This window comes from Lissotriton vulgaris, chromosome 2_2 (genome assembly GCF_964263255.1).
Source record: "Lissotriton vulgaris chromosome 2_2, aLisVul1.2, whole genome shotgun sequence".
In the NCBI taxonomy this organism is placed as follows: Eukaryota; Metazoa; Chordata; class Amphibia; order Caudata; family Salamandridae; genus Lissotriton; species Lissotriton vulgaris.
The window spans coordinates 16,114,309-17,267,741 of NC_141688.1; the positions used below are offsets into that span (position 1 = coordinate 16,114,309).

The window sequence follows — 1,153,433 nt, forward strand, 5'->3', positions numbered from 1 at the left end:
TCTCCGGCAGGGATCTATTCCGGCCTCACGGAAAGCTGGCCAAGTCCTCCACATTCTGAAAAAAACATCATTGGACCCAGCCTCCCCAGACAACTTTAGACCAATTTCCAACATTCCTCTCTTGGCCAAAGTGTTGGAAAAGTGTGTACATTTACAGCTAACTCACCACATCAACAATTTCCATCTACTTAACGACTGCCAATCCGGCTTCCGACCAGGACACAGCACTGAAACCACCATGCTCCACATTGTCGATGACACTCTTCAAGCCCTCGACCAAGACAAAACCTATCTCCTAATCCTCCTCGATCTATCCTCGGCCTTCGACACGGTCAACCATGAGATGCTACTCGAACGCCTGAAACAGAGGATGGGATAAGATGGCACAGTCCTCGACTGGTTCAGTTCCTACCTTCAAAACCGTTCTCTGAGATTCCTTATCAATGGCGATTTGTCCGCTCCCTCCGTGGTCACGGTGGGAGTCCCTCAAGGATCAACGTTGTTCCCCACCCTCTTCAATCTCTACTTAGAACCCCTTACCGAAGTCCTTCGCTCTGCAAACATCTCCTTCCACATGTACGCTGATGACACCCAGATCTATATAAAAATCTCCTCTCTGGAGGAGATCCTTACCTTGAATGAAGCCCTGAAAGTGACCGTTAGATGGCTCTCCTCCACCCAACTCAAACTCAATGCAAAGAAAACCGAGTTCCTTCTAATATCCCCACCCAAGAGCAACCCTGAAATCCAGTCTTGGAATAAAGCCATCACAGCCTTAAACTGTACCCCAACCATTGTAGACTCGGCCAAATCTCTGGGAATTACCCTGAATTACAACCGGAACATGCGACACCACATCAACGCAATGGCCAAATCTGCCAGATTCCACCTGAGCTATCTATGGAAACTGAAACCCTTCCTTGACGCTCCTGACCTAAAGCTAGCAGTCCAATCACTAGTTATCTCTAGACTAGAATATGGCTGCGCAACCCTCTCCGGCTTACCCAAGACCTCGCTAGCTCCCTTAAAAGCATGCCTAAACGCAGCCGCTAGACTACTTACAGGCTCCAGGAAATTTGATCATATCACTCCTCACATGAAAGCTTTGAAATGGCTTCCCTTCGAGGCTAGGATCCACCTCAAGCTGGCATGCATCACGCACAAGGCCCTTCACACTAACTCCCCTGCGTACCTTGCACAGAAGCTTGTAAAATCCGGAGGAAGCAGAACCCTACGGTCGACCAAGGCCCTCCTCCTCCGGCCGGCACACTTCAGGAGAATAAAAACCCACAAACGAGCCTTCACTGGGACTGCACCAAGAATATGGAACTCCCTCCCTCTTGATATCAGAAGAATCCCTTCCCTGGCACGCTTCAAAAAAGAGGCGAAATCCTTTCTCATGGGTAAATTTCTGGGATAATCTCGCTCCACAGCAACCGGAGAGACTATTTCTGCGACCCTGTACAGGACTCATGTTGATATCCTGCCTATTTGTATGACTCTGTCTCATAATATTGCCCTGATGTACATCTTTCCCCTACCACTAATGTACTATACTTGTGTGATATCCTGCCTTCCTTATGACCCCGCGACCCTCCCTGATATTATTCTTCTTCTCCTATGATGACCCGCCTCTGTATTACCCCATGAATATGTAAAGCGCTCTGATACCTTCACAGGTCAAGTTTGCGCTCTATAAAACCTTAAAATAAAAATAAATAAATAAAGATCCTCAACATGTCTGATTTTTAGACCTGCTACATTCTTTTTGGTAAATTGAGGTTTCTTGCTTTTCTGAATGTGTTGATCGTCTTTCGACTTCACGTGTTCTTCCTTGTTTTCTGACCGTCCTCTTCTTTCGGATTTCTGTGACGAAGTCTGGAAGGTACGAGAAGAACGTGTATCAGTATCTTGATATCTATAAGGTTTTCTCAATTTATCCCAATTCCTGAAGTTATACCTCCTTTAAGAGGGCTCCTTTTGAGGAGACCTACCTCTGGAATGACAACGCTTCTCTTTAGAAGTTTATTTAGTGTTTTCCCACTTCTTTTAAGAAGGAGTAGTAGTGTTTTTAGTAAAGACCTTTTCAGGACTTTCAGACAGTTGTGGTTTCATTGGTTTCCCACCCAGACTGTCTCTGCCTAATTCTTCATAGGATTTTTTGATTATTCAGGCTAATTCCTGTGGTTGCTCAGTTACATCAAATTCCCTTAATTTTTGGCGGATCACCACTGATGCTGTTTCACCTTTAATAATAGCTTATATTATTCTGTGACCTGTTTGAAATCTTTCAGTAGTTTCATACACAAATTTAAAGCTGTGCCCCGTATTCGTTTTGAATCTGTTTCAGGATGTCTGATATTACCGCCATGGATGGAACACCATGTGTTTTAGTGTAGATTGCAGCGCAGACTGAACCCCAAGTGGTGCAGTCCTCCAGATGTGGTGTGATCCCCATTGTTAAACATATTGTTAAAATTCATTCTGTGTTTCTCATGAGGGCTAGTATTAGGAAATACTGCTCTGATTTGAGTAATTTTTTGAGCTATACAGATTGGAATTTGTTCCCGTTTTGCAGGTAACTTACCAATGACTGAGTGTTAAGTCTGTGGTGTCATTTTTTGTGTATTCCCCTGGTTCCTATGTTGTGGAATCACTATTGCAGGTTGGACTGTGAGAGTCTGCATGACATATTGAATCAATTGTCTATAGATTTTGATTAACTCTTTGAGTTGAGCTAGTAAGTTTACATCTGATATTTCATTAATGCAAGGTTGTGGTGTATAGCTGGCTAAAACCGGCCATGTTGCTCCTGGCCTACCTAGTGGACCGAGCCTGGTAATGAGATTTACATGTTTTTAGGGCACCTTTAAACCAGAGCTCATGCTCCTGGTATGTGAGTGCAATTTCTATATCCTCGAAAGGAATGTATTCCTCCGGTGGCTCATCTTCTTTGTAGAAGTGAAACACATGTGTTACTGGATTTGTTTCAGGGAAGATTATCCAAGAAAGAATACCACTGTCTGGTGATATTTATGTGACTCTATCACAAAAACTGCCCTACCACCTCCAGATATTAGGTCATGTTTTATAAGTTTTATAGTGATGGCTTTCCTTAAATTTAGAGGAATGCATATAGCATCCTCGTCGGTTTCTTGGAAACATGTTAAGTTAAAATCTGCATCGGCTGGATCAGCTGCAGCTCCACCGGTTTCGGTGATGTTGCCGTTATTCGACATTAAGAAAAATTGCAGAGCAAGTTTCAAGGAAACAAAGATAAGGTGCCCAATATTTGGAACACTGTATCCTTCAACGTTGAACAAACTAAAAACGAATACATAGGATTTTCGTCCAACTCAGCTATGACGGATATTATCCTTTTACCCACTCCAGATGTCTATTGGAGTATTTACGGGAAAAGGGGTCTCTGAGAAAAGCACAACTGAGTTACTTTAGTATCTAGCTTTAAATTAGTGCCTTACCAAACCGTTAGGCGCCATGTAGTGTAGTTCCTCTATTCCCAATGGGCTCTGCGCATTGGAATAATATACCCTACAGATTTGACATAGAACTGAGGTCAGTATATCTCTATCCAGTATACTAAACTTAATTGTGTGTGCCAGCTAGCTCAGAGGTCACTAGAAACTTTCTCGAATACACAAGAAGGGATTAGTTCCCGACAACTGCATAAACATGACAACTTTGTTTCCCCAAGAATCTAAACATATCTTCAGAGTCGTGGAAACAATAGATAACTATTTTACTCAGTCAATCGTGCATTCTTTATTTCTACAGAGTTGCACAGAAATAGAGAGACGGACATTTCAATAAAAGGGGTTTATTGAACAGTCTTCTTTCTCATGCAAGAGAGGTGAACTGCTACAATCGTTAGACAGAATGCAAAGTATAATGCGTACAGCAAGAACAGTAATATAAAATAATACTGTAATAGCATTGTCTGTTGCTATGACATGTAAAAATACATAAATAAATAAGATAGGCTAAAATACTCAACTGGTGCTTCCCAAATACGCCTACCCCAGTGTACCTAACCTAGGTCTAGTACCAGGGAAGAAGTAGGTGCTCTCTTTTAGCATGAGTTTAGTTCTGCCAAGAATTGCCAAAGATTTCTCTAGGTTCTAATCAGCTCCATATCTTAGAATGAGAGAGGTTGGTATCTCTTTCACTGACTCGATTTCCCAACACCCTGCAAGGGGAGTCAGAAACACTAGAGCTGGATTTCTCGGCAGAAGATGACAGCTTCTGGTCAGTGCATCAGCTGGAAAATTGGCTTCCTTCGGCACTTGCTGTAGCGAGCTGCGTCGTGCAAGTAGGTAGTCGAGCTGCACCGAACTACACCGTGCTTTGTTATGTTATGTTATGTTATGCTTTGCTATAGAAAGTGAAGGCATATTTATACCTTGAAGGTGTTTAGGAATGCCGGCTTTGACGTAAAGTCAGACATATGAACGTCATGAATGAACCCCTAAGGAATAGTTGTTCATGCATAATAATACGTTTCTTGGAGAAATCAATATCCAGGCTCAGGAAAGTCCCTTCTGCGTAAGAGTCTGTTTATCCAAGAAATCATTGTGACGTAGATAAACGGATGGAAGTAGCCACACCTGTATTTGGGTAGCATGGTCTATGCCTATATAAGGGCAATGTGAATTATACCTATATAAGGGCATGAATCAGGAAAAATGCATACGGAATCTAAATCTATACACAACACTGGCAACAGTAGCCCACCATTGTGACTTCCTTCTGTGTACGCAGTGGACTCCTTTGCATAATCGCTGATATTCTCTCCTGTGACACTTTTCTGACACCTTTTGCAATTCAATGTCTTAAATATAGGACTTTGGTCAGACAATACTGCAGCTTACACCTTATGTTCATTCAAAGCCCTGTTGTTTGACAAAGCAATGGTATCAATTCTCTAAGGGTCCCGAGTATTTGAGGCAACCAAAAGTCCGTTGATATGCTGCAACAGGACCGAATTACAGGGCATGACCAGCGACTCGCGGTTTTTGTTCAAAAGTCCGGTTAAAGATGGAACGACTTTCTGTATACCCTTGTGGTGCAATACACCACGTTAAAACACGATGCTCCAGCTAAACGCACATTACAATTGTCTGTCGTCATGCAAGGGGACCAAAAAGAAGGCCTGGCTAAGATGAATAACAGCAAACCACTCTACCTCACATGTAATCGGACACAGTATCACTGATGTATTTGGTACCACAGGACAACAAGGAACAACCACATTATTTATTTTGCAGAAAACCTGCTCTACGTGGTACTTACCACTTGGCTTCAGTAAGCCCAGAATAAGAGAGTTGCATGGATTCCCCAAGATCTCCCCGAAAATACCTTGCTCATAGACTCTATCACAGGCGGGATCTCAGAAATCGTCTCAGGTGTCGAAATATATTGTGGTGTTATCAGATATTCTGCATTGGGCCTAATTTGTATATGGACGGGTTCAACTCCTTTGATGAGTCCAATGTCCTTTCCTGTAAAATCGCAAACTGCACTTGCCACTGTCTCCCTAAGATCTAGCGGCAGGTCCTCTATCGTCAGTAAGGGAAACAATGAAACACCCAGATCTTGATTTGTCAATTTGAACGCAACCTCCTCATCCTTGGTGTGAATTTCGATGCCCCTTGGGAGAGCAATATATGTTGCAGTTTAACATGCATAACAAATCTCTTCTCAACAGACTCACAGGGCTCGGGTCACACACCACAAACTGATGGTGGTCCTCTAAGGTCTCTATCTTAAAAAGGTACTTCTTCCAGCCAGTGGTTTTGTAACTTTCTAATTGCAACACCAACAACTTGGATTGGTGTCCTGAGAGTGGCAGGTTACGAGTTTCTGCTTTTCTCACAATAGAGGGGTAGCATCAGTGTCAACCAAACGGGTGACATTGTGGCCATCGACATAAGGTCCACTCTGGTCTACCTCTTAGACTGTGCTAAGCGTATAGTCTTCCTCCCTCTCAAGCACTGTCTTATGAACTGAGCGGTGCCAGGGTCATTGAAAGCCTCAAACATGGGATACTGTTAAGATGGAACATTACTATAAGAGACATTCTACGAAGCTTATGGTGGCATCGGAGGCTGCGGCCACGGCATCACAGGACTTTGGTGTCCTCCCCTATTTTGCGATCCCGCCTGGACACACTCTGAGAGTGTGCAAAATTGCCCCTTGGCTGATTGGACCCCCCATTCAGATCTTGATTTGCAGCATTTAGACAACATTCATGCTTAAAATGTCCAACCCTATTAAAATAGTGACAAGGGCTGGTTTTCTTTTAAGGTACCCACATCCACTTCAGTTTTTGGATCTATTTCCTCTTCCTTGCTCCTGCATTCCACCACCCTGCTCCATCTGGACTCCTTGTTGGCACGGTCAGATTGTAGAGGCAATGTTTCTGTTATAGGGTTGAACCTGACCCCGTCTCTGAACAGCCTTCATGTGCATTCACATCAGTTTCTCCTTCATCCTTTTATGTATCATGTCAATTTCATTGCTGCAATATTAGGCATAACGCAGAATTTTGTCAATAGACTTGTTCTGCCAACAAATTAAATGCTCTTGGATAATTAAGCTAATTTCAGATCGCAACCCTGTCACAAATTTAGAAACAAACTGTCCCATATCCTACAACTCAAACTGTACTGCTGAAAAGCCCGAAACAGCCTCTCATAGTAAGTATGAATTGTCTCCTTAAGTTCCTGTGTGGTTCTGCTAATCTTAACTCAGTCAACATCCTGTGAAGTCACCTTAGCCTTCAACCATATAAACACCTGATCAAATGTTTTCATCTCCATCTGCGACAGATTATGCGTTACTGGATCCCTATCAGGCTCACTGTCTGGTCATTCTATAGCTATCTTACATGCCAACCACAAATCGCTTGGAACCCCAATTTCAAACAGCGTTGAAGGTAAATCCAGAATACCTTCAAGATTTTCACAAAACGATCGACCTGTTTTACCCACTCTATATTTTTCACAGGAAGACATTGGTAAATGTGGCTAGGTCACCCTTACTCCAAAGCATAGTGGCACCTCTAGTCCTTAATTTTCACCCATCTCTCTTACCACTTATCCAAAGCACCCCAAATTTGAATACATAATATCAGTTCTGTGTTTTGAGTACTGACACTCTAGTCCTTTTTTTCTTGATCACTATAGGCAAGCCGTTGAATCTTCTGCAATGTCTTAGTCCATTCCATTTCAACTTCAAACTAACTGACCAATTCCAATAACTTTGTGTGTGCCTCTCTCATCCTTCTAATAACATTCTTACTCATGAACAAAAATTAATTCTGTTGATAAGAGTCTATTTGATAAAGCTCAAATGTTCCACCTACCAATGCATCCAACTCAGACTTCAACACATCCACCTACCAAGGCATCCAACTCAGACTTAAACACATCCACCAAATTCACCTTTATGGTCGACTTGGTTCTGTACTCTGGCTCTCGTCAGGGTTGCTATGTTCTTTCAACCACTTCTCTAAGTCCAAGACATCAAATAGGTCCTGGCTCTCAGGTGATTTCTGAGTGTTCCTAGTTCTCTGGACATGCTATTATGTACTCTGGGAAGTGTCTCCCACGCAGGTAAGTACAATCCAATTAACTCAGAAAGGGCATAACAGTTGCAGGCCCAATTTGAACTGCTGGGAATCTGCAATTGCTGCACAAGGGGTACTTGCATTTATTGGTGTTAATGGAATGAACATCGTGTGAGGACCTTCTACTCTTTCCTATAATATTCTCCCCTGTTACTATGAACATCACCTGGTCCCCGTTCCCACTTGGGTATGAATCGTATATGAGAATATGGCTCATAGTAACCAGTACTGTAAGAGCATCCAGAATCCTTGAAACAGGATTGGAATCACGTTCTGAAACTTCCGGGTCATCTGTTTGCATCTCTTCCCTCCTCCCAGCTTGGGACATTCCTATTGAAAAGATCCCTATGACATAGGGGGGGAGCCACCAGAGCTGAAGCACTTACAGTATTATTAATGGCATCAGGACTTTCCCCGTTCCCAGGCTATAACGGGCTATACAGGGGTGGACATTGTGCCAAAAACCCAATCAACAGACTATCACCAACATCATTGTCCTCTGATCCCTCTCCTCCTTTACCCTTTCGTCCTTGCTTTCCTTCTCTCCCCTATGGTCTCCATCAGTCACTAATGCAGGGTACAATCTCGCTCCCTCAATCATGTCTACTCTCTACCTCTTTAGTTGATTGTCCCACCTCGCACCTGCATATGATCGCATCGCTTTTGTCATTCTCGCTGCTGTGGTGGTCTCTCATTTTGACATGTGCTGCTCGCTCCCATGCATTGAGCGCTTCAGACTATGTAGGTCTAAATAATGGTTTCATTGCAAACAACATTCCCTTCAAATGATTGATTATTCTCAAATTGAATGTACCTTGGTGTGGAAATGTCAATTTCTCTGTGATCTTATGCCAATTCTTAAGTCAAATGCCTAATAATAGTGTGAAGCCCTATGTTTGCCGCCATATAGTGGTCTGCCATATACTCCAGGGTTGCCTCTATAACCATTCTAACCTGCAAATAAATCAAAGTCAAACAATGCTGGATCATTAAATCTCCATCAATAAAACTGGACCAATAGTAGACCATCAAAAGACTTTTTGCAGGGCTCTGGGTGTATGCTTACAAGTACTGAATGTGCTAAGAACGCAACATCCCAAACGACAAGTGGTCTGAGACAAGAGTTTGAATGTACGCAAACAATGATTAATGAAAAGCAGAATTGTGTTATTGATGAACAACATGATTGTGTTGACGATGTAAGGGAATTTACACAAGAGGATGCAATTGTTTTATCTCAAAAAAAGATTGGTGAACATAACAATGATGTTTCTGTTAATGTACATGATCCTATTGTTGAAGAACAGGAACTAATGGAAGAAGACAGGCGTTGATTAGAGCCTGCAGAAACCTTTATTGATTGTGCATCATTGATATGTGAAACAAAAAGAGAGAAAAAAATCCAAAGAATCTGGAAGATTGTGTTTTATGTTTATTGTTTTGTATTTCATAGATATTTACTGTAGACATTTATTTGAATACTTCATAGTAGTTAAAACAAAAGGGGAAACATGTTGTATGGTGATGTTATCCTATGGTAGGAACGTTCTATATGGATTGTTGAGGGTAGAATATAATGATGCGGACGGCAGTATGACGATGGCTGTGGTAGTCATTTTCTGCACTCTTCACTAGTGGGTTTTACTATTGTAGTATTACAATACATCTTATTGTAAGCAACTGTTCTCTATACAGAGCCTTCATTTAACAGGTAGCATATTGTTTTTGGGAACAATAACAAGTATAGCCTTTTCAGCGATGGGAAATTCAGTTTCTGGTGTCAGCAAAAGATGATTTTTTTTCAAACTATGAATTTCTACACAACATACTCAATGGCTATACAAACAGTTGTTTCATCTGCTGAACGAGTGAGAAAACACTGGGATTTTAGCGCCAGCAGAAAGAGTCTAGGTGCAACCTGCAGATGCAATTACAGTACAACTTCACAGTGATTTAATTTATGCTGTAGAAATCTAGCTGCTGTTGGATGAGCGAGCTTACATGGTACAGTTAATATACCTACTGCAGTGAAAATCTGTGTCAACTGCAGGGCACATGTTCTGCTTCCACAAAGATAGCTCGTTGGTTTAGTGCACCTTCTGCAGAGATCTTTGCTTAATTTTCAGGGTGCAGATACAAGTTTCAGAAAGAGAGTTTAGCGAGTTCATGTATTTCACGCAGTGATCACTTCATATGTATAACCCAAAAGTATTAAGATCAAGCGGAAGCCGGGTGAAATCTACTTTTCCTTCTTTGAGTCCGATGAAATTAGTAGACTGAGTATAGTAGAAGTAACACTTCAATATGCAGCACTCCAAAACCATCACTATTTGACTTCAAGCATGGAATGTGGCTGGATTAAGAAGTAAGGTAACACCACATGACTGGCTGTCTTTTTCAGATAGTAAGGATTTAGTATTGCTCCAGGAAACCTGGCTGGTTGCATCAGAGTATAGACCAGGTTATCTTAACTTTTTTAAACAAGCGATTCCTAGTCTGCGGGGGAGACCTAAGGGAGGCCTGATAACTTGGGTAAGACAGGATAGTAAAATATACAGTTAAATAATTGGATACCAATAGTAATGATATTCTACTAATGCAAATTCAGTGCCCCGAGTCTAAGGTTCTTTTTATTTTTAATATTTATTCAAGGGGCATGCCGGGGGGTAAACTGTCGAATATTATTGAACAGTTAGATGCACTCCTTGCATTTTATAATGAGAAAGGTAACATCTTAGTTGCAGGAGATTTCAATTGTTGTTTTGAACCCCTCTAGATTAATGACATAGATCTTACCTTGGAAGAAGACTGTCCATGGAATATTCCACAGCTGTCGCTATCGCCTATTAAAAAGTGGACAGAGGCTGCGCTCCAGCTTAAAGTTTTATGAGATGGACAAGGGCTACGGGCAATAATCGGCAGAACAGCTTCTGATAAATTAGGGGCTTTTACTTTTAACAATGGTATACGTAAGAGCCGTATTGATTATATCGTCACTAACAAAGAGAATTGGCCCAACATTATGGATATAATGGTAGTTGAAAGAGTGGAAAGTGACCACGACCCACTACTCCTATTCTTTCAGCTATTCACATCTAATTACCAAGCGGCATCCCCAGATGGTGTCGATATTGTCCTTTCAAACTACACAAGGAGAATTGAATGGGCAAATTGTTTAGTGAAGGAGGATAACATAGCGGCAATGAGGAAACTGACAATACAGGCAACAATTGCTCTCCAAAAATGCACTACACAGGAGGATGTTGTATCAAATGTCATTCCGATCCATACTACATTTTTTAATCAATTAAGGGATTTTTTTATAAAAAAGGTTTCTATTAGACAGAAGTGGCCTGTAAAAAAGAAAGAACAATGGTATTGAAAGTCATGCAGGGCTGCTTATAAAGCCTTGGCAGAGGCAGTAAAAGCAAAAGATAGGGACAGAATTAGGAATGCCCATGCCCTGTACAAAAAAGCCCAATACAATGCTAAACGAGCTTGGGATGAGGAGTACTGAAGGAGTTGTATTGTGCCAGTAAAGAACGATGCATGGGCACTTTTTGGGATATGGTCAAATGGGGTCGGGGGATCCAAAGGGGAGAACCAACTAACCATGTCCCGCCCAACCTCTGGGTCTCTCACTATGCGACACAGTTTGGCCCTTTGGAAACCGTTAGCGAGATGGATGAAGATCTTGTCCTCGCCAATAAGGACATTATTCCATTATGTTTTGAAAGAACCAAGGTGGCAAAAATATTGAAAGTTATCCTGAAGGGAAGAGCCACAGGTCTGGATCAAGTACCAGCTGATCTTTTTATGCACGATAAGGAGGTTTGGGCACCATATATTCAATCCCTAGCAAACGGTATTGCAAAAGGCTCACCCATACCTGATACCTGGAAGGGTGCCAAGATCATTCCGATCTTTAAAAAGGGGGAGCGCTCGGATCCAGGAAATTATAGGCCGATAAGCTTAATAGATTGTATACAGAAGGTGATAGCAAGACTTGTTCTGCAGAGAATCCAAGGGTGGATTGAGGAGGAAGAAATATTGTCACCTCTCCAAGCAGGGTTCCACAATCATACAAGCACAATAGACCAACTTTTTAGATTTGTTTTAATTTACTGGCGTGTGGTATTGCTGGGGAGGGGGGTGGGGGGGTATGCTCTTTGCGGCATTTGTTGACCTCAAGTCAGCTTTTGACAACATGTGGAATGTCTTTGCAGATCAGGGCATGCCACTAGATATTTTGTCCTTTCTAATGAAATTACATGAGGACAATTTTGCCCAAGTTCGCTGGAATCAGCAAGGGAGTGTTACAGACAAGTTTCCGATCGCTAGGGGAGTACGCCAAGGGTGCGTACTGGCCCGACCCTCTTTTCACTTTACATCAACAGGGTGATCAAGTATTATGAGCACCACCCCACTGATGCCCCCAAGTTGGATGGTAAATTGATTCCCCTGCTGATGTTTGCAGATGACACCTTATTAACTTCTAAAACACAGCAAGGTCTGCAAAAGGCTATAGATCTATTTGAGGTATTGTGCAAGGACCATGGACTTTCCATTAACTTGAGTAAGAACAAGTTTATGGTTCTCCACAAGTCTAAGTACGTGAGAGGGAGAATGGTCATGAATGGGGTTCAGTTGGAACAGACCCGGGTTTTTCGTATCTGGGTATAACCCTTGCCTCGAAACTAGACTGGAAACATCACACTACCCAGTTGGTCACGAAGCATGCCCAGTTAGCAGGTGCCCTAACAAAAGAGTTATTTCTCTCCCACACGCGTCCAATTGCCCCAACACTTAAGATCTAAGATGCAAAGGTTGGTGCTGCGGTCCTTTACGGGGTTTAACTGTGGGGGTACAGTAACCTTGCCCTATTGACTAGTGCACAAAATAAATTCTTAAGAGGCTTCCAGCATCCACCCCCTTGATTCCCCTCTTTTACGATTTGGGATGCCAACGCTTGGAGGATTTGGCTCGGTACAGACCAGTGGCATACTGGAGGAGACTGTGGGTTACTCCGGATCTCTCCCAGCATGCACGGGCATTCCTCGAAGTTAGAGATGCTGACAGGGCACACAAAATCCCATGGATGAGGGAGGCAAGGGCAACATATATTGCCATGGGTCTGGGCTGTCTGTGGGAAGATCCAACAGCTAATTCATTTCCGCCTCGGAAAGTTTTCAGAGAACTGTACTGGAGCATGGTTTCATTGAGAAGGTTTAGTAATTGTACTAGCCCATCACTCACAGCGGATTTCTGGGAACTAAAACACTTAACTGCTCTAGAGGGTTATTGGGATTACATTACCGTTCCTGGGGATAGGAAGAGGTACCATCAATTTAGAGTCAGGACCCTTCCTATAAATTCCTTCACTACCAAATGGAACAGTGGTTATCAACCCAGCTGTCCCTTTTGTCTTACACAACGGAAAAGTATCGCCCACATTTTATTCATCTGCCCAGAATATAAAGCCCCAAGGCAGACGTGGTTGAAGCCTATCTGCTTGCAGATGGGTCTCACCACAGGCTGGGAGTCTTTAAGAGTTCTCAAAACAAATAGCTCTCAGCCTGTGGTCATAGCTGTTGCAAAGTTTCTACACTGGATGTGGATAATTCGAGCATGCAAATTAAGTTTACAATGATTTTTTATGGTTTTAAAAATACCCTATGATCTTGCTGCTAAAAACATTAATTGCGACACTAATTGCACATGGACCTTCTCTTTTCCTTTTTCTTTTAATCTTTTTAATGTAATTAAATGTGTACATAAATGATGTTAAAATTAATGTTATCCACAATTCAATGCACTTAAATTTTTTTTTTTATAGATGGACGGACTGACTTAATTACCATATCCCCCTGATGGTTTCTGGTGTAATGTAATTGGGTAAATGAAATGTTATGTTATCGGTTTTAACTTGTTATTTTAAGATATATCAAGTTTGTCTTTTATGATACAAAAATCGAAATAAAGACTTTATGAAGACTTTATGAATGACTTCAAGCTCTATAGAAAAAAGAAAGTTATCGCTATAATTGGACTAATGCCAATACAATGTTAACTAACATATCTTCCATGAACACATCGCATTTCAAAGCTTATACAGGATGAGATTTTCTGTTAACATCCGTTTTTTGATTCTTTCATACGGTTCACAAACTTTGTCAATAGTTGAACATGCTTGTGCACCGCCAGAAAGACATGTGTAATCTGAAAGTCAAAAGCTTCAATATTGGGCAGTTGCATCTGCTTGATATCCTTGTGTGGGTGACAAAATGAGTACCATTGAGTTTGGGACGTAACAACAAGCTGTCGTGTTACCAGAAATCCAATTGGTTAAAGCCATACATGAAAACGAGTAATGAGAATTATGCTTATATGATCAATGACAACAAGGTTCACTCCAAGAGGGTCATGCTAAAGTTAGGAGGATGTTATGTTATGTTATGTTATTTATATTTTTATAGCGCGCAGCTGCCCCAGCAAAGGGGCGTCCTGGTGGTTGTGCGGTGGCCTCTGCAGTTGGCCAGCTAAGCCTCTCAGAGCCACGTAATAACTGGAGCCGACACACTACTGGATACTTCTCGGCTAAGGTTACGAGAGACCTTACGCCCTTATATTTATACTCTTGGGCCATGCCGGGCTGAGGGTTGTAGAGGATACATTTTGACATAGAGGCCGGGTGGCTCTCTACATTCCTCCCATCTTTTAATCAAGAAATATAACGAAATACACAAACAGAATATCAGCACAAAGAGTCTCTCAATCTCTGACTAGGAGCCGGGTTCGGGCACAGGCTCCTGCCCACCGCGCTGCTCTCTTTCTGGAACATCAGTGGGCGGCGCTGACGGGGACCCCAAAGACCTGTCAAACTCCATCCATGCAGTGGTCGCATCCTTCTCTTCAGCTGAGGGGACAAGGGAACACCTCAACTCTTTTATGCATATTACGTGCCTTCTCCATCTTCCAGGTTGCTATTGTCGCCTCTTCTTGGACTGGTGGGCTAGGTGTCTCTCGGTATCTCCTTGAAACAGGATATGTTCTCACGACTGTCTGCTGTTACCATGGTCTCATTGATTTGGACGACAGTCCACACTTTGGGCTCATAGCGCATCCTGAACTTCCACCCTAAGCAGCGATCCTTGAGAACCTGCACAGTTGGTATCTTCGCAGGCCGATCACAGCTGACCTTTCTGTTTGTCGCCTGTCGCTTCCATTGAGCCTCTTCACATCCATGCTTGGGGGCACACAATGAGGATCTTCAGGGATGATGTCTCAAGGTGTTCGCTTTAACAATAGCGTTGTAAGGGTACACCCTGTAATCTAATGTGGGGTCTGTTGATATGCGTGGAGGCACACTTTTGCGTCTTAGTGTTGGTCTACCCTGATAAGGAGGTCTCGGTTTAGTGTCCTGATGAACCTGTCTACCTCCCGATTAGCTTGCGGCCATTGGTGTAATTTTCCAGTGATAGATTGCTCGCCGTGCCAAGAAGACCTCGAATTTTTGCTGCTGGAAGGAAGAGGGGGGGGGGGGGCATTATCAATCTTCACCTCCTCGGGCAGACCTTGCAACGCAAAAGTCTTTTCCAGTGTGGGTTGGACGTAGGCAAACACTATGGAGGGAACGAGTTCCACCAGAGGGAATTTGGAGTGCGAGTCCATGACCACCAGAGTGTTTCGCCCATTGGGAAAACTCCCGAAGTGGATGCTGACTTTTGACCATGGTGTGAGACTGGGCTCTTCCATCAGCAAAGGTGCAGGGATTGGGTCTTTGCCGGTTATGGCACTGGGGTGACCAGTGGCGTCACTAGGGGGGTGCGGGGGGTGCGGACCGCACCGGGTGACACCGTCACATGGGGTGACACCGTGAGCCTCTGCTTTAAATAATCGTCTTGCTTTGCTACGTATCAGGAGGCGAAGAACAATGGGTTCTTCGCCTCCTGATATGTAGCAAATCAATACGATTATTTAAAGCAGAGGCTCACGGTGTCACCCAACCCATTGCCCAGACGCAGGCCAAGATTATTATTAGGCTGCTGTACGACGTCAGCATTCGGACGTCAATGACGTTCAACTTCCAAACGTCACTCACGCAAGCAGCGGCGGAATGCTTTCCACTGAACCCAGAAGTACCGTGCGGCCGATCCCCACCTGGCCCCCCCAGAGGGTTTAGCTCCCGGTTTTCTTTTACCCAATAGTTTCCTATTGTGCCCCCACACCATGGCTCACAGGCGGGGGCCTCCGATACCGGCCGGGGCTCGCGGGACCTCGTGTGCAGGCAGCAGACTGAGGTAAGGAACGCGCCTGTGCTCACAGCCCCCTCAGGCTGGTTTCCCCCTTTCCTCTCCGGCTGCCTGTTGCGCTATGGCGGAGTCTGCTGGTGAGCGCGCTCTCCTTATATAAAGCTGTGGCGGTCGATGGCAGGTGTAGAAGGACCCGCCGGAGAGCAGGCTCTTTCGTAATCCCACTCTCCAGCCCCAGGCAGTCGGACCCGAGTTGTGCAGCATCACATTGGGGTGGGAGGGGGTCGGTTGTGACGGAAAGCCCGCCTGAACTGCGCCCCTCTGCTTTGCGTGCGGTGCTATCACTCCTGCAATTATACATTTTGGAAACTCACTTGTAAACCCTCGCTGTCTGACAGGTGACGAGCGTCGCTTTCTCTTCCTCCCATTCAAGGTGTTTGAAATTATCGTTCCTCCTCCCTCATTGACTTCGTTGTCGTTGGCATGTGTATATTAAACAAGTGCTCGGGGTTTTCCTTTTTTGCATTTTTACGTCACACGTCTAAATTCCTTTTATCATTTCTCTTATTGTGCTATTTCATATAGTATATGTCCTGCCTGGATGCCGGCTTACTTTCTCAATATTAAGCAAGATCAGTGCGACTTTCCAGTGTGTTCCACATCTTCTAAATACAAACGCTTCCCGTGAGTTCCACACCCTCCAAATGCAAACATTCTGAAATGGATTTAGCATAAGAACCTTTATAGTAATCTGTGCAACTGTATTCTTTAACTTTCAAACTCACTATCTAAATAAGAGCTGTTGCATCTGGAACCCATTTCTTGGTTGGTAATAAGGCCGTCTGGTAGCTACTACCTATATAGGAATTAGGAACCCGTCAGCACCCATGGATAGTGGCCAAAATGTTGGGGCTTGTAGAGGTAAATTGTGTTCTCAAGAATAAGCCAAATGCTGGAAAAGTAAATCCATAAAATAAATGCTTATGGTACAGTTACAAGTTAGTTAAGTAACGGCTGTTTTAAGGTGCGTGTTTCAATGCCAAGATAATGATGCAAAGTGTTTTGAGGCCACTTTCTCATTTAAATTGGGAGAAAATAGTCCTAACATGCAGTTATTTCAGCCGTGTTTGTGTGTACTGGCGTGGTGGCTCCTTAAATAATGGCTTAGTGGCAGTATCCTAACATTGGAGCTGGAGGTATCCCGCCCCCCCCATTAATAATGTGTGCTGTTCTCTGTCTTTTGAGTCTGACATGCCGCTATGTCGCTCTGGGAAGTATCCGACATCAGACGTTTTTTTTTTAACCCAGACATGTGTGTACAGTAGGGAGAGTCAGAGTGTATTCAGCAGAGAGTGGGGGAGGAGCAGGGCATGGTGACTTCGTGGGCTCGTTTTCTGCTCTGAAAGAGTCCTTGGTGTGCTGAGGATTGTGTCAGTGAGCACTTGGACCCACTGACATAAATCAGTATGACAGGGCACACTTAAGTTCCAGTGCTCGCCAGGTATCCTCAGCAGAACCAAGGCCAACATGTTTGAGAGACAAAATTAAACGTTCTGTTTAACCCTATGATTTTTGGCCCTGGCAAGCTATAGCATTTTGCTCATCTTGCACAAACATAAAAAGAAAATGGATGCTGTCAGGACCATGGATCAGGGCAACAGTGCAGAGATAAAAGCAACAAAAACCGTCATTGTTTTGGTCTCATTCTACGTTAGTCTTTATGGCATTGATAACACGATATGGCTGTACCAGACTTTAGTTAATGAGATCAATGCTGTTGTGTCGGATATTCGTGTCTTCTTTACCACGTGTTATGGTGCTTTATTTCCTTTCATTCTCAGTACAGCAAACTAGAAGGTGGGGATGTCAAAACATCACAGATTGACGAACATACTATTGCTTTTGGTGTGTTGTCAGAGAAAGCCAAACCTTTTTCAGCAGGACTCTACACATTAGTGTTGTTCTTAAGAAATACCATGACAGCCTCGGGCTGTACTTCTTATGCTTTTATGTCATGTAGACATCTGGGCCCATACTCAATCAGGTGCACTGGCTCAGCGCGCAGCCGAGTAGCTGCATTTTTGCGACTAAGGCATCTAAAGTTCATACATGCAACTCAGAAACATTCCAGATTGTATATATGGGTTAGGGAGGGAAAGGAGAACACATAATGGCAAAGGAAGGTGAAAGGAAGGAGTGGACATGGAAGGATATGCTACAGTGAGAATTGAGAGGTCGATGGGCAGGCAAGAGAGCAAAAAGTAAAGCAAGAAATATGTATAATAAAGAGAGAACGTATACTGTAAGGACAACTAAACACATGGCCCCGTGGCCGCTTCAAACCTGTAAGAATGATTCCAGTCCTTACTTGGGCGCTGTGATATTCATTTCACTATCAATGTATGTCAGATGGCACACATTAACTATGCAGGCCTCTTGGCGCTACTGAGTAAATGGAACCATTTACAATAAGGCGATCATTTTAGTTTGCTTAGTGGGCAGTGGGTTGAGACACAGAAAACTGCCTGACAATGGTTGTATCAACACAGAGTTAGTGTTTATTAAAAGTGGCTTCAGGAAAGGCCTGAACCAGAGAATAATTCAATACGGTGGAAACCAGTGAACTAAGTATAACGACCAGACGCAGAGTGAACAAAACTGCAGTCGAGTGAGTTTATATTGAGCAAATACAGGCACAAACGCTCGCAAAATACAGGGGACAATGCTGGGCACGCAGATGAGCATCCTGAAACTTGCGCCGGGTTACCCCTAGGGAAACAGTGGAAAGGGTGCAGACTGGAAGGCAAACCCGCTGATGGCACATGAGGTCCATGCGGTAAGTGGTGAGGGGGTGACACCATTTGTTACCCGCACCGGGTGACACCAACCCTAGTGATGGGTGACATTGCCCGAGTTCCTCACTGACTAGATCATCCATGCCCGGGAACCAGATCTTAGCTCTCAACCTCGCTTTGGTCTTTGTGGCACCTTGGTGTCATTTGTGTGTGCGGGTTACCATCCGACTCTGGACGGCTTTAGAGATGACAATTCTCTGTCCCTCAGTGCCAGGCTAGTGCCACTCACACTGTGCTCGTGTTGTACCCTAGAGCGGACGACAAATGTTATGCTCCTCCATCATCGACTTGGATCGGTTGAGGAATCGGTGCCATTGTCCCCGGGCCAGAACCTCTCACTTTCATGAGGTTGTCATCCATATCTGTGGCATCCTGTGCAGGGATGCAACTAGCGCTCTATCTCTTGGCCTTTGTTTAAGTGCAGATAGTAGTGCTGAGCAATTATTATCGAACCATTTGTGTGCTTTCCTGGGTTTGGCCCTGTTATCTGCCTCTAAATTTTGGACAATCTGATCGCATATGGCCGCGTAGGCACCCAGAATCTCAACGCCCGAGGCCACACGATTAAGGCAGGTTGCAAAATGTGCCTCAGCTTTGACTGTGAGATCTTCAAAGAACACTTCCGGGACCACCCTGTCCCATTTGATTCCTCTCCCTTGATCTTTTGTGGATAAACTTTGCCCATTCTATCTCTTTATCGGGTGCCAGGTGCTCCTACATGGAGTGACTCTGGACGGTATTGCAGATTTACATCTGAGTGGATGTCTTCCCTCTCTAATTTGTAACATATCAAGTTTAATAGTTCATTACTTTGTCTGTTGTTTGTTCTCACTTAGCCAAAAAAAAAACAGTAAATAAATACTGTCTTATAAGAATTTTGTCTCGGGTTAGTTTTTCTGTGCCTCGGTCTCTTTCGTGGGGCCTGCATGGTGCTCCCAGGTCCACTCGTTTGCTCACATAAGAATCAGAGGAGTGGGTTAGTCCAGATAGGTTAGTGTATTAATGCAACAGTTGCAGAGTGTTGTGTAGCATGTGAAACACAGGTTTGAATACGGGAAGGTGACCTCAGCATATTACTCTTCCATGAATTGTAAAATGAGTACCATACAATGAGCTCCATTGATATGGATAATTGTAGCACCTGAAAGAAGTACAGCACTAGTCAGAGGACTGCGATTCTGCATTTCCCGCCTTTTGATAACCTTTATTCCCTTGCCCTCCAACCCATCATCTTCATCCAACCACAAAACACTTTAAACACTTACTCCTGGATCAAGAGCCAACGTTGCATGCCCTTCTTGATCACAAGAGGTGGCACTCACATTGAGATGATTTGTTCCACTGAGAAAACTGTACCCTCTGTGTGTAACATCCTGTTGCACACTGTGACCTCTTTGACCTGTAAACTCCTAAATGTACTACGCCCAATGCGAGCACACCCTAAACAAACTGTGGACTGTGACAGGCTTGAAGTGCACGCCGAACGTACCGGATCACTTGTGACATCCTCCATGATGTGCACTTCCTTTACCTGCACCATGAATGTTTTATGTCTTCTCAGAGCACAATCTGAGTGACGTTTGATCGCTGTGACTACAATCCATAACAATCTATACCTAGCGTGATCTGATGCTCTGAGTAAATTGGGCATATTGCCAACTCTATGTTGAGTGACCAACACCCATTCAACCCATGCACCCTGTGCCCTTGACAACCATCACTAGGCTGTGACCTAAATCATAATATCCAAGTTGATCCATGCCATATCACCAGCAAGCACCTCTATCACTGTTGTCCTCTCCATTCCACTACACATAATCACATGGCTACAAGTTTGTTCGAGAGATCCTACTTATACATCTTGGTAATACATATAACTATCCCAAAGCACTCTTCAACTGTGACGACCCAAAACCAATTCGGGTAACCCCAAATGATTAACACGTACCAGACACTACACTTCTAAAATGGATAAAAAATGAACTTCCTCATTGATCATTTTGATTCCCGTGCCCCACCACCCTATTGAGTGCTTAATTTGTAAAAAAAAAATACAAAAACAGAAATACAAAAGTGGCCAGTTGTTTTTAGAAGCCCTCCAGCGTCACCGCTGATTATCAGGGTTCTGTAATACCAAAGATACCTAGTCTTGACTCTACGTCATTTCTATGTCTTCCACCACTCAATATTTCTGTGTCTTCTTCGTCTTCTTGCCAGTTCTTTTCATTCCTTTTTAGGTCTTGCCTAGCGTTGCAGCGCGCATGCGCTGCTCGCTCTGCGAGGCACATTGTAGTAGAGGAGATTTTAGAAGTGGAGTTGAAGCCTTGCCCATCTTTTTTATTGATTGGAGTCATAGTATATGGTAAACACTGGCTTGTGATTGTAAATGAGGCTTCTTTGTTACCGCCTTGTCTCCTTTTGGGATGGCCCATCTGGACTGGATCGTTTACTTGCGGCGTTAAACTGTCTCCTTTATTAGCCTGCAAGTGCTCTTTGTTTTACATTCAGCTTTTGTAATGGCGGCTGCGTGTTTTATTTTTGCAGCGCGCTTTCACTTCAACAATAGCTGCCGCCCCACCCCGCGAGTGCTGTGCGGGGCAACAGTTATTGTAAAGTGTATGCGTTTGTGAAGTGTAATGAAAAGTAAACGATAATCAGTTTGTCGGTAGACTCCAAGAACATGATGTTTTATACCCAGGCAGGGAGGAAAAATAAGAATAAATGACATTAAGTGCAATTTCACTAATTTGAACCTCTGACAGCTAGTTAGTGATATTACGCAGACCTTTTGCTGATCGACGACGTAGAGAGAACATTGTGCACTATCGCCGCACACCTGCGAGTGGCCGAAAACATGAACGTTAAGCCGATTTGGAAGGTGGCTTGTGGAACATGAGTACTACAGAAAGGAACAGAGTTTTACCCCATGCCCCCGCACACACATTTATAAATGTATCAGCTGACCCCATAATTCTAAAGCAGGGTCAACTTGTTAAAGCGCAAATTCATAAGTGATCGTAATGCAAAGACCCCTAATCACTGCCCCCAAATCCGTATTTAAAATATCTGCGATGGGAGTGAAAAATTGTGCTGATGTCATCGGCAAAACGGTGTGCGTGCTGAGTTTGATTTTGTAGGTAGATTTACTCTCAGATCAGGCTTCATGACACCCCTGCCGGCGTTCTGGGGTGCGACAAATACATTCCCTACGTCACCTCCCTAGCGCAACATCCTAAATAAGTATTTAAAAGCACTGCTGGTGGTATACCTCAAGGAGGGAAACCCAGTAATACAGACCTCACCCCCTTTCAATGTAACCCTCGCTGCTGTTTGGAAATGGCCAGCCCCGCCCCCCGAAATCAAGCTGTGCTCATACGGAAATTTCAGCAGTGTTCACTCTAAAATGTGTGTTCTTCGTTGGAAACATAATCGACTAGAAAATAATCCCTCCGTTGGAGCGAGGAGTGCCTGCAGCGTGTTATTTCTTCTTCAAATACATTTGAAAGGAGACTGAGTTTCAAAGTCTCACAACACTTGAGATTACACCCACACTTTCAAAATGCTCTCCAGTGAGTGTGGCCACTTTCAAGGGGAGGGCAGAGAGAGAGGCTGCCGAATCGCTTCCGGGGTTGGAACTAGCGAAGTATACACAAGACTGCAGCAGGCACCGGAGCCGCGGAGCTATCCAGCAGCCATTATAATCCGGAAGTGTCTCCACTAAGGGTCGGTGGAATTTGCGTAGTCGCGCTACACAAAGCTCTGCGAAACGGTAAAAAATCTCCATGAGCATGCAAAAGTTCTGCGAACACGCAGAATTGCTTGTTCCACCCATTTGCAATGCTTTTTTTCTGTTGTAAACACGGTTTGCGTGCTCGGGGAGAAATATCTCCCGAACACGCATTTTGAGAGCGTGAACAAGCAAAAATTCCACAAAGCCGCGGATCGCAGAATTTTCGGCAATTCCGCGTTCTCCACAGAACGCAAAAATACCCAATTTCTGCAAATTCCGCGAGCAGAACGGAATTTACCGCCCAGGCCTAGTCTTCGCGTGGGAAGGGGGTGCAGAAGACCGAACGGAGCTGTGAGGGGTAGTGTCTGGTGTGGTAGATTCTATGTCAGGACCGGAGGCTTCAGATTATGCTATATCTTCCTTCGCTTTATTAACATAAAGACTCCACAGCAGCTTAGGAAAAGATATAATAAGAACAAAAAATGCTTTAAACATAAAGCATTGACGTAATGTTCAACAAATCAAACAACAACTCCCAAGAGTCTCTTTGTATAACAATATTCCATAGTCCTTCCACTCTGTCCATCATCACTATATAACCGGACTTCTCATCTTCTTCCTCCTCTTTCTTCGCTGCTCCCGCAGCCAGATAAGTGCTTTTCCTATTTTTTCCCCTTTCAATGTTACTGATTGTATTGTGTACGATCGTTGGGGGACTCATTGCATGGTTTATTCCCTTACAGAGTCCCCGGTTGCGGGAACGTTCTTCGTTCCTACGCGACTTTATTTCCCACTTGTGTGCGGTGTGTACATAGACCGCCAGGGGGCGGCCTGTCGTCTCGCCGACCCTTCGGCGCGCCTCCGCAGTGCCAGGAGCCGCGCCGTGGAGTCTGCTTGCGCAGGAGCCAGCCCTCGCGTACCCCTCTGACACCTGGTGCCCCGGGTCTGTATTTTCCTACTCTTGACGCCCCGTTGGGGTCTGTATAGCGGCTCTGACCGCGTGAATCACCTTCGGGTGTCCTTTATGCACCTCTTTATCCAAAGTGTGGCCTAGCGCGCTTGAGGGGTGCGAAGACCCGGTCCCGGCGAGGAGGGTCTGCGCGCTTGGGGGTTGGTACAGCCCACCTGCCACGTCAGTTGGCCAAAAACGTGATCGCAGCCGCTCGGCCTGCCCACATTCGAGATCTTTCTCGGTTGCCGCCCTCTTGGGTGCCCCGCATTTGCCCTTGGTTCCGAGATGGAAGGGGAATACGAGGAGGAACCCTGCCCCTATCTGCAGGACGACGAGTTCTACCAGGCGGTGGACAATTCCATCTACCGCTGCGTGACGGAGGTGGTAGGCCCCATGGAAGACCGCCTTTCCGCCCGCATCTTGGAAGAGTGCGCGAAGCTGGCAGCGGCGCATGTGCCTCCGTCCCCCGAGCTCCCGGGGACGTCCGGCGGGTTGCCACCCGCCCCGAAGAGGCCTTGTAAGGAGGGGCCGTCATCGGAGGCCCAAGGTGTAGACAGGGGCGCTTTTGAGCGTCTTCGAGACGCCTTCCTGGCTAAGGCGACGGCGGTGCCCCCTGCGCCCTTGGTGGACCCTAGTGCTTCGGGGGACGTGTCTACGGCCCCCGCCTCCCCAGTCTACGACTCTCCGGACACGGATGACGACGGGGAGTCGACCCGATCTTGGCTTCCGGCGCCCTCTGCCAAGGAGATGCCCCGAGATGAGTCGGGCATGCTGGACCCGGACGAGATAGTCCACCCCCGCTCCGCGGCCTGGACACCGGGGGAGACGGTGGCGAAATTTGTCGCGGGCAGGCTGCGCAAGCCCCTGGAGAAGGAAGCAAGGGGTTGCCTACGTGGGGAGTGCCCTCGGCCAACTTTGGAAGGGAAAGTGGCCATGACCCCAGAATTGGATCCCAAGATGGCCACCTTCCTGGCGAAGTTTATGAAGGACCCCAGGAAAGGGATTGACCGGTCCTGGCGGGCCTGCCAGGACAAATTGTTAGATGCGGTCGGGCCCGCCACGAAGATCCTCGACATGGCGGAGGAGGCTAGAGCAAATGGCACCGCCATTTCCCCGGAGGTGCTCTCGAATTGGGCCCAGAGGGTGATTGTGTTCTTGGGCAACGCCAACTGTGCCCTGTCTACGGAGAGGCGGCGTTCGCTCCTAATCAAGCTGGACCCAAAGTTGGGGGACCTGGCCTCGTCGGAGGCGGGTGCTGTGGCCCAGGGAGGCCTCTTCGGCGAACCCTTCATCAGGGAGCTGGGCAAGTTCGTGAATACGTTCACGTCGCTGGATAAGGCCCAGTCCAGCATCAAGAGGGTGTTCCACCAGCGTTTCTCCGGAGGGGCCGGTCGCGGTAGGGGCCGCGCGATCGGCCGTGGTCAGCAGACCAACAACAAAGGACAAGGCTCCGGAAGAGGTCAATACCAGACCTCTGCCAACTATACCAACTTCTACCCCACCAGGGGACAGCGCTTCGGTGGCAGAGGGTTCAAGAAGAACTCCGGACAGGGAAATGCCCCCGGTAAGTGTACTTTGTTTGGATCAAGTTCCTATTGGGGGGCGGCTGGCAAGCTTTTACGGGGAGTGGGAATTGCTCACTGCCGACGCTTGGGTTTTGCAAACTGTACGAGGTTTCCATATAGAATTTTACGACCAGCCCACTCAAGCGAGGCCCCCGCGCCCGATGGTTTTTTCAGAGTCCGACGCGCGATTGATAGACGGGGAGATCTCGGACTTGCTGCGCAAGGGAGCCATCCGTCTATCAACGCGCCACCCACATGGGTGCCTCAGCAACGTCTTTTTAGTGGACAAGACGGATGGGGGCAAAAGACCTGTGATCAATCTCAAGGAGTTCAATGGGTGGTTGGTCTACCGTCACTTCAAGATGGAGGGTATCCACCTCCTTCGAGACGTGCTCCTCCCTCGGGATTGGATGGTGAGACTGGATCTCAAGGACGCCTACTTAGTCGTCCCCATCCACCACCCTCATCGTCGTTTCCTACAATTCCTATGGGACGACAGGGTGTTCGAATTCACCGCTCTGCCGTTCGGTCTTTCTTCGGCCCCGTGGTGCTTCACGAAGGTCCTCCACCCGGTAGTGGAGTTTCTCAGAAGTCAAGGGGTCCGTATGCTAGTATACTTGGACGACATCCTCCTCATGGGGCAGTGCCCAGAGGTGCTGGCGGGCCAGCTGCGTCAAGCTGTCGGCCTGCTCCAGAGACTGGGGTTTGTGATCAACGGCTCCAAGTCGGTTTTGGTTCCCACTCAGCAGATCACCTTTTTAGGTTTCGTGGTGGACTCGGTACAGGCGGTCTTGAGCCTGCCGGGTCGGAAGGTCGCAAAGATACGACACCTGCTTCGGCAGACGATCGCGAGAGATCGTACGTCCCTGCAACATATCGCCAAGGTGGTGGGTCTTCTCTCGTCCTCCATCCAGGCGATTTTCCCAGGTCCGCTGCACTACAGGGCTCTCCAACGCCTGAAGGCGCAACATCTGCGCCGTGGGATGAGTTACGATCAGTGGGTTCCCCTCACGGACGAAGTGAAGGAGGAGATGTCATGGTGGCTGTCTCACATGGAGGCATGGAATGGTCAGGCGATCTTCGGTTCGGCTCCGGACCTGATCATAGAGTCCGACGCCAGCAGGTCGGGCTGGGGCGCCCGGTGCGGGGATTTTTCCACCGGCGGCGCCTGGTCTTCAGAAGAACAACAATTGCATATCAATTGTTTGGAGCTCCTGGCGGGCTCCTTCGCAGTTCGTTGTTGGACCAAAGATTCGGTCAAGGCTTGTGTCCTGTTACGGATGGACAATATTTCGGCGGTTCGTTATGTGAACCATCTAGGAGGTCCTCGTTCCCGCGCCTTGGCGGACTTGGCGAAGGACTTCTGGGATTATTGCCTGTCTCGTCACATTGCGGTGACGGCGGAGTATCTGCCAGGCCAGTGCAATCAAGTAGCGGATTGGCACTCCCGACATCTCAGGGATGCCAGCCAGTGGAAACTGGATCCGGAGGTCTTCCGGTGGCTAAACTCCCTCTGGGGTCCCTTCTCGGTGGACCTCTTTGCGTCCCGTCTCGACCACCAGCTGCCGCGGTTCTTCAGCTGGAGGCCGGACCCTCTAGCGGAGGCCACGGACGCGTTCTTACAGGATTGGAGTCGGGAACAACCGTTTGCGTTTCCCCCATTCTCCATGATAATGCGAACGGCGGCTCAAATACGCCGCCAGGGTGCGGAGCTGGTGTTGGTTACACCACTCTGGAGGTCTCAAGTGTGGTTTCCGGTTCTTCTGGAACTTTCTTGGGATTTTCCAATCCTACTCCCCCTGTTTCCTCTGCTCCTGACAAATCCGGATCAGGAACCTCATCCCCTCGTCATGCAGAACTCTCTCCGCCTCGTGGCGTGGAGGCTCTCAGGAGACGCTGGTCGCTCCCGGGCCTTTCGGGGTCGGCTGAGCACTTGCTCTCCAAAGCATGGGCCGATAGTACGACAAAGCGTTACAGATCCGCTTGGCTTAAGTGGATGCGTTGGTGTTTACGAAGGGATTTGGATCCCTTGGTCGCAGGCATCGTTCCCGTGCTGAATTTCCTGGCGCATTTGGCCGACAAGGGCCTGGCATATAGGACGATCAATGCTATTCGATCGGCGATTTCAGCTGGCCACGACAACAACGATGGCCACCCAGTAGGGGAACATCCTTTTGTGTGCCGGCTTCTGCGAGCTATCTGCCTCGCGCTGCCTCCGGAACCCAGGTACTCCGTCCTTTGGGACGTCAATTTGGTTCTGAATTTGTTCCTGTCGTGGCCGGCCAATTCCTATCTGTCTCTTAAAGAGCTGTCGGCGAAGTTAGCCATGTTGTTATGTTTGGTTTCTTGTAGACGCGTCTCTGACGTGCGCGCGCTGGATGTTTCTGCACGCATTTTTTCCCCGGATGGGGTTACTTTTACAGTGGGCCGACGCACTAAAACGTCGTCGCGTTCCATTTCATATCCAGCTTTTCTTGACACTCCTAAGTTGTGTGTCGTGCAATGCCTCAAAGCATATGAGGACCTGACCTTGGATTTGCGCCCTCCGGGCGAGCGTCAGTTGTTGATTGCCCTGCGGAAGCCACACAAAGCTGTCTCCTCTCCCACTATTGCTCGGTGGGTGTGGTGGGTCATGCAAGAAGCGGGCATCAATACTTCTCTCTTTGGAGCACACTCCGCCAGGGGGGCCATGGCCTCTAAGGCATTCTCGGTGGGTGCTCGTCTGGAGGACCTAATGCGAGCGGCGGATTGGTCCTCGGATTCCACCTTCAAGAGGTTTTATTTTAAGCCGGTGGTGGATTTGGCCCAGTTGGTGGTAAGTAAGCTTTGAACTAGCATAATCTGAAGCCTCCGGTCCTGACATAGAATCGAAATTTGCCTAGCTTACGTAACGGTAAGTTTCAATTCTATTAAGGACACGGAGGCGAGGATTATCCCACCCAGGCTACAGTGGTGTCTCTACCCACCCGTATGGCAGTAAGTAAAGCGTTTTCCTTTACATGGTCAGTACTGTGTTGATCACTGAATGCTCCTCGCCTTGTTGTCGCATTCCTGAACCACCTCGCTGATGCTGTTCCTTTTTCGACAGGCAACGACGGTGCTAAACAGGACCAATGAGGCTCAAGCGTGATCTGCGAGAAGAAAGAGGAGGAAGAAGATGAGAAGTCCGGTTATATAGTGATGATGGACAGAGTGGAAGAACTATGGACTATTGTTATACAAAGAGACTCTTGGGAGTTGTTTGATTTGTTGAACATTACGTCAATGCTTTATGTTTAAAGCATTTTTTGTTCTTATTATATCTTTTCCTAAGCTGCTGTGGAGTCTTTATGTTAATAAAGCGAAGGAAGATATAGCATAATCCTCGCCTCCGTGTCCTTAATAGAATTGAAACTTACCGTTACGTAAGCTAGGCAAATTTCGATTATGCACTTCTACATTTCATTCTGGTATTTGCTTTCCACGTTATAAATTGTAGCCTACAAGTTCTCCAATACAAGTAAAAATAAACATTGTCAAAGCCAATAGGTCTTGCCTATGCCAGAGCAATTTGGCTTTGTGCCTTAATCGACTAGTCCTGTTGTACAGTGCCGCTGTGCAGTATGGCTAAAAGTAAAGTTAGAATAACAAGCATTTGCAATACAATAGGTCTCGTATTTATGCGAGTTTAAGCTATTGGCATTGTAATTAACAATGCCTTTTATTTACATTTTAAAAACCAAAACATAAATAAAAGTAATTGTCATTTACAATAGCAATAGCTAAAACTCACGTAAATGCGAGACCTATTGCATTGCAAATGCTTGTTCTAACTTTGTTGCTCTTTTCCTATCTTTCTCTCTCCCTTTTCTGCCTTTCTCTTTTTTGCTCTGGTTCAGATCCACGATGAAAAATAAGTCCTCAACTCAAAAAATAATTGCTGATGTCCACCATCTGAAAATGCTTTCACACATGAAGAACCAACTCTAGTATCGGTCTGTAACTTAGATGTGGATCATTGTTAATGACAGTAACAAACCCACAGATCTGAGCACAGAAGATGCCACTGCTGTACACATACCCAACCTCAAGAGTTGTAGTCAAAGTAGAACCTTCATAATGATGTCAACTCCATCCCATGAACCTACCGCAGCCTCGGTCAAACATGGCTCCATTATGGCTTGTGTCAGTTAAATAGGGTCTTCCTAGAGATATCAGTTCTCTCTTTGAGCATCTAAAAAGCATCTCTGACACTGCCTCGTTCTATTCTCATAATAAAAACTTGATCCTCCCTAATAGTCTGATAACAAATCTTCCGCATTCCTCTGCCTTATTCCACGTCCTCATCCTACTAACAAAAGCCAATCACCTATTTTACTGTATATTTACAATTTACTAGGGTAAGCAGTTCCAGCACTTTTCTTTTTGTCATTTAATGCACTTTTCTTGTTATTTTACTCCGCCTGTGCCTATGGAAGAAAGACGATTTCTCTCAAAAAATGGCATGCGATGTAGCTGATTCTAAAGCCTCCGTGTATATGCCTTAATAATGTTTAGACTGCTAAAGTAATAAGTGTTCAGGTCCGAGGGGCCCTTGTTTTAGGTCCTTTCGGCCAAACCTGTTGTATTACGAATGGGACCAGCATATTAAAAACACATGAAAACGATAAGTGAAGAGGAGATGCAGACAATATTTCTGTAGCTAAACCAGTGCAAGGATCCGAGGAGGAACTTGAGCCTTCCTTTAGCCTTTCTGGTCATATATTTAAGTAATGCACATGTTGAAACTATGTGGCGTGTTCTAAAGCAACTCTATCTACCTACCTGCCTGTCCGTCCGTCCGCATTCATGCCTCCCTCACCCATATCCATCTATCTATCCATTAATCCAGCCACTCACCCACCGCTCCATCCATCCCCAAAATCTTCCCTTAACAGAGGCAGTGTAAGATTTATTTTTTTCTGAACAAAGAGCCAGGATACGGAAAGTCCATTATTAATTGCACATTAATTCTGCACAATATGCAGGGATGGCATTCTGGACAAAGTTAATTAGCGATGGCAAGTTTTGAACATCTAGTACTTTTCAAGAACAATTTTTCTTGCGAAAACATGAGATTGTGCTGAGCATATTTTTTAAAAATAGTTTCGACGCAACATATAGTTGCATTTTGGTATACCAAACAAAGACTTCTTTACAAATGAAACCCCCCAAATCTTTCTGTTCAGAATGAGCCTTAAGAGACACCTCATTATGACTGGTTGAATCTTCACATTTCTAGTACACTGATATATAAAACAAGCATTTACAATGCAATGGTCTCGGCATTATTAAAGGTAGAGCTATTGGTATTGCTCCTGACTTTTTTTTTTAGATCATAAATAAATGGCATTGTCATTTACATTGCCAATAGCTTAATCGTTTGCATATGCGAGACCTATTGAATTAGCACCCACACACAGAGTAAGTAGAGTGAGTAGTTGATAGTGAGTAGGAGAGAGTTATTAGTAAAGAGAGTATTAGAGAGCGAGTAGTAAAAAGTGAAAGAGTGAGTATTATACAGTGAGAGAGTGAGGCAAGATATACGTCCCTTTGAGGTTTATATTAAACACAATCGTTTTCTCAAGCACAGTGCAAGTGCTATACAGGTGAAACCTAAAATGAGTACCAGGCATTAGCAAACGATCACCTGAATGGAAATGTACAGATTTGTTTAATCCTGCACTTTGGCCCTGATAAATTTGGTGGAAACTGGACACTGTAAAATATTCAAAATATATATGTTCAGAAAGAAGTATGATGGGCACTGTAGGGTAATTCCATGTATGACAGCAGCTATGCTCGTATGAATTCGACTCCACAGTGGTCATTGATGCAATGAATGAATAAAGAACAACACGTGGGGTGCTGAGCCCGGTGCTGACTGCACGGCTTCTAGTATTACTGTACCTGTAGCTGTGACTGCATCGTCACAGACTTGACCACCACTCCCTTAGCATAATTGCTGATCCCTGGGCGCGGTTACAGCGTCAAAGGTGTGAATGCAGCCCCTCATGTTCGGCTCAATCTTCCTGGAGACGTGACTGCAGGTCCCCAAGTATGACTGCAGCTCTAGCTGTCATCCCAAACCCCTGAGGGCAAAATGCAGCTCCCCGAGGCTGGCTTTATTGTCACGTGTGTCTGCAGTTCCATATGCTCCCTATGTGTAATTGTAGCTTCTCCAGTGTGTTTTGCAGTGTAGTGTAACACGGGCCACTGCAGCACCACTGGAGTAGCTACATCCCCGCAAGTACAACTGCAACTCCTCGCAACTGTTTCCAGCAACTTAGATGTGACTTCAGAAACTCAAATGTAACTGCAGCTCACTGAGAGGGAGAGTGCAGCTCTCAAGCATCACTGCATCTCCACTCAAGGGCATAGGGAAGCCCTGCTATGCCAGCTTAAGGGGGCAGTTTAGATTGATTTACGGCCGTTCTTAACTGTAGCACTGGCTGGCTGGTCATTGCAAGGCAAAAGGAAAGATCTATACATTCTGGAAGAATAAATAAGCACAACTGTGGAATGGAGAAGTGGTAGAGGAGTTACTTAAAATGATACAGAATAGTAGGGAAATCTTTTGAATATAAAAGAAAAAATAAGTTAGAGGCAAATACAATGAAAACTTGAAGGACGGAAAGTAGAATGCAAATAGGAAAAGAAAGAAGGAAAGTGAAAAGGAAGTAGGATGGAATATAGGCACAATAGTAGAATACAAAGAAGGAGAAAAGGATGGAAAGGGGAAAGGCACTCCTCCCTACAGCACATGCACTCCAATTACATCTGGGTTTCCCCGCTCCCGCTATCCTCAGTTCTCCTCGGTTGAAGGGGCGGGGTGGGCTTCCGAGTAATGTGGAGGAGGCTGGATGGTTGCAGTGCCAGGCACTGGTGAGCGCTACACCCACGGCTGGGCTCCGGGTGACTCGGGGTGTAGGGCTGTAGGGGGGGGGGAGGTGGTTTAGGCGCTAAACAGAGAGCAAAGACTGCAGGTTAGGCAGGGGGGGGGCGGTGATATGAAGGACACTCTGGGAGGCGGGTAAGGGACGTTTATGCGTTTGGATACAGCGCAGACTTTACCCGAAGGTGTCAAAGGCTGGCGGAGAACACGGAGCAGTGCTCTGATTCTGGTGCGGAAAAAAGTTCGGGAAATGGCTGGACTGTGAGGCCTGACCCAGAGGGACTTCTCTGGCTATGGAGCTTCCTGGGGGCATTGGGGCTCTTCAGAGTGGTGCTCTGTTTGTCGCTCTGACAGGATGGCGCACGTAATTGGTCGCACACACGCCCAGCAAATGCTGTTTACAAGTCCACCCTAAGTCTGTTTCACCCCTTTTAGCAAAGAATCTATGGGACAGAGGAGAGCTGCGGGCGGAGGGAGGGGGGGGGGGAGCGGTGGACTCCAATTACATCTGGGTTCCCCCCTCCCCCCCGCTATCCTCAGTTCTCCTCGGTTGAAGGGGCGGGATGGGCTTCCGAGGATTGTGGAGGAGGCTGGAGGGTTGCAGTGCCAGGCACTGGTGAGCGCTACACCCACGGCTGGGCTCCGGGTGACTCGAGGTGTAGGGCTGTAGGGGGGGAGGGGGTTTAGGCGCTATACAGGGAGCAAAGACTGCGCGTTAGGCAGGGGGGGGGGCGGTGATATGAAGGACACACTGGGAGGCGGGTAGGGGACATTTATCCGTTTGGATACAGCGCAGACTTTACCCGAAGGTGTCAAAGGCTAGCGGAGAACACGGAGCAGTGCTCTGAATCTGGTGCGGAAAAAAGTTCGGGAAACGGCTGGACTGTGAGGCCTGACCCAGAAGGACTTCTCTGGCTATGGAGCTTCCTGGGGGCATTGGGGCTCTTCAGAGTGGTGCTCTGTTTGTCGTTTTGACAGGATGGCGCACGTAATTGGTCGCACACACGCCCAGCAAATGCTGTTTACAAGTCCTCCCTGAGTCTGTTTCACCCCTTTTAGCAAAGAATCTACGGGACGGAGGAGAGCTGCGGGCGGAGGAAGGGGGGGGGGAGCGGGACGGAGGAGAGCTGCGGGCGGAGGGAGCGGGACGAAGGGGGGGAGCGGGTCGGAGGAGAGCTGCGGGCGGAGGGAGGGGGGGAGTGGGACAGAGGGGAGCTGCGGGCGGAGGGAGGGAGGACGAGCAAAGCAGCTCTGGAAACCACCACCGTCTTTCTCCGAGGCAAGGCAGAAATGCCTCGGAGAAACCAATGACATTTTTCGGATTTGGGGGCGTGTTCGGTGTTCTCAGAATGGGCGTGGCCCAAAAGTGGAAAGAAGAACACCGAACACACCTCCAAATCCGAAAAGGACGGAGCCTATTCGGAGGGACAGCTCTCTCTTCCAATGGCTGGCCTCCGTTTAGGAAGCCAGCCAATGGGAGAGGGGCAAAAACAGAGGCGGGACAAATCGTACTACTAAGAGCCATTAAATCTCGGTACTTCCGGTTCTGCCTTCGGCAGACCGGATATTACCTCGACCTAAAAAGGATTGAGGCATAGTCCAATAAAAGACAATCTCTAGTGACATTTATTGCGGGCAATAATAATGTGGCGCTCAAAGAAGTCTGGGCTGGTTTTGGTCCTATTAATGTATGAGAAGAGAGTAGTCTCTGCTACTTAGGGCACCTTACTCTAAATGCTGTGTGTGTGTGTGTGTGTGTGTGTGTGTGTGTTGGAGAAATTCTGTCTCTGCCAATGGATAGCCTAGACAGAGCATTCACTGTGTCTGCGAGACATACAGTTGGCTCACAGCCCACCTATACCTTACCAATTGTTAGCGTCAGCATCACTCATTTCCTTTGTCCCTGGTTGTCCCAGCATACGGATATCATGTCCTCTTTTTGTGTTTGTCCCTGCCCTGGAGCCTGGATCAAGTACTTCTGTCTATCCACTTCTCCTATTTTTGGAGCTACTTTTTATCTTTGTATTCAAGCACTTCATAGGAGTGCTTGTGTTTGTCCGTCTCCCATATCCCTGTGATTGCAACTTCTACTCCCTCCCACCCGTCCCCCTTACATGAGGCTTCTTTTACCTTTCACCCCTAACCTGTACTCCACACCACTGTTCTCTATGCCGCTGTACTATGCACCACCCTACTCTACTCCACTGCACTGTACTCTTCACCACTCAATGCTACTGCACTCTGCGCCACTCTACACTACTGCACTCTATGTCCCACTCTATGCCACAGTACTCCAGGCCACTGCACTCTATGACACTCTACTCTGCACCACTCTACTTTATGTGACTGCATCCTATACCACTGCACTCTGTGCCAGTGCACTCTGCTCTGCACCACTGCACTCTATGCCACTGCACTCTACCCTACTCTGAATCACTGCACTCCATGCCACTCTACACCACTCTAGTCTATGCCACTGCAATCTACGTCATTCTACGCCACTCTGCACAACACCACACCACTGCCCTTTATGCCATCACACTAGCACCACCGCTCTCTACTCAACACCACTGCACTCTACGTCACTCTACTCTACTTTGCACCTCTCTTCTTTATGCCACTGAACTGTGCACTACTCTAAGCCACTGCACTCTATGCCACTCTGCTCTACACCACTCTACCCCAATACATTACATGCCAGTCTACTCTACGCTGTAACACTCTACGCCACTCTACTCTAAGCTACTGCACTCTGCCATTCAACTCTACGCTACTCCACACCATTACATGCCACTCTACTCTATGCCACGCCACTCCACAAAGTAATACTCTACGCTGCTGTACCACACCCCAATCAACAAAATAGCACTTTACCCCCACTCTTCTCTACTACACTTCACTCAATCCCACTCTACAAAACTCTACTTACACAACTCTACTTTACGGCACTCCAAGCCACTCTTCACCACTCCACTCTACGCCACTCAACTCTACGCAACTCCAATCTAGCAAACCAATCTAGCTACTCCACTCAATGCCACTTCACTTCACTCTACTTAACACCACTCCAAGCTCACTGCAAGCCGTTCTACTCCACTCCATTCAATGCTTCTGCACTCAACGCCACTCTACTCTTTGCCATGCCACTCCACCGTACTCTACACAGTTGTACAACATGGCTAAACGACATTGGCAAAGCCAAAAGCTCATGTGTAGGTGAAATTTATTGGCTTTGCCAGTGCTTGTTTTCTTTGCAGTCATGCAGTGCTGCCCCGTTTCAGTACTGTGCACTTAAAAGAATGGCAATGCTAGTACTGTCTCCTTCACGATATTTAATTACGGCATGAACTCACAATGATGTCTAGTCGAAAGCAGTGAAGTTCTGTTTATAAGTGCCAGTGCTCTCCCTTCAATTGTAAAACGTTGCAACAATGACCTGCTGTTGCACTTTCTCTGACACATGTTGGCACTGTCTCATCAAAGTTACTCAGTCTTTATTAAAGGTACTCCAATCCTATATGGGCCAATGTTGCCCCATTAGAATGCGCTAATTCTATACCTTGCTTTCCCTCCAGAGTTGTATAGCTGTTATGTGTTATCTTCCTATTAATGCGGAATGGTAGTACACAAAGCAGTTTTGCTCACTAATAGGTTAAAGTTGTGTTGGTATACTGGCAGATGCATCAAGCAAAATACCTCCCGTTAAAATACCGAATCGGTAAAACAGGCCGATACCGAATGCAAAACCAGAAAATGCAATGCATCAACCCCAAATCGGAAAAAAATAAAGAATCGCTAAAATATCCCCTCTGTAAATTACCGAATCGCAAATCAGACAATCGGAAATAACGAACACCAAAGCTGACCTCGGAAATACCGAATCACTAATAAAGAATCGCAATGAAATGCATGAAAAATCGCTAATACCGAAAAATGCCAAAATCGCTATTTAGCATGAGCAAAATAAGGGGAACCTCAAACTGGAGGTAAATTTATTTGAAGGATAGGAAAAAAATTTTTTTTCAATCACTGCAGGTGCTGACAATCAGTGACCCTTCACAAATGCCCTGGGAAACCCCACAAGTCTTCCAAAATGGCTGCCCTCTGCGTGCTTGCTAGGAGGAGGAGGATCAACGCCCAGGCTCAGCACAGGAGGATGATCCAGGAAAGGGTCTTCAGGGTGCGCATCACTTTGCTGGGGCAGACCGAGGAACAGGTGTACGATAAGTACAGACTCAACCGTGCCATGATCATGCGCCTAATAGCAGATTTGGAACCATTACTGCAGCACGAGACCCGTAGGACCAACGCCATACCAGCCCATGTCCAGGTCCTATGCTGCCTGCACCTGCTGGCGTCTGGAAGCTTCTAGGGGGTAATAGCTGAGACTGGAGGCATGTCGCAAAGCGCATTATCACTCTTCTTCCACCGGTTCCTAGAGGCCATGCTGACATTCATAAATCGCCACATCACCTTCCCCACAACCCCCAGCAGCTGACCCGCACCAAACGGGAGTTCTACCAGGTGGCACAATTCCCCCATGTGATAGGGTGTGTTGACTGCACACATGTCCCCATCTGTCCTCCATCAGCCACCGAATACATATTCCGCAACCGGAAGTCATATCATTCTATTAATGTGCAGGTCGTGTGCAATGCTAAGTACATTATTACGGACCTTGTAGCCCAATTCAGCGGGAGCACACACGACGCTTACATATTCCGTCGCTGTGGCCTCCGCAGGCGCCTGATCAACGGTGAATTTGGAGAGGGACACCTACTAGGTACGTATTGATGCATCATCATTCACTCCAACCCCACATGTATCATTGCATTCATGCTGATGACCAGTCTCTCCCCATCCTGCAGGTGACAGCGCTTACGCATTGCGTGAGTATCTACTCACTCCCTACCTCAACCCAGCAACCCCGCAAGAGCAGCGCTACAACAGAGCACACATCAGCACAAGGAATGTGGTGGAGCGTACATTCGGCATCCTCAAGAGTCGCTTCCGAATACTGCACAAGACTGGAGGTGCCTTGCAGTACGACCCAGTGACCTGCTGCCAGATCATAGCTGTCTGTGCCATCCTGCACAACATCGCCACCCGCAGGGGGATACCCATAGAGGTGGACGGAGAGGATGAACTACGTGCACAGCAACCCCTCCCCCCCCCAACACCAACAGGCGCATGTGCCCAACACAGCAAAAGGGCAACGGAGGCGGACATACATCACATGGCATCATTTCTGAGACAGGTAAGAGAGTGCCTTGACAACATGATCTGGTTTGGAAGGGTTTAATGGTCATGAACAACTGACTGGTGCAGAAAAATGTAAATCAAACATGATGCAGCTGCAGTAGTTAAACAAAAAATGTCCCTTGTCAACACGGGTGATGCTTGTGGCACTACAGTTGGCCCATGGTTACGTCACCATGGATAGTGAGACTTTGCCACATGTCTACTTGCGTTTGCCACGTACCCCCAGTCTCCTGTCCCTTGACTCCTCCGCATCTCCACGATGGGCGTCAGTGGCTGCTGCGCTGCGCACACTGCCCCTCCTCCCGCTGGTATCTGGCAGGGCGACGCTGCTCACACTGGAGGCTGCCTCACTCCCCTCATCCACTCCCACACTGCCTTTTCCAGACTGCAGATGCTCCACTGCAGTGGTCACTCTCTCAAGGGCCCTTGCCACATCCCCACAATAATGCCCTAGGTCCACTTGCAGGGACACGGACTGCGGGACAGCAGAGCTGTGCTGTTGCACAGCTTAGTGATGGACCTATTGGTGGAATTTACAGAGAGCATGATCTGCCTCACTTTGTTGGCCTGTGACTACAGCACGTGTCAGTTCCTGCAGGCAAAGCTTGATCTCATTGTTGCCCGCAGCTACGGCTGTGGTGTGCTCACGCACAGCGTCAGTCATGTTTCCTAATTTGTTACACAGTTTTGTCATGGTGAGTTTCATTGCACCCATGTGTTTCCCCTGCAGGCGCTGGATACGCAGCATCCGGGTCTCGACTACTCCGTACCATTCGGACGGATCCACTGGTCTTGCTGCTGCCCTACCCAGGGGCACAGCCCTCTGTCTGACACGCTGACGTGCTGCTGTTTGGGTGGTTGGAGTGACGACAGCCTAGCGTGGGATATTTTGGGCTGCTGTACTCTGCTCCGACTCCATCTCGTGCAGGGAGGAAACATCTGCCCTGCGGCTCTGCGGAGTTGTCCGCACTGGTGGTGGTGGTGTCTTTGCCCGCATGGATGGCGGTGGTGGTGTCTTTGCCCGCATGGATGGCGGTGGTGGTGTCTTTGTCCGCATGGATGGCGGTGGTGTCTTTGTCCGCATGGATGGCGGTGGTGGAAGTGGTGGTGTCCGCGGTGGTGGTGAAGAGGAGGACATGGCTTCATGTCCCTGTGGGCACTCCGTATCGGTCACCACTGGTGTCTCAGAGATGACGAAGCGGCCACTGTCGTCTGATTCCATGGGGGATGCATCTGTGTGTGAAACAGTGCATAGTTAATGTTTAGTTGTTGTATGTGGATATTGCATTATTGTCTCTATATAAAGTACAGTTTTGGACAGACATTTGGCCCTTTGCTGCTGTTTTCATCTCATTCACCTCTGGGGTCAGACATGCACTCACTCATGTATTGACTACAACTCCCATGGTGCAACACTGTGGTGAGGGTATGTATTTTAGGCACGGCTACATGTGCACTGGGTCTGGCATGGGGGACTGGGAAGGGATTGACTACACCCTGCATTGCTACGATGCCATGCATCTTACCTTATTCTCCTTCCGCAGCACCAGAGGTGTCAAGTTGTGTGACCCCCACAACAGCTTACGGTTCTATAGTAGACTCCACTAGGTCCTCCAGGGCTGTGCTCGGTGTCACATTGGATGTGCCCCCACCTGTGCCTGCAGCATCCTTGACCCTCTGAGCGATCCTCTCCTTGGCCCTTTTACGCAGGTCATACCAGTGTTTTTTTAAATCATCAATGCTGCGGTGGGTGACTCCGCAAGCATTGACCTTGTCCTTGATGCGCAGCCACATCTTTCTGTTTTCCGCCTCTGGCACCTTCAGCGACAGCTTCCCAAAAAGTTTGTCATTATTGCTGGTTACACACTCAATCAGGATTTCGAGTTCCTTATCTGAGAACTTGCGCTTTCTCTTTCTGTGTGTGTCCTTTCCCTGCTGGGGGGCCTCCTTCTCCATCTTGACCTGCTTGTCTCGTCCTGGTTGCTGCTGGTTCATTCTGGCTCCTCAGCTCCTGTGCTCTGCCTCCTCCTCTGAGCTCCTCGGGCACTGAATGGAGCATGGGCTGTCCTACTTCCTGGTTGTGATGTCATCAGCCTGCTTCCGATGCGTCGCGTATTTTTACCGATTTCGCTATTACCGAATTCGCAATTACCGGATTCACTGATACCGAATCGGTATTTGCTAATTCGGTATTTGCTGATCTCGCTAACGTACTTTCGCTATATGATACCGAATTTTACCGATTCGGTAATTAATACCCATTTCATTGATGCATCGCGGTTTGCATGTCCTTAATAGCGATTCCTTGTTTTTCGCTATTAAGGACATGGAATACCGAATTTTGATGCATATGCCCCATAGTAAGCTAGCTATAAGAAGAATAGGAGAATGTCTACGAAACACTGATAAATTATACAGAGGTTGACAAGCGTTATTCATTTAACAAAAGCAGAACAGTCACCACTGTTCCAAAGGCCTGAAGGCTGATCATTGTTGCAGCATCGACCCCTGCAGGCAGTGGGTGGAACCGCAGACTCTTACAAGCGATGCTTTGAGAAGCCTTTGGTTGGGGAATAGCTAGAGGTTTTTGGTAAAACAATCACGAGGAAGTAGCGAGCACTTATTGTGAGACTCCGAATGGCCACTGCCGATGTTTATTACCAATACACTGCACACAGTCTGAATATCAATATTATTACATGCTTGCTAATAAGATCTGTAGCACACATGGAGTGCCCATGTTATTAAAATGTTTCTTTTGCATATGTATATGTGTGTGTGTATATATATATCAGGGGCGGTGGGTGACATTTGAAAGTGGTGAGGCGCAAAGTGATTTGCATCCAGCACCGCAGCCAGCGAGCCCGAACCCCAAAAGAGGAGTATCTCCCCCCCCCAAGAAAAGTTTGAAAAAAAAGAAGAACAATCGTGCCTTTTCAAGCAAATTTGAGAAAGCAGGAAGGTTAATAAAGCAATTGTGAAAGTGCAGTTATTACATTAATAGATGGCATAACATAGGTAGCTGCTTATTCAGTATAACCACAGAGCTTCATACATTCCGTCCTGTTACGCTCAAGTGCTGAATTCAGACTATAAGACTTTCATGAAAATCCCAGCTCTAAGAGTAGAAGTTTTTGCACAGCAGTTGGGAAACAGCCTTCACATAGGGGAAATAAGGAGAGACCAGCCATGGGAGAGAAATAGAGAGTTTGTCAGAGCTACACAAACACATGCCCACACACAGAGACACGCACACACATACATACTCACACACACACTCACACATCAATCCACACACACTCTCACACACACACACACACCCACACATCAATCCACACACCCACACATCAATCCACACACACACACACTCACACAGACACCTCCCCCACACACACACACGTTCACACACACATGCTCACACAAACACACATCCCTGGGACATAAAGCGCACAGTGTTGCATAGGAAGGCCTGTGTTTTAGTTTGAGTGAGTATTTTAAATCCAAGGTGAAATCTGAGAGATAACTAACCATACCCAACTGAAAGCTCCTGTACCTAACTATTTATTACAAAATACATTTATTAAGGGGGTGTAACACCCCAAACCACCCCTGACGCTTCGCCACGCACTAATAGATAAAGCTGCGGTGATATAATAGAGTGTGTCTTCTTGCCCATTGCTTGGAAATGTTCTGCTAGGGATGCGGCATGGGTAGGACTGCAAGCATCTTACATTGTGCAGCATACAGGAGACACTTTTTGGGTAGGGATTTTCATTGGCCACCAGAAGACCCAGGCAAGGGTTTCCCTCTGTCTTTTATGAACTGGTCCACTGATGAAATGAACCAAAATCCTTCAAAGCTGTAGGGGTCAACATGTTAATAATAATGTGTCAGCACAAAATCCGACACTGCATGCCTGGAATTTAGCAAAGAAGTACTAATAATGAAACTCAGCCTTGTAAGCTTTGCAGTTTTAATTCTACCATAACTTGGAAACAGATTTGTAATTAACTCTTGTGACACAGAGGCCCCCAAAAGTTTTCCTAGGTGCCCTGTGCCCAACACCAACTCTGCAAAACACGAGGCAGTATAGTTCTTCTGATTCCACGTCATGCCTTTTTCTTCACCACCCTTTAGTTCCCTCTCTTGATATACTTTTCATACCTATTTTTATCTCCATTATTCACCGTTTCCAATATTTCTCATCCTCCCTTTCTAAACGTTTCCTCGTGCGGCCAAAGCCTAATGATAAACATGTCCCGTCACCCACTAACTAACTACAACCGCCCGCACATGAACACCGACTACACCCAAATCAGCTGCAGCCAATGATTTCTCCAGGACCATAATCCCTCTCAGCCTCCCCGTGTGTTCACACAATCTCCCGCACACCTTCATGCAGATAACTTATTTGTTTGGTTTAGTTATAAGCGGTCCCCATCTTATCCAAGGGGGCGGTGGGGGCAGAGTACACCGCCGGACTCATTAAAATCATCTTCGGTGGTACGGGGGAGAGCCTAGAGCGAGCACATACACATTGCAGGCTAACAAACACCATATACATCAAAGCTTCCACCTGCTCCAATCCGGCCACACCTAACATGCTTTTATTCCCCAACCGGCAAATATCACACTCACTCACGGGTATCTCGCTCCTGGGGGTGGCGCGTGACGGCCAGCCTCCATCACACCCAATCGGACACCGTGGACCCAACTACATTTTGTTCGGCTTTATCGGCTGCGCCTGTCCCTTGGGGGTGCTGTGACTAGAGTCTGAATCCGGGTGTTTCGGGGGGAGGGTGTCATGCCAATGTTGCACCATAGACAAGAAGTGTGCTGTTTAAGGATGTGGCACATTTGCAGGAGGGGCTACGACTATGATCCTGACTTACCGACTGACAACTTTTCGTACTACACACGACAACGAAGAACAGCACACCTACTGTATATTCAATCAGTTGACTGCGACGTGTCTCTCTATCGAAGTGTGGACGTCTGCTCAGCCCTGCCTGCTCGCACGTGGACGACTCGAGCCCTACACTAGAGGTCAAGGAGTAACTAACTAAAACCTCACGGCGCGCACGGCGCGTCCCGACTCCCGAATGGCCAATTACTGCATGGCTTCACATGCAGAAGTCACGCAGTGATTGGCCATTATATTCAGTGCTGAGCAGTGTGCCAACCCCCACGTGCGGCATCCAATAATGGATTTTGCGCAGTGGGCCAGCCAATCCTGGCGCTGCATGCAGCGCCAGGATTGGCTAAGGGGGCACACTGACCACTCGCCCTGGCGCCTTTCAAAGCCCGGGCCCCAGCTAAGGCAGCACCCTTTGGTCCATCTAAGTGGGAACTGACTGTAACGCGCATGCTCTGGCTAGTCTGAGCCCAGAAATCCTCATGCGCACTACTGCTGGCCTGCTGCAGACAGACTGTCACTCAAGCTGCAGCAGGCCAGCCCCACCCCCTGCGCACTCCTCCGCATCCATCAGAGGTGTGTCCTGACTCCCGAATTGAAGCGCTGCGCTGCAGCACTTTATTATTATTTGTCATAAAACTCATAAAGTTACAATATTTTTATTTTAGTGCTGCTGTATGCTCACGGTGCGTCCAGGCTTAGTGGGGCTACGCCCCTACGCCCCGCGGCTGGTATATATGCATATGTATAGGGCTGCACTGGGAAACCAAAGCAGCCCTGCCAATTTTCTCCGACCAGTCTGTGGGAAGCACTGCCTGGACCCGGGAGTTTGCAAACGCTTGTTTGCTGCTTTTTTACTGGGGGCCGATATTGTAGCACCACTGCAAAACCGGCCCCTACCACAGCAAAACCAGCCCCCACCCTTCCAGCCTCCGGGAAAACACCAGATGCCCAGTACTGCCAGTCCAGCCTTCTACATGTATGTATATATTTCCTACTGGCGGTCGCCAGTAGAACGTTTTAGTAAGGACCCCGTTTCCACTGGACTTGCTATATCTTTGGCGCCGGTTGACGAATCTTCACAACATTTTCCATAAAAAGTGACAGTGATTTTTGTTGTGGATGGAAATTATCGGGTGATTTGTCAAGCACAGAACGTGAAAAAAAGGGTGAGGGTGTCAAAAAAAGTCCGGAGGCTCCAGCGCCAACTTGGGTGTGGAGGTGTCACTCGAGAGAGCCATTTTGGAGAGCGTACTAGTGGCTGGGCTAGACACGCGAGCTGCCTATTTAATCTGGGCAATGCAAGCAGCCAGCTGATAGATACACTAGCGCTTTTTGGGCTGCTGTTTGGAGAAACAAGAGCTTTTTAGGTAAGTCAAATCGCCATTTGACCTGCAATTTGCTTTTTAAAAAGGAAATCTTTTTCTTGCATTTAATTCATTACTGCTTTTAAAACTGCTGCATACCCGCATTTAAAAGTGATTACACACACCGCTGATTAGAGCGGGATCCACGGTCTGTCCGGGGGCTCCGGCGCCATCTTGGGTGTGGAGGTGCCACTCGAGGGCACCATTTTGGGGAGCGCACTAGTGGCTGGACTAGACACGCGTGCTAACTATTTAATCCGGGTAATGCAAGCGTGCAGCGGGCGCGCCGTTGGCGCACCAGGGGCAAGCCCGTCTGCGCCCGTCCGTGCCTAGTGCCAGCCAATCTGCCCGTTTGGGAGCCAAGAACATCGCATCACGTATACAAGGACTCAACTATTGGAAATAGGTGGGAGAGTAGAGCTTGGTAACACTATCCAGAGCCTTGCTAAGATAGAGACAAGTAAGGATAAGAATATTAGACTCAGTTGGGGGCTGATCAACTGTAGGTCATTGGTCAAGCACCACACAGAAATCTCTATATTGATGGAAAATCTGAATCTGGATGTTTTATTTCTAACTGCAACCTGGATTCGAGCAGAGTCCGCGCTTGAAATAGGACTTGCCTGCCCAAAGGGTTTTAATATCCTACACAATACAAGGCTTAAGGGCAGAGGAGGAGGGGTTGGAGTGATCTATAGAGAACAACTGAGCTTAGCCCCAATAAAAGTGGAAGTGGTTAGTGGGTTAGAGCTCATGGGATTCTCGTTGCAGGAACCCAAAGGTAGCCAACTCACGGGACTGGTATATTATAGACCACCAGGGAGCGTCACACACTATCAAGACGCCCTGGATATCATTACCAATCTCTCCCTCGCACACTCCAGAATGATTATCCTTGGTGATTTCAACTTGTGGGAGAATGCCTCCTTGGGTACCCATCTGAGAGAACTGACGCACACCTATGCTAATCTGAGTCTACAACAGTTAGTTAAACTCCCGACCCACCAAAGCGGTCATATACTTGACCTGCTCTTTGCCAATGCCTTGGAGACTGAGGTACTGAGTGTTACACCTCAAAACTGGAAAGACCACAATCTAGTCGCATTTCAGATCCTGCTCTTAGGAAACACAGGACAAGCTAAGGTACCGGTGGCGTTTAGGGTAGGAAGAGAATGGGCGAAGCTGAGTAGGTCAGGGGCCACATTAACTCCTCCACCAGATAGCCTCTTTTGTGCCTCTGCCTCAGTTGAGACTAACTATAATACCTATCAGAATTATATTGTGTGTGCGCTGGATCAAATAATCCCGATAAAGAAAATTAAAATAAGAAATAAGATCTCAGCACCATGGTATAATGACAAACTTAGACACATACGCCTGCTGTGTAAAAAGGCGGAAAGGAAATGGAGGAAGGGATCATTGGAGTGGGATAGGCTTGAGCTGAGAGCAGCACAGACCGCGTATAAACAACGGATCCAAGACTGCAAGGCCCTCTTTTATGCTAACTCCATTTCGCACGCCTCTAATGGGACTAGAGAACTCTGCAGGATAGTCAGAGACCTATCAGCTCCAGCATGTCTGAGCAATAAAGTGGTGGCCTCCCAGGAACTATGTAATAATATTGCTTTGCACTTCCTGGATAAAGTGGGAAAGATTGTTAATTCACTTGAGGTGTTTAATAACGACACCCAGCCCCATAGTCCACTGGAGACTGAGGGGGCCCTCAGCCAGGTATACACTCTTGATGGCTTTCAGGCGCTATCTGACCCCGCCTTTGGCAAGGTAGTGCAAAGTATTTCCTCAGGATCTCCCTCTGACACTCTGCCATAGAAAGTATGGAAAACCTACGGCCATGAAACTCTCCCTTGGCTTAGACAGATATGCACTCAGTCATTGGAAACAGGCACGGTCCCGGGGGAATGGAAACAGGCGGTGGTGACACCTCTGATTAAAAAACCTTCCTTAGACCCCACAAACCCAGTCAATTTTTGCCCAATCTCGCTGCTCCCTTTTCCTATTAAAATCCTGGAGAGGGTGGTAAGCAGGTCCTTGTCAGACGGGAAGGAGACTGCGCTCTTGACTATGCTGGACAACCTACGAACGGCGGCCGACAACTGGAATGGTGCAGTACTGGTACTTCTCGATATGTCGGCCGCGTTCAACACAGTAAGCCACCCAATCCTCTTAGAGAGACTTGAAAGGATGGGGGTCAGGGGTAAAGCCTTGCAATGGCTTGGTTCCTATCTGTCAGAAAGAGAACAGACAGTTTCTATGGCACCTTTCACTCCTGCAAGACGTCGGTCACCCACGGGGTGCCTCAGGGCTCTGCCATTAGACCTGTTCTCTTTAATGCCTATCTGCAGCCACTATTTTCTATCATTAAATTGTTCGGGGTTGACCTGGTCAACTATGCGGACGATATGCAGTTGGCATTCTCCCTGGAAGGAGACCGGGCAGTCTCTTTGGAGCACTTCCAAGAATGTATGCGATGCGACACACTGCGGTTTGGCTGCGGAGGAACTCTTTACAGTTCAATGGCAGAAAAACTGAGGTGCTCTACTGCTCCCCTGCAAGGCCAACCTTTAGTAAGTTTAGACTTACTCCAGAGGAAGATCCATTGACCCCGGCCAATACGGTGCAAAACTTGGGGGTACTAATAGATAAAAATCTCCAGATGGAGTCGCAGGCAACCAAGATAGCTAATGTCTGCTTTGGGCTGTTGCGCCTGCTTCGTATTATACTCCCCTTGTTACCAAGAGAACTGTGTGCCTTGGTAGCAAGCATCACAGTGCTGAGCAGACTGGACTACTGTAATTCTCTATATCTAGGAGCCCCCCAGTACATCTTTCAGGGGCTGCAAAGAGTCCAGTCTGCAGCTGCAAAACTTGTACTGGGGCTGCGACACGACTCATCCTCCACCTCCGCACTGAGGCAGCTCCATTGGCTACCAGTCAGAGAAAGGGTTCTTTTTAAGTCACTCTGCCAGGTGTTTAGGGCCTCACATGGGATGGGCCCAGTCCCACTACAGGAAAGATTTTCCTGGTACCTCCCTCAGAGACAACTCCAGTCTTCGGGTACAGGCTTGCTCGCAGTCAGGAAATTTAATGGGGGGCAGAGGGCTGTCAGTGTGGTAGGGGCACAGTTGTGGAACAAGTTACCACAAATGATCAGACAGAGTGTCTCACTAATCGAATTCAGGAAAAGCCTGAAAACCTGGCTGTTCCCAAAGTTACTTTCCTTTCTCACTCTTCACCAGTCAGTTGACCAAGTGTTGGGATATCTAAAGCTCCAGGATACCCGTAGGGTGGCAGTAGCGCTATATATAAGCATAGATACAATACAATACAATACTTACTCACACACGTACTTAGTCATGCAAAGAATCAATCACACCCATTTACTCAACTATAATTATACAGAGACCACCTCACTTATTTATAAAAATACTAACGCATACTTACTCTCCTAAACAATCACTGATACAAGCACACACTCATCCATACAGCCACTCTCACAATCACTCACTCTCACATAGTCATTTATATACTACAACAGTCACATATACTGCCTTTCACATATGTAGTTACTCACACATATACCACTGAGACATCCATTCACTCACCAACACACCCATACACACACTCACCCACACAGCCCTTCACAGATGCACTGTTGAACCCATACACCCAGTGAATCACCCACTCACACATCTATGCAGTCACCCAACCCCCACCCATATATATAAAAATTATATTTAAACTTTACAGAAACATACATTCACTGGATGATGTCATCAGTGATGTTTTTTGAGTTATCATCAGTGATGTCACTGACCATGTCATGAGTCATGTAAAATGTGACATCATCAGCAGTGCATTGCGGGGGCGCGAGTTATAGTTAGCTCTACTAACTATAACAGCCATATTTCTCTGGTTTTGTGCGAGTGAAATGTCCAACTAACTATAACGTCCCAGAAACCTATGGTTTTTTCAGTGAATTTCTAAGGGTTTTAAAATGCTAATTTCTAACTATAAAGTCCCTGAAACCGATGTTTTTTTCAGTGAATTTCAAAGGTTTTTTAAATGCTAATATCTAACTATAACGCCCTATTTTTTTGTGTGAATTTTAAAGGTTTTTTAAATGCTCCATTCTAACTATAACATAGCAGTCGCGTTTGCAGAGTGGTGGAGAAAGGTGAGCGTGGCCTTCAAACACCTTTTAGCAATCCCACTGTCTGGGATTTAGCGGAGGTAACAGGAGGGATAGTTAGCCCCCAACATCAACCTTGGGGACCAACTACCCCTTTTATTACCTCCAGTAAGTCCCACACAGCAGGATTGCTAACTTGGTATATCAGACCCGCCCCATCCATGCACCACTGTTGAAACTCGCCCCTGGAGCGTTGTAAATTGGGAGATTAAGTCCCCTTGAATCCTGAGGGTCCCTGGGGGGCAACAAGCCCACCAGGTACCTCCAGTTAGCGCCGCAGAGCTGTGTTGCAAAGAGGTGTAAAAGGGGCGTGGCCTCGAACCACCTCTCCGCATCACAGCTCTGTGGCGCTTACTGGAGGTACCTGGTGGGCTAGTTTGCCCCCAGTTACCCTCAGGATTGAAGGGGACTTAATCTCCCAATTTACAACACGCCAGGAGTGGACATTTGCACACTTGTTATGTCAGGTCCCGTCCCCTCCCTACACCACTGTGCAAACGCGCCCCCTGGTGCATTGTCAGTTGGGGTTTAAGTCCTCTTGAATCCTGAGGGTCCCTGGGGGCCATCTAGCCCACCAAGTACCTCCAGTAAGCTCCAAAGCCCTGCGTTGCAGAGAGGTGTAAAAAGGGGCGTGGCCACAGACCACCTCTCTGCAACGCAGCTCTGTGGTGCTTTCTGAAGGTACCTGGTGAGCTAGTTAGCCCGCAGGGAGCCTCAGTATCAACGAAGCAAAGCAGAGTTTGCAAAGACAGGAACTACCACCCTGTCATTGCAAACAGCAATGTCCCGGGTGTGGGCACCTCGGGACATTGCAGGAGCTGTGGAAGGTGGCGGTCTCCAGGGTCATCAAGGTCTCCAGGAGAGGGGTCGCTTGGCCCCCCTTCCACTGTTTACAAAGCCCCAGGAAAGTGGTGGTCCCCAGGGCCAGGGGTCCGTAACAGACCCTCGAATTTGCATATTTTGTCCCCCGGGGAGGTGGTGGTCCCCTGGGCGTATGGCGGGGCTCTTGCCCCTCACACTTCTTTTTTTTTTTAATGAGCGCCCGGGAGGTGGCAGTCCCCGGGCATGCGGGAGGGCCGCGTACCCCCGCATACAATTAAAAAAGCCCCAGGGAGGTGGCGGGCCCCGTAGCAGCGGGGGGCCGCATGCACCCCGCACATAATTTGCATCTTACCGGGGAGGTGGCGGTCCCCGGGGCTGGGGGGTCCCCCGCTCTTTGATTTGGGCATTTCCTCAGGGACATTGCCCACACAGGGGCCTAATTAAAATGAAGCGTAGGAGTCCGTGCTTCATTTTCTTAAACTTTTTTTGCCCTGGAGGTCCATCAGCAGACCTTTTTTTACTGTTTTCTTGTGACTCGGTTCTACCGAGTCACAAGATGGCTGCCAACACTTTCTGGTTTGGAGCCTTTGCAGAGTGAAGCTCATGCCCGGGAGGGTTCGTGAACCCTCCTCGGTGCTCAAATATCGATATATACATATTTTTTTATTTCTCAGGAACTACTGAACGGATTTACACCATTAAAACAATAGGTATCTTTCTGAAGCAAGGGCTACCTTTTTGACAAATTGGGTGTAATGCCGTTCAGCAGTTCGGGCTGTAGCCTGTTCTAATTTTTCCTATGGAAATTAACATGGGAAAAACACGTTTTAGGACCTGCCTTTTTCCTCGGCCCCCCCATAACGAATCACCCCGAAACTTTCAAGACAGGAGCTGTCTGTAGCGGGCAATTAGTTTTGACAATTTCGCAAAGATTCATAAAACGGCGCCAAAGATATTGGCAAAAGAAAAAACGTTATTTGAATAGAAAGGAGGTCTTAACTATAACTACCTACTGGTGACTGAGTAACATAATTAATACAAATTTACATTCTATTTTTGTCATACGGGCAAGAACAGCATAATATTAAACAAGCCACCATACCCCTAACTAAAGGGGGTATAGGAAGCGACCAAGACACAGAACATAATCTTAGGATGGGCACAGTTTTATACAGTTCTGTTATTTCCTTTGTTTTCTTTTGTACACCTTGCAATTATTGAAGGGAAAAATGGGATCACAGTAACTTCCTACATTTGAAATGTATGTCTCACTCTGTCCATATCCTCCTGGTCTGCAATATCCATTAGGTCCATCACAACCTTGTTTCAATTTAGGAATAAGCTAAGGAGAGACAGAACAATGCAACACAATGCAGAAACAGTCTACTTCCTTTCTCAGAACCCTTCTTGTTAATTGAGTCAATGCTATAAAGCTTGTACGGAACTCAACTGTCTTTCGGCTAGATTTACATTAAACAAATGCTATACATACATACATACATACAGTCAAGTCCATCCAGGCTGAATGACTTCAGGAATTCAGCCCATATTCTTAACTTATGCTTTTTTCAATCAGACTCTTATATTTCCATTAATCTAACTTTGAATAAAACACAGATGACCGCTCTTTACTGGCTCATTTCAACTGTATGATAACATTTGTCATTTCCTTGTTTGCTCCAGGCTTCATTCTCATATAGAACTATGCCCATTATTAATATCTTCCCAACCTTGTCAGATTACTATGTTAGTTTCACTTGTTAAGAACATGATGAATGATTCATTCCTTGAACTGCTTTGCATGGACCAGTGAGCAATATAAGATATTAACATTACCGGTATCTGCATCTGGTGAGCATTTTGCTTTGGGCTTAATGAACTCCTTTCAAACTGAAAATAAAGAGTGATCAAGAGCCTACAATATCGACTGAGCAGGAGGAATTAGACAGCTTAAAGCATGTCGCGCTTTAATATTATTCCAAATCCGAGGGCATATGAGTAGCAGATCCACATGACTTAGAGAACCTATCCGGTAAGGCAGGCTTAGGTGGGCATAGTCTGCTATAAGATATCTGGGTATCAACCTCCTAGCACACAAGTCGGAACTATACAATAGCAATATCCCCCCACTGATTACAGCCTTATTTAAGGCTCTATATCATGTGGGCAAACTCAACATTTCTTGGCTTGTGTGGCTCAATTGCCTCAAAATGGACTTTATGCCCCATCTCCCCTTGCATATTACAAGTGTCCCACTAACAATTCCAAAAACAATACATACACTAATCGGAAAGAGAATGCTCAAAGTGTATGGAAAGATAATTCACCGTGAGTGACCCAGAGAACATTATTACAGGAAGAAACGCAGATCAAATCATTGTATACCATCAGACACAAAGGCATGTATTGCTTTACCTCTATATCTTATACCCCCTCCCCCGGAAAATAAGCATATGTGACACAGTGTGAAATAGAACTAGGCGTAGAAAGACATGGAAGACCATTGGTCAGAGGGCTTCAAAGTCCTCACTCTGAATACACTACAAAGAAAATGCCTAGAAAATACTGACAAGATGGTACCTCATCCCTCTTCTTCTACGTAGGATGTTCAGCAGGCTGGAACTCTGCTGGAAAGGCTGTGAGATAGTGGCACCTCTAGCATAAATAGTGGTGGTGCCTGCAGGTCCAGACATTTTAGGATGAGGTCTTCACAACAATACAGACAATAATAAACATCAATTTGCCTCATGACCCACTCCGCATTCTTCTGGGGGACCCTGGGAAACAATGATTCTACCCTATGATAACCGCATTTGGGAAACTGCTCTCCTACCTTCACTCTGCCGCACGCCTGAGTATATATCCCAGATGTGAAAACAACAGATGCCTACACTCAACATGTGGTGGGGAAAGGTGTGGTCTATATATGCCATGGAGACACTAACTGCACAACTCCACAATACGGTATATACATTCGACAAAACATGGAGGCCACTTGTCACCTATATGAAAAGGGAACAAAGAGCCAGTGGAATCCACTTGACGAAGTGTCAGTTTCAACGTGTTTCAAGCATTTGTGAGATGTCCCCCTCGGTAGCTGAAAGCCAATCATCTCAAATACCATAGGCTGACTAAGCGCTAGACAAGAGGACAGACACTCACAACATGATCAGGTTAAGACAGTCCCAAACGGTCCAAGCTTACACAGAACAATATTCTGTGTGTGTTTGTAGGATACGCCGATGCTCTGTACACTAACAATTTTACATTGAGCATGTAAAGAAATGTGTGAGCCCCTTTCCCTTATTAAAACCTAAAATTAAATGTTTTAATATATATAGATAGAGATATACATATATTACCCAGCAGTGGTCGCTACTGGGAAATAATAGGTAGGATTGAGTTTCCATAGGAAATGCCTTTTCTGTGTTCCTAATAACTTTGGTGCCGTTTGAGGAACCTTCAGAAAACTTTCCGAAACAGTGATACTTTTCTACCAGTTAGTGCAGGAAACGTTTCAGAATGATCCGTCAAGCAGAGGCCGGAAAAGGGGGCTAATTTTTCTATAGGAGTGAAAGACAGTTGCAATTTAAGACATCTAAAACCCAAACCGCTGAACAGAGCTGCACCAAATTTGGCTGAAAACTAGGTCTTGATCAAGAAAGAGTGCTTTTTGTGTTTTGGAAAAATCAATGTTAAAAAAATTGTATATATCACCCTGCTGAGGATCCGCTGACAGATCTCATCTTGAGATATGGTAGGCAGCCACCACCTCAGCTAGGAAGTGTTGGCAGCCATCTTAGGACTCGGGGCTCAGTCCTACGATTCGGGGCAAACAATTTATACCAAAGTGAGAGCTACCACGCAATTCATGATATTAAAAATACTACCCTCCACGGGTGGACCAGCACAGGGGAAGAAGGTGCAGCATTTATTTAAATCCCCAGAGGCGATAATTTCATAAAGGGGAGGAGGGGCTCCGTGGCCCCTCTCCCTGAGCCTTCAGTAGGCCTAAGGACCCCATACACCGTGGCTGTCTTTCTAATAAAGGACAGGCGGGCCACGCGGCTCCACTCCCTGAGCCATACAATGGCCCTGGCGAACCCATCCCCGAAGCCGGCATAGTGACGGTATTCCAGGGTTCCCAACCCCCATGACGCAAAGCTGATCCGCCGGTGGGAGAACTAAGCATTTCCCTGCTTGCGCTATAGAGCAGGGAAATGTTTAGATTGCTCCCACCACCCTGGAGCAAACCACTGGGTTGAATCAATGCCAGCTCCCAGGCGTCCGGGGCTCCCTCCTCCGGCCCGCAGCGTGGCAAAGTACCCGGGACGGGCTCCATGGGTCCCGGGCCCTGCAACTCCGGAGCCCCGGGGCCCTGCAGCCCCAGAGCACCCGAGCCCTGCAGCCTCGGAGCCCTGCAGTCCCCGGACGCCGGAGCCCTGTAGCCCTGCAGCCCCGGAGCCCTGCAAACCTGCAGCCCCGGAGCCCTGCAGCCCCGGAGCGTGGGCAGGCAGGAGCCCTACCACGAAGGCCTCGGGATGGGCAGATGGGGAGTCCTTTCGGTCCCGGCCATCTGTTCGCCCCTCTCCCCTCGGCCATCTGGTTGCCCGCAATGCTTTCTTATAGGGCGACCAGATGGACGGGCTTCCCTGGAAGTCCCGATGAGGTGCCATTCGCCTCCCGGATCCCAGCCAGGGCTCCAGGAGGTCGGGCACGTTCGGGCCTAGGGTCCTCTAAGCCTCGTGGTGCACACGTGTTTCCAGAAAGAGGGGTAGCCTTCCTCCGGATTACTAGGGACAAGGTACTCTGGGACACCTCTCGAACTAGCGGTTCTCAGCTGGCAGCTAGACAGGCCAGGATGCCGCCCCAGCCCCGGTCCGTCCCTGGGTCTGCCGCGTGTCAGGATGCCCTGGATAGGGTGCGGGAGGGCCCGGGCCTGGGGTCCCCGTCCCCCCGGCTTGCCTGGGACGGCGGGGATTCAGTTGTGCGTTGTGCCCGGGGAGCCTGGCTGGGTTCAGGAGCTCCGGCCGAGGCTCTATCCTGGGTCCTGCCGCGTGGCAGGGTGCCCGTGACGTGGTCCGGAGGGCCCTCCCGCGCCTCGGGCCTGGGAACCCCGGCGGGGTCCAGGGGCCCGCTGTCCCTGTGTGGGGTGCTCTGGCCCAGGGCCCTGTCCCCCGGCCTGGGGCCCTGTCTACCAGCCAGCAACACTGCCAAAGGCCCGGGACGGGGTTACGTGGTGCCCGGGGATCCTCCCTGCGCTTGGCTGGGTTCAGGAGTTCCGTCCGGGGCCCCTGAGGGCACCTGGGAAGGTGGCCTCCCCACCCCGGAGCTCCGTCCTGGGTCATGCCGCGGAAGCAGGGTGCCTGGGACGGGGTCCGGAGGGCCCGGGGTAGGCTTCCCCTGCGCCTACGGGCCTGGGAGCACTGGCTGGGTCCAAGGGCCCTGCCGGGCCCCGGGTCGGGTGCTCGGGCGCTGGGCCCTGTCCCCCAGGCCCGCTGCACTGCCAAGGGCCCAGGACGGGGTTCCGTTGTGCCCGGGCAGGCGGCCTCCCCTGCTCATCAAGGTGTCCGGGGGCCACGGGTCGGAGGGCCTGTCGGCCCCCTGGTACCCTCCATGGCCGGGGCCCAGCTGGGGCCTTGGGCCTCCGGTCCGCCATGCCCCGGCGCCTGCTCACTCCTTGGTTGGGGCACAGGGTGTCCAGACGATTTCCCTTTCGTGCCCGGCCATCTGGTCGCCCAGATCCCCTCGGCCATCTGGTCGCCCGGATCCCCTCAGCCATCTGGTCGCCCGCAATGCTTTCCTATGGGGCGACCAGATGACCGGTCTTCCCTGGAAGTCCCGATGAGGTGCCATTTGCCTCCGGGATCCCAGCGAGGACTCCAGGAGGTCGGGTACTTGCGCGCCTTAGATCCCCTGTCACCTCGTGTGCACGGATTACAAGAAAGGGGGGTAATTTTCCTCCGGATCACTACGGAGAGGGTCAGTCAGACCTCCGTGAGGTCTGGCGATTCTGAATCAGGGGAAGGCAGGACCCGGGCCCGCCCGCTGGGGCCCCCAGGGGCTCAGGAACGCTCCTGCCTCTCAGCCCCTTGCCGATGGTCCTTTTTCTCTGAGTTTTCTCAGGCAGTTCTCCGTGAGGTCGGCCATGCTGAGAGGGGGAAGGCAGTCCCGGGGCCCGCCCACTGTGGCCCCCAGAGGCCTGGGGACCCTCCTGCCTCTCAGCCCCTTGCCGATGGTCCTTTTACTCCGAGTTTTCTCAGGCAGTTCTCCGTGAGGTGGGCGGGCCCCGGGACTGCCTTCCCCCTCAGCATGGCCAGACCTCACGGAGGTCATGCTGAGAGGGAGAAGGCAGTCCCGGGGCCCTCCCGCTGGGGCCCCCAGGGGCCCGAAGACGCTCCTGCCTCTCAGCCCCTTTCCGATGGTCCTTTTTCTCCGAGTGTGCTCAGGCTGACCTCCGTGAGGTCCGCCATGCTGAGAGGGGGAAGGCAGTCCCGGGGCCCGCCCGCCGGGGCCCAGGGACGCTCCTGCCTCTCAGCCCCTTGCCGATGGTCCTTTTTCTCTGAGTTTACTCAGGCACACCTCCGTGAGGTCCGGCTATGCGGAGATGGGGAAGGCAGTCCCGGGGCCCGCCTGCCGTGGCCCCCAGGGGCCTGGGGACGCTCCTGTCTCTCAGCCCCTTGCCGATGTCCTTTTTCTCCGAGTTTTCTCAGGCAGTTCTCCGTGAGGTCCGTCCATGCTGAGAGGGGGAAGGCAGTCCCGGGGCCCTCCCGCTGGGGCCCATAGGGGCCCCAGGGGCCCGGGGACGCTCCTGACTCTCAGCCCCTTCCCGATGGTCCTTTTTCTCCGAGTTTGCTCAGGCAGACCTCCGTGAGGTCCGGCCATGCTGAGAGGGGGAAGGCAGTCCTGGGGCCCACCCACCGGGCCGCTCCTGCCTCTCAGCCCCTTGCCAATGGTCCTTTTTCTCTGAGTTTGCTCAGGCACACCTCCGTGAGGTCTGGCCAAGCTGAGAGGGGGAAGGCAGCCCCGGGGCCCGCCCACCGGGGACCCCAGGGGCCTGGGGATGCTCCTGCCTCTCAGCCCCATGCCGATGGTCCTTTTTCTCCGAGTTTGCTCAGGCAGACCTCCGTGAGGTCCGGCCAAGCTGAGAGGGGGAAGGCAGTCCCAGGGCCCGCCCGCTAGGGCCCCCGGGGATGCTCCTGCCTCTCAGTCCTTTGCCGATGGTCCTTTTTCTCTGAGTTTGCTCAGGCAGAACTCCGTGAGGTCCGGCCATGCTGAGAGGGGGAAGGCAGTCCCGGAGCCCCCCCGCTGGGGCCCCCAGGGGCCCGGAATGCTCCTGCCTCTCTGCCCCTTGCAGATGGTCGTTTTCTCAGAGTTTTCTCAGGCAGTCCTCCTTGAGGTCTGGCCATGCTGAGAGGGGGAAGGCAGCCCCGGGGTCCGCCCGCCGGGCACCCCAGGGGCCCGGGAACACTCCTGCCTCTCAGCCCCTTGCCGATTGTCCTTTTTCTCCGAGTTTACTCAGGCAGACCTCCGTGAGGTCCGGCCATGCTGAGAGGGGGAAGGCAGTCCTGGGGCCAGGGACACACCTCGGTCTTTTTTCTCGGAGTCTGCGTGCCCCGGCAGCAGGCACGCAGGGGATGCTAAGCCAGTGTACCCCCCTGTGCAGGGTGGCCTGCCAGTGGATGCCCCAGCTGTACTCTGATCGATTGGGCACTCTCGGTCCGTTTAGGAATGGACTGCTTGGCCAGCCTCGGCTGTTGTTTCAAGCAAAGAGCTTCCACCCTGCATGGACTGTCCGACTCTAGGGAGGGCCTGCCGCATGGCGGTTAGGTCGTTCACCCTACTCAGCAGAGCAAAGGCAGAGCGGCCCTGGCAGCACGTGGCCCACAGTGGTCTAACCAGAGCGGAAGGGGCCAGGTGGTGCCAGGCCCTTGGATGCTGCCTGGCCGGCAGGCCTGTGGGCCCTGTGTGCCACGCTGTCGCCCCTGTCTGCCCAGCACGTTTCCACAGCAGCTCGGAGCGACCATTCTGAGGGGTGCCGTGGCCGCCAGGCTCCAGCACCCCTGCGTCTCGCTCAGGCTGCGCCTCGGCCCGCCTCTCCCTCCCGGGGGAGACGGCTGGGTCTGCCGGTGCCCATGTGACCGGCGCACCTATCCACACCCCTCCAGTGAGCCCTTTCGCCCAGGTGGGTGGGCTTCTTCCCCTGACAGGCTTCTGAGAGACTGAGGGTTGCACGAAGGTTGCCAGTCGGGGAGATGGGCACACAGCTCCCACCCCGTCGTCTCATGCGGCTACCTGGTTGATCCTGCCAGTAGCATATGCTTGTCTCAAAGATTAAGCGATGCACGTGTAAGTACACACGGCCGGTACAGTGAAACTGCGAATGGCTCATTAAATCAGTTATGGTTACCTTGATCGCTCCATCTGTTACTTGGATAACTGTGGTAATTCTAGTTTAACACCAAATACCAAATTGGGCTCTTTCTGGACGACAAGCTACTTTTCTGCCAAACTTGGTATAATTACTGCCAGTGTTCGGGCTGTAGTCGAGTTCAAAATCCCTACGGGAAATGCACATTTTTTGACCCCCCCCCATGCCCCTTTTCTTGGCCCCGGCTTGACGGATCACCCTGAAACTTTCCATGCACAACTAGATGCAGGAGGGCACGTTTTTGGGAGTATTTTGTGAAGATTTGACAAACAGTGCCACCATTATAAGCAAACCAAAAAAATCGCTTTGCAATGGAAACAACATTTTAACTATAATTACCTACTGGCAACTGCCAGCAGATAATATATATATATGTATATATACATATATATATATATAACAAAAACGCTCTCTCCAGCTGGTACATACATTGGGGATTGACCAATCTCTGAGATATCGGACACCCAACAAATAATAACGTCACACTCCAAGGATCTGTACTTTCTCCAGCAACTTAGTTACACAAACATTTGGTTTGACAACACGTCTTGCTATATATATATATATATATATATATATATATATATATATATATATTTTCACAACACGATCCTTTCAAGCATGAGAGCGCTCGACAGTGAGTGCTCGGCCCAAGGGCTGGATCAAAGCCCGAATTTCAATTTCGAACACAAGGAGGGCGGCACAACCGGATACTTTTTAAGAAGCCTTTATTAGCACTTCACAACACTCCACCGACGCGTTTCAGCCTCACGGCTTTTATCACGGTCAGCAAGTCCTTTTTTGCTTTTCATTTATATACTGCCCCATTTTTGCCTCAATGTGGCATTATGGGATACGTAGTTTACGAAACAAACATTAAAAAGACAAAGGACTGGTGTGTTCAACTTGCTCAAGTATAGTACTGTGCGTCCAAAGGTAGTTTTACTTAGGGCGTATATATCAAAGTCTATTCTATAGGTAAATCCTTAATACCAAGTGTTGGGTGTAGTACCCTATTGTATGAGTTGGTCTTAAGCTGAGTTCATATTTACTCCAGGTGTATGTGGAGATCTTCTCCAAAATTCATGCCTCTGGGATGTTTTGTTCGGAATCGAACAATGAAACGTGATTCCATTTGTCAAAGAAGACGGACAGTGTCCCCTCCTCTTTCTAGTTTGGTCAGCATTTTCAATCCATAAAAGTTCATAGCTCGCCAATCCCCATTTTGACAGGTACTTAGGTGTTTTGCTGTGGCGTACAACATATTTGCATTCTTTACAGCCCGGATGTGTTCCAGTATTCTCTTCTTTAGCATGCACGTAGTGCATCCTATGTACTTCATTCCACATTTACATTCGATAACATACACTACGTTTTTAGATGTGCATGTGATGTATTGCTTTATTGGCATGCGTTTTCCATCAGGTTCTGTTACACTTTTCATTCTTCTACCTATTTTGCATGCTTTGCATGAGGTGCATGGTTTGAAGCCTACATTTTGTTCTGTCCACCTTTTAGGTTGTTGTTTGATCTGAAAGTGGCTTTTGACTAGTAGGTCTTGAAGAGAGGTGTTTTTTCTATACGTGATGGAAGGATGTTTGCCAGCCAATTACCCTATGTCTGGATCACTGGTTATTAGATACCAATACTTTTTCATTTTTTTTTAGCAATTATGCCGCTTTCCTTGTTGTATGTGGTTACGAAGCTTGGTGGATCTTTGTCTTGTGGGGTTTTTGGCTTTTCAATCAAAGTTTCTGCTCTGCTGATCTTGTCCACTTTATTTTTACAGTCTCTTAACAAGTAGTCTTTATATCCTCTTGATTGGAATCTTGTTTTACTTTCGAGTATTTTGTTTTCGGCATCCTCTGGTTTCGAACAGTTTCTTTTTAATCGTACAAATTCTCCATATGGGATGCTTTTTAGTAGAGCTTTCGGGTGGAAACTGGTGCCATGGAGCACACTGTTGGTAGCAGTTTTTTTGCGGAACAGTGTGGTTTCTAATTTTCCCTCGGAGAGGTAGACCTTAGTATCTAAAAAGTCTATTTCTCTCTTGTTTGTTGAGCACGTGAATTGTAGTCCTACCTCATTTTGATTCAGTGTTGCAAAATTTCTGGAATTGATCATTCGTGCCATTCCATATCAAAAAGAGGTTGTCAATATATCTGACCCAAAGAATTATTCGATCTAATTCTTCCTGGTTGATATTGTTCCATGCTATTCTTTTTTCCCACCATCCCATGGTGATATTAGCATAATTTGGAGAAAAAGATATCCCCATGGCAGTGCCACATTCCTGTTTGTACAGGTCATTATTGAAGAGAAACACATTGTTCGTTAAACACAGTTCTATCATTTTTAGAAGCATTGATGTGTGATCCATTTCCTTGATGCTACGTTGTTGCAGAAAATGTTTGCACGCTTTCAAGCCTACTTCGTGTCTTATTGATGTGTAGAGTGACACAACATCGATTGTCACCAGAAGATAGCCTGGATTCCATGACATGTCCATTAGGATCCTCAGAAAGTCTCCTGTGTCCTTCAGGTAAGATGGCATGCTCTGAGCAATTGGAGCGAGGAAGGTATCAACATACCTAGAGACATTTTCATATAGTGAGCTGCATGACGATACGATGGGTCTCCACTAATCAATCCGCCAGGGAGACCCATCGTATCGTCATGCAGCTCACTATACAGCCCGGGTTCGGGTGTCTGACCTCTCCACGGTTCTGTGTTAAGAGATGTGGAGACAGGTGCCATTTTTGGTGCGGTACTACAGACAGTTGTAGCAGTGTGGTGTACGTTGGAGCAACTATGATGAAGGTGAGAGAATGCTGCAGTAGTTTGCGTACTACTAGTGGCATAAGTGGTAGAGGTGGAAAAGCGTACGCAAATCGTTTGACCAGTTCATCCATATCGCATTGCCTTTGGACAGTGGGTGTGGATATCTGGCGGCTAAGCTTGGGCATTTGGCGTTTTTGTGGGTGGCAAATAGGTCTATGTGAGTTTGTCCCCACATCTGAAAGAATGGCAGAAGAACTTGTATATGAAGTTCCCACTCGTGGGTCTGTTGTGTTTGAAGACTTAACATATCCGCTATGGTATTTTGCACTCCTGGAACATGCTGGGCTAGAAGGAATATGTTTTGAGGTATAGCCCACCGCCATATGTCCTGTGCTGGTAGAGAGAGCTGCAGGGAGTGTGTGCCTACCTGCATCTGTATGTAATACATGGCTGTCATGTTGTCTGTTGCGACTAACACAGATTTGTTTGATACTTGCTTTTGGAAAGCTTTTAGTGCTAGGAATATTGCTAGTAACTCCAGATGATTGATGTGGAGTAACTTTTGTTGCGGTGTCCACCTGCCTTGCATGGTGTGTTGCAGTAGGTGGGCTCCCCAGCCGGAGAGCGAAGCGTCAGCAGTCAAGATTAACTGAGGAACTGGATCTAGGAACGGTCGTCCCTTGAAAAGATTTTTGGTGTTCCACCACTGCAGAGAGCGAGGAGTCCGACTGTCTACCAACACTGGGTCTGTTAATTGACCTTGAGCCTGGTTCCATTGACGTGATAAGCATTCTTGTAGCGGACGCATTTGAAGTCTTGCATGGGGCACTATGAAAATGCAAGAGGTCATCATCCTGATGAGTTGCCTGAACACTCGTGCTGGAAGGGAGTGTTGTAGCTGAAACTTTGTTAGAAGAGTTTGCATGCTGGCTATCCTTGCTGGAGTGGGATAAGCTAGCGCTGTTGAGGTGTTTATTGTGGCACCGAGGTACTGTTGTACTTTGGATGGTTGTAGATGGGACTTGGCGTGGTTTATTGTGAACCCCAAGTTGTGGAGCAGCTGTATTGTGGCATGAGTGTGTTCCACGTATTGGTTGTATGAGCTGGCTTTTATGAGCCAGGCGTCGAGGTACGGGAAGACATGGATGTGCTGTTGTCGTAAATGCGCTGCCACTACTGCTAAGCACTGTAACGACCGGATTCTCGGACCAGATAGAATCAGCTCACCAGAGCACCACCAACCCAGCCGGAACGTAATCACCTCCCTCCTTAGGACCTATTTACAACAGGTATCTATGTCTCCTACCCAAGGATGGGGAATTAGCAATATACATGCCTAAGTTTTCTACAATACCACACTCTTACCATATAGTCTCACGGCAACTCAGGCCCAGATTATTCTACCCTAAGGCAGTTCTGATTATGTACCATTACACACTGGCCGCAACCAGTGCTCGCTCAAGCCACAATCTTGTGGGTATAAATACCAGTATCCCCCCTGGTACTCTCTTTTATCTGCGTACAAGCCACAATCTTGTGGGTATACACATCAGTGTCCCCCCTGATGCTCTCATTAACGCCGCCTCACAACGACGATCACTTTCCTATGAATACCGTTAGCTCCTCATGTCGGGGAATCTCTCACTATTTACTAGAGGTACAATGCTACAATATTATAGATCGCACAATGATGGCCAAATTATATGATGTACGACTTATTCTCCATTTCAAGGGCTCCTCTCTCCCTCATTATTCAGTTACCGTTTACCCGATCGGGGGTTGCGTCCGTTCAGGAGACAGCACCTGACTAGAAGAACAGGTTACCTTTATTATACAAGAACAAGAGGCACATGTTGGTTCACTAAGAACTGGGGTACTTTATTTATCACAATAACAATATAACACTATACTATAACATATAGCCTGCAAAGGAAAAGTCTGGACTCAGCAGTCATCTGGGCTCCCTTCTCGTTTGTGCCTTGGCTCGTCTTAGGGTCACACCTCTGCAGTCACGGATACACGTCTGCACCGCTATGCTCTGTCTCCTCAGCTTCCCTCCAAGTCACTGGAACCTTTCTCTCATCAGCTGCTTTCTCTCTGGTTGTTCTGCACTACTCCTCTCTCCTCTCAATCACAGACAATTCACTTCTAGGCTTCGATCTTATAACTCAGTTTCTGCCACTCTGGTATTCGTTCCCTCAACTAACTGCTTCACTTTGTATGCTCTGATCTTAATGTCAAAGCTCGCCAGCTGCTCCAACTAAAATAACTTCAATCTTTCTAAGAGAGTATCAGCTTCTCTGTCTTTCTCGGACTTCAAAATGGCGACTGCCTGCCCTGGAATATTTAATGGCATTGATGCTAACGACTAGCTGCCGCCTACAGACTGACTCACTCACTACTTCATGCCCTCGCTAATATGGAAGCTTGTCCCTTCATGGAAAGTTACGGCCAGTAACCTGCCACCCACCAAATTCTTGTACCTCCCCGTACCAAGGACACGTTCTCAGCCGGCCGGCCTGCTGTTATGTCTTCGGAATGGAGGAAAATACAGTCTTTCGATAAGGGCCAGCCTGAGCCGGTTCTCTCCAAGCGAACAACACTTCGTAACTAAAACATTACACTTGACCTAGAAGCATCTCAAGCTGCCGGGGCAGAAAGAAAGATGGAGTCTCTCCCGTTTGAGGCCTACAAGGCCCGAAATAAGCATAACTCCATGGAAAGTATACTAACACTCTTACAAAAGGACGGATTATCACTAATACTAATGAATCTATCCCCTAACATAAGTTTATAAGCCCTGATCTAAGGAAAAGGGTACGGAATTATATCAACACGCCTTGTGAATAGGCTCTATTTACGGTTCTACTCCCTCCATTAGAATTATAGTAGACTGAAGTCACCTCCAATCACCTTCCTTCAAGGAAGGGCCGAAAAAGTTGGTCAGAACACTTCACCCTTGACTTTAGGCTACTAATTATTCGCTAAATGCAACTAACATCTGTAGAAGAATAATATGAAACAAAACTAACTGATCTATTTCTCGTACCAAATCTACAGTACTGGAGTAAGGAAGGAATGCACTGAATAAAGCAGCAAATAGCTACTAAAATGCTAATAGTAATCATAATACCCCCTAATATTTGTCGTAGAGAATGTAAGTCAGGTAACCAATTGAAGAGCCAGTCAAACCAGTCCTGGTCAATGTGTTTTCTAACCTTTTCAGTCAAGTCGTGAAGTTTGTCAATATGAGCCTGAATGGATCTAGTATGATCTGACAGATTAAAACAGCAAAGGCCCTCAAAGTCAGAACAGTCATGTCCATGTTTGAGCAAAAGATAGTCAATGGCAGCCCGGTTCTGCAAGATAGCTCTGCGTTCACCCTGGGCGTCTAATAACATGTCAGATAGGATTGTAGAAGTATGATTAATGGACTTGACCATCCAACAGGCCATTTTCCCAATGGACTTGGCGTTGTAAACCGCTAAAGCTGGAACACCAATAATTGAGAAAGCTAAACTAAGGTATTCAGATTTGGAATATAAATGTAGTGAAGAATCACAATCTTCATGTAACGTCATGGCATCACGAACAACACGGGAATATGTATTAGGATGTGAGGAAAACATCAATAAGCTTAGTCTAGTGATGGCACACAGTCCTCCAGAAATGTTTGCGGGAATGTAGGGCCAGGAAGTATTACCACAAGAGAAAAGCCATCCAGAAGGTAACAGCATTGTACGATAATGACTAGGGGTAACTACTAAACTTTTACAGGTCATATTATTTCTAACAGAAGTACATGATTTCGGGGGTCTTCGGGAACACAAAGTTCGTTCATGAGCTGAAAAGGAAGTTGCTGCTTTCAACTTTAAACACACACATTCAGTAATTGCATTGGGATCACAAGTAAAGAAAAAACACAAGTCTCCCTGGGTGATATTATAGGTAGAGATTTGGGAATGAATTGGTGGTATTGGATCGAAAAGTACCGTACATGTCATGGGTGGCGAAATCACCAAGGATTACATTGGGTCGTGCACTTGATATATTAAAAATATGAGCTAGAGTCTCCAACGAAGCAGGGACAGCAACCAAACAGGTCGCTAGAATGTCAGTCACCGAACACATCGGTGTCAAGCAAAAATGTGGAGAGTTGGTAACTCGTTTAGCTAAAGTAGTCCAAAAATTAGATGATGAATCCCACGCAGCAAAGGAACGCGGAACTCGGGTTATCGAATCAACCAAAGTCTGTGGGTTCCCTCCTTTCCCGGCGTAGCAGACCAAAAGGAGTCCAACGCCGACACATCCTGCAGCAACAGTCCAGAGAATGATCTGAAAGAAAATCAAATACAGGCATTATTCATTCTTGTAAGTAACATTTGTCAGCCGGGACAGCTTCCCAGCTATCTTTCCCTGGTCTCATGACAAGAATCGTGTTATCATGACCGGTTGCAATAATTTCAGCTTGTTCAGGGGGATTTTTAGGCGATTGCACCCACACTCTCGCTCCGGGATTATCCGTGGAGCCAAAACCGTTTTGTCCTCATACAGTTAGCAAAGTTGGGGCAGTGCCTTTTTGAATCTCACCACTGAAAACAGGCATTATTAGCAACTAAGCAATTCGGTCAGTTTTGTGAATTGGTAAATCAACCTCACTGCTATTCAGCAGGAGCACCTTAATCTCTCCCTGATAATCGCTGTCAATGACTCCTCCGAGTACTTGAATGCCTTTTAAGGCCAGACCCGATCTAGGGGCAATCAGTCCAAAATTTCCAGTTGGTATACAGACACCAACACCAGTTTCAATGATAACTCGATCTCTGCTTTTAATGGTAGTGTCATTCATGGCATGCAGGTCCAAGCCTGCGGAACCTGGGGTTGCTCTGCATGGAGCTAGTGCTCCGGGGGAAATTTTTCAATACATTACAGTATTGCCAATGGTGTTGGGCTTTGCATCAATAGCTGGAGGAAATAAACGCATTAGTGGAGATTCAGCATTCAAAAAGGGACGATTATTTAAAATTAACAGTGCCTGAAACAAATAATCTCTCCAATTCTTATATTTGTTTTCAGTTAATTTTTGCAATTGATCTTTTAGCAAACCATTCATTCTCTCAATAAGGCCTGATGCCTGTGGATAATATGGTATATGAAACACCCATTCGATGTTATTTTCCACACAAAATTCCTGCACCAATCTTCCTCGAAAATGGGATGCATTATCAGATTAAATTTGAAATGGAACACCATAACAGAGCATAATCAATTCCAATGTTTTAATGGTATTCACTTGGGTAGCTCGTTTACAGGGAAAGGCCACTAAAAGGCCACTGTATGTGTCAACAATGGTGCAAACATATTGGCAGTTTTTACTCATAGGAAGTGGACCAATATAATCAATCTGCCAAATTTGAGCGGGCAATTTTCCTCGATGTAAATGATTTAACAATTTGAGGTACTTTTCGTTGTCTAGAATGTTGACAGATAGGACAATGCAATATTGTGTCTTTAATCAAATTTAAAGGAATATAAATTCCTCGATCGGCGGCCCACCTGCTAGTGGCTCTCTCTCCAAAATGTCCTGCTTTCTGATGGGCCCATTTCGCCAATCCCGCCAAATCAGAATCTTGCATGTCCACCACTGCCTCAGCAATTTTAGATTTCTCATCTGCATTGTTATGAAAGAATTTGTCAAGGGAGTCTATCGGGGTATGAGCATCCACATGAAAGATTGTAACAGTACTTTGTGGGAGCATTTCCCAAATTTCTTGCCATAACTCTTTTCCCCACAGTTCTTTAGAGTGCAATTCTTAATCATGAGAATGCCAAGTTGGTAACCAAACCGCCAGTCCATTAGCATTGGACCAGGAATCAGTGTAAATATGACATGTACCGGGTAACTCTTGTTTCAAAACTTGATAAACAGCATATAATTCTGCAAATTGACTGCTCTTTCCTTCACCAGTCGTACTCAGCAATTTGTGTGTGATGGGATTATAGGACACTGCTTTCCAATGCTGTTTCTCTCCTATGTACCTCGCTGAACCATCCGTAAACCATACATGGTTTCTGTCCTCCGCGGACAAATCATCAAATGGCTTACCCCACTTAACAGGGATTCCTGTACTACCGGTACGGAGCAATCACTCCCAGTCTCAGTCGATGACGCCTGCGCCACTTGCTCATGTAAAGATGCTACAACTTTCGGTCTTGTATGTACCATTTCCACTTAATCACACTCGCCACTAGAGCATGTCCAATTCGATGAGTTTTCGGCAAACTCAAAACCCACTTCATAATAGGAATTGCAGGTCTCAAAATCACATCATGTCCCAAAGTCAATTGCTCGGTATCCACCAGAGCCCAATAACATGCAAGCAACTGTTTCTCAAAAGGTGTATAATGCTCACCAGCATCGGGTAACTTTTTAGTCCAGAAACCTAATGGTACTTTATTTTTGCCTTGCTTTTGCCACAAACTCCAATTTGCATAAAGACCTTGCACGGACACATTCAAATCCATGTCACCATCACACACAGGCCACAAATCCAAAGTATACTGAATCGCTTCTTTCGCCAAATTAAACGCATCTTGCTGTAGTTTACTCCATTCAAACACATTCTTTTTGCGAGTGACTCAGTATAAAGGGGCCAATATTTGACTCAAATGTGGAATATGCTGGCGCCAAAAGCCAAATAAGCCAATGAAGCTTTGGGCTTCTCTCCTATTTCTTGGGACTGCAAAATCAAGAATTTTCTGTTTCACTTGTGGAATCACCTCTCTGTGACCTTCATGCCAATTAATACCTAAAAAATTTACATTTTGAGATGGACCTTGCAGCTTGTCGGGATTGATTTCCCAACCTTTTTCGCGTAAGCAATCAATGATTTGATCTAACTGGGTCTGGACTTGGTCTTGGGTCTTACCTTGAATTAAAATGTCATCAATATAGTGACATCTGAATTTGCGGGTGTACAGGTACTTCGGACAAATGTTCCGCCACCAGCCGGTGACAGATCGTAGGACTATGTACAGAGCCTTGAGGAAGACTTCTAAACGTCATTTGACGTCCATTCCATGTAAAACTGAATTGTTCCTGACAATCGGGGGCAATCGGAATTGAAAAGAAAGCATTGGCAATATCAATGGACGCATACCATGTACCTGAATGTTTTTGACTTCTCTCAATTAAAGTAATGATATCTGGTACTGCAACAGTCAAAGGGGGAGTATGTTTATTCAATTCGCTGTAATCAACAGTCATGCGCCAAGAATTATCACTCTTACGCACGGGCCAAACGGGATTATTCCAAGCAAAAGAAACCGGAGTTATGACTTCTGCATCCATCAAATCCTGAATCGTAGCACTAATTTCTTCATGGCCACCTGGGATACGATACTGCTTTTGACAGACAACCTGTGTAGCCTGAGGAATTTTTATGGGGGGCATTCTTAAACGACCAACGTACAGGTCTGGATGACTTCCAAATTGATAACAGCCGTCATCTAAATGCAATGTCTTTCCTTTCAAAATATCAATTCCAATTATGTATTCCAAAAGTGGCACAACTAAAACAGAATGTTCTTTTCGGGGAATTCTACCTATTTTCATTTCAAGTGTAGTTTGCACTGCAGGGGTTTCCTTTCCACCTAAACCAGTAATTGTGAAAAATTGACCTTTAAATTTCTTTGATTTTCCATGAATAAGAGTGGCCTCCGCTCCCGTATCTACCAATGCTGGGCCCTTTGGATATTACGATATTTCCAAAAAATTTCAATATCTACATAGGGTCTATTATCTTTGTGAGCCCACCTGCGTACTGGAGCTTGACCTATTTCCTAGTAATTTTTACTGCGCTCTGCCAACCAGGACAACTCAGGGTAAATACTCTCATACTTCTTGGGTGTTAAAATATCATGTTCATATCCATCTCCATGACGAAATGGATTTTTATCATCTTCCTGGTACTGCGAGTTTCGATCGGAAAGTCTGTGTCGATCCTCCCTTCTTCTCAACTCAGGGGACTGATCTCTTTCCTCTCTATATCTGCTGTTAACACGGTCATCTCTCCCCCTTTCTCTTTCCCCCTCTCGCCCCCTCTCCTTTGCACGGCGAGGAGACACATCACGCTCATGCCGTCGTTCACCATGACGATCAGAATCATCACGACGTCTTTCATCACCACTGTCATCAGAATATCCACGATCACAATCATTCTTCCGCACACGTCGGGCACCCTCCTTTCGATCCAAACCACGCTTGCGAAACATGTCCCACAAGCGATTATTAGGCTCACCATCAATGCCTTCCTGTTTCACACCATCAGCCAACAGCGCAGAAACAGATCACGTCTAGAGAATTTATGAACTCCAGCAGTACGACCCTCAGGTCTGGACTGCTCCTCAGGTTTAAACCAGTCACCCAACTCACCAAGCTGAAGGACAGATTCAAGCACTATATGACAAAGGATTGCCAGTTTGATTAATTAACAAGGTCATCATAACCTGCTTATAAGCAACAGGCGAAGAACGGATAATGCGATTACGCACGGAAGATGTTAACAAACCATCCAACAATCTGTCAGCCGTACTTAGAAAAATCGTAGTTTTCATTACCTCCTCTTTCAGCCGTTGCGCTGCATCGCGCAAGGTGTACCACGGCTTGTCGTTCACAGGCCAATCCGATTCAGTAGGGTATTTGTGATTACAGCCGTCAGTCGCTAACTGGAGTAGACTAGTCTGACCGGCACCAATAAAATTCCGAAAATGATCTTGCACAGTTGAATCGGAACTCAAAGAACAAAATTTCAAGGCATCTCCTGCATCTAACATGATACCTGCAGCGCCCAATTCATAAAGGCGCACCATCCACATAAGCAAGGCCTCACCAGGCCGTTGTCGAAATCGTTGCAAAATGTCACTAACTTCCTGTTGTGTAAAATCTTCTAAACTATCCAAAGGAATACCATTTGGATTACCAGGAGCTTGTTGTAATTTTCGTCAAAAAACCGGATGCGCAGAAACCTCCGGACGAGCATCCGAAGAGGCCCGATCCATAGATTTAGAGGAACAATCAGAATGAGAGACGTCATTAGAACGAGAAGAGCGACCATGGTCGCAGGAATCATCACGTTTGTCACAAGAAGTGGATTTACAGTCACGTCCGGGGCGAGAAGACTCGTGCCTGTCAGACTCCTCAGCCGAGGAGCCAGAATCATTCGAGTCCCAGATGTTGCCATCCCATTCATCAGGATTCCAGTCCAGTCCGGCTTTCGCCACCACCAGACGCACCTTACGTTTAGAAACACGACCACGACGATTCTTATATTTGTATTTTGCAATGCAAACAGCAGCCCTTTCGGCTATTGTCTGATAAGTTTCAAGTTTGTCGGCAAGCAACTTATTTTGACACCGCAAAAGAGTATGAGCATTTTGCACTTCAACAAACTTTTCTTCCATATCCACATATTGCTTCTGCAATTTCAAAAGTTTCACTATTTAAATAATTAATTGATAGCGCGACCTTGCTGAGGCTGGCTGAATTGATTGATTGTGCTACCTTGAGGCTTGTGTATTCACTCGCAATTGTCCTGCACACTCGGCGCTGTAGTGTATTTGCTGCCCCTGGCTCCATTAGCCTTTGACCCTCCATTTTGTTGCTTGTTTTCCCCTGGTCCGCCCCTCCTCCCGCCACCGCCTCCCAGCTGCTGCCCCTCCCACGCTCCGCCCCCTCCAACATCCATTTATGGCCAATGTCCCCACGCGCAGCGTCCACGCGCTACGGACACGCCGAAGGTGCGCCAAAGGTAAGCCCGTCTACGCCCGTCCGCGCCTGGACCGCGCCAGGCGCCATACCCCCTGCCCCTCGCGCTGCCCAACCCTCCCGCATTACCTACGATGCCGCCACCCTCCTAGCCCTTAACCCCGGTCGCGCCCCCAACTGCGTCCAAGCCGCCCCTGGACACACCCATGGACCTTTCTCCTGCTACTCCTGCAAATTCATCGGCACCGACAACATCTCCGCTACGACCACAACACAGATTCCCGACCCCAACCACCTACAGTGCATCCTTCTCAACACTCGATCGGTCCACAGACACGCCATTGACCTATGGAATCTACTAGACACCATCTCTCCAGACGTCGCCTTCCTAACAGAAACTTGGATGAACGCTTCCTCCGCCCCAGACATCACCATTGCCATCCCTGAAGAATAAAAGATCACTCGCAAGGACCGTACCAGCCACACAGTAGGAGGGATCGCTATCGTCCATAAGAAATCAATCCGCATCTCAACCAGCTCTGACGCCAACCTCGCTAACTCTGAACACCTTCACTTCCAGATCCACATCGACCCCAAGACCACACTCAGAGGCACCCTCCTCTACAGACCACCAGGACCCCGCGCAAAATTCAGTGAAGACATCACAGACTTCATCACCCCACACGCGCTCCCCTCCAAAGACTACATCCTTCTGGGAGACCTCAACTTTCACCTTGAAAAGAACAACGACCGCAACACCACCACCCTCTTGGACAACCTCGCCAACCTCGGACTTAAACAACTGGTCACTTCCCCCACCCACATCGCAGGTCACACACTCGACCCCATCTTCACCTCCAGCAATCATGTCTCCTTCAGCCACACTACGGATCTCCTCTGGACTGACCACAGCTGCGTTCACTTCACCTACAACAAGCCGAAACCCACCAACCACCTCCAACCAACTCTACAAAGAAACTGGAACAAAATCACCACGGACCAGATCTCCGCATCGCTCCTTCTAAACACCCCAGCCCACTCTTCTAACGCAAACGAAGCCGCCGCCAACCTCACCCTATGGTTATCCAACACCGCCGACACCTTAGCACCACTGAAAAAACGTCAAAGCAAACCTTGCAGCAAAAAGGCCTCATGGTTCAACGATGATCTTAAGAAGTCCAAGAAACTCTGCCGCTCCCTTGAAAAGGCCTGGAAAAAAGACCCAACCACTAGCACCAAGGACGCCTTCAAAAACGCCACCCGCACTCACCACCAACTAATCCGTAAGGCGAAGAAAACAGCATTCAAGGATCGACTTGACAACAACGCCCACAACAGCAAGGAACTTTTCAACATCGTCAAGGAATTTTCCAATCCCTCGGCCAACTCCAACGACATCACCCCCTCTCAAGCCCTCTGCGACTCCCTAGCCTCATTCTTCCACAACAAGATTGCAGACATCCACAACAGCTTCGACAACCAACCCGGAAACCAACCCACCCTACCATTTGCTGAACATTCTCCCCCCGTGAACACCCTTAACGACTGGAACCCAATCTCCACTGAGGACACAATCCGCCTGATGAATTCCATCCACTCAGGATCCCCCACTGACCCATGTCCTCACCACATCTTCAACAAAGCAGACTCCGTCATAGCACCGCACCTCCGAGACGTCATCAACTGCTCCTTCAACTCCGCCACCTTCCCGGAAGACTGGAAACACGCTGAACTCACCGCCCTTCTGAAAAAACCCACAGCGGACCCCACCGAACTCAAAAATTACCGCCCCATCTCGCTCCTTCCATTCCCGGCCAAAGTCATCGAGAAAGCTGTCAACAACCAGCTCGCCGCCTTCCTCGAAGCCAACAAATCCCTCGACTCCTCACAATCTGGCTTCCGAGCAAAACACAGCACTGAGACCGCCCTCATCGCAGCAACAGACGACATTCGAACTCTACTGGACAATGGAGACACAGTCGCCCTCATCCTCCTCGACCTCTCTGCAGCATTCGACAAAGTCTGCCACAGCACCCTTTTACAACGCCTCAATAACATCGGAATCCAAGGAAAAGCACTTGAATGGATCACCTCGTTCCTCACCGGAAGAACCCAGAGAGTCCGCCTCCCACCATTCAAGTCCGAGGCCACTGAAGTCATCTGTGGCGTACCACAAGGATCCTCACTCAGCCCCACCCTCTTCAACGTATACATGAGCCCCCTCGCGGCCATCGCCCGCCAACACAACCTCAACATCATCTCTTACGCGGATGACACTCAACTAATCCTTTCTCTCACCAATGACCCCAGCACCGCCAAGACTAACCTACACGAAGGAATGAAAGAAGTTGCCGAATGGATGAAACAAAGCCGTCTGAAACTGAACTCAGAGAAAACAGAAGTCCTCATCTTAGGTACCTCCCCCTCTGCATGGGACGACTCCTGGTGGCCGGAAGCCCTCGGAAAAGCACCCATCCCGACAGACCACGCACGGAACCTAGGCATCATCCTGGATTCTTCACTCTCAATGAACAGACAAGTCAGCGCCGTATCCTCTTCCTGCTTCAACATTCTTCGCATGCTCAGAAAAACATTTTGCTGGATCCCCACCGAAACAAGGAAAACAGTCACCCATGCTCTGGTCACGAGCCGACTGGACTACGGAAACACCCTCTACGCAGGCACTACCGCCAAACTCCAGAAGAAACTCCAACGAATCCAAAACGCCTCAGCCAGGATCATATTAGACATCCCACGCAACGAACACATCTCTGGTCACCTTAAAGACCTCCACTGCCTACCCGTCAATAAGAGAATCACTTTCCGACTGCTAACCCACGCACACAAATCACTCTACGACATCGGACCAGAATGCCTCAACTCACGACTGTCCTTCTACACCCCCTCCCGCCAACTACGCTCTTCCAGCCAAGCCCTCGCCACTGTACCTCGCATCAACAAGACCACCATGGGAGGCAGATCCTTCTCATACCTGGCTGCTAAAACATGGAACTCACTCCCCGCTTACCTTCGCCTTACCCAGAACCACCTAGCATTCAGAAAGCAACTTAAAACGTGGATATTTGACAAGTAATCCTCCTCCCCTTTCTAAGCGCCTTGAGACCCTCTGGGTATGTAGTGCGCTATATAAATTCCCTGACTTGACTTGACTTGACTTGACTCATGTACAATCCTGTACGCAGTTAAAACAATCCAACCTCTACGTCCTAAAATAGGAAGTTCATCACCCTTCACTACTGGCGCTTTCTGCAAACAAGAAATCACATTAGCCGGCTCCGCCAGCTCCAAACAGGAACTCCAATTTTCACTCAAACCAGTAGAATCGTCCCACTCACAGGCCAAGGCCTCGTAAGGCGTTAATTCCCAGCCGGGAATTTCAACAGGCAATTTGAAAGTAGATTTCGACCTATGCAAAAAATTTCGACAAATCAAAAAGATATATACAACTATTAACAAATAATATACAAAATAAACCAAGTACGAGCCGAGTGCAAACCAACAAGATAAAAACAATACAGTGCACACAGGCTTCGTAAACAGTTCGTGACGCCAGATGTAACGACTGGATTCTCGGACCAGATAGAATCAGCTCACCAGAGCACCACCAACCCAGCCGGAACGTAATCACCTCCCTCCTAGGACCTATTTACAACAGGTATCTATGTCTCCTACCCAAGGATGGGGAATTAGCAATATACATGCATAAGTTTTCTACAATACCACACTCTTACCATATAGTCTCACGGCAACTCAGGCCCAGACTATTCTACCCTAAAGCAGTTCTGATTATGTACCATTACACACTCGCCGCAACCAGTGCTCGCTCAAGCCACAATCTTGTGGGTATAAATACCAGTATCCCCCCTGGTACTCTCTTTTATCTCCGTACAAGCCACAATCTTGTGAGTATACACATCAGTGTCCCCCCTGATGCTCTCATTAACGCCGCCTCACAACGACGATCACTTTCCTATGAATACCGTTAGCTCCTCATGTCGGGGAATCTCTCACTATTTACTAGAGGTACAATGCTACAGTATTATAGATCACACAATGATGGCCAAATTATATGATGTACGACTTATTCTTCATTTCAAGGGCTCCTCTCTCCCTCATTATTCAGTTACCGTTTACCCGATCGGGGGTTGCGTCCGTTCGGGAGACAGCACCTGACTAGAAGAACAGGTTACCTTTATTATACAAGAACAAGAGGCACATGCTGGTTCACTAAGAACTGGGGTACTTTATTTATCACAATAACAATATAACAATATAACACTATACTATAACATATAGCCTGCAAAGGAAAATGAAAGGTTAGAATGTGTGCACGCTAATAAGAAAGGGTCGACGTCAACTTATTAATATGAAGTCTGGACTCAGCAGTCATCTGGGTTCCCTTCTCGTTTGTGCCTTGGCTCGTCTTAGGGTCAAACCTCTGCAGTCACGGATACACGTCTGCACCGCTATGCTCTGTCTCCTCCGCTTCCCTCCAAGTCACTGGAACCTTTCTCTCATCAGCTGCTTTCTCTCTGGCTGTTCTGCACTACTCCTCTCTCCTCTCAATCACAGACCATCTTCACTTCTCGGCTTCGATCTTATAACTCAGTTTCTGCCACTCTGGTATTCGTTCCCTCAACTAACTGCTTCACTGTGTATGCTCTGATCTTAATGTCAAAGCTCGCCAGCTGCTCCAACTAAAATAACTTCAATCTTTTTAAGAGAGTATCAGCTTCTCTGTCTTTCTCGGACTTCAAAATGGCGACTGCCTGCCCTGGAATAATTAATGGCATTGATGCTAACGACTAGCTGCCGCCTACAGACTGACTCACTCACTACTTCATGCCCTCGCTAATATGGAAGCTTGTCCCTTCATGGAAAGTTACGGCCAGTAACCTGCCGCCCACCAAATTCTTGTACCTCCCCGTACCAAGGACACGTTCTCAGCCGGCCGGCCTGATGTTATGTCTTCGGAATGGAGGAAAATACAGTCTTTCGATAAGGGCCAGCCTGAGCCGGTTCTCTCCAAGCGAACAACACTTCGTAACTAAAACATTACACTTGACCTAGAAGCATCTCAAGCTGCCGGGGCAGAAAGAAAGATGGAGTCTCTCCCGTTTGAGGCCTACAAGGCCCGAAATAAGCATAACTCCATGGAAAGTATACTAACACTCTTACAAAAGGACGGATTATCACTAATACTAATGAATCTATCCCCTAACATAAGTTTATAAGCCCTGATCTAAGGAAAAGGGTACGGAATTATATCAACACGCCTTGTGAATAGGCTCTATTTACGGTTCTACTCCCTCCATTAGAATGATGGTAGACTGAAGTCACCTCCAATCACCTTCCTTCAAGGAAGGGCCGAAAAAGTCGGTCAGAACAGCACTTGGTGAATACTCTTGGTGCTGTTGTGACTCCGAATGGGAGTACTTTAAATTGATAGTGTTGCCCGTCTATTACAAATTTGAGATACTTCCTGTGAGCCTTGTGAATGGGAATGTGAAAGTATGCGTCCTTGAGATCTAAAGTAGCAAGGAAGGCGTTTTGTGACAGGAGCTGAAGGACTTGTTGGAGTGTGACCATGTGAAAATGGTCTGACTGTATGTATGTTTAGCGGTCTGAGGTCTAGAATAGGTCTTAGAGAGCCGTCCTTTTTTGGAATTAGAAAATATAGAGTAAACCCCCTTGTTTTGTTGGTGCAGAAGAACTGGTTCTATTACACTTTTTTGTACCAGAGATACTACTACTTGCTTTAACAGTGATAGATGTTCTTGTGACATTGGACGCTGTTTGGGTGGTATGTTTGGGGGGGGTAGATGTTAGTTCTAGACAGTAACCTGACTGAATAATTTGTCACACTCTCCTGTCTGATGTGATGTTGGTCCAGGAAGGAATTGTTGTTGTCTTCTCCTTCACAGGGGTGGAATGTTGGGGGGGATGGGGAGGAAAGTCATTGGGTAGGGGTAGAGGCAGAGCGGGAGTTGTTGGTTTTGACTCTGCCTTTGTTGTTGTTACCCCTGTAACCCCCTCTCCGGTAGCCCTTAGTGAATGTGGATTGGCTAGGGGTTTTGTAAGAAGTGGAGTGTCCTCTGGTGGGGAAGGTCTAGGAGGGTATATATCGTTTTGTGGGACATAAGGTACATCAGGGGTGTTGTAATCATCCCATGGATTAGGTGACTGAGGGGGACTATTGGTCCCTGTTGGGTCATGTGCACCCCCACCTGTGTCATCAGAGTCTATGTCTGCATCATCATCTGGATTAGAGGATGGTGTAGGTGAATGGTGAGGTGGAGGAAGTGTAGGAGGAGGAACAGTATGGGGAGGTGGTGGAGAAGGGACCCTTAATGGAGAGGTTGCAACATCTCTCTTCTTTGTAGGAGGAGGAGGTGCTGGCTCTTTCGGTTTACAAGTATGCCCTTTTGAAATGTCCTTTACTGGAACCTGTTTCTTCGGTTCCGGGTGTGTTCTTGAGCGTTAGGCGTTTTTTTAGACGGCTCAGAGTGCGGTTTCGGCATTGATGAGCCGCTGCCAGTCTTCTGCGCTGTGTGCTTAGGTGTCGGAGCAATGGTCGGCGTGGTTGAGGAAGATGGCTTTTTCTTCAGTGTCAGTATAGGATCGGCACCGGGTATAGGCTGGCTCGAGCCTGAGCCGCCTGAAGGCTTAGTGGGCTTCTTTGCCGGCCCCGAAGGCGGGGTGTGGAAACAGTCTCTCGGTGTGCACTCGTAGCGAGCCATAGTTCTTGGATCGTCTTCTTGAGCGGAATGAGGCACAAGCGGAACAGTCTTTTGGGCTTGTGCTCCGGTAAGAGGCAAAGGTTGCACACTTCATGTAGGTCGGAGTGGGGAAACTTCGACCCACATCAAGGACACTTTTTGAATGGCGTCCTTTCCATGAGCCAGGAAGTAAGGCCTAGGAAGGCCTTTCCTCGACGACCGGAATCGAAGACTTCGAAGTGGTGAAGAATCGTGTTGATGGAGAGAGATCGAAACAATACCATCGAACTGGGTGAGGATTGCGTGCCAAAGGAAATTCGGTTCCACACCGGAGCGCAGGAAACACATCCGAGCCCGATGACGGAAAAAAACAATCTGGGGATGGAGCCGATGCCCATGCGCAATGTGGTCCATAAGAGGAGTCACCTATCTTGTGACTTCCAAAGAACTTTTCAGGACAACAACAAACTGCAAACATCCGGGCCCAACACTAGGTGGCGATCTATGCACAGTGTGCAATATGCAGCTCATATGCCTCGAACATTAATGTCTTTGTCTGTAATGCAACTGGTGCTCACATAAAGCACAGTGATACCTTCAAGTCTAGTTTGCACTACATAAACACCCAAAAAATATACTGCTGATGCTAGGATGGTTATCACAAGGCAATGGAAAAACATTCATGCTGCACAAGTAGTATCACAATGTCTAAGAGATAATGGTCATGAATAAGAACACAATAGAGACGATTTCTTGGCGATCTGTGATCCTGTTTTGCTGTAGATGGAAGGTTGTTGTAAAGAACTGACATGCCCTCCCAGATTGAGGACCTTGCATTTCTTTGACTAGAAAAAGGAGTCTACCAGTTTTAGGATTTAATTTGGTATTCTGAAGATGCCAAGCCCAACAAGTGACAGTTTGTTTCACTAGATTTATAAACAGAAGCTTATTATAGTGTGCTTTTGAGTGGTGACTGGGAAGGCTGGGAATTGAGTGTTGATTTTCTTCTTAATCACAGCCTTATGATATACAAATGTATCTGTCATCAGGACTTCTCGCTATTCTGAAAAGTTTAATTATTGACTGTGTTTTTAAACAATTTGACAATCCGGCTTTTACATCCAAGTAAATTGTGGTTTATCTGCTGAGACAATAATGTCTTAAATACACTTTCAATATTCATCGACATGTCCCATACATTCTGTTCCTTCACAATCAGTTAAGAAAAATGTGTTTAGAAATGTGTATGAATGTAAAGCCCGAAGAAGAATATCAATTTAAGAACTTTCTAAAAAGTTATATTGATGGGACAAAGGGTTCACAAATTATTTTAATTGAAAAAACAACAGACATCATTTACGTTTAAGTATATCTTTTATGCCAGAGAAAGCATGGATTTCATCTTGAATACGATATGCTACATATCCTGCTGTTCCTGGAGTGAAATCATGGAGCTCTCCAGAATATCTGCTCAGTGAATCAACTCTGATGTATCCTAAGGAGGAAAAACACATTTAAAGAAGTGTGTTCACTTTCAACTAAATAAAAGAAAGTTATTTTCCTATGCAAATGAATATTTACATATTATTCTCTGACATTACTGTGGGAAATGGATTAATAATTGGGGTGGTTGTAAGACATCACCAACTAATAATGTCACTATGGTGTATCAGGTTCAGTTAGGCTATTGTAATTTAATCTCAGCTTAGTCATGGGTAACTGTGGGACAAAGCAGTCAGGCTTAACTTAACAGAAAGAAGTGTAAAGCATTTATCAGTATCATAACAGTTATTAAGGCAAAAAACACCACACAATAAAAATCCCTCTCCAATGTATAGAGATAGTATAGATTTTACTGAGCAAACCAACAAAACTCCAATCAGGGAAAACTGAGATATGATTTTTAGGAGATTTACAGTTTTCCAACGGCAAAAAGTGCACAGCGCCAAATGTGGGTATCTGGCTGTGCTTGACAGGCTTAAAGGCAAAAGTTAAGGCCAAACGTAAGTCTTTCAGCACGGCAACCCAACAAGTTGAATTCGACTAGCAAATTCGGGGATGAGCTATAAACAGCCAATTAAGGATAGGTCAGATTAACTCTGAGGTGTATTTGGCGGCATGACTCCCAGGCTTAGCCCAGTCAAGGAGTCCAACAGGGTTGGAGGGGGTTGTGTGCTAAAGCCCTCTTAACCTGATGGGTGTGGTGCGCCTGATCATAGATTTACAAAGGTCTGTAAATTGAGATTGTGCGAAAATGGTGCTCCTCCTTGATTTAGGGGTAACACAGTCAAAATATCTTTATTGTTTCCTCGTTACTTGCTTCCTTGTAGGTGTGCTGCATTATGCAGCACACATGCAAATAGGAAAATGCCTTTAAGTATTGTTTTTGTGCAGGAAGGTATCTCTTTCCGTACAGAAACAATCCTGCCCATAATGAAGGCACCCTTGCACCATGGTGCGAAAATGGCTGCGTGGGCGCTAAGCAGCCAAAGGTGCTCCAGCGCTAGGAGACAGCAGAAATACATCTTATTATATCATTGTCACTTTTCTGCTCTCCCATTTACCAGCAACGCAGCAAGTTATGCAGCTGTGTTGCACTGCATGAAAGAATATTAAACATGCTGCTTAGCTTTTAGCCAGTATTGGAATTTTTAGAAGCAAAACCACCCCAGACTTCCTGATGGACACTGAATCACCGTAACACCATTTCCATTTCAAAAAGAAAGAAAAATGTCTTCTTTTTTTGCATTTATATAGCACTTGCTTACCCTTTTTACGCAAAACATACAATATAATTTGTGCTTTGTGCCTTTTTTGCTTGTATAGACTCAGCCTAACAGTCTAGTTGGAAATAGGGCAGAGATTGAATTTCAATTGCAGATGCTGTCTCAGTCTTGCAGTGTTAATGGGCAATCATTGTCTTGCCTTTAAAACAATGAGGAATGCTAAAGCGTACGGCCTAACATAGCTAGAGCCCCCATACGGGGTCTGTGAATTAGTATATTTAGAATCACAAGTCACCTTCACCCCTTTTTTAAGACACCTTCTAGCAGCATTAGATTCAGAATGTGTCTCTCTAAAGAAAAGATTATGTTTTCTCCGACACCGTCTTTCCAAACAGTGCTCTCTGCCCAGGGATTCCCTGAGACAAGCACCCATGGACAGTTACAGCTTCTCCGCTAAGGTGGAGGAGCGTTACCCCACTGAGCAGGTCGGCAAAAAAAAAAAAAAACAACAACATAATAGCTCATTGTTATTATCATTTTATTTTTTCGATTGCTAAGCTGGGTAGGGGTACGGCTGCTCTGTTCATATCAGCCAAACCGTCATGCGCACTTTACATATTCTCCATGCAATCTGCGCTACAGCCTGCATGGAGAACATGCCCATCATCGAGTTCTCTGGCTGAGTGCCGATCCATGGAGCTCCGATCAATCACAACGCTGCATTGCAGTGTTGTGATTGGCTATGGGGAAGCTGGGAGCAGGGTGCTCTTCCTGCTGCCCTGGAAGCAGGTAGAAGAGGACCCAGAGGTGGCAGGCGGCGGTGGGCGGCAGACAGCTAAGTGAGTATTTAAATTATTAATTCATTCACTGCGCGACCCGTATTTTAATTTTTTTTATTCATCCCCCGTAACCTGATCCCCACCGCCTTCAAATACAAGCTGCCACTACCCATGAAGCTGAGCCCAGGCTACAACACACGATGGGGAGGGGGTAGGAGTGGGGTGGGGTGAGGTGGCGGTTCTGAAGCCCTTTTGTCCCAATGTACTGTGCGAGCCTGCCTACCACATATTCCAGTGCGGTAACATCGTGGCTTCCGGAAACAGTCACCCGTACATCGCCTCATTCGGGGGGACTGTTTTCAGCTCTCGAAGAGATTGGAGCCCAGATGGTAGAAGTGAGAGTGGCACTACAGACACTTTGCAAGATAGATCTCACGATTCCTGAGTCACCAGTCACCTGAGTGGAATATAGTTCTCATCAACCAATGTTAGGCAGAAGGAAGAGTTAGGTGCATGGCCATATTTTGATATTTATGTCCTTCCCGTCTTATATTAACAAATAATGGAAAAGGGGTAAAGAGAGCAAACACATGAAGAATAAAGTGCCATAGTATTTCCAGTATCCTAGCAAAAAAAAACCTACACTTAGTTCATGCTGAACAAGGATCCTTGCTAAAATCCTTTTTAATAACATAAACCTTCAAAGAAAGATAGCCGTCATGAAATCTGCCACCCAGAGCGGGATTAGCTCAATGTAATAGAGAATCAAAAAGTTATAAAACAAAATTTAAAAGCTAAAATAAAGATCCACAGCACAAAAATACTAAACTACTCCCTAAAGCAATGTTATACTATGGAATCTAATCATTTCAAATTCAAATTCAAGCCCAAATCCTGTTCAACTAATAGAAATACAGCAAAATAAATTTACTTTGACAACAGTTGAAGAGGGAAAAAAAGCACATAGAAACTATGTCCCGTAAATAAATCCATTATTTAAAAAAATCCCTCAACGTGCGGAAACCTATTCAGTGAATTTCAAATTAATAGCATTTATAAAGAGCCTAGCTGGAAGTCAAGTAAACAAGCATTGGCATAGCTAATATGGCTCGCCTTTTGATCATATATGTGGTTAGCCGTGTTAATTATGGGCTATGTAGCTTAACAGACTATTTTTTATTTTATTTAAATAAACTTGTTATTGTAAACTGTAGTTTTTTTTGCAACAGGGTTTTTTTGCAGTTTGTGAAAATGTCAGAGGTTGAAGATATGACTGGGTTGTGTGTTGTTATGGTCATGAGGTGTTATCAGACAATCATACATTAAGAAAACTTCTTATGTACAAGCATCTGATAGCACTTTGGGTATCGTACTATGGTGTTGTACACTTTTGTCCTAAAATGTTTTGACCTTGCCCTTCTGTAAAGTATTAGTTTTTATGTAGTGCAAAACTAGCCAGGTAGCAACAGAGTGTGGTTCCTCAATTGAGGATTTACATGCGCTTAAATTTTACAATGCAAATATGCTATTACGAACAAAATGCTGGCGTAGCTCTCCCCTAGTTTCAATCTCATCCTTAATTTTTAGGTTGAGCCTGGGCAGCGCATGCGCTTTTCTGAGAGTTATTATGTATTCAGGTATGGACTTGAAGCTCTGCCCATCTTTTCAATTGGCTCCTGTTACTGTCCTTTCTAAATGGTGACTTATGACTTATGGATTGGTTTAGTAGTCCCTCCTTGGTACTGCCTAGACTACATCTGTAACTTCCCATGAGGACTGGCCTTTTTACTTGTGCTGTTACTGAATATGTTTTCTTTAGTCTACGAGCACTATTTTCTTGAACGATTTCTCCTATTCCACACATGACATGCGCTCCTGTAACGCAGCACCGCGCCTACTTTTATACTTTTCTAGTAATGGTGCCTGCATCCTATTTACAAAACCAGCTTGCACCTTTTAATCAATATTAAAGAATTTTGGCAGCGATGTCCGCTTTAACTATAGCGGCCGAAATCTATTTTTTTGTCAAAGTACTAGCCAATAGCAGCTGCACGCTTGGAGTGGGGAGGCGCACATTTTGCACATAAAGTTGTGCGGCCGCCATTGGCTAGTACTTCGTACTCCTGATCCCCCGTGCCCTGCCCAACACCATCTCATTAGTCACACTTGCCCGTCTCCCCTACCCCTCCGAGGTTGAAAGTTGAAGCTATTGGTATTAGAAATGACAATGTCTTTTATTTATGTGTTAATTTTCTAAACAGATTAATAAAAAGCATTGTCATTTACAATGCCAATAGCATAAACTTATGCAAATGGGAGACCTGTTGAGATGCAAATGCTTGTTTTTCAAGGTGAAAGAGATCAAGAACAGCTTACAGTTGTCCTGGCTCCTGTTTATTCTCAGGCTACATTGACCTCAAAATGGTGTGGGCTTTTAAAGAAATAAAGCAGTTGATAGTAGTGTAGACACCAAACAAGTCAATGAGACTGTTGCATATTGTCAAACGTTTTTTCGATAATTGTATTACAATCCACACATGCTCACAATTATCTATGCACACTATAGATGCAATTCCTAATAATGTAGATTGTAGCATTTTTTTAAGTGGGAAAGAGCCTGGCATTGATTACTTGATTGACTTGATTGTTGCCCCTAAGGCAGATATGGCCATGCCATTACTGAAAAGTAGGCAAGCGGCAGAAAATGACTTCTGCAACACCAAATTCGAAATCATACAGTTTAATTTCTTCTACAGCACATAATTGACTTCGGTGAAACCAAGGAGAATTCACCTAGGTAGGTCTATATATTCCCCACAGAACAGTGGAGGCTTTGTTTATGCACCTCACATGGCATGGGGTAAGGTCATACGTTTCTGGGAGTCGGTGATCAAAAGGCTAAAGATGGAAACTGGAATGTGGCTGACAGCCTCTGCCAAACAATGTTTGCTGAGTGTAAGAAAATTGTGGTTATTGGGTCCCACCCAGGCAACTACCACAATCTTGGTCAGGATGAACCACAAAAGTCACTAATCTGTGCTTTACCCTCTGTAGCTTGGCACAAAAGCAGTAAGGCTTAACTTAGAGGCCGTGTGTAAGGTTTATACAGCATAGAAACAGTAATAAAGTGAAAACACAAGAAAAATCCCAAACCAATTTAGAAAAAAATATAAAATGCTAATGAATAAAATGGCACCAAAACACATGAAACTCATCAGTAGAAACACAGGAATTACATTTAAAACTTTTTATTGCAAATAGCGCCTAAAAGATCAAAGCGTCAACCACGGGTATCTGGTCGTGGGAGTCTAGGGCAAAGTAAAAAGTTACGGAAGACAACAAAGGAGTGCGGCTCAGATGAACGAGGTGAAGTGGGCCCGATCTTGGTTTTCCATAGAACTTAGAAGAAACTTTGAAGAAAGGTTTGTGAGAAGGTAAGGTTTAGCGGGGCAAGGCAGCTAGAGGTGTCCGAGGAGTAACAGTCATCATTAGGGAGCTGCCACTGGACACTTTTTGGAAGTAAAAAATCTCCAGTGGGACAAAGCTGCAGGAAGCCGACAAGGACTCCACAAAGCCAGATACCTTTGCTGAGAGGTCCTACTGAACAGAATTTTCTGCTGCGTAGCAGGTTGTAGTGTAACCTACTGCAGGTTCAGGCTGACCGGCATAACACCTTAGAGTGAAAGTTTTTTTAACACCTTGGGTGCAAAGGGGTTCCCCCTGCCACGCTGGATTTCAGGATCCCCATTGTTCATGACAAGGTCAACTCGTCATAAGCACAGGGCAGGTAAAACCCATGACGAGTTGACCTTGTCATTTGCACTGAAGAGGTTAAGTCCCAACTCTTAGGGTTAGGCAGGAACAGCACATTTAACACAACAGCCAAGGGTCCAGGACTTGCGGGGGGCACCCTCTGGAATTAGGACTCACTCCATTAACACCATGCGCAGGGATCATTGTCTCTGAAGCTTGTTATGCCCATGTAGTCAACACAGGAGGTCAGCTCTAGGAGTCACTCAGGTAGTCCTGGGCTCAAGCAGCAAGACTGGCCTCAAGCAGCAGGACAATCCTCATTTTGTAGCAGGGCAGTCCTCTGAGGTACAAGGCAAGCTTCAGGCAGCATGGCTGTCCTCTTGGGTTCCAAGGCAGTATTCTGAAATCTTCTAGAGGCCCAGGAGTGTACTGTAACAGTGTTCTGGGGTCTGATATTCATGATACTATAGGAGCGTGAAGCATACCTCATGCACTATTCTGAACCCACCTATACACAAGTTTTTGCTACGGGCAGCTGGTATTCACATAGTATTTACACTTTCACTGTGTTTTTCTATGACACTTTCAACCAAAATGATCTCAACTCAAAAATACACATGTAATGTAACAATGTTCCTTCATTACATTGTAAGTTTTAATCTATTATTTATATAGAACATATAATACAAATCAGTTATACAATCATCTTAATGATAGAGTTTGCAGTTTTCATTCTTTGTAGCACAATGCATTTCGGACCCCTTGGCCCTTCTTCAGGGGATAGAATCTAAAACAAACAGAATCATAACATTTGGTAAGCGGATACTGGTGTGCAGGGAATTGTCAAAAATTATCAGTTAGTACAAAATCTGATTTTGTACATATGCCCTAATAGGTACTGGTGAAAAAACTCTGAACAGAAACGATAAGAGCAAAGAGAAGTAGAAAGAAAGAGAGAAAGAAATAATATTTTAAGAAGAAGGTAATTTAGTTACTCGTGTCAAAATGTATATCTTATTGTTTCTTATTAATTCTTATTGATTATTTAATGGGTTAGAAAAAGTTCTTAGGTTTTCTTAGGGTTTCTCTCTCGTGAGTTTCTCCAAGTGCTTAATCGCCTCCTCCAGATCAGAAAAAAATGATGATTGGCCATTCCTAATAACTTTGAGGCGAGCGGGTTCCTGTAAGTACACTGTGCAACCGATTGCTTTTCTTTTTCTCTTTAATTGGTTTGGCTCTCCAATTAGTGTCTACTGATTATTGACATATAGGCTGATTTGCACTAACTGTATCTTTCCAGCGATAGCTATATGGAGCAGACTCCCGGCTTGCGACTACACTGTGCTACCCTTCCAGCGGTAGCAAAGATAAAGGGGTGCTCCCCCTCGGGGGTCTTCAAGATGTGGGGGTGGTTGGGTGGGACTGAACTTTTTGGGTGGACAGGGGGAAAAAAGGGGGGAAAAATATATTGCAAGAGAGAAAAATGTATAAAAAACTATAACAAGATTATCGAGTTTATTTTATGGAGAAGATTGAGTGAGACCATTATAATCTATGTCTTCTCTTAGAAGTTTGGTTTGGAATGTTGCCGGTCTTAATAATAAATGTAAAAGAAAACTGGTACAAGAAGAAATCAATATGTACAAACCACACATGGTATTAGATACAGCGACCGTAATCTATTATCACAAATGGGCTATGATCTCGTTGTCTGTTCAATTATAGAGACAACCAACCGAGGAGTTGCTATTTTGAAACAGAAATGATTAAAATTAAATGTTATCAAAACTACTAGTGATGCTAAAGGCAGGTGGGCAATAGCTCAATTACAATTTAATCAAAAATGCTATGTATTTTGTATTATCTATGGCCCAAATGTTGATATACCCAAACTGTATGAACACTTGACTATTGAACTACTTGATTGGGATGGGGAATTGTTGTTAATGGGGGATTTTAATTGCTATAGAGGAGCTAGCTAGGATACATAATCTGAAAGATGTTTGGCGTACTAAACATCCTACCATTCCTGGCTTTAAATATTTTTCTGCCCCACATCAAACTCTCTCTAGGATTGATCTGGTATGGGCAACAGACAATATTTTAACAAACTGCGAAATAGAAATTTGTCCTAAATTTACCTCAGACCAGAATACAATATTGTTTGAATTCCTAACTTTGGATACTAATCAAACTAAAAGCCAATTCACATTCCCTAGATACTTACTTACGGACTCTAAATTCATCTTGGGTTTGAAGAATCACATACTAGAATATATATCATTAAACATTAATTCCACTGCTGTTAATTATGTATGGGACTCATGTAAATGTAGTATTAGAGGTTACGCACAACAATATATATTTCGGGATAACGCAGAAAAGAGAAGTGTTGAAAAACTAGCCACTTCTAATATCTTGGCAGCCGAACAACAACTCGCAGATGCTATTACACAAGGTAACACTAACATTGAAGAGCTAAAACTAATATTAATCTCATTAAGAGCAATCCTAAAGAAAACTCTTAGAGAAAAATATAGCTCCAAAATTCACAAATATAAGCTGACACAATATGAAGGGGGAGACAGGATTGGGAACATTTTGGCCTATAAAGGTGCCGATAAAAAGGCTAAAACCACCATAAAAATAATAAAAGGGTTAGATTCTAAAATCTATAAAAAACCAGAACAGATCTTAGAACAGTTCGCCAAATACTACTGTCACCTATATACTCCAGAGAATGTACCCACATTAGAAACAATAGAATCCTATCTAGAAAAAACACAGACCTGAAAGAATGGACTCGGAAAAAAATAGAATACTCGACACTAAAATCACAATGGAAGAAATAAAAAAGGCTATACATTCACTCCCCTTAGGTAAGGCCGCAGGTGAAGACAATCTACCTATGGAGATTTACAAGATCTGTGAACAAGAACTACTCCCTTTGTTCCATCAGGTGATAGACTCTATAGGTGAAACAGGCAGCGCCGCCGTTTCATGGCGTATAGCAAAAATAATTTTTTTCTTGAAAAAGAACAAACCACCGGAAGAACAGGGATCATATCGACCAATCTCACTAATTAATACTGACGCAAACATTTTTGCCAAAATACTTTCTAACCGTCTGGCCCCTATAATGCCCGATTTGGTTAATTGTCAACAACACGGAGAGACACTACTGCTCATATCAATACCGCAATAACTGCTTTCGACGTTGCGGCGGTTACTCTCACCCCACTCGGAATGGTTATGCTAGATGCGGAGAAAGCATTTGACCGAGTGGGGTGGGAGTACCTCTGAGCAACATTCAGATCATTCGGTATACAGGGACAATAATTGAGATGCACTCAATCCCTATACGAAAAACCAACAGCTATAGCAAGCTATTTGGGAAACAACTCAGATAGTTTCTTAATAAAAAGGGGTACTAGACAGGGGTGTCCTCTGTCACCCCTGCTATTTGCCTTAGCCTTAGAACCATTCTTAAATGCTCTTACAATCCAAGACCGCATTATCACAATAGAACACGAAGAAAAGATCTTAAAAATCACCGCTTTCGCTGATGACATTGCCATTTTTACCACCGATCTGGTACAAGCTATACCTAACATAATTAAGGAAGCTAGGGACTTCGGCGATATATCGGGCTATCGTTTAAATGTTAATAAAACTCAAGTGATAGCGAATTATCAACCACTACAACCGATAATAGGCTTATGCCCTGACGCTACATATCTAGGGGTGAAACTTACCTCCAACATTGATAAAATCATTTCATTAAACTATGAGCCCCTACTAAAAGATATTACATCCACCCTCAAAAATTGGCATAAAATACCACTCAGCTTGATCGGACGCATCAATACAATTAAAATGAAAATAGTACCAAAAATACTCTACTTGTTTAGATCTATCCCGTTACAACTGAATAAATCTTACATCAAGAGGATAGAAAGCATCTGTAGCAACTATATATGGGGATATAAAAAAGCCCGCAGGTCAATGATGGCACTAAAATTATCCATTGAAAAAGGAGGATTAAACTTCCCAGAGCTAAAAATTTACTTTTCTGCTACTTTTATTTCACGTATACGTAGCCTCTTGTCTAAAGAAATCCCCCTGTTTTATCATCAATTCATGCTAGGGCCACAAAGTAGCCAGTTTTTATTTCGGGTACATGACCCAAATTACTACAAGAAAGTCAAATTTAAGACTGCCAGAGCCATCAAAAGAATCTGGGATCAAATTATAGAGACCGATAAAATACCCCTTTTCAACGCTGAACTACCAATATGGGGGAACTCGGTGTTGCCAAACATTTTCTCAGATGGCGCTTGTGCTCAATGGCCAGATCATGGTATTAACTCCTTAGAAGATCTCTATGACCTGGATGGTCTACTAAGCTTCAATACATTAAAAATACTATATAAGATTAAAGATTCTTGGTATTTTAAATATATGCAGATACAGGATTTTTTGATTAATAAAAACAAAATTGTGAGTGTTGAGCAATCAGACATTTTTCAATGTATTTACTCGAATCTTACTAAATCTCTTATTAGTAAAAGCTACACTCTTTTGAATAAAGGCCATGTTGGTGATTGCGGGAAAATAGCAGACAAATGGACTAACAGGCTGGGAATTAATATCAACTCCAACCAGATTACGAGCTCACTTAAGCAAATAAACCGAGTGGTTGACTCCTCAAATTTAAGGCTACAATTCTATAGGACAATCACCCAACTATACTATGCACCACAGAGAATTTCTGGCTGGACATCTGGCAATATTTCTAGTGAACGTACCAAATGTTTAAAATGTAATAAAGAAGCCGCTGCCATTGAACATATGCTTTACCAATGCCCGAAACTTTCAAGCTTTTGGGCAGGAATAACTGACGTTCTTAATAAAAAACAAATAACTTTCCCGGCCATATCCGCCCATTTAGTTCTGCTTGATATACAAGATACTAATAGTAACTCTAAAGATTTAATAACAATCATTTTTGCCTGTGCGAGACTGGCCATTGCGCGAACTTGGATATCAAAAGAACCCCCAACTGTTATGGATTGGTGGTATTTAATTCATGAAATCTATACCATGGAGCTCTCATTGGCTAAACTAAGAGGCCCAAAAGCACTAGAACGAAGGGGAAAAATATGGGGATCATTTATTACCTAAATGTATGATCTTATTGCGTCATCGGCACGCTTGTTTTTTCTTTTCTGTACTTTTTGTAATCTACTATTTCCTTTTACTCTTCTCCTTTTCTTTTTTTTCCTTCTATTTACATAATGACTATTATATGTACAGCTTTTCATATATGTATGTATAATTAATGCGCTTTTAGTATTGTAAATATTCTCTCTTGCAATAAATAAAAATGGTTATACAAAAAAAAAGAAAAAACTCTGAACAAAATGAAAGTACAACCCCACAGTGAATAAAAAGTAATGATCGTAGTATAGCATGCAAACCGTGATTTGAAAAAGTGCCCTTGTCATTGTGTATGTCATCTGTGAAAAACACCTCTAAAGAACCATAAACCACCACATATTTTGTGTAATTACTTAGTTACTCACAATATGCTTGAACACCTTAACGCAAACTGCAGCTTCTATCTTCAACCTGTTTTCCCGGAAAACTTCGACAAAGCAGCTCTGTGAATGGATAATAAGAAAAAGAAATGCTTCTAATTTCAACCTATAGACGCATTTGAACCTCCTAGGTGGTAGCTCCTGCTCACAGATACAATAATGCTCACCTTATTGTTTCCTCCAAATGACCATATCATGCAACCCGTCATTCAACGAAACTCCACTCCAACTGTAATGACAGATACCACAATACATCGAGCTTTACCCAGCCGGTAACCAACTGCCCTTCCAAAGGTAGCCCTCCTATTTAAACAGCCACGAGAAAGCCTACTTTCTGTTTGTCCTCTAGCTTCTACCAAACGGCTTTCACACTGGCGTTTCACACTGCTGCCTGACTCAATGCTACACTGGATGATGCTGATCCCTTTTCACTTCCTCGTAATCGCCTACATCGAAACAAACGATGGACTTCCTTATACAATGTCTCTCGCTCTGCCTCTGAATCAGCTGCCATCTTTCAACAGTGAAAAATACTTTGGTTCGAATATTGATCTAAACCAACACGTAAGTCTCCAATAACTTGCAAATGTGCTTACTTTGCCATGCATCCACTTATCCTTCTCATTTGTGTTCAGAACGTAAAGAAACACATCAGTGCAAAATTAAATTGAAAAATAAATGTAAAAAGTGCAATAATTTTTTCATTCTAGGACATAAAACCATTTCTTGCTGTAATGTACAAGATTATTATTCATCACCATGAATAGTACAACGAAACTTAAATTTTCCATGACATACAAAACCGGTGCAGTACAGACTGAGCAATCAATGCTACCCTTATTCATGGATTATAGAAAACACCCCATTTCTATCTTGTCGTTTAATCCATTAGGATCCTGAGTATTTAACTTCCTTATCCAAAAAATCTCTCTCTGTAATAATGTCCTGGTGAGATCTTGCCCTGCTACTGGAGTTACTACTTCAATCACTTGAAACCTTATTTGAGCTATCGAATAAAGTGCTTCAACCCAATGCATTGCCAAGCTACTGCCTACTTTTTGGTTGCGAATGGTGCTTTTATGTTCCGAAACGCGTATTTTAATTTTCCTCTCTGTCTTTCCTACATAAAGTTATTATTATTATTATTATATTTCTTATATAGCGCAGAATCGACCCCCGAAGGGGTATCTCTGCGCTTGCCTTGGGAACCCGTCCTGGCTTTTCCCTGTGAGATAGCCCCTACAGGGCATCCCCAAGGTGAAAGCCAGGCATCCCGCCGCGGGGGGGCCGTTGTGGAGATTAAGCAAGCTTAATGCCCAGAGTTGCAGAGTGTGGATCCATGATTAGGTCAGGCACCGAAGCGAGAATTATTGAGTCCATGGATATTTGAGCTCAAGAGACCATGCCGCGTCGGTAATTGAACCCTGGTCCCAGGTCTGACCTCTGCTTCAGGGTCTGCCTGCTCTAACCAGTGAGCCACACTGGTTAGTAGTCCACAAGCAATCTTTATGCCGTAAATTACATTTTAAGTATTGCAGTCTGCATTGTGATGTAATTTACAAGTTTCTCCAGTTGTGGGATGTTGCATCTTGTTGCCCAAAATGACGTTGTTACAATCAACACATTTGTAACATTTCCTCGTGCCATTGTATTCAGATGTGGTACCTTGTGGAGTCCTTTGCAGTATTTCTTTCACATTTTTCGATCTGGTATAAGTGTGTAAAGGTTTTTCTTTAAACAAATTCTTAAAGTCAATCTCATTCTGCAAAATCTCACATCTCTTATTGAGGATTTTTTTAAACTTATGGGAGCTTGTGGAAACTTCCGACAAAAACACCTGTTGATTCTGGGATGTTTAAGGCTGGTTTTCAAAAAGTGTACGTCTGTCCTTCTGATTGGTACGTTCAATAGCTTCATCCAGTATTTCTTCAGGATAACCCCTGTCCATATATTTTTGTTTCTGTTTCCTAATGTGTTTGCTCTAAGCGGTCTTATCCGAAAAAATTATTTTGGCTCTTAAGAACTGAAAATACGGAAGGTTTTGAATCTGATTATTGGGATGAAAACTCGAACTGTAATGCGTTGTTTTATCCGTTTCTTTACAATAAACTTCTGTGAGTATTCCTGTGTCGTCTACATGAATCACTTACGCTATTGGTAAATTGTATGTGATCATCGTAGGTGTTAAGTTGGTTTATCTCGCGATCCAAATTTTCACGCGTATGTGTCCACATCACAAAGATGTCGTCTATATACCTACAATACAGTAGGAGACTTTCCATCCATTTTACATCTTTGTAAACGTGTTCATCCTCACAATGTGCCATAAACGTATTAGCATAAGCTGGGGCCCCATAAAAACCCATGGACGTTCCCGTTAGCTGTAAATAAAATCGGTTGCTCCATTTTTTTTTTTTAAATATATTTTTATTGGAGGAATTAGTAAAAAATTACACATTGGACCAGCATTATAAGTTCAATCGGAAATAGTGAAACACATCCCATCCCCCCATAGCAAGATATACGTTTACACAGCCATTCAGCCCACAACCCGAGGGTCGGGCGGCGATTACCAGTGGGGACCCAATAGGAGGTCGAAGCCGGTCCGGATGATCCATAGTCCGTTGTTGGACTTGGCCCTTATGGCAGGTTCACCCCTAGACTTTTTGCTTGTAACGGTGACCTGGTGATGGTGATTTTTGGGTTCTGCGCACTTTCACTGTGTCCCAGTGGAAAGTGCGTGCGCACTCTGAGTGCATGTGATGAGATAGGCCTGCCCTCCCATAGGAATGCATGGGGAATGTATGTGTCCCTGGTAGTTCCTGATGCGTGGGGTGTACAGGTTCGAATCGGATATGTGCGAACTCGTGAGAGTGAATGCTTCGCAATGGTGTGTGTTGCATGAGTGTGTCATATGTAGAAGTGCCACTTCTAGGAGTTGGCATATTAATATAAAATGTGTCTGGCGTGTGATTGGCTGGAGCAGGCTGGTGAGCCTGGCTCCAGGAAGGCTGGATGGGTCTGCCCGGTGGTGAGTGGGAGATTAGCATGCTGATGGCTGGGGAGGAGTGTACCTGTGGCCTGAATGAGGCTGGGTTTTCCCCAGACAATGCTGGCTCCGCCCCCCTGTGGTGTGACTGATGTCCCTAGCCCTGCCAGTGAAAGAAAGGGGTGGTTGGGCCATCCAGGGTACTCAAGAACCAGCTGCAACTGGTTTCTCCCCCACCCTGCACCTTAGACAAAGGAATGAGGTGTATAAAAATGGGGCTGTGTCCCCACAGATGTTGTTCTCTGCCAGGATCCTGCCTGAGGGGGCTGCTGCGGTTGCTGGGCCAGAGGACCGCCACTTGGACTGTCTCCCTGCCTGGAGACCCAGTGAGCTGGCTCTGGGCCCAGCCTTGCCCCCCTACCTGCCTAGAAGGACTTTTGCTGGGCTTGTTGGCCCCTAGCGCCTGGGAGCGCTTTGGATTGCCTTTTGGCGCTTGAGAGTGCTTCGTTTTCCTTCTAGCGCCTAACAGCGCTTTATTCGGGCTGTAGCGCTTGAGAGCGCTTTGCCTGCTACAGCCGGTGCCCACCCGGCGTGTGCCCGCCTAATTTGCTGATTTTGAAGCCCCTGGCGAGTGCCCACCTCGCCAGGGACCGTGCCGCTATTTTCGTGGCCATAGCGAGAGCCCACCTCGCCTTATTTAAATTATCGGGAGCTCACCCCGTGTGGAAATCACCGACGCAGCCCAGGAACACGGCCGGGCCGCCGCGCTGCCTACGGCGACCCGGAAGTCCCGCCTCCACACCCTCAGGGCCGCGCTGCCATTGGCGGCCCCGAACCGGAAGTCAGGCGGAACAGGTGGGACAACCGGAAGTCGACAGGAGCCCACCCTGCGCTCCGGTACCAGGACCTGCAGCAAGAAGAGTGAGGCTGGGCGCGAGGTTCCCCAGGGCAGGAGAGCCCAGGAGAGTGAGAGGAGCCCCGCCCGCGGCCCCAGAGCGACCGCCGGAGAAGTGCTGCAGGGAGCGAGGCTCCCGTGTGAGGAGGAGCGCCCCGCCCGCCCGCCAGGAGGGAGCCGGTGAGTGGGGCCCCGGGAGCATTTCTTCTTTAGAGCCTGAGAGGCTCCATCCGGGGGCAGTGTTCAGAGCCCAGCGAGGCTCCAACGACGGGGCATTTCTTTAATTAGAGCCCAGTGGGGCTCAGGTGGCAAAGTGGTGACGAGCCCTGGGAGGGCCGCGAGGGCATTTTGTTTCCTGCCCACAAGAGGCTCAAGGCGCCCGATCTGTTGGCAGAACCACGGAGGCTCGAAGGGGCACCTTTATTTACAAGCCCTGAGAGGTTCCTGAGTGCCCCCATTGCTAATTCAGAGCCCAGAGAGGCTCCTGGCCCCCATTGCTGTGTTAGAACCCCTGAGAGGCTCAGGGGGCAATTTGTGTGCTTGAGCCTAGAGAGGCTCCCACGTTGGCCACAGTATTGTCTGCACAGTTGCCCAGCACTTTGTGGGCAACTGCTACGTTTAGGACCCTGGACACTGGACACCGGGCGTCCTAGCCCCAGAGAGGCCAGTTGGCCTAGGGACAGTCACAGGTGGTGACCTACGTGAGTTTGGCGCAATTGTTCATTTTCTGCACCTCTGAATGTATTGTTGATGCATCATGTGTTTTCCTCCTTACACCGCTGAATGAATGTTATGCATTGCCTCATGTGTTATGTTCTTACACCCCTACAGGTAGTGTAATATGTAGGTGGTTGTTTCCTTCTTGCTAGTACAGGTGGTGCTAGCAGAGCCCAGGTTCCCTAGTGTAATCTCCTAAGATAGTGAGGGTTGCATAGGGGGTGCTCACCTGGTACCAGTAGTGACTGGTTGTATGTTATTTTTGCGCTACAGTAATAATTCTATGATCTAAAAAGTGCTATTTCTGAAAGGGTTACTTCTGATTCCTGACAGCGGTCCAGGTGGCCCTGTCTTGTAAATATCCCCTGTAAATTCTGCCCGTGCCTCTGGCACATTGTAAAGTGTGTGTTTTATCTAATGTGTTTTGGTGTAATACAAAGGCTATTTTTATATAACCTTGTGTGGAGTTTCCTTTGTGGTGGGCCTTGGGTGTTGTTGCTGGGGTGCGTGCGCAAATACTTAACTTACATCGCCTCCAAGTTTAGCCGTGACTGCTCGCGCCACGTTACCTAGAGGGCGAGTGGGGGTTGCCTTGGTGTGTAACTCCCTTGCCCTGACACTTAGAACTGGCGATCCCTGACTGACCTCGACGCGAGTCTTGGCCGGCCAGGGTCCCGGTTCTAACATTGGACGCAGCGGTGAGGATTTGCGAATTTGCATTTGTGATTAACATACAGTGAATTGCTGATCACCACATAGTGAGAGCAGACCTATAACGCAGCCACAGATTTCCATTTTTATAATTTTGCTGGGAGATCTCCATGTGCTGGTGAAACGTCATGCCTGGTTCAGTGAGGATGGAAAAGGCAGCAACCAGATGCCTGTCGCCAGAGGAGTTGGCAGACAGGGCAGCAACCCGGGCACATGAAATGGAGATGGCAAGATTAAAAGGACAATTGGAAATGGAGAAGCAGAAATTGGCAATGGAAGCGCAAGAACGCCAAAGAGCTCACTACTTGAGGATGAGAGAACTTGATTTGGAGCTTGAAGCCAGGAGGGCGTCAGCCCAACATCCAGAGATTTGTGTAGCTCACAGATGGAGCTTTGCTGAGTTGGAGGTGGAGTCCAGCTCAGCTGGTGGCAGCAACATTCAGGTATCTAGTGCTGACAGCATAGTGCGCGCACCTAGAGATATGGCACCTGACTTGGAGGGGGTTAACTTACACCAGGAGGTTCAAGGGCATGAGGTAGCTCCAGTAGTGCGCAGCGTCCCTGAAGGGAATAGGGTGGCTGGCGTAGGAGTTCATGGTCCTAGTGGTGGGAGGGATTCCCCCATGGTTGAGGTCCTGTTGGGTGAGTGTAAGGACCGCCCAGAAGAGTGTGGGTTGTGTGACAGAGACAGTCCGCTACTGTCTGGCCAGTCTCAGAAGAAGGGTGTGGAGTATGTGTGTGAGGCGCTGGATGGTGAGGTGGAGGATAGTTTGGTTAACCCTGCTAGGGGGCTGTGTGATCCAATTCTGGGAGAGCATACTTTAAGTCCCAGTTTTCCAGAGCTATGCCAACACCTGTTTGAGAGTGAGTTCTCTGACCCCAGGGAGCTCACATTGGAGGCAGACCTTGTGGTGGATTCCAGAGGGTCTGGAGAGGCATTGGGGTGTGATCCTGTGGGGAGTGGCTCAGGTATCTTCCAGCCCAGAGTGGTGGAAGTGGCGCAGAGTAGCCCAGCTAGGTCCTGTAGTAGTGAGAGGGGTGTAGGGCCTCACGTCCTGTCCTTGAGGGGAAGGAGTGAGAATGGGTTTTGTCCCGGTAGTGCCCAACCTCAATCTCAGAGCCTGGATGGTTCTTTAAGGGAACACCAGGTGGGGAGCCTAGGCTGTCCGGATGAGTCCCCCTCTGAGGGAGATCCTCCATTAGCTAGAGAACGTGGAGGCTCTGTAGACAGGGCTCCAATAGTTCTGGTGTCTGGCAGTACCGCTCCAGTTGGGAGGGTGCAGAAGTCCAGAAAGAGGGGCGAGAGGGGGAAAGAGTCCCCAGTGGAAGAACCAGTGGGTCAGGGACTAGCCAGTTGGGCTAGATCTCCTTGGGGGGACCCGGGTGGCGCCACTTCTGGTCTGGGGGATCGTCACGCACTGTCAGGTGGACAGAGGGCGGGAGATCTGCGCCAGACAGACAGTCACACAACATATGTCTCATTTGTTAGCCTCAGGGGGATGGAGTGTAAGTCCCCAGAAGTCCTGGAGTGCCAGGCAATTGTTCCACCGAAGGTTTTAGACCAGAGGTTGGAAGGCCAGGTTCAGGATCAGCCTGACCTGAAGGGTAGGATGACTGTAACTAGTGTCCTGACCGGTTCTTCTTCCAGAGGAACTTCTCCAGGTGGGAGAGGGCAGACCTCTGGAAGGGGGTGCAGAGGGTGGGAGAGCCCCCCTCTGACCCCGGTGCAACCTGAGGGGTTAAACCCTGGGTTGGAGTGGCGTTGTAAGGGTACCCCTCGCAGAGGGAGGAGGAACCCTAGAAGAAGAGGTAGGGGGAGGAGAGCCTTCCCTGAGACTCCTGGTCCGCCTGAGGTTGTAGACCCTAGGCTGGAGAACCAGTGGCAGTCTAGTCCTGTCTTGCAGACAGGAAGAGTGAAAAATGGCCGCTATGTGCCGGGGGTTACTACCCCCCGCTCTGCGAATTGGCAAGGACCAGTGGCACCTGGGTGGCCCAGGGCCTGGTCCTGGCCGCGGACAACTTGGGAGTACCAGTGGGGTAGCCCAGTTGGTCCAGACAGTGTGTTGAGAAGGAATCCCATGGGTTCACCGTGGCGTAGAACAGGAGGGTGTCCCTGCAGTTGCGGGCCCGCGTCCGTGTTCTATCGCCCCAAGCAGGGAAGTCCATCACGGTGGTGATTGGTCTCCCCAGCGTTTTGGCTGGAAGGGGGTTGTGTTGGACTTGGCCCTTATGGCAGGTTCACCCCTAGACTTTTTGCTTGTAACGGTGACCTGGTGATGGTGATTTTTGGGTTCTGCGCACTTTCACTGTGTCCCAGTGGAAAGTGCGTGCGCACTCTGAGTGCATGTGATGAGATAGGCCTGCCCTCCCATAGGAATGCATGGGGAATGTATGTGTCCCTGGTAGTTCCTGATGCGTGGGGTGTACAGGTTCGAATCGGATATGTGCGAACTCGTGAGAGTGAATGCTTCGCAATGGTGTGTGTTGCATGAGTGTGTCATATGTAGAAGTGCCACTTCTAGGAGTTGGCATATTAATATAAAATGTGTCTGGCGTGTGATTGGCTGGAGCAGGCTGGTGAGCCTGGCTCCAGGAAGGCTGGATGGGTCTGCCCGGTGGTGAGTGGGAGATTAGCATGCTGATGGCTGGGGAGGAGTGTACCTGTGGCCTGAATGAGGCTGGGTTTTCCCCAGACAATGCTGGCTCCGCCCCCCTGTGGTGTGACTGATGTCCCTAGCCCTGCCAGTGAAAGAAAGGGGTGGTTGGGCCATCCAGGGTACTCAAGAACCAGCTGCAACTGGTTTCTCCCCCACCCTGCACCTTAGACAAAGGAATGAGGTGTATAAAAATGGGGCTGTGTCCCCACAGATGTTGTTCTCTGCCAGGATCCTGCCTGAGGGGGCTGCTGCGGTTGCTGGGCCAGAGGACCGCCACTTGGACTGTCTCCCTGCCTGGAGACCCAGTGAGCTGGCTCTGGGCCCAGCCTTGCCCCCCTACCTGCCTAGAAGGACTTTTGCTGGGCTTGTTGGCCCCTAGCGCCTGGGAGCGCTTTGGATTGCCTTTTGGCGCTTGAGAGTGCTTCGTTTTCCTTCTAGCGCCTAACAGCGCTTTATTCGGGCTGTAGCGCTTGAGAGCGCTTTGCCTGCTACAGCCGGTGCCCACCCGGCGTGTGCCCGCCTAATTTGCTGATTTTGAAGCCCCTGGCGAGTGCCCACCTCGCCAGGGACCGTGCCGCTATTTTCGTGGCCATAGCGAGAGCCCACCTCGCCTTATTTAAATTATCGGGAGCTCACCCCGTGTGGAAATCACCGACGCAGCCCAGGAACACGGCCGGGCCGCCGCGCTGCCTACGGCGACCCGGAAGTCCCGCCTCCACACCCTCAGGGCCGCGCTGCCATTGGCGGCCCCGAACCGGAAGTCAGGCGGAACAGGTGGGACAACCGGAAGTCGACAGGAGCCCACCCTGCGCTCCGGTACCAGGACCTGCAGCAAGAAGAGTGAGGCTGGGCGCGAGGTTCCCCAGGGCAGGAGAGCCCAGGAGAGTGAGAGGAGCCCCGCCCGCGGCCCCAGAGCGACCGCCGGAGAAGTGCTGCAGGGAGCGAGGCTCCCGTGTGAGGAGGAGCGCCCCGCCCGCCCGCCAGGAGGGAGCCGGTGAGTGGGGCCCCGGGAGCATTTCTTCTTTAGAGCCTGAGAGGCTCCATCCGGGGGCAGTGTTCAGAGCCCAGCGAGGCTCCAACGACGGGGCATTTCTTTAATTAGAGCCCAGTGGGGCTCAGGTGGCAAAGTGGTGACGAGCCCTGGGAGGGCCGCGAGGGCATTTTGTTTCCTGCCCACAAGAGGCTCAAGGCGCCCGATCTGTTGGCAGAACCACGGAGGCTCGAAGGGGCACCTTTATTTACAAGCCCTGAGAGGTTCCTGAGTGCCCCCATTGCTAATTCAGAGCCCAGAGAGGCTCCTGGCCCCCATTGCTGTGTTAGAACCCCTGAGAGGCTCAGGGGGCAATTTGTGTGCTTGAGCCTAGAGAGGCTCCCACGTTGGCCACAGTATTGTCTGCACAGTTGCCCAGCACTTTGTGGGCAACTGCTACGTTTAGGACCCTGGACACTGGACACCGGGCGTCCTAGCCCCAGAGAGGCCAGTTGGCCTAGGGACAGTCACAGGTGGTGACCTACGTGAGTTTGGCGCAATTGTTCATTTTCTGCACCTCTGAATGTATTGTTGATGCATCATGTGTTTTCCTCCTTACACCGCTGAATGAATGTTATGCATTGCCTCATGTGTTATGTTCTTACACCCCTACAGGTAGTGTAATATGTAGGTGGTTGTTTCCTTCTTGCTAGTACAGGTGGTGCTAGCAGAGCCCAGGTTCCCTAGTGTAATCTCCTAAGATAGTGAGGGTTGCATAGGGGGTGCTCACCTGGTACCAGTAGTGACTGGTTGTATGTTATTTTTGCGCTACAGTAATAATTCTATGATCTAAAAAGTGCTATTTCTGAAAGGGTTACTTCTGATTCCTGACAGCGGTCCAGGTGGCCCTGTCTTGTAAATATCCCCTGTAAATTCTGCCCGTGCCTCTGGCACATTGTAAAGTGTGTGTTTTATCTAATGTGTTTTGGTGTAATACAAAGGCTATTTTTATATAACCTTGTGTGGAGTTTCCTTTGTGGTGGGCCTTGGGTGTTGTTGCTGGGGTGCGTGCGCAAATACTTAACTTACATCGCCTCCAAGTTTAGCCTTGACTGCTCGCGCCACGTTACCTAGAGGGCGAGTGGGGGTTGCCTTGGTGTGTAACTCCCTTGCCCTGACACTTAGAACTGGCGATCCCTGACTGACCTCGACGCGAGTCTTGGCCGGCCAGGGTCCCGGTTCTAACATCCGTCATCTGCTTTTCTAAATCATCCTACAAAAAGAAGCAAAAGAAAACCCCCCTAAGAACCCTATGAACTAGGTAGAACCCCCCCCAACCCCGCCATCAGTGTATGGTGATGCACGTAGGAGGATCCATGGGAGATTCCCCCGGGAATGCTACAGACATGTAAAGTACAGTTGTCTATCGGGACTCGGGACGGGCTGCATCTTCGCTTTCGGAATCGCTGGAAGCGCAATAATCTCTGAGGGCCTGCACTAACGTCTCCCATTCTAGCGCTGCCTCCTGCGCCTTCTCGTTGTGTTGCCTCCTAGCTAATTGGTATCGCAGCGTGCTTTCCCCCGCCGCCCATTTCAAAAGTTCGCTGTGCCACCTAACCTCTGTTGGACCAACCCTTGCCTTCCAATTCCTGGTCACCTCCCGTTTAGCAAGGAGAAGCCCTAGATCGATAAATTTACTAGAGATTTTATTTTTGGGGGTATGCGGAAACCAGTGTAGGAGCCCTATCGCCGCATCAACCGATAAGGACCTCCCCGTCACCCTATTCAGGGTGTCTCCCACTCCGAGCCAATAGGAGGACAACCTCGGACAAGACCACAGCATGTGGAGGAGGTCTGCCCCAGGCGCTCGGCACCTGGGGCAGTCCGCAGAGTCCGTGGCAAAGTATTGTTGGATCTTCGCCGGGGTCAAATATGCCCTGTGGAGTACATAGAAGTGGACCAATTGAAAGCGGGCGTGGCGCGTGCCCTTCCAGGCCCACCTCATGAGTTGTGACCAGGTTGTCTCCGGAATCTCCTTCCCTATGTCCGCCTCCCAGCGGGTTCTTAAGGTGGTGAGGGGGGTCAACCCCTCGTTGATCAGTCTGCTATACAGGCATGTGACCGTCTTGACCGTTCCCGCGGACATCATAACATACTGGCACACCGGGGATGTAGGGGGTTCCTCCAGTCCGTTTTTCCAGTGCGCCTGAATCGCTCGGACCAGGGCCGTGTGCAAAAGAAAGTCGCCACGAGGAACATCAAAGCGGTCAATGAGTTCCTGAAAGGGCAGTAGCGCCCCGTCTTCGTAAAGGTCACCCACCAGCTGCAGACCCGCGTCTTCCCAGTCCGCTAGGCGTGATCAATCACCGCCGTGAGGCAGGGCCGTCAGCATACCCAGTGGCACCTCGGGCACATATGGCAGCCGCAACTGTCCCCGGGCGTGGGCACGGTTCCAGCATAATCGAATGGTCCTTTCTTCGAGCGTCAGGTCCTGCAAGGCCAGACGTTGTCGCAGCGCGATGAAGGAGATAACATGCCTAGCCATCCCCGTGCCCCTCCCGGACTCCGGGCCTCGGAACTCTCTGGCGACCTCCTGGGTGAAAGTCTGTAGCTGCGGTGCCAAGTAATACTTCTCGAAGTCCGGCACCGCAAGACCACCCTCAGCTTTCGGCCTTATCAGGGTCTTGAGGGCCACTCTCCGGCGGCCCGAACCCCAGAGGAATCCCACCACCATTGATCGTAACAGACGAAAGGTGGCCGGCGGGATCCAAATCGGCAGCGCACGGAAATAGTACAGCAGCCGGGGGAGCGCCACCATTTTTAGCAGGGCGATTCGCCCCGCCACTGAGAGCGGCAGGGTAGCCCAGAAGTCCATGCTACCACGCAGCACGCGAGTGCTGCGAGCTATGTTCCCATCCAGGAGGTCAGTCGGGTCGTGGTAGATGTACACCCCCAGGTACTTAAAGCAGTCAGGTTCCCACCTAATCTCCCTACTGATGTCGGGGCTGGGCGTTCCCCTGCGAACCGGGAACAGACAGGTCTTGGCCCAATTCACCCGAAGGCCCGAGACCTCCCCAAATGCCGTGAGCGCCGATGCAGCCCCATTCAAGGCAGCAATCGGGTCCTCAAGGAAGAGCAACAGGTCATCAGCGTACAGCGAGACATAATGTGGGCCCGATGGTGTCCACAAACCGTTAAAGTGGACCCCCGACCGGAGCAGCAGCGCCAGTGGTTCCACCGCTAGCGCGAAGAGAAGCGGGGACAGTGAACAACCCTGCCTCGTGCCTCTCTCCACCGGGTATTGCGAGGAGATCAGCGGGCCTGCCCGTACCCTGGCCGACGCCGAGGCATACAGTACCGTAGTCCACCTGACAAAGCCCTCTCCTAGGCCGAACCGCAGTAGTACACTGCGCAGGTAGTCCCATTCCAGGCTGTCAAAGGCCTTTTCCAAATCCACTGAGAGGACTACCGGGCACGGGGCGTCCACGAGCGGGTCTCCCAGCAAACGGAACAGCCTGCGGATGTTCATGGTCGTGTTTCGCTTGGGAATGAATCCAGTCTGGTCCTCATGTATCAGGGAGCGCATGTGACCAAGCAGCCTCGATGCCAATATGCTGCTCAGTATCTTATAATCGACCGTCAACATTGATAAAGGACGGTAGGACGCCGGGTCGGTCGAATCTCTTCTCGGTTTGAGGAGGGGAACCACTAAGGCCTCACACATCGAGCCGGGGAGTCGACCCAGCCGCTTCGCCTCTCTGTAAACTATCAGCAGCCTCGGTGCCAGGAGGTCAGCGTAGGCGGAATAAAATTCAATCGGAAGGCCGTCTAGGCCCGGGGTCTTATTCCTCGCCATCCCTTTAATGGCGCTGCGAATTTCACCCAGTTCGATGTCGGAGCCCAGAGCTTTCGCTACGTCCGGCTCCACCGTTGGTAGCTCCAGGGGTCGCAAGTAGTCCTCAATCAGGTTGGGGTCCCTGGCAGAGCAACTGCGGTACAAGTGTTCATAGTAGCGCAGGTAACAGCTCAAGATCTCAGGCTGAGTGTGCACTACGGCCCCCTCCGCCGTGCGCATGGGCGTCGTCAGAGAGGTCTGGCGTGTGGGATTAGCTAACCACGCCAGCAGTGCACCCGATCTGTCCCCCTCCGCGAGCGACCTAGTAGTATAGGCCTTGTAGTCGAAGCAGCGCAACCGCTCGACCTCCGCTGCCACCGCCTCCTTCGCCGCCGCCGTGCGCTCCTGGAGTTCAGGACGCCCGGGGCGGCGGAGTTCCAACTCACGGAGCTTCCGATCAGCCGCAGCCAAGTCATCAAGGATGACTCGCCGCATGCCCACCTTTTTAGAAATGCAGTAGCCCCTGACCACCACCTTAAAGGCGTCCCATTCCAACGCCCTCGATCCCGCAGTACCCCCATTGGACGCGAAATACTCCAAGATTTTATCCTCCAGGTCCGCCTTAAAGACTATGTCCTCCAAGATCTCCGGGCACATTTTCCAGGTGGGCACAGCGGGAACCCCGGGAAACCAGCGAAGGTCCAGCAGGAGAGGGTTATGGTCTGAGATAGTCCTGGTCAGATATTCAGACCGGACCGCTGCGGAAGCCAACTCCGCCGAGCCCAGAAACCCGTCCAGTCGGACGTGCAACTCGTGCAGGCCCGAGAAGTAGGAGTAGTCCCTAGTGTCGGGGTGCTGTGCCCTCCAGATGTCCGTGAGCCCCCAGTGCGTCTGCCATTCCCTCCTACCTTTTGCCACACGGCCAACTGGAGAGTCAGGGAGGGGGGGGGGTGCGAGCGGTCGGCCTCCACGTCCACTATTGAATTAAAATAGCCTCCGAGCAAAAGGGGCCCAGAGAAGAAGTGGGCCAACGAGCCCGATAACCCGGAGAGGAAGGCAAGCTGGTCCACATTAGGCGCATAAACACAGCAAACGTTCAGGTCCCTCCCCCCCAGTGTGCCTGAGATGGCCACGTAGCGACCCTCCGGATCCACCACTGATTTCGTAACCTAAAATGGAACCCCAGCTCTAATCCAAATTAGCGCCCCCCTGGCATACGCTGAGTACGAAGTATAGAAGACCTGCCCTCTCCACCTACGCTGTAGCGCCTCCCCTTCCGCCTTGTTGAGATGGGTCTCCTGCAGCAGCGCCATGTGCACCCCTCTACGCACTAAATAAGCGTGAACTTTGTGGCGCCTAGACATGGTGTGAAGCCCCCGTACATTCCAAGTGATGCATTTCACATTAGCAACATCAGCCATTGTCCCATATCGTTCGTTCCGGGTCTCTCCACCTCGGTCCCAACAAAGAAAGAGCAACAATCAACCCAACACTGATGGCGGCCATTTTCCCCAACCAAAAAACAACAACTCCCGTTCGAAACAAACCCCTGCCCACCCTCCCCAGAACAGGACCCAAATAGTACCATCTAGTTCCCATCCAAACCATACCCCCAACAATCCCACAATCCCCGACTAATCCTGCGGTCGCCACCGCAGGAAGGCCTTAAGGGCTAGGTGCGGGCTGGGTGCCGGTAATGGGCCCTCGACTCTCGGGCTACCGAGACTAGAGTGAGCCCAAGACAAAAAGCTATGCCACGAGCAGGGCACCCTCCCCCCATTTTCACCGGAGTTCATGACCAATCGCCTACCCCTGCCACCCCCGCTGCAGACCCCCACCCAAATGGAAGTAGCTCACCCCGTCATCCCTGTCCATCCAAAATGTCCTCAACCAAGTTTGGAGTAATCACCGGCATGTGGACACTGTCGGTCACCGATTCCTCCGAGTCCGTTGGTGCCCCCTCGCCCCCAGGGTCCGTTTCCTCGATAATGGGGCCATCTCGTGAACCAGACAGCGTAGACAACATCTCCAACACTCCCTTCCGTTCCGCCGATGTCTCCACAGTCGAAGGTCTGCCTGTCTGGCCACGGCGACTCCGAAGTCTTTTGGACCGCCGTCGCTGCCCAGGTTCTACTGCCAGCTGAGATGACGAGCTGAAACCATCTTTACCAGCCCTATAGAGTTCGAGCCAGTTACAGACCTCCTCCGGGGAATCAAAGAACTGAGTCTTGTCATCAACGATTATGCGGAGCCTTGCAGGAAAAAGGAGCGAGTATTGGATGCCCTCGCTCCGGAGTTCGCGCTTGATCGCCAGGAAAGAGGACCGTCTGCGCTGGGTCTCATACGTGTAGTCCGGGAAAATGTTCACCTGACTATTCTCCACCTTATAAGGGCCATTATGTCTGGCGGCATTAAGGATGAGGTCCCTGTCCCGAAAATGCAGCAAACGTGCCACCACCGGTCGCGGGGCGCGGCCCTGTTGCGGCGGCCTCGCTGGCACTCTGTGTGCTCGCTCCAGGGTGTAGAAGGAGGACAGGCCTTCCGGGGCCACTGTGTCCCGGAGCCAGGCTTCCAAGTAGGCCACCATATCGCCATCTTCAATCTTTTCTGGCAGACCCACCACTCGAATGTTGTTTCGCCTATTACGTCCCTCCGCATCCTCCGCTCGTCGCTCCAGGGCCTCAATCCGGGATAGGGCATCCTTCATCGTCGCGGCCAGGGTCTTCTGTGCTGGCTCTAAGGTCTGCACTCAGCCCTCCACTTCCTTGACTCTATCCGAGAGCTTGCCATGGTCCGCTCTAAGGAGGCCCAGGCTCGTCGCAACCTGGGCAATGTCCTGCTGAAGGGCCGAGCGCGTGGTCGCGATCACCTCCAGGACCCGGTCAAATTGTTGTTGCAAGTGAGGGCCACCAGAGCTCTTCGGGTCCCCACGATCATCTTTGTCCGGCGCCTCCGAATCCGAGGGGGCTGGGGTGGTCCCCTTGGGTCCTCTCGGCTTTCCCATGGCGATTGAGTCCCACGGTGGAAAGTCAGTCAGAGGCACCACCGAGTGCGGGCGTCGGCTATGTCCCTCCCGGCACGCTGTCGTTGAGCCAAGGGTCGTCGATCGCCGTCTCCAGGGCCCGTTGTTCTTCCGCAACCTCGGGCCGCGCCACCACCGTGTCGTCGGAGGGCACTGAGGAGGAGGCGGGGACAATCGGCGCCAGGTCGGGTAGGCCCGCTTGGCCGATGAGGATCTGGAACGAGAGTCACCAACGCCGCCGGAGACTTTGTGGCGCCAAGGCGCCGTGCTGCCCATGGAGTTCAGTCACTCGGCGGGGTGCAGACGGGTGCGGCTCAAGGGGTCGGCTCCACACACAGGGCCGCCAGACGTCCGTGTTCCGAGGTCAACGATAGTCCGGTCCTCAGACCGTCCGGGATCGGTCACCGTGCTCAAACTCTGACCAAAGCGACACCCAGACCATCATGTCATAGGGAGATAGGATGTGGAGGGTGCGCTGTGCCCGACTAAGCTCCTCCGGATTGAGGGTCCCGGCCAAGGAGTCGAGAAGGTCCGGGCGCCATCTTGGGTCCCACTCCGCGGGTCCCCAAACTTCGGTTTTCCGTCGGATCAACCGGTTTCCGAGTTTCACCGGGTGTCTCAGCAGGTCCTAAGAGGTCCGATCATCGGTTTGCGGGGGCTAGGGTGCCCCGCGGACTCCGATCTGCAGGATCAACGCGGGCTCAGTCCCGGAGCCGAGCTCTCAGGCGACCATCGCCATCGGCGTCCAAGCCACGCCCCCATAAAATCGGTTGCTCCATTGGAAATAACTGTGGTTTAGACAGAAATGTAAAAGTTCCATTAAAAATCCTTTGTCTGCCCTAATATCTGGTTGCTTGAAAAGAGCCCATTTGACCGCTTCTATCCCGCTGACATGTGGGATTGACATGTATAAAGATTTTACATCAATTGTACCAAATAGGATTTTTCTATTCAGAGAAATAGTTTGTAGTTTTTCCAGGAAATCTGTGGTATCTGACATACGAAGCCCAGTTCTATACAAATGGTTGTAAAAAGTAATCCAAATACTGTCCTAATGGGTCAAATATTGTGCCACACCCAGTACCAATGGGTCTTAAGGGAGCATATTTCAGATTGTTGTGTATTTTTGGGAACATATACAACCTCAGTCTCCGTCGATTCTGTATGGTGAGATACTCTTTAGTTGACTTTGTTATCCATCCCATATCTGTGGCTTTGCTGAGAATCATACCTATGGCATCCATCAACTTTAATGTGGGATCATGATCAAGGTGAAGGTAGGTTGATGTGTCAGCAACATGTTCAACCACCTTCTGGTTATAGAATGTCCTGTCCATAACTATAATAGCTCCTCCTTTGTCAGCCTTCTGAATGTAGATCTCAGAATTCTGGGATAAGGATGTCAAAACATTCATCTCTTGTTTGGAAAAATTACCCTTACTTCGGTCGTTCGTTTTCTATTTCTGTAAGTCTTTTTTGACCAAATTTTCAAAAGAATCAACAACTTTATGTTATACCATGGCTTGAAAAGTGGACTTTTGTTTAAATTCCACAAATTATTCTTCTGAGCTAGCTACTTTAGGTGGAAGGATGTTAGTAAAGAAATGCCTGAGTCGCAATACCCTCATAAATTTAAAAAAGTAACTTCGCATTCCAAGCTATTTGTTCTATATGCGGGAACAAATCCTAGCCCCTTCTTAAGTACTTTCTGTTGTTGTGGTGTCAGTTCAGTGGAGGATATGTTTACGGTTTGTTTTCTGACTGCTCAAATTTGTACGCCCTTTTTCTTTTGCGTCTCTTTGTTTTCCTTCAGTTTTTCCACTGATTGTCCCTGGTTGTTGACTGGAGTATCCGGCTCGGCCTAAAAAAGACTTTGATGTAGTAGCTTGTGGTAGTGATTCTGACACTGTCACTGATGAAGTTTCTTCACTTCTATTATCAACCTGCACCGGTGCTCGGTTGGCATCTGCATCTCCTTCTGTAGCCACACTTTCCTCAGATGAAGTAACATTCTTTTTTAAATACACGTGTCTCTGTGCGTAAACCTCCGCCCACGTATAAACTTCTTTGAGTTTATAATCCAACATGTCCTGTTTAAACTATAGTAATGTCCCTTCTTGTAGCTCTTTGGAATAAGCTTCCAATTTGGTATTCGTTTCTTCTAATATTTTGTTCCATGTATTTAACTCCATCCGTGTTTCCAAATCTGATTTGATGACAGAGATCTCTTCTGCAATGTCACGTATGATTTTTAATAGTTCTTCTATATGTAATAAAATCAGGTACAAAGAACACTTATTAAGGATTGCGTACCACCTCTTCATTAGGTCTTTGTTTAGGTGAAACCTAAATAACATTGGTTTAATTGTAAGACGCAATCCCCTTGGGATCCTTTTTGCTCTATGGTACTGGACCAGTGTAGATACATGGAGGCGTTATTTTAACTCTCGTCTTATCAGATATTCAAGTTGTTTTAATTGCTGTGATATGGTAGTCCCCTGCAAATTTGCTGATTTGACTTCTGTTACTAGAGCTTATATTTCCGTCGCTTGTACTGCTATGTAGGCTAACGTATTAGCCCTGTTTCCTGTCAGACTGGAAATGGTGTAGTAAGACATAATGGGTGCTTCCACTAGATTGGGCAGTTTAGACAACGATACTGTAGGAGCGTGGAGCACACCTCACTCTAAATTGTTGGGAATTCTATCTAATGTTTTCTTACCTAATTTGCGTGCAGCAGTGGTGGAAACGCAGGCTCAACATGCTCTATTCTGAACCCACCTATACACAAGTTTTTGAAACTTGGCCACTGTGCACAATTGCTATGGGCAGCTGCTACTGCGATTCACATAGTATTTACACTTTCACTGTGTTTTCTATGACACTTTCAACGCAAATTATCTCAACTCAAAAATAAACATGTAATTTAAAAATGTTCCTTCATTACATTGTAAGTTTTAATCTAATATTTACACAGAACATATAATACGAATCAGTTATACAATCATCTTAGTGATAGAGTTTGCAGTTATCATTCTTTGTAGCCTAATGCATTTCGGGTCCCTTAGCCCTTCTTCAGGGGACAGAATCTAAAACAAACAGAATCATAACATTCGTTAAGCTGATACTGGTGTGCAGGGAATTGTTAAAAAACATCAGTTAGTACAAAATGTGATTTAGAACATATGTCCTAATAGGTAATGGTGAAAAAACTCAGAACAAAATGAAAGAAGAACCCCACAGTGAATAAAAAGTTATGAACGTAGTATTGCATGCAAACCATGATTTGAAAAAGTGCCTTTGTCATCATGTATGCCATCTGTGAAAAACACCTCTAAAGAACCATAAACCACCACACATATTGTGTAATCGCATAGTTACCCACAATATGCTTGAACACCTTCACAAACTGCTACTTCTCTCAGCCTGTTTTCCCTGAAAACTTCGACAAAGCAGCTCTGTGAATGGATATTAAGAAAAACAAAATGCTGCTAATTTCAACCTATCAATGGCTTTTAACCTCCTAGGTAGTAGCTCCTGCTCATAGATACGATAATGCTCACCTTATCGTCTCCTCCAAACGACCATATCATGTAACCTGTCATTCAACGAAACTCCGCTCCAAATGTAATGAAAGAGACCACAATGCATTTAGCTACTTAAACAGCCACAACAACACCTACCTTCTGTTGTCATTACAGTTGGAGCGGAGTTTCGTTGAATGACGGGTTGAATGATATGGTCGTTTGGAGGAGGCGATAAGGTGAGCATTATCGCATCTATGTAAATACCTATGGGTCGTGTTTGCACCATAAATCATTGCCAAAAAATACAACTTAACACCTGTATCAAGGGTGGGGGAGCTTGTGAGGTCTTTGTTAATTTTCTTTTCCTTTTGACATATTAAAACTTGAATAAACGTGGGAGATGAAATGTTAATGGTGCAATTCATGGGATTTTTAAACACATTCAACCAAAAAAAATGCAGGAGGCTAAGAGGCCAAGAAGCCTCAAAGCTGCTCCTACCGAGAGTCAGGTCAAAGCCTGAAACATCTGGATCATAGCCCAAATGTCCTGTCCTGCCTGCGGCGGAGGGATGTCCCTGAATTGCACTGTGTCCAGGACAGCCCCAATGAATAGCAACCTATTCGTAGCAGTCAGGAATGACTTTGGCTCATTAACTGTCCAACGAAGTCAAGAGGCTCGCTGTCGTCTGGAGGTGGTCTATTAACCCGCCTTTAACAGCCAGTCATTGAGGTAGGGACAGGCTGGCATCTCCAAACTTAAAACCTATGCCAAAACCACTGCAATCACTTTCATGAACACTTGAGTGGCACTGTAGGGGCCAAAGTGAAGCAATGTGAACTCATAACTGACCTGAAAGACAGGTAATGTGTTGTGAAGTGTATTACTTTGAAAGTTACTCACCTTATTCTCTCTTACCCGAGTTGGAGCTCCCATGCTCATTACGTTTTTTTTTCATTCCTAGAATGCGAGGCTGTCAGCACTCCACGATCGACAGTTGCAGCTGGGTCGTTGAGGTGGTCGGATGACAGGTTGTGTTTACAGTAAAGATCTTCTTTTTACAAGCTGTCTGCTGGTCTTACTTTAAAGCCTCCATCTCAACAATTTTGGCGACAATCTTCGGCTCTTCTAAGCACAACCTGGCATTATTTTGACAGAATTCCTCTTTACTTGTGAAGACTTTCAAGGTTCCTGTTGTCGGCAGATGATGTTCATGGTAGTTTCTGGCTCCGACGCGGTCTTGCCCTTTTTGTTTGATGCATTTTAAGGTATTTCACCTCTTTGTCGGCGATTCAGTTGTTTGCGCAGTGGACAGCGTGCGCTGCTGTTTCGAGCTTTTGACTGCATCACGTCATCCTCACCATTTCGCATCACTGAAATGCACAATACAAGCTGAGAATCCATAGCGTGTTGTGCGCAACGTACGTGATGTGGAGTAACATGCCGCCATCTTTAATTTTGCTGGATTTTCCTACCTTTTCGTTTGCCTTCACATTTGTCATTCTTCAAGTTTTCTACGTTTCTTGGCTGCCTTCAAAATTGCCATTCTTCAAGTTTTCTACCAATAAGTATGGTACTATTTATGGTTTTGCCGCTTTCAACGTACTGCACTTTTCAACTTTTAACAAGTTCCAGCGTTAACTCCTTTTTTTGACATTTTGCGGTCTATTCCGATATTTTACATTTTCTTCAACTCCCATTTACTGCGTATTGCTACGGGGATCTGCACACCTGCTGCTCATTACTCTGTTACATTAGTTAATACTTTAATCAACGTCTTTTAAACAGGTTGTTTTGCTCACTTGTTTTACCTTTCTATTTTAAACATGTCTGCCAATTCTTCAAATGTAATTATGCCGCCAATGTTCTTTTCTCAACCAGCATATTGGGTACTGAAGGTCAACGTATTTTCAAATACTTACTTGTGACCATGGGACCTAATGGAAATGAAAAAAGGTCCCTATCCTGCCTAGGCTTGGAAAAAGTATACACAGTATGAATTCATAAACCCATTAAAATCATAACCACATATCTAATAAATCACAGCAATAAGCAAAAACACAAAAACAATTTAAAATGGCATTTGGACAATTGTACAATTTATTTAATATAAAATAATACATTCATAGTGCCAATAGAAACAGTTAAAAATTGTGTCAATTCACATAAAAATTATTTAAAAATACAAAGTTGTCGACGCAGTGTTTCAGTTTTGTGATAGCACCTTCATCAGGACAAAGTTTTAGTTGAAAAGAAACATACAATTAGATATATTCACGGTTTTCTTTTTTTATACAAAATGCTTATTAACATTGCTGGAATAGTCTCTTCAACTGAAACAATAGCTAAACATTTAGGGCACCGTTATTATTAAATTTATTAAACATGTGGTATGTTGGGTTTAAGTATGGGAAACAAGAGGGGAATTTACTCTAACTACGGATTCTCTGTTTCGATTATTTCTACACACTCCACTTGAGAAAAAAAAGTAATTTCGCATACCTTTCAATGGAAAGGTATAGAAGCCTCAGTGTTCAATTTGAGGTATCTTTCCGAATCTTTAAGGTCACCTTCTTATCAATGGGTGTAGGTCCACTGGATAGTTGGGCACGTATAAATACTACACCGCCCTATATTGGGGGATGTATAATATTAGCAATTAATATATTGGCTAGTTTTGTGGAAGCTTGAACAGCAGGGTCTTACAGTTTACAAAAATAAATATCAGTTTCTCACAGATCAAGTTAACTATTTGGAGTACTCGATCTCCAGTGGTGGCATTTCTCCCAAAAAGAATCTTTTGAAGACTATAAAAAATGCTCCTACTCGAAGGGACAAGGACCAGCTCAGGTCTTTTCTGGGCCTTGTTGAATATTATGCTAAATTTGTTCGTGGATTTGCTGATATATCTGAACTTTTAAGAAAATTTCTTCAGAAAGGCTGCAAATTTGAGTGGGGTAGAGTTCAGTTTGATACTTCCTCCAAAATAAAGGGGGAGATTTGTAATGCTGGTATTCTTGCTGCTTTCAGTGCTACCTGCAAGTCGTTCCTCACTGTTGAGGCTAGTCTTACTGGCATTGGTGTGGTACTATCTCAACTTCAGGGAGGCACTGAGAGAACGATCGCTTCAAGAAGCCTTACTCAAGCCGAAAGAAACTACTCAGTAATTGAGCGCGAGGCTCTTGCTGCAGCCTAGGGAGTGGAGTATTTCCGAGTATATTTGTGGGGATCCAGATCTGTGTTGAGGACTGATCACAAGCATCTAACGAAAATCTTATCGACGGAAGTTGCGAGAAAGGGGTCAGCACGTCTTGCCAGGTTTGCTGCAAGGTTACAAGAGTATCTCTATGATGTTGAATTTATTCATGGTTGGAGAAATTTACAAGCTGATTTGTCACGTACATCACTTGATTGAGAAATGTTTGACAAAGAGGTGGTCAACAAGCTAGAAAGTGAGAAGCTGTTGCTTTTGTATTTGATGTTTGTGAATGCAGTTTGGGGTCATTTTCAAAAATACAGTGGTCTGAGGCCATGGTCAGTAATTCTATTTTACAAGATGTCATTGTTCTTATTAAGAAAGGTTCAGCTCGTTAGAGTATGGTGTCTGCATCGGTTAGGCCTTAGTAGAAACTTTTGGATGAGTTGTCTTTAAGTGGTCAAGATGTTGTTATGAGAGGTGAGAGATTTGTGTCCCCGGCTGCTCTCAGGTTGCACATTTTTAAACTTGCGCATGAAGGTCATTTAGGCCAAGGTAAGACTATCAGGAGAATGAAGCAAGAATTCTGGTGGCCTGCCATGGATGATCGAATCAGGGACTGGGTGGTTGATTGTACTCTCTCTAATGAGAGCGAAAAGAGACTGAAAGTTGGTTCTCAAAGCTCTATGGGTCACACGGAGGATCCTGGCGAGCCGTGGCACACTATTTGTCTTGATTTAATTGGTCCTCTATCTGAGCTTTCCCTTAACATGTGGTTTGCTGCTGTGATTGTGGATGTACACTAGAGATGGTTGTATGCTGAATTTTTGAAAGATGTTACCACAAATTTGGCGGTTGGTGTGTTTAGAGACTTGGTACTCAACTCACTTATGGGGAGATGCGTTGCTTTGTTGAGAAGTGTGAAGCAATACCAAAGGGGATGATGGACAGAGCGTTTGAGCAAATCAAACACTCACCCCCAGTCAACTGATCTGGGTTTAATCCATCACCATTCTTTAGCTCATTCCACCACCCCAGTTCAGACATGGCCATATGTTAATCAGTCTGAACAATCATAGGAACAGTCCAGCCCATCTGCCAAGCCATGTCTTCCCAGGACCGAAAACAAGTATCCTGGGACCGGTTTCGGATTCATAATCCTCATCAGCCAGGGTATCATAAATCCAGTGGTAGAGTGAGCAAGGGACCCAAGTCTGGGCATACCCTGCCAACTTAGGGCGAACAAAGCGATACCAAAGGGATGATGGACGGAGCGTTTGAGCAAATCAAACACTCACCCCCAGTCAACTGATCTGGGTTTATTCCATCACCATTCTTTAGCTCATTCCACCACTCCAGTTCAGACATGGCCATATGCAAATCAGTCTGACCCTGTGCCTCATGGGAACAGCCTAGCCCGAACTGCCAAGCCATGTCTTCCCTGGACCGGAAACAAGTATCCTGGGACCGGTTTCGGATTCATAATCCTCATCAGCCAGGCTATCTTGAATCCAGTGGTAGAGTGAGCAAGGGACCCACGTCTGGGCATGCCCTGCCATCTTAGGGCGAACAAAGCGATACCAAAGGGGATGATGGACGGAGCGTTTAAGCAAATCAAACACTCAGCCCCAGTCAACTGATCTGGGTTTAATCCATCACCATTCTTTAGCTCATTTCACCATTCCAGTTCAGACATGGCCATATGCAAATCAGTCAGACCCTGTGCCTCATAGGAACAGCCTAGCCCGAACTGCCAAGCCATGTCTTCCCTGGACCGGAAACAAGTATCCTGGGACCAGTTTCGGATTCATAATCCTCATCAGCCAGGCTATTTTGAATCCAGTGGTAGAGTGAGCAAGGAACCCACGTCTGGGCAAGCCCTGCCATCTTTGGGCGAGCAAAGCGATACCAAAGAGGATGATGGACGGAGCGTTTCAGCAAATCAAACTCTCACCCCCAGTCAACTGATCTGGGTTTAATCCATCACCATTCTTTAGCTCACTCCACCACCCCAGTTCAGACATGGCCATATTTAAATCAGTCTGACCCTGTGCCTCATAGGAACAGTCCAGCCCATCTGCCAAGCCATGTCTTCCCTGGACCGAAAACAAGTATCCTGGGACCGGTTTCGGATTCATAATCCTCATCAGCCAGGCTATCTTGAATCCAGTGGTAGAGTGAACAAGGGACCCACGTCTGGGCATACCCTGCCAACTTAGGGCGGACAAAGCGGTACCAAAGGGGATGATGTAAGGAGCGTTTGAGCAAATCAAACACTCATCCCCAGTCAACTGATCTGGGTATAATCCATCACCATTCTTTAGCTCACTCCACCATCCCAGTTCAGACATGGCTATATGCAAATCAGTCTGACCCTGTGCCTCATGGGAACAGTCCAGCCCAAACTGCCAAGCTATGTCTTCCCTGGACCGGAAACAAGTATCCTGGGACCGGTTTTGGATTCATAATCCTCATCAGCCAGGCTATCTTAAATCCAGTGGTAGAGTGAGCAAGGGACCAACATCTGGGCATACCCTGACATCTTAGGGCGAACAAAGCGATACCATAGGGGATGATGGACGGAGCGTTAGAGCAATTCAAACACTTACCCCCAGTCAACTGATCTGGGTTTAATCCATCACCATTCTTTAGCTCATTCCACCACTCCAGTTCAGACATGGCCATATGCAAATCAGTCTGACCCTGTGCCTCATGGGAACAGCCTAGCCCGAACTGCCAAGCCATGTCTTCCCTGGACCGGAAACAAGTATCCTGGGACCGGTTTCGGATTCATAATCCTCATCAGCCAGGCTATCTTGAATCCAGTGGTAGAGTGAGCAAGGGACCCACGTCTGGGCATGCCCTGCCATCTTAGGGCGAACAAAGCGATACCAAAGGGGATGATGGACGGAGCGTTTAAGCAAATCAAACACTCACCCCCAGTCAACTGATCTGGGTTTAATCCATCACCATTCTTTAGCTCATTTCACCATTCCAGTTCAGACATGGCCATATGCAAATCAGTCTGACCCTGTGCCTCATAGGAACAGCCTAGCCCGAACTGCCAAGCCATGTCTTCCCTGGACCGGAAACAAGTATCCTGGGACCAGTTTCGGATTCATAATCCTCATCAGCCAGGCTATCTTGAATCCAGTAGTAGAGTGAGAAAGGGACCCACGTCTGGGCAAGCCCTGCCATCTTTGGGCGAGCAAAGCGATACCAAAGAGGATGATGGACGGAGCGTTTCAGCAAATCAAACACTCACCCCCAGTCAACTGATCTGGGTTTAATCCATCACCATTCTTTAGCTCACTCCACCACCCCAGTTCAGACATGGCCATATTTAAATCAGTCTGACCCTGTGCCTCATAGGAACAGTCCAGCCCATCTGCCAAGCCATGTCTTCCCTGGACCGAAAACAAGTATCCTGGGACCGGTTTCGGATTCATAATCCTCATCAGCCAGGCTATCTTGAATCCAGTGGTAGATTGAACAAGGGACCCACGTCTGGGCATACCCTGCCAACTTAGGGCGGACAAAGCGGTACCAAAGGGGATGATGGAAGGAGCGTTTGAGAAAATCAAACACTCATCCCCAGTCAACTGATCTGGGTATAATCCATCACCATTCTTTAGCTCACTCCACCATCCCAGTTCAGACATGGCTATATGCAAATCAGTCTGACCCTGTGCCTCATGGGAACAGTCCAGCCCAAACTGCCAAGCTATGTCTTCCCTGGACCGGAAACAAGTATCCTGGGACCGGTTTCGGATTCATAATCCTCATCAGCCAGGCTATCTTAAATCCAGTGGTAGAGTGAGCAAGGGACCAACATCTGGGCATACCCTGACATCTTAGGGTGAACAAAGCGATACCATAGGGGATGATGGACGGAGCGTTGGAGCAATTCAAACACTTACCCCCAGTCAACTGATCTGGGTGTAATCCATCACCATTCTTTAGCTCACTCCACCACCCCAGTTCAGACATGGCCATATGCAAATCAGTCTGACCCTGTGCCTCATGGGAACAGCCTAGCCCGAACTGCCAAGCCATGTCTTCCCTGGACCGGAAACAAGTATCCTGGGACCGGTTTCGGATTCATAATCCTCATCAGCCAGGTTATCTTGAATCCAGTGGTAGAGTGAGCAAGGGACCCACGTCTGGGCATGCCCTGCCATCTTAGGGCGAACAAAGCAATACCAAAGGGGATGATGGACGGAGCGTTTCAGCAAATCAAACACTCAACTCCAGTCAACTGATCTGGGTTTAATCCATCACCACTATTTAGCTCACTCCACCACCCCAGTTCATACATGGCCATATGCAAATCAGTCTGACCCTGTGCCTCATAGGAACAGTCCAGCCCGAACTGCCAAGCCATGTCTTCCCTGGACCGAAAACAAGTATCCTGGGACCGGTTTCGGATTCATAATCCTCATCAGCCAGGCTATCTTGAATCGAGTGGTAGAGTGAACAAGGGAGCCACGTCTGGGCATACCCTGCCAACTTAGGGCGGACAAAGCAGTACCAAAGAGGATGATGGACGGAGCGTTTGAGCAAATCAAACACTCATCCCCAGTCAACTGATCTGGGTTTAATCCATCACCATTCTTTAGCTCACTCCACCATCCCAGTTCAGACATGGCTATATGCAAATCAGTCTGACCCTGTGCCTCATGGGAACTGTCCAGCCCAAACTGCCAAGCTATGTCTTCCCTGGACCGGAAAAAGTATCCTGGGACCAGTTTCGGATTCATAATCCCCATCAGCCAGGCTATCTTAAATCCAGTAGTAGAGTGAGCAAGGGACCAACATCTGGGCATACCCTGACATCTTAGGGCGAACAAAGCGATACCATAGGGGATGATGGACGTTGCATTTGAGCAATTCAAACATTTACCCCCAGTCAACTGATCTGGGTTTAATCCATCACCATTCTTTAGCTCACTCCACCACCCCAGTTCAGACATGGCCATATGCAAATCAGTCTGACCCTGTGCCTCATGGGAACAGCCTAGCCCGAACTGCCAAGCCATGTCTTCCCTGGACCGGAAACAAGTATCCTGGGACCGGTTTCGGATTCATAATCCTCATCAGCCAGGTTATCTTGAATCCAGTGGTAGAGTGAGCAAGGGACCCACGTCTGGGCATGCCCTGCCATCTTAGGGCGAACAAAGCAATACCAAAGGGGATGATGGACGGAGCGTTTCAGCAAATCAAACACTCAACTCCAGTCAACTGATCTGGGTTTAATCCATCACCACTATTTAGCTCACTCCACCACCCCAGTTCATACATGGCCATATGCAAATCAGTCTGACCCTGTGCCTCATAGGAACAGTCCAGCCCGAACTGCCAAGCCATGTCTTCCCTGGACCGAAAACAAGTATCCTGGGACCGGTTTCGGATTCATAATCCTCATCAGCCAGGCTATCTTGAATCGAGTGGTAGAGTGAACAAGGGAGCCACGTCTGGGCATACCCTGCCAACTTAGGGCGGACAAAGCAGTACCAAAGAGGATGATGGACGGAGCGTTTGAGCAAATCAAACACTCATCCCCAGTCAACTGATCTGGGTTTAATCCATCACCATTCTTTAGCTCACTCCACCATCCCAGTTCAGACATGGCTATATGCAAATCAGTCTGACCCTGTGCCTCATGGGAACTGTCCAGCCCAAACTGCCAAGCTATGTCTTCCCTGGACCGGAAAAAGTATCCTGGGACCAGTTTCGGATTCATAATCCCCATCAGCCAGGCTATCTTAAATCCAGTAGTAGAGTGAGCAAGGGACCAACATCTGGGCATACCCTGACATCTTAGGGCGAACAAAGCGATACCATAGGGGATGATGGACGTTGCATTTGAGCAATTCAAACATTTACCCCCAGTCAACTGATCTGGGTTTAATCCATCACCATTCTTTAGCTCACTCCACCACCCCAGTTCAGACATGGCCATATGCAAATCAGTCTTACCCTGTGCCTCATGGGAACAGTCCAGACCGAACTGCCAAGCCATGTCTTCCCTGGACCGTAAACAAGTATCCTGGGACCGGTTTAAGATTCATAATCCTCATCAGCCAGGCTATCTTTAATCTAGTGGTAGAGTGAGCAAGGGACCCAAGTCTGGGCATACCCTGCCAACTTAGGGCGAACAAAGCGATACCAAAGGGGATGATGGACGGAGCGTTTGAGCAAATCAAACACTCACCCCAGTCAACTGATCTGGGTTTAATCCATCACCATTCTTTAGCTCATTCCACCACCCCAGTTCAGACATGGCCATATGCAAATCAGTCTGACCCTGTGTCTCATGGGAACAGCCTAGCCCGAACTGCCAAGCCATGTCTTCCCTGGACCGGAAACAAGTATCCTGGGACCGGTTTCGGATTCATATTCCTCATCAGCCAAGCTATCTTGAATCCAGTGGTAGAGTGAGCAAGGGACCGACGTCTGGGCATGCCCTGCCATCTTAGGGCGAACAAAGCGATACCAAAGGGGATGATGGACGGAGCGTTTCAGCAAATCAAACACTCACCCCCAGCCAAATGATCTGGGTTTACTCCATTACCATTCTTTAGCTCACTCCACCATCTCAGTTCAGGCATGGCCCTATGCAAATCAGTCTGACCCTGTGCATCATGGGAACAGTCCAGCCCGAACTGCCAAGCCTTGTCTTCTCTAGACCGGAAAAAAGTATCCTGGGACCGGTTTCAGATTCATAATCCTCATCAGCCAGGCTATCTTGAATCCAGTGGTAGAGTGAGCAAGGGACCCACGTCTGGGCATACCCTGCCAACTTAGGGCGATAAAGCGATACCAAAGGGGATGATGGACGGAGCGTTTCAGCAATTCAAACACTCACCCCCAGTCAACTGATCTGGGTTTAATCCATCACCATTCTTTAGCTCACTCCACCACCCCAGTTCAGACATGGCCATATGCAAATCAGTCTGACCCTGTGCCTCATGGGAACAGTCCAGCCCAGATTAAAACCCAGATCAGTTGACTCGGGGTGAGTGCTAGATTTGGGCTTGTGGCGAACATATGGGCCTGGTCTGCTGAAAATTCACGGCATCTGGGGCAAAGGGTTCCCCACTTCCGGTTCCGCACTTCGCAATTTTGTCCGGAGTGATATAGAGAAAAAACCCTGTTTTGTTGAATTAGGCCTGTAACTTAGTGGACAGTAGGTATTTGTGGGCAATTTTTAGAGCACTACTAAAGAGATTCTGGCTGATATTTAACTTTGCTTGCCATTTTGTGTCAATTTTCCCCAGGTCGTCCTGCATCTTATCATTCAGGATGGTATAGATCGCCCCGATCCGTAACGGTCTATTCCCCTGAATTCTATCTATCATTTCTATTTTATCAAATCCCGCGAGGCCACGGGTCTTATGAACCAAGAAGTTTTTAACTGCCATATAATGAAAGACCTGATTTTCCTCAAACAAAAACTGGGTTCTGAGATCCGAAAAAGACCAGATCCCATTCAGAGTAATCAGGTCCCCCAATTTAGTCACACCTGCATTGTACCATTTCTGAAAGTAAGAATTGTCAAATAATGAAGGGAGCATTGGTTCATTCTGAGTGGCAGTGTAGCAATTCAATCTACCAATGCCAAAAAATTTCGAAAAGTTTCAAAATACCCGGTATGCGTTCATTAGGGACTTAAACCGCACGCGCTTGTAGTATCCAAATTCAAGTTGCCTCCAGAGGCATCCCTTGCTGACTTGCCCCAGTAAAACTTTATAGGGGGAGGGTAAGCCTGCATATTCCTGGTCTATGTCATCATGAAGTAAAAACAAGCTATACTGTAACGTAGTAGCCCAGCAATATAACTTAAGGTTTGGCAGCGCCCATCCTGCTCTCTCCTTGGGTAACGAGAACAATTTGTATGATCTTCTCGTGTTTGAATAGGCCCATATAAATTGGCAGAAAATTTGTTCAAATAAATGGAGGATTTTATTATTGAATTCCAGGGGGATCGTTCTATAAAAGTATAGAAGCTTCGAGAAATAGGTCATCTTTACTACATTACACCGTCCGATAATGGTTAGATGCAGATTATCGATTTTCTTAAGTGCTTTCTTGGTGTCTAATGATAGTGGGATCAGATTTTCTTCCAGTATGGAGTCAATGTTGGCCCAGATGGTCACACCCAAGTATTTGGCTTTAGGAACAACTCGTTCATCGTCCCAGGCTATTTTATCATTCAGTATAATCTGGGTCTTAGTTTTATTTAGAGCGTACCCTGAAAGTTTCCCAAATTCCTGAGCTTCCCACTCCAAAGCTTTGATGGCATTTTTAGGATCAGTAATGATAGCCAAATCGTCAGCGTATGCCATGATTTTTTTACTTGTGCCATGCCCGACGTCGGCTGGTATCTCAAGATTTGTTTCTATTCTAGTGATGAGTGGGTTTATAAAGAGAGCGAACAACAGTGGGGAGCAGGGGCAGCTCTGCCTCGTCCCACGTGAGATTTCTATTGGCCCGGTTAGGTTCCCATTAACCATTATTCTGGCACTTGGTGTTTTATATAAAGCCTGGATGGCCTGCAGCATACTGGGGCCGAAACCTGCCCGACTTAGCACCTGCCATAGAAAATACCAGGAGACCCAATCAAAAGCCTTTTCGGCATCCAGCAATATTAAGGCGATCGGATCTCCAGCTACATTTGCTGCATCAAGCAGCATAATAGTTCTTCGTACATGCTCTGTTGTTCCTTTTTTGGGATAAACCCATGCTGCCACACTGAGACTAAGCTCTGTATATTTTGGGAAATTCTACAGGCCAATATTTTGGAAAATATTTTGGAGTCCATATTTATTAGAGTAATTGGCCTGTAGGATGACATTCAAGTGGGGATTTATCTTTTTTTGCAAAAATTACAATCTTTGCCAGGGATCATGACGGAGGAGGGGGAGTGCCGCCAAAAATCGAGATAATCACTAATGTAAAAACTTCTCTAATCTGTGATTCAAAAACCTTATAAAATCTTGCCGGTATGCCATCTAAAGCTGTTGCCTTACCATCCGGAAGGGTCTTAATTGCGCTCAATATTTCTTCCCACCTAGAAGGCTGCTCCATCTGTTCTTGTTCTTGTGGAGAAAGTTTGGTCATGGATATAGGATCTAGATATTCCGCAATGTCTACCTTCTTTTCTTCTGCAGGTCTAACATCCTCCTCTGTGTATAGATCTCTGTGAAATCCTTCAAAAGCTTTATGTATCTCCCCAGGGTCTTTTGCGGGCGATTAGTATTAATTGCAGTTATTGTGTTCATTGTGGACTGTTGCCTAATTACTAGTGTCAGTTTGTGCCCTATCTATACCCCACATTCATAAATCCTTCCTCGCGTTGCAGCTCATTTATTTAGAGGCTATCTTCTCTGAAAAGATTGAACCTATTTCTGCCTTAACTGCCGCTGGTGTATGTTGGATTGCCTCTATCTCTCCCCTTGTTTTGATTGCCTGAGCTAGCCTTGTTTCTTCTACTGTCAGTTTGTCTTGTAATTTATGTGCCTGATCCCTTTCCTTTTTACTTCTGCTGATGGAAAAGCTAAGAGTCTCGCCCCTGATACCAGCCTTGAACGTGTCCCATACTTTCATAAGTGGGGCGGAGTCTAGGTTCATTTTAAATAATTCTTCAATCCACTTCTGCATATAGTTAATATATTTAGCATAGTATAACAGCGCTTTTTCAAAAGTCCAGTTTGTATTTATACTTTTGTTTTTTAGTCCTTGGAGGGTTAGTGATAATGGGTTATGATCTGACATAAGCGGGGGTGAAATTTCAATGTGAGAGAGATTGATCAGTGAGAAGAGATAAAAAAATAATCAATTCTTGTTAGTGATACATGTGGTGCTGAAAGAAACATAAAGCCCTCTTGCTTAGGCCTCAATTCGGCCCAAACGTCGGCCAACCTGTGCGTCTCAATCAGGTTTAACATGGCACGGAACACCTGTGGTTTCCTCCCTGTGTATCTCCAGCTCCTGTCTGCTTGCCAATCACTAGGTAGGTTCAGATCTCCACATAATATGATGGGAGTATGCCAATGCGCTAGCTCCCCATTAACCCAGTCTATTACTCCTGGGTCATCCTGATTGCTCCCATATATAGAGCATAGTGTAAAAGAGCTGTTTGCTGACACTAAGCACCCCACTATCACCCATCTCCCCAGGTTGTCAGATTTAACCCTGTCTATTAGTAAGGCCAGCCTGTGGTTAGCTAACACCCCTGCCCCTTTCACTCTCGCACCCTGTGTTGTAGCTCCTATTACCTTGTACCCTAGTGAGTTCAGAATTTGCTTCTGGGACCCTTCGACATGCGTCTCTTGCAGATGGATTAAACCCGGGCCCAGTGACCGCAACCCTTGTGTTACCTTCTGCCTTTTTGCCACATCCTTGAGCCCACAGATATTAACAGATACTATTTTGATTTTGGTTGTATCAGTCATCCCTTACTAGTAATTCTCCAACAGCCTGCCAGCTTCTCCCCTTTTTTCTCCTCCCCCCTGCCTTTGTGCTTTCTTTATTGAAAAAGAAAAGATATTTTGTGACCTGTGCCTATTTTCAAACAGCCTATTTGTGCCTGTTCCACTACATCCTTTTGGTGCCCCACCCCTCCCCTCCTCCACCCTTATTGAGCAGTCAAGATGACCTTGCATGATGGCAGTCAAGTGTGAGTTCCAGCCACCGAGCCACCCTTACAAAAACAGCGAAGGAACACTAGAGTCCCGGGAAGCTCTATGCTTAACATTTAGTCCAAAAGTTAATCAGAATCACCGTCTTTGTTCCGAGATCTCCTTTAGATATTCTCCAGCCTTTACTTCCGATAAGAAAACTCGCATTTTCCCTTCATGCAGCACCTTTAGTCTAGCCGGGTTCATCAGGTAGACCTGCGCACCTTTCTGCTGGAATGGCGAGATTAGTTGACGCAGCCGCCAACTGCGCTTCACCGTTGCGTGGCAGAAGTCAGGTTTTGCAAAGAATTTGACTCCATTCGCCTCCCTCTGTGCATTAGGCCTTGCTTTGTCACAAACCAACTGCCTCAGTAGGATATCACCAAAGAAGACTAGGAAGAGCCTGGGGGTTATCACTAGTGTGGTTTTCGCCCCGTCTAGCCTTGATGTTAAAAGGAAACTGATGGGCCCTTTGATTTTTCAAGTCCCAGTTCAAGTTTGTTTCAGTGGGGAAGGCCGCTCGCAAAAGTTTGATTATAAACCCTCTGGGATCCTCCCCTTCAATCCCCTCTGGAATCCCCACTAATCGGAGGTTGTTACGGCGTTGCCTGTTCTCCTGATCCTCCAGTTTGGTCATCAGATCCACTAGGCAGGTCTCATGTGAGCTCACTTGTTCTTTCGCTTTTGCTGCTTCTACTTCTAGTGTTTCAGTCCTAGCTTCGACCATGGCCACCCGCTCACCAATGTCTGAAAACTTTATTGAGCTTCCTCATACCGTTTTGGAGTTTTTTGGCCGCAGTTTTTGCGGAGAGACTGTCTGAGCGCACCTCCTCCTGAAATTGTTTAATAGAGTTTAGAATTGAGGCTAGAGAGGGTATTTCTGGTGCAGCCTTGCTCCTTTCCGTGACTAAAGATGCAGTTTCATGTTGGGATGCACTGGTTATATTCCCAAGTGAGAGTAAGCCAGGAGAGTCGGAATAATCCCATTTCAGTTGGTCCCTTTTCCACCTGGGCTGTCTCTGCCTCATGTCTGTGTCGGCAGTTTTCTTTTGTGCTAGCTCGTCCTCACTGTAATTCTCTTCTGAGAATGAGCCGTCCGAAGTGGAGGTGTCTTCTTTCCCCGTATCTGTCAGAGAACCGTCCGAAACTGAGTAGAACTTCTTGGCATTGGGGTTAGGGGTCTGAGGTTGTGGGGGCCTAGAGTCGTTAACCTCCTGCAGAGTTGTATCTTGCTCTTCTGTTCCCACCATCGTCGTGGTTGCATAGGTTAACTGAGGGTAGGGCTGAGGCTCCTTGTTGCCTTCAATTGTGTGCTCAGCTAAGCTTAGCCCACCCTGTCCACTCTGTCCAACCTGCCCATTCAGCCCGGTCTCTGGACTTGCCTCTCGCGGAGTCTGGTCCCCCGTCTCCGCCGCCTCTGCCACTATGTTTGTTGGGGTCACTTGGGGGCTAGAGTTGGGTTGGAGTCTAGGACTTCAGTTACCTCCAATGGCGGTTGTTAAGCCCTTTTTTATCACTGTTTTTAACACCGGAAAGTGCTTGCTGATAGAGGGGGAGCCACCAGAATTAATTAAACCTGCCTCCAGAGTAATGTTAGGTTTGCCATTGTTCTTTTTTATAGCTCCCAAGTCCCTTTTAACTTTAGCAGGCAGCTCCGGCTTCTCTCCTCCATTCTCCCCGTCTGTCTGTGCTGGGGGCGATTTTGCCTTGATCTTTTGGCCCCTCGTCGTCATCCTCCTGTTGTATTGCCAGCTCCCAGCTGTCTGTACTGCTTGCCGGTTTTGGTATCCTGGATGCGTGTCACAGGTGATTGACACCGCAGCCGTCCATAGGACTCGCTCGTGAAGCCCCGAGTGAAAAACAAAGCGGAATTTAGCCCAGACCTTCAATCGATTCTGCGGCGCCTTCTTCCACATATATTTGGGCAGGCAGGCCCCTCTATCCCCCGCTCCCGAGGTCAAGGACACGGTCAAGAACACTGCACTGCTCACGGCTCCAACACCAACTCATGCCACCACAGCCGTCTCTCCCGCTGTCAGGCTGTCTGTGCGATGGTCGCCGATCATCAAGAGTTTCCCAGCATGCAACAGCAACGCGGTGGCTGGATCGCGGCTCTCCTCACACAAGCCCCATCACTGCTCAATGCCGTGTACAGAATATCTTAGGCGACTTTCAGTCGTAAGAGGATGTGTCCCCCGATTCACGTTCTTGTGATGTGTTTTCTTCTTCCCATGGAGTTAGGGAAGAGATTCCGATTGGTTTGTCTCATTCTCCTGATGTTGAGGCGCCTGTTAGAAATCGCAGACCACCAGTGTATCTTCAGGATTATTTATTGAGGATAAGGGGTAAAAGGTTCCCTTACTGGCTGTATATTGAGCAAAAGTTCCCTTCTTTGATGCTTGCCTTTGACAGGGGGAAAACCCTAACCCCCTAATGTAAATAAGGTTCAAACAGGACTGTCAGGGCAAGATTAGTTTCCTACATTTTTTATGGAAAAATTCCAATCCCACATTTGTTCATTTTGGAGCTTTTTTATAGATCACTGAAATAATATCGAGCTCATTAATATCGAGCTCATTAATATCGACGAGAAAATATCGAGGGACAAAATATCGAGTTTCTATCTTTATACAGGTAAGTACAAAAATATCGACTCTAAAATATCGACTGTAAATAATATAGACTGTCAAAATATCGTTTTTTTAATGTCTTTAAATTATGTTAAAAGTAATATAAAAATAAATCTATTTAATATAAACTTAGTTAAATTGATTAAATAAATGTAATATTAATAAATAATTAATGTAAAAAAAAAAAAAAATTTATATATATATATATAAAAATACATATTATTAACAACTAAACATATATAATATTTTTACCGTAGCATTGCAATTTGGTTAAAAATTTTTTATAACAACTATAGTGAATTAAACAGTAGAAAAACGCTGGATAGCGTAGGTGTAAAAATTACTATTCCCACTCCAGTGGGTGCAACAGTAGGGAAAGCGTTGGATAGCGTAGGGGTAAAAATTACTATTCCCACTCCAGTGGGTGCAACAGTAGGGAAAGCGTTGGATAGCGTAGGGGTTAAAATTACTATTCCCACTCCAGTGGGTGCAACAGTAGAGAAAACATTGGATAGCGTAAGGGTAAAAATTACTATTCCCACTCCAGTGGGTACAACAGTAGGGAAAGCGTTGGATAGCGTAGGGGTAAAAATTACTATTCCCACTCCAGTGGGTGCAACAGTAGGGAAAGCGTTGGATAGCGTAGCGGTTAAAATTACTATTCCCACTCCAGTGAGTGCAGCAGTAGGGAAAGCGCTGGATAGCGTAGGGGTTAAAATGACTATTAATTAATTAACTATTAACAATTTTAATTAATTTACATAATTAATTATTTATTATTAAATAGCTTCCCACCCTATCCCCCTATAAACTCACAACCCACTACAGAAAATAATTTACTAAATATCAATTATTTATCTATTAAATATTTATCAATTATATTTTAATTATTTACCAATTAATATTTAATTAACAATTTTTATTAATTAACATAATTAATTAATTATTATTAAATTACTTCCCACCCTATCCCCCTATAAACCCACAACCCGCTACAGAAAATAATTCACTAAATAATAATTATTTATCAATTGAATATTTATAATTAATTACCAATTATATTTTAATTAATTACCTATTAATAATGAATTAATTATTATTAATTTACATAATTAATTAATTATAATAAAATTACTTCCCACCCTATTCCCCTATAAACCCACAACCCGCTACAGAGAATAATTTACAAAAAATTATTAAGATTTTTTTTTAATAATTATATTTTAATTATTTACCAATTAATAATTAATTAACAATTATTATTAATTTACATAATTAATTAATTATAGTTAAATTACTTCCCACCCTATTCCCCTATAAACCCACAACCCGCTACAGATTTATATTACACAATTATTAAAAATTATTAATAACTACCTTATTTTCATTTTTTTTGGTATATATTCTATCTAGTCGATATTATGTCTAGTCTATATTTTTGATTCGATATTTTGGCTATTAATATCGATATTACTCGATATTTTTGTAGTCTATATTATGTCTGGTCGATATTTTTGCTAGTCTATATTTTTTACACGATATTTTGTCCAAACGATATTTTGGACTCGATATTATGTCTGTTTACCCTTTTTTATATTGGTGTTGTCACTCTATCCGTGATAGTGAGTGAAGGAACAGCCACATCGACTGACTGCAACAACCTGGAGTGGCATTACACCCGAAATTTAGAGAATCCAAAAGAAATACATTGACCAAGACAACCTGATCTACAAATATAATCTTATAACCGCCCTGAGGAAGCCCCAGGCCAGATGGCCATGTAAAGGGGTGAAACACGTGTTGGCTGTTTTTCACTCACTATCACGGATAGAGTGACAACATCAATATAAAAAAGCTACAAAATGAACAAATGTGAGACTGGCATTTTTCCATAAAAAATATAGGAAACGAATCTTGCCCTGACAATCCTGTTTGTATCTTCAGGATTATGTTAGATCTTGAATTTCTTACCAATTTCTTTTTCTCTGTTCTTCTCTTTTGTTTTCTTTGCTTCCTTTCTCAATTTTGTTGTTGTTTTCTTTCTTTTATTCTAAGGGAGAGGATGTGTTGTGAAGTTTATTACTTTGAAAGTTACTCGCCTTATTTTCTCCTACATGAGTTGGAGCTTCCATGCTCTTTACGTTCTTCCTCCATGTTCTTTGTTTCGTTCCTAGAATGTGAGGCTGACGGCACTTCACGATCGACAGTTGAAGCTGGGTCATTTAGGTGGTCGGATGCCAGGTTGTATTTTCAGTAAAGATCTTCTTTGTACAAGCTGTCTGCTGGTCTTACTTTGAAGCCTCCATCTCCACAAAATGCCTGTGGGAGCACAGGACGGGTATGCATAAATACCCGTCCTGCAGGTCGAAAGACACCATCGAGTCTCCTAGGTGTAGTCTGGCCAAGATCTGGACCAATGTGACCAGTTCAAATTTGTCATTGCAGACAAAGGCACTCAGTGGTCAAAGGTCCAATATAGGCTGGAGGTCTCCTTCAGCACAAGGACTTAATGAGAGTAATAACCCTCTCCTCTTTCCCAGTCTAGGACCCTCTCATTGGCACCCTTGGAAAGCAATGCTTGCACCTCCTGCAACAGAATATAGAAGGGCTCCTCTCAAGGCTGATCAAATGTCTGGGGAAGATGTGCTATGGTAGAAAGAAAGGGCAAGGAGCAAGCAAGCTGAACAGTCTGATTGACCCATCTGCTGGATGTAATGGATCACCATCCTAAGAAGAAAAATGTTAGCAAACCCCTCTACCCCTACAAAATGAGTGTGTGCCACTAAGGTCAAACTAGAGTGGTTTAGAAGTAGCTGTAGCAGGTGGGGGAGGGGGCTTGGGGGGGAATGGTGAACCTGCTGGCATGTGCGATGTCTGCCAGACTCCGGTCCGTGAAAGGACATAGGTTATTACTGCTGTGGCTGAAAAGACTTCTGCTGTCTACATGTCAACTCCGTGGAGTTACCTGTACATTTTCAAAACTATTGAGGATACCGTGGCAGGGCTCACCAAGCCCAGAGAGAATGCCAGAGCTCTGCTGTCCTTAAAATGCTAAGACCAAAATTAGCTTTTTCACTAAAAAGGTGTGAGCCAATAAAGGGAACAACAATAAGACAAACCGAAACATTTCCTGAAAATCCCATAGAACGCATCCACAAGTGGCAGAATAGCACAATGCATACCACCCGCCCGTCCTAAACAGTTGGTAGTGTCTAGGCCATAACAAATCACATACTTGACCGTGTCTTGTCCATCGTGTATTGTTTGGGCCAGAGAGGTCTTAATGCACTCTAGCTTTGTTCCAAAAGGCATGTGTATAGAGAGAGTAAACAACTTCTTTGACCAAACTCATTGTCAGGGTGGAGGTAGAGAAGTCTCAATTCGCTTATATTCCCTATCCAGAAAAGTCATGGGGAAAGAATTGGGGTTAACTTTACTGGTAGATGCCTACACCACTAAACTCTCCTGAGTAGGGTGTTAAGTGAGAAATGTAGCCTTTAGGTGCCAGCCTGTGACCCCTAGCCCCTGGTCTACTCACTGGCAGGAACATGGTTTATATCAAGTGCCCATCAACTTATCTGTGAGGGTCATGTTGAAGGTAAGCCAGAGCTCAGGCTTGGTTCAGAATTTCTGCAAAAACATTAGTATTGGTTTTGACAAAGGACACCAGTAAATCCAGGACCTCAGCAGCCTTTTAAGCCACAAACACAAATGATGTGGTTTATTTAATTAGTGCCCTAAGTAGTGAGTCCAAGACTGTATAATGGGAGGTGTCAGACCAACTTGCATCTTTAAAGTCTGTATAAAAAAATGATCACTAAGATCAGCGTCCTCAACTCCACTACCATCATCTCCTTCTGGTGGCACCCTGCTCAGAATCAGAACCAAAAAGATAATGTAGCCTCTGTTGGCTAGCATGCATTGACAGAGGCATTGGTGCAATATCAGGCTGTATGGCAATCGATTTTGTAATGCAACACCGGTTGAGATTGAACAGAAGTTGCTTTGCCTTTGGGTATGGGGAACAGTTTTGGGTCTTCTGGTGCTAGCAACGTTGGCACTGGCCCCAAGGAGTGGCACTGTGGTTCAGGTGTACTGGAATAGGTGTTTGTATCAGAATTGGGACTGGGCCCCCAACGGGGACAAAGGGATCAGTCGGCGCCAGTGAAAGACCCGCTAGCAGTTGCCCGAATAGAGGCTCTTGTGGATCATGGGTGTTTGAAGGAGAGCTATATGGAGCCGGAAGAGTACTGCTAATCAGAACTATTGCATCTTTGAAGATCTTGATTTGCTTCAGCACTGGCAATGGCCCAGGAATCTCAGGGCACATCGCGATCAACAAGAAAACCAGCTTCGTACTCAGACTCTGGAGGAGACTGGCTAGCATCGTGACACCCTCATGCCTTCTCATTAGACATAGTGGAGCGATATGGACCTCATTGCTTTCTTGTTCTCTCTTTTACTTAGACTTATCGGGGGACCTCAAGCACAATGCAGACCTCTTGCGACATCTGCTCCTAAAGTGAGACTATCCTTATGACCTAGAGCAGGGAATCCATGTGAAGTTTTCGACTTCTTCTGTTGGTTACCAACGTACTGCTTCACCTCCAGGTCCTGCATCACTGTAGGATATATGAGGGCACACTTGTTGCCTGACTGAGTCGTATCCCTAGCCTAGACATCTGAGACAAACCTTGCTTAGGTCTGTGTTCGACATCTGTTTCTTGCAATCACAGTATGGCTTAAAGGCCATTGTTTTTGAAGGGACACAGTTTCCTAGAACACTGGTTTCTCATTTTTAGAAATCAGCAATGTGTTGACAAATGTGGGAGCCAAGCTCCTGATCTGCATCAGAAGAAGCGTAAAGAAAGGAGCTATAATCAGTGTGTAAAAGTGAAGCTCATAATCAGTCCCGTACGGGCATTTCTGGGGTGGTACAGGTCAAGCACGGAGCTGCACACAGACCGTCAGCAGTGCGAAAGAGCATTGCTGAAACATTTCTGGATACAGTCTGATGCCTTGGGAATATTAAAAAGGTGAGATATCTGCTGCAACTGTCAAAAATAATGGACTTTGAGATCTATTACTGTCATACAGCTTCTGATTGACTAGGTCAATCAGAGAATAACACAACAAACAGGAGTAGCCCATAGACCAGGTTGAGATCTGGGTAAGGACGTATAGAAAAACAACAATGTCTTAACCAGTATTATTGAGAGAACTAATTAGCAAGTATGTACACCACATTACAACAAAAAAGAAATAGGAAGACTCGTGGTTTGTCCAAAAGTACTTGAGGCTTCATATAGTTTGAAGAATAAAAGACAAGTGCTCGTGACACATCAAAGGTGAACAGCGCAGGTGACTGATAGGTACAACGATTTATGGTTCAGGAAAAAGATTACTTACATAGATTAATCATATTTTTTCGACATTTTAGAAAGAACTACAGTAGAAGAGGCACCGCAAATCGCACTGGTATGTCGATGGCGTTTCAATCCTACTCAGTTGGGATCATCATCAGGACCAGGTTGCCATTTGAAGGCGCTATACAAGGGAGAAAAGGAGAAAATGAGAAAAGGAAAGGGGGGGCCACGAGAAAACACCAGGAACGTGGGGACACGGGCTAGTGAAGCTTACCTGAGGAAGGTGCTGCGATGTGGATGCAGGTAGGTCTGCCAGGCTAGCCCTATCCCAGAGGCATGGGTCCAGGGGAAGGGGCCCTGTGGAGCATGAGGAGCGACCTAATTATCAGGAAAAGGCCAGGGTAGGAGTGCTGCAGCCAAAGGATGTGGCTTAGGATGGCCTTACCAAAGGGGGCGGGGGGGGTCGCAGAATCACTAGGGCACAGGGTTCCTGTCGAAGGAATTGGTTGGATCCAGTACCAACGGAATCCGGAGTTCCAATGGCCTGGAAGAGAAGGGTGTGTGAGTCCGAGTGCGGCAAGGACTGTGAGCATGGGCTGAACAGCGTGTGGAAACGATGCTCCAAACTTACCGGGAAAATAATGCTTGAGCCAGAAGGTCAGCAAGAGCTGATGTCAGGGTCGGAGTCCCGATGCACTGACCACCGGCTGAAGAGGGTGGTGGAGGAGCCGTCTAGTGGGTCCGCCCTGAACAAGTGAGAACAAGGTGGGGGTCAGAGACTGGCGTCCCATGGTCAGGCCGGGTGCAGGAGGCTTGGTAAAGTCATCCTCAGAGCAATAGGGTTTACTGTAGAGAATGAGAGTCAGTCCGGACGTGAAATCAATCAGAGTCGATTTAGTTCCTGGGTCGGAGTACGCGATCTCTGGGAGGCCGCCACATTTGTGATCGGCTGGAAAGGAATCCGAAATCGCAGTATGCGTCGGGCGTATATAAGGAATTGATAGGAATCACAATTATGAACATCATTACGCAAGTGGACGTGACTGCCTGATGACACCACGGTTACCAGGGGGAGAAGGCAAATGCTTCAGATCCGGCTGAAATAGATTGCAGAAGGCGTGGAGTGTGCCGTGCCAACAGGAGTTTTCGACGTCATCGCACATAGGGGGCATGTCAGAATGAACAATCAGTTGGTAGACATAGTACATTTATGCACAAGTTCAATCCAAGATTTTAATGGTTTCATATAATGGAAAAATGTAGGGACGTAATACATGTGTTGGCACATAATACATATATACAGGTTCAACTTAAGATTTTGCCTTTCCACGTGATGGAAAAATGTGGGCACACATAGATGCATGTAATTCAACCCAGATGAGCCCACAAATAGTTCGAGGGCTCAATCTATAGAGCATGGTGTAGCGAGATGCAGCCGAAAGGGCAGATTACTTGGTTAGTGCAAGTGGCCCAGCTAGTTAAGTGCTAAGTGGCTGGGGGTAACACTGGATGAAGCCGAGGAACAGATAGTCTATAGGTACAAGAGATCTAGGAGTTAGAGTTGGACAGTACTGTTCCATTCATCAATGTTGTTTAATGAAAGGTTTACTGAATTGCATCTAGTGATCCATTTGCATGTGCTGTTCAGTAGTAGTTGAAGATTACCACCCCTGGTTGGAAGTGAAGATTGGTCAATGACCTGCCACATCATTTCCAATTCGCGGTGTTGTTTCTCGATGTAGAGGGACACCAAAGGGGCGGTCATAACTTTGCAATGAATGCGGCTCTTGTGTTGGATTATCCTCTGTTTGACCATTTGGGTTGTTTGGGCAATGTAGATCAGGTCAAAGGGACATCGGATGGCATAGATTACATTTCTGGACCGGCAATTGGTGAAGGTTTTCAGTTTGTAGGTCATATTATTAGTGGTAAATTCCTTAGTGTTCAGTGTAAGGCAACAGACCACACAGTAGTGTCCGGTGATGGGTGGGAGGCCCCACGTGGCAGTAATAGATTCCTGTAGGCTGGCTTTCATGGGCCTTGTGATAGCATGAACAAGATGGCTGGAGAGGTTGTCCCCTCTTTTATAGGAAAAGAGCAGAGGTTGTTGAAATGGTTCATGTGTTCTCAGCATAGACCAGTTTTTCTTGATGAACTTGCTGACCTGATTACTGCATGGACTGAACGTGGTGACAAAAGGAATCAGAGTGTTTGCTTGTATGTGCACGGTAAGGATCTGTTTTCGGTGACAGTACCAAGCTCTTTTGCGAGCTTGGGAGACCAAATGTGGTGGATAACCTCTTTGGAGGAGTTTGTTCGAGAGGAAAGAAGCTTCCCGGAAGTAATCTTTCCCCCACTTATAATTTCTTCAGATGCAAAGAAATTGCCCGCAAGGGAGGCCATTACGGAGACTGCGAGGATGGTAACTGGAGTAGTGTAATAAAGCGTTGCGTTCGGTGGGCTTCCTATATAGGGTGGTCCCGATTTTTCCACCCTCAGCGTGCTGGGTGATGTCCAGGAAGGGAAGATCATTGGATCTGCATTCAGAGATAAATTAAGATGCGGTTGCGACTGATTTAGCCAAATAATGAAGCCATCTAAGGTATTGGTTGGACCCTTCCACAGTAGGAGAATGTCATCTATGTAGAGTCGCCAAAGCAAAATCTGGTTTTGGATGGGATTGCGAGGCGTAAGGATGTGAGTCTTTGAGGTTGTAGACAAATAAGATTGCAAAGTTAGGGGCCAAGCATGACCCCATAGATACACCCTTGATTTGAAGGTAGAAGGGATCACGGTACAGAAAATAGTTATTATCCAAGGCAATTCTCATTAGGTCCATGATAAAGTCCTTAGGGATCAAGGTCGGTCCGGGACTTCTTTCAAGAAGGTCCTGGATGACACGTAGGCCTTACTCATTGAATGTTGGTGTAAAGAGACTCAATATCGAGTCCCGCCATGAGTTTGATGTTGGTGTTAAACTGTCTATCCTCAATGGTGTTTATGAGGTTTATGCTATCCCGTATGAATGTTTCTGTCATGGTACAAGGCCTCTAATGACTGCTTCCATGTATTTGCTCAGGGGTTCGATGATGGAACCACATCCAGAAACAATGGGGCGGCCGGGTGGGTTGGTACTATCTTTATGTATCTTGGGAAATACATAGATGACCGGCGTGCAAGGGCGTTGGTTGTTCAGGAATGCAAACTCTTTGGGTGAAATGATGTCATGGGATCTGGCCTGGCTGGTTACTCTTTGGATTTTGGTTTTGAGATCTGGTAAGGGGTCTTTGGCTAATGGACGGTAGTGGCAGCAATTGGCTAGTTGCCTCTTTATTTCCTGATCATTTTTGTCGGTGTCCATAACCACAATGCCTCCGCCCTTATCGGCTGGTTTTATGATTTTTTTTTTATTAAGTAACGCTTGTTTTTCAGGCCAGGGGATGTTATAGGAGATGTACTCAAATTGACTCTTGAGGGCGGCAACTTCTTAGAGGACAAGACGTTTAAATGAGAGTTTTTCCGGGGCATAGAGGAGGATGGAGGGTTGAAGGTGGAGGGTGGGTGGAAGGGGCTTTTGGTGGTTAGTTGAGATAATGGTCTGTCAAAAAAGAACTGCCGTAATCTGATGTGTCTGAAGAACTGAAGTACATTTTCTTTGAGGTCAAATACATTACTTCGTCCAGTGGCCTCTGAACGGAGGTAAGGCCTCTGTTCAAGAGCGTAGTTTCCTCAGAGGATAGGGTGTGGCTGGATAAGTTGAATATTGGTATCAACTGCAATTCAAGGTTCTTAGTGGGTAGAGTGCTGGTAATAGATGGGTCCCCGGTGTCAAGGGGATTGTCTATTGTGGTGGACCCCAGTAGTAGAACTTTCTTCGGGTTTGTCGTTCTCCGGAGTATTGATACTGGTAGTTCTTCCATGTTTGTCCGCATCCGCTGCTCTCTTCTATAAAACAGGGAGGTAGGAGTGCAGGTGGTCTGTTGGGATTCCTTGAGGTGCTAGGACCTTCTACTGAGTAGGAGTCTTTTACTCTCAGCCGTTTAGCACTTATCCAGCTGGGCCCCCTGCACTAACTGTACATTGGAAGCCTTCAATTCTTAGCATTCAAGGGCTTCCATGTATCTATACCCTTTCCTGGATGTTTTCAATTAAGTAAACACACCCAAGTGTTTTTTCATGATTCTTCTGGGGTTTCATTATTGTTTGGTATGAAGGACCTTGCAGAGGCTCTTTTCCCACATGCATGATGGTGTAGCTATGACGTGTGATACAGTATTGAACCAATTAGCCATTAAAATGCATCGGTTTTGGCTCTCAATTTATACACTACATGACGCGTCATAAACATTTATACATTTCTTTGTAAATAGACATCCGGGCCTAATCACAGGGCCATAAATCTAGTCTTTTGAAGACAAAAAGCACCAGACACAATGCCTATCCAGTGGGTACGTTTCCCGATGTCCAGTATGGGGAGCCCATGATCACGGCGTGTAATGTGCATGCTGTATTCTGATTGGCTGTAGGTTTCCTAACTTAGTGTGGCGTCTGATTTTATGGTGTGTTTCTAACGTGCGCCCCTCTGGCTAAACATACTTTATTGGGGCCAATCTCCTACACCATTGTGGTGTTGCAGCCCATCTGTGAGATAGATCCAGGCTTTCCTGTTCACGCATTTGTCCAGGGAAAACGCGTCACCCCACCTGTGATCTGTCAATCAGTTGCTTCAGGCCTAGGCCTTAATGCCTGACCACGTATTTCTGAGTCTGGCTTGAGGGGGAGATCATATTGGGTGAATTCAACAACGGAGATGCAAGTTCATTATTACACACACACACACACACACACACACATATATATATATATTCACTGAAAAAAACATAGGTTATAGACCATATACAGTTAGGAATTAGCAGTTACAAAACCCTATTTTACTCACACAAAACCATTGAAATTCGCATATATAGTTAGTCGCACTAATTATATATCGCGCACCCGCAATCCACTGCTGATGATGTCACATATTACATCATTCATGACATGGTCAGTGACATCACTGATGACATCACTGATGACAACTCAAATGTCATTACTGGTAACATCACAGATGACATCATTCATGTGATAATACGATGAACATGTTCAGACTCTAATATAACCTTATATACACTCAGTGTACACAGACACTCACAGACTGTCACTCATCCATGGAGTTACCCATACACCTAGTCAGTCATGCAAAGAATCAATCACACCTCCATTTCCTCAACTATACAGTTATACACACCTTACTTATTCAAACATATTCTAACACATATTTACTCTCTTATACAATCACTGATACAAGTTTACAATGATCCATGAAGCCACTCACACATTCACTGGCTCTTATACACAGTTATTTATATATGTCAACTCTCACATGTACTGTGTTTTACATGTATACTTACTTTGACATGTAGCACTGAGATATCCATTCACTCACCAATACACACATGCACACAGTCAACCACCCATACAGCTGTTTCCACATGCAGTTTTGAACCCATACATCTAGTGAATCAACTGCTCACACATCAATGCACATAGTCACACACCTCCCAGCCACCCACACACACACTCACTCTCCCATACAAATACTTGAGCAACCAATCAATAACCCATATAGTTAATCATATAGCTACTGATCAACACATGCAGCAGTTTACAGAACAACAGATATAATGATGCACAAATTAAGACAGTTTAGTCACTAACCCATGCACTCAGTGAGACACATTTAATCACTCTCTCATACAGTCAGTCATGCACCTACTAAATCCTTCATCCAGACACTTATACATCCACTCATTCTTCAATATGTAAAACATATTTTAACTTTACAGAAACATACAGATACTGGATGTTGTCATCAGTGATGCCATTTGAGTTGTCATCAGGGATGTCATCAGTGATGTCACTGACCATGTCATGAATGATGTAATATGTGACATCATTAGCAGTGGATTGCGGGTGCGCAATATATAGTTAGTGCAACTAACTATATATGCGAATTTCAATGGTTTTGTGTGAGTAAAATAAGGTTTTGTAAATGCTAATTCCTAACTATATATGGTCTATAACCTATGGTTTTTTCAGTGAATTTTCAAGGTTTTGTAAATGCTAATTCCTAACTATATATGGTCTATAACCTATGGTTTTTTCAGTGAATTTTCAAGGTATTGTAAATGCTAATTCCTAACTATATATGGTATATAACCTATGGTTTTTTCAGTGAATTTCAATGTTTTTTTAATAGCAAATATCAAAAGCTGTAATATGTATTCTTCTTTTAAAGGAAAAATATATTTTATATGTATTTAATATAATTTTTTTATGTATACAGGTTTTTATAGTTACATCCACTGGGCTCACAGGTATGCTGATAACAGAAATTTACACAACCTCAATTTACAAAATGTGGAAATCAACTGGATTGGCCAGAGAGGATTGAGATGTCACCAATTGATTCCAACATGCGTTACAACATGCAAGACATCTACAGAGGAGATGGTGTGCACTTCTCAGATGAGGGGAATAGAATATTCCTCCTGAATTTAAGACTGTGCATTGGAACCTACTTGTAGGTACCTAAATCAGCCACAGAACCCAAAAGCTCTTTTCAGAGCTACCCTACCTCTGATCATTCAAAACGTTTAACTTTTTCTAACTTTTTTCACTATTTTTCACCAAAGTACGCTCCCCGGTACGCTTACCGGTGCGCGTACTGGGCGCCCCCCGCGATTTTTTTTTCATTTTAATTTTAATTTTTTGCCTATATGAGCGTCCCAAGCCCCCCTCAGAAAACCTAGAGGGTCAGGAAGTGTCTACCGTGCCCCCTTCTACCCATTCCCATCATTGTTTGCCCTCCATCTTGTGTCTCAATTCTACCGAAACACAAAATGGAGGACTCCCGTAATGCTGCTGGTACGCGTACCGGGGCGCGCACCGGTAAGCGCTCGCTAAAAAAAGGTGGGAAAGTAATTTACAGAAAAACCACTGGAGACACTTTCATCAAATATAGAATAGGCCCTACTACATAGGAGTCCCTACCATTTACCCAAATTTGGTGGTATTCCATTGAGCCATTTGGGATGTAGCCCTGTCTAAATATCCTGAGGAAAATTACATGACAAAAACACATATGAAACTGTTTGAATTTTCAACCAATTAAAATGTTACTTACATTTTGTACTTTTATGTGCTGACATTTGATTGGTTAAGTACATGAATATATATAAAAAATGAGAGAGAAACACAGCCATTTTGACTAACACTACCTAAGGTACATTTGGAAAAGAATTTGACAGAAAACTTCAACTACTTTGAAGAAGGTAAGTTGTTAATTTGAAAGGAGAACTATGTTATGCACTTTAAGTTAATTTGGGAAAACGTTTTCAGATAGTTATATACTGTCCCTCAATAAGAGTTAGACATTGAGAAAGGCTTATTTATTTAAATTATTGATTGAGTTAGGCTTCTGTGGTATAATTATGAATTTACTTAGGCTTCATCACAGGCACTTTTTAATAGTTCTACTTCCTGCCTGAAACCATACACTGCCCAAAGATAACTTCACTGTTAAAAACTCACAAGTACCTGTCTGAACTTGACTGACTGACTGACTGAAATATTTGTAGAGCGCACGAATGCCGCGGCGTCTTGGCGATAACAGATACAGAGGAGAGTGGAGGCAGAGGGGCAGATAGGTTTAGACAAAGAGCCAGGTCTTTAGGTATTTTCTGAAGCTCGTTTTTGATTTTTGGGCACGAAGTGCTGGGGGAAGCGAGTTCCAGATTTTTGCCGCCTGGTAGGAGAAGGCGTTACCCCCCCATCGGGCTCAGATTATTCTGGGTTGGCAGACGAGGTCGAGGGTGGCTGACCTCAGTGCGCGCGGGGGAATGTATCGGAGTATTAGGTTATTGAAGTCGTCGGGTCCCTTGCCGTGAAGAGATCTATGGACCAGGCAGAGAGCTTTGAATTGAATGCGACGTCTAACCGGGAGCCAGTGTAGCTGCCGAATAGCTTTAGATGTGGGGTGGCGTCTGGGGATGTTCAGTAAGGCTCTGGCCGCCGCATTTTGGATAGCCTGGAGTTTAGACAGCTGTTTTTCTCCTGCTCCTAGATAGAGGGAGTTGCAGTAGTCAATGCAGGATAATACTAGGGCTCCCATCACCGTTTTCCTTAGCGTGTCTGGGATGTAGGGAAGGATTTTCCTGATCAGTTTGTTGTTGTGAAAACAGGCGGAGGTTACCTGGTTCACCTGAGCTTTACAGGAGAGTTCTTTGTCTAATAAGAAACCAAGGCTTCTAACCTTGTCTGCGGGAAGAGGACAGGTTCCTGCTTCGGGGGCCACCATAGGTCGCTCCAGATGGAAGTTTTATGGCCGAACTCGATGACTTCAGTTTTATCTGTGTTCAGTTTCAGGAAGTTGCTGCTCATCCAGTTCTTAACCTGTGAGAGGCAGTTCCTGAAACGTTCTGCTGTGGCGTCAATGGATTGGGAGATGGACACAATGATTTGTGTGTCGTCGGCGTAAGATACCAGTTGTAGGCCATAGGATCTGATCAGGGATGCTAGGGGGGTGACGTAAAGATCAAAAAGAGTTGGAGACAGTGCCGATCCTTGTGGAACTCCACCCGGAAGAGAGAATTCAGCGGATTGTAGTCCATTCCATATCACTTGGTTGGTGCGAGTGGTTAGGAAGGAGGCAATGAGGGCCAGGGCAGAACCGGTGAAGCCTAGGGACGAAAGTCTTTTTAGTAGGACAGCGTGATTTACAGTGTTGAAGGCCGCTGTGAGGTCTAAAAGTATCAGGGCAGACCGTCCACCTTCATCCATGGTTTTACAAATCTTTTCAGTAGCCAGGATGAGGGCTGATTCCGTGGAGTGTAGGGGTCTGAAGCCATGTTGTGACGGATCAAGTAGCTTATTTTCCTCCACATGGCGCATTATTTCCTGGTTCATAGTTTTTTCTAAGATCTTTGAGGGTAAGGGCAGACAGGAGATAGGCCGATAGTGTTTGGGTTCGGAGGGATCAAGGGATTCTTTTTTGAGGATGGGTCTAATACAGGCCATTTTCCAGTTTTTTGGAAATTCTCCTTGAGAGATGATTTTATTGAGCAGAGGAGTCAAGGTATTTGCGGTGATCTCAGGGATTTGATGTAGCACATAGGGGGGGCATGGGTCCAAAGGAGAGCCGGATTTCATCTGGATAAGTAGGTCATGCACTTGCTGTTTTTCTAGTGCGGAGAAGCTGGAGAAGCAGGGGGGGGGTTATGTTGGTATGTCCATCTTTATTAGAGGGTATGATGGATACCATGGTGCTAAGGTCATCATAAACCGATTGTACCTTCTTTTGAAAAAAGGTGGCCATTCCGTCTACGAAACTCTGATCAGGGTTAAATACTGTGTCTAGTGGAGTTTTTGTTAGCTGGGCAACTGTTTTGAAAAGTTCCCTGGAGGAATTAGCCGATTTTTGGACTTTTTCTGTGAAGTAGGCGGCCTTTTCCTGGACTATGTTGGATTTATACTCCTGTAAGGTTTTTAAATATTCAAGTTTTTTCTTGCGGCTGTAGTCAGAGCGCCAGCTCCGTTCTGCGCATCGGCACTTGATCTTGACTATTTTTACTTCGGTCCTGTACCATTGAGCGGTGACAAGCCGTTTTCTGGGTTTCTTTGATTCAGGTGGGGCCAGCTCATTCATTGCATCGGTAATCCATTTGTTAAAGTTAGAACCCCAGTCTTCACTGCTGCCGTGGTCAAAGTCGGGAAGGGTGTTTCCCAGTGTCTCAGTAAGTTGGTTGGAATCAAGATTTTTCCAGGGACGGGAAGTTTCAGGGGGCGAATAGCTTCTACGCTGAGTTGCAGGGTTTTTTATTTGTAGATTAAAATAGATGGCATTATGATCCGACCAAGGTATAGGAGTGATGGATGAGACTTAAACCCAACAGTGCCCTATCTCTACTGATATATTTATTTTTTATGCAATTTACAGCAAGAAAATGGAAGCACGACAAAATGAAAATAATATTTCATTTCAAATAAATATGGAAAACAAACCTAAAGAAGACAAAGAAGAAATAGACTGTTTGGATGACACTGTAGTCCAAGACTTAATTAAATGTGTTGAAGAAATTGAATCATGGAATGAAAAGGAGGACATACCAGATGAATTAATGTTGCAAATTCTTTTAGATTTTGATAAATCGCAACAATAAATTTAAAAAGTTAAAATTGTTTGAGACATTATTCTTTTTTAAATGAAAATTATGAACTAGTACCCAGAAAGATATAATATAAAGTGAGACTTAAAATATACTGTGCAACTCTTTTGTGTTACATAGTAAGTTTGCTCATAGTTACTTCCTTTCTCCAACTACATTATCTCCAATGTGTATTTAACATCTCTTTATCATCTCCTGCCTCCATATTGTTTCTGCTTTCCTGACAGACTATGGTATGAATTCCATATACCACAATAACTTCTGAAACAACATGCAAGATATCTACAAAGGAGACGGTGTATATTACATTTTAGACTCTGCATTGGTACCTACATGTTGCTACTTAAATAAAATTTTTTTTAAAAAAACAACAAAAAGAACAATCAATAAACATACAATATTTGAAAAGTCTATCATTCTTTTTTTCCCATAGTACGCTCCCCGGTCCGCTTCCCGGTTCGCGTACCGGGCGCTCCCCCCGCAAAAAAACGGAAAAAAAAATATTTTTTTTTGCCCCGTGGGGCCCTTTTAAAGCCCCCACATCAAACCTAGGGGGTCAGGGAGGATCTACTTTCCCCCCTTATAGTCATTTCCCCCTTCGTTTTGGCCACCTCTTGTGTCTCGATCCTACCGAGACACAAGATGGCGGCCGCACCGGACTGTTTAGAATGTTTACAGACACCCGAGAGCCAATCAGCTTTCTGCGCGCAAGTCGCGTAGCGCGCCCGGAGCGCTCCCCGGTGCACGTACCGGGGCTCGCTTACAGATATATATATATTTTTTAACCTAAATTACTCAAAATGCACTAGAGCACATATCTTGAGACCTAGCAAAGGCACATCGGACTACCAGTCCCTACAATTTTGCCAAGTTTCATAGAAATCCATTCAGCCGTTCGAGCTAAAAGTGAGTCCAACCGCACTATGAAAAACTCAATGTTAAAAACACGTTTTGGGACCCCCCTTTTTTCTCAGCCCCCACTTCACGAAACCCCCCCAAACTTTCAGGGGACGCTCAGAAACAAAATGTGCCATTTTCCTGAAAATTTCAGCCAATTCCGTCCATCAACGCCAGTAGGTAATATATATATATATATATTTATATATATATATATATATATATATATATATATATATGCAACGAACCCTCCTTTGGAAGAAGAAAGCGGCCACACGGGGAAATTCCTTCAGGAAACACTTTATTGAACATTCAGCTGGGCATGATGCATTTCGGCTACATTGAGCCTTCCTCAGATGCCGTTAATGTCCGGTTGCTGCCACACCTGCGTTTTAAATAGTCCCGCTGCGCTCCCATTGGAGCCAGCACTCTCAGCCCTTGGTCATGTGATCGCCCATCTGCCGCAGCCCTGCAATGACTACAGCTCCCAAAGTTCACCTTGATTGGGCGATGTTGCGTGGGGAGTCCTCGTTGAAAATATGTCTGCATAGACGTGTGCTGTGCGGGACTGAACGCGATGTGTCCTGGTGTTAGGTGACCGGTCAGGTAAGTGTCCGTAGTGTTCCCTCTGGTCCCCGTATACGTTCCATCCCCTTTGAGCAGGTTTCCGTAGGGCTGTGAGCTGGAAATCAGTAAATCCAACTCCACGTACAGTTACGAACTGCACAAGGCAGCAGTCCTTACTTCAATTGCTCGCTGAGGCGGACTGGAGCAGTGCCATTAACATGGCAGGAGAAACAGATGCAGAAGCAAATGTGAACACCAGGAACGCTCCAGCCCTCTAGTAGAACGGGACCACTTGGCACACCTCTGGCTGGTGTGGAAATATGCAACGAACCCTCCTTTGGAAGAAGAAAGCGGCCACACGGGGAAATTCCTTCAGGAAACACTTTATTGAACATTCAGCTGGGCATGATGCATTTCGGCTACATTGAGCCTTCCTCAGATGCCGTTAATGTCCGGTTGCTGCCACACCTGCGTTTTAAATAGTCCCGCTGCGCTCCCATTGGAGCCAGCACTCTCAGCCCTTGGTCATGTGATCGCCCATCTGCCGCAGCCCTGCAATGACTACAGCTCCCAAAGTTCACCTTGATTGGGCGATGTTGCGTGGGGAGTCCTCGTTGAAAATATGTCTGCATAGACGTGTGCTGTGCGGGACTGAACGCGATGTGTCCTGGTGTTAGGTGACCGGTCAGGTAAGTGTCCGTAGTGTTCCCTCTGGTCCCCGTATACGTTCCATCCCCTTTGAGCAGGTTTCCGTAGGGCTGTGAGCTGGAAATCAGTAAATCCAACTCCACGTACAGTTACGAACTGCACAAGGCAGCAGTCCTTACTTCAATTGCTCGCTGAGGCGGACTGGAGCAGTGCCATTAACATGGCAGGAGAAACAGATGCAGAAGCAAACGTGAACACCAGGAACGCTCCAGCCCTCTAGTAGAACGGGACCACTTGGCACACCTCTGGCTGGTGTGGAAATATGCAACGAACCCTCCTTTGGAAGAAGAAAGCGGCCACACGGGGAAATTCCTTCAGGAAACACTTTATTGAACATTCAGCTGGGCATGATGCATTTCGGCTACATTGAGCCTTCCTCAGATGCCGTTAATGTCCGGTTGCTGCCACACCTGCGTTTTAAATAGTCCCGCTGCGCTCCCATTGGAGCCAGCACTCTCAGCCCTTGGTCATGTGATCGCCCATCTGCCGCAGCCCTGCAATGACTACAGCTCCCAAAGTTCACCTTGATTGGGCGATGTTGCATGGGGAGTCCTCGTTGAAAATATGTCTGCATAGACGTGTGCTGTGCGGGACTGAACGCGATGTGTCCTGGTGTTAGGTGACCGGTCAGGTAAGTGTCCGTAGTGTTCCCTCTGGTCCCCGTATACGTTCCATCCCCTTTGAGCAGGTTTCCGTAGGGCTGTGAGCTGGAAATCAGTAAATCCAACTCCACGTACAGTTACGAACTGCACAAGGCAGCAGTCCTTACTTCAATTGCTCGCTGAGGCGGACTGGAGCAGTGCCATTAACATGGCAGGAGAAACAGATGCAGAAGCAAACGTGAACACCAGGAACGCTCCAGCCCTCTAGTAGAACGGGACCACTTGGCACACCTCTGGCTGGTGTGGAAATATGCAACGAACCCTCCTTTGGAAGAAGAAAGCGGCCACACGGGGAAATTCCTTCAGGAAACACTTTATTGAACATTCAGCTGGGCATGATGCATTTCGGCTACATTGAGCCTTCCTCAGATGCCGTTAATGTCCGGTTGCTGCCACACCTGCGTTTTAAATAGTCCCGCTGCGCTCCCATTGGAGCCAGCACTCTCAGCCCTTGGTCATGTGATCGCCCATCTGCCGCAGCCCTGCAATGACTACAGCTCCCAAAGTTCACCTTGATTGGGCGATGTTGCGTGGGGAGTCCTCGTTGAAAATATGTCTGCATAGACGTGTGCTGTGCGGGACTGAACGCGATGTGTCCTGGTGTTAGGTGACCGGTCAGGTAAGTGTCCGTAGTGTTCCCTCTGGTCCCCGTATACGTTCCATCCCCTTTGAGCAGGTTTCCGTAGGGCTGTGAGCTGGAAATCAGTAAATCCAACTCCACGTACAGTTACGAACTGCACAAGGCAGCAGTCCTTACTTCAATTGCTCGCTGAGGCGGACTGGAGCAGTGCCATTAACATGGCAGGAGAAACAGATGCAGAAGCAAACGTGAACACCAGGAACGCTCCAGCCCTCTAGTAGAACGGGACCACTTGGCACACCTCTGGCTGGTGTGGAAATATGCAACGAACCCTCCTTTGGAAGAAGAAAGCGGCCACACGGGGAAATTCCTTCAGGAAACACTTTATTGAACATTCAGCTGGGCATGATGCATTTCGGCTACATTGAGCCTTCCTCAGATGCCGTTAATGTCCGGTTGCTGCCACACCTGCGTTTTAAATAGTCCCGCTGCGCTCCCATTGGAGCCAGCACTCTCAGCCCTTGGTCATGTGATCGCCCATCTGCCGCAGCCCTGCAATGACTACAGCTCCCAAAGTTCACCTTGATTGGGCGATGTTGCGTGGGGAGTCCTCGTTGAAAATATGTCTGCATAGACGTGTGCTGTGCGGGACTGAATGCGATGTGTCCTGGTGTTAGGTGACCGGTCAGGTAAGTGTCCGTAGTGTTCCCTCTGGTCCCCGTATACGTTCCATCCCCTTTGAGCAGGTTTCCGTAGGGCTGTGAGCTGGAAATCAGTAAATCCAACTCCACGTACAGTTACGAACTGCACAAGGCAGCAGTCCTTACTTCAATTGCTCGCTGAGGCGGACTGGAGCAGTGCCATTAACATGGCAGGAGAAACAGATGCAGAAGCAAACGTGAACACCAGGAACGCTCCAGCCCTCTAGTAGAACGGGACCACTTGGCACACCTCTGGCTGGTGTGGAAATATGCAACGAACCCTCCTTTGGAAGAAGAAAGCGGCCACACGGGGAAATTCCTTCAGGAAACACTTTATTGAACATTCAGCTGGGCATGATGCATTTCGGCTACATTGAGCCTTCCTCAGATGCCGTTAATGTCCGGTTGCTGCCACACCTGCGTTTTAAATAGTCCCGCTGCGCTCCCATTGGAGCCAGCACTCTCAGCCCTTGGTCATGTGATCGCCCATCTGCCGCAGCCCTGCAATGACTACAGCTCCCAAAGTTCACCTTGATTGGGCGATGTTGCGTGGGGAGTCCTCGTTGAAAATATGTCTGCATAGACGTGTGCTGTGCGGGACTGAACGCGATGTGTCCTGGTGTTAGGTGACCGGTCAGGTAAGTGTCCGTAGTGTTCCCTCTGGTCCCCGTATACGTTCCATCCCCTTTGAGCAGGTTTCCGTAGGGCTGTGAGCTGGAAATCAGTAAATCCAACTCCACGTACAGTTACGAACTGCACAAGGCAGCAGTCCTTACTTCAATTGCTCGCTGAGGCGGACTGGAGCAGTGCCATTAACATGGCAGGAGAAACAGATGCAGAAGCAAACGTGAACACCAGGAACGCTCCAGCCCTCTAGTAGAACGGGACCACTTGGCACACCTCTGGCTGGTGTGGAAATATGCAACGAACCCTCCTTTGGAAGAAGAAAGCGGCCACACGGGGAAATTCCTTCAGGAAACACTTTATTGAACATTCAGCTGGGCATGATGCATTTCGGCTACATTGAGCCTTCCTCAGATGCCGTTAATGTCCGGTTGCTGCCACACCTGCGTTTTAAATAGTCCCGCTGCGCTCCCATTGGAGCCAGCACTCTCAGCCCTTGGTCATGTGATCGCCCATCTGCCGCAGCCCTGCAATGACTACAGCTCCCAAAGTTCACCTTGATTGGGCGATGTTGCGTGGGGAGTCCTCGTTGAAAATATGTCTGCATAGACGTGTGCTGTGCGGGACTGAACGCGATGTGTCCTGGTGTTAGGTGACCGGTCAGGTAAGTGTCCGTAGTGTTCCCTCTGGTCCCCGTATACGTTCCATCCCCTTTGAGCAGGTTTCCGTAGGGCTGTGAGCTGGAAATCAGTAAATCCAACTCCACGTACAGTTACGAACTGCACAAGGCAGCAGTCCTTACTTCAATTGCTCGCTGAGGCGGACTGGAGCAGTGCCATTAACATGGCAGGAGAAACAGATGCAGAAGCAAACGTGAACACCAGGAACGCTCCAGCCCTCTAGTAGAACGGGACCACTTGGCACACCTCTGGCTGGTGTGGAAATATGCAACGAACCCTCCTTTGGAAGAAGAAAGCGGCCACACGGGGAAATTCCTTCAGGAAACACTTTATTGAACATTCAGCTGGGCATGATGCATTTTGGCTACATTGAGCCTTCCTCAGATGCCGTTAATGTCCGGTTGCTGCCACACCTGCGTTTTAAATAGTCCCGCTGCGCTCCCATTGGAGCCAGCACTCTCAGCCCTTGGTCATGTGATCGCCCATCTGCCGCAGCCCTGCAATGACTACAGCTCCCAAAGTTCACCTTGATTGGGCGATGTTGCGTGGGGAGTCCTCGTTGAAAATATGTCTGCATAGACGTGTGCTGTGCGGGACTGAACGCGATGTGTCCTGGTGTTAGGTGACCGGTCAGGTAAGTGTCCGTAGTGTTCCCTCTGGTCCCCGTATACGTTCCATCCCCTTTGAGCAGGTTTCCGTAGGGCTGTGAGCTGGAAATCAGTAAATCCAACTCCACGTACAGTTACGAACTGCACAAGGCAGCAGTCCTTACTTCAATTGCTCGCTGAGGCGGACTGGAGCAGTGCCATTAACATGGCAGGAGAAACAGATGCAGAAGCAAACGTGAACACCAGGAACGCTCCAGCCCTCTAGTAGAACGGGACCACTTGGCACACCTCTGGCTGGTGTGGAAATATGCAACGAACCCTCCTTTGGAAGAAGAAAGCGGCCACACGGGGAAATTCCTTCAGGAAACACTTTATTGAACATTCAGCTGGGCATGATGCATTTCGGCTACATTGAGCCTTCCTCAGATGCCGTTAATGTCCGGTTGCTGCCACACCTGCGTTTTAAATAGTCCCGCTGCGCTCCCATTGGAGCCAGCACTCTCAGCCCTTGGTCATGTGATCGCCCATCTGCCGCAGCCCTGCAATGACTACAGCTATATATATATATATATATATATATCATGGTGTACATCAACATCATATTTATCAATATTAACATTCCCCCATCTAGCTGAAATTTCAACAACATAATTTACTTCATACTTCATGACAGTCATATTATTTGATGTGTACTATGTCTCTGTTGTGTCTATTACTAATTCCCTTGTTAGTTGCATACTGAACTTTTGGACTGCGGTTTCAGAGCAGGAAACCCCCACTTGTAGAAATACCACACAAAAACAGTGCTAAAAGAGAACTGGGAAGCAATGGCAGGCACAGTTTGGCCACCCATTGGGGCAACCAGAAAACAAGTTTATAAACTAATTCTGCTCAGGGACACATCCCTCTAGTTTCTTTGGGTCAGCTTGTAGATGATACAATGCTTGGATGGCAAGAGTCAATGTCCCGCTGTCCGCATTGTTTTCAGGAATAAAAGTACAGCAGTACGCACCTCAACTTCCCATCGCAGTCGTCAAAGTCCAACACATACCAATTTCGCATCACCATAAGGCAGATGGCTGCCAAAAGGAAGTTTAGCACAAAGCTGGCCAGTGTTTCATTGTGGGGAGGACACCTCAGATCAGGAGGTCCTCATAGCTGTTAACTGGGAGAAGGGGCCAGATGGAATGCTGGTGATAACAATGATGGAAGTAAGCACTTCCACTCTATTCAGTGAATGGCAACCTCACCACTGCCCTGAGACACAGGTGTCTGTCATACTATAGTGGTTGACAGGCTAGAGTCCCCAGAATAGTATGTGCCAGGAGAAGCAAGGAGAGTAAGAGGTCACAACCAGACCAGCAGCCTTAATGCCACTAAAAAGAGGGGATACCATTATCTGGCTTTGGGTGGTAATCAGTCCTGACCTCTCACTAGAATGTATCCTAGGCAATGACCACCCAGAAGTAGGTCTGATTCCAGAAGGGACATTCCCCAAGGCGCCGCTCGAAACAAGGAACCTGGGGTCTTGTCCCTAAGGTTAGGAGACTTCGGTTCCAGCAGAAACGGAAAAGAGTAAAGGGCAGAAAGGGAGGCCACTCTTAACTAGAGACCTGGTAAGTGAACGGCATACTACCTCAGTAGGGGAGTACATCAAAGCTTTCACTGTTGAGGCCTCTCCTGAACCCCAAGAAGTCCTGAAGAGTCAGGCAGCTGCTCAGAACCAGGCTGTCACCTATGAACTGTTAGAAAGAGGAGTGAAAGAAGAGTTGGTAGTCCCCCACTCTGAACAGCTACAGAGGCTCACAGAACCCACAGTTCCCCCCAAGGTAGTCCACCCACTTGTCAATGGAGAGCTCAGGATGTGGTTCTGGACATTGACAGCAGTCAGTAGCCTCTGTTGAGTGCTAGCATTCATGGTAGCACTGTACTTGGCATGGTCTGCAAACCCCATGGCCAGAAGTAAATTAGGCCCCCTGACTCTGATGGTCATGGTGGAGTTAGTCAAGTGTTGTTTGACCTCTGTGGGCAAGCGAGGTGTTGCCCTCACCAAGGTGGGGTAAGAAGAGGTTGGCACCTCACTACTGAAAGCAAGACAGGAGGAAGGTAAAAACATAGATGTAGTTAAGGTCCAGTTTAAATTGGGTCCTGTTACTGTTGAGGTGAGCCAACTGCCAAAAGGGCGTGACCCTGACAAAAGGATGTGAGCCAGAGTAGGCCTTGCAATAGTTCAGCCAGTTTGCCCTAAATCCTTCCTCACTGACGAGTAAGGAAAACTCAGCCAGGACTGGGTTGAGTCCCCTCAATGTGTTGGCTTGCGTGTGGTGTGGGTAGACGAATGTGGGAGAGGGTGTTGGGTAGAAAACAGGCCTTTTTGTAGGTGTCCCCCCTATGGTTTGCCTTAATTTGGACAAATAGATGTTGTTTTTCAACTGTGACAGTGCACTGAGGCCTGCAAACTAGGCCTCAGTGCTAGAGCTCCCTCCCTCAATCTGATACATGTGAATTGGTAATCCCAAATGGCAAGGACTTAGACCCCCTTATAAGTCCCTAGTATATAGTACCAGGGGGTACCCAGGGCTTGAAGCCCTGTTTTGCCATCATGAGTTATCCAAGGAAACAGATGACAGCAGCACTGCCATTGTACACTGCAGGACTAGTGCAAAATGCTTAAACTCGACTTTGCCCTCACCATTATCAGAAAAGTCAACGCATTATTTTTAATAAATGGCAGTCACCCCTAAGGAAGGCTTCCTGAGCCCAGGAGGCAGGGTGCATTATATTAATGGTGAAAACATATAAGTATATTCATACATATTCCATAGTAGCCTTTTCCACTAAGGGCTCCTATAAGTGATCAGCGGCCCATGGGATAACATGGGCTGGCAACTGGGCAACCTCAAGATTGGCAGTTCCATTATGGTACCATCAAAAAATGTCATGTTTTGTATCAAACAGTTTGCCTCTTCACCCCTGACACGATTTACATGCCAAGGTTGATGTGGCATACACCTAGGCAGCACCTTAGAGATTTCCTATGTGGTTGCCCCAGCTTTTCCTGTGCTCTGGCTGTCAGCCCACAGCTGCTTCTGTCAAGACAGGGATATGACCCACCGCCAGGAGGTGTGAACTCTGCCAGGAGTTAGAAACAATGGTTTGGACGGGAAGGAGGTTATACCTCTCGCCTTAACAGGATGGCTAGTGAAGTGGCATTTCAAGGCGGCGAACTTCAAAGCCTTCACCGCCTGTAATACGCAACCAGGCTGCCTCCAAAAGGAGGAAACAGCCCTGCCTCTGCCCTATTTGCACCTGGGCAGGCTGTAGAATTAGATATTCTGGGGGTGAACACCCCCAGAAGGTGAGCCACACATCTAGGGTGGGCTAATTAGTCTATATAGCTACGAAACAGTTTTGCCATTTTCAAAAGTGGCAAAATGGAGGGTTCCGGGTAGAACGGGTCAAAAACAAACACAGACTTACCTTAAGGGCAAATTAACCGCTGAGGCTTATGGCCCACTGGCCAATTGCACCCACACCCCTAATGCCCGAACTCTAGGAATTAAAGGGCACCTCTATCACCAGAACCTCAGATCTGATCTGATTTGCAACAAAGAACACAGAAGAGACCCGACCTGCGACAGAGGCTGCACAAACAAAAGGCGTGATACTCTGCACCTGTGGAATCTTTGTGGAACTGCACAACTGTAATGTGTCCCGGTTCAAAGACCGGTTCCCCTCAAACATAGAGACCCCTTTGAGAGCCAAAGTTAACTCCAGACTCACTTGGACTAGTGGCACTATTCCCCTGCACACCATAGATAAAGACAAAATACCAGATCCAAAGAATCGCTGCCCATCGGGCTCTCCGAAGGACCACCCAAAAGTAGATGGACCAGTGCATTGTGGGAAACATAGTTCTGACCGCCAGGTAGTTTCAGGAAGCTACCGTTTCCTCCCGGACTTCTGGATGTCGAAATAACTTTCTGCTGACCTTCATGTAGCTAAGGCTTGTTGTTCGTGGCCAGTCGGCAACCACCACCTTTACTGGAAGCTGCAACTCATGGGAACACCACAACACCGGCATCCAAAGCTAGCAGTGTCCTCTTTGTCAACTTTTTGCACCTGTTTCCTCACCTGCACCATGTAAGCGGTAAAACCAACTCCCCCGCGGCTCCAGCTTCAGCACCAAGGAGAGGCTGAACAGCTCTGCAGCCGGGATTCCGGAGCAAGGTAAAATCAAACTAACTGTTGTGGTTTGGTCCTGGGACCCGCATCACCTTAACCCTCTATGGGTTCTCCGTAACTCGACCTGCAAGTGGCCGATTGTCAGAAGTGCTTTTTCCTATTGACCACAATGACAAAGTTTTGCAATATAGCACTGATTTACTTTTGCTTCTAGAATCCATAACTCTTGTCCATTACTTATCATCTATGTTTGTACTCTGAAATGCTCAACACATGTTCCTCAAGTAAAGCCTGTCTGCTCTTTGCCACTCTATCAGGAATGAGATAAGGATTTATTATTGTGAATCCAGAGACCATCTTTGGTACATTGTGCACATCTGTGCAGATCTGCTAGCAAACATGCTCCCGACATTTACGATCTCATCATCTCGAATGATCTAGACATTATCATCTTTACCGAAACATAGCTATATAGTTCCTTCTCTCCCATCCTAGACCTTCTGGTCCCTCCTAGTCACGATATAATGCGCCTAGACAGAATGGTGTTAGCCTGCATGTATCGTAACACCATCTCAGTCACTCAAGCAGACTCCATCTCGTTATCCGCCTGTGAATATCTCTGTATCAACATCTCCGATGACAAGTGCCTCGCCAGCAAACTTCACTATATATGCACCCCCCCGACTCCCCGGGTGATAATCTGACGTTCATCGATGAGTTAAAGGAAGTAATTACATCCAACAACTCACAAGTGCCTCAGATTTTCCTGGGAGACTTTAATCTCCATTGGAACAACATAAGCAATCTAGATGTAAGCTGTCTTAAATCATTTCTGTCAGATCAGGATCTGTCTCAATTCTAGGACAGTCCAACCGACAACAAGGGAGAGACACTCAACCTCTTCATAGCGAAAACGAACATTGTATCATTAGAATCCATAACCCCATGTGACTGGACTGACCATTAAAGCATTTTCTTCTCCATCAATATTGAGGTAATTCCAAAAAGATGCCAACTTACAAAAACAACAAGCATTTGCAATGCAATAAGTCTCGCATTAACGCAAGTTTGAGCTATTGGCACTGTAAATTACAATGCCTTTATTTATGTTTTGGTTTTTAAAACTTAAAAAGTGCATTGTCATTTACAATGCCAATAGCTTAAACTGGTGTAAATGCAAGACCTATTGCATTGCACAAGCTTGTTTCTTTTCTGGCTGATTACTGTGACAGGCATTAAAGTGGCCAACATTAAAGTGAAGTCACACATTTATAGCACCTCCATAACTGTCCAGTGTGCTCCTAGCACTGTGTGCCTGAGCAAACTGATGGCAACACGTGGTTTGAACTGCCTGCAGCAAGTTTAGGGGCGGGCTCAGCTGAGCTTGCAGCACCACATTGTAGCCAATTTACCAGACACACCAGTGGCACCAATACTGACGTTAAGCGGGTCAGTCTGATTTTGCCAAATCACACACGCACAGACTAGTAGTGCAAAGGTTTTCAAACAGCAAGCAGCTGTCGCCGCAGCTCGCACCATGCCTCCCATTGCACCCACGAGTAGTGTGCCTCAACTGATACTGAGGCTGCACTGCAGTCAGGCAGCCAGTGCAGTGCCATTATGCCACAGCGAGTCAATAGTTCTGAACTGCGTACAGGCTGGCCGGCCCGTTCATTGAGCTCCACAGACCAGTAAGTGTTGTTGTGAAGTGTGTGTGCTTTGCTCTAGCCTCATAGTAGTTGCATCGGTACACCTCGCCCCACAACCCTCGCCACCCAAATGAAACACAGACAAGTGAGTTTGGGAATAAGAAGTTGCAGGTTTATTTGAGATACAAATAACAGAGCGGGTTAACTGACAGGCGACCCCCCTGTTGCAGGGCGCCTGAAGATGAGCCAATTACACGGACACCCTGGCCCTGGCCAGGTGTCGATTCTGGGAGGCACCGCCTCCCACCGGTGGACCTATCGTCCACCTGCCCCACCCTCCAGACAAGGGAGAGTCAACTCACACCTTGCCCATCCAGGCGGGGCGTTTATTAGCAAACCCCCGGTTGTTCAGGCTTACAACCGCCCTAAGGACTAACGGGGTGCCGTTGAACCAAGTCCCCGAGAAGGGCCCCTTGGCTTAATATGACTCAGCTGTGCCTTTGCACTGGGGCTTCAGGTCCTGTTCCTGCGCCTGTTCTGCATGTGGGGGGGGGGTCGCCTTGCACTTTATCCACAGCCTTGGGCGTGGCACCCGCTGCGCCCAGGGCCCCCACTACCTAGCCTTAGTCCTCCTTTATCTACACCCGGCTGATTCTAGCACCTCACCCAAGTCTAATAGGAAGATCGCCATACCCACTTTGGACAGATGCACTCCATCAGATTCCCAGCACCCAATGGACTTGGCGTGCAGCAAGCCATGCCTAATGAAACCTACCCCTCTTTGTTCGCTGAATTTCCGCATTGCTGCGTTGACTCGCCTACGGGTGACTTCTAAAGCCCCTTGAGATACTGCCCCATGCCAGATAGGCCTGGGCGATATTTCTGACCAGTATATGCTGCACTGTCCTAATTCGCCGCTCAAGGTGCTCAGGTCCTTCCTCATTGTGTCCAACAAACGCCTCTTGCCTAAGGCCACCAGATCGTTCCCCCCCAGGTGCACCACCAAGATGTTTGGCTTCTGCCTGTGTTCCCTCAGGATTTTTCGCAGGGTCCCTACCAGTGCTGCCCAGCGCATCCCGGGGAAACCGAACCATGATATGTTTGTGTTGTTAAAACCATGCTTCCAGGTGTTGGCCCTCACCCATCTCGCCAGTCTGGTGACATAAGAGTGCCCCATCACCCACACCTCTGCCCCTGTAATAAAACACAGTGTGTTGAAAATTGTTGTTTATTACAGATTTAAAGCACAGCAATCAAAAACACACCACTTAACAGCTAAATATGAACCATAATAACCATTCTGGTTTGCGAGTTACATACAATATTTACAAGTCATTGACCAAACGTCTGCTCACAGGGCGTATCACGCTCAATGGTCTGACATACCTCCTGTAACAGTTGGAATCCCAACGTCCTACTTTTTTGATTGCCTCGGCCGGGAGGCCTACCCTAAAGGCCGTGGTGGCCGCTCCTATCCTAAAGGAATGTGAGCTAAACTTGGCCCCATTTGTGGTGTACCCAGCCCTGAACAAGCACCCTTGCATCACATGGTCCACCTGGTACTTTGCTAGTGGTGAACAGTCAGCGTGTATGAGCAGTAGCCCGTCTGCATACGGGCGGCTGGACAGGAAAGTGGCCAGCAGGGCCACCGGGCAGTAATTGTCGTTACCCAGGCGCTGTAATGTAATTGTCCTACCCTTGCCTGACTGATCTGTTTTGGAGGTTTGTAAAAAGATCTCGGCAGACTCAGCTGTTGATCGTACGTCCCTTATCGAGATGGCCCTGGAGCATGACTCTTTTTTGGACCGGGCCACTAGCTCGCCGATCCTGAATGCTCCAAAGAAGGCAAGGCTAAATGTAACTGCAAAGAGGGCTGTTTCATACGCGGAATGGGTGACTGTAGGCAAGGCGTCTACCATGTTTTTCAAAGTGTCATAATCTATGGGAGTCCTCTGATCTACCAGTTTCGGCATCACTCTAGCCCACCCTTTGAGTGCCGCCCTGGTTGGAAAAGAAGTGGTCGGGTCCCTCTGACCTAACAGGTGGGCATGGTGCCCTATGGCCGACAGGTGCCCCGCCATCCAAGAATGACTCTTACCCTCATCCTTTGCCCAACCCATGAATGCCTGCACTTGGTCCCCTAGTCTTGAAACGTCCTGCTCCCACGGGCCCATAATTCCACAGAATGTTTTAACACAGGTCTGGTATCTTTTCATCGTTGCAGGTGCCAATGACAACTCTCCTAATTCTCTGATGCGCTGCGCCACCGCAGCAGGTGCCAAAGTCGAGCCGGGAAAGGCGTCATCTCCTCCCTCGCTCGCGGCCACGCCTCTCGGAACCGCTGCCAATGGAAACGTGAGAGAGCGTCAGCAGCCGTGTTTTGAGCCCCCGGGATGTGTTTAGCTTTGCATTCCACGTTATTATAAAGACAGACCCTGACCAGATCCCTGAGTAGGCATAACACAAGTGCGCAGGAGGCTGACTGGGTGTTGATGGCTTGGACCACAGCCATAATGTCTGACCATAGCACCACTCTCTTCGCAGACAGTAAGGCAGGCCAGAGGTGAAAAGCAACAACTGCTGGGAATAGTTCCAACACGGTTATGTTGGAGGTGATCTTTTTCTTCCTCCAAGTATTGGGCCACCCCGCCGCGCACCACTCTTTGTCAAGAATTGCCCTGAACCCATCCCTGCCTGACGCGTCAGTAAACAACGTCAGCTCTTGGCTGCTGGTCCATGGTTCCCTCCATATCACTGACCCGTTAAAGTGCTGAAGGAAGTCCCCCCACACTTTAAGGTCCTCCTTGACCCCAAAACTCAACCTCACCTGGTGATGCTTGCGCTTAATCTTTGCCGCTGTCCTGGCCAACCTGCGCGCAAATGCCCTACCTGCAGGAATAACTTTCGTGGCGAAACTTAATCTCCCATGTAGGCTTTGAATGTCCTCTAATGTCACCTTGTCCTGCCCTAGCACCTGTTTTATCTGCTCTGCTAGCTCAAGGACCTTGTCTGCCGGGAGCCTGGCCTCACCTGCTGATGTGTCAATTTCGATGCCCAAGAAAACTAACGCCTGCGCAGGTCCGGACGTCTTCCCCGGGGCCAGTGGCACTCCCAGATGCTTAGTCATTCTTTGAAATTTCGCCAGTGCCTCCGCACATTCAGCTGTCTCTGCTCTGCCCACAAACAGGAAGTCATCCAGGTAATGTGTAACGCCCTGTACCCCTTCAATGTCCTTAAGAACCCATTGCAAGAAGGTGCTGAATGCTTCGAAAAATGCGCAGGAGATGGAGCAGCCCATGGGCATGCATCTATCGTAGTAGTATTCATTGCCCAGCCTGAAGCCCAATAAGTTCTGGCAGAGCGGATGAACCGGCAGAAGACGGAAGGCAGACTCGATGTCCGCTTTTGCCAGCCATGCCCCTTTCCCAGCTCTTCGCACGAGGTCCATGGCCACGTCAAATGAACAATACGAGACAGAGCAAACCCCTTTCTCAAGATTGTCGTTTACTGATTCTCCCTCGGGATAGGACAGGTGATGAATCAGCCTAAAGGCCCCTGGCTCCTTCTTTGGCACTATCCCCAGTGGTGATACCACAAAGTTGTCTAGTGGTGGATGCGGGAAAGGACCAGCCACCCTCCCCAGCTCGAGTTCCTTGCCTACCTTGGCTCTCACTACCTCTGGATTCTCCCTTGCGGATTTCAAATTATCAGCATCCCTGGCGACCGGCACACCTACGTACGGTATGACAAACCCTTCAGCAAAACCCCCCAGGAGCAATGTCCCGTCAATTCTGTTTGGGTATTTGTTCAGTAGTGGCAACATTCGCTCCAGGACTATAGGCGAGGGGCCTTTCATTGCGCCTCGCTCCAGGGGATCTGCAAGCAACTCAAGTGTATTACCGGGTGGGCAAGGCATGTTCAGGCTCAGGGTGCTGGATGGAGAGGGGCGGAGGCGGTCATTGTGTGGGGTGGTGGTGGGTTACTTGTTCTGCCAGGACCCACCTCTCCCTCCCTGGTAGCTACCTGGCTTTTGACCTTTGTTTGTTCTACAAGACCCCGCTTGGTGTTGCCCTCCACAATTGCTACATGTGTGAGCGAATTTGCAGGAACTCCCCCAAGGGCAATGCCCCCCGTTGAATAACCTGCACGACCCTGGCGAAGACTTCCCGCCTCCCTTCTTCTGACCTCTCCCTCTCTGGCCCCCTCGAAAGGGCGGCGTCCTCTGTTCAGACATGGCCCCTGGGGCGTATTTGTCCGAGGACCCTGTCTGTTGTTCATGAGCCTTGCTGTTTGTCGCAACCCCTTGAAGTGCCCTGGACCCCATATGATCCATCCACAGCTGCACCTCCTTCTGATCCCACCGCATACTGGGACATCTGGACCTTTTTTTTCTGAATTCCCTGTCGTATTCCAACCAACCTACGCCTCCCCACTTCTTTGCTTCCTTGTGGATGAGCCTCCCATACTGCACTAACCCTGGACCCTGATCACTAAACTTTTCCATGATCACGGAGGACAAGATAGAAAAGGCTTCTAACCAGTTATCAATGCTTTTCTCCGGCCAGGCCTGAAATCTTACTTTCTTTTCCTCCTCCTTGAGCCCTGCCTTGCGCACGTCCGCCCCTTGTTGACCCAGCATGAGTAGCGAGAAAATGTCAATAAATTCTCTCTTCCAAATTAATTCCTTCGCTGCTTGTGGGACCTCCCAGGATAGGCAGGAGCGACCTGATAGTAAAGGGGCGTCAAAGTGTACCTCTTCCTCGCCTGGCAGCACTGGGGAAGGGGCTGGCAACGTAGGAGCAGGCGCTGCTGAGTTGGGGGGGGGGGGGGTCGGGACTGCCGGGTACGGGGACACCGGGCTCATGGGCAGCGGTGCCAGGAGGGTGGGCACTATCGGCGAGGCAAACGGTACTGAGTGCGATCCCGGGGGCTGCCGGTGGTGTTGGTCCAGGCGCCGGAAGCGTATTCGCAATACTGGATAGGTCAGTCCCCTCCTGCCTCCCCCCAGCCGCTCCCGATGTGCCAGGAGCCGCAGCTCCGTTTCCCCAAACATTGGACGGTCGAACCCCGGTATTGGGTCCAGGCATCACACTTTCCCTCATCTCCTTCATGAATATTTCTAATGTGGACATCATCTTACCCAGATCGCTTCTGGTAGCGTACTCCATTGATGGCTGCCCGGTGGCAGGCCGGTTTGATTGGCCAGGCAATTCCTGGACCCTTGGCGGCAAGCTCGAAGTGCTCGGCACCTCCTGAACCACCAATACTGTGGGGGTAGCACTCCCTTTCCTCTTAGCGGGCGGCGGAAAGTCTTTGTTCGTGGGTACCTTGACCCTTTTGGACGCTCTCACGTGACCCACACTAGTTGTGTCATCTTCATCGACTGTCATAATGTCATTATTCACACAAGGGTTCGCCGTGTTGCCCTTAAGCAGATTAGTAGCCCACGCTACTCCGTTCGTCTCTACTAGCTGTAGGAAGAGCGCTGCATGTGCTGCTTGAGCTTCCGTGACCACGAACCCTGTTCCTGCACCACCTTGTCCCATTCCTGACATCTTATTCTGTTCGGTCTCACCTCCTGCAAGGAAAAAACGTCGTGACTACTGATCTGATACCCTCATGCATCCTTCTCTATAATCCATCATTGCATCCCTTTAACCTATCTTTACTTACTTTTCACTGGACTGGTAGATGCGGGGGGGGGGGGAGGTCGCTTAGTACGCAGAGACCACCCTTTCCCGCGAGTGTGTCGCGGCGACGCCTGTCGAGTTTGCGCTCCTGTATGGATTGATATAAAAGTTCTGGGTTAGTCCCAGCCCCTTCTTAGCCAAACCAGGGACCTGAGAGGGCCCTGCCCCGTCTTGGGTCCCCGGCCCCACTCACTGTCTCTGACCTCCCCCTAGGGGGACCAGACCATGAACACTGGCCCCCCCAGGCTGCGTTGCCCATGCCCCTAGAATGGCCAACCCCCCCTTTTGAGTTCTTACCTTCCTCTTGCAGGGGTGGTGCTGTGCAATCGTCACGCTATGAAGCAATCCTTAAATGCCTAGAATTAGGGAACACGTAATTATGATAGCAGCGGGGGAAGCACCTTAAACATACACATGCCCCCCTGTTGTAGAACCAAGAAATTTGCCTTGTACTGCCGCATAAATAACAGTTAAAACCTTGTAAATTGCTATCTAAACCTCCCTTGCGTGCTCTCTATGGCTGTTCGTAAACCTTGATCGCAGGGCAACTGTTCTGGCTGTTCACATATTCGTCTCATTAACTGCGCGCGTACCCCATCTGTCCTCTCGTTACCGACCCTCCTTACCGAGCCTATGATGAAAGCCCGCGCATTGACCGGGTGCATCTCCGCTAATGGCGGTGCGTGTCTGGGGGTTGTTGGCGGGGGGAGGGGCAGTAAAGCGGCGCGGCGGGGGGGGAATGGGCGATATATCCCAACGTCCACCGCATTGCTCGTGATGGTGGGTTGCCTCGTGGTCCGACAGGGTGTGTTTTAGCCCGTCTTGTTCACTGCCTTGCAGCAACGTATAATAGCCCAAATAACCTGAATTGGCACTGCCATGGTCTCGAGTCCTGAAGGCTGCATCCACACTTCCCACTCCACGTTTCCCGCTAATACGCCTCCGCACTGCTTGAAACCCGCATTGTTGGGCCCCGCCAATTGCCACGCATTAGGCGTCACCCTCCCCTTCTGGGTCGTTGCGGTACCCCGAGTCCCGCGCGGTCGGGTCTAGTCCCTGCGCCGGCGGTTGAACCAGTAAGCGGGGGGGGGGGGGGGGGGGGTAAATGGTCACCCCGCTGCTAGGGAGGAGCGCCGCGAGCGATGCCACCCGTCCCCGCAGCTTGAGGAAAGGGCATGCAAAACACCGCATTCCCTCTACCCCGCAATGCGCTGGGCCAGTTTCCTGTTCCCTCGATCCTTGCCCTTCGGCAGCAGCAAACGGCGCCATTCAAAACGTCCCACGCCCGCTACAGTGCGCTAGGCCAGGCCTACCCCTTCACCGCTCCCCGACCGTCGCATACCTCCTGGAAGCTGCGCTCCCCGGCGCCATATAACAGGCTGCCGACCTTGCCCCCCTCGAAGGGGGGGTCTGATCCCACCACTGCCCCGCCTTTCTCACCCTCTACACTTTCCGCGCCTACCCCACTCGCTCCACGAAAACCCCGCGCACCACAAGACAGGACGACTAGGCCCCCCCCGTGGTAGAACCACGGAGCCCTGTCGACTCGGTATTCCCGAGGACGGGGCCCGGGGGGGGAGGCCTGTCGATCCCTTACCTCAAGCGGAGCTGGAAATTGCGGGCCTCGCATCCGGAGTCGTGGGGGTGAGGGAGAGGGCCTAGAGGCGGGCTAACGGGCCTAAGGCTGGCGAGGGGCAGCCTAGCGACCGCAGTGGTAGGGGGGCAGCAGCAAAGAGGACGCCGGGAGGGAGGAGCTCCCATATAACCCCCCAAGAAAAGGGGGGTGGCCTGACCTAACGTGACCCGCCTCCCCCGCCCCCTCCCTCCCACGGGCTGGCCTCGGTTCCCTGCGCCCTACTACGGGGTTTGCCCTCCCATGGGGGTCCCTTGCAGGGACCTCGGGCATCCTTCAGAGTCTCTCAAATGAAGCGTGGCTTGCTCTGTGCTCCAGTCAGTCCTAATTTAATTTACTTTTGTTGTGTGTGCACTGGAGCCAGCAGCCCTGCTCCTTTGACTCTGAAATACAAGGTGAGCAGGCGCCCATTGTGGTGTAGAATGTGAAAGGAAAGACTGTTAATGGGACCTCCAAGGGCGTGCTGATGATAGTGCCTTGCTGTGTTGAATTGGGTTTGAATTGCCGTGGGGTAATCAGGAAGGGCAAATGACCACAGGATGACTATCACCGATTTTTATTTAAAGCCCCTCCCAGCCAGGCACACTGCTGTAAAAAACAATCTAGAAGTGAACCTCACTTTATTGCAGCTGTAGGCCCCCCAAAAAAGCACTTGCCCACTTGTTCACTGTAATTACACATACACCACGCCCCAAATTGGAAACAGCCTGTCCCCAAGTGAAATTAAACCTGAGAGGCCCCACACTTAACAGCCGAGGATTTCAACTGTTGTTAAAACTAAGGCCTTAGACACTTGCAAAAGGCTAGACGGTCCTTCTCACTATACTGAGTGTTGCAGCCAATAAATCAAATGAAGTTAAAGATGAATTTATTAGTTCATAGTGTTTAAAGACACGAGATTTGCCATTGTAGCTGTTATATGTACCGCCACTATTACTCAGTATGATGTTACTCAGTGTATTTAACTCAGAAGGATACAAGCTTTGGCAAAGACTTGTCAAACTATTAGCTTTGCCAATACTGTAGAGCAACAGCAAAAAAAAATGCGAAAACAGCGTGATGACGTGTAACCGTCAAGGTTGCTGTGGAGGCCCTGTGTGATGACGTATGCACATGTATGCCTTGCCTTTTTTTTTTATTTACGATTTCAAGGTGTCGAATTTCACCTGAAGTGGTCAATTTATTTTTGAAAAATACATGTAATTAGTGATGTTTATGTTTCCCTCGTCTTCATGTTGCTTGTGACTAAGTGTCACCCGTAATCGATGAATGCAACTCAGAATTAAAGTGAAGTTATGAAAATGTCACACACAAGCATTATGAAACTTTGGCATCTATGCCTCTCTGCTGATGCTGTGTGCAGGTGGCGTGGGGGTTGCAGGAGAGGGTTGGGCAGGCGCGCACCACCCATTGGGCTTACCGGGCTTCAGGTGTCAGGGGGCAATTTTAGGGTTCAGGGTGGGTATGGGTTATGGGGTGCCAGGGGAGAATTTATAGTTCAGGGTGGGTATGGGTTATGGGGTGCCGGGGGAATTTATGGTTCAGCATGGGTATGGGTTTTGGGGTGCCAGTGGTAATTTTAGGGTTTAGGGCAGGTGTGGGTTTTCAGATGTAAGGGGGCTATTTTAGGGTTCAGGGTGGGTATGGGGTGCCAGGGGACATTTTAGGGATCAGCATGGGTATGTGCTTTGGTGTGCCAGGGGTAATTTTAGGTTTCAGGGCAGGTGTGGGTTTTGGGGTGTCAGGGGGCAATTTTAGGGTTCAGGGTGGGTATGGGTTATGGGGTGCCAGCGGGAAATTTATGGTTCAGGGTGGGTATGGGTTATGGAGTGCCGGGGGGGAATTTATGGTTCGGTATGGGGTTTGGGGTGCCAGGGGTAATTTTAAGGTATAGGGTAGGTGTGGGTTTTGGGGTGCCATGGGACTAATTTTAGGGTTCAGCGTGGGTATTTGTTTTATAGTGCCAGGGGTAATTTTAGGGTTTAGGGCAGGTGTGGGTTTGGGATGTCAAGGGGCTATTTTAGGGTTCATGGTGGGTATGGGTTATGGGGTGCCAGATGGGAATTTATGGTTCAGCATGGGTATGGGTTTTGGGGTGCCTGGGTTAATTTTAAGGTTCAGGGTGGGTTTGGGTTTTGGGGGGCAAGGGGGAATTTATGGTTCAGCATGGGTATGGTTTCTGTGGTGCCAGGGGTAATTTAAGGTTCAGTGCGGGTATGGGTTTTGGGGCTCCAGGGGGGTGATTTTAGGGTTCAGGGTGGTATTGGGTTTTGGGGTGCCAGGGGGTAATTTTAGGGTGTGGGGTTGGTATGGGTTTTGGGGTGCCGGGGAGGGATAATTTTAGGGATAGGATGGGTATGGGTTATGGGGAGCCAGGGGTAATTATAGATTTCAGGGCGGGTATGGGTTTAGGGTGTGAGGGGGTTAATTTTAGGGTTCAGCGTGGGTATGTGTTTTGGTGTGCCAGGGGTAATTTAAAGATTCAGGGTGAGTATGGGTTTTGGGGGGCAATGCATCAAGCTAACAAAAATGTGTGCTTTAATAGTTGTCCAGTTTCAAATGCAGAATTCACCGCATTTTTTTCTCAGCTTGACCTGAGCATTAACCGATCCTGATTATCTGCCATTTTAGCTCCGCCCCATTGATTTACATTAGCCACGCCCCTTCATCTGCCATGTTAGCCCCCCCCGAAATTAAGACCTAGTTGCGCCCCTGGGGTTGGGCTGTTGCGGCTTCTCTGCTGATGCTGCCCAAAGGCGGGGTGGGGCGCAAAAGAGATCTGAGCTGCGAGGCCTCTCTGCTGATGCTGTCCGAAGGCGGTGGTTGGGGGGGGCAAAAGAGGGCTGGGCTGCATGGCCTCTCTGCTGATACTGTCCAAAGGCAGCATCGCAGAAGGCTGAGCTACCGAGGCCTCTCTGCTGATGCTCTATGAAGAGGAATGATGGGCCGGGCTACCAACCCCTCTCTCAGCCGATGCCATTTGGGAGGGAGATGCTAACTCGGGACTTTTGTTGCCTCTCTGTTCACGCTGTCCGAGGGGAGGTTGGAAACAACAGCGTGCAACGAGTTATCATTTCTCGGCTGCTTTCCATGTTAGATGTGTGTATTATCGCCTCGCACGTCATGGAGTGTCAGAAACAGAACACTGTGTATCTTGACTCTGTCTTTACCGAATATATGATTTTTCCACGATTACAAGTTCCACGCATGGCATTACCACGCGAATTTTAGTTCGCATGTGTCTTTTCCACGCAGCATTTTACTACTCATGTTTTTACACCGCAATAATAACGTTACGAAACATCTCACGTCCCACTGAAATTTACATAATGATATTGATAGGCTACATGCAGTAGGAAGGAAAAAGATCGATGTTTTAAACAATAAAAAAACAACAGATTCCCTTACATTTTATTTTCCTTTTTTTCATAATGCGCTTAAATAATACCTTTTTTATCAAAGTTTAGATTCTTATCTTTCCCCTGTACGTCTTTCACTATCAGCCCTTTCATCACCGACCACGGAAACAAGCGTCAAAACACGTCTATCAAAACTGATAAAGGACTTCTATTATGACGTACACGTCTCCTTGTTGGCGAGTCTCTTTCCTTGTTCGTTTTTGAGGCATTGTAGAGCGTTTTGAGTTTCCTTCTTATTTATTTATTTATATCCGCTTGTTCCCCCCCCCCCCAGCCCACGCAGATCGTACAGGCAGAACGACAGGAAGGAATACCACTCGCGTGGTAAAGACGGTCGTTGAAGGCACCCGCGTTCAAAAGACGTTTGCGTGGTAAGTGACCCGTGGTAAACGTTATGCGTGGTAATTCCTTCGTGGTAAATGATGTTTCCCGTCTTTACCTTTCCTCACAACAGTGCCTCGTTGGAACTAGAGCTTCTCAGTGGCAATAAACTTAAATGAAAGAGGGCGCTGTGCTCGGGCTATACACATTAAAGCACTTTACCTTTTGACGCAACAGCGCCTCATTGGAACAAGCGCTTCTCGGTGCGATTATACTTAAATGAAAGCGGGCGCCATGCTCACGCTATACACACCATGCATGCTGGGTTGCAAAAATCCTTAAAAAAGTTCCCCTCGGACACAATTAAAACACGAAAGCAGACAAAAACTGTGGTTAGGTGGTGCTGCTTCCATAAAAATCGGAAGTGACTTATCGCATCCACAACCAACCATAAGCCTGCTAAGAAGAGCAATGCCACAGTTAACAAATGGTAAGCAGCAGAAGAAATTACCCGGGAGTTTCACCCCTGATATAGATTACTTGAAGTCTCAGAGAGACCGCGCATGCGCGATTCCTGGGGAACAGCGTTTACAACGCAACTTTTACCACGCACTACATTTACCACCCAACTTTTACAATACAAGTCGTTACAACGACTTGCGCTGGGGGGGGCTGTAGGATAGGCAATGGTTTAATTTACTATCCAAAACCTTCCCTACTATCCACGGGGACTGGAGTTGGAATAGTTAAATTAAACTATTCACTATCCAGCGCCCCTCAGCGCAAGTCCTTGTAACGACTTGCATTGTAAAAGTTGCATGGTAAAGGCATGCGTTGTAAAAGCATGCGTAGTAACGAGATACATCCGTGATTCCTAGACGAGACCTTAAATTATGGAAAAGGAATATCCAAAATATTAACCCCATTGCCCTGGTAAACCGCTGTAACTCCGCCTTGATTCCCATGACAGGCATGGTTGACGTCCATGACCTCACAGTCTTTTACAATTCCACTATGCTTGAAATTCTTGACTCTCCAGTGCCCCTCCAAGAAAAAAAAAGTTTCCTCCAAAATCTTCAAACCATGGTTCAATGAGAACCTAAACTCTGATCGGCGCAAGCTAAGATCAGCTGAACGACCATGGAAATCAGCACCACCCCATCCATTGAGCACTTATGTCACCTTAGAGTGCAGAGGAATACATACAACAGGAAAATCCTAAGAAAGACTTCTTCAAAGCCCAGGAGAACCAGCTCATTAACCATCCCCAAAAACTATTCAAAATCGGCAAACAACAATCGCGCAACACTGCTAACGCGTTGGAACTAAGCGATTCAGCGACTCCTAATTGCAATGAGCTTGCCAAGTTCTCAATCCAAGAATGCCCTTCCACAAACTATTGCTCATGAGTCAACATTTTACTCACAGATCAAGGAACAAGGAGCATTTTAAAATTCCGATTGAAAAACAAAAAAACAATGCATCTTGGCACACCTTCTCCTCTATCCCGGAATATGAAATCTATAACACTCTTCTAGCAATTAACCCCTCCAATCAATTCTCTGATCCCTTACCCCCTTCTCTATTCATAATGACAAAGACTTCTATTCTGCCCTTATGGTCAAAGATTATAAACGCCTCTCTGAGACAAGGTTCTTTACCTGAATGTCTTAAAGTAGGGAAGGTCACACCTATAGTAAAGAAAGCCAACTCCCTCTGCTCAGATCTCAAAACTACCGCCCTATATCCAACAAATTCAATTATGCAACCACATTGAGAATTACTACCTCCTAGACAAACACCAATCCGGCTTCCGTCAAGGTCACTGCACTGAATCTGCACTTACCCACATAATGGATGGCATACTAAAAATGTTAGACCATAACGAGTCATATCTATTGAAACTTCTCGATATATCCTCCGATTTCGACATGGGTTATGCACAACAATCTATTGACTCCACTGGAACGAATGATGGGCCTAATTGGCCCAGTGCTTCAATGGTTCACCTCCTTCCTAAATAACAGAACCCAAAGAATGAAGATGAAGCAATCACTTTCTCAACCTTCCATGGTCACCAAAGGGGTTCCACAGGGCTCGGCACTTTTACCCATCCTTTTTAATCTACTCATGGAACCCCTGGCAAGCGCACTAAACTCTGCAAACATTCTATATCACCTGTTTGCGGACGACACACAACTGTATGTGAAAATCTCGTCTCCAGATGAATTCATCTCTCTCAACGCTATTCTACATAATACTCAAAGTTGGCTCATTGCCAAAAACCTCATGCTTAACACTAAAAAACTGAATTCCTTCTCATCTCCCCCCAATCACACAGCCAAGACAGACTTATGGCTGAAGCATCTAACTTCCTTTGACTGAGCTCCCCACATCATTAACTCAGCAAGATCCTTGGGACTGACCCTAGACAAACACTTGAATATGCAAGCGCAAATCAATAATGCAACCAAGGGAGCTAATGATCGGATGCGTATCCTAAGGAAACTTAAACCCTTCCTCCCACAGACCGACTTAAAAATGGCGGTACAAGCCCTAGTGTTACCAAGATTGGACTATGGAAGCTAACCCTATGCGGTATTCACAAATACAAGCTGGCCCACTGAGGGCATCTCCTAACACTGCGGCCAGACTGGTCTCAGGAACTAAAAAGAATAACCACATTTCTCCAACCTTTACATTCCTGAACTGGCTACTCCACGAAGCAAGAATACAACTAAAGATCACCTGCATGACCCATAAAGCCCTGCATAGCAATACCCCCAGTTACTTAGCACAAAAGCTTGAGCAGGTGGGAGGATGCAGACAATCGCGAAGTGCGAGTTCACTACTACTGAAACCACAATCTTTCCACAAAAAGAGAACTGGTTGCAGAGCATTCTCAGGGACTGCACTGATGATTTGGGACTCTCTAGCTCCAGATGTACAGAGAATCTCCTCCTTTACCTCATTCAAAAAAGAAGTAAAATGCTTCTAATGAACAAATTCACATCCTAAGACTTTAACCTCTTTAATGATTACTAGCCAGCTTTCTATCCATATACCACTGTCTACCTCTTCTGTATTGAATGGCGAATTTAGAATGTATGTATATTACCCCAATCATCTAATGTTTAATAATTGTGTATTGTAAAGCGCTCTGATACCCTTGTGGGTAATGTTCGCGCTATATAAAACTTTATAAAAAAAGAAATAAGTGAAGCCTAACCAGTATCACTACATAATACTCAACTGTCACATGGCCGATAGGCACATTATCGACATCGCTAAGTTAGCATGAGCCCAGCAACCATGATTCTGCTTTTGCGCACATTACTACATGGCTTTATTTTTACATGACTGTTTATGCCTCTCACATGAGAACCATCTGTTTTGTTCGTTCTCTGTCTGTTCTTTGAGTTTAGTCTGAACACTGTGAGCAAGGTCGACAAACAATGCCCCTTGTTATTCTATTCTGGTCAGTCCCTAGCACCTAGACAAAACATGCTAATGCAGCTGCTTCTGGAAACTCGTACTTTGATATTATGGGAAGTCATGTTTAGGTAACACACACTTGGAGAGGGATCTTTCCAGGGAGTAGAGCAAAGCAGTTCCTATGATGTAGGCATACCATCTAGCCACTAAGGTATGAGGGCTGCTAACAAAACCCAAAGATCTTCTATTATATAATAATACTTCTTCTTACCAAGGGGAGGGTTGTTAGGCCTTATGGTCCTTTATCCACTGTATGTATATGATGACATCTCCCTTTATGATATATGGCCTTGCTGCAATGCTAACTGTATTAGTTTAAAGCATTTTTCTGCTGATTGTATCTCGTATAGTGTGTTTTAGAGCACAATCGTTAAAATAAACATTTTAAACCATATTCGTGTTTCAGTCAGTTCTAATTGTGGACATGTATGAGAGAGTGTGCGAACAGGTGTCTTATTACCGCGATTCCTGAGAGATCCATGAGTGTTATGTTCTGGGGTTCTAATCATTTGCTTCTTCATAAGTGTATAGGAGAGTGAGTGAGACACTATAGCTAGTCGGTCCTGGGTTCGTGGGTTCTAAGGTGGTGGGAAGGCTTAGTCCCAATACACTGATGTCCCATATTCCTGCGCATAGTTCTGTGTATGTGCAGAATTCCTGCAACACCACCTTCCTACACAGGTTCTAAATGAATACAATTAGCATAATTGATTATATCAAAAGCTAATAAAAGAAAGCATACATTCCTTTCATGGTGAATACAACTATTGTATTTCAACTAAATATATGAGTGGCTGTCATTAAAATGATTATTTTGCCACCTACCACAAATGACTAATTAAATGTGTACATATTAATAAAAATAAAGACGATTCTGAGTATATACGTTGTATGTGGAAGGGGTGAGCACTAAATTATGCCGCTCCAATCCCCCTGCGATGGCTGAACAGCCATCACACAACAATCAAATGAGCCTTCTGTTGTCACCTAAATTCTTGCTGCCTTCAACACTACAGCTCCTTCTGTTCATCATAGGACTTACACTGTTTCTCTTCTACAGCCACTTCATCCCTTTTCCTTTTATCTACCTTTTCATCAACCACCAGTTTCTTTTATCTCATGTATTTAAATCCCTTAAACATGGTGAATACACTAATCAAACAAATGCTAATAATCAAAATAGGTGTCAATATAGCGCCTAAAAGCAACTTATGAAGATCACTAAACCAACTACCTACAGCAGCAAATCCCTTTCCAACTGCTACACAGGCACTACTTGCTTCTAATTCTTTTAAATCAGTTTTCAATCCTTAGATGTTATCTTCTTTGTGTTACTGGGGAATATAGGTTTACCATTGATAGACCTTCAGCATCTTACAGACTCAGCCCTCTTTTGCTAGCAAAATGTCTAACACAAATCTGTTTTCTAAAACCATGAACCAAACAGTACTAACTCTATATCTAGAGCCAACAAGGTATAGATTTGACGCTTCTGCCTCCCAGAGTCCCTCCCTCCTCCCAGACCTACTTAATAGAGGCCGAAGCCCGACCCCATTGAGCAGGTTCCTGAGCTAGCTACCCCCTCGCTATCCACTCATTCAGCAGATTTCCAGACTCTGCCTCTCATGTCCCTCTGCTGCCATGCCTATCAGCCTTGTGTTGTATTGTCATTCTCAATCACTGTGTAATTGTATTCATTTTGACATGTATTGTATCATTTTAGTTAATCTCCTGTTAATTAATTTTCCGTTTTATCTTCGTATTGTATAGGTTTTAGCTCGTAGTTGTTATTGTCAATTACTTATCTGCTGTTTCAGCTGCTCTGCATTGTTTGTTTTTTTGACCTCCCTCTTTTCCCGCCCATTTCACTGCTCCCATTTCCTAGCACCCCTCCCTCCTCCGAGAACCAACTTAAGGGAGGACGCATAGCAGTAGATGACCTGCTGGCACGTCAAACACAAAACCGTCTGCGCCCTTCCGTGCCCAGTGCCAGGAACCCAGATCCTCCCTCCACCCAAAGATACATTGAGCTTCGAACCCTGTACCCCTGTCTCCGTGGCAATAACTGCTGCGGTACTTCTCCGCGCTCAACTGTTGGAAATTTTACCTGCTTGCACTGTCTCTTCTCCTGCAGAATCAGAGCACCCACACGCACCACCACCACCACATCAGCCATGCTGACCACAAATACCCTGGACCTACTTACTGCCTTCTGCTGAACCTATGGGAACTCTGAAAGCATTTCTAAGACATCTGGGACACCATCACCTACCTTACCCCGAAGTCATCTTCCCCACTGACACCTGGCTCAACCCTGCTTCTGCTCCGGACATTGCCGCAGCTACCCCTGACTACTACAAGAAAGTACGCAGAGACCAAACTAGCAAACACGGTGGCAGAATTGCCATCATCCACAAAAAAATCAATCCACTGCACCACCACAGCAGACGACACTACATCAATCATGGAGCACCTGAACTTCAAACTTCAAACCGAAGGCAGAACCACCATGAGAGGCACCTTTGCCTACAGACTTTCAAGACCACACCCAAATTTCTGCCTACGGCATCCCTGACTTCATCGCTGTGCTCGCCATTAACTGCAAACACTACATCTATCCCGGATACCTCCATTTCCACACGACTTCCTCAACGACACTAGCACTGCCAGCCTCCTTGAAAGCATGAACAACATCGGCCTCACCCAACTTGCCACCCCATTTTCACGGCCAGGGATAGTCATATCACTGAGCTCACATGGACATGGACAGACCACGCCACCATCACAGGAAACCCCAGCACTGCCACATAGCCACCCAGCACCTAGCACCGCAGCTGGATCAAAGTGTCAGAAAGGCAGGGGGCCACGCCCTCAACACCAGCCACACTGACACCACAACAAACCTAGAACCGGCTGTGAAGAACTTCTCTGCCTGGATCAACAAACTGTGCGGGCAGAGTCACACCTGTCAAGGCCTCAAATCAGAGCAGATCCACTGAACAAGACAGTTGGTATACCACAGAACTGAGAACTTCAAACCGCAACACCAAGCGAGTAGAGCGTAAATCGCATACCAGCAAGCATCCGACAGACCAAGCTACCGTTAAAACAACCCCAACCAATTGCATCAATTCCTGAAAGCCATGAAAAAGCGTGCCTTAGCTTACTGCATCGAAGCCAGTTCCAACCACAGCAAAGAGATCTTCAACATTGTCAGAAAGTTCTCCAATCCCTCAGCCACCAGAAACACCACTACCCCTTCGAAGGAACCATGCAACACCCTGGCTGGCTTCTTCCACAACAATATCTCCACCATCTACAAAACCTTGAAAAACCCAACCATCCGACCTTAACACCATCTTGGCTCCCACAGATATGAACCCTGACAACCTACTCACCAAAGAGAACTCCACAGGCATAAAGAACTCCACTCAGGAGCATGCACGGACCCCAGTCCCCACCACATTTTCAACCCTGGGAGCAAGAAGATTAGCAAAAAGTTCACCTCCATCCTCAACTCATCCATCATCATGGCTAGCATCCCTGAAAAATTTAAGCAAGCGTAGGTCAAACCCCTTCTCAAGGAAACCGTCTGCTGATCCCAGCGAACTCCGAACTACTGCTTCATCTCTCAGCTCCCTTTTACTGCAAAAGTAATCGAAAAAGCCATCAACCGCCAACTCATTAAACACCTGGAGAACAACAACCCGCTGGACTCCTCCCAATCCGGATTCCGCAGCAACCACAGTACTGAAACCAATGGGGGTGGGGTCGCACACTAACTCACACACCGGCGGTGTCGCCCCTAAGGACTCTGGTCAATGTAGGAAAGTGTTCGTGATGCATCATCTTTCGATCTTCTGCTATCTTCGCTGTCTTCGCCATCCCTGGACACGTGTTTCGGGGTATTACCCCTCATCAGCAGGGATAGGCCGTGTTCTGGGGTTGCCGATGGCTGCCAATATCTGCCAGGTATAGTACCACTCCGGCCCGTAGGTGCGGGATCCCAGGCTCGTCAGCCCGCTGCTCAAGGGAGCTTTAAAGTTACAAATGGGGGTGGGGTCGCACACTACTCACACACCGGCGGTGTCGCCCCTAAGGACTCTGGTCAATGTAGGAAAGTGTTCGCGATGCATCATCTTTCGATCTTCTGCTATCTTCGCTGTCTTCGCCATCCCTGGACACGTGTTTCAGGGTATTACAATGACCAGAGTCCTTAGGGGCAACTTCCGCCGGTGTGTGAGTAGTGTGCGACCCCACCCCCTTTTTGTAACTTAAAGCTCCTTTGAGCAGCGGGCTGACGAGCCTGGGATCCCGCACCTACGCGCCGGAGTGGTACTATATCTGGCAGATATTGGCAGCCATCGGCGACCCCAGAACACTGCCTATCCCTGCTGACGAGGGTTGAAAACCCGAAACACGTGTCCAGGGATGGCGAAGACAGCGAAGATAGCAAGATCGAAAGATGATGCATCGCGAACACTCTACTACAATGACCAGAGTCCTTAGGGGCAACTTCCGCCGGTGTGTGAGTAGTGTGCGACCCCACCCCCTTTTTGTAACTTAAAGCTCCCTTGAGCAGCGGGCTGACGAGCCTGGGATCCCGCACCTACGCGCCGGAGTGGTACTATACCTGGCAGATATTGGCAGCCATCGGCGACCCCAGAACACTGCCTATCCCTGCTGACGAGGGTTGAAAACCCGAAACACGTGTCCAGGGATGGCGAAGACAGCGAAGATAGCAAGATCGAAAGATGATGCATCGCGAACACTCTACTACAATGACCAGAGTCCTTAGGGGCAACTTCCGCCGGTGTGTGAGTAGTGTGCGACCCCACCCCCTTTTTGTAACTTAAAGCTGCCTTGAGCAGCGGGCTGACGAGCCTGGGATCCCGCACCTACGCACCGGAGTGGTACTATACCTGGCAGATATTGGCAGCCATCGGCGACCCCAGAACACTGCCTATCCCTGCTGACGAGGGTTGAAAACCCGAAACACGTGTCCAGGGATGGCAAAGACAGCGAAGATAGCAAGATCGAATGATGATGCATCGCGAACACTCTACTACAATGACCAGAGTCCTTAGGGGCAACTTCCGCCGGTGTGTGAGTAGTGTGCGACCCCACCCCCTTTTTGTAACTTAAAGCTCCCTTGAGCAGCGGGTTGACGAGCCTGGGATCCCGCACCTACGCGACGGAGTGGTACTATACCTGGCAGATATTGGCAGCCATCGGCGACCCCAGAACACTGCCTATCCCTGCTGACGAGGGTTGAAAACCCGAAACACGTGTCAAGGGATGGCGAAGACAGCGAAGATAGCAAGATCGAAAGATGATGCATCGTGAACACTCTACTACAATGACCAGAGTCCTTAGGGGCAACTTCCGCCGGTGTGTGAGTAGTGTGCGACCCCACCCCCTTTTTGTAACTTAAAGCTCCCTTGAGCAGCGGGCTGACGAGCCTGGGATCCCGCACCTACGCGCCGGAGTGGTACTATACCTGGCAGATATTGGCAGCCATCGGCGACCCCAGAACACTGCCTATCCCTGCTGACGAGGGTTGAAAACCCGAAACGCGTGTCCAGGGATGGCGAAGACAGCGAAGATAGCAAGATCGAAAGATGATGCATCGCGAACACTCTACTACAATGACCAGAGTCCTTAGGGGCAACTTCCGCCGGTGTGTGAGTAGTGTGCGACCCCACCCCCTTTTTGTAACTTAAAGCTCCCTTGAGCAGCGGGCTGACGAGCCTGGGATCCCGCACCTACGCGCCGGAGTGGTACTATACCTGGCAGATATTGGTAGCAATCGGCGACCCCAGAACACTGCCTATCCCTGCTGACGAGGGTTGAAAACCCGAAACACGTGTCCAGGGATGGCGAAGACAGCGAAGATAGCAAGATCGAAAGATGATGCATCGCGAACACTCTACTACAATGACCAGAGTCCTTAGGGGCAACTTCCGCCGGGGTGTGAGTAGTGTGCGACCCACCCCCTTTTTGTAACTTAAAGCTCCCTTGAGCAGCGGGCTGACGAGCCTGGGATCCCGCACCTACGCGCCGGAGTGGTACTATACCTGGCAGATATTGGCAGCCATCGGCGACCCCAGAACACTGCCTATCCCTGCTGACGAGGGTTGAAAACCCGAAACACGTGTCCACAGATGGCGAAGACAGCGAAGATAGCAAGATCGAAAGATGATGCATCGCGAACACTCTACTACAATGACCAGAGTCCTTAGGGGCAACTTCCGCCGGTGTGTGAGTAGTGTTCGACCCCACCCCCTTTTTGTAACTTAAAGCTCCCTTGAGCAGCGGGCTGACGAGCCTGGGATCCCGCACCTACACGCCGGAGTGGTACTATACCTGGCAGATATTGGCAGCCATCGGCGACCCCAGAACACTGCCTATCCCTGCTGACGAGGGTTGAAAACCCGAAACACGTGTCCAGGGTTGGCGAAGACAGCGAAGATAGCAAGATCGAAAGATGATGCATCGCGAACACTCTACTACAATGACCAGAGTCCTTAGGGGCAACTTCTGCCGGTGTGTGAGTAGTGTGCGACCCCACCCCCTTTTTGTAACAGTACTGAAACCGCCTTGATCGCTGCCACAGACATCATAACCCTCCTTCACTGGGAAGAAATGGCGGCTCTGATCCTCCTTCCCTCAGCAGTGTTTGACACTGTATCCAACCACACCCTTATCAAGAGGATTCATTCATCACATCAGAATCCAAGAAGACGCCCTCCAATGGATCGCCCTCTTCCTCACTGGAAGAACCCAGAGCATCTGCTTTCCATTGTTCACCTCGGAAGCCGAGAGCATCATCTGCGGCGTCCTTCAAGGCTCATCCTTCAGTCCCACACTGCTCATCACCTAGATGACCCCATGGTCACTGGCCAGAACTCATAGACTGATCATCATATCCTATACAGACAACACCCAGCTAATGGTCTCAGTATCAGAACACCCTTCCACCACAAGGGCCAATTCCACAGGTGTATGACGAGCTTCGCTAACTGGATAAAAATCAACTGCCTGAAACTCAACACTGACAAAGCGGAGGTGCTGATCTTCGGGAACCACACCTCCCCATGGAACAACTCCTATTGGCCCTCTGATTAGGGACTTTCACCCACAATGACAGACGATGCCCGCAACTTTGGCATCCTCCTGGGCAGCAAACTCACCAGTAAAAGCCAAATCAATGCAGTCTTGTCCACCTGCTTCCTCACTCTTTGCATGCGCTGGAAAATCTTCAAATGGATCCCAGTCAGCACCAGATGTTATGCTATGTTAGCAAAGCTTATAAAGCGCAAAACAGCTGCCCCAGTGAAGGGGCGTCCCGGCGCTCAAGATCTCTACATAGGAATCCCCATTCACCTCCAGAAGAGACTGCATGCCTAACCTTACTCTTTCATGCCACACAATATGGTATGTTAGACTGATTGGTATAGGTCATTATCACCACAGTGGGTATCCGGGCGCTCAGCAGGTTGGAGTATGGCCAAACCTAGGGCCTCGGGAACTACTAAAAAAGCCAGGTTGCAGCTACTTGTGAAATTCAAGCAGTGAGGTGGAGGCTCTTATCTGTAGCGACATATTCAACTCTACATATCACACTACCTTGTAACTTACATGCCATGCAAAATATAAATTAGCTAAACATACACACTATAACTAAATTTACACATCATACCTAGCCTTATCAACCATACCATACTGAGTCTTACACAGTGACCATAACTAATTTTACATGACAGAAGATGCCTACCCTTTTCATACCATACCTAGATTTTCTAGTTTCCAGTTAAAACCAATACCCAATAATACCCCATTGCTTTTCAGTGGAAACAAGAAAACACTAAATTGTGCTTCATGTATACTGCTTGGTCAATCTGCATAGTAAAACTTGTGTTGTAAAAGCAGTATAAATGACAGCCAGTCTTCAGGTGGTGAAAATACATTGCCTGAAGCCAACACTTTGTTTGAGATGCCGGCGGTCTGCCTGAATAGCCTAGAAGCCTCCTTGCTTGCAGAGAGAATGTAGAAATCTACTTGGTCCTGCAAGAGGAGAAACTCTACAGTAGGAGGGGCCAAGCATGCTCCTGGTGTGAGGAGCCCAGAGAAGCTGTAAATGCAAGCAAGCCATCTGCAACTATGCCTGATTTTGCCTAAGCCTCCAGAAGGCTGGGGATGGTAATAGCGTGATATCAACTGAAACAGGAGGGAGCACGGGCAAGGAGGGAGGGTGTAGCACCTCACTATTAGAAAGCGACATAGTATAACTCTGTAAGTTATAACCCTTGGATTGTGTAGTATTAAGTACTGCTGTGTTATGAAAGTGTTTTCTTTTTCCATTAAAAATAGGTACTGGGCTGGACACTAAGGACATGATTTACAGTTTGATGGACAGTACTACTTTCTGATGGAGTAACATGTCTTCTAAACTGTATATCAAGCCATAAGTTATTGTGTCTGTTGCTTGACTGTTGGGTTCTGAGCTCTTGCCCCCTACATTGCCTTCATAGGGAACCTGCGACTGCTCACACTTACTACCCTAAGAGTAAAGTGTGGAAAGGGTTGTACTTTGCCTAGTTTCCACAACCTTAGCAGAAAAAAACCCAGGATACCTGTGGCAATCACTCAGTTGGTGCCAAGTCACCCCTGTCTGCACTGTGGCTTCCTGAATGGGCCTGACACCTACCATACCATACCTAACCTTATATTCCATACCTAACTTTACATATCATACCTGCAATACATACCAAACCTAATGTTACATAACATACGCAACCTTTCCTGACTTATACTATCTTACCAAAACTACTGTGTCCCATCTACCCTACCATACCCACCAGAACTAATCTGTCATACTTAGCCTCCCACACAAACCTACCTTTTACAATTGTAGTAGACTACTTCAGCTATCTTGGAATATCATTCCCTACAGTATATCATGGTTGCACTTCTCAAAGTTGACTGCCACATTGTTTCTATAATTTGAGGTGCCACCTTGGAATGGTATAGTAATGAACTCAATTGCTTCCTTGTCCTATTGCCGTCATCTGCGCCTAGCACCCGCCATCTCATCATCCTAATGCTTGAAGAAAATGGGAATGATTGGCTCTCCCAATGCTTGTTTTAAAAATGGGGTAGCGCAATATATCTTGTTGCAACATGTGCTGGCTAAACAGCCATAAATTGTGTAAGCAATTCTGAAGAGAAGCTTGTAAATTTATCCCAATATTTCAGTGTTGATCTTCAGCCATTAGAAAATTATGTGTTGCTCCATCAGACTTGAAATGATGGCTATGGATCCTGCACACCCATTATTCATTAAAAGCATCTCCAAAAACCCTGCCTATCAACATTTATCTGTAAGATATCAGCATCCATTACTACATGGGCACACTTTTTGTCTACCAATTTCAGAACATAGGTTAAATCATTATCTATTTCAATATTATCTAGGTGCCATACTTAACCTTACATACCCATTCTTAAAAACGCTAACATACCAACCTATACCTAAACTTACATATAAACACCATACCTACCCGTATCTACCATTTCAAACCTCACATACCATACCACACTATACCTAACCACATCATACCTTACCCAGCATACCTAACCTTACCTGCTTTGAAAGTTACACTAAGCCGGCAATCCGTGTATAATGAACCCACTGATTACAATATAACAGAGTTGAATGCTGGCCAGCAGTAGATCAGGGAAAGATGAATGGGAAAGAGAGAAAACAGCAGAGACACTGTGTGGTAATATTTAAAATTGTATGATGCAATTCCACTGCATTTGATAGTAGGAAAAGTGCTAAGGATTTGGTCTTTGTGGGATGTGATTGGGTTGTTGTAAGAAAATTTGGTTTTGTGAAAAAGGGAGAGAGTAAGTTTTCTCAGCCGCATAAAGTAGTTTCTGTTAAGGGTTCGGTGGCTGAACTAGATGATGGCAAGAAGTGGAGTTTTGGTAGTTTGTGCAAAGTATCTCATTTGTAATGTTATGTTTTTATATGCAATTTGTATTTTGTGATTATTCTTAAAAAAAATGTTTTCTTGCAATATGTGTATTCCATAGATTGGACATTTTCTCTAATGTTTTCTTATTTTTTCTTTTATATTCCATAGGGGGGAAGATATGTGGTAATATTTAGAATTGTATGATGCAGTCATGATGCAGTGGAATTGCATCACAGTGAATGTTCTAATGTGAACCAGTATTTGGTGGGATTGCTGATGGTTGCTGCAGATAACTTGTACTCAATTAAAGATACTTCAGAAATGTATTTAAAGTATTTGCGTGGATTACTACATAAATGTCTAAACCTGTGCTGTAGAAGCGTGGATATTTACAATAAGAGAAATGGCTGGTTCTACTATATCGTATGATATACATTAAAATAATGGCTGCACACTCCACTCTATTAAGTTGCTGATACGTCTATGGGTTCCTAGAGCTAAAACAAATCAATCAATCAATCAGAGTACTTGTAGAGCACACTACTTACCAGTGAGGGTCTAAAGGCGCAAAGGCGAGGGGGGGAGGGTTGCTGCTACTGTTCGAAGAGCCAGGTCTTGAGGAGTCTTCTGAAGGTGATCTGCCATATGTGGGTAGGGAGGGTGTTCCAGGTCTTGGCGGCAAGGTAGGAGAAGGGTCTGCCGCTGGAGGTCATATGCTGGATGCGGGGGACAGCGGCGAGGGCGAGGCTGGCGGAGCGGACCTGGCGGGTGGGGGTGTGGAAGTTGAGTCTGCTGTTCAGGTAGGCTGGTCCGGCGTTATGGAGTGCTTTGTGTGCGTGGGTGAGGAGCTTGAAGGTGATCCTCTTGTCGACGGGGAGCCAGTGTAGGTTTCTCAGGTGGGGGGTGATGTGGCTGCGGTGGAGGATGTTGATGATCAGTCTGGCGGAGGCGTTTTGGATGCGTTGTAGTCATTGTAGGTGTTTGGCTGGGATTCCTGCATAGAGTGCATTGCCGAAGTCCAGTCTGCTGCTGACGAGGGCATGTGTCACCGTTCTTCTTGTTTCGGTCGGGATCCACTTGTAGATTCTGCAGAGCATGCAGAGGGTGTTGTAGCAGGAGGAGGAGACAGCGTTGACCTGTTTAGACATGGAGAGGGAGGAGTCGAGGATGAATCCTAGGTTGCATCCATGGTCGGTGGGTGTTGGTGCTGTTCCCATTGTGGTCGGCCACCAGGAGTCGTCCCAGGCTGAGGGGGTGGGTCCGAGGATGAGGACCTCTGTTTTGTCCCAGTTCAGCTTCAGACGGCTGCCCCTCATCCAGTCGGCGACGGCCTTTATTCCCTTGTGGAGGTTGGTTTTGGCGGTGTGTGGGTCCTTGGTGAAGGAGAGGATGAGCTGGGTGTCGTCGGCCCAGGAGATGCTGTTGAGGTCGTGGTGGCGGGCCACTTGTGCGAGGGTGGCCATGTAGACTTTGAACAGCGTCGGGTTGAGGGATGAACCCTGGGGGACGCCGCAGATGATGTCGGTGGATTCGGATCAGAAGGGTGGGAGGCGGACTCTCTGGGTTCTGCCTGAGAGGAAGGACGTGGTCCAGTCAAGGGCCTTCTTTTGGATTCCGGCTTCAAGGAGGCGTGTCTTTAGAGTGCTATGGCATACCGTGTCGAAGGTGGCTGACAGGTCCAGGAGGATGAGGGTTGATGTTACGCCGTTGTCTAGTTGGCGCCTGATGTCGTCTGTGGCTTCAATGAGGGCTGTCTCGGTGCTGTGATTGCATCTAAATACGGACTGGGACGGGTCTAGGATGTTGTTGTCTTCCAGGTGGCGGGCCATTTGCATGTTGACGATTTTCTCGATGACCTTTGCCGGGAACAGGAGCAGGGAGATGGGCCGGAAGTTCTTGAGGTCCTTGGGGTCGGGCTTGGGCTTCTTGAGGAGGGCGTTGATTTCGGCGTGCTTCTAGCTTTCCAGGAATGTCGCTGTTTCGAAGGAGATGTTGATGACCTTCCGTAGTTGGGGTGCGATGGCTGCGTCTGCTTTGTTGAATACGTGGTGTGGGTACAGGTCTGACGGAGATCCTAAGTGGATGGAGTTCATGACCTTGCGTGTGTCGTCGCCGTTGGACCAGGAGGTCTGGCGGTTGGTGCTGGTGGTTTTCACAGGGGAGGTGGTGTCTGGAGTAGTCAGGGCGGTCGTGGTGTTGAAGCTGTCGTGGAGGTCAGTGATATTGCAGTGAAAGAAGATGGCTAGTGAGTCGCAAAGTTCTTGTGAGAGCGGGATGTCATTGGCGCTGGGGTTGGAGAGTTCCTTTACGATGTAGAAGAGCTCTTTGCTATTGTGTGCGTTGTTGTCCAGGCGGTTTTTGAAGGAGGATCTCTTTGCTAGTCTGATGAGGTGGTGATGTCTGCGTCCTTGTGGGCAGTGTGGTTGTACGGTGTGCGTTCGTGGAGCCATGTTTTCTCCAGTTTCCGGCATGCGCATTTGGAGGTCTGGAGCTCGTCAGTGAACCAGGTGGCTCTCTTGCTGGCGTGGTTGTTGGAGAGTTTCTTGAGCGGGACGAGGGTTTTGGCACAGTCGTCGATCCACTATCTGAGGTTGCGGGCTGCGGCGTCTGGGTCGGTGGGAGGGTTCTGGGCAAGGGTGGTGATCAGCTGGTCGTCAGTGACTTTGCTCCAGCAGAGGTGAGGCAGCTGTTGGGTGTGGTGGTGTGTGGTTGGTTTCTTGAAGGTGAAATGGATGCAGCGGTGGTCGGTCCAGTGGAGTTCAGTGGTGTGATCGAAGGTGACGTGGGAGCCTGTGGAGAAGACGGAGTCCAGCGTGTGGCAGGCGGCTTGGTGACGAGTTGTCTGAGGCCGAGGTTGGCGAGGTTGTCAATCAGAGTAGTGGAGTTGGCGCCGTTGATGTTCTCGATGTGGAAGTTCAGGTCCCCGAGGAGGATGTAGTCCGTGGAGGCCAGTGCATGGGTGCTGGCGAGGTCGGTGATGGAGTCGCTGAACTGAGCCCGGAGACCGGGGGGGCCTGTAGATGAGTGTTCCTCTGAGGATGGTGTTGGGGTCGGTGTGGATCCGGAAGTGCAGATGTTCGGCAGTGTTGATGGTGTCGTCTGCGTGAGTGGCAACCTTGAGGGTGGACTTGTGGACGATGGCTATTCCTCCTCCGACTCCATTGGTGCGATCCCTGCGGGTGATCTTGTAGCCATCCGGGATGGCTATGGCGATGTCGGGCGCCGAGGAGTCGTTCCACCAGGTCTCGGTCAGGAGTCCATGTCTGGGGCGGAGGTGTCGAGCAGATCCCAAAGCTTGACGGCGTGTTTGCGTGCAGAGCGGGTGTTGAGGAGTATGCAGCGGAGGCGGTTGGGTCCAGTTCTTGGGGGATTGGTGGTTCTGTCGCAGGTGAAGTAGCAGGTGCGGCAGGAGAACGGTCCGTGGGTCCGTTTCAGGGCTGCCTGGAAGCAGGTGTGGTTTTGGCCGGTGTTGAGTGCGTGGAGGGTGCTGGTGTCGTAGTGGAGTCTGGTGGTGTGGAAGTTGCCGGGTCCAGGGGTTCTGCCGCTGGGCGCGGTCCAGGCGCAGACGGGCTTACCTTTGGCACGCCTTCGGCGCGCCCGCTGTGCAAGACGGGGAGGGAGGGAGGAGCAGCTGGGAGGTGGGAGCGGGGCGGCGAGGGGGCGGGGCCGCAGGGGGTAGCGGCAGGAAACAGGTGCTGGAACAAGAAGAGGGGTGAGGGGGTGCAAGATGGGCTGGAATTCAACAATATGGTACAAAAGGCAACAAACAGGCAGCAAATACAGGGAGGAAAAAGACACACACAAAAATACAATACTGTCCCAAATGGCACAGCGGCGATCAGGGCAATCAGGGCACAGAAGGATCAAGTTCATTTAGAAATGCTATATAGAATAACTGTTTTAATGTTTAATAGTACCTTCAGCAGGTTAGAAGTTAAATATGTGACTAGAATAATCTTTAACACAAATAGTTCTTCATGCACATCATATTACTTTTCACTTCAAGAAAACAACATTCAATTCTCCACTACCTGAACACAATATCTAAATATAGTCAAGTAAACAAAATGCCCTCCAGTATTAAGTTCATAATTCTAAACAAGATGACTCCAGTCTATGGTTTGTGTGCTCAACAGGAGATAATTCTAAACAAACTAACTCTAGTGTAGTGTTTGTAATCACAAACAAGAGTTCATGAAAATAAGATCACTGTGGTATAGAGTTCATAAGCGCACACAATGACTCCAGCATAGGCTTCTATCATGTATCCAGTATACTTCTCTGTAAAAAATGTGCTTAATTATTCTGGAATGAAAGAGTCATTATTGCAAACAAAGGTTTAGGCAATAGAAGCTACTGAATGGATTGCCTAGCAAGGAACACACACACACACCATGGTATAACTCAAATACCATTGCAAACCATATCTAATCTGACAAATCGCACTCTGTCCTTCCTAATTTACACTACCTTATGTGCCCTACCTTGTGTTAAATAACCTAACCTCCCATACCCACCGCACTGTCCCACCTTCTACAATGTGGTACACAGCTAAGGCCACTTTTGGAGTTGTGTCCTTTATAGCCTAATATCATTTTACAATTCCATGATTGCTGCATTGCTACTTCTCTGAATGGTAGCCATCTTGGAATAGTACAACGTCTCATCATGTACGCTCGTCCTCCTCACTTCGTCATCCTAATGCAAAAAAAAAGCTTTGTTTATCCTTGTGGATAGATTATGGCTAAAAAACTATGAACTATTTAGTTTAGCTAGTGCTTTTTAACACAGTATCTGCCAGGTGTGCTAATTATCCCCTAGCAGCTATAGAAATCTACCAAATCAATGTTGAGGGTTTATGGTTTTTAGGTGTGGAAGCATTGTGTTGAGTGCATTTTAGGAAGCAATCATCCAGTCAACGCATGCAACAAGGTTCGCATTGGAAGCTCTATAATAGGCAATTTGATCCTTTGCAAGGTGTATTCTGTGCCACAAATTGACACCAACACTTGCATGATATTAGTTTTATGATTTAGCTTTCCGCAGGGCAGCAGTCCCCATGATTATATTGAAATAATAAATAACAATGATGCAGTTCTGTTTTACAATATTTGAAGAATTTTGCTCAAATGTTACATAAAAATAATCTACGCTATTTTGATAGAGATGTACTTTAATCAAATATTATATCACGAGAGTTATTGCAGTAATAATTTAGCTGTCATGACATATGGCACACGCTCACCAGTATATGCTAGGAGGGCATGGACATGTGCTCCCCTGAACTTCTTAGGTGCTTGAGTCTTCCATTAAAGAGGAGGTCAGTGGAGTGTGCAGAGTGTCTCAGAACGTCACCAGGCTCTCACAAGACTTAAAATGGTGGTGGTCATTTTGAAATAACACAGTATAAGTTCCCCGAGGTTTAGAACGTTCCTTGCTAATGCAACTGAAGTACTTAGATACTTCATCTGGACACTGGTTGACAAGAGTTTGGAACTCATACATTTTGTTACATCTGTAGTGGCTACAGTCTACTGGATTGGGATAAGAATCAAGATTAAGAATTTAACCTGTAATTTGCATGCTGGTACTGGGGTAATCCTTTCCAACTATTACAAACTCTATTGCACTTATTTCAAAAGGAATTTTCATTGTATAATTATTTTGTTTATATTGCTTTTGAGGCATGTACGGTATTAGACTGATAAGCTTGTCACATTGAGAATCATTCAGATCACAGCCTGGATTTACCAATCACTAAAGTTAGTTATTAGTATATACACATACTTTAAAACAGCTTAAAAAGGTTTTCCTTATATTTCAGTTTCAGGATCTCAAAGAGTTTCAAGCAACCATCAAAAGTCGGCTATACAGACAAATGCCATATTAGAAATAGTCAATTGAAAAACAAATGATAAAATACTAAAAACTATTTCTAGAAGATATCGACATTCCTTCATCACAGGGTGAGCCCAGCAGTGAAGAACCGAAAAACAGACACTGGATATCTTTACTCTCTCTCTGTCTCTTTTGTCCCATGCTGCAATTTGGAATGTCCTTGGTCTACTGCTGATCTGCATAACTGGCCTGTGCATGGTTATTTAATTATTTATTTTTATTTCAATTTGAATAGCGCGCTATCACCCGGGGGTCTGTAAGCGCTTGTACCAGACAAAACAGACAACTCCATAGAACCGGCAACTCCGCTACAACTCTCCCCAAGCCTCTCGGAACAGTATTGTTTTTAGCATCCGTCGAAATGGTAGCAACTTTGATTCCTTCTGTAGATCTGATGGAAGTTTATTCCATGCTGCCGGAAGCAGAGTGGAGAATGCTCGACCGCCCTGGGTCGATAAGCGATACCGATACCGAGGGGTTGTCAGGAGCGTGGCCTCAGACGACCTCAATGCCCTACCTGGGATGTAACTCGATAGTCTACTTTTAATGTAGTTCGGTGCATTGCCGTAAATGGCCTTATGGGAAATACAAAGGCCTTTGAACAATGCCCTCTGCCTAACAGGAAGCCAATGCAGCTGGCGCAGAAGAGGAGATGCATGCGCCCTCCTAGGTTTCCTATAGATCAGTCTTGCTGCATCGTTCATCACTGTATAAAGCCGTGAAAGTTGTTGCTGGGGTAAGCCCAGATACAACGCGTTGCCATAATCCAGTCGCCCCAGAATCATGGCTGTTACTGCGCTCCTTAGAGTAGAAAAGGACAGTAGATTGGAGATTTTACGCAGTTGCCTGAGTAAGCCTATGCATGTACCCACCACAGTAGACACCTGCTTTCTCATGGACAAATTTCCATCAATGAGGATGCCCAGGCTTTTTACCACGGTTGCTGGAACTGGCGTCCTGCCCAACTCCCCGGGCCAAAATCCATCGTGCCAGGGGCTGCCAGCGGTGATAATTGGCAGCACCTCTGTTTTATCAGGATTGATCTTCAGGGAGTTGGCAGTCATCCAGTTTACCGTGTATCTCAGGATGTTATGCAGGCGTGCTTGAGCTCCAGGAGTATCCTCTATTTGAATAATGATCTGTGTGTCGTCAGCATAGTTATATATCTGACACTCCATCTTGTTAAGTGCTGAAATCAGAGGCTGGGGGTAGATATTAAAAAGGAGCGGAGAGAGCGCCGACCCTTTGCGGCACTCCACAGGTGATGGCCGCTGATGCTGATACTAGGTCTGAAAGCTGTACTTTCTGCGATCTATCCTGCAGAAAAGAGGTAAGTGTCAAATGCCGCGGAGAGATCTAGCAGCACCAGGGCACCGAGGATCATTTTGTCAGCTCTACATCTCAGTTCATCCAAGATGGAAACCATCACCAGCTCCGTCCTGTGGTGTACCCTAAAACCAGCTTGATTTCGTTCCAACAGATCATTAGTCTCCAGGTGCCTAGAGAGGTTATCAATGAGTTTAGGAAGGGGGGCGGGGGGTTATGGGGAGTAGCCGCCTAAGATGGCAGTCATGTTTTGGTAGAGCATAAGCGTGCCGCTCGGCGGTGCCCGTGAGGTGCCTACAGGCGGTCGCGTGGCGGTGGACTTGCGCCGCCCCTTGGATTCACGGCGGTGGCAGGTGCTGCTTGGATGCACCAGAATAATCCTGCTGGGGAAAGACGAGCAACACACTGCAGCCGTGCAGTGAGTTGGTCCTAACAAAGACCTGTTTGCCAACCGATAAGCTATGACAATACAAGACACAATCCATCTAGATATGGACCTCTTGGAAGCTGCAGAGCTCGTATTAATAGGACCATAGTTAATGAACAAACGGTCTGACTGTCTCAAAGTCTTTGTTCTGTCCAGTAAAACTTAAGAACTCTCATAAGATCTAAAGAGTGAAGAGCTCTTTCAGGAGGATTGTTAGGATTTGGGGGAAAAGTTGGCAAGGTTTTAGTCTGATTAATGTGAACATCTGACACTACCTTGGTCAGAAAAGCAGGATGCGTCCTGAGTACCACTCTATTAGCATGGAACACCGTGAACGGTTCTTTGCAACCCAGAGCCTGGATCTAGCTCACTCTACGAGCAGAAGTAATGGCTACAAGGAACGCTACCTTCCAAGTTAAGTGTTGCAAGGAAGCTCTATGTATAGGTTCAAAAAGGGGCACTCATTAACTTAGTTAACACCGCATTAAGCTCCCAAGGTAGGGAAGGTGACCTGACTGGCGGATACACCTTTCTTAAACCCTCCAGAAAATCCTTCACTACAGGCATCCTAAAAAAGGAGGTCTGAGTAGGCGATTTCCTGTAGGCCGTGGACTTTAATAGAGCTAAATTGAAGACCAGACCTCACCAAATGTAAGAGATAAGGCAAAATCACCTGTTCCTGACCATGGATAGGTTCAAAACCATTGTTCTCACACCACAGAAAAAAATCGCTTCCATTTAAATCCATAAGATTTCCTCTTGGAAGGACACTTTGCCTCCTTAAGGATATGCATACAGTCTGGATTCAGCTGCAAGTGTACATATTGGATAACTTCAGGAGCCATGCCGCCAGGCATAGGGAGGACAGGTTGGGGTGGAACACTCTCCCTTATGTTTGGACAGAAGATCCGGGTGACATGGCAACCTCCTGTGTGGCACTTCCGACAATTGAAGGAGATCTGGAAACCACCATTGGCGTGGCCACTCAGGGACAATCAGAATCATCCTGGAATTGGTTTTGTACATCCTGTTGATTACTGTTGGTATCAACGGAGTCGGTGGAAAAGCGTACAGTAAGTTCTGACTCCAGTCTATCAAAAGGGCATTCCCTTGAGACCCGACCTGGGTCTCAAGGGGCATTTTGCGTTTCCCGCGTCTGCGAACAGATCGATATCTGGTGTTCCCCATGCTTGGAAAATACTGTTTGCGACTTCCTCGTTGAGGACCCAATCGTGTGCCTGCTGAGGAAATCCGCCTGCAAGTTGAGGGACCGGGGCAGATGCACCGCTGTTATCGACAAGTCTCTCGCCAGTAGCCAATTCCAGATGGTCTGGGCTTCCATGGACAGATTCCTGGACCTGGTACCCCCTGCTTGATTAAATAATACATTGTAGTTGTATTGTCTGTTTGCACCAGGAAGGACCGAGACTGGATTGATGGAAACAGGGTCTTGAGAGCCAGATGAACCGCTCTTAGCTCCAGCAGGTTGATGTGATAGCCTTTCTCGGATTCTGACCATAGCCCTTGTACTTGCAGAGGGCCCATATGAGCACCCCAACCCTGGAGAGAGGCGTCCGTGATCAGAGTTTGAGGCGGAGGATCTTGATGAAATGGCACTCCTTTGCATTAAGTGTGATCTCTTCATCCACCACCAGATGGAATCTTTGGCGGACTGATGAAAGAGAATTCGATCTTCCCAGCACCCCGTCCTCTGTCTCCACTGATCCTCTAAACACTGTTGCAGAGGACGCATGTCCAATCTTTAGTTTGTAACTATGAGGAGGCACGATGCCATCGATCCCAGGAGAAAGGATACTTGACGAACTGTCGGGCAAGTGGATTGACGAAGAAGCTGACATTTTGACCTGATTGATAACCACCTCTCCTCCGAAGTCCGTGTCCAGGAGAGCTCCCAGGAAGTGGATTTGCTGGGTTGGGTTCATTAACGATTTCTTGAAATTGACCTGAAAACCCAACTTGTGCATGAGATGAAGGCATATTGAAAGATGATCTTCCAGAAGAGATGGGGACGAACCTTTCAGGAGCCAGTCATCCAAGTAAGGGTATATGAAAATCCTCTGTTTCCAAAGGAAGGCAGCAACCACCGCCATACACTTTGAGAACGTTCAGGGAGCTGACTTTAGCCCGAATGGAAGAACTGCATACTGGTAGTGATGAACAGACACTTGAAACCTGAGAAATTTGTGATGTCTTTTTGAGATTGGAACATGAAAATATGCGTCCTTCAGGTCGATGGAACACATCCAGTCCCCCTGATGTAACTGGGAGAATATATGATGGAGCGCTAACATCCGAAACTTCTCCTTTCGAATGAATCTATTCAACAATCTTAAATCCAGAAAAGGCCTGAATTCTGCATTGGGACCTTTCTTTCTCACCAAGAAGAAGCAGGAGTACAGACCTTGGTTTCTCTGTGAAAGAGTAACTGTATCTATGGCTTTCTTGCACAGAAGGATGTATGATTCCTTTTGCAAAAGCTTTAGATTTTGATGAAATACTGTCTTTGGACTTATGACAGGAGGAGGTCTTTTGAATTTGAGGAGATAGCCATTTTGTATTATGCCGATGACCCACCTGTCCTTTGTCAATCTTCTCCACTCGTCCAAGTATAACGCAATGCTTCCTCCTTCCGGAGTGGACCACAGCTGCTAAAGAAAATCTTTCTCATTGCTTTTGAGGCTGTTTTGCAGCAGAGGACTGTTGTCTCTTTCCTCCTCTGCCTCGCCCAGGTCTGTGCTGTTGAAACTGCGACCACTGTTGAGACTGGCCCTGGTACTGCGAAGACCAGTATGATGTTTGCCCACGATGTTGAAACAACGTCTTATCGTAGGGGCAAAAACGAGGGCAGAACTCCTTCTTTTTCTCTAGGCCCACCACCTTCAGAGTGTCCAGTTCCGCCTTCATCTTGGCCATCTCATTATCTGCATGAGATCCAAATAATGTTGTCCCGTTGAATGGTAGGTTGACTATTTTCCTTTGGGCATCTGGATTAAGGCCCTTGAGGCGCAGCCATGCCAACCTTCTGGAACATATGCCGTGGGCATAACCGTGCGCTGCAAGATCCGCGGAATCCGCCGCCGCATTTATACTTTGATTTGCCACCAATCCACCTTCTCCAACAATCTCCAGGAAATCCTTCTGATCTGCCTTAGGGAGCTTTTCCGCAAACCTAGCCATAGAGTCCCATAGAAGACGATCATAGCGACCCAGTAAGGCCACAGCACTGGCCACTCTCATGACAGATCCAGCTGTGTTAAACATCCTCCGGTCCAAGGAGTCCATGTTTTACCGTCTTTCTCCGGAGGAGCAGATGAGACCGATGTAGCCGAATGGGTCGTCCTGGCTGCCGCCACTATAAGAGAATCTGGTGGTGGATCTGTGCGCAGGAAAAGAGGATCTTGATCAGGTGCTTTATACTTTTTTGCAACTCTTGAAGGGCCTGAACGTCTTCATTGCGGGCTCCAACAAACCAGGCACCAATGGAATGTCTAGCAGACGACTTATGATGCAAAGTTTCAAATATGACAGAAGACTTCACAGGAGGCACTGCCATCGTGATGTTGAATTTGCTATCCCCACGGCACAATACCTCATTGAAGGTTCCTAAATCCTCCATCGGAGATACCCTGGAGGGTGGCGTTGATGAAATCGTGGGTGAATAGTCTCTGTAAGACGACCTCGTTGGAGAGGAAGATGCAGGAGACTTATGCCTTCTCTCAGGAGTGGGGGACGGATGAGACCTACTGCGCTTCCTAGAACGCAAACGCCTCCTCACTGGTGACCTAGAGACCGGAGACCTAGATATTCTGGGAGAACCACTAGCCGGTGGTCCTGGAGCTTTCAAAGCAAGCGGTCTTTCATTAGGCCTTGCTGCATCTTTCAATGGCGGATGCTTCCTAGCCAAAATACAGTTGATGGACCGGAATCAAGCATCCTAGGACCGGTTTCTGGCCATCAGCCGTCTACAGCCAGGATAGCTTGACTCCAGTGGTGTGGAGAGCATAGGATTCACGTCTGAGCATACCCATCCCACTCGGGGTGACAAATGCAAAAATAACAGTTGATGGACAGAATGCAGAACAATGTCATACAATCACCCCAGTACAGAGATCATGGCCTAAATCCATTGTTTTTCTGCACTCCAAACCACCCCAGTTCAGACATGGCCATATGCAAATCAGCCTTGACCCTGTGCCTCATGGGAACAGTCCAGCCCGAACTGCCAATCCATGTCTTTCCTGGACTGGAATCAAGCATCCTAGGACCGGTTTCTGGCCATCAGCCGTCTACAGCCAGGATAGCTTGACTCCAGTGGTGTGGAGAGCATAGGACTCACGTCTGAGCATACCCATCCCACTCGGGGTGACAAATGCAAAAATAACAGTTGATGGACAGAATGCAGAACAATGTCATACAATCACCCCAGTACAGAGATCATGGCCTAAATCCATTGTTTTTTTGCACTCCAAACCACCCCAGTTCAGACATGGCCATATGCAAATCAGCCTGGACCCTGTGCCTCATGGGAACAGTCCAGTCCGAACTGCCAAGCCAAGTCTTTCCTGGACCGGAATCAAGCATCTTAGGCCGGTTTCTGGCTATCAGCCGTCTTCAGCCAGGATAGCTTGACTCCAGTGGTGTGGAGAGGATGGGACTCATGTCTGAGCATACCCATCCCACTCGGGGTGACAAATGCAAAAATAACAGTTGATGGACAGAATGCAGAACAATGTCATACATTCACCCCAGTACAGAGATCTGGGCCTAAATCCATCGTTTTTTGGCACTCCACACCACCCCAGTTATGACATGGCCATATGCAAATCAGCCTGGAGCCTGTGCCTCATGGGAACAGTCCAGCCCGAACTGCAAAGCCGTGTCTTTCCTGGAACAGAATCAAGCATCCTAGGACCGGTTTCTGGCTATCAGCCGTCTTCAGCCAGGATAGCTTGACTCCAGTAGTGTGGAGAACATGGGACTCACGTCAGAGCATACCCATCCCACTCGGGGTGACAAATGCAAAAACAACAGTTGATGGACAGAATGCAGAACAATGTTGTACATTCACCCCAGTACAGAGATTTGGGCCTAAATCCATCGTTTTTTTGCACTCCACACCACCCCAGTTCAGACATGGCCATATGCAAATCAGCTTTCACCCTGTGCCTCATGGGAACAGTCCAGCCAGAACTGCCAAGCCATGTCCTTCCTGGACCGGATTCAAACATCCTAGGACCGGTTTCTGGCTATCAGCCATCTTCAGCCAGGATAGCTTGACTCCAGTGGTGTGGAGAGCATGGGACTCACGTCTGAGCATACCCATCCCACTCTGGGTGACAAATGCAAAAATACCACTTGATGGACAGAATGCATCAACTGGAATGCCAAGCCATGTCTTTCCTGGACCGGAATCAAGCATCCTAGGACCGGTTTCTGGCTATCGGCCGTCTTCAGCCAGGATAGCTTGGCTCCAGTGGTGTGGAGAGCATAGGACTCACGTCTGAGCATACCCATCCCACTCGGGGTGACAAATGCAGAAATAACAGTTGATGGACAGAATGCAGAACAATGTCATACATTCACCCCAGTACAGAGATCTGGGCCTAAATCCATCGTTTTTTTGCACTCCAAACCACCCCAGTTCAGACATGGCCATATGCAAATCAGCCTTGACCCTGTGCCTCATGGGAACAGTCCAGCCCGAACTGCCAAGCCATGTCCTTCCTGGACCGGAATCAAGCATCCTAGGACCGGTTTCTGGCTATCAGCCATCTTCAGCCAGGATAGCTTGACTCCAGTGGTGTGGAGAGCATGGGACTCACGTCTGAGCATACCCATCCCACTCGGGGTGACAAATGCAAAAATACCAGTTGATGGATAGAATGCAGAACAATGTCATACACTCACCCCAGTACAGAGATCTGGGACTAAATTGCTTTTATCTACAGGAGAAGCAGACCTTCGATGTTTTGTCCGAGAAGAGGGCCTTCCAGATGACAACACACTTCTTGCCCCCTTTTCATGATGTATTTCTCTCTACAGAAGTCCCAAAAGCTGAATCTTCTCTCTTTCCTTCAAAGCTCTTCTGAAAAGCTTGACGCAATGATAACATTTTTCCACATCATGTGTGGAAGGAAGACAAACCACACAAACAGAATTAGGATCTGTTTTAGACATCTTCTTCCCACAGGAAGGACATTTTTAGAATAAAGGTGGCATAACTGACTAAAAAAAGGTTTTCTCTGATCTGCGCAGCCTTGCCGCGCCCCGCTGAAGCCGTGCCCCGCCAGACCTAGCACGGCGATTGCCGAATTGCCGATTGTCGAATCTTAGTGCGTGGAGAGACGGAGTGGAGCACGGAGCACGGAGCTCGGAGCGGGACCTTGTCTGCCGTTTACAGCGGCAGGCGGACAACGGGACAAACGGGCAAAAACGCAAAACACCTCCTCCCCTGCCTCGGAGAACAGCGGAGCCCTCGGGCAGAGGCAGGGAGATTCGAGGGGAGGGGATGCGGGCGCTGGAGCGGGAGCAGCACAGTAGGAGGGCGTGACAAATCCAACGAGCCCTGCACACGCAGCGGAGGCAGAGTGTGCCTCTGACCGCCAGCCCCAATTCAGCCCCCTCTCAGCCCTCATTCCTGCAGTCGCGGACCATTAGCTGGTTTTAGTGAATCCAGCAGAGTCTGCAAGGAAATATTCTGAGAAACTTTGATATTATAAGCAGGAAAAAAGGGCGTGTAGCTGAAGCACCAGCCCTCAGAAGATAAGAATACCAACAGAGAAGTTGCAGACCGTAAACTCGACAGGAAGCTTCAGTAGGGCAAGGCAGCAGGCGGAAGGCAACAAAGGCAGAACAGAGGTAAGTGAACAATTCCCAATATAAGTATTTTTAATAATTAAGAATTACAACCCTTAGTATAACATCAGCCCCCTGACTAGAAATGGCTCCCAAAAGAGGGCAAAAATTAATGGATGAACTAGGAAGGAGCAAATCTTTGGAGGGCTCAAAATCACTGGATGAAAGCCAGGAAAGTCACGCATCATCTATGGAAAACAGTAAGGGGAGACGAAAGAAAAGAAAAGTAAAAAGAGCAACGAAGAATGCCCAAAAGGCAAAAAGAGGGGGCAATCAAACAACCATTGAACAGAAAGAGAACACGGCAGCGTCGAAGTCCATAAAGGAGTTTGTAGGCAAACATTATAAATCATTAAACCCCGCAATAACATCGGATATAGATGGTGAAATAGTGGTAATTGGCGAGGAAATTGGTGAAATCACAGGCCTGCTAGATGAAAATCAAAGACGGTTAAATAAGGGAGAACTCCAGGAAGAAACTAATTTTGATAATGAAGATGATGGGGTGAACCGCAAATCGTTAAACCAGACGCTGCAGAGCCAAAATCGCCAAATTTCGGGGCCTCGTCTATCATCATCGCCAAAGATGTTTTCACTGTCGCCACCAGAGTTAGAAGATCACAGGGGAAATGAAGGCCAGATCCAGAGCATAATCTGGGGAGGTGCACCAGATCAATTCCAGCAGCTCCATTCATTGCAAAAATCTCCTATACACCAAGAGAGCCTAAGGATTAATTACCCAGCAAACCCAGTCAGAAATACCACACAGGACTCGGTGCTTTCCGAAAATCCAACATCCTCGCTGATGGATCTAATCCTGTTAATGCAGAAGGCACTTCAAGGAATCCTGGAAGTAACCCTCTCAAACAACGGAGTGATGAAAGCTCAGAAACAACATCTAAAGAAAATAGAAGAAGAACTCGGAGAAATAAAGAGCCAACTGCCAAGCAGGGAAAAGCCAACTGATACTTCGCTACCAATTGAGGAAAGCGACAGGATAATACCAGAAGAAGAAAGCATGGTAATACTTGAAAGATCGCCTAAACCCGCAGAACATACAGCAAAGGATGCTGCAGAAACTATGGACAATGTGTACATATCAAAAAGGCCTATGCTAATAAAAAGGCGCGGGGATATGCCACAATCGGGACCAGGAACAGGATAGGAATGCCTAGGAAAACGAAGCATGTAGAAACAAGAAAAGGGAAGAAAGTAACGAAGGGGGGGTGCAGTCAGGATTAAATGCCTCAGCCCCAACATTTATAACTCAGAGACACATACAGGTAAAGGCAAAAAATCCAATGACCCCAAAGACCCAGAGAGCTCCAGGAAAAAGCATACCCATATGGTGGAAATCGAGAACCCGCCCTCCACCCATACGATGAGACAAAAATCAAGACTAATGGATGAACGGGTTACTGAACAAAGGCCCGGAAGACTACAGATGCATGAAGAACCCAACATGAAAAATAAAGGTCGGAAAAGAGGGAGAACATTCTCCAGCCAACAAACATACGAAATAAACACAAACTTATATGAGAGAGCTGGTAACAACTGGTTATTTTTGGACCTGATACCAGCAGGAAGGAAAGAGAAGCTGACAAGAAAAATTAATCCCCTAAACAGAGCCCGGATTTTGGCCGCATTTGCCAAATGCGGCAGTCTGAGGGGGATCGGCTCAAGGGACCTCCAGCATGTTGGCTTTGTCGAAAACAGGCATGGAAAGGAAATAACAAAAATCACCCTCCACTCAGACCTGGTAAAAAGAGCAATCCTGAAAGCCTCAAACGAGATAACGCAACAGGGTATAAGGATTATCCCAGAGAGTGATACAAAAACCTCTAAAGATAACAACTTTTTAAAACAGCATGCTGGGCTACAAAAGAGACAAGTGATCCTCTATAAAGAAACAAAAGGAGATCGAAGTGCTCTGAACATTGTAATAGACAACTCAGGGAATGATCCCCCATGGGGCAACTGGTTGTTACTTAGTAATCGCTTGGGAGAATGCAATGAAAATAATTCGGTGGATTTAGACGAAGAAGGTGCTCTGAGTGACATTGAATAGGATGGAGGGGGTTCGCAAGATCTAGGTCTCTTAACCTGGAATGTAATTGGGCTAGGCAATGAGCAAAAATGGGAATATGTAAAGGAATCCATAAACAAAGTGGACATTGCCTGCCTGCAAGAGACCTGGTTATGCGACGATACCCCAACCCTTGACGGTTATGCCCAGATACATAAACCCGCCATAAAGAAAAATCGTGGGAGGCCCTCGGGGGGGGCTGATGACATTGATATCAACAAAAATATTGAGGGAAATAAAACAGTTGAATACAAAATGCAAATGGGTACAATCAAGCAGAATTGAACTCATGACGTTGGATCCAAATTTTAAAATGTTGATTTTAATGAATGTTTACATGCAGTGGGACAGCAGGGAGGAGTATGAAAGGGAAATGAGATGTTATAAAGAGGACGTAGACAATACTCTAGAAAACTATCCAACAGACATAATAATGACGATGAGGGACTTCAACCATAAACTAAACCCAAAAAAAGGCTGACCTTTGGAATAGGGAACAGTTAGAGGTATACGGAATAAACCCGGCAAGGTTCCCAGTTGGGGAAATTTCGAAACAAGACCTAGAACTAATACATACCCTAGGAGGCAGAGGTTTCCATTGCGTAAATGGGAGAATAGAGTCAGACTCACCGGCTGGAAAAACGTTTATTCAAGGGCAACAGAATTGCCCAATTGACTATATATTCCTGCAGGCCTGGAACTTTCATTTAATTAGACACTTTAAGTTAGACCAAAAAGAGGTGAGCGATCACAAACTCCTACACATAGTAATATCAGGGGGTAGGAAATTACAGAGAGAAACAGTGATCACCCAGGAGGTTGAGTACCCCAAACGCGTGACGACACGTCTAACTGAGGAATATATGGAAAAATTGAAGGCTATGCAAACAAAAATGGCACCTGAAAACTGTGAGAATAAAAATCTGGAATGGTTTGTTAGAAAATTAGAAGAAGTTGTGCAATGCCTAAAGATAAAATCAAAAGGGGATAACCCCTTAAGGGTTAAACAAACAAACCGTGGTAAAGGCTTCTCAGTGGTGTGCCAAAAAAAGAAAAGGGAGATAAGAGCAGCACAAAGGAAACAAAAAAAAGAACTTTACTCAAGAGAGACAGGAACAGTTAATCAAGCAGAAAAAAGAACTCAAGCAAATGGTACTCTCCGCAAAAAGGTTACACAAAGAAAAATGCTGGTTAGAATTATTAGAAGCCATAGAGAAGAAAAACTTAAGGCAATTTTGGCAACTAGTAAAGGCAACAGCTGGAACAACAGATGGGGAACTAAATTGTGTGGTGAGTGAGGCAACTTGGGAAGAGTACATAAGGGAACTTTACGGGGCAAGGACTCCCAGAGAGGAGATAGGGATCGAAACATGGCAAGAAATCTCAGAAGATCTTTTACTCAAATTTAATAAAGATCAAGTGGAGCTCACAATAAAAGAACTTAAGTTAACCCGGGCAGCAGGCCCAGATAATCTTCCTGCAATAATTTTGAAGACCGAGGTTAAATGGTGGGCAAGATTTCTTGCCAAATTGTACCAGGTAATACTAAAAGAAGGGGTGATGCCTCCAACCTGGAAGGGGGCCGTAATTAGGCCGATCCATAAAAAGGGAGCAAAGAGGAGCCAAAAAATTACCGGCTGATCAATCTCCTAGATATAGGTGAGAAAGTGTTTTCTAAAATGGTACTGAAACAACTGAATGCATGGGTAGACGAGTACCAAATAATTCCCATAGAACAGGGTGGTTTTAGAACGGGCCACTCCACAATAGACCACGGATTCGCTCTATGGGCGATGGCGAGGAAGTCGACGGAACAAAATGGCAAGTTATGCTGTTGCTTCGTCGACTTCAAGGCAGCCTTTGATTCTGTGGATCGGGCATGCCTATGGGAGACTTTAAAGAAGTTAAATATCCCAAAAGACTTACTTACTATATTAAAAGAATTACACAGGGAAAACTGGGGCCAAGTAATTAAAGATACGGTGGGCTCCCTGACACCAAAAATACCAATTGCAAATGGACTCATACAGGGCTGTGTGCTGGCCCCCCAGCTCTTCTCTATCTTTTTGTCAGATCTCCCGGCTTATCTAGAGGTGGAGGGGAGTGCCAGCCCAAAAATGGATGGAAACAAGATACCCTGCTTATTGTACGCGGATGATCTGGTAATAGTAGATCAGACCGAGAGGGGCCTCCAAAGGAAGCTTAATGCCTTCAAGACATATTGTGCCAGCAAATTTTTAACTATCAATCTGGATAAAACTAAAACCCTATGCTTCGGGAGAAAGTTAAGCAGATTCAGTTGGTACATAGGTGATCTCAAACTGGAAACAGTTAATGAGTACCGATATTTGGGTATATGGTTTGATAGGTCCCTAAACTGGAATACCCATTTGGAAACTCAAAAGGCAAAGGCACTTGCTTCCATATGTGGCCTAAAAAGGTTTAATGGGGACTATGGTGAGATGTCTCACCGACCACTGCTAAGAGCTTTTGATGCAATGATCCCCCCCCAAGTTCTATATGGCGCTGAGGTCCTTTATTTGAGCGGTAAGGGATCTTGGGACGTGATAGAGGGGAATTGCATAAAAAGGCTACTATCACTTCCTCAATCTGCCATGATACAAGCCATCAGATCCGAAATAGGTACAAAGTCATGGGTGATACTAACCCAGATGGCTGTGATCAGATTCTGGAAGAGACTAGAAGACCCTAAAAGTAAAAAAGTAGCAGACTGGTGTCGCAACGAAATTCAAAAAAGTGAGCTAAAATGGGCGAAGGCCTGTAGGGAAAAACTGACTGGAATCTGCAACTCACTAGAGATCGACTTGGACCTGGGAACATACCAAATCCCTAGTACCAAAGGTAATCTGAAACAAAGGGGTAAAGAAGTCTCCAAATCGCTGGACATAGGCTATTTAACAAAGAAAAAATCAGTGGCGCATATGCTAAAGGCTTGGTCCCAAGAAAACTGGTTCCCCTACCTCAGAGGTCTTCAAACTTTTGGTTGCCGAGACCCCCCCGTCAAAATTTTCAGGCATAAGGACCCCCTCCTGACAAACAATTCTAAACCTATAGGCAGAGCTACTGGAATTATGAGGCAGGTGAGGACCAAATTATGCAGCAGGCTCGACTTAATTGTATGGTAAGTAAAAATAAATAATACTATGTGATGCTGCATATTTTGGGATCGTATTGCTTCATTATTTTGACATTTTTACACACAGTAACACTGAGGAAAAAATATTTAATCTCATCAGTTCCAGTTTCTAATGAAAATACAGCAATAAACAACAGAAAGATTTCTAGTTAACCTTTGTGAAGGGCCTTTCACTCCGCATGAATAAGTGCTGCCACATTAGAAGCTCACCTGGCACTGGCTGGGAGCAGCAAGAGTCCCTTAAAACCCTGGCAGCCTTATGCAGAGTTAAGCAGTTTACCCATGCCACTTTCCTCTCACCCCCTCCCTTCCATCCCTCTCTCCTCTTCCAACCATGGACCCCTCTCTTACTTTGCAAGCCATTTTCTTTCACCCCTTTTTACAACTTCTGAACTCTCCGCATTCAACCTCTCACTTCATGTTTAATCACCTCTTGCCATTCTGTCTTTTCACTGCCCTATTCTCTAATTTATCTAATGGCCTCTCTGGACACATCACCTCTCTCTCCCCTCAGCACCTCTCATTCACCTAAAGTCTCTTCCTTCAAATTTCTGTCTATTTTACACCTCTCCAGTCCACCATTCATCTTTCACATCTCCCCTTTGCTCTTCCACACCTTCTTGAACCAACGCCCCTCTCCCCTATTACCTCAGCACCCACCTCAGTACTCCCTGTCTTCCCTCATCGTTGTTGTCCCTCACCCACATCGTACCAAATTCTCTATGTCACAGATCATCACTCAGCTATCTTCTCTCACCGTTTAATAGTATCCGTTTAATAGTATCCCTCCTTTGTGCCCTCACCTTTCGCTCACACTCACTTCACCTCTTGTGTTTCTGCACTTCTTCAGCACTTCACATTTCTCCTCATCCCTGACCTCTTCAATCTAATTCTCTCACTCCCATGCTGTCCTCTCTCATCCCATCTACTCTCACTCTTTCATTTCTCCTCATTGGGCATACCTGTATGCTCCTCTCGGCCTGTGCCAATCTTCTTATTGTTCCCTACTGCAAAAAAACATGAATAGTCGGCCTCTCTGTTTTGGTGCGGGCCGCACAGTTGTGGAACTTTCACCCAACTTTGCTTCACTCCACCATTGATCTATTATCCTTTAGGAAGCTATAAAAACCTGGCCCTATACCGTCTGGGTTACCCCCTTTGGCTGGTTCTCCTTCCCCCTCTGTGTTTTTCTTATTTGCCATTTCAGCCAGCAGATGGTTATTAGCCCCAGGACCCCTTTTTGGAAATAATAATAATAGACAGAAGTGTGACTTGGAAGGTGGGACCCACTTTCTATCACTCCACGACCCCCCTGGGGGTCGGGCCCCACAGTTTGAAGACCCCTGCCCTACCTTGATAGACTACCCAATCGTGGACTCAGGCAAGAGATCCTGAGACTTCAAATTGGGATTAACCCATGGATTATAAACAGAGACCTTAAAATAAAAATGCTAGATCAAGAAGGTCGCTGTAGGTGTAATCTGGGAACTAAGGGTGACCTGCAGCACATCATGTTAGATTGTTTGACACTCATAGATCAAAGAAAACTTTGGCTGCGCCCAGTTTTTATAAAATATGATGTAAAAACAAGGTCGCAGGCGGCCAGCCTCTTAACAGAAATCCCCTACATTGATATTGTAATTGCCCTTGGGAAATTTATGAAGGCGGCCCTGAGTGCATTGAGAGCCAAAGAATAAAATGTCGTACTGTAGAGTTTTAGCGGAATAAATTCGCTTGGAGTAGTAAGATTGTGAATAGGTTTTATATACAAAAATAAGTTTTAAGATAATTGTAATTTTTACTGAATTTCGTACTTTTGATAATAGTGTATATGATCTTTTTAATGGACATGTTTTAAAAAAAATAAGTGTATGAATTTTTGGCGCATGCTCCATCCAGCGTTTTGCCACTGCATTGTTTAAAGACCACGGTCATAATAAACATATATTTTGACTTGACTTGACTTGACTAAAAAATTTCTGAAGAATTAGTCAGAAAGGGTAGAAAAACACCACCAACAGCAAATACTGTCAAATAAGACAGGATAGAATCAAATTCTGACTGAAAACAGTCAAATTCAGCAGAGCTCAAGTTCCAGGTTCCTCACAGAACTAGCCGGAAAAAAGAACGGACCTAATGTAGTGACCGGGTTTTTGGTTCTATTTCTGAGTGATGGTGACTTTAGCTTGCTACCATCCTAGATCCCTATTCTTAGCTTGTTTTGGTCCTTTTCAGGCCTCTTTTCAGACCTAGAAGCATAAATTAGAGGATAGCCGCTTTATATGATGATAGATCCCTTATTTCTGACTCTAATCCATTTATTGCCTATTGGCTTTGACATAATTATGTGTCCTTTCATTATTCTCAGGCCTGAAGACCTATAGTAGAGGGTGGATCCTGTAGTTCTGACTTTATATTACCTATTGTTAGGGTTTGTGTATAGAGCTAAGTGTCTATTTCATCCTTTTCGGGCCTACAAGGCCCAGAACCAGAGAGACTCCTTTTTGCTTTCTGCCTCTGCTGGCTGAGGAGCTTGCAGGGTAAAGGTAATGTTTATAGTTAAGCCTGTTGTGTGCTAGGGGAAAACCAGCGGAGACTGGTTCTTATCGAAAGAATGTGTTTGTCTCTTGGGTCCAGATGTAACATGCAGATGGTCACTGCAGTTGCGCGGAGAGCCTCGGAGCTGGCACAGGAATTCGGTGGGAGGCAGCTTTCTGCTGGAACTTTCCACTAGGGGAGAGCATTCCATATTAGCGAAGTGCAGAGAGGCAGAGTGGTCAGATGGTGTTTGGAGCTGAAGAGAGCGGTCAGATGGTGTTTGGAGCTGAAGAGAGAAGGCAGATGGTTTTTGGAGCTGAAGAAAGCAGTCAGAAGCAGTTACTTGTCAGAAGGAGTTGTGATCAGTTGGAGCAGGCAGTTAACAGCTGGAGTTTGGAGTGATACCTTTTGGAAGAGACTGAAGTTATATCATGGATTAGTCTGTGGGAGCAGCTGGAGTGAGTTGGACATTGGAGCTGGAACAATCAGACAGAGTGAAGAAGCTAGTGGAGCGAACAGTTATCAGAGCGGCAGAAACTATGTCATTAGACTGAAGTTGGAAGGTGAAGACAGTTCGTGGGAGAGAGGAATCCAGTGCAGAGTGATCGGCGCAGATGTATGTCCAAGAGTGCGGGGGAGAATCTGAGATGAGCCAAGGCACAGACGAGAGAGGGACCCAGATGACAGCTAGAACAAGACTTCATAATAATGAGGTGATATCTGTCCTGTTATATTAGTGCCTATATATATATATATATATATATATATATATATATATATATATATATATGAACCAAGTAATCTTCAAATAACCACACTCCTGCCGTGGAAAAACGAAGACACGGACCCAAAGGCTGCAGTCAAGGAGATCTTTAATAAAAACCTCGCTGGTTACGCGTTTCGAGCACCAAGTGCCCTTGGTCCTTTCATTATCCTTTCATTATTCTCAGGCCTGAAGACCTATAGTAGAGGGTGGATCCTGTAGTTCTGACTTTATATTACCTATTGTTAGGGTTTGTGTATAGAGCTAAGTGTCTATTTCATCCTTTTCGGGCCTACAAGGCCCAGAACCAGAGAGACTCCTTTTTGCTTTCTGCCTCTGCTGGCTGAGGAGCTTGCAGGGTAAAGGTAATGTTTATAGTTAAGCCTGTTGTGTGCTAGGGGAAAACCAGCGGAGACTGGTTCTTATCGAAAGAATGTGTTTGTCTCTTGGGTCCAGATGTAACATGCAGATGGTCACTGCAGTTGCGCGGAGAGCCTCGGAGCTGGCACAGGAATTCGGTGGGAGGCAGCTTTCTGCTGGAACTTTCCACTAGGGGAGAGCATTCCATATTAGCGAAGTGCAGAGAGGCAGAGTGGTCAGATGGTGTTTGGAGCTGAAGAGAGCGGTCAGATGGTGTTTGGAGCTGAAGAGAGAAGGCAGATGGTTTTTGGAGCTGAAGAAAGCAGTCAGAAGCAGTTACTTGTCAGAAGGAGTTGTGATCAGTTGGAGCAGGCAGTTAACAGCTGGAGTTTGGAGTGATACCTTTTGGAAGAGACTGAAGTTATATCATGGATTAGTCTGTGGGAGCAGCTGGAGTGAGTTGGACATTGGAGCTGGAACAATCAGACAGAGTGAAGAAGCTAGTGGAGCGAACAGTTATCAGAGCGGCAGAAACTATGTCATTAGACTGAAGTTGGAAGGTGAAGACAGTTCGTGGGAGAGAGGAATCCAGTGCAGAGTGATCGGCGCAGATGTATGTCCAAGAGTGCGGGGGAGAATCTGAGATGAGCCAAGGCACAGACGAGAGAGGGACCCAGATGACAGCTAGAACAAGACTTCATAATAATGAGGTGATATCTGTCCTGTTATATTAGTGCCTATATATATATATATATATATATATATATATATATATATATATATATATATATATATATCTTTTCCTTTATTTCCTAAGCTATATTCCCTACTGTATTGTTACACTGATTAATCCCTTTTCTTTCAGCATGTGCAGTCCTGTTATAATTCTGCTATTTGCAGTTCCTGTTAGCTATATGTGGATGTGTTAGTAATAAATCTTTATTCTCTTCACCATTGGCCTCTCTGGAAGAGTATCATTCAAAGGTATGTTAATCTACCGCCCCCCCGGGTCTAGATCGAAATTCCTTACGAATGTGGGTAACCTAATTGAGGCCTCAGTGGGATCCCCACACTTAACCTTACTGGGAGATTTTAATTTTCATCTCGAAGCTACTGATGACCCTGATACATCGCTGCTAATCAACGATTTAGCTGCAGCCGGTTTCCTGCAAATTGTCAAAGAACCCACTCATCAAGCGGGACACACCTTAGATGGACTATTTACCAGCAATCCAAATATATCTGTCGCCAAGGTAATCCCCCTTGTTTGGACGGATCATGCAGCCGTATACTTCTCCATTAAAATTAATCCCATCACATCCCCTTCTGCATCTTCTTCCCCTATCACCTTCAGATACTGGAAAAATATTAATCTTGACCATCTTGCGGAGATGATGCGTGACAGTACTATCCCAAATGAGCAGGATCCTGCATTAGCATCCACCAACTATCTGAGCAATCTAAACACAGCTTGTAATAAGCTAGCTCCCATCAAAACATCCTACCGCAGTAGAAAACTCCCCTCGGCCCCTTAGTTTACAGAACCACTACGATTGCAGAGACAATACTGTAGGAACCTGGAAAGGCAGTGGCACAGTCATTTCAGTCCTACCGATAAAACTGCCTACAAAAACGCTCTCTCCAACTATAAAAAACTCATTGCATCGGAAAAAACTCTTTATTACACCTCCCAAATTAACCAGGCCAAAAACTCTGTAGGAAAATTATTTCAGGTGGTCACTCATTTGTCCAACCCCCCTGCTCCGCGTTTAGAAGGATCACAGTCCCTATCGGACTCTTTAGCCAAATTCTTCGAAGATAAAAGTGCCATCTTCTCGACCTTTTCCCATTCTCCCTCTTCCCCTACCCATATGGCATCCCCTATCAATAACGCACCAAACTTTTTGGCCTTCGAAGAGACTACGCAGGAACTTATCCAACAGCTTGTTGTTTGTACTAAATCGGGGTCACCCCTTGACCCTTGTCCACCCGCCATCCTTAAATTCATCCCTGAATCTATTTCCCCTGCTCTTACCACCATCTGCAATGCATTGTTCTCAACTGGCATTTATCCATCTGTTTGGAAGGAGGCTATTATTAAGCCACTTTTAAAAAAGCCCACTCTGGACCCTCTTCTTCCCGCCAGTTACAGACCTATTGCCTGTCTCCCTTTCCCTGCAAAATTTTTTGAAAAAATCATGAACACACAACTTTCGAACTATATAAATGACAACAATCTACTTGACGACACCCAATTTGGGTTCAGACAAGGTCACGGAACGGAGACAGCGCTACTAAAAGCAGCAGACGAGATAAGGACCACAATGGATGTTATGTTATGTTATGTTACAGTGTTCTTTTATAGCGCACGGCTACTCGAAAAGAGTGTCCCGGCGCTTTCCACCTGCATCTCAGAATAAAAATAACACAACACAGCGAAAGAATGAGAAAAAGAACTGAAACTGAAGCAATAAGAGCAGCCTAAAGATTAAAAAGCCAGGTCTTCAGGCTCTTCCTGAACTGGAACAAATTGACAGTGCTGCGCAGCGAAAGAGGAAGCGAGTTCCACAACTGTGGAGCTTTGCAGCTGAAAGAGCGCCCTCCCATACGGGCCTTCCTCACCCGAGGGACCACCGCTTTGTAAAGGGATTCCGAGCGCAAGGAGCGGACTGGTCAATAGAAGGCTAGTCTCCGCCGCAGGTATCCAGCCCCTGATCCAAACAGGGCTTTGTGCATCAGAGTCAGGGATTTAAACTGGATCCGCTTCCGGACAGGCAGCCAATGTAGCGCCTGAAGCAGGCCTGAAGCTCGGGCTCATCTACGCAGGCCAAAGATAGCCCGGGCGGCAGAGTTCTGTACCACCTGTAGGCGCTGAACTAGGTAATCAGGGAGGCCAAGGAAGAGGGCATTGGCATAATCAAGCCTCGAACCGACGAGAGCCTGCACAGTAATACGCCTGTGCTCCTCAGACAGCAGGGGCAGGAATTTACGGAGCATTTTCAAAATTCCATAACAGGTGCCAGCCAGACCCAGGATGTGTGTTCGCAGCGATAGCTGGTTGTCCAGCTTGACACCCCGGTTTTTAGCCACCAAGGAAGACTGTGCAGGAGGGCTCATGTCGGACGGCCACCAATGCTGCCACTCCGGATCGACACCGCAACCAAAAAAAGAACCTCGGACTTGCTCGAGTTGGCCCTAAGACTGTTCCGTTGGAACCAGTCAAAGACCAATGTAAGACAGTCCCGAATTCTCCCTCCATCCAACTCCTGGTCTTTCCCGCATGTGAAGAGGAGTTGCGTGTCGTCGGCGTAAGAGATGATCTGGGCCCCATATGCTTCCACCAAGGCCGCCAAAGGGGACATAAAGATGTTAAACAACGTGGGGCTCAACACAGATCCCTGTGGAACCCCAAATCCCAATGGCGGCATCTCGGCAGAGCTCTGGGAAACCCAGACCGTCTGGCGGCGGCCTTCAAGGAAGGATGTAAACCACCTGAGCGCCGTCCCCCTAAGGCCGATGTCATAAAGCCTCGCTAAGAGCGCCCTGTGGGGGACGGTGTCGAAGGCCGCCGATAGATCTAACATGACCAGCATAGCCCTCCCGCCGACATCAAGAGTCTCCCTGATGATCTCAGTGACCTCTAGCAATGCCGTTTCCGTACTAAAATTAGGACGGAAACCGGATTGAGATGGATGGAGCAGATTGTTAGCTTCCAGAAAGCGCGACAGGACACCGTGGACGTGTTTTTCCGTGATCTTCGTGAGGGCCGGAAGAAGTGAAATTGGCCTATAATTGGCCAGAACCTCGACGTCGAGACCCGGTTTCTTTAGGAGGGGGATCACCATCGCTCTCTTCCAAGAGCTGGGGACCCTCCCCTCCCTCAGCGAGGCGTTGAGGATGGGATTAACCAGCGGATTCACCACCTCCGCCATCCCAGCCAAACATTTGGCGGGGCAGGGGTCAAGTGGCGAGCCATATTTCAAATTGGCCAACAGCTGCCTGGACACATCGCTGGAAACAGGGAGGATCTGCGGTATTAATACTTTTAGATCTCTCCGCAGCTTTTGACACGGTCGATCATGTCACCTTGATCGACCGTGTCTCGGCCTTAGGAATAAAAAACAAAGCCAAAGAGCTTCTTGCCTCATTTTTGGCCAACCGTCCTCAGACAGTGAAGATGGGCAATTACATCTCCCAGACCTTTTCTCTGCCTTGCGGAGTACCACAGGGCTCCTCGCTAAGTCCGACACTTTTCAACATTTATGTCTCGGACTTAGCGAGGGTTATAAAATCTTATGGAATCGCCCTAACAACCTATGCGGACGACACCCAATTGGTGTTATCTGTATACAATGATGGTATATTGGTTGCGGCTAACTTCCAAGAGGGAATGATGACAATAAGCTCCTGGATGTCATCCAACTGTCTTAAACTAAATTCTGACAAGACAGAGGTGATGACATTCGGGAGATTGCAACCTATCTGGTCCCCCCAATGGTGGCCACCTCAGATGGGAACCTACCCCCCAACCAGTTACCAAGGTACGCAACCTAGGAGTCATATTTGACAACAAAATGACTTTCCAACAACACGCCAACTCTGTGGTTTCCTCATCCTTTTACATTTTAAAAAGGATCAAAAAATTAATTCCATACCTACCTCCGTCTGCGGGCAAAACTCTAATCAGTACCTTGGTTTTCTCAAAAACAGACTATTGTAATGCCCTTTTATTAAACGCCCAAGAAAAGGTCCTCAACAGACTTCAGACGGTGCAAAATGCGTCGGCCAGGACTCTACTAACTATCCCCAAATTCACATCCATCTCTCCCTACATCCGACAGCTACATTGGCTTCCTGTGAGGAGTCGAATTAAATTCAAGGCTTTATGCATAGCCTACAAAGCCATCCACAACCAAGGCCCACTATTTCTAAAAAAAGCCTTCTGCCCGCTTGAGCATTCAAGAACTTTACGCTCATCATTAGCCCATCTGCTGAGGGTTCCACGTACAAGAAGGGCCAATTGGGGAGACAGATGTTTCTCCACTTCGACAGCCAAACTCTGGAATACGTTACCCCTCCACATTAAAACTGCTCCCACACTCATCAATTTCAGAAAAAAACTCAAGACCTGGTTGTTCTCAGCATAATTAATTGTTTTCCTTCCTCAGTGAGAGTTCTGTTACGATAGCGCCGAGACACCCATCTGGGTATTTGCACGCTCTAAAAATCGCATAAAAATAAATAAACAAATAAAATTCCTTAGATGTGTCTATTTCCCTTTACTTTTCAGGCTATGTCCAGATTGCTAGTTATTGTGATGTTATAATTTGATATTGTGTAATAAAGGGACCCCAGTTCTTAGTGAACCATTGTGAAACTGTTGCTTTTTATAATAAAGTTAACCTTTCTTCTAGTCAGATGCTGTTATGTGGACGGATGCGTTTACCGTCCGGGTAAGTGGTAACTGAGCAAGGGAGCAGGGAGCACTTATATCAGAGAATAACCTTTGCATATTGTAATTTGGCCATTCTTGTGTGAGAGGATTGAACTGTCTATCTACCACATAAAATATAACAATTGTGTATGAGACATCCCCAGTAGATAATAGATACATATAGAGAAACTTCCCAGCAGAGAGAGAGAGAGAGCTGAAGGTATTCATAGGACAGAGATTGCCGCTAGAGAGAGTGGCATTAGTGAGAGCATTGATTGTGATCAATGTGTATACCCGCTGGATTGCGGCTTGTGAGACGGAAGTGAGAGCACCGGGAGGATACGGTGCGTAGTGAGATTGCTGCTACAGAGAGTGGCATTAATGAGAGCATTGATTGTGGTCAATGTATATACCCACAGGATTGTGGCTTGTGTGAGCACTGATTGTGGTCAGTGTGTAATGGTAAGTAATCAGAACTGCCCCCCTTCACTGCGAGTAGGAGGGTAGCATAATCTGGGCCTGAGTTGCCGCGAGACTATAAGGTATGAGTGTGGTGTGGAATATGGAATTCCTTAGTAAATAGTGAGTATTCCTAGTAATCCTATAGATTTAGTAGTGTTTTTGATGATATGAGCTTGTATATTGCTAATTCCCCATCCCCAGGAAGGTACCTAGGTACTGTGGTAAGTAGGCTCTGGGGAGGGAGATGGTTACGTTTCGGCTGGATTGGTGGTGTCTTGGTGAGCTGGTGATGTCTGGTCTGAAAATCCGGTCGTTACATCTGGCTTCAACGAACAGTTCGAATAAGTTGCGGGGGTGCCCTAATCGCCAGTTACATCTGGCGTCAACGAACCATTTCGAATAAAGTGCATGGGGAGTGGTCCCTGACATGTATATGGACTTTAAAACCCTTTAAAATTTGACATCTGGGAACAGTCTGTGAATTGCATGGTGAGGTGTGGTCCCTGACCTATGGGCTTGAACAGTTGGAGTGTAAGGAGATTGCAGTACATCATGGCATCTGACTTATGCAGTGTAGAAGAAATGTTTTTCATCTTGGTGTTTGAACTGATAGGCTTGAAGGGTAACAGTACGTGATGGAGCCAATTACATCTTGGTGATGAGGCAGTTGTAAATATGTGTATGAAAAAGGCTTGTAAATTGCCTATTAAATGGCTTGCTGCATTTGCTTGTGCTGTGAAATGTATTCAGTGTAATATGACTTGTTGAGTTCCTTGTGAATAGCGCCTTGTAAATATGGCTTGTAAATAGCATGTTATCATTACGTTAGGCAAGAGAGAGCTGGATCTCTTTCAAATGATTAGAGAAAATGTTTAGAAAATGTGTACAAGTGTTATGTGAAAACGTGGAGAGATACGTTCTTGAATTCCCCATGTGTCTGCAGCCATCGGGGAACAATTGTGTTTGAGCTGCTTAAGGGTTAATATCTTGAATTGGGATGGCAGTGTTTGTTTCAATATGCTGTTTATTATGCATGGTTATAGGAGCTGACACTAAAAGTCAGTGAATGTTTGGATTAAGGGTGATTTATTTGGCTTTTTAATTAGTTGCCAGATTTCTATTTCTTATCTTAAGTGTTAGGTGGAGTTTTTTCTAGCCCTTAGTACGTCTTGTTTAAGCTCTTTCCTTTTGATGTTAGTGTTCATAGTCTAGGGTGGACATTGGTGACAGGATAAATTGTTCTATTTTGATTAGTGGTGACTATGACACACTACCATCTTAGCGTAGTGCTATGTGTTTCCGTATATTAGTTTACTTTGCAATTAGTTGCAGGGTTCACCTATGTACTTTGACAGGTAGCTGGTGGAAAGGTAACATCTTGCGCGGGAAAATAGCAGTGTTCATTAAAAATACTGTTTGATATGCGTCCACGAGTGTGTGTGGATTTGCCTTTGAATACATGATTAAATGTGTCTGATTCAGAGGTCAGAGTGTTATAAATCAACCAGTCAGACTGCGAGGCATACACGTTTTTTTTAAACGAGCATTAGGAGAGGGTTTTCAGCTGAGAATAGACGATGCAGAGAGATAAGCAAACAGTGTTTTAGATTAGTGATCACCGGTTGTGGAAATAAAACAGACCCAACGTAGAATGTGCTTGAAAAAGTGAAATGCAACCGTGTGCTTTTAAAAAAATTCTCTGTAGTGTATTTTGCAAATGTAGAAAATATAACTGATTATTCCCCTAAAGCAAGCTGCCCCTTTTGTTTAAAGTTCAAATGTAAATGATTTTGTATTTTTGCGCTGATATGAAGCAGAACAGCGTGAGAGAGAGAAATGTGATAAAATGTTCCCAAAAATAAATCTGACTCTTTTAATCATTAGAACAGAAAAGCTTGCGCACATTTATGAATTCCTGGTTATGCTGTGCAAATTTACATGTATAACTCTTTTTCCCTTGTTTGAATTGATGGTGTCCCAAATGTTATTATGAAAAGTGTCATATGATTTTTCAATGTTGCTAAACGTTTTGCCTTTCAGCTGCTAACAATGATTAGAGTATTTAGTTTGTTACTAAATGTTTTGCCCTTTAGCTGTTAATAATGTTAGAGTGCTTAGCCTGTTAAGTTCGTTTTTCATAAAGCTGTAGACGACAGTATGAGGTTTTATTTAAGAATTAGAAGCTTCACAGGCTGTGAACAGCTAGGTTTTGACCTTGAGGAGATAAGACTGCATTCCACAAAGCTTTTTCTCTTCTCCGTGGCTTTTTGTGCGGGAGGGGTGACTTATGAGAGCAGAGACACCCAGTTTGTTATTCTTGGCTATGATTCAGTTCTTTCCGCAGAAGACATGTTGATATAAGGGGGGGGGGGTCAAGTCGCTCTTCCTCATGGTTAGCCCAGACAGCTTCCCCGGTTAGAGATATGGGATGCTTGCAGACGAATAGTCTTCCCCTCAGTAATGTAAACAGAATAATTGGCAGGAGCTTCGCTCCTGCAATGAGATCAGCATTGGCAGCGACTAAATTTTACATCGCAGTGCAGCAGCCCGTCTCCTCCTTGTTATGGTTGAAACTGAGCCAGCCCTGGGTCGCGGACATCTCTGAAGGGAGGGGTATGCAAGCAAGAAGTGAGAAAGTAGTGAAGTTAGCTGCCCAGCCCTTCTGGCTGTGTAAAGAAAAATTAGATTTTGCCCAAACAAATTTAGAGAATATGGTGTAGGTAGAATGTTTACATCATTCCTTAAATTTAGAAGAGTGTTTTTATGAATTATAAAGTTTCTTACAGTGATGAAAAGCAAATGGGGTGCTTTTGAATGGAAAATTTGTTTTTCCAAGATTGATGATGCTTGTTTTTCGTTTCAGATGACTGATATGTGGGGGCCCTGTATGAGTTATGTATTTTCTTATTTTTGAGTGATGTATTTTTCTCATTTTTGGAGTGAGTGCCCCTTCCCAAAAAAAAAACAAGCCTGGACCCAGACCGGACAGCTGGCGGTGGCTGGAGCTGATGATTGACGACCAGACTGGAGGGCGTGCTTTCTGGCTGAAGGAATACAGATGAAGATGGAGTTTCGTGGCCTACACGAATGAACTGTTTTTCTAAGAAGAAACCAACGATGGATTCCTATAGAAGAGAACTTTTCACTTAAATATATTGACTGAACTTTTAAAATTAGTATTAGAATCTACAGTTGGCTGCCTCAGCAGTCAGGTTAAAACTCTATAACATATCTGGATTTCCTAAAAAAATAATTTTTTTGACAAAGCCAATAGTTCTATTTTTTAAAAAAAATTATTGTTAATTGAATTTTTGCAAGTGATGATCTAAGAGAACAAATTTTTTGTTCGGTTATGATAATGTTTCCCACGAAAGGAGTCTGCAATGTAATTCCTTGGCCTGCATTCTTGAGACTTTCATTTTTTCCATGTTTCTATTTCAGATGGACATTATGCCACTTTTGCAGTTACCGCATACAGGCCCCAATGCTAATTTTATTTTCCAGTCCTGTTCATGGTTTTGATTTTCCAGTTTAAAAGATGCCGTGCCATATTAATGATTAGGCCTTTGGTTCCATGATTACTTTTGATATATGCAAATGATATTGTTTGAAAGTCATAGGGTGCAGTGTATAACTAGTGAGCTGCTTTAGTAATCTGATGCCCTGCGATACATGATGTTTTGATTTTAGTATGCTATGCTATTCTATCATTGATACAGATTGACTTTGCACTTGTCTATCCCTTATCTACTTTATAGTTTTACTGTTTTCTGTAAAACAGCTTTGCCAATGAAGGGAAAGCAGTGTTCTGAATGATGGTGCACACATGTGTTCCACAGATTGATACAGAGGGATTAGGTGCAAACCGTTTCCTAAGATAGATGACTTATGACCTTTGACTATTGCCTTTGGCATGGTCTCCTATCACTCAGTTTTCCAAGTTTAAGTCTATGATTTAGCTACTTTGGTTGTAGGGATTTCTGGACAGACGATTTATGTCTGGCTTATCTTGTAGAAGAGTATATGCACCACATTTAGATAACTTTCTCTGATTTCTTGCTTAATATGCATAATGCTACACCAGCTATTTTGTAGAAATGGGGTTGTTTTTGTTTCCCTATTATTACACTTCCACTTTGATCCATGAACTCTTAATTAGAACAGTGGGATTAGTTCCAAGGGTGGTCACCTTAGACTTTAAGCTATCCTGGGAGGTGTGTCTTTTAGTCAGGTTTTGTTCTAGATCTTGTGGAGAAGCGTGGCTCAGTGGTTAGAGGCGGCAGACCCGGAAGCTGAGATCGGCCGTGGACCAGGGTTCGATTCCCTGCCTCGGCGGGTCTCGGGCTCAAAATTCCACGGAGTCGACAATTCTCGCTCCGGTGCCTACTCGACTCACGGGGTCACACTCTGCGACTCTGGGCAATAGCTTGCTTAATCTCCACTACAGCCCCTCGCGGCGGGATGCCTGGCTTTCACCTTGTGGATACCCGGCCGGGGTATCTCACAGGGGAATACCAGGACGGGTTCCCTAAGCAAGCGCCTTGAGACCCCTGGGTTAAAGTGTTGCGCTATATAAATCGAAACACATTTACATTTACATTTACATAATGGTTGCCCAGACTTTGAGGACCCTTTGTTATGTTTATTTGTCAGATTTTACCAAATCCTTTCTTAAGTTGACCGAAGTAGTTAGGCCTCATTTAGGCCCTTTGTAGTTTTTATTTCACAGACATTTTCCCACATCAATAGATTTCATGAGTTATCACTAGAAGTTGAGGCACATTTAGTTCAAGGGTGCTTTGGTTAGTTTCTGTTGTTATCAGATCAATCTTAGTTATATTTCAACATTTAGATCAAGGGTGCTTTGATTTGTTTTCAATTGGTTGTCAGATGTACATTCCCTACATCAAGTGTTAGGTGGTATTTTCTTAGTTGTCATTCATTTTAGGGATTCTTTTTTTTGTTTTTTTGGGGAACCTTTATTATTACTTCAAGCAAATACAAGCATGGGCCTACAACCACCCCGGCCCGCCGCTTATTCTTTTTGTTTTTGATTTTGTTGATAGATTATGTTGATGTTTCTTTATTTGTTTGTTGTTGTTTACGGATGTTAGCAATTTACAGTCAAGGGTGCAATGTAGTGACCGAGTTTTTGGTTCTATTTCTGAGTGATGGAGACTTTAGCTTGCTACCATCCTAGATCCCTATTCTTAGCTTGTTTTGGTCCTTTTCAGGCCTCTTTTCAGACCTAGAAGCATAAACTAGAGGATAGCCGCTTTATATGATGATAGATCCCTTATTTCTGACTCTAATCCATCTATTGCCCATTGGCTTTGACATAATTATGTGTCCTTTCATTATTCTCAGGCCTGAGGACCTATAGTAGAGGGTGGATCCTGTAGTTCTGACTTTATATTACCTATTGGTAGGGTTTGTGTATAGAGCTAAGTGTCTGTTTCATCCTTTTCGGGCCTACAAGGCCCAGAACCAGAGAGACTCCATTTTGCTTTCTGCCTCTGCTGGCTGAGGAGCTTGCAGGGTAAAGGTAATGTTTATAGTTAAGCCTGTTGTATGCTAGGGGAAAACCAGCGGAGACTGGTTCTTATCGAAAGAATTTGTTTGTCTCTTAGGTCCAGACGTAACATGCAGATGGTCACTGCAGTTGCGCGGAGAGCCTCGGAGCTGGCACAGGAATTCGGTGGGAGGCAGCTTTCTGCTGGAACTTTCCACTAGGGGAGAGCATTCCATATTAGCGAAGTGCAGAGAGACAGAGTGGTCAGATGGTGTTTGGAGCTGAAGAAAGCGGTCAGATGGTGTTTGGAGCTGAAGAGAGAAGGCAGATGGTTTTTGGAGCTGAAGAAAGCAGTCAGAAGCAGTTACTTGTCAGAAGGAGTTGTGATCAGTTGGAGCAGGAAATTAACAGCTGGAGTTTGGTGTGATACCTTTTGGAAGAGACTGTAGTTATATCGTGGATTAGTCTCTGGGAGCAGCTGGAGTGAGTTGGACATTGGAGCTGGAACAATCTGACAGAGTGAAGAAGCTAGTGGAGCGAACGGTTATCAGAGCGGCAGAAACTATATCATTAGACTGAAGTTGGAAGGTGAAGACAGTTCGTGGGAGAGAGGAATCCAGTGCAGAGTGATCGGCGCAGATGTGTGTCCAAGAGTGCAGGGGAGAATCTGATATGAGCCAAGGCACAGACGAGAGAGGGACCCAGATGACAGCTATAACAAGACTGCATAATAATCAGGTGATATCTGTCCTGTTATATTAGTGCCCATATATATATATATATATATATATATATATATATATATATATATATATATATATATATATATATATATAATCTTTTCCTTTATTTCCTAAGCTATATTCCCTACTGTATTGTTACCCTGATTAATCCCTTTTCTTTCAGCGGTTCCTGTTAGCTATATGTGGTTGTGTTAGTAATAAAGCCTTATTCCTTAGATGTGTCTATTTCTCTTTACTTTTCAGGCTATGTCCAGATTGCTAGTTATTGTGATGTTATAATTTGCTATTGTGTAATAAAGGGACCCCAGTTCTTAGTGAACCATTGTGTAACGGTTGTTTTTTTATAATAAAGTTAACCTTTCTTCTAGTCAGATGCTGTTATGTGGACGGATGTGTTTCCCGTCCGGGTAAGTGGTAACTGAGCAAGGGAGCAGGGAGCACTTATATCAGAGAATAACCTTTGCATATTGTAATTTGGCCATTCTTGTGTGAGAGGATTGAACTGTCTATCTACCACATAAAATATAACAATTGTGTATGAGACATCCCCAGTAGATATTAGATAAATATAGAGAAACTTCCCAACAGAGAGAGAGAGAGAGCTGAAGGTATTCATAGGACAGAGATTGCCGCTAGAGAGAGTGGCATTAGTGAGAGCATTGATTGTGATCAATGTGTATACCCGCTGGATTGCGGCTTGTGAGACGGAAGTGAGAGCACCGGGAGGATACGGTGCGTAGTGAGATTGCTGCTAGAGAGAGTGGCATTAATGAGAGCATTGATTGTGGTCAATGTATATACCCACAGGATTGTGCCTTGTGAGAGCACTGATTGTGGTCAGTGTGTAATGGTAAGTAATCAGAACTGCCCCCCTTCACTGTGAGTAGGAGGGTAGCATAGTCTGGGCCTGAGTTGCCGCGAGACTATAAGGTATGAGTGTGGTGTGGAATATGGAATTACTGAGTAAATAGTGAGTATTCCAAGTAATCCTATAGATTTAGCGGTGTTTTTGATGATATGAGCTTGTATATTGCTAATTCCCCATCCCCAGGAAGGTACCTAGGTTCTGTGGTAAGTAGGCTCTGGGGAGGGAGATGGTTACGTTTCGGCTTGATTGGTGGTGTCTTGGTGAGCTGGTGATATCTGGTCTGAAAATCCGGTCGTTACCCCTAACTGTCACTTATGGGGCATGATGGGAGCAGAGTTCCCCCTGGAGGCCTTAAAGGCAAAGTGTTCAGATTCTCTGAGGCCTTAAAGGCGAGGTGCCAGTCGGATTTTCTGTACAGGGATGTTATTTCTGTATGCAGCCTACATAGGCTAATTGCCTTTTATTACAGTTTCCTTGATGAAAATAAAAGTTTTTTTCTTTCTGTGGAATTCATTTTAGGCATTTTTCTTGCATTGTTTCTATGGTTTATTTTCATTCTGCAGAAAATATGTAATTATGGCTTTATTAGCCTATAGATTATGGTAGGGCTGCATATTATTAGTGTATACATGTATATGTGTATAATTTCTTTAGTACTATGTACTCTTATTATATATTTACACATATATATGTATTTAGTTATGTGTTCCGTGCTCCCGCTCATGGACGGAGATTATTCAGTGCTTATGACTATTAATGAGTTTCCCCTGGAAGAGAATAGGCTCTTTCTACCCCCCCCATCCTTCTGTTCACCTGCCCCGGGCGATTGGAGAATACTACACTCCACCACTGTCGGCACGCAGCATGGACAGAGTCAGAGACAAAACATTGGATGGCCACCAAGGGGCAGGTGCCCCCTCCACTACACCAGAACCTTCCAGTCGAGCTCCTTCGCCAGGGGCTGCGTCTTCTGAGCCTCCAGAGGGTGCGCCAGACAAGCTGGATCTAATACTCAAAGAAATCTGTGATTCCAGGGTGGCCCTTGAACAGCAGATCAGCACTCTCACCACGGGCCTTACATTGCTCAGGGCAGACCATGGGAAACTAGCAGATTCCGTTAAAGAACACGGACAAGCCCTCAAAGACATGGATCCCCAAATTACAGCGAACACCACAACCCTACAATAGCTGCAGCAGCAGGTGACGGGCCAACTAGATCGGGTGGAAGATACAGAGGGCAGGAATAGACGCAACAATATCTGTGTCATTGGCCTGCCGGAACGCAGCGAGGGAGCTAAGGCAGCAGAATTTATGGAAGCCTGGGTTAGGTACCATATAGCGCAGTAGCGTCTCTCTCCTACCGGGGCACCTACACCGGGTGCACCACCTCGCCCCCTGAATATGATTAATTCCAGTTCATCCTGTTTTTTTCCATTTCCTCTCTTATTGTTTTTTTGCAATTCTCCTCCATTCAGGCCTTTTTTCCACCCCACTTATCACATTTTATCTTAAGGACACGGAACAGTTTGTGCCTCCTTTCTATTAGTTTAGTCTGCTCGCATAATCCTGGCCAGCAGAGTGCGCAAACCAATTCCTTTCGTTCTGTCTTGTCATTGTACCAGGAGAGACAGACAGGTACAGTTCTCTCCTCGAGGCAAGCATGAGTCTTCTCTGCAGCTGAACCTGGAGGCCCAGCATATTCAATGATCATTTCCATACCAGGTAATAGTATTTTTGTGCCCGAGTATGCTGTAGTAAGCTAGAAATTGGGTGAATGCTTATTCATTCATTTCTCGTTCTTTTGGGCTTATTAGAGCTTTCTATCTTAGACCATCCTGACTGCCAGTACCCTCCTGACTATAGGGTAAGTTCTAATGTTAACAGAGCTGGTGACATGGAGTATGAACCACGCATGCCCATATTTATTTTAAATATTTCTTATTTCTCATCCCCACAGTGCCAGGCTGGTCTCTATGCAAGTAACCTCCTTCCTTTTTCACCTCCACATGGTGCACCCCACATCAACTGACTGGTATCCCCAGGTATGATTACTGAATGCCAATCTACCTTTTTAAAGCAATTCTCTAGTTTTCTCCACCATACCCCGTTACTGAAACCTTGGTTAATATTTTTTTAGGTACCCCTTAATCGCAAGGTCTTGATGAGACCCCACATTGTCACGTGGGTCGAAACGTCGTTGACTAAGTGAAGCGAATCATTTGTCAGCTACTACTATTGTATTAGTAGGCTGCAAGTACTCATCATGTATTGATTTAATGGTTGCTTTTGTACATTTTTGATGAAACCTTGTTTTTATGTAACAATGAGTGACAACCATGAAATATAGAATTCACAATCACTTGGGACACCAGGCACTGGATTTAAAATAATACATTATATAAAGCAACATATTTTCATACCAAATTTGTGCTATATGCCTTTTGTCTTTCCGACATCTCCTTGCCTTCAATTATTCTGATTGTGCTAATATGTATTATGTATCATTGACTGATTGTCCGAAGGAACCGTTGTTCTTCTGTTAAACTGTAAAGTACCCTGGTTCCGTGTGAGTATTGTGTCCCTTGTTTTTTCACACACGGGATACAGTCCTGAAGTCCTCCTTGGCTAAACAGTGCTGAGCGCAGCTCAAGGAGCTTAAAACCAAAGTCTCCCATACCTCAGACAGAGCAGAGAGATCCTGGTAAGTGACAGGAGGTAGCAGTGGCAGTACTAGAGCCGTCAATAGAATGACAACAGATAGTAGCAGCATTAGGTAAGAAAGGTCTCAAATTGATGATCAGGCCACATAACCCCCACACTATGCCCTATCCGGTACACAATGCATTCTTCTATCACCTGTATTTCTCATAATAAACAGCCAAATGCGTTGTAGTTCTAGTGGTCATTGTTGGTTGCTGTTTTATTACAAATACATGCATATACTTTGGTCATAATTTTATGCCCCCTGGCCATAACTCCTCATTTGCGAACTGTCATAATTTGGTTATCATAAGTCATATACTTTGCTTGTCATAACACATTGCTTGTCATAAATCATAAATTCGTAAATCGCACTGACAGTTCATTGGTCAGATCTTTAGCAGGCTTCTTTCCTTTCTTGTCACTTCTGGGTCATAACATTGTTCTGTTGGTTTCCACACTCTTTTCATGTGAGGGGTAGCTTCTCACCGGAGTTAGGGCCCAACTCGCAACCTTGTGAGTCTCATTTGTGCCCTGCCGCCCGGCAGGGTCTGGGCTGCGAGTGCCGTCTCTGCTTGCTACCCCCTTTTTGTCAGGCCTACTCACCCTGCCGTGAGGCATCCCAAAGGGAGTAGCCCTAGTCCTACACACCGCCCTGTGGTTGTTTCTCCATAACCAACGATTGTACCCTTACTTATCCGCCATGCTGTCAGGGAGGCTGACGTCATCCTGCGGCTCCCCCTTTGCGCCTACCTCTCTTTTGTTGTTGTTTTTATTTTATTTTTTTACTTGCAGCCTGCCAGAGCCATTGCGCCCCATAGGTTATCCCAGAACACATGCATCCCATCTTCTGATAGGTGAACCCCATCCAGGCCATAGAGCTCTGGGCGGCCTGGGTATATGAGGCCGTGCCTGATGCTTTCCAAGCCGTTGGTTTTGCAGAACTTGCATACTGGTATGTTCAGCTTTCTCCTCAAGTTTTCAACTGCCGTGTGAGATTCGGCCCCCGACAAACCATTCTACTGATCAGCTCTGACCAAATGATGGACGAATTACCAAAGCACCTTGCTGCCTCTGTTAAGTCTGTCTGGATGGCCTGGAGGAGTGGCCTCCTCCCCAGTTGGGCTAGGTCGTTACCCCCGAGGTGGATTATCAAGATGTCTGGGTGCCACTCTGTGTCCGCCTGCAGGTCACTGAGGGCCACTGGCAGCTGGTTACAGCTCATCCCGGGGCGCCCCAGCCATCGGACGCAAGTGTTGATTGGTTTTCCCGTCTGCATGTGCCCCCACCTGTTGCCACCAAGACTGCTTCCTGGATACGAACAGTGGATACGAACGACCCACCACCCAGACCAGGACAGGTCGCCCTCCTGCTGAAGCAATAATCACAAATGTCAGCTGGCCTCTCGTACCGGAGGCTGCACCCTACCCATGTTCAGAAAGCCCCAGGTCTTTTGCCAAGTGTTTCTACAGTAGTTGGGGTCTCACATAGGTCCTGTATGCCCAGGACCGCCATCTGCCGACTGCTGGTATCCCTGCCTCGGTCATCCCTTGTAAAGCTGCTGATGTTGCTGCCCCAATCCTAAATGAGTGGGAGCCAAATGCAGCTGAGAGGAGCACTGCTGTGGCGTGGGCCTGGCACATCAGAGCTGTGAACTGAAATTTACTTAGGAGGCTCCCATCTCCATGCTTAAAATGTGGACCCTTCCCCGCTGGTCACACCGCCATGTAAGTTAGGAGGCAGAAGACTGCGTAGTATTCGTGGCCCTTGATCCACTTCAAAGGCACTACAACCCCTTTGCCGGCCTGAACTGTTTTTGACTGCCTGAGGAGTAGCTCCACCTCCTCTAATCCGGGTTAGACGCCTGTAATCACTGTCCCGATGGCCAAGCCTGCCTGTGGGCCACTAGCTCACTGAGGCAGAATGCCCCAAAGAACGCTGTTGCGAAGGCCATCTTGAAAAAGCTTAGCTCAAAGGTGTCCCTTGCTATTGACCCCAGTGTGTCCATGAGCCGGCCCAATCTCTTGAAGTCTAATGGACGCCTTTTCTCCCTCTGACCGTTTCCAACCTCTCATTGCTTCCTTGATGTGCTTAGAGGCCGGTGGGTCCTGGCTAGTGCCATTTTTTGTGAAGTGAGCAGTGGCAGACAGATGGGCCTGCGCCCATGAACTCGACCTTTTGGTGGTGAACGTCCACTGGATGAACTGCCCTTCTTGTCTTGACCTTATCTCCCAGTGTCTGGATTCCTACTACTTGCATCACTGTCCCTATGTATTTTCTGTAGTGCTTGGCCGTGTCCGGTGCGAGGGCTCGGTGTACTAACACCAACAAGCCTATCCCGCCAGGCCCCAAAACTGTTCTGGAAAGGGTGTCATGAACTGCTCAGCTCCTGGAGCCAATTCCCTGAATCTGTTCATCTGTGCTCGTGAAAGGGTATCCGTCACCGCATTCTCCACCCCTGATGTGCCCTTAGATCTATGTTTCCTTCCAACTGCAATTTAACCAACTGACGCATTAGTCTCAGCGTATCGAGGCACCTGGCTGAGCCTATGTTGATTGCCTTGACTACCCCGTAGTTGTGTGACCAAAACGTCAGCTTCATGTTCATCAATGCCCGCTTCCAGACTGTTAGGGCCACTACAATGGGGAAGAGCTTCCAAAATGTAATGTTGTTGGTGATGCCCTATCTGTGCCAAATGTTTGCCCATTGGCCCGCACACCACTTGTCCCCCAGGATTACCCCGAAACCTGTGCTACCTGCTGCATCTGTGAATAGGGCTATCTGCTTGGCAGTCACCCAACCTTCTCTCCAGACCAGGAATGTGTCCCACTTGATTAGCCTGACGTGGTGATGTTTAGGAGTGAGCCCCGCTGTTATCTGTGTGAGGCGCCTGGCAAAAACCCTGCCCGCTGGGATGACCCTGGCAACGAAAATGAGTTTGCCAATCAACTGCTGGAGCCCGCGGAGGGTTGCCTTTTCATGGCCACAGAGGCCCCTTATCTCCTCCCTGAACTCCCTCACTTTCTCTTCGGGCAGTTTGGATGTTCCAGCAACTGAGTCCAGCTCTATCACCCAGGAATGTGATTTTTGTTGAGGGGCCTACCATTTTCTTCCCTGCCAGTGGAATCCCTAATTTGTCGGCCAACTCTTGGAATGTCACCACACTCTGTTGACCCTGTGTGGCCTGTGAACAGAAAATCATCAAGGTAATGTAGTTTACCCCCGTGTGATGACTGTCGTGCAGGGCTCATTCCAGAAAGGTGCTGAAATGTTCGAAGTGTGCACAGGGTACTGTACACACCATCGGTATCGCTTTGTCAATATACAGCGCACCTTCCCACTGGAAACCCAAAAGGTGAAAACTTGTGCGGTGAACCAGAAGCAGACGAAAGGCCGACTCAATGTCCTCTTTTGCCATGAGGTCTCCTTGGCCTGAAGCCCTGACAAGGTCGATGGCGTCATCTACTGTAGCGTAATAGACTGAGCATGCTTCAGCGCTGATACTGTTGTTCACTGATGTTCACTCGGGGAAGGAGAGTTAGTGAATAAGTCTGAACTGACCTGGTTCTTTCTTGGGAACCACACCCAGGAGAGAGATTACCACACCTTTTGTTATCTGCATGGGCAGGTGGCCCTCTATCCTACCCAGAGATTTCGCCTTTTCTAGTATTTTGCTAACCACAACTGGGTGTTGAAGTGCTGACTAAGTTCTTTGTACCGCCCAGCGGTAGGGAACCCTCAAATGTGCTAACAAAACCTTCCTCAAAACCTTGCACGAGCTTGGCGGCATCCATCCTGTTGTGATATTTGTTGGCTAGCCGTCGGAGTTTCTGTGTGTTGATGGGGGACTTGGCTAACCGATAGTTGTGCACCACCCCCCCCCTCGCTTGAATGCTCTGGTGTCTCTTTTTCTCCCCTCATTGCACTTTCTTGCATCTACACCCTGCTGCTGGATCTCCTCCGCCACATGCGGAGCATATGAGCTGGAATTCGCACAAGGTCCCCCATGTGCATTCGCTGGAATCATATTTCCAGCAGAGGGTTGCTGGCCCATTGGAGGGTGGGGGTTTACATATATTAAATGTTTTGGACGCAATGAAATTACTTGGCCTTCCCTTTGTAAAAGAAACCCGAAAGGGCTGTTCGATCTTGCCTGCGCATGTTTTAACCTATATTGCCACCATCATTTTATGTATGAACCCGGACACATCCTCCTCATTCCATTCCATTTCTGGATGCGTCTGTATTTTTAATCCAAAACCCTTGTTGTATTCTAACCTGGCATACCCTGGGAATTGCCTCTGTGCCCTGTGGATGTTGACCTATTACAGCCATAGGTCGACCACGCAGGAACATCTCAACAATAATGCAGGCCATTATTCTAAATGCGTCTAGCCAGTTATCAAAATTCCTTTCCTTCTGCTCCCTTCTACTTTCTATTCTGTCCTCATCTTTTTTTTCGCACACCGTGAGGTCCAGCCCATCTAACTGAATCTCTAACAGTGACAAAATGTCAGTAAAATTCTTTCTCCATATCCTCTCCTTTACTGCTGAGGGATTAAGGCTCGCTAGCCCTGTGGCCCTTGTGGTCATTGATGCTGGACCTGGCAAAGGCCTAGTGTATGCGTCCGGGGTGAGGCAGTTGTAACTGGGTCGCTCGCTATTATTGTGCCACCCCATGCTGCCTCAGCGGACCCTAAACCCCCTCGTGTCTCCTTCATGACTTGCCTATGCAAGCGCTCCTGGTACGCGCAGCACGGGTCTATCAAGTGTCATGGTAGCCCGGATTACTCCCCTTGAGGTTGGGAGCCTGCTGTCCCTAACTCATGTGCTCCCAACCCCTTAAGCAATAACGGTGCCATTGACTTTAAACATTCTTGCATTACTGTATCAATATGCTCACCCCTTGATGCTGGTGTCACTGCTAGCTCCTTCTGTCGACAGGATGGCTACAGTCAGCAGGTCCGTCCTCTGGCATCTTTTTTTGGCCTCTGTCACCCGCAGTGTTTTTGATGCTGCCCTCCGTCTCTTCCAGGGTGCTGGCATGCCGACGTCCTCAGGCGGCTGATTGCTTGTCACTTCTCCTGCGTCTTGGGCCATGTGTGACTGCGGCCAGCTGGTCCCGTGGACCTCATATGTTGCCTGAATTTTCCATAGCAACTCCCCCAGCTCTCCTGGCTGCTCATTACCGCCCAGGCTCTCCATCCTGTGTGCCTTTGGTGGTCTGCTGGTCTTCTTCCTCGGCGGGGTACTACCTCCCTTCTTATGCACCAAAACTTCGAAAAGTTCAACTGGGTGTTGTCACCACCATGTAACAACCCTCCACCACACCTTTTACAAGCCCCTTGTTCTTCTTTCTTGGCGGGAGCTGCCGCCTTTCCTCATGTACAAAAGTCCTTGTCACAATTATTGTTTCCTTAATTAACTTCAAGCCCCCAGGACAAGGAAGGGACCCGTGCACACAGCCCTTACTTGGCTGCCTCATCATTTGCATCAATTTAAGCTTCCGAAACGCGTGGACGCAATTTGCCAAGTCATATTCGGCGTTGCCAACAATCAATTTGGTCTAAAGGAATATTATTCCCCCATTGTTGACAAACGAGGGCCCGAAATGATATAACGAAGACAGATACTAGTGTCTTTTTTGATAATTTTCTCCACATCCACATTAGGTGGTTTTCTTTGTGTATTTTGTCTGTGTATTTCATGTTTTTAATTGATAATTCATTGATATCTATGTATTTTTATTTACAATAAATTGTATACTTTTTTATTAGATTGGTTGTGTTCCTTTCTGGTAAGTGTTCTCCCATTCAACAAGATGCAAGATAAAATAAATGTTGTGGATTGTGTTTGTTAGTTTGAGTCCTGATTTAGGAGCAGGAAATAATATCTCCCATAGGGAAAAACTTCTTGTTTTACTTTTCAGTATATTGGTGCTCCATTTCCCTACGGGTTATTACGAGCCCCTCTCTTCCATTTATACCTACCTGGTACAGCCTGGTGCTGGAGAGAAATCTCTGATCACTTTTTAGTGACCAGTATAAAATTTATATTCCTGAGATTGACTATGGACCCCTTTAAAACTTTTGCGTTTACAGAAGACCAATTTACTAAAATAGTTGGCTCCTCAACCAACAATACTAATAAGATTGTGGTTGTTACTGGTAATAACAATAAATGGGGTAACATACTGAACCTTAAGAAAAAGGCAGTGAGCACCGAACTCCACGCCGAGTTCCTAATACAATACGCAAGAACAGGTGTTATACCTATGGGACTACAGGTCCGCAATGAACCAGGTCTCTTTACGGATAACATAAAGTTCTTAGAAACCTGGACACACATTGCAAACAGGTGTAGCCGGGATTGGATCCTCTTAATTATTGAAACCGCACAAGATAGGGTAATATTAGAACGGAAAGAATTAGAGAAATTAGAACAGGCACTTCAGGAAATGTCAGCGGTAGATGATGCAAAAAAGAGGTTAGACGAAATAAATGCAGAAATGGACGGATATAAAGATTATCTGTTAAATAAAAAAACATAAAACTTAAAAAAGATGTGAACAAATACAGCATAGAGTTAGTTTACCCATACATAAATAAGGACTATTTCCAACAACCAAGAGAGGAAAGGAATGTTGAGAACCGACCAATATGCAATAGGGGAGCCAAGAAAAGTGTCACATTTTCTGAAACCTCTGGCTCAAGCAGCGAAGATGAGGGTTCCACTACAGGGAATGGTGGTTATAACAGTGAACAAAATGGAGGTAACCATTTTTTAGAGAACCGCCAAAGGAGAGGCGGGAAACCATACCCATACAGGGGACAGTATCAGAGGAAACAATATCAGGCCCCGAGGGGTGGTTACAGGACGAATTACCAACACAACCAGGCCCCTCAGGAATATCCCAACACAAGGAGTCAACGGTATCGTCAATAGTTCCAAATGACTCTACTAAATTTCCAATTATCAACCTCTCTCACTACCCCCTAAACAAAGTTGAATTAGAAGTCCTGGAAAAAGGGTTCACATTTGCCCCCACAGCCAATGTCAATAAATTTAACTTGGAGAAGGACCTTAAAGCATTCTTCCGCAAAATTAGATTAAAGGAATTCTTTGAAGGGAGAGACTATAGCCCCCCCAATAATATTTCTGGACTCAAACAAAAATCAACTTTCACCCCAGCCATTTCTCAGGTGGGTAAAAATGTGGAAGTGTTCGAAAAAGTTGTAGAATCAAAGATAAAAAAGATCTTAGAACATACATACCCTGATAAGAACAACATGTCTAAAGAACACAGAATAGCTATGACAGACTTAAAGAACAACCTGCAATTAACCATCAAACCCGCCGATAAGGGTGGAGGGGTAGTTGTTTTTGATACTGAAGATTACAACAGGAAAATGTTGGATCTGCTAGAGGTCAAAGAACACTATCAAAGAGTTCCTTTTACCACATTGGAGACCCTGAATAAAAAGGTTTGGGAAATAGTGAAAAATGCCTTTGATAAAGATCTGATTTGCAAAGCAGAATTTGAATTTCTATACAGTAAAGACGCTAGGACACCAGCGATATATGGTCTCCCCAAAATTCATAAGAGTGTGGAAACCCCCCCATGAGACCCATTGTGAGTTGTATTGGCTCACGCCTTGAACCACTGAGCCAATACGCTGATACCTTCCTAAAACCCCTTGTACTAAAACAAGATTCTTACGTGCGAGACTCGGCACATATGATCTCCATTGTGGAAGGCTTGGTGTACAACCCCAAAAATCTGATTATGGTGACCCTCGATATAGAGGCGTTGTACACCAACATAAAACAAAATGACACTATCAATGTGGTGGAAGAGACACTAAGCAATGCAGACCTTAGAGGTGCTAACCTGGAGTTTATAATGCAATGCATAACTCTAGTTCTGAAAAACAATATGTTCTTATTCAGAGATGAGCTATTTCTCCAACGTAAGGGCACCAGCATGGGGGCCACCTGTGCGCCGAGCCTGGCATGTTTATATGTTGCCAGGTTCGAGGAGAAACATGTGTTCAATGAGGCGTCGCCATTTTTTGAGAATATCTCATTATGGCGGCGCTTCATTGACGACATCTTCTTCATTTGAGAAGGAGAAATGGAGACCCTGGAGGAATTCTTGGAGTGGTTAAATTTGGGAGATGAGAACCTCCGATTCTCAGCAGTATTTGACAGAGAAGCAGTAAACTTTCTAGATATCACCATAAAAAATATCGAGGGCAAGTTGGAGGTGGAATTATATTCCAAACCTACAGATAAAAACACCTTACTGCATTATAGCAGTTACCACCCCCGTTCCCAAAGGGACAATGTCCCATTTGGACAATTCCTTCGACTTCGAAGGAATTGTTCTTTGGAAGACTATTCAAAACATGCAAACAAACTGAGTGAGAAATTACAAGATAGGGGATACCCCAAAAAACTCATTAAGAATTCATGCAAAAGGGCACGATTCTATAACCGAGACAGCATGATATACCCAGACTCTGTCTCAAAGCAGCAACCTGTAACTGATTCAAAACTAGTCTTTGTAAGCCAATTTTCAAATATTAGCAATAAGCTGAAAAATGCAATTCACTCAAGCTGGCATATCCTAAACGACGGCAAAGAGGTTAAACTTTCAAAACCTATTTTTGCGTTTAGACGCAATGAAAACATCCGTCAGAATTTGGTCCATACATACAGAGAGCAGAACCAAAATAATCAGCTCACAATGAATGGCAGCAAAGCAGTAGGAAACCACAAGTGCAGTAATTGCTCAATATGCGATAACTGCATTGTTGGTAAATCCTTGACTTATAACAACTATACCATAACTTCTAAAACTTTGAACAACTGCAGGAGCAGCAATCTATATCTTGTGCCCCTGCAAACTAGCCTATGTAGGAGAGACGGGCAGAGAAATAAGATTGCATCTTCTGGAACACAGATCCGCACTTAAAACTAACAAAGAGAACGCTCCTATGGTTGAACATTTTAACAAACTACAACACAAACATACAGAGTTCTCATGGTTTGTGATAGAGAACATTACGTCCTCAAGAAGAGGAGGTAATCTCGATACCAAACGCAAAAACAGGGAACAGTGGTATATCTCTGTGCTGGATACTGTTAATCGAGGCCTAAACACGAAAGAGGACTGGATGAGAATAGTGTCATAGAACTGTCCACTGGATTAAATAGACATACTACTTGAACATACCATTTGTATATAATTGGTATGCAGCATATGTGATATGTGATATGGACTCATAAGTACTGTAAAGCGTAGACATTAGGCTTCCAGACCTCCCTGATACTTTAGATAGAAATGCCAAGATATTAGAAATGAATAGGCGATCCCCTGGGACCATATCTTTTGATTTGACTCTTCAAAAACTTTTTTTTAATTCGAGGCTGTTGTTATCAACTAAATTCTTGCTTAGGGCACGAATGTTTAGTATAGTCCCATCTAAATAATGTACACCCAAAAAAAAACCTTCCCGCCACCATCCTAGGTTTAATTAGGGAATAACTTTCAGAAAGTGAGCAATAAAGTTTTTGTTCGCTTTTCTGAACTTAAAATAAATGAAATAAGAAATATAGTAAACAGAGCATACGCGATATAGGGAACGCCTTTCAGAAAGTGAGCAATAAAGTTTTTGTTTGCCTCTTTTTAACTTAAAATAAACAAAACAGGAAACAGAATAAACAGAACATACGCGATATAGGGAATGCCCTTTCTTTAAAAGTGAGCAATAAAGTTTTTGTTTGCCTCTTCGACTATTGAAACTCGGTGAGCCGACAAAACATTACGCGAAGCGGTGATCGCACAGACGCCACGTTGAGCAGCTCCGGGAAAGACAGCCGTGTGCACACAATAGGTAAGAAGAATCCCCGATTAACAATATTTAACCATGCGTGGGGAGCAGTGAAATTAGCAATGGGAAACGCGCCGTTATGGAGAGAGGGTTTGGGTCAGCATTTAACTAAGCAAAAACCTCGTAGCTAGTTAGTAATTGTTAGTTACATTCTGTAATTTAAATCATAGATAGAGTTACACTGTATCTATATATTTTTTATCCAGCCACGTGCACGATACTACCCGGCTGCGCAAAAGAACCCGTTTCTGAAATTTGACCCGTAACCATCGGTAAGGAACAAACTTTAACAACAAATGTAGTTTGGGAACAGTGATAGTCTATGTCTCCCTCCAATTAAGTGAAATGCTCCTTTTTTAATATCATTGCAGTATTATACAGCACTAAGATTGGCTTGGAGGCATCAAATTGAGTACGCCCCTTTGTGAAGCACGCAAGGCAATCCCTTTGTGATAAAAACCTGATAATAGGTCTATGGGTTTTGTGTCAATAATGACTAAAACGTAGTATGGAAATAACTAACCGTCAGTCTGTAATTTATGCAGGAACGTGACGACAAGTTCACAACTGAATAAGCTTTTATATTGATTTCACTTGAGATAAAAGCGCTTTCTTATATATTGAGGTAAATAAACAAAATGCCCTTTAAATAATTATGTCAGGGTATGCCATATCCCAACACTTAACGTTATATCTCTCTTAATTGCATATAGGATTGTGGAAGCCTGAGACCATTAGAGGCGATCACCACAGGAATACTACACATTTTGTAGATTTCTACTGGAAATATAATTACTATGGTTAGTAACAATAATAATATAGTGCATGATGGGTGTATGAGTGCCTTGTATGTTTGTCGAGAGAATGTGGACAACACTAACCAGAAGGTTCAAAATCTATGAATAATGCTTTTAGAGTAATTGGAAACATATGTCTTTTTAGTACGTTTTGAGATTTAGGTTGAATATCTTTTGAGAAATAGGTGTTTTCGTGAAATACAATGCATTAAATAAGTGCACATTTAAAAACATGTGAAATATTCACGCATAACTGCTCCATGTGTAAAAAAAAATTTCTATAACTCTTTATGACTAAATCATGGACAATGAAATGTACAATAACACAAAGGATTGTCCATTACCCATAGACTCTTTGTGATTACAAATAGGCTCTTTATTTGTTCTTATAATCATGTTTGATATTTGGGCATAAATCTAGAGACAGTAGTGAATTCAGTCCTCTTTAGGATAAGAAAAAATGTGTAATTAGTCATCAATAAGTCAGGATCTAATAGTTGTATTGTATTTTATTTGTGCATTAGGTATGATACTAAACTGTGGAGAATACATATAGAGACTGTCCTGAGGAAGGAAGCCCTTATCAATTTAAGCTTCCGAAACGCGTTGACGCAATTTGCCAAGTCATATTCGGCGTTGCCAACAATCAATTTGGTCTAAAGGAATATTATTCCCCCATTTTTTAAAAACGAGGGCCCGAAATGATATAACGAAGACAGATACTAGTGTCTTTTTTGATAATTTTCCCCACATCCACATTAGGTGGTTTTATTTGTGTATTTTATCTGTGTATTTCATGTTTTTAATTGATTATTCATTGATATCTATGTATTTTTATTTACAATAAATTGTATACTTTTTTAATAGATTGGTTGTGTTCCTTTCTGGTAAGTGTTCTCCCATTCAACAAGATGCAAGATAAAATGAATGTTGTGGATTGTGTTTGTTAGTTTGAGTCCTGATTTAGGAGCAGGAAATAATATCTCCCATAGGGAAAAACTTCTTGTTTTACTTTTCAGTATATTGGTGCTCCATTTCCCTACGGGTTATTACGAGCCCCTCTCTTCCATTTATACCAGTTTATATTATTTTACACGCATGGTTTTAAATTTTCATCTTTAAAATCATGTTTCATTTAAACAGGCATGAATCTGAACATTGTGACCTCGGAGTTCAATGGAGTAGCAGTGTTCGCAAGCGCTTGCATCTCAGAATAATCAACATTTTTCAGCTGTCCGCTGACATTTTTAAATGCCTGTCTTAGTGAGCTGGAATAAAAAAAGCAGTACCCACAATCCAATGCACTGAAATAAAATGTATACATTGGAGATTTGTCAAAATGAATCTTAAAAAGACCTTTGTAAATAAAGGTTAAGACGAACTTATTAGGGAGCACTTAAGATAATGAAACAGACAAGTACTGAGCAAAAAACTTACAGAAATGCTGAGAAAGCATATTTGAGCTGAGACTGCGGCAGGTATGAAATGCTAGTGCACAACCACAACGCCTGCAACACACAACCCATTATATAGATGGCAGGGGAAATGTAGCAGAGCAGTAAAATGTGTATTACTCAGGCTACGCCATCATGAAGCAATAACACCCTGAAAAGAAATATGCTACAAGAGGTAAATGGAGGCATTAAATGGATGATGAGGGAACCTGTTACTTAGAGAGGCACGGCACTGCAGAACTACAAACTCCTGTAGCTAACATAAAATAACGAATCATCATCACTAAAAAGTAAGTATGCTTTTTGAACTCGTGTATTAGTAATCAATTTTATGTCTAGCCCATAGATAGCTTTTTCGGAAATATTTATGTGGTTAAAATAGGTCTTGAGGTAACGGTAATTCAGTTAGCCAACAGTGTCTTTTTGGGCCAAAAGGACTCATATTTTTCTGTCATGCGTATTAAAATGAAAAAGACTGTCGATGCTTTTTCTAAGTACACTTATCAACACACCTATCTACTGTTTTAGTAAAATTACGTGGTTCGTTTGAAAAAATGTAAATGTTTATCGCAAGCATAAGGCCACCATGTTTGGGCTGCGACATATTTTCTTCATTAATTATATTTATTTTTGTGCGATATGCTTGCTATAAAGAATAACAAATAATCATCTCACCAACTTATCCGACCAGACTAATTATTTCTGCTAATGCATAATACTTCTTTTTGAGTTTATTTAATGTCCAGAATGAATTAGCAATTTCCTTTCTTACCTGTAACCATATTGTTCACTGGATAGCTCTGAAGAGGGCAATGTGCTAATCTGCCTAAAATTGGTATTCTTGAAACTGAAGTTTGTTCTTTGCTGCAAAAGTAAACACAACGTAAAATGAATGAGTCCAAATTCAACAGTTTTTTTGAATAAGAAAAAAAAGTAACGTGCTAAAATTGCATGTATAAAGTTCTTCTTTGACGTCAAAAAGATATAGTGATCTTTTTTGTCACGGCTATTATTAGTCCCTAGATTCTTTCTCCTCATCAACACTAGACTGCGGTTATTACAAAATCAGTGACATCGGAGTTTTGCACGTAGGCAATGTGTGTGTGCGTACATAAGTCATAAGCAGAAGTTATACCCCTTTATAGGTGTGCTTATTTTCCTTCTTTAAAAGTCTGTTGCTGTGCGTTTTTGAGAAAGCCTGAGGGTCTGTTGAAGGGTGTATATACGAGGAAACCCTATTAAAACTCTTTGTTTTATGTGAGCAGATTCCACAGCAATTCAAAATGTAAAAGGGCTGAGAATCAGGGGGCAGCATGCAGCAACGTAGGCCCGAGCAAATGTTTGACAAAATTCCTGCCTAAATTTATCACGGCTAGGTGAAAGAATCAAAAGCATATTGACAGAATGCGTATTTGGGGTAGCCCACACAGATAATATTTCTCATGTCAGGGTCAATGCTAAATATTACCCACTTACTGTTGTCCTGAGCTATAGGGGAGAGTTCCCTGGCAGCCCTCAATGTTTCATTTTTTCTAGCGGTCCTCAGAAGATTTGGGTCTGAATGAAGAGGCCAATTTAGGAAATACTAGCACCTCAAGAACCAAGTGCTCACACTGAGTGATGGTAGGACAGGGTGCTGCACTCTCTCTCCTCCACGAGCAGGTTTATTGTATCTGGGAGAGTGGATGTGGACCTTCCTAAGTAAATGGACCATGTCTAAGAACCAAACTTGGTGACACCAAGATAGCATCATTTCCATGACCAAATATCCTGGTCTATCCCAGATCGTTTGCAGGAGTTAAAGTGGAGACATAGAAGAGTGTGCTTACCCATCCCAATATCAGGACATCCGACAGGAACGTGGGACTACCATCTATACAGGAGGTAAACTGGATGCACATGAAATGTAGGAGGGTGGGAAGGGTATCTACAGCTAGGCAATCTTGTGCCTACAGATGGAACTATGTACTTCTTGATAGATCTCCCTCTGATGTCAATAGTAGAGACACTTGATGTACTTGCTCTTGTGAAGGTTATCCCTGATATGGGGGGAGGACCAACAGAAATGTGTGCTTCATTGGCAATTCTAACATTTCTACAGCCAGCCGACACAGATGTTTCAGTAGATGTCCCTTTTCCCATCTAGAACAGTGCTCTGGTGTTGTAGATGTAGATCACCACCACACTAGAAATCACGCCTGGAAGGAAAGCTTCTGGTGGTACGTAGATTAACATCAGCTATGATGAACAAGTTGCTTTTCTTCCATAAAACTATTTTGATGGATACTCTAACTGCAGATTACTCAACTTTTGAATCTCCACAGGCAATAGGCTAGATCTGGAAATTTGTGTGCAATAGCTCATATGAGCCGGCAGGTGGAGTCATTAGTCTCCATCTACTTTGCCCTGATGCCAGTTTATTCAATTATATATATTTTCAACCCCTCAGAATACCCAATCCAACAGCTCTCCTGCTAGCCGAGAGAGATGCAGGGAGAAGTTGTCCCTGTTACAGTTTGGAAGAGTCCTCTGGTGTTGTCCATGTATATCATCACCACACTAGAAACCAGTTCTGGAAAGAAGGCTTTCGGTAGTACGTAAATTAACTTTAGCTGTAATGAACAAGTTACTTACTTCATACAACACTCTTTTTGATGGATATTCAAACTGCAGGGCAAGAATACAAAAAAACATTGCTTCTATTGTGTCTAGTTAGTACACTGTTCTGATCTGATAAACACAAAACAATGAACATACTTTATAAAAAGTTTGTATTTAGTATTTTTTAGACATTTTTTAGTTCAACTCGATATCATCAATAAATGAATTGATTACATATGTTCATTGATTCTGCATTATTTATTATATTATATCAATTCATCAACATATGACATTTATTTAACATGAATTATAAAAAACAAAGAAAATATTTACAAAGAAAAATGTTCTACCCCATCTTGAACGCATTCATACCGACAAACATACATATCATACACTCCTTACATACCACATATGTACTTAAAATAAATAACAAAATAATTCTTTTTTACAGCATTAGTGAATTCATTGTGAATTAAAACTTTAATTAATGAAAATATATTGAATTTAATAACAAATATATTTCTGAAGTTTAAATTAAATATATCAATTTACAACTAAACAAAGAATGTTTTTAATGTGCATTATTTATTAAAGGTGATTAATGTAATTCTTTTTAATAAAATGTATTGGTAGATTATTTTTATAACTGAATAATAAATATGTACTGTTTTATATATTTTGTAGCATTAATTTATATTTCTTTATATTTTTAAATAATATTGAATTTAATTCAACATTATTTCTTATGGATTTTATTTTAAGCCCCTACCTCCAAATAAATTTTTAATGAGAGTGTTGCAGTACCGGTGGTAGGCCTTTACTTCTGCCTTTTTTTTTTCCTTAGTAGTACCGTACACTTGGTGTTTGTGAATTCCGAAAAGTAGTAAACTTTTTCAAACATGTAAACTAAATCAAAAGTGTAAATTACCGTTTTGAATTAGGCCCATAGTTTCCACCTAAAAAATGTGGGCCCAGCCTTACCCCATCCACGTATTAAGTTGCAGTTATTCCCGACGAAATTGGCCAGAATGGTGGGCCAGGCACTCTACTGGTCAGACAGCCTACTCGGGTGAAGTCCAGGTCGGTGTCATTAAGCTATGGAATGCCTAAGCTCCACCTCACCCAGACTAGAAAGGGCATCACTAAAATGAAGTTGGGGATACACATGGATAAACAGGCGCAATCATCCCAAGGCCCGTAAGCCACACTGGCTGCCATCCTCTTTCGGGCTGGCAGAGAGAGCAGCGACCTGCCCCGCCGATTAAGCGGTGAACACAAACCCACTCGGTTGCTTGTAATGCGCCCACCAAGATAGCTACCAACCAAACTGTGATCCTAGGGGTAGATGCAGACAAAACGGCACCACACCACACTCAAGGTGGCCTACAGAGAAGAACAAGTGCAGCCAGCTGCTTTCGTAGCACACGGATGTAGGACAAGAGATAAAAGATGCAGCTCGAACAATCAAGTTACCGCTGTATGTGTCACGTCAAGCCACGAGAGCCCAAGCCGTTTTATTATGCTACTGTTATCGTTACTATTAAATAATTAGCAAAAATAAAAAGGTCCCAGAAAACCTACCAGGTTTCCTCCTTAGGTTACAGCTCTTTAAGAAGCCCCTCCGAAGTACAGCATGCTTATTCTGTCACTGTTGGTCTTCAGCGTCCGTGGAAACATTCAAAACAGAAAATTACAGCTTTAAAACTGTTGACTATGTAATGTAAATATATATATATATATATATATATATATATGTATATATATATATATATCAGTGATGTCATCAGTGATGTCACTGACCAGTTCATGAATGCTGTAATATGTGACGTCATCAGCAGTGGATTGCGGGTGCACGAAATATAGTTAGTACAACTAACTATATAGGAGCAATTTCAATGGTTTTTTAAATGCTAATTCCTAACTATATAAGGCTCGAAACCTATGTTTTTTTTAAGTGAATGATATATATATATATATATATATATATATATATATATATTCCCATCAATTCGATCCGTTCATGCACGAGAGCGCTCCGCAGTGTGTGCTCGACCCGAGGGCAGGATCAGAGCCCCAATTGCAATTTTGGAGTACAAGAAGGGCAGCACAACCGGGTACTTTTTAGAAGTTATTTATTTCACCAACACTCCACCGACGCATTTTAGCCTCACGGCTTTTCTCACGGTTGTGAGAAAAGCCGTGAGGCTGAAACGCGTCGGTGGAGTGTTGGTGAAATAAATAACTTCTAAAAAGTACCCGGTTGTGCTGCCCTTCTTGTACTCCAAAAAAAAATAAATATAAATATAAATATAAATATATATATATATATATATATATATATATATATATATATATATATATATATATATATATATATATATATATATATATATATATATATATATATATATATATATATATATATATATATATATATATATATATATATGTCTGAGGAAAGTCCTGGAGCTTCAGAGGAGCACTCTAGGGAGTTAACAGTTTGCATACCTGAACAATCCCGCCTACTCAAGGTACAAACGAATGCCAATGTGCATTCCACGCTTCCAGAATGTGCCACGCCCACTGAGGGAGGAAACATTCGACTTAATAAAAGGTTAAATACAGCGCTGCAGTCTGACTATTCTGTGACACACTCCAAGATTACGGGGCGTTCCAGCCTCGAAACGCGTCGGAAAGGGTTTTAAACTAATGAGGGAAGATGCGCAGGAAGCAAACAACAGCGAGGCAAACACAGGCTGTTTCAAGCCAGGGACAGCATCAAGTGCTCCTCTGAAGCTCCAGGGCTTTGCTCAGATATATATATATATATATATATATATATATATATATATATATATATATATATATATATATATATATATATATATGTGTTTAGTGTCAGTTTATTATTTATTTATTGATTTCCACAATTTCCACAATCAAGCATGAATTAAATAAAAACACTTGAATAACTGAAAACAAAAAACCATGACCTCTGGTGTAGAATGGAAGAGAAAATGATGCATCTCTACAGTCTAAACTGCACCATATGAAGTATTGGACTCAAATCTCGGCTTTCCCACTTGACCAAATCATTTCATAATATGGCTCATCAATATACGTCACTAGGTATCATTTTCCTTAACCATCCAGGTACAGAGCACGTTGAAATGCTTCAGTGTAGGATCTGCGCTCTGCAAAAACCTGTCTTAAACACAGTAAATATAAAATAATCTTTTACATTTTGTACTAGCATATTTATATAAATAAATAAAGAACACTACAAACTGAATTTTTGGGATACTCGTAGGCACAGGGGTGTTTTTTGTCATATTTTTAAAATATTACTCCCAATGTATGTCACTCAATTCAGTTATATAAATGCGTGCACCTGACACTTCGAAATGTTGAACTACATTGGGCCAGATTCACAAGAGTAATCTGAGACAAAATCCTAACTCTACGACTTTCGGTATTCACAAAGGCAATTTAGGAGTAGTAAGGTTAGGAATCCTAACATTTTAGGAGTAATAAAGTTAGGATTCCTAACTTTACTACTCCTAAATGCCCTTTGTGAATACCGAAAGTCGTAAAGTTATGATTTTGTCTCAGATTACTTTTGTGAATTGGGCCCATTGTTTTTATTTTAGAGTCTTTAAATTGTATGAAGTAATTTGTTGCCAAATTTGCAGCTTCTGATGCCTCTGTTTGAGCTTTGGCTCTTCGAAGCAAGCCGACTCCTGCATCAGACTCCCAAAGTCTGTCTATGTCCCCTGCAGAAAACGCCCTGGATTAGCATGCCATGCAGGTTGTTGCTGATACTCTGTAGCAAGAGTCTTACAGCCCAGGGTTAAGAAAAACCAGGGGTGTGGAATTTAATAAAGAATCTACATGTTGCTTCATAAATCTACTTGTCCTGTAACAAAATCCACTTGTCCCTTTGGTGCGGCAACAAATTATGGCAGCAATCTCATTAGATAAGAGCTCTGATATACCCTCTATTATTAGGCCAGGGCTCATACCATAGTAGTGTATGAACACTTGCAATCCCCTATATTGCCACGTTTCCGCAGATCTTCATACTGGGGCTGAAAGTAGTGATAAGCAATAGTTCCAGGGTTAGAATGCCCTTTTAAGTCTGTGCTAACTTGAATGTTTTAAGGGTTTTCAACAACACTTCTCTAATTTTTTCCCATACTGACAAATGTTGGAAATTTACGCCTGACAATAGCAGATGTTGAGAAAAAAGTGGTTGGAGGGAAAGTGAACTTGCAAACACTCAGATTTTAGCATGAGAAAATCTACACATACATATTTGCTCATACTAAAACGTTTTGTAGGAATACTTTTTCTTATCCTACTTCTGTAAATTCTTGGGAATTCACGAAAGCCTTATAGATGCACTTAATGCAATGGCATATACCCTGGCACGGCCCGTGCCGGGCGTTACACCGGGCGGTGACGTCAGGCGGGGGAGGGGCAGAGTGGGGGGTTTGTAAAACGCGGGATATGGACCATTTCAGGTAAGTACCTAAAAAAATTAATAAAACGAATTTCGTTGTCCGCGCTGCTTCGCCAAATGTGATGCAGCGCGGGCAACGAAATTAGTTTTTTAGGTCGAGCCTATTCCATTCAGCAGAATGGATAGGGGAGAATGTTAGTGTTGTATCAGGAAAGCTAAACCAGCCAGCGGATTTCCACAAGTGCATGTGATCGTGAACGCGCATCCGCCTGCTGGTTTAGCTTTCCTGATGCAACTCTAGGGATCCGCTCCGCCCCCTGCTGCACGCGCTTTCCATCCGCCTGCCTCGAGCGCGTCCACTTCAAAGCCATCTGTTGCTCGGCTCCAATTCTCCTCCCCCTCCTCCCCCCTAATTACATCCCTGTTCACGGCCGTTAGGCCGTGCTTCAAAGGGATCCGCAGTCCCGCCCCTAAAAGCTTCTTTCCTGACTCCACTCTTCCCCTCCTCTTTACTTTCCTGGTTTTCTTTCCGTTATCTCTTCGTATCCCCCTTCAACCCTCCTCTCTCTTTCTCTCTCTCTCACTCTTTCTCCCTCATTTCTCTCCAACTCTAGCCCTTCGTATCCCTTTCTCCCTCTATTTCTCTCCCCGACTCTATGGTCTCTGCCCTTTTCTACCACTCTCTTTTCCGTTTGGGTAGATCTCCGTGTGCCTGTGATGTCTCCTGCTCAGAGTATTTACAAACGATTATCAGTTTTTTTAACTGTACAGACACACACATGGAGCTTGCTAGCCCCGTCTGGGCATGTCTTTAAATACTAATACCGGCACTATTTCACTTGACCGCATCATTGTAACATCAGGCACTCTGCACTTTTAAAGATCCTGGCACACAAGGCGCATATGCTGTCAATGCATTTTCTCCCCGTTTTTAACTCATTCACGAGCCTTCACTGCACATCAGGCTCAGCGCGCCTCCCAGCCATGCATTTATTGAACCATCTTGCATACGGGTTCATTGTGCCAGCCCCATCCGGGCATGTATTTACAAACGGATGCCGGCCTAATTCTCTGCCCGCACCAGGCACCCTGTAATTTGCTCATGAACAAATGCTGGCATAAAATACCAGCCCGCATTTTGGAAACATCAGGCACGCTGCATTTTAAGATCTTGGACGCAACGTTTGTCTCCTGGCAACAAAACACTGCCTATTCTTATCTTTTTCCATATGAAGTAGAGAATCTTTTCCATCACTTTGTACTTTGTTACTTACGTGACACACGATTTGTCTCATTGATTACCTTTACTCGCCACCATGTTTCTCTAACATGCCGCATTTGTTATACAGCGCTACTTTAGCCCCATCCGGGCATGTATTTACAAACGGATGCCGGCCTAATTCTCTGCCCGCACCAGGCACCCTGTAATTTGTTCACGAACAAATGCCGGCATAAAATACCAGCCCACATTTTTGAAACATCAGGCACGCTGCATTTTAAAATCTTGGACGCAACGTTTGTCTCCTGGCAACAAACCACTGCCTATTCTTATCTTTTTCCATATGAAGTAGAGAGTCTTTTCCATCACTTTGAACTTTGTTACTTACGTGACACACAATATGTTTCATTGATTACCTTTACTCGCCACCAAGTTTCTCTAACATGACGCATTTGTTATACAGCGCTACTTTTTTCACCTGACTTAGTTGATATCCCTTCTTCCCGCAGACACTTATTTGTTTTTCTAACTCATGTTCTTCTTTTCCCTCTCTCTATTTCACTCTTCCAGTATCTCACTTTTTTCAAATCCATTCCATCGCTACGTGTCCCTTGCCCTCGGTTATTCATTTCCACCTCTTTCCTCCAGCCCATTCTCTTCTCCACTTCCCTCTCTCCGTTTCCATCTTCTCTAAGCCCTTATCTCTGGCATCAACCTAATTTCCCCCCGACTTCTTTTTCACTCCTCACTCCTTCCACCCCTTTGAAGTGAAGCTTAGCTTCACTTCAAAGGGATCCGCTCCCCGCCCCCTGCTTCACACTTTTCGCGGCCGCCAGGCTGTGTCTCGTATTTCTCCTCCCTCCCTCCCCACAGCAATGCCAAGAGCTTGTTGAGCTTGTAAATGCGCTGTACAAGTGTTTTATACAACATTTGGAAAAATGCATGGGTTTGAACTTTTTTTGTAGTTTTGTAGTTTTATATAGCGCGAACTCGAACAAAAGTTGTTATAGCGCTTTACACGGGGCCCAGCTACATTACACATGGACACATTCAATATTTTCTTTCGTGATTTCGTTGCAAAATGCCCGCAGATAACTTTCTCTCGTGCTCTTGTTAATAGTTCAGGCACTTTTGCCAGCTTTTCGAACTAACCCCGAAGGTAAAAGTTGTTAGTTTCCACCTAATTGTATTGGACGCATTACATGAGATTTTAATATTTTTTGCATCGTCAGTTTTTAGAGTTCAGCCAATACTCCTTGGGCTCATTGTGCCAGCCCCATCCGGGCATGTATTTACAAACGATAAAGACTCGTGGCGGCGGGGGCGACATAAAGAGCCTTCATTAAAGGCTTATTTATTCGCACAGCTGTTCCCGCTGTACATAGGGGAGGGGAGGGAGCAGGGAGAGCCGGGGCGGGTGAGCCACGCAGATAGCATAATATCAGAACCCAGATCCTGCATAATCGTAGATGTGGGTGATGCTTGCATAGATGCAGGCACTGATTGCGTACTTTGTGCTCTGAGTTGTCTCGGTGACTACCATTCATCTATACATCCATCCGTGTATCCACTCATTCATCCATGCATCCATTCTTCCTACCACCCATCCATTCAGAGCCTTCCATCCATTCCGCTACCCACCGTCCATGCATCCATCCACTCACTGATCCATCCATTCATCATCCATCCACTCACTGATAGATCCATTCAACCTTCCATCCCCTCACTGATCCAGCCATCCATTCATCCATCCACTCACGGATCCCTCCACTGAATGCCACAGCATCACTAAACGCCACAGCATCACTAAAGGCCACAGCATCACTAAGCATCACTCAACGCCACAGCATCACTCAGCTTCACTCAACACCACTCAACGCCACAGCATCACTAAACGCCACAGCATCACTCAGCTTCACTCAATACCACTCAACGCCACAGCATCACTACATGCAAAGCATCACTCAGCTTCACTCAACACCACTCAACGCCACAGCATCACTAAACGCCACAGCATCACTCAACGCCACAGCATCACTCAGCTTCACTCAACGCCAAAGCATCACTACACGCCACAGCATCACTCAGCTTCACTCCACAGCACCACTCCACGCCACAGCACCACTCCACGCCACAGCATCACTCCACGCCACAGCATCACTCCACGCCACAGCATCACTAGGCACCACTCAATGCCCCAGCACCACTCAACGCCCCAGCATCACTCGGCACCACAGCATCACTCGGCGCAACAGCATCACTCAGCACCACAGCATCACTCAGCACCACAGCATCACTCAATGCTACAGCATCACTCAATGCTACAGTATCACTCAGAACCACTGAACGCCACAGCATCACTCAGCACCACTGAACGCCACAGCATCAACATAATCTTCCCAAAAGTTATTTATAAAAGTTTAAGCTATTGCCATTATAAATTACTATAACTTTTATTTAAGTACTAATTATTTAAAAAAAATAAAAGCCATTGTTATTTGTAATATCAATACATCTAAGGCACGTAAATATAACACATATTGCATTACAAATGCTATAGGTGTCACATTTCTAATGTTACCATAGAGCCCACCTAGATACTGTCAAACGGTGACTACAGAAGGCACCCAAATTATCGAGTTATCTTACTGGAATTCTAGTTCTCTTTCATCACAAGCCACTGTGCACAACCCACTGAGTTACCTTAACAATGTTTAAACTTGTGACCTGCAGGATAGCCCAACGGCCAGAGCTGCCGACTTTGGAACTGGGAACCTGGTTCAAGTGTCGGCGTCGGCTCAACATCTTATGGTTCTGGGCAATTCATTTAATCTCCTTGTACCAAAAAATGAATGTGTCTTTGTGTAATGTAAATGGTGCTCATGTAAAGCGCTCCAATACCTTCAGGTCGAGTGCACGCTATATAAGACTACAAAAAGAAAAGCATTTGTAATGCAATCGGTCTCGCATTTATGCGAGATTGAGGCATTCACATTGTAAATGACAATGCCTTTTATTTATGTTTTAAAAACAAAAATAAATAGAAAAGGCATTGTCATTTACAATGTCAATAGCTCAAACTTGTGTAAATGCGAGACCTATTGCATTGCAAATGCTTTTTTTTTTTAGGTACTTACCTGAAATGGTCCATATCCCGCATTTTACAACCCCCCACCCTGCCCCTCTCCCGCCTGACATCACCGCCCGGTGTAACGCCCGGCACCATGGGTTACTTTTGAGACTTTCTTTAATAATTGGCCCCTAATTTTTTTTTTTTTTATTGATATATTGATTTTCATATAGTATCATACACTTCACAGATGAGGCATTGAAAAAAAGGACAATGTAAGAAGAAAAAGAAAAACAAACATTACTATCAGATAACTCATCGCCATAATTTACACACACAGATGGTAGACTCCAGTTCTGGCAGTACAATGGAAAGTTTTGTATAACGGATGCTTTGATACAGAACATTATTTACTCAGCCACAGGTTCAGGGGTATCAGGCTGTACCATAGTGCAAAAGTAGACCAATAGGGGCTCCCATATATCATTCGGGCGGGAGGTCACCAGTAGTTCCTCTGCGTATAGTTCAAATTTTCCCTGCAGTACATCAAATCACCTAGCCATAGTTCAACTGTAGGATTTCGCTTGCTATTCCACACCATCGCTACTCGCCGTTAGGCAATAAGCAGTGCCCCTCTTGCCAGCTTACCCCCAGGACCTTTCAGAAAAGGAAGTAGCCCCAATAGACACACTTGCGGTGAGCAAACCAATGCCACCCCAATGATTTTGGACAGTTTAGCAATCACCTTAATCCAATATTCCGTCACCAGCTTACAGGCCCAGGTCAGGTGCCAAAAGTCCGCACCCGAGGCTCCACACCGTGTACAAGCGTCTGTTGCAATGAGACCATACTTAAAAAGCCTGTGGGGTATATGGTAGACCTGATGAAGGTATTTGAAATGTATAATACGCAAATTCCCATTAGAGGTGAAGGCGCTAGTCAGATTACAACAGTACTTCCATTCCTTCCGGGACAGCTGCGGGTCTCAATACACATAGTGACTATGAGTAGATTGACTAAGGTTTATTGTACACATGTCTGTCTTTCTTCCTTTCATATTACAGAAGTTACAGATTTGAAGCATTTAGGTATATTTTTGGGATTTATGGTTATTAGGCACTATATCTAACTGTGTACTCGCACTTTTTTACCGTGAAGTGACATTGGGATTGTTTTATTGATCACAAGTTGTAGTCTCCACTGTGCACTATTTAATGTAGAGCACAAACACCCGACCTATTCAAATAACGACTTTTCACAATTGAGTGCACCTATGGCAATAAGGTTGTACTTGCAATATATTAAGGCGTTTGGAACCTTTTATTAATTAATCTCTCTATCATATTCGGGTTATAGTCATCCTCGTTTCTAGAGGCATAAACTTGTATGGAAATTGGGATCTATCCACTTTGTGATGAGCATGTGCGTTTCATGACATTGAACATGTTATTTTCATTGTCTTTGAGAGATCATGTCACATTAAATACATAGGCACTTTGTATGTTTACATTTATACAGCCTTGAGGGATACACCCCCCAAAAAGCAACGCAACACGTGTTGGCTTTGGCTGTGGCTGTTGACAACTAAATGACAAGAACTCTGAACTAAAACGAAGAAGAAAAAAGAACCGGATGGAATTGTTCATAATTTATTTTGCATGACGATGAATTCTTCTCAATCATAATAGGGAAACATGTTTGAAAATTTGACGTGTGCTGGGGAGCGAAGTATAGGGTCTAAATATTTGTTCCATTTTGACAGGCTTTTATCCTGGGGAGGGCACTATCCTCCTTAGCAGCTCGGTACAATTTGGTGACAAGCTTGTGACGGGTGGGGCTGGTAAGGAGAGTGTACAATGCCAGGGACGCCGGGGGTTCCGCAGGGAACACTGGCAAGTGGGCCTGTGATGATTTTTTTAGTCTGTGAAGTGAGAATGTAAACAGAAGGGTTTTATGCTGGATATAGTCAACGTCCGCGTGGGTCAAAAAAGTGCTGTTAGGGTATGGAACCTGCATTTTATCAATGCCCGCATGGCTCCCACCTCATGAGTCACTGAGATGTCCGCATGGTAAGCAATAGGAAGCAGTGGAGAGTACAACTGCAGTTTCCCAGCCTGGCATACTGCGATCGTGGAGTTGAGGGTGTTAATTTCATCCCGAGGTGTGTGGCGACGTCTATGCGTTAACACAGAGCTCACGGGATAGGATGTGTGTCCCAAAGTTCTACTGCCACATGCGGAATAAAACCGTGAGATGCGAAACAAACAATTGCATATTGAGCATGTGCACACAGGTATTACGGACAGATGTCAGGCACACTGAATCCCCCATGTTTATAGTCAAGGGTGAGAATCCACCATCCCATCCGAGCCTGCCTACCACCCCAGAACAGGCAAAGAAGCAGCGAACGCACAGTTTTATAAAAATGTAGGTAACACCACCATCTTAATAAGAGCAATACGATCTGCAAGAGAGAGTGGAAGACAAACCCACCTGTCTATTTGCTGCTCCAACAATGTGGCAGCGGTGCCATAATTCTCCCGGATAACTCTGTCGGGATCCCGGTGGACCAAATATTTAACCGACTCCGTCGCCCACACAAGGGGGAATTCAGGCTCATCTGGGTGTGTGCATGCAGTCAGTGGCATCACTACCGACTTGGATCAGTCAATATGTAACCCAAAGAACCGAGCAAAACGAATATACTCCCGCAGAACAGGCGCTAGATGAGAGTGGGGTTCCCGAATAAAAAGAAACATATCAACCGCATATAACGAGATGATGAGTGGACGGTGATGTAAGTTGAGAACCACATATTTGTGACATTGCCGGATAAAACAGGCCAGCGGTTCTAGAGTTAGGGCACATAACAGCGGTGAGAGGGGGCACCTCTGCCTGGTGCCTCTAGTGATGGAGAACAGTTCCGAAGTATGACCACCCACTCTGACCCATGCCTTGGGGCGTGCATACAGTAGTTTTACAAAGTTAATAAAGAAGGGGGAGAAGCCCATCGGCTGGAGTACAATGAATAGTAGCCCCATTTGATTGAATTGAACGCCTTGGCGGCGTGAAGCATTACAGCTGCCGCCGGGAGAACAGGAGAGAGTGTGTGGAACAGAGCAAACAGTGTACGAAGATTATGGGATGTGGACCGTTTAGGTATGAAGCCAGACTGGTCCGGTAGCACCAGATTCTGCATAAGTGGCTGGAGGCGGGTGGCTAATATCTTCACTAGAATTTTCACATCTGTGTTAATGAGCAATAGTGGTCTATATGAGTCACAATAATCAGAAGGTTTATCCTTTTTCAATAAGGTGATGATCAGCGCCTCACGGAGAGTTGGGGGTAGTATGCCCGAGTCATAGGCCTCCGCGTATATTTCTAACAAAAAGGGGGTGAGCTCCTCCGCATAGGCATTATAGACCTCAGAGGGAAATCCCTCCGGGCCAGAGGCTCTTTTGTTAGGGAGGGAGGCTCTGGCCATCCGAATATCCTCCACTGTGATATGCTGCCCCATAGACGTCCCTCTGGCTCTCCGACAGCCATGCGATTGGCCACCTGTGATAAGTAGGCATCCAATTCAGCAGTGTCTGTCCCGTCTTGTGAGGTGTAAAGTGTTGCGTATGTCCACCGAAACTGCTCTGTTATGTCTGTGACACTATAGTGATCGTGACCTGCACCATCGTCCGTGATCTTAGTGATTATAGCCTGGCTCATGCAATGTTTAATCTTTGTGGCTAACTGCTGTCCCGATCACCCACCCTCCCCATAGTAGCAAGCTACATGACGTTTAGATATATGGTGTAGCTCTTCTTCCGCTAGTTTTGTATGTTCGAGTATGGCTTCTTTGATGGACGCTAGGGTCGACTCACTGGGTGCACGCTCGTAGTTGGTCAGCGTAGTCTCCACCCTAGTTATCTGGCCCTGTAAGTCCTTCAAAATGCCAGCTGATGTACCTATGCTGGTGCCCCGAATGGTAGACTTGAATCCCTCCCAAAGGACTCCTCCGCTATCTACAGATCCCCTATTGAGTTCAAAATATTGGATACTGGCCTCGTGAATAGTCTCCAAGTAGAGGGGATCCAGCAGTGCCTCGGATTGGAAGCGCCAAGTGAAGGATCAAGGGATCATCTGGGGAATACAAAGAGTGAGTCGAACGGGACAATGATCAGCGAGAGTGCGTGGCAGGCTCTCTACCTCAATCACCCAGCCCGCCGCCCCCTCACTCACCAACCAATAATCGAGGCGAGACCAGCTGCCATGCACTGTGGAAATATATGTATCCTCAAGTGTCTCTACATGTCTGTGTCACCATATATCCAGTAAGCCAAGTTCCACCATCCCCGCATTTTTCACATGAGCCGCCCCTGGTGAATGCCCTACTCTACCACTGGAATTATCTTTGGCAGGGTCCAGGTGCGTATTAAGATCTCCCCCCTCCCAGAGGATGACTGCATCTGGCCAATCTCGCAGCACCGCAAGAAGACTCTTGTATAGACCGGGGTCATCTATATTGGGTCCATAACAGTTTGCATGGTGATCAATTTGCCTGCCAGCGTCCCGACCCGCAGAGTCAGTATGAGTTTGGTGGACTGTAAACGGAACTCCCTTCTTTACCAGTGGGAGTACTATCCAGCTAAAGGAGGAATAGGAGGAGGCCAGGCGGTAACCGGCCCAGAGAATCCAAACCAGTTGATCAGTATGTTGTGTAAGGTGCGTTTCTTTCAGGAGGGAGATGCCTATTCTATGGCGTTCCACATGAGCTATCACCTGTCGAATTTGTTTGTGGGAGTTGAGCCCCCCCACATTCCATGTGACGCAAGAAATTGTTATGCCATTACTGTGCATGCCAGAAACAAAGTATACTGAAGGCAGAGTCTACCCTACCCTTATCCTGTGAACAAACTTTGTGAGCAGAATTCAGCATAATAGTAAATTGTACAGCTACATAAACATCTCCAACCCCCCTCCCCCTCTCACTCCCCACCAACTTCAGCAACCCCAACATGCTAAAGCCATCCCTAACTCCCAGCAACAAATCTCAAGTACAGCACCAAGGGAGTATCTGAGTAAGGGGAACACCGATAGAGGGGTGCGCTGGAGCACAAACTCCCTCCTGTTGATAATAGGAGGTGGCCGAGCTAACATGTTATTCCTTCCCCAGCCTCAATATCCATACCCATATATTTTATACTAACCTAGGGGGCGATGCCACCAACATTTTGATAAAGATGGTGCACTGAGTGAGAAACAAAACGGGCTATTGTAATCAAACAAACATTAAGTACTCCCTATACACATGCCATATCTTAGAACACCCCCCGGCCGTCCCAACTCCACATTAGGTAGTACACAGCAAAATCAAAAGAACCAGACGCATTATCCCGCTCAAACATTTATGAAACTAAGTCTGCCCTGTCCATCTGCCATGTCACCAGATCCAGCAGCTTCGTCTCCCTCTGTGTGCCTGGGGGACCAGTTGCGACGGGATACAGATTTAGCAAAATCCAAAGCCAATTTTGGGCATGTGAACATTTTTAATTTTCCATTGTACTCATCACGCAATCTCGCCGGGTAGAGCATGGCGTATGGTATGTGCACCGCAGGAAGCAGTTTCTCGGCAGGCTGGTACTCCCTGCGGGCCTCCTGCACTGCCAGAGTGAAATCCGGGTAAAAGGCAAGAGTGTTTCCTTCATGGATAATGGTACCCTTCTCCCTAGCCAAGCAGAGCACCACATCCCGTTCTCTATAGTTTAAAAGGTGAGCAATTATGGGGCGAGGTGGGGCACCTGGAGGGGGCCATGCAGGATGGGAACGATGAGCTCGCTCCACAATTAGAACTTGAGACAACTGCTCTGCTCCAAAGATGTCCCGCAATAACTTTGCCACAAAGGTCTCAAGGCGGCCTGTGTTCTTAGATTCTGGCAGGCCTGTAATGCGCACATTGTTGCGCCGCGATCTAGCTTCCAAGTCTTCATTACGAGCCTGTATAACAGCAAGGACTTTCTCCATAGATGCTGCCATGTTTGTGACCTGTTGTAAGCCATCCTCAGCATCCGAAATGCGTGTCTCGGCTTCCCCCAGCAGTAGCGCATGTTTGTCTAACTTGGCCAACATGTGATCCATAGGAAGACTGAGATGGTCGATCTTACCATCAATGGACTGCAGGCTGGCCTGCACAGCCAGAAGAGTTTTATCAATGTTGGTAAGGTGGTCATTGGGAGGGTCCGTCTCAGAGTCCGAGGTCGCGTGTTGAGTGGTTCTGGCGGTTTTACGGGGTTCGAATGTGAGGTGTGGTTGGGTACACTTGCTCTTCCCCATTTTGTGAGCGTAGACCAGAATGACTCAGTACACAGGTGTAGTAGAGCAGCAAAGGCCCCCTCAGTGTCACAATGGACAAGCAGCCTCCCTCTAAACCAGAGGTCTTTAAACTTTTGGATGCCGAGACCCCCCTGTCAACATTTTGAGAAGTAAAGACCACCTCCTGACAAAAAATTCTAAACCTGTAGGCAGGGCTACTGGAATTATGAGGCAGGTGAGGACCATTTTACGCGACAGGCTTGACTAAATAGTGTGGGAAGAAAATGTAAAAAATGTTATGTGATGCCGCGTATTTTAGGATAGCATTGTTTAATTATTTTGACATTTTTTACACACAGTAACACTGAGGAAAGTTTTCACCCAATCAGTACCAGTTAATTACCAAAATACAGCCATTAACATCAGAAAGATTTCTAGTCATCCTTTGTGATGGGTTTTCCACTCCGCATGAATTTGTACTGCTACATTAGAAGCTCACCTGGCTCTGGCCAGGAGAAGAAGGGGTCTCTTAAAACCCTGGCAGTTTTGTGCAGAGTTAAACCGTTTACCCATGCAGCTTTCCTCTCACCACCTCCTTTCCATCCCTCTCTCCTCTCCTAACCCCAATCTCTCTCTCACTTTGCAGGTCATTTTCTTTCACCCCTTTTTTTACAACCTCTGAACTCTCCCCATTCAACCTCTCACTTCACCTTTAACCACCTCTTGTCATTCTGTCTTTTCACTGCCCTCATCTCTAACAGTCTCTTGCATTTATCTCACGACCTCCCGAGCCCGTCACCTCCCGTGCCTTCAGCACTTCTCATTCACCTCATCTCTCCATTAAAATTTTTGTCTATTTGTATCTTACACATCTCCAGTTCCCCCATTCATCTTTCACATCTCCCCTTTGTTCTAACAGAAGCTCTCACCTTTGGCTCACACTCACTTCTTGCGTGTCCACACTTCTCTTCAGCAATTCACATTTCTCCTCATCCCTGACCTCTTCAATCGAATTCTCTCACTCCCTTGCTGTCCTCTCTCATCTCTCTTCACCAAGCATACGGGTCGGACCCGTAGGCTCCTCTCGGCCTGTGCCACTCTGCTTATTGTTACCTAATTCAAGAAGGCATGACTTGTCTGTCTCGCTGTTTTGGTGCAGGCCGCGTAGTTACGGAACTTGCACACTCCTTTGCTTCGCTCCACCAAGGATATATTATCCTTTTGGAAGATATAAAAACCTTTCTCAATGCTCTGTAGGTTACCCCACTTGGCTGGTTCTCCTTCTCCTTCTGTGTGTTTCTCATTTGCCTTCAGGCAGCAGATGGTTATTGGCCCCAGGACATCTTTTGCTAACAGTAGCACACTACAAATGTAAATAATAATAATAATGATAGGCAGAAGCAGGGGAGTCACTAGACCAGAACTTCGAATAAGGGGTTAACACTTCCAGCCAGCGCTGGTGCTAACACTGGTCGCACACGGTGCAGCAGTCTTTTTTGGTGCCCCACCCCCGTTTCCTCCTTCTCCATGAATTCCTTCACTGCCACTCACCAACAATGCACCTCATCTCTGTATAGCACCTTTCTTTTTATAGCGCTACTCATAGTTTACTCACACTCATTTCTGTGATCTGTATGGAATATATTCTTTGTAGCAGGCACATTAAACCTCTGCATTGTGTGGGTGACAAGAGTGCCCATGTGAGTGTACGGTGAGTGATGCAACAGTGTGAGAGTAGGGTACGAGCAGTGACTGCCGGGTGAGTCAGGTGGCGTATGAATTTGGGTGCAGTTGCAATTTCAGAATGGGACGAATGAATGTATGATTACTGATGGGCTTGTTTGAGTGAGTTGCATATTGAGCAGTGAGGGGGACAGCTGAGTGACGTTTCATATGAGTGCAGGATGAGTAGTGTGCTTGTGTGTCTGCAGGGTGAGGTAGCACACATTCATTGTGAGTGCATTGTGATCGCTGTCAGTGCAGGGTGAGCGTGAAAGTGAAGGGCGAGAATGAGTTGTCTGATGCAGAGTGAATTCCCAGACAATTGAAGTAACTCAGCATGTTATGGACAACGACGTAGGGTTTAAGATCTAAGTTAAACTATTGCTATTATGGCATTAATTGGGGATCGAGGATGGAGGAAATAAATAATGTGCTGATCCTGCAACAAAATTCTAGTCCTATGTTTAGGGTTGCCAGCTTATTATTTTGATGGCCCAGATGGTACAAAAATAAGCAGTCACCTAAAGCCATGTATTTGGCACCTATCTGTGCGTACTACGAACAGACAATATAAATTGAAAGCACTTTTAATTGTGTTCTAGGGCTGCCTCAATGATCCATAAGTGATAATTAAAGAGAACAAAGACAGAACAGTCACATAACGAATGCATACATACTTTTTTATTTATAAGTCTATTTAGTGTCAAGAGAAGGTCTTCTCAGGCTCTTTAAACAAACGCAGCAGGCATTTTTCTTTTGGCAACCCTACTTTATATTCCTTTTCATGAAATGCATTCTCACACTACAGCAGTAAATGTAAAATACAAATGTAAGGAATAGGCAGAGTGGGGACCCAGAAGGGTACTGAAACCAGGAAAATAACGTAGCCTCTGTAACCAGTTTACAAAGGCATGTAAATATGCAAATGGTCTTTAAAGACCTGAGAAAAAAATTGGATCTGCTGGAGATAAGACTCCAGATACTGCCCAGCTGAGCCCAGTGGCGCAACAATATTTGAGGGGGCCCCCCTGTAAGGTGCATGGAGGGGCTCCCGCTCCCGATTCTACCAGGAGCTCTCGAACAAAAGTACACCCCCCTGCAACTCAGCCCCTCGCACCTCCGGGGGCTGCGGGGCCTGTGTTACGCCACTGCACCACCATCCTGCAGGCCTGTGCCTCCAGTTGGGTGAGACATCCAGTGCATCTCTGCCTCCCTCTTACAGATCTCTACCTCCAGTGGGACTTCAGGTGGGTGGGACCTCCAGGGTATCTGGGCCTCCTTCCAGCCAGCATTTGTTTCCATTGAGACTGTTCCTAGCTGACTCCAGGCAGTGCTGCTGTGTCACACAGATGACCTCAGAAGATGCACTCACCCCCAGGGAGTCTCACTGAGGTCAAAAGAACCTGTGCCAGTCGGCGCCAATGTCCCTCTCTCAATCACCGTCTCTGGTTCTTTCCAGATGGACTCAGTTTTAACCCCTGGTAGTACGACACGCTTGTTGTGCTAGAGCACAGCTTGGGCTGCCATTGCTGCGAAGGAGAGTGCCCGAAGCCTGTGCCAGCACACTGGCAATAGAGGCTTGTGCATACACTGGCAATAGAGGCTTTTGCATACACTGGCAATAGAGGCTTGTTCATACACTGGCAATAGAGGCTTGTGCATGCCACCATCTCTTCAAGAGTGGGCAAAGGGCTACATTATGACACACTGAATTGCCAATTAAGTTTTGTTAAAGAGGGTGAAGCAAGTTCAACTCCTCCAATGACTGGGTGCATGACCCTAGCACGCGTAGTGAGTCCTCTGCACTGGTGTATCACTACAGGTTCGGATTATCAGTCAAGGCTGGTCTGTGCCCTCCCTGGGCTGTTGTTTTATTTCCAGCGCTAACACTCTTCGCTCAATTCCCTGGCCTTGGCTGACCTGCTCCGTCGTATGTGTAAAAAACTCTTCTACACTTTATTTAGAGACGTAGTTTCCTGCATTCCCTCAACTAATTCGGAGTGTAGGTTAATAAGGCTTACCTGCACTTCTAAGTATTCTCCGGTGCAGGCCCTTCATCTCACAGGGGCGTTTCTGCAACATTATATTTATAGTTATTTTACCAACCTGATCTCCAACCGAACATGATGCAATACCACAAGTCAAGTGAGACGGAAGCTATCCTTATTTCTGTCAATTGGGCCACTATGTAAAAACCTAAGGTTTCTTAACCCCCCCTCCCACCTCCCCGTCCCCAAACTTTTTTGCACTGTTAAAATGGATACGAATATAATTTTTAATATGCCTAATCTTGGTCGGAATCTCTTAAACATTGTTAGATATTTACAACGGCTTTAGGGGCGGTAGGGTGTCCAGTTCAGCCTGAGGAGGTCGGGGGTCAAGTGTCACCATTATTTGTCAGGATGGAGAAGCAGCACCTCGCCCGGTACTCAGCCATTAGCCTCCACCCGAGGCGCCTGGCAATAGCATGAGAATGCAGCTGTTTTGGGTTTCTAGTGGCCGGGCATTCACTGGACTGTGCTGAGGGGACCCCCTGGAACTTGTCCACACCCTGCAACTCGGGGGCTGCAGGGGCCTGTGTTACGCCACTGACTGAGCCCCAAGCAGCTCGAGTTGCACTGCAGCAGCCAAGGCTGAGACACAGGATGGGGAAAGAGACAGGACTGAAACCATTGGGCCTGGGCAGAAGTGTGAGTGGGAAGGTGCGACCCCCTTTGCATCGCTCCACGGCCCCCCTGTGGGTCGCGCCCCACAGTTTGAAGACCCTGCTCTAAACGAACGGGGATATAGTGCCTTCAATGTTAAGCTACACGTGGAAGGCGGCCAGGACACCCCAGCCGCAATACATTCAAGGCCCAGACTTCAAGGGCCCCAGCACAGCCCAGCAGCAAGGATCGGTAGTCTAGTAGGCCCAGGAGGGGATAGTCTGGTGCTGTATGTCTGCAAAGTTGTGGTTTCGCCGCGCCCGGGGAGGGAAGATTCACTACAAGGCAGAGGAAAAAGCCAGTTCGTACCCCAATGAGGCGCAACACCAAGAAGCTAGGGTGAAGGAGGATAGCAGGCCCATCCGTATTCAGGAAGCACACAACAAGAGAAAGCACCACCAGGACACCTCAGAGGGTAAGAATAGTGCGATCAGGCAGATAACACCGCGCCCCCTGGAATGGGAGCTACAAGAGCAGATCTACGCCACAGCTGCACACTTCATCTCGGCGCAGACAGTAGGAAAGATGGCGGCTGAGCGCTGTTGTAAGGGGTGTCACGCTGGCAACGAAGGTCTCTGGAGGGGCCTGCTTAAACACCAGGTCAGCCACGGACCGTTCCGGCAGAGAAGCAAGGGCCCCAGCCCCTCCGGTGCACTGTACGGACTTCAACTTCGAGGCCCCCTTTGGTAAAACAGAGGTCCACCGCCACAGCAGAGATCAGGTAGGTCGGCCTAGAGGGTGAGCGCTTAGCGCACAGACACCCCGAAACACAGCCCAGCACACAGCGATTGTCTAAAGCAGGCCAGCGCTAGCTCACCAGCCGGCCACAAGGCCGGGGGTACACCGCAGATCCAACACAGGCTTGGCGCAGACAGGCCGAGCAGACAGAGACCCGGAGGCAGTGAAGCCCTCTAACCACCGCATCGACTACAAGCAGGGCACCCACCGAACCTCCAGGTCACACCACCAAACGCCAGGCCCTGGTAGCCGAGCACACCCCCAGCACACCCAGCCTGCCACCAATGCCAGCCACGGCCTACCTCAGTCGCACGATCTCAGCTCGTCCTGAGCCGCCATGCTATAGGCGCCGGCCCAGAGCCTTCCAGTCGGCGTTCTCAGCAACGGCAGTCTTACTACCCACAGCGCTCAGCCAGATCAGTCAGCAGCTCTCACAGGCACCGTAGGTGTCGGTTTTAGCCGGATGCAGGGCAGGATGGCAAGGATAATTGACGGATTTTGAGCTCGCCCGGCGGAGCAGCTCTACAGAGCGACCATCTTGCCTTGAGCCCCCTAGCGGCCCCCATAATTGGCCCCTAATTTGGTCTGGTGTGGACCATGACCTTTTGCGTTTATTAAAATTGTGTCTGTCTATATATATTGGCTGGCTTCATTGTGAGTGACAGTATTCTGCTCTTTCACAAGGAGCATATCGGCACACAAAGTAGTTTTGTTCAGTGCCAGTAACTACTGTGGCAGTGTGCGCTTTTTGAGACCAAAAACTATCTTTGCTTTTGCTAATATTTTTTATAATGGTGAGAGGACGGCAGCTCCTACACCAATAAGGTTTTACAAAAACCATGCCAAACAATTCACATATTGACAAAACTAAAAACTGACCACCAATTTCAGACCGACTGGCTTTGCCAATGCTTGTTTATTTTTGTTTCCCAAAGTCTTATTGAAACTGGTTACACTGATTTTCCATTAGGAATATTTTTGGGAAATACTAGCATGCATCAACACATTACTAAATGATGCTCAAAAGAAATGGTACCTGAAATAGTACAGTAGTTTAGCTAAATGTTTTTTTTTCTGCTTCCATTTTTTTATGACTATTTTCTTTTGAAAGCAAAGAATCATCAATCTAGCTTTCAAGCTTCTACAAATACTTTCATCAAATTAGAGCATTCTGGGAGCACTATACATAGCCTTATATTGCTAAATGTTCAAAATGTGTGTACACATGTTTATACTGGAAGCATTTTCAGTAGTGCACTCAGAGCTTACAGCATTTACTTAGACCACTCACCCTAATAATACAATCTTTCAATTAAGGTACCATAAATACAAGTTTGAGCCGCATTAACATATGCACAAAAATATTACCTTAACTGCAGACAGTGCCCTTCCCTGATCCATAATGTGGTACTGCAAACTGGCAGCCAAAAGACTTCTGATGCAGGGGGTTGGGCATACTTGCCCTAAAGACAAAATATACATGAAAAACTGTTGCCCTTGACCCCAAACAGTATGTCCTGGACGTCGGGCTATAGAAATTCCACATCCCTGCAAAACAGATCAGTTTTACCCTGCCCAGAACAACCCTATCCAATGTAAAGCTGCCCACGGGTGACATGCTGATCTAACCTAACAGTTAAGAGAGGGGATGCATATGCAGAGAGAGGAATCAGGGTTTCAAGGAAGTGGAAATAAGGAGTGGCATTAATCGTGTTTAATGAAGCTTTCTAGATGTGGTGTTATCGCACAAGCTACTTACCCACGGTAACAAAATATCTGTAAGAAACAATAGTTAGTTATAGATTCCTTACATTAGATGTACCCAAGGCATCAGACAGGATCCGGAAAGTTTTTTCGTCAGCAGTACCTCTGCGCCTCCGAAGGTGACGTCAGTCGGCTCCGCGTCCGCCGTCGTGGTCGCCGGGATGACGTTGTGGCTGCTACTTAGACACCGCCCTCGCGCGCTGACGTCTGTTCTGTACACGACTTTCCGTGCCAGAAAGGCAGAGCCATGCAAGACACTGACCATTGGTGCACAAAACTAAAGATAGAAGATAAGTAACTTGTGCATCTGAAAAAAACACGTTTGTTATAGTTTCCTTACCTTAGAATAGACAATACCAACCCTGGTGGTTGGTCTGCGAACCAAGATCACACAAGAAAATCCTGGAGAAGAAAACGGCGAAAGAAGCCGTCTCTCCGGACTTGGCTGCCCGGGAAGTAATGTTTGATGAACGTGTGCAGCGATGCCCACATGGCTGCCTGACAGATGTCCTTCAGAGGCACTCCCCTTCTCAAGGCAGTAGTGGCTGCCGTCCCCTTGGTGGAGTGAGAGCGTAGCAAGCCTTAATACACAACACGACCCATTGAGAAATGGTGTGTTTGTGTATGGCCCAACCCTTCTTTGAGCCCACGTAACCAACGAAAAGTTGATCATCCACCCGGAAATTTATTGTGCAATCCAGATAGAAGGAGAGCGCACGTTTTGGGTCTAGACGGTGGAGCCTCTGTTCCTCCTTTGAAGGATGCGGAGGTGGAAAGAAGGTGGGCAAAGTAATGGTCTGCCCGATATGGAAGGCAGTGATCACCTTAGGAAGGAAGAATAGATGGGTCCAGAGAACCACCTTGTCCGGATGAACAGACAGGAAAGGTGGCTTCGAAGAAAGAGCCTGGGGTACACAGTCAAAATATCGAGTTTCTTATGTCGACTTGCACTAATATCGAGTTCCAAAAATCGAAGTTAAGAAATGTCGATGTTGTAAATATCGTGGGGAAAAACATTGATTTTTAACTATTGTACATAATATCGAGTTAAGTAATATCGAGATAAGAAATATCGATGTATAAAATATCGAAATGCCAAAATATCGACATGTTAGAATATGTTAGTTAAATTTTTGTTAAATTATAAATGTTTAATATTTTAGTCATAATAGTTTATAGTAATATTTAAGAGTTTTATAATGCAATATATATTTTTAGGCGCGGGATGTTGGGTTTATAGGGGTAAGGGTGGGGAGTGTTTTAAAAATATATATTCAGAATATAATATTTTGTAAAAAAAATTAAATAGAAATAGGAAATTTAAAATAGAAATTTGAAAATAATTTGAAATTAGAAATTTGTAATTAATTTGAAATTTAAAATTTGTTATTATTTTGAAATTTAAAAATAATGTTATTTTTAGGAGCAGGAGGTAGGGTTTATAGGGGATAAGGGTGGGGAGTGTTTTAAAAATATATATTGAGAATATAATATTTAGTAAAAAAAAAAAATAGAAATAGGAAATTTAAAATAGAAATTTGAAAATAATTCGAAATTAGAAATTTGAAATTTAAAATTTGTAATTATTTAGAAATTTAAAAAATAATGTTAATATTTAGGAGCGGGATGTAGGGTTTATAGGGGATAAGGGTGGGGAGTGTTTTAAAAATATATATTGAAAATTTTATGTTTTGTAAAAAAATTAAACAGAAATAGGAATTTTAAATTAGAAAAATTCTTAAAAATCGAAATTTGAGATTTGAAAATATTAGGAAATGTAAAATTAATTTTTATTTTTTAGGAGCAGGATGTAGGGTTTATAGGGGATAAGGGTGGGGGGTGTTTTCAAAATATATATTTAGAATTTAATTTTTAGAAAAATAGTTACACAGAAATAGGAATTTTAAATTAGAAATTTGAAACTAATTAGAATTTTGAAATAAGAAAATATTTAGAAATTTTAATGTCCAGCACCTACCCTAATTAAATGTAGATTGGAGTTGGAATAGTACATTTAATAGGTTCAGTGTCCAGCACCTACCCTAATTAAATGTTGATTTGAGTTGGAATAGTAAATTGAATAGGTTCAGTGTCCAGCACCTACCCTAAATAAATGTAAATTGGAGTTGGAATAGTAAATTAAATAGGTTCAATGTCAAGCACCTACCCTAATTAAATGTAAAATGGAGTTGGAATAGTAAATTAAATAGGTTCAGTGTCCAACACCTACCCTAATTAAATGTAAATTGGAGTTGGAATACTAAATTAAATAGGTTCAGTGTCCAGCACCTACCCTAATTAAATGTAAATTGGAGTTGGAATAGTAAATGAAATAGGTTCAGTGTCCAGCACCTACCCGAATGAAATGTAAATTGGAGTTAGAATAGTAAATTAAATAGGTTCAGTGTCCAGCACCTACCCTAATTAAATGTAGATTGGAGTTGGAAAAGTACATTTAATAGGTTCAGTATCCAGCACCTACCCTAATTAAATGTAGATTGGAGTTGGAATAGTAAATTAAATAGGTTAAGTGTCCAGCACCTACTCTAATTAAATGTAAATTGGAGTTGCAATTGTAAATTAAATAGGTTCAGTGTGCAGCACCTACCCTAATTAAATGTAGATTAGAGTTCGAATAGTAAATTAAATAGGTTCAGTGTCCAGCACCTACCCTAATTAAATGTAAATTGGAGTTGGAATAGTAATTTAAATAGGTTCACTGTCCAGCATCTACCCTAATTAAATGTAAATTGGAGTTGGAATAGTAAATTAAATAGGTTCAGTGTCCAGCACCTACCCTAATTAAATGTAGATTGGAGTTGGAATAGTAAATTAAATAGGTTCAGTGTCCAGCACCTACCCTAATTAAATGTAGATTGGAGTTGGAATAGTGAATTAAATAGGTTCAGTGTCCAGCACCTACCCTAAATAAATGTAGATTGGAGTTGGAATAGTAAATTAAATAGGTTCAGTGTTCAGCATCTATCCTAATTAAATGTAAATTGGAGTTTTAATAGTTAATTAAATAGGTTCAGTGTCCAGCACCTACCCTAATTAAATGTATATTGGAGTTGGAAAAGTAAATTAAATAGGTTCAGTGTCCACCACCTACCCTAATTAAATGTAAATTGGAGTTTGAATAGTAAATTAAATAGGTTCAGTGTCCAGCACCTACCCTAATTAAATGTAAATTGGAGTTGGAATAGTAAATTAAATAGGTTCAGTGTCCAGCACCTACCCTTATTAAATGTAAATTGGAGTTGGAATAGTAAATTAAATAGGTTAAGTGTCCAGCACCTACCCTAATTAAATGTAAATTGGAGTTGGAATAGTAAATTGAATAGGTTCAGTGTCGAGCACCTACCCTAATTAAATGTAAATTGGAGTTGGAATAGTAAATTAAATAGGTTCAGTGTCCAGCACCTACCCTAATTAAATTTAGATTGGAGTTGGAATAGTAAATTAAATAGGTTCAGTGTCCAGCACCTACCCTAATTAAATGTAAATTGGAGTTGGAATGGTAAATTAAATAGGTTCAGTGTCCAGCACCTAACCTAATTAAATGAAAATAGGAGTTGGAATAGTAAATTAAATAGGTTCAGTGTCCAGCTCCTACCCTAATTAAATGAAGAGTGGAGTTGGAATAGTAAATTAAATAGGTTCAGTGTCCAGCACCTACCCTAATTAAAAGTAGATTGGAGTTGGAATAGTAAATTAAATAGGTTCAGTGTCCAGCACCTACCCTATTTAAATGAAGATTCGAGTTGCAATGGTAAATTAAATAGGTTCAGTGTCCAGCACCTACCCTAATTAAATGTAGATTGGAGTTGGAATAGTAAATTAAATAGGTTCAGTGTCCAGCACCTACTCTAATTAAATGCAAATTGGAGTTGGAATAGTAAATTAAATAGGTTCAGTGTCCAGCACCTACCCTAATTAAATGAAAATTGGAGTTGCAATAGTAAATTCAATAGGTTCAGTGTCCAGCACCTACCCTAATTAAATGTAAATTGGAGTTGGAATAATAAATTAAATAGGTTCAGTGTCCAGCACCTACCCTGATTAAATGTAGATTGGAGTTGGAATAGTAAATTAAATAGGTTCAGTGTCCAGCACCTACCCTAATTAAATGTAGATTGGAGTTGGAATAGTAAATTAAATAGGTTCAGTGTCCAGCATCTACCCTAATTAATTGTAAATTGGAGTTGGAATAGTAAATTAAATAGGTTCAGTGTCCAGCACCTACTCTAATTAAATGTAGATTGGAGTTGGAATAGTAAATTAAATAGGTTTAGTGTCCAGCACCTACTCTAATTATGTAAATGTAAATGTAAATGTACAGGAATTTATATAGCACAAATCACCAACCGGTTTCTAAGCGCTTGCTTAGGGAACCCGTCCTGGTATTCCCCTGTGAGATAACCCCGGCAGGGTATCCGCGAGGTGAAAGCCAGGCATTCCGCCGCGACGGGCCGTTGTGGAGATTAAGTAAGCTATTGCCCAGAGTCGCAGAGTGTGAACCCGTGAATCGAGTAGGCACCGGAGCGAGAATTGTCGAGTCCATGGACATTTTAGAACTCAAGACCCCGCCGAGCCGGGAACTGAACCCTGGTACCGGGCTGACCTCTGCTTCCAGGTCTGCCTCCTCTAACCAGTGAGGCACACTTCTCCACAATTAAATGTAGATTGGAGTTGGAATAGTAAATGAAATAGGTTCAGTGTCCAGCACCTATACTAATTAAATGCAAAATTGAGTTTTAATAGGTTCAGCGTCCAGCATCTACCCTAATTAAATGTAGATTGGAGTTTTAACAGTTAATTAAATAGGTTACGTGTTTAGTATTAACCCAAATTTAAATTATATTGGAGTTGGATAAGTAAATGTATTATGTTCAGTGTCTAGCACCTACCTAAATTAAATGTAGATTTATGTGTGAATAGTAAAATGATCAACATATTTTAGTATATATTTTTAAATGTTTAATATATATATATATATATATATATATATTTCAATAATTAATTTTTTATATATTGGTAGTCATGAATTTATAATAGGTAGTAGACAAAAATTAGACAGTTAAAAAAAATTCTTTATTTGTTCATATAGTACATAAATCAAATAATAAATGTTTTACAAATTAATGTATAATATTTCAACAAAAAAAATATAAGTACATTGTAAAATAAATTATTACTTTTTGGATAGTTGTTCAGTAAAGTACATTTTAGGTATTAAATATAGTAAATGAAAATACATTGAAGATTACAATATATAGAGTACATACATTTTGAGATAAACAAAAATATTTCTAAAGTTTTATAAAATGAACTTTTAATAAATTATTAACATATAAATGTGCTGTTCAAATTATGTTATACATGTTGATATATTTTTAAATGGCAACATTGATATTATATATTGTTAATATCATACAATATACATATTTTAATTATATTTTTTAATTATAATATCAGTTAAAACATTTTTAATTTATTATTAATTGTATATTATTAATAATAATACATGAAAAATATTTGTAAAAAAGGTTAAATAAATTCAGAAAAATTATACATTTAGTTTCACAATTTTTAACACAACATGTTTTCATAATTATAACATTAAATATTAAACACTAATAATATTTAATGTTATATATTTTAAAAATATGAATATAATAATATAGTTATACAACAAACAAATAAATTACATAAATGTTGCAAAATAATTTTTTTAAGTTTTAGTAATTTTTTACTAGGAAAATACATTTATTTGACATTTATTTCACTATTTCCTTGGTTATACTATTATTTGGGTCTTTTATTTTTTTGTAACCGCTCATAGTCTTTTCGGGTCATTTTTGAAGATTGAAGCTCACGGTTGAAAGCTACTTCGCGTCAGAGCAGGTAAGAGTGCTTTTCGTTACATTTTAACTATTTTAAGTAAGTTTGGAAGGTAGTACTTTGTTATTTAGGGTTTGTGGACTACTATGTTATGTTATGTTATGTTATGTTAATTTCGATTTATATAGCGCCAAATCACCGACAGGTCTCTTGGCGCTTGCTTTGGGAACCCATCCTGGCTTTCTCTGCAAGATAACCCCTACTGGGCATCCCCAAGGTGAAGACCAGGCATCCCATCGCGGTGGGCCGTAGTGGAGATTAAGCAAGCTATTGCCCAGAGTTGCAGAGTGTGAACCCAAGATTCGAGTAGGCACCGAGGAGAGAATTATCGAGTCCGTGGACATTTTTGAGCTCAAAACCCTGCCGCGTCGGGATTTGAACCCTGGTCCCAGGTCTGACCTCTGCATCAGGGTCTGCCTCCTCTAACCAGTGAGCCACACTTCTCCATATTAGGATTTATTTAGTATGTAGTTGCTTATGTACATTTTTCAGTTGTCTTAGCGTTTTCTCGATTTACGGCCTTGGAGTTATTGTGTTTGTGGCTGTTTATTTAGTTTTGGTTTAAAATATGTATGTTATGTTCATTATTAATGTATCGTTCTAAGTTTTTTGTGGGTGGGAATGTTTATTTTTTTATTCTAGGATTTTGGATACAGCCTTTTCCGTTTCCGAGCTGTTACGTTTTTTTTTTATTAAAGAAGTGTGCTTCAGTTGTTTAAACTGAGATGTATTTTACACTTCCTTTATTTTTCGGGTTTCCTGGAGCGTTTATTAAATTTTTAAACCATTTTTGGGTTTTTGATGGATTCTGAATTATTGATTTATTTGGATGTTGGATGGATTTTGCACAGTTGTATTTTTACATTTTATTGGGCAATTTTTTTTAATGCTGTGGATTTATTACTACATGGATTGTTATGGATATTTGGATTTGGTCATTACGTTGCTGTGATAGGTAAGTGATTTTATATTAATATTTTTGTGGGTTGGGAAATGTTCTATTTGTAAACATTTTTTGTTTAGTTAGATATTTATTTTGACTACATATTTTAATTTATTTAAAATTATTAGACAAAATAAATATGTTATTATTTGTTAAGGAGACGTGTTTGGTTATATTTCAGGCATTGTAAGGATTTTGATCATTTTATATGGTTAGTGTTTTCAGTTTAGTGTTTTGGCTATCATTTTTAAGTATTCTAGTCCTCTTGTTGTAGGGTAATGTTGTACTTGTTGTTGTAAATATTGGTACATTTGGGCAGTTTGTCTTGATAGTTTGGGTTTTAATTGTAAGACAGATTGCTCCATTCTTAATTCTTGAAAACTTTGTTCTTTTTGGATTGCTGCGTTTTTTGTCTTGGCTTCTTGGTTTAGGGTTGGTAAATATACATTCCACCAAGGTATTAGGAATTTAGGTTGGCGTCTGTGACCTGACCTGTGAAGTCTCCCTACCCAGGTGTCCTCAAAATAATCCAAAAGTGGAGCTAGTTTTTGTTCATTTTGTGTATAGAAAGGACTTTCTATTAAAAGGTTATAGTGTTCAGCCACATCGGTGATTGGCACGTATGCTAGGGCTAGTAGGTGTTTTATTTGGTATGCAAATGTAATATTGGTTGCATATTCAACACTAAGTGTTGATTTTTGCAAATGTCTCCCTAGACATTGGTTAAAATGGAAGTAACATCCTTGTATTGATGTGTGCGGACATGTTTTAAGAATGGAATTTATCATTGCTTGTTCAAAGTCTATTATAATTCTTCTTTTATTTTGTTTAATATTTCTGTGTATGTAGAAGTTTGTTTGTTTGGTAACAAACAATAGATGAATGGAATGCAAGTATTATGGTATTGCCCATGTATGCTATATAATTGATAGAATGGTTTAGGGCATATGGTAAAAGTCCCATCCATCATCCATGTTTGACTTTCCTTTAATTTTTTAGGTTGTTGTTTGTAGCAAACATTATTATCCTTTTATCTTTGTTGTTGTTATCGTAGAAGATAAAAGGTTCATCATTATGAGTTATGGTAAGCTCAGGTGGAATTATGACCTCTTCAAAAGTTTTAGGTGTTGGTATTGTTGTTGTTATGGATTTATTGGTCCTAGCTATGGTTCTTTTTATAGCAGCTATTGATGGTAACTGACCTCTTCCCTCTCTAGGTACTTTAGGTAGTAATTCCTTAAGTATTACACTTGTTGGTAGGTAAGAGGTGCTGCTTAATTCTTTAATATTTTCTAGAGTAGATCTAACCTGTATTTCTGAGATATTAGGTGGATGGCTATGTTCAGTTGTATTAATTATACTTGTTTCTCTGGTTGTTGCACGCCCATAGCATTTGTTAGAGTAATACTTAGTACAAAGTACAAAGTATTTTATTGTGATGATTATTTAAAATCTTACAACATAGCACATCTAAAAGAATCTTTTAAAATATATGTTACAGCATAAAATCACATAAAATTATCATTGCCGGACCTTCACAGACAATTACGTTTTGCAGTAGTTACGTCTCCGAGTTTCCTTTTAACCAGCAGTAGGAACTTTACGAAGGATGAGTTTAGAGCAATATCGTTTGAGTCCATAGACTTAATCACTGCCTGCCTGCATGTCCGTATGCCGCGTGATTTTAGAGGAAACTTGAGCATTGATTTTCTCTCTTGCAGGAGTACAGGGCAGATACACAGAAGATGTTGAATGTCTTCTTCGCCCCTGTTACATAGTCTACATTTCGTTTGGGTTTCTTGAAATTCCCATGGCGGAAGATGACATAGGCCTGGCAAGGTTCCAAATCTCGCTTTAATGATCACCTGCTTATTTTTTTCCATCCAAGGGGTTTTCAGATATTGTTGTATCTCCTTCTTTTTATAGCCATTTAGCACCGTCCAGGCATGTTTTCTGTTGATAAGGATAGCCTTGTCCTTTAGAATGGATAGGTGGTCTGCAGCTTTATTAATGATTTTCTTAAATGAAGACTTGGTTATGTTCATTTCCCATATCGACATAACCCCAAATTCATTAATCGCATCTCTTAGGTAAAGAGCTGCACTAGAGTTAGTGACCTTCTTTATTTCTCTCCATAGGAGCAATGATATCTCATTTGGATGGTCACTTTTTATTTGGTTCCAAACTTTAATAAAGTGGCCTTGCCTTGCAACGTGTTGATTTGTTAGGCCAAACTCCATCCTTACTTGCGCTGGGGAAGCGTTCACTGGGAGATGGAAAAGCGCTCTGTATACTCTGGTTATAATTTTATTCAAAGTATCACTATCTTTACCCATTAGTGCTTCACTCCCATATGTAATAGTGGGTAACAGTTTTGCACCAACAATGCTCAGAAGAGGACCATAGGTCAGGCTAGGGAGCGACTTCTACACACAGTTCTAAATGCAGCAATCAATGTGTTTTCTTTCCTTTTAGCGTCAGCTTTTTGAAGATGGCAATTGCCCTTTGCATCGAAAAATACCCCTAGGTATTTGTAGACCTCAACTTGTTCGAGCTCGATTTTATCCATGAACCATTTACTTTTTTGTTTTATCTTTGCGTTTTTAGCAACTACCATAATCTTAGTTTTGGTCTCGTTTATAACCTTTCCATTCTCTTTTGAGTAGATATAGGTCCTTTTCATTAAACACTGAAGGCCCACTTTTGTGTGGCTCTTAAGTATGACATCGTCCGCATACATCAAACTTGTGAGCCATCTATCCGCTATTTTCGGCGGATGTGCGTTTTCTTTGCCCAATAATCCTGGTAGGTCAGCAAGAAACAAATTAAAAAGAAGGGGGGCTAAAACACAACCCTGTTTCAATCCTTCATTTGCTGGGATCTCAGCAGATAGTGTGTGCCTGTCACCCATCCTCACCCTCACCCATGTCTCTGAGTATAGGAGGCAAATTAGCTTGAGCAGTGGAACCGGAATTTTCATTTTTTCTAGTTTTTCCCAGAGTAATTTTCGGTTTACCAAGTCAAATGCCGATTTAAAATCTATAAAGCAAAGATATAAAGGTTGTTTTAATCTAAGCGATTTGTTTATAAGTAAGGCGAGAATCAATATGTTAGTAGTAGTTCCTAGTCCTTGAATAAAGCCTGTTTGGTTTAAAGGCATTCTTTTTTTCCGTCACCCAGTCAGTTAGTTTAGTTAGTATTAATCTGGCAAATAGCTTGGCATCAGAGTCTGGCAATGTTATCAACCTGTAATTTTCCGGCAGTGCCCAATTTCCTTTTTTAAAGATTGGGGTTATTAGGGATCCACGCCATTACTTAGGTACCCTTCCAGTCAACACTACTTCTAAGTACAACTTCTGTATGATTGTTGCCCATAGATCTGGATTTTCTTTCAAGAGCGCAAATGGAATTTCATTTGGTCCTGGAGCGCCATTCGTCTGTCGTTTTATAAGTTTAATTAGCTCTTCTTTTTCTATGGGGAATTGCATATCTGTATCACTATCTCGGTAGGTAAAGTCATTCTCATTGTCAGTTTTACGCCCCTGTTGCATTTCCATTGAGGAAGTGTGTATAAGTTCTTAATTCAAATGTCTCCTCAGGAACTTAACCCATTCCTGCTCAGTTAAGGGTGATGAGACTACTTGCTTGTTGGGTCTAGCAAGGCCATTGATAATGTACCAAAAGTCTCTTGAGATCTTCTGTTTACTGGCGTGGAATATTTTTGCCCAAATAGCTTGTTTCGCTTTGTTTTTTCCCGCCCCATATTAATTTCTTCAAATTCTGGTTTAATAACTTTAGATTTCCAAGATTTTCCGTTTTTTCGTTTTTAGATCCGTTTTTTTGCTTAGTCTGATAATCCTATTTCGTTCTTTCTTCAGTTATCTTATTGTTTGTGGAAGGTTTAAATTTGCTTTGTTTTCCTTCTTCTGGTCATTCCCATATTTAGACCTTTTTTCCTGTTTGCCCTTGTGTTGTAGTCAACATCCCAGTCAGATTTTCCCATTGTTCAATTGCTGTTTTTGTTGCAGTATTTTTCAAGCATTTTTCCACGATCTTTTCCACTTGCTCATTCATTACATCTTTATTACCTAAATTCCAGATCAGTTTTTTATAGTTATTAGTACCACAATGCCCTTGGACCGTCTGATAGGTCTTTTTCATAGTTATTCCAATATCCATTAGTATTGACTGCTGGGCATGATCACTCTCGTTTACTTTCGTTAGTTGGTATGAGGTGATGTTTTGGAACATATATAGGGTTGTCATGGTGTAGTCAATCCTGGATTTTGTCTTGTGCCCAAAATAACTGTATCTTGGTGGGACATCTGTTTTTACATCTGTTTTCACTCTGCCGTTAAGTGTTCGAAGACCCATAGCTTCCATATTCTTTACAAATTTCTGACCCATTTTATTTTTATTGGAGTTATTATCAATCCCTAGATCCTGCTCAGGTATTAGCCATTGATGGTTTTGCAGTTGCGTGGCTTTATCTCTTAAGTGTGGTGACATTAAATTGAGGTTAAAGTCCCCGGTAATCAGAAAATCTGCTATCGGGTCCTCGAGCATTCTATTAATTAGTACATTATTCAGCGTTCCACATGTTTTCTCCCTACTCTTGTTAGTGGGCAATATATAAACAGTAATCAAATATATTGTTCTAGGTTTTTGATTGTTTATTTTGTAGGTAAGTTTGACCATCAGAATGTTCGAATCATCTATTCCACTTGCTCATGGTCAATGTGCAACGCATTAGAAATGAATATTGCCTGCCCCCACTGGCTCGCCCTAACCTTTGCTCTTTTTTTGCGTTTTCATAGTAACCTGCATAACCATGTAGCATAAATAGGTTAGATTCCCATGTTTCCTGCAGCACTACGATATCTGGGTTTCCCACTATAGAGTCTATATATGCGTTGTGAATTTTCCCCCTCAAACCATTAATGTTCCATGAACATAGACTTATTACTTCTTTGTTTATGCTATTAGCTCCTATTTGTAATGGACTACTGTACCATTGTGTCTGATTACTATAGAGTGCCAAGTTGATCCATTTTTCATTTATTTCTGTGTTTCTTTCCACCTCTTTTTGCAAGGTGGGACATTCATTCTTTTCTGGTAATACTTAGTACATTTCCAGTTTACTTTAAGGTCTTTTTGTTTTTCCTGAGTATAAGTATACCCCATATAGCACAACTAAATTTTCCTTTCTGAGATGTTACAACTCTTGCTTCATCTGCCATTGTTGTTTTCTTAAATCTAGAAAGGGTGTATTAAATATTATTAGCAAAAGTAAATAATTATGTATGTACAATATTTAGGTACTTACCAATTGTAAAATTGGAGATTTTCAAAGTAGATAGCTTTTTTGCTTGATGCTTTTATTGATGTTAGTGGTCTGTGGAAAGAAAGTTAGGTATATTTTAGGGAATGTTTACATGTGTATTTTGGTTACACATTTGGTAGGGTGCTCTATTTTATTATGAAAAAGTTCAGTTTATTTTATTTAAAAATGTAAACCGGTTTAAAAAAACATTTATAAATTTTAATTAAGTCTAGTACTAACATTGTGGCTTTTTAAAAGATAAATAATAGTACAAGTGCATGTTTTCTATACTTACCAAGTGTTAATTCTTAGTTGTTGAATGTAGATCCTTTGTTGATATATTGCAGCTTTTCTATTTTCAGTTATCTGTTGAAATAAATAAATGTATGATTAAAAATTTGTTTAGTATTTATAATTGAAGTTGCATTTTTAAAAACAAGCATTTCACTTTTTGTGTCTTTTAAACATGTGTTTACTAATTAGAAAAAATTATAAAGTTAAGTAGGAGTTTCTTAGATGCTTATAACATTTTAGGTATTTATTTAGCTTTTCTGTAGTGTTTAAAAAGGATATTTAATATACTTACGTTTTAAGTTGGTTGTTGTAGTTTTATAGAAAATGTTCATCTGTTTCTTTATGTTGAATCTGTTGTGGAAAATTGTAGAGATAGAAAGAAAAATCAGTTTTAAAGTTTTGCCTATGAATAGTAGGTTACATTTGATGTAACATTTTATTCTAAAACATAAGATTACTTACTTTTTGTAGTTTGTAGTATTTTCGTTAACAGAAGAATCTTTAAGGTAGTCGAAAAATTTGTAGTGTTTCTGGAAGCTGAATATTTTCTGCTGAGTATTATTTTCAATTCTTTATATAGGGTATGTTTAATTAGAGTTCGTTTGTGATTGGTTAGATACCTTGAAATGTGTTTCTATTGGTTAGTTTGAATTTTTTTAAGTTAATTTATCAAGTTAGTTGTATGTTAAATGGTTATCCAGAGAATTAGTGTATTTGTCAGTATTTTATGAATACTTTATTAAATTTGTATAGCTTGTAAAAAAGTGTAATATTGATTTAAAAATGTGTATATATATAAAATGTGTGTGTATAAATTGTATTAATTGATGTAGTTATTTTTAATAATTTGTTTTTGAGAGATATATTTATATAATTGTGTTTTGTATGTCAAAACATAGTTATATGGGTTTATTTTTAATAGTTTTAATGTGTAGTGTGTTTAAAATAAATTTTTGAATCATTTAGAGCTGTCGATATTTAGATCATGTCGATATATTTGCAGTCTATATTTTAGTAATCCATATTTTTGTAATGTGCTATATGTAATTATAACTGTCGATATTTTATATTTCGATAGATGTGTTTTCGATATTTGTGCAGTCAATGTTTTTGTATATCGATATTGTTTGATCGATGTTTTAGTACTTTTTAAAATAAATATAGGGTGTCAATGTATTTGTAATCGATATTTGAGACACGATATTTGTGTAGGTCGATTTTTGTGAAATCGATAATTTGTCAATGATTCAGAGCCTGGAGCTCACTCACCCTTCTAGTAGAATAGCCATCAGGAAAGGAGTTTTAAGAGTCAAAAGACGTAAAGGACAGTTATACAGTGGCTCAAAGGGAGCACACATCAGGTAGGTTAGCACAAGATTCAAGGCCCACTTAGGCTTAACAGAGGGGATTGGAGGAAAAAGATGTGTTAAGCCTTTTAGGAACCGGTAAACAACCGGGAACTTGAAAAGAGAAGGCTGATCTGGCAACCGAACGAAGGCAGAGATGGCTGAAAGATAGCCCTTGATAGTGCCCAAAGCAGAGCCCTGCTGGGCTAAAGAGAGAAGAAACACGAGTACTTCAGAACGAGGGGCAGAAAGAGGATCCACAGCCTTTGCTGTGCACTGCGCCACAAATGTGTTCCACCTACAGGCGTATACCGTCTTTGTGGAGGGACGCCTGGCTGCTAAGATTATGTCACAGACTTCGGGAGGCAAGTCGAAAGACGTCCACTGCCGCCACTCAATCTCCATGCAAGAAGGTTGTCACTGGACAGGTGTGGGTGGAGGTCCGTCCCCTGCTGCTGCAACAGTCAAACCTCCCGAACAGGCTGTCTGATCGGAGGATCCATGGCCATGTTGAACAGCTCGGGATACCAGACTTTCCTTGCAAAATCCGGAGCCACAAGAATGACTTGGGCCTGGTCGCGCCTGATCTTCTTCAGCACTCTGGGTAGAAGAGGTATTGGCAGAAAGGCGTACAACAGACCGCAACTCCACTCGCGACGAAAATCTTCGCCGAACGAGTGCCGCCTTGGAAATCCCAACGTGCAGAATTGCTGACATTGCGCATTCTTTTCGGTGGTGAACAGATCTAACCAAGGCTCTCCCCACTGTTGAAAGAGACTTTGCATCACCGCCATTCATGATCCATCATGCACCTGCGGCTGAGTTTGTCCGCCCTGGTGTTCAGTGAACCTGCCAGGTGTTGAAAAACCAAGGAAATGCCCTGATGTTCCAACCATGTTTTAGAGGCGGAGGACCTCCTGACATAGGGTCTACAACCCCACCCTACCCCATTTGTTGCAGTACCACATGGCGGTGGTGTTGTCTGTGAACACCTGCATTACTCTTTCCAGGACAGAGGGAAGTAATGCCTTCAGTGCAAGACGAATCTCCTGGAGCTCCAGGAGGTTAATGTGAAGCCCAGACTGCGCCAGAGAACAGAGGCCTCTGATCTCCGCCTCTCCCATGTGGCCGCCACATCCCAGAAGGGATGCATCTATTACCATAGTGTGGTCTGGCTGGGGAAGGGAGAGGGATCTGCCATTGACCCAATCCTGGTTTGTGAGCCACCACTGCAGTTGTTGAGCAGTGCCCTCCGAGATCTGGACGCAGTCGGACAGATTCCCCTGATGCTGCGCCCACTGGAAATTCAGGTCCCACTTTAGAGCCCGCATATGCCACCTGGCTGATCAACCAGCAGGATGCAGGAGGCCATGAGGCCCAGCAGCCTCAAGGTCATTGTGACCGAAACCCGGATAGAGGCTAAAGATTGGAATCATAGTCCCAATATCTCGGACTCTCTGTTCGGAGGATAGACCGAAACCGATCGTGTCCAAAACCGCTCCGGCCGTAGTCTGGAGGTGCCCGCCATCAACAGCCAGTCGTCGAGATAGGGGAAGACTGAAACGCCTGATCTGAACAGATGAGCTGCGGACACCGCCATCACTTTCGTGAACATCCGAGAGGCGCTGGTAAGGCCAAAGGGGAGCAGGGTAAACAGAGTGCTCGTGGTCTACCGTAAACCTTAGGTAACGCAGGTTGGCCAGCAGGATGGGGATGTGAAAATAGGCGTCCTGCATGTCCAACGCTACTATCCAGTCTTGCGGGTCGAGGGCAGACAAGACCTGAGCAAGCATCAACATCTTGAACTTCTCCTTCCAGAGTAAGTGATTGACGTCCCTGAGGTCCAAGATATGACGCAGGCCCTTGTCCTTCCTGAGAATCAGAAAGTAGTGGGAGTAACAACCACGACCTGCTTCCGGGACATGAACGCACTTGATGGCTCCCTTGACCAAGAGAGCCGTAACTTTCCTGCCGGAGAAGGGCCAGATGATCCTCCGACATGCGGTGGTATGGCTGGAGGAGAAGTCTCGAAGAAGGAGGGAGTAGCCCCTTCAGACCATTTGCAAAACCCACTTGTCCGGCGTGATGGTGCACCAGTGGGGGAGTTGATGGCAAACCCTGCCGATTTGTAGGCGTGGTTTAGCAGTTTTGAAGGTCACTCTCTTCTCGACGGGAACCAGTGGAGGTTACGTAGGTGTTGGGTCATGTGTTCGTGCCGTGGGGTTCCGAGGACGAGTCTGGATACTGCGTTCTGGATGGTCTGTAGCTTGTGTAGTAAATTTCTATTGATTCTGGCATAGAAGGCGTTGCCGTAGTCCAATCTGCTGGTTCTGAGTGCATGGGAGACGTTTTTTCTGCATTCTGGGGGTATACATTTGAAGCTCTTGCGGAGAATCCAAAGGCAATTGAAGCTGGTGGAGGCGATGGAGTTGATCTGGCAGGTCATAGTGAGGGAGTCGTCGAGGATGATGCTGAGGTTCCGTGTGTGGTATTTCGGGGTGGGCAGACTTCCGAGGAAGGAAGCCACCAGGTGTTGTCCCAGGCGGAGGTGGAGGGTCTGAGGATGAAGACCTCAGTCTTCTTCGAGTTGAGCTTCAGGCAGACTGCTACATCTCTCATTCCTTCCTGAAAACAGATTCTGGTGTCTTTGTGAGGGAGAGAATGAGCTGGGTGTCGTTGGCATAAGATACTATGCTGAGCCCGTGTTGTCTGACGATGGCGGTGAAGGGGGCCATGTAGATGTTGAAGAGCGTGGGGCTGAGCGATGATCCTTGGGGAACTCCGCAGTTGATCTGTGTGGGTTTCGAGAGGAAAGGAGGGAGTCTGATCCTCTGGGTTCTGCCGGAGAGAAAGGATCAGATCCAGAAGAGGGCGGTTCCTCGCATCCCTGCGTTGTAGAGTCTGGCTGCGAGGGTGCGATGTGAGATGGTATTGAAGGCTGCGGAGAGGTCAAGTAGGAAGAGGGTTGCGGTGTGTCCCTGGTCTAGTAGGATGTGGATATCGTCGGTGGCAGCGAAGAGCGCCGTCTCAGTGCTGTGGTTGCTGCGAAATCCGGACTGGGAGGCTCCTAGGATGGAATTTCCTTCGACGAAGGCGGTCAGCTGGGTGTTTGCAAATTTCTCGGTGACTTTGGCAGTGAAGGGGAGGAGAGAGATGGGCCAGTAGTTTTTCAGGTCTGTCGGGTCGGCAGTGGGCTTCTTGAGGAGAGTTTTGACCTCCACCCGCTTCCAATTGTTGGGGAAGATGCTCATTCGAAAGAGGCGTTGATGGTGCGTCCTAGTTTGGGTGCGATGGCGGTGGCGGCCCTGTGGTAGATGTGCGGTGGGAAGGGGTCTGTGGGGGCTCCTGAGTGGGTGTTCTTCATGGTTACGAAGGTGGTAGGATCCCAGGTGGTGATTACTTCCTGCCTGTGCTCCCTGCTCTTGTTTACCGCCCTCACTGTCTTGTGGGTGCTTATTTGTATTTGATGTGAAGCGCTCTGATACCCTCGGGTCTAGCTAGCTCTATACAAAACTTCAATAAATAAAAAATAAATAAATGGATGGCTCATTATCAGTGGTGTTGGAGAGTGGGGTGGCGTCCGGCGTCTGTTCACTGAAGTTGTCGTAGAGGGCCTCGATTTTCAGATGGAAGAAGGAGCTGAGCTTGTTGCAGAGTTCCTGAGATGGTGATATGTCTGTGGTTTCGCTAGGGGGTTTGGTGAATTGCTGTATGACGTTGATGAGTTCTTTAGAGTTGGTTGCATTGGTGCATTGGTGCGACTTTTGTTCCTGATGAAAGTCCGCTTGGTTTCTCTTAAACGCTGGTGGTATTCCTTCAGGGCGTTTGGGTAGCTGTTCAGGTCTTTCTTAGTTTTCTGGTTTCGCCAGGTTTTCTCGAGGCGTCTTCAGGAGCGCCTGGCTGCTTGGAGATCTGTGGTGAACCAAGCTGTTTCAGGGGGTGTTGTTCGCCGGGGTGGTGGAGAGGTGCGAGCTTGTCGGCACACCTGGAGATCCAGCGGTGAAGTTCTTGGGCTGCGGTGTCGGCATCGGTCGTGGCGCAGGGTGGTTCCAGGAGGAGGGTAGCGTTGAGGTGCTCCTCTGTGATCTTGCTCCAGTTCCATCACGGAGGGCATGGGGGGGGAGGGGGTTTGAGTCTGGTGGATGTGGTGAAGGTAAAGTGTACGCAGGGGGTCTGTGTGGTATGTCTGAAATGGGTGTTTGTCCCTCCTGCAAAGATGGGGTCGAGGGTGTGTCCAGCTCGTGTGTGGGGGTGGTTACGAGCTGCTTCAGACCGAGGTTGATGAGGTTGTCTAGGAGGGTGATAGAGTCGGGGTCGCTGCGGTTGTCAAGGTGGAAATTGAGGTCTCCAAGCAGAATGTAATCCGTGGTAGCGATGGCATGGGGTGCAACGAGGTAGGCGATGGGGGTTGCGGACTGGGTGGATGGTCCGGGGGGTCTGTAGGCGAGGGTGCCCGTTAGTGTGGTCCTCGGGTTGGTCTGGATCTGGAAGCGGAGGTGTTCGGTGTTGGAAAGGGGGTCGCTCGTGTTGGAGGTGGAGAGTCAAAGGGAGGTCTTGTGGGCGATGGCGAGTCCTCCTCCTGGGTGGTGGGGGAGGTCCCTTTTCTGGATCTTGTATCCGTCTGATATGGCGGTGGGGATGTCTAGGCCAGAGGTGGCGTTGGTCCAGGTTTCGGTGAGGAAGGCGACGTCGGGCGAGAGGGTGTCAAGCAGGTCCCAGATCTCTATAGCGTGCCTGTGCAGGGAGCGTACGTAGAGGTGGGTGCAAGTCAGGGCTCCGGTGGTGCAGGCGTCCAGCGCGTTTTTGGCGACCTTGGGGGCGCAGTCGATGGTGAATGATCATCGGCAGTGTCTGCAGGAGAACTGTCCTAGGGTGGTGTAAGGTGTGGCACTTTGGCAAGCGTTGAGTCTTCTGGGGTTGAGTGCTTGGTGGGCGGCGGAGATGTATCGCCCGGGTTCCAGTGATACAGCGTTCCTGAAGCTGGCTGTGGTTGGGTCGCGGACGGGCGCAGGCAGGCTTGCCTTAGGTGCGATCGCAAAGCGGCCACCATTAAGTAGGGGAAGGGGCGGCACTCGAGATGGGGAGGTGGGAGCAGAGGCTGTGTAGGGGGGAGGGGCCGCGGGGGCAGCAGCGGGGCGATGACTAAAGATTAAGCGGGTAGGAATTAAAATGAAATAAATTAGAAATACCCAAAAATATGAAATCCCCAAATCAGGACTTAGGCTGTCAAACTGGGAACCGGTGAGCAGGAAGCGAGGGGGACAACAGGCGGAGCTGGAACCTGAGTCGCCAGGGCATCTGTGGAGGTCTGCCAGCGCGAACCCTGGTGAAGGGAGAGCTCTGTTGATGAGGCAGAGAATGGAGCTGCTGGGGAGAGTGCTCAACCTGGTCCTGTTGTCGTACGTTTGGGTTTGTACAAAGAACTACTCTATCTTTACACAGTTGAAAGAAGGGTTCGTCTAAGGTAAATGCCTGTAGTTCACCAACACGGTCACCAACACGTATTAATGAAGTAACAGCAATTAGAAATGCAACCTTACATGAATTAAATTGTAGTGCACAATTGTGTAATGGCTCAAAAGGTTTGCCCATAAGCTTTGTGAGAACAATGTTCAGTTTACAGACAGGTGCAGGTGGTACCCTGGATGGTATTATTCTTTTACGGCTTTCCATAAAATTCTTAATTACTGGGACTTTAAATAAGGATAAATGTAGTCTGTTTTGTAGATATGCAGCTACTGCCGCAAGGTGTAATCAAATAGATGTGCAGGCTAATCCAACTCGCTGTAGATGCAAAAAGTAACAAATAATATTTTGTACGGATGTATCTAGTGGATCAATGTTATTAGAACACATAAGAAATATTTTCCACTTTGCTGCATTGCATGCTCTAGTGGTAGGTTTTCTTGATTCCTTAATAATTGTCATACAATCTGGTGGTAAATTTAAGTATGCAAACTCTTTGACTTCAGGAGCCAGATCTCTAGGCTGAGCTCCTTGGGGTTTGGATGTCTGATTTCTCAATAGTTCTGGGTGAGAAGGTTGGAAGTAAGGTGCAATGTTTGGTATGGAACTCCAAAAGTTATAATAGTGTTGTGAACCATGGCTGTTGAGCCCATGTGGGAGCCACTAGAATTAGTGTGAGTGATGTCTTTCTAAGTTTCCGAATTAGAAATGGAAGGCGAGGGAGAGGCGAAAAAGCGTAAGCAAATATCCCTGACCAGTTTATCTATAGGGCGTTGCCTTTGGATAGATGGTTTGGGAATCTGGAAGCGAAGTTTGGGCATTTTGAGTTCTCTGCTGTGGCAAGGAAGTCTATTTGTGGAAATCCCCATTTCTGGAAATATGGAAGGAGAACCTGGGGATAAAGCTCCAATTCGTGTACTTGTTGCCGCATTCTGCTGAGGAGGTGAGCAAACTGGTTGTGCATGCCTGGAAGGTGTTCTGCTAGAAGATGAATTTTGTGATATATTGCCCAAAGCTAAATGTTCTGAGAGAGGCGTTACAACTGTAGAGAGTTTGTACCCCCCTGTTTTTGTACATAGTACATGGCTGTCATATTGTCCGCCCAGACTAGGACAACTTTCCCTACTAGGTCAGGCTGAAAAGCTTTTTGGCGCTAGTTGAACTGCTAGAAGCTCCAATTGGATACTTCTCTGTTTGGTGTCCCATAAAGCTTGGATTTTTAGTTGACGGAGATGAGCACCCCACCCTCTGAGATGGGCACCCCATCTGCTTTTAGTACAACTTGTGGAATGGGGCCGTGGGAAGGACGCGCTCTGACAGATTTTGTGTGTCCAACCACTGCAGAGAGAGATGAGTGCAGCTGTTTACCAACACTACTTCTGCTAATTGATCCCGAGATTGATTCAACTGACAAGCTCAACATTATTGTGAAGGATGCATGTGTAATCTTACGTGACGTACTATTGCAATGCATGATGCCATCATTCCTAACAGTTGCATGAAAGTCCTAACTGTTGGGTATTGGTTGTTTTGAAACTGTAGTAATAAAGTTTGAAAGTTGTGAATTCTGGCTGGATTGGGCGAGGCTTGAGCTATGAATGTTTAGCGTTGCTCCCAAATATATTTGCTGTTGTGAGCGTTGAAGATGGTATTTTTGTGCATTGACTGTAAATCCCAATTGATGGAGAAGATGGATTAGTTACTTACCTGTAATCCTAGTTCTCTTCCAGGGGTATCCTCATCAAAGTCATAAGCATTAGAATATTCCCGCCCATGCGCGGGACCCCGGAAACACTATATTATATGTGCCCCACATATATATATATACATATATATATATATATAAGTAATATATATATATAAAAACAAGCAATAGCAGCCAAATTACATTAGAGCTGAAATATGCTGTGAAGAATTTCCACCATACATATATAATAAGCATTAGAAACATGAGAAACAACACCAAAGATTGTTTAGAAATTGTTTTAATGCTCAGAAAGCAGTAGAAATTCTCATAACTCACTGGAAGCATAGGAAGCTCCCAGGCTGCATTGCAAACACACAGTCTAAAAAGACTGAAAAGCTAACCTGTAGCTGAATAGCAATAAACTGACACCGTGCCTTTAAGGTACTCATGACCCCCTGTATCCCATCATGCCCCAGGGGTGACAGTTAGGTCAGTTGTTCTTTTCGGAGACTGAAAACAAACCCAATAACAAATAGGTTAACAATTTCTCCTTATTAAAAAGTATCCTTTGCCCGGGGAGGCGGGAGGGTTGCTTATGACTTTGATGAGGATACCCCTGGAAGAGAACTAGGATTACAGGTAAGTAACTAATCCTTCTCTTCCAGGGGATCCTCATCAATAGTCATAAGCATTAGAATAGAGTAGCGAGCCTCTCCTCATCCCTGCGGGCAAAGGAATGATAAGACAGTAATCTCATCAATAAGTCTGAGTAGACTATAGACTACCCAAACAGATTCCTCAAGGAGGCTTGCCCTACTTGAGTATCGGCCCGGGAATCAGATTCGAGGCAGTAATGCCTCGTAAAGGTATGCACTGATTTCCAGGTTGCAGCCTTGCATATTTCCGACATTGGAATGTCATGCAAGAAAGCCACTGTAGCGGCCTTCCCTCTAGTGGAATGCGCTTTTGGAGACATCAACAAAGGTTTGCCTGCTAGTTGATAGGCCAACTTAATGCAAGAGACAATCCATCTGGAAATGGACCTCTTGGCTGCTGGAAAACCTGTTCTCATTGAGCCATAGTTCACAAACAGTTGGTCCGTTTTCCTAATCCCTTTAGTCTTTTCCAAATAAAACATAAGCACTCTTTTAAGATCTAAGGAGTGAAGTGACCGCCCGGCTGGGGTCGTAGGATTTGGAAAAAAGGAAGGGAGGGAAATAGACTGATTTATATGAAAATCAGAGATGACCTTAGGCAAGAAAGATGGGTGAGCCCTTAGGACTACTCTGTTGTGGTGGAATATAGTATATGGTTCCTTCGCACAGAGCGCTTGTATCTCACTTACTCTGCGCGCAGAGGTAATCACCACCAAAAAAGCTGCCTTCCAAGAGAGATGTTGTAAGGAAGCCTTGTGGATGGGCTCGAAAGGTGGAGACATTAACCTTGATAGAACTAGGTTCAATTCCCACGGAGGAGAAGGATTTCGCACAGGGGGATACACTTTCTTCAATCCCTGGAGGAAATCCTTGACCACTGGAACCTGAAAGAAAGACACCTGATCAGGTGATTTTCTGTATGCTACAATAGCTGACAAATGCACTCTAATTGAAGTGTACTTTAAACCAGCAGTTGCGAGGGAAAGGAGGTATGGTAAGATGACGTCCTCCTGCCCCTTAGTCGGATCCAAATGATGATCTCTACACCACAAGTAAAACCTTTTCCACTTGAATGCATAGGATGCTCTCGTGGACGGTCTCTTAGCCTCCTTCAAAATGTTCATGCATTCGGGAGGCAAGTTCAAATGTCCATATTGCAGGACCTCAGGAGCCATGCTGTTAGGTTCAATGATGGGAGGTTGGGATGCATTATCCTCCCGCTCATTTTGCTCAACAGGTCCGGCCTGCAAGGGAGCCGTTTGTGTGGACACACAGACAGATGTAGAAGGTCCGGATACCACCACTGCCGAGGCCAATCCGGAGCAATCAGGATCATTTCCATGTTCGTCCTGAGGAGCTTGGAAACTACTCTTCCGAAACAGCGCTAGGGGAGGAAACGCGTATGCGAACATCCCTGCCAAATCCAACAGTAGAACGTTCCCCTGCGTCCCTGGCCTGTGGAACCTGGACGCGAAGGCGTGGCATTTGGTGTTTTCGTCGTCTGCAAACAAGTCTATGGATGGACGCCCCCAGCAACGAAAAAGCTCTTCTACTACTTCGTCGCTTAGCACCCAGTCTGGCTGATCTTCGAAGTGCCTGCTGAGTGCATCTGCCTTGACGTTCAACTCGCCTGGAAGGTGCACCGCCACTACTGTGAGACCTCGAGCGAGAAGCCAATGCCATATTGCCTGAGCCTCTCGAGATAGTGGGCGAGATCTTGTGCCTCCTTGTTTGTTCAGATAGAACATGGTTGTTGTATTGTCCGTCTGAACCAGGACTGAGTTGGATTTGTTCGCTGGTAGGAAAGCTTTGAGAGCCAGGAATACCGCTCTGAGTTCCAGCATGTTGATGTGGTATGTCTGATCCTGCGCAGACCACTGGCCTTGAATCTGAAGCGGACCCATGTGTGCTCCCCAGCCTTGCAGGGAGGCATCTGTTACTATAGGCTGGGAAGGAATGGGTTGGTGAAACGGCACCCCCACCATCACATTTCTTCTCTGAGTCCACCATCTGATGGTCTCTTTTGTCGCCTGGGAAAGATTGATTCGATCCTCCCAGCGTCCTGTCGCTTGGTCCCACTGATCCTCCAGAGCCTGTTGTAGAGGACGCATTCTCAGCCTGGCGTTTGGGATGAGAAAAATGCAGGACGCCATGGAACCCAGTAGAGATGCTACTTGTCGGGCTGTTGGAAGCCGAGACTCTAGTAGAATCCCACATTTCTGTTTCATGGAAAAAAGTCTCTCCTCCGAAGGAAACGGTTTTCCCAAGCTTGTGTCCAGAACGGAGCCTAGGTAGTGGATGGACTGTGTAGGCCGCTGGACTGACTTCTCCAGGTTCACATGGAGGCCGAGTCTGTGTAGCTGGTGCAGGCACAGTTACAGATCGTGCGTTACTTGTACCGGAGATGGACCTTTTAGGAGCCAGTCGTCCAGGTATGGGTAAATGAAGAGACCCTTCTTGTGAAGAAAAGCCGCCACCACTGCCATGCATTTGGTGAAGACTCGTGGTGCGGACTTGAGACCGAAGGGTAACACCTTGTACTGGTAGTGTTTGTTCCCTACAACAAACCTTAGGTACTTGCGATGTTGTTGCGCAATCGGGATGTGAAAGAACGCATCTTGCAGATCCACCGAACACATCCAATCTCCGGCTTGAAGATGTGGACATATCTGGTAAAGCGCTAACATGCGGAACTTTTCCTTGACGATGACCTTGTTTAGGAGTCGTAGGTCGAGTATTGGTCTGAACTTGTCCTCCTGATCTTTTTTGGGGACAAGGAAATATCTGGAGTAAACTCCTTTTCCTCTTAGAGCGAGAGGAACCTCTTCTATCGCTCTTTTTTGCAGCAGGATTTTCACCTCTCGTCGGAGCAAGCTTAGCTGGTGAGGGCAAGAGCTCTTTGGAGGGATGCTCTTTGGAAGAGCACGGAAACGTATCCTGTATCCATTGCGCAGTATATTCAGCACCCACTGATCTTTTGTGATGCTGACCCACTCTGCCAGGTGTTGTGAAGCACTTCCTCCCACTGGAGTGGGCAACGGCGTCAGAGGAAGCCTCTGTTCAGGCCTTTCCTCCTCTTGTGGTGTTGGAGGACTGTTGTTGACCTCCTCTACCTCTGCTGGGCTTGCCACGAAACTGGGGTTTCCCCTGGAGTTTTGTTTTGGGACCACTGAGGGGTTTGAACCCTCTGTTGAGCCCCTCTCCCCCTGTTGGTCTTGAAGCGGCGCTTGAATTCCTTTTTCTTCTCCAAGCCCACCGCCTTCACCGTATCCAGCTCAGTCTTCATTCGGGTCATCTCTTCGTCCGCATGTTCGCCAAAGAGAGCGGAACCCGAAAAGGGAAGATTCAGAATCCGATGCTGAGCATCCGGTTTCAGACCTGTAAGGCGCAACCAGGCCGATCTTCTGGCACAAACTCCATGGGAATAGGAATGAGCCGAAAGCACCGCCCCATCCGCGGCTGTGCTTATCATCTGATTCGCCACCAGACACCCCTCTGTAACAGTTTCTTCAAAGTCCTGATGGTCCTCTTTTGGCAGCTTGGCTTTGAATCTTTCCATCGAGTCCCATAAGGCTCTGTCATATCGACCCAGAAGCGCAGCTGCACTAGCGACCTTAAGAGTGGAAGCAGCAGAGTTGCAAACCTTTCGACCCCAGGAGTCTTGAGTTTTGCTGTCCTTATCTGGCGGGACTGAAGAGGATAAGTATACAGAGGATCCCTGGAAGGCACAATTCATTCACTCCTTCATACTAGAAATAATCATTGGTCATAAACTATTTTATACCGTTCACAGACTTTTTTTTATTAAAACAAAAAGAAACATACATAAATAGATAAAACACAATGCATTACATAATTAATGTTGTCATTAAAAAACACAGAGAAAAAACAGTCCATACAGTAGATAAAGATCACAATTGCAAATTAATTCACCAATGTATATGCGTAAATCAATATAAGGCCTAACATATGAAAAGGTGTCAACAGATCCTAACCTCACACATAGCAGTTAAATGTAAAGAAACAATACCAATCATGTGAATTCAAGATTAAACCCCCAAGAGTCAAAAACAACTGTTTCTATTATTAATTATAAGATTCATAGAGCCCTACTGATGATTTTGGAACAAATCTTTTGTTTTCTTTTTTTTGATCTTATACCAGAGATTTACTGGGCTTGAATTCTATGAGCCAAGAAAAAAGCGTTGACGCGTTTCGGTGTCACTGCCATTGGATATCGGCACACCTTCCTCAGGACAATAATTGAAGTCCCTTGGGGTAAAACTCACGTATCCTCCTTAACCCTTTCGATGCTGATGACGAGCTGAGCTCGTCATGGTGCCACTAAAATGGCATTTTCCAGCACAGGGGGGGAAAACGCCCAGCAGCCATGTGGTTAAAGAAGATGTATTTCTTTAAAGAAGGTCTCTATCTTCGTGGATTATGAAGACATCAGATCCACATAGAACTCCGTGTCTTTAGAATATGTGGTTGTTAGAAGGAGGATATTCTCTTCTATTCTCTTTTCTCCGACTTCTGTTTAAGGTTTCGAATCTCATTATGTTTCCGCTGGATACGGGAATATACCTTGTTCAGTGTAAGGCCCTGTATTTTTATGGATAGCCGATTCCCCGTGGCGGACGTCTCCCTTTTGAAGATTATCCCCACACCTTTGAATGGCGGTGAGTGGCCCGTCAAGAGTGATGCCTGACCTTGATATTCAGCTGCATCCAGAATCGCCACGGGTACGTCTGCTCCTACGCGTTGCTCGTTGCTGAAGAGGAACCAGAAACCGCATGTGTCTTCCTCGCCGCTGCCACAATCACAGAGTCTGCTGGAGGGTCAGATTTTACAAACACCGGGTCAGAAGCCGCCGGTTTGTACTTCTTCTGAATGCGTGCCGGTACTGCTCTGATTGCTGCTGGGGTTAGGAAAACCTCCTTGACAGGGTCCATAATCCCCGGAACTAAAGGCAGCAGAGGTCTGGAGATGGCCTTCTTGTGTAAAGTTTCAAAAATGACTGTCGTTGTTACTTGAGGGACAGACATCTCGATGTTCAGTTTAAGCGCTCCTCTTTGCAGCACATCCAGATACGTGCCAATATCATCCACTGGGGAGGACCTGGACGTTGGACTGTCCGTCAAAGTCGGGGAGTAGTCCCTCTTGGACGATCTGGTAGAAGAGGTTGAAGAAGTAGACGGAGTACGTCTACGTCTACGGTGAGCACTGAGTCTCCGCTCCCGTGACCTCCTTGAACGCTCCTCCCGTCTAGGGGAGCGAGATCTGATCCGATCTTCTGTCCGAGGTTCCTTACTAGGAGATCGGGATGTTCTGGGAGATCTGGCTGGTGATCTCACGGGCGATTTGCCCCTAGGAGAGCGAGACCTTATCCGACCTTCCATTCGAGGTTCCCCTCTAGGAGATCGGGATCTTCTTGGCGCTTTGGTGGGTAGTCTCACAGGGCATGTGCGCCTGGGAGGGCTACGTTTGTCCATCTCCTCCACCAGATCTTGAAGAGGACACCTGTGGTCTGGGCTGGCATATTCCTGCATACGCTTGGTAGCCCCAGCATCTCGCCAATGGTCCAAAGATCTGTACCATCTAGGTGACAGCCTGATTCGCCCTGTCGATGGATCTGGTCGACGCTCAGGAGTTCTGTGTATAGGGCTTCTGGACCTTGAATGTTCAGTTGAGGAGCCAGAGGACCGATAAGATGAATGGTGAGAAGCAGATTCCGTCACCATGATTGCATCTGAATGTCTCGACGTCGAGCGTTCTTTTCTCGCTGTCGAACGCCTTCGGGGAGTCGGAGGATCAAAAAATCTCAACCCGAATGTCGTTGAGAGGATCTGTAGTCTCTCGACGTCGATCGGCGATGAGTAGCCGTCGACGGAGCCCTCTGCTTCGAAGTCAAACGGTGATGACCGGCCGTCGACGGAGTTCTCTGCCTCGACGTCGAACGACGATGTCCTGTCGTCGACGGAAGCTTCTCTCTCGATGTCGAACGACGCTGTCCTGTCGTCGACGGAGCTTTCTGCCTCGACGTCGAACGGCGATGGTCGGCCGTCGATGGAGATCTCTGCCTCGACGTCGAATGCCTGTGCTACGACGGCGGAGGGGTGTTGGGCACCCTCGACGCCGAGCGCTGATGCTGCACTGACGGAGACTGCGTCCTCGACGCCGATCGACGAGCTACTGTCGACGGCGGAGGGGTCTTGGTCCTCGATGCCGATCGCCGCTTCTTGGACGACGGCGGAGGGGTCACACTTCTCGACGCCGGTCGTCGCCTGGTTGACGACGGCGAAGTGACCTCCCTCGACGCCGGTCGTCGCCTGGTTGACGACGGCGGAGGGGTAATGGATCTCGACGCCGACCGTCGCCCGGTTGACGGCGGCGGAGGAGCCTTCCTCGACGCCGATCGACGCCCGGTTGACGACGGCGGAGGGGATTTTGACGACGGAGCTGGATCTTTCGACATCGTCGACGTACCTGGTCTTCTCCTCGACGGCGAGCCCGCCGTCGACGGTAGTTTTGAAGAGGAAAACTCCACCTGTGGTTCTTTTCTCAGCGCCGAGCCCGACGCTGAAGTTGAAGGGTATGAAGACTTCTTTCTTGAAGATGTATGAGTCTTCTTGGAGCCCTTCTTCACTGGAGATCTTCCTCTTGAAGCCCTGTGAGCCAGGCCATAAATTCGAATCCTTTCCCTGTCTTTGAGAGTTCTTCCTGACAGGTTCTCACAATGTGGACAGGTGCCTGGATCATGATCTTCAGGCAGACAAAGGATACAGACGTCGTGGTTGTCTGATTTTGCCTTCTAGTTGCCACAAGAAGGACATTTATCAAAGAGTGAAGGCATTCTCAGAGGAAAATGTTCACTAAACTGCTGAAAACAAGCAGTATCTTACTTGACTAGATGTTAAACGTCGAAGTAAGAGTAAAAGTTGTCAAAAAAGAAGTATTTTTCTGTCAAAAACCAGAAAAATAGTGGAGCTGTGTAACCAGGGTCCTTCACTGAAGGAGCCGGAAAGAACAACTGACCTAACTGTCACCCCTGGGGCATGATGGGATACATGGGGTCATGAGTGCCTTAAAGGCACGGTGTCAGTTTATTGCTATTCAGCTACAGGTTAGCTTTTCAGTCTTTTTAGACTGTGTGTTTGCAATGCAGCCTGGGAGCTTCCTATGCTTCCAGTGAGTTATGAGAATTTCTACTGCTTTCTGAGCATTAAAACAATTTCTAAGCAATCTTTGGTGTTGTTTCTCATGTTTCTAATGCTTATTATATATGTATGGTGGAAATTCTTCACAGCATATTTCAGCTCTAATGTAATTTGGCTGCTATTGCTTGTTTTTATATATATATTATTTATATATATATATGTATATATATATATGTGGGGCACATATAATATAGTGTTTCCGGGGTCCCGCGCATGGGCGGGAATATTCTAATGCTTATGACTATTGATGAGGATCCCCTGGAAAAGAATGATGGAATCTTGAGTGTGTTGTAGACACTTTTTCTATGTGTAGGCTTTGATGAGCCAATCGTCCAAATATGGGAAGACATGAATTTGTTGTCTTCTGAGACTGCTAGACATTTTGTGAAAGGGTGCAGTAGTTACCCTAAATGGAAGTTTTTTGAATTGATAGTGCTTTCACTCGATCACGAATATGAGATATTTGCGATGTGCTGGGTGGATAGGAAGGATTAGTTACTTAACTGTAATCCTAGTTCTCTTCCAGGGGTATCCTCATCAAAGTTATAAGCATTAGAATATTCCCGCCCATGCGCGGAACCCCGGAAACATTATATTATATGTGCCCCACACATATATATATATATCCATATATATATACACATATATATATATATATATAAATAATAAGCAATTGCAGCCTAATAAACACCAGAGCTGAATTATGCTGTAAAGAATTTCCATAAACCATGAGCAAACATGCATTATAAACATGAGAGACAACAACAGTATTGTTTCAGAACTGTTTTAATGCTCAGAAAGCAGTGGAAATTCTCGAAAAACACTGAAAGCATAGGAAGCTCCCAGGCTGCATTGCAAAACTACAGTCTAAAAAGACTAAAAAGCTAACCTGCATCAACATGCAGCAAACTGACACCGTGCCCCCAAGGCACCCATGAACCCCAGCTTCCCATCATGCCCCAGGGGTGACAGCCAGGTCAGCTGTTCTTTGCGGAGACTGAAAAAACCATGAAACAATTAGGTTAACCATATCTCCAACTTAAAATAATCCTTTGCCCGGGGAGGCGAGAGGGTTGCTTATGACTTTGATGAGGATACCAAATTCCACCCTGTCTCCTGCAATAATTAAGGATCTTGCTACTTTCCCACTACAGAGAGCAAATATATGTGGAAGAGATTTGAGACACTAGTTACCGAACTGTTGAACCCATTGCAAGTCCAACTAGTGAGAATTGAGAAGCAACTGTCATATATTGAGGGTCTGGTAACAATTCTTCCATCAACCCACTGGGCCTCCCCACCAACCCACTGGGCCTCCGCTGTGTTTACACAATTGACTGTCCAGGGAAAATAATATATCGAGGGGGAAGGGAAGGACCTGAGATTCCTAACACAAAGGAGAGGAATATGAATAGGCCTATCAACTTGAGAAGTATGCCTAAGAAAGGATCAGACAGAAAATACCATTCTATTGCTCGACAAAGCTTTGCACTGGTTGTCTTGTCAGGTTCCGAGTGGGGGAAATGGGTTGGTTCCACTTGCTAAACAAATTATTATGGCGAGAAGGGTGGAGTGGCTAGGCCCGACAAATAAAACAATGGACGGGGATTGTGTTACTGTGAACTTTAACAACAAACGCTCCCGTAAAGCTCTTCTGGACCATCTGGGTAGGGACCCCCCCCAAGGGGTACACAGATAAAAGTATTACCCTATGGGTTCTTTTTCTCTAGACACCCTTTGACATTGGTATGATTGTAGACCATGTGGGAGTGGGGGACAAATGAGAAATGTTGCTCCTACCGAGGAGGGCAATAGGGGGATAACGCTCTATAATAGATGTTTACCCCTCAGTGATCTGAAACAATGTGATTGACTGAAATTACAGTCAAATCAAGATCAGAAAGGGACAGTAGATAGTGAAGTAAAGCAGGGCTCAGGGATGGCCAATATATAATAGAGGTCTTACCTATGGGTGGGTGGGTTGAGACCATGGCGTCCGAGGCAGGGGACACATATGAGGCACCCGAAAAAGAACCTCTTAGAGCCAGTACAATAGATACTGGACCAGTAGGACCACCCCGTAGGAAAGAGTTTGATTTCGTAACCTGGAATATGAATAAGTTGATAAATAAGGTTCAGAATATTGACTGGATTAATTTGCCTACAGGAAACCTTGTGCATAAATTCTGTCCATATTGATGGATATTCCTCCTACTTCCTCGCAGCTGTTGGTTCATAAGCAGGTAGAGCAAAAGGGGGTTTACAGACACTTATTTCTAATAAATGGTAATGGTTATACAAGTTACTCTAGTGGAACCTCAAGCACAGATCTTATGGGTAAGTAAAAAGAGAGGGAAAGATCCTATTTTAGTAAATTTTTACAATAACATTTTTGATTCTACACGTATTAACTTGGAATAGTGCTGGAGGCACTCTTGTGGTTTGAAACCCTGTAATGACCTTTGACTACCATTATTTTACCTGACTTTAGTGTGTTATTTCTTCCTAGCCTGGATGTACGACAGTCCTGCATATGCTTGCTTCTCTTCTTTCTTGTAATCCTGCTGTCTTTCAGTGGGAGCTGGCTTTCAGTGGGAGCTAGCACGGAGTAGAATAGCCTTGCCAAAAGCCGAGCGCGTGGATTGTGTATTTGAAAGCATGAAAGGGAGAGAGAGGTGTGGAATGTACTCTTTGGTTTCAAAGTGCAGTGTTGTGGGCAGTGATGCACACGTGCTCTGTGTTGAACATTGAGAGATGAATGAGAATTATTAAGTGCCTACAATTGGCTTTGACATGGCCTTGTGTCATCCTTTTTCCCTGGGTTTGCCTTGGTTCAGCTTTTCTGCATGCGCAGCAACGCTTGCAAGTTGCTAGGGTTATTCACTTTCAAGGTTTTCTGTTTTGGTGAGGGATTGTTTATGTATTCTGAAAGGCTTTGTGAGCTGTGAGCTTTGTCAAGATAAAGGCTGGAACTTGTGAGATTTGGAGTAGGGAACGTGAGAGCTCCTTCCTGCCGTGGGAATGCTTGCTTGGAACCTGGCCAGTTCTGGTAAGATTCCTCTGGCCCAGGGGGAGGTCTTTCTCGAACCTTAGTGTGTTTAAAGCTGAGGGTTGTGGACTTGGAAACTGGGAGTTTGGAATCCGAGGGAGGACGGACGCGTCTATCTAGGAGAGTGGGCCCTGGTTGCTGAGGCTCTCAATCACGGCTGTTTACTTCCACAGTCTGAGATTTGGTGTTTTTGCACCAGGTGATGTACTGAGTTTTGGTTGTTGCCATTGTGATGTGAGGCAGTGGCTGTGATCATTTGATGTGTGAGTGAGTGTGTTTTCTTGGTGATTCGTGAGTGAGCAAAGTGCACCTCCTGAGTACTCATTTGATGTATATATATCTTTCTGATTTCTTGCAGGACGGTAAGTATATTTACTTGAGTCTTAGCTCATATTATTTGCTGCTTGTTTATTAATCAGTATTATTCATGCATTTAGATTATTGCTAGCATATAAACACTTGTATATTTGAACCTTCTGCATTTGACATCTGGGTCAGCTTTTTCCGTAGGAGAGCATTGTGTGAAATAATAAAACCCCAGGCATTATTCTAAAAGAGAGAGTCCTTGTATTTTGTAAAATAAAAACCTTTTCTAAAGGTGCTGTGTTCAAGTGTTTTGACTGTTCCGGATGTTGAGCTACCATGTAGAAGATTCTGTGTTATATGATAGGCGCAATCAAAACATATTGGCGTCACTTTCACAGGATTCGAGATGAAAATTAAAAGGGGAAAATGCTCTCTAAAATGCCTATGTTTTCAGAGTGCCAGATGCCAACTGAGTTATTTGAAGAGGGAAAACAACTTGGTATTTCAGACAGAAACAGTGGTGTCATTTTGAATGCATTGTTTAGCATGGATCAAAAATTTGAACATTTATAAAAATAATGTAGTGAGCTGAGACGAGAGTTGGCTGATGTTAAGTTTGAAAACAAGACTTTGAAAAAAGAGTTAAACATGTACCAAGATCCGATTTCGTTTGTTTTGACCAGCTATTCCGATAGTGAGGATGATTCATATGTGCAAAATGTGAAGCGAGTTAATCTGATGGCCTCACAGAGGGTCTTAATTCTTTTGAGGACGTTCCTCAGCCAGAAATGAATTTGAACTGAGAAAATGTGGATGTGCAGGAAAATAAAAAGACCAGTTTTTAGAATTAGCGATCGCTGGTTGCAGGTATAGATCAAACATGTCAGTGAATGATGAAGCTTACTCTACAAGGAAAAACTTTATTTTGAAAAAAGAAATGCAGCAATGTGCTTTTGAATCTGCACAACAGACTGTGCTGAATGTTTAAAAAATATGGTCAATTCAGAAAGGAGACAGTGTATCTTGTGTTCCAGTCAAAGAGCAGTGTGCTATTTATATTTACTGTGAAGAACAGGGAAATAAATTATGCTTGTGGACTGTAACATTATTAAACACTGGACAAATACAGATGCTTTTGTACTTTTGCGCATTGAAAGACACTGGGCAGAAGACAATAAGACAAAATGTGATTTGACAGTGGGAGGAAGCAACTATAATAAAATGGCATATACAGACAGACCACAGTTTTGCATCAACAGTTTGTGCAGGTCCCAATATAAAGTCCAGGTGTGGAGTTTGAGACATATGATTCCCCAGTAAAGTGGCAGATTATACTGCAAAGCACAGTTACTGTGCATGACACAACCTTTAATTCCCTTACAGATGAAAAGGCTAAAATCTTGGAGACAGAGGTGGTGACAAACAATTCAGATGTGGTGTGCATGCCTAAATACGAGCACCTAGGCGATAAAGACCCTACAAACAGGTGGGCAGAGAATTAATGGATTAATGTCCCCCTAGATTTACCTAGAAGGATTAGTTACTTACCTGTAATCCTAGTTCTCTTCCACGGGTATCCTCATCAAAGTCATTTGCATTAGAATATTCCCGCCCATGCGTGGGACCCCGGAAACACTATATTATATGTGCCCCACATATATATATATATAAAAATAATATATATATAAAAACATGCAATAGCAGCCAAATAACATCAGAGCTGAAATATACTGTGAAGAATCTCCACCATACATGAATAATAAGCATTAGAAACATGAAAAACAACACCAAAGATTGTTTAGAAACTGTTTTAATGCTCAGAAAGCAGTAGAAATTCTCATAAGACACTGGAAGCATAGGAAGCTCCCAGGCTGCATTGCAAAAACACAGTCTAAAAAGACTGAAAAGCTAACCTGTAGCTGAATAGCAATAAACTGACACCGTGCCTTTAAGGCACTCAAGACCCCCTGTATCCCATCATGCCCCAGGGGTGACAGTTAGGTCAGTTGTTCTTTTCGGAGACTGAAAAACAAACCCAATAACAAATAGGTTAACAATATCTCCTTATTAAAGAGTATCCTTTGCCCGGGGAGGCGGGAGGGTTGCTTATGACTTTGATGAGGATACCCCTGGAAGAGAACTATGATTACAGGTAAGTAACTAATCCTTCTCTTCCAGGGGATCCTCATCAATAGCCATAAGCATAAGAATAGAATAGCGAGCCTCACCTCATCTCCCTGCGGGCAAAGGAGTAATGATAAACAGTAATATCAATACTAAGCCTAGAAAAATTAAGCTTGTACAGGCCGCAGGCTACCCAAATAGATTCCTCGAAGAGGCTTGTCCTACTTGAGTATCAGTCCTGGAATCAGATTAAAGACAGTAATGCCTTGTAAAGGTATGAACTGATCTCCAGGTTGCAGCCTTGCAAATCTCAGAAATAGGGACATCGTGTTAGAAAGCTACTGTGGCCGCTTTCCCCCTAGTAGAGTGTGCTTTAGGTGACAACAGTAATGGCTTGCCCGCCAGCTGATAAGCCAATTTAATACAGGAAACAATCCATCTGGAGATGGATCTCTTGGCAGCTAGAAAGCCTGTTCTCATTGAACCATAGTTGACAAAGAGCTGATCCGTCTTCCTAATACTTTTGGTGTTTTCCAAATAAAACTTTAGATCTAAAGAGTGCAGAGACCGCTCAGCCGGGGTCGTAGGGTTTGGAAAAAAAGATGGAAGAGAAATGGACTGATTAATATGAAAATCAGAGACTACTTTAGGTAAAAAGGATGGATGTGCTCTTAAGACTACACTGTTATGGTGGAAAACAGTGTAGGGTTCTTTTGTACACAGCGCTTGTATCTCAATTACTCTTCGCGCTGATGTAATTGCCACCAAGAACGCAACCTTCCAAGAGAGGTGTTGCAACGAGGCCTTGTGGATGGGCTCAAAAGGAGGCCCCATCAACTTGGATAGAACTAGGTTCAACTCCCAAAGAGGAGAAGGATTTCGCACAGGGGTATAGACTTTCTTCAACCCCTGAAGAAAATCCTTGAAGTTGGCTTGGTGATTTCCTATACGCTACAATGGCTGACAGATGTACTCTACTGGAAGCATACTTCAACCCAGATGTTGCTAAGGAAAGGAGGTATGGTAGAACAACCTCCTCCTGCCCCGTAGTAGGGTCAAGATGATGCTCCCTGCACCACATATAAAACATTTTCCACTTGAACGCATAATACGCTCTTGTGGAAGGCCTCTTTGCTTCTTTTAAAATGTGCATACATTCAGGAGGCAGGACTTCAGGAGCCATGCTGTCAGGTTAATGACGGAAGGTTGGGATGCAGAATCCTCCCGTTCATCTTGCTCAACAAGTCTGGCCTGCAAGGTAGCCGTTTATGTGGACACGCAGACAGATGAAGAAGGTCCGGGTACCACCACTGCCGTGGCCAGTCCGGAGCTATGAGAATCATCTCCATGTTCGACCTGAGGAGCTTGGAAACCACCTTTGGGATCAGCGATAGGGGAGGAAATGCGTAAGCAAATGTCTCTGACCAATCCATCAAGAGAGCATTCTCCTGCGTCCCTGGCCGGTGGAATCTGGACGCGAAGCGTGGCATTTTTTGTTTTCGTCGTCTGCAAACAAGTCTATAGTTGGACGACCCCAACAACGAAAAAGCTCGTCTACCACCTCGCCGTTTAGCACCCAGTCTGGCTGATCTTCGAAGTGCCTGCTGAGTGTGTCTGCCTTGACGTTTAACTCACCTAGAAGGTGCACTGCTACCGCTGTGAGATTTCGAGCGAGAAGCCAGTGCCAGATCACCTGTGAATCCAGGGAGAGAGGGCGTGACCTAGCGCCTCCTTGTTTGTTCAGATAGAACATGGTGGTTGTATTGTCTGTCTGAACCCAGACTGAGTTGGTCTTGATCGCTGGAAGAAAAGCTATGAGCGCAAGATGCACCGCTCGGAGCTCCAGCATATTGATATGATAGGTCTGCTCCTGCGCCGACCACCAACCTTAAATCTGAAGGCACCCCATGTGTGCCCCCCAGCCTTGTAGAGAAGCGTCTGTCACTATTGACTGCGTTGGGAGAGGTTGGTGAAAAAACACTCCCACCAGAACATTCTGTGGTCGAGTCCACAATTTGATGGAAGTCTTCGCTGCTTGGGGCAGACTGATTCGGTCCTCCCAGTGCCCTGTCGCTTGGTCCCATTGGTCCTCCGGAGGATGCATTCTCATCCTGGCGTTCGGTAGGAGAAAGATGCAGGACGGGGGGCGTGGCTTAGCACGCAATGGAGACGGACGTGCCGGGGTAGAGCTCCTGCCTGAGCTCCCCTACCCCGGGTCATTTCTCAGACAAAACTTGTCCTTTTCGGCCGGAAACTGCTGGCGGACCAGCCCGTAACCCCTCACTGTGTGCTGGCTGCTCCCGGAGAAGATTGGCTGCGGGGCCACGCTCCGGCACGTAGCGCAGCACTGAGGCCTGTCTGCCTGCAACACTGCCGGGGTGCCCAGCTACGTGAGGCCGGGGATTCTGGCGGGCTGCTGGGCCCCGAGTTGCGGCCTACAGGACACATTGCCAGAGCTGGCAAGGACCCACGGCGATAGCAGGGTGCCCCCTGGCGAAGCCGGATCCGGCCCTACGATTCGCTCAAACTGAAGCGGCAGTGCCTGTGACCTCTGAAGGTGCCGATGGGAGGACGGCTATGACCCTGCTCTGACAGAAGCCGATGACAGCGAGCATGGAGGGACTCAAGGGCAAGGAGGTGAGCGCCTAATCTACAGAAACGTTCCCGAGCTGGGGCTCAAGAGCGACGAAGCAGCGCCTGGGAGAGGACAGTACCTTCCCCCTCCCCAACAGCACGTTGTCCCCTCCGGACACTGCCGGGCAGGGACCAGAGCTGGGTGGGGCGGCCCGCTCTTGGAGACGGTGGGGCCAGGAGACACCTGGAGACGGCCGTGTGCCCCCCCCCCGAGGTAACCTGACGCGGTGGACTGCTGCACCCGGCAACAGGGACACTGGCGGGGCGCGACAGCCTACAATGGACACTCACACCACCCCACGCCAGTGAAGGCGACGCAAACCCTGAGTAGCTGCCAGAGACGAATTGACAGCCCACCCGTCCCCCGGAGCGGACCAGCGCCACTGCCAGTCAAATCCTGTGCGCCACCACCACGCCGGGTCTGCGCGCCTGGGCGCCGCGGTCACTGCGAGGCTGTCTTGTGCGGACCGGGGACACCAGCGAAGCTGCGAGAGCCCACAGGGGACGCTCACCTCCCGCCTAAACAATGCTAACCTCCCACGACGTGGCACTACTAGCGCTACGACGGACGGCGCTAATCGCATACCGCGCAGAGGTCCACCACCGCGACATCCGGACACTTGGATAGCGAGCGCCCCTCTCCCCAGAGGATACCTGAGACTTGCAGAGACAATCCCACCCCTGCGTCTGCATTTTGCATGTTGAGACATTTCCCCCTCTTGATAGCAGGAGCTACTTGCACGCACTGCCTGGCCCATGTCTGGAGGGCTGATGACACGTACTGGATCAGGAAACGCGTTGACGAAAGGGAAGAAAACGAAACCGACGCCCAAGATGGACGCAGAGCAGGTGGCGTCAAAATTGGACAACGTACTGGCGGCCATGGAGAGGATGGAAGAATCCCTTCAACAGACGCGCACCCCCCTAGATACCAGGATAGATGGCGTGGCAATAGACCTGACCCACCTCAGAGCCGACCACAAGAAACTACAAGATCGCACCGCGACACTGGAGGGCGCAGTGGCTGCCGTGGAACCGAAGGTGACCCAAGCTGACAAGCACATACAAGATCTGCTGAACAGGGTGGAGTTTCTAGAAGACCGCGCTGAAGATGCGGAAGGACGGGCGCGAAGGAATAACATCCGCTTAGTGGGCATTCCGGAGAAATGGGAGGGGATGGACCCTGCTCGCCGGGTGGAAGACTGGCTACGTGACCTGCTGCCAGAAGACACGCTCTCACCCCACTTCGTGGTGGAACGGGCCCACCGAGAACCCACGAGGCCCCTTCCCCCTGGCTCTAACCCCAGGCCATTTATCCTCCGCGTCCTAAACTACAGAGACCGCGACGCAATACTGCGTCAGTCTAGGAAACTGGGGGAAGTCAACATAGACAATGCCACAGTGATGTTCTTCCCTGACTACACCGTGCAAGTACAGAGACAGAGACACTCCTTTCTGGCAGTGAAGAGACGACTACGCAAAGCGGATCTCAAATACTCACTCCTCTTCTCTGCCAAACTAAGAGTCGTGGCGTCCTTGCACACACTGAGGCTTGGCTGTATATGCGGGCTGAAAAATCGGCAAGAAGCTACCTGATCTCACAAGTAGGAGCCCAAATTAAATCAAGGCTTGTTTATCTATATGCCTCGGAATCTCTTTAAGAAGGTATTATTTCACCATGATGCATACATGAAGTATTGTGCCCTCCCAACATAAGTGAGGAGAGAATCTTATATTAAGGAGACTTGATGGGTAGTTGTAACTATGGACCACCTCCTATTGCTCTCTCATTTTTGAAGGGGTTATTATTATCCCTTGGTTGCCCCCGTCTGTTTTTCCAGTCCTGATGAAGACTCGCAATCCCCAGGTTCAAATCACCGTTTGGGCATAAGACGAGTCGAAACGTCGACGCTACCTTCATATAACCTTGGACCACCTATTTAAAACTTTTTATATACTGCAAAAACCTTAGGACATATATGTCTGGATGTAATAATGTTTTGATTGCAAAAAGTTAAAAAGGTTTGGCCAGGTACTCAATACGGCAAATCATATGTCCGATATTGCTTGTCAAATAATGTGAATAATTTCTGTCCACTATTGTGAATTTTCCTTTCTGTTCACCTGTTTCACACTCCTGATCACGCTTTTCTTTGCACGCTCCTTTTGGGCAACCATTCTGTTTTTATCTATTCTGAAATGATATATTGTGTATAAAATGAACTGCCAAAAAATGAAAAACAAGCTAAAATAATTAAAAGTACTTTCTTTAACCGTGGTGTAGGTTTATCTCGTGGTACTAAGCAACTTGAGTACAATAGAGCAGACTGGTTGTGGTTGCTCTTCACAAAAAACTGTGGGTATTATAATTGATTAAGTCAATCATCATAATTAATAGGTTCAGGACCATTGTTTTTCTATAAAACTAAGAGTGGTAGCGCGGGACAAGACGCATTTCTTTACAAGCCCTGAGGAAGCAGAGGCCTGGCTAGATGGAGGAATGCCGGAAGTGCCCAGGAAGGCACAGGGAACCACCACCACGGAGCGAACTCGCGGGCCGAGACGACGGCGCTGCCGCAAAACACCCACGTCCCCACAGACTCGAGACACGACAGCGCACTCTCCATCAATGGACCAGATCCTGCAGGAGCAGCGGAATGCCCTGCGCAGAGTAGCGGAAATCAGCAGCTCCCCGGCCCAATCGCCACACCGAACGCCAACCCGACCACATCCCTAACAGACGATGAAGCGGTCTACGGCATACCGGATACCCAGCGCTCTGAGGAGCTCCCGGACGTCACACCGCAGACAGTGGAACTTTTTGGCTGAACGGGATCAAGACGCACCTTGCCTCCGGAATACAGCGCAGACTCAACCAGACAGTTGCCTGGCTGACTCGCCTCCCAATGGGTAAACTGTGTAACTACCTGCAGCTGAAGCCGCCCCAACTCGGGGGATTAAGAGTGGACCTGACACTGTGAGTAGATTTTTGATTAATACACACGGCTCAGCCAACTACTGACACGAAATTAACTTTTAGAAAATAGCAGTATACATGCTAGCCGACACTACTTTGGCCACTCGAGGAGGAGGATCTCCCCCGAGAGCCTCTGCCCCCACCCCTCGATGCTTGGGAGCGCCCCTGAAATCGCACTGAGCGGCAAGGACTGGGCGTCCGCCAGACAGCAACGGCCTCTCTGCCCACCCGGGAGGGATGCCGCACTCCCCATGGACTACACCGTAATTCCTATTGTTACAACATAAGTCACACGATACCCCCTAGAACTGTATAGTTTACGAGCTCACTCGAGTATTTGGATGGCGACATGTTGTGCAGCCGACCTTTTGGCATTTTTGATTATGTTGCCATGTTGAAGCTATATGTTCTCCCTCTCTTCCCTACCCTTCCACACCGCTGGAGATCACTGCATTTTGTGCTGAGAAATAGAAGCAATTTCACGACGAGGTTGAGACACTGGGCTTGGTGGGGAGACTTGCTTGGGGATTTGACATGTGGGGGAACTGGAGGAAATTGCAAATGCGAAATCTATGGCTGACATACGAATCTGCACCTGGAACGTCAGGGGAATGCACACACCAGCTAGGCGCTACCAAATTTACTCATACCTAAAGCGACACAAGATAAACATCGCACTGCTCCAGGAATCACACCTGAATAAGGCAGAGGTACAAGCACTACACCGCAGATGGCGCGGACAGCTCTATGCCACAGACTACTCCTCATATGCTCATGGTGCGCTAATATGGGTCCGTCCTGGGACCCCCTGGACAGTCACGGACACTACCATAGACCAGGAGGGCAGGTTTGTTGCCGCACAAGGTAGGCTAGATGGGCAACAGGTAGTATTAGTGTATTTATATTCCCCAAACACTGATCAGGGAGGCTTCCTGACTCGCCTCTCCAATGGCGACCTGGCGTGCGGCCCCATGGACACTTGGCGGGGACTACAACTGCGCACTAGGTACGATACTAGATCGCTCCACCCTACCCCCAATTGGTGCACCTACGCGAGGTGCCACGAAGGCATTGCTTGAGTGGGCCGCGCAGTGGGACCTCCATGATGTTTGGAGGTCACACAACCCTGGAACACGGGTTTATTCCTATTACTCAGGCGCTCACGACTTGCATGTCCGTCTAGACAGATTCATGGCATCTACTGAACTCCTACCCCTAGTAACAGATACACGCTACATGGGCCGCACACATTCAGACCATAACCCACACTTTTTGTACAGAGCTTGGGAACGCCCACGCAACCCCGGTACCCACCTGGCGACTGCAGCCTGCACTGCTACTTGAAGCGGCTTTCCGCGATTCCCTACTCACACGCACTGCTCAGTACTTTGAGGACAACGCAGGCACAGCGTCCTCCCCCAGGTAGAATGGGACGCCTTCAAGGTAATGATCCGAGGCCTCTGTTTGAGGGCACAGGGCCACATGAGGCACCTACTGGAAGGCGACTTGACCAGGCTGGAATCTGACTTGCTAGACAGGGAGGAGGAGGCAATTGAAGGCAATGCTGACTCGCTACAGGGGGCACACGCAGAGCATGCGCGCCTACTGGAGCGACTCCGCAACATTAACTATGTGCACATTCGGCAAGGACGCACCACCTGAGTGACAGACCTGGCAAGCTACTGGCCTGGCTGATTTCGCAGGAGACTCGCTCGACCCCAGTGACGGCCATACACGTGGAAGGGAGGGGCTTATTGTATTCACAGCGCCATATACATGACGCATTCACCCCCCACTATAATGCACTATATCGCTCCCGATTACCAAACCCCCACCCGGACATTACTGACTACCTCTCCCCTCTGCAGCTGCCACAGCTGACTACTGCGCAACAGGACGAACTGGGAGCCTCGCTCGAGCCTGATGAGGTCCGCGAAGCAATATTTAATTTGTCTAACGGCAAATCCCCGGGCCCAGATGGACTCCCAGCCGAATTTTACAAGGCTGGCTCAGATATCCTCGTCCCAGAACTTCTGAAAATGTACGCTGCAGCGGCGGAGGACGCAGCCTTACCCCCCACGTTAAATGAGGCCAATCTAATCTCTATCCTCAAACCTGACAAAGACAGCACACGGATGGGCTCTTATCGCCCCCTGGCACTGCTAAACACGGACTACAAAATACTGGCCTCCACGCTAGCCCGGAGACTCGCCCCCTATGTGCCCCGCCTGGTACACCAGGACCAGAACGGCTTTGTCCTGACGCGTCACACCTCCCACAACATCCGCCGCCTCTTCCGGATACAAGAGTATGCTACCCAGCAGTGGCCCAGAGCAGTATGCCTGATACTAGATCTAGAGAAGGCCTTTGACTCGGCTAGTGGCCGTACTTGAGAGCAGTTACGGAGAAGTAACAACTAGGAGGAGACTATGAAGCCATGGTGGGTCTACTGTATGACAAACCGACAGTACGAGTCCGCACAGGCTCACTACTCACAGACACCATCCGGGTGCGAAGGGGCACTAGGCAAGGCTGCCCCTTGTCACCTTTACTGTTTTCTCTAGCCATGGAGCCCCTGGCCACAATCCTCAGGACCCAGGGACTTGAATGGGGGATCCCACTGGCGGATGGCCTACACGCAGTGTCGCTATATGCAGACGACTTATTGCTGTACATTAGAGACATAACCGACATCCCTGCCTCCCTAACTGACGTCTTCCGAACATTTGAGGAGATGTCAGGACTACGGGTTAATTGGTCCAAATCGGGGGCTTATCCCTTAAGCCCGGATACGCCCGAATGCGACATCCGACTGGACGGAGGAAGACTGCAATGGTACCCCACCACGTTCCGATACCAAGGGATACGAATATACCGGGATCCAATAGACGCCCTGGAGGTGAATCTCCTGCGGACAATCGCCTCGGGCACATATCGGCTTCTGGAACACCCTACCCCTCAACGTACCTAGCCGTATAGCACTGACCAAAATGATTGTGCTGCCTAGGCTGCTGTACTATTTCGCCAACATTCCCACGTATGTGTCCAATAAAATATTTCGCAATCTGGAGATTCTGCTGCGTAGCCTCATCTGAAATGCGGGCCGGCTCCGAGTGGCGCTGACCAAGCTGTACATGCCCACTGAATCGGGAGGCCTGGCGGTCCCCAACATGGAGCTGTACTACCTCTCGGCACAGATGCAATGGGTGTCGGTGTGGCTCAGCGGCAACCATCTAGAGGATACTGCCTCGAACACTGCTGCCTGGACACAAGCACAAATTTGCACACTGTTCCATCCGATAACTCGAACTCCCTGCCCCTCCTAGTTGCACCCAGCGGTGGCGCGCAAGTGCTTCCTGCTATGTTTACGACTCACCCGGGCAACGAAACCATATGCTCCGATACTACCCCTTCTGGGCACTCCCGGACCGACGGGCGCACTGACTGAGACTCGCTTGACCAGCTGGACACAGGCAGGGGTGGACACACTGAGTGACCTGTATGCAGATGGGGCACTGCTCACTTTCGCGGACCTAGCGGCTGGCACGGAACTCCCAGCTGGTCAGTTCCTACTGCATGCGTCTCTCTTGCGCACGCTTACTGCCTCCTGGGGCGACATGACAGAGGAACTACCGATGCACAACTTCATGCAGTATCTGCTCGTTATGGGTAACGGCTCGCACATCATACACTGGCTGGCGCAGGCCCTGCAGACGCACTCGCAACCGTCCACGCTGCCGCTACGGGAAAAGTGGGCTACAGACAGGGAAAGGGACTGGACTGATAAGGAATGGGCGATGATCTTAGCCGGCCCAACGAATATCCCACGCAACCCCCGCTTTAAAATTATTGAATTCTACATATTGCCCCGTGCTTATCTCACGCCTGATAAAATAAAGATACAACCACTGATGCCGCCTGTCCACGCTGCTCTCTGACAGGAGCAGATCTCTTACACATGCTGTGGCACTGTCCTGACATAAGAACATACTGGGACGAAGTCATAACGCTACTTACAAGTAACACTGACGAGCAGTTACCACACACATGGGACGCATGCATCCTGGGGCTATACAAGCGCACAAAACGTAACAAAGTGCAGACGTGCTTCTGGGACATGGGACTCATAACGGCCAAGCGCCTGCTCACTAAACACTAGAAGGCCGCGCCCCCCCCCCACACACCCGACACTGGCACGCCTCCTTCACCAACTGGGCACGGGCGGAAAGCACGGTGCTCCTCCGGGAGGAAACGGCGGGACTCCGAAAATTCCCCATTGCTCAGCTCTGGGACGACCTCTTTAAAACATTCCAGCGCACCTGCCAGGAGAGGGGATAACCTGAAATAACGGGACTCGCCGTCGCTACGTCAGCCAACATTAAAAAACGATCACTGCACTGTACCCAACCGCCCCCCTCCTTACCTCTTCCGGCTTTCAGCCCTACCCTAACAGGCACTGACACTTATGCTTCTCCGCCATGCAACTGACACTCACACCGCGCTGCGTGCATCACACTGCCCTGGCCTCAGCCCGCCTGCACCCATGCTGACCGCCCCCCCCCCACCCATTTCTCCCTTCAAACTGCGGGACGCCTCACAGCAGCTGACCCCCATGCTGATCTCCCCCCACCCCCCCACCCCCGCTTGCCTTCCCAACCCCAGGTTTTTCCCGCCATTGCAAAGGCATAGGGAACAGTTAGTTTACTGGTCATGTTCCCCGACTAGGCCCCTTTCTTATCTCAGACGAAGACAACGGATGCATTATATCGCTAACACGAAGCGATGCCTTATTGATCACATGCTACCCACCGCCTGCTGAGACCTGGCAGCGCTTACAAGACTCCAACAGGTGCGGACTCGCACTACACCTTAACACACACTAGCCGAGGATATGTTACGCCGTACACTAACCACCGCCTCAGTTTTGCGACCTCCCAATAACAGCACTGGGGAGAGGCACATGCGCCACACTGCCGGATATCCAAGCCTTAACTAAAACGGCTGTAGACTAGGTCCGCCGAAAACAAACGCTTGCTTCTACGCCTCAGTGAGCTATACTACTACACATTTTACCGCACCCACGTAAGCATTACGAACACGAATCTGGTGATCTGTCTATCGACGGTTCCCCCGCTATTGACTAACCTTAGCGGATTCCTAGGCTCTCTGTGGGGACTTGAGCGATGATCACAATGGCACTAATGCTGGATTGAACCTGCACTGTTCTTATTGATAATAAAATACAAAATCATAGACCTAACATTTATTGAGCTGAATACCCGAAGATTGTAAATGCATATTCATAAGGTTCGCCGCCGGACCCCCAGGTTACCGGCTAAATGGCTGTGTCATCCAGGTAAGGATTTACCCGATTATTCCCTGACCGACTGGCCACTGTGCGCCGCAAAATGTAAACTGTATGATGACAAACTTGTGCAAAATAAAGGTGGATGGACTGTGTTGGCTGCTGTACTGACTTCACCAAGTTGACGTGGAGCCCGAGTTTGTGCAACTGGCGCAGGCAAAGCTGGAAATCATTCGCTACCTGTACAGGAGATGGACCTTTTATGAGCCAGTCGTCCATGTACGGATAGATGAAAAGTCCCTTTTTGTGAAGGAAAGCCGCCACCACTGCCATGCATTTGTTGTAGACTCATGGTGCGGACTTGAGCCCGAAGGGCAGCACTTTGTACTGGTAATGCTTGTTGCCGATCACAAACCTCAAGTATTTTCGGTGACGCAGTGCAATCGGAATGTGAAAGTATGCATCTTGCAGATCCACCGAACACATCCAATCCCCGACTTGCAGAAGTGGACATATTTGGTGAAGAGCTAGCATGTGGAACTTTTCTTTGACTATGACCTTGTTTTGTTTAGAAGACAAAGGTCTAGGATGGGTCTGAACTTGTCCTCCTGATCTCTTTTGGGAACAAGAAAATATCTGGAGTAGACTCCTTTTCTCCTTTGAGAGGGAGGTACTTCTTCTATGGCTCTTTTTTGCAGAAGAATTTTCACCTCTCTCCGGAGCAGTTCCAACTGGTAGAGGAGAGATTTCTTCGGAGGAATGATCTTTGGGAGCGCACGGAAACGCAGGGTGTATCCATTGCGCAGTATATTCAGCACCCAACGATCTTTTGTGATGCTGACCCACTCTGCCAGAGTTGTGAAGCACTTCCTCCCACTGGAGTGGGCAACGGCGCCAGAGGAAGCCACTGCTCAGGCTTCTCCTCCCCTCGCCGTGTTAGAGGACTGCTAGTGACCTCCTCTACTTCTGCCCAATTTGCCGCCTCGAAATTGGGACTTGCCTTGACTCTTGTTTTGGGACCACTGAGGGGTTTGAACCCTCTGTTGAGCCCCTTTGCCCTTGTTGGTTTTAAAGCGGCGCTTGAACTCCTTTTTCTTCTCTAGACCGACCGCTTTCACAGTGTACAGCTCGGTCTTTATTCGGCGCATCTCCTCATCCGCGTGTTCCCCGACGAGAGAAGAACCAGAAAAAGGAAGGTTTAAGATGCGTTGTCTAGGCCTGTGAGGCGCAGCCAAGAAGACCTCCTGGCACAAACTCCATGAGAATAAGAATGAGCCTCCAGCATTGCGCCGTCCGCCGCTGTGCTAATTATTTGATTAGACACTAGGCAGCCTTCTATCAGCGTTTCCTCAAAGTCCTTCTGGACCTCTTTTGGTAGTTTGAACTTGAAACGATCCATGGAATCCCATAGGGCTCTATCATATCTACCTAATAGAGCAGCCGTACTGGAGATCTTTAGAGAAGAAGAGGCAGAATTGCATACTTTTTGACCCCACGAGTCCTGTGATTTGCTGTCTTTGTATGGCGGCACTGAGGAAGAGGCAGACACTGCATGAGTCTTCCGAGCCGCCGCTACAATCACAGAGTCTGCTGGAGGGTCGGCCTTCACAAAGACTGGGTCGGAGTCAGCTGGCTTGTATTTTTTCTGTATGCGAGCTGGCACCGCCTTAATAGTCGCAGGGAGTTAGAAAAACGCCATTAACAGGATCCAAAATACCCGGAACCAAGGTTAGTAATGGACGTGAGACAGATTTTTGATGCACCGTTTCAAAAATCACTGTCATTGGGGGCGTGGCTTCGAGGGCGACAATGGCGGACGTGGCTCCTTAGAGCTCCCGCCGGCCCGCAATTTATCCTGCCGAATTATCCTTCCCCAAACCCACAATCACCTTCATAACTACGTCGGCGGCTGCTGGTGACCGAAGACACCCTCCCGTGGTACTTTTGAGACCCCCGGTCGCCGGCTGCAGATAATACCCGCAGCGATACCCGCCGGGCCTACTTGCCTCGTGGGACGCCGGGGCCTCGATTTCGGCTGCACCCCGACTGCTGGCGCTGGTCTCTGGGCGGCTGGATTGCTGGCGGGCTCCTGGGCCTCAGGGAGGCAGGGGTCTAGCGGCCGGAGCACAGGTGGCGGAATCTCCTGCTGCGGACAGGCTTGTGGACATTACTGGAGGCGGTGAGGAGGGGGCGCTGAAGGAGGGCTCCGTGGACCCCGGGACTGGTCGGGTCCCCCTGGGCTGCCGAAGACGGAGCGGCAGCCGGACGGGTGCCACTGTGCCGGCAGGGAGGGGGCACGTCCTGATGCTGTGGACCCCATGCTGTGACCCGTTGGGGTAGTCGGCCCGGAGATTTGCCCGCGCCATTGTTGGGGGCTCCTCGTCTTCCCGCCGTGCTGGCGGAACGGCCTGTGGAGCTTCGGCATCTGCTCTTCCCTCCCCCCCCCGACGCTGTGCCTAGCTTGGGTGGCCGGGAAGGCCCAGAGAGACAGCATCCCCTGGCCGCCCCGGTCCCGGCGTTTGGTTGTGCCCACCACCCACGGCGGCGGAGTGCTCATTGGACACGGGACACCGGTGGAGCCCGCGAAGGTGAGGAGCCGGGTCTACCGCCTCACTTGCTGTTGGGGCCCTGGTTGTTGCTCGAGGCCATTGACTGTCTGAAACGGGCACAGTGACTGTGCTCGGTGGTGGCAGGCGGGTGTGGCGAAGCGCCTTGCGGGATTCCGGGTCCCGGGCCTCACCCCGGGTGGCGGCTGATCTTGGGTGACGGTGTGAAGGGAGACTACCAAAGACACCGGGCGACCCATTACCATTATCCGGACCATGACCAGAGGCGGGGGTGGCACGAACTCCGCCAAGCAGGGGCCAATCGACAAATTCACCAGTCCCAGCGGGGGATCGGGGGCTGCCGGGGGTGGCCAGAACACCGGGCCAGACAACACGGCTCTGATGGCGGCCATTACGCAGTCCAGAGACATGTTAGATGCCAAAATTGGTGCGGTGGGTGCCGGTGTCATGCTATTGCGCCAAGACCTCCGCAATGCTGTCGCCCGCATCACGGAGACCGAGACCAGGATCACAGGAGTGGAGGGAGACGTTGGCGATCTGAAACGGAAAGTGGTGGAGATGGAGAAGATCCAGAAGGGACTGGCTCTTCGTGTGGAGGACGCGGAGGGGCGAGCGCGAAGGAATAACCTGCGCTTCGTAGGCTTTCCGGAAGATTGCGAGAAAGGGCCCATGGACACCTTCCTGACAAGGTGGCTGGAAAGTTGGCTTCCCCCGGACGCTTTGTCACGCTGCTTTGTGGTGGAGCGCGCACATAGAACATTGACACAGAAACCGCCGGTGGGGGAACGGCCTCGGCCAGTCATAGCAAAAATCCTAAACTTCCACGACAGGGACACCATACTCCGGGAAGCGAGGGCCAAAGAAACTTTGCTGTTCGACAACCACAGGACCATGATCTTCCCGGACTACACCAGGCAGGTGCAGCAGCAGCAACATTCTTTTCTGGCTGCGAAGGCCAAACTGCGCGGCCTAAAGATCCAATACTCATTGCTGTATCCAGCCCGCCTTCGAGTGGTCTTCAATTCCAAGACTCACTTCTTCGACTCCACGGAGGACGTCTTCAAGTGTACGGATGAGACAGTCAGGATCAGACCGAACGCCCAGCCGGGACTGGGCTTTGGGCCATCGCGTGGATCATCGCAGGAGAGGAGTGACTCCGTCGGCAAGGGTAAACGACATCGGAAGTCCCGCTCACGACGGCGTTCCCTGTCCAGAGAGGGACTGCTGAACGGGACGCAACCTGACACTGACCAATCGGGAAAAGAAAACTGAGCATGGGGTGAATCCATGTTTTATTGCTTCGCCTGGCTCCATTGGTGGAACCCGCGGAGGGCCTTGATCGGAGGCCTGGGTAGCGGAGCAGACGACGACTGGTGCAGTATAACCCGGGTCATGGTGGGACATGGGGCCTTCAGCTGGGTGGCACTTGACTGCTACGTTCTCCATGAGATCTGGGTGCTTGGTACAATGGGGGTTTGGGGTACTTTCTGTTTGGGCCGCCTGACCCTCCCCTGGTTGGGGGGTGGCCCTGAGGGAACGGCTCTGTTATTTGGGGGGAATAGTTGGGATCCATTGGTATGGTGGGTTTTAGGCGCTTTGTTTGGGCATGAAGCTCCCCATGCCGCGACAGGTACTTCAATGTTTTCTGAGGTATAGGAGTGGGGGGTGGGGGGTTGGGTTGTTGGGGGCATGGGGTTGGTGGCCAGGGACTGGGGGGGGGGGTGGATGTTCTGAAGGGGGTGCACGTGATTTTCGCTGTTTTGGCTTGTATGGTGTGGGAGGCCTGGGTCGGGCCCTGGAGGCCTCAGAGACTTGTTCCTTGTGACTATGGTTGACACCTCAGGGCAGGACCTTACTAATGACTCTATGCGAATATTGAGCTGGAATGTCCGGGGGATGTTGGACAAAATCAAGTGCGGGGCGGTACTGCGGTGGGGTAAAAGGAACGCGGCTGATGTGATGCTCCTCCAAGAAACACACATGTTAGGCACAAAGGCACTGAGTTTGCAGAGATTTGGTTTCCACCAGGTGTTCCATGCCGGGTTTTCCAGGGGTTCGAGGGGGGTAGCTATTCTTATCCACAGGCGGCTGTCATATACTCACGAGCGTCACTGGCTTGATCCTCAGGGTCTTATGTGTTTGTGAAAGGGACGATTGGCTCGGAACCAGTGGTGTTTGGCTGTGTCTATGCCCCCCCCGCTGCAGTGGTCCTTGGCTGAGAAGCTGTTTGACATCTGGGCCGAGATCCCAGACTCCTTGGCTGTGATCGGTGGTGACTGGAACGATGTGGTGGATGTGAGCCTGGACAGGCAGAGTTCGCGGGGGGTCGCGGCGGCGGCCTCCTCTACGAAGGCAATGATTGATGAACTGGGCTGGGCGGATGCCTGGAGACACTTGCATGCCAGGGTGCGCGAGTACACGACTGGACTGTGTGTTTGTGCCGGGGGCCTTCATTGACAGGGTGAAATGGGCTGTGATTCGGCCTAGGGGGCTGTCTGATCACTCCCCTGTTACGGTACAGATCGACTTGCGCAAGCCACGACGGCCCTTTAGGTGGAGGATGTCCTCGTGGCACCTACAGCGAGCAGACTACACACAACATATGCGCAGCGCGATAGCCCACTATTGGCAGGAGAATCTGGCGGAAGGGATGGATGCGGTGACTGTGTGGGAAGCCATGAAACCTACTATAAGAAGCATTGACATTGCTTGGTGTGCGGCTGCCCGTCGCACTCGGCAGGAGACCATTGTTGCTGCTGCTGAGCGGGTGGAGGTGCTGGAGGGACGATGTCGGGGAGAGAGGGATGATCTGGCGCTAATATTACTTCTGCAGACGCAGCACTCCTACGCCTCGGTGTTACTAGATGAAGCTCGTCAAGCGTGGCTGGCCACGCGGAGAAGGGTCTACCAATGGGGAGATAAATCCTGCACCATGCTCCATAGGCTCTGCCAACATACACTACAACCAATCACCTTGCCAGGCCTCACAGACGGGGAGGGAATCGCGATAACTGACCCTGCGACCTTGGCGGCGAGCTTTGCGCGATATTATGCTGAGCAGTATGCTCCTCGGGAGTGCCTCCAGCCGGAAGCGATTGCTGGGTTTCTCGAGGAGGTTCCCCCTCGGGCAGTCTCGGATGAGGTGAGGGCAGCCCTGGACCTCCCTTTGACAGCGGAGGAACTGGGGGATGCGCTAGGCCAGCTCAATGTGGGCAAAGCACCGGGACCGAGTGGGTTCCCCAGTGAATTTTATAGAAAGTTCCACCTGCAGCTTGGGCCACACTATAGGCGGGTGTTGGAATTAGCGCGGGAGCGGGGTAGCCTGCCGTCGGACTGGCGTCAGGCCGAAACTGTGGTATTCCAGAAACCGGGTAGGCCCCCCGATAGCCACGAGTCCTATCGTCCCATATCCCTGATCAATTTCGAGGCTAAATTACTGGCCAAGGCTTTGGCAAACCGTCTGCTCCCATATATTGCAGATCTGGTTCACCCGGATCAGGCAGGCTTTATGCCGCACCGGGCGACGCGACACAACATTAGGCGCGCACAGGCGGCGGAAGATGCTGTGGGGGCGACCGGGGATCGGGCGGCGTTGTTGCTAGCAGACATTGACAGGGCATTTGACTCGGTCAGTTGGACCTACCTCTTTGCCCTTCTGCCGCTCCTCAACCTGGGACCGGTGTTCATCTCTTACGTGAGGCTGCTGTACACAGAGATCACCGCCTCGGTGCGTATCTCTGGAGCGATCTCGGAGAGGTTCTCGATTGCCAGGGGAACCAGACAGGGATGCCCCCTCTCCCCTTACCTCTTCGCTATGGCCATGGAGCCATTGGCCACACGGGTACGTCTTGATGAACAGTATCGTGGCTTTGTGTGGGGAGCGGACCTCACAGATAGAATCGCATTGTATGCGGATGATGTCCTTTTCTTTATGACTGACCTTCACCGCTCTGGCCCTCGCATACTGAACATGATGCAAGTGTTTGGCGAGGTCGCGGGACTCTTTCTTAACCCCGCAAATCGACCATCTGGGTGCTAGGCGACGAGCCGGAGACATGCCCCTGGGCTTCGGCTTTACAGGTAGCGGTCGGTGGTCTAAAATACCTGGGTGTCTTCCTGTCGGTGTCTGCCGCGGTGGCATGGGAGCGTAACGTACAGCCGGTGTGGGATAAAGTCCAATCAGACGTCAAAACCTGGTCTCGCATGCCCCTTAATATGTATGGCAGATCTGCCATCTTCAAGATGGTCGCTCTGCCACGGCTCCTCTACCAATTACAGAACCACCCGTATACGATTGTCCCGCAGTGGTTCCGTCGCGTGAACTCGACGCTTGGCCGGTTTCTGTGGGCCGGGGGTGCCTCTAGAGTGGCACTACGGACCTGCTTTCTATCCACATACTGTGGAGGTCTGGCTTCCCCTGACCTCCTGTCCTACTACCAGGCCTCACACCTGCTGGTTCTGAATGAGTGGTGGTATGGCGACCACAGCGACCCGGCTTATGCGCTGGAGCACTTTTTGATGAGCGGTGCCACGCTACACACGTTATTGTACTCCACCGGGCGGCGGAGGATGATGCCGCGGGTCACCCAGGTGGTCTTTGTGATCTGGAGGCAGGCGCTGCGCCGTATGGGTTGGTGGGGCAGGCTGACAGCCGAAACTCCGCTGTGGAATAACGGTCAGCTTCCGGCACTGGCCTTCCTGTCGGGGTTTGGTGGCTGGGACGCCATAGGGATTTCCTCCCTTGGCCATGTCCTCACAGGGACCACCCTCAAATCCTTTCAGGATCTCAGCTCCGAATTCGATATGCCCAAGACCCAATTTTTCAAATACCTACAATTCCGCCATGCACTCGCGCCGAGTCTGGTGGGGCTGGACCAGCTTCCCGACTTCAGCCCAGTGGAGGCCAAGCTCTTCATGGGGGACCTGGGAGATAAAAAAGTTTCCAAAATTTACCAGACGCTGGTTATTCACTGCTCTTCTTCTCTCCTGTCACTGAAGGCCTCCTGGGAGACAGATGTTGGCCCGTTAGATGAGGATGACTGGAGGGAGGCCCTTGAATCCCCCCGCGGGGCTGCCATTGCTGTGCGACTCAGGTTCATATAGTTTAAATACCTGCATAGGGCATACTATACCAGGGAGAGACTGTGGAGGGCAGGCCTCATTGCCGCTCCGGGAATGCTTGCGCTGTGGTACTGAACGGGGAACGCTGCCGCATACGGTGTGGTCTTGTGTGGGTCTGACTCGATTTAGAATGGGGTGTGGAATTGTCTGTCGGAAGTGTTGGGGTGGGATCTCCCCCGTACACCCAGGCTGGCCCTCCTCCATGTCCTGGAGAATGTTGGAGGCAGCGTCTATAAGCGCCACCTACTGTTACTGGGTTTGGTTGTAGCAAAGCGTGATCTGGCGAGAGCCTGGAAGAGTGACCGTGCCCCCCCACTTACCGCCTGGAAGGCGGGCTTAGACTTTCTTATGTGATTGGTATTGCCGGTGTTTGAGGCCAGGGAGTGCCCCCGGAAACATTATAAGATCTGGAAGCGGTGGGCGGACTACAGGGGACTGACTTTGGAACCCCCAGCTGATATGGAGGATGTGCCGCCTCTGGAAGGGGACCTTGGGCCCTAGGTCGATACCCGATACCTACTTTGCCTTACCTGTATATTTGATGAAATGTGAACACGTGCATGGGGTTAGGGCGGGATAAGGGGTGGGTAGTTGGGGACGGGAGTTGGGGTATGTTCTTGGGGGTGGATGGGACGAGGGACGGGGAGGGGGTAATTTTAATTTTAGGCTCTCTGTTCATCCTGATATATGTTTATTGTGGACGGTATCCTCCTGATTGTGGAGAACTGTACCTATGCTCTGCCTAACATTTAAATAAAGACGGTTGTGGAAAAAAAAATCACTGTCGTTGCCACTTGGGGGACAGATATTTCAATGTTCAGTTTCTTAGCCCCTCTCTGCAAGACATCTAGATACGTGTTGATGTCGTCCACTGGAGAAACTCTAGAGATAGGACTATCTGTCAGTGTGGGAGAATAATTTCTCTTGGAAGATGGGGTTGAGAAAGAAGAAGAAGAAGACGACGATGGAGTTCTTCGACTCCTGTGATGAGAGCCATGCCTCCTTTCACGCGATCTTCTTGGACGCTCTTCTCTTCTTGGAGAGCGAGATCTGGCTGGATCTTCCCTTCTGGGAGAACGAGATCTGGCCGGATCTTCCCTTCTGGGAGAACGAGACCTGGATGGCCCCCTCACAGGCGATCTTTCAACTTGGTGCCTGGGAGGGTTGCGTCTGTCCACTTCTGCCACCAGTCTTTGAAGTGGAGACCTGTGTTCGGGACTAGCGTACTCTTGCATCCGCTTGGCAGCCCCTGAGTCTCGCCAACGATCCAAAGGTTGGTCCCATCTTGGGAACAACCTCACCCACTCCGAAGAAGGATCTGTCCGTCGTAAAGGTGTTTTACTGACCGGACTTCTGGACCTTGAGGGTGATTTCGAGGAGCCAGAAGATGGAGTGGCGCGAAGCTGGTTCAGCCACCATAATCACTGAGTCCCTTGCCGTCGAATTAGCCCTTTCATGTGGCCTTGCGTCGAGTGTTCGACGTCGGATGCCTCGACGTCGACGAACGCTGGTCTCTCGGCGTCGAACAGCGTTGCACTGCCGACGATGGAACCTCTTCTCTTGACATCAAAAACCTCTGGGGCGTCGTCGGAGCAAGTAATCTCGGCGTCGAATGTCTCATTGGCGAGTGATGCGAGGAATGATGGTCCCTCGACGTCGAGCGGCGATGACTAGCCGACGACAGAGCTTCCTCTCTCACATCAAATGTCTATGCAACGACAGCGGAGGGGTATTGGCCACCCTCGACGCCGAGCGCCGATGAGACGCCAACGAAGATATTCTCCTCAACGCCGATCGACGCCTGGTTGTCGACGGTGGAGTGATCTTGGGCCTCGACGCCGATCGTCGCCTTGTTGACAACGGCGGAGGGGTCACACTTCTCGACGCCGATCGTCGTCTGGATGACGACGGCAAAGGTGTAACGCCCCTCGACACCGTTCGTCGCCGGGTTGACGACGGCGGAGGGGACTTTGTCCTCGACGCCGATTGTCGCCGAGTTGACGATGGCGGAGGGGTGATGGTCCTCGACGCCGATCGTCGCCTGGCTGACGACGGCGGAGGAGTCACTTTTCTCAACGCCGATCGTCGCTCTGTTGACGATGGCGGAGGAGTGACCTCCCTCGACACCCATTGTCGCCTGGTTCACGACGGCGGAGAGGATTTCGACGACGGAGCTGGCTTCCTCGACGTCGATGACGAACCTGATCTTCTTTTCAACGGCGAGCCCGCCGTCGACGGTCGTTTTTTCGATAAATGACCCACAGGTAGTTGTTTCTTCAGCGCCGAGCCCAACGCTGAAGCTGAAGGACGTGAAGACTTGTCCCTTGAGGGTGTTCTAGCCCTCTTAGAGCCCTTCTTCACCGGAGATCTTCCTCTGGATGACCTTTGGGCCAGGCCATAAATGTGATTCCTCTCCCTGTCCTTAAGAGTTCTTTCTGACATACGCTCGCAGTGAGGACAGGTCTTTGGGTCATGATGCTCAGGCAAACAAAGTATACAGACATCATGACTGTCTGTTTTGGCCTTCTTGTTGCCACAAGAACGGCAGTTATCAAAGAGTGAGGGCATTTTGAGAGAAAATGCCTCAAAAAAACTGCCAATAAACACAGATACTTACTTGACTTGATGTAAAATGTCAAAGTAAGTAAAAAAAATCAGTATAATGAACGAATTTTCTGACAAAAAAGCCAGAAAAGAGTGGAGCTGAGTTACCAGGTTCCTTCCTGAAGGAGCCGGAAAGAACAACTGACCTGGCTGTCACCCCTGGGGCATGATGGGAAGCTGGGGGTCATGGGTGCCTTGGGGGCACGGTGTCAGTTTGCTGCATGTTGATGCAGGTTAGCTTTTCAGTCTTTTTAGACTGTAGTTTTGCAATGCAGCCTGGGAGCTTCCTATGCTTTCAGTGTTTCATAAGAATTTCCACTGCTTTCTGAGCATTAAAACAGTTCTGAAACAATACTGTTGTTGTCTCTCATGTTTATAATGCATGTTTGTTCATGGTTTATGGAAATTCTTTACAGCATAATTCAGCTCTGGTGTTTATTAGTCTGCAATTGCTTATTTTTATATATATATATATATGTTTATATATATATGTTTATATATATGTGGGGCACATATAATGTTTCCGGGGTCCCGCGCATGGGCGGGAATATTCTAATGCTTATGACTATTGATGAGGATCCCCTGGAAGAGAATATGGAAGTATTCGTCTTTTAAGTCTAGTGTGGCCACAAAGTTGCCTTGTGGAAGGAGTTGTTGAAGGATGACCATATGGAAGTGCTCTGACAGTATGTATAGGTTTAATGGTCTAAGATCTAAGATTGGTCATAGAGACCCATTCTTTTTGGGGCTTAAGAAGTAAAGTGAGTAAACTCCTGACCCTTGATGTTTTAATGGAACTGGTTTTATAGCCCCTTTTGTTAGAAGAGCTTGTTCTTCTTGTTCGAGAAGCTGTTGGAGTTGTAGTGGGAGTTTGTGAATGTGAGGTGGAAAAATGGGAGGATTGCTGGTAAGCTCCAGGCAATAACCATGTTGGATAATATCCACAACCCATCTGTCTGTTGTTTTAGATTGCCAAATGGGAAGAAACTGTTGTAATTTTGCCCCAACAAGCGATAAATGGTCTAGGGAAGTGGTATCAAGTCACTGTTTGTTAAAGGACTGGGAGGTACGTGTTGGTGTACCTCTGCCTTTAAAATTGTTTCCCTATATCCACTCTTGTAGAACCCTCTAGAGGGAGATGATAGTGTTTGTGCTTTGTATGAAGATGCGGCTGCATCTGGGGTGTTAGTGTTAGTTTTGGAGCCTCCTTTATAAAAGGAGCGAGAAAAGTAACATCTCTTAGAAGGAGATTGAAGTACTTCAAGGGCTTTGCTACTTCTGAATCCTTTTTTCATTTTATTCTAGGGATTGATCTATTTGCGGCCCAAAGAGGTGTTCCTTATCATAGGGTGCATTAAGAATGGTTTGTTGCACCTCAGGCTTCAAACCAGAAATTCTGATCCATGCATGTCTCATAAGCATAATGCTAGTGTTTATTCCTCTGGCGTCAGTCTCTGCTGCATGTAATGCACACCTGACTGAGGAATTAGAAATATGTTTCCATTCTTGTACTATTTCCTGCCCCCTCTTTTGTATTCTTCTGAAAAATATTTAAATAATTCTTCCATTTCATCCCAGTGAGCTCTATCATATCTGTACAAGAGACCTTGTGTATTAGCTATACGCCAATGGTTGGCTGATTGAGCAGCTACTCCTTTACCTGATGCATCGACGAGTTTGAATTATTTTTCTGGAGGTGGAGCCTCCCTTGATGTGAATTAACCTTTTTACAGGCAATAAACACCACCAAGAAATCCAAAGGCAACTGACCCCTAATAAAAGCTGGTTCAGAGGGAGGGGGCTTGTATTTCTTGTCCACTCTAGGTGTTAGTATACATGCTCTAACTAGGTCTTTAAAAATATTATTAGTGTGCCTTAACATACCTTTAAGCATAGGCAACATTTGTGTAGTTCTTTGTAGGCTGCCTAAAGTTTCGTATAGGAAATCTTCTTCCAGTTACTTATATAAAGTTACTCCATGGTAATAAGCTGCCCTAGCAATTAATTCCTGAAATGCAGTATAATCATCAGGAGGGGAAGGTTTTGCTGGATATAGATCAGGGTCTGTATTTTACAGTGGGTCTGTGTTATAGATCTGCTGGTGGTTGTTTATAATTGTCATCATCCTCCTCGATATCAGGAGTTTTGTTAGGACAACCTGATGGTGTAATGTGTAAAGGATCTTGGTGAAGAAAGTGGTCGGATCTGGGGGAATATGAATAGGGCTTGTAGCTGTGTCCTTTTTAGGTCTCACCTGCGTTGCAGCGCATGCGCTGTTTCGCCTTCGGCGAGATGTATAGTTGTTAGTTATCTATCCAGCTTCTTTGGTAGAGGGGTTGGTGTCCGTTCTGTCTCCCTTAGGACCGACCCGCCCACCCGTCATCTGTTGCTCGCGAGTCAAGCTGCGCTGCTGTAGAGCCAAAACGAGGTCAGCAAAGCTGTTGTAGAGCTAGAGAACTAGGTCAGCAGAGCTGATCTAAAGCCAGAGAACCAGGTCAGCAGATCCGTTGTAGAGCCAGAGAACCAGGTCAGCAGAGCTGCTGTAGAGCCAGAGAACCAGGGCAGCAGAGCTTCTCTAGAGCCAGAGAACCAGGTCAGCAGAGCCGCTCTAGAGCCAGAGAACAAGGTCAGCAGAGCCGTTGTAGAGCCTGAGACCCAGGTCAGAACAGGTGCTGCAGGGACTAGAGAAGTACAAACGTAATCAGACACAGAAGAGGTGCAATGATGCCTTGTAATATGGCACATTCTGGCGCAATATTTTGCTATTTTGTCATATTACATAACAGTAGTACTGTCTGGGCAAACATTTCTCCTCATTAGCAGCACTCTAACACCCGAATACAGCCGTCCACAACGAAATAAAGACAGAATCTTTGCAAAGCATCTGCTCCCGCCGGGGGACCACGGCTGATGCTTTTTAAAGCCTCTTTTGATCCATCTGAGCTAGAATCAATGTTTGCAACTGATACAGAAGATCTGAATCATGTGGCAAGTGTGGAAAATATGTAAATACTCCGAGAACACTGCGGACACAATATTGCGTTATTCCAGTGGTCCTGCCTATGAGCAAAGACTTGTAGTGTAATGGCCTTGATTTACTGACTGTGTTGTAAATCCATGAAACTGTCCCCCAGAAGAATATTTGGGCAAAAAATAACCTTGAAGTACTGATTCTGTGGTACTGATAAAGTAAGGGTAAAAGTGGTCACGCAAGGTCACTGAAGTCAGGAAGGAATGGGAAGTTCTGGACAGCATTGTCCTTCTCCAGGTAGGAATTCACATGCGGGGCAGCGCCAAGTAGCTGGGATGAAACAAGCATTTGCGATGCAATAGGTCTCTCATTTACGCGAGTTGAAGCTATTGGCATTGTAAATGACAATGTCTTTTTTTATGTTTTAAAAACCAAAACATAAATAAAAGGCATCATCATATACAATGCCAATAGCTCAAACTTGCGTTAATTCGAGACCTATTGCATTGCAAATGCTTGTTCTTTTTTAGCAGGATTCTGTATTCAGTGTCTGCCTTTCTTTGTAAAGGTATTAAACTATGTGTATTTAAGGATTTATGTGAATCTTCTGTTGTTTAGGATCCAGCTTTTCCTAAATTTTCTCCAAAATCGGCTTTGATGACTGAAAAAGTGACTTAAATCTGAGCCCTACAGAGTGAAACTTTCTTCAGAAAAAACTTAAAGACTTGGGGCCAGATGTAGGTAAATCACATTTACCGATTTTGAAATACCGAATATTACCGAATTTTACCGATTCGGTATTTCAAAATCGGTAAATGGGATGTAGGTACCAACATCTGGATTTTTTACCGATTCCTTAAAATTCGGTATTTACCGATTCGGTAAATACCGAATCGGTATTTGCTATTGAATCCTATGGGCCTTGTAGCCCATAGGATTCAATTCAAATACCGATTCGGTATTTACCGAATCGGTAAATACCGAATTTGTCAAGGGTGCAGGGGGTGTCACTTTGACACCCTCTAGCACCCCTAAAACGGGCGTGTGTGCAATGTGGCACACAGACATGCCCTAAGGGCACGTCTGTCTGTCACATGGCACATGTGTACATGCACAGATGTGTATGTACACAGGAATCGGTATTTTACCATGGATTTGTATTCCATGGTAAAATACCGATTCTGAAAGCCATGTGCCAATGGAAAATTGGCTACCCACATTTCAATCTTGCATTTTCGGTAATTTTACCGAACCGGTAAAATTACCGAATCGGTAAAATTGCCGAAAATGCCAGATTTAAGGGCCCCTACATGTCAATGGCCATTTACCGGCCGTTGCCGGTCGGTAAATGGCTATTTTCGGCCACCTACATCTGGCCTTTGGCTCTTTCCCCGTTAAGTACATTCAGGAACATAGCTGTACAAACAGCTCTCACCAGCGCTGGGAAGCCTTTGGGCAGCCATAGGCTCTACAAATTCTAAGCTAAACATAAGGGAGCGTCTTTTTGTTTCGATGACAAATTTTTGGTGCTGAGCTGGATTTTTGCTTTTTCTCTTTCGATCCAAGCTGTTTCGGAACCGGAGGGATGGCTTAACTTGCTATTTTGGTGCAGAGCTGTAATGCGGTGCTTTGGATTCAGAGTCTCTGCTGCCCACCATGCCCTGATGGCAGTGGTGACTTAATAGCCTTTTGTTTTGTTGGAGTGGCTTTGGTGGGCAAAGGGGCTTTGGTACTCATGGCACCTTGTCCAGCCGGAACATCCTGGGACTGGAGTTCGATCTGCAATTCAGAATCCTGGAGGGAGAAGGCATCTTCTTCCTCTGCTGCCATGTCTTCCTGCTCGATGTCCTCACCGAAGATGTCAGGGGTGTCCTGGATACTTTGTTGCTGCATGTCTGTCCGTCGAGCCAGACGGTCCCACAGAGTCTTTTTGGAATGGAATGACCTACACGCGTCGCAGTCTTCCTCTTAACGTTCAGGGGAGAGACACCTTATGCTATTCGGTATGTGGATATTTTGGAGGGGCATTGAGGACAGAATTGAAAAGGCGTCCGTTCCATCGGCAGAAGACTGAACGCTGTTTCTTGAAGTAGAAGCTGAGGAAAGAGGTAGGCTGGAAGGCCGTGGTTAGATTTTTTCTAACAATACAGAAACAGTTTTCTTAGATTTGACACAAAAAGGTAGAGACGTGATAAAAAACAATACAGATGAGGGTAGGGTGAATTGCACATCGAAGGAGGGATTTCAGATTAACGGTTTCGAATCGAAGCGCCGCAATATACACCCAAACCCGATGGCAGAAAGAAAACAATCTAACCGAAAGCAGGAGTCACCTTACAACGTGACTGGAAAAGAATTCTTTGACGAACAACAACTTGCAAACATCCACATCCAACAGTAGATGGCAGCAGTATGCAAGGCATGTTGATTTATAGCACCCATGCCTCGAACATAGGTATTACCACATGAAATGCATAAACTTACTAACATTTAACATGAAATGCAATTTTCAAAAATTTCATCACCACAAATCAATAATGTATAATGTATTCAGCACCAAGACTCCTCAGGGTAGATGTGCACTAAATTGTTGTAACAACATAAAATGTGAAAAACAAGAATAGAAAAGATTTGACAGAATAAATGATTACTTTGTCCAAAAAACCTTGGTCCCCTCCTAGTGCCTCCAGCCAGAGGAGAGGGATGCTTAGAGTTACAGACGGAGCTAAGGGAGCTCGAGAGTCTGTCAATATCGGCTCGGTGGACAAAAATAGAACCGATTTGTGAGGACAAAAAAGGACATCTGACAAATATCAGTCCTCTGTGGCCAGACACAGGCTATTCCTGCTTCACCAACGTGCGAATGACACCTTATGTCCCATCTGAGGTAGTGTGTACTGTCTGCTTAACACCCAGCGGTCCAAGCGTGTAACACCTCTCACTTTTTGGATACTATCAGTGTATCCCCCCCAGAGCCTATGTGTACCATTCTGTATCACGCCCAGTGTTCCAGGTGGACCTTATCTGACACACAGAGACAACCATACCCTGTATACCACACAGTGGTCGAAGCAAAACTGTTACCATACTCGCCTTCTCTAGGGTGCGGACTAGGGGAAAAGCAAAAGTGATCTACTCAGTTGTTCTTGTTTGTCACACGCCACCTACTGGAACTAAGGATCAGATATAGTCTCTTACACTGTGACGGTTATCTCTGGAGGGACCTCCGCCCGTGGATTTTGTTGCGCAGATGTGAACCCATTCGGGGAGGGATCCTTCCTTCGACAACAGTCAGGCTCGATGAACCAATCTCTCCTGTATGGTCTGCCAAAATGTTGCTCAAATATGATCTTACCTTAGTTAAATAAAAGTCAAGAGGCATTTGGCAAAACAGGAACAAGTTAATTTAATTAAACGCAGAAGCCAGGACAGTATAGACAGAGGCGTATCTGGAGACAGTCCCATAGTGCAGAAGTTCTGGCTGCACATATATACAATTTGTGGGTACAATAAAACACTGACATTCTTTGAAAAGCATCACAGTCATAAATAACAAAAACAACCATCAGATAAGGGGACACAGGAGGCTCACGAGGAGAGCAAGTGTGTGCTTGTACAGACGTACGGTATGGTGAGTGCGTGATCACCTCTTGCGGTGTGCACAACATGTCCTGATTGGCTGAGTGTTGCTAACTTCACATGGCATCTACCTTGTGGTGTTTTGGAAAAAGCGCTCCTTTGGCCGCACGTGTCTTATTGGGGCCACTCTCCTAGGGCCTGGTTGTGGTGTATCTACCTATCTGTGGGATCGATCTGGGTTTTCCTTGGGTGCACATTTGTCTTTGAGCTAAGTGTGATCCCCTATGTGACCTGTCAATCATTAAGCCTAGGTTTGGGTTGCAGGGCCTTTCTGACCACGTAACTCTGACTTGAGGTTGATGTAGAGGTCATCTCTGATAAATCCAACAGCAATGATACACGTTCATGAGTGTCAGCATGTGTAACATGCTGGTCACTGATATCATATTTAGCGATATTCTCATTATTACATGTACAGTTGTTACACTGTACATCACATTGCATTCACCGGGATCAACGTCATTATGCTGGCATAAGTTACGGTGTACATTGTCATTGCATTTCCTGGTATTGACATCATTGGGCATGCATAGATTACAGCGTCCATCGATATTGCATTTATTGGTACTGCCTCTGGTATACGCACATACATCAGGGTGTACATTGGTATATTTATCAATCGCAACATGTGAGCTAGGGTGTGAGTGCTTGTGTGTGTGTTTCTGTGAATGGGTGTGTGAGTGGTTTTATGGGTCTGTTAGTGGGTATGTAAGTGCCTGTGTGGGTCTGTGGCTGGGTTTGTGAGTGGCTGTGTGTGTCTATGAGTGGGTGTGGGTGTGTGAGTGGCGCTTTCAAATACTTAGAGTATGATGGACTCTGCTCTCAGCAGGAGACAACAAGAAAGATACCACCAGTCACAGTCACTACAGATCAGATTGTGCTCCAACAGATCAGCAATACAGTCATCTCCATTAAGGATTTCACTGTTTTTCAAAGTGGAATACAAGGGGAAACACTTCTGATTTGCATTCGCCAAGGCCAAGAAGTTATGAAAGTTTGTGCTTTACTGAAGGGGAGATTTAACTGCGGCACCTGCTGTGTTTATATTTGTAATTGCATTCGATTGAGGTTTAACTTCTGTAAAATGCGCACCAGGGCCAAACTGGAAACTCATTTTTTCCCAATAGAGTCCCCAGTATTGCCAAAAACGTCTACTCAACTGGTGTACTTTTGTCTGGGGAATTAATAAGTGCTCTCACGTTGGGTAAACGTCTTGTGCATATTCTGTACTCCAGCTATATAAAAGACCGAAAGTGTTTCCAATGACTGTAGTGTAGTTCCTATATTCCCAATAGGCTCTGCGCATTGGAATAATATATACTGTACTTTAGACGTAGGACTGAGGTCTACTAGGTCTCTACCGAATATAATAAACTTAATAGTGAGTGCCAGTTAGCTCAGAGGTCACTAGAAACTTTCTCGAATTCACAAGAAAGGGATTAGTTTCTGACAACTGCATAAACATGACAACTTTGTTTCCCAAGAATAAGAAATCAAATCTCTAGAGTCGCAGAAACAATAGATAGCTATTTTACTCAGTCAATCGTGCATGCTTCGTTTCACCAGAAATGCAGAGAAATAGAGAGGCTGGCGATTTCAATAAAAGTATTTATTGAACAGTCTTCTTTCTCAAACATTTGAAATGAACTGCTACAATCGTAATACTGGTTATAAAGTACAAGGCATATAATACACACAGTATTATAAAGTAGTACTGTAAAAGCATGATATGGTTTCTAAGCCATAAAAGTGCATAAAACGTATAAAATACATACAGTAATAAATAATGACTAAAAGTACTCAACTGGTGCTTCTAAAATAAGCCTACCCCGGTGTACCTAACCTGAGTCCAGTACTAGGGAGGAAGTAAGTGAGGAGTAGTCTAAGTTTAGTAGTTCTCTGCCAGGAATCTATTCCAAGAATTCTCTAAGAGGTCTAATCAGCTCCGTACCTTGGTTCAAGAATGAAGGAGGTCTTGTATCTCTCTCTCTCAGGACTCGATTTCCTTGATACCCGCAAGGGTAAGCCGGAAACACTGGAGCTGGATTTCTCGGCAAGAGAAAAGACAGCGTCTCTCTCAGTGCGTCAGCTGGAGGGTCGGCTTCCTTCGGCACTTGCTGTTGCAGGGTGTCGGGCAAGTAGATAGTCGATCTGCTCCAAACCACAGTGTGTTTGGCTGGGCAAACCTGGGCATATTTATACTTTGAAGGTGCCGAGTTTGACGCATGTTTAGACTTAATATCGTCACTCAAAGGCTAAATTCTTGGAAAACACCAGGAGTTCTTGGAGAAATTAATATTCAAGCAGGGGGAAGTTCCTAGCTGCTGAAGGCGGGTTTTTCCAAGAAATTGTTGTTAATTCTCGGATCCTAATGGAAGTAGCCATGCCGTATTTGGGCTGTATGGTTTAGACCAACTAGGGTAGTGATTTCTATGCCTATATAAGGATATGATAAAGTATACCTATATAACGGCATGAATCGGGAAAATTACACTCGGGCCTAGATTCGATTACAACACCCACTCCACGATCTTAAGTTCAATTAAGCTAACCTAATAAGCGCTGAACATATCTAAAGCTAGTGTTCACAATCCCACCACAAAATACATAAAAATGCACTTGAAATGGTTTGTACATGATAAAAATATTGAGCATTTCTACAGTACGCATTTTAAGGAAGTGATACATTCTAAGCATATAGTATTGTATATAAATATGCAAACGGAATGTATTATGAATAAACATTTATGAAATGGCTCTTTAAATACAGAAAGAAAGGTCGAGACCAATTCATAACATAACATATCATGTCAATAGTTATATGAGGACCAAGCCAAATATATTTTCTAGGCAGTGTTTCAGAAAGGAAAATAATTTCTTGTTCTCTATGAATAGTTCTACCTTATGCAGATTAGTCTGTGCCAAAAAAAGTTCAATAATTTTGGAGAGAGAAAAAAAATTCAAATGGTTGTCCCAAAGTTAAATTTCTTTGTTTTGAAAAGTTGAAGGCCGAATTTCAGAGTTCAGGGAACGCTGTGTGCATGAATCAAAAGTTATTCTCGGTGTCAGGAGAAAACATTAGATCATCAAGTCTGGCAAAAAAATCGACTACCTCATTAGGTGAAAGTGGAACCACTTGATCAAGCAGATCAAATGTGCACAGATGAGAAGCATTGCCGTCAGCGCCAGGTGCCGCATTAGCAGTGTTCAAATCAGATAGTACCTGTGTGCCTGTTGATCCTCGTGTCTCACCCTCAGTTAGACTTACTGGTGAGACCTCAATGAATGCCGTCATCAGGATTGGTAGCCGGTGGGGACAACAAGATGCATGAGCCGTTACAGTACCTAGCAAGGCGTCGACATCCGATGGCAGGACTGATGGGAGTGTAAGACAGATGTCCAACACCCATTCCTCTCCGCAAAGCTGGCATCATAGAACAGGTAAGATGCAATCTTACCAGATTGGTCTGAACGATAGAAACCAGGTAGTTTTCTGATCTCTTAAACGAGCCAAGCCAAGAATCTGTGAAATCCTTTCACAATACCTCATGGCAAGGAGGGTCCCTTCCATGTTGGTCTGGATATCGTTGGTTGCTGGACTTGCCATATCAGAGCAGAAGGAATAAAAATATAATTCCTTCTACGAGTCCCAAGATGAGAGGCAGGCCGCCGAACACAGAGTGCACGAAATATGGAAAAATGCCGAGGACTGCTTCAAATGGTGTTAACAGTCCAGAAAAAATCGTCTTAAATACATGTGCGATGCCACTGGTATCAGACATGTTTAAGATTTGACTTAACATTTCTGCGAAATGTACTGGGCAGTTTGCTGATAATAATGCATGTATCTCTGCAGATGTCCTCGCAACTTGCAGATCATACATTTCTTTAGACGAGGTCAGTGGCTCAGACTTTTGCAAAAGAATGGCTTTTATTCTGCTTAAAGTATCAATTTGTATAGAAGAGATATTCAGTGAAAGCCATAATGTAGTCCCACTGTCTGTCTTTTGAGTTGGATACAATACTTGCATACAACAAGTGACCATGGACGACACACTAACGAGAAAAAGCAGCTGTGATCATTCAACATAAAGTAACTGCCATTGGATAGTTGCCTGAAAATGGGTTCTATCACAGTCAAGGGAGTACCGTGCAGGTGGCAAGAGAGGTTATTTGCAGAACCGTCGCAGGTTCCGTGTAAATTAATACCTTTGCACAAAAGTGTACCACTTAGTGAGTTTTTACAATTTTTTCCACTAAGGAATACCTCTTTTCCCTTGTTCCAACATTTGTGTGTGTAAGGTAAAGTCCATGTCGACTTAATGTATTCTTTACCCAACCTTTCATAAAGGCCTGCTGGCATATGCTGTAGACAATACTGAAACTGAAAAATCATCACTGGTATCATGATGGTTCCATGAATTATCTATTCAATGACAGGATTATCAGAAACTGTCAATGGTAATCTTTCCAGTTTTTCAATGCTCAGCACCGTATAGTCTGCTCCTCTTTGTGCCAAAGAGATTTGTTTATCTGTAAGGTTAAATACAGCAAACAATGACGTTGTGTTGATTAGACGCCATGGCACGTAGCCTGAACGAAGGTTTTGCAACATCCAGCCTAACTGCATTATAGAAAGTAATTGAGACTGGCCATGTTGTAACATTAGCATGTCCTGTTCCATTATGTCAATTGCAGAGGATACTATGCTGTCCAAAGAATATATTCTGGAGGACAGAGTAGTTAACCCATTGTCCACTACAGAGAGAGCTTTCTCTAAATTAATACGATCAATTTCTCGTATTCTTTCTTCAGTTACTATTTGCGTGACTTTCCAAGCTTCATTGTACGCAGCATATATACCGGCGTATATAAAATGTTTTTTGCCGTGGTTTGCGAGGCCCCATTAAGAAATCTCACAAATCATTGCTTTCTTTAAGTAAAGGTAAGTGTTGTTTGATTTCCAGAAGTATGGATGTCTTTAGCCACTCAAGAAGGAAAAGGTTTGACAAAGTGCACACCAGGTTTTTCTTTTCATGAACTCTTATTCCTCCTTTAAATCTGATTGCGTGCAGGCCCGATATCGTGGTCTGCCCTAAACCACGTGGATAATCAAATCTGTTGAAATGGGGCGACACATCACCCCAATATCGGACACACAGCCTGGCCTGTTCAGTTTTAACCCCTGTGTTTTGTTCAGGAATCTATCATGACAGTTATTGGTGTCTGTGGGCCAGATTAACAATTTTTTCCAAACAGGATTAGTTCTGTTTTGTGTTAAAATAAATGGTACGTCTACCTCCTTTTCTGTTGTCTCATTACTTTCAGAAGTGGGTTTAGGTAAACACGGTTTATTCAAATCTTTTATCTTAGCCAGGCCAAGACAAGAAGTTTGTTGAACAGTATCGTTTAAAAACATTATTTGTTCTGGTATAATGCAGGCTCTGAACAAGGCCTCTAAACCTTGTACCTGCCATTCTTTCGTGCCCCAGACAGTTTTTGTCTCAATGTTGTCTTTCCAAAAGTCAAAACCTAATGTAGACAGCTCAGCATAAACGTTTGCAGAATAAATGTATTTAATGTTGGTCAACTTTGTTTTCATTCTTGTCTTATTTACATTTTTTTTAAATAAAACGTTTCTGGATTTGTAACATTAAACCCTGAGAAGTATGAAAACTTTTCTTAGAATGTTTTTGAGCTGCTCTTTGGTTGCGTGGGACAATGTTCCCATTGATTATATGTGAAGACATTCCTAGGAATTGCAGATTTGGGCAAATAGTGGTGACCATAGTGATTGAAACAATACATTTGTTCATAGTCTGATGACCATTCTAAATAGTCATGTTCAGTAAATTTTGCAGACATTTTTAAATCTGACATCATGTTATTAATAGTCTCAACGTCCCAATCATCAGAAAATGTGCAGGGTGATACAAAGTCACTTAAAGAAACCTTGAACTGGTGTAGAATCTTCAGCAACTTCACCGGGCGACAGATGTCATAGTCAGTTCTGTCCCATGCTATACCACCAGGTATAGGAACGGCTGTGATGTTCACTGACGATAGGTCTCTTTTTTCACAATGGAATGATTTGTGAGGTTTTAGGAACAAGTTGATTTTCTGACTTGCTGTGTCCATTGTGCTGTATTTTCCGTCCATCATTTGTCCCAAGCTTAAAACTAAAATCAGCCAGAGTAGGAGAAAAAATTGTACCCAAACCAATCCAAAATTCAATCCATGGTGAAACCAGATATATTTTCTCAAGTTGATGAAAGATTTCTGTTGTTTTTTCTTTGAGACTTTTCTTTGCTGGCCCTTCTTCGGGTTCACTGGGATCCTCAGAGAATGTATCAAAGTTGATAAAATAGCCAGAGGCAGTTCTGTCAATTGTTGGAATTGCATCAGGATTATTATTAATCTTTGGAGTTGCTTCTTCCTTTGTCATATTGGTATAGTCAGATGCTACATCATTGTAGACAGGTGTTTCTTGACAAACTGTTATTTGGGTCTCAAGAGGTATGAGTTCCATGGCTTTGTTGCATAGTTCTTCTTTTCTTACTGCAGGTTTATCAAACGTGATAAGTCTTTCAGTCTGAACCTCTTGGATAGTAGCAAGATTTGGTATTCTGCTACATCTTGGGAGTCCACTGGGCCTACTACTTATTATTGGCCACATGTTGTGGTTTGACCAGGTCGATGGACATGACTCGGTTCTCCTTTTTACCTGCAAGGGGCGGTAGGACTACTGATCTTGTTCCTTGGATTGATAAGACAGGTACTGCTTTTCTGTAAGAAGGCCCAAATTTCTTCTTCACCGCTATCTTTTCCCTGACTAGATCCCCAATCTTTGGAATCCAGACAGGTCTTGCTGGGACAGGTGGTTTTTCTTCAGTGGCTGTTGGCTTTTGTGTTGTGTTACTCAGACTTCTTCTTGTTTCATTTAAGTCCTGTAAAAACAGCCAAACGATCTTTGACATGAAAGGGTTTTTGTTCCACCACTGAAGTTTGACAATTGAGGTCTTCGATTATCATTCTAGTACAAAAAAGTAATTCATAAGGAGTGATTCCCCCCAGAGAATTTCTTGGCAGATTGTTAAGACTACGTTGGACACTTATTAAGTGTTTTACCCACCCATCACCCAAACCTAATACCTTAGCTGTTATGGATTGCTTTATGTCATGGTTTTTTATTTTATTTATATTTATATTTTATTTGTTAAGCTTATAAGGCGCACAGCTACCCACAAAGGGTTTCCCGGCGCCATGACGGAGCATACAAAAGGCAGACACCTTGCAGAGTTGTTACTGATCAAACAGCCAGGTTTTGAAATTTTTACGAAAGCGCGAATAGTTATCTTCTTTGCGGATGTGGGAGGGTAGTGTGTACCAGATGGGTGGACCAAGATAGGAGAATGATCTTCCACATTCTCTGGAAAGTTTAAACCTAGGCACACAGAAGTTAGCTGCGGATTGAGATCGTAGATGACGAGCAGGTGTATACGGATGTACTAGAGCTTGCAGATATTTGGGGGCAGTACCAACTTTAATCTTAAACATATAGCTCAGGGCTTTGAACTAAATACGGTTCTCCACCCTGAGCCAATGTAGATACGTAGAAGACCAAAGATACTATAAGTTTTTGGAACCCTACAAAGCAACCTGGCAGCCGAGTTCTGAATCAGCTGCAATCTACGCACCACAGCCTTATTTGACCAAAGGTAGAGAATGTTCCTGAAGTCAAGTGGAGATGTGATAAGAGCATTGACTACGGTCTTTTGGGTAGTAGTGGGCAGCATCCAAAGGATTTTTCTAAGCCATTTCAAAATGGTAAAACATAGAGCCGCTACTTTGCCAGTTTGTTGGTTCATGGACAAAGTACTGTCCACAATGACCCCAAGGTTGCGGACATGGCTGGTCGGAACAGGAAGCTTGCCCATTTGAGTGGGCCAGTGGGAGGAATTCCAGAGGTCTTTGTGTTTTCCTTGAATGAGGACCTCCGTTTTGTCTCCATTCTATTTTAACTGGTTGATGGTCATCCAGTTGCAGATATCACTAAGGCCTTGTTTCAGATGGGAGGGAGCAGATGGACTGGATTCAGAAAGAGAGAAGATGATTTGCAAATCATCAGCGTAGGTCGTAAGATCCACTATGTCTGCTAGGGGCTTAACATATAAATTAAAAAAACAAAGGGCTAACAATTGAGCCCTGGGGTACACCGTGGGATGAAATAAAAAAAATTGAGCACGCTGAGGCTGACATAATTTGGAAAGTGCGATTTTCCAGAAATGAACAATTCCACTTTAGTGCTTCACCACATATACCAGCATTTTCCAGTGTATTTACCAGCCTTTTGTGGGAGATGGTATCAAAGGCCGCAATAAGGACTAGTAAAATGAGGGCCACTGTTTGGCCGTCATCAAGATGTTTACGGATCTTTTCCGTGACTCCCAAAAGAGCGGTTTCTGTGGAGTAGCCGGCACGGAAGCCAGACTGTGAAGGATGAAGGGAATTATTAGTTTCTGTAAAGTGTATTAAAACAGAGTGGGCATGTCTTTCAAGAATTTTCAAAAATAATGGTAGGAGTGAAATAGGTCTATAGTTGGCCAGTACTTCTGGATCAGCTATCGGTTTCTTCAATAGGGGATTCACCATTGCATGTTTCCACAAAGCAGGTACAGTGGATTGTAGAAAAGAGGTATTCAAGGTGTCCAGGATTACCTCCAAATGCGGAGAATCCATTTGTTTTAGAATAAAACTTAGATTTTTTCTTTCCACTACCGCATTACTCTAAGGATGGAAGGGACTAGAATACCGCAATGCAACGCCCAAGCTAACCCTAGCCTCCTCGTAAGCTCGAGAGCTAAACACAGGACCCTGTTCAGAATGTTGCATGCCGATTGCGTATGTGCCGATAAAGACTCACAAATCCTTAATAACAGTTCTGGCGTGAGCCGAGCGCTGGGGCCATAACCAAATAAATCTTGTCCTAGTAGTTGTGGGACCGCATCTGTCTGTAGGGACGTCTGCGTGTAGATAGCCGAATGCTGTCTAACAGTGGTATCTGAACTGAGCTGGCTACACTGTAGTGAGGTATCTGGTGGTTGTGCAGACCCTCTCCCATATGTGCTTCTTGAACCAAGTAAGCTCTCCGCTTCCTGTTTGGAATTACTCTGTTCCCCACTCCAGGAATTCGAGCAAAAGGAACGGAGTTTGCATCAATTATGTATGTATACGTGAGTGGATAGTTTAGAGGTAACGCTGCATGATTGCCTTCCATTGAGGCTTTTACTGTTAGTAACGTTTCACCATCTATAACTTTTTTGCGCGAGTGATTGTAGCTATGGTAGCCGTTTGCACAGCTGCCTTCGCGGCTTCGTCAGCCAATGAATTCCCTGCAACGTGAACGCCATCACGCTGATGACTCAGTGTGTGAATCACGTGAGTCTTTTGTAGTTCTTTCTGTAAAAGAACTACTTGTTCCCAAAGCATTTTATGCTTGATTGTGCCACCCTATGAATTTTTGAACCCGTATTTAACCCAGTTCTGCAAATTTTCGTTGTAAGATTCAACGCAGAAATACGAATCGCACACTATGAGTGTGGGCAATTCGCGATCGGTATTTTCAAGCGCCTTCTTGAAAGCCTGTAATTAAGCTCGCTGAGCTGTACAGTCTCCGAGTGATTGAGTTTTAGTGACCATAGGTCTGAATTCGCCTTCGCGCCTGCGATCTTTAACGATCGCGCACGCAGCACTATAGGCTTGTTTACCCCCAATTGCGGGTTGTGCTGATCCGTCTGTATATATTATACATCCGTAATGTTCCAGAGGCAGAATTTCGGTCGGCAGAGGACATTCGTGTTCGTATTGGAGAAATTCTTGTGTTATCAAGCTGGGGTCAAAAATGTATTCAACGTCTTCAGAGGCGAACCCAAGTATTATGGTGTTCACTCTTTCCAAGTGTCTGTCCAAGTCGTCATCTGTAAGATAGATGTGATCGACATATGATAAGGCCTCATCATCGTACGTATGTAGTAACTCTGTTACCCTGGCTGAAAATAACCCTGGACTATTCTTGAATCCTTGGGGGAGACTGCAAAATTGTCGCTGCGTCCCCATTATTGAGAAAGCAGTCAGATGCCTGCTTTCGGGTGCAATGTTTTGACAGAAAAACCCATTTGAAATATCTAATGTGGTTTTATATTTTTTGCGCACAATGTTATTCATACGGGCTGCACTATGTGCATTTTGTACTGCAAAAGTATTGCAACAAGAGTTTAAGTGTCTGTAATCCAATACCAGACGATATGAATTGTCTGGTTTGGAGACAGGAAACAAAGGATTGTTCATTGCTGAGGTGCATGTTTCAATCACCCCTTGGTATTCAAGTTAATTTAAAATCTCCCTGACTTGTTTTTTAGCTTCTTGCTTTACTAGGTACTGCCTTTGTGCAGCAGGTTGATTTTGTAACTGGATTTTGTGGTGAGGAGAATCCCCATCCCATCCCACATGATTTTTATGTAATGCTGGAGCTTGAGCTACTGCCCATTTTCTGGCATTAATGTATTTTTATGAATTGGAATATGATTTGAGAAGGCCAGCATAATTATCTCTGCGCAATGTGGGCACTCCCTGACAAATTCAGGTGGCCAGTCTTGTTCAGCTAGAAGTATGTTATAGCCCTTAGAGAGCTTTTCCCAAAAGAGTGATCTTATTTTTCTAGTTATGTCCCCCTCCATCCGGAGTGTTACTTCATATAACTTGTGGGGTACACTAACCCTGGTGTCGGCAGTACAACCTGAATGCATTCATTCAAGTCCACTGTCTCCAGATGATCCTTCAGCATCCTGCGAACTATGGTGACTTCTGCTGCGCTGTCTAGCATTGTTTGAGCCCACTCCCCGTTCTTGAGTTGTGTTCTCAAGATCCTCGTCATGTCTGATCTTTATGCTTGCTACCTTCTTTTTAGGAAATTTAGCTTTTTTACTTTGGTGAACGGGTTCTTTGTCTTTGGACTTGACGCGTTCTTCCTTGTGTTCTGACCGTCCTCTTCTTTCTGATTTCTGAGAGGAAGTCTGAAAAGATCGAGAGGGACGTGTATCATTATCTTGATATCTGTCAGGTTTTTTCAAATTATCCCCATTCCTAAGGTTATACCTTTTTTCAGAGGGCTCCCATTGGGGAGACCTACCTCCCCTTTGGTGAGATCTTCCTCTGGACTGAGAATGTTTCTCTCTAGAAAAAGTCTGTCTAATGTTTTCCCACTTTTTTTAGGAGTAGTGAAATTATTTTTAATAAACTCCTTTTCAGGATTTTCTGTTAATTCAGGTTTTACTGGTTTCCCACCCAAACTATCTCTTCCTAATTCTTCATAAGATTTTTCAATAATTCTAGCAAGCTCATATGGTTGATCTGTTATATCCGTTTCTTTGAACTTTTGGCGGATTGCCACGGATGCTGCTTCACCTTTAATGTTAGCTAATAATATAGCTGAGACCTGTTTGAAATCTTTCATTAATTTCATACCTAGATTTAAGGACAGTTCTGGACCGTATTTATTTTGAATCTGCCTCAGAAAGTCTGGTATCACCGCCATGGACGGTACACCATGTGTTTTTGTTTAGACTGAAGCAAAGACTGTATCCCAAGTGTCACAGTCCTCCACATGTGGTGCTATCCCCATTGGTAAACAGATTGTCAGAATTCTGTGTTTCTCTTGAGGTGTACTATCAGGGAATACTGCCTCTATCTGAGTAATTTTTTGAGCTAACCAGAACGGAATTTGTTCCCTCTTCGCGGGTAATTTACCAATGACTGATTGTATAGTCTGTGATGTTATTTTATTTGTGTTCCCCTGGTGAGGGGTGTGCTGTGGAATCCTTATAGCAGGTTGGACTGTTAAAGTCCTCATGACATTTTGAACCAATTGTCTGTGTATTTAACTGTTTCATCTGAGCTAACAGTTCTGGACCTGTCATTCAGTTCATGTCATGATGTGGTGTGTAGCTGGGTAGCCCCATCCATGTTGCTCCTGGTCTACAGAGTGGACCGAGCCTGGTAATGTGATTTTGATGTTGTAGGGCGCCATTAAACCAGAGTTGATGCTTCTGGTAAGTTAGTGGAATTTCAACGTCCTCGAAAGGAACGTATTCCGCTGGAGGTTCCTCTGCTTTGTAGTAGTCGAACTCCTGTGTTACTGGATTTGCTTGTGGAAAAGTAATCCATGAATAGAATACCTCTGTCTGCCGATATTCATGTGCCTCTATTACAAACATAACTTTACCACCTCTCGATGATACCCCATTTTCTATAAGTTTTATAGTTATGGTTTTCCTTATATTTGCCGGGATGATTACTGCATCATCGTCGTTTTCATTATACCCTGTAACGTCTAAACCTGGTTGGTTCGCATTTACTGCAGCTCCACCGGTTGCGTTGTTGTCGCCGTTAACCGACATTGTTTAATGAAAGTTTGCAGAACAAGTTTCAAGGAAACAAAGATTAGGTGCACAATATTTTAGAACACTGTATCCTTCAACGCTGAATAAACCGAAAACTAATACATGAAATTTTCGTCCTACTCAGTTCTGGCGGATATTACCCACTCCAGACGTCTATTGGAGTATTTTACGGGAAAAAGGGGTCTGTATTAAAAGCACGACTGAGTTAATCTAGTCTCTAGCGTTAAATTATCGCCTTACCAAACGTTGCGCGCCATGTAGTGTAGTTCCTATATTCCCAATAGGCTCTGCGCATTGGAAAAATATATACTGCAGTTTAGACGTAGGACTGAGGTCTACTATGTTTCTACCAAATATATTAAACTTAATAGTGAGTGCCAGCTAGCTCAGAGGTCACTAGAAACTTTCTTGAATTCACAAGAAGGGATTAGTTTCTGACAACTGCATAAACATGACAACTTTGTTTCCAAAGAATAAGAAATTAAATCTCTAGAGTCGCGGAAACAATAGATAGCTATTTTACTCAATCAATCGTGCATGCTTCGTTTCACCAGAAATGCAGAGAAATAGAGAGACAGGCGTTTTCAATAAAAGTATTTATTGAACAGTCTTCTTTCTCAAACATTGGAAATGAACTGCTACAATCGTAATACTGGTTATAAAGTACAAGGCATATAATACACACAGTATTATAAAGTAGTACTGTAAAAGCATGATATGGTTTCTAAGCCATAAAAGTGCATACAAAGTATAAAATAAATACAGTAATAAATAATGACTAAAAGTACTCAACTCGTGCTTCTAAAATACGCCTCCCCCGGTGTACCTAACCTGAGTCTAGTACTACGGAGGAAGTAAGTGAGGAGTAGTCTAAGTTTAGTAGTTCTCTGCCAGGAACCAATTCCAAGAATTCTCTAAGAGGTCTAATCAGCTCCGTACCTTGGTTCTAGAATGAAGGTGGTCTTGTATCTCTCTCTCAGGACTCGATTTCCCAGATACTCACAAGGGTAAGCCGGAAACACTGGAGCTGGATTTCTCGGCAAGAGAAAAGACAGAGTCTCTCTCAGTGCGTCAGCTGGAGGGTCGGCTTCCTTCAGCACTTGCTGTTGCAGGGCGTTGGGCAAGTAGATAGTCGATCTGCTCCAAACCACCGTGTGTTTGACTGGGCAAACCTGGGCATATTTATACTTTGAAGGTGCCGAGTTTGACGCATGTTTGGACTTAATATCGTCACTCAAAGGCTAAATTCTTGGAAAACACCAGGAGCTCTGTTAGAACTTAATATTCAAGCAGGGGGAAGTTCCTAGCTGCTGAAGGCGTGTTTTTCCAAGAAATCGTTGTTAATTCTCGGAACCTAGTGGAAGTAGCCATGCCGTATTTGGGCTGTATGGTTTAGACCAAATAGGGTAGTGATTTCTATGCCTATATAAGGATATGATAAAGTATACCTATATAAGGGCATGAATCGGGAAAATTACACTCAGGGCCTAGATTCGATTACAACATGACCTTGTGTGCATGTAATTTTGATAATGTGATTGTTTCACAAGCGTCTTTATCTATAAATCTGTGATAACATGAATCCTTGTCAAGAGAAGATGATGAGACTACAAAGAGGTGAACCTTCACCAAGCATGGCGTACTTCCTCTTGACTAAATGAAGTCAATGCTTCTTTATTCAGTGGAGATGTCCTCATATTCCTCAACATCAATAACACGTTGTCAAAATCGAATGTATGATTAAACAAATACCACTTTAATAACGAGTGCCTAAACCACAAAGGCTTAACAACCAAAAAAGCCTAACCACCACGTTTTCAACCACGACTTACTGAACCACGAAAACGTATCTATTGCCATATATACGGATTCTACCACTACGTTCAAAACTGTGAACGATTTAAACACAAACAAAAAAATGCAATTATTTTAAACAACACTTATAATGAAAAGTATTTTTAGTAAATAATCTTGAAATTATCAATTAAATAATCGTTTATTTAAAATACATATGAACTTACAAAGAGACAGTAATGGACAGTAGAAAACTGAAATATAAGTCCATCTTCTTTTTTACAGTATTGACACACTAGAATGCTTACTAAAATGGCTGTATGACAAACGTAAAAATTATACAAAATGCACTATTTAAAGCGAATATAAAAAAACAAGTTTTCGCATAGAAATAAAAAAAAGAAATCGGATTCCAGAACACATTTTAATTTTCAATAAGAATTGACTTGACTAAAACATATTAAAAAAAACGGCCAACCTTCCACATAGAACATTCACATCGAGCACAGGTCAGCATGGCATCAGTGAAAAACAAACCTACAGTGCCATCTACTGGCCTCTTAAGGTAAATTAAAACAAAGCCTATTATAACGAAAACATAAAACATAATAAAGAAATGTACAAATCAATTTATTAAAATTAATATCTAACTTTTTAACAAAATTGAAAACAGTAAGCGAAAACATAAAAACATATATACAATTATAATTATTGGTTAAGAGGTCGTGGTTCAAGCACAGGTAGTTGTTTAGGATTCGTTGTCAAGCTCGCTCATTGTTACAATTTAGCTATTAAGGCCATTTCACTTCAAAATAGGCTGAAAATGCACTTGAGGACCCTTTTTGTTTAGCTGTCTATCAACATGGGAAAAAAAGAGAAGACCTTTACATACTACAAATAAAACCCTCCACCGGGCCCTGTCACAATTCAATGAGGATGAGGGTTGGCGGGGCCAAAGGAAGGGTTCGGCATCAGGGACCCCATTACCCGGGGCCTGGCATGTCTGCCTGGGTGCCCTGGTCAAACCTAGGGCATCCAGGGTGCATGTTGGGAACTGTGGGGAGCCTCAAGGCCCCCGCTGTCCCAGACAGCTCCACATCTCTTGCAGGAGCCGGCATTGCTCTTGCACAAAGGTAGCAGCTGGAAATGCAGCTCCCTTCGTGCAAGAGCACTAATTTCATCTCCTCCCCTGCCCTCATTTCTATGGGGAGGGAAATAAATGAAAACAGCTTCCAGAAAGCAGGAGCAGTTTCACAGCTATCTCCCGAGGTGGGCACCTTGGGAATTAGCAGGAGACGGCGCTGGGGCAGTGACGCTCCACAGGGCCATGTCTGGCTCTAGGAGGGGGTCACACAGCCCCACCCCCTATCTATGGCGCGGGCCGGCCCCGGGAGGTGGTGGTCACCTGGGCCGTATATATTGCCCAGGGGGGGGTTGTGCCTCCCCCACCCCCATATTGACATTTTGGATTTGGCCCCGGGAGGTGGTGGTCCTAGAAGCCGGGAGTCTGAGCGGATCCCGTAAATATTGTTTGTTTTTCTTTCGCCCTGGGGAGATGGTGATTCCGGGGCTTCAAAAAGCCCTAGGAAGGAAGTCCGTAAAAGCCCCAGAGAATTGGTAGTCTCCTGGGGCCGGGCGGGGGTTCAAGCAGCATCCCCAATTGTCTATGTAGCCCTGGGGAGTTGGTGATTCTCCAGGCATAAAATTGCCCTTGGAGGGGGGCTGCATGCGCACTCCTCCATTAATTTTAGAAACTAGCCTGCTCAGGGGCTTCATTAAATAAAAGTATTGGCGACAACGCCGTTTCCTGGGTTTTTTTTGCCATGGAATCAGAGTGATTTTTTGCCGCGGTGATGTTCCAGAGGTACCCCAGAACCAAGGCTAGGGGGTCAGGGTATTTCTACCCTGCTGACTTTTCTTTCTTTATGGTGGTTTTTTCTGAGACTCGGCTCCAGCCGAGTCTCAAGATGGATTCCAACACTTCCTGGATCAAGGTACGGGGACTGTCAAATCTGCGTCCCTATATATACAAATTTGGATTTCTCCCAATATCTCTAAAACTACTGAATGGATTTCAACCAATTCACAAAAAAGTTGCTTTCTTGATCAAGAGCTACCTTTCTGCCAAATGCGGTGTTATTCCGTTTAGCAGTTTGGGCTGTATTTGTGTCAAAAAACCCTATGGGAATTTGCATGGGGAAAACACGTTTTGGGACACCCCACCCTTTTTCGGCCCCTTTTTGACCAATCACCCTGAAACTTTCAACACAGCAGCTGAACTGACAGTAGTACTAATTTAAAAATGTTGTGAACATTCATCAAATGGCCCTAAAGTTCTTAGCAAAACATAAAACAATCAATCAGGTTCAGCCTGGCCACCAGTTTTAGCTTCAGACTTTTTCTGGAAGTCAAAATCCTTCAGTGGGCGTGAAAGCAGGCTGTATCCAAGGTAGTCCTCACAAAGTCGGAAAGGCATCGGGAGAGGTAAAGCTGTAGCTGTTGGTTTTAACTAAAAAATCCCAGAGAGGGAGAAATTTAAACTTAGCGCCCGGGGAAATCCTCCCGACGGTCGGCTACCTTTGGTGTCTTCCATCCACTAGGTAATAGGGGAACCCCTGGAGAGATGAAGGTAGAGCAATAGGGGAAAATCAAAATATCAGAAAGTCTAACAAGCTGCTCTACCTATCTATTTATATGAACGCTATTCAGTCGTTGAATTAATATATCACTCAGGCTAGACAATGTATTTACACAAAGGAATAAATTAATCAATTATTGCGACAACATTCTGTTCTTGTCTCGCTGATATTCAAAGACAACAAATCAATACCAAGATCAATAATTGTTACATAATAAAATATATACAACACCAACACTGTTGGGCCAGATTTAAATCTTGGCAGATCGATCTTGGCAGATGGGCTACTCCGTCACAAACGTCCGCCAAAATTTAAACCAGGCCCTAAGTTTTTTACCTTATTGAAACAGCTAAGTGCAATGCCCCATAACTTGACTAAAATAAAAGTAGCGCCCACAACTGTAAGCAGAAGAGTAAGAGAAACACATATCATGCATTGCTATCCCAAAGTAAATTGCAGTTCTACAACCTTGCCTGGTCTCAAATGCAAGAATGTATTATGCAACTAAACTCAAAAAAGGTATTACTCATAACAAATGATGTGATGAAGGTATCCGTGGACAGTTTGGAGTCCTCAGTGCCAATTAATATATAGGTCTGGTATATCTCCTCAGGGCATGTAATATTGTCCAGACCTGGCCATATTTCAGCTTTAGGAAGTGTGCTTTATTTAAGAGATTGTTAAACGTATGAAACCCTTACGAGCAGGCGGTCAAGACGGTCTTCATGATACAATCTACTGTGGGTCTGTGCTGACCGTTATGGTACACCTCCATGTTAAACTCCTTTTTTCAATGGATTATAGCTAAAAGAGAGATCCCTGACTCATGGTGAGGTGCCACTATTAAACCAATGTATAAAAAAGAAAATTTTAACAATCTAGCTAGTTACAGACCGATCTCATTGCTTGATAGTCTCGCGTATATTTTTGCTAGAACCCTTCTCAAATATTTAGAAAATTAGGCTACAAGCATTGGTATAATAAGCGGCAAAAAGGTGGGTTCAGTACAGATTAATTCACAATAGACCACTGTATCATCCTTTTTTTGCTGCCCAAGAGATCCTTTTACTACTGCCAAGATACACCGATGCTTTGTGGGTTTGTGGGCCGCTTTCGTTCTGGTGGGGCGGAACCTGCTATGAAACAAACTATTGTCTTCTAAAATTTCTTACGGTCTACTATTGATTATCCAACAGCTGCACTCAAGTAACTGGGAGGTCGGTAAAGACAGTGGCACCAGCACTTTACTTGTACGGGGCAGCCGGGGACCACATCCACCATCACCCTTAGCGCCAGAGCCAGAGCCAACCCCTACGTGCCAGAGGTAGAGTAAGGCATTCCAGGGCTCCCGCGGTGCGGGAGCTCAATAAGGACAGCGGCACCACTACTTTACTTGTACGGGGCAGCCGGGGACTACATCCCCCATCACTCTTTGAGCCAGGAAGCGCCAGCGCCTTCCCCTATGCGTGGATGCGCACAAAGGCATTCCCGGGACTTCTCCGGCACGGGATCTTGGTAAGGCCAGTAGGCACCAGAGCCATCCCCTATGCACCGGAGGCATTTAAGGCATTCCTGGGCTCCAGCGGTGCGGGAGCTTGGTAAGGACAGCAGCACCAGCACTTTACTTGTACAGGTCAGCCGGGGACTACATCCCCATCACCCTTAGCGCCAGGAGGCGCCAGCGCCATACCCTACGCGCTGGAGGCGCATAAAGGCATGTCCACGCCCGTCGGAGACCAGAAGAGACTAGACTGGGCCCACCCTTTGACATCTGCGATCTGGGATCCCACAAACCCACTCAATAAGGTAGTCTGGTAGGATTGTGCGTGCTTTTCTCTATTTCACTCATACATGCTCTTAAATCTATAAATCATGGCTAAAAGGAAGACCCATGCTGATCAGACAGGGGGGGGCATGGCAGGAACATTAGATGCATTTCTAACAAGGGCAGAGACAGTATTGACCCAGGAGATCACAATAACCGAGAGATGCCTCTCCTTGGCCTCTTTGATTGCCCTGAAGCGCTCTTCACTTGGTGCTAGTGCTCCGACAACCCCCCATTTAGCTTCACCACCTCCTTTATCAGTACTATCGGCATTGCTTACACCCACGGCTGCATTGGCGGGCTCCCATCCTCTGGATAAGCCTTTAATTAGATCTAAGTCATCAATATTGGGCCGGGTTCCAACAGCTGCGCCTGATACGAACCGTTATCCCCCAGAGAAACGCAGAAGGAGTGGTGGACTGGAAAAACAGCCAGTGAAGCAGAAATCACAACCTAAAAGATATAGAGTAAATGTAGTAAATGAAGGAACTGAGAAATCTGACCTTGGTCCAAATTCCACCCTGTCTCCTGCAATAATTAAGGATCTTGCTACTTTCCCACTACAGAGAGCAAATATATGTGGAAGAGATTTGAGACACTAGTTACCGAACTGTTGAACCCATTGCAAGTCCAACTAGTGAGAATTGAGAAGCAACTGTCATATATTGAGGGTCTGGTAACAATTCTTCCATTAACCCGCTGGGCCTCCCCACCAACCCACTGGGCCTCCGCTGTGTTTACACAATTGACTGTCCAGGGAAAATAATATATCGAGGGGGAAGGGAAGGACCTGAGATTCCTAACACAAAGGAGAGGAATATGAATAGGCCTATCAACTTGAGAAGTATGCCTAAGAAAGGATCAGACAGAAAATACCATTCTATTGCTCGACAAAGCTTTGCACTGGTTGTCTCGTCAGGTTCCGAGTGGGGGAAATGGGTTGGTTCCACTTGCTAAACAAATTATTATGGCGAGAAGGGTGGAGTGGCTAGGCCCGACAAATAAAACAATGGACGGGGATTGTGTTACTGTGAACTTTAACAACAAACGCTCCCGTAAAGCTCTTCTGGACCATCTGGGTAGGGACCCCCCCCCAAGGGGTACACAGATAAAAGTATTACCCTATGGGTTCTTTTTCTCTAGACACCCTTTGACATTGGTATGATTGTAGACCATGTGGTAGTGGGGGACAAATGAGAAATGTTGCTCCTACCGAGGAGGGCAATAGGGGGATAACGCTCTATAATAGATGTTTACCCCTCAGTGATCTGAAACAATGTGATTGACTGAAATTACAGTCAAATCAAGATCAGAAAGGGACAGTAGATAGTGAAGTAAAGCAGGGCTCAGGGATGGCCAATATATAATAGAGGTCTTACCTATGGGTGGGTGGGTTGAGACCATGGCGTCCGAGGCAGGGGACACATATGAGGCACCCGAAAAAGAACCTCTTAGAGCCAGTACAATAGATACTGGACCAGTAGGACCACCCCGTAGGAAAGAGTTTGATTTCGTAACCTGGAATATGAATAAGTTGATAAATAAGGTTCAGAATATTGACTGGATTAATTTGCCTACAGGAAACCTTGTGCATAAATTCTGTCCATATTGATGGATATTCCTCCTACTTCCTCGCAGCTGTTGGTTCATAAGCAGGTAGAGCTAAAGGGGGTTTACAGACACTTATTTCTAATAAATGGTAATGGTTATACAAGTTACTCTAGTGGAACCTCAAGCACAGATCTTATGGGTAAGTAAAAATAGAGGGAAAGATCCTATTTTAGTAAATTTTTATAATAACATTTTTGATTCTACACGTATTAACTTGGAATAGTGCTGGAGGCACTCTTGTGGTTTGAAACCCTGTAATGACCTTTGACTACCATTATTTTAACTGACTTTAGTGTGTTATTTCTTCCTAGCCTGGATGTACGACAGTCCTGCATATGCCTGCTTCTCTTCTTTCTTGTAATCCTGCTGTCTTTCAGTGGGAGCTGGCACGGAGTAGAATAGCCTTGCCAAAAGCCGAGCGCGTGGATTGTGTATTTGAAAGCATGAAAGGGAGAGAGAGGTGTGGAATGTACTCTTTGGTTTCAAAGTGCAGTGTTGTGGGCAGTGATGCACACGTGCTCTGTGTTGAACATTGAGAGATGAATGAGAATTATTAAGTGCCTACAATTGGCTTTGACATGGCCTTGTGTCATCCTTTTTCCCTGGGTTTGCCTTGGTTCAGCTTTTCTGCATGCGCAGCAACGCTTGCAAGTTGCTAGGGTTATTCACGTTCAAGGTTTTCTGTTTTGGTGAGGGATTGTTTATGTATTCTGAAAGGCTTTGTGAGCTGTGAGCTTTGTCAAGATAAAGGCTGGAACTTGTGAGATTTGGAGTAGGGAACGTGAGAGCTCCTTCCTGCCGTGGGAATGCTTGCTTGGAACCTGGCCAGTTCTGGTAAGATTGCTCTGGCCCAGGGGGAGGTCTTTCTCGAACCTTAGTGTGTTTAAAGCTGAGGGTTGTGGACTTGGAAACTGGGAGTTTGGAATCCGAGGGAGGACGGGGAGGAGGAGGCGCTTAGCTTAGCAGCATCTCCTGAGGCACAGCCGGGAGTAGGCCCCTCTGTTACATTTTAAAATTGCACGTTTATTTTGTCTCTGAATACTTTTAACTTTACGAGCATTGCCTTTGCTCGGCGCTCAGCGCTCTGACAGCTGATGCGGGCGGGTGACTGGAGCACTAACGCGAACGCCATTGGCCGATTGAAGGCCACGCCCCCTGCCGAGAGACACGCCCCTCTGCATTACTAAAGCGCGCGCTGTTCACGAGCGTGGCGCTTAGAATAGCAGCATCTCCTGAGGCACAGCCGGGAGTAGGCCCCTCTGTTACATTTTAAAATTGCACGTTTATTCTGTCTCTGAATACTTTTAACTATACGAGCATTGCCTTTGCTCGGCGCTCAGCGCTCTGACAGCTGACGCGGGCGGGTGACTGGAGCACTAACGCGAACGCCATTGGCTGATTGAAGGCCATGCCCCCTGCCGAGAGACACGCCCCTACATCTATTCCTCATATAAAAGATGTGTCCTTATAGGAAGCGCAGCGGACGTGCGCAGCGGGCGCGACGAATGCGCGCCGAAGGCTCGCCAAAGGCGAGCCCGTCTGCGCCCGTCCGCGGCCGGCCGGGACCAGGGGCCACAACCCCTGTCTCCCAAATTATAGATAGATCAGGCAAACCTCTGCTGGTATACTCGCGTGGTGAGCTGCTTATGCTAAATACTCCTCTAACAACTTCCCTTTGTGCCAAAGTTGGACCCTCCTACACCATGGGCCCCTTTAGCTGCCGTCATTGTCGATGGAAGTGTAACCACTTGGAGCCACCCTTATCGGAAGCCACACCTACACAGGACTACACATGTGTTTATGTCAATGCTAGGTCCCTCCCCAAACACTCCACTGAAATATGGGACATGTTACAGGATAGCAGACCCGATTTTGCCTTCATTTCGGAGACTTGGCTCGGCGAGCACAATACCCCGGATATTACCGCAGCCCTACCTATTGGGTATAAAATCATTAATCTAAATCGACAAATTAAGAGAGGAGGCGGAGTAGCTATGATATTTAAAGACAGTTTCTCATGTTGCCAAGACAGAGTCACTCAACTTGGCAAACACGACGTGTTAACCATCTCCATCTCCATCAACACTCAGGTTATCCTCGGATGTGCAATCATCTACAATCCCCCAAACTGTACAGCTGACTTTAGCACTCAACTCCTCGAACAAATCCTTCCATTCTGCCTTAATCATAAAAATATTATAGTCATTGGAGACTTCAATGTTCATTTTGATTTAGCTGATAATTTCCTAACTAAACAACTTGCCACAGATATGGAAATCCTACAACTATCTCAGGTAATAGCTTGCCCCACACACAGAGCGGGGCACATGCTAGATCTCATATTTACAAATATATTGAAGACCAACATCACGAATATAACTCCTTTGACATGGACGGACCACCATAGGATAGATTTTACTTTAAACCTACCTGTAAAAACTAACAGATCGCTAGCCCAGTCGGCTAACTCCACTAAATGTTGGAGCAAATTCTCCTTGGAAAAGTTCAAGGAAGATTATTCCTTTTTTCCTAGTCCTGAAATGACATGCGAAGAAGAAATTCGCCTCCTACAAGAAAACATAGAGATAGCACTTGACCACTGTTCACGGACTCGTGTAACCAATCGATTAAAATCAAAAACCTCTGAGAAATGGTATGGCCCAGACCTAAAAATTGAAAAAAGAAAATGCACCTCTCTGAAGGACAAATGGAGAACTAGTAGAAACATCGAAGATAGAACATCTTACAAACATCAGTTGAAAATATACCATACTGCCATACGCAAAGCAAAGAAAGACTACCTTTCTCAAAAAATTCTAGAGAATAAAAATTCGTCCAAGGAGCTTTTTAAAATTGTAAAAGATCTTTGTAATCCTCCTAGCCTTACATCCAATTTGACACCATCACAAGAGAACTGCACAAAAATCAGTGACTTTTTTTGTAATAAAATTGACAAAATATATGCCTCTTTCACAAACAACGCCCTGGCCTCTGTGGAGTATCGGACCAGCTGCTCTACCTTTGGCCCATTTTCTGAAGACGAGGTCACTAAAGCCATGTCAGAAATTAAATCTGGCTCACCATGGGATGTGTGCCCACACTTTATTTTTTCTCAACTGACTCCCATAATTGGCCCCGCAGTTACAAAAGTTCTTAACAAGTCTCTGGAGCAAGCTGTTTTTCCCGAAGTTTGGAAAAAATCAGCAGTAATTCCATTACTAAAAAAGGCGGGTGCGGATATAAATGACCCAACCAACTACCGCCCCAACTCACAGCTCCCCTTTCTATCGAAGGTTTTAGAAAGACTGGTAACAAAACAACTGTCAAGTTATTTAGAAACCAACAAACTCCTCGACGCCTCCCAAACAGGTTTCAGATCTAATAACAGCACAGAAACAACGCTACTGGCCGTAATGGACGACATTCGTATGCAGGTCGATAAAGGCAAAACGGTTGCCCTGATACTTCTCGATTTATCAGCGGCATTCGATACCGTGTCCCATAAACTGTTAATCCACATACTTGCCGCAAAAGGAATTCAAGGTAAAGCCCTAAACTGGCTGGAGTCCTTTCTATCAAACAGATCCCAGTCTATTTGTTTAGGCAACTTTACCTCCACCCCCCGTAAGATTAAATATGGAGTCCCCTAAGGAGCCACATTGAGCCCAACATTGTTCAATGTATATGTCTCCTCTTTGGCGTCGATTGGCAAGAAATGGGGCATTAATATCTGCTCCTACGCTGACGATACTCAGCTGATGGTTACCCTAAATGGAGATAACGATGCCAAAAGCAGACTACACAACTGCCTGTCAGAGCTATCCAACTGGATGCAGGGCCATTATTTAAAACTGAACGCTGACAAATCTGAAATTCTACTCTTTGGTGGGGCCAAACAGCTCTGGGATAACACCTGGTGGCCAACTACTTTAGGTTCTCCACCAATCCCTACATCATCTGCTAGAAATCTAGGAATTCAGATGGACACCACCCTATCAATGAAAAGCCATGTCTCCCTAATATGTGGCAAAGGATTTGCCATACTAAAAAGGTTGAAAAGGGTCTTCCCCTGGATCCCACTTGAATGTAGACAGATCCTAGTCCAGTCGTTACTGGTGAGCAGGCTGGATTATGGCAACTCACTATTTGTAGGTATGTCGGACTACTTATTTAGAAGACTACAGCTGGTCCAGAATGCCGCAGCAAAAGCTGTCTGCAATAAGAAAAAGTACGATTCAGCCACAAGTTGTCTGAGAGCCTTACATTGGCTGCCCATGAGACAAAGAGCCACGTTCAAAATGCTATGTATTGCCTATAAATCAATTCACAATACTGGCCCCTACATTTTACGAAATAGAATTAAGTTCTATGCCCCAGCGCGGAACTTACGTTCACAAGCCTCAGCCAAAGCAGCCACCACTCGGATTAAGCTATCCAGAATGGGCGGAAGTGCTTTCTCTCACATTGCTGCGAAATGTTGGAATGAATTACCCATCAACCTCAGACTCACGGATTCCTACCCCACCTTCAAGAAAAAACTAAAAACCGCACTATTCCCCACATCAGACTAAACAATAGGCTTCCTGTCTACTGCCTGGGTTTTACTGTTATTCTTTCCAGCGCCGTGATATCCTTGCAGGATGAGTGTTGCGCTCTACAAATACACCTAACAATAACAATAACAATAACGGACGCGTCTATCTAGGAGAGTGGGCCCTGGTTGCTGAGGCTCTCAATCACGGCTGTTTACTTCCACAGTCTGAGATTTGGTGTTTTTGCACCAGGTGATGTACTGAGTTTTGGTTGTTGCCATTGTGATGTGAGGCAGTGGCTGTGATCATTTGATGTGTGAGTGAGTGTGTTTTCTTGGTGATTCGTGAGTGAGCAAAGTGCACCTCCTGAGTACTCATTTGATGTATATATATCTTTCTGATTTCTTGCAGGACGGTAAGTATATTTACTTGAGTCTTAGCTCATATTATTTGCTGCTTGTTTATTAATCAGTATTATTCATGCATTTAGATTATTGCTAGCATATAAACACTTGTATATTTGAACCTTCTGCATTTGACATCTGGGTCAGCTTTTTCCGTAGGAGAGCATTGTGTGAAATAATAAAACCCCAGGCATTATTCTAAAAGAGAGAGTCCTTGTATTTTGTAAAATAAAAACCTTTTCTAAAGGTGCTGTGTTCAAGTGTTTTGACTGTTCCGGATGTTGAGCTACCATGTAGAAGATTCTGTGTTATATGATAGGCGCAATCAAAACATATTGGCGTCACTTTCACAGGATTGGAGATGAAAATTAAAAGGGGAAAATGCTCTCTAAAATGCCTATGTTTTCAGAGTCCCAGATGCCAACTGAGTTATTTGAAGAGGGAAAACAACTTGGTATTTCAGACAGAAACAGTGGTGTCATTTTGAATGCATTGTTTAGCATGGATCAAAAATTTGAACATTTAGAAAAATAATGTAGTGAGCTGAGACGAGAGTTGGCTGATGTTAAGTTTGAAAACAAGACTTTGAAAAAAGAGTTAAACATGTACCAAGATCCGATTTCGTTTGTTTTGACCAGCTATTCCGATAGTGAGGATGATTCATATGTGCAAAATGTGAAGCGAGTTAATCTGATGGCCTCACAGAGGGTCTTCATTCTTTTGAGGACGTTCCTCAGCCAGAAATGAATTTGAACTGAGAAAATGTGGATGTGCAGGAAAATAAAAAGACCAGTTTTTAGAATTAGCGATCGCTGGTTGCAGGTATAGATCAAACATGTCAGTGAATGATGAAGCTTACTCTACAAGGAAAAACTTTATTTTGAAAAAAGAAATGCAGCAATGTGCTTTTGAATCTGCACAACAGACTGTGCTGAATGTTTAAAAAATATGGTAAATTCAGAAAGGAGACAGTGTATCTTGTGTTCCAGTCAAAGAGCAGTGTGCTATTTATATTTACTGTGAAGAACAGGGAAATAAATTATGCTTGTAGACTGTAACATTATTAAACACTGGACAAATACAGATGCTTTTGTACTTTTGCACATTGAAATACACTGGGCAGAAGACAATAAGACAAAATGTGATTTGACAGTGGGAGGAAGCAACTATAATAAAATGGCATATACAGACAGACCACAGTTTTGCATCAACAGTTTGTGCAGGTCCCAATATAAAGTCCAGGTGTGGAGTTTGAGACATATGATTCCCCAGTAAAGTGGCAGATTATACTGCAAAGCACAGTTACTGTGCATGACACAACCTTTAATTCCCTTACAGATGAAAAGGCTAAAATCTTGGAGACAGAGGTGGTGACAAACAATTCAGATGTGGTGTGCATGCCTAAATACGAGCACCTAGGCGATAAAGACCCTACAAACAGGTGGGCAGAGAATTAATGGATTAATGTCCCCCTAGATTTACCTAGAAGGATTAGTTACTTACCTGTAATCCTAGTTCTCTTCCACGGGTATCCTCATCAAAGTCATTTGCATTAGAATATTCCCGCCCATGCGCGGGACCCCGGAAACACTATATTATATGTGCCCCACATATATATATACATATATATATAAAAATAATATATATATAAAAACATGCAATAGCAGCCAAATAACATCAGAGCTGAAATATACTGTGAAGAATCTCCACCATACATGAATAATAAGCATTAGAAACATGAAAAACAACACCAAAGATTGTTTAGAAACTGTTTTAATGCTCAGAAAGCAGTAGAAATTCTCATAAGACACTGGAAGCATAGGAAGCTCCCAGGCTGCATTGCAAAAACACAGTCTAAAAAGACTGAAAAGCTAACCTGTAGCTGAATAGCAATAAACTGACACCGTGCCTTTAAGGCACTCAAGACCCCCTGTATCCCATCATGCCCCAGGGGTGACAGTTAGGTCAGTTGTTCTTTTCGGAGACTGAAAAACAAACCCAATAACAAATAGGTTAACAATATCTCCTTATTAAAGAGTATCCTTTGCCCGGGGAGGCGGGAGGGTTGCTTATGACTTTGATGAGGATACCCCTGGAAGAGAACTATGATTACAGGTAAGTAACTAATCCTTCTCTTCCAGGGGATCCTCATCAATAGTCATAAGCATAAGAATAGAATAGCGAGCCTCTCCTCTTCCCTGCGGGCAAAGGAATGATAAGACAGTAATCTCATCAACAAGTCTGAGTAGACTATAGACTACCCAAACAGATTCCTCAAGGAGGCTTGCCCTACTTGAGTATCGGCCCTGGAATCAGATTCGAGGCAGTAATGCCTCGTAAAGGTATGAACCGATTTCCAGGTTGCAGCCTTGCATATTTCTGACATTGGAATGTCATGCAAGAAAGCTACTGTAGCGGCTTTCCCTCTAGTAGAATGCGCTTTTGGTGACATCAACAAAGGCTTGCCTGCAAGCTGATAGGCCAATTTAATGCAAGAGACAATCCATCTGAAGATGGACCTCTTGGCCGCTGGAAAACGTGTTCTCATTGAGCCATAGTTCACAAACAGTTGGTCCTGTTTCCTAATTCCTTTAGTCTTTTCCAAATAAAACTTTAGCACTCTCTTAAGATCTAAGGAGTGAAGTGACCGCTTGGCTGGGGTCGTAGAATTTGGAAAAAAAGAAGGGAGGGAAATAGACTGATTTATATGAAAATCAGAGATGACCTTAGGCAAGAAAGATGGATGAGCCCTTAGGACTACTCTGTTGTGGTGGAAAACAGTATATGGTTCTGATGGAGCAAGGATTCGCACGTAAAGCAACTTGCTCACATTCATGAACCTCGTTAACTTGTAACAGTACTAAACAATCCTGTTTGTCATTAATATTACACTTTTATAGTGCACGAGGGTTTCCTACAGATGCTTGCATATGTGTTTATTAATCCTAACTCCGCTTGCATACTACAGAATGGCCGCTTCGCAGAAATTTAGTCTGCGCATGCGTCGGTCATACCCATGTGATGTGACGCACTCGCAGATTTGGAGGGAGAGTTCGCTCATGCGCATTGTAGCTAACATGGCCGCTTATCTGTGACCACGCGTCCTGCTTGCTCATGCTGCTTTGCATTTCTATCCATTTCTGCTTAACCTTTAATCGCTATAGTTATTATGAAGTAAGGGGTGCAGTGTAGATTATCATGGTGTACCGTGTATTCTATTTTTCTGTGTTATTAATTTGTTTTCGCTTACTTTTCATGTACCGCGTATCTGGGGGCCTGGGAGTTGGGGAGCTTCTCCATCTTGGAAGCCTATGTGGACCCGATCACGTGATATGAGGACCGGGCTTGGCATCAGTGGAACTCAGCCAGCTGGCTACAGAAGCTGAGACGCTCCTGGGAAGATCACCTTTACCCCGGGAGAAGCTGCTGAATGTCACCTAAAATTGTTACAATTGTTTCTTTCCTCTGTGTACTCCATTGTCCTCTTTTACACGTATGCCTGGGAACAGGAATGTAAGGGGTGGGTACCGTCATTTGAATATTAACTATGGGAACGCAGAATTTTAGGTGGTGGCTATGACCTAACCACCTCTCCTGACCAATCGTAAGTTGGGACCCTGTCACTTGCAACATTTGTGGGTGGTCTGGGGACCCAAAAAGGGTATATCTAGTCTAGTTAGTTAGGAAAAAAATTGTCAGAATAGCTGACCTGTCACCGACCCCACGACTCTATAGGTGATAGATACAGAGAGCTGCGGAGCGCTCTGTCCGAATGTCCACAAACTCCAAGGGGTGGAATTAGTCTTAAGTGCTGGCGGAGCACTTTGCTGGGAGATTCGAGAACCCAATCGTGGTTACTGGCGGATTCCGTGCAGTGAGGGGGTAGCGCAGGCGTTGCATCCAAAACTGCAGGTGTTGGTCGTGCCCTTTTGATGAGCCCAGTCCTGACCCAAAATCCTGAGGGATATCCTGTCCTGATTTCCGTGAGCTGTACCTGCTCACCTACTGGCATCCTAAATACTTGAGGGTCCTTGTCCTCGTCTTTTCCTGAAGCTGACCCGTGGCCAGGGTTAGTCCTCATTCCTGTCCTAGGTAAATATACCTGTGGGTGTCCGTCACTATCCTTTTCTTCCTGCTCTTTAATAAAGCCTCTATGCCCATGATATTTCTCTCTGTTCACTCTACTGAAGTATTTGCAAATTGTTTGTTAGCATGTTCCATTTTTCCCCTTCCTGTAGGGCATATTTGAAAACTGTTTTTGGCTTAATTAAAGTGTGATGAACATTATAAATGCGTAGGACCCAAGCTAGATAGACTAAGATTAGGGATTGAATCACTTATAGGCTTTAGACATTCACTGACTAATGTGTTAAAATTACCGTCCCGAGGTTAAGCCTGAAACTGAATAGCATGTTCCCTGTTACCCTTACCCAATAGAATCCCAGTTGCCCTAAATGGTGTTTTCCCTTTTTCATAGTTACATAATTTTTGTGATTCTGCTTATTGATGTTTTTATCAACATTTGCCTTATACTTTTGTCACTTTAAATTTTACATTCTTACATAAAGACTTTAAAACGCCTCAGTTGTCTGTGGTCATTCAGAAAATTACAAAAGTGTTGTTAAATGAATAGACTAAATGTTTAGAATTATCTTGTCACCTGTCCTCAAACAGCTCCTGATCCATCAGGAAGAGCAAGTGCCTGTGGTAAGTCAGGTGCTATGGTAATAGTGTTACAGGAAACACATATAGAATACTGATAGTGGCGTGTAAACTCACTCGACTAGCAAAATTGTATTTCGCAAATCACGTCATGGGCCCGAGTGCGTGAAATCTGGTAAACTCTGAGCCGGGTGACCTGCGCACTCTATCAGTATTTTCTGGTAGCAGAGCTATGGTTAGGACTAGTTAGGATAGGTAGATAAGATAGTTACTGTTGAACCGTGAAAAATAGAATGTGCTGCTGATTTTTTATAAATATATATATGCTGCTATGATAAGGATTGTTGTTTCATTTAAATGTCATAGAATAAGTTTATTATATTTTATGAAATATTGAGTATATTACTAACCAATTGTGAGTAATTGTTTTGTGTTGTGGGGATCCCCGGGGAAAAGAAATAGCAAGTGGTGAGTAGAATCCACTTGGCTGTGAGGTCACTGGCTAAGAGGGAGATTAGTGCATGGTTAGGCAGAACTGGAAGTGCTAATCAGGACTTTTCCCAAAATTCATTAATGTGTAAATGTTAGCTATCAAAACCGTGGTGAAACTCCCGTTGTGATATCACCTAGTAAGGGTCACAGACGGCAGGAGTAATAGGTTCTTTGGAGCTTGAATGACAGCAAGGGAGGACATTGGTGAAAATTGACTTAGTATATATCCCGGAAAGAAGTGGATTAGTCAAAAGAGTAGAAGGATCTCTATTGCTTGTGTGAAAAGGATAGGCGGAAGGGATCTATCCGTAGTGAATGAAAAGTAGACAAAAGTGGTTTACTTGCAGTAAAAGAAAAATTCTCTTTCTTTTTAAAACCCTCAAGCACAGTGGTGTAATGGCTGACTTTTTCTGGCTCCTTTAAGAGGGAGAATGATGGAGAGTGACTCCAGTCTATCACCCTTATAGCATAGGGATTAGGACTATAGATAGGACCTCTGTCTTTTATATAGTAGAGTATTTTCGTGCCCCTTTCTTTAGAGTAGGGCTTATGAATTCAAGCTAGGGGATAGATATATAAGTATTAATCATGATCTGCCCTTTTGCTAGGGTGTTAGGATATTTTCCATGGAGTTATGCGTATTGTGGGCCCTGTAGGCCTTAAACGAGACAGACTCCATCCTGCCCTCTGCCTGGTAGCTCGAGAGGCCTTCTAGGTCAAGTGTAATGTTTTAGTTTCAAGCTGTTGTTCGCTTGGAGAGAACCGGCTCAGGCTGGCCCTTATCGAAGGAATGTATTTTTCTCCACTCCGAAGACACAACTTCAGGCCGGCCGGCTGGGAACGTGTCCTTGGTACGGGGAGGTACAAGAATTTGGTGGGCGGCAGGTTACTGGCCGTAGCTTTCCATGAAGGAACATGCTTTGATATTAGTGAAGGTGTTAGACAGTCGAGAGTTAGTTCGTAGGCGGCAGCTAGCCGTTAGCATCTCTGCCATTAATTATTCCATGGCGGACAGTCGCCATCTTTGAAGTCCGAGAAAGATTTAAGACCGAGACTCTCTGAGAAAGACTGAAGGAGAATTAGCGCAGAGCGCACTGAAACAGAGAGAGAGAGAGATACGGTAGCTAATAACCAGCAAGGTTCCAGTGGCTTGGAGGGAAGCAGACGAGATTGAGCCTAGCGGTGCAGACGTGTACTTGTGACGGCTGGGGTGTGACTGCGAGACGAGCCAAGACACAGAGACGAGAAGGGAACCTAGATGACTGCCGAGTCCCGACTTCACATTAATAAGGTGACCTCCGTCCTTTCCGTAATGAGAGCGCATTCTAATCTTTACCTTTTCTTTGCATGATCTGTGTTGCATAGTACTGTGTTATATGTTTATTGACAATAAATACCCTAGTTCTTAGTGAACTGATATGTGCCGTGTATTCTTGTTCAATCTTGGTAAACGGGGCTTCTAGTTGGTTGTTGTTTATATGAACGGATGTGTAATCCCGATCAGGTAAGTGGTGATCAAACAAATAGGGAGCGAGTGGACCTTTGATGCCAAGAATAAGAGGTACATTATACTATTCGGAAACCGTACTAAATTTTAGTATTATAGTTTTATCCCAAGTAGACAAATGAGAAATTGTTCCAATAGGTGCTCATAGGAATGTGGTCGTCGTTGATATACGGCGTTAGGGAGAGCGTTGGGGTGGATTACCAACGTGTAGGTTCGCCGGATTGCGACCGTGTGTAAGTGAGAGCGTTGGGGAGGATTACCAACGTGTAGGTTTGCCGGATTGTAAACCGTTTGGAAAAGAGAGCATTGGGTTCTGCAGGCCCATGTGTAGACAAGCCGGATTGTGTGTCATTTCTGCCCTGGGGTAGATCAGTCTGGGTCTGAGTGGCCGCGAGACTAACTGATGTGAATAAGATATGGTAGAAAACCTATGCATGTTTATTGCTATTTCCCCATCCTTAGGTACGACTTGTACATATATATATCTATATCCATTGTGAATACGTTCTAAGGAGGGAGGTGAGTACGTTCTGGCTGGGTTAGAGGGGCCCCTAGGGGCTGATCCCATCTAAGTGGAAAATCCGGCCATTACAAGAGGCAAACGTTTTACGTTGTTAACTAAAATCTGCACTTGCACTTTAAGAAAAATTCAAAGTTTCCGTTACCTTGTAAAGGAGGGAGTTGGTCGCAAGGCTGCGCTGACGTCACTCCGTGCCGCGCTGGTATTGGTTGAGCCAGTGGGTGTGTAGCGAAGCTAGAGTTGTAAGGGAGGGGTGAGTGCCGCAGAGTGAGACCGCATCTCACGAAGGGGCCGCGCACCCATTGGTTGACAGATTTTGCAACCTCAGTGCTGATTGGTTGCTGAAAGTTGAAAGACGCACTGGCATTGGAAGCACAAAAGTAGACAAAATTAATCAATCCGAGCTTGAAGATAGTTTGGAGAGGTGTATGTGGTATCCCGAATTCTTACCTAATCCGCAAAACCTAGGTTTTTATAAGGAGCAGATGCTAAGAGGTAGACCTTACAATATGTACGGGGGAAAGACAAAATTGACTTTTGCCGAAAAGATTAAGAATTATTTCAAGAAAGATAAACCCATTAGAACTAGGGAGGGTGTGATCATTCCACCGCCTAATACTCCCGCATCCTTCATGATGTTTGACAAAGGGTACCATACTTGTGTGTGGTTGGAAAATTGAGAATGACGGTGTCCTAGCATTTCCCCTCGATGGTACTTTTAATGGTAGAATCCTGTTTAACTTGAGAACTCGAATGAATGAATTACACCCCCGACCCAGACTAACGCAGTACGAAGCTTTAGAGGAATGGGAAATTGAGGCTCTAGAGCGAGACAGACCCAGAATAGATTAGGGAGTGAGCAAATGGTATCCAAAATTACAGCGAGAAACAAAAGAGCAGAAGATGAAGCAGTGGAGACAGAATATGATGGTTGAGGGACTGTTTCCGATGTTTGGGGTAACCGAACAAGCAGGTGGGAAAAAGACAGAGAAAAGTCGACATTTAATGGCCATGGGGGATTCGGAGGATGAATATCAGGAGGATTTGTTGATGAAAAATCCACCTCCTTATGCTGAAGCTTCAGGAACTCTAAGTTCAAAAAATCCTTTTCTTCCCCGTTCCAGAAGTAGAAGGGCAATTGAGACAGATGTAGCTGGCGTTGGTAGCCGACCCAGTAATAGTGATGACTTTTGCAGACCTAGTACAGCAGTCCCAAATTACCGACCTTTTGGTGAGGATAGACCAGGGTCAGCCATCCCCACTGCCCTGAATATATACCCTCCTTTAGTGCCTCAAATAATGCATGATAACTCGTCAGAAAGAGTGTTACAAGAACGAGAAAGAGATGCTCTGATTAAGCAACGAAATGATCTAATTCAGACTATAGCTCAGATACATCCCAGCCCTGACGCCCTGACAATCCCTGTAACTATCGGTCCTGCTATACCCCTTTATGGGGATAGGCAGGCTAGTCCTAAAACTCCAGTCATTACTCCCATCCCAGCACCCCCCAGAAAAGAACCACTCGTCGTTGATGACCAGGCAAGCGAAAGTGAGTCTGTAATCTCTTTGATGGATCTGCCCATAAAAGAGCCTGGTACCAGTGAATCTCGGTCAGGGAGTCAGGCTAAGGCCAGGGAAGTCCTAATCGAAACAACATCAGGGATCCGGAGTGCCACAGTGGTGACTCCAGAAGAACTAGATAGATGGACTAAAGAAATGGATCGAGAAACTTCCCCGCCCAAACCTTTGGATATTTACAGGCTAAGGATAGAAATGGAGGAGTTAATGGCCGGAAATGTGGGATTAGACAGATTAAATACTCTTAACAAAGAAGAGTTGCTGTTTATCAGCAAAAGCCTTACCCGGAATACTAGAGTGCTCCATGAAAAACTAATGGACGCTGCTGCGGACATGGGAATTGATGTAAGTCGATCCAAAGTCTTGCAGAAACCTTATAGGGCAGAATTCTCAGATAAGGATTTAGAAAATATGAATGTGTCAGGAAAGAAAACTCAGATAAAGGAATTGCTGAACATACTGCAGAAATGGGGAGATCTGGATAAATGGAAAGCCAGGTGGGCAAAGAAAAAAGAAGACAGTAGGGTAAAACCAACAGCTTCTGAATTCGTGTTAAAAGAAGTGGGCCAAGCAGAAAAATTGCGTCCCATGGGGGAAGTGCCAGGTGGGAAATATGTACATGTCCCGTGGTCCCGGCAAGACATTGTGTCATTTACCAACGACTTCCCAAGATTGAGGGAGAAGCCAGTGGAGTGGTATAGGCAGGTGGAGCGGTTTGTGAAAGTCCAAAAATGTCTCCTGAAGGACCTGGATGGGTTCTTTGACATTGTAGTTCCTGTAGATTTATGGACTGATTGCAAGATAGCCATTAATTGGCCCAGTGACGAATTACCAAGAGACTCCCGAACTGGAGCCCCTTCCCCAGATGTAATGAGAAAATATGACCAAGTCATCCAATATCTAAAAGACAAGGTACCAGCAAAGGAGACAGATTGGACCCGAATAGATAGAACTACCCAGGACCATAATGAAACGGTGCATTCTTATTATGAAAGGCTGTTGCAGGTATTCAAGACCTACAGTGGAATCGATAATATTGAAATGAAGGATATGACTCATTTCATTTATCGATTTGTGTTGTGGTTGAGACCGGAAATATCCCAGTGGATTAGAGATAATAAAATCTGTTGGCAGGGAAAGCCCATATATGATGTCCTCAAGTACGCTAAGTACTGCGAGGATGAAATGGAGAACAAAAAGAAGGCCCTTAAGGAGAAAGTGATGTGGGCACAGGTGAAATTGGCTGAGCAACAAGAGAAACAGTTAAATAAAATTAATAGCAATGCTCCAAACACTAACACTAGGGGGGAGGGAAACCTCGAGTAAAAATGAGTAAAGAAGAGGCTAAGAAGAAATTCCCCTGTCACGGGTGCGGGCAGATAGGGCACTGGAGAGACGAGTGTCCACATTTGCAGGCTGGTAATGCCCCCATAAACGGTTTAAATCCACAAGTGCAGAAAGAGGGGCCACGAAAGAATCAGCAACAGGTAAATCCACCTCCATTGCCTAGAGCTCCTAGACCTAATTATAAGAATCAGGCTCAACAGAATGAGAGGGTTGAAGTATGGGAAGGACAGAATGAGAGAAATTCGGCAACCTCACAATTCCTGTTAAATGATACATTCCTCTGTGATGAACAATACTGACGGGGCCTGAGGGGGGAGGAAGGGGAGTGCGTGCTTGGCGCCTCCCTACCGGTAGACCAGACAGGGCCATACATTGAAGGAAAGGTTGAAGGAAATTATGTCACCTTTCTGTTGGACACTGGTGCTACCCGTTCGACTGTGAGAACAGCGGACGTTCCTAACCTACCCCTCTCGGGAGAAGCAATCCAAGTACTGGGCGTATCAAACCAGATAATTAGCACTCCTGTAACTGAACCCATGGAGATTTCTATAGGAAATTTCAAAGAAATGCACAGATTTGTGGTCTGCGATTCCAGTCCAGTAAATCTACTGGGACGTGATTTGTTGTGCAAAATGAACTGTACCATCTTTTGCACACCAAAGGGTGTTGAAATTCAGACCCCAGATAAGATGGCCTGTACAAACTAATGTTGCTAAGGCCTGATACAGCAGTTAAAACTCTGACCATTCATGACTTACCCGAAGAACTCCAACAAAAGGTGATACCAGAGGTGTTTGATTTCACCGGGAGAGATGTAGGATTAATGGCAAATGTGGACCCAGTTAAAATAGCCATTAAACCCAATGCTACCTACCCGAAAACTAGACAGTATAAAATGAGTGCAGAGGTGAAAGCTGGAGTCGCACTAGAGATAAACAGATTATTGGAGGCAAACATAATACAGGAAGTAATGAGCAGTCCTTGTAATTCACCCATAATTGGAATTAAAAAGCCTAGCGGAAAGTACAGGGTAGTGCAGGATCTGCGAAAGGTGAACCAGATTGTTGTACCCTGCTGTCCCATTGTGCCAAACCCTGCAGTGATCCTGTATCAGATTCCTTGGAATGCAGAATGGTTCACTGTTATAGATCTATGCCATGCATTCTTTTCCATCCCATTGCATCCAGGCAGCAAGTTTCTTTTTTCATTTGAGTTTGACAGTCATGTCTATGTCTGGAATCGTGTCCCTCAGGGGTACACAGAAAGCCCCTCAATCTTTAATCAGATTCTAAAAAGATGCCTTGAATCCTTAGTTCTACCGAAGGAGTCTGCCCTGGTTCAGTACATAGACGACCTTCTAGTGGCGTCTAAAAGTCAGAGCGACTGTGTTACTGATACCGTTGCCCTGCTGAATCATTTGGGCAGAGGTGGACATAAAGTATCCCCTGACAAATTGCAGTTTTGTAAGAATTCAGTAAAGTATCTGGGACACCAAATAGAGAAAGGAATCAGAAGAGTTACTTCAGAGAGAATTAGAATAATTCGAGATACGGAATTGCCCAGAACCCAGAAGGAAGCCAGGATGTTCCTGGGAGTTGTGGGATACTGCAGACAGTGGATTGTGGGATTTGCTGTTCTAGCCAAACCTCTGATAAAAATGACCAGGAAAGGGGCAGATGATCCAGTTAGTTGGGATGATGAAAGCATGACAGCCTGGATAAAATTGCGAAACTGTCTGTGCTCTGCTCCTGCACTAGGCATGCCTGATTACTCCAAGAACTTTGAGTTATTCTGTGATACCCGAGACAATTGTGCACTCTCAGTCCTAACGCAAGAACACGGCCTGACTAGACGTCCTGTGGCCTACTTTTCAGCCACTCTGGACCCAGTGGCTGCTGGGCTTCCCGGGTGTCTGAAGGCACTAGCTGCCACCTGTACGAGTCTGGAACAGAGTGAAAACATTGTCATGGGACATCCTGTAACGGTTTATGTTCCACATTCAGTTGTGATTCTGTTAACCCGAACCAAGACCCAGTATCTCACTCCTAGTCGACTGACTAAGTATGAGAGAATTCTTATTGGTGCAGAGAATGTAATAATTTCCCGATGCAATATTTTAAACCCTGCAACTCTGTTGCCCCTCACCCAAAATGCAGAAATGGAGGGTGAGATTGAGCATAATTGCATTGACCTAACTGAGTTTAGTACAAAACCTCGTCCTGATATAAAAGAAACGGCCCTTCCCATTGAGGACCTAGTGATGTTTGTGGATGGCTCCTGCTTGAGACATGAGGATGGTGGGTTGAGTGCTGCCTATGCTGTAGTCACACTGGAAACGACCCTAGAGGCATCCTATCTAAGTGAAATAAAGTCTGCCCAAGTGGCCGAGCTAATCGCATTGGCCAGAGCTTGCAAACAAGGGAAAAATAAACGAGTAACCGTATACACTGACAGTCAATACGGTTATGGGGTTGTTCATGACTTCGGCCAGCTGTGGTTGCAAAGAGAATTCATAACTTCCTCAGGTACCCCTATCAGAAATGGAAAAGTGGTGCAAACCCTACTGGAAGCAATCCAGTTGCCCAAAGAATTGGCAGTAGTCAAATGTGCTGCTCACAAATCTGGTAATGACGATGTGACAGCTGGAAACAGATACGCTGACCAAATTGCCCAGTATTGCGCCCGATACAAAATGTCCCTGAAAATCAAATTATGGGGGGGCGGAAACAGCTGCCAACTTATGGTGTTTGAGAATGTATCTACCTGGAGGGAACTGAGAGAGTTGCAGCAAGCAGCGGAGGAGGATGAAAAACACAGATGGGAGACTGAGGAATGTCAGCACAGGAAAAAGGGATGGTGTTGTGGTTGACAAAACGGGTGTGCCTGTGTTACCAGATAGTATGGCTGCCCCAATGGCCCGGATGATTCATGGAGATACCCATATTGGAAGGGACACAATGTGCCGTGTGTTTGACAAAGTGTTCTACAATTCAAAATTCAGGAATATCGCGGAGATGCTTTGCCAGAGGTGCCTGGTGTGTCAGCAGTTCAACGCAGGAAAGAGGACTGTGGTAGAGCAAAGTACAATTGGAAAGGCAGAAGGTCCCTTTGTCAGACTACAGGCAGATTTTATACAGTTGCCTATGTGTAAAGGATACAGATATGTCGTGGTAATAGTCTGCCTATTCTCAAGGTGGGTGGAAGCATACCCAGCAAATTATGCCATTACTGTGGCCAAGTTGTTACTCAGGGAACTAATACCTAGGTACGGTTTTCCAGAGACAATTGAAACAGACAGGGGTGGGCACTTTGCCAACAAAATCTTAAAAGAGCTCTATACAGCATTCAAGATTGAGCCTAAGCTACACTGTGCATATCGTCCAGAGGCTTCTGGAATAGTTGAACAAGTGAATGGCACTATAAAGTCAAGATTGGCCAAAATGTGTAACTCCACAAAATTGAACTGGATAGAAGCTTTGCTCCTTGTCTTGATGGGATTGAGGAGCATCCCAAACCGAAAAACTGGCCTAAGCCCCCATGAAGTACTAATGGGAAGAGTGATGCGATGATTTGGTGCTAGAATACTGCAGGCAGCTGGGTGACCAAGTGCGTTCTATCTCTCACCAGATTGGGGAGACTGCTGTCGAATGGCCAACCACTCCAGCCCATAAACTGAGACCTGGAGATTGGGTGGTGTTGAAGAAACACACCCGGAAGAGTTGCCTTGGACCAAAGTGGGGAAAACCGAGGCAAGTGATCCTTGTAACTACCACTGCTGTAAAGTGAGCTGGCGTGCTGAAGTGGATCAATGCCAGCCATACCAAGAAGGTGACCGAAGGAGAGGCGGCTGAAGCTGAAGGTGGTACAGCTGAGGAGACTCCAGACGAGGGTCCGGTTCTAGCTGACGTAATACTACCGAGCACCAGTCAAGACGAATGGTTTCCAGCCGACGACCTGATTCTTGATCCAATAAGAACCAGAAAGTATTCCTACCTAGATAGAGAGTGGGATAGTGAGGGCGAGACAGGATTAGAAGGAGAAGGTCAGGTTATCGAGAATCACGTCATACCTGATCAGGAAATAGGCCAAGTAGGGACAGACCAAGTCATCGACACTCCTCCAGAGACTCCAGAAACTGAAAAGGGACAGATAGTGATTAAAGCTGAAGTTCATGCGGAAGAAAATCAAGGGGGCGAAGTGCATGAACAGGAACAGATAGAAATAGACGAACGTGTTCAGGAAGCAGAGTCAAAACCAGTTGAAACCCAAGATCAAATACAAAATATACCTGAACAAGGCCAGCTTAGAAACCAGGCAGAAGAAACTGATGAAAGACCTGGAACTAGTCAGACAGAGAGGGAAAAGGACGCTGCCAAAACAATAGTGCCACAACGGAGTGAAAACAAAAGAGTTCACGAAGAGGGTCAAGTTTCTTCGACCACTAAAAGGCTCAAGAAGAAAAGTGAACCAAGATACATAAAGAGGCTGAAACTAAGATTAAAAATAGTAGAAGAGAAAATAGAAGACCGAAAAAGAGCTGCTAGTGAAAGACAGAAAGCAGGAGCTCAGCAAAACAGACGCAGTACCAGAGTAAAGAGACTGAATAAAAGCTATCGGAGTCCTGAATGGACCTATTTGGTGTTGGAGGAGATTGACGACCCTGAAGAGAGTGACAGAAGCGATCAAGATTCGATTGAGGATCAGAGCTCTGAGGTAGAGGACCCACCTTGAAAAGTGAAACTGCGAGAGCCTCTTTTATTAAGAAACAAAGAGGGGTTGGAAAGCCACCTGTAAGCAAAAATGTCTGATTCAAGTGTAAATGGAAGACCTAGAGGGAATTGTTGTAAAACTTGCTGTAAAATATGCTTATGCAGCGTAGCAATAGTCATAGTAGTATGGATAGGACTAACAGTCTTTATACCTTTTATGATAAGTAAATATACTAACCTGTACCCTACTAAACCGATGACTCCAGACTCAGAAGTTGTACATACTGAAGAAACACCACGAAGCGTAGAAAGACGTGACAATTCAGTCAGCCTGAGACAAACACGACCTGACTTAGAAGCACCAGATGAGGAAGGACTACATTTTCACAAAATGAGAAACAGATCACATTTAAATGTCTTTGCAAATCTTTTAGTGCATTACGTAGAAGCTATGGAAATAGAAGATTGTTACGTGTGTATGAAGCTACCCACTTCTGTAGCTGAAGGCGTGACCTATCATCATTTACCCGTGACCTATGGAATTTCCTATAGTATATTAGCAAGCTTATTTTATAGAAGCACTTTACAGTACTATTATTCAAACACTGACGTGATTTTTTCTGAACTGCCTATTCGGAGGCACCTGAATATTGTGCATGTCAGAAGCGAAGTGACTCGTTATATGGGAGAATACTTTCTGACTATAGGTAACATAGATTTAAATGAAGCTTGAAGAGATAATTTGACTTGTTCATTACGTGAGCAAGAAAAAATGTTTTTGAAAATGGCAAAAAAGAGAAGGGAAAGTTTCCAAAGAAAGGCTAATGATGAGAAACAGAAAACTCCTAAATGGGCTGAAAACATGGAGGGCTCCTCAAATGGCGAAGCAAATCCTGCGCTGTTGCTGGATTTTGAACGGAAAGGGAAACTCTGTCTTCATAGAGAAAAGACTAGTTATTATAACAATGTATTCATCGGTTCCAGTGAATGCGAACATAATTACAAGGTAATTGGAGGTTGGGGTTTCAAAAATGGGTCAGAACCTGTGTTTCCCGGAATTTATTATATATGTGGAAACAAGGCTTATTTCAAATTGCCAGATCACTGGTATGGAAGCTGCTATTTTGGCATTGTCTTCCCGAAAATATACCATGTGAACAACGCCGCTGGAAGCAATGAAAATACTAATGGTTTAGTATGTAGTAGACGTGAGAGTGTAGGAGAAATTATAGGTGATATATTTAGTGCACTGATACCTGGAGTGGGAGTGGTTCTGAATACTCACCGTATCTGCAAATTGTCTACAGTAGTGGATCGGTTGTCAACTGACACTGCTGCTGGATTCCTGCTGGTCAATACTGAAATGGTTGCGATCAGATCAATGGTTTTACAGAATCACCTTGCTCTTGATACCTTATTGGCAAAAGAGGGCGGAGTCTGCAGAATGCTGAAGGTGCAACATTGTTGCACTTACATTCCCGATAAGAGTGTAGAAATTAAGAAATATGTGCAAAACATTACTAATTTGGAAAAAGAACTCAAACCACTGGAGGTTGATAGTGCCTGGAAGACACTGACTGATGGTCTCTCCTCTGTAGGTAGTTGGTTTACTAACATAGGCCGCAGTCTCGTGGGAAAAATACTGATGCCAATAGCTGGAATAAGTCTGATTGTGTTCATTATAATAATTTGCTGCAAATGTCAAAAGTGTAGGAAGAAGAATACAGTGAATAAAAGAGGAGTCAAGAGAAATATTGACGAACTTGAATTAGAGGAGTTAAGAAACCAGATTTATAAGAAGGCCAAAGGTTTCCATCCTAATAAGGATGCTGGAAAAAGGCTGAACAAACACATTTGTTGAGATAGAAATGAGTGAGATGTGAGAAAATTGAAGTTGGCATCTGTTTCCATTAATAGTGATGATAGTAAATATCATCAAAGAGGGGATTGATGGAGCAAGGATTCGCACGTAAAGCAACTTGCTCACATTCATGAACCTCGTTAACTTGTAACAGTACTAAACAATCCTGTTTGTAATTAATATTACACTTTTACAGTACACACGGGTGTCCTAGAGATGCTTGCATATGTGTTTATTAATCCTAACTCCGCTTGCATACTACAGAATGGCCGCGTCGCAGAAATTTAGTCTGCGCATGCGTCGGTCATACCCATGTGATGTGACGCACTCGCAGATTTTGAGGGAGAGTTCGCTCATGCGCATTGTAGCTAACATGGCCACTTATCTGTGACCACGTGTCCTGCTTGCTCATGCTGCTTTGCATTTCTATCCATTTCTGCTTAACCTTTAATCGCTATAGTTATTATGAAGTAAGGGGTGCAGTGTAGATTATCATGGTGTACCGTGTATTCTATTTTTCTGTGTTATTAATTTGTTTTCGCTTACTTTTCATGTACCGCGTATCTGGGGGCCTGGGAGTTGGGGAGCTTCTCCATCTTGGAAGCCTATGTGGACCCGATCACGTGATATGAGGTTCGGGCTTGGCATCAGTGGAACTCAGCCAGCTGGCTACAGAAGCTGAGACGCTCCTGGGAAGATCACCTTTACCCCGAGAGAAGCTGCTGAATTTCACCTAAAATTGTTACAATTGTTTCTTTCCTCTGTGTACTCCATTGTCCTCTTTTACACGTATGCCTGGGAACAGGAATGTAAGGGGTGGGTACCGTCATTTGAATATTAAATATGGGAACGCAGAATTTTAGGTGGTGGCTATGACCTAACCACCTCTCCTGACCAATCGTAAGTTGGGACCCTGTCACTTGCAACATTTGTGGGTGGTCTGGGGACCCAAAAAGGGTATATCTAGCCTAGTTAGTTAGGAAAAAAATTGTCCGACTTGTCCGAATAGCTGACCTGTCACCGACCCCACGACTCTATAGGTGATTGATACAGAGAGCTGCGGAGCGCTCTGTCCGAATGTCCACAAACTCCAAGGGGTGGAATTAGTCTTAAGTGCTGGCGGAGCACTTTGCTGGGAGATTCGAGAACCCAATCGTGGTTACTGGTGGATTCCGTGCAGTGAGGGGGTAGCGCAGGCGTTGCATCCGAAACTGCAGGTGTTGGTCGTGCCCTTTTGATGAGCCCAGTCCTGACCCAAAATCCTGAGGGGTATCCTGTCCTGATTTCCGTGAGCTGTACCTGCTCACCTACTGGCATCCTAAATCCTTGAGGATCCTTGTCCTAGCCTTTTCCCGAAGCTGACCCGTGGCCAGGGTTAGTCCTCATTCCTGTCCTAGGTAAATATACCTGTGGGTGTCCGTCACTATCCTTTTCTTCCTGCTCTTTAATAAAGCCTCTATGCCCATGATATTTCTCTCTGTTCACTCTACTGAAGTATTTGCAAATTGTTTGTTAGCATGTTCCATTTTTCCCCTTCCTGTAGGGCATATTTGAAAACTGTTTTTGGCTTAATTAAAGTGTGATGAACATTATAAATGCGTAGGACCCAAGCTAGATAGACTAAGATTAGGGATTGAATCACTTATAGGCTTTAGACATTCACTGACTAATGTGTTAAAATTACCGTCCCTAGTTTAAGCCTGAAACTGAATAGCATGTTCCCTGTTACCCTTACCCAATAGAATCCTAGTTGCCCTAAATGGTGTTTTCCCTTATTCATAGTTACATAATTTTTGTGATTCTGCAGCACGGCTCCTTTCAGGAACACCTAAATTTTCCTCAGTATCTGACACCCTCAAAAACTATCACTGGCTAACGATCCGCAACCGCATAAAATTTAAATCTTTATGCATAGTGTATAAAGCATTACATGACCAAGCTCCCCAATTCTTTAAGGCAAATCTGACACCCTATAAACCAACCAGAATGCTTCGATCCACCACTCTGAATCATCTAGTGGTTCCTCGATCCAAGACAGTATCTTGGGGAGACCGTCGCTTCCTAGTTGCGGCTTCAAAGCTTTGGAATTCCTTGCGTCTCTGCATCAAGTCCTCTCCTTCACTTATGCAATTTCGAAAGTTATTGAAAACCTGGCTATTCGATCAGTAGTCCAACACAGCCTGACATGAGGGAAAGGCTTAATTGGAAGGAAAAAATATCGACATTATTAGAAGGAAAAATTAGGGAAAGATGGGAATGTAGTAAACTTGCCCATTATGAGTATGGAGAAGGCTGTGGAAAGATGCTTGCGTGGAAGCTTAAAACAGACCAAGTTAGAAATAAAATAAATTATATACATCCGACAGACAGCTCACAAAATGGGTTTGAAGAGAAAGTTATAAAGGAAGAATTCTCTGCTTTTTTTACCAAACTCTACTCTGAGGATTGCAACCCAAAAATAGAAGAAATAACTAACTTCCTACTAACACAAAATACTCCAGTTTTAACCCCAGAGGAAAAAATAACTTTAAATAGTGAAATAAAACCAGAAGAAGTTGCCCAAGCTATTAAAGAGTTAAAAAGAGGAAAAGCTGCAGGGCCTGATGCCCTCCCAAACGAACTCTATCTCAAGTTAAAAGATACGCTGGTTCCCCATTTAACACTACTAGTTAACAAGATTTTTATAAACAACGCTAAAATTCCGGAGTCATGGAATGACGCCACCATCGCCATCATACTGAAACCAGGTAAAAATCCAAAGCAATGCGAATCCTACCGCCCAATATCCATCCTAAATTGCGATTACAAGATTTTTACTCAAATCCTAGCAAAGAGACTAGGGAAAATAGCGGGAACACTAATAAACTTTAATCAAAAAGGCTTCATGGCAGGAAGGCATCTACAGGACCTAACGCATGAGTTGATTGCAGCCATTGATATCGCTACCGTAGAAAAGATCCCACTATCAATAATCACGATTGACGCTGCTAAAGCATTTGATAGAGTAAACTGGTCTTATCTAAGCGAAGTATTAAAGAAATTTAATCTGGGGGAAAACATCGTAAAAGCTGTAGAAAATATTTACAACTCGCCCAGAGCTAAGATATTAATTAACGGCCACCTAACAAATAATATTCTGATAGGTAGAGGTACACGCCAGGGCTGCCCCCTCTCCCCCCTACTTTTTAATTTCTATATTGAGCCGATCGCAGAACATCTTAGGAATCTCCCTTCAATCTCCCCATTTTCCTTCCAAGGGTGGCACAAGAAAGTCGCGTTATATGTGGACGATCTCATGATCTTTACCTCAGACCTAGAAGAGGCTCTTAAAACAACAGAAGAGACTTTGATAAGCTTTGGGAGGATATCTGGTTATCAGATAAATCAAACAAAAACTGAAACCGTAAGTTGGAATGAAAACTTCGTATCCCCCTTTACTAAAGATAAAATAAGATATCTGGGTATTGATCTGGTAAAGGAGATTGATAAAATTACCCAAATAAATTTACATAGGGTAGAGTTTGAAGTAAAAAAGTTACTGAAAGTCTGGAAAGCCCTACCATTAACATTCCTGGGGAAATCAAACATTATAAAAATGGCAATTCTACCAAAATTCACCTTCATCTTCAACGCTATCCCTCTCGAGTTCAATAGAGATAAGATCAAAAAAATCCAGGGAGACTTATCCAGTTTCATATGGTCATCTAAAAAACCAAGAATTGCATGGCGTAAACTAAGAAGATCTAAAGAGCAGGGAGGAATAGCAAGCCCAGATTTATTAGAATACTGCAGGGCCTTCCAATTCAAAAGTAGTAGGGTGCTGTTGGGTCCATATGTAAACTACCCACTATTCTTACGTGTTTTAACAAGCAATACCAGCCATTTTCTATACAAATTTGGGCATCCAAAGTTCTTTAAAAAAATTAAACTAAAGGTCCTGAAATCTGCCGCTAGAGTATGGTATTGTATCAGATCTACATTGGATATCCCCTTCTACAGTGATAAGGCCCCGATCTGGGATTCTCAGACCACACCAGACTGCCTTAAGGATAGCTTAGCAACATCGCTAAGATCAGCAGGAATAACGGACTGGGGTCAACTCCTGTTTCAAAACAAACTGCTTGATTGGGATATTTTGTCTTGTTGCACAAACTATACTCTTTCGAAATTTAAATGCTACCAATTATTGAGTTGGAGTAAGTCTCTTAAAGAAATTAGAAAAGGGAATACCACCCTGGAGATAAAGATGCAGACGGATAAACCATTTCGGAAAGAAACTTCTTTCTGGTACTGGGCCTTAATTTCGGCTGGAGAGGAAGAGTTTCGAATTCCAGAAGGTATCTGGGGAAAAGATCTGCCGACGCTGGATATAAGTAACATATGGCAAGTATCTATGAGCATTTGCTGGTCAATTGTAACTTCTGCTGCTCTTAAAAGAAACCATTTGCTCACTGTACACAGAGCCTACTGGACACCGAAAAGGTTATCCAAATTTAACGGTGCCACAGTGAAGAACTGCCCAAAGTGCAATTTACAGCTGGCTGATGATTTACACATGTTTTGGCGCTGTCCTAGCCTGGATGCCTTTTGGAAGGAAGTGGGTACTACCTTAGAGGGGGTATTTGGAAGACAACTCTCTGTAAGTATGGACCTAGTTATTTTTGGGATATCAAGAACAAATGTAGAAAGACCACTTACTAAAAATCAAGAAAATTTACTTTTTATCTTGATTCTTTTGGCAAGGAGGGAGATTTGTGGGCGTGGCTTGGGCGCCGATGGCGATGGTCGCCTGAGAGCTCGGGTCCGGGACTGAGCCCGGGATTATCCTGTAAATCGGAGGCTGCGGGGCACCCCAGACCCCGCATTCTGCTGAGCGGACCGACGAAGACCTGCCGGGGCCCCTGGTGGGGCTCGGACGAGTGTTGATCCGGAGTAAAACCGAAGTTTGCGGAGTTGCGGAGTGCGACCCAACATGGCGCCCGGACTTCTTTGTCCCCCTGGTCGGACCCACTGACTTGGAGGAGCGTCGCGAGCGGCGACTTGCTCCCGGCTTTGCCATCCCCTGCTGCTCTGTGCACTAGATATCAGTTGGATCGGACTTTCTACAACAAGACTGCACTCGGTTGGGTGACTGGGCGGATGCCCACGTTATAGGGGACCCCGGGAGCGGACGCCCTGTGAACCAGGCGGTGGCCCAACTCACGACACCGCACCTAGCTACGTTTTCCTGGCCAGTCCACTTCCATGGGAGGCGCGACACTTTGGCGCCACAAATCGTCCGGTGGAGTTGGTGACCCTCACCCCGGGTCTCTAGCGGCTGTGCGGGCCTGCCCGACTTGGCGGCGGTTGTCTCCGCCCCCTCATCGGTGCCCTCGGACGCCGTGGCGGTGGCGCGAGCCGAAGCGGAGAAGTTTCCACAGGCCCTGGAGAAGGAGGTCTCCGATACTCGATTTGAGGACCAGTAACCGGGAGGGTCGTGATCGGCATCTGCACCCGGAGACGCCTACTCCGGGACCTTCACGGAGGGCCCCCGGTGACATGGGGAAACCTAGAGGAGCCAAGGGGACTACCCCGACCGCCTCGGACTCGGAGGCCCAGGACAAAGAGGAACATGGGGACCCAAAGAGTTCTGGTGGCGCATCGATGCAACAGCAGTTCGACCGCGTCCTGGAGGCGATAGCGACCACGAGATCGGCCCTCCAACAGGACATTGCCCAGGTGGCGACCAGCCTAGGTCTCCTCAGAGCGGACCACGGCAAACTTTCGGACCGGGTCAAGGAAGTGGAGAGCTCGGTGAAGACCTTGGAGCCGGCGCAGCGAACCTTGGCTGCAACTATGAAGGATGCCTTATCCCGAATTGCGACCCTGGAGCAGAGGGCGGAGGATGCGGAAGGCCGCAACAGGAGGAACAACATCCGTGTAGTGGGCCTCCCGGAAAAGATCGAGGATGGCGACATGGTGGCATACTTGGAGGCCTGGCTCCGTGACACGGTGGCCCCGGAGGGGCTATCCTCCTTCTACACTTTGGAGCGTGCCCACAGAGTCCCGGCGCGGCCACCGCAACAAGGACGCACCCCGAGACCGGTGGTGGCGCGGTTATTGCACTTTCGGGACAGAGACTTAATCCTCAATGCCGCCAGACATAATGGTCCATTCAAAGTGGCGAACAGTCAGGTGAACATCTTCCCGGATTACACCTACGAGACTCAACGCAGGCGGTTCTCCTTCCTGGCGGTCAAGCGCGAGCTCAGGAGCGAGGGCATCCAGTACTCGCTCCTCTATCCTGCAAGGCTCCGCATCATTGTCGATGACAAAACTCAGTTCTTCGACACCCCGGAGGATGTCTGTGCCTGGCTCGAGCTTTACAGGACAGGGAAAGATGGCTTCGGCTCCTCGTCCCAACAGGCGGATGAGCCGGAACAGAGACGGCGATCCAGGAGGATCAGGAATCGCCGCGGCCGCACGGCAGGGCCCTCAACTGCAGAGACGTCGTCGGAGCGGAGGGGAGTGTTGGAGGTATTGTCTGAGTTGTCTGGCGCACGGGACGAAGCCGTTGAGGAGGAAGAAAACCCGGGTGACGAGGAGGCACCATCGGAATCGGAGGATTCAATGACTGATAGCGCCCATACACCGGTGATCACACCGAAATCGGTGGAAGACCTTTTGGATGGACAAGGGTAACGGGGTGTGCTGCCTTATTTTGGGAGGGGGCCCGGCAGGGGGGAGGCGGTTGCCGTCAATTGCTGCTGACAACGAGGGAGGGAGGGGTGGGGTGCCCCTGTTTCTGCCCCGAGGGTTTTTGGCACTATTTTGGGCTTGTTTTGGTCCTGGTAGCCTGAGCGTCGAGGGCCCACTGCCTCCGCCCGGCCCGCACCTGGCCCTTAAGGCCTTCCTACGGTGGCGACCGTAGGATTAGTAGGGGTTATTGGGTTGCTGGAGGGCGAGGTTTGGATGGGATCTGGATGGTGCAGTTTGGGTCCTGTTCTGGGGAGGGTGGGGGGGGGGTTTGGTTCGTTCTTGGGTTGTTTGGTTTTGGTTGGGGAAAATGGCCGCCATGAGTGCTGGGATGAATGATGTCCTTTTTTTGTGGGAACCCGGATGGGGAGACTGTGCGAGAACAATATGGGACAATGGCTGATGTTGCTAACTTAAAATGTGTTACTTGGAACGTAAGGGGGCTTCATACTATGTCCAGGCGCCACAAAGTCCACGCTTATTTAGTGCGTAGGGGAGTGCAAATGGCGCTGCTGCAGGAAACTCATCTGAACAAGGCGGAAGGGGCGGCGCTACAGCGTAGATGGCGGGGGCAGGTCTTTTCCACGTCGTACTCCGCGTATGCCAGAGGGGCGCTAATATGGATCAGAGCAGGGGTCCCCTTCCAAGTCACGAAAACAGTGGTAGATCCAGAGGGGCGTTACGTAGCCATTTCGGGCACTTTAGGAGGGAGGGACTTGAACGTTTGCTGTGTGTACGCTCCTAATATAGACCAGACTGCCTTCCTTTCCAGGTTATCGGGCTCGTTGGCCCACTTCTTCTCCGGGCCCCTTCTGCTTGGGGGAGACTTCAACTCCGTAGTGGACGTAGACATTGACCGCTCGCATCCACCACTTCCCGATTCTCCGGTTCGTCGCACGGCTAAGGGTCGTCAGGATTGGCAGACCCGCTGGGGTCTGACGGACATCTGGAGGGCGCACCACCCCGCATCTAGGGATTATTCATACTTCTCGAGCCTTCATGAGTTGCATGTCAGACTGGATGGCTTTCTTGGGTCACCCGAACTGGTTTCGGCAGCGGTCCGATCTGAGTACTTGTCCAGAACCATTTCAGACCATAACCCCCTCCTGCTGGACCTTCGCTGGTTCCCCGGGACGCCGGTGGTGCCCACCTGGAAGTTGCGACCCGAGATTCTTGAGGATAGTGTTTTCAGGGCGGACCTGGGGGATAAGGTATCGGAATATTTTGCGTCCAACGGCGGCACCGCGAGTACACGAGCGTTAGAGTGGGACGCTTTTAAGGTAGTGGTGAGGGGTTACTGTATTTCTAAGAAGGTGGGCATGAGGCGCGTTATCCTAGCTGACTTAGATGCAGCGGACCGGAAACTCAGAGAGCTGGAAATTCGCCGCCCCGGACACCCGGAATTGCAGATACAAACGGCGGAGGCGAGGGAAAAGGTAGCGGCAGAGGTCGAACGGCTTCGCTGTTTTGACTATAAGGCCTATACGGTCCGATCCATCGCAGAGGGGGACAGATCGAGCGCGTTGCTGGCATGGTTGGCCAACCCTACGCGCCAGTCCCAATTGACGACAAGTATGCGTAAGGCAGACGGAACCGAGGTACACACTCAACCGGAGATTCTCGGCTGCTTCCGGCATTATTATGAACGTTTGTACCGCAGTCGCTCCGCACGAGACCCTGACCGGCTCGATAATTATCTACGTCCACTGGAGCTCCGCACAGTGGAGCAAGAAGTGGCGAAAGCCCTGGGGTCCGACATTGAATTGGGGGAGATCCGCGGGGCCATTAAACGGATGGCGAGAAATAAGACCCCGGGCCTGGATGGCCTACCCGTGGAGTTTTATGCAGCTTACGCTGACGTCCTAGCCCCTCGATTATTGGTGGTCTACAGGGAGGCGAAGAGGCTGGGGCGACTCCCGAGCTCGATGTGTGAGGCGTTGGTGGTTCCTCTCCTCAAACCGGGTCGAGACTCGTCCGACCCGGGGTCTTACCGTCCCCTATCGATGCTGACGGTGGACTATAAAATACTGAGCAGCATCTTGGCCTCGAGGCTGCTGGGACACATGAGTTCCCTGGTGCATGAAGGCCAAGCTGGTTTCATCCCACGGCGAAACACGACTATGAACATTCGCAGGTTGTTCCGTTTGCTAGGGGAACCATTTGTGGATGCCCCGTCCCCGGTTGTCTTGTCGGTGGACCTAGAGAAGGCTTTTGATAGCCTGGAGTGGGACTACCTCTGCACGGTGCTGCGGAGATTCGGCCTCGGTGAGGGCTTTGTCAGGTGGACCGCGGTTCTCTATGCCTCTGCATCGGCCAGGGTCCGGGCGGGACCACTGATTTCCTCACAATATCCGGTAGAACGAGGCACGAGGCAAGGGTGTTCATTGTCCCCACTTCTCTTTGCGCTGGCGGTGGAACCACTCGCGCTGCACCTTCGATCGGGAGCCCACTATACGGGCCTGTGGACGCCTGCGGGCCCGCATTATGTTTCGCTGTATGCGGACGACCTGTTGCTCTTCCTAGAGGACCCGCTCGACGCTTTACGTGGAGCGGCGGTGGCGCTCACAGAGTTCGGGGAGGTTTCGGGCCTCCGGGTGAATTGGTCCAAGACCTGTCTTTTTCCGGTACGCAAGGGTGCTCCCGCCCCTACCTTAAGTAGGGAGATTAGATGGGAACCCGACTGCTTTAAGTACCTTGGGGTATTCGTCTATCACGACCCATCCGACCTCCTGGATGGGAACATTGCCCGCAGCATTCGAGCACTTCGAGGCTGCATGGACTTTTGGGCCACGCTGCCGCTCTCGGTGGCGGGACGGATCGCCCTGCTTAAAATGGTGGCGCTTCCCCGACTATTATATTACTTCCGGACTCTACCGATCTGGGTCCCACCGGCCACGTTTCGACTGTTACGCTCTATGGTGGTCGGATTCCTCTGGGGGTCGGGCCGCCGGCGGGTGGCCCTCAAAACCCTGATGAGGCCGAAAGACGAGGGGGGGCTCGCGGTGCCGGACTTTGAAAAGTATTATCTGGCGGCGCAGCTCCAGACCTTCACCCAGGAGATCGCCAGGGAATTCCGGGGCCCGGAAGACAGAAGGGGGACGGGCATGGCCAGGCATGTTCTCTCCTTTATAGCGCTGCGACAACGTTTGGCCCTGCGGGATTTGTCGCTGGAGGAGCGGACTGTCCGCCTGTGTTGGAATCGGGCCCACGCCCGAGGCCATCTGAGAACACCGTATGCGCCCGAAATACCATTGGGGATGCTGACGGCCCTCCCCCATGGAGGTGATTGGTCACGTTTGGCGGCCTGGGAGGATGCCGGCTTACAGCTGGTTGGGGATCTGTACGAGGACGGAGCGCTCTTGTCCTTCCAGGATCTTATTGACCGCTTCGAGATCCCCCGTGGTGACTTTCTGTTGCACTCGGCCATTGTCCGAGCAATCCAGGCACACTGGAAGAGCGGGCAGGAGGAACCCGCCTTATCTCAAGTGTGCCAATACGTGATGATGTCTGCGGGCACGGTGAAGGCGGTCACTTGCCTTTACGGCAGGTTGATTAACGAAGGGTTGGCTCCTCTCACCACTCTGAGAAACTGCTGGGAGGAGGACATTGGCAGGGAGATCCCGGAGACGACCTGGTCCCAGTTGGTGCGACGAGCCTGGAAGGGCACACGCAACGCCCGTTTTCAGCTGGTCCACTATTACGTTCTCCATAGAGCATATCTGACCCCAGTGAAAATTAGGCGATATTTTGCCACGAATTCGGCGGAATGCCCTAGGTGCCCAGCTCAGGAAGCGGACCTCCTACACATGTTATGGGCCTGTCCAGGACTGTCATCTTACTGGAAGGAAGTAGAGAAGACCCTGGAGGAGGTGACGGGGAGATCCTTATCATTTGATGCGGCGGTGGGGCTCCTACACTGGTTCCCCCATACCCCCAGGAATAAAATTTCTAGTAAATTTATCGACCTAGGGCTCCTCCTTGCTAAACGAGAGGTGACCAGGAACTGGAAGGCACGAGTTGGTCCGACAGGCAGCAGATGGCACAGTGAGCTTTTGAAGTGGGCGGCGGGGGAGAGCGTGCTGAGATATCAACTAGCTTGGAGGCAGCGTAATGAGAAGGCGCAGGAGGCCGCGTTGGAGTGGGAAATGTTGGTGCAGGCCCTCAGGGATTATTGCGCCCCCAGCGACTCTGAAGGTGAAGAAGCGACTCGCCCCGAGTCCCGGTAAACATTTGCACTGTTAGTCCTATTGCTTTCCCCGTGGGTCCCATGGCAGATCCTGTGGCGGTTGCTCCCAGGCGCTGGTGGCGGGGTTGGGTGGGGTTTTCTTTGGTTAGTAGTATTTTGAGGGTGGGGGTTTTCTTTTGGGTTTATAGGCTTGGTTGGAAAAGCAGATGACGGACAGTGGATCATCCGGACCAGCTCAAGCATCCTGCTGAGCCCCCATTGCATTTCGCCGCCCGACCCCAGGGTTGTGGGCCGGATGGCTGTGTACGGAACTTACGGTGGGGGGACAGAGGGTTGTATTCCGTTGATATTGCTTGTGATATAATGCTGGTCGATATTGTAACGATTTACTAATTCCTGCAATAAAAATATATTTAAAAAAAAAAAAAGGAGGGAGATTTGTGTAAAATGGATAACTCCGGTTCCCCCTACTCATAATGAATGGTTGGCTTCAATCCTGAAAGTGTTTAATTTAGATAAAAATAAGAAGCATGCCTCTAAAAAATATAGATTCTGGGATTTGTGGGAAGAATACCATAAGAGGTGAATTAATGCGTGTGGTTTATATAATATGTGTATGTAATTGGAAACTAACATTCCTGGGTTCCCTAACATCTCCTCCGTCCACTGTCCACTGTCCAATGATTACGCTATCGCAACAATGATGAGAATGGCATGTAAGAGTAGCAATAATGGCTAGCTCAACCTACTACGTATAACCAGCCTTCTCACTATAAGTATGTGGACGTAAGGGGTTTCCTTCTCTTTTTCTAAGGGCGCCAAGAAGCTGAGAAAGGTCCCTGAAAACTCCTGACTTTTAACTGTTGCGTAATGAGGACAAAAAAAAAAAAAAAACACAGCCTGACATGAGCGATGAGGGAATTTAATGGAATCAATTAGCGCCGAGACGCCCACGGGTATTCGCCGCGCTCAACAAATTACAAAAATAAATAAATAAATAAATAAATATTGATGTTTTTATCAACATTTGCCTTATACTTTTATCACTTTAAATTTTACATTCTTACATAAAGACTTTAAAACGCCTCAGGTGTCTGTGGTCATTCAGAAAATTACAAAAGTGATGTTAAATGAATAGACTAAATGTTTAGAATTATCTTGTCACCTGTCCTCAAACAGCTCCTGATCCATCAGGAAGAGCAAGTGCCTGTGGTAAGTCAGGTGCTATGGTAATAGTGTTACAGGAAACACATATAGAATACTGATAGTGGCGTGTAAACTCACTCGACTAGCAAAATTGTATTTCGCAAATCACGTCATGGGCCCGAGTGCGTGAAATCTGGTGAACTCTGAGCCGGGTGACCTGCGCGCTCTATCAGTATTTTCTGGTAGCAGAGCTATGGTTAGGACTAGTTAGGATAGGTAGATAAGATAGTTACTGTTGAACCGTGAAAAATAGAATGTGCTGCTGATTTTTTATATATATATATATATATATGCTGCTATGATAAGGATTGTTGTTTCATTTAAATGTCATAGAATAAGTTTATTATATTTTATGAAATATTGAGCATATTACTAACCAATTGTGAGTAATTGTTTTGTGTTGTGGGGATCCCAGGGGAAAAGAAATAGCAAGTGGTGAGTAGAATCCACTTGGCTGTGAGGTCACTGGCTAAGAGGGAGATTAGTGCATGGTTAGGCAGAACTGCAAGCGCTAATCAGGACTTTTTCCAAAATTCATTAATGTGTAAATGTTAGCTACCAAAACCATGGTGAAACTCCCGTTGTGATATCACCTAGTAAGGGTCACAGATGGCAGGAGTAATAGGTTCTTTGGAGCTTGAATGACAGCAAGGGAGGACATTGGTGAAAATTGACTTAGTATATATCCCAGAAAGAAGTGGATTAGTCAAAAGAGTAGCAGGTTCTCTATTGCTTGTGTGAAAAGGATAGGCGGAAGGGATCTATCCGTAGTGAATGAAAAGTAGACAAAAGTGGTTTACTTGCAATAAAAGAAAAACTCTCTTTCTTTTTAAAACCCTCAAGCACAGTGGCAAACGTTTTACGTTGTTAACTAAAATCTGCACTTGCACTTTAAGAAATATTCAAAGTTTCCGTTACCTTGTAAAGGAGGGAGTCGGTCGTAAGGCTGCGCTGACGTCACTCCGTGCCGCGCTGGTATTGGTTGAGCCAGCGGGTGTGTAGCGAAGCTAGAGTTGTAAGGGAGGGGTGAGTGCCGCAGAGTGAGACCGCGTCTCACGAAGGGGCCGCGCACCCATTGGTTGACAGATTTTGCAACCTCAGTGCTGATTGGTTGCTGAAATTTGAAAGACACACTGGCATTGGAAGCACAAAAGTAAACAAAATTAATCAATCCGAGCTTGAAGATAGTTTGGAGAGGTGTATGTGGTATCCCGAATTCTTACCTAATCCGCAAAACCTAGGTTTTTATAAGGAGCAGATGCTAAGAGGTAGACCTTACAATATGTACGGGGGAAAGACAAAATTGACTTTTGCCGAAAAGATTAAGAATTATTTCAAGAAAGATAAACCCATTAGAACTAGGGAGGGTGTGATCATGCCACCGCCTAATACTCCCGCATCCTTCATGATGTTTGACAAAGGGTACCATACTTGTGTGTGGTTGGAAAATTGGGTAAAGTACACTGAGAATGACGGAGTCCTAGCATTTCCCCTCGATGGTACTTTTAATGGTAGAATCCTGTTTAACTTGAGAACTCGAATGAATGAATTACACCCCCGACCCAGAATAACGCAGAACGAAGCTTTAGAGGAATGGGAAATTGAGGCTCTAGAGCGAGACAGACCCAGAATGGATAAGGGAGTGAGCAAATGGTATCCAAAATTACAGCGAGAAACAAAAGAGCAGAAGATGAAGCAGTGGAGACAGAATATGATGGTTGAGGGACTGTTTCCGATGTTTGGGGTAACCGAACAAGAAGGTGGGAAAAAGACAGAGAAAAGTTGACATTTAATGGCCATGGGGGATTCGGAGGATGAATATCAGGAGGATTTGTTGATGAAAAATCCACCTCCTTATGCTGAAGCTTCAGGAACTCTAAGTTCAAAAAATCCTTTTCTTCCCCATTCCAGAAGTAGAAAGGCAAGCGAGACAGATGTAGCTGGCGTTGGTAGCCGACCCAGTAATAGTGATGACTTTTGCAGACTTAGTACAGCAGTCCCAAATTACCGACCTTTTGGTGAGGATAGACCAGGGTCAGCCATCCCCACTGCCCCGAATATATACCCTCCTTTAGTGCCTCAAATAATGCATGATAACTCGTCAGAAAGAGTGTTACAAGAACGAGAAAGAGATGCTCTGATTAAGCAACAAAATGATCTAATTCAGACTATAGCTCAGATACATCCCAGCCCTGACGCCCTGACAATCTCTGTAACTATCGGTCCTGCTATACCCCTTTATGGGGATAGGCAGACTAGTCCTAAAACTCCAGTCATTACTCCCATCCCAGCACCCCCCAGAAAAGAACCACTCGTCGTTGATGACCAGGCAAGCGAATGTGAGTCTGTAATCTCTCTGATGGATCTGCCCATAAGAGAGCCTGGTACCAGTGAATCTCGGTCAGGGAGTCAGGCTAAGGCCAGGGAAGTCCTAATCGAAACAACATCAGGGATCCGGAGTGCGACAGTTGTGCCTCCAGAAGAACTAGATAGATGGACTAAAGAAATGGATCGAGAAACTTCCCCGCCCAAACCTTTGGATATTTACAGGCTAAGGATAGAAATGGAGGAGTTAATGGCCGGAAATGTGGGATTAGACAGATTAAATACTCTTAACAAAGAAGAGTTGCTGTTTATCAGCAAAAGCCTTACCCGGAGTACTAGAGTGCTCCATGAAAAACTAATGGACGCTGCTGCGGACATGGGAATTGATGTAAGTCGATCCAAAGTCTTGCAGAAACCTTATAGGGCAGAATTCTCAGATAAGGATTTAGAAAATATGAATGTGTCAGGAAAGAAAACTCAGATAAAGGTATTGCTGAACATACTGCAGAAATGGAGAGATCTGGATAAATGGAAAGCCAGGTGGGCAAAGAAAAAAGAAGACAGTAGGGTAAAACCAAAAGCTTCTGAATTCGTGTTAAAAGAAGTAGGCCAAGCAGAAAAATTGTGTCCCATGAGGGAAGTGCCAGGTGGGAAATATGTACATGTCCCGTGGTCCCGGCAAGACATTGTGTCATTTACCAACGACTTCCCAAGATTGAGGGAGAAGCCAGTGGAGTGGTATAGGCAGGTGGAGCGGTTTGTGAAAGTCCAAAAATGTCTCCTGAAGGACCTGGATGGGTTCTTTGACATTGTAGTTCCTGTAGATTTATGGACTGATTGCAAGATAGCCATTAATTGGCCCAGTGACGAATTACCAAGAGACTCCCGAACTGGAGCCCCTTCCCCAGATGTAATGAGAAAATATGACCAAGTCATCCAATATCTAAAAGACAAGGTACCAGCAAAGGAGACAGATTGGACCCGAATAGATAGAACTACCCAGGACCATAATGAAACGGTGCATTCTTATTATGAAAGGCTGTTGCAGGTATTCAAGACCTACAGTGGAATCGATAATATTGAAATGAAGGATATGACTCATTTCATTTATCGATTTGTGTTGGGTTTGAGACCGGAAATATCCCAGTGGATTAGAGATAATAAAATCTGTTGGCAGGGAAAGCCCATATATGATGTCCTCAAGTACGCTAAGTACTGCGAGGATAAAATGGAGAACAAAAAGAAGGCCCTTAAGGAGAAAGTGGTGTGGGCACAGGTGAAATTGGCAGAGCAACAAGAGAAACAGTTAAATAAAATGAATAGCAATGCTCCAAACACTAACACTGGGGGGGGAGGGAAACCTCGAGTAAAAATGAGTAAAGAAGAGGCTAAGAAGAAATTCCCCTGTCACGGGTGCGGGCAGATAGGGCACTGGAGAGACGAGTGTCCACATTTGCAGGCTGGTAATGCCCCCATAAATGGTTTAAATCCACAGGTGCAGAGAGAGGGGCCACGAAAGAATCAGCAACAGGTAAATCCACCTCCATTGCCTAGAGCTCCTAGACCTAATTATAAGAATCAGGCTCAACAGAATGAGAGGGTTGAAGTATGGGAAGGACAGAATGAGAGAAATTCGGCAACCTCACAATTCCTGTTAAATGATACATTCCTCTGTGATGAACAATACTGACGGGGCCTGAGGGGGGAGGAAGGGGAGTGCGTGCTTGGCGCCTCCCTACCGGTAGACCAGACAGGGCCATACATTGAAGGAAAGATTGAAGGAAATGATGTCACCTTTCTATTGGACACTGGTGCTACCCGTTCGACTGTGAGAACAGCGGACGTTCCTAACCTACCCCTCTCGGGAGAAGTAATCCAAGTAGTGGGCGTATCAAACCAGATAATTAGCACTCCTGTAGCTGAACCCATGGAGATTTCTATAGGAAATTTCAAAGAAATGCACAGATTTGTGGTCTGCGATTCCAGTTCAGTAAATCTACTGGGACGTGATTTGTTGTGCAAAATGAACTGTACCATCTTTTGCACACCAAAGGGTGTTGAAATTCAGACCCCAGATGAAGATGGCCTGTACAAACTAATGTTGCTAAGACCTGATACAGCAGTTAAAACTCTGACCATTCATGACTTACCTGCAGAACTCCAACAAAAGGTGATACCAGAGGTGTGGGATTTCACCGGGAGAGATGTAGGATTAATGGCAAATGTGGACCCAGTTAAAATAGCCATTAAACCCAAATGCTACCTACCCGAAAACTAGACAGTATAAAATGAGTGCAGAGGTGAAAGCTGGAGTTGCACTAGAGATAAACAGATTATTGGAGGCAAACATAATACAGGAAGTAATGAGCAGTCCTTGTAATTCACCCATAATTGGAATTAAAAAGCCTAGCGGAAAGTACAGGGTAGTGCAGGATCTGCGAAAGGTGAACCAGATTGTTGTACCCTGCTGTCCCATTGTGCCAAACCCTGCAGTGATCCTGTATCAGATTCCTTGGAATGCAGAATGGTTCACTGTTATAGATCTATGCCATGCATTCTTTTCCATCCCATTGCATCCAGACAGCAAGTTTCTTTTCTCGTTTGAGTTTGACAGTCATGTCTATGTCTGGAATCGTGTCCCTCAGGGGTACACAGAAAGCCCCTCAATCTTTAATCAGATTCTAAAAAGATGCCTTGAATCCTTAGTTCTACCGAAGGAGTCTCTCCTGGTTCAGTACATAGACGACCTTCTAGTGGCGTCTAAAAGTCAGAGCGACTGTGTTACTGATACCGTTGCCCTGCTGAATCATTTGGGCAGAGGTGGACATAAAGTATCCCCTGACAAATTGCAGTTTTGGAAGAATTCAGTAAAGTATCTGGGACACCAAATAGAGAAAGGAATCAGAAGAGTTACTTCAGAGAGAATTAGAATAATTCGAGATATGGAATTGCCCAGAACCCAGAAGGAAGTCAGGATGTTCCTGGGAGTTGTGGGATACTGCAGACAGTGGATTGACCTAACTGACTTTAGTACAAAACCTCGTCCTGATATAAAAGAAACGGCCCTTCCCATTGAGGACCTAGTGATGTTTGTGGATGGCTCCTGCTTGAGACATGAGGATGTCCAAGTGGCCGAGCTAATCGCATTGGCCAGAGCTTGCAAACAAGGGAAAAATAAACGAGTAACCGTATTCACTGACAGTCAATACGGTTATGGAGTTGTTCATGACTTCGGCCAGCTGTGGTTGCAAAGAGAATTCATGACTTCCGTAGGTACCCCTATCAGAAATGGAAAAGTGGTGCAAACCCTACTGGAAGCAATCCAGTTGCTCAAAGAATTGGCAGTAGTCAAATGTGCTGCTCACAAATCTGGTAATGACGATGTGACAGCCGGAAACAGATACGCTGACCAAATTGCCCAGTATTGCGCCCGATACAAAATGTCCCTGAAAACCAAATTATGGGGGGGCGGAAACAGCTGCCAACTTATGGTGTTTGAGAATGTATCTACCTGGAGGGAACTGAGAGAGTTGCAGCAAGCAGCGGAGGAGGATGAAAAACACAGATGGGAGACTGAGGAATGTCAGCACAGGGAAAGGGATGGTGTTGTGGTTGACAAAACGGGTGTGCCTGTGTTACCAGATAGTATGGCTACCCCAATGGCCCGGATGATTCATGGAGATACCCATATTGGAAGGGACGCAATGTGCCGTGTGTTTGACAAAGTGTTCTACAATTCAAAATTCAGGAATATCGCGGAGATGCTTTGCCAGAGGTGCCTGGTGTGTCAGCAGTTCAACACGGGAAAGAGGACTGTGGTAGAGCAAAGTACAATTGGAAAGGCAGATGGTCCCTTTGTCAGACTACAGGCAGATTGTATACAGTTGCCTATGTGTAAAGGATACAGATATGTCTTGGTATAGTCTTCCTATTCTCAAGGTGGGTGGAAGCATACCCAGCAAAGAAAAATGATGCCATTACTGTGGCCAAGTTGTTACTCAGGGAACTAATACCTAGGTACGGTTTTCCAGAGACAATTGAAACAGACAGGGGTGGGCACTTTGCCAACGAAATCTTAAAAGAGCTCTATACAGCATTCAAGATTGAGCCTAAGCTACACTGTGCATATCGTCCAGAGGCTTCTGGAATAGTTGAACAAGTGAATGGCACTATAAAGTCAAGATTGGCCAAAATGTGTAACTCCACAAAATTGAACTGGATAGAAGCTTTGCCCCTTGTCTTGATGGGATTGAGGAGCATCCCAAACCGAAAAACTGGCCTAAGCCCCCATGAAGTACTAAAGGGAAGAGTGATGCGACAGGCATGGGTACCTGGACACAAACTGCTGAGAATTTCTGATGATTTGGTGCTAGAATACTGCAGGCAGCTGGGTGACCAAGTGTGTTCTATCTCTCACCAGATTGGGGAGACTGCTGTCGAATAGATTGGGTGGTGTTGAAGAAACTCACCCGGAAGAGTTGCCTTGGACCAAAGTGGGGAAAACCGAGGCAAGTGATCCTTGTAACTACCACTGCTGTAAAGTGTGCTGGCGTGTCGAAGTGGATCCATGCCAGCCATACCAAGAAGGTGACCGAAGAAGAGGCGGCTGAAGCTGAAGGTGGTACAGCTGAGGAGACTCCAGACGAGGGTCCGGTTCTAGCTGACGTAATACTACCGAGCACCAGTCAAGACGAATGATTTCCAGCCGACGACCTGATTCTTGATCCAATAAGAACCAGAAAATATTCCTACCTAGATAGAGTGGGATAGTGAGGGCGAGACAGGATTAGAAGGAGAAGGTCAGGTTATCGAGAATCACGTCAGACCTGATCAGGAAATAGGCCAAGTAGGGACAGACCAAGTCATCGACACTCCTCCAGAGACTCCAGAAACTGAAAAGGGACAGATAGTGATTAAAGCTGAAGTTCATGCGGAAGAAAATCAAGGGGTCGAAGTGCATGAACAGGAACAGATAGAAATAGACGAACGTGTTCAGGAAGCAGAGTCAAAACCAGTTGAAACCCAAGATCAAATACAAAATATACCTGAACAAGGCCAGCTTAGAAACCAGGCAGAAGAAACTGATGAAAGACCTGGAACTAGTCAGACAGAGAGGGAAAAGGACGCTGCCAAAACAATAGTGCCACAACGGAGCGAAAACAAAAGAGTTCACGAAGAGGGTCAAGTTTCTTCGACCACTAAAAGGCTCAAGAAGAAAAGTGAACCAAGATACATAAAGAGGCTGAAACTAAGATTAAAAACAGTAGAAGAGAAAATAGAAGACCAAAAAAGAGCTGCTAGTGAAAGACAGAAAGCAGGAGCTCAGCAAAACAGACGCAGTACCAGAGTAAAGAGACTGAATAAAAGCTATCGGAGTCCTGAATGGACCTATTTGGTGTTGGAGGAGATTGACGACCCTGAAGAGAGTGACAAAAGCGATCAAGATTCGATTGAGGATCAGAGCTCTGAGGTAGAGGACCCACCTTGAAAAGTGAAACTGCGAGAGCCTCTTGTATTAAGAAACAAAGTGGGGTTGGAAAGCCACCTGTAAGCAAAAATGTCTGATTCAAGTGTACATGGAAGACCTAGAGGGAATTGTTGTAAAACTTGCTGTAAAATATGCTTATGCAGCGTAGCAATAGTCATAGTAGTATGGATAGGACTAACAGTCTTTATACCTTTTATGATAAGTAAAGATACTAACCTGTACCCTACTAAACCGATGACTCCAGACTCAGAAGTTGTACATACTGAAGAAACACCACGAAGCGTAGAAAGACGTGACAATTCAGTCAGCCTGAGACAAACACGACCTGACTTAGAAGCACCAGATGAGGAAGGACTACATTTTCACAAAATGAGAAACAGATCACATTTAAATGTCTTTGCAAATCTTTTAGTGCATTACGTAGAAGCTATGGAAATAGAAGATTGTTACCTGTGTATGAAGCTACCCACTTCTGTAGCTGAAGGCGTGACCTATCATCATTTACCCCTGACCTATGGAATTTCCTGTAGTATATTAGCAAGCTTATTTTATAGAAGCACTTTACAGTACTATTATTCAAACACTGACGTGATTTTTTCTGAACTGCCTATTCGGGGGCACCTGAATATTGTGCATGTCAGAAGCGAAGTGACTCGTTATATGGGAGAATACTTTCTGACTATAGGTGACATAGATTTAAATGAAGCTCGAAGAGATAATTTGACTTGTTCATCACATGAGCAAGAAAAAATGTTTTTGAAAATGGCAGAAAAGAGAAGGGAAAGTTTCCAAAGAAAGGCTAATGATAAGAAACAGAAAACTCCTAAATGGGCTGAAAACATGGAGGGCTCCTCAAATGGCGAAGCAAATCCTGCGCTGTTGCTGGATTTTGAACGGAAAGGGAAACTCTGTCTTCATAGAGAAAAGACTAGTTATTATAACAATGTATTCATCGGTTCCAGTGAATGCGAACATAATTACAAGGTAATTGGAGGTTGGGGTTTCAAAAATGGGTCAGAACCTGTGTTTCCCAGAATTTATTATATATGTGGAAACAAGGCTTATTTCAAATTGCCGGATCACTGGTATGAAAGCTGCTATTTTGGCATTGTCTTCCAGAAAATATACCATGTGAACAACGCCGCTGGAAGCAATGAAAATACTAATGGTTTAGTACGTAGTAGACGTGAGAGTGTAGGAGAAATTATAGGTGATATATTTAGTGCACTGATACCTGGAGTGGGAGTGGTTCTGAATACTCACCGTATCTGCAAATTGTCTACAGTAGTGGATCGGTTGTCAACTGACACTGCTGCTCAATACTGAAATGGTTGCGATCAGATCAATGGTTTTACAGAATCGCCTTGCTCTTGATACCTTATTGGCAAAAGAGGGCGGAGTCTGCAGAATGCTGAAGGCGCAACATTGTTGCACTTACATTTCTGATAAGAGTGTAGAAATTAAGAAATATGTGCAAAACATTACTAATTTGGAAAAAGAACTCAAACCACTGGAGGTTGATAGTGCCTGGAAGAGACTGACTGATGGTCTCTCCTCTGTAGGTAGTTGGTTTACTAACATAGGCCGCAGTCTCGTGGGAAAAATACTGATGCCAATAGCTGGAATAAGTCTGATTGTGTTCATTATAATAATTTGCTGCAAATGTCAAAAGTGTAGGAAGAAGTATACAGTGAATAAAAGAGGAGTCAAGAGAAATATTGACGAACTTGAATTAGAGGAGTTAAGAAACCAGATTTATAAGAAGGCCAAAGGTTTCCATCCTAATAAGGATGCTGGAAAAAGGCTGAACAAACAAATTTGTTGAGATAGAAATGAGTGAGATGTGAGAAAATTGAAGTTGGCATCTGTTTCCATTAATAGTGATGATAGTAAATATCATCAAAGAGGGGATTGATGGAGCAAGGATTCGCACGTAAAGCAACTTGCTCACATTCATGAACCTCGTTAACTTGTAACAGTACTAAACAATCCTGTTTGTCATTAATATTTTATTTTTATTTATTTATTTGATTTGTAAAGCGCTACAGCTACCCAAAAAGGGTTTCCCGGCGCTGGTAGAGGGATTGAGTGCGGAAAAAGGAGGGGACGGATATAATAGCCAGGACAGGATTACTGGTTGAACAGCCAGGTTTTCAGAGATCTACGGAAAGTACCAAGATTAGTTTCAGTGCGCATTTTTAAGGGGAGGGAATTCCATAACTTAGGACCTAGGTAGGAAAAGGACCTGCCTCCCATTCTGGAAAGCCGGACCTTAGGCACATTAAAAAGGCCCTGAGAAAAAGATCTCAGATGCCGAGTGGGAAGATAGACATGAACTAGGGATTTTAAGTATCTAGGGGCAGAACAAAATGTTATCTTATGCATGAAGCAGTACACGCGGGTGTCCTAGAGATGCTTGCATATGTGTTTATTAATCCTAACTCCGCTTGCATACTACAGAATGGCCGTGTCGCAGAAATTTAGTCTGCGCATGCGTCGGTCATACCCATGTGATGTGACGCACTCGCAGATTTGGAGGGAGAGTTCGCTCATGCGCATTGTAGCTAACATGGCCGCTTATCTGTGACCACGCGTCCTGCTTGCTCATGCTGCTTTGCATTTCTATCCATTTCTGCTTAACCTTTAATCGCTATAGTTATTATGAAGTAAGGGGTGCAGTGTAGATTATCGTGGTGTACCGTGTATTCTATTTTTCTGTGTTATTAATTTGTTTTCGCTTACTTTTCATGTACCGCGTATCTGGGGGCCTGGGAGTTGGGGAGCTTCTCCATCTTGGAAGCCTATGTGGACCCGATCACGTGATATGAGGACCGGGCTTGGCATCAGTGGAACCCAGCCAGCTGGCTACAGAAGCTGAGACGCTCCTAGGAAGATCACCTTTACCCCGGGAGAAGCTGCTGAATTTCACCTAAAATTGTTACAATTGTTTCTTTCCTCTGTGTACTCCATTGTCCTCTTTTACACGTATGCCTGGGAACAGGAATGTAAGGGGTTGGTACCGTCATTTGAATATTAAATATGGGAACGCAGAATTTTAGGTGGTGGCTATGACCTAACCACCTCTCCTGACCAATCGTAAGTTGGGACCCTGTCACTTGCAACATTTGTGGGTGGTCTGGGGACCCAAAAAGGGTATATCTAGCCTAGTTAGTTAGGAAAAAAATTGTCCGACTTGTCTGAATAGCTGACCTGTCACCGACCCCACGACTCTATAGGTGATTGATACAGAGAGCTGCGGAGCGCTCTGTCCGAATGTCCACAAACTCCAAGGGGTGGAATTAGTCTTAAGTGCTGGCGGAGCACTTTGCTGGGAGATTCGAGAACCCAATCGGGGTTACTAGTGGATTCCGTGCAGTGAGGGGGTAGCGCAGGCGTTGCATCCGAAACTGCAGGTGTTGGTCGTGCCCTTTTGATGAGCCCAGTCCTGACCCAAAATCCTGAGGGGTATCCTGTCCTGATTTCCGTGAGCTGTACATGCTCACCTACTGGCATCCTAAATCCTTGAGGGTCCTTGTCCTCGTCTTTTCCCGAAGCTGACCCATGGCCAGGGTTAGTCCTCATTCCTGTCCTAGGTAAATATACCCGTGGGTGTCACTATCCTTTTCTTCCTGCTCTTTAATAAAGCCTCTATGCCCATGATATTTCTCTCTGTTCACTCTACTGAAGTATTTGCAAATTGTTTGTTAGCATGTTCCATTTTTCCCCTTCCTGTAGGGCATATTTGAAAACTGTTTTTGGCTTAATTAAAGTGTGATGAACATTATAAATGCGTAGGACCCAAGCTAGATAGACTAAGATTAGGGATTGAATCACTTATAGGCTTTAGACATTCACTGACTAATGTGTTAAAATTACCGTCCCTAGTTTAAGCCTGAAACTGAATAGCATGTTCCCTGTTACCCTTACCCAATAGAATCCCAGTTGCCCTAAATGATGTTTTCCCTTATTCATAGTTACATAATTTTTGTGATTCTGCTTATTGATGTTTTTATCAACATTTGCCTTATACTTTTGTCACTTTAAATTTTACATTCTTACATAAAGACTTTAAAACGCCTCAGGTGTCTGTGGTCATTCAGAAAATTACCAAAGTGATGTTAAATGAATAGACTAAGGGCCCGATGTAGGTAGGGCGTTACCGATCGATAACGGCCGAAAATACCGATTTTTGGCCCTTACCGATCGGTAAACAGCCATCGAGATGTAGGGAACCAAAAACAGAAAGAATCGGATAGAAAACCGAATCGGAATGAGTACCGAATGGGAAAGAATCCGATACGTACATACCGAAAATCGGATATGTAACGAATCGGAAAAACACCGAATCGGATGCAAAGACCGAATCGGTCCATGTACCGAATCGTTAGTAACACCGAATCGGAAAATCACCGATTCGGTCCAATTACCGATTCGTTAGTGACACCGATTCGGAAAATCACCGATTCGGTCCAATTACCGATTCGTTAGTGACACCGAATCGGAAAATCACCGATTCGGTCCAATTACCGATTCGTTAGTGACACCGAATCGGAAATTCACCGATTCGGTCCAATTACCGATTCGTTACAAATACCGAATCGGACATGAGCCGAATCGGAAAACATGCCGATTCGTATGAATCTCCGATCGGGAAATTCCCCGATTCCGACAGTTGGGGAGATGTAGGGAGGCACAGAAACACCGAAATCGGCTCAAAATCGGTAGAATTCACTCGGTATTTACCATGGATTGCAATCAGGTGGTAACCAACTCCAACCCATATAAACAGTCCCAAAATGCATTGCAACTTGCAGGATGGCAGCTTTCTATGTCATTGCGAGGCGGCTACGGCTACAGCAGGAAGGACAGAGGGAATGGCTAAGAAATGAACAGGTCTACAGACAGAGGATAACCCTGTTCATGCTCACTGAGGCTGAGATCCTACAGAGATACAGGCTGGACTCTGACACCATACTTGAGCTCATCAGGGACCTTAAGCCATTCTTGGACCACCACACCCCAAGGGCACACGCCATCCCTGCGCACGTCCAGGTGCTATGCAGCCTACACCTGCTTGCGTCTGGCAGCTATCAAAGTGGAGTAGCAGCAGCAGGAGGGGTGAGCCAGAGCAGCCTGTCAAGGTTCTTCCACATATTCCTTGACGCCATGATAGACAGGATGGACCAATACATCTCTTTCCCTGCAACCCACGCAGAACTGCTACAAACTAAAGCTGACTTCTACCAGATGGCACAATTTCCCCAAATCATCGGTTGCATAGATGGCACGCACATTCCGATTTGCCCACCAGCGGACACCGAATACATATACCGCAATCGGAAATCTACACACACCATCAACGTGCAGGTGATCTGCAATGCCAAGTGCACCATCACAGACCTGGTAGCAAAATTTCCAGGGAGTACCCATGACTCCTATATATTCCAACAGAGCGGCATATATGCACGGCTGATGGCTGGCGAATTTGGAGAAGGATACCTCCTAGGTGAGACACATCATCAGACCCCCATAACACATAGTAGGTAGGTGTAATACATGTATGCATGTGTCTAATGTGACCCCTTTCTCTTCCAGGCGACAGTGCATATGCCCTCCGCTCATTCATACTCACCCCCTACCTCAACCCCTCCACACCCAGCCAAAGGAGGTATAACCGGGCCCACATACGCACAAGGAATGTTGTTGAACGGACCTTTGGCATCTGGAAAAGTAGATTCAGATGCCTGCACAAGAGTGGAGGTGCAAGGCAGTATACCCCCATCACCTGCTGCAAGATCATAGCTGTATGTGCAATGTTACACAACCTTGCGGTCAAGAAGGGCACTGAGGTGGAGTTGTCTGACTGATGGCAGATACAGACGTGAGGAGATCACTGAGAACTATTTCTGACTGAGTACAGATGCAAAGACAGCTAAATGTTGCTTGCAAAAAAACAAATTTTAATAGTGTTGCACCACACTTACAGCACTGATGTGCATCAAAAAATGGAGTATGTAAAATCAAATAAAGTCCAGGGTTCTGGTTGCCTCATCCCCCCTTGCCAGGCTATTTTTTTGCCCGCTTGCCAGACCCACTGGGGTGTCCCTCAGCCCCCTCCGAATGCCCAGCAGCATCAGCGGATCGCCTGGTGCTCCTCCGGGGCTCAGATGCAGCGCTGGCCGGGCTGCTGCTGTCTCCAGCATCACCCAGGTCCAGGGCAGGATTGGAGGCGGTGTTTGATATTATCATGGCCTCCATAGCCGTGGTGATCCTGGCCATCCCCCTAGTGAGCTCAGCCGTATGCTGACTAAGCACAGATTCTTGGTTGGAGCTGCGATGGCACAGTTGTGCCGTCGCCGCTGCAAGGCGGGCCATGGCCCGGTTCAGCACCCGGGCATCCCGCCTGCGCGCCACCTCATGCTCCTCCTGTCTGGCAGATGAGTGGGTGATGGCAGTGGTCAGCCTGCCTAACCCTGCTGCCACCTCCTTGTTGGTTTCCACAACAGCCTGGAATCCCTTCACCAACTCCCCCATCTGCATGTTGTGCTGCAGGAGCTGGCGTTGGCAGGCCATGGTGGATCTTGCCTGTTGCCTCTGGATTTTAACCATTTGTCCCTCCAGGCCCAGGAACACACTGCCCTCCCGTGCTGGTGCAGCAGTGGTGGTGATGGCACGGCGTCGGGCACTGCTGCTTCCGGCCTGCTGAGTGGGCTGGGGTGCCACTGGTGGGGGTGTGAAGCTGGCCGGTCCCTGAGCCCCTGCTCCCAGGACAGGTTGGACAGGTGGCAAGGCCACGGTTGTGGCAGGAGCTGGTGTAGGCGGAATGGTGTGCCTTGTAGGGGAGTTTTCTGGTGAGAATTGCAAGGGGGGTGTGCTGGGCAGTACTGGGGAGTGCACTGCTTGGAAGTCAATGACCAGGACTCCCTCCATTCCTAGCCCTGGGGTGTCTCCTTCCTCATCCTCCTCCTGGCCAGCCTGGCTGGTGCTCGGCCCTGCGACTGCAGTGTTGGACGTTGCTGCTCCCTCTGCTGTCACAGTTGTTCCGCCTGATGGGGCCCCTAGGTACAAAGAAGCATTTGTAAACTGAGTGCCGATGTATTACAGTCAGTACAATTATGGCATTCCACATGTCCTTGCATCTCCTTACACCGTGTCACACTGTTTCCTGTCTTGTGATTCTGCACTGACATATTTGGCTAACTTCTGCTGACTACATGTACCATGATGCTTGTCTCTTGTATGTTGGTGACAGTACAGTGCTGGTGTTTGCCTCTGCATTGTGTCTAATGGGGAGGTGTCTGGTAGGGTGTGTCATGATGCGCATGCTTCTTACCTGTAGCTGTGGCTCTCGCAGAGCTGTCCAGGGTCCCGATTCCAACGACACTCTCCCTCTCAATGGTGCTGGAGACAATTTCCTCCAGCTCGGTGAGGGGTGGCGCCGGGTTGTTGCCTCCTCCAGTGAGTCCAGCCTGCCTTTGTATGTCAGCCAGCTTCCTCTTCGTGAGGCTGCGGATGTCATAAAACCTTTTTTTCAGTTCCTCTATGGACCTGGGGGTGACACCCGCAGCATTCACCTTCTGGGCGATGTCGGCCCAGATTCTCCTCTTGGTGCTGTCTGGCACGTTGAGGGACAGCTTGCCAAACAGCTGGCGGTGCACCCTCACCACCTCCTCAACCAGCACCTGAAGTTCGGTGGTGGTGAACTTGGGCTTCCTCTTCTGGGAGGACTTCTGGCTTCCTGACTGCTCTGCCATGTTCTCCAGTTCAGTTGGCAACCTCCTTCTCCCACTGCTGCTAACTGTGAGTGTTGGGCTCAGGCAGGCTTTCCAGAAACTTCTTAATTAGCTGCACCTGCCAGGGTTGCCACTCCCTGTTTGGGTGGGGGAGGGGGAGCCACCTCATTAGCTGAATCGCCTATTGCCGAATCGGCTTTTACCGATTCGGTAATATCCGAATCGGTAAAAGCCGAATCGGTATTATCCGAATCGGTAAAAGCCGATTCGGTTCATTCAATGCATTCCTATGGGCTTTTTCGCCATGGGTCTGTTTTCATGGCTACGAATCTATGATTGCCGAATCGGATTTTACTGAATCGGCTTTTACCGAATCGGTATTCGCCGATTCGGGAATATCCGATTCGGTGGTAGCCGATTCGGTGATTTCCGATTCGTTGTTGGCCGATTCGGTACTTTCCGATTCGGACCGAGCAGAATCGGAACGTACCGAATCTCATTACCGATGCCGACCGAATCGGTATTCATTCGTTTTTTTTTCCCTACATCTCGTTTTCCGATTTCAGAATACCGATTCGGCCCGCCTCGGTATTTTGAAATCGGAAAATCGCGTTTACCTACATCTGGCCCTAAATGTTTAGAATTATCTTGTCACCTGTGCTCAAACAGCTCCTGATCCATCAGGAAGAGCAAGTGCCTGTGGTAAGTCAGGTGCTATGGTAATAGTGTTACAGGAAACACATATAGAATACTGATAGTGGCGTGTAAACTCACTCGACAAGCAAAATTGTATTTCGCAAATCACGTCATGGGCCCGAGTGCGTGAAATCTGGTAAACTCTGAACCGGGTGACCTGCGCGCTCTATCAGTTCCTTCACACAGAGCGCTTGTATCTCACTTACTCTGCGCAGAGGTAATTGCCACCAAAAAGGCTGCCTTCCAAGAGAGATGTTGCAAGAAGGCCTTGTGGATGGGCTCGAAAGGAGGTGACATTAACCTGGATAGCACTAGGTTTAATTCCCAAGGAGGAGAAGGATTTCGCACAGGGGTATACACTTTCTTCAACCCCTGGAGGAAGTCCTTAACCACTGGAACCTGAAAGAAAGACATCTGATCAGGTGATTTTCTGTATGCTACAATAGCTGACAAATGCACTCTAATAGAAGTGTACTTTAAACCAGCAGTTGCCAGGGAAAGGAGGTATGGTAAGATGACGTCCTCCTGCCCCTTAGTCAGATCTAAGTGATGATCCCTACACCACAAGTAAAACCTTTTCCACTTGAACGCATAGGACGCTCTCGTGGAAGGTCTCTTAGCCTCCTTTAAAATGTTCATGCATTCGGGAGGCAAGTTCAAATGTCCATATTGCAGGACCTCAGGAGCCATGCTGTTAGGTTCAATGATGGGAGGTTGGAATGCATTATCCTCCCGTTCATTTTGCTTAACAGGTCCGGCCTGCAAGGGAGCCGTTTGTGTGGACACACAGACAGATGTAGAAGGTCTGGGTACCACCACTGCCGAGGCCAATCCGGAGCAATCAGGATCATTTCCATGTTCGACCTGAGGAGCTTGGAAACTACTCTCGGAATCAGCGCTAGGGGAGGAAATGCGTATGCGAACATCCCTGACCAATTCATCAGTAGAGCATTCCCCTGCGTTCCTGGCCGGTGGAACCTGGACACGAAGGCGTGGCATTTGGTGTTTTCGTCGTCTGCAAACAAGTCTATGGATGGATGACCCCAGCAACGAAAAAGCTCTTCTACTACTTTGTCATGTAGCACCCAGTCTGGCTGATCTTCAAAGTGCCTGCTGAGTGCGTCTGCTTTTACGTTCAACTCACCCGGAAGGTGCACTGCCACTACTGAGAGCCCTCGAGAGAGAAGCCAATGCCAGATTGTCTGAGCCTCTCGAGAGGGTACGCGAGATCTTGTGCCTCCTTGTTTGTTCAGATAGAAGATGGTGGTCGTATTGTCCGTCTGAACTAGGACTGAGTTGGATTCGATCGCCGGTAAGAAAGCTTTGAGAGCCAGGAATACCGCTCTGAGCTCCAGCATGTTGATGTGGTATGTCTGCTCCTGCGCAGACCACTGGCCTTGAATTTGAAGCAGACCCATGTGTGCTCCCCAGCCTTGCAGGGAGGCATCCGTCACTATAGACTGGGAAGGAACGGGTTGGTGAAACGGTACCCCCACCAGCACATTCTTTCTCCGAGTCCACCATTTGATGGCATCTTTCATTGCCTGGGAAAGAGTGATATGGTCTTCCCAGCCTCCTGTCGCTTGGTCCCACTGATCCTCCAGGGCCTGTTGTAGAGGACGCATTCTCAGCCTGGCGTTTGGGATGAGAAAAATGCAGGACGCCATGGAACCCAGCAGGGATGCTACTTGTCGGGCTGTTGGAAGCCGAGACTCCAGCAGAACCCCACATTTCTGACTCATGGAAAAAAGTCTCTCCTCCGAAGGAAACGCTTTTCCCAAGCTTGTGTCCAGAACGGAGCCTAGGTAGTGGATGGACTGTGTAGGCCGCTGGACTGACTTCTCCAGGTTCACATGGAGGCCGAGCCTGTGTAGCTGGTGTAGGCACAGTTGTAGATCGTGTGTTACCTGTACCAGAGATGGGCCTTTTAGGAGCCAGTCGTCCAGGTACGGGTAGATGAAGAGTCCCTTTTTGTGAAGAAAAGCCGCCACCACTGCCCTGCATTTGGTGAAGACTCGTGGTGCGGACTTGAGACTGAAGGGTAACACCTTCTACTGGTAGTGTTTGTTCCCTACGACAAACCTCAAGTACTTGCGATGTTGTTGAGCAATTGGGATGTGAAAGTACGCATCTTGCAGATCCACCGAACACATCCAATCTCCGGCTTGAAGATGTGGACATATTTGGTGAAGCGCTAACATGCGGAACTTTTCTTTGACGATGACTTTGTTTAATACTCGTAGATCGAGTATTGGTCTGAACTTGTCCTCCTGATCTTTTTTGGGGACAAGGAAGTATCTGGAGTAAACTCCCTTTCCTCTGAGAGCGGGAGGAACCTCCTCTATCGCTCTTTTTTGCAGTAGGACTTTCACCTCTCTTCGGAGCAAGCTTAGCTGGTGAGGGCAAGAGCTCTTTGGAGGTATGCTCTTCGGAGGAGCACGGAAACGTTACTTGTATCCATTGTGCAGTATATTCAGGAATGGGTACTATATACAACAATTCCTTGCGTTACAACATGCAAGACATCTACAGAGGAGATGGTGTGAACTTCTCAGATGAGGGGAATAGAATATTCCTCCTTTATTTAAAACTGTGCATTGGAACCTACTTGTAGGTAACTAAATCAGCCACAGAACCCAATAGCTCTTTTCAGAGCTACCCTACCTCTGATCATTCTAAACGTTAATCTTTTTCTAACTTTTTTCACTATTTTTCATCGAAGTACGCTCCCCGGTTCGCTTACCGGTGCGCATACCGGGCGCTCCCCAGCGAAATTTTTCAAATTTTTTTTTTGTTGTTGTTGCCTATATGAGCGTCCTAAGCCCCCCTCAGAAAACCTAGAGGGTCACAAAGTGTCTACCGTGCCCCCTGCTACCCATTCCGAACATTGTTTCCCCTCCATCTTGTGTCTCAATTCTACCGATACACAAAATGGTGGACTCCCGTAACGCTGCCGGTTCGCGTACCGGTGCGCGCACCGGTGAGCGCTCGCTAAAAAGAGGTGGGAAAGTAATTTACAGAACAACCACTGGAGACACTTTCATCAAATATAGAATAGGCCCTACTACATAGCAGTCCCTACCATTTACCCACATTTGATGGAATTCCATTGAGAAAATTATGCTGTAGGACTGACTAAATATCCTGAGGTAAATTACATGACAGAAACACATATGAAGTGTTAGAATTGACAACCAATTAAAATGTTACTTTCATTTTCTACTATTATTTCATGACATTTGATTGGTTATGTACCTGAATATATATAAAGAAAGAGAGAGAAACACAGCCATTTTGACTACTACTTCCTGAAGTACATTTCAAGAGCATTTTGACTGTGAACTTTAACTTCTTTTTCAAAGGTAAGATATAATTTTAAAAATTTGAAAGGAGAACTATGTTATGCACTTTAAATTAAATAAGGAAAACGTTTTCAGATAGTTACATACTGTCCCCCTATAAGAGAAAGACTTAATTATTTAAATTATTGATTGAGTTAGGCTTCTGTGGTATAATTATGAATTTACTTAGCCTTCATCACATGCACTTTTTAATAGTTTTACTTCCTGCCTGAAACCATGCACTGCCCAAATATTACTTCACTGTTAAAAACTCACAAGCACCTGTGTGAACTTAAACCCAACAGTGCCTTATCTCCACTGATATATTTTTTTTATGCAATTTACAGCAAGAAAATGGAAGCACAACAGAAAGAAAATAATATTTCCTTTCAAATCAAGATTGAAAACAATCCAAAGGAAGAAAATGAAGAAATTGACTTTTTGGATGACACATTAGACGAAGAATTAATTAAATGTGCTGAAGAATGTGAATGTGATTCTTGGAATGAAAAGGAGGACATTCCTGATGATTTAATGCTACAAATTCTCTTAGATTATGAAACATCAGAACAATAAATTTAAATTTTAAAAGTTAAAATTGTTTGAGACATTATTCTTTTTAATATGAAAATTATGAAATAGTACCCAAAAAGATAAAATATAAACTGAGACTTAAAATATACTGTGCAACTTTTTTTGTGTTACATAGTAAGTTTGCTCATAGTTACTTCCTTTCTCCCACTATATTATCTCCAATGTGTATTTAACATCTCTTTATCATCTCCTGCCTCCATGTTCTTTCTGCTTTCCTCACAGACTATGCTATGAATTCCATATACCACAATAACTTCTGAAACAACATGCAAGATATCTCCAAAGAAAACGGTGTATATTTATTTTTAGACTCTGCATTGGTACCTACATGTTGGTACTTAAATAAAAAAAATAAAAAAATACAACAAAAAGAACAATCAATAAACATACAATATTTGAACATTCTTTCATTCTTTTTTCCGTATATTACGCTCCCCGGACCGCTTCCCGGTGCGCGTACCGGGCTCTCCCCCCGCAAAAAAAACGATAATAATTTTTTTTTTTGGACCCGCGGGGCCCTTTTAAAGCCCCCTCATCAAAACTAGGGGGTCAGGGAGGATGTACTCTGCCCCCTTATGCTCATTTCCCACTTTGTTTTTTCCACCTCTTGTGTCTCGATCCTACCGAGACACAAGATGGCGGCCGCTCCGGACTGTTTAGAATGTTGACAGTCACCGGGGAGCCAATCCGCTTCTCCTCGCGAAGGTCCGTTACGTGTCAGGTACGCGAACCGGGGCGCTAACCGGGACGCTGTCACAGATATATCTGTTTTTTCAAATGTTAATTTCTCAAAATCCGCTGGAGCACATATATTGAGACATAGCAAAGGCACGTCGGGCAAACCAAATCTACAATTTTGCCAAGTTTCGTGTAAATCCATTCAGCCGTTCGAGCTAAAAGTGATTCCAACCGCCCTATGGAAAAATGAATGGGAAAAACGCGTTTTGGGACCCCCCTTTTTTCTCGGCCCCCCTTGACAAAACCCCCCCAAATTTTCAGGGGCTGCTCAGAAACAAAATGTGCCATTTTCCTGAAAATTACAGTCAATTCCGTCCACAAACGCCAAAGATATTCAACATAGAATTTTCAGAAATCCCATAGGAAAAAAATCCTAACTATATATACCTACTGGCGACCGCCAGTAGGTAATATATATATATATGTGGGGCACATATAATATAGTGTTTCCGGGGTCCCGCGCATGGGAGGAATATTCTAATGCTTATGACTATTGATGAGGATCCCCTGGAAGAGAACTGTGATTCTTATGTGTCAATATGCACAAGCCAGACCAGTCTCACAGAAGTTGAGGGACGAGTTGAAGAAAGGAAAATTATCAGAGCATACAGAGCAGATGTGTTGCCGTGTGCTTCTGCCAATTGATAAAGGGAGAACGTATTCAGCAGTGAGTGGAAAAATAGGCAGGAAGGAGACTGCCCCAGCCCTTCTTACTGTTCAGGGAAAAAGAGAGTTGTATCCCAATACCAAGAATTTAGAGGCTATAGCGTGGGTAGAATTCTCAGATAATTCCCCAGAGCCAGCAGAGAACCATGCAGACAGGAATGATAATATTGTGCCTTCAGACTCCAAACAAGGACAGGAAAACATGCGCTTTTTGAAAAATGTTTTTTGCAAGAGGAGTGATGCTTGTGTCTTTTCCAGGTCATCATACTGTGACGTGTTGGTGTGCCTGATGTCCATGTTTGTGTGTCGGGTACTCCTCCCCGCAACCCTTGCGTGACCACCAGACGGTGCAAGCTGACATCTTATGGCTGAACAAATCAGACAGATCGCCAAAACCGATGACCTGATTTCATAGACATGAAGTACAATGTACACAGTTATTGCTTTGGATGCGAGAAGGCTGTGTGTCTTTCACATATGAGGACTGTTTGTTTAAAAAGAACGACAAAGATGTTGTGAAATTTAGTTAAAGATAAAAATGATAGGATTATGTTGCATTTATTTCTTAGCACAAAATATATAAGTTTGAATGCTTCAGCAGTAGTAGTTCCAGTATTAGCCATTTGAGACATTAGGGGCCAGATGTGGTAATTCCTATTTACCGACTCTTAAATACTGAATTTTACCAATTCGTTATTTAAGAGTCGGTAAATAGGAAGGGGGGAGATGTAGGTAATTCCAAATTTAGAATTACCGAATCGGTAGGATTCGGTATTTACCGATTCGTAAATACCGAATCGGTATTGCCCATTGATTCCTATGGGCCATGAAGCAAGTGTGCAGGGGGTGTCACTTTGACAACCTCTGGCACCCCAGTTCCGGGCATGTGTGCCATGTGACACACAGACATGCCCTTAGGGCATGTCTGTGTGCCACATGGCACAGATGTACATGCACAGATGTGCATGTACACCTGAATTCGGTATTTTACCACCCAATTGGATTGGGTGGTAAAATACCGAATCCTGAAGGCCTATAACACTGTGTACAGTGTTACCTACATCTGGGTATTACCGAATCGGTAAAATTACCGATTCGGTATTTTACAGAATCGGTAAATTTACCGATTCGGTAAATTTACTGATTCTGTAAAATTAAGCCCCTACATCTCAATCACCAAATACCGACCGGTATTTGGGCTCCTACATCTGGCCCTAGAAGCATTACTGAGTTCATATGCTTGATTCTATTTGCATCATTTATTTTGTGCAATCAACAAACATTTGTTCTTGCTGAGTATCCAGATATGCATGAGCTATTTTCACATGCTTTGAAATGATTATTACATGCTTTTATGATTTCACAGTTTTATACTTGTGCTTTCAGTTCAGCACACAAGCTAATAATGTTACCGTTTCAACATGAGCTTCAATCATAGTTGTGCTTTCAGTTAAGACATGTTTTGAAATTATTATTACATGCTTTTATTATTTCACTGTTTTAATGTGTTTTTCAATCATAGTTGTGCTTTCAGTTGTGAAAAACAAGTGCCTTCAGTTAAGAGGTTCAGTTTTTGATATATGTAGGTGATGATAGTCAAACATCAGTGTGGAATGTAGTGCTAGAGGCACTCTTGTGGTTTGAGACCATGTGATGACCTTTGACTACCATTATTTTCTCTGACTTTAGTGTCTTATTTGATCCTAGCCTGGATGTACGACGGTCCGGCATTTGCCTGCTTCTCTTCCGTCTTGTAATCTTGCTATCTTTCAGTGCGAGCTGTCACAGAGTCCAATAGCCTTACCAAGAGCACAGCGTGTGGGATGTGCATTTGAAAGCATGACAGGGAGAGAGAGGTGTGGAATGTACTCTTTGTTTTCGAAGTGCAGTGTTGTGGGAAGTGATGCACACATGTGCTCGGTGTTGTACATTGAGAGATAAATGAGAATGAAAAAGTGCTTACTATTGGCTTTTACATGGCCTCATGTCATCCTTTTGCCTTGCCTTGCTTCAGCTTTTTTGCGGGCACAGCAGCACTTACAAGTTGCTTGGGCTATTCACGTTCAAGGTCTTTCCGTTTTGTAGAGGGTTTGTTTATGAATTCTGAAAGGCTTTGTGAGCTTCGTCAAGATAAAGGCCGGAACATGTGAGATTTGGAGAAGGGAACGTGAGAGCTCCTTCCTGCCGTTGGAATGCTTGTTTGGAACCTGGCCAGTTCTGGTAAGATTCCTCTGGCCTAGGGGGAGGTCTTTCTCGAACCTTCTAGTATGTTTAAAGCTGAGGGTTGTGGACTTGGAAACCAGGAGTTTGGAATCTGAACGAGGACGGACGCGTCGATCTCGGAGAGTGGACCCTGGTTGCTGAGGCTCTCAATCACGGCTGTTTACTTCCCCAGTCTGCGATGCAGTGTTTTTGCCCTAGGTGATGTACTGAGTTTTGGTTATTGCCATTTTGATGTGAGCCAGTGGCTGTGATCATTTGATGTGTGAGTGAGTGTGTTTTGTTTGTGATGTGTGAGTGAGTCAGAGTGCACCTCCAAAGTACTCATTTGATGTATATATAGCTTTCTGATTTCTTGCAGGACGTCCAGTATATTTGCTTGAGTCTTATCTCATATTATTTGCTGCTTGTTTATTAATCAGTATTATTCATGCATTTAGATTATTGCTTGCATATGAACATATATATCTCTTTGTATATTTGAACCTTCTGCATTTGACATATGTGAAAGCTTTTTCTGTTAGAAAGCATTGTGTGAAATAATATCTCAAGCCTTGACCTAAAAGAGAGAGTCCTTGCATTTTGTAAAATAAAACCTTTTTCTAAAGGTGCTGTGTTCTAGTGTTTTGACTGTGCCGGGTGTTGGGCTACCGTGTGGAAGATTCTGTGTTATATGATAGGCGCAATCAAAACACTTGGTAACAGCCCTTGACCAGGCATAGGAAATATTTTTTGCTCTAATTAGCACTGATTTCGTGCTAATGCCGCCGGGAGATTTTAATATACAGACATGCAATATGCCCAGTACTCAGGTATGCAGCCCCACCCATAGTGACGGGGAGGGAACTGATCACTTTTGCCATAATGGGTACGGAGAGGCCCTAAACTGATTGTTAGACCTGGCACCCTTGGCGTGGGTCTCCCTTCCATTTTTATTTTGCTGTTGCCTCATGTGTTTTTGCTGGTGTTAGCTGCTCAGAGCAATGTGCCACTGTCAATCAGTGCCACAGTGCAAGTGCTCCCTGTATAAAAAAATGTATGTATTGATTGGATTCCATGATTGGCTTATTTGGTTTACTGTCAGACCCCAGTACAGTGCACCAGGAGTGCCCAGGGCTTGTAAATCCAAATGCTGCTAGTGGGCTTGCAGCACTGGTTGTGCCACCCACAGAGGCGGCCCGGTAAAATGTGTCTAAGGTCTGCCATTGCAGAACCTGCGTGCAGTCTGGTACTGTCATACTGGCTGGCCAAGTGCACCCACTTGCCAGTCCCTAAACCTTCCCTTTACTTCATACCAGTCACCCCTATAGTAGGCCACGGGCAGGGTGCATTGTAAGTGTAAGGTAGGACAAGCCCTGATGTGTGTGGCATGTCCTAATAGTGAATTACACCCATTTTCGTTTTTCACTATTGCAAGGCTACCTGTTCTCATAGGCCAACATGGGCTGTCAGAATTGTTACATTCTATAATCCTAACACACCCAGGGAACATGGTAGAAATTCAAGTTTAGTATGCCTGAACTCAAAATAATAAAATACATATTTTAGTAAAGTTTATTTTAATATTCTGTGTTTGCAGATACCACTTTTAGAAAGTAGGTATTTGCTTGCCTAACCATTTCAGACCGCCTCTGCTAGGATGTGTATCTCCTGTCTGGTTTCAGTGAGTGACAGGGCTGTGGAATTCCAGGAGACAGGCTGGGACAGCCCGGTGGTGAATAGAGAGATTTACATCGAGATGGGTGGGAGGAGTACACCTGGGCTCTGAATAGGGCTGTGCCTCTCCACCACAATGCTGGCTCCACCTCCTGTGAAGTGTCTGATGGCCATAAAAGACAACATACCCTATGCACACACTTGACAAGTAGAAAACGGATACAATGTCCAGATGTAAGAGTTCAATAATGCAGAGAAACAACAGTAATGTGCAACTAAATATGAATAAATTAATAAGTGTCAATAAAGAAGTCTTGGTCTCCTTGCTTTATTCCAACACAGCATGTGAACAACCAGCCGACACGTGTTTCATCGCATCTTGCGAATCTTCAGGGCTGGAAACAATACAGAAAACAAGGAGCTATACTTGGGGATATGTACATTTGTATGTGTGACCTTGAATAACACTTCAGGTCAGCCGTTGAGACAAGCATCACATTGGATTATCTCATGCGTAAGTCTATGCCCTTGAGATGGTTTTGGGAAAACATCCTTTGGTGTGCTAAGGTGCTTAGAATACGCTCGTATATACCATGCAATTGAGGTGAGCCGTCGTGCACTTAGGCACCCTAATCGATAATGTGAATTCACATGTATGTCCTTTACTGTAGTCTCCAAATTGTGCATGGTGAGGTGCTATGCTAAAATCTATGCCGATGTGAGGTATCATGCGTGCAATATGTGCTCGGTGACATAATATTTAAACATTCCGACACATACCTCCATTGGTTGTGTTTGGACTATATGGTCTGTCGTGATTGATAGATGAGGGTAGATTTTGATAAACAAGAGAAGGAAGACAATGGGAGAGAAGGGGGGGATAGAAAAGAAGAAAGGTCGAAAAGTTAGATCAATAAAGATATAATTTATTGTAGACTAATCACGTGACTAGGCACAGATTAAGGTTAGCTCTAGTAGATCGCAAAAAAGTATTTACTTTCTTTTCGTCAGTAAATTCAGGATATGCATTAAGTAGCGACAAGGAATAAAAGACGGAAAGCTCACCGCTCTTCCGGTGATACTTCCGACCCGGAAGGGCCCAAGACCATCCAATCTCTATTGAGAAGTAAGGTACAATAGCTGCAATAGAGTTGAAAGATATAGAGTTATATATTTCCTGGTATTTAAGAAGGGGAGTTAGTAGTGCTAAACATGATTATCGTTAGGGTTGATGAATTTTAAAAGGTGCCTTCTTAAGTTAGCGGTCCTCTAGTGAGAGGACTCAACCTGCACCGAGTGAGTACATGTTAGACAACATTGCAACATCTCCTGATGTGCTAACATATTAGTTTCTCAAAACACAATAAGTTGGGAATGCTAGCAACCCTGAAAACTTTTTTGTTGCTTCATATAGTAAGTTGACGCCACATTCTATTTGGAACGGTCAAAGTGTTGTACATAAGGGCCACTATTACTGTGAGATAGTTGATCGAAAATTTCTTGTTCTCATAAAGCGTATCACGTTACCTTGCAAGCGTAATGCGCTTGTTGTGGGTCACCCGGGGGAAGGTGTGGTTCTCAGTCACTTTGTATCTGAAATGCGATACACGTGCAAGGTGTTAGACTAACATATAAACCTGCTGGCACCAAGCATGTGTCTCTACGTTGTGTTTAGGATTTGGATTCAGGCAGCCTACCTGAAATTTCGATGTGTCTCGATTATTGGGGAATATTCCGTAGCCTGTTCCGGACTTGGTGTCTGTAAGACAAACAATCCGGACAGGCGGGTTAAAAAACCTCCAAGCTGTTGTATTTGGCCAGAAACATCATGCCCCATGAAAAAAACCCCGCGGTTGCGTTACCTCAAATGTCTGATGGCCATAGCCTGCTCCCTGAATGAAAAGTCAGTGACATGTCAAGAAAGTGCTCAAGAACCGGTTTTGGCTGGGCACAGGTCCCTCTACCCCAGGGGAACAAAGGATTTAGGGGTATAAGAATTGGGACCCTGCTCCCAAGAAATTAGATCCTGCTTGACAAGAAGAAACCTCTGCCTGAGGAGAAGGAACTGGGAAAGCTGTAAGGAGGAGTACTGTCCCTGACCTGGGGGATTGGCCTGCAGTGGTTGCCTTGCTGCTGAAGGAGAGGAGGAAAAGACTACAAAGACTTTGCTTCAACTTGTGCATAAAGATCTCTAAGGGCTTGTGAGTGAGTGAGCTTGCCCCCTGAACAAAGTCTTAGGACCAGTGGACTTCATCCGGCTCGCAATCCGCCACTAGAAACACTGTTTTTAGCATTTACCGAGGCCGGGAGCTGTGGACGCCTCGTACCACCAAATTTGTGTCCAGCATCCGCCTCAATCAACGCGTCCTATGATCCGTAGATCGCACCGTGGCTGGCCGACCCCGCCGCGTACAAACGCTTTGCCGCATCGAGTCATCCTGGTTAGTACGACTCGCACACTGCTGCCGAAGTTCAAAGCTGCCGATCGCATCTGAAGGGGGAGTACGCTCCGTGCGTCCGCCTTACACCGCAGCCAAGCCTGAAACCGCGGCTCCCACAGTACGGCTCGTACGCCGCATCGTTAAGTGAAAGTTTTGCATCCAGGACCGTCCGCCTCACTCCACGCGGCCCCCCGCTCTACTCCTCGCACCGACGACTGCACGAGCCAGGGCTTGCACCGTAAAAGGGCCGACAACGCTTCTGGATCACCTTCTGTTTACAGCGCATCGTCCGTGCCGGACACAACAACTAAGGTACTGTGAACGACTCGCACCACAGTGGTGTACGCTATGAACCGGAGCATCCGCTGCGACGTTTGACTCGATTAGACACTGTTTCCATCTCTGTGAGAGTCGGACAGAGGGTGCGAAACGCACAGAACTAGAAATTACACATTTTTAGGAGAACTCTTGATTGCTAAACTTTATTGTGGACATTTTTGTCGTTATTTGGTCTTGTGCTAAGCCTCTATATAAAGATGAACAATTTTTGATAAACCTAGTGTGGTGTCCATTTGTGGTGTGTCATTTGATTACAGTTCACAAATGCTTAACCCCCTACGCCTCTGAGATAAGCCTTGTCTGCTCGCGCCACACTACCTAGAGGGTGAGCAGGGGTTGTTTTGGAGGGTAATCCTCTTATCCTGACTAGAGGAGAGGGTCCCTGCTTGTCACAAGTATTTACCTGTGCCAACCAGAGACCCCCAATTCTAACATTGGTGGTTAGCAGTGAGGATTCTGAATTTGCATTTGTGATTCATGTACAGTGATTGGTGAACACTACTTAGTGATTTCAGACCATAACGCAGCCAGGTACTTTTTGAGTTTTGTTTGCCAAGAGATCTCCATTTTTTAAAGTCATACCTGGTTCAGCCATTGTAGAGAAACCAGCCTCTCTAGTCTCTGACATTGAAGACGTAGATTGGGATGAAGAGAGGCTAGAGAACTACACAGTACACCAGCTGAAGGGCTTCTGCAAAAGGTTCGGAGTTTCCCAGTCTGGATGTAGAAACAAACCACACTACCAAAAGGCGCTCAGGGCCTGGATTGAGTCAAGGTCACCTGAGGATGTGGTGGAAATTGAACAGGCAGAAAGCATCACTGGTTTCAGCAGAGTCCTGTCGCCAGAGGAGTTGACAGACAGGAAGGAAACCCGAGCACATGAAATGGAGATGGCAAAACTTAAATTGAATGGGCAACTGGAACTGGAAAGCAAAAAGCTGGCTCTGGAAGAGAGAAGAATCCAAATGGAGCATGAAATGAAATTGAGGGAGATGGAGCTAAAGGCTAAACGTTTTGAGCGTACTCCCTCTGGTGGCAGCACACCGCCAGTGCAGGTAGAATCAAGGGTGTACATACCAAAGGAGGTGGTTAAAGAATTTTTAAAAAACGATGACATAGGGCAGTGATTCAAGACCTATGAGGTAGCCATGTCTTCCCATTGGGTCCCTGAGAGAGATTGGGGAGCGGGGTTGTGGGGGCGGTTCTTGAGTGAGGGGTGGGACACACTGCTATATTTGCCCTCAGAGGTTCATAATTCTTACCCTGACATGAAGGATGCTTTGATGACCAGGTATGGGTTAACTCCTGAGTTGTATAGGCAAAGGTTCAGAGGTTGTGCAAAGATTCCTAACAGTACGAATGTTGAGTATGTAACTTGTTTCTGCAGAGTACTGGATGGTTGGGTGAAGGGTAGCAAAGTTAATGCTTTTCAATGTCTCTTTGATTTGATTGCATGGGAGCACTTGTCTAGTAACTATTTTTCTGAGCTACGCCAGCACCTGATTGATAGCAAGCTGACTAACCCTAGGAAGCTTGATGAGGAGGCGGACCGCTGGGTCAGTACCAGGGTCCACAAGGGTCAAGTGGGAGACTCTGCCAAGGGTGGGCAGGGTCCCCAGCAGAAGAGTGGGGGGGGACAAGGGCAAACAGAGGGAGTTTCAAAGAAGGCCCCAAAGTAATCCCCAAGGGAAAGGTTCTCAGCCTCCCCCAACCCCGAAACCGACCGGGGCCCCGACAGGTCCCCCTGTTCAAAGAGGGCCCCCTAGGTGTTACAGGTGTGATGAACTGGGTCATTTTGCAAATGATCCATAGTGTTGCCAGTTTGGTAAACCTGCACCCCCGAGTGCAGCCCCCCGGCATATGGCTAGCTTAGCCCTGGGTGAGGAATGGGTTGTCCAAGGAGGGGGAGGTCCTGCAGAGATGTCCATTGTCTCATTAGGAGACTGTGATATGGTCCAAGAAAACCAACTGCCCTCAAACGCTAAGAAATATGGGCAGTGGGTGACCATCAATGGCAAAAAGGTGGGGGCTCTTAGAGACACAGGAGCCAGTGGGACAGCTGTCAAGTGTCACCTGGTGTCTCAAGAGCAGGTTGTCTCACATGCATTCTGCCGAGTCGTGAACGCCGACAACACTGAGAGTCAGTGTCCAATGGCCAGGTTCCCTTTGAGTGGTGGTGGGAGGGGGGGGGTCTCTGGTACTCTTCAAGTAGCTGTGAGAACTGCCATGCCTGTAGACTGTTCGTTGGGGAACGATTTGGAGAGCACACCTAGGGAGAAGGTGGAGAAGAGTACTCACCTGACGACGTTGGGTCTGCCTGACTGGGCGTGCGTGACCACACGGTCAATGGCAGCCAGTAGGGGTTCTCAAGAGTTCCTGGAGCCTGAGGGAGAGGCCCAGGGACCGGCCTTAAAGAGAAGACGCAGGAGACGCGGGAAACCGGCCCCTGTAGTTCCCACAATCCAGGAGGAAGCAGACCTTGAGGGGGATGCCCTGGAACCTATAGGGTAACAGATAGCTGAACTGGGGGACCTGCCTGAGCTGACCCATTGGCAGCAGGATGGAGGCCCCTCCAGGAAGAATTCTGCAGAGGGCAGAAAGAATGTCTTTCTCTCGTGGGTCTGCGGCAGCAGGATGCAGACCAGGCCAACGGTGATCAGTCTGGAACACATTTAATTTACTGGGAGAATGACCTCCTGTATTCAGAGCCTAAGGTTGCTGAGCCTGGATCAGACGTGTGCTGGTGGTACCCCAGAGCTTCAGAGTCTTCCTAATGGGGCCGGCTCATGATGTGCCATTAGCAGGGCATTTAGGGGCAGGACAAGACCTTTGAAAGGCTGTCACTTTTATTGGCCTCAAATGCACAGGAGCTCAGATTTTCACTGCAGGACCTGTCAAACTTGCCAGGCAAGTGGAAAGAGTAAGACGAAGCAGAAGGCTCCTCTCCAGCCATTCCCTGTGGTCAGCACCCCATTGCAGCGAGTGGGGATTGACATCGTGGGGCCACTGGACATCGTGGGGCCACTGGACCCCAGGACAGCCATGGGCAACAGGTTTATCCTGGTCCTGGTGGACCATGCCACCCGGTAATCGGAAGCCATCCCTCTGAGGACAGTGACGGCCCCCGTGGTGAGACGTGCGCTGATGGGAATTTTCTCCAGAGTGGGATTCCCTCTAGAGGTTGTGTCTGACCGGGGTACCAATTTTATATCCAAGTATATGAAATCCCTTTGGCAAGAGTGTGGGGTAACCTAAAAGTTTACCACATCTTACCACCCCCAAGGAAAGGGATTGGTTGAGAGATTCAACCGTACCCTCAAAGGCATGATAATGTGTCTGGAAGAACTCATGAGGCGTAAGTGGTACGTCCTCTTACCGTGCCTTCTCTTTGCTTACTGTGAGGTGCCGCAGAAGTCTCTAGGGTTCAGCCCCTTTGACCTCCTGTATGGCCACCCATTGAGAGGACCTCTAAGTCTGGTCAAAGAAGGCTGGGAGCAGTCTCCCAGGAAAACTCCCCAGAGTGTATATAGCTACATGATGGCCTTCAGGAATCAAAATAGGCTTTTCAGAGCACTTGCTGAGGCAAATCTGGAAGCCAGCCAGGAGGAGATGAAGCAGTGGTACGGTCAGAATGCCACTCTGGAAGAATTTCAGCCTGGTCAGAAGGTGTGGGTCTTGGCCCCAGTGGAGCCTTGTGCGCTCCAGGACAAGTGAACTGGCCCCTTTGAGGTGGTGGAGCGCAAGAGTCCTCTTACCTATTTGGTGGACTTGAGGTCTCCCAGGAACCCCTTGCGGGTCCTGCATGTCAACCGCTTTAAGCCCCACTTGGAGAGGTCCGAAGTGGGCATGCTCTTGGCAACAGATGCTGGAATGGAGGAGGAGACTGAGCCTCTTCCTGACCTCCTGGCCGCCAGAGAGCAAGATGGGTCAGTGGATGGAGTTAACCTCTCTCCCACCCTGACCCCTGAGCAACAGAATGACTGCCGCCAGCTGCTGGGACAGTTTTCTGATCTGTTCTCCCTGGTTCCTAGTATCACAGATTGGTGCGTCCATGATGTGGATACAGGAGAAAGCTTACCTATGAAGCACAAGGCTTACAGGGTAACTGACAGGGTCAGGGCTTACATTAAAGAGAAGGTCTCAAAGATGCTTGCACTTGGGGTGATTGAGTCTTCCAGCAGTCCTTTGGCCAGCCCAGGGGTCTTGGTCCCGAAGGCTGCAGCGCCGGGCGCCACACCCGAACTTTGGTTCTGTGTGGACTACCGAGGGCTCAATTCGGTCACAAAGACTGACGCGCACCCCATCCCCAGAGCTGATGAGCTCATTGATCGGTTAGGGGCTGCACGGTACCTCAGCACGTTTGACTTGACGTCTGAGTACTGGCAGATCGCCTTGACTGATGGGGCAAAAGAGAGGTCAGCATTCTCCACACCAGATGGGCATTTCCCGTTCCGGGTTATGCCCTTTGGGATGAAGAATGCCCCTGCCACCTTTCAGAGGCTGGTCAACCAGGTGTTGGTTGGGCTGGATGAGTTCACTGCTGCCTACCTGGATGACATCGGAGCGTTCAGTGTCACATGGGAAGAACATCTGCGCCACCTCTGGGAAGTGTTGTTGGCACTGCGGAAGGCAGGCCTCACGATCAAGGCGAGTAAGTGCCAGATCGGGCAGGGTTCCGTGGTGTACTTGGGACACCAAGTTGGGAGCGGCCAGGTGGCGCCCCTTCAGCCCAAGATTGAAACCATCCTGGCTTGGGAACCCCCTAAAACCCAAACGGAGGTGAGGGCCTTCTTAGGACTCACCAGGTACTACAGGAGGTTTGTCAAAGGGTATGGCAACATTGTTGCACCCTTGACAGAGCTGACATCCAAGAAGCAGCCCAGGAAAGTGATTTGGACTGACACCTGTCAGAAAGCTTTTGAGACCCTGAAAACTGCCATGTGCACGGCGCCCGTGTCCTGGCCCCCAACTTCTCCAAAGAGTTCCTTGTGCAGACAAACGCTTCAGAGCATGGTGTAGGGGCTGTTCTCTCACAGATGACTGAGGAGGGATTTGACCAACATGTAGCCTTCATCAGTAGGAGGTTACTACCACAGGAACAGAGGTGGAGTGCAATTGAGTGTGAGGCATTTGCTGTGGTCTGGGCACTGAAGAAGCTAAGACCCTACCTGTTTGGGACTCACTTCCGGGTTCAGACAAACCACAGGTCCCTCAGATGGTTGATGCAGATGAGGGGTGAGAATAAAAAACTGTTGAGGTGGTCCATTTCCCTACAGGGTATGGCTTTCACATTGGAACATCGCCCTGGTTCAGACCACGCCAATGATGATGGTCTGTCCAGATTTTTCCGCCTTAGTGATGTCAACTCCCTGGGGTAGGGTAGTTCTCCCCACATTTCAGCTGGAGGCGACACGTGTTAGACCTGGCACCCTTGGCGTGGGTCTCCCTTCCATTTTGTTTTTGCTGTTGCCTCATGTGTTTTTGCTGGTGTTAGCTGCTCAGAGCAATGAGCCACTGCCAATCAATGCCACAGTGCAAGTGCTCCCTGTAATTAATGTATGTATTGATTGGATTCCATGTTTGTCTTATTTGATTTACTGTCAGACCCCAGTACAGTGCACCAGGAGTGCCCAGGGTTTGTAAATCCAAATGCTGCTAGTGGGCTAGCAGCACTGGTTGTGTCACCCACAGAAGGTCTTAGGTCTGCCATTGCAGAACCTGCGTGCAGTCTGGTACTGTCATACTGACTGGGAGAGTGCACCCACTTGCCAGTCCCTAAACCTTCCATTTACTTCATATCAGTCACCCCTATGGTAGGCCCACGGGCAGGGTGCATTGTAAGTGTAAGGTAGGACAAGCCCTGATGTGTGTGGCATGTCCTAATAGTGAATTACAGCCATTTTCGTTTTTCACTATTGCAAGGCTACCTGTTCTCATAGGCCAACATGGGCTGTCAGAATTGTTACATTCTATAATCCTAACACACCCAGGGAACATGGTAGAAATTCAAGTTTAGTATGCCTGAACTCAGAATAATAAAATACATATTTTAGTAAAGTTTATTTTAATAATCTGTGTTTACAAATACCACTTTTAGAAAGTAGGTATTTGCTTGCCTAACCATTTCAGCCCGCCTGTACTAGGATGTGTATCTGCTGGGACAGCCCGGTGGTGAATAGAGAGATTTACATCCAGATGTGTGGGATGAGTACACCTGGGTTCTGAATAGGGCTGTGCCTCTCCACCACAATGCTGGCTCCACCTCCTGTGGAGTGTATGATGGCCCTAGCCTGCTCTCTGAATGAAAAGTCAGAGACTTGTCAACAAAGTGTTTAAGAACTGGTTAGGATTCAGAAAAGGGGGTGGTGATGGACAGAGTATCTGAATTAAGCAGAACACTCGTACCCAGTCAACATATCAGGGCTTGATCCATCACTGTTTTTTAGCTCACTGCACCATCCCAGCTTAGAACCTGGCTACATGCAAATTAGTCTGTCCCTGGCCCAGTGCCTCATGGGAACAGGGCAGACCAAACTACCAAGCCAATTCTTTTACTGGAAAGGAAACAAGCTTCCGGGGACCGGTTTCTGGCATTACAGCCGTCTTCGGCCCGGCTTGCTTGAATCCTGATGGTGCAGTGAGCAAGAGACTCACATCTGAGCATACCCTTTCACGCTTGTGGTGGACAAAACGATTCAGAAAAGGGGGTGGTGATGGACAGAGTATCTGAATTAAGCAAAACACTCGTACCCAGTCAACAGATCAAGGCTTGATCCATCACCGTTTTTTAGCTCACTGCACCATCCCAGCTCAGAACCTGGCTACATGCAAATTAGTCTGTCCCTGGCCTAGTGCATCATGGGAACAGGGCACACCAACTACCAAGCCAATTCTTTTACTGGAAAGGAAACAAGCTTCCGGGGACCGGTTTCTGGCATTACAGCCGTCTTCGGCCCGGCTTGCTTGAATCCTGATGGGGCAGTGAGCAAGGGACTCACATCTAAGCATACCCTTCCAAGCTTGTGTTGGACAAAACGATTCAGAAAAGGGAGTGGTGATGGACAGAGTATCTGAATTAAGCAGAACACTCGTACCCAGTCAACAGATCAGGGCTTGATCCATCACCGTTTTTTAGCTCACTGCACCATCCCAGCTCAGAACCTGGCTACATGCAAATTAGTCTGTCCCTGGCCCAGTGCATCATGGGAACAGGGCAGACCAAACTACCAAGCCAATTCTTTTACTGGAAAGGAAACAAGCTTCCGGGGATCGGTTTCTGGCATTACAGCCGTCTTCGGCCCGGCTTGCTTGAATCCTGATGGTGCAGTGAGCAAGGGACTCACATCTGAGCATACCCTTCCACGCTTGTGGTGGACAAAACGATTCAGAAAAGGGGGTGGTGATGGACAGAGTATCTGAATTAAGCAGAACACTCCTACCCAGTCAACAGATCAGGGCTTGATCCATCACCGTTTTTTAGCTCACTGCACCATCCCAGCTCAGAACCTGGCTACATGCAAATTAGTCTGTCCCTGGCCCAGTGCATCATGGGAACAGGGCAGACCAAACTACCAAGCCAATTCTTTTACTGGAAAGGAAACAAGCTTCCGGGGACCGGTTTCTGGCATTACAGCCGTCTTCGGCCCGGCTGGTTAGGGGCTGCTGTAACGAGGAGTACTGTCCCTGACCTGGGGAATTGGCCTGCAGTGGTTGCCTTGCTGCTGAAGGAGAGGAGGAAAAGACTACAAAGACTTTGCTTCAACTTGTGCATAAAGATCTCCAAGGGCTTGTGAGTGACCTTGCCCACTGAACAAAGTCTTAGGACCAGTGGACTTCATCCGGCTCGCAATCCGCCACTAGAAACACTGTTTTTAGCATTTTCCGAGGCCGGGAGCTGTGGACGCCTCGTACCAACAAATTTGTGTTCGGCAACGCATCGTACCCCGCCTGTCCACCTCAATCAACGCGTCCTACGATCCGTAGATCGCACAGTGACTGTCCGACCCCGCAGCGTACAAACGCTTTGCCGCATCGAGTCAACCTGGTTGATACGACTCGCACACTGCCGCCGAAGTTCAAAGCTGCCAATCGCATCTGAAAGGGGAGTACACTCCGTACGTCCGCCTCGCACCACAGCCAAGACTTAAACCGCGGCTCCAGCAGTACGGCTCGTACGCCGCATCGTAAAGTGAACTTCTCGCATCCAGGACCGCCTCGCTCCACGCGGCCCCGCTCTACGCCTCGCACCGACGACTGCACGAGCCAGGGCTCGCACCGTAAAAGGGCCGACAACACTTCTGGATCACCCTCTGTTTACAGCGCATCGTCCGTGCCAGACACAACAACTAAGGTACTGTGAACGACTCGCATCACAGTGGTGTACGCATCGGACCGGAGCATCCGCTGCGCCCGTTTGACTATTTTTGATTAACCTAGTGTGGTGTCCATTTGTGGTGTGTCATTTGATTACTGTAGGAGTTCCCAATGCTTAACTTCTAACGCCTCTGAGATAAGCCTTGTCTGCGCGCCCCACACTACCTAGAGGGTGAGCAGGGGTTGTTTAAGGGTAATCCCCTTGTCCTGACTAGAGGAGAGCGTCTCTGCTTGTCACAAGTATTTACCTGTGCCAACCAGAGACCCCCAATTCTAACTCTGATGATATTAAAATATGATCTCCACTTACTTAATGAGGCTGTGGACCCAATAGGGTCATATTACCAACCTTTCTAGAGAGAAATATGTACTCCTCATTAATCATATGTCAGTGTCTAACTCGGAAATATTAAGGTGTGGCAACTATCTTTGTTCCCTCTATCCTGAGTGACTACAATCTGCTTACCTCATCTTTGTTTTTTTGGGGGCTTAAGGAGTGAAGTATTTGATTTAGCCAACCATATCACTCCTTTTAGGATAAATGGAGTCAAAATAAAGTGGACGGGTGTTGATCCAAGTAGGATACTAAAGCAAATAATAATAATCTGTGAGAAATGGCTTACTGCGTCCAGGATGAGATCTCCCCAAATATAGTAATCAGAATTTTTAATTGTGTTACCAAGTTTATTAAATCACTTTTAACGAGGCAGATTGGTAAAATATCCCAAAATAAAAAGGGGTGGTTCGACAGCACTTGCACCAAAGCACTTCAGGTGCTAAAGTATGCATTGTCCAAAACACAGCGAGACACACTGGCAAATAAATCCCTACGACAATAATATAAAAGAGCTTTAGCAGCCCGCAAAAAGGAAATACAGGAAGAAGCATGGGAAAATCTGAATATTTCCTCAGACACCAGGAATAATAATGTTTTCTGGGATACAGTAGGAGCCCCATTTCTGAGGAATGATGACATGCCAGAGTTTTGGTCCTTTATTATGGCAGACAAATGGGTGACACATTTTACTGGAATTTTTAGTAATGAGGAGATTGTGGGGGGACCAGATCAAGAGCCCCATTACCTGTGAAGAAGTTCTCCAGGCATTCCAGGAGAGTGCTGGGGGACGGCACCAGGCCCCGATGGAGTCCCAGTTGATGTTGTTAAATCTGAACCAGAATTATGGAACCTATTTTAACAAGAGTGTTAAACTCTTCTGTGTATATATATATATATATATATATATATATATATATATATATATATATATATATATATATATATATATATATATATATATATGATTGTGTCCCTATTTCACATCAGACAAAATGGTTTATATATAGTGTTTCCAGCTAGGCCAGCAGTCTGTCTAAGGACACACGTGCCGATATGTTGTCATTGTTTTTGTCCAGTGTCCCTACTGTTCCAGTCGACAGATTAGATTACATCATATTTTCTAATATGATAATGTTTATAATCCGATTTAATCTGTCTGCACATAGTTTTTAAATCACAATTATCTTCACTTGCACTTTTTTCCAACCAGTATGACCTTTCAGTTTGTCGATGATTCAAGCTGATTCAAGTGTATTTTATGAATAAGTTGTCTGTTTTGACGGTGTACGCACTTCAACGATGGCGTAAACAAACATGTGCACTTATTTTAATCAATATAGCGGATTTATCCAGGTATTGACATAGGCATAGAACTGTTATAGCCTTTATTTCTAATATTGTTGCACACATATGCTGAGCATCCATCTGTTCATGTGTTTATTATATCGTGTTTGATTTCATTACGGATTGATCCGGATATTTTTAAAAATCACCCTGTGCATGTATACACATGCAAGATATATAAACTAACATTTATATAATGTTCCGTGCGGAGGGATTTATCCCAACACTGTTAAAGACTACCTATTAATTGTGTACATTGTCGAAATTGTTTTGTACGCGATGGTTTTGCAATATTGAGATTTCATAGTATTTTAACTATGTCTATTGCACTATGCACTTTATTTCTTTCTGGTTGGTTACCGTTATCAACACTAGCACTTTAAATTCTGCCTTTCGACTGCATAACACCATGTGATCAAGGCCTGTGAGAGGCCGAAACGTTATGCTGCCGTTTGTTGCTTAATAAAATACCAACTCACGGAATACTTGGTCCTGCTGTTTTTCTTCGAGGTAGCGCGGCTAAATGAAGCTTTGAGTGCCTTGGCGAGGACCCGTTTTGGATATATATATATATGTATATATATATATATATATATATATATATATATATATATTCACATGTACCACGACATGGGCGAGGCTATTATTGTCCCGATTTATAAAAAAAGGGGGCAGAACTGACCCTAAAAACTACCGCCCGATTTGCCTCCCAGATAACTCTCTAAAAGTTATGAGTAGGGTCTTACTTGAAAGGCTGGAGGAATGGGCTGAAGAGTACCTTATTTTAACACCTGTGCAGTATGGGTTCAGCTAATGCCTGGGGACAATCGAACAATGCCTTAACTTGGAGCTACTGATCGGTAAATACACCAGGGCAAAGAAAGGAACCTTATATTTATGTTCCGCCGATTTAAGTAGAGCTGTGATTTAGTTGAACACAATTTACTTTGGCAAACTCGGACTTCACTCAGCTACTGATTCATACCGTAAATCAAACTAGGCAGGTCGAAGAATTTCAATGATGTGAACATTTATGAAGTGCTACATATCTAGGGAGGTAAAAGGCACTATACTATTTGATAATAAATAACATTGGAAGGGTGCTACTCAATTAGATTTGGCAGTAAAATCACACAGAGAACAGCAAAGTCTGTATGGAGTATGGCTTAGTTAGATGTTTATAAATGTCCCACTGATAGCGATAGAGTGGGTTAATGCACACTACTGTTTAATTTCTGTGAAATAATCTATAATATAATATCAGTTGTAATACTATAGGGATACTGATTAAATATAATATCCGTGTAGTACCATATAATTTAATATTATATAACAGCTTATGTAGTAGATAAAGAAAGGTCTGAAATTGTTACATTGTGGAGGGGACTGGTGGAAGTAAAAAGACTAAACAATCAACTAAAACTGAGTTCTGTGTCACTTACAAAGAATATTATGGGTTACCCAAAAAGTACTGAAATTCATCGTCAATGTACAGACCTTCGCGACAGCCCTTAATATAGGTAACTGGACATAATATCGACTACATAATATCGAATGGACAAAATATCGACGGAAAAATATCGACAATACCAAAATATCGACTATAGGAATATCGTAGAAAAAAATATCGACTGCAAAAATGACCCAAAAATATCGAATACAAAAATATCGACTCAAAAATATCGACTAGACAAAATATCGAAATATAGTGAAAGTAAAAAATATCGAGAAAATTATAGAAAATATTGATTTTATAAAATAATATATATATAATATATAAATAAATAGTACCTAATGTTTAGGAGCGGGTTGTGGGTTTATAGGGGAATAGGGTGGGAAGTAATTTAATAATAATTAATTAGTTAATATATGTTTGGTAATTGTTTTAATTAGATTTTAATTGGTAATTAATTAATATTAATTAGTTAATTGTTTAATTGATTAATTAGCATATAATTTAATTGATTAATTGATTAATTGATTATTAATAATTAATATTTTTAAAAAGTAATTTGTATATGATTTTAATTGATACATTGTTTATTAATTAATAATAATTAGTGATTTATTGTATTAAGAATTAGTATATTATTTACATTTATTAATTGCTAACACATTATTTATAATTAGTTAATGATGTAATTAATATATTGCATATCATTTAAATAAATTAATTGGTAATTAATTTATAATAATGACTTAATTACATTAATTGTATACATTTAAATGTAATGTGTTAATTTATGTTGATGTTAATTAATTAATTGGAATTAAACAATATTAATTAATCTAAATTATTATTATAGCTAATGTGATAATATATTTTATAATAGTTTTTTTAAAAAAATGTGTTTTTTTTATATATTTATGTTTAATGTAGTGTTCATTAGTATTTATAGTGTTCTGGCTCACTTTCATAGTTTTTGTTATAGCTTAATTTTTTAGGGATATGGGTCATTTTTCTAGTCGTGAGTAAAGGTGTATTTAGTGGGATTTGGGAAGTTTTTACGTTTGTGGGTAAATGGGTATTTTTGAGGTTGAGGGTCAGTTTTCAGTTCTTGTGTAAAGGGCTATTTGTAGAGTTCAGGGTCAGTTTTCAGTTTGTGGGTAAAGGGGTATTTGTAGGGGTCAGGGTCAGTTTTCAGTTTGTGGGTAAAGGAGTTTTTTTAAGGTTCAGGGTCAGTTTTCAGGTTGTGGGTGTAGGGGTATTTGTAGGGTTCAGGGTCAGTTTTCAGTTTGTGGGTAAAGGGGTATTTGTAGGGGTCAGGGTCAGTTTTCAGTTTGTGGGTAAAGGAGTTTTTTTGAGGTTCAGGGTCAGTTTTCAGGTTGTGGGTGTAGGGGTATTTGTAGGGTTCAGGGTCAGTTTTCAGTTTGTGGGTAAAGGGGTATTTGTAGAGTTCAGGGTCAGTTTTCAGTTTGTTGGGAAAGGAGTAGTTGTAGGGTTCAGGGTCAGTTTTCAGTTTGTGGGTGTAGGGGTATTTGTAGGGTTCAGGGTCAGTTTTCAGTTTGTGGGTAAAGGGGTATTTGTAGGGTTCAGGGTCAGTTTTCAGTTTGTGGCTGAAGGGGTATTTGTAGAGTTCAGGGTCAGTTTTCAATTTGTGGGTAAAGGGATATTTGTAGGGTTCAGGGTCAGTTTTCAGTTTGTGGGTAAAGGGGTATTTGTAGGGTTCAGGGTCAGGTTTCAGTTTGTGGGTAAAGGGGTATTTGTAGGGTTCAGGGTCAGTTTTCAGTTTGTGGGTAAAGGAGTATTTGTAAGGTTCTGGGTCAGTTTTTAGTTTGTGGGTGAAGGGGTATTTGTAGGGTTCAGGGTCAGTTTTCAGTTTGTGGGTAAAGGGGTATTTGTAGGGTTCAGGGTCAGTTTTCAGTTTGTGGGTAAAGGGGTATTTGTAGGGTTCAGGGTCAGTTTGCAGTTTGTGGGTAAGGGGTATTTGTAGGGTTCAGGGTCAGTTTTCAGTTTGTTGATAAAGGGGTATTTGTAGGGTTCTGGGTCAGTTTTGGCCTTTAGGGTGAAGGGGTCTTTTTAGTGTTTTGGGTATTTTAGAGTGCAGATGTATAGTTTAACTTAACAGTGATACATTAAATTTATTACACACAAATAGCTATTATTATAACTTTACATTAGTACCCTTTATTTAGATCAAAACAATTTATGTATTAGCATGTTTCCAGACAGTAGCTAGAGTGGAGTTGGAATTCTAATTATTAATTGGTTGGTGTCCTGCACCATCAGTAATATTACCAACACTGGAGTTGGATTAATAAAAATACATTGGTTAGTCTCCACCACATTTTATGGTATTACCTTGAGTGTAGTAGGAATAGTACAATAATTTTTGCTAGTGTCCTGCAGCTTCTATGATTTTAGATTGACTGGAGTAGTAACAATACATATAAAATTGGTCAGTGTGCAGCACATTTGTATACATTTGTTCATTACTGTTTTAAAAAAAAAAAAATTAATGCAACATACATGTTTTCAAATAAGTTTATTAAATAATTTTTAAATTTTTTATTGTGTACTACAATAAAATCACAAACAAATATAACATCACATTGTTTTTGACTTTTATTATTCACACAATAACAACTTTACATTTATATACATGTGGTCAATGTAAAAAATAATTTGGATTACTAGATTCTTTCAGTAAATTTAACATATTCCCATCAGTCACTTACAATTTAAAGTATTTATATAGAAATACATTAAACAATTATTTGTTATATATTTCTTACATTAATATGTAATAATGTTAATATTAAATATTAATATAATAAAATATATAATACATATTTCTTTTTAACAAGTAACATGACTATTATTACATTTGTTAGGATAAATTGAAATACAAAGAAAAATTCTCGGTGTATATTTCACACAATGTTGTTTTTACATAAAACATATCAATCGATTTGGTTGTAAAGTTTATAATTGTATAGGGAAACAATATGTTTCATTATAATATCTGGTATTTATCAAATATTAGTAAAGCAATTATATAATTTTGTTATACTTAGAAATAATTATATAATTTTTTTACTAATTAATTATTATTATTATTATTAATTAATAAACATAAACATTCATTTATTATTAACAAAAATATATACATTCACAGATAAAATAGAGACTTTTTTCAGGCCATTCTTTATATACTAAATGGTTCTACTTGTTATATTAACAATAAATAAGTTATATTATTTATCATTATTAATCATTCCCATAAACATTTATAATGTTTTATAAAAATTATACACAAAATTATTCATATAAATATACAGAATAACTAAATATTTACATCTTTTATTCAAAGTTTTACATAATTATTTAATATTATTAATATATAATACATATTATATATTAATTTATATTAAATATATTATTTTTTGTTAATAAAGGAAAATTGTCATGAGTATAGTGTATTAATTTGTTACATTATACATGTGTATGTATTATATATTTTACATTTGACATTGTTTATTCTATTATCCTTTTACACAAATGGGTTAAGGGGACTACTTTTTTACCGCGTAAGGTTATTGCGCTCCATTCAGGACTGGAGAAGCTCGCGGTTGGGAGTTGTTTCGCGTGGAGAGAGGTAAGGTTATTTTTAACTACAAATTATAAGTAAGTGGTCATGTTTGAGGGTATAATCAAACTCTGTAGTGTTTTTTGGTGTATGTATTAATAGTTTAAGTAGCGTTTGGGTGAAAAGTCTCTGTTATAGATGTGTCGTGCTTTTTTTACTTCAAGTTTAATTTTAAGTGTTCGGAAATGTCTTCTTACATGGTTAATGTTAATTGTTAGTATATTTACAAATGTGAAGGGGGTATTTGTGGGTGGCTTTCGTTATGTATGTTATTTTACAGGTTTCGGTTCCTCGCATGAAAACTACATGGAAGGAAGCGTGTTTTTTAACGGAGAAACAAATGTTTAAGTTATTATGCTTATATTTTGACTTTTTCTCCTATTTTTCGTGTTTGCCAGGAGCGGTTTTTTAACTTTTTAAACCTTTTTCGGGTTTTTTGGAGGGTTTCGATTCGGATTGATACATTGATATGCGTGACCGTTTTTTTAAAATAGTGTGTATATAACTTTAAATCCTAACGTATACACACTACTGTTTTCGGGATTTCCTGGAGCGTTTTTTTACGTTTTACTATTTATTTTCGGGTTTTTGAGGGTTTCCCATATTGGAATAGTAAGATATTGGATTGGATTGTATGGATTGATTTTTCCTTGATTGCGTCTCTCAAGTCCAAAAATTGTAAGTATTTATTTTACAATTTTGATTGGGTGGGAAATGTCGAATTCTAATGTTATGTGTATGTTATAAAAAATTATAAACATTGCATATTTGTTACGAATTTTTTTACATAAATTTTTAAAGTTTGTGAAACAAATATGTTTTATTTATAATTCATTATATATGTTTATGACATGTGAATTTTATTAGGATTGTAAGAAGACATTCGTATATTTACTTGACATTTTTATAGTAGACTTTTTGCTATTATTGCCAGGTATTCTAAACCTCTAGTTGTAGGGTATAATGTGACTTGACTTTTGATATTTGATATTTGATATTTATGGGTATTTGTATAGCGCGAGCGTTCGCCCCCAGGGGAGCATCATGGCGCTGGGCGAGTTACAGAGGAATAACTGAAAAAGTGTGGTGAATGGAAGATGAGGCTAGATGGCAGCCAGGACAGAGGAGTCTGGTAGTTTGTAGACCCATGTCTTGAGAAGTTTCCTGAAATTATTCTCATTGTTAATGGCTCTAAGGTCAGTGGGTAATGTGTTCCATGCTTTAGCTGCCAGAACATTAAAGGATTTTCCTCCTCTGGTCTTATATTTAAATCTGGGAATTTGAACAAGGTTAGTCCCAGAAGATCTCAAGCAGCGCGAAGGATTATATCGCTTGAAGCGGTTTGCAAAGTAACGGGGTCCTGTGTTTTGCATGGTTTTGTGGACTGTAAGAAGCAGTTTGAAAAAGATTCTTTTGTGCAGTGGCATCCAGTGAAGTGAGTTCAGGGCTGCAGATGCAGATGACCTTCTGGGGAGTTGTAGTACTAGTCGGGCTGCAGCATGTTGTAGGCTCTGCAACTTCCTGAGGGTAGATTTTTTCACCCCGGCCATAAGGCCGTTGCAGTAGTCAAGTCGGGAAAGTAAAAGGGCTACCGCGACTGACTTTCTGGCTGCAATTGGGAGGAAATCAAAAAATTTCCTCAAGGATTTTATTAGTCCAAAGCAGCGACCGGCAGTGATCTTAACGTGGTCGTCAAAGGTGAGGGAAGAGTCAAATTGTACGCCCAGATTTCTAGCTGATGTAACTGCACTAGGAGGGGCCTCGGATCCTGTGGGCCACCAATCTTTAGGGGAAAAAGAAGGATTCTTGCCTATTGGGATGATCTCTGTCTTTGCACTATCACATCTAAGATGATTAGTGTTTAGCCATCCAAAGACATCAGAGAGGCAGTTTTTAAAGCGTTTTTTGAAGTAGTCGGAACATTTGTTGGGTTTGTTTAGTGAGTTTGGGCCCTATTTGTGACACTGATTGTTCCATTCTTAGTTCCTGATAGCTTTGTTCTTTTTTCAAAGCTTCAAGAAGGTTGTGGAATGTGGGTTTGCCTCTGTTTGTAGTTGCTTGGAAAGCATTATGCCACCCTTCAACACTGTTGTTGGTTTTAGCCTCTTGGTTTAAAGTACTGAGATAGACATTCCACCAAGGGATTTGGAATTTGGGCTGGCGTCGATGTCCTGATCTGTGCAACCTTCCCACCCAAGTGTCTTCAAAATAGTCTAGCAATGGTGTTAGCTTATCCTCATTCCTCTTATAATATGCGCTGTCAATTAATAAATTGTAATGTTCAGCAACATCTGTAACAGGGACGTAGGCCAGGGCTATTAACTTTTTAACTTGATAGGCAAAGGTGCTATCTGTAGAGTATAGTACACTTAAAGTAGATTTTTGGAGATGCCTCCATATACTCTGATTAAAATGATAATAGCAACCCTGGATGGCTGTGTGGGGAAATGTTCTCAAAATGCTATTTATCATAGCTAATTCGAAATCAATAATTATTTTTTCGGGAAAATAATTATTGATTTCCGTTTTGAGAACATTTAAAATTTCGGTGTAGGTTGTTTGCTGTTTGTTGGGTAGCAAACAGTAAATGAAAGGTATGTTAGAATGATGGTATAAACCGTGGATGGAATAGAGTTGGTAAAAAGTGTTTTGGGCAGGGTTTAAATGTTCCATCCATCATCCATTGGGGACACTGTTGGATTTTTCGTAAATTACTTGCAGTTGCAAACATAATTATTCGGTTTGTACTGCTTTCATTATCAAAAAGAATAAATTTATCTTTATTGTGTGTGATGGCCATTTCGGGTGAAATAATAATTTCTTCAAAACAAGTTGGGTTGGGTTGGGTTGTGCTAGTGAGTCGTTTGGTGCGTGCAATTGTGCGTTTCAGGGAGTCAATAGAGGGTAGTTGCCCTGAAGCATGGGCAGGGATTTTTACCAGTTCTTCTTTAAGTATTTGTGTGGTGGGTTTGTCACTTTGTGTGCTAGCACTTTTAATACTTTCTAAGGCATCTCTAATTTCAATTTCTGTGACATTTGGGGGATGATTATGTTCTCTAGTAAATAGCACATTAGTTTCCTCGGTAGTGGCCCTCCCATAACATTTGTTGGAGTAATATTTTGTACACTTCCAAAAAACCTTTCTACCACTTTGTCTCTCCTGATTATACACATAACCCATGTAGCATAATAGCAATTTATTTTTCTGAGACATGACAAATTCTGCACCTTCAGTCATTTTGATTTACTTGTTCTAGGAAAGAGTAGAAAGAAACAAAATCAGTACACAGTTTTTTAATTATGTGGTGCTAACATCATTAGTGATGAATTTATACTTGCAGTTAATCAAAGTAGTAGTCACAGAAGCAGAAATGTCTTTTGAATGATGTTCTTGTATGTATGTCTTTATTTGCTGTTGGTATGAAAATATAGAAAAACAACGTTAATGTTTATATATAACAAACGTATTTCCTACTCAAAAGCAGTTGTCATTTTTGTCTACTAGTGCATTTGATGTAAACATTACATATACGTACTTGTTTAAACAGTAGAATAGTAGTAATTGCTGGAGTTCATCAATTTAGTACAGGTATGATCTGTAGAGTAGATAGAAGAAATAAAAGCAAAATATTATAATTTTAATACTGAACCGTTTGGAAATGTAACAGATTTAAACGTATACTAACTTCTAAATATGTCGTTTTCTTTGTTGTAGGTAGAATAGCTGTATGATGTATTCAGAATATCTGTAGAGGAAATATAAAATAGATAAGATGTTGTTAAGAACATAGTCTGTGTTATTTTCGGCAGTTTTAGAGAAATGATAAATATACTTACATTTTTTACAAGGCTATTCTTCTATATTGGTATATTTTGTGTAGGATGTTTTCATATGATATGTAGAATAGATGTATGATGTTTTCTGAATATCTGTAGAGGCAATTCAAAATAAATAACATGGTTTTAAGAATATAGTTAGCGTTTTTTGTGCCCACATTTTAGCAAATAACAATTATACTTACATTTTTCTGAAGGGTATTCTTGTGTTTTGCTATAGTTGATCTTGGAACTTTCAAATGATCTATAGGGAAGATGTAAAAAGCAAGATATGTTGTTTAAAAATGTGCATTAATGAAATTGGCCGTTTTATAACAAACACATCTATACTTACATGTGTAATTAGGGTAGTTCTATCGTTTTTGCTGTAGAAATAGCACAATTTCAGTATATCTGTAAATATAATGTTAATGAAAAATAAATACTCTTGTAAATTAGTGTTTTAAAAAAGCTGTTGGTGTGTAACAGAGAATTATTATATACTTATATATCTGATTATATACTTTAATATCTGATTTTGCACATGAAGAAATATGACCATGTAATAGGAATTGTGTTGGAGTAGTTTCTATCAGAAAAGTAGGAAGACATGAAAATAAAATAAGTGTAAGACTTAGGAGATGTAAGGAAAATAGTGCACTTCTAATTTAGTTTTCTACAAAAATGCTGTGTTACTTACTTGATTAATTAGCTAGTAAGCTGGATCTTTAAAGATGTTTATTCTGCAACAAAATCTTCAAAGTGTTGGCATCTACTTTCCAGAGAGGTAGCAGCAACAAATGGTAGAATGCATGTAGGCCTTTTATAGTATATGTGTTATGTGTGCTTTGATTTGATTGGTTGTAGGATGTAAGGAAGCATAGTATAGGCTAGTTTGAATTTTTTAAAGTTAATTGGAGTGTTTGTTGATGTGAGAATGGTGGTATGTGGTTATTCCCGCATTAAAGCAGGTTCGTGTTTAAATGAAATATATTTATATGTGAAAATAAGTAATGAAAATGTTAGTTAAATGCAAAGAATAATAGAAAATGATAAAATGCATGTAATAGAATGTATAGCAAATGTGGATTAATAGTAATTTTATGTAAGAAACAGGTATTATATGTGAAAAGTTTTTTTAAGTGAGAAATGACTTTTATTGATGATAAAGATGGTATTTTTGAAAGAAAATTGTGCAAACATGAACTCGATATTTTTTTTTTTACGATATTGTGGTAGTCTATATTTTTGTAGTCGATATTTTTGTAGTGTTAGGGCTAATTTCATGTCCAACGATATAATTGTAGTCGATATTTTTTTAAGCGATATTTATGTATTCGATATAGTTAGTACTCGATATTTTTTACTCGATATTTTTGTAGTTTGTGTAATAAGTATAGTAAGTCGATATTTTTGTCGTCGATAATTTGTCAACGATATTTTGGTAAGTCGATAATGTGCCCGTCGATAATATTTCAGTGATCCCTTAATATAGTCATCCACCATGCTCCATTTGTCATAATTTCAGTTCCCAATATCTACTCCTTTGACCAAAATCAATTACTTCATACCATCAAATTGGAAATCAGCCTGTGATTCTACTGCTTCACAGGTCATAAAATGCGGAGTAATCAGAGATCTAATGTCCCCATTACATGACTCTAAAATATTTTAATCGTGTTGCCCACATAAATCTTATCAAGGGCACAAATCAAAATACAAATTGCATATTTTGAATGAGGGTTGATGTTCGTTCCAATATTATATACAGGACTCCCAGTGTAGCCAAAGGTCTCCTTTCGGTCTATGATCAATCTGCACATGCTACACCATCAAGATACAGCATAAACACTCAAAGAATCGTCCAGTAAATATTTTCCAGCATTCTAATATGTGGATTTCACACTGGGTTACTAGAGTTACAAATATTTTTAATTGGTCTGCCCCTACAGTATGTGATACTTGCATGTCAACTCATCATTTGCTAGGATATAACAATGTCTATTCAGAATAAAATCACATTCCTGCCATAAGTATTGATAAGTCTGATTACATCCTTTTTATGACTATCTGTTTTCTTATTTTCTTTCAATTTTACGCTGATCTTAGACTCTTACATGTATTCTGTGTTTCGTATCCAAAAGGGTGTCATAAAACTTATTATCATTACTACCATACCTTCTTGCTCTAACCATTTCCTCATGGGGAATGGACTTAATTTAAGTTTGTGGATGATACTGTGATGTAAAATGGAATTACATTATGTTTTTTTATGTGACATTGAGCCCTGTATCGTCTATCCCTTAGTTAACAATTCAATAATAAGAAACAATATCTTCTGTTTACCGTTGGTCAGAATAAAGCTCATTGTTAGTTTCTATATTAGTCAAATATGTGTAATCTCATTTCATTACCAGTCCTAATCATTAATACATCATCTATAAACTAATAATGTATCTTGATTTTCCATCTTGAACCACTCCGACCCCAGAAAGCATATAATCGGCGGTCACAGGGAATATTATTGTACAGCGATACTAAAAACAATGTCACCTGTGTTATGTCATATTTCTATGTTACATTATTCATTAGATTCAAAATATGTTTAGTATCGCAAACGTGTGAGGGAAGATTCATTACATATGGCCTTAGAAACACATCTAAGAATTCAGAGAGTTTCTCTGTTGGTGAAAAATAGCCTGATATAATGGGCCTGCCTGGTGAAAAATGAATATTTGTGTACTTTCCTATATAGTCAGGGATATCAAGGTTTGTCCACTTTTAAGTACATATATTCTTCACCATTTAAAAAACCACTGTCTAACCACTTTAAGTTTATTTTCCAATTTAGGATAGCATGTTGTATCAGTAAGTTATGACACAGCTATACTAACATAATCTGATTTATTTCATGACCATGATGCTTCCTTCATCAGCATCTTTAATAATTAGATCTTTGTCCAATTCAAGCTGTCTGAATGTTAGTCATTAATACTTGGTAAGGTTATCAGCTTTGTAGAATATGTGATTACTCCCATATTGTTCATTCCATTCGCCAAACTTACAGCTTTAACCCCTTCGCCGTGGCACGAATTTCGCCGTGGCATGGGGAGTGAGCGTGGCGCTGCTGTGCTCATGACGGAACCACACCGTCATGAGTCACGGGCGGCGTGTGCTCATGACAGCGTGGTTCCGTCACGGCCCGCCCGCTCAATAATTCGCTCGCACATGCAGGGAATTAATGCCGCGTGGGCGGAGCGCCAGCCACATGACGGAACCACGCAATCATGAGCACATGCCGCCTATGGCTAATGACGGTGTGGTTCCGTCATGCGCACGCACGGGTTAATGAATCAGTCATGTTAATACTTTCTTGCTAGTTGTGGTGTAAATTTTAATTTCAGTCTCAATCTACTGTACATAATGAGACTGGTATTGAGTTATAAATCTGGTGGTAATGTGCTTAACTAAAGTATTAATCTCAGCCACAGGTAATCATTCAGGGCTGCATCTTAGTTCATCGTTATTTTGCACACTTTGCCACCTCAGTTTGGATCCAGACATAAATGTAAATTTGATACTTGTATAGCGCACTACTCACCCGCAAGGGTCTCAAGGCGTTTGTACGAATACCGCTGTGGAACCCATCCTGGCTTTCCCTGTGAGGCGTCCACTCCTGGGGACCCCCAAGGTGGAGGACAGGCATCCTTAGCGTTGTGGGGGCCGTTGTGGAGATTAAGCAAGCTATTGCCCATAGTTGCAGAGTGGGACTCCATGATTGGAATAGGCACCGAGGAGAGCATTATCAGGTCCGTGGAATTTTGAGCCCAAGACCCACCGAGGCGGGGAATTGAACCCTGGTCCCGGGCTAGACCTCTGCATCAGGGTCTACCGCTTTAACCATTGAGCCACACTTCTCCATATGCAAATTCTGATTCTACATATGCAAATCAGTCCTGACCCTGTTCCAATAGTAACAGCCCAGGTCAAACTGCCAGGCAAGGTCCTCTCTGAACTAGTACACAATAACTCTATCCCAGTTTTACCCTGATTGAGTCAAGTTTAGCTTGGTTCTAATGGCATAGTGAGAATGGTACCCATGTTGCACTTAGGTTGCAACACTGAAAAATACAAAAAAGTGATGGGTAGAATGTATTTATTTATTTTTGAGTCTTGTAAAGCGCAACAAATGCCCTTGGGCATCTCGGCGCTGTGGACTAAGCAGAATCAGAGGCCAGCTTATGGGATAAACAACCATGTTTTTATCATTTTGCGAAAGTTTAACAGTGACTGGCAGGAACGGATCTGCAACGGAAGGGCATTCCACAATCTTGCAGCTGTCACAACGAAACGCCTGTCTCCCTAAGACACTGTCTTTGTACATGTAGCTGGTATGCAGTGGAAGAACGAAATTGTCTATTGGGACAGTATGTGGATTACTGATTTATCAGGAACTGGGGGCCTAATTTACGTAAGGCTTTGAAGGCAATACATAACGCCTTAAATTTTATGCGATTCCTTACTGCCAACCAATGGTAGTTTTTGATCACATGAGTTACCAATTTAAATTTAGGGGCCCCTGACAACATTCTGGCGGCTGCATTTTGAACCGTTTGCAGTTTGTTGATTACCCTGCTTTGTGCGTTAGCAAACAACCCATTGCAATAATCCAAAGATGACATCACCAGCGTTCTGACCAAAGTTTTTCCTGCCGTTTTGGGGAGATATGGAAGAATTTTCTTAATCAATCTAAGTTTGTGAAACGCTGTCGAGACCACTTGATTGGCATGGGAAACAAAATTCAGACCACCATCAAAAATAATTCCTAATTTCCTAACCTTGGTGACCGGGTTGGGCAGAGAACCCAATAACGGTGGCCATCAAGAGCTGGACCATGAAGGAGACAGCTTTCCGAAAATATTGACCTCTCTTTTTTCGGAGTTCAATTTGAGGCAGTTGCTGCCCATCCAATTACTGATGGCCAGCATGCCTTCTTAGAAGCTTGCAGCAATCTTCTCCCCGTCATTGTTTACTGCAAGCACCAATTGGGTATCATCCGCGTAGGACGTAAGGCCCATCCCATGAGCTTTTATGACTCTAGCTAAGTCCGACACATAGATATTAAAAAGTGTCGGACTTAGGGATGAGCCTTGGGGAACTCCACAAGGTAGAGTCAGTTGGGCAGATGAAAGGAACTGGGTCCTGTTGGAGAGAAAGGAGGTGAGCAGTTCTTTTGCCTTGTCTTGGATGCCCATAGCCGAGACACAGTCGGTCAGGATGTAAAGATCGACGTTGTCAAATGAAGCTGACAAATCTAGCAATATGAGCACCGCTGTGCCTTCCCGGACCCTGATAGTTCTTATATCTTCAGAGGCTTTAATTAAAGCCGTCTCAGTACTGTGTAATTTACGAAACCGAAATTGTGTATCGTCCAACAGTTGGTGGTCCTCAATATATTCGGAAAGTTGTGAATTCATTGCCTTTTCTACCACCTTGACCAGAAAAAGTAGGCTAGCTATAGGCCTATAGTTCAATGTGTCCTCTGGATTCTTAAATTAATCTCAGCAACTGGTAATCACTTAGCCACATGCCAGTACATCATTATTTTGCACACCTTGCCACCTCAGTTTGGACCCAGCCATTTGCAAATTAGTCTTGATCCTGGTCCAAGACCTTTAAAGATAGCAGTCAAAATATCGCCAGCCATGTCTCGTAAAACATGGGTATACCACCACAGAAGACACCTTGTTCAAGTATCTTAAGTTTAAACTAGCAGAAGAGACCAATCTCTTACCGAAGGCTTTATTATGCATTCGACTCTATCGAAGGATTGGCCAGAAATATATTAGGAGCGACTTTATTTGCCAACGCCTGTACCACCAGGCTTTCAAATATAGGATGCTTTTTCCGAGAGTGGGGACTGCAGGGCACACACTGACTGAAAGAGGGTTGAAGCAGGTGTTGGACAAGGTGATAAGTGTGTCTGTGAGGGCCTTATTGAAAGGAAATAGTGGCTCAGAAAAGGTAAGATGTGGTTGAAGGATCTCAGTGAACAATGCAACTTTAGTTTCAACATTAGACAACTGCAATTCTAGCACTTCTGCTGCCCTTTGCACATCTCTTGAGAAAGAGGCACATTCGTCTGTTGTTGGTCCAGGTGATGAGTCCAGGTCAGTTTGAAGAGACAGATATAGCCCACTGGCCTTTTTGTAAGTCTGGTTATAGCCTCATCATAATCAGTGTTCTGAGAAACATTTTTCATATTCTGAAATGTATGAGTGGTGGATCCTGTAGGCTCTGATAGTACTGGAGTCAAGGCAGAAGCCGATAATTAGAGTCTGGAAGCAAACTGACTGGCTGCACTCTTGTTATTTTGTACAGCAATATAAGCTTAAAGCAGCCGGATGGTGGTTTGGGGTTGGACACTTGCTTCGGAGTCGGGCATGGCGCTGGTGAAGTAAGCATCAGCACAGCACAAAATAGACTGGCCTGGACCCAGGGGCAGCAGTTGGAGCAGTCACACATGGTCATTAGCATCAAGTAAGGAACAGACAATAGAAGTCTGAGGCCCCTTATGACTACATGGGGCCTGAAGGCCATCTAGAGTGAGCCAGAAACATCTGAAAGAGGTTCAGCACAGCCACCTTGAAAGGAAGCTAATTGCAGCATGGTCAACAATGGCCCGAGGAATTTTGGGCATCTTGGGGCCAGTTTCAGAACCAGAACAGAGTGAGACGATGTTTGCGGTGTATGAACTTTTGATAGACGCCTCACACATTCTCGCCTGATGTTGAGCAGAAAAATGGGGTTGAGCCCCGCTTAGATTTCTTTTGCTCAAAGGAAGACGTAAAGCAGAAATAGCACTTCACACAAGACCGTCTCCTTGAACTGTATCACAAGCAACCTTGTTACTTGGAGCAGAAGTGGGACTTATATTGTGATCTCTTTTTATGTTTGGTGACAATGAGCTTTGCCTCCTGCTCCTGGATCACCTTTGGGTTCACAAGGGCACCTTTATCGCATGACTTCAGTGATAACAGGAGTTCAAGCACCAAAGACACACATCAAGAGTGTCCACGACTGACATCTGCTTCTTGCAGTCTTGGCTTGAATCCTGTCATTTTTCCAGGGGAGACACTTGTCCCTTGAAGTTAAAATCTGAAGTTATTGGAAGACTGAGAAAGTTGAGAGTTGAGTTCTGGGTCTGGGTCTTGGGGCATGGAAAGAAAGATATTGACAACAGCGAGCAGAGATGGTGCTTATAGACCGCTCCGATCTGTCACCTACAGGTAGGTTCTGAGTCACCTGGAACCACATAGTGGCATTTATGGGTGTGTGTGAGCATTGCTGTCAATTTCTTCTTATCCAATCTGAAACCTAGGGATATTTTAAAGGTGAGGACTCTTCAGTCAGAAATATCTATCAGAAATTTTAATACAAGTGTTGAGTTTATTGGCGTCCAATTAAAACATATGCATCGGAACTGTTGAAATTGTAAGATGTAACACAAGGTGACCACTATGCTTTATCCTAATGGAAACAAGTACTGCAAAACATATATCTCTGCCTTAAGAATAATACAATTACCATTTAAGAAATACCTTTCATTCTCTGTTTTCTTACACACTGGAAGGTGAGCTTTCTCAATTTTCCTGGAATCCTGTCTCACATTTGTAATTTTACTTTCCTAAAGTTAAGAAAGAGGAAATATAATTTTCTGAAATAAGCGTACTGTTGTTTGATAATACTCTTCTTCAGCTGATCAACATTTCTTAAAAATGGATGTGAAACTTTGAATTGAAGCTTTAAAGATGCAATCACACGCACACCGCTAGGCTCTTCCCCTTCCTATGTATATCACTATTAATTTCTGAAATCTTCAGGTAAGTATATTTATTTTTCTTAATTTATGAAGTTTTATAAAGCACACTAAACCTGACGATGTTACTGTGGTGTACACAGAACAAGGTGAAGATATCCTTGAACATTTTATAGAACAAAAGTATTTTCTAACACTACAATAACAAATATTAAACATGAACGTTCAAAAGATGGGGAATTACATGGTATGCAATAGCAAAGAAAGTGATGGAAGGGTGGACTAATAGTGTGAGAAAGTGCCTCTTTTTTGCAAGGTAAACCTCTACATTTTGTGGACTGATGCTCATGTTTTTTTGACTCTGCGCACTGGGACACTGCTAACTCGGCTCTAGTGCATGTGCCTGACCCCTAAAACACGTTGAAATTGGCCAACTCCTAATTGGCACATTTGAGTTTCCTATGAAGCCTTAGTATATAGTGCCCAAAAATACACCCAACTCACTACTGTACTGTGATTGGTGTGACTAGGCAAACATCACTCCAGGCCTGCCAACACATCAAACATTCAGGCCTGTCATCACATCAAACATCACTCCAGGACTGCCACTGCAGCTTGGCAGCCGCAGTTTAAACCTCCAGGCTGATCTGTCAAAATAAATCCTTTTTCACAGGAGAAAACCTTCATTTTAAATATTAATATCACCCAAATTTAGGCCTTGAAGTCAACAGAGCAGGCATCATGGAATTTAAAAGCAGAACATGTAGAAATGTAAAGTTAACATGTCTTTACCGTGACTAGAACCTAAAAGATACTTTTACTGTAGCAAGTCTAGATGGCAAATGGAGAAACACTGGAAAGCAATATTAATTTTGCTATCTCTGGGGCGTGGCTACGGAGGCGATGGCCGCATCCGACTAGAGCTCCGCCAGTCGGGCGATGTCACCAGCCTCGATCCTGCGTTGAGCGAGCCTCTTCACACGCCAATACCTCCCCCCTGTGAGAGCGGGGCTCGGCTGTGTTTGATGCCGCCGTAGCAGCTGAGGCGCTCATTGGGACGTCGCTGGAGCCTGATGCCGCCTGACTTCATCTCGGTGCCGCCGGAGACAGGGTGAATCCTCGCCCTTTTCCTCCCCCTGCCCGTTCGCTTTTCCCTGCTCCCGCCTGCCAACGGGCCTGCTCCCGCAGCCCGTTACCCAGTTGCCTCTCCCCTGCCTGCCCCCGCAGCTAGTGCGCTTCCTTTGGCCTTCGGGCCTACCGTGCTGCAGAAGCCAGGGCCTAGAGTAGGTGAGCAGGCCGGAGCTGGGGGCGGGCGGCGGGGAGGTGATCTGGGGTTGGGGTGGGGTTCTGGGTTTAGTGGTGAGCCTGTGGGGGTGGGCGTTTGTTCTTCCTCCCCCCCCTCGGCGCCTGGAGGGCGCTCTGTGGCCGGTTGGGCTGGGGACCTTCCTAGTCCCTCTTTCCTTCCGGTTTAGGGCCACTATAGGTCGCACCTGAGGGCCCGATCGCCCGGTTGGGCTGATGGCTGCCGGGATTCCCAGATTGGCAGCCGTCCCTGCCGAATGGCCCTACCTTCGCTCCTGATCCTGCCTGAGGGGTTGCTGTGCCCGAGCCCATCCTGCACATGGGTGAATATTGATCGTTTCCAGCCATTGCGGACCGCCACATGACTTTCCCCTGGCCGTTCACACTGCCACGACGGTCCCGCCTGGCGCTGTGCTGGTCCTTCCTGCTGCTCCATTCTAGTGGCTCCTCTGCTGCTACTGGCACGCTGTTCGTTTGGGAGCCTGGATTTTGCCGTTAATTCCACAGGGCCTGCATTCCGGACCACGTGGGCGGTTCTGCTCCTGCCCTAAGATCAGTGGTTCGCCACCGCTCCTGCCCTCTAGTCTGGTTGAGCCTTCCACACGTGCCCTATTAGTGGAACTTGATATTGGTTATCTTCATCGCAATTTGGCTGCAACTTGAACAATATGACAAGCCACCGGCTGCCACGTCGGACCCCACGGCGGACTCGGCCGCGGAAGCCGCACCCCACAAGAAAGAAACCGACTTGGCCCCTGGCTGCTGCTATTATAGCCGAAATGAGAGCTGGCTTCAAGGCCCTTGATGCCCGTTTCGATGACCTGGATAAGAATCTGGCTGACATGAACGCGAAGGTCCAGGGTCATGATCGCAGGCTAGATGTGGAGGAATCCAGAGTTTCGGATCTTGAAGACGGGTCCTCCTCTTCTCTGAAGCGGCTGCAGAGGGTCCTTAAGGAAGTGGCTATAAAGAACGAAGATTTGGAGGCCCGGGGGCGCCGCAAAAACATACGAAATCTCGGTGTTCCGGAGACGACAGCCACTGGTCGATTAGACACATTCGTGGAGCAGCTTCTTTCTGACTTGTTTGGAAGAGAATCCTACACCCAAGGCTTTGTTGTTGAGCGAGCTCATCGATCCTTAGGCCCTCGCCCCAAACCAGGCTTACCTCCCAGACCAATTGTCGCAAGACTTATGAACTTCCGTGTTCGGGACACTGCCCTCTGAGAGGCCCGCGAGAAGGGCGAGATCCAGTGGCAGGGTTGCAGTCTATCTTTCTTTCCGGATTTCACATTCATGGTGCAGGAGGCCAGGCGAAAGTATCAGAGTATAAAAGCCATGATTGGAAATTTGGGGCTCCAATATGGCATGCTTTATCTAGCTCATCTCAAGGTTGACATTGATGGCAGGCCAAGGATCTTCGACACCCCGCATGCTGCACAGGAATTCTTTCGAGACTTCAAGAATAACAAATGTGGGGCGTCAGGCAGCTCACGGCCCCATTCCCCTTTACTGCAGACCTCACAAGTCAGCGTGGACCTCTTTTCCTAGACGGGGAATGGCGTATTGTTCATTGGCCCTGAAAGTGTTTTATTGTCTTTGGCTCGTTCGCATACTTATCTGCTATTCGATTGCTCTGTTGTTTGATTGCTGGGTTGCCTGACTGGCGTGGCGTCGACATGCCCCATGGTGAATACCTCCATGGTTTGTTTTTTGGGATGTGTTGTTAGGGTGTTCCTCTTTCTGGGTAGTGAGAGGGTGGGCGGGGGGAGGTGGGGGGGGTTTTGTTTTGTTTTTTGATGGCTCATTTAGTTTACAGACGATGAGGATTGCTTTATATGATGTGATGCATTTTTACACTGACTTCCCTTTTTTTGTACTGTATATATGATGCAGTTGGGAAATGTGCCCGGTCCTTCCAGACTTTTGTTATTAACGTGGAATGTGTGTGGCTTGAATAATAATAGGAAACGTCGACAGGTTTTGAACTATGTAGCACGGCATAAGACTGATATCCTCTTTATGCAAGAGACCCACTTGGCAGACACAGTCGCCAGCTCTATGGCTTCCGGTTGGGGTCCACACAGGTACTTCTCTGCTTACAGTTCATATTCAAGAGGAGTCGCTATTTTTGTACATAAAAGGATCCAGTTTGCACACTATGACACATAATGTGACCCTGAAGGTCGGTTCTTGATTGTCAATGGTCAGTTGATGGGTCATAGGGTTTCACTTGTATGCATGTACAGTCCGAACACTGACTCTCCCTCATTCTATCACTCCCTGTTGACTCGCCTCCTTGCCGTAGACGCAGGGCTCTTGATCATGGGTGGGGACTTTAACCTTCTCCTGGACCATTCTAGAGACAGCACTGCCTCCACTCCTGACTCCAATCCCCATGCCCGACTAGCCCTTCGTGAGATTTGCACACAGTATTCCTTAGTAGACATAGTCCCACCTGCACGCACACCATCCTGCCTTCACTCATTACTCTGGGTTTCACAACACCAGGACCAGAATCGATTATTGGCTGGTCTCCCCTGGAGTGGCTGGCTGGTTAGGATCGGTCCAGATTCTCCCTCACACTCTTTCCGACCACTGCCCGGTTCTCCTTCAGCTATTTATTCCTCGTGAGGGGGGTTATGAGAGGCAATGGCGTTTTCCCGGCCGGGCCTTGATGGACCCCGCTTTCAGTAAGGAGGTAAGACAGGCTATAGAAGATTATTTTGATTTGAACACGGGCACTGTCGACACGTGGGCGGTCTTATGGGAGGGCTTTAAAGCTTACATAAGGGGTGTCTGCATTTTTAAACATGCCGGAGTCCTTCGCGATCTGTGTTCTACTTTAGATCAGATCGAAAAGAAAATCGCTGCGGCGGACCACAAACTACTCGCTTCTCCCTCGGATTCTCTTTCTGCCCACCGTTTGGAATTGTGTGTCGAATTTCGGGACGTGGCTGATAGGGAATTGTCGTTTCTTAATAAACATTGCATGGCGCGCGATATGGGGAAGGCGAACGTCCGGGTCGCCTATTGGCCAACACGCTGCTCCCCCCCTAGGGGCCCCACATGCTCCCCCATTCATTCTACCCTAGCGGTCTATGAGTTGTTTCTCACATATTATAAGACCCTTTATGCCTCGCGCCTGTCCGGGGATCTCAGCGGTCAGGTAGATTATCTATCTGAGGTGGCTCTGGTGTATCTGGAACGCTACATGCAGGAGTTCCTTCTGACCCCCATTACCTCTGACAGCATCGTGGAAGCGATCGATGCTCAACGCACGTCATCTGCCCCCGGGCTGGACGGTTTTTTGGCTGACTTTTATAAAGCTTACAAGGACCTTCTGGTCCCGCGCTTGGTCGAGGTCTATGCGAAGGCCTTGGAGGTGGGTATCCTCCCCCCGACGTTTTGGGAAGCTGTGATCATTTTACTGCCTAAACCCGGGAAAGACCCCATGCAATGCGGCTCATACAGACCACTGTCATTGCTAAATTTGGACGACAAGATCTTAGACAAAGTCATTGCCATTAGACTATCGCTCTTGATGGAACTTTTCATCTCCCCTGTGCAGTCGGGTTTCGTTCCACACAGGTCCACCTCTCTCAATCTTCGTACATTGTTCACTGTACTGCACCGTATTGATCCTTCCACGCCGGCCGCCGTAATTCTTTTGGACGCGGAGAAGGCCTTCGACTCCCTTGAACGGCCCTTTTTTCTTTCAGTCATGCATCGAATGGGAATGCCGGAATGTTTTGTGGCCACTGTTACTCTTCTATACACTAAACCCACTGCCCGGTTGCGTGTTAACGGAACTTTGTCTGATCCTTTCCCTCTGTCACAAGGCACTAGGCAGGGCTGCCCCCTTTCCCCTCTCCTATTTATTTTAGCCATGGACCCCTTGGCTCGGCAGTTTCAGGAGAACCACCTCCAGCGTAGGTTGCAATTTCGCACTGGCCCTTTGTTGATGTCCATGTACGCGGGCGACATAGTATTATACGTTCAACAGCCTCATGATAATTTGTCATCATTGATTCGGGAAATCATACGATTCGGCAATTTTCCGGGCTCCATATCAATTGGCACAGATCAGTTATTTTTCCGCTCACAGCCTGCACTACGCCTTGGTCATTTGAGTTTCCGCTAGGATGGTGCGATGATTCCATTAAATATCTGGGTATTCACATTCATTTAGACACTGCATCGGTAATCCGTCTCAACTATGGCTCCGCTATCGACACATTGGAATCACAGATCACCCGATGGATCCGCTTACCCCTATCCATGGCGGGTAGAATCGCAATTATTAAAATGATGATATTATGATATTAAAATGAATGCCCCGCTTTTTGTATTATTTCAATAATATTCCCGTTCCCTTAACCAAGGTATTTTTCACGCAACTCCGCTCTCTTCTGCTTCGCTTGATCTGGGGAGATAAGACACCCCAGTCAGTTGGAAAGTATTGACCTTCCCACCGGACAGAGGAGGGTTGGGTGTACCAGACTTTTATTTGTATTATTTAGTTGTGCAGTGCGCCTACGCATATGCTTGGTTCCATCTGGACGCACGCATACTATATTTACGGCCAGAGGCAGATCTGGTTCTCCCGAGACAGATCCTTACAATTCTCCCCACTGGCTTCCCTCGTGACCCCCGAGACATCCAGACTGTCTCCACCACATGCTGGGCCTGGATTAGATTACGTAGATTTTTGGGAATAGATCTCTTATATTCCCCGGCCTTACCCCTTGCCAATGCCTCCCTTTTCCCCATTACAGGGGAGGCTTTGGTAGAGCGCACCCTGGCGAAATTCAACATATGCACCCTCGGGGACTTATTCCCAGATGGGCATGTATTCTCCTTGTCGGAGAAGGCCCGGTTTAGCGATCGCTCTTTTATGGACACATTCATTCTCACCCGGATTCGCTCAGCTTTGAGGGCGGGTTTCCCTCCTTTCCTTTGGCCCCGGATGAGACGCCTCCCCTCACTTTGGTGATTCAGAACCCAAATAATGCGCACCTGATTTCCAAATTGTGTAAACAGTGTGGGGCACTCAAACCAATTGAAGACTCCAGGCTCAGGGCCGCTTGGGAGGAGGACCTGGGTGGGTCTACCTATGATGATCAATGGGCATATTGCTGTAGGACCACAACAGACGTCACTTCGAACAGTGGTCATAAGTTGCTTCAGTTTAAATTTCTTCGTCCTATTAGCCAAAAGGGAGATAGCATTGCTGTGGGGCAGTAGGTGTGCCCCTACTCTTCGCTCCTGGTTAAACAGCTTAGCGTTCTGCAATGTGAATTGCGAAGAATTCAGTACCTTACTCCCCACTTCTTCCAGGCCAACCGACATCTGGGGCCCGTATAGAGACTATATCTCCCGGCACCAACTAGCCCATGATTCTCAGTTACAGTCCGGCATCACCCCTACCGGAGTGGGATAGTTCCACACAGACTCTGGAATGGAACAACAGGGAAATGATGACGTTACATCTGTTTGGCTTTTGGTCTCTGCTCTCGACAGTATCTATTGTTTGCAGTTTTGTCACGAGATTGATTTTTCGTTAAGTATAGTATAATTGTTGTTGTCAGTACTTATGTATCGCATTGTCCTTATTTGTCCTCATGATTTGTGTTCATATTTTATTGATATGTTTTTCAGATTCTTCGCAAATGTCATTTGATGTTCCCATATTGCAATTTCATTGTTTGTTTTCTTTTTCTTTTTCTTCATGCAAAATGGAAAATAAAGTTAAAAATAAAATAAAAAATTGCTATCTCTGGATTGGGACCAGATAGAAATATGATTAAACCACTATTTGTATTGTTTATGAATAGCCCAACTCAAAGGTGGAGTCAGATTATTAATAAAGATTATTAAAAGGTAATGTTTAGAACGTTACATTTTCTTTGCTAAACGTTCTTGCAGGCTCATTTTTATTAGTCCTCCAGCTGTCACCTAGCTAATAAAAAGACCTGATGAGGTGTGAAAACTGCTACCAATGCAGAGACAATGGCCTGAGTGTGGGAGTGGTTCTGTTCTCCTGGCAACTTCAAAGGGGCCTCCTTGTCACAAACAGATGTCATAAAACACCTCAACAGGCCCCTTCCTTTGTCCTCCCCGTCAGGCAGGCACCAAACACAGTGGGACGGAAAGCTGTCCCCCAAACTTGTTTGGAATGACAACAAGGAAGGGCTGCTTCAATACCCTAACCACATCTCTGTGTGGGCATAGAGGGTCAGCCCAAGGGAAGAAGTGTTTCTCCATCTGGGATTTCGTTAGTGAGTGGCACTATGGGGCTGTTAGTAATAGGACGCATAAGAACTTTAGCAAAAGTCGGCGGGGTTACCTTTACCCATATTGTTAAGGAAGGGGACACGAATCACCACCTTCCACAAGCTAGTGCCAGACAATAATATGGCACCCAAAGATGACTTCTTCAAAACACTACAGGACCAGAGGAAGAACTGAAGCAGACTGGCTCTACTGCCTGTGACCTGCTCCCTCATATATACATGGAAAAGAACTGGACTCCAAGAGTCAGATGGGTGGTCTGTTTGGCTGCAGGGACGTATAACTGTCTTTGTCCTAGAACTTCCAGCAGACCAGTTCCAATTGGACATACTGACACCAACCTGGGCGTCACGGAGGGAGCCGAGGAACACCGCAGCCTTTCTGCGCTTCTCCCGCTGTTTCGGCTAGCCTTCCTGCCGACTGCCACCTCACCCACTGGACATCGCAGCGGATCGGGACCACATCCCCCAGCGGCCCTCACAACAGGAAGTTGCGCACGCCCTGTCCCACCCCCGGAGGTGCTCTTAAGACCAGCGAGAGCCCCCGCGTCGCGGGACACGCCGGGCTAAGCCCGGGCAAAGGGCTGTGGCTGTCCGGGGCAGGACGAGGCAGGGCAAGGCCAGCTTTCTAACATCTACATCTACACATGGGTAAGCGCAAGAAGGCTGTGAATGCAGAGGAGGGTGGGAAGAAGGCTAAAGTGCCAAGACACTCCGAATCCATAATTTCTTACCTCTCATCAGCTATGGGGGCACTGACAAAGGAGGTTGCGAACGCCGAACATCAGCTGGGATTGGTTCTCTCCCTACCAGCCAACCCTACACAGCCCCATGACCCCGCTCACGTGCCCCACATCCCCCTAGAGCCAGAGGTGGTTGTGGTAAACCAGAACCGGAATGTGGCATTAACTGTGTGTCCCCCTAATGACATCATTGAAGCTCCGCCTTTGTCACAGGGCCCACAGGTTACTGCCCATAATCAAAAACGGTCCCTCGAAAAACCAGAAAAATACGGAGGGTACTTTGATTACTGCCAACGGGTCTGCCCTGAATATTGGCGACCAGCTAAAGTCCTTGTTTGTTGCTCGCATTGAGCCCTTGTTGGTGGACATAGCCAAAGACATTGTGGAAACTTTGAACACCTGCCTTGCTGGCTTACTAAAGAAATGTACCCTAATTGATAAAATTGTCAATGATCTGACCCTAGTTCCCGCTTTACATAGAGGGGATGTGGTTTCACATTGTATAAGATCTGATGTTTTGGCAAGCTTATCGGGCACTTCACCACTCAAGAATGGGCGGGTTATAAATATTGCTAGGCCCAGGGCTACCCACACAGTTTCCCACAGAGCCTGTGCTACCTCGGAGGCAGCTCACCCGATTTCAGGTAATACAGGCAGTACTGCCCATCCCCCAAAAACACCCCCAAAGTGGCGGGTAAGGGATCGCCACACAAGAGTTGATTTGCCCCCGGAGGCTGCCCCTTTAGCTGCAATATTTATTGGGTACCCCCTTTGGAAGAGGGCGCACCTGAACCTGCACGAGATCTGATTAATAAAGCCAAATTGTGGTGTACTGAAGCTAGTAGTGGTGGGGTCAAAATTTCAAAAAGGATCATCTTTGCTAGAAGGGTGGGTTGGATAGGGAGACGGCCTAAGATAGTCCAGGGGGACTGTGTGATAATACATTTTGACACCCCAGACCTGGCAGATAGACTGTTCTGGGATGGCTCAGAGATATCAGAGGCAAGCCATATGAGACTGGTTCCCTTGGGCTTATTTTACCCATTCCCTGGCACACATATGGCCCATCCCCTAATTCCCATAAGGAGGAGAACGACCCCACTAGTGAGGTTGGATAGAGTAGATGGGCACACACAGACCCAGCATCAAAGAAGGGGGCGAGGAATCGAGCCAGTTTCTCATCCACAGCCAGCTGACCCACCCTTGCTGGGTGGCGGGCCAGCCCTGAGCAATTGCTTTGCGCCCCTTTCAGCAATTGAGGAAAACGATTGACAGCCAGCCCTAACGCAGCCTGCCATGCCTGGGGCATCTGTCCCGGAGGAGTTAGCAGCCTGCAAAATCCTTAGTTGGAATATAGCGAAAAGGACAGACGCAGCTTGGCTTGACTTTATTACCAGCCACGACATTATAGCTTTCTAGGAAACATAGGACATAACTTCCAACTTTTGGTTACACGGCTTTACTAGTTTTTCAGTCCCGGCCGCCCCCAGTATCACTGGTAGAGCGAAGGGTGGCCTTATTTCCCTTTTCTCATTGACTCTTAGGGGGACCCTAAATATGATCCAAACTAGTTCACCAAATTTATTAATTGTGGAATGGGTAGTCTCCCCATCTAACAAAATAATTCTCATCAATTTTTATAATTCCTGGGACAGAGATAATGGGACTGAACATATTGATGCCCTGGGTAATTTTTTTTTTACATACAGTCAAAATAATCACACTAACTTTTAATTGATTTTATTGGGTGATTTGAACATACACCTCTGTATGGACCTGTGTACCACAGGAGAACATGAGGGTCCACCAGGTTCGGTGTTACCCCAAGCTAGGGGGGGCTCTCGAAGAGTTGGCGGCCAATTTCAATCTCTTTCAATTTCAAAATCTTTTTGAACCCTGCAACACTGAGGAGGGGACAAGAACAATCACCTATAAGGGCTCTGACCCTGGCTCTGTGATTGATTACATCTTTTTGACCCCGAGCATCCTAAATAGGTTAGCATCCTACAAAGCCATAGTATCAATATATAGTGACCATAATCCAGTGTTGTTGGAGGTGCTTTGGGGGGGACTCTATGGGCAAAAAGAACCGCCCTGTTCCACCAGGGCCCACACTGCGCACGGTGGACCAAGGGCGTAGGTTAAAATGGGCCAAGGTAGTCCCTGATAATTTCATTGATGATTTACTCCCTAAAATTGAGGGTTACATGGCGAAATGCCAGGATCAATACGCCTCAATTACCGACATTATGGGGGCGTTTCAGGCCATCTGTGTACAAATATCTAAAGCTCTGACAGTCAAATCAAGGCAGGGAGATAATCTCCACAGATGGTTTAATTCCAAGTGCTCTAGAGCGCATCGGGCCTTATTGCTAGCTCTGAAAACCACCCGAGAGATAAGGCAGTTGTCGCCCGGTTAAGGAAGGAGTATAAGCATACAATCAATGAGAGGAAGACTGAGATAAAAAATGCCGCTTGGGAGAAATAACTCTCTATTGACGTCTTGCGTGATAGTTCCCAGTTCTGGGCCACAATAAATCAGCCCTTTTTTTCATAACAAGATAACGCCACTATGGACTGTGTCATCCCAGACGATAAATGGCTTACCCACTTCAGGGAGGTGTATGGCGATACAAACTCTGGAGCCCAAGGCAGTCCTTGGTTGGCACCGGAGTGTGCTCCCCTACTTTTTAATAAGGCAGAGGTGGAGAGAGCCTTTTTAGAGACATCTAAAAAGAAGGCCCCGGGGCCGGACGGCATCCCTGCGGACCTTTAGAGAGATTCCCCAAAACTTTGGGCTAGGGTCTTAACACATGTGTTGTCAGCCGCAAATGGTAAAGTATTTCCCTCCACATGGGTCACCTCAATTATCGTGCCAATTTTTAAGAAGGGGAGGCGCGATGATCCGGGGTGTTATAGACCCATCTCCCTCCTAGACTCTGCCATTAAGATCTTAGGCAGAGTCCTATTGTCCAAACTAAGGGCTAACATTGAGAACAGTGGAGGCCTATCTAACATGCAGTATGGTTTTAGAGAGAAGAGAGGCACCTTGGACCAGTGCTCCAACCTGCACCTGTTAATCTCAAAATACACGATAGCCAAGGAGGGGTCTGTGTAGTTGGCATTTATGGACCTCTCCTTCGCCTTCGATTTAGTAAACAGGGCAAAACTCTGGAATATAATACTGGAGATAGGGATTGATACATCGTTGGTGAATTTCATGGGGTCCCTCCATCAGGAGCTGTTTGCAACTGTAAGGGTCACCAAGGAGAGACGGTGCACGAGCCGCTTCAGTTCAGTACGAGGAGTACGCCGGAGCTGCATCCTGGCCCCCCTCCTCTTTGCAATTTATATAAATTGCCTGGGCAAACACCTAGAGGCTGAGGAGGTGGACGTTCCGCGTGTAGGGGAGGTACGATTACCGGCTCTCCTATACGCGGACGATGCAGTCCTGCTAGCCCGTACTGGGGTGGGTCTCCAATGTTTGTTGGATCTTTTCGGCGCCTTTATGGACCATTTAGATCTAAAAATTAACTCTAAAAAATCACACATGATGGTGGTCGGTCCCCGTAGAATTAAGAGTAAATCTAAATCTTTTATGTGCAAGGGTGAGGTGGTTTCTAGGGTTACAGTCTTCCCCTAGTTTTCAGTCTTCCCCTACCTAGGGGTGATTTTTGACGAGAAGGGATCGTGGGGCCCCCAAATTAAGGCCAAGAGTACATCCAAGGCCAGAGCAACATCTGCCTTTATAGGGTTTTCCAAAAGACTGGGGGTCAGGCCTATGGAGGCGCTCTTTAAAGTTTACAACACTAAATGTATCCCGATTGCCATGTATGGCTCACCCCTTTGGGGGTACGTGTCTCAGGAACTAATCCAAAAGGTGGAAAATAGGTTCCTGCAATTTCTCTTGTCCGTTCCTCAGTCCACTCCCACCTTCTCGATTCATTGTGAGGTGGGTCTGGACTATGTAACCGACAAGCTTACATTGGCCCCACTAATATTCTGGGTAAAGACATGGTTGAACCAAGAATTAACCCCCAACCACGCAATCCTGACTGATGTCATGTCCTTGGACCATGCTAAGTACATTCCCTGGTTGGAATACGTGAGACACACTTTCGGGCAGTTGAGACGCCCGGAACTCTTCTTATTACCATCTATGATCAGGAGTGAGGACGTCAATTGGACCAAAAAGCATTTTATGGACAGAGCCAGACTAGCTGGGGAGGAGCAAGAACTGTTAAAATCTACTGTGAGATCGCTATATACATTAGTAATTTCTTCCTCACTCGAGCCATACCTCAGGATTGTAACCAAGCCTTTTCATAGATTCTTATTAACTAAATTCAGATTTAACTTGATTCATTTCTATTTAGGTAGTTACCAATCCTGGTGTAAACCTGAAGGGGGTCCATGTTGTAAATGTGACAATTTTTCCATACAGGATACCATGCATTTTATTATGTTTGTGGGCTATACACGGAAATAAGACAAAGACACTTGTTACCAATACTGAGAGAGGCCGGCTTTGCCCAAGTCAAGCCTGCCCTAGTGTACTTACAGTCTTTGAGTAGCACCCGCATCATATTTGGAATGGCAAGTTTTCTGGTGGCAGCATGTAGAACTAAAACCAAAAATAGCGTTCTCTAGAGTATTTATACCTTCTAAAGCAATTGTTCCATCCACTCTGTCTATGGTCCAGGTTTTGTATTGTACCTTTTTAAATATCCCTGCATGGTGTTTGTAAATTTAAAGTTATGAATTATGTGCTTTTAACTTATGTATATACATGTTTTATGCCTTTTATGATTTTTAAAAAAAATCGAATAAAGTGAATTTGACTGACTGAACTGGACTCCAAGAGTCAGATGGGTGGTCTGTTTGGCTACAGGGACATATAACTGTCTTTGTCCTAGAACTTCCAGCAGACCAGTTCCAATTGGACTTGACCTGGACCTTGCTGGTGCCCTCTGCTAAAGTGAGTCTTGACCCCCAAGTGTTGTTCCTGAGAATGTGGAACGGTTAGCTGCATCTAACTGTTTGGGCTCCAAGACAAACCAGGACAGCCCTCAAAGCCAATCAGCCCAATGAGCAACCTCGCTGGGTTGAAAAAACAGGTTCCCCCCACTTGGAGCTCCTCCGCAGCAGTAAATCGGTTTAAGCAGGACCTCGATGAAAAGCTACTTCGCCTCATGGAACCCACATCGGACACAACTCGAAGTCTTGTCCTGCTGGAGGGTTACGAGCTCCGAAAAAGAGACCGAGGGCTTGGTTTCGATCTCAGCAGACGGGTTACTCTGTCACAACGGTGACAGATATCCTGTCTGCCGAAATATAAATATCATTATATCCTATTAGATTTATATTTCGGCGGACAGAATATCCGTCACTGCTGTGACTGAATAATCCATCCGCACGGATCTAAAATCATGCTCCAAGTACGAAAATAGAAATCTTGACCGGGTGAAGGTGCCAAAGGTATCCGACCGGTGGGAGCACTTCCCCAGGCGCGACGTTTGAATTTCTCCAACTCTGAGTTTTTATCATTAAAACCAATGGTTTCGGCTGCATCTCCCCCAATGCCTTCCCAACTTCATGCCAACATTCTTGGATACAGCCCTTGCCCCACTGAAGGAATTTGACTTCCAGAAAAAGACTTCCACTAAAAAGATTAAGTCCCAAACTAAATCAATGACTGGGCCAAACCTCATTGATGTATCTGACCCGCACGCCAAGAAAAATTGTGGCAATATTGATGAGCATATCATTAACGTGCTTGAATATTTCATGGTTACCCTTTCTGGATCTAATGGTTTTTAAGAAAATCAACAAAATTGTGCTTTAAAATGAACTATTTGACCTAATTTTTTTAAAAAAGGGGGCAGATAGACATGGAGTGGAGGACTTTCTAGTGAAGGTGAGCAGCTGTTTGGCTGCTAGTATCACATGTCCTGTTGTTCACCTACCTGGAGTTTTGAGAAATGCCATTAATGTATGATATTTTGTTTTGCTGCAGACTTAATACAGTAAAGTAAGAATTGTAACTTCACATTAGGTAGCATATTTTAATGTTGTCATTTTATTTTAGGATCATTCATGTAATAATTTCCTAGCAATATTCTTCTCCTTTGAGTTACAACCTGCAGGCTCGCAGCATTTTAAATGAGCTCTAAAGACAGTCCTGAAGAAGGTGCCTGCAAAGACGCAGGAAGTTTCAATTAATCGTCAGTAACAAGAAAAATAAGCCTGTTATGATCGAAGCAGTAACATGCTTTTTATGACTATAAGTGTAAAAACCTAATCTATGTGCATCTAGTGCCAATCCGTCAATAACTAGGGTCTTTATGGTCCTTTACAAAATGTTAATTTGTTTTTGATTATTCAGTTAAATGCATGTCTTCGTTCTCCTGAAAAGGTCAGTTTTACTATCTTCAAGCAGAGAGTAGGTACCTATGAATTTGTCTGTATATGTACTTTACTGTACTTATGTGGATGGCAGTCTTTTCATTAGAGAAATGTGAGATGGTTAGTATGGCCAGAAACTCATAATCCAGTAAAGGCTCTTCCTTACTTTTGGCAGAGAATTCTAAATGCCCCGAAGAAAATACGACATGAGAATGAAGCTTTACATGGCTACTTTATTACATCTCCTGAAGCTTTAGACAGGCAGGTCTGCCCAGTGTATTCTAATTTAAGCACTTCCTTAGGAGGAAAATGTGCTACTGGTTATTGAGTTTATTTTTTAGCATTAACTTTTATAGCGCACCTTGGCACTGAAGAATAGTGCTAAGTAGTTCAGCCAGAAACTTAATATAACAAATCATTTTTTTAAAGTTTTGTAATTAGAAAGAGCTATTCGGACAAGCCATTCCACATTTTGGGCCCTACGAATCGAAGCAATGTTCTGAAATGCACATGTCACAGGCTTCTGGCTGGAACTTAGAGTACCAATATATAGGGCACAAAGGAATGAATACCAGATCAATATAATCTTTACTAAATAAGAAAAAGCCTCTCTAAATCGATATGCTGTTTCGAAAGTGGAAATAGACACTCAGTGGTTAATACTTAAACTTCTTGGACTACATACTAGGTCCTCCTCTATGTTTAAGCCTTTGCAGCTTCCGGATTAAGATGTCGGCGATGCGGACGCTAAAAGCATTTCCACATTCAAGATGCGACAAGCTCACGGCTCGCACCAAGGTTGCATGTAATGACATCACCATGAAACAATGGTCTAAACATTTTATACGGATTTACTCTTGTCCAGAGACAAACCAGCTACCAGTAAAAGAATAAAAACTACAAATGTTATTTTTGATGATAAAAATTAACTATGCTTAAAGTACCAACCTACCTGTTTGCATTTCTCAGGAAGAGGCCATACCCACAGTTGAAAATATGTAACTCTGTGGGTCCATTTACTAGAGTATTGATAAATGGACTGGTATTCTCCAGAGCTGTGGATTCTGAGGTTCCCGGTAAATCCATGGGTGGTGAAAGTCTAGAAATAAGTCATTTCTCAATTCATCGACTTACATCTAAAGATTTCAACTACTTTTAGCAGCTGGGCTGGTTAGGTGAAAATAAACAGATATGCATTGATGCTAAGAATCTCATAATTTCAAAGGCGATGTTAACTGCTGTACCAGCCGAACTGAAAAGAAGTTGTCACTCAATTCAATTCAAAGAATCTTTATTCGGTGATTAAAAAACACCATAAAAGCACAAATATGTATACATATTAAAAAGTCATTAAACATTTTTAAGATCCTTTGTACAGAGAGTTGACAAAACATAAAATACAAACAGTGAGACCGTATATGACATTAAAAGAGATAAAATTAGAAACATTTCAGTCTTCTCCCCTAATAAGCCTTAAACGGAGCGCTATCTTAATAAAGTTCATGATACTACACAATATTAAGGGTTCCGAAGCTTTCTGTAAGAATACTAGTGCTTCCCTAGCGTGAGCCAATTTGGCTTTTTTAAGAGGTTTACAAGGAATCTGCGCCTGGGCATTGAGTAAAAGGGGCAGAGTAAGACAAAGTGAAGGGAGTCCTGCGGAGACCTGTTGTCGCAGCCGCAGGGCCCCTTCTGTTCGATTGGTGTAGCAAATCCTGCTGGTACTGCCAACATAAATGGGAGTAGGTTCAGTCTGAAACGGCACATCAAGAACCTATCCTGTGCGTTATGCATGAGGTACAAGTATGGCTCCATACCCTCCACACTCTTCACTAGGTGATGGGCCCTCACTGTCTTTTTACACCCTTCAGCCTCAGCTCTGCATAGGTTTTTCCGCTCTAGAAAAATTTTCCCTACTTGCAGCTTATTCTGGGCTACAATGGTTGCAGGGTAAGTAAAGAGGTTCCCAAAGCCTAGCTCCTCTAGGGTGTTCTTTACATAATGGAGCCAGGGGATGCGCATACACTTGTCCCTCGCTAATCAGTCCGATAAGATTTCTCTACTAAGTGTCGCATCAGGATTGACCCAAATTTTTAGCTAAGCTACAATGGGCCTCAGTTTTACCAGGTCTTCTATGTATGGCCTTCCTAACTCCCTGTGTACAATCAGTCCAGCAGTACTTTGGGGTGCCCTCAGGATTGATTTCAAGTATTTGTTTTCTTCCCGTTGGATTCTAGTGGTGTTGACAAAGCCCCATACTTCTGCCCCATAAATTACCTTGGAGCATGATACAGAGCTGTACAAGTTCATCACCTGTTCCGGGGACCATCTTCCTAGCCTCCTGCCATAGCTAGCTATTGCCCCGTTAGATGCAATCATTTTACCACAACGCTCCTCCACCAGGGAATCAAACTGTAAGTTGTCACTCATAAGGAGGGCCTACTTGGTTGCAATAAAGTATATTACTACAATTTATCACTTTAAAATACCAAAATGAATATGTCATTGTTCTCTCTCAGGGCATCCAAATTGATAATGATAAGCACAGAGTAATCCTGAGAATGTGTGGGGACACCAGATGACTTCTTTTAAAATCACAGTGTCTTTGTCTTACTTTAGAAGGGGCAAGAGTTATATGTGACAAAAAAAATAAAGTTTGATACAACCTTACGACAGACCATGTTAATAGAGACGGATAGGGCGATATACCAGCATAGGCTACAACATGGAAAACAATGAAAATAGAACACTGAACCTTTAAGGCCAACATGGCCTCCACTGTCCCATCTTGCCCTGCAGGTGGCAGTTTAACCAGCTTTTTTTCCGGGTCCTGGTGACAGAATCCTGGAGCAGAGTTCTGCCCTTTTTAAGGCTTTTTCACTTACAATTGTTCATCAAAACTATTTCAAAGGTGGTTCACTCAACATCTGGGTCAAGAGTATTTCTCGAAATTTTCCTGCCAGGGAAATATATCAATGTTTTTTGCAAAATGCCATCCCTGTTTGCCAGATATACATGTTGTAGTGGTCTGGTGTCTTTAGGAATGTTGAACATGTCTTCTCTTTTGGAATACTTTGTGAAGAATGCTATGATGTTCTTGGAGCGTGTGTTCCCGTGGATTCGATCAGCTGTTGGTGGTCGTGATCCGAGGAAACACACTGCTACGCACCGTGGCTTAAGAAACCTGTATTTTTTAATAAAGAAGAATTCTCTCAATCTACCTGCAACTTCGTGGAGTCTCTTCTAACAATATTTGGCGACGCTGGGAGTTTCTTCTGCCACCTGAAAGTTTCTTGCTGGAACCCGCTGAAGGTCACTCGTCATCCTCTTAGCGGAAACCTTTGGTGCTACCTTTTTGCTGGAATCGGACTTTGTTCGTCCTTTAATAAGACCGATAGGAGCAAGTATTGCATGTTTATTAAAGTCTTTGTCTTCGGGGTCGTTGGCGGCTCGAGCGGCGGCTTGCGCTGAGGCTAACGGCCGGGAGCAGTGTTCCCTTGATGTCACAGTATCGCGTGTGCGCAAAGGATCTTGGTAAGGGTCCAGGAAAGCGTCCTCACACTGTTTACGTGACGGAGCGGCCATTTTGAATTGGGAAAGTGACTGCAGTTTCCTTGTCTACGCGCTGCGTAGCAAACACCGATTTCTTCATGATGGAATGTCCGATGGCTTCACAGCTCGTTTTCTGTGTTTCACGGCGATACACACACCTGTTTTGGGCAAATTGGAGGTACAGCTCGGAGTTTTTACCTCTATTTATTTTCTTTGAGTTAATTTTTAATTTTTTTTTTTTTACTCTTCGTGGAACTATTATAAGCCTTGTTTTGCATGAATCTATAACAAGATACTTGGAATCCCAAAGTTTGAATTTGCCTGCAAGACGGCAATAAAGTCCAGTTTATATCATCTTTCATTTTGTTTGCAGTTTTTGAGCAGTTTGAATATGGCTTCAAACCAACAGCAAATTATTCAACTTACTCAACCTCCTCCATTTTTGGCTAAGTCGGGTAAGCCAAATCTTATTTGGTCTGAGTAGTTTGGGCTTTTCGAAAACCATTTGTAGCCATAGATGCAACAGAATATTCTCCTGAAAGGAAATATGCTCTTCTTTTTGGCAGTTTATGTTTAGCTTCCCAGCGTATTTTTCAGAGTTTACCTCCTATTCCACTTCCACCTGGTCAGTCTGGGTCTGGGGATAGACGTTGGAATGTCTATTTGGAGGCTACAGAGAGGCTTAAAAAACAGTTTTCAGAATCACCTAACATTATGTTGGAGCGACATAAGTTTTATAAACGTAAACAAAAAGAAGAGGAGAAACTGGAGGAATATATTTCTGCATTGAGAGTACTAGCTATAACTTGTGAATTTGGTCCAACAGTTGATGATATGATTAGGGACCAATTTGTTTTTAATTGTTCTTCACATAAAATACAAGAAAGGATTTTAAGTTTCGGAAGTAGTTGATTTGGCTCTGGGCATCGAAAGGTCCACTATTTCTACTAAAGCTTTGCAAGCTTGTGCTGCTAAAGTTAATATAGTTTATCAGCAAGAAGATTCCGCTGATGAGGGGGTTCTGGCTATAGGTGGAAAGGTCAGCGAAAAGAAACAATCTACACCATCAATGTCAGTTCAAAGAAAGCCTCAAATTTTTTGCTTCAGATGTGGATCAAAATTTCACATTGGTAACTTTCCTAACTGTCCCGCTTTGAACAAGCGTTGTTCAAATTGCAAAAGGTTTGGCCATTTTCAAAAGTTCTGTAAGGTGCAAAAAAAGAGAGTAGTTCAAATTAGCAATGTGAACAGCAATGTTGAGTCCTGTTCAGAAAATGTTGATACTTTGCTACTCACTCTGGATCATAAGGAGGATTTTTTGGAGATAAAGGGTCCTTTTTGCGAAGCATTGAATGATGGAATTCAGACTACTGTGATGGGAGATTCAGGTTCTCCGATAACAATTTTACGTGACTCTTATTTTTATGACAATTGGGGAAAGGATGTTCACTTAGCTCCCCCTGATGTTAATCCAAAGGCGTTTTGGAGAAAAGGATATTGACATGTTGGGGTTCTTTTTTTCAAAGGTTGAAATTCTTGAACGGTGTATTATGACAAAAGTGTATGTTGCAATTAAGGGGAAAAATATTGTGGGGTGGAAGGACCTCGCAAAAATGGGCTTGTATTTGGTACCAGGGGATGAGAATCCCATTAAGGTGAGGAGTTTGGAGGTCATGAGTGTGGGAAGTTCTGAAATTGACTGTAAGCACTTGCTTCAAGATTTTAAGGAAGTTTTTTTTAAAGATCAAGTAGGGTGCATAAAGAATTGTAGTCATAGAATCAGACTGGTTCCTGACGCTCAGCCGGTCATGCATAAAGTACGTCCTGTTCCATTGAGTGCTAGGGAGGAGTTGAAGAAAATGTTATATGACCTTTATGATCAAAAAATTATTCAACCTACAGAGCCTTCCCAATTGGTCGCCCCGATTGTCGTGGCGAGGAAGAAAACTGGGGAGATTAGGCTCTGTGCAGATTTGAGGGGGTTGAATAAAAATATTCTGGTGAATTGCCATCCCCTTCTTAAGATCCACGAACTCTTGGCCAATTTGGGGGGGGCTAGGTGGTTCTCCCTTATTGGTTTAAAGCCCGCCTACCACCAGATTCCTTTGAGTGAGGAGTCTCAGGAACTTACTACGTTTGTTACACCTTTTGGTGCGTTTAAGTTCCTGAGACTCCCTTTTGGGCTGGCCTCGGCAGCAAGTATTTTTCAGAGGTTGATGGACTCTATGTTCAAGGGAATGGTGGGGGTCCAAGCTTACTTGGACGATATTCAGATTTTTACAAAGAACCGTGATGAGCATTTAACTCTCTTAAAAAGAGTTCTGGGCACTTTGGAAGGCAATGGAATGACGATCAGGGCTGACAAATGTAAGTTCGGTGTGAATGAACTTGATTACATGGGGCATGCGATTTCTGATAAGGGCATTAGTCCAAAGTTTTTCAGTCATGCTAGTTTAAATGGGCTAGGTGCAGTTCTTAGTCAAAATGTAAAAGGTCATGAGCAAATTGTGGCTTTCGCATCAAGAGCACTGAAGCCTTTTGAAAGAAATTACAGCACGATAGAACGGGAGTCGCTAGCCTGTGTGTGGGCGGTGCAGAAATTTAAAATGTATATCTAGGGAAGGAAATTTCAGATTTTGACTGACCATTAGCCTCTGTCTTTCATTTTTAACAAAGTTTCAAATACCAATTCTATGTCTGCTAGGTTGACAAGATTGGTTTCAAAGCTGCAGGAGTATAATTTTGACATAAAGCATATTCAGGGTAGTAAGAATTTTCGTGCAAATTGTCTGTCCAGAATGCTGATGGATAGGAAAGATGAGGAGAATTTTGAGGAGGATGATGTTGAATGCGTGGCGATGTTGGACGCAGTGGAAGGTTGTGGTGCCCTTATTTCTGAAGAGGAATGGAGTAAAGCTTCTCTGGATGATTTAGTTCTAACTAAAGTTTTGAGCTGCTGTAAAGATGGTTGGCCTGATGTGAGAAATCTTTCTGGGGACTTAAAGAATTTTGCTTTGGTCGCGGATGAACTTTCTGTAAAGGATAATGTTGTTCTCAGAGGCGATACATTTGTGCCCCCGACTAAATTGAGGGAAGTAGTTATTATGATGGGTCATGAAGGCCATCTTGGTGTTACCAAAACTTGTATGAAAATTAGACAGCATTATTGGTGGCCGGGGTTGGAAGCTCAAGTTAGAGGACTTATTGATGGTTGTGAAGAATGCTTGCTTTCTGATAAGCACTGGAAGATTCCGAAGTTGTCACTTCATCCTACTGAATTTCCTGAGCAAGCTCGGATTTTTCCGGTCCATATTTAATTCTTCCGGAGGTGTGTAGGTATTTGATTCTGGCTGTTGACTATCATTCCAAATGGATGTATTATAAGTTTATGGACGCGCCTAATACTGAGAATACAATCTTGTTTTAAAAAAAATTGGTTTTGGTTGAAGGGGCTCCTAGGTGTTTAGTCACCGATAACGGGACTCATTTTGTGTTGGAACGGATGTGTTCGTTTTTGGGGTTTCTGGATATTAAAGATCTGAAAGTTGCTAAGTACTCCCCCGCATCTAATGGTTTGGTGGAGCGTGGTAATAAGATTTTTAAAGAAGGGATTTAAACTGTTGTGGCGTCTGGTTTGGAGGTCAGTTCATTTTTGGAAGAGAAAGTTTGGAGTTACAATGTGTCTCCGCATTACACCATTGGGGTAACTCCCTTTGAGTTACTTAGGGGAAGAAAAGTTAATTCCTTACTTCTTCCTTCTTGGTTGGTCGGTAAGAATGTGGTGAAAGTGCAGGCTTCTGGTGTGTTGGAGAAGGTGATGCGTAGTCAGGCTCTCATGAAAAAACGTTTTGACGGTAAAGGGTCGGTGGATGATGTTGATATTTCTGTTGGTGATTGGGTGTTATGCAAAAAACCCTTTAACGTTAAGAAAGGTGAGTCTCATTTTTATGACCCGATTCAGGTTTGTAAGGTTAGTAAAGGGGCTGTTTTCCTCAACGGTAGAGGTTGGCGGAATAAGAGACAGTTAGTAAAGTTGCGAAAAGATCAGGCTGAGTTAATTTAAAAAAAAAGAAGAGTAGTTGTTCTAATGAATTGGAATGAACTTTTTGATTGCAGGATCAAGGTGGAAGTAATGTTGTTGCTGCTCCTGCTTCCAGTGTTAATGGCAGTGCATTTGTTGTTCGTACTTCTAATGCCGCTGTTCCGGTGGAAAGGAATGTTGTGGGGGACAGGTCTGCTAGAAGTGGGCGCACTATTAGATTACCTGCTAGGTTTGGAGATTTTGTGACTTATTGAACTTTATTTGTTGCTTTCAGCTCATGTATTGCTTTTTTTTTTTAAAGGGGGAGGTGTTATAGTGGTCTGGTGTCTTTAGGAATGTTGAACATGTCTTCTCTTTTGGAATACTTTGTGAAGAATGCTATGATGTTCTTGGAGCGTGTGTTCCCGTGGATTCCATCAGCTGTTGGTGGTCGTGATCCGAGGGAACACACTGTGCCGCACCGTGGCTTAAGAAACCTGTGTTTTTTTAATAACGAAGAATTGTCTCAATCTACCTGCATCTTCGTGGAGTCTCTTCTTACAATAATGATCCAAAGACATGTAGTCATAGCGGTGGGTGGAGGGGTGGGTAAGAGAAGAGAGAGATTGCGCGAGAGAGAGAGAAAGAAAGAAAGAATTTGCCAGCATGGTCAAGTAGAGCGCCGAAGAATGCAAGATTCCTTGGCTTTAGAGACATCTGAGAGGCGAGGAGAGACATTTCCCTCTACCAGTGCCCCTATCTCACCCTCTGAGGAGTCTTGTATGGGAAAATCCAAAAAGAGAAAATCTGGGGAGACATGACGTCACCATTTGATGTTGAGGACATAGACGTTAAGAAGAGGTACAGTACCTACTTGTTCTTCAACAAGGGCTGGTTTAACGTGGAGGGCACACATGACATCAAGGAGGAGGAGACTGCAGAGCGGTACTTCTACATCAAGACATCAGTTGTTACCACAAACTTCGACATTAAGACATTATTCCACTACATAGGAGAAGAAAGCAGAATGGCTTTGGGCATGAAATCTCGCAGGCTCCAATCAGAATTGGATTCTGAGTGCTCCAGAGCCTATACTCCATCCAGAACAGCTTCTCCAGTCATCATAATGGATTCTCCATGTACCATGCCTTCCCCACTCCCCCAAATTCTGTCTGAGTCTTCTCCTCCTCCGCAACTGGTTATTTTACTGGTAAACCCCCTACCAAGTCTGCCAGCCAGTCCTTTTCAGTTACCACAGTCACCTGTACTAGTTGTACCTCCCCCAAGGTACTCTAGATCTTTTTACGTCATACTAGACCTTGAAACAGGTCTAGGTTGTGAACAATGTCAAGATTCCATAGTCATCATTACCGTTCTAGATCTCCTCGATGATCACACTAAATATGAAGATGGGATGATCCATCCCGATCGAGGTCTTGAAGATCAAATTAGTACTTCTTCTAGTGTATATTTTCCTAGCCTGACAGTCACCTAAAGCGATGATCTCTCCTATTGATGATATTAACACCTTTCTAAAGGTTCTGATCAAGGTTGTTAAAAATTTTTAAAATTGACATGTCAACTACCACAGTCTCCACATTGGAAGTCTGTTAGACACTGCACCAAAGGCCCGTCTCCAGAACATAGCTATTGTTCCAGGTCTCATAGAACCAGCAATGGATGTATTCCTGACTTCAACGTCTACTAATGTTGCTCAATGCAGCCTACGAAAAAGTACAGATCATAGGATAAAGATCTATTAATTTTTTTGCATTGGATCCCACACTGGACTCTCATCCTTTCTGCAGCCCGCAAACTTCATGCTATGGCCCCTTCTTCGAGTGTTCCTCCTCATAAGGAAAGTACGAAGTTAGATTTGGTGGGCAGAAAAGAGCATGGCAATTGAACTGTTACTATGAAGATATAACAGGTCACATTAGGACTCTATTCAGGAATTCATAGGTGTCTTTCCAGAGACAAACATCAAGATTTCAGAGAAATTGGTAAGAACGGCATAATGGTATCCAACCAGATCATCTTTGCTGCAGCGGATACATCCATCCCTGCAGCACATGAATACTGTCATGATTTAGCTCTACGCTACTGGCTCAGACTCACAGTGCTGAAGCCTGAAGGTCAATACTAGATCCTGACTTTTTCAGGGAACACTTTATTTGATCCCAATGCTAACGATCACGTCTCGCATGAATACTTAATTCAACACTCTTCAGGTCGTAGGTCTGGAGGGGAAAAAAAAAAAAGAATACAGGAGACATTTCTATAGGCCCTACGACTGCCAAAGTTTCCACGGAAGGGGTCGAACTCCTCTTTGGCTCCAAGGTCGGCAACAACAGCCACAACAAAGATATCAGTAAAGAGGCACAGGAGGTCAAAAGCAACCTGCCCAAGCCACTAACCAAACACCGGTGGAAAGCAATGGGTGTCTTCTTTATTCTCCTCAGTTACACACTCTGGTAGGGGGTAGCATAGCATCTTACCTGGAAGAGTTGACAAATATAACAAATGGGTTTTGAATACTGCAAGAAATGGATACTATCTCAGAGTCAATTATCCTCTCTACCAGCAACAACACTAAAGAAATCACCCCAGTTCTATCTGGAAGTACTACGGCAAAAAATCTCCAATAGGCCTGGGCGCAAATTCCATTCCGCTTGCAGAAATTGCGATAATTTGACATTTTCGTGTTTCGCGGAGAGGGCGTGAATGTTAAAAATTTCCGCAATCCGCATCTTACCGGAAATATTTGTCTTGCTCGCACTGTAAAAACATACATTCTCACACGCGCGATCGCCTTACCTGAATCCCCGCGTTCCTCGACAAGTTTTCCCAATTCGGTCGCGTCCTCCACGAGATGTTGGATTGTGGTAGCCATTAGGCGCTATCTCTCGAGAGTTCTCGCCCACAATCACGTCATTCATCGCGCGATCATGCACCGCAAGAGTATGAGATAATTGAGTTCTCGAACACGTCATTCTCAACCGCTAGCGAGAGCGTGAGGATGCGGAAATGTCATATCGAACGCGACAAGGAGCGAGAGAACCCAAACACGTCATATCCAACGCGACAGGGTGCGAGAGAACGCAATCATGTAATTTTGGATGCGCCGGCGGAAGTAATGTGAAGCTCGAGAACTCGAACATGTGAAATTTTCAATTTGGAGAAGAATATCAGCTCTAGCAGCATGAAGCCTTCTCTTCTGGAAATAATGATTTGGATGAAAAAACTCCTCAGATTGACATTTGGCTGTTCTAAGGTGGGGAGAGGGAGGAAGAGCCACAGAATCTCCAACTTCCTGTTCTTGTATAGCAGGCTCCTCCCAACGCTTTGTCCATATGCTGGACATTCTGCCTTTGGATTTTGAGCTGGAAAGATCACTCTTTTTGTCTGCTGCATCATTGCAATTGGATTTGAGGATTTTTGAATGGACATTTTACAAGTAAGTGATTGTTGTGTCTGTTTGATTGGGGGCATTGCAGTTGTTGCAACAACAATTTAATTTAGGTAACGATCATTCCTTTTTTAGGTCGAAGCCTGCTTTGCAGCGCATGGCTGTTGCAGGCGAGAGTTCTTGTAAGCAAGAAGGGGCATGAAACCACACCCCTTCTGCCATTGGCCGGCCTCGCGAAATGGAGGCCTGACATTGGACAATGCCCCTGTTTGGATGATTTGTCCGCTATACTCCCTCCTTTTGAGGACTCCGTGACCTGACTTCTGGTGTCGCAAGCCGATTTTCTGAAACATTGCTATGGCAACCACGAGGCCGGACACGGAGTCCTGGAGGGGAGGGATTCAGTAGCTGTTTCCGCCCCCTTTTTTTTTTTTGTGCGTGCAGTTTTCTGTCATTGTTACCTTGTTCTCCTTGCTGGAAGGAGGCATTGCAGTGGTTGTATATGCATATTATTGCCTTTAGGAGTTAGAGGATGGACCCTCCTTGTTAAACCTGCACTGCGAGGCGCGAGCTCTTGTTAAGACTATTTCCATGTCTAATTTCAACATGGCCATTGCTTGGCTGACTGTACCGGATTACCACAGTATAATATACTCTTTCAACGATTCATCGGCATGACCTTCAGTTTTGTTTAAGACTTAAGCGGAGCCCACTCAGTGCTCCGAAAGGAAGGACTTTATTTGGCCATAATCCCTTTCCCCTCAACAACACCCTTCCCTTCTCACCTTCAACATTGTTATCTCGAGCATTCGTTGCAAACGCCAAGAGTACGGGAACTAGCCAAGGGCAAACTTCCCACACAAGAAACCTAAGATGGTTAAGACGTTGACAGACAGAGGAGCGACAAAACGTGTTTTAAGAGCTCTTCTAATTTCTACCTCTTAATAAAAACACATTCTAGTTGTGGGAACAATAATCAAAAAAAAATACAACACACTAAAGGTTACTGAACATTTAAGTCTCTGTTAGCAAACAGATGTTCCGACCAAACTACCCAAAATAAATTGCACTACTGCGTGGGTGAAAGGGGGTGGAGCGTGGAACTTTTGCAGGTACGGAATTGCAATCAACGTGCATGCATTATAAAATAAATACTGGTTTTCGTTTGCGACGCGGCCCAATCTTTTTTCGACTGCAAGGAAATGATGCATTTATAACCCCGCCCCCCCGGCTGCGAGGCAACAACAGACGTGCAGAACTTCATACATAATGCAGCATCTATTCTATGGTGAGTACTTCTAACTGGATAGATAGAGTCGCGCTCTCTATGCGTTTGCACTGCTCGGTTTATGGCTATCAACTTTTTTAGCCGTTGGATTATATGATGAGAAATTCAACATTTAATCGCTAATGGCAGCAACGGAAGTTACATTTTTTTCCCTCGGAGGTTTTTATAGCGCGATCTTTGAGAGCGCTTTACATGAGCACCTGTTGATTTAAGGCAAAACCACGGATGTCTGGGTGGTGGGCTGAATGGTCTAGGATCTGTTGTATTACAGTTTTTATATTATGTTTACCAGTGGTGACTGATGACCTTAAAAGTGTAGGGCGTAAACCTTGGATCGAATTCAAGAGAGTAAGTATGACTTCTCAGATTATTTGCCTACTCTCATGCGCACTTGCACTCACTTTTTACTTACTCTGACTCACTCATTCTCACCGTCCTAAGCAGTGTCACTCATTCCCACTTATTCTGCTACACTCACCCATTCTAACTTAGTCTCACTCATTCTCATTTCAGAGGTTACAATTTTTAAGAGATTTGAATTCTGTGGTCTCTTTGCCGTAAAACCCGGAGCATGCCATAAATATGTGCTTCTACACTGCTGAGCATGTGCTCAAGAATTTGCAATTTTCCAGCATTTATCATTGATGGGTGCTCTCTCTTTTGGAGTACTGATTGTTAATCTGTTTATTGCACCCCAGTCTGAAGGGAAGCCGATGGTGACGCGTACTGTTATTTCCTTCTACTTATACCCTACCGCCAGTGGCCACAAGGACACATCTCTTTTTATTTCATCGTCGCACGTGTAAGGCCTGGACTGAGAGGCAAAGACCCTTTTACCTCCTTTAGACAGAGGGTAACGTGGAGGCCGGTCTCTTTTGATTCCTATTCGTGTTCAAATTGCTCTATGCAGAGTTTCTCTTGGCAGCTTTTAGAGAAAAGAGAAAATAATAGGGCTATGTTACTGACTGCCAATTGTTTAAGGTAGCATGTCTAGTCCATTCTCTCCACATCTCCTGTATGTTTACTGTGCTCTTGGAAGCTCTAGGCTAGCAGTTGGCCAAGGAAAAGGTATTCCAAGGTGTGAAGAGTCCTTTCACCAAATGAATTACTCACTGGTTCTCTGTTTCTTGTGTAATGTGATACGCCCAGAAAAGTGGAAGCAGCAGAGCAATTAGTGGTCAGGGAGAGGAAAGACGCATGTGATAAGTAACGAGGGATAGCTAACAAAACAAGCATTGGCATAGCCAATAGGTCTCGCCTTTGGGACATTATAGGTGTTTAGCCATGCAACAGTTGATGTTGCACCAAGGGTATTGTGCTGCATAATTAAATACTTATAAGGTCCCAAAGGCGAGACCTATTGGCTATGCCAATGCTTGTTAAAAAATGTTGTGGGTAGTAGTTGTCAGTAGTAGGCCAGGGCTAGTCATGGCCTCGTGGGTGTCGGCATGATGAAGCAACTGTTCCTTTGTTGTTTTTTAATGTACTTCATTTTCAAGCATGATTTAGGGCCTGGATGGCATTGGATTGAGTTGGGGAATGTGTTTTTTTGGGGTGGACTTTCTGTTGTTGGGCCTGGCCTTGTGGCTGGTGGCCATCTAGAAGCCTAGGCTTGCAAGCTTGTCTGCCTACAGGCCTGCTTTCATCCAGTAGGCTCAGAGCAGGTAGCCACAGCTTTATTAATCAAGTGTTTCTGTGTGTGGTCTGTTGAATTTGGACATCATTTAGGGCATGGATGGCACTGGATTGAATTGGGAAGTGTGCCTTTTTGGGGTGGGCTTTCTGATGTTGTTGGGCCTGGCCATGTGGCTGGTGGCCATTTTGAAGCCTAGGCCTGCAAGCTTGTCTGGCCTTGTCTGCCAACAAGCCTACTTTCATCCAGTAGGCTCAGAGCAGATAGCCACAGCATTATCAATCAAGTGTTTTTGTGTGTGGTCTGTTGAATTTAGACATCATTTAGGGCATGGATGGCCCTGGATTGAGTTGGGAAGTGTGTTTTTTTGGGGTCGGCTTTCTGATGTTGTTGGGCCTGGTGTGGTAAATAAAATTTACCCGGACATAGTTTCTATACATTAATACAGAATAAGGATAGCTCATAAAATGAGAGGCAGAGTCCGTGGTGTCCAAGTCAAAAGGCCTTTATTTCAATGGCTCGAGCCAGGGGAGAATCGGGTTCCATCACCACTAAGGTTCAGGAAGGGATATCTAACGTTTTATTAACATCACACATTATATATAGAAAAACCATACAATTGCAATGAATACAGTAGGCGGAACACTCCAGGCGGAGCAGGTGAAAAGAGAGAGATAAGAACACATGGGCGTGAAAAAAGGCGTGTAAGGAGGCGTACACGTGGGTGTCCACTTGATGAGTCATAGGTGTGTCATAGGTGGGTGGATGCATAGAGGAGGTCTGCAGGGTCAGCAGAAACCTTTACCCTACATGTGTGTGCAACTGGTCATGACGTGAAATTGACGTGTAACTGGGGAGAGCTGGGGGCTGACTTTGGCACTAGTAGAGGAGTCTGGAGTCTGGGATGTCAGAACAACCTGCACCTTTGGCACATCTGATATCTTGTGTTTGGAGGATGTATTGTCTGAAGTAAAGGTCTCTCGAGTAAAGGCTGTTCATCACTAAATGCTAGTGTGCACATATATTTCTACGTGCATTACGTGGGAGCCATGGGCCTACTATGGCAACGGGTTCAGTAAATCACTTACATGGAGACAGGAAGGCTAGGCCCTATGCTCTACAGGCGGAAAACGTTTACCTCTTTCACTAGACTGGAATGTGTTTTTGCGGAGGCTGAGCAGATAACTGTAGGCAAAATACCATCTTGGCAGGCAGGCCAGGCCGGGCACCTCTCGGCTGAGCAGGGAGTAAGGGAGAGGTCAGGGATGCATACCTAAACTGCAGCTTTCAGAGACAGAAGAGGCTCGGAGCCTGAATTCAGGGCCTGGCTCGGCTGGGCCACAAAAACGTATGCTTCTTGACTTTTAAACGTGTGCCATGTAAATGCATTGGCAACGTAGGCCACAATGCAGAATTAACGTTTCATTCATGGAAGGCCTAATATCTGACATGCCAACATTAGACGGAAATGCAGGGACATTATTATGACAGGCACGGGAAGGGAATTACATGATAACATGGACATGCATGGGGCATAGGTACATGGATAGGGTGCGAGTGGGGGACACACTGACCACATAAAATTTCTGTTTCCTCACTGGCCATGTGGCTGGTGGCCATTTTGAAGCCTAGGCCTGCAAGCTTGTCTGGCCTTGTCTGCCAACAAGCCTACTTTCATCCAGTAGGCTCAGAGCAGATAGCCACAGCATTATCAATCAAGTGTTTCTGTGTGTGGTCTGTTGAATTTAGACATCATTTAGGGCATGGATTACACTGGATTGAGTTGGGAAGTGCGTTTTTTTGGGGTGGGCTTTCTGATGTTGTTGGGCCTGGCCATGTGGCAGGTGGTCATTTTGAAGCCTAGGCCTGCAAGCTTGTCTGCCAACAGGCTAGCTTTCATCCAGTAGGCTCAGAGGATGTAGCCACAGCTTTATTAATCAAGGGATTCTGTGTGGTCTGTTGTATTTGGACATTATGTAGGGCATGGATGGCACTGGATTGAGTTGGGAAGTTATTTTTTTTTGGGGTGGGCTTTCTGATGTTGTTGGGGCTGGCCATGTGGCTGGTGGCCATTTTGAAGCCTAGTCCTGCAAGCTTGTCTGGCCTTGTCTGTCAACAGGCCTACTTTCATCCAGTAGGCTCAGAGCAGGTAGCCACATCTTTATTATTCAAGTGTTTCTGTGTGTGGTTTGTTAAATTAAGACAATATTTGGGGCATGGATGGCACTGGATTGAGTTGGGAAGTGTGTTTTTTTTGGGGTGGGCTTGTGTTACGTTGACAGTTTCCTTGTCGCGCTTTGTCCCTCGCATGCCCCCGTCCCTGCCGCGCGACCTTCCCCATTTGCATAGTGTTACGTCAGTGGCTCTGCCGGTGACAGTTCAGAGAGTTGACAGTTGACGGGAGAAGTGTGATCCATGTGGTGAGCCCTTGACCGGAGCGCTGCTGTTCCTACTGGTGTGTCGCTTCGCTACGAATAAAGCTTGGTTTAAATCTACTTGCTTGCTTCATCTTTACAGCTTTCTGATGTTGTTGGGCCTGGCCGTGTGGCTGCTGGCCATTTTGAAGCCTAGGCGGCCTTGTCTGCCAACAGGCCTGCTTTCATCCAGTAGGCTCAGAGCAGGTAGCTACAGCTTTATTAATCAAGTGTTTATGTGTGTGGTCAGTTGAATTTAGACATCATTTAGGGCATGGATGGCACTGGATTGAGGTGGGAAGTGTGTTTTTTAGGGTGGGCTTTCTGATGTTGTTGGGCCTGGCCATGTGGCTGGTGGCCATTCTGAAGCCTAGGCCTACAAGCTTGTCTGGCCTTGTCTGCCAACAGGCCTGCTTTCATCCACTAGGCTCAGAGCAGGTAGCCACAGCTTTATTAATCAAGTGTTTCTGTGTGTGATCTGTTGAATTTAGACATAATTTAGGGCATGGGTGGCACTGGATTGAGATGGGAAGTGTGTTTTTTTGGGGTGGGCTTTCTGATGTTGTTGGGCCTGGCCATGTGGCTGGTGGCCTTCCTTTGTGCTGAGAGTTAGTAGTGTTCTGCTTTTGGCATATAGGCCTGCATGGTTTTCCTATTGGCTTACTGCTTCCACCCATCCACCCCCTTTGCCAGCAGCAGCTCCATGAATGATGTGATGCTCTAATAATTTAATGTCAAATAGGGTCCACCCCACTTCCATTACATTTTTTATTTGGTGGTTCCTATTCTCTTTCCTATCCTTCCTGAAAGTGTAGTGTGTATACACAGTAGTATAACATAGCCCTTGTTGACAAAGTCTCAGAAATGGGTAGACTATATCTTTTGTACAGTAGTAACTTAACCACACAACAAGAAATGCAACATTTCACTGATGTTCTTCTCCTGGCTAATTTGCTTTTAGGTGCACAAAAAGCCAGAGGAGGAGGTGTCATCATCATCACCCGTTGTACTGCCAGCCAGACAGAAGTCCTGCTGCCCATCACGTCCACGTGTGAACACTACTTGTTGTGCATCTGTGTCGTGTCTGACATCTGAAGAAGATGGCCCCAAAGAAAGGTACCAAGTCCAGTACCAGGAAAGTTGCTGGTGAGAAGAAGGAACAGAAAAAGGAAGTGCCATTAACCACGACTGGTGTGCCGGCCAATGTTTTTTTGGGAGCAAAAACGTTACGCCTGCAGCAGCGTTATCCGGGAACCAAGCTGGGAGCAGCACCTCCGCACCAGCGGTCCAACCCCACCAACCTAGGCCCAAGCCCTTGAGTGTCGCCAAGGAAGCCAGTCTACTAACGAGCAGCGATGTTGAAATATCATCATCGCAAAGTAGTACACAATCAATGCAGGCAATTCAGCAGATAAGTGTGCAGCAGCAACAACAACAGCAGCAGCAACAACAGCCGCAGCAGCCGCAACAACAGCAGCAGCCGCAGCAAGAACAGCAGCCGCAAAAACAGCAGCCGCAAGAACAGCAGCAGCAGCTGCAAGAACAACAACAGCAGCAGTTGCAAGAACAACAACAGCAGCAACCGCAAGAACAACAACAACAGCTACCACAAGAACAACAACAGCAGCAGCCGCAAGAACAGCCCACAATAGTAGTTGTTGCTCCTGACATAGGGGTATTTCAGGAAATCGTGCTTACTGCAGACAAAGTGGAGCAAACCATTGTTTCGGAAGATCTATTGTCTTCCAGACCATCAGCAAGGAAAAGGAGGCTTAGTACATCATCTTCTTCTTCATGCCCCGCTTCTGATGACCATGCTGCCACTTGGCAGCCACCAGCTCAGTCTGAGAGTGATGCACGCCACAAGACAATGCTTCTACAAAGGAAGGTTCCAGAAAAACTTACAGTTATAGAGGTAGGTGTAGAAGAGGGGGGGTGATGTTGATGAAGAGGACGAGCCAGTCATCACGCACATCACTCCCGCCCTAAAGGGGATGGAGACCAACATTCTCACCCTATTCAGAAAGGCTGCTACTGAGCGGGATGTAGCACGGATACCACCAACGCAGGTTACACCACCACAACCTCCAGCTGCCATATTTTCCAAGGCCCGGCAGCTCAACCATCTCAGAAGGTAGTAGTAGTAAAAGTCCCAGTGTAGCTGTACAAAGCCACATTCCAAGCACACCCTCCAGTTCATCTGGTATTGAAAGTGGCGCATCCAGCAGTGCCAGAAAGTTCTCCTCCCCAGTTTGGGACTTCTTATCTGTTAGCACCAAGGAGGAGAACATTGCAATATGCTCAATTTGTCGCTCAGGTGTTCGGCGCGGTAAGCTTGGTACAAACTATGGTACCGGAGGCCAAGCAAGTCATCTCAGAATACACCACACTATTGTGTGGGAGAATCACCTACTTAAGTTAAAAGAAAGTAGAAAAACTCAAACCATTGAAGTTGGTCCGGAAGAATCAGGGGATGATATTATTGCGGTGAAAGGTGGAGCGGGAGGCATTTCTAGCCCTGTCCCCAGTAGTGTAGTGGTACCGCCCACATCCTCCTCAGTAACATCTGAGTTGCACCGCAGTAAGAGCCATACTCGGAGTCAGGCTGAGATACCAAGGAGTCCGAGTACAGCAATGAGACAAACTGCGTCGTCGAGCCTAAGTGGGTTAATGAAAACAACAGCACCACAATGGAAAGTAATCCAGCCTACCATAGAGAGCATGCTTAGGTTGGAGAGGCAGTTCCAACTCAACCACCCAACGGCACTGTTGTACAATGCAAAGCTCACTAAAATGTTAGCACTGGATCTTCTCCCTTTTTCATTTGTGGAAGGGGTGGGTTTCCTTGAATTTGTGTCAGTCATCTGCCCTAAATGGAAGGTTCCCAGCCGTTCCTATTTCGCAAGCATTGCTGTTCCGGCACTACATCATGATGTGCTTTGCAGCAGAGTGCTGTTCACAATATCCACCTGACTACAGACATGTGGACCAGTTGCCAAGCCACAGATTACATGTGCATCACTGCATACTGGGTCTCTTTTGTGGGGGTTAGAGATAAGCTATCTGAACGAGATGCTGTTGACACAGCTGAGATTTTTAAAGCTACTCAAAAACATGCAATTGTAGCCATGTTCGCCATGGAGAAATCTCATGCTGCTGTACACATTTTCCCCAAGAGGGCTTATTATTGGTTTTGTTGCCACAGATAATGGCAGTAATGTACTTAAGGCCATCGATCTTGGTTCCTATTTCAGGGTTACGAGTTTGGCGCACTGCATAAACATTATAGTTCAAGACTTTCTGAAAAAAAGAACCCATAGTCAGCAACGTCCTGAGTATCTACCGAAGAATATGCACTCAATTCAGCCATCCTTTTAAAGCTCTGAAGCAGCTGAGGATCATTCAACATGAATATAGGATGCCAGTCAAAGCACTCATCCAGGAGGTGGCAACACGTTGTAACTCAACGTATTACATGCTTGATTGTCTGTTTGAGCAGTACAGGCCACTCAATGAATATGTCATGCAAAGAGGGGATGCTACTGTGAAACGCATGACCCTTCAGATGGAGCAATGGGACCTAGTTAAATGCCTGATTGAGATGCTTCGTCCTTTTGAGGTCTTCACACTGGTAGTCAGCAAGGACGACTGTACAATGGGCCAAGCTATCCCATTATTGCAAATGCTAGAGCATCAGCTGAAGAAGTTGTCTGAATCATACAAAGGTGTAGAGGACAAAAAGGAAGCCTTTGACTTGGTGGAGAGGTTAGCCTGTCACTTAGCTGAAAAAACAATGATAGAAAATAAAATGTTGTCACAAGAACATAACATTTCTGCCACAATTCTGGATCCACGGACAAAATTGGGACTGAAGACATTCTTTCCTTTTTCAGAGATTCATGTTGCCCGCTACAAAACTTGGATAGCTGAGGCAGCGAGTAAGTTGGAAAATGAATGGCTGTTAATTAAAAGCACGCAAGAGCAACCCACAAGAAGTACTGCAGAAGAGCATGCAGCATCTAGTGCAACTTTGGAGGCTGAGGGCAGTGCATTTGGATCACAACACTCACCATCACTATCGACAGCAGCAACAATAACTGGATCATCATTAGGCCCAGTAGTGTCGTTAGATGATTGGTATTTACAGTTAGGCATTAATAAGCACAGTGCTGATGCACAGAGAAAAGATCCCGAAAGGTTAGCAGTAGCACCCCTGAACATTGAGCGGATGGTCCAGGCCAATCTGGACGACCCAACAGAGGTGTACATTGATCAAAACCCATTGCAGTATTGGTATAGGAAAAGGTCTGAATGGCCACTGCTCAGAAGGCTGGCGATAAGCTATCTGGCTTGCCCAGTCCCAAGTGTCTCTCCCGAACGGGTTTTCAGTGCTGCTGGTTCCATTGTAACAGTGAGAAGGACCAGTCTCTCGCCAAAAAGCGTGGAGAGGTTTATTTATTTATTTATTTATTTATTATAACATTTGTAGAGCGCGAACGAAGGCCCTAGGGCATCTCGGCGCTGATAACTGAAATGTTAAACCCACAAGGGGTGCCTAGGTGATAGTCAGGATCATTGGTTAAAAAGCCAGGTCTTCAGATTCTTTCGAAAAGACCAGAGGGAAGTACTGGCCTTGATAGAAAGAGGAAGAGTGTTCCACAGCTTCGGTGCCGCTACGAGAAATCGTCTGTCACCCCAGTGGACCGTTTTAGTTCGGGGGACCACCAGGTCAAAAGAGCCGGAGGAACGCAGTGTTCTGGAAGGACAGTAGGGGGTCAAATTCTGAGTGAAGAACACTGGTCCCGCGTTATGTAAGGCCTTGTAGATCAAACACAATGACTTGAACTTGATCCTTTTCTTCACTGGGAGCCAATGGAGTTGCCGTATGATGGGGGACCCTGATTGGTATTTTGTGGTTCGCCCTAGCAGCCTGGCTGCCGCGTTCTGGATGGCCTGCATTTTCATTAACACTCTCTACTGGGCACCTAGGAACAGAGCATTGCAATAATCTAGGGTGGAGAGAACCAGGGCACTAACCAATGTTTTGGCAGCATTTTCAGGCAGGAAGGGCAGAATTTTCTTAATAAGCCGTAGCTTGTAAAAGGCTGAGGAGGAGATCTGGTTTGCGTGGGGGAGAAAGTTCAGCCGGTCGTCGAACAGAACGCCCAGGTTCCTCACCTTGTTGACCGGTTCTGGGGGCTGACCCATGGATGAGGGCCACCACAAGGGGGACCACTCCGGGGAGAGGTTGCCAAAAATGACAACCTCTGATTTATCAGAGTTTAATTTCAGGCAATTATGGGCCATCCAGCTCCCAATTGCCTGCATACCCTGATTGAATGTATCAGCTTTTTGAGGCCCGTCATTCTTGACGGAGAGGACCAATTGGGTGTCATCTGTGTAGGATGTTAGGCTCATCCCGTGTGCTCTGATGACATTGGCAAGGTCCGACACATAAATGTTAAACAGTGTCGGACTAAGGGATGAGCCTTGAGGAACACCACATGGCAGTGACAAGGGAGGTGATTCAAATGGTCCTACAGTGACAACCTGGGTCCTGTTAGCCAGGAAGGAGGCAAGGAGATTTTTAGCGTTGCCTTGGATACCTATACTCTCGACACGGTCGACCAAGGTAGTGTGGTCGACCGTGTCGAAGGCCGCCGATAGATCCAGTAGGATCAAGACAGCAGTGCCTCCCGCATCTCGAATGGATCTAATGTCATCCGCCGCCTTGACCAAGGCGGTTTCGGTTCCGTGAAATCGACGGAAACCGAACTGAGATTCGTCCAGACATTTGTTTTCTTCTATAAAGAGGGAGAGTTGTGCGTTCATGATTTTCTCGACTATTTTGGCTAGCAGTGGCAGACTCGCAATGGGTCGGTAACTTTTTGGTTCTTCTTTATCCAGGGTGGGCTTTTTGAGGAGCGGTTTTATGAGAGTTTTCTTGAGGGTGTCCGGATAGGTGCCTGTCAAAAACATGGAATTGCAAATTTCGGTAATAGCAGGAAGAACTTTGATGGTAGAGGTGATGTTTAATACCTGAGAGCAAGACACTTCTCTGAACTGATGAAGCGTGGTCCGGCACAGTGAGTGGAGGGCCTGTGGGAGCGCGTTGAGGAGTTGGCAAAGATCCGATAAATATCGTCAACTTTGCTGAAAAAGAACTTGGACAGAGCATCACAGAGAGCTTGGGACGGGGGAGGTGTAAGATCCATAGAAGAGCCAGCTAGTTGTTTAGTAGTCTCATAAAGACATTTATGTGAATTTTGAGCGGCTTCAATTTTGCTACTGTAATACTTTTTCTTAGCGTCAAAGATAAGATTTTTGTATGTAGCTACCGACTCTTTATACAGGGATTTAGCTTCCTGATTGTAGTCTTTTCGCCAGTGTCTCTCTCTGTGTCGGCATAGTTGCTTTTGTGTGCGTATTTCATCTGTGTACCACGGGGCCGAAGGGGTCGATCTGTTGCGTGACCGTTGTTTAACTTGAACCAGGTCTTTGGCTGCGGAGCTGATCCAGTTATGATATTGGGTGGTGGCAGTGTTTGGGTTAGGAGAAAAGGTGGGGAAAGTATCGTTGAGCGTGGTTTTTAGCTTGCTTTCATCTATATCATCCCATGCCAAATAAGGCTGGCGAGGGTTGGGGTTTGATTTGTTGATCAGGGAATCGCGTATTAGTAAAGTTCTCAAAATGAGGTGGTGGTCAGACCAAGTTAGGGGAAGTATTTGTTTGACTTGAAAGTCTGTGGCATTGGAGAAAATGCCATCTAGGGTGTGACCTCCTTCATGCGTGGGAGAGTGGACCAAGGGAGTGAGGCCGAAAGTAGCCAAGTCAGCTGATAGCGTAGCTGTATCAGGGTTGTCAGGGGCATCAAAGTGGAAGTTAAAATCTCCCAAAATGGTGAAAGAATTGTTAAGTGCAGACGTTTCCAGCAAGGACCTAAAGGAACTAATAAAGTCGTGTCTAGGCCCTGGGGGGCGATAAAGAAGGATCCCTTTAAAGGTATATGAAGGGGACAATTTAATAGCAAATTCTATGGCTTCGCAAGAAGTCTGTGGGATAATGGTGAACCTTACAGTGTAGGTGTCGCGGGCGATGATAGCAATCCCACCTCCCTTTTTCTTAATTTGCCTATCTAATCTATGGGTGGTAAACCCAGGCGGGACAGCTAGGACTAGGTCCGGGTCGGAGGTTTGGCCCATCCATGTTTCTGTCATGAACAGAAGATCTATTTTGTGGTCAAGGATCAAATCATGAATGTCTTGGCTATGTTTGCCAAGCGAACGGACGTTAGTAAGAGCTATGGTATGGGATTTCATGGGGTTATTCTTGTGACTCTGGGGTTTGCTGGTGGGAAGTATACTAGTGTGACAACCCGAGCAGAAGGTGACAGAGTTAGAAATCAGAGAGTTGGGGTGGGAAATAGTGCAGTTTTGGCAGATCTTGGGACGGAGATGCTGGAGCTGGGCGGCCGAGTAATATATACGAGGGGACTGGGGGGATGAACCAGGGGGGGTGGCCCTAGGCCCGGCGCGGGCCTAGGGCCTGATGATCAAAATGAATCAGCACTTCATACCACCGAATTACACAATACATGAAGCAAGGGAGGAAGATGAGGAGGACAGCGGAAGTAGTGTGTCACATGATGATTACCTACTACTGGCTGAACCCCCAGAGTTTGAGGACGAGCTATACTTTCCTGACAATTAGGCTTGCACTTTCTCCCTTTTTTTCCTTTGTTTTGTCTTTTGGCTAGTCCCGCCAAAAGAAGTGGAACATGATGACTACTATAGATATCCTCCTTTCAGAGCCGAGAGAGACTGCCCATGAAAATGAGATGGAACAGGTAATGATGATTGATGCCATGCATTGGACGCAGAGTCGCAGACTGAGTGATTTTGTTGTTGTTTGTTGTGCATGAAGTTATGTCATTGTGCACTAATCATCTTTCTAGAGTACACACTAAACGTAACTCAAGGTGAATTTCCGTCTTCTTGCAAATAGGAAATTTGGACTTCTACTGCAGCTTGATACTTTGCTTTTGATTGAATACACGAAGGGGACTCAATACGCGCACTGAGTATGACAACAGCACCGCCCATGATGATGATGGCGAAAAAGACGGCCTGTTAACTAGATGAGAAGGAACAGGTAATGAAAATGAATGGCATGAATTGGACACCTGACTGAGCGATTGGTGTTTTTGTTGTTTGTTTGTTGTGCACGAAGTGAAGTCAAAGTGTACTAGTAGTCGTACTGTACACACTAAAGAGTGACTCAAGTCAATAATAGTTCTACTCTTGTTGTGTAAACATTTTACTTCTACTGCAGGCTGACCTTCACAGTTAGTCAGTACAAGTATCAGAGATGATTGATGGAATAATAACATGCCAGGAGGACGTTTCATGCGTGGAATAAAAACCTAAAGGTAAACACGTCAACAACAACCACAGCAGACCCAAATGTCTGTGTAGAAGTGGAGTTGAGTGTAGCGGTGGGATGACTGGGGTGCTTTTAATTTACTAACTTAAATTGTAAAATGCTATGTTTGGAATGGATATGTGCTTTGCCTTTATCCAACTCTTTTAAAAAAAATACTCTAAACGGAGGATCTGCTTATTAAGCAAGGTGCCGGCCCGTCAGGCCTGTCACTGTGGGACTGCTCTGTCCTGTTGTTGTTGAAGGTCAATGCTGGAAACAGACTAGAGTAGAAATTATGCATACATGCCGCCTCAAAAAGTGTTCTTGTGTTGCACTATGACTACACCATAACTTGTGCATTTGTTTCAACTTTGTTTCTCAATATCCCCTTTGTGTTTCCATCTACAATTACAGGCCGGGCTAGCCCTATATACTTGGGAAAACATAACAATGCACACTTACCTTACCAATAAATCTACATTTTTTTTCAGGCGGGCAGTGGCGACTGGCAACACCCAAGATTGATGGACGAGAGGACCAAGAGGAATGCCGAGATGCAAATCCAGTCCACATTTTTGACCAGAATAACACCGTTACAGTATCAACTTTCACCTTCTTTTAAATAATTTGATTCATTTTGTTTGTCTACAATCTTTATAATAGTGTGTTCTTATTGTTGTTGTAATTATCATTAGGTTTGCTCTCTGTTTATGATTCATTCCTACCAATATTTAAAAATTCTATTTGCTATCTGTAAAAGTATTCAGCCCGGAACAACTGAACAAGAAGTGTATGAAATCCGGGTCTCTTTATCAATCATCATCATGCATGCATTTCCTTTTTCTCCCTTACCATATTGATATGGATATGGTACTCTTCAAAGTTTGTTGTTTGTTTGTCCTTTTGTACTGTTTTTCTCTATCAGACCTTCCCCCAAAACCCCTTCCCATCCATTCAACAAACCCTAACCCTCTTCCCCCGGGCTGTGTGACTTATTGAGGTGTGACTAAATTAAATGGACACCAATAATTAATCACACGCTTGCTGGGGCGGATGTGGCGAAAGCAATAGTACTTCAATTTCAAGGCAGAGCGATGATCTTCATCTGCTTGCCCACATATGAGCAATATATTTTAGAGGTGATTTTTATTTAACAAAGGAACATATACCTCCGCATTGATTGGATTGGTTGGCATTCATCATACAGAGCACTAACTGTTATGCTGTAGGCCTAGTCAAGTGACTCGACACAACTATAGTTTTTGTAACTCTGTCTAGTAGGCTATCCCCACCACCATTAGGTTTTATTGTAAAATATTTAGCATATTATTGTTGCTCGGTAAGTTCTGTTCTGTACTTCATTCTACTACTCCTCGAACAGTCTCTCATAGGCGACTGACTGTCTCATTTTCTTTTTTTGCAAATGCTGCTGCCCTGCCAGTGTCTACTACTACTACTACCACCACCACCCCAATCATGGCATGTTAGAATAGAAAAAGGAAACCATCTTCACCATGCAGCCATCATCAAGCAAAGGTAAGAGAAGTTTGGGGGGGGCAAAATTAATGTTGGACATGTTTTCTATGAATTAACACACCCCTTTGAGTCCAGATAAAGAATGCATAGACTAGAAGAGAGAGACAATGTACTGGTAGGACAACTCAATCAGTGAGGGGTGTCACATCTATCCGTTTGTGTCTTACATAGTCAGCCAATTATTGAAATCAAACACTGGCTATGGGCGGACCTGCACCAACAAGGAAACAGTGTGTGGTAAAACAGTAACTCCACCTACAAAACATTAACAACATTGCATGTATAGTATAAATATATATTTAATTTACTTTAACAAAAATAAACTATGTAAAACGGAAGCCCACAAAAGCTGACCCACCCCCCTCCCCAACCCCAACCAATGTCCGTAAGAAAGAAATTGAAGTCCAAATGTCCAAAAATCCCCAACGCCCAATTCCCACCCACCCAAACAAGAATTAAAAAAGGGGCAGAACTAAGACAGGGACTTTCTTGGGATTGAAGGACGACACTCATTTGCTCCTCTAAACGGCGGACACGGCGCTTGAGAGTGCGGCAACAGGAGCAACAGTGGTGGGGGGCACCGGAGATGGTGTTGCGGCTAGGGCGGCGGGCGACAGCCAGATGGAGGGCGGTGGCTGGGGCCCGGGGCACTGGAGGAGGCTTCAAGTGTTGCAGCAGTCTCCTCCTCCTCCGCCAAGACAACCAGCCGCCGTTATTCCCATTGTATTTCCTCCGGTTTCCGGCGACGTGCCTTGTCGGCCAACTCCTTCATATCAACCTTAGAAGGAGTAGCTGTATATCAAAAAGAAACAAGACAATTGTAAAATATACTCTTAGAAAAACAGTAAGACAAGTTATAGTTATACACATAGGGGGCATATGTAGGTAATTTCCATTTTGCAATTCTCAAATAGCGGTTTTTAAGGAATCGCTATTTGAGAATAGGAAAATGGAATGTAGGTAATAATTCGCAATTTTTTTGCGAATCTCTAACATTCCTTATTTGCGATTAGCAAATTGCGAATCACAATTAAGGAATGAGTGTCCCATTCATTCCTATGGGCCAAAAGGCCCATAGGAATGAATGGGGATACATTCTCAAATTGCGATTTTCTGTGAGAAAATCACAATTTGAGAATCGCAACTCCAAGGGTGCCAGGGTGTCCAAAGGACACCTGTTGCACCCCTGGAATGTGCCTGTAAGTAAATGTGGCCACATGGCACTTTGATTTTTTTTTTTTTATGCATTTTTAAAGGAAATCACAAAATACCATCTACTTGAAGTAGGTGGTATTTTGCCATTGCTTATGCCAAAAGCAAGTTTTAAGTCACCCCTACATAGCATTTAAGGAATCGCAAAATTGCGATTCCTTAAATGCTATAAGCAAAAATAAGGTATCGCAATTTTTGCAATTCCTTATTTTGCTAAGTGCCACCTACATACCAAAGGGCTGTTTGCGATTCGCAAACACCGAAATTCTGCGAATTTCGGCGTTTGCGAATCGCAAACGCCTACCAACATATACCCCATGGTGGCATGGTAGCACTATAAAGCACAGTAAGTTCATAACATTTATTAAATCTCGCCCTTTCTTCCTTCCACCTGTCTTTCACTTTTTAGTTGAACACCAGGTGATCTGATCTGACCATCAGGCGGCGGGCGGACAAAGTCAGCCCGCCATCTTCACGCTAAAATGGGACCACCCGCCATAAGGGTGGGGGTCCCGTGGGGACAATTAGGATGCGCCCGCGACAGTGGCGGGCGCATCCCGTATTTTTAACATTGTGGTGGGCGGTGCCGAAAGCACCGCCTGCTGCAATGCTAAAAATACATGTCGTGCTTTTCCAAGCACAACATAACAGGCCCCGTACGGAGCCTGCCACGTTGTGCTTTGAAAGGCAGGGGGTACCATAGCATAGGCAATGCCGCCACGGAAAGGCATTCCAAAATGCAGATTATATGGCTGGCGGTGTGTTCAGACACCACCACCATATTGAAACCTTTTCCGCCCGGTCGACATGTCAACTGTGGGGAAAATCGGCGGATGGTTTCTATCCGCCGTGGACCCCCCACCTCTTGTAATATGGCGGGGGTCTTTTCTACAGGGATGGTGGGAGGTTTGCCCCTGCGGGTTGGGGGTGACTACCGCCGGCCTGGGGGACAACCCTTGCAATGAGTGTAATGTCAACAATAGTTAAGGATTATGAATCTAACTTACCACCGCCCGCCACTGGTGCTGGCACTCCCCCTACAGCTAGATCGGTATCCTCTGCAACTGCTGCATCCTCTCCTTCGTGGCGCCTTGGCTGGCCCCGGCAATGCGCCTAGAAAACATTACACTTTTTTAGGCGTCATATACACCTCCCCCTATTGGTCAGTAGCAAGATTGAAAAATAAGTTAATGGTATATAACATACATCACTAGTACAAATCAGGTAGTAGTCAAGTAGACACTAGTAGTTATGTATGGTCCCCAGGGTCATTCTAGCCTTTGCTTAGTTAGCTCGAGCCATGCAACCATTTTACCTTTGTGTCTTATTTTTGCACATGTGACGTTACCTTGCAGCTTGTTATATAAGACACCTTTGAGCCCACATGACCTCACACTGCTATCTAAGCGATGCGTACGAGCGGTCAACCAAAAATTAACAAGCCTCTTTTTTATGAAGTTCTGGTGTACTGTTAGTCCATATTGCTGATCCATAAATGCTACACTTTTTGGCACGGCTAAGAAATGCTTGCAATATACTAACGTGCACCATTTCATTTTTCGCATTACAGACGTAAGATTACCTTCTACGAATCAGAGCTTTGCAGAGGTTATGATGCAACAACTACCAGTACTAGGTTCTTCTAAGGTGAGGGGTCCCTTCACTCAGAGATCTTCAGTTATAAATTTATACCTAGAGGATGGAGGTGCTTCCACCACTGTTCAGTTATCATGATTTAATTAACAACTGTAAGTAAGTGTAACAATGTTTATGTTAATGTACAGAGCTTGTCAATAAACATTTTGAACTTACATAGACTTGTTGGTATTTGGTGTGGACTTACACGAGTGAGCAAATTAAAGGAAGCATGCGCATTGCTTCAACTACTGAGAGGTTGGGTGTGTTGGGTGTTTTTTGTTCTGGGGTGTCTACTTGTTGGGTATCTTGGGGAGAGGGTTCAGAGAGCTAATAGTTATGACAAGACACTATTTTTACTAGTCGGGCAGGGGATTGTGGTGGGTTATAAACTTCTGGTTGAGGAGTGTAAGGAAGGTCCAACCTACCATCACCAACATCCTATTTTCTTGTGTAAAGGTCTGTATGTGCAAAATCCCTACAACATTAGTAGTATGTCCTATCATATCAAAATAGTAATACCTGTGCTTGGGCATTTGTTGGTGTGAATTGTCAAGGCCTCAAGATTAACAAAGACTCAAAATCAATAGGACTAGAAGTAGTACAAGAGGACGACCCAAAGAAAGGACTGGACTCAATGGCTAGAGCTACTGATGAGTTTTATTTACAACCTTTTAAATAAAGAGTGGCCAACGGGGCACGCTTAGCTACTACAGTACAGACAGACTAATAGTAGCAGTAGTACAGAGAGTCATCATAGCAAAGGCAGGGATAACAAGATTTTCGAAACAGTACAGATCGAATGATAATTGTTGGTGAAAAATAGCATTAGGAAACTGGAACAATAGTTCGGGAAAAATATGGTGCGGTACAAGTTATGGAATAAGAATTATTATTAAAAACAAGAAGACTTACTAGGGCCAGCAGAGGTGCCCTCGTTGGTGTTGTCCTGGTGTTGTGGTTCTCCTGCCGACTGAGTCCCATTCCCTGTCTGTGTCTGCCTGCCTCTGGGTGCTGAACAGGAAAGATATAAGAAAGAGACAAACATTGATGGATGGTGTCAAACAAATGAAATATTTTGAAAGAACGGTCAAAAAACACTTATGTAAACAACAATTGCAATAACTAAATTGACCGATCTCATCTGGTCAACAAATAGTATCGGGGGATTCGTCGATCGACTACTTCCTATTTATCAACACTAATCCAGTCTTCCATTCTGATTCCAGAATACTAACTAAGCATAAGTACGTTGTACCACCTGACCTAGCCCACCTATTCCAGGCATGCCAATTGTACATTAAGTATGCATTTCCCCTTCTTTTAATCCTCAACAATGCATATGGTCAATTGGAAGACACATGACTACATTTTTTGTATACACCAAATTTTGGGTTGATTATAGATTGATGCTGATGTTCTGCTAGTGCCAAGCGTATTACCACCACTCATTGAACAAACTAGAAAAGGTTCTAATAAAGACTGGGGTACCAGCAGCACGTGACATAACTCAGGGGGCATCACGCATACCACAAAAAAAATTACAAACTCATACAAAGTAACTAAACCTAAGTATCAATCCGCCTCTATCTCTTAGTGATAGGACAAAGTAAGGACTAGAGTCACTATAGCATTACGTAACTTAATTTCTCTAAAATAAACTCTTACATAATCACGCTACGCGAACGCAAATGCAAAGTTGCACACAAGTAAGATTAGTAGTAGCGCAGAGTAGCACCTGTGTCATAACAATGACAGAAGACTTGTAAACCTAATTAACCTGGAACGTAAGCAGCAACATTCTAGCTGGTTAGAAGAAAAATAGATAAACGCAATATATAACACATAGCAGAAGAACAGACACAAAGTAGTAATAATTAAATAGTTACTCACCAAGACCCGGGACCACCACTCCTAGCAGGTCCAGCAGGGCCTGCTCACGGTCCAGTATGTCGGACAACCAGTGCGTCAACTGCACTTGGGGGCGCCGGACCCCAGAGCAGCGGAATACTGCCCGGCGCACCTTCCCCCAGCCCTGTTGACACTCCCAGGCCTGCCACCTGCTGCGAGGGTAGAGGGGAGGTGGCGCTGCACAAAAAAGATAAGTGCAGCCAACTCCACCTCCCCAAATAAGGCCCGTGCCGGCACCCCTTGTGGGCGCCGCCTTCAGCAAGGAAGGCGGTCGCGGCTTTGGCTGCGGCGAGCCCTACCCTTTGGCATGGTTCTGGGGGGAGCAAGACGGGGCGGGAAAGAAAAGGTAATAACATTTAAAAAGTAAGTAAAGGAAATAGCAAGGAATAGAAAAAGAGTGAAAAAGTAGCTAAAAACTCAAAATAAGTAGACAAAAAACAAAAATATCGGAAGCAGGAAAATAGTTAGAGAGATAATAAATAAAAAAAGATTTTAAAAAAGTGACTGGAAACAAAGGATTGCAAAGATACAGGGAGGATTCAAAATCAGGCCCAAGAACCATGCAATAGAGTGAAAAACAAGATGGCTGCGCCCATTGCGACCACATGCGCAATTTCGCACAATATTTTCTCCCCGAGCACGCAAAAAGCGGCGTGAATAAGTAAAAGCTTTCCCGAACGAAATACTACCGCGAACGAGCGCGAGCATGCATTGCGTGACCCGGAACAGGAAAAAAGCATCGCGGGCGGGCGGGACAAGTGAGCAACCGCATGGGTAGGTTGGAGAGCCGCGACCACGCAGAAAATATTGCGAACGGGCGGGGAAAAAACCTCTGCGTCTTTGCGAAATTTTCCGCGTGATCGCAGAGATTTTTGACATTTTTGCGATAGTTAGCAAAAGCGAATTTCGCAAATTCCGCCCACCCCTAGTCTCCATCCTCTTGCAAATACATGCTGTGGAAAGGGTTCAACTCTTCTTTAAGGATGGGGAATTTATTCCTGTTATTTTCTTATAAAGAAATCAAGAAAAAAACAAGTTCAGCTCCATTTTAGATCTGAAAAAAGTAAACAAGGGGGTTTGCAAAGAGAAGTCCAGGATATTGGCCTATATCAAATCTATTGTCAACTTCATCAAGGAGACTGGCTATGTACAAAAGATCTGCAAGATGCCTATTTTCACATCCCAAAAGCAAAGAAACATCGGAAATTCCTGCAGTTCACGTTAGGAAGAGATCACTAACAATACAAAGTTCTCCATTTCGGTCTCAAATCTTGACCCCGGACCTTTTCAAGTGCATGGCGGTCATAGCAGCTCACCTCGTGAAAGTAAGGAGATTCTTCTACTCATGCATAAATTACAGTCCCATCAAATAGTAGTCTTACGGACATTTGTGCCAATATTATTAGATGACTGTTGAAATTCTTAATCAACTAGGAATACATATAGATCATAATAAATACATCTCCATGCCAGTTCAATACCCACACTATCAGGGAGCAGCCTTAGACACTGTGCAAACAAAAGGGTCCCCTTTGGAAGAGAGACAATTATATATCCTTTGGCAGTATCACAAACTGAAGACAACTACCCATCCAATGGTGAGGCAAATACCCTCTCTTCTAGGAGTAATGGCATCATGTATCTTTCTGGTCCTGAATGCACGTCTGAACACAAGTCTACTGCAACAGGGTCTGGAGCATTAATGGTATCAATTCTCAGGAAAACCGAAGTATAGAGATCCTAACAACCCATGCAAAGTGGTCAATCAACTGGTGGTGTTGGTCAAAAAACCTTCTGAAAGGTATGCTTTCACATTGCTCCAGAGTGGTTTCAATAACTGAGGTTTGTGAACCTTCACCTCTCATAGTGTTCACACAGGATGCTCCTGTGAAGGCAGGACCTTCCTCAAAAGGACTAATCAGATGCCAGCCATTATTCCTCTATCAATATGTTGGCTTGAATCACCTCAAGTGATCTGGGGTTTGTCAAGTGTAAAGGGTGGCAGGAAAATAGTGGTACTCACTACCAGCCATAATTTCCAATGGGGTGAGATGCTGCAAACATTTAACTGTGGTAAGTTATGAACTGGATAACTGTGCAAATATTTATATAGAATGAATCTTTCTTTATGAAATAAGAACTTCTTGGTGTCTAGGAAGGAGTGTGGGGCATATAAAAGGATTTTCTAGAGATCATTCTGCAAAGTGTGTATCAGTGTACGAGTAGGTCAAAGAATAGATGAGTTCAAGAATGTTACTGTAGAGGTGCTAAGATGGCAAATACCACACACGTATAAAGCTTATTTGGGATGATAGACACAGGTCATAAAAAAGGGTAGAGTGACTTTAGAGAATGAGGTCCATATTCTGTATTTGACTACTAACTTTATTAAGCTATTGAAATATGTATGATACCTGAAATAAAAAGTCCTGTAAGAGTGCTGCTATTTCAATCATAAAGTAGGATCCTTAACCCCTTCGACGCTGATGACGAGCTGGGCTCGTCATGGCGTAGCCTCCTCGCACGCTGATGACGAGCCCAGCTCGTCACGTAAAGTGCGTTTCCGCAAAACCCAGCGTGCGAGCGGAATTCCGCTAGCGCGCATGGTGTTAAGAAGGCATTTTGAGGAACCTTTTGACAAAAAAGAAAAAAGCCCTCTTAGGAATGATTTCCATGGCTGGAACGAGTTTATAAAGAATAATCTTCATGACTGGGATACATTTCACAACTGGAACTAAACTTGACTATTAACCTTGTTACGTTTTTGTAATAAGTACAATATTTCTTTGGGACTGCGGTCATCTTTACCATAAAAATGTTTTTTTTTAATGGTGGCTTGGCGACAGTGTTGCCGTCCACTTGCGGGGTGAGTCTAGTGCCCCGCTCCCTTGCCACCACCTTGTTGACATGATTGCCCTGTGCCTGAACTGCAACCCGACGGCGGTTCCAGACAGCACTCCTAGAGGGTGGTGCTGACCTCCTATGACCCGCCTCCACTTCTATTCCTTGGAGAGTGACATCTCTGTGATGGCCTGTGTCTTCGTGCCTGGCTTATCCCCGAACTAAAATAGACTCTGTTGGTCACGATGGCCGTTGTTATTTTTTGAATGCTATATCTCTTCTTTCTCACTTTTCTCTTTTCCCTCTTCCTATCTCTATCCCTGGCGGTGGGTCAGTCCTGATCGTGGTGAGAGTTCTCTTTGTATAGAGGACCTTCTCTCTCCAATCACTGCGCTAGTCCTTACAGCGAACACCACGGTCTTTGTCTTCTATATTTTTATTCAGAGATGCATGGGTGGGAGGGAGGAGTACTCTGAGTCCTACCCCTACTCTTCTGCGTGAAAGGCTGCTCGCACATGGTATACTGATATGAAGACTTCTGCACCCTGTCTGAAACTCCTCTCCCTTAACGTGAAGGAACTTAACTCCCACAACAAGTGCCGCCTGATATGGCATTACCTCGTACTCCAAAACCCGGATATCATATTTTTGCAAGAAACTCATCTTCTGAGAGAGGACGTCTCCGCATGCCTCATCGTCGATAACCTCTTCAACTCTGGGCATCGCACCCACTAAATCAGCTAGGGTGGCTATCCTCTGCATTCACCAGGGGAACTCTAGGGTAGTCCGTAGTAAGGATGGCAGATTCCTTTAAGTGACCGTCAACATTGGGCAACGAACCCTCACCTTATGCAACACTTACACACCGAATCAAGCTCAGGACTCCTTTCTGCGGGGTTTGTCGCGGGAACACATAACACACGATGATCCTGGTCTCATCTTGGGGGGAGTCTTCAATCTGGTTTGGGAGGCGGGACTTGACCGTAGAGAAGCCTGATTCCATGGCATGGCGGCTATGTCCTCTGCCTTAAAGAAGCAACTAACTAAACTGGGCCTCATAGATATTTGGCTGTACAACTCCCCAGACGCCCGTGACTACTCCTATTACTCACATGTTCACCGCTCCTACTTGCACATAGACTACCTCTTCGTATCACACTCCCTTGTCACAGACACCCTCTCAGCATTCATGTCAGACATCTCTGTTTCTGACCATGCTCATGTGGAACTTCTCATTCAGGACCACTCTTTTTCGTCCCAAACGTCCCTCTTGTGCCGTTTCCCCCCTCATATCCACAAGGATCCTGTAGAGATGGTACCTGGGCCACCACCGAAGCCGCCAAATGCAGGCATTCTAGAGTTACTACTCGTCCCTCTATGCCAGGGAGTCGCCCGATACGGATTGGGTGCTCGCTGCCTTGGAGGCTTGCGAGTGGCCACCGATTAGCAGATACCACTCTCAACTACTGGAGGAACCTATCATTCCGGAGGAGCTTGCCGGCGCTCTAAAAGACCTTCCTCTCAGCAAAACCCCAGGGCGGCCTGCCGGTCTTTGTCTATCGTGCATTCATCCCGCAACTTAAATCCCATATGCTCCGCCTCTTCAATTCTTTCTCCAACACTGTAGGACCCTCCACGGATATGGCCATGGCTGAAACTGCTTTGATCCCCAAACTGGGGAAAGATTTTACACTCTGCTCCTCCTTCCGTCCCATCGAGCTCCTAAACACGGATCTCAAACTCTATACTAAAATACTAGCTAAACGTCTCGCCTTGCACCTCACGGGACTCAGAGCCGGATAAGGTGGGCTTTATTCACCAACGGCAAGGGGCAGATAATGTACGGCGTGTTGCCCATTTAATCGGGAAGGCACACCATTGGAAGATACCCTCCTGCTTGCTATTGTTCGATGCTGAGAAAGCATTCGATCGAGTAGATTGGGGGTTCCCTCGAGCTGTCCTAGAGAAAATAGGATTGGGCCCGCAAATGATCACTAAAAATATGGCTCCCTATCTCTCCTCTCTGGCTCGGGTGCGGGTAAATGACCAGCTCACGCAACCCATCTCAATGCACAGGGGCATCCGACAGGGCTCTCCCCCGTCACCCCTCTTATTTGCTCTTGTGGTGGAGCAGCTAGCCATCACGATCCGCCAGTCCCTCGATATGGCATCACACTTAGGGGATTAGATCACAAAATAGCCTTGTTTGCCAATGCCCCTCTTCTCACTTTATCACGCCCACAAACTTCTCTATCTGCCCTGCATAAGTTGCTTCAATCGTTTGCATAGGTCTCGAGGCTTAAAATCAACCATGAGACATCATGGGCTCTCAATATCACGATCCCTGCGGAGGAGATCTCCACTTTCCAATTTCTTGTCCCTTATCAATGGGCGTCACACTCTATTCGGTATCTGGGGCTCAATTTGACCCCTAACCTTGCCACATAGACTCAAACAAACTGGCAGTAGTGTAAAGGCACCGTCGTAGCTGAACTGAGAACGTGGAGATCCCTTCCACTATCCTGGTTGGGACGCTTGAATTCGGTCAAAATGTCAATCCCCCCAAAGATACTTTACCTCTTCCAGACCCTACCCACACCCATCCCGAAGCACCAGATTCAGGGCCTTGAGCGCAAGCTCATCACGTTTATATGGTGAGGCAGTAGGCCGCGTTTCGTTTCTCTAATAAAATACTCATGCTTCTGCGCGATAGGGGAGGGTTGGCCTGCCCCAACTTGTTGGAATATTATTGGGCATCACTTCTCCGCTTCATCTCGGAGTGGATGGCATGGGAGAGTGAAAAAGTCTGGTTTCATATGGACAGGGCAGTGACTTGTCGCCCCATCTGGGACCTTGCATGGCTTTTACAGGAAGCCCGCTCGCGCAGCGCCTATATCGCGGTTCCCATGAAGACGGTACTCGAGATTCGGAACAAATTAGCAATATGTAGAGGCTTCACATCCTTCCCGTACCTCGCAACTCCCACTTCCCGCCCGCTCTTCACCTGCCCTATTTCGCAGACTGGACGGGGAAGTGGGGGTGGGGGATTTGCAGGACAATTCTGGACCTCTTCATGTGGGACACCTTCAAAACTTTTGAACAATGTAAACGGGATTTCCAGCTACCAGAGGGGGCTAGATTTCAATACATTTAACTCAGACATTGGGTTCAGGCGTCTTCTGTGACACGGGCCGCCACTCGACCCTTCACTTCATTCGAGCGACTGGTGCGCTCCTTCGATAACTCCAGGGGACAAATTTCTCGCACTTACCAAGTCCTCCAACATTCACCGCGAGCCACTTCACATGCCTACCAGCTGTGGTGGCTGTCAATCTCAGACACTGATATGACACCCACCCAATGGGAACTCCTGTGGCAAGATATCCCGTCGGTCTACCATAGCATACCCCAGCGGGAATCCGCATGTAAGGTTATGACACATTGGTACTATACCCCTCACAGGCTCCATAAAATGTTTCCCACTTCTTCACCTCTATGCTGGTGTTGCACTAATGAACCAGTGGATTTTCTGCATATTTGGCGGATATGCCCACTCTTGACCATCTATTGGAAGGAGGTTCTCAGTCATATCAGACTGGTAATAGGCTACTGGTTGCCTGAAAACCAGCTTGTGATTGTCCTGGGCCACCAGCCGATCAACGTGCGCGCCATCACCCGCCGTGATGGGCATCTCAGCCTCCACATGCTCAGGGCTGCTAAGCAAATCTTTGCTCTTTACTGGGAAAAAGCTGAAACACCCCTTATCAATGTCTGGTTCAGCCGCTTGTGATACACGATAGCGCTTGCAACTACAGGACACTAAATTCGCCAAACTGTGGCAACCACTGGTGGACGATCTTTGCAGACTGGAACACGCTCGACTTCAACCCACGAGGTTGCGGGCTCTGTGCCTCTTCGTAAACGCTGTATACCCACCGGACGCAGATAGCATCTGGAAATCCCCGATGGACTCACTCGAACCCCTCCCCGGGCGGCACTTGTTTGACAGACTCTAGACACCCCCACACCTCCTCTGAATTAGGTGAACCAGGCATTTACCTGCATGACGCCAATGACCACCAATGATTTGTGCAACCACAGTGCCTACAACGCCTCCGGCATCAGGCAGCGATAGAACCCAGCCCCTCCGCCACACCTCTCCCACACATCTCGCCCCCTTCCCCTTCCTATCTGCTCTCTATCTGCTGTCTCTTTCTTTATCTCTTTGCTCTCTATGATGAATGTATTGTTCTTGGTAGAAATTGTGATTCCTACGAGCAGCCTTAAAAGTTATGTCCCTTAAGACAAAGTTTGCTGGCTTTGAGTTTCCTTTCGAGCTATGGTATTTAGGCAGAAGCCCCATGATTGTTAAAACACTGAGAGTGCACCTACGGGAGACCCGGCCTTGCCATTGTGTCCCCTTTTTGTAATCACCATCCTGCACTCCATGTACTGTCTCTGAAATCAACCCAGTTGCGTTAGATAGCTGACACTAATGGACACTATGCAATGGCATCTGCCTTCTGGCTGAAAAGATCTGGTGTAATACTGTGGGGAAACAGCTGATAACACTATTGAGATCTGCTCCTGTGTGATTTCTATAAATGTCATTAAAAACAAGTTTTAAAAAAACAACAACAATGCACTCAAGAGAGGATGAGTTTTGGACGAAACAGAATATTGGAATATTATAAGCATTTAGGAAGCACAGAGTGATCCAATTAATGTTAGTCTCAAAAGGTTACATGCAACTATATGTAAATCGTAACAGCGAAAAATTGGACATAAATTGACACCGAGATGCACTAAAAATATGAAAGAATGTGTATGAGTTATTATTGAAATAAATGATAAGTAATTGTGTTCAATAATTTACATTTAGAGAAAGGTAGCTATGCAATTTGTGATTTTATCATATATGGACTACACATAAAGATTATGGAAATTTGGACGTGATTACAAAGGTGTCCCACATTTGGTTTGGTTTTTATATACGAAATCTAAAGTATTAATTACAAGTGAGTTGTGATCAATATGATCTAAATATAGAATGTTTATCAATACATTACGAGACCGGTTTATAGGGATGCATTTCTCATATTAATGAATTCAAGAGATTATGGCGATATTAAATGAAAGAATGAATTGACTTTTTGAACATTGTAATGCAGCTGCTTTATACAGTTGCACATAGGACACTAGTGAAATTAAGTGGTATTATAATTCAAAATAATAGCAAGACAAAAGTACAAAGTTCCTCTGATTGAGTGAGATCAAGGGGGGTACTGAAAACGGTCTGATAGTGAAATCCAGAAAGATTAACCAATGTGTGTGTGAAGGAGAAGGAGTGCTCCTTGTTGGAACTAGGGCTCTCACACACCTAGCAAGCTAGGTGTCATGCTTCATCATTTGAGCCTGCCCCTCGTCAGGTCGGCGCTGCAATATCTGACGGGCACCCGAAACCAGGGCTCTTTGTCGGGGATTTTTGTTCCTGCCGGTGGGTGCAGTGGAGGTGAGAGGCCAAGGGAGTGTAGTCGAGGTAATGGAATTAAATTAGGTCAGTTAGTCCTAAACAAACCTTATTATGGAGGTAAACTGCCTAGTTAAAATAGTGATGAGAGGACCCAAACCTAGTCATTAGGTGTCTAGTGGTAGGGTTCCACTCTCTTGTGATCGACATGTTTTGTGTCTCAGAAGTCAGAAACGATCAGGACACTTCTTGAGGATCGAATTGTATGCTATCTACACTTAAAATTAGAAGTAGGTGTGTGACTACCTACCCTGTCTTGTCGTAGTAGATCTGTGAATGAGAATAAAAACAAGAGGCATAAAGGACTAATAAAGTAACACATTGGTAATAACCATCTCTCTGTGTGATGGACAATGGATCCCTAATTTGTGATCAACATGAGTGTTACATATAAATGATAGATAAAGTTATCTATCATGGCAATAAGATATAACACCAATCTTAGTGAAGTATCCTTATGCACAGTTATCACTCATTTAACCATAGTTTGTGAAATCCCTATGTATTAGAGGTGATTCACTAGAAAATGCATTAATTTTGTGCCAAACCAAATGATAGAAACAATAGGGAGTTTATAAAAACAAGGTACCCAGTGTAATGGGTATGGAGGGACTCACCTAAACTATCCGCACAAGACGTGGGCTACAGCGGTCAGAGGTCAGAAGGACACCGATTGGGTCCTATTTAAAGTGAGATGGGAAATTTTGGAAAACAACTAAGTCAATCCATGAGTATTGTTAAGGTGGGCAAAAGAGGCTCCAATTATCTGCAATAGCAGCGTATAGCCTTCCAGTTAGTCATGAGGCAAAGTGTAGGCGGAGCAGTGCCGTGGCTGTGAACACGATGAAGAACAACACCCCAGCGTGCAATCCCAGGACACCTCTAGGGGGTCAGATGGTCCACTGGGTGAAGAGCACTGGGGCTGCGCGTTCAGCATGCGCACAAACCAACAAACCCGGGCCATGCCAGGTAGCGAAGCCACAGAAACGGAGGCATAACAATTTGCGCTTACCTGGAAACAGGAGGAATAGCGGTGGGGGTACTAATTGGAAGTTATTCGCAGGATTGGAATCACGTGTGTGGGTCCGTCAAAGAAATCTGTGACGGTCCAACCGAGGCGTTTTACTTAGTGATGTGGCGGCCATATTTAAATGTGCAAGTTAGTTGTAAGATGTTGAGGAGCACTTTGCCTCATGACTAACTGGATGGCTACACGCTGCTATTGACGATAACTGAAGCCTCTTTTGCCCACCTTAACAACACTCATGGATTGTCTAAGTTGTTTTCCAAAATTTGCCATCTCACTTTAAATAGGACCCAATCGGTGTCCTTCTAACCGCTGACAGCTGTAGCACACGTCTCATGCGAATATTTTAGGTGAGTCCCTCCATACCCATTACACCGGGTACCTTGTTTTTATAAACTTCCTATTGTTTTTATCATTTGGTTTGGCACAATGAATGCATTTTCTAGTGAATCACCTCTAATACATAGGGATTTCACAAACTATGGTTAAATGAATGATAACTGTGCATAAGGATACTTCACTAAGATTGGTCTTATATCTTATTGCCATAATAGATATGTTCATAGATAGATAGATCATGTTGATCACAAATTAGAGATCCATTATCCATCACACAGAGAGATGATTATTACCAATGTGTTACTTTATACCTCTTGTTTTTATTCTAATTCACAGATCTACTACGACAAGACAGGGTAGGTAGTCACACACCTACCTCTAACTTTAAGTGTAGATAGCATACAATTCGATCCTGAAGAAGTGTCCTGATCATTACTGAATTCTGAGACACGAAACATGTCGATCACAAGAGAGTAGAACCCCTACCACTACACGCCTAATGACTAGGTTTGGGTCCTCTCATCACTATTCTAACTAGGCAGTTTAACTCCATAATAAATGTTGTTTAGGACTAACTGACCTACTTTAATTCCTTTACCCCTACTACACTCTCTTGGCCTCTCACCCCCACAGCACCCACCGGCAGGCAACAAAAGATCTCAGACAAAGAGCTCCGGTTTCGGGTGCCCGTCAGGTATTGCAGCGCCGACCTGACGAGGGGCAGGCTCAAATGATAAAGCATGACACCTAGCTTGCTAGGTGTGTGAGAGCCCTAGTTCCAACAAGGAGAACTCCTTCTCCTTCACACACACATTGGTGAATCTTTCTGGATTTCACTACCAGACCATGTTCAGTACCCCTCGATCTCACTCAATCAGAGGAACTTTGTACTTTTGTCTTGCTATTATAGTCTTCCGGGCCTGTGCACTGGACCTCTTTAAACTAGCCCTCAGTCCCCCTCTTTGGTCTTACATTATAATTCAAAACCCTTGATTTATGAAGATTGTGTATTAACTTTAGTTTAAAAGAGATTTTTAGAAGAGGTGGTTCAAAATATTTGATATTATATTTATATGTATATACTGGTCATTTACATCCTTGAAAAAGTCCCAATGAAGACAAAATACGCGGCAGCCAATGAATAAGATTGTGAATTTTTAATGAAGTTTGGGGAAATGAAGAATAAAGGATATATGCATATTTAGAAGACATTCCGACTGGAAGAACATTTTTTTGAATAAATGGGATATTGTGCAACAAATGAACTTGAGGCACAATAACATTACGATTACTGGGTGCAAAGCAATATTGAAATAATTTAAAAACCTGTTATTTTGGGACAGTATGGGGATTCAAAGCAGCTGATATTCCAGTAATTGCAACAGTTGGGTAAATGGTTTGAAAGAAGGGTTGATGGGCACAAACTGCTATTTGTAAATCATATGGTTTTTGGGATTAAGTAAATGCATCCTCTTATCAGGATACCTTTTTATTTTTCAATGGGGGCGGAAACTGCCCTTGCTCGCCTTATGGGTCCTACTTTTGAGGCTCTACATAAAGCCTCCCTATAGCACATTTCCTGGAAGACTTTCTTCTTGGTCGCTATAACCTCGGCACATCTAGGTAGCTAAATACACTCTCCATGTTCCCAGAAATCTTACACAGTATTTCAAAGTGATGGGGTAGTAATGAGGACCCATACTAAACTACCATGGTACTTTATGACCAGGGTTTGCCACTTTTTTTTTTGTCCTCATACATGCCACCAGAATATGTTTGCTCTAGATGGGATCTCTCTGCGCCTTTCACACACGCAAACTTAGTTTCCGCCCTGGAAAATATGTGCGGCAAACAGGATTCACCCAGAGGTAGGTTGTCTCCTTGTCCAACTCCCATTTAACTTGATGAACTATAATTACCAGGGAGGACCGGACCACAAACCTCTGGCATAATCATTGGACCCAAGTTATTCTCTTGACCAGACCTCTAGTGCAGACCAAATTTTATTAGCACTCTCTCCGCCACAAGCCATATCTGACTGGCTGATCATCATGATATTGTTTAGACAATCAGCGAATCTGGGTCGGGCCTCCGACTTCCATTCTCTACATATTTCTCTCCTAGCGATGACAATCACATAGAACAGAAACTGTGAAACCATATCATTCATCAGGTACCCCAGCGGCGGGCCAAAAAAGATCAATCTAGGACAACATATAATTGGCGTTAATAAAACCTCCTCAAGGAAACCACATACTGCCTCCCAGCATCTAGTGATCTCTGGGCAATCTATAAACTTGTGTTGATCGTCCGCTGCCGATAGTTTATATCTAGGACAGTAGTAGTTCTCCGCTGTTATCCTGAACAATTTGGCCGGTGTCCAATATACCCTATAAGCTGTAAATAGGTGATTTCTTCTGAGATTTGCTGGTTTGATTAGCCTCTGAGACATAGTGAATGCATCAGTCCAAATTCTCTGTACCTCCTCTGCACTCTCAGTTAAAACATTGCCCCAAAAGATTCGCCAGTTCGGAGTCCAGACTGTCATTTACTCCCCCGAGTGTTCTGTACCAGAAGGAGACCTCCCTTTTCCAGACCCTCCCTCTACCAATAGAATCTAGAATTAGAGTATCCTCTCCAGCCCCTCATACTTGTCTTCCCCACCATGCAGACAACTGATAGTTCTTAAATCTGGTGAGGGACCCATTGGTTAGATTCACAAAGGACTCCCAGTCCATAAGCCGAGTATTAACACAGAGATCGCCCCACTTTTTAAAACATGCTACTTTAAGTGGCTGTGACAATCGATCTAAAAGACATTCTGGAGTGCCAGGGGAATCCCATATTGGGGCCTGTAAGTTATAATACGTAATCTCCAGAACTCTCAGGATATATGTCCAGTTTTTAAGTGCCGCCTGTAAGATCTTAAGGCGGACTTTTTCATAAAATTTTTGGTCCCCAAATTTAAAAAGAAAATAATTCCAGATCCTGTGGCTGGTCAAATAACATTGCCTGGAAGAGACGGCCCTGTGAAGAGGAGTCTAACTTATTGGCCAATATTCTAAAATTCTTAAAATGGAAGGATTGGCAGTATAAAAGTAAATCGGGTGGGGCCAAACCTCCCATCTTCAGCCCTCTCTTCAATTTCTTCCAGGCTTTCCTGGGTGATTTTGTGGCCCATATGAATGATCCGATCTTCCCTTGAAGGCTAGCAATGTCCTTAGGATTAAATGAGAGGGGGATAGTATTAAACAGGAAAGTTATTTTAGGGAGGATAGTCATTTTGACCAGTTTAACTCTCCCATATATGTTCAGAGGCAAACTTCCCCATCTTGACAGTAACTTGCTCACTTCCTTCACTACTAACTGCCAGCTGGTTTTAGGAGTATCCACCAATTTTTGAGTAAGATATATTCCCAGGTACCTGATTTTTTGTTTAGCCCCCTGTACAGGGATTACGTTGTTCCAACCCATTATGCCTGTTTTCTCTTTATTGATTTTATAACCAGATACCCTTCCAAATTCCTCGGCGAGTTTAAATAGATGGGGTATTGCGTCAACATAGTTTGATGTATACAGGAGGAGGTCGTCCACATATAGTGCAGTTTTAAGTTCCAACTACCCCTTTTTAAGGGGTGAAAAAAATCAAGAGATTTAAGAGAACAGACAAACGGCTCAATATAAACATCAAACAATAAGGGTGACAGGGGACAACCCTGCCTAGTACTTCTGGAGATGTTAAACCATTCTTTTAAACCGCCATTACCTAGAACTTTAGCTCGGGGGCTCCTATATAGGGATTTAACTCCTTGAATAAAGGTGGAAGGAAACCCAAACCTGGAAATGGTGTCCCAGAGGTACGCCCATTTGACCTGGTCGAACGCTTTAGCTGCGTCGATAGCTATGATGGCAAGTGGCAGCCCTCTCTCCACCGCAAAATCTATTGCCCCCAATACCTGAAAGGTAAGCTCATTAAGCTGCCGCCCAGGTATAAACCCTCTTTGGTCCGGGCTTAATAATTTTGGCTGATCTAGTAGCCAGTATCCCGGAAAAGATCTTTAAGTCGGAGTTTAGAAATGAAATTGGTCTATAAGACTAATTTTTTTGTGAGTCTTTATTTTGCTTTGCTATCAATGTAATAGTGGCTTCCAACCAAGAATGGGGAATGCTGTCCCCTTGTAAAAAGATTCTATTGAAAAGTGTCCTAAGCACCGGCACAACTACCTCCAAATTATCCGAGTATACATCAACTGGCAGGCCATCAGGGCCATCAGCTTTGCCTCGGCTCATTTTCATTAACTTGCAATCTTATTTCCCCTTCCGTGATTTTGCTGGCTAGATGTAACTTGTCTGATTCTGACAATTGGGGCAGGTCTCTCAAGTTTAACCAGGCATTAACCTTCTCTACTCCAAGGCTATTATCCTCTTGGTATAAACCATGCATAAACCCCCTGGCCTCCTCCCTAATCAATTCATCCTCAGAAATCAGCATACCAGATTCCCTCTGGATTAATGACTTAATATTATTTCTACTCCTCTCAGTCCTCGATTTCCAGGCCAGGAGAGCACCACATTGCTCACCGTACTCAAAATTCTTCAACCTGCTGACCTCCCACCTTTCCTTGATGATCTTATCACTTCTGGCTTTAAATACTGCTTGTAATTCCAGCAGTTCTTTTTCCAACTTCGGGATACTATCCCTAGGTGTCAGGGCCGCCAACTGTAGTTCCAGTTATTTCTTCTTTATGGCCTCAAGATCGTCAGTTTCTTTTTTCTTCATGGTTTTCCTCCTAAAACTCATCAGTGAACTCAATACACCCCGTAAATATGCCTTAAAAGATGCCCAAACTAATTGCTTGGTGCATGAGCCTATGTTAAAATTGAAGAAATCAGTAATTCTTTGTTTAACCTCAACCTTTACCCTATCATCCAAAAAAAGTGTTCTATCCAGAGTCCATCTGTACTCTATAGGCCTAGACTTAAGATTGATTAGCAGTTCAACCACTGAATGATCTGAGATACCAACTGGAGTATGAGATACCGATACAATATCCGCAAGCAATACCTGATCAGCTAAAAAATAGTCTATTCTTAAGTATTGCTTGTATTTTTTGCTATAGAACGAATACTCTCTTACAGCACCATATTTAGCTCTCCACACTTCCAGCAAGTTGAAATCTTTCATGATATTCCTGAGAGCTGATAGTGTACTGGATGTGACACAGTATTTGGCCCTAGACAATCGGTCCAGCTGCTTATCGAGGACCCGATTAAAATCTCCGCCTAATATAGTCGGTGTTGCGTACCGTAGTAAGCTTGCCCCCAGTTTCAAAAGAGAACTAGAATTGTCCTCATTCGGGCCATAATACACTGCGCACGTAAGGGGTAGGCTACCTATGGAGAGGGCTGCCACTAGCCATCTACCAGACTGATCTGTGTCCCAATTCTGGACCTTAATCCCCTTGTTTACCCTAATGATAATTGCTACGCCCCTTGAACATCCCTTCTGCCTTGAGCATAGTACATCCTATACCCAACCCAATTTACCAAAGACTTGTTCGCATGTTTTGGCCTCTAGATGGGTTTCCTGCAGAAGGTATACATGGGCTTCTGAATTTTTTAGATATTCGCGGACCCTAGATTGTTTCCTTCCTCCTCCCAAGCCATTAACATTCCAGGAGAGGAATTTATTACCGATTACCCTGCTATTGGCCTATCCAAGACTGCCCTATATCTAGAGCTTTTACAAAAAAAACCATTTTGCAACGTATGAGGACAATATTTTCATTTCACCCGTCCCCCCTCTTCCCCCCCACTGTGACCCCTCCCTAACCCTCCCCTGGGGAACCCCCCTTCATACTAGGCGCTGGTATCGCCTTTAAGGAACCCACACAACGGCTAATTCATTATTACCGGGTGACATGTTTCTATAACCCTATTACTACTACTGCGCCTGCTGTAGGGACTTCTTTATTGTTTATACATAATTCTCTCCTTCCCTCTTTTCTTCCCTTTGTTTTTTTTTTAAAAGAGTGTTTTATGTATTTGTTTTCCTCCTATCTTTAAATCTTTAAGTCATATATTAGTCATATATAAGTGATTATTTTTTCCATTTTTTTTTCAATAAATGTTTTCCCTCTTAAAACCTTCCACATCAATAAGTTCCCTATAGATTATATATATTCTCCACAACCAATTTTCTCGATTGCTGTTTTAGGAGGTCATCCACATCTTCTAGTTGACTACAATTATACATTTTATTCTTCCACATCACTTTCAGAAGGGCTGGAAACTTCATTTGAACCTGAGCACCGAGTGACCTTAACTCCCGCATTCTAGAACCGAGCTCCCACTGTCTCTGCGCAGTTCAGCCACCAATATCTGATTGAATTTGATAAGGATTAGCCCGGTAATGGAGGGTGGATCGAAATAAGCACCTGCTTAAGATTAATTCCTTGACACTATATGTCTGGAAATTAACAAGGATCTTTCTGGGTGCTTTCCTGTCTGGATGTAACCTAAAGGGGTCCCTATGCACCCTCTGTATTTCTGCCTCCAAATCAATATCGGGCCGATCTTTCAAAACCCCGTCTCTTAGCAGTTTGCACACAAACCCCTCAATCTCAATTTCAATCTCAGGCTCCAGCTCAGCTTCAAGCTCAAACCCCAGTTAAGGTCCAGCTGTAGACTCAGGTCCATAGTGTCCCGCAGTGGTCAGAGTGCTCAGACGATGACGGGGATAGGTTAGGTTTTCTATTTCAGTCATTGAGGGGGGACCTGCTAAGTAAGTTTGAAATTTCGGAGAACAACCAAACAAGTATTCATGATAGGTTTGATCTGTTGGAGTCAAGGCTGGATGACATCTGTACCCGGACGGGGTCACTTGAGCTCAAAGTTACCACACTGTTGGAGTCCGTGTTGGGAAACTCTAAGGATATTGATGCTCTAAAAACGCAAAACCGGTCCCTTAGGATGGACTTGGAAAGATTAGAGACGCAAGCCCGTAGGAATAACCTCAGAATCTTGAAGATTCCGGAAGGAGAGGAGGTGGAGGATATCAAGGGGATTGTGTGTAAAGGATTTGCCACTTCTAAACAATCCTATTCTAGATTTTCTCCTGGATAATCCTGTATTACCAGAAAGGCAACAAAGCCTTACTTGAAAAACTTAAAAGCTCATTCCACCATCGGTTAGGTGGCTACTACTGCGTTCATCATAAATATTCCAATTTGAGATCAGCAAAGCTGCAACTTGGAGTATATTCACCCCTTTCTAAGGCATGATTGTCTTGATTCAGATGGACAGCAGATGCCCAAGTGGGGCAAGCCACTGTAAGAAATCTATTTTCCTAAATATATAATACCTTATTTATCTATTCCCTCGCTGGGTTTTAGGGGATGAGCTAGCTATTTTTTTCAATGCTTATGATTATCAAAGGAGATCCACTAAGACAGAAGGAATGGTTTCTTACCTGTAATCCTTTTCCTCTGTCAGGGGGCTCTCCACTGAAATTATAAGCAATCCTCCTTCTTTCCCAATGGAAGTGACAGAGGGGCCGATTTAATTCTTGGCAGTAAGGATATTACTTCGCAACGACGATGGAGTATCCTTACCGCCAAGAATACAGTACACACGCCAAATGTAAAAGCAGATGGACCTAATGGTTAATTACAGCGGAGAATACGTTGTCTCTGATTAAACAAAGAGGACTAGCTTAAGTTGACCAAAGTGTTACAGTACTCAAATTAGTTCTGTCACGGGCACCTTGTTGGTGTATTCATGAAGCCCTCACCCACCAACCTAGTTGGTGGCATGCTTCCTGTAGCCTTACTTTTAACCGCTGGTGACGGCCCATTAATTAAAATTTAATTTACCCTCGGGTACTGGGACCACCACCAAGCCGTTTTAAATCACAATTCACCCAACCTCACTGCACTCTCAGCAATATACCAGCTCCGCTGTAATCAGGCGTCGTAGCACACCCGGGACATACTAGGTGTCACTGGGTGGGTCCGATGATGAAGCATGCCACCAACTAGGTTGGTGGGTGAGGGCTTCATGAATACACCAACAAGGTGCCCTTGGCAGAACTAATTTGAGTACTGTAACACTTTGGTCAACTTAAGCTAGTCCTCTTTGTTTAATCACATATAAACTCTCGGGGGCTCGGACTAGCTAACTAGTCCTCTCTCTCCCTCTTGTTACACGCAAATACGTTGTCTCTGCCATGATAGTGACCTGGTGAAGTAAGGGTCTTCGGAGGCTGACATTTCATTCTGCCCACCTAAATTAGATGGATGGAATGACCAGTCAGATTACCCTGCCCATTGAAGCCGGGAAAACCCAGTAGGTAAGGGGCAGTGAAAACTGCTAAATGGTCCTATCGCCATAGAAGAGGCTCTCAAGGGCAAGGGGAACATTGCGTTTTTTATTTTCAAAAAGAAAATCAGTTTCAAGAACCCTGTATTAAACAGAAAAATGCATTGGCAAGAACCACTGTGTTGGTGGTTCCTGGCAATGCTTTATAAATGACTACCTGCTTGGCAGTTATTTATAAATCTGGAGGACGATCCCTCCACCAGGGCAAAAGAGTAATTTACTTCTTCCACCATAACATAAATGAAAGCCATTGTGCGGTTAACTCTATCCTGTTATAGAGTAAAAATGAAATGGCTAAACATCACCTGTAGGGCATGATGGGACACCGGAGGTCAGGGTGCCCTTAAAAGTGTAGTTTTCTATTCTCATTGTTTTCAATGCTTCAGCCTATGCAGTTACGTTGCCCTACCCTTCCCTATCATTCACTTTAAAAGAAAGTAAAAAGAGTTTGTGAAGAAAGTTCTTTAAAGTCACTTTTTCTGATTTCAGCAACTATTAAAGGCTGTAGGTTTTTTCTTCCCTCTTTTAAACTACATTAACAGAATTGGCAATATAGCCTGTCTTAACGCTACATACAACATTGTTTTGTTACCTATGACTTCTGGTATTTCCGAAACAAATATGAATTTAAAAGAGGTGAATAAGCACATTCAGTGCTTATGATATCAAAGGAGATTTCCCTGAGAGGGAAATAGGATTGCAGGTAATAAACTTCCTTACCTCCACCAACTGAAGTTCATATCGATCAGTAGACATTATGTTACAAATTAAATCATAGTTCAAATTGTAAAAATACCTTAGTACCCTAAGAATGTTTACTCCATTACATTAAATATCTGCAGTTGTTTTATGACATAGCATAACTACTAAATAAAATAAACAAACCTGAATCACACAAGTCAGATGCAATGTCGGAGATAGCACCTTGCAACATGTATGCTCACAGAGCCTGACAAAACCCAGAAAGATTTGTCTCTTCATACAAAGAGGATTCACAATCCAGAAGTACAAAGTCAAAAATGAATATCTTCTTTAAGAAGCTTAGCCTTACCGGTTTGATCAATGACTCGCTGTCCTGCTCCCATATGAAACTGCCAATTTGTCTTCTAATTTCTACAATTATCAATATACTTAGTTAGAAACGTCAAGAAAATATATTCAGGAATATATACTAATGGCAATTAGTGAATGTAATTGTGCGTAAGATTAATTGCTAAAACTTACTGGGAGTGGGTTGTCTCATTACGAAGGATAAACTCAATTCTACAGTGAGAAAGTCATTGTTAGATTTTAAATATATTAACCTTTGTAATCTGGTTAATAATTGCAAAATACATAGTGCCTCTCCTTTCCAAAGTTTATAACTTAAAAAAAGAACATCTGGGTGGTGGGAGAGTTGCGGGAAGGTTTATTTTAGTTGTTTTTTTTATTTAAAAAGTTTTTTATTGTTTGTTTCCAAATGAAGCAGTACATACAATACATTAAATGAGGGACATACGGAATAGACATACGAAATTAATCATAGAAGAAAACAATAATTAAAATGGCAAAGCAGATGACATCAGTGGGTAAGGTGGTATGGCAATAAATCACAATTTAACACATTTTAAACGAATGTAATTTCAAGTGAAGTTGCATGAAGGCGACTGAGCAGATTAATGGTGACAAGAGGTGTGACCAAATGAGCAGCAGGAAGAGTTCTAGCACAGGGATCGTGTGACTGAGGTAACTGTCTTAACTAATGGACCCTGATGTAATAGACCGGTCATGTGGGGTGATTGGTTTAACATGTTTGGTGTGATTCATGGCGGTTTGTGTGAGCTAAGGTATAGATCAAGAGTGTCCCACATATGCCTGGAAGAAGATTTCCACGGCGAGTTCTGGAGAGTTACGTTATCAGCCCCTCTTAGGTTGGTGAGCCAGTTTAACCAGCATTAAAGGAAGCTTTGAGTGTGCCTTTCCAATTGTTGAGTATAATCTTAACCGCTGCTATTAGGAGTACGTCTAGGAGCGTCCTATCTTTTTCAATCAGCGACTCTGCTCTAAGGAAACTAAAAGCTAGTGATGTTAGATCTCTACTAGGGGAGTATGAGTAGAGATTAGATATGAATTCGAAGACCTTATCCCAAAAGGGTACCACACAATCGCACTGGAGCAATAAGTGTTCTAGGTCACCTGTTTTATCATTGCAATTGCAACAGATGGGATCCTCCCTGATTTTGTGCGAGTGGAGACGGGCTGGTGTCCAGTAGGCCTTATGCAATAGCCAAAACTTTGTCTGGGACAGTACCGCTCTGATTTTGTTTCTCATGGTTGAGACCCAAGTTTTTGTCCAATCCAGCTCTGAGATCGGGGAGGAGGAGTGAGACTCCCAGAAGGCTATCAGATTCTTATTGAGGGTAGATTGTTGAGGGCGTATTGGCTTGTAAATCCAGGAGACCTGGTGATCTGACTTATGTAGTTTTGATAAATAACTCGGGAGGGAAGGGGAGAGGAGAGAGAGTTTCGCTTTAGTTAAAGCTAATTTTATTTTTAAGAAGTTATAGAATTCAATTGAGTCCAGATTGTATTTAGATTGTATTTCTTTGAAAGAAAGAGGATAGGCACCGTTGAAGAGTTGCTGAGGGAAATAGATACAATTGTTAACCCAGGCGTCATTGGGTAGAGGGTTTCCTTTATAAAGTATTTTATGATTGTTCCAGAGTGATTCAAGATTAGAGCCTTTAATGCTAGTGTCTAGTAGTTTATCAATCTTCAACAGGGCAGATGTTGTGTTCTTGAATAAGGACTTTGAGCAGGTGACCTCAGTAAGGTTTGCGCTCAGAAGGGCCACTGGGGTAAGATTCACTAGAATTGGTTTCTCAATGTCTAGCCACACAGGGGTGTAATATTCTGATGGCACGAGCCAGTATGAGCCTTGTTTTGCTAAGAAAGCCAAGCCGTCTGGTAAAGTTTAAAGTCGGCTAGCTTGACCCCACCTAGTGATTTATCTAGTCTGAGTTTTTTCATGCTGCTTTTCGCTTTCTTCCCTTTCCATAAAAATTTGGAGAGTAAGATGTCAAGCTTATGGTGAAAGTCCTCAGTTAGAATGAGGGTGAGCATTGTAATTAGATAGTTTACTAGGGGAGAGATCATCATTTTGATGGCCTCAATCCTACCCCACCATGTTATAAATCTTGGGGACCATGCTTCAAAAAGATTTTTAATTTTCTCTAGGAGGGTAGATTCGTTACGCTGGAGCGTCTCTAGTATTGTGCTGCCGAATTCCATCCCTAAATACTTAATGTATCCAGGCTGCCATACGAGGCCAGAGTCACCTAACATATCTCTGGTACCAAGGATGTTCAGTGGTTTGACTTCGGACTTGTCACAGTTTAATTTGTATCCGGAATGACTACAGTATCTTTCTATGGTGGACATGAGTGCCTTAATGGAGTCACTCGGGTTTTCTGTAACCCCCCAGGATATCATTGGCGTAAGCGGCCAGCTTCACTTTGGTTTCTCCCAATTTTACTCCCCTTATATCGTCGCACAAGTTACTTACCTTCGGTAACGATATATCTGTAAGAAACAGTAGTTAGTATTAGATTCCTTACCTTAGAATATCCCCAGGCGTCAGACTGGATCCGGAAACTTTTGCGTGGCAGTACCCTTGCGCGCCGGTAAGCGTAGTCTGCGGCTCCGCGTCCGTCGCCGGCGCCGTGATGACGTTGGAGTACTTAGACGACGCCCTCGCGAGCTGACGTCAGTTCTTATACACAGCTCTTCCTCGCCAGAAACGCAGAGCCATGATAAAAACCAACACTGGTGCCATGAAACTAGGGCCCTGGGGGCGTGGCCAAGATGGCGGGCTAGAAGGACGCACTCTCCGTCAGCTCCCGTGTCCCCGTAGCCCTGTACTGCTTCTAAGCCGCTGATCTCCCCCAGATCGAGCGGAAAAGACGCCTACTGGAGACGAGGACCCAGCGGTGCATTCCGGACCCGTCATCGGTCCTGTAACCCCTGCTGTGCGGTGATCGGGCCCATAGAGTGAAGAACAGCCGGGAGGCAGACTGAGGCCCGAGGGTCCTGCGACTGGAGCCTGCCAGAGGGGTCCGTGCCTGGCGCTGGTGGAGCAGCGGGAGACCTGGAAAGGGAGTCGCGCCGGAATAGGAGACGCTGCCGGGCGCTGAAGGTACCGGCGTGAGCTGAGACGACCGGCGACCCGGCCGGAGTGACGCAGAGAGGAACGGGAGGAGACAGACTACGGCAGCCCGGGGGTCCGGAGGCCCAACTAGGCCGGAGCGCTGCGCAGACCCCCGGGTCCGCCCTTCTCGGGCCCCACGGGAGGAGCGGGAGCGGAGGCGAGTTGGGTGGTGCATCAGGGGTCCCCACAACGTAAACTCAAGTATTGGGCCCCGCCCTGGTCCGGCGTCTGGCGGCCCCATCGTGGGAGACAACTGCATGGACTCGAGGCCCGGACTGGGCTTGGGCCTCTGCTACACCCCATAACGGAACGGGGCCGGCGATTGAGGCAAGAGTGTCCCGGCAGACCAGGGGCGAGCGCTGGAGACTTTCTGCTCTTAACACACAGGGGCAGTGGCTGCGCTGCGGACGAGGGCGGATAGGGGTGCGACCTGGGGCACCTCTCGCTGCCCCACTGTATAGCGCGGCCCGTAGGCCAAAGGCGGTGGCAACGGGAGTGGAACGGTGGTCTACACCCCGAGGACACGGTGAAACGCTAGTGGAGAGAAGGAAGACATATCGGCAGCCATCACCACAGGGCCTATCCTCTTGTTCGGCTGGGCTACGAAAGAGACCTTCCGTGACCTACAACACCCTTCCCTGCACAGATCTTTTGACTCCCCCGGGGCCCTGTTGACGGAAACAGTAAGGAGAACCGACGCCTGAGAGGGGGTCTTGGCGCTAAGAACAACTGGGGCATCAAAACTTTTGCATTGCCCTGTCGTTCGGACTCCGAGGGTGCACGTCCACTCACTCAAGATGTCGGGCTCCAGGGGAGGAAAGAAAGGCGACCGCACCTTGCCCGAGAAGCTGAGCAGAGGGGCCCCACGCCAAGACAGAGGTCAGACGGCCCGAGTCCCCCAACTGGCTCCCGGGGAGCGGAGGGGGGGGGGGAGCCCCCGGTGACAAGATCCTTTCTGGAGTCGCTATTCGGCACCCTCAGGGAGGACTTCCCAGCGCCAGCGCTAAAGCAGGAGGTGGCAGGGAAAGTCCGCGAGGTAAGAAGAGAAGTCGACTCGCTTGGAGAAAGAGTGTCCTCTGTGGAGGAAGCGGGCCACTCCTCGTTATCTCCCGTCACGAGAACCGACCTACAGAGGCTCTTCCCCATGAACTGGTCGAGGGATCTAGTGCCTTATCTGGGCATCCTCCTGGCGCCCTCTATTCCGGCTATGGTGACGGCCAATTACACGGCCTTAGGCAAAAAAATCAAGGAAGAACTAGCCCGCTGGGACAAAGGAACGCTGTCACTGCTGGGCAGAATAGCTGCGGTGAAAATGACCCTCCTACCGCAAGTCCTGTATCTCTTTCGGGCCCTACCGCTTCAGCCCCCTAAGGGGTGGATTAGACAAACCCAGGCGGATATCGCACGCTTTGTATGGCAAGGTCGCAAGCCCAGACTTAAAAGAACCTTGTCCACGCTGTCCCCTGAATCCGGCGGTCTTGGCATACCGGACCTGACCAAATATTTTCAGGCGACGCAACTAAGATACTTAGTGGAGTGGAGCAGATGGGAATCTGACAAACATTGGTTGTTTCAGGACCAGGCGGTGGCGGGCCGGACGTTACAAGAAGTGCCCTTCTTGCGTAGACCCCACCGCCCACCCAACCTTTATGCGTCATTTGTCATGCGGGTACCACTACAGTTGTGGGACGCTGTGAACACCAAACACGAACTCACCACCTTCCAGTCTCCGTTCACACCGATAATAGAGAACCCAGATTTCGGCCCCGGCATGGAACCTGGAGCCTTCGCGCGCTGGCGTATGGCTCGATGCTCTGCATTGTTCCACGTATATGGCCCGGAGGGCGCCGTGCCCTTCCAGGACCTCCGACGAGATTTCGACCTGCCTGAAACAGAACGCATGAGATATATGCAGGTGCGTCACTGGGCACTCCAGCCACAGGTGCGAGACCTGGCGGATCGGAAACTCACGCCTTATGAACGAAGTCTGGTGACGCGTTCCTCAGACGCCAAGCTCATCTCAGATCTATATAGGCTCCTGCAGCCCCCGTCGTCCCACATCTACAACCCCGGACGGGAGCGCTGGGAACGGGAACTAGGAAGGCCGTTGAGTCACACTGACTGGGATCACATCTCCTACCGGGCACGACACTCCGCTTATCACACTGGACTCACTGAAACATTCACAAAACTCTCCACCTACTGGTACTACACTCCCGCACGTCTGCACGAAATGAATCGTAGCATTCCACAGACTTGTTGGCGAGACTGTGGACAGATTGGAACACTTACTCATGTCTTATGGGAATGCCCTTTACTAGGTCCCTATTGGGAGGAGGTGTTGGAGGAGATAGACCGCTGATTTGAAATTGAACTACCACGCTTCCCTGCCTATGTTCTGCTGGGTCTGCCCAATGGCCTGATGTAACCCCTGAAATCTAAGAAAGGCAGACAAATAGCGATCGCACTGGGCTCGGCAATCCAGAACATACTCATTTATTGGCGTACTACCACGCTTCCCACGGTTGTTGGTTGGTTGCACAGGTTGTGGCATGTCTTAGGAATGGAGAAGGAGTCCCTTATGGCAGCAGGAGAGGTGGATACATTTAAGGAGTTGTGGTTGCCCTTCCATACCTTATTACAGTCAGAATTCAGGGAGATTACCTGTCCCAGGTATTTTAGGCTGCTTCGACTGACATCCCCGGTAGCCCCATCCACATGAAATACTCCTATGAACGGTAGAGACGGAGGAAATGACCATACTGCAAAGTTGAAGTGGTACGGCGCCCTTAGCACAGTACGGAGGGTGGGGGCGGGGTTTAGTACTGGGAAGGGAGGGGGGGAGTTGGGTAAGGGGGAGTTGGTTGTTTTTGGAATTATCTCTCACGCATGTGTGCCTGGCATACAGACTTGAGAACTGCTGGTCCTATATCACTGTGGTTGCAGGCCGCACCCCTATAACGAACTATTTGCACTACTCCAATTGAGACAATTGTAGTTGTTGATCTGTATTGTTTCTCCTTTTTGTTCAATAATGCAATAAAATACTTTAAACCTGAAACTAGGGCCCTGAAAGGGGATGACCTTAACCCTAGATATCGGTATGCAGAACGGGGAGGATGGGTGGGGCGGTAAGGAATCTAATACTAACTACTGTTTCCTACAGAAATATCGTTACCGAAGGTAAGTAACTTGTGCATCTGAAAGAGACAGGTTAGTATTAGATTCCTTACCTTAGAATAGATAGCCCAGCAACACCAACCCCGGTGGTGGGTCAACCAATAATCACACCAGAAAGTCCTGGAGGACGGAACGGCCAAAGAAGCCATCCCTCCGGACTTGACTGTCCAGACAGTAGTGTCTTGCCAACGTGTGCAGCGAGGCCCACGTCGCTGCCTGACAGATGTCCTGCAAGGGGACTCCCTGGCCCTGGGCAGTAGTTGCCGCCATGGCCCGAGTGGATTGGGCCCTCAACCCAACAGGAGGCTCCTTCTTAGCCAAGGAGTAGCATGCCTTGATGCACAACACGACCCACCGAGGGATGGTCCGTTTGTGCACCGCCCGTCACTTCTTAGCGCCCACGTAACCAACAAATCAATCAATCAATCATTGCATTTATATAGCGCACTACTTACCCAGAGGGTCTCAATGCGCGGGGGGGGATCTGCTACTGCTCGAACAACCAGGTCTTGAGTTGCTTCCTGAAGGCGAGGTGGTCCTGGGTCAGGCGGAGGTGGGTGGGGAGGGAGTTCCATGTCTTGGCGGCGAGGTAGGAGAAGGACCGTCCCCCTGTGGTGGCTCTACGGATGCGGGGGACGGCGGCGAGGGCGTGGCTGGTCGATCGAAGCTGGCGTTTGGGAGCCTAGAAGTTGAGGCGGCTGTTGAGGTATCCTGGGCCTTGGCTGTGTAGGGCTTTGTGTGCGTGGGTGAGGAGACGGAAGGTGATTCTCTTGTTGACCGGGAGCCAATGCAGATCCCTCAGGTGTCCGGAGATGTGGCTGCGACGGGGGATGTCCAGGATGAGTCGTGCTGAGGCGTTCTGGATCCGCTGGAGTCTCTTCTGGAGTTTGGCGGTGGTTCCGGCGTAGAGGGTGTTGCCGTAGTCCAGACGGCTGGTGACGAGGGCCTGGGTGACCGTCTTCCTGGTCTCGGTGGGGATCCACCGGAAGATCTTACGTAGCATGCGCAGGATGTTGAAGCACGACGAGGAGACGGCGTTGACTTGTCTGGTCATGGAGAGGGAGGAGTCCAGGATGAAGCCCAGGTTGCGTGCGTGGTCTGTTGGTTTGGGTGCGCTGCCTAGGGCGGGGGGCCACCAGGAGTCATCCCAAGCGGCGGGTGAGGATCCCAGGAGGAGGACTTCCGTCTTATCTGAGTTCAGTTTCAGGCGGCTGTTCTTCATCCATTCGGCTACCTCTTTCATCCCTTCGTGAAGGTTGGCTCTGGCGGTGGCGGGGTCGTTGGTAAGGGAGAGGATCAGCTGGGTGTCGTCAGCGTAGGAGATGATGTTGAGGTTGTGCTGGCGTGCGATGTCTGCGAGGGGGCTCATGTAGATGTTGAAGAGGGTTGGACTGAGCGAGGAGCCTTGAGGGACGCCGCAGATGACTTCGGTGGCTTCAGATCTGAACAAAGAGTTAGTCATCCACCGAGAACTGTCGTGTGCGATCCAGATAGAATGAGAGCGCACGTTTTGGGTCCAGACGGTGGAGCCGCTCTTCCTCTTTAGAGGGATGCGGAGGCGGAAAGAAGGAGGGCAAGGTGATGGACTGCCCGATGTAGACAGCTGTGACTACCTTGGGCTGGAAAGAGGGTCTTGTCCGCAACACAACCTTGTACGGATGGACAGAAAGGAAAGGAGGTTTGGAGGAAAGAGCCTGGAGCTCACTCACTCTCCTGGCAGAGGTGATGGCAACCAGGAAAGCAGTCTTAAGCGTAAGAAGACGGAGAGGACAGTTATGAAGTGGCTCGAAGGGAGCGCACATCAGAAAAGTAAGTACAAGGTTCAAGTCCCACTGAGGCATCACGAAAGGAACAGGGGGGGTACATATGAGTGATGCCCTTTAAGAACCTATTAACAACCGGGGACTTGAACAAAGAAGGCTGATCAGGTAGCCTTAAGAAGGCGGAAAGGGCAGAAAGGTAGCCCTTGATAGTGCCTAGAGCAGAGCCCTGCTGGGCAAGAGAAAGAAGGAAGAGGAGAACATCAGAAAGAGGGGCAGAAAGGGGAACCACAGCCTTTGCTGTGCACCATGCCACAAATTTGTTCCACCTGCAGGCATATACCGACTTTGTGGAGGGACGCCTGGCTGCCAGAATCACATTACAAACTTCAGGAGGCAAGTCAAATGGCCTCAACTGTCCCTGCTCAATCTCCAAGCATGGAGGTGGAGACTGGACAGGTTCGGGAGGAGGACAGTCCCCTGCTGCTGCGACAGAAGGTCCTCCCGAAGAGGCAGACGAATTGGGGGATCGACAGACATGTTGACTTGCTCGGGATACCAGTATCTTCGTGCCTAGTCCGGAGCCACAAGGATAACTTGGCCCGGTCGCGTCTGATCTTCTTCAGCACTCTGGGCAGAAGTGGTATAGGCGTACAACAGACCGCAGCTCCACTTGCGATGAAAAGCGTCGCCGAACGAGTGCCGCCTTGGAAATTCCAACGTGCAGAACTGATGACATTGCGCGTTCTCTTCTGTGGTGAATAGATCTAACCAAGGCTCTCCCCACTGCTGAAAGAGACCTTGTGCCACGTCCGAGTTCAGACGCCATTCGTGATCCATCATGCACCAACGGGTGAGTTCCTCCGCCCTGGCGTTCAGGGAACCTACCAGGTGTTGAACCACCAGGGTCACGCCCTGATGTTCCAGCCACTGCCAGAGGCGTGGAGCATCCTGGCATAGGGTCCACGACTCCACCCCGCCCTGTTTGTTGCTGTACCACATGGCAGTGGTGCTGTCCGTGAACACCTGCACTACACTCCCCCGGACAGAGGGGAGGAATGCTTTCAGTGCAAGTGGGATCGCCCGCAGCTCCAGAAGTTTGATGTGAAGCCGGGACTCCGCCGGAGACCAGAGGCCTCTGATCTCCTCCTCTCCCATGTGGCCCCACCAGCCCTGGAGGGACGCGTCCGTCACAACTACGTGCTCCGGTTGGGGTAGGGAGAGGGATCTGCCGCTGACTTAATCGCGGTCCGTGAGCCACCACTGCAACTGTCTTGCAGTGGCCTCCGAGATCAAGACATGGTCGGACATTTTGCCCTGATGCTGGGCCCACAGAAACTTCAGGTCCCACTACAGAGCCCACATCCGCCGCCTGGCGTGATGCACCAGAAGGATGAAGGAGGCCATCAGCCCTAGAAGCCGCAGCGTCAACCTGACCGAGACTCAGGATAACGGCTGAAAGATCGGAATCAGAGCCTGAATATCCCGAACCCGCTGCTCAGGAGGATTAACCCGAAACTGCGTCGAGTCTAGGACCGCTCCGATGAAGAGGAGCTTCTGAGAGGGGCACAGGTGTGACTTCGGCACATTGATGGAGAACCCCAGCAGGTGCAGGAGGTCGGCCGTAGTCTGAAGATGGCTGACGACTCTCTGGGGCGAGCCCGCCTTCAACAACCAGTCGTCGAGGTAGGGGAAGACTGAAACCCCTAACCTGCGCAGATGAGCTGCGACCAACGCCATCCCTTTCGTGAATACCAGTGGGGCACTGGTAAGGCCGAAGGGGAGCACAGTAAACTGAGAGTGCTCGTGGCCTACCGTGAACCGCAGGTAACGCCGGTGGGCCGGCAGGACGGGGATATGGAAATAAGCGTCCTGCAAGTCCAACGCTACCATCCAGTCTCCTGGGTCCAGGGCAGCTAAGACCTGAGCTAGATTCAGCATCTTGAACTCCTGCCAGAGGAAGCCGTTGACGTTCCGCAGGTCCAAGATAGGGCGTAGGCCCCCTTTGCCCTTCTTGGGTTCCAGAAAGTAGTGGGAGTAACAACCACACCCTACTTCTGGCCCAGGAACGTGCTCGATGGCCCCCTTGGCCAAGAGGGCCATAACTTCCTCTTGTAGAAGTATCAAGTGATCCCCGACACCACGCAGTGGTACTGTGGTGGCATGGCTGGAGGGGTCGCCTCTAAGGGGAGGGAGTAGCCCCTTCGGTCGATTTGCAGCACCCACTTGTCCAATGTGACAGTGCGCCAGTGGAGGTGGTGATGGCGAACCCTGCCCCCCACTGGCGTCACATGGGCCTGGAAGCTCGGACTAGGAGGGTTTTGAAGCGGATGCTGTAGGGGCGGGTGTGGACTGGCCTCGCCGTTGTCCCTGACCTGCGCCACCATGGTTTCCACGTCCGCCACCGCGCTGGACGGTATTCTGCGGCCCATGGCTGGAAGGACGTGTGGGGGCGCCCCTTCCTGGCCACGAAAGGAGCGAAAGGCAGCCGTTTGCTGGCGCGGGGCCAAGAGGCTTAAGTATTTGGCCGTAGCCCTGGAATACTGAAAGCGCTCAAGCGCATGGTCTGCCTTGTCGCCAAAGAGGCGACGGCCATCAAACGGCATGTCCATAAGGGTGTTTTGGACATCAGCCGAGAAGTTGGCGGACCTCAACCAGGCGTGGCGACAAATCGCCACCGCTCTGCCCAGTGAGTCTGTGGTATCCAGCCCACACCGGATGGAGTATCGTGCCGCATCTCGACCCTCCGCAAGGGCTTGGGCGAGTTTAGTCCGGACCCCCTCCGGACATTGTTGCAGCACATCCGTGGCCATGTCCCACAGAGAGTGGGTATATCGGCCCAAGAGGCACGCGATGTTGACTGACCGCAGCCCTAATCTCAGGGAGGAGAATACCTTTTTCCCGTATTGCTCATACCTCTTGGATTCCTGATCGGGGGGAGCCGTCGGGAATGTGGTCTGGGAGTTAGAGGCCTGGATGACGAGGCTCTCGGGGGTGGGGTGGGTGGACAGAAAGAAAGGGTCGACCGGAGCCGGGCGGTGGCATCTGGTCACGTTCCTATCTACAGGCTGACCTGTAGCGGGCTTGGAACAAGTGCCCAGAAGAAAGTCAGACACGGCCTCATTAAACGGCAGCAGAGGCTTGGCCGAGCCTGCCTGTGGCTTAAGGACCTCAGTGAGGAGGTTAGTCCTCACGGCCAAACGGGAAGCTCTAGGCCCAAGGCCTTGGCCGACCTCGTCAGCACCACACTATAGGCAGCCCCCACCTCCGAAGCCACGGTAGGAGGGGAGACAAAACCAGTGTCTGGAGAGGTGTCCAGACCACTGGCCTCCCCAAGCTCACCAGTCCAGTCCTGATAAGACTGGGACTCCTGTGCCAGAGGGTCCTCAGACCCCTCCCAATCCCCCTCGCCACCCATCTCCTGAAACTCAGGGTCAAAGGATGGGGCCGGGTCATAGAAGTTGAAATCTCCCATCGGCGTCAAGAGCGGCGTCGGTCTGGCGCCAGACCCGAATCAAGGCAGGGATCGGGGATGGCGCCGCCCGAAGGCGACACCTTGGGGGCCGGCGCCGGCGAGGTCGTTAGATCGACCGACAACTACCCGGATCCGGATCCCGCGGGGGCCTGCGGCGCCGGGACCGAAGTCACCGGCGGCGTCGGGACCGAAGCACGTGACGCCGTCGAGGCCAAAGCACCCGACCCGCTGGTGCCCCCAGTCAGGACTGCTGGGCCCGAAGGCACCGCGGAGCCCGACGGAGGAGTGAGCGACCTCATGGCCGTTAGGAAGGCCTCGATCTCCTCCGGCATCACGTTCTGCCCAGGAACCGACGAGTATGAAGCAGGCCGCGACGCCTGCGGCTCCGGCGGAGCCGCGAGGGCGGTGTCGCCAGAAACCCCGGCCGCGTCACGCGCGTGTCGGGGGTAGTCGGAGGAGCAAAGACGTCTCTTCGACTTCTTGTGCTTACCTGAGGACTTCGAGCCCGAAGACCGAGGACGACTCCCGGAGCTATGGTGGCTCCGACCCCGCGACCGGTCCCTAGACCTCCTTATGGACCGGAACCTCGGGCGACGCGGGCCGACTGCCAGAGCTCGAGCCCCTTGCTAGACCGCTCCCGTCTAGCTTTGGACGTCAGGGCCCGGCAGTCGGGGCAGGCCTTGTTGTCGTGGTCGAGGCCCAGGCAGTGAAGACACCGGCGAACGGGGTCGGTAACCAGTCGGTCGCAGTGGGCGCAGGGTTTGAACCCGGGCATCTCTACTGGCACCGTCGGAGCGTTAGATTTCGAAAAAGGATCAAAAATGATCGAAAAAGTTTAGTCAAAAATTGACTAAGGGTACCACTTTTTCCGGATCGGCACTTGCTGACGCGGAAAAAAGAAGAACTGACGTCAGCGCGCGAGGGCGGTGTCTAAGTACTCCAACGTCATCACGGCGCCAACGACGGATGCAGAGCCACAGACGACGCCTACCGACGCGCAAGGGTACTGCTACGCAAAAGTTTCCGGATCCAGTCTGACGCCTGGGGATATTCTAAGGTAAGGAATCTAATACTAACCTGTTTCTTTCAGATATTGCGTTTGATATCCATGATTAGTGCTTCTAAGGCCAAAAGAAACAGTGCAGGAGAGAGAGGGCAGCCCTGCCTGGTGCCCTGTTCTAAATGGAATGACTCCGACAAGGTTCCATTAATAGCAATTCTGGCAGTAGGGTCTGAGTATAGTGTGAGCACCATAAGAAATATAGGCATCACCAAGATTAAAAGATGACAAGCATTGTTTTAACCCCTTCGATGCTGATGACGAGCTCAGCTCGTCATCAGCCACGGTGGTCGTGTGCGGATGACGAGCTGAGCTCGTCATCTAACGCGGCTTTTAGAAAAAAGCCGCACAGCGGAAAAATAACCGCTGCAGCGATGCGGTTAAGAATGACCATGCATGATACCCTGTTTAACGCTTTTTCTGCGTCCAGGGTAATGGCAATAGAGGGGACGGCCGTTATTTTAGCTTTCTCTAGGATATGACACCGTAATCTTGTGTTGTCATTAGACATGCGATACTTAAGAAACTCCACCTGCGAGTTACTCATCAATTTTGGAAAGATCGCATTTAGTCTATTGGCTAGAATTTTTGCAATCCAGGTTTAAGCGAGATTGGTCTATAATTTTTTTATAAAAGGGGGTATTTTCCTTCTTTGGGAATGACAATGATATTGGCTTCACCCATTGATTTGAAGACCCAGCCCTCTTTATCTATAGAGTTGAATAATTTTCATTAGGTATGTTTTAGCGACTTATCAAACTCCTTGTAAAAGGAGGTCGAAAAAGCCATCTGGGCCTGGGGCTTTATTGTTTTTGAGGGATTTGATGGAGATCAAGAGTTCTTTTTCAGAAATGGGGATCCCTAGCGCTGAGCTATCTGTTTGTTGTTGTAGGTTCAGTGACTCTAGGTATTTAGTGCAGCCCTCAGGATCTAGTGTTTGTTTATTTTTATGTAGATCCTCGTAGACGGCTTGGAAAGCATTTAGTATCTCGATTTGTTTGGTTTGGACGATGTTCTTGGAGTCCTCAATCGAGGATAAGGTCAATTGTTTCTGTTTGAGGTATGATGCCAGCAATTTGCCTGCAAATTCCCTTCACATAGCTTGAGTGCCTTCAATTTATTAATCCACACACCAGCTCATTTACTCACTATTTTATTGCATTCGTATTTCTTCTCAATCAAAAGAGAGGCGGTGTCTTTATTATCTATATTCTCAGACTGAGTTATTTCGAGTGACTTGATTTCTTTCTCCAGCGATTCAAGTTCTTGGTTTAGTTTTTTATTAAACTGCGCTAAACTGCGCTTAATACCAATTATGACACCTCTAATGGTCGCTTTAAGTGCATCCCATAAAGTGGATGTGCTTGTTTCAGGGAGGTCATTTAGTGCAATGTATTCCTTAATTGCAGATTCAATCTTTATTTTGTTTTCTGGGTCAGAGAGTATGTCATTGTTGAACCACCATCTTTTTGGCGGTAAAATGGTACCTGGGGGTTTGGCGCTGATGCAGGAGTGATCGGAGACTAGTTTTGGAGCTATGTCTGTTTCGTCTACGAGGTGTGTGAACGAACCTGAGAGTAGGATGTAGTAAATCCTAGAGTAGGAGTTATGTGGGGTCGAGTAAAATGTGTAGTCTCTTGCGTCTGGATGTTGGAGACGCCATGAGTCCCTTAGGTTAAACTCGGAGCATATTTTTTTGAGGATCTCGTGTGAGCGGGAGGGTTGATATTTGCATTTAGATTGGCGGTCTATGTGGGGGTCTAGCGGCAAGTTGAAGTCTCCTCCAACTATAATGAGATCTTCATGAGGAAGGCTCTCAGGAGTATTGGAGATTTTCTCCCAGAACTCGTGTACATCAGTGTTAGGGCCATATATGTTGACAACATGAATGGGGTCATCTCCTCTGTGCAGGTTCATGACTTAGAGTTTTCCATCATCTGGGGAGCTTGAGATAGTAGTAATGTTGGATTATTTGGCATTGAGGGTAATCACACCTTTTCACTTATGGACTGCGGGGGAGCATAAAGTATGAGAGATCCAGTTGAGTTTTATGAACCCTACATCCTCTTCTGAAAGTTTTGTTTCTTGTAGGAGAATGATATCCCCTTTAGTTTTCAATAAATATTCGAAGATTTTACTACGCTTCACCGGGTGATTAAGGCCTTTAACATTCAGAGATACAATATTAAGGTTCTCTGCTAAGGCTTTATTCTGTGTCATCTAAGTGTCTGCTGTTGCCATAGGTGCGATACGCCCAACGGAATATGCAAGCGTGGAAGGGTTGTCTCTGGTTAGTTTGTGGTGGTTGGATCATATATATCGGATCATGGGATGCCGCGTTTGGGAGATACTTCTCTTGGTGGTAACCAAGTGGGTGTTGTCATTGAGCAAATACATTATGCAGGGGTATCTGACACTACAACAGAATTTGAGTAGTCAATACGACAAAAAATAGAATAAAAACATAGAGGAAACAGCCAAAGTTACACGACCCCCGCCCCAGTCCCCCTCCCGCTGCCCCCCCCCCCCCCTTCCCTGGTAAACTCGAACGCTGGAGCTGCGACGGCAGATCCGTCTGAAGGCAACACAGAGGGTTTTAATTGAACATTGTTACATCAGGAGAAACATTTGTCAGAAAACTATGAGAGAGTTGCGGTTACGACTATTGGCTGTTCGGCTATTCTGACCTATGTAGGATTATCGTAGAACATATATGAGCATATATAAATTGTGTAATTGGAGAGCCACAACACCTCTTACGAACATTGAGCCGAATTGTGTAGGTGAGTATCAGTGTTTTTTAGGGGTAAACAGCATTATCTTAAAATGTGTTGGCACCGCTACAACAATCTCAAGAGGTAAAAATCATTATCTAACGTGATTTAACAGTTAACATGTAATTATCCTTAATTATGCTTAATTGTGAGGATGCACCTTGTGCGAAACTTCTCTGTGTGACCAATTATGTAAGATCGAATGTAATGGTGCAAGAATTGTACGGCAGAGAATACTGTTCAAGGGCTATAAAGTTTTCCGTTAGTTGGAGGATCCTCCAGAAAGGTCCATCTCCTGGGCAGAACTTTCTTCCAAGTGTTGTGCGAGGTCTTGGGGGTTTGTAAAGATGAGTGATCTGCCATTCTCCACTATTCTGAATTTCGAAGGACCTGAAAATGAAAATTGAATGTTCTTCCCCCTCAGCCTTTCACGTAGTTGTAGGAATCCTTTCCTTGTGTCAACTGTTTCCATAGAATAGTCCTGTGTAAAGGTTATCAGTTGGCCTTCCCAGGTGACGTGATGATTTTTCCTGGTGAAGTTTAAGATGGCCTCCGTGTGCTGGTAGCGGAGTGGTTTACTAATCATGGGGTGAGATCCTTTTCTATTTGAAGGGTTAAACAACGGAATTCTGTGGGCTCTGTCTAATTCTAGGCCATGATGGAATTTTATCCCGGTTATCATTGGTATCCAGGACTCAAGGAAGTCCACGCATGATCCTGCATCAGACTCTGATCCTTCCAGAATACCAAAAATATGTTCCCTCTTCTATTTCGGTCTTCCAATTAAGCGTTCTGTTTCTTGAGTTCACTGGTGATATTGTGGAGATGTTTGATTTCTTTGGTAGCCTGGGAGGTCGTATCCTCATCATCGCTAATTCTTTGTTCTGCTTCACGGATTTTCGTATTAATAATGTTCATATCAGCGCAAATTGCTGTCAGTTCTAGTTGCATTGAGTCTGTGTTTTGTTTAGAAGAGTTTGCTAGGTAATGAACCTCTGCTAGCTTTTTTAGTATCATGTCCATCGTGCTGTTTAGGTCTGGTTTGGCCTTAATTGGTGAGTCCGAGGTGGTAGGTTCTGGTTTCACTTTCTTGTAGGAAGATCTGCTCTCTTTGTCCGCCATTTCAAGCAGAGTTGAGGTGGTTAAAGTAGTTGAAATGATTAGGCCCAGACCTTCTTTTGATGATCTATAGATCTATAGATCTCAGGCTTACTTTGTCAAGGTTTAGTTCTCAGTCTCAGTCTCAGTCTCAGTTAGAAAGATGAATGCAGGATCGTGCTATAGTGCCACAGCTGGGTAGACGTTGTTAGGGATTTCTTGAAGGACACTTTTAGGTGTATTAAGTATTATTTAGTGAAGCGCTGATGACTTGAGTAATAGTCTTTTTCCTATGGCACTGCTAGCTCTTTCGGCGAGACTTATGAGCTCTCTATGTGTGTGAGGGTCACGTGTGGTTGGAATCGTAGAGGCGCAATTGCACGGTGTAGTTTGGTTATGGAAAGGTGCAGGAACACTGGTAAAGAGCACCACTGTTCCGCCAATTATCAACAGAGGACTCAGGGCTCTCCAGGAGAGGAGGTCACTTGAGTGGTGTATGGGCCTGGTATAGTGACAGTGTTGTCTATGCCTAGTGCCGGGTATCTGTGGTTCCATCAATTACAGCAGTACCAGCAGTGCCAGTGCCAATGGTTTCCGGGAGCGTCTGGCTTAACGACAGTAGCGTCTTCTGCTTTTAATCCGCTTTATTCCTCTTTACATGAGGCTCCGGCGACAATGTCAGCTAGTATGATGCCGTAAGTGGATAAGTGTGGCTCAATGGTTAGAGCGGCAGACACTGATGCAGAGGTCTGGACCGGGACCACGTTTCAATTCCTGCCTCGGCGGCTCTTGGGCTCAATTTCCCCGGACCTGATAATTCTCGCCTCGGTGCCTATTCTAATCATGGGTCCCACTCTGAAACTCTGGGCAATAGCTTGCTTAATCTCCACAACGGCCCCAACAACGCTAGGATGCCTGGCTTCACCTTGGGGGTGCCCAGGAGTGGGCACTTCACATGGAAAGGCCAGAAAGGGTTCCTCAGTGGTATTCGTACAAGCGCCGAGATGCCTCATGGTGATTCGTGCGCTATACAAGTACCATTACATTACATTACATTACATATAAGTGTTGACTGGAGATGGAGGGAATGATTCCATGGAAAATAGTGTGAGATTGTTAGAAATGGGATCTCTGGCTGGCCAAGGCTTGCGCCAAAGTCAGTCAGAGACCACCACTCTAACTCAGGGCAAGGGAGTTACACGCCAAGAAAACGCCTGCTCATCCCCTTGGTAACGTGACATGAGCAGTAAGGCTAAACTCGGAGGCGATGTAAGTTAAGTATTTGCGCACGCAATCAGCAACAACACCCAAGGCCCACCACAAAGGAAACTCCACACAAGGTTATATATAAAAATAGCCTTTGTATTATACCAAACACATTAGATAATAAACACACAATTTACACTGTGCCAACAGGCACGGGCAGAATTTACAGGGGATTATATGTACAGGACAGGGCCACATGGACCACTGTCAGGAATATGCACTTTTAGATTTAGAATACTTGTTAGACCATAGAATGATAATCACTTTAGCACAAAATAGAAAATAGAGCACACAACCAGTAACTACTGGTAACAGGTAAGTACCACCTACGCAACCCTAACCACCTTAGGAGAATATTACGCAGGGAACCAGGACCTCACTAGCAACAACTGTACTAGGAAGAACAACCACCTAAGTATCACTATACATTTAGGGGTATAAGCATGAGAACATTACACATGATGCATCACAACATTCAGAGGTGTGGGGGAAGAAAACACATGATGCATAAAAATACATTCAGTGGTGTAAGGAAAGCAACTTTGTACATGATGCATAAAAACACATTCAGAGGTACCAGAACACAGGGTGCGCAAAACATACAACACACAGTACATTTCCTAGCACCCTAAGAAGCACATAACTCACAACAAAGTCCAGGTTGCGCCACTGCGCCAAAAACCTAAACGTAGCAGCTGCCCACTACTTGCTGGGCAGCTGGGGGACAGAACAGGGCCTAAAAGCTGCAGCTGGCACTAAGTGCTGCCCAGCTGGGTAAGGCCAGGGTAGGGATGAAGGAGTGCGACTCACTCCTAAATCCAGAACATGTCCCTAGAAAGCAAAACCTAAACGGTGCAGCTGCCCACTACTTGCTGGGCAGCTGTAGGATAAAACCAGTGACAGGGGCTCTCGCTAGCTCTCCATAACAGAACTGCGCCAAACACGGGAGCCTTCTAAGCCCTAGGAATGCATGTTGCGCAAAAACGTTGGAGCCCTCTGGCTCTGAAAGAACTGATTTGCCCCAGAGAGCCATCTGGCTTTCCAAACATGAAAAGGTAGGAGCCACGGGGCTCAGCACAGGCCCCTCTGGGGGCCTTTCCAACAAACATAGCCCCCCAAGCTCCTCACAGGGAGTTTCAAAACGAATATGGGCCATTGTTGGAGCCTTCGTGGCTCTAGGCTAAACAATAAGCAAAAGGGAGGAGCGGCCCGCTGCCAAACAGGGCCGTTCGAATACTGCCTCCCATGGTGCTGTGCCTGGATCTGGCAAAAAACCGATAGACCCCACGGAGCCCCCAGCCCTTCTGTACTCACCGGGCTGCTCGCGGGGGACTCCTATCTCCGGTGCAGCGGTAGCGCTCGGCGGGGCTCTCTCTCCTCATGGGAGACCCGCCTACAAAGTGCGCCTGCTTCGCCCCGCTCTAGTCTTCAACCGGTCCCCCATCTCGGGACCGGGACTTCATGTTGAGCCTTTGTTGCTCCTCAGGCAGCATGTCTCTTCTCCCAGCCAGGCAGCCAATCGCAGCACGGAAGAGGTCGGGACTTCCTGGAAGCAAGCGGAAGTCCCGCCCTGCTCCAGGCGCCCGGCCGCCTGACTTCCGGTTCCGCGGCCATTTCTTTAACGCGGCTCGGGCTGCGGCGGGGATTCTCGGGCAGAGAGGAGGCACCCTCTGTACCAAAATAAAACATAGAAGCGGGGTGGGCACCCGCTAAATCTTCTAAAAATGGGGTAATACCCAAAAATTAAATAAGATAATGTGGGCACCCGCAGTGGAGCGATTTTGGGGGAAACCCTCACCAGAGGATTCCCTCTTAAAGGGGCCAAAAAGCAGGATGAGCACAGCGCTCTCAGGGCACCAAAAGAGGCAGCAAAGTCCTGGGTTACAGAAATGGAGCAACCAGCTCCACAGTAAAGGAAAGTCCTCCAGTCCCCCCAGGCCGGGCAGAGGGGTCCCAGAGCAGGAAATGACCACTACAGCAAGAAGGGTCCAACGAAGTCCTGGAGCATCAAGATGGAGCACAGCAGCTCCCATCAAGGCAATTCCTCCAGCATCCAGGGATCCAGGGGCTGGGCAGGGCCCAGGGAGACAAGCCTTCCCCTGGGCCCCAAACAGCAGCACACCCCTGGCAGATTCCAGTCAGAAACAAGAACATTTTATAAAAGGTCACAGCCTCTTTTTATACACACAATTCCTTTGTCTAAAGGTGCAGGCAAGGGGCGAACCAGATACAACTGGTTCCTGAGCACTTTGTTTTTGCTCAACCCCTCTCTCTATTCACAGGATGGGTCAGGGACATCAGACACACCACAGGGGGTGGAGCCAGCATTGTGAGGGGAAAGCCCAGCCCTATTCAGGTCCCAGGTGCACTCCTCCCTCACATCACTCATGCTAATCTCAATACTCACCACCGGGGCAGACCCATCATGACTCATTGAGCCAGGCTCCCCAGCCAGCTCCAGCCAATCACAAGTCAGACACAAATTACACAAACATTCCAACTTCTAGAAGTGGCACTTCCACACTAGACATAATCACGCCGCATTGATCATTGCGCAGCATTTAATCACACGTGTCCGCACATACCAAACTCGAGCCTGCACACCTCACGCATCAGGAACTACCAGAGGCCCAGACATTCCCAATGCATTCCTATGGGAGGCCAGGCCAATCTCACCACACGCACTCAGAGTGCGCACGCACTTTAAACTGCGCCACAGTGTCAAAGTGCGCAAAGACCAGAAATCACTATAATTATTTGATAATACCAGGCAAAAAGTTCCGGGGTGAACCTGCCATAAGGGCCAAGTCCAACAGAGACTTTGTTCTTTGTGCTTACTTTTGCACTCCTCCGTGTGCCAGCGCGAAGTTTTGGTGACCGATGTGCTGCTAGATGTGCACGGCGGGGGGAGAGCAGAGCAGCAGACCACAGAAGTCAGGCGCAGTGAGACAGTGATCCCGCTAAGGTTGGAAGGCAGTCGCAGCGTGAGTGGACTGAAGGGTATCCCAGAGCACCCACCTTGTTAAGATATTCAGCGCTAGCAGGCGTTGTGGCGGAAGAGTGTCTCGGAGCCGCCGACTTGTCAGAGCCAGCGCGATTCGGATGCCGCCACCATTTTGAGGATGTCCGGTGGGCACCGCACAGCGTAGGTTCCACACTCCTTAAGGGCTTGGACACCGAGCATTCTTCATGGCATGGAGAATCTTCTTTAGTGCAGGTGCACTGTTATTTATGGCACTGGTGTCTATGTACTAGTAACTACTCGCTGGGAGGCCATTACAGGGTTAACTTGCAAGAGAATGGGCGAGTTAAGGCAGATATTAGTTATGGCACCTGCGTGTTCAGAGTTGTGCTGAGGTGTTAGCGCTGTGAGCAATAGCGTAAGCAGAGGTGCTAGGCTGAGGTTGTAATTTGCGATTGATCACTAGGGAGCCATTACAGGGTCAGGCAGAGCGAGTAATTGACTTACGGTGCTGAGGAATCTGGTTTAGTCAATCTGGTTTAGTCGCAAGCAGTTGGAATATCAGCATGAACCACCCACTTCTCAAGGCTAGCTGGCTGCTGCCCACTCACGATTTGTGGTAAATCTGCATTTTTAGGTCGCTCCGGACCCCACCACCAATTTGTAGTTTTGAGGCAAGCTCCGTTCACCGCTCTCCACGTTTTCTGATATAGCGAACTTCCGAACGTGCAATCCTTAACTGCTTGGTCACAAAATGATCTTCATGGCATTACTATATGGAGACTGGCTTACGTTTTGTTAATCTCTTAATTTATCACCTGATTACAGCTTGAATCTCTCCTCCGTGTGCCGAGCGACGGGATTAGGCAGCCATTACCACTGCTGTCCAAGCCATGCTCCCCGTTTATTTCAGTTTTAATTTGGTGCTCTGCGAAGCACTCAGATGGTTGCCAGTCCACGATCTGGGTTTCATTTCTCACTGCATCTTTGTTGCTAAATCAGTAAACAGACTTCAACCTAAAAAAGAACAACCCCAAAAACATGTTTTCAGACAATTTATATTTCAAATACATTGCTAGTGACCATCATCTTAGTTTCCTTTTCCCCATCAACAAAAGAACTACCCAAATATTGTCCATATTTGGAGTCTACCTAACTGTCAATAATCATGCTGTCTTTCCCACATATTTTGTGAGGGTTCATTAAACTGTTAAAGGTATATTGGTAAAAAAAATGGTTTATTTTTTCCATCTCTGAGGTTTAAATTCGCTATCATGTTCACCCCTGAACATTATGCTTCAACTCATTAATTACAATTGAGACCGGGCAATAACATTAAACATTCTCTAGGAAGCTGGAAAAGAATCAGAAGCTAAAAAAATAATTAGCTAAAAACGCCTCTCATCCTCAATTATGGCGCCTTCATCCTCCTCAGAGACCTGAAGTTTCACCCGGAAGACACACTGACTCAAACACAATGGCACTACTTGGAGACATAGAGAACCTCAGCCTCACCCAACACACGAAAAGGCCTGCACACTCTGCCAGACACCTACTGAACCCCATCTTCCCCACCATCAACATCTGTCAACACGCCCACATCAGTCACCTTCACAGTTTTCCCATCCCACACTAATACAGATTTACCAACAATAGAATTTCCACTTGTGCAGAAACCCTTCCCCCACCCCCCTTAAGGACAGCAACACTGCAACATCCAGACCTCAAGCCATTTAGTTAATGGAGTAACACAGGATGACAAAATGCCACTGCAAACAACTACACGACAGATGAAGAAGGATCCATGACAACGTGGATAAGGACACCTTCAAATCTGACCTGGGACACTACCACTAATCGATTAGGACCACCAAAAGCACCCCGCAACCATACCATATCAGCGCCAGTACCAAAAGCAGCAAAGAGATGTTCGCCATTGTGAAAGATTTCACCTCCATAGCGTTCACCTCCAACAGCATCACCACCTTCACAAGACTTCTGCAACACGATCAAACAATTCTTCTGCAACAAGATAACATCCATATAGAGTAACATCTACTCCCAACCAGACCAGACCTTGCTACATGCCTTCCTATCTCAGCCAAAGAAACAACCAGGACCATTTGGACCACCATCACCATAGATGAAACTGCTGCCACCATGCAGTCCATACAATCCACGCCTCCACAAACGAATTTCAACCCATCAGAGCTGCTCTAGGCAATTGAGTTTGTGACTGAGGAGGAGGGAGGGGAAGACCCTTGTCAAGCAACAACCACAATTTTGTATGGGTGTACCACTAAGGCCACTAAATTAATCTGTTTTTAACCCTCTGGTAGCTTAGCACAAAAGCAGTCAAAGTGAAAACACAACACAAGAAAAATCCCACACCAGTTTAAAACAATCTAGTAAATGTTAATATGTAAAATGACACCAAAAGCAATTAGATCCAATTAGCATCTAAAGGATCAAAGGGCCAATTGCAGATATCTGCTCGCGAGAGACACAAGAAAAGTCAAAGGTTTAAGAGTTATTGCGATGAAGTGCGGTTCGGCTACATGGGAAGGATTGGGTCCGGTCTCAGTTTACTATCAGACTTAGAAGAAATTTTGAGGAACGGTGGCTAAAAGGGTAAAGTTCAGAGCTGCAAGTCTGCTGACTGTGTCTGAGGAAGAGGCGTCATAATCAGGGAGTCACTAGACAGGGAGGGAAAAGGTCTACCTTCGCACAATTTTTAGAAACCGAGAATCTCCAGCGGGCTGAAGCTGAAGGTTGTAGTCAGCGAGGCGGGGTATCATTACTTGAAGGTCTGGCTGAACAGGATATGTTGCAGCGGAGAAGGAGGTAGTAGGAGCCACCATGAAGTCAGGCAACCAGCAATGCACCTCAGGCGGATCGGCTAGCAAGAAGGTCCCACTCTTCTGCCAGTTCTCTAGCCACTTTTTGGTGAAAGTTTTTCTAAGTAACAAGTTCTGTCTGGATGAGCACCTTTAGCACCACTTCCAAGGGTCCAGGACTGGTTGGCCACCACTGAGGGTCAGGACACCCTTCAGAAAGTCCAGGGTTCAAGAACTCTGGAGTTCCTTATGTCCTTATAGCTGACGAAGGAGGCTAGAAAACTAGCCTTTGGAGTCACTCTGGTATTCCTGTAATCAAGCAGCAATGTACACCTCAACAGGAAAGTCCTCTGTGGGTACAAGGCAAGCTTCAAGCAGAAGAACTATCCTCTGGTGTACAAAGCAGGCCTCAAGCAGCAGAGCAGTCCTCTGGTAGCAGCTACCTGTTCCCAATCAAATGTTAGCAGTTATTAAATGTAATACGTTAACCCAATGTTTTCCTGTGGAAGAGGTAGGCCTAACAGTTGTGAAAAATGAATCTGGGTGTTTTCACTACCAGGACAAGTAAATTGTCCTACCTTTTACATTCAATGCACCCTGCCTCCTGGGCAGTTAAGGGCCTATCTTAGGGGTGACATTTGTATTAAAAACAGAGGTTTAGGCCTGGCCACATGTTTATTTTGCAAGTTGGAACTGGCAGTTTAAAATGCACACTCGCTACAAAGGCATACCTGACATATGTTTTAACGGGCTGCTTAAGTGGGTGGCACAACAAGTACTGAAAGCCTGCTAGTACAATTTAATTTAAGGCCCTGGGTAAGTAAATTAAATGAGACAATTAGGTGTAGGCAAACTCTACCATGTTTAAAGAGTAAGCACAAGCACTGGTTTGCAGTGCTAAAGTGCTGAGTCCTAATGCCAACAAATATGAAATTCGAAACAGGAGCGAGGAGGGCAAAAAGTTTAGGGAAAGACTCCACCAAGGCTGTCAGGTCTAACAGCCACCTCCATATCATTAGCCACCCTCCTGAATACATGTGCTTCCCCATCCGATGAAGCCTTTCGTGGACCCATTAATGCTCCCCTATCAGAAGGGGCGTGGCTCAGTGCACAGCAAGATGGCCACCCTGTAGTGTTGCTCTGCCAGCCGCCTTCATAATCCATCATCCTGCTCCTTAAATGCCCATCGCTGTTAACTGCTGGGCTTACCAGATTGCCGCAGCATCGAGCTATCGGAGGCTGTCTTTGGCAAGATAGGAAGAGGCTGTGGGGCTCGGCAGTAAGTGCTGAAAGTTGCGCCCATCACACTGCTGGAGACCAACGTTACTTCCGCGGACGACTGCTGGCGCTCTAACCTGCCCAAAAACCGAAACTGAAGACGCTGCTGGAAAGGTAGCGAGCGTCTTGCTGCACCGACGCTCCCGGGTCTGTCACCACGGGAGCTGAAGATTCTCGGAGGTGGGTGCCTGCGGAGGGCGCGGGACGCTGGAACTACGCGAGCCGATGGCCTTGGAGAGGAGAGTAGGCCCCTGGGAACCGCTACGCGGCTCTCCCTGCATGGACAGGACATGGCGCCCGGCCGAGCGTTGGAAATTGATCGCGGCTGGGGCCTGCGCGACTCAACATAACTGCTTGTTTTTCCCTTGTTTTTGTGCCCCATTTGCCCTCTGTTCCACTCGTTTTTTGTGCCCATCTGCCTTCTGTGCCACTCGTTTTTCCCTCGTTTTGGGGCCCCTTTTGCCCTCTGTTTCACTCGTTTTTTGTGCCCATCGGCCTTCTGTGCCACTCGTTTGTCCCTTGTTTTTGGGCCTCTTTTGCCTTCTGTTCCACTCGTTTTTTGTGCCCTTCTGCCCTCTGTGCCACTCGTTTCTCACTCGTTTTTTGTGCCCTTCTGCCCTCTGTGCCACTCGTTTTTCCCTCGTTTTTGTGCCCTTTTTCCTTCTGTTCCACCTGTTTTTTGTGCCCTTCTGCCCTCTGTGCCACTCGTTTTCCCCTCGTTTTTGTGCCCCTTTTGCCTTCTGTTCCACTCGTTTTTTGTGCCCTTCTGCCCTCTGTTCCACTCGATTTTTTGTGCTCCTCTGCGCCACTTGCTTTTTCGTTTTTTGTGCCCTTCTGTCCACTTGTTTTTTGTGCCCTTCTGCCCTCTGTGCCACTCGTTTTTGTGTCCCTTTTGCCTTCTGTTCCACTCGTTTGTTTTTGCCCTTCTGCCCTCTGTGCCACTCGTTTTTCCCTTGTTTCTGTGCCCCCTGTTTCCTTCTGTTACCTTCGTTGTCCCTCACCGCCCTCGCCGCTGCGTCCCCGCCCCCTGACTGCCCACTGCCCATTCGCTGCGCCCGCATCTCGCCTCCCAGCTGCTCCTCTCTCCCACTTCCCTATATATGCTGGCTGCTGGCGGTGAGGAGAGCGACCCTTGACCCTACCAGGTAGGTCGCTCCCCCTTCGCACAGCACCGCCTGTGTCTCCCTGCCCCAGCTGCCTCTGCTGCTGCTCAGGAAGTTTGAGGCCCTCCACCACCCGCAGGCTACCACCTGCGCCTTATCCCTGGTGGCCAGTGGTTGGCCGTAGGTAGGTTTGTTCATCCTCCGCTTTATTGCTTTTATTGTATTGCCTGTATTTTCATTGTTGTGTCTGTGACTGCTGTTGTCTGTCTTCCCCCGCTGCCTGTACGTGGTCCGTGCCCCTTTTTCTTCCCTCGGTTCCCATCGCTGTCCCCGTACTCTCTCTGCCTAATCTTTCCTTCTGTACCCCTCACTGCTGCCGTGTCCCTTCCCGGGTTCCCCTTCTGTTCCCCCTCGCTGCCACCGTGCCTCTCTGCCCGTTCTGCCTTCTGTTCTTAGCTGCCCCTGTATTTCTGTATTTTGCCTTCTTTGCCACTAATTTTTCCCTTGTTTTTGTGCCCCTTTTGCCTTCTGTTCCACTCGTTTGTTGTGCCCGTCTGCCTTCTGTGCCTCTCGTTTTCCCCTCGTTTTGTGTCCCTTCTGCCTTCTGTTCCACTCGTTTTTGTGCCCTTCTGTCCCTGTTCCACTCTTTTTGTTGCCATTGTGCCCACTGTGCCACTTGTTTTTCTCTCGCTTCAGTGCCCCTTTAGCCTTCTGTTCCACTTGTTGTTTTGTGCCCTATGTGCCACTCGTTTTTCCCTCGTTTTTGTGCCCTTCTGCCTTCTGTTCCAATCTTTTTTGTGCCCCTCTGCCCTCTGTTCCACTCGTTTTTTGTGCTTGTCTGCCCTCTGTGCCACTCATTTTTCGCTCGTTTCTGTGCCCCTTTTGCCTTCTGTTCCACTCGTTTTTGTGCCCTTCTGTCCTCTGTTCCACTTGCTTTTTGTGCCCCTCAGACCTCTGTGCCACTCGTTTTTCCATCGTTTCGGTGCCCCTTTTTCCTTCTGTTACCTTCGTTGTCCATCACCGCCCTCGCCGCTGTGTCCCCTCCGGCCCGCCCCTCTTACTGCCCATTCGCTGCTCTGCCTCCCGCCACCCAGCTGCTCCTCCCTCCCACCTCCCCATATATGCCGGGCGTGCGCAGTGTGCGCGCCGCTTGGGGTGCCTAAGGAAAGCCCTTCTGCACCCGTCCGCGCCCAGCCCCAGAACCCCTGGCCCTTACACCCACCACGACGACCTCCGCCACTATGGCGCCAGCACTCTGCACGCTCCCAACTCCGGACGGAGCCACACCTGCGTCAAGGCCGCCCCGAAACGCACACACAGCCCCTTCACTTGCTGGAACTGCAGCTACACCAGCCTCAGAGCTGACGAACCACCCGCCAAGAAAGACCCCAACCACCTCCGATGCATACTACTGAACACCCGCTCCGCACGCAAGCAGGCCATCGCGCTCTGGGACCTGTTCGACACAACATTCCTGGACGTCGCCTTCCTGACAGAGACCTTGTTTAACGACTCCTCCGCACCCAAAATTGCCATAGCCATCCCAGACGGCTACAAGATCCCCCGCAAATACCGCACCAACCGAGTCAGAGGAGGAATCGCCATCATCCACAAGAACAGCATCAGGGTCTCGACTAGCACCGACGACGCGCTCAGCACTGCCAAACGGGGAACAGAGTTTACAACGCAACTTTTACCACGCAGTACCTTTACCACTCAACTTTGACAACGCAGGTCGTTACAACAACTTGCGCTGGGGGGCGCTGTAGGATAGTGAATAGTTTAATTTACTATGCAAAACCTTCCCTACTATCCACAGGGACTGGAGTTGGAATAGTAAATTAAACTATTCACTATCCAGCGCCCCCAACGCAAGTCGTTGTAACAACTTGCGTTGTAAAACCTGCGTGGTAAAGGCATGCGTTGTAAAAGCATGCGTAGTAACGACATACATCCCTGCCAAACACATGCATTTCCAGATCCACACAGACCCTAACTCCACTCTCAGAGGCACCATCGTCTACCGACCCCCCGGACCCAGCACCCAGTTCAGCTTCTCTATCGCAGACTTGATCAGCACGCACACCCTGACCTACACCGACTACATCCTCCTTGGAGACCTGAACCTTCACCTTGAGAACAACAACGACAACAACTCCACAACCCTGATTGACAACCTCGCCAACCTCGGACTGAAGCAACACGTCACAACGCCCACCCACTCTGCAGGCCACACGCTCAACCCTGTTTTCTCCTCAAGACTGCACGTCTCCGTCAGCCCCACCACCGAACTCCTATGAACCGACCACCGCTGCATCCACTTCGCCTTCCAGAAACCCACCACACACCACCGCACCCAACAGATTCCTCGCCGCTGCTAGAGCAAAATCACCGAAGACAAACTACATGCAAACCTCGCTCTCAGCCCACCCACCAAACCCTCCAACACCGACGACGCTGCCCACAGCCTCGGACGCTGGATCGATGACTGCGCCAACACCCTCGCCCCGCTGAAGAAACCCCCCAACAGAGACACCAGCAAGAGGGCCAGCTGGCCAACCCCAGACCTCCTAGCCTCCAAGCAAGCCTGCCGGAAACTAGAGAAGAAACGGCACAGTGAACAAACTCCGGACAGCCACGCAGCACACAAGGACGCCATCCGCAGCCACCACCACCTCATCAGGGCGGCCAAGAGGACCTCCTTCAAAGACCGCCTCGACAACAACCCACACAATAGCAAGGAGCTCTTCAACATCGAGAAGGAACTCTCCAACCCGAGCTCCAACACCAACGACATCCCGCCGTTGCAAGCCCTGTGCGACTCCCTCGCCACCTTCTCCCACCGCAAGATAGCAGACATCCACGACAGCTTCAACACCCAGACACACCACAACAGACCCTCAGCACACCATCGACCATGACCCCCTGCTAGCCTGGGTCAGCACGAGCATCGATGACACCATCAAGACCATGCGCACAATCCACTCCGGCTCTCCGTCAGACCCATTCCCGCAACATGTCTTCAACAGAGCAAGCAGCTCCATCTCATCCCATCTGCGCAAAGTCATCAATCTCTCCCTCAAGACCGCGGCCTTCCCAGAGATCTGGAAACATGCCGAGATCAACGCCCTACTCAAAAAACCTAAGGCAGACCCAAGAGACCTCAAGAACTTCCGGCCCATCTCTCTGCTCCCCTTCCCAGCCAAGGTCATCGAGAAAACCGCCAACAGACAGCTAACCTGATACCTCGAAGAGAACAAAATCCAGGACCCTTCCCAGTCAGGGTTCCACAGCAACCACAGCACTGAGACTGCCCTCATCGCCGCCACCCACAACATCAGGACCCTGCTGGACAACTGCGAGCCCGCAGCACTCACCCTCCTAGACCTTTCTGCCACCTTCAACACTGTCTGCCACCGCACACTACGTGCACGCCTCCACGCCGCAGGGATTCGAGATAAGGCTCTGGATTGGACCATCTCCTTCCTCTCTGACAGAACCCAGAGCGTACGCCTCACCCCATTCCGTTCCAAAGCCTCCGAGATCATCTGCGGCGTACACCAGGAATTCTCCCTCAGGCCAACGCTGTTCAACATTTACATGGCCCGGCCCGCACACATAGCCCGACAGCACGACCTCGACATAATCTCCTACACCGACGACCCTCAAAGCCAACCTCCACAAAGGAATTAAGGCTGTCGCCGACTGGATGAAGACCAGCCGTCTGAAGCTGAACTCGGACAAGACGAAGGTCCTCATCCTCGGATCCAACTCTTCAGCCTGGGACGACTCCTGGTGGCCAACGGCACTGGGGGCAGCTCCGACACCCAACGACCATGCACGCAACCTGCGAATCATTCTCGACTCAACGCTCTCAATGACCAAGTAAGTCAAGGTTGTCTCCTCCTCCTGCTTCAACACCCTCTGCATGCTCCCTCTAAGCGGGAGCCCCGTCCAAGCTCATCAAACGACTACAGCACATCCAAAATGCCTCGGCACGACTGATACTCGACGTACAACAACACGGCCACATCACCCCCCACCTGAGAAACCTGTATTGGCTCCCAGTCAACAAGAGAATATCCTTCAAGTTCCTCACCCACGCACACAAGACACTCCACAAGACCGGCCCAGCCTACCTCAACAGACGGCTCTCCTTTTACATCCCCAACTGTCAGCTACGCTCCGCCGACCTCTCACTCGCCACCGTCCCACGCATCCGAAGAACAACCACTGGTAGGAGATCCTTCTCCCACCTCGCCGACCTGCTGACCTTCAGGAGGATACTCAAGACCTGGCTGTTCGATCAGTTGCGCCCCCCCTCCCCTCAGCGCCTTGAGACCCTTGTGGGTATGTAGTGCACTTTTAAAATTATTGATTGATTAAACTGCCACTAATTCAAGACAAAGATGCTGCTGTATAATGTGGAGGGCGCTTCATGTGATGTATTTTATCACTCTACCCCGCTGGCTCTTTAATTAGCTTGTATCGGCCAGATCACTACTGGCTTACTGACCCTGAGCCTGTGTGAGGGTCCCGAGCTGACTGGTGGCGACTGGGCCTTTCCGGCCTACCACTCCTACTATGCGGTGGAAGTTGATCGCGGCTGAGGCCAGAGCGATTTGAACCGGCTGCCACTGGTTAAAGACAAGGAAGCTACTGTGCACCGAGGAGGGTATTGCGCTGGATTTATTTCGCCAAGGTAACCGACTGGCTCTTCACTGTGCTTGATTTTGCCTGTTCACAGTTCACCTGCGAACTTTGGGCCTAGGTGAGGGCATTGTGCTGGATATCGGCGTAGTAGTTTTCTTGGCCTACCGCACCCGCAGACTGCGCCTTGTCCAAGTACACATACACTGCAGCCACAAGCCAACATTGGGGCCATATAGGGACGGATCGCTGGTGAGCAGTGTGTCACACACAACGCGGCCTAACGCGCACACTAGAGAGGGCTGCCATTATTTGTGTGTGCGGGAGCGGTTCTGAGTGCGCCGTCTGTGAACTGGGAAACACTGGGAGGGCGCTGAGAATCCCCCATCCAACTGATCCTACATAACTGGGTGGAGACCGCTGGCCGGTTTTCAGGGACGGATTCCTTACAGACCGAACAGATCACGTCACAAGAGTTTTTGGTATTATGCGTCACAGGGTCCGCCGCCACGCGTCTACCCAACAATTAACTCCGGTAAGAGAACTACGAAGAAACCATCATCACCATGGGCAAAGCGGAGAAGAATCAGCCAAGACTCACATTTGAATTGTGGGGGCAACATCTCGCAAAATGCGGCATCCGACTCAGAGCTGGATTCTGACGCACAGGCTCCGACCGCCTTAGAGAAAACGCTATCCGCCATCCAAGCCAGCCTGCAATCTATTGATGGTAAGATAGAGGCTCTTAATGGCCGAATGGACCAGATGTCATCGAAATTGGATAAGCAGCAGGCGGTGTGAATCGGCGAAGCGGAACAATGCATATGGGAAGCCGAAGACAGTCTACAGCAAGTTGCCGCCAAAACCACAGATATCACACAACTTCTAGCAGTGTTACAAGCGAAAAATTACGACATTGAAGCGTGCTCTAGGCGCAATAAGGTGCGTATTTTAGGCTTACCGGAGTCCACAAATGTGGGACGGCTGGAAGACTACGTCGAAGTTATGCTCCTAGACATCTGCAAAGCCGAGAATCTGTCAACCATGTTTGCCGTTGAACGTGCCCACAGATCTCTGGCGGCACGTCCTCCACCTGGTGCCCCTCCTCGCCCCATTATCGCAAGACTTCTGCACTTTAGAGATCGGGAAATAATACTACGTAACACATGACAGAAGGGCACCGTCAATTATCTGGGCAACGTCCTTTCCTTCTTCCCGGATTTCACAGCCACGGTCCAGGAGGCACGCGAGGAGTTCCAGGGAGTCAAAAAACTCCTTATGAAAGAACAGATCCCACAGGCTATGTTATATCCTGCCCGTCTCCCCTTAGGTACTGACAGTGGCACAAACATATTCGTGAACCCGAAGCTGGCCATGCACCACGCCAAATCACTGCGTCGGAAGCAACGGTCCTCCGCTCAAACTTCCGCTGTTGATGACTGACTGTAGCTAATCCTCCATCAGCTTGTATTCTTTATTATGCTTAATGGCCTACTGCTAAAGATTACTCTAAGACAATGTTGTTTGCTTATTTGATGCATAGACTAGGCCTACCACTGAGTTGTGGACGTGTATTCGCAATGCCTCCTATATACATGTTTTATGCACTCCTGCACAGTATTTTCATGTTGTCTGGGTGGGATTGTGTCTAGTGACTACTTACAAGATGAGGTTACTCTTTGGTTTCTAGGTATGGATGCAATAGTACACAGATGTGTGAAATTGTATACCTTACATGTATATTCACATTTATCTACATGCTGTGGTTGTCATGCCGCTCGTAATTTCCATGCTGTTCTTTTAGTACAATGGGCTCAAAATTAGGAGCGCAAGAACTTAAAAGGCGACCCCTTGCCGTTCTTTCGGGAAGTAGTTGAAGCCGCTGCGTCCCCTGTTGGGTGTATCCTGTCACTATTTTTGTTACTGTTCTGTCTTGTTCTAAGTTTTTGGTTATGACAGTGGGATCTGTCTTTGCCAAGATTGGGTTGCTAAAGTGGGTGCGGGGAGGGAGTTTGATACAGTTTCGGATAGTTGCAGGCAACAAGATCAGTGTTAAATATGGTTACGACCCTGGACATGACACATAGAGAGTGCCAGTCAACGTGCACAAAATATACACCAGAAACTAAAATTGCTAGTAAATGGGCAGGGTTCCGGCTCGCATCCTCATAGTCCACTTACGCACGGTGGGTACTTGTTCTGATCAAGAGGGGCAATCCATTCCGGCCCACGCATACCCATACAGATTTGGAAGGCCGCTGGGCTATGGTACAGGGCAGATTGGGCATGACCAATCTCACAATTATCAATATGTATGGACCTGTGGTAGATGACCCCACACCTTTTAAACACATGCTTGCCATTTTACGCTCATGACCAGAAACAGCTATACTATGGGGAGGCGATCTTTACACGCATCTCAATCCACAGGTTGACAAATCTAACCCTACAGGTGCCCGTACAATCAAAGTGGCTCAATGTGTCCCCGAGGCTATGGCAGAAATGGGATTGGCTGACGTCTGGCGGTTACGTAATGGGCAGACTCAGGAAGGGACACATATCACACCCACCTACAACAGCTGGTCCCGTCTAGACAACTGGCTACTGAACGAAGAAGCAAACAACTGGGTACTCAAATCTACAACTTACCCCGCACTTTATCGTATCATGACCCCATCTACCTACACTTGAGAATCCTGGCTAACCCACATCTTCCGTTCACATGGCGATTCCGAACTGAAGCGCTACTTGACCCCACTTATAATGAAGCCATTAAAACCTCCATAATTTATTATTATTATTATTAGGGAGTTTTGTAAAGCGCCTGGTTTACGCCCAAGGCGTGTCCCCGCGCTGTGGTAGGTAGGGTGTCCGTGAGCAGTCAACAGTAATTAGCGTCTGAAGAGATAGGTCTTAAGTTTACGCCTAAACAGGGTTTCCGAAAACTCCATGCGTAGTTCCATCGGCAGATCATTCCACCGCTTAGCGGCAATTCACTATTTCGCCAAAAAACACGTGTTCAGTGGACAGTCAGGCATCCCTTTGGGAGGCATTCAAGTTGACAATAAGAGTGGTCCGTATTAGTACCACATCAGGTATTTTGAAAAACATCAGAGGTCAAATTTCTAAAACTGAGGCTGCCCTTGTCAGGGATGCTCGGTGCTCTTCGGGATCCGGGTGATGCTCTAGAGGTTCCACCTCCAGATCTCCCCAAGCTCGGGAAAACGTACGCACCCAGAGCTTAGAGGTGATCAGGCAAGGGAAAAATGTGAAGCGGCCGGGGGTAGGTGCTGCACAGGCTGAGGCAAATCTGAAACGACAAATGACAACCCTTTATGAAGGCCTATGACCCTATCCGCCCTCCATAACCTCTCTATGATGCTTCACATACCCTGGTACAATAAACGCCGTGTGACAAATCGCGGAACAGACTCTGTACCCCCTCTCCTATCATGGAACGCCTGGGGAATGCCTACAAAACACAAGCACAGGTTATCCCACCTATTCCACACATATTCCTGATTTGTCCCCTAAGGTATCCTGACTTAGTACGCACCTGGTTCTTATGCCTAGTTGACTCATGAAACCAGGTTAGTGTTCCCAGACCTCAGCCTATGAAAAATGGTTCACAAACGTTCTCCTTCTGTTCCTTCACAGAAGTATGTTTCAGTATTCTCCGTGTAACAGCACAAAAGCACCACCCCGACAGAAAGTAATAAGCAAAAAACAAAATGTAGCAATCCCAAGAGGAGAATGCTCTCCCGTCGCCTTACCACCAACACCAATGGAGTCTACAGGATTCTGGGCTCCTTTGTTGTGGTATCGTCCGATTCCGTGAGTAGCGTCCGCACCTCCTCCAGAGAAAGCAGAATACCGCTCCTCACCCGTAGACAATCCAGGGAATCAGCTCCGGTGTCCATGTCTTCGCGTTTCAGACGGCGAAGCACCACAGCACCGACAGACACGTATCCGCCGCCACACTCGTCCAGGAATCGAAAGTTCCTCCAAAGCAGGGTCTGTGTCGTCGCGCAAAGGACCAACAGCGAAGCACCACAGTACCCACACAGTGAGTCAGCCGACAACACTGTATCCGCCTAGAAGCGGAGTCACCAACAGCCGTGAGACCAAACAAGGGGGTATCCGTGTCTTCGCGAAGGCTCAGCGAAGCACCACTACACCCACAAGGTAACGGGCAGCCGCTCCGTTACAGTATCGGCAAGCAACAAAATCCAATACAACCCGACTTCCGGGTTCAGATCGTATTAATAGCTTCCGCCCACAAGCAGCAGAGACTTCTGGGAAATGTAGTCCTCCATAGTCAGGCAGGCGCGGTTAACAGGGGATTCAGATCCTGACAGCCCTAGACGAGTTGGAGAAGGAATATTGGACGGCACCATCTAACGCCACGCTTGCCCGCATACACGAACACCTAGCGGAATATGACAAATTAGCCGAGACGGAGGCGAAATATAAGGGGAGAAGACATGTAGCCAGAGCATATGGCGAGGGTGGTCGGCCAGGTAGGAACTTAGCCACTAAATTAAAATCCCGTGCAAATCATCATCAGGTTGACAAGATCGTTGATGGTGACGGGACAGAACATTTCACCCCACATGCCATAGTGGACCAATTCAGGCACTGGTATAAGACACTATATACCACACGGAGACGTGGATGAAACCACAATGGCGGACTATTTGTCAGACATAGCTTGCGCACAGCTATCAGATTCACACAGGGAATAATTATCCGTGCCCATAGCTGAAACTGATGACAAAGATGCTATTCTCTCCCTTCCCAATAGTAAGACACCAGGGCCGGACGGCGGAATTTTACAAAGCATATGCAGACCTTATTGTTCCCCATATACTAGAAATGTATGCTGAGGCACGCAATACCTGCACCCTACCCCCTTCTTTAAGGCAAGCTATGATCATCTTTCTCCTCAAGAAAGAAAAGCCACCTATATCTTGCGAGTCCTACCACCCCCTATCATTGATTAATATAGATGCGATCCAACAGTGTCACAGAGCATCTGTGCTCAATTTTACCCACCGGCCGGTCAAAATATCGATGTATGCAGATGACATGGTCCTCTTTGTTAGAGATCCCCAACAATATTTATCTACTGTTCTCCGAGAATACATCAGATTTGGTCTGTTCTCTGGACTCACATATCAATTGGGAGAAATCTGTCATCATACCACTAACGACGATCACATCCCAGCCTCCTCTAGAATACCCTTTATTATGGACGACAGACCCAGTTAAATACCTTGGCGTCTGGGTACATCGAGACCCTGAAGTGGTAATCAGAGAAAACTATGGTTGAGCCTATGACACATTAGCACAACAAGGGGACAGATGGTCGCATCTCCCGCTGTCTCTGGCAGACCGTATTGCAGTAATTAAAATGGTCATCCTCCCACGCTTCCTATACCTCTATTACAAAATACCGATTATATTGACTCAACACTTCTTTAAAACAGTGAGAACCCAACTTTTACGCTTAATATGGGGCACCGGACAGCCCAGAATTAGCTGGCGAACGCTAATACTATCCTATGACAAAGTGGGATTTCCCGAAGCAGATTTTTACGTATACTACCTTAGCGCCCAAGCCCAGTACGCATACTTTTGGCTCAGAACACACAACTTTCTACCACACGTAGCGGTAGAGGGCGGAGATGCTCATCTCACCCCACTTGGAGGCATACTGACGCATGTGAACAGAAACACGCCAAAGACAGAAATTAACACACTCGACATGACTACTGCGGCGTGGCAAGCGATTGGCAATCGAGCACACAAACTACCACTGTATGCACCTGCACTGCCAATAACCCATCTGCCGCCTTATCCGTCACTCAGGATATGGGACCTCTAAAATCGTTAAAGGAAGCTGACATTACACACATGCGTGACATATACCCTGAAGGGCGCGATCTTGAACAGAGTGATTTGGAATACATACAGAACCCCACGTCCCTATTTCAATACACTTCAAACATGCCATGCACGACCATTATCCTGATTTTCCTACATAGCCTCCGACACTACTGTCCTTACAACTACTGATAGTGGCACGCACCAAGAAAAAATTAATTACTAAATTATTCAGGGCTGTGCAGGAGGAAACGATCAGAGGACCCGATTAAAGCCTCACCTAATGGAACGATATATTAGACCCCCAGATTACTGAGGAGGAATGGGAGCGAATATGCCAGTTGACAGGCCGTCTCACACCCAATGGGAATTTACGCATTATTCATTTTAAGTTTCTGCACCAGATATACTATACTCCCTCTAAATTACACCGAATGGGTTTAAGAGAATCAGATCAGTGCAAACAGTGCAGACAATTACACGCCAACTTTTTACATCTTGCCTGGTGCTGAGGTCCAGTGCTCACATACTGGGAAGGGGAGCTTGACCGTATCCATACTATGACGGGCACTAGGCTCCTCCGTACACCTCTTGTGTGTTTGCTAAACTATGTCACCCAACTGATAGGCACTATGGGCAGGTTTGTGAGAGTTGCCCGATTGCTCGCAAAATGTCATACTTTGTTTACATGGGACAGTACCCTGGCACCAAAGTTGGAGGGGTGGATGAAGAATATGGTATATTGTAAAGAAAATATGGAACTGTACGCACAGGATTCGCCGGTTTCCTCCAGACGAAATGATATTTGGAGTCCACTCAAACAATTCCTTGCTATTCCAACACCTGCAGATGACAATTGACATTCTCAACCAAACATGTTGTTTTGTGCCAGTATTATGTAATTGCACTTGTTGTGTCATGACTGCACCACCTATGCACTGTTTATATTGTACAGTCTGATCGCTGAGGACTTAGTTTGATACTGTATTGTTGTAATCTCTTGTTCACTAAGCTATGCTGCTGTTGATGGCAGTGGTTGTATGTTGCACCATAACTCAATAAAAAGAATTGAAAAAAAAACTACAGACCTATCACCCATCTACCATTCCTATCCGAAGTCCTAGAGAAGCTCATCAACAAATGCCTCCCTGCCCATTTCAGCAACTGTCAAGTCCTCAACGTCTCCCAGTCTGGCTTTAGACCCAATCAAAGAACAGTAACAGCCCTCATCACCTCCACAGACAAAATCTGCTTGATCCTGGACAAGAAACATGGCAGGCCTTTCCTCTTGGACCTTTCTGCAACATTTGACACAGTATCTGTATCCCACCCTATCCTCATGCAACGCCTTCATGAGAGTGGAATCCAAGGACCCACCCTTCATTGGATCTGCTCCTCTCTAACTGGTAGGAATCAGTCAGCCAGCCTTGTCGTCTTCTCTTCAGACGCATGCAACCAAATGAGTGGAGTCTGACGAGGTTCCTCTTTTAGCCTGACCCTCTTCAAAGTGTACATGATCACACTTGCAAGCACCATTCGCCCCCACGGCATCGACGTCCTCTCCTACGCTGATGACACCCATCTCATATTTTCCCTCTCAGGCAAGATCCCGCACATTTAGAGCAAAGTCTACAAAATGTGCTCATGCAGCAAAGGCTGCATGAGCAAATTGGCCTACTAGATGAAGGTCAACTGCCTTGAACTAAACATCAATAAAACAAGTTGTGTTCTTCGGCAAAAACACCTCAGCATGGGACTCCAACTGGTGGCTGGCCTGGTGACCCACAACAACCCCCACAACCCACGCCAAGTACCTCCAGATCTACATCGACAGCAAACTGGATAGGATTACCCAAGTCCACGTTGTGACAGCTTCTTGTTGATGCAGTGAAAAATCTACTAATTACCCCCGGCCAAAGCCTGCAAAATCATCACACATGCCCTTGTCATAAGCAATGACAGTTTCAGAAAACAACTAATCAGACAACTGAAAACCATTCAGCACTCAGCAGCCAGAACCACTCTCAACCACCCACGCTGCACACATATCCCACCTCACCTAAAGGAACTCAAGTGGCTCCCTATACAAACAAGCATATTTCAAATTCCTCACTCACACAAACAAAGCACTACACAACACTGGTCCTGCTAACCGCAATAGCTAGATCTCATTTCACTAATCCACGAGATACCTCTGCTTGGCTAGACTCATACTTGTACACAAGGACTCCTACTAGCACACAGTCCAAGCATATGCAGAACCAGATACGCCAGTCTGGCCGGCTCCTTCATCACCACTCCTATAGTGTGAAATGATCGGGCATTACACATCAGAGCCTCCTCCTCAATTCTTGAATTCCGCAGGATGCAGAAGGTCTGACTTATTGAACAGCCCCACCCAGCTGCTCTAGGCAAGTCTAGCCCAAGCCTGCCAAGCACCAAGAAATCCTCCCGGGTGACTGCACGTCTTAAAAAATCTGCATACCACAACAATTCTGGTACTCCTTCAAAAAAGTGGCTAACGTCATATCAGCCAAATTAGAGGCTGCCCTGCTCTACTTAGAGTCAGGGGAAGCACCACACTTCTAATAGTGAAGCCTACACTGGCTCCACAGTGGAAATGTCTTTGTATTTTTTCACTGTTTGGGACCCCTAGGGAAAACCTGGCAGTACCAATCAAGAAACCAAAGAAATGATCCCCAAATACTGGGAGATAAATCTGAGCATGGAAAGGACATTAAGGGCCCGATGTAGGCAATTCCGATTTACCTACTCTTAAATACCAAATCATACCGATTCGGTATTTAAGAGTAGGTAAATTGGAAGTAGGCAGATGTAGGTAACTTTTATTTTCCAATTACCGATTCTGTAAGATTCGGTATTTAACGAATCCATAAATACCGAATCGGTATTTCCCATTGACTCCTATGGGCCTTGAAGGCCATAGGAATCAATGAGAAATACCGAATCGGTATTTACCGATTCGGTAAATACCGAATCCTGGCAGGGGGAACAGGGTGTCACTTTGACACCCTGCAGCACCCCAATTGCAGGCTTGTGTGCCATGTGGCACACATACATGCCCTAAGGGCATGTCTGTGTGTCACATTGCATAGGTGTACATGCACAGATGTGCATGCACACTGGAATTCGGTATTTTACCACCCAATAGGATTGGGTGGTAAATTAAGAATTCCTAAGGGCCTGTGGCACTGCAAACTGTGCCACCTACATCTGGAATTACCGATTCGGTAAATATACCGAGTCGGTATTTTACCGAATCTGTAAATGTACCAAATAGGTAAATTTACAGATTCGGTAAAATTCAGGACCCCTACATCTCAAAAACCAATTACCGGTCTGTAACGCCGAAATCGGCCGCTACCGACCGGTAATTGGCGACCTACATCTGGCCCTTATTGTTTACAAAAACAAATACTGTTTTCATTGCTTGTTTTTGAAAAACAAAAAACTTTGCTGAGTTGGCTAAGTAAACATGCCACCTACTCAACAACGTCTTTGTGCTGATGGCTTGTTGGGAAAACCATGCTGCCTGCATCGTGTATAGCGGTGTTCCCCTGTAGTGAGTGCCCAAATGAGTATTTGATATAATGTTTTTTGATTTTGGAGCCAGGTTGATCTAGCATATTTGTGTGTGCGATGGACTAGGCCCGTTCCTTGACATGAGTGAGGCCTAGGACCTGTCCTGAACTTGGAGGAGAACACCAAGCATGGCACAGAAAACTCACACCTTTTTTTGCCTCTGTTGTGGATGCTTCAAACTGGAGATGACCCTACTGTGTGAAGCACCACTCTACAAAAAGGCTGGGTCCGGCAGGTAGCCTAGAAAGGAAAGATGACAGTAGAACCAACATAAAGCGATTCTGTGAGTGAACTCTACACAAAGGCTGGGAACATGAAGAATAAGTTACTTACCTTTGGTAAGACCTTATCTGGCTGAGACTCTAGCCACATATTCCTTACCTTAAAATGATCCCTAGGCATCAGAGTGGATCTGGAACTTTTTACGTAAACAGTACCCCTGGGGTAGTATGGCTCCGTGCATCGTCATCCAAACCGGAAGTGACATGCGCAGTGCCTATATAGGTGCCACCCAAGTGCGCTGACATCCGTGTCTTTTTGCGACTTTCGACGCCAGGAGCATGGAGCCACAAAGAACACTGACCACTAGTGTATGAAACTAGTGCCCTAAAAAGAGAACAACCCTTTACCTAAAATCTGTTCGCATAGCGGGGATGATGGGATGGTCGGTAATGCACTGCAGCTAGACAGTGTCCACCAGATAAGGCTTTACCAGAGGTAACTTATTATTCTGACTTCTAGCCAAAGATTCCTTACCTTAGAATGCATACCCAAGCAATACCTCTTCAGAGGACGGTCTCCGAACCTGATTTAGCTAAAAAGATCTGCAGGATCGAAAAGGCAAACATCTCATCCCGACAGCCCTGACTGTCCAGGCAGTGAACGTGTGTAGCAAAGCCCACGTTGCAGTCTGACAGATGTCCACAACCAGAACTCTGCCTGCTAAAGCAGTGGTTGCAGCCTTTGCTCTGGTGAAATGAGCATGCAAACCCTCTGAGGTTTGCCAATGCGTAGCAGAGCATAATGCAGAGTACAATACATCGTGAGATGGTTCCTTTCTGCACAACCTTCCTTTTCTTAGCAGCAACATACCTCACAAAGAGTTGATGGTCCACACGGAATGGTTTTGTGTGGTCAAGGTAGAACAAAAATGCTCTTTTAAGGTCCAGCCAGTGGAGTTTCTCCTCTTCCTCAGAGGGATGAGGACGAGTGCAAAAAGTAGGTACAGTGATGGACGGGCATATGTGGAGCAGGGTGATTACCAAGAAGCAAGAAGGATACTCAAGTTCAAAGGACTAGTTTGCCTGGGGAAAAAGAGATCTATGGAGACTGAGATGACAGAGCCTGCAGTTCAATGACCCTCCAGGTAGATGATATTGCCACCAAAAAGGCAGTCTTGAAGGTGAGGAGCCTAAGAGCGCAGAAATGAAGCATTTCAAAGGAAGCACACAATTGAAAAACCAAGTTAAGGTCCCCTTTGGGATATATTGAAGGAAGATTGAGGAAACGTGTTGTAGACCTTAAAGGAATCTATTTACAACAGGAGACTTGAAAAGGGAGGACTGATATGGTAGTCGCAGAAAGGTGGAGGTAGCAGATAAATAACCCTTCAAGGTGCTAGGGTAAGGATACACAAAAGAACCTGGAAAAACTTGGCCAGCGTATGCCATCTTTCTGGAGGGACACAAATTGCCAAAATACCATTACAGACTTCAGACGGAAGGTTAAATGCTGTCAACTGTCTCTGCTCAACCGCCATGCGTGAAAGCAGAGAGTTGACAAGTTGGTTGGAGAATCCTCCCCTGCTGCAACAGTACGTCCTCCCGAAGTGGCACCTGATCGGAGGACCAATGGACATGCTTAACAGATCATCAGCTTATTAGACTCTCTGAGTCCAGTTCAGGGCCACAAGGATGATTGGGCCCAGTCATCTCTGATCTTCTTGAGAACTCTGGGCAGGAGTGGTATTGGCAGAAAGGCATATAGGAGGCCGGAACTCCACTAGAGAGATCCGAAAAAGTGCCTCTGAGCAAGAGCCGCTGTTGAAACTCCAATCCATAGAATTGCTGACATTGTGTGTGCTCGGCAGCGGCAAATAGAACTAATCAGTGCTCTCCCTACAGCTAAAACAGACTTTGCACCACCTCCGGTTGGAGACGCCATTCGTTATCCGCTAGGCATCTTTCTCTGAATTAGTCCACTCTAAGGATCGGAGAGCCCGCCAGATGTTGAACCACCAGGGAAATGCTCTAATTTTCCAGCCATGTCCAGAGGTGCAGGGTCTCTTGACAGAGGGTCCACGATTGCACCCCGCCCAGTTAGTTGCAGTACCACATGGCAGTGGTGTTGTACATGAACACCTGCACTCGCCTTCCCAAGGGTAAAAAGGCTTACAATGCCAATTGTATTGCACTGAGCTCAAATAGGTTGATTTTGAGTCTGGATTCCACCAGAGACCAGAGTCCTTGGATCTCTATCTCTCCCAGATGGCCCGACTAGTCCAGGAGCGATGAATCTGTCAATACCATCAGATCTGGTTGGGGAAGAGAGTAGTCTGCCGCTGACCCAATCTCAGTCCGTCGTCACCACTGCAGATCTTTTGCAGTGCACTACGATGCTAAGGCCACTGGAACTTCAGGTCCCACTGCAGAGCCTGCATATGCCAACAGGCATGCATCACTAGCAGGAAGCAGGAGGCCATGAGGCCACAGCAGCCTCACAGTCAATCTCACCGAAACCCAGTGTAGAGGCTGAAATATCGGAATAATAGCCTGAATACCCTGGACTCGCTGTTCAGTAGTATAAGCCTAAAACTGCACTGTTTCTTGATCAGCTTGGATGAAAGAGAGCATCTGACAAGGGACGAGATGTGACTTTGGCATGTGTATAGTGAAACACAAGGAGTGCCGGAGGTCTGCCGTAGTCTGGAAGTGGTAGAAGACCGCCTGGGGCAAGCTAACATTGCACCAAAACTTAAGAAGGAGTAAGAAGTCTTTACAGAAGATATATCCTCATCTTCCCAAATAAAATGCTTCAACAAATTGAAGAGGCAATATCTCGAATATCATAAAGTGCATGTATATGGTCTATTCCAGACCGGTAAGTAACGGCACCCACGTAAATCGATGCTCACCTTACATTTGTCTCGGACTAGTGCGAGATTAAAGAAGAGTTTGAATGGATATATACCTGGGTTTATTTATATTTATTAGGATCCTCACCCACAGGTCCCACCTGTGGCTTGCTTCATCATTGGACCCTCATTCACACACATATGGTGTGTGAGTGGACGTGACACGTTTGTAAGCGGAGCTCTGTGATAACTGAGTGAAGGCTTGAAACCAGCCTTTCTCGTGGACATCACTGCCACACCAGGAGACAATGTCGCAAAAATCTTTTACAAAAGGGTTGAAACAAGATCAGTCAAAAAGTGACTGGGGATAATTCTTCTACGGATCTGCACTGACTGGTGCAGAAAGAAAAGAACTGACATCAACCCATTGAGGAGGAGCCTATATAGGCACCATGCACGCCATGCAGAACCAGACGACTACCTACTGGCGAGCAGGGGTACTGGTTGCAAAAACATTTCTGAATCCAGTCTGATATCTGGGGATAATTCTAAGGTAAGAAAACTGCCGTCCAGAAGTCTCTATCACATAGGAGATTCTGAGAGTGCAGACAGAATATACATTCCCACTATGCTTTCACTAAATAAAAGTGGGGACTCCTGCCCTACTTCCTGTTCCAGTTTCTAGTTCTCTTTGACCTAGGAAGAGAGTGCTCCGCAGAGTACTCAAGGGGGGCCTCGAGTGTCACACCTAGAGTAGCCTGCTCCATTGTGATCCTAAAGCAACTTGCACGTGAGCATATCTCTGAAGATTGTCCAAGCAGACTGTGTTTCTATCAACTTGAACACAGTGCCTAGGCAAACCTGGACACTACAAGTCTTGAAGTTGTGGCCAAAGCGGATTCCACAGTGGTGAAGACTGCCTGGAACTGTGAGTACTAAGCAACTCACCCATCGCTGTTAGCTGAACTGCCATAAAATGTTGTGCCCGTAGAGGACCTGTGAATATGTCCCTGCACAAAATCAATGAGGGAGAATGAACCACTTCTGTGTTTCCAGGTTTTATGATCACGTGGGACGGGCCATCGTTGTAAAAAACCCCTGAAACTCATCCTACACTCTGCTGATGAAGGACAATAATCCAGAAACACCGGTGTCCAGAGTTGGCCTGCAACTGTGCATCACACTTCGGAACCTTTGATAAGCGCACCCGCTTTGAAAAAAACTACATCTACCGTGATGCTCCTGGGGTACACAAGCTGGAATGGTGGATTAGGGTGCGACCTATGAACTTTGTACGTAAATACGGCTCCCTTGAGCCTTCGAGCTGACGAGCTCAGATAACGTCCTACGCGCCCGGAGAGGTACCATACCTGATAACACTTTGGCAGCCTGCACAGCAACCCCTGAAACTCATCCTACACTCTGCTGATGAAGGACAATAATCCAGAAACACCGGTGTCCAGAGTTGGCCTGCAACTGTGCATCACACTTCGGAACCTTTGATAAGCGCACCCGCTTTGAAAAAAACTACATCTACTGTGATGCTCCTGGGGTACACACGCTGGAATGGTGGAGTAGCGTGCGACCTATGAACTTTGTACGTAAATACGGCTCCCTTGAGCCTTCGAGCTGACGAGCTCAGGTAACGCCCTACGCGCCCGGAGAGGTACCATACCTGATAACACTTTGGCAGCCTGCACAGCAACCCCTGAAACTCATCCTACACTCTGCTGATGAAGGACAATAATCCAGAAACACCGGTGTCCAGAGTTGGCCTGCAACTGTGCATCACACTTCGGAACCTTTGATAAGCGCACCCGCTTTGAAAAAAACGACATCTACCGTGATGCTCCTGGGGTACACACGCTGGAATGGTGGAGTAGCGTGCGACCTATGAACTTTGTACGTAAATACGGCTCCCTTGAGCCTTCGAGCTGACGAGTTCAGGTAACGCCCTACGCGCCCGGAGAGGTACCATACCTGATAACACTTTGGCAGCCTGCACAGCAACCCCTCAAACTCATCCTACACTCTGCTGATGAAGGACAATAATCCAGAAACACCGGTGTCCAGAGTTGGCCTGCAACTGTGCATCACACTTCGGAACCTTTGATAAGCGCACTCGCTTTGAAAAAAACTACATCTACCGTGATGCTCCTGGGGTACACACGCTGGAATGGTGGAGTAGCGTGCGACCTATGAACTTTGTACGTAAATACGGCTCCCTTGAGCCTTCGAGCTGACGAGCTCAGGTAACGCCCTACGCGCGCGGAGAGGTACCATACCTGATAACACTTTGGCAGCCTGCACAGCAACCCCTGAAACTCATCCTACACTCTGCTGATGAAGGACAATAATCCAGAAACACCGGTGTCCAGAGTTGGCCTGCAACTGTACATCACACTTCGGAACCTTTGATAAGCGCACCCGCTTTGAAAAAAACAACATCTACCGTGATGCTCCTGGGGTACACACGCTGGAATGGTGGAGTAGCGTGCGACCTATGAACTTTGTACGTAAATACGGCTCCCTTGAGCCTTCGAGCTGGCGAGCTCAGGTAACGCCCTACGCGCGCGGAGAGGTACCATACCTGATAACACTTTGGCAGCCTGCACAGCAACCCCTGAAACTCATCCTACACTCTGCTGATGAAGGACAATAATCCAGAAACACCGGTGTCCAGAGTTGGCCTGCAACTGTGCATCACACTTCGGAACCTTTGATAAGCGCACCCGCTTTGAAAAAAACTACATCTACCGTGATGCTCCTGGGGTACACACGCTGGAATGGTGGAGTAGCGTGCGACCTATGAACTTTGTACGTAAATACGGCTCCCTTGAGCCTTCGAGCTGGCAAGCTCAGGTAACGCCCTACGCGCCCAGAGAGGTACCATACCTGATAACACTTTGGCAGCCTGCACAGCAACCCCTGAAACTCATCCTACACTCTGCTGATGAAGGACAATAATCCAGAAACACCGGTGTCCAGAGTTGGCCTGCAACTGTGCATCACACTTCGGAACCTTTGATAAGCGCACCCGCTTTGAAAAAAACTACATCTACCGTGATGCTCCTGGGGTACACACGCTGGAATGGTGGAGTAGCGTGCGACCTATGAACTTTGGCATTTTATTGTTCGTGTTTCGTTCATGCATTGTAAAGTGGAGGCTTCCATATTCCTTCACTGTGTTCTTAGCTACGTGCCCGAGGTGCAAGATGGTAGTAATATTTATGCTTCTCTTGCCGCGTACGCCCCCCCACCACCGCCCCCTCGTGTTCTGCTTTCCTTCTGTGCCTTCCATTCTTCCCGCCTCCTCTCTCTCCACCCCAGGGCACTTCCGCAAATGGAAATGGCATTGTTTGCAATGCTGTCAGCTGGGAGGAGCAGGAAACACGGGTTGCTCTTAAACTGGACGATTGTGTTATTAGCCACTGCATTGCCAGAAGGCTGGGGGTGACGATTAAGGAGAGGAACCCCAGTCACATACTAATCCTGCCGCCATCGTCGACAACGCATTGCCCGCTAGCTTTTGTCGTGTGCTTTGGCACAGAACGAGAGATGTCTGACAGACTAAGCATTTAATGAGGATCTGCACTGGCAAAGGTATTTGGAGACTGCATGTGCTCTGTGACCATGCCTTCAATTTCCAGCTGACATTATCTTCAGCAATATTTTTAGCATTCTAACTTAGAATTTTCTACGGGAAATGTAACTTTTGGTGCTTAATAACACTTCCACCACTGTGTCCACAATTTTCCAAGAACAAACTTAGGTGTACATGTTAGATTGTTGAGAAGTTTCAGGTAGATTTGTTATATTGAGCCAACGTCACACGCTGTTCAATAACGTTTTTTCTAACCACTTGTGGAGCCTCTAACTGTTTCTGATATCATTGTGTTGGTTCTTTTCTCCTTTTGTGTTACATTTGTGTAACGTCCTGGAGGTCTCAGGATCTTTAACAGACACTCACAATGAGGACACAACCACTTTAGTACGTATTGGTACTTTAATAACGGTAAAAGAAATACAAAAAGTCAACGAAAAAGAGGCGCTGGAATCCTCCAGTCTTGATACGTTACCAACCCACAGCACGGATGGTCCTGACCGTCCTCTGCAATTACGCCGGTCCCGGCGTACGCCAACAGAGGGCAGATAACACAATGGCCGAAAATACCACTCGATATGCTGTGAGGGGCACGAGGAGTATGTGGTAGAACAGAGGAGTAAGGGAGACACCCAGCCGGGGTCTCTACCTGAAGGGAGCAGCCGCTCTACCTCTTCCTCTGACTGCACCGGGACGCTGAGTCACCTCCTGGTGCTGCGTCACCGATGCCCAAATCAAATGCAGCGATGGGATCGAGAGCAGCCACTCGATCGACCCTGGGGACCCCTCGGCTGTGACGCTGCAAACACCTCCAGGTGTGTGTCACAGCTGGTATTCCCTGAAACACAGGCCGGGCTGGGAGGTTCGGCTCACACCAACCGTTACCCGTGGGGATAGTCTTAACACCGCAATCACCTCCTGGTGTGCGTGTTAGCGTGCAATGCGGCAAGGTACCTCTAGGATCCACTGCGGCTGGGAGCCACGGCTCCAACCAGCGTAAGTGCTACAGCGCTCTGACTCAGCCGAGTCAATGCGGTGGTCAACGAATGCCCGGTAGAGCTTCTGGGACTGAAACAGGGTGAGCTAGGCAAGACACGGCCCAGGGAGTAACGACTCAACCTACCTCCGTTCTTGCTGGACGCTTCCACTGTTTCCCTTCTCTCCGGGACGCTGCTAACCACGATGCGGGAATGTCGGAGGAAAACTCAATATCCAACAGCGTTCCTTCCCCAGGTTCCTCCTTTACGGGCGTGTTTCCTTGAGTTATGCAACGGCTCTCCCGTTTGCATAACATCTCTCACGCTAAGCATCCTGGGAGTCGTAGTCCGTCTTCGTCGGTCACGGCGTTTCCCCCGCACGACGGGAATTCTTGACAGTACATCTTCCCTCCCTCAGCGTCTCCCCACGGGGCTAGCGCTGGAAGGAAAACGGCGATGAAACAACGAGACCAAGCTTGGAGCGTGTACCCCCTCAGCAGGTTCCCATGATTGCTCCTCAAGGCCATAGCCTTTCCACGCCACCAGGTACCACAGCTTGCCCCTACGCCATTTGGAAGCCAGTATGCCCGATACCTTGTACTCCACCACCGACTCCACGCATACCGGCCTAGGTGTCACAGTCTTCTTGGAGGTCGCTGGTTTGAGCAGTGAAACGTGAAAAACTGGGTGAATACGCAACAACTGGGGTAAGCACACCTTCACGTACACTGGACCCATACACTTGGTAATTCGATAGGCGCCCATGAACTTGGGATGGAATACACTGTTCTTTCGAAATCTCATGTTCCTCGTGGATATCCACACGTAGTCTCCAGTTCGGTACAGTGCCCCCGGTCTCCTCTTCCTGTCAGCCGTTGCCTTGTACTTCTTCTTGGCCTCTATCAGGACAGCCCTCGAACGCAGCAATGTGTCCTTAATGTGTGTCACCCTGTCCGCTGTGGCGGGAATCTTGTACTCTTTGAGAGGATGGAGAAATGGCAAGAACCTAGGATGATGGCCATAGTTGCTGTAGAACGGAGATGACTGGGTGGAGCTGTGTGTGGCGTTGTTGTATGCTATCTCCGCAACCCATAGCAAGTTGACCCATTCTTCCCTAGCCTGGTCCACAAAACATCGCAGATACTGCTTGAGCGTTTGGTTCAGGCGCTCCGTCTGGCCGTCCGTTTGAGGGTGGTAGCTGGTGGACAGGGCAGTCTTGACGTGCAGTGCCGTGCACCAGGTTTTCCAAAACTGAGCAGTAAACTGCGACCCCCGGTCTGACACAATTACCCCTGGCAAACCATGCAATCGTACCACATTCTTCAGCAGTAACGACGCTAATTCTCCAGCTGAAGGAACTCTTTTGCAAGGGATAAAGTGCCCCATCTTCGTCAAATAGTCCACAACCACCAGGATCGCCGTCATCCCTTAGTCTACCGGCAGACCCACCACGAAGTCTAGCGATATATTATCCCATGGTCTATCTGGGGTAGGAAGTGGATGGAGGAGCCCTTGGGTTCGGCTGTGGTCGGCCTTCATGGTAGCACACGTAGGACATGCCTGTCCCCACCTCCGGACATCAGCCCTCATGGCTGGCCATCAGAAATGCCGTCCCACGCTAGCCACCGCTTTTTCGAAGCCCAAATGACCTGCACATGGAGAGTCATGGCACCAGACAAACGCTTGTTTCCTCAGTCTAGGCGTAGGTATCAGCAGGCACCTGCCTTTCAGGGGTATACCATCCCTCACCTGCCATTCTTTGTGGCTGAGGAGCCACCTCCTCCATGCGAACGAACGGATCCCTCTCTGGATTCCCCTAAGGAAGGTATCCGGCTGGATAACCCCCAACACCATCTGAGGGGGAATGATGGAATGCTCGGCAACAGGCATCGGTTCCTTAACTGCAGACTAACACGACAGGGCGTCCGCCTTCCGGTTTTCCGACCCAGGCCGATAAGTGATGTGGAAGTTGAACCCCGCGAAGAATATCATCCACCGCAACTGCCGGGGAGAAAGATATTGTGCTGCCGTCATGAACTGCAGGTTCCGATGGTCCGTATACACAGAAACCACATGCCTGGCCCCCATTAGCCAATGCCTCCACTCAGCGAAGGCGTCTTTGATCGCGAGAAGCTCCTTCTCCGCGATGTGATAGTTGCGTTCAGCGTCGTTAAGTTTGCGGGACATGTACGCTACAGGATGAAGCACCCCCGTGTCTTGATCACGTTGGGACAGGATTGCCCCCAGAGCCACATCCGACGCGTCCGCTTCTACCACGTAGGGGAGATCCGGATCAGGGTGAGCCAACACCGGTGCTTTACTAAAGGCGCTTTTCAGGGCTTCAAAGGCTTCCTGCGCTTCCGGGGACCAGACGAACTCCTTGGACTTCCTCAGTAGTAGTGTGATTGGGGCCACCAACCCCGAAAGTCCATCTATAAACCGCCTGTAAAAATTGGCGAAGCCTATGAAGCTTTGGACGTCTTTAACTCCTTGAGGCACCAGCCACTCATTCACCGCCTTGATCTCGCGTTCCGCCATCTCTTGTCCGTCCGGACTCAGCATCACTCCGAGGAATTCCACAGATGTGACGTGGAAATCACACTTGCTGAGTTTGCAAAACAGCATATTCTCCCTTAGCTTCTGGAGTACTGTCTTGACGTGGCTTACGTGCTCCTCCTCATTGGCCGAATATATGAGAATGTCGTCGATATATACGACTACGTATATATCCATCACATCTCTAAATACCTCATTCAGAAAGTACTGAAAGGCCGCTGGGGCGTTGCACAGGCCGAACGGCATGACAAGGTACTCAAAAAGGCCGAACCTGGTCTTAAAGGCGGTTTTCCACTCGTCTCCGTCCCTCATGCACACAAGATGGTATGCCCCCTTCAGATCCAACTTTGTGTATATACGAGCCTTCTTTACCTGTTCCAGGAGAACACTGATGAGAGGCAAAGGGTAGCGATTCTTTATGGTTATCGCATTCAACGCCCTGAAGTCCACACAGGCTCTCAGCTCCCCGTTAGCCTTTGGGATGAAGAAGAGTGGCGAGGCGGCCGGGGATTTGGACGGACGGATGAAGCCCAGCTTTAGGAGCTTATCCAGGTATGTGTATGTGTATTGTGTGTATTGGCATTTATATAGCGCACTACTTACCCGTAGGGTCCCAAGGCGCTTCGACCGCTGCGAAACCCTTCCTGGCTTCCCTGAGAGATGGTCCCTTAATGGGTATCTCCAGGGTGAGACCAGGCATCCCCGGCGGTCTGGTGGGGCCGTTAGTGAAGATGAGGCAAGCTAATGCCCAGAGTTGCCGAGTGTGATCGCTGATCAGAGTGGGCACCGAGGCGAGAGAATTATCGAGTCCGCTGACCCTGGTCCAGAAACCTGCCGCGCCGGGAATCGAACCCTGGTCCCGGGCCGTCCTCTGCTCTCGGGTCTGCCGCCTCTAACCAGTGAGCCACACTACTTCCGAGGTACCCCCGGAGATGCACATTTTCAGGTTCCGTCAGGACATACAGCCGGCCACTGGGAACGCTTGCCCCTGGCACCAGGTCGATCTGGCAGTCAAACAGTCTATGTGGAGGGAGCACCTCGGCCTTCACTTCATCAAACACGTCCTTAAAACGGTGATACGCTCGAGGGAGTGCCACATCCTTTTCTGCCGCTGTAGCCACCGTTTGCCTCCCGCTCTCTTCTGCGTCAGGGGGGTCCGGACGCATTCCACAGTGCTGCTTGCAATACGGTGACGTCATCTCAATGCTATGCGTTGGCCAGTCCACAGATGGGTTATGCTTCTGTAGCCAAGGCAGTCCCAATATGACACCGTATTGGGGTGCTCTGATGATGTTGAAATCAATCCGTTCCATATGGCTCCTTCCGTACTTCACCGGAAGGACCCCCGTGTGCTGCCCAATGGGCCCCGTCACCAGTTGCCTCCCGTCTACTGCGTAGACATCTTCGGGTATGGCCTTGGGAAGAAGCCCTAGCCCCAACCTACACGCCTCGTTGTAATCCATGAACTTGCCTGTAGCCCCCGAATCCACCATGGCTACAACGGGTATCCACTGGTCGTGCACACCCACATGCACAGTGAGGAATAGGTGTCTTTGTCCTTTGGTGACTGAGTTAGATAGTAAAGGGATGTATGCGTGACTCTGAGATGCCCCTTCATTGGTCTGGGAGTCCTCTAGTTTTCCGCCGGGACATCCACCACGGCTGGTACCGACCGGTTGGCCCGATAACGTGAGGTTTTCGGTTTGGCAGGACACTCATCTATGTAGTGACCTTTCTTGCCACAGTACAGGCACAATCCCTGTTTACGGCGGGATTCTTTCTCCGTGGCAGTGAGACTCGCTCTTATCGCGCTGATGTCCATGGGTTCTCCCTTGGCTGCGGTTGAGGTTTCAGGGCTTCCCACCGTCACGTAGGATGGAAGGGCTTTTCCTTTTCTCCGATGATCACCTTTTCGTTCGCTTAGCCGATGTTCCAACCGCAACACCAGGTTGATAAGGCCTTCACATGTCTTGGGTTGAGGATCGATCTGAGCCACGACATCCTTGAGCTCATCGCACAGCCCCTGGTGAAAGAGCGCCGTTTGTTTCGCGACAGGCCACTTGGTTTCCGCAACCAACCTACGGAACGCGTTGAGGTACTGCACCAGATCGTTGGATCCCTGTCCCAACTCTAACATTTCACGGTCCGCAGTGTACGAATCTGCCCTTCGGTCGAACACCTTCAGGAATTCTTCGCGAAACGCCCCCCAGTCGCATAGGATGGGGTCGTCCCTGCTCACCAGAGGTACGGCCCATTGCGCCGCGTTTCCAGGTAAAAATAGGAAATAAGGAATGCCACACTGGCTTGGCTTGTAGGGAACGCCTTAGGTTTGCACGATAGATGCAGCGCCACCTGCGTGAGGAACACCTGCACTGTGTTGGGATCCCCACTGTATCTCTCCGGTGTCGCCAAGGGTATGGAAACCGGCATTTCCACCACTACAGCTGGGTTTTGGTTTGTGTGGGAGGTGCTGGGCGTGAGCGGGTCGCTCTGTATGGCATTGAGCCTGGCCCGTACATCGGCAGTTTCTTGCCTTGAGGCCGTCAACTCTATTCGCATGGTGGCTAAAGCGGCCAGTACGTCATCCAGTGCTGCCATGTCTGTTATCGACCAGGAGACAGTCTATGTTATAAGGTCAGATATTTTGTAACGTCCTGGAGGTCACAGGATCTTTAACAGACACTCAAAATGAGGACACAACCACTTTAGTACGTATTGGTACTTTAATAACGGTAAAAGAAATACAATAAGTCAACGAAAAAGAGTCGCTGGAATCCTCCAGTCTTGATACGTTACCAACCCACAGCACGGATGATCCTGACCGTCCTCTGCAATTACGCCGGTCCCGGCGTACGCCAACAGAGGGCAGATAACACAATGGCCGAAAATGCCACTCGATATGCTGTGAGGGGCACGAGGAGTATGTGGTAGAACAGAGGAGGAAGGGAGACACCCAGCCGGGGTATCTACCTGAAGGGAGCAGCCGCTCTACCTCTTCCTCTGACTGCACCGGGACGCTGAGTCACCTCCTGGTGCTGCATCACCGATGCCCAAATCAAATGCAGCGATGGCATCGAGAGCAGCCGCTCGATCGACCCTGGGGACCCCTCGGCTGTGACGCGGCAAACACCTCCAGGTGTGCGTCACAGCTGGTATTCCCTGAAACACAGGCCGGGCTGGGAGCTTCGGCTCACACTAACTGTTACCCGTGGGGATAGTCTTAACACCGCAATCACCTCCTGGTGTGGTTGTTAGCGTGCAATGCGGCAAGGTACCTCTAGGATCCACTGCGGCTGGGAGCCACGGCTCCAACCAGCGTAAGTGCTACAGCGCTCTGACTCAGCCGAGTCAATGCAGTGGTCAACGAATGCCCGGTAGAGCTTCTGGGACTGAAACAGGGTGAGCTAGGCAAGACACGGCCCAGGGAGTAACGACTCGACCTACCTCCGTTCTTGCTGGACGCTTCCGCTGTTTGCCTTCTCTCCGGGACGCTGCTAACCACGATGCGGGGATGTCGGAGGAAAACTCAATATCCGACAGCGTTCCTTCCCCAGGTTCCTCCTTTATGGGCGTGTTTCCTTGAGTTATGCAACGGCTCTCCCGTTTGCATAACATCTCTCACGCTAAGCATCCTGGGAGTCGTAGTCCGTCTTTGTCGGTCACGGCGTTTCCCCCGCACGACGGGAATTCTTGACAATTTGTCCCTGCTCTCACTTACAGATTATTCTGTTTGGAATGTATTCTTGTCTTTGTGTATGTGGAACTGGCAGAAACACTAGTTAGACCAGAATCCCGAGCAGCATAGTCCTTGCTCCTGGTTGGAGTCTGCAGTTTAAATAGGCATGCGCATGATCCTACAGAAGAACCATCATTCTGGGTGCAGTAAAAAACAAGGGGAGGTGTGATGAATGCTAAGAGTATTGTGAAGGTTTACTAGGTTCTCTAGGGTGGTTAGAAATTTGTATTTAGGCTTGCTGCTAGTACTGTTGTAATCACCCTTAAAAATGCTATTTTTGCTCTCCATGCAATATACACTCCAAATACCACTCAGTGCCACATAATTACACGCCACATAATTACACTGCACTCCATGCAACATACACTCCAAATACCACTCAGTACCACATAGTTACACGCCACATAATTACACTGCACTCAATGTAACATACACTCCAAATACCACTCAGTGCCACATAGTTACACGCCACATAATTACACTGCCCTCAATGCAACATACAGTCCAAATACCATTCAGTGCCACATAATTACACGCCACTTAATTACACACTACTGAATGCAACACACACTCCATACAATACCACTCAGTGCCACATAATTATATGCTACATAATTACACTGCACTCAATGCAACATACACTCCAAATACAACTCAGTGCCACATAAGTATATGCTACATATTTACACTGCGCTCAACGCAACATACACTCCAAATACCACTCAGTGCCACATAATTACACGCCAAATAATTACACTGCACTCAATGCAACATACCCTCCAAATACCACTCAGTGCCACATAGTTACACGCTACATAATTACACTCTATCGCACCACCACAGCATCACTCATGGGCACCACAACATCACTATGCGCTACCACAGCATCACTTAACGCCACACCATCATTCGTCGCCACCACAACATCACTCCGCGCCAACACAGCATCAATCTGTGCAACCATTCAACAACAACTGCTTCAAATATGTTCTCTCAATGTTTCAAGCTTTATTACAAATGTCACAAAAAAGATGTATTTCACGTCTGTTCTTGGATTTTCATCACAATAAAATACACTCAACATAATCTTCACAAAAGTTATTTACAAAAGTTTAAGCTATTGCCAATATAAATTACAATAACTTTTATTTAAGTATTAATTATAAAAAAAAGCAATTGTTATTTGTAATATCAATACATCCAAGTCACGTAAATACAACACATATTGCATTACAAATGCTATAGGTGTCACATTTGCGAAAGGTATAAGTATTGGCATGGTAAATGACAAAGCTATTAATTTTGCTTTTTTCAAAACCAACACATAAATAAAACATGTGTCATTTACTGCTATTTCCAAAACCAACACATAAATAACAAATGTGTCATTTACAATACCAATAGCTCAAACTTTCCTAATGCGAGACCTATTGCATTGCCAATGCTTGTTTATTTCTGGCTTCTACTGTCACACCAGTTGGTCATCCTCCTTGTGGAGGTTAGCATAACATACTAAGGAAAAGACCCAATGGTAATGCTGTTGCGACACTGAATGGCGGAGAACCGAGATATACCGCCTTACGCCTGTGTTCACATATGAGGGTTTTTTACAACGATCACCCGTCCCACGTGATCATAGACCCTGGAAACACAGGACAAGTGGTTCATTCTCCCTCATAGATTTTTTTGCTCTAGCCTAAGGAAGCAGAATGGACTTTAATTTATTTTCCCTCTTCATTGATTTTTTTAGTCTATGTCCCTGCACCTCACTGCCCACCACTCATGGCCTCCATGACATCTGACCCTTGCAACTTATTGCCCAACCACACAGATGGGCCTCCAACCAGCCAGAGACTATCAACAACACGGGAGCCTGCCCACCAGAACAGGCTCCATGTGGCAGGCTCGCCCTTGCAGCCAGTGTGTTTCCGTCCAGAGAAGAGAGCATGTAACAAATGTGAGCTGCAGGTCCCCTCTGTGACAAGTCACTTCTGAAGACCATGCATCAGTGAGATATGAACATTTGGACTGAGACTGTTAACTGAGTACACAAACTATTAAAGCGGGAGTTACTGGAGAGTGAATTTGTTTCACATAATGCACTTGTCCAAGGGACAAAATAGTACAAGCATCTATGGCCCAGATGTAGGTAATAGCAAATTACAGAATGGTAAATACCGAATATTACCGATTCGGTATTTACTATTCGGTAATTGCTATGTAGGTAAAATATTCGGTAAAAATACCGAATCGGTATTTGCTATTGAATCGTATGGACCTTGAAGCCCATAGGATTCAATAGCAAATGCCGATAGGGTGTCACTTTGACATCCTGTTGCACCCCTGTAACTGGTTTGTGCGCCATGTGGCACAGGTGCATGTACACAAGAATTCGTTATTTACCATGCAATTGTATTACATGGTAAATAACGAATTCTAAAGGCCCTGTAGCACTGTTAGAAGTGCTACCTACATAGGAAAATACAGATTCGGTAATTTTACCGATCGGTAAATTTACCGAATCGGTATAATTTACTGATTCTGTAATTTTACCGATTTGGTAAAATTAACGATTTGGTAAAATTACCGAATCTAACAGCCCGATTCATCATCGGCATGTTTTGCGAGTCTGTAATAGCGAATAATAAGGAATCGCTATTACAGACTCGCAAAACGGGATTCATGTAGGAATCGCAAAATAAATTGCGATTCCTACACATTCCTTATTTGCGGCCCATAGGAATGAATGGGGAGTTATTCCTTATTTGCGATTAGCAATTTGCTAATCGCAAATAAGGATGCGATTTCAAGGGTGCTAGGGGTGTGTACAGGACACACTGTAGTACCCTTGAAATGTAAATTACATTCATGTTGCGCACACACATGTCTAAAGGACATGTGTGTGTGTAACATACAACTGAGAAAAATGCACAAAAGTGCATTTTCTCAGTTTTCGCTATTTACCACGAAGTCTGACTTCGCTGTAAATAGCGGGAAAAAATAGCGAATTCACAATTTTTTATCGGGTCATGAATAGCATTTAAGGAATCTCAAATTGAGATTCCTTAAATGTGATCGCAATTTGAGAAATCGCAATTTTTTGTGATTTCTCAAATTGCGAGTACATGACCCAATGATGAATTTCAAATGCCATTTTTGCGGGTGCAAACGGCCGAATTCTGCGATTCGCACTGTTTGCTTCATGAATCTAGCTGTTAATGTTTTCAGTGCCCCTACATACCAATGTCAAAATACCGGTCGGAAACGGCCGAAAATCGGTATTTTTGGCCGATTCCGACCGGTATTTTGACACCTACATCTGGCCCCAAATGTCTTGTCAAGAAATCCACTAGTACACCTGCTCTGTATATCAATAATTTGTGTCAGAACACACGTTAAAAGATTTTTTATTTCCTTATTATCAAACTGACCAAAATGATCTGCAACAATTAAAAAGTAAAACGTTATTTTATACCGGAAAAAGTGTTGTTATTGTTATTCACCCAATAAGTAGTGAAACACAAGAAGCAGGAGATTAAAATCCCTTGAATAATTAATTTCAGGTGCTATACTTTGTGACCCCATAAAACAAGATGCAACTCATTGCAAGGAAAGGATCTACAATAATCAATATACGGAGTATGACTGTGTCAATCAGCTATGACACATGTAGCCTCATAAGGGTATTCACATGCTGTTGTAGTATAATATTGAAAAAAACAGAAAAGTGAAGTGAAGTGAAGAAATCCTATTCTGGGAATTAACTATCTGCCCCTTTCTCTAAATACTACTTCGCCAGAATCAACATTCTCAAATATTACCACACTGGACGTTGTTAGTCTCAGATCACGTTCACTTCTTATTCTATGCTTGGTATGATTTTTCTCTGATTAGATTTGTAATTTCCATAGTGATTTAGTTCTACATTACATTAACATGCCCAACAAACAGGGCTGATTAATAAATGTTATTTGTGCGAGTAAAGTTCATTCTTATTTATCAGAATGGTGAAAATGTTAGTTTTGAGACTTATGTGTGGGTTTGGTGTGTTGTATTCGTTTTGCTGGAAATATTTGCCAAAAATAGGGCAAGATAAAAATAATTGTAGGCTACATAAGCAAGAACGGCTAAAGATTTGCGCCTGTGAGTATCAGTAGTGGAGTCACTTTCAACACCAACATACTGTTGGTCCCTCTTGAACTGACTGTAAACCAAATGAATTGCATTTTACATTTATTCTGTTGTGAAAGCTATTTTTATTTTTTAGATTTTTTTTGTAACCCCTTGCGCGCTGGCCAAATTTTCGCGCTGTGCGGGCGAAATTAAAAGTTGGCAGGGTTCAGACGGCCCCCGGCCATCTACCGCACACGCACCACCATGATGTTTGACAATCGAGGGCCGTCCGCAGCACGCAAGGAGTTAAATGACAACGACACAGTCTGAAACTTGTAGAAGAGGCTCCCTGATGTTCCAGGGCTCAGCCTACTATAGAACATGGGCAACTGGGTCAAGGACTCCTTTAGCTCTTGACACTCAGGAAGACTATGCTCCGAGCAGTCCAAGGGGGGGGACTTATAGAACCTGAGCAACTGGGTCAAGGACTCCTTTAGCTCTTGACACTCAGGAAGACTATGCTCCGAGCAGTCCAAGGGGGGGGGGGGGGGGGGGGGGGGGGGGGGGGGGGGGGGGGGAACAGGCTCACAACTCAAAACACACGCAGCAGCAGCAATATATTATTGTCCAGGCTAATACGACATTCACACAGAACTACACAGTCTCTCTGAGGTCGGACCTCTAGTATTTTGTAGGCACGTCCACTCCTACCTCGGTCTAGCAATAATGATTATTTCCCATTCACAGCAGGCAACATCTAGGATAAGTCCCACTAGCAGTCTGAGTCTCAAGAATCCACTTTGAATCTGTATTAAAATCAAAAGTGTTCCAGCACTGTATCGCTATTTAGCAAACAAGGTCCCCAGGGCTGACTGTCCTGATATCAGTCTTACCCACGCCTGCAGGGTTGGTGCAACCAACTGGAGTTCCTGATGTGCCCCCTCAGTTGCTGGTTCAGGTGAATTTCACTGCACACGCTCGGCTGGCTGTGCTCTGCACTCCTCAAGTTCCTGGCTCAGGGTCCTGCAACCACAGGACCAGGAAGTTCTTCGTTGCTCCTCTTGGCAGGGTAATACTTTGATCCGTCTCACAGTCCAGGGGAAGTAGTGCAAAGGTCCTAATTATGATCTTGTGTCCTGGTGTATCTGTCTCCACGGTGGCCTTACTCCTTCAACGATGAACCAGATCAGGTCACACTTCTTTTTGTAACAACCCCCTCTCGCCTAGTGGGTCGCTATATCTCTACTGCACACGAGCTTCAACCTGATCAGCATAGCAGTTTCTTTCATTGTGGCCCCTTCTGACATACAAGGTTGGCGTCTCTCCATCGAGCAAGGGCTATGGTTAACTCTGCACTGCAAGCTGCCCACTGTAACCACTCCTGGCATACAGGCTCGCCAGCTCTACACCACGCAAGGGCTACGGCCCACTACGCACAGCAATCTGTTCACGGCAGCCCCTCTTGGCATATGATATCGCCGATCCTTCACTGCACACAGGCAATGAGCTGATCGGCAAAGCAAGGATCACAGTTCACATTGCGGAGGCCCCTCCACATGTTCGAGGTCACTAACTCCACACTGTACATGGGTGATGACTTGTTCGGCACAGAGATGGCCATGGCTCACTTCACAGCAGCCCCCCTCTGGCATACGAGGGATGCAGACTTTCTTATATCCAGGCAGCAACCAGATCAGTGCAGCAGCCGTCTCCTCACACCTCACGAAGGGAATATACTTAACATGGTTCCCCACTTGCAGACTTCTTGCAGAGCTTCTCCTACTTAGGCAGTCCGACTGGCTGCTTGACAGTTGACAATTTCTGGGGTCTTTAACTCCCGTTCTGTAGTCCATTTCTAGGCACCAAATGTGATTTAGAGTCTGAGGCTTTGAAGTGTATGCTGATGGGGGGGATCTGCTTCCTTTTGAATTGCCCACACCACTGCCCTCTCTTCCAGATAGCAGTCTTTCACAGCAGGAGTGTCTCCAAGGCTTAGAGCCTCACAACACACGCTATGAGAGTGACTACAGTTCATACCAGGATGTCAGCCTCAGTGATGTGTGTATTGAAAAGTTAGCCCAGAGCCTCAGTGCTTCTCTTTAAGATTCTCGTATCAGACCTAACTCCTTACTTAGATATGCCCAGGGTCCTTCATTGTGACCTCTCTCAGAATCAAAGAGCACCTTTAGAAGTGTACTGGGGAAACTGACTCCTCCTTTTCCAGTGTGTCCCACTCAGCTTAAAGGAATGCAGCAATACTCAAATCCGTCTGATTGCAGCAATATACAACTCTATCTGGGGGATTCCTCTATCTCCTGTCCTCATGTTTCACCATGCAGCCCTAGGTCTCCCACAATGGAACCCAGATCCTCCAGGTATTGTATCCTTTAGAGACACACATATTGCCTGCTAATTGAATGAACATACGTACACGGCACAGCACTGTATCCTTCACGTACTGCACCATTTACAGGCACACATACATCCATCACATGTATTCAACAAACACATACTGCACAGCACTACACCCTTCATGTAGTGTACAACTCACAGGCGCTTATACATCCAGCACATGCATTTAACACTCACACACTGCACAGTACTGCATTACCGCTGTATTGTACCATTCACAAGCACATATATAGCCAGGTCATGTACACTACACATGCACTATGCAGCACTACACACCAAACCGATGCATGTTCAAGGGTGAGTTAAGCTCACAGTTGCGGAACCTTGAATGAGTAAGCCCATAGGCCTCACTACAGTGATACAGGTAAAAAGGGCATGTTCACCCCTACTGATCGCTACAAAGTATACTGCCACCATTGCACTCGTGCTGTTTAACTTCTGGTAAAGTCAGCAATATTTCACCACTGTGAGAGTTCTGCTTTGGACTCCCCTGCTGGTCTAACAAGCGCACAACCCATGATACAGGCCTATGTAATGGCCCAAACGCATGATCCATGATTGCCTAAGACAACAAAATCAGAATTAGGGAGCCAGACATCAGTAAAATTGGGGCACTCAGGGAAAGAGTGCACATCCCTTATCATGCAGAGGACTTCTCTGTTACAATGGGTGCCCCTCTCCTATCAGAACATCAACTATTTTGCAGAGGGTAGGTGCTCAGGTTGGGAAAACTGGTGGGAAAATCCATCAGCATTCCTGTGGCTTAATTCAGCTCTCTGCTCCACCAGAAAGACTAACTCTTGCAAAGAAATAGACCATCTGAGCAACCTGGGAATCTCCCCCTAAATAGCCACCAACCATTTCAGTGGTTAAAGATCCATTCGCACCACAAATGTGGTGCCAAACAGATAAGGGCAGAACTTATGAAAGGCTCACACTAAGGCAAAACACCCTTTCTGTGGGTCGTAACCACGTACCAATAAAGACGGTCAGTTTTGTCTCCTGTGTCCTAGCCAACACCGGTCCTGGGTGCAGCAGGTGGTCTTGCCATTAATTGCTTTTTAACCAATATTTTCACATCTAGGAGTTCATCTGTTTATCTGCAACCTCCTTTTGTTGTTTTTGAATCAGATGTCTAATGGGCACAGCTGGCAGCAGAAGAAACATGCACTATCCACAATCAGGTTTGTCATCTATTAAAAATAGTTCACTATGTGAGAAGGTTTGAGCCCTAGAATGGGAGTAAGGCTCTTAGGTCATGGCAGTCTGAGCATCAAAAATGAACGTTAGGGGGAGGGGCTTGCATGGGCAAACTCTTCTACCCTGCCCAAACCGCAAAAATAAGGCTTCTAAAAACGTGCCCTATGGAGGCAGCAAAATTCATAATGAATTTTCCCCTGCTCAGTGCCTCCACACACAAGTTGGGAATACAAATCTGTGCTAAGGCTTCCAGCTCACCATGTGATATCAGCTTTCATCAGACGACTGTGTGAAGAGAGCCTATAATTTGACACACAATAGCACTGTGTGTGCTGGCATGACGCCTTGGTTTTTAGCAATTACCGATATTGGTTGTAGTACAAGCCCCAGAACTGACAGAGCCATAACAGAAACCTGATCTAAAGAAGCCTTAACTGCGGCAACTGCAAAATAAGAACTGGTAGGTTTAGGCATTAGTGGAAACAAATATATTCATCACTGGTTTTTTAAAAACTGTATTTTGAGAAGGGTCAACAGAGAAGGGAGGAAATGTTGCTATGCTAATTTTTCGGGAATTGAAATGGACTTTGATGATGGACCCGAATCCCCCAGAGAAAGACTCTGTGCTCTGCATCAAAAACTGGCATCTTAGTGGATAAATTGGATGATCTTACTTTTCTGTATTTTTGGTGCTCTCTTTTTCAGTGAACCTAGTTTTCCCTTCAAGGGAGAGCTCGATTCAACTCCTTCTCCCTAAGGTCCTAACTAAAACAAACATATCCTCACTTTTGTGGATGGTTTTGATAGTATGAGCTAACATATATCATAAGAGAAAAATGTTCAACCCCTACGCGGCATATACAGGCTTAATGTGTATTGTATAAGTATGTATAAGTCACCAACATTGGCCTCGTGCAGTTTGGACAAGGCATAAAGTCCAGACCGCTTTGTAAGAGAGGGGCTCTGATGTAGAGAGCAACTTTTAATTACTTTAATTAAAGAAAATAAACTGGAAAATCATGTTAAAGAACAGTTATAAACCAGTAGCGTTTTGAGCTTACCATCTGTGGTACACACAAAAACACAACACATTAATTGCCAATAGTGGAACATTCACGGACCCAGGGGTTGTTTTTTCCTTGGTGACAAAGGCATGGCTGGAACTGCCATGGCGTCACTGAGATTATAAACAACACATTTGCTTTTTTTTTGTTTTATAAATAAAATTCACAACCGTCATTGCCGAATAAGAAACATGTGAGAAGAAGATGTTGTAGTTTCATCCATACACAGAGGCCTTGTGCTTGTAACAAGTATTTAATAACAATTGAGGTAAAAGCCCACAGCCACCTTGACAGGAACAACTGGACTGTTAACTGCCGGCTCTCCATGGAACTCCACTACCATGATGGACCTAGGTTTCACATATACCGAAACTTGCTTGAATTCAACCCTCTCGAAATACCTATAACTAGTTAATCAACATGTTTTGTTTACTAATAGTTGCATTTACATGACATTCCAGTAACCTGGGGAAGCTTGCATATGTGCTTTTACTAACATTAACCAGAGTGTCTTAAAATGGGCGCCGAAAACGCAGGATCTTCAATGAGCATGCGTCAGCCACATCTACGTGATGTGACGTACTGCTGCTTTTGGTGGGAATTTCTTGTTTCTGTGCACTAGTGCCAGAAATGGCCGCTTCAAACAAGACTGCACTGAGCTCTTGAGGCGGAAGCCGAGAGCGTTTTTACCTGCTTTTAAAAAATAACTATAGAAATGTGATTGTCACTTTAACTTGTTGCACTAGTCACTTACTGAGCTCCGGTTGTGTTCGTGCAGTGGATTTAGCGCTGCCGCGGCCCCCAGAGCAAACAATCTCTTCCTGCCGCCATCTCGACAAGGCCGCAGGCCACGCCCCCTCCAGAGGCCACGCCGCCCTACAAATAGTCGCTGAAAACAAGCGCCGCTCATTAAGACCGCACTGATCTCTTGAGGCGGAAGCCGAGAGCGTTTTTACCTGCTTTTAAAAAATAACTAAAGAAATTTAATTGTCACTTTAACTTGTTGCACTAGTCACTTACTGAGCTCCGGTTGTGCTCGTGCAGTGGATCTAGCGCTGCCGCGGCCCCCAGAGCAAACAATCTCTTCCTGCCGCCATCTCAGTGAAGCCGTAGGCCACACCCCCTCCAGAGGCCACGCCCCCCGCCACCCTACAAATAGTCGCTGAAAACAAGCGCCACTCATTAAGACTGCACTGAGCTCTTGAGGCGGAAGCCGAGAGCGTTTTTACCTGCTTTTAAAAAATAACTATAGAAATTTGATTGTCACTTTAACTTGTTGCACTAGTCACTAACTGAGCTCCGGTTGTGCTCGCGCAGTGGATCTAGCGCTGCCGCGGCCCCCAGAGCAAACTATCTCTTCCTGCCGCCATCTCGGCGAGGCCGCAGGCCACGCCCCCTCCAGAGGCCACGCCCCCCCACTTTAACTTGTTGCACTAGTCACTTACTGAGCTCCGGTTGTGTTCGTGCAGTGGATTTAGCGCTGCCGCGGCCCCCAGAGCAAACAATATCTTCCTGCCGCCATCTCGTCAAGGCCGCAGGCCACGCCCCCCCAGAGGCCACGCCGCCCTACAAATAGTCGCTGAAAACAAGCACCGCTCATTAAGACTGCACTGAGCTATTGAGGCGGAAGCCGAGAGCGTTTTTACCTGCTTTTAAAAAATAACTATAGAAATTTGATTGTCACTTTAACTTGTTGCACTAGTCACTTACTGAGCTCCGGTTGTGCTCGCGCAGTGGATCTAGCGCTGCCGCGGCCCCCAGAGCAAACAATCTCTTCCTGCCGCCATCTCAGTGAAGCCGTAGGCCACACCCCCTCCAGAGGCCACGCCCCCACCACCCTACAAATAGTCGCTGAAAACAAGCGCCGTTCATTAAGACTGCACTGAGCTCTTGAGGCGGAAGCCGAGAGCGTTTTTACCTGCTTTTAAAAAATAACTATAGAAATTTGATTGTCACTTTAACTTGTTGCACTAGTCACTTACTGAGCTCCGGTTGTGCTCGCGCAGTGGATCTAGCGCTGCCGCGGCCCCCAGAGCAAACTATCTCTTCCTGCCGCCATCTCGGCGAGGCCGCAGGCCACGCCCCCTCCAGAGGCCACGTCCCCCACCGCCCTAGAAATAGTCGCTGAAAACAAGCGCCGCTCATTAAAACTGCACTGAGCTCTTGAGGCGGAAGCCGAGAGCGTTTTTACCTGCTTTTAAAAAATAACTATAGAAATTCGATTGTCACTTTAACTTGTTGCACTAGTCACTTACTGAGCTCCGGTTGTGCTCGCGCAGTGGATCTAGCGCTGCCGCGGCCCCCAGAGCAAACAATCACTTCATGCCGCCATCTCGGCGAGGCCGCAGGCCACGCCCACTCCAGAGGCCACGCCCCCGCCGCCCTACAAATAGTCGCTGAAAACAAGCAGCGCTCATTAAGACTGCACTGAGCTCTTGAGGCGGAAGCCGAGAGCGTTTTTACCTGCTTTTAAAAAATAACTATAGAAATTTGATTGTCACTTTAACTTGTTGCACTAGTCACTTACTGAGCTCCGGTTGTGCTCGTGCCGCGGCCCCCAGAGCAAACAATCTCTTCCTGCCGCCATCTCGGTGAGGCCACAGGCCACGCCCCCTCCAGAGGCCACGCCCCCCGCCGCCCTACAAATAGTCGCTGAAAACAAGCGCCGCTCATTAAGACTGCACTGAGCTCTTGAGGCGGAAGCCAAGAGCGTTTTCACCTGCTTTTAAAAAATAACTATAGAAATTTGATTGTCACTTTAACTTGTTGCACTAGTAACTTACTGAGCTCCGGTTGTGCTCGCGCAGTGGATATAGTACTGCCGCGGCCCCCAGAGCAAACAATCTCTTCCTGCCGCCATTTTGGCGAGGCTGCAGGCCACGCCCCCCGCCGCCCTACAAATAGTCGCTGAAAACAAGCGCCGCTCATTAAGACTGCACTGAGCTACTGAGGCGGAAGCCGGAAGTTATTTAAAAAATAACTATAGAAATTTGATTGTCACTTTAACTTGTTGCACTTGTCACTTACTGAGCTCCGGTTGTGCTTGCGCAGTGGATCTAGCGCTGCTGCGGCCCCCCAGAGCAAACAATCTCTTCCTGCCCCCATCTCGGGGAGGCCGCAGGCCACGCCCCCTTCAGAGGCCACGCCCCCGCCGCCGCCCCTCCAGACCCATAAATCATGTGCATCTTTCGGACGCGCAGCGGGCGCGCCGTCAGCGCGCCAAAGGTAAGCCCGTCCGCGCCAGGCCAGGCCCTAGGGCAAGCCATGCTGGCCAACCCATCTCATACTCTTCACAATCTCTCAGAGAGCTACAGCATCTTGCCCCCCGCTGTCTCCCAATTCCTACAGCCGTGTACACACAGCCGGCCTTATGCGCCCTCCTCTACCTCTCCATGTGGCCGCACACCTTCAGTTAAACCGACCAGGAACGCCACTTCCATCATGGTGTCATATTTGAACACCCGCTCTCTAGTAAAACACTGCGAGGACATTTTCATCCTGTTGTCTAATAACAACCCTGACATACTCCTGCTAACGGAAACATGGTTAACGTCAGAGTCCCTCCCAGATATTTTGGCGGCCCTCCCCCCTGACTACTACATTCTCCATGCCGATCGCCCCGGTGACCGGCCCGGGGGTGGGGTGGCAGCCATCATGTCTAAGGGCCTGAACTCGACTTCTTCTTATTCCCTCCCCCTTCCTGAGGTGGATAACTTGCTTGTTAGCTTGGAAACTGACGCCGGTGCCCTCACGTTCCTCCTCTTATACCGGCCTCCACATCCTATGCCATCCTTCTCTACCATCATGAGCGAACAGCTGTCCAATCTATTAACGCAGCACTCTAGTTTCGCCCTTTTTGGTGACCTGAACTATTGGTTCAATGATACCAACGCTGGTCACCATGCTATTGAGCTCTTTGAGACTCTCAACAGCCTGAACCTTACCCAACAGGTCACCCGACCCACTCATTTCAAGGGCCATATCCTGGACCAGATCTGGACCTGTAATCTGGCTTTGTCCCAGCCAGCTATATCCCCTTGCGTCTGGTCAGACCATCATTTAGTTGACACTTCCATCACTGTCGTCGGCTGGATCCTTGCTCCTCTGATAGCTGGTGGCTCCTCACGAATATGGAGCACATATGACTCCCAGGGCTTTCTCACAACCCTGGCCGACACCCGCCCAGTCTTTAATCCCACTGATAACATCGACGTCATAGAAATTGACATTGGTTCCTGGCTGAGGTCGGCCAGCAACCAGTTCGCCCCCCATACCAAATTTCCCCGCACTAGGCATCACAACTCCCACAGGTGGTTCTCTGATGACCTCAAGCAACACAAATTAAAAACGCGCCAGTTGGAACGAATCTGGAGACGCGATTATTCTAACTCAGCCAGGCTGTCTTACACGGCTGCACGCAGAGAATACAAAACTGCCATTACCCTTTCAAAATCGGAACATTTTTCCAATAGGATCTCGTCTGCGGTCAATAAATCTAAGGAGGTGTTCAAAGTCATGAATGAACTTACCACAGATGACAGAACCCTACCAGCCCAGACCCCCACTCAAGAGACATGCGACACTCTCAACCTCTTCTTTGTGGAAAAGATCATAAAAATCAAAAACTCTATCCCTCCCCCACCCCAGCCACACCTATCAAACACCTCCTCTAATAACCCCCTGACTCTTACTACCTTTCCTGCTCTGAACCCCATCTCATTAGCGGAACTCGCTACTCGTGTCAAATCTGGCTCCCCTAATGACTGCTGTCCGCCATCTGTCTTACGGAATATCTGTCTCAATCTACCTGATTTTATTCTACCCCTACTGAATGGTTCACTCAACAGCGGCATTGTTCCTAGTTCTCTCAAGGAGGCCATCCTAGTGCCCCTCCTCAAAAAACCTGGCGCCGACCCCGTGGAACCATCCAATTACCGTCCCATCTCCCTCCTTTCCTACTTTTCCAAGTTAATGGAGGCCCACGTCACCCGATGCCTGTCAAATTTTATTGAATCCTCTTGCCACCTTGAGCCCAAACAAGCTGGCTTCAGACCTGCCCACTCTACTGAGGCCGTCATTTTGGCAGTCCTGGACACGCTTAGGAGTAACGCGGATGCGGGGAACCCCCAAGCCCTTGTACTCCTGGACCTGTCGGCCGCGTTCGACACGGTGGACCATAACATCCTTCTCCACCGTGTCGGACAGGCAGGCATCCAGGGTACCGCTCTTAAGTGGGTCGAGTCCTTCCTGACCGGAAGAACACAGGCCGTCCGCTTGGGCCCCTATACCGCAACAAAAACCCCCACGATCTGTGGAGTGCCTCAGGGCTCCTCCCTCTCACCGCTTCTGTTCAACCTATACCTTCGGCCCTTGATCCACTCACTTCAGAAATGGGACATTATTGTCTACAACTACGCCGACGATTTGCAGATTGTCCTCCCTCTCAATTCACCTCATGCCATCAATACGTTTCACACTGTCATGATCCACATCCAACATTGGATGAACCTGAATCAACTGAAGCTAAACCCCGGGAAAACCGAGCTCCTCCTCCCTGGACTCAGCCATGCTCACTGGGGTCCACAGTTCTGGCCCTCTGAGCTAGGTCCCCCCCAGTCCCGATCAAATCAGTAAGAGCCTGGGTGTGATTATCGACACCGAACTGTCCCTCAAAGCTCAAGTGGGTGCGGTCATCTCATCTTGTATGCACCAGCTCCGGAAGATAAGCAAAGTTTGCCACTTACTTCCACCCGCCGCGCTTACCCAAGTTGTCATCTCGCTGGTACTCTCCCGTCTGGACTTCTCCAACTCCCTCTACTACGGTCTCCCACAATCTCTGCTGCACCGCCTTCAGGTTGTCCAGAACCAAGTGGCCCGCCTCATTCATAAAACCCCCAGATGGCAATCGGCAAAACCTCTACTTCACAGACTGCACTGGCTACCAATAGGCCAAAGGGCAGCTTTCAAGGTGGCCTGCCTCACATTCAAAGCCCTCCACTGCACCGGTCCCGCGTTTCTCAAATCCCTAATCATTCCTCATCGACCTACGCACAACCTCCGTTCAGCCCACCTCCATCTGCTAGTCACCCCCAAAGCTAAAACCAAGAAATTTGGTGGTCGTCGCTTCTCCCACCTAGTCCCCGGATTTTGGAATCACCTCCCTCTTTCCATCAAATCCAGCCCTTCCCTCTTGAACTTCAGAAAATCGCTTAAAACTCACCTCTTCCCACCCCTTGGTTAAAACCCCGTCACTCACGCTTCACCCTCACTCACTCGGTCTTAAAGCGCCAGGAAGCCTTTGGTGTTAGCGCGCTATACAAATTGCACTTACACATAATATAACAAATCTCACATGCTAAAGCTTATGCTGCTGCTTGTACTAAGCTTGTTGGTTCTGCATAACTATTAATGCAAAAGTTAAAATAAAGTAATGGGGTTAGAGTAGAGATAAGTGGTATACAGTGCATTAATTAATTGTTGTATCCTAATGTGTTTCTCTTTTACTTTGCTACTAGCTCGTACTTGGGCATGAATACTGATACAAACTCAATCTTGGAAAAGCTGCGCGTGCGCACTCTAGCTCCGAAGTTGCTGAAGCATTGGCATTGAACCCCAGCCCAGAATCATCTTACCCACAATGTCTTTGAGAAAATGCCCTGCTGACCTCAGGAGGAACTAAGGCTATATAAATTATATCAAATTTGTTGAACAGTATGGGTGGAATAAAAAGTGCATGGGAAAATAAATTATGGGCGGTAACCGGAATCAATTGAAACCAATAATGAAATTACCTAATCTTAGTATGGTGTGATGACCTCTCCTCCTCTTTCTGACCAATCACTGAAGGGGGACACATTAGATTAGCAACACTTAGGGCTGGTACATTGCCCTCGAAATAGTATAACTAAGGTAGGTTTAGATAGAGAAATTGTCCGACTTGTCAGAGTAGCTGACCTGTCACTGTCCCAACGCATGCTATAGGAGATTGAGAACAGAGCTGCTGGCGGAGAACTCTGTCAGAAGAATCGAGGTATTGTGTTAAAAATAAGGTAGTTAGTTGTGTATCGAATATCGATTATTTATTACTGATTTTATAAACTAACCAAAATCCGCTTAGGTTGTTATTTGTTGTCTGGAATATCCCGGGATAAGGAAAGCGGGTGGTAAATAATAGCCACACTGCTGTGAGGTTACTTGCCTTGATGAATAGGTGCGTAAAGTTAGGTAAAACTTGAAGCACTAATTAGGGTTTATTGTTCTAGTATAAAAGTGAGAGCGATTGGTAGCAAAGGAGTTCGCTGGTGAAACTTTGGTCTTATATAAAAGATAATTCTGAAGGAGTAGCTGGTTCTTTTTGCTTAAATGGAGAATAAACGGTAGGTTGTTTTACTCGCAGTGCATGGAGAGCAGGCGGAATTTGGTTTACTCGTTTTGAAATCATTTACTAATGATTTTCCAAAACTTAAAGAAAGAAATTATCTTTCCTTTTGAATTTAGTCTATCAGGCACAGTAGCGAATGCTTTTATGTTGTCAATTAATGAAATGTATAATTTAATTTTGAAAGAAATTGAATTGTCGTATTACCTTGCAAAGGAGGGAGTCAGTCGTGGGTTTTGCACAGACGTCATAGAGAGCCGCAATGGGATTGGTAGAAACAGCATGTGTGTAACCATGAGAAAATTGTAAAGGAGGGGTGAGTGCATAGAGCGAGATTCACGTCACAGAAAAGCCGTACAATTATTGGTTATCGATTGCTTGTAAGTTTAAACCTCATTTGTCATTAAAATAAAAGACTTGCTGGTATTGGAGGAATATTTCTGCAAAGTAAACAAACTAAATTAATTGAATCTACTACCATTTTTAAGAAAATAAAATAGCGGTGTATGTGGCATTTAGATCCAGCATTTATAGGAAATTATCCTGATAGAAAATATTTAGGATTTGCTAAAGAACAGATTTGAGGAAGACCCTATACCATGTATGGAGGAAAGAGAAAAATGACGCTTTTCACGAAAATAAAGAATTATTTCAAAAGGGACAAAGTTATTAAAACAAGAGAAGGGATTATTATTCCACCATCCAATACGCCAGCATCATACATGATGGTAGAAAGGGGCTACCACACGTGTGTGGTTAGAAAATTGGACAGAATACACAAAAAATTATGGCATACTAGCTTTTCCAGAGCATGGTACATTTAATGGTAGAACTTTGCATAATTTTCCAACTCGCATGAATGAATTAGACCCAAGACCAAGATTAACGCAATATGAAGCTCTAGAAGAATGGGAGACAGAGGCATTTGAGCGAGATAGATCTCGAGGTGACAGAAGTTTTAGCAGATTTTATCCCAGATTCCCAAAGGATACTCGAGATACTCAAATGAAAAGATGGAGACAGTCCATGTTAGTGGAAGGATTATATCCTATTTTTACCACAGAAGAACCGTCAGGAAGTAAAAGTACAGAGCAAACAAGAAATTTAATGACTAGTGGTGATTCGGATGATGATTATTTTGATGATTTGTTAATGAAAAATCCGCCACTTTACCAAGAAGAAACTCATAGAGTTACTCCTAGTGCTCCGTTTTTACAACCACCTCTGGTTCCGCAGGTTATACATGAAACCTCATTGGAAAAAGTACTCCAGGAATGGGAGTAAGAAGCTTTAGACAAACAGCGTAGTAAATTAATTCAGAACATTTCTCAAATAAACACAAGTCCTGAAGCCCTGACAATACCCGTAGCCATAGGCCTGCTAGTCCCTTTATATGGAGATAAACAGACAAGTCATAAAGCTCCAGTTCTGACTACACCCATAGTGCAGCCTAGAAAAGAAACCCTAATAGTTGATGATCAAGCAAGTGACTGTGAGTCAGTAATTTCCCTAATGGATTTACCTATTTGAGAACCAGTAAGTGATTCGATCAGGAAAGTTACTCCCAGATATTAAAAAGAAGTACAAATTGAGACATCCTCAGGAACAAGAAATGCAACTGTAGTAAGCCCAGAAGAATTAGATGGATGGACCCGAAACATAGAGAACCCAAAATTACAGTCAAAGGTATTGGACATATTCAAATTGAGGGTAGAATTAGAAGAAATGGTAGCAGGAAATGTGGGATTGGACAGACCAAAATCATTTGATGAAGATGAATTATTGTTTATATGCAGAAGTATTACTCAAAATACAAAAATATACCATGAAAAGTTAATGAATTTGGCTTTGGAAATGGGAATTGACATTGGTAGATCAAAAGCACTGCAGAAACCGTATAGAGCTGAATTTTCTGACAAAGATTTGGAAAACATGAATGTGTTGGGACAAAAATTGCAGATAAAAGAATTGTTGTTGTTGTTGCAAAAATGGGGAGATTTAGACAAATGGAAAGCTAGATGGACAAAGAAAAAGGAAGAGGCACAGGCAAATAAGACTACATCTGAGTATTTATTAAAAGAAGCAGAGAAAGTTTAAAGGTTGTGTCTAATGACAGAAGTACCCGGAGGAGGTTATGTACATGTCCCATGATCCCGACACGATATTTTATCATTTACTAATGATTTTCCAAAACCTAGAGAAAACCCTGTAGAATGGTACCGACAAGTTGAAAGGTTTGTGAAAGTGTCGAAAGTGCTGTTAAAAGATTTAGATGGTTTATTTGACATTGTTGTTCCAGCTGATTTGTGGACTGAGTGTAAAATTACAGTAGATTGGCCAAATGATGAATACCCTAGAGATCCTAAAACACGAGCCCCATCAGAAGATGTAATGAAGAAGTACAATCAGGTGATAAATTACTTAAAGGGAAAGATTCCTCCACAAGAAACTGATTGGACTTAAATAGACAGAACCACCCAAAATAAAGATGAATCTGTACATGCATATTATAAACGCTTCTTGCAGATATTTAAACAGTATATACAACAAAAGTAGGGACAATGTGGGGACGATATTTAAAGGGGTCCAATGTACCTGTCCTAACAACGTGAAACAAAAGAGTTGTACAAAGTTCCCCTGGGAAAAACCTTTCCAAGGGGGGGTTTTGGGTTGGTCTCCCTCTCTAAGTTGGATAATGCAATGTAATCAGTGTTCAGGGAACTAGTCAGGTCCCTTGTCGAAACCTACCCCTCTCGGGAGAAGCGATCCAAGTAGTGGGTGTTTCTAATAAACAAATTAGGACCCCTGTCACAGAACCTATGGAAGTCTGTATCGGTAACTTCCGAGAAATGCACAATTATGTAGTGTACGGTTCTAGCCCTGTTAACTTGATAGGAAGGGATCTATTGTGAAAATGAACTGCACAATCTTTTAGTAGTATAGACTCATAATTCATGGGTGAATATTTTCTAACAATGGAAACAATAGATATAGCTGATGCACAAAAAGACAAATTAACATGTAAACTACACGAAGAGAAGATATTTTTTAATTTAGTAGAGAAGAGAAGACAGGTTTTCCATAGAAAGGCCACTGAAACAAAACCCCAGATTACCAAATGGGCTGAAAGGGAGGGAATTTATGGCAACTGGCAAACCTCATGCTGCTATGTCTCGGGATTCTGGAAAGAAGGAGAAAATCTGTCTTCATAGAAAGAAAACTGAGTATAACAATCTATTTATCGGTTCCAGTGAATGTGAACAAAATGTCCTCATAATTGGGGGTTGGGGGCTAAAAGGGGGAACTGATAAAGTATTTCATGGAGTCTATTATATTTGTTAGTACAAAGCTTACTTTAAGCTGCCTGATCATTGGTATGGGAGTTGCTATTTTGGAATAGTATTCCCGAAAGTATACCATGTAAAAAAATCACTGGAAGCAATGAACACGAAAATGAACTAAAACAATATAAAAGATATAGTATTGCAGAAATTGTAGGTGGGAGTAGTTCTGAATACACAAAGAATCTGTAAATCGTCTACAGTGGTGGATCGCTTATCGACTGACACTGCTGGAGGATTCTTATTGATCAATACCGAATTGGTTGCAATCAGATCAATGGTTTTACAAAACCGACTAGCTCTTCTAGTAAGCTGGGAAGCTTGCATATGTGCTTTTACTAACATTAAAATGGCAGCCGAAAACGTGGGAACTTAAATGCGCATGCGTCCGCCACATCTACGTGATGTACATACTTCTGCTTTGGTGGGAATTTTTTGCTTCTGCACACTAGTGCCAGAAATAGCCGCTTCAAATCTCACATGCTAAAGCTTATGCTGCTGCTTGTACTAAGCTTGTACGTTCTGTTTAACTATTAATGCAAAAGTTAAAATAAAATAATGGGGTTAGAGTAGAGATAAGTGGTATACAGTTCATTAATTTATTTTTGTATTCTAATGTGTTTCTCTTTGACCTTGCTAACTGGCTCGTCCTTGGGCCTGAATACTGATATAAACTCCATCTTGGAAAAGCTGTGCATGCGCACTCTAGCTCCGAAGTTGCTGAAGCATTAGCATGGAACCCCAACCAAGAATCATCTTACGCACGATGTCTATGAGAAAATGCCCTTCTGACCTCAGGAGGAACTGAAGCTATATAACTTGTATCAAATTTGTTGAACAGTATTGATGGGTGGAATAAAAGTGCATGGGAACATAAATTATGGGCGGTAACCGAAATCAATTGAAACCAATAATGAAATTACCTCATCTTAGTATGGTGTGATGACCTCTCCTCGTCTTTCTGACCAATCTGACCAATCACTGAAGGGGACCAATTGGAAGAATGCACTCCGCACTCGAATTTCTTGGTTGTTGTAATTTGTTGAAATGGGGTTTAGGGATGTGGTTAGTGCTGAATGTGAATTCCCTTTCTGAGCCACAGGGTTAAATATAGATACCGACACGTGTTTCTTGAACCTCAAGATTCACATTCACATCAGCACTCGTGTGTCTTTCATACAAATGGTGGAAAAAATGTTTTCTCAATTATGATTGTCGAATAAACCTTGATTTGTTAATTTCATTTTAATTCTCATGAAATTATTGTGTCTCATAATATTTCCATTATTCCAGATTATCACGATAATATATCAATTTTTCATGCTGACCGATGCATTTAGAGCTACACAGCTCTTATTCAGGCGACTTTTTGTCTGAAAAAAATATACGTCTTTTCACTTATGGTGTACCAAATATAATCAAAGCAAATTTCATTGTAATGGCATAATCTCATTAATCACGTTCCCTGAACACACAGTGCATGCAATATCTGGTGTAACAATATATCACCTTATAGCCCTTCGTTTTCGTGATTCTGCGCATGATTTGTGACTTCGTATGTAAGAATGCGCGTGTGTCTGATTGTCTGTGACACTAACCTGAACCTTTTTCACTCAGCAATGGTCGTGGAGCTGTAACTATAAACGGGGGCTGTTTGCAACAAATTACCTATGAAATTGCTAGCGAAATCTCTTCTCACTTAAGATATTCTGTCTGTCTCTTACCGTGTGTAATTCTTCGTTCGATTTTGCTTATCTCGCTGTTGGCGTGCGACGCTCTATCTGTGACTGCGAGTCGCTGGTTATAGGTACCAGTCACGAGGTGTATAGAATCCAGTCGTCACCATTTGGCCGGCGTACTCGGTCGGCGGAACCCCTGCTCCACAGAGACAGCTTTTCGGGACTAAGATCAGCCAGTCCCTTTATGGGTCACATACCATCCAGAGAAGACGGCGCTTAGACCCGTGTCCCACGAAGAAAATCAATTAAACACCAAAAGAATTGTTTATCTGAACCCCCGTCTAGGAACAGCACCTATCATATGGAAGGCTTGCCATACATCTAACCAAATCTGTATACCCTTGTGGACCCCCGGACATTTAAAAAGAAAATCTAGCATGTACGATCCGGCGGCGCTGGCTGGACGGATGCACATCATTGTTTAAAGCGTGCATGATATCTGTGACACTTGAAAGAAAAAATACTACGCTGAGGTGCTGGTGATAACAGACCCGAACCGACCGGAAGTTTTGCCTACAAAAAACTAGCCCCAGCTGTGCTCCGACATCTCTTGAATAACTGAATAAAATACACCTACAGATTTTTTTCACCTGTGCCCCCTCCCAGCATACTGCCCTTTGCCCTGACGAAGGTGCGGCCTCATTGGCCTGTCACCGAAACGCGCGTCGGCTTGTGTCTCCAGGAAAATGGCTATTGTCCTTTTTACATCAGGACCCGTAGTCAAAACCATCTCCCTGGATTAAACACCCCGATTTATACAACACGTTAAACCATCCTAGTGTTGTACTCGCCAGGACTAGATGAATGAATGTAGTATGAATGGTGAATGATACTAAATATGAAAGAGTGGGTAGAGATTGAAGTAAGAGAGTTAGAGTGTGTGAAGTGTGGCCGTTACTGGGTAGGATAGAATTCCCCTAATTATGTTGTTTGTTTATCTATGTTTGTCTTATTTATGACTTATATATACATGTGATACCTAAAAACTCTATATTTATATCGTTGTTATCCTTAAAAATAAAAAAATATATATATTTATAAATATGAACTGTATTGTCCATTCTTGATTTGACCATGTGATTAATATGTGTTGTGTCAACCCCTAGGCTAATCACCCTTTCATATATATTTGTTGGACCCTTTGGTTAGGGCCTTTATATCCTAAGGCAGGGTGTTCTCCTTTTCTATTTACATTGGTTTTTTCCCCCCTACTACCTGCCTACATCCTAAAGCTACCCTCGGGGAACCCCCTTCTTTGTCTACTAGTTCGTGCTATATAAAACAAAACAAAAAATAATTAAAAACACAGTGCCAGCAGAACATAATCCGAAAGGAAGTCTGCAGATTTGGAAAGAGCCCTCATTTGTTATAAATGCTGTGAGATGTTTGGATTGTTCATAGAGTCTCACCTGATAGTATGCACTTCTTAAGTAAAATTTCAAAAAATATTTACCCCAGACAGCATGTGGATCAACTCATTGATGCTTGGTAAGGGGAAACTGTCCATTATGACATTTTCATTGACGCTGCGCAAATCAATACAGAACCTATATGTAAATGTAAATCCGTATTTGTAAAGCGCAAACTACTCACCCTTAGGTATCTCAAGGCGCTGGGGGCCGTTGTGGAAATAAAGTGAGCTATTGCCCAGAGTCACATGGTGCTGATCTGAGCTGCCTCCGGAGCCGGGGATCAAACCCTGTGCTCCAAAGTCAGCTGCCCTGGCCGCTGCATCACACCTCTCCAAGACTGAGTGACCCATCATCCTTCTTCGTAATGACAACTGGAGACAACCATTCCATTGCCTCCACAGGTTCTATCACTTCCGCATCCAGGAGTGGTTGCAGTATTTTTTTCATCTTTGATCATGCTGCCATTGGTACCCTCCTGGCAACGTGCTTTACAGGAACCAAATGCTTCCTAAGTTTGATGAAATTCTCATAGTTGGCAGCCTCACCCAAGCCGTTTTCATTTTTCTTTTGATGAAGATCCAAAAGCTCTTTCAGGCCAAGTTCACTGATCACCATCACTTGTTCCTCAGACCGCAGATTCACTAATTATATTCAGGTCATATTGATGAGTCCACCTCAATATGGGTGGTCCTTCTCTGGCGACATACATTTTCCCCGTTGATATTCTCTTCCCGCAAATGAACAATATGTACTTACCTGTAATCTGTGGTTCTCCAGTATTAGTGTCTTTCATAGATTCACATGCCTGAATCATTCCCTGTCGTCAGAGTGGGAGCCCCACGGTACATAAAAAAGCAATAATATGCCATAATAACATAGGGAAAAAAACAGTAATTCCCAACCAGGAAGTAAAGTAGCCCAAGCTACAGGAGAAAAAACTTCCACACCCATGACTATCTTAGTCATTTTGAATAGCCCAAACTGCAGCCAATCAGGCGAAAGCACCCACCAGAAGCTTCTCCCCAGAGGCTCAGGCTCTCAGATTTTCTCGCAAAGAGTGATGGTAACCAATGTAGCCTAAGAGCCTCTGAGGGGAGGTGGGCGGGTTTCATGTGAATCTATGAAAGACACCAATACTGGAGAACCACAGATTACAGGTAAGTAACTATTGTTCTTCTCCAGTATTAGGGGTGTCTTTCATAAATTCACATGCCTGAATCAGAGTAGATAGCAGTACATATTCGTGCTCGGAAGACGATATTTGTTGCATAAGCTTGTAAAATGAGATGCACAGAACCATGAAATATATCTATCTATCTATATATATATATATATATATATATATATATATATATATATATATATATCTATCTATCTATCTATCTATCTATCTATATATATATATATATATATATATATATATATATATATATATATATAAAAAGAAATTCCTCCTCAGCTTGCTCTGCGCTCGCAGACACCGCCTCCACGCCAGCAAAGAATGAGGACCGGACCAACGTAGTCAGCAAGATGGAATTTTATTTAAACAAGAACAGAACCAGCGACGCGTTTCGGGCGGAGAGCCCTTGGTCACGCTGCAACATGTTTTAAATCATTATGCTATTTTTATAAGTGTATGCAGTGATGTTGACGCCGCCCCCTGGTGGCGTCCACCATAATCACGTGACAACTAATAAACAGTGAAGAAACACTAACGCTGATACAATGTTGCTTTAGGTTGCTAGTATACAAGAAATTATGACTGGTTAAATCCAGGAAGTAGTTCATTTCTTTAAAAGAATTTTTCAGTTGTAAATGCATCGAAACACATTTCTCCATTGTCAAATACAAATGACATGTATACCAATTCTGTGCAAATATGCAAATTGTTATATATAGCAGCGAACATATTAAAGTGCATAGATAAAAAAGTGCATAAGTGATAAAGATGTAATAAAGTGCAAAAGTTGCAGGAACATGCTAAACTACCATTAGAACAGTAATATATAATTATATACACAGCATAAAAGTTAGTATGATTAAATTCATAGAAATAATCCTATTCAACTGCGAGTTCTTTCAAAGAGTTCCAGGTAGGAAGAAGAAATTATTATTCAAGAAGCTAAAAAATGACAATATGTATAAATAAGACCATATTTCATGTATATACACTCTTTTACACCACCCTACACATCTAACCAAATGTAACTGTAAATTAACCTGATTTAAATGAAAAGTGCATGCTGACAACAAGACAAAAGGTGAGAGACCAAAATGATCCCCTAAATTATATATCACCCTACTAGTCACTATATACACACCCACACCACAACCCCATATTTTTATATACAAATTAAACCACCTGTGCATCTCCATATATACACGCACCTTACATATAAAACCTCAATTCAATATATTTACAAATCTACAAAATATTCCTTTATATTGAGAAACCTGTACACTATAAAATATACCTTTGAAGTAATTATCATAGAACTCTTTCAATTTGATCAAGGAATAGGATTGTATAAATATATTAAAATTGCTCGATTATCATATTAACAGAATAAAGTGCATGAGGTATGTCACCATGAGTGAGTATCGATCTAAACTTCACCAGTTGTAAAAGCAGATCATGGGACAGGAGATATAAAAACCACAGGGTACTTCTAATAGGGAACCTAACTAGAAGTATGTGTATAATATGAAAAAAGCAAAACAGAATGGAATCAGAGTATATGTGGTAATTTACAAAAAGTGAAGCATTTTCTCAATATTGTTGAGCCCGTTGGGCCAACGGCTATCGAGTTCCAATATGAACCTAGACTCCAATTTTCTTAACTCTGCCTCACGGTCACCACCTCTTCTCAAGCTGGGTACTGCCCCAATCACAAAATAGCTAAGGCAGTTTAGATCTTTGTTGTGTACCCGCTTGAAATGCCGGGCGACCGGGTAAGTAGGGTCACTGTGGAGAATAGCCCGTAAAAGCTGTAGTATTCGGGCGTGCACCTGGAGCTTAGTGCTGCCAACATATCTAAGCCCACAGGTGCACGCCAGAACATACACAGCATGGTCTGTTTTGCAATTATAGTTGCCATTGATGGTCTTGGCAACTGTACTAAACGGGGTATGGTAGTGTGTGGTAGTGACTCCAAACTTACAGGCCCTACAGCTGGAGCATTTAAAGAATCCTCTGGAAGGGCGTAACCATGGGACTTTAGTTTTTAGTTCAGGGGCTGCTTTGTCCAAATAGTTGCCCGTTGTTTTGGCCCGTCTAAAAGTAATGGTAGGGGAAGAGGGTAACCTGGTATTTAAGATATGGTCACTCATTATAATCGGCCAGTGTTTATTGAGAATTGACCTGATTTTTCTCTCTTCCCTACAGAAAGTTGTAATTAGACGTGGGCACTCAGGTTGGGGTTCCACATCCAAAGAAGGTTCAATTGGAGGAGTGGAAACAGAAAAGAGGCTCTCCCTAGATCTAGAAAGGGACTTTGTTAATGCTGCGTTCAATATTCGCTCGGAATATCCTCTAGCTCTTAATCTGCTTAAAAGTTCTTCCAAGCAGATATTGAAATCAGAGGGGGAACTGCAGATCCTCTTTAACCTGAGAATTTCCCCATAGGGGATTCCAGAAATTGTGTGCCTGGGATGCATACTGGTTGCATGCAGTGTAGCATTACCTGCAGTCTGTTTCCTATGAAGGGTGGTGTTTAGGGTTCCATCGGAGACATATACCTCAACATCCAAAAATTGGATGCGATTTTTGTTTATGTGAGCAGTGAAGTTGAGGTTTAGCGAATTGTCATTAATATCATCAATAAACGACAATGCTTCCTCCTTACTACCCTTCCAGATGATGAAGACATCATCGATGTACCTCAAGTAGCATTTGACGTGGCCCTCCATCCATGCTTTATGGCGAACTTTGAGGACCTGCTCCTCCCACCAGCCAACGTGCAAGCACGCATAGCTGGGAGAGAAGCAGGCCCCCATCGCCACGCCGCTCAGCTGCTTATAAATTTCCTTGCCAAAGGAAAAGAAGTTATTATAAAGGCACCATTCTATAAGGCCTACAATTACCTTATTGTGCTCATAATATTGGATGGGTCTACTTGAAAGGTAGTACTGTACAGCAAATAAGCCTTTTACATGATCTATGCTGGTATACAGCGATTCGACGTCAAGCGAAATGAGCCACATGTCATTCTCCCATACAATTGTAGCTATTTTAGTTAAAAAATCACTGGTGTCACGAGTGAAACTGGGGAGTTGTTTGACAAAGTCCTGGAGGAAAAAGTCTACATATTCCCCAACTTTTTCCCCTGCACTGCCAATAGCGGATACAATCGGCCTGCCCGGTATTGGTTGCACGGCCTTGTGTACCTTCGGAATGAGGTAGAGAGAAGGCAAGATGGGAAAATTAACATACATGTATTTAAATTCTTCAGGTGATATTAAGCCTTCCCTCTTCCATTGGTTGAGAGATTTATGTAGCTGAGATGTTGCTTTTTCATATTCTTTATGTGTACTCTTAGCATAGCAGATAGGGTCTTCAAGTTGGCGCTTGGCTTCCACGATATAATCTTTTTTAGGCCAGCTCACCAGATTGCCCCCCTTATCTGATTTCTTGATCACTATATCAGGATTATTATCGAGTTTCTTCATCAGTTTATCATAGGCAAATTTAGTATATGTCTCCTTTTTGCGACGTTTGTTGTTGGTATGGGTATACAATTTCTTGATGTCATCTGTGACACAATCGTGAAAAATGTCAATCGCATCTTTGGGCATTAAAGGTACGAATTTCGATTTGCTGTGAAAAAGACTCAAACCTGCTCCTTTAGGAGGAATGGGAACTTGTCTTAGACGATTTTGAGTAGAATCTATGGGATTTGGTTCTACATTGTTGTTTGAATTGAGTAGATCATTGGCATCAAGGAAAACATGTGTATCAGAAGCCAATAAGGACAATGGTTCATCAGATTCATTTACTCTCATATCGCATTCTGAGCCTCAAGGTCTTTGGCTGTTTGCAAGGCAAAATGTTTTTTTAATTTCAGTTTCCTTATAAAGCAAAAGAGGTCAACCCTGGTCATGGTGTAGTTAAAATGTTGTATAGGTGAATAGTTCAATCCCAATGCAAGCAATTGTTCCTCAGCTTTATTCAGAACAACATCGGAGAGATTGATGATTGTATTATCACTTATCGTCGTTTCCCCCATGTTTTTTTCTTTTTCTTTTGCTGTTGTTGTTCCCCGGCGTTGCTTCCTTCTGCGCCGTCGCTCCTTCCTACGTTTGTTCCTCCTTTGTTTGTTTGTGGATTGTGTTGCCACGATCTCAAGGTTTGGAGCCTCTCCTCCACTACAAAGTCCATTTCCTGCTGGAGATTTAGTGTTTCCAGTCCAATTGAGTTTAAATCATTGCTAGTGGAGCCAGATGATAAAGATTCCATACTCGAAGCGCTTGTGACCGATGAATCAGATTGTTGTGCCATTCCATTTGCATCTGTGGTGCCAAATGCTGTCAAGCCAGAGCTAGTAGTTGCCATGTCATTGTTGGATTTGGATGCAGAGGCATTTTTCTTTTTCGTGTATGCCTGTCTTTTAGCTGTAATATATTTTCTAGAAAATGTGAAAATCCTGCCGAGACGATAGTCGTCTGCATCACGGGTAAACTTTGTTGCTTTACGAGCTTTAATTTTTTCTTCGTGCTTGTGCAGTTGCTCGTTCATGTTATCCGTGAGTTTTTTAGTTTCCGTGGCGTTCTGGCAAGCCTCAATTTCCAATTCTAGTGCTTTAATCCGTTCCAACAATTTTGCCCGGTCACTGGTAGCATATTTTATTAAGATACAAACTAAATTCATGGATGCAGCCAAGTTACTTTCCCCCCATTCCTGTAACATGGCTGGGTCCGGGTTGTCAAAACTGGGGGCCAGTAAAATCCTCAATCCTCGTGGTACCCGACCCACTTCTTCGTATTTGCTGAGGGATTTGTGCTCCCACCATTTTGTGCACTCAGCTTTGCGCAATTTCACTAGCTCTTTAAACAATTGTTTGAGATCTTTCACTTGCGAATTGCCATGTTCACTTTGCGTCTGTTCTGCGTTACGATTGGAAGATGTGTCTGTGGCATCGAAAAGTGACAAAGCAGCTTCTTCCCGCTGTTTGTCAATCTCATCTTTGTCCATGTTGGTAAAGGTTCTGTTTAATGAATAGTCAATAATAACGAGCGCACATACGACTCGTCTCTCTACGGCTGCTCAATTACCTCGTCACCGGACGGCATTGCATTTGAAACGCACTCACCGTTGGTAAATGGCAGGAACTGCTCCGCGTCTCACGTCCTCCGACGCGAATCCTCGGGGCTGCTCAAAACCGCCAAATCCAGAGTGGCCGGGTTTCAGTGCATCCGGGGACAGCGCTTGTGATTCCCATGCGAGAGCCAAAAGAAGTGATTTGAAGCAGCTGTCGACTGTCGACGAAGGGGTCTGTTACGGAAGCAAATCGACTTCCGTCAACATATGAAAAAAGAAATTCCTCCTCAGCTTGCTCTGCGCTCGCAGACACCGCCTCCACGCCAGCAAAGAATGAGGACCGGACCAACGTAGTCAGCAAGATGGAATTTTATTTAAACAAGAACAGAACCAGCGACGCGTTTCGGGCGGAGAGCCCTTGGTCACGCTGCAACATGTTTTAAATCATTATGCTATTTTTATAAGTGTATGCAGTGATGTTGACGCCGCCCCCTGGTGGCGTCCACCATAATCACGTGACAACTAATAAACAGTGAAGAAACACTACCGCTGATACAATGTTGCTTTAGGTTGCTAGTATACAAGAAATTATGACTGGTTAAATCCAGGAAGTAGTTCATTTCTTTAAAAGAATTTTTCAGTTGTAAATGCATCGAAACACCTTTCTCCATTGTCAAATACAAATGACATGTATACCAATTCTGTGCAAATATGCAAATTGTTATATATAGCAGCGAACATATTAAAGTGCATAGATAAAAAAGTGCATAAGTGATAAAGATGTAATAAAGTGCAAAAGTTGCGGGAACATGCTAAACTACCATTAGAACAGTAATATATAATTATATACACAGCATATATAATCACATCACTAAAAGCATGATAAAATGCAGTTACTTGAGCATGTGCATAATAATAATGAGCATAACAAGCGTCTGACAGCAGTAAGAGGAGGAGGGAAACAGAGGCTCACCTTATTTGAAAAGATTACGCAAAACTGCTTGACCCACTGAAGCATCGGTCTCGCTGGCTGCATCCAAACAGAAATGTTTGGTGAAAGTATGCCGACTGGCCCAGGTTGCCGCTCTGCAGATGTGCTGGAGAGGGACTCCAGCGAAAAGAGCCGTTGAGGAAGACACTGCCCTCGTAGAGTGTGCTTTTGGAGCTGCTTGCAAAGGTCGTCCTGCTTGCGTATGGCAAAAGTCGATAGCTGCAGAGATCCATCTTGCAATTGTTTGCTTAGATAATGCTTGGCCTGTATGAATCCTACCATAGGTGATAAACAGTTGATCAGATTTGCGTAGCGTAGTTGTTCTTTGTAAATAGAATTTTAAACATCTCTTAATGTCCAGTGTATACAATGCCCTTTCCGCAGGGGATTGTGGGTTAGGAAAAAATGTCTTTAAGCCGACAGGCTCGTTCAGGTGGAAGCCTGAAGGCACCTTAGGTATGAATTTCGGATTTGTGCAAAGCACTACTGAGTCATTTGCAAACTGTAAGAAAGGAGGATGGACTGTGAAAGCCTGAATATCACTGACTCTTCTAGAAGAAGTCAAAGCCAATAAAAGTGACACCTTCCACGTAAGGAACTTCAAATTGGCTCTGTGGATAGGTTCAAAAGGATGGCGCAAGAGTTGCGCTAACACTACATTGAGATGCCACGATGGTGGTGGACAACGTACCGGAGGAAACATTCTGAAAAGCCCTTTGAAGAATTGTTATATAATTCTTGAAGAGTAAAGAGAAGTGGACCCATCTTGTCGGTATCTTGAAATCCCTGCCAGGAAAACCTTTAGGGTTGCATGAGATAATCGTGTTCTCGCCAGATGCAAGAAAAAAGGTAAGATTTGCTCTGGCTTAGCCAAAAAAGGATGAATTCCAGCCGAACGACACCAGATACAGAAGCGTTTCCATTTGAGTCTGTATGTCTTTATTGTAGCAGGTGCGCTTGCTTTAGCTAGTACCTCTTTGCAATCTGCAGGGATGCTTAGATGGGCAAATTCAAGGTACTCAGGTGCCAGGCCGCTAACCTCAGAGATGTCGGGTCCGGATGCTAAATCTGACCGTCCTGGATGGAGAGTAGGTCTGGAGTTGGACGCAACTGAATTGGTTCGCATTCCGATAGGAGAAGGAGCTCGGTGAACCAGTATTGGCGAGGCCATCTGGGGGTAATAAGAATCAGCCGACACGGTTATATCTTTATCTCCTGCAGAACTCTGGGAATCAACGGTATCGGAGGAAAAGCGTAAGCATATATTTGAGACCAGTTGATCAAAAAAGCATTCCCCTGAGAGTCTTCGTGGGGATGTCAATTTGCAAAGAACCGGCATTTGCTGTTCTTCCTGGTCGCAAAGAGGTCTAGATCTGGATGACCCCACTGCCGAAAGATCTGATCCACTGTTTGTTGATGAAGCTCCCACTCGTGAGTGGACACTGTCGTCCTGCTGAGAGTGTCCACAAGAACGTTCTCCGTTCCCAGTACATGAACCGCCAGAAGATTGATTCTGTGACGTTTTGCCCATGCCTATAGCTCCTGGGCTTCCTGAGACAAAAGAGACGATCTTGTCCCTCCAAGTTTGTTGACATTGTGCATACTTGTTTTATTGTCTGTGCGAATCGATACAGTGGCTCCTTGAATGAGTGCTCGAAATGATTTGAGGGCAAGGAAGATGCTCTCAGCTCCAACAGATTGATGTGCCAAGGTTTCTGCTGAGGGCTCCATTTGCCGCTGATTGTCAGTCACTGAAGAGGAGCTCCCCAACCTTCGAGGGATGCGTCTGTGGTGGTTGTAAAGTTTTGTGCATCCTGAAGGAACGCGCAACCCTGTTGCAGATTCCTTTTTTGTATCCACCAAAGAAGGGAACCTCGAATGCGAGGGGTGATCTGGATGAGGTCCTCGAATGAACCGGAGACCTGCAGCCATTAAAGACTGAGCTCTTCTTGAAGAGGCCTCATTCTGAGTCAGCAATTCGGTATCAAAGGAATGCAAGACGATATCATCCCCAGAAAGGATTTGAACCGTCGGACTGAAACTATTTTGAAAGTAGATTCCGAGCCATGTCCTGGATTCTGTTTTGTCTCTCGTCCGACACGAAGGCTTGGAGCAGCTGGGTGTCTAAGGTTGCTCCCAAGAAAGCTTGTCTTTGGGATGGTACCAACTGGGACTTGCTGACGTTGATGGAGAGACCCAGAGATTGAAAGAGAGCTAGACACTGCTTAAATGGTTATCTGTGTCTGCGTAAGAACTAGCCTGGATAAGGCAGTCATCCAAATAAGGAAATATTTGTATTCCCTCCAGCTGGAGGTGTGCTGCTACCGGAGCCAGGACCTTTGTAAATACCCTGGGTGCCGAGCACAGCCCAAAGCGAAGGACCTTGAACTGATAATCCCTGCCAGCCACTCTGAATCGCAGGAACTTTCTGTGACGAGGTAAGATGGGGATGTGGAAATACGCATCTTGGAGATCCAAGGTGGCCATGTAGACTCCAGCCGATAGGAGATGCAATATTTCTTGTAGCGACAACATTCTGAACGTTAGCTTCTACAAATATTTGTTTAGGGCACGGAGATCCAGAATTGGACGCCACTCTCCGGATTTCTTCTTTACCAGAAAGAATCTGGAGTAGAATCCTGTTCCTCTCAGAGTCTGAGGCCCCTTCTCGATTGCTCTTTTCTTCAACATCAAATTGATTTGGGCAACAGTTCTTTTAGATGAGCTGCAGGTGGGCCCTTTGGGGGAACATTTGGAGGAAACTGTTAGAATTCGAGGGCATGGCCCTTGGCCACGATGTCCAGGACCCACCTGTCCAATGTTATCGATGACCATTTTGAGTAGAATTTTGATATTTGTCCTCCAATTTTTATGTGAGATTGGGGCAGAAGCATTGACAGGTGATAAAGCTCATTGCCGTTTATCCTTCCAGCGGTAGGCCGGTTTCTTTTTGTTCTGTGAATAATCAGTGTTGCGTTGGCCTTAGGACTGATAACGCTGGTTTTGGTAGCTTTGATTCCCCTGCCTGTAGGAGAACTGTTGAGTATATCTGCCTCTGTTAGAGGACGATCCACGTCCTCTAGCTCCTCGAAAGGGCGGCTTACGAAATTGGAGGGTGCCCAAGGATTTAGCAGTCTCTATGTCCTTATTGATTGTCTGCAGGGCTTCTTCCACTTGCGGACCAAACAAAAACTCTCCGTCATAAGGCACATCCAATACCTTTGTTTGCACTTCCTGACGGAACGAAGTAGAACGCAGCCAACCTTGTCTGCGTAAGACAGCAGCACCAGCCAATTGCCTGAAACCAATTGAGGCCACATCAACAGCCGAGTCAATGATCTCAGCTGAGATCCTTTCACCTTCCTGCAGGATTTTCTGAGCTTCAGACTTAGAGGGTTCTGGAAGTAAGTTGACATATGGTGAGATATCCGACCACATTTGCCGTTCATATCTGCCCAGGATGGCCAATGAATTGGCAGCTCGGACTGTGGTAGCCGCCATTGTTGACACGCATCCAAGTGTCTGCCGTCTCTATCCGGTGGGGCTGCAATTGGAGATGAAGGGTTTCTATATCTCTTTTGTGCAGCTTGAACGATGACCGAATCCAGTTTCGGTTGTCCTATAAGGCAAGCAGGGGACTTTTCAGGAGCCTTATATTTTGTATCAATCCTTGGCAGAACCGGAGGTATGGAAGCCGGAGTAGACTTAACTTTACTTCCCTCCTTCCAGATGATATCTATGATAGGTATAGACTTGGCTTGCTTCCTTGGCTGGTCCTTAAAATCATATAGAAAGCATTCCTGCTCTGTATGCTCCATGTCAATGTGGAAGTGCTTCGTAGCCCACTCCATTAAAAGGTGGAATCCACCCACTGGAGGTGAATTAGAGGTAGCCGGTGGTGAAGGAGAAGGAGTTTGCACTTGGTAATCATCCCACTCCGACATCAATGATCTGTCATCGAGTTCTCCTTCTTCTCTTTCTTCCCCGTCAGAAGAATGTTGTTTGTCAGGCTGATTGGACGGTGCAGGTGGGGGAGACCTTGGGGGTCTGAAATCAGGTCTAGGCGTTTGCACCACAGGTGTAGGAGGTACAGAGCCACTTGACTCCGATGGCTGAAAACGCTTGTAATAGTCATCCAGCATGCATTGAAGGTTGGTAAGCAATGCTATTGGTACCTGAGCTGAGGGGACATTGGTCACAGGCGAATACACTTGCTCAGGTGAATGCTGATCTTCTTGGTTGTCCTCTTGATATTTAATGTTTAATTCGGAAGGATTTGTCGCCGTTCCAAATGTTTCCTCAATAACAGAATCCTCCTCACTGTCCTCAGAATCCAGTAACTTGTCTGGAACCTGTAGGGGTACCCTTTGTGGTGAGATGTGTAGAGGAGATAAAGGTTCTAAACCAGAATCATGCCTTTGAAGTAAAGACGGCTTTGGTGTCGACAAAACAGACATATTCGGCGACCAAACTTGCAGAGTGGTACAAGAAGATAGTTGTGGCGTCGACGGGGGCCCCACCAAAGGGCTCGTCGACCTGGGTTTGGTGGCAGACGTCGACGAGGTCTTCGTCGACGGTAGAGTTATCATCGTCGATGACTGTGTCTTCGTCGACGAACGTGCCTTCATCAACGTTGTTCTCTTCGTCGACGATGGTGTCTTCGTCGACGATGGTGTCTTCGTCGACCGTGTGGTAGCTGTCGATGAGCTCGTCGACGATGGTTTCTTCCTCGACGGAATAGCAAGCGTCGACGATGACGTTGACGAAGGTATTGTCGACGGAATCCTCTTTAGCTTGGCCGTCGACAAGGCGCAGACGACGGCAGAAGTTAAAGACTCTGCTGTTGACAAGATAGGTCTAACAGTAACATAGACCATCGTCGGCGATGAAGACGCTGTTCACATAATCATCTCAGGTTTAGGAGAAGAAAAGGTTACCGTAGACGTGGACGTAGCGTCGACGACAGGGTCTGCCTCTGAGGTAAAGACTTTTCAGAAGATGTTTGAGGCAATTTCTTGGTAGATCTTCTTGGGGGCATAGAAGAACCACTATTCTCCTTAACAGGGGGAGTAGCCTTAGATGTGGAAGGCCTCTCAGACCCCTTAGTAGGTTGTTCCCTCCTTACAACCTTTGCCCCAGAAGAAGATAATACCTCCTCAGCAGCTCTCTTCCTAGAGGCTAAAGTAGACCCAGAGGCAATTCTGCCTACCTCAGAAGCAGGATAATCAGTATCCTTGAGATTTTGTAGCCACAAAAGCAGGCGGCCCTCTCTGTCCCTGAGGGTCTTCTGAGGGAAGGTCCTACAGATCTTGCAGTCCTTCACTTGATGTTCAGGATACAGGCAATAGATGCACTTCTTGTGAAAATCTTCTTTAACCCCTTGCGTGCGGGGCGTATTCCCCGCCTGTTCTGACTCCGCTTTGCGCGGGCGGAGTCATGACGGAACGGTTCCGTCATCAGCACAGCTCAACCGACGCTGATGACGGAACCGTTCTGTCATCAGCACGCAAGGGGTTAAACAGCCGGAGCTTACCACAAGAGTCACAAAGCCTGAATAAAGATTTCTTGGAAGAAGACATATTCAAAACTAGATTCCAGAAGGAAATTAGAGAAGTACTGAGCAGAGCTCAGGGAGACTCCCTTCACACGACGTGTGATAGAAACTCTGAGAGCCTGAACCTCTGGGGAGAACCTTCTGGTGGGTGCTGTCGCCTGATTGGCTTCAGTTTGGGCTATAAAAAATGACTAAGATAGTCATGAGTGTGGAAGATTTTTCTCCTGTAGCTTGGGCTACTTTACTTCCTGGTTGTGAATTACTTTTTTTTCCCTATGTTATTATGGCATATTATTGCTTTTTTATGTACCGTGGGACTCCCACTCCAACGACGGGGAATGATTCACGCAAATAAATCTATGAAAGACACCCCTAATACTGGAGAATTGATGGTCACTGTCATGAAACCAATAACACCAATATCAGCTCTTTGATACCCTCTCAGAATGACATCTGATGCAACCAACTCTTCACTGGTCCACGAGGCATCAAACACTGCTTGGTGTATAGCAAGCCAGTGTCCACCATCAAGGATCTCATCTTCCCACTGATGTCAGAAACAGCCTTTGTAGAGATCTGGAAAACCTAGTGCACAGCTCAACTCACTCCTGAGAGTGTAAAGTCTAGTATACAGTGTTCAACTTAAATACAAAACATTTCATACATATTTACAAGGTAATCATCATTTGTTTGACAACTAGTAATGAAAGAGTCTTCAAACGAAATGCAGTCAATTGATGTTTTCAAAACCAAATGCAAACAGAGAGGGTATCCCCCCAAAGTGATTGATGAGGCAGCCAGACGAGCTGCAACCCTTGACCGTGAACAATTGCTGACTAAGAGCAGCAAGCAGACCACATCCACAAGACAAGCATGTTAGTATAAAAGGTCTAGCAGGGACTTTTTACCTAGCGCACGCACCTTGTTGATAATTGTTTAACGTTATTGTTGAATAATATACTTGATAAAACCAGTTCATTGAGTGCATACCAGCTGCTTTTTTTGTATAGAGAAACAACCTTTGGACATCTTATCCTCCTCTCATCTTCCACTAAGCCTACGGTATTCTCTCCATCTACCAATAGGTCTCTGTACCCTACCCGTTCTTCTTCCACTGTAGCAACATTCTTCTCATTTGTTTTCCACATGCGTGCTAGATGTCCTTTCTTACCGCATTTACGAAAATCTTTGCCAATGGTAAAACACTGCTTAGAATCAGCCATGTGGTAGCCACTTCCGCACCTGTGGCATGCTCTTGAACCGAATCTTCCTTGAGGGAATCCATATCCTTTAGGATTTCCATTTTTGTTACTGGGTCTTCCAGCCATTTGACCTTTTCCTTAAACCACATTTACGTTACCCATCTCGTCTCCTAAAACAGCAACATCACTCTCCAGCTTTTCGCAGGTTGTGATTTTCATTTCACGCATGCATTTTTCTGATTCCTCTACAACTTTTGCAATGGCTATTGCATCTTTGAGTGTGGGATTGTGTTGTATTCTACATATTATTTTAATATGTACTCTAGCCCTGCTGCCTCAATCTGCTCAGCCAGAGTGTGTCTTGGTATTAGAATGTTGGTGTGCCTGTGATACGTGGAATGCCTAGGTGACTGAGTGGGGTGAATGTGGCAGTTGGAGATGGGCTGAGCAGCTAGGGAGGCTGCTCCTGGTGGGGCTGGTACCACACTAGGCTGGCTAGAGTCATCACTGATGTAACTTGATCTGAAGACTGAATAAACAAGTCTTGAATATACATCCTGGCTCCTGGTGTCTTTCCACTAAGGATACAACATTATTTTGGCGACGAGGACAGTCTTGAACCCCAGTGACTCTTGGTACAGCAAAGCAACTAAGTAACTAAGAAACTAAGGAACTAAGAGAGTAACAAAGAGATCCTACAAGTAACTACTAGAAAAAAAAGTACCTATTTCCAGGCAAGCCAGCGCAAGCCCCACCAGTGTCCTTCTAATGGACAGCCCCAACGAGCAGTGTCACCACCAACTGACACGTCAGCCTGGGAATACATCTGCAACTGTGAGCTGGTGGAGTAGTGCAACTACAACCGATTTTTGGGGGTCCAGCCACAGCGGTGAACAGTGAGTTGGTTGAGTAGTTCAACTACAACCTCATCTGGAGTTCCAGCCACTTGGTAATGCACAAGAATGACTGTGAGTTGGATGGGTAGCGTCTCTACAACCAGGTGTAGGTGTACCAGCCACATTACACTAAAGTGTGAAGAGTTCCTTTTAATTAAAGTGACTTAAAAGAGTTCATGGCACCATTTTTGGGATGTGCAGTCAAAAAGGACCAGTTGTTGGTGTTACAGTCAGAGCGCTCTACAGAGCTTATAGCTTCTTTATAGTCAAGGAACAATTCTGGATGTGTAGTCATAAAGGAGTTACTACTCAACAGCGTGCAGGGACTAAACAAAGTATACTGACTTTTGAGCGCAGCAAGTTATGATGCTCCCAGTCCCACTGTCACAGTGCCTCCAAGACCCCCAGTAACTTTTAAGTTATGACATGTGTTTGCTTTCTTGCTACTTTAACCAACATGATCATCAAGGTATGAATTATGCGTGCAGTTCTTGCACAGAAGATGATTGTTTGGTGTTCATCTTCTGGATATGGGTCCTGCAGGAGAAGTGCAAGTTTGGTTTCTATGTGTGATACTAGTCTGGGGCAGATATTCACACACTGGCTCTTGAATGAGAATTGATTAGCCCTAAGGTAGCAGTGTTCAACTTTGAGTTTTCAACTGCAGCTACAGCAACTATGAAGTTTGTTCAAGGTAAATTGTGTATTGCTGCCTTATTGACTGCACCTGCGTGATGTTCTTGGACAAAGTGACATTTCCTGATATTTTGCCACACTCCTGCCAGAACCAAGGTGTGTGCATCTGTGTCAAAACACTGCATGTTTATTCTTAACGTATGCAAGCTTATGTGGAAGCCATTTTGTGAAGATTCCCCGACCATCGTAATTATTTATTTTAGCATTGTGGATAAGCTACAGCTAATTCTCAATTTTTGCCAGTTCAACCGTTCTCTTCACATTCAAAGTTGTCGAAGTCCTGCTCGTGCCACTCACCTTTGTTCCGCGGTGCGCAAGCCTCTTGTGAATCTTTGTTGACGCTTCATCCACTTTGTTGTTCGCATTGCTTCTATGGATGCTTCTCAACCTTGACGTGCCGGACGCCACCCGGTCCTACGTGACTTGCGTGCCTCCATCTTAGGGTTGGTGTAAGTACATATGGAGGAATTGAAGTGACGTAAACAACATCTTGTGAAGCAACATCTTGTGAAGCTCCGGTGACATGGAGTCTGCCGCAACCTGCCTGTTGACTTTTGAAGGTCAAGTATCACGAACTTCTGCTGCTCAAGTTTATAAATTCAAGAATGGTGAGGGGGTTAACAAATGTGGAAACAAAGTCTGGGTGCTTGATGAGGAAATGTTAATTCATTCGTAGTCAGTGTCCTTAGCATGTCGAATGTTGTTTTGATCATGCATGCTGCACTTCTCAAACCACGTCCTGTAATATTGTTTTCACGCAGCTATAGTTTTCCTGAATTCTCTGCACAGTCTTACGCTGCCATCTAGTGGCCAATTCGTTTTTCACTGAAATGTTCTTATGTGTTCAGTCCGAGTGAAGTCTTTCATCACCATCATCACCATCTACCTTCCTGTTTCTGTACTTGGAGTAAGCAAGTCTGATGCTGGAAGTTTCGTTATTAGGTCTCGGCTAAGCGCGCGGAAGCGCGTTTTCGCCAGAGACCTTTTGTAGGCGTGTCTGCTTTCCAAGAGACAATCCTGGCCGCGCGCATCTCCTTGGAGGCAATTTGAAACTGGCACGCGCACAAGTACGAGCGCTCCATTGACTTTGTTGCAAGTTTCTTGCAATGCGCGTTTAGAGTGCGGCAATGCGCGTTTAGAGTGCGGTTAAACGTGTAACTTTCAGTTTCTTTTAAGCAGCGTGTTTCATGGCATGATCGAAAATGCTCCATATCGTAAGGTGTTCACACACATGCGCATACACAGAGACACACACACACACGAGCCCATGCACGCACGCACCCACACATACAGAGAACCCACCCCGCCGTCGCATACACACACCACTCGCACACACACACACACACACTCACACACACACAAGTGCACCGAGCGCCCACCCCCCCGGCCCACTTACCGCCACTCCGGACTTCAGCCGCCACCGCGGCTCTCCCTCGGGCATGGGAGCCCCGCGTCGCCAGCAATGCTTCTCTCCGTGGGCGCGTGCACGGGCTTCCAAAGCCGGAAGTCCCGCCACACGGAAGGTTTCGGTTTCGCTCACGTCTGAATCGCTGGGGGCGTGTGGTGAGTACCCTTCATTTAGAGCCTGCCCTTCGCCAAGGATATCGTTGCTCTTATCAAAGCTTGTTTTTATTCTAGTTCTAGCACCGCCAGGCCCATGTAGACTGCCTCGACAGGTCGCACACAAAAGCCTTCCTCATTCACACACTCATCAGCCAGGCTCCAGTGCAGACAGGGCTCTGTGAGCGTCTCGAAAGCAACGCGCGTTTAGGAGTTGGAGATTCCTGTATAATTAAAGGCCTCCTCTCAGTGTCCCCAGGGGGCCCATATCTGTGCATATTTTAATAGAAAGCCTGGGCTGGAGCGGCGTGGGCTCCATTTGCAACGAGCTCGGAAAGTTCTTGACTGTGCTAATTAATACTCTGGGGCACACTGCCTGGCATCTTCAAAGCTCTCGTAGAGCAGCCGTTTCCTAACACGAACATCCAGACTCCTGGGGCTCATATCGGTGACTGACAACCCCAGGCCACGCAGCCAGCTCCCACTGGCAGAAAGGAACTCATGCTCTCCTACAAAGTGGTAGTTTTCCAAAGAACACAAATCGTAGATGTGCTCCCGGGCGCTGGTTACCACACGCTCGGAGCGTTCCTGATGAGGTAAGCTAGAAGCAGCAGAGAGTGGAAGGGAAGAGTGGGGAGAGAGCATGAGAAGCAGTACACACCAGCAGGAGGTCTGTACAAACTGCATTAACAGCAGCGCAGAGAGGCGCTCTTTGGCACATACCACCCCCACATAAAGCTGTTCCGTCCGGAACTCATTCTTTCAGGCTACGCTTTAAGGGAGATTGGCTACAGCCATAGGGGCCACTGGTCGCACTACGGCTCGGTTCAGGTGCAGGAAAGCACAACCGAATGACAAACTATTCCCCCGCCACCCCGTCAATATGAGATTTTAATTTAAAAAAAACAAAAGAATAGACCACCACTGCAATATTTCATTCTTCCTTAGAAATTTCGCCTTGCGGATCCTTTTGTGGAAAACCTTTTTTCCCCCTACGCTTCCTTATTTTCTGCCAGCATGCTGCCTCTCATGAGAAATAATCCTAAAACACAGTGGGCAGCTCTGCTCATAACACATTGCTCAATCGCACCGAGGGCAAGGCAGCTTGTTTTACAAGCATTTATTCAGACGGGAGTTTCCGTGTACATTGTGAGACATTATTGTTGCTGACATGTCAGCCGCTTTTATAGCGTTTGTTAGTTTTACGGTCCCAATGCTTAATTTGAGATAAAACAAGTGCTGGGACGGTCTCTTTCTCTGTATCCTTCTGGGTCCTATTTCTTCTTCCTTGTTTTTAGTTTCATATAGCGCGTACATGAGCAGCAGTTCCGTTGCATTTTGTAAGGCACGGGAGGGGGCGGGGGTATTAAGTGACTTGCCCAGAATCACAAGAGACTCGAGACCCAGTTCCCAAGCTCCGAGGTCAACCACTCTATCCGTTAGGCCACATAAAAGAGCTATGCATTATAAAACGTAAAATATGGAGAAATACCATAAACAATTAATGTTGGTCAGAGTAGAGATCAGGCGGCGGCAAGATATGAAGAGGCGGCTTTGGAATGCATTTTTCGCGCGAACTCTATGAGTCGGTTCCTTCCCCCACGGCTGCCTTCCCCCGGGATTGGCGTGAGATTGCGGCATCATCCGGCTGTCTCGAGCTGTTAGTGGGGGCGCCGTGGCATGACCAGCCCTTGAACAGTACGGCCTGCTCTGCAGCGCTCGGCACAACATGCGGGACTGGGACGTCTTCCTTCAACCAGGGCAACTTAGTTTAAAAAACAAAAACTCAGCCCCAGACTGCACTACGCCGCTGCTCTGCATGAGGATCTTTTCTGAATGCCGCCCTCCCTTCACCACCAAGACGAACCTACAAGGAGACCAGTGACAGAGACATAGCCCCCACCCCTCCAGAATAGCTTTTTTTTCTTGCCTCTGCCCCCCTGATTGTGCTCGTTTCCTTGCCTTCTGCCCCCTGATTGCGCTCGTTTTTCTTGCCTTCTGCCCCCTGATTGCACGCATTTTTCTTGCCTCTGCTACCCTGATTGTGCCATTTTTCTTGCCTCTGCCCCCTTATTGTGCTATTGGCAATGTAAATGGCAATGCCATTTATTTTTTTTGTAGGTGGCTCTATGTGTGGGTGGCTCTGTGTAGGGTGTAGCTATTGGGATTGTAAATGACAATGCCGTTTATTTAACGATTAAGCTATTGGCAATGTAAATGACAATGCCATTTATTGATGATTTAAGAAAAGAAAAAAAAGGAATGTCATGAGCAATACCAATAGCTCTACCTTTAATGATGCAGAGACCATTGCATTGTAAATGCTTGTTATAGGATTGTTAAGCAGTGTGATAATTTGTTTCCTTGCATTATTTCTCACTTTCTCTTGACAGTTTATTCTTCTTTCAAAGTGCTCTTGAGGTTGTGATGCCACAGGTAACAGTAAATCTAAGGTTGAGTTTTCTTGTTTTCTATGGGTGGTTTTCACTGTTCCTTTACATGTGAGATGGTTGCAGGATTATTCACCTCTCCAATTGATACAGTCAGTTACTCCTACTTATGAGTGTGTAACCTCTTCAAGGGGTTTGGTATATGGGGTGGTTCTCATATTGGTTCTTGAGTCAATTCCCATTTTTGGATCCAGGTTTATTAGTTCTATGGGACTGTGTGTTACTCCTACACTGGGGTAAGTAACTTCCACGAGGGGGTTGGGACATGAGTTAGTTCCCGTTGGTATGTACCTAGGATAACTCCTACGCGGGCTTGGATGTGGGATTTATTCCCTGTTTCAGTTATGCACAGTACTTTTGTACGTACCTCTATGGTTGGTAATATGGGTGACGACCCATTGGTTTTGTTTTCCCTACTCTTGGGATTTAGTGGTAGGTTACTTTATATTCAGCACTATTCTTAGTTATGCTTTTGCGCATTGGGGTTGTGGGTTCTTTCAACCTTTTGGGTCATAGTGCTTTATGTTACAGAGTATAAGAAACATAATGTAATGTTCTGATATATGTCTAAATTTCTCTTTTTAAGGGGGATGGGGGATTTTGCTTTTATTGTATTTATCTTAACCATTCTTCCTTTACAGAATGTATTTCTCTTGAGATGTTTTGTTTTCATTGCTGCATCCTAGAGATTTGAGATTTGTATTATTATTGATTTTCTTCTGCTTTATTGATGCCATCTTCTTTGATGCTTTGTCCATTTGCTGCACCATTGTGATTTGTTGTGTTAATCGAATTGGACATTGTCCTTTTGTTTTTGTTTAAGGAAAAATGGATAATGTTGTATTCTACATATTAGTTTAATATGTATTCTAGCCCTGCTGCCTCTAGCTGCTCAGCCAGTGTGTGTCTTGGTATTAGAATGTTGGTGTGCCTGTGATGCGTGGAATGCCTGGGTGACTGAGTGGGGTGAATGTGGCAGTTGGAGATGGACTGAGCAGCTAGGGAGGCTGCTCCTGGTGGGGCTGGTACCACACTAGGCTGGCTGGAGTCATCACTGATGTAACTTGATCTTGAGACTGAATAAACAAGTCTTGAATATACATCCTGGCTCCTGGTGTCTTTCCACTAAGGATACAACATTATTTCTTGCAGCCCATAGTCTCTCCTGTATCTTTTTGCTGTTACATTGTACAATTTACTGATCCCTGATCATCTCATCAGTCACTGGACCAAACTGGCATTTTGCAGAAAGTACTCTCAAACGTGCCACAAATTCATTGATGCTTTCATTGCAGCGCTGTAGTCCTATGTGGAACTTGTCACAGCGCATCACCACATTTACTTGTTTTACCAGTACGGTTTGCAAACGTAGTTCTTCCTCCTTGTAAACATCCTCCATAGTTCCCCCTTGTGCATTACCAATGGCTGGTAAGTATTTAAACACATGCTGTCCCTTTTTACCAAGAGACCCCAAAAACAAAGCTTTCTTTCTGATTGGAGGGTCCCCAAGAACCATGCGAAAGGGAGGTGGAGTAACAATAGCAGTTCTCAAATCCATATTTGTGTTACCTCCAGTGAACACAAGGTGGCAGGATTGTCAAACAACAAGCTGCGCAGGGATGAATTTTTTTTTCAACTTCAACTACAGCCCATCACAAATTCACACACAACCTCCAATGAGATGCAGGGATTGTTCACCGATAATTCCCACTGCAAGGAATGTCTCACACAGCCTGAAACTTCCATCTGCAAGTAAGTCCTCTTTCCTTGTACACTGTGTTGACCGTGCAACTACTTTATGAGTTGTTTTTGGTATCCTACAACATCATTTCTGCTTCTTGTGTTCCTCACTGTGACCTAAAATGCTGTCAGAAATGGTGGGAAACTGAATTTCTTTTAATGTTATTCTTCTTTCCGATATGGCATCACATTACTCTCAAAACTACTAGAAACCAAAAGAGAGTATGGCACCAGTTTGCAGGAGAAAGACAAAGCGTCGCTAATAGTACACATGGGGACCTGAAGGCTAACTACAATGATGAAAGAAGATAGATCATCAAAGAACACGGATCCTGATGAGATGGGGACACAGAGATGGAGGTACCAAGAGCCCAAGGGAGAAGTTTGGAAACAGCACTATGGATTCCTCAAGAAACATCAATAATACTGTGGAACCATTCAGAAACATCAACAACTTGGACACAGATGGTATTATTCCGGTTTTTAACTTGTCCACACATATAAAGAACAGTGATGAATTGTTTCTTTTAAGTAAAGGCTTATCATATGTCCTGACGGAAACCACAGACTTCTTCAAACTGAAAATCGAACTACACAAATTCTTTAGGACTTTGAGATTGAGAATAATCTTTAGCAATCATGAAGAAATCCTGTCTAGTTCCAGATGATTTATGCAACCAAAATCCACCTTTATACCAACCAACAGCATGATGCCGCCTGAAATTGTGGCCTTTGAAAAAGGCGTACTGGAGGACGTTATGAAACTTAAAGAACAAAAAACATTCACCCCATACAACATCTCAAAACTTGAATGTGAAGCCCTAATCTCCATGAAAAACAATGAAAACATTATCCTAAAACTGGCAGATAAAGGGGGCGGGATCGTGATACAAGAAAGAATTAAATATGAAGCCGAGATAATGAGGCAAGTAAATAACATTGAACACTACAAAAAGCTGCCTCGAGATCCCCTCACAGATGTTAAAAAATTGATTATATCAGTCACAAAGAGTGGCCTAGATGAAGGATTCCTGACCAGACAAGAATTGGACTATTTGAACAAAGGATGTCCGAGGACTCCAGTCCTGAATAGCTTACCCAAGGTACATAAAGATACCAATAATCCGCCTTGAAGACTTATCTTGTCCGATGTGGATCAGTCATGGTACCCCTGGGACACTACATCAATAGTTTCATTAAAACATATGTCCCTGTTCTACCCACATACGTCAAAGATAGCACGTATATGATAAATCTGGAAGAGGATATGGAATATAATCCTGTGGAGGAGATCTTGGTCACTATGGACATTGATTCGTTATATACGAATATCCCACAAATGGACAGCATTAATGTCATCAAAACTAGTTCGAACAGCAGGCCTGCACCAGTCGAGGTTCCCACCAAGTTCATTACTGATCTGCTGGAAATAGAGCTCACAAAGAACTATTTTAGATTCAAATGTACTTACTACCAACAGTATTCAGGAACTACAATGGGAGCTATTTTTGCACCTATGACAGCTTATCTCTATGTAGGTGACCTTGAAGAGAAATAAATTAACATGAACAACTCTTTCTTGACAAATATAAGGTGTTGGAAACGTTATATTGACGACATTTTCTTCAATTGGGCTGGCACTGAAGAAAATGTACATTCTTTTGTCACATACCTACATACATGCCAATCAGCATTGACGTTTACATACCATAAAAACAAAGAAATGGTCCCATTCTTGGACCTGAAAATAAGATGCTGCGATAACCATTTGAATGTGACACTGTATCGGAAGCAGACTGATAGAAATACGCTGTTACGAAACAACAGCTTCCATCCCACGGATCTGAAGGATGGCTTACCTTATGGCCAATTTTTAAGAACTTATACAGACAAGCATTTGCAATGCAATAGGTCTCGCATTTGCAATAGTAGGAGCTATTGGCATTGTCAATGACAATGCCTTTTATTCTTTTGTTTTGAACACCTACAAGCCATGCATAAACATGCACTTGGTACGTATAGTCCTTGCTTACGAGAAGCAAGGCTGTCAGTAAAAGAGACTTCCAGCTTTGCTTCTCATAAGCAAGGACTACAATTACAAAGTGCTTGTTTACGCACAGCTTGCAGGTTTTCAAACGCTTTTAATAAAAGGCATTGCCATTTACAATGCCAATAGCTCAAACTCTCGCAAATGCAAGACCTATTGCATTGCAAATGCTTGTTTTAATGAACTGTGCAACTACAGATTTGACTCTAGTGAGTCCCCGCCTGTGGCGGCGCAGAGTACTGTGAGCCACAGCATCTCAATGATAGACGTGCCAGGGGAAGGCCCGATTCCGACAGAGACCGATATCCCTGAGACAACATAGAAGGAACAGTCCCACAGTGTCAGGAAGCCACCCGAGCCCTGTGAGCCACGGATTTCTCAAGTCACCAGAGCCTGTGGCCGGGCAGAGAAAAGCAGTGAGCAATGGTGGCACAGAGCTACCTTAGACCGTGGCAGGGCATCCTTTTAAGATGAAGTTTCGTGCAGCTCTGTCTTAAATGCACCAAAATGATTACAAACACAATTTGTTTTTTCCTCCAAGGACTTGAGGCACCAGTGCCACCGCATTCACACTTATAAACATTTGCATAGCTCCCATACGGTTGTCTCTTGAGAGGCGCTGTATCAGCTGTGTGTTTTCCTGCAGACCCCGGCCAGTATGCACTAGCTGTAGTGCAGTGTGAGGGCAGCAGCAGCCCAGACCCCTCTGCAGAGGACGCCCCCTGACCAGCTGTGCGGGGCTAACAGAATGAGGGTGGGATATTAAGCCGGCCTTTGATTAGTAACGAATATGCTACTTACCAGTATGCATCTGTTCTTGGCATGTAGGGATGCTGATATTCATATCTGTGCATAGATCGCCGCCTAGTGTTGGGTCCGGATGATTGCACACTATTGTCCTGGAAGAGTCTTCGAAGTATCACGAGATAGGTGGCTCCTCCCCTGGACTACAGTGCGCATGGGCATCCTCTCCATCCTCAGATTGTTTTTCGCCATTGTGGCAGAGATGGAGTGTAATACAGTGAGTGATGTCCATGCTACATAGTAATTCTGAATGCTACAGCTGCTACAGGCGCCGGGGAGGAGGGTGGGCGATATGAATGTCAGCAGTCCTACATGCCAAGAACAGATGCATACTGGTAAGTAGCATATTCGGTTCGAGGCATGTGGGCTGCTGAATTCATATCTGTGCATAGATTACATAGCAGTCCCTCTTGTTAGCAGCAACTGCCCGTGCCAGCTGCAGCAGTCTGAAAAAGAGTTTCCAGAACAGCCTGTCCTACAGCTGGCTCCTCCCCTGGACTACAGTGCGCATGGGCATCCTCTCCATCCTCAGATTGTTTTTTGCCATTGTGGCAGAGATGGAGTGTAATACAGTGAGTGATGTCCATGCTACATAGTAATTCTGAATGCTACAGCTGCTACAGGCGCCGGGGAGGAGGGTGGGCGATATGAATGTCAGCAGTCCTACATGCCAAGAACAGATGCATACTGGTAAGTAGCATATTCGGTTCGAGGCATGTGGGCTGCTGAATTCATATCTGTGCATAGATTACATAGCAGTCCCTCTTGTTAGCAGCAACTGCCCGTGCCAGCTGCAGCAGTCTGAAAAAGAGTTTCCAGAACAGCCTGTCCTACAGCTGCCTGCTGTCTTTAATGTACATCTACGCAGTAGTGTTTCGTAAATGTATGTGTAGTGGACCATGTGGCTGCTTTACATATCTCTTCTAAAGGAATATTCCCCAGGAAAGCCATGGATGCTCCTAACTTACGTGTGGAGTGTGCTCTTGGAGGAATGGTTATTGTGCGTTTAGCCTTTGCATAGCAAATCTGTATACACTTAAGGATCCATCTGGCTATTCCATGCTTTGGAAATGGGGTGCCTTTGTGCTGTGGAGAAGAGGCAACAAACAGTTGTTTTGTCTTCCTGAAATCCTTTGTTCTGTCTATATAGTACATAAGAGCTCTCTTGACACCTAATGTGTGTAGAGATCTCTCTGCGACATTTTCCGGATTAGGATAGAAAACTGGCAGTTCTGTGGTTTGGTTCATGTGGAACTGCGAAATCACCTTAGGCATGAATGTAGGGTTGGTGCGTAGTACAACTCTATTTGCGTGGACCTGTATGAATGGCTCTTGAATGGTTAGTGTCTGGAGTTCACTAACTCTTCTTAGTGAGGTAATGAATACTAGGAAGGCAACTTTCCAGGTCAGAAATTGAATCTCACAAGAGTGTAGAGGTTCAAAAGGTGGTCCCATCTGTCTGTGAGGACCACATTCAGGTTCCAGACTGGTGAAGGTGGGTGTCTGGGAGGGATCACTCTTTTGAGTCCCTCCAGAAAAGCTTTAATGGCAGGCACTCTGAATAGTGAGAGGTGCTGCCTGCTCTGAAGATAAGCTGCTATTGCGGATAAATGTATACGAATGGAACTGTATAGGTGCAACAAATAAAAGATAATGTTTTGAATAGATGCATCCAGTCGGTTAATGTCATTATTGTTACAATATATGACAAACCTTTTCCATTTAGCCGCATAACATGGTCTGGTTGTGGTTCTTCTTTCCTCCTTGATGATGTTCATACATTCTGGTGGCAAGTTGAGGTAGCCAAATTCTAAGACTTCAGGAGCCAGATCGCCAGGTTGAGTTGTTGCGGATCTAGGTGCTGAATTTCGCCATGGCTCTGCGTTAAACGTCTGGGTGTTAGCCACAGTCTTTGATGCGGTACCACGGAAAGGTCTACTAGCGTGGTGTACCATGGCTGGCGTGCCCACGTTGGAGCAACCAAGATGAGTGTCATCGAGTGTTGCTTCAGCTTGTGTGCCACCAGCGGTATTAGAGGCGCTGGGGGAAAAGCGTATGCAGACCTGCCTGACCAGTTCATCCATATCACATTGCCCTGTGACTGCGGATGTGGGAAACTGGCGGTGAAGCTTTGGCATTTTGCGTTTTCACTTGTGGCGAATAGGTCTGTCTCTGGATGACCCCACTGCTGGAAGTACGGTTGGAGTACTGATGGATGTATCTCCCACTCGTGCATCTGGTGGCTGTGTCTGTTGGGCAGATCCGCCATCTGGTTGTCCTTGCCCGGGAGGTGTTCCGCCATGAGGAAGATGTTCCTCTGAATGGCCCACTTCCACATGCTTTGAGCCAGATGAGACAACTGTGGAGAGTGTGTTCCTCCCTGCTTCTGTATGTAGTACATGGCAGTCATGTTGTCCGTCCGGATCAACATGACCTTGTTGCACAGGTGTACTTTGAAAGCTTTTATTGCCATGAAGATTGCCAACAATTCCAGAAGGTTGATGTGCATCTTCTTCTGCTGTGTCGTCCATAGTTCCTGCACTGTGTAATGGAGTACATGAGCTCCCCATCCTTGGAGAGATGCGTCCGTCGTCAGTATTATTTGTGGTACAGGCTCTTGGAACGGTCGACCCTTGCAAAGGTTTTGTGGGTTCCACCAATGCAGAGAGTTGTATGCCCGACCGCTCACCAACACTAGGTCTTTCCATTGTCCTTGAGCCTGATTCCACTGACGTGCCAAGCACTCCTGAAGCGGGAGCATATGTAGTCTCGCGTGCGGGACTATGAAGATGCAGGAGGCCATCATGCCTATCAACTGCATGAACACTCTAGCTGGAAGCGAGTGTTGGGGTCTGAATTTTTGTATCAGCAATCGCATGCTGTTTATCCTCACTGAATTGGGCTGAGCTTTGGCTGCCAGAGTGTCTATTGTCGCGTCCAGGCACTGTCGCACGTGGGCGGGCTGGAGATGTGACTTTGGATAATTCAGCGAGAATCCCAAACTGTGAAGAAGATGAATGGTGTGGGACATGTGGCTGGCACACTGCAGGTCCGTCTTTGCTTGAATAAGCCAGTCGTCCAGATAAGGGTAGACATGTATGTGCTGTCTCCTTAGGTGTGCTGCTACTGTCGCCAGTCACTTTGTGAACACCCTGGGTGCCGTCGTTACTCCGAAAGGGAGGACTTTGAACTGATAATGTTGGTCTTGAATAGTGAACCTGCGATACTTTCTGTGTGATGGGTGTATGTGTATATGGAAATACGCATCTTTTAAATCTAGTGTTGCGAGGAAGTCTCCCTGACTGAGTAACGGTAGAACCTGCTGTAAGGTGAGCATATGAAAATGCTCTGACAGAATGTATCCGTTTAGAGGCCTTAGGTCCAGTATGGGTCTGAGAGACCCGTCCTTTTAGGGTATTAAGAAATACAGAGAGTACACCCCTGAGCCTTGGTCTTCTACAGGCACGAGCACTATGGCTCCTTTTTGCAGCATGCTGACGACCTCCTGCTGCAATAAGTGTAAGTGCTCTGCGGACATAGGACGGTGTCTTGGTGGTATGTTGGGTGGAGTGGATGTCAGCTCTAGACAGTACCCATACTGGATAATGTGTCTCACCCACCTGTCTGTGGTGATGGATTTCCAGACCGGCAGGAACTGTTGCAGTCGCCCCCCGACAGGTATTATATAGTGGGGGGCAGTGACAGGGCGTCACTGTTTGTTATTGGCAGAGGATCTGGAATTGTTGTTTCCTCTTCCTCTGCCCTGTTGTGTTTATTGTAGGTGGTTTGTGTACCTCCTTTATTATACTGTGTCTGCTGTGTGTTTTGGCCTCTTGAAGGTCCCCTATTATTGGAGCGACGAAAGGAGCCATTCGGAAACTGCTGTGACTGGAGAGCCCCCATAGACTTTGTAGTCTCTGTGTCTTTTTCAATCTTTTCAAGGGTGGTGTCAACCTCAGGTCCAAATAAGTAGTCCGGGTTAACTGGCTGATTGAGGATAGTAGTTTGTATCTCTGGTTTGAATCCCGAGATTCTTAACCAGGCATGTCTCCTTAACATGACGCTAGTGTTAATGGCTCTGGCTGCAGTGTCAGCTGCGTCTAGCACACACTTGATTGTGGTTGTGGAGAAGTGTGGCTCACTGGTTAGAGGAGGCAGACCTGGAAGCAGAGGTCAGCCCGGGACCAGGGTTCAATTCCTGGCTCGGCGGGGTCTTCAGTCCTAAAATGTCCACGGACTCGACAATTCTCGCTCCTGTGCCTACTCGATTCACGGGTTCACACTCTGCGACTCTGGGCAATAGCTTGCTTAATCTCCACAACGGCCCCTCGCGGCGGGATGCCTGGCTTTCACCTTGCGCATACCCTGTCGGGGTATCTCACAGGGGAATACCAGGACGGGTTCCCTAAGCAAGCGCCTTGATGCCTTCGGGTGACATGTGCGCTTTATAAATCGCAATACATTTACATTTGATGGAAGCATTGGTTATAAGCTTCCCTTCTTGGATTAGTAGCTCCGCTCCCTCCTTGTTCTGATCTGGTAGGTGTTGCAACAGTGTCTCAAGGGTATCATAATGGGCCCTGTCATATCTGGCTAAGAGTGCCTGAGTGTTGGCAATGCGCCAGATGTTAGCTGCCTGCGCTGCCACCCTTTTTCCCAAAGTTTCCAGTACTTTCGACTCCTTGTCAGGAGGATGAGCATCACCTGTAGTCTGGGAGTTTGCTCTCTTACGTGCATTAGAAACAACTAATTAGTCCAATGGCAACTGTCCTCTTATATAAGTAGGGTCCACAGGTGCCGGCCTATATTTTTTTTCAATTCTAGGGTTTAACACCCTTGCTCTGGTGGTATCCTTAAAAATGTCATCAGCATGCTTAAGGACCCCTTTCAGCATGGGCAGAGTCTTGACGGTTCTTTCCGAAGTGGAAAAGGTGTCGACCAGAAAATCTTCCTCAATAGGGTCAGCATGTAGTTGCACATCATGGTTACCTGCCGCTCTTTCAATAAGGGCGTTAAAGGCAGTAGTGTCCTCAGTAGGAGAAGTTTTTACATTGTATGTATGTGTGTCAGGGGCATTCTGTGGATCCCTTGGCTCAGCTGGGTCTGCCCATGGTTGGTTCTGATCGCGGGATCAGTGTCCACATGATAGGTGTCATCCTCATTATCATCATCCCCTGCATCCACATCTGAGTATGTGGGTGAAAAAGACTGAGGTTCTTGTCCATAGGACTGCAGAGGTTCCACAAGAACTGGTAATGTGGTTGAATCTCTCTTCTTCTTTAATGGAATCTTATATGACTCCATGGGTGTTTCTGGTATTATTTTCCTCTTATACATGGATAGTCTACCAGTCTCCGAGTCAATGAACTGCCTCGACTCCTGTTCTTCAGGCTCCTCTGTAGCCCCTAGTCCCATCGACACTCCTTTAATAGCTCCGATACCTTTTTTCGGTTCGAACATTTTCGGTCGCACCATCGGTGGCAACCCGAATTTGATTGGTGTCGATGCGGTCTGAATTTTCCGACCAACTTCGGGGTTGGGGCCTTCTTTGGTCCGACCGCTGCAGCCTTTTCTTTGATGCGTTGGAGGGACTCCGACACCTGTTTGGATACGAATGGGGTCGGCTGCGTCGACTCGACAGGGTCCTTGGGGCAAGTCTTTGTCTTGGTTTCGGGCCTTGTCCGAGGATCGACCCCCTCTGTCGGTTCGAACCTTTTGTCTGCGTCGACTCTTTTTGGCGCCGACTACTTTGGTTCGACAGCCTTGACCTTGGTCTTCGGTGCCCCAACCTTTGGCTCGATGACCTTTTTGAACTTCTCGGTATCGATGGCCTTCTTCTGTTTCTTCGGTCCTGAGGGGTTTGAGGCCTTGGAACCGACCGGAGTTAGCTGCACTTTTGGTTTCGTTTTTGGTAGTGATGCTTCGGTTTCAATTTCTTTGGATAGACCAATGGCATTTTCGATACCGATGGCTCTTTATATATGTCCGTAGCCGGGCCTTTATGCGGGTCTGTAGAACGATTCGATAGATCTTGGGTAAGGTGTCGTGGCGATCCCTCGACCTGAGCCTCATTGAGTACTTCATCGTCAGCCCCCGTATCAACGGTTGGGCCTAGCTCCTCGCCTGAGCTATCTTCTACGGCCCCAAGGGCCTCTGCGTCGTCTCCTACCTTATCGACAACATTTTCTTCTTCATCCAATATCCCTTTATCTTCGGCGTCATACTCGGAGTCATGCTCCGAATTAGGATCCGAGTGTTCTTCCCGATCCTCCAGATCAATGACCTCTTCGTCCTCGGTTCCAAAGATGTTTTCTGGATGAGGCGCTGATCTCTGCGACTCTAATCGAGCCGCGCGTCGAATCCGAAGAGTTTTCTTTGACCTGAACCGGGCACAGGCCATACAGTTGGCTTCGTTGTGATCCGTGGACAGGCACTTGTTGCACACCGGGTGGACATCGATGTGCGGGTATTTTGCATTGCAAAGTGGACACCTCTTGAATGGGCTTCTTTCCATCGAAGATCGGGTCGAGTGTGGAAAGAAAACCGTCTGATTCCTCGATGTCCTTTCGAAGCAAAGTTACCGGTACCGAACGAAACGATCCTGACGCTGTCAAAAGCCTTTTGGCTTTGTAGAAAGTTTTCCTAACTTGAGCTAAGATAGTAACATCCGAACCCAATGGCGGAAAAAAACAATTTGAGGATGGAGAGGATGCCCATGCACACTGTAGTCCAGGGGAGGAGCCACCTATCTCGTGATACCTCGAAGACTCTTCCAGGACAACAGTGTGCAATCATCCGGACCCAACACTAGGCGGCGATCTATGCACAGATATGAATTCAGCAGCCCACATGCCTCAAACGTACAGTTATATGGGAATCCCAGCATATGACATGATAATCCACATTTGTAAAGCCGCACAATCACCGGTAAGGGTCTCTAGGCGCTACGGGCCGTCGGGAAGATTAAGCAAGCTATTGCCCATGATGCCCATGAGTCATGATGGTAATTTGGAAACGTTACTATTGATGCCAAGCCCCTCCAGAGATCAGCCCCAGCCCGCTTTGAGAAGGTTGCAAAAGTCCCTCTGAAGCCCCCTTGAAGGGATTCCTCAGATCTTGCAGTTGTCGAAGTGCACATAAATCTGAAAGGCGCTGCTTCTGAGCGCTCCATAAAATCATAGCTCCCCGCCCCTTCATCTGGGAGAGCCCCCTCTCCTGACCATTCACCCACTCCACACCTCGTGTTCATTTCTAGGCAGATGCATTCAGGGGCCGGCGGCGCTCAAGGGGTCTGTGTGGCAGCTGCCCTTAATTGGCGTTAAAGCACTCAGTACTTGGGAGCATATGCGGGGAGGGGGCTCCCAAGTCCCATCGAGCAGCGCACCCACCCACAGGACCCTCAACCCGGAGGGGAAAGGCAGAGCAGAAGCTGAAAGTGTCTGGGTGTGAGGGAGCAGGAACTGGTACGGACCGAGGGACATTACCCCTTGCATTCCGCAGGTGTGGGAGCAGGAATGGGGTTAATGGAGACCTGCCTTCTACAGGCAGAGAATTCTCGCTATAAGCCCCACAGGCCAGGCCACGAGGAAGGGCCAGTTGTTCTGCACTCTGGCTCTGCAGTACAAATGGGAAAGGGTTGGGGGGATGCGCACCCCATGGGGGGCATCAATGGAAGGACATTACCCCTGCATTCCACAGACTGGGCCCAGTGAGGGGGGTTCATGCACAGGTGCCCTCTACAGGCAGAGACATTGCGCTATAAGCCCCACAGGCCAGGCCAAGAGAAAGGGGCAGTGGCTCTGCACTCTGCAGTACAAATAAGAATGGGTGGATGTGCACCCCATGGGGGTCCTCAATGGAGGGACAGTGGTTTGGCTCCCCTCAGGCAAAGAGCCCGGAGGGGATCTTGGCGAGCTGCACTGTACAGGCAGGGCCTAGAATGAGGGCTGCGGGCATCGGACTGAGCGCCACACAGGCAAAGCCCCAGAGAGGGTGCTTCAAGGCTTTGCGCCCGCATGCAGGGGCCCATAGGGTTGTGAGGGGGCTCAATACCTCAGAGAAGAGGTCTGCTTGAATCTCACAGGAAGGGCCATGAGAGGCTGGGAGAGAGTCCCAGAGGATAAAGGCGGTGGTCTTCTCCAGCATAAAGAGGCCACTAAACAGGGTGCATCCTGCTCAGAGAGCCTGCAGTGAAGTCTGCCCAACAGGTGGATCCAAGGAAGACAGGATCTCGCACAGCTGTGGCAATCTTTTTTCTTCCTAAAACAGTCTATAAATGGTAACGTTTGTCTAAGGCTATAAGAGTAAATAAATTTGCCATTCAGGTCAGAGTGAGCGTTGGAACTTCAGACTGAGGTGAGCTGGGGCAGAGCTGAAAGTGTGTCTCTCTTGAAGAAGAAACCTAGGTTGGGATCCCGGCTCCCCACTTCATCAGCTTGTGTGATTCTTGGCCTAGCGTGCCTCCTTGTATACAGCAACATTCGCAGCTCTTTAAAATGTAAATATTCTTATCTAGCTAATTGAAAGCTTAGAGCGCATCAAACAAAGTTGGTAGACACTACTGAGAAACGCTGCAAGCAAATGCCAACCACAACAAGCAACGTACCTTTCTTGGATTGACTGTTTCCGGTCCTTCTGCACGGCCGAGACACAGGAAGCCAGCCTGGACTGCCCGGGACTGCCTGCTTGAGGGCGGAGCCACCAGCACAGACAGGAAGCGGACGGGAGCCTACCCCGTGCTCCTGTGAAGGGAAGGGAGCTAGCAGCCTACGAATCCCGTGCAGCGTCACTACCACGGGACAGGACGAGAGGAGTATGAGAGACCCGGTGAGTGGGGACGTCGGGGCACATTGACGGCTAGACTGATAGACGGAAATCATTAGGCGCGGTCATTAGGCATGTTCGGCATGTTCACAACACCAGAGCTGCAGCGCCCAGGAGAGTCTGAACACGTGATGCGAGCCCGCCAGCTGAAGCGCGTCCTCGAGGTGAAATCGCTGAGGTTATGCACGTAACCACCCCCTCTCAGCCATTCCTAGGAAACCCACAACAATAGGTCTTTCGCTGGAGCAGCGCTATGCGCTGCTAACACCAGCGAGACCTAAAAAGCACCAATCACATTAGTTCACAACAGCTGAACGGAAGCGCACAGGAGAGTGTGCACAGGGCCAGCAGAAGCGGCAGTGAGGCAGCTTTTTACATAACTTGTTGATTTTAATTAATTCCATAACATGAGAGCTATCGTAGAAATGATATATTGTAAGCCGTTCCTTTAACCGTAATGGTATCAGCGACAAGAAGGGTTACGAAGTTTGAGACGTGGTAATGCTTTGGAATTTAAAAGCCACCATAGTCCCAGTGAGGCGGCTTTTAACGTACCTTTGCGACTTTTAACACCGTGGTTAAATAGAAATCACCAAGCACATTAGTTAACAACATCTGAACTGAAGTGCACAGGAGAGTCTGCACACGGCCAGCAGAAGCGCGTGCCACTTGTCTAAAATAATTAGAGACGCGGAAGTCATTAGGCGCGATCACAACAACAGATCTGCAGCGCCCTGGAGAGTCAAGCGCGTGCAACTCGCCTAAATAAAATGCGAGGCACGGAAGTCATTAGGTGCGATCACAACAACAGATCTGCAGCGCCCTAGAGAGTCAAGCGCGTGCAACTCGCCTAAATAAAATGCGAGGCACGGAAGTCATTAGGTGCGATCACAACAACAGATCTGCAGCGCAGATCTGCAGCGCCCTGCAGAGTCAAGCGCGTGCCTCTTGCCTGCAAAAAAAAACGCGTGCAACTTGCCTAAAAAAAAAACCGAGACACGGAAGTCATTAGGCACGATCGCAAAAACAGATCTGCAGCGCCCTGGAGAGTCTGCACACGTGATGCAAGCCCGACTGCAGAAGCACGTCCTCGAGATGAAATCGCCGAGGGGAAGCGCGTAACCACCCCCTGTGCCCCATTCCCGGCCAACCCACAACAATATGTCTGTCGCTGGAGCAGCGCTTCGCGCTGCTAACACCAGCGAGACCTAAAAAGGAGAAAAGGAGTACTTCTTCAGAGAAGCGAATATATTAAATAACAGACTACGCGAGAGAGGATATCCAAAGAGATTGGTAAAAACCTCAATGAAGAGGACGTGGTTTAGTCCTCAGGAGGTATTACTCACCAAGACGATAAAAGAAAGTACAAAACGAGTGTGTGCGTTACCACCTTTTGCCCACTTAGTACTCAGGTACAGAAAACCATTCAGAGACATTGGCCTACAATGAATACCCTGAACTCTTGTCGTGAATTATCGATGTTCTCCTTCAAAAAAGGCAAAAATATCAGAGACCATCTAGTCCATTCGGATACCAGTATGATTCAAGACAAAAGTAACATACATGATCTATGATCACTTCCCCCACTTACAGGACACTACAAATGTGGGAACTGTGTCGCTTGTGGCCTCACCGTTGAGACTAAACATTTCACACATGGCAACACAATAGTCAAACTCCGTGACCTGACCAACTGTTCTATGCCAAATGTTATCTATTGCATTTGGTGTCCCTTTGAATTGATATACATAGGCCAGATGTCCCGTGACAGCACGCATCGGCCAACACCCGAATCGTATCCGTTGCCAAGTAGAGAATGCTCCGCTAGTTGATCACAACTAAGAAAAAGGGCATTCTGCCAATGATTTAAAATGGCAAGTGATAGGGAAAGTAAAAATACTACCTAGAGGTGGAGACATCTCACTTATCCTACAATCATTGGAATGCAAGTGGATAAATGTGGGTCCATCCATAACGGATAGCTTACACTAAGACCTATCAGATAGACTAGAGAACTAATTCTTGAGCTAGACAGGACCCTGTCTACCCAATATGAATTAGCTACTCACTGTAATACATTCACACTGGTTATCCTCATTATGCTACTTCACTATATAGACCGGGTACCCAGTTATTGTACAGATTGGATACCCTTGACGTACACTGAGACAGGCAAAGCCACAATAGATTACTAATTCCTTGGCTACACTATCTATGTGTGTTTGTACTATCTGCAGAGGAACACTGTAAATGTATGATATTGGAAGCAATGTAATACACACTGTATATAGACTGCACTGTTTTATATTATCTATAATTTGTTCCACTGCATATAACTTGCCACTCAGTTAATTTATATTACTGATATTTTAATTTATGATTAGTAATAAGCCAATTAATATGAAGCATTAATTCTTGGAAGTGAAACCACGTAATATATTGGTAGTTTCAAGACACTTTGAGACCACTACAAAATGGCCACCATTGCCAGGTCTAAATCAGTAAACACCTACATCAAGGGTTGTTGATCGATCATAGCTCGATCAGAGCCACTAGCTCTGTTGTATCGTCCACTTCCAAGTACCACCCTATCATTGACATATATGTGTATACATGGGCCCATTGCTGATAAGGTTGATTATTCAGCCTATCATCCCGTAAAACAAGAGCACTACAAGATGGCCACAGCAGCAAGGAGAAGAGTGGTTTTCTAGCAATGCACGACTGGCAGGTCCTGTTTCCAGCCGATTTGACTTTATACTATTGCATAACTCAGGTGGCTGAGGTACAGGAGTTATTCTCGATCGAGAGCAGTAAAGGTGACACAGAAGTAAGTAAGGAGCCTTGAGACTACCGGCACTGCTTAAAATAATTCACTCGTAATTGAGTACCAAATGCCCACGATCTATTTATTTTGTTTACAGCGTGAGTCATCGAACGTGTGTGAATAGAGACACATGGAGTGAACACTGGGGGTTCATCCATACCCGAGGCTTCCCAATTATCAATTGGTGAATCAGAACATTAGTAAGTCTGCCTCCCGTATTTCACATTGGTGTGCACCGATTTTATAAACTAAAATACCATTATAATAAGGCATTCCCAGATTACAGGTCTGGCTATCTATCGTTCCTGTGCTTCATCTAAACAGACATCCCACATCCAGGACATTATAAGAACAATTGTCAGTGCTGTACTGGTAAGTCATAGTACAGATCTATAATTAGCCCAATTCCTTGTATCATGTATTTCCTAGAACCAATAATTATATGATTTCCCCTCTTAGTGCCCAGAAACACAGTCCTGAAGAGACCCCGTATCTAGAGAGGGTCGAAACGCTATCGACTCAATACAAAAGAGAGAGCCTGAACTAACCTATTTATTTTATTGAGCTTGTCCTTTTGAAATTCACCAATAACCTGTTTCCTTTTTTTTACTATGTCATACAGTACTCACTAAAATAGGTTATGGTCACTTCACTGTGGTTCACAACACCACTTCGAATGTGCAACTAAAATGCAAATATTTTAATGACGTATGTCTAAGGAAATACGTCTGTGGTACAGATTATAACTGAAGAAAAAAATTACCTTCTTCCGGTGAAGTAAGGTATATCTGTAATTAAAAGGTTTGTTGGGGGTTTTTAAGTAATGGGAATATGCAAGGTTGAAAAAAAACTGTGATACTAAACTACACTGTGACTCAATGGTGGGTCATAAATGAACAAAGAGAAATTTGACCGAATAAGAGCAACTATTCTAGTTTCAGATTGTGTACGGTTGAGATAAATGAGTTCCTTGTGAACATTGTTTTGTACTTCTGTAATAGAAAAATGAGGCGCAGTGCTGAGAGCATCTCTCTTTCTCCTTACTCTGCTTCCACTAGTGCTTGTTCACGACTCGCACTAAATGTGTATCTGACAAGCCTTTGATCGCGCGCAAATGAAAAGGGGGGCTCTTGGCCCCCCCGCCCGCATGGCGGCGCGGCGACCGCCTCCCCCTTCGTGCCTCTCGGTGGTGGGGCGGGCCCTCATGGGCGCGCCCCGCCGATTGGTCGGCGCCCTCCCTGACCCGGATACCATGGTAGGATGTCCGGGTCGGGGGGGGGCATGCCGCAGGAGGGGCTGGGTGGGGGGGCATAGCCTCCCCCACCCGGTCCCTTGTGAATAAAGAGGCGGGGAGCGCCCGGGAGACCCTCTTGTTCCCTGGACGCCCCCCCACAGCGTGTTGTGCCCCGCGCTCGGGGCTTCTTTGTTTTGGTGATCTTGTATGTTTTGTTTTTCAGGTCGTTGGATCCGTGAGGAAGCTGGGGAACCGGAGTGAGCAGACGTCGTCCTGCATCTAGAAACGAGTCGGCGTTGACCAGGGTTCAAGTTTTTTAGGATCGGAAGGGTGCGGAGCTCGGGGGAAGGCTGCGCATCGGAGGAGCCACGTGGAGCGCCACGTAGTTCGCTTCCTAGCTGTGGGGGCACATAACGAGGTATTTCTTGGCGGGTGCGAGAGCGGGTTGGCGGGACATGCGCAGCCGGTGTAAACGCTGCATTTTGTGCCCGATTAGCTGCAGAGCTCAGCGTGCGTGTGCCACATGTCTCTGGGGGTTGGTGTGGTCAGATGGGGGGGGGCGGCAGCCAGTCGCTGACCATGTTGAATGGGAGAGCGTCCTTCATTTCGCTGATGTAACTGATTCTACCGCAGACAGGCCTTTAAACGTGCGTGTTGTCAACGCGTGCTCCAACTTCGGCCCACTGGTGCAACTAACAGCGTTCACTCCACTCCTCTTCAGCTACACGCCGAGCGAGCACACAATCCTCACTTTGCCGCTCTTCTGCGATGCTTTCTTTCACTCCTGTTTCCGCTCACACTGCTAGCGTGCAAATAAACAGCTTGTTTTAAGTACGCGTTCACACTTCTAGTTTTCCCACTGAGAACGGCTCTCCTCTCTGAACACTGCTGTTTAAACCAGTTTGCTCTTCTGCCTCTCTACACGCAAACTCTAGGACACATTACCATTGCTGTTAATTCAGACACCGTTTTTTCACGCTTAAACAGCTTTCCTGACCTCTATTATCCTGCCGGTACTTCTGTCAGCTCCTCAATACGATGTGGGTTTGTGGCTGAGCTTTTTACCTCTGACGTTCTTCGTTCCTGGCAAATCGTTGCCAAAAATGCCGTAGTTTAATCCATACACAGAGGCCTTGAGTTTGTAACAAGTATTTAATAACAGTTGAGGTAAAATCAGTCTTGCCAGGCACAGCTGGACAGTTAAATATCGGATCTCAATGGAACTCCACTAACTCATCATAGAAAACAGGTACATCATAATGGATTGCAGTATCAGCCTACCTGAGACTGCCTAAGTACATTACAACAGAAGTATTCAATAGGATTTAAAAAATGTATAAAAATGTGTACATGAATCGTTATTGGGAATCAATCTTGCAGGGGCGTAGCTTCAGGAGGCGTTATACCCTGTAGTGAATTCCACGCAGGTTTGGATGAATTAAAAGGCTTTATTTGAGTAAGTACAGCAGTAGTAAAAAGGTGCTGCCAGCTCTGAAGAGAACCATGAACTAACCAGCACTCTAAGCATATTACAGACATACATTCTAAATGACATGTGACAATTCCAATAACAATTCCCTGGCACATGCAACCCTAGTTACAATACACATCACTACACATCCACCTCCCTAAATATACAGATTGATCAACAACAAAAGAAGTACCTAGCATAACAAAATAAATAAAAAATAAAAAAAAGAAATTAACAGAGAGAACTAATTATTTACAAACAAAATCCTCCAAGAATTTTGGAGCAACAATTTTTCTTCCACATCTGGTGGAAATTTGGGAACGTAACACTTTATCAGTTGATGAATCCACAATGTTTGGAATTTGTGAAGAATCAGTACTGTGGTTTGAACATGTGTTGGAAGAAGAAGATTGGGAATGTTGGAGCAAAGACTCCGAAGAATCTGCAAAGACCTCAGATTCACTCAGAGGAACCAAAGGCTGACAAACCCTTCCATTAGAAGGAACTTCATCACAGTTGGAAGAAGCAGAACCTGAATCAGACAACCCCACTGGAGATAACCACCAAACTTCACCAACATCAACCACCTCCTCCTTCTTTGTTTTACTAATATTAGACATTCTGGCCAAAGCAATTTTACTTAAATGATGAATGGATCCATCATCCAACATAACAGTGTTACGCATAACTTTAGTTACAGTTCTAGGATCCGAAAAACGAGGTTGCAACTTACCAACCTTCCTAGTCAACTTGACCCTAACTAATTGACCAACGCTAACGTGAGTGTCTTTGGGCCCATGTTTCTTATCATAGTAAAATGTGTTCTTACTCTGAGCACATGTTGTTAATGACCTTATCAGCATTCCAAATGTATTCTCTGCTTCTGCCCATCCATACAGGATTTAACTTGGAATAGGGAAATCTGCCTCTCATTAGACCAAAATGGCTTTCACCACAAGTTTCATGAATAGTGATTCTATATGACCACAACATTTTATCCAATGCATTGTACATATCTTTCCTATTCTTACTGGCAAGTTCCCTTAATAACTCTGTTAACCCTCTCAACAACTGAGTTACCCTGAGGATGATAAAGTGCTGAAAACCTTTGTTTAATACCTGTAGAATCCATAAAGGTTTTCATAGCATCAGATTTGAATTGAACACCGTTATCAGTCAATATTGATGCAGGAAGACCTTCTCTAATGAAACACTCATCCAGAAAAGTTATGACAGCATCAGTATTGATCCTATCAACAACCTTCAGTTCGATCCACCTTGAAAATAAATCAACTAAAACTAGAATATGCTTAATAGAATCATCTTGCCACATGATTGGCCCCATAATGTCTAAAGCTAAACCCTCCCAAGGCAATCTAGGACAACAAAGAGATGACATCGGGGGATTGAGTGTCTCTTGACTTTTGTCAGAACATTCACACTGAACACAATCACGTACCGACCTTTCAATCTCCATATCAATACCAGGCCACCAATACAAGGCCTTTACATTCTTCTTGGTCCTGGCAATACCTGGGTGTCCCTCATGCCCTAAAGATACAATTTTCTGACGCACACTAAAAGGGGGCACAAGTTTACCATCACGACACAAGAAATTTTCCTCAACACTGAGTTCGTCTTTGACCTCCCAGAATGGCTTAAACTGGACTTCAGTTTTAGGTTGAATAAACCACCCTTGGTTGATTCCTTAACAGCTTCTAATGTAACATCCTTGATAGATTCAGATTCCCATTCATCCTTTGGCAAACCTTGTGTACTAGAAGAAATTCCAGCAACACAATAATCATTCCACGAGTTAAGGTCAATTTCCTTCATAGGCAAAGGTAACCTACTTAAAAAATCAGCCACCACCTTTTCCGCTCCAGGCACATATTGTATGGTATACATATAATCCTGAAGTCTCATCGACAGTCTAGCAATCCTAGCCGATGCCCTGCTCAATCCTTCTGTAGTAAGAAGTTTAGTTAAGGGCTTATGGTCGGAACGTAAGGTGAATTGTTTACCCCAAATAAATTTGCGAAAATGTTCCATTGACCATACCACAGCCAAGGTTTCACGCTCAATCACAGAGTACTTTTCTTCACAAGGCGATAAAGAACGAGAAGCGAAAGCTATGACCACTTCACCGCCTTGCTCAGAAACCTGTGACAAGACACTTCCCAAACCAACCCCACTAGCATCAGTTGTTAAAAATGTTTTTGCACAGGGGTCAAAACCTTGCAGCATAGGTGCATTAACAATGGCTGTTTTAATTTCTTTAAATGCACATTTACATTTTTCATCCCACAAGAAAGGTGACTTATTCTTCATCAAAACACGCATGTGAAAAGTTTTTTGTGAGAATTGGTTAACAAATTTCGAGTAGAACTCAGCTAAACCCAAAAATGATCTGAGCTCCTCCTTGGATTTGGGATCAGGTGAGTTTACAATGGCTTCTACTAATTTTGCTTTGGGCTTAATACCTCCATCACAAATCTCATGTCCGAGGTACGTAACCGACCTCTCAGAGAATTTACATTTGCTAAGTTCCCCCACTAACCCATTGTCATCTAAAATTTTCAACACTTTCCTCAGAAGATTGTCATGGTGAGTCTTATCCTTTCCCATGATCAAAATATCATCCTGGAAGAATATTACGCCTTTGATGTGTCCGAAAAGGTTAGTCATTAATCTTTGAAATACAGCCGCAGCAGAGGCTAAACCAAAAGGCATTCTCTTAAACCTAAAGCAGCCAAAAGGAGTGGCAAATGATGTTAAATGTCTACTCTCAGGGTCAAGTACTACTTGATGATAAGCTGCCGATAGGTCTAAGGTGGAAAATACCTTGGCATCTTTAGTAAGGGACAACATCTCATCTATACGTGGGAGTGGATATTGATCAACCAAAATCTGGCTGTTCAAATATCTCAAATCCACACATAAACGGGCCTTTCCGTTGGCCTTGCGTGCGACGACCAACGGAGAAACCCATTCAGCAGCCTCTACAGTTTCAATGATGTTAGCATTAAGTAATTTGTCCAATTCAGACTTGACTTCATCCTTGATAATGACAGGAATATTCCTAGCCTTATGGATTTTAGGAACAGCATTATCTTTCAATCTAATTTGGTGTGTAAAACCTTTGAGTTTACCCATGTTCCCAGTGAACACCGATGGAAATTCATTCATTGCCCATTTTTTTGTGTCTTCACTCGTGCAAGAAACCAAAACCTGTTCTTTGCTGTTTGGATCCAAAATTATATGTAAACTTCTTTGATCCCTCCATCAAAGAACAGAATGTCTATCTTTGGAAACATATAATTTACATGTAGCGTGTCTTCCTTTTAATCTAAACATTAGAACTCTGAAACCTAATATCTCAATAGTGTTATCAGTGTAGCTAACTGGTGAAATATCAGAAGGTTCCAACCAGTTTCCAATTTGATTAATAAACTTCTCTTTCCATACATGCTTATTGACAATAGTATAAGGTGACCCTGAATCAGCAGCCAGTTGAGTTAAAATTCCTCCTAAAGACACTTGACAAAAAGGTTTGCTAGAATCAACATCAGAAATATTCAAAACTACCTTCTTTTTAACTATATTCTGTACCATTAGTACTTCATCATCTGAAGATGAGCTAACATTTTGTTCATTTTCTTGAATGCATGCAATTTTGCTTTTGAAATTCTTGTAGGTTTTCTTTTTACAAACCTTTGCAAAATGGCCTAAAACACCACAATTCAAACACTTAGTATTTTTCGCTGGACATTTAGGATAATGAGCAAGATGAGAATGACTTCCACATCTATAACAAACAGGGTCAGGACTTTTTTTAGAATCATACGTATCCCTTCTCATACTCCCTGCTTTGAAATCTTTGTTATATTTGGTAAAAGTTTTACCCTCCGAAATTTTGTTAATAATCTCAGATTCCTTTTTGTCATTGGACAGAGAAGCTTTAGCACAGCGTTCAGAAAGTTCTGCCTTTTTAACCATGGCAATAATTTCCTTTAAAGATGAGTCACCTTCCACCCACAACTTGTTCTGTATAGTTTTAGTTTTAGTGTACATGACAATCTGATCACGAATAAGATCATCATGAAGCTGGGCAAATTTGCATTTAATAGCTAACTTTCTTAAAGCAGAGACGTAATCCTCAACTGATTCATTTTTTTCTTGCTTGCGTTGGAAAAATGAATGTCTGGTGACAGCAATGCATACACAAGGAGAAAACTAGTCATCCATATCCAATAACGCTGCATTGAACACATCAATATCTCCTGACGATCTGTCAGTCTTATCAAGTTGATTGTAAATTCTTAATCCTTCTGGACCAAGACCCAAAAATAAAATTCTTTTCTTCCTTTCCTGTGTAAAAGTACCACTGACATCTTCAAGATTGGCTATGTAATTAAGAGAGTACTCCTTCCAATCTAGCCAAGCAACTGGAGGATCACCAGGAATAACTAAAAATTCTCTTGGTGGATTTAAGTTTAATCCATGAATAGATCTATCTCCACTAGCAGTAGCTTCACTAGTGTCAGGCATATTGAAGCAGAATATGCAATCAAGTAAAATATAGATCCTTGAAAACGTAACAATAGCAGGCAGCACCTTAGTAATAAACGAAAATTAAGTAAGAATTAAAACGATGAAATTGTGAAAATACCGTGAGAATTGGATTGATAACTCCTCCGATTATTATTATTATTTTTTTATAATAGGTAAAATCGCGATGAAATTTGACTTCGAAGTTCCGATTTGCTTCTAGAAATGATTGCGATGAAATTACTTTGAAAATGTAAACAAAGATGGCCGCCGACGTGACCTTACGTGAGGTCGTACCCAGAGTGCATCAGAATATGAAGGACGTACTTGCAGTGACGCACAATAATCGGTGACGGAGCAAGAGAAGTTCTGACAAGAAGCCACGTCTTTTAAAAGTGCACAGAAGGCGGCTGGTGCAGCAGCGGTTGACAACGGAAGCCAGTTCAAACAATGCGGAGGTAGCACTGAGGAATAAAAATAAAATCAATAACGAAGATCTCACCACAATAGGTTCGTAAGGTTTCTTTCACAAAATTGTAGTCTCTGATGTACGCAGGAAGCCTCTTGATAATCAGGTAAAAACGAAGAAATCCAAAAAAAAAAAATATTACGATATGTTGCTTAATGAAATCCAATTGATAGTTGAAAGGTTTCCCTCGTCGCCAAATCTGTAGTGAATTCCACGCAGGTTTGGATGAATTAAAAGGCTTTATTTGAGTAAGTACAGCAGTAGTAAAAAGGTGCTGCCAGCTCTGAAGAGAACCATGAACTAACCAGCACTCTAAGCATATTACAGACATACATTCTAAATGACATGTGACAATTCTAATAACAATTCCCTGGCACATGCAACCCTAGTTACAATACACATCACTACATACCCCCTCTAAAAATGTATTTTGTAGTAAATCATTGGGTACAGGTGCTTTCAAGTCTCGTATCATTTCACCCGTGGGCTTTTACATGCCCATATTGACAAAAAACACGCACACACACTTTTCCTCTCGTCTCAGTTTTGAAGGCCTAAAAATGTTGGTTTGTTTGAAAAATATTGTGTTTTAAGTTCCCCTATTAATCCGCACTTCTCTCTCTTTTCACGGCCCTCAACGCCCCCTCATGTTCTGCTTCTCATACAACATAAGTAAAGAAGATATACCAGTGTGAGTGTTGGGGGATCTGAATTTCACACCCTCCTCCCAGTCTTCTTGACCAAGCTCACCCCAGCATTCTTCTACCATTTAGAACCCTTACAAAAATCTGTAATTGTTTCTTTGCCTTCTTAATTTTTCTATCTAAATGGCATCACAGGGGCGCTAGAGGGCGCACGAGCTGAATGGCCGCACACCTGTGAGGCTCCAGCCGCCTGGTTATAAAAATCCTGCATTTATCCTTTTAACCTGCAGCTACCCGTCTAAAACTTGGCACAAGTGTGTATCGAGGTGTGAAGCGCCCTCGGTGTGAATTTTGAGCCTCTGCGCTGCTGTATGCCGGAATTAGCGCTGCTCGAAGGTTGACCGCACCTTGCCTCTGGAGCCTGCTGCAGCACCTGGCCGTGCGAAAATCTACGCAAGACCGGGGCGGGCCACGAGGGGGAAAGGCCGTGAAGGCGCCGCAGAGAACCTGCACGGCGGCGGCCACCTGAGAGACTGAGGATCGCCGAGAGGTACCCCCCCCCGCTGCTAGCTCACCCGGCACCCCCTCATCTCGTGGGGGGAGGACACCTCCTGGCCTGAGCCCCCCAGGGTGAGAGAGAGGCTTGCAGGCCTGCGCTGCGAGCCTGGTGGTGCAGCGCTGCGGATCGGGACCCTCCGACCTTCTCTCCACCGGAGACGGGGGCGGGGGACAGACATGGGGAGTGAGGCCCGCACATCTCTGCACCGACAATGAGCACGGGGGGCCCGCGTTGGCGGTCCCCTGCTGTATGGATGAGGCCCTGGGAGGGCATGGCGCTGGGGTACCTCCGTGGTCGGATCTGCACTCCACTTCCCGATTGAGCCGCCGAAGTGAGGAGGACACACACTGCTGCGCTGGGGAGGCAGGCCCTTGCTGATTATACAGGCGGTGGTATTGCTCTCTGGAGGGCTGCTTTCACGAGTGGAGCTGGCTGCTGTGCCCTGCCATTACCTGTGTGTACACTAGAAGGGGCTGGCCACTTGCACAGTGAGGCGAGGAATGCTACATTGAGGCCAGAGAGATATCGATGGGGATGTGGCTCATTGGAGTGACTGGTGCAGCAGGGCGATCGTGACTGCTGCGGCGTGATACGCTGGGGCTGCTGGCGAGAGTGACCTGCGGACCACCACGAATTACCGGCATCTTGCGCGGTGAGTGCTCTACGCATGCTGCACGGACATTGGTGACAGGGTGGGGCTGGGGAGGGTGTTACCGTCTCTCGGCACCCCTCCTGGCCGCGTGCAGTGGCTCCACGCTGAAGGTCTGGCCGACAGTGAGTGTTTGCATCGGGGGCCTGACTCTGATTCCTGCCTGACCTTGGAGGCGCTATACACGCTGGGCTTCCGCAGTCATTCTGCGATACAACTTAGGGTCACTGCAGACACTACTCGTAGTGCCGTCGAGCTGGCTGCTGTTGGTGCAACTTGAAAACACCGCGTGCACACCAGCCCTGTACACTGGAACTTTTGGCTCGCTGCTTAACTCGAGACTGCGCTTGGACCTGAGACCGCGCAGGGTGTCAATGCACAAGGGGCCTTCACCTAGTAGAGAGGATCGCACCAGTCGTGTCTCCCCGGCGGCCTCTAGTCCCTATAAAAGGGGCGCCATTGGGAAACAAGATAACAAGCAGCCGAAACTGTCCTTTGAATCTGCCGCTGTAAAGAAAGTCACACGCAACACAGCTGAGAGCGGAGGAGCGCATGGTCCCGCTACTCCGGCCAGCTCTACCACGTCGTCATCCCCGGAGATGCGGTAAATGATGGAGGAGATGAGACAAGGCTTCGCCACCATAGTCGATAAGGTAGGCCGCCTCTCTTCTAGGATGGATGCTGTCGCTCAAAAGATAGAAGTGCATGAGGAACGCCTGGTCGAGGCGGAAAGGCGCATATCGGGGACTGAAGATACAGCGGCGTCCCACGAAACTCGGCTGTCGCGGATGGACAACATACTGAGGGTAATCGCTGCAAAAAATGAGGAGTTGGAGGCGCGCAGTCGGCGCAATAACATACGAGTCCTTGGTGTGCCGGAATCGACCAATACCGGTCGCATGGAGGACTACGTTGAGAAAATCCTTCTGGCGGCGGTGGGAAAGGACGCCTTCTCCAGCCAATTCATTGTTGAGAGAGCACATCGATCCTTGGTCCGCACCCCAAGCCAGGAGCCACGCCGCGGCCTATAATTGCCGGCCTTCTCAACTACCGAGATCGCGACGCTGCACTTTGAGCGGCGCGGGCGACTAGACACTTGTCATGCGATGGAGTGAATTTCTCAATATACCCGGATTTCACCCCCGTTGTGCAGGAGCAACGTAGGAAGTTCCTCAACGCCAAGAAAAAGTTTAGGGATATGCAGATAGACTATGCCCTCCTCTATCCGTCCAAACTCAGGGTCACTCATCAGGGCACGCAACACTTTTTCACGACTCCGCAACAAGTGGAGGACTACATAAAGAAACTGAGGCGAGCTGGAGGGGGGCGGCGCAATGCTGACGAGGATGAAGCTGAGAGTCATCCGGCGGAAAATGAAGATAGCGGATTTATAATAACAGACTGTACTAGAGTGGTGATGCGCCAGTACACTTAGTTTGACCATATTGAGGCTCTGCTACGTCAGGGGGAGCCATAAGAGACTGGAATGCCATGGACGGGTATGGCACTGCAGGTGGTGATACCTGCCAGGCACCGCCCCCTCCTCTCTAACTGTTCCCTTATGAGTCCTGGGGGGCAGGATGGAGTTGTGGGGGTAAGTAGGTGCGCACCTTGGATGTTCCCCGAAGGGAGTTCCCTCACTGTTTGTTGTTATTTCCGAGAGTGGGATCTGAGGGCGGGGGGTGGGGTTGGAGTGCTGGCAAGTTGGGGTTGCTTCAGTGGGAGGTGGGAGGCCTGGGTATGTGGATGTTGAGCTGTTGTTGGTGGGGGGGGGCATGGTAACTGTCTCTTTATGAGGATCTTTTGCTCCGGTTCTGTTTGCTTGTGAGAGTTACAAATGGAAAGGCTCGGAGTGACGTTATTCAGGGATCATGCTTGGGTACAGACAGGAACTTGCGAGAGCTAGATGTTACATGGAGGCTGGTGTATGCTGTGGACGACTGGTGGGCTGGGTGCCTACAAGGGCTGGCTAATTTGATTCTCATCATGTGTTATGGGTGATGGTGCATTGGGTAAAATATCAGTGATATCTTGGAACGTGCGGGCCTCAATGACGCAAGGAAGTGTAGGAATGTGCTTGCATATCTGGATCGACATCATGTGCAAATAGCCTTATTGCAAGAAACCCATCTCCGTCCGCGGAGTGATCCCCGTTTTCCCAGTAGGTGGGCCCTCATTAGGAAATTCTCATCGTACTCTACATATGCTAGAGGGACTGCAGTATTGATTAAGAAATCGCTTGCATTTCAGAAACTAGGGGTGAAGTTGGATGTCGAGGGGAGATACGTGGTTTTGTGGGGGAGGCTGGGTAAGGATGTTGTGACAACTGTGAACTGTTATGCACCCAACGTTGATACACCAGGGTTTTTCACGACACTTTGGGGACACATACTCGAAATTGATGCCACACATATCATCTGGGGTGGAGATTTCAACCTTGCACTTAGGCCGGGCGCAGACAGATCAGACGGGAGCGGTCAGTATAATGTCCAAGCGCGAGATACGCTACAGGGTATACTCCTTGAAGCAGGCCTGCTAGACAGCTGGAGATTTACACATCCTGAGAGCAGAGAGGGCACACACTTCACAGCGCATGCCCAAACTTGGGCGCGTCTTGATTACTGCTTTGTATCGCGGGGGCTTGGGAGTGGAATACACAAGGTGGAACATTTGCCCAGGACCTACTCGGATCACTGCCTGGTTCTGACTACACTAGTTATGCCAGGGTTGAACAGGGTTCGTCCACCTTGGCGTCTGTTCCCATCGGCTCTACTAGATCCTGTCTTTAAATCGGAGCTTGGCGAAGAAATAGAGGCCTTTTTTCCCAGAAACAAGGGATCGGTGGATAGCGTGGAGGTGATCTGGGAGGCATTTAATGTCACTATAAGAGGGGTCACAATTGCTAAAAGCTGTGGGGTACTGAGGGACATAGTACGCACACTGACCAGATTGGAGTCGGAACTTAAGGCACTCGAAGATGGCATGGTTGGGGGTGATGACCCGGCACTGAAGCAGGCGTTCAGGGAGAAGCTGTCTGAGTTTGAGGAGGAGGCAGCCAGGGAAGTGAAATTCAGGGGTAAATACTGGACAGCCAGGAGGTATTGTGAAGGTGAGGGTCTGGGTAAAGTTCTAGCTGCCATCACGAGACACCAGCGATTTAGCACTCATATCCTAGAAATCACCACTAAGGAGGGTAAGAGATGTCAGGACACTGGGGGGATACAGGAGGCTTTCCTACAGCACTACCCGCAACTGTATTCCACACAGCAAGAGGGCGAAGTGGAATTTGGGGACTTTCTGAATGACATTGCACTCTGTTGGCTCACAGACGGCCATCGAGCCTTTCTTGGGGGTCCTCTAGAGGTGGAGGAAATACGGGATGCCATCCTGTCCTTGAGTAATGGCAAAGCGGCAGAGCTAGACGGCTTCCCGGCTGAATTTTATAAGTGCTACGTGGACACGATGGCACCAGTACTCAAGGAAGTTTTTGAGGAATCGTTGGAGGTGGGGAGACTGCCAGGGTCGATGAGAGAGGTGGCGAGGAGAGGTGGCGATTACTTCTCTTTTGAAACCAGGCAAGGACCCTTTAGACACTGATTCTTACAGACCCCTAACTCTCCTTAACTGTGACGCGAAGATACTGGCGAAAGTGTTGGCGGCTAGGTTGTCGCTACTTATGACCACGTTAGTGCTCCCGGACCAGGCTGGCTTTGTGCTGGGACGGGCCACGTCGCACAATCTTCGCACACTGTTTTCACTCATCCCCACCATAGCCCCAGAGATACCGGTTGCTGCGATATTTCTTGATGCCACCAAGGCGTTTGATTCGGTGGAATGGAAGTACCTCATGGCCATACTATGCAGGATGGGGTTTCCCAAGATATTCATCAAATGGGTTGAGCTGTTGTACACCGCACCGGTGGCTAGAGTTGTCATTAATGGGGTGCTATCCTCCCAAATGCCGATCACGAGGGGGACCAGGCAGGGATGCCCTCTGTCCCCCCTCCTGTTTGCCATATCAATTGAGCCGTTGGCTTGTCGGATTCGGCAGCTGCATAAACTTAGCGCGTTTAACTGCTTCCAAAGGCAGATAGGTATATCGCTTTATGCTGATGATGTAACGCTTTATGTGAAAGACCCACAACAGAATCTCAACCCGTTGCTGAGGAAATTCCTTGTCTTTGGTAGGCTGTCCGGAATACACATTAATTGGAAAAAAATCACAATTTTTCCCCCTCACGGCGGCGGTACAACGCTTCCAATTAGACTTCCCCCTAGAGTGGTGCAGCACAGACCTACGCTATTTGGGCATTACGATCTCGCTCAATAGAGAGGAAACGATTAGACTTAACTATGGAGTGGCTATCTCTCAACTGGCCGATAATGTAACACGATGGATGTCCTTGCCACTCTCAATGTCGGGCAGGGCCTCGTTGATAAAGATGGTGGTGCTCCCCCGTTTCTTATATATCTTTCAAAATGTCCCCTACTACCCGGGCTCATATTTCTTTAAGAGATTACGGTCAGAACTACTGCGACTGTTCTGGGGGGGTAAACAGCCATGGCTTACTTGGCCCACCCTGACGCAGCCTTATGACAGGGGTTGGGTTTGCCGTGCCGGATTTTGAGACTTATTACTTGAGCGCGCAGGCGCAACATGCATACCACTGGATTCATCCTGAGCCCTTCATGCCACAGGTTGCGGCTGAGGAGTGGATTGTGCACCCCCTCCCGCTCAATGGTATGCTACAGGGCAGAGCAGGAGACATTGAAACACCAGACACCACAGTTATGTGTACTGTAGACGCCTGGCGGAGAGTGGCAAGGGCACTTGACGCTCCTTTGCTGTACTCACCGGCCATGCCACTCACGTACCACCCACGACTGTCCCTGTTACAGGAACCTGGCTTCCGTTCAATGTGTAAACGCAACAAATTGAACACGTGGGGTGATATGTTCATCAATGGGAAGTTCCGCACTAAAGACCAGATATTTCAGAGTGGATCCCAGACGCCGCTGGAGATTTTCTATTTCATTAGACTTAGACTCACCTAAGGATGAGATCAAGAGCCTGGGCATCTGGATGGAACGAGATCTCTCCCTCAGAACCCAGGCATCCAAACTGGCGGGTGTCTGCTTTGGACTCCTCAGATCAGTACGCAAGATACTGCCCCTCATCCCTTTCACATCGAGAAAGCTCCTGATCCAGGGTCTGATTATGTCCAGGCTGGATTTTAATAATGCGATTTACCTTGGGGCCCCTGAAAGCACTTTGAACAGACTCCAACAAGTTCAAAACGCGGCAGCACAAACACTCTATAACATCCCTATGTCCTGCTCCGCTAAACCAGCACTGAGGGCACTACACTGGCTGCCAATACGGGAAAGAGTGAAATTTAAATCCCTATGCCTTGCACACAAAATCTTGCAAGGCAAAGGCCCTCCCATCCTTCAGAAGATGGTGACCCCGTACAAAGCGAACAGAACTTTACGCTCAGACTGTCAACACCTGTCTGTCATCCCCAGGGTAAAAAAGGCCCGCTCAGGAGGAAGGAGATTTTCAGTCAATGTTTCCACCCTCTGGAACGCTCTCCCCATAGGTTTGCGCGCGGAACCGTGTCTCTTGCGCTTCCGAAAACAACTTAAGACCCTCCTCTTCTGTTAATTCTTCTTCGTTTCTGCTATTTCTGATGCTGGTTGGTGGCAAAAGCGCAGGGATGCTCCAGGGTAACCGGGCGCTATATAAAACCGATCTAATAATAATAATAACAGGGGATGCGGGAGATCCTCCCACACTTTCCGGATGAGCCAGGTGTGGTCTTGCCCCTGCATGTGCTACTGATATCGGATGGCCGACACTTGGTGTCGAAGCTGTACAATAACATCAGATTGCAAAGAGTGTCTGCCACACCCCGAGCGCGCACCAGTTGGAGTTCGGAACTGGGTACCGACATAACTGACGAACAGTGGCAATATTGCTGCTCCGTCACGGCGAACATCTCGTCTAGCTGCAGACTCAAAATTATCCATTACAAATTTGTGCAGAGTTTTTATTTTACACCGGTTAGGAAACTAAAGCTACGCTTAACGGATAACGACAGGTGTGCTCGTTGCCGTGCAGAAGGAGCGGGATTTCTCCACCTTGCTTGGGAATGTAGAGCGGTTCAGGAGTACTGGACTCAGGTGCACGAGGCGCTTCAGGTCATGACTGACGGGGTGCTTCCACAGGACCCCATCACGATGATACTGGGGTATACTAAAGATATTCCTAAAGCATCTCGTAGATTTGTGGATGTTGCGCTCTTATTGGCAAAAAGGAGAGTGGCTTGCAGATGGGGGAGGGGCAGGGCTCCGAAGTTTAAGGAGTGGATTGATGATATGACGTACTGTCAGGAACAACACAATATCTATGCTGAGCTTATGCCTCTGCGCTGTCGGCCTAAGGATATCTGGGGTCCGCTACAGCTCTATTGGCTGTCTCAAGCGAACCAGATTGGAAGCTCTGATGATGATAGTCTGAGAGGAGGGTCCTGATCAGGGAGCTGTCTAAGAATTGGGTTGCAGACCACTGGCGATGTGGGCGGGGCTCCGCCCGTAATGCTGACGGGCCTCGGGAGTAGTCCTATTACTGTTATACGGCTGTACTGAGATCGCTAGGGGTGATACTGGCACTGCGCAGCCGCGAGATGAAGGTTCCTGAGACGTTGTAGTTCAGGGCGCAAATGGGCTACCCCTTGCCGGCGCTTTAAGAGGGTAAAATGGTTCATACTCAAGCACATTGACTGATCCACATACCAAACATAGCTGGGTGTACTACACTGCGATCTATACACACCATTGGGATATGCGACTGGGCCCTTCATATAATGGAGATTAGGGGGCTTTGCCTGCCCTGCTGCGACATGGGTTGCTTCCGATCTGAATGTGCAGGAGGGCCCGCTGAGGACTGTTTTGTGTTCCCTAATGACCTGATGATATCACGTGGACTAAGTGATCTGCTATGACACCTGTTGCACCAAGTATGACATCATTGTTATAATTGCTGGCCCCTACTTGTTTCTCAGGATGGATGTATTACTGCACTTTGCGCATTGGGAATATTGAGGTGCTAATGAGAATTGACAGTCATGCCTAGCCCGCTAGAAAAGTCACCCAGTATTGTCCAGCCATTGTAGATCTGTACCATGTATGTCTGTGTTTCAAATGTAAGTGATGTACTGTGCCTAATTGCTACATAAATAAAGGTAAAAAAAAAAAATGGCATCACAATATATATCTGTGGATTCGTTATGGGCTGCTATCTGCTGAAGTCGAACTTTGTGCCCACAGTCAGAATACACTATTGCCTGATGTGTTTTACATGGCAAAACTATACATTTGATTTGCATCCTATTAATTGTGAATTTATTGTGAATCCATATACGATTTCAGTACATTTGGAACCATACAAGTTCAATTATTCTACATTGCGCACTAAATGGGATAACGTATTATTTAAGAGATTCCATTTATTTAAATACATAAGTGCCTTACAACTCATACCTTTTTGTAAACATGCAGGTGGAAGAATAAAGTGCCCTAAAGCCACCATATCTCGGATCTCAGACCTGGCAACTGCAGAAAGGTAGTTGGAATGAAAAACAGTTGCCCTGTCTTCAGCATATTCAATGCTTCCATATATGCTAAAAAAGAAATTGAATTATGTATTTAAAAGTAAATACAATCACACTATTTCATAAGAATCTTATGTTGTAATAAGTTCAAGAAATGTCCAAAGCACTTCAAACAGAAGAGGATCAGTTAATTTGGTATGTAACAGCAATAACTGCTTATTCCACAACTCGCAACTCAAGTTAAAGGTCATATATAGTACGCCAGACATGAGAAAATAATTTGATGACACAATGACTTGTCCACATTCATGCCCTTTGCCTCATGATGTTAATGATGTATACATGCCAAGCGTTTCCCCACATGCGCATGCATTAGGCATAGCACGGCATATCTCTTGTTTTTTAAATTTACCATTCCAAGATGGTAAGTGCAAGTCTTAGAGCCACAAATAACAAATGATTTCACTGTGCCAAAAAGCATTTTTTAGAAAAACACAGCCTCCTGGCAGCAAATGCCAGCTGCTTGTCAAATGTGTTCTGTTTTTTTAAAGACTGCAACGTTCATTACCTCCAAAGCCCTCTCCCTTATCTCCATTACGCAATGAGGCCCCTGTGCCTCGTAGACACCGCCCCCACCAATATAAAAGGGTGCCGCCCGTCCACAATTCCTTCCTTTAGGTCTCGCCTGCCGTTAGCAGCCGCAAGCGCTGCCCTTGCCATGCGAGGGCTTCTTGGAATCAATACGGTTACAGAAGTTCGCTTTCTCCTTCGCCTGTGTTTCTTATTGGTGCGCCTCATTTTGGGTCCCCTATTATGCTAAACGTCGTGTTACGATTGCTCAGGAGGCTTTTTAATCCCTCCTGGTTACCATTCTGTCCACTTTTTTCCATGTCCACGTGGACTGGATCTTCCACTGGTGGCGTGACACGGAGGTTTCATAATAAGTGTCCACACTTTTTTCTTAGCATTCTTTTCGTATAGGCTGTGCGTTTGGCTAAAGTGTGATGTTTATGTAATGAAATTTTAGATTTGTTTGTGCTACCTGACGGCGCTCTGGAGATAATTTTCTGTTTCTGGTGCGCTTTCAGTGTGCTCTGCAAATGATTTGCTCATGGACTTCAAAGTGCTGCCTGCCTTGCTAACAAGGGGAAATTTGCATAAAGCCCTAATCAGCCGCATACTGATTAAGCTTCATTATGGAAAGTGCCAGCTGCAATCTTTGTTTCTATTTTATTACAAAAAGGGGGACTTTTCACACTTCAGTTGCCTTGACAATGTCGGCCTGAACCTGCCAAGGGAGGCGAGAACTCTGCTCGGTAACTGAAGTTTCCTCCTTTAGTTGGAGATTGCTATGATGTAGTTGGAGGGTCTGTTTCACCCGCTCCCTTGGTTTCTCAACACTCGTGGACCCTAAAGCCGCGGAGCGTTTTACACCATGTGGAATTGCCGCGACTACCTTCGAGGTGCGTAGCTCATGCGGGGCTTCCATCTGTTGAATATGGAAATGGGGGATGCGAGGGCCGGCCGTGGGAGAGGAGGGCGCCACCATATGCAGAGCAGAAGAGGGGGCTTTGAAGGCAAAGGATCCCTCCGAGGACTCTGCATGCCTGCTCCGTCACAGACGCTAGAGTGCACCTTGTTAATCCGCACCAAGGGCAGGAAAATGCATCGGTGCCACTTGGCAGGAAATGCAGACTTCTAGAATCTGCCTCAGGAAGTGCTTTAGGGATTGGCTATAGTATTTGTGTTGTGGGCATTGCACGGAGAATCACTTACCTAGTGATGTTAATGACCAATGCAATAGTCGCCTACCGTCATGCCTAATGAGTCCAGTGTTCAGGAGTTAGGAATTCAGGTCCCTTTGACAGTATACAACCCCTTCCAACCAATTTGAGTTCTCCAGTGCATGTACATTTAAAAGAATGTCACTAGTTCCTATACAGCGCCGTGAAGTGGCGCACAGTTTAAGTTGCTACTATATGTTTTGAACTCAGAGGAGGCAGAACACTAAAGCGTCATTTCGATACAATACACCTTTAATGCATGGTTAGGAAGAATTGGCTGGCGGCTCTCTTCTGATCCATAATTTGTATATATTTGTATCAAACTGAAACTCTATTTTAGCAGAACTTAAAGTTTTTTTTGTTTTTGTTTTTCGTGCAAGTGAAAATTTTGCTGTTTGGCCAATCTATCTACAAACTGCTTTATGCTCATATACTTTATGTGCTCAAATCGCCAGAAAATTGTTAGGCTGCGAGATGCCTAAACTTCTCATGCCATATCACTAAAATGAGTATTTTATAGTTTATCGAAGCTGGGAGTTGTATGCCTGTAACTGGCTTTTTGATGCTCTGTCAGGACAACTGGGAGTTCTTAACCTGATTTTGTAAATGGGCTTTTGGACAGCCCATGCAACAAAAGTAAAAGGAGGAGAAGACCTGCAACAGGGTTAACCCTTCAGTGCCCGCATTTCAAGTGCAATAGGTCTCGCATTTACGCAAATTTGAGCTACTGGCATTATAAATAACAATGCCTTTTATTTATGTTTTATTTTTAAAAACATTGATAAAAGGCATTACCATTTACAATGCTCATAGCTCCAACTTGCGTAAATGCGACACTTATTACATTGCACATGCTTGTTTTATGTCTGTATACATGGCAGGGTGGGTGCAGCGTGAGTTTATTAGGTTGGCAGAGACAGTTGCTGCCTCTTCACTGCGCAGGGTGGCGTGTGGCTTACTGCTGCTATGTTGCAGTGATTGTTCTGGGTTAGGTTGGGCACGTGCTTTCTGTGTGCTCCAACATTCATGGCAGCTTGGTTTCCTGCAGCGCGGTGCCGGCGGTTGTGGGGACTGGCTTACGCGTTCTTCTCTGGCGTACTGAGGGGGAAGATGTTGTTCAGGTAGAGGGGGAGCATGCCTGACTGTAGGTGTTGGGTTGGGGCTCCTCCCTCGTTCCCTTTTCTTGCCGGGACGGAAGTCTGCAATTATTACCTCCGGCCGGCTTGTGGGTGTGTGCAGGGACTGTGTTGTTCCTGCTGTGTCGCCCACTCTTCCCTGTTTTTCTTCCTTGCCGGAGGACGGCGGTGCCTTCCTCCGGTCGAGGTGGGTGTGGCCTGTTGCCGGGTCTAGTTTCTGCTGGCCAGAGGTTTACTGTGCATTTCTCCGGCCGGTGAGTGTGTATGTCTGTGTGGCAGCAGCTCTCTATTGGTTGTCTGTGTTAATGTTAATGTTATTTGTATTTATAGAGTGCAGGCTGATACCCCAAGGTGTCCTGGCGCTGTGAGAAGACCTACAATAAGCTGGGCGTAGAGACATCCAGTTAACTAGAGAAAAGCCAAATTTTTAATGCCTCTCCGAAAGGCAGGAGGTTAGGAATATTTCTGATGTTCATCGGTAGAGAGTTCCACGACTTTGCCGCATTGATCGTGAAACTCCTTCCGCCCCAATTAGCTTTTTTTACTCGAGAGGTGCTAATAAATTTTTGTCCAGCTGACCGTAGTGCTCTCTTAGGCATTATACCAGGTAAGGCGTTGTAAAAATTCTGGTCCAATGCCATAAAGAGCTTTAAATACCAGGCACAGGGACTTAAATTGGGTGCGTTTACTGACAGTTAGCCAGTGAAGTTGTATTTAGGTGTAGCTGTTAAAAGTCTGGCTGCCACATTTTGCAGCATCTGTAGCTTGTTCATCGACCCCTTATGGACTGTAAGATATCGACTATTACAATAGTCTAGTCTAGACATTATGAGGGCAGAGACTACAGTTTGTTGTGCTTCCTTCCGCAGCAGGGGCATGATTTATTCTCAGGATTTAAGAATGTACGAGGTAGTGGAGGCAACATGGTTGATGTGGGTGTTTGATGGCCCTGATGCAACCCATAGCTTGGAGTCCGCATTGCAGTGCATGAGGTCCAGGTGCAAGCATGTCATGCGCAGGGTGTGCCTTGTTGCCATAAAGCGCCCCTTTGTTCCTGTTGGTGGTGCGGCGGTAGACGGATGCTAGGTTTTGGAGATTTCCCGAGCTGCTGGGTCCTTGTCGGGCGCATGGGGTGGTTGCCCCTCTCCTTTTGATGTGTGGCCAGGAGTGGGGTCGTGTTTCTCCTGTGGCCCACGTGGGGGACAGTGCCTAATCGCGGTACGGGGTGTTTTTCCCTCCTTTGTGATGGTTTGTTTCTCCTGGCGGAGGTCAGCGGTGCCTTTCTCCTGTGGGGCGCTGGGGTCGACTTCTCTCTCTGCGCTGTTTCGGGAAGTGTTTGTGGCTGGCGCCAGCTTGTTTCCCTTTGGGGCGCCGGTGAGGGGTGCATTTGTTGGGCGCTAGCGGTGCAACAGCATCTTGAGTTCTTCTTTGCCCTGGTCTCATACGGCCGGTTGGCTGCAGTGCCTTCTCCAACCTGGGTGTTCTTCTAGGATTCTTGGCCCTCTGGATGTCAGTGTAATTTTCTTAATGTGCTGTTATGTCTGTCATTTGTGGACCCTCAAGCAAACCTCTCCTGTGGCTCCATGGGTCTGGCACCTGTCTCTTGCTTGGGCATGGCATTCGTGCCGGGAGTCCTGGTCCTTCCACAAGATTTGTTCAGGCTTGCTCCTACGGGAGTTTGTCGGCCTCTGGTCTTGGTGTCTGTAGCCTATTTGGGTGGGTGCCTAGCGCTCGCTCCGACACGTGCTGCATTTAGCCTCGGGTCTTGACGGATCTCCTTTGTCTGTGGCAATTTCCTGGGCAGCATGGCACATTCTTCTGGGTTTCGGCCTATTCTTTCCTTGTGGGTGCTGGTCTCCTGGCCTAGTCTGCAGCGGCTTCCGTGCATCCTCGTGGTTCTCTCTGCCCGTGACGGGCGGTGCTCTGTATGAGGTGCAGGTTCGGCTGTGCAAGGGTTCCTGGATTTTGAGGTCTTCCTATCCTACGGCTGTCCCTGGGCTTGCCGCAGCACTTCAGAGCAGTGCTCTGGTAGTTGCTGTGCCAGGATGGACACCTCAGTGCTTGTGCTGCTGGCTTTTTGGCACTTCATTTTTCCATTGTTGTGGGAGTGCTGGGCCTATAGGCATCTGAGGTGGGGGTCTGCCGGAAGGGGGGCGATGTTTCTTGCCGTTGGTAACTGTCCCTCTGGTTTGGACGTCCTTTTTTGTTCTGTGTATAGCTGTGCTATATGTTTGTATTGTTGTTGGGTTGTTTGCTGACTTGTGGCCTATCCTGTTCCCAATGACTGTCAGTTTTCCTCTGTGTCCTGCCTCAGCTCCTGCGGTGCCATGCTTGCAGGCCTGGCTCTCCTTTTTCTGGGGGCGCCCCCCTGGCTGCTGGTGGCATGTGATGGATGCAGGGCAGTGTCTCGTGCCGGCCCTTCGCCTGCGTTTCTGAGCTTCTGCTGTTTTTGGCTTCCCATGGGTTGTGGTTATGGTTGCCTTTGAGGAGGGGTGCGCACCTGCTGGGGTCCCCGTTTGATGCATCAGTGTCTGTTTGGGCTGTTGCACGCTGCTCTGGGGGCTACTCTGTTGTCAGGTTTTCCCCTTGGGTACGGCGGTGATCTTCGGCTTCTCAAGCGCGCTGTTTGGTGGGTGCCGTTGTTACTTCTTCCTGCCTGGTTGTTCTGTCTTGATTCCACCTGTTGGCAGGTTCTTGTCCTGGAGCTCTTTGCCTGCTTTTCTGGTGGTTTGCCAGAGAGTGGTGGCTTGTCTGCCATTTGCTGTCCTCCGGTTATGGCTTGATCTGCCTTGCTGTGCCAGTGGGGTGTGTGTGCCAGTTTCCCATCTGCAGTTGTCTTGTCCTGTGGTCTTCCTGGGTGTTGCATCTGCAGTTCTTGTTGGGGGGTATCTGTGTCTTATGGCCATATGACCCCGAAAGCACCTGCTCTTGTCTGTTCTCAGAAGTTAAGCAGCATCGGGCCTGGTTCATTCTTAGATGGGAGTTTGCCTGTGATTGCCAGGTGCTGTAGGCTTGGCTGCCTCCTGCTCTCCTGGCCTGTCGCTTCCACGGATCACTGTCTGTTTTGTCTGTGGGAGGGGCTTCCTTGCTCTTGGTTGGTCTACGGTGGTTTGAGTGCTCTCCCTTTTGTTCTGTCTGCTTCTGTACCAGGTGGGCTATGGTTTGTGGCTTTCTGTGGTCCGGTTTGGGCTTTGCCCTCTTCGGTAACATGGTGGGGTAAGCTCCTGCTTCTTCAGTTTCTGGATGGTAGGGGGTGGCTCTGTGGCCCTGTTAGTTCTGCTTGTTTCCTTCTTGTCCCCTCTTGTTCCAGCAGCTTCTTTCGGTCCATGGGGAACCTGTGATGGCCTCCGCTGCTGTCCTGGCATGCTGGTTCCTTTTGTTGCTCGTGGGCAGTTGTGGCTGTCCCATGTTCAATCAATCAATCAATCAAGGCATTTGTATAGCGCTACTCACCCGGATGGTATCAAGGCGCTTGGGGAGGGGGGGTGCCTTTCTTTCCTTGTCCTTAGGGGTGCCTGGATGTTTGGTTTCCTAGGTTGTCTGGCTTGGTTGCCCGCCTGGTCCGGTTTGTCTTCTCTGAGCACATTTTCTCACTTGCCTGCCTGGGCCCCCTGGGTTTTTCCAGCGTGCAGTTCCTGATTCCTCTTCCTTATGTGGAGCGGTTTTTGCCCGGATGGGGTTGGCGTCGGTTTTTCTGCCGTGCTGCCGGTCCCTTTGGCTCTGCGCCTTGTTTAGGTTGTCCAGTGAGCGCCTGTCCTGTAGCTAGTTGGTTGCGGTGGGTTGTACTACTGGGGGCTTGCCTTTCCCTCTAGTGGATGTGATTGTTCTTTCTCCCTCCTGTTTTGAGTGCCTCCCTGGTCCTGTGCCTTGATGGGTTTGGATCGAGGGAGGGGTGATTGCCGTATGCTCTGGGGTCTTTGAGGCTGCCTCCTTTTTGCATGCGTGCATTCATGTGCGTCCCCTTTTATCTGTGTCTTCAGCGGTTTTTTGGGGGTTCGCTGTGCTGTCTGGGCCTTTCTGGTTCATGCCATGTAGGCGGTTTACTGTGGTCGCCTGGGTATGGGTTGCCCAGGGGGCTGTTCAGGTGACTCGTTTACACTGTCCCCGATTTTGTTTGTGGATTTTGAGGAAGGTGGTGTTGACTTGGGAGTTGTTGCCCTGCAGTTTCCTTGGCCTGTGGACCTCTTTGTGGCTTCCCTCTGTTGGCCATTTTCCAGGTTTCTGGTTTAGTGGGATGGGTGTCCGGTTTTATGGTGCCTCTGGCCTGCCCTGTTTCTTTGGTCCCTCTGTTGTTGGAAATGATGGTGGGTCTGGAGTTTCTGGTTCTGTTGGAGACTGTGGCCCTGTGGTTTCGTTTTCCTGGTCCCCTCTCGGGCATTTCCGTAGTTGGCATCTTGCGGTAGGGTCATGGTGGCTGCTGATACCTTGGTCTCTCATCTTTGGTCGCCTCTCTTGTGCGAGCACCCTTTGGGGGTCTGTCTGGTCTTCTTGTGCTCTACAATGGCTGTTGGTTAGGGCTTGGGGTGCTCATGTGAACGTGGTTCCTGTTCTGTTGCTCTGCCTTTGGCACTCCAGCTGGCCTTTAGATGCTTTGCGGTACCCGTGCTGGGGTCAGCTTGTTGGTCTGGGTCTGGGGTCCTGGTTCTTTGTGGGGTGATCCTTCCCTCTGTGGATATGTCCCTCTTGGAAATTTCCCTCTGGTTTTGCAGGCTCTCCTGTGTTCCCCATTGCTTCTTTCATCTGTTTGGGTTGCGCCTTCTGACTCTGCTGGTTTTCTTCTTTTTGTTTTTGGGTTGCTATGTGTGTGTTGGCTTGCAGGCTCAGGAGTTCTCAGCTCCTTGTCCTGTGGGTCTTCTACTTTCCTGTGTTTGTGGCCAGGGTGCCTCCAGGATTCGGTCCACTGTGTTAAAACTGGCCTGTCTTTCCTGTTTGTTTGCCCTTCATTTGTGCATGTTGTTGTGATGCTTGGACAGTTGCCTGGTTTTTCTTTGGATTGGTATGTCTGATTGCATAATGGAGATAAGCGAGAGAGATGCAGAGGTAATGTTTATATTACTTACTGATTGTCACACTACTCATTGTCCAACTCTCGTGTATCTCCATTACGGCCTGCTCTCCCTCCCGGTGGCCCGGCCAACTGTGTCTACGGTGGCTTGGTACGTACAGGTATTTTAGAGTAGGTGGTGCCTTTTTATATTGGTAAGGGGTGTGTCTACAAGGCACAAGGCATCATTGCATAATGGAGATAAGCAACAGTAGGACTAGGAGTAATGTGATTACCGATAAGTAACAGAAACATGACTGGAAGGGCCTGGAGCAACAGGAAGTCGATAGGGGAAGTTAGCAACAGAGAGTAGGGGAGGTGGGGGAGGCCAGATAGGAAGGACACAATTAAAATAGAAAAAGGAAAAAAAAACATAAGACAGGAAGGGGTTGAGGAAAACAGCCAATGAGCTGGGGGGTGAAGGGAGCAACATGCAGTATGCAGGGGAGTGGCTGGTATTTAAATGGGAAAGCAGAAGACAAGGGAGAAAGAAAACATACTTACAAGCTAATAGGGCTATTGGTGGATGTCACCCTTTTGCCCTTTTGGCATTAATGCTTTCATGGCATTAGCTCTAACTTTCATTTTGGGGCAGATGCCAGACCCTAGCCAATGTGTAAATAAAAAATAAAATAATAATTTCAAGCCAAAAAAAATTCTGGTCTCCAAATGTGTACATTGCCTTAGTAGCTCCCTGGCACTGAATGGAAATACTTTCACAAGGATTACATCTGCATGCAAAGAGAAGAATACACACTCACTTTTAAGTAAGCTGGGTTGAGGTGGGCTGGCATAGTTGGGTACTATATTAAATCTTACTTTACATTAAAATAACCCTGAAACTTCCCTGAACATTTTTTTTAGAATAATGTTATAGTTTGGTATGGTAACAATATCTTCCTTTATGTGAAAAGAAACCTAGAAAGTCACTGAAAACATCGAAGGGTAAAGTGATGATATAGTTAGGTGAAAATGTCAGTCAATACGTGACATGTTAAATTCAAAACAACACTAAAAATCAACATTTATTTATGCCCTCGCCATGCACTGCTTATGTGACCTCACATATTACAACACTCATGACATGTTCAATTACATCATTAATGACAAATGAAATGACATCAATGTGCATCTTCCTTCGCCTTCTTTCGTAACCAATGAGGCTCCATTGCCTCCAAGAGGCTCTTCACTTCCTAAAAAAATAAAACCCTAACCCATCCTTGTCTTGTTCTTTTGTGTCTCCCAGGAGACTTACCTCTATATCCTTCTTCACAGTAACGCCTGGGGGACTTCCTGGTTGAATCCCCACTGGGAGCCGAGCGGCAGTCTCCCGGCTTGGCGGTGTTCTAAATTTGACAGTGTGGCTGGTGAAGGAGCACAGCCAGCGGATGCCGGTCCTGCTGCGGCTAGGGCTGAGCTTCTAGGTCGGCACCGCTGCAGGGCAGGACGCGTTATCGGAGGCATTTTTTCAAGGAGAAAATTGGAAGGAACAGATCTGAGCCCAGTTTTCTTAACAATATTTGAGAGAAAGTGTTGATTGTGATTGGCTCATGGATTGACTGTTGGCAATTCCCCATTGGTCTAGGAGTGGGTTTTGTTACCCTTGTGTAAGACGCCCTGCTCTTTAGGGTATTTATGTTTGATCATGGAAGAGAAGAGAGTTAAGAAGCGTAAGCACGTTCTATCAATGACTCCCTCAGAGGAGGATGTTCCTCTCCCTCCCAAGCGGACTCAGGACACTCGGAGTCCAGGAGGGGGGGAGTGCGCTACTGAGATTTTTGGGTGGCAATGGACCTTCAAGATGCCTACCTGCACGTGGCTCTCATAATACCCACGCAGCAGTTTTCAAGGTTTGCGATAGGGGAGGAGCATTTCCAGTTTTGTGTTCTTCCTTTTGGGCTCAAGTCATCGCCCCAGACGTTTATAAAGGTTCTCGTCCTTCTAATGGCTATTTTGCATGCATAGAGAGTGTTCATAGACCCTATTTGGATGATTTCTTGGTGCAGTCTCAAAGAGCGTGACAGTTGGAGGTTCATGTGAAAAGAGTGTTGTAGGTCCTACTGGGGCACTTTTTTGATAAATTGGGAGAACTCTTCTTTGGATCATTCAGGACATGGTGTTCGCCGGGCCCGTATTCTGACCCTGAGTGGGCAAGTGACTATCAGAAAGGAGGTTGGTAAGAGGTTCGGTCTTTGGTGTCTCAGGAAGCACCTCAGGCTGTGGATTGGTTATGGGTGCAGGGTAACTTGGCATCAACTTCGTTTCAGGTCACTTGGACAAGGGCTCACCTGCACATGCTGGTCAACTGGATTCTCTCCCTTTGCTCACCAGGGCACACATTCTTCAGGTTCATATCCAGATGGCGTATCCAAGGATATGTTATGGTGGATGGTGCAGGATCATCTGGTAAAGGGGATCTCCCGGTCTTTTCCAGCTCTGGTGGTCATTAACAGGTATGGGGGTACCAGGTCTAAGGCCCCGAACTGGATTGCTCAGTACATTTTTCTGTGGGCAGAGGATTATGTTCTGTCCCGGAGTGCTCTGTACATTCGGGGGAAGGAGAACATCCAGATAGATCTTTTAAACAGAGAAATTCCATCCTTCAAGGATTTCTCCTTGCACCCGTGTCTGTTCGATCTTCTGGGGCTGAGATGGGTCTTCCATAATTAGACTTAGTTGCTTCTACACAGAATGCTAAAGCGCAGAGATTTTGTTTGAGGGAAGATGTCCTCTGGCTTGGGCAGGGGACCGGTTGACTTGCCGTTGGCCTCTGGTTCTGATATATGCCTTCCACCCTTTCAGTTGGTCAGGGCATTTCTGGTGAGGGTGAAGGAGAGGGTGCAGGTAATTTTGGTTGTGCCACGGTGGCCTCAAGGCAATTGGTTCCCTCATGTGGAGTTGTTGAGCAGTCTTCAGGAGTGGGACCTCCCTGTGGTCCTGTCTCCAATATTCTTTCCGGCTCTCTCGCCTAGGATCATTGAGGAAATTGCATTTGACGGCATGGAGGTTGAAAAGAGAAGCCTGGCTGGGCTAGGTGTTTCTGAGGAGCTGGCAGTGAAATTACAGACATCATGGAGGTCTACTCTGTATTCTTATGCCAGGCATTGGAAGGCCTTTTGAAATAGATGTTTGAAGAAACAAGTACATCCTACTGTTGCCAGTCTGTTTCTGGTGTTGCAGTTTTTGCAGGATGGTGCTAACATAGGTCTGTCAGTCACCACTTTTGACGGTTCAGTGGCTGGTGATTCAGGCCTTTCGTGGATCTTGGACTAATCTAAAGGATGATGGTGGACTGATGTCTAGGATTTTCCAGGGGCTGTTGCAATTGTTTCCCAGAGCAGTACGTTCTTTCCCTCGGTTGTATATACAGTTGTTGGGAGGCTTTGACTGGTCCTCAATTTGACCCCATTGAGAGTGTTGATTAGAAAATCGTATGGTTAAAACTTGTTTTCTGGTGGCCATTACTTCTGCTAGGCACCTGGGTGAGGCAGGGCCTTTCTCTAAGGTGTGACAGGACAGGTTTGTTTTGGTTCCGGTCCCCTCATTCATGCATAAAGTCAATTCTGCTTTTCAAGTCAGTCAAGGTCAAAAGATTATCCTGCCAGCTTTTTGTCAAGAGAGGTCCTCAAATAAGGAGTGCGAAATGCACTGTTTAGATGTGAAGCCCTATTTCCTGTGGTAATTGGATGTAATGAAGTCATTTCATAAATAGGATTAATTATTTGTGAATTTTGGTCCCGCAAAGAAAGGGGAAATGCCATCTACTACTACTTTAAGTAGATGGATATGTTCCTTGGTCTTGTTGGAATATGAGGTGAAGTGTGTGGTGCCTCTCCTGGGTGTTGAGGGGTGCTCTACACGCAGTATGGCGGTAACAATGGCTGAATTGCAGGGGACTTTGGTGGTGGAGATTTGTAGGGTGGCAACTTGGTCCATTCCTTCCACTTTTGTTTGTCACTTGGATTGTTGAGTTGGAACATTTGGATAATGTGTTGGGTCACAGAGTTTTGCCCTCTATGAGGGAATAGAAATATTTCTGTATATGTTCTGGGCACTCTGTTAAACTTGGGTGTTCATGACTCAGGAGTCTGTTTCTAGGAAATGCCTCTGTTACTTACCGATAATGGCATTACTCCTAGTCCCACTCCCTCACCTTCCTTAAGGACCCTCCAAGTATGGAACAACTAGGCGTCTGGTCTAGCTTGTGTACATACAGGACTACAAGGGGGCCGGGGTCCTTTTTATTTAGGAAAGGGAGGAGTCTATTGGAGGCAAGGGAGCCTCACTGGTTAAGAAAGAAGACGAGGGAGTAGGACAGGAGTAAAGCCATTATCTGTAAGAATCGAATCGAATCGAAATTTGCCTAGCTAGTGTAACGGTAAGTTTCAATTCTATTAAGGACACGGAGGCGAGGATTATGCTTTTCTTTCTCCGCCATTTATTAACAATACAAAATCACAGCAGCCCAAGAAAAGCTCTTATCGGAACAAAATTATCTTTTTTCAAGAAAACTTGAGAAAAAACACCAAGTATTATAAATTTAGATCAAATGTCTCTGAAACAAACTACAAGTCCCAGTAATCCAACTTGCAAGGACCCGAGGATAGTCCCTTCACAGTGTCCATTATCCCTAGATAGGAAGTCCCCTCTCTCTGTCCTTCCTCTTTCTTTGCGAATTACGCTTCATCTTCACTGGTCCTGCTTGGCACCGTCATTTCCTAGTGGAAAAACACAACCGCGTCAGCGTTGTACAACAAGAAGCATGTCAGCAAACAGAAGCAGAGGCAACCTCAGGCATGAATCCAACAGTACAGAAAACTGGAAAACCTACGTACTTACTGAAATACGGGTGGGACGTCACGTGTGGACGATCTGGGTGGGATAATCCTCGCCTCCGTCTCCTTAATAGAATTGAAACTTGCCGTTACACTAGCTAGGCAAATTTCGATTCTATGGCAGGACCGGAGGCTCGTATTATGCTAGTTTAAAGCTTACTCACCACCAAACGGGCAACATCCACCACTGGTTTGAAGTAAAACTTCTTGAAAGTGGACTCTGAAGACCAATCCGCCGCCGGCATCAAGTCTTCCAACCGTGCACCTACTGCAAAAGCCTTAGAGGCCATGGCCCCTCTGGCAGAATGAGCTCCGAAACGTTTAGTATCTATGCCTGCTTCCTGCATGACCCAGCGCACCCACCTGGCTATGGTGGGGGAAGAGACTGCATGGTGTGGTTTTCACAAGGCAATCAACAACTGACGCTCGCCCGGAGGGCGGAGATCCCAAGTGATGTCCTCATACGCTTTCAAGCAGTGCACTACACACAATTTCAGAACATCCACAAAAGCAGGGTACGTAATCGTTCTGGAGCCAGATTTCGTGCGGCTGCCAATCGTAAGGCGAAAACACCCGTGCGGACACATCCAGTGCCCGAACATCTGACACTCTGCGGCAGGATACCAAATATAAAAGCATGGCCAATGTGGCCGACAGTTCCTTTAAAGACAAGTATCTATTAGCCTGCCAGGACAGAAACAGGTTCAACACTACATTCACGTCCCAGAGGACGGAGTAACGAGGCTCCGGTGGTAAGGAGAACCGGATTCCCCGTAAAAGTCTGCATACAAAAGGATGTTCACCCACAGGGGAACCGTCCACCGGCAAATGCGCAGCGGAAATCGCTGAACGCATGGCATTAATCGTGCGATATACCAAACCCGCCATAGCTAATTCAGCTAGGAAATTTAGGATGGGAACCACTCCTGCGACCAAGGGATCCAGGTCTCGTCGAAGACACCAACGTACCCACTTAGTCCAAGCGGATTTGTAGCGCTTCGACCTACTGGGAGCCCAGGCTTTTGACAAAAGTCCTTCAGCCGGTCGCGAAAGCCCTGGGAGCGACCAGCGTCCCCTGAAAGACTCCATACCATGAGGTGGAGAGAACCCTGCACGAGGAGGTAATGAGGTTCCTGATCCGGGCTGAGAAGCAGGTGAGGAAACTGGGGGAGTAGGATTGGAGAATCCCAAGAAAGTTCCAGAAGAACTGGAAACCACACTTGAGACCTCCACAGCGGTGTCACTAGGACCGGTGTCACTGCCGCCGCCCGTATCACCATGGAGAAGGGAGGAAACGCATAAGGAGACTCCCGGCTCCAGTCCTGAAGAAACGCGTCCGTGGCTTCCGCCGCCGGATCCGGTCTCCAACTGAAGAATCTCGGAAGTTGATGGTCCAATCGAGACGCAAAAAGGTCTATCGAAAAAGGACCCCAAAGGCCGTTCAGCCATTGAAAAACTTGAATATCCAGCTTCCACTGACTGAAATCCCGAAGATATCTGGAGTGCCAGTCCACCACCTGGTTGGACTGGCCCGGTAAGTACTCTGCTTGCACTGACACATGATTGTCCAGGCAATAGGTCCAAAACTCCTTCGCTAGGTTTGCTAGCCCACGAGATCGCGGACCTCCCAGATGATTGACATAACGCACGGCTGAGACATTGTCCATCTTCAGCAGGACCCACGATTGCACTGAATCTTTGGTCCAGCAGCGTACGGCAAAGGACCCCGCCAAAAGTTCCAGACAGTTGATGTGCAACTTCTGCTCCTCCGGTGACCAGGCGCCGCCTGTGGAAAAATCTCCGCAGCGTGCGCCCCAACCGGCTCGGCTGGCATCGGATTCGATAACCATATCTGGGACTGAACCAGAAATCGCCCGACCATTCCAGGCCTCCATGTGTGAAAGCCACCACGTCATCTTGAGGAAATATAAATTTTTGGTCAAGTTATGTTCCCTATCGTGTACCCCACCGTCTCCATGTACCAGTTTAAAGTGCATGTAACTTCCCTCCTGTACCAGCTATGCAGACGCAAATACATTTGCGTCCAACGTTAACATGTCCTCTTTCAGACCCACCCTGAATGGGTTGAATAGTCCGTTTCTAAGTATGCCATGCCAACGTCTTTTTGTGGTGTACTTTACACGTTTTTCAGCTCTGGCGAAGTAGGCCCTGAATTCTGCCATCGAGCCTTTTTTCCTGCCTTCTGACTCTGAAAGCCTCAGCCCAGGCTGCCTCTGAACCTGTGAACTCTGCCTTACTTCCAGCGCGGCTCACCGCGCTTAGTTCAGCCTGCTGCCTGCCAAGACTGTCTTCAACCTTCGAATTATCTGGTCCGCTCCTCGAAAATGCATTCCTGCCTACTAGTTTAAGTAAACATTCCCCAGCTGCAGAGCAAAAGGGCCAGGCCACACTGTCTTCTTGCAAGTAATTCATAGCCTCTGTTACCATGCTCCCATGGAAGGCCCATGCCCCCACGCTTCTCATGCAGACACTTAGGCGCTTATACACGCACTCACAGTCAGTATAGAATAGCTTCTGCCCCAGAGACCTTTCCGCCCAGATAGCTCAGTTCCTAAACATCAGATATCAGATATGATAGAAGCACAAGTTGATCTGACATGCCAGACTTCTGTCTCTTTCCGTTAGTTTAAATGTCAAGTCCCCAGCACCCTCCAGCTTCACGTCAATCACACGTCATGCAGCTGCGCGCGCATTCAGGCCTCAGATTTCTGCTGACATTGCAAGATTCTGCTTATTGTTGCCACCCACTTATGACACCTACCTGTGACGTTTCTCGCACACACCTCTAGTTCACGTCTAGTTCACGCCTTCTAATTACGTATCAGTATCACGTGTGTGTTTTATCTTGTTTCTCTCAGCTGTTACGCCTACTGTATTGGTTTCTATAATGTAACTTAAGTATATAAGCTATGTATTGTCAATAAAATATGGCTCTATCCCTTCTTACACCCCTGTGGTGGTAAGAACCAGATATCCAGTCATGACCATTCCTTTTTAAGGAATAAAACCCCTAAGAACTCTAACACCACGGACTCTGCCTTTTTCTTTCCGATTGAGTTATTATTGATTAAGTACTTACCTGCATAGAAATTAAGACGGTAAATCAAATATTTACCACATTATTCTGGCGCCCGAATAGGGACCCCTCCCCCACCCCACGCGCCGTTGGTGCGTTGCAAACTCTGTCCCCTGCCATCAGTTAGACGGAACCTACGCGTACCGGCAGGATTTCCTGTATCTCCCTCTGGCCCACGGAGGTGACGAAGACTGCAATCAGCACCCAGACGAGGCGGTGAGGAGTGCGGAGGATCCCGACCAGAGCCTAGCCGAAAGAAGCAAAGTCCGAGGTGTCAAGAGGCCCACCAGTTTTCCGAAGTATCCACGTGTCGAGTCGAGTCGAGTCCGGTCCAGTCCAGTCGAGTTTTCCGAGGCCTTCTGTTTTCCGTGCTTCCCGGTGAGTACCATTGCTGGGACGTATCTAGACGGGTTTGGGTACACAAGTCCGGTCTGCACTGTTTTAGACAGTGTATCTGTACTGTTTAGCAGTATATCCGATGATTTCAGTTCCTGCACTGTTTTAGACAGTGTATCTGTACTGTTTAGCAGTATATCCGATGATTCCAGTTCTTGCACTGTTCTCAGCAGTGTATCTGTGCTGTTTAGCAGGACATCCAGTATAGGGGGTAGTCATATGTGTTTTTAAATGTTTTTCATGTGGTTAATGTCGTGGTATGAGTGACTGTTTTTAATGTGCATTATTGTGTTCTTGTGTAACTAGCTGTATTCAGAATTAAGTAGCAAGGATCGAGCATTCAGTACTAAGTAAGCAAAATGCCGTTTTTTAACAAGTTAAAGCAGATAGGAACTAGGAAAGGGATACTAGAGGAAGAAATTCCTATCCCCCCTAGGGACACTCCTGGAAATTTCATGTACCACAAACATGGCATAGATGCCATATTGTATCTAGATTTATGGGCCGATTATACTAAGCATCTAGACGAAAGACACAGATGGCCCGTTACCGGAACATGGGATGCCGAGTGCATCCTGAAAGTAGAAGAAGCATTATGGAAAAAGAAAGCCAGGCAATCTCAGAAAGACGCCATAGAATTTTGGCGTAAGGAATCACATAAGCGTACTGAAAAAGCACTCCGTAGAGAAGACAGACTTAAAGAATCAGATAAAGCTCAAGAAAACGAATTAGTTACTGAAGGGATTCGAGTAAAATCAGAACAAATAGACCGTGCACGAAACATTCTCGTAAATGGCATGTATCTTGTGGCCGAAGGTTCGCCTGAAGCCACTTCAGAAATACCGAAAAATGTGCCGTCACCATTGGTTCCAACTAAAGTAACTCACAGGACCACTAAAGACATATTTCTGAATTCCTACCAAGAGGATGTAGCTCCCGCTTACACCAATCTACCTGTCCGCGCCCCGCCTACCGACAGGGACGGAGGTGGTAATCCGCCCCAAGATCGTACTCCGCCAGTACCACAACAAGGTTCCCCCGCCCGACAGGTTCCCCCTGTTCCACCACCTCCACCACTTCCCGCACCTAAAATTAATCTACCGAAACCGCTTCCACCTGATCCTACTAAAAGACAAGTTCAAGTACAGGTACAGACTCCACAGAGAAATAATGTCCATGCTTCCGTCTCAGGAGGTGCGACCGGGGGTCACCAGACCCCGCCCCCAACACACAGATTACACCTTAGGGATATGCAGAATCCTTTTATACTCCAATCACCCCGTCTCGACATACTCAAAGAACCGCTCCAAGTTTGCAGATACGATCCAGTACCCGGTAAAGACGATAGGATGTTTTTAGCATCACTACGCTTACGACATGCTGCAGATTACCTACTGTTATTATCAGGAATGAAAGAGCACCTAGATAGAATATATCACTTTGTCCAGACTGGGCAAGACCCTGAAAGTATTAAGGATGCCATGGCGCATCAGAAAGTTGACATTCAAGCATATATACTACGTTTTTTATAAATTGCCTAATCAGAGAACGAGACAGGCCTGGGACAGAACAGGATGAATTAGATGCACTCAACAAGTGGGGCCAAAATATATCTGAAGGAAAGCATGATAAAGGGGGTTGCATAGCCAGTATGTACAAGAGAATAAGAAAAACAGTGATAGAATTACATGAAAAAGAGAAAGAAAAAGCCTCCTCCGAGGAGGAGGAAGAACCCGAAGAACCAGAAAAAACTACAGACACAATAGCGTATGTAGGTAAGGGAGCTTACCTTAGGAAAGGCATTCGTCCGGAAAGCAAGAGAGTTTTTCTCTCTGGCATAACGAAACCGAATTCTCCTGAACATCAGTTCCAAGAAACTGATAAAAGGCTTCGAGACCGAATAGGGTACCATGTACTCAATTCTATGGATGAACAAGAACTAGCCCGGTCAGCAGTATTATGGGCTGACAACCCGAACATATACACTGATTCCCGTTATGCGTTCGGAGTCGTACACGACTTCGGCATGCTATGGCAGGAAAGAGGTTTCTTGACCTCTCACGGGGCCAAGATCCAACACGGTCCCCTCATTCAAGCACTGTTAGAAGCAATACATCTGCCTTCAGGCATATCAGTCATGAAGTGTAAAGCACATACTAAAGTTACAGATTCTGTTTCCCAGGGTAATGACCTGGCAGACCAGACAGCCAAACATACAGCATTGACTCACACCCAGACTACTGATGTGACAAAGACAATAGTACCGACACAGTGTATGACAGTCAGGGATCCCACCCTAGATGTAATCGATATCCTGACGCATGCCACTTCAGATGAAATCAAGAAATGGACTGAACTAGGAGGGATTCAGACAGATCAAGGATGGGTCACGAAGGAAAAATCTATATGGTTTCTCCCTGACTCAATGGTTCAAATCATGATAAATACAGCACATAGTCCTGCACATCTGGGAGAAAAAGCTATGTTAGACAGTTTACAGAATCTCTGGTACAACAAACACTTACGAGCAGCAGCAAAACAGAAAGTGCGTACTTGCATGATCTGTTGTCAGTTCAATCCAGGTAAAAGCGTTCCTGTAGAGCAAGGTGGATTTCATCCTCCCGATCACCCTTTTGAAGTCCTCCAGATGGATTATATCCAGATGGACCGTTGTCGAGGATTCAAATACGTCCTCGTAGTTGTTTGTGCACTCTCCCGTTGGACCGAAGCATACCCAGTCTCAGATTACACTGCCCCGACCACTGCTAGGCAGCTGGTTCGAGAATTCTTCCCACGATACGGCTTGCCTCGTGTCGTGTACTCAGATAACGGACAGCCGTTCTCATCCGAACTCATGAAGCATGTCTCCCTTCTACTAGGATACCAGTGGAGATTCCATTGTGTCCGACATCCCGAAGCCGCAGGCCTTGTAGAAAGGCATAATCAGACATTAAAGACCCGTCTTGCAAAAGTTTGTAAAGAGAAAGGGGTCGACTGGATAGTCGCCCTTCCAGTTGCATTATTCTATATGAGAATGGTTGCCCATTCGAGATCAGGACTATCCCCGTACGAAGTGGTTTTTGGCAGACCACCGAATATGTGGGGGACGCCCATGCCTAAGAAAATTACTGATGTCGATTGTAATATGCTGACAGATTACCTTGCCTCCTTGATGTCTGCACTCCAATCATGTCGTTCACAGGTTGCCGCAGCCTTCCCTGACAACACTGATGTAAAGCCGCATGATGTCCGTCCTGGCGACACCGTCTTAATAAGGAACTTTGACAGGAGAAGTCCGCTGGAGCCCCGCTGGAAGGAGCCGAAGACCGTCCTTCTTACTACGAGGACAGCAATAAAAGTGGAAGGCAGAAAGGAGTGGATACATACGAGTCATGTTAAAAAGTGCAATGAACTGAAACCAGACCCAGACTCGTCCACCCCCACCAAAGACTGTATTGAACCTAGTGACTTTAAAGTTCCTGAACGAGAAAAAACTCCCCAAGAGGAGTACCGCCTGAAACTCTGATCTAGCAAGTCAGACAGTTTAATTGTTTAAGTCCTCCCCTAGGTGAATCGGTTAAATAGTTTCTGACATGTATCCCCTAGATCGAGATAGAGAGAGAGAGAGACAATTCAAGAAACGTGCATATTGCAAATCCCTCCGCAGCCACTGTATAATGACATTATTGGTTATGTTTTTTCTAAGTCTTTTGATTATTGTGGCGAGTATACTGCTCCCCATATACTACCCTCTCTTCAAGCGTGAACAATCTGCTTACAATGTTTCTGCTGAACATTCTTTTAGTACATTACCGCCTCATGAATTGTCTTACAGACTTGCGCTGCGCAACAACACATTCATTAGCATGTTACATCACTCCCATCAGATCAGCAACGCTACAAACTGTTGGATATGTGGCCGACTCCCTCCCCATCAGAAATACAAGGGAGTTCTGCCCCTCTTTCCGTATCCGTTCACTCACAATGGCTCCTGTGGTGCATGGAGTAGATTGATCAATTCTTTAGATTCTGATATTGCTGTTACCAGCGAGGGGGGCTGGATTTGGGGAAACCTGAATTCAGTTCTGTTCGACGTCTGTTACCCTGATGGAAGTGGACTATCCGTTAGAATAGGAACTGATCTAGAAAACAAAGTATATGGATTAGGTAATTACACAGTTAACCTTATGATTCTTACTATTGAGTCCGAAGCTGCACCCGTTCTCCCCGCTATGTCAGTATTACCAGTCACTGGTCATCTTTGTGTTAGAAAGAAGGGTTCAGTACACTTAGGTCATAGTAAATGTACTACTGTGGTCGAATTCACTGATGAGGGTAGGTCCTCATTTCGAGCTACACGTCATTCCTACTTTGTTTGTGGCCATACCGCATACATACGTTTACCTCCAGATTGGGATGGTACCTGTTACATTGCCTTCCTTCTGCCCCCTGTTTTCCTGGCTCCTCCTGATTATCACAGAAATACAAATCTAGTAAACAGTAGATTCCGAAGAGACCTCCCAATTGTCGACTATACTGAAATGGCATGGGAGCAATACACAGATTTCAATAAAGGATTCTTTTTCTTCGTAGGCCCCGTCCAAAACAGTAAAGCAATACGTAGATTAACTAGAACACTTGAAGCAGTAGTACATGAAACTGCCTCCGCCCTAGGTAACCTAACCGAGGAACAGTCTGCTATGCGGATTGTTGTCCTTCAAAATCGTCTTGTTATTGACGTCATCTTGGCAGATCGAGGTGGAGCTTGTAAGGTCATCGGGTCAAGTTGCTATGTTTTCATTCCAGAAAACGCGCCATCTGTATACAAAGCTATTACACGTCTTCATAAGATTGCAAGTTTGATACATCAGAATCCAGGCACCTGGACTTGGTCCGGTTGGTTCTGGACAACGTTGACAGCTTGGGGATGGAAGATCCTATCCTTCCTAGGCATTGCCCTTATCATAGTATTCAGTTGCTGCCTGTGCCTACAGTGTGGGCCGGCGATTTGTGGACTGTGTGCCACATCATGTATTGGACATTCCAGTTTCCTCTCAAACCGTCAAAGAAAGAAAGATGAGCAAATGATGTTACAAGAACAGACTGATCTATTCATGAGGATCGATATATCATGAAGGGTCCGTAGGGAACAAGGAGGGAATGAGGAAATATAAATTTTTGGTCAAGTTATGTTCCCTATCGTGTACCCCACCGTCTCCATGTACCAGTTTAAAGTGCATGTAACTTCCCTCCTGTACCAGCTATGAAGACGCAAATACATTTGCGTCCAACGTTAACATGTCCTCTTTCAGACCCACCCTGAATGGGTTGAATAGTCCGTTTCTAAGTATGCCATGCCAACTTCTTTTTGTGGTGTACTTTACACGTTTTTCAGCTCTGGCGAAGTAGGCCCTGAATTCTGCCATCGAGCCTTTTTTCCTGCCTTCTGACTCTGAAAGCCTCAGCCCAGGCTGCCTCTGAACCTGTGAACTCTGCCTTACTTCCAGCGCGGCTCACCGCGCTTAGTTCAGCCTGCTGCCTGCCAAGACTGTCTTCAACCTTCGAATTATCTGGTCCGCTCATCGAAAATGCATTCCTGCCTACTAGTTTAAGTAAACATTCCCCAGCTGCAGAGCAAAAGGGCCAGGCCACACTGTCTTCTTGCAAGTAATTCATAGCCTCTGTTACCATGCTCCCATGGAAGGCCCATGCCCCCACGCTTCTCATGCAGACACTTAGGCGCTTATACACGCACTCACAGTCAGTATAGAATAGCTTCTGCCCCAGAGACCTTTCCGCCCAGATAGCTCAGTTCCTAAACATCAGATATCAGATATGATAGAAGCACAAGTTGATCTGACATGCCAGACTTCTGTCTCTTTCCGTTAGTTTAAATGTCAAGTCCCCAGCACCCTCCAGCTTCACGTCAATCACACGTCATGCAGCTGCGCGCGCATTCAGGCCTCAGATTTCTGCTGACATTGCAAGATTCTGCTTATTGTTGCCACCCACTTATGACACCTACCTGTGACGTTTCTCGCACACACCTCTAGTTCACGTCTAGTTCACGCCTTCTAATTACGTATCAGTATCACATGTGTGTTTTATCTTGTTTCTCTCAGCTGTTACGCCTACTGTATTGGTTTCTATAATGTAACTTAAGTATATAAGCTATGTATTGTCAATAAAATATGGCTCTATCCCTTCTTACACCCCTGTGGTGGTAAGAACCAGATATCCAGTCATGACCATTCCTTTTTAAGGAATAAAACCCCTAAGAACTCTAACACCTCGGACTCTGCCTTTTTCTTTCCGATTGAGTTATTATTGATTAAGTACTTACCTGCATAGAAATTAAGACGGTAAATCAAATATTTACCACAATCTCCTCCTTCACCTCTTCCGAGAGAGGAACCACCTGATCGTAAGACAAACCTCTGCGCAAGTGAAAGGCTTTGAGGCGCTGGAGGGCCCTGTAATGAAGTGGCCCTGGGTAAATAGCCTGGATGGACGACGACAGAAGGCCAACCACTCTGGCGATCTGCCTCAAGGACTTGTGGGACCTCCCCACCGTCTGTCGCAACACATGCCGGATCTTGGACAATTTGCGAGCCGGTAGACTGAGGTTGGCCTCGACAGAATCAATAATGAAGCCTAAGAACTCTATCCGCTGAGAGGGAACGAGAACCGACTTGGCCTCGTTGATAATGAATCCCAGCCTCTGCAGAAGGGACACTGCCAGTTGCAACTGTACCCGCAACCTCTGAGGGCATTGGTCCAAAAGCAAAATGTCGTCCAAGTAGACGATGAGTCGAATGCCTTGGCCGCGCAAAAACTCCACCACCGGATGCAACACTTTCGTGAAGCACCAGGGAGCGGAAGACAGTCCGAAAGGAAGGGCCACGAACTCGAACACCTGTCCTTTCCAGACAAACTGCAGGAGACAGCAGTGCGGGGGATGAATGGGAACTACCAGATAAGCGTCTTTTAAATCCAACCGCACCAACCAATCCAGTGAAAGAAGGATATCGCGCAAAAGATGGATCCCTTCCATCTTGAAGTGGCGATACACCAGCCACCCGTTGAACTCTTAGAGATTGATAACTGGACGCCGGCCTCCGCCGGGCTTGTCCACAAGAAATAGGTTGCTGATGAACCCCGAGGGATGACGTGTTGAACGACGAATGGCCCCTTTGCGAAGCAGTTCCGCGACCTCTTCGTCTATCAACAACGCATCAGACTCTGAGAACACCATCGGAGGTGGGGCACTCACCTGAAAAGGCTGATCGTAGAATTCGATATGGAATCCGCGGATGGTTTGTAACACCCACGCGTCCGCAGTAAGATGTGCTCACTCCCTTCAGAAGGCCGCTAAACGGCCGCCAATGCGAACCTGTTCCGCAGGAAGCACACTCACCGGTAGCAGGGTTGTTTCCGGCATTTTTCCTGTAGCCTCGACCTCCAAAGTGCTGTCCTCTGGTGGGATAGAAGGTTGTATAGTTGGCAGATGTATTATACTGCCATCGTCCGGAGCCTTGCCCTCTGTTGCCGGCATTCTGCCTGCCACGGCCGGTCGCACGGCCCCATGCTGCGACCAGCCCCGGAGGAAAAACGCTGCTGGAAAACGTGCTTACCCAACTCCTTAATAAAGGGCTCCCCAAAGAGACCTCCTTGGGCAACAGCACCTGCCTCCAAAGAGGCTAAATCCCCCAGCTTCGGGTCAAGCTTAATTAAAAAGGACCTTCGGCGTTCCGTCGATAGGGCGCAGTTGGCGTTACCCAAGAAAATAATCACCCTCTGCGCCCAATTTGACAGCACCTCCGGGGAAATAGTTTCACCCGTGACCTTTGCCTCCTCCGCCATATCCAGGATTTTGGTGATCGGACCCACCGCGCCCAGCAACTTATCTTGACAGGACCGCCAAGAACGGTCAATGCCCTTGCGCGGGTCCTTCATGAACTTTGCCAAAAAGGTCGCCATCTTGGCATCAAGGTCTGGTGTCATGGCCACTTTGCCTTCTAAAGACGGCTCCTTTTCTAGTGGCTTGCGCAGCCGGCTCGCAACGAACTTGGCCACCTTGTCGCCCGGGGCCCATGCAGCTGACCGCGGATGAATTATCTCATCCGGGTCCAGCATGCCTGAGCTATCCCGAGGCAACTCAGCAACCGAGCCCGAAGGTCGCCAGGAACGCTCAGACTCACCATCCTCATCCGAATCCGGGGAATCCCTGTCAGGAGAGGAAGGGGCAACTCAGAAGGTGCCACCGGGTCAGGGGCAGAGGGCTGCTCCACGGCGGGCGCGGTCGCCTTCGCTAAGAAAGCGTCACGAAGACGCTCGAAGGCGCCCTTATCCACCCCTTGGGCACCCTCCGAAGACCCTTCCCTGCAAGGTTTCTTCAGGGCTGGGGGACCCTCCCCTGAAGGGCCTGGGAGGTCAGCGCGAGCTAACTTGGCGCACTCCTCCACAATGCGCGCCATAGGGCCAACCACCTCAGTCACACACCGGTAGATGGAACTATCAACCGCTTGATAGAACTCATCATCATTAAGGTATGAATGAGACTCCTCATAATATTCATCCTCCATGACTAAAGCCACCCTGGGAGTCAACCCCACAGTTATCGTGAACTAGAGACACCCAATGGGCTCACAAGCACTGCCCCAACGGAGTGGAGGTCAACAGGTATTGAGACAGACCAAAGGACTGCACAGATTTTGGGCGTCAGGGACTGACAGCAATTAGGGCGTACCCAGACCCCACACAGCGCGCTGACCCACCACAAGGGACCAGGTCTGCCCCCCCCCCCCCCCCCCCCCACAGCGCGCTACCACACCAAGAGCTATGGAGTGCTGAAAACCGGCAAAACCAGAATAAACAAGGTAGAACCGCAATACAGACCCATAGAAGGGCGTTCAATTGTGACACAAGATCACTAAAGCAAGGGCTACAGACCCAGACAGAACCGGGCGTATGTGAGGGGACACGAGGGCAAACCTCCGCGTTCGTTGGTCTCCTCAGCGCGGCTCCTCTGAGGAGAAATCGCGCTGAAGACCAACAATACACGCCGCGCAACGAAATGGAAATAATGGTCGCGAAAGGAGCGGAAAACCCGCTCCTGCGACGTACTCGGGGCTCTGAAAGGCAAAAGCTGTCACAGCGCACCAACAGACCCCAAAATATACACAATAAACCCCAAACCTGAGGCAAAACACTACATCACCCCAGGAGAAAACGATAAACACTTAACTGGCTGCGTGAGCAGCGAAGAAAGAGGATGGACAGAGAGAGGGGTCTTCCTATCTAGGGATAATGGACACTGTGAAGGGACTATCCTCGGGTCCTTGCAAGTTGGATTACTGGGACTTGTAGTTTGTTTCAGAGACATTTGATCTAAATTTATAATACTTGGTTTTTTTTCTCAAGTTTTCTTGAAAAATGATAATTTTGTTCCGATAAGAGCTTTTCTTGGGCTGCTGTGATTTTGTATTGTTAATAAATGGCGGAGAAAGAAAAGCATAATCCAAGCCTCCGGTCCTGCCATAGAATTAGGCAAATTTTCTTATCAAAATCATACACACACACACACACATATATATATTATTTTCAATGAAAAAAGTAAAGGTTAAACTAACGGTATAGAAAGGTTAAAGTAACATTATAGCTAGGTAAGTTTGTCATTGACAACATTATTGTTTTGAACGAATAAAACACAGACATTTACCAGTTACAGTTAGCAGAGCAAACTATAACTTGTGTCCCAGCCATGCAATGCGTATGACCTCACATATTACATCACTCATGGCATGTTCTATGACATCATTTATGAAATTTCAAATGACATTCCAGATGACATCATCCAATCAGTGTAAGTTTGGCTTGCAGTTTACATAGTGACGGGTAGCTACCATATTACTTTTCTACTTAATTTTGTACAGCCTATATCCAGCTGATGGGTGTAAGTATTTTCATAATGCATGTGCTCCTAATACATCATAGGTGTGTAGAGGTATTGAACACGTTATAAATATTAGCGTTGAAGAGTAATACTGTGTGTAGATTACAGTTGACAACTTGTATCCAGCATTTATTTTCCACACCAGTTTTTTGGCTCTGCAGTAAAAGTTTGCAACAGGGCAAATATTTTACATACAACATAGCAAGTATTGTAAGCAGCCGTGAGTTATTATAGATGCATAAAATCTCAGTGTGACAGTTTCTACATAACATAGAAGACTATGTGCACAATATATTAAGGTGGGCAGGTCAATAGGGTGGATTAAGGTATATATTTGGGGGATGCCATTGCCCAGGGCCCAGCTGATTATAAGGTGGGGGAGGGGGGCCATGCAGCTCCTCTCACCAGGCCGATTTCAGCCCCAGGGACCCTATCCCCAGGGTGACTATAGGTAACTAACTTGCACCCTCGCCATACACTGCTAATTAACCCACATATTACATCGTGCATGACATCTTCTATGACATAATTGATAATGTCACTGTAACATTTGCTGTAAAAAGATTGATGAGAAAACTGTGAATGAAGGCGGTGCAAGTTATAGTTACCTTATGGGACAAGTTAGAGGTACTTGAGATAACTATAACTGCTGAATTTCGATGGTATTGTGTGTAAAATCCGAATTTCTAGGGGTTTTAAAATTTGATTTTCTAACTATAACGTCCCTGTAACTTTTGTGTGTGTGTGTATATATATATTATATGTATATAAATATATATATACACACACAAACACAGACACGCACCCAACATTATGCGCAGCATTCCGCCACAGCAATAATACGCCTGCACCAATACAGGAATTAGAAGTTCACTCATGGCAATCCAATAATTTTTCAATTTATTTATTTGTCAGAAAAAAAAACAAAGTCAAAATTGCAAACACATTTTCGCCATGATTCCTTCTACTGGGTCCGTCCAAAATGTGTTCTTTTTTTAAAGAAACTATATACACATATATAAACACACACACCAACACACACACACACACACACACACGCACACACACACACATATACATACACAATTTTAATAAATTCAAAAGGTATTGGCTAATGCCATACCTTAACAATCATTTGCAATGCATTATTTCTCGCATTCACACGAGTTTGAGCTATTGGCATTGTAAATGACAATGCCTTTTATTTATGTTTTGGTTTTTAAAACATAAATAAAAGGCATTGTCATAAACAAAATAATAAAAAAAGGCATTGTCATTCAAAATACGAATAGCCTAAACATTTGCAAATGCGAGACCTATTGCATTGCAATAAAGGGCCTTCTCGACCGCTTGTTAGATTGTTAATATCAGAGGAAGAGACCAGCCAGTGACGTCTTCAAAGTAGTGATAAATAGTGCAGTGAAGAAGATGTGTAAGTGTTGTAAGTTACACAGACACAAAGTGTGAAGTGAGAGTTACATATGATCCAAGCTAAAAACACTAACAAAGCGCTCCAACACCTTTCGCTCTGTGATTACACTGTTGCAGCTCATGAGGAAGAGTAGGGAGGGAGCTATTTCCTGCCCTCTCCGTGACTTGAGTATGCAGTGTGGCATTACATATTGTTATTGCTATCTTTGGCCTAATAAAAAACACTCCAGCTGGAGTAAGGCCCTATCTTCACCTCCTAGTGCAGAACGGACTGTGCTTTATGGCAGGCATGGAGGGAGGGTTGGTCTCGGCTACAGCTTCGGCATCGTACAGTGCCCCAGCTATTACTAGTGAGCAAAAGGCGCGGTGGTATTGGTGGTGGTTTTGGTGGTGGTGGTATTGAAGGTGGCGGTATTGGTAGTGGTTGTACTGATGGTGGTGGTCGTGAAAAAGGTGGTGGTAGAGGTAGTGGTAGTGGTATTGGTGGTAGTGGTATTGGTGGTGGTGGTATTGGTATTGGTGGTGGTATTGGGGTTGGTGGTACTGGTGGTATTGGAGGTGGTGGTATTGGAGGTGGTGGTATTGAAGCAGGTGGTGGTATTGGAGCAGGTGGTGGTATTGGTGATGGTGCTATTGGTGGCATTCGTGATGGTACTATTGGTGATGGTGCTATTGGTGATGGTAGTATTGGTGGAGGTGGTGATATTGGGAAGTGGTGGTAATGGTGGAGGTGGTGGTATTGGTGATGGTGGTATTGTGGTGGGGGTATTGGTGGTGGTACTGATATTGGTGGTGGAGGTGTACTGGTATTGGTGGTGGTGGTGGTATTGGTAGTAATGATGGTCTTGGTGATAATATTGGTATTGGTGGTGGTATTGGTGAGAGGATGTAGCCTTGCGGCTAGAGCGGTCGACGTCGAAGCTGGGGAACCGGGTTCGAGTCTCAGCAACAACGCTCATCATCCTGCGATTCTCCATGTGCCTAACAAAAATGAATGTGTCCTTGTGTAACAAAACTGGTGCTATGTAAAGCGCTCTTATAATCCATTATCTTCGGGTCTAGTTGATGCTATATAAAACTCAAAAAAAAAAATTGGTGGTGGTGGTATTGTTGGTGGTGGAGGTATTGTGGTGGTGGTGTTGGTGGTATTGACCTGGTGGTGGGATTGGTGGTGATATTTGCAGTGGTGGTATTGGTGGTGGTGGTATTGGTGGAAGAAGTATTGGTGGTTGTGGTAGTGGTATAGGCGGTGGTGAGGGTATTGGTGGTGTTATTGGTGGAGGTGGTATTGGTGGTGGTGCTGGTGGCATTGTTAATAAAAGAGGCTTTTGAAAACAACCTGTCAGGTGGCTTTAGTACAGATGACATGTAGCACAGATGTGCGGTTGTCAGCTTCTGCCCATTAGCACATGATTATGTGCTATCTGAAATTCACATGACTTAATTCGCTAATCCATTCTCAATCCATTCTACTTGGGGGTGGAGGTAGGGGTAGGTTTGAAACAGACACAAGATAATGCAGGATTAAAGTGATTAAAAGCAGGCTCCCGTGGTTTGGGGCTGGCCGTGCTGCTTAATAAACACAAGTGGTTTCAGCTGAAGCAGCGCATGTCCGGCCTGCAGTAAGAGAAATTCAACAAAGTAAATAGTGCTTACAGACTAAATAACAGGTCCCATGAAACAGCCGAAGTAAAAGGGCCAGTCAGCATGGGAGGGTACAATTGAAGACAAGGCCATACTTAGGAGGGACTAACAAGCTTATTACCGAATCTGAAGGCAGCATTTAAGAAAGCCAAAGACACAAGTCAATGAAAAATATGGGAGGAGAGTGGGGGCAGCTTCTCTACCATCCTCTACTACAGCAGTCTTGCAGAGCAAGCAGCGCATGCGCTCTGCCGATAGGTTTGACCTAGGGTAACTTTCATCCAATTAAAAGGATGATAAAGAAGCAACACTTCAGTGGAGAGACAAACACAAGAAAAAGAGGAAATAAGGATTGGCAAACCCAATAGGTCTAGACTCTGAGAGCTACTGGGTTTGGGTCTGTTTTGTAGCCATGCTGTACAGCAGGCCGGATGCTCAACAGTGTGGCCGAAAACGAATTTGAAAATGCATTATGAAGCAGCCAGGGCTAAGGCAGTGTTATTTTATTTTAACATTAGCACCGGATGCATCACAGTCTTTTTTATTAGGATTTTTTGCCACGTTGCACAGCAATCATGGTTGTATACAGTATGGCTACAAATCATTGCCAAAGTTGACAATGCCCATGCTGTAGAGCATGAACCAAAGGCAATGACAAGCCATGACCGTCTCAAAGGCAAGACCTATAGGCTTTGCCAATGCTTGTTAGGTCTTGGCACAACAATCCAGTGATTCTGAGCAAATCAGTTAATCTCCCTTTGCATGAAAAAGAAGAAAATGGCATTTTGCAAAAAATCCTATGACATAAAGCAATTGTGCCCGTGTCTTAGTAAAATACATGTGAGAACAGATAACATCTTTTGTCAATATAAATGCAGATAGCATCCGTTGTCACAATAAACATGCATTTCAAAGGAGAAAAGGGCTTCTGTGAAGTGTATTGCACAGTAAAACATAGCTAAAAATGGCAAGAGGTTAAACAAGGATGACAGGTAAAAATTAAAATAGTACCTCAATCAAAGTGCTATCAGGGGAAGGACAGCAATCAAGCTGAGGCAATCATTACTGAAGCCAGCATGCAATAGTCAATTAGAAGACAGCAAATAAGAGTGGTAATGAAGCCTACAAATATTAAGCAATGGGCATGCTGCAAGCCCCTTGTCGTATACAATGTCTCTCACAAGCGAGAGTGAATACCGCGCCTGTGTGGTCGCCGGAAAGACTTATAAACGTAGAATAAGAAGCATTCAGATGAGATTGACAAAAAAGCCAACCAATGGTAAGTAATGGTTTAACCCCTTCCACACTCATGACGAGCTGGGCTCGTCATGGTGTAGCCTCCTCAAACACTGATGACGAGCCCAGCTCGTCATGAACAATGGACTTTTGAAAAATCCAGCGGAGCAGCGAAATATCGCTAGCAGCGATGGTGATAAGACAGTGGTTGCAAGAAAGCAATATGTCAAAGTTTGAGGTAAAAAAACAGGAACAGGATGCAAATACGAAAGGATGAGAAGGGAAGGGGAAAAAAGGATAGAATAATGTATTATGAAACAGGGGTTGGAAACAAGAAGTGGGAGGAAAAATGAAATGCATCCAGGAGATGTGGTTCGAAAAGGTACAGCGAATGAAGGAAGGTTAAAGACATTGCTATGAAATATTATTAGAGAGGAACGTGAGAACAGGTAGTGGTGTAAAAGAAAGGGAGCACGAAAGGATAGGAAGCAACAGACAAGGGCAACAAGAGGGGCTTTAAAGAAACAGAAGTGGGGAGCAGTGAAGCAAGATGAAAGATTGTGAGAAGAGAGGGCGAAAGTTGAATGAGCGTGGTACAAACAGATGCAGGGAAGAAAAGGTACACGAGAGCAGGTAGGAGAGATAATAAATGTAGTAAGGAACAATTAGTGCAGAAAAGCAACATAAGATAGGGAAGGAAACAGGAATTAAATTGTCATAGAACAGTACTGAAAATTAATAGAAGAGCTAGGAGGAATCTGACAACATAAGACAAACTGTGGTTGGGAGTAAATAGAACAGACAAGGCCAACTAAAGGGAGCACAGAAGCTGGGAGGGGAAGGAAAGGAAAGCAAAGACAAAGTAAATCGATATGTGGAGTTGTCAGAATGTAACAAAAGTAACAGAGGAGCAGAGATGGGGTTGGTGAAGTAGGGCCAAGCTTTGGAAGGTTGGATGATCAACAGACATGTTAAAGGGCGAGAATAACTGTAACTCACTAACCCAAAGAGGCATGAAGCGAAGAGTGCAGGGAATTGAGGAGGAAAGATGAACAAGCATTGAAAAAGCCATCTATTTATGAATTAATGATAGGAGAACAAAGTACAGTGTATCTCTAGCGCCAGCTGTATGATAGTTATCATAAACAAATAAAATTTAAGACCTTACTAAATGAATAGAAGATCTTAAAAATAATTAGGAAAATGATGGGCATTGGGCGCATTTCTTATTATGCACTGTTTAAAGATAATCTTGATCTGCCGGAAATATTTTGAGACACTTGCATGAAGAAATGGGAAGCAGCTGGAATAACACACTTTGGCAGCCTGGGATCCTCCACGGGGCTGCTTTCATTTGAAGAACTCCGAGGGAAATTCCTAACTGACAGGCGGGACTTTTTGAAGTACCTGCAAATTCGAGACTACATCAAAAGAAGAAATATGGGAGGGATTATTGCCCAAAAATTCGAACTGTTTGAAAAACTGTCCTCCGCTAAGATTGTAGTGTAGTTCCTATTTTCCTAATAGGCCCTGCGCATTGGAATAACATAAACAGTAGTATCGACGTAAAAGTGCGGATCTTCCAGGCCTCCACTGATTATGCTAAACTTAATTGGGTTTGTTACCAACTAGCTCAGAGGTCACTGGAAACTTTCTTGACTGAATAGGAAGTGATCAGCTTCCCTGGTACAGACAAGAAGGGATTCAGTTTTCCAACAACCGTGCAACATGACAACTTTGCTCCTCAGATCAAGAGTCAATCTCTAGGGTTGTGTGAAACAATAGACAGTTATTTTACTCAGTCATTGGTTGTGCAGTTTACTTTCACAATATGTAGAGAATCGAGAGACGGGCGTTTTCAATAAAGGGTAACATTTATTGAACAGTCTTTCTTCTCGTACAAGAGAAATGAATTGCCACAATTGCAAGACTTGTTATTATAAAAAGTACGTACAGTAAGATGAGTATTGGGAAATAATACTGTAAAAGCATTAATATGGTTTCTTAGCCATACAGCTCCTTGGTTCTCTGAACAACTCAGACTCCTTAGGCAGGAAGTAAGGAAACAGGAGCGTCGATGGCATGCCAGTTGGGATCTCAAAGACAGGGAAGCTCACAAAACCCTGCTCAAAAGATATAAATCGGAAGTTATCAGGACCAAGCAAGATTATTTTGTGGCCCTGACTTCCTCCCTTTCATCTCCCAAAGAACTCTTCAGGATCGTGGACTCTATCACATCTCTTCAGGTCCCCGATCCTGTTGTTCCATCTCAGGAGCTCTGTAATGACATCGCTCGCTTCTTCCAGTCCAAAATAGCGGACATTTACACTGCCCTGGAGTCTCAGAGGCTTTCTACGGCAGAGCCATCAGCTACCGTAGTCCCTGATGTCCCATCGGCAGAGTCTCCCGTGGCCGGTCATCTGGAATCCTTCCCCCCGCTCTCCCTACAAGATCTCGACAAGCGGCTTGATAAAACCAAGTCAGGGTCTCCACTAGATGCTTGCCCTCTTAAGATCTTGAAGCAGTGTAGGGGATCTCTTCTACCCCCTCTACTTGAGATCATGAATGGGGCCATGAGGGAGGGTGTCTTTCCGCAGCAGTGGAAAAATGCTGTGGTTAAACCCCTTCTTAAGAAACCCTCCCTCGATCCTGGGGTCTTAAAAAACTTCCGCCCCATCTCACTGCTTCCGGCCCCTGCAAAGATGCTCGAGTCCCATCTTAACGAGCATCTAGCGGCCTTTGTGGAGAACTCAGGCTGCCTTGACCCTTCCCAGCATGGCTTCAGGAGGGAACATAGCACCGAGTCCGCCCTCACCCTGGTTCTCGATTCCATCCGCATGAGTGTGGATGAGGGTCGGACATCCCTCCTGATCCTTCTGGACCTCACAGCTGCCTTCGATACCCTATCTCCCCAGGTCTTAACATCTCGACTGGGCGAGATTGGGGTTCGGGGGGCAGCCCTGAGTCTGCTCTCTTCCTTTCTCGATCATAGGGAGCAGAGGGTAATGTTGGGAACATTCCTATCTCCATCCCTGTCTGTGCAATGCGGGGTCCCTCAAGGGTCGGCGCTTAGTCCCACCCTTTTTAACATCTATGTGACCCCCCTTGCCAGACTCATTAGATCTTTTGGGATGGAGGTAGTCTCCTACGCGGACGACACACAGATCCTCGTGTCTCTCTCCCAGTCAATTGAGCTGACCGCCTCCAGATTTAGATCCTGTATGGAGGCCGTCGGCCAGTGGATGATATACAATTCACTCAAATTGAATGGGGAGAAGACCGAGGTGATGGTGTTCGGTGGAAGGGAAGATATCTGGTCCATGGAGTGGTGGCCCGACTCGCTTGGTCTGTGCCCCAAACCTACTTCTTCAGCCAAAAACCTTGGGGTGATGATTGACCCTACCCTGGACATGCGCCAGCAAGTCAACAGGACGGTATCGACCTGTTGGGGCATAATTCATGTTCTCAGGAAAATAAGGAACTATCTTTCCCAGCCGGCAAGAAGACAACTCGCTGTCGCCCTTTTGGGATCGCACCTGGACTACTGCAATGCGCTGTATGCTGGACTGAATAAGAGTCAGATGCAGCGCTTGCAGGTAGTACAGAATGCGGCAGCTAGATTTGTCCTTGATCTTCCCCGTTGCTCTTCGGCTACGCTGGCCAGGAAGCAGTTGCATTGGCTTCCGATCAAGGAGCGGATTGTCTTCAAGTCCATGTGTATGGTCTATAAAGCCTTGGCCAAAAGCAGCCCCACAGGGATCAGAGCCATCCTGACATACTACAACCCTGGCAGGAGCCTTCGCTCCTCCAATCACTCTTTCCTCCACATCCCCGTACTCGGAAAGCCAGATGGGGTGGTAAGGCTTTCTCCCTCCTGGCCCCTAAATGGTGGAACGATCTTCCATTAGAACTTAGGTCCCTCCCCTCCCTTCAAACTTTCAGAGCAGCCCTTAAAACTCGCCTCTTTGTTCAAGCGTACATGTAAGTGCATTACTGCCCGCTTTTTGATCTTTTTTTTTGCTAGGCGCCTTGACACCTTCGGGTTTTAGTTTGCGCGGTATAAGTTGCAAAATAAATACAATGGTTTAAAATGAATAAAACATATATACATTCATATATACATTAGGCTAAAATACTCAACTGGTGCTTCTAACTACGCCTACCCCAGTGTACTTGACCTAAGCCTAATACTTGGGAGGGGAGTAAGTAAGTAGCTTTAAGTTAAGTTGGTTTTGCCAAGGTTTGCTTCAAGAATTCTCTCTAAGGGTTTAATCAACACCATACCTCTGGAATAGAATGATGGAGGTCTGGTATCTCCTTCAGGGGGTCGATATCCCAGTCACCCGCAAGGGTAGACTAGAAACGCCGGAGCTGGATTTCTCTGCAGGAGAAAAGACAGCGTCTCTCTCAGCGCGTCGAGGAGGAGGAGGAGGGGCAGCGTCCGCGGGCAGCTTGCATCTTCTAGGCTCTTGCAGGGGGACGGCTGTTCAGCTCCCAAGTTCCCCACACCATCGTTCGCTAGTTAGCAGCGATAGCAGTAGCGATAGCAGCTATGGTATCATCAGCATAACAACTACTTCAGCAGCAGCGAGACAGCAGCAACATCAGTGTTTGCTTAAGGTAACGTTGGTAATATTTATACCGGAAAGGTGCCTTGTTTGACATAAGTTTTTGGACATAAGACGTCAATAAAGATGTCACTAGGAAGTGATTGTCTATCAGTGCTCATTAGAGTTCTATTACTAATCAAAACATAGCAAGTGGGGATTTCCAGGTTGCTGAGTTTTTATCTTGTTGAAGAACTCGGAGTGTTAATCTAGGAATCTTAGATAGTAACTTCTGCTATGTCATTGCACTAATTGGTTGCAAAGGAAGTGGCAGAGAAAGCGATTCTGAAATGTGGCTCTGTTCGTGTGAGGCCAGAAACGAGTTTCTGAATATTGCACTTGAACGGTTATGCCAATATAGGGAATAAATGGATTTATAGCCGAATAGGGGCATAAGGTCACAGTATCGATCAGGGTCCTAGATTAGAACGCTACACCCACTCCACAAATTCATGTCCATCAAATTACTAAAACTAAAGCAATAAGATGCATGTATAACATTGCCCACCCCAAAATACATATATGCATTTGAAATAGGCGTATTTGTAATACGTGAACATTTAGGTACTGTACGTTTTTGAAGCATAGATATCATTCAAAAAAATTATAGTATATGAAATCAATGAACGATTATGCAAAAAGAATTACACATGAAATATCTCTGAATACAGAAGAAGGGCGAGATAATTTCATCACATATAAATGCATTGCAGTAAAATGTGCTAGAGGCTGGTGTAAAGTTATTATGTCTCTAGATGTATTTAGAAATAGAAGTAGAAGCTTCTGTTCTCTATGAATAGTTTTACTTTAAGCAAAGAATTTCTCGTGCCAAAAAAAGGGTTAATATTAAAAAGTGTTCAATTCAAAAGAATCATTGCTTGAACGGGGAAAATAGAGTTCCAACGCTTTTAGCAGTTTTTGTTGTTCAAAACTGAAGGCCGAATTCAGAGTTCATGGGAACGCTGTGTGTCGGAATGCTTCTCTAAAGTTATTGTTTCTGTTCGGGTGAGAACATCATATCAGACAGGCTCTCAAAGAATTGGTCTACAAAATCAGGTGACAGTTCGACCAAATTCGATAGTGCTGTAACTTGGCAGGTGTGAGAATGATTGCTGTCATCAAAGGCTGGATCAGCACTGCTCACAGAAGGTCGTACCTGGGTGATGTTGCTTTTGTCACTCGCTCCACTGTTACCACCTAGTCGTAGCACAGGAGTCTCAACGAATGCCGTCATAAGGATTGGTAGCCGCTGGGGACAACACAATGCGTGAGCCGTTATCGGACTTAGGAAAGTATCGATATCCATTGGTACTGCTGATGGAAGTGCAAAACAGGTGTCCAACACGCACTCATTTCCGCATAGCATACATCGAAGTACAGGTAAGATGCAATTTGCCATATCGGTCTGAATGAAAGGAACCAGGTCATATTTAGATCTCTCAGCCTAGCCAATCCAAGGACTCTAGTTATTCTGTCCCGGTAGCGGATTGCTAGGATTGTCTCTTCCATTCTCATAGGAGTCATGTCTGAGCTGTGGCTTGCCATAACGAAGCAGGAGGGTCAAAAATAAAATCCCAGCTACAAGTCCCAAAAATAGGGGTATGCCGCCAAAAACAGAGTGGACAAAATTTGGAACGATTCCCAGAATTGCTTGAAATGGTGTAAGCAGTCCCGTAAAAATCGTCTTAAATATGCCTGGGATGCCTGTGGCACTAGACATGTTAAGGAGTTGGCTCAACATTTCTACGAAATGCACGGGGTAATTTGTTGATAAAAGGTCATGAACCTCCGTAGCTGTCCTTGCAACTAGGAGATCATACGTCTCTTTTGATGACGTGATGGGCACTGTTGTCTGCAAAAGCACAGACTTCATTTTGCTTAAAGTATCAATTCGTATAGAATAGAGATTCAGACGAGGCCAGATGGGAGTCTCTATGTCTCCAGGCCCGCTCGGGAACAATGCTTGCATACAGCATTTGACCATGGAAGTTACGCTTATGAGATAACTTTTCCCTGGAACAAGGCCACAACATCTGTGATCCGTTCTTAGAATGTAACTCCCATTCGCGAGTTGCATAAAGAAGGGCTCTATCTGCGTTGCAGGTGTGACAAGCTGGTGGCATGAAAGGTTGTTAGAATTACCTTCACAGGCTCTGTGTAAATTAATACCCTGGCACAAAAGTATACCGCTTAGTGATCGTTTACAGTTTTCACCACTAAGAAATACATTTTTGTCGCTGTCACTATAGCATGAATGTGTGTATGGTAATTTCCATGCTGATTTCACATATCCTTTACCTAATCGTTCATACTGGCCAGTAGGTATGTATTCAAGGCACTTTTTAAATTGGAAAGTTGTTATCGGAATAGTGATAATTCTGTGTATTATCCATTCAATGACAGGACTTTCTGACATTGTCAATGGTAATCTCTCAAGTTTTTTGATGCTCAGGATTGTATAGTCTGCTCATTTCTGTGCCAAGCTGATTTGTTTATCAGTACGGTTAAAAATGGAAAACAATAACGTTGTGTTGATTAAACGCCAAGGCACATAGCCTGAATGAAGATTTTGCAGCGTCCAGCCTAATTGTACAATAGAACGTAATTGTGACTGGCCATGCTGTAACATTAGCAAGTCTCTGTCTATTATATCAAAGGCAGAGGATACAATATTGTCCAACGAATATATTGTGGAGGACAGAGTCATTAACCCATTGTCCACTACAGAAAGTGATTTTTCCAAATTAATACGATCAATTTCTCGTATTTTTTCTGCTGTTTCAATTTGTGTGACTTTCCAAGCCTCGTTGTACGCAGCATAGATGCTGGCCGCTATGAAACGCTTTTGACGCTGTTTGCGTAGTCCCATAATAAAATCGCGCAAATCAGCACCATCTTTAAGTAAAGATAAGTGTTGCTTAATTTCAGCCAGTGTGGATGATCCTAGCCATTCTAGGCAGAGTTTCCCTACACTGTATGTTGTTACTATCCCTGGATGTTGTCTCTGGGAGTATCTAGGGTCTTGTCTGGTCATTTTTAACCCCTGTGTTTTATTCAGGAATCTATCTTGACAGTTGTTTGTGTCAGTAGGCCAGATTAACCACTTTTTCCAATCAGGATGTGTTCTGTTAAAATGTAAAATTTTAGTTACGTCTATCTCAATATCTGTCGTTGTATTTTCAGGTATTGGCTTCGGAATAGACGGTTTGTTTAGGTCTTTGATCTTAGCTAGGCCAAGACAGCATGTTTGGTGAATTGTGTCATTTAAAAACATCATTTGTTCTGGTATCATGCAGGTTCTGAATAGCGCTTCTAGGCCTTGTACCTGCCAATCTTTCGTACCCCAAATGGTTTTTGTTTCAATGTTATTTTTCCAATAATCAAAACCAAATGTCATCATTTTTTCATAAAATGCTTCTGAATATATTAATTTAGTATTTGTCAGCATTGTTTTCATTCCTGTTTTATCTAACAGTTTGTAATAAAACGTTTCTGCATCACTGGTGTTAAACCCTGAGAAGTACTTGAATTTCTCAAACAATGTTTTAGAACTGCTTTTAGGTGGTGTAGCACAATGTTCCCATTGATTATACCTAAAAACATTTCTAGGCTGTGCAGATTTATGCAAATAATGATCGCCATAATGTGTATAACAGAAAAACTGTTCATAACTAGACGAACCTTGTAAATAATCATGTTCTGTGAATCTAGCTGACATTACTAAATCAGACATCATTAATACTGTTAAAGTCCCAATCATCAGAGAATGTACTAGGTTTTACAAAGTCACTCAAGGAAACCTTCAGTTGATGAGGATACTTCAGGATCTCGACCGGGCTATAGATCTCATAGTCAGTTTTCTCCCATACTACCCCACCGGGTATTGGAATGGCTGTGACATTTACTGTTGACAGTTCTCTTTTCTTCACGTGGGATGATCTGTGTGGTTTGAGGACTAGGTTGATGTTCTGACTTGCTGTGTCCATTGTACTATATTTTCCCTCAATTAATTTTCCCAAACAAAGTACCATGATGAGCCAAAGCAGGAGGAAAAATACACCTAGACCGAACCAGAACTCTATCCAAGGGGAAATAAGGTAGATTTCCTTCAGTTGATGAAAGAGTTCCGTTGCTTTTTCTTTAAAAGTCTTTTTTGTTTCTGGCATCACTTCGGGGTTACTTTGATCCTCGGAAAAGTTGTCGAAGTCGATGAAATAACCAGAGGCAGTTCTGTCAATTGTTGGGATTGTTCTTTCAATCTGTCTTTCGGTAGCCCTTTCTGATGCCACATTATTGTAGACTGGTGTTTCTTGATGAACTGTTTCAATCTGTGTCTCAAGAGGCAAAAGTTCCATGGCATTATTGCATAGTCCTTCTCTGTGCACTGCAGGCTGATCGAATGTGATTAGTCTTTCAGTTTGAACCTCTTGGATTGTTGCAAGTTTGGGTATTCTGTTGTTTCTTGGGAGTCCACTGGGCCTACTGTTGATTATAGGCCACATGCTTGTGGTTTTACCAGGTCGATAGATACAACTCTGTTCTCCTTTTTACCAGCAAGGGGCGGTAGTACTACTGATCTTGTTCCGGTGACTGCCAAGACAGGTACTGCTTTTCTGTAAGAAGGCCCAAATTCCTTCTACACCGCTATTTTTTCTCTGACTAGATCCCCCATCTTTGGAATCCAGACAGGCCTTTCTGGGGCTGTTGCTTGTGGTGCCTCGTCAGTGGTATCTGGCTGTTGCTTTAACTTTATGTTGCTTAAGGATTTTCTTGTTTCATTCAGGTCCTGTAAAACAGCCAAACGATCTTTGATGTCAAAGTCTGTTTTCTTATCTTGTACCACTGATAATTGACTATCTAAGTCCTGAATTCTCATCCTAATTCCGAACAATAGTTCATATGGGCTGAAACCTTTTAGAGAATTTCTTGGCAAATTGTTAAGACTGGTCTGGACACTTATTAGATGTTTGACCCACCCAGCGCCTGAACCTAATACCTTCGCTGTTATAGATCGCTTTATGTCCCGTTTTTTTCTTTCTACCACACTATTCCCTTCGGGGTGTGACGGACAAGAATACCGCAACCCAATTCCCATGCTGGCCATGGCCTCCTTATAAGCTCGAGAGCTGAAAGCAGGACCCTGGTCAGAATGGAACGTGGCAATTGCGTATGTGCCGATAAAGACTCGCAGATCTTTCTTATAACCGTTCTGGCGTCATTGCCTGATGCTTTCTATTAGGGCTTCTGACACTACACTGGCCGGTTCTCCACTGCGATCTCTGTTGCAGTCTTCACAGTTTTTTGCAAACTCAAGAATGCCTTCACTCATTCCCGGCCACCAGTACTCTGATTCTAATTCTCTCAGAGAGTCCCTGATTGTTTGGTGTCTCAAACCCAACCCCATGTGTGCTTCCTGTAATAGGAAGCCCCTCCGGTCCCTGTTTGGAATTACCCTATCCCCCACTCCAGGGATTCGAGCAAAAGGAACGGAGTTTGCATCGATTACGTATGCATAATTGAGTGGATAGTTCACGGGTAGTGCTGCACAGTCGCCTTTTACGGTCGTTTTTACAGCCAGCATGGTTTCCCCGTCTATGTATTTTTCTGCACACTTTTTTGTGGCTACGGAAGCCGGTTTAATTGCTTCCGCTGTGGCTGTGTCAGCCAATGAATTCCCTGCAACGTGAACGCCATCACGTTCATGACTCTGTGCGTGTATCACGTGAGTGTTTTGTAGTTCTTTCTGTAAAAGAGCTACCTGGTTCCAGAGCAATTTATGCTTTATTGTGGCACCTGTGTCATCTTTGTAATCGTTTTCAATCCACCTCTGCAGTTTATTATTGTAAGAGTTGACGCAAAAATGAGAATCGCACACGATTAGTGTCGGGAATTCACGTTCTGCATTTTCAAGCGCCATCTTTAAACATCTGATTTCAGCTCTCTGAGCCGAACAGTACTTTACTGATTCAGTTTTTGTTACTTTCGGTCTAAATTTACCGCACAGCCAACGACCTTTAATAATCGCACAGGCTGCATCGTAGGATTTGCTCTCTACGTTGAAATGCTGTACAAATCTATCTGTATAGATTATACAGGCGTACTGTGGGAGAGGCAGAAGTTCGATTGGCAGAGGATATTCTTCTTCATATTCTAAATCATTCAGTTCTTCGAATTGCGGGGCGAAATAGTATTTCACATCTTCCGCTCCTAGAGAATCTACACATTGTTTCCATTTCGGATCCAGTGACACTGTAGGCAGGTTTACTGGGCTGAATAGCGCCTCGTAGGCGGATTCCGCTGTGAGGATGTTAATCCTTTTGCCGTGTGCTAGTTCTTGTTCATTTGCTAATGCAATTTGCACTGCTTTCACAGTTCTTTCTGTGTGACTGAATGTTTTTTCTGCTTGTGTGTATAAGTGAGATTTAATTGAAATTGGTACATTTTCTCCCTCATTAGAGGTTAGGTACGTGAATCCGCATCTTCCTGGGATGACTCGGATTACAAGATCGCGTGTGTTGTCACGTGTATCTAATTTTGTTTTTGCTAACATGTCTGTTTGCAGTGATCTCAAAATTTCTGTGTGTTTTTGAGTCCAATTGATTTGTTTAAAATCAAATTTAATTAGTTCGTAGAGAGGTTTAACCCTCTCTGCATAATTTAGAATGTAAGTTCTTCCGAAATTCAGAAAACCTAGTATGGATTGTAAATTCTTCAGCGTTTTTGGAGCTTGGAGTACAGCGCACTTCTCTAAAAAGTTGTCCGCTAGGCTTTTCCCTTCACTTGATAGTTCGTATCCTAAGAATAATACTGTCAGATGGGCAATTCGAGACTTTTTAAAGTTGAATTTGTAACCCTCTGCTGCGAACCCAAGTATAATGGTGTTCACTCTTTTCAAGTGAGTATCCAAGTCGTCATCTGTGAGATAGATATCATCTACGTAAGATAATGCCTCATCATCATATATTTGTAGTAACTCTGTTACCCTAGCTGAGAATAGTCCTGGGCTGTTCTTGAACCCCTGTGGGAGTCGACAGAAATTTCCTGAGACCCCATTACGGAGAAAGCGGTCAAATACCTGCTTTCTGGTGCAATGTTTTGACAAAAGAAACCATTAGATATGTCTAATGTCGTTTTATATTTTTTCCTAACTATGTTGTTCATTAGTGCAGCACTATGCGAGTTTTGTACTGCAAATGTTTTGCAACATGCATTAAGGTGTCTGTAGTCCAAAACTAGATGATATGAATTGTCTGGCTTGGAGACAGGAAACAAAGGATTGTTCATTTGAGAGGTGCATGTTTCAATCACCCCCTGGTATTCAAGTTGATCTAAGATCTCCCTGACTTGTTTTTTAGCTTCTTGCTTAATGGGATACTGCCTTTGGGCAGTTGGTTCACTTTTTAATTGGATTTTGTGAGGAGGTGAGTCCTCATTCCATCCTACATGATTTTTATATAATGCCGGTGCCTGGGCTACTGCCCATTTCCTTGCATAAGTATATTTTTTGTGAATCGGAATGTGATTCGAGAAGGCAGGCATAATCATTTCTTCGCCACGAGGGCACTCCCTGACAAACTCTGGGGGCCAATCTTTTTCAGCTAACAGAATATCATAGCCTTTTGAGAGTTTATCCCAAAATAGACCCTTTATTTTCCTAGTCTTATCACCCTCTATACGCAATGTTATTTCATATATTTTATGGGGCTCGCTAAGTCTGGTGTCGGCAGTTTCAACCTGAATGTATTCATTCGTGTCCACTGTCTCCAGATGACTCATCAAGATCTTGCGGGCTATTGTGATTTCTGCTGCACTGTCTAACATTGTCTGTGCCCACTCCCCGTTTTTCAACTGTGTCCTCAGTATTCTCGGCATGGTTGATTACTCTAATACTGGCTACCTTCTTTTTCGGAAATTGAGATTTTTTACTCTGAGCAGGTTCCTTGTCTTTGGACTTGGTGTGCTCTCCTGGGTCTGACCGTCCTCTTCTTTCCGATTTCTGCGAAAAAGATTGAGAGGGACGTGTATCAATACTTTGATATCTATCAGGTTTTTTCAAATTATCCCTATTTCTAAGGTTGTATCTTTTCTCAGAGGGCTCCCTCAGGGGAGACTGGTGTTCTCGAGTCGGAGTTCTTTCCCTCCATCGAGGAGACCTTCCTCTGGGCTGGAAAACTTTTTCCTTGGGAGTGGATTGTTTATTTCCATCCCAGCTCTTTTTAGGAGTGTTTAAATTATTTTTAATAAATAATTTTTCAGGATTTTCGAGCAGTTGGGGTTTTACTGGTTTCCCACCCAAGCTGTCTCTACCTAATTCTTCATAGCATTTCTCTATGATTCTGGCAAGCTCAACTGGATGATCTGTTATATCTGTTTCCTTCAACTTCTGGCGGATCGCCACAGATGCTGCTTCTCCTTTTATGTTGGCTAATAATATAGCCGAGACCTGCTTGAAGTCTTTCAGTAATTTCATACCAAGAGTTAAAGCAGGTTCAGGACCGTATTCATTTTGAATCTGTCGTAGTACATCTGGTATTACCGCCATAGAAGGAACACCATGTGTTTTTGTGTAAATGGAAGCAAAGACTGTACCCCAAGTGTCACAGTCCTCTATGTGTGGTGCGATTCCCATAGGAAGGCAGATGGTCAAGATTCTGTGTTTCTCGATAGGGGTAGTATCCGGAAATACTGCCTCTATTTGAGTGATTTTTTGTGCTAACCAGAAAGGAATTTGTTCCCGTTTTACGGGTGTTTTACCAAGACATGATTGTATGTTCTGTGGTGTAATTTTATTAGTGTTCCCCTGATGAGGGGTCAGCTGTGGTACATTAACAGCTAGTTGGACTGTTGCAGTTCGCATTACATATTGGACTAATTGCCTATGTATTTTAATAAGTGTTTTTAGCTGTACTAACAGCTCTTCTTTAGAAATTTTTGCAATGTCCGGATGTGGTGTGTAGCTGGCTAGAACCGGCCACGTTGCTCCTGGTCTACCTAGTGGACAGAGCCTGGAAATATGATCATTATGTTTTAGGGCGCCATTAAACCAGAGCAGGTGCTCTTGGAATTTTAGTGGGATTTCAGTCTCCTCGAAAGGAGCGTACTCATCCGGAGGTTTCTCTATTTTGTAATAGTGAAACTCTTTTGTTCTAGCGTTTGCTGCTGGAAAGTTTATCCATGAATAGAATACCTCTGTCTGCCGATATTCGTGTGCCTCTATCACGAAAATTACTGTACCACCTTGTGGTGTCAGTCCGTTTTCTATAAGTTTTAAAGTTATAGACTTTCTTAAATGTACCGGGATGATAATTGCATCCGGGTCTGTAGTAGTGTCGGGACCCTGCTGAGTCGCATCTGCTGCGGCCCCAGTGGTTCAGTTTTCTCCTGGCATTGTATAAATGCAAGCTTTTGCAGAGTAGGTCTCCAAGGAGACAAAGATTAGGTGCACAATATTATGGAACACTGTATCCTTTAACGTTGAATAAACCAGAGCTTTACATAGGAATCTCTTCCTACTGAGTTCGGGCGGATTTTAACCTTTCACCCACTCCAGACGTCTATTGGAGTATTTACGGGAGAAAGGGGTCTGTGTGAAAAATGCACGACTGAGTTACTCTAACGTCTTGCGTTAGTTTATCGCCTTACCAAACGTTTGGGCGCCATGTAGTGTAGTTCCTATTTTACCAATAGGCCCTGCGCATTGGAATAACATAAACAGTAGTATCGACGTAGAAGTGCGGATCTTCCAGGCCTCCACTGACTATGCTAAACTTAATTGGCTTTGTTACCAACTAGCTCAGAGGTCATTGGAAACTTTCTTGACTGAATAGGAAGTGATCAGCTTCCCTGGTACAGACAAGAAGGGATTCAGTTTTCCAACAACCGTGCAACATGACAACTTTGCTCCTCAGATCAAGAGTCAATCTCTAGGGTCGTGTGAAACAATAGACAGTTATTTTACTCAGTCAGTGGTTGTGCAGTTTACTTTCACAATATGTAGAGAATCGAGAGACGGGCGTTTTCAATAAAGGGTAACATTTATTGAACAGTCTTTCTTCTCGTACAAGAGAAATGAATTGCCACAATTGCAAGACTTGTTATTATAAAAAGTATGTACAGTAAGATGAGTATTGCGAAATAATACTGTAAAAGCATTGATATGGTTTCTTAGCCATACAATGGTTTAAAATGAATAAAACATATATACATTCATATATACATTAAGCTAAAATACTCAACTAGTGCTTCTAACTACGCCTACCCCAGTGTACCTGACCTAAGCCTAATACTTGGGAGGGGAGTAAGTAAGTAGCTTTAAGTTAAGTTGGTTTTTCCAAGGTTTGCTTCAAGAATTCTCTCTAAGGGTTTAGTCAACACCATACCTCTGGAATAGAATGATGGAGGTCTGGTATCTCCTTCAGGGGGTCGATATCCCAGTCACCCGCAAGGGTAGACTAGAAACGCCGGAGCTGGATTTCTCTGCAGGAGAAAAGACAGCGTCTCTCTCAGCGCGTCGAGGAGGAGGAGGGGCAGCGTCCGCGGGCAGCTTGCATCTGCTGGGCTCTTGCAGGGGGACGGCTGTTCAGCTCCCAAGTTCACCACACCATCGTTCGCTAGTTAGCAGCGATAGCAGTAGCGATAGCAGCTATGGTATCATCAGCATAACAGCTACTTCAGCAGCAGAGAGACAGCAGCAACATCAGCGTTTGCTTAAGGCAACGTTGGTAATATTTATACCTGAAAGGTGCCTTGTTTGGCGTAAGTTTTTGGACATAAGACGTCAATAAAGATGTCACTAGGAAGTGATCGTCTATCAGTGCTCTTTAGAGTTCTATTACTAATCAAAACATAGCAAGCGGGGATTTCCAGGTTGCTGAGTTTTTATCTTGTTGAAGAACTCGGAGTGTTAATCTAGGAATCTTAGATAGTAACTTCTGCTATGTCATTGTACTAAAGGGTTGCAAAGGAAGTGGCAGAGAAAGCGATTCTGAAATGTGGCTCTGTTCGTGTGAGGCCAGAGACGAGTTTCTGAATATTGCACTTGAACGGTTATGCCAATATAGGGAATAAATGGATTTATAGCCGAATAGGGGCATAAGGTCACAGTATCGATCAGGGTCCTAGATTAGAACGCTACAAGATAAACTCTATTAGTGGCATATATACCCTCTTAAGCACGATTTTCCCTGATTATTTAGGAAAAACTGCCCAAAAGTGGCATGGTAAAATCAGTATATCCCCTGAAGAAATTACTAGAACCTATGAAATGTCACAATCATGCCTTATGTCCACCAAATTGCAGGCGCAATTCTACAAAACATGTTTTATGCTATATTACACTCCTGATAAAATTGCTAAGTGGGGCTCGGGTAAAGGAACCTGCTGCCCTAGATGTCAAATTTTCAATGCAGACTGTGTACAAATATTTGACACCTGAAATGGGCTAATGCATTTGAAACACGAGATTGAGAGATTTGTTCCTATGGTGCTGAAAAAAACGATCAAGCTAACAGAAGAAATGATCCTTTTAGGGGCCACAGATCCTAATTTGTGTGGGCTAGGAGCTGAATTTTTGTTTATTACCATGGCCGTCTTAAGGATCTGTATTGCATCATTGTGGCTAGATGAGCTGGCGCCATCATTTCAACAATGGCTTCCAAGGTATTGGCCACCTATAGACTTGAAATTGCTATTTATAAGGGGAAGGGCAGAAGAAAAGGTAAACAAGGGTGGAAAATATGGGCCCGCTGCTTGAATGGTGCCAAGCCCAAAGTAACAATGTATGAAATATAAGAATTAACTCTATGTGACACTTGCCGTTTTGTAAATGTAGAAACTGCTGAAATATTGACTTAATGGATGAATTAGGTCATTGTACTATCTGATTCTGTATGACATTTCTTTTATCTTATATCTGCCTGACCAAGGGACGGGAGGGGGGGGGGGGGAAGGTGAGTTTGTTTTAAATTTTATTTATTTTTATTTTTTTATTTATGTATTATGACAAAATCAAATAAATATTTTGGAAAAAAAGAAAAAGCCAACAGGCCTCACCTATGCGAGATGTGTTGACGTTGACAATGTTTTTTAGCTACGTAGTACAGCACTGCTGCAGTGCAGCATGGTTGAACAGGGCGCTATGGGACGCCTAGCATTGACCATGTCATAGTACTTTTTTTCTTATTTGTTTTTCAACAATACTGCACAGCAGTGGCGCTGATGCAGAACATGGCTACAAAAACTTGACAAAGACAATAGATCTCACATATGTGAGACCTATTGGCTTTGCTAAAGCCAATGGAATCTTTGCTATTCACATGCCATTCAGGCAGCACAACAGAGGCCCAGAAAGTAGTGCCAATAACCTGTGCCTAGCAAAGACTGGGCAAACATTATGTATCTCTAAACACACGTTTCAGGATAGTTGTCCCTCAGTAGAAAGCAACACTATTCTGAAACACATGTCTAGAGATACACAGCACTGGTTGCGCCAACAAGGGTGAAAAACAAAGACTGTTACTGAAATGTTATCAAGCACTGCATTTACCATGATGCACTGGGGCAAATTGAGTGCTGAGATGTGAGGCAGAGTGCTCCCACCTTTCTTCTGTTTGAAAAGGCTCCTTGAGCTACTAAGCTGACGAAATTGTGTTGAAGCACCTGCGCCCAGTCAGTGGTACAGAGACCTAAGAAGAATTTGGACAGCTCTTCCAGCACCCCCAAAATGACTGGTTGCTCTCTACCTTTGAAGGAATGAATCCAGAAACACACGTCTAGAGTTACACAGTACAGGTTGCACCAACAAGGGTGAAAAATTAAAGACTTCTATTTAAATTTGTGTTATCATGCACTGCATTTACAAAAATGCATTGGGGCTAATTGAGTGCTGGGATGTGAGGCAGTGTTCTCCCACCCTCCTTCTATAAGGAAAAGGTCTGTTTGAGAGCTGTGCCTTCAACGTAGACTTAAAACATGGTAGCTTCTATAGAAAGTGAAAATGTATCAAATATCATCTGGCATGGTGTATTAAACATCAAGATTAACTTAAATGCAGTAGTAGTATGCACCCATGAATAAGCATGAGGCCTGGGGAATAACGCCTTCACAACCTTCCCCTAATGATGGCTCAAGTTCCCTAGCCCAAAGTGGCACAATGCTATATTGTACCCCTCGCTCATATTGGTGAGGTGCTCCTTAAATGTCACTGGGGTAGGCTGCCTCACAGATGTACAAAGGAATAAGGTTAGGTGACATGTACTACAAATCTGTGAGACGCTGAGTTCTACCTATCTAATCTGCCTCTATTTTTGTTGTTTTTTAATCACCTGGTTTTTTAGTTTTTCTGTGGGTGAGCTTCCTAACTTGCAGTTCACCCATGGACTGCATTTGTTTACCGCCAGTGTCAGTCTTTTAAAATAAGGATGCTGCGAGGCAGCAACGGTAAGGACCCCTTGACTGTTTACACGTTAACATATGCACAGGTGTGGGGAATAGCACTCGTTACTTAGCATGCGTTTAGTACGCATGCCATTACAACGCAGTCGTTAGTATGACCGCGTTGTTAGTTCGTCTAACTTTACTATGCAAATCGGAACAACAAATTGCATTAGGGGATCTGGATGTTGGAATAGTATAATTTACTATTCCAACACCAGTGTGTGCGGACACTAGGGAAGGTGTTGGATTTTAAATCCAACACCTTCTCCCCCCTAACGCAAGTCGTTGCATAGTAAAGGTATGCGAACTAACAACGCGGTCGTTATAACAACTGCGTTGTAATGGCATGCGAAGTATCACATGCGTAGTAAACGCTGTTCACCGTGTGGGAGACTCCCGTCATGTGCAGCCCGGTACCTTCGCACGGGTAGCCTGACGCAGAGGGGACTCTGCAGGATTGGGTATAGGGAAAGTCAGTGTGGTTTACTGTCGTGTCTGCAGTACCACTCCAGTATACTCCTTTGGGGAAGAGTGCCTTAGAGTGCAGCTTTGCTTACCGTTGGCCTACAGAGACCAGTCCTGTGTCGAACTGGGGTGGACTCTGTATGCCAAACCCATATATGAGACCCGAACAGATGTTTGTACAGCTCATGGGCCATCCAGGATTGTCATATTTCTCTGGCTCAGCTCTGGATCAGAGCCCAGGACTTTTGTCGCACTGCTGTGCCAATTTAATTAAATTTCTCTCCAGCAGGAAGGAAAAAAGGACTCCCTCTACAAAGGGAGCAAATAACAGTGCTTTCCTCTGCTCCTGAGGAGGAGAGAGGTGGGGATGAAGAATCTGCAATCAGTCACTCAGCTGTTTCTTGGTACCAGGGATGGACCAGCCCAAGCCCACTGAACAAAGTAGGGAGCTCAGACCTCTGGTGCTAAAACAGGAGGGTCTCCCTCTAAAGATTTGACAGTAAAGACCCGGACCGTGATGTCAGCGAGGGGCAGAGCTGAAGCTCCGAGGGTAGATATGACTAGTGACTCCTGTATGATGCCATTTTGTAATATCCCAGCAGGCTGTGCAGGAGGGTTGGGACAGGGATGGAAAGGTGATGTGTGACCCCAGGATAGGCCAGAGGGATCCCACTTCTGCATCCTTCCGCCTCCACTTAACAGATCTTGCGCAGGGAGGAGTGGGAGTGGATGCGAGAGCTCTCTCTTCAGGGGTGTGCAATTTAATAAAATATTTACTAGTCCATGAGCAAGGTAGCTACATATATCTACTTGTCCTGTAACAATATCCACTTTTCCATTTTGTGCCAAGTCATCCGGCAACAAATTAAGGAATCTCATGATATAAGAGCTCTGCTATATCCTCTCTGATTATGCCAAGGCGCATACCATAGTAGGGTTTGAATACTAGCAATTCCCTAATGTTATCTCATTTCTGCAGATCTACATACTGGGACTGAAGGTAGTGATAAGCAACAGTTCCAGTGTTGGAATGCCCTTTTGAATCTGTGCAAACCTACTAATTTGCATATTTCCAGAGATTTAACCAACTCTTCTCTTATCTTTTCCCATACTGAGAAAGGTTGGTAATTTACTCCTCAGAATGGCAGATGTAAAACTTCTTCCAAAGTTGGGAAAAAAGTGGTTGGAGGGAAAGCGAACCTGCAAACACTCAGATTTTTGCATGAGAAAATCTACACATGCATATGTGCTCATGCTAAAAAGCAAATCAAAAATATTTTCTAGCAGTACTACTTCTTGCCCTACTTCTGTAAATTCTTGTGCATTCACAAAAGCAGTATATATCTGCACTTAATGAAAAGACATATACCATGGGTGCACTTTTGAGACTTTCTTTAATAATTGGGCCCCTAATTAGGTCTGGCGTTAAACATGACCTTTTGTGTTTTATTAAAATTCCCTCTCCCCCTCCTGGCTTCACTGCGAGTGACAGCATTCTGAACTTTCACAAGGAGTGTATCGGCACATAAAGTAGATTTGTTCAGTGCCAGGAACTACTGTGGCAATGAGTGCTTTTTGAGACGAAATAATAATTTTTGCTTTTGCCATAGTTTGTCATATGGCGAGGGCCTGGCAGCTCCCACCCCACTGAGGTTTTACAAAAACCATGCCAACACAAGTCACGCATTTACAAAACTAAAAGGCTGACCACCAATTTCAGACCTACTGGCATTACCAATACTTGTTTCTTTTTGTTTCCCATAATCTTATTGAAACTGGTTACACTGATTTTTCAATTATGAATATTTTTGGGAAATACTAGCATACATCAACACATTTTATTATATGGTACCTAAACGTTCACAGTAGTATAGTGAAATGTTTTTCCCTACTTTAATTTATTTTAATCATTTTAATTTGAAAGCAATGAATCGTCAATTTGCTTTCAAGCTTCTGCAAATATTTGCATCTAATCAGAGAGCATTCTGGGAGCATTGTACATAGCCTCGGATTGCTAAGCTTTGAAAACGGGTGTACACATTATTATACTGGAACCACGGTCAGTAGTGCATTCCAAGCTTTCAACATTTACTTAGTTCTTGGCCTAATAATAAAGGCTTTCAATTAACGAACCATAAATTCAAGTTTGAACAGCATTAAAACATAGACATAAATATTACCTTAACTGCAGACAATGCTCTTCCCTGATCCAGAATGTGGGATTGTAAACTGGCTGCCAAAGGGTGTGTGCTGTAGGGGGTTGGGCCTACTTGTCCGAAGAACAAAATAGGTATGAAAACGTGTTGCCTTTGACTTAAAACAATATGTCCTGGTCGTTGGTCTATAGGAATTCCACATCCCTGCTCTTGTTTTTGATTTTCTGCTGACACTGAGACAGGAGGAAGCAGCCTTGGAAAACTGGAATGAGGAACCCCTGATTAACTTCTGGACTAAGGACTCAAACTACAGTGAGGCTCTCCCCAAGACGAGGGAAGCTGGTCCCCTTACACTCATTAAGGACTATTTGGGGGGGCGGAGCTGGCCGGCGACAGTGATGGCCGCCTGAGCCTTGGGCTCCACCCCATAGTGCTAAATATCCTTCATTATCCTGCCACAATCGAGACTGCAGAGATGAAAAACACGTCCCTTGACGAAGCGGAGCAGCGCTGCAGCCTAAAGAAGTTACGCAGGCTCGCCTCGGCGACTGGAGTCAGCTGAAGCCGCCGGAGGGGAGCGGTGAGGCGGAAGGCCACGAGGCGGCGGACTGTGGTGCGAGGCTGGGAGGAGCTGCATTGCTCTGTGTGCGGCGCTGGCTCTGGACCCGACACAGTGACTGTCTGGCTGCGGTAGGAGGTGGGGAAGCCCGAGAATTGAAGAGTGCCTCCTGCCCGGCCGGAAATGGAGGGATCAGGCTGAGCTGGCCCCCCACCATCCCCCTGTACACGGCGAGTAGCTCTATGTGAGCCGCGCTCCGTCCAAGTGAGGATGAGGGTGAGGAAGCCCGGCATAGCGGAGTAGTGCTTGGTGAGGCCCGAAAAAAAAACAACTGGAGAGCTGGTCTGGACGAGTAGCTGGCGGTGGCTCAGACATCGGTGGATCTGCGCGGGCTGAACCTGTGGCCCTGGGACGACGCTGCAGGTCTTCAGAGGCCCACAGAGTGCAGGGCGAGTTGGGAGGCGCTTCTCCTTAGGGCCTGAGTGTGCGGCCAGCAGACTGCAACAGCGCAAGGACAGAGGAGGGAGTGCATAAGACCGGTTTCCCCAGAACTAAAGGGCAAAAGAGACAAGTCGATCGTGTACAGGGTAAGGGCCATCTACCCTGGGGGCCCTAGCTGACCAGGTCGCATTGCGGTCTGAGAGACGCCCAGCCCCCTCCCCCCCGCATTAATTTGGTACCCCGAGCCTGGCGCCAAGAGGTAGCGGGGCTCCAGGCTTGGCCAACGTAGACACTTTGAGGCTGGCATTGCAACGGGCCTGTGCTGGGAACTGCAGGGAGAAAGGCGGGACCCTGACCCTGAGGAGCTTGAGCCGGTACCAAGGCCGGGCAGACGCAACTGGAGTGAGGGACGGGCTGGCAGGGCTGACCCGTGGCCAGAGTCGATCTATGAACTGTGTTGCAGGACATTGAAACTGTAGAGTGCCTAGGGTTGTAGGGGGAGCCTGTCAGCTGCCCTGCACATTGGAACTACACAGTAATTGGACACACGTCACGGGGTCCACTGTGCATGATGGGCAGAAAGGACAAGTCGCAGACTAAACTGTCCGTTAAGCAAAGGCGCTCGAAATCCCAAGATGCTGGTGAAGCAGCTAAGGAACGCTTGCAAACAGCAGACACTGAGGAACCAGGTACGGACATAAAAGGCTTGCTTATTGCCATGGAGAAGGGTTTGCAGACCAGCATGGCGTCACTGGGCACGAAAATCGACGCTCTAACATACAGGATGGACAGAATAGCGGAGAGACTTGACAAACACGCCGAAAGACTGGACATGTCGGAAAGGAGGATTACTGAAGTGGAAGAGGCTCACACTGAGCTGGACTCGGAACATAAACAACTTGGCAAGCTGATGCAATCCCTGCAAGATAAGACAGAGGATCTCGAAGCCCGCTCGCGGCGGTGCAACCTGTGCATTACGGGGCTGCCGGAAACGACTGCCACAGGGAACAGGGAGTTGTTGGTGGAGAAGCTTTTGGTCACTGTGAGCTTGTGGGTATAGAGGGCCGGAATAACAGGTTTGGAGGCCTGATGTAGTGTGCAATCTCCGTATATTTTTATTTCAGTCAGTACAGACGTTATATCAGGATAGGCTGATGAAACAATATTTTAGGCTCCAATGGATCGGGTCTCTGGTCTTCTTCCTGTGAAGGTTCCGGGACGCCGTATCTCCGTGGGGTTATCCTGGCGGTTGTCCTCGGGGGTCGTAGGGTTAAAAGGAAACAACAAAGGACCCCTTAGTCCGACCGGACTCTGTGGGTGAATTTAGCGTCACCGCAACCCTGGAGGTGAGGGACTGAAAAGCGAGCGTGGGGAGGGTAGGGTATGGGAAGTCAGTCTGGGAGGATAAGAGTATAGAGTTCGGTAGGGTGTTTTGTGAGGGATAGGGGGTAGGATATATATATATCCACACACTTCCAAAATGCCCGGATGTGAAAAATAGACGGCACTCCAAGTCAGCGTTTTTACGAGAGATGGTTTATTTGGCAGACCCCCCTGCCCCTTTGACAAACGCGTTTCACCCTTTAGGCTTCGTCAGTGTCAGCCATTACTATGTGCAATACACCATTTTATTCCCTCCACTCCTTAATCATCAAGAGTGGACTAAAGCTCGCCTCGGTCTTGTCGGCGGCCATCTTAAGATGTGCAATTTCACATTTCATTTATACACATTAAAACATTATATACATGGGAAAAATGGTGATAGGAAAAGTGCTCGTGCAGTATTAAAAACAGACAACAGGGTTTGTATATAGCAATGTCGGTTATTCATACACATACTTTTACATAAAGTGCTGTAGTGCTGGAAACCATAGTGCTGGTATGTCCTTTTCTCTATACAGATGCTCTGTGTATCAGAGTATTTCCTTGCTGTACAGTATCACGCCCTGTATGGGCTTAGCCGACTAATGTTATAACCCCTGTTTGTTATGTACATACAGCCCTGTATAGGCCTATTCCATTGAATAATCAATCATTCATCCCAGATAAGTTTCTTGAAACTGGAAAGAGTAGTGGGTATAATGTTAGTGTACAGTCCATAGGACTCACATTCGGTTACCCTATCATGAGACACCCCAATCTGGATAGTTTAGAATGGAGTAGTCTAATTGCAGGATTCCTATATTATTCGGCCGTAACAGCTTAGGGGGTAGATTTCTTTGTTCCAAGTGAACCCAGAGTTCCTCATCGTTATTCAGCCCTTTCGGCTGCATACTTTGGAGATCAATTATGTACCTGGATTCCATCGCTCTTAGTGATCTAACTCTGTCCCCACCTCGTTCTTTTTTGTCTAGTTGGTCTATCAGATAGAAAGACAATAGGTCCCTATTGCTTTTGTGGTGGGTCTCAAAGTGGCGTGCCACGGGATAGTTTTTGTCTTTATTTGTGATGGCACGAATGTGCTCTATGATGCGTTTTTTAGCTCAGTTAATTGTGCTCCCAATGTATCTTTTTGAACACGGGCATACCAGGCAGTAGATTACAAACTCCGAGTTGCAATTCAGAAATTTTGTGATCTCTCTTGTGGGTCGTGGGTCATTGGTTCTCCCCTCGAAGTGGCTGCTGGTTAGATGGTCACTGAGAGACTGGCAACGTCTGTAGGTTATAGACGGTTTGGATGGTAATACCTTTTTCATAGTAGGGTCAGTGCCCAGGATGTGCCAGTTTCGATTAAATATCTGTACCAGTTCCCTAGATCTCATGCTAAAACTGGTAATCATCCTCACTGTACTGTCCTCCTCAGTCTCCCTTGTTTTAGTCTTAATGAGGTCTTTTCTGTCGATTAGATCCACTCTGTTTGTTGCTTCTGTGAGGAGTGATCTAGAGTACCCTCTATTCTTGAACCTAGATATCGCTTCATCACGTGCCTGTGAGAAATCCCTAGGATCTGAGCAGTTTTTCTTCAGGCATAGTAGCTCCCCAAATGGGATGTTTTAATTCATACTTTTGGGATGGTGGCTCGCCGCATGCAAAACGGTGTTGCCAGCCGTAGGTTTGCGGTAAAGTCTGGTTTGTAGGGAGTTCTCTGTGACAAAGACCTCTAGGTCGAGATAATGGACCGATGTCCTACTCATGGTACTTGTGAATCTCAAATTGAGATCATTATCATTTAGCGTTGCCACATACTCCTCAGCCGAGGATATGTCGCCCCGCCAGATGACAAACAAGTCATCGATATATCTCGACCAGATCATAATATGATCCAGCCACTTCTCGTTGGACCCCCCCAGGCCACGTGCTTCTCCCACCAGCTCACGAACAAGTTCGCGTAGCTGGGGGCGAAGCACGTGCCCATAGCGGTCCCTCTCAACTGCCGATACATGTTGCCTGCAAAAAGAAAAATTTTGTTATAGAGGCAAAATTCTATCATCCTTAATAGCATTTTGTTATGCTGATGGTATTGCAAGTTTTTATTTCCCAAAAACCACTTAATTGCAGAGATCCCATTTTGGTGTTCTATACATGTATACAGACTGGTTGCATCGAGGGTGATGAGAAGCATGTCCTCCTAGCATCTAATGCCATCAATCTGTCGTATAAAGTCCTGGGTATCCCTGATATAGGAAGGTAAGTCTCTGACAAAGTGGGCCAGATAGTTGTCAATAAATCTCGATGTATTCTCCAGTAGGCTTCCTATAGAGGAAACGATAGGCCTTCCCGGGGTTTCTAATGTCCTTATGCACCTTCGGGAGGTGGTAAAATGTAGGAATGATTGGATGCTCACAGAACAAATGATCATATTCATTTTTATTCAGCATGCCCTCCTCCTTCCAACCAGTCAGTAGTGCATGATATTCTATTAGACAATTTGAAAAAACCCTTTTGTCTATGATTGCATAGCAATTTTTGTCCTGTAATTGCCTCAAGGCCTCCTTTTTGTATTGTGTTTTACTGAAGATAACAATGTTCCCCCCTTGTCCGAGGGTTTGATCTCGATAGTATAGTCATCCTTGAGAGACTTAACCGCTTCCCACTCCAATCTTGATATGTTGGAGTTCTTTTTGGTTAGTTCCATATTTTTAGCTGTCATTTTTTCCAGGTCTTGGAGGATGGCGTCATTAAAGACGTCTATCGCATCATGTGTCACATGAGGTAAAAATCTCGATTTACGTTTTAGGTTGCTCGGGTCTCTTATTTCAGCAATCTCTTCCCTCCTTAGTAACTCCATGGATCCAGGTATTTCCTCAGGGTCCGCGAGTTCATGTGCTGTCGTTAGGAGTGTTAGGTCATTGTCTATGAGAGCAGATCCGGGCGTTGTTGTTGCCCCCGGAGTCGTTTGGGTTTCAGAGTGATTTTTCAGGGTAAATATTTTTTGCAGTTTGAGCTTGCGGACAAACTTGAAAAGATCTATTCTGGTCTGTAGCGGGTCAAACTTGGCTGTGGGGCAGAACGTCATTCCTTTCTTTAGAACTCTTTCCTCATGTATTGTGGTTGTCTATTAGAAAAGTTGACAATCTACCATCTCTCCCTCCTTCCTCTGCTGCGAGTCACCATTGGTGGCGCCGCCTGTGCGCCCTCTCCTGCCCCGCCTTGTTTTCCTCCTCTTTTTTTGGGGGGGAGGTTTTTGTGGCATCTGTGGTTGGGCTTGATGTCTTGTCTCTTTCATGACTTGGTACTCGTCTAAAAAAGGGGGAGGGACTGTGGTCCCACTGTCACTCGTCTTCTTCCTACTTTTGCTGTTTCTGGCGGATTCATCCTCTGATTGTGATGCATCCGATTCCGATGTAATCGCCCCTGTTCGGATTTGTACTCCCTGGGCCAATCTTTTTCTTGTTGCATCAAACTTTTTTGCAAAAGTCAGTATCCTGCCTGTTAAGTAATCCTGTTCATCTCTCTGAAACTTGGTCTGTTTCCTCTTTTTAATTCCATTCTCATAGTCCTTTAGTCTTTTTTGCATTTCATTCCGTAAATCTTCAGCGAACTTGGTGTATTTGTCCTTGCTGATTAAATCCCCCAGTCTCTGGATTTCGGCGAGGGCTTTATCCCTGTCGCTCCAAGCGTATTTAATTAACATCAGTAGCATTCCTTTGCTTGAGTTGGCTGTATATATTGCCCAGTCTTTAAGTAATTGGGGGTCTGGATTTTCATAAGAGGGTATGGTAAAAATCCTTAGTCCTCTTGGGACTCGATTACAGTCGACATAGCGTTGAGCGAGGTAGCCTCCCACCACTTGCGAGCTTCCTGTTCTAATGTTCTCTCTAGTTGTTGGAAAAGGGTTTGTAAATTGCTTGCCGGTGTTGTAGAGGTTGAGGCACCCTCTGTTGTATTTGTGATGGCATTTATGCTTTTAAAGATATCCTCCGCCTCTCGTTCTCTTTCCGCTGTAACAGACATATTAAACAAGAATCTGGGAGAGCACTCACTCTTGCGTTTAATGTTAACAGTCTTAATGGGGCACAGCTGCGGTTTGCGGGGGGTCCGCCACTAGTGACTTGCAGATACGGGACAGAAGTACGGAATTTCAAAAGTGCAAAACGCTTGGGGTACTCGTGCACCGCTTACCCTCCGGCGAAGGGAGCACCGGAGTTTCACAGCCGCCGCTCGACTCCCGCTCGGCTACCGCGTCCTCCCAGTTCTGGTGCAGCGCGTGCAGGTTTTCTCCATTTCTTTTCGGATCGGCAATTCCACAGTCCGGGCTGCCTTGAATGATCCCCCGTACCTCGGGTCGACGGGCAAATTAACTTATCGAACCGCTCCTTTCACCACCGTCGCTCCTCCTCTTCCCGGGTGCTCTCCCTCGCGGTGGTGAGCTGCGTTTCAATGTCACAACACACTTCCAAAATGCTCGGATGTGAAAAATAGACGGCAAAAAAAATATATATATATATATTCCTTTCCGTTTGGTCCACAGGGCGGGCTACTGGGCGCTCTATGTCGGTGCACACGAAGCGCGGCAGAACCAAGCCACGATTAAATCAAGGTTTGCCCACTAGAGGGCTAGATCTTAATGAACTACGGGTTAAAAGTTTGAATTACGGCGATAACTCATTATCCCACTGGAGGGTATGAATTTACTTTGTGATTCCCATGTACTAATTAATTGTGTAATGTTTAAATCAGAAAATAACAACATGGTTTAAAAGATTGGTTAAAAACTACATGTCCCATAATTCCTGTGAAACTAACAGGAAGTGAAGTGTCGACATGGAGGATGTTTCTTTATTTAAATCTTGTAAAAAAATGTAGTGATGGTTTCCTGTGAGCAAGGTCTCCGTAGAGACCGAAACGCGTTAGGTGTTGCTGGCTTGCTGACAAATGAAATAAACCTAAACCGATCTATCAACTTTGGTGTATGGCTGTAATTGGAGAAAATATCCGGGAGTGCATGAAGACTTAACTCCCCTTACGGGGAAACTGATATATGTATATGTATGTGTATATATCTATATATCTATATATCTATATCTATATCTATATATCTATATCTATATCTATATCTATATCTATATCTATATCTATATCTATATCTATATCTATATCTATATATATATATATATATATATATATATATATATATATATATATATATATATATATATATATATATATATATATATATATATATATATATATATATATATATATATTCCTCCAGTCCCGCTTCCGTTCAAAACGGGCTGACACATGCTCGACGGTACACCAGTGTAAGCTTTATTTTCACCTTCAGGGCATTTTACTGATAATGGCGAGTCGCCATCGCTGTCCCTCTGGCAGACGCGTTTCGGCGTGGATTGCCTCTTCAGTGCCAGTTAAGTGTGACAGGGTACACTGGTGAGGGTCTTTTGAAAGTCCAGTGTATTTATCCTATTGGATGGTTTTGTGCGGCCACAAAGAACGGATTGCAGGATCCGGTCCGTGCCTCTCACTGCATGCTGGTAGTTTGAGTCCATTTCCGCTCACACACTTCCAAGCCCCAACTCAGTCAGTAGGATGCGTTCTTTCTCATGCAGCACAACAATAGAAGAACACTCGTCCAGGCAGTGAACATAGTCCAATGTCTATGTACCAAGCAAACTAATAGTGCCCTGACGTTGTCAGCAAGCCGGTCGTGTTTTTCCTGTCGCTGCACTTTGAAGGTGATTCCGCTCACCAGGAGACACGTCATACGGCGGACGATCCGCCGCTCTCTCCCCTGCCGGGTCTCATGAAAGCCCCTTGCTGGGGGGGGCGCTGCGATGCGTATTTGGTACGCTCTCTCCACAGGTTTGTTGGCTTTGCGCACAGCACCAGAACGAGAGGCGTGCCAGTCGTCAAGCACCAACCGCCTGACTACATACTCCTCCAGTCCCGCTTCCGTTCAAAACGGGCTGACACATGCTCGACGGTACACCAGGTGAGCTTTATTTTCACCTTCAGGGCATTTTACTGATAATGGCGAGTCGCCATCGCTGTCCCTCTGGCAGACGCGTTTCGGCGTGGATTGCCTCTTCAGTGCCATTAGTACGGAATACGGGGAGTGGAAACAAAAAGAGTGCTATACAGTATTTTATAGTGCTTAAATAGAAGCCCAGGTGACACTAAGTTATGTACAATGCACCTAATGTGCTTTGAATGGCTGTTCTCGCGAGTAGCAATACTCACAGGCTCCGCCGCAACTCTCCAGTGAGTTACGGCCGCTCCCCAACCACCTCCTGCGGACTCCACCAATCCTCACTCCACACGTCCTCCTCTTCTCTGGTCACCGTCTCTGGTTCCACTTCAGTCTGAGCCTCCTGCCATGAGTCCGCTGCTCCAACGACGTTCCTCTCTCCGTGTTCGTCTTTTCCGGTTCCGGGATTAGGGAGGTACTTCCGGGGTCAACCGGATGTTCTTCCGGTGGGTCTTTGTTCGGGATTGGTTCCTGGAAGAAAGGACAGAAGGGTGGAGTTCTGGGTGTTAGGGACGCTTCCTGATCCTTGTTCGAGGAAGGGCGCAGCTCGTCGGATTGCCGACTCGACAGGTAGGTGAGGTCGCCGGATCACAGTCACCTTGCTTGGGTAAGGAGTATTTTCACCGATGTTTGTCGTGGTGCATGCACATCGCTCGCTGGAATCCCGACCTCGACCGGGAGCCCCGCCGCGCCCAATAATTGCAAAACTGCTAAACTACAGAGACAGAGATGCAGCTCTGCGCCTGGCACGGGAAAAGAAGTCGCTGCGATTCGAGGGCTCGGAGATCCCACTTACCCGGACTTCACAGCTTGGGTACAAGAAGCTCGGAAGCACTTTGTCCCGTTTAAGAGACAGCTGCGGGTAATGGGCCTCGACTACGCTGTGTTGTACCCTGCTAGACTGCGAGTTAACCGGCGGGGGAAATATAATTTGTTCACGGACCCGAAAGCCCTGCAGCAAGCACTTAAGGGATGGTCGAGAGAACAACGTTAAGAGACGGCTACAGAACCGGCAGAAGTAGAGACGGACGGACGGCTGGATGAGCAGGATTGAAACTGCGACTCGTCCCGCAGGTGGGAGTGAGGGGTGCGGAGTGGGGCATATTTGGGAGCTGCTGGACATAGAAATTCGGATTGCGTTCTCACTCTCCCCTCGTAGGGTGTCTGGTAAGATAGGTTGTATATAGCACCTGCGGGAATGCGAAGTGGGGGTGTGGGGTGGATGTCCCGCCCCCTTTAGTATGGATAAGAAGAGACACAATAGTTCCGGGGCAGCACGAACTGTCCGCTGCAGAGGGCCCCGGAATCCTGTTGCCAGGTGCTCTGGTAAAACAAGCAACGTGATTCATTAAAAAGATAGACTGAAAGAAGGGGGGGATTTGGTTGCATTTCTTTTTCTTGAACTGTTGACCGCATTGCTTTAATGAGATTGCTATTATGATGCTCACAGCTCCTCCGATTCCCGGGGTGCTGTGCTTATTGTGCAATTTGTCAACACCAAAATAAAAATCTGTTCTGAAAAAAAAAAAGATAGACTGAAAGTGTAGTGGAGGGGCCACAGACTCTGAATGAGACACAAATTCAGCACTGCGGCGGTAGGGTAGGGGGGTAATTGGTTGTCCAGGATGGTACCGCACCAATTTGTCGCGATGCAACCTCTGCCTGCGAGTGCTGTGCACCTAAACTGTCCCCTCAGGGATGGTCTGTTCAGGGAGTTGGAAAGGTCAGGAAGGGGGATCTAGGGTTCTGTTTGACCAGGTTGGAGGTGGTCAGCTGTGGGCGGGGGAAGGGGAAAGTTAAGAGACAAGGGATTTTGTTTGGATGTTGGATGGGAATGTTTGAAGTCATGTATACAATGCTCATAACACACACACAGAGAGCGAGCACCCAAGTTACCTAGGGATACAGAGAAGGCAGACACGACTAAGGCGGACAACCCCGGCAGGTAGAATGTAACAAATCAGGCACGGATGAAGCAGGAGCCCCCAGGCTGATAGACAGGTTCAGGGCATTCACATGGAATGTCAGGGGCCTCAAGGATCACCGGAAGCTCCGGAAAGTCCTAAGCTACTTACAAAGGCAGCAGATTGATGTCGCACTATTGCAGGAGACTCACCTCCCACAGACTAGGAAATGTTAGGTAGCAGGGGGCTAACAGGGAACGCCACATCGGCGGGCTTCACGACTCATCTGCGGGCTTCACGACTCACGCCAGGGGGGTACTCACGTGGGTGAACCCTAAATCGCAATACACATTAGAACTGCTGAAGGCTGACCCGGCGGGTCGTTTTGTCATATCTAGATGCAAGGGGCATGGGATGGATTTAGTGTTGATTAATGTGTATGGGCCAAACTTTGATTGTCTAGAATTCTATGAATCACTGGAGGTTGAAGCCTGCGCTTACCGCCAAGCACAGCTCATATTGTTGTGAATGTATCTAGGACCCTAATTAGATATTCCCGATTTATGCCCTTGTGTGGTTATAATAAATCATATCCTTATTAAGTCAAAGCCAATGCAGTCCAATACAGGCAAGGCTACTCCCATAGACTCCTAAAAAAGTACAACGCGTTCTTAAACAAACCAAGCCTCCAGCATCCCAAGAATTTCCCCTGCTTCTGTTTTGATTTGTCCTAGAACTCCTGAGAGTCCTGAAAGAACTGCCAGTTCTTAGTGACGTCTTATGTCCAACCTTCCGTCAAACTCTGCACCTTCCAGGTATAAATATACCAGCAAATGCCTTAAGCAAGACACAGTGGTTTGGAGCAGAATCTGCTATCTACTTGCCCGACGCCCTGCTGATCCGAGTGCCGAAGGAAGCCGACCCTCCCTGCTGACGCACTGAGAAAGACGCTGTCTTTTCTCCTGACGAGAAATCCAGCTCCAGTGTTTTCCGTCACCCTCGCTGGTTTCTGGGAGATCGAGTCCTGAGAGAGAGAGATACAAGACCTCCTTCATTCTATACCTAAGGTACGGAGCTGATTAGAACCATAGAGAATTCTTGATTCAGATTCTTGGCAAAAAACAGTAACTCATCTACTCCGTCCCACGTACTAGGTTTAGGTTAGGTACACTGGGGTAGGCGTATCTTAGAAACACCAGTTGAGTAAGTTTAGTCATTCTTTTATCATTGTATGTATTTTATCCATTTCAAGTATCATGTGGCTTAGAAACCATATAAATGCTTTTACAGTATTATTTCATAAAACTCCTTTTACTGTACGCACTTTACTTTATGACAAGTATTGCAATTGTGGCAATTCATTTCTCTTGCATGAGAAAGAAGACTGCTCAATAAATAACCCTTTTATTGAAAACGCCCGTCTCTCTATTTCTCTGCATTTCTGGTGAAACAAAGCATGCACGATTGACTGAGTAAAATAGCTATCTAATGTTTCCGCGACTCTAGACCTATGGTGAGGGTGATAGACCAAGCTCGGTTCTGGCAAGAATATTGAAGGAAAGGAGGGGCAGGTCACAGGTATCAGCAGTTAAGTCGGCTGACGGAGAAGCCCTCACAGAGGAGGCGGATATTGTACAAATATTCAGACAATACTATAAAGATGTGTACTCATCCAAGGCTGGAGATTTAGGAAATGAGATATTGGACTACCTTAAACACATTGAACTCCCCACTCTCACGAACACACACAGAGAATTCTTAATGTGTCCCATAGAGAAAGACGAAATTGTGGAGGCACTAACGAGCATGAAGGCTAGTAGCGCTCCGGGAGCAGATAGGCTCACGTGGGATTACATAAAGCATTTCAGGACGTATTACTCCCACACTTGTTGACGTTGTTTGAAGATCTATGCGAGTCAGGCTGTATGCCGCAGTCGATGAGGGAGGCGATTCTGGTGGCGATCCCCAAACCTGGGAAAGCACCGGACGAGTGCAGCTTGTACCGACCCCTCTCCCTACTGAATGTAGACACGGAGATATTCGCCAAGGTGCTGGCAAATCGTCTAGCGCTCCTAGCTCCGACGCTGGTAGCACCGGAGCAGGCGGGCTTCATCCCGGACAGGAACCTCATATACAACATACGCACAATATTTGGCGCAACACAACATGTAAAGCAAGATGTTAGAGCTGTGGCGGTGTTCCTAGACATGGAGAAGGCCTTCGACTCGGTGGAATGGCCCTTCATGAAGCTAGTGTTAACTAGAATGGGGCTGGGAGCACCGTTTCTGCAAATAATAGGAACCCTGTACAACAGACCCACGGCAAGGATTCGCCTAGGTAACCTGGTTACAGACCCCTTTCCTATAGGCAGTGGGACCCGCCAGGGGTGTCTGCTGTCTCCTCTATTGTACGCCCTAGTTGTGGAGCCATTGGCCTGCGCCCTGCGAGAATACCATGGGCTGGAAGTAATTGGCTTCCCTACCTACAAGATCGCAGTCTGCATGTACGTGAACGATACTTTACTATATGTCCGCGAGCCGGAAAAGAATTTAGTGGCGGTGCTGCGAGAAGTAGTGCACTTCGGAGCGCTTTCTGGCCTTAGAGTAAACTGGACGAAGTCCCTTGCCTTCCCATTACCCCGGTTACGCAGGAGTTCGAAATGGAATACCCCCTACAGTGGACGGCCGAATCGGTTAGGTACTTGGGTATACGACTGCACACAGACTCCGACAGAGTGTTTAGAGAGAATTATGGCGTAGCCATTAGCAAATTTGAGGATGATGTGGACATTTGGTGTAAACTGCCTCTTTCTCTGCTAGGTCGTATATCGGTCATGAAGATGGTGGTGCTCCCGAGAATGTTGTTCCTATTTACTAATCTCCCAATAGTTTTGCCCCGGGCATTCTTTCACAGACTGACTCAAATTATGGTAAAGCTTGCATGGGCGGGCAAACACCCACGGGTGAAGTGGAAGACACTCACTCTGCCATACAGCATGGGAGGCCTGGGAGCCCAAGATTTAGAACTTTACTACAGGGTGGCACAGGGGGCGCATATGCACACTTAGGTACATGGTGACCCACATATCCCACATGTGCGCATGGAGAAACTGTTTGCAGACCCGCTCCCCTTACCTGCAATGATATGTACCGCTGTAGACCGCAGAACAGGAATAATTGACTCAATTGCATCCACCAACCACGCTTGGCATAGCCTCTTGCAACACCAGGGTGGGGCATTGTTGTACTCGACGAGCATGCCAGTGGAATGGGCACGCTGGCTGACCCCCTGCAGAGATAAGGTAGTGATTGAAGCTCTTCATAGGCTTAATATTCTTAAGGCAGGAGATCCTATGATATTAAATCCGAAAATCCTCGTAAGCTGGTAACTAAACTATACAAAATAGCTATATCTCACAGGGAGAATCAATACACAGCTGCGAGACTGGCTTGGCAGAGAGATTTGCAGATAGCAATAGATAATGATATGTGGCTTTATTACTGCGACAATACCAGGCGTATATCCCTTAATGGCAAGCATAGGCTGATACACTTTAAATTTCTTAATAGGGTATATTACACCCCTGAACGCCTACACAGATATGGCCTCCGTGAGGAGGCAGAGTGCGAGCGGTGCCATACGCCGGTGGCGGATTTTCTGCACCTGGCTTGGTCTTGCCCGAGAGTACAGACATTCTGAAAGGAAGTTTTCACGGAGCTAAGTAGAATTGCAGAGGTTGAGTTGGACCCGGACCCAGCGCTTGCGCTTTTAGGTTACACCAGAAAGTTGCACAGGGCTTCGCGCAGATTGGTTGGCATGGATATGCTAATGGCGAAACAAGAGGTTGCCTTGTGCTGGCTGAGCGGGCCGACGCCCACGGTTCAACGTTGGATGCGGGATATGTTGAACTGCTGTACACAGTCTGAAAATTATAACGAGCTGCTACCACCTAGGAGCCGCCTCAAAAATGTTTGGGGGCTGTTTTAGACACATATGAATAGAAGGGGTTGAGAGGAGGAAGATGAGTCCTGTGTGGCGGGGGAGGAAGTACCAAACGAGGATACAGTTGGATAAAGGGTGACCATCTGAGAATCTGTATACTGATTGCCTTGGAGGGAGGTTTAATTAATCAGTATTGGTAGTGAAGATTGTTCAACTCGCCGCCTGCCCATTTGTCGGGTTGTTGGCTAAACGGCTGTGTAATTACAGAAAGGGGTGCAAGAGACATGTAGCTATGACGTTCTGCTCTGTGTGTGAGGGTATGGGGGGGAGTTCACAGATTGTAGAGTATTTTTGATTTGTAAACTCAATAAATACAATTAATTAAAAAAATACTTATTTTTTAAAAGCCTATTTGGGTGAAAGACTGGACTACTGTGCAAAGGATGAGAGATGTTCCAGAGGAGAACAAGCATTTGTAATGCAATCAGTCGCCTTTGGGATCATATATGTATTTAGCTATGCAGCACATTAGCCTGGGTGCTGAAACATCTACTGTTCTATAACATGGAGGGAAAGTAAGCACCAAACTGAGTGACACGCCAGGTATGGGAACACATGGCGAGAAATATTGCCTCTCAGCGGGAAATGGTATAGTCCAAAGCTCTGTTTTTAATATGAAATCATGGCCTTCAGTGGTCATATCACTGAAAATACAAGATTTGGAAAAAATATTATTGTTTACGGGTGCTCATGGAAGACAATTTCTATGGACTGGAATCTAGAGAATGCTAAAGTGATTCTGGTATTTTATTGACCTCTGTTGCTCGTTTTCTATCAAGAAAGTTAAATGGAGTCAGTTGCCAGAAAAATTAAAAAAAGAAAGTCGCTCAGCAGAAAACAATTCTGGTATTGTACTGACCTCTACTGGTCTTTTTCTATCAAGACAGTTAAATAGAGACAGTTGATGAACCAGGAAGCAATTATGGTATTTTACTGACCTCTACTGGTCGATTCCTATCAAGACAGTTAATAGAGGAAGTTGAACAGAAAAAAAGTCCCTAAGAGGAAGCAGACAAGTCTTAGGGCTGATCTCCAGAGCCCACAAAGTACATACACATATAAGTATATACTAAAGTCTATACAAGAGGTCTTGAATGCTAGACCTATAAAGGAGAGAGATTGGTGCAGGGAGCCAGCTCCCTGCAAAGTTCGCCCCTTTAGAGGCCAGGAGACCAGAGGATAGTGCTCCAGATGGCCAGGGCTCGCCACCATGAGCGAAATTAGCCCAAGATGGAGCAAGACAGCCCTCCGGGGTCTGAGAAATCCAGAGAAGGATTTGAACTTTGACTCCGGTTCTTTCCAAGGAACAACAACTCCATGTTTTCACTATTCAGTTTCAGCAAGTTATTATTCATCCATAAGGTTACTTGCGCAAGGCAGGAGTTCAAAGACACAGCTGTGGTCCTGACCGGATGATAATTGAAAGATTATTTGGGTATCATCAGCACAGGAAAAACAGGTGCAGCGCTCTAACAGCTTGTACCAAGGACGCGGATACATATTAAAAAAGTGCTGGGCTTAGAGCTAATCCATGAGGGACCCCAGACGTCAAAGCCCGATACATGGATGAAGCACTGCCTGAGAATACCTAGAAGGTTTGACCCTTCAGGAAGGAGTATTGCCAAGTTAGAGCCTTTCCATGAATCCCCAATTGTGCCAGTCTCCCTATGAGCATGTCATGGACACAGTATCAAGGGCAGCGCCTCGGAGGGGGCATGCATAGGGGTACCTCCCCAGAGCCAAGAGGGCCCCAGGATCTCACCCCACGGGCCAGATTTTTATAATTAGGGTCTGAGACACTCAATTTCAGGGCCCCAGCACCACAGGAAGGCGGGAGAGCACTGTTACACCCCCGCAAGGGAAGCCAGGGGCCTGGGACCCTCAACCCTGGGCCCCATAGTAGAGCAGTGTCATAAGGAATGCTGATGCGCGTCGCCCAGAGTAGTGGAGGGCCATCCACCGCTCTCCATGTCTGGAGGGGGAGGTGGCGAACTCTACGGCATGCAAGCCTGCTGGCAGGGAAGGAGAGACTGCCGGCCACCACTGCAGCACGAGAAGGTGCCGGAAGCTTCTCGGGCAGCCAGGGGTGTGCTTCCTGAGCTGCACTCATCCTTGAAAGCACAGAGGGGTGTCCAAGTATGGTAGGCACCTCCCAAGGAAAAAAAAACACAAAAAGGAACACTGATGCCCAGTGAGCAAAGGTGATTGACCTAGGAGAAAATCGTGGGTAGGCCTGCAAATTAATTGGACACACAGCCAGAGTATTCTACACACACACCAAATGAGGTGCCAGTCTAAAATGGGGCTGGAAACCTGGTTCCGTAATGTGGTCCTTCATGTGTCCATGTAAATGCTGCTATCTATCTATGTATGTAGGTACTACTCTGTGATCATGTGACTACTCAACACTGTGTATGTCAGTGGCGGCTGGCAATTTTATCACAAGCGCACACACACACCCTCCCCATTTAGAAATACACACACACACCCATATAGAAATACACACACACACCCATTTAGAAATAAACACACACCCCCATTTAGAAATACGCACACACCCCCATTTAGAAATATGCACAACTCCATTTAGAAACACGCAAACACACCCATTTATAAATACGCACCTGTTGCGTTACATGAGTACACATTCATTTTTGTTAGGTACAGAGAGATTAAGTGATTTGCCCGTTACCACAGGATGTTGGGCGTCTTTTCAGAGACTCGATCACTGTTCCCCAGATTTGAGGTCGACGCCCTAGCCGTTAGGCTAACTCGTCTTCCCTAATGTTGAAAATGTTGGGTATTGTGCACTACTGACAGTAAATTGGGCAAGGTTTTTTTTGTCTCCAGCAGTATGCAGTTACAAACAAGTTAATTTTTTGCTAATCTCCATCTGCAGTTCACAGTTCATGAAAGAAATCCACACATTTTTCTAATTTATATGTGAAGAGGATTTTAGTAGATTTTAAGCATCATTTTTTTTACACACAATGACTAAAGATAATGTTAAGGTTTGCCCACTTGACTTCTCGATTATGTTTAGGATAATGTGCTGCAGTCTCAATATTCAAAAGTAGAATACAAGCACGAATATTCGTTATTCTGAATGGACTCGGATTATACCAAGAGCTAGTACGGAAGTGAGTGTCTTATCATACTCAGCCCTGCTTCATCAAACCATGGGTATAGAGTTTAGAAGAATTACAGCAAGAGGAGGAGAATGTAGGACCATAGAAAATCCACAAGTGCCAGAACTTGTTTCATGCTAAAGGTATTTGGAACGCCATATGATTTATGTTAGGACATGAAAGAATGTGGAACTGTAGATAAAACATTTTGAACGGAATGGTGTAATCAAGCCTAACCAATACTGTTGCCAGCAGGGCTCAACGAGAAACTAGTATCATACCTAGTAAAAATGTTCAATCCGTTCCACGCTGCAGGAGCCGTTGACTGGAATTTTTATGTATTTATTTATTTTATGCGGGGGTGGGGGGGGGGGGGGTGGCACTGTCATGGTTGGGTTGTGGCAGCCCATCCTACACTGAAGCAGCCTCTCAGTCTGTAGACTAACTGATCTCCTCTGATTCAACAGTACAACTGACCATTCGGTACTGAATTTCGAGTCTTTGTGCTGAACATTTACAATCAGTACCTAAAATTTGCCTCCATGTTTGGTGGGGACCCTAGAACCAAAGAAGGTGTGAGACACGGTCCTTAGACGATCGTGCACATCGAAAGTCAGTAATACACCCATCCAGACTTTCGAATGTAATAACCAGTTTTAGGTCCCCAGGTCGGATGAGCATCCTGTGATCCTGGGAACATCAGTTAACCGCCCCTGTGCCTAATAAATGAATGAACCGTGTGTAATCTAACCCCTGATCGTGTAAAGGACTCCAGTGAACTTGAGCCGAGTTCGCGGTAAAACCATGTCGGGGAAGGCTTACATAGCAAGGCACAGAAGAAGCACATGGAAGAAGAGAGGAATGAGGGGTTGTGGTGGAGCAAATTGCTTTGGGTTACGGCCATTAGTGCAACTAACATTGAGTGAGCAAGGTCCAGACACGAGAGAAAACATACACTCACCTGTTTACCAGTCTGTGAACAAAGGTACCTTAGTTCCTTTTATTAATGCAAATGGTGCTGCCAAAGGAATAGGAAATTTAGAAATCAGAATTAAGGGTCATATGTACAAAATAATTTTTGCTGTCGAAAACGGCCCGATTCGCAGAATGGCTTACGATCACAAAAATAATTTTTTCAATGTACAAAACACGAATTATGATTCGGTAACATGGTATTGAATTGCAATTTGTGTTTAGCAATTCGAGATTTGGAACGGGCAGGTTTAGGGCATCCCTTCTAAATACCAAATTTCAGTGCCATGTATGAATGAATGTGGACCGAATTACCCGGTCATCAGAGTGGAGCTTTTATTTCTCACTCAGTCTTCCAAAATACGAACACAATTTTTTTAATTGGAGAAAATATATAAAGCAAATTACTAACCCAGAGTCTATTGCGCTTTGTATAAGGCACGAGGAGTATTGGAACATTTATTTATGGGGGAAACAGCGCTGAAAATGATGTATATACACACACTAACAAATTAAGAATAATCCCGACGCCTAAGTATATACATCAATCAATCAGGATTTATAAAGCGAAGCTAATCACCCGCAACGGTATCCAGGTACATAAGATACAAGGAAACATGGGTAACGGGCATACCAGGCCCTAGAAAATTCTCCAACATTCTTTTGACTAATAATCCACCATATATCAGAGGCAAGCACTGAATGAAGTAGCACAAGATGTTTACTTAGCACAATACACCCCCCCTTCAGCACCACCATCAGATATTCAAACGTTTTTGTCTCCCATTTCCTCCATTGAGGTCAGGCTCACAATTCAAAGGATACTATGTAATAAGGCACCTGGCCCCAATGGATCGTCAATATTCTTTGAAGCTTCCTCCTTCTTTGAAGCTTCATCCTGACTGAAGTGTTCTGGCGTGCTCCAGTCCGTGTTTTGCGAGTGGCCGTGGCACGAGAGAGGAGCGAAGAGCGAGGAGCAAGGAGCCAGCAGTGGCGTTCTTCTTGCTGTTTGCCGTTAGCCATTTCTGTCAATTACCAAGACTAAACCACCGTGGCGGGGCGGCCCCGAGCACACCAAGCTTATCAAGCCCGCAGCCCGCTGCCCGCGATATCATTACCCCGCTGCTACTCCGCTGTGGTTGTAGGAGGTGAGGTGCCGTGGAGCCGAGGCCTGAGGCACGAGGAGCCCCTTAAGCCGCCGTCCATTGCCTTCGCTGTCCCGCAGTCAGGTGAGATTGCCAGCGAAGCAAAAAAAAAAAAAATAAGAAAAGAGAGCGGTGAACGGGGAGCGGGACGAGTGGGGACAAGGCCCGGGATTGTTTCTAGCATCGTCCCTTAGTTGCCTCAAAAAGGAAACGTTCAGAGAAGGAGGCAGGGGCCTGAGACAAGCGGCCAGAGAGAGCAGAAGAGATAGTGGCAGAAAGCGGCACATAGCGGCACACAGCGGTGAGTGACTGTGAGCCCCCGGGACAGCTACATGACAGCTCATCTTCACGGCCTACCTCTGCTGCCTACCCCACCCTGTCCTTCAACTGCAGGAGCGGTGCAAGGTAAAAGGTACGGGAGAGGTGGGGGTTGAGTGGCGTGAGGGGGGAAACCTGCCCACTACGACAGCAAATTGAGACACAAACACTAATAATTCAGCTGAGGGGTTAGCTAAACCCTTAACGCCATGCCCTACTCCCAAAAGTGGCCATAGGGGGACACGAAGGCAAAAGGAAGAGCAAAGGAGGCAACAGCAACAGCATAGCACCTAGAAAACTCAGTTCTCTTCTTTTTCTTTAAATCCACCTTGCCACGCAGTCACTTGACCATTTTTTCCATCCTCTTTTTCTATTCTGTTCACTTGAGATGAGATCTGGCAGGTTGAGGACAACAGGACCAAAAAAGAAAAAGAAATGTAGAGGGAAAATTGTGATGACAACTACAGACTCTGACCAGATTTTAAATCTGTCGCTGAGCGACCCTGAAAATATCACAGACAGTATGTCTCAATTTCCTCTGAAGGGATCTGATGGGATGGCCCGAAAACCTTCTAGTAACCAACCAAAAAAACCATCAAAATTTGCTTTTCTGAAAGACGCCAGGTCAGCTGTTTTTTCAAGTAATATGAAAATTGTGGGCCTACCAATCCCTCTGAGCCCCATAGTGAACATCAATAAGGGCAGTTCTGGTGGAAACGAGGTTATTGTCATTTCCCAAAGCAGTCATATGTCAGCCTCTAGTAAGCCTGAAGTGGCAGCTCCAACAGAAGTCACGGCTTTGGGGAGTCCATCAATTAAGTCCACCTCAATCCACCTAGAGCACAGACGTAACTTGACACCTACTTCTGTCGCCCGACCCAACGTTATCCATAACAAAACGGATCTCCTAATTGAACCAAACGGAGGGAAAACAAGTAATTTAGTAGTAACCAACCCTGTGCCCTACGATGCCAGCTTCAGCATTTTGAGTAGTCAAAATGTCGAATCTGCAACCCATCTTAAAAAGGTTAGTGTAAAGGAAACGAAGGAGGAAGAAGTTGACATCTCTCCTCTTTTGGGGACGGCGCAACAGATCCTGCCCAACGGGAACAACACACAGCCAGAGTATCTGCGCCTACAACAATCACAGAGGAAGCCGACCTAGTTGAGAAAGATCTTTCCTATTTTGAGTCAAAGGAATGGGAAAAAATGCTGTTCTCATACGGAAATGCCACCCCTGGCCACCCTCGGCCATCGTCCTCACCAATGGAGGAGAAAAACGAGGTCTTCACACAAGAGAAGGCATGGGCCACCGCCCAAGACATTCTTCAAAGGTCAGCCGATGCAATGACCTATCAAGCCAATAAAATGGACATTCAAATCAGCCTCCTGAATACACTGGCTGTGTATGTAGTCAAAATTGAAAATAAGATCTCAAATTTAAACAGCTTGATCAGACGAGCCCAAGCAGCTGTAGACCGCCCGCAACAAGGATGTGATTGTACACCAATAGTCGAGAAACTCAGCACACTCCCAGGGATAATGGAAAAACTTTTGGTAGATCTAAAAGAAATTACAAATTTAAAGCCCTTGCCTGGAAATGGCAGTGACAGCGACTTAGGTGAGGACAACAAAGCAAAAATGGCAACAAACTCGGGGCTACGAGGGGCCCTAGAAATTGACTTCTCTAAATCCAATGATACATCGGGGACTGCTTGCCAAACGAGCGAACAACAAAAATCTCCAACTGTCGGCAGAGTAAATTCTACTCGTCCATCTTCAACTGAACAAGATCTGGGAGATCCTGTAGGAAAGGGGAAAAGACAAAGGAAGCGATAAGGCCGTAATAAAATGGGAAGGCTGAAACAAGATCTGACCCTTTACCCGATGTTTAAAACTCTTAGACGTCCAGCAGTCACAGGGTGTGACGACCCAAAAAGTACTGATGAGCCAAGAACCAAATCAGAAGAACAACCAACCTTGCTGGAAAGAAAAAAGGAAGAGTGGCATTTCCCCTTTGCCAACAGAAAAGGAATCAGCATGGGCACTTTCTGGAAAAAAGGCGCACAGTGGGACAATTGAGCAAACCACAATCACTCACATGGCTCCTTTAAATACACCTCTCTCGCAGAATGTAAAGGTGCAGGGCCAAAATACCAGCCACTTCGTAAACCAGCTCGGCAGCACCATGACTTCAAATCAGGCGCATACCAACAGCTCTGTTAAATATCATTAGGGCGCAAGCCCGGCGACAGATAAAGGAGCCGCGGCACGAAAAAAAAACAAAAGTGCCTTAGTGATCAGACTGAGGTACATTCCCTGGGTCCTTTGACAAAATCAGATCAAACGCCTTGTGTCCAAACATCAGAGGCAAATCCAAGGCCGTTTAGGGCCCCTCTGAGTGGTGAACCCATCTTCACACTCTTTTACCCAGAGTATAAGTCTAAAGGCAGCCATGATATTCTCAATCGTGGGAACATCATAAAGCTGATACAAGCAACAGGTCTGTCAAATGTTATAACCTCACAAGATATTACATCAATAGAATTCATTGCACCATGCCATGGCCAAATAAATGAAACTACAAAGGTCACTTGGAGATCGGCAGAGGCAATAAATAACATCTTAGGGCACACAGACACTTTCAAGCAGTGGGGTATACTTATACAACCCGGAAGGGAAGCAGGCTACCCACATGTCCTGCAGGCAAGTCAAGGCACTGAGTACACAGGAGTGGAAAGGGTGCAGTGTATTCAGTCCTCAGGGGTGCATGCAACAAAACTCCCACCCTCGACCACAAACTAAGAAAATCGAGAGATGACGGGTTCACATCAAATAGGGATCAGGAAGAGGTCGGCACAGGGTCATGGTTGGCAGGCACCCTCAACACAACTCGACTTCTACGCAGACAGTACAACAGTGAAAAGGGCCTTAGCACACGTCCTCTAAAGATTTGCTCGTGGAACATCAACGGCCTAACCAACAAACTGGAGGATAAAGCCATAATCTCCTACTTTCGGAAATTCAAGATATTATTACTACAAGAGACATGGCTTTTTAAACTGCAGCAAATAGAAGGTTTCAAAACTCATCATATTCCAGCTAAAAAACTGAAATCTTCGGGAAGAGGCAGTTGCGGTCTCGCAATCTGCATATCAATAAATAACGCAATCGCCTCATGGGACTGAGCAGGTTCATCACATTTCCTCCAGTGTGTGGGAATATCCTTCACTACCAACAAAGGACAGCGCAGGACTCTGATTTTAATGAACGCCTATGTCCGTCCAAACTCAGCATCAAGGCAATCCTTCGCAGAAGAAGCAATAGAGACAGTATTAAGAGTGAAAACTGGATCCCTTAATCCAGAAATAATTCTATCTGGTGACTTCAACATGTGGCTAATGTCTGACCTACAAACAAACGAGGTAACCAAATCACACGAAAGCATCTGGGTCATACCACAGCAGGACCCCCCAGGATGGCACAAGGACGACTCGAAGGGACGTTCTTTACAAGGCAACCTTGAAAATCTGGGCCTTAAAGCCTTAAATGGGTGCTTTCCTCCAGACAAGCCACCTTGCTTCTCTTATCTGTCGAAAAATGGTGCTTTGTTAATCTGTAGTGTAGTTCCTATTTTCCCAATAGGCCCTGCGCATTGGAATAACATTAACAGTAGTATGGACGTAGAAGTGCGGATCTTCCAGGTCTCCACTGACTATGCTAAACTTAATTGGGTTTGTTACCAACTAGCTCAGAGGTCACTGGAAACTTTCTTGACTGAATAGGAAGTGATCAGCTTCCCTGGTACAGACAAGAAGGGATTCAGTTTTCCAACAACCGCATAAACATGACAACTTTGCTCCTTAGAATAAGAGTCAATCTCTAGAGTCGTGTGAAACAATAGACAGTTATTTTACTCAGTCAGTTTTGTGCAGATTACTTTCACCAATATGCAGAGAATAGAGGGACGGGCGTTTTCAATAAAAAAGGTATTATTTATTGAACAGTCTTTCTTCTCATACAAGAGAAATGAATTGCCACAATTGCAAGACTAGTTATTATAAAAAGTGCGTACAGTAAAATGAGTATTGCGAAATAATACTGTAAAAGCATTGATATGGTTTCTTAGCCATAAAATGGTTTAAAATGAATAAAACGTATATACATTCATATATACATTAGGCTAACGTACTCAACTGGTGCTTCTAACTACGCCTACCCCAGTGTACCTGACCTAAGCCTAATACTTGGGAAGGAGTAAGTAAGTAGCAGTTTTAGTTAAGTTGGTTTTGCCAAGGTTTGCTTCAAGAATTCTCTCTAAGGGTTTAGTCAACACCATACCTCTGGAATAGAATGTTGGAGGTCTTGTATCTCCTTCCAGGACTCGATATCCCAGTCACTCGCAAGAGTAGGCTGGAAACGCCGGAGCTGGATTTCTCGGCAGGAGAAAAGACAGCGTCTCTCTCAGCGAGTCGAGGAAGAGGAGGAGGGGCAGCGTCCGTGGGCAGTTTGTATCTGCTGGGCTCTGCAGGGGGACAGCTGTTCTGCTCCTATGTTCACCACACCATCGCTATCACCGATGTCGTTGAGGCAGCGATAGCATCAGCATCAGCGTTTGCTTAAGGCAACGTTGGTAATATTTATACCTGAAAGGTGCCTGGTTTGACGTAAGTTTTTGGACATAAGACGTCAATAAAGATGTCACTAGGAAGTGATCGTCTCTCAGTGCTCATTAGAGTTCTATTACTAATCAAAACATAGCAAGAGGGGCTTTCCCAGGTTGCTGAGTTTTTATCTTGTTGAAGAACTCGGAGTGTAATCTAGGAATCTTAGATAGTGGCTTCTGCTGTGTCATTTGCTCTAATGAGCTGCAGAGGAAGCTGCAGAGGAAGAGATTCTGAAATGTGGCTCTGATCGTGTGAGGCCAGAGACGAGTTTCTGAATATTGCTCTTGATCGTTTATGCCATTATAGGGGAATAAATGAATTATAGCCGTATAGGGGCATAAGGTCACAGTATTGATCGGGGTCCTAGATTAGAACGCGACAAATCGATTACACCTTTGTCAGCCTCTCACTCCTTCATCAAATAACAGGTTTTAGTCTTGGAAGCAGAACAGAAAGAGATCACTGCCCCAATGAAATATCGCTCAGGACCAGTCTAACTCAACACGAAGAAGAAAGGGCACTGCCATCTGATAGCTACACTATCAACTTAAAACAAATCAAGTGCTCCTTCAGTAACTTTCAACAAGTAGCAATAGAGGCCAAACAAATCATTGAGAGCACCAGCAGGTCCACTAATGACAAAATTGCCAACTGGTCAACATTTGCAATTGAACGGATTGATAAACACGCAAAACCGATAAGGCATGCTAACCTGAACGGGCAAAAGCAGACGCCCTGTTGGAATCCCGTGGTACAATCTGCAACAAGAACTATGAATCGGACATGGCGGGCCTTAAAAACAAATCCAACAAAATTGAGAGAGGCCCGCAGCTATCTTAAGAAGGCTAAAAGAGAACAACGCAGAACTGACTGGAACTCCTTCTGGGCCAGATTACAACAAGACATTAAAACAAATAATTCAGCAAGGTTCTGGCGAACCATTAACAGCATAGCTGGGCGCGCCCCGAAAGTTGCGTCTTCATGCATACTGGAGTCTGAGGGGGTCGATTTCTTGTATTTTCATTTTAACGACCTTAAAGAAAAAACCTTTCATCAGAATTCCACTGTTGAAGACAATACTGCTCAAAAAGTGGCAGTTTGGCCATCTGATTGTAACATCAAAGCCGCTTCAACGAAGGAATCTTTCAACGTTGGTCAAAAAATTGTATCACTAACAGAGTGCCCTACGATTCAACGATTCAAAGCAGCAAAGAACTCATAATAATCAAGAAGGCCCAAATCGAAAAACTGATTAAAAAGGGTCGGAAGGATGGGGCTCCAGGTCCAGGTGGAATCCCTCAGGCTTTGTTTAAGGAGGACACAACTTTCTGAGCCTCGAAGTTAACCACCCTCTTTAACTTTATCCTGCAAAATAACATCATTCCGCCCTCTTGGCAGGGATCAATTCTCACACCAATTTTCAAAGGCGGGGACACAAAATCCCCCGAGAATTACCGCCTTATAGCCCTTATTGACATCGAAGCAAAGTATTTTGCAGGGTTGCTTCTTAACTCACTTAGGGCATGGGCTGATGACCATTTCGTAATTCCTCCGAATCAAACCGGCTTTACAAGCAACACTGGCACCTCGGTAAATCTTATGACCCTCTCCTGCTTGATTGATCAGGCGGAGTTTAGTTCTTGCCCACTCTATATGGGATTCATTGGTTACAAAGCCGCCTTTGACAATGTGAACAGAGCCAAGCTCTGGCAGAAGCTGTATAGACTAAACATCCCAAATGATCTTTTAAGAGCCATACAGCTTCTACATCTGGACACATGGGTCAGGATCGAGATTGGGGATGGCTCTAGACTATCACGCCCAATTCCGACGACAAAAGGTCTAAAACAAGGATGTGTCCTGGCCCCCATACTTTTCAATTTGTTCCTATCCGACCTTTCAGAAGCCTTAAACAAGGTAAATTCCCATGCTCCCAAAGTAGCTGGTTTATTGTTGTCAAACCTCCTATACGCCGATGATGTGGTCCTTTTTAGTAAAACAAAGATCGGCCTGCAAAGACTCATGGACGCTACCTCTGAATATTCAAACAAGAATGAGCTCAAGATTAACAGCAAGAAGACAAAAATTTTGGCGGTACGTCCAGGAAAGGCTAAGAAGCTGGTTTGGGTCCTGAACCGGGAAAGCATTGCTGAATCCAACTGCCATAAGTTCCTTGGTGTCCTTTTTAATAACAACGGCAGATACAAAACTCATCTAGAAGAACAAAAAAAGAAGGGTGCTGCACTTGCTTTTGTAATTAGTTCCATACACAAGAAACTACTTGGCCCAACATTCGCTCCAACAATGCAGGTCACGCAGGCAAAAATTATTCCTACATTAACCTACGGAAGCGAGGTCCTAAAAGGATCGGACAGCGGCCAATTGGGTAAAATTATCACAAAAATTTACAGAACAGTGTTTAAGCTACCAACTCAAACATCACCCGCCCAAATCAGGCTGGAACTGGGTATCTGCAACCAATCACTTGCCAGAGCCATGAGTTTTCTAATGTGCTGTCACAAATTGAGGTCATCGAAGGAAGGCAGCCTAGCTCAACATCTATGGGCCTGTCTTCACACGAACCTATGGCCAGCAGGGCATGAATATTGGGAAAGAGGTTTAAGAACGTTATGCCTGAAAGATCTTTGGAGCAGGCAAGTAAGCCAAAATGAATTCAAACGGCTAGCGAAAATAAGTACAAAAAAGCTCTCTTCAGTGGAAGACAAGGCTCGTCTAGCAAAAAGAAGTCACGGATGGATGACCTTGCAATCTTATGTCCAGCTGATCCCTCAGCAGTACCTAACCCTACCATTCACTGCACAAACAAAACTAAGTTTTTTAAAATTGAGAATGGGAGTCATTAACTTGTTGGTCCACTCGCCAAAATGGAAAAGAGATCACGGTCAGGAACACTGTCGACTTTGTGGGAACCACAGAGAAGACATAATACACATCCTACGCCTCTGTCCAAACGTGCTGAATGAAAGACTGTCCCTTTTAAGGAAACTCTGGAATATAAACATGATTAGATCGTGCAGAGCAGCAGTTTTGGCCTGCTTTGATCCTGGGAACACCAAATTAAACTGTGCCCTAGTAAGGTTTTTGGATCAAGCAGCAAAAAAACTTTGTGAGGGGACCTAAGTCTGTGAACCTCCATCAGCATAACAACTTGGCAAGTTCCATCTGCCACCTTTCTCTATAATGGACTCGAATTTACATTCTCTTTTACATGTATATTTTTTATATATATTTTTTATCCTTTATCTTGCAAAGGTTTTTTAATCACGCAATAAAGTTTTTATGACTCCTAGTATTCTTTTACAAGGTATTCAAAGATTTACTGATTGAACCATTGGCCAAGTTATTCAATTATATGGGTGAAGCAGGAAGGTTACACATTCAATGATGGAATAATTACAGGTAAGCTGAAACTGGATAAGGACCCCGATCGTAGTTCCTACCACCCCATTACGCTACTTAACAACACAGACATGTTTCACTTGGGTTCTGGTTTCCAGATTACACACATTCTGGTCAACAATAATTTCTCCACTACAGGCAGGATTCATATAGGAAAACTGTGACAATATTAGACTAGTAATAAATCTGATTAATATAGCAACTAAATGAGGAACTCCAAAGATCCTTCACTCACTTGATAGTGAAAAGTCCTTCAACAGGTATTGGCCATTCCATAAAGCCAGTAATGTCCTCATTTATCAACGCAAATGTTACACAATTGACAGCCTGAATCAAATTACACAGCGAATAAATGAGAAACTATTACAAAGCATCCACCTTACGAGAGTTACGAGGCAGATTTGCCCTGATTTTTGCCCCCACATTGGAGCCCCTGATAAAGAAAATCAATGAAAATCATGAAATGAAGGGACTAATGACAAGGGCAGGCACATATAAAATCTGCTTTTTAGCTGAAGATATGATAAGCTTCCTAACAGATCCAACCACCTTTATCCCGGACCTATTAACAGAGCAAGAAAAAATCTCGAGGGGTTCAGGGTCCACAAAAAACTACACTAAAATATTTGGAATGGGGTAGCAGACTCAAATGCCAACTTCAGACCTGATGCCGGGGTGGTGGACTTAGGGAAACAACAGGCCCAATACTTTACTTCGTAATCCAAATCCCGCATGACTGTAATGTTGTATATGGCCACAAAGTTTTGACACTGTTAGATGTATTATAAAAGGATTTTTACTTATGGGGGAATTGGAACTGTCAAGGACCAGTAAAATAAACAAACTTCCTGTCACAATTACTCTATGTTGAACAAACTCTTTAGGCTTTCGAATACAAACACTAAAGCATATCCAGTTCCATCTGTTGAACTTTATCTAGGAGGGGAAATCTCACAGGATAACAAATGACTATCTTTGAAAAAACTTCTGAGGGGGCAGATGTATCCCAATACATTGTAGCAGGAGAGCCCTAACTTTCACTAAAACTAAGCCATGGGGCAATAGAGGAAGACAAAGCTCAATAATCATTAAAATACCTGCTGTGGCTTCTGTCAGATCACAGAATTCAGGGTGATAGACTCATATACACTACAAAGGCCTTGCTTCCACATTTATCTGATCTAATTACCGTTGGTTTATAGTCTAGCTTTTTGGCCAAGGCGAAATAATCTGAAATGTTTAAACAGAGGGGAACTTGGTCTGGATAGGCTGTGAGATTTATTTGATGGAAGATACTTAGAGCCAGATAGAACTGGAAAGTGCACTATCACCTACTATAAGAGGATGATTTAATGCTTCTATAAAACATTACACAGAGCAGGGATGGGGGATAGAATAATTCAGGGAGGCGAATATTTTACCCCACTAGAAACAATATTCTTACAGGCATCATGCCGTTGAGGTATACCACCCCTCTATACAACACTAAGAACGTGTTGAAATTATTCCAAAACAAGCGTAGATTTTCATAGATTATTTTCTGCAGCACAGAAGTGCATCCTGCCATTAACAGGTCCAGATGCAATTGCCCCTTAAAAAGAACTTATAACATACTCTAAACGGAATCTAGGACACATCTGAAAGTAAGCATAACACATGCAAACAAAGAGTAAGAAGCGCATGCAAGAAATGCAAAAGAGAATGTAACACATCCCCCTTATTTAACAAAAAGAAGGGAAAATGAGAAAAAGAATAACAAAAATTACAATGAAGATAAAACTTAACTGTACAATGCATAAGTAAGTCATCTGACAAATTCCTGAAACCTCACGGGATACTGTCGGAACAGACTCAAACCTTTTATTCTTGAAGCCACAGTACCGTCATCATTAACCGGTACTTCGGATCTATTGACACCTGCACCATTCACTTCAAATCTTTGAACATGACCTTACATTCTCACTTATACTACTTCTTCCCTGTCATCCTCATCGTCTCTGGTAACATACCTATCTGGGCACTTGGCTACTCTTAACACTCCAAACCTTACCATCCTGAGTAATCACACTATTCGTGAAAATCTTCAGAATGTTCATGTCTCTGACAAATGTGTTAGACCCCTTACAAATGAGAACTAGCCTCAGAATTCTGACCCAATATCCTACTCTGAATTTATGTATTTTAGTCTTCCACTTGTTACCATATCAAAGTTTTTTTTTCTTGCTTCCTTTTCATTCGCATGGCAGTTTCTTCAACACACTCTCCATCTTCTCCCTCTTTCCTGCACTTTTCCTTGAACTGCCAGGGACATACACTAGAAGCAGGGTCTCTCCCTTTTAATAACTTGAAAGGGCTGACTTCAGTAACAGTATGTGTGTGATGTGAAATATCCACAATCTTTCTTTAAGTGCACTCAACCATCCACTGTCATGCTTAACAGCCTCGACTATATACCCGTTCAACAGACGATTGAATCTCTGAACTTGACCATTATCAAATGGGTTGTACAAAGACGTCGTTACATGTTTTATATCACAATGATTAAGGAAGACTTACATCTCAGATGACGTGAGCTGCAGCTCATTGTTCGTGACAAGCGTACAGGGACATTATTCGTGTGCAAAGCACAATAAAAATGCTTACAAGCTCCTGACCCCTTGCACCCCATTGTCCGTGACAAGCGTACAGGGACATCATTCGTGTGCAAAGCACAATGAAAATGCTTATAAGCTCCTGACCCCTGTTAGGCTCAACAGTATTTATGGAGGAGGGTTCGATTCATTTTGGGGGAGACGTCAGTCGGTAGAGACACTGATATATATATGGTCGATCGGTCTATGAGTCCACTCTTACTGGGTGCTGCTATTGATACACCTAAAAGATATATTCAAAGTAGCACTGCCATTAGACTCAATAGTTATATTACAACCATGGGAATACAAAATATATCCTTTACATAACCCAAAGCCAGATTTATAGCTTACTTCTTCCTAGCAGGGGGAACAACTTTAGCTCAATTTTGGAAACCGGAAGATCCGAACCGGCTGGATTTGTGGTGGGCAAAGAAGTGGCACATGTGCGCCACGGAGAAGCTATTAGCTTTTTTGGCCGAAAAAAGAAGACCTATGTCAGGGGTCAGTTGGAGAGTGGCGCAACATGTTCCAGAATTATGATGTCTAGCTTTAAGTGCAGATCTTAAATTAATATTGATTCACCAAGTTGATTTTACACAGGTCATTTGACAAGAGACTAAACTGTGTCATAGCTCATACAGGATGCCACCAGGGAAACACAGGGAATGGGAAGATACCTGTAGCCCTAATTAACTTGCTGGTTTATATCCATGTTGGAATGTCACCATTGATAACGGGGGAAACACAGGCCCCTACCCACTCTTCATTACCGCCGTCCAGCCCAAGACCTGCGACTATCTGTGAGATATGTTAGTGCTAGGGTTCCCTCACCACATTCCTCAAGCGGCCCCCATTATTTTGTACTACAGCAACGACCACAAGTCTTATCCCATTGGAAAAAGCGATTTTGAATGTTTGTTTGTTATAACTGTCCACTGCTGTCTGCACATTGATTTTTCTTTTTCGTTACATAATTTTTTGTGCGCTGAGTGATATTTTGAGCTGTATAATTGCTCGTATATCCAAATGGGGAAAAAAAACCTATATATATTGTTTACAAACGGAGTGTATTGCTAGTGCATACACGTTAACATTACAACGCTTAAATGTCAATGTTCATACATGTATATGAAAAAAAGTAAGTGAAATAAAAAGATGTACGTCCAATGTGTAGCCAGTAGATGGCAATATGTTTTCAAAAATAAAAGGAAGGCAACACAGACTTATGAAATTCACTTGAAAAGAAGAACCGATGTTTTCTTTTTTGCACAGCTTTTACAAAGAAACGGTAGATTCAACTGAATCAAAACAATGGCTTGTAAATATCTGAAGGTTGCAGTGCAGCTTGAAGCCACTTAGACCACTTTATGGTACAAAACAAATTTGGATTGTAAAGAGCAGTAGAATGAACATTCAGACAGTGCTGCACAAAACATCTGAAACATATCTGCAAGACTCTACTACTTAACACCTTGAAAGCTATACCCTGTATTGTAAAATGTATTATAATAAAAAAAAGTCAGGATGCCTGTTTGGATGTGGTATAGAGTTGTGTTTCTCTGCTCTGAGTGCGCAAAATACAAGTGTTAATCTAGTATCCTCATTTGAATTTTTCTCCTTATGTAACACTAATCTAGAACGCGGACAGAGGGACAGGCTTGTGCTACAAATGTGTAAGGCCCTGAAATAGTCCTGTGACCTCTGACAGAGAATGGTTTTTACTGTAGATTTAGTACAAAAGCGGTGGTGGCACCATCTCATGTTTTTCATCTGTCATTGGAGTGAAGGCCTACTATTGACTCACTCATGTAAATGTTCTCTTCTATATGCCTTTTCTACTCCTAGCTCTAGCATCCCAAGTTTATACTCGAAATATTTGTCTGTACTCTGCGTGGTATACGAGTGGTGTGCATAAGTGAGTCAGTTTAAGACAGGCCTGTGGGATCCAGTTTGGACACACTAAGCCTGGCCTTTGTACATGATGGTAAGATTGTTTATGTCCTAGACAGTGGAAGTGTATTATCGACATTTTCGAAGCTGAATGGAGGAGACCAAGAGATTGATGGGACAAGAGTGGAGCCAGGGCTCCTTTAGAAATTCGATTAGGCATTTTGCTTAGCATGGAGCTACTGATTAGTCTTCCTGAAGCCTGCCATTTGGTAGACCGCAGGGATGAAAGAGGATACTAGAAACAATGTTGTGCAAGGTAAGGAAAGCCTTTAGGCGAGATCCAGTTTTTACCCCAAAACTGTTCTGACAAAGCAGACTGTGGATACAAATCTCCTTTCTGATTTTGCAGCATTAAAGTGAGATCACACTACCCCATTGTTATTTCAGTTCCATGTTTCAATGAACAAAGAAAGGAGTGCTCCACAGAGTACTCAGACGGCTACTGTGCAACTAGAACTGAGCTGAGTGGGCATCACATGTGTATGACCTCCGTTTCGGAAAAGCTGTATACCTATCCTGAAGTGCCTACAAGCCTTTCTGTCTGCTGAGAGAGGGAATGAATCTGTCAACCCTGCGGACAGCGTGGCTTTCGGTGCAACGTGCCCCAGTGTCTGTGAGGCGCCCAGAAAAAGAAGCCTGAGGACAGAAATCTGTGGACCCCTATGTTGGTAGGTCTGCAGTCTCTCCATGGCAGTTCTGCACGGAAACCAGAAAGACTAACATATAGATTCATTAATGCAACATTCTGCGAATTTCAAATTGCGATAATTACCGAATCGCAATTTAGAATTCGCAGAATGGCATTCATGAAGAAATGCGGAAAAAAAAGCGAATCGCAATCGTCCGCAATTGCCAATTGTGATTTTGCCCCAATTGCATAATAATCGCAGAATTGCCCGATTTCCCTGTTGAAATTGCGATCTCGCAATTACCAAAATCACAATTTGCGATCTCGCTAACTGTGATATCGCAAAAACGGGAAGTCGCATTTCGAGCCCATTGATGACATCACAACCAGGAAGTAGGCTGTTCCCTCCCTCATTCAGATCACTGAGCTGGAAAGTGGAAGCAGTACTGGGAAGAGCTCCACTACAGTCAACTTGCAGCACCACAGCAGGACATTAACCACCATCAAAATGTCCCAGGAAGCAGCAGGGAGCAGTGCCCCAGGGAGGAAGAGGAAGATAAAGTTTTCAGAGCAAGAACTTGAGTTCCTCATTGAGGGGGTCTGTAAGGACCATGCACACCTGTTTGGCAAGGACTCCCGGAGGGTGCAAGAGGCTGACAAGCGCTGCATCTGGCTGCGCATCCGCGCAAAAGTCAATTCTGTCGGGGTGACCCAGCGGTCAATAGACGATTTAAAAAAGAGGTGGTACGACCTCACAGGGTGTGCCAAAGAGCGAATTGCGGAGCGGCTTGGGCAGCGACTTGCCACCGGTGGAGGGGAGCCCACTGCCACACCCAACACTCCATTGGAGGACCTTGTGGAGGACACTCTGACTCATGAAGCCTGCTTGGGGGTAACCCAGCTTGACTCGTCCCAACCCACCCAACAATCCCAAGGTAAGTGCCATGCAACTGCGTCCCCGTCTCCTAACAATGCCCATGACTCCTGAGCTAGCAATATCACAACACCAGTAATGCAGGCCATGCACACCTGAAATGCCCTAATGCATTGTGGTAGTTGTAGTGTAATCAAAATTCCCAGATAGCCCAACACAGCCAGACCTGTCAATTCAAAGTAATTCCGGAAGCCACTTAGGGAAAGCAAGCCTACATGCATGTAGCAACATCTCATGTGCAAGATACATATCATTAATTATGCACCCATTTACATCACAGGTGCTGCAGAACAACCCAGCACTGACAGCGAGGCCCTACATATTGATGAGTACCCGGAGGACACCGAGGGTGAAGGCCAACCTGAAACACAACCAGGACCATCACAGCCACCTGCAGCAGTACCACCCTCCCCCCTCCATGTGGACAGTGCCATCACTGCAGCCACAGGTGCCCAGCAACCACCCCAACTGATACCCACGGCAGTGGTACAGGCCACACCACCAGCAGCCAGGAGGCAGACGAGGCGCACTGCCGCAGTAAGATCGCAGTCTAGCGGACTGAGTCACCAGCAGCGTGACGCCTCAACACGCGGGGGCAGGGCTGACCATGTAAGTGATCCTGGCCATTAAACGCCGCATGCTGGCGGTACATCAGACGCAGGCGCGTCACCTGGCAGCCATACATCTTCAGCTGCAGAATACCGCTTAAAATGTTAGACAGATGACCGCAGCTGTTCGAGAGAATAGCCAGATCCTGGTATCCCAGCAGGATATCACCTGCCGCCGCCACCGTCAGCTGCTGACCCGCCTGTCAGCCTACACCAGGTCAAATTACATAATTGGCAATGCTACATCACAACTTTCCCGCCGGTCCCTTGCAATGCAGGTCCAAATGGTCCAGTGTTGCCAGGACGTTGCCAGAGCACTGGAACAGGTGACAACAGCAGTGCATAGTCTGCAGCCGACTGCCCATGGTGAACCAGGGGGGGAGATGATGCCAGCGAGGGCACGTCAAGCCACAGCAGCATGTCCTTGCCTCCGGTGACTGTACGCCGCCGCAGCAGCAGGCCCACTGCAGCATCACGGGCCAACACTGTCATTGAGGACTCTGAGAGGCGACTCGGTGCGTCTGGTCGGAGGCACCAGTGACATCTTGCACTCTGTCTGCAGGGCCATGCTGGATCTATAAGAAAGCCCTCTACCCCTGCATGTAGACGTATGACGCAATACTGTCCTCATGTGAAATCGTGGACAACAAAGGCCACATTATTGTGATTTAACAATAAAAATTTATTGTGTCACGAAAATCCAACTCATGTCATTATTACATTTGTCATGCATGAGTGAAGTGTTGGGTGTGGGGAGTGGGTGCACTAGAAACAGTTAATGGTGATTTGGTTGTGGCGCCTGTGTCCTTCTGCAGGATTCTCCTCACGTGCATGACGCACATGTGCAGGTGGTTGGTTGTCCCCTTCCGACTCACTGCCAGAGATTTATACAGGTATCCTGCGCTTGGTAGCAATGTTGTGGAGGATTGCACACACGGTCACGATGCGGCAGCAGGCCTCAGGTTCGTATTTGATGGCCTCACCAGTCTTGTGAAGTATGCGGAATCTGCTCTTCAAAAGGCCAAATGTCATCTCAATGCAATTTCTTGTGCGCATGTGTGCAGCATTGTAACGCCGTTGCTGTGGTGTTGCAGGGTTGAGGTATGAGGTGAGGAGGTACTCACGGAGACCGTAGGCGCTGTCGCCTAAATGATAGGAGCAGAGGGTGAGTGCCTTTTCTGCACAGCAACATGATCACAGTGTACTATTTGGGGGCATGTGTACTTACCTAGTAGGTGTCCTTCGCCAAAGTCTCCCCTGGCCAGTCGTGTGTGAATGCCGCTGTGCCGGAATATGTTTATGTTAATGTTACCGGATTTCTAAAGCGCATAGCTGCCCGTGAGGGTCCTAGCGCTGAACCATTACAGATGGAATGAAGAGGGGGGAAGCTCACGGGAACAGCCATGTCTTCAGAGATTTTCGAAATGCCAGCAGGTTGGGTTGTGCACGAAGGTCAGAGGGAAGGAAATTCCACAATTTGGACGCGTTGTACGAAAAACAACGACCTTCTGATCGTGCTCTATTGATCTTGGGTACTCGAGTGAGGTGGGCATTAGAAGATCGGAGAGGTCTGGAGGTGGTATAAGGAGTGACCAGATCTTTAAGTATAGGGGGGGCTTTTCCGTTAAGAATTTTGTGCGTAAGGCAGAGCGCCTTGAACTGCACTCTTTCTATGACGGGTAGCCAGTGCAGCTCTCGGATAGCTGGTTTGGCCGAGCAGCGGGTCTTAGTATTCGTCAAGATCCTGGCGGCGGAGTTTTGTACTACCTGTAATTTAGTTGTAACTTTCTGTGGTACGCCCAGGTACAGTGCGTTGCCGTAATCCAACCTTGACAAAATAAGGCCTTGGATCAGAAGTTTCCTTGATTGGAGAGGGAGCAGTGGTAGGATTTTTCGGATAGAGCGCAAGAGACCGAAACAAACTTCAGCCGTTTTCCTTGCTTGGGTTTGCATGGTGAGGTTTTTATCTAGCCATAGACCGAGGCTTTTAATCTCAGGCTTGGGAGTTGGAGGTTTACCCATGCAGGGGGGCCAAAGAGAGTCTGGGTGGAAATGGGCCTGATTCCCCATCACCAAGATCTCCGTCTTGTCGCTGTTAAGCTTCAAGTGAGATCTGTCCATCCAGCTGACTATGTCTCTCAGGCAGGAGTAGAGGTCTATGGTGGGATTTTCCTGCTGGGTGAGAGAGACCACCAGCTGCGTGTCATCTGCGTACGTCAGGAGTTTTATCCCATGTGGGGTGACTATCTTTTCCAGGGGGGACATATATACGTTGAAGAGCGTGGGGCTCAAAGAAGAGCCCTGAGGCACTCCACAACGTATAGGGGTCTCTTTAGATGTATAATTGCCCTCTACAACCTGGAATGAGCGGTCCTGAAGAAACGATTTCAGCCAAGACAGGGCAGTGCCTGTGATCCCAAGATCGCTAAGTCACTGGACTAGGATCTGGTGGTTGACCGTGTCGAAGGCCGCGCTCAGGTCCAGGAGGATCACTGCCACTGATCCTCCTGTGTCCATGATCTTCCTGGCTTCCTCGACCACCGTCACCATCGCGGTTTCAGTGCCCTGGCCCGGGCGAAAACCTGTCTGTGAGGATTTAAGTAATTAATTTGTTTCGAGATAATTAGACAGCTAGGGGGAACCAGTCCGTTGGTCAGCGAGGCATTGATCACATTTACCAATGGTTCGAGAATGGTAGGTGCAACCAGCTTTAAGATTTTAACTGGAGCGGGGTCAGATGGTGAGCCACTTTTGAGTGAGTGGAAAATGGGAGACAGGGTGTCAGGACTTATAGGGGTGAATGAGTCAAGTCCCGTGTAAAGGTAGTTGCCCTGCAGTACAGGTAGCGATGAGTGGTCTATCGGGGAAAGGGGTGGGAGTAGCTCTAAAATGTTTTGGATCTTTTGATCAAAAAACGTAGCCAGTTCGTCACAGTGGTTGTTTGAGGGGTCAATCGAGCCTGTGGATTCTGGTGTTTTGAGAAGTTTTTTGGCGATTAAGAAAGTCTCCCTCGATGAACATGATGCCGAGCTGATTTTCTCTTGAAAAAAAGCGGTCTGGGCATTTTTCAGGGCTTTTTTATACGTAAGAATAGACAATCTGTAGTCCTTCTTGCGGTTAGGGTCGAAGTCTTTCTGCCACTCTCTTTCGGCTTTCTTGCAAAGTTTCTTTAGCTGGCGAGTCTCCTGGGTGAACCATGGGGCAGACATTTTTTTGCGGGAGGTAAGGTGCGTTTTTTTGGGGAGAATCGTGTTAAGGGAGTTTTCAATCCAAGAGGAGAACTCCATATCTGCTGTGATAGGGTCTGTTTCCTGGGTTGGTTTGCAGAGTTCCAGGGCCTGCTTCCACTTATCAGTGTCTAGTTTGGCCCAGGGATGCTTAGGTTTGTCAGGGGGTTTATTGGGAAGAGAGATGTTAGGTACTTCCCACCTGAAAGGGATGAGTAAATGATCCGACCATGGCAGAGGGATCGGGACATTAGTTTTAAAGTCATCAATGTTGCTTATGATGGTGTCGAGTAAATGTCCGAGCATATGCGTGGGTTGATCGCTCTGAAGGTGGAGCTGAAGAGTCGCTAGGTCTGCAAGTAATTCTAATGCAGTATTGTCATCGCTGTTGTCGAAATGTATATTAAGGTCCCCTAGGACTATCATGTTAGACGAGGTGCTAGACAATATAGTTGAAAATTCCAACAGGGAACTACAGAATTGGCCCAGAGGCCCTGGTGGGCGGTAAATGAGGACTCCAGAGAGGGAGTTGCATGGAGATAGTTGGATGTTAAAATGTACATTTTCACAATTCGATAGGGGACTGTCGTGAAATCGACATGTAAATTGGTCCTTATAGATAATAGCAATCCCTCCTCCCTTTCCCTTCGCTCGATCTAGATGTTGCAGGAGATAGCCCTGAGGTAGCGCCTGAACGATGTCATAGTCCGAGTCTGGGCAGAGCCACGTTTCTGTGAGAAACAGGATTTCAAGTTTTAATAGCATATGTATTTCCTGGGAATGTTTGGGTAAAGATCTACAATTTAATAGAGACATATTAATGATTGTCGGAGGTAGTTGGTTCTTCAATGTTGGGGAAAGTTTGAATGGGCAATGTAGACATTGGGAACATCGGCTCTCACCTTTAAGGGAATTGGTGCAGGAGGCCTGTAGGGGCTGGTTCAGTTATAACAGAGAGTCCCTGGAGTAGGACAGCCTTGCTTGAGTGGAAAGGTCCAGGAATACGAAGGAGTCATGTGTGCTCCTGGGTACTGTGCCACTATGTCCGTGATGAAAGTCTTAGCGTTGCACACCATCTGGATATTGAGGGAGTGGTAGGACTTGCGGTTGCGGTACATGTATTCCGTTTGTGCTGGTGGGCAGATGTGGATGTGGGTACAGTCAATGCATCCTATTACATGTGGGAAGTGCGCAACGTTGTAGAATTGAAGCTTGGTCTCATTCAAGTCCTGTTGGCTGGTCAGGAATGAGATGTAGTGGTGTAGCCGGGTCAGCATAGCCTCCAGGAAACTCCTTAGGTAGCGGCACAGGGTGCTCTGGGATATCCCCCCTGCAACAGCGTCTATCCCCTGGAAGCTTCCGGAGGCCAGTAGGTGCAGGCTGCACAAGACCTGGACATGTGTGGGTACGGCATTGGTCCTCCTTGTTGGGTGCTGCATCAGGGGGTCTAGGTCCCGGATCAGCTTGATGATCATTGCCCCATTCAGGCGGTACTTAGAGTAAATTTGCTCCGCTGTTTGGCCCAGAAGGGTGAACCGCTGCCGGAATATTCGCTCCTGGATCCTGCGTCTGTTCCGAGCTGCAGCCTGGAGCCTTCGCCGCCTGACCACCATGTAGAGTCCTGGCATTGTGAGAGTCCTCATGCTCCTACTGTGATTCCTAAAGTGTGTTTGTTCAGGACTGCACCAGTGGCTCGTTCGAATATTTTTTTTAAATTATTTTCCTTCATGGTTACCACCTGCTTTTGCTTCTCCTTAAATTGCGCCTCGCAAATAGCGATTTTCCAATTTTTCGGTAATTGCGAGTTTTCATGAATTGCGTTTGCAATTATTTAGCTAATTCGCACAATACATCGCAGAATCCATGGTTTCTCGCTATTTCTGATTGGATATAGGTGTTCCTCCTAGATACTGCAATTTATTTTGCAATGTTGCTATTTTAATTTTGCGAATTCGCAATTTCTGTGTTTTTCATATCATGAATTGCTTTTCTGTTAATTGCGATCGCAATAGCTAATTCGCAGCTATTGCGATTGCAATTTTGCTTGATGAATCTATCTGTAAGAACATGATTGCCAAGGCCTGACATTGGACATGATGACAAACTAAGGACAGCCTGTGCACGGCCACATCGCGACCAGAGTATCAGCCTGTGTATTGTCACATCAGCACCAAAGACTTGGATACTTGGCCTGGCCCAGTGCCTTCAGACATGGACAAAGTCTAAGCACCGCTTAGGTTACACCCCAGCGAGCCATGCAAGTGGCCAGCGCCCAACAAGTAGCGCAAATGACATCACTGTGCGCGTGACAGCCGCAAGTATGCTTTTTAAACAGCAGAATATCTTGGTTTCACCAGCGCTATCCCCCGCCTAAAACCGCAACAGCGTCATTTTCCATTTGCCGCTTTCAGCAGCTAATTCATTGGCATCTTGAAAATGTAAATAAAGCTACTGTTTAGGCCAAATAAAAAAGCAAATGATTTTCAGTCAAAAGGGAAGCATATTCACCACCGGCCTTTTACCATGTTATTTTGGTCGTCTGAGGTGAGGAGTAGAGGGGGGAAGCTTGTCCGCACTCTTTGGACAGCTGTTTATTCCCGTCGAGGGGAGTTGACAGCCATTCTTTACTCTTTCCCTGTTCTTGTCGGAGAAGGCGCTGGCGAGGACCTCACTTGGAACCTTTCAAAGAGCTAACAGGAGGAAGGTTATGCCTGCAGACTTTCTTATCTTTGTGGGGGGGCATCTGTTTCTAATTAGCTAAGGCGAATATGCTACTTACCAGTATGCATCTGTTCTTGGCATGTAGGGCTGCTGACATTCATATCTGTGCATAGATCGCCGCCTAGTGTTGGGTCCGGATGATTGCCCATTGTTGTCCTGGAAGAGTCTTCGAAGTATCACGAGATAGGTGGCTCCTCCCCTGGACTACAGTGCGCATGGGCATCCTCAGATTGTTTTCCGCCATTGTGGCAGAGATGGAGTGTAATACAGTGAGTGATGTCCATGCTAGATAGCAATTCTGAATGCTACAGCTGCTACAGGCACCGGGGAGGAGGGTGGGCGAGATGAATGTCAGCAGCCCTACATGCCAAGAACAGATGCATACTGGTAAGTAGCATATTCGGTTCGAGGCATGTGGGCTGCTGAATTCATATCTGTGCATAGATTACATAGCAGTCCCCCCGTTAGCGGCGGCTGCCCGTGCCAGCTGCAGCAGTCTGAAAAAGTTTTGAGAACAGCCTGTCCTACAGCTGCCTGCTGTTTAGAATGCACATCTACGCAGTAGTGTTTCGTAAATGTATGTGCGGTGGACCAAGTGGCTGCCTTACATATCTCTTCTAAAGGAATATTCCCCAGGAAAGCCATAGACGCTCCTAACTTACGTGTGGAGTGTGCTCGTGGTGGAATGGTTAGTGTGCGTTTAGCCTTAGCACAGCAAATCTGTATACATTTAAGAATCCACCGGGCTATCCCTGCTTTGGAAATGGGGTTGCCTTTGTGTTGTGGAGAAAAGGCAACGAAAAGCTGTTTTGTCTTTCTGAAATCCTTCGTTCTGTCTATATAGTACATTAGAGCCCTTTTGACATCTAACGTGTGAAAGTGATCTCTCTGCGAAATTTTCCGGATTGGGAAAGAAAACTGGCAGTTCTATGGTCTGGTTCATGTGGAACTGCGAAATCACTTTAGGCATAAATGTAGGGTTGGTGCGTAATACCACCCTATTTGCGTGGACCTGGATGAATGGCTCTTGGATGGTTAGTGCCTGGAGTTCACTAACTCTCCTCAGTGAGGTAATGGCCACTAGGAAAGCAACTTTCCAAGTCAGAAATTAAATCTCACAAGAGTGTAGAGGTTTAAAGGGTGGTCCCATTAATCTGGTGAGGACCACATTCAGGTTCCAGACTGGTGACGGTGGGTGTCTGGGAGGGATCACTCTTTTAAGTCCCTCCAGAAAAGCTTTAATGGCAGGCACTCTGAATAAGGAGAGGTGCTGCCTGTTCTGAAGATAGGCTGCTATGGCGGATAAATGTATGCAAATTGAACTGTACGCTAGATGACATCTGTATAAATGCAACAAATAACAGATGATGTTTTGAATAGATGCATCCAGTGGGTTAATGTCATTGTTGGTACAATATATGACAAACCTTTTCCATTTAGCCGCATAGCATGCTCTGGTTGTGGGCCGTCTTGCCTCCTTGATGATATTCATACATTCCGGCGGCAAGTTGAGGTAGCCAAATTCTAGGACTTCAGGAGCCAGATCGCCAGGTTGAGCTGTTGCGGATCTGGATGCTGAATGTCTCCATGGCTCTGCGTCAAAAGCCTGGGTGTGAGGCATAGCCGTTGATGCGGTACTGCGGAAAGTTCCAGAAACGTGGTGTACCATGGTTGGCGTGCCCACATTGGAGCAACCAGGATGAGGGTCATCGAGTATTGCCGTAGTTTGCGTGCCACCAGCGGTATCAAAGGTGCTGGGGGAAAAGCGTACGCAAATTTGCCTGACCAGTTCATCCATATCGCATTGCCCTGCGACTGTGGGAACCTGCTTGCGAAGCTTAGGCATTTTGCGTTTTCCCTTGTGGCGAACAGGTCTATCTGTGGATGACCCCATTGCTGGAAGTACGGTTGGAGTACTGATGGATGTATCTCCCACTCGTGCATCTGGTGGCTGTGTCTGCTGAGTAGATCCGCCATCTGGTTGTCTTTGCCCGGGAGGTGTTCCGCCATGAGGAAGATGTTCCTCTGAATGGCCCACTTTCCACATGCTCTGAGCCAGATGAGACAACTGTGGAGAGTGCGTTCCTCCCTGCTTCTGTATGTAGTACATGGCAGTCATGTTGTCCGTCCGGATCAACACGACCTTGTTGCACAAGTGTACCTTGAAAGCTTTCATCGCCAGGAAGATTGCCATCAGTTCCAGAAGGTTGATGTGCATCTTCTTTTGCTGCGCTGTCCATAGTCCCTGCACTGTGTAGTGGAGTACATGAGCTCCCCATCCCTGGAGAGACGCGTCCGCCGTCAGTACAATTTGTGGAACAGGCTCTTGGAACGGTCGGCCCTTGCAAAGGTTTCGTGGGTTCCACCAATGCAGAGAGTTGAAAGCCCGACTGCTTACCAACACTAGGTCCTTTAACTGTCCTTGAGCCTGATTCCATTGACGTGCTAAGCACTCCTGAAGCGGACGCATATGTAGCCTCGCATGCGTGACTATGAAAATGCAGGAGACCATCATGCCTATCAACTGCATGAACATTTTCGCTGGAAGCGAGCATTGAGGTCTGAATTTTTGTATCAGCAATTGCATGCTGTTTATTCTCACTGAATTTGGCTGTGCTTTGGCTGCCAGAGTGTCTATCGTCGCACCCAGGTACTGTCGCACGTGGGCGGGCTGAAGGTGTGACTTCGGGTAATTCAGTGAGAATCCCAGACTGTGAAGAAGATGAATGGTGTGGGACATGATGTGGCTGGCACACTGCTGGGCCGACTTTGCTTGAATAAGCCAGTCGTCCAGATAAGGGTAGACATGTATGTGCTGTCTCCTGAGGTGTGCTGCTACTGTTGCAAGGCACTTTGTGAACACCCTGGGTGCCGTCGTTACTCCGAAAGGGAGGACTTTGAACTGATAATGTTGATGTTGAATAGTGAACCTGAGATACTGTCTGTGTGACGGGTGTATGGGTATATGGAAATACGCATCTTTTAGATCCAGCGTTGCGAGGAAGTCTCCCTGACTGAGTAACAGCAGAACCTGTTGCAAGGTGAGCATATGAAAATGCTCTGACAGAATGTAACTGTTTAGAGGCCTGAGGTCTTGTATAGGTCAGAGCGACCCGTCCTTTTTGGGTATTAGAAAGTAGAGAGAGTACACCCCTGACCCTTGTTCTTCTACAGGCACGAGCTCTATGGCCCCTTTTTGCAGCATGCTGACGACCTCCTGCTGCAATAAGTGTAAGTGCTCTGTGGACATAGGACGGTGTCTTGGTGGGATGTTGGGTGGAGTGGACATTATTTCCAGACAATACCCGTACTGTACAATGTCTCTCACCCACCTGTCTGTGGTGATGGATTTCCAGACCGGCAGGAACTGTTGTAGTCTCCCCCCGACAGTTGTTACGTGGTCTGGGGGCAGTGACAGGGCGTCACTGTTTGTTATTGGCAGAGGATCTGGAACAGTTATTTCCTCTGCCTCTGCCCTTGATGTTGTTTCCCGGATATGCACCACGGTTGTTCTTATTGTAGGTGGATTGTGTACCTCCCTTATTGTATTGTGTTTGTTGCGTTGACTGGCCTCTTGAGGGGCCTCTAGTACTGGAGCGACGAAAGGAGCCACTCCGAAACGGTTGTGACTGTAGAGCCCCCATAGACTTTGCAGTCTTGTGTCCTTTTTAAGTTTTTCAAGGGTGGTGTCAACTTCAGGTCCGAATAAGAAGTCTGGGTTAACTGGCTGATTGAGGATAGAAGCTTGAATTTCAGGTTTGAATCCTGAAATCCTCAACCAGGCGTGTCGTCTTAGCATAACACTACTGTTGATGGCTCTGGCTGCAGTGTCAGCCGCGTCCAGAGCACACTTGATGGAAGCATTTGTTATGAGTTTCCCCTCCTGTATGAGTAGCTCTGCCCCCTCCTTGTACTGATCAGGTAGGTGTTGTAATAGTGTCTCAAGGGTATCATAATGTGCCCTGTCATATCTGGCCAAGAGAGCCTGAGTGTTAGCAATGCGCCAGATATTAGCCGCCTGCGCAGCTACACTTTTCCCTGAGGTTTCCATAACCTTCAACTCTTTGTCCGGAGGAGGAGCATCACCTGTAGTCTGGGAGTTCGCTCTCTTACGTGCATTAGAAACAACCAATGAATCCAATGGCAACTGTTCCTTTATATAAGGAGGGTCCACAGGGGCCGGCCGATATTTCTTCTCAATCCTTGGGTTTAACACCCTGGCCCTAGTGGTATCTTTAAAAATGTCAGCAGCATACTTGAGTACCCCTTTGAGCATGGGTAGGGTTTTGACTGCACTTTCTGAAGTTGAAAAAGTGTCGACCAGAAAGTCCTCGTCCACAGGGTCAGCATGGAGCTCGACGTCATGATTACTGGCTGCACTCTCAATAAGGGCGTTAAAAGCAGTTGTGTCCTCAGTAGGAGACGTATTCACACTGTACACATGAGTGTCCGGGCTAGTCTGCGGATCCCTTGAGTCAGCAGGGTCCGTCCATTGTTGGTCTTGATCATCAGGATCAGTGTCCACATGATAGAGGTCGTCCTCATTGTAATTATCCCCTGTCTCAACATTTGAGTATGTTGGGGAAAATTTTTGAGGTTCCTGTTCATAGTGATGGAGGGGTTCCACAAGAGCTGGAGAAGTTGTGGAAAGTCTCTTTTTCTTCAAGGGAATCTTATAGGATTCCATGGGAGTCTCTGGGATCAACTTTCGTTTGTATATGGACAGTCTCCCAGTGTCCGAGTCGATGAATTGTCTCGGCTCTTGGTCTTCAGGCTCTTCCGTAGCCTCCATTTCAGTCGACACATGTGTAGCGGCGCCGATGGATGTTTTTGGCTCGAACATCTTCGGGCGCACCCAGGGTGGTAATCCAAACTTGATAGGTGTCAACGCAGTCTGAACTTGTCCAGCAAGCTTTGGTGTCGGGCCCTCTTCGGTCCGACCGATGTGCCCTTCTCCTTGATGCGTTGGAGCGACTCCAACACTTTTTTGGCTATGTCGACTCGACAGGGTCCTTGGAGCCAGGCTTCGAATTGTCCGTAGGCCTCGACCTAGGATCGATCCCGACTTCAGGCGCAAGTCTTTTGTGCGAATCAACACCCATCGGCGTCGGCTTCGATAGCTCGACGGCCTTGACCTTAGTCTTCGGCGCCCGAAACAGTGGCTCGACGACCTTCTTGAGTTTTCCGGCATCGACGGCCATTTTAGTTTTCTTCGGCTCCGAGGGGTTTGAGGCCTTGGAGCCGATGAGAGGCACAAGCACTTTCGGTTTCGGTTTCTGCAAAGACACTGTCGATTTCGATTTCTTTGTATCGACCTGAGCCTTACTGAGTGCGTCATCTTCGGCCTCTGTGCGGCCGGGTTGGCCTAGCTCTTCGCCTGAGCTATCTTCTACGGCCCCAAGGGCCTCCACGTCGTCTCCTACCTTCTCGACGATGTCCTCATCGTCGTCTTGTACCTCCTCGTCTTCGGCGTCATACTCTGAGTCATGGCCCGAAGCCGGATCGGAGCAGTGTTCCTGATCCTCCAGATCAACGACCTCCTCGTCTTCGGTCCCGAAGATGTTCACGGGAACAGGCGCTGACTTCTTCGACTCCAGTCGAGTCGCGCGTCGAATCTTGAGGGTTTTCTTCAACCTGAACAGGGCACAGGCCATACAGTTGTCTTCGTCATGGTCTGGGGACAGGCACTTGTTGCACACCGGGTGGACATCGATGTGCGGGTATTTTGCATTGCAAAGGGGGCACCGCTTGAACGGACTTCTTTCCATTTCAGATCTAAGATCGGGTAGAGTGTGGAAAGAAAACCTGTTGAGTCCTCGTTGTCCTCTAAGCAAGGGCACTGATACCGAACGAAACGATACCGACGCTATCGAAAGCCTTTTGGCTTTACAGAAAGTTTTCCTAACTTGAGCTAAGATAGTAACATCCGAACCCAATGGCGGAAAAAACAATCTGAGGATGGAGAGGATGCCCATGCGCACTGTAGTCCAGGGGAGGAGCCACCTATCTCGTGATACTTTGAAGACTCTTCCAGGACAACAATGTGCAATCATCTGGACCCAACACTAGGCGGCGATCTATGCACAGATATGAATTCAGCAGCCCACATGCCTCGAACCCATGCTAATTAGAAACAGATGCCCCCCCTAATGATAAGAAAGTGCTTCACGACAGCCATGAAGCAGACGACGCAGTCCGGATGGGCCGTCCAAAAGGGAGAAAGGGCAGTGACCAAAAACCATCCTTTTCAATGGAAAGCCAGCATTTAGCATAAACGCTGATGCATGAAAATGATGGGCGGGCTTCAGGTCCTCTTCTGAAATCTCCTCTCTCACTATATGTCTCGCTGAGCGAGCAGCGCACGCGCTGCAATGCTAGGTGAGACCTAAAAACAGAGACAAGTTGGTATGAGTAAGACAAGATGGACAGAGTGTTCAAACATTGTAGGGGCTTGAGAAAACCTAACAACAATGGAATCTGAAGGAACATAACAGACAAAACGGGGCAGAGGAAAGAAACATAGAATGTTTTCATAATGATATGCAGCACACAGGATGAGAGCAAGAAAACACATTTACTCCATGTGTTGAAAGCAAAATAAAATAAAACAGTTTCCAGAATGTAAGAAGTGAAAGTACACAAGTCATCAAATCAAAAGGACGGTAAAGAAGCTATGCTCCTGGGGTACGACAAACACAGAAATTGGAAGGCAAGACATCCAATTAAAAGTAAGCAACCGAGATTTGCAAGAAAGCCAACCAATCATAAGCAATGGGCTGGCCCAAATTCATTGTAAGTTTTGGAATGGTACACAACTGGTCTTTTGACAACTAAAACCTGGCTGCGTACAAAACCTAAATTGAACCATTTTGGTCAAATAAAGAGCAATGCTTTGCATTAAAGTAAGATTTAAAACAGCAATATCGAGGTTTGCAAAGGAATTTGATAACCCCTGCTTTCTGGTGATGTCACTGCATGTTAGGACTGTTGTGGCGATAGCCTGAGGAGCTCTTGCAGTGTATAGGCAACTGACTGCACAACGCATCAAAAAGTAATGAGAAGCAATCACATTTGCAGAGGTTGAGAAAGGTACTGCGTATCGCAAACTGGCAGTTAAGACTGCTATTTTCCAAAATGGAGGTAGATAAAACAGTGTGTGTGTAACTGTAAAGGGGGCCTTACCAGCAAATGTAGTTGATCACGTTTCTTTAAGAGATGGCCAATATAAACAAAGATAGCACCAAGCGAAAGACTGTGTGCAATGCATTATAGTGGGAGATTAAATAGTAAATCTTAGTAGATGGACATACTAAAAATGGAGTGTGCATTCCTGTGGATGGACCATTGGAAGCTTATGCAAACAAAGAATACAGACGAATGTTTGAAGTGATTCCAGTATGTATGTTGTTAAATTATATATGGCTATATTTTTCAGGTTTGTTTGGAATTATTATTTGTGATTATTTACAGGGGGTTAATAGTTATTTAGCATACATTGTGCTACTGCAATAGTCTCAGTTATTCAAGTAGTCCTGAATTTGGTGCTAGCACCACCCTAACTGATGTTTTAAAAATTACATTGTACAAAGAGTTAATTCAGAACAGCTGTAGTGCATCCAATCAGCTCTTCACACTGCAACGTCTCACTTTAACCTCAAATCCATCATGATTCCTGCTGCTTAAAACAAAAAACTTTTACTGTTCAGCACAGAAAATGGATATGCACATTACATTTATTACCTAATATCCATGATTTCCAGTTATGCCCTCTATCAGCTTGAGCATACCTCCTCCCAGATCATAAAAATAAGGAAAGCATACCTCAATGTATCTGGATGTGAAGCATCACTACTAAACAGGTAATCAGCATTAAGATGATTTGTAATTACTCCTCCCTCGTTCACTGTAAAACATGTGACAAATGACAGGTGTTTATATGTTTACCATGCTTAAGATTTAAAATGTGCTTGTGTATCCAAGCAAAGCCCCACCCAATTAAGTCACTGCCATTAAAAAACAACGTGCACCAATTTTAGGAAGCAGCAAGAGTTGTATTTCTTTCTGAAACCCCAAATAAATTCTGCAAGTAATTTGTTTTGCACTTATATTTCAAACACCAAGATGGGTCTCTCTCTTCGTTTACCTTTATGCTATTCACAACTACTAATAAACCATCATGAGCTGACCTCACATTCCTGCTAAGCACAATAATGGATAGTTTTATTAAACCAGATACGTTTCTAAATGTACCCTGTGAGTCCTGGCAACACGTGCAGGCAGTAAAAGGTTGTAGAGATATGAATAATATATTTTTTTAATTTGAATATTTAAATTACAATATTAGATAATAGCATGGATCTCCAATTGAGAAACCATTTCCGAAAATAATATAAATACCCAACTCCAAATGTTGCGACCCATGGCATATTTGGTATCACAGTTTGGACTCTTTTCCCCACTCATCAGCAAGGTTTTTTTTTTAAAGTAATATGCCTGATGTTCTCCAAAGTGAAACTGTTCTTCAAAGTGAAACTGTTTTGAATAAAAAGGACGAGGCAGTCCATGCAGCAAGCCAGGACTATTTTAAAAACTACTGTTTTGCCAAGTCGAAGCCATATCAACACAAAAAGAAAGCTCAGCATGCACCCCTTTTTTACATACTTAGAATAACTGGATTTTTCTAATTCCAATTTAAAATTAGTTTTGGAAATATACAACTAGGTAGATAATAGGATTTCCAGAAACACATTATCGCTAATCATTTTTTAAGTATCCATGAGATTAAAATCCATGCCTATTAAAGTTAATATTTTTTACACTTTTTTTGGGGTAAGTTTGCAAACACAATGTACAAATGCAAGAGATCAACTGTGCCGTTACTCATTGTATCACAAAAGGTGCAAACTATTTTCTATGTGTCCTGAACAACCCCTGCCCCGCCCAGCTCCCACAATCAACATGTACAGTATATCATATTTTTACACATCTACTTGGTACCTTGCAGCTGTCAGGGTGTATAGGGCCACCCCATGTTTGCATTGCATTCTATGTATGTGTCCTTTGTGTCTATTGCAGATCCGGGTTTTGAATCCGAACCATAGACAGCGGTGCACAAAAGTATTTTGGTCGTGAGGCCATGGGTAGCTCTTCCGTAGAGATGTTCATTTGCTCAAAACACAAGCACAGGTGCATCACACATCAAAGTTGTCAACAAGATGAACACATCATAAAAAGTCCATATTCAGTCAAGATGTTCCTCAGTTTTTTTTCTCCTTTTATTCCAATTGCAGTAGGTAAAAATTGGAGTCAAACGTATATGACTCCTCACACAGTACAGCCCAAACAAATAGATATACATCTAAAATTACATATATTAAAAACACTCAAACTTACAACACATGTAAAACATACTATATATAAGTAACAATGGGCTATCTTATCCAAACCATAGCTGCATCAAGCTATATTTACAAATATACACATTGTGAACAGCAAGACAGACCGACATTCTCGTCAACATTTGTGAATTATCTTGTGAATTATCGTAATCCAAATTAATAAGCAAAACATGAAAATTCGATATTGGCTATAACATTATTAATGTCAAAGCTCCCTAACGGGACAAAGTCTTTCAAAAGTAACCACGTTTTTGCTTTTTCTACATCTTCCTCATATTATTTACATTTATCTATGTTACACAAAAAGAGCAGTAGTGTGGTCCATAGTGAAAACACCACTACAGGAAGAAAAAATATATAAAAATATATTTTTTCTTTAGGGGCTATACGAGCTATATATAGCTTGTATAGCCCCTAAAGAAAAAATAGGGGCTATATAGAGCTTTATATAGCTCGTATAGCCTCTAAAGAAAAAAATATTTTTTAATATATTTTTTCCTCCTGTAGTGGTGTTTTCACTATGTTATGTTATGTTATTTATTTGTTAAGCGCAAACAGCTGCCCCAGCAACGGAGCGTCCCGGCGCTGAACCTAACCAGTACCTGAGGGGGGGGGGGGGGGGGGGGGGGGGGAACCAGCAGAGGGATTAGATGACAGTGAAAAGATGGGTTTTGAGTGCTTTTCGGAAAGCAATCAGATTGGAAAGGGCGCGGATGTGCGGAGGTAGGGAGTTCCAAAGCTTAGCTCCTAGGACCTTAAAGGAGCGTCCACCCTGTCTGCAGAGCTTAGTGCGGGGGACCATCACGAGGTGTTGTCCCAGAGAGCGCAGGTTGCGCTGGGGCGTGTATGGTACCAGGAGTGGGCGCAGGAGTTCAGGGCAGTCCGACTTGAGGATTTTAAATGCCATAGTCAGTGTTTTGAATTGGATCCGTGATTCGATTGGCAGCCAGTGCAAATTTCGAATGGTGACTCTGGCAGAGCACCTGCGTGGGAGCCCTACCACTGCTCTGGCGGCCGAGTTCTGGATTCGCTGCAGTCTTGCTAGTTCAGCTTTGTTTGCCCCCAAGAGCAGGACATTAGCGTAGTCCAGCCGGGCAAGAATCATGGCTTGCATAATGAGTTGGCGGGTCTTCGCGTCAAAAAATCCGAGTATGGGGTAAAGGCTCCTCATGAGACCCACACACGTGGATGCCACTTTCTTGGTGTGGGACTGAAAGCTAAGTGAGGGGTCGAGCCAGACACCAAGGTTTTTGAAGACTTCTTTTGGCACGGGGGTGGGGCCAAGCACAGAGGGCCATCAGTGATGGTTCCAGAGGGAGGGGTTTTTTCCCAGGAGGAGGACCTCCGTTTTTCCGGCGTTAAGCTGAAGGCAGTTGAGTGTCATCCACTGTGCGACTGCCGCGAGGCCCTCTCTGAATTTGGTTGCTGAAGGTGAGGGACCTTCTGAGAGTGTGATGACCAGCTGAGTGTCATCAGCGTAGGATACCAGCGTGAGATCCCATTCTTTTGCTACCAATGCGAGAGGCTGAACGTATAAGTTGAAAAGGGATGGGCTGAGCGCCGATCCTTGGGGGACCCCTTGCCGGATGGATTGGGGTTGAGAGATGTAGGGGGGGGCTGAAACTTGAAAGGACCTGTCTTCTAAGAAGGACTGGAACCATTCAAGGGCTGATTCGCCAATCCCAACGGCTTCGAGTCGTTTCAGCAGGATGTTGTGTGAGACCGTGTCAAAGGCCGCGCTGAGATCCAGCAGGATCAGCGCGGCGCTTTGACCGGCGTCTAGGATGCCTCGAAGGTGCTCCGTAGTGGTCAGCAGAGCCGACTCAGTGCTGTGACCTGGCCTGAAGCCGTTTTGGGAAGGGTCCAGGACATGGTTTTGCTGCATGTGGTAGGATAGTATTTTGTTGACATGAGCTTCAGCCAGTTTTGACGTCCAGGGGAGCAGGGAAATGGGCCGGAAGTTTTCTGGTTTAGTGGGGTCCAGTGTGGGTTTTTTGATGATGGGCGAGACCCATGCAGATTTCCAGCAGGAGGGGACCACCGCTGAGGAAAAGGAGAGATTGAGTAGTTTGGCAAGCGAGGGGAGAAAGAAGTCAAGAGATTCCAAGAATTTGGACGGACGCATGGGGTCTGCAGGGGAGCCAGACTTGACCTGTCTGCATAGTTTGGAGAGGTCGTCGATGGATACGTCGGGTATTCTTAGCAGTTTAGAAGTCTCCGCCATCGATTGGGGGGTGTAAATGGGCGTAGCATCGTCTTGTGGAAAGGACGCGTAGATCTTCCTGACCTTTTCAGTAAAAAAGGTGGCTAGGTCCTCGCATTGTTTCAGGGAGGTGATGCAGGTGCCTGGATTGGGAGTTTTTTGGAGATTTTGGACTAAGCTGAAGATGGTTTTGGTGGGGTTGGAGCTGCGTTCGATTTCCTTAGCGTAGAAGGAGGCTCGGGTAGTGCGAATCGCCTTGTGGTAGGTGCGGAGTTTAGATAGATAGAGGGTTTTGTTAGCGTCTAAGTATTCTTTCCTCCACAAGCGTTCGGCTTTTTTGCACTCTTTCCGTAACTTTTTAAGTGAGTCATTGTACCATGGGTTAGATGGGGTACTGCGGGTTTTTGTCCATTTATGTGGAATTAAGGCATCAAGCCCTGTGACAATCCATTCGTGGAAGGCGGCATAGACTGTATTAATGTCCCTATTGTCATCGGGGGGGTGGAATTCTCCTAGGTGGTTGATGAGGTCACTGGAGATGAGTTTGTGCCATGGTCGTTTGTGACTGGAGTTAGTCTTGGCTTTTGGGGGCAGTTTTTTTGTCAGAACACTTATTTTAACAAGAAAGTGATCAGTCCAGCCCATGGGTTTAGGGGGGGTCAACCGTGATGTCTGATAAATTAGAGAACACGGGATCCAGTATGTGCCCCGCAGTGTGAGTGGGGGAGTGAACCAAAGGGGTTAGCTGCAAGGCCGTGATGTCGGCTAGCAGGTTTTTGATTGTGGGGTCGGTGGTGGAGTCAAAGTGAAGATTGAGATCACCCAAGATGGTGAAGTTGGGGGAGGAGACTGCCAATGTATGCGCGAGTTCCAAGAGTTCCTCAATAAATCTGGCGGAGGGACCAGGAGGCCGGTAGATGTAGAGGCCAGAGAGAGTGAATTGCGGGCAAGTGGCAATCTTGAAGCGTGCGCATTCGCAGCCCCAGATTTCCTCCTTGGTGAAGGAACAGTTGTATTCGGTTCGGTATATAGCGGCTATTCCGCCGCCTCTAGAGTCTCTATTGACCAGTTTCATAGAGAAGCCGTTGGGCAGCGTGAGATTTAAAATGCTGGTTTGGTCGTTATGGAGCCAGGTTTCACATATAAATAGAATGTCTGGATTTTCTTCCATAATGAGAGTGTTGACTTCTGCATGGTGCTTTGCAAGGGATCTCACATTCAGTTGTAGAACCCGGAGGGAGGGCAGCTTAGGTATCGCTGCTGTAGCACTTACCAGGCTGGGTAGGGGCGTAACAAAATTACAGGCTTCACACTGAAGCGTAGTTCGTCCGAGTAAGCCGTCGAGCTTGTTGCATCTCGTTTTGGCGTTTAGAGCAAGGAGCCGGTCTCTATCATAGCTGATTCGAGGTGTGGGATTTTGTGCAGGGGGACTGGCGAGAGGCGATGTCTTGGCGATGACGGGCGCAGACGGGCTTGCCTTAGGCGCTCCCGCTGCGCTCGTCCGCTGCGCTTCCTCCAGATGCACATTTATCCCGGGGGTAAGGGGGCGTGGCCAGGCCTCTAGGGGGCGTGGTAAGGGGGCGTGGCCTCTAGGGGGCGTGGTCAGCGCGCACGCCGGCTCTGATGGCGGCCGCTTTTGAGACGAGGAGAGAGCGCGCCAGCTAGTGATCAGCTGAGCGCCGTGAGCAGAGTAGCAGGCGAGGTGCCCTCTGCGTTTAAAAACACAGTAAGTGACACCACGCAGTGCAGAAGGTTTAAAAATAGCTTTTGCTAATGTGCAACAAGTACCGCCAGCCCCGGCTTCCGCCTCAGGACTGGGAAAGGATGTAACTGACAGCTGTAGGCAGCGAGGGTTAAGTAGACAGAGGAGGGGGCGTGGCCTCTAGGGGGCGTGGTCAGCGCGCCCCCTAGGTGCCACACTACAGCTCTTTTTTTTAGAAAAAGCAAAAACGTTACATTTGAAAGACGTTGTCCTGTTAGGGAGCTTTGACATTAATAATCGTATTGCTAATATCGAATTTTCATATTTTGCTTATTAATTTGGAATAAGATAATTCACAAATGTTGACGAGAATGTCGGTCTGTCTTGCTGTTGACAATTTGTATATTTGTAAATTTAGCTTGACGCAGTTATGGGTTGGATAAGCTAGCCCATTGTTACTTATATGTAGTATGTTTTACATGTGTTGTAAGTATGTGTATTTTTTTATATATGTAATTTTACAAGTATATCTAATTGTTTGTTTGGGCTGTACTGTGTGTAGAGTCATATAAGTTTGACTCCACTTTTTACCTACTGGAAATGAAATAAAAAGAGAAAAAAACTGAAGAACATCTTGACTGAACATGGACTTTATAATTTGTTCATCTTGTTGACAACATTGATGTGTGGTGCACCTGTGCTTGTGTTTTGAACTGTTAGGTTCCTGAGGGAACAAGCATTGTCGCGGTGGGTGCAATTCAGTGTGCACACAGACCCCGGCTAGTATAGAGGGGATCAGATTGATGGAGGCATAACTGGTTAGGTGCTGGCAATTAACACCTTAGCTGCTTTGCAAATATCCCTCCCCAGTGCTGCCCTGTCCATTGGAACTAGTGCTGAATGGACGTCCAATGGTCGTGCGCAGCACTGGGTAGGTAGCGCTCGTTACGACCGTTGGCCGTCAGCAGCGCTTAAGAGGTTAGGAGGCTCCACAGTCAAGTTCATTTGTTTATAGATGTTCATTTGCTATTTGCAATACACCAAGTCCCAAATCCATTTCCGAACAGTTGGAGATGACTTTGCCCCTCCCCCCAGTGCATTGCTACTGCATGCTTTGCAGACAGAGTGGCGATTGCCACTATTCACCTATTGCAGGGTTTAAGCTGTATCAGCGAGCCAAGCAGGCACAGTTCTGGTGTACATGCAATAGGTTTCTATAAGCATTTCTGAGAGCACCTTTACAACCTTATGCCAAAAAACATTTATGGTAGGACAAGCCCACGCCAGATGTAGGAAGTCCGCATCCTCTTGCCCACATCGTACGCAGCTTGCCTCTTCTCCTAATGCAAATTTCTTTAATTGGCTGGGGGTATAGTACATCTGGTGCAGTGAAATGTATAATACGAAGATTACAATTTACCCTTAGTCGGCCAGCCAGTACGCAACAAAACTCCCAGTTTCCCAGCGTCAACGGAGACGTCAGCACAGCATTCAATTTCACTAGCGAGGGGGGTCTACCAGCTCATTCTCTTTCTGGGAAGCATTATATAGTCTAGTGATCAATACTCTGCACTCTGCCCCAGCCTGCATAAATTACAATGCTTTTAGAGCTTTTTGTTCAGGGGGAAACCCAAGGTAAATGGATCCAATCACCTGTTGCACCCTTACAAAGGTGAACCCTAGCATAAAGTTATATGCTTTCCCAGCCTGAATATCTGCTAAGGACTCAAACGTCCCATTGTGCTACATATCTCCTATCCATGTAACCCTAGCCTTCTGTAGTGCTTTCAATGCTCCCTTCTCCTGCGCCGCATAGATGCCTGCGTGCATTGCAATCGGCAAGTCCGGAGTATATATATGCTCCCACCGGGCTCGCTTGGCAAGGGTTTTCCAAGCCCACGCAGTGCATTTCACAGTATTTATTTCTTTACTGGCAACCCTGTCTCCTCATTGGAGGGTCATTGCAATCAGCGGCTTTAACTGCAGTGTGTGGGAGATACCTTTGCGGGAAAAAACAGTAATGTGCATATTCCGCTTGTGCGCATACGTAATATAGGTGTAGGCCAGGCGCCTCAAATCCACCCCTTTCAAATGGTTGTGCTAGTGTATTCCAACATCTTGGGTTTTTACCCGCCCACACAAGCGACAACTGACAGGATTGAAGTGATTTGAAGAATGATATATTGAGTTGGATTGGCATATTGACAAAAAGATATAACAACTTCGGTAATACGATCATTTTTAGGTCTCGCCTGAGTAAGCGCATGCGCTGTCTGGCGAGACTTTTAGTTAGCGGGCTTCAAAAAGCCGACCACAGCTTTTTGTGAGGCATAGAGCGTGCGGTTATGCGCACAATCGGACGCACCTCGCCCCAACTCTTCGTCTTGCTTGCTCGTGCTTCAACGTTCCTCCCCCTCCCCCACCACAGAGCGCGTCTTGCGACCGCGCATCTTTGGTGGCATCACTTTCTACAGCCTTCCCTCTCTGCAGCAATCTCTCGCTCTCTCTGCAGCAATCTCTTTCTCTGACCCACTTTTATGGCAGTATCTCCCTGTAGCCGCATGTGTTTCTCCCAGCGGTCTCTCTTTCGCGGTCTCTATCCCTCTCTTTCAGTCTCTCTCTCACGGTCTCTCGCTCTCTGCCTGTCTCTCTCTCACTCTGTCGCTTTCTCTCTTGGCATGTCTCTCTCTCTCTCTCACGCGGACTCTATCTCGCAGTCTCTCTCTCTTTCTCACGGCCGGTCTCTTTCTCTCTCTCTGGCGGTCTCCCTCTCTGCAGCGGGCTCTCTTTCTCGACCCTCTGGTTATTGTCTAGCACTTAATATAAATAATTATCTTGAATACTATATAATGACCAGGGCAAATATTTGAAAAGACCTCACAAAACCCTAAAAAGCTGAAGTTACTTTTTCTATTTTGGAGGAAAGGTGGTATTACTTTGCAATAGCTCAGTGAGTTTATCGCTTGCTGCAGAGGGCCACTTGCAGCCTGCAGGTCCCAGGTTTGTACCCGCAAGGCCGACGGATGCTTCACTCCTCCTGTAGTCGATGAAAAGAGTACTGCTCCGATGGGCGATTACATGTCTTACAGCGCCATGAAGCTGCGACGTTAGCAGAAAGCACGGTGTACAAACAACGTTTTGGCATCCTATATGGTAATTATTATATTGAAAGGCAGACAGACAGCATCCACGCCTTACTCCCCACTGAGGGAGTTCCATCTGTGGGCATTGTGGGCCGTCATTCCCCGGGTGAGGCTGGTGCACCAGAAGGCCACAGACTAACACAACTCCTCTAGGAGAGGATGGCGCATGTGTGACTTGGCAGGGCTCTGTAGTTGTCTGCCCTCCGTGCCTTTGTACTTTCAGTGGGTGTGTGCATCCTGTTGATTTCTACCTCCTGTATCCTCTGTGAGTGTTTGCCCTCTGTATTCTGTGGGTGTGCACTTTCCGTATCCTTTGTGGGTGGGACCACTTTGCAGGCTGTTATCCTCTGTGGTTGTATATATTCTGTATCCCATGGGTGTACACCCTCTGTGGGCGGACACCCTCTGTATTCTCTGTGGTTGTGAACATCCTGTATCCTTTATGTGTACACCCTCTGTGAGCGGACACCCTCTGTATCATCTGTGGCGGTGTACCCTTTGTACCCGCTGTGGGTGGACACCCTCTGTATCCTCTGTGGTTGTTTACCCTCTGTATCCTCTGTGGTTTTTTAACCTTTGTACCCTCTGTGGGAGGGCACCCTTTGTATCCTCTGTGGTTCTGTACCCTTTGTATCCTCTGTGGGTGAGCACCCTCTTGTGGTTGTGTACCCTTTGTACCCTCTGTGGGTGGGCACCCGCTGTATCCTTTGTAGTTGTGTACCCTTTATGGGTGGGCGCCCTCTGTATCCTCTGTGGTTATGTACCATCTTTGGGTGGGCACCCGCTGTATCCTCTGTGGTTGTGTACCCTTTATGGGTGGGCGCCCTCTGTATCCAGTCTGTGATTGTGTACCCTTTTCATCCACGCCTTGTATCCTTTGGGTTGTGTACCTTCTGTATCATATATGGGTGACCTATCTGCTTCCTCTGTGTGTATTCCCTCTCCATTCCATGTGAGAGTATACCCTATGCATCTCTTGTGGGTGTGTACATCTGTTTCTTGTGTGTGCCTATACTCTGGTTGTGTATGCTCAGTGTCCTGTATGAGTGCATGTGTTATGTATTCTGTGTGTATACCCTCCGTGCCATCTGTGAGTGAATAGCCTCTCCATCCTAAATCAGCGTATACCCTCTGCATCCCCTGTGCGTGTGCCTTCTTATCTTCTATGATCCTCCACATCAAAAGGTTGTGTGAGATATTCCCTCTGGCCCGCTGACAGCTACCCAAGCACAATATCGTCCAGATAATTGGCAATCTCTTCTTCCCTAACAGGTGGCCTATCCCTATAAAGATCAGAGTAAAAGTCTAGAAAAACCTTCCCAATATCAGTTATGGAGTGTTGCACAGCCCCTTCGCCATCATGCATCTCTATGACGTTTGCTTGACCCCTTGGCATTGCAATTTTATTAGCCAGCCAACGACTTGGTCTACCGCCCTCCCTATAATATCTTGCCTTGCAGCGTCTGTATAGATGCAAGAGTTCTGGGATACTTTACGTGTTCTCATGACCTGGGAATAATACAAATAATTATTGTTGCGGTGTTTCTCCTCACATTAATCTGGAGTTGGACGAGATACGGTGCTCGGAGTTGTGAGAGCAGTGGGTTGCTGATACTAGGCGTGATTAATCTTGCCTTTACTGTGGACTTAGTCCCGGGGCGTGAAGGTACATTAGCATATTTTATTTTTTAAGGACTATAGGGTAGCTTTGCATGCCACTTTTCATGTTGCTACAAGTCATGCACCTTGTTTTTGGATTGTAGCGTATCACCAGGGTCTCGTTTCCGCATGAGCACAGGTGTCTTTAGAGTTTTTTTTTTTCTTGTTGTTTTTTTTTACTTACAGACTCACGACTTTTTCTCTTCTGTCTAGCCATTCTTTTTTCCCCTCTCATATTTTCGCAGTGTAAACCAGATGTTCTGACAAACTATGTATCACAGAGAGAGTTGCACATACTTTTTTTCGTAGTAGCCACAAAGACCTCACTGGATTTTTAGAGACCACATGCTTTTAGCATGAATTTATGTCGTTTTTTTGTAAGAAGCATTTACTGTTTACATGATTTGTTTGTAGATTTGCCCCGAGGAATGGTGATGTTTTACACCATCGCGCCAGGATACTCCTGAGTAATAGAGCGCGCAATAAAAGGATTTATAACATAACATAACACCTGAAATGAATTGGGAGTGATGTGATCCACGCCTGAAAGGTTTATTTGAGTTCTGGAAATTCAAGAACGTCTTCTGATACTGCTTCTTTGAATAAACAAGGTTTACGAAGCAATTACATGAAGTCTTAATGGACATTCTATTGGAAGATTTGAAAAGATAGAGTGTTTTCATCGTGGATAAATGTGTATATTATTTTTGAACTCGTGTATATTGTGTTGAAAATTTGTTAGACACTCAGATGAGTACGAAAGGTAGTGCACGTTCGGTCTAAGACTGTTTTTCCTAGTTCCTTTCTTTGCATCCATGTCTGTGGCATTTATCATGGCCAGGCCTGATCATGGCATTGATTTATGGCAGTTGTGCCATTGGGTGCAGGCAGGTGATATTAATAAGGTGCACTGCCCACTGCCGGTGCGCCGAGGGTTACCGCTATTGCTACAGAGATGTTTTTGTAACCAGCTGTTTCTAAATTACAATCCTAATACAGCGCAATGACCAATAAACTGTCATCAAAGAGCTGCAGGCAAACTGCATGCAATAGGTTAGAACATTATTTTTTCCCCAGTTTTTCATTATCCAAATGCTGCTACAAAAGGTTTGCTTGGGTAGAAATATATTCTTAATAGTAAAGCCAACCCCAACCACTGAGGTACATTTTAAATCATGAGTTTGTTCTTCCCCAGAACACACATTCTTAAAATGTAATGCCTACCAGTATGGATGATATGTGATTCCTTGTTCAAGATAAAGAGAGGTACCCCTTTAAGCTATCAAGGGAAATAAGGTACACTACCAAGGATAAAAGAGTTCTCCCCAGACCCACAATTCACAACTACTAAGCACAAATTACGATTTAAATATATCAAAGGCAAATTATTTATTAATTAAAATGTCATCATTTGATAAATTCTTTGAGGACAAGACTTACACAGCACAACCCAGTATAACAGGTTTAAAACTTAAATCTACTTTCACACCCCATTTGAACCAAGTAGATAAAAACGTAGAGATCTTTGAAAGAGTAGTTTAATTAGAAATTAAAACACTCAATAAAAATAATTCGAATAAAAAATTCAATATTAATTTTAATAACACCTACGCTGCTTGAGATAATCCTCTCCTGTGCTGGGCCCTAATAAAAATGGGTGTGGTCATGACGAGCTCAGCTCGTCATGAGCACACGAGCACTGTGCCTCATGACGAGCTGTGCTCGTCATGAGCACCGAAGGAGTTAAAGAACAAAAATTAGCCCTTATAACATTACAAAACTGTGAAGACTTAACCATAAAACCCACGGACAAGGGCTTCGGAGTGGTGGTGTTCGACACTCCAAAATATGACGATAAGTTGAGAGATCTCTTAAATGTGAAGGAACACTACCAACGTAGTAAATTCACAGAACTAAGCAAACTGAAAAGTGAAGTTGACACACTTCTTAAAAAAGGCAGAGAGGATGGGTGGCTATGTGAGAACAAATATAAATATATGATTAAGTCCCACCCTTTGATTCCAGCAATCTACGGGTTGCCGAAAATACATAATAATTTGGTAGATCCCCGATGAGGCCGATAATCTGTGGTATAGGTTCACTGTTAGAACCTCTGAGTAGATATGTAGATTTTTTTCTAAAGCCACTGGTAAAAAAACAAAGATCATATCTTAAAGATACGGCCCACGCCAAATCCCTATTTGAAGGGCAGGGCTTCAACAGGGTGACCCAGATTCTGGTCACCCTGAATATTGAGGCCCTCTATACTAATATCCCTCAGGACAGTACCATCGATGTGATTACAGGGGTATTGGCAGATGGTGATCTTGAAGAGGGACACAGGAACTTTATAGTATCCTGTATTCAATTGATCCGAAAGAGAAACTTATTTTATTTAAAGAGGAACTGTATCTGCAGACCAAGGGGACCAGTATGGGGGCCACTTGTGCCCCCAGCCTGGTCTGCCTTTATGTAGGCGAGTTTGAACAACATCACATATTCAATGAGCTGGCACCCTATTTCGAAAACGTCACATGCTGGCACCGTTCCATTCAACAATATCATCTTTATATGAAACGGTGCCATTAGTGTTTTAGATGCTTTCCTGGAGTGGATAAATTGGGGCGACACAAACCTTACATTCACAGCACACTATAGTAAAGAAAAGGTAGAATTTTTAGATAATTTAATTAAAAGTAAGGAAGATATCCTGAAAGTTGAACTTTACACAAAACCGACTGATAAGAACTCACTCTCGTTATATTCAAGCAATCATCCTCAGGCACAAAAGGACAACATACCCTTCGGGGAATTTTTAGGGCTGCGCAGAAATTGTACATCCCTAAAAGATTTCTATTACCATGCAGAGAACACTAAGAAGAAGCTTAAAGCTAGAGGATATCCGAATAAGTTAATACAACATTCTTCAAAAAGATGGAGATTTTATGACAGGGACAGCCTCTTAGAACAAAATAGAGAGAAAAAGGTAGGGACCATGGATAGAGTAGTCTTTGTCACACCGTATTCACACATAAGCAACCAAATGAAGAATATTGTGAATAGAAATTGGAAAATTTTGAATTATAACACTGAGAATCCATTGCAAAAACCCTTATTTTCCTTTAGAAGGAATAAAACTATCAGAAATTCCCTGGTCACAACCTATAAAACCCCTAAGGAAAATCAAACAACTATAGCTGGAGGGCAGGCTTTGGGAAATTACAAATGTGGGAAGTGCTCTATATGCCCGCATTGCGTAGAAGGGAAGGACCTGAAATTTGCAGGCAAGAATATCAAGCCGAAAACCCTTAATAACTGTCGCAGTAAAAACATAGTCTACCTTCTCATAAGCCCATGTGGGCTAGGTTATGTTGGAGAGACCGGAAGGGAACTCTGTACCAGGGTAGTAAAACATAAGTCGGCAATAAGAAATAAAAAATTAAATGCCCCACTGGTTGAGCACTACGGAGAAAACTGTGAAGATCTAAAATGGTTTGTGCTACAAAAAATAAGGATTAATAGACGAGGTGGCGACACAGAAGTCAAACGGAAAATCAGGGAACAGTGGTACATGTGTTATTTAAACACAGTAGAGACAGGACTAAATACAAGAGAAGATTGGGTTAAAATTATACAAAGTTAGAAGCCCTCATAAGACTAGGTACTAATTTCTCTTATGCAATAATAGAAGGGTTTATCAAGGATTAGAGATATCTGGATGAGAGTAAATATTATGAAAGCAACCGATTTTAAAAAGAATAGGGAAAAAATGGGGGTTATCTGCATAGCGCGAGAAACCTATGCCGTAAATAGAGACATTGGGCGATTCTTTTCCGCCTACAAACAATAGAACCCTCAAATAACGGTGGGATACCATAAACTTCCTGAGGTGATGACCCGTAACAATAAAGTAATACGAATAGGGGAAATTAGGAGTGAAAGGATATAACAATTATATATGTTTACCCATTATTTAGATTTATCCAGATACCTGCAGAATTTTATGGATACAAATGAGAAAGGCTCCAAATAATACAGGTACATATACCTGTATCCAAAAAAGGCCATGACTGTATCCTGGGGCAATGGGAGGGAGAGACTGGGAGCCCCCTAAAATTAACATCAAGATGGGGGTAGTATACTCTCTTTTAAAGCCTTTGTTGATACCCTTCATGGGTCAGAAAATAGATGAATCAAGCCATATATAATGTTTATAATGTATGTAAGGAACAACATTGGGTTATATTGTACCTTACTGTACCTTTGTGTGCTTGAAATGTTTGGAAAATGAGATGCATTCCATAATGTGAAGTTATAGGATAATTGGGATTGTGTTCTAATATTGTATATCTTTGTAGAGAATGACAGTACTATTTCCCCTAGAGACAGAATAAACTGATTGCCTTGAGAAAGATGGTGTAACCAGAAACAAACCATCGAAACGCGTCGACGCATTATACAGAACAATCCTACAAACGACATTTATTTCCTGAATACAAATTGTTTGAATGTATCAGAAATAGTGTACCATATAGAATTCTGGATGTACAAACAGTAATTGATAAATCCAATATCATACAGCTTGTTTTTCTGTCTGTCCCAATTATGCTGCTCTTAATGATGTTTCATGAATTAGTGTGATTTCTTTAGATAAGTGGCATGATTTGTAATGTTTAATTGTATAATTTTATAAGCAAGTATTGTGTTTTTTACTATGTTTTTTATCAAATGATGAAATTTTAATTAATGAATAATTTGCCTTTGATATGTTTAAATCGTAATTTGTGCTTAGTAGTTGTGAATTGTGGGTCTGGGGAAAACAACTCTTTTATCCTTGATATGTGATTCCTACACCCTGCAAGTCACATTGTCTTGTGTATTATTTCCTATAGACTGATTTACACATGTACAATTCATTGTCTCCATATATAATGGAAAGGGGCGACCACTCGGTCCCCCCGAACGTATGGCAGAGTACCTCGATCCCCCCGGGAAGCCATTTTTGGGCGGGAGGCGCGTCTCGGCTGGTATGCCCGAAGCGGCGTAGCCGGGGCGCGCTCTTTCCCGCCCTAGAGTAGGCTGGCCTAGACACTGACGCGGCTGGCCACGCCCTCGGGGCAGGCAGGGGCGGGTTTACGCCCGCCCTGAAGACGGATAAAAAGGGACGCAAGACCGGAAGACATCCTCTTGTTCCTGTGCTCTGAAGCTGCACCTCCTCGCTGCACGTGAGCTCGAGACGGAACGAAGAGCCAATTTTGAGCGTTGTAATCGTTCTTTTTGTCTTACAGTTACTCTGTCGGGGAAATGCCCAAGAAAGGCGGGAAGAGAATGACGACCGAACAGATGGTTCGGGTCCTCATGAAGGAGATGACTGAGCTGAAGAAGCGGGTAGCGGAGAGAGACGGGGAAGGGGGGCCGGAGCGTCCGTCGGCTGGAGCAGCTCCGGGAGGAAGAGCCAAGAGGCCAAAGAGGGGACCAGCTGGGGGAGACGCCCCGGTTCCCTGTATCCCGCTCGAAGCGCCAACCCCAGTACCAGTTGAGGGGGATCCGATTCCTGTGGTGGTCACCCCGGTGTCCAACGAGGATATGCCGCCCGAGCTGGCAGCACAACTTGCAGCGTGGTTGGGCGACAGTAGTGAGGGCGCCACGGCTGCCGAGGCCAAGGCGCTGATGAAGCAATTACGCGAGAAACGGGATGCAGCCAAGGCATCCGCGCCGGTTGCAGTTGTTGACAAGCCGCAAGGGACGATTGCGACCGCAGATGCAGCGTCCGGTGCAGGTAAGCGGCCATTGCCGATTGCGAGGGATGAGTCTGCACCCTCTCGTAGAGAAAGGTTGGGTCAGCATGTGCCTTTGGCAATTAAGGAGAAGATTTGGGCGGGGGAGTACGTAAACATCTTCTCGTTGCTTGTTGATCATTATGAGGTGGAGCATGTTAAGGGTCAGAAAGATCTTATGCATCCGAGTGTTTGGCGCGCAAAAATGGCCGCCTTTAAAGTGAATGAGACTATCGGCAATTGGGGCAATGCATGGGGAATTTTTACCTCAATCTTGGGGGAACGTAGGCCCGAGTTGCTTTCCGAGTTGCCGACCTATCAGTCAAGAATCATGGGGTACTCGACATCGCACCAGGGTAACCATTGGTTCTGTTACGATAATCTTTTTAGAAAGGCAAAAGAGCATAATAAAAGCTTAACCTGGGATTGTTATGATCTTTACAGACAGGAGGCGGAGCTTCTTTTATGGCATCTACCAATTTTGGTTTGGTAGAAACACCGTCACTACATAAAATATGGCCAGGGTAAGTCACAGATTTAACTGCGAAATTGCATTTCGAGAATTCAATGGTTAAACCCTTTTCCTCAAGAATACTTAAAACCTCTTCCAGAATAGCATTATGTTCATCTTTGTCTTTACCATAAACCAGAATATCGTCCTGAAAGAATTTAACTTTAGGATGTTTTCCAAATAATTGATGCATGATGCGCTGGAAGATGGCAGCAGCAGATGCTAAACCAAATGGCATGCGTTTAAATTGGAAACACCCCATGGGAGTAATAAACGCAGTAAGTTGTGGGTCTGGGGAAAACAACTCTTTTATCCTTGATATGTGATTCCTACACCCTGCAAGTCACATTGTCTTGTGTATTATTTCCTATAGACTGATTTACACATGTACAATTCATTGTCTCCATATATAATGTGTGTGTTGTAAAGTGTTCACACAACCTACACTGGTATGAGTAGCGCTAGTGTTCACTGTAGGAATGTCTATGATTTATGACTGGTATCCTGGTGCTCCATTAGGTAATCATTTACTATGATTTAAAAGTTAATACAATCTTATATGTAATTAAAAATGTGTTGAAAAATGCATTGTTTTGGCATTTCTGTCTCCAAAGTTTTCTTGGGGGAAGACCCCCAAACTCCCCCTAGTAGTGGTTGCTCACTGAGCTTGCTCACTAAACACCATATGGGGGCTGGTCTCACTTTTACCTTGTTCTCTCTGATTCACTACTCGTGTCTATTTTTGGTGCTCTCTGTAAGAATGTCTATGGGTACACATATGACTGGGTGGGTAACCTGGTGCTCTTTAAGGTCATCTTCTACTATTTACTGTGCTTTGAAAGTTGACATAATTAAATACGTAATGAAAACTACTTTGATGACCATCCTTTGACCCTGAAGGGAAGATGGAGTGATGGGCTATATTCTGACTTGCTAGGTGGACTGGTCTGAGTGCTGGAGTGAGGTTCATTTAGGCTTCTGCATGCCCCAAAGAAGACCACCTCTTGAAGCAGCCTCTTGGCCTATTGGATAAATTACTTTTGAGACAAGAACTGGTGGAATCACGTGACAAGAATTAGCTACCCGTTGTGGCCTGATGCCGACTGTGATGGTCGCACAAAGTAGAGGTGACCCACAGCATTCCATCCGTCTTTCCATCCAGCCTAATAAGATCCTGGAGGCGACCCCATGTATGGTGGACTCGCCACGGTCAGACCTGGTCCGGTTTCCGGATCCATTGGTCACCATACGGATGCCTGAGCGGACCCGGCATGTTATGTTATGTTATTTTCATTTCTATAGCGCTCGACACACCGTGTGGCATCTCAGCGCTTTCCTAGCGAAATGAGGGGGATGTCCGGTCATGTTAAACATCTGTGACAAGAGGAAAGTTTTTAATAGTTTTCTGAAGACAATATAGGAGGTACATTTTCGCAGGGGAACGGGGAGCTGGTTCCAGTATCGCAGAAACGAGATATTAAAAAGATCTCCCCCCGTGCAGGTTAAACGGATACGGGGAACCTTTAGCAGAGCCAAAGAGTTAGATCTTAAATTCCAACTCAAAGCCTGCTTTATACATTTCTTCTGTAAGTAAAGAGGGCCTTTACCATTCACGGCCCTATAAGTGAGACGGCAGATCTTAAAGAAAGAGCACTTCTTTCCAGGCAATAGGAATAGTACCGTATTGGATAGAGCTATTAAAAATGTTAGGAATTTCGGGGGCACAGGTAGGAAACAAGAGCGCCATGGTTTTTGGGGGACATAGGTCACCTGGCGAGCCCGATTTTATTGCAAATAACAGTTTAGACACTTTATCTAGTGTGGTTATTTCAAAATTATCCAACGTGTTCACTAGCAAAGTATCAGGTTCATTTTCTCTGGTGACGATAGCCAATTCTTGAGGTGCACTCGTAGGAAAGTTCATGTGGATAGACATATTTTTTTCTTGAAAGTAACTGGCCCTACACATCACAAAGTTCTTGTGATTTTTCTGGAATTTGTCTGCAAGCTTCAGGTGAAACAAACTCTGATAAAAGTCCTGTTGGAGATGAAGAGTGGCTCCCCGAGTGACCCAGTTCCCATAAAACATCTTAAGCTCGTGGCTAACACCTTGTCAACTCCTCTGACTGATCTCTTGAACCTTTCACTCGCTCAGGGCACAGTGGCCCAGAGATGGAAAAAGGCTGTGGTGAAAGCCCTATTGAAAAAAACAGGACTGGATTCATCCAATTTGACCAACTTCAGGCCAATTTCACTTCTGCCTGGATTTTCTAAAATTGCAGAGAAGTTGGTCAACCGTCAGCTCTCTCACCATCTTGAGTCTAACCACCTGCTAGGAGATTCCCAGACTGGTTTCCGCCCCGGCCATGGAACAGACACTGCCTTGCTGGCAGTAGTGGAGGAGGCAAGGAGCACTCTAGATACAGGAGGGTCAGTGGCAGTGATCCTCCTGGACTTGAGTGCTGCCTTTGACACCGTGAGTCATCAGGTGCTCCTCCAACGTCTGTCAGAGGTAGGTGTCTCAGGGACGGCCCTGAAATGGTTGGGATCTTTTCTTTCTGACCGTTTCTACCAAGTCTGGGAAGGGTCAGAGCAATCTGCCCTAATCCCTCTTCAATGTGGAGTCCCGCAGGGCTCATCGCTGAGCCCTACCCTATTTAATATATATATGACTCCACTTGAAAGAGTGGTCGCTCCTTCAGGGGTGAAGATCATCAGTTACGCTGATGATACTCAGCTGGTGGTGGGCCTCACTCAGCTGGCGGAACAACCTGAGGTGTTACACGACTGCCTTGCCAATGTTTATCGTTGGATGTCTATCACCGCCCTAAAGCTTAATGGAGGTAAAACCGAGCTGATGCTCCTGGGCAATTCCAGCCCCTCCATTATTGCGAGCTGCTGGCCCCGGTCTCTTGGTGACCCACCATCCCCCAAGAAGGAGATCAAGTCCTTAGGAGTATGGTTGGAAGAAGACCTGTCCTTCAGGACTCATGCCAGGAAGACCGCAGGGGTTTGCTTTGGTTTACTGAGATCAGCCCGAAAGGTGCTACCTCTGCTTCCTGATCCAGCAAGGAAGCTGTTGATACGTGGCCTGATTCTATCGAGGCTCGATTATGGGAATGCGCTGTTTCTCGGTGCTCCTGAAGCGACCTTCAAAACCCTCCAACAGGTGCAAAACGCAGATGCGAGAGTCCTTATGGATGTTCCCAGAAGGCAGTCTGCTGCTCCGGCCCTCAAAGCGCTTCACTGGCTCCCCGTGAAGGAGCGGGTGAAATTTAAAGCGCTATGTACAGCCCACAAAATTTTACATGGCAAAGGCCCCCCCATCCTTGCTAACATGGCCCGTCCTTACAAACCCCCACGTCTGCTGCGCTCGGACCAAAAACACCTTTTGCAGTTAGCGAGAGTAAGAAGAGCTCGTTCTGGGGGCAGGCATTTCTCTGTGCAAGTGGCCTCTCTTTGGAACTCTCTGCCCCTCAAGATTCGCTCAGAGCCCAAGATCCTACCATTCAGGAAACTTCTTAAGACCCACTTGTTTCCATAGTAGTGTTTAGCTGAGTCTCTCCTTCTGGTCTGTTGCGCCGGGATGCCCCCGGGTAAGCTGAGCGCATTATGAATTTCATATTATTATTATTATTTAACTATATTGAAGAGGGCTTTAGCAGAATTGTTAGCCTGATCGATTTGATCTGTGATATAGGTGGGCCTAGCAGCTTTTATTTTATGATGGCAGCCGGCCAGAGCTATTTCATAAGCTTGTCTATCCTGTAGGTCTTTACTGCCTCTCCAGGGTCTCTCTAGAGTTTTACTATTTGACTTCTCGGTTTTTAACTCAGGTGTGAACCACAGCGCAGAGTGTTGTCACTGCGCAGCGTTATATTGGCATACAGGGATTAACCGATCAAAGGCAGTTTCTAAATGTGAGTTGGGACGTTCCAAAGTTTTGGGTGCATCCAGGTCGTCGTACCCAAACTCTTGTGAACAAGAATGGAAGGCTTCACTAAATGATTCCAGAGAAAGATTATTCCAAGGTCTTCGTAGTTCAAGTTCAGGAATTTGTATAGCGCACTACTCACCCAGAGGGTCTCAATGCGCTTGAGGGAGGGAGTGTGCATTATTTATCGAATAGCCAGGTTTTTAGCTGTTTTCTGAAGGAGAGGTGGTTATGTGTAAAGCGGAGGTGAGAGGGGAGAGAATTCCAGGTTTTGGCCGCTAAGTAGGAGAAGGATCTTCCTCCCATGGTGGATCTATGGATGCGCGGAATTGCGGAAAGGGCTTGATTGGATGATCGTAGTTGGCGGGTGGGTGTGTAGAAGGACAGTCGTGTGTTGAGGCATTCGGGTCCTAGGTCCTAGAGGGCCTTGTGTGCGTGGGTGAGGAGACGGAACGTTATTCTCTTATTGACTGGGAGCCAGTGGAGGTCTTTCAGGTGACCGGAAATGTGAGCTTGATGGGGGATGTCCAATATGAGTCTGGCTGAGGCGTTTTGGATGCGTTGGAGTTTTTTCTGTAGTTTGGTTGTGGTTCCGGCGTAGAGGGTGTTTCCATAGTCCAGTCGGCTAGTGACCAGTGCGTGGGTGACTGTCTTTATTGTTTCGGTGGGGATCAAACTGAAGATTTTTTGAGCATGCGAAGGACGTTGAAGCATGAAGATGAGAGGGCGTTGACTTGTCTCGTCATCGAGAGGGAGGAGTCTAGGATGAAGCCCAGGTTACGTGCGTGATCTGTGGGCATGGGTGCTGTACCCAGGGCCGGTGGCCACCATGAGTCGTCCCAGGCAGAGGGGGATGATCCTAAGATGAGGACTTCCGTTTTGTCCGAGTTTAGTTTTAAACGGCTGTTCTTCATCCATTCAGCTACTTCTTTCATTCCTTCGTGTAGATTGGTTTTGGCTGTGTTTGGGTCTTTGGTGAGGGAGAGGATCAGCTGGGTGTCTTCTGCGTAGGAGATGATGTTGAGGTTGTGTTGTCGCGCGATGGATGCAAGGGGACTCATGTAAACGTTGAAGAGGGTGGGACTGAGTGATGATCCTTGTGGTACACCGCAGATGACTTCGGTGGCCTCTGATTTTAATGGGGGGAGGCGGACTCTTTGGGTTCTCCCGGCGAGGAATGAGATGACGATGTTCAATAGTTCCTTGCTCTTGTGGGCGTTGTTGTCGAGTCTATCCTTGAATGCTGATTTCTTGGTGGATCGGATCAATTGGTGGTGTTTGCGGGTGACGTCCTTGAAGGTGGTCAGGTTGTCAGTGGTTGGGTTTTTTCTCCAGGTTTTCTCGAGAGTACGACATAACTTCTTGGATTTCTTAAGGTCATCGTTGAACCACGGGGTCTTTTTGCTCCCTTGTTTGATCTGTTGGTTTTTCAAGGGTGCTAATTCGTTCGCGCTGTGGGTGATCCATTGTGTGAGATTGGTGGCAGCTTGGTTTGGGTCCAATGATATGGCAGGAGGGCTTTGGATAAGCGATGTGAAGAGTTGGTCAGTGGTGATTTTGTTCCAGTTTCTTCGGGGAATAGGTTGTGGGGGGTTGTGGGTCGAGGTCTTTTTGTAGCTGAAGTGAACGCAGCTGTGGTCCGTCCAATGGAGAGCTGTGGTGTGATCGAAGGAGATGTGTTTGCTGGAGGTGAAGATAGGGTCGAGCGTGTGTCCGACAAGGTGGGTGGGGGTGTCAACAATTTGTTTGAGTTCGAGATTGGCTAGGTTGTCCAGAAGGGTGGTGGTGTTGCTGTCGTTTTTATTTTCCAGGTGGAAGTTGAGGTCTCCCAGTAGAATGTAGTTCTCGGAGGTGAGGGCATGTGGGCTGATGAAGTCAGTGATGTCTTCGTTGAATTGTGTGCGGGTTCCTGGTGGTCTGTAGATGAGGGTGCCTCTAAGTGTGGTCCTGGGGTCGGTGTGGATCTGGAAGTGAAGGTGTTCGGCGGTAGCGAGGTTATCGTCAGAGATGGTCGTGATTCGGATGGTGTTCTTATGGACGATGGCGATGCCTCCTCCTGTTTGGTTGGTGCGGTCTTTTCGGATGATCTTGTAAGCGTCCGGGATGGCTATGGCGATGTCGGGCGCTGATGAGGCGTTCATCCATGTTTCTGTAAGGAAGGCAACGTCCGGCGATGCAGTGTCGAGTAGGTCCCAGAGTTCAGTGGCGTGTCTGTGGATCGAGCGGGTGTTCAGCAGGATGCACTTCAGGTGGTTAGAGTCGGAGCTGTGTTTGGAGTTAGTGGAAGTGCTGTGTGTCCTAATGCAGGCAAATTTGCAGGAGTGGCAGGTGAAGGGTCCATGGGTGTGTCCTGGGGCAGCTTCGCAGCATTGTGGTGTGCGTCCGGGGTTAAGGGCAAAGAGGATAGCGGCGTCATACGTTATGCGGGAGGACTGGGTTTTGCGAGAACCAGGGGGTATGGCGCTGGGCGCGGTCCAGGCACGGACGGGCGTAGACAGGCTTACCTTTGGCGCACCTTCGGCGCGCATGGGGCACGACCGCTGCGCGTAAACGCTGAGCGCAAATGCATCTGTCATATGTGGGTAGTGGAGGGGGGAGGGGCGAGGGAGGATCAGCTGGGAGGCGGGAGCGGGGTGGAGATCCGGGCACGGGAGGCACCAGAACAACAACAAAATGGCCGCAAGCCGAAATCGGAATGGGGTACAGACAACGCGATGCCAATGGCAGTGGCACCGATACAATCAAGCACAAATGGATTCTACAGCCAGCTCAGCAAACTTGGGGGTAGATGAGTGCACCATTCCAGCTATCAGTAGGTGATATGGTGATTTTAAAAATACCCAGTTCCAGTCTATCGTTGCCCAATGTAGAAATCCATTGCACCTTCAGATGGTGCTTAAAAGCAATTGCAATGCCACCTCCGGTCTTTCCTACTCTGTCTAAATGTGTGAATTTATATCCCTCCTCAATAGCCAAATTAATGGAAGGGTTGTTTGTAGGAGTGAGCCATGTTTCTGTAATAAAACAGATTTCTTGCGAGTGGGAGGAGATCAAATCCCAAATTTCAATGGGATGTTTGGCTAAGATATACGTAGGACTCATGGGATCCTCATTTAACACAGTTTGAAATTCAGAGAATGAGGGTGTGTTCAGAATGCTCTGAAAGAAGCAGGCTCTGCAGGCAACCGGATCTTCCAGGGCTGAAGGAAATTTGATTGAGCAGTGTATATTAGGTGCATAATTTATTAAACCTGTCATTTTGATGTCACGCAAGGCTTCGCTAGTGTACCTTATAGGGTCCGTCGTCTGGATAGTGATCCCATTTTTGGCAGCATTTCCTGCCTCTGGGCTCGTTCGGGCGCGGACGGGCTTCCCTTTGTAGCGCCCCCTGTGCATGTCCGCTGCCCGTACGTGTTGAGATGGTCATTTATACTATGAGGCAAAAAACAACTTGCCCGCACCCTCAGTTCTCCCCCAAGATGGTGGCCTTGTGAATGACCGAGTCCCTCCACGGATCAGCACCTAATCGGCTGAGACGGTGAGGGTGATGCGTAGAGATGTGAGGAAAAGCACCAAGATCGTGGGGCAGGTACCTGTTGGCAACAGGTAAATAGCGCAAGACAGCAATAAAAACAGTTTAAAATATTCCCGGCTTTCAGGAATCGCTAGGGTAGGCGTGTGCACGCTGGGGAGCCCCTTTTATGCTGGAAGCAAAAAACAACTAGCCCCAATGCTGGCTCTCACACATAGGTACTCTTTGTGGCCAGGAAGGAATTTTCCCTGGGCCCCATGGAACGCCCAATGAGCGCTGGGTTTACTGCGAAGAGGAGGAGGAGGTGGGACTATGGCTGGCGCACCCTCTGGCTTTGTACAGGGCCAAATCCTTAACAGCCCGGCCCGCAGCAGCAAAGAGTGGGGTTGAGTCTCTACACTGCGCAGCCGAGGCACCCCGGAGCCAGAGGCCAGGGGGTGGATTCTGAACCAACACACTTGATCCAAGGGACCTTGCAACATTTGCCCCCTGGGATGCAGCAGGGTAAGCAGCCTCAGTACAGTAGGGCAACTGAGGACTGAAAGGGCGAAACCTACTCAGCAGGACCCAGGGCGGAAGCCTGCACTGGACAGCCTGCAGCTGAGGAGTTATAACCTTTTGGGAGCTGGGGTACCCACCCAAAGCATTGGCCCTACATAGGGGGCCATATTGGACCGCATGTTGGCTGTCTGGTGCAATGCCTGGCCGACCTACCTCGGGATCCTCAATTACCCGTGGGCACGTTCACAGACCAAGAACTCACTATGGAACCAAACTGCCAATCAGAGAGGTTGATGCCTGGTGAAGGTGGTTCCTGACCACAATCCAGACAGCAGTAGAAGACTGAATTAAATGGTGAAACCCAAGGGTAACTTACTGCCGCAAACTAGATGGATAAGTACATGGCCCCTATACTTCACCAAGAGGAGGCAACCCTGCCCACAGGTCCAGTAGCCTAGGTAGAATCTTCCCTGGTGGCGATTATGATGGTGATACAAATCCTTCAATCCTCCCTGGAACCCAAAATAGACTTGGTCAGTACTTCCAGAAGGGTACAGAGCAGGAATATCGTTGTAAAAATATCGACTAACCTAAATATCGCTGCAAAAATATCTACAGGAAGAAATATCGATGACAAAAATATCGTCCGACCAGAATATCGACAGACAGGTAAGTAATATCGTTAACATTAATATAGTTGTAATAAATATCGTTTAGAAAAACATAGTTTACAATAATATCGTTTTTTAAATAATTATAAGTAATGTAGTGTTTTTAATGAATATTTGTAGTCAAAGTAGTATTTTTAGTAGTATATTATTATTTAATAATGTATTTTAAGTTGAATTTAGTATTAATAGTTCCGTAGCGGGTTGTGGATTTATAGGCGAGTAGGGTGGGAAGTAATTTAAATATAATGAAATAATAGATTAATTAATGTTTTAAATGAATATAAATAGTGTAATAAATAGTAGTTAATTAATTTCAATTAGTTAATTGAATAATAATTATGTAATTAATTATGTAAATTTTTTAATTAATTTTAGGTGTGTGTACAGGATTTTTTTAGTGAAAATGTTTTTGGGTAAAGGGGTATTTTTAGGGTTCAGGGTCAGTTTTCAGTTTTTGGGTAAAGGGGTATTTTTAGGGTTCAGGGTCAGTTTTCAGTTTTTGGGTAAAGGGGTATTTTTAGGGTTCAGGGTCAGTTTTCTGTTTTTGGGTAAAGGGGTATTTTTAGGGTTCAGGGTCAGTTTTCAGTTTTTGGGTAAAGGGGTATTTTTAGGGTTCAGGGTCAGTTTTCAGTTTTTGGGTAAAGGGGTATTTTTAGGGTTCAGGGTCAGTTTTCAGTTTTTGGGTAAAGGTATTTTTAGGGTTCAGGGTCAGTTTTGGGTTTTTGGATAAAGGGGTATTTTTAGGGTTCAGGGTCAGTTTTCAGTTCTTGGCTAAAGGGATATTTTTTGGGTTCAGGGTCAGTTTTCCCTACTGTTGCACCCTCTGGAGTGGGAATAGTAATTTTTACTCCTACGCTATCAAATGTTTTAATTAGTAATATATTGTATATTTTAATTATATGTATGTATTATTGTTGTTATATAAAGTAATGTGTAAAATCAATTTATATGTCCACATTTATTAAGTTTATAATTAAAAAGTGTAGTAAATTTTTTTGAAATAGTTAAAAAATAAAAGTAATGTCATGTATTTTGTTAATAGTACTTATATTTATTTATTATTTAATGTAATTTTAATTATTTTAAAAAGTCGATATTTTTTACATCTATATTAATTACAACGATATTTTGGAGTCGATATTTATGTACTTACCTGTTTAAGTATAGGGTGTCGATATTTTTGTAAACAATATTTTTACAACGATATTTATGTCAGCTATATTTTTGTAATCGATATTTTAACACCCTACCTTCCAGAAGATGTCAGATGCCAGGAGATGTCAGACAAGGTACAAACGGTACAGACCAACATCCAAGACCTCCAAACCTCCTCAAGGGCCCTAGAGGAGCAAGTGCACAAACTAACTAAGCATCAAGAGGCTCTGGAGGCAAGAGCCGAGGACCAGGAAGGGAGGTCCAGACACTATAATATACGCATAGTAGGTGTCACGTTTTAGGTGTATTAGACTATAGACTACATCTCCCAGAATGCCTGTTATGTAGTCTGTCCTCTCTTTCTCGTCTCCGCTCTACTTCTGCTTCCTTATGTGCCCCTCCCAGGAAGCGCTCTGTGCTGGTCACCTGTGGTGTTTGCCCCTGTCATCGTGTTTATCTGGCCTGGATTTCCCGTAGTGATGAACTCGTATTTGGAGGACTGTAATACTCCGCCTTGGATTTAGCAGACATTAATTTTGGATACTCGCTGTGTGTGCCGCGTTTGAGAGTCGAGCTAGACGCTCCCTGTTTCCGCAGTGTTATTTGAACTTTGACCCTCAACTCAGAGCCGCGCTGGATGAACTGTGTCTTACACTGCGAGAGCCGAGATAGAGACACTCTCTGCTACCGCGGTGTCTCAAGAACAATGAACTTGGATATTATGGGCCCGATGTAGGTACCAAATACCGGTCGGAAACAGCCGATTTCGGCCGTTTCCGACCGGTATTTGGCCTACTGAGATGTAGGGGACCTTTTTTTGTCCGATTCGGTATTTTACCGATTCGGTAAAATTACCGAATCGCAAAAATATCGAATCGGTCATTTTACCGATTTTTTTAATTTGGGATGTAGGTGGGACTACTTTCAGTCCCACAGGCCCTTCAGATTCGGTATTTTAACACCCAATCCTATTGGGTGTTAAAATACCGAATCCAGGTGTGCATGCACATGTGTGCATGCACACCTATGCCATGTGACCGACAGACATGCCCTTAGGGCATGTGTGTGTGCCACATGGCTCACATGCCTTTTTTTGGGGTGCTGGAGGGTGTCAAAGTGACACCCCCTGCACCCTTGCACAAATCGGTAATTACCGAATCGGTAATTACCGATTCGGTAATGCCCATTGATTCCTATGGGCTTCAAGGCCCATAGGAAGCAATGGGGGATAACGAATCGGTATTTACAGAATCGGTAAATACCGAATCTTACAGATTCGGTATTTACCGAATCTGACATACCTACATCTCCCCCCCTCTAATTTACCACTTCATAAATACTGATTCGGTATGATTCGGTATTTATGAAGTGGTAAATGTAGATTTACCTACATCGGGCCCTTAGTACCTCGATTCTTTACGGATGTACATGACATTTGTTAGTGGAGCACTAACATTTAGAGCGATTGTATGGCTCTTCTCTTTTTGTTTATTTTTTGCTTATTTTTGGGGCTCTGCATTTTGCTGGTTAACCTTAGAGCTGTTGAGAGGCTCGGATTGTTCTTTGGAGATCGTGAAGGAGACAAGCGGCATTGTTTCCAGACTTTACTCCGGGATTATTTTAGAACTACGCAGCTGAGAAAGAAGAGACTTCAGTTGTGAGCTAAGTAGCTTTCTACTTGTATGAATCTTTACCAGTGAAGACTATAACCTTTAGCTCTCCAGAACCGTAGTTCATGGGTAGCTCTTATTTCTTTTACATTTACTTTATTTTTTCCTTTTTGCGACCTTTTCAACCTGGATGCTTGTGGCAGCTTCCTTAAGTGAGTGAGTTCAGACAAACACACACATATATATGTAGCAAATACATGTAGGCAGAGGGGGGTGTATTTATGTATGTCCCTTGTGTCTTTCTGCAGGAACTAGAACACAGACCTAACGTATGGTACCTATCCTGTCGTCACGCGCTGTAGATGGTTTCTGGCTGCCAGCCCTTTGTTTTATTTCTCCACTTTTCCCCTTCCCTGGGTGATGTCCTCATAGGAAAGTGTTCGTGTATAAGACTCGTTGAGCTGCCGCTCCTAGGGAGGAGAGAAACTAGCAACGACATCGTTCCTGCTGTACCTGATTCATTAGGTTAGTCAATCTGCCTTGTTTTGTGACAGTAGGGGTGCCTGAAGGAGCAGAAGCCCAAAGCGTTTACCTATGTGTGGAAGACCTGATCACAAATCATCTGAAACCGAAACGTCTATCGAAGTTCTTCTGTGTCAAAAGGGATCACAGGGCTCAGATCCTGCCGCAGAGACCAGGGGCCCCACCCCATACCATCATAGCCTGCATGTTCAACTTCGGCAAGCGTGATGTCATCCTGCAAGCAGCCTAGGGGCAAGGAGACCTCAGATATGAAAATTCCACAATTTGCTTTTTTCCTGACTTTACCTACCAGGTTCAGAAACAGAGGAGGAGCTTTGAGGAAGTAAAGATAGAGCCCTTAGGGAAAAGGTCTTAAATTACATGATGCTATTCCCTGCCAAGCTAAAAGTTATTGCGGTAGGAAATCTTCGTTCTACCACTCCCCAGCGGAGGCCTGGGACTGGTTGGATGTGTGGATCATGCAGGAGTTTCGACACCCCAAAGGCCCAAAGAGGTCTCATCCTTGTAGAGTGGGAATCGGCGATGGCAACCACCAGCAGAACTTGGAACAGTCCCTGTCCGCCTCATAGCTCCAGGACGGGCAACAGACGTCACCAGAGACCTTGGGACTCGCTAGCACAACAACCTGCAGGGGAGATTGACAGAACATAGAGGGACAAGTTGCGAGGTGCACATGGGGATGTTAGGAGCTGCACAAGGGACTGAAGGGTGCTGCATGACGATCATGATCATTCCTCAAACCGTTAACCACTAGTCCCTAGGCAAGGGAAAGAGAACGTAATGATCTGGGTGGGACAGGGTCCTTCAGGTACAGTGGCGTGTTTGCGGATCAAGCGGACACAGAGAAGAAATTCCAGGGCAGCCATCCATCTGGCATGGTTTCTTTGCAGTTAAGGGTGACAGGCGCTCTTCAAATTGTGTTTCTGGGATGTTTTAGTCCCACAGTGCAGGGTGGGGAGAGTTAAGGGATAAGTTAATTTTTTAGGATTTATCACAGCAGTTGAACGAGACACAATGCTTCAGGGTGGGGTAAATGTGTAAGGGCGGGGGGACATTTCTCGTCCAGTAACCAGAATATCCGAGCTGAACCAGACACACCACACGCCACATTAGATGTAGGAAACACAAACATGCACCTAAAATCATATCCTAGAATGTAAATGGATTGGGGTCCAAGATAAAGCGCACATTGTACTTCAATTTATTAAACGACGCAAGCCTGCCAATTATGCATTGCACAGCAGGAACTGAGAGATATTGCAGAAAAAGCAGCAAGGGCTCACGCCTTAGCAGTCTAGAGGAGGCTCTAAGACATAGGGACAAGGCCACAAACGTATTGCCTGGCTCGACAAGAGGGAAAAGGAAAGAAGGTGGGTAATGGAAATTCTTGACCTAAGAGTGGAGGTGCACACAAGTGGCTGCGTAATTGCTGAGACATTTGTAGCCTTCTACTAAAACATGTATGCCTCCAAATCCGACAGATCCAGTTCAGTTAGCAAAGAACTCCTAGAAACTATGACCCTGACCACCCTGACAAACGACGACAGAGGGGCTCTTCAGGGACTGCAATCAGTAAAGGACCTTGACCAAATAGTTTGTCCCTTGACTTGTTGAAGAATACAGCTCAGAAAATAGCACCCCACCTCCTGAACATGTTTTTAGAGGCCAGAGAAGCTGGAACCCTCCCAGACGACCAAAGAACTGCTACCATCGTGGTAATCCCAATAAAAGGCAAACCACTAACAGACTGCGCCTCATACTGTCCCATATCCCTAATCAACGTACAGCCCATAGTTCTAGCCCACAGTCCTTGCATACAGGCTAACAGGGGTAATAACGTCTGTGATACACCAGACCAATCTGGCTTCATGCCAAAGCAGGTACTCCATCTGACAGAGATGCATCGTGAATGATGCAGCAGTCCTCTCCCTTGATGCCCGAATGGCTTTCAACAGTGTGGAGTGAACTACATTTTTGCAGTGGTGCCTCGGCTGGGCTTCAGCCCCAAATTCTGCGCCTGGGTTTGTCTACTCCATGTAGCGTCGCAAGCAAGAAAACGGGTAAATGGTTACACCTCCCATGTTTTCCAACCTGGAACGGGGCACACAACAAGGATGTCCTCTGTCTCCCATGATATTCACCCTAGTCCTAGAGCCCTTGGCAGCTTAGGTCCATGGAGACACGTTAATCCAGGGCATCACAGTGAAGGACAATTGGGAGAAGATCAAAACACGGCTTCTCGATAACGAAAATTCTGCATATCTTTGACCTTTTCGGGACCTATGCCGGTGTCCAGCCCCAATGGCAAAGGACGGGTTTACATACGTAGGGATCCATATAACCAGAGACGAGAAAGTATTCCTGGTTCATAACATACTTCCCCAGATTAACAGCTTCCAGGTTGATATGCACCACTGGCGCACACTACCCCTTTTACTAATGGGACAGGCAGTTTTTAAAAAAAATGATGACCCTCCCACGCATGCTCTACATTCTTCCGAAACACAAGATTCAGGATACCTGACTACTACTTCCGTAAATCAATGGCATTCTGGGATCCTTTAACCCGTTAAGCGCGCCGCAAATTCCGCCCCAGTGCGGATGTTCCATTGCGCGGGCGGAATCGGAACGTTCAGCGGATGTGCGCAGCACTAGCGAGGTAGTGCACGCGACGTCCGCCGAACGTTCGCAGCACTTAACGGGTTAATATGGGACGGGGCAGCCCAAATCTCATTGGTGAAACTGCAGCGTGGCATCTATGACGGCGGCCTGGCTCAGCTGGTGGCGGTGAACGACTGGGTATTTGGGGAACGGCTGAAACAGCATTTAGGGTGGATCACCTGGCCATTAGAAGCAGGGGTTACCAGGCGCTCCTATACAGTAAAGTCAGGGGGACCTCTGACCACGGTCCGAGGCCCGCATTCTCCCCTGCAGCTCCTGAGTGCCCTACGCCGACATAAGTAGCCCACCTGTCCAGGGATCCAGACTGCTCTGAGCCTCAGGGCCTCCCGGCTGGTATTATATTTGCGCTGCACCTTTGTGTGACCTCTTATTGTGACTCGGCTGTTGTGTGATTACCTTATTATATACTCCTGTGTCATTGCCTTTATCACTCGTTGTGTGACTGCCTTATTTGCCTCATTGTATTTTGTTGTACTGTTTGTCCCTGCGTTTGTCCCTGCGTTGGCCCTTCCCGCCACCGCCTCCCCTTGACTGCCCCGCTCTCGCCTCCCAGCTGCACGTCCCGCCCCCTCCCCTACATAATGGCAGCCACTGCACCCGCCGCTGACGTGCTAAAAGGCGCTTCTAAAGCAAGCCCTTATGCGCCCGTCCGTGACCCGACCGCTGCCAGCGCCAGGATCCCTGGATCTCCGAGACCTCACCGGTATAACTCCACCACCCTCTGCGCACTCAACCCCGGAAGACACGCCGATTGCCAAAGAGCCTCACCTAACACTACCCAAGGACAGTACTCCTGCAGACACTGCAGTCGGTCCTTCACCATTGACCACGCCCCCTCGATAGCCGAAGACCCACCGAACGCCCGCACTACCAAAGCCCTGACATGCGTCCACCTCATCATGCGCTCCATGCGCAGACATGCCATAGAGATCTGGAACCTGCTCGACACCCTCTCGCCCGACATCGCCTTCTTCACGGAAACCTGGACCAACGCCACCTCCGGCCCCAACATCGCCACCGCCATCCCCGATGGATATAAGATCCAGAGAAAGGACTTCCTCTACCGCCCAGGAGTAGGACTCGCCATTGCACAGAAGACCTCCCTCTGACTGTTCACCTCCAGCACGAGCGCAACCCACTCCGACACAGAACACCTCCATTTCCAGATCCAGACCAACGCCTGGTTAACCACCAAACTCCAAGAAGCCAAGCACTCCTGCAGACGCCCCGAGAAAATCTAGTGAAACCGGAAAACCACGGAAGACCTGACCAGCTACAGGAACGCCCTGAAGGATTACCACCAGCTCATAAGAGACACCAAGCGGACTTTCATCAAGAACAAAATCCACACCAACGCAGCCAACGCCAAAGAACTCTTCAACATCATACAGCAATTCACCAAACACCCCAGCAAAGCCACGGACGTCACACCATCCCGAAAACTCTGCAACAAGCTCAGCTCCTACTTTCATCTGAAAATCAAGGCCCTCTACGATAACTTAAGCAAACAAATGCCAGACACAACCACACCCCCCACCAGCGACATATAGCTGACCATCACAACCTGGAACCCTGCCACTGTTGTAAACACCACCGCGACCATGATGAACACCCACTCAGGAGCCCCCACAGACCCCTGCCTGCCACACATCTACCACAGGGCTGCCGCCATCGCACCCCAACTTGGACAGACCATCAACACCTCCTTTGAATCCAGCATCTTCCCAGACGACTGGAAGCAGGCTGAGGTCATGCCTCTCCTCAAGAAGCCCACAGCCGACCCGACGGACCTGAAAAACTACTGACCCATCTCTCTCCTCCCCTTCGCTACCAAAGTCACCGAAAGACTCAACTGACCGCCTTCATTGAAGAGAACTCCATCCTAGACTCCTCCCAGTCCAGATTACGCAGCAACCACAGCACTGAGACCGCACTCCTTGCCGCGACCGATGACATCCACATGCTACTCGACCAGGGCCACATTGCAGCCCTCATCCTACTGGACCTCCCTGCAGCCTTCGACACGTCTCACATCACACTCTCGCAGCCACACTCCATGACGTTAGGATACGAAGAACCACCCTCAACTGGATCCAAGCCTTTCTCTCCTGAAGGACCCAGAGGATCAGGCTCCCTCCCTTCCTCTCCTCCGAACCCACGAAAACCAATTGAAGAGTACTGCAAGGATCTTCCCTCAGCCCCACACTCTTCAACATCTACATGGCCCCACTCGCCGCCATCTTCAGACAGCAAGGGCTAAATACTCTCCCTCACAAAAAACTCTGAAGACACCAGACTCTTGTTTCTAGGAAGGAATGAAGGACGTCGCAACCTGGATGAAAAACAGCTGCCTGAAACTCATCTTGGAGAAGACTGAGGTCCTCATCCTCGGACCAGCCACCTCCACTTGGGACAACACCTGGTGGCCCTCGGGAGTTCTCCCACCCCTACAGACCACGCACAGAACCTCAGCATCATCCTTGACTCCGTCCACAGCATGACCCGCCAGATCAACTCAATCGCCTCCACCAGTTTCAACTGCCTTTGCATCCTCCGCAAGACCTACAAATGGATACCCCCGGAATTCAGAAAAACCTTCACCCACGCACTCATAACCAGCAGACTGGACTACAGCAATGCCCTCTACGTCGGAATCAACAGAACTCTCCTACACAAGCTCCAAACCATCCAGAACACCGCTACCAGACTCGTCCTCGGTATCCCACGGCACGAACACTTGACCCAAAACCTACTAGACCTCCACAGGCTCCCCATCGAGAAGAGAGTAACCTTCAACCTGCTCACCTACGCCTACAAATCCCTCTACAACATCGGACCCAAATACCTCAATGAGAGAGTCTCCTTCCACTTACCCAAAAGGAACCTCTGCTTCGCTGACTTCGACCTGGCCTGCCAAAGCCTGGAACGAGCTCTCAATCAACATCAGACACGCCCCCACCCTGCACACCTTCAGGAAGAATCTCAAGACCTGGATCTTTGACTGAACCGGAGGTGCACCCCCCCATCAGCGCCTTGAGACACAGGTGAGGAGCGTGCTTTATAAATACCTGATTGAATGATTGATTGATTGATTGGTTGGTTGGTTTGCTCCCACCCCACCCGACACCAAGGCGGTACTGCGGGTGTTGAAACCATCCGATTAATTTCTAGGATGGGGCAATAAACTGCCAGTAGAGACCTCACTCTGCAAAAGTGACAGGCTGGGAGAGGTTAAAATAGTGCACACCCACACAAGATGGCACACAATAGAGATAGACAGACTGGGAGATGTCTGGAGAACGGGTACACTAGTGCTGTTTGATGTGCTGCAGGCAGAGTACGTGCTGGCGCAGGGCGAGATTTTCCGGTACCGACAGCTACAGCACGCCCTGAAATAACATCTACCAGAGGGGGAGCTCATCTCAGACTACTCCCTCATGGAAGAACGATTGATACTAGACCCTATGCCCACAAAGCAGTTTTCCTAACATACAGGAAGATAATAAACATGCTGGACTGTCTTGCCTCGCGCAGAAAGGCCTGGATGGTCGTTGTGGGGCCACTAGATAATGAGGAGTGGTACTAGGCATTGCAGAGTCCTCGCAAGATTGCTTAATGAGCACGGCTTCGCCTGTTGCAGCTTCTGATACTGCATAGGTCCTACCTCTCTAGGTCAAGGGTGTTCAAGATGGGTCACAGTGATTCAGCTGAATGCCCAAGGAGTTGTGTCAATGTGGGCACGTTCTCCCACACACTTTGGACCTGTCCACTGATCCAAATTTTTGGGATAGAAACAATAGAGATAATGAGGGAAGTGACAAGCCTACCTGTCCCGCTCGAGGCCAGATGGCTGCTATTGGGCGTGTCAGGGGAAGAGAAGTAGCCCAGTCACATGCATACTTGGCTTAACATGGCTGCAGGGGTGGCAAAGCACAATTTAACCAGGCTGTGGGGTGCAGACAGGCCCCCAACGACCAGAGACTGGAAGAAAGACCTGGATTGGTGATAATTAGCGGAACAAGCAGCATACAGCTCCCGAGGGTGCCGACGTAAATTCAAAAGGATACGAAGTCCATGGAAACAACACGGGGGCACCAACGGCTAAGTAGGGGAGAGGGGGTGGTCAATACCACATAACAGGCTGGGCGGAGGATTTGTTAACTGCCTTCGTTTGTCAGGGATCACTCCAAGGGTCTAGGGCTGGGTCAAGTATTGTATTCTGTTGTGGACAGAGCGGCCCTCATAAGTACATTGCATTGAGTTTGATGATTTGCGTTCTTAACCAACTGCTTAATAAAAAGAGTTTAAAAAAAAAAAAAAAGAATTTGCCACCCACGCTGTGGACATGCAACCTCCCACCAAGTCCTTGACAAAGTCCAATCATCTGGACAGCTTTCAAACTTCTAAAATGGAACTTAGAGATTAATTTGTCAAATGGGCATACAAAAGAGCCTGGCAGAATGGAGGGCCAACCTTGGAACTACGATCCAGGAGCTTAGATCGGATGTTAACTCAAAGAGTCAGATTGCTGGATATGGAAACCAAAATGGATACGCTAAAAACCTCGCAGGCAAACAACTCCCTTAGTAGAGGGGATATAAACCTGCAATTGCACAGGCCAAACTTGAAGATCTCGAGAACTGCTCTCCCTTGAAGAATTTGAGAATATGAATACTGGGAGATGACATTGAGGATTCGAATTTGGAAGCATTAATAGTGGGAATGTTACCCTTCATGTTGACAGATAGACATCAGGAAGTGCGTCTGGTAGAGTCACCACCACAGAAACTAATACACATTTTAGCAGAGTTTTAATACTACAGAAAGAAGGAAGCAGTGCTAAAAATGGTAAGTAACAAAGGTGGCATCTCTTTTTAGGACCAGACCTCTCTGATGAAAGGTCTGGAACGGAGATGAATGATGAATAGTACAAGTATATAAAAATATATCAGGAATTACGGCAGAATTGTATTTTGTAATTCAGAAATTTGATGCAGACAAAGATTTAAATAGGAGCAAAACAAATCAGAACAATTTACTTGTGCAAATGACAAATATTTGCAAAAACCTGATTTCCAAACATTGCACACTATATAGTTTTATCAGTGAACCACATGTCAGTGGGAAATGTTGAAGCTATTTCAATGGAAAATCTGCTGATTGCAAATAAGTGTGCCACCGTTTCCTGTTTCAGATATGTATTTATTAAAAGTCTTAGTTTATAAACATGATTTGAGAAACATTCTTGCCCCTACCCTGATGAGAAAGCAGTTAATATACTAGGAGACATGTCAGCAGTCATGTGTATCCTATATGTGGCTAGATTTGTATTAGCTATAGAGCAGATGTTTAGTCTATTAAATTAACCAAAAGGATTTTTGTACAGCAGACATGCTGAACTTGAGTAGTTGAAGGTGCTCTCATATGTAATAAGAAAATAGCAGCTCAGTGAATTAAAAAATTTGCCGAGGATCACAAACATTTTATGCTACTTTTTGGTACGCGTATATACATGTATACATTCCCTACTTTGCTGTCAGATGACTACTATGCTTACTTTGAATGGTAAAGGCCAGAACTGCCCAATCAAGAGATTGATTAATATGGAAGTACATGCAGGAGAATCCTCTAATGAAAAAAGATCGGGGTAAATTGAGGAACAGAGCCTATCCACATATGTTCCATTCCTCAGCTACTACTAAGTAGTGGGAAGTGGCCACTTTCCTTGAAAGTAACTTTAATTTCAGAATTGGGTTGTTTTTGATTTAGATAGGCTCCTTCTACAGCCACCAAATTGCCTCAGCTACAGTATATATCCACAAAACAGAGCAGAAGACACATTATTATTACACTTTTTGGAGGTTCTGGTGGGGGTGTCATAGGGAAGGATTGTTCTCACTGGAGACTTTAACAAAGTTTGGGACTCTGATAGGGACAGTGAGGCAGCACGCACAAGAGTTTTTTCAAGAAATTGAAAAAAGCAAGTAGTGACCTCGGCCTGAGGAATGTGTGGCAAGAATTACATACTACGGATATAGAATACATGTACTACTCAACCCCACTCACCAGATGCCCCAGTGACTGCAGAATTGGCACTGTCTACTAGGAAGCAGGGGACGGTACTGCGGCTTCATCTCACTGTTGAAAGATCCTACTGTCCGGGATAAACATAGCCAAAAGATAGAGGTCTACTTTAGAGTGAAAGGATGTGGGGAGGTCCTGCTGTGTGGAGTCTAGGATGCCCTTAAATTAGTGTTCCAAGGCTGGTGAATAGCCAAAACTGCCATCACGTCTGAAATTTGGACATATAACAATTGAAGGAGGAAGTACGTGATCTAGAGAGGTACAGTCATGCAGCCCCTCCATAAAGTCTACATGTTAGCTTATTGCGGCTAAGAGTCTGCTCCGCATCGACTATACCAATAAAGCAAAGGAGCTCAGCCTCACTTAAAGAGATCCTTTGCTACAGGAGAAAAGGTGGAATTAGCTAGTTTTTCTTGCACCCCACATCGAAGACACCACAGCCAGGGATAAGAAATTAACTTGCTTATTGGTTCATTTTCCCTGAAACTTAAGTGTAGTTATCCATCAGCGAGTTAGACTCCAACTGACATCCTTGGAGAGTTAGCTCAATAACTAGAACCTGGAGCACGACTGACTTCCTAGTTCTATATGACATAGTCATAAAATTGCATGCAGGCATATAACATATAAATGTAATTACATTAACTACACAAGTAAACAAAAATAAAATTGGGATGAAAATTCATATGTGAAATGGAAACAAAAATACTGTAATTTTTATTGAACATAGTCTTTCAAGTAAACAGGTTGGTCAGTGACTCCTAATGTCTTTGTTATATATGCAGGCCGGTTTCACCCTTCAAAAATTTCCACACTTGCATTTCCTCTATCCCATCCTCGTCACCAATTCTTTCACCCCACATCGAAGACACCAAAGCCAGGGGTGAGTAAAGAACTTGTTTATTGATTTAGTTATCCTACAACTTAAGTGTAGCTATCACTCGGCCTGACCCCAACTGACATTCTTTGAACGCTAGCTCAATAACTAGAACCTACAAATCAAAAGCATTCCTCGTTCTATATAGCATAGCCATAGCATTCTTATGGAGTAAGCAGAAGAAACATATAAAAGAAACTCAAACTGCAATAGAAGACATAGTAATGATGCAAAGAAACTTGGAAAAAAATTCAAGCAGTTCTAGTCTACATTGTATGCAAAAGTAACCTGTCATCAGTCAGAAAGGCAAGGTTATTTAACAAGTGTTTGACTCCTTCATGTGACTTACACCTAGTGAGAGAGAAATGATCAACTTATACCGTTTAAGGAAATTAAGGCTGCGATAAACACTCTGGAGATTAACAAGGCCCCAGGTTCTGATAGGTTCACAGCCCTGTTTTATATAACGTTTGCCAAGAAATTACCACCCAAATTGGTGGAGCTTTTTATTTGCTACATGAGCAAAGAGCCCACAATGCCCATGAGGAGTAAAGCCATTACTACAGTCATTCCTAAACTGGGCAAAGATATTAGACAGTACACCTACTATCACCCTATTGCTCTCCCTAATATAGATTCTAAACTGTACTTTAAGATCTTGGCCTCCTACCTCAAGGCGACATTGCCTTCCCTAATTCCTCAATACCACAGACGGTTTTCACGTGGATGACAAGCACATAACATTAGAATACCTAGAATACCCAACTCTCTTGGTTGAAAATAACTCCCTTTAGAAGATAACTGTGATCCCTCCCATTGATGGACACAGAGAAAGCTTTTGACTAAGTAGATTTGTCAAGTCTACGCCTGGCCCTCCAGTGAATGGGTTATGGACTGCACTTCTTAAACATGTGTTTTTCCAACTATTCTAGTGCTCTGACGAAAGTCACACTTAATGGCCTCAAGTTGAATTATTTGGACTTCAGAGGGGCACCAAGCTGGGCTATGACCCCTCACCACTTTTGTTCACCCTATTCATAGAATGGCTTTGTTTGCCAAATTCGACAATTATAAGGGATCACAGGTATTAAAATCAGCTCTCAGGAACACAAAATCACTTTATTGTGGATGACGTACTTCTTTGGGGGTCTCAAAATTCCACTGTCCCGGGAGTAATAGATCTCCTTAATGCCTCTGAATTAGTCTAGAACTATTAATTTAATTTTGAGAAATCAAAAGTTCTGGAATTTAGTCTTTTGGAAGACCAAGCTAAAGAGTCATAACAATAACTTCTGCTTCGATTGGTCAAGAAATATATTAAACACCTAGGGGTAAAGATTACCAGATGTCCTGAAGAACTCTCCTATACTAATTATCCCTCCTTACTAGCGGCCATCACACAGGAAACTGAGTCCTGAGAGAAACAATGAATTCCTGAATAGGAAGAATCAATGTTATTAAAATAAACTTTCTCCTGAGGCTTTGACCCTCACTGTTTGCATAGATAGATCTTATTTATATTACACTCAACAACTTCAGACCCAGTTTGTGTGGCGGGATTACAGCCAGAGACTTCTTTAAGTGTGATGCAGCAGGTGTACCAGCTTGGGTTACTTACAAACTATCACACTCACCTGGGCCCATAAACATTCAAACATAAGCCGGTAATTTACTGCTGTGATCAATTTTGATATTCCTGCGTGATGAATTTACCTTTACCAATTCTTACCAACCCTATCACCTTCAGTCTTAATTTCCTCTGGTCAATAGATCTGGTTGTTAGTATAATAGGTAGAAATGTCATTAAACCTTTTCTTCAAATGACCACAGACTCGAGAGAAATCTAAGTTTTATCTAATCAATAATTTTGTGAATAAAATACCAATACATGTCATTCACTGATTTCTTGAGGAAAGAATCAAGAATAGGACTAAATAAGTCTTGGTTACAATCTCATGATGACAGTACCTGGAAAGGGTGGAAACAGAGAGCAGTACAAGGACATACTACACAGAATTAGATTTACCTAGAATGGTGTGAAGACCAACCCCTGGCCATGGAGCTAGATAAGGACCCCTGGATAGTCAGGAGCCAAAGGATCAGGACAGGATAGGTAACATCTTCTAGATGCAACACCAGCGTTGCACCCCTCTCTGGCACTACTCTCTTCGAATCTTCCCCTTCCGCGGATGTGCCTCCTCGTTTTTCTTCCGCGTTCCCCTTCTAAATGATCGGATTCTTCTTTGGCATTATCTCAGTCTCTTTTCTCTCTCTCGTGTCTCCTATCAGAGTGCTCGGACAGCTTCTCTGACCTCTTTGGTATCCGCCGTCATCTGCGTTGGTGATGGGTCTGTGACATCTAACTGACTAAGCCTACCTTAGTTATACTATTCTGTGCATGTACCACCCCCAATGTTTCCATATCGTGAAAACCCCTACTTCTGATTGGGCAAGGAGATGGGGAGAGGTCATCACACCATACTAATATAATGCTTTTTCTTTAGATCATTGTTCAATATTCCTGCCACTTAATTTACTTTTCCAAGCTTTATTCCCACCTGCATTTCACATTAGGATCAGTACATTGTATTCAAATTTTGACTTATTTCCTTCTCTTTTGGGGTCGGGAGGTGAGGTTCCCAAGCGCTTCTTGCTAGAGCGACCTTGGCTGAGTTTCAATTGACTTATTAGGGTTCTGGACGAGTGTAGGTGCGCTTGCGCACAAATGTAAATTGATACTTGTATAGCGCACTACCTACCCCACCTCACGCACAAGTGAGGTGGGGTAGGGATTTCAGACTCCCTCCAGGCCCAAATACGAACTATTAACAAAGTCAGAGAAAGACATGTTAGAATACGAAAATAAATGAATCCACTTATTTCCTCTCTAATCCCATTAGTTTATTTAATCTTTTGCATTAGCAATTTAATAAAAGGTGCAAGGTTTAGTTTAAGCATAGCATGTGCATTAACATGCGAGTTTCAAGCGGCCATGTTAATAGCTATTGCACAGCTGCAAAGATTTTCCAACAAAGCACGTCATACTACGTAGCTGCAGTAGAAGCATGAACAGAAAATTCCTGCGTTTTCGGCAGCCATTTTAAGTCACTCAGGTTACTTGGTAATAATACACATAGGCAAGCTTCCCATAGATGCTGTATAAAGAATGTAATACAATATTAGTATTTAGGAACATGTCAGTTACAGTATTACACGTTATTTGAGAGGATTGCATCCGAGCAAGTTTCTACCATACGAAACCTTGCTCCATCAATCCCCTCTCTGATGGCATTTTTTTCCATCACTATTTTCAATTAGTAAATCAGATGCCAACTTTAGCAATTTTCTAATTCAATTTCTGCAACTCTCTCAATTTTTCCCTACTCTTTCTTGTATTGTAAACCTTTCATTCTTTTGTAAAGGTCTCCTCTTATCTCTTCAAGCTGGATTTCATATTTTATCTTCTTTCCCTTCTCATTCACTTCATACCATTTTCTTTTCCTACAACATTTGCACCAAAACATTATTGCTAAAACTAATAAGGTTATTCCCATTATTGGCAGTATTATTTTACCTATAATACGTCTACCTATGTTAGAAAACCAACTGCCTATGGTGGAAATACTATTTGTTAGTTTCTTCGATACACTGTCAACTTCCAGTGGTTTTAAATCCTCTTCCAAGTTTGTGATATTTTTGATATAGCCTCCAATTTAAACACTTCTGTCTGGAACATAAGTGCAACAATGTTGTGCGTTCAACATTGTACAGACTACGCCCTCTTCAGCCAATAATATATCAAGAGCAAGTTGATTTTGCAAAACCATAGATCTGACCGCAACCAATTCGGTATTGATCAATAAAAATCCTCCAGCAGTGTCAGTTGATAACCGATCAACTCCTATAGACAACTGACAGATTTTTTGTGAGTTTAAAAGAACTCCCATTGAAGGTATCAATGCACCAAATACATCACCTACTATTTCTGAAAAACTAGCCCTTTTTTGCGTGTTAGTCCGTTATTATCTTCATTGCTTCCAGTGATTCTTTTACCAGGATATACTTTAGGGAATACTATTCCGAAATAGCAACTCCCGTACCAATGATCAGGCAGCTTAAAATAAGCTTTGTTTCCACAAACATAATAGATTCCAGGAAATACTGGATCTGTTCCTCCTTTTAGTCCCCATCCCCCAATTACTAAGAAATTGTGTTCACATTCACTGGAACCAATAAATATGTGGTTATACTCTGTTTTTAAACTATGGATACAGATTTTCCCTTTTTTTTCCCCAAGGTCCAGGGACATAGCAGCATGAGTCTTGCCAGTTGGAATTGGGTCTTCTTTCTCAGCCCATTTAGGTATCTGAGATTTCAGTTCAGAGGCCTTCTTTGGGAATCCCATCTCTTTTGCTCAACTAAATTCAAAAATATATTTTCTTCTTCATGTAAATTTACATGCTAAATTGTCTTGTGTGCTTCAGCTATCTCTATTGTTTTCATTGTTAGAAAAATTTCACCCATGAATTGAGAGTCTCTAGTACTAAGAACTGGGTTCATGCTTTTTCGAGAGGGACTTCAGAAAAAAAATCCCATCTATTTTAGAATAACAATATTGTAATTTTCCAGTTCGATAAAATAAAGTAGCTAAAACACTACATGAAATACTATATGTCAACGGTAAATGATGATATGTTACACCTTCTGCTACCGATGTTGGCAGTTTCATACACATATAACAATCGCTAACTTTCATGGTTTCTACATAATGTACTAATAGGTTTGCAAAAACATTTAAATCATTTTTTTCACAGAGTGATGTAAATCTAACTCATCTGGTGCTTCTAAATCTACTCTGCCCTGTTTAAGGTTAGCCACTCTTTCGCGTACATTAGTGCGGTTCTGTTTGTTCATAACCATTAAATAGGGGATGGCTATTGTTAGTACTAACTATGTTGTAAGTACTAAAAATGTGCTACATATACATATTCTACAACATTTCTTTACACAGTTTCGTTTCCGTTTTCCAGCAGCTCTATTGTAAGCCATTTTGGGTTAGGAAGATTTCTCCACTCTTTAGAAATTTTGTACTAGATATAACCCGGTGAGTTGTCTTTTCTACAAGTTGGTCTCACTTCTTCGTCAATTCGTTCAGCATTTAATTCTTCATCACTTTCTCCACTTCTTTCAAGATTCTCAAACTTTTCTAGAATTACATATGTCCATTCAGGACCCTTGAATTTATTATTCAGTCTTTTCAATCTTGGACTTCTTCTTCTTGGCTTTTCAGTGGACGGACCAGATTGGCTGGATACCACATTTACTTGGTCAGGTTCTTCATTTATAGTTTAACGGCCGTATTTCAGTCTCTTAATAATACTAGGCCAATTATCACCTTTCATGACCCTGTTAGCTTGCACTGTGCTTTCAGCTTCTTCAGGAGTTCTTTTATTACTGTTGTGGCACAACTTGATTATTTCTGTCTTCAGAATTCCTCTCTATATGACCTTGTCCATGGCTTATCATCTCGGCCGTTTCTGCCTGGATGCTTTCTTCTTCCCTAATCTGACCCTTTCAGGATTTATTTTGATTTGTTTTTCTTCTTCTTCATGAATTGGTTTTTCTTTTCCTAACTGATCCTGCTCAGGTCTTTCAGTTTCTTGATTTTCTTCTGCTTGGGCATGTTCTCTAAGACCTATCTGTCCCTCCTCATACTTGTGATTGTGGTTTTTATTTTCTTCCATCTAAGTAGATATTTCTTTCCTTATCTGGTCCTGCTCAAGTTCTTTTACAACTGTATTTTCACTTATCTGAGCATGTTCTTCTATTCCTAACTCTTCCTCACTCTCGTCCTGTCTTTCTAATCGGGTTTGACTTTTTGTTTTCACAATCACTTCAGGCATGTCCACTACTGGGATCCAGTCATCCTGACTAGTGCTAGGTTTTTCTTGATCAGCTACTTTGGGATCTGTTATTCGTGATCCTTCAGCTGCACAACCGTCATGATTGAGTTAGAGTTAGTTGGGGAACTACTTCGTTAGGTACTGGTACTCTTTTTGTATGGCTTGCATGAATCCAATTAGGCAAGCCTGCAAATTTTACAGCTGTTGTTGTAACCAATATAACCTTATGTGTTTTTTTCCACCTTGGTGCTAGGAACGATTCTCGAGTGCGTTTCTTCACAACTACCCAGTCACCATGATTCAGATGATGCGCTTCGTTCTGCTGCCTGGCAACTGTGTCTTCCCCAACCTGGTGAGAGATAGAACGCACTTGGTCAGCCAACTCTCTGCAATACTGCAGTACTAAATCATCAGATATATTCAACAGCTTGTGTCCTGGTATGTATGCTTGCCTCATTGCCCCTCCCATGGGTATTTCATGGGGACTGAAACTAGTATTATAATCTGGGATACTTCTGAGTCCCATCAGGACAAAAGGTAAAGCATCAGGCCACTCCAGTGGGGTGGGGTGGATGCACACACCTTTCCCAGTCTTGACTTGATGGTGCCATTCAATTGTCTTATCATTCCAAAAGCCTCTGGGCGGTATGCACAGTGCAGTTTTTGTTCAATTTGAAATGCTTCACAAATTAATCGAATTATTTCAGTATTAAAATGAGACCCTCTATCTAATTCAATAGCTACTGGAAACCCAAATCGGGAAATGAGTTCCCTCAATAGGAGTTTGGCCACTGTTAAGCTGTCATTCCGCCATTCCCACTTCGAAAATAAACAAACTATGACAAGTACATGTTTCAGTCCTCAACAAACAGGTAACTGAATGAAATCAATTGGAAGTCTTACAAATGGAACTTCAGCCTTTCTAATTCTTCCCGTGCTGAATACTGTTTTCCTGCCTGGATTCATTTGTTGACATGTTAAGCATCTCTGGCAAAGATTCTCTGTGACATTCCTGAACCTTGTATTGAACCCATCTTGTCTGAAAAGTCTGTTCATAGCATTTCTGCCTATGTGGGTGTCTCCATGATACATTCTAGCCATGGATGCAATCTAAATAGACCCACACACCATCTTCAGCTCTTCTCTGACAACCTAGTTTCTCTATTTTCTCCCACTTCTCTTTTTCTCTTATGTCTACTTCATCTTGTAGGTGTTTTAGTTCTTCCTATGCTCCTATACCCCCAAGTAGCATAAGTTGGCAGCTGATTCCACGTTTCAATTTGTTTGTTTAATGCTATTTTGTATTTAGCACAGTGTTGGGCAACCTGGTCAGCATATCCATTACCGGCTGTCACATGATCATCTCCTGACTGGTGAGCAGCACACTTGACCACTGCCCCTTCTTTTGGCAATTGGATTGCTTCAATCCATTCTTTCACAACTTTTTAATTTTTAATGGGGATCCAGAAGTCTTAAAATCCCGCTGCATCCAGAGCTAGCCAAAGTCATGCACAACCCCGTAACCATACTGACTATCGGTGTAAATGGTTACTTTCCAATTTTTCCCAATTTTACAAGCTTTAATTAAAGCTATCAATTCAGCTACTTGTGCAGACTTGACTCCTGGTAAATAGGATGCTTCGACTATTCCAGCCAATGTACACACAGCCTAAGCAGCACTCAGACCTCCTTCTTCATTACGCATACACAAGCCATCTAGAAAGAGCTCATGTTCTGCATCCTGCAAGGGTTCTTCCTGTATGTCTGGACGGTGTTTGATACAGAGTTCAGTAACGTAGAGACATTCATGTTTAACTTCATCTTTCACCACTTCCTTGTAAGGATCTGGCAACAAGGTAGCTGGGTTCAGAACAGTACACCTGGCTATGGTCACGTTCTCATCCACTAGTATAACTTGATCATAATTTGTCAATCGACTAGAAGTAAGATACTGAGTTTGTGTTCTTGTCAAAAGAAATTCAACTGAGTGTGGAACGTACACTTTTACAGGGTGTCCCATCACAATTGATTCGCATTGTTCCACTCATGCACGTTGCAGCTACAGCTTTTAGGCAACCTGGCAGTGCAAATGCCACAGGGTCCAAAGTAGCGGAAAAATATGCCACAGGATATCGCATTAGACCATGTCTCTGGGTTAGGACTGAGAGTGCATAATTATCTCTCTTATAGCAGAATAATGCAAAGTCTTTCGAATAGTCTGGCATACCAACAGCAGGTGCTTCACACAAACAGTTTCGTAACTTTAATAAAGTCGTCATACTTTCGTCAGCTAACTCTACTGGATCTTTTGCTCGTTTCTTGGTCATTTGTATCAAGGGTTTGGCCAGTATTGAAAATCCCACAATCCACTGCCTGCAATAACCTACGACTCCAAGAAACATCCTCATTTCTGTTTGGGTTTGTGGTAATCGCATTTGTCTTATTATTTTTATTCTTTCTGTGGTCACTTTCCCAACTCCTCTTACTATTTGGTGTTCCAAATATTTGACTGAATGTTTGCAAAACTGTAATTTTCTGGAGACACTATATCCGAAACACAAAATGAGTGAGGAGAGGGTCCAAGGGAAAGAAATTTAAAGACCTGCAAGAAGAGATTCCCCAAATACAATAATCATTACACAGTACTCCTCTGGTGTACTGTGAGGTGCAAATGGGTCTCTCAATAATGCCCCTACCGGGGAGTAATCCCTTTTAGGAAGAATGCCCTTACCCATCATAGGTGGCATGCTTCATCATATGGGCTTCTCCTCCCAGTGGGAACACCTAGTCCCACTGAGGGCTACAATTCCATCACTGTGAGGTAGGAGCTCTGGGATGTTTTCCTGGATGTCCTAAGATGTTAGGGATGCTAAGAACTCATATGTAAATGCTAGGCTTTGTGAGGGTGCAGTGCTGAATGAAATTGTAAAAATGTACGTGATTCTAAAACTACCTAGTTGGAACAAAAAAATGTTTATTCGCTCGTCTGAACTGGCAGGATTAAAAAGCAGTGCAAAGCAGTGTGAATTTATACTGCTAAATTGGTAAGATCGGAGATATGTTTCAGCATATATGGTCTTTAAAAGTGTTATGGCTTTCATCAGGACATTGAAGAAAAACAATGCTGCCCCATGTGTGAGGAAAGTAATGAAAGCTATAAAATACAGTGATATCAAACCAGTAGTACAAGTACATAGCAATACGTTTCTCTTATTGTCAACGTTTGTGGGACTAGTATTGAGAAAACATATCCATGGGGTATTCGCAAAGTACCCATTTAGATTCTCTCCCCCAAATCGGTGGATAAGTAGACCTACCTTTACCTGGTAACAACTCAGGGAGGGGGCTCGCTCTGCAATCAATCAACCAATCATAGCATTTGTAAAGCGCACTATATACCCTTGAGGGTCTCAAGGCGCTAGGTGGGGAACGCTGCTACTGTTTGAAGAGCCAGGTCTTGAGGAGTCTTCTGAAGGTTAGAAGGTGACCGGTCTGCAGTAGGCTAATGTGTAGGGTGTTCCACGTCTCAGCGGCGAGGTGGGAGAATGATCTGCCGCCAGTGGTAACTCTTCGGATGCAGGGGACAGTGGTGAGGGTGCGGTCTGCGGAGCGGAGCTAGCGGGGGTGTTGAGGCTGAGTCGGCTGTTGTGGTACACAGGTCCGGTGTCATGGAGTGCCTTGTGTGCATGGGTGAGGAGCTTGAAGGTTATCCTCTTGTTGATGGGGAGCTTGTGCGGGTCTCTCAGGTGGGGTGTGATGTGGCTGCAGCGGGGCATGTCCAGGATCAGGCGTGCGGAGGCGTTCTGGATGCGTTGGAGCCGTTTCAGGAGTTTGGCCGGGGCTCTTGTATAGAGTGTGTTTCCGTAGTCCAGTCTACTGCTGATGAGGGTCTGGGTGACCGTCCTTCTCGTTTCGGTGGGGATCCACTTGAAGATCCTACAAATCATGCGGAGGGTGTTAAAGCAGGAGGAGGAGACGGCGTTGACCTGCTTCGTTGTGTGGAGTGGAGGATGACCCCTAGGTTTCGTGCATGGTTGGTGGGTGTAGGGGGTGTTCCTAGTGCCGTCGGCCACCAGGAGTCGTCCTAGGCCGAGGGGGTGGAACTGAGGACGAGGACCTCTGTCTTGTCCGAGTTCAGCTTCATCGTGCATGGTTGGTGGGTGTAGGGGGTGTTCCTAGTGCCGTCGGCCACCAGGAGTCGTCCTAGGCCGAGGGGGTGGAACTGAGGACGAGGACCTCTGTCTTGTCCGAGTTCAGCTTCAGTCGGCTGTTCCTCATCCAGTCGGCGACGGCCTTTATTCCTTCGTAGAGGTTGGTTTTGGCGGTGTGGGGGTGAACGGGAGGATGAGCTGGGTGTCGTCTGCTTAGGAGATGATGTTTAGGTCGTGCCGTCAGGCGATGTGGGCGAGTGGTGCCATGTAGCCGTTAAACAGCGTTGGGCTGAGGGATGAGCTTTGGGGTACGCTACGGATCTCGGTGGCTTCGGAGCGGAAGGGGGGAGGCGGACGCTCTGGGTTCTCCCGGAGAGGAAGGAGGTGGTCCAGTCCAGGGCCTTCTCCTGGATTCCGGCGTCATGGAGGAGTGCACTTAGTGTGCAGTGGCACACTGTCGAAAGTGGCTGACAGGTCCAAGAGATGAGGGTCGGGGTCTCAACGTTGTCAAGCTGGAACTTTAAGTCGTCGGTGGCGGCGATGAGGGCAGTTTCCATGCTGTGGTTGCTGTGGAACCGAGACTGGGATGGGTCCAGGGTGTTGTTCTCTTCAAGAAAGCTGGTCAGTTGTTTGTTGGCTGCCTTTTTAATGACCTTTGCCAGGAACGGGAGCAGGGAGATGGGTCAGAAGTTCTTGTGGTCCTTAGGGTCCGCCTTGGGTTTCTTTAGTAAGGCGTTGATCTCAGAGTGCTTCCAGCTCTCTGGGAAGGTTGCTGTCTCGAAGGAGATGTTGATGGTTTTCCGGAGGTGGGGTGCGATGGGGTGCGATGGTGGTGCTGGTTTTGTTGAAGATGTGGTGTGGGTAGGGGTCTTCCGGGGATCCAGAGTGGACGGTGTTCATGATCTTGATGGTGTTGTCGTCGTTGATGTTGGTCCAGGCGCGCAGGCGGTTGGTGCGCATGGTGGTCGTGGGAGCGGGGGTATCGGCGGTGGCTGGGGTGGTGACAGCGTCGAAGCTGTTGTGGATGTGTGTGATCTTGTGATGAAAGAAGGTGTCCAGCGAGTCGCACAGGTCTTGTGACGGTGGGATCTCGTTGGTATTGGAGGTGGGGTTAGAGAGTTCCTTCACGATGCTGAAGAGTTCTTTGCTGTTGTGGGCGTTGTGGTCTATTAGGTCTGTTGCTTAAAATTGACTGTGTATGGAATGATGTGGGCATAAGCTCTGGCTATTTGTTAGTTCACCCAAAGGGGAAACTTTTTTGACAATTTGTCGCCAAGAAGGGGGTCAGCCAGGTCTCCATCAGGAAGGCGACGTCTGGGGCTTTAGTGCTGAGTAGGTCCTAGAGTTCGACGGCGTGTTTGCGGGCGGAGTGGGTGTTGAGCAGGACGCATCGGAGGAAGTTAGGTTTCTTGTTAGGCTGGTTGGCGGGCCGGATGCTGGTGAAGCTGCAGTTCCAGCAGGCAAAGAGCCCTTGTGGGCACTTCGGGGCGGCCAGGCAGCAGAAGCGTGATCACCCGGCGTTGGGTGCGTGGAGGGTGCTGGAGTCGTAGCGGAGGCGGGCATCGTGATGTATGCAGGGCCAGGGGTCCAGGCGTTGGGCGCGGTACAGGCGCAGACGGGCTTGCCTTAGGCGCGTCTTTATCACGCCAGCAGCGCGGCCTCCATGAGGGGATGTGGGAGGGAGGAGCAGCTGGGAGGCAAATGGGAATACAGGGGGCGGGGCCGCAGGGGACTCATTCCTCATATGTGATGTGAACACTTGTTTAATACCAAGAGTATGGTGGGTGAGGTCATTCGTCCTAAAAGGGATTGCTCCCCGTAGGGGCATTATTGAGAGACACATTTTCACCTCACGGAAGACCTAAGGAGTACAGTGTAATGACACTATGTCCACCTTTAGCCATATGATTTAGCAAAACAATTGAATCATTAACACAGTTACTTCAGGTTTTCGACGCAACCAATAAGTCGTCAATATATTGCACCAAGACTGATTGTCTGGGGAAAACCAGAGATTCAAGACATCTTTTCAAAATTTGGTTAAAAATTGAAGGACTTTCAGTGTAAAAAAGAACAAGAAGAGTTGGAGGGTCTGTAAGACAAAAAGCCGAGCCTATAAGGTCTTCATTAAGAAACCACACTGTTAGACGTCCTACATGACGAGGCTCCGCCAAGTGGGTGGGCTGATAGGATATCTATCATACATCTAGTGTCGTGTGACCACTTGGTCTGGTTCAGTGCAATCCAACAGTGTGGTTTCTTAATGAAGACCTTATAGGCTCGGCTTTTTGTCTTACAGACCCTCCAACTATTCTTGTTCTTTTGTAGTTTCAGTAGGGGTATTTGAGTTTGGATGGTCTATAAATATAATCCCCTTGACCCTCCCTAATTTGTTGTTTTTCGGACTTTCAGTGTACCCTTGAGGAACACGAGTCCAAACATAAACAAGCTCCTCAAATTTAAAATAAAATTAAAATTGACTATCCGGCTGCAATGGAATGGAGAAAAAGGCATGGCATAGATCTATTACGGTAAACTCTCCTGCTGTCCATGTTATCTGTTATAAAATGACTCTTGGATTTGGAACCACAGGGCAACATGGTATGACAATCTTATTAATCTTTCTCAGTTCTTGAACCACCCTGTATTTCCTGTTAGGTTTCTTTATTCCAATTATGGGTGAGTTACAAGAACTACTCATTATTTCTTTCAGAATGACTTGCTCAACCAATCGATCAATTTCTGCTGAGACACCAGCTTTAATTTCCGGACTCATTTCGTATTGTCCAGGGATATAGAATTCCTATAGCCCGTTGCCCGAGACATGTTTGGTGTCAAGGGCAACAAGTTTTTATGTTTATTTTGTCCTTGAGACAAGTAGGCCCAATCCCCTGCGGCACAAACCCTTTGGCTGCCAGTTTGCAGTACCACATTATGGATCAGGGAAGGAGACTAACTGCAGTTAAGGTAATAATTTTGCCCATATGTTACTGCTGTTCAAACTTGTATTTATGGTTCATTAATTGAAAGCCTTTATTATTAGGGTGAGTGCGCTAATTAAATGTTGTAAGCGCCGACTACACTGCGGACATTGATTCCAGTACAAAAATGTTTGCACAGGTTTTCAAAGTTTAGCTAAATGAAGCTATGTATAATGCTCCCGGTATGCTCTCTGATTTGATGCAAATATTTGCAAAAGCCTGAAATCAAGATTGATAATTCTTTGCTTTCAAAATAAAATGTTCATTAAAAAAAATGAAGAAAAGGGGGTGGTGATGGACGGAGCATCTGAACCAATCAAACAATCACACCCAGTCAAGAGATCTGGGTTTAATCCATCACCGTTCTTTAGCCCACTCTGCCACCCCAGCTCAGACATGGCCATATGCAAATCAGTCTGACCCTGTGCCTCATGGGAACAGTCCAGCCCGAACTGCCAAGCAATGCTGTTGACTGGGTGCGAGTGTTTGATTGGTTCAGATGCTCCGTCCATCACCACCCCCTTTTGTCCCGCTTTGTTCACCATAAGTTGGCAGGGTATGCTCAGACGTGAGTCCCTTGCTTACTTTGCCACTGGATTCAAGCAAGCCTGGCTGAAGACGGCTGTAATGCCAGAAACCGGTCCTAGGAAGCTTGTTTCCGGTCCAGGGAAGGCATTGCATGGCAGTTCAGGCTGGACTGTTCCCATGAGGCACAGGGTCAGACTGATTTGCATATGGCCATGTCTGAACTGGGGTGGCAGAGTGGGCTAAAGAACGGTGATGGATTAAACCCAGATCGATTGACTGGGTGCGAGTGTTTGATTGGTTCAGATGCTCCGCCCATCACCACCCCCTTTTGTACCGCATAAAAAAAATGAAAGCAGGAAAAAAATCATTTAGCTAAAGTACTGTAAAGTTTCAGGTACCCTTTCTTTGAATTATCATTTAGTCACGTGTTGATGCATGCTAGTGTTTCCCAAAAATATTCATAATGGAAAATCAGTGTAACCAGTTTCAATATGATTATGGGAAACAAAAACAAACAAGCATTGGCAAAGCCAGTGGGTCTGAAATTAGTGGTCAGCTTTTTAGTTATGTCTACGTGTGACTTATTTATGCATGGTTTTTGTAAAACCTTATTGGGGTGCGAGCTGCTAGGCCCTCACCATTATAACAAACATTGGCAAAAGCAAAAATAGTTTTTTGTCATCAAAACGCACACACTGCCACAGTAGTTACTGGCAATGAACAAAAATACTTTGTGTGCCGATATGCTCCTTGTGAAAGAACAAAATGCTGTCAACTCACAGTGAAGCCAGTCGATACAGAACTTTAATTACCATAAACGGTCAACGCCAGACCATATTAGGGGCCCAATTATTAAATAAAGTCTCAAATCTGCACCTGAGGTACATGTCCTTGCATTAAGGGTAGTTATGCGGCTTTCGTGAATTCCCAAGAATTTACAGAAGTAGGACAATAAATAGTACTCCTAGAAAATATTTGTGAACTGCATTTTTGTATGGGCAAATATGCATGTGTAGATTTGCTAATGTGAAAATGTGAGTGTTTGCAAGTTTACTATCCCTCCAACCACTTTTTTTTCTTAACCCTGGAAGAAAGTTTACGTCTACCATTGTCAGAAGTAAATTTCCAACATTTCTCTGTATAGGAATATATTAGAAAAGTGTTTTTGATACCCTTAAAACATGTAAGTTAGTAGGTTTGCACCGACTACTTTTGAAACATTCACAAACCTTTCAACTTGCCTGTACCATTCTACTGTTTTTTCTCTCAACTTTGGGTAATCATTAGTAAAAGATAAAATATCCTGTAGGGTCCACGGGACATGTACATAACCTCCTCCTGGAACTTCTCTCATTGGGCACAGTCTTTCAACCTTTTCTATTTCTTTCATTAAATACTCAGATATTGTTCGATTCGCCTGTGCTTCTTCCTTTTTCTTTGTTCACCTAGTTTTCCATCTATCTAAATCTCCCCATTTAGGTAACAGTGTCAACAACTCTTTTATCTGTAATTTCCTTCCTGATACATTCATGTTTTCTAAATCCTTATCAGAAAATTCTGTTCTATAGAGTATCTGCAATTCTTTGGATTTCCTTATGTCAATTCCCATTTCTGAGGCCAAATTAATCAATTTTTCATGAAATATTTTCGCATTTCGGGTGATGCTTCTGTATATGAATAGAAATTCTTCCTCACTAAAGGTTTTAATCTATCCAATCCTACATTCCCAGCTATCATCTCTTCCACTTCAACTCTTCATTTAAATATATCTAATATTTTTGGTTGGGGTTTTGATCTAGCTATTTCTAGTGTCCACATTTCTATTTCTTCTGGGGTTACCATTGTGGCACTTTTCGTTCCTGAAGTGTCCCAATTCTCACTTCTTTCGAACAACCTGGTGTAACTTTTCTGGGTGAATCATTTATTTGCCCTCTTACTGGCAAATCCATTAATGAAATTACTGATTCACTGGCTTGATCATCAATTATTATATTTTCTTTACTGGGTTGCATGAACAGTGTAGATATGACAGGTGTTTAGGACAATTTTGCTTATCCCCATATAAGGGAATAACAGGACCTATAGTTACGGGTATCGTTAGTGCTTCAAGATTTGTGTTCAGCTGAGTTATTTTCTGAATTAATTCACTTCTATTTTTATTCATTGCTTCCTTTTCTTTTTCTTGAAGTACCCTTTCCATTGCAGTCCCGTGTACAACCTGTGGAACTAAAGGTGTTTTCAGAATCGGGGCACCAGGGGTAGTTCTTTTTGACTCTTCTTGGTAAGGTGGAGGATTTTTTATTAAAATATCTTCAAAATAATTATCTTCTGAATCTCCACTATCTGTCATTAAATGTTTTGTTTTCTCTGTACATTTACTTCCTGTCTGTTCTTTTGCCGTTCTTACAGGATATAATCCTTCCACCACCATGGCTTGTCTACATTTCTTCATCTATTTCGAGTTTCACAAGGAAATTTGGGATAAAATGTACTCCGGTTTCTGTTATTTCGAGATCTATCACGCTCAAATGCTTCCGTTTCCCATTCTTCTAAAGCTTCGTACTGGGTCAATCTAGATCTTGGGTCTAACTCATTCATGCGAGTTCGTAAATTATGTAATATTCCCCCATTAAATGTCCCAAACTCAGGAAATGCTAATATTTTATCATCTTTTGTATATTCTATCCCATTTTCTAGCCATACACTGGTATGATAGCCTCTCTCCATCTTCGCGACATGAGACGAAATAAAACGCTTACAGATACACACACTGGTATGGGGGGTGGAGGAATTATTGAGGGTTGGGGCATTCTACTTGGCAATTAGGATTAGCAGTTCAAGGTTTATAGCATGACCATGTATAAATTGTCACTATAATAGGATATGGCATTAAAATTAGATGGCTCATGTGATGTACGGAGGGGAAAGACTACTGAGGTGTTTGATTCATGTTGATGGCCTATAATTATGCATAGTGTATGATGAACATATGAAACCAATAAAATATGTGTAAAAAAATGATAGACTCTCTCCATCATCATGTATGATGCAGGCGTTTTCGGGGGAGGGATAAGAATTCCTTCTCTAGGTTTATTGAGTTCATCCTTTTTAAAATAATTTTAAATTTTCTGCATAAATGAAATTTTTCTCTTTTCTCCGTACATTTGATGTGTATTTCCATTAATATACTGTTTGTGGGCAAACCATATAAATCTTCTATCTAGACGAGTCCCTTATAATAATTTTAAATTTTCTGCATAAATGAAATTTTTCTCTTTTCTCCGTACATTTTATGTGTATTTCCTTTATTATACTGTTTGTGGGCAAACCATATAAATCTTCTATCTAGACGAGTCCCTATTATGGTCGGCTCATGTCTCCACATACAAATCCCACTCTATTAATATTGGTGCTTCTATTTTGATGACTAATTAGATGTTCGCTTTTACTCTAATGCTTCTCCAATACCAGAGTCTTCTATTCTGGTGACCAATCAACTTCTCTTTTGCTTATTCGCTTAACAAATGCTTCTGCTGCTTTTTAGTGACGTCAGTAACGCTCCTCTCTACTGACCCCTCCTTTACAATTTCACATCAGCTACTCGCCTGCTGTCTCAACCAATCCCAGTGCAGCACCCGCAACTGACCACTCTTTTTACAAGGTAATAAGAAACTTAATTTCTTATAATTTTACATACACATTTCTGAATTACCAGCATAGAAACATTCGCTTCTGTGCCTGATTTACTAAATTCTAAGAAAAGTAAATTTCTTCTGCTGCGAGTAAAACTTTCAGCTTACCATTCACACACGACAAGTAAAACCTCTTCTGTTTACTCTTCATTTACGCATGAAAGAACCTGCTACTCCTTCAGTATTACCCTTTCTGGGTGATATAAGACCAATGTTTCACCAGCTAACTCCTTTTCTACTAATCACTCTCACTTTTATACAAAGAAAATAACCCCTAAATCAGTGTTTCAAGTTCCGCATAACTTTTCACACTTTCTTCATCATGGCAAGTTACCTCACTGCAGTATGGCTTCCATATACGACCCGCTATTCAATATTCCCGGGAATTTCCAGACAATATAAAACAAAACATACGGGTTTGGTTAATACAGAAATCAATAATTCAATACACAATTTTCTACCTAACTAACTAAAACCTAACCATAACTCTGCTACCAAAAGAAAATGGATGCAGCGGGTTTACCAGCTTGGCTAACTTACAACCTTCAGTCTTAATTTCCTCTGGTCAATAGATCTGGTTGTTAGTATAATAGGTAGAAATGTCATTAAACCTTTTCTTCAAATGACCACAGACTCGAGAGAAATCTAAGTTTTATCTAATTAATAATTTGGTGAGTCAAATACCAATACATGTCATTCACCGATTTCTTGAGGAAAGAAATCAAGAATAGGACGAAATACGTCTTGGTTAAAATCTCATGATGACAGTACCTGGAAAGGGTGGAAACAGAGAGCATTACAAGGACATACTAAACAGAATTATATTTACCTAGAATGGTGTGAGGACCTTCCCCTGCCCACGGAGCTAGATAAGGACCCCTGAATAGCCAGGAGCCAAAGGATCAGGACAGGATAGGAGGCCTCTTCTAGATGCACCTCCAGCGTCGCACCCTCTCTGGCACTACTCTCTTCGGTCCTTCCCCTTGTTCGGATGTGCCTCCTCGATTTTCTTCTGCGTTCCCCTTCTAGATGATCGGAATCTTCTCCAGCAGTATCTCCGTCTCTTTTCTCCCTCTCGTGTCTTCTATCCGAGTGCTCGGACAGAGTCTCTGACCTCTGTGGCATCCGCCGTCATCTGCGCCAGGGATGGGTCTGTGACATCTGACTAAGCCTACCTTAGTTATACTGTTCTATATGTATGTACCACCCCCAAATTCCGATTGGGCAAGGAGATGGGGAGAGGTCATCACACCATACTAATGTAATGCTTTTTCTTTAGTTCATTGTTTAATATTCCTGCCCTTAATTTACTTTCCAAGCTTTATTCCCACCCGCATTTCACATTAGGATCAACACATTGTGTACGAATTTTGACTTCTTTCTTTCCCCTCTTTGGGTCGAGAGTTGAGGTTCCCAAGCGCTTCTTACTAGAGCGACCTTGGCTGAGTTTCAATTGACTCATAATGGTTCCGGACGGGTTTGGGTGCGCTTGCTCACCAGTCAGGTGGGGTAGGGATTTCAGTCACCCAACAGGCCCAATTACGAACTAATAACAAAGTCAGAGAAAGACATGTTAGAATACAAAAATATATGAATGCACAGTATACCACTTCTACTCCAATCCCAGTAACTTATTTAATCTTTCACATTAGCAATTAAATAAAACGTGCGAGGATTAGTTTAGGCATACCATGTGCATTCGTCTCTCAAAAAAAGGTGGGACGAGTGGGCTGTTTAAAGAGGTCCAGCAACCAAGCCCTGTCGGGACAAATATGTCAAAAAGCAGGAGCTGTTCCTTTATTGTTGGGGCCTGAGCAGTAGACGTTCACCATCCATCAAAGACTGATGGTGGTGACGGAGGGACACTAGGGGTGTTCTGGAAACACAGGAGATCCCGATATTGCAGAACTAGAGTCCTCACACACCCAGCAAGCTAGGTGTCATGCTTCATCATCTGGACCTGCTCCTCGTTGGGCTGGAGCTCCCCTGACGTGAGGATTTAGTTGAAGCTATGCGCATCTCTCTGTGGTCGACATGTTTCTTGCCTAGCGGTTGTAAATACCGTAGCAATTAATCAGGACCTATAGAAGTGAAAAAACTATCTACACTACGTGGTGCTGCTATTTGCTAACTACCACTATTGACGTACGCTACCTGGAGGCTTTCCAGTAGTGTTGTTAGAGTACCTAGGGAAAATAAAATAAATAAAAAGCGCATGAGTTAAACAGTATGTGACTGATCCTATAATGGTCGCTCTGAATGTTCATCCGGTCCACTAGTGTAAGCTTTTGAACAAATACAAAGCTAAGAACAAGGTGGACACACACTGCATGTAGGTGCCCTGCAAGTAACAATAGAAGGAGGTGGTTATTACCCCAAGTGTAAGATAAAAACATACTGCTGGTAACCACCATACCACAGAAGACTCATCTTTCAAATCAAGAACTTGTTACCAATGCGCGAGGGTCATTAGTGCCAACCATCTTTCAATCATGAAATTGTTACCATGGACGCAAGCGTCATTACTGCCAATAATCAGTAAAACAAACAGGCAAGCAAGGTGTCATATTCAGGGGAATCTAAGCGAAACCAGAGGGTCAATGGCCTGCAAGGTGGCGTGAGGAGTCACGGGGTGTCATAGTTGAACTCACCTCCCAGCAGCTGGAGTGTCTCCTCAGCCGGTGCAGCGAGTCAAGAAGACACCTCGTGGGATGGTGTCCTGGGAGTTGAAATAACATAAAATGAAATGAAAGGGTGCAAACTAAATAAACCGTACAATGGTATAGGTAGCAGGTTGAGCGTGAAACCTCTGTGTTTTAGAGGAAGACAACTTCACCATTTGTACGGACAGCAATCACCTGAAATTGCTACTTTCCTGCAACTACCGCCACCCGTAAATGCCGGCGGGAACCACACCCCATGTGCGCAGGAGCCAATAATGGGAGTGAACACTGGCCCATATACTCACAGTACACCGTGTCGGGGGCCAATCGAGCGCGAGGGGCCGGTAAAGGCAATGGAGTGCGCGGTCCCGGTGGCAGCCGGCACGGCGCACAAGAAGTGGTACGTGGTGCCAAAAATACGGGCGGTTCTGCGGCCAACGCACACAGTCTACATCACGTACTTACATGTCCGTCGTGGGATCTCAGCATATCACTTACCCTCTGCGTCTGCACCGAGATACTGGTGGGTGACTCCCGGGCAGCGTTAAAGTCTGATTTCCGGGTCACGTCCAGGCTTGGGAGGGTGGTTGGAGTCCAGACCACGAGATCTGCCCGTCCTGCAGGGTAGACTAGAGCACTCTCACGGCACTCTGGGGCGGCCATGTTGGAATAGGCCGGAGGATCTATTGCCTGGACTGTGCTGGTGTGACGAGGCTTGTTCCAGACGTATCGGTACGGGCAACAGTGGAGTGCAGAGGGTGGGTGTGTTTTATCATTGCACTGCACGGATGGTAACCCGCTGTGTTGGCGAGTTACACCAGTGGATTGGTATGGTAGGTGTTAGGTGCCTAATCCCGGGGGCGGTTGGCAAGGGCAATGGCCAAAAGTGGAGAAGGGGTGCTATCACACACCCTAGTGAGCGGTAGTCATTATTGTGGTCTAGGCTGGGCGGGGACAGTTGGGTGGTTCAGTGGTACTCGTAAGCTGGGACAATGAGGTCAAGCAAGTGTCTGGTGGGCCCCACGAATGCGTCAACAGTGTGACTGAGTTCAGAGGCACCCCATAGGCTGTTGGTTAAATGGAATTTGCCAAAGAGATGTGAACAAGCCACAATATACATACATGGAGTTTCATCTGTTGTTCAATGTTGTACACGGGATGTCATTGTTAAGGCCAAGAGTGGAATTAGACAACCGATGTATCCACCTCTGTTCAATCCTGAATGGTGCTTGTTGAGTGATTCTAGGGTGGCTCTCTAATACCAGCCATTGCAGCGAGTCTGGGTGATGTCCCTGTTCTCTGTAGTGTGTGTACATCTTTGTAGTGACCTTTGGCATCTGATGTTGCTTTTGTGTTCTGATATGCGTAACTTAACGGCTCTCATGGTCATACCCAAATACATTAGGCCACAAGGGCAGGTGATCAAGTAAATGCATCTCGGTGTGTTGCAGTTGGTATGTTTCCTCATAGTCCATGAGAAGGTGTCAGTCAAGACGATCGACTTCACCACCCTCGTTTGATCATAGGTTACACAATTGCCACAGGGATAATGCCTCGTGGCGGCGGGATGTCCCAGAGAGTTCTTTGGGTGTCAATCTGTTTGGTTTGTGGTCTAGTGTGCACGATTATGTCTTTTAGGTTATTTGTTTTCTTGAATGCAAATCTAGGAGGGGTGAACTCTATTTTGCCTGTATTCAGGATGGCCCAGTGTTTTTTATGATACCCTTTATGTGTGTTGACTGGGGTGTGTATGATGTGACACATGTTATTAACTCTGTGGGTTCCTTGTGAATGTTCGGCAGGAGTGTTTCTCTGGGGTTGTTCAGTGTCCTCTTAGCGGCATCCTTGACCAATGTGGCAGGGTAACCTCTCTGTTTAAGGTTATATTCAAGTGCCTTTGACTCCATCTTATAATCACTGGTTGTGCTGCAGTTGCGTCTAAGGCGCAGAAACTGACCAAAGGGGAGATTATCCCTAAGGGCCCTTGGGTGGTGGCTTTGGTACAGCAGTAAACTGTTCCTGTCAGTGAGTTTCTTGTACATGTTGGTGTTCAGTCCAGTTGGTGTCAGCTGTATATTGAGGTCTAGGAAGGAGATATTGATTTCAGAAATGCTGTGTGTGAACCGGAGATATGGATTTTGTGTGTTGATCCATTCGCAGAAATCCTCACAGGTGGTGCGGTCGCCTCTCCAGAACACCAGGATATCATCAATAAACCTCTTCCATAAGTTGAGGTTACCGATGTACGGGTTATTGGCATTTCTGATGGTATCCTCTTCAAATGTGGCCATATAGAGGCAGTGTGAACAATAAAGAATTTGCTGACCCCCACCTAAATTTTTTTGTCTCAAATTTATAGAATAGAACACACTAACAAAGAAATTATCTTCTGCTTGTGGGGGTATTTTATTTAAACCCTTTAGAATTTTATCAAGTTTTTTTATATATTTTCATGAGTGAGAAAGATACTTATATACAACATTTATACATATATACAACTATTATACAACAAGTTACTTTAAGAAAGGTCAATACCAACTTTGGAGATAAAGTCAAAGTGATAAATTAATTCTTGTTCGCTTTCTTTTAGTTTCTTTTAGGCAGGCACTAAAAGAAAGCGAACAAGAATTTATTGTTTATCACTTTGACTTTATCTCCAAAGTTGGTATTGACCCTTCTTAAAGTAACTTGGTTGCCTTTTTTGTTACTATTTCATTTTGTGGTAAATATAGTTGAGAAATATTTCGCAAAGAGTTATTATTTGTGAAAAAAATTGTTGCTTTTGAAAAAGAAGATTGTACATAAACTGTCTATATTTGTATATATGTTTGTTGTATAATAGTTGTATATATGTATAAATGTTGTATACAAGTATCTTTCTCACTCATGAAAATATATAAAAAAAACTTGATAAAATTCTAAAGGGTTTAAATAAAATACCCCCACAAGCAGAAGATAATTTCTTTGTTTGTGTGTTCTTAAAACTTGAGACAAAAAATTTAAGTGGGCGTCAGCAAATTATTTATTGTTCACATATCAATTGGTCCAGCTACCCCTTCACCCCAGGACCAAACTCCTTTTCTTTACAAACATATAGAGGCAGGCCACACTTGAAGTACCCTGTGACTAGTGGTACAACTGTTTCTGGTACTCAAAATAGTGCTCTGTCAAGGCCATTGTGGCACAGCTCATGATGAAGGAGATGGGTGTAGGGGAGCTCCAGTCTTCCTTCCTAAGCCACATCTCTACTGCACTGAGTTTCTCTAGTTGGGGGATACTTGTGTATAGTGCTTCTACGTCAAGGGTGAGAAGGAGGTTGATTTCAGTGGTGTCTTGTACCGCCTTTATGATGCTTAGTATATTGGTGGTGTTCCGTACATAGGAGGGTCTTTTTTTTTTAACGATAGGCTGTAAAAAGTGGTCACAGAACCTGGACAGGGGCTCCAAGAGTAACCCTATCCCTGATACTATCTGTCTCCCAGGGCCTGGATTAGTGCCTTTGTGAATCTTAGGGTGTGTGTAGAAGTAGGGCACTCTTGGGTCCCTGGAAACAAGAAAGTCTGCCTCTTTCTTAGATATCCACCCATTCGCTTCTGCCTCCACCACCATGCTGCTAATCTCAGCGCTGAGTCTAGTGGTGGGATCTGCCGAGATAGGTGTATAATATCTTGTGTAACTAAGTTGGCATGTACACGCACAATCATAGTCGTCACTAGATTGTATCACTGTGGTAGCCCCTTTGTCCGCTTGTTTGATGGTTATGCTGGTATCTTCTGCTAGAGATTTAGCTGCTGCTTGTTCAGCCTTGGACAAGTTTTGGTCAATGGAAAGTCGAGGGATTCCTTAGACCCAAGTCATCATTCTCAATTTGTGGTGTGTCATGGAACAATGCCTTTAAACGTATTTTCCTGAAGAACTCCTGGATTTCGCAGGTGTCGCGAAACTGGTCTGCTTTAGGAGTGGGTACATTGCCCAGACCTTTCTCTAGAACCCGGAGTTCAGTTTCCGTCAAAGTCCTGTGTGATAGGTTGACAACCAATTCTTTTAGTTCCTTTTCCCCCTGGAGTGACTCCTGGTCTCCATTGGTTGTGCCGCCTGGTTCTGCCATTGTACCCCTTTTGGTGGCCCTCTGCTGCGCCCTCCTCCTCTGCCCGAACATCTGCCTAAAAAAGTGGTGTTTTCGAAGGGGTAGTATTATGGTTTGCCTTGTGGGTACATGGGAAACTGCCAAAACGGGATAAGTGGGGGTGGTGGTGGCGGCCATTGGTAGCTGGGTGCACTGTTATAGTTAGGGCGTCTGTAATTCCTTCTCTGGGTGTTTCCTCTTCCTTCAGAGCTGGAGTCACTATTGGAGGAACCCCTTCTGCTACTGTCAGTCCCCTTATCAGAAAAATATCCATTCTTAGTGGCGGTGTAGTCTTCTTTGAGGTAGGGATAGATCGTCTCTTTGTTGAATGTCTGTATATCCTTTTGGAGCTTTGCGATCTTGCGCTTTAACAGATATTCTTTATTCTGTGCAATTTCGCTGTTGATTTCGGCCAACTTTGACCTGTACGGTGTAGACTGTACTGCCGATTTAAGGGCAGCCTCAGCATCCTGGATCCTAGCTAGTAAGGCATCCACCAGCCTTTGGGCAGTGTTGATAATCAAGTCTAGGAGGTCTCTGGTACACTTCCAGGACACCATACACCAGTCCTTCTTGAACACAGGATCTTCCAAAAAGATCCTCGGAATGATGTGGACAATCAACCCAAATTTGTGCTATGTTTGCCCATAGGTAATCTGTCATCATAGCCCCATGGAGAGAGATCTTAAGCCACTCCATCTTAAGGGCGGATAGTGCAGACCAGTCATCGCTTTGTGACCCTGAGGCCACATTGGTGGTGGTTCCTAACAAGGAAGGTGTCCTATGTAGAATATCCGCCACAGCTTCTTCATTAAAGCTGAGGCCCTGGTTGTCTTCCATTCTGGACAGGTCGGATTTATGCCCACCGTCTGGAGGCGGAAGAAAAAGTGAAAGAAAAAGAAAGAGGAGGAGGGTGGGCCAATAGTGCAATTTGCACTATTATGGTATCCTGGTGTCACACAGGTAGCACCTGTGCTGTCTGTCTCTCAAAAAAAGGGGGGAACGAGTGGGCTGTTTAAAGAGGTCCATTAACCAAGCCCTGACGGTAGAAGCGGGAGCTGTTCCTCTATTTGTGGGGCCTGAGCAGTAGACGTTCACCATCAATCAAAGAGCAAGGGTGGTGACGGAGTGAGACTAGGAGTGTTCGGGACACACAGGGGATCCCGCTATTGCGGATCTAGGGTCCTCACACACCCAGCAAGCTAGGTGTCATGCTTCATCATCTGGACCTGCTCCTCGTTGGTTCTGCGCTGCAATACCCAACGGGCACCCACGAAGGGGCTCTTTGTCGAAGATCTTTTGTTCCTTTGTCGTTTGATGAAGGGGGGGGGTGTGGCCCGTGAAAGTGTAGATACAACGATTTGTAGTGAGTGAGTTAAAAAAGGTTGGATATTCCAAAGGATAATTTTATTCAGGTTGGTTATCCGCCTTATTAAAAATGTGTGTAGAGTGGCAGCTCCCCTGACGTGGGGGTTCAGTTGAAGCTATGCTCATCTCTGTGGTCGACATGTTTCTTGCCTAGTGGTTGTAAATACCGTGCAAAGTTTTCCCACCAAAGCAAAGGACGTCATACTACGTAGATGAAGTCGACGCATGCGCAGAAAATTCCAGCGTTTTCAGCAGCCATTTTAAGTTACTCAGGTTAGTTATTAATAATACACGTAGGCATGCTTCCCAAAGATGCTGTATAAAAAATGTAATGCAATATTAGTATTAACAAACATGTCGGTCACAGTATTACACGTTATTTGAGAGGATTGCATCCAAGCAAGTTTCTTCCATATGAAACCTTGCTCCATCAAGTGCAAACTACATCTAAAGTCTCTTGATGGTTTTCTCTTTGGGAACAAAATTAAATTCATTCCCTAACATTTTTCTCCCCATTGTTGGGATTGCCTTTTTTCCTACAAAAGTCTTGGAGCTTTTGATATTTATTGTTGTCCGCAAGGAAAGTGTTGCAATAACTTATTTCCCTTTGCAGACTTATCACCTCCTCTAACATTGGAGAGTAATGTACTGTAAAGCTGCCATTGCATGATATATAATGCAAAAGAAAACAACAAATTATCTGATGAATGAATAGCAAAGCGGGCTTATTGTAGAGTATGCCTGCCTGGAGGTTGATTAGGGTTATTCAGGTGAGGTAAGCGTGAGAGAAACAGGACTGAAACCCCACTGTGTTGCATGTAAAACATCTACAACGTTGCGTTCAGCAAACAAACTTCTGTGTACATATACACCAGACTTTGAAAGCTCTATAGGACCAAACAAATGGAGGAACTATACTACACAAAGGTTGGTACCATGCAGAACATCCAACAATAAAAGGTGACCCTCTTTTATTCCACTAACTCCGGATATGTTTTCAAACTTGCTCCACGATGCCGGTGGTGGATGTACTCTGCTTACAAACTGTGGGCCTAATTTTAGTTCAGTTCAGTTCAGTTCTTTATTTATTTCGATGGTTAAAAACCATCATAAAAATACATATTATTACATACAACATAAAAACATACTGAACATCAGAATTAAAATCATGTTTAAAAAAGGTTTTGTTAATACTATATACATACTTTAGGCATAAAAAAAAAGAGTGCAGCACATTTCATTTCATCCCAATTCGTCCACCATCATCCCCTTGTATTTCCTAATTTGAACACAATTTTTAGAAAACTCATAATGCCACTCAAGGTACGTATCTCAGTTGCTCTTTGCAGAAATAGTAGAGCAGATTTGGCATGGTTAATTTTTGATTCCTTTAAAATGTCCACCAAAAACCTCCGCCTCGGGATTTTATAAAAGGAACAAAGTAATACAAAATTAAGGGTGTCCTGCGGAGACCTATTGTCGCAGCCGCAGGCACCCTTCTGCTGAATTGTTAGCGTAAAACCAGACGGGTAAGCTAAAATATTGTGCAACAAATTGAGCCTAAAACGAGTCATTAAAAATCTCTCATGTTGACTGTACATTAAAAAGAGATACGGTTCCATGCCAATTTCATTGCATACAAGCGAGTGGGCTAGTACCGTGGATTTGGTAGAGTCAAGTTCCATCCTCCTGCAGTCATATTTTTCCATTAGTTGCTTGTGTACATAGTGTCTGCAGGAGGGGTCCACATTTGAGGGGTCAGAGATTAACATTTCTTGGTTGATGGACCCTAGTGATTCTTTGATGTATTTCAACCAGGGGATTTGGAGCCATCTCTCTCTCTGTAAACTGTCCTTGATGATCTGTCTGGTTAATTCGGCATTAAGGTTTTGCCAGATTTTACACCAGGTCAAGATTGGTCTCATTCTGATCAGGTCAGATATATATGGGGTACCTAGCTCTTTGTGTGTGATTGCTGCTGAGATGCTCTGGGGAAGCTGTAACAGTTTTTTTTTAAATGTTTCTTCCTCTCCTTGTATCTGTTGTGCATCCCTAAAACCCCAGACTTCTGCTCCGTAGATAGCCTTCGAAGTACTAACCGCACTATACAGTGTCATCACCTGCTCAGGAGACCAACGACCCATTCTTCGAGCAAAATTTAATATAGCCCCATTTGCCGACACAAGTTTCCTCGATCTTTCCTCAATCAGTGGGGCAAACTTGATCTTTTCATCGAATAGGAGACCCAGGTACGGGAAAGTGGTCACAGTGTCCAGGACGTGATCCCCTATTTTGAACACAAATCTCTTGTGTGGTTTCTTCCCTACTACCATAATAAAAGACTTTGTCAGATTGACGGAGAGGTCCAGGTTCTGCATGAATTCAGCAAAACCTCTAATAAGTAGCTGGAGACTGACTGCAGTTCGAGCGAGGAGGACCGCGTCGTCTGCATACAAAAGTACCGGTATGTGGCGCGGTCCAACCCTTGGGCAGTCAGTCCCCAGAGATAGCAGGGCACTCTCCAGATCATTTATGTAGAGGGAAAACAAAAACGGTGCAAGGATACACCCCTGCCTCACCCCGCCAGAGCACGGGAAGGGATCAGTGCTCACCCACCCCCGCGCTATAGCGGACCTTGGCAGTTGTATTCCAATGCAACTCCTTGAGTACATTGATCAAATCCGGGTAAATTCCCAATCTATACATCAGTGTCCAGAGTTTATCTCTATTAACATTATCAAAGGTCCATGAATCCCAGGTCCATGAATCCCATATACATGGTCCCTTCCTCTGTCTTAGTGTATTTGGCGGCGAGAAAGTATAGGTTGAGACATTGGTCACTAGTTGACCTGCCTGTTCGGAACCCGTACTGGGTGTCCACCAAGATGTTATGGGTGCCCGTCCACTCTATTAAGCGGTTTAAAAGGGCCCTCCCAAGTACTTTAGCAGAGACATCAATCAGCGAGATTGATCTGTAGCACTGTGGGTTATCCCTACAACCTTTCTTGTATATAGGGACAATCACTGCAGTTGACCAAGAACGCGGGAGGCCAGATTTAATTGCTGCGTTCAGTACTCTAGTCACAATTGGTGCCCATAGATCGGTATTACTAAGAAATAGGTCTGGGGGGGTGCCATCCGGGCCTGGAGCTTTGTTGCGCGTCAACCCTATAATTGCTTTTAAAACTTCCTCCAGGGAAAATTCTAATGCTTCTGGTCTGGGTCCCTCCCAGGTCCCATCCCCGATATCTACCTCCTGCTGGTTATACAGAGATTTAAAATGGTTAATCCATTGATCAGGTAATATGTTGGGGCTGATAACTGGGGCGCTTGAGTCTTGGTAACAGGGTCCATTTATAATTCTCCAAAACTGGGCATAGTCCCTATTTTCTCCTGCCTCTCTAAGGTCTGCCCAAACTTCCTTTTGGAGGGCGCTCTTTCTTCTCTTTACCTGTGTTTTATAGTTCTGTCTGCATCGGGCAATTTCAATCTTATTTCTCTGGACCTTTTTTAAACTCTGCTTTAGTTCTCTTAGAGCCCTTGAGCAGTCAGTGTCAAACCATCTTGGAGAAGATGATTGCTTGGCAGGCCTCTTAGTTGTCAATAACCTTTCTATTATTTTAGTTAGGGATTCAAAAGCCACGACCACTCCTCTACCCTCTATTGTGGGATCTAAACAGGTCTCTATATGCCCTTTCCCTTCATCCACTAACTTGGTATAAAACTCTTGCGGGTTGATCAATGTCCACCTTATACGTCTCCCTTGATCCGTTGGTTGAATTTGGGAGACACCCCCTAGGTTTTCCCCCGGTAGGTCTTTGTAATTAATTTCCAGGGAAAGGGGATTGTGGTCGCTGAAGGGACTCCACTCTGTTCTTATAATCTGGTCTTTGGAGTGAGCAGAGATCATTATAAAGTCTATTATAGACCCACAGCCTCTCCCTTTAAATGTGGGTATGGGTGTCTCCCCTGTTTTCAGTTCAACTAAGTCCATAATATGGGTAAGCGCAAAATTGTCTAGGAGCTTCATCAACATTGTGCCCTCTTTATTATGTACGAAGTGGGGACCCTTTTCTAAACGGCAGGTGGCCCAATCAGAAGAAATGGGAAACAACCAAGGGCAAAGGTGACAATTTAAATCCCCCATCAGCAGGACAGTTGGCTCAGGGCCCTTCGTCCTTAGATCTATTTCCTCATTTATCCTGCTCTCAAGCTCAAGTAGTACAGGAAAGTTCCCATCAACTTGGCCCGAGTTATAAAAATTTAGGAAAAGTAGTCTCTGCCCCTGTCCCTGGAGTGATACTGCTTGTAATGTGTCTGAAGCCCAGTCTGCCTGTGACCAAGTGCCCTTTAGGTCTAAATCTACATATATCGCTAGGCCTCCTTTTGCTCTCCCAGATTTCGTCTCTTGGGCAGGTGTAAAAAAACATTTATAACCCTCCAATAGACAGAGGTCAGGGTCTCGCGCCCATGTTTCTTGGAGAGCTATAACATGAAAGCCCCTTATGTATTCTTTCCACTCCTTGTTGTTGAGTTTAGCTTCCAGGCCTGCTATGTTCCAGGATAACACAGTCAGTCCAGCCCTATTCTCTTTCCTACTCACTGCGCTAAATTCATTTATTTTATCCTCCCCCACTACTGTTAGCTCTATGGTATTTTCGGTCTCCTCCCCATGTGACGTTGGTTCTTCTAACCTCAAAACTTGTTCGTTCCCGTCTCTCAGGCAACTACCCTCTCTTTCCAGACATGGGCATTCACTGGTAGCTAAGAGTGTTACTGGATTGTTTTCTGTTGGAATGAGTCAATCATTATCTTCAAGCGACTGCAGGGGGGCAAATCTATTTCTCCACTGAGAATAATCTTGTGGAGGTAAGAACTGGTCATGGAAGCCTGCGGGTCTAGGTCTTTGTATGCGTTGAGGTCTTCCCGGGTTCCACCCTCCATCCTGAGCACCATTAGTGTCCCAACTCCTTGGGTAAAAATACCCGAGTGGGAGTGCACAAAATGTGCTAGTTTGATTCCTGTTGGGGTTCTTCAGGATGTACTCAACCAGCTCAGTGTCTCTGAAATTTGCCACTATGCAGTCCCCTCTTATATCTTTTTTCCTCCCGCCAAGCCAATTCACTCTTCTTACATGCACTCTCTCTCTTCTGTCCCCCTTATTTAAGGGTCTATGTATATTCAACCACTTGGAGATTTTTGCATGTAATTGGGAGTGTGATTCTCTCTCAGTAGCCCTAATTTCTGGTACCCCTGCGAAGACTATTACAAAAGAGCTGGCTTCTGGGGGGGAGTTCTATATGTGGGGCGGCGCTGTATGTGGAGAGGAAAGGGTCAGAGTCCCTGTGGAATGGACCATAATGCCCATTACTCTGGTAAGAATCTTCCTGTCTCCATTGCATTAATGGTTGTAAAGGGGCTTTGTCCGTGTTTTTAAAACCCGTCTTTTGAGTGTGTCCCCCTCTGTTCGTTATTGGGTCCCCCTCTTGAATCTTGGGAAATTTTTGGTGCCTCTTTAGAGTAAGACTGTCAAATATTATGCAAGTATTTAGCAAGGAGACGCTTTAACGTTAATCAGATATAAGTATACATCAGAGCAAAACGCGACGGATTGGATCTAGATCACAAACGCAATTACTAGGCACTCACATCATAATTCTTCAGTCTCACTAGTCCAAACGGCTTAGGTTTTCATTGGGCTTGTGATCTGTGTGGTCTTATTTTAATATTGTACCCCCGCCTACTCTGTTCCCACTGTATTTCGAGTGTTTTGGTTATTTGACTGGGCCCTCTTAATTCTGTGTTTTTTTGTTTGTGCTGCCCCTGATTTCCACCCCTTTGTGCTATCAACCCCTGCACCCGCTCCCCGCTGCCGACTCCCGCCGCCGGAGAGTGCAGCCACGCCCCCTTCCTCCCCGCTCCCGCCTCCCAGCTGCCCCTCCCTCCACTTCGCCATAAATGGCGACCGTGCGCACGCGCAGCGGTAACGCGCAGCGGGAGCGCCGTTTGTGCGCCAAAGGCGCGCCAAAGGTAAGCCCGTCTGCGCCCGTCCGCGCCTGGACCGCGCCCAGTGCCAGGACTCCTGGCCCCCGCAGACCCCAGCCCGCCCGCCGGACGTACGACGCCGCCACCCTCAACGCACTCAACACCGACCGAATCCCGGGATGCTACCGAGCCACCCCGAGACGAACCCACGGACCCTTCAGCTGTCACGCCTGCAAGTTCTCCTGCAACCGGACCTGCCCCGCACCAGCACCCGCCAAGCCGAACCCCAGCAGCAACCCCCTCAAGTGCATCCTACTCAACACCCGCTCTGTCCACAGACACAACATCAGACTCTGGAACCTCCTCGACACCAAGGCTCCAGACGTCGCCTTCCTCACGGAAACCTGGATGAACGACTCCTCAGCGCCCGACATCGCCATCGCCATCCCAGAGGGCTACAAGATCACACGAAGAGACCGCGGCAACCAGACTGGAGGAGGCATCGCCATCATCTACAGGGACACCATCCGCATCACGACCAACACCGACGACACCCTGAAAACCGCCGAACACCTGCACTTCCAGATCCACACGGACCCCAAAACCACCCTCAGAGGCACCCTCATCTACCGACCCCCGGGACCACGCACACAATTCAGCAAAGACATCGCCGACTTCATCTGCCCGCACGCCTTCCCCTCCGCTGACTACATCCTCTTGGGGGACATCAACTTCCACCTGGAGAACAACAACGACTGCAACACCACCACCCTGCTTGACAACCTCGCCAATCTCGGACTCAAGCAGCTAGTGACCACCCCCACCCACCTCGCCGGACACACACTCGACGCTGTCTTCTCATGCAGCAAGGACATCATCTTCAGCCACGTCACCGGACTCCACTGGACGGACCACAGCTGCGTCCACTTCACCTTCAGAAGATCCACGATCCACCACCACCAGCAACAGGTTGCTCGAAGAAACTGGAACAAGATCACAGCAGACCAGCTTGCCGATTCCCTGAGCCAGCACCCCCCCGCCAGCTCAGAGAACCCCAGCCAGGCCGCCACCTCACGAAGTGGATCAGCAACTGCGCAGACGACCTCGCCCCACTGAGGACCCCGCCTAGCAAACCCGGCAGCAAGAAGGCCCCATGGTTCACCGAAGAACTCAAGAGCTCCAAGAAGAACTGCCGAGCCCTCGAGAAAGCCTGGAGAAGGGAGCCAACACCGGACAACATGACCACCCTCAAGCTCGCCACCCGGAAGCACCATCAACTGATCCGCGCCACCAAGAAAACAGCATTCAAGGACCGGCTGGACAACAACGCACACAACTGCAAGGAACTCTTCAACATCGTGAAAGAGCTCTCCAACCCCAACGCCGGAAACAACGATATCACCCCGTCGCAAGACCTCTGCAACTCCCTCGCCTCCTACTTCCACAACAAGATCGCGGACATACACACAGCTTCAGCCCACAAAAAACGCTCCCTACGACTGCACCAACGCTCCCCACCACCACCCTCTGTGCCTGGACCCAGATCAATTCAGGAGACACCATCTGCACAATGAACTCTATCCACTCCGGATCTCTGACGACCCCTGCCCCCACCACGTCTTCAACAAGGCCGACGCTATCATCGCACCCCACCTGCGGGACATCATCAACGCCTCCTTCGACACCGCCACCTTCCCTGAGAGCTGGAAGCACGCCGAACTCAGCGCTCTACTAAAGAAACCAACAGCGGACCCCACCGAACTCAAGAATTACCGCCCCATCTCGCTCCTCCCGTTCCAAGCCAAAGTCATCGACAAGACCGTCAACAAGCAACTGGCCGCCTTCCTCGAGACGAATGGATCCCTCGACCCCTCACAGTCTGGCTTCCGAGCCAACCACAGCACCAAGACCGCCCACATCGCTGCCACCGATGACATCCGAGCCCTGCTGGACAACGGTGAAACAGCGGCCCTAATCCTCCTAGACCTCTCCACGGCGTTCGACACTGTCTGCCACCGCACCCTAGTGCAGCGCCTCAGCAACATCGGAATCCAGGAGAAGGCACTGGAGTGGATTATCTCCTTCCTCGCTGGAAGGACACAGAGAGTCCGCCTACCACCGTTCAGATCTGCAGCCACGGAAGTCATCTGCGGCGTTCCTCAGGGCTCCTCGCTCAGCCCCACCCTCTTCAACATCTACATGAGCCCCCTTGCGGCCATCGCACGCCAGCACAACCTCAACATCATCTCCTACGTCGACGACACCCAGCTGATCCTCTCCCTGACCAACGACCCCGCCGCCGCCAGAACCAACCTCCACGAAGGGATGAAAGACATAGCCGAGTGGATGACGACCAGCCGCCTGAAACTGAACTCAAACAAGACGGAAGTCCTCATCCTTGGCTCCTCGCCCTCCGCCTGGGACGACTCATGGTGGCCCCCGCCCTGGGCACCGCACCCAAACCGACAGACCACGCACGCAACCTGGGCTTCATCCTGGACTCCTCCCTCTCCATGACCAGACAAGTCAACGCCATCTCCGCGTCCTGCTTCAACATCCTACGCATGCTACGGAAGATCTTCCGATGGATCCCCATCGAGACCAGGAAGACGGTCACCCAGGCCCTCGTCACCAGCCGACTAGACTACGGCAACGCCCTCTACGCCGGAACCACCGCCAAACTCCAGAAGAGACTCCAGCGGATCCAGAACGCCCCAGCCAGACTCATCCTCGACATCCCCCGACGCAGCCACATCTCCGGACACCTGAGAGACCTGCACTGGCTCCCCGTCAACAAGAGAATCACCTTCCGTATCCTCACCCACGCACACAAAGCCCTACACGACCAAGGCCCGAGCTACCGCAACAACCACCTCAACTTCTACGCTCCCAAACGCCACCTTCGATCGACCATCCACGCCCTCGCCGCCGTCCCCCGCATCCGAAGAGCAACAACAGGAGGAAGGTCCTTCTCCTACCTGGCCGCCAAGACCTGGAACACCCTCCCTACCGACCTCCGCCTGACCCAAGACCACCTCTCCTTCAGGAAGAAGCTCAAGACCTGGCTGTTCGAGCAGTAGCGGCACCCCACCCCCTCCCCCAAGCGCCATGAGACCCTCTGGGTAAGTAGCACGCTCTATAAATGCCTTGATTGATTGATTGAATATTTGCCCATGTTAGTATATTATAGTAGAATTATTAATTGTAGTTCCCTGATCTTTTGATGGCTTACAGCAGCTCCAAAACATTTGTGCCGCGTATGCCAACATATTGGACAGAAAACTTTCCTTTTACACTGGGTGGCAGATAGCTGAATATTGTCTTGTTCATGATGCTGTAAAAGGTGGTATTGCTTTAGGTCCCTCGCATAAAAACATATCAGTGGAGGTTTACATCCCATATGTTGATTTCTTTAGACAACTTCAATAGGTGCATAGACTCTGTAAGCCTCAAACACAAATAGGTTTCAACGTTCAGAAATGCAGAATGGAAAAATACATTAAATCAATCCTTTTAAGACTTATTGGGATAAATATTTCATAAGCAAACTGTCCCGTCACAGATTGAATTGTAGACGAAATTTCAATGAAAACTGGTTCTAATTTGCTTTGTATCCTAAAACATGTTGTCGCTGCATTGTAATTTACATACTCAATTCTCTTTTCAAAAATCATCGTCTGTAATCTATAAAAGTATCAAACGCAAAACATGCTTAGTCGAATTCGATTCGATTCGTCCAATACGTTTAACACACACGATTTTACGCCCATTTCTCTAACTGGCTGAGGATTGCATCACGCTACTCCAAATTGCTTGAAGTGTTAGCCCCAGCTCAATTTTGTGGGTGTTAACACCTCGCCCAAAAGTTCTGATCTAGCAACGCCCCTATCTATCATATGACCACAATAAAATAGTAAAGCAAGGCTCACAATGTATTATGGTTATAAACTATTAAACGATAGAGCTGATCTAACAGCAACAATATGACTAGGGGGTTCATTTGCAATTTGACACTTTTATATTTAAACAAGATGCACGTATGTTGTCGAAAGTAGTAGGTTACACCGCACTCACCCCAAAACTCGCAAAGCTCCCGGTCCACACTTTGGGAAAACCATGCCTTGCCGCCACTGAACATGAGCTCAACTGAGACTGCGGTGACTACAAACGCCAGGAACGGACCGCAGGTGTTAATACAGAACCGGAAGGAACATGTTACGATTTTGCTGAGCGAATCTTGCCCCGGAAAGAGTACTCCCGCTGCAAAGGTTTAATTGAAGTGGTGACGTGTGAAGAATAAACCACTAGTCTGACTATTTATACAAAATTACTTTCGCCTACGCACTCCTCCCAATGTTCTCTAGTTTTTGCATTAATCCCGCCTTTTGAAATCACTTGACAGACGTATGCACGCGCACTTGCCGTTTATTATTTTTTTGCCTCTGGTTGGCGCAGGCGGAAGAAGTCGACCCCGGTGCGTCCTTGCCCGTTGGCTCATGTTGTGACGTAATGCATGCAGTTGGCCGAGATAACTAGTAAGTTAGAGGCACCACTTAATAACTCCTAGATTTTCCTGCTTGTCCACGGATATTTAATTTCTCCATGTTTGGTACAAGCACAAAAATAGAGAAATATTCTTGGTGACGAACGTACTTGGACACAACATTCCTTTCAAAACACAAGAGGCCAACAATATTGATTACCGGGAAAACGGCAGTTAACTTTATGTTATGGGGTCGCGATAAAATCAGACAATGTCTCATCTGTGGAAGGGGCTTGGATTAGTCTAGGGGCATATATTTAGCGACCCCTGATCTCCGAGACACGCGTGACTGTCTGGGACAGCCATGGGTATAAATTCAGCTCTCTGAGATGACATTGACAAGCAAGGTAGCAAGGGGAAAGAAAGTGACCCATGCTTATAAATTGGGTCAGTTTTCAACTTGTATAGACATGCTGTAAAATGTTTAGCAAGGAATGGAAGACTAAATGGATCTGAGCTTGCAGCAGACAATGTTTGTTATAATATCAGGGAAATCAACAGTAAAAAACAGTCTTGGCAGATCATACAGCAGACCAATAAAACAGCAAAAAAAACGAACCTACACACTGATCTGTCAGACCAGCCCGTCGCGGATAGCTTGATTGTGCTACAGGCCATTAAAACAAGTAGCTCCGGTCTTATAATGGCTGGTATAAGGGCAGACCTTGATCATTGCAATGTTTGCCTTCATGTTTCTCTCTTTCTAAATGTAGATCATTATACTCTTAGCGGGTGGAATATATTAACAACCTTATAGTCCTACTCCCTTGGTCTATACCTCATGTAAAAGATCCTCTTTTTTTTTTTTTAAACTCCGGTACAGAGACTTTAACAACCAGTATAGCACAAGGCTGCAGGATATAGTCCACCCCTCTGACGGCTCAATGACTGGTGCTGTACCCTGATCACTCCAGTGTCAGAACATTTCAACCTGATGTGGGGCACTGGGCAAGTCTTCCCTTCATAGAGTCAGGCCCATTACTAGAGATGCACCCTTATGTAACATGCTCATGTAAAGCACTCAAATATCTGCAGGTCGAGTTTGCGCTATATAAAAACTGCAACAACTTAAAAATGCAGAGCCAAATTAAGGGTCTGGGTGAGTTCTAAGAGCCCAAGTAGGACCAAGCCTTGAAAATGTTTGGCACGTAAACTTCAACAAACACAATTTAAAATTATGATAAAGGGGGGCGTGGCCAAGATGGCGACGGAGTAAGACGTGCCTGCGAGCTCCTCCGGCACCCCGAGCCTTTCATAGCTTTGTTTAGCCGCACTGGGGCGATTTCAACCCCAGCTTTGACTCTCCTGGGGCCGCTAAGGTGTCCTGAATTAGTTTGATCCTTCTCCTGTCGAGCTACGACCTAGGACGGCGGACTTAGCCGAGGTGTTGGAGTGGTGACGCACGAATACCGGAGCGGCCTACGGAGCTTCGCCTGGGTTACATCGGCTCTTAGCACGAGGGGACCCTGAACTCTAGCAAGTTGACTAGTGAAGCGCTTGCTCTGCGGGTCCCCCCCCACTGGGATTGTAGCGAGCCTGCCTGAGATCCCGGCGATCCATCTGGTTGTTGACGCCGGAGCGGAGGTGACGAAGAGGCGCCAACTTGTCTGGCGGCTCCTGGACAGCGCAGATAGCTGAAGGAAGGAGAGGTGGTGCCATCTTGCCTCTAACCCTCTATGCCCTGGGGGCGACCCAACGGACGTTGAGCGACACGGCGAGTGCTGCCTTTTGATCGCATCGGTCCCCCGCGTCTACGGAGAGGAGATAGCTGAAGGGTGGAGGAGCGTGGCTTGCTACCCGAGACGCTCTGAGAGGTCGCAAGGAGCCTGGACCGAAGCTGTGGCGTCACACCATGTCGACTAGGAATCGCTTGAATAAGCCAGGGAAGGATGGTCCTGGTAAAGGATCGTCCGGATCGCCCCCCGGCCCTAGCAAGTCACCGGCCAAGGACGATACTGAGGGCCCGGTCACGAAGGCCTTCCTGATTGAGCTTTTTTCATCTATCAAAGACGATATCACGGAACTGAAATCGCAATTGGCTTCCGATCTCCGTGAGGTCCGCCGAGACGTGGACGGCATCGACGAACGGGTGGCGACCCTGGAGGACCACGATTTGGGCCTCAGTGGTGATGTCCATCAACTACAGCAGGAATTGCTCCAGCTACGCGAGCAAAATTTGGATCTTCAGGCCCATTGCGAGGATTTGGAAGACCGGTCCCGCCGTAATAACATTCGGATCCGAGCGGTGCCCTGGGACGGAGAAGGTGGGAACCTGCGGGAGTACGTGGAGGCTCTGTTTCTGCAAATTCTGGCAGAGGACGATCGCACGGAGGTCCGTATGGACAGAGTACATCGGGTGGGCCTGCCACGTGGCGCGCACTTGCCGCCTCCCGACATTCTGGTTTGTGTTCACGATTTTCAACTGAAGGAGACAATCCTGCGGAAGGCGAGGGACACCAACAACTTGCTTTTTCGTGGGCACAACCCTCAGCTTTTTCAAGACCTGGCGGCTTCCACCCTGCAAAAACGACGGGACTTCTGCCCGATCACGGCCTTTCTGAGGGAGCAGGGGGTGTCCTACTCCTGGGGTCACCCCTTTCGGCTCATTTTCAGGTGGCAAAACAGACTGGTGCAAGTGAGATCCCTAGCAGCCGCCAGGGAACTGCTGGGCATGGAGGAAGCAGCCGCGTCGGCAGGCGCCAGCGCCTCCCCAGGAAGACGTCGCCGTTCCCGCTCCCCAGCGTGGCAGAGAGTGGGTCGACACGGTGTAGCAGAGGGTCCGACTCCATCGGCGAGCCAGAGTGAAAGAGGAGAAGTTTTGGCCTCACTAGCCCTGGTGACTGAGTCGAGCCGAGTGGACAGCTCCTCAGCGGCCTAGGCTCCCTCGACGGCGGCCCGTGGGGGCCGAGGGGGCTCTTCCATCTCAGGTACTCTGTGGGACAGTACTCCACTGGAGGGTTACCCCGACCCTGAACTCGAGGGGGGCATTACTAGGGTCTTCTACCCCCGACCCTTAAGGTCATGTCCGACTTTCATTGTTCTCTTTCTGGTTCTGACTCTTTCTCTTTTGTATTTTGTTTTTGAGGCTCCTTTTGATTGTGGGAGGATTGTTTGGGAAGGGATCCAGTGGTGGTGGCTGGGGATTTGGTATGACTGTAGTATGTTTGGTTTGGTTCTGGCGCTATGGGGAGCACTGATTGGAGCAGTGGGGAGAGGTGATTGTCTCAAATGTCACCTGTTACGATAGGCTCCTGGAATGTTAAAGGCCTTAATTCTCCTAAGAAGCGTCAGAAAGTGTGGAACTATATTCTTGATCATCAGCTAGATGTGGTGGGCCTGCAGGAGACTCATTTGGCCCGTAAAGATGAATCTAGACTTAAGCACAGGCAATATCCCCTGATTTACAAATCCTCTGCCGCGACTAAGCACCGGGGAGTGGCGCTCTTGTTCCGCTCTACACTTCAATTTCAGCCTGTGGGGGTGCGGGGAGACAAGGAGGGGCGGTGGCTGATGGTGAAGGGGATGCTCATGGGTAAGCTTTGCACGTGGGTGGTTGTCTATGCGCCGAATGCGGGCCAAAATGGGTTCCTTGAGGCCTTTCTGAGGGTGGTGGGGGACTTTGGGGAGGGAGCGTTGATAGTGATGGGGGATTTTAATTTAGTTTGGGACAAATGTCTTGATTGTTCACATCAGCAGAGGACGGAGGCGGGTCTCTTCTCCCCTGACCTGCGTGACACTTTGCTCAGTCTGGGCCTTATTGATAGCTGGCGTTCCCTCCACCCCCGCACTAGGGATTATACGTTCTACTCCCATGTCCACCACACTTATTCACGCCTTGATCACATTTTTCTGCATCAATCTTTGCAGGGCGACTTGCGGGACAGCAAAATATTTCCACTCTCGGTGTCCGATCATAGCCTTTTGGCGACATGCTTGATCTGGGCCCCGGAGACGTCCCCTCACCGCAAATGGTACTTCCCTGCCTCCCTTACGCGGGATGACGAATCCTGCAAAAAGCTTAGGGTACCCATTGGTGAGTTTTTTGAGCTTAACAAGGCTGGAGACACCTCGGTCTTCACCCAATGGGACGCCTTCAAGGCGACGACACTGCATTGCGCTGAACTCCGCCCTGAACAAGCTTAGGCGCCAGGAAAGGGAGGCGCTGGAGGCGGAATTGGTGACACTGGAAACTACGCATAAGCAGAATCCTTCTCGAAAGACCCTTCGCCCTCTTGCTGCGGTGCGGGGGAAGCTCAGGGCGCACTATAATAATCGGGCTGAATATACCCTCTTGCGCTTACGGCGCCTCTCTTATGCTCAAGGCAACAAAGTGGGGAAACATCTGGCACGGCAGCTCCGTGATAAACGTGAGAGGGAATATGTGGGTGGCATTCGGACGCCTTCCGGCGCCGTTGCACATAGGTATGCGATTAAAGCCAAGCTTTTCGGCGACTTTTATGCCGCCCTTTACTCTGCAGACTCCCTGGCGCCGGCCGCTCAGCAGGAATACTTAGAAGCTTTGTCGCTTCCACAGGTCTCCAAGGAATGGAACGAACTTTTGGAGGCCCCCTTCACTAGGGAGGAGGTGATGTCCGCCATTCGGTCCCTCAAGCCGCAGAAAGCACCGGGCCCGGACGGCTTCACCGCTTCCTTCTATCAGACGTTTGCTTCTGAGTTGGGGGACTATTTGGTGACTCTTTTCAACAGCATGAGGGAGGCGGGCCAAACTACGGGCACTATGGCTGAAGCAATGATCTCGATCATTCCCAAAGCGGGGAAGGACCTCTCTAAATGCGAATCGTACCGACCCATAGCCCTGTTAAACGTAGATGCTAAACTGTACTCCTCCATCTTAGCTGCCCGGCTCCAGGACCTCATGCCGGCCCTCATCCACCCCGACCAATCGGGCTTCATAAAGGGTCGACAGACCCATGACAGCACCAGACGGCTGATCCATCTGATCGAGAAAGCTAATCGCTTTAAAATCCCAGCGGTTCTGGTAGGCCTCGACGCTGAAAATGCGTTCGATCGGGTGGATTGGGACTTCCTCTTCAGTACCTTGCAGGCCTTCGGTTTTTACCCCAAGTTTATAGACATGCTTCGGGCCAATTACCATGGTCCGCGTTCAAGAGTTATGGTGAATGGTCATGTCTCACCCTTTTTTGCACATTCCCGGGGTACGAGGCAGGGCTGCCCCCTATCTCCTCTACTTTTTGCGCTCAGCATCGAGCCTCTTGCCCTTCGGGTGCGGGAGGACCCGTATATTGTTGGTCTCCCCTTTTCGGGGGAACAGCACAAAATATCTCTTTTTGCTGACGACGTCCTATTGTCACTAGCTGACCCGGGGACTTCCCTCCCGCGTGTGCAGGATGTGCTTTCCCAGTTCGAAACGGTGGCGGGTTTCCGGGTCAATCCTGGCAAATCCTACATTCTTAATCTCACGCTGCCACCTGCTGAGGTAGCTCGCATCCGACCGCTCACGCCCCTGTCATGGTCTAGCTCCTCCATACAATATCTTGGGGTCCGGCTGACCTCGTCCGTCGCTACCCTATATGCGGCCAACTTCCCTCCTCTGCTGACCCAGATACAGACCGAGCTTAATCGCTGGACGCCCATGTTTATCTCCTGGTTGGGACGCGTGCATGCTATTAAGATGACGATGCTCCCCAAGCTCCTTTACCTGTTCCAAGCTCTCCCTATTGCCTTAGAGGGGTTTTTTTTTCGGCGTCTTAAATCTATGATTCTGCGCTACATCTGGCAGGGAGGCCGTGCTAGACTCTCCTTTCTTACGCTACGCCGGCCGTTGAGGAAGGGCGGGGCTGGCCTTCCAGACATGCTTCTTTACTATAAAGCGGCGCAACTCCGGGTGCTGGCCGAATGGACCCAAATGGAGTCGGAGAAGCACTGGTTGCATATGGACAGGAGTGTGGCGGGACGTTCCATATCGGACCTGTTTTGGAAGGCGAAGGGGGATCGGCCGCGCAACGCCTACATTAGCACCCCTACGAGTACTACTCTGAAGGTCTGGGATTCGGTCTCTGGTGATGAAAGGTGGACCTCCTTTCCCTCCCCCTTCACACCTATTCACTTTAACCCAGCTTTTCCGCCGGCTCTTGTTGAGGGGCCCTTTGTTGGGTGGAGGGCAGGGGGTTGCCACGCACTCACACATTTGTTCCATGGATATGAGCCGCTCACCTTCCATAATTGCATGCGCGACTATGGGGTGCCACCTACTGAGCGCTACCGTCACGCCCAACTGCTTCACTGGGCAATGTCACCTGAGGTACGGGATGCTGCGACGAGGCCTCCCACGGATTTCGAATCTTATATCACTCGCACATCGTCTATGAAGGGGGTGATTTCATTCCTCTATGATTTGCTATTGACCACTGCTATCTCGCCTCGCCCTCGATACATGGGTTTATGGGAGGAACATCTGGGGCGGGATATCTCCGATGAGGAGTGGTCTCACCTCTGGCGTGATCTACACAGATTTAACCATTCTATTGACCTTCGGGAGGCCCATATGAAGTCTATGCTAGATTGGTATCTGTACCCGACCCGGTTGAAAAAAAAATTTCCTTCTGCATCAGACAGGTGTTGGCGGGGCTGTGGTTCCCATGGGGACTTTCGCCATATCTGGTGGGACTGCCCCACCATACGCCCCTATTGGGAGGAGATATTGTCTCATATCAGGGAGATCCTGGGCTACCCGATTCCAGATTCCATAGGCTTCGTGCTCTGGGCCTTCGGGACCCGCTTTTGGAGCACCAGACCAGGGCAGACAAACACATCCTTTGGCTCTGCGTAGGTGCGGCCAAGTTGACCTTGGCTGCAGCATGGAAGAAGGAGGCCCCTGCTCTTTCCCTTTGGTTCGCTCGGTTGTGGAAGTTGCTGAGTGTGGAGCGTATGGCGGACATTTTCAGGAATGACTTTAAGAACTTTATTTTCAGGTGGGGCCCGTTGGTCCGCTTCCTCTCTCGAGGGTTGCCGTTGGCGGTCTGCCCACCCACCATACGCGCCTTACATCTGTTTCAGGTGTGAAGTCTGCTTGAGCGACCGCCTGCTGTTAGGCTGCCACCACTGGGGGGAGGGAGGTAGCTGGAAGGTTGGAGCCTCTGGGGGGTGGGGGGGTTTGGTTAGTTTTTCTTTTCTGGAGGGGGATGGGGTTTTTTTTTTTTTTCATGTTCGGCCTCGCCGCAATGTCTTCCTCATGGCCAAGACGCTAGGAGGCGCAAATGGACTTGGTTGGATAAGCCTCTGACTTGGACAGCCTTGCCCGGTGCCAGTGAGGGCTGTTGCCCCTCCGGGACTTCTCGGGGGGTTCGATGCTGTTCCGGGCGAACTTTTGAGCCTTATCTTGCCTTGAGCGATCACGCTGTATGACCCTTCATCACTATTACTGCTGCTTGGCCATATTGAATTGGCCCCTGCGAGGGCACTTGTTTGCATTTCATGTGATTCCATCCCTTCTCTCTTCTGTTATTTCTGTCTTCCTGTCTTCTCAATAAAAATATCTTTAACAAAAATTATGATAAAGAAGACTTCCAAATCCGAAAAAGTGTATTTTGAAACGGATAAGTATTTAAATTTACTACATCAGATTATATCACTGCATTGAGGGACGTTTATTAAAAGGGACCGTTTTTAAACATTGACACCCCACAATGACAACAATGCCATCAGTGAATAAAGAGAAAAGTCTGTTGGTGTGCACAGTATATGTGATCTAGACTCTTACATGGAGCAAAATTATATTCTATTTAAATTACGCGCAAGAGAGGTGCCTATAGCATGCACGCACCCCGAACTCCTGTATTTCAAAGTGCTGTCAAAAGTAATATGGGAAAAGAAAGCACAGTGAAATAAAATATTTGCCTTGCATTACAGTTGGGTCAAGCAGGCAAGCTGGGGAAAAAGCTCAGGGTTTCCCAATGTGCCGTTCAGCAACTAGATATATATCTCTTTCCAGCTTCTGTTTTACATCAAAGGTTATTGTGTTTTCCTTCATTCTTGGCCTGTGCGGCAGGTAGAAGCCACATGAAGCTTGGCTCGGTTTGCGATCGACGTCCGAAGAGGACCTCAAGCTGAGCCAAATCCAGGCACCTATCTCGAGCTTTCAGTGGTTTGCCCAACTCTACCCCTTACTGCATACCTTTCAACTTTTCTAAATAAAAATGAAGATGATACAGTCACTGTATTGCAAATACCCCTAGTGGTTTACCGAAGTACTGAGGTTTGTTATCAAGGTGTCGATTTTTGAACATTGTAGCATTGTAAAAACTACTTTATAATGTAGCTTTTAGAAGCCTTAACCACATCGCTGCTTGAGAGATTCCTCTGCTGTGCTGGACAGCAATAAAAACGGGTGTGGTCATGACAAGTTCAGCTTGTCATGAGCACAGGAGCACTGTACTGCATGACGAGCTGAGCTCGTCATGAGCATGGAAGGGGTTAAACGACACTTTACATTTGGATTTGGCGATCACTCCTCAATGAGCTTTTGGAAGTTTTGTGTTAACTGGACCATTTGAAAGTATATTAGGCCTGTAAAATTGGTCAGGACTGTTGTAAAATAATTTATATTACCTTATAGGGGGAAGTGATGGAGGTGATCTTCAATGATTTTTCACAATCAGAGAAATTGTACATTTTTAATGCACGCTAGACATGTAACATTGGCTAGAACTAAAAAGACAAAGATCATTTTAAGGGAGATGGGGGTTGCAATGTCTCCAGAAAAATATTCTAAGACATTTTATGAGAAATTGAGTATTTTAAGTATATTAAAACAGTAACATTGGTCGTGACTGATATGGCTTAGCTATTTCTTTAAGGGAGTTAGGGATGTAAGCAAGGTCTTGCAAATGTTATGGGAGAGGACACATGTTAAAACACATTGGGCCAGTCGCATTGATCACAACATTATGACAGCTCACTTTAAGAGGTGATTGTGGGCTCACCCATCACAATAAATGTAATTTCAACACACAGCATTGCTAAAGTGGGTGAAATAACTATTTTCAAAACAGAGTTGCTGACGATCTTACTGATTAAAATGATAGGCGTATCCTTATTTATGAGCACCAGCAGCATTTTACCTTTATTGTTATATAGTGCATTATGCCACACTTCTGGGTGCTTTAAGTAGCTGGTGTTATTACACAAGTTAATGCTACTTTATTGGACGCAGAGTCTGTATTGCAGGATTCAAATTCACGACCTGCAGATCTCCACAAGTTTTTGGGAAGAACTGTCAACTACCTGAACAATAATGTTACATTATAAATAACATGAATTATTTTTTAATAATGCCAGAGAGTTAATTATGTGACCAAATTAGAAATAAACAACATATATGTATATTACCTACTGGCAGTCGCGAGTAGGTAGTTTCAGTTAGGACCAAAGTTTTCACAGGAAAAGCGTTGTTTGTTTTGCCAATAACTTTAGCGCCGCTCAGGAGGGTTGAATTTAATAAAATATCTTCTTGTCCATAGGGCAGGTTGCTTCATAAATCTACTTGTCCTGTAACAAAATTAACTTGTCCCTTTTGTGTAATGTAATGCGAGGACAAATTATGGCAGTAATCTCATTATATAGGATCTCTAAAACAGCCTCTCTGATTATGTCAGGGCTCCTTCCGTAGTATGGTTTGAGTACTAGCAATTCCCTTATGTTGCCACGTTTCCGCAGATCTACACACTGGGGCTGAAGGTAATGGTAAGCAAAAGTTCCGGGGTTGGAATGATATTTTGAGTCTATGCAAACCTACTAACTTGTATGTTTTAAGTGTTTTCTCCAATCTTTCTCTGTTCTTTTTCCCTACTGAGAAAGGTTGGAAATGTACTGCTGACAATGGCAGACAAAAAACTTCTTCCATAGCTGGGAAAAAGTGGTTGGAGGGAAAGTGAACTTGCAAACACTCATATTTAGGCATGTGTAAATCTACACCTGCACATTTGCCCATGCTAAAATGCAGTTCATAAATATTTTCTAGGAGTTCTATTTCTTGGGATACTTCTGTAAAGGCTTGTGAATTCATGAAAGCTGTAAATCTGCACTTAATGCAAGGACATGGGTGCACTTTTGAGATTTTATTTAATAATTGGGCCCCTAATTAGGTCTGGTGTTAACCACTACCTTTTGTGTTTATTAAAATTCTGTCTCTCTCTGTCTATCAGCTAGGTTCACTGCGAGTGCAACTTACTGACAGAGTCATTTTGTTCAGTGCCAGGATGTACTGTTGCAATGTTTTCATTTTAAGACCAAAACAATTTCTGCTTTTTCTAATGTTTGTTATAATAGTTAGGGCTCAGCAGCTCCCAAACCAATAAGGTTTTACAAAAACCATGCCAGAACAAGTCACGCATTGACAAAACCAAGAGGCTGCCCTATAATTTGAGACCTGTTTGGCTTTATCATTCCTTGTTTATTTTTATGTTTTCCTTTACCTTATTCAAACAGGTTACACTGATTGTCCATTATGAATATTTCTGGGAAATACTAGCATACATCAACACATGTTACTAAATGATGCTGCAAAGAAATTATACCTGGCATTTTACAGTAGTTTAGCTAAATGTGTTTGCATTTTTTTTGTGAACATTTTATTTTGAAAGCAAAGAATCATCAATCTTGGTTTCAAGCTTTTGCATATATTTGCATCTAATCAGAAAGTATTCTGGGAGCATGATACATAGCCTCAGATTGTTAAACATTGAAAAAGTGTGTACACATTTTTATACTGCAACCACTGTCAGTAGTGGTGCAGACTGAGCTTACAACGTTTACTTGGAGCGCTCACCCTAATAATAAAAGCTTTGCTTTATTGAACCAAAAGTACAAAATTTTAACAGCATTAAGACATAGACACAAATATTGCCTTAACTGCAGGCAATGCCTTTACCTGATCCATATTGTGGTACTGTAAACTGACAGCCAAATGGTTTGATCTGTAGTGGGTTGGGTCTACTTGTCCAAAGGATAAAATACACATAATAACTTGTTGCCTTTGACCCCAGACAATATGTCCCAGGTGTGGGGCTATAGGAATTCCACATCCCTGCGCAGCTTGACGAATATTTACAAAAGTTTAAAAAAAGCCCCTTTTTTGGTTCAGCTTCTATATTGAAAGTTTCAGGGTGGTCCGTCAAGTGGGGGCTGAGAAAAAAGCGGTCCCAAACACGTTTTCCCCATTATCATCTATGGGGATTTCTGGAAATTGTGCTTTTTGTAATTTGGTTTAAATCCGTTCAGTAGTTTCAAAGACATTTAGGTTTAAAAAATATAGATATCTGGTAGTCCAAAATCCTACTGAAACCCTACTAAAATTGAATTGGCTGGCAACACTTCAACCAGGAAGTGTTGGCAGCCATCTTGAGACTCGGTTTAACCGAGTCTCAAAAAAAATGTAAAAGAAAAGGGGCAGGGTAGAACCCCCTAGACCTCTTGGGAGGGGGGGGGGGTCCCACTGGTACTCTGCATAGCCCAAAAAAAAGTCCCTGGACCACCACCTCCCTGGGGCTTTATTGTAAAATATGCCAGGGAACCGCATGGACCCCCTTCTGCCCTGGGGGCCGCCTCCTCCCCGGGGCTTTAATTGGAAAAAATGTGGTTGGCGCAAACTCCCCTGCAGCCGCGGGGGCCTTCACCCCCCGGGTACTTTTATTTTTACATTTAGTGGAGGGGGAGTGCGCGGCCAACCCCCAGCCCTGGGGATCACCACCGCCTTGGGGCCAATAGAAACAAAGGAGCCCTAGATGACCCTGGGGACCACCACTCCTCAGGGCCGGCTGCAGCAATGTCCCAGGATCCCCACCAGGAGACATTGCAGTGTGCTATGGCTTGGCAGGAGAACCGCTCCCGCCAAGCGTAGCAAACACTTCTCTGATTCGTAGAAGTAAGAGCATGGAAAACGCTCTCGCTTGCATGAAGCAGAGCAGAATTGCTTTTGGACAGAGGGAGCTGCATGTTCAGTAGCACCCTCTGTCCAAAAGTAATGCCAGCTCTGCAGGACGTGGGGAGCCGGCAGGGACTGCAGGCGCCTTGAGGCTCCCCCCGCAGTCCTTAACCGACGAGAGCGGGGCCCTGGGTGGGACCAAAGTACCCACAGTAGAGACCTGGCCCCGGGGGATGGGGCTTAAATTAGCCAGGCCCCCTTTTTAAAAAATAAATAAGTAAAAAGGGGCAGGCCCTGGAGGATGGGGTCCACAGGCCTGAGGAGGGCTGTTGGTCTCTTCAAGGGCCGTAATTGGCAAGGGAAGTGGGGCTACGCAGCACCCTTCCCTAAAAAAATAAAATAAAAAGCCCGGCAACTCACCGTAGGCCCTGCCCCCTTTCTCCAACACTCTACTAACATGCATAGTGGGATGCTGCTGGTTGGGGGATGCTGGTATATTTCTGAGGGTCTCTGGACTAAAGTGGACTTCTTCCCCCAACTAGTAGTGTGCCAGGAAGTTTGTTTGCACAGTGGCGGAGTAAGTGGACGTGGCCTCTGATGACCTCTCAGCAATCCAGCTGTGTGGGTCTTACTGGAGGTAACAGGAGGAGTAGTTGGCCCCCAGGACCCTCAAGAGCCAAGGGGACTTCATCCCCCAACTAGTAATGCTCCAGGAGGTGGGTTTGCAGAGTGGTGGAAAAAGAGGGCGTGGCCACCTAAAACCACTTAGCAATCAGCTGTGAGGGTCTTCCTGGAGGTAACAGGCGGGGTAGGTGGCTCCCAAGGACCATCAAGAGCCAAGAGGACTTCATCCCCCTACTAGTAGTGCGCCAGGAGGCTCGCTGGTAGAGTGTTGGAGAAAGAGGGCGAGGGTGAGGCCTCCGACAACCTCTCAGCAATCCTGTTGTGTGGGACTTACTGGCGATAACAGGAGGGGTAGTTAGCCCCCAAGGATGTTTTTTTGAAAGAATGAATGAATGATGATAATTAAAGAGCTCAACGGTCTCTCCGGGGAGCATCTTGGCACTGTGGGAAAGACTGGGCAGGGGCTTTGGTGAGGAATTAGCCAGGACGCCGGCCTTGGAGTACCGACGCCAGGTGGGGTGAGGCTATTCTACCTAACAGATCAAGTGATCGACACTGACTGTAATGGCATTTGTACTATTCAGGTGACCGTGTGCACTTGTCTTACTTTTCCTTTTGTCACTTTTTTCACTTTATCATTTATTCACGTTGTGCAGTAGCCTTAGCATTGTAGCCCTGGTCCTGATGAAAGCAAGGACGCAATAGTCCATGTTTGCTGAAACATGTCGACCTACCCTACCTCAGGCAGTCTACATAACCAGACTGCTTAAGGTCACATATATTTTTAATCTTGGTATTGAGAGCATACATAGAATAAATATCGTTCTGTGCTCTTCTTAACCAATTTTAACACACTCTTTTGTCTTGGTTTCTTCTTTTTTCACTCACATTTATTTGCACTGTACACCCCAGTCCCATGTTTTTTCCCACTCATTAATATCGAGTGGTAGACCACACTGTAGTCATACACCACCAAAGGGACCTCCTTACCACCGGGTCATCCTTTGATCGTGGCACTGATTTTCTCAGACGGGTGGTCCGGATAAAATCCCAAATGATGAAGGGCGGATTCGTATGGTGACTGATGGGTATTTTCCTCATCCCTTGAGAGCCTTTTGTGCCGAATCAATTTTGATCTATGGGTGATTAGGATATTGTGGTGGATTGGGCAACTAGCGTACACCTCTGGGTGGTGTTTGGTTTGAGACCCTCTGGCACCTTTTGTTGTGTTTAGGTTCTTTGGGGACTGTATCCAGAGCCAGGTCTATAAATTTCCCCGAAGTCCTCCCCCACCGTAGTGTTTTCTGTTGAGGAATTAGAAGGACCAACTGGTGGAAGGATCAGATAAGTGATAGCACTAACTGGTCTGGGGCCGCAAAGATCCAGGTTTTTAGGAGTTTCTTGAACAGAGGTTCAGACTGAGCCAGTCTCAGCTGGATGGGAAACGCATTCCATGCTTTTGTTCCAAGAACTGCTATTGACGTTCCTCCTCCAGATGAGAGGTGGAAGGCAGGAGGTGCCAGGAGATTTTCAGAGGATGATCGCAGAAGCCTATGGGTAATATATGGTTTGATTCTGGTTTTTAGGTACTTGGGTCCTGAGTCATTGAGGGTCCTAAAAATGATTACTAGGATTTTGAAGAGAATCCTTTTATGTATGGGCATGTTTTGAGTGCTGTGGCGGCCGAGTACCTCCTAAGTAGTCTTAACACCAGCCGGCCTGCCGCGTTCTGGACTGTTTGTAATCTTTTCAGTACCACCTTAGTTGCTCCTGCATACAGGCTGCTGCAGTAATCCAGGCGAGACAGAATTAGGGCTACTTCCACTGATTTTCTGTCTGTCAGAGGAAGCAAGTCAAAAAACTTTTTCAGTGTTTATATCATGTGGAAGCAAATACCCGCTACTAAGTGTGCTTGCTGGTGGAAGGAAAATGTATGATCGAATCGGATCCCTAGGTTTCTCACAGAGTCTATTGTGTCAGGGGGTGGTGCTGTATCGGTCGGCCACCATTGTTTGGGCATGAAGATGTTGATTTACCAAGCAGCATAATCTCTGTTTTTTGGCTGTTGCATTTGAGGTGGTTTGCTTTCATCCAGTCCATGACTGCTGAAATGCAGTTCTGGAATTTTTCTTCAGCTGTTGTGGAATTTTTGTCAAGAATGAGAATTAGTTGAGTGCCATCTGCATATGAGATGGACTCTACGTCAAAGGATGCAATCAGATTGAGTAATTGTCTCATATAAAGATTAAAAAGTGTTGGGTTCAGGGCAGAGATCTGGGGGACTCCAGAGAGCAGTTGTTTTTCAGTTGATTTAAAGTTGCCTAAGGTAACTATTTGTCTTCTGTTGTCCACATTTCCCGAGTCTGTCTGCCAGGATGTCATGAGAGACCGTGTCGAACGTAGTCAATAGGTCCAACGGAATCAGTACTGCATATTTACCTTGGTCTGACGCAAATTTTAAGGTTTCTGGTGTATGGAGCAGCACTGATTCTGTTGAGTGTCCAGGCCTGAAAACCTATTGCTCGGGTTTGAGAATGTTAGCTTCTTGTAGATAGGTGTTCAGTTGCGTATTGAGTAGCTTCTCAGTAATTTTACTCAGACTTGGTAGCAGCGAAATAGGTCTGATATTCGAGAGAGTCGTCGGGTCTGGCAATTTTTTTTTGGGCAGGGGTTTGACCGTAGCTATTTTTCCAGTTGTCCGGTACTTTTGCTTGTTTAAGAGAGGAGTTAATTATACTATTGATTATGGGGTTTATGATGTCAACGAGAGCATGTAGAATTTTTTAGAGGGCAAGGATTGAGGGAGACCCTGATTTACATGCTAGAAGGGCTTGTCAAGACTGTTCCAAGCTAATCTCCTAGAAACAGTTAAGTCCATTTCCATTTTCTAGGGCCCTTGTTTCTGTGGGTGGGGCATTGGTGTTCTTAAATAATTTTTTAGATCTTTTATTTTGTTGGCAAAATTTTCCGCTATCTGGTCACATAGGAATTGGTACAGCGAGATTTCACGTTCTAATACTTTAGGGTCTATAAAGGATTTTACGATGTTAAATATCATTTTCTGGTTGGACTCTGCTTGGTTGATAAGGTTGGAGTAGTATTCTCTCTTTCCTATTCTAATTTGTTGGTGATATTTTTTAAGGGCTGCTTTGAAGGTGGTGAGCTCTTCTTGTTTATAGTTTTTTCTCCATGTGCTTTCGTTTTTTTTTTTGCACTGGTCTTGTAGCTTTTTAAGCATAGGAGTGAACCATGGGCCAGAGTTTTTGTTAGACAGTCTTTTATTGTGTGGGGTGAGAGGATCTACGGTATTGGCTCCTGAGGTCATCCAGTCATTAAACATGTTTGAGTCTGTTGATGGGTCCCCTGTTAGGATAGGTTTATCCGATTCTGCTGTTACATACAGGTTAGGGTTAGTTAGCATTTTTCTCCACTTTCGTCCTGTTTTAGGATCAGGTTGACTGGAGTTTTTCCTGGGATGTTTAAAAATGGGGCAGTCAATCCTGAACAGAATAAGCATGTGAGGGGGCCACCTTCCCCTCTTGTTACCTGCAGTAAGTCCCACAGAGCGGGATAGCTAAGTGGTCTTCGGAGGCCATGCCCCCTTTCTCCACCACACCGCAGACCAAGTAGCCCTCCTGGTACCTCCTGTAATTCCTACATCGGGATTTCTGATAGCCGGTCGTAGCCCCATCACCCTTTCTCCACCACTCTGCAAACGCGACTACTACTTAAAAAACAAAAAATACAACAGTGGTTACAGGGACGTTATAGATAGGAATTAGCATTTAACCCCTTGGCTGCGGGGTTCCACGGTGCTGTGGGGGGGGGAGGGGGGTGGATGGACGCAGTGCTGCGGTGCTCAGGACGGCTCCCGGTCGTTATGAGTCACTGTAGTCATGTGCTCATGACGGCCGGGAGTCGTCCGAACTCCGCCCACTGATTAATTTGCCCGCACAGGCGGGGAATTAATCGCGTGAGGGTGGAGCGGCAATGTTTGGACGAATCCCGGCGGTCATGAGCACATGACTACCGTGACTCATGATGGCTAGGAGCTGTCCTGAGCACGGAACCAGTTAAAACTGAAAAAACTAAAGGTTCTAGGAACGATATAGTCCAGAAATGCAATACAAAAACCATAGAAATTAATTGAAAAAAACAAATGTTACAAGGACGTTCTAGTTGGGCTCAGGTTTCACTCTAACAAAACCAATGAAATTCAGCAGTTATAGTTAGTTGGGCTAACTATAACTCAGGCTCCCTGCAATGCACTGTTTATGACCTCACATGTTACATCACTCATGACATGGTCAGTGAGTGACATCACTCATGACATCTCAAATGACATCACTGATGACCTAATTCACAGGATCACTGACACACCCACTCACACCCCCATAGCACATTAAATACACCCACTCCCACACAACCATTCACAAACCCATTCACTTACCCATACCAGTACTTACACACACACACACACACCCACACACACACACACCCACACACACACACACACACAGTGATTCATAGATCCACACACACATCCACTCACTCACCCATACAGCAATTCATACATCCACTTAGTCACTAATACAGCCACCGACATAGCCACGTATACATCTATGCAGCCACTCACACACTGAGTCAGCGGCCCAGAGAGCTACTCACACACCTAGTCACTCACCCATATAGTCAATCACACAGCCATCTACTCAGCCATACAGATACGCACACCCCCTCACTCATACAGATACAAACACACTCTCACCTATACAGTCACTGACAAAAGCACACACTCACCCATACAATCACTCATATACCCCATCACTCACCTATACTGCCTTTCACCTACCCAGTTCAACACTCATATACCACTGGCACATCCACTTACTCACTGACACAGCCATGCACACACTCACTCACCCATACACTCCCTTACACACGCACTCACTAATCAATACAGCCACTAACTCACCCACACACTCATCCATACAGGCAGTCACACACACACTCACTCACCCACACAGACACTCAGACAACCATACAGGTACACAGACAACCAATCACTCACCAATACAGACACTCACGTAGCCACTCACACACCCATAGATATTTAACAATCATATACTTTTTGTAAACAGTCACTGGATGATGTCATCAGTGATGTCATTTGAGATGTCATCAGTGATGTCACTGACCTTGCCATGAGTGATGTAATATGTGAGGTCATAAGCTGCGCATTGCGAGGGGTGCGAGTTATAGTTCGCTCATCTAACTATAACTGCTTAATTTTATTGGTTTTGTACGAGTGAAACCTGAACCTAACTATAACGTCCCTATAACCCTTTGTTTTTGCAATGAAAAAAATTTATATATGTATATTTATATATATATATATATTCTCTCAGGGGTTGAGGGTGGACCTGAGAAATAAATATTTGCCACATCTTGATTACCTCGTGTCCGTGCCTTCGTCCATGGAGTTTTCTGTGGAAGCTGGAATGTTTGTTCATATATATATATATATATATATATATATATATATATATATATATATATATATATATATATATATATATATATATATATATATTCATCCAAAGTTTGTCCTGCAAATGAGCCCGCACTCCATTCAGGCAAGTTGGAACTCCGACATTTATTCAGAGTAAAGCAAGCATTTTAGTCTGAGGCTTTCTTCCAGTTCACTGCTTTTCTCTTGCCTGACGCGTTTCAGAGAACACTTCTCCCTTTTAAAAGGTATGTGAGATTTCAATATTAAGCGCACCACAGTCACCGCTTCCTGCTCTGTTCACTTAATGAGCCTTTGGTATGCTCCAGCCTCCGGTGTGCTATTTCCCCAAAACATTGCGGTATTTGTAGTATTTTTATAGTCATTACCCACCAATTGGTTTCTATATTAAGCATGAGTTTTAAACAGGGAAACTCAGACTGAAAGTCCTGCTTTCACTTTGCTTTTTAATACCTGCTTGTCGTTTATTTCCTGGCATAATTCCAAGACACGATCCCTTTCTTTTTTAGGGTGGTGCGTCGACTCCACGGCTGGACCTGCCGTGCATAAAGCATCCAAAGTTTGTCCTGCAAATGAACCCGCACTCCATACAGGTAATTTGGAACTACAACATTTATTCAGAGTAAAGCAAGCGTTTTAGTCCGAGGCTGAACTTGGCCTGGCAGTTCGGGCTGGACTGTTCCCATGGGGCACAGGGTCAAGACTGATTTGCATATGGCTGGGTCCAAACTGGAATGGCATGGTGAGCAACAAAACAATGGATTTAGGCCCAGCTCTCTGAACTGGGGTGAATGTATGACATTGTTCTGCATCTGTCTATCAATTGTTCTTTTTGCATTTGTCACCCCGATTGGGACTGGTATGCTCAGACATGGGACCGTGCTCTCCAAGCCACAGGAATCAAGCTATCCTGGTCGATAAGGGCTGAAAGCCCAAAACCGGTCCCAGGATGCTTGTTTCCAGTCCAGGGAGGACCTGGTCTGCAGTTCGGGCTGGACTGTTCCCATGGGGCACAGGGTCAAGACTGATTTGCATATGGCTGGATCCAAACTGGAATGGCATGGTGAGCAAAAAGACGATGGATTTAGGCCCATAGCTCTGTACTGTGGTGAATGTATGACATTGTTCTGCTTTCTGTCAATCCATTGTTCTTTTTGAAAGAAGACAACCCTTCATTTGAGGATGTAAATGAATCCGATTTGTTGGGTACAAAAAAGACACTTTTTGACCTCTCATGGGGTCTGAGTCACATGACCATACATAGAGTTTCCGACCATTAAGTAGTCATAGCGTCCTACGTAAGATAGGCAAAACATAGAGAAAATACTTTTTTTTGGCGTGGTTACAAGGTCACCAATTCTCCTAGCATCAGTGTATATTAAACATAATTTAACAGTGCAAATAAATAATAAACAAAACATAATTTTCTTTTTTGTTTATACTGCGGTGCTAGAGATGTATTGAGCGTTTTCCAATCATAATCTTGACTGGGGTTACACCACCGTTAGTGCCAGTAATGATCATTTCAAATGCCCCTGCTCTAAAAAACATAAATCTTTTGAATAATTTAGTGATGGGTCAAGTACCCATGACTAATATTATTCTCTCTGATTGGTGGGACTCCTTTTTCAAAATCATTTATTTCTATTACGACTCTTTGTGTCATTATCAGGTATAGTACCCGTATTGATATTTGTAAAGCAAAACACATGACTGAATACATTTTATCTGGTAATACATGCTGTATATGGTTTTAGAAACACAATTTTCACTGGGTATTGTTAAATTCATGCAGAATATTTAGCAGGCTTAGTACCCATAAATATATTTCTGGCTCAAATAGATAAAATACATTCACAACGAATTGCATTTTATTCTCATAATCAAATCTTAGCATGATTATATATCAATACTTTACAATACATGCAAAATGCTATAAGCGTGACCTTCAAAGTCATATCTTGTATATATAGGCACCTAGCATTGTCTTAGTGTGAAAACAATAATCCGATCAACAGCAATCTTCAGTACTGAACAAAGGTGTACATTCACTTTTAGTAATAATACCTAACTTATCATCCAAAAGGTCCCTGACTCTTGTGGTTTCCTCTGTTAGGGAGAGGCTGCTGTTTCACAGAACAAAACCAGATCTCCGTGCTTTTAACTTCCTAAAAGTGTCTACTCTTTATTCGCTTCTGCTTCCTTAGAGCTGTTCTTTCACAAAATAAAAAGACTGTATTAGCCATGAGTAACATACGAAAAGGCTTTCCATCAATTTTATCACAATGGCACAAACCCCAGTTCTGATATCCAAAAGAGTACGTATGGTTCAAATTACCCTCAATTCTCAACTTTGTTTAAAAAAATCATAAATCGTAACTTTGCTCTAATAGTCATGGGGAAAAAAGTGCAAGGGAAGATTAAAACTGTTCAAAATGGAACAAAACTCCTGAAACTCCATTTCAGGAAAAGGGTTCTGGGAGGTTGTCAGCAAGTCATAAGTACGCATGCAGTTCTTCATCATTCTTCAGCCCTGAAGGAAAGATACTGCCAGCTTGCAATATTGCTCTGGATTCTAGTCTGCGTAGTGCTTGGGTGTGATTCCCACCCCTCGGATTCCTGGGAATTGTGTCTAAACCAAAGAGTATATATGTTTGTAACGAACATTGTACTTTGTGGCATTACTTTCCACAAATCAGACAATTTCTTAATCTGATGGCCTCTCAAGTTGCGGCTTAAGTCAGAGCTGGGGAGTTTGCTGTCCTGGCTGACCTCTATTTAGTTTATTCCGATGCCTGCAGATTACGCTTTATGCCACGTCACCGGATGTTGCTTTTCCTGACAAAAGACCTCTGTTAATTGGAATTCCCCCCCTCTTTACGCCAGATTCTCTGCTGTCTACTCCAAGCCTCTTACCGTAGATTCGTCTAGGAACTCAACCATTTGGACCACCTCAGTCCTCCCCTGGACAACCTCGCAGGTGTCCCGCATCCCTCGCACACCATTTCTGGGTGCTATCCTTGCTTGCTCCTCAGGAATTACCCTCCTACCGTCAAGCAGCATTTACAATTCTGTAACCTGGTCCTGAAGATTACCTGAACTTCCAACAGTTCAAAAAATCGTCGACCCCCCAGCGTAACTCCTTTGCGCATGCTCTGCAATTCATCAAATAATTTACCTTCTGCAAATCTTTGTCAAAGAATCTGAACCACAACAACCTTTCCTGTATATATTGACACTATATTGATATTATTGTTTCTTTTTGCGATTTTTTTTCGCTGTTTCACTTGTCACGAGCACACATGTGCACAAGTTTCTATAGTTTACACATCTAAACTCCAATTTGAGCCGCGTAAGACACCCAAGCACAAAGAGGCTAATGTCGACGCAGCAGATTTCGGCTCGGAGTCAACGGATACCAATCTGGATTCAGACTTAAAACAGATCCTGGTGGCGATGCAGCACATCCTGTCAGAGATTGATGTGAAAATTGATGCCCTCTCTTTTAGGATGGACAGAATGTCAGAAAGATTAGGTAAACATGCGGAGCGACTGGATACTGTGGAAAGTAGAGACTCTTATTCCGAGGACATAATAACTGCGGAAGCAACTGCGCATACCAGAATGAATAACCTGCTTCATACATTCCAAGACAAAGCCGAGTATTTGGAATCTCACTCTAGGTGTAGCAACATTAGGATTGTCGGCATGGTGGAATCAATGAACATCAATAATATGGAACAGAATATGGAGCACCTCCTTATAATGTTGCTAGGCAAAGACGCTTTTTCAGATATCTTTTTTGTGGAGTGTTTTCATTGCTCACTGGCCCCTATGCCGGTTCCGGATGCCAACACTGCCCAATAATTGAGTGGCTCCTTAATTACAGGGACTGTGAATATGCCCACAGAAAGGAAAGGGAGATAAAGGTTCTGCAATACAAGGGCATGAAGTTGTCCATATTTCCAGACTTTGCACAGGAAGTGCGTTGCAAGTATATTCCAGTTAAGAGGAAGCTACTTGAATTGCTGCTGGAATACAGCATGCTGTACCCTGCCAAGTTACCGATTCTATCTGAAGGAAAATTAAATGTTTTCCCAGACCCTTTACACATTTTCCAGTTCCTTGAGCACAGGGAGGGCGCCGTCTCTCATAGTAGCTCCCCAGGGCCTCGCCTGGCTTAGATGCTGATTCTCTAGACAAGGAGCAACAATGAACTTGTCAGTGCTAAGCTTGTTAGATTGTAAACCTGCAGTGTTGGATATCCTGGTGTGCTCCGGTGGGGGCACTGCAAGTCTTTACCTGAGGACTAGAGAATTTGGTGAGACTGTTCCTATACTTTACATGGATAAACATCTAGGGTAGTGGGGAATTTGAAAGTGGTGAGGCGTAAGCATAATAAATGAATTCTTGGGAGCGAGCATAGTGAGCGAGGCTGATAGTAATGCAGGTGTTATCCCCCCAAATTTTCTTTTTTAAAGTGGTGTATTTTGGTGCTATTTTCAGTGCTATTTTTGTCATTAATCTAGTGTGCTGTTTACCCCTGAGGCGGAAAGCCGGGGGCTGCTAGGCTAGTGGGAAATCTTCCTTCTGAAAATCGCGCTTCTTTTAAAAATTGTGCTGCTACACGACTGAATTATTTTTTAAAACATTGTGTGTACTATTGTTGGTTTACTTTTTAAAATACTGAAAATTGAACCCTACTCTCCGCACAGCCGATCAGGTGCTGGTGCGAGAAAGGGCTGGACGCCATCTTGGGGGGACGGCAGGGGTAGCGCTTTAGTTGCTGGCTGCCTCCCACCCTCCTCCTCTCCTATAAATGATTATCATTCCCCGACGGCGCAGCGGGCGGGCACAGCGGGCGCGCCAAAGGCAAGCCCGTCTGCGCCAAGTCCGCGCCAGGCGCAGGACATGCTGGACGAATTCGGCCCATTCGCATTTATAGTAGAAATGACCTGCTTGCGTTTAATGCTACCAGTAGGCACTCTTGTTCTTCCCTGGATCAGATATGGGGTCCTTTCTCGTGCAGAACCTGTAAATGGACGACACCATGGTTTCCACTTGAGCCTTTACCAGGTGTAAATACCGCGAGGACAGGTTCCCCCAAGTTTAAGGGCGGGCTGATTAATGCGAGTTCTATGTGTTGCCACAGTCAGGACATCAGGGATTTAATCCTTGATCTGGATCTTGATTTTCTTTTTGTGACGGAGACCTGGCTAAACGACACTAGTAATCCTGACCTGGTGACCGCCCTCCCATCGGGCTTTACTATTTTCAGGCAGGATAGACCGAGAGGAAGAGGCGGAGGTGTTGCCCTAATCCTCAGAAGCTCTCTCAAGTGCCACACTTTCAGCTTAGGCTCTCTTAAGGAGCGGAAGGAATCGGTTTTTCGATCACGCTTAATGCATCTGCTTCTTTTTCGGGAGGTTTGGTCTACCGCCCCCCAGGCAACGCTACTACATTTTTAGACTCACTTGGTGATAGTTTAGGTCAGCTTCTACTCCGCTACCCTCATTTTACACTTTTGAGTGATTTCAACCTCCAATTAGATTCTAAAATTGACGCACAAGCGATTAATTTTTATCAGACCCTGGATATCTTTGGTCTTCATCAATCTGTGACGCAACCCATCCATTCTGCCGGTCACACCCTGGATGGGGTTTGCTCTAATTTTTCTTCATTGCAAATACATACCCCTATCCCGCAAATTTGGACAGACCATTGTTTGATTCCTTTTAATGTTTGCGTCTCTTGCCCGGTGAAAATCCCTAGGGCTAGCCAGCAGCCCGTTATTGATTGTAATTGGAAGAAGGTGGCTGAAAGTATCAAGTCTAGTCCACCCCAACAGTCTCATGTACCTATTCTATCTGGGGACGTGACCCAGGATACTAGAGACTTTCATTCCTGGATGCACCAAGTCATTGCAGAACGCGTCCCGCTCAAAGGATGCCCTACAAAGGGTATAAGGGGAAAACCGAATGCCCCCTGGTACTCACAGGAGCTGGCAGAAAATCATCTATTATGTAGAAAGAGTGAACGGAAATGGAGAAAAACATATGACCAATCAGCCAAAACTCTTTATGTACAGGAAAGGAAATCCTATCTGGCTAGTATCAAATTGGCCAAAAAGGAATATTACATCAATGCCATTAAAGAGGCACAGCAAAAGCAAAAAACGGTCTTCTCCATCGTGAAGTCCTTCACTCATCCTAAAGCTCTCCAGACGAAAATTCCACCATCTGCATCTTTTTGCAATCAAATTGCTGACTATTTCGAAGAGAAAATTGAGCTTTTACTGAGGGATTTTCCAGCCCCTTTCCCCCCTTCCTCTTCAAGCCATCTGGGGTCGCTGGAGAACAGGGTTCATACCCTAAGTGCCTTCCAACCGGCCTCTCTCCTTCAAACTTGCGAAATCATTCTGGCCTGCAAATCAGGAGCACCCTCTGACTCGTGCCCCCACCAAATACTTCATCAGATAATTGATGTAGTTAACCTCACCATCAATGCGATAGTTAATGCTTCACTCAGCTCAGGAGTGGTACCTCTTGAGTGGAAAAAAGCAACTGTCAAGCCTTTAATGAAAAAACCTAACAAATCTACCACTGACCTGACCAATCTCCAACCAATATCTCTCCTCCCTGTCCTGGGCAAAATAACCAAACAGATGGTATACCAAGAATTAAAAAACTTTGTCGATACTCGTAATATTTTACACTCTCAGCAGTCAGGTTTTCGATCCAGACATTCGACCGAAACTGCCCTCATCGAACTCACTGACTCCATTAAATTTTTGCAAGATGAGGGTAGAAACGCTATCTTGATTTTGTTGGATCTCACGGCAGTGTTCGACACTATCTCTCATGAAATCCTGATTGAAAGGTTGAGATGTATAGGCATAACAGATGTTGCCTTTGCCTGGACAGTGTCTTTTCTGTCTGACAGATCCCAAACCGTCTCTTTGGGCCCTTTTTTATCCAACGAAAAAAAGGTTTCATCTGGGGTCCCGCAGGGCTCTATTTTGAGCCCTTTATTGTTCAACATTTATATGATCCCCCTCATTGCATTGATAGAGTCATATGGGATACTTGTTACATCGTATGCCGATGATAGGCAGTTAGTGGATTCTATGGACAAAAACTCCACTAACGCGGAGCAAAACTTTAACAGCTGTTTGACTGAGGTTTTCCGATGGATGGACAACAACCACCTAAAATGCAATGCTAACAAGACAGAAATCTTACCTCTGGGTAAAGAGGTCCTTTTTGGCCCGTAGGATTGGTGGCCGGAGGATTTGCCTGCACCTCCCCACTCAGTGGAAACTGCGAGAAATTTAGGGGTTTTATTTGACTCTGCCCTCTCCTTTGATCAGCACGTAAGGAATATGGCAGGAAGCTGCTTTAGCATTATTAAATCTCTTAAGAAATTCTTTGATTTCCTGCCTACTGATTCCAGAAAGACGGTGGCAGTAGCCCTGATACTTTCGCGTTTAGATTATTGTAACGGCTTGATGGCCGGGGTGAAAAAAGCCACGCTAAAAATACTTTAGAGTGTGCAACGCGCAGCAGCGAGATTGGTACTTAAATTACCAAGAAGATCCTCTGCATCTGCTGCGCTTCAGACCCTACATTGGCTACCTCTACACACGAGGATACTGTTTAAGATCTTGCTGACCTCTTTTAGAGTCCTTAATAAGACAGGTCCGAAGTATCTTGCGAGACGCTTCACTCGCTATGACCCTTCAAGATGCCTGAGGTCGTCAGGCGGTTACTTGATTAATATCCCTAGATTCCACTATAAAACTAAGGGGGGTAAGACCCTCACCGTACTGGCTTCCAAGGCATGGACTGCCATGCCCAAAGACCTCAGACTCTTGGCACAGGAGAACGTCTTCAGGAAGCAATTAAAAACATGGATCTACAATTTGTCTGACGGTTTTGTAATGGCTGCCATCTAGATTTTACCACTGTATTGTACACTATTTCAGCGCCAGGATGCTCCTTCTTGCGCTTTATAAATACCCCATACAAATACAAATAAATGGTGCAAACTACTCCTGGAGAATTTCCTTAGCACCTCTTCGATCAATCAGTCTTTTCATGCAAGCAGGGGGCTTAATTGCCTAATTTGTGAAGCCTAAGCGTGGTCATCACAATCGAGCCTGTTGGTTATTAACACAATGAATCTTTGAAGCCACAAAAATACCGGGCAATGTATTGCCGGTATGCAAGCATTACCTGCACCTGCTTCAGATATGATTTCCCTGCATTGCTCCTGCAGTGAACTGAACTTAATGAAATAAAATTGTTTATAAGGCTGTGTCTGTGTTTTGAACCTCATCCTACACTGAGAGATTCAAGTAATTACGGATTTTTTAAAAAATGGGGGGAGATGGAAATGTCACTGTATTTTTTCTACAATTCTGCTGCAGTTGGGATATTTGGAGGCAGCAACTGCAGGACGTGAGTGGAGTGCAGGCTGCTGCTTTAAGTTCATTCTATTACTTCTGTCTCCCCACAGATTCAGCTTCAGGTTTGTCATTGAGGGCAAAGGGTTGGATAAATGCTTCAAAGCAGTATTAAAAAAAAGAAACAAGAGAACCCTTACAGTCAGAAGGGACCAAGGGTAGTAATGATTATTAAGAGACAGCGGTCCCTTACAAGGTGAATTAATATAAATAGCCACAATATTACAATCAAGATTGAGTCTATTCGTGTCCGAATGTACAGCCTTAAAAGTTTAATTAAACACAATTAGATCACGATAATACATAAACAAATAGTGAGCAGGACGTGGCAGGGTATTGGGAAATCAGCCGATTTCCTTACCGCAGGCGGGTGACTTAAAAGTGATTCTTTAAGTAAGAATACAAATTAACAGTAGTCACAATCAAAAGAACATCTTATACTCCACATAATTCTTGATTTGTCGTCGACACGTAGGTGTTGACGACGTTTTGATCCCCAAAAAGGTTATGGGATCATCATCAGGACTGAGCCATAAAGCAAATCCCTGGGAAGCTGCTCTGAGGCAACATGGGACAGTCAGTCCTAAGTACCAGCACAAATGCGTTGGGCCATGGGGTGGCAGTGGTATGGTAGCGGAGAATGACCGGGCAAATGGAAGGCGTGGCGGTCCGGGGCTAATGATTGCCAAACTGCAGTTTCCTAGTACAGGGGGACCACGTGGGTCCAAGGGGGCCGCACCAGGGATGTCCGGACTCGGTGTGATAAGGTATATCCTTGGAATCGGGGGTAGCAGTCAGAGATGGGCAGGGGCCGGTTAGCGAGCCGCTAGATACCGTGCTCGTTGGCAAGTTCCAGTGGAGTCCGGACTCAGAGCAACTTCCCAGGCATTTGCTTTATTGCTCAGTCCTGATGATGATCCCATAACCTTGTTGGGGATCGAAACGTCGTTGACACCTACATTTTAACTATAAACTACAAATCAGGAATTATGTGGAGTATGAGATGTTTTTGTGATTGTGACTACTGTTTATTTGTATTCTTACTTAAAGAGTCACTTTTAAGTCACCTGCCTGCAGTAAGGAAATCGGCTGATTTCCCAATACCCTACCACATCCTGCTCACTATTTGTGTATGTATTGTTGTGATCTAATTGTGTTTAATTAAACTTCCAAGGCCATCCATATGGACACTAATAGACCCAATCTTGATTGTAATATAGTGGCTATTTATATTGATTCACCTTGTAAGGGACCACTGTCTCCTAATAATCATAGCAGTATTGTTCAAACAATGGAAGATGAGTGTTTGACAGGATTGTGCCTAACTAGTTACATTGCACAAATCAGTTTTTTAGGTACAGCGAGATTAATTGATTTCCCCAGAATCACAGGATATTGAGCCGATGCAAAGACTCGAATCAGGTTCCCCAGTTCAAAAATCTGCAGCTCTGGCCTAACACATCCTCTCCTAGTGTTTCTGAACGCCAGGTCAGTCATTCCTCTGACATTAAGGTGTAGGGGTACTTGCACTTCCCTGCTGATTTAGGGGCCCCTTAACTGCACTTGTTCCCATTCATTTTAATGGTCTCTCAAAATAAAAGAAAAATCCAAAAGCTGTGTTTAACAGCACATTATTTGCAGTATTTGTACTGCAGCTTGTCATCATTGAAATCCCTTTACAAACAGAGGCTACTTTCGGACACTTCTTTTGTACGCAGTCACTGGGCTGCAGACACCTCCTGGCCCAATTTACACACCACACATACATTGCTGACTGGTGAGTGTTACAAAGATCTGCTCAATCCCCCAGCAGGAGAAAGGATGTGGTGTTATGAGCTGAATGAGGTTCCAGTCCCTGAATAGGCTCAACATCCTGAGATTCTGAGCAAAATCACCTATTCAGCCCGTACCTGAATTGAATGTAAAATGGATCCAATACCTTTGGATCGAGTTCGCATTGTATAAATCAGCAAACTAACTTACACTTACCCTATCAGTAAAAACATTACCTCAAGTTAACTATGCTTGCTTTCCTCCAACTCCTAAGTGACAGAGGGGGAGTCATTTAAAAGCCTTTATAGAGTATTTTATGACAGCCAGAGAATAAGACGAAGTGCGAGCTGCTTCAGCCACAGTGCACGGAGGGAAAATACATGCCATCAGCTCAAGAGCAGCTTAGGGGAAAGTATGGCTGTAGTGAACCCCTTCCCTTTCCCAACTCGTCATATTGTGACGACTTGGGAAAGGGATGGGTTGGTGAGAGGAATTGGGCCGTCCCTAGGGACCCCAAGTTTTTTAGACCCGGGCTGCCAGCATGTCAGCCTGTGCGCTGCTTGAAATAAACCACCTGCCCAGCCACAATATAAACTGGCACAAAAGTGCATGTGCCTGATTAAATCTGCTTTGCTGCCTGACGTCCATTTAAACAAACGGACGAGGCAAGCCAAGTCAAGCTATGCCTATATTATAATGGAAGATGTATGGTGATTGCTTTTTGCAATTACCATCCATAATGCTAGTAACTAGAAGGGCGGAGCCCCTCCTCCCAGCACCAGAAACTGTTGCTAATCTAGGGGGAAGCATATTAAGCAATATCTGGGGCTTTAAGTTGCTTCTCCTCGGTTCACGTACTTCTCTTGTATGAAAGACATAGCACACTCTGAGATGGATGGGCACTCCTGCCCACGAGACAAGTTCCTTACATGGAACTTGAGGGGTCTAAACGAATCTGCTCTATGTGTGAATGCCACCAGATTGAAAATCTGTCTCATATTTTCTTCTTTTGTCCTGCTTATGTATTGGCCAGGAAAAGATGGTTAAAACCACTATGTCTATTGTTGGGTGTGAGATCATGTACACAGGCTTTGAGAATTCTTACAACCAACACAAGCCAAACAATAATATTCAGTGTCAGTAGATTCTTACATTCAATCTTTTTCCTTAGGAAAAAAAAGGGACAACAGTTGTAAACAAAGTTCATCCATGAAAACTTTAATAATCTAGTAATTAGTGGGGGTTTCTTTTTCCTTTCTTAGTACCACATTGACGTTTGTGCCTCGATTTAATCTTATTATGAAATGTATTTTAAGCCGATGGTTTTTATGTAATAATGTTCTTAATGTAATGAATGTGTTGTGACTCTTTTATGGCAACTATGCCGAAATAAAGAACTTTGAAAGTGAACATAGAACGATTTGGAAGGTAATGGCATATCTTAAGAAACAAAATGTAGATGTTGCCATACAGCAGCAGACACATTTGACTCCAGATAGCAGTATTGTGACGAGACGCAGGTTGCAAAGGCACTATTTCCTGGCAGGTTTCACTTCCCGCACTCACATGCTCCTTATTTGGACTAGCGGCAGAACAGGTATAACTTTACTAGAAATTCATGCAGATCCGATGGCAGTTTCATTATTGTCCGCTGTCTCAGGGATGGGTTGGCGTTTTACTTGTTGGGATTTATGGTCCCAACCATGACGACCCCCACTTTTACCATGAATTTAGGGCACACATACTCCAATGCCGCTACTTACCACAGATCTGGGTGGGAGATTTTAATTGTGTCTTAGATCCCGTCCGCGATAGCTGAAGGGGCCTACCTCGCCACCCCTCGGCTGTTGCTAGGGCTATCATTGATATAGCTAACCAATCGGGTTAACTTGATACATGGAGACACCGCTTCCCAGAGGCTGCGTAATTTACACATTACTCTACAGTATACAATATCCATACTTAAATTTACTTCTGGCTGGTAGGAAAAGGCTCGACCTCTCGCGTTACTAATTGTGCATCTCTCCCGAGAACTTATTCAGATCATGCCCCTGTTGTATTAGACTTGGTTCTCCAACTCTGGAAGTTTGAGTCTTTCTTCTGGAGGTTCCCACCATATTCTTTACTTGATTCACTCTTTAAGTCTGAAATAGCGCAAATGATTGAGAAGTTATTCCATAATAATATTGGTATAGTTGCTCTCTTTGCTATGGTTTGGGAAACCATTAAAGTATATATCAGATGGGTGACCATTCCAAAGCATGCAGGGATACTTAAGTCCTTAAGAAATAAAGTGTCATATTTGGAAAAAAAATAGCTCAACTTGAACAGGATTATTTGCACTCTGATGACACACAGATACGGAAAGACATTAAAGAGAAGTTGGCTGAGTATCACAATACTGCAGACAGTGAAGTCAAACACCTCAGCAAATATGCTACTACAAGGGTGTATGGGGAGAGAGAATGTCCAAGTGCCATGTTAGCGGCCCTAATGTGCCCCAGAAGGGAGGTTGGAATCAATATGGAAGTTTTAGATGAAGATGACCAACCACTATATGACATTAAATGTATTGCCGACAGGTTCCGTAGATACTATTTGGAGTTAGTTACCTCCCGAATCCCACCAGATAGAGAGGCTAGTGCCGATTATCTGGACCATATACGCATGACGTGGCTTACTGTGGAGCACAGAGAGCATCTTAAAGATATGTGAGTCGCTGGAGCACCCCACATTGACGGCCTTACTGTGGCCTTTTATAAGGCCTTCTAAGAATTGCTCATTCTGCACTTGGTCATGTTATATAAAGAAATAGTGGAGACTGAAGAGATGCCACCCTCAATGCAGGAAGCATTGCTCGTAACTCTCTGAAAGCCAGGAAAACCTCCAAATGTTTGCTCCTCATACAGGCCCTTGGCATTCCTAAATGTTGACACCAACATTTTCACCAAAGTCCTTGCGAATAGGCTGGCTCCAGTTGTCCAGGTAGTGATCCGTCCAGAGCAGGTGGGATTCGTATTAAGTTGTAGCCTATCATATAACATAGGTATGCCGTTTGGTGTCATTCAACAAGTTGATCCAGTAGTGAAGGCTACACTGTTTTTTTAGGATAGCGAAAAGGCATTTGACTCTGTAGAGTGGACCTTTATGAGGGCTGTTTTGGGGCAGATAGGAGTGGGCAATGTGTTTCTTCGCCTGATTGCAGTCCTCAATGCCTCTCCTGTAGCTAGGGTTTGCGTGGGTACTTTAGTAACTGCCCCCTCCTCGATCACAAGGCTGTCCCTGTTATATGTCCTGATTGCTGAACCTCTGGAGTACCATAATCACAAGGGATTGTTTTTCCCAGCTATCGCCTCATAATTTTGACCTACACTAATAATACTTTGCTGTAAGTACGCAATACTGAGAGAAATCTCTCCCACACTTAGGGAAGTGGTTCGTTTGAAGGTCTGCAAGCCCTCTGTATGAACTGTGGCAAAGCCATTATTTTTCCATTGACTCCTGCCATGACCCTTTCAGCTCTGGAGTTCCCTATGCAATGGAAAACTGACTCTGTACGCAACCTCGGCATACAAATTCATACTGATCCAGCGATTGTCGTGTTGAACAACTGTGGGAGAGCAGTACAGCTCCTTGAAGAAGTAGTGGCCTGTTGGATAAAATTGACCCTTTCTTTAATGGGTCGAGTGGCTTTGACGAAGATGGTGGTCCTCTCCAGATTTCTGTTCTTATTCCAGCACTATCCAATACTTCTGCCTTGATCTTTATTTGTTACACTGTGCTCTTTAATGCTTAAGTTAGTCTGGCCCGGCAAGCAGCCTACGGTTAGATGGGAGGTTCTTACCCTTCCTGGCGACACAGGTGGATTGAACGCACCAGAGCTTGAATATTATTACATAGCGGCGCAGTGCTCTGGTTCACATTATTGGCTACATAGCTCCAATGACCTTCCACACCAATACATAGAAAGGGATTCTGCTGACCCACACACCCTACCTCAGACTCTATTTCTTGACCCGGTGAGAGGCCACAGTTCATTTGACTCCTTAAACTCTACAGTGAATGCTTGGCGGAGTCTGCTGATGCAATAATCTGGTTCCTTCCTGTACTCCCCACATATGTTATTAGAGTGGTGTTTATAGCACCTCATGGCAAGGGAGAGAAGTGTATTACCGGTCCTAGGCATATTAGGTATAACCAAGATGGGGCTTTCTTCCATGATGGTGCTGTGGCTCGTTGGGAGTCAATACTCAACACGGGACAACCGTTGTGTGCTCTTACCTATTTTCAATATTTTATAGTCCGACATGCGCTATGAGATCCATTGGGGGACGACATGCAGGAGTTTCCGGACTTGCAGGCACTCTCCTCTCTTATTCAAACGTAAGTCCCTACAAAGTTGGTGTCCAGATTATATGCACACTCGCTAGACTCTAGGAGACCAGCCATGCTGAAGGCATGCTTAGACTGGCAGAGAGATCTTGATAGGGTCATCAATGACAAATGTTGGAAATATTGCTGTGCCCTGACTAACGGAATATCCCTCAATGGCAGGTATCGACTGATTTCCTTTAAATGTATTAACCGTGGGTACTATACACCAGACAGCCTGCATCTATGGGCTACGCGTCTCTGCTGACTGCCAACGTTGCCATGCCGGAAGCTGGTTTTCTGCATGTGGCTTGGCTCTGCCCACCTGTATTAAAATTTTGAGGTAAGATTTTCCAGGAGCCGTGTGCTATAACTGGCTCTACCCCGGAGCTTGACCTGATGCTGGCCCTATTGTGTTTTCACAAACAGGTAGAGTGTCAGGAGACTGTTTGCGATGGGGCTGCTTCTGGCCAAGCACCAGGTAGCGATGCAATGGGCCATGGGTCCAGCCCCCACCTTGGAAGATTGGCATAAAGATATGGTACGTAGTAATACTCAGAACAATACCTATAGTGAACTACTGCCCTCTCAATGCCGCCCCAGTGGGTTTTGGGGCCCGTACCAGATTTACTTAGTGGGCAAGGAGACCGAAGAACCGGAGGGAGAGAGAAATTTTGCCTCACAGAATGTATGATGACTCCTACCCTTTTTTGTTGATGTTGGAAAAGGGATGTGTATGCCTTGATTGTACATTGGTAGCTCATGCAAAACTATGGCCCGGTTCAAATTGTGAAGGCGGGCAGTTGGGCATTGGCTGATGGGCCAGTGTCACCCTTGGGCCGTTTTTTTAAGAACCTTGCTATCTTCGCCAGCCCCCGAGCCAGGCTGCTGTATTGCAAGGCACACTGTTGCCCTGAGGGGGCTGCACAGACAAAGCAGTATTCCTTCTCCCCTGCCGGGCTGTCAAGCAGAGACGGCACAGGAAGTGTAAAGCAGCCGCACTAGGGGTTCAGCGTCAGGTGATGACAGCCGATGGCCCATCTTCCGTTTAGCCCCTACTGCCCCCCACCCCCGAGGCCGGTGTAGAAGCTTTGTTCTTCGCTTCCCCCTCTCTTAGGCCATAGCCCTGAGGATATAGTGGGCTGAGGAGGGGGTGAGTGGGAAGCGACCTGCCTAGGGCCCAGTTGTTGCTCTGGTTATAGGGAGCCAGTGTAGCTCGGCTAGGCACATCGAGGCAGAAGAACCTCTTGGTCTGGACAGGGCTAGTTTTGCTGCTGTGTTTAGAACACATTGCAGTCTCTGGATTAAATATTTGGGGGACTCCAACAGTAAGGCGTTGCTGTAGTCAAGTCTACTTAAGATAACGCATTGAACAATCAAGGTTCTGGCCGAGACTGGAAGCAATGGAAGGATCTTTCTTAAAGCTCTCATAAGGCCGAAACTGCACCCCACCGTCTTATTCACGTGCGTCTCCAATGACAAGTTGGCATTGAACATGACTCCCAAGTATCACACCGTTGTGGACGGTGGCAACGGAGTAGTAGTGGCAAGATGCCAGAAGTTGCAAGAAAGAGGCAGAGGAACCTTCCCAATACATAGTGATCAGGGGAAAAAATACAAGATACAGGTTATTATCATTTTTGTACAGGCCAGGATATTCAAATACCCTTCCGATCAGGTGTTGTCGAACTTGGATTATTATATTACACCTTGCCCGCCAGGCATAAACTCAGTGCTCTTAGTTTTTACCCACGCTACTGGCTCTATAAGATATACAATGTTAAAATGACCAATCATGTTTATAAACATGTGCCCTATGAGACCAATCAATTAGTGTTTAACGAAAGGGCATCATCTGGGAATGTGGGCCACTTTTTTTAAAGAGTGCCTGGGCCTAATTGTGATCCCAACCCGACCCTGACTATAGCGTCATATTTTATTTGTTTGACAAGGTCGTCACCTCTTAACCCTTTGGGTGCTCATGACGGAATGGTTCCGTCATGAGCACCAGTGCTCCTGTGCTCATATGAGCACATGCTCAGAAAATCCCTCTGCTGCAGACAGCAGAGGGATTTCCATATTTTCTTTTCCTGGGGAGGTGGCTTCCCCAACCTCGCTAGGCCTATTTTTGGATTTTCTTGCTATGACAATCGCACGTATGGTGCGCTGTCTTAGCTTCAGTTTCAGTGTCGGTAATTGTGGGGCTATCTCAGCCCCCCGAGCACCGAAACAGATGGGAGAGGTATCGTTGGCAAGGGGAGAATCTCCCCTTTCCAATGGTACCCTTCCCTAGTGGTTCCCAGCTTGGGAATCACCCCAGGAGGACGATCCCCAAGCAGGGATCCACCTACTACAGAGTTCTTCAATCTGTGGGGCGCGCCCCCCTAGGGGGGCGCGACACCGTCTCAGGGGGGGGCGCGAATTCATCCCTGAAATCTCACCTTTGTCCTCTACTGTCACACATCGGCGCAATTCTACTTTACCAGCAGGCAGAGTCGCACCTAGAGTCAAATTTCGGGAGGAGGGGCTGATTCTTGAAGCAAACAGAAGAGGCGAGCTGCAGGGGCCCTAAAAAGGGGTGAAAACACCAAAGCCTCAATAACATGAAAAAAGGTCTTAAAGACCTGTGAAGTGCTCGGCGGCTGTGTGCGCCTGGGAGCTGTGTCTCCAGGGCTGACACACACTGGGTGGGGTGGGGGGGGGGGGGGTTTGAGGGGCTGAAGCCCTTGGAGTACAATGGGCGTTAGGCGCCTCAATATATATATATATATATAGCGCTCCTGTTACCTCGCACACAAGCATAACCAAAGAGTTACTCAATATTTACTTTTTAATTCACCCCGACAATCGGTACTCCAAGATGTGTCTTGTACAGTTTCATATTTAACGCTTCAAAAATCAGTGGAATGTCCGACTGTTTCCTTATATATTCAGGATATGCCGGGATGCACCCGTCAAGCCCCAAGATGCATTGCCGCTGATCAGAGAACGTCACTGCAGAAATGACTTTACTAAAACAATTTAGATGTGGCATTCAGACAATGAGGCTTTTGTGCGGCTGCAATTAAACATAAAGAAATTACATGTAATAGATACTGCGTCACGCTGGTGAGTATTCAGCTTAACTCTTCTAGGAGATGGTTCTTGCTGGCGAAATAACCACCAAGCAGGTGACTTACACAAGATGTTAAAGAAAATTTAACGTTGAGGCTGGAGAGTCCACTGGGTCGTGATGGAAGAGCATTTACAAATGAATGTCTTAATAACATTGCTTTTCTACTGAAATCCTGAATCTGTGATGCACGGTTAGAAATTTACTAAATACATACATTTTTTCGTGAACCTAAATTCAACTTAGGCAAACAAAAAAAGATAGTGAATCGGTCATCAGAGCTCATATCACCAGGGAGGGGGCCTGTGGCAGTCACAGGTAAAACACCAGCGTGAAGCCTGAGCACCTGCAACCCCTGCGCCGGCCCTGTAGGTTACATGCGTCATTCGTCCCGTCTAGCCCTAGGTAAGAGAGCTTTTCTAACATTGCTGGGCATTTGGTGCTGCGCAGTTTCCGGGGCGGGTGGAGGCTTGTTCGGTGGTAAAGACGAAAGGTTGGAGGGGGAGGGAGGGAAATGCACCCTGCATTCAGACAACTTGCTCCTTATTCTCACCCTTCACTTTCATGCTCAACCTGCACTCACAGCGATCACAATGCCCTCACACTGACCCCCATGCACTCACCCATTCACCCTGCACTCAGTGATCACTGCTCTCACAATGCACTTGCGCGGTTTTCCCTGTACCTCAACCTGCAGCCACACAAGCACACTACCCACCCTGCATTCATGTGACACTTCACTCACCTGGCCCCCTCACTGCTCAATCTGCAATCTCACAAGCTCATCACGAACCATGCATTCATTACTCCCACTCTGCACTAACATGCACACCCAAATTCATATGGTCACCTCACTCACCATGCAGTCACTCCATTTACCCTACTCTCACACTGTCGCATATATCACTGTGCACTCATACGAGCACTCCTGCCACCCTCACAGCACAGAGGATTAATGTGCCTGCTACAAAGAAGGTGCACTATGCAGATCAAAGAACTGAGGGACATATGTTCAAGGAAGTTTTGGAGTGAGGCGTTAGCAGTCATGGGTTAAGGCCTCTCTCTGCCACTTCAGAAACGGAAAGCTGCACCATATTTACAACAATATGGTGCAGCCTTGCGTTTCCCCTGCGCTGGTGCTACACTTAGTAGTGTAACGCCAGCGCAGACACCATTGCACCATAGTGCAAGGGTGTCTGCATGCAGGGGAAGATTGTTTGTGTACAGGAGGGGGACCTTCCTGTACATAAACAATCTGTAAATGCCATTTGTCGCAATTCCATGTGTGCTGCTTAATGCAGCACACACGGAAAACATAAAATGGATAATTTTTTTAAAGATTACAAATACAAGGCATTTTGCTTTTTCCTTGTGTGCTGCACAAGGCAGCACACATGGATGAAGCAAAAATGAGGAGAAATAATGCATTTCTCCTAGTTTCGCCAGCTTAAGACCAGGTTGTCCCAGTTCTTAATTTTAACACTGCCCCCCTTTTACTCTGCCCTTGTAAATAGCGCGCAGCATCAAAATCAATGCCTGTTGCAGTGCAACGCCCACCGCAACACCCACTGCCCACCCTTTCACGCTAAGCATAGCATGAAAGGGGGCCTTATTTACAAGGCAGGGTTAAGCCAAGTTAAGTGGCTTAACTCTGCCTTGTAAATGCGGCAATGCCCCTATCGCCACCACAACATTGTAAAAAGTGACAGTGTGGTTTCTATAGGGGCTTGTACATATGCCCCTGAGTATGATGAAACTATGAGTAGCGCTATAAAAAATTATATGCTTGCCAGAAAAGTGCTATAGATAGGTGAGGTGCATTGTTGGTGAGTGGTAGTGAGGGAATTCATGGAGAAGGAGGAACACTCATTGTTTTGAACATTATTTGCTGGATATGGCCCGGGATATGCGGGTGGCGATCGATTATGTAGTGTACCAGATTCCAGAAATTTCTGTCAGGAGGTGGGGGGGGGGGGGGGGGCCCGACATCTAAAAAAATTCAGCTGGGGGGGCTCAACCATCAAAAGTTTGAAGACCTCTGACCTACTAGGACCAGGGAGGGGGAGCAGCCCCTTGGGCAAGGGCCTTTGCTCCCCCGTACATTATGGGCACAAACAGTCTTTCTGCCTCCCCCTGGGGAGCAGATGGGGGAAGTAGCCCCCAATATGCCCCCTGTGGGTAGGGGGCAGAAAGCACCCTAGACCAAGGATTATTTTTCTATAGGCCAGGGGTGGGGCTGCCCAGAATGGGCATCCCAATGCACCTGCCCTACTCCCCCCCGCCGCCCCCCCCCATCCCCAAAAAGAAGGCAAAATACTTACTACAGAAAGCCCACTAGGCACCAGGGTTTTTTGTACATAGGGGTGGGGGCTGCCCAAATTTAACTAAATACAGAGGAACCACATTCTGGGAACCCTTCCGACTGCATAACCAGATCCTGGACTGTTATGAGTCCAATAAATCAAGTATTCAATTCTTCTTCATTGTACTCTTATTTATTTCATATGCTTTAACCGCTTCTTCCATTTTCTAATCAATTTATTTTACTCATTCGTCTGTTGTATTCCAAAATATAATAAAAAATAAAGGAAGAGTGTTGTAACCTGTAGAACAAGGAGGTATTCGAGCACAAGTAGTGAGTACTAAGTCATCGTCGAGACCCGGTTCAGAGGGAGCATGCAGGTCTACTAGGGGGTGCCTAGCGTCGTGGGCGGTGTGCCAAATATGCTACCACCCCCCTCCCGAGGTCTATGAGGTGACAGTGCCTCACCTTACAAGTCCATATTAATTTTTTCGGTCTCCGGAATTGAGAGACCCTGAAGGGAATTTTCTTTTGTATTTACTTTCACGTCCCTTGGTAGGGTGGACCTTAGCGTGTCCATACCGCCGGGGTATAGCCCACTCTAGGTCCTGACGAATGCCAGGTAAATAAAACCGACATTGGCAGAAACCTGTTGACCATCACCTAATATTACTGGAAACAGACCAATCAACTTAGTTGGTCTAGGTCTCCAACACATTTTTAATATGCCCTATTGATCAGCGAATAAAACATTTTTTGATACAACTAAGGCATTTTTAAACTCACTATCCACATATTCACTGAACACTGACACTATCACTTAGCTCCCACATCTTCACATTACCCGCTCCGCAGTAAATCTGGCGTTGAAGCACACTGGGGAGGCATTCGGTCACTCCCAGTGGGGCCCAATGATGAAGCATGTCACCGACCAGGTCGGTGAGTGAGGGCTTTCTAGACACACCAAATAGGTGATGTCTTTCTTTGTGCTTGAATACCTCCTTGTTCTACAGGTTGCAACACTCTTCCTTTGTTTTTTATGATGCTAAGTGGGGAATAAGAGTGTTACTTGCTCCCTACCGCTCTTTGTGTTGAAACGTATTCCAAAAGATAACACAAACAAGAAAGGAGTGTATGTTTCCACATGTCGCGATTTTATTGGCAACACCCAATGCATTTCGGGAATATCTATTCCCTTGTCAGGGGTATATACAAAGCAAGAAATCAAACGCCACCATCAGTATACCTAATAGTACTGCTTACTTCTATAAAAAGCTGCATTAACGAATTTTAACTGGAAATGGTTAACTGATTTAAATTAACATGCACATTGACATGAATTTAAACATTGCCCATTTCTTCATGTTACTCATAAATGGGCATGCCAATGCCCCCACCCCAAAAAAATGGTTGTCTTTCTGCCCCCCAGGGAGGCAGATGGCACAGTAGCCCCTTATCTGCCCCGCCGGTATGGGAATGCCAATGCCCCCACCATGGCCTAAAAAATGCCACAGTCTTTCTTCCCCCCCAGGAGACAGATTGGGGCAGTAGCCCCTGATCTGTCCCGCAGGGGGCGTCAGAGAGCACACTAGGCACCAGCGATTATGCTGGCTTTTTTATGCGTTGGGGTAGGGGCTGCCATGAATGTGCATATCAATGCCCCCACCCCCCAAACTATTAGCCACAGTCTTTCTGCCCCCCTTGGGAGCATATCGGGGCAAACCCCCTCCTCCCAGATTTCCTCCCAGCCTTGTTTTTAGCAATGTGCCTACCTGTGGATTTTGGGCCCTAGTGCAGCGGCACATTGGGAAACCTAGCAAACCTGTAAATTTTTTCTAAATTAGACACCAAGGGGCATCCAGTATGGGGTGACTTTTGTGCCTCTAACCAGGTTCCGTTACTCAGAATCCCTTGCAAACCACAAACTTAGTTTAAAAAAAAACCACGTTTTCATCACATTTCTGTGATGGAACGTTCTGGGATCTGCGTGGATCCACAAAATTCTACCCACCCGTTACCACTGGGTAACTGAACATTATGAGAGCCGGACAAGTCACCCGATCCTGGATTCCCCCGAGTGTCTAGTTTTCAAAAATGTATAGGTTTGCTATGTTTCCCTAAGTGTTGGCAGAGCTAGAGTTCAAAATCAACAGATAGGCATTTTGCAAAAAGAAGGGTCCATCTTCACTGTGAAAATATGGCGTGTCCACGTAGCGTTTTGGGCCGTTTCCTGTCGTGGCCACTACACCTACCCCCACAAGTGAGGTATCACTTTTATCAGGAGACTTAGGGGGAACACAAAAGTGTGGAGCAACTGTTATTACCTATTGACTTTCAATGCATTTCTGCTTTCCAAATGTAAGACAATGTGTAAAAAAGAAGTCACTTTGAAAAATGACCTGTAATTCACTTGCTGATATGGGTACCCACAGAAAGGAGATGTGCAAATAGCTACTTTTTCTGATCTTTATATTTTGTTCCCATTTCAGAAATACATAGGTGACTTTCATACCGATTTTTTTCTGTTTATATTTTTCCTAATGAATTGGTATATACCCGGTACACAATAAAAAACCAGTGCAAGACGCTGCTCACTTATTGGCTCTGGGTTCCTCGGGTTCTTGGTGAACCTACAAGTCCTATATATCCCCACAACCAGAATGGTCCATCAGATGTATCAGTATATTGCTTTCAAACATCTGTCATACTTAGTAGAACTTATAGGTGAAAACGTTAGCACAAATGACAGTTTTTTCTTTATTCACTTTAAATGTTTTCTATTTTCAACTGTTAGTTTCTATACAAAACCCCTTGAAGGATCTACACAAATGACCCCTTTCTGAATTCAAAATTTTGTCTACTTTTCAGAAATGTATAGCTTTCCAGGATCCATCATTGCTTTCATTCCCATTTTTAATAATGAACTGGAAGGAGGTTGGAAGCACAAAAAATAGCAAAAATAAGGTATGTCCCAGGAAAATGCAAAAACTATGTAAAAAAATTTGGTTTTCTGACAAAAGTCTGCTTGTGCCTGAAAGCTGGGAAGATGGTGATTTCAGCGCCACAACCCCTTTGATGATACTATTTGCAGGGAAAAACGCTTTCATCTGTAGCCCTTTTTCCCATTTTTCCCCCCAAAAAACAAATGTAGCTATATTTTGGCTAATTTCTGGATTCCCTCCAGGAGAACCCTGGGTACCTTGTAAATGTAAATGTAAATGTAAATGTGTGTGTCTTGTAAAGCGCACTGCTACCCGGAGGCGTCGTGGCGCTATAGACCGCTGGGGAACCCGTCCTGGCTTTCCCTGTGCGATGTTCCCTCCTGGGTATCTCCAAGGTGAAACCAGGCATCCCCGGCGTTTGTGGGGGGCCGTTGTGGAGATGAGGCAAGCTAATGCCCAGAGTTGCCGAGTTTGATCCCTGGTTAGAGTAGGCACCGAGGCGAGAATTATCGAGTCCGCTGACCCTGGTTCACGAGCCTGCCGCGTCGGGAATTGAACCCTGGTCCTGGGCCGTCCTCTGCTTCCGGGTCTGCCGCCTCTTAACCAGTGAGCCACACCACTCCACAAATCTCCTTTAAAATCCCTGTGATGTTTGAAGAAAAGGATGCAAGTTTGGCGTGGCTACCTTATGTGGTCAAAAGGTTACTGGGGCCTAAGCACAAACTACCCCAAATAGCCAAAAAAGGCTAAGCACGTGTCGGGGGGAGGGGCGGGGAGAGGCCAAGCTGCTAAGGGGTTTAAACATATTGCATGTTATGTTATGTTCACTGTGTCGCTTTCTGTTACCCAAACAAACAGCTTTGTTTACAGAACTGTACTCAGCCAGATTGTTTATATTTTGTCAATAAATAAAGTGAAAAGAAAAGAAAATATGTATTTAGTCTTTTGGTTTTTCTACAATTGCATCTGCTGACGAAACTCAAATTATCTTACCCAGTTCAAACAATGTTGGACAGGTTTCTCAAAGCTTCAACAATTGCATGTGCATGGTCGCCAATTTGAATGAGATACAGTAGCCTTAAGTTTAATTCGTACAAAACTGAGGTTATCCTCTTTGGAAAGGATACCTCATTTTGGAACTCTTTTTTGTGGCCTATGTCCCGTGGCTCTCTCCATAGCCTGGTTCTGAAAGTCAAAAACCTAGGGGTGATGTTCAATTTTAATCTGACTTTTAGAGATCAGAGTGGTAAACTTACTTCGGCCTGCTGTTTTTGTTTACAAATGGTGAGAAAAGTTCTCTCTTGTATTCCTTTGAGTTGCAAAAATCGACCTGTCTAGGTTGGACTGTTGTAATACCCTTTCTCAGACTGCTCATCTAGTTTCTCTTAACCAACTCCAATTGTCACTTAATGCTGCAGGTGGCCTCCTAAAGAAGACAACCAAATTCCATTCAGTGTCTCAAGCGTTAGAGGAGCTTCACTGGCTTCTGGTCAAGTAATGTGTGGCCTTCAAGGCTCTCTGACCCGTCCACTAATCTCTCCATGAGATCGGGCCAGAGCTTTTGGGAAAGAGATGTATGTGGTGTGGATCAAGGAGATCCCTGCGCTCTGCTACATCCAGAATATTGGCTTTTCAAATTTGCATCAGAGTTATTTGGGGCAGCAGGAGCTTTGTTCATTCCACTTGTAAATTGTGGAATAAACTTCCTCCGGAACGTAAACTTAAGCAAACAAATTTTCGTTTTAGAAAATAGCTTAATACTTGGCTTTTTTTGGCCTCCCTTTAGGATTTTTCTTTTTTTTTGTTGCTATCTGTTCAGATGTTGGCGCCAAGAGGCCTTCCAGTATTTCTCTCGCTCAATGAAACGTATCAAATCCATATTGAAAGGCACCGATGGAACCAGCATCTTACTTTACCAGCACTATATTGAGAGCAGTACCCTTACCAGCTCTCACCCTTTCGGTGAGGCAGCGGTGGGTACGGTAAATCAACCAGATGCTGGCATGAGTCATTTGGTTTTGAAAAACAAATTTTGTATGCAGGTGAGTATACAACCAAGAATGCTGGTAACATCTCCACATTTCGGGTAACTGACAGGTATGTTACTGTATCTCCCATGGGCCCTCTCCATTTCTTTGACAATGAGATTTTGTAGGTCATTACTTCGGCACCTCACTGCACAGAGACTTCGTTATCCTTTACTGCAGTAACCACAGAGCTTTTCTGGTCAAACGTTAGTCTGAACTTACTGCCAGTAGTGCAGTCTTACATTAGTAAAGTCTCCTTCCTACAAGTGTTTATTCCTGGCTCACCTCCATCAGATCACTCTGTCATTAATGTTTCCTCCTTTCAGAGACCGCAGCAGCATTGCATGGCTTGGCTTCTGCTAGGAGCAGCCGGATTTCGTAACTAAAATAGAAACTAGTTGCTGGTCCACTCTTAGTTGTTGTTTTCACTTTAAGAATGAAACAACAGCTTCGACAACCAACCCGGAGACCAACCCACCCAACCATTTGCTGAACATTCTCCCCCCGTGAACACCCTCAACGACTGGAACCCAATCTCCACTGAGGACACAATCCGCCTGATGAATTCCATCCACTCAGGATCCCCCACAGACCCATGTCCTCACCACATCTTCAACAAAGCAGACTCCGTCATAGCACCGCACCTCCGAGACGTCATCAACTGCTCCTTCAACTCCGCCACCTTCCCGGAAGACTGGAAACACGCCGAACTCACCGCCCTTCTGAAAAAACCCACAGCGGACCCCACCGAACTCAAAAATTACCGCCCCATTTCGCTCCTTCCATTCCCGGCCAAAGTCATCGAGAAAGCTGTCAACAACCAACTCGCCGCTTTCCTCGAAGCCAACAAATCACTCGACTCCTCACAATCTGGCTTCCGAGCAAAACACAGCACTGAGACCGCCCTCATCGCAGCAACAGACGACATTCGAACTCTACTGGACAATGGAGACACAGTCGCCCTCATCCTCCTCGACCTCTCTGCAGCATTTGACACAGTCTGCCACAGCACCCTTTTACAACGCCTCAATAACATCGGAATACAAGGAAAAGCACTTGAATGGATCACCTCGTTCCTCACCGGAAGAACCCAGAGAGTCCGCCTTCCACCATTCAAGTCCGAGGCCACTGAAGTCATCTGTGGAGTACCACAAGGATCCTCACTCAGCCCCACCCTCTTCAACGTATACATGAGCCCCCTCGCGGCCATCGCCCGCCAACACAACCTCAACATCATCTCTTACGCGGATGACACTCAACTAATCCTCTCTCTCACCAATGACCCCAGCACCGCCAAAACTAACCTACACGAAGGAATGAAAGAAGTTGCCGAATGGATGAAACAAAGCCGTCTGAAACTGAACTCAGACAAAACAGAAGTCCTCATCTTAGGTACATCCCCCTCTGCATGGGACGACTCTTGGTGGCCGGAAGCCCTTGGAAAAGCACCCATCCCGACAGACCACGCACGGAACCTAGGCGTCATCCTGGATTCTTCACTCTCAATGAACAGACAAGTCAACGCCGTCTCCTCATCCTGCTTCAACGTTCTTCGCATGCTCAAAAAAACATTTCGCTGGATCCCCACCGAAACCAGAAAAACAGTCACCCACGCTCTGGTCACGAGCCGACTGGACTACGGAAACACCCTCTACGCAGGTACTACCGCTAAACTCCAGAAGAAACTCCAACGAATCCAAAACGCCTCAGCCAGGATCATATTAGACATCCCGCGCAACGAACATATCTCTGGTCACCTGAAAGACCTCCACTGGCTACCCGTCAATAAGAGAATCACTTTCCGACTGCTAACCCACGCACACAAATCACTCTACGACATCGGACCAGAATGCCTCAACTCACGACTGTCCTTCTACACCCCGCCCCGCCAACTACGTTCTTCCAGCCAAGCCCTCGCCACTGTACCTCGCATCAATAAGACCACCATGGGAGGCAGATCCTTCTCATACCTGGCTGCCAAAACATGGAACTCACTCCCCGCTGACCTTCGCCTTACCCAGAACCACCTAGCATTCAGAAAGCAACTTAAAACGTGGATATTTGACAAGTAATCCTCCTCCCCTTCCTAAGCGCCTTGAAACCCTCTGGGTATGTAGTGCGCTATATAAATTTTCTGACTTGACTTGACTTGACTTGATCACTGTGGTCAGGTTGTGCATGAAGCACTCATCAAGAGACTGCACCACCTCGGGATCCAGGGAGAAGCCCTCGGATGGGTAGCATTGTTCCTCATGGGATGAACTCCAAGAATCTGCCTACCTTTCTTTGCCTAGGAACCCAAGTACACCATCTGCAGCCTCCATCAAGGTTCATCATCATCCCCACCCTCTTCAGCACCTACGTGAGTTGACCTAGTCAGAACCCACAATCTCAACATCATATCCTATGGTATGGACAGCTAACTCACCAATAAATGACAGATCAACTCAGTTGCCTCGGCCTACTTCCACTTTCTCTATATGCTCTGAAGAATCTTCAAATCACTCCCCATCAGCACAAGGAAAACCATCACACAAGCCCTAGTCAAAATACGGCTGAACTACAGCAACGCACTGTACGAAGAATCACACGAACTCATGGTGAGACTTCAGACAATACAAAACTCAGCAGCCTGACTCCTCTTTAACCTGCTGATGCAGACCCACATCACCCCACGCCTTAGGAACCCCCACTGGCTCTACATCCAGAAAATATGCCAATTCAAGATATTAACAAACACCTACAAGGGCCTCCACAACCTAGGACCAGAATACATCAATCGCCGCCTGAACTTCCACCAACCATCCTGAGACCTTCACTCAACCTTCCTTGCCCTCGTACAGACACCGCACATCTGCCAAAGCCACAGCAGAGGCTGTTCCTTCTCCCGCCTCCCCGCCAAGTCCTTCCCCTCCACCACCGTACATCATCCCCACTGGCGGAATTTCGGAAGAAAATCAAGACCTGCCTTTTTGACTGTGCCCAACAACCTAGCACCTGGATACCCCCACAGGTGATTAGCAGCGCTTTACAATTACTGATTGATTGACTGAATCTCCATGTTCACCTGCATCTACCAATACCTTGTCTTTAGCACCCTTAGGTTATTGGGTGAACTCTTGGTCTTGGAAATGTGGTCCACTATTCATCCAAATCTCTTGTAGCAGCAACAATCGTTTGGGTGCAGGGTTAGTGTTTTGATTGCATAGAGGTAGGTCTCAAACTTTGCACAGCATGTCAAACAGTTGGATGGTATTGGCGGGGTTTGCTGCACTGTAGTGCATATCATTTTCAGTGGACAAGGGAACCCAAGGAAGCAATAAACTAGGGACCTTAGGGTAATTATATCTATAAACAGGACAGTGGTCCCTAGACAAAGCAATTATATCAAGTAAATATAGGCTAAATAGACACTATATTCTTAGTCCAGCCGGACAGATTTATTTTGTAGTAAACAATTTTTAGAAAAGATTTTTTAAAAAGTGTTACAGCAGGACATCAGCCGATGTCAACTGACACACTAAAGAAAAACAAACAAGGCAACAAAGACAGTCTGTGTAGTCAATTCACAATCAGACAATGATACAAACACACTATTGCCGATATACATTAGTACATTTCAACTGCATATAGTGTGGTACAGTCGACGACGTTTCGAACCAATTGTAAATACAGGTCATCCTCAGGACATTACATATATGCCTTTTTCTTTGTCAGAGAATATAAAAAAATCTGAATCGATTTGCTCAGCCTTCAACTGGTGCAGCAATGTAGCCCTCGTAATAAGAGAGAGAGATGGCGGAATAAAGTAAGGACGAGCCGACAATGCGGTCAGCTTCTATGGAACAAGTCAAAGGGTTGTTCCATACGCGTTTCAGTCGTAACCTTTCTCTATGTTTAGAGAAAGGTTACGACCGAAACGCGTCTGTTTGCTGTTTGCTGCGTTTGATTCAAAATAAATTGTTTCAAACGGCCCCCACGAGTGCTTTATTCCTGTGGATTAAATTCTACTTTGGAGTTTGGGAGCGTTAATATATATATATATATATATGTATATATATATATATATATATATATATATATATATACATATATATATATATATAAACACACAATGCAGCCTCCCATAGACATGCTGAGCAATGTTGCAAGGAATTCTCATGTACATAAACACATTCCAATAAAGCAGGGAGAAAGAAAGTCTTTGAAAACTGCTTTAATATACAGCAGAAAACACAATCCTGCAAGGTATAATGAAAAAACATTGCCAGCACATAGGCTGCATTATAGAAACATTGTAGAAAGCTGAAAAGCTAACCCACATAAATACTCAGATAAACTGGCACCGTGCCTTTAAGGCAGCCATGACTCCTAGCTTCCCATCATGCCTCAGGGGTGATAGTTAGGTCAGTTGCAGTTAGGTCAGTTGTTCTTTCTGGCTCCTTCTGTCAGGACCCTGGTTACTTCAGCTCTACCTTTTTTTCTGATTCCTGTCAGAAAATACTTACAGTTTTTAGTCAAAAACCTTTTACTACGACGTCTTTCTGGTGTTGGAGTATTTCTCTACTGTTTTTTAGAGAGTTGCACATTGTTTTTTAATCAGAAATGACCCCTCTTATTGACCCTTGCCCTTCCTGTGGCAAGAGGAAGGCTAAATCAGACTCCCATCCTGTCTGTATTCTATGCCTTCCTTCTGAACATAATTCTAAACCCTGCCAGCATTGCCAGCTGCTGTCCAAGAGAACTCTGAAGGACAGGGAAAGGATTCGCCTCTATGGCTGGCTGAGAAGAGAAAATAACCTTCTAGAGGCAGGTCTCGGATGAAGAAAGAGCCTCCACTCCATTTAGAAGTAAGATTCCAGTATGCTCTCCATCGATGTCGGGCTTGGCACCTCAAATCCCATCATCGGCAACGAAAACGTCGACAAGAATACCATCGACAGCAGGCTCGCCGTCGAGAGAACACCGGTCGTCGTCGAACGCAGGTACGTCTAATCCTCCGCCGTCGTCAACCCGGTGATGATCGGCATTGAGGAGTCCCTCTCCGTTGGTGCGGGCTCACCCAGCATCGAGAGGCAGATCTCCGTCGATTCAGCGTTCGACGTCGAGGCAGGCTCCGCCATCATGATTGGTATCGAAGCAAACACCTCAGTCGATGTCAACCTGACAAAGGTTGATGATGAGACAGGCTCCGCCGTCGCAGGGTCAATGGCGATTGGCGTCGAAGCAAACATCCCCATCGAGGTCAACCAGGCGACGGTCGACGTTGAGGCACGCCTCGTCACCTAAGGCTAGACACTCATCACCTCCGTCGTCGTCCAGGCGATGTTCGATGTCGAAGGCACGATCCTCTCCGACAGCGAGATATTCAACGTTGCGACCAAAAGTGAAATATACCAAATGTCGTTCGACGTCGAGACGGCGTTCTCCGTCGACGATGAGAAGTGTCCCGCTCTCTACTCCACTGACTTCTAGAAGACGGTCAGCGTCGAGGGACAGATCGACGTCAAGAAGGATTTCTCAGTCTACCCGTTCATCGTTGAGGTCTCCTGCACGCTCAATGTCGAAGGCGAGGTCTATGGGCTCCAGACATTCGAAGCACACTGAGAGATCGACGTCGAGGAGACGATCAGGCTCTGGGAACTCACCAGTGATGGTGACACAGAGCAGGTCGACGTCGAGACACTCCCCATCGTCACATCGCTCATCAAGACCCTAATCACGCCCTAGAAATCGCAGAGAGTTCTCTCACTCCATTCGGAGCTCACCGCAGACGGTTGCATCATCACGCAGTGCTTCTGTTCACTCTCAGGAGCCTACAAAATCATGCCAAGAGGCTCTCCAAAGAGACAGCTATCTTCTTCCATCCATCTCTCTCCCAGATGGCTACAACCTCTCCATCATTGGCAGACAGGGCTTGCAGATCATGCTCAACAGTCTACGGACTACTCCAGTCCGCTGCACAGATCACCATTGCCACGTCTTGTGCAGAAAGTGGACAGATCACCGACCACTCAGCCACTCAGTCCAGAGAACAACGAGGCAGATCCCCTGAACGCAGGTCGTCTCAGTGACATCGCTAGAGGTGGCGTACACCGTCTTGGTCTTCCTCTTCGACACATTCATCCAAAAGGGATTACTCACCTACCCTGAAGGATAGTCCTCCCTCTAGAGTGTTGCCTATTGATGATGTGAACACTTTTCATGATGTTCTCACCAGAGGAGCTCAGAAGCTGGACATCACCATGTCAGCTCCTCAGACAACCACGTCTATCATTTTTGAGACTCTCCTTCAAAGGTCTGCGGCTAGCCCATTGCTCCCTTTGGTCCCTGGTATCATTGAGCCGGTAATGGATCTCTTCCTCGCTCCAGCATCGGCTAAAGCAGCTCCAGCTCGGATCCTTCAAAAATATAAGCCAGTTGCTTTGGATCCTCTTTTCCTTAGATCGGATCCACCTCCGGACTTTTGAATGTTCTCCTCAGAGGCTCAGGCTCTCAGATTTTCTACCGCACGTTGTTTGTTGTTTCTACATTCTGCAAATATTTTTACATTTCTTCAAAGAAGTCTTTATTTTTAACCCTGCTTCATCTGTTGAAAGCTTCACTTTTTTTCTAAGGACCCTCACAATAGTGCTGTCTTTTTTCCAGAACTTGAGGTGAGAAGTCACAGGTTCTGTGGAACCTTTTTCTCAAAGGACCTTTGAGAATGGAGAGGCCTGTCTCCTTCTGTGACTACAGAGGTTGTAGACTTCAGACAACCCTGTCTCTGGCATGGAGAGTGTTTGTTCTGGACAGGCTATGTCCTCCCTAAGCTTGGGTGTGGGACTGGGATTCCTTCTCCTTGGCCTCAAAGGATGAAGTAGGATCCTCTGGATATTGTTCCCCCAAGGAGTCTGCGGGCCTCCACGCCTACGGGACCCTCTTCCTTGGTGTTTCAGACTCTTACTGCCGCCTTTACACTTAAAGGTGCCAGTCCGTTGACGGGCTCGTTGACACGCCCATCGACGATGAAAGACTCAGTCGACGACGACATTGAGTGTGTGAACGAAGTTGAAGACTAAGGGCCTTCTTCAACTTTTAAGTTGCCGTCGTCGATGGCCTCGTCATCGACGGTGTCTCCGTCGACGACAGTGAGGAGAGTGCCCTTTCGTCGACTGCTGGCTCGTCGAAGGTAAGCCTCGTCGACGGTAAGCCTCTTCGACGGTAAGCCTCGTCGACAGATGTCCTCGTCGACGGTTGGCCCATGGACGGTTGTCCTCGTCGACAGTTGGCCTCGTAGACGGTTGTCCTCGTCGACGGTTGTCCTCGTCGACTGTTGTCCTCGTCGACGAGGCCTCAGCATGGGCAGAGGAAGCAGATCCAGCATGCCCAGACCCACCTTGACTCTGCAGCCTTCTTTCTTCCAGTCCTTGGAGCCTGATCTTCTTTCTGTCTCTTGGGTCCTGGAGGAAAAAGGTCTGGCAATTCTCACACTTCTCAGGCAGATGAGTAGAAGGGAGGCACAGGATACATACAGGGTGTGGGTCCGACTTGGCCTTCCTCCTCGAGCACTCCGGGCATTTATCAAACAATGCTGGCATTTTCACAAAAAAAGTAGTGCTCAGAATACTAGAGAAAGAAGAGGGCACCAATAACACTCACACACTTTAAAAGTGCACAATTCTTACAATAAACCCAAAAAAGGGAGAGCTCAATGCTCCAGGGTCCTGCTAGCAGGAGCCGGAAAAAAAAGAACTGAAAGTTAATGGGACCTGCTGGGCATTCTGGGATACTGAGAAAGTTCTTGAAAGTTTTCTTAAAGGCACGGTATCCCTTTTTGAGCCACATAATGGCAGCCAATGAGGCTTGTCTGTCCTCCCCTTCCTCTCTATCATTCCAGAGGCTTTGCTGGTAAAAGGGGAAGTTTTTCTCTATGAAGAAAACTTGGCAGGCTGTGCTGTTTGTGGTTTTGGTGGAATGTCTAGTTGAAATACTGGACAGTGTAGCCTGTGCATATAGGCTGCATTATTGGTCTTTAAATTCTCTCTTAAGTGTCTGTGCAGGACTGCATTTTTAGACACCTTAAGAGATTATTTTTGATTGCTCCTGGGTCCACGCTCATGAGCGGGACTATTCTCTAGGTTATGACTATAACAGAGATACCCCTACTACAGAACTGGAGTTACAGGACAGAAACTACTCCATCTCGTAATGGAAAGAGCAACAAAGAGGTTCCTAATTTCTATGGAAACTACACAGGATGACTGTTTCTTATATAACTGTAAGGATCAGCCTCAAAGACAATTCCGATAATAGACTTCATCTGGAAGGAGGGACTTAAAATCATGTCAACTCCAAATTCGTTACCACCAGTCTTGCCTCGTGTGGACAAAAAGTATAAGGCGCTCCTCACATCGCCTGCATGCCTTATAGGAGGTCAGTTGTCACCCAAGCGGCTGAGAGACGGGCCAGAAACCCATCTTCACAAGTACCGCTCCACCTGACAGGGATGGCAGACGCCTGGACTCCATTGGCAAGAAAGTGTCAATGATAACTGCAACTACTGTCCGTGCCGCAAACTCCCTAGCAATATTGGGGAGATATAACAGACAAAGGTGGTCGGATATATCACCATATATTGAAAAGCTTCCAGAGCCAGAAAGATCAGAAGCTAGAAAAATATTGCTTGAAGGAGAGTGTACTTCTGCAGAGATCATTGATGCAGCAGTGGATGTGGCATCTACAGGCTTCCGGCAGTTGGCAGGTGCAGCAGTTCTGAGAAGGCAAGGTTGGTTAAAGTCAGCATCATTCCGCCAGGAGGTCCAGGCTAAGATCATCAATATGCCTTATGATGGGGTGTTTCTCTTTGGCCAGCATATTGTTGCGGCCTGCAGGCCATAAAGAAGGATACAGAAACTGCGAGGTCGCTGGGGAACCTACAGTTTCGTAAATCGTCCTTTCGTGCTGCCAAATGTCGTGGGTCCTATTCCAATAGAGGGGGATACTCTCAACAGCGCTCGTATCAGTCTTCACAAGATAACCAGCGATACCAACCATATAAACAACAAACATACGGGCAGCAAGGTAACAACTACTTGCAGGGAAAAAAGAAGCCTTCTTACCGAGGATGAGATACCTCTAGAAAGCAATGAGACGTACCACCTGCCACCACCTCTGCCCACCCCAAGGTCAAAAGTTGGAGGAAGAATATTTCACTTCTTCTTGAATTGGTCCAAAATTATTATGGACAGGTGGGCCCTGGATGTAGTGGCCAGGTACCACGCTTTAGAATTCGTCAAACCCCTCCAAATTCTCCTCCAAAAGCTCCACCACCAGCCCACCTCAAAGAGCTGTTCTCCCAGATCAATGTAATGATTCGGAAAGGAGCAATCGAGAAAGTTCCTCAATTGCAAAGTGAAAAAAGTTTCTATTCGAGGTTCTTCCTCATACGCAAGAAGTCAGGAGAATGACGCCCTATACTCGACCTGCGTGCCCTCAACAAATACCTCAAGAAATTATCCTTCCGGATCTTAACACTTCCAGAAATCCTCCAGCTTCTTACCAAAGGTGGATCACATGGCCACCCTCGACCTTCTGGATGCTTATTTTCATGTACCAATCCTTCCCAGGCACAGGAAGTTCTTAAGATTCAGAGTGGCTGGCAGGGATTTTCAATTCAAGGTTCTCCCATTTGGACTTCGTTCAGCGCCCCATGTATTCACAAAATGTTAGCTCCAGTAGCAGCGCATCTTCGCTTAAGGCATTCAAGTTTTTCCATATTTGGACGATTGCCTTATCAAGGCCAATTCTTTAGAAGCATCAAGCGCGAAGATGACTGATGCTATTCCAATCTCTGGGTTTCTCAATCAGTGTCAAAAAATCTCATCAAACAGTCACAAAGAAAGTAGTTTCTGGGAGCCACACTAGATACTCAGCTCACTCAGGCGTTCGTTTCAAAAGAAATATAAGAAAAATAGTCCTTGACACAAATTTATGAAAAACAGTTAATGTAAATATTAGTTAATCACAACAAACAGATGCAATCTGAGAAACAGACGGAGATATATTAGCTTGTTATGCTATAAATGCAATGTACCCAACACAACAGTATCATAAGATTTTATACTGCAGTTTATTTATATATTCATAAAATGAACATTTAGGGAAAATAGAAGAAAGGGGTGCTCAAGTGATAAGAGAAGGAAGGTAAAGACATAGAATATTTTACAATGCACTCAAAAGCCTACCCATACACTTTTATATACACTATTATACAAGGGGACAGGGAAAATGGTATAGGCTTTACAGAAAAATTTAAAAAGGGGGGGTAATTGTCGACGTTTCGACCCTGGCGCAATACGGGGAAGTCACGACCTCTGCTGCGGGTCTTCTTCCGGACAGAAGTGGGGGGGGGGGAGGAGAGGGAGCACCACGATATCAATGTGGAGGTGTATCAGGCCAGATCAGTTGGACGGGTCACCTATAACTGGTGTATCCGTTGAAAATCAATTGGTAAAGTAGTTATTAAAACAAGGGAACGATATAATTCGTGCCTGGTTTGGTGACACAATAGACGTGTAACCAGTTGCTCAACGAGCGTGTAACCCAATCGCTCGAGGAAAAGAGAGATGGTCTATTTGAGTTGACCTTAATTTGATTCGTAAATCCCTGAATATAGGACCACGGTATTTCAAACAAGTTGCTCGTTATCGCAACTTAGGATCGGCACATCCCGTCTGACTTGTGAGACGGGATGTGCCGATCCTAAGTTGCGATAACGAGCAACTTGTTTGAAATACCGTGGTCCTATATTCAGGGATTTACGAATCAAATTAAGGTCAACTCAAATAGACCATCCCTCTTTGCCTCGAGCGATTGGGTTACACGCTCATTGAGCAACCGGTTACACGTCTATTGTGTCACCAAACCAGGCACAAATTATATCGTTCCCTTGTTTAAATAACTACTTTACCAATTGATTTTCAACGGATACACCAGTTATAGGTGACCGGTCCAACTGATCTGGCCTGATACACCTCCACATTGATATCGTGGTGCTCCCTCTCCTCCCCCCCCCCCCCCCCCACTTCTGTCCAGTAGAAGACCCGCAGCAGAGGTCGTGACTTCCCCGTATTGCGCCAGGGTCGAAACGTCGACAATTACCCCCCCCCCCTTTTTAAATTTTTCTGTAAAGCCTATACCGTTTTCCCTGTCCGCTTGTATAATAGTGTATATGAAAGTGTATGGGTAGGCTTTTGAGTGCATTGTAAAATATTCTATGTCTTTACCTTCCTTCCCTTATCACTTGAGCACCCCTTTCTTCTATTTTCCCTAAATGTTCATTTTATGAATATATAAATAAACTGCAGTATAAAATCTTATGATACTGTTGTGTTGGGTACATTGCATTTATAGCATAACAAGCTAATATATCTCCGTCTGTTTCTCAGATTGCATCTGTTTGTTGTGATTAACTAATATTTACATTAACTGTTTTTCATAAATTTGTGTCAAGAACTATTTTTCTTATATATACAATTACCCAGGTCCTGTTGACTTATTGGGTCTACCCCATTGTTTTCGATGATCGTTTCAAAAGAAAGGCAGCTCAATATTTGCAAGATGGCTCTCCTTTTACAACAAAGAGAGTGCGTTTCAATTCGGACATTCAAGTCTTTTCTAGGGATGATTTCATCCTGCATCTCTCTGGTACGCAACTGTCGTCTCCGAATGAAACCTTTGCAAGAGGAACTCATCCTCCGATGGGTGAAGGTTTCGGGATCGTTCGACGACAGGATCAGCATAACTTACCGTATGAGAGAAGCCATTCTCTGGTGGACTAAAAAGAAAAATGTACAACAAGGATGTACATTCCTGACGGAAGTGCCAAGGTATACCATCGCCATGGATGCTTCCCTCGAAGGATAGGGGGCACACCTTCAGGGAATGACCGTCAATGGAAAGTGAAATACACAGCAAAAGAAATGGCACATAAATCTGCTAGAGCTGAGAGCTACTTTTCTGGCCTTGAAGTCCTTTCGAACAGTATTACAGGGGACCAGAGTTCTAATCAGGACAGACAAAACAACAAGTATGCATTACTTAAACAAGCAAGGGGGTACAAGATCGGCCCTTCTGTCTCAGCAAGCCCAGGAGATTTGGGATTAGGCTCTGGATCTCAAGATAGATTTTTCAGCAGTCCACGTTCCAGGGATGTCCAATGTGCTAGCGAATTCTCTCAGCAGATCTGCAATATCAAATCAAAAACGGAATATCCATAAACCGACTCAGGACAGAGTCTTTCGAGAGTGGGGTCACCCCAACCTGGACTGGTTTGCAACAATTCAGAACTGAAAATGCCCACACTTTGCAAGCTGGATTCCTCACAGGGACTCATGCGGGGCTGCGCTTCCGATGAACTGGTCTCAGATATATGCATACGCCTTTCCTACGTTTCCTTTGGTTCCCAGAGTCATCTGGAAAATGAAGAGGCAGCCGTGTCGCCTCATTTTCATTGCGCCCAGGTGGCCTCGCCAATATTTGTTCACAGAGCTTCTGCTCCTCTCGGAAAGCGATCCCATTCAGCTTCCATCAATACCAAATCTTATGACAATGCAAGGGGGGTCAAATCTGTCACCCGGACCCAGCTTCCTTGACATTAACAGCTTGGCTCCTCAACACGTTGAATTCGCCCATCTAGATATCCCTGAGGTTTGTTAAGAGGTTTTGGCTAATGCTAGAGCACCTGCCCCTATTAAGACATACAAACTTAAATGGAAAAGGTACTGTACCTGGTGTCACCAATTTACACCCAATTCATGCTAAACCGGAACAGATCTTGCCATTCTTTCTTCATTTGGCCAGATCAGGCTGATCTCATTCCACACGGAAGGTGTTTTTTGCAACCACTTCCAGATTCTGTCAAGATGGCTCTAACTCTTTTTATTCTGCTGGAATAATCCAACTATTCTTTAAAGGTTTAGTCTGGATGTCTCCTCCTACTCGACGTCCACCTCCATACTGGTACTTAAATGTGGTGCTCTTCCAGCTCATGCGTCACCCCTTTGAACCTATTCATAAAGTGGATCTCAAATTTCTTTCATGGAAGGTTTCTCTACTTCTAGCACTGACATCGGCACGTAGGGTCAGTGACATCCAGGCATTCACCACCAAGTCTCCGTTTTTACAATTCACTTCAAATTCAGTGGTGCTTCGTACCAATCCAAGCTACATGCCTAAAGTTCCATCCTACTTTCATCTTAATGAGCCTGTGATTCTAAGGACATTCTTTCCTGATCCTCAAACACAACATTGCATAAGACAGATTCGTTATTCGTAGCATTCGGAAGGCTACGTCAAGGATACGCTGTATCTAAACAGACCATAGCCCGCTGGGTGTCCTCAGCAATCAGTCTCTCTCATCAGCAAGCAGAAAGACCTCTGGAATCATTGCAGAGGGCACATTCTACGAGAGCGGTCTCCTCTTCAACAGCCCTTTTCACTGGTGTGCCTCTCCATCACATCTGCAGAGACCTGCAACTTGGTCCAGCAGGCATACGTTTACCAAGTATTACTGCTTGGATGCTGCAAGCGACGCAGATATTTCAGTGGGACGGAAAGTGCTTCGCAACCTTTTTAAATAAGGTGAGCCTCTGTTCTCCCTCCTCCTCTATGCTCTTTTAGACGCGTATTTTACATGTTATTCTCTGTTGCAAAGCATATGTAAGTACTATGATACAAGGAGCGTCTATGAGCATTATGATGTGTACTGCTATCTACTCTGATTCAGGCATGTGAATATATGAAAGACACCCCAATACTGAAGAAGAACAATAGTTACTTACCTGTAATCTGTGGTTCTCCAGTATTGGTGTCTTTCATATATTCACATGAACCCGACCACCTCCCCTCAGAGGCTCCTTAGGCAATTGTTTTGGTTTCACTCCTGTGTGAGAAAATCTGAGAACCTGAGCCTCTGGGGAGAACATTCTGGTGGGTGCTGTCACCTGATTGGCTGCAGTTTGGTCTATATAAAATGACAAGGATAGTCATGAGTGGAAGTTTTTTGCACTGTAGCTTAGGGCTACTTTACTTCCTGGTTGGTTATTACTAAGGATTTTGGTTTCTTATATGCAAATTATTGCTTTTTTATGTACCGTGGGACTCCCACTCCAACGACGGGGAATGATTCAGGCATGTGAATCTATGAAAGACACCAATAATGGAGAACCACAGATTACCGGTAAGTAACTATTTTTCTTCCCCTTCTGCTCCTCCGGATAAAGAGTAGAGCTCAAGATTCTTGGGGACGGAAGGCTTGTGGCTCTGCAGCATCTTCTCTACAAGTGTCCAATGCTGCGGCTCTGCTGGGTCGTTATGACAGGTCACTATGGGACTCACTGCAGCGCTTTAAGGACAAGCTCCCAAACGAGGTTCTACAGGACTTCTCTGAAATCCTTCAGGAAGGTGCACTGGTGGCAAACCAGGTAATCAGCACTGCAGCAGATGGTGCGTCCCTTGCACCTCACTCTTATTGACATGGCATATGGGCACGACGATCTTCCTGGCTGCGCCTCACAGCGTTAAAACCGGAGGCGCAGCAGTGCATCCTGAATCTCCCTTTTTCTGGCACTTCACTGTTTGGTGCACACACAGACGAAGAGATTGCGAGGATGAAGGCCGAGTTGGACACCTTAAAGGGTGTGGGCCTAGAGAAGAAAAAGGAATTTATGAAGAGTTAGAGGACCTACAATTGGAAAATCTACCAACAGAGGGTTCAAACCCCTCAATGGTCGCAAAACAAACATGGCAAATCCCAGTACCAAGGCTGCCGTTCCTCAAGAGGAAGAGGAGGACATCAACAGCAGTCCTCTGCAACAAAAACTCCAGGGAAGCAACGAGTTTCTGCTTCCTCTAGCACCGTTGCACACTCCAGTAGGAGGAAGTATCTCAGGTTACATTGAAGAGTGGCGCAACAAAACCAAAGATCAGTGGGTGCTAAATACACTAAAAAATGGGTACACACTACGTTTTTGTGCATCCCCAAGAGACATTCCTCCGGTGAAATCTCGTCATCTACATCTAGACCTCCTGCCTCAGGAAGTGTCGACCCTTCTCGAAAAGCTAGCAATAGAAGAGGTCTCTCCTGCACAGAGAGGAAAGGGATTGTACTCACGACACTTCCTTGTTCAGAAAAAAGATCAACCAAACAAGTTCAGCCCATCAAAAAAGAAACGTTTTTAATATTGGCGCTCCATCAAATATTCCCACATCTAAAGAAAGGCGATTGGATGTGTTTGGTGGACCTCCAAGATGCATACTTTCACATCCTAATCACAACACAACATCGCAATTCCTTGCGATTCATGGTGGGAACAAAACATTACCAGTTCAAAGTCTTACCCTTCGGCCTAAAATCAGCTCCGGGGGTATTCACCAAATGCATGGCAGTAGCAGCGGCAGCATTGCATCACCAAGGCCTGTTCGTATATCCATACCTGGACGACTTGCTGTTGTAGGGATAATCTCCTCAAATGGTGCAGGAACACCTTCACATCTGCCTAGATCTCCTTCAGCGCTTAGGCCTGCATGTCAACCTGGACAAGTCGATCCTTTAACCGACTCAATCACTCCACTATCTGGGTGCCAACCTCAACTTTGACCTTGGAAAAGTGTTTCCTTCGGAGGAGAGGTTGTCATCAATGAAAGACAAAGGCAACATCATCCTTCAGGTTTATCAGCCATCAGTAAGACAGGTGGCTTCGCTGCTGAGGTCGATGGCCTCATGCATTTTTCTCATACCCAACACCAGATTGAGGATTAGACTATTATAGCAAGGTCTCAGGGACAAATGGGATCAATCCTTGGGTCAGTGGAACAACCGGATTATCCTCTGTCCTGCAGAAATCAAGTCCATTCTCTGGTGGCTGCAACCACAGAACCTTCTAGTGGGAGTCCCTTTTCACCAACCTTTGCCAGAACACTCCCTGATCCCGAGTGTGTCACTTCAGGGCTGGGTAGCTCATATGGGTCATCTACAAACTCAGGGCTGATGGACCAACAGAGAACAGACGTATCACATCAATATGCTGGAGCTGCAGGAGGTTTATTTAGCTTTCAAGGCTTTTCAGCCGTCAATTCAGTCCAAATTGATCCTAGTACAAACGGAAAATACTACCACCATGTATTACTTGAACAAACAAGGCCGAACACGCTTTCGCCCTCGGTCTCTTGAATTCCAGGCGATCTGGCACTGGCTGCTAGCAGGAACCGATCGATCACTGCAGTCCATCTGCCGGGAGAGCAGAACTTGCGAGCAGACGCCCTCAGTCGTCACTTCCAAGAGCAAGAAGACTGGGTGCTCAACGACGAAGTGGTGGCAGACATCTTTCATCAATGGGGTCATCCGTTCATCAACCTCTTTGCAGACTATCAAAACAGAAAATGCCACGCCTTTGCATCCTGGTTTTACCGACCAGGAATGAGGGGCAATGCTCTTTTGATAAATTGGTCAGGGACGTTTGCATATGCCTTTCCACCCCTCCCTCTCATTCTGAAGGTGGTGGCCAAACTTCTGCAATCGAGAATGAAGATGATACTCATAGCACTTGACTGGCCTCGCCAATGGTGGTATCCGTACCTGTTGTAACTCTTGATTCGCCCGCATTGGAGACTTCCGTGCAGGCCGGACCTTCTCACCAAAATGGGAGGGAAGATTCTACACCCCAGTCTTCCCTCGCTCAGCTTGACAGCCTGGCTCCTGAAGTCCAGCAGTACAAGCATTTGAACCTCTCACAGGACTGCATGGACATTTTAAGGGCGTCATAGAGACCTACCACAAGAACCTCATACTCTCTTAAGTGGAAAAGGTCATGTCTAAATTGATGGGACCTCCAGTTGAACCCATTCAGAAGACTACATTACAAAATCTTTCTTGGAAAGTAGCCTTACTAGTAGCAATTACATCAGCAAGCAGAGTGAGTGAAATACAAGCACTCTGTTCTAAAGAACCCTATACGGTTTTCCACCATAATAGGGTGGTTATGCAAACTCACCCTTCTTTAATACCCAAGGTTGTGTCGGAGTTCCATGTTAATCAGACGATTTCTCTACCCTCTTTCTTTCCCAATCCTACTATACCAGCGGAAAGGTCTCTTCATTCTCTAGACATCAAGAGGGTTCTCAAATTATATTTGGATGCAACAAAATCCATTAGAAAAGCTGATCAATTGTTTGTAAACTGTGGCTCTGTTAGAACAGGCTTCCCAGCTTCTAAAAGATCCATTTCAAGATGGATAGTATTTTGTTAAATTTGGCCTACCAAATAGCAAATAAGCCTCTGTTTGCCTCCCCTAAAGCTGACGCTACTAGGAGCAAGGCTGCTATGGTTGCATTTCTGCACAATGTACCGATGGCCGAGATTTGCAAGGCTGCAACTTGGAAGTAGGTACATACGTTTACCGGACATTACTGTCTGGATTCGAACTCCAGAGCAGGTACCCAAGTGGCCAGGCCTTCTTGAGGAATCTGTTTCAATGCTAACCTATTGGAGTCTGTGTAGGCCTTATGGCTGTTATGTATCTTGATGGTACTCTGTTTACTTGCCCGCAGGAGGAGGGGATGGGCTTGCTATTCTATTCATGTGCTAAGGACTATTGATGAGGATCCCCTTGAAGAGAAGAACAGAAGTTACTTACCTGTAAACTGTGGTTCTCCAGTATTGGTGTCTTTCATAGATTCACATGCTTGAATAATTCCCTGTTGTCGAACTGGGAGTCCCACGATACATAAAATAGTAGTAAGAAGCATATATACATAAATATATACATAATATATACACATAAAATATTATTCCATAATACGTATATTCTTTTCAAAAAATTAAAGTCTTGAAGTACCATAGAACAAAATAGGCCCATAGAAAGCATTGAGGGAGATCTCACTTTAGTAACATATCAATGTCATTATAATAGTCTACTTTTCAACCAATCAGGCTGTAGCACCCTCTAGAACCTTCTCCTCAGAAGCTCAAGCCCTCAGATTTTCGTAGCACAGGAGTGACCAAGAGTGCATGAGGAGAAAAGTGCCTCTGAGAAGAAGGAAGGGTGGGTCGCATGTGAATCTATGAAAGACACCAATACTGGAGTACCACAGTTTACAGGTAAGTAACGTCTGTTCTTCCCCAGTATTAGGGGTGTCTCTCATAGATTCACATGCTTGAATAAGAGTAGAAAGCAGTACGCCACAATAAGAATCATAAAAGGCAATAAAAAAAGTTGCATCGCATAGACATATACAGGCAACATTGCATATCCATAAGAAAAACCTTTTATGATAGGAGGCGGGAAGCAACAGAGGCTCACCTTATTTGAAGAGTTTTCGAAGCACCGTTTGATCCACAACACTGTCCTCAGCGTTGACTGTCTCCAGACAGTAGCTCCTCGTAAACGTGTGCCTACTGGACCACGTTGCCGCCCTGCAGATCTGATGCAGAGGCACTCCAGCAAACAGGGCAGTAGAGGAAGCAACTGCTCTCGTCGAGTGTGCTCGCACAGGAGCTGAAAGAGGCTTGCCAGCTCGTTGATGGCAGAAGGAGATGGCAGAATAAATCCAACTAGTGATGGTTTGCTTAGTGACTGGATGACCCTTACGCATCCTTCCATAGGCTGCGAAGAGTTGGTCAAACTTTCGAAATGCAGCAGGGCGTTGGATGTAGAATTTGAGGCACCGGTTCAGGTCAAGGGAATGAAGAGTGCGCTCAGCTGGGGAGTGAGGATTAGGGAAAAAAGTCTTGAGAATGAGCTGTTCATTAAGGTGAAAGTCAGATGGAACCTTCAGAATAAACTTAGGGTTTGTACGAAGAGTAACAGCGTCCTTAGAGAATTGGAGACAGGGCGGCTGTATGGTAAAAGCGTGGATGTCACTCACTCTCCTAGATGACGTAGGTGCGAGGAGGAGGGAAACCTTCCAAGTAAGGAATTCCAATTACGCTGAGTGAATAGGTTCAAAAGGAGGTTTGAGAAGTTGGGCTAGGACCAGATTCAGACGCCAAGCCGTTGGAGGACGTCAGATAGGTGAAAACATCCAGAACAGACCTTTAGAGAACTGGTCAATGATCCGAGAGGAGTGCAGAGACATAGATCCATCATGTCAAAAACAGGAAAGTGCCGCCAGGAAAACCTTGAGGGAGGAATGTGATGGTCCAGATTTTGCCAAATGGAGGAAGAAAGGCAAGATCTGCTCAGGAGTAGCGAGCATAGGATCAATTTTTTCCGAATGGCACCAGACACAAAACCGTTTCCACTTTAATTTATAGGTCTTAATGGTTGAAGATGCACGTGCTTGAGCAAGGAACTTTCTACAGTCCGGATCAAGATTCAGATGGGCGAACTCATGGTGTTCAGGTTTCAAGCGTGAAGCTGGAGAGATGCCGGGTCTGGATGGCAAATCTGAACCCGAGTCATGGTGAAAAGGTGAAACAGCGGATGAAGAGATATTGGATCACACTGAGAAAGAAGAAGTATATCCGTGAACCACGGTCGACGTGGCCACCTGGGTGCAATCAGCAGGATGTGACACAGTTGAAACCTCATTCTGCGCAGAAGGCGAGGTACAAGAGGGATCTGCAGAAAAGTGTACATGAATTCATTCGACCAGTTGATCGAAAATGCATTCCCGCTCGATCCTTTGTGGGGATGCCAACTTGCATAGCGTGGGCATTTGCGGTTGACTGGAGTCGCAAACCGACCCATATCCTGGCGGCCCCACCTGCGAAATACGGACTCCAGAGTTGACTGATGAAGTTCCCACTCGTGGTTGTCTGTGGTCGTTCTGCTGAGAGAGTCTGCAAGGGCGTTGGAAAAGCCCGGGACTTGAACAGCGGTCAAGTGAACACGATGTTGTATTGCCCACTTCCAGATCTGTTGTGCCTGTTTGAAGAGCGGGAGAGATCTTGTACCCCCTTGCTTGTTGAGGCAGTGCATACTGGTGGTGTTGTCTGTACGCACCAACAGAGACTCCCCTTCCACCAGAAGACTAAACGAAATTCAGGGCGAGGAAGATTGCCGGAAGATCCAACCGACTGATATGCCACTTGCGCTGACTGTCCACTTGCCCTTTATTGACATCTCCCGAGGTGTGCACCCCAACCCTATAAGGAAGCGTCAGTCGTAAGGGTAAGCGTGGTGGCCGGGTCTTGAAACAGACACCCTGTTGTGATGTTTGGAAGGTTAGCCCACCATTCCAATGCGCCCTGGATGTGGGGGGTCATGAAGACCTTGTAGTTGAGCGACCCCGAGACTTGCCGCCATTGTTTGTCCAATTCTTCTCGAAGGACTCGCATATGCAGCCTGCAGTTGGGAATCACTGGTATGCAGGACAAGGTCATGCCCAGAAAGGACTTGAACATCCAGACAGAAACTGACCTTTTGGAGCGCAGAAAAGTCACTAGTTTGATGATACGATCTAGACGTTCCTGCGAAACAAACACTTTCGCGAGACGCGTATCTATCAACGCTCCCAGAAAGACTCTCTGTTGTGATGGACGGACATGTGACTTTTCTTGGTTGATAGAGAGACCCAGTTTGTGGAAGAGGGAAAGGCAAGTCTGAGTGTGGTGAGTTGCTGTTAGAAAGGTTGGTGCCTTTATTAAGCAGTCGTCCAAATAAGGGTCAATTTGTATGCCTTGAAGGCACAGTTAAGCCGCCACCGGAGCCATGATTTTTGTCAAGACCCTTAGTGAGGAACGAAGGCCAAAAGGTAGAACCTTGAATTGGTAGTGCTTTGATCCCACTTTGAAACGGAGATACCTTCTGTGTCTTTGATGGATTGGCACATGAAAGTATGCATCTTGGAGGTCGACAGTGGAGAGGAACTGTTCCGGATTCAGGAACTGCAAAATCTCCAGCAAGGTCAGCATTCGAAATGTCTTGGACTTGACAAATTTGTTGAGGGCTCGGAGATCTAAAATCGGGCGCCACTGTCCCGACTTTTTCCTGATAAGAAAAAAGCGGGAATAGAAGCCCTTCCCTTGTTGTTTGAGGAACCACTTCGACTGCACCCTTTTGGATCATTACTGCAACTTGGGCAAACAGTTCCTTTAGATGTTTTGGAGGAGGACCAGATGGTGGGCGTTGGGTGGGAATTTTATGAACTCCAGAGCATGGCCTTTTTGTATAACCTCCAAAACCCAACAGTCCGAAGTTATTTGTGACCAATTGAAAAATCTTTGGGAGATTCGACCTCCAATCTGTAGAGTGGGAAAATACTTGAAATTGTGAAAGTCATTTTCTATTGGTGGAGTTACCACCTCTGTAAGTGGTTTTACGCCTGTATGGCCTGTAGTCGTTCTGTCGAGACTGCGATTGGTTGGAGTAACGGTGTCTGTTGTCATTGTAAGAGCGGTATTGGGAGGAGCCACGAAAATTGGAGTTTGTGCCCCGACCTTGTGCTCCACGAAAAGGCCTCTTTCGGTATTGCAGAGAACCTAGGGCGCGAGCAGTATCAGTGTCCTTTTTAATACACTCCAGGACGTCGTTCACATGTTTTCCGAAGAGGAACTCGCCATCGAAAGGCAAATCAAGTATTTTAGCCTGCACCTCCGGCCGAAAGGACGTAGACTTGAGCCGGCCTTGTCTCCGTAAAACTGCAGCACCAGCTAGCTGTCGGAAACCAGTCGAGGAAATGTCAATGGAACAGTCAATGATTTCAGAGGAAATCTGCTCACCTGCCTGCACGATATTTTGTGCTTCAGCTCTAGACGTTTCAGGTATGAGGTCTACTTAGGCAGCAATTTCGGACCACATCTGTCAGTCGTAACGGCAGAGGATGGCTAAAGAATTTACCGCCCGAACAGTGGTTGCAGGCATCGTGGAAAACTTTTTGCCGATTGTGTCCAGTCGGCGGCCATCCTGATCCGGAGGCGATGTCAAAGCAGAAGATGGATTACGGGACCTCTTTTGTGCAGCCTGTGTAATGACAGAGTCTGGTTTCGGCTGAAAGACTAAACAAGCAGGCGAATCCTCCGGTGCCCTGTACTTTTTGTCAATACGCGGAAGCACGGCAGGGACAGAATTAGGCCGTTACATAAGTTTGAGGCCTTCTTTCCATATGAAGTCTATGATCGGATTAGAATGCACCTGCCTCAAAGGCTGATCTTTGAAATCATATAGAAAGCAGTCTTCTTGCCTGACAACCATAGGCAAGTGAAATCTTTTGGTAGCTCTTGACATCAACAGATGGAAACCCCCAATGTCAACTGGAGGCGACGCCAAAGGGGAAGTCGGAGGAGGAGACTGAGTTTATGCCTGATAAGCATCCCAATCTGCCATTGCAGCGTCATCATCCTGGTCAGTATCCGCATTATTATCGGTATCCACATGAACAGGAAGTTGTGGAGTAGGAGAGGTGGTTCTTGGAGCAGGCACAGGAGGCTGTGTAGTTAGTGGCAATGGAGATGCCGGCGTGGATGGTGAAAATCGACGGTTGTAGTCATCGAGCATGTACTGCAGGTTGGAGATCAAGGACATAGGCAACTGTGCCATAGGAACCTCATGGTCACCAGCATGTAAGGGTTCTGGAGCAGAGACATGCAACTCCTGGTTGCCAGCATCATCATCATCATAGTCCTGATATTTAATGTGCAACTCCGTAGTGCAACTGGCAGTCCGAAAGTTATTGTCCACATAGGAGCCCTCTGACTCACTCTCTTCTCCAGAAGCAAACAATTGAGGTGGAGGACTGGATCGATGATGCAAAGGGCTCAAATACAGATGAGCTGGGCGTTTGACAGTAGTAGCCATAACCACTGTAAAGCTGGTAGCAGTGGCAAATAAAAAAGGAGCCGTCGACTATGTCGGCATCGAGATTTTAGCTGAAGACTTTCCTGACGTCGACGAGGATTGGAGGGCTTCCGACGACGAAGGAACTGTAGCCGTCGACGAGGTCTTTTTCGTCGACGTTGGCTTTGTTGTCATCGACGAGGCTTGTAACGTCGAAGATGTCGTCGACGAAGTAGCCGTCGACGAGGAGCTGATCGTCGACTGGGCAGTGACCGTAAACTAGGCTGCCGTTGACGAAGAGGCAGGCGTCGACGAAGCTTTCGTCGGCGAATAGCGTTTGGACTGGGTCGTCAACGAGATTAGCTTCTTCGTCATCGACATCTTGATAATAGAAGAAATAGGCCTGACCTCATGAATCAGCGTCGACGAAGTGTTAGTCATCGACGTCATCGTCGTCGACAGGGAAGTAGTCGTCGTCATAAAGTCGACGGATTTCGTCATTGTCGACGAGCCGGCTCTCGTTTTAGAGGACGAGGGCACAGGGGGAACCTGCAACGCCAGGGAACTAGGTCCCGCAGGCGTAGAGGCCGGCAGATCCCATGTGGAGACTGACTTAGAGGCGTCCACGACCTTCTTTTTCTTCAAAAAGGGCGAAGGAATGTCATATTCAGACCCACCCTTCAGAGAGATTGCAGTTTGACAAGAAGAAACACTCTCCAAATCAGACACAGTGTTGTCTGAAGTCTTCAACTTCTGTAGCCACAGAAGGAGACGGGCCTCTCTATCTTTCAAAGTCTTATTTGAAAAGGTCCTGCAAATTTTGCAACTCCTCACCTCATGATCTAGGTATAAGCAATAAATGCATTTTTTATGAGGGTCCTCCTTGAAAAGACGCAGTTTTCAACATGAGTAACAGGGTCTGAATAAAGACTTCTTTGGTGTAGACATAGCTGAAAGTTTGAAGAAAACTGAGCAGAGCTCAAGGAGACTCCCTTCACATGATATGCGGTAAAAAATCTGAGGGCTTGAACTTCTGAGGAGAAGGTTCTAGAGGGTGCTACAGCCTGATTGGCTGGAAAGTGGACTATTATGACATTGATATGTTACTAAAGTGAGCTCTCCCTCAATGCTTTCTATGGGCCTATTTTGTTCTATGGTACTTCAAGACTTTATTTTTTTGAAAAGAATATACATATTATGCAATGTTATTTTATGTGTATATATGTATATATTATGTATACATTTATGTATACATGCTTCTTACTACTATGTTCTGTACCGTGGGACTCCCACTTCGACGACGGGGAATTATTCAAGCATGTGAATCAATGAGAGACACCCCTAATACTGGAGAAGGATAAGTTACTTACCTGTAATCTTAGTTCTCCTCCAGGGGTATCCTCATCTAATTCATAAGCAACCCACCCACCTCCCCGGGCAAGTGAACATGATACAGTCATCTCTTTGTAAAATGGTCTGCAGATATTCACAAAGAACAATTGACCTGTCACCCCTGAGGCATGATGGAAAGCTAGGGGTCATGGCTGCCTTAAAGGCACGGTGCTTGTTTATCTGAGTTTTCAGCTTTCTACACTAATGTTTCTACAATGCAGACTATGTGCTGGTAATTTTTTTTCATTATTCCTTGCTGGATTGTGTTTTCTGCTGTATATGAAAGCAGTTTTCAAAGACGTTCTTTCTCCCTGCTTTATTGAAATATGTTTATGTACATGAGAATTCCTTACAACATTGCTCAGCATGTCTATGGGAGATTGCATTGTGTGTGTATAATATATATATATATATATATATATATATATATATATATATATATATATATATATAGAGAGAGAGAGAGAGAGAGAGAGAGAGAGCTACATATATGGTTTTCACATATATGTTATGTGTTTCCGGGGTCCCGCACATAGGCGGGAATATTCATGTGCTAATGACTTTGATGAGGATACCCCTGGAAGAGAACTAGGATTACAGGTAAGTAACTTATCGTTAACGGACTCAGGGACACAGTCCCATGTCCTGCAAAAAGGTAAGGAGTCTAAGTAGGGATATTCTGATCCCCATAGGCCTGGTAGACCTCCTCAGCGGCTAAAAACTCTTTAACAACAAATTTGCAGAGGGTCCGTAGTAAAATTAAACTTTGCAAAAATGAATGCAGACCCCAAAGTATTTACAGATGAGGGTGGCTGGGGTGGGCACCGGGTCACTCACAAAAACAAATCGAGTCTGTCTTACGGCAGGGGCCACAGGAGCCCTAGGGCTTCCGTCCGATGGGCTTAATGTGTTGAAAATATATGGGTGTCCTGGTGGGTACCGGGGCACTCGCAAAAATAAACAGAAGCCTGCTCCTGCTGCATTTAAAATGGGTGCTGGCAGAGGAGCTGGGGGCCTTTGGGCCCCCTCACAGCCTTCAATAGGATAAAAAGCTGTTGATGCCCCAGGTGGGACTAAGTTACCTATACAACTAATAACAGCCCTCTCTCAAAAAAAGAAAGGGAGAATAATAAATGAGCGTCCAAAGCAACTCATTTATTATTTACTGCTCCAATAAAGAAGCATCCCATCTTGTCCTTTGTGGGCTAATTTCAATATGTTTGGATGCATGAAAGTGGCCCAGTCTGATCCCTCAGACTGATGTGTGTTACCCAGCGATACTGCAATGTTCTAATCAGTTTACCCGCTTGCATTGTCATTCTCGGAGATTGATTCAGATGCAGATTTTCTTTGCCCCATTGGCAAGTATCTTTAAGCTATGTCACGTATTGCGCTTTCACAACACCGAGTACAGATGATGGTCTTGCGTACCGTTTTGGCCATAAGAGACCGAAATGTTGATGGTTCTTCCTCTTTAACTTCATTTGGCCCCCTTCATGGTGCATCAGTCCAGTTCATTGTTGAAATGAAAGAAAATAACCTGAGTGGACTGTGGAATTAAAGAAACGTACATGGTTAAGAGGATATTGTAGTTCCTTAAGATCCTTCGACTGGATGTATTCAACTAATTTTGCTGTGATTTTTTTGGGGGGCATCAGTGTTGCCTTTTTGATTTGTGTATTTGTTTACAATATGCAAGTCTTTCAATCTGATGTACTTCACACTGAATATGTCAGTATAAAAAGTAAGTACGCCTTTGGTTTAATATGTGTTATTTACAGCTGGATCATTTTGTGACCAATTTACTGTTCAGTATAAATAATTCCTCCAAGAACATTTTCTTCTTACCAATCTGGGCAGGGGCACAACCAGCATGTTTTAAGTGTTGTGGGGAGCTATAGGGAGTACCCCAGAAATATTTTTTTGAACTGTAACCCCATGCTTCCTATGGTCTATAGAGCATGGTTCCAGGAAAATTGTTGATTTGTTATTTTAAACTCTTCATTGGTACGTGTATAATAGTTTGTACATACAGAGATTAAGTATATTGTGGTAACCTCACATTTTTCCATTTTTGTATACTATCATAGTTACAACTTCCATCCCTAGCAACTAGCAAGAAACCTCTTACATCACAGTGCTGGTCTTATAAATCTCAGTATTACGCCCCTTTTTGGGGCACCCTCTGATCTTATAGATCCTAAGCTCTGCTTGCCAACACCAGTCCAAGTCATTTTCCCATTCTTCTAGTGTCGGAATTGCGGCCAACCCCAACTCTTTGCCACAGTCTGTTTTGCCATTACTGCCGCCAACGCTAGCCAGTGTTGCACATGCCTCAGACAATCTTTATTTCCTGCGGTTATGAGGCGGAAACCATTTAGGTGCAAACGGGACCTCCATTCTCACAACAGCAGCCATTGCCGCGGCAATTTCCTGCCAATACGCCTGCAGGATCGAGCTTTCCGATATCAGGTGGTAGAAGGTCCCTTCCAGCCCATAACCCCTGTGACACTGTATTTTCACACCTCCCCATCCACTGTGACAATGACCTGGGATAGTATACCCTATGTAGCACCTTCAACTGTATCAATCAGATTCTTGCCTTCATTGCTACTTCTCTCAGGTTTTGGAGCGCCTCCACCCACACCTCTTCCTCCATGGGGCCTATGTCCTGTTCTCATGTTGTTCTCAATTTGCCCATTGGGTCTGGGGCATTATTTATTTTTTTGTATAGTAGATAAATGGCTTTCTCCTGCAAGTGGTCTGTCAAGATCCTATCTTCTAGTGGTGTGGCAGCTTCCAGTCTCCTTCCTTCTCTCAGGTATTGCCTCAGAGCATGTCCCAACTGGGTGAATCTTAACCACTCCCCCATCTTATTCTTTTTTTTTTTTTTTAAATTTTTGAAAACCTTTATTGCGCATGATGCAGAAAGACAAATACGGGCCTACAACCATCCGGCCGGCCACAAAACGTTTGAGCGCAGGTGCCAACAATACAGTCCCCCCTTGGTGTCAGGCGATATAGCAACAATTACTAACGTTCATAACGAGGAATCACATCGCCGGGAGGAAGGAGAAGTACAGGTTAATTTTCCAATTTTTACGAAAGAACAGAAAGCAATGAAGGATAGGTGCAAAGGAGATCCGAGTCCGTACATTAACCTCCACATGAGTAGGCAGCAATAATAATGTCAACAATTGCGCGAAGCACCCCTTCAGAGTAGCAATATAATATAACAACAACGCAAACGACAGGAATCAAGCACAAGCCACTCCCAGCGCCACCCACTCCCAACCATCCTCCACCACAGACCCAGAAAGGAAAACAGTTTAAGAAAGCGCAGAAAAGTGAGAAAAAGGCCCATAGAAACTAAATAAGAGAAATAAAATCTACCCCCCCACCCTACACCAATGCGGAGGCTACGGCCTACCCCCCCCGACAATGTGCCTGTCGCCCCATAAAGAACCCGAAATGTAGTAAAAGTAAAGCAAGAGAAGAAGAGAAGAAGAAAGGAAAATAATAAAAATATTACTCTGAGATATAGAGAGTGAGACTAGACCTTTCCAATCTACGACTCCCAAAAACTATCAGGGAAGCGGGAGGAGGAGCCCATCCAAACAGTCCCAGCCCCTCGGTCAAGAACACTATCCCCACTCAATTCGCGACATTAAGAATCAAACATTAATACAAAAGCAGTCAGGGGAAAGTCAGTATAGCGTGTGCGACTTAAACAGACATGTACCAGTCCCAATCCCGGTCCAACCAGCCCAGCAACCGACCGTATATACAGAATCTAGCCCTGACCCGATCTAATGCAGATCCCAGATCGAAGCACACAAAGAAGGCCCGCCCCCACCCAGACAAAGGACCAACATGGCCGCATACTGAAGGAGAATAAAGCAATCCCACAAAATGGCCATCGAGCGTCACCAGTACTTCCTTCGTCCTGAGCCATCAAGTTCCATAGTCCATCAGGAGAATATGGGGTCTTCGAAGCGCAGGCTGTAGGCAACAGAAGAGAAACCACCGAAGGGGCCAGCTGGTGTGAGTCCCGGGCATGAGGCAGCAACATTGTTTCAGCCGGCTGAGTGTCGAGCCCCGGAGACAAAGGAAACAAAGTATCACAGTCACACACTCTGGTCGGCCGGTGGCAGACATCCACAATGACAGGGAAAGTCACAGCTTCTCCGTCTGTAGAAAGCGACACTGTACCCCTCATAGGTTCAAGTGGAGGCAGCCCCAGGGTCGATCGGTCCACCGCAATATGTTCTCCCCGTAGATCAGCCGCCATGATGTCCAGGCAGTCACCCAATGCTCTAAAACTCGCCCTCATTTCCAGCCTAAAGTCGGTCAGGGCGGTCAGGATAGATTTGTATGAGAGCGGTGGTTGGGGCTTCCCGCCGTCACGTTCCGGGAGAGGAACAAGCAAACCGGCCCCCAGGCTTCTGCGAGCAGCATCACCAGCATACAGGGACGGGCGTCCACCCCCATTCTCCGGGGCGGCGGACCCCATCCGGGTGGTCGAGGAACAGCGCCAATTGCGGCGTGGGTGTAGCGCGGTCCAGCAGTACCGCAGGGCTCCAAACACGGAAGATCAGGGGAAATCGAGCCGGCAGCGAGGGGGAATGCGGAGTTACCGGCCGCTCTCCAGATCGAGGGGGCAGGCAGCAAGCAGCATCCCAAAATGGCCGTGTGCTCCTTCTCTCTCCACACCAGCCTCAGGAAAAGACGCCCCGTTCAGGTTGCATCCTGAGGGGTAACAGAGCGCCGAGCACAGCGTTCCGCAGTAGGCTGCACAGCAAGGGGTCCGAGCCGAGAGGAAAGTGTCGCCCTCCCAGCAGCAGCGGATCCCAGGCAGATCGACCGCCGCGCAGCCTCTCAGACTCGGGGACGTGCGGCGGCGTAGTCCCGGGGCCAGGGCTCAGTATCGTCACTCAGATTTCTCCGGTTGCCGGGCGAGCTGGGAAGCCCGGAAAAGTCGAAACAAGTCGGCACAACGTGGTGCACAGTCCGCCACCAAAAGTGAAGGATAAGATGCAGGATAATCAGCGCGGAAGAAAGGTGATCGCCGGAGCCGGGAGCCTACACGTCTTCACTAGTCGCCATCTTGGCTCCTCCCCTCCCCCATCTTATTCTTGTTGTAGGTCAGTAAACGTGATTTATGCTCGCCCTCTCCATAGGTCTCCTAGCGTCTCTAGTCCCAATAGTTTCCATTTGGCGAAGCCCCCAAGTTTGTTTATTCCTTTCAGACAGCCACACGCCCAGAGGGGTGTCATCTCTGTGAGCTTGTCCTCCCAAATATTTTGTTGCTGCTGTCCATGCTTAGACCACTGTTTTCATATGGCTTGGGAGAGCCCTGCTTGCTTGTTTAGTGTATACAATTGCCCTTGGACATTTCGCCCCCATGGCCAGTCTATCCACCCTATATGCTGGGTCCCATCGGTCACAAACATCCATCCGTTTACTGTTACGAGCTGGGATGCCCAATAGTAATTTTGGATGTCGGGTACTGCTAGGCCACCATATTATATCCCCCTTTGAAGCAGTTCTCACGTTGGAAAAATGATGGGGGGGCGGGATCTCAAAGGGCGTGTTTTGTAGAGCATAGAATAGTAGGGGAGAGCCATAATTTTAAACATAGCTGCCTAATCATAGTTGGGGACACCCACCAGTGTTTGTCATCCACAATGAACCGGTCTAGCTGTTGGCCCACATTCTTTCGATAAAACGATTTAGCGTCCCTTGTTATATGGATCCCTAGATATTTAAATCGGTTTGTTTCGATGTGTACATCACATCGGGATGTAAGGGCGGGTGTTTCTCCTGACAGGGGTTATAGCAGCAACTTATCCCAGTTGATTTGGTATCCCGAATACTCTACACAAATACAGAAAATCTGCAATATTCGATCTATCGAATGTCTCGGCTTCCTCACATACAGGAGGACATGGTCTGCTTGTAGTGAGATTCAGTCCTCCCATGACGGTATCCCCCATATCAAGGGATCCTGCCAAATCCATGCCGGGAGTGACTCGAGGGCAAGCGCAAACAGGATAGGGGATAGCGGGCATCCCAGTCTAGTCCCCTTTTGGAGGACAAATACCCTGGACACTGTGGCATTGACCCACACTCTGGCCAGTGGCTATTCGCATAGGAGTCTGATTGATTTTAGAAATTTGGGACCCATGCCTAACCAGTCAAGGAAGTTCCACTCTACGCTGTCGACTGCCATTCTGGCATCTAGGGACAGGAGAGCCGATTGCTGTGCTGAGCCTTTTTCCGTCAAGTTGAGTATCCCAAACAGCCTGCGGAGAGTTAATCTAGTGCCCTTGTGGGACATAAACCCCAATTGGTCCGGGTGGTGATCACACTGGCCAGGCGCGACAACACTGTCAGGATCCAGGCCACTGCTGCGCCTACCTAGAACTACAAGTCCCATGAATTACGGGCCAAGAACTACTGGTCCCATACTCCTTTGCTGCGCCGGGATATAGCGGGGCAGGGCCAGCAAACAGTGCTCGTGATTTTGTGAGTTCCGGGGGAGTGGTCCCGTTTCCTGTTCACTCCAGACTGTCTTTTGCGTGAAGCTTCCGAACAAGGCGGTTCATGTAGCCCGAGGAAAGGTGTCCTGCCGGGTAATGTGTTCGTGCTAATGCGCTATTGTTTGTGTTCACTATTTTCGTTTCAATTTGCATTTAGCTACAGACACTGAAACCCTCGCGGCTGCGAGGGGTTTCCAACATTTGTATACAGACATACTGTACATTAATCTTTCCGGTTGTCAGTTACCTCCGGATGGGGGTTGCAGCAGTCTCGTCCAGTGACGGATTGTAGGGGGAGAGTCCTCCGCAATGCCGGCACGAAGGAAAGTGTTCTTGGCTTATATTACCATGGATTACAAATACCTGAGGGGATGTTGGTAGTGCTGTCAACTACTGTAGGAGAGTAGGGTCTGCAATCCTATGATCACCCAGATTTTTTGCTTTTGTTTCACTGGTTTACGACTTTCTCTGGCTGTGGGCCTGCCAATCAGACCCACAGCATGGCTGTTCTCTGTCTAAATTACGATATGTACCCTAGGTACATTTACCAATTGGTGCTGGGCCACCTTATCAGACCCTGTAACTCAGGGCATAGGTGTACCCAGGGCCGCCAGGGGCTGCAGCATGTATTATGCCACCCCTGGCTGGCCTCCTAAATTTGACACAACTGGCTGCAGGACAGCTGGGGCAAAGTCGTGTACTCACCCTTTGCTTTAGGTATAGTAGCTCTATATCTAACCATACAATGGGCACCCGAGCTCCTATCAGTCACTCCTATGGCAGGCCTTGACAATCCTGAAGGCAGAGTGCGTGGGCTCGTGTGAACTGTGTTCTGGCCCGAGCCGAGCCCGGTTGCAGCTTGCGGAATCAAGACCCAATGGCTGTTCCATGATAACGCGTACCATATCGGTAACGTCGGTATCGCGTTATCAAGACATGTCGAGTAAGGTGTCATACGAATCGGGATGCGGCCCTCTCACCAATTCTGGCGACGGGGTTAGCATTCCGCCCTTCTAGAGGGACACGACATGTACGTAACTGTGAACCCCGGTTAAAGCTAACTGAAGCCTCAGCTCCACAAAATGGATGCTGCCACCACAGACACGAGTCTGACCTCCTGCTGCTGGGAGTCCTTCCAGCGAGGAGCGCTTGGACAAAGGGTTTCCTGTCGAGGGCGGTGTTCGCACCGTCCCAGACAGGGTTTGTGTATTCTGGGTAGGTAGGGCTTTTGCGAGAAGGTGACTGCGGAGTGGCACCCCGGTGCTCACTACGCATCCGCCGGTCAGAACCTGTTCCAGGGGCGCCAGCCCTGGCCTGGGGAAAGTCCGGCAGGGGAGAGGGGTGTAACTACCCCCCTTCCTGGTCCCACCCTTAGGGCAGGACCTAGTCATGTACCCACCCCTTTCTTTAGGATAAAGGCCGGAGCGGGGACCCTTCCAAATTAGATCATCTTTGAATCAAGAACTACTTTCCACGAAAGGACATTCAAGACTCTTCTCAAGATTTCTCCCTTGTGACTAAGGAGTAGACACCCTGCATCAGCGGGCACCATCTAAGAACTCTGCGGTTTGCTGCAAGTCCTTCCTCAAGGATCCGACGGCCCAGCTCGACGAGAACCGGCTTCCCTGGCACCTCTGACCTCTACCCACGTCATCAGCTCAGCTGTGATCTGTGGGTGCGACGAGACCTCGAGGGACCAGCCATCATCAAAACCTGCACGCTTTCTTAAACCAGCACGACCATCGAAGTAATTCTCTGGTGAGTGCTCTGGGGTCCGAGAAGCCCCGACCCTGAGCCGCTCCAGCACCGAAGTGCAGTCTCCCAGCATCTCCACGATCTGCGTGGGGCCCTTCTGCTCGCTGCTCAGCACGTTGTCTGGTCACTAGCCGCGGGCTTGTGCCCTCCTGTGACGACATCCGACAATCAACGCCGCTGGTCTGGTTGCTCCAGACCGGCCCTTGCTCCCCTTTGTTGAAAGGAGCACCCCGGACCCTCTTGGTCCATTCAAGACGCCATCTTAGGCCTACCACGTGGCCCTGAGATCTGCCAAGGCTTGTTGCCCCAATCCTGGGCCCAGCGACGCCGACAGCATCATCCTTCGTGGGACAGCTCGCACCTCCATCCTGGTCGCCGACAACGCCTCCTGGTCCGTGAGACTGCAGAGCCTAGCGTCGCCCACTCACCTGGTCGAGGTGACGGCCAACCGGTGCCTTCCTGGTACCCTCTGACTACTGGCTAGTAGTACAAACTTGGTCCCCTCTGCTTTCAGGTATCATCGATCTCTGATCCAGGCTTGGATCTCTACGAACTAATCATCACTGGTCGCCGGCCAGCAACTCCTTTTCTTCCGGCTCCTGGCTCGTCAGCGAAGACCCCGACGCCTGTAAGACTTGTGCAGCCGCAGCCCTCGTGGCTAGGTAACTCGGCATTTCGGTGCCTGCATAGCCTCTTTACTCTAGGGTCCCGAGCCCTTCGCTTCCGACTTGCCTTATCGGGTCCGCCCGAGACCACTAAACTTTCCGTGTCCTCGGACACTTGTTTAATTGTGCACTTGAAGTATTTTCCTAAGAGATTTGGTTTGTGCTTAGTACCCTGTCCTCATAAAGAGTACAGGGCTGTTGTGAATCTTAATAAATATCCTGTTTATTTTCATAACACTTGTGTGGTGTCCATTCACTTGGTGTTCAAGGGGTGCATGTGTGGTAAACAGCTGGCTTAACACGCCCTCTCGAGTCTTTAGCCTTAGACTGCTCGTATACACGCTACTAGGATAGCTGGTCTATAGGTTGACTTACAACCAATCACCATAAGGGTCGTTTGGAACGATACATAGCGGTCGCTAGAATAGCGAACGCTGCATATCGGGCCAACTTCTCACAACTACAACATACCGTACTCCGCAGTATAACCCTTCCACGAGACCAGATACCAGAGGACCCCTCTACGGAGTTCGGAGTCACGAATAGACTGCACCTCGTACTCCAGACCGCCGTTGCAATGTACAGGAGGCGGCGCCTTCCTGCGCAAGGAAAGGGCTTTTTTCAACAAATGCACATGGAACACTGGATGGATTCTCAATGAAGCAGGCAACTTTAACTTATACGCCACAGGATTCACTTGCCTCACTATGGTATAAGGGCCGATGAACCGTGGATGAAAGACACTCCTCATCTTGAACCGGATGTATCGTGTGGACAGCCATACCCTGTCTCCCACCTGAAACAGAGGACCCTGAGCACGGTGTTTGTCCTCCCATTTTTTATACGCTTCCTTGGCTTTCAGTAGATGTTTTTGAACCCACCTATGTACCTTCCATAAGGCCACAACCCGTTCTCTCACGGTGGGTTGGTTGGCCAATTCTGCGGGGATGTCTATTGGCAATGTGTTTGCATCATATCCAAAGTTAGCCTTAAAGGGTGACATGCCCGTTGAGCTGTGCCAGGTGTTATTGTAAGACAACTCAGCCATCCATAGTAAGTCCACCCAGGATTCATGGGCCGCCTCAGAGTAACAGCGCAAGTATTTCTTCAACGTCTGATTTAGACGTTCCGTTTGTCCATCTGTTTGAGGATGGAAGCTTGTAGATAGCGCTGCCTCTATGCTCAAGGCCTTGCACCACATTTGCCAAAAGCGAGCTATGAACTGTGGTCCTCTGTCTGATACGATAACCCGCGGAATGCCATGCAATCTTATGACCTGTGAAGACAGCAATTGAGCTGTCTGACCTGCCGTAGGCAGGTTTACACAAGGGATAAAATGTCCCATTTTTGTCAGATTGTCCACAACCACCAAAACTGCTGAATTGCCCTGGTCCAAAGGTAAGCCTGTTATGAAGTCTAGACTTATGTTCTGCCAAGGGCGAGCGGGGGTCGGCATAGGCATTAATAGTCCTTTCCTTTTGGTGTTCTCTCCTTTTGCTCTAGTGCAGGTGTCACACTTCCCTACCCATCTGGAAACATCCAAGGCTAAAGACTCCCACCAGAAATGTCTTCTAAGCAGTCTCTCAGTTTTGGTAACCCCTGGATGTCCAGCTGATGGTACTTCATGACACCAGCTAAATGCTTTCATCCGCAGTTCCTCCTTTGGCAGAAACAAGCTCTCTCCCTGAAAAGGCAGCCCCTGTCTCACCTTCCTGCTTGGTTTCTTAGCTGCCCAACGTTCCCAAGATCCCAAAGACCTGGCGCTCTTAATATCTCCCAAAAATTTCTCAGCGCGAACCACACACACTACCTTGTTAGGAGGGAGGATGGAGTGCTGTACTTCCTCAGGAGACTCCGTACATGTTTCCTGCCTGGACAGTGCGTCTGCCTTCCTGTTCTCTACACCAGGACGGAAAGTCACCACAAAATTATATTCAGAAAAGAACAGCATCTACCGCATTTGTCTTTGCGTTAAATGTCTGGCAGAGGTCATATATTGAAGATTCCGATGATCGATATATACGGTCACCGCTTGACTAGACCCCCAGAGATATGGTCTCCATTCTTGGAATGCTCTTTTAATTGCCAACAGTTCTTTCTCAGCAATTGTATAATTGACCTCCGCAGGGCTCAATTTCTTTGACAAATATGCGACAGGATGGAGCTGGCCATTGTCTGAATCTCTCTGGGATAGTATTGCCCCTATGGCTTCATCAGAAGCATCAGCTTCAACTATGAAGGGTACTTCCAGTACAGGATGTGCCAACACGGGTGCAGTGATAAAGGCTCTTTTCAAGGCAAGGAAAGCTTTGTTAGCCTCAGAAGTCCATACAAAAGGTGCTCCCTTTCTTAACAGTCTTGTGATGGGAACCGCTGTCTGAGAGAAGTGCAGAATGAATCTGCGATAATAATTCGCAAACCCTAGGAAACTCTGTACCTCTCTTACGTTTCTCGGGGCTGGCCAATCCTGGACTGCCCTTACTTTTTCTTTCAGACATCTGTAGGCCATGAGGACTAAGATTGACTCCTAGGAATTCCACTTCCTGTACCCCAAACTCGCATTTGCTCAACTTCACATATAAACTATGCTCTCTCAGTTTGTCCAGAACCTTACACACCTGGGCTGTGTGACACGAGACATCTTGAGAGTATATCAAAATATCGTCAATGTACATGACCACGAACCGATCCACATACTCCTTCAACACATCGTTTATGAAAAATTGGAATGCCGCCGGAGCATTACAAAGCCCGAAGGGCATCACCAAATATTCATAAAGACCGAATCTCGTCTTGAACGCCGTTTTCCACTCGTCCCCCTCTCTTACTCAAACCAGGTGATAAGCTCCACGCAAATCCAAACAGGTGTAAATATTGGCCTCTCTCACCTGGTCGAGTAAGACTGAAATGAGGGGAAGAGGGTAACGATTGCGTATGGTGTTTTTATTCAATACGCGGTAATCTACACACGCTCTCAAATCCCCATTGGCTTTTGCTATAAAAAACAGAGGAGAGGCCGCAGGAGAACGAGAAGGCCTGATGAACCCCAAACGCTCGTAGTGGTCAATGTATTCCCTTAAATGGGTGGTTTCAGGTACAGACAAAGCATAAACCCTGCAGTTGGTATTGTAGCTCCCTCTACCAGGTCTATGCGGCAGTCATACTCCCTGTGTGGGGGTAAGGTCTCAGCTTTCTTCTCACTAAAGACATCGCTATACGCCCTGTATTCTTTGGGTAGTTGGACATCCTTTTCTGCCGCCGTGGCGGCCAAAAACGGGGTTGTTAACACTGCAACATGAGCAGGAACACACGGCACCAAATGATCCTGACAAAAATCGGGTACAAAACGGAAGGTTTTTGTCTTCCAATCCACCACAGGATTTTGTCTGTGCAACCAAGGCATACCTAGGATACCCTCATATTGAGGAGCAGCGATGATGTTTAAAGTTAGCAACTCGGAATGCACAAATCCCTGCGACACCAATGACAAACCTACTTCGCTGGTTCTTTCAGTAATTTGACCTGATGTTAACGGTTTACCATCAACGGCCAAAATATCTTCAGGGCTTACCTGGTTTTGGCACTCCCACAATTACCGCCAGCCTTTGGTCCGCTGGAAGTATTCCCTCTTGTTGTGCCTGTTCAGACATGTTCACTAGGTGTTCTGCAGTTACATATAACATAGTTTTATACATTTCAACAGGGAGGTCGTTCAGCCCCATTGCTTTCCCAGATTGCAGGGCTCGGGAGACTGCTTTTATTTTAACTGTTAGGTCGCCCTCTAGCATCTCTCTATTTTCCTCTGAGTCTTGGCAGGGAGATGTCGTGAAAAATGCCGCACAGTCCTCTTCCGTATGTGGAGATCAGGATGTATAGATCGCCTCATAGTATCTGGCAAACTCTTCCGCTATTTCCGCCCCAGTTTCATATCTACATCCCTCTTCACCTACCAGACCAGGCACCCTGCTGTCTCTCCACCATTGAGGATAAATCTGATGTCAGTTGCAGTGTTGTGATTGGAGCAGAAGCCAGACTTGTAGGCATTGAATAGGTTGTTTCCTTCCAGGTAAACACTGAACTGGCAGTTAATGGCTTTCCCCAGGCCTGGAAGGGGAGCAGCAAAATGGGGCAGCAATTCTTGCATTCGCTGGGGAGGTCAGCAAAGGGTTTCTTCAGGAGGGGTTTCATCTCTGTGTGTTTCCAAGCGGTGGAGATGGAGGAGTTGAGGATAATGGTGAGTGCGCTGCCAATTTCCTACTGTCCTAGGTGTAAGGCTAGGGGGCAGGGGTCTATTGGTGCTCCGGAGTGAATGGGGGTCATGATTGCCGTGGTGATTGGAGGTCAGTCAGTGAAGTGAGAGTTGTTCGGGGAGGAGTGTCAGGAGGTGGTTGAGGCAGGTTGAAGTTGCTGTCAGTGTCAGCTATCTTGTCAGGTCTACCGGGCAGTCAACGAGGTCTTGGGCCAGAAAGGAGAATTCTTTACTCTGGTGTGAAAGCACACCGTATTTCATAATGACCAAAGGAATTTATCTAATATGAATTTTTTCAGTGCACAAACATAAATCTACTTTAGTCAGTTTGGTACTTACAAATGGCAGGCATCAAAGTATGAAGAATCCATGTGCTAGAGTATTATCCCTATATTGGGGCTTGCGTAACACTTACTGATCACTGTAGTTTGCTTGGAGGGGTCTGTGGCCCTTATTGCGGGCTTCTGCTCCAAATCTTGGCTTTCTGCTTGTGTTATCGGTGTTGACTAGCAGACGAAACAGTTTTTACATTTTTTTCACATTTGTTGTTTGCCATCTATTGTGTCAATGATTGTAATAATTATTACCCTTAAAATTTCTGAAAACTAGGGAGCTATGGCTAAAGAGGCCACTTCACTCCATCTTTTCAGACACTTTTTAATCATGGGCTTTTCACACGAAGACAATGGCCACTGGATAGATGCATTACTGGAATCCTGGGACTGGTTTCTGAGCAACATCCCTCATCAGCCAGGCTAGCTTCAATCTGGTGGCAAAGTGTGCAAGAGACCCACGTCTGGGCATACCCTGTCAATTTGGAGCAAACACAAGGAGACTATGGACAGTGCGCTGAAACTTTTCAGACACTCACCCCAAGTCGCAGATCTGGGTTGAATCCATCATCCTTCTTTAGCTCACTTCGCCAGCTCAGACCCAGCTATATATGCAAATCAGTCTTGACACTCTGCCTCATGGGAACAGTCCAGCCCGAACTGCCAAGCCAGACTATCCTGACTGATGAGGGATGAAAGCCCAAAACCAGTTCTAGGATGCTGGTTTCCAGTCAAGGGAGGGGCTGGGCTGGATTGTTCCTATTAAGCACAGGGTCAAGATGGATTTGCATATGACTGGGTCCAAACTGGAATGGCATGGGGAGCCAAAAAAACAGATGTATTTAGGCCCAGATCTCTGAGGTGAATGTATGACATTTTTCTGCATTCTGTCCATCAATTGTAGTTTTTGCATTTGTCACCCCCAGTGGGACAGGTATGCCACACGTGGTTCCCATGCTCTCCATGCCACTGGAGTCAACCTATCTTGGTTGATGAGGGGGTGAAACCCCGAAACCGGTCCTAGGATGCTTGTTTCCAGTCTAGGTAGGACCTGGCCTGGCAGTTCATGCTGGACTGTTCTCATTGGGCTCAGGGTCAAGACTGATTTACATATGCCTTTGTCCAAACTGGAATGGCATGGTGAGCAAACAAACCTATGGCTTTAGGCCTAGAGCTCTGTACTGGGGTGAATGAAAGACATTGTTCTGCATTCTGTCCATCAGTTCTTTTTACATGGGAGTACCTGGGGCCTACTGAGGGGTGCCGTACATATACAATGTTATGTTAATAGCTACTTATAAAGCGCACGGTCACCCATAGGTTTCATGGGGAGACCTATTGGCTATGCCAATGCTTCTTTTTAGAGGCTTGGCATGCAGTTTTAAATGTAGGCTGGTAAGAAAGGTGCCAACCCAAGGGGCAAGGCCTAGAGAGAAATAAGATAGGAGGAGAGTTATGATGGCACAGAATGACAGGTCAGGTAAACAAAGCAGAAAGGCAGGTAGAGCCGGTGGGATGAAAAATAGAAATATATGAGAAGTAGAGAGAAACGAGGTGCGGTAGAGGGATGAGGCTAATACAGAGGGAGGAGAAGTATAGAATGGTAAAATAGGGTGAGAGACAGAGGTAAGACCGATGTATTAAACGAGCGAGATATTGGCAGCAGAGAGTGAACGGAAACAGTGAAGGCGATCGAACAAGAGAAGAAAGCAAAGGGAATGATAGATTGAGTGGAAGAGGTAGAGCATTGTAGAGAGAAAATAAAATAATGGGAAAGGTGAGGAAAAGGCCATCAATAAAGAGACATAGAAGGCCAATAGGTGAGGTAAATTGAGAGGCTAGATAGTGTAGGTGGGGAAGACATTAGGCAGGGAGTTGTGAGGCAGAGAGAAATTAAAGATAGTGGTGAGGTAGAAACAGACATGCATGGGGTAAGGTATAGATGGCAAAAATGATAGAAATGGTAAGAGATGAAATCAAGAGGGAGGTGAAGTAAATGGAAGAGAAATGAAGGGAGATGAGATGCAAAAAGAGCAGCAAGCTGGGGAGAGATGCACACACCATGGATAGCCCCCTTTGCATACATTTCATCGCACTTTTCTCGAGGTTGTCACAATTTTCAGACAGTTTGACCTTCCATCTCATTTCGTATGCACACCACATCCCAGTTTTCCTTTGGCAGTCCCCATCGTGCAGTTACTAAACATTTGAGAGTTTTCTCAAATTTGTATTCTAAGTTTTAAAGTTTTTAAGACCTGGGTGAGGGAAAATTGTATTTGCTCTAATGAAAAAGGAATAAAATGAGGAGATAGGAAAACCAATATCAAGTGCGTGGAGGGAGAATGCATCAACGGTACATAGAGTATGGGAGACTAAAGGGGAAGTGTATGAGACTGCAGAACAGCTTCGAAAATTAAGGGAAAGCTCATGTTTAGGCTTTCCTGTTTTCAGTTTCCATTTTTGGTAAATTCTGTTTTTTTTGTTTCAGTGTTTTCAATACCTTAATAAAACAGTGTTTATCAGTGGTTACAAATTCTCACAATTAACAGAAAGTGATTTTCCGGTGTTTATGGACCTTTTTGCTTTTAATGTTGCTTGCTTTCTGCACTGATAGTGCGTTGGTATAGAGAGTGTGCATACAGGGTGTATGAGGTTCAAATACATTTAAAAAAAAATAACTTAGTGTAGTGCACCATAAAATACTTCTTTAGTGTGTCTTTGGTCATGCACTCGCTCTTTACTTCCCAAGTAAACATTTATCTGTGTAAAGGCCCTCTCAACATTAGCACGAGACAGGCAACGCCAAAACAGCCAGTACACAATGTGCTAACTGGCAACTGAAATAGCTTTCCATGCCAATACTGGTCCACCTGAAGATTGCGATTCTCTGGGACAGGTTCTTCAAATGTGTTTAACTGGTGCATATGCCCTCAGTTATTAAAGCGGTCAAAAAAATAAGCTGTTCTATACAAAGTCCAGAGAAAATTCCCATTTACAGAACAGATCTAGAACTTGTACAGAGTACCTCAGTGAGGCTTCATTGAATTCAAATGTCATAGTTGGTGAAGGGACAGGTCTATTCATCAATGCCAGCCATTTCTCACGCATTGTAAAATGAAGTTTCATGAATTTCTCCTCAGCATTACTTTGCTTACCAAGTGGCAAGAATTCTAACATGGAACATGTTGCAGTGCCAACGTCACTAAAAGTGTCACTTAGCCAACTCACAAGAAGGTGTTTCACATCTACACTAATTACGCTTAACACTTGGTAGACCAGTGTGTTTTCAGACTCTAGTTTTTTATTATGTGCACTACAGCAATCATGTTTTCCAGTAAAAATCTAAGAATGCATTATAGTGTACCTCTTTTCACATCAGTATAAATATGCGAACAAAGATCCTCACATTTCTTGACTTTTGGCATCATCACCAAGCACAAATTCTGCAAACGGTCACCACATGGATAATATAGCATTCACAGCCTCTAGGACTGAGACTCACCGGCTAAATGACACAGTTGGAATTACTCTATCATTGATGCCACACAAAGCACAAAATGAGAAATATATACGTTTTACTTCCCACGCATAATGAAACAGTGCACCAGAATGGACTACAAAGTCAATTGTATTTTTCAATAACAGAATATTAGAAAGATGCTTTCAGCACACTTTCTTTCAAATGGCAAGGATCTCTTACAGGGAAGCTCTTCGGCTCCGTTATTGATTTCTACAGGTCATCACACAACTTTTTCATATACATAGCTGTATTACTGCAAATACAAACAATATCCTCAAATCATTGTTGAACTTGGTAAGAAGTTTTAGCAGCAGCATTTCAAGTGACACTGTATTCCATGTTTTCCCAACTATCCCAGTTGCTTGGTGAGAGAACTCTTTTCACATATACCTCTCACTACACCTTGCATTGAATGTTTAAAGCCTAGGGTGTTTGGCATTTCACCTACTATCAATAATGACTCGCTAGAAAAGGGACTGGTGTATCAAAGGGTTTCACCCATTCTTTGTCTGTGGGTAAATGTGATTATATATATTGGGAAATATTCGCTTGAAACCAGCCTATCAGTGAAAGAATCAAATGTAATTCCTGATTCTCTACAGTTTATAAAATAATTAAAAAATGCCTAAAACATGCTTCTAAACCCTGCATCATTAGACCAAAGACCACAAAATGGAAAAAAGGAATAAGAAACATTTTAGTGACATCCCTAATCAACAAAACTCAAGCAGAATTGTTAGCCCAGTCTTTCTTGCTGCTACCTTATGTAACAAAGTTACACTGTATTGACCCTTTCAGGAAGTAACAGAAATGACTTTCACTCACCTTTTCCTTTCTTTAAATGGCATATGATTGTGGTGGCAAAGGTGTTTTTTCAGTGTTTCTATGTTTACACTGGTGAGGGCTATTTTCCTTTTGGTGGGGTTTTATCAGTTATTATAGGTTTAAACCTAAAACCGGACATTTATACTCATGTTTTAAAGAACAGGGGATTAATTTGGGAAAGTGCAGGAGGATCCCATTCCTTGCTGAGCAGTATTGCCATCATAGTCCACATCACAAAGCTGTACTACTTTAAGTTAACATGCAGATAAGCAAAACAACTCTGCTTTTACTAATTTGTGTTTCCTTTACAGCCCTGTCAAGATGAGAGCGGAAATAATGGAGTTAGGGGATTGGTGCAATTAGTGTGCGAGATTTTGAGCTCAAACTATTCCAGGACTTCCAGATTCACAGAAACTAGTAAGTTAATTTGCAAACATCAGTTTTAAGCTTACACTTTTGAAAACGCGCTGTATAAATGAACTCTCAGCAGGTTCCACTAGCAATGATTAGTTTCACCTTGCAAGTAAATAAAAAGCTGCACACAACACTCGCAGTTATACACGTAGTTGCCATTCGTGTCTATGTACCATCCATGTGAATCACTACAATTAAATGACCACTGCACAATGTAGCGTTTAATCTGTTGCTATTTTTTTATACTTTAATTCACGCTGGCTGCCCAGGTGTAAATGCTGCTTCTCACTTATATTACGCTAAGGAGTCGCAACAACTTAAAATGGCTGAAAATATTTGCAGTTGAAGTGCTCCACATAACTTTATAAATTAAGTGTACAATACACTGTGTTTGCTGCTAATAGATTATATGGCTGCAAGAGAGTTATTCACAAGCATGGAGAACTCCTTTCTAGATAAACCTCTCGCTCCATCTTTCGTTTACCAGCTTATTAAATGAAACACAAATTTAACCGGAATACAAATATGCTCTATGTCGGCATACTTTCTGGGCCCAAAGTTAATTTCCCTGGGAAAGCTGCTCTGCTGACGTTCATTTATGATTCTGACTGGCATTTAAAGATCCGGAAACTGAAATTCCAGCACAAGCACATGGCAGGAGGGGGGCTGCGAGATTCCCTTACAGGAGCATGCAGCAAGGCACGATGATTGCCACCATATGGTGCCACGCGCTACTGCAAGGGAATCGCCAGACGAGCACACGTTGCCATTGCAAACAGAATGTAGCTCAATATATTCCGGGGGCTGGGGGGATGGAAATAGAAACTTTCTCCCAGCCTGTTCACCAGACAGAGCGCTCCCCTTACAGGATGCCCACCCAGAAGCTCAAAGGGGCTGAACCCTACTGACTTCTTCAGTACCGCTCTGTAAGTAAAGAGAAGGCATGGCAAGAGGATTTCTTACCTATGCCCTTCAGTGTTCGGTTGAACCTATCAACATCACTTTGGGGTGGTAAAGAGTGGCAAACTTGTAGGTTACATCACCCTCCTCCCACAGAGACGTCATACTCTGATATGAAGCTGGTACACTGGTCAAATAACACCTCCATGGGGAAACCCACGCAGGAAAAAGATCTCCATCCATGCCCGCCCTACCACATGCACTGTCACAGTTATCAGTATAGACTCAGGGTACCAGGAGGAATGGTCCGCCAAGACCAGGATGAACATGTTGTCCATGGCTGTTTTGGGGTCCAGAGGCTCCCACAATGTAAATTCGCACCCACTCAAAAGGGATGCTGACAACAGGAAAAGCCTTGCAACTCCCACCTGCCTTGCAAGTTTGTCAAGATTAACAATGGTTATCAGAGCTTGTTTGAAAGGCTTCACATCCACTTCTGGTGGCCCCAGATTCAAAGGTCTTTTCCTGCCCCAAATGTCCTACTTCCCCTTGCAGAATTCCTCCCCAGTGGAGACCCCCCCTTCCCTCACCCCACCTCTTGCTGCCAGTAGGTCTGCTCAGGAAGTCCCCCAATACAGCTACTTGCTCCCCTGTAGGTTCCAATGAGCCCCCCCCCCCCAGGGGCAGGCTCTTCCCAGACCCTGGGAACATCTGGAGCTGCTTTTCCATGCCTCCTCTTTCTGGTAGGCACCTGGCCACTCTTTCAGGCTCTTAGTCCTCTTTATCACCCTTACTGGCTGCCATTGACAGAGTGGTCACATGCCCCTTCATGCAGACATACCATCTCCAAGTGCACCTGGTGTTGTACCCCAAGCCAGGGGGGATCCTGGTGACCTAACACCCCCCTACCTCCCCAGCAACCCTGCACCACCTTGTACTGGCACTGACAGTTGTCCACAGCAACCACCTGGTGAAACATGTTGTAGACCACCTGCTCTTTAAACATCAGGTGACACCTTACTGTGGTCACACGCTCCTGTCTCAGAACTTCTACCCTCAGTCCATTGATGATCATCCACTGCCTGTACTTCTTGGTATTCTCTGGCAGTAGGGTTCTCTGGACCATCTCACTGCCCCCTAGTGAGACATGGGTCATCTCAGATGAACGAACACCTCCCCAAGAGCTGCACTGGTCACCCCTGTGACTGCGCACCAGTGGGTGCTGGTATCAACTTCCGATTCCCCATTATGTGACCACATGCATAACACTTGTGGGGACCCTTCTCTGCAGCCTTCCCTGTAGAGTTCAATGGCGGTCACCTGGGGGCTGGGAATCCTTACCCAGATAACTGGATTGGATACCTTTAGAGAGCTCCATCTGTTTACCCTTGTCCCCCATCCTCTTCTGCGGGGACTCTGCCGGCCCTGGTAGTTTGCCACATACCCTTTGTGGACCTTGGTACCCATCCAGTTGTCCGCCTCCTAAGCAAACTTCCAGGGGTTAGTCAAATGCTGGCACAACTCTGGCAAACAAAGACTATACACGTCCTCCCATGCAATCAAATCATACAGCCCCTGATAAACTGTTAACTGGCTACCCTTTATCCGACCATAAAGTGCTTTGAAAAAAGACTAAACATTCCAACCAAGCATGAGAATCATTTCTCTTAAAAGACCTAATCTTTTCCTTATACTGCTCTGGGGTTAGACCATACCGGGTGATCAAGGCCTCTTTCGTGTTAGGGTAGGTAAGATGCTCTGTTGCCCCTAGGGCTCTGTGTCCCTCTCTTTCTCAAAGTTCTTCCACAGACCCTAACCCCATTGGGCATTCGGGACCTCATTCATATGGAGTGCCACAAACCAAGCACTGTTTTAAATCTCACATGTTGCTCCCTACCTACATCACGGTCATTTTGCCCTGCCTCGCCCCTAGCCCCGGTCCGACAAGGCTGTGTGCCGCTTGATCGGAGGGCTCTCGGGGTTGCTTCTCCTACTTCCGGGCAGTGGCAGGTCAGCGCTCCAGCCTTTTCGCGCTTGGCCTACTTAATCCAGGGCTCATGCGCACGCACAGCGGACGCACACCAGTGGCGCATCAAAGGCAAGCCAGTCTGCACCCGTCCGCGGCCAGGAGCCTGTCACCATGCCCAATTCCTCAACTATTCATTTACACAACTTCTAGCACTCCAGGGTAATTGGCCGCTTAGCGCCCCCACCCTCACATGTGTAAGAACCATTGGCATTGCACAATCTAACCCCTCCATATCTCTCCCTCAGAAATCCAGATCACCGGACCCCCCCCATCACTACTTGTCACCCCGAGACCCACTCCCTGCCCCTCTCTCCCCCCCCCCCCCCCCCCTGTAGTATCAGCCTTCCTTCTGAACACCCGCTCAGCTGCCAAACACCAACTGGAGCTTTTCAATCTCCTAGACACGGTCAAACCAGATATCCTACTCCTTACTGAAAACTGGTTCTCATCTGACTCCCTGCCTGACGTCCTAGCGGCCCTCCCTGACTCATTCTATATTCTGCGTGCGGACCGTCCCGCAGGGAAGGTTGGAGGTGGAGTGACTTTAATTGCCCGCTCCTACCTCCAGTTCCAGCTTTTATCATTCCCTCCATCACCGCTGTTGACTTTTTAGTCGCCCGATCCACTTCCTTTGTAGTCCCACTCACATGTGCACTTTACCGCCCTCCCCAACCTATGCCCCACTTCATTCCCGCAATACAGGAACTGCTGGCCACCCTGGTGGTCAACAATTCTGCCGTTCTGGCATTAGGCGATTAAAATTTTTGGCCCACCGACCCCCATGAAGACCACATGTCTAAAGACTTTACAAAATCTCTGTAACCTAAACTTCACCTCACATACACCTCCCAACCCACATCTGGATCAGGTATGGTCAAGTAATTTATCCATTTCCTCCTCTAGTTACCCCTTGCCCATGGTCCGACCACTCTACCATCTTTTTCCTTGATATAAGAACAGCCACTAAGCTTCCTCCCCCAAGTAACACCTGGGCACGCAATTAGAACCACGTAGACCTTGCTACACTCTGTTCCTCCCTTTATGCTTCACCCCCCAACTTAGCTGACACCTCTCCCAACTCCCAGGTTGCTGCTATGAATAGTTGGCTCTCCGCAACCTGTGATCAAGTGGCGCCCCCTAAAACGGGTTAGAACTCGCCACCCCCACGAGGCCAACAGATGGTTTAACACCGAGCTCAAAGACAAAAAACTCACACTTAGACAGGCGGAGCGCCATTGGAGGCGAGGCTACAGCCCTGCATCAACATTAAAATACATTACCCTACTTCAGGACTATAAGAAAGCCATCCTTCTTGCAAAAACAGAACATTTCTCCTCCAAGATTCTTCTTGCAGCAAACAAATCTGAAGAAATTTTTACCATTGTTCACGACTTAGCCACTTCCGATTGAGCTACCCCCAAGTCAGTCCCCGCAACTCCCTTAATGAATTTTATCGAGAAAATTGCAACCATTAAAAAACATATTACCCCAACCGCCGCTGAATCCCTCTTACTTCGATCAATTTATCCCAATCTCTAAGGAAGTCTTCTCCACTTTGCTCAAGAAAGTTAAATCGGGGTCTCCTTCTGACAGCTGCCCGGCCTACATCCTGAGAGATCTTTTCCACTTGTCCTGAGCCCCCATTAATTCTCCTAATTAACTCTTATCCAGGGAATTGTCCCTGACCAGTTTAAATCAGCCAAAGTTATCCCTATACTAAAAAAGCCTGGCACAGATCACCTCTTTCCAACTTCCGCCCCATCTCCTTGCTCCAGTTTCTGGGAAAGATTTTGGAGAGCCACGTCACCACCTGCCTCAGTGCCTTCATGGAGTAGTCATTTCCTAGCCCCTCACCAGGCAGGCTTCCGGCCCTCACATTCCACTGAATCTGTTGTCCTTGCTGTCTTGGATGAGCTCAGAGGAGATGCTCACACCAACTCTCCTCAGGCGCTCATCCTCCTTGTTCTATCCGCCGCCTTTGACCCAGTCAACCACTCCAACCTTCGACCGTGTCAAGAGCGCCGGCATCCGGGGACCCGCTTTGGCCTGGCTCACCTCCTTCCTTGGGAACCGCACACAGGCTCTCCAACTGGCGGGCTTTTCCGCCCCCTCTTGCCCCGTCCTCTGCGGGGTCCCCCAGGGCTCCTCTCTCTCTCCTCTTTAACCTCTATATTCTTCCTCTTATATCTGCTCTACAAAAAATGGAAGTCACGGTATTCAATTATGCCGATGACCTCCAGCTCATCTTTAATCTTCCTTCACTCCCAGCCTCAATTTCCAAACTATCATAATTTATCAGTGACTAGATGAATGGTAACCATCTAAAATTAAACCCCGACAAGAACGAGCCGGTACTTGCCGGTGGTTCCCCCAGTCCCTGGAACTCTACTTTCTGGCCTCTCTCCCTTGGCCCTTACCCTCTACCCTCTGGTTCCATAAAACCCTGGGAATAAAAGTCAGCAAGGACCTCACCATGCGCTCTCAGATCAGCACTGTGGTCTCATGCTTCCTGACCTTACGAACCATACGAAAAATCTTATTTTTTCACCTTTCCTGCTCTCAAGCTCATTCTTTGCCATGATCATCTCACGCCTAGACTATGGCAACAGCTTGTACGTAGGTGTCCCAGCATACAAACTCAGACGCCTACAACTCCCCAAATCCCACCATGTCACTTCTCTGCTAAGAACTCTGCACTGGCTGCCCATTCTTGAGCGATCCCTATTCAAGATGGGCTGCACGATTTTTCTGGCTCTGGCCCGCACTGCTCCCATCTTTGACCGCTCCAAAATGAAAGACTACGTTCCTACCAGAGACCTGTGTTCCTCCACCCAGTCCCTCCTATGTGTTAATTGCTTTAGGAGGAAAAAATTTGGAGGCATGAGGTTCTCTGTTTTAGCCCCCCCTTTCTGGAACGCCCTTCCCTTTTCTATCAGGTCTACTCCCACATAGGTAGACTTTCGAAAAGCCCTCAAGACTTTCTCCCACGCCTTCCCACTCAGCTATCTCCCCCTCTCCCCCCCAGCCTTTCCATTCTCAGGGCCAAGAAACCGCACAGTGAAAGAGCGCTATACAAAACCCTTAACTTCCACTTCAAGCATGTATGTCACCCCCCTTCCTGTAATCTTTTGCCAGATCCCTTGGAAAGTTCACCTTCCACCTAGACTGCTCTGGCTGTACGTTGCCATCATTTGAAGTGGACTCTGCCTGCTTGTCCCTGATGTCAAGCTCCCTCATACTCAATTGCTTTAGGCCCATGAATTCTTATCCTTAAGGGCGAGACCTCTCCCTATAAAACTTTTGACTCTCCAGCCTAAGCTTCTCAAGCTCTAACTCCCTTGTCTACATTCAGTCCTCTAGGTCCTCTGGGTACAAACCCCTGGATGGCACTGCTGCCACCCCTGGAAGATGTGCCAACAGGCATATCCTCAGCTTTAAACTCCACTTGCTGGCCCTGTACCCCCAGAGCCACATTCTCAGTCTCCCCATCTTTTCTGGCTGCCCTTGAGGCCTTGAGCGCCTTTTGCAGCTAGTCATTCCTAGCGGAACTTCACATTGGGAATCCAGCATCTTTTCAAAATGGTTTGAGAAGTTGCAGTCTTACAAAGTGGAGCAACTCCATCTCAAACATGTCTCATTTGCAATCTCACTTGCTGAGACATGGTTTGTAGATACTTCAAAGGTTACCACAAATCAAGAATACAGTACGTGGTTGCACTCAGTACTAGTGTACACTAATTATGTTAAGTATAAATACAAGTCCAGTACTTGCCGCTGACCACCAGTGCTACAAATGTGGGTCTCTAGTTGGCATTTGTAGGTACCCTGTCCAAGTGGGGACACTTTCTTCTAGTCAGAGTAAGGGGATTACAAACCCAAGATAACCCATGCTCATAATAAGAAAGCTGATAAAGCGCCTGGTTACGCACACCGGCGTGTCCCTGCGCTGTAGTGAGTGAGAATCCCATAGCCCCCTACTGCGCTTCAGGCGCCCAGGAATTTTATTGAAGGAACAAATGTGTTTCAAGCTTTCTTCTGAACCTGATCTCCGAGGGTTCCAAACGAAGCGCAAGCGGGAGTTTGTTCCAGCTCCTAGCTGCAAGGAGCCGGAAGGATCTGCCACCCATTCAGGCCTTTTTGACTTTAGGGATCACCAACAGGCCAGTTCCTGTGGATCTAAGAGACCAGACGGGCCTGTAGGCAGTGATAAAGTTCTGCGGGGGCCTAGGCCCAATGCCTTGAATAATCCAGTGGCACGTACATGGGGCCTTAAACACAATTCTTTTTCTGACAGGGAGCCAATAAAGAGCCTCCAGGGCCCTTTTAGAGGCAGCCCTTCTAGGGAGCCTAAGGACCAGCCGAGCCACTGCATTTTGCAGCACCTGCACCAGCATCCAGGCTGAATAAAGGCTGATAGCCAGAAACCGGTCCTTGGATGCTTGATTCCGGTCTGGGAAAGACATGGCTTGGTAGTTCGGACTGGACTGTTCCCATGGGGCACAGGGTCAGAGCTGATTTGCATATAGCCAGTGTCTAACCCAGGGTGGTGTGGAGTGCAGAAAACGATGGATTTAGGCCCAGATCCTTGTACTGGGGTGAATGTATGACATTGTTCTACATTCTGTCCATCAACTGTGTTTTTTGCAATTTTCACCCCGAGTGTGCTGGGTATACTCAGACGTGAGTCCCAGGCTCTCCACACCACTGGAGTCAAGCTATCCAGGCTGAATGAAGGCTGATAGCCAGAAACCGGTCCTTGGATGCTTGATTCCGGTCTGGGAAAGACATGGCTTGGTAGTTCGGACTGGACTGTTCCCATGGGGCACAGGGTCAGAGCTGATTTGCATATAGCCAGTGTCTAACCTAGGGTGGTGTGGAGTGCAAAAAACGATGGATTTATGCCCAGATCCTTGTACTGGGGTTAATGTATGACATTGTTCTACATTCTGTCCATCAACTGTGTTTTTTGAATAATCCAGTAGCACATACATAGGGCCTTAAACACAATTCTTTTTCTGACAGGGAGCCAATAAAGAGGCTCCAGGGCCCTTTTAGAGGCAGCCCTTCTAGGGAGCCTAAGGACCAGCCGAGCCACTGCATTTTGCAGCACCTGCAATCGGTCTAGACTCCTAACCGTGGCACCTAAATACAATAAGTTACCAAAATCTATTTGCGAGGTGACCAGGGTGTGCACCAGCGTCCTAACTTCTGTAGGGAGAAGGTCCATAATTTTACGTAGACCTTACGGACACCCCACCACATCTGCGGTTCAAATGTAAGGTCCGAATCTACCCATGAACCCAGGTTCTTAGCCTGGTGGCATGGCATGGGGACTGGGCCTAAGCACGATGGCCACCATGCTGATGACCACACAGATGGGCGCCCCCCCCCACGACCACAAGCACCTCTGTCTTGCTATCATTCAGCCTCATGCAGTTGTTGGCCATCCAGGAGGCAAGCTCCTGCACACAAGCTCTGAAGTTGGGTGCCACCAGATCAGGTGCCCGCAATAGTGAGATGACCAGCTGTGTGTCATCGGCATATGACAATCCGCATTCCATAACTCAACTATACTTGCCACTGGGTATACGTATAGATTAAATAAGGTGGGACTCAGGGCCCAGAACTGAGGCACACACTGATCCAATTTCACCGCTCTAGAATAATGGGCGCCCTGTCTGACCTGGAACCTACGTTCCGTCAGGAAAGATGGAATCCATTTTAGCACCGCACCAGAGACACCGCCCTTATTCAGACACTGCTGCAAGGTGTAGGCGGTGCTCAGGTCCAGAAGGATGAGAGCCATTGTCTTTCCTCATCCACTTCCTGTCTAATGGTCTCAATGGCCATAAGTAGAGCAGACTCCGTGGAGTGGAGCGATCTAAACCCAAACTGCGTAGGGTGGAACTTCTTCCACATAGGCCATGAGTTGTAGATTTACAGCCTTCTCAGCCACTTTAGCCAAGTAAGGTAGAAGCGAGATGGGGTGAAGGTTATCCAATTTCTCCTTAGGGATGTTGGGCTTCTTCTGAAGTGGGAGTACCACCGCCTGCTTCCAGCCATCAGGCACTGTGTGCGTCCTAAATGACACTTCTAAAAGATGCCTGATATAGGGCTCAAGAATGTCAAGGCTTTCCCCAAGCAATTTAGGTGAGGCGGGATCCCTGGGTGAGCCTGACTTTATAGAATTGCGGATCCTACGGAGCATCTCGGGGGGAGGGGTGGTAAAGCTATCCAGCCTATGATCTCCCCAGTCCTCTTAGGCTCAACAAACGACACCCTTTTTTTTGCTCCCGGAAAGGAGGAATCTATTGGTCACTTTCTCTGAGAAGAAGCCCGCGATACAATCGCAGGATTCCTCCGAACTTTCCGTGGGCATAGTAGACAATTTGAGTGAGGAGATTTCCCTACAGATCTTGAATAATTCCTTAGTGGAATTTTATGCTTCCCCATTTCTCTCTGCATAGTAAGTGGCCTTGGCCCGTCTGATTAACCCATGATAGGTTCTCCGTTTTTCCTGATATTCCAACTTGGCCTGATTGAGAAAGGCTATCCTCCGCTGCATCTCAAGGCTTTGACTCGGTCTTTGCTAGGCGCAAGTCGTCGTCGTACCATGGTGCCGATTTTTGAGACCTAGTCATTGTTTTATTCAGACCTAGTGGGGCAGTGCTGTCAAGAGCATCTCTTATGAGTCTTTCAAGATTATAGCAGGCAGTTTCGGCATCGATACCCCCCAGCTGCCCTCCTTTGGTCAGAGCTTAGTTAAACTTCAACTGGGAGAAGCCAGCCCATTTGCGACACGGGTAGTTTAACATAGGTTGCTCAGGGGCTCTAGGTTCTGGAATTTTTACCACAAAGGGAACAAAGAAAGGATCAGAACAGGGGATGGAATGGGCGTGTTCGCTTCAACTTCCCCCCCCCCCCCAATTAGCAAATACTGGATTCAATAAATGGCCATGCTGATGGGTAGGGGTCTTAGAGTTCAGGTTTAATTGTAATTACTGTAGTTCCTGGCATAAATCTACAGCCCCCTATCAAGGTAATTCTCCAAATGCATATTAAGGTCCCCTAGCAGAAGGCATTTATCCCTCCGTATGGCAGATTCCGTAATACCTTCCAACAGGCTTGCAACAATGCGTGCATAGGGGCCCGGAGGTCTATAGACCAAGAGTCCCTTTACAGTGATGCGCGGATTAACCCCAATTGTAAATGCACCTCCTTGCTATCCGCTATGGTTAAAGGTTCCATTTGGCAGCTTAGCCGCTGTTTAAAGGCAATTGCTATCCCACCGCCTCTACCGGACGGTGGGATAGCAATTGCATTTAAACAGCCGCTAAGCTACCAAATGGAACCTTTAACCATAGCGGATAGCGAGGCGGGACAGTGAGTCCCGAACTGTATGGGGCATCCATCATTCTTATTGGATTGATCTCCGCTTCATCTAAATGTGTCCCTTGGTCAGGGGCCTCTGGAAAAGACATAAAACACTCCAATGTACATACTTGAATTACAGATTTTCAAACGATCAACAGATTCTACATATGATGGGTTACGAAAAAGGAGTAACTCCTGAGCGGAATGCATTCCCAGTGAAGAACAGAGTGAGATCCAAGTTTCATGGAGTTGTTGCATGCAGAAGTGTTATGATCCCGGTACACTTGTGTCCATGATTACAGCAACGATTATAACGTGTCTCTAATGCTCACAAAACATGCAACAATCTTGTGATCTTCAATTAAACCAATACATGATACTTCAACTGTTTGAGACACGTAAAACTTTAGTCTCCAGGTGCTCTACCAGGTAATGTATAATATCATGAATAATATGAAAGTATTGTACTGTGAACTTTCGGAATATACCAATTCGAAATTGTGCTGCTGCAGCACTTGATAGAATTCGGTCCGCTGTAGTGAGTACAGGAAGAAACCACACTAAGTTCACTAGAATACCCAAGGTCATAATTCACTACATGAACAATCTTTAGAACTTTGCAAGCCCTACCTCCAAGCACGTATGGTGTTCACTGAGAGACTATTCCAAAAGAGACGCTGGACGAGTTAGAAGAAGAAACAAGCATTTACAATGCAATAGGTCTCGCAATGACATTATTTTGAGGTATTGACATTGTAAATTACTTTTTTTCTGTAAAATATAAAAGGCATTTGTTATTGACAATTAACATTGCAAATGACAATGCCTTTTATTTTTGTTTTTAAAACATAAGTAAAAGGCATTGGTATTTAATGCCAATAGCTTAAACTCGCATAACTCCGAGACCTATTGCATTACAAATGCTATTTTGTTGAGCTGTTGGGGTCTGGCGCAGTCTTACCGTAGCCGAATCTTCACTTTGCATATTGCTGGAAGAATTAGCCCCCCCTGAAATTTATATTAGACCCCCCACCCCCCTGAAATTGGACTCTAGTTGCACCTCTGCCCTTAGCCAGTATTTTGAGTATCTGCCATTTAGTGCAGTATTATACCTCTATTTGTACTTTGTACTCTTTTATAACATACACACGTCATTTTTTTCCTCTTTTAACGTTTTGTTTGCCACCTCTTGTATTCTGTTTGCTCTTGATACATGCACAATTGTCACCATTGCCTTATGGAACGTAACGTTTGCTCTTGTAACATGCGGACTTGTGATTTTTCCTCATGTTTCACTACTGTTCCTATCGTGAAGCGCTCGGACACCTTCAGATGAAGTCTGCACTATATAAAAACGCATAAAATAAATAAATATACCCTCTCTGCCACCTCTCTCCAGAAACCTTCCCTTTTAACCCCAGGCTACGGTTCATATCCCAGGACGTCCCAGGGATACAATAGGATACTCCCTGACCCCAGTGTTTTAGGCCGATTAGTGTAGTTCCAAATACCTTCACATGTCCACCATTGCTCGCAGTACCCACTCTCCTACCAATAGTTTGAGTACCAGTTCCCCGTCCGTCTACAGCCGAAAATACCTTTAGTGGAGCTTGTAGAAGCCGGTGCAGTCCTGGGATTTGCTCACTCAGGGCGGCGCTCCGCAACAGGTTGTGCACCAGCGGCCGCCGCGGCTCCGGGAAATTGGTGCAGACAAATGGGTCTAGGTCATCTAGGTACTGAAGCCGGCAGGGGGCTGTCATGGCGGCTAGAGGCTACCAGGGTTGTGACTCAGGAGCGTGGTACGCGCAGGGCGAACTAGTTTTTCAGTTACTACTACTGCGGTGTGCAGCTCTATAAGGGATTACATTTACTGCCCCGGGTGTACAAGGGGAAAGAAATCTGCCACCCTTATAGCATGTGAATCGGACGAGCACGAGTCCCTGCCAAACTCTGGAGATTCAACTAGAGTTGTAGCCTGAACATTGAGATCTTTGTATTGTCTTCAGCCTCTGTTGCCGTGACCAGACGGCTCTCCCGGAAGTAAGGAAGGAGGGCGGAGGGGTTCTGAAGAGGAAGAAAGCCCAACTATAGGAGGGGAGAGTGTTGAAGGAGGGGCGTATAGTTTTGAGGAGAATGTAGTTAGCAACTGGGTAAATAGGGGAAGGTGCTGTGTAGCCATATTGGGATTATTGTCACTTGTTTGTGCGAGAGTAAGAGTTGTTGAAATTTGGGTGAAGACTTGCTGTGTCCTGTGCCTGCTATTTTGAACATAACGATGGCCACTCTACACCCCTCTTACTGAGTTGAAGGCGGTGATCACACAGTTCTGCTGACACTTCAATCGTGCGTGGCGCGAAAGAAATACATATGACGATCCTGTTTTTACCTCTCGACCCACTCCCGGAGCGCGATGACCCCTGGTCTACAAAAGTACGAGGACGTTGGCATTGCTTACCCCCCCCCCCCCCCCCCCCCCGAGTCCCTTGCCAGGAGGCACTTGGCTGTCAATCACAACACACGCATAAAAAATAAAGATGCAAGTTTGTAACTGGAATCTACACGTTATACAAGCTCAAACTAAACCAGCCTGACCCTCGAGTTTCTTCAAGTTCCCGCCGGGCCAACCGGAAGTCCCGCCCCCATCGCGGCGCAAGAGAAAAGCCACTGTCCGAGGAGCCCCGAGGGCTCCTGATCGAGTCCTGGTCCAGAGATGGGGGACCGGGTGAAGAGCGGCCGGGCGCATGGGGAAGGCGGGGCTTTCATGTGGTGAGAGCCCCGCAAAGCGCTACCGCCGCCCGAGAGCCAGAACCGCCGCCGAGCACCGCCAGAACAGGTGAGTGTGTTGAGGGAGAGGAGGGGTGAGTGGGGGTGGGGTGTGCGCGTGTGTCTGTTGTAGTGTGTCTGTGCGTGCCAGTGCGTGCGTGTGTCTGTCTGCGCATGTGTCTGTTTAAGGGGGGGTGCGTGTGTGTGTATGCAGTGTGTGTATGTGCGCATGAGTGCGGGAGCCTTTCTGTGCATGGGAATATCAGGCACGGCGACGCGCGCTCACGAGCTACAATTTCCAGGAGGACAAGCTCGTCACAGTCTGCAGTCCACATTCCCCGGAAAGTGACAACATTAGTTGTCTCCCTAGACAGCAAAGCTTAGCTTTGCTTTCGTCTAGGCGAGACCTAAAAACTTTGAACCAATGGTTAAGACTAAGGGCACCAAAAAATAAACTGAAATTACCAGTCTGCACAAAAGTCGCCATAATGAAGTGAAGACCCTGAAATACATCAGTGCCACTTACTTGGAGTAATGAATTCTATGCTTTTGTGGATCGGCATGCACCAGCTAATGCTATGGTTGCGTGTAAAATAAATGCTGAAACTTACCACGTTTATGTTCATTGAAGCAGTGTTAAATCTGACTTGCGTAGCCCGCGTACGCAAGTCCATCAAGGAAATAGGGCGCCATATTGGAAAAGAGGGTTAGTCTGAGAAACAGCTAACTAAGCCATGTAGGTGCCACAGTGCAGAGGTTATACCCTTGAGGTTTAGTCAATAACTGCTACATATAATAACATCCACTACCCCTAAAGACAATATCGAATAGAATCCTTAAATTAAGTGAGACTAAATTTAGTTGTGCAAAGTAAACCTGGTGGCTCATGACTTCGCATACTATAATCAGGGTGTGTGGTCAAATTGACCCTCCGAGACAAAATAGTCTGTAGTAAGAAGTGTGCAGCGCTTGTGCTTGGTCATTAGAAGCAGACCACAAAAAATTAATCCATCACAGATAGATGGTTGTGCGTGTGATTGTGTGTGGTGGTGTACAGTCGTGTTGCTATATGATCCTAAATGGAAGTGCAACAACTGTCAAACTGTCAGTGTAATTTAACAAAGGATTGTTATCACAAGTGAATATGCACTTTATAATATTTGGCAAGTAAACAGTCGCAAGCCAAATTTGCAGTATACAATAGAATAGGCTATCACTGACCAACACGCATATTCAATTAAAATCAATTAGAATACAATGATTCAATCGCAACAGTCAAAATATTGCACTGAGTAGTGTTAAAGGAAGCACCCCATGTCTAAATGATCATTCAGGCCCTGGTGATTCACTGTTTAGTCTGCTGATTCAATAGATCTCCATTTGGGATAAGATTGAGTTATCCCTGCCTGGGTGATCAATGAGAACTTGCTTCTGGAGAAGGACTGGAATGTTCTTTACCTTGGATTTTACTTTAAGTGCCTATGAAGTGCTTTCATTTTGTTTTCACTCCAAGCAGATGAGTACTGATTTCTACCAGAAAAGAACTCCCCTTCATCCACCCCATACAAAGTGTATAGTGAGCACTTTGATTTCTGGGACCAGAGAGAGTCCTTCCGCGTTAAGAGCGCTGGGTCCTCCTTGCAAGATGAGCACAGGCCGCCCTGTGAAAACCTCAGGGGGCCTCATGATCAGCCAGCCTGGAGGACTGTTACCCAGTTGCACCACAAGTCAAGAACTTGTTTGAGTGGCCCAGTCTGTTCCTCTGGCCAGGCAGGACCGTGTTTTGGAAGGAGAGCGGAGGAGCTTTGCGGTTATCCTGCTGCAGGCCGGGCCAGCGAGGACGGCTGTGTGCTCTGAACGCCGGCAGCCTGGGGGCACTGAGATTTAGTTGTAAGGATGGGCGGAACCTTGAATGAGGCCCCGGTGGCAGCTAAAACCAAAGGAAGGATACCAAATAAGAGTTTAAGACCGCTGCACCCTATGCTCCTCATGAGAAATGCAGTAATCAAGGGCTTCTTTATAAATGCTGGCATTTCGTTTCCTACCATTATGAAGTGCCATGTTTGGCCCATATCATGAAACCAAAAGGGCAAAACTATGTACAGTTTCAACAAATAACTAAAAAGTCCACAAGGATGACAGGTCTACATGTTACAGCCTATGGATCCTCTGATCCGGGCTTTCATCAGGACCTAAAAGATGGAATCGCTACTGCAAATAATGTGCTCAATGTGCAAAAATAGGTAGAGTCAATCGAAAGTAGTTAGTTCAATACAACCTACGATCACCTGGGAATCCTGAATATGGTTGATTTTCACAGGAGTATTACACACATTCCAGTCTTTGAGAGCGTGCTCCTCACCTCACCTGGCATCCGCTCAGGGAATGAGGCACCGCTCTGTCAGTCGGTACCCCAGACTAGACTGAGGGGGGAGTTTTTTGTGATTCCTAGTGTCTCACTGGTGTGGGTGTGTTGTGCAAACACTTTACTCCTTGCCTATGGGATAAACCGGACTGCTCTGCCAACCTACTAAAGGGGTGAGCAGAGGTTATCTTGGGTGTCACTACCTTACCCAGATTAGAGTGGTGAGTTATGCCTGGCTTAGATGCATACCCGAGCCAACCAGAAATCCACTTTAACACCTGGGCTCAAATAAAGCGGCCGTTTGTCAGGATTATCGCTGGAGAAAGACATTAGTGAAAAGATAATGTTTTGGTAAAGTGGGTGTTTATAGTGGCTTTAGAACTCAAAATGAGAAGATACTGGGCAATGATGCTGTTCAAGAGAAGATTAAGAGTTTAATTGTTGAAGGATGGTGTGAGATTTGCAAAGGGAATAAAGGAATTTTTACAGGTTCCCAGTTAACTTTATAATATTAAGGGTTGACTGCATATTTCTTCCACTGTTATTGTAGAAAGTTTACGACTATAGTATTAGACAGCCGCAGTATACACCACCCCAGAGTCTAAGTGCAAACATTAGGCAAAATCTTTTGTCCAAATGAATCTGCAAGCAACATGATCGTTTTTGGGTAGTGGAAGATTGAGCCCGGGTAAGACCAGAACTGAAAGTCCAATGACCATAGCAAAAGACAATGAACGTATGGCCTGTGTGGCACGAAACAATGTTTGGACCTCAACCACAATATGTAAATTAGGAAGGGATACTGGGCCACACTGATATGAGCAATTAGGGTGGGAACCATTATCATTGTTGGATAACCAAACATTGCAGTAGTGTGTTCTCTGCAAAACTGTCCTGCCTTATTCAGACCATCAACAATGGACTGAAGTGCTAGTACCACAACTTTTACCTTCATAATGGAGTTTTTTTTCCAGAAATTGAATAGTGGAGTACAGATGAAAGCCTTCAAGTGAGGAGCCGAGGTTATATGAGATTGAGGGATTTTAGAAGACCTTTTAGGAGCGATATTGGCTTACCAGTAAGTTACACAAGCACCGAGCAATACTTAATGTTTTGAGAATGTACTTGTACAAGGTACATTAGGTATAGTCTACTTTTCTCCCTGCTGATCGCACCAGGCAATATTAAACCACAAGACTGGCTAGCCCCAGGGTACTAGATCTCATGTATGGGCTTAAGACCAAGTTCCGGTCCTCAAAACAGGCATTTATTGATATGGCATACAATCCGTTTCTGAAAGATTAGTCTTGCATAAAGTGTTCCCTCTTTATGGAATATCAGATCCTGGTCAAAGGATCGATTAAGGAACTTTAGAATTATGCACTAGCCGGAGGATAGTGAAGTGTGGCTCAATGCTTAGAGCGGCAGACCTTGATGCAGAACGCTGGCCAGGGACCAGGGTTCGATTCCCGCCTCGGCGGGTTTCGGGCTTAAATTCCTCTGACCGGATATTCTCGCCTCAGTGCCGATTCTAAGCATGGGTCCCACGCTGCAACTCTGGGCAATAGCTTGCTTAGTCTCCACAAAGGCCCCCTGATACACAAGGGATGCCTGGTTTCACCATGGGATGCCCAGGAGTGGACACCCCACAAGGAAAAGCCAGGAGGGGTTCCCTTGTGGTAGGAGTACAAGCGCCGGGATGCCTCCGGGTCACTGTTCGCGCTATACAAATACGCCACATTTACATAGATATTGAATTCAGATTAATTCAGCCAAAGCACCATAAGGGCATTTGGTTATACTGTGGAGTGTTCCATGAACAATAAAAACAATGTTTCAATCAGCTCAAGTTCCAAGTCAACTGATCTTGGAGTTCAGAAAGAAAAAAAAAACGACAAGTCAGTAATAGCTTTCTTTTTTGCATTATATATTAGTCTAGTTTCACATTCTCATAGGATCAAAATTTATAACCTCATTCTCAAGTACAAGAGACAGTTTTAGATTATACTGAAGCGACTTCCCATACCTTTGAATGTGAACACAAAAATACAACAAAAATTGCACAGTATTTATATTTATCACACTTATCAAAACCATTTAACTTCGTCAAGTTCCGTCAACTAAACTTTTTTTGTCTTTACAGATTACATTATCTTAAATTGCACAAAACAAAATCTTAGAATGCATAAATATTTCCTTATTACACATGGTACAAAAATACTTCTATTTTTGCTCTGTATTCCCATAAGGATGGCATGAAATTTGGCAAGATTGGAATTCCTCCAATCAAAAGGAATTAAAGAGTCTGGTGCAAGAATACTAAGCCAGACAAATAAGTAAAGAACCAGTGAATGATCCTGAAAACGATTTTGGATTTCTGTTATGGCTGCAAATCCAATAACTGTAGAGCATGATAGTATAGAAAGGGAACCGTTGAACATTTAAGCTACGTCTTCACAGAAGCAAGTAAAACAAACTTGGAAGGATCAATGACTAGACCGAGGCCTGCAGCTATGATTACACATTGCACTAGAAAAACACACACGTTAAGTTCTCTTAATTCATGCCAGAAAAATTAACATGCAAAACAGATTGTCTTTTACTTCCTTTGAGCAGATTTGCTTTTACGTTTCTCAGGATAATGTTCTGGAACCAGTGCCTTAGTAGAATAACGCCATCTAGGACAGTCTCTGAAGCTACATTGAAGGTTCAGTCAATGTTGATAAACCGGAAAAAAAATTGTCCATGAGGAATAACTGAAAGTTCACCATGGTTTCAATCCAGTGCCTGGGAGGATCGACATGTGGCACAATTATCTGTTCTTGGAGGAAATTAATGTTTTGAAATCCAGCATATGTCGACAAAGATGGATAGTTTGTTCTGTCCTGGCACGTAGCTCCTCCGAGACAAAATGAATAAAGGAACTCAAGGCAAGAAGAGAATCTAAAATGAAATGACAAGAGAAACATCACTTGCATGCAGCCAATTAAAGCACATTTAACCACAGGCTGCAAAATACAGGGTTGTCAGCCTCTAGAATGCTTCATATTTTCCCCCAAGGACTAGTTCAGGAGTATGTAGTAAAGATTAATGTTTGCTTTTCTAACATTAGCAACCACCAAATTGCCGCACAAGCCACCATTACTAAACAACGATTTCGCCAAATTCTGCTTTCAGTTCATCCATTATGGCCTGACTCCTATAACATTTTGCTGCACAAACATGCTCTACAATCCACATAAGTAGTCAGGGTGGGGTTGCAGTGTAGTCTACGTCAATCAACCGTAGTGGTCATACGCACTGGTGCTCAATGTTCCGAGACAAGCCCTTTAAAATATGTTGGCCCATACGCTGTGTAGGGGTGGTAGCAGTCATTTGACACTGTCAGTTGTTTTTGTATACCACCTGCAACTATCATAGGACGCATTCATTTACCATGGATTAATGGTCATTTCCCACGAGGAACAGAATTTGAATACATTGACAATACGAGGACCCTTGTACAGTTTCATTGCATGATTTGTTAACTCTTGCAAACACTGCAGATAAAAATGTTACAATGTTCAAATTCTGATTTAAAAAACCCGATTCCAGTAGGTAAAAGCGTCCAACACAATTTATAAAACGTATGGGTGCACTGTCCATGGTTCCTATAATGCTGTTCACTTAAAGAAGAAAAAAAGAAATACTCAAGTCCTGGTTTAAAATAGCGTATGAAAACAGCTATTACAGTAAGCACCGGGTCCGATTCACAGGTTGGGGTAGCATTGAACAGTTCCTCTCTCCGACGATCCATGAACCTAACCAGTGCACAATTTAGGATCAAAACAGGCCAACACTGCGCCTCTACACGATCTGAACTTGTTTATCCAACCCCTTCTTTCCTTCATGAGGTTAGGACAGACAGTACATGCAGTAGATCTTCCCCATGTTGGCCGCAAAGTCGGCATGATTCCCTGGTACAGTCTCTTTCCCCTTTGGGCAGATCAATCAATCAATCAAATACACTTATAAAGCGCGCTACATACCCGTAGGGTCTCAAGGCGCTGGGGGGGGGGGGGTGCCGCTACTGCTCGAACAGCCAGGTCTTCAGCTTCTTCCTGAAGGAGAGGTGGTCTTGGGTCAGGCGCAGGTCGGACGGGAGGGAGTTCCAGGTCTTGGCGGCCAGGTAGGAGAAGGACCTTCCTCCTGTAGTCGCTCTTCGGATGCGGGGGACGGCGGCGAGGGCGTGGTTGGCTGATCGGAGGTGGCGTTTGGGAGCGTAGAAGTTGACTCGGCTGTTGAGGTAGCTCGGGCCTTGGTCGTGTAGGGCTTTGTGTGCGTGGGTGAGGAGGCGGAAGGTGATTCTTTTGTTGACGGGGAGCCAGTGAAGGTCTCTCAGATGTCCGGAGATGTGGCTGGAACGTGGGATGTCGAGGATGAGTCTGGCTGAGGCGTTTTGGATCCGCTGGAGTCTCTTCTGGAGCTTGACGGTGGTCCCGGCGTAGAGGGCGTTGCCGTAGTCCAGTCGGCTGGTGACGAGGGCCTGGGTGACGGTCTTCCTGGTCTCTGTGGGGATCCACCAGAAGATCTTCCGTAGCATGCGTAGGATGTTGAAGCACGCCGAGGAGACGCTGTTGACTTGCCTGGTCATGGAGAGGGAGGAGTCCAGGGTGAAGCCCAGGTTTCGTGCATGGTCTGTCGGTTTGGGTGCGGTGCCCAGGGCGGGAGGCCACCAGGAGTCGTCCCAGGCGGAGGGTGAGGAGCCCAGGATGAGGACCTCCGTCTTGTCCGAGTTCAGTTTCAGGCGGCTGGTCGTCATCCACTCGGCTACCTCTTTCATCCCTTCGTGCAGGTTGGCTCTGGCGGCGGCGGGGTCGTTGGTCAGGGAGAGGATCAGCTGGGTGTCGTCGGCGTAGGAGATTATGCTGATGTGGTGTTTGCGTACGATGGCCGCGAGGGGGCTCATGTAGACGTTGAAGAGGGTGGGGCTCAGGGATGATCCTTGGGGGACGCCGCAGATGACTTTGGAGGCTTCTGACTTGTACGGTGGTAGGCGGACTCTCTGTGTTCTTCTGTCCAGGAAGGAGATGATCCATTCCAGCGCCTTGTCCTGGATTCCGATGTTGCTGAGGCGCCGTACTAGGGTGCGGTGGCAGACCGTGTCGAATGCCGCGGAGAGGTCTAGGAGGATGAGGGCCGCTGTTTCTCCATTGTCCATCAGGGCTCGGATGTCATCGGTGGCGGCGATGAGGGCGGTCTCGGTGCTGTGTTTGGCTCGGAAGCCGGACTGTGAGGGGTCGAGGGATCCGTTCGTCTCGAGGAAGGCGGCCATCTGCTTGTTGACGGTCTTCTCGATGACTTTGGCTGGAAACGGGAGAAGCGAGATGGGGCGGTAATTCTTGAGGTCGGTGGGGTCCGCTGTTGGTTTCTTGAGTAGAGCGCTGAGTTCGGCGTGTTTCCAGCTTTCAGGGAAGATGGCGGTGTCGAAGGAGGTGTTGATGGTGTCTCGCAGGTGGGGTGCGATGACAGCGTCGGCCTTGTTGAAGACGTGGTGAGGGCAGGGGTCGGTCGGTGATCCGGAGTGGATGGAGTTCATCGTGCGGATGGTGTCTTCGGTGCTGATCGGGGTCCAGGCGTGGAGGGTGGTGGTGGGGGGGGGTGGCTGGTCGGTCGTGGTGTGCGTTGGTTGGTTGTTGAAACTGCTGTGTATGTCCGTGATCTTGTTGTGGAAGTATGAGGCGAGGGAGTTGCAGAGGTCTTGCGATGGGGTGATGTCGTTGTTTCCTGCGCTGGGGTTGGAAAGCTCTTTCACGATGTTGAAGAGTTCCTTGCAGTTGTGTGCGTTGTTGTCCAACCGGTCCTTGAATGCAGTTTTCTTGGCGGCGCGGATCAGCTGGTGGTGTTTCCGGGTGGCAAGTTTGTAGGAGGTTCTGTTGTCCGGTGTCGGTTCCCTTTTCCAGACTTTCGAGGGCTCGGCAGTTCTTCTTGGAGCTTTTGAGTTCGTCGGTGAACCATGGGGCCTTCTTGCTGCCGGGTCTGCTGGGCGGGGTCCTCAGCGGGGCGAGTTCGTCCGCGCAGTTGCTGATCCACTTCGTGAGGTTGTCGGCGGCCTGGCTGGGGTTCGCTGAGCTGGCAGGAGGGTGTTGGCTCAGGGAGGTGGCGAGCTGGTCTGCTGTGATCTTGTTCCAGCTTCTGCGGGCGGTCTGTTGCTGGTGTTGGTGGGTCGTCGTTCTCTTGAAGGAGAAGTGGACGCAGCTGTGGTCCGTCCATTGAAGCTCTGTGGCGTGGCTGAAGTCGATGTCTGTGCTGGATGAGAAGACGGCGTCGAGTGTGTGTCCGGCGAGGTGGGTGGGGGTGGACACCAGTTGCTTGGGTCCCAGGTTGGCGAGGTTGTCGAGCAGGGTGCTGGTGTTGCGGTCGTTGTTGTTCTCCAGATGGAAGTTGAGGTCCCCCAGGAGGATGTAGTCAGCGGAGGGGAGGGCGTGCGGGCTGACGAAGTCGGCGATGTCCTCGCTGAATTGCGTGCGTGGTCCCGGGGGTCGGTAGATCAGGGTGCCTCTGAGGGTGGTGTTCGGGTTGGTGTGGATCTGGAAATGCAGGTGTTCGGCGCTGGTCAGGGTGTTGTCGGTGCTGGTCGTGAGACGGATGGTGTTCCTGTGGATGATGGCGATGCCTCCTCCCATCTGGTTGGCGTTTCGGTCCCTCCGGACGATCTTGTAGCCCTCTGGGATAGCGATGGCGATGTCGGGAGCTGAAGAGGCGTTCATCCAGGTCTCCGTGAGGAAGGCAACGTCAGGGGCTGTGGCGTCTAGAAGGTTCCAGAGTTCGATGGCGTGTCTGTGGACGGAGCGGGTGTTGAGCAGGATGCACTTGAGGTGGGAGCTGTTGGTGTTCGACTTGGCGGGTGCTGGTGCGGGGCTGGTCCGGATGCAGGAGAATTTGCAGGCGTGGCAGCTGAAAGGTCCGTGGGTGCGTCTTGGAGTAGCTTGGTGGCATTCTGGGGGTCGGCCGGTGTTGAGAGCGATGAGGGTGGCGGCTGAGTACGTCAGACGGGTGTGTCGAGGTGCTCGAGGACCAGGGGTCCTGGCGCTGGTCGCGATCCGGTCGCGGACGGGCGCAGACGGGCTTACCTTTGGCGCGACTTCGGCGCACAATCGGCGCGCCCGCTGCGCGTAACCGCTGCGCGTTCGCACGGTCGCCATTTAAGGCGAAGTGCGCGGGTGGGCGGAGCAGCTGGGAGGCGGGAGCGGGGAGGGTTACAGAAGGCAAAAAAGGGGCGGGGACAAGCGGCGGTGGCGGGAAGGGAGGGCGGGGGGCGGCGAGGTAGGCGGACAACAAGGAAGGAGAGCCAAACACGGGAAAAATGCAAAACAGTGGAACAGGCACAAAAAAACGACAAAACAGGGGAAAAAAGACAGTAAAACCTTAACAAGCACAAAAAACCGTCAAAACAAATGGCAAAAACACTCGCAGCGGCGGCGGCCGGCAAACGAGGCAGCAGCGAGGCAGGGGCAGGCAAGGGGCACACGCAGCAGCTGGTGGCCGTGCGGCGCGGGGGTGTCCCACAAGTGGGTCACACTCACCTGCGTCGCACGGTCGCCATTTAAGGCGAAGTGCGCGGGTGGGCGGAGCAGCTGGGAGGCGGGAGCGGGGAGGGTTACAGAAGGCAAAAAAGGGGCGGGGACAAGCGGCGGTGGCGGGAAGGGAGGGCGGGGGGCGGCGAGGTAGGCGGACAACAAGGAAGGAGAGCCAAACACGGGAAAAATGCAAAACAGTGGAACAGGCACAAAAAAACGACAAAACAGGGGAAAAAAGACAGTAAAACCTTAACAAGCACAAAAAACCGTCAAAACAAATGGCAAAAACACTCGCAGCGGCGGCGGCCGGCAAACGAGGCAGCAGCGAGGCAGGGGCAGGCAAGGGGCACACGCAGCAGCTGGTGGCCGTGCGGCGCGGGGGTGTCCCACAAGTGGGCAGATGGGAAATCAATGGAATCGCCCTCATTCTCAATTTTAAAAAGCAGAGCTTGGTGCGTGCACTGAAAGTGAGGGTTAAATAACTGAGGTTTAAGCTGGCATACGTGCAGAGAGCCATCCAATCATGACTTCTAGCGGAGAGGCTAGCCCAGTCTTCAACTGAGGAAAGCCTTTGCGTGCAGAGTTTTGCTAGCCTCTTGAATTCATTTGGTCTTATGTACAAGTACCATAGCTCACTCAGCCCGAGGATGCTGAGCCCTCTGGACAAATTGGGCACAGCTGAACACAACTATGGCCAGCGGCATACCCTCAGGTGCAGATGACGAATTCCAGCCTGATTTGTGCCTGTCAGGTGAGGGACGGTAGCTGGAAAGTCGTTCTGAAAATGTGTGACTTTTCTAGTTGGCCACAGTGTAGACCTTTAAGCACCTCACTTCCATACGTTAGAGTTGGAATGACTTTTGCCTGGGCCGCCTGAAGAGTTGGAGCAAAGGTCGGGCAAAATAATTTGTGTATGGAACTGAGTGCAAATGCTAATGCAGTTACGTCCTTTTTTTGTTCATCCCATTGGCTGTTTTATCTGCCATTGTTTAAGAAGACTCCCAAGTACTTGTGACCGTAGGTTTCTTCAATTCTTTCAGAGTTTAAGACCCATGCCAGCTTCTTGGGCCTTCCTGTTGGAGTATGCAGAAGTTGCATCAAAAAGCTGTTGTAGGTCTATCTTTGTGTGGCCTAAAAAACACATCGGCATACAATACATTTGACAGGTGGAGACTAAGTTTATCCAGTTTGGTGGTAAACCATCACCCCATGGCAAAAACCTTACAAATTGTTATAACCATTGAGGCTGGGTTCTAAATTACTGTAATTTATGAAGAACCACCATCGTAACTAAATTTTTATAGCCAGTAGACGACAAAGTTGTTGCTTTTCTTTGTGATCCAGGTGCATTCACGTAGGGTTGAGTCAAAGTTGCTTAAAAAATGGATCATAATTCAGTAGGATTTGAAAAATTCCACATACTTGTAGCCTTAATGACTGCTAAAATTAGGCGAAATTGTATTGCATGAAACGTGCCAGAAGCTTGTTCAGACTACCATGCTACAAGCAAGGGTAACTAGGCCCAGCCGTGGGGTCGGAGGTCTTTTACTACTGATGTCCCAGGGCCCAGCTTACTAAGGGTCCTCAGCAGCTAGGTTAAGTGCCCCTTCAGCACTTAACTCTTACTAATAGTGTGGTATGAGTAGGTCAAGTCTCCCTCGAGGATTAGTGATATGGATATCGGGGGGGGGGGGGGGGGGGGGAGGGAGGCAGCAAAGGGGGTTAATGGACAACTCAAAATTAGCTAAATACAAATTGAGTTCCCTGCGTTCCACTCTCTCCAGCTATAGTGGTTATTCCCTATTCACTATAGGCAACATCCAGGGTAGTTGTCTCGACTCGTTCTTGAAGTCAAGTGTTTTGGAGCGCTAACTAGCAAGGATTTCCCCCAGGGCTGGCTGGTCTGAAAACAGTCTTACCAACACATTCAGAATCTGTGCGACCGGTCTCTGAGCACACCCTCCTTGCAGGTGCTTGAGCAGCAGCTGATTGAGGAGAGTTCACAGCACACAGCCTATGCTTTGTGATCCTAGAATTCCCCACACAGTTGTGCAACTATAGCAACTGGAGGTTAGTCAGGGCTCCTCCATGATGGGAAAGTGGATTGGTCTGTGCCTCAGAACGTAGTGAGATTCAGGAAGGGTGGTGAAGGCAGTAGTCCAGACATGAATCCTCATGAAAGCCTATGTCCTCTTGGGACGATCCCAAACAAGTTACAAGTCTTGCTTGGCCACAGTGACCGCCCTCTGCCAGAAGGGTTGCCGTCTCCACTGTACACAGGCTGTGACCCAATCAGCACAGCAAATGCCTTCACAGCAGCCCATTCGGTCTATGGGGTCGCCAGCTCACCACCACAGGCTGGCTATGACCCACTCAGCAATTTGTATAGTGGTCCGTTCTGGCACCTCCCTCACTGCACGTGGATGGTGGCCTGTTCGTAACAGCTATGATCACAGCTCACTTCAAGGCTGCCTTTTCTAGTATATGGGTGTTGCAGATTCTTCACCACAGACAAATCGGCTTGGAACAGCATCCATCACAGCTTACTTCACGACAACCCTCCTCTGGCATACAAGGGTTGCCAAATCTTTCTTGCACCATGGCCAACGGCATGATGGAGCAGCAGCTGTCTCCTCACACCTCGCTAAGGGAATCCACTTGACGGGATTCCCCACAGACCTCCCTCCAACTCAGAGGGCAGTGGTTTTGTAAAGCAGACACTGGTGCTCCAGCGCAGATGGTCTTGGATTCCATGTTCCATGTTTCATGTCCCCTCACTCAGCTGGGAGACTAACATACCTTGAATGAACAATTTATTTAATAAGAATGAACATGAACCACCACAACTGGGGTACTGTCTGTATAATAGGTAGGAAGAAACCAAATCAACACAATGGCCGGATTAGTGCTTTCATAAATATGTGATAGTCTGGACAAGTTGGCAAAATGGCACTTTGTTGCAGAGGGTGGGGTCCAAATGAGACCTGCTGCATCTATATGGAAGAATATACAGGGCTGACAGCAGCTCCTATGCACTGGCATGCAAATTTCTAGCAGCGTTATAACGTTTGAGCCTCCGACAGATACCCAGTACCTTTGCCCAACCAGGCTTTGTAGGTTAAGCCGCACAATTTGAAAGTTATCCTTTTCTTTACTGCCAACCAGTGCAGAGATTCTAAAAGGAGAGCAGAGGCAGTTCTGGATGGCTGTTTGCAGGTCTATTTTGCACGCATTGCAATTTCGACAATAGTGACTCATTGGCTGAAGTCAGTAGTGCATTTCCATAGTCCAGCTGGCCTCGGCCAAGAGCTTGCACTAAGGTCTTCATGGCAGATAATGGAAGAAACTAATGCCTTTGAGTAAGCATAGTAGTGGGAAACAAGTACCCGTATGAGATAGGACTTACTCTTTCATTCCTGATCTAAATTGGCCAAGGTTTTTAACTACCTTGCTAAGGATAGGGGCCATGCACAATTCATGCCGCCACCAATCTTGGGGACCACAGGGTTTGGGTTTTTCCCGAACAGAACAATGTTTCCCCTGGACTTAACTGCAGCACGTTATCTGCCATCCATTTGACAATTTCCTTCATACCAGAAATAAAAGATACTTTGCTTTGTCCAGATCTTTTGCAAACGACAGGACCAGCTGAATATCATCTGCATATGATATCAAATTCATATTCTGATGACTTTCGCCAGGGGTGTCACAAAAAGGCTAAGTATGGCTAAAACAGGACCCTTGCGGTACTCTTGTCGACCTACTTGGGCTGGGCTTTTGTACACTCCCAAACAGACACCCTGCATTCTATTCTTCCAAAAATCCAGGAGCCATGCATGGGCAGGCCCATGAATCCAGACCTCAGTCTTTGTAATACCTTAGTGTGGGACACAGTATCAAATGCTGCAGATAGAACTCTAAGAGCTCGAATATGTCAGGTGTGTCAACATCAAGCGAGCAACTAATTGTATTGTTCATAGCCAAAGATGCTTCAGTGCCATGCTCTAAAACATTGAGAAGGATCTAAGATTATATTTACTTCAAAATAAGACAGTTTGTTATTTTGACCTTCAAGCAGCTTGTCCAAACACATAATTAATTATACGAGTGTCTATAGTTTGGAATAGAAGGGTATATATCATTCTTCTTTTGAAGGATTATAATTTTCCAGGCTGAAGAGTTTTTCCTGATGCAATGGGAAGGTTGAATAACGTGCTTACTGTGGGGCAGTTTGTCTGGCCACAAGAGCAACAATCATCGATGGACAGGAGTCCATAGCGAAGCCAGATTTCACCCTTTTTACGCCCATGTTAAACTTGCTACAAAGTAAGGGTTTTGAAATTTAGCCCGCAACCTCTATCACATCTACTAATCACTACACTATGCTGCACCACTGCGCTTGTACTGCTCAACTCCTGGTGAAGGCAGTAGCTTTTCAGCACAATGAGGGGAGTGCACTTTCAGTGCCAATCCTGGTCCAGCAAGACCGCAAGCCAAGAGAAAGGCCTATGTCATGGCGCACACGTTATCTGTGTTTACCTACAACAAACAAAATTAGGGATCCAGGTATCAGTGCTGGTGTAGCACTAGGCAGGGATGCACATCCATTACCTTGCTGAGTGCTTTTCCATCCCAACAGAGCATTGGAGTTTATTCAGTGGAATGAAGTACATCATTGGCAAAAAGATAAAACCATTTGGACTAATTTGTGTTAAAGCAACTGACAAGTGGAATGTTTAGAACTTTAGTAGCAAAGCCAGGGCTACAGTGAAGATACAAGTTAGGGACCAAAAAAAAAACAGACCAGTCTACCCCCTTTCAGAATGTGGAAAGATTTTGATGTACAATCAGTGGAAGAGATAATTTGCAATGATTAAAGCGTTCCTACCCAACTGATAAAGCTGGAGTGTATGATCCGGTTTGATGGCAACTGGTAGTTGTTTCTTCTCTTCCAGGGGATCCTCATCAATAGTCATAAGCACTCAATATTCCCACCCACATGCGGCGACCCCGGAAATATAAAATTATACATGCAAATCGCATATAAATAGCTCCACATATGTAAGCACATTTTTTTCACACCAATGCAGCCCCAAAACAGAGGCTAAACAATGTAAATACTCACATACACTAATTAGCAAGGGAACATAACACATTAGGTCAAATAGCCCTTGAACTTTGTGTTTTAATGAGCAAAACTCATAAATCCTTAAAAATTGCTAATATACATTGTTAGCCACAGGCTGCATTGAACAGCCATAGCATAGAAAATGAAACCATTTTAAACAAAAACTGGCACCGTGCCTTTAAGGAAGCCATGACCCCTGGCTTCCCATCATGCCTCAGGGGTGACAGTTAGGTCAGTTCTTTCCGGCTCCTTCAGTCAGGACCCTGGTTCAACAGCTTTCTTTGACTGTCAAAAAATACTTGAGATTTTCTACAATTTTTACTTTCACTCGACATCTTTTGGACCTAGAATGTTAGTGCTGCCTTCGAGTCTTAAAAAAGGAATTCGTCAAAAATGGCTTGACAACGGTTCTTGCTGTGGGAAGAAGGCCAAGACTGACACATCCTGTGTGTATCCTCTGCCTCTCTGACTCATTCTGCAAGTTCTTGTGAACACTGCAAGACTTGATCTAGGAGAACTCTCAAAGATAGGGAGAGAATTCGAATTTATGGTCTGAGAGAGGTAGGTCTCCTAAGAGGCAGAAGAGTCACAGGACGCGATCGACGTCGAGAGTCCCGACTTGCTCTCCTTCGGCGTCAGGATCGGCATCGAAGAGGCTGTCGACGGCGAAGATGAGGATACTTCCTTCAACAACAAAGACGTCAGCATCGAGAGGCAAGGTACCTCCGCTGCAGTCTACGAGGTGTGCAGTGTCGAGAGAAAAGTCTGTTGGAGCACAGGAGCTTGATGTTGACAGCCGGCGTCGAAGCATCATCAACCATCTTCGACGTCGCAGCTTCCTCAGTAGACGCCCAGTCATCGGCAATCGATGTCAAGAAGGTCTGTCTCTGTCACACCATCAACGGTCGACGTCGAGAAGATCCCAGTTGACGTCACAGCATAGACGTTCGACGTCAAAGCAGTCTCCATCGTCGCCTGGTCAACAGTGCTAGACGTCGAGAGGGTCCCAGTCATTGTCACAGCAGCGTGGGTCGACGCCAAAACATCTAGCTTAGAGTCAAGTCTCTCCTTCAAGATCCCAGGAGAGGTCACCTTCGGGGCAGACTGCTCAGGAGACAGTCAACCCTCGGATCAGTCTCATGCCTTAGCACCACAGCAGAGGTCTCCCAAGATCGGCTTCAGCTGCGGAGGTGGAACGTTCCCCAGTTCATAGGAGTCCTCCGGCCAAGAGGAAAAGAGTATCAGACGAGCGTGCTTCAAGGAGTCGCTCAAGGTCTACTACCAGACATCTCAGAGGTGAGTATCCGGTGAGCCTGTCCTCATTCTCTTTGGGCTCCCGGTCTTCTCACCGTGGAAGATCTTCCGAGGTGGTCATCTACTCCTCGGAGAGAGAGGTCCAGGTATTCTCCTGCACGTTTGCAGCATGGGCAAACTGATCTGCCTCCTCCAGCACGTTCGCCAGTGAGAGCGCACCCAGAAGTCTCCTTCCATCAGGCTATCTCCGAGATGGTGTAGGCCTCTGCATCACTGGGCTCTAGACAAGGAGACATCGGCCAGGTTGCAGGCTCATTGGGACAAGCAAGTCTCCCGACCCAGAGAGCGATCGCGCTCCAGCAGGTGAAGATCTAGGTCTAGGATCAGGAGACTGGCTCGCATATCTCCAACTACCAACTTCATCTCCGACCCTTTCTCATAGAGATTATTCTCAGACTGACGAACAGTACTCTATCGAGTATATCCCCTATAGGTGACATTTGACTCTTTAAGACATTTTGGGCAGGGGTGCTTTGAAACTGGGAGTGCCCATGACTACGCCACAGGTCAAGACTTGTGATCTTTGAAATCTTGCATCACAGATCGTCACCCAAGCCTCTGCTGCCTTTGGTACCTGGAATTATAGTTTCCGTGAATGAGGTCTTCCTTACACCAGAAAGTCCCCCCCAGCAAGGATTCTTAAAAAGTATTGCTCGCCAGAAGATCCACTTTTCCTCAGGTCTGACCCACCACCAGACTGATCATTGCGGCAGCGAAGAAATCCAGTGCTGTAGCTTCCTCATCCACAGTACCTCCGGATAAGGAAAGCAAATTGCAATATTCGTGAGGAAAGAAGAGTCTGCAATACCTCAGACTCTTTTCTCGAAGTCTCTACTGTGGAAGCCCTTCTGGGGAGGTACGACAGATCCCTGTGGGATTCTCTCCAAAGGTTTGAGAAACTCCCTCAAGATGACTGCAAAGATATTGAGGAGATTCTTTTGGAGGGCAGCCAGGTCTCCAATCAGATTACAGGCACCGCGGCAGATGGGGCTACCCTTGCATCGCATGGATTAACGGCAAGAAGGTCTTAATGGTTGCGCCTGACCACCTTAAAACCGGAGGCTAAGGCTAGAATCTTGAACCTGCCCTTTTCGGGAACATCACTGTTTGGGGCAAGTGCTGATGTCAGAATTGCAACGCATGAAGTCGGAGTTAGACACTCTTAAGTCCGTAGGGCTAGAAAAGAAGACAGACTTTCGGAGGAAGTACCACTCCTACAACAAGGGCTCTTCTGCACAGAGGGTTCAAACCCCTCACTGGCAGAAGGGTCAGGACCAACAAGGGCAACAGAAGTCCCAATTCAGAGGAAAGGTAATTCCAGAGGAGGTGGAAATAAATGCCAGGGAAACAATTCTAATAAGTCCCAGCCAAAGCAAGGACTCCTTCCTTCCACCAGCGCCGTTGACCACTCCAGTGGGGGGAAGCATTGCACATCATATGTCAGAGTGGGAAAACATTACTCAAGACCGATGGGTGTTGACTACACTTCAGCATGGGTACTGTCTTAGTTTCAAACACCTGCCACCACCCGTTCCTCCAAGGCCAACCGTAAATCATCAACTCGTCCTTTTGAAAAAGGAAGTGGCGATACTTCGAGAAATCAGCCATAGAGAGGGTTCCACTCGCTCAAATGGGGAAAGGAGTGTACTCCCGATATTTCTTGGTCAGAAAAAAAGGGACAAAAGGCAGAATTCAGGCCCATTCTGGACTGAACACTCAACCTGCATATCAGAAAAGAAAAGTTTCGCATGTTGGCACTTCACCAAATACATCCGTATCTCAGGAAGGGAGATTGTATGTGTTCGATGGACCTCCAGGATGCCTACTTCCATGTCCCAGTGCACCACAAACACAGAAGGTTCCTGCGGTTCCAGGTGGGGACCTCACTACCAATTCAAGCTCCTGCCCTTCAGGTTGAAGTCATCTCACCGGGTATTCATGAAGTGTGTTGCAGTAGTAGCGGCTGCTTTACGACGCAGGAGAGTCTTCGTGTACCCGTATCTGGACGATTGGCTACTGAAAGGTCCTTCCCCAGATGCTGTAAGGAATCAATTCCAAACCTGCATCCAGCTGTCACCGGTTGGGGTTGCATGTCAACTTCAGCAAATCAGTCATGCAGCCCACCCAGAAGAGTAACTTCCTAGGAGCTCTTCTAGACTTAGAGGTAGGAAAAGTGTTTCCGTCGGTGGAGAGACAGTGTTCTATAACACAAAAGTGTCTGCTGGTACTCCACCACAAGGTTCAGAAAGTGCAAAAGATTGCTCCCTGCTAGGTTCGATGACTTCATGCATCTTTCTAGTCCTGAATGCCAGGCTTCGGATGAGTCTTCTTCAGCAGGATCTGGAGGAAAAGTGGGACCAACAGTCAGCTCGCTGGGACGATCAGATTTCTCTTTCAGAAACAGTTCGAGCTTCCATTCCATGGTGGACAAAAGCTGAATATGTAGGTGGGAATTATGTTCCATCAACCTTCTTCTGCACAGACCTTCATTGATTCTTCTCTACAAGGCTGGGGGGCACACATGGGTCACCTCCAAGTGCAAGGCTTGTGGTCCCCCACGGAATGTACATATCACATCAACATGCTGGAGTTGAGAGCAGTCCACCTGGCTCTCAAAGCGTTCCTTCCCTCGATTCGGGAAACATCAATATTAGTACAAACGGACAAACCTACCAGAATGTATTACTTAAACAAGCAGGGAGGAACGCGCTCACGGACTGTCACTGGAAACCCAGCGCATCAGGCATTGGCTTCTGGCTCGCAAATGGTCAGTCATGGCGGTCCACCTCTCAGGAGACCAGAATGTGAGGGCTGACGCACTGAGTCGGCATTTCGAGAACAGAGAAAACTGGGTTCTAAACGACAAGGTGCTCGAAAGGCATCTTTCAGTCTTGTGGTTGACCTACCTTAGGTCTGTTCGAGGACGACGAAAACACCAAATGCCGAGACTTCGCCTCGCGGTTTTACCGACCAGGAACAAGAGAGAATGCACTTTTGATCGACTGGTCAGGGGAATTTGTGTGCACCTTTCCACCCCTTCCACTGATCCCGAAGGTGGTGAGCAAGCGGACACTCGTGCACAACAATGATTCTCATTGCCCCCGACTGGCCGAGACAATAGTGGTACACGGACCTGCTTCCTCTTTCAGTGGCTCCTCACAAGACTGCCATGCAGGCCAGACCTCTTATCTAAGATGAACGTGAGGATTCATCATCCCAACCTTCAGTCACTGAGCTTGACAGCATGGCTCCTGAGGTCATACAATATGGCCAACTAGGATTGCCACAGGACTGCATGTCCATCTTGAAGGAAGCAAGACGACCTTTCACAAGACATTCTTATGCCTGTAAATGGAAGTGCTTCTATCTGTGGGGCATGCAAAATGGTCATCCTATGAAGGGTCAGGAAGAAGTCGTTCTTCCCTATTTGTTATTTCTGGCGAATGCAGGTTTAAAGTTTAATTCTATCAAGGTGCATTTAGCGGCTATAACAGTATAGGCGATCACCTTCACAACCTTTTTTCCCAACTGCCAGCTGTAAAAGACTTCCTGCAAGGGTTGAAAAAAGTGTACCCTCCAGTGCGTCCTCCTTCCCCGCCCTGGGAGCTGAACCTGGTTCTGTCAAAATTAAAGGGTCCTCCTTTTGAGCCCATTCATAAAGCTACTTTGCAGCATATTTCCTGGAAAGCTGCTTTTTTGGTAGCAATCACGTCAGCTCGTAAAGCGAGTGAAATTCAGGCCCTCTGCTCCAAGGAACCTTATACGGTGTTCCATTTGAATAGAGTAGTACTGAGGACACATCCGTCTTTTCTACCCAAGGTGGTGTCAGATTTTCATGTAAATCAGACCATCTCTGCCCACCTTTTTCCCTAATCAAGATGGATAGTTGTGTATTAAGTTTCCTATCAATTGGCTCAGAAAACTCTGGGGTTTTCTCCCAAGGCACATTCCACCAGGGGTAGAGCGGTGACTGCAGCTTTCCTCCAAAATGTGCCCATGTCCGAGATCTGCAAGGCGGCGACCTGGAGGTCCGTCCATACATTTACCAGACATTACTGTCTTGATTCTGACACTGAAGCAGATACCAAGGTAGGCCAGGCCTCCCTGCGGAATCTGTTTAGCAGCGGAGTACTCGGCTGCTACAAATGTTTCGGTTGGGTCATGTATGTCTCATTTACCTGCAGGTGGTGTTTGGGCTTGCTATTCTATTCAATGCTTATTTATTTATTTACGAATTTTGTAAAGCGTGCGGCTACCCCCAACGGGGGTGTCCCGGCGCTAAGGCTGTCAGCAGAAGAAGGAGCAATCTAAATAGATGAAAATAGCCACGTTTTCAGGCGTCTGCGGAACAGAGCTTCGGATGGGGCAAATCTGAGGTCGATCGGTAAGCTGTTCCAATGTTTGGCAGCAAGAACGGCAAAGGCTCTGCCACCCATTCTTGTGCGACGTAATCTTGGCACAAGCATGAGACGCAGGTTGTTAGAGCGTAGGTCTGACTGAGTGGGATAGTCTCAATCTCTTTCTTAAATAATCTGGGCCGGTTCCGTTCAGAGCTCGAAAAGCAAGGATGAGCGTTTTAAACTTAATACGGTTGGCTATAGGGAGCCAATGGAGCTCTTTGCGAAACGCTGAGATAGGGTGTCTGTACGGGATATTGCCAATCAGTCTTGCTGCAGCATTTTTAACTACTTGCAGGCGTTCAATTTGATATAGAGGGGCCCCAGCGTATAGACTGTTGGCATAATCCAGATGGGAGGTAATTAAGGCCTGGGTGACTGTTCTGCGTGCCTCCATTGGCAAGAATGGAAAGATCTTTCTCATCATTTTTAATTTACCAAAGCAGGCAGCAGTAACCTTGTTGATTTGAGGGCTGCAGGAGAGCGTATCATCGAATATGAACCCCAAATTTCAGGCAGAATGCACCGGGATTGGGGGGGGGGTTGAGTACCGTTGGCCACCATAATGAGGGTGGAATGGTCATTTTTTGATTGAAAAACAAAACCTCCGTCTTGTCAGTGTTAAGCCGCAGGTGGTTCGAGGACATCCAAGAACAGATTTCGCCAAGACAATGGCGGAAACTAGAGAGGCTGGAGTCAGAGTGATCTCTAAAGGAGAATATCAGCTGTGTATCATCAGCATAAGAGATCACTCTGACTCGGCATGCCTCCACTACTTTGGCCAGCAGGGCCAGGTAGACATTGAAGAACAAAGGACTCAACGCTGAGCCTTGTGGGACTCCACAAACAAGAGGTTTGCATCCTGATTTAAACGGTCTGAGAAGAACCCTCTGATCGTCCTTGAAGAAAGGAACTGATCCACGCCAGGGCAGTGACTATTGATGAGGATCCCCTGGAAGAGAAGGATAAGTTACTTACCTGTAATCCTAGTTCTCTTCCAGGGGTATCCTAATCAAAGTCATAAGCAACCCACCTGCCTCCCCAGTTTGTCTGTTCTATGACTTGTGGTTGAGGCCTGACTTCAGGGTTATGCAAAGAACTGACCTGTCACCCCTGAGGCATGATGGGAAGCCAGGGGTCATGGCTGCCTTAAAGGCACGGTGCCAGTTTGTTAAAAATGTTTTCACTTTCTATGCTATTGCTGTTCAATGCAGCCTGTGGCTAACAATGTATATTTATTAGCAATTTTTAGGATTTATGAGTGTTTTGCTCATTGAAACACAAAGTTCAAGGGCTATTTGACCTAATGTGTTTGTTTCCTTGCTAATTACAGTGTATGTATGAGTATTTACATTGTTTAGCCTCTGTTTTGGGGCTGCATTGTGAGAAAAAAAAAAGTATGTGCATACATGTATGTGGAGCTATTTATATGTGATTTACATATAAAAATGTATATTATTTCCGGGGTCCCCGCATGTGGGCGGAAATAGTCAGTGCTTATGACTTTAAGATACCCCTGGAAGAGAACTAGGATTACAGGTAAGTAACTTATCCTTTCATTTCTTTTTCTAGTTCTTGCAATATTGCTGACTGGGGATACAGCAGAGCTCCTCCGCTAAATCGATCCAGATGTCTGAATTGGTTCTGTACCCAAGCAGGATATGTTGCACTACAGTGTTGCCAAGGAGAGACTGACCCCCAGTAAGCCTAGCTGTTAGCAGGAGAACTTGTATCTCTAGACGAGTTGGATGGAAGTATGCCATGAACAGTGAGTTTTTATAATGTTCAAAAATCTTTATCTGAGCAGGACATAATGATGCAAATACAGTGCTTCTAAAACAGTCTATATTGTGCTAAACTTTATGGAAGAAATGCTGGTCATGCATCAGGAATTTTATTTGACTACTACGTTTTGGAACTGCAAACAACTATCCCAGAGCAGCGGTCAAGGCATGAGTATGATATGAAAATCCACACACAGCATAACTATTGTCTTTGTCATACAATATGAGTAAAGAGATTTGTATGGCATTATTGAAGCCCATATCTTTTGGGTTTGTGGAGCTACCATTATGCATGGCTGACAAACATGCAACAAGTCTGCAAGTAGTCCTTTTTATCATCTGTTGGACATCATAGCTGGGCTCTGATATCGAGGGGGCAGCCAAAGATCACCCCTGATGGACTGTCACCTTTACTCTGGTATGAGACCGACTGCTGTGTAGCATACTCAGTTGGGATTTTTACCTGTACCAGGACACTGGCTCCATCCATGTAAAGCCTGAAGTCCACCCCCTAACTCAGGTAATTTGTCTTCATGTCTGGGATAAGGTTACCTGCATGTGTGCACACATGGGTGTTTGTGGCATATGTGCTCATTCATGCACACATGAATAGGTATATGTATACATGTATGTATCAAGATATGTAAATTGGGCTGTTGGACTGAAACACATGCAGAAGACGGTAGAAATTTGCAGGCATGCACATATCCGTGAAAATATGGTTATCAAGTTTCACAAAATTTATACCAAAACTGTCACCTGTGGCCAGGTGCTGAAGCTATGCCGATTCAGATTAGCCAGTTAAATTAACAGGCCCACCAGCTCTTCAGCAGTGAGGTTCCCCAACCCTCCCACCACCGTCCATCTTATAAGAGCTACATGACACCTAGGGAGATCCCCACAGCCACCCGCTATAACCAACTGCATCACGACATGGCATCATGACATGGCATCAAGGCTACATTACAAATGTAGACTTCATAGTAGTCCACAGTTTGTACCCCCCTAATGCCCAACGTGACTAGTTGAAGTAAGAGTTAAGAAATCCATGACCACTGACAGCCTGCATTCAATTTCCCTCCAAAAAATATGGATCTTAGGGAGCCCCATAGCATGTGTAATATAGTTACTCATTGGCAACCCCACTGGCAAAGGCTATTATCTATCCAACCTATCAGGTAGAGCCAGTTCCTGGTGATGTAGGAGAATATTCAGCTGGTTTAGCTTGAACGCCTAAAATACAGAAGCGTGCAGTTCCTTAGAAAAGAATAAAGTATTAGTAGAAAGTCAGGTCAGTGGAATATGCCCCAATAGGAGCAAGTGACCTCATAACCCAAAAAGTATCATGCTTCATCTGGGCATGCTCCTAGTCGGGCCAGCCCTGCAATGCCCAACTGGCACCTGCGAAGAGGCTCTTCTGGAGTGGATATATTTTGCCATTGCATGAAGTGTGGGTATGTGGGGTCTGAGGTCTGTAGTGTGGTGAAGCAGACTCAAAATAGGTGTCGTGATGCCAAGTTTGAATACATTTATTGGAACCCACTACCCTGATTAAAACAGTAATGCTCGTCTGGGATGCAATTGGTCCCAAGGAGCAGGCGTGACCCGTTTATAAAATGTTAGGTCAACATATTTCTTGCCTTTTGTGTGCTGGACCTTTCCAAATGCTCCTGGTTACTCTTATTCAAACCATTAGTTGGAACCCCACCTGTACGGCCACTTCCCATGGGTAGCAGCAAGCCACACCCCCATCATGGTCTTCCAGCTTGGCAGCATCTCAGGCAGTTCAATGGTGAGGGTATTATGTAAAACTGAAGAGTATATTCAGGATACAGCAGGCTTAGAGTGGATCCCAGTACTTCAGGGGTGTCTCAATAGGCACCTCCAGCAACTCTGCATGTTTTAGTAGTAAACGTAGTTGCTGGTATCAAAAATTGGGTCCCAGTCAGTTAATCTTGCTCTTAAAGCTCAGTGAAAGGTATCTCTCCATTCCCCACACGTCCCCACCCTCTTAGATGCCCAGCAGGTCCCATTTTATAAGCCCTTCCATCTCCCTGTGCCCATTTAACTGCCCCATCAGCTTCTCTCCCAACCTATAGCTCATGTTGCCTGCCATGGGGGTGGGCAGGTGGGTCATCCCCCTGTTCCCGTAGTCGCCCAATGTAGCTCCCTGGGTCCATAGTCTGTTGCCAATCCGGGATAGTTCTTGCTTTGTAGAGAAGGCAAAGTAGTTTACTACTAGGAATCACAATTGTAAGTGGTAGAGGCATAAATCAGGGAGGGCAATTCCATCCTCCAAGGGCTTTCTAGTCTGGGTACTCTTCGCTAACCTAGGTGTCTCCATGCCAACACCCTCGTGACATTTACTCAGTCCCATAAAACCCAACAGGGACCTGAAATGGAGTTTTTTGCAACACAGACATTTCGGTCAATAAATCATTTTGCAGAGGCTACCCTGAACATTAGGGAGAGTGGGAGTCCCCTTCAGTGCCCTGCGTCCACTATGAAGGGTTCCAGGATTCTGGTCAGGTTGTCCCTCATGAATATATCATGGTCTGTAGTCACGAAGATCACCAGATACCCAAGGGTTACAGATCATTTTAATTGGTAATGCCCTCTGACCCACACCACTGCAAATAAATTATAGCAGGCAGCGCTGCCTAGTACCCCTACCCAGCCTGAATTAGCCCAAGAAATTCCTGTTAGCCTTGACCTTGGCAACTGGGTCCGTGTACAATAGTGCCAGTATCCATCTTGGACATACTCCCATTCTGCAAAACCAGTTACTCAAATGAAAGTGCAGATTGTGAATGTAGCCACAGTTCTCTCACCAAAGGAGAACATACCCATGATTGTAGGGGCCCCTTGAAATCTAAAGGTGCTGACCACCTGTTTTTCCAGGCCTAGCAATTGGAATAAAAATTCTTGACCCTTTTGACCAGTAACTCATTCAGCCTAATAAACACTTTAAGCAAGTGCATCAATCCAAGAGACAGACTAGAATCATGCAAAAGAAACAATTGGACGGAATGTTGGACAATGCAAGCATTTCACCCCAGTCACAAGGATCTGGGTTAAATCCATCATTCATTTCCTCACCACACCAGTTTAGACCAAGCCATATGCAAATCAGTCTTGACCCTGTTCCTTGTGGGAACAATCCATGCCAGGTCCCCCCTGGACTGGAAAAGAATATTCTGGGACCGGTTTCAAGGCATCACCCTTCATCAGCCAGGCTAGCTTGAATCCAGTGGTGTAGTGTGCGCAGGGCCCCACATCCGAGAGTGATGGATTCAACCCAGATCTGCGACAGGGGGGCGAGTGTCTGAAAAGTTTCAGCGCTCTGTCCATAATCTTTGTGTTTGCACTGACAGACTAGAATCAAGCATGGAACTGGTGGGGCAGGGGAAGCACTGCCACCCTTCTGGACAGGAACCAATCCATGAAGACTGGGGTAGACACCTAGCTGGAAGCTGTGAAGGAAGAAGTCCCCGCTTATAAAAAGGTGAATGCCCTAAGGAGGTGCTCTGCTTCACATACAATTACCATTACCCATCTGTCTAGGACCTATGCGAGACATGTCAGACAGGTTCCATTGCGGAGAAGTCATCCAACTGCCAGAGTAGCTAAATGTCTTCAGATTCCACAGGGTATTCCATTGCCTTTATCCCTCCAGAAGGGTGAGCATTATCCATCCTAGACACAGGATATGTAGTGCGCCTGCACTGTCCTCCTCAGCCACCCATGGTGGGCATGTGAAATGGCTAGACCTTGGTTTTTACTGAAGGATGTTAGCACAGTTTCCGATCCATTAAAATTGGTTTAACTGATACAAACCTGGAGGTCGCGATTTGAAGGCCCACTCAAGAACCCAATTTCAGGAACGTTTGCCAAGTGATCATAAACTATGCACTGTCCAGCCTAATGCCTCAGATCTGTGGGTTGCACCACCAGAAAAATCACATACAGTGGATTTGAAAAATCAGTGCATTATTGATAAAATGTTAGATATCGGAATGACATCTAGCCGCATAATCCTTACCTTTGAGTTTCCCAGGTGTCAGTGCTGGCTTCCATGAAAAGGACAGACATCAGCGCACCTAGGAGTCATAGGTGTTGTGGACGTCACTTCTAGTGCAGACAGAACTGATAGACTCCACCTACTGGCATGCAGAGGTACTGTTCACGGAAAATCTTCCAAATCCAGTCCGACGCATGGGAAATTCAGAGTTAAGAAATCTGCGGCTACATATAGTGTCTACTAGATAATACATTACCAAAGGTAATTTACTAGCTCATTAGACTAACTCCCTCAAAAGCGGCTGCAGGTGTAATCAAAGGATCTGTCATGGGCATCTTGTAGATACCGAGACAATGAGAAACACCACACATAGGATTCCCAGATCATTTAAAGAGAATAGCCATGAGGCATTTTCTAATACATTTTTCAATTAGCCAAATTAAAAAGCCATCTGTGTTGCGACTACAGTTCTACCTCTTTCTATAACCCCAAATCTAGGGAATCTTCCCCTTAGAACATAACATTTGATGGGTCCCCATATTAAGGCAATGCGCTGATCAGCATATGTATTTCATTTTTTGTTAGTTTCCTTTCTTGTAGCCATCAAGTCCTGACAAATTGCTTAGGTGTTCTTATCCATAGGATAGTGGCCCCTGACCAGTCTGGGTTTATGCTATAGAGCGCTACGTTTCATAATATAGGTCAAGTAGATGCCACATAGTAAAAGACGGTCATCATACTTGTGTGAAATGCGGAAAAGGTATTTGATTCTGGCCCTACCATCTTACATAAGGTCAGATTTGGACTGGAGCTTATGGCCAGGGTGCAGCTGCTGTTTACTAACCCCATCGCCAGAATTAAAGTAAACAGAATATTTTCTGTTCAGTTGGGACTGGGATGGGAGACCAGGTGGTGTATCCGCTCACCCTTCTTTGTAGCAGCCCCCGTGCTAATAGCGGAGTCTAGAGGAATCCCTGGTATAGGGAATCTGATTGACTCATGACTGGATTGATAGAATAACCCCTCTGTGCAGATCACCGATTCTTTATTTGACAGATCCAGATACTCCCTGACTAGAGTCCTGAAGCGACTCATCTTTGGGAGTTCAGGCATCTGAATAAACTGGCACAAATGAATACTGTTCCTAATTACCTTGTGGAGAGGGTTGGAGGAGCAGGACGTTTCCCTGGAAAAGTCACAAGGGCTCTACATTTCTAGGAATTGCCACACAATTGACCCACAGGAATTTCAGATGTAACCTAGGCAGAATACTGAAGTAATGCATTGGGGAAAGCTGCCACTATCATGGATGGGCAGAGCAACAAAACTTCTACACTCCCAACATTCTTACACATGCTACAGAACACCCCATATGAAGTATTCAATGCATTAAAAAAAGTGGAAATCAGAGATTGCTTCTGTTGGACCAGCATGCCTAGGATAGTCGTATAAACATTGACAAGAGGACCCCGATCGAGGAATAGCTATCCCCAAAAGCTATCCCAATCTAAATTACTATTACTGGACAGCCCAGCTGCTGATGGCAAATGTTACACCTCCCAAACCTAGCTTGTCCTGATGGCAAAATGACAGACAATGTGTAAGAGGAGTTTTACAAACATATAGGATCTACCGTCTCAGACAACGTCTCTTACACATGTTCCCGAATATAAGGCATAAAGGCAATAGGTTGGGAGGATAGATTAACACTGGAAACACCACTGTGGGAAATTGACACCCTGGCAAAGATGAATGGCTTCGATGCTCTCAGACTGGGACTTGGACTTATCTAAGGTGGAAGATGTGTGGCAAGAGGGAAAGATGCACTTAGTTGAAATCCAGAAGTTACGAGCTGACTGATGGTCAATTTGAGGTATTTGAAAGTGAGACAGATGTTAGTGGGTACACAGAGTTATAGAAGAGACATTTGGAATACAGGATACTGGCACCACCACTACACAAACTTGTAATCCACAAATCTATAAAACACTTGTAACAAACTATCAATACCTGTGAAACACTGAAGGCCAGATGGGAACAAGACTAGAGAATTGATAACTCAGATTGGGTTGAGACATGCGGATATTCCAGAGCAGTAGCCAGATAAGTATCAACTAAAAGCCTTTTCCTGGTCTACTGTACAAAAACCAGATTATATAATTACGGACAACATGTGACAGCTGTCCAAGGGGATCTGGAGGAAGGAAAAAGGATATTTGTATATACTTCATGCATTTCTCCATGCATACAGACATTCTGGTCACAGGTTGACCACATTTACGGTCATGGTGGAACAGATAACCCTCAATCCATCCATGGTACTGCTGGAGATTGGGGGCATGAAAAACAAATATGATTAGTTCCTTAGCAACAAAGGCCGGGTGGTGGCTCAGCAGGCTAAGGTTTAGGGTGAAACCAGTGCCAAGCCTGGACAGTGATTAAAAACAGACTAGTGCATGCAGGTCGAAGCCACATAGCCAAGCAAGAGCCTGCCCCTGAAAGTTAAACAGACAAGGTATGGGACAAGTGGCTGGATTTGTGGTTTGAGGACTAAAGAGGATACAGGGAATAGATAAATGTGGGCTATGTAGGGGAATATGCAATATCTGACCCCTTAGAACTAGACTGGGAATGAAATAGGATTAAAAATCACATCTTGAAGGGGGTGCACATTTAACTTTGATGAGAATTCTCCTAAATGCATTGTACCAGGAAAGGTCTGACAGAATATTGCTGGATAATGGTCATACACAAGTTGGTTGAAACTGTTGGAAAATTAAGTTAAAAAATGTAATTAGCTCTTCATAAACTGAGGTGCAGTCTGCACAGGTTTGGCTTCGTCAACGCAAACTCGTTAGCCGTCTCTTGCATTTTTGCTTGCTTTCAAATGGTGAATAATCCCCATCTTGGCAAGTCAAGGGCTCATTCTACTCCTAGGATAGCAGCCACCAATGCTATTATGCCAAATGCACCTACTCAAGATATTTGCCAAATACTGTACAACAACCCTTGGGTCACTGCCTTACAAAGGTGTGAACTGACTCCAGAACTGATGCTCAGATTGACCAAGCCTCTCTTGGAGGCATTTGCTGAATGATGGTTCATCTTTTCACTGCTGTTCTTCAAATCTGCCTCCAGGATGAGGAGTCCTTCCATTCTATGTGAGAAATCGTGTTTGTTGCTTAAGAGGGGTTTCCACCAACACCCACCTTCCCAATCAATCACAAACCTTGCCAAAACACAAAAGTCACTAAATTGACCTGTGCTAAATGCTCTGGTAGCTTGGAACTTAAGCAGTCACGTCTAACTAAAGGCAATATGTAAAGTATTTATGCAGCACACAACGTAATAAAGTGAAAAGGACAATTTCAAACCAGTTTAGATTTGTTCTTTTGATCATAACTTTATTAAACAATTTTTCTATGCAGTAGAACTGGAGATATTGTATTGTAAAGGTTTAGATCAAAGTAGTGCTAAAAAAAGGTGCTAATTGCCACCTGAGGGTATCTTGCTGTGCTGGACAGGGACAAAGTTACAAGTTCAGGCTGACCTATGGAGCACAGGACCAAGTTTGGCCACTCAGAGGTGTACCTTATGTACGAGGTCTGTGTGGTGTTGTGAGATTTGAGTCAGCTGGAGTCTCTTCAATTAAGCTGTGCGTCGAAGCTTTGCGTTTCTTCGCATACTTTCAGATGAGGCTTGCAACTGTGCGGAAAGGATCTTCGAGGCTCTGCATCGGAGTTGATGAAGCCTTCAGTTAGACCAGGAGTTCTGATGCCAGTCAAGGTTCCAGGACCTGGAAAGGTGCAGTGGGGGGGGGGGGGGGGGGGGGGGGGAATTGAGCTATGCAGGGGTATGGGTGGAAACCAAGGACCAGGAACTCACTCCAGCAGAGCTCAGGAGTGTACCGATAGTTGGTCAAAGATGTTGATGTTGACGAGACTCTTTAGACGTCGACAAGGAGATTGGAATCGTCGTCTAGACCGATTTGAAGCTCACACACACCATCGTCGACACCGACTGTCGACGACCCGCTGGCACAGGTAGTAATCACTGTTGTCGTCAGAGCTGGAGACGGCAGATTGTCGGACGGACCGTCGACTCTCCAGTCGATGATTTAGCATGTTTTTAGTGGAAACATGCATAGGAGCTGTGGATGCCTGAGAGTTAGATCTCGGGGGCGTATTTGTAGCAGGAGGAGGTGGATACACAGCAGGAGCCTGCTGGAGTTGAAGTTTCCTCTTCTTTAGGGAAGGAGATGGCAAATCCTGCACACTGCTACGTATACAAGTCGCTCTAGACCAGGGTTCTTCAATCTGTGGGGCACCATCCCAGGGGGGGGGGAGAGCGCTCCACTCCGATCTTCCCTTTGTGCCAGTTCCTTTGTCTGGGTGATTCTCCCAGGAGGGGTCCAATTCCCGGAGTCGACAGCTTCGGCTGCAGTGCAGGCAAGTAGTCTCCTCTACTAAAAATGAAAGCAAACAAACAGACATGCTTTCAGATTTAGCAGAGGAGACCCCTTGCCTCCCACTGCAGCTGAAGCTGTCGACTCTGTGAATTGGCCGTGCAGGATAGAAGGCCACAGCGTGCTTGCAGCAGGAGTTGTGACCACAAGGGGGCCCTTTACCGAATTGCTGCAATGATCCTTGCAAAGTAAGTGTGTGCCCCAGTGCCCCCTAAAGTGTGTATAGTCTCTCTGCTATTTGGTTGGCAATGGTATTGGTTTTAAATTAGCAGTTGTAGTGCGCTCATGATCGCCTGCCAGGGCCCTCTAGCAGAAGTTCACACAGTACGTGACAGGAGCCTGCCAGCGGCGTCTCGCAGAGCAGCCCTGGATAACTCTGAGACAGCCCTGCTGTGGTGTGATGCGTGTGTCCGAGGTAAGGGGGAGGCGGCGGACCAGTGTTTGATTATTTTTGGGTGTCTGAGTCGAGGATTAATGTTAAATTAACACTGCTTTCTATGAGTGACCTATGTGCCTCAGCTGCCTAGTGCTCAGCTACTTTTCCACGAGTCCGCTGTGTTGACTCTTAATTTTAAATGTAGGCACCTTATCTGTGCTGCTGTTTGCAGGGCTGGGCAGGTAGCGCAAACTGCTTTTGGGATAATCATAATTTATTAGGGTTGAAGAGACTCGTTTTAATTGACTACAGTGCCATGGCTGCCAGCTCACATTGACTGCTGACCTTGTTCAGTGTCCGTCTGTGGCGGTGTCCACGAGTCAGCTGACTGTCACTTCATTTTTGGGGCAGCTGACAGGTGTGTTGTTGAGGAGCATCAGCTATAGCTACAGCCGAAGGTAGTAGGGACAGGTGAACATAGGACTGTGCCTATTACAGATTTAAAACTGGAGTTAATTGCCATGTTTTATGTTGCTTATGTGCTATAGTCCTTGTGTGCTGTGTTTATGTGTGACCTTTCAATTCTTGAGTTATGGCACTTTCACAGTTAATCGAATAAAGCAGTTATGTACATGCAACATAGTTTAAGTAATGCTTCGCCTAAATGCAATGTGATGCTCTAGAGTGGATGTTGAAACACCAGTGTTGTTTATGCAACATTTACAATGAATAATGCATATAAGCAGTGTCATGCCATCCTCACAATCACTCTGTAAAGATATGTCTGCCGTTTTAATCTTTTACCTGCTTGATACATACATGAGCATGTTGAGATTTAAAAGTTTTGGCGATCTAACACTGCAGGACCAGAGACCAGGAAAGCTTGCTTTGGGGTGGTATACGCTGCCTATAATCAGTTCTGTGCGTGCCCCTGTTCTCATCTCTGCTACCTCTGACTGGCTGGGAGGGAAAGAGAACAATTGGAGTACAGGGTCATAGGGCTTGACAGGCTGACTTCTGGTACCATGGTCAAACAAAACATAACCTGATGCTTAAAGCTGGTCATGTGAAATTTTGCTCGCGAGAAAGTGTCACTCACTGTTGTTGAATGTCACTCATAATTACACTGAAATTATGAAAATGTCACTCATAAGCAATCTGAAACCTTGGCAGCTATGAGGGGGGTGGGAGTGAGGGGGGAGGGGCGGGAGTCCTTCAGTTATTTTGGGAAGGGAGGGAAAGGTTGCCATCCGGGTTTGGGCCATGAATCAGGACGGTGGGCTCTGGTCTGCGGTTCTAAACTCATGAGGATCTTTGTGTGGGGCACCGAAGTGTCTGTGTTCAGGGATGTTGGTTTGCAGATTCGAATTTGAATCATCAAATGTGTGAGGGATGTCGGGTGGAGCCGGCCACCAGACGTCCGTTATGTTGCCATGTGGGTGAATAGATGTATGGGTGGAGTGGTGGATGTATGGGTGGAGTGATGGGTGGAATGGTGGATGTGTGGGTGATGGGGTGGATGGATGAGTGCGGGGATGGATGAGTGAGGGGATGGATGAGTGAGGGGATGGATGAGTGAGGGGATGGATGAGTGAGGGGGTGGATGAGTGAGGGGGTGGATGAGTGAGGGGGTGGATGGATGGTGGGAGAGGATGGATGCATGAGTGGAGGGATGGATGGGAGTCGATGGATGTGTGTATGGTTGAAGGGTAGATGGATGGGTGGAGGGATGGATCAGTGAAATGGTGGATGGATCGATGGGGTGGATGGTGGACGAGTCGGTGGATGGATGAGAGGTGATGGATGGATTGATGTATTGATGGGTGAAGGGGTGAACGAATGGATGGATGAGTGAAGGGGTGGCTGTGGGGATGGGTGGGTGATTGAGGAGGATGGATGGGGATGTATGGAGGAGTGAAGGGGTGGGTGAGAGGTCAATGGATGGATTCATGAGTGGATGAGTGGATGGATGAGTGGGTGGATGGGTGAAGGGTGGATGCAGGGATGGGTGGGTGGCTGGGTGAGGGGGGAATGGAGAGAGGGAGAGGGTGGATGGATGAGTGAGAACATGGATGAATGATTGGCAGAGTGGATGGGCAGGTGTGTGCATGGATGGGAGAGGAGCATGGAGATGGATGGGTCAGAGTGCATGCATGAGTGGGGGAGGGTGGAGAGCGGGATGGATGGGTGGATGGATGGATGAGTGGGGGGGATGGATGGATGAGTGGGGATGAGTGGGGGTTGAGTGGGTGGACGGATGAGTGACTGGGTGGATGGATGAGTGGGTGGGGGATGGGTGAGAGGGTGGTTGGATGGATGAGTGAGTGGTTGGATGGATGAGTGAGTGGATGGGTGGAGGAGTGGATGGATGGGTGGAGGAGTGGATGTATGGGTGGAAGAGTGGATGAATGGAGGAGTGGGTGGATGAATGGAGGAGTGGATGGATGAATGGGAAGATAGCTTGGGTGAAGGGGTGAATGGTTGGATGGATGAGTGGGTGGATGGATGGGTGGAAGAGTGGATGGATTGGTGAGGGGATGGATTGGGTGAAGGGATGGATGATGGATGGGTGAGGGGATGTATGGAGGGATGGATGGTGGATGGGTTTGCAAGTGGTTGAAGGGGTTTGGATGTGGATGGGGCACAGATGGAGGGACATCATGAATGGTGGGGGAGTTGGTGGATAACAAGGTGTACATGATGGATGGAGAGGATTGTGATGACTTCCTTTGCCTTGGAGGATTGTGTTTTGAGCTGTGTGGTACGCCTCTGTCGTTTCGCCACACCCACTCACAGGCCTGCAGTTTGCTAGGCACTCTTGTTGTGTTGAGCATTGTTTGCCGGATATGGCCTGTGGTGTGCGCGTTGCAGTCGATCATGTGGTGTGCCAGATTCCCGAGGTTTCTGTCGGGTGGTGGGGGGCCCCCAACATCTGGGGGAATTCAGCTGGGGGGCTCAACCTGGAAAAGTTTGAATACCTCTGCTCTAGACACACCTGACGCAAGGCTTTCTGCTTCAAAAAGGAGGTGAATCCTTATCCTTCAACCTCTGCAACCACAGGAGGCGACGCCCTTCCCTGTCCTTAAGGGTCTTAGTTGAGAAAGTCCTGCTAATTTTACATTTTCCTACCTCATGCTCTGGATAGAGGCAGTAAATACACTTCTTGTGAGGGTCCTCTGAGAAGAGCCGCAATTTCCCACAAAAATCACATGGTCGAAACAAAAACTTCTTACTTGAAGACATCCCAGAAAACTGTAGAAATCCAGAAAGAAGTTGAACTGAGCAGAGCTCAGGGAGACTTCCCTTCACACGACGTGCAGTAGAAAATCTGAGGGCCTGTGCCTCTGAGGAGAAGGTTCTAGAGGGATTCTTGCGCCTGATTGGCTGTAGTTTGGACTAGCATAAGGACCTGGATAGGCTATAAAAGTGTTTTTCTTTTAATGTATTCCTATGTGTGAATGCTAACCTTGGTACTTATGAGTATTTATGGTTTTAGAATGTATATAATTAGGTTTGTATATACATTAAGGATTGGTTTTATTGCCGTTTTATTTACCGTGGGGCTCCCACTTCGACGATGGGGAATATTCAAACATGAGAATCTATGAAAGACACCCCAATACTGGAGAATGATCATTTACAAATTTTACTCATAATCCTTTCTAATTGCGATGGAGCCCCTTAGTTCGCTACCGCAATATAAAAGTCAAAGGAAGCCAATGTATTAAAAATTAAAATCAATACATGAAGGACCAATATTCCTTAATAGTGGAAGCAAAAATCTAGTGCTCACCTTATTATGTGCAAAATAAAGTGCATCGTGCTTTGGATGAAAAATTCTCACAGGGCAGGAGCTTGACAGTCCACCCTCCTTGGTGTGGAAACGCTAACAGAAAGTGCATAGTTCGTAAAATGAACCGTGTGAAGATAAAATCTAAACTGAGAATTGGTAGAAAAACTTAGATAAAATTGTAACGGGGCAGCAAACAAGCGGGGCACTCCCATATCACCTAGTTGCTGATAATTATGCATATTGGCCCCAACTGGAAACTCTTCTTTGATAATGGCCTTGGCGTTTTGAGGGATTTTTCAGGATTTTCAAAACAAGTATCCCAGGCCTATCATGAGATTTATCCCTCAGATAATGAAGCAAAGTTATCTTTAGGGAATTATCAGATTTTAACACCTTGGCTGTGACGTGAATTCCGCCGCTGTGCTGGACATTCAATTCTTGGGAGTGGTTCCGACTGCCTCCAGTCGTCGTGCGCACATGCCCACAGTGACTGACGGCCAGGGGCCGTCAGGAGCACAGAAGGGGATAAGCAATCCTTGACATCTCTTGAAAACATTAAGTCCTCTGAAAGCCAAATCGTGGCCCATAAATAGAGGAGCACTGCCAAAAAGTCTTCTATAAACTCTAGGCCCAGTTCCGTAGGACAGAAGGTGAGGGCACTTTTGAGTGTCCTCAGTAGTCTTTTGATAAATGTATTTTCTATTACTTGGACCTGTTGGCTTTTATTATATCCCCAAAACACGGTTCCATATGTGGCAATAGAGACATTTAGTACTGTAAAGTCCATTCATTCACCAGTTTGTGCACCAATTCACAAGCAAACCAGAATAACGCATCCACAGCACTACTGAGCTACTGTGCTCTGGTGGTTAAAAGTGATGACTATTTCATCTGGTTATTGAATAAATTGCCAGAGTATGAGAAGGGATTCACTTTTTAAATCTTTCCCTGAACAATAAAAGCTTTAGTTTGTGGTTTTAAGGCCACACACAACATTATGTAGGATTTAATAAAATTAACTTAGATCAAGGGAAAACAAATACACTTAAAGCATCAAGAGATTTCTGCAAACTCATAGCTGTCCTTGCCATTAAAACTAACGTCTATAGACGTTGAGTCAATTTGGCCACAATTTCAGTTCATTTATGAATTGCAGTCATTTGGCATGATGATGGGACGATTTAAAAAAACGAATTAGCAAGACGTAAAAAGGTAACCCATGCTTGGTAAGAACCTCCACCAAGTTCAATTTGTACTAGAGCAGTTTAAGTCAATTTAACCAACTTGATTAAGAAGCCCATGTAAGCAACACTACCCTATGAGAGAAAGTTCTTTACAAATCTAATGTTATGATAAGTTTAATGGCTTCACTTTGTAAAATTCCACAAGAAAGTTTGTAATAAATTAAAATATATATATATTAGTGCATTTTCATAATCCACTGCTACAGACTTTTGCACAAATCTGATAGCATGCAGTACTGAATGACATTGCCTGAGGAGTTTAATCAAGTGGAACATTTCAGCAAGTATCAAGCATAAATAATTCCCTCTCAAACCCACCACATGTTCCACTCAGCTTAACCCCAATTGAAGTGGTATAAATACGGAAAGGATAAAACCTTAACAAAAACATTAGTAACAAAGTAGTTGCACTTCTGCTCAATCACATCAATGTCAAGCACAAGTAATACCCAATTTGTGAGGTTTAAATCTATAGTTCTAAAAACAATTCTGCCCTCACGGCTGATGCTGGAATGTTGTATTTTTTAGAAAATGCTAATACAAATATTTAAACTTAAACCATTCTGCAATGCAACCAACACATTCCAAATACCTCAAAATACTTACTAAAGAGCTTTAACAAAACTGACGAGACTTCCATCCTTGCTGTGAAGCTTCGGATGGAGAAGGATACCAGCGCATCTGTAAGAGACGCAAACAACGGGTTAGCAACAGACCAAGATTTGAGATTACATAGAATAGGATTTACTGTTAAACTGCATTATAAATTAAGTGGTGTAAGATATTGGCACACTCATTTGTTCAGCAACTTCCAGCCATTTGGATCTTCTCCTGAATACCTCTCAACATTACCTTACTAAGCGAGACCTGTACATTATTGGTCATCAAAAAGCAATTAAGTAGAGTCAGATTTTTTTTTCTCCATTGCATTATACTACTATGTATCGAATGACATTCCCAGTAGAGACGTCCTAGCACCTATTGGTTGGATTGCAAACCGTTCAGTTTTGCATACCTATAATTTGCAAGCATGTGATAGAAACGTGTAACGCCCTCTGCCCGTGGGAATATGCACAAGTACCACTTTATGCAGAGCAGTGTAACTGAACCATTCTTGTAATTAGTTTGTAACAGTTTACTTGCTAAAGTAAAACCGTTAGCTGTTTTTTTGCTGTGAATTCATCTTCGTCCAGCAGTTTATGCTGCAATGCTCCGGAATAAACCACGCTTCACATTTGCAGCTGCTAACCTACATACACATTCTCTAGTTTGAGGTACAGTCACCTATTGCATGCATTTTGCTTGCCCTCCAAGAGGTAGGTGCAGAGTTAAATGTGAACGAACTAAGATTACTATGTGAAAAATCATGGGGAATCATGGTGTACAGAATTTCTGCTACCAAATTAGGTAGGAGCACCCGTTTAAGCAGCATGGTGTTGGTTGGTCTCCCTACCCAAAAAAACAATAAAACTCCCTGTATAGATACCATAAGCAAATTGTTCCATTAACAATGGCAAAGGTGAAAGTAACTACTTGCAAGAATGCAGTGCCACTGGTAAGCGACCGCTTGGTTCAAGCCAATCCACGTGTTTCATGGAAAGAGTCAAGCCCAGAAGCAGAAGACCATATTAGGCTACACCCACTCAATCTTGAGACTCCTTTGCACAGCCCAGGAGCTGGGCTTGACTCATTGCAATGAACTACAGAGGAGGAGTTAGTTTTCTACTCTACCACTGGCCTAGAGTTTCAAGCCCTTTGCAGAGGCCTAAAGATTATCCATACCTGGATAAGGGTCTAAGAAACAAGTCCCAATTCTCATTGGAGAGACAAAGCTGAATAAGGCAATAAAACCATCTCCCAATTTCTCATCTGTTACAATATAGTGATCACATTGTGCTTTTAAAAAGGTGAGTTGTGAGTCTCACTGGAAGAAAGCACAAGAGAACTTCCATTGTGTTGAAGCACCACATCAGGACCTCCCCTCCAAACGAAAACAATGTATTAAAAAAAAAAAAAAAAAAAAAAAAAAAAGGAGGTACCAGCCTCCACCAAACTGGCCTCTAGTTTGAAGCAAACTTCTTAGGAAGTCACCACAATACTTAATGCACTTTAAGTTTATGACCCGGGCGTCCTCACTGTCAGTTCAGATATCAGAACAGCAGAAGCACCACCTCCTCTATGATCTGGCTGATCGCCAAGGCCCTTCTGTCCAATCTAGAAGTTCTCCAATTCACAATGAAGAGCTCCGAATCTACACATGTGAGGGACCATCTGCTAGATGCTGTACTTAGCAACATTCACAAGCTCCATGTGGGTCCTCCAACGCCCCTCCCTTGGACCGATCTGCTTGTGACACTAATCTGGGAAACTGACTTCTCTCCCTGTTCCTACTCTAGCTCCGCTGATGGGGAGGAACTGGTCGAATCTCCCCACCAACCAATGGTTTGTTCCTTGACTGCCGCGCCTCTGGTGCTAGGCAAAGTGCCAGAGATATCTAACAGGAACTTTAACATTTGGATCCAGACCTCGCTAGATTCGTTAGCCCCACTAAAAATTCTACACAAAAAAAACTAAGGCTAAAGAAGCGCCATGGTTCACCCTTAAACTACGAGAGCTGAAACAAAAGTGCAGGAAACTAGAGAGGGAATGGAGACAGGCTTCAGAAGTAGAAAGTCGAACCAACTATAGAGAAGCGATCAGGAAGTATAAGGTGGTAATAAAATGGCGCAATCCTCCTTTTGTGAGCAGAAGATAAGGACTGCAGCCAATTCCCCAAGGGAAATCTTCCAGATCAAGAAAACTCTCGTTAAGATCCCTCAAAATCTCCCTGACCCCAAAGAGGCCCAAAACCGCTGCGATAAACAGGCGGAGTATTTCCATCAAAAAATTGAGCTTATCTCCCTCTCCTTAGCCCCCTCTAAGAATGAATCTAATCCTCCGCAAGCCGAGAACATCACTGCAACTTTCATTGCCCTCTTACGGAATTCCCTTTGCTTGACGAGGAGTCATTGCATACCTTAATGCTAAAAGTGTTATCTGGCTCTCCCACTGACCCAGCCCCTCCCCGTCATCTGCTACCAGTTGCAGATAATTAGACCAGCGATTCTGAGTACACTAAACACCTCCATTGCCACAGGAACATTGGCATGGAAACGCGCACAAGTTAGAGCCCTATTGAAAAAACCCAATCTTGATCCTGCAATTATGGCTAACTACCGCCCGATATCCCTCCTGCCTTGGCTGGGCAAACTGTTAGAGAAGCACATCAATCTATCTCTGGTCAACCATCTGGAGTATCACAACCTACTCCATGATTCCCAAGCAGGCTTTCGTCCGAAGCTCGGAACGGAAGTTGCCCTTCTGGCAGTGACAGTCAACCCAGAGAGACCTGGATCAAGGTAGCACCACAGCAATTATCTTGCTAGACCCGAGTGCCGCCTTTGACACAGTGGATCATAACATCCTGCTAGCTCGTATTAGGCGCCTCGGAGTAACGGGGCTAGCTCTCTCCTGGCTGGAATCCTTCCTGGAAGACTGGGTGTTTCAGGTCTCAGAGGGTGCCACTCATGCCATGGCCCCTCAACTGGGGGTCCCGCAGGGTTCCTCTTTAAGTCCAACCCTATTTAATGTCTATATGGAACCCCTAGCAGAGATTGTGTGCCCGTTCGGCATTGAAATGGTCACCTATGCAGACGACACCCAACTGGTGGTTGGCTTAAACCATCCCAAGGGCTCGTCGAGCACTCTGGGCAGCTGCTTAGAAGCTGACTGTTGCTTTCACCCACCCGTCCTAAGTGCTACGAGGCCTCAGGGTAGAAGTGCACTCTATAAAACCCCACTACATTACATTCTGGCAGTCCGCCTCTGGTTGCTTCAAGATTCTTAATGTAATTGGGATGGTATTTTATATATTAATTTACTTCTCTATTGCTATTGAGGCTTTGGTACTTTTGTATTCTTTTCTGTTTATCTGAAGTTTTTCCCTCATTCTCTTTACACTAGGCACCCAGGAATCATTTCTCCTGGCTACCCTCTGTTTTTCCATTTAGAGACCCAGGCGTAGAAGCCAAATTATTCTCTATGTAGCAAGTAACCTTGGGACCTTGTGGGCATAATTGTCTGTCCTATGTAAATGTGTATTGTTTTTATTATGATTTTAGTCTGTCTTGGCTGTGGCATGTAGGCAGGAAATTGAGGCTGTCTTTTATGTATGATGTACCATATATTTGTTGTAAGTCTGTTCTTATATGTGTACTTTAATCTGTTTGTACTTAACAGCCCTGAAGAAGTCCTGTGTATGAACAAAATGCGCCGGCTGTTCGCTGGGCTCGGTTTCTCAGAATAAAAAATAAAGAAGAAACACTGAAGAGGTTTTGTGTTCTGCGGATATGGACAATTGACTTACCTGTGTTGATTGAAAGATTATGGGTGGTGCACCTTTGCTGCACTTTGAGAAGTTGCCAAAGTCCTCAAGAACAGAATGCAAAATTGGTCTCAATTCTCTGCTCAAACTCCTCCGATGTGCTATAGCGTGTAAATCTCTATGCTAAAGAGTACACATGATAACTTTGCTGCTGATGGAGCTCCTACCTTCCCCAGAGGAACTCAAAAGGACCAGCCCTAGTCTTAAACACTTGTGTGCCTCATTCAGTTCCCCAAGGGGAATCAAGTCTGTTTCTGCTGGGCCATCACAGAAGGAGAATGGCCAAATCCTCATAATAAGTCCAGTGTCTTGACATACTTAAGTACCAACATGCAGTGTCTCAGACAGGATAATGCAGTCATTGTGCCTCTGTGGCAACCACGTTCATAGAGTCTGCTCTGGAGTGCCTTGCACCCCCTCAAGTCCTACAGTGTTTGGGGAGGTTGTCAGCTGCTAACTCTGAATTAGGTCAGGTCCCTACTCTAGCAGAGGATTGCTTGGGAAGCTTTACCCCAACACCACTAGATTCAGTCACCATTCAATTGTTTAGTCCATTAGCAACTGACTATCCTCCCAACAAAGATAAGTAAAGCTACTCCACCATAGAGACCACAGTAAAATATGAGGACAACCTGAGGCGGACTGCCACATTTTAAACCTCTAGAAACTTAACTAGTTCCCATCGCTCCCAACCACTATGGAAGTTAAAGATACTGGCTTAGGACAAGTAAGATGGACAAACTGGTTCCATTAAGTGGGTCGGCAAGGCCCTTCATGCGTTTGTGCAGAACTTGTATATAGACATACTAAAAATACTATCCATACAGGGCACTGCCTTTCAGTTCCATCCCAATGGCAATGCCAATCTCAAGCAACATGACAGCAGCTCCAGAAGCCCCAATCAAAAGCCTTTCTATGTTGTGTAAGGTTTATTTCCAAAGCCAATCTTAAAATTTTCCAATTAAGAGTTGGCAGACCATCCTGTGGAATTAAGGGACTTCTAAGTCATACCTATCCTACTGCAGACTTCCCTCGTTCAGACTGACTGGTCTGGACACACTGCATCTTTGAGCATTTGCCTTGCAGCAGGCTCCACTCAATAGACTATTCCATAGTGTTGAAGTACCTTCGGGGAAAAAAATCAAATTAATCACGTAAAAAATGTGTTTGAGCCGCGTGCAATCTTATCTTCGGCTGAAATCGCTAAGCCATAGGATAGCAGTAAAATAAATAAGCCCTGTCCCCTCGTCTGATATTACTAAGGCAAAGGCGGACCCATCTTCCAGAACTTGGTCATTAAACTATGGAAGCTTCCCATTCTAGAGACAAGCTGCAGCCCACTCGCCTCCTAGATGGAGTGGGGGTCTACCTTCTACCCAGTGTTTTATTAAACAGGGGGTTGGGTAAGCATTTTCTTCAACTCTGTGCCAAAAGGTCAAGAAGCATGTAACACGGATTATGGTCCAAGTCAGGGTCACTAGGATGAACGTTTCAGATCAAGCAAATTTGATTCAGAAGATTTTTTACTAGGAGCAAAGGGGAAAAAAAAGCACTGTAATTACCATTGTCGCTTAGCTTGAGTGCATGGTTCTTAAAATAACTGATATTTCCACACCTCTTTATTCCAAGGCCGACAGCTCCCAGGAAATCCACCAACAGGACTCTACACATGACCAAATAGCAGAGATCCCCCACCTCAATATTACGCATTAACCATCCACACTTTCACCTCCTTAGCTGTGTGCATTTCTTTTTTCACCTTGCTGCGATGAGAACATCCGGCTTTGCAGCCATTGAGCGAGACTGGAGAATTCCCCTCGTAGGCGATTGAGGCCATCAATGCAATCTGTCAATTGCTTTAGTTTAGGCAGGGTGACAATAGCATTCTGAGAACTGGAGCAGGCCTTGGCCAAGTGATAAGCTGTTGACCTTGTGACTTAAAACGAATGTGGAAGCCTTTCCATTTTGGCAATAACACCTGTGCATAAGTGAGCAGCTAGCTTTTTAAGATTAAACGGTTTTCCAGAAAGAATATGGTTCTGCATTGTAGTCATATCTTTCTCAGGATCACCCTTAGACTATTTTTCACCAGATGCATAAACAGACGATTTTTATATTTTTTTTTAACTCTATTAAACATTGCTCATCATACATTGCATAAGGATATTAAGACCACTTTCAACAGAATGAAGGTTCAATTGAAAGACTTTACAGTTCTGAACTTGGCGACCAAATTTCGAACTCAAAGGACACTTTTACGGCCTAGTGTTTTACATAGACTAGTCCGTACTCTTGACAGCAAGATTCCAGCTTTCTGTCAATTTCCCCCTTCCGTAGCCCCACATCTGTGCCCCTGTGGATCGCCAGGCACCCCACATTTTTTTGGGGCAGCCATGGCTTCTGTAGGTCACCTCTTCCACCCACTGGCACCTGAAAAGGTCAGACTCATTCTGTAAAGCTTAGGGAGTACCTTTGCAAAATTTCCTTGCAATGTTGCGCTTGGCCACTCTGCTAGTAATTAAACAAATTGTGATATCATTGCCAGTTTTCCTCCTCTTGCACCATCAGTATAAGCCATTTTGCATCAAGGGGCACCTTTAAGGAAATAAAAAAGGGACATTACCTCCATTAGCTTGCGCCAAAACTCTTGAATCACTGGACAAGCACAGAGTATGTGGAAGAATATACCCTCCTGGTGATAGTCGCGGAGGTACAATGCTGTATCGACTGTTTACTCACTTCATGTAGGAGTGTCCTTGGGTAATATGTTCTGTTTAAGAGCTTAAGTTGGACTCATTTGAACCTGGCTCAAATGGCCATTCACCATGGGCTCTGGAGTGCCTCTGAACCATCAACATCTGTCCATAAAGTCCTCAGTCCAAGCGCTTCTCAGGGCTCCCAGCAGGTCAGGGGAATTTATTGGTTTCCTATAGATTGTAGAGATCCTTTTGTCAGGTATTGGCTCTGAGCAAACGATCTTCCAGAGGGGATGCTTCAGTGAATTTCTCTTTGTCAGTACGCCAACTTCACTGAGCAAGTCACTGTGCCACAAAGGAGTGAGATGAGAGTACGCATTCCAACCAAATTATCCTCTAGCTTAACTCCATATCAGGGCAACCAGCCCAGTGTGCTGTGGCTTTCCTTTTTCAGTTCTCTTACAGTAGAGTATTGCCTTGTGGCACCATGACTCATTAATTATATTCAGAAAAGGGGGTGGTGATTAACAGAGTGTCTGAATTAAGCAGACCACTCTCACCCAGTCCAAAGATCAGGGCTTGATCCATCACCGTTATTTAGCTCACTGCACCATCCCAGCCAGAACCTGGCTATATGCAAATCAGTCTGTCCCTGGCCCAGTGCATCATGGGAACAGGGCAGACTAAACTACCAAGCCTATTCTTCACCAGAAAGGAGACAAGCTTCCGGGGACCGGTTTCTGGCTTTTCAGCCGTCGGCCCGGCTTGCTTGAATCCTGATGGTGCAGTGAGAAAGGGACTCATGTCTGAGTATACCCTGCCACACCTATAGTGGCCAAAAACGATTCAGAAAAGGGGGTGGTTCCCATGATTCACAGGGACAGACTAATTTGCATGTAGCCAGGTTCTGAGCTGGGATGGTGCAGTGAGCCAAAAAACGGTGATGGATCAAGCCCTGATCTGTTGACTGGGTAGGAGTATTCTGCTTAATTCAGAAACTCTGTCCATCACCACCCCCTTTTTTGAATCATTAATTATATTGACACAATAGTCCAGTGTAGGAGAGTAGGGTCTGCAATCCTATGGTCACCCCAGATTTTTGCTTCACTGGTTTACGACTTTCCGTGGCTGTGGGCCTGCTAATCAGACCAACAGCCTAGCTGTTCTCTCTCTAAATTGACATCCATGTACTTTAGGTGCCTTTACCAATTGGTATTGGGACACTCTTGTAAGTCCTTGTACAGTGTACCATAGGTACCCAGGGCATGAGTGAACCCAAGGCCTACCAGGGGCTGCGGCATGTATTATGCCACCCCTGGCTGGCTATCCAAATCTGACACAGCTGGCTGATCAATCAGCTGGGGCAAGGTGGTGTAATCACCCTTTGCTTTAGATATAGTATACCTATATCTAAACCTAAAATGGACACATACTCCTATAAGTCACTTCTATGGCAGGCCTTAACAATCCTGAAGGCAGAGTGCTTGGAATTATGTGAGATGGTGCTCTAGCATGAGCTGAGCCTGTCTGCAGCTTTCGGAACCAAGTCCTTTAGCCGTTTCCATGAGAACGCTATCCCATATACTCTTAAGTGCATTATAATCCTCGCGGTTATTGCTAACTTTGGCATAGCATTATCAAAACCTGTCGAGTAAGGTGTCATACGAATTGGAAGACTACCCCCCTCGTCAGTTCTGGCGACGGGGGTAGCAATCCACCCTTTGAGAGGGACACGACATGTATGTAACTGTGAACCCCGATTAAAGTTAACTCCAGCCTCAGCATCACAAAATGGATGCTGCCACCACAGACACTAGTTGGACCTCCTGCTGCTGGGAGTCCTTCCAGCGAGGGAGGCCTGGACAAAGGGTTTCCTGCCTTGGGAGGTGCTAGCACCACCCCAGACATGTTTGTGTATTGGGTAGGACAGGCCTGAAAGGAATGAGACATGCCTGGGGCACACAAGGTGTCCCTGTGCATACACCGGTTCAACCAGTTGCTGGGGCACTCCAGCCCCAGCTCTGGCATGAAACTGGACAAAGGATAGGGGGTGTAACCACCCCCCTTCCTGGTCCCACCCATAGGAGGGACCTAGTCATAGTACAGCCCCCTTTAGGAGAATAAAGGTAGGAGCTGGTCCCATTCCAAATTAGATTAATCCCGATTTGAAACTCTACAAGAAGAAACTCTGAACTTCGACATTCTGCTCCACAGAAGACTGAAGAAATTTCCCTTGTGGCCAAGGAGTGACCACCCTGCACAAGCAGGCACCATCAAGCGTTCCAGCGGTTCACTTTGTCGTCTTCCCTGGTGGATCCAGACTTCAGAGCCCGACTAGACCCGGACTTCCAGACCTCTCCGACCTCAGCTCACATCTGCAGCACAGCTGAGATCCGTGGGTGCAACGAGACATGTGGGACCTGCCATCTTGAAGAAACTGCACTTCGCTTCCATCACGACTTCAGAGGCATCCTCGACAAAGTGCTTTGGGGATTGAGAAGCCCAGCCCCGAGCAGCTCCTGCACAGAAGATCAGCCCTCCAGCATCCACGAGATCTGCGTGGGGCCCTTTTGCTGGATTGCTGCTAGACGCGTTGTCTGGTCACTTGCCGGCTGGCTAGTGGCCTCCTAGACGACGATCCACGACATCAACACTGCTGGTCTGGTTGCTCCAGACTGGCCCTTGCTTCCTTCCAAAAGAGAAGTACCCCGGACCCTCCTGGTCCGCACCTGACAACTTTTCCACTCACCGCGTGGGTTGCCTTTGCCAAGGCCTGTTGATGCCGAACCCGGAACCAACACCGCCGACAGTGAGAGCCTGCGTGGGACAGCTCGTGCCTCCATCCTGGTCGAAGACAACTCCTGGTCCACGTGGCTGTAGAGTCAAGCGTCCACTCTTCACCTGATCGCGACAACAGCATCTGGTTCCTTCCTGGTTCCACACCAGTCACTGGCTAGTGACTGAACATTGTCCCCTCTGCTTTCAGGTCTTCATCTTCCTTGATCCACCCTTTGATCACTCCGGACATCTTCCTCCTGGTCGCGAGCAGCATCCTTTCTTCCAGGCTCCATAGACTTCAACGCGGAAACCAGACACTGACACCTATGCACCCGCAACCCGTGGGTGAGGTAACAAGAGCATTTCGGTGCTCAAGGGTAGATTAACTCTCAAAGTGTCCAGATTTCGGGTCGTTTTAGTCCTACCTAGTCGGAACCGTCTAATACTTACCTTTTCGTAATTTGTACTGTCCATTGACTTGGTTACGTATCTCGCGTGTGAGTTCACACTCTGCACACGCGTCCCGTGGGCCTCCCATTACTTACCTAAAGTTAGGGTAGTGTTGTCCCAGCGATCCTACAGCCTCTGGAGAGCTTCATTCCTTCTATTGATTTCCTTATACCACTTGTTTAGTATATGGTTTCTCATGCCCCTAGGGCACCATTGTAATTTGTGCAACTTAAACTTATTTTTCCTAACAGTCTTGTCATGTGCTTAGCCCTCTGATCTCAAAGAGTTCAGAGGTGTTTAATAAATATCTTGTTTATTTTTATAACAACCTGTGTGGTGTCCTTTCACTTGGTATTCAAGGGGTTATATGTGGTAAAACAGCTGGCTTCACATGCCAAAAGAGTTTAGCCTAAGACTGCTTTGTCCCTGCTACCATTAGGATAGCTGGTCTATAAGGTTGACTTACAACCAATCACCATAAGGGTTGTTTGGCCTGATACAAGGTGATCACTAGAACTAGTGAGCATCATCTATCAGGCCAACTTCTCACAGCCGGTTCATGCCAGTCTGAAAAGACTCAGTTGTTGATCCCCAACTGATGCCCAATAGTATTTCTGGATATCTGGGATTACAAGTGCCCCTCCCTATATACCTCTTTGCAATTTACCCAGAGCTATGCGCAGTGGACCTCTGTTCAATAGGAGCAAGCAGAGCTCCTGGTCTACCTTCCTGAAGAACTCTAATGGAACAGCATGTTTTGAAGCACATAGGGTGTGGGAGGGCCATCATTTTAAAGTCGCTCAGCCCATTAAGGACAGTGACCGAGCACACCAATGTGCCACATGGTCATGGAATACATAGTTTGGGAGGGTGGGGGGGGAGGGGGGAGGGGAAGGAGTATGTTCCTACGATTAAACATGTGGGTCACAGGTGACCTATGAAATCCCTCCATCACCACTGGTGATGGTTCAGTCAGCAGGAGTCAGGGCACAGGTTCCATCAAAGTAAAGATTATGGACTTAATTCAGTTTATTCGATAGCCGAAATAGTATTAAAGTATTCTGGCTACCGTGAAATATGGTTGTGTGATGTACAGTAGGATGTAGTTGCCATAGAGTGCGAACTCTTCGCAGCCTCCTCCTGTCCTGATTCCCCATATTAGCGGTTCCAGGCAAATCCAGGCTGCAAGTAGTTAAGAGTGCCAAGGCAAAAATTATGGGCGAGAGCCCATTCCCGCCGGGTTACTTGTTGAAAGGATTTTCTAGTCTTGATCCAATGCCCTGCAACATTACCATGAGCCGACTCCTTCACAATCCTATTTGATAACTTAACAGATGTCAGTCCACGGCTGTCTGACCCTCTACCTCCGTTTTGTTTTAATCTGTGCTGAAGTCTGGAAGACTCCACTACACAAAAGATTTTACTTGTATACCCAAGTCAAAGATCTTTCATTTCATGCTAGTACTTTGAAGTGGCCTTACAGATACATAAAGTGCTACACAGATTGTAACTAATTAGGTAAATTATTTGGAGAGAAGAGTATCTAATAACCTTAAAGTAAAGCTGCAGCTGTAACACCTTGTGAAGTTGAATTGCATCGAAAATCCAACCCTTTTAATGGATGAGACTTTAAAAACTCTTAAAGGCCACCCTTCATTTCAAAATTCAGGAACCATACACAGGAGGGTTGTGAAGGTTTCAAAGAGTTGGTAACCAGACAGATCCACAAAACAAATGCTGGGAGACATACCAAAATTCAAAAGGTGCTTTATGCAGATTGGCACAGGGGAGAAGTTTGTGTCAAAAAAAACTACTCACTATACACACATACATACATACACACAACCTACTGGTAGTCGCCAGTGGGTTCTATTTCAGACGATGTTTCCATGAGAAAAGTTTGCTTATAACTTGAGTAGTTTGACAGATCTTGACATTTTCAAAACTAATTTGCACTCCAGCTGCTGTCTGGAAATCTTTGGGATGATTAGTCAAGCAGGGGTAGAGAAAAAGGGATCCAAACAAGAGTTCCCCATGCAATTTCCCATAGAAGTTTAGACTGGACTACAGCCTAGGCTGCTGAAAGGAATTAAACCAAATTTGGCAGATAGCTAGATCTTGATCCAGAAAAAGTTGTGATTTGGTGTAAATCTGTTCAGTGGTTTTGGAGTTGTTAAAGAAAAAAAGATTTACATTTAAATATGTGGAGGTTCAGCAGATCTCAAAAGGAGATTAGACTGGCTGCCACCACTTCAACCAGGAAGTGGTGGCTGCCGTCTAGGCACTCCGACTCAAGAGTCCCAATAAAATACTTTAATATAAATGTAGGGTGTAGGAATACCCTGGCCCTCTAGATATACTCTGACCCACGTGCGTGGAGCCCCAAACAATTACCCCAATTTTGCCATGGATATGAAGATTAGCAATTTAACAAAAAACAAAGTGGTTTGTGCTCCCCTAGGTGGTGCAGGGCCTAGGGGAGGGAATACATACATCCAGGGTGCAAGTGGCCGGATTTAGAAAAGGGGAGGGGGCCACATGGTTTAACCCCTCCACTCACCCCAGGCTACCTCCCGGAGGGGGAATACAGCACCAGGTATGCTATCCCCCAAGGCCCAGACTTCCCAAAAGAGGGTAAGGGAGAGCCGCACTGATATCTTAGTAGGTGCTCCACTGACCTAATGGCGATGTGTGATCAGACAAGAGTCTGTACTGTGAGTGGCCATTTGGCATACCCAGGTCTATCACCTCCAGAAATTTTGAGTTGAATTATTGCCTATAACAATCTTAAGGTATGGACAAAAATGATTAAAATAGTTGTCCTTTCATCTTTAGGACAGGTCCCAGCAGATGCCTCCTCTGCAGAGTGCCCTTTTCACATATCCTGGTGTTCCAAAACTAGGAGCTAAGATGGGGAATAAATGCTAATGGGCAAACAAAGTAAGACCTAGATTATAACTAAAACAAATTTACTTTAGCGTCATGATTGTAATTTGCGCCCATTAATGTTATTTGTCCCTGTTTTTAATAGCGCTTGGCCCTCACTTGCACCTTAACTTCTGGGAAACACACCGCTGTTGGGCGGGTCCGCTTCCCGGCGCAGCTCCTCTTAGTGGCGCCATCTTGGTAGTAGATGGTGCCGTCTCTCGGCGCTAACAGGCAGGCTTAACGCGCTATCAGTAGGACGCTAGGCGGGTATTTAGCTGAGTCATGCTGACGCGCAGCGGATACGCGCTGCGGGGACGCCAGAATGACGCCGGACTTACGCCAGAGTTCAGCCCGTCTGCGCCCGTCCGCGCTGAAGGACGGGCTGGACCCTGGGACTCACAACTTGTCCTCCTCTTCTATCAGGGATGATTTGTTCCGCACCTTGTTGTCTTAGACCCTCTATGCATGTCTGTCATCATCGGCTCCTTCCGGAGGCACTACATCAGGCGCGGACATGCCCCTCTTGTAGATCTTTTAACTTTTCTATTCAGGCTACTAGGAGTCCGGCTCCCCCCATTTCTGGTAAGCCCATCTCGCAATCCAAACAGGGCTTTCTGATCAATGCTCGTTCCTTGATCAAACATGGGATAGAATTCCATGACTTTGTCAGTATGAGGCAACCTGACTGGGTCTTTGTCACCGAGACATGGGCCTCTGACTCCTCTGGGCATGACCTTCTCCTGGCCATACCTGAAGGATATGCATTCCAGAGATTAGATAAGAGTACGTTGTAGAGGTGGTGGATTGGCGATTCTCTTTAAATCCACACTCTTGCACTATAAAATCTTTATCGGTTCCCACGGACCCATTTGAGGCCTTATATTTCTGTATTGTGCACGCCCCATCGAGTTCCTTTTCTGGAATTCTCCTATATAGACCCCCTGGCTCCAGAGCTAATTTTTGCCCAGAGCTCTTCAGAATTCTGGAACCCTACTTTGGTAGATCGCACTTAACCATCTTGGGTGATATTAATTTTCACCTAGAGGATAGGGCCTCGAAAGACGACACCTCCCTGCTCAATTCCCTGGAGGCCTGCGACTTTATCCAAAGGGTTCTCCACCCGACCCACAAGGCTGGGCACAGCCTTGATGGGATTTTTTCCAACGATTCCAGATTAACTGTCGGAATGCCGGTACCGATAACTTGGTCCGACCATCTAGCAGTCCCACTGTCCTTAGACTTTCCCTGTTCTGAGGCTGATTTGGGCACTGGCAAAAAATGTTCCAAAAGAAGTTTCAGAAACTTTACTAATGAGGCTCTGGCCCCCTTTTTCCATATCAATATCACATCCCAGCAGGTGGTGGACGAGGCTGCACAAGAACTCACCGAGGCTATTACCAGAGCCGTAGATGAACTAGCCCCCTCTCTGAAATTTGAAGCGCGACAGAAGCCTACTGCCCCCTGGTTCACGGATGCATTAAGGCTTTTTAGACAAAAATGCAGACAGAAGGAACGAGGATGGCGCAAATCCTGGGATCCTAAAGATCGAGAAGTATACAAGGGCCTGTTACGAGAATACAAAAGTAGAGTGATTAAGGAAAAACAGGATTACTTTACCAACTTGACCTGTTCCCTAACATCTTCTAAAGAGCTTTTTAAAATCGTGGACTCGCTTTGCTCTCTCCAGGTACCCGATCCGGTGGTTGCCTCACAAGAGCTATGTAATAACATATCAGACTTCTTCTATACAAAAATAGATGATTTCTATCTAGCTCTACAATCACAGAGGAACTCTGAGTGATGAGGACTTCTCTCGAGTTAAACTGCTGGAATCTCGGGATGCGGACACCCCCCGACCCTTAATCATTTCCCTGCACTCTCTCTAGAAGGACTCAATCTCCTTCTAGACAAAACGAAATCATCTTCCCCTTTGGACCCAGTTCCTTTGAAATTATTAAAGGATTGTCGGGATACCATTCTTCCTCAGATGTTGGAAGTAATGAATGGAGCCATGGAACAAGGTACTTTTCCATTAGCATGGAAGAAAGCTATTGTAAAGCCTCTTCTGAAAGAGTCTACCCTGGATCCTGGCATACTGAAGAACTTCAGACCCATATCCCTTTTGCCTGCCCCTGCTAAGATGCTGGAGGCCCATCTGAACTTACATCTTTCCAACTTCCTTGATGCTTCAGGCTTCTTGGACGGGTCCCAACACGGCTTTAGAAAACTGCATAGCACGGAGTCTGCTCTGACTAAAGTCATGGATAACATCCGCAGGAAAGTTGATCTGGGTCAAACCACCGTGCTGGTACTGCTGGACCTTACAGCAGCATTCGACACCCTGTCTCCCCTTACTTTAACATCTAGGTTAAGGGAGGCAGGGGTAGAAGGACTGGCCCTCAGTCTCCTAAGCTCCTTCTTACATCAACGAGAGCAGCGTGTCATGCTAGGAGAGTACCTCTCCCCAGTTAAGTCTTTGCAATGTGGGGTGACGCAGGGGTCGGCATTGAGTCCGACCCTGTTCAACATCTACGTGGCCCCCCTTGCAAGACTAGTAAGATCTCAGGGGATGGAGGTAGTGTCGTATGCCGACGACACGCAGATCATGGTGTCCCTGACCCACTCTGTGAATGTCGCCGCGTCAAACTTTAGGTCCTGCATGCAACTTGTTGCAAATTGGATGATTACCAACTCCCTAAAGTTAAACGGGGACAAGACAGAGGTCCTGGTCTTCGGCAAAGACCAGGGCATGTGGTCAGGTGAGTGGTGGTCTACATCTTTAGGCATCTGCCCCACACCTACACAATCTGCCAGGAACCTTGGTGTCATTTTTGACACCCGGCTCTCTATGGAACTCCAGGTCAATAGGACGGTGGCCACCTGTTGGGGCGTCATCAGGACTCTGAAAAGAATTGTCCACTATCTTTCCCCTCAGGCACGGAAGCAGGTTGTGATTGCTCTTGTTGGATTATTGTAATTCACTCTATTCAGGGGCCAACAAGGGCCTCCTGCAGCGCCTGCAGGTTGTACAAAATGCGGCGGCGTGTTTTGCTCTTGCCTTGCCATGGCTGTCCTCTATGACGTTGGCGAGAAAGAATCTCCATTGGCTTCCTATTCCCTCAAGGATTATGTTCTTTGCCTTACATACAGTGCCCTAAAGGCAGGTCCGGCAGATGCCCTTGGATCCTTACTTACTAGATATGTCCCGAACAGATGCCTACGCTCGAGCGAACTTAATCAACTGGTAATCCCTCGGGCTAAGAAGGCTAGCTGGGGGGAGTAAGGCCTTTTCCATTCTGGCACCCCAGATGTGGAACACACTTCCCACTGAGATCAAGTCATTGCCTTCACTTGACCTCTTAAGGAAAGCGTTGAAAACCTGGCTTTTCATTAAAGCATACCAGTAAGCACTGATTCTGATTGCTGAAAGCTAGCTATTTGAGTTAGGCGCCTTGACGCCCGTTGGGCATAGTTGCGCGTTACAAATGCCATTTCATTCATTCATTCAATGGCCTCCGAACGTGGGGCACAAAAAACAAAAAAGTAAAGGAGTATTCATTACCTTGGAGTGGTAGCAACTCTGGGCACCTAAAACCTTTAGGATTGGGGTTATAGATACCTGTAAGGTAAGAAAGTGAGCAGTGTCCTCTGGAGTTAGTCTGCTAATAGAGGTGTAGTGATTGTAGTTTACTTTATAATTTTCCCCTACTAAATCAGGATCGCCTCTTAGAAATCCTAGAGAGGATGTTTGGATTGCAGTTGTGTTTAAGATGTTAGTACAGTGTAATCTTAATATGATTGGAAATAAAGTAACTACCATTACTTTATAAAACAGTGCCACAGCGATGATTGATGCACTTGCATTCGATGATAGGTGCTCTGTAGGATATGTCTTGATACTGCCCATGCAACAGTTTTCTGGAATAATTGGTTATTTGTTTTTTAGATATTATACATGGAGTAATTGTGGGAGATAGAATTTTCCGTTTTGTACTGAAGATGATGGTAAAACTAAATTCCACCAAAATGAGTCTAGTATTGTGTGCAGAATCTGCTTAACACGGATACCATAGATTTTAGACATGTATTTTGTTCAATGATCAAAGCAGATCAGCATCAGTTCGATAAACAGATGTTTGTTGTCCTATTTCCTTCCCTTCATGCCTGTTATTTTTCCTTCAGAAAAGGGGGGGGGTGGTGATGAAAAAGAGTGTCTGAATTAAGCAGACCACTCTTACCTAGTCCAAAGATCGGGGCTTGATCCATCACCGTTATTTATCTCACAGCACCATCCCAGCTCAGAACCTGGCTATATGCAAATCAGTCCGTCCCTAGCCCAGTGCATCATGGGACCAGGGCAGACTAAACTACCAAGCCAATTCTTCACCAGAAAGGAGACAAGCTACCGGGGACCGGTTTCTGGCATTTCAGCCTTAAACAGAACACTCATACCCAGTCAACAGATCAGGGCTTGATCCAATCACCGTTTTTTAGCTCACTGCACCATCCTAGCTCAGAACCTGGCTATATGCAAATTAGTCTGTCCCTGGCCCAGTGCATCATGGGAACAGGGCAGACCAAACTACAAAAGTCAATTCTTATACTGGGAAGAAAACAAGCTTCCGGGGACCGGTTTCTGGCATTACAGCAGTCTTCGGCCCGGCTTGCTTGAATCCTGATGGTGCAATGAGCAAGGGACTCACATCTGAGTATACCCTTCCACGCTTATGGTTCATCACCACCCCCTTTTCTGAATCGTTTTTGGCCACTATAGGTGTGGCAGGGTATACTCAGACATGAGTCCCTTTCTCACTGCACCATCAGGATTCAAGCAAGCAGAAGGCTGAAATGCCAGAAACCGGTCCCCGGAAGCTTGTTTTCTTCCCAGTATAAGAATTGACTTTTGTAGTTTGGTCTGCCCTGTTCCCATGATGCACTGGGCCAGGGACAGACTAATTTGCATATAGCCAGGTTCTGAGCTGGGATGGTGCAGGGAGCTAAAAAACGGTGATGGATCAAGCCCTGAACTGTTGACTGGGTATGAGTGTTCTGTTTAATTCAGATACTCTGTCCATCACCACCCCCTTTTCTGAATTGTTATTTTTCCTTATCATTTGGGTTGTGATTCTCCACCATATAGGGTGATGTGTCATTGTCTGAATCTCTAATGTATACGGTTTTAAAACTAAGTAAAATCTTGTTATCAGACAAGTGTTCTATACTATGAATGATCTGTGAATTGGCAGTGTTTTAAAACTACATTAAAGATCTGTGCATTTTTATACCTCTGGTACTGGTTGGATTGTAGATGTTGAGATACAAAGCAAGCTAGATAGGCGATTGAGGTTACATGGTCAGCTGAGATTGATTTTGTGCGACACCAAGGTTTCCCAAAGGGAGATGGTCATGACTCCAGAACGACGCAATGCCGATCTAGTGGCAAGGTCAGGTTTATTCATAAAAGCCTGCCCCTTTCCCATGCACCTGCACGTCCTGTGTTTCATTAGTGTTATTGTGTTAACTTCTAAAAGTGCGCAAAAATGATGTTTATTGAATATTCTACATAGCTTTAAACACACGATACTATTTGTGTATTTTCTGTGAGGAGTTTTTTCCTTCGTATATCGCTGATTTTTTGGTTTTAAGATTGCTGCTTTTTATTTCATTGTGTGCTCAGAACTTAATCAGAATGCTTGGTTGATCTTCGTGCTGTCAGAGGCTTTCACGCTGGAGCCGCTTTGAGCTCATCTGCTCGCAGCTGCTCTGCGTGAACGTGCGCACGTCTTTCCTATGCGCGGTCTCCTATTTAAACGGCACCCAGGCTTCTGGAAACTGCTTTGTCTACTGCCGGTTACCAGAGAAGTATCGCGGCTGAGGCTTTCGTCATCCAGGCTCATCTGAAAGAAGAATCCAGCTGTATGACTCATCTTCAAGCCTTAACATCAATCCCGAATCCAGAAAGAGACAAGAAACGACAAAGTTAAGTATATTTTAGTTATTTCTGAACAGGCGCCCACTGCAAGAGAGACAGACATTAATGGAAATTTCGAGTTTTTCCCTGAAGAAAGGGACATCGTGGACAAGACTTTTGTATTTACATCAACCATTTGTTAATGCAACTGAAGCTGGTTTAGAAAATCTATCTGAATCAGTAATTAGAGTCAATGAATGTTACAAGAAGATATTGTGATATTTCTAAGATTAAGCAAAACGTAAGGTTCTGAGTCTGGCGTGAAAAGGTTCCGAGTCTGGCGTGAAAACTTAGATGCAAGCATAGGAAGTGTTTTCTTATTTTAGTGTATTCAACAGGTTTGTGCACTAAGGAAAGGAATACAGAATCCCGAATAAACAGATTGGCGAAAGCAATTGCAAGGGAGTCAAGGTACTGAGTGGAAAAAAAGAAAGGAATTCTTTTGAAAGAATATTTAGTAAAGGGGTTTTGTTAATGTTCTTCCTGTATGCACATCTTTGTAGATGAGTGGCATAGCTTACCTACTACATAATCCCCAAACGCTCCTTTATAGTTTTGAAAAGTAGTAGCTCGCATCCACTCCTTCAGAGATGCCAGGAGGGGCCAAATGATAAAGCATGCCACCCATCATGTGGGTGAGGGCCTTCATCCTTAACCAGGATGGGTTTTCCACTAAAAGAGATTAGCATTAGGATCTAGTCAGTTGGGGCAGCTTGTTCTACATGTGATATTAAGGAAGACCTACTGAATCACTCAGCACACTTCTGGACCGGTGGAAGTGTCAGAAGGACTGCCCTGCTGTCTGAACAAGAAAGTTTGGACTGGTTTGCGTTGATCTCAGGCTATCCAGAGTAACTCTAATGGGCAGTTAGCTGCCCTCCAAGATGAGAAACCAGAACTAAACATGCTTCCGGAGGCCTCCCTGCAACTTCCCAGCTGCCGCTTTACTTTCCTAGAATGGTCTGAGCGCTCCTTGTTAGGCCGTCCAGACCTGGACCCTTGACTGGCATTAGTCAGAGTACTTCCTAAAGATAAAGGTGAAAATCCTGAAGTTTGGACTCCTCATGACTGCAAACAGATGGGTTGTGCCAAACCTCTACTTCCTGTATCAGCCACAAATGCCAAGCTCAGGTGAGACTCTTCGTGCAAACAGCAACCATCTGTTACCATCGACCAGCACAAGGCTTCAGCAACAACCGGCTCTTTGTGCTACAGCAACTACCATCCGTGATGCTAAAAGTGCTCTTTACACTGAAGGCCTCCTTCAAGCCCTTCACCAATGCCAATGGAATTCTTTGCGCCAGACTTAAAGGTAAGTGACTACCTGGTCACTGTAGCGTACCAGTGCTACATTATGGTCAGCCTAAAACTGCGACTAACTTGTCTAAAGTGATTTGGTAACAGATACTGCTTTGTGCTTACTTTGCACCATTTGGCCAAAAAAGATAAAGTCTTCAGTTATACTGATTGGATTTGGTTTGATGTCTAAAATCAACCTCTTAACAGGCCTAAACCTTCCTTTTAAATACTTATTGGCAACCCCTAAGATAGGCCCTAAAGGCTCATAAGGAACCCAAAAAAAATCCCCAGTGCAAATACATCCTCAAGGAAGACGCCTCCTTTGTAGGATGTATCTTCTGTAACAAACCCGAGGAAACGGAACGACACCAAGGACTTAGGCTTGGCCTCCTGAATTGCAGATCCTTAGTAAAACACGCCCACGAAACCAACATCCTCGTCCAGGACTTGATGTTAGACATATTGTTTCTGACTGAAACATGGCTGACCCCGCACAGTGACTTCAACATGGTCAATGCAACACCCCCCGGCTACCAAATTTGCTGCCTGAATAGACCAGTCGGTAGAGGTGGTGGCCTAGCCATACTCTACAAAGACCATCTTAAATGTAGAATTGAATGTGGAACCGTCAAAGATTGTGAAAACTGTAATTTCACCATCCAGATCTCTCCATCAATCTCCCTCTCGGGACTGTTAGTGTACCGTCCGCCAGGCTCTCTAGGAGAATTCACCAGTACTTTGATGGATCACATCTCACTCAAGACTATTTCAGTCTCTAACTTTCTCCTCCTAGGGGACCTTAACATGCACTTTCTTGACCAAGCGGACAATGCCGCAGCCAACTTACTGGCTGATCTCACCACAGCCGATCTCCATCTTCGAAATTCTAAGGCCACCCATGAGAAAGGACAACTCCTTGATCCAATCTTCACCAACATCAAACACCTAAATGCCCAGGATCCCACCCCTCTACCTTGGACAGACCATATGCTAATCCCTATGCACTGGTCAATCAAAACGACACCAGCACTCAAACAGAAAATAAGGATTCGAACTAGACGGTGGTACAAACTAGCACCAGAGGAATGGGAAGCCAAATTACGTGAAACTATTGGCCCTCTATCCGCGGACCCAAACACCGCGGACAGAGAATTCAACGATTGGCTAGCCCACCCCCTAGACAGTCTCATCCCACTTACCAATACCTTAAAACACGTTAAAAGAATCAACCCCGCTCCCTGGTACACCCGCCCTCAACGCCCTTAAGAAGGAATGCAAAAAGTCAGAACGCACTTGGAGGAAAAACAAGTCAACAGCAGAGAAAAGTGCATATCAATCCTCCATGAAAGCGTACAAACGAGCCCTACACGAAGCAAAAAGCGCCTTCTACGAGGAAAAAATAAAAAGCTCCGCTTGTTCAGCTAAGGAGACCTTCTCCATCCTCAAAGAGCTCCTTCATGTCCCTGACCCCCCGCAGAAACCCATGGACCCCAAAGCAGCGGAGGAAAAATGCGTCAAGTTGGCCACCTTCTTTGACGAAAAAAAAATCAAAAAAATCCTCACCTCCCTTCCAGCCGCTAATCCTGGCTCCATAGAGAGAGCTAAGGAACCGCCGCCCCCACCCGACATGCCTGATCTAGCGTCGTTCGGCCCAGTTACAGAAGAGGAAGTGATGGCTACATTCACATCAACCAAGAGCGGAGCCCCTAGCGACCCAGCCCCCATACGGTTCGTCAAAAACATCTCAGACCATAGTCTCCCAATTGACAGCCCTCATTAACATCTCGTTGGCACAGGGAGAGGTCCCTTCAAACTGGAAGGAGGCTGTCGTAAAAGGGCTCCTCAAAAAACCTTCTCTAGACCCGGCAGATCTATCCAACTATAGACCTATCTCACTCCTCCCCTGGATAGGTAAGGTCGCCGAAAAACTGGCGAACAAAAAACTGCCACACTTCCTGGAGTCAAATCAACTCCTCAATGACTCACAGACAGGCTTTAGACCAGGTCAGGGTACGGACACTGCTCTCCTTGCAGCAGTAGAAAAGACCAGGGAAATTATCGATACAGGAGGATCAGTGGCAGTGGTCCTCCTAGACCTGAGCGCGGCCTTTGACACGGTCAGTCACCAGGTCTTAATCCAACGTCTCGATAACATCGGGGTAAAAGACAGGGCGTTGAAATGGCTCTCGTCTTTCCTCTCCCGACGCTCCTTCCAAGTTTGGGAAGGTGAAAGCCGCTCCCCTTCCATCCCCCTCCAGTGCGGTGTGCCACAGGGCTCATCCCTGAGCCCCACGTTGTTCAACGTGTACATGGCCCCACTGGAGGAACTGGTCTCACCCTTTGGAGTCACTATCGTCAGCTACGCCGATGATACACAGCTGGTGGTGACGCTTTCCCACCCCAAGCTAGAGCCCTCTAATCTCCACGACTGCCTTTCCAACGTACATCAGTGGATGAGTGACTCTGCCCTGAAATTAACCGGCTCCAAAACAGAAATCCTGCTCCTAGGGCATAACTCCACGAGCCTCCCCCCTAACATCTGGCCCGCCTGCATGGGTGAACCCCCCACCCCCAAGACGGAGGTCAAGAGTCTCAGAGTGTGGCTGGAGACTGATCTCACCTTCGGGACACAGGCAAGAAAGACGGCCGGCACTTGCTACGGACTACTTAGATACTGCAGGAAGGTGATCCCTCTACTGCCCTTCCAGTCGCGTCTCCTGCTAATCCAGGGCCTAATTTTATCCAGGCTGGACTACAGCAACGCCATTTACCTGGGATCTCCAGAATCCACTCTCCAAACTCTGCAAAAAGCTCAAAATGCCGCAGCCCGTCTTCTAACGAACACCCCGGCCAGAACATCTGCCAAGCCCGCACTGAGGACGCTGCATTGGCTCCCTATCAGGGAAAGGGTAACTTTCAAGGCCCTCTGTCTGGCCCACAAGGTACTTCACAACACTGGCCCCCCAATCCTAAATAACTGGATCAAACCCTACAGACCCACGAGAGCGCTTCGTTCCGAATATGGAAACTTCATCACGATCCCCAAGGTGAAGAAAGCCCGTATAGGTGGCCGCCGTTTTTCAGTCAACACGGGGATAAAATGGAACGCTCTCCCCCTGAGCCTCAGAGCAGAACCAAACCTCCTGCGGTTCAGGAAAGCTCTCAAAACCCTACTCTTCCCCTGAGCCATTATCTCTCCTAACTTTCTCCCCTTGTGAGTAAGAGGTTCAGCGCTGGGATACCTTCTGGGTGACTACGCGCTCTAGAAAAACCTAAAATAAATAAATAAATAAGAGAAGGTGTATGGTATTTAAACATTAAGACATGCAAGTTTGTTTTATATGTCCTGACAGTGAAAGACTCCTAAAGTGGTTTGTTACTGCTGTAAAGCCCATCTCTCCTATAGACTACTTGGGGTTGCCTGATTACATCTAATAAGTGCTACCTTTAGATTGGGAGCAGATTGAGAACTACTTTTAGGACTCTTGAATTGTGAATTAAACCCTCTTTAATGGCAATGTCGGATTTTAACTTCCTAATTCCAGAAGCCAGTATTAGGACTGTTGCTCTTGTGATTGGTTGTAGATGACTCCAAGACACTGGGAGAAAGTAGACTGAGAATGACCCTTCCTCCCAGGATGATCGGGGAGAAAACGTACTCCATCCCACTTGCCATCGCCCAGAAGACTTCTCACCAGATGAAAAGGAATGCTTCCTCATCGTTCACAAGTGACCTAAAGCGACAAAGGCACCCGCAACTGACCAGCGTAATCAAAGTGGCAGGATCCAGTGTCAAGGCCCAGATTGACACCGGCACATCCTTCAATGTGATATACATTTAATACTGGCGGCTTCACCTGCACCCTCCGCTGTGCACAACCAACGTTAAAATACACATACGGAAGCTAATCACGACTACCCCATAAAAGGCAATATGACTGTCCTGTTGAGAGCGGAAGACCAAGAGGTTACAACCACATTCCGTGTGGTCGACAGAGGCAGACACCCTGGTGGGGAGCCATACCGTGGAAAATATAGGCCGGGTCAACTTCGCCTATGCTGTTAAATCGTTAGAGCACATTAAGTACTAGATCTCTTTCCACAACTCTTTACAGACTTGGATGCCTGAATAGGAACCCCCAGTCAAACTCCACATTGGCAAATTCGTCAAACCAGTGGCACTGACAGACTAATATTCTTCCATCTAAGGCCCCTTGAACAGGAGCTTCACAACCTCGAATGACAAGGGGTAATGGAGAAGGTCACCGGTCCAACTCAATGGGTCTTGCCAATGGTTGTCGCGGGGAAACCAAGAGAACCGGGTAGAATACATCTTTGCATAGATAGGAGCCTACCCAACCAAGCGATCAAAAAGGGAGAGACTAGGCCCACGATGAACATAATAGCTTACCTTAATGGCTCCAAGTGGTTCTACAAGCTGGATATCACCAACTAAGGCTAGCAGAGGAGAGCCATTGCGTAACAACGCTGTCAACACAAACAGCTGAACTTTGGCATCTCATCAGCAGCTATTGGCGCAATCCAGAGGCTTTTCAAGATGCAGTGCAAGAAATCAGATTAGGTTTGCAAGGGCGGTTAAACATCAGCGATGGCAACCTAATCCACTCATCCATGGAAGAGCACAAAAACTACCTCAATAGCGGCTCTACAACAATAGTCTGACCATGGCATAACCCTCCACAAGGACAAGTGAGTTTTTCGAAACTCCCATCAATTTCTTTGGCTATGTGTTTAACCCGGAGGAAGTACAAGTAAGCACACGCAAGTCCCATGCTATTCTGCAGGCACCAACCACAGTAACGGAAGAACAACTTCCTAGGGATGGCCACCTACTGTGGATGATTGATCTCCAACCTAGATACAGTGGCTGAACCTCTGCGTGGAAGTGGGGGGCGAGAGGATAACCCATTCCTGAACATCAAGGAACACTGCTCAGCAAAACCACCATGGCTTACTTTGGTGCAACACAAAATACAGAGCTACTGGTGGATGCTATTCTGGTGGGCCTCTGAGCTGTGATCACTCAAAAGGTGGAACCAGGGAAATGGGTGCCCCTTGCATTTGCTAGCAGAGACCTCAAACCTACAGAGGTGTGCACTTCAGATTGAGGCGCGCAGGAAATTAAATTACAAGGACATGTGGTCAGTTCCACCTCTAAATCAGTGGACACCCCTTGTGTAGTCACCGACCACTCATCCCTGCTATTACAAGGCACAGCTCCAGACACTCCACCAGGACTAGAGCATTGGGTGATCCAGCTGCAACACTACCAGATGGAGATGGTGTACCGGCCTGCATTGAAAAACCCTGCAGATCCTCTCAAGGCATCTGCTAAGTCCAAGAGGAAGAGGTGGACAGTGTTGGCAAACAGAGTATGTGAATATGGTGTCACAGGGAGCATGTCCCCATGCACTCAATAGCAGGATCAGCTCGGCTACCAAAAGCAAGACTGATTTTAGGAGACAGTCGTCCAGGTATGGAAAGATTTGGACACCCTGGAGACGCAGATCAGCGACCACAGGAGCTAGCACCTTTGTAAAGACGCGAGGGGCGGAGCGAAGGACGAAAGGCAGCACCTTGAACTGGAAATCCTTCCTTCCCATGATGAAACGCAAGTACTTCCGATGTCGCGGAAGAAAAGGGACATGGAAGTAGGCATCTTAGAGATAGTGGCCATGAAATCTCCCATTAAGAGCAAACGTAAGATCTGACAACGTTAGCATGCGGAAGGACTGGCACTTGAGATACTTGTCGAGTGCTCCCAAGTCCAATATTGGTCACCAATCTCTGTTTTTCTTGATAAGGAAAAAACAGGAATAAAATCCCTTCCCCCTTTGAGACTTTGGCACCATCTCGACTTCCCCCTTCTTTATCATAAGGCGAAGATGAAGTAGTTCCTGGATGTGGGCCGGAAGGTGGAGTAGGAGGAAGAAGTTTGATTAACTCTAGAGCATGGCCTTCCTCTACAATGTCCAGAACCCAACGGTCCAAAGTGATGGACCATTGAGAACAGAACAGGGAGATTCGACCTCCAACTCTTTGGGGCGAAGGCAAGTCATTGTCTCTTGGGAGCAGATCCTCTGTAAGATTATTTCCCCCTTTAGGTTTTAGAAGACTGCTGACGGGAAGACTGCTGTTGGTTATTGGAATCGCCTTGGTTGTAGGAACGATATTGGTTGCTTCCTCCTCAAAAATTTGAAGAGGTGCCGCGTCCACGTGCACCACAAAAAGGCTGCTTCCAAAATTGTAAATTTCCTAAAGAGCGGGCAGTGTCGGTATATTTTGATAGATTGTAATGCCTCATCAACATGTGCCCCAAAAAGTGACTCCCCATCATACAGCATATCCAGTATATTAGCTTGCACCTCCTGCCGAAAGGATGTTGAGCGTAACCAACCTTGTCTGCATAGAACAGCCGCTCCAGCGAGCTGTCGGAAACCTGTACAGGCAATACAGATGGCACAGTCAATCTCCTCCGATATTCTCTCACCTTCTTGAAGTTGCAAAGCTTCCGCCTTTAAAGCATCTGGAACTAAAGCCACGAAAGCAGTCATGTCAGCCCACATTTGGCGGTCGTACCGCCCCCAAAATAGCCAAAGCATTGGCCGCTCTCTCTGTGGTGGAGGCCATCGTTGAAAATGTTCGGCCTTTCGCATCCAGATGACTACCATCGTGATCTGGTGGAGCAGTCACAGTAGACGCAGGATTCAGAGAACGGCGCTGAGCTGCCTGTGTAACCACCAAATCAGGTTTTGGCTGTCCAATAAGGCACGCTGGACTACCAACAGGCACCTTATGTTTCTTCTCCAACCGGGGCATCTGTGCCGACAGCGAATTTGAGGTTTACATCAACTTCACCCCCTCAGCCCAGATAAAGTAAATAGGCACAGTATGGACTTGCTTAAACGGTTGGTTTTTGAAATCATAGAGGAAGCAATCCTCTTCCCTCTGTACTCTTGGCAATTTAAACCATTGAGCCGCCCTATCCATCAGCTGATGGAAACTTGCAATATCCACCGGGGGAGAATCACCTGGCGTTACCGGAGAGGGAGATTGTGTCTGAACTTGATAATTATCCCACCCCGCCAGATCCTCATCATCATCTCGAACCTCACCATCTTCGCGGTCCGGAGTAACGTCACCTACATAGTCGTCATACAGTCGTGTGTATCCGAACTGACGTTTGTATCCGAGGAGCAGAGGTTGGTTGGGGTGGCAGAGGAACCGCAGCAGGCATTGCAACAGGCGTTAAAACAGAAGGAACCGTAGGTACCTGTGGAGAAGGCGGGAAACGTCTATTATAATCGTCCAACATATGCTGGAGATTAGAGATAAGCGACAAAGGTACTGTTGCAGTAGGAACTTGAACTGTCGTTTCCTCTTGTTGGTAATATTGGTCCTCATTGCTATAATCTTGGCACTGGATGACCAAATCAGAGACTACGTGCTGCCATAAAAGATTTGTGCACATCTTCCTCAGAATCCTGATCCAAATCCGTGGCAAACAAAGGTGAGGGTGGTTGTGGATCACTGGAGATGGAAATTTGGTCAATAGGCACTTTGCGGTGTTGGTGAAGTGAGTCGACAGTGGCAGATCCAGTGGACGAGAGTGGCAGCAAAGGCAGAGAGGCAAATGCAGAAGAAGTCATCGGAAGTAACAACGGAGTTGCTGGAACCACAGAAGAAGTGGTCAATGGCAATGGAGCAGTCGATGGATTAGACGACAAGGATGACTTCTTTTTCGTAGATGGAGCTGGAGTTGGTCTTTTAACACTCTTCGTTGATGAAGATTTGGTAGTCGACTGAGGAGGCTTCTTAGATGCCGCAATAGGAATAACAGATGGTACAGTCTTGAAACAGTTACCTTAGTCGACTTCGACAAAACAGTAGTCGACGATCCTGATGCAGACGTAGTCACTGTAGTCTACGGCGAGCCGGAGACGGCAGATTTAGTTTTGGGACGACCGTCGACGATGAAACATGTTTAACAGAAACATGAGTGAAAGATGCAGCAGATGCCCTGAGAGCCAGGTCTCGTGGACGTAGCAGGTAGAGGTGAAGACACCGCAGGGGCCAGAGAGTGACATCTTCAGGAATGGAGAAGGCAACTCCTGCACACTACCACCTCTGAAGCCACAGTAGAAGACGGCCTTCCCGATCTTTTAGAGTCTTTGGGGAAAAAGTTCTACAGAACTTACAATTACCCACATCATGGTCGGGATAAAGACAGTAAATACGCTTACTGTGAGGATCTTCTGAATAAAGGAGCAGCTTTCCACAAGAAGAGCAAGGTCTAAATAGAGACTTCTTACCAGAAGACATGGTGAGAACACAGGAAAACCTGAAGTAGAAGAGAAACTGAGCAGAGCTCCGGGAGACTCCCTTTCACACGACGTCCGGTAGAAAATCTGAGGTACTGAGCTCTGAGGAGAAGGTTCTGGAGGGCTGCTGGCGCCCGATTGGCTACAGTTTGGACCAACATAATAACAGGAATAAACTACAAGTGTCTTTTCTCTCTTCATGTATTCCTATGTGGTATTATGTCTAGGCTTTTTCTGCCTTTTTTCTAATGTGTATTTCATGTGCTATGTTTTTACATATACATACAAGTATGTTATTGCTATTTTATTTACCGTGGGACTCCCACTCAGATGACGGGGGATATTCAAGCATGTGAATCTATGAAAGACACCCTAATACTGGAGAACACTAAGTCTTTCGCCCAGAGTGTGATACTTGTGTGCCCATGTATTTCTTCTGCTTCGAACCAAGGCGCAGAGTTACACAGAGTTCCAACAATGGGACTGAAAGAGGTGGGGGAGCCCACTTGTTGACTGGAATACCTGCCTTTTGACTAGTCGTGCCACTGAAGCTTTCCAGTTTCACATTGAGTGAAGTGTGCAAAAACATGTCAGAGCACATCAAAAGACCAGAAAGGCCTCCAAGTCTTCTGAAGAGGTCCACCTAAGGTGGAGATGAATGAATAAATATGCCATTTGAAAATATGCCATTTGTAAAGCGCAGAGCTAAGACATTCCACTGCTACAAGCAGAGTAAATGGTTGAGGATTAGGAGATTGTTAACCGGACTGAAACAGCCATGTTTAAAGACGTTTTTCAAATGAAGTTTCGTTCAGTGACTCACAAATATTGGATGTTAGAGCATTTCAAACTTTAGGGGCCAGAGCAGCTTCTCCCACGCTGCAGGCCTCGCCGGGATGTTTCTTTTGTGCATGCCGCATCTCTGCTCGTGGGACATTGATGCCGCACACACACTGCAGGCAGCCCGCATCGGATGGCAGCACCTCCCCCCGTCTCCCAGTAAGTCCTCTTCATTAAGGTGGCATCCAGAGGGAGGGTGAAACATGCGGGCTCTGGCAGGGTTTTGGGGAGATGCTGCGGCGGCCAGCCTTTCACTTTCGAAGTTTCCCGCCCATGGCAGCAGACATCGCGTTCTCGGCCTGCGCAGGGGGTGGGGAGGTTGCCGGCGCCGTTCAGCCTTGGACACTTTCTGCTCTTACCCCACCACAGCAGCCTCTTACAGTTCCACGCTACGCGGGGTGGGGGTGTGCAGGAGGTGTCGCCGGACCCTGCGTACCGTGGCTACGGGACACTGTCCACCTGTAATGCGGGTAGGCTCCGCTTCAGTTAGACCTGGGCCGGTCAGTGGCAGATGCATTCCACGGCTCCTTGGCTTCTTTTCCCACGCCCAGTTCCTCACCTTCGTCTCACACCTTGGGCTTCACAAACTCCGCGGTGGGCGTAGTCTCAGCAGTCTGGCCTGCCTGGTCTTTCTATGCTCACGGGCTCACCTCATACCCGGCGGGTCGTTGTGGCAGATGTTGGTGGGCTCCGCTCGCTCTTCTTACCCACGGCACTTCCATGCAGGGGGTGGATCCAGTAGGCACACGAGGTGCGGGGTGGGCTCCTGGTCACCTAGTCCTCACCCTGGAGCTCTGCATACACCCCACGGGCTCTCAGGTGCGTTCCGCGCTGGCTTCTGGGGGTGCCCTTGAGATGGGCAGCTCTCCCCCTTTTCCACAGCTGCTGGCCTGCTGCACGCAAGAGCACAGCCCCCTCGTCGCCAATGTGGTGATGCGTGGGCGCTAGGCCCACATGCTAGGTAAAATGATACACAAGACAGTAGTGGGGTTGTTAAAACTGGCCCCGAGCACGTGCGCTCAGCCCCTTTTATTTAGCAGGGTCATCTGACTGATTATGCCTGTGGTGGGTGGGTGTTCAGTGTGTGACAAGCATACTGGAATACTAGAACGTATCTCTGCGATACTACAGGTGGGATCCGCAAATGAATCTCAAAGCCATTTGTGGCTTCAAAGGCACCAGAGAATGGGGGATGACGTGGCCTCACCTCTCGCAATCAATGTGAAGAATCAGGCACTGAATGTGCAAATGGTGCAGACAAAGCCACCTCAGTGGGAGTGTTTGGGGCAGGGGTTGTGAGTGCGATGTCCAGTGGAGGAAGGGCAAATGCCTGGACTCTTACGTTAATCAACAATAATCTTGAAGGTTTGAGGCGGCAATGCATGCAGATTGCCAACTCGCAGGAAATAACAAATTACACACCTGGAAAGCACATGGGTCGTGTAATGGCAAAAGTGCCAGAGGGACCCTCAAATTAAAGACACATGCAAATGTTGCTAGGGCTGAACCTCTTCGTATGGAGTCACACGCACCTAGTATAGCACTAACAGGGACAGCATTACCTGCATTTTCACACAATGTCTCCATTTACACTGCGCCGTCTCACTTCTGTATTTATTATTTTCATTTAACACTGCTGGTTTATTACATCAGACAGCTTTTCATGTATAATGGGGTCACTCCATTATACGTGAAAGGCACGCTGGTGTAAAAAATGACGTTCCGTTGAAAATAAGAAACATACAAAAGTGAGACGGTGCAGTGTAGATACAGAGACGCAGCATGTGTAAGTATGCAAGGGAGTTTCATCCGCGCAGTACCAAGTGCACACTTCAGTGTGGGTTGGTCCATTTTTAATGGGATATGACACGACCTTGGTCAGTGTAATACTAATGGCACAAGTGGCATACTGCTAAGTCCACCCAAACACGGCTGTATCTGCCTGGTTTATCCTCCTAGGTTTTGTTTTATAAAGCCCTACATGGTCTGGTCCGAGGGGCTTGCATAATGTGGAGAAAGCCACTGGAAGCGAGCAACCTGTTCAATTTCAGATTTAAAATGACATTTTGAGAGTTTTAAAGCTTGGATAGTCGAGATAGTGTGCCTTTTACCTCGCAATGTGCTCAATGCACTTGGCGCTTTATTGCAGAGTAGGCCTGATCACAGCAGCTGTAGGATTCCTCTTTCTGTTAGTCGCCTCTTTTAAATCCCAATTCACCACTTGTCAACCAGTTTGGCGCAGCGAGCACAGTAGGAAGTATTTAATCAATATTTCTATGGCATTGGATCAGAAAGAGCAACGGTAGAAACACGATTATAGTCATGTAGTGCTTGAAAGCCACCTGAGTCAATGCACGGAATAGATGTTAAACCCAACGTGCACAGACCTGGCACAGACGTGCATGTATGGGCACGGTCTGCTACATACCATCTGCCCTGCCTCACTCCGAGGGTAAACCAGGCTGGGGTTTCGTTCACCCATGTTTACAGCCCTGTATATATGGTTCCTGGAATATTTATGTTAACACAAATGGCTTTTAGCCTGAATACAACAGTGGTTTGATGAAAGTTACCACTGTAAATTCGAGAAATAAAATCCACTTGTCAGGACATAGGCATGGGGCATGGCAAGACATGGTTGACTATTTGATGGTGTGGATGGATGTTGGTGGAAATCACGATTGCTCCAGCCTGAAAGATCCCAGCCTTGACTGATGCACAAAGAGGGGCTCTGATGTGCACCATGCAGCTCCTTTCCACTGTAGCTGTGAAAACAGAAATCGGAAGCAGTCTGCAGTGAAATCCAATGTTCTCTTAATTGAAGAGCACATGTGCAGCTTCCACGCTGGTCCTCAGGGTGCTGATGGAGTGCAGCACTTACCATCAGCATGTTCGTCAGACCCACAATGAAAGTGCATTAGCTCAAGATCTATTGATCTGGTCTGCGAAAATTGAAGGCTGCAGGGGTGCTGAAACATTTTTCAGAGTGGGGGTGCTGCCATCAATGCGGTGTCTGAAATCATAGGGATTGTGTAAATCCAACGGTAGCGCAAGACAAGCGTCACAAATGAACTACACTCGTTCATCAGGAATGTGGTAAGGGTGTAGTATTTACCTGGTAAGATAATTACAAGTTTACATGTTGCACTACTATGTGTACACTACAGTCATGGGTGGACATGTTTAGTGCTGTAAAATATGGGGTAATTTGTAATTTATTTGCATATTCCGAGTCTACACATTCAGAATTGCTTTATAAACATTCTTACCCTCTCAAATTTGCTGTAAAATGCTCCATTTGCAGACACTTTGCAAGTCCCTCTCCCCTCGAGTCCCTCCTATGGTAGTCGGCTCGCTGTCAACATACCACTTATCCTCAACTTTTACACCCCACTAATTTCAAATGTCACCAGCCGCCTCCGTCAGAAAGTATAACCAAGCAATGAATGTTCAGTGCGGAAAAAGTTAGGTGTGTGGGTCACCAGCTGCCCCCGTTTGAAAGTATAACCAAGCAATGAATGTTCAGTATGGAAAAAGTTAGGTGTGTGGGATTAACTGATGTAGCAGCTAGTCCCTGCTTTCACCAGATGAAGTGCCCACATTTGAGGGACGAAACACCAACTGAGCCTGTGAAATGATTAGAAAGGTGATGGCCAGACTTCACTGCAGTACCTTTATAGTACTCTGTCAAGAACTATCACTCATGCTACTTGTATGTATGTATTTCTTCTGCAGTACTGACTAGATGCATTTGCAGTTTTGCACTACTTTACCATTCACTCCTCCGCTCACATTAGGCCAGTCAATTAAGTTTGGTGCAGGAGACTATGTAAAATTGTGATTTGTTGCTTTGCCTTAAAATACATTGCAAATGCAGAATGCTAAACTCCATAAAATACAATGCATAGAACATAATGCTTTAGCGGGTCCCATAATTAAGATTTTAACATCTATTAATCAGAAACCAATGTTGCATGTCTACTTGAAAATAGGTGAGAGTCTTTCAGAAGGTTACAATGTCACAAAGACCAGAAAATGTACAGTTACTGCCAATTATAAAAAGGTATATTATTTCTAGGTTCACTGGTGGTAGCATTTCTCAACTGCATAGCTCCTTGCCTGGAGGATACCTACACATTATAATATTACAATTTATCCTACATTACTGGACTACTAATTTGTAAAATTAAAAGGTTAATGGACAAAGTCAACGTTGTAATGTCATCCAGCCCATGACTATGAATATTAACATAACTTGCACCATTGACATTGCACCCAGATCTGCAATGACAGAAAAATCAAATCCTTTGTTCTGTGAAGCAAAACTGAACTAAGATCTCAACTAAGAAGAAATGTATGGTACAAGGGTCTCCAACCTTTTTTGCAATAAGAGCTACTACTGGTAAATGAAAATTCGCCTGAGCCACTAAGATTTGAGATGTAATAGACAAACAAAATTACATTAGAGGCCATCCTATGCAAGTTTACCAGCAGCAACCACCTCAGTGCATCAGGCACAGTCGCTAGCAGTTATGTGAAAATGCTTAGTCAATGTGGAATGCCTCTACATTGATAATACATAACAGCCATAAGTACAATGCCCACCCACAAAGTTTAGTAAAACATTTCCCCAATGACATTTGATGTCTCAAATTTCTGATGGATACATCTGCCAGTGGATTCCTCACCTTGTGAATATCCCCCCTACGTCAGCAACGTCCGGAAAATTCTTTGCAGCTAGACCACGTCACAGGAACGCACGACATCGCGTGCGGCTCCGCTTAAGTCACAGACTCCATAATAGGCCTACGCCGGTGTGATGACATCAGTTCCCTTTTTTCTGCGTCGTCGACAACGGTTTCGGGGAACCTCTGTAGCGGTTGGTAACTGGATTACTGTTTTTCTCTGTTTGGCTTCTTGCTTCTTGGTTTCTTGCAGAGGAGGTCGACTAAGAAGACCGGATAAGCCTTGTGTGGAGTGCGGCAAGATGTAGATTACGAACCTGCATGAAGATTGTATCTGGTGCCCAAGTTCGGACCACGATGTCAAAGGCTCTTAGTGTAAGATGAACCCGAAGGCTCTTCGAGAGAGGGAAGCGAAACTTCTGGTGGCGAAGTTAAAAGGTAGAAAAGAGAAGACTGAGATCGCGTTTGAGTAGGGCGAGGTCGAAATAGAGGTCCCGCACGGCATCACCTTCGAAGTAGTCTTCTGGTCATGCTTTGAGGTCAGCGAAGAAAAAGCATAAGAAGCAAAGGCATGGATCTCGCCATCCCTCCAGTAAGGACTCAGAGTCGAGGCCGAAGTCGCCTAAGAGGAGGCATAGAAAAGATGGTGTCTCCTTCGCTTGGTGTTCCAGAAGGTGAGGCTTCGCCCTTGGAGTCGCCGGTGCATTCTCTGGCTCCGGTGTTGGTTCCCTCTACGACTCAGTCCCCGGCTTGAGAGGAAGAAGAGGCTCCTTTACAAGAGGGCTCGGTGACTCCAGTCAATCCGCCTATGGAAGAGGCAAATTCGGAACCTCCGAGAGGGCATCCTATGGGTGCTTACCCGCCCTTCCCAGCTCCAGGTCAAGACCCTACTTCGTTTTTAAACTAGATGTATGGAGTCTACTCGAGAGCTTTGTACCCCTCTGGTGCACCTCCGGGTCCCATGGGTCCTTTGGCATATAGTTTAGGAGTTCCTCAGTCCTATGCTCCAGCTTTTATGCCGGCGCAGGCTTCGCCTTGGACTTTCTCGGCGCTGCCGAAGTAGTAGACAGATTCCATCAACGCCGGCTCCGACTAGACCTCGTGAGCAGCAGCTTGTGCTTCCGATGCCGGCTCCGGCTCAGTCGGAGTCGATCACGGATCAGACGGCACAGCTCGTGAAAGAAAGATAGAGGCGGGAAGGTCCGCGTCAGAGGAGCAAAGATAGAGAGGCTGAGATGGAAGGTGAGCTTCAGGAGGACTATTTTGATGATTTGAGGGAAGATTGTGGCTTAGAGCTTTCCCCTGAATGGGAGCTGTCCTCTGTTTCAGATGCCCCTTCAAAGGACATTGCACCATACCATGTGGTCATCAAAAAGGCTGCGGCTCTTAAATTTAACTTTGCCTACAGCTGAATTCAAGACTAATATATTGACTGAGAACCTTCATTCCCCATCTTCGGTTGTTGAACCATTGCTTCCTTTTAATGAGGCCTTGACTGAGCCTATATTGGAGGTTTGGCGGAGGCCTCTTACAGCTCTTTCAGTGGCTAAGGGTGTTGCAAGGAGGTATAGGGTAGCTCCTGGTGATCCTGAGTTTCTATCCTCGCATCCTTTGCCTAAAAGTCTGGTTATACAGGCAGCCTGTTCGAAGAAGTCTGTTGGTGCTTTCCTTCAAGTGCCTGGGGATAAGGAGTCCAAGAAACAGGATCAGACTGCGAAGATTCTCTTCTGAGTGTATGGCTCTAAAAATCGACCAATGCCACATGTCTCATAGGGAGATATATACATGCTCTGATTGACTCTGTACGGCAGTTGGCTCCAAAGATTCCCGAGAACTGCAGGAAGGATTTGGATGAAGTGTTGGCTGATACACAGGCGGCTGGACGTCAAGTGATTCAAAGTGGACTTGACACTGCTGATTCAGTTGCTTGCATTATGAGAAGAAATGCGTTACTTACCTGTAACTGCAGTTAACCAGTATTAGTGTCTTTCATAGATTCACATGCCTGAATCATTCCCCGTCGTCGAGACGGGAGCCTCCGGTACATAAAAAAGTAATGTCCTATAGACATACATTTAAAAGAATAGGCCTAAGGAGCTCGCCTTAGTGTCCTATCTACGTCCTTATGTAAAAGGACCAAAACAGAGTAGGCCCAAGGGTCCCACCTTGGTAGCCTGTGTCCTTTTGTAAAAAGGACCAAAGTAAAGAGAACCAACCAATCAGCAACCACCTCCTTCTAGAACCTTCCTGTGAGGAGCCTCAGTCTCAGATTTTCGTACGCACCAAGCTAGTTAGGCGTAAAGTTGTTAGAGAGATAGGCGAGTCCTTCCAGGGGAGGCGGGAGGGTGCATGTGAATCTATGAAAGACATTAATACTGGATAGCTGCAGTTACAGGTAAGTAACGCATTTCTTATCCAGTATTTGGGTGTCTTTCATAGATTCACATGCCTGAATCAGAGTAGCAAGCAATACATTATGCACATTTTGTGGTGGTACATCATACATGAGCCTGAAGATAAAACATATCTGCGACTGCAAATCACCAACATACAATGTCATGTAGTATCTAGGAATAAAGAAATGTGCATACCAGTAAAGGATGGCGGGATGCGAGAAGGCTCACCTCACTGGAATAGATGGCGAAGCACTGCTCTGCCCACTGCTGCATCTTTCGTCAGCTCAGTTTCCAAGCAGTAGTGCCTGGTGAAGGTATGCAGGGACTTCCAGGTCGCCGCTCTACAAATGTCCAGGAGTGGCACTCCAGCAAATAGTGCCGCAGACGTGGACATGGCTCTTGTGGACTGGGCTTTGACTCGTGAGTCTAAAGGCCGCCCAGCCTGGTCATGGCAGAAAGTTATCGCCGAAGAGATCCACCTTGATATACTTTGTTTCGTCAGGGGCATGCCTTTCCTTGGTCTGCTAAATGCGACAGAGTTGGGACGATTTTCTGAAGTGTTGTGTTCTGTCGATGTAGAATGAGACATCTCTTCAGATCTAATGAATGCAGGGTTCTTTCAGCCGCAGTAGTTGGGTTTGGAAAGAACGATTTTAGCACCACTGGTTCATTAAGGTGGAAGTCCGAGGGGACTTTAGGTATGAATCGTGGGTTAGTTCGCAGGATGATTCTGTCTTCTCTGAATTGTAAAAAAGGATCTTGGATGGAGAGAGCCTGCAGTTCACTGACCCTTCTGGCAGAGGTTAGGGCAAGGAGGAGGGCTGTCTTCCATGAAAGGAATTTGATATCAGCTTTGTGGATAGGTTCGAAGGGGTGCTTCATCAGTTGGTGAAGGACCACGTTGAGGTGCCACGACGGAGGGATTGGTCTTGGTCGTGGAAAGGATCTGAATAAGCCTTTTAGGAATTGTTTGACAAGCCTGTCCGCCCACAGGGAAGGGCCCTTGGAAGTTCTTGTGAACCTGGATATCGCTGCTAGATGTACCTTCATGGGCGCATGTGCAAGGCCTGACTGCGCTAGATGCAGTAGATATGGTAGTAGTTGCTGTGGGGTGACAAGGAAAGGGTGTAGGCCTTCTTTCACACACCAGATACAGAAGCGCTTCCATTTTAGAGAATAGGTCTTATTAGTGCCGACGGCTCTAGCTTTAGCGAGGACATCTCTACACTCCTGCGGAATGTTCAGGTGGCTGGATTCGCGGTATTCAGGAGCCAGGCTGATAACTTCAGAGGGCTCAGGTTCGGGTGGAGAACCTGTCCCTGGGACATTGTGAGTAGGGCCGGATGTTTGTAAAGGCGAAGAGGTGGTTGGACAGATAGGCGATGAAGTTCCGTGTACCAATGCTGCCTCGGCCAGGATGGGGCGATGAGGATCAGGTTGCAGGGCTCAGACTTCATCTTCCTGAGGACCCTGGGTATCAGTGGAAATGGCGGAAAGGCGCAAGCAAACACGTTCCGCCAAGCGATGGAAAATGCATTCGAGGGTTCCTGGTTGGGGAAGCCTGCTTGTGAAGTTTGGGCATTTGGCGTTCTCCCTGGTGGCAAAGAGGTCTATCTGCGGGGTTCCCCACTCCGCAAAGATGTAGTTCAGCGCCTCCATGTCCAGCTCCCATTCGTGGGATAGTGACCGTTCCCTGCTCAGGGCGTCCGCCAGGACGTTGTCTTTGCCCGGGACGTATTCGGCTTTGAGTTTTATGCCATGCTCTAGAAGCCAGTTCCAGACTCGGATTCTTGAGAGAGTGAAAGTGAACTCATCCCTCCCTGTTTGTTCAGGTAGTGCATCGTTGTGGTGTTGTCTGTCCTGACGAGCACTGGGGAGTTTCGGATGCGTGGAAGGAAAGCTTGAAGAGCTAGAAAGACTGCCCGTAGCTCCAGAAGGTTGATATGGAATTTGGATTCCTGCTGTGTCCATTTGCCATTGATCTGGAGTTCTTGCAGGACCTCCCCCCAGCCTTCTAGGGATGCATCTGTGTTAAGATCCAAGTCTTAAGGACCTTTCTGAATGGTTTTTCTTGCGTTAGTTGCCTGAGGTGTTTGGGCAGATTGCACCAAAGCATGGAACAATCTGCCCAAACACCTCAGGCAACTAACGCAAGAAAAACCATTCAGAAAGGTCCTTAAGACTTGGATCTTCAGCCTCCCCGATGATCTCGCTAAAGCAGCCATCTAATTCCCTCTCTGCTCCCAGACCGGTAATCAAGGATTCTTAGCGCCATGATGCTCCTTCCGGAGCGAACGCCGCGCTTTACAAATACCCCTACAAATACAAATACAAATAACATGTGGTTCCGCCGGAAGCAGGAACGGCAGTCCCTGCGACAGGTGTTTGGGCGACCACCATTGCAAATGATTGACTATAGTTCGTGTGACTTGTATGCGGTCTTCGAAGGATCCCGCAGCTTGTGTCCATTGCCTCGTTGGTTCTTCCTGGAGGGGGCGCATTTTGAGACGGCAGTGTGGAATGAGCAGAATGCATGAGGACATCATGCCGAGGAGAGACTTGAAGGTACGGACAGTCAGAGTCTTTCTTGATGCCACTAACGTGGCTAAGGAGAGGAGTTTGGACTTTCTCTCCTGCGAGGGGAAGGCTCTCATGCGTTCAGTGTCCAGGGTCGCTCCAAGGAAAGTGATGACCTTGCTTGGTTCCAGTGTTGATTTCTCCCTGTTGAGGGTCAGACCTAGGCGGCGGAAAAGATTTAGACAGGCGCTGGAAGATGTGGCTGCGGCCATCGCAGACGGTGCCTTTACCAGCCAGTCGTCAGGTATGGGAAAACCTGGTGGCCCTGTTGACAAAGGAAGGCTGCCACAGGAGAGAGGCATTTTGTAAATATCCGTGGGGCAGATTTGAGACCAAACGGGAGAACCGGGAATTGATAGTGGGTTCCTGCCACTGCGAATCTGAGGTATTGCCTGTGTCCCTTTAGGATAGGGATGTAGTAGGCGTCCTGTAGGTCTAGGGACGTCATGTAGTCTCCTTCTTCCAGGAGTCCCAGGATCTCTTGTAGTGCGACCATACAGAACAACTGTTTCTTTAGGAATACATTGAGCGCTCTCAGGTCGAGGATTGGTCTCCATTTCTTGCCTTTTGTGAATTAGGAAGAAGTGGGAGTAGAATCCTTTTCGGGCGTGTGGAACTTTCTCTATTGCTCCCTTTTGAAGCATGGAAGCTATTTCCTGAAGAAGCAGCCGCAGGTGTCTGTGGGGCCGTTCAGCTGGTAGTGTTGGGGGGGGAAAAAATCGAAAGAAATTCCAGTGAATGACCGAATTGGATAAGTTGTAAGACCCCACCGGTCCGTCGTTATTTTTCGCCAGTTCTTCAGGAAGAAGGAGAGTTTTCCTCCAAGTCTTAAAAAATGCAATGGTGGATGGGCTGTCCATTGGGAAGAGTCATTGGCGATTGCCAGCAGGTCTCTTTTGGTTTTTTCCCCTGTAGGTCGATTTGTTGTAGGAAGTTTGACGTCCTGTCTGGCTTGGTCGCTGTTGGAACTGAGTCTTGCTCTGGGTTGACGGGTAGGAGGACCCGTTTTGGTAGGAACCTCTGTACGTAGAATTTCTTCGTCCTCTGTTGCCACGAAAGGACTGGTTTCTAAATTGTAGAGTCCCCAGAGCCCTGGCCGTATCGGTGTCCTTTTTGATAGTGGTGAGGGCGTCATCGATCTTTTCACCAAAAAGATGTTCGCCATCGTAAGGCATATCAATGATTTTAGTTTGTACTTCCTGACGGAAGGAGGTGGCCTTAAGCCAATCTTGTCGTCTCAGAACAGCGGCGCCTGCCAGCTGTCTGAAGCCAGTCATGGCTACGTCAATAGCACAATCAATCAGTTCAGAAGCCGATGTTTGGCCCTCTAGGAGTAGCGAGTGTGCCTCCTCTTTCAAATCCTCTGGTAGGTTAGCGAGGTAGGGCGCGATGTCTGCCCAGAGTTGACGGTTATAGCAGCCCAGGAGTGCAATTGAATTCGCGATCTTCACCGTCGTTGCAGATGTGGTGGAAAAGCGTTTATCAATGGCATCTAGCTTCCTGCCTTCCTTGTCGGGTGGCGTTGATAAGGGAGATGCAGGATTGCGCGAGTTCTTCTACGCCGCTTGAGTAACCACGGAGTCTGCTTTGGGGTGACCCGTGAGACATGCAGGTGCCGAAGATGTGGCTTTGTATTTTTTATCAAGCCTGGGCACTACCACCTGAAGTGAAGCTGGCATCTGCATAAGTTGTTTGCCTTGTTTCCATAGGTAGTCAATAATTGGGATTGACCTGGTTGTCTTTTTCGTAGGTTCCTTAAAATCATAGAGGAAACATTCAGTCTCCTGTGTTTCCATAGACATATGGAACCTCTTGGCTGCCCTCTCAATGAGGTTATGGAAGCCACCAATGTCCGCTGGTGGGGACTCCGAAGACTGGCTCTGGAGAGGCCGGAGATTGAGCGACATAGTCCTGGTCTGCGTCGGGGTCTGAGTCGTCGTCACGGACCTCCCCTTCTTCATGGTCTCTCTCCTCATCGTCAGACGAGATGACGTCTTGTGCTGGATCTTGAGGTTTAGAAAATATCAGCGGAGGAGGCTTCTGTCGAGGTACGGGAGCAGGTACCTGTGGAAATGGAGGTGCAGCAGTAGTGGCTTTCTCTGGGAACCGCTCTTTATAGTCTTTTATGAGGAATTGTAGGTCCGAGACAATGGATGCTGGTAGGCACACCATTGGTGTTACTTGTGTGTGCACCTGAGTATGGACAGTTTGTTCCATATGTTCCTCTACATCATGTTCCTCATCAGTACTTTGGCACTTAAGCACCAGTTGTGAAGGACTAGTGGCCTGAGTATATAACTCCTCATCTAGCTCTTCATCTTGCAAGAAGCAGGATGGGGTCAGTTGTTGCACCTTACTAGGTGACGTCATGTCCGGTGTGATTGTTTTTTTTAGTTATTTTGATCGTGACATGAGACGTCTGGGCATCCATAGCATGTGAAAGCAGTTCAGACTCTTTCCAGGTACTAGCTGTCGTCGACGTCCGTGTCGGCGGTGCCGCCGTAGAAATCTCCGTCGTCGGCGGTAATTTACTCTTCGTCGACGGTGTGTCCATCGACGATGCACTCGTAGACGTTGTCCTCGTCGACGACAACTTCTCCGTCGCCGACGGCTTAGTCGTCGTCGGGGTGCTCCTAGTCGACGAGGGAGGCTTCGTCGACGTTGAGTCTCTCGTCGATGGAGTCGTCGAGGTCTTCGGCCTCGTCGTCGACGACGTAGTCCTAGTCGTTGATTGAACGGTAGATTGCACAGGTCTACTCATAGACGATGAAGGTGTCATTCGTCGACGAGGAAGACTCCGACGATGCCGTCGTCGACACTGTCGTCGTCGACGTAGAGACGGTTTTCAGCGCTGAGGAGATCAGACGATGTTGTCGTCGCCGGAATCAGCGGCTGCTTCCTGGGGACAGGAAGGTCCTTGTCAGACACAGGTGGCCTGCCCTCTGTAGATTTTCTAGAGGCCTTCTTAGGAGGGGTGTCTGAGGGGCCAGGGGAGGAAACCCTAGGCCTCTTCAAGGAGAACTGCGAGGCGCCAGACATGCCCTCACCTTCCGAAACCAGGTCGCTCTCTGGTTTGTTCTCAAGTCTGTTCAGCCATATCAGAAGACGTCCTTCCCGGTCCTTCTGAGTTTTATGGGAGAATGTTCGACATATTTTGCAGTCCTTGGCCTGGTGGTGGGGGTAGAGGCAGTATAAACAGGTCTCATGTTTATCCTCCACGTGAAGCCTTTTTTTACCACATGAAGCACAGGCTCGAAAGAGTCCTTTCTTCTGACCATCAGCCATAGCAAAGAAGTTGAGAAAATATCGAGTGTTGATGAAAAAGTAAGTTTCCTGAGGAAAACTGAGGTGGAGACTCCCTAGCACAACGTGCGGTAGAAAATCTGAGAGACAGGCTCCTCACAGGAAGGTTCTAGAAGGAGGTGGTAGCTGATTGGTTGGTTCTCTTTACTTTGGTCCTTTTTACAAAAGATAGGCTACCAAGGTGGGACCCTTGGGCCTACTCTGTTTTGGTCCTTTTACATAAGGACTTAGCTAGGACACTAAGGTGAGCTCCTTAGGCCTATTCTTTTATATGTAGGTGTATAGGACATTACTTTATGTACCGGAAGCTCCCGTCTCGACAACCGGGAATGATTCAGGCATGTGAATCTATGAAAGACAACCAAATACTGGATAACTTCTGTTGCCTCTAGAAGGGCTGCTTGGCTGAAGTCATCTGACATTTATGCGGACGTTCAGGCAGCCTTGTTGGATTTGCCATTTGATGGTACTGGATTATTTGGAAAAAAAGCTGATGCAGCTCAAGAGTTAAGGACAGTAGGGCAACTGCCAGATCTTTGGGGCTGCAGAGGCTCTGCGACTAAGGTTTAGAGGTTTTGGGCGTGCATCCTTTCGACCCTACCGTCAAGTACAACAGCAACAACAAAATCCACTATAGAAATCCTACAGGGGCAGACAGAGCTCGTCCTAGAGGACATCAAGCCTCCTCCTCCACTTCCCAACCCCCTCCATCATCAGCAAAGCAGCCCTAGATCCGCCATTCTGGATCATGTGGCTCCTGTAGGGGGTCGGCTTACCCATTTTCTACAGGAATGGGAATCTGTTACATCAGATCTTTGGGTTCTCAATCTCAGAGAATGGGTATGCTCTTCCTTTTCTGGAATTTCCTCCAGATTACCCTCCTTGCGAAGGTTTTTGCTCGGAGGACCACCTACTTCTCCTGCAGGAGGAGGTCCTGTCACTTACAAAAAGGTGCGGTAGAGGTGGTTCCGGAGCAGGAAAGGGGTCAGGGATGCTGCTCCCGGTATTTCCTGATCCCCAAGAAGGTTGGCAGACTTAGTCCAATCCTGGATCTCAGGATCTTGAACCTTTACCTGAAGCAGGAGAAGTTAAATATGCTCACCCTTGCGCAGGTTCTTCAAGCGCTGCTGGAAGACTGGATGGTGTTGATCGATTTGCAGGATGCATATTTTCACATGCCAATCCTGAAGTCCCACAGGAAGTATCTCAGTTTTACGGTGGGATCACAGCATTACCAGTTTGTGGTCCTTCCGTTTGGTCTTACTACTGCGCCTAGAGTCTTCACCAAGGTGATTGAAGTGGTGGCAGCACATCTCAGACGGTTAGGGATTCCAGTATTCCCTTATCTGGACAACTGGCTGATCAAAGCGGAGTTGCCAGAGAAGGTGCTCCATAATCTGCAAGTCACAACTCAGTTGTACAGATTGGGCTTTGATAAATGTACCCTAATCTCCCCTGGTGCCCTCCAAGCGCAACCTTTCATTGGTGCAGTACTGGATATAACTATGTCGGGCATTCCCTCCTCAACGGATTCACGACATACAGGAAATGATTCCTTTGTCTGTCAATGGAGCGGTTGTTCCAGTCTTGAAGGTCCTTTGCCTGCTCGGTCTGATGGCTTCCTGCGTTATGTTGGTCAACCATGCACGCAAGCACATGAGGGCACTCCAGTGGTGTCTCTGCAGGCAGTGGTATCAACACAACGGGGATCTCAGGGAGTCTGAGGATCTCCAGAGAAGCTGCGGTGGATGTATCTTGGTGGGGTGTGGCAGACAATCTGTCTCAAGGAAAGCCTTTCCATCTACCTTCATCGGTTGCCACAGTGATAACGGATGCATCCACTCTAGGATGGGGTGCTCATCTGGGGATCTGGAGATCAAGGGTCTTTGGTCTCCAGAGGAAAGGTTGCTTCACATCAACCTTCTAGAGTTGTGGGCAATACGTCTAGCACTCAAGGCCTTTCTCTTCACCTCGCAGGTGGTCGGTTCAAGTCCTGACGGACAACACCACCGCAATGTGGTAGGTCAACAAACAGGGAGGAGTGGGGTCGCAGTCTCTGCAGAGGGGTCTGCATCTCTGGTCCTCCTGGGTTCAGGACCATCAGATTGGTCAGATGGCCGGAGTTCTGAACGTGTGTGCAGACAGTCTGTCGGCAGTTCTCAGCCGACCACAAGTGGAGGCTTCATCCAGAGGTGGTTAGTCACGTCTTCCGGACGTGTGTGTGTGTGAGGGGGGGGGTGGGGTTGGGGGGGGGGGTAGGGGGAGGGGAACTTCTCAGGTGGACCTGTTCGCTACTCATGAGAATGCTCACTGCCCGTCATTCTGCAGTCTCCAGTTTGATGCAGGGAGCCTTGGGAGATGCGTTTCAGTTAAGTTGGGACTCACAGCTCCTTTACGAGTTTTCTCCCATGCCCTTGATTCCTCAGAACCAGAGGAAGATTCGCCAAGACCGGGCCCAAGTTATATTGATTGCCCAAGAAGGGTGTGGTACACAGATCTTCTCCACCTCTCCTCGTGCCCGCCGCTCAGTCTCCCTCTCAGGGCAGATCTCTCAGATGGACGGGCAGGTTCTACACCCCCACCTCCAGACCTTACACCTTCATGCCTGGAGATTGAATGGGGCAACCAGATTTCCTTTTCTCTCCAACATGTGGTGGATGTCATTCTATCGGCCCTGCGTGATTCTACCAAGTCAATCTATTCATACGGATGGTCTAAATTTGTGACTTGGTGTGGGGAGAAGTCCATTGACCCTTTGAGGGCTAGTTTGTCAGATATACTTCTATTTGCTCTTTCTTTAGCACTGCAAGGGTTTGCTGTTGCTACCGTTAAGGTTCTTTTGGCGTGGTCGGCATTTCTCTCCCTGCCGGATCAGCCGTCCTTATTTAAATCTATTGTTTTGAGATTTCTGTAGGGCCTTACAAATAAATTTCCTCCTACTCCTTTTATTGTGCCTCAATGGGACTTGAATCTGGTGCTTACTTATCTAATGGGTTCCCCTTTCGAACCTTTATATAATTGTCCCTTGAGGTGGTTGTCTTTTAAGACTGTTTTCCTAGTTGCAATTACCTCGGCAAGGTGGATAAGTGAGCTTCAAGCTCTTAGTTCAAAACCCCAATTCTTGACCATTCATGCTGAACGAACGGTTCTTAGAACCAGGGCTGCTTTTCTGCCTAAGGTGGTAACTCCAATCTAGGACAGTATTACCCTTCCTACCTTCTATCCTCCCCCTCATCCTTCCAAGGAGGAGGAGCGGCTTCACCGTTTGGACCCTAAGAGGGCGGTGAGCTTTTATCTTGATAGTCCTTGTCCTATCGAGTGGATGACACACTGTTTGTTGGATTTGCTGGCTGCAGAAAAGGAAGAGCTGTGCACAAGCACACACTTTCGAGATGGATAATACTATGCATTAAGATCTGCTACGCCCTGGCTGGTAAGGACTTCCAGAAGGTATAAGAGCCCATTCTAATAGATCAAAGTCTTCAACATCTGCTTTGTCTAGTGGTGTTCCTGTTGAGGACATTTGTAGAGCGGCAACTTGGGCCTCCCTCCACACTTTCGCCAAGCATTATTGCTTAGATACCTAGGTGAGGAGGGACGGACACTTTGTGCGTTATGTCCTCCAGGATTTTCTGGTATAGGAGTGGACACCCTCCTCCGGGAGTGGGGACTGATCTATTCACAAGGATAGGAATCCACTGGCAGATATATCCATCAGAAGAACAAGTTACTTACCTTCGGTAACGCTTTTTCTTGTGGATACTGTATCTGCCTGGATTCCTCGCATGCCCACCCGCCTCCCCGTTGTCAACTCTTCTATACCTGAATTTTTGGTAATGTTTAACGTATACATGTTATGCTCAAAAGGAATGTGTTCTTGGACATGTTTACTATGTTATATTCACACTGTTACCTTGACTAGTTTGTGCTGTGTATATTTCTATTGTTGTTGGTCCTTCCGTGTGCCTCGAAGGCACGAAAAAAAGGGCGGAACTGATATCACGCCGGCGTAGGCCTATTATGGAGTCTGTGACGTCAGCAGAGCCGCGCGCGATGTAGTGCGTTCCTGTGACATCATACACGCCGGCGAGCTGCTAAGAATTTTCCAAATGTTGCGGACGCATGGGGGGGGATATTCACAAGGTGAGGAATCCACAGGCAGATCCTGTATCCACCAGAAAAAGCGTTACCGAAAGCAAGTAACTTGTTAATCAGCCTTAAATATATTTTGGAAAGTCAACCATTTTTCTCCACATATCAGCTGATGAGTTCTGAAAATGCATTCTCATCTCAAATACATGCTTTTCAATTTTGGTCTACATATTATTTCAACCAAGCACAAACCTATTTTATGCGACTATACTGCGCACAGGAAATCTACTAATAGGAACCTGGAGAGCCACCAGTAGCTCACGAGCTACTCATTGGAGAAGCCTGGGTATAATCCAACAAAATGTTTGAGCTTATGTACATGACCAACACAGTAAAACCAGTCTGGATATTGTTCTGGGTGTGACTCTGAAAAAACAATAAAGTGACAAAACTTAACTCTAGTTTTGTAAAAGTAATAACCCCCATAAAGCAAAGTGAGTCCAACAAGGTGGACCGGCCAAGTTAAAGTTCAGTAATTTGTATAGCGCACTACTCACCCAGAGGGTCTCAAGGCGCTTGAATGGCTTATGTCCAGTAGATGCCTATAGAAAGAGGAAGAGGAAAATACTCTTTATAAAAAGGACCCTCACTCACCACTAGTTGGTGACATGCTTCATCATTGGGTTCCCGCTGGGGTGGCCGAATGCCTCCCCAGCATGCTACAACGCCTGTGTTACAGCGGAGCTGGATGTGATGAGTGCAACAGTGCTCCAACTAAATTGTGAGGATAACAGTGCCAATTAAAAAATACAAGGTTGATACCCAAAAACCAAAAAACTTTTAATAGAGGTCAACCAGTATTGTCTAAAAACAGTGAGCGGACCAACTAGATTCTAAATTAGGAAACCTGTGTCCTTTAGTCAGTCGTCAACAAGTTTCTGCTGCTCTATGTGCGTATTCACTCAGCATTCGTCAGGACCCAGTATAAAATAGAAAGGCTGGCCACCGGTGGGGTGCGCTCGCTAAGGCGCACCCTCCTGTTAGGCACTATATGTGAAAAATTAGAAAAGCTGTAGTAACTCACGGTTTCTGCCCGTGGCGGCTCACTGAATATCACAGGAGCGAAAAATCCTGTGGAAAATGGGACAAAACACATATGACATACGAAGACATAAAATTGATGTTTATCATTGTACTGCATTATACTCGTTGTCAATTGTCTGGTATTAATGACCAGAACCTCCAATATAACCTGAATGGAGAGGTAGGTAATCTCTTAATGATATATTCAAAAAGAGAAACAAGAACCGTATTATTTGGTTCCAGCAATATTGGAGGTTCTGGTCATTAATACCAGACAATTGACAACGAGTATTTTCCACAGGATTTTTCGCTCTTGTGATATTCAGTGAGCCGCCACAGGCAGAAACCGTGAGTTAATACAGCTTTTCTAATTTTCCACAGATCGTGCCTCACAGAAGGGTGCGCCTTAGCGAGCGCACACCACCGGTGGCCAGCCTTTCTATTTTATACTAGGTCCTGACGAATGCTGAGCGAAGACGCACATAGAGCAGCAGAAACATGTTGACCACTGACTAAAGGACACAGGTTTCCTAATTTAGGACCTAGTTGGTCCGCTCTCATTGTTTTTAGACAATACGGGTTGACCTTAATTAAAAGTTTTGGGTATCAACCTTGTATTTTTCAATTTGCACACAGTTATCCTCACAATTTAGTTAGAGCACTGTTGCACTCATCACATCCAGCTCCGCTGTAACAGGCGTTGTAGCACACTGGGGAGGCATTCGGCCACCCCAGCGGGGACCCAATGATTAAGCATGTCACCAACTAGTGGTGAGTGAGGGTCCTTTTATAAAGCAAGAGGATTTTCCTCTTCCTCTTTCTATAGGCATCTACTGGACATAAGCCATTTCCAGTGGCCGGTCCACCTTGTTGGACTCACTTTGGTTTATGGGGGTTGTTACTTTTACAGAACTAGTTAAGTTTTGTCACTTTGTTTTTTCAGAGTCACTCCTTAGTGGTTTATTAAGTAAGTTGTGGGGTATAGGAGTGCCTACTCTTAGCCTTCCTCTCCTGTTGATTCTTAGATTATTCTCGGTGCCCACACAACCTTTATACAAACTAGAAATTATTTAAGCCGTGGTAGCTGGTGAGGTTTGTGAGTGATGGGGCTGGGGGCATTTCTTGCGACGGTTAATCGCCATTTACTGTTCAAATCTTAAGCGGAAACTGGATAAAAAGCTGCTTTTCAGTCCAATTTTATTTTATAAATTTGACATCGGCCGGACTTGTTAGACAAGCCTGACCTTTAGCAAAGTGTCAAAAAACAAAGTTGCGGATTACCTCAGTAGGCCAGCAGCCATGGAGGACGCACCAGGAAGTACGGAAGAGGATGACTACAGCATAGCATTCACGGAAGACCAGGAGGCAGCCATAAGCACGCAAAACTGGACAACTGCATACGAAAATGACTAAAGCCTCACAGTCAAACGATTCTTTGTGACCAGGTGGCCGGAGAAGAAGCACTTTGACACGGAACACCGGAAATTCTGGGAAGTCTGAGATGAACTATTGGTGGGGGACAACGCCATATTCCTACTAAGGGGAGAAAAAGTAATCCCTCCAGGACAACCGGTACACCACATACTCACAATCATGCATGAAGGTCACGTAGGGATAGTCAAAACGAAGCAACGAATCAAACAAGTGTATTGGTGGCCAGCAATGAACCACCAAGATGAGAAGCACGCCAGAGCGTGTGAGCAGTGCAGCAATGCAGACAAGTCGCAAACCCTGCTTCGACCTCCATTAGACAAGTTTACCATTCCTATCAACCCATGGGACGAGCTGTCCGTGGACATCCTAGGCCACATCTTAGATGTACAGAGTATTCCTAAGTATGCCATTGTGCTTAAAGACTGGTACTCTTAAGTGGCCAGAAGTCGACATATGTGGAACTGCAGACACCATCCTTGCCTTACAACCACATGAGAGAAGGCATACCAAGGGTCATCACAAGCGATAAGCCCCAATTCACGTCCGATAAATGGAAGGCTTTCATGGAACGCAACGGAATCTAGACTAAACATACCCAGTGTATCACCCGGCCGGGGACGGCCATGCAGAAAGATTCAACCGAGTGATAAATGGGATCAATACAAGCAGCCATCAACGTGGTGAAGAATTGGGAGTCTGAACTAAAGTGTACAGTGTGGGCCTACCGAATTACTCCCACTAAGACTGGCTACAGTCCATTCAAGCTACTGAGGGGCTGTGAACCATTCATGAGACAACGTGGCGTGGATACAACTCACTACAAAGCAAGTGGTCCCCAGCAGTTGTACGTAGTAACCTGGAAAAAGCACAAAATATCTATACAGACAGCTTTAACAAGCAGCGCAAAGTCAAAGAAACTTCGCTGGAGAGAGGGGAATGGATCAGAGTGAAGGTACCCCAGCTATGGAAAAAAGGGCAGCAAGTTCAGCACTCCCCTGCAAGTACGAGAAGTTTGTGCCAGATCAGCCCAATGATGGAGAAGTATGGTCCCAAGACAGAATGTCCAGGTGCAACAGAGTGATGTAGTGTGACCAGACGGAGGGGAAACAACCAGAAAAGGAGGATAGTTGGAATCTGGATGAGGAGGCACAGATAGATACAGAAGTGCGAAGTAGAAGGACTTTAAGCACCAGGGAAGAAGAGATGGACAACGCCAGACAGAGGAATCTGGAAGACACAGACCGACACATACTGCAAGAGAACCCAAGCACGGATGGGTTAGACGATAGGTGCCAAACACCTGAGATACCAAGTTATGACCAACCCACTAACAAAGGGGAAACCAGAACACACTCCCTCAAGACAGACGTACAGGCAGGGTGGTGGTATTACCTAGGAAGTACAAGGAGTATGACATGAAAGTATAGACACCCAGCCACTTCACCACACACCTTCATCTGCCCCTTACCCAGTTCACACAAACCCATCTGCAGCATCCCACATAGTTGTTGTATTGTAATGTTGTAAAGGGGGGAGATATGTAGTATTGCGCTCTAGTGTTCTGGTCACGTGTGTGGCCAGGAATGCTGGGAGTGCTAGAGGCCATCTTACGGCATAGAGTTGAGCCGCACTACGAGTGCGGATTCTTCCCTGCGCTCTCCATGAAATATAAATAATTCTTCATAAACCCACTGTATCTGCCTCTGCCTGAACCCCAAGATTGACACAACCTGGTTCTGGTGAACTGCTACAGAGTTCAGAGTCCTCCACTCCTGCTCTCCCAAGTCCCGACACAACAGCAACCAGTCAGTGCTAGCTGCTACCAGTAGGCACTGCAGAAGACTACTCTGTCTGCCACCAGCTCCGATGACAAACATCCATGCGGCACGCAGTCAAAATCTTAAAATGGCACCGCCTTAAATGTCTGATTGCCACTTCAGAGACTCCTGCGGGAAGCAGTCTGAGGTCAAGCCTGTACAGACTAGATTCCTGCTTCCCACCTGCCACACCCTCGCCTTAGTCGTCTGAGGGAGAGGGTGGGGTCCCAGCCACGCCCTGTAACAAGGTGGGGTGCCAAGGCTTCCACTTCTACGTGGAGGCTTAGCGATACCAGGCTTGTATTTCAAACAACCAAGGCTAACTTTGCCTCCACGCTATCAGGGGGTGGAGACTAGGCCCTTAAGCAAGGTCTTTACTGAGCTGATGACCTCACAGGCTTGAGGGTTGTCAGCTCCTTTGGGCCCACCCGGGGAGAAGCAAGCAATGCAGAGTCAAGTTATGTGACCCTCGTGACAGTGTCTGAGTGGGGCAGACAGTGCCAGTCTAAAAAATAAAAAATTACTACGGTGGAATTGTTCTTTAAAGCTTTTTAAAACATTTATGAGCAGCATTGTGAATGTAACGCATGCGCGCTGCGTAGGTGAGACCTAAAGAGCTAGAGGAAATGTGTAAATGAAAACCGTGCAAAAAAAGCACAATCAAAAGCGGCTCCAGATATGCAATAAGGAAGTGTCAAAGCCATTAGATTTAACTATGTAGTGGATCACATGCAATTTGAAGTGAAAAGTTGGATTTCACCATGCCAGACATCACCTGAAATCAAGGGAGCACCCTGATCTATAATAATCCTCCACTTCTTCAATTTGAGGGCACCCAACTTCCATTAAAGACAAAGCTGGCTGCTCAAGTCTGAATCAAGTAAAGCCATGAAATTTCTTTAGTGCAGGTCTTTGGTAGAATTTGTGTGGTGGGTGCTACCTTACCAATAGTAGATCTGTCTGGAATATAGTGGGGCTTGAGCAAACCTGCTAAACACAGGGAAGTGGGAAGGACCCTGCTAAAGCAAATTACATAGGAAGAAACTAAGCTGTTGGCAGGGAGTGTAGAACCTTACACCATCCCGATGCACCTTGGTCAATTGCACTAACTTCATGTACCCCCTCTCTCACAGCCACCCCACGTCCAGGTGACACGGACCATTAACCAAGCAGATCTGTGGCAAATCCAAGTGACCCATCAACTTGAAGGTAGGTCATTTTGATTTGGAACATGCAACACTTATGGCTTGGCCATCCTACTGCCTGTGCAGCAAGATTTTTTTTGTTTTATTTAACACGCTGGACAAAGGTATAAGAGCACTTTACAGGAGCACTAGTTGCAGCAGACTGACATTCAACCCTAAGCCAGCATGGCTTCAGTCCATGGCATGGGGAGCAAAGAAAGGATGGATTGAAGCCCAGCTCTCTGTACTGGGTGAATGTACGACGTTGTGCATTCTGTCCAATTGTACTTGTTGCATTTGTCATTCAGAGTGCGACTGTATGCCCAGAAGTGGATCCCAGGCCCTGCATGCCACTGGTGTCAAGCTATTCTGGCTGATTAGGGGTGAAACCCAAAACCTGTCCTAGGATGCTTGTTTCCAGTCCAGGGAGAATCTGGCCTGGCAAGTCGGGCTGGACTGTTCCCATTGGTCCAGGGTCAAGACTGATTTGCATATGGCTGGGTTCAAACTGGAATGGCATGGGGAGCAAAAAACGATGGATGTAAGCCCAGATCTCTGTACTGGGGTGAATGTATGACATTGTTCTGCATTCGGTCCATCAATTGTACTTTAACCCCTTAGGCTTGGTCACGCTTAATTTGAACCATTTTAGAATGGTTTCCGTAAACTTGGCTGGGAACGGACAGCCCTTGCCAGTATGAAAAAAAATGTGATTAAAGCAAAAAATATTTTGTTCGCTCAAAGTGCATGCCATGCTGTAGTAGTCCCAGATACTGAAGGGACCTGTTCGGTGTGGGGATTTGCTCAGCAGAATGCCATCTCACACAGAAGTCAACTGATCAAGAGACTGTCCTCCAGCTGTATGCGATAGTGGGTGAAAAACAAAATAAACCAATGGATGGAGATGGCTGTATCAAAGCCACAATAAAATGTATATATTATATATAATTTTAGGAAAAAGCAAAAAGGTCATGGGTAAAGACAAACATTGGAAAAGCCCAGGAATGGAAAACTGGTAGAAAGAAAAAGGTATTCCCAGACTCTTAATCAAAACTAGAAACGCATAACAGTACTATCAATCCGTACTTGTAAAGCGCGCAACTTACCCCTGAGGGTCTCCAGGCGCTGAGGGGAGGGGTTCAGCTACTGCTCAAAGAGCCAGGTCTTAAGGGGTCTTCTGAAGGAGAGTAGGTCTTGGGTCTGCCGTAGGTAGGGTGGGTGTTCCAGGTCTTGGCGGCAAGGTAGGAGAAGGATCTGCCGCCAGAGGTCGTTCGTTGGATGCGGGGGACAGAGACGAGGGAGAAGCTGGAGCGGAGCTGGCGGGTGGGAGTGTAGAAGCAGAGTCTGCTGTTCAGGTAGGCTGGTCCGATGTTGGAGTGCTTTGTGTGCGTGGGTGAGGAGCTTGAAGGCGATACTCTTGTTGATGGGGAGCCAGTGTAGGTCTCAGGTAGGGGGTGATGTGGCTGCGGACGTTTAGGATCAGTCTGGCGAATGCGTTTTGGTTGCGTTTTAGTAGTTATAGGTGTTTGCCTGGGATTCCTGCATAGAGTGCTGTAGTCCAGTCTGCTGCTGACGAGGGCCTGTCACTTTTCTTGTTTCGGTCGGGATCCACTTGTAGATCCTGCATAGCTGAAGACCTGGCTGTTCGAGCAGTAGCGGCACCCCCCCCCCCACCCCCAGCGCCTTGAGACCCTACGGGTATGTAGTGCGCTTTATAAATGTCATTGATTGATTGAGCATGCGGAGGGTGTTGTAGGAGGAGACGGCACTGACCTGTTTAGACATGGGAGGAGTCTAGGATGAATCCTAGGTTGCATGCCTGGTCGGTGGGTGTCTGTGCTGTTCCCAGTGTGGTCTGCCACCAGGAGTCGTCCCAGGCTGAAAGGGTGGGTCCAAGGATGGGGACCTCTGTCTTGTCTGAGTTCAGCTTCAGACGGCTGCTCCTCATCCAGTCGGAGACTGCCTTCATGCCCTCGTGGAGGTTGGTTTCGGCAGTGTGTGGGTCCTTGGGGAGTGAGAGGATGAACTGGGTGTCGTTGGCGTAGGAGATGTTGAGGTCGTGATGGCGGGCCACTTATGCGAGGGAGTGAAGACGTTAAACAGCGTCGGGATGAGCCCTGATGGACGCCACAGATGTTGGTGGCTTCGGATCAGAAGGGTGGGAGGCGGATGCTCCGGGTTCTGCCAGAGAGGAAGGACGTGGTCCAGTCGAGGGACTCCTCTTGGATTCTGGCTTCTTGGAGGCGTGTCTTTATGGTGCGATGGCAGACCATGTTGAAGGCCAGGAGAATGAGGGCTGATATCAGGCGCCAACTAGAAAACGGTGCAACGTCTGTGGCGGCGATGAGGGCTGTCTTGGTTCTGTTTTGTCTGAATCCGGACTGGGACAGGTCCAAGTTGGGGTCTTCGAGGTGGCAGGCCAATTGTATGTTTATTTTCTCGATGACCTGCGCCAGGAGCAGGGAGATGGGCCGGAAATTCTTGAGGTCCTTAGGGTCCCCCTTGGGCTTCTTGAGGGCCTTTATTTTGGCGTGCTTCCAGCTTTCTGGGAATGTCACTGTTTTGAAGGAGATGTGGATGACCTTCTGTAGTTGGAGTGCGATGGCCGCATCGGCTTTGTTGAATACGTGGTACGGGTCCGACAGATCCTGAGTGGATGGAGTTCATGACCTTGCGTGTGTCGTAGTAGTTGACGTTAGACCAGGAGGTCAGGTGGTTGGTGCTGGTGGTGTTCATGGGGAGGTGGAGTCTGGCGGTTGTGGATGTCACAGAACTTGAGGTGGAAGAAGGTGGCTAGCGAGTCGCACAGTTCTTGTGAGGGCGGGATGGCGTTGGGTTGGAGAGTTCCTTTACAATGCTGAAGGAGCTCTTTGCTGTTGTGTGTTGTTGTTGTCCAGGCGGTCTTTGAAGGAGGATCTCTTGGCTAATCTGATAGGCTCTGCGGGTGGCGTCCTTGTGGGATGCGTGGTTGTCCGGTGTGCGTTCGTGGAGCCATTTCTTCAGTTTCCAGCATGTGCGTTTGGAGGTCTGGAGCTCGTTGGTAAACCAGGTGGCTCTTGCTGGTGTGTGTTGGAGGGTTTCTTGAGAGGGGCGAGGGTGTTGGTGCAGTAGTCGATCCACTGTTTGAGGTTGCAGCATCTGGGTTGGTGGGGTCGGTGGGTTTTGGGTGAGGGCATTGTTGAGCCACTCTCCTGTGACAAAAGAGCAGCTCGCTCTTAAGCAGACTTTGCACTAAACTTCAACATCGCCTGTGGCCTACCAACTTTGACGTCTATTTAAATGTTTATTGGTATTTTCACATTAAACATATGACATTCACCATGTTGAACATTAATGCGTGTGTTATCACAAGGAGCCCAGCCTATGAGGTAGGATGCTTATGGTACATGTGTCTTAACTGAGGTAGTGTGGCTCACTGGTTAGAGGCGGCAGACCCGAGAGCAGAGGACGGCCCGGGACCAGGGTTCGATTCCCGGCGCGGCAGGTTTCTGGACCAGGGTCAGCGGACTCTATAATTATCTCGCCTCGGTGCCCACTCTGATCAGCGATCACACTCGGCAACTCTGGGCTTTAGCTTGCCTCATCCTCACTAACGGCCCACCAGACCGCCGGGGATGCCTGGTCTCACCCTGGAGATACCCATTAAGGGACCATCTCTCAGGGAAGCCAGGAAGGGTTTCGCAGCGGTCGAAGCGCCTTGGGACCCTCCGGGTAAGTAGTGCGCTATATAAATGCCTATACATTAACTCCGTTATGAGCAACACTATGGATTCACCTTTGAAGGCAGCATCTCTGGATAGCAAACCTAGCTAATGGTTTAGATGACTACCGCCCTAATCACTTCGCATCCTTGCTAGAATTTGTAAATGCTTTTTGCCTCGAGTGCAGCTCATCCCAGATCCCGTTCAAGAAGCCACAATTCTTTTTTACTATCAAACCCAGTTCCTCAGCGCCACCCTCTTTCCAACTTCAGCTTCTATTTGCCACTAATTTTATATATATTTTTCTTGGGTTTACAAACTAAGCAGTTTAGTACCAGGCTAACTGGGTGCAAACGGTAAGGTTTGTTTAGCAGTACATTAGGAGCAGTTTACGCAATGAAGTAAATCAAAAGATGCCTATATAATTAAAAATCGCTCTGAAAAAAAATCCAGTAACAGACCTAAAGATTATCTACAAAATAGCCGCAGATCGTGCAAGTTGCATAAATAGCATATCATTGTCTTGCTGGAAGTTAAGAGCCTCAAAACAGACCGGAATAACCCAGAGTTGAAACGTGGCTCAGGCAGAGGGCCTGAGCCACCATCATTGGGACCAGCAGATTGAGCAAAAGACAATTCACACTTAAGTATCAACAATTTCAGTCTATTCGATTGCAGTCATGTCTAGTGGGGTGCAGTCAGAAGCTTCCAAGATTGCCTCCTTCAGCTGTTATTGGATTTGAGCCCCAATGTAGGCCTATCAGCAAAAGCATAAATCAGAGCTAGTACATATCAATTGAGAAGAAAAAACGTAAGTGACTGCAAAATTCTTGTCAATCTGTAGAAGTCTATTTGAGTAAGCATAGAAAATTGGGGTTAAGCAGTGCAAAACTCACCTGAGCGTGAAGTGCGGCAGCAGCTGCAGCAGCCGCTGGGTAAGTGAACGCAGCATGGGGAATGGCTGGGGCCAGTTCCGTGGCATATAGTGGATAGGGAGCCCAGCCCTCTGGGGTTGCAGGGATCAGAGCTGCTCCCGTCAGGTCATCTAAACATTAAACGAAATAAAATGGCAATTTGAATGGGTCTAGAAAAGTCCTTTTACTCATCCAACCGATCAACATACATGCAAAAGTGAGCATCAGATTAGTGACTTCTGGTCAGGGGGCACTAGATCATTTGTGATTTACCACTGCCCTCCTATTATATGATCCAAACCAGACATCCAAGTGAGTGACTGTTACAACTGTGATTTCTGATAGACCTCCGTGATGTTGTGTATGATGTGCATTTTCTATGGGCTTCGTGTGAGGCTATAGAACTAGGAGACCAGCAGTGTACAATATTAGAATAGTGATGCAGACATCTAGTGGATTCCATTGGACTGCACAAGGCCAGTGAGGGTGATCATGTGGGACTTTGTTTCTTATAAGCCAGTGATGCGGACTGTGAGACTGCAAGCCATACACCACATGTGGCTATAGAACGTCTGAAGCCAGTCAAGCTGCAACAAGGAATACAGTCTTCCACAGACATGAAAAGCTGTATTCCAGATGTATGGCTAGACAGGCTCCTATGCCTCTTAATGCTTACACCTCCTTCCACTCCAAAACCCAACGTCTCATCTTCAGTGAGTGAGACTGGTTAGTTTTTCCATTAGGTTGTAGACCAAGATAAATTTTGCATTGCCATACTTCATTGCCCAGACTTTAGGCTTATTTAAATAACTTTAGCAAGTCTTTAATTGGCAATTGTTTGGTTGGCCAAGAGGACTGAAGATCATTTGTGCTAAGGGTCCTGTGCATGTGCAGCCCTAATTGAGGCAACGAAATAAACTATTAGCCCGTGGTGTAGGAAGTTCAAATGGCCTAGGTATTTTGCATCCTACTGGAAGCTGAGCTATGAGAGTTCATTAAATCAGTTTGAAACCAAGTCTGGGCTCTATGACCATTCATACCCCCTAGCAAGAAAAGTTGACTCTGCCACGAAGCAGATTGAGTGCAGTACTTAACACTTTAAGGCACCTTACAAAGTTCAGTTAGGCGCCATGGTGTTCCTTTTGGCAGAATGCTAAAAATTTGAAAAGTTGGCTCAGGCAGTCCGTTATGTCCCTCAGACTACAGTAATAATGCCAAGTGTAGCAGCAAAAGGATGTTTACCAAAAAGAGGATTTCCCCATGTAGACTTTAGGTGCTACTTTATTAGCATTTGTGCCTCTTGAAAAGTTTCAACAAAGTTCACTTTCTATTCAGCTAAGCATCCTTCTAGTAAGAGAAAGTCTCTAAACCCATACATTTCACAGGACCTGCTTTGAAATAGCCATACCGAGATTTACTGTCTGAATACGAAGACTAGTCAAAAATAAACTTCAAAGCCTTCTTTGCCTGGCAAAGGGCTTATGGCTCATCCAGAGAGGACCTTGCATTTGCAGCAGCCAAAAGCAGAATACTGGCAGTATGTTCCTTCGGTTTATTGACCAGAAGTAGCTTTCCTTCTACTTTGGTATCAGACCAAACACTGAGGCAAAGACCGCAAACTATTGGTAAGGACAGACTAGCTCAAGCTCTGAATGGTTGTCTATGTAGAAATGCTTGGCTACACCTCCAAAATTCACTTTTACTACGAGTATACAATTCAATAGGAGAACATGTTCACATTTCTGCTGAAGAAATATTAAAGAAATGACAGGGGGGATCTTCATGCCATTTTCCTCGCAACCCTTCAAACAGCATTAGAGTCTTTAATGCATAAAACCCTATCTAGAATTGAAACCAATCGTTGAATAAGATTGACCAAATCCGTTCTAGCTGCAGCAATTACATTTGCTCAAGGTTCTGCCAAGTACTCCCAGAGGTCCCTTCAGGGAATGCAGTCCTCAACTTCAGCATCTCAGAGGATACATAAAGTCTGATTATCTTCCTAAACATAAATGGCCTGATTAAGGGTTTGTGACACCTAATCAAAGATGACGTCGTCCGCTTCCCCCAGAATTTCCTAAACCAGAAGAGCTCCTGTGGAAGACTGATCTAAGTCTAGAGAATTGCTTGTAAAGAAGCAGTGATGGTGCTTTACGGAAATCACTTAACAGTACCCACAAACAAATCAAAGGTAGACTCTCAATGCTGCTTGAATGAAATATTGCAGTCAAAGTATTTATAATCAATGTACAGTGCAGAGCAAAAAAGTCACAGAACGTCCAGTTGCCGATGGCAGAATGTTCATTACTCCAGAAATCAGACAAGAGGGCCCCAATACTCCACTTAACAGCGAAAGTGTCCTCTGGGTGTGTTCATTTATCCTGGTCTCATCTTAACTGGTCAATGGCAAGAGTAGGACTTTCACATTACCTGGCTCTTCACCAGGAATCAAATTCAGTGTCTTAGTTAAAAATCAACGAGTCCAACCAAGTTCTAAACTCTTGGTGGTCAAGAGGACAAACTGCAAGCGTTACCTCTTAGAGGATCTTCTATACATAGTCCAGTCATGGATCCCACCTCAGACGCTTGGGCGGCAGGATCTGGAGATCCATATCGACAGAAACTCAATTGTACTTTCCAAGTTTCATCTGGGAATGGATGTCTGAATTCCAATCACATTCCTTTTTATCTTTCATTTCTGCTGAACCATCCAAGAATTAACTTTCTTGGGGAAAGAAACCTAGTTCATACACATGCAGACAACCATGAGCGGCATAACAGCTTATGGACCAGAAACTTTAGTAAATAAGAGATTGGGCATGCCACTAGTCCGCATTAGTCTCTATACTAGAGAGTGCCATCCTAGAATGAAAAGGGCACATTAATATCTAGTATTCTACCAGAATTTTGAAAAGGACATTAACTCGGTTGATATTTCTTATCACTTTCTGGTTGCTTTATAGCCAGTACAGAAACTTGTATAGATTTTCGAAAACTGTCAAGTACCTCTGGCTCTGCTGAACAAAACCCCCAATCCTGAGCAGCCCCCATGCGCACATATCTGGGGAAAAGTTTGTGCCTTTGAAGGTGATGCTCTGTAAAGACACAATGAGTTTATATCCTGACAACTGCACCGGTTACTCACTAGGATTTGAATTTGATCCTTGCGTGGTCAATGCATACCCTTTAAATGTATGCCTATGATGAAAGTCTCCAAAAGATTTAGATCTACGCACTTTCAGAAACTCCCTAATCATGGAGAATGAGTTACCTTAGTAAACATCACAATAAAATTGCCTGGTGGATAGTCTGATCCCCAAGTCAGGTTACAGATTTGAAACCATTTGTCGCAAAGGAAATTTTTGGGTTTGAACGTGCACAATGGCACCATTGAAACATTACAGCATTCAAAGATTTCCAGCCCAGCACTGCCCAGAATGCAGGCAATTTAATATATGTGAAGTAGGGAGAGCCAGGCCTTTGCATTGAAATCAACAGAAATTGTTCCATTCATTCCCTTTGCTCCGCAACTTAGATAAATGCATTACTAGGTAAAGACCCTAAAGTGTCATTCTGCACAGGCCATAAATGGAGAATGTGGTCTAATCACCAAGTTGGTAACTTTGGAACCTAAGTTTGAGCCCTGGCTCTATCACTAAATGGCAAATTGTAAAAGCCTCGACAAGTCATTTAATATCAGTGTGCCTAAAATATAGATGTTCAGCAACTTTAACTGAAATGTAAGGGCATTGTGAAAGATTGAAATCCCAAGTGGTTGTGCAGTGCTCTGTCTGCCTAGCTTTGCACTAGATGTATACATAGATCTGTTAATTTCCTCCCTTCTTACTTTAGGAGCCCTAAAGAGCCTCAATTCAACTGCTGCCCCATTTAATAGCCTATCTAGTGGGGAACTGCCGTGGAGGTCTTTGATGGAGAAAACGGTAGCCATTTAAAGTGCTTCCATGAATGGATTAAAAACTCATTAACAAAGATTGCCTTTATTACTATGCCAGCCAACTTCAGTGGCTCTCCTACTGGACGGCGGGACGGAACCTTCACGAAATAGACTACTCTACTGACAGACTGAGACTGGGAGAACTGCATGCCCTACCACTCCCAAGGAGTCGCTTCCCTGCGGATTGCCACCCGCTACTCCGCACGGCTCTGCAGATTTGGCGGAAAGGCCCTAGCATACACGTCCTCGGCTAAGGCGTATGCGGCCAACATTCCTCTGTTAGGCATCCCGACGCCACAAGGCAGACTTACGGACAGAGTGCTACGCCCATGGCAGGAGGCAGGTGTGGTGGAGTGGATGACTTTTTCGGAGACGATAATCTCCTTACTCACGAAGCATTCTTCGCTCACTGCGCTTATGCACACCTGGGCGCAAGATACAGACCAGGTCCTGTCGGAAAGGGACTGGACTACGATACTAGAACATCCCAGGTGGTTGTCGTGCAATGTCCGGTTCAGATTCATACAAGGGATGGTTCTGCATAGGGCATACCTGACCCCCAAACGGCTACACAAAATGTTCCTGAACTCTCCCTATAATTGCCCGCGCTTTGGTGCGGACGAGGCAGGGCTCCTTCACATGATGTAGTCATGCCCACGGCTCCTAGAGTACTGGTTAGGGGTGTGCCGGACACTGAGAACTATCACGAACCTCCTGGTGCCGTAAGAAGCACTGTACTGTCTACTGGTGTCGCGCAGAAGACCTAAGGCACTGAGGGCCCAATTGAAATTACTAGACCTGGCTTTACTATTAGCACTCAGGACAATAACGATGAGATGGAAATCTCCCAGGCCACCTGAGACGCACCTATGGCAGGCAGAAGTGCTTAAGTGGGGGAGGGAGGAGGGGACGACACTTCGGAGGGAAGAAACACAAGGCCTCTGGAAATTCCCCATCTCCCAGGAATGAGAGGCTATGCTCATTACACTGGAGAGTGAGGACCCAACACAGGCAGCTGACAACTGGCGTGAGGATTAAATATGAGAGGTCACTATAGTGTGCCGGGAGACAGTACCCCATATTCCTTCACACCATTCACTATAACACCCCATGATGCAGCATACATTAGCGCCCAAGATAGCCGGAGGGGCCCAAGTTTCTTTTTAGATTGTAACCACTACTGTACCGCCAGGAGACGAGAAGTTCAAGAACGTGAGAGGGTGGGGGTGGTGGGTGGGCGGCGGGATGTTTGATCAAGGTTACTGTATTCTCTCATGATGCAGATGTTTAGAGAATTATGCGACAAGTGTTGTGTATTAATAATGTTTAATGCAGATGTCGCTATTGTAAAATGGAGATATCCATAGGGGTGAAAATACAAAAACCGGCTGTTGTACTGTCACTATTTACTGTACTGCTCATTTTTCGATAATACAGCTGTGAATAAAGTTCTTTAAAAAATTGCCTTTCAGGAGGGTTGGACAAAACTGGAGCGGACCCATTTGGGCCTATGTGAATAATCAGAACTGCCTTTCCTGAGAGGTAGCCTACATCGATATGTAAATGAACGATAGCTTTCTTCCATTATTTTCGCCTGGGATTTTTGCTGTTTAAGCTCACTTCCATTAAAGGAAGTATTTTTCACGATTCCAAACAGCTTTGCAGTGACTTGAGTTTATAAAAAACATCAGGTTTGCAACTTGTCGGGGTGGTGGCAAATTTGGAGAGAAAAAAAATTCAGGCATTCTGCAGAGTTCATTCTAGGAGCATAGGCATAAAACCTTAACGTATACCCATGGCAGAAAAGAATTTGCGTCCGACTCTTAACTCACAAGTTAAGAAATGCTGCATGCGCCTTGCTACAAAAAAGTTTTGACATCCCAGAGAACCCTTTAAAGCATGCGATTAAGCAATAATCGACTCCAGGTTATAACTAAAATTTGCGGGAGGTCAGTAATAAACAAGAGCAGAGCAAGAAGTGCACAGAACGGCTGCATGTGCATAGGCACCTTGCGTTTCAAAAGAGATGCACAATGTCTAGTCCTCTTGCAACGAAATACTCCAAAGCTTGACAAGTGATTGAGCAAAATACAAAATTATCAGTGTGGCAGCTAAAAATCAAATAGAGAGAAGCATTATTACAAAAACATAAGTAATGAAGTTTTGGGTGTTGCATTCTTCCATAGCACTGTCTGCAAATGCGTCCACTGTAGTGCAGGCAATGGAAGAGGAGCCTCAACTAGTTAGTGGCACAAACATTCTCCTAGGTACTAACCACTGTGCAATCACATTGGACAGACCCAACGGGGACAATTCTGCAAAATTACACAAAAATGATCAACATTAAAGTTAGCATTAACAAGCTGGTTTACATGTACAGAAATTAATTTGAGACAACACATTGTGCTTTAGAAGTCTACAGGTACTGTTCTTATAGAAATTATTGAAATCAGACGATCCTGACTGTCAAAATACGGCTATTGAAACGTAAGTAATTGTGAAAATCTGCATGTGCTTACAGCCACTCAACTTTAGATCTTAAAATAACACGAGCACTTAAATAACGACTTAAGGCACACTATGGTAGCTCCAACAATACTATCCATCCCATTTCCTGCTACGCCCAACATTTGTAAAGTATTCACGCAGACCTTTAGACTACAAAAACGTTGAAGGCATCACAGGACTTGATTTATAATTGCTGAAGCCACCACGCAAACCCTTCATTGTATTTACCTAGGTGCTATGGTAAGCCAACATTTCACACTCCTATACTTAGCCAGCATCGCTGATCTTACTCCCAACATTTACATTTGCTTCTTTTTAACAAATGTAAAGCTCAGGTTTTGGAAATGGGAACACGTCATTGGTTTCACAGGCAAACTCTGATTGATCAGTAAAGACGTTGTATCCGGGAATGAGTGTTTAATGCTCCAGTTATGATGGGACTGACTCCCAAAGCGATCAGATCACAAAAAGTTGGATTGAGGATCATATTTCAGCAGCCATATTCAAATCATAATGCCCTTTCATGAGCAAGAAAAGAATTACACTATACCGTTAGATTGTCAGTTTTCATACTTTTATCTTAATGAAACTATACGAAATTGTATACTTCATGTGGCCTGTAGGTCCATTGTTCACTAGATCTTTTGTTAGTTTAAAGGTAATTCCATGATCTAAAGGAATGCACACCACTATTTTATACTCTGCACGTTCATTATCCCATGCTTTGATAGAATTGCCTGGCAACAAATTCTGAAACTTACTTGGTAATCATCGGATAAAAAAATAAAATAAAGTACAAACTTTCACCATTACTTCTACTCAGAACCGGCTTACTTTGTGCTAAATAAAGCTGCAGTAAGTGCCTACTAGGTATAAAAAAGTAAAAAAAAAAAATAAGGGATATAAACATACGAAAGTTCTAGTGCACCTTAAAAGATGATCTAGCAATTCTTTTCACCAACTCAATACAAATGACTACAAAGAAGCCTACAGCTACAATTTAATAGTCATTTAAATAAGAGGCACTTAGTGAGTATGTACATTACATGCAACCTGAAACGGTTGGCGACTTCCATGTTACCCTCGCCACAATAAGATGAATTCTTATACAAACACTGCGCATCCAAAAAATGCTATACAATCAGAAGATACAGCACTTTGTATTCTTAGCACTAGGCTCTCAATTTTGCATTTATTGATCCATGCTAGCAACCTGTGCATGCAGAGAACAAGCGCAAACTAGACTTACATGGGTCCCGTGCAATAAAGTGTGCGCCAAGGGCAGGGTGCATATTGGTGGGATTTGGAGTACCCATTAGCTTGTTCTTGGCCATCTTGGTGTTAGCTTTTGCAAATTCTAACCGCAGGGTTTGTGGGTTCTCTGGATCAAAGCGGATGCCCTGAAAAGAGAACATGTAAGAGTTAATTTCAAATGCAACTTCTTGGCCCTTTTTTGCTGCACCTGTTAGGTGTGATGCAATATCCACTTGTATTGCATGGTTACGTGAATGAGGTGCTTTTTGTACTCTAGAACAGTTATACCTTAGTCAGCTTTGATACATGAGAGCAAGCACAGCTTCCTGATCTTTTAAAATCAGCTTTAACCTGAATATTTGGTTAAAACCAGCTTTAACCTGAATATTTGGTTAATTTAAGATATGGATCCAAACCCATGCCCTTGTTTCCTACATTCAGGTTTATGAAGGGTGTGGGGGCATCTTTCATACGACAACAACTTTATCCCTACATGGCTATCAACTTGCTTTTTTTAAATGCCCCTAGAAGTACTCACATTTAAGGAATTCTTGGCTGCTTCTGCACCAGCACGGTTGTCAAAGGTAACAAATCCAACAGGCTAAAAAACAAAATTTTCAACTTACTTTTAGTCTGCAAAACCACTGGAAGATATCAAAATATTTTAAGCATTCTACCAAGGTACATTTTTTTATAAAAAAGCTTGCACCTTACCACATTGCATGCAGTCACACCCGGTATTTGTGAAGTGGGAACTAATCACCTGTAATGGGAGGCATAGTGAGCTATTGCCCAGAGTCACATGATGCTAAGTTGATCTGACTCTGGGGATCGAACCGTGAGCCCCATGCTCTGGAGTCAGCCGCCCTGGCCGCTGACACCACAACTCTTCATGTGGCCACAAAATAGCTGGCCAGAAGAACTTCATGCCTGTTACTTAATTTGCATGGATCAGCAAAAACCACCTCAGTTATAGCATGATTAGACTTGCTACGAACTTGTTCGTTAAAACTCCCACCATGATGCCCATCGCTACAGTGTTGGTTAGGATTCACCACATGGTTATGGGAAGGGGGGCACAAGGCAAGGTTTAAGCAAATCCTGGATGAATAGAAAATAGGGCTTTGAAATACACTTTCAGAAGTAACGTGGGGCTTCCCATGTTGCCATCCCCCTTCCCCAATTAAGACATGTTGAATTCTTCAAATGCTGCGGTGGTTTAAAGTTTGGATACCTTACTGGTTTGAAACAGTTTACATTAATGAGATGCCAGTTAGTAATCTGGCTATAAAAAAAACGTGGGCGTTTTGTTGCAGAGTAGTTTAAGTTTCAGATTGGGAAAATGGAATATCTTCAGTTAGAAAACATTTACAACTGACCAAGGTGTAGCATTTATCCTTAATATCAAGTCATCTTGCAGTGAAGGTGTGGCAGAAACAAAAACCCTCAAAAATGAAGGTGGACAGCCACGGGAGTTAACATATGCCTTTAACCACCTTTAGCTAAAGGATTAGCTAGAAAAATAGTTAACTCATTCCATCAGAGCGGGCACTGAAACATACATGCTTTTGTGGATGCTCACTAGACGAAAACTATTTAAAATCAGAATAGAATCATTTTCTCAAATTAAATAACGGGACATGATTGGATTAAGTAACCAGTAGAGCATGAGGGTTAATCCAGTATTGGGATAGCTTTCATAGATTCACATGCCTGAATCATTCCCCGTTGCCGAGGCCGGAGTCCCACGGTAATACATATAAAAGCAGTGCCTTAGAATAAAATAGTAGGCTGACAAGACAGTAGGCCCAAAAGGCCCAAAGGCCTATCTACCTCATTATTTGAAAAATAGCTGAAAATGGCTCCAACTAATCAGATGCCAGCACCCTCTAGAACCTCCCCAGCAGAGGCAGTTCTCCTCAGATTTTCACCGCACGTCGTGTGGAAGGGAGTCTCCCTAAGTTTCTACTCAGTTTTTCTTCTTTGTTCCTTTAGGATGTCTGAAAAGAAAGCTCTCTTCAAGGCTTGCAGGACCTTTGATAAGAAGAGGGTCCATGTAGATCAGCATAAAGACTGCATCTACTGCCTACATCCTAATCACATTGTAAAGGATTGTAGGATTTGTCGAACCTTCCCTGCCAAGACCATCAGGGACAGGGAGGCAAGAGATTCATGGCTCAAATAGTCTATGGATGAGGAGGACAGGGCCTCTACTTTTAACAAAAGAGCCAGATCCAGAGACACCTCTTGTCCTGAGAGGAGGAAACCTCAAACTCTGAGCTTCATAACACACAAAGTCTTCCTCACCTCCTTCTGGATCACATTTCTCTCCGCCAGTCTACCAAATCTTCAGCTACTAAAACAGTGAGTAAAACCCAGGTCAAGGCTCTCAGGTGTCTTCTCACACAGTGTCTTCTTCTACTACTTCAAGTTCCTCATCTACGGTCTCTACAAAAGCTATAACCTATTATGTCATCAAAAGTTTCTGCTTCTAAGAAAACTTCTGGGGTTAAAGAATCTGTCACTCCATCAAAATCACTGTTGATGACCTAGTCTACGTCAATCCAGTCGACGACAGTACCATCAATGAAGTCCTAGTCGACGAAAACCCTGTCGACGTCGAAGTCCTAGTCGACGAAGAGCCCATCGACGTCAAAGATTGTTGCCAAAGAGCCAGTTGATGGCACGTCCATCGAAGAGCCAGTCGACAACTACCCAGTTGACGACTGCCCAGTCGACGGCAACCCCGTAGACGACTGCCTCGTCAACAAAGAGCCCATCGATGGCACCACAGTCAAAGACGATTGACGAGCCCATCAATGACAGTTGGCTGTTGCACCTTTGGTCAAAAGGCCCATGTCGACGAAGAGTCCTTTTATGACCAAAGTCCACCTGTGAAATCTTGGTCTGTGTTACCTCAAGTGTCTTAAACATCGCCTATTATGTACACCCATTTTCAATTAAAAACATCCCATTGGCCTAATGTGCCTGGAGATCCTTGGGATGAATATGTAATCCCCATGCCTTCGCCTCCTATACCGCAACCATCTGACGAACCTGAGGATATTGGCGGCTTTCATAATATCATGCAAAGGGCTGCTGTGCGGTTTGAACTTGGTCACTATTGAGCAGTTTGATTGTTTTCTTCACGACTTTAAAGAAGGGTATAGGAATATCACTAGGGCTATACCAATTATAGATTTTATCTGGAAGGAAGGTCTTAAGATTATGAAGACGCCTGCCTCTTCCTGCAGTCATTCCTCGAATCGAAAAATCAGGCACCACCAGATACTCCCATCTTGTCTGGTGGGTCACCCGCAAACTGATTCTGTAATTTCGCAGGCCGCACAGAGGTAAAAAAAAAATCAGTCTACCCCAATCTCAACTCCGCCAGATAAAGAGGGCAAACGATTGGACTGGATAGGAAAGAAATTCTCCACCAATGCTGCATCATCCATCAAGGCAGCTAATTCTCTGGCAATTTTGGCACAATATGACCGCCAGATGTGGTCAGAGTTATCGGAATTCTTAGAGCCGATACCTGAAGATCGCCAGCAGGAAGCACGAAAGATAGTGCTCGAAGGAGAACAGGCTGCATCAGAAATATTTGACTGCGCCTTAGATATTGCAAACACTAACTTGCGGCAGCTAGCAGGAGCTGCTGTTCTCAGACGCCAGGGATGGCTCAAAGCAACCTCTTTTAGACCTGAGGTACAGACTAAAATATTAGATGAGGCTTACGATGGCGAATCACTCTTTGGTAAGCATATAGATGACACTTTATTGATCATCAAGACTGACTCGGCTAAGTCGCAGGGTACCCTGCAGTATAAGAGGATCTTTCAGAGGATCAAGGGGTTGTGGATTTTCCTCGGGGGGAAATTACCACAATCAGCAAAACAGACAATACCAGTCTCAATATAAACAGCCTTATTACTAGTCTTAGTACAGGCAATCATCTTCAAGCAATTTCTCGTCAAGGTGGACACCGGTGATAGAGCAATTAAGGCCGTGACTCAATCGACAATGAGCTTTGCCGGACGCCAGTCGTACCTTCTCTCCTCCCTGTGGGCGCGAAGATCTCAGCCTTTCTCCAACAATGGCAGACCACCACATCAGATCAGTGGGTCTTCGACCTTGTTCAAAGAGGGCACACTCTGGAGTTCTTAAATAAACCACCTACACCCCCCCACCCCCCCAAGGGTCACCCTGCCCCTAGTCTTCACTTACTGTTCAAAGAAGCTTTAAACATGTTCCACAAAAATGATAGAAAGAGTTCCAGTCTCACAAAAAGGAAAAGAGATTCTACTCTCTATTCGCTCATAAGGAAAAGAAATGAATATTAAAAAAATAAAATTAAATATAAATAAATCGGGGGAGTGGCGCCAGATTCTCGAATTGCGCAGACTCAAGTTTCTGAAGAAACAGTTTTCGGATGGTGACGTTAGCAGATGTGTTGAGCTACCTCAACAAAGGGGACTTTATGGCTTCTCTGGACTTGAAGACGCTTACTTCCATATCCCTATAAATCCCAAATACCTACGATTCATGGTGGCTGGCGTCCACTTTCAATTCAAGGTGCTCCCATTCAGGCTGAAATCACCACCAAGAATATTCCCAAAATGCCTAGCTCCAGTCTCTGCCACACTGAGGCCTCAGGGAATACAAGTCTTCCCATACCTAGACGATTGGCTGCTCAAGGGTCCATCAAAACAGTAAAAAGTTGCTTTCATCTATTCTCAAATCAGGGACTTACTCTCAATGCCAACAAGTCACAGTTGCAACCCCTCCAAGTTCTAACCTTTCTGGGAGCAACACTAGACACCCAACAATGCAAAGTGTTCTTGTCACAGGATTGCCAGACCAAGTTACAAAGCCTGGGAAGGTTAATTTCAAGAAAAAAGTCAGCCTGTTTCTGTCCGAACATTCGCTTCTCTTCTGGGGATGTGCTCTTCGGCGATAAGTTTAGTCCCGCTTGCAAGACTCCGGATGAGACCGCTGCAAGAAGAGCGGCACTGACAATGGCAGCAGGCCGGAGGGTCATTCAACGATTCCATAAAGGTGACCACACGAATGATACAGGCTCTGCACTGGTGGTCAAAAAGAAGCAATCTGTCTCCGGGTCTCACGTTCCTGGCCACTTTCTCAGAGTTTGTCCTGACCACGGACGCATCTATGGAGGGGTGGGGAGGACACCTCCAAGACCTTTAAATTCAGGAACGATGGTCTCAACAATATCAGCAAAAGCACAACAGTCTCGAAATGAGAGCCATTTTTCTTTCTGCAAGCATTCCTTCAGAGAATTGCAAACTCCTCAGTGCAGGTGCGTACGGACAAATCCACCAGCATGTATTACATCAAGCAAGGGGGGACGAGGTGTCTCTCCCTATCGCAGGAAGCTCAAGAGATGTGGGAGTGGGTTATCAAGCATGACATAACCCTCAGTGCGGAGCATGTCAAAGGAACTCAGAATTCTCTAGCAGACAACCTCAGCAGATCTCACAGGTTGCCACGAGTGGGAGTTAGAACAAGTACAGGTGAACAGGATCTTCCGAATGTGGGGCACACAAACTCTAGACCTGTTTGCAACAGAACAGCAAATGCCTTTATTACGCCAGCAGATTACCTCAACGGGGATCAAGAGGGAATGCCCTGTCCATGCGATGGTCAGGGATTTATGCATAAGCTTCCACCCCCCCCCTCCAGATACCATTAATTCTGAGTGTTCTGCAAAAGATGGAGGGAACATTGCAGTCTTATCCTAATTGCTCCTCGCTGGCTGAGGCAGTATTGGTTCCAAGAGTTACTTCTGTTGTCACAACATCGTCCGGATCCTCAATCACTTCACTTGCACGTCTGGCTCCTGACTTCTTAGAATTCTAAGATCTCAGAATTTCTAAGATCTCAGAATTTCTCAGGACTGTAGAGATATTCTATCTAAAGCCCGCTCCCAAAGTACTATCAAAACGTACCACTTTAAATGGAAGCGCTTCTGTCATTGGTCGAAACAAATAATGTGCATCCACTTCAGGCCCCACCAGAGGATATACTTCCCTATTTACTATCACTAGCTAAAGCAGGTCTAGTATTCTCATCTATTGAAGTCCATCTCGCTGCGATTTCTAGATTCAGAAAGTTCTAACAAGTCATCACTCTGGTTGTCACTTATCAAACAATTTCTAAAAGGGCTATTTCGAGCTTTTACTCCAATTCTACCTCCACCTCCACCATGGGATCTCAATACAGTTTTATCTCAAATGAGACCTTTTGAACCAATTCACAAGGATGAACTACATTTTTTAACCTGGAAGGTGGCTTTTATTAGCTCACTTCAGCCCGGAGGGTTAGTGAAATCCAGGCTTTCACAATTCCGGAACCTTTCCTACATTTTTCTAAGGATTCCGTTACTTTGCAAACAAATCCAAAATTCATTCCCAAGGTACCGTCTCAATTCCACCTGAACCAACCATTAAAGCTAAAGACCTTCTTCCCGGATCCAGTTACACCGGCAGAAAATGCTTTGCACTCTTGATGTGAAACGTTGCTTGAAGTTCTACCTTCAAAGAACTAAGGATATAAGAAAATCGAATCAGCTGTTGATCGCTTATGGTCAAGCCATAATGGGACAAGCCGTGACAAAAGCAACGGTAGCCAGAAGGTTTTCTTCTGTCATACAATTTTGCCATGATAAAGGCAACAAACCTTTGCTCAGAAAGGTGAAAGCACATTCCACCAGAACTATGTCGGCTTCTACAGCCTTATTTGCTGGGGTCACACTGGAGAACATTTGTCGTGCTGCGACATGGAAAAGTGTCCACACGTTCATGAAGCACTACTGCTTACAATCTGCGTAGCAGGACGATGCAGCAGTGGGACAAGCTGTTCAACATCTTTCATTAAGGTTAGACTTTAAATGTCTTATTGCATTTATGATGTACGAGTATAATCATATTCACTGTAATGTTTCTGGTGGTCAAATACTGTTTAATATGAAGTAGGTTATCTGACTATTTCATTTCAGGTTTCTGAATTTATATGTATTTACATATTCTACTGCTCTATAACCTTCCGGATATGTGGGGATATGTAGATTGACGCTTGGTCTCCCACCTTCCGCAAACTACATTAGGCTTACTGCTTGCTATTCAGATTCAGGCATGTGAATCTGTGAAAGATACCCCAATACTGGATAAGAAAACACGTTACTTAGCTGTAACTATAGTTATCCAGTATTGGTATCTTTCATAGATTCACATGCACCCACCCTCCTCCCCGACAGGACAGTTCTCTAATGGGAATACCTACTTCTCACTTAAGCTAAGAAAATCAGAGGAGAACTGCCTCTGCTGGGAAGGGGCTAGAGAGTGCTGGCACCTGATTGGTTGGAGCTATTTTCAGCTCTTTCATATAATGAGGTAGATATGCTACTAAGCTTTGGGCCTACTGTCTTGTCAGCCTACTACACTTTTATTCTAAGGCACTTCTTTTATATGTATTATTACAGTGGGACACCCGACTCGGCGACGGGGAATGATTCAGGCATGTGAATCTATGAAAGATACCAATACTGGATAACTGTAGTTACAGGTAAGTAACTGGTTTTCTTCTCGTTCAGATCTAGGTTTTAAAATCAGATTAAAGAGGTTGTTGATTTTACATGAACACAATGTAAATACTTTAATATAAAATAGATAAATGTTTTGTATAATACAATTCTATAGGTTAGATTTTTAGGGGGAGCAATACAGAAAAAACAGTATGGAGGTTAGTGTTGGTAAAATACTGGAATATTCGTTCTTTCTATACATATTCTCCCAAGTAAGGCAGTGCATTAATAAGCACACATTATTGCAAAGCACAAGCCGCTCTGTGCATGAACGGTGAGGGTGTGCAGAAGATGAAGTTATTGGAGGTCAGAGGCTTCAAGGTATTAACTTCCTGGCCTGCAAACAATTTCTAGTCCAAATCTGGTATTAGAAACAAGTTACAGCATAGCTGTTTTGTGCAGGCATTTTAGGCCACTTGGTTAATCATTTTTTCTACTGTTTATTTTATAGATAGACCACCACAAGTCTTCACATGCTTTTAGAAGGCATTAGGCCTTTTTGGGTGCCCAATTTACTAGTGGGATACAGAATTCATGGAAGTCTAAAATAGTTGGCGAATTCCCTCGTAAAGAGTGGAAAGCAAACATCCATCTTCACTCTAAAGGGAGACAGACGCATGACCCATCTCAATGAAGAGCATTGATTTCACTCGCAGTAATTTATTCCTAAACACATAAAAAACATGCATAGTATCTATTGTTTAGGAACTACCTGTTTTGAGGTAAGCTTGATTAAGGATCCTTCATAACCCTGTGGAAAAGAAAAGCAGGTATTGAAAAAAATAATCCCAAACGAGGAAAGTAGAATGCAACTTAAAGCTCTAAACAGTCATCTCTAGTCAGATTGGACCTCCTTGGCTACATTTACCTTATTTTATTGGCCACATTTACTCTATTTTAGACATGTAAACTATGGACATTTTATACAGTTGTGGTACTGTGACCTAGAGGATTATGAAAGCTTTAGTGAAAATGCTTCACCAATGACAACTATTCTAAAAAGGCATTGTACAGCTCTGTTCAGTGTAACAATCTAATAACTATTGTTCAGTCATTCTGTATAAATAGGTTGAATATACAAAATTGGAGTCATGCTCTCAGTTCACACAAACTAGAATAACCATGGATAGCTAATATTTCGCATTTTCTAGTCCATAAATCTATAAAAATGGACAATAGGTAAATAGGATAACTTGTGTAAACCATGATCCTGTTATTTGAACAGGATAACGACACTTCAGCCAAGTAGACTTTCACAGGGGGGTAGGCATGCTTTCAAAACAGGTAATTGTAAGATTACTCTAGGACTATTCTTTACTACAAAGTAGGTTTGGTAGATCGCCCAGAAGAATGCTCACACACAAACAGTACAGGTAAATATTAAATACCAAACATCTATTGTTTCTAAAGTGAACAGTACCTTTAATTGACCATACCCAGAGTAATACATCTACCTTATCCTTTATTGCCCACTTGTATGACATGTGCATCACATTTCATAAGTAAAGTGGACCTCAATTTAAATGGGAGTAGTGTTACTACACCCAGTGGCCAGATAGTGGATCTTAGTACAGAGATAGGATTTTAGTTCTGATTAACGAAGCCAAGGAACGAATTGCATTTAAAATAGAAGGTAGACCAGGTCTGCCTTTGTGATTGCATGAACAGATTAATAGGACAGCCCTCCCCCCCCAAAAAGAAAGATTTAGGAGCTACCTTCACCCACACAGCTACCTTTACACTAACATGTGTCTGTATTAACACGTTTTCTTGGGTTCCTTTTATTACCCACTAAATGTAGTAGATATAGCTCCAGAACTCTTATGGAGCAAAGGTGTATGCGGTGCAACTTGTGACCACCATCTCCCCCTTAACCCTTTAAACAGTTGCTTGCTAGCAGCCTTACTTCAGGTGAATTTCTCAAGTATCACGGATATTGACTAACCACTACCAATCACAATCACAATCATCTTGGAGAAGCAGGAGGTTTCTCCAAACTTGTATGGGAATAGACATGAAATACATTTTGTTTCGAAACTGAAGCAGTAGGCAATTGAATTTAGGTTACAAAGCTTAGCACTCATTTAACCTAGCTCTGCGTCCAAACATTCACATCATACCAGTACTATATTAATCATTTGGAAATTGGACGCAATGGGGATTTCTGAAGTGTCAGCCCCCAAATTTTTAAAACCGTGTAGCAAAACCTTAAAAAGCATCATGAATAGGATTTGATCAACTTTTTGCCAACATTTACCTGGGAATTTACCTGGGAATAGGACCTCCAGTTTCATGAGTGTAAGTCTGGAAATTAGTTGTCCATAAAACAATCAGTCCTGTTAATTTGTTATATTGCTTTGATTATGAAAATGTCACGTAAAATAACTAGTTATTTGGAGATGTAACAAAAGCGATTTTTGGAGTTTGGATTCAGTGACACGTTTGTCAGCTACTTCTTACAAAGGAGGGGCCAGGAAAAACATTTACCATGCTACTTTCAAGCTAATCACAAGATCAGAACAATCATGAAGCAAAAGCCGACTTAAAAGTCAGCAGTTTATGCACTTGCAGACCCACCGCTCAGGCGCTTCCAGCAGCTATTCTTCTACGGCAATAAAAACAACGCTTGAAGTCAGTTATTCCCAAAGGCATATGCCTGCAAGTCTGCACGTGTTACATTGGTATTTCCTAGCAATGGTTACGTGCATAGTTTCTAAAGATTCGTTCTCCCAGTGCCACAGACATTGAGCAGTGAGGGGCATATGTCGAGTGCAGGCAGACATCCCAAACTGTGCCACGAGTCAGGGTTTATTCGCATGTGTCAAGCGGGTATGTTCTAGCAGACATAGCGGACGCTTTAAACGCCAGTAGACTGGCCAAATGCTTGTAGAAAAGACTCTTGGCAACCGCAAAAAAAACAAAGACTGCTGGATTCTAAAGGTCAGCAGTTTGAGAGGGCATGTGCAAAGAGGCATACATAATATTTAAAATAATGTGGTATGAAGTAACAGGAAGATCTGTATTACAGGTAGGGTCTAGTAATTTTATACCACAGTAGTGACTGGAGTTTGATGGGTAAGGCGCACAGATGCATTTTGGACCATGCATTCTGTGAAGACACTGGGTTGGCATGTGCTCGGACAGGACTGTCTGCTTTGGAAATGCTTGGCCTGTATAGAGGCACTTGGTCAGTCCTAGATGGTCTTGGTCCTGTAAATCTGGGATTGAGAATATAAGACTAACACAATGGATATGTATGGGGTCTTCTTCCAAGAGTCCCAGGGCAGACCGTATACTGTGCTCAGCTTTTCACAAGTAGATTTACCACTGGCAACCTGAGGTTTTCCATTACTTTGTAGCTTAAAGATAATCACCAAGAACACAACTTTAGCACTTAAAACTCAGGATCATGAAGTAGACCAGTTCATGACTTACTCAGAGGTGATGTGGGGTTAAAGCGTTGCAACTCAAACTTATCAAGCGTCCAGCCAGTGCTTTCACTTACAGTATTATGCAAAAGGCAGAGTTAGACTTTTCTTTCATAACTAGCCACTTTGACCATCACAACTCATCAGCATAACCATCACTGTAATAGTGGTGCACAGCCATGTTCTTCTAGGAACGATATTTACTGATGCCTCAATGGGAAAATTGACTAGTAGCCCTTATAATGGAAGTTTTAGAACAAACTGTTTATACCGTTGGGCCACCTTTACACATGTTTATTAAATGTTTACCTCCCAGAGCTGCATCGTTGCTGGTTTTTTTGGGGTTTGAGGTCCAGCCTGCATATAGGTTAGCAAGGGCACAGTCATTCCAAGAAGCATGGTTTTACTCCAAGCCCTGCTGCCATTTTGAGCCAAGTATTTACATAAATGGGCCACTTCTCTTCCACCAACACTTCCAGTAGCAGCCATTTGGCCTCAAGTGGCACAGGTAGGCAGGCCCGTTACCTCCCTTCATGGTCTCAATTTCAGTCCAAACGTTTTAGATACGTGGACAGGTCCAAAATGTGTGGTAAAATGTTCTCAGCATGGCCCCAGGGGCATTCAGCCAAGTCAATATGACCCATATTTAACACTCGAGCTAGAGGGGTAGGACCTATTCAGTATCCATAGCTGCGCCAGAGTGAACCGTGCCCTTATACCAATCTCGCTGGGGCTCCAACACCTCTATCCTCTCCTAGTCATCTCGGGGCCCCAAATCTACTATCCGGGCCTCTCCAAGTTAGGCAAGACAGTCCAGCATAATATTTATAATCTTCCTGCACGTCTAAGAAACTGCCTTGGTGGGTATAGGGTCCAGTATCATTCTGTTTTCCATGGGGGAGTAGTCCGGAAGATGGCATTTCAGATCATGCTGTAGTTGTCTGTATCTGAATAGCTCATACTCATACTCTGCCTGCAGCAACTCAAACGCTACTAGAATACCCATTCACTGGACATCTCCCAATTTCTCTATTCCAATTGTGTGCAATCTGTGTGCTCACAATTTTTACATCCCCAGGCAGTCACTATCCCACAGTGGGGTCTCTGCGGTTAGTGTCCCACCCAAAACCCAGGCACCTTTTGGATGCTTTCCATGCCTGCATTGCCTGAGTCTAGGGTGGGAACGAATCTTTCCTAACAGGAGCGCCGGTAGTCCCTGCTTCCCATTGCCAGGTGATCTACCCTACATGCTGGTTCCAGACGTTCCCCAAAACACCCAGTCATTCACCACCGTCAGCCGGGAGGCCCAATATTGGGCTCAGAGGTCGGGGACCGCCAGACCCTAGTCATGCACCACACTGCAGATTTGCCAGTGAGATTCGAGCTTCCTCCGTCCAACAATAAATATCTCAAGATGCAGTTGATTTTGCTGAAGTAGGAATCTGGGATCCTGAAAGGTGTGTTCTGGAGAATGTAGAGCATAGTTGGGAGAGTCATTTTAAAGAGGACTGCCTGCCCCATCAGCGAAAGGGGCAGTACGCGCCAGTGGCACATCTCTGCCTGAAAGCAGTCGACTGGGGGAATAAAGTTACGAGGGGGAATAAAGTTACGAGCTGGGAAGTGTTTCTCATTTCTGGTAATATGGATCCCCAGGTATGTAAACCGGTCTTGCCATTGGGGCTGGGCATCAGGATGGCAAGGACAGGGGACCGGAGGAGACTGGAAAAAACAATTTGTCCCAATTAATTTAGTAGCCGGCATAGCTCCCAAAAAGAGGTCTCAAAAGTTTTAAATAAAAAAAATCCCATCTCATTCCGTCAAGAAATAAAAATTTTAGGAGCAATTTTAGATTGTTGCTTTTAAAGCCTTTCAAACACAAGAAAGAATCTTCAGAATAAATTAGTTTGACTTCAAGAAAGGCCATTTCTATATTAAATAAATCCACAAAAGGAATTCTTGCATTCCTCTAATACTGAATTGTCAGCTATTCATAAGACCTCTGCAAAAACAGATCAACAAACCGTAAAAACGACGAGGCTCGACGATATCAAGATCACACCAGAAAGGAAAACTGCTATGGCTTGGTGAATGCAGAAAGGTGGCACATACTTGCGCCCAACAGTCAACCTCAATATGTTATGACCACTGGAGCATCTATGGAGGTCCTCTACAGGACGTACTTGCTAGAACGGGAAACAACCTTAATAACGAATTTCTAACAAGTGGGCTTAATAAGGAATGCTAAACAACGACCTGTTCCTGAACCATGACCTCCTTAACCACTACTGTACCTAAACCACGACCTCCTTAACTACTACTTCATTTACAACAAATTCAGCGGTAAGTGTATTTATAAGTACACAAATATGGTAAATGGTTTCAACAGTTGATATTAGTATAATTGGTTTAATTCAAGAACTCAATATGTTTAAATAAAAAATGACCATCTTTTAGAAAGCAAGTACAGCAATTAGTGTTGTATCATTTTTTTTAAGTATGTGACAAGGTTAGGAGGATAAAAAGTATGTCCATGTTCATGACGTGGAGTTTAAAACCAGTTTAGAACAAGCTAGGAGGAACCCAAAAAAACCGGCTTCTGCGGTCAAAGGAAGCGCAAGGCATATAGAACTGTAGCTGCAAACAGATCGCTTTAAAGGTAGAACATGTGCCAGGTATAGGCAACCTGTGAGCAGACTCTAAAGTGCCACAAATTGTAGCCACCATAATAGGATTTTTTGACAAGTGGGAAAACCAAACCTGACCTATGTGATACCTTAACCGAAGGTTGCTTCCATGGCTGCAGATTTTCCCACACGGGGTCATATTGTAGTGGGGAGGGGAGAATTACTTCCAAATTGCTGGACAGGAATTAGATTATGCCAATCGGCTCTTCATCTTGTTGAAGCTTGGGAAATCAATAGCCAGGTGGAATTATTCTAATGGTTCCAGTGTGGCAGAGAGCTCTGGAACATGTAGCTTCTCATTTCAGAAAGGTAACATTCCGCTCAAAACAGTCCCAGGGATGCTTCCAATAAACAAAGGCCAAAGTAGTTCATCCAGCATTAGAATCGCTCAAATGGTCTGCTTAGTTCCTGAGAACAATTAGTTTTTACTCTTAAAAGACACAGGCCTGCAGGGACATCCTGGCCAAAGCACGATCAGACTCTACAAACAAAACTTACAAGACAAAATGAACTCTTATGCAATCGCTCACAACCGTCACCCTTTTTGGTCTACCTCGGTGATTACCCAACAGCAATCTAGGTTCAGAAGAACTTTGAACCAGAAATCTTTATGATCAAATAGATTAATGAAGGAATTATGGGGGACTTTTTAGAGTTCACTTAAAAACCTATTCATTGGCAGCTTTGCACTGCTAGCTCAGCTGATGTAAAGTCATTTTGACCTATCCATAAACTAGACTTAAAACACCCTTCTTTGAAAACAGCCCTACGTCTGGCCCCAACTTCAGCTAGAATAATTAGTGACATTTAGGCCTTTTTCTATCAAAGGGCTAGATTTTCAGTTCAAAGGAGAATAAAGTTATTTGAGTCATGTATTGGTGACTTCCTTCCAAAATCTGTATAATTCAGTGGACGGCTATTAGTACACAGAATTTCAAACATCTTTTGATAATCCAAGCAGACAGAACTAAATTTAAAATATCTAAACTTATTGTCTTCGTGCCTCTAAGAAAAGGTCATGCTCCATCGACTTGTACAGCTGGATGAGTCAGTCAACAGCCTGCTGCAGCCGCAAGAGCAGGACCACCACAATGTACTGCCAGGGTTTGACCTCGCTCCACAATGAGCGCAACAGTCTCTACTGCCCAGTTTGTTGGAGGTCTTTACCCAATATATGCAGGACACCACGTACAAAAACTTCTCTAAACACGGTCTAGAGGCCTCCAGAATTCAAGATAAAACCAGCTGTAGGTATAGCCGCTCTACGACCTCTGCTCCTGTTAGCTGGGCTACCTCTATAGATATGCAAGTATTCACACAGTTTAACTTGCCTTGCTTTAAATGCATTCCCAACTCCGCATGTATTAAACTCTAATTACTGCTTACTATTCAGATTGAAGCATAGGATTAGATTAAAGATTCAATACTGTGGCTCTCCAAAATTAACATCTTTCATAGATTATCAACCCTCTCATCTCATTGGATACCAAATTTATATTGCCTTTGCACTTGAGCCAAGAAACAAGTTATGGTGGCCCTTAAGGGTATAGGAGATTTAGCAGCTGCCCTGCCCTCCCATTAGCTAGACTTCAGCTCATTCTAAAACAATGAGCATGTTAACTAAGTCACCCATTGAAGATTTGGGTAATGGTTTGCTTTATACTAATAATAATTACTGTGGGACTCCCACATACACAACATGGAAGATACAGAAGTGAATCTATGAAAGCTCAATACTGGAGAACCACACTGTACAGTTAACCTATTTTATACCAAGGTTGCATACAGCTTGTGGATTCCAAAAGTCCAGCTATTAAGCTGGTTTAAAGCAGTTTTATCCTATTAAATTTAGTCCTCCTCCCAGACTATTATATAGTCCTGGTCTTCAGGTGCGAGTAGGAAGGTGGGTGAAGTTGAGCATATGTAATGAAGACCCAAAACGAAGGTACAAAATAGGGAAAGATTGCCCAGTTAGACATCTATTAACATGTGGAGTAACTCGAGCAGTAAGAATCGCCAAGTAATTATTGAATCCCTACTTCCATGTGAAAACCAATCTTGAAACTTTTCGTGCTAATACTTACCAACATCACATGTACAAACCACTGACCGCATTTTTGTTGAGACATCAATATGGAAAATGCAATAGAACTCTACAAGCTGTGCAGAACAAAGGTAACAAGCATTGGTAATACATCAGTTTCGCCTGTGTAATGAAGAGCACATCCATCGTCATGGAGAACAAAAGAGCTCCCCGATAGATCACAGTGTACTGGAGAGGATGCGGCGCCGCAGCCAGAGCTGATTCAAGAGTTGGGGATCCTGGTTAGAGTGTTGGTGGCGCGTCGCACAACATCCTGTGATCCTTCTATGCAAATCACTTAATATCTCTGGGTAATAAATGGTTATATAAATATATTGAGAGAGTAAAAGGCAAAACTTAATGAATAGTTCCAAAGCAAATGTCAACCGTATTTTGGGGCGGGAAATGGATGAGACGCAGACTGGGAACAAGAAGTGGTAAATGTAGTGAAGTGGCATGCATAGGAACCAGTGAGTAGTCAGGAAAGAGGAGGCGGGATACAAGTCCCTTTTAAGTTTAAAATAAAAACAGATTTATCACAGCGCAAGGGAAACAAAAAGCCGGTCTGTTTTGTGAAATCCTCACATACACAGCATGAACACAATCTTACTGCATTAAAAAACAAATAAACTTCTACATGCTTCATTAATAAAAAAAACAATACTAAGTTTTCCTCGTGGTACTTTCACATTAACACAACAGTTCAAACTTCAGTGTAAAGTGTAAATGACCCAAGGCATCTGTGGTGTTCTTAGCATCTCTGGTAGCATCTGACAGCCCTTGGCGTCTAGGACGTGGGTTGCCTAGGGATGTTTAAACAAATGTTCAGCTGTCTTCACCTTTCTGCTGGATGGGGTCTCCATGTAATCCTGTACCTGAATAAACATTTAATCTACTCTTGATGTGAAACCGCTTCCTGAAGAGGACGTACTTCCACAGCATCCTCCAGGTTATGATGTTTTTACCACTTCAGCTGTTTTTTCATACAGCGAAATACTGAGAACCAAAATCCCTATAGGTAACAGCATGAATAGTAATTCCCTTTTAGTTTTCTCCGATCTGGTCCTGTTTTTGCTCTGCCTGGCGAGGGTAAAAACACATTTATTAGCCAGTTCGGTCCTGGTATGGTTATCTGAGAGCAAGGAACCGGAGTGTGATGCTGGTTTGCTGAGTACCTAGCACCCCTCAGTAGATATATTTACTGTTCTAATTAGAACATACTCAGTGCCATTTATCTAAACAAAGCAGCAGGGAAATGTATTAAAGCGCTACCACCAAGCTTATCTTGTACTATCAATTAGGTGTAAACAAAGCCATCAAAGCACGTTTTACATGAGGCTGGAATGCACTGTTGAAAAGTGGGGTTTGAGGTCGGAATCGGGCAGTAAGGGGAAATAATGAAGTAACTTATGTTTATTGCTTATGAATTATCATTCAGTAGGTCATGAAGATTGAAGGCTGTCCAAAACATTATGCAGTGCTTTATAGGCATTCATCTAGATTGCAGGCCCACAGGAAAACTTCTTGAAATAACAAGGACAGGGCCAGTCGTGCAACTTCAACTTAGATACCTTGGAACAGGTAGGTATTCTTGAATGCCTTGCAACAGAAAGTCACAACCAATGAGTTGCAGTACACAGAGATGGTTCACAAATATATTTATTAGGTTAAAGGCTTATTTATCCTGAGTACTGATCCAGGTTCACAGCCCGAGGGATTCCTGAACATCTAAATAGCACCAAGCAATGCAAGGTGAAACTATATTGATTATACCTGCAATGGAAGGGCACTGCGCCTGTGTGCATAGGTAGTCTAGTGGATATCCACTAGACCTTAGGGATCAAGATGAACACTGGAGCAAAAAGCCCAAGAGAACAGTCTCAGATATGATCTGTTTACCTACAACCTTACGATCTATTGGTCAGCAATTTGCCTCTAGTCTTATGGTAGTGTTAAAGCAATTTTAAAACAATGGTCAAGATCTTCGGTCTCCTTGTACTTCTTTGGGGATTCGACCTAAGCAATGCAACAGGGGCAATGAAAGCTGTTGTAATAAAAGCCTAGTGGTGGAGGTTAGAGGATGATTTATTGTACTTAGTTGCAGAAAAGTATATACCCCCACCAGGAGCAGTCTACCTGCTGCTCAGCCCATACTCCAACTGACTCAACCTCATAGGCATTCCATTACATCTCCAAGCACTGAGACATTCCTTACAGCACATTCTCACGAGCTGGAGGCCTAGAGCACCAGGAAACATGCGTGGTAAAATACACCAGATATAACAAGAGACCCAACACAGCCTTCAAACTTGGTGCTCGTCAGAAGGAAGCGGACAACCTTCAGCTCTTCAAACTATGTTCTCCTGCCCATATAGGACCAGAAGTTCAGAAAACCGCAGGATTATACCAGTCTTCGTAAAGCTGGTATATTAAGCAGACCCCCCTCCCCCACCCCCCCCCCCCCCAGGATATAGCAGCATGGATTAGCAAATTTAGCAGCATTTTATTTGGCAATTTTTCCTACAAACACAGATATTAGTTTTTTTAGTTATTTAACATGAAGCTATGTATGTTTGGTTTATTTACAATGTAGACACTTTGTTTGGCTTAAAGGCTACATGTAGGACAAACATGTTAATGAATAAATGCCTCAAAAGCAATGCTCCCCAGGGACTGCCACACACTGGGCATGCAGAAACACACTAAGGTAGTAGTATTTAGGGGCAGACGTTTAAAGCATGTTTAATTGGCAGCATGCAGGATTAACATTTGTTGTCAGGGCTGGCTTTAGGGTAGTGCGGCCAGTGCCAATTCAGTGGTGGTGCACCCTGGGACCACGAGTCTCACCAGGGCGATACTGCGAGCGCAGCAGGTTCCCTTCAAAAAGCAAAAGACTGCCATTCAGCAGCTCAGAGCAACAAAACCGCGTTACAGGCGTCCTGCACTGAGTGGGGCAAGGTTGCGCTTTATAGCGCGGTGTCAGTGCCTCCCGAATGCAGCAGCTGTGCCCAATTCAGTGGTGGTGCACCCTGGGACCACGAATCCCACCAGGGCGATGTGGCGATTCCGTCGAAAAGCCAAAGACTGCCCCTCGGCAGCAAAACAGCATTACAGGCGTACTTATTACGCTTTTGTTGATGTATTTTTAATATTAATGATACACAACCCTCTCCCCAAAGAACAGCGAGCACTGTCCATAACAGTATAACATGCATTGGCAAAGCCAAAGGCCTGGCTTGGACTACCAACTTTTGGATTTACCAATGTTTGTGAAAAAAATTTAACACTGCATAAGGAGACTTATTTTTGTGCGAATCTATACATTGTGCAAGAGCAGACTGCCATCAGTCACAGAGAGGTAAGCCATTGGAAAAGTGGGCTGAAACTATACTCCATTGTGTATGTACTGGTGGCATAACAAAAATGTTCATGACACAATGACAGACCAATAGATAGAGAGCTGAGTGAGAGCCCTTATAAGTATATTTATTTTATAGATGATATTTTTTTTTAATCAAAAGATCTTGGCTACCCCAGAGCAAAGAACAATACAACTGGACACAGATAAAAAAAAAAAACTTACGTAGATCAGCTCTTTGATCTGAGCTTCTTGTTATGCGATTGGACACGGTCATTCGCCTTTGATTTTGCTGGGGTGTGAAGACTTTTATGCAAGGTTTCAAGTATTCTGTCAATAGTTGACATCTGCCAGTTTTGAAATCTATAGCTGGCGCGCACCTCATCCGAGCAATTTGGGCTAGTCACGCGTAGCATTTTCAAAAGTGTGCTAGTATAAAAATATTGACTGGAGCTGCAGGAAGGAACTAGTGATATATCGTGAATTTTGCAAACATGGACTGGGTAAAACTCCATAGAGACTCGGGTTGCAACCTTGTCAGGTTGCTTAAACATGGTATCTCATTACAACTGTGCACGTGATTGTTATCATTCAAGCTTACTCTTCATCTGCATTAGGCCAAGCCTAATTGAAGGACAGAATGCCAGTATAAACTCAGTGTCTTACATTGAGTGCTATACTAATTTTTGCCCCTAAGCGATTACAAACGAGCAGCATTGGGTAAATCAGAGCTTTTAAATAAAACGAACTGAACAGATTAAGCAATTTATTAACAAACAGGGCATTTCTAAGACATTTTAACATTGTTATTGTATTAATCAGATCCCCCAGGCTATAGCGGCATGGATAAGCGTTTGTAAAATTCGCAGCATTTTTACAAAAGTGCCAATTTCGCAGCAAATCGCGAAATCCTGGAGAGCGATTAGGCAGATACCTACCACCAATCAATGTAGATCAACTTTAAAGGCTAAGCCAATCAGGAGGAGTCACAGTTTAAAGCTTGCAGAATAGCACCTTCTCAGAATATTTCATGCAGCAGAGGGGAAGTGCAGAGATGCAGTTGTCCTGTGGCCAGTATCTACCCTTCATCTCAAAAAATCTATTCCTTACAGTAAAACAATCAAGATACAATGAATCTGTGAGGTTAGTGAAGTCTTACCATAATATGTTAACTTTCATGAAGGGTTAGGCTAGTGATGGCAAGTGTGCAAACACGTTGAAACGGTCCACTTCCGATTCAGTTTACAAGGAAAGGCTAGTTGGTCAATAAAACTATAGTCCACTGCTACCAACCAAGTAATGCATTGTGGCAGGGCAGGCAATACTTGCTGTACTTGTGAATAAAGAAATTGGAGATCCACATTTAGTGGGGCTTAAATGATCTCCCTTTGTAGTTCGAAAGGTGGTACTGTCCCAGGTGATTAACCCTCAAACTGAAACCTAAAAGAAACGGGGTGGGAGAATGTTTAATGAGAAAAATGGTTTGATAGCAAAGGCATAGTGTTATGGCACAGGTCCGTAGTAAAAGTCTTCTGCCAGAAGAAATAAAACAAAACCCAAGTGGTGTGAATCTTATGGCTGTAAGACTGGGCTTCCTACATATCAAAGTATTCCAATTTAATTTATAGAAGAATCACTCCCCGTAGCAGTTAACCAAATGGATTAATGTGCTCTCATTACTTTGTTCTCAAACACATTTAGGGGATCACAAAATGGAAATTCAAAATAATTGCACATAGTTACACGCTTTAGGTTTAATTAGTGAACTTTGAGAACACTAAAGTACCGTTCATGAATCTAGGGATTTTCCACACCCAGGTCACACACTTCGAAGGTACTCAGAGAACCCATTTTCACGAAAGCATTTCTTTCAACAAAACCTCACTGGTGAGGATTCTGGAAAACAGTAGCCAGTAGGGGTTACAGTCCTTGACTACACCAAGAACATGGAATGCTAATCGTGATCTATGGACTTTCCTCCTTCCCTTAGTGCAACTTTCTTACAACACTGACTGCTCTTTTAATCATACAAATCAGGCAATGATCTTATCAGCTTTGCGTATGGCAACAATAACTCACATTTTCAATATAGCACGCATGCACAATCTGTAATCTGGACTTTCCAAAAACATAGGCAGCATAAAACAGATGTTAGTTTTGTACACTGGCAGCTGAATACAGTTCACCAGAGCAAAATGATTTTATAGCTACCTTGAATGGTCTGAACAGTAGATACAATTCTCTTGGCTTGATGTCAACTGGAAGTCCGCTCACAAATAGTGTTCGTACCTGGAAGGGTTAAAAAGATAGACATTAGTAAGGAAAACTCATGCAGACAACCACAAAGTCAAGCATCCCAATTGAGTAACCCTTCAAACATCTGGACATTTACTAATGGCCGTTGGCCTGTAGTAAAAGCAAATTATTAATTGTATCCTGGCACAGGTTCACTAGACAAATTCTCACAATATTAATCTGTTAGAAATGGTGTGTGAGGCATATGAGCTGCAGAACTGTGCATTAGGTCGCCAGCTGGTGTTGGGCTCGGATGATTGCATGCTGTCATCGTCTTGGAAGAAGTATTTGTAGTCACGAGATAGGTGACTCCTCCCTAGGACGATAGTGTGCATGGGCATCAGCTCCATCTTTGGATTGGTTTTTTTTCCCGCCACTGGGTTCGGATACAACTTTTCCGCTCCAGTTCGAAAATACACTTTTCGAAGACTTAGACAAGCAAAACGTTCTAAAAACTAACTTCAATATACATAGACTCCAACTCATTACTTCGCTTCCTGTCGTCGACGCGGGCTGTCGGGCCTACCTACGTGGTGAGGCCTACACCTCATGGAAAGGACACCATTCAAAAAATGCCCTGGGTGTGGAGCAACATTTCCACACACAGACCATCATGAGGTGTGTAACCTGTGTCCATCACCGGAATAAAACGAGTCGAGCTGCACAGCTTGTGCGTCCTTTCAATCCAAGACGACCATTCGAGATCGGAGGGCCAGTCGACGCGACATGCAGAGATCAGCTCTGGAACCAGTGGATCTCTTTGACGAAGGTCCATGTGTCCCCGAGGAAGATTCCAATCTCCAGATCGTATCTGAGGCATACTAGTCCGATGACTCCATACCATCAGGTCAACGTGTGAGTAAGACTGCCCCAGCCCAAGCCCAACCCCCTAAACCAAAGGCTAAGGTCAAGGTCAAGGTCAAAACTCCGCCTTCGGGGCCCTGTCAAGACAGACATTGCTTCGAAAGCCCAGCTCCGAAGAAAATAATAAAGCCTTCCGGTAGCTCCTCAACGAGCAAACCGCACGTGCAAATATGACAGCTCCCTCTGCACCAAAACCAAAAGTAGTCCCGGTTCCGAAAAAGACACAGAAACCAGCGACTCCTAAAGACAATACGGCACTGAAACCAAGGAAATCTGCTTCTATCCCAATATCTTTGGTGCAAAAGCCCGCAAAAGCCCACAAAACCTGCTTCCGATGCCTCCAAGCCCTCGAACCAGGCCTCTACTCCGGTGCCGAAAAGTACACCACAGTACTAGACAACAACTCCTAAGGCTAAAGAACCAAAAACCAGGCCCGGAGCAGAACCAAAAACCAGGCCCGGAGCAGAACCAAAAACCAGGCCCGGAGCAGAACCAAAAACCAGGCCCGGAGCAGAACCAAAAACCAGGCCCGGAGCAGAACCAAAAACCAGGCCCGGAGCAGAACCAAAAACCAGGCCCGGAGCAGAACCAAAAACCAGGCCCGGAGCAGAACCAAAAACCAGGCCCGGAGCAGAACCAAACACCTGCCAAAAGCATTTTCTGAAGAGCTTTTTAGACCTGATCCTCTGCAAAAGAGAATATACATAGACCCAGAAAACAGACATGTTTCAGCCACACCACATAGGAAGAGTAAGTCAGATTACAGCACCTACTCCTCCAGTGCTGGTCAAGAAGGACTCTGCCACATCTATACACCCTTCTCCTGTATCTCCCTCTCCTGCTCTCCCTTTAAACAGGTCACCTCAAAATTCTCTGCATTCTCCACAACAGACACCTCAGGATGTTGATGATCGGTATAGCATGGGCAGAGGGGGCGGGGGAGGGAAAGACCCAGATGACCCTTTTCCAAACCCACCAGGTTCTCCAGACTAGCAGTATCCAAACCCACAGGATATACCAGATATTCCTGACCGACATATCCATCTAAACCTTCTCCCCTGGAAGACAATATTTGGTTTGGACACTTAATTCATAGGGCTGCCATTTACCACAATGTCACCATGCATTCTGATGAGGCAGTAGAGGATTTACTAGACACTTGAACATTCCCAAAAATCTGCAAATACTGCCAATGATTAAAGGAGTTATTAAACATGCCGCAGAAGTGTTTAAATATCCTGTACGGGCTAGAATCATAAACCCAAGGATAGAAAAAAGTACAGACCAGCTCCGGAGGATCCTGCTTACATTAAGGGACAGCTACCCTTAGAGTCCATAGTAGTTTCAAACTCACAAACATCGGGAGAAGCACCACCTCCTGATAAAGACTCCAAAATCATAGATGCTTCAGGGAAAAGAATAGCTGCCCAAGCTAGTAACTCAGGCCTCCTAGCAAGATATGACAGGGCTCACTATGATCAGCTAGAGAAGCTCTTACAACAACATCTACCTGATCAATATAAGGCACAAGCAGATGACCTAATACAAGAGGGTAAGCTTATATCTAATGCCTCTATTAAATACGCACTAGATATAGCAGACACTGCATCCACGGCAATAAACACCAGTGTCCGTAGAAGTTTGCGTAGCTACGCATTTCAGGGTTTAAGCAAGAGGGACAGACTACTATCTTAAATCAACCATTCAACCAACAGTTGTTGGGTCCAGAAGTAGACCGCTCTGGAAAAAATAAATGAAGACGCTGATACAGCCAAGTCTATGGGAGCTTTGCAGTCCACCCAAGCAAAAGGCTCCTTTTGTCGCTCCTTTTACAGAGGAGACTCCAAACAAGCTGGAGCAGACAAGTCAGCTTCCTTTAAAATTAATACACATGCATCCTATAATAAAGGATACTATAGAGGAGGCTACAGAGGCAATATGAAGTGAAGAGGTTGAGGTAACGACAATCGATCGTCTTCCACCACTAAACAGTGACTTCCTTCAGCTCCCCCAACAGCATACCACTCCTTAAGGGGGTAGATTAACAGTTCCTACCTGTCAGGATTCCAACACAGACAAGTGGGTAAGACCGATTATCCAGTATGGTTACTGCCTAGAGCTTACAGCTACCCCTCCAAATATACCACCCAGACAACGTCCAATGTCCACAGAACATCTAACACTGCTCCAACAAGAGGTTCTCTCATTGCTACAAAAAGATGCAATAGAGCTAGTTCCATTGCAACATCAAGGAACAGGGGTCTACTCACTACTTCCTGATACCCAATAAGGATTGGGCACTAAGACCAATTCTAGATTTAAGGCCTCTCAATCTCTATATGTACTCGGATTTTTCACATGATCACTTTACAACAAGTGCTCCCATTATTGCATTAAGGCGATTTACTCACTACACTAGACCTCAAAGACGCCTACTTTCACATTCCAATGCATCCTTCTCATAGGAAGTATCTCAGGTTTGTGCTAGAAGGACAGCACTACCAATTCAAAGTCCTTACATTCCGGGTAACAGCACCCAGAGTGTTTACAAAGTGCTTAGCAGTAGTAGCAGCACACCTCAGAAAACAGATCCATGTCTTCCCATACTTAGACGATTGGCTCATAAAGGCCAAGTCATTCAGCCAGTGTGTTCAACACATCTCACAATTCAGACACTGCACAACTTGGGGTTTACAATAAACTACACCAAGTCACATCTACAGCACTCATGTACATCAATACCTAGGGGTTACCATAAACACCAATACAGCTCTAGCTTATCCCAGTCCAGTAAGGATACAGAGCATCCAAGCCTTAATTACAAGGTTTCAAAACCAACACTCTCCCAGCCAGAGTGTTCATACAACTAATAGGCATGATGGCATCTCGCATTTTTATTGTACCATATGCAAGACTGCAAATGCGTCCATTGCAGGAATGTCTGGCAAATCAGTGGAATCAGGCACAAGGACAATAGACCTGGTGTTGGTGAACAGCCGCACACATTGCTCTCTGGACATGTTTTTGGTGTTCCACCACGGCAGAGGGCGGCCATTCCTAGAGCCTATTCCACAAATAGTACTAACGGACGCATCCCTGACGGAATGGGAGCACATCTGCTCCACCACATAACTCCGATAAGATGGACTGCTCAACAGATGGTGCTTCACATCAATCACCTATAGTTGCTAGCGATTTCCCTGGTACCAAGTCCTTCCAAGTACACATACAAAGCTGTCTAATCGGGACGGACAACAGGACACCAATGTACTACATAGGCACTCTCCCTGCAACTGTCCCAGCTCGCACAAAACATTTGGAGATGGGCCATTCACCAAAACATATCTGCTTGCAGAACACCTTCCAGGAGTTCACAATCACACAGCCAATCTGTTAGGTTGACAGACAACAAATTCACGAATGGGAACTACATCTGCAAGTTCAACCATTCTTTCACAAGTGGGGTCATCCAGACATCCCTTGTGCCACAAACGAAAACGCCGAACCTTCGCCGCCAGGTTTCCACACCTGTTGTCCAAGGCAATGCGATATGAATGAACTGGTCAGGCAGATTTGCGTACGCTTTTCAGCCAACCCCACTAATACCACTAGTAGTAAGCGAGCTCAGGCAACAGTCTCTAAAACTGATCCTGGTAGCTCCCACATGGGCAATCCAACCGTGGTTCACCACACTGCTAGAACTCTAGTTCCACACCAAAGACTGGCACCATCAATGCCAACGCAGAACCATGGAGACATCAGGCATCCAGATCCAAGTCAACTGAATCTGGCGATCAGGCTCCTGAAGTCTTAAGAGTTTGGTTACCTTAACCTACCACCAGACTATGAATATCATTAAAGCCAGAATACCTACTACTAGAGCTTGCTATGCTACAAAATGAGGTTTGTTTTTACTGCACTAACAATCAAATTGACCCTCTGGATGCTTCCATCCAAAATATCATCTGTTACCTTCTCCATTTACAAAGATGTAATCTAGCATATTCATCTATAAGTTTACATCTTGCAGCCATTGCAGCATATTTACAAAACAGACAACATATGTCGATAGAGTAGTTGCAATCAAAGCTTTTATGAAAGGATTAAAAAGAATCATTCCTCCTAGGTTACCACCACCTCCAGTGTGGAACCTAAACATTGTGCTTACAAGGCTCATGGGGACCCCTTTTGAACCTTTACATAAGTGAGCTGCAATTTCTGACATGGAAAACAGCTTTCCTTATTGCTATTACCTCTTAGAAGAGTTAGTGAGATTCAAGCTTTCACTACACAAGAACCATTTTTAGTAGAGTTAGTGAGATTCAAGCTTTCACTATACAAGAAACATTATTACAATTCCACTGTAACAAAGTGGGTCTACGAACTAATCCTAAATTCCTCCCTAAATTACTCCTTTTCATCTAAATCATTCATTAGAGTTACCAGTGTTTTTTCAAAACCCACTGTAGCAGAAAGAGCTCTACATACATATGTAAAAAGAGCTCTTTTCTATTACATTGATAGGACCCAATCATTTCGTCAAACAAAGCAACTTTTTGTAGCTTTCTCTCCACCACATAAAGGCAACCCCATTTCAAAATCAGGAATTGCAAGTTGAATTGTTAAATGTATAAAAATATGCTATCACAAGGCAAAATGCACATTAACAGTTCCTCCTAGAGAGCACTCCACACGCAAACTAGGAGCCTCCATGGCTTTTAGGTAACATTCCCCTAGAAGACATCTGCAAGGCAGCAACATGGTCTACAACACACTTTCACTAAACACTATTGTGTTGATTTGCAAGCTAAGCAGCAAGCTGCAGTAGACCAAGCTGTCCTCAAAACCCTTTTTCAAGCTACTGCAACAGATACAGGTGACCGCGGCTAGGGGAGACATTGCTATACAATCGATGCAGTGTGAGATCTGCAGCTCAAATGCCTCGAACAGAAAATGCTACTTACCAGTATGTGTCTGTTCTTGGCATGTAGAGCTGCAGGTTCTTACATGACCTCCCGCCTCCCCAGGGCCTGTATCTGTTCCAGTTCCATCTTAGATATACACGCATGGACATCCTTTCTTCTCTCAAAACTCCCCATTTCCCATCATGGCGAAAAACAATCTAAGGATGGAGCCGATACCCATGCACACTATCGTCCAAGGGAGGAGTCTCCTATCTCGAGACTACAAAGACTTCTTCCAAGACGTCAACATGCAATCAAACGAGCCCAACACCAGGTGTGGATATAATGCACAGTGTAAGAATCTGCAGCTCTACATGCCAAGAACAGATGCATCTTGGTAAGTAGCATTTTCCTTCTGGTTGGCTAGGGTATGCACCTAAGCCAGGCGGAATCCACCACTCTAGGCAGGGCAAGTAAATTACACAATGAACCTGCGATCCATCTGTGGTAGCTTGGTGCAGAGTAGGCAGGCTTCTCGGCAGCAATGTGTATAGCGTTTGCAAAACACCCACACCGGTACAGTAATGAATACACCAGACTCCACACAGGATTATAAAAATATATAGTGTATATTGCACATAAAACAGACCAAAATGACATGAATCAAATAGTGTGCATATTATGTGATTAGAGTCAAGACAATGCTCATTATCCTGACAAAGCACGTACCAAAATGACATTTCACATCAAGGCATGAAATGCAATAGTTTATGAAACAAGCATGAATCACTACTGTGCACCGAAATTACATTAACCATAAGGTATACTTCATATGATGTAGATTTAAAGTTAGAACTGGTTATCCTGCTTCCAACAAGTCCAAAATGACAAGTCACATCAATACTTTGGAAGATATGTCACCCAACGGGAATTATACATAGGGCTCATAAATCATGGTGCTTCAAAAGATTCAGGCGCGCCCCTTTGGGGTAATACCACCTTTGTGCCAGAAAGGCAATGAGGCAACTAGGCATAACACGAGACTTCCAGCAGGTATAGCCAGTGGGACCGAGAAAGCAAATTCAGCCACTAGGCACCAACACCCCCACCCCTCTGGTATGTGCCAAAAGGGGGGGGGGGCAAACTTCAGGTCACAGAGGGTATACCTTGTCCGGTCCCCACGTTACAACGTGAATGGCAGCTGCCCGTGAAGATGGGTGCAGCTGCTTGCCAACCTCTGTCAGGAAGGGACCGGCCACCCGCGAAGGAGCAAGGGACAGCGGTGTCCCTGCTGCAGCCACAGGGAACCATCATGGCCCAGATCTCCTAAAGGCAAAGGTACTGTCCTACAAGGTGATCCTTCACCGCTGGTGTGAGCAGGAGACACCATACCTGTTGGATCAGGCGAGCCGGGCTGTGCTTGCCTTGAAACCGAGGCACACTCTAGTAGATCCCTGCTTTGATCCTGGGTGTAGTGGGGAGTCCATGAACAGACAGGAGCACTCGAGTGGGTGCCTGCTTTGGCCCCGGGGGTATTGGGGTATGTGCCAACAGCTGGCTAGACAGCAGTACTTCAGGTCGCGCTGATTGATGGGAAGATAAGGGCTCGCCACGAGCTAAATGAGAGGAAACAGCAGAGCAGTCTGCAATTGCTGACTTTGTTGCATTTGGAGGGCTTTAACACGCACAGATTGAAGGCCAGGAGTAGGGCAGTGCTCCCAACGCCCTGGGGCTCCTCAGAGAACACTTGGGCAAAAAGGAGGATAGCAGGCCAGCAATACAGGCCGATAGCTTAATGACCGTTTCTCCTGAAGGCCCAGCAGTCCTCTGGCAATGTGCAACAAGTAGTAGTATCAAGGAGCAGCAGGGCAACTAGCAGAAAAGTAGTAGAGTCCTTTTAGAAGCACAGTAGTTCTCTGCACTGCTTTTCTCTTGCTGTGTTGCCTGCTAAGTTTTCAGCAGCACAACTCCTTCTGACCGAGGCTCCGTTCCAGATTCAAAGTGCTCTGAAAACATAGGGTCAGAGCCCTTGTACTTCTACTCATTTGTCTTTGTTCAAGGGGGAATTTCAAAGGAAACTGTAGACCTGCACAACACCCCCTTTAAACACCAGCCCAGGCGCCTGACATCAGTAGGTGTTCAATCAGGCCTTTCAGTGAGGGTAGGGCACAGCCTATACAAATGTTAGTGTACACTGCCAACCCCTCTCTCCCAGCCCATGAGGACCATCAGTATGCAGATGTGACCCTGTCACACCCAGGCCTTCCCGTGTAATGGCTGTCTGGAAAGTATGCACAAAGTGTAACGTTACCAGCCCTAGACGTGCACTGAAGTCAGGCTGCAAAGTACTTAGTTATAAGCACAGTGAAATGCCCATTTTTTAAAAGTGGCATTTCTAATATAGTAACAAATCTAACTACACTAGTAATCCGTATTTATCACTACCATTCTAAACAGGACAAAGTTACTCCTTTCAGATCAGGAATGACCACAACCATTTACAAGGGAATTCTCAAAGCCAGCAGTAGGCCTCACAGTAGTGAGAAACCAAATAGGTTGGTTGTCACTACCAGGACATGCCACACAAAGGCACATGTCCTACCTTTCACTTACACAGCATCCTTCCAATAGGCCTACTTTAGGGGTGTCCTGTGTGTAGTAAACGGGGAGTTTAAGGTTGGGCAAATAGTTTTAAGTGGTATGTCAATGTAGCAAACTGCAACCAGACTGTGCAGTGGCACCGCTGAGACAGTTTCCAAGGCTGCTTCTTTGGGTGGCAGAAGTAGCGTAGCAGGCCCACCAGTAGCATTTAATTTACAGGCACTGGGCGTATGCGATACCACTGTACAAGGGACTTACAATTAAATATGCTAGACTGGTGTAAACCAATCATTCCATGCTTAAAGAAGAGCACGTGCACTTTAGCACTGATGAGCAGTGGTAAAGTGCCAAAGTCCTAAAGACAACAAAAAGGATCAGAAAACTAGGAAGGCAGTAATTCTGCAAAAAGTGACAAGTGTAGCAGTCTCAAAATGTAATCCTTACCTCAAATAATCCCTCTTTATAGATCCATTTATTAGTAAATGTACTAAAAAAAATTGTCAAGTAGCTGCATACCCCTAGATACGTATCCTTGCTTTGTCAATCATGGTTGTATTTCAATAACTAAAGCTTATCGCGCCCAGGTCTGTAATAACCTTTTGTTTTCATAGAATTCATTTTAATAAAAGAATAAAATAGTGGGGATAACGTGCACTGTCGACCTAAACACTAAAGTGCATGTATATTAATGTACACAACAAATCTGGAGAAGTAATGAACGCATTATGGTTATGATTAAAATAAAGTAGAACGTGAAGAAACCTGAAAAGGAAGATACGAGACAGAAGATGGAACAGAGGGTGGGAAAAGAAGGGACTCAAGTGTTACGAAAATAGAATGTCAGCAAGTATGCACTACTACAAAAAGCGGCAAGAAGCTCTGGGAGTATATGCGCTATATAAAATCCCATCATGGTTGGTTTTGTGGCAGAAGTCATGGTTGCTGAGAAACATGAGGTTGCAGAAGGGATGTGTGGGTGTGGAGTGACATTGTAGGATAGAGTGGCAGGTTACATGCCAAGGGTTTTTGCATTTCCGGATGTACAAGTCCGGTTTATTGCATAATTTGAGACACTTGGTATGAAGATTTTAAAGTATAAATTCACGTAATTTGATACCGACAGTTAGGTCTAGGAAGAAAAAGTCGTGATGGTTCATGTTGAGCTGGGGGGTTAAGTGGGGCAGTGGATAGGGGAGAAAGCCCATGGACCTAAATTAACAGTAATATGATTTAGGGGAAGGGTGTATGAAAAACCTAGTTAATGGTATTTCCAGTTCGTGACGAGAAGAGTCCAATTGCAATTCCTACTTTTAAGGCCCGTTTTGAAGAGGTTTTCCGCAGGTTCAAAATGTTTTATGTAGTCCATATCTTACTTTGTATTCGTACTGGGGAGATTTTTTTGGAGGGGGGGAATTGAAGCCGACCACTGTTTGTTGGAGATACAAAGAGCGTAGGATAGAGGGGTAGAATGAGCCAATTTAGCATGGAGTTGCTCAAGTTTGTTACGGTTATTTATGTTTGCAGTTCTGTAGGTTTTAGCTGTTACATTGGTTTGCTCGGAGAGTTTGGTAAGCTAGACTAGCTTCAAGGGAAGCAGATAAAGTTTGCCTACAGCCACTTCCAAATTTCAGGAAGTTATAGAAGCTGGTTTAGGTTGTGTGTTCTATGCACAGAAAAGCATTTTGGTAGTTAAGGAAACATTTGCGGACCTGCAGACAAGCTGTGCTGCAACTGTTTGGGAGCACTGTATGGAGCTTTGGTCTTTAACAAGTATGATACCTTAATTGGCCCAGTCAGCCCATGTTTGAGAGTAAGCTTGGATCCAATCTTGTAACCCCAAGGTGAAGAATAATCAAAGTACTTGATTCAATTTCAGTTTTTTTTAAATAGTGTTTTGAGAGCCAGAATGGCATCTCAAAACGCAATCAGTGTTACATTTATTTCTTCGTCAGGTCGGAGACTAGAGAATATGGTTTAGCAAAGAGGTTTTCAATTAGGGTTCATAGTGGGGAGTCCGAATAGTTTAGACTAAGGCCGTACATAGCTTGTCTGAACAGAAAATCAGTTTTGTAGTTAAGGCCATTCGGTAGACCGACGCAACCAAGGGTTTTATTTATTCTTCGTGTTTTAAACATATTCTGAATATGTTACTTTTCACATGAAGGCAGAAATTAACTGGTCAATTGTTTGTTGAATCTGGAAGAGTTGTAGAGAGCATGAAAGTAATAAGACATACTAGAGTAGGTATCATGTTGATGCATTCCACTCCGCCAGGTCATGAATTTGAGAGACCCTGCGGAGACTAGATTTAAGGTAACGTAGTCTCAGGTTGGTCATAATGAGGCCAAGCACTCTGAAAGGATTAACAGTGCGATAAACGGATGGTAGAGGACAAATAAAGGGCATTTTTTGGATTCCAACACAATATCCTTTAGCTGGAGTAAGGTGGTGGTCTGCTAGCCATCCCAGTATTAAAGGCATGGAGACCTTGATCAAGGGTAAGGAATCAATTCTTAAGCAGAGAGTTAGCTGGTTGCCTGAAGGCAAGTGTAAAGAACTTCAGGTGGATAAATCACAAAACAAAGCCCCTAGAACATGGCAAGTGATAAAAGAAAATTAGCAGGAAATGGACATTACGGAAGCTATGTGCAAGAAAGAAGTGCCAGAATAGAATATAAGGCTATGCCAGGCAATATACTTGTGACTGCCTATAATCTTGGTTCCAGATTAATATACCTGAAACTCGCATTTAAGTCTAGTGTGTGTGGTGGTCCAAAACAGTTTTATAAGTTTGTGTTTTATAAAGCGCATGGCTGCCCGAAGGTTTCCCCATGCTTGCGAGTGCTGTAGTGAGTTCTAGGATCATAAGTAAATTAACGGGGACAGCAAAGTCTAAGTTTTTTCTGAAAGATTGTCCAGCAGTGGTCTGAGGTCGAGTGGAAGGGTATTCCACACCTTCTGTACTAGATGAGCAAATTATCTGTTTCCCCATATTGCTCCTTTAGGTCTGGTTGTCCTAAGGAGCTGTAGTTCGGAGGATCTAAGGTGTGTCTGGTCAGAGTACCTAGAGATCAGTTGTCTAATCTTTAGTGAGCTTTTTTATAGAGATGTGAATGCAAAGATATGGGAGCAGTTGTGACAAACTGCTGTGGTGGTGATCAGTGCTATGCCGCACAGCATTCTGCCACTAGTAGAGACAAGCATTGGAAATGCAATAGGTCCCGCATTAGGAAAGTTTGAGCTATTGGTCTTATGACATTTTTTTTATTTGTAGTTTGTTAAAATAGCTAAATTATTAGCTTTGTCATTTACAATGCCAATAGTTATAACATTTGCAAATCTGACATCTATAGCATTTGTAATGCAACATGTTTTGTATTTACGTGACTTAGATGTATTGATATTACAAATAACAATGTCTTTATTAATTGTTAAATAATTTATTTAATTTGTAATGGCAATAGCTTAAACTTTTGTAAATAACTGATTATAATCAGTGTTTTTTTATTGTGACGAAGATCCAAGAACAGAAATGAAATATTAACATCGTTTTGTGATTTGTAATAAAGCTTGAAAACAGCTTGAACCATTGAAAGAACATATTTGAACTGGTGGTGCGGTGAGGGGGCGAGAGGCGGGGGGAAAGGGCGAGAGGCGGGGGGAAAGGGCGAGAGGCGGGGGGAAAGGGCGAGAGGCGGGGGGAAAGGGCGAGAGGCGGGGGGAAAGGGCGAGAGGCGGGGGGAAAGGGCGAGAGGCGGGGGGAAAGGGCGAGAGGCGGGGGGAAAGGGCGAGAGGCGGGGGGGAAGGGCGAGAGGCGGGGGGAAGGGCGAGAGGCGGGGGGAAGGGCGAGAGGCGGGGGAAAGGGCGAGAGGCGGGGGAAAGGGCGGGAGAGAGAGGGAAAGGGCGGGAGAGAGAGGGAAAGGGCGGGAGAGAGAGGGAAAGGGCGGGAGAGAGAGGGAAAGGGCGGGAGAGAGAGGGAAAGGGCGGGAGAGAGAGGGAAAGGGCGGGAGAGAGAGGGAAAGGGCGGGAGAGAGAGGGAAAGGGCGGGAGAGAGAGGGAAAGGGCGAGAGAGGGAAAGGGCGAGAGAGGGAAAGGGCGAGAGAGGGAAAGGGCGAGAGAGGGAAAGGGCGAGAGAGGGAAAGGGCGAGAGAGGGAAAGGGCGAGAGAGGGAAAGGGCGAGAGAGGGAAAGGGCGAGAGAGGGAAAGGGCGAGAGAGGGAAAGGGCGAGAGAGGGAAAGGGCGAGAGAGGGAAAGGGCGAGAGAGGGAAAGGGCGAGAGAGGGAAAGGGCGAGAGAGGGAAAGGGCGAGAGAGGGAAAGGGCGAGAGAGGGAAAGGGCGAGAGAGGGAAAGGGCGAGAGAGGGAAAGGGCGAGAGAGGGAAAGGGCGAGAGAGGGAAAGGGCGAGAGAGGGAAAGGGCGAGAGAGGGAAAGGGCGAGAGAGGGAAAGGGCGAGAGAGGGAAAGGGCGAGAGAGGGAAAGGGCGAGAGAGGGAAAGGGCGAGAGAGGGAAAGGGCGAGAGAGGGAAAGGAGAGAGAGGGAAAGGGCGAGAGAGGGAAAGGGAGAGAGAGGGAAAGGGAGAGAGAGGGAAAGGGAGAGAAGGGAAATGGAGAGAGGGAAAGGGAGGGAGGGAAAGGGAGGGAGGGAAAGGGAGGAAGGGAGGGAAAGGGAGGGAGGGTTATAAGAGAGGGGGGAGGACGAGAGCAAAGGACGGAGGGGAGTGAGAGAGAGGAGAGCAGGCAGAGGTCGATATGGACCTGGAGGAAATCGTACCACTTTATTTAGAAATCAAAAGGGAATCTGCCTTTAGTGTGTGAACTATTTTCCTATTCACCCACAATTAAAACAACCAAGAGGAGGAACTCCTGAGAGTATCTAAGGACAATCTTAGTTTTGGGCACAGAAGCTGCCATCTTTTTCTTTGCAGACAACACCATCATCGTTTGAAGGATGATGATTAGACTGGAATACTTAAGGACTAACTAATAATGCCCTAAAATCCAAGATTCTCCCAGTTAGCCCCAGAAACATTAAGGACATCAGATTTGTTGGAACCATTCACAAATAGGTTAGCTTATGGTCTGATTTGGTGGTTACCTGTAATGCAAACTTGAACTGACGGTATTATTGGTCCAAATCGCTACCAATCTGGCCATAGTGAATGGTGGTATACTGGAACCTTCCCAGAATGTAGGGTGTGGAATATGTACCCAAGCTCAAAATATATGTTGCAAAGTCATCTGCTGTAACATTAGATGTGGTGGGACACTCCCAAAACGGAAAAGGTTTTTGCTCCGAATGTGGGCATCGCCTCAATCGAGCTCAAATTGTTTTGTCTAGCAGGAGGCTGGGGTCTACTTCCTGGATGACAGGATCAAATGTGCACCCCAAAGATTATGATTTTTAGTTTGGTATAAATCACAGTCCAAACTTACCACAACGTCCTTGGTGAAATGGCAAACACGGAAACTGCTTGTGGCATTCCTTGGATAAAATACGTATAGATGTAATTTGTAAAGATGGGGTGTGACGTAGTATGCAGCCATCTAAAAAAATATCTTCATACACAAGAAGTAATTTGAAGACATGCTTTACTCCCTTGCCTAATAGGAACAGGCACTTAATCAGCTACAAAAACCAAGACGGCGGATATTACCGTTTAAAGCTGGATAAGAAGGCAGCCATATTTGCACCGGGTCTTTAGAAGAAAAGGTTTATTGCTCCGATTTAGAGTGTACCTAGTAATAAAAATGCTACGTTTTCCCAAGGACAGTGCTGAAGTGAAAAGCGGACTTCTGTGCCCATGTAATGTGGCCTCTGTACAGACATGCATGCATGTTTTTTCTGTGCTCTCTCGAAAGGACCTTGGAGCATGTTTATTAATTAGGCCAGATTACGAACAGTGGGTCACTTAATGTATGCGAGCCTTTATAATAAATCTAATGTATGCGAGCCTTTATAATAAACCTACTGGTGCAGAAAAAAATAAAATGTAAATGCTCGGCAGGAAATGCTTGCGGCCGCGAAATAAAAGTAAACAAAACGCAGTCGCGAGATCAGCTTTGGTTTGCATTTAGTTTTTCTGGTGGGGTAACAGAAGTAAAACAAGCAACAGGATGGGATGTGGTAAGCAGCAATGTAGAGCGAGATGGGGCGATGGCCAGCAAACACATGCAATCTTATGTTGTGCTGCAACTAAGTGAGTAAGTCGGATGGGGTGGGGGGCGAGGGAGAAGGAGAGTGAGCAGCTGTTGATGAGCAAGTGGAGAGGAGAGGGGGGCGGGGGGGGGGAGGAGAAACGAGAGACACGACCTGGCTGCCATGAAAGTGAAAGCTCCGAAAGCCTTTGATGCAGCAGTGGGTGGTGAAGCTGCTGGCGGCTGGGGAGGGGGAGGAGAAATGCGAGTAAGGCTGTGTGCTGGGAGTGAGAGAGCAGGTGCTGGCGGCACCAAGCTGGAGAACAGATGGTGATGGCTGGAGATTTTATGCTGTGCACGCGCATTTTAACTCATTGCGCTTGCGCATTGAGCTAAAAGCGCACATGCACTGCATCAAATCGCCAATCTGGTTAAACTCTGGGAAAGCCCCTATACTCTCGCCAGCTCGAATGCGCAAGCACATCGGCAGGAGACATAAAAAAACCTATTCTACAGCATACAGAGTTCTGAAATTGCCTTTGCAGTCTGCAAAGGCCAGCTGAGCAAACCAGTCTGTCTGCAGCAGAATGGAATGCAACGATGCACCAGGGTTTGACGAAGTACTTGTATGGCACTGAATACTAAAGCGCTGAAACAAACCAGACCACATTGCAGCGATAAGCTTAAGAGCCCTCTACCTACTTGGACATGAGCAAGCGGTTAGGAAAAGCAAGAAAAACTTAGGACAAAACAGGCAATTTTACATTGCATAAAATCTCGTGTATTGTACTAGGCAGACAAAGCATATTGCTTTCAGAAGTTATAGGCGAGATGGGACTGCATTCTTGAAAATCCGAGTATACAATACCTACATTATGTCATTTTGCTTTGGAAATTCAGAATACGATAAACCTTTAAACAATACCAGGAACAAAAAAGCATTTAACGTTCTTATTGGAATGAGCAGGTTTCGTGTGGCGGGGCAGTAGCATACGACTTCTTTTGTATGGTGGAACATATAGTTCATTGGCATTGCTGGAGTATGGACAGATTGCCCAGAAACAGTTGCTAGAGGAACTGTAAAAAACAAGTAGTTGCAGTGCAATAGGTCCAGCATTTGATTTAGTTTATGGTATTGGCAATGTAAGTGACAATGCATTTTATCGGTGTTTGTTTTAGAACAATTGCTTCCTGTTGCAGTGGAAGAAAGTGCACGAGGAGTAGGAATCGGCTGCAGTGAGCTGTGCCGATTAAAAAGAAAAGTAGCATTTTTTCAATATTGTAAGATTTTGATAAGCAGCGCAGCCCACCAACTGTGGGGTGCTGCTTACTAAAGGCATCTAATATTGAAATAACAGACTTGGGCGAGCCACGTTCTATCCATGGCGGCTCGCCAAAGTATTTTATCAATATTGTAAGATCCTGGTAAGCAGCGCTGTATGCCACCTGTATTGCGCTGTAGGAGAAAAACCATTCAAGAAAATAGTGCTGACCGACTAAAGAAAATGTGTAACTACACAAGTAAAAGGGCCAGTCCTCATGGCCGGTTACAGATGTAAGAACTCTAACAAACGACTCTACGAAGTTGGCAGGGAATACCCCTATTATGGCCCCCCGACCCTCCCAATCCCTCTGCGATGCTTTGGCGAATTTTTTTTTACACTAGTTGACATTTACTTAGCTTTCTCGTCCAAGGATAACGCCAACACTCATTCCACCTGTTCCACACCCCCTGATTGTTCTTTAATCCAATTCAAAGAAGTCAGAGTCACAAATAATGGACATTATTAAACTCATATAAACCGGATCAGCACTGGACCCTTGCCCACCAAAAATTACCCCCCCCCCCCGTTATGGATTTACTAACATGTGATTACACAAATTTGCCGCCATGTTTAAATCAGGGATATCCGGACATACTTAAAAACACCTTTAAAACCTCTACTAAAAAAACCATATCTGGATAAAGACGAATTAAAAAAAACTATACACCAATAGCCAATCTTCCTTTCATGGCAAAGGTAGCAGAGAAAGCCATGAACAACCAGTTGTCCGAATAAATCGAGGACCACCACATGCTGGACAAAACTCAGTTTGGATTCCGTAAATTCCATGGCACGGAAACTGCCCTCAAAGCCGCCGAGGATACCAGTCATCAGAGACCAGGGAGGAACAGCAGTACTTTTACTGCTTGACCTATCCCCAGCTTGCGACACGGTCGATCATTCCATTCTGAACGACCGTGTCGAAAAAATGGGCACCCAACTGGAAGCTAAGAACTTACTAACCTACTTATCCGGAAGGACACCGGCTTCACCTTAGGTCCGTTCCAGTTGGCTGACCTGTCCCTACCCTGCGGGGTCCCCCCAAGGCTCAACCCGAAGTCCGACACTCTAACATCTATGTGTCGGAACTAGCTAGAGTTATCAAATCTTATGGGATGAGCCTTACTTCCTATGCCGATGACACCCAGTTAGTCCTCGCCATCAATAATGATGAAGAGGTGGCGGAGCATTTCCAGGAAGGCATGCAGGCAATTGGAGAGAGTGGATGGCCTCCAATTGCCTTAAGCTTAACTCCGAGAAGACGGAGGTGGTCATCTTAGGGAAACTCTCCCCAGGCTGGCCTACCGCCTGGTGGTCATCTTTGGAACGCTGCCTAATCCTGTCCCAAGGGTTAGAAACCTGGGAGTTGTTTGATGAAAATCTTAACTCTCGCCCACGCTAATCAAATAGCAGCAACAGCATTCCACAAGTTAAGACTCATAAGAAAAATTAACCTGTTCCTACCAGATAGTGCCAGAAAAACTTTGGTAAGCACACTGGTACTATCCTCACTGGACTATTGCAATGGCCTTTTTGCAAATGCACAGATTCGGGTTGTCAACAAAATGCAAACATACAAAACACTGCGGCAAGACTGCTTTCTAAGACTCCTAAATTTAGGCAGATTGCCCAAACGATCCGGAACTACCATTAGCTCACGATCAAAAATCGCATTAAATTTAACACGCTCTGCCTCGCATTCAAAGCACTGCACAAGAAAGGCCCACAGTTCCTTAGAGATCAGTTAACATTCTACTGCCCTTCTAGACAACTGAGATCCACGACATTGTCTTTGTGCGTGGTACTACTAATTGATGCAGTCTCTTGGGGAGACAGACTGTTCATGGTCACTGCAGCCCGACTCTGGAACACCCTCCCATTGTCGATTAGGTCGACTCCCTCTCCTGTTATTTCGTAAAAAGTTAAAGACCTGGTTGTTTAATCAGTAATCAATCGTATAAACCACCTCTGGAGAGTCATGTACTGAGTCTATAGCGCCGAGACGCCCACGGGCATTTGTTCGCGCTTAACAAATACCAAAAATAAAATAGTCAGTACTAAGGAAGGACTAGCAAAACTATTAACCAATCAGAAGCCAACATTTCCAAAGGACCATGACAAGCAAATGAATATGGGCAGAGCTTTAAGTTCATACCCAAATACAGCATGCCTCACAGAGCAGCGCATGCACTGCCCAGGCTCGACCTAAACAGAAAAGCAAGGAGTGTACTCTAGATCAGACTAAGTGTTCACACATTTTATGCAAACCCATAATTACTTTCCATTGAGCCGGAGTACTGTGGGATGGAGCTTGTAGTGGGTCAGCTATCTCTGCATTTGAAACGATATCTCAAGCATAACAAATCTATTAGCTAGCAGGTGTTTAAATGAATGGCATTTGGCGTATAGGACTGTTGACAGAATAACCTGCTAAGAATGTGCACCATTTCATGGTAAAAGAACAAGCCAAAGGTGGTTCAGGAATGTTGTGGCAATATTTGTGTCGGGCATGGAGGGCAGCCACTCAAACTAGGTTTATATTTAGAAACACCACTTACTGCAATGTATTACTTTAGCCTGGAGGGGTGCGTCATCTGAAGGTCTTAAAAAGCATACTTTTCCTGTTCACTGTGGTACTCGAGAAACTCAGATGCAATAGCACCTACTATTCTTTCCCCCAATGAAATACGTTACAAATGCTTCTGTGCATACCTTCCAAAAACTAAGGTACTTCAACTTTTCTTTATAAACCAGTTTTATTGGTTTTCTAATACACAAGTACACTAACTGAAATCCATTGCACCCCCACCCATACCTCATTCCTCAAGTGTCTTGTGGTGGGCATTCAGCACTCGGGTTGTGCCTCCAGGTAGGTTCATCAGGCCATAGTGTTCCCACCATCGGCCACATTTCTTGTGGTATTTGTGAGGACAGCCTCTTTCTATAGGTGGTTCCTGATTAGAATATCAGTCCATCCCGGGCCACCATTTGGAGAGCATTGGTGGGCTCTGGGATTTCCCTCTGTGTGCAATGGATCTTTTGGCCACCATTGTTGCCTGGCCCCAGATTGTGTGATCTCCAAGCACTCATGACATCCTCCACAAGTCCCTAGTAGAGCCATTTGGGCGACAGCTCAATGGGTCTCAAAAATGTAGTTGAGTTTTGGCTATTGTCTCAGTAGTGTGCCACGCAGAGACACTGCCATACAATATGTAAGAAAAATCAGCCACTGGGATAGGTGCATCTGGGCTCAAGGAGTATGCATGTGTGCCATAGAGGCCGTGGTGTGTGATTTATCTTATGCAAATAGTGCATTTAGATTAACTGCAGGCTTGCAGAGATAGCAGTTTCATAGGGCCATACATTCATTGCAGTTCAGGGTCTTCTAGGGTACCCAACCACGGCTCTCACCTGTGCAAAAGCTTCTCAAGCTGGGGCATTACAAACCAGGGAGCGGTAAATAAATTATGATACCGCAGCCCATTAATAGCTTTGCCTCCAGCGGGCTTCATTCAGGTAGATCGGCAAGTTCCCCTTGGTACCTCACAAGAGCAGGTCAAAGTTGTAAAGATTTAGGATACTGGGTGTGCGATTGCTTTAAGTTAAGCTGTAGATCTAGAAAACAGTTTCTTTGCGATCTGCCTTAGATTTCTCCCTGTGTAGTGACCCTGATTTGTCCCCATTTCCGGAAGCCCTCCAGTTGAGTTCTGCAACTCTTCCAGCAGCCTCTCCAGAGAAGAGTATGTTGAGTCAGTTTTGTCCTTGCCCATGGCTAGATTGGTTGTGTATAAGGAACTAGGCAATAAGACAAGATAGAGTGGTAGATTATGGTGTGCAGGGGTCCCAACATGGAGAGCAACTGACGAACGCTCGAAAATCCCTCAAGATCTACACTGCAAAGGATTTTGACAGAGGCGGCTGTAGGAGTGTAGATCCTCTTGAGTGCCACGCCTGCCAAGCATCACACTCTCCCAGGGAGCCCATCCATGAGACAAGCACCTTGGTCTTATCCAGGTGATGTTGGGGTGGGGGGCCTGATAAATTGTCTGGGTTTGGAGTGACATTAAAGTCACTGCCAATCATAGTTCTGGGTGTTATTTCCACAAACACTTGTCAGTTTGAGGGTCTGCCTCTGTAGCTGGGGAGGTACATAATCAAAGGATGTTGTATGGTTTCCATTCAAGTGTCCCAGCATCCCCATTATAATGGCCTTGTGGGTCACTGATGTGTGACCACCAGTGGGAGGTGCTTGTGGAGTAGTATAGCAACCCCTCTGGATCCCCCTACTGAAGCCCGCATGAAAGACTCAATCATAACCAGATCTACACAGGAATAGGTAGTTGAAGCCTAATTAGTTATCTTGCAACAAGGTAATGCCAAGCAAGTGCTGTTTGACAAAGAGAAAGAATGCTGTGTGTAATACGATCCAGGAGGCGTTTAACATTCCAAGATTAGCTGAAAGTCACCCATGGAGGTTGTGGGAGAGCATGGCCAGTCCCTTTGGGATCAGTGCTGAGACATGGTTCATAGTCATAGGAACGCGGGAAGATTACTCTGCAACAAATTTGAACTTGGATCATCTATACACTGCCCCTTCCCCACACATTTGCTCCCCACACTATCACCATAGAAATATCTACCACCTAAAACTCAAATATAACAATACATTTTGTGGTATTCGAGCTGAACCACTGCCTGTGCAGGATTGCATGCCTATTGCCGTTGGACACATGGTATACGGCGGGTAAGTGGGCTCCTATATGGTCTAAGGATTTGCCATCACCATGGTCCAGAGTGAGGACCCCTATCCACCAGAAGCAGCTGTTTCAGGGATTCCAGGAGCCATGCATAGTGCCAAAAGCTGCAAGACAGTCCGTCCTGTTCGGGAAAGACCATGCTCTGTCATAATTCAAGAGTGTACTTGCATGGTTCAGGCTCCCTCTAGGATATTGCCTCTGGCATGGTTTGGGCAATTTGGAATTATTGGCTTTTTGCAGAGGGGCTGCCCCGTTGGCCAAACCTGGAGGGTCAATACATCGGAGTTTTGTTTTTCTGGCCCGCTGCCAGGCCTACTCACGCATTTCAGAAATAAGCGGGATTTATACATCACTTTCGTCTTTGCCCGAAAACGAAAAATTATTTCCTTCCATTTCATTATGACTGCAAACAATTTACGATGTTTCCGGATTGTCTTTGTAATCTAGAAAGATCATAATTTGAACCAAGTGGAATAAGAATTTCTTTTGGGTGCATGCCACTGACAAGATGCAGTCTCAATCCAGATCGAGGATTTAGCTAACATAGGGTGCACCCTGCGGAGGGTGCTGCACCAGGCCCAGTGAGCTTGGTCCACAATGAACCACTGACGAAGGGGATACCTCCTGAACTTATCCTGTTCTCTATAAAAGTCTCTGGGTGGGGAGTTTGTGCCTACCGACAACCCCACAAATCAAGGCATTGAATCTAGATCAGTTTTCTACATCTTCTGCTCGGGCTTCCAGGGCATGGGAAGTGGAGATCAGTCTCCGTTCACCTTCAGGTTGAATGTTCCACCGGGTGGAAATCAGCTCCTCTACCTCTGTGAGCCTCCCAGCCACATTACAAAGGTATTAGGCAAATAAGGGCAACGTCCACCTCTACCTCTACCTCTATTTTTATTTGACTCCCACCTGTAAGATTCAGATAGCTTTCAGGATTTGCACATCCTTAGCTGCTACGGTTTCAAAATGTGGGGCAGGTCTATGCCTTTTCCTTTGCAGACTGAGGAGCTCGTGGTATACTTTATTTAGGTTGAGTGCATTGGAAGGGGTCTGTCTTTCCAAATGCCCCCCATAGAAGGAGTTGGACAGTGTCACTAAAGTACCTGCACCCGCTCTGGGTGGTAGGAGCCGCAGGGCTTTTGTTCTGATGGTGGGGCAGGTCTTAACCATGCAATCTTGTGCCAGTCCACCTGCAAACATTCCTACCGTTATTGAGGGTGATGGGTGATAATGGCAGTACCCGCAGATATTACTTTAGATGGAGGTGGGCTTCCTTGAGGCCCACTTCAGAGAGACTGGCGAGGTAGCACACCGCTAGGGGCCTGGACACTACCATTGCTGGTCTCATGAGAAGCTTGTGCATGATGCGTGCTCAGCCAAGGGCCACCTGCGGGGTGCAGGGCCTCTGGTTATCCCAGTCACTCCACCTCTGGGCAGGGAGGGGGTAGGTGGGTGGGGAGAGAAGGGGCTGAACCACTTCAAATGTAGCAGCAGATTCAGCACTTAATGCCAGAACTCCGACTGTTTTATAGTATAGGATTTAAACGGAGAATAAACACCTAATTAAACCAGTTCTAAAATACCTCAAGGGTCTAGCCAACATCAAACCTATTCTATGTCAGATCCATTCACCTGAATGTGGTAGTGTATTTAGATCCACTTGAATCATCCTGGAAAGGATGTGATTCAATGTGGGAAATGTCATTTCTTTTACTTCTAGGAGCAATGTCTTGATTAGGAACAACCCGGTCAACAGGATGAACCCTAGCCCACCTATTGGACTAGGGTTGATCACTGGGTTCCCCATCTGGCACTAGGAGTGATCCTGGATTAACCCTTTGTGACAGGAATGTATGGCAGGGTCAGTTCCTGTGACTTCCTACACAATTGTAAAAGTGGTTCGGAAAAGTGGTTCAGCAAAACCTACAATGAGAAAATGGAGTTCTGAATGGTGGCCTAAAGTGTCATTTAAGGACAAGTTCATTTTGCCTCCACTCATTTCCAGTTCATGGTCTTTGTAGACTGTACACTCCATGTTTAAAGGTAGCAAATATTTCCTTCTCTAGAGCAGTAAGGTAAGACGTCGTCTGTAACCAATGCCCGTATTTGTGCACAATATTTAAAACCTAGTTTTAAACTATACTGAGGTTTAACAGGCACAAACTAACAATTCTATTAGCGAGATGTCGGAAAAATTGCGCATAGCAAGTGCTCACCCTGGTATTTGGAACTTTTACACTGCATGCCAAATTATTATGCTGACTGCAAGGAAGAGTGATAGGGAGCGGGCTGTTAGATTAAAAAGCAACAGACAGGAGGTCTGAGGCATAAATAAACCGGTACCTGTGTGGTAGTCCACAACTACTCAGTTTTAGCTTAAAGCAGTACCATCTCACACATATAGCCCCTACTAGAAAGCATACCATAAAGTGTAAATCAATCCAGAAAATTTCCCAATGCTGGGTAGGAAACTTGCCAGAATAGGTGAATGAGGATTAATCACTGGAAGAAAGCTACGCAAGTAGCCATATTGGAGACCAGTGTGTTGTAATGGCTATATATTCCTAAAATGAAAAGTTGGTATGGTGTCATTTTATGTCCTTAAACAATTAAATGCAATTTTGCAGTTCCGTGCTGATTCAGCATAGACTGCATGATTGAAAATACATATACAACCTGAACAATTCTCTTACTGAGGCTGCTCGGTCAGTTTCAAACTGATTGGATTAAGTAAATAGTCTCCTCATGCAGTCACACGTTCAGTCACAATCTTTAACTGTGCTAATATTGTAAGTAAAGTTCGCGACCAAAATAAGAAATCCCAAGATTGAGGCACACGATATAGCCATTGTGCAGCTAGCTACAACTAGCCAGTGTTTCATAGGCACGGTGCAAGGAAGGAAAGACCTCCCAGGCTGCAGCATGTATTAGAAAATACAGCAATAATCAGAGTTCAATGGGCTCAGTTCTCTGGGCCTGGGTGCGGCTGCACCTGCTGCAGCAACGGATTCTACGTCCCTGCTTCTCCTCAAGGATGAAGTTTTAGTCTGGCATTTACCACAGAGGTAGGGAAGTCACTAAAGGCTTGAGGCAGACAAAAATGTCTGAGGTTCCAAGAAGAAATAGAGCTGACCCAAACCCAAACCCAAAACAAGCCAAGCCTTCATTAACCACGAGCCAACAATTAAAGAAAGCATTAACCTTTGACTTCTAGCGGAAGAGAAAAGCTACCCATTTAGTGGCTGAACTTGCAGTGCAGATGGTCATTGGATTTAACTTGTGTGATCCTAGGCAGTTACTTTATTTCGCTTGGCTACCCTTTCCTTCATTAGCACATATGGGAGCAACTTGGAATAAAGGAGTGCCACTTGTGTACATACACCAGTGTTTGATGCAACAGACTAATGTTCCCTCATTGTGTACATCTATGAGCAAACCAAGATTGCTCTAAAGGGGCACCCAATCAGGGCAAATTAATGAGTCAAAGTTCATTTTAAAGCTATCACTTGTAATAAAGGCATTCAAGGTAGTGATATCTGATGTACTAAGATGAGACGCCTCTGCTATTTAAAGACAATCATAATTTACAGGTTTGATTTATATGGCAAACGTGGTCATACCTCGACCGCACGTCTGCTCTCCCTGTTAAATTGATGACTCCCCACCTCTAAACTACCTCAAGCAGCACATTCAAAAAAGCGGATTTTTTTTAATAGTTGAACTTTATTAAATAGGACGAGTGCTATCCACTAGCAGTGCCCTACTGTTGAAATATAGCCAAACTGCCTAACTAGAATCATTAGGAGAAAGATGTCAAAAGGACCCCATCAGAAGAGAATAAGATTCCATCACAAAGACAGCTAGCTCTTTACTGGACCCAGAAGGGAAACGGAAGACAGGCAGGAAGGCCACAGAACACCTGAAGGTGAACTGAGGAAAAACAAAAACCCTGAATTGCAGCTGGTGCACTGTGCAGAACGTTGCCCACGACAGATCGGTCGTTTGTTGCGGTCCTACATGCCAGTCGGGATAAGGGGCAGTAAAGCAAGCTTAGATTGAATATAAAATTAAGGCATTTAGCTTGCATAATCAAAAAGATTAGTTAGTTTTGTTTAAAGATTCACTACTACGACTGGCAAAATCTAGATTTTCAACATATGAAATGTAGGCCAGTTTAATAAAAAACATTTTTCACTGACAAATGGTTGCAGCTTCCTGTATGCCAGATTCCCTAAAACCCTTAACATCGCCATGATCTAAAATGGACAATTTCTGCTATTACAGGGCAATCCGAGTGCCCTACGCATCACAGTATGCTGCCCAGGTTAACCAGATGCACATCTTGAAACCAACCACTGCCTTCACCCAACTGTTCTATAGTACTATAACAATATAATAAATGCATTTTGCCTTTACAAGTTGGTAAAGCCATCCTAAGACTTCCTGAAAACAATGCACATAAAAAATTAAGACTAAGTTTGCCAATACTATGTTCTGCTACGTCAACAGAGATGGCATGAAGTGCTATGCAGCACTAACATGAATAGTTAGCATGTGGAGTAAAAAAATAAAATAAAAAGAAGACGCCAAAACACTGGAAATGTCGCCGATATCAAATCACGAGAAAGCCCATGAGGAAATAATTTGGTTACATTATTTTTTTAAACTTCTAATACACCTGTCCCTGCACTAGCAGTCTGAACAAGTCAGGACAATGTGGCACGAAGGCTGAACTACTAATTGAATATTTTAGCACAGCTGCAACAGTAAACAGCAACGAGGGAGGTCAAACAGGAACAGCCAACCAGCCATTTACTGCAGCATACATTTTGACTGGCATCTTGTGAAGTGTGCTGTACCCTGGTGAACAAAAAAAATCCAGTTTGACAGGATTTCATAAAGCACCTATATACGAGAGGGTATTTTATAGGGGCACATAGTAGCTAGGCACACTGCGGTCCGGTACTGGATCACAAATAATTCTCTAGCCCACCAGATCTTGGTCTAAAGTGGCCAAAGTTCCTTCAAGAGTTAGAATTGCCATTTAGGATTTCACTAGCTGCAATTGCCAACAATTGTACAGACCCAATATCAACAAATACCCTGCTCTTTTAGGGGGATATAGTATTAGGACTAAACCTAGATTTTCTGTGATCAGCTCGTAACAGTTGAGGCTGAAACTCTTGTAATTTCAAGGGCTACTACAGGTTCTAGTGAAGTCTCAGCACTGCAGAGCTAACACATTCAGACCATGGGTAAGTAAAACCTCCAAAATAGAAGATTATGCAATAGAAATAGCCAGGACTATCACCACATAAGCCTGAACTGCTAATTGATTTTTGGGTAAATGTGTTTCCCACCTTCAGTTTGGCTAGCGGTACACAGCTGGTTAGACCCTTCTATCACTTACTGCTGCTCATTTGTAGCCTAAAAATGCATATCAAGCATGTAAGCGCTCTGCCGAGTAGATAAATATGGCAAATGCTACTTACCAGTATGCATTTGTTCTTGGCATGTAGGGCTGCTGACCTTCATATCTTAGCATAGATCGCCGCCTAGTGTTGGGTTCAGATGTTTGCACCTTGTCTTGAAAGAGTCTTCCAAGTATCACGAGATACGAGACTCCTCCCCTGGACTACAGTGCGCATGAGCATCTTCTCCATCTTCAGATAGTTTTTCGCCATTGTGGCAAAGATGGAGTATAGGAAGTAAGAGAAGACTATGTAAATGTATCTAAGGAAGATAACCATGCAGCTGTGACAAGCACCGGGGAGGAGGGTGGGTATATGAATGGCAGCAGCCCTACATGCCAAGAACAGATGCATACTGGTAAGTAGCATTTGCTGTTAGAGGCATGTGGGCTGCTGAATTCATATCTTAGCATAGACTGTATAGCAGTTTCTCCTCTAGCGGTGGTCGCCTGCATCAGCAGCAGTAGTAGTTTGAAAAAGAGTTTTAAGGACAGCCTGGCCCACAGCAGCTTGTTGCTTAGCTTGCACGTCAACACAGTAGTGTTTAGTGAAAGTGTGTATGGTAGACCATGTAGCTGCTTTACATAGGTCTAAGGGAATATTTCCTAGGAAAGCCATGGATGCCCCCATTTTACGCGTTGAGTGGGCTTTTGAGGGAACTGTTAAAGTGCGCTTTGCCTTTTGATAGCATATTTGAATGCATTTAACTATCCATCTGGCTATTCCTGCCTTGGAAATGGGATTACCCATAGTGTGGTGAAAAAGCGACAAATAGTTGCTTTGTCTTTCTGAATGATTTTCTTCTGTTAACGTAATATAACAGCTCTTTTAATGTCTAGTGTGTGTAAAGCTCTTTCAGCCACGGATTGCGGGTTTTGGAAAAAAAAACTGGCAATTCTATGGACTGATTGACGTGGAAAGTGGATATAAATTTAGGGTTTATACGAAGCACTATTTTATTGTGGTGTATTTGCATCAAAGGTTCCTGGATGGTTAGTGCCTGTAGCTCACTCACTCGCCTGAGAGGTAATAGCAATTAAAAATGCCACCTTCCATGTTAAGAATTGTAGTTCACATGAATGAAGTGGTTCGAAGGGGGGTCCCACAAGTCTGGTAAGTACTATGTTTAAGTTCCAGACTGGAGAAGGTGGATGCTTTGGAGGGATAATTCTTTTAAGTCCCTCCATAAAAGCTTTGATAGGTGGGATTCTGAATAGGGACACATGTTGTCTGTTTTGAAGATTATGCTGCTATAGCAGCAAGGTGTAGCCTTATGGATGAGTATGCTAGGTTACATCTCTGAAGATGTAGCAGGTAATAACCAAATCAATCCATTGGATGCCTCCATCCAAAATGTAATCTGTTATTACAATAAATTACAAATCTTTTCCACTTAGCTGCGTAGCATGCTCTGGTAGTGGGACGCCTTGTTTTTTTTGATAATGTTCATACAGTCTGAAGGCAGGTTAAGATATCCGAACTCTAAGACCCCAGGAGCCAGTTCGCTAGGTTCATCCGATTGGGATCTGGGTGCCTGATTTCTCCATGGTGCTGTGTTAGCAGTTGTGGCGAGAGGCGCAGTCTTTGGTGAGGAACCACCGAGTGTTCTAGGAGCGTTTAGTACCATGGCTGTCTTGCCCATGTGGGAGCAACAAGGATCATTGTGAGTGACGGTTGCCTTAGTTTGCGTGCCACTAATGGAATCAGTGGGGTTGGTGGAAGAGCGTACGCAAATCTGCCTGACCAGTTCATATCGCATTGCCTTGTGACGAGTGTGGGAACCTGGCTGCGAAGGACGGGCATTTTGAGTTTGTTTGTGGCAAACAGATCTATGTCTGGATGTCCCCACTTTTGGAAGAATGGTTGGAGAACGAGGAGGATTCTCCCATTCGTGTACTTGCGGACTGTCGGCTTAGTAGGTCTGCTATCTGGTTGTCTATTCCAGAAGGTGTTCTGCCAGGAGATAAATGTTTTGTGGAATTGCCCACTTCAATATGCTCTGTGCTAAGTGAGATAGTTGCAGAGTGTGTCCCCCCTGTTTTTGAATGTAGTACATGGCTGTCATGTTGTCCGTACGGATTAACTCAGCCTTGTTGCGCAATAATTTCTGAAAGGCTCATTGCTAGGAATACTGCTAGTAACACTAAGTTGTTTATATGCAGTGTCTTGTTTGACTGTCCAGAGACCTTGGACTGTATATTGAAGGAGATGGGCTCCCCAACCTGTCAGTGATGCGTCCGCTGTTAATACTCCCTGTGTAACCAGCTCTTGGAACAGTCGCCCCTTGGAAGGTTTTGTGGGTTCCACCACTGCAGAGAGCGGTAAGTGCGACTGTCTACCAACACTTGGTCTTTTAGTTGTCCTTGAGCTTGGTTCCACTGGCGTGCTAGGCATTCCTGTAAGGGGCCATTTGAAGCAGAGTATGAGGGACGATGAATATGCAGGAGGCCATCATGCCTATAAGCTGCATGAACACTCGAGCTGGCAGGTAGTGTTGTGGCTGAAATTTTTGAATGAGAGATTTATGTTGGCTATCCTGGCTGGATTTAGATACGCCTTTGCTACAGAGGTGTCTATTGTTGCTCCCAGATATTGCTGTATGTGGGAGGGCTGTAGATGTGATTGTGGTTAATTTATGGAAAATCCTAGACAGTGTAGTAGCTGGATTGTCTGTGGTATGTCTGGCACACTGTGCGTATGAGTTGGCTTTTATGAGCCAATCGTCGAGGTAGGGGGACACATGGATGTGTTGCCTCCTGAGGTGTGCTGCTACTACTGCTAGGCATTTTGTAAAAACCCTTGGTGCTGTAGTTACCCCGAAGAGGAGAACTTTGAATTGATAGTGCTGACCCTCTATTGTGAACCTGAGGTATCTCCTGTGAGCCAGATGTATGGGGGTGTGAAAGAATGCATCCTTGAGGTCTAATGTGGTGAGGAAGTGCTCCTTGCTGGAGTAGTGGGAGTACCTGTTGTAGAGTGATCATATGGAAATGATCTGAGTGTATGTATTGGTTCAAAGGTCTGAGGTCTAATATTGGTCTGAGGGAACAGTCTTTTTTGGGAATGAGGAAGTATAGGGGGAATACCCCTGTCCCTTGATGTTGTAATGGGACTGGCACTATGGCACCCTTTCCCAGCATGGATAGCACCTCCTGTTATAACTGCGTGATGTGTTCTTTGGACATTGGACGGTGTTTGGGCGGTATGTTGGGTGGAGTAGAAGTGAGTTCCATGCAGTAACCATACTGGATAATTTGTCTCGCCCACCTGTCTGTAGTGATAGCCTTCCAGACTGGTGGAGCCAGAATAACAATTTGACTGGTGTTAAGTGGTCTGGAGGGAGTGTGAAAAAGTCACTGTTTGGTGGAAGTGGAGGCTCAGGTGTTATTACCACGTCCTCTGCCCTTGTTCCCTCTATAACCTCCTTGATTTGAGCCTTTATTAAAGGTGCCTTGTGTAGTGCTCTTGAATGATGAAGTCCACACACACACACCACACACACTGAGCCAGCTAAGCGCTGGTCCCCACCCACAGAGCGAGCCAGCCAGCCAAGCGCTGGTCCCCACCCACAGAGCGAGCCAGCCAGCCAAGCGCTGGTCCCCACCCACAGAGCGAGCCAGCCAGCCAAGCGCTGGTCCCCACCCACAGAGCGAGCCAGCCGGCCAAGCGCTGGTCCCCACCCACAGAGCGAGCCAGCCGGCCAAGCGCTGGTCCCCACCCACAGAGCGAGCCAGCCAGCCAAGCGCTGGTCCCCACCCACAGAGCGAGCCAGCCAGCCAAGCGCTGGTCCCCACCCACAGAGCCAGCCAGCCAGCCAAGCGCTGGTCCCCACCCACAGAGCCAGCCAGCCAGCCAAGCGCTGGTCCCCACCCACAGAGCCAGCCAGCCAAGCGCTGGTCCCCACCCACAGAGCCAGCCAGCCAGCCAAGCGCTGGTCCCCACCCACAGAGCCAGCCAGCCAGCCAAGCGGCAGCCCCCACCCACAGAGCCAGCCAGCCAAGCGGCAGCCCCCACCCACAGAGCCAGCCAGCCAAGCGCTGGTCCCCACCCACAGAGCCAGCCAGCCAAGCGTGGTCCCCACCCACAGAGCCAGCCAGCCAAGCGCTGGTCCCCACCCACAGAGCCAGCCAGCCAAGCGCTGGTCCCCACCCACACCGCCAGCCAAGCGGCAGCCCCCACCCACAGAGCCAGCCAGCCAAGCGCTGGTCCCCACCCACAGAGCCAGCCAGCCAAGCGCTGGTCCCCACCCACACCGCCAGTCAAGCGGCAGCCCCCACCCACAGAGCCAGCCAGCCAAGCGCTGGTCCCCACCCACAGAGCCAGCCAGCCAAGCGCTGGTCCCCACCCACACCGCCAGCCAAGCGGCAGCCCCCACCCACAGAGCCAGCCAGCCAAGCGCTGGTCCCCACCCACACCGCCAGCCAAGCGGCAGCCCCCACCCACACCGCCAGCCAAGCGGCAGCCCCCACCCACAGAGCCAGCCAAGCGGCAGCCCCCACCCACAGAGCCAGCCAGCCAAGCGGCAGCCCCCACCCACAGAGCCAGCCAGCCAAGCGGCAGCCCCCACCCACAGAGCCAGCCAGCCAAGCGGCAGCCCCCACCCACAGAGCCAGCCAGCCAAGCGGCAGCCCCCACCCACAGAGCGAGCCAGCCAAGCGGCAGCCCCCACCCACAGAGCCAGCCAGCCAAGCGGCAGCCCCCACCCACAGAGCCAGCCAGCCAAGCGGCAGCCCCCACCCACAGAGCCAGCCAGCCAAGCGGCAGCCCCCACCCACAGAGCCAGCCAGCCAAGCGGCAGCCCCCACCCACAGAGCCAGCCAGCCAAGCGGCAGCCCCCACCCACAGAGCCAGCCAGCCAAGCGGCAGCCCCCACCCACAGAGCCAGCCAGCCAAGCGGCAGCCCCCACCCACAGAGCCAGCCAGCCAAGCGCTCGGCAGCCCCCACCCACAGAGCCAGCCAGCCAAGCGGCAGCCCCCACCCACAGAGCCAGCCAGCCAAGCGCTGGTCCCCACCCACAGAGCGAGCCAGCCAGCCAAGCGCTGGTCCCCACCCACAGAGCCAGCCAAGCGCTGGTCCCCACCCACAGAGCGAGCCAGCCAGCCAAGCGCTGGTCCCCACCCACAGAGCCAGCCAGGCAGCCAAGCGCTGGTCCCCACCCACAGAGCCAGCCAGGCAGCCAAGCGCTGGTCCCCACCCACAGAGCCAGCCAAGCGCTGGTCCCCACCCACAGAGCCAGCCAAGCGCTGGTCCCCACCCACAGAGCCAGCCAGGCAGCCAAGCGCTGGTCCCCACCCACAGAGCCAGCCAGGCAGCCAAGCGCTGGTCTCCACCCACACCGCCAGCCAAGCGGCAGCCCCCACCCACAGAGCGAGCCAGCCAGCCAAGCGGCAGCCCCCACCCACAGAGCCAGCCAGCCAAGCGCTGGTCCCCACCCACAGAGCGAGCCAGCCAAGCGCTGGTCCCCACCCACAGAGCGAGCCAGCCAAGCGCTGGTCCCCACCCACAGAGCGAGCCAGCCAAGCGCTGGTCCCCACCCACAGAGCCAGCCAGCCAAGCGCTGGTCCCCACCCACAGAGCCAGCCAGCCAAGCGCTGGTCCCCACCCACAGAGCCAGCCAGCCAAGCGCTGGTCCCCACCCACAGAGCCAGCCAGCCAAGCGCTGGTCCCCACCCACAGAGCCAGCCAGCCAAGCGCTGGTCCCCACCCACACCGCCAGCCAAGCGGCAGCCCCCACCCACAGAGCCAGCCAGCCAAGCGGCAGCCCCCACCCACAGAGCCAGCCAGCCAAGCGCTGGTCCCCACCCACACCGCCAGCCAAGCGGCAGCCCCCACCCACAGAGCCAGCCAGCCAATCGGCAGCCCCCACCCACAGAGCCAGCCAGCCAAGCGCTGGTCCCCACCCACAGAGCCAGCCAGCCAAGCGCTGGTCCCCACCCACACCGCCAGCCAAGCGGCAGCCCCCACCCACAGAGCCAGCCAGCCAAGCGGCAGCCCCCACCCACAGAGCCAGCCAGCCAAGCGCTGGTCCCCACCCACACCGCCAGCCAAGCGGCAGCCCCCACCCACAGAGCCAGCCAGCCAATCGGCAGCCCCCACCCACAGAGCCAAGCGCTGGTCCCCACCCACAGAGCGAGCCAGCCAAGCGCTGGTCCCCACCCACAGAGCGAGCCAGCCGCTGGTCCCCACCCACAGAGCGAGCCAGCCAGCCAAGCGCTGGTCCCCACCCACAGAGCGAGCCAGCCAGCCAAGCGCTGGTCCCCACCCACAGAGCCAGCCAAGCGCTGGTCCCCACCCACAGAGCCAGCCAGCCAGCCAAGCGCTGGTCCCCACCCACAGAGCCAGCCAGCCAGCCAAGCGCTGGTCTCCACCCACAGAGCCAGCCAGCCAGCCAAGCGCTGGTCCCCACCCACAGATCCAGCCAGCCAAGCGGCAGCCCCCACCCACAGAGCCAGCCAAGCGGCAGCCCCCACCCACACCGCCAGCCAAGCGGCAGCCCCCACCCACACCGCCAGCCAAGCGGCAGCCCCCACCCACACCGCCAGCCAAGCGGCAGTCCCCACCCACACCGCCAGCCAAGCGGCAGTCCCCACCCACAGAGCCAGCCAGCCAAGCGGCAGCCCCCACCCACAGAGCCAGCCAAGCGGCAGCCCCCACCCACAGAGCCAGCCAAGCAGCAGCCCCCACCCACAGAGCCAGCCAAGCGGCAGCCCCCACCCACAGAGCCAGCCAAGCGGCAGCCCCCACCCACAGAGCCAGCCAAGCGGCAGTCCCCACCCACACCGCCAGCCAAGCGGCAGTCCCCACCCACACCGCCAGCCAAGCGGCAGTCCCCACCCACACCGCCAGCCAAGCGGCAGTCCCCACCCACACACCGCCAGCCAAGCGGCAGTCCCCACCCACACCGCCAGCCAAGCGGCAGTCCCCACCCACACCGCCAGCCAAGCGGCAGTCCCCACCCACACCGCCAGCCAAGCGGCTGTCCCCACCCACACCGCCAGCCAAGCGGCAGTCCCCACCCACACCGCCAGCCAAGCGGCAGTCCCCACCCACAGAGCCAGCCAAGCAGGCGCCTAAAAAATGGTCTGCATCTGTGCCTCGGGGGGGAAAGAAAGACTGGTAGTTTTTGGGAGGGGCATAATAATGCCCATTTCTGACAGCCCTCATCCCCAAGTATTAAATAAAATGTTTGGTGTCTAGTGTGCTTTGTTGACCCCCCCCCCCCCCCTTCTGGTGGGCAGAAAGATTGAATATGGCTACTCTGCCTGGCGTCAAGTGGGTGGGTCCATGCTTGGGGTTGATCCTCCTTTGGCTACTTCCAAGCAGGAATTCACTAGGAGTCTCTACCTTTCCGATAACTCCAGTCGGTCTACATGATCGGGGCTGAGATAGCCTTGTTTCACTTTCACTGGATACGTACTTGTGGGGCTATCTGCTCATTCACTTTTAATGTAATGGCATTGGCGCGCTATGCATGCAGATAGTCATTACACTGGGCAAAAAAATGCCTCAGTAGTTTGGGAGAATCTTTCCCAGTTCCAGAGCCTGAGGAAGACAAAAGGAAATCCCCTCTGCTGTTAACGGAATTTGGTGCTAGTGTACAGAGGACTGAAAAGGTTGCTTACTCTGCACGACCACTGTGGCGCATGACAGAACCATTCCATAATGCACATGGAAGGGGTTAAGGAGCCCTATTAGTCCGATCTTAGATAAAAACTACATCATTTAAGTGGCCATTCAGATGCCTTCCACATACTGAATTAATCCTAAAACATTGCTTCTTAAAGAATGAACTGGGAATTGAGTTGCTACATTTAACATCGAACTAAACTTCATGAATCCTTTCACAGCATCCCATAGGCCCCATATACACTACGTATAATTCTGGCCTACTGAAATTTGAATTGTTGCATGGAAGGAAGACAGAATGAAACTCGCTTGCTGACCTAACATCTGAACTTTTTCACGTTATATTTCTTTCAGAGAATTAGCCTGATCCTGCTGGCCTTGTTCAGGTTATTACATAAACGTTAATTTACTTCTGGCACCCCCATCAACAAAAAAAGTCATACCATTAAAACTCGGGCATTGTGAACTAATGATTCTGAAACTGATCATTTACAAACTTTCATAGATTTATAGATGTAAGACGCGGGTTAATCTTTGGAGTAAAGATCACATTTGACCAATCCATGCTACACAACATCCTATCTGCAGAGTAGCCATGCATGATCATGGGATTTGTGGTAACGAAGCAAGCACTTAAACATGCTTCATTAGTGCAGGAAAACACTGCTGCTCACATTTACTAATCCAGTGTAATCTAGGATTTAAGTGAAGGACCCTGCTAAAGCAAATAGTTACATTTGCATCCTGCCTCTTACTTTCGTATGCATGGATTATCTCACAAAGGTTTGCACAGAGCAAACCTATTTTAGATTGCAGTCACTCAGCTTACAAGCGTAACATACTTTTATTAATGACCACCTGTTTAGTTTTCCGTCAGGGACTGCCTTTTAGTTTTAACTGAAGGTGAAAAAGTTTACAGCAGTGTAACAGGTCTTAAACTAAAGTCTGAACCCCATCCCCAGAATTGATAGCCACTATGATAACTATTGTGCATTACGAAAACTACAGCATAAAACATGAATGAGGCCCAGATTGTAGGCAGATTTTTACATTTCGTATATCCAAATGCTACCTTTTATTTGTGCAGAGCAAAGAGTATTTACGTAGAAGTATGCAAGTGACAATGTTAAATGCGAGGAACCAGACAATATGATTAAAAAAACCTGTATCATACAGAACACTGGGCAATTAAAGGTGCTCCGTTTTAGAGAACCTAGCAGCATTTCTAAGACACTGTAGCCATATAAACCCTACCAAACACAGCATTCCCTGGGCCAAAATCTCTTGTCCTTAGTAGGAAATACCATTAAAAAAAAAATCAAAATCTCTAAAAGCACAGACGTTTCTCTACCAACGCGTCTTGATTTTTCTACAAGCCCATGCCCAGCTACACAGTCTCCACAAGAGGGCTTAGTAAGCCAGTGGTTCTTGCAATTTTTGTAATGGGAAATCAACTAAACTTTAGTGACTTAAAGGCTTTTATTTGTGAGTAAAAAACATGCTTCCGCTAATGACCCACCCATCCCCTCCCAATGCACTGACACAATTTCCCTTTCTAGGGTAAATTAGTACACCTTTTAGATGTCCATCTGGTGCAAACCATCCAAAAACATGTCAGCTGAAAGTGTCTCAAAGATAATTTTGCAAAGAAAATGTGAAATACAATCACTAATCTGTCACCTTGGAATCTAGATGCCAAGGGGAAAGCCATTTTGGTAAATACATGTACTCACTATGCCTTATCAAACTGAGCAAAACATTTCTAAAAGCATACTAAGTTCACCAAGTGGCAATGATTGAATGCTACACATAAAATTGTGCAAGATGTTCACGTGCAGACAGGCCAGATCTAGCTAGGGATCAAGGCAGATCCAGTACAGAAATGTTCAAGCCATCCATCTCATTCGAGCGTCCCACAGAACTGTATACATTTTTAAAGACCAAACATCCTTCAACACGATCCCCTTCTGGTTAAGTGTAAATTACTTTTCATATGGAGTCGTAACAGTACTGCCTCCGGGTAAATCTAGATTGGAGTTTCCTCCAACAGAATTGCAGCCAACAGGGGGTGTGGTTTGGACGCCGAGGGAGATGGCGGCTCTGAGTCTCTCTGCTCGTGCCGAAGGAGTCTAGATCTGGAGCGTGCAAAACCTCTCCAGCGCCGACAACAGAAGAATCGGACCACGGAATGTGAGCGGGTCACAGAGCGCTCGACCGACGAGTTACGCGAAGGAGAAGTCCGGTTTTGACAGCTTTGCAGCTCCGCTCCGGGTGCTGCCGGGCTCTGGTAAAGGACGGCGGGAGGAAGGCTCCGTGACCGCCCAGCAAACCTCCGAGGATGCCGGCAGACGAAAAGCGAGGATCCAGCTCGATATGAGGGCAGACCTCTGAGGATTCCGGCGGCGAACCGGACTGTGAGATGCGCAAAAGGGTAGCGGGAGAAAGAAACCGTGAGTAAATTAAAAGCTTGGGGGCACAACAAAACAGCTCGAGAGACAGCCACCGCTCGCACCCTCACAAAATGGCAGCATAACGCATTTGTAAGGAACTGCAGGTCTACAAATTGATTCTGCCCATATGTTATCAGCGTTTCCACAGGGGTAAAGGAGCTAAAAACGATTGAGCTTAAAAACGATTGAACATTAAAATCGGTAATAAGCGGAAATGTGCTTTTTGTGACGATTTTGACCCCTGAGGCTCGATAACGATCTTGTATGTGAAGACTGGCCATGATCCCAAATCAACCAAATTACTTTCGATACTGCTAAGGCTTCAGGGCTGCCACAATTTCATACGCTGTGATGGCTGGGTGCTGGCTCAACGCGAAGAAATGATTATCTGATGTCTTATAATGGGCAAAAAGTTATGGGCAACCAAGGATTGGTAAAAACTGGTAAAGACTGGTAAAAGAGTGAAGAATCTGAATGTATGCTTGGAGATTGCGCCTACCACACGCTGTATCAATGCGAATGAGTGTGTTCCACTCCTCACATATTACCTATTTAACGCTGCGCGCGGTGGATTCCAAAATGGCGACGCAAGCTTCCACCCTGAGATGAAGAATTGCGCCTTCAGCACAGTGCCCGATCTAATCAAATAAACGGACAGATAAGTTGATTGCCGGCTCCTGGGTGTCTCTGCTTTATCAGTGGTCATCTGGAGGAACAAATAGGAACAAATAGGGACAAATACCGGAGGCTGGAAAAAGAAAGTGCGCCATAGCGGTCAGGCACAAATCAGGGGAATCACTGTCAACGATCAGTCAGTCTACACCACGAATGACCATGTCAGACAAAGAGCTAGCAAAAAGCCTAAAGAGACTTAAGTCTGATCTGCCCTCACCTGGCAAAGGGAGGAAGGATAACCCGGATCCAATAGATTTAATACTTAGCAGACTTGATGAAGTCAGGGATCTGGCGAAAGCGACAAAGGAAGAGGTGGCAGCAATCAGACAAGATAACCGCGACACCAATGCAAAACTTTTAGAGGCGGAAACGAGGATTAGCAAACTCGAGGATATGGAATTTAAGACCTGCAACGCAGTTAAACGCTTGTGCATAGCAGATCAAACACGGAAACTCGCTGAATTGGAGGACCGGAATCAAAGGGGGAATCTACGCATTTTTGGCATTCCGGAAGGTTCAGAGGATCAACTGGGGAGCTGCGTGGCTTTTCTCGAGTCCTGGTTTACCCAAGCTACAAACATGATGTTTCTACACCCACTAGAATTTGATAGAGCCCATAGAGTCCCGGCCAGGATCTCAAAGGATCAAAAGGGTCCCAGAGCTATTGTTTGTAAACCGCTCCAATACCAGCATGTAGAACAGATTCTTACCTTCATGCGTAAAAACAATCACATTTTGTGGAAATCTGCTAAGGTCTATATATCTCAAGACTATAGTAAAGAGACGGTGGACGTCAGGAAGGCATTCTTGGCGCTTCGACCGTAGCTGAAGAAAAGGGGCTTCCAATATGGATTCGTTGGTCCGGCAAGGTATCGAGTGATTATTCAAGGCTCTCCACACATTTTTTCAGATCCACTGAAATTGAAACGTATGCTGGATGGCCCTGAAGACTTGGACATGGAGACGAACAATCCTGAAAGCTCCGCTGATCAGGCTTCAGCCTCAGGTTATAAATGAAGGTCATCCTGCTACACGCATTTTCCAATGGTTTTCTATTCCTGGTTGTTAAGCAGAACAAAAGAAAATGTTCGGACTATTATGTCACACGAATATGGTACTTTTGAAGGCCCGGATTAAGGCCCAAGTTTAAGGCTTTTGATTACGGAGTTATGTCTCCATATATGTCTCCATATTGTACACATTTTTCAGTATACTTTGAGGGTCCAGGTTAAGGCCCAGGTTTAAAGCTTTGACTAAGGTATCCATGTCTACACATTTGTATTCTTCAACCTTGAGCTACTACGTTTAATACGTTTAATGCGTTTTCGCATGCCTCATTACATAACTTTATACCTTTACCAGCTGGTATTGCTGTGGGTTCTGTTACTCATTCAAACGAAGGTAATGCCTTGTTTCGCTTGTCTCTTATCTTGCAGTCTTTTAATTCCTTCATACGTGCAAGGTTACTAGATGCATGGTTTATTATAGTTGCGATAGTTAGAAACAACTCACGAGATTGCAGTAAATGTTAATAGTCTTGTATGCTCCAAATTAATATGGATATGTTTAGGCAAGGGGAGGCTGCACCGTACTCTCTCTCCAATCACCATGCCTACTGAATACAGGTGGGGTGGGGAGGGTTGAGGGGATTGGGGGTTCGGGTATGTGTTACATGTCTTTTATGTTTGATTCTTCTTCTTGCTTGCATTTACACTATTGCACTGGCACTTGATGGTGGTGTGGGTTATAGACTCTATGTTCACTCATATGTCCTTCCGAAGTCTCGGGGAGGTGAAAAATTAACATATTGTAGTTGGTCAGGTGTGATGAATGTCTTTCTCCGGATGAAGCATTCTTTAACTGTTCACACATAACACTGTGAATACTCCGATGGGAGTATGTAATATGGACAAAATGAAGATATTATCACTCAATGTTAAAGGTTTGAACCAACCGATCAAAAGACAAAAAATCTTAGATTATGTGCGTAGGTTAAAAGGCGATATTGTATTGCTACAAGAGACAAAGCTGGAAGCTAAGCTGTTTTACCACCTGAGGAATAAGTTTTACAGTGAGGTTGTGGGTGCAGAATCTGTACACAAAAAGAATGGGGTGTTGATTCTTGTCGCGAAGAAATCAAAGGTGGAGGTTTTATCTTCTGAGGCTAGTTTAGACGGGAGGTGGGTTACGGCCAAAATAAGTAAGGATAATACAGAGTTTTATGTTACGAACATATATGCTCCTAACACCAGTGACCTCAAGTTTTGGGAGGATCTAAATAAACATATGGAAAATATCCCAGATAGCGCTGTTCACATAGTGGGTGGTGACTTTAATCTTCCAAAAGACGCAACGCTAGATAGGGACTCCCACTGCCCTTTCAAACCAAGCAAATCTCATAGAGCCTTCAATAATCTGTGTGAACGCTTTCATTTAGTGGATGCATGGAGGCTCCAGAACCCTACGTGGAGGGATTATACTTTTTATTCTACACCACATGACTCGTACTCCAGGATTGACTACATCCTCATAACACAGAACGGGGTACCCAGAATAGAATCTACCACCATAGAGCCTCGTGTGATGTCGGATCATTCTTGTATTTCCCTGTCCATTGCAAATGCCAAATCATCTCCTCGTCAGACGTCTTGGCGCCTGAATGACGAGATATTAAGCGATGCTCAACACAGATCCACAATACAAGCTGCCATTGTCTCTTACCTGCAAATTAATAAAGGGGACACATCTGATCTTATTAGATGGGATGCTATGAAAAGTACAATACGGGGAGTATGTATCAAGATTAGGTCTGCCATGAATAATAATTATAACGCGAAATTAGAATCCCTTGAAAGTGAAATTGGAGATCTTGAAAGTAAGCATCTAAGGCTAAGAGACGATATGACTCTCTATGCTCTGGCAAATAAAAAATATGAACACAATAAATTAATAAGTGAAAGGGCGGGCGTTTGGCTAGACAAAGGTAGGAGATTTAAAATTTGTGAATCCAATAAAGCGGGGAAGAGTCTCGCTTCATATTTGAAATTTAAAGTACAAAAGAACTGTATTAACATCCTTAAGGACGCCTCAGGGAACTCACATTCTGAGCCAGACAAGATAGCTGAGGTATTTAGGGTGTTCTATGAGGACCTCTATGCAAAAAATACAAAGGTGGAGGAAGATAAAATTAAGAATTATTTGGATGAGTGTGATCTTCCAAGGTTGACTGCTGAAGATCAGGTTGGTCTAAATGGCCCGATAAGTGCTGAAGTGGAAAGTGCGATTAAAAAATTGAAAACAGGGAAGGCACCAGGCCCGGATGGCTTTACAGCAAAATTCTATAAAACATTCCCCACTATATTATCTGGGCCCTTGCTAAACCTATTCCAAGAAATAGCTCTGGTGAAGTAAAAGGTACTCTGGCGGAGGCAACAATTGCAGTACTCCCTAAGGAAGGTAAAGACCCATCGCTCCCAAAAAACTACAGGCCGATTTCGCTAATTAACATTGACTGTAAGATCCTAGCTATGATACTTTCCGCACGTCTTCAAAAGGTGCTCCCATAACTAGTCCATCCATCTCAAGCGGGCTTTCTAAAGCATAGGTTGTCCAGTGATAACACACGGATTTTGCCGCATGTGTTGGAAAAAGCTAAACTTCTAGAAACCCCTACAGTGGCAACGTTAGATGCCGAAAAAGCCTTCGATAAGGTTGATTGGGCCTTTCTCGAAGCAGTCCTCAATAAATTTAACTTGGGGGAAACATTTACACGGCTAGTTATGTCACTTTATTGCTGCCCCTCGGCACGAGTCAGGGCGGGTGGATCGTTTTCATCCTCCTTTTGCTGAAACACTCAAAATGATGTCGACCCCCTTAGTTAACTACCTGGCCAGTATGCTCCCTATGACGTTCTCTAATACTTTTGTCTCGAAAATAGACCAGCTGTTTGGTAACTTCCTGTGGCGGGGCAAGAAAGCCAGGATATCCCTAAAGAAGCTACAACTGGCGAAAGATAAAGGCGTCCTGGGTCTGCCATCGTTCAGGAACTACAAGACAGCCTTTCTTTGTAAGCAAGGTGCTCAATGGTTACTAAAATCACCAACTTACACTCCTGTGTGGATTGACATTGAGAGATCAATAGTGGGCAATGCTCCTCTTGAGTCTTTAATCACCATGAATGAATGAATGAATGAATGAATTACGCACTTGTATAGCGCATGGCTACCCGGGGGCATCCCAGCGCTTTTAACTCTTTCAGACTCCGAGATTCAGACAAACAGGAAGGTCTTTAACAATTTTCTGAATCTTAAATGATTTGTTTCCATTCTAATTGCTTCAGGAAGCGAATTCCAAAGATTTGTGGCATGTAGGGAAAAACGGGATTGGTTCGCTATTGTCATACATGGATCGTTTTCATCCTCCTTTTGCTGAAACACTCAAAATGATGGATCTGTCACACTTACCACACTCAAGATATATAATGTTAAATACCAGAAGGGCCCTACTCAGACTTGACCAAACGCACAAAACCAAATTGACATTTTCTAAATCATTATGTATGTCTTTATGGAGAAACCCCTACCTTAAACACGCGGGTGTGGAACTCTTCTGGGAGTCATGGTCCGGAAAAGGTAATAATCTGGCCGGAGATTTGTATGACAATAGCGAACCAATCCCGTTCTCAAGCTTACAGACGAAGTTTGACCTACCGCCGATAGACTTCTATAATTTCCTAAAAGTTAAGGCGACACTAACTAGCCGTAACTTCTCACCCTACACTCCATGGTTGATAACACATCTCCCACGCATTATGCACACAGGTCACTTCGTTTCCAAGGTGTATAAACTGTTGCTACCGTTGCCCAGTAAATCTCACAGAACTGTGGAAGCGAAATGGGAAGCGGAACCTAACTCCACAGGAATAGAGTTGGATTGGTAATTGATTCATAAGTCAGCACTTGCCCACAAAGTATCACCCATCCTATTCCAGACAAAGTATATGCTCATAAATAGGTCGTTCTGGACTCCGGAAAAGCTGTTTAAATGTAAATTACGTGACTCTCCGGAGTGCTGGAATTGCCAATCAGGGACTGGTGATCTTCCTCACATGCTATTCAACTGTCCCCTACTGAGTGAATATTGGGAGAAAATATTTGTATGCATTCATCATGTATTTAAGATAAAGCCAATGAAGGAATTTGTATATGTCATTCTAGGGGGGCTGGAACCGCGATTGGCAAATGAGCATGATCGCCAACTTTTGGACTTAATGTGGACATTGGCATGTAAGGTTGTTTTATGCAAGTGGAAATGTGCTAAGGAAGTAAATTTCAAGATTTGGCAGGAATGGCTGTTTTTCCTAAGAGGTGCCACGAATCAGGCATTACAGTCCTCTACGTGGTGTCCATCCAATAAGAAGTTATGGAAGTCACTAGACAAATCATCCCTCCATTTTGAGCCGCCTTGAAGCAATACGACCTTGTAATAGTACCTTTGATATATGGGTGTGAACCTAGTCCGTATGTTAGAGCTATTCCCATTGCATCCACACGTCAAGTGTTTAACAACTTAATCAATAACCATGTGACAAGCAAGAGGGATTCTTCTCTTTATTTTTATCATTTGTAGTTTCTGTACTGGTCTGACAACATCTGTATCAATTCACTTTTGATGGAAGATTTAATGTAATGTCTTTTGCTTTTGTTTTCTTACTTCAATAAAAACGATTTGAATTAAAAAAAGAATTGCAGCCAACTACAAACACGTTCATTTCATTCACAATTCCAGTGATTCGTTATCCGAAAGTAATTTTAGATTGCACGTAAAGTAATCGTGATTTATTTTTCCACACCCATCCTCCCCAGAAAGTTGACCCTCCATGCTCCGAATAAAAATACCTCGATTACTAGATTTAGGAAGTAAAGGGTTTGTGGACAAAGGTGTGATCTACACGATTTTCAACTAAAAGATGTGAGGATTTCTTCCTATGCAACATTCTACCAGAAGTTAACCCAGCCCCAACTCAGTATGGACGTCGAGAGTCTCAGGTCATTAATAGGAAAAAATAAATCTCTTGAACTGAAATCTGCAATTCATCTACTTTAAGACTATTCCACACGTGAAGACAGTAGACCAAAATTTTTAAAAAGTAGATGCAGATAGTGAGTTGGATACAGTGTTTTCCTTGTTCTCCCCCCCCCCCTACCCCCCCGCATATTTAGAGTGAGCGAAATCTGGTCAGTTTTTAGAAAGGTTTATTTAGATCCTAACAAAGTTATGTATAATTTGCTATTAAGGGTACATTTGATTAAACAGAAGCCCTTTCACCATTCCACTGAACCGGTTAGGCACTTTACCATTGGTAAAATGGTAAAGTTAGGTGTTCACCACTAAAAGTATTATACACAAATGCCCTTTAAGTCAGTTAAGGTGTGCGATTATCGTCAAAAACCACTATATGATTGCATTGCCAACTATGACTAAAGGATTAATTTGCCCTCAGTGCACTTCATGTCAAATGTTGAAGTCCTCTTTATCACTGTGGATGTACAAGCCTCAAACAGTGACACACTTGCATACGTTTTTTAAAACCATTTCATACGAATAAAACCAAGCAAGATCAGTTACTTAGAACCACAATTACATTTAAAATTCAATTTCATTGGCATCTGATTAATGATTGTTTGAAGCAGTATGGTTAGTCCCAATGATTAGGAGTTCATTTAAAAGTATAGGTCTAACTTGGGTTTAGTGTAGAGGAATGTCCATAGTTGATCAATTCTTCCCATCAGAACTCCGTTGCTTATCTATCCCTTTAGCAGCGAGATAAACCTTAGCCCACAATTGTTTCTCTGATAAATTGCACACGCCTAAAGTCTAAAGCTGATGTGAGTGTCAAAGAGCCAGTTTGTAAATTCTTTGATACACAACAGTAGGATAAAGTGCTGTTGCCAGTTTATAGTAGTTTAGGTCAGAAGGGAGTAAGATGCTACTGCAGATTCCAGGGTCTGGATGGTCTCATCTCGGAGGTGGTTGTCCACCTGGAGAAATTTCCATTGCTGATGCATAGTGTGACAATTACGACAGCTCTCCTGGTTCTTTTTTTCTTCCTTTTTATGAAAGCCTGAGAGGTTCAGCGCTGAGGGGAGAGTTGTGCCATCCGAATCTTGTGTAATAGTAGGATAACTGTTTCTAGACTTGGTGAAGACGTTGAAAGGGACCAGGGCAAGGGGGAAGTGCGCCACTGAGTTTGTATAAACCTCCCACAGCGGCCAAAGGTGGAGGCATCAATTTGTCATAAGTATATAGCTGATGCCTCTAAGTACATGATCCTTGTCTCAAGTAATTCCCTGAGTAAAGTTCCTTTCATGGGCCATGGCAGGCAGCAACACAAAAGATGCAACCATGACTCCTGTTTGTAGTTGCATAATCTGGAGGCTCCTCCTTTTTAGTTGGCCCAGGCTCGATTAAAGGCAGATTTCTGTAGTGCCACCATTTGCATGTCAATGATATCTCTACAAGTCTTTGAGCTGAAGGAAGCTAAGATTTAAGGCTGGGGTTTAGATACCAGACACCTGGTCTTGCTGGAATGAAGCCAGTGTTACTGGTCTATTAAATGGTAGTTTTCCATGTTGCGTAGGTGATAGAAATGTATGATATTGTGGTTTGATTTATGGCTGTGGTAGCTAATGCTCTCAAGCTGGTTGTTCCACAGGGAGCCTGGTTTTTCAAAAGTGTTCCTTAGGCAGCCCCTAAAGGAATTTTCTGGAGATTCAGATGCTGATATGAGAAAATCAGCCTCGATAAGGGTGTATTTCACCAGCCTAAATTCCAATCTGAGTCTTGTTCTATGATGGTATTTCAGTAGTAAAAAAATGTTTTTCATTTTATTTTTTGTATAACCCATGCACTGAGCATCCTCCAAGAGCTGGATGTCCATTTTGGCATGCTAGAAGAGATACTTTAATTAATTTCTTTATTCCCTCTACGGACTGGCTCTTTGGGTTGTTATTGAACCTGATTAATCCATATGTGATTGCAGTTGTATTCTATTAAGTGCATTTTTACGAGCAGAGGGTTGAACGGATTCTGTGAACGATACCCTCAGATACTTATATCTGGCGGATGACATGATTGTTGCAGGGCCCATAGTGCACAAGATTGTTTTTTGTGGCGGCTGAATACAAGTTTGCCCTAGTATTGGAACTTTCATAGATTCCCATGCTTTGTATTATTCCCCGTCGTCAGCTTGGGAGCCTCGGTAAATAGGAAATACCATAGCAGTATGCACAAAAGAGCAAGTAAGGTCTAGGCCTCATCTCATTTTGTAAAAGAGACCAAAAACTTGCAACCACCAATCAGATCAGCCTCACCCCATAGAACCCTCCTGAGAGCCTCAGATTTTCTACTGCACGTTGTGCTAAGGGAGTCTCCACGAGTTGGGACAAGACAGCTGGTAGTCTGGGTTATTCCCCAAATCTGCTGTGTATAGATTAAAAAGTAATGGTGCTAACATCCTTGTTTCAGGCTCCTGATGGTCAATATTTTAGCTTATGGTGATGTTGGGCCTCTTTACTCGCACCCAGTTTTCAGAGTAGAGGGAAATTATGGCATTTAAAAGAGGTGATGGAATGCCCCAATTTGCTAATTTCTATCACAGGGTCTGTCCGTCCACTTGGTCAAAGGCCGCAGTAAATTCAATAAACAGCAGACAAGTGGGGAGTGGTCGTGTTGTGAGGCTTGGTGGCAAAGAAGATAGTGCTACAATGTTATTAGTGGTAGCTAGTCATCCCCTAAAGCCTGTTTGAAAGGGAAGCAGCTCATTTTCTGCCACCAAGCATTCCAAATGTAATAGGATTTGGGCATATGTTTTTGCCTCTAAATCTAGCAGAATTCGCGTCATGACCACGTTTTGGATAGGCTAATTAAGCCAAGTTATTCGGACAAGAATATTTGGAAAGTTTAAAAAAAAATTCTGATGGCCTACGATAAATGGAAACATTTGTTTAATTTATGTTGGGTAGCTCTTTGAATATTAGATTGCATTCGGAGATTGTTCCCCTTTAGTTTGTTCTGAAGGAATAAAAGAAATTGTATGACTGAATGTATGAATGAGTTCACTTTCTAGTATGAATGCCACTACACTTGGAAGATTGAGGAAAGAATGAGGTGTTAAGACGTGGTGATTTATATGTGACGCTTTTTTGTGGGTATTTGTATAGTGATTTTTGTATCTAAAAATATTCAAATTGTGTATATAAAAAATAGAAAGGAAGGTGAAAAAGAAAAAAACCTTTGAAATAAATTGAAAAATTGAAACCGAAAAGTGGTCAAGAAAGATTGGTTTTGTTTCCATCTTTCAGGTGAAATAATGGAATAGGTAGCAGAATTGGCGACTGTAGTTGTTCATTTGTCTAAATCTAGCAGGGCTATTAAGCAATAGTTGCTTGGCTTTAGGGGATTGCTTTTTTGAAAATTGGGAATAATGTTGAATCTCTCCAGGGACACATGAACAGGGCATGGATTTCTCAGAGTATGGAGTATATTGTAATAATTAGGTAGGGAAGGTAAAAAAAAAAAAGGAATCAAGGCTAGTTGTATAGGTCTATGTCCACTACCTCTGCAGTTTATCAATAAACTACGACAAAGAAACTAATGTGGGTGTATATAACTGGGCTGGATTTGGTTAGACACTACCATAAAGTTTATATGCGGAACCAGTGGATGCCAAAGTCACCAGACAAAGCCAATAAATAAAATAGCTGCAACAGGTTAAGAATAGAAACAGTATTACAGTTTGTTTCAGATGGCATCTTTGGTGTTTGAATGTTTAAGAGACGGATTACATTTTTAGTGTGTAGGGGAACCACATTATTCATTTGATCACATAAGAAAAATCAAGGATGAAATTTGAAAAATACGGCTCTTAAATATTTTTGTATAAATGGTTGGTTTTGTTCAACAGGAAATTTAGATGAATAATATTTCAAATAGGAGGCCAATACAAAAACCCAATAAACTATGTAGTTCGACTGCCCACAATGAATATGGCTTAACGGCCAAAGCTGCCGACTTTGCAACTGGGAAGACTAGGTTCAAGCCCTGGTGTCTAGTCAACATACTGTGATTCTGGGCAAATAGCCTCCCTATTCCTAAACCAAGCCTTTGCAATGCAATCTGTCTCGCCTTTGGGACCTTCTAGGTTTTTAACTATGCAGCATATTATCCTGGGTGCTAAGAAATGTAAAAAAGATTGTTTAGGCCCATGAGGAAACTGTTAAAAAGCTAAACTACAAAGCCTACAATGCAGCAGGCAGATGGTTGAAGAAAACTTATAAGATAGTATCCTCTGTCTTCGAACCAAAGAATGGGGTTGGGAAATGCTACATAAACTTTAGTTCCTGGTTTTCTTGCGTTTTTCTTATAGGCAATGAAGGGTTATACAGCCCAGTGAGGGAGGGCAGAGGTGCCTTTTAGATGTAATCATTAACTCTTTGGAAAATCTTCGCTTGGCGTGCTTTCCAGAATACGAGCAGTAAAGTTAGAAGTGTCCAAACTTGACACGAATATGGATTTTGTTGACTGCTTACACCACCACTGAAGTTCCCTGTATGAGCAAGTGAAGGCCAGGCTGCACTGCTAACCCGCGAAATGCGTCAGGAAGTCTGAAAGGGATTTATAAGTACGTAAACTCCTGTAGCACCAATTTGCTTATTGCTAAACATTTTTGCACAACAGCAGAACTTAAGCTGCATTCCAGGCTCCTTAGTCAGTGGTTTTTTTTTTTACTTTGCTTTTTAAGTAGGCAAGGTTTAAAAAAAATAAAAAAAAAATGCTGCAATGCCACTGCCACAAATCCTCAAGCGCTCTAAAGTCCTATTCTCTAACAAATGTATTCTCTTCCGATTGCTAACTTCATGCTCTACTTTCACGGCATCTCTTGTTAACTAGCCTTCCAAATGCAACCTACACCACAGTCACGCCTCACAGCATCCTGATGTTGCAGCTTCTCTTGTACTTCTCTCATTTCTACTGGTGCATTGCAATGCCAAGGCTTCCTTGCATTTAAATTTGCCACAGTCGTATTAATAAAGCTTAATCTGTCTGCGTCTCTCCCCATGTAAGTGATCACCTTCTATACTGAATTAGAGTTTAAAAACATGACTAGTTTGAATGTCGTGCTGTAAATTGTTCATCTTCCGGAGGATCTCATTCAACTTCTGCAAAATCTTTAAATAAATTCAAATTTTGCACCTTATGCCCATCCTTTCCTCCCACACCGACCCCGGTTTAAACATGAGCATTGTTCATATGCATGCGCGTTTACCTTTCTTGTCCTATGGTTACATTGCAACAGTGGACACAATCGTGATCCCACTCAAACGCCATGTGGGTACCCTGTCCACTGCTGGTTATGTAATGGGTAGCTGTTCTAACACTCCTCCCCGCCAGTCATTAAATGACTGCCCATGCTGACTGATGGGTGCGCACAGCGGTTTAGAAACGAGCCACCGGGAGCCATGGAAGTGAGTGGCTATATTTATCCAAACACTTTGTGCAAGCAGTAAACTTCTTTATAGTACATCTTTCAACGCGGCGTCGGCATATTCATGCGACATCTATACTCAAAAATTCATGTTTGAATCAAAAAAATTAAACCTGCAGATCACTACTGTATTGAGCCCATTTTCTTTAGCTTATATGCTTTTGTGATGTGGTTCATCTTGATTATTCCCTACATATATCAATGCATGGCGCATTTGGAACATTCTGCATAGTTTTTTAATCTAGGAGCTCTATGTGCGCAATCAGCAACAAACACAGCAAGGCAGTGGTGTTTAAGGGAAAAGTGGAGTGATAAACTAAAACAGTACCGCGTGGCAGAAATCCCCTCCTTGAGGCCTGAAGATCGATATTTGTTTTCCACTCAGGCCACATGCTGCGAGGCAGGGCTCTGCTCCGTACCAGCCTTCCCTTACATTAGGAGCACTGCGCCTCGAGGCAGCTGACAAGGTCTTACCTGCTCCCTCGGAGGTTACACTGGCCCATACAGTCCACTGCAGATGTGGATGGAAGAGGGCCACAAGCCTGGAAAACATGACTAACAGGCACGCCAAGATGTAACCATGTGGCCACGTCCTGGATCAGTTCTCAAGGGAAGCAGCAGGCTTCCTACACCCAGAGCACCGTAAAGGAGGCCTAGGTGGCTGTGGGACGAGATCCGTTTACTGCACATGCATAAGATAGCCGCCAGCAGCACGCAAGACCAAAAAAAGTGGAAATTCCCCCAGCAAATTCCAGGACAAACAAGCATTTGCAATAGGAGTCAAATGTACGAGAGACCGATTGCATTTGAAACTGGAGAGCGGGCTCGAGAATTCACGGACTGCAGGAAGGGGGGGGGGGGGGAGAACAGGGAAGAAAATAGTGTTTGAGTAAAGGGGTCTGTAGCCAGGGAAGGATACAAATGACAACATGGCTCTCAGGAAGGACTAATAAGCCTAAAGCCAATTAGAAGCCAGCATTTAGGATCTAAGCCAATCAAAAAGGGCAGAGTGGGCTGAGCTTCCACACTAGTGTGTACCGCTTGCCTTGCAAAGCGAGCAGCGCATGGGCTGCAATAGGCGAGACCTAAAAAAGGAATCTACACTTGTGTAATGGAATGCCCTGGAGGTACTTTTGCACTACATAGATCTGAGAAAAAGAAACTTGTGTTTGCAGTATATAGAGAGGACAAGGAGAGACTACCATAATTTCTAGACCACCCAAGAATCACATCTGTGAGAAAATCCCCCTTAATCGGGAGCCCTGAAAAAGGTTGTGATCAAAACAGGAAAATTATCCTGTTCTGGGCCTTCCTTTTAAATGCACCCATCCGACGTTACTGGGCCTGCCCTTTGTAAACATTACACTTTCTTATCAGTATTTAAGAGACACCTTACTCAATTGCAAACAAGAGCTCTAATTTGTGAATGGGTAAAGGTTTTCCCAAACCCATTCATAATTTAGGCGTATGAATCAAACATAACTTTGGCTGTAGAAAACATTCTGCCTCAAATGCGCATTGCTGTATGTGCAACGTCCTTTGGCATCACAGGGGACTATCAATGATCATGTACTGTGTGGTGCTGTGAGCTCCAGTTAATCTAGCATCGGTATTTACTATGCTCTTTAAGACATCTGCTGGAGATCCACCACAAAGTCACATCACGTGCACAACCTGCTCCGTTACTTGCTTCGACTTACTCAGAATACCTCCAACAGGATCAGATTTAAAGACTATGGTCAAATTGCTCATGTATTCATGAATGATTAGTGCTAAGCAATAATACCACAGGTCACATGGTAGGAGTGACTGCAACATTGGGTTGAAATATTTTTAATTGGGAAGTTGCATATATTTTTGGAACTTCTAATTTGAAGCCTTGGAGTTTTCAGATGCAGCACAGAAGGATAAGACTTACTTCCCACAATTGCCGTTTTTACTTTCTACTTCAATCCATGCAATACTTTACAAATTATACGTACAAGACTTGCCTCGAGACTGAAGTAATTTTGTTCAGCCAAGCACAAATGACATTTTATCAAGTCTGAAAATCTGAAATGTGTGAATAAAGCGCACACGCTCCTCTTACAACCAGCAGGGAGACCACCACATCAATATGCAAAAAAACTCTGGTCAAATCAAGGGCATTTGCTATGTAGACCAAGCAGTTTTCGCATAGGCTCATAACGGGTAGACTTGCTGAAGATACCTCCAAAACTCGCCACCACTATAACACTTACCCCTTTCCCCCCCCCCCCCCCCCCAACCCCAATAACTGAATCGATGAGAAACCATGTCATTTTGTCCCACTGGCCCTGGAGAAGTCTCGAAAAACAATAGCAAATGGCGGCTAAAACAAATTAATTTCCAACTCTAACTTCTCATCCTACTGCCTTCACCCACAGGTGCACCCTTAAAGACTTGGTTTGCAAGATCGGCCCAAGCAACGCCAAATATAGCATTTCTAGAAAATCCTAGAAACTGCATCAGGGACGTGTGCTTGCTTCAGAGGCTGCTGAGATGATTTAATAAAGTTTCCCACCCGTCAAATCCAGTGCTACCATAGTTTATTTCTTAAGTCAAGTAAATCAAGAAAATATGAGGATTCAATGGAGTTCTACAAACTAAAGCAGACAAACCATTGTTCTCCCCACAAACTGTCTACAACACATTGTGACTAACATTTAGCTGTGTCCATCTAAATCTGCAAGTCTCCTAAGGTGTCCCAGCAAGCAGGTTTCATTGTTTAACTGGTACAAGAAGTCATGTGTTGCTCCTAAACGTGTCATCTTGGAACAGTAAAACAATGATGCGCTATGGTCATTAACATTCCAAAAGGGAAGCCAGGTTTATAGGCACTGGCTACATGAAATGAAGAAACCGCCAAATAAAATGAGCAGCAATCGACTGGATTGGGAGCACCATCTAATGAGCTGTGGAGAGCACAAAGTGAATGGAGACCTATAAACAGAGTAAGTGGCAAGCAAAAGGACGGACTAACTAGATCTGCCTAATACGGTTTCATATGAATGTCCACTTAATGAGGCAAACAGCTGTCACTCTCTGCAATATAGTCAGCAGCAGGAGTGGGGTAATCCATTGCCTAATGCTACATAGGTAATAAGAAAAAATAAATGGACTCCGGTTTTGTGGTTGACCTCGCCAGCCGTATATGAATTTATTCATTTGGATTACTAGACTGGCAGACAGTCAAAGGAGTCAAACCAGATTTAAAGATTACTTTAATATACACAGCTAAATACTACATATAGAATTACAACTATGTAGAAAATTGCAGTTGGGGAAATAAAATGTCTGAGTGGGTTTAAAAAATATTAGGGAGCACATCTAACACCCCCTCACACCCCAAAGGCTATTCTGAGGGTTCACCCGCTCAAGAACCCTCGCCTACTAACCAGTCACTAAATTCAATCTACAAATATCTACATGCTTCACCACAGTAATAAACCAGACAAAGGTCTATTGGTTTAACATAAGCTTTTAAAATAACTCCAGTTGCTTCCTTTGTAATAATGCTTTAAAAAAACAATTGGACGATAACTTTGACAATCTTCAAAAACCAATTTGGCAAATACACTGTATCATAGTCTTATCCCTGCAGACTCTAGTCTAAACTACTATTAGGTGTATGCTTTCCCTACAAGTCAGCCATCTGCCTTTCAGTTAAGTTGAATAAAAATAAACAACCCTCTCCTTGGATGATCTCATGGTTCATATGCTAACCCCCGAGAACTAAACACTTACACCCCTCCCTATTAGGGTAATCTAATTCCATGCATCAAAATACCTGTATATTGTCGTCAACACAGGTGTTAGATTTGGGGGTCTCTAGTTGGCACAGGTAGGCACTTGTGACAAATAGGGACCCCTCTCTTCTAGTCCGGACTCTTAGTACACTCCTAAAATAACCCCTGCTCACCCTCTAGGTTGCGTGGCGCGAGCAGTCAAGTCTTATTTCAGAGGCGTTGTAAGTTAATCAGTTGTGACCACATACAGTAACCCAGAGACACTACAAATGGACACAACACAGGTTTTATATCAAATAAGTAGACTTTAGAGTTACCACAAGTCCATAACGACAAAAATACTGATTACTTTAAGATTGTAGATTTAAGCTTAGCTCGGTTCAGTTCTAAGATGCAACATTCTGCGTCAATGTACCTTAAGTTGCGTTGCGCTTACACGACAAGCAATGTCGCAGCGATGGGAAATGCGGCAAAGTTCAGTTATAAAGAAATAAAGACGTGAAGATCTTCCAGATGCGGCACGCTTCTCGGGGATGCGAAAAGTTCTTGGTTCGATGTGTGGACTGCAGCGGCAACACCTTTAAGATGGGACGACAACAGATCCAGCGGCGACGCTCTTCTCCCACGATGCGTGCAGCTTCTGCTCAATGCGACAACTACAGCGGTGACATCCAAGATGACTGCTGCAGCTCCGATTGCAGCACGCTTCTCAGGGATGCAGGGTGCTCTTAGTCGATGTGGTGCAATGCGACAGTTCCAGCGGCGACACCCTCCTTCGTAGTTGCGACGGCGGCAGCAGCGGCGCGCTTCTCTCCGATGTGGTGCAGTGCTACAGTTCCAGCAGCGACACCCTCCTTCAGAGTTCCGACGGCAGGCACAGCGACACGCTTCTCGTTGTCGCGCTTCCAGCTCCTTGGGACACGCAGTCCCTCAGAAGGCCCAAAACAGCAGCAGACACTTCTAAAGAACTCTGGGGAGCTGAAGTCTGTTGTCCCTGAGACAACAGCAGGAGGCAAGCTCTTTTCCAAGTCCTTTGAGATCCTTCACAAGTTGAAGAAGAGTACACAAAGTTTCTTTCTCCTTCCTTTGGCAGCAAGGCAACCACTGCAGGCCAATCCCCCAAGCAGCACTTCAGCTTGGGAATAGTCTCCTCAGTTTCTTCAGGTTCCTCTCCTCAGTAAAGGTTTCTTCTTGTAGTCCAAAGTGATCTAATTTCATGGGATCAGGGTCTCAATATTTATACCCCAAAATCCTTTGTTCTCAGAGGGGAGAGGGGCCTTTGCCCAATCCAAACCAGTTCTGAAGCACTCTGTTTACCAGACTTCTCCACAGTGCAGGGTAAGCACATCAGACGCCCCACAGGAGGTGGAGCCAGCATTGTGGAAAGAAAGTACAGTTCTGGAGCACTTTGTTTACAGGACCTCTTATTTTTAGTGTGCAGGGCAGAGACATCAGCCACTCCCCAGGGGGTGGAGCCAGCATTGTAGAAGGCAGGCACAGCCCTTTTCAAGGTTCAGGTGCAACTCCTCCCTCCCATCTAGATGCAGATCTCTCTATTCACCACTGGGTGACTCCGCCTGTCTCCAGGAATTCCCCAGCCCTGTCACTCACAAAATCAGAAATAGGAATAAACAAACTAGCAGAATCATCTTTGAATGGTTAGACAAGCAAATACCTACTTTCTAAAAGTGGTATTAGCAAACAGAATATTTAAATAAACTTTACTAAAAGATGTATTTTATCATTCTGAGTTCAGGCATACTAAACTCTAATTTCTACCACGTTCTCTGAGACAGTTAGGATAAAATTTAGTAACTCAAACAGCCCATTCTGGCCTATGGAGAACAGGTAGCCTTGCAATAGTGAAAAACAAACATGGCTGTATTTCACTATTAGGACATGCCACACACATCAGGGCTTGTCCTACCTTTTACTTACAATGCACCCTGCCCTTGGGCCTACCATAGGGGTGACTGATTAAGAAAATGGAAGGTTTAGAGACTGGCAAGTGGATGCACTTTCCCAGTCAGCATGACAGTACTAGTCTGCATGCAGGCTCTGCAATGGCAGACCTTAGACACATTTTACAAGGCTGCTTCTGTGGGTGGCACAACCAGTGCTGCAGGCCCACTGGCAGCATTTGGATTTACACGCCCTGGGCACACTCAGTGCACTAGACTAGTATCTGACTAAATAGCCAAACATGGATCCATTGATTAGTACATCAATTTAAAAAAGGGAGCACTTCCACTGTGGCACTGGATAGTAGTGGCACAGTGCCCAAAGCATCTAACACCAGCAAAAATACGAGTCATTCTAGCCCGCCCCACCCCCCGAGAACGAACATAAGTTACTTACCTGTAAACTGTGGTTCTCCAGTGTTGGTGTCTTTCATAGATTCACATGCTTGAATAATTCTGTCAAAGTGGGAGCCCCACGGTACATAAAATAGTAGTAACATACATATACACGCCACAGCGGTTCTCCTTTACGAAAAAAACAGCAGTCACGGACACTCCAGAGATTACTGCAGCAAAATTGTATTTATTCAAGCATTAGGTCTGGCAAGAAGACTCAACGCGTTTCAGGATCACTCCCTTGTTCACAAGTGCCTGATCCTGCGTTGCTTTCCATTTTATAAAACACACTTGTGACGCCCTTTCACCATAGTGAGTTAAGACAGACTCTGCTTGTTATTAACGTGAAATACACAAAACAACATGAGCAATAAATGTGAAGAATCGTGTTTTAACTAGCGCAAAAAATAAACTTTAAAGCAATTGCATTCATGTGTCTCCTATAATCACATTTCACTATGATGCATGTGTTCGCGCTCAGTGTGAACAATAAAGTTACCACATTAAAGTAACAATGTGTCACTATATCGCTATAAGCACATCTCTGCACTCTGGAGCAATATTAAGATGTGCAAACTCATTGTGCTCAGGTTCCAAGCGTGAAGCTGGACCGAGGCCAGATCCGGATGGCAAATCTGGCCCTGGCTCATGGTGAGAAGATTAAGCAGGGGACGGAGAAGAATCGGATCGCACTGGGAAAACAGGAGAAGATCAGTGAACCACGGGCGACGCAGCCACCTAGGAGCAATCAACAGGATGTGACACGACTGAAGTCTCATCTTGTGAAATAGACATGGAATCAGAGGGATCATCAGAAAAGCGTAGGCAAATGCTTTTGACCTGTCGATCGAAAACGCATTCCCACTTGATCTGCTGTGGGGATGCAAACTTGCGAAGCGTAGGCATTTGCGGTTGAGTGGAGTCACAAACCGATCCAGCTCCGGCTGGCCCCACAAGTGAGACATACTCTGATCTGCTGAGAGAGTCGGCAAGGGCGTTGGAGGCACCCGGTATGTGAACTGCTGTTAGCTGGACTATGATGAATCACCCATTCCCAGATCTGTTGTGCCTGTCTGGATAGCAGAAGAGATCTCGTACCACCTTGCTTGTTGAGGTAGTGCATACTGGTGGTGTTGTCCGTACGCACCAGCAACGACTTCCCTTCCACCAGCAGCCGGAAAGATTTTAGGGCAAGGAAGATAGCCAAGAGTTCCAGGCGATTTATGTGCCATGTGCATTGATCTGCCGTCCATTTGCCCTCGACTGACAACCCTTCGAGGTGTGCACCCCAACCCTCTAAGGAAGGGTCCGTCGTAAGGGTAAGTGTGGGGTCTGTATCCTGGAACGGCCATCCGATGGCGATGTTTGGAAGGTGAGCCCACAATTCCAATTTGCCCTGAATTTGGGTGGGGGGGGGTGGGGGTGGGCAGGCATACTTTGTCGTTAAACGACCCTGAGACTTGCCACCATTGTTTGTTCAACTCCTCTTGGACGACTCATGTGTAGCCTGCAATTGGGGATCATCTAAATGCAGGAGGATGCCATGCCCAGAAAAGATTTTAACATCCGGACAGAAGCGGACCTTCTTGAGCGTAGAAGAGCCACCATCTTGACGATGCGATCTCTTGCGAAACAAACACCTTCACCAGAGGAGAGTCTATTAATGCCCCTAGAAAGATTTTGTTGTGCTGGACGGACATGTGATTTCCCGTGGTTGATGGAGACCCAAGGCGTGAAAGACTGATAGGCAAGTCTGGGTGTGTTGTCCTGCTGCCTGAAAGCCTTCTGCCATAAGATGGTAGGGACATGGTTCAATAGGAGGTCTGGCTTTTTGGCAGGAACCTAGCCGTCCGTAGCTGGCTATGGGGCATTCCAGTCACTGGCTAGTGCACTGGATAACTTAAGTCACCTAACCACCGTCTAACATTCCTGTAGAATCTGAAAAAATGATTTTTACTGAGGGTACATACTGAACCCCTCACGTGCTGGCGCTCGGCCTGCTCTTCAAGGGAGACCTGGTTAGCGTAATGGTCACTGCTCTGAATAGGTTCCATTACACCAGTTGTGTGTGACCTCCAGAGACCCATAGCTGGAGAGAACCCTGCTGTTTTGGGTGAGGGTTGTATACGAGAGCCCAGCGGTGACTTCCAGCAGCAAGAAATTGAGAGCGTTCTAGCAAGAGGCCGGTCTGCACCCTCCCCAGTCCTCTCCTTGGACCTGTGACAGAGTCCCCAGAAGATCTGCAATAATATTTAAATGACTGGAGTGTGGCAAAATGGATGTTAACCTACTCCCTAAACTCTAAGCCTCCGAGGCAGAACCGCTTGCTGGCACAGTTAATCCGTTTTCAATTTTAGCACAAGAGTGACCTCTGGCAGCCATGTATATGTAATGCAGAGTAAAACAGCAGTTTTTAAAATTCTATAGGACTTCGGATTCTGCCACATCTTAAAATTTCAGTTTCAACCACTTGTGTTTAATTGGTCCGAGTTCGTTCGGGAAGTTGTGTTAAAATGTCGGGCACTACTTGAACTTCGCAAACAATTCTCTGGGGAGCCGCTTGTGCCCAGTTAAGCCGGGGAAGCCGATTAATTTAGAACGGTATTAGGACATTACCCAGTTACTTAAATTAGTAAAAGCACGTTACCAAATAATCCAGTTGGACAGAACCCCTTCTGCAGTTGACCAGACACAAGAACTGTCCTTCACGGGAAAAAACTGGTGATTGCGTGCAACAAGTGTAGGGGAGCAAACCTGAATATGGAGTTCCCAACACAGACTATATAAGCATTTTCTTGTCCCGCTACTAAGAGGTGGAAGTCTAATTAATAACTGAGCAAAAAACTGCAACTTTAACTTTTTGGGTTATTAAAAACATACATTTGAATTTCTGAAAACAAATACTCCGTGCCTACTTTGAGCCAAAGTGACCTTCTGGGCACCTGCACTTATTTTGCCGCATGAAATTTACAGCGCGCAAGAAAGAAACAGATGGGAAAGACGGAGGAACAGACTGCAGAACCGTCAACAAAGCGGAAAAGCTGTAGCCTGCAAGAGTGAGAAAGGGGCAGGGAGAGCCTGTAGTAGAATAAAGATGTATGTGGTGGATTGAAGACTGTACATGCTTTGTATTTTGCGCACCAAAGGAAGAGGTGTGGCACTGCGGCTAGGGCGACTGACTCCGGAATCTGGGAATCACGGTTGGATCCCCGGCGGGTGATTGAGCTTTTCAAATGTCGATTATTATTATTAGTTGGTCCAGGGCCTGAGCTCAGCTTCAGCCCGGCACTTTCTTTTACAAATCAGCACTTAATAAGTTTAGTGAAAAATCGCTGCATATTGTTTCAAAAGTTAAGATACGAGAAGTTCATCATAAAACAAACATTGGAAAAGACAATTCTGTTTTTTTAGTGAGCCAACGCATGCAAATACAAACATGAATGAATGAGCGACTTTTAACACCTTCGCAGCGTCGAACATTCAGCGCCCAGTGCTGAACGTTCGGAGAACGAATGCTGGCCCGTCAGCCAACGGTCGTGCGCAGCATTGGCAAGGTAGTGCTCGCGACTGTTGGCCAATGGCAGCACTTAAAGGGTTAAAGCGCAGACATCCCATGGGCATCAAGGCGCTAATTGCAGAAACATGTGCAGGCAGACAAGATCACACTCAATCCACCTTCTCAGGGAACAACAATGTTTTTAGAATCTTTCGAAAGATTTTATGAGATTTTTGTCCCAAAAGATAATCAGGGAGAGAGTTCCACAATTTAGCAGCGGCAATTGAAAAATCTCTCCCGTCCCAACTCATCTTTTTTAACCTAGCAACCATGAGATTTTTGCTTGCTGACCTGAGATTCCTCGAGGGAGGATAGTGTTGGAATAAGGCCTTAATGCCTGCGGTGCCCATGCACATATGATGTTTATCATAGTAGAGACCCAATTACTGGCTTTAACAATATTGGAAGAGCGGGTAGGAACAACGGATTGCCTTCTGTATACAATATATAGAAGAGTAGAATTGAAGGTGAATAAGTATTATGTACTTTTTTCAGATGCCCAACAGGCCCTTATACGTTCTAGCGAAAGCACTTCCTAGAGTGCACAAGGTCAACATCATATAGCATAAACTGATAAATTCTATGTACGCTTAAAAAAAATAGTACAGCTGTGTACAACTCCTACAGAAGCCATCAAACCAGACCTAAATGGAATATTTAGTCACTCAAATATTTTATATGTAAAGAAATTATAAAGTAGATTCACAGTGGCACGATATGTAAATCTTGCTGAAGCTATACATTATTGCCTCAAAAAAACAAAAAAAACAAGACACAGGGTGGGACCTCAAATACTCAGGAGCAAGAGGTTTATCTGCAGTCAAGAATGTTCTAGTGTACAAATGAAGTACATATATTCAAGTGGACAAGGACATTACTTTAAAGATTATAGCCTATCCATGGTTAGAGTCCAACTGGATTCCTTGCGGATTGTGCCTTTGGCCCGAATGTTTGGTTTTTAATTTCCGCATACTTGCACTCTGAAATGAAATACAGGAGTACTCTGCTCCTTTTGCACACCGTCTAGCTCCTCTGTTTTTATACTTACTTTGTCTGAATTCTGTGGTTTTAGCTTTATTCGCCGCTGCTTTCTTACTGGCACTCTGCTCCTAGTGGTCTCTGGGCAGCTAGCACCTCACCGATAGTCCCTTGTCACTTTCAGAGCTTCGAGTGAGCCCCATTTTGGATGCCGTACTAGTTGTTCTGCGCTGCTATTTAAACAGGCAGATGCTAGTGCGCAGCGGGCGCGCCAGAGGCGTGCCAGATGCAAGCCCGTCTGTGATCGTCCACACCCAGCAACTCTGCCCAACATTCTGCAAATCCTGTAAGTAACATCAACCGTATTAGTTACACTGCTATTGAATTAAAGCTTCTTAGACACAGACCGTCCTTTAAATGTAAGACATGTGTCCTCCCCATGCATGGCTTTAAATGCCCTTACTGTGGATATTTGCTAGGAAGGATGCTTAACAGTAAGAATTTTGGAAGCCCCCAGATTAGAACAAACCATAAAATACAGACTCCTGCTCACCTTTGTTCCCGTTTTTGGAGTATTATTTGTAGGTCCCTCCCGAAATAGATAACATTTTTAATTTTCTTAACACTGAGAAACCTGATGCTTTGCGTCTCACTGAAACCTGGCTGCACTTCAGCTCAGGACCCAACGTTGCTGTGGCCCTTCCCTCTGATTGCGTAATGGTTAGAAATCACAGATATAGGGAAAGGAGGAGGCATTCCAGTAATTTTTAAAGCTATATATAGCTGTAAACTTGAAGCTCTGCCCCTCCAGGGAAGTGAAGCTGCTCAGTTCAAACTTGCAGTTAATCCTCAGCTGACTTTGTCTGGCCTCCTGATATACTGCCCCCGAAAAATCCTGGCACATGGGCTGCTTCCTTTCCAGATGCCATTGTCCCCCTCTTGCTAAAAGTCACTAATTTCACTATTCTTGGGGACCTTAACTTACATCTAGAAAATTACCAATGTAATGTCAGCAACGTTTTTTTGTCAGACTAGAGGCCCTCAATATTTTCTTATGCAATTCGGGACCTACAAATGCGGCAGGGCGTTTGCTTAACATATTCTCTCTACTCTCCCCTTTGACTGTAGTCCTTCTGCTCTCCCTTTGGAATGGTCAGATCATTTTGCGGTTCAATTCCATTTGACAAATTCGGGGGCTGCGAACAGGGTCTGCTTAGACTCGCATGAGAGTTTCAGACGTTGGGGCAAACTTAACGTTGAGGCTTTCAACACACTCCTATCTAAGAACTTGCCAGACACCAGTTTGCCATTGCCCTTACTCGATCCTGCGGTTTCGAACTGGCTTACTGATGCTGTTAATACTTCCCTACCCCTTGTAGCCAAATACTTTATGCCCCACCGTCCTCATGCCCCATGGTTTTCGGAAAACTTAAAAGCCATGAAATCTAAATGTAAAGTTTTTGAGAGGAAATTGAGGCGATCTTACTCTCCTGCCCGTAAAGCGAATTACAAAAGCTCCATTAAAGAATATCACAAATCGTCCAGAGCCACCTATATCGCCAACACTGTTACACAGGCCCAAAATTGCTCGCGTACTCGTTCAGTTGTTAAAAAGCTGACAGGCTCCGACACTGTCCCTACCCCTCCGATTCTTTATGAGGCGCAATGCGACAATTGCCGAGTTCTTCATTGAGATGGTTGAGCTCATCTATAGTTCTACGGGTTCCTCTCCCCCCGCTGAATCTGTTTTGATTCCGGACTCCATTTATACAAGTGTGCCTGACTCTGTAGCCAAACTTGATGGCTGGCTACCGTTTGACGACAACCTTTTTTGATTGCCTGGCAAGTATCAAATCTGGTTCTCCAAGTGACCCTTTGCCTATCAAAATATTAAGGCAACTTCGCCCGCACTCCCTTAATGTTTAAAAGAGCTTCTTAACTTCATTTAGAGATGCTTTTGTTCCGCCCGAGTGGAAACATGCAATGATCATTCCACTCCTAAAAAAGGCTGGAGCTGATTCTTCTAAATTATCAAATTATAGGCCCATCTTGCTGCTACCCGTACTTTCCAAGATTTTGGAAAGACATTAATAATCAGTTAACTCATTTTGTGGAGAGTCTGGGTTTCTTACATCTATCCCAATCAGGCTTTAGGGCCAACTACTCCACTGAAACAACTCTTCTTGGAGTCACCGGGACTACGTCATTGCATTGACTGCGGAGAGACATCTGCACTCCTATTACTTGATTTAAGTGCGGCTTTTGATACTGTGTCTCATTCCATTCTTCTCGCATCTCTCGGGTCTTTGGGAGTGGAGGGCCTGCTTTGGCCTGGCTAGCCTCCTTCCTTGATGGCTGTACTTTCCTGGTCTTTTCTGCGAAAGCCTCTTCCAAAATGTGTTCCTCAGTGTACGGAATGCCTCCGGGGTCTATCTGGAGTCCTTTACTTTTTAATATCAATGTTAGACCCCCTGGCCACTATTGTGGAGAAAGCTGGTCTATTTTTGTATGCGGAAGATCTACAAATGATTTTTTCTCTTTCTACTGTGGAAGATTGCAGCATCTCGGCACTTAAAAACAGGGACTGAATAAAGTCTCAGAATGGATGCGCAATAACTTTCTGAAATTAAATGGGGACAAGACTGAGGTGGTCATCTTGGGCAAGGGCAAGAATTTATGGGGCCTCCAACATTGCCCTCAAGAAATGGGTTCTCTTCTCCAACCTGTTGCCTAGGTTTGCAACCTTGGATCTCATTGATGAGAATCTCTCTGTGCGGCAGCAAGTAGAGAAAGTGGCCTCCACATGTTTTACTATCTTAAGATGGCTTCACAAAATTCTTTGGATGCTCCGTTTCCACACAAAGGACGGTTGTCCAGGCCTTTAGTTGTTTCACGCCTGGACTATGGCAACGTTCTTTATCTGGGAGTTGACCAACTCTTAGAAAGTGTCAGGTTGTGCAGAATGCGGCTGCACGACTCCTATGCCATGTTCCGCGGAGAGTCTCCATTTTCCAGTCACTCCTAGTCCTCCATTGGCTCAGGATCTCTGGCAGAATCAAGTTTAAGGCCCCCTGCTATATTTTTAAGATTAAACAGAGTACTGTCCCTGTATATCTACAGGAACTTTTTCATGCTCATCACCCCATTCGTTCTCTCTGATCCTCCTGTAAAGGTGATTTTGTAATTCCTACATTTAAGTTGGTGAAAATGGGCGGTTGCTTGTTCACCGACTAAGGCCCTAAGATTTGGAATACCCTGCCCACTGCTTTGAAAACTGGAACTACCCATCTCAACTTTCGTAAAGGACTCAAGACACTGCTCTTTCGGCAATGATTTGTGTTTTTTCTCTTTTCTTTTAATCTGTCCATTGGCGCCGGGAAACCCTCTGTGGGTAGCTGTGCGCCTTAAAAAGTTAAAAAATAAATATCCACTTTGATGAAATGCTAAAGTTGCAGATATCCAACAAATCAAAACCGTGGTGATGTTGCTTCTGGTGTAATTTGACCAAAGACCTATCATAATACTGTATAGCTTAGAAGTAAAGGTGGACTCAAAGGTTCTACCAATGAAACTACGATTGCTCTTGCTCTATAGAATGGCATTAGTAAGAAGGTGCCCTACTGGAATGGAAAATTACCCAATCACCCCGTTCCCAGTACCTTATGGTGTTAACACAGGAGTCAAAGTAGTATGGTAGGATACGTGTTACTGCTCATGCCTCCACTGCCAAGGACCTAGTCATGTCTAGATAATACAGATTGAGAGCCCAGGAGTCACTATGCAAAAACGTACACTGAGTGAGGTTCCATATTCTACAGCTCTATCAGGAAAATCTGGGCATGGCTAAAATCAGACTTATTTTCCAACATAAGGAGGCATTTCCTTTAAATTTTGCAAAAGCCAAGGGTAAGCGTGTTGGGCTCATTTGAAGACAACTGAAACTTTAATTTAGGGAAAACTAAACGTACATCGAGCCCACACTCATGCCTACTGCCTGTGATCCTCCTATGCTGCAAGATTCTACAATCCCAAAGCTAGACAGAGCAAGTGCTCACTGCACTCCATTCTATGTGGTTTAAGCTTTCCATATAAAGTCTCTGCATTTGTTGCAAGCTGTTAATGTCTTGCGATTAACAAATCCTCCTAGTTCAACACAACAGGTTGGAAATAAACGCAAACTGAAATGGGGCACATATTCAAGAGCAAACGTTAAGCTATTCCTGAGAAATTTAGATTGAGGTCGACACTAAAGATTAGATTTGTTAGTTTTGTTAAATGATTTCATTTAAACTAAAACGCTTTAAAGCCATACATAATTAACTAGCAGTTACAGGCAAAACTGAATTTAGGCTTCAAGAAGATGTGAAATTCAGGAAATTCTAAAACTAGTCTTCCATTTCGCAGGGAAGTACATTCGTCAGTGCATCGAAGTCTACTGTACAAGTTGTGAAATTGGGCTTAACAAACTAAGAGAACCCTAGGAATGCCTTGAATTATTTTCGATTCATAAAAGGAGGTGGTGATTTGTCCACCATAAGCGTGGAAGGGCATACTCAGATGTGAGTCCCTTGCTCATTGCACCATCAGGATTCATGCAAGCCGGGCCGACGACTGCTGAAATGCCAGAAACCGGTCCCCGGAAGCTTGTTTCCTTCCCAGTATAAGAATTGGCTTGGTAGTTTGGTTTGCCCTGTTCCCATCATGCACTGGGACAGGAACAGACTAATTTGCATGTAGCCAGGTTCTGAGCTGGGATGGTGCAGTGAGCTAAAAAACGGTGATGGATCAAGCCCTGATCTTTGGACTGGGTAAGAGTGGTCTGCTTAATTCAAACACACTGTTCATCACCACCCCTTTTTTTGAATTATTTTCTGCACAAATAACCACCTGGAGTCTCTGCATTCTCCCTGTCCCATCAGCCCATGTTTTACCGGCAATGGCAAGTCCCTACATCCAAATTTAAGTGTTGAACCTTCATCGTAATTAACCTTTTTATATACAATTGCATTTTCAATTCATAATTGGGACTTTTAGGTCAAACAACTAGGGTTTCACTTAAAGTAAATACTCCTTAAAGCAAAACATTTGTTCTAACATTTTTAACAACTAGCTAGGCATAGATTACTACTCTTTTGAAAACTATGAAATACAAGCCTTTAGGGGCATTTTTCAATTTTTTCTTAGACACAGGGATCCAATTGCAACTATTGAAACAATTTAAAATTGCAGCAGTCATTTCATGAGTGGTACAATACAATTCAAATCTTCAGATAGTCTTTTTTCAATGGCACGCAACTGAAAAAGGCCCAGCAGACAGATTTATTTGGCCTTGTAGGTTCTCTTTAGTGTGTGCACTACTCTCCTGTGCTCCCCAAAAAACATAAAACCGTACAATACTGCCCAAATACGTGGTTGCATTCTACAGGGACAGCCTTTTAAATATTGTGTTACTAGGGAACCTAACTAGGAGAAGTCCAAAACTATTGGAACTTTATGGCTAAAAGCGTTATTTTTGGTTTTCTGAGAGTTAAAAAAAACACATTGGAAGACTTTATTTACAATCTTAGATTGGAATACCTTATATACAATCCATGTTCACCTGCAGCCTGATTGATGAAAAAGTGAATTAAGAATGCTTGGACTTAATTTGGTCCTAAAATTATCACCTTAATAGTTCTTCACTTGGAAATGTTTGTACTTTATTTATACGGGGTCAATATGGAGATTCCTATATCCGAAGAGAAAATTCAAAATCCATCACGTGCTAGGGTTTCATCGCAGCATCATGTGCACCAATATGGTGGGGCTTATCAGGACCGCTTTTGCAAAAGGAGTTTAATTTAAAAATTTGAGGGGGTAAAAAAAAAAAAAAAAAAATAAAGGTTTGTTGCTTCCAATTAAGATCTAATAACTAATATTGATAAATTGATCATATGATTAGTGTTAGTTTTTCTTGTATGGTCCACGCATCAAAACGTCAATGACGTTCGATTTATTAGTTTCTCAGGAGGAATTGAGCCAATGTTTATATAAGGAAGCAAAAACATTCAAAATAACGCTTTAAAATACAGAGCGGTCTGTAAAATCTGGCAAATGACTAAGTCCAATTTGTTGCATAAAGCTGCTCAGAAAAGTATAGGAAGGGATTCGCATTTAAGTCAGCTGACCTGGGCTGGCACTGCCCTCAGCTATATTATGCTTACGATCCACTGCGGACTTTTAATCCATAATTAAATTCTACTTGCCGTTTGTCTTTTACAAATATTTTTTGACAATTAAATCTAGCATTAATATGTATTAATTTTAATCTGCTCTCTTTTAAACGTTAGATAGTGGGACAAATTCCATTCTTAACCCAAAAGGTGGCCTAACAAGCAATCACAGAACAATTTACCATTAGTAACATAAAAAGGCAAATGGCCTATATTTTTTCTACCTTTCTACCTTCATCCTACTTAAAAGATTGGGACAGCAGCACGTACTATTCAAGGCACGGAAAAGGGCTCCGAATGCAGTCTTCAAATCGTGGTTGCAAAAGGCAAGGTATTTGCTTAGACATTTTCATCCATTGTGTAAACAGGCCGAGAATTTAGATAAGCAGTTATTACGGTTTATAATTGCAATACTAAGATAGAACCCATTCTTGGAGAACACTTGAGAGCTTTATGCATAAAAAAGCCATATGCTGCTAGCTGGGTGGTCTTAGAAAATAGTTCCTGGAGAGGAGTGGGAGTTCTATAGCAGTTTGGGGGGGGGGGGGGGGAGTTAATGCTGGATAAGTGATAGTTCTACACCAAGGTACTGCAAATACGATGCATCAAGTAATGCATTTCAAACATCTGAGACCTTTATCTCCGATTGCACAAGCAGTTACATTTCTGGTAATATGTAGATCTGTAGTTTACCGTATAACGTCAGCTAGTTTGCAGTTCTTTCTGCACCAACAAAATATTTCTAAATAAATACAAATTCTCATTGTTTTTAAATAAGCACTGATATTGCAATTATATGGTAGTTAAATTAAGTAGTTACCTAAATGAATGAATGAATGAATTACGCACTTGTATAGCGCATGGCTACCCGAGGGCATCCCAGCGCTTTTAACTCTTTCAGACTCCGAGATTCAGACAAACAGGAAGGTCTTTAACAATTTTCTGAATCTTAAATGATTTGTTTCCATTCTAATTGCTTCAGGAAGCGAATTCCAAAGATTTGTGGCATGTAGGGAAAAACGTCTCCCTCCTGTACGCACTCTCCTTGTCTTGGGGACCGCTAACAGATTTTTGTTGGTGGATCTCAGGGTCCGCTTGGGAGCATATAGGCAAAACATGGATTGAATGAGCACAGGTCCAGTTTTATTCACTGCCTTATGTACCATAGTCAGAGCTTTAAATTCCACTCTCTGTTTCACTGGTAACCAGTGAAGCTGGCGCAGACCAGGCTTAACGGATGATCTGCGCGGGACATTCAGCAACAATCGTGCTGCACAGTTTTGTACTGTCTGTAAAGTTTTGATTGTCCCTAGTGGTGCACCGAGATATAGTGCGTTGGCGTAATCCAATCGTGTCAGGATCAACGCTTGCACCAGGATCTTCCTAGCTTCGAAGGGAAGAAGCCTAATAATTTTCCTCAGTAGCCTGATGTAGGCAAGGCAGGTACCTGCAACCCTCCGTGCCTGTACTGCAAAATTAAGAGCAGGGTCTAGCCAGACCCCCAAGCTTTTAATTTTTTCTTTTGGTAGAGGAGACTGGCCAAGTATAGAAGGCCACCAACTTTCCACCGTGGTGGGTGGGTTGTATCCCAGCATCATCACCTCCGTTTTTGCGCCATTTAACTTTAGGAAGGATTTATCCATCCAGTCATAGATCTTATCCAGACAGGTGGTAAGATTTGCAAACGGGGCGGCTTGAGAGGTCAGGGAGATGATGAGCTGGGTATCGTCTGCGTATGTCACCAGTTGGACCCCCCAGGGCAGTACCACCTCAGCCAATGGCCTCATGTATATGTTAAATAAGGTTGGGCTGAGGGAGGAGCCCTGGGGAACACCACATTGTAGACCCATTTGGGGGGAGGATACATTATCCTCAACCACAGCAAACGATCTATCGGACAGGAAGGAGCACAGCCAATTGAGCGCCTGGCCCGTGACACCTACTTCTCTTAGCCTCTGAATCAGAATAGAATGGTTCACGGTGTCAAAGGCCGCGCTCAGATCTAGAAGTAGTATAGCCGCACAACTTCCACTGTCCATGATCTTTCTAAAGGCAGTGTAAAATACATTTACTTTGGGATGCATGGCATTCCGGGTGTAGGTGCTGAACGTGAGGCATGGGGTGTATTTAGCTTGCCTGGTCCTCTAAAAGAGTGGGCTTTGATGGCAGGCAAACAAAAGAAGCGGTGTTAACAAGGATGAGTTTTCTAGCTAAGGGTCCCAAACAAACGACAACAATTTTATTGGGCAGCGGCCTCGGGATAATGGAGAATAGGAGTCACAATAAGACATACTGGATGCTATTGGAGATTGTTACCGAAGAGGTGATTTGAATTTCCTTTAAAAAAATAACTCGCCATGTTAGCCAGTTGGTGATGGTTCAGAGGGGTGAATGCATCTCCTGCAGACACAGCTCATGCACTATAAAGGGGATCATGTTGCCCAATGAAGATAATACTATGGCTTTTAGATGGAACACAACAAGCAAATCTGGAGTGCAAATGATTTGGCGCTCTTAAAAAGGGAATATATTTCAATTCTCCTTTTGCAGTGGGAGTTGGTGAGATAAGGCGAAGAAAAACAGAAGTCACATAGTAGAGATGATTAACATCATGGGTGCTAGCTGAAAGTGTCCATTTAGTAAAAGGTGTGCACTGGGTGATTGGACAGAGGATGCAGGCTAGTTGAACAGAGGAGGCAGGGTAGTTTTTCAGCTTTAAGTCAAATTATGATAGACCCTTTTAGATCTCAGCCACATTTAACCAGCAAGTGTTCACTGAAAAACTAAATCAACTGGCTTCAGTAGAACAGCTTTGTCCTAATACACCTTCTGCAGACCCGCACTCAATGTACCATCCGGTCCTTTCCTCTACGGAATATCAGATGTGTCACCACCACTGTTAAACACTTACGTTGCTGCTCTTGCAGACAGCCTAAGATTGGATACCACATATATGCAGGCAAGAGTTTCACATCAAACTAAGAATCGTCTGGCAACATTCCCAACTTCACTGTTTCACAAGGTTAGTGGATGCAAAATAATTGCATCCACTAAACTGATTAATACGTGAAATCCTACACCCTGTACCGCTAGTCAAGCCCCATTCCCTCTTCCTTGAACAGAAAAATAAGGTACGCCCCAACCAACCATCAGAAATCCCGCTCTTCAAGGCTTTTTAAATCAGACTGGGGACATTTGATGGTCAGTAACTCTGGATGTTGCCCATCCCTGCCAGATGATCAACCAGTTCACCACTTTGTTCTTGCTTGCTTACTACATTATAGCACACCACTCCACTTGTTTGTACTGCAAGTGCCCTCAGTCCACTACAGGGCAGGTATTTGCTTTTATGGAAGTCCGAAATACAGTAACGAATAACCAAGCACTGGAATAAGTAGGATTCTATGGGATGCAAGTATGCTTCTGTTTATGTTCACCTGAAATCGCCAGACACCAACAGCATTTTTAATTATGAATTTAACTGCACGTGGGCTTTAATTAAGCAAGAACTTTAGTGTTTGAACTGAAGTCATAGAAATGGTGGACAAATCCATGACGTGTGATCACTTTAAGTGAAGACATGCTTCATGAGAATATTCACCCCTCAACTTGGTAAAGTGGCTCAAATGTTCTAGTTCTTTGGCTTCTAAAATGCAACAGTAAGAACCCACACAAATTGTGAGAAAATATCAAAAACACGTTTGCCGCCTTATTTCGGCTTCGCATTCGGGTGTTCTCATCGGCATGCTGGTGTGGCCAGGCGATTCGAGGGGGGAGTTTAGGTGAATCTACTGACTGGGATCTTGAATACCAGCATGGTCTGTATGTTGCAGTTCTCAACCTGACTTTTCACGATTTTGTCCACATTGGAAAACAGTTAATTCTGACAAGTTGCTTGGTGGCAGTATATTTTTTTCCTGATCCTGTTGGACTGGTATACGTCTAGGAGTCCCTTGAACTGTCACAAACTAGTGGGGCTTTTCGATTAATTTGAAGGAACAGCGGATTCAATTGTTTAGCTGTTTGGTGGAAACCCTCAACGATTCCCTCTGCTTGCCATACATCCACATAATTTCCATGATATGTCACAAAGTATGTTCGATAATGCGACATCTCCATTGTGCAGTGAAGTTTTGCACCCCCTATGATTGGAGTTTCATTATATTACTCAGGACCCATTCCTATATACAGATGTTTTATTGAATTTTCTTGGACACTCAATTGTTCGTTCTGTCCTGATGACCGTCTAAATCGATTATGATTGAAACCCCGTTGATGCCTACATGTGGCCCTATTTGAAGGTGACATTTTTTGCTGTGTGTTTCTTTTGTTCGGAACCCCTCTTTTGTATAATCATTTTTTCTTCAGCCACTTTGATTACACTATTTGTACTTCCAGTATTGTTTGTGTAAACCTATGAGCACCATTATCAGTATTGTTTGTGTAAACCTATGAGCACCATTATCAGTATTGTTTGTGTAAACCTATGAGCACCATTATCAGTATTGTTTGTGTAAACCTATGAGCACCATTGTCTTTTGATTGTTTTTGATTTCATCTATATAATACAATAATTTACACATTGGTATCGTGTGTCCAAATAGTATTCGCCTTTTATTGATTTACTATGTTAGTTCTCTTTTTTTCCTTTTTGCTTAATTTATTTATTTTCTGGGTAGGTTATTTTGTATTACTCATTATTCTAAGAGTTATAATTGAACCTTGCTGGGATTCCAGTATTAAGCTTGCCCCTGGTTCAGTTCTTAGGGCTGCCCCGGTTTGTTAACTTATTTCAGGAACCGAGCACATCATGGTGGGTGCACACCCCCAAGGCTGCGATTGTATATAGCTTTACATCATAGACCAACTAAACACCTGTTCAATAAAAAAAAAAGTTTGTCTTCAGCACTTTTGGCTACATTGCAAGTTATCCCATGCACAAGCAATTTAGTAGTGCAAAAACACTGAGGCCAAGGGCGCCACCATGCTAAGGAACCAAAAGTAGCTTTTATTGAAACCAAAATACTATTTGGTTCCTAATAAGCCAGAGTATGAAATATCCCGAACTCTGCTGCTTCCAAGCAACCGCAGCTCACTCCAGCAGCTGTAGGAATGAGGAAATCCTGCTAGAACAAGCACAAATTGTTAGTTTGCCTCACTTCAAGCAACCATTGGTGCACTCCTGGAGTTGACGGCAAGAAATCAGATCCTAAAAGAACCAAATATTTATTTGCCACCCACTTAATGCAACCATTTTCATAACCTAAGTGGACGTGATCCGTAAGCATGGAGAAAAAAAATTGCCCACCCCTTTGTGTCCAGGCTGTGGGAAAAGCATACCCGAACAGTATGTTAACAAATGTGGAATCCATCTGCAGGCCTACCTATGAAAATTAAAAAGTTAATTACTTCTAATCCACACACCTTGTCTTCTGATGTGATGTTTTAGACATCACTTCAGGTACTTCCCACGCCTCTTGAGGGACCAGCAAAGTGTGAATCCGCTAAGAGCACGGTCTTACAGGGAAACAGGGTGTTGTAAAGCTACATAATACCTTAAACCTAACCTGGAAGAAAGCACGACTAATAACCCTTCTCCCAGCCCTTATTAATGCCATGAGAGCTCAGTTGCCAATTAACCGAGAAGGATGTGATCTTGATCATTTTAGCCCTTTGACTTTCACCACGGTAGAGGGGCTGAATCTGCACTAGCTCTAGACAAGGACTAATTATGAGGTTTAGAAGACGAAACAGATTGGGTCGCTCTATTGTTAGAGCTACAAGTAGTTTTAAACACCATGAACAGTATTCCGCTTGGGTGCCTTAAAGAGCTTGTGATGGAGGGATCCGTCTTGGCCTGGTTCTTCTTACAGAATGGTCACAACCAGTTACATTGAACTCCCACAAGGTAGCCCCCAGGAAAATGGTTGTAGAGCAATCCAGAGCTCAATACGGTCTCCTACTTTGTTTAATATCGACATCAGCCCCCACATACATTTGATACGGTGTTTACGCTGTTGTCATTTCGTATGTGGATTACAGCTAATTTTCCGGAAAGAAACAGCAGTAAATGCATTTTGGCAGTACAAAACTGGATGTTGCATAATGTTTTGCGACTAAACGCTAGCAAAACGGATTTTGTTGTCAGGGAAAGACACCAGAAGAGGTCAGGAATCAAATTGGCCTAGCTCCATGGGAAATATTCCAAAGCCTACTTCAAAGGAAAAACATTCATTGGGCACCTAGTTACATAATGTATCCTTTAAAGCGCAAGTAAAAGTGTTTTTACTACAAATGAATTAAGGAAGATACTGTCCTACCTGCCAACATAATGTCACACCCACGCAACAGCAGCCTATATGTTGTGAAAACTGAACTACTGCAGTCTTTATTTCGGTCTTAGTTGGGCTATTAAAACAATTGAAAAGCACACAAAATGTTGCTGTTAAGGGTTATATATTAACTGAATATATCACGTTTCTGAAGCCAGGAAGCTGTTGCACTTGCTTCCGGTTTAAAAGATTTTTTTTTTTAGTCCGTAGCCTCGAGAACAAGCTTCAGAATGTAATCGAAAGTACACCCCTAGTTTAAAGCTTTACTCAGCATAAACCGGTCACAAATCCCCGTTACAACACAGATTATTTAACTTTCCCAAAGTGGAGAAAGCTAAAAAGTACTAGGTCTCTTCTACCTAGGATGTGGGATTGTCTTTCGTTAAGTCTATCACATCTCATCTTTATTTTAAAAAGACACTTGAAGACCTTATGGTTCTGTTGACCCAGCTCCATAACTCCATTTATCTGCTATCTCTTTTAGATTGTTCTGGTCAGTTAGCTTCATATGATCCGATGTACGTGCGATAAAACACTAACAAATCTTAGTAAAAGGTTTGGTTGCAATGGGGTTTTATGCTATATACACACATACACTTGCTTCACGGGTTTACAATTATTCTGCGTGTGTGAAGGATGATTAAGTAACTCTTTGATACCGTGTCTTCAGCGAGGAGTGACAAGCCATGTTTTTAATTTGTGATGTTAGAGAAGCCTCATCTGCGATGGTGTGGTTAATGAACTGGCAGCATATTCAATATTGTGGTTGTCTTAATCCACAATAAAACAATTCAAATTGTAAAAAACTTAATATGCATTGCGTTAGCAAATAAAGTGAACAAAAAAAATAATGGCTGTTAATCACTTTGCATCCTCATTTGGGAAAACAAATAAACATTAAGGTTGTGTCAACTGGCAGAGAAGTAATACACGTGCCTTTTATGTCCGGTTTAATATGATCCCTCCCATAATTGGCTGCCAGCAGTGTGTACTCTTTTAACCTTCTTTCTAGGGTGAAGTGTCTTGGAGAGTGTGCTGACTGGTTAGATTTCGGAGCCTGGAGAACTGAGAACTACTCTGCGTTTTGCAGGTCTTGGGGCAGGGAGGGCAACGTTTTCCTTACGTAAAGTCTAATTAATAGACTCTGGTGTTTGTCATAAGTAGTGGGGTGGTGGTAGTAGCGTGCAGAAGGAAAATGACTAGCGAGAAAGCCATGTGCTTCACGACCGCCGTAGATGGACTGGCAGTTCCCTTACATTCCAGTAACATCCTGCTCCTTAACCCTAAACAACTCTCAAAAGCTGACGGATCCCATCTGGGCCGCCCGCCTGCCAAGAAATGTTCATGGCTTCTAGAGCCGAAAGGTCATCTCTTATGGAAAATGCGCTGTGGGGGCCGTCGAGGCTCGGATAATGTAAACCCACACCACCAGACTCCCACGACTAAAGCACCTCATAGCAAAATAACCACAACACGACACATTAAAGAGTGGACGATTCCGACAGAGATGCACAGGAGTGTCGAGAGCTCCACCCGCTCAGGTGTCGGGGCACGGCGTCCACGAGAGCGCGCTAGCCTCTGAGCTGGCCAGGCAGCGGCTTCCTGCCTCGGTGACCTGCGGGAAGGGCATGCCCTTGCTATCGGCGCTGGAAGGCAAGACCTCGCTGCAGCTCGCCTAAGTGGTATCCGAGCAGGGCCGTTCCCAGCAGGATGAGCCTCACCGGTTGACAGGGGCCGAGAGGCTCAGCCGGCCCCAGCGCCCACAGCTGCGCCCTCATTAGTGCCTGGTGCGCAGCGCGCGCTGCCGGCTCGAGTTCAGCAAGGAGTGGCCTCGCGGCCCCTCGGATGCGCGCGAGCGTTCCATCACCGGGTCCTCTTACCGGGCCACGCACAAACAGCGCTGCAGGAAGCAACACTAACGGTGCTAAATGCACACAGCTATGGCCTCTTCCATCCACCCGGCCAAACCACAACGTTTAAGGAAGTAAACAAGTAACCGCTCCAAAATAACACGCAGGTTTATTCATCCAACTGCCCTCATGAGAGGCTGCCATCTGATCACGGAGTTATCCCCGCACACGACCACTGAGAAAGTGGTCCACAGAGCAGCGCACGCGGTGGAGTTACATGAAAACCAAGCGTGGGGCGAGCACCCAGTCCTCAACTAGTGTATTGACACCAGCAAACACACCCGTAATACTGCAGTGTTCCTACCCCTAGTTAACTGGATGAACACTCAAACAGAGCAGAATGGGGTAATTGTCCCACTGCGTAGAACCGTCACAGAACAGGGGCACCTGGCCGTGACTGGTGCAGGTCGGCAGCCTGAGGACACAAGTGCAGCTCCTACCTGAGCGCCGAGAGTTAAAGCCAGCTGTGCGTAAAGAACGGCCGGCGGCGAACACAAACCACCCCTATCATCTGGGAAGTGGCCGAGCTGCCCCCATGCCAGGTGAGGGGGGTGAACGAGCGTCCCTTGCCCCGACCTCAACCGTGCACAGGTGCACGATGGAAAGAACGGAGGCAAACTGAGTGGCGAAGGGCTCCAGGAGGAAAGAGGAAGCAAACCCGACCCCGACAGGAAAACAATGACAGAGAGTGGCAGCTCTGCACCCACTGCTCTAAACACAGAAAAGCTCGTCAAGTTAGTAAAATAGCGCCGCGCCGGCCACAAAAGAGCTCAAAGCAGAGGGTCAAAGAGTACGGCCCGGCAGCTCACACAAGCACCCGAGGGCGTCTCACCTCCTCCTCGACGCTGTTCAGGTGCTCCCCGTCCTGCTTGTGGCTGCTCATGGTGCAGAGGTCGGCGGCCGCTCCTTCCACAGTGCCCACGGTGCTCGGGCGCGTCTTTAGTTTCGGTGCCGTGGTCTCCCCACCCCTCGAGGCAGCAGATGCAGACTAGTGTCGGTTTCACGGTGAGACGTGTGCGGGAAGATTGTGCGGTGAGACTTAGTGTGCCCCGGGTGTTGCTCCAAGAGGTGGCTTGTTTCGTTACCCCTTTCCCTTCGTTTTTTGGAAATAGGGTGGGGAGGGGGGGAAAAGAAAAAGTTAAGTGCGTGCTTTTAGTGTGTGAAAGTGCGCTGTGAAGGTGCAGAGGAGAAGTGGGAGGGAGGTTGCTTTATACCCTCTGGGCTCACATGGAGTTGGCTGAGGCAGAAACCCCAATGGAGAGGAAAAAAAGGTGCTAATCAGCAACGAGGGGGGAGGTCCTGACTGCAGCCGCGTCTCGTTTCTGAGGCTTTTCAATTTGACCATCAATTAGAGAGAGGGAGGAAGGGGCAAGGAAATGTGCCGCTTGTGTTGGAAATGCAGCTCAGCTGGGCTGGGATCCAGGCCCTCCCCACTGCATCACTGTCTCCCTGGGAACCTCCAGCCCAATCACAGGAAGCGGCCGCAACTTTTTTTTTCCACGAAAACTTTTTAAACTTTGATGAACTTGCATGATTGAACTTTCTTAAAGCAGCAGGGCTAGACGACCCCTCCCCACCGTGACCCGCCCCCACATTAAACCCCGAAAGGCAAGTTCCCAGTCACACGCTGTTGTGTTTGATAACATGTTACTTCATGAACAGCTTCGCCACATTTAGGCTTCCAACCTATCTGAAAGATACACCGGCCAACGCTCTCCATTACGAATCGAGTCCGGTTATTAAACAAACGATAGTTACTTTGCTGTGTACATTGTAGCTTTGTTGTTGGTATTTATGGGTTAGCATATGCGGGGCCACGGGAATTATGCGGCAGTAGACAGCCAAATTATGCGACACGAAAAGGCAAATTATGCGGCATAATGCAGCACATTTTCTAATAGTACTATTTTATAGTATTGTCATTTTTAAACTTGGTAATACTTTCTGGGCATTGGTTGCACTCCATTATTACCAGTTTAACACCCAAATATAGCAACAACAACTGAAAGCTGACCAGTCAAGTTTTGAAGAGGGCCTTCCACCAGGCTGGAACGTGTGTTTGCATTCTTAGTAACTTGTGAACCGTTTGATGTTTTCTGTTAACATATGAAGATTATGTGGCTGAAGGTGGATTATGTGGTAAATGCGAGATATCTATAATTATGTGAAAATCTCTGCAGCCACACAATCGCATAATTCCAGAGGCCCTGAGTAAATACAGTAGCAGACGGGTACAGAAACAACTCTAATTCAGACTGAGACCAATGGTCATCTTTGACGTTTTTAAACACAACTCTGGTCATGCTATTCCCTGACGCATATCGTGCTGGTACCTTCAGCCACTCCTGGATTTTTAAACGGGTTAACTCCTAAATTGTGTTATCTTATGAAGGTTTGTATAAAGAGCTTGTGCCATTTGTTCTAATTGAGAAGCCACATACACAAGTCTTCTACATCGTGCAATCAGTTTCTTTGCATTTATAGCGACCGCCTCACTCACTCCATGTATTCGCCGGACACGGTATCCGGTCCGGCCCTCCGTGGCAATCTGACACATTCTCGGTCTTGGTTCACTTGCGTTGAGCAGCCGTGATCAACACTCCTGTGATAGCAGTGATTTGAGGGTGAAAAGGTGAGTGTGCGTTGTGACCTGGAGTGAGGAGGCCATTGTATTCATAATATCAATTACCATGTATAAGTGTTAGTAATGCACTGACATCAAAGCACCGTAAGCATTCACGCATTACAGACACGCACGGCTGTAACATATGATACCATTCCTAGCATTAGAAAGCGAAGACCAATCGAGACTGTTCTCTTGCACTCTTATTGCGTGACAGAAAAACTTTTGCGTGCTGCCCTAGCACTGTGAAGACACGAAGCCGTCCGATATATTTCTCTTTGAGGGCGCACTATTAGCAGCTCTCACTGCAATTCATACGCATTCGCGTGAAATACGGAGGCATCTTAGTTCTGGAGGTAAGTATGCGGGGTGGAGGTGCAGCACACGTTAAGTACAAATGCTGGAATTTAAAAGGCGACTGAGCAATAAAGATGCCTTTTAATGTCGTTTTTATCTTGTCACATTTGCTGTGCGTTCAAAACATAGATGTCAAATATCAGGCTGCGTAGCCTGACACATGAATGCTTCTTCTTGTGTTTTTGCTTTTCTTTGTCTGACTGCAAATTGAGAGAAATTTGTAAAGTGAAGTATGTGGCAATCTAGATGGGGTACACGAATGCGAAAGGAAAAGCTGCATGGTGTCAATTATTTTTAACACACAATAGAAGTTAAATATCAGTAACTGAAATGTGCAAATATCTCAAAATGTATCTACAGTCCGGAAAGGACAAACTAAAAACTTTTATTGGTAATTCAGAAGTATGATGGAATCAAAGATTTTAATAGGATCGAAACATTTGATTTGGTGATATAGAAATGCTAAATACTCATTGAAACTCAATTTGACGCATCGTTTGTGCGCTATAAACTTTAATCAGTAGAACTGCATGTCTGTACACATTTGGTGTCCAACTGACCAACTACACCATGCTTTAGAATGTATTTGCAACAGTATGCTCCAAAATGCAACACTGGCTGCATACTACACCCTTAATATTCTCCTGCTGAATGGGCGTGGGTGATTTGACCAGTATCTGAGAAGTCCTGAAACTGCATTTGAATATATATGGTAGGTACACCATTTTTTAAATGATTTAATTTGTGCTACCTTGGTGTGTTTTCTGTCCAACAAACACTGCAATCAGCTAAAACAGCTGTTTGAAGATACCTGTAACCAGTCACTGTCTATGGTGCTGTCTAGTGGCTAGTTCAAGTTGAAACTGAAATAAACCGAATTACCCATATTGTTGTTTTTCATAATCATTTTAAGAAATATTCAATATTCTCGACTCCAGGTGTATATACATTTATCTCATGAATGATTCCATGCACAATGTTGTTCAAACTCATTACTTAATAGCTGATGTATCATTAGCCACAATTGGACGTCCATGAATCTTGAGCCCCAGAGCATTTAGGGTTACTAGTACCCTTCGCCTGGGGAAAGCTATGAACAAACAAAAATGACTTAAATTGTAATAGTCAATAGAAACTCACCAAGAGTGCGCCATGTGCACATCTGATATAAATACTGCATACCACAAAATCTTAAGAAAAATGCTGAAAATTACGACATGACAGAAAGTGGCTTATTTGCAAAACTTGTTCTTTGTGTGACGCTTGGATTTTTCACAATTAATTTGATTTCAGTGTTGTAACATTGATGCAGCACCCCCACTCTGAAAATATTCCTGCTCCACTGCATTTTATGTCAAAAACATATCAGATTCAAGATGCACGGAGCAAATAACACTGTGAAGCATCTGAAATAGTATGCACCTGCTATTGTTAGGTATGCTTACAGTTTGGCATTACTCTTGGTGAACTACTTCCTGATTCCTCTTTTCCAGAATTTGGGAGGCCGTGGCATATTTAGAGTGGGGCAGATGGGGCAACTTCCCAGGCTATTTTTGTCCTGGCCCTCCTTGTACCTCGCAGGAGCGTAACACAGGCCTCTGTAGCAAATGGATCCATCACACAGGGGTTGGGCCCTCCAACTCTTCAGAGCATGCCAATTAAGGCAATGGCAAATTAGTATATGGGAGACACAGGGGTCTCTTTTCAAATTCTGCAGGGAGGTCCCATCATTTTATATATGCCACTGTCCACTTCAGCAGCTGCTGAATGTACTAGGATGCGACCGAGAACAAACTAATAGACACTACACCTTACCACAGACATTAATTTGTCCAACCACCTTCCACTATAAAGCAGTGTTCTTTAAAATGTTTATCTATGATATTATATACAAGTGTGTATGTATTTACATTTAAATATACATATATATTCTCTGAAAAAACAATGGCCACAGGGACATTATAGTTAGGCTCACACTTTACTCCACTTTACAACCATAGAAACTCAGCAGTTAGTTACCTCAGCTAACTATAACTCAGGCCCCCGTAATGCACTGCTTATGACCTCACATATCACATCACTCATGACATGGTCAAGTCATCATTGATGAAATCATCCAATGAGTGTTAGTGTTTTCCAAAAAGTTTTTGAGACTTAAAGACCAGTACTAAGCTACACCATAAGTTAAATTACTATTCTTTCTGTACCACTGAGTGGTATTGTTCCTAACCTATGTTATCTGAGTAGTTTTGTGACTGTATCAGTGTGTGAGTGAGTGACTGTGTGAGTGGCTGTATGGCTGTATGAGTAGGTGTGTGAGTGGATGTATGGGTGAATATGTGGAGTTGTAAGTAGCTGCATGGGTGAATAAATAGACGTGTGACTAGCTGTATGGGTGAGTGAATGGCTGTTTGGGTGAGTGTAGGAAAATAGGATCTGCTTTCATGGTTACCCTCACTTTTTGCTGGTGTAACTCTGTTTTTCTGACTAGTCTGACTGAGATCATGCTAATCAGGACCCCAGTCACTGTGCTTTCTCCTGTATTGGACTTGCTAAGTACTTTTGTACCTTCCTAATTGGCTACTGGTTTACTCTTCTAAGTACCAAGTATATGGTACTAAGGTACCCAGGGCATAGGTACACCAGGGGTCCCCTATGGGCTGCAGCATGTAGTATTATGCCACCTATGAGAGACCACTCAAACTGTGACTACAGGCCTGCCATTGCAGCCCGTGTGAGCTAGTGCTATATACATGGCCCCTCTCGCACAAGTGGCCCGCCAGCACAACCTGAATATCATCTCCTACGCCAACGACACCCAGCTCATCCTCTCCCTCACCAAGGACCCGCACACCACCAAAACCAACCTCCACGAGGGAATGAAGGCCATTGCTGTGTGGATGAGGAGCAGCCGCCTAAAACTGAACTCCGACAAGATGGAGGGCCTGCTCCACCCCCTCGGCCTGGGACGACTCCTGGTGGCTGACCACACTGGGAACAGCACCGACACCCACGGACCACGCATGCAACCTACTATTCCTCCTCGACTCCTCCCTCTCCATGTCGAAGCAGGTCAACTTAATCTCCTGCTACAACACCCTCCGCATGCTTCGCAAGAACTACAAATGGATCCCGTCCGAAACCAGAAGAACAGTGACCCAAGCCCTCGTCAGCAGCAGGCTGGACTACGGCAACACACTCTACACAGGAATCCCAGCCAAACACCTACGACGGCTGCAACGCATCCAAAACGCCTCCGCCCCCCTGGGCGCAGCCACATCACATCACATCCACCTAAGATACCTGCACTGGCTCCCCGTCAACAAGAGGATCACCTTCATGCTCCTCACCCAGGCACACAAAGCGCTCCACAACACTGGACCAGCCTACCTGAACAGTAGACTCAACTTCTACACCCCCGCCCGCCAGCTCCGCTCCGCCAGTCTCGCCCTTGCCGCTGTCCCGCGCATCCAATGAACGACCTCCGGCAGCAGATCCTTCTCCTTCCTCGCGCTCAGACCTGGAACACCCTCCCTACCAATCAGCGGCAGACCCAATACCTCCTCGCCTTCAGAAGGCTCCTCAAGACCTGGCTCTTCGAACAGTAGCTGCCCCCCCAACACCTTGAGACCCTCATGGGTAAGTAGTGCGTGCTACAAGTTGACTGATTGTTTGATTGACCATTCACCACAGATATATGTTTCCTTATATCTGAGGTCACTGCACGTAAAACCTTTAAGTCACCCTTAAGGCAGGCCTTTCAATCCTGAAGGCAGGGTACTTAGTTCTAAGTGTTAGGGTGCCCTGAATGACCACGACACCCCTACAAACCCAAGAGTCAATTCTGTCAGCCATTTTAGACATATAGTGGACATCAAGTCAAATACAAGATGTCTAGCAATATAATGGTTGCACCAAAACTGGTCATGTTTGGTATCAAACATGTTGGAATCCTACCCAAACACAGATTCCAGTGTTCAATGCAGGATCTCATGTACTGGGAGGCTCCCCTAGGGGGGCCCCTGTATTCCCGCTGCCAGACGTTCAGGGTCTAACAGCAAATTAGGGCTGCTGCAGACCACAGACCCAAGTCTGCCCTCCTGCTTCTGAGTCAGTCTTGGACAGGGGAAGGTAGGACAATAGGTTTCCTTTCGAAGGGAGGTGTGACCACCTCCCAGACAGGACTTAGTATATTGGGCTGGTGTGGGGTTGCTTGCCAGCGCCACCAGACTGCTTTGAAGGGCACATTTGGTGCCCTTCTTGTATACTCCAGCTGAAACCAGTCCAGGGAGCCATTGGCGCCCACTCTGGCATGAAACTGGACAAAGGGCAAGGGAATATCCTCTCTTCCTTAGTGTACTTAAGGGCTTACCTGTGCGTGGCTTTTCAGATTCATTGTGCAGCAAAATTCAGATCTGACACCACTTCATCTTCAACCTTTTGGGCATAGTGGACTTTGCTTTGGGAACCAAGACTGCAACTGAAAGACTTTTGCTGGTCCTGGTCTTGTCGTCCTGCCAGTCTTCTGCATCGTCTGTGCCTGTGCTCCAATAAGCTTCTTCTCTAGGCCTGTGGGCATCTAAGACACCCCACGGGATCTCCCTTGGAGTGAAGGAGTCACTCTCCTGCATCTGCAGGCAACGCAATGAAGCTGACTGGTCTGCTGCCCCTGACGTCCTATGGACTCCAAAAGGTTCAGCAACACAGGTTGTGGTTTTGCAACTCGCTTGAGGCCTGCCCCGTCTTCATTGCAAGTTTAAAGTCAGTATTCGCTTGTTGGAACCACTGGAGCAGTACCCCTGTGCACCATGTCGACTTGCCGTTGCCAAGGATTATTGACTCTCTTCTCTTGAGAGCTTTTGGCTCCAGAAAGCTCCAGCCTCTAGCCTCCAGCATCTCCTGCTACCAAGATCTTCATCCTCACCTTATGCCCTGTACCATGGGCCAGCATCCTCGGTGAGCTGCTCGAGGTTCTCTAGTGACTCCTGTACCTTCAGCCTCTTTAAGGTCTTCTTTGACTGCAGTGGGCTCCCCTGCTTGCTTGGGGCCTTCTCTGACTCTCCTGCACATGGTGAGTCCCTTGGACCTTGCTGGTCTTGAAACTGCACCTTCTAAGCTTTCCTCGTCTGTTGTTGCTGCCAAGGCTTGTTGGTACTCTCGCCGGACACTGACCCTCTGGCTCTCGATTACTGACGTGGACAGCTCCTAAACAGTTCCTGGTCTTCCACATCGCCGCCTGGTCCCCTGCAGCGATAAGGTCACCGTCAAATATTCTGAATCTTTGTTCATCGGTGGTCACTGGTCTTCCGTGCCTACTGGTCAATCCCAAGTGGCATAAGTCTGTCCCCTCTGCTTGCAGGTTCTTCTCTTCAAGAATTCACCCTTGGATTCTACAGGACACTTTCACCTTCTTCTCCAGCGGCATCTGCACTGAAGTCCTCCATTGTGGTCTACGGCGGTTTCCGACGTCACTTGACACACATGCACTCAGCTTTCCTGGTGTAGGTATCCTGGTTCCTGGGGTATCCACTGGTGGGGTGACTCGTCCACCTTCCATTTTCCAAAGGGTTTCTTCTGGGTCCTCTGGGAAGGGTCCTTCTTCTTTAAGAGTGCAACCGCGACTTCCCCATAACTTGTATTGAGCACGTGGTTGTGTTCCCACTCTGCACACAGCCTCTGTGGGGTTCTTGGGTACTTACCTTGGTTGGTTCCTTGGGTTCCCGCCACATCTAAGTCTTCTGGGTCTAGTATAGACTTCGGTCGTGGTTCACATTCCAATTTATTAATATATGGTTTGGTATCCCCTGGAGACCACTTTATATTTGTGCTACTTACCTATTCTATTATTGTGATTATATCTCCGGGTAAGAGATATTAAATTGTGGTAGTGAGTGTTAATAATAAATGCATATTTTTGTAACTTCACAGTGTGGTCCTTTTTCACTTAACCTTCACTGTATGTTTAGTACTGATAAATCAAGCTGCTTTACACTCATTCTGGAATAAGCCTGAAAGCTGCTCTCCACAGCAACCACGCACAGAGCTATCTATGGTTGTCTAAGACCACTAAAATAACCATAAGGTTTGCCTGGATTAGTGCAAGGTGTTTCACTTAAATAAGTGTGCACCAATATTAAGTCTGCCTCCTACATTGGTGTGCAGCGGTTGGGCTCTAAGCCTGCATTGTCTTACCAAGCTAATCTAGCTGTGGATTAATTGAAAAACCATCACTAGCATTAGGCACATATAATATTTTTTAGACAAGTACGTTCTACTTAATTTTAAGATTGGTTCTTAAGGGTCTAGCACAAACCTTTGTTAAAAGCAAAACGACAATCATGGACGCTCCTTTCGAGTAGTGGCCGCAAAACTGTGGAACTCTCTTCCTGCTGAAATTCGGGCACTGGACGACTTACTCCAGTTCAGACGTGCCATTAAAACCTTTCTTTTTAATAAAAATCTCTGATTCAGCGTCTTTATTGCGGTGTTGTGTATACCTTCTTTTGGCGCCAGGACGCCCCTTTGCTGGGGCAGCTGTGCGCGGTACAAAAATAGTTAACATAACATAACCTAACATGAACATCACCTGCGCCATCTTGTCTGGTGGAAGTTCCTACGTGCACATAAGCTGCAGTCATTCTGATTGACCGCAGCCATTTTGTATTCTGTTGGTCACCTTTGTTTTACCCTGCCCTTACTAGCATCTCTCTGACCCTCTGACTGACTTGGTATGTGTGCTGGGGCCTATGAACTTTATTGCCACAACAAACCTCAGTACCACTTGCTGCCATAAAACTCGTTCTTCCTCTCATCTCTGTTTACAGGCAAGCCCTTGGCCGTTCTATCCCTCCCTGCACCTGGTCACACAAACATGGTTTATTGCACTGTCAACAGCAAGACTTGTTTTCACCAACAATGGGAACTGTTTTTATCAATAGACTCTTAGATCTGGCTGGTCTCACATGTTTTAGACCCTAAAGCAAGATCCAGCTGCAAGATAAGATTGTCTGTTTGACCTGGGTGGAAGGAGAATCACTGTTGGGCTTGTATGACAACCTGCCCGGGACGGGGACTCCAAGCTTGTGTAACCATGTTGATGAAATAAATGCATTGTGTCAAACCTGTATAAAAGGAAGAGCCAAAGAAGTTATCAGCAGAACACCTCCCTCAGACATCCCGGTGTCTGCAGTTGACGTGGTCTCCTCATGAAAAAGAAACCTTTTTTTTGTCTTCCAGTTTTCAGTGCTTGCCTCTTTATTTTGGTAACGGACCCAAGGTGAATTAGAGGTGAACCCTGCACCGGGCAGCAATGGGGGAAATTGGCGCCCAAACATTGGGGCCCATCAGCGACACGTGGGTCCGGTAGAGAGGTCCTAACGACGGAGTGAACGACTAAACGATTGGAGTGCACCTGCCTGAAAAAGACCCTCGTCTGGCTGCCGATCAACTGAACTTCACTGGTTCCGAATGGACCTCTCTCGAGTGACCTGCGTTCCTGACTGGACCTTACAGGAATGCCGCATTGATCGTTGGAGTAAGAGGACAATCAGGCGCTGGAAGGGGAAGACGAAGAACTGTCCAAATCGGTCTGGGTAAGGTCGTGAAAAAAACCAACTTAAATGGATTGATTGATTGAAATACTAGTATTCCTTTTTGAGTTATTTGAGACATTCTCTGCTTGCAAACAACGTAGAATAGGAATATTCTCTCTTCGCAGACAGCAAAGGACAGGTAGTGCAGACTTTTTGTCTAAAATTGATTGATTGAGATATTCATTTTGACCGCTAAATACGTCATGCCTGTTTTCTCTAGATTGTTTGATTGTTTTGGACCGGACCGTTTGTTGGAGGTCAGTCATCCGGCACCGCCGTAAGGCACCCCTAACAAGGACATATACGTAAAGTATAGATTATCCACCATAGCTTATAGCAAACTATGGCATAAATACACTAGGAAGGACCGGGTAAATCTGTGGCCACTGACGGGATCTTTCAATCCCGCTAAAATAGAAACATTAGAATGAGCTCTCCACAAAAAGAAAGCTAGACCAGCCATGTTTGACAGTTTTGGTTTCTGGCGAAAAGAGGCAGCTCAAAGAAAGAAAAGAGACAAAGCTAGACAAGATAAACACGAAAATCAGCTTACCAAGCCTGTAAAAAGTTAGAAGAAGAACTAAAAGAAAAGGAAATCGATAAAAAGGAACAGGAATCAACAATATCAGGTCAATGCCCTGTTAGAACACCCTCGACTCTTTACCCCGAGTTACCAGCAAAACAAAGGATAGATGACGATTTATTATTACGACCCCCAATGATATACATGCCATCCCCTTATGCCCCTACTCATCCCTTAGTACAACGCCAGGACTCCCAAAGTATAGCCGGAGATGGCAGGATCGCCTCAGTCTCCACTGCCTCTGCTCCCACCGAGTAACCCACACCAAATGCCTCATCAAAGGATGTAGTAGTAGAGGTAGGTACAAAAGAAATGGGAGCGCCCAGGGTCCCGCGATTAAGTAAAAATGAGAGAGCAGGCATTGATAAACGAGTTAAATCCCTCATAGATAGGAAAGAAACAGAAGATGTAACTGTCATAATCGACTCCTATGTTCAAAACCACAAACAATACTTTATTGTACGTCTCTGTTACCACACTCTTACTGCATATGAAGAAAAGTACCAAGATATAGGGCCCGAGCGACTAGTGGCTCTCTCTAGGAAGGTAGACACTGGCTATCAAGGAGACAGCGATGTGACAGAACTCTTTTCATCCACACTAGGAGTATTCCGTCACCTCATAGAACAAGGACAGATAGATACATCTAAAATAGCAGGACCCCGGTAGAAAAACCAGATAGCATGATGCTGATAAAAGAAGCTGCTCCTCATTGGGTATCTCCTAGGACAAGGGACTCATTACGATATGAACCATCAAGACACTAGAGGAAGGGTGGTCTACAATTGGGTACATCAGCCATGGGACAGACAGGACATTTTGACGTTCCGTAAATCTTTACCGGATTTACGTAAGAACCCCACCGCCTTTTACACCGTGCTAGGTACCGCTCTGGGATCGACAATAATGACACTTGCCGACACTTCCAGCAGGGTAAAACACCGTCACTCCGCATTTTTTACTCCGCATACCTTTACTCCTCATACCATGTTAACGCAGGTACCGTTACTCCGCAAAATTTTACAACGCATGCCATTATATATTATATTCTTTTACCACGCATGCTTTTACAACGAAATTCGTTGTAAAAGCATGATTGGTAAAAGCATATGTTTTTTATATTTAAGTGTATGGTAAGTATATGGTTTTAGTTTGGGGGTGATGGAGTATATGCTTTTGGGGTTCACAGGTATTTTAAGGGTGGGTTTGGGTTATGGGGTGCAGGGGTATTTAAGGGTTGAGAGATAGGTATGGGTATTTGGGTATAGGGGTATTTTTAGGGTTTTGAGCTAGGTTTGGGTTTTGGGGTACAGTTGTATTGTTAGGGTTTAGAGCTAAGTTTGGGTTTGGGGTACAGGGGTATTTTTAGGGTTCAGGGGTATTTTTGGGTTTTGGGGTACAGGGGTATTTTTAGGTTTCAGGGGTAGGTTTGGGTTTTGGGGTACAGGGGTATTTTTAGGGTTCAAGGGTAGGTTTGGGTTTTGTGGTATTGGGGTATTTTTAGGGTTCAGGGGTAGGTTTGGGTTTTGGGGTACAGGGGTATTTTTAGGGTTCAGGGGTAGGTTTGGGTTTTGGGGTACAGGGGTATTTTTAGGGTTCAGGGGTAGGTTTGGGTTTTGGGGTACAGGGTATATTTATAGGGTTAAGATGGGTTAGTGTTTAAGGGTGTTGGGGTATTTTAAGGAGTAAGGGTGGGTTTGTATTTTGGGGTGCTGGGGTATTTTAACCACATCGCTGCTGTGGTTATTTTTCCCCTGTGCTGGAAATCGGTATTCTCCTGTATTCATGACGAGCTGAGCTCGTCATCAGCACAGCTCAACTGTGCCTCATGACGAGCTGAGCTCGTCATGAGCATGGAAAGGGTTAAGGGAGCAGGGTGGTATTAGATTTTAGGGTGTTAAGTGTATTTTTTTAAATTGTATATATATATATATTTTTTTTTTGTTGAAATTATTTTAAATTAAATATAAATGTAAAATATTTATTTACTTATATACATATGCTTTGTTTGGTTTATTTTTATATATTTATTTTTATTTATATGTATATAGATAGATATATGTATAATATATATATATATATATATATATATATATATATATATATATATATATTACCTACTGGCGGTCGCCAGTAGGTAGTTATAGTTAGGATTTTTTTCAATGTTAAATCTCAAAATTCTTTTTGGAATAACTTTGGCGCCGGTTGACGAATCTGCCTGAAAATTTCCTCAAAATGGCCTCGTCGAGCTCCGGTCCTTCCCTGAAAGTTTGGGGGGGATGCGTCAAGCGGGGGCCGAGATAAAAGGGGGGTCCCAAAACGTGTTTTCCCCATGTTAATTTCCATAGGGCGGTCGACCTCACTTTTAGCCCGAACGGCTGAATGGATTTTCACCAAATTTGGCAAAATTGTAGGGACTGGTAGCCTGATGTGCCTTTGCTTTGTCTCAAGATATGTGCTTCAGTGGATTTTGATTAATTTAAGTTAAAAAAAATATATATATCTATGGCAGCGCCCCGGTCCGCGCTCCGGGGAGCGCTCCGGGCGCGCCACGCGACTTGCGTGCAGAAAGCTGATTGGCTCTTGGGTGCCTGTAAACATTCAAAACAGTCCGGCATATATAAAACATATTTATCAGAAAGACACACATTCACTGGATGGTGTCATCAGTGATGTCATGAGTGATATCACTGACCATGTCATGAGTGATGTAATATGTGACGTCATCAGCAGTGCATTACACGCGCAAGTTATAGTGAGTCCAACTAACTATAACGTGGAATTTCAATGGTTTTATGTCAGTAAAATTTCCAGCTAACTATAACTGGTGTGAAACCTATGGTTTTTTCAGTGAAACAATATATATATATATCCTACTGGCGGTCGCCAGTAGGTAGTTAAAGTTAGGATTGTTTTCCATAGGAAATCCGCAACATTCTATTGGGAATAACTTTGGCGCCGATTTAGGGATCTGCCTGTAATTTTCCTTAAATTTGCCTTGCTGCGCTCCGCTCCTTCCCTGAAAGTTTGGGGGGATTCGTCAAAAGGGGGGTCCCAAAACGTGTTTTCCCCATGTTAATATCCATAGGGCGGTTGGACTCACTTTTAGCCCGAACGGCTGAATGGATTTCCACCAAACTTGGCAAAATTGTAGGGACTGGTAGCCCGATGTGCCTTTGCTATGTCTCAAGATATGTGCTCCAGTGGATTTTGAGTTATTTAGGTTAAAAAAAAGATATATATCTATAAGCGCGCCCCGGTACGCGCACCGGGGCGCGCTCCAGCGCCCTACGCGAGTTTGCGAGCGGAAAGCTGATTGGCTCTCGGGTGTTGTGAAAAGTTGACTAAAAACTCTCTTTTCTTCCTGGTCCCATCATGCACCCTATCCACCCTAACACCGACCAGGCAAGCCGGTCTTTCTACTTTAAACATGAATCCTGTTATACCCCCTCTCTTGCCTGTCTTCTTTTCGTTGTACTGGCACATGCAAAGAATGATGGCCAGCCATCATGTATCTTACGGGTTTCCGTCCTGTTCGATATTTTCCCTTAAACAGAACGGAGTCAGCTAGATGGTTGCCTCGTAAAATTCTCCCTCTCCCTAACTCTATCAAAGAACGAGCAGCTCTCGCTCATCAATGATCTCTCAGCTTGCGGGGGCAGCCAGGGGTTGGGTCAGCAATCATGAGTAAACTGATCAAGTACACGAGACAGACACGAAGAGAATAGTTAACCACGGCCCATTCTCCTTCTCCCCAGCTGCACACACATACCATTGTGAAACATCACCGCCCTTGTGTGGAAGTAAGGAGCACACAACGCCTCGTTCTCTTTACCCTTCCGACAGAAATGACCCTGTAACAATGCCTCAATTCTCTGTCCCCAGATACTAGTAACTCTGTAACTTGTCATCACAATCACCCTGATGCCATGTGTTTGTCTATGTCTAAATGTGATTCAAGTTATTCTTTAAACGAAAACAAGCCTGCTATGTCTTCTGTATGATTGCATCATGGATAATTGAATCATGCCCAGGGAACTCCTTCTTTTGATTGTGCAAGTAATGTATATAAGTGCTGTCATGTTTCAAGTAAAGCAGACTACTCCTGAACCCGCTTGGTGAAGGAGCTCTCCCTTAACTCGAGTTCTGGAATAAAGCCCCTTTAACTCGAAGACCACGGACTCTGCTCCTCATTTTATGTATTACCCTTCTTTGATATCTATAGAAATTCCGGCAGTGTAAATAATTTTATTTACCACATGAATTGGCGCCTGAACAGGGACGCTCCCTCTTCTCTACGCGCCGGCGATGTAAGTCAGGTCCTTGTCCCTTCCATACTTTCGACGAACTTCAAGTGCACAACAGCGGGGTGTTCCCGCTAACTCCCTCGAGACGAGGAGGAGACGGACTGCGACTGATCATCCACACGAGGCGGTGAAGAATATAGCGGAGCGTCCCAACCCAGAGCCCGACCAGTGAGAGCGCCGAGTAGGAGGTCTTTTGAGCCCCGATATTCCTGCGCAAGCGTCAAGAGTCCGAATGACCAGGTCTTCAAGTTTCGCTTCTCGGTGAGTACAACTGGGAATGTATAAAGACGGGTTCCATTTGGGAACACCGTAAAGACGAGTCTCATTCGTGGGACCGGTATGGTTGCACTATGCTTTAGTGTATAAAGTATTTTCGTATATTTCAAGTTTTTAACAATAATTGGTCGAGTTTAAAAAATGCCTCTGTTTTCCAAATTACGTACGATAAGCACCAAAAAGAATATATTAGAGAAACCGGTTAAAGTCCCGCCTAGAGACACGCCTGGACATTTGATGTATAACAAACATGGACTGGGTGCCATATTGTTTTTAGACCTCTGGGTAGACTATACCGAGAATTTAGAAATGATGTATAGGTGACCTGCCACAGGTACATGGGACATGGAATGTATTATGAGAGTGGAGGAAGAGTTATGGAAAAGAAAGGCGAGGCCCTCACAGACAGAAGCCATTGAGTTATGGCGGAAGGAGGCACATAGGAGGGCCCAGAAGGAACTTGGGAAAGTTGAGAAAAGTAAGAGAATGTCGGAGCAGGCTAAAGAAAAGCAATTACAGGAAGAAGGCGAGAAGGTCTTAGCTGAACAGGCAGACAGAGAGAGAAGCACCCTTGTTACTGGCATTTATCCCGTTTTGTCAGAAGAAGTTATGGAAGAACATCCCGAATCACCAGTGAAAATAACTCCCACTGTCCCCGACAATTTTCTCCCCGCCTATCTGTCAGAACCACCCCCGCTTATGTTAACACGCCTAGAGCACGGTCGTCTACACGTGCACCTGAGATAGTAGCCGGTGGTTCCACCTCTGATTTAGGAGTGCCCGGGAAAGGGAATGAGGATAAAGATGATGTCCCGCCTCTTGAGTGTCCTTATGACCCCGAACCCGGTAACGGCCCAATGGCCACGATATCAGAGAGATTAAGACAAGCCCTGGGTCAACTCCAAAAGGTCCCTGATATAACGAAACATTTGGATAGAGTTTATGAATTTATACGAACAGGGGAAGGTCCTGATACTCTGGCCCAGGTCATGAAGAATAGAAAAGTTCCTATCAGGGGAATTTTCCTGCGGTTCATCATAAATTGTTTGATCCGGGAACTAGACCCGGGTAATGGGAACGTGAACTCTGAGTTAATAGACCTTAGTGATCAGATACACAGGGGGGCACATGATCTGGGACATCAGATTGACAAAATAACTAAAAGATTGGTTAAGAAAATTGTCACTATTCGCTCTGAGAAAGTTACACAGGAAGACAACTCAGAGGAAGATGAGGGTCCGACACTAGGTAGGATGAATTTCCTGGGTGTAGCGCGGCATTGTCATGGCTCCAAGTGGCGACACCCGCGAGTGTCACAGAAAGTTAAAAGATTAGATCCTTCCTCGGAGGACCTTTTTCAGTCCACAGAAAGAGCCCTGGATGATTGGATTGACAATGAGCCTCCCCTTACCCAACACGAAAACAGAATTGGCCCGGTCTGCCACCCATTGGATATCACAGCACCGGGTATATGGCCCAGATATAGTGGCACAAATGTTTCTGGCACTTCCCCGAACAGAACTACGGCTAGCAGGTATTTATATGGTCCAACACCTGGCTACCTTATACGAGAATAACTTCCACCGACCAGATAAGCTATACAAATTGTTACAAGAAGTAGTGACAGATAGATGGATGTCTCGGGGACCGGAATTGATCAATACCATTCTGGACCTGCCCCTCCGTTACCTGCAACTTACTTTAGCTTTAAGTCCACCCCATACCACAGCCAGATGGCACATTGCAACGAATACATGTGTATACTCCCCCTCACCAAGTTAGAAATATTGGAAATGAAAAAAATGGTGCCCTCTCACGAAAAAGATCCTGGAGGATTTCATAGAGAGTTGTAGGATATCCTCCAAATGGGTAGTTTCACATATCCAGATATAATAATACTACTTAAAGTAATTCTACCTACAGGTATATTCGACAAACTTCCCCGATATTCAATCCAGCGCCTACAGTTGGTGCAAAATGCGGCTGCAAGACTGTTGAGGTGTATTCCCTTCAAGCACCCTGTCTCTCCGCATCTTCGGGAACTGCACTGGCTTCCAGTGGCCAGTAGGATCAAGTTTAAAACCTTGACGCTGGCCTTCAGGTCCCTGTATGGCATCTGTCCTAATTATCTGAGAGCCAGGCTACCTAGGTATCACCAGTCGAGGACCCTCCGCTCCAATGGGCGGGTGCAGCTTGTGGTCCCCCGAGCGCGAAGAGTGCGGCTGGGTGGAAGAACCTTCTCGGCCAATGTGGCGGGGCTATGGAACTCTCTCCCTCCTGCATTACAACAGGCCCTTTCTGAAACTTGTTTTAAAGGACTGCTAAAAACCTGGCTATTTACTACACTATGCTAAGATCTGCCACCAGACTCATGGCTAGTATGTTCTCATAGCGCAGGGACACCTCCATGTGAGATAGCTGTTCGCGCTCTTACAAGACTCATTATTATTATTATTATTATTATTAAAGGAAAAGGACTGGGAGGTGGGTGGTAAAAAGATTACGTGGACTGCCCTAGAAAAAGAAGAGACAGACAGAAAGCCAGGTGAAGATCTGGGTGAATGCGTAAAAGAGTTGCCCAGTCTCCTCATACAGGTCTTGCCTCTATTATTAACAACAAAAAAGGAAGATTGGATTGCCATTTCTGCCTGTAAACAAAAGCCAGACGAAGATACGGGTGATTATTACACCAGGTTGGAGAAATGTTTCTCTATAAACAGTGGACTCGCACATAGTAGCGAGGCATATCCCCACCTTTTTGTATCTAAATTGGTGGACAACGCCTTACCACCCATCAGAAATAGGGTGTTAAAAATTGAGAGTACCTGGTAAGCAAATAGTCCTTCACAAATGTTACAGTACCACCACAACAGAATAAGGGAAGAACAGGAACAAGAAAAGAAAAGAGTGAAAGACACAAAAATGAAGGTATTGGTTGCACAGACGGCACCAGTAAACACGGGCCCCAAAGGTAATGTGGGGGCCAATAAAGGTACTTGCAACTACTGAAAGCAGCAGGGCCATTTTGTGAGGGAATGTCCAGCCCTGAAACACAACATAGCGACAGGAAAGACGAAAGAACGCCCTCACACTCCCAGACCAGGTAACACTCAGCAGCCTCAGACTATTACGCCCCCGCAGGTTTAGACACCTGCTGCAGCTGTCACACAGATGTACCAGTACGCACAGTCAGATTACCCCGAGTTTGAACCATATTCATGAGACAGCCTTGAGAGAGAAAGTGACTTGCCCCTTATCCCAGTTCCAGTGGATCAAAAGGGTCCATATGTACAAGCCCACTTACTGGGACAAGACAGAAAATTCCTCATAGACACAGGGGCAAGTAGGACTACCATAAGTCATAAGGAAGTCCCAGAGGTTCCTCTCTCTGGCTCACATAATATATCTCTGGGCTTTTCAGGAAAACCAATAATAAACAAAGTATCTGAACAAGTCTCTTTAGGAGTAGGTCCTCTGACACGTACTACTGACCTAGTCCTTACAGAAACGTGCCCAGATAATTTACTGGGAATTAAGACACTTAAAGAACTAGGAGCAGTAATATGCTGCTCACCGGAAGGAATAAAATTGTTTCTACGAGATTTCAAAGGACATTTCACAGTCAAAGAATTCGACTCCAGACTAAATGACATCCCACAACATCTGTGGGCAAAAAGCTCGACTGATGTAGGATACATGGACATTACCCCACACCAGGTCACACTCAAGGAGGGAGTAGTCCTACCCCGTATACAACAGTATAAGATTCCACCCGAGGCTGAACAAGCCTTACTAAAAAAAATTCAAGAACTCATAGAACATGGAGTGGTGGTGGAGACGGATTCAAATGTTTGCAATTCTCCAGTTCTTCCAGTCCTCAAAAGGACTGACCCTCAGGCACCCCCAGCCTACCGACTGGTGGTTGACCTTCGAGAACTGAACAAATGTGTGAGCCCACAATATCCAGTGGTCCCAGATATTTCCTCACTATTGACTGCCATAGACCCCGAAGCTGCATTTTTCACAGTCATCGACTTGAAGAATGCGTTCTTCAGCATTCCTATACATCCCGACAGCCAATATCTTTTCGGGTTCAGTTTAAAAGGACGGAGTTTTAGGTTCACAAGAGCTCCCCAAGGCTATACGGAAAGCCCAAGCATTTACAGCCAAGCACTAAAAAGACAACTTGACGGTATCAGCATGCCTACCAACACAGCATTGATACAGTATGTAGATGACATTCTCATCACAGCAAGGACAGAACAAGATTGTGAGAAGGCATCCCTCACCGTTCTACATTTTCTGACAGACAAAGGTCACAAGGTATCTCCCTCAAAATTGCAGTTCTGTGCACAGCAAGTGGCTTACTTAGGGCATTTGCTGTCCAAGGAAGGTAGGCAACTGACACAAGAACGAATCCAATTGATTTCAACAATTTCACAGCCAAAGACACAAAAAGAAGTGCGTGCATTCATTGGTCTCACCTCATATTGCAGACAATGGATCCCTCAGTATGCCCACATAGTCAAGCCACTCATACAGTTAACTATAGTGGAAGCAGCCACTCCTACGACTATCCCTTGGACATCAGAACACTCAAGCATTTAAAGCTCTAAAACTAGCTCTGTGTCAAGCACCAGTTTTAGCCACCCCAAATTACAGCAAGCATTTTACCCTGTTCGTGACAGAACGTGACGGAACAGCACTATCCGTCCTCACACAAGACCAAGCAGGAAGAAACAGGCCCTGTGCTTATTTTTATAGCACATTGGACCCCGTAGCGCAAGCTTTGCCTGCATGCCTGAAATCCGTTGCGGCTACAGCCCTGGCCATAAGACAAAGTGATTCAATAGTGCTAGGACATCCCCTGATAGTACAAGTGCCACATGCCGTGGAAGTCCTTCTAAACAGAACACAGACACAACACCTGACTATAGCAAGACTGACAGGATACGAACTAACGCTATTCCAGCCACACATAGAGATAAGGCGATGCAACATATTGAATCCTGCTACCCTTTTGCCCTCAAGCTCAGATGACACGATACAACATGACTGTGTGGAGATGATCGATGTAGTAACAAAACCAAGACAAGACCTAACAGATGTTGCACTCCCAGATCCTGATGTAACACTTTATGTGGATGGATCATGCATGAGAACAAACGCTGGAGAGTTAGTGGCAGCCTATGCAGTAACCACGGACTGTAAGATTATAGAGACACAAAGAATAGACACCCTGTCAGCCCAAGCAGCAGAGCTCATCGCTCTGACACAGCCCTGCATATGGGCAAAACAGTTGAAGGTTAACATCTACACTGATTCCCAATACGCTTTTGGTGTAGTTCACAATTTTGGAGTGTTATGGCGAGAAAGAGGTTTCCTTACCTCGCATGGGGCCAAGATACAACATGGCCCCTTGATTCAAGCCCTACTAGATGCCATACACCTACCTACAGCCATAGCTATTCTGAAGTGCAAAGCACATACCAAAGCTACAGACACCATATCCAAAGGAAATGACTTAGCGGACCGGACTGCTAAACAGACAGCCCAGAGTCCAGTGAACACAACAGATTCTCAGGTACCAACACGGACTGTCACTATGGTAATAAGGGACCCCTTGAAAGATGTACGAGACATACAGATACATGCCACCGCAGATGAGATAAAGAAATGGACTGAACAAGGAGGGGTCCAGACTGATCAGGGTTGGATGACCAAAGACCAAACAGTATGGTTTCTCCCTGACTCAATGGTACAAGTCATAATAGACACGGTCCATAGCCCCGCCCACCTAGGAGAAAAAGGTATGCTAGATAGTTTACGGAACATCTGGTTTAACAAACACCTAAGAGCTGCAGCCAAACAAAAAGTAAAAACTTGCATGATATGTTGCCAATTCAATCCTGGTAAAGGAGTACCAGTAGAACAGGGTGGGTTCCAGCCTCCTGATCATCTTTTCGAAGTCCTCCAAATGGATTACATCCAAATGGACAGATGTACAGGATACAAGTATGTACTGGCGATAGTGTGTACACTGACACAATGGACTGAAGCATACCCCGTCCCGGACTATGGTGCCCAGACAACAGCTAAACAATTAGTGAGAGAATTTTTCCCCAGGTATGGGTTACCAAGGGTCATCTATTCGGACAATGGACAGCCTTTCTCTTCTAAACTAATGGAGGCTGTTTCTCTTCTACTGGGATATTCCTGGAGATTTCATTGTGTCCGACACCCCCAAGTGGCTGGCCTAGTAGAGAGACACAACCAAACCTTGAAAACAAAACTAGCCAAAATATGTGCAGAAAAAGGGATAGACTGGGTCACTGCCCTTCCGGTCGCTCTCTTTTACATGCGGATGGTGGCACATTCCCGGACGGGACTGTCCCCTTTTGAAGTGACATTCGGTAGGCCTCCTAACATTTGGGGTGTCCCTTCTCCTAGGAAACTAACTGATATTGACTCTAACATGTTGACAGATTACTTGGCTTCCTTGATGTCTGCACTCCACTCTTGTCGTTCACAGGTAGCAGCAGCTTTTCCAGATCACACTACACCTGAGGAACATACCATCAAGCCTGGTGATTGGATACTCGTACGGAACTTTGATTGTACCAGCCCCTTGGAGAAAAGGTGGACGTCCCCTAAACTGGTTCTTCTGACGACGAGGACGGCAGTCAAAGTGGAAGGACGAAAAGGGTGGCTCCACGCCAGCCACTGCAAGAAGTTTTTTGGACCAATACCAACGGACAATGTGCCCTGTTCAGCGGCTATAAACGCCCCGAATATAAATAATATTTCACCACTTCCAGAACTCACTCCTCAGCAGGAATACAGATCGCGGCTGCGATCTCACCAAAAATAGACTAAAGACATTACACCTGATCATAACGAACCGGTGGCTAACTAAGTCCAGGAACAAGCTCTTGGTGAAGCGGCTACTGGGAAGCGTTTGATCTCGCGTACAGATACATTTGGATATTAATTAATAGACAATATGAGGAGTAATGACATGATGCACAAATTGAAAAGGACTAATTATGTGAAATTACTGCATAGCAGGTTCTCGATTTTTTTATTAATAATGTTACTTATTTGCTGTTTAGCGGCCTGTCTGGGTTGGATCTTATATACAGTTTTCCTCCGCACTCTTCCACGCTTGTAAAGAATACAACTATGCATTCCCATGTTGATCTTCCCCCACACCTCGAGGACAGAAGAAAGGAATTTATAAATAATACATTCATTTCCACCCTCCATAAACACCAACTCATAGTCAACAAGACGAACTGTTGGGTTTGTGGCTTGATGCCACATTCCGTACATAAGGGAATGCCCTTCTTCTCCCTCCCGTTCGGTTATTCAGGGTCCGCCAATGCAATAGCTATGATATTTTCTGCCTCAGTCAGAAACATTCCCCCGACAAAATTGAAAAATGAGAGTAATTGGAACGAAGTAAAGACTAAAATAGTAAAGGCTGTTTCTAAAATGGTGGATCTTACTGTGACCTGGGGGAGGGCCGAGGATCACGAAAATATCAGTTACTCTCAGTTCCATGACATCGCTTTCTTCAGGGAAATGTTTTCCGTCAATCAAAGACAGACAGATCAAGGAGGTTGGGTCGTACCGCAAAATGGCCTGTTTTGTATAAGAGGAAAAGGAAAGGGGGAAGTAATGGGGAACAGCGAGTGTGATAGGACATATACACTACCCACTCCCGATTTTCCGACCATAGTAACTGCCCCAAACACCTATTTCATCTGTGGACCCCATGCGCGCACTTGGTTGCCTCAAGGCTGGTCTGGAAAGTGCTACATCGCATTCCTTTTACCACCAACTTACACAGCTCCTGCCGATTACCACCTGATTGACCCTCTGACCCAAGTTAGAAGACAACGAAGGGGGGTCATAGATGCAGAAGATACTGCAGGACACGAAGCTGGAGATTTTTTCAAAGGTTTCCTCCCTTTCTGGGGACCCATGGCCAATAGCCGCCACATCCGGCAATTAACCCGTGTAGTTCAGGCCGCCATAGACGAAACAACTGGCGCCTTAAATAACATTACAGCTGAAGTAGCTGAAAACAGACTCATGACCCTGCAGCACAGTATAGTTTTAGATGTCCTGTTAGCCGACCGTGGTGGTGTGTGTAAGGTAATAGGGTCCAGTTGCTGTGTATTTATTCCAGACAACACCCCATCAGTTTACTCTGCTATATCCCGCCTCCATGTACTATCCGATAAATTGGATATGGACACTGGCACATGGTCCCTGACCGGCTGGTTATGGGGCCTCCTGTCTACCTGGGGGTGGAAGGCAGTAACAGTCCTGTGCCTCGTTTTGGCCACTATTTTCACCTGTTGCCTCTGTGTCCAGTGTGGCCCCGCCCTTTGTGGGCTGTGTGCCACTACCTATACTCCTCGTCCACGAAACAGAGGAAGGAAAAATGAGATGATCATGTTGCAAGAACAAGTGTACGACTTAATGAACATAGAAATTGACTAAGAATATCTGCAATAGGGTTTCTATGGGACAAGGAGGGAATGTGGAAAGTTGACTAAAAACTCTCTTTTCTTCCTGGTGACCCATAATGCACCCTATCCACCCTAACACCGACCAGGCAAGCTGGTCTTTCTACTTTAAACATGAATCCTGTTATACCCCCTCTCTTGCCTGTCTTCTTTTCGTTGTACTGGCACATGCAAAGAATGATGGCCAGCCATTATGTATCTTACGGGTTACCGTCCTGTTCGATATTTTCTCTTAAACAGAACGGAGTCAGCTAGATGGTTGCCTCGTAAAATTCTCCCTCTCCCTAACTCTATCAAAGAATGAGCAGCTCTCGCTCATCAATGATCTCTCAGCTTGCGGGGGCAGCCACGGGTTGGGTCAGCAATCAAGACTAAACTGATCAAGTACACGAGACAGAAACGAAGAGAATAGTTAACCACGGTCCATTCTCCTTCTCCCCAGCTGCACACACATACCATTGTGAAACGTCACCGCCCTTGTGTGGAAGTAAGGAGCACACAATGCCTCGTTCTCTTTACCCTTCCGACAGAAATGACCCTGTAACAATGCCTCAATTCTCTGTCCCCAGATACTAGTAACTCTGTAACTTGTCATCACAATCACCCTAATGCCATGTGTTTGTCTATGTCTAAATGTGATCAAGTTATTCTTTAAACGAAAACAAGCCTGCTATGTCTTCTGTATGATTGCATCATGGATAATTGAATCATGCCCAGGGAACTCCTTCTTTTGATTGTGCAAGTAATGTATATAAGTGCTGTCATGTTTCAAGTAAAGCAGACTACTCCTGAACCCGCTTGGTGAAGGAGCTCTCCCTTAACTCGAGTTCTGGAATAAAGCCCCTTTAACTCGAAGACCACGGACTCTGCTCCTCATTTTATGTATTACCCTTCTTTGATATCTATAGAAATTCCGGCAGTGTAAATAATTTTATTTACCACATGAATTGCCGCCTGAACAGGGACTCTCCCTCTTCTCTACGCGCCGGCGATGTAAGTCAGGTCCTTGTCCCTTCCATACTTTCGACGAACTTCAAGTGCACAACAGCGGGGTGTTCCCGCTAACTCCCTCGAGACGAGGAGGAGACGGACTGCGACTGATCATCCACACGAGGCGGTGAAGAAGATAGCGGAGCGTCTCAACCCAGAGCCCGACCAGTGAGAGCGCCGAGTCCGAGATCTTTTGAGCCCCGATATTCCTGCGCAAGCGTCAAGAGTCCGAATGACCAGGTCTTCAAGTTTCGCTTCTCGGTGAGTACAACTGGGAATGTATAAAGACGGGTTCCATTTGGGAACACGGTAAAGACGAGTCTTATTCGTGGGACCGGTATGGTTGCACTATGCTTTAGTATATAAAGTATTTTCGTATATTTCAAGTTTTTAACAATAATTGGTCGAGTTTAAAAAATGCCTCTGTTTTCCAAATTACCTACGATAAGCACCAAAAAGAATATATTAGAGAAACCGGTTAAAGTCCCGCCTAGAGACACGCCTGGACATTTGATGTATAAGAAACATGGACTGGGTGCCATATTGTTCTTAGACCTCTGGGTAGACTATACCGAGAATTTAGAAATGATGTATAGGTGACCTGCCACAGGTACATGGGACATGGAATGTATTATGAGAGTGGAGGAAGAGTTATGGAAAAGAAAGGCGAGGCCCTCACAGACAGAAGCCATTGAGTTATGGCGGAAGGAGGCACATAGGAGGGCCCAGAAGGAACTTGGGAAAGTTGAGAAAAGTAAGAGAATGTCGGAGCAGGCTAAAGAAAAGCAATTACAGGAAGAAGGCGAGAAGATCTTAGCTGAACAGGCAGACAGAGAGAGAAGCACCCTTGTTACTGGCATTTATCCCGTTTTGTCAGAAGAAGTTATAGAAGAACATCCCAAATCACCAGTGAAAATAACTCCCACTGTCCCCGACAATTTTCTCCCCGCCTATCTGTCAGAACCACCCCCGCTTATGTTAACACGCCTAGAGCAGGCCCGTCTACACGTGCACCTGAGATAGTAGCCGGTGGTTCCACCTCTGATTTAGGAGTGCCCGGGAACGGGACTGAGGATAAAGATGATGTCCCGCCTCTTGAGTGTCCTTATGACCCCGAACCCGGTAACGGCCCAATGGCCACGATATCAGAGAGATTAAGACAAGCCCTGGGTCAACTCCAAAAGGTCCCTGATATAACGAAACATTTGGATAGAGTTTATGAATTTATACGAACAGGGGAAGGTCCGGATACTCTGGCCCAGGTCATGAAGAATAGAAAAGTTCCTATCAGGGGATTTTTCCTGCGGTTCATCATAAATTGTTTGATCCGGGAACTAGACCCGGGTAATGGGAACGTGAACTCTGAGTTAATAGACCTTAGTGATCAGATACACAGGGGGGCACATGATCTGGGACATCAGATTGACAAAATAACTAAAAGATTGGTTAAGAAAATTGCCACTATTCGCTCTGAGAAAGTTACACAGGAAGACAACTCAGAGGAAGATGAGGGTCCGACACTAGGTAGGATGAATTTCCTGGGTGTAGCGCGGCATTGTCATGGCTCCAAGTGGCGACCCCCGCGAGTGTCACAGCAAGTTAAAAGATTAGATCCTTCCTCGGAGGACCTTTTTCAGTCTACAGAAAGAGCCTTGGACGAATGGATTGACAATGAGCCTCCCCTTACCCAACACGAAAAAGAATTGGCCCGGTCTGCCACCCATTGGATATCACAGCACCGGGTATATGGCCCAGATATAGTAGCACAAATGTTTCTGGCACTTCCCCGAACAGAACTATGGCTAGCAGGTATTTATATGGTCCAACACCTGGCTACCTTATACGAGAATAACTTCCACCGACCAGATAAGCTATACAAATTGTTACAAGAAGTAGTGACAGATAGATGGATGTCTCGGGGACCGGAATTGATCAATACCATTCTGGACCTGCCCCTCCGTTACCTGCAACTTACTTTAGCTTTAAGTCCACCCCATACCACAGCCAGATGGCACATTGCAACGAATACATGTGTATACTCCCCTTCACCAAGTTAGAAATATTGGAAATGAAAAAAATGGTGCCCTCTCACGAAAAAGATCCTGGAGGATTTCATAGAGAGTTGTAGGATATCCTCCAAATGGGTAGTTTCACATATCCAGATATAATAATACTACTTAAAGTAATTCTACCTACAGGTATATTCGACAAACTTCCCCGATATTCAATCCAGCGCCTACAGTTGGTGCAGAATGCGGCTGCGAGACTGTTGAGGTGTATTCCCTTCAAGCAGCCTGTCTCTCCGCATCTTCGGGCACTGCACTGGCTTCCAGTGGCCAGTAGGATCAAGTTTAAAACCTTGACGCTGGCCTTCAGGTCCCTGTATGGCATCTGTCCTAATTATCTGAGAGCCAGGCTACCTAGGTATCACCAGTCGAGGACCCTCCGCTCCAATGGGCGGGTGCAGCTTGTGGTCCCCGGAGCGCGAAGAGTGCGGCTGGGTGGAAGAACCTTCTCGGCCAATGTGGCGGGGCTATGGAACTCTCTCCCTCCTGCATTACAACAGGCCCCTTCTGAAACTTGTTTTAAAGGACTGCTAAAAACCTGGCTATTTACTACACTATGCTAAGATCTGCCACCAGACTCATGGCTAGTATGTTCTCATAGCGCCGGGACACCTCCATGTGAGGTAGCTGTTCGCGATCTTACAAGACTCATTATTATTATTATTATTATTATTAATAAAGGAAAAGGACTGGGAGGTGGGTGGTAAAAAGATTACGTGGACTGCCCTAGAAAAAGAAGAGACAGACAGAAAGCCAGGTGAAGATCTGGGTGAATGCGTAAAAGAGTTGCCCAGTCTCCTCATACAGGTCTTGCCTCTATTATTAACAACAAAAAAGGAAGATTGGGATGCCATTTCTGCCTGTAAACAAAAGCCAGACGAAGATACGGGTGATTATTACACCAGGTTGGAGAAATGTTTCTCTATAAACAGTGGACTCGCACATAGTAGCGAGGCATATCCCCACCTTTTTGTATCTAAATTGGTGGACAACGCCTTACCACCCATCAGAAATAGGGTGTTAAAAATTGAGAGTACCTGGCAAGCAAATAGTCCTTCACAAATGTTACAGTACCACCACAACAGAATAAGGGAAGAACAGGAACAAGAAAAGAAAAGAGTGAAAGACACAAAAATGAAGGTATTGGTTGCACAGACGGCACCAGTAAACACGGGCCCCAAAGGTAATGTGGGGGCCAATAAAGGTACTTGCAACTAGTGAAAGCAGCAGGGCCATTTTGTGAGGGAATGTCCAGTCCTGAAACACAACATAGCGACAGGAAAGACGAAAGAACGCCCTCACACTCCCAGACCAGGTAACACTCAGCAGCCTCAGACTATTACGCCCCCGCAGGTTCAGACGCCTGCTGCCGCTGTCACACAGATGTACCAGTACGCACAGTCAGATTACCCAGAGTTTGAACCATATTCATGAGACAGCCTTGAGAGAGAAAGTGACTTGCCCCTTATCCCAGTTCCAGTGGATCAAAAGGGTCCATATGTACAAGCCCACTTACTGGGACAAGACAGAAAATTCCTCATAGACACAAGGGCAAGTAGGACTACCATAAGTCATAAGGAAGTCCCAGAGGTTCCTCTCTCTGGCTCACATAATATATCTCTGGGCTTTTCAGGAAAACCAATAATAAACAAAGTATCTGAACAAGTCTCTTTAGGAGTAGGTCCTCTGACACGTACTACTGACCTAGTCCTTACAGAAACGTGCCCAGAGAATTTACTGGGAATTTAGACACTTAAAGAACTAGGATCAGTAATATGCTGCTCACCGGAAGGAATAAAATTGTTTCTACGAGATTTCAAAGGACATTTCACAGTCAAAGAAGTCGACTCCAGACTAAATGACATCCCACAACATCTATGGGCAAAAAGCTCGACTGATGTAGGATACATGGACATTACCCCACACCAGGTCACACTCAAGGAGGGAGTAGTCCTACCCCGTATACGACAGTATAAGATTCCACCCGAGGCTGAACAAGCCGTACTAAAAATAATTCAAGAACTCATAGAACATGGAGTGGTGGTGGAGACAGATTCAAATGTTTGCAATTCTCCAGTTCTTCCAGTCCTCAAAAGGACTGACCCTCAGGCACCCCCAGTCTACCGACTGGTGGTTGACCTTCGAGAACTGAACAAATGTGTGATCCCACAATATCCAGTGGTCCCAGATATTTCCTCACTATTGACTGCCATAGACCCCGAAGCTGCATTTTTCACAGTCATCGACTTGAAGAATGCGTTCTTCAGCATTCCTATACATCCCGACAGCCAATATCTTTTCGGGTTCAGTTTAAAAGGACGGAGTTTTAGGTTCACAAGAGCTCCCCAAGGCTATACGGAAAGCCCAAGCATTTACAGCCAAGCACTAAAAAGACAACTTGACAGTATCAGCATGCCTACCAACACAGCATTGATACAGTATGTAGATGACATTCTCATCACAGCAAGGACAGAACAAGATTGTGAGAAGGCATCCCTCACCGTTCTACATTTTCTGACAGACAAAGGTCACGAGGTATCTCCCTCAAAATTGCAGTTCTGTGCACAGCAAGTGGCTTACTTAGGGCATTTGCTGTCCAAGGAAGGTAGGCAACTGACACAAGAACGAATCCAATTGATTTCAACAATTTCACTGCCAAAGACACAAAAAGAAGTGCGTGCATTCATTGGTCTCACCTCATATTGCAGACAATGGATCCCTCAGTATGCCCACATAGTCAAGCCACTCATACAGTTAACTATAGTGGAAGCAGCCACTCCTACGACTATCCCTTGGACATCAGAACACTCTCAAGCATTTAAAGCTCTAAAACTAGCTCTGTGTCAAGCACCAGTTTTAGCCACCCCAAATTACAGCAAGCATTTTACCCTGTTCGTGACAGAACGTGACGGAACAGCACTATCCGTCCTCACACAAGACCAAGCAGGAAGAAACAGGCCCGGTGCTTATTTTTCTAGCACATTGGACCCCATAGCGCAAGCTTTGCCTGCATGCCTGAAATCCGTTGAGGCTACAGCCCTGGCCATAAGACAAAGTGATTCAATAGTGCTAGGACATCCCCTGATAGTACAAGTGCCACATGCCGTGGAAGTCCTTCTAAACAGAACACAGACACAACACCTGACTATAGCAAGACTGACAGGATACGAACTAACGCTATTCCAGCCACACATAGAGATAAGGCGATGCAACATATTGAATCCTGCTACCCTTTTGCCCTCAAGCTCAGATGACACGATACAACATGACTGTGTGGAGATGATCGATGTAGTAACAAAACCAAGACAAGACCTAACAGATGTTGCACTCCCAGATCCTGATGTAACACTTTATGTGGATGGATCATGCATGAGAACAAACGCTGGAGAGTTAGTGGCAGCCTATGCAGTAACCACGGACTGTAAGATTATAGAGACACAAAGAATAGACACCCTGTCAGCCCAAGCAGCAGAGCTCATCGATCTGACACAGCCTTGCATATGGGCAAAACAGTTGAAGGTTAACATCTACACTGATTCCCAATACGCTTTTGGTGTAGTTCACAATTTTGGAGTGTTATGGCGAGAAAGAGGTTTCCTTACCTCGCATGGGGCCAAGATACAACATGGCCCCTTGATTCAAGCCCTACTAGATGCCATACACATACCTACAGCCATAGCTATTCTGAAGTGCAAAGCACATACCAAAGCTACAGACACCATATCTAAAGGAAATGACTTAGCGGACCGGACTGCTAAACAGACAGCCCAGAGTCCAGTGAACACAACAGATTCTCAGGTACCAACACGGACTGTCACTATGGTAATAAGGTACCCCTTGAAAGATGTAAGAGACATACAGACACATGCCACCGCAGATGAGATAAAGAAATGGACTGAACAAGGAGGGGTTCAGACTGATCAGGGTTGGATGACCAAAGACCAAACAGTATGGTTTCTCCCTGACTCAATGGTACAAGTCATAATAGACACGGTCCATAGCCCCGCCCACCTAGGCGAAAAAGGTATGCTAGATAGTTTACGGAACATCTGGTTTAACAAACACCTAAGAGCTGCAGCCAAACAAAAAGTAAAAACTTGCATGATATGTTGCCAATTCAATCCTGGTAAAGGAGTACCAGTAGAACAGGGTGGGTTCCAGCCTCCTGATCATCTTTTCGAAGTCCTCCAAATGGATTACATCCAAATGGACAGATGTAGAGGATACAAGTATGTACTGGCGATAGTGTGTACACTGACACGATGGACTGAAGCATACCCCGTCCCGGACTATGGTGCCCAGACAACAGCTGAACAATTAGTGAGAGAATTTTTCCCCAGGTATGGGTTACCAAGGGTCATCTATTCGGACAATGGACAGCCTTTCTCTTCTAAACTAATGGAGGCTGTTTCTCTTCTACTGGGATATTCCTGGAGATTTCATTGTGTCCGACACCCCCAAGCGGCTGGCCTAGTAGAGAGACACAACCAAACCTTGAAAACAAAACTAGCCAAAATATGTGCAGAAAAAGGGATAGACTGGGTCACTGCCCTTCCGGTCGCTCTCTTTTACATGCGGATGGTGGCACATTCCCGGACGGGACTGTCCCCTTTCGAAGTGACATTCGGTAGGCCTCCTAACATTTGGGGTGTCCCTCCTCCTAGGAAACTAACTGATATTGACTCTAACATGTTGACAGATCACTTGGCTTCCCTGATGTCTGCACTCCACTCTTTTCGTTCACAGGTAGCAGCAGCTTTTCCAGATCACACTACACCTGAGGAACATACCATCAAGCCTGGTGATTGGATACTCGTACGGAACTTCGATCGTACCAGCCCCTTGGAGAAAAGGTGGACGTCCCCTAAACTGGTTCTTCTGACGACGAGGACGGCAGTCAAAGTGGAAGGACGAAAAGGGTGGCTCCACGCCAGCCACTGCAAGAAGTTTTTTGGACCAATACCAACAGACAATGTGCCCTGTTCAGCGGCTATAAACGCCCCGAATATAAATAATATTTCACCACTTCCAGAACTCACTCCTCAGCAGGAATACAGATCGCGGCTGCGATCTCACCAAAAATAGACTAAAGACATTACACCTGATCATAACGAACAGGTGGCTAACTAAGTCCAGGAACAAGCTCTTGGTGAAGCGGCTACTGGGAAGCGTTTGATCTCGCGTACAGATACATTTGGATATTAATTAATAGACAATATGAGGAGTAATGACATGATGCACAAATTGAAAAGGACTAATTATGTGAAATTACTGCATAGCAGGTTCTCGATTTTTTTATTAATAATGTTACTTATTTGCTGTTTAGCGGCCTGTCTGGGTTGGATCTTATATACAGTTTTCCCTCCGCACTCTTCCACGCTTGTAAAGAATACAACTATGCATTCCCATGTTGATCTTCCCCCACACCTCGAGGACAGAAGAAAGGAATTTATAAATAATACATTCATTTCCACCCTCAATAAACACCAACTCATAGTCAACAAGACGAACTGTTGGGTTTGTGGCTTGATGCCACATTCCGTACATAAGGGAATGCCCTTCTTCTCCCTCCCGTTCGGTTATTCAGGGTCCGCCTATGCAATAGCTATGATATTTTCTGCCTCAATCAGAAACATTCCCCCGACAAAATTGAAAAATGAGAGTAATTGGAACGAAGTAAAGACTAAAATAGTAAAGGCTGTTTCTAAAATGGTGGATCTTACTGTGACCTGGGGGAGGGCCGAGGATCACGAAAATATCAGTTACTCTCAGTTCCATGACATCGCTTTCTTCAGGGAAATGTTTTCCGTCAATCAAAGACAGACAGATCAAGGAGGTTGGGTAGTACCGCAAAATGGCCTGTTTTGTATAAGAGGAAAAGGAAAGGGGGAAGTAATGGGGAACAGCGAGTGTGATAGGACATATACACTACCCACTCCCGATTTTCCGACCATAGTAACTGCCCCAAACACCTATTTCATCTGTGGACCCCATGCGCGTACTTAGTTGCCTCAAGGCTGGTCTGGAAAGTGCTACATCGCATTCCTTTTACCACCAACTTACACAGCCCCTGCCGATTACCACCTGATTGACCCTCTGACCCAAGTTAGAAGACAACGAAGGGGGGTCATAGTTGCAGAAGATACTGCAGGACAAGAAGCTGGAGATTTTTTCAAAGGTTTCCTCCCTTTCTGGGGACCCATGGCCAACAGCTGCCACATCCGCCAATTAACTCGTGTAGTTCAGGCCGCCATAGACGAAACAAATGGCGCCTTAAATAACATTACAGCTGAAGTAGCTGAAGACAGACTCATGACCCTGCAGAACAGTATAGTTTTAGATGTCCTGTTAGCCGACCGTGGTGGTGTGTGTAAGGTAATAGGGTCCAGTTGCTGTGTATTTATTCCAGACAACACCCCATCAGTTTACTCTGCTATATCCCGCCTCCATGTACTATCCGATAAATTGGATATGGACACTGGCACATGGTCCCTGACTGGCTGGTTATGGGTAACCCTGGGCGTAGAGGGCGTAGTGGGGCTTCGCGGAGCTACGTGAAGTGGGCGAGAAACTACGCCCACATCCGCACTCCGCGTAGCCCCACTACGCACCGCAGGCCTCTCTCCCGCCCTCCCTAAATAGTTTAAATTAAAAGTGTAAAAGAATTAAAAGGCACTTACCTTGCCCGCCGCTGCCCGCCGCTGCCCGCCGCGTCCCCGTGTGGTAAATATAATTTACCGATCTATTTTTCCGTATAATTACTGACAAGTAAAAGAATAGCTCAATCAAATGAGAGGCAGAGTCCGGGGTGTCTGAGTCATACGGGCTTTAATTCGGGATGGCTCGAGCCATGGAAATCAATTCCATCAATACAAGGGTTCGGGGGTATATGCAATGATGGCAAAAAGATGTCAACGATTTATTAACAGTACATGACATATATAGTAAAACTGTGCAATAGCAATGAATACAGTAGGCGTGACAAGTGAAAAGAATATGATAAGAACACATGTGCGTAGCAAAAAGGCGTGTACAAAGGCGTGCACGGAGGTGTGTGCTGGAAACGTCACTGAAAAGTGTCATAAGTGGGTGGATGCATAGAGGATTCTGCAGAGTCAGCTGAAACCTATAACCTGGGTGCGCGCGCAGCTGGTATGACGTGTGATTGACGTGTATCAGGAGAAAGCTGAGGGTCTGACTTTTAGCACTAGTAGAAGAGACAGACGTCTGGCATGTCAGACCGACCTGTTCCTGTAACATGTCTGATATCTTGTATTTGGGGTATGTTTAATCTGAAGTAAAAGGTCTCTCGGGCAGAGGCTATTCTATACTAAATGCATATGTGTCTAAGTGCAATGCGCGGGGCCATGGGCCTACCATGGTAACGGGAGCTATGAATTACATGAGGGAGACAGGAAAGCTTGGCCCTTTGCTCTGCAGCCTGGGAACTGTTTACCTATTTCACTAGACTGGAATGTGTTTTCGAGGAGGCTGAGCTGGCTATGCTGATAACTCGTAGGCAAAATACTGTTTTAGCAGGCAGGCCAGGCCGAGCCAGGCACCGCTTCGCTTGGCAGGAAGTAAGGCAGAGGTCAGGGATGCATCTCCACGCTGCAGCTTTCAGAGACAGAGACAAAAGTGGTTCGAGGGCAGAAATCAGGGCCTAGCTCTGCAGAGCCAGGAAAAACGTGAAAGTGCACCATGTAAAGACGTTGGCAAGGCATAGTTAGGAACTGAATTATCAATCCATTCATGGTGGATCTGATAGAGGACATGTTAACGTTGGACGCAAATGTATTTGCGTCTTCAGATTCGGTTGCGGAGGGAAGTTACATGCACTTTAAACTCGTACATGGAGACGTTGGGGTACACGTTAGGGGACATACCTGACCATAAAAATTTCAATTACCTCATTCCCTCCTTGTCCCCTACGGACCCATTAGGATATATCTATATTCATGAGACCATCTATCTGTTCATATAACATCATCTGTTCTTCTTTCTTTAATCGGGAATGGGAACGTGAACTAGAGCGGGGAATACAAGCTGTGGCGCACAAGCCGCAAATCGCTGGCCCACATTGAAGACATAAACAACAACTGAATACTATGGCTAATATAATCCCTAGGAATGACAATAGCTTCCATCCCCAGGCGGTTATTACACTCCAGGGCCAACCGGACCAAGTCCAGGAGCCTGGATTCTGATGTATCTGATGGGCAATTTCGTGAAGTCTGGTGATGGCCTTATAGACTGATGGCGCGTTATTAGGAATAAACACGCAACAACTGGATCCGATGACTCTACAAGCTCCGCCCCTATCGGCCAGGATGACGTCAAGGACAAGGCGGTTCTGAAGAACAACAAGTCTCATAGCAGACTGCTCCTCTGTTAAGTTGCCCAAAGCGGAAGTAGTCTCATTCACTACTGCTTCGAGAATTCTGGTTAATTTGCGTATCAGTTTACTATTTGAGACAGTGCCTAAATAGGGAAAGAATCCTTTATTGAAATCTGTATATTGTTCCCACGCGGTTTCAGTCTGATCAACTATTGGGAGATCTCTCTTGTGTCTAACGAGATTGAGGCGGGAATTCCTGTGATAATCAGATGGGGCTAGAAAAACTGGTGGCAATAGGAATGCAATGAAACAAGTACCATCCCAATCTGGAGGTAAACGTACATAAGCTGTATGACCACAAATGAAATAGGAATGTCGGGAAGCTTTGAATGTAGACTTGCCTTCATCACTGAATTCGACCACAGTAGTACAGTCACTATGGCCTAGATGTACTGAACCATTCTTTCTGACGCATAATACACCTTTTGCTGGTAAAACTGATATAGATGGCAAGTCTGGACTAGTTTCTGACTGAACATTTAGAATCATGAGGTTAAGTGTAAAATTGCCTAATCCATATACTTCATTTTCTAAATCGGTCCCTGTCATTTGTGGAAGACCTTCTTCGTCTGGGAAACATGCTTTGTTCATGACTGTGTTCAGATTTCCCCATATCCATTTGCCTTGGGAAACTCTGGATTCAGTGTCTAAAGAGGATATTAAACTAAACCATGCACCACAGAAACCATTATGTGTAAACGGGTAAGGAAAGAGGGGCAGAGCTCCCTTGTAATTTTGATAGGGAGGGAGTCGGCCACATATCCAACAATTAGTAGCATTGTTGATCTGGTGTGAATGGTATAACATACGAATGAATGTATTGTTGCGCAGCGCAAGTCGATAAGACAATTCGTGTGGGGGTAGTTCACTAAACGTGTGCTCTGCAGTGTCATTAGAAAAAGAATGTGCAATGGGAAAGTACATGTATAACATCCAACTGATGCAAATTAACGTAAGACTCAGAAAGAACATAATAAGTAATGTGCAGATACAACGACTTCGGAGATTTTTGCAATAATTTCTTTTCTTGATCTCCTGTCTATCTCTCTCTCTATTGGGGTCTAACTTGTACATGTCAAGAAACTGTCTAACCGCTTCACCCGAGGGGGACTTAAACAATTAAACTGTCTGACTTACTAGACCTCAATTTCATGCGGTACTCCTGTTGAGGAGTTTTCTCTACCAGGGGGAGTTTAGTATCAGTCTCTGGAATGTGGCAGGGCTGGGAATCAGTCTTTGGCGGAAGTCCATAAAATCGTTTCACATGGCTCGAGTGGAGCCAACCTTTTCTTCCTTCCAGTTTCACCGCAGTCCTGGTAGTTAACAAAACGATCTTCGGCTCCTTCCAACGGGGCTCCAGAGGGCTTGACCGGTCGAAGTTGCGTACTACGACTACGTCTCCGGGGACCAGCTCATGCGGTTTCACCTCGGTGTTGTCTGGAAAGGCTGCCGCAACCTGTGAACGACATGATTGTAGTGCAGACATCAAGGAAGCAAGGTAATCTGTCAGCATAGTACAGTCAACATCAGTTATTTTTCGTGGCATAGGCGTCCCCCACATATTAGGAGGCCTACCAAAGACCACCTCATACGGGGATAGCCCTGTCCTAGAATGGGCTACCATTCGCATATAAAAGAGGGCAACTGGTAAAGCTACTATCCAATCTACGCCTTTCTCTTTACACACTTTGGCAAGACGAGTTTTCAGAGACTGATTGTGTCGCTCCACGAGACCTGCTGCCTCGGGATGTCGGACACAGTGAAACTTCCATTGATAGCCTAATAGAAGTGAAACCTGCTTCATGAGTTCGGACGAGAATGGCTGACCGTTATCCGAATATACGACATGGGGCAAACCGTACCGCGGGAAGAATTCACGAACCAGCTGCTTGGCAGTGGTCGGAGCAGTGTAATCTGGGACGGGATATGCTTCTGTCCATCGGGATAGGGCACATACAACTACAAGGACATATTTAAAACCTCTGCATCTGTCCATCTGGATATAATCCATCTGGAGGACTTCAAAAGGATGGTCGGGAGGATGAAATCCACCTCGTTCCACGAGAATACCTTTTCCTGGATTGAACTGACAACAAATCATGCAGGTACGCACTTTCTGTTTTGCTGCTGCTCGTAAATGTTTGTTGAACCAGAGGTTCTGTAAACTGTCTAACATGGCTTTCTCTCCTAAATGTGCTGGACTGTGTGCAGTGTTGATAATGACTTGAACCATAGAGTCGGGGAGAAACCATGTGGTCTTTCCCCTCGTCATCCATCCCTGTTCAGTCTGGACCCCTCCTTGTTCAGTCCATTTCTTTATTTCGTCTGGAGTAGCATGTGTCTGTATGTCAATGACATCTTGTGTGGGGTCTCTAACTGTCATGCAATGTGTCAGTGAAGATACGTCAGTCTTTGTCATATCAGTCGTATGAGTATGAGTCTGTGCTGTATGTTTCGCTGTTCGATCTGCAAAGTCGTTACCCTGGGAAATAGTGTCTGTGACTTTTGTATGTGCTTTGCACTTCATGATGGCTATGGCTGTAGGCAAATGTATTGCTTCTAACAGGGCTTGGATGAGGGGACCATGCTGGATTTTGGCTCCGTGAGAGGTCAGGAAACCTCTCTCTTGCCAGAGGACACCGAAGTCGTGTACGACTCCAAATGCATAACGTGAATCTGTGTATATGTTTACTTTAAGGTTCTTGGCTCGTATGCAGGCTTGGGTCAGAGCAATGAGCTCTGCTGCTTGGGCTGACAGGGTGTCAATGCGATATGTTTCTAAGACTTCAGTTCCAGTGGTCACTGCATATGCGGCCACTAGTTCTCCTGTACTTGTTCTCATACATGAACCATCCACATAAAGTGTCAGGTCTGGATCGGGTAATGCAACATCTGTCAAGTCTTGTCTGGGCTTCGTGATTGTATCAATGACCTCCACGCAGTCATGTGGAGTAGGATCTGTTGTGCTGGATGGTAAAAGTGTAGCAGGATTCAGTGTATTGCAGCGTCTGATTTCTATGTGTGGTTGGAATAATGTCAATTCATAACCTGTCAGTCGTGCTATGGTCAAGTGTTGGGTCTGTGTTCTGTTTAGGAGAACTTCCACAGAGTGTGGAACCTGTACTGTCAATTGATGTCCCAATACAATGGAATTACTTTGTCTGATTGCTAGAGCTGTTGCTGCAACTGATTTTAAGCACGCAGGCAAGGCCTGGGCTACTGGATCTAATGTGCTCGAAAAATAAGCACACAGTCTGTGTTTGTCTGCTTGAACCTGAGTGAGAACCGACAACGCTGTGCCATCGCGTTCTGTGACAAAAAGTGTAAAAGGTTTGCTATAACATGGTGTCGCTAAAACAGGTGCTTGACATAAGGCTTTCTTTAATTCGTCAAAAGCTTGTGTATGTTCCTGAGTCCATGGGAGGACAGACGAAGACGCTGCCTCTTGTGTTGTCAACTGTATAAGTGGTTTAGCTAGAAATGCATATTGAGGAATCTATTGTCTGCAATAGGAAGTGAGTCCAATAAAGGCTCGTACTTCTTTCTGTGTCTTGGGTTGCGGAAGATGTGCAATTAACTGGATATGATCTGGTGTCAACTGTCTCCCCCCCTTGGACAGCACGTGCCCAAGGTACACCACTTGCTGGGCGCAGAATTGTAGCTTCGAAGGAGACACCTTGTGTCCCTTGTCTGCCAAGAAATACAAAACTGTCAGTGATGCTTGTTCACACTCTGGTTCACTTCGGGCGGTGATCAATAGATCATCGACATATTGGAGTAGGGCAGTGTTAGGAGGCATGTGTATACTGTCAAGTTGTCGTTTCAATGCTTGGCTGTAGATGCTGGGGCTTTCTGTGAATCCTTGAGGGGCGCGTGCAAATTTGAAGCTACGGCCATTTAAACAGAATCCGAAAAGGTATTGGCTTTCCGGATCAATGGGGACACTAAAGAAGGCGTTCTTGAGATCGATTACAGTAAAGAACGTCGCTTCTGAATCAATAGCTGTTAATAATGAAGAGATGTCTGGAACCACAGGATACTGTGGTACAATGCATTTATTCAATTCTCGTAAATCAATCACCAGTCGATAGACTGGAGGTGCATTTGGATCAGTGCGTTTAAGAATCGGAATGATAGGGGAATTACAAACATTGGAGTCGGTTTCTACAACCACTCCTTGTGCAATGAGCTCGTCAATGATTTTCAGTAAAGCCACTACAGCATCAGGTGGTAACTTGTATTGTCGGATTCGGGGTAGTACAACTCCTGGCTTGAGTGTAACACGGTATGGTGTAATGTGCATACAACCCACATCAGTGGGGCCTTGTGCCCATAAATGCGCAGGAACATTCTGTAACCTGGGATCAAAATCTCTCAACACATAATGACCCTTGAAATCACGAAGGAACAGCCTTACTCCTTCCGGAGAACAACAAATTACAGCTCCTAGAGCTTTCAGGGTCTTTATACCAAGCACGTTTTCTGGACATGATTTCGTAAGCAATAAATCAGTAGTACGGGATAATGGACCAACTGCAAGGGGAACAGGTTTCGATACTTCATTAACAATAGGCTTTCCTGAAAATCCAAGGGAAACATTCTGTGAGCCTGAGAGGGGTGCCCCTGGAACCTCGTCATGACTGATGGTAGTTCTGCTTGCCCCTGTGTCAATCAAAAACTTTCTATCCTTTCCTAATACCTGACTATGTGCATAAGGACCCTCTTGATCTACAGGAACCTCAATAAGAGGCAAGCCAACCTCCCTCTCTAGGCTGTTTCATGTGTACTGCTGATAATCGGGGTAATCAGATTGTGCATACTGGTACATCTGCTGGGTGACATGCTGTGTCGCGGCAATGGGCTGGGGCTGTGGTACCGCTACGGTCTGTTGTGGAACATGCATAGGCTGCACGTTCTGTGGAATATGTTGTTGGACCTGGTGTTGGACCTGGTCCTGTCTAGGTGCACGTGGTCTCTCTTTAGTTTTACCTGTGGCTATATTGTGTTTCAAAACTGCACAATCGTTTACATAGTGACCTGGCTGTTTACAATAGTTGCATGTCCCTTTAACGGGAGCCGCCGAATTATTGGACTGTGTCGTACCCTTTTTCTGACCATCAGCTGGAACTGACTGAGCAACTAGCATTTTCATTTTCGTGTCTTTCATACGTCTCTGTTCGTGGTCATGTTCCTCCCTAATTCTGTTCTGGTGGTACTGTAACATTTGTAACATTTGGGAAGGCGTATTTGCTTGCCATGTGCTCTCGACTTTCAATACACGGTTCTTAACCTGGGGTAAGGAATTCTCGACCAATTTGGTTACAAATAGGTGTGGGTAAGACTCGCTACTGGTTTTCAGGCCACTATTAATAATAAAACATTTCTCAAATCTAGAATAAAAATCACTAGTGTCTTCGTCGTGTTTCTGTTTGCAGGCTGAGATTGCATCCCAGTCCTCCTTTTTAGTTGTCAACAATCTTGGCAAAACCTGTACTAATAATCCTGGTAATGCCTTAGTTTTATCCCCAAGACCTAAACCTGGGGTTCAACCCTTTTCTTCGTCTTCCAACTCAGTCCAATTAATCTTTTTGTCTCCCACCTCCCATTCTTTTTCTTTGAGCTTCTCGTAAATACCGGCAGGCAATAATACTTTCAGTATTTTCATAATGTCGGGATATGTGTAATCTCCCATGAGTAACATGTCTTTAATTTCACGGTGAAACCCTGCTGGATCTTTATCATGACTTGGCACTATTTTCTTCATTTCCAATAATTCCATTTTAGTTATGGGCGTATATACAAATACGCGTTCAAGTGTATCATCTGGTTTCCGGATGGGGTGTACTTCTCGTAAAGGGTTCTGTCTGTCTAGGTGAAAAGGATTGCTTACTGGGGGTGGAACAGGTACAAAACGTGGAGTCAAGAATGTTCTGTATTTATGGCGTTGTTCGAGAATTACATTAATCAAATCAGTACCTAGGCCTCTCCATCTATTCAGGAGTAAGTCTTGCAATAGATTATACAACGGACCTGGATCAGATTGTTGATTCTCGTACTGTACAATAAGATGTTGGGTCATGTATATACCAGCTAGTCGCTGTTCTTCTGGAGTAAGACTTAAAAATGTTTGCACTACTAAATCATCTTTATATATACTGTCATTCCCGGCCCATTGGACAGCGGACCGGGCCAGTTCCTGATCACGTAAGGTATTGAGTTCATGATAACCTACTCTTTCTTTCAGGTTTTTATCAATAACTTGGAAAACATGTTCAAGGGAACATTGCTCTGGAATCGGGGAAAGGTAATGTTTCTTGCTTTCAAGACAAACGGGTCTGTCGAAAGGTCTATCAAGAGAATACTGTTTAGGGAGTTTCGCCCTACCTACGTAAGCTATCGTGCCTTGAGTCACTACTGGAGTTTCTGTTTCTTCCTCCTCCTCTGAGGTGTCTTTATCGTCTGACTCGAGAGGCCTTTCAGCCTCCCGTCTGGCATGTATTGCTACCTGTTCCTTACGGATCTTTCTAGTCATGGCCTCTATACATTTCTCTTTATCATGCTTACAATCTGCAATATTCTGACTCCACTTCGACAATCCCTCCATCTCTTCTTGCGAAAAGCCTGGCTGGTCTTGTTCCCTTATCAAACAATTAATCAGAAATCGCAATATCAAACCTTGTGTCTCAACTTTCTGATGTGCCATGGCTTCACGAACACATTTTGGCCTCTCTCCTGTTCTAATAAAATGATATATGTTGTCTAGATGTTCTGGCATTTCTGGTAATAACAGCAGATAATCTGTAACACGGCGTAGACGTAATGAGGCTAACATCATGGGTCCTGTCTTGCCAGGTACTGGATCATATCTACAATCTGTAAGGTACTGCTTAAGTTTTTCGGCTGAGCTTGCTTTAGGTGTACGCAGCATTGCTAATTCTCTCATTGTCAACCGTTGTACTTGTGGCGGAGTGCGATAGGGACCTCCTGAAGCACCTCCTGAGGCAGAACCGTGAGCATGACTTGAAGTCATTGGGTGTGGGAGAGGTATATTTATCGGGGACGACTGACTCTGAGTTGCATCTGTACCCAAAGGGTTATTAGGACCAAGAGTAGGGGGACCAGTAGTGGAAGTGACAACAGGTGCGGGAAGCTGATGACGTGGAGGGGTCGTGGCTTGATCAGCAGGAAGATGCTGTGGCAGATTATTATTAGCAGGTTGTCGAGGTACATTGGTATATGCGGGAGCTACATCATCTAAATAGGAAGAAAGAAAAATGTCTGCTGCGGTCTTTTTATGACGTAATTTAGTCGGAACCAATGGAGGGGGCAGATCATTTGGTATTTCCGGGGTCGCCTTGGGCAGGCCCTCGGCCAGAACTGGATACAGTCCTGTTATAAGTGTATTACTCTGTCTCTCGTGTTGTTCCATTCTGACTCGCTGTCCTTCTTCTAGTAGGTCTTTTTCTCTAGCTTTTTTGGAATCCTCTCTACTCTTTTCTGCTTTTCGAAGTGCTTTCTCTGTCCGTCTATGCGATTCTTTGCGCCACAATTCAATGGCATCTTTCTGTGATTGTCTGGCTTTCTTTTTCCATAACGCTTCTTCTACTCTCATGATGCACTCGGCATCACATGTCCCTGTAACGGGCCATCTCTGATTCTCTGCCAAGTCTTTCGTATAGTCCACCCATAAGTCTAAGTACAGTATGGCATCTAAGCCATGCTTATGGTACATAAAAGGTCCTGGAGTGTGGGATGGGAACTGCTTCTTCAAATATCCCTTTCCTAGTTCCTATCTGTCGTAATTTCGAGAACAAAGGCATCGCTACCTAACTCTGGACGTGAACACAATAAACACAGTAAAGAAATGCAAACAATCACTCATACCACGACATTAAACACATAGAAACATTTTGAACAGATACTGACTACTAACGAGTTCTATAACGAAAAGAAATCTGAATCGCTGAATAACTGAATTACTAGATGTACTGCTAAACAGCACAGATACACTGCTAAAACAGTGCAGACCGGATCTGTGTACCCAAACCCGTCTTAATGCACCCGTCTTGATGCGTCCCCAGCAACGGTACTCACCGGGAAGCACGGAACGGAAGGCCTCGGAAACTCGTCTGGACTGGACCGCTATGACGTCACTGCTGCTGCGCACTACGCATGCGCCTCGACGCTTCGGACAGGTGGGCCTCTGGACACCTCGGACACTGTTCTCTCGGCTGGGCTCTGGTCGGGATCCTCCGCACTCCTCACCGCCTCGTCTGGATGTCGACCGCAGTCTCCGTCACCTCCGTAGGCCTGAGGGAGATACAGGAAAACCTGCAGATGCGCATAGGAGTCCGTCACGGCTGTGGCAGGGGGCAAGGCCTGCGACGCATCGCCGGTGCGTGGGGTGGGGGAGGGTCCCTATTCGGGCTTCAAATTATGTGGTAAATATAATTTACCGATCTATTTTTCCGTATAATTACTGACAAGTAAAATAATAGCTCAATCAAATGAGAGGCAGAGTCCGGGGTGTCTGAGTCATACGGGCTTTAATTCGGGATGGCTCGAGCCATGGAAATAAATTCCATCAATACAAGGGTTCGGGGGTATATGCAATGATGGCAAAAAGATGTCAACGATTTATTAACAGTACATGACATATATAGTAAAACTGTGCAATAGCAATGAATACAGTAGGCGTGACAAGTGAAAAGAATATGATAAGAACACATGTGCGTAGCAAAAAGGCGTTTACAAAGGCGTGCACGGAGGTGTGTGCTGGAAACGTCACTGAAAAGTGTCATAAGTGGGTGGATGCATAGAGGATTCTGCAGAGTCAGCTGAAACCTATAACCTGGGTGCGCGCGCAGCTGGTATGACGTGTGATTGACGTGTATCAGGAGAAAGCTGAGGGTCTGACTTTTAGCACTAGTAGAAGAGACAGACGTCTGGCATGTCAGACCGACCTGTTCCTGTAACATGTCTGATATCTTGTATTTGGGGTATGTTTAATCTGAAGTAAAAGGTCTCTTGGGCAGAGGCTATTCTATACTAAATGCATATGTGTCTAAGTGCAATGCGCGGGGCCATGGGCCTACCATGGTAACGGGAGCTATGAATTACATGAGGGAGACAGGAAAGCTTGGCCCTTTGCTCTGCAGCCGGGGAACTGTTTACCTATTTCACTAGACTGGAATGTGTTTTCGAGGAGGCAGAGCTGGCTATGCTGATAACTCATAGGCAAAATACTGTTTTGGCAGGCAGGCCAGGCCGAGCCAGGCACCGCTTCGCTTGGCAGGAAGTAAGGCAGAGGTCAGGGATGCATCTCCACGCTGCAGCTTTCAGAGACAGAGACAAAAGTGGTTCGAGGGCAGAAATCAGGGCCTAGCTCTGCAGAGCCAGGAAAAACGTGAAAGTGCACCATGTAAAGACGTTGGCAAGGCATAGTTAGGAACTGAATTATCAATCCATTCATGGTGGATCTGCTAGAGGACATGTTAACGTTGGACGCAAATGTATTTGCGTCTTCAGATTCGGTTGCGGAGGGAAGTTACATGCACTTTAAACTCGTACATGGAGACGTTGGGGTACACGTTAGGGGACATACCTGACCATAAAAATTTCAATTACCTCACCCGGGGCTCGCTATCTTCATTGCTGCCGTCTTGTTTACTAATGCGCATGCGCGGGCGGCCGCGTATGCGCATTTTTTCGTGAGAAATGCGCATGCGCGGCCGCCTGCGCATGCGCATTAGTACACAAGACGGCAGAATGAAGATAGCGAGCCCCGGGGACGCGGCGGGCAGCGGCGGGCAAGGTAAGTGCCTTTTAATTCTTTTACACTTTTAATTTAAAGTATTTAGGGAGGGCGGGAGGGAGGCGGGTGGCGGCCAGCTACGCTCCGTCTGCGGAGCGTGCGTAGTGCCGGATTCTACGCCTGCTACGCAAACTGCGTAGAAGCCGGCACTATGCACACTCCGTGCACGGAGCGTAGCCGCCCGCCCACCCTTAGTTATGGGGCCTCCTGTCTACCTGGGGGTGGAAGGCACTAACAGTCCTGTGCCTCGTTTTGGCCACTATTTTCACCTGTTGCCTCTGTGTCCAGTGTGGCCCCGCCCTTTGTGGGCTGTGTGCCACTACCTATACTCCTCGTCCACGAAACAGAGGAAGGAAAAATGAGATGATCATGTTGCAAGAACAAGTGTACGACTTAATGAACATAGAAATTGACTAAGAATTTCTGCAATAGGGTTTCTATGGGACAAGGAGGGAATGTGGAAAGTTGACTAAAAACTCTCTTTTCTTCCTGGTGACCCATAATGCACCCTATCCACCCGAACACCGACCAGGCAAGCCGTTTTTTCTACTTTAAACTTGAATCCTGTTATACCCCCTCTCTTGCCTGTCTTCTTTTCGTTGTACTGGCACATGCAAAGAATGATGGCCAGCCATCATGTATCTTACGGGTTTCCGTCCTGTTCAATATTTTCCCTTAAACAGAACGGAGTCAGCTAGATGGTTGCCTCGTAAAATTCTCCCTCTCCCTAACTCTATCAAAGAACGAGCAGCTCTCGCTCATCAATGATCTCTCAGCTTGCGGGGGCAGCCACGGGTTGGGTCAGCAATCAAGAGTAAACTGATCAAGTACACGAGACAGACACGAAGAGAATAGTTAACCATGGCCCATTCTCCTTCTCCCCAGCTGCACGCACATACCATTGTGAAACATCACCGCCCTTGTGTGGAAGTAAGGAGCACACAATGCCTCGTTCTCTTTACCCTTCCGACAGAAATTACCCTGTAACAATGCCTCAATTCTCTGTCCCCAGATACTAGTAACTCTGTAACTTGTCATCACAATCACCCTGATGCCATGTGTTTGTCTATGTCTAAATGTGATTCAAGTTATTCTTTAAACGAAAACAAGCCTGCTATGTCTTCTGTATGATTGCATCATGGATAATTGAATCATGCCCAGGGAACTCCTTCCTTTGATTGTGCAAGTAATGTATATAAGTGCTGTCATGTTTCAAGTAAAGCAGACTACTCCTGAACCCGCTTGGTGAAGGAGCTCTCCCTTAACTCGAGTTCTGGAATAAAGCCCCTTTAACTCGAAGACCACGGACTCTGCTCCTCATTTTTTGTATTACCCTTCTTTGATATCTATAGAAATTCCGGCAGTGTAAATAATTTTATTTACCACAGTGTCTGTCAACATTCCAAACAGTCCGGAGCGGCCGCCATCTTGTGTCTCGGTAGGATTGAGACACAAGAGGTGGCAAAAACAAAGGGGGAAATGACCAAAAGGGGGCAGGGTAGACCCCCACTGACCCCCTAGTTTTGATGTGGGGGCCATAAAAGGGTCCCGCAGGGCAAAAAAAAAGGTTTTTTTTTTCTCAATTTGCGCGGGGGAGCGCCTAGTACGCGCACCGCGGAGCGTACCGGGGAGCGTACCATGGGGAAAAAAGAACGACAGAGTTTTTTTTAAAATGTAGCTTTTTTTTATGAATTGGAAGTAGTTCTAAAAAGAACTGTTTTGTATTCTTTTTGTTGTTTTATATTTTTTTATTGTTTTTTTGAACATTTTTTACTTTTTTTGGCTTTTATGAACAATTTTATATTATTTTTTTAAATTTTTATGGGGACAAACAAAAAACAGGTAATTGTAAACGGCTCAACTAGAGCAAAAAAAAACAGGAAAAAATTTAAGGTTTCTTTTTACAGTTGTGGTTGTCTCCAGCACGGTTGATGAGTTTAATACTTTGCTCTCCATAGCAAATTGTAGTCCCGCAAAATTTACAAACTATTTTAAAATCTCCAAACTGGGGTTGGATGTTTGGGACCATCTCCCTTGTCTCTGGACCCGATGGAGTGGGTTGTTTACTTTGGGAGGTGATGGGAGAAGATTGGGGAGGGTTTCTGGTCAGTTCTCTGACCTCTGCCGCAGCATAGTTGTTTGGGTGCCGGCGTTGCATGTGGCGAATCATGTTGTTGCCAAAAGAATACTTTTTGGCAGGGTTCCCCCTGGAAAGTACAGTGCCACAGATCAGACAAGTAACCTTTGGCGCCTTAACTTTCTTGAAGTCCTTAGGGATTTAAAAAAAACCTCCAGACAATGTGCTCCTTTGGCTTATAGGGGGTAGTGTCTTCAGGCAGGAACCGCCTCTCCTCCTCCTCCTCGTCCTCTTCTACTTCACCACTGTGGTGTTGTGGTGGTCCTTGTGGTGGTGGTGGTGGTGGTGGTTGAGATGCTCCTGCTGCTGCTGCTACTGTAGCCATTTCTCAATACAAATAGGTACAAATAGGTCTGCACACAGGTCTTCCTCAGTCAAAGTACAAAGTGAGAATGAGGAAAAAAGGTGGGGGCTTTCATCATTTGGAAAACAAAACTGTCCTGAACCAATGAAAAGTGTTATTTTCAGGTCACATGACCCGACACGCTTACACTACGCGCCCCGGGTCGCTTACGTAGCGCGATCGTATGCGCTCGGGTGCTTCCGGGTGCGCTTACACTGTGTGTATCACGCGGACGCGGCTACGCGATACGTCACAATGATGCTTTAGTTCGCGGCAATAGCGCAAACGGGATGCTCACCGGTACACGAACCGGGGCGCGCCGCAAGACAGCGCTTTCCGGTGCGCACACTGGTACGCGCAATGGGAGCGCTCCAGGGCAAAAAAAAAATATATATATATATACATATAAAAAATAGCATTACATAAATATACAATATAGGATTCATTACAAAAAATATTATATTTGATAGCAATAGAAATTTGCTATTAAAAAGCCTTTGAAGTTCACTGAAAAAAACATAGGTTTGAGGCCCTATATATAGTTACCATAGGTTTCACACCAGTTATAGTTAGGAATTAGCATTAAAAAAAACTATTAAATTCACTGAAAAAACCATAGGTTTGACACCAGTTATAGTTAGCTGGAAATTTTACTGACATAAAACCATTGAAATTCTTACGTTATAGTTAGTTGGACTCACTATAACTTGCGAGCCTGCAATGCACTGCTGATGACGTCACATATTACATCACTCATGACATGGTCAGTGACATCACTGATGACACCATCCTTGTGACAGAGTGACAGACCTCCTTTCAGTGTTTTTTGTTTGTCCCCATAAAAATAACAAAAAAAATATAAAATTGTTCATAAAGCCAAAAAAAGTAGAAAATGTTCCAAAAAACAATAAAAATATAAAACAACAAAAAGAATAAAAAAACTGTTCTTTTTAAAACTACCTCCAATTTATAAAAAAATGCTACATTTTATAAAAAATCTGTCATTCTTTTTTCCCCATGGTACGCTCCGCGGTTCGCTCCCTGGTGCGCGTACCGGGCGCTCCCCCGCGCAAATCGAAAAAAAAAAAAGAAATTCTGCCCCGCAGGGCCCTTTTATGGCCCCCACATCAAACCTAGGGGGTCAGGGGGGGTCTACCCTGCCCCCTTTTGGTCATCTCCCCCTTTGTTTTTACCACCTCTTGTGTCTCGATCCTACCGAGACACAAGATGGCAGCATATCTTGAGACATAGCAAAGGCACATCGGGCTACCAGTCCCTACAATTTTGCCAAGTTTGGTGGAAATCCATTCAGCCGTTCGGGCTAAAAGTGAGTCCAACCGCCCTATGGAAATTAACATGGGGAAAACACGTTTTGTGACCCCCCTTTTTTCTCGGCCCCCGCTTGACGAATCCCCCCCAAACTTTCAGGGAAAGAACGGAGCGCATCGAGGCAAATTTCAAGCAGTTTCCTCAAACGGTGCCAAAGTTATTCCCAATAGAATGTTGCGGATTCCCTATGGAAAACAATCCTAACAATAACTACCTACTGGCGACCGCCAGTAGGTAATATATATATATATTACCGGTCCCCAGGGCTGCAGGTGTAGGTAATATATATATATATATATATACTACCTACTGGCGGTCGCCAGTAGGTAGTTATAGTTAGGATTTTTTTCAATGTTAAATTTCAAAATTCTATTTGGAATAACTTTGGCGCCGGTTGACGAATCTGACTGAAAATTTCCTCAAAATGGTCTCGCGGCGTTCCGGTACTTCGTTTAAAGTTTGGGGGGGATTCGTCAAGCGGGGGCCGAGATAAAAGGGGGGTCCCAAAACGTGTTTTCCCCATGTTAATTTCCATAGGGCGGTCGATTTCACTTTTAGGCCGAACGGCTGAATGGATTTCCACCAAATTTGGCAAAATTGTAGGGACTGGTAGCCCGATGTGCCTTTGCTATGTCTCAAGATATGTGCTCCAGTGGATTGTGAGTAATTTAGGTTCAAAAAAATATATATGGCAGCGCCCCGGTACGCGCCCCGGGGAGCGCTCCGGGCGCGCCATGCGAGGTGCGCACGGAAAGCTGATTGGCTCTCGGGTGTCTGTAAACATTCGAAAAAGTCCGGAGCGGCCGCCATCTTGTGTCTTGGTAAAATCGAGACACAAGAGGTGGCTAAAACAAATGGGGAAATGACCATAAGGCGTCAGGGATAGACCCCCTCTGACCCCCTAGGTTTGATGTAGGAGCTATAAAAGGGCCCCGCGGGGCATTTAAAATATTTTTTTTTCCGTTTTGCGCGGGGGGAGCGCCCGGTACGCGCACCGGGGAGCGGACCTGGGAGCGTACTATGAGGAAAAAAGAATAACAGAGTTTTTAAAAAATGAAGCCTTTTTTTAGAAATTGGAGGTAGTTCTAAAAATAACTTTTTTTTTTCTTCTTTTTGTTGTTTTATATTTTTTTTATGTTTTTTGAACATATTGTACTTTTTTTGGCTTTTCAAAACAGTTTTATATTTTTTTTGTATTTTTTTAGGGGGAGAAAGAAAAAAAAGGGAATTGAAACTGGCTCAACTGGAGCAAAAAAACAAAAAACCCCAAAAATTACTTCTTTTTGGGGCACTTGTGATTGTCACCTGCAAGGACGATGAGCTTTACGCTCTTTTCACCATAGGCGATAAGCTTGCCACATGCAGTACAAGTGATTTTAAAATCAGCAAATCGTGGCTGAATACAAGGCATCATCTCTGATGTTTCTGGTCCCGATGAAGTGGGTTCGTTTCTTTGGGAGGTGGTCCTTGAAGACTGGGGGAGGTTACTGGCCAGTTCCCTGAGCTCTGCACGAGAATAGTTGTTAGGGTGCTTACGGGTCATATGTCGAATCATGGTATTGTTACCAAAGGAATATTTTTTGTTTGGGTTGCCCCTTGAGAGTTCTTCCTTACAGATTAGGCAAGTTACCTTGGCCGCATTCACTTTTTTCTTGCCCTCCGGGAGTGAAAAAAACTCCCATACAATGTGTGACTTGGGCTTGTATGGGGTATTTTGTTCAGGCAGCCATCTTCCACCATCCTCCTCTTCCTCTTCCTCCTCCTCCTCTTGTTGACTACCAATGTAATCTTGAGCTGGTCCTCTTAGTTGTTGTGGTGGTGCTGGTGGGGCAGATGCACCAGCTGCGGCTGCTACTGAAGCCATTATAAAGATCAAAAAGGTACAGAGAGGTACAAACAGGTCTTCCTAAGTCAAAGGAAAAAGTCAGAATAAGGAAAAAAGGTGGGGTCTTTCATCATTTGGAAAAAACAACTGTCCTGAACCAATGAGAAGTGTTATTTTCAGGTCACAAGACCAGGGGCTTCATCATTATGAAACCAAAACTGTTATGAACCAATGAAAAGTGTTATTTTCAGGTCACATGACCTGACACGCTTACGCTACGCGCCCCCGGGCGCGCCCAGGGGCGAGCCCCGGGTCGCGTCGCGTAAGCGCGTCGGATGTTTACGTTGCGCGATCGTATTCGCTCGAGTACTTCTGGGTGCGCTTACGCCGTGCGTATCACGCGGACGCGGCTACGCGATACGTCACGATCATGTTTTCGTTCGCGATATTGGCGCTTACGGGACGCTCCCCGGAGTGCGCCCCGGGGCGCTTTATAGAAGTACGCTTTTCGGGGCGCTCCCCGGGGCGCGCACCGGGAGCGCTCCAAAAATAAAAAATTCAATAAAAAATACAAAAATGGGAAAAATTGTAGGAACTGGTAGCCCTATTCTTAAGTAGTTTTTACGAAAATTAACTTTGAAAAAATATGTATTGTGCTACATTGGGCTATATATATGTTAGAGCCAAAATGTAGCCCAAATGTAGCCCAATGTAGCCCAAAGACGGCCACCAGAGACAAAAAAAAATATAGCTCAAATATAGCCCAACTGTAGCCCAATGACAGAATGTACCAGAGTGTCCTAAACAACTAGAGCGCTAATAGTCTTACTTATAAAGTGAGACTTATAGTTAGGAATTAGCATTAAAAAACCTATGAAATTCACTGAAAAAACCATAGGTTTCAGACCAGTTATAGTTAGGAATTAGCATTTAAAAAACCTATGAAATTCACTGAAAAAAACATAGGTTTCACACCAGTTATAGTTAGGAATTAGCATTTAAAAAACCTATTAAATTCACTAAAAAAACCATAGGTTTCACATCAGTTATAGTTAGCTGGAAATTTTACTGACATAAAACCATTGAAATTCCACGTTATAGTTAGTTGGACTCACTATAACTTGCGCGTGTAATGCACTGCTGATGACGTCACATATTACATCACTCATAACATGGTTAGTGATATCACTCATGACATCATCCTTGTGACAGAGTGACAGACCTCCTTTCACTGTAATGTAACCCATGAAACACATATTGAAAAATATAAATTAAATTTATTTTAAAAATGGAGATACCCATACCAGTTACAACAACCAATTCAATAATTCCACCATCTATATACACATTCACTCATTCACCAACAGTTCTATATAGTCACTCATACATATATACACTCATCATATGTAGTGATACACCTATACATCCTGTTACACACCGACAGTCATCCAAAAGTTACTCACACACATACTCACACATGCAAATAAACTATTGAACATCCATTAGCTAGCTATACACACACTACCACCTTACTTCTAAGAAAACTTACACATACTTACTCTCTTAAACAATCACTTATAGAAACACATACTTATTTAAACAAGAACTCTTTCAATCTCTCACTCTCACATATACTCACTCATATACATCAATACTCACATATACTAGATTAAAACATATGTAGTTACTGATAAAGACACTAATGAGACAGTCATTCACTCACTAACACACGCATATACACACTCATCCACCCATACAGTCCTGCACATATGCCGTCTTCAAAACACATACAAACAGTGAGTCAGTCATTGATGCATCTATGTGCTAAGTAACACTCCCACCAAACCATACAGACACTCATACTGATACTAAAAAAACATCTAATAACCCATATACACACACATGTAGCTACTCACTAACCCATGCAGCCATTTATACACAAAGTGAAACACTGATACATATATTTAAATATTTAAACATTACTCGTTTATATATGTATTCACTAAGATACACTTAATAAGCCAGTTAACCAATCATTTTTTTTTTTAAAACATCCATTTACACACTTATTTAAACATTTATTCTTCCATCGACCTTTACATATACATATATAAAACATATTTATTTTTCAGAAAGGCACACATTCACTGGATGGTGTCATCAGTGATGTCATGAGTGATGCCACTGACCATGTCATGAGTGATGTAATATGTGACGTCATCAGCAGTGCATTACACGCGCAAGTTATAGTGAGTCCAACTAACTATAACGTGGAATTTCAATGGTTTTATGTCAGTAAAATTTCCAGCTAACTATAACTGATGTGAAACCTATGGTTTTTTTAGTGAATTTAATAGGTTTTTTAAATGCTAATTCCTAACTATAACTGGTGTGAAACCTATGGTTTTTTCAGTGAATATATATATATATACTACTGGCAGTCGCCAGTAGGTAGTTATAGTTATGACCTTGTTTCTATTCAAAAAGCAATTATTCTTTACCCAATAACTTTGGCGCCGGAAGACGAATCTTCACAAAATTTTCAAAACTAGTGGCCGCTCCGGTCCACTCCGATCTTGAAAATTTTGGGGTGATTCGGCAAGCGGGGGCCAAGAAAAAAGGGGGGTCCCAAAACATGTTTTCTTCATGTTAAATCCCCTAGGAAACTTTAGCCCCGGCTACAGCCCGAACTGCTGAACGGAATTACACCAAATTTGGCAAAAAGGTAGCCCTTGGTTCAGAAAGAACTCTTTTTGTTAAAAGGTGTAAATTCGTTCAGTAGTTCCTGAGAAATTAAAAAAAAGGTAAAAAATGCATTTCCCATAGCAAACTTTAGACAAGGCTACAGCTCGAACCGCTGAACAGAATTACACCAAATTTGGCATAAAGGTAGCCCTTTTCTCAGAAAGAACTCTTTCTCTTAAATGGTGTAAATCCGTTCAGTAGTTGCTGAGAAAATCAAAAAATAAAACTGTCGATATATAGGGGCGCGGATCACGAGCTGTCAACACTCCAAACCAAGAAGTGTTGGCAGCCATCTTGTGCTTCGGTAACCGAGGCACAAGAAAACAGAAAAACAAAGGTGTAAAACAAGAAAAGGGGACAGGGTAGAAACACCCTGTCCCCCTTGGCCTGCTCAGGGGGTCCCACAAGGATCCCCAGGGCCAATAAAGCATGTTTTTCTTTTTTTTAAAATGGCGAGATGTGTGGAGGATCCGAGGATACGGTCGTGAAAATAAAAAAAATGAAGCGCGGGTTCCCGCGCTTCGTTATTAATTCGCCCCCGGGTGGGCCATGTCCCGGGCACATGCCAAAAAAATATTCGTGGGGGCCAAGGGGGACCCCTGCAGCCCTGGGGACCGCCACCCCTCGAGGCTTTCTATAAATATTTGCAGGTAGCACACAGCCCACCCGCAGCCCTGGGGACCGCCATCCCCGGGGCTTCTTTTTTAATCTGTGGGGGCCTCTAAGATTCCCCCAAACCCCAGAGTCCGCCCCCGGGCTTTCATTAACTATTTTGTGGTGGGGCACATGCCCCCCACCCGGTGCCCCGGGGACCGCACCCCCAGGGCTTTAAAAAAAATTAAAAACACCTGTGTGTGGGGCTTGAGCCCCCCACATGCCCCGGGGATCACCACCTCTCCGAAGTACTAATATTCTGATTTGGGGACCACCACCCCGGGGCTGTGCATTGGCTGTGAGAGGGGCCGCACTGCCCCGCTCATGGAGTCAGTGATGGGCCTGGGGACTGCCACCACCCAGGTCTGGCTCCTGCGGTGTCCCAGGGTGCCCACCCTGTCATTGCATTGCTTTTCCACACAGGGAGCTGCATGTCAGCAGCTCTCCATGTGGAAAAGAAATGCCGGCTCCTGCAGGTCGCGGGGAGCTGGCAGGGACCATGGGGGCATTGGGGCTCCGCCAACAGTCCCCAAAGGAAAGGGCCAGCCCTGGGGGATGGGGTCCCCGGGGCTAGAAGTGGCCAGAGAGGGGGGCCACACAGCCCCCCTCACCTGTGTATATATATATTTTTTTAAAAAGAGAGGCCAGGCCCCTGGGGGATGGGGTCCCCGGGCCATATTTGGCCTGAGGAGGGGGGGCCACGCGGCCCCCCTCACACAAAAAAGGATGGTAGGCCCCAGGGGATGGGGGCCCCAGGGACAGAAGTGGCCCAGGAGGGGGGCCACACGACCCCCTCCCCCCAAAAATAATAAATAAAGGAGGGCCCTAGGGGATGGGGTCCCCTGGGCTAATAGAGGCCTTAGGAGTGGGGGCATGCAGCCCCCCTTCCTATAAAAAAAGAATATGTTTGGCCATGCCCCTGGGGATGGGGTCTCCAGGGCCGGAATCGGCCACGGTGGGGGGCCCAAGCGCCCCCTCCCTGTGGCACTTTTTAAGTTGGGGAACATAATTCCCTTATAATCCTGAGGGCCACTGGGGGCCAAGTAGCCCACCAGGTGCTTCCAGTAAACGCCACTGCGCTGCGTTGCAGAGAGGAGGTCCAGGCCATGCCCCTTTCCACACCTCTCTGCAACGCAGCTCTGTGGGGCTTACTGGAGGTACCTGGTTGGCAAGTTGGCCCCCCGGTACCATCAAGGTTCAAGGGGAGTTAATCTCCCAACTTAAAATGACCGCAGGGCGTGTTTGCACAGATGTCACCTCAGCCCCCCCACCCTTCACCATTATGCAAACGCGCCCTGTAGCGCATTTAAGAGGTATTAATCCCCATGCCCTATTATGTACGAGGGCCTTACAGAGGAGGTCATGCTAATCACAGGGGTACCCCAACGCATAGTGTTCCCTAGTGTATGTAGGTGTTTTCACTGTATTCTAAGTGTCTTTTAACATAGCATTGGCTCTAGGCTTGGTTAGTCACAGTCAGTTACCAACAGTAGCCATCTGAAAAAGTTGAGGGCACAGGATGATTTTGCAACAAGGCCTCTTTCTGCTCCTGTTGGTTTGCCCAGTATGTCTCGTCCAGCTACCCTGACTCACGCAGACAAACCATACATGCCCAAATTTCGCAGTAACCACACCCATGCAGAGCCGAGGACGTGCCCCGCGCTTTGTAAGCCACGACACTGAATAACAATAATGCACTGCAGGCTGATCTAAAGATTGTCTCCCTCAATGTTAAAGGTCTAAATCACCCGATTAAGAGAGAGGAAGTACTAGACTACCTGGCTAAGACTAAAGGTGATATTATCCTACTTCAGGAAACCAAAATCTCCAAGGATGACGCGAGCAAGCTCAGGGCGAGATGGAAAGGTCAGGTAGCCTGCTCACCGGCGGAAGGCAAAAAGCGAGGTGTCATTACCCTGATAAACAGTAAATCCAAGATAACTATTGAGAAAGAACAGTATGACAATGAAGGGAGACTACTGATCACCCAGCTGAAAAGAGGTGAAGAAACCATACTGGTAACAAACATATACGCACCAAACATAGACGACACAACATACTGGGAGGGGGTAACAAGGGAAGTGGAGGCTAATCTCTAGACAGACAATCAAGGTCCCAAACCCGACCCCCCGCTTCCCACAATATTCTAAAGAACATATGTATCAGATTCAACCTGGAAGATCCATGGCGCTTACAACACCTCGATACCAGATATTACACCTTCTACTCAAATTCTCACAATTCCTACAGTAGAATAGACTACATCCGCATCTCAGGCTCACATACACACAGAAATTACGGTAAGAACAATCTCAGACCACTCTTGCATCAACCTACATCTAACAGGTCTACACAACGAGCACATCACCCGCATATGGCGATTCAACAACATAACCATGGCAAAACAGGAGGACAAAAACAGATTTGAGAAAGCCATTACGGACTATCTCAAGGAAAACGACACACCAGACATAGATCCAAAAAGCCTGTGGGATGCCCTTAAGGCGACCATCAGAGGCACGCTAATTGAAATCAAGGCCAGAAGGGACACAGCACAGCTAGACCAGCTAGAAAGTGACATCAAACAACTAGAAACTAAGCATACTGGGGACACTTCGAACACAGCAGCTCTTGTAGAACTCACAGGGAAAAAGTACAAATTTAACAGGATTCTGAGCGAACGAGCTGGTCTATGGATAAGTAAATACAAACAAATCAACCTCTGCGAGGCTAATAAGGCAGGGAAAATCCTAGCGTCATATCTCAAACACAAACAAATGCAACACTGTAGCTCTACAATCACAGATGCAAACAACAAGTCACACACCCGACACAAAGATATCCTACACACGTTTGTGGAATTCTGTAAAGAGCTCTACAAAAGAGACGACAACCTGGACCAGGATGGCTGCTCAGCCTACCTCGACAGACTAAACCTACCCAAGATAACGAAAGAGGAAGCTAGGGCACTTGGTCAAGATATAAAAACGACTGAGATCACTACAGCTATTAAGGCACTAAAAGACAACAAAGCCCCAGAACCAGATGGATACACAGTGCCCTTCTACAAAACCTTCCAAGACCAGCTACTTCCGGTCTTGACTAAAGTCTTCAACCACTGCGGAAGAGAGGGGGTGGTAACAGAATCTATGTCACAAGCCAACATAATTGTAATACCCAAAGAAGGCAAAGACTCACAATGGCCCAAAAACTACCACCCCATCTCACTTATAAACTTAGATTGCAAGTTATACGCCAACATCCTAGCCACACGACTAAACAAAGTGCTCCCTCAGTTGATTGGTAATACACAGGTAGGCTACCTGAAAACACGCATGTCTCATGACAACACAAGACTCATCTGCCAGGTTATAGAGCACTCCTCTAAATCATAGAACACAACGATAGCAATTACGCTAGACGCAGAAAAGGCATTTGACAGGGTATCCTGTCATTTCCTAGAGCAGAGCATGCAAGCATACAGCCTAGGAGATAGTTTCACGAAGAAAGTCATGGCACTGTACAAAAGCCCCAAAGCACTGATAGCTATTAATGGAGCATCATCGGACCAATTTAAACTCCAAAGGGAGGCGAGACAAGGATGCCCGCTATCCCCGCTGCTGTTCCTACTAGCACTTGAACCACTGATTAGGGACATCCGAGCAAACAGAACCATAGCGGGCATAACAGCCAAACTCGCAGCCTACGCGGATGACTTACTCTTAATAACGGAGTGTCCTTCTATACCCCGGGCAGAGCCCTGAGATCTTCTCACTAAAATCTTCTTGCGAACCCCCGGATCGCCAAGGCCAGATGGGGCGGGAGGACTTTTTTCTCCCTCGCCCCCAAGCTATGGAACTCGCTTCCAACCAACCTTAAAACTCAACCATCTCTTGCCCTTTTCCTGAAAAATCTCAAAACCTGGCTATTCGCTCAATCTTATCCTTGAGTGCTGCCTCCTTCTGATGCCTCCGACCACTCAGTTGTCTTTTTCCATCTTCTGCGCCTTGATGCCTCTGGGTTAAGTTGCGCTCTTACAAATCGATCATTCATTCATTCATTCATCCACTCCATACCAGCACTTATGCACACCATTGAAACGTACGCAAAACACTCGGAATACAAACTCAATAGAGACAAATCGGAAGGCATGCCCCTCAACATACACACAACCAGAGAGGTAATAGGAACCTCAGGGCTGGTCTGGCAATCTGCGTTTGTCAAATATCTAGGTATCCAATTCATGAAAATCCTAAGAATCACTCTAGAACAAAATGAGAAAACTACCCTAGAAAAGATCAAAGGGCTACTGGAAAACTGGTCGCCCAAGTTCATCAGCTGGTGGGGCAGAATAGACACAGTAAAGATGATGATCACTCCCATAGTAAACTACCTAGCAGGAATGCTTCCCCTGGCTCTTACGGATGAATTCCACAAAAAGATAGACCGAATGTTAAACTAATATATGGCGAGATAAGAAACCTAGAATAGGCCTCCCAATACTAAGACTAGAGAAAAAGCTAGGAGGTCTCAACGTGGCGGACCTGAGAACCTTCCAGACAGCCTTCATAGCCAGGCAAGGAATGTACTGGGTACTTCCGAAACAGCTATACACACCAACCAGGCTCTCTATAGAGAAAGGCATCCTAAGTAATGCGGACCCTTTAACTCTCCTCACCACCAACAAGCAGGTACAAAAGAACAACCCGATCTTTAAGATCACTAGGCACGCACTGCTCAAAGTAGACCAGAAGCTCGAGTATAGCATCAAAAACTCGTACTGGGAAACACTCTGGGCAAATCCCAAGATTAAATACAGGGGGAAGCCCCTCGACATAGAGTCATGGAGAAAGCTAGGATTCTCGTACCCAGCTCAGTTGGAAGCTGAGGGGTTACTCCACACCTTCAACAGCCTGAAAATACGACACGACCTCCCTGACATAGAACTATACAATTTCCTAGCAATCAAAACTGCCTTAACAAAATCAAAATTAACCAAGCACAAACCCTCAATCTTTCAGTACATGGAAAACATAAACAAGGCAGGTCACCAGGTCTCACACTTGTACAAACTCCTCCGGCCTGTCTCCTCCAAACTCAACGCCAAGAACACCACCTACTGGGAAACACAGCTAGGCTCCATTCTCACGAAACAAGAACTAAAAACCTTTTGGGTGGCCCCATCAAAAAACATGATATCCCCAGTGCTAGCACAGACGAAATTCTGGCTATCACACCAAGCCTACTGGACACCAGCTCGTCTAGCATCGATAGGCCTGAGAGACAACGACAGCTGCTGGAACTACGGCACAGAAAAGGGATACCTCGCACACCTCATCTTCCACTGTTGTAAGGTCAGCAAATTCTGTGGGAAGGTGTTCATCTTCATCAACAAAGCCCTAGGCTGCACTCTAGAACAAACATTTGCCACAACTACCACGGCTCACATCACAGCAGACATAGCCTCACAACAGGACAGAAACCTCCTGGACTTCCTCCTGACGACAGCAGTCAAAACAGTGCTAGCCAAATGGAAGGACATCACCAAAGCCACATGTAAGGGGTGGCTGAACTGGGTGACATTTCTCAGAGGGGCGGACAACACTGCACTAAGACACACACCATGGAGGAACCCAACCGAGGGATGTGGTCAACACTGGACAACTTCCTTAATCCAAACAAACCCCCATAAACAACTTAATACGCCATACCAGCTAAACGCAACCCCACAAGGATCCGGCGATCTATCTCGAAACAACAGCCCATCACTTCTACGTTCTGTATTTACGTTTTATGTACCAACTTGTTATGCGTCCAATCGCAATAACCTATATGTTCAATGTTATATGTGCGCTAGACTGTGGGGCAGACCAGCGAAGACTGTATGACCAATCATTCATTCACAATCCAACACAGTCTCCACCGCATACTGAAGATCCCTATGTGTATGCCAGAGAAACTTGATATTTATTATATGTGACATCGTTTTTTGTAATGTGCAAATACAAATAAAAATATATAAAAAAAAAAAAAAGAAAATGACTCCCTGGCTAAACTTCCTGCATGGTCTAATCTTCAAAGTAGACCTAAACAATCACAGATTAAACAACCCTAATTTCGCTGACTTGGTTCTTGCTTGCTGATGATGTAGATTTTACACTTTTGCTCTGCTTTTAGGCTGTGTCAGCAGCAGCACATCACTTCCACACTAGTAGACTCATAATGTCAAATTATTTTCTAAATTCTAGGGTTCAAGTGAGTTCCATGTCTACTTCTTGTACTAACCACACCCTCAACAAGTCCCCTTTCCCACACCAGCTGCTTATTACAAATGTATATATCTTCCTTACCTTACTCTGGTGTTCCTGCCCTCTACAGAAGTCTAGCAATTGCCAACTATCAATGAACATATATTTTAAATCGCTATGGTTAACCTGATGCCAATAAAAAGTGCATATTCTATAGGGTGACCAGACACCCCGGATTTGCTGGGACACTCTAGTGTTCACCGGCTGTTCTGGCACATTTCTGCCACTTTGGCTCATGTCCCAGTTTTCAGAGCGTGTCGACTGAAAACAATGGGAGGCAGGTTTGTATGTGTTCTAAAGCAGGGCTAGCTATCAGCTATTAATAAAAAGCAATTTAATTAACAGCTATGATAATGGCTTTAATAATTTAATTTAATTTATTCCCTTAGTGCCTCGTTGTGTGTGTTTCTATGTTGACGTGAACTATCATTGTTCTCTTCGCTTGATGTAAAGTTGGATTCCTTCTATTTTTGGGAAATGTCCTGTTTTTTGGATTTAAAAATCTTGTCACCCTAATATAGCTCTCACTTACTGTTACTTAACTGTTTGTTGTATAACCTTTTTCTTCAAACCTGTGGGTATTGTTATTATTTTACCCATTTTCTGCAGAGCACTTTGTTATTTTTTGGGGTTCAAAACAAACTGGAAAAAAAGCCTGGATTGTCAACCTGGCATTTTTTTCTAGTTTCACTGGTGCCTGACACATAAATTCTCATGTGGAGGAAAGAAACGGTGTGTTCCATTCTGTAATGCAGAGGCCTCAACAATGCTGAAAATGGTACTGCCCTATTTTATGGTACCAGTGAAAAACAAGCATTTGCAATGCAATAGGTCTCGCATTTGTGAGAGTTTAAGCTATTGGCATTGAAAATAACAATGCTTTTTATTTATGTTTTAAAAATCAACAAGTAAATAAAAGGGATTGTCATTTACAATGCCAATAGCTCAAACTCTAGTGAATGCGAGACCTATTGCATTGCAAATGCTTCTTGGAAATGTGATCATTGCACAGTAAGGCCTACACTATCATCCCTAACCATAGCACATTCTGTTTATGGGTTTCCGTCTCCCACATCAGATATATTACCACCACAGACCGTCTATTCAATAAAAAAGTAGTCCTGTAGGTTTATGTTTAGGCATTGCCCGCAGTCCCTAGCCCTAAAGATGATTCCCAAGTGGTACTGCAGTCGTTTTGGCGGCCATGCGCACTGCTTTTTGCTATACCGTTTGCTTTAATCTACTACCTTGCGAAATGTATTACAATCCTTTTTTCTGTTGTTAAACTCTCCTCAGATTGGTTTCTTTTTACTTATCAAGTCACAGTGCCTTGTAGCTTTTATGCGTAAGTGAAATCTGTAAATTCTGTCTAACCAGTTGATCTGTCAATTAAGTTAAGCTGTTCGTACATTACAGTTTTAAGCTAATACGTAAGTAAGTACATAGTTAATACAGCATGGTAATGTGGAAGCTGACATGGCCATGTGTGCTGTATTAGATAACCTGCAAAATGGCACCGGTGGGTCCCACATGTAGTAGCAATTGGTTCCGCCCTCCGGAAGCAGGATGATCAGAATTACCAGGTACTATGATGAGGCAGTCAGAATGAGGCCTTGAATGGGAAAGGAAACGACCAATTTTCCAGAGTACGAATTTCACAAATGTATGTTAGAGTAACTAATTTTGCTAAACTAAAATTACTTCTTTAGACTTCATCTTTTCGTAGATAACTTTCATTTAAATGTGAAAATACGTTACAAAAGTGCACCCTTGTTTAAACATCAGTGAGGGTCCTTACAGTCAGCCCCTAAAGTTCAATTTTGTAAATAAAAACTATTTATATTCATAATATTATTATACAAATTAGCAGCCCGTCCCGACGTTGTCCGGGTATGAATTGCTGCCGGACAGTAGTATATTGTTTTGTAGGGTTTCGTTTTGATAGCATTTCTTATCTGTGACAGGCCTGTGAAACGCTCCGATTCACAGTGCACTACTGATCCACTTAAGAGTGCGCGTTCAGTAGTGTGTGAACTCGAGTTTCCCTACTTTATTTTTCCTTGCAATATTATATAGTGCGAACTCGACAACATGGCATGAGCACAATTTACAATACAGAAGAACACATTCATTTGTGGTAGGCACGGGGAGACAAAGGGATTTGCCTGGAATCACAGGATGTTGAGCTGATGCCGAGATTTGAACGTAGCTCCCCACCTCTAAAGTTCGCAATTCTAGAACTTGTGGCGGGAGGTGTGTCTAAAAGTGTATGTCGGTGCTGACCATCAATGAGAGAGACCTGTGCATTTTTCAAATGGGTGGTGAAAAAATAGGAGTATGTTGCTGGAGATGTGGGCCGCCGTGCCACCAGTGTACTTACCGGGGGAGGGTAAACACCCATTATTCCACAACTTTCTTTCCGCATACCATGACTCCGCATACTTTCATTACGAAAGTACCATGACTCCGCAATGCCATTATAATGCATGGCATTACATTTTATATGCTTTTACCACACATACATTTGCAACGAAATTCGTTGTAAATGCATGAATGGTAAAAGCATGTTTTTTTTTTATGTTTGGATAAGGTAAGTATGGGTATAGGGGTATATATTTTGGGGTACTGAGGTATATGTTTTGGGGTGTTTGGGTATTTTAAGGGTTCAGATATAGTTTTGGGTTATGGGGTACCGGGTAGTTTTAGGGTTTAGGGATCAAGTATGGGTTTTGGGGTACAGGGGTATTTTTAGGGTTCAGGGCTAGGTTTGGGTTTGGGCTATAGGGGTATTTTTAGGGTTCAGGGGTAGGTTTGGGGGTACAGGGGTATTTAAAGTGTTCAGGGCTAGGTTTGGGTTTTGGGGTTCAGGGGTATTTTTAGGGTTCAGGGCTAGGTTTGGGTTTTGGGGTACAGGGGTACAGGGGTATTTTAGGGTTCAGGGGTAGGTTTGGGTTTTGGGGTACAGGGTTATTTTTAGGGTTCAGGGCTAGGTTTGGGTTTTGAGGTACAGGGGTATTTTAAGGGTTCAGGGGTAGGTTTGGGTTTTGGGGTACAGTGGTATTTTTAGGGTTCAGGGCTAGGTTTGGGTTTTGGGGTACAGGGGTATTTTTAGGGTTCAGGGGTAGGTTTGGGTTTTGAGGTACAGGGGTATTTATAGGGTTCAGGGCTAGGTTTGGGGGTACAGGTTTTTTTTAGTGTTTAGGGATATGTTTGGGTTTTGGGGTACAGGGTATATTTATAGGGTTAAGATTGGTTAGTGTTTAAGGGTGTTGGGGTATTTTAAGGAGTAAGGGTGGGTTATGATTATGAGGTGCAGGGGTATTTAAAGGGAGCAGGGTGGGATTAGCACACGATACGAGACATGGCATGAAGGGCGGAACGTACCACATGCCCCCAGCGTTTGTCACGCCCCCAGCACACGCCCACAGCACAACGCAGACACGCCCACAAGGGACTACTTTGCTGGCACGGTTCTTTTACCTTTCAAATGTATATGGTGGGCGTCTGCATAGCCTATGTCCTTCTGCTGCCACTGCCCTTTTCAATGCCCTTTTCAATGCTGTATTGGGTGTTGTGATTGGTGCTGTGGTTCCTGAGATTACCCGCCTCAAAGGTTTGGGCTCTCTCTTTATTATATTAGTATGGATATGGATGAAAACAACTTGATACAGAGTATGCTGATCCGACATGGATAACAGATTTCTCTTTGACTCTAAATATATCACAGAAACTCATGCTAATGCCTTGTGAGGTCAGGTGGAAGAGGTGAAGTACTTTTACAGGTTGGTTGACAACTCGAGACCATGGATAATGTGAGGAGCTCCCTCACCATTTTTTGTAGGGGTGGCCCCTAAGGTTTTGTTTAGCCATCGTACAAGTCAGCATGGTGAACCGTGCTACAAGCAGGACAAGTGCATCAGCATCCCACATCGGCGTAGTAAGCGCTGTATAAATACTATAATACAATAATACAAGGATTCCCATAAATCATCAAGCCCACATTCAGCAGAATTTTTACATGGCCCTCGTTGGCAGAACCTCTTATTCTTTTATTAGCTGTTATGATGAATACAGTAGGGATTTTGTGGGGAACATGCTTTTTCTTATAGCTATCTCTCTTTGAAAACTCATGGAATAATTTTTTTAGCTCTTGTAATTCAATAATGCCGTATTCCAGAGTCATCATCGTTAAGAAGAGTGTGGTGTGTTAAAGTACAATACAACTTTTGAAACAAAGGTGCTTTAACCATAGACAAAGTTTATTTTTAAACTCCGGCGCCAGCCTGTCCTTAAACGAACACAGAACTAATATAATACCATTCTACCATAGAACTCTAAACAAGGATCTAACATTACCACTAGACTGTTGACCCTGAAAACCACTGAGGCTATTTTTTTAGCACTAGTGTTACTATATTTCCTCCACTAAAATTAGGCGTAAGCCAAGGATGGTACTTTTGAATTAATCATCGGTCTTTCTTTATACAAAGCAGTTCTCTATTCGTGCTGTGATAATCTTACTTTTTATTTTAAATTTATGAAACTGTATTTTTTGTTTTTGTTTCTTGTGTGGTCATTACCATTTGTGTAAATTACAGAGTCAGGCTATTATATAAATTGTGTGTATTGTGTTTGTTAGTATGCGCTGGGATGTCTGACAGTTCCTTTGTACGTGAAATAATCTGCTGTGATAGTTAGTGAACATACAACATATTTTCCACATTTATGGTGTTCTGTGATTGCCAGAGCCGGGTTCTATATTTGGCCAATGGTGAACACTTGAGATTGGTTCTTGGATATATATGCCGTTGCTAGCTTTTATTTTACATTTTGTTTTCCAAGCATCACATACGACTTTTTAAGAGTACTTAGTGACAGTTGCAAGGATTTTGAACTTTACGTTTCTGATGATGGTTTTTCAAACTTTATATGTGGCTGATTTGAACATGGTAATGAAGAACAGGGGAGTTGAATTTTAGGTCTGGTTCGAGAGAGCTTTACGTGGTTGAGGAGGTTGCAGTCTAGTTGTTTGCACCATCTCTTTAATTGTAATGTCAGCTTCCTGAAGAAACATGCCTGAGGGCACAGGGCAAGTGAATAAGACGGCGCCATCCTTCTAAATCAGACCCAAGCCTGATGCTACTTCCGGGTCCTCCGTGCAAGGGAAAAGCAGACTAACAAAGCATGAAGGGACCTGAATGTGGACGACGGGAAGTACTTGATAACCTGGAGGGTTGGCATGTGTGCACTGTCCCACATGTTACCCTCTGGTGCCCCAGACTATCCCAGTCCAAGATAAGCTAGGTTGGGGGATGTCGATCAAGCATCTGCAGTATATAATAGGGTTGTCCCAGTATTATAACATCAAAAGTGTTAAACAAAAAAACAATTCACAATAGAATTCAATTGCAAAAAGCAAATTACAAACAAAAAGTTTATGTTTCAGTGTTATTTAATCACACTGAAACCGATCCTCTTTTCTT

At 45.9% G+C, this 1,153,433-nt stretch overlaps 2 protein-coding genes across 5 annotated transcripts; both read right to left on the bottom strand.

Annotated features, from left to right (window-relative positions):
- Positions 1 to 77,560: 77,560 nt before the first annotated feature.
- Positions 77,561 to 792,293, bottom strand: TERB2 (telomere repeat binding bouquet formation protein 2). Of its 2 annotated transcripts, XM_086959188.1 has the most exons (8): positions 792,037 to 792,293; positions 718,405 to 718,486; positions 618,607 to 618,746; positions 488,970 to 489,031; positions 423,811 to 423,896; positions 230,861 to 230,893; positions 228,999 to 229,090; positions 77,561 to 77,703 (listed from the first exon to the last, which is right to left on the bottom strand). In XM_086959188.1, the coding sequence occupies exons 1-8, from the start codon at positions 792,098 to 792,100 to the stop codon at positions 77,561 to 77,563; spliced, it is 702 nt and encodes a 233-aa protein (XP_086815314.1). In that variant the 5' UTR covers positions 792,101 to 792,293. The 2 variants fall into 2 exon arrangements, with proteins under 2 accessions (XP_086815314.1, XP_086815313.1); XM_086959187.1 differs by lacking the exon at positions 230,861 to 230,893.
- A 103,047-nt stretch (positions 792,294 to 895,340) lies between these two features.
- Positions 895,341 to 1,088,458, bottom strand: RBPMS2 (RNA binding protein, mRNA processing factor 2). 3 transcript variants are annotated; one of them, XM_086959189.1, is made up of 8 exons: positions 1,087,899 to 1,088,458; positions 1,013,516 to 1,013,593; positions 1,000,464 to 1,000,502; positions 992,684 to 992,746; positions 992,141 to 992,291; positions 984,411 to 984,559; positions 928,122 to 928,196; positions 895,341 to 896,377 (listed from the first exon to the last, which is right to left on the bottom strand). In XM_086959189.1, exons 1-7 carry the CDS (start codon positions 1,087,947 to 1,087,949, stop codon positions 928,131 to 928,133), a joined length of 597 nt encoding a protein of 198 aa, XP_086815315.1. In that variant the 5' UTR covers positions 1,087,950 to 1,088,458; the 3' UTR covers positions 895,341 to 896,377; positions 928,122 to 928,130. The 3 variants fall into 3 exon arrangements, with proteins under 3 accessions (XP_086815315.1, XP_086815317.1, XP_086815316.1); XM_086959191.1 differs by lacking the exon at positions 1,013,516 to 1,013,593 and having other exon boundaries at positions 1,087,899 to 1,088,248; XM_086959190.1 differs by lacking the exon at positions 1,000,464 to 1,000,502 and having other exon boundaries at positions 1,087,899 to 1,088,248.
- Between the last annotated feature and the right edge of the window lie 64,975 nt (positions 1,088,459 to 1,153,433).

Excerpts from the sequence above, each read along its gene's own strand:
- TERB2 (XM_086959188.1), bottom strand. The coding sequence starts at position 792,100 with ATGTTCAGTGGCGGCAAGGCATGGTTTTCCCAAAGTGTGGACCGGGAG. Across the intron at positions 230,894-423,810 it reads AAGAAAACAGAGAATGAAAG|TTTGAATATCCATCAAAAAG; the intron begins GTATTTCTTAAA and ends CTTGCCCTGCAG. Across the intron at positions 77,704-228,998 it reads AGTGAACAATATGGTTACAG|GATACATCAGAGTTGATTCA; the intron begins GTAAGAAAGGAA and ends TTTCCTCCTTAG.
- RBPMS2 (XM_086959189.1), bottom strand. The coding sequence starts at position 1,087,949 with ATGAGCAGCCACAAGCAGGACGGGGAGCACCTGAACAGCGTCGAGGAG. Across the intron at positions 1,013,594-1,087,898 it reads TGAACAGCGTCGAGGAGGAG|GTACGAACACTATTTGTGAG; the intron begins GTGAGACGCCCT and ends TAACCCTTCCAG. Across the intron at positions 992,292-992,683 it reads CAGCCAAGAATTCCTTAAAT|GGCATCCGCTTTGATCCAGA; the intron begins GTGAGTACTTCT and ends TTCTCTTTTCAG.